Source organism: Schistocerca piceifrons, chromosome X, assembly GCF_021461385.2.
Source record: "Schistocerca piceifrons isolate TAMUIC-IGC-003096 chromosome X, iqSchPice1.1, whole genome shotgun sequence".
Lineage (NCBI taxonomy): Eukaryota > Metazoa > Arthropoda > Insecta > Orthoptera > Acrididae > Schistocerca > Schistocerca piceifrons.
Window position 1 is genome coordinate 419,964,741 of NC_060149.1, and position 1,082,786 is coordinate 421,047,526.

Consider the following 1,082,786-nt stretch of genomic DNA (forward strand, 5'->3'; position numbering starts at 1 on the left):
ATTTTGCTCCCCAAATAGCAAAACTCCTTTACTACTTTAAGTGTCTCATTTCCTAATCTAATTCCCTCAGCATCACCCGACTTAATTCGACTACATTCCATTATCCTCGTTTTGCTTTTGTTGATGTTCATCTAATATCCTCCTTTCAAGACCCTATCCATTCCCTTCAACTGCTCTTCCAAGTCCTCTGCTGTCTCTGACAGAATTACAATGTCATCGGCGAACCTCAAAGTTTTTATTTCTTCTCCATGGATTTTAATACCTACTCCGAATTTTTCTTTTGTTTCATTCACTGCTTGCTCAATATGCAGATTGAATAACATCGGGGAGAGACTACAAACCTGTCTCACTCCCTTCCCAACCACTGCTTCCCTTTCATGTCCCTCGACTCTTATAACTGCCATCTGGTTTCTGTACAAATTGTAAATAGCCTTTCGCTCCCTGTATTTTACCCTTGCCACCTTCAGAATTTGAAAGAGAGTATTCCAGTCAACATTGTCTAAAGCTTTTCTAAGTCTACAAATGCTAGAAACGTAGGTTTGCCCTTCGTTAATCTAGCTTCTAAGGTAAGTCGTAGGGTCAGTATTGCCTCACGTGTTCCAACATTTCTACGGAATCCAAACTGCTCTTCCTCGAGGTCGGCTCCTACTAGTTTTTCCGTTCGTCTGTAAAGAATTCGCGTTAGTATTTTGCAGCTGTGACTTATTAAACTCATAGTTCGGTAATTTTCACATCTGTCAACATCTGCTTTCTTTGGGATTGGAATTATTATATTCTTCTTGAAGTCTGAGGGTATTACGCCTGTTTCATACATCTTGCTCGCCAGATGGTAGAGTTTGGTAGGACTGGCTCTCCCAAGGCCGTCAGTAGTTCCAATGGAATGTTGTCTACTCCGGGGGCCTTGTTTCGACTCAGGTCTTTCAGTGCTCTGTCAAACTCTTCACGCAGTATCGTATCTCCCATTTCATCTTCATCTACATCCTCTTCCATTTCCATAATATAGTCCTCAAGTACATCACCCTTGTATAGACCCTCTATATACTCCTTCCACCTTTCTGCTTTCCCTTCTTTGCTTAGAACTGGGTTTCCATCTGAGCTCTTGATGTTCATACAAGTGGTTCTCTTATTTCCAAAGGTCTCTTTAATTTTCCTGTAGGCGGTATCTATCTTACCCCTCGTGAGATAAGACTCTACATCCTTACATTTGTCCTCTAGCCATCCCTGCTTAGCCATTTTGCACTTCCTGTCGATCTCATTTTTGAGACGTTTGTATTCGTTTTTGCCTGCTTCATTTACTGCATTTTTATATTTTCTCCTTTCATAAATTAAATTCAATATTTCTTCTGTTACCCAAGAATTTCTACTAGCGCTCTTTTTTTTACCTACTTGATTCTCTGCTGCCTTCACTACTTCATCCCTCAAAGCTACCCATTCTTCTTCTACTGTATTTCTTTCCTCCATTCCTGTCAATTGTTCCCTTATGCTCTCCCTGAAACTCTGTACAACCTCTGGTTCTTTCAGTTTATCCAGGTCCCATATCCTTAAATTCCCACCTTTTTGCAGTTTCTTCAGTTTTAATCTACAGGTCATAACCAATAGATTGTGGTCAGAGTCCACATCTGCCCCTGGAAATGTCTTACAATTTAAAACCTGGTTCCTAAATCTCTGTCTTACCATTATATAATCTATCTGATACCTTTTAGTATCTCCAGGGTTCTTCCATGTATACAACCTTCTTTCCTGATTCTTGAACCAATTGTTAGCTATGATTAAGTTGTGCTCTGTGCAAAATTCTACCAGGCGGCTTCCTCTTTCATTTCTTAGCCCCAATCCATATTCACCTACTACGTTTCCCTCTCTCCCTTTTCCTACTACCGAATTCCAGTCACCCATGACTATTAAATTTTCGTCACCCTTCACTATCTGAATAATTTCTTTTATTTCATCATACATTTCTTCAATTTCTTCGTCATCTGCAGAGCTAGTTGGCATATAAACTTGTACTACTGTAGTAGGTGTGGGCTTCGTATCTTTCTTGCGCACAATAATGCGTTCACGATGCTGTTTGTAGTAGCTTACCCGCATTCCTATTTTCCTATTCATTATTAAACCTACTCCTGCATTACCCCTATTTGATTTTGTATTTATAACCCTGTAGTCACCTGACCAGAAGTCTTATTCCTCCTGCCACCGAACTTCACTAATTCCCACTATATCTAACTTTAACCCATCCATTTCCCTTTTTAAATTTTCTAACCTACCTGCCCGATTAAGGGATCTGACATTCCACGCTCCGATCCGTAGAACGCCAGTTTTCTTTCTCCCGATAACGACATCCTCTTGAGTAGTCCCCTCCCGGAGATCCGAATGGGGGACTATTTTACCTCCGGAATATTTTACCCAAGAGGATGCCATCATCATTTAATCATACAGTAAAGCTGCATGCCCTCGGGAAAAATTACGGCCGTAGTTTCCCCGTGCTTTCAGCCGTTCGCAGTACCAGCACAGCCAGGCCGTTTTGGTTATTGTTACAAGGCCAGATCAGTCAATCATCCAGACTGTTGCCCTTGCAACTACTGAAAAGGCTGCTGCCCCTCTTCAGGAACCACACGTTTGTCTGGCCTCTCAACAGATACCCCTCCGTTGTGGTTGCACCTACGGTACGGCTATCTGTATCGCTGAGGCACGCAAGCCTCCGCACCAACGGCAAGGTCCATGGTTCATGACACGGCATATAACACAGTTAAATATCAACTGCTAAGCACAGTACAGTGGCAGTCTTGTCAAAGAATCTTATTTTCATCCATGGGGTTTCCATTAATATTTGTGAAAAATTAACTATTAATACCACATATAAAAGCTAAATTAGAAAGAAGGCTGCTGCTTTATGAATTCACAAAACTAGAAAAATAGTTCTCTTGCACTAACAAAACTCCACCAAGTAAACCTCAAAAACGAAATGCATTTTCTGTAATCTTTAAGACGTAAGTGATACACATTACAGTGAGCAACGATGTCCAAAACAGATGCACATGAAATATGTTAGGCCCAGAGGAGACAGTTATCGAAAGTATTTAAAAAGCACATGAGAGTAGACATGTCTGGACGACCGGAAGAAATTAATGCAGAGTTACGAAACAAAAGTTTCCCTGAGAGTCTTTCTGTTCTTGTGATACTAGTACACTAAATTAATAAACCATCGTTATCGACTATCCATGTACTAAGTTTACACACTCTTACTCAACTCTGTGTTCATCCAACATGAACACACAAGCATTATGGTCAAGTACAGCTCGTTGAATTAGGTTTGTTTATGAAAATTCATAAATAAACTGCAGTCTGCCTTCAGCATACCAATGAAGCGGAACCTGTCACTTCAGCTATGACAATCTAAACGATCGTGCGGTTTCGTATCACAGCAAATTTTTACTTCCAAGAATCTGAGTGAGGTGACGGATTCTAGCTGAGCTAAGTTCTGCATATCCACGTGAGAATTTAATGGATTGTAAAGTTTTAATCTTTTTTTCGAGAGAGAGTTGCGAGTTCGCACAATACTGAAATACTGTAAAAGTCCAATTGGACAGTTTTGCTGGGTCGAAAATGATACGTGTCATTCAAAAATTTTGACGTTACATCCGATATTATTTTACGTAGTTATTTGTATGCTGAAGACTATGTTTCTCGTGAAAAATGTTTGCATTCTACCTGTGGAATCCCCAAACCAAGTCTACTCATACATATTGCTTGAAAGTAGTTTATTTTAATAGGTATGTGAACGGTAGTTTTCTGAATGTCAAATCAAACGCCTTTCAGTCGTCTAATTTGAAAGCTGTTATCTTATTGGGCTACAAGTTTCGGCGATGTATCAGGCCATCTTCAGGCTTCCTGACTGACGTGTAGGAAGATTTCAATCTAGATTCCGGTCAAAATAGGGGCCAGCATTCAAAGACTGATACCTGTAGATTTCTGCTTGATACAGCGATCACTTCAAACCTCTACCGACTCATAGTGATCGCTGTATCAACCAGAAATCTATAGATGTCAGTCTTTGAATGCTGGCCATTATTTTGAACGAAACCGAGTTTGGAATCTTCGTACATGTCGGTCAGGGGGCCTGAAGATGGAATAATATATAGTCGAAACTGGTAGTCCAATAAAATAACAGCTTTGAAACTAGACGGCTGAAAGTTGTTTGATTTGATGTTCTATACTGAAAAGCCGAGTCCTGCAATAATCCCTGAAAAGATGGACATGCAGAGTAGTTTTCTGAAGTTGTTGCTGCTTCCCTTGACGCAGCAGCAGAGCAGCGCGCCATCAGTATTGCGCCCAACCATAACCCTGGAATACTCTGTGGCACCACGTCGTCTTTCCGTACCGGACCGTGTTCTGCGTACAGCATCACCGTGACCGTATCCGTGTTTCGGAGCTCTGAGGACGACGAACGTTGCCCGATTACATTCTTCATCCTTACACGGCCCTAGATTCTGACTTGGTGTAGGGATGGCAAGTGTACACACAGCATAATCGTTCGCGTTACCGGTTTGGCAGCAGCTATTTCATGTCTGAAGTGTTGATACTGGGGACTCCATTTCGACTCCATCCCCAGAGGCGCTGGAGCCATTGTTGCTTCCAGAAGTGGCAGCTCTGTATTACCCTTCACATACCCCATACCTTTCAAAATTGGCTACAAATCTCTACATCCTACAACTGCATCTACATCCACACTTCGCAAGCCAGCTAGTGGTGTGTAGCGGAAGGTACTGTGTACCACTGTCACTTTCCCTTTCCTGTTCCACACGCAAATCGTTCGTAAGAAGAATGATTGCCAGTAAGGTTCCGTGAGATATACTTACAAGCAAATGATAAATTTTTTGATTCTTCTAGTAAAATATACTCTCTAAACCTTAACAGCAGACAACACCGTGAAGCAAAAAGTTTCTCTTACTGCGTCTGCCATTGGAGTTCGTTGATCGTCTCTGTGATGCTTTCGTGTTTACTAAATGAACCTGTAACGAAACGCTGCTCTTCTTAGGACCGTCTCTATTTCCTCAGTCCTATCTGGTACGGATACCATACCGATGAGCAATATTAAAGAATGGTCGATCGAGTGTTTGTTGGTCTAAATTTCCTGAGGACTCTTTCAATGCATCTACCATCTGCCTTCCCGCAATTAATTTTGTGTGATCATTTCACCTCAAATCGCTCCGCATGCACACTACTAGATACGATATGCAAGTAACTGCTTCCAGTGCAATCGTGTAACACCTACATTAACGGGTCTTTATATTTATTCAGAGCACATCACACTTGTTTATGTTGGTCGATTGCCACTTCATGCACCATGCCTCAATCCTCTGCAGTTCTTCCTGCATTTCGCTACAATTTTCTACTGTCGCGACTTCTCTGTATACAACAGCATCATCTGCGAAAAGCCTCGTAGAACTTCCGACGTTATCTACTTGGAAATTATTGCAATTTTCAAAGGTAATGGTCCTATAAAGCTGCCCAGGCACACTTCCGAAGTTACTTTCGGTCTGGAGACTTTTCTCCATACAGAATTCTGCCTGCTAGAAACGCTTCGTTCCTATCACACAGGTGGTCATTCCTCCATCCTACTATTTTGGACACGAAGAGTAAGTAAATTTTACTAATTGCCATCCTTCATCGTGTTCTTTCATGCCAACAGTGTAAATAGGTCGGTTTGTGGCTAATACATGTATGAAGTACCTTCCGACATGACCTGCGTTTGCACTAAAGTGTTTCGTAACTTTATACTCTCTATTTAGTGCACAATCTTCTCTGCTTGTTCAGGTACTCAGTTATAAGTAATCAGGTTATAATGAAACGAATAACTGCTCAGATAACTGAAACGAATCGGTTTCTGATAGGTCACGTACTTGTGTTACAATTTTGGTCGTCAAACTGATCACCGTTGTAATCGCGTCTTTATCATGTGTAGCTTCAAGAACCGTGTATGACAAGTGGCCGTGTTGAGAATTAAGAATTCAGTAGCAGAATTTGATCCCGATTACAGAATATATTGATTAGATTGACAGCTGTAATAAATTCCAAGCTGTCTCTTTGGCATTAAATTTTAATTTCAAAAGCAGACTCAACTGGACGTTCTGATTGTTCATTCCTCGTGTGTGTGTATCCTGTCACAAGGCAGCGTGAAGTGCCTTCAAATAAGTTTCGGTGGATTTTCAATAGACTCTGAATTTCACAGCGGAACCGGTTTTCTTAGAATGACTGTCATAATCGAGGAGCTCGTTACATCGGCAAAAGGCAAAGGTTTCGAAATGACGTATAGAATGGAGCAGGTAGCAAGACACCAACAGACCACAGTACTATATCAACAGTCTGTTAAGAAACACTAACCTCGCTGGTTCCTCTTGAGTGAACCAGGCCCAGATATGAAACCCGATTCTAAGACACTTACCTGGCGATGTTGAATTCTCAACAGAGTTAATGCCACAAACAATACATAAATTTGTTCCCTAAAATCATTTTTCACCTTAAGCTGTTTGCAGCTCTCATGGAATATTTCATCGAACCCTATAGTTTTGAAACTAATAACCGTATGAAATGAATTTCCGCTGTTTCCTCATGATGTCCAAAACGAAAAGACTCACACAATCTAATTATTTCCGCATTTGGAACAGCTTCAGAAAACTACGGTTCACATACCTACTAAAATAATATACTTTCACGCAATATGTCTGGGTAGACTTGGTTTGGGGATTTCACAGGTAGAATGGAAACATTTTACGAGAACGATGGTTGTCAGCATACAAATCACTACGTCAAATAATGTCAGAAGTAACGTCAAAATTTTAGAACGATAAGTGTTATCTTTGAGACAGTAAAACTATCCAATTGGACGTTTACAAAATTTCAGTATTGTGTGAAGAAGCAGAACTCTCTCGGAAAAAGGGTTAAAACTTTACATTCCAGTAAACCCTCACGTACAAATGCAGAACTTAGCTCAGCTGAAATCCGTCACCTCAATCTGAATCCTGGAAGTAAAAATCACTGTGATACGAAAGTGCATGATCGTATAGTTGAAGTGAGTTACAGGTTTCGCTTCATTGGTGTGCTGAATGCAGACTAGTTTATTTATGAATTTTCATAAACAAACAATTCAACGAACTGTGCTTCAGCATAATGATTCTGTGTGTTCATGTCAGATGAACACAGTCGATTAAGAAGGTGAAAATGAACATGTACATAGCCTGTACTGATGGTATCAGATTAATATGGTGTACTGTCACAAGAACTGCGAAAATTTCTCAGGAAAACTTCTGTTTCATAATGCTGCACTAATTTGTTCCGGTCATCCAGATATGTCTACTCCCACATATAAAAACTGGACAAAATTATTTCAACAATATATCTCCGTGATACAACACTTGAGCATTGTATATATCTAGAAGAAAGATTTAGTCGGAAAACATAAAAATAAGTTCTGACACATCTTAATGTAGGATCTAGAGGAAAAGCAAACATACGTTTAAGACTTGGAAATTTTTGGTAAGGTATTATGGAACCAAACTGCTGTCATCGGTCCATAAGCTTACACACTCACGCCCGCGCGCGTGAGGGAGGACTCGAACCTCCGACGAGGGGAGCAGCGCAAACCGCGGCAAGGCGCCTCAGACCGTGTGGCTACCCCGCGCAGCTAAGACTTGGATATCTAAGTTTATTTGCCTTGTTGCTTTTCTATTGTGACTGCAAGTACGTTTTTAGTCTCGTGGATGTTACTTCCAGTGAATTCCTCAGGCACAGAGGATTTCGAAACAGTAACTTCTCGAAGCATATGTACTTCTGACATTTAGTTACATGTTGCATATTCACTTTTCCGCAAAGGCGTATTCTCACAGTCTGCTACCACTTCTGCACATCTGCTAATGTAACATATAACCAAATTTGTAACCGGTATTTCATTTTATTGTACCTGATTCCACAGAAGTTACGAGAAGACTATAACAAGAATTTTTATTCGGAGGAAGCACAATAAGAGACACTGACAGTGCTATATGACTTGGCTGTCGTATTTTCCAAAAATTCGTGCCCGTTACTGTAAGCCGACTGTATTGGCTGATGTGGTACACTGAGGTGGCAAGTCATAGGACAGCAATATGCACATATACAGAAGGCGGCGGTATCGTGTACACAGAGTGCAGAAGGGCAGTGCATTGGCGGAGGTGTAATGAATGAATCCCTTAGGGCAGTGCGGCGAAATGTGGCGTTAATGGGCTACGGCAGCAGCCGATCGACGCCAGCGCTCTTGCTAACAGCACGACATCGCCTACAGCGCTTCTCCTGCGTTCGTCACCGTATCGGTTGGACCGTAGACAACTGGAAAACCGTGGCCTGGTCAGAGCAATCGCGGTTTCAGTTGGTGAGAGTTCATGACAGTGTTAGTGTGGCGCAGACCCCACGAGGCTAATAACCCAAGTTGTCAACAATGCATCGTGCATACTGGTGGTGGCTCCATAATGATGTGGGCAGTGTTTATGTGGAAAGGACTGGTCCAACTGAACCGACTATTGATTGGAAATGGTGATGTTCGTCTACTTGGAGACCATTTGTACCCATTCATGGACATAAGGGACCGATGACCTCAGCAGTTTGGTGCCATAGGAGCTTACTACCTACCATGGACTTTATTTCCAAACCAATGGAATTTTTATGGATGGCAATGACAGATGGCCCGACATGAATTCAATCGAACATTTCTAGGACACAAAACCCTGCAACGGCAAGGCTTCCGCAATTATGGGCTTCTGGAAATGCAACATGGCTCAATATTTCTGCAGGGGACTCCCAGACTTCTTGGGTCCATGCCACGTCGAGTTGCTGCACTACGCCAGGCAAAAGGAAGACCAACATGATATTAGGAATCCCGTGACTTTTGTAATCTATCTGTAAGTGAATTTGATGACACCAACGTTTAGATGATACAACCAGAATAATCTGCACTATTTTTAAATTTAAGTGAAGGCCTCGGCTGATAATTACTATTTTGTTTTCGTGGATGTTGGAGCGGAGATAATTATGATTCGTGTACTTTTAAAAATTTTCTTACACATTGTTCTAACATCCCTTGCGTAAGACGGTGAAATGATGTCAATTTATTGTGTTCGACGCTGTCATCGTTTGCAGGCTTTTAACAGTATAAAATATGAGCCAAAACTTTTAACTACCTGCTTAATGGCGTGTTGGTACAACTTTCGAACGCAATTCGGAAGCGATTATGCGTGGTACTGATTCGACTACGTCTTGGTAGGTTTAGAAAGGTATTTGGCACTAGATGTCTACGCACAGGTCGTTCAACCCCTCGAACTACGGGCCGGTGGTTTGTGAGCGAAGAGCTGCCACCCGATAGCGTCCCAGAAATGTTCCAGCAGGTTCAGATCAAGCGAATATGCAGGCCAGGACATCAACTATATTTTGCTAGCATCCTCGTCAAACCACTCTAGCACTACGCTGGTCTTGTGGCACGTATAGCTGTACTGCTGGAAGATGACATTGCAGTCGGGAAAAACGGCAAGCGTGAAGGGATGCACGTTATTCACAGTAATGGTAACTTAGTCTACAGTTGTCATGGAGCCTTCGATTGCTGTCCCATAGAGTCCAAGTGGATGTTCCCCATAGCATAATACTGCTTCTGGAACGTGGTGCGTGTTTCCAGTAAGCTTTCGCCTGTATGATAACGTATCCAGGCACTACTATCGAGTTGGTAAGAGTCTGGGGAAAATTACCACCCCTCCTCCCCACGCGAGAAACAAAATGAAATTTTCTGAGCGGTAAAAACAAAAGGTATCAACTATGTTTCGGCCGCGAAACCTACCTTTTTTTTTTTTTTTTTTTTTTTTTTTTTTTTTTTGAAAAGATAATTATTTCGTAAGACTGAAATATCAATTATATAAGTTATAATTTCATTTTTATTTCAAATTCTAGCAATAACACACACACACACACACACACACACACACACACACACACACACACACACACATTGTATGACGCATCTGACATTAAAATTAAGACATCTGTGTCGCATATTTTAACCATCTCATGAAAGTGCCTTCTCCGAGCTGTAGGTAATTTCTATAGTTTACCAGAAATTCGACACACGTTTCTCTTGAGGGGACATCCAAAACTTTTCACTCTCATCATCAATGATAAAATCCGCTACAGTCGTGTTTTAAAACTGTAGTGGATTTTATCATTGATGATGGCCGGAAACTGTCATTTCTCAATTGACAACAATAAACGAACTAATTGGCAGCATAACACAACGCTAACTATGTAACTTATAATGTAGGGTCTACACAGTAATTACACTGATCCATAAATTTTCACTTTTCTGTTTTTTACATAAATGAAAGTAGCCGTGCTTTGTAGATTTGGATGAGCTGAACGCGAATATCAAGGTTAAAATTTCCTCCTAGCTCAGGGTTACAAGTAAATAAGATGTATGTTTCACAGTTATGCGACATTATAATACTACATACAAAGGCATTGGTTCCTCTGCTGAGAGTGAGTGAGAGGTGGACGCTTCCAGAACAATTTGGCAACACTGTATTACACCATGGCTCATATGCGCACCATTCAATCACGTGAGAATTGTCGAATGTAGAAACCAGATGCGATATTAACTGTAGATTGTCACGGTTTCGTGCTGCCTGAGTTCACTTGTTACTGGAACGAATGTAGTGGCGGTTGACAGTGAATGTATGTGAGGTGAAGTGTTGAAATTGAAGAACTGTGTTGCTCTGAGCGTGTATTTTCACAAAAAATGCCCCACAGCTGCATTAGCAAAGTTGATAACTTTTATCACATTTGCGCCGATATTATTTTTTGTTCAAGAAGGCGACCATTGACTAAAGCTGCGAAACAAGCATATGCCTCGTATTTCAGGTTCGAGTTGGAGAACAAGATAAATTGTGGGCTCCGTACGTGTGTTGCACCTCGTGTTCCTCTACCCTGAGTGTTTGGATGCAAATTAAAAACGTCTCCATGAAGTTTGGTGTATCTGTTGTTTGCCGTGAACCCACAAATCATGCATCAAATTGCTATTTTTGTATGGCACCTCCCTCGCGGAAAGTGGTCAATACCGAGAGGAAGAGGAATATTCGAAACTCTGACATCCTATCTGTCATTTGCCAGTTCTTATACTCCCAAACGGACCGCCATCGAGCAGTGGTAGCAATGATGCTGAACCGACACATGCAGCCAGAAAATGAAGTCATCTATTAGTGACAATGACCCCAAATTTACATCAACATTGTCATTTGGAGAACCACACAAAATTAAACATTGCGAGTTCAGTGATTTGATTAGGGGTCTATATCTTTCAAAGCTTAAAACCGAGCTCTTGGTCTCAGGACTGCGGCTGTGAAATTTCTTCGCTTACACACTATGTATGTCTATGTTTCGGAAGCTTGAGAAGAAACTTGTTATTTCAGTACTGAAGGCGACATTACATTCTGCAGTGATATTGACGGTTTGTTGGAAGACATGAACGTTAAGCAAAGTCCAGATGAGTGGAGACACTATATAGACAACTCGAAAAACACCCCTGAAGTCAACACTGTTACAGAATAGTGTTGAAAGACCATCCATCCCTCTCGCATATTCTGCCTTAGCTAAAGGAAGCTGTATGTTGAAATCCGTTGTAAACCGTATTAATTACAATAAGCATGAATGGCTGGTATTTGGAGATTTCAAAGTCGTTGCAACGCTGATTGGTTTGCAAGAGGGTTACGCTAAGTATTGCTGCTACCTGTGTGAGTGGGATACTCGTGGAAAAGAAAAATACTATCACGAATGGAATGACCTCCACGAACAGCTCTGTTACTTGGATCGAAAAATATTTCCGAAGAACCTCTAGTAAATGCAAAAAAAAAAAAATGTCATCCCACCATCGAACATTAAGTTGAGACTGAAGACAGGATTTGTGGTAAGGCTGTGCAGAGGAACGAAGCAGCATTTCAGTATTTGTGTAAGACGTTTCCATGTCTCGGCACACAGAAGATCACAAAGGGGATATTCGTAGGTCCACAGATACGCCTTCCGTTGGGGCATGCACACTTTGAGTCCACTCTGACCCCCTAATTAGCTGAATGTGTGGCAATGTTTTCTTGATGAGGCAATATTTTTCTTGGGAAACAAGAGATCCGAAAATTACGTGGACCTTGTGGACGAACTCGTGCATGTTTATAAGATCACTGATGCAACATGACACTGAAGATACACTTCCTTTACTTCCTCCCCGATGTGTTCCCAGAGAACTGTGGAGCTTTAAGTGAGGACCACAGCGAGTGGTTCCACCAGGACATTTCTCTTATGGAAGAGCGGCACGCAGGACGATGGGCTACTGTAGTACTGACTGATTCTGCAAGATGCTACAGGGAGATGTTCCAGACACCATCCACAAGAGATAGACAAAGAAATGGCGTGAATAAACTAGGTAAGTTCAATTAACACACACACACACACACACACACACACACACACACACACACACATATATATATATATAAAATTGATTGTGGAAGCATTATACGTGAAATGTATAACCCCAATTTACTTATACCCTGAGCTAGGGGAGAATTTTCATCATGGTATTTGTGTTCAGCGCATTGGAATCTATGAAGAACGTCTACTTTGGTTTCTGCAAAAAGTCTGGTGTGGACTGGTGTTATTATTATTTATTGTTATTATTATTATTAGCAGCAGTAGTCTGACAGAAAGCTTGGCAGTCTGAAATATTCCAATTTCTGCCATTACAGAAGTAGTGTGACCAGCAATCCAATGATTTGTAAAGAGTAAGTGTACTGCATACAGTTAAATATGGTTGAATTTAAAGTAGGGTGCAGTGTGTGCGCGAAGCAAGCGCCACTAGTAAAAGCAGTGGTGCAGACAAAGCATGTTTTGTAACAAGTGTGTACCCTCGATGAGGATGGTTAGCTTTCTTTTCTGATGAGGAGTTACAGGTAGCAGTTGTAATGCACAGAGAGTTGCTTTATCGTTCTATGAAAAAAGGTTTTTGGAAATGAGTAGTACAAATGATGTTAGCTCATTAGTTCGTGGTTTAATAAAGCACCTACAAATACTAAGCATAATTTCTTTCGTCATTTTAAAAATACAAGTGTTCAAAGAAGATTATTTTTTTGAGTCTAAAGTTTAGTTAGGCACTAATGTTCATGATGGTGGTGGTAGAGGAGATGAGTAGGATGGGGAGAGAGGGGGGAGGTTACTAGCTAATTTCGCATGCTGAGATAATGGTCTCGGAAAGGTTGGGAACCACTGATCTACGGTCAAATATCGATGATAGCATGGCTACTACAATCAAGACAGACATAAGAATTCATAAGAGTCGTCTGCTGTGGGGGCTAATGTTCAACAATTTGGGCTCTCTCTCAAATGGCTCTGAGTACTATGGGACTTAACATCTATGGTCATCAGTCAACTAGAACTTAGAACTACTTAAACCTAACTAACCTAAGGACAGCACACAACACCCAGCCATCACGAGGCAGAGAAAATCCCTGACCCCGCCGGGAATCGAACCCGGGAACCCGGGCGTGGGAAGCGAGAACGCTACCGCACGACCACGAGATGCGGGCCAACAATTTGGGCTGAATGGTGTTTTTCTAAACACTTGCGCCTGTGTCAGCGTTGTACCCTTTCGCCAGACGTGCCACAGATCGCTACCTACCCTTTTTACAGAGGTGGCAAACTTCTGAACTCCATGTTATACGATGAAGAGTGAACATCCAACATGTATACTAACTATAGTATCACGCGAAGAGACGTTTCCCAGATGCTCGTGCCCACACGGAGGCAGATAACAGTGTGCCCTTTGTCAAAGACTCCCAAGCCAGTGGGTTTCCCCATCTGCGTTCCGTATTTTCGGTAGAATGATTCTCCGTTCTTTTTTTTCATTCATTGAGTTTCGATTCCCTCTAGAGGACGGGGAGGGGAGGGCTGGCAGCAGCTTAGTACGCCGCTATGAAGCCTACAGGATGTTTAAAAACATAAGAAGATAATAAATAAAACAGGAGATAAAAACGGCGCCTTTTTTAAATCTGTAAAATGGCGGAAAGTTGTGGAAGTTAAAACATAAAAACAAAGGGTTGGTGATGTTAATTAAGTCACACAGAAGGTAGACAAACAAGTAAAAAACATGATGACAGTCTGGTTTCTGTTTGCAAGAGATAAAAGATCACATCTGGCGACAGTATGGTTTCTGTTCACAACAGAGGGTAGACACAAAGATGACACACCACAGCCTAAGCCAGATTGGGGGGTGGGGGGGGGGGGTGGGAGGAGGAGGATCCAAACAGATGAAGGGGAAAAAGGGGGGAAGGAGAGGGAAAAGCAAAAAGTGGGGAGGACACAAAGTGGGGGCAGGGTGGATGCAAGGTGGAGTGGGGATAGGCAGAGGGGGGAATGCAAAAGGACTTTGGGTAGAGCAGGGAGTCAAAGAGAGGGTAGGCAGGGAAAAACAGAATGGAAGGGGGGGGGGGAGAGGGTGCCTGGGAAAAGGACAGAGGCAGTGATGGGGAGGTGAGGATCATAGTTGATAGGAGGGATAAATGGAGGGAGAGAGGGCATCATCTGGGAGGGGGAGTTGACGGAAGCCACCTTGGGGAAGGAGATGGAGGGTGTAGAGGTAGAGGGTAGGTGGCACACAATGTTGAAGGTGTGGAAGTGGGTAAGTGGGTGGGGGTTGGAGAGGAGAGGAGAGGAGCAATCAGTGGCCGGGGGGGGGGGGGGGGAACAAGTCTGTGGGAGGCGTAGAGGACTCGGATATGTTCGAGGAAAAGAAGCAGATGGGGGAAAGGAATCAGGTCATAGAGGATCTGGGTGGAGGACGGGAGGCATATACGGAAGGGGAGGCGAGGTGAGGCGAGGCGGAGTGCACAGCGCAAGAGATTCTTCACTCTTTTTTTTCCCTTCTGTATTGTGATTCCAGTCCCCTGCCCCATATGGGCAGAGGAGGGATATCAGCTGCATTTTTCGCCGCTCTTCAGCCGTGTGACATGACAACTAATACAAGAATAAAATGTTACATATAAGGCGATAAAAAAGTGGGACATAAAACAGTGTAAGGGGAGATAATGGAGGTTAAAATACACTGACATGGAGACGTTCATTCTCAACTCGTATCTGTTCTGCTTATATACTTTCCTTACTGCGTCACGTGCCTGTACCGCCGCCACCCAGCGTTCAGTCATGCAGTTGGCAGTGGTCATTGGTCATAATGTGTTTGGAAATTTGGAAATTTGTGGTAAGGTCTTATGGGACCAAACTGCTGAGGTCACCGGTCACTAAGCCTACACACTACTTAATCTAACTTAAAGTAACTTACGCTATGGACAACACAAATACCCATGCCCGAGGGAGGACTCGAACCTTCGACAGAGGGAGCCGCACGGACCGTGACAAGGCGCCTGAGACCGCGCGGCTACCGCGCGCGGCCATAATGTGTTGCCCCATCAGTATTTGTAACAGTTCTATGTTTAAAAAAATCTTACATATCACAGAAGCAAACCATTAGACGCAGCAGAGTTTCTTAAGGGATGGAGAATGCTTTTGGAAGTATGGAAAGCAAAAGAAGTGGCGCATGTTTCGTAAACTGTTGAAGTAAACAGTTTCTGGTATTTGTAATCAAAGCCATTATTTTACATAGCTGTCAATTAAAGACGGATTTCATCTGGAATTAGCTTTATGTTCATATTCGCCCGAAATTTACAGATACGTCTCACAGTAGAGAAGGAAGTGTTATTGGGAGTATGGGGGAGGGGCGGGGGGAAGGAGAGGTGTTCTTCTGACGCCTGTCCATCTACATGATTACTCTGCAATTCACATTTAAGTGCTTGGCAGGGTGTTCATCGAACCACAATCATTCTTTCTCTCTACCATTCCACTCCCGAACAGCGCGCGGGAAAAGCGAACACCTAAACCTTTCTGTTCGAGCTCTGATTTCTCTTATTTTATTTTGATGATCATTCCTACCTATGTAGGTTGGGCTCAACAAAATATTTTCGCATTCGGAAGAGAAAGTTGGTGACTGAAATTTCGTAAATAGATCTCGCCGCGACGAAAAACGTCTTTGCTTTAATGACTTCCATCCCAACTCGCGTATCATATCTGCCACACTCTCTCACCTATTACGTGATAATACAAAACGAGCTGCCCTTTTTTGCACCCTTTCGATGTCCTCCGTTAATCCCACCTGGTAAGGATCCCACACCGCGCAGCGATATTCTAACAGAGGACGAACGAATGTAGTGTAAGCTGTCTCTTTAGTGGACTTGTTGCATCTTCTAAGTGTCCTGCCAATGAAACGCAACCTTTGGTTCGCCTTCCACACAATATTATCTATGTGGTCTTTCCAACTGAAGTTGTTCGTAATTTTAACACCCAGTTACTTAGTTGAATTGACAGCCTTGAGAATTGTACTATTTATCGAGTAATATAATTCCAACGGATTTCTTTTGGAACTCATGTTTTATTTCCAAGAATGAATCTGTACTATGACAGTGACTTAAGAAAAAAATGGTTCAAATGGCTCTGAGCACTATGGGACTCAACTGCTGAGGTTATTAGTCCCCTAGAACTTAGAACTAGTTAAACCTAACTAACCTAAGGACATCACAAACATCCATGCCCGAGGCAGGATTCGAACCTGCGACCGTAGCTGTCTTGCGGTTCCAGACTGCAGCGCCTTTAATCGCACGGCCACTTCGGCCGGCAGTGACTTAAGAGCTTCAGTATTATAATGTTTAATAGCGATATATCAGGTAACAAGTTTAAGATATGGATAATAATTGGCCGGCCGGAGTGGCCGTGCGGTTCTAGGCGCTACAGTCTAGAGCCGAGCGACCGCTCCGGTCGCAGGTTCGAATCCTGCCTCGGGCATGGATGTGTGTGATGTCCTTAGGTTAGTTAGGTTTAATTAGTTGTAAGTTCTAGGCGACTGATGACCTCAGAAGTTAAGTCGCATAATGCTCAGAGCCATTTTTGGATAATAATTAAGTTATAATAAGTAATTTTCAGTTTCTGAAAATATTTCTTGCATCGTCCAGTCAGATAAAACTCTTACAATAGTTAAAATAATAACTAAGATCAGCATGCTCTATGGATGATTTTCGTCAGTGCACAGGCATATTCCTATTGTCTCAGATAAAAACTCCGCATCGTTGGTGACAATATCCGCTTCTTTGACGCCGTTCAAGAACAGTGACCACCAACTTCTGCTGTTTAAACATCACTGAACAATGGTGGATAGATGATTTAGTCGAGATATAGTTCAACCAGTACACTTCAAGGTTCAAGCAGCCGTTGGCTAATAGCTAGTCAATACAATAGTCTAAAAAAGACAGTATCCGATTTTATGAATTATCTGTCGAATTACTATCGTTTGAATAATATGCGTGCCTACACAATTGTCGGAAAACCGAGTATGCCACTATCACTATCTGACAAATCTTTTACGTTCACATAGAAAATTAGCCGTCCTATTACGATTCGGTGATCACATCAGATTTTGCTTTCGTTTCTGTTACGTATTCTCCGTCGACTATCTTCAGTCTCCATTATGAGACGACAGTGTCGTACATTCTCGAAAACTTTTTACAAAGGAAGTTAGATTGAACCTCTTCACCCATTGTCATTTCTCGAATATCGGATAGAATTAACAGAACATGGAAGTATAAGTGCAATTATTGAAATAGCTTTAGGGGGAAAATGACTACTTTTTATCTCTAAAACATGTGAAAGGACCTCGTGCCATGTGCATAATGATGGTGAATTGTCTTTAAATGACGTTAAGCGTGAAAAGTACATCGTGTCGGGAAAACGTGTGACATTTACAACACGAAGTTATGCTGAACATTGTATCATCAACAGCTGAAGGTTGTAACGGAACCTATTAAAGTATGCGATACCCTCCTAATTCAACCACTTTAACTAGCAATTATAATAATAGAAAAGTAATTGTGTATGTTAGCAATGATTGCATAACATGTCTACACAAACAATCAACCCATTAAAATATAATTAATAACTGACCCACACAAAAGTTAACATCACTTGAACACTGATACAGCAGATGTCATGTAAAAACACTATATTCAACTGAAATAATTAATATGAAATACGAATAATATTGGTCAACTTACGTATTTTGGATCTCCTTAAATAAAAATTACCCAGTGAAACCTATTTATTCACTAAGACTGTTTTCACTCACTATTCACGCAAACACATCTATTTTAAACGAGAACCACTCTAAGTTTTAATAATCCACGTTATTTACTTATGTATACAACTGAAAGAAGTCAATAGATGTACCTTTGAAAAACGGACTTTTTACAACAAAGAATTGTTCTGACAAGTTGACAAATCTGTCTGTCATTTTAATGACCTGTTAAATTATGTCACTCGATGTAAATTAATAACATTTTTGCACAAATTACGATAACAGATGGATGCCTGACTTATAAACCACATCTCTTCTTAGTAGTTCTTTGACGAGGTTATAGATACAAGCAGCAAGAAGCCTCGTCAGCTCAGTCTTGATAGAACTTTTGTAAAGTGTGTATGTTATTGTCTTATGTGGAAAAACAATGCGAAAATGTTGTAAAAGAAGTGTTACTCTGTACTGTGACAACGTCTTTGGGTGGTCAGCGGACTTAAGATGGCTACTATGCCAATAAATAGGTGAAGTTCACTTATGCTGTCGTTCATTATTTATCAACAAGCACATCAACAACCCGGGACCTCATCTTTTTACTCCTTGACGAATACATATAGAGCCAACATTAACATCAAGATACAGCAGTGAACCAGCCACCAGCAGCAACTACTACAATATAATTTAATGGCGCCAACCCAATTCTCTACATCAAGTGCTAACGAGCTTCGTATATTGGTGTGATATAGTGCGAACATAGGAATATCAACGATTGGGCGACCATTATAAGGTGTAGGTCCTCACTGAAGGAAAACGAACATGGTGATAAGACGACGTCGCAGGAAGTTGGCGCTTTCACTGTTCGAATTTCACCCTTCAGTGTAGATTGCCCCACCACATATTTTGCTTACGAACTGTAATAGATAAATACAAAATTGCAGTGGCTGTGTTGTGGAGAAGTACGATGCAATGTTCCATCGGACATGCATCACAACACTGGCACTGCGATTTTGTATTTATCAGTCGATTCCGGGCCTGTGACTTACAAGAAAAATGTCTCCCCTTTGCGGAAATTACATTACTGGGATGTACGAGAACAGGCATAAAACACTGACGATGACATATGGCTGTTTGGGTCGGACCGCTCGCGTAAAGTGTGAAATCTGGGTTCGAGTCCCAGTCCGGCACAAATATCCATTGTCATTACACAGCTGGAGGTGGTTCATTTTCGCAACTGCGAGTATATTTAATGACTATTATATTTAAGGAATACGACAAGGCAGGTAGGGAAATAAATATGGGAAATAAAGACTACGATGTACTCCTAAATTGGTTGAATGTCGTTAAATTGGTGTAGGGTAACATTAAATTTAGTACAGACGAAGAGCTATTGACTATAAACCAGGGACTAAAACAAGCGTATGGTCCTTACCAATCCTTTTCGATTTCTATAATCATCATAGTTCCAGAATAATGGCATCCTAAAAATCCCAAGAAGACGGTGAATCTGGGAAGGAACAAATTTACGAATACTCTTTTATTTACAGACAGACGACCAAGTTCTCCTAGCAGACTGTGAAATCGCTTTACAAGAAAATGTGTTCAAATCGAATAACGTTCTCCAAACGTATAAAATAGTTATATCTGTAACTGAAACAAAAGTAATGGCAATGGAAGGGAAATACGAGTACCAAAAACAATGATCGTTAAAATAACATATAAATTCGTTCAATATCTCTGGACAGAAATATCAGTACACAAAACTAATTCAAATGTGGTTAGAAATATGCAGAAATACGCTATAAATGTTTGTGTAAGGAAGTATCTTGATAGATCTATAAGAAAAAGATAACACTAAGGTCACACACCGTGGTAGATAAGCCTATTATCATTTATGGTAGTGAAAGCTGGATTCTAAGAAAAGATTATCGAAGAACTGAAGCAGCTGACATGAGGTTTCTGACACCACTTCTTCGACTAACGGTAAGAGACAAGGTGCGGAGTGGAGATGTAAGACAACTAGAAGTAAAAACAATGACAGAAGACATTACACTAAAAAAATAGTATGACCACATCAGAAGGAAGCCACGTGAGCTCCTACCGTGGCAAGCATTACAGTCCAACCAAACAAAAAAAAACGGGATATAGGACGGGCAGTGAAGAGATGGACAACAATTTTGCTCCTTTGGTTTGAGAAAAAGGCCAACACCCTCTCCTCGAACTGAAGTAGTCATAGAAGAAGAAGTCATCATCGACTACGATTGCTTGGTGTGAGGACAAGACAGTGAAATTCCATACGAGAAAGCTGCAGATATAAAAAAAAAAAAACATGCGGCGTGTTAGGTAAGCCGTTCTGCTAGCTTATGCAACATTTCATGGGGTAGCTTAGGAATATCATACCAAAAGACATACAGCCGCACGTACTTTCAGCGAGAGAAGTACAATGTCCGACAATCAACTCATCTACAGACTACTGCTGATTATGGAAAAAAGAACGCATCCACTTCCTTTATCTTCTTCTGAATGGCAGATTTGTAAACCTCTGGAACGGAGAGCCAGTTTTGTGAATGCACTCCCACGAAACATCCTAACTGATAATCGGTGCTAAAGAACTATTCAGACACATTTGTGTTTTTGGTTTTAAATGCACAAATATTATTGTTAATGAAAAAGAACATGTACGCCCACATGCAGCTTTTTATACACATTCTGAAACTATAGCCTGCGCATATGTATAAGAGCACAATGCTTTATTCCCCCACATACTTCAAATTGAAATATCCTGCTCTCACGAATTTCACTTTAGCTCTACAAATACAGTATATTTATGTTAATCTAGTAACTTTCACATTGACAGTCTGAGTATTTAGTAGTTTCTATTGTAATTAAAACGTATAAGGCTAGTCCAAAGAAATTCCGTGGATGAAGCGCGGTTTGTCACGGGATGTGGTTTGCAGATAGCTATACTGGACACAGATTTCCCGTTTCGCAAGAAACATGAACCAGAAGTACACCGACTGACTCTTCGGAACGACCGTAACGAATAAAAGTCCTATGAACATTTATGTGGTTTACTTGAAAACTTATGTAAGATATGACTCGGCATAACGCCTCTGTCTGGCAGCTGGAATATCTTCACTTTAGTTATAAAATACCCTGAGTTTCAGTGCAGCTTGTGCGAAAACACTTTTTGGTTGCTCAGTTATGTTAAAGAGCGACCAGAGCACTAACAAATAGTGATTCTAGCATAAATAAATTCCTCCTGAATCTAGAGCCAAAGTAACTGAATAGGGTATGGGACTGCAACGGTGAGGTGCTTACAGAAAAGTATAGTTCTTCCGTCTCCTAAAAACAGAAAGGGTTAACGCAATTGTGACCTAATCGACAAATCATTCACGCTTTCGGAAGACGTGAGCGTGGCTCAAAAACAAAGCAATCGCTAATTACCACGTCAGATGAATCTTAGCGTATCAAGGTGGTCAGTTGTTCAAGGTAGACGACAGGTGCGAAACTTTTATCGGAACTTTCGCACTGAAGGTTATCGGTAAGACTTCAAATACGGATACCTTTAGAAATCTGACAATTGGATCGTGAATCTGCAAATGGTACACTACTTATGTAAGTCAGGCTGAACCTGCTACATGGATTCAATGCATTTTTTAAAGAAAAGTCAAGGTTTCCTGAGATCTTAGTTTCCAATTGATATTCATAAATAAGGGCTTATTGTATAACTGAGATAATGTCAAGGAATAATTGCTACAGCTCCAACTCTCTTACAGTGCTACCGTACGGATTTCGAGGTCCATGAACAAGCAGAACATAGGTTTAACAAAAAATGGCTCTAAGCACTATGGGACTTAACATCTGAGGTCATCAGTCCCCTAGACTTATAACTACTTAAACCTAACTAACGTAAAGATATCACACACATCCATGCCCGAGGCAGGATTCGAACCTGCGACCGTTGCAGCAGCGCTGTTCCAGGCTGAAGTGCATTAAACAAGCACAACGCTTCCTGGGAACGCGCCAGTGAGGTGAACTGAAGCAGTCAGTTCACTGGACAACCCAACATCAGAAGATTTCAATGCAATGGAACAAGTAACGTCGTCCTGATCAACACGTACCATGTTAGGTAAGTAGCGCTCAAGAGTCGACATGGAAAAGCAGTAGAGTGGAATAAGCTACTAAAGTACTTAACCGTAGGTCGGTCTGACTCTGTCTTTTTCCCTCAAATACGACGTGGTGCTGAAAAGTGATGCGTCCGAAATTTAAAGCTTTCTAAATAAAATAAACATTATTAACATTCTACGCATTTGTTCTTCACGTCTATATATTTGCAGCCCTCTATCACTATAGGGATCCGAATTGTTGGTCGTATCATGGCAGTGTGTAACGTAACTATGTCGCTGGGTGCTGTAATCGAGTTTCGAATTCGAAGAGTTCGTCCACAAGTGGACCACTCTCTCCTTCAGCATGATGATAAGAAACGGCTCATACACTATGTGTTCAAAATTATCCGGACACCGCCAAAAACATACGTTTTTCATGTTAGGTGAATTGTGCTGCCACCTACTGCTGCCACACTCCATATTACCTACCTCAGTAGTCATTAGATATCGTGAGAGAACAGAATGGGGCGCTTCGCAGAACTCACGGATTTCGAACGTGGTCAGGTGATTGGGGTGTCGCTTGTGTCATAAGTCTGTACGCGAGATTCCCACACTCCTAAGCGTCCCTAGGTCCACTGTTTCCGATGTGATAGTGAAGTGGAAACGTGAAGGGAAACGTGCAGCACAAAAGCGTACAGGTCAACCTCGTCTGTTGATTGACAGAGACCGCCGACAGTTGAAGAGGGTCGTAATGTTTAATAGGCAGACATCTATCCAGACCATCACACAGTTATTCCAAACCGCATCAGGATCCACTGCAAGTACTATGACAGGCGGGAGGTGAGAAAACTTGGGTATCATCGTCGAGCGGCTGCTTATAAGCCACACAAATCAAATGGCTCTGAGCACTATGGGACTTAACATCTGAGGTCATCAGTCCCCTAGAACTTAGAACTACTTAAACCTAACTAACCTAAGGACATCACACACATCCATGTCAGAGGCAGGATTCGAACCTGCGACCGTAGCAGTCTCGCGGTTCCGGACTGAAGCGCCTAGAACCGCACGGCCAACGCGGCCGGCTTAAGCCACACATCACGCCGGTAAATGCCATATGACGCCTCGCTTGGTGTAAGGAGCGTAAACATTGGAAGATTGAACAGTGGAAAAACGTTGTGTGGAGTGACAAATCACGGTACACAATATGGCGATCCGATGGCAGGGTATGGGTATGGCGAATGAGCGGTGAACATCATCTGCCAGCGTGTGTAGTGCAAACAGTAAAATTCTAAGGTGGTGGTGTTATGGTGTGGTCGTGTTTTTCATGAAGGGGGCTTGCACCTCTTGTTGTTTTGCGTGGCGCTATCACAGCACAGGCCTACATTGATGTTTTAAGCACCCTCTTTCTTCCCACTGTTGAAGAGCATATTTCTGCACTATCGAGCACCTATTCATAACGCACGGCCTGTGGCGCAGTGGTTACACGACAATAACATCCCTGTAATGGACTGGCCTGCACGCAGTCCTGACCTGAACCCTATGGAACACCCTTTGGGATGTTTTGGAGCGCCGACTTCGTGCCAGGCCTCACAGACTGACATCGATACCTCTCTTCAGTGCAGTACTCCGTGAGGAATGGGCTACCATTCCCCAAGGTTTCTTCCAGCACCTGAATGAACATATGACTGCGCGAGTGGAAGCTGCATCAAGGCTAACGGTGGGCCAACACCATATTGAATTCCAGGATTACCGATGGAGGGCGCCACGAATTTGTAGGACATTTTCAGCCAGGTGTCCGGATACTTTTGATCACATAGTGTAAATGCTGCGTCATCTGCAACAACGAGAAGCCTAGCGTTCTCTATCATCGATCATTCTCCGTACCGTCCCGAATTGGCCCGATCCGATTTTCATCTGTTCCATACCTTAAAGAACACCTTCGAGGACTTCGCGTTGTTAACGATAAAGCGGTACAAGCGGAGGTTAGGTTGTGGCGCGTTCAATAAAGTCAAACACTTTACAGCGACAGTATCAACAAACCTGTCTGTCGTCGGGGAAAAAGTGTTCGTCGCCAAAGTGACTATGTTGAGAAATAAATACTTAGACATGAAGAACAAAGTTGTAGAATTTTAATAAATGTTTAGGAATTTTCACAAAATAATTCGGAGGCATTACTTTTCAGCACGCCTTCGTAAAATGTATTTATCATGAACCATTATCGACGGATCCTCGCATTTTCTGGAAAGTGTAAGAAATGAGATTAACTGTAGTTATAAATCAGTACGGTTGAATAAAGAAAGCTCTCAAAACGAAACATTTTGTCTGATGTGTCGATTCGCTGATAGCATAAAAAAAATTCCACGCTCTGATGGTTTGAGCAAGATTTAAAATTAACATACAATATGCTTTAAAATTCCTTTTAACTGTGTAATCAGATAAACTTTTTTGTCAGATTTCCGATTAACTCACTTTCAGGAGAACGCATCAAAGACGTCGAAGGTATTCGGAGACCTGCTGCTGGTATAGGCCATACCAAAGTGCAACAGAAATGCTGGATGAAGTTAAATGTGAATCCTTGGAAAAAAGACTACGTAGTTCTCACGAAACCCTGTTCAGTAAATTTAGAGAACCTGTATTCGAAAAAGACTGTGTTACTATTTAGCTGCCGCGATCTATGTCTAGCGTAGGGATCATGAGAATAAGATAAGAAAGATTAGGGCATGTACAAAAGTGTGTTAAAGAGTAATTTACTTTCGCTCAATAATCGAATGAAACAGGACAAACAATCGATAATATTGGTACGATGTATTCTCCACCGTACACTGTACATTGATTTGCAGAGTATACAGGGTTATTGTGCTAAATGGGTTCACACTGCAGCGAACGATCCCTGAGAGGATATGGAGCAAAAGAGGTCATACGGACATTTGACTGGAAATGCTTTCCAAGGGAGATACACCCACTTGAAGGTGGTGATAAAAGATCTTCGCCAGTGACCCAGGAATCAGAACCAGGCATGTGGCACGCCAGCATGATGTAAGCAAGACCACTGAGCGAAACATTCTCTACGACTACCACTATCCGTACCGTTAGAAGGCGTGCAAGCTTTAATACAGGTTTGCTCCGCGTCGACGGTTTTATTGTCGGTTCGTTATACAAACCACCACGGTGCTGGGATTCCTGTCATCCAGACGAGGCTACCTTCACGACGGGCAGTATCACCAACCTTCACATCGCACACTTGTGGACTACGGAGAATCACCATGGTACGGTGACAGCGAATCATCAGCACCGGTACAGGTTCATTTTGTGGGCGAGGGTTTTTGGTGACCGCCTCGTAGCACTAGTCGTCCTTCCGCAACGCCTCACAGGCGAAGCATACCTGCATTTTCTATGGGTTAACCTGTCTCCCTTGCTGGAAGACGTGCATTTGGCGGTATGAAGCGCAATGTGGCTGCTACATGATGGTGTTTCAGCTCACTTCCCTCCTGAGTGTGGTGCTAAAACACAAGTTCAGACATTTGCTTGGTGTGTCATGTATTCCTTCGGTCAATGAAACCTACTCTGTCAAAGATCTCTTGTCTTCACCTTCAAGTGGGTGAACCTCCCTTGGAATGCATTTCTGGCTAAATGGCCATATGGACTTTTTTTGCTCCTTACCCTCTCAGGGATCGTTTAATGCAGCTCGTCCTCATTTAGCAAAATTATTCAGTACATGCCGATATGCATTAAGTCACAAGCCGGCATTGGTGTTCTTTTCGGATTTCTAAACACGAACATAATTACAATTCGAAAGACACTGCATGGCCGAAACAACTTTGCAACATGTGGGCCCGCAAAATTTTCGCTGGGAAACCCTTACACGTCCTCCATTCTGTTCCGATCTCTCCCCAGACGATTTCCTACTTTTGAAGCCCTGAGAAACGACATTCGTGGCCGTCGATTTGCTTCGGACGAAGAGGTAGGTGCATGACTGGTTACAATCGTGGTCCTGTAACCAACTGCAAATATTTTTCCAGGACGGCAATGACCGTGTTGCCTCTCAGTGGGATAAATGTGTAAACAGTTCTGTGGATTACTTTTGAAATAATAAAGAGTTTACTTACTTTTTTCCACCTGCCTTGTTTACATATGGTTGTCCGTTATGCTAACTGTATTTTGATCGTCACATCCTAGAGATGGGTAGCAGTTCATTAATTGTTTGCATAATACACATTCTACCAGAAAAATTCTCGCGCACTGTTTTCGAGAGAAACGATCGGTTCTGTACGTGTGCGACAACCCGTACACAGGGTGTTTAGACAAAAGGGTCACATATTCCGGAGGAAGGTAATATTTGTCAATGCTAGAAGGAAAGTTCCTATAATCATACGTCCGAAAACTAATACCTGTTGAAACATGGGCCAATCCGTCCTTTCATTCCCATCTGTCTGTTAAGTGGAAGTAGACACCATAGGCAGTGCTGCTGTATGCGCTTACTATTCATCCTTAGACGTTCTTTAGCACTCCTTCGCAGTGTATTATGCACTCTCACAGACACCTGACTCCACTGGGATGCATCACATACATTGGTCACAAGCTCCTGTAATGTCTGCACATTGTTCATTGGTTGGGCATACACTACTGCCTTTAAATGTTCTTATAGCCAGAAATGCAACGGATTTAGGCCCAGTGAACGGGAGGGTAATACTACCGAACCTCCTCGACCAGTCGATCGCCCATGAAACGTTCCGGCGAGGAATTGTCGCACGTTCCGTAGAAAATAACTATGGTGTCCCATCGTACATAAAGTCAAACTGGTTACCATGCTGTTGAGAACCCTAAAGCCAACCTCATCGTCACGACGTAATTGATATTTTCTATTAAGTTTGAGATTGGAAAGTACGGAAGTTGACGCTTCCTTTCTAAACACACAGCGAGAGAGAGAAAAGCTCCCAATTATAGTGAATAAACCAAAAAGCGCTCCCTGACACAAAAACTCTTTTAAGAAAGAGATATAGCCTTGACCTGTTTCAGGAAATAATACATTTCTTAAAAATGCTACGATGTATTAAAGTTTGTTCAGTCACAAATAGTAATCCTGATTATTAAAACTCTCTTGGTAAAAATTTATTATAAGGCAATATGTACAAGTAATTGAATAAGTGTATCTCTACTGACACAGGAGGAAATGTTTTATTAACAAGCCATCTACTTTTTACATATATGTACAGTACTTTGCACGTACGTTAAATCGTTCGCGTTACAAAAATGTATTTAAGTAGAATTCCAGCTACTTGCCCTACTCAGCGACGTGAGCAACAGGCCTTGAGTAGTGACTGTTCAGTACTATTTGGTAATCTCCACCCTAACTAGTGATGATGACGTAGCATTTGATGTGAATGTAGCCTGATCGAATGCTGGGGCTGTAAAGGTTATTCATCATCGTAATTTGATTGGTAAGGCAAGAAAAGAAAGAGATGTATATTTACTTATGATTACATCATGCGTCAGCATCCTGAACTACATTAAAAACGTTTATGCAACTCTAGTCCGCAGCTCGTGGTCGTGCGGTAGCGTTCTCGCTTCCCGCGCCCGGGTTCCCGGGTTCGATTCCCGGCGGGGTCAGGGATTTTCTCTGCCTCGTGATGACTGGGTGTTGTGTGATGTCCTTAGGTTAGTTAGGTTTAAGTAGTTCTAAGTTCTAGGGGACTGATGACCATAGATGTTAAGTCCCATAGTGCTCAGAGCCATTTGAACCATTTTTTTTGCAACTCTATTTGGTGTAAGGTCATGAGAAGTTAGAAAGGACACAAGTGTGAAAGGCAGATTGATGCTGTCTGTATGCTTATGGTCTTGTATCAGTGTGATTAATCTCAGTTTTTAGAGGGACAGTTTTATTGTTAGCGTCTCTTCTTAGTTTCTTTTTCACAAAACTCCGACATTTGTGAGTGTATTAGAAATATTACAACTACTAACAGAGATTGAATCATTTAAAGGTACATAAATTTATTTTCTAAATGCAACTGTTCTTGCACGCAGAGTAGTAGTTGCACATGCTTATCATACTAAATCAAAAGAACTTTATTTATTTTTTTTCATTACGATGTCACTCAGTTAACAGTATCTAAAACACAGACGTTTGTAAAATTGTAGCTTCACGAAAGATACATGTAGCTGAACATAACATTCTGCCACAGTTGAGATGATCAGATGATTTGATACAAAGAACTGGCATAATCTCTGGCTATGACAATTCGAGCCCACCATGGTGCAATGAGAGCTCCTAAAATTTGTGATATCGAGTGAGTTATGGCCTGGATACGTTCTTTGGGGATAGCAGATCACAAATTTGTGCACAAGTCCACGAAGCAACGGTATGGTGGTTTTGGCACATGGGTATAGTGATTTGTGATCTGTCACCTTTATGTCGGTATGGTGGTTTTGGTACATGGGTATAGTGATTTGTGACCTGTCACCTTTATTTCTTCCATCTGTCACCCTTACCAGTGATTTATGGCCCCCATTCTCCCATACCCTACCCCTTATCGTGCCCCTAATAGTTCTGTCAAAGTCAAGGTGGCTGCTTCAGTGACTTTACACTCCAAGATGACTGCCTCCATGAATTATCATGTAATTCCACCAAGCTAGCTGCTACTCTGACGTCTCAGGGGACATAGTTCAATGTAAAAATGGTGGGAAGCTAAAGGAAAATCAAAGTTTCAAACAAGATAACTTCTTTGAAACAGTTACATATTGCATGGATTATTTGTGTAAACATTAAGGAACATTCGCTGTGATAGTGTTTTATCATAAACATATTTCCACCACTAGTGACAGCAGCCAATGTGTCCACCACATCCTACGAATATGAATGCAATCTGCTGCCAGCCCTGACAATTTTCCACACTTGCTGCCAGCCCTTAACTTGTGCCCCAGATGGCTGTGGCAGCTATCTTCCCCCAGACATCTGCTAGCCCTGACCTCAAGCTCCAGATGTCAACAGAATATTAATGCAGAATCTGATCCTTCCACGCCGTCTTGTTAAAAAACCACAGCTGAGATGTTCAGATGATTTGATACAAAGAACTGGCATGATCTCTGGCTATGACAATTCGATCCCACCATGGTGCAATGAGAACTCCTAAAATTTGTGATACTGAGCGAGTTATGGCGTGGATACATTCTTTGGGGATAGCATATCACAAATTTGTGTGCAAGTCCACAAAAAAACGGTATTGTGGTTTTGGCACATGGGTATAGTGATTTGTGACCTGTCACGTTTCATCCCTTCATGTCAATTTTGATTCTAAAAGTTTATGAAAACACGCTGTCATTGTAGTTCAGTTAGTAAGGTAACTGATTCTTAAACAGAAGTTTATAAGGAAGAGAGTAGCCCCATCACTATCCACACCAAATGGCTAAGCTATAATGATTATGAATTTATTTATTTTATGTTTCCACATTCAATGTTGGAGTTCAATGGAGCTGGAGTATCCAGATTGTAATCACAGATTTGTCGCATTTTTTGCGAACACATTGTCGATTTTTACGCATTAACTCCATATTTATCACCATATTAGTTATTTAAACTGCCATGTTACATATTCAACACAGTAGTCACACTTTGGATGCTAATAACTGTAGATGAGACAAGAAATCACAAAAGCCAATGTGTTTACATTGAAATAAACATGTTAGGTGTTACGAATTCCAATGAGGTCATTCTCTCTCAGCTTTGTTTCAAACAGAAACTGAAGGATGGAGGTAAATAAAGAGGAGGAGGATATACCATTGGTTATTTCATTAATCGTTAAGAAAATACAGAGATAGATGGCACATTCAGAGTCAGAAGGGAACAACTGTATATGCTTGGAACACAACCTATATTTAAACAAGCATGCGACAGAGGCTGGGCATAGAGAATTTGAAAGAGCGTCGGGTTTAGTGAATCTAATACTCTTAAAAACTGGATACTTTGATAATTATGTAACAAAAGAGATAGAAATGTATGTTGAAATATTGTGTAACTCTAACATACATAGGAAAAACACCACTCAAAATGGGTGAAAAGAAAGCCCAAGTAGTATAAAATATAAAAATCATATTAAACCCAGATTAGCCAGTAGATGTAGCACCAGCACAGGTAGCGAACTTCAACATACAAAAATGAAACGATCTCTGCAATAAATATACTATGATGATGATCGCAATGAAATAATAGAATGGTTACAGCTGCTCACATCATCAGCAACTACTGGGAGTACAGCTAGTATGAATGAAAAATGGTTCAAATGCCTCTGAGCACTATGGGACATACCTGCTGTGGTCATCAGTCCCCTAGAACTTAGAACTCCTTAAGCCTAACCAACCTAAGGACATCACACAGATCCACGCCCGAGGCAGGATTCGAACCTGCGACCGTAGCGGTAGCGCGGCTCTAGACTGTAGCGCCTAGAACCGCTTGGCCACCCCGGACGGCGAGTACTATGAATGAAATCATATCAATCATTTCAGAGTTTCGTGAAACATGCATTGCCAGTTAATTACAGAGACAGTAGTTCAAGAACTGCACAAACTGACGTGCAAAACATTCCCATCTAGACGTGTTATAATATGATATTTGGATGATTTACAGCAGGCAGATCTGGTAGATACGAAGCAGTATTCACTCTCAAATAAAAAATTCAAATATATTTTAATGGTCACAGGTGTTACTTAGAATTCACCAGGCCCATACCTGTGAAAACAAAAATGGGGAAGGAAGTTACATATGTTTATGAACAATTGCTGCAGATAGGGAGAAATCAATCTCCTGTAAACCTTCAAACCAATCATAGTGACAAGTATAATAATACATATTTCAAGACGGTAATAAAGCTGTATGAAATATATTACTACTTAACATTCATGCACAGCAATGCATGTATCACGAAACATTTGAACAGAATGACAAAAACCCACACATGGATGCATTTTAATCTTTGCATATATGCAGATAGATGGATGTTCCTGCACAAATAATTTGGTGGTATAATAGAACTGTACATCAAATAATAAAAATGAAACCAATTGGAGTTCGTAATAATGAGCTTCTGAATATAACGTACAATCATAATAAAATAATGTCTCCACGTAAACAGAAATCTGATGTTGGCAATTTAGTACGTATTTCAAAATACAAAACCCCTTTTAGAAAATTACACATACTGAAACAATCAGCTGAGGTATTTACAGCTTCCAAATCGCAACAAACAGACCCTAGAACTTACATCTTAGAGAATGGCATAAGTAGTGAAATAGCTGGTAGGTTTTACATGAAAGCATTTCAGACCAGCTTCTAATAGAGCATGGGGAAATAAGATCTTGGTTCACGACTTGGCTTTCCTTCAGCATACTACAGCTGTGTGGATAACAGAGGTGTGGTGTATAATAAGGCACGCAAACCCAAACCCACAAACATGCATAGCATAACATGTCCAGTTGGGTGCATACTGTACATGGCAGAATTACACATTCCTTTGTATAACTATTGTGGATAAGAAATGAAGCCAAAAAAGCAGCTAGCATGTGGTGATAAGGGAATCAATCTGTTGGATATAGTTTCCAATGAACACATCATACATGCAACAAATAAAGGTTTTGCAGAACATCATGCTGGAGGTTTTAGATGATAAAGCCAAAAAATATCTGCAAGAAGGGACACTGTTATAGGGCAACTTAGTACAACATTTGCAGGTGACAAATCAGTGTGTGCCAAACTAAAGCATTTCACCATGACACCTCCAAATACAATGGATGTCGCAGTTCTGACAACCATAGCAGAGGAGTGAAAGGGTGAAATGTGGGTAAGAGGAGGCGTGTCGACCTTCCAATCACGTGAAACTTCCACAATGGCGCTGGACAGATTTATGGTGAAATTTGGTGCTAATGTGACACAATTAACCCATCTTACAGCTCGCATGAATTTCTGTGCTGTGGTTTTTTTTTCGCACATTCGACGCATTGCTGTTTGAAGTGTTGCCCAGTCTGAGGGTGACGTTGCACGAGCTATGCTTTTGCATCATTACAAAGGAAGATTGTAGGCACCTTCGAACCAAATTTCAGATTTATGCTCCACAACGGGGACATCTACAGGGGTTTGCAAGAGTGACAACTTTTTTTTGAGCAATGTATACGACACGTTCATACCTCCAACATCCAAGCGAATAGTGTGAGTACGTCAGGGTTCTTATTTCACCCCGCAAGTGACGCGCCCGTTTTCTGTTGCGATTCAATATGCACCACATGGTTGCGTGATTGAATATTTACTTGGCGTATCATCTGCATCATCACACAGGAGTTTCAAGTAATCGTCAACCTCGACAGCCATTGAGGGCGCAGCTGCACACTCTTCATCCATCTGTGGTTGGCACCTGTCAGTGTATAGTATATGTACATTTCCGACCTAAGGCAAATAAATCCCTCAGCTGCAACACATTTGCCTTATATTTTATTAGGCTGATAACCTTCTTGCTTGCAGGCTTTATGACATAAGCTTTATTGGCCTCATATCCTGACGAGTTGAATGCCTCGGTGTGACACGTTATTACTTCATGTCGATCATAGCTCTTCACCCATTAGATGACGTTGTTCTTATTCATATAAAATAACTTGGAGTCTGCAGACTGAGTTTCGATATGAGCAACATACACATCCCAACATAAACAGGTTTCACGAGCTCTGCCGAGACCTTAGCCATTTTCTTCTTCGTTGAACATTGTAACACTTTTAAAGTTTAGGTTGGTGATCAGTTGTCTTCCACCGCAGCTCCCTTTTCATAAATCAACTAAATACAAATCGCAATGGTTTATCACATTCTCCATTGTTTTCTGAAAACTTAATTGTTCATGAGTTTTTAAAAATCTTTGCCAAAATCACTCATTGTGGCAGCCCTCTTAGTGATGTAGATATCTATATATTTCTTCAACCAGCGTGACTGGTCAAATTTAATTGTGCAGGGAGCTCTAATCAGTTCCATCCCCAAACTGATGCATTGACGAAAGTTTCTACAGCGCATCATATAACTTTTTTACTCCCAGAATTTGCAAAAGTTTGGAGAAGGAACTGTTTTACGGAAGTCAGTGCTCTGGACATGCGGCAAAACGCTGTGTGGCATTACACAAACTATTAGGACATGAGAAGTCTGCATCCAAAACACATCCTACATCAGAATCCGCTGCCACATCTGAGAAATTAACTCATCTGAAGATTTCATCATAAGGCAGCCAATGAAATGCTCCAATATGCGGAGATTGTTGCATGGCATGTCTGTGTAAATTGTTTACATCCAAGTACAGGACGTAACTTGAATCGTCGGATGTTCACTCTTCACGTGTGTGTCGATGGACACACTGGCAAAATTACCCACGAATCCTATTTTAAAAATGGCAGCATGTTAACATTGGTTAATAGTATGCATGTAATGTCTGTGTGCATGTAATATCTTGCATAGCCCACCTAAATTAGGGCAGTTAAACTGCTGCCTAACACTCACCGGATGCCCACATTCCGCACTAATTATGACGTCGCCTGTAATATTACTGGAAAATGCAGATGTGTTGGGCAATGTGGTTTCTTGGCGTTTCTCCATCATATCTAGACATTTGTATGGGAACATCCCTTTCTTCGTCACGAGCTGAAACTTAGAATCACCATGATGTGCAGTTTGAGTGAGATTCATTTCCTCCTGATGCAAAGTTTCAGCAAGTTCCTGAAGTGGTGCATGAATTAGTGAGTCTAGGAAACATGGCATAACTTTCCTGGCGATTATCTTGCAAAACGACATAGGTTTATCTGCAGTCTCAGCTAGCACAATAACACGATCTCTGAACAGAGTAAAATAGGCCAAGTGCTCAGCAAGGGAATGAACATCGTAACCGCTCAAATTACGAAAGAAAACCGTTATGTGTCACGGTAGTTTGTAATTCAGGGTGCATGCATTGCATGCTGCACTGCGGAACTTGCTAATTAGATAGAAATTATCCCTATATGGAGTTTTAGCTATATTAGCTACTGTCAGCCCACAAATAAAGTTGTCACCTACATTCTTGTAGAAGCATCTATTTTCCTGAGATTTGGTTACAGGAAGGTTGCTGTGATAAATCACATCAACTTTTCTTGCAAGCTGTTCAAGCTCAGAGAGCAACCACGTTACAGGATGTTTTGACAATTCAAAATGTTCAAATGTGTGTGAATTCCTAAGGGACCAAGCTGCTGAGGTCATCGGTCCCTAGACTTACACACTACTTAAACTTAGCTAAACTAACTTATGCTAAGAACAACACCCACCCACCCATGGGCGAGGGAGGACTCGAGGGGCTGCGCAATCCGTGACATGGCGCCACAAACCGCACGGCCTTTTGACAATTTGGGGGGGGGGGGGGGGGGGGGAGCTAGGCAGGACATTTTCTTGAGCCAACAGTTGTGTTTTCATCCCACTGAAAGACTAACAACATATCTGCATGTTTCTGGCGCTGACCAGCGAAATTGAAGTTTAATTGTCCTACAACTTAATACTCACCAGGCTTACTTCAGTGACATCCTACATGGATAATTCAGTACTAGCAGAGTTATAATACCCCCGTATATCAGACATTTCGTATTGAATCATAGGCTGCGCATTTGCCTTGTAATTTCTTTCGAAAGCCAGAAGTGACTCTTTTGAGGCGTTCCGTGATATCACACCATTTTCACACCATATAAGTACAATGACTTTTTTCGACATCTCTGTGTAGTTTTGGTGGATGTGCGAGCTTGCAACAGACCTCTGCACTACACTTAGTGGCTACCATATATCATTTATGTTTTCAAGTTTCTTTTCAAAAATGGACAGGCATATATTGAGGAAAAGGATTGGACCTCACTAACCAGCCATGGAGCTACTGATGCAGGCATATGATATCTTACCACTCAAACCACCTCTAATCACCGAGTACAGTAAAGCTGTGGCGCGACGTAGGTGGGTCACGTCACTCATAAACAGCCCTTTTCAATCAATGCCAGGCATGTTCAATAGGGTTCATGGCGGGAGAACATGCTGGTCACTCTAGTCGAGCGATGTCGTTACACTAATGGAACAGGGCAAAAAACTGCTGCTAGTCAACAGATTATTATTATAACTACCAGAGGTCGATGGTCTTGGCTGGAGTAACTGTGACAGTCCTGTTGGGGTAATCATGACGTCGACGACCCCGATTGGAGTTCATGTGAGATCAATGGCCCAGCTTATGTGATCATGATGGCCTTGGAGTTGATGAAGAGCCTACTCCTGATAATTCCCAAATTTCCATTAAAAAAAAACGATATATGAGTATTGGGTAGTAGGAATCATACAGAAGCGTAAATTATTTGTGCATGAACTAGTACATAATAGGAGCCAGCAGATGGACATTTTTCAAAAGCGCTTGGAAACAAAAAACAAAGACATCAGATAAACATTGTATGTGAGAATTAATTATTATTTTAGCATGTGTATATGGACTGGTACTTACAAACACAACCAGTGTTAATTCCATTGCTCCCATCGACCTTGCCCCCGCTCCCAACCACTAGAGCCTCTATCAGCTTCATTAACAAGGCTAGGATATCATCACCTGTAAGTGGGGATGGAATTGTGCATGAATCATTGTCATCTTTAAAATGAAAAAAAAGTCATTAGATCATGCCTGTACACAACCACACGCGAACACACATAAATTGTTTTTGTTACTCACTTGAAATGTCAGCATCAAGATGAGAAAATTTGCTATCTTCATCACCCTCTCCGGAACTAGTGCCACTACATGAACGTTTCATGGTGAAAGATCAGATTAATACAGATGAGAATTTTGCTTTTGAAGTTGTTTCTTGTGTATAGTCGATGAGGGCAGAGTGGTGGGGGAGGGTGCTTCCAGCTGCCTGACATCATGTGGCTATGTGCCTACCAGAAGTTCAGTAGTCAGCTAGGGTTAGAAGTCAGGCTGGGGAGATGTGTGGGGGAGATAGTCAGTGTGAACATATTTTCAGGTGGCAGGATAATTTTTAGTACCTGACATAATTTTTGTATTAAGAAACCGATTTTACTCATCATGTCGATGAATTTGATACCCACAAGCCATACTTCACATAGAATCACGTTATTTGCTTAGTACAGAGAATAATTAGTTCATGCGTAGCTTGCATGAACTCGATACTCACAAAATGCACCTAATTTGCATGTTGATAGACACGTAGCGTTTCTGTAGCAGTGGGGTGAAGTGTTAGCGAGGCTTTCCAGCCGATCCAGGCACAACAAAAGGGAACTCAAACTAGGAAAGCCATAAACCAGTGAACTCTCACTGCAGGAGATCAATTAGGGATACAGCTAATGGACAGCACCTGACTTTTTCGTATTAGACAACTGCACAACAATGACTCACCATTGGGCGAGTCACCTGATGCAAACTTGCGCTGAAGTCGTTCTCGCTTCCCGCGCCCGGGTTCCCGGGTTCGATTCCCGGCGGGGTCAGGGATTTTCTCTGCCTCGTGATGACTGGGTGTTGTGTGATGTCCTTAGGTTAGTTAGGTTTAAGTAGTTCTAAGTTCTAGGGGACTGATGACCATAGATTTTAAGTCCCATAGTGCTCAGAGCCATTTGAACCATTTTTTGCGCTGAAGTAAACATGTTAACGCAGCAATGGATCCATTTTGGGGTGGTTCAAATGGCTCTGAGTACTATGCGACTTAACTTCTGAGGTCATCAGTCACCTAGAACTTAGAACTAATCAAACCTAACTAACCTAAGGACATCACACACATCCATGCCCGAGGCAGGATTCGAACCTGCGACTGTAAGGTTTGGGGTGGTCTCAAAGGAGAACCCAGCAATTCCATTTATGTGGAAATGTAAGAACGCAGCTTAAAAGTAAACCAAATTCACGTGACACTTAAATATGTAGGGTGCGAGACCCACATCTATTCTGCAAAAGCTTTTTAACTTAAGAAAGCATTCAGAAACGTAGTGGGAGGCTATTTTTGAGATGGAGAAAGAAATAAAAAATTGCGAGTCGCCGGTATTTTTGGTAAACATTAGAAAATCATACGACATTGCAGTGTCTGTGTTATTGTGATTACAATGCGAAGTTCCTTTGGCACTGTGGCGACCACAGCTCTTACAAAACACATCAAATGAATTCGCGATTGAGAATCAGAACTACTATCAGCTGTAGAATGGAATGACAACAATGAAAATTTGTGTTGGACGGGGACTTCGGACTGGGACTCGAACCCGGATTTCCCGCTTACCACTCGCGCTCGCCTTACAATTTAGCTATCTGTGCACGACCCCTAGCCCGGTCCAAACTTCCATATGTCATCAACCATATGTCTACGACCTGTACTCGTACATCCAGCATGTATATTCCCATATAGGTGAGATGTACTTGAAAGTCGGTTGCCAGGTATTGGCAGATAAATATGATACTGTAGTGTCTGTGTTATTCTGATTATGATGCAAAGTTCCTTTGTACATGCATATAATTTACATCTTTCCACTATTAATTTACAGTACATATTAACGACACATATTATTATCCGATCTTGAATGTTTTTCATTGGAACATTAGCATTAAAAACTCAAAAATCATGTTTTCACTAAACTGACTTTACGAACCATGTACCTTAGGTAGGACGATGGAAATGTATGAAGATGGAACTTTTTCGTTTAAATTACTTGCTAAACTGAAATATAACCTCAACCAGTCTATATAACCTCATCTATTTTCAACTATGTTCATAATGAATCATCATCCTTAGATGATATATTAAAGCATGTCAAAAACACCTGTATCTCCATTTTTTATATTATATCCATAAAACACACAAATCTGAAATACATAAATTACTTTAAGAAATACAAAATTTAAAATCACTCATGAATTAAAAATGCAGAAATTGACATATATGTATATATTGGACTACAATATATACAAATACACATGAGTGAGAAAAGTTTATGAGAAGGATATCTACATCTACATACCTATATATAGAACCACATAATATCAAACATGTATTAAAATACTGTATTGAAACATCTCTGTTTTTTTATGATACAGCATGACATAATATCTACATAGTGTTTTTTTTTCCTGATACATTTGTCTCATCTTCTATCAACGTTACAGACAGCCAACCAAGTGAAGAAGATCTTGGGATAGAAGAAGAAGATAAAGTTGCAGATGATGACAAAGGAAATGCAATACTAATTAGTGACATTGGAGAATCTACGAAGGAGATGAAAAATCGAAAGGCAATGGGAATTGATGAGATTCCTGTGGAACTGTTAAAGGCATTGGAGAAAGAAGGGAAAATGGAGTTGATTTAATTGTGTACTCAAATATACATGACAGTAAAATGGCCAAAGGACTTTACAGAAAGTATCTTAATACCTATAGAAAGGAAAAAGAACAGCAAAAAGTGTGAGGAACATAGAACAGTGAGGCTGATATCGCATGCAGCCAAAGTCTTGCTGAGGCCGCTCGACAGAAGGCTATATGGAAAGCTAAATTGCATAATAGGAGATGAACAGTTTGGTTTCAGGCGAGGAGTGGGAACCAGAGATGCCATTGGGGTACTGTGAGTGATAGGGGAGAGGTACATGGAGAAGAAAAGGAAGGTGTATGTTGTGTTCACTGACCTTGAGAAGGCTTTTGACTATGTCAGATGGGACAAACTGATGGAAATCCTAAGGAAACATGGGATTGAAGGGATAGACAGCTAACTAGAAATTTATATTTGAACCAGAGACAAGAGAAAGAGTAGGAGGTGTGATGAAATTGAACTGGGAAGAGGTGTAAGACAAGGTTGTTGTTTATCACCAACACTTTTCAATATCTATCTGGAGGAAATTATTAATGAAAGCTTTGATGGAAACAGAGGAGTTTGTATAGGAGGTGAGATAGTGGAGTGTATAAGATTTGCTGACGACATGGTTGTGATGGCAGAGTGTGCAAGAGAGATGGAACAAATGTTAGATGATCTAAACACAAAATTAGAAGAATATGGAATGAAGATTAACAATAAGAAAACGAAAGGCATCGTAATTGGAGGAAAGGGGAGAAAATGCTGTATGAAAATAGGGGAAGAGGAAATAGAGCAAGTGAATTACTTCAGTTACTTGGGAAGTGTAATAATGGATGATAAGTATTGCTCAACAGAAATTGGGAAAAGAATTTCAATGGCAAAAGAAGGATTCAAGGGGAAACAGAAATTATTATGTGGCCCACTAAACAAAGATCTGAGAAAAAGACTTGCCAAATGTTACATCTCGAGCGTTGCACTGTATGGTGCAGAGACATGGACAGTGAGGAAGAAGATGAAAGAAGATCGGAGGTACTAGAGTTGTGGATATGGAGGAGAATGGAAAAAGTGAAATGGGAAGACTGAGTAAGGAATGAAGAAGTATTAAGAAGAGCTGGCGAAGAAAGACATATGCTGAAAGTCATCACAAAAAGAAAACGGAACTGGATTGGACATTGTTTGAGGAGCGACTGTTTATTGAAGGAAGCAATATAAGGAATGTTGGAGCGAAAAAAGTGGAAGAGGAAAAAGAAGATATCAAATGCTGGACAATATCAAAGGAGACAAATATTCAGAAATGAAAATACTGGCTATGGACAGATAAAAGTGGAAGAGGCTTAACCCATGACAAGTCCTGCCGTAAGGCAGAATACGATACTACTACTATCAATATTGATGTTGCAGTCTTCTGAACTTGGTGCGTGATGCTGTGTACACAAAAGAATCAGGGAGTAAGGTCAGAGTGAGTATTACAAGAGTGTGGCATCTGAGCTCCATACACAGTCCCATGACTGTTAAATTTATTAGTAGATCAATGCCACAGAGCAGCCATGTACATTGTACATGACTCATTGATATACGGTAGTGTCAATCCATCATGTCTGCCCTCATTCCATATCAATGTTATGTATTTTTGGACTCTGCTGCACTCATTTTCCATAGGGTAAGAAGCGCTAAGGTGGGTTTGACGTCCAGCTAAGCATTTCAGTGTGGTACATTAAACATGGTTTCCTAGTAATGGTTATAAGTAAGGATGGGTTGTGGGTAGCTATGTTCGTCCTTTTTCTAGCCCATCTTCTTTGTTCCATGTCTTCTACAACATCTGTTCTGTATTTGCCGCTTCTTCCTTTCTTCTTGCTTGTATTTTTTTTTCGGGCTTGGATATGGTAATTCGGATTCCTAGGGTTTATAACTGTTGTTTCCCAGGAATTCCTGATATTAATAGTGTGGTAAGGGATGATGTGATTAGTTTTTAACACATTCCCCTTCTATGCGTCTTCTAGCAGTACTTCTGGTACGTGCTACTGACCTTAACTACCGTGGTGTTTCTGGAGATGGAAGTCTTATAATAGCACTCCCTCATTATAGATATGCCTCTCATCGTGGCGACTAATCCTCATAGTGATGTTTTTATAGCTCCAGGCTGCCTTTTCAGGCAAGAATATTGCTGACCAACTCTTCTAAATTCCATTTTTTCGCTCCAGCGTCTGCCTGTCGCCTGGTTCTAACTTTGTAGATGAACATTTCGGATAATTTGCTCTGTACTATCTTCTAGAAATTATCTGCTACGTTGACATAGGACCATTGAACTCGAACGCTTCACCCCTCACTCTGTCCACCTTTCCCCTTCGCCGTTACTCTGCCATCTCATCTGATGCAGGATATTCACATTGACCCTTTGGATCATCGTCGACTTGTAACTTGGTGTTGCGGTACTCTATATCCACTCGTGTTACAAAAATGTTTTAACCTATGATAAACTAATTCCAATTTTTTTTCGTGACTGCCCTAAAACTTTACTATGGGCCCGAAAGTTATCCCTGTATGCGACACCACAACGAAAGTTAACCTGTGGTGCTGACTATATGAAATGATTGAGAATGTACTAAAATTTACTAACAACATTTATTTTTTAAAAGAAAAAACAGACATAAATTGTAGTCACTGATTGAATACTGTAAACGACTAACGGTTGTGTCAGGAGAACAATGGAGAAGGATCCTGGGTGGCAGAAGTGAGTCGAGTACTCTGGCCCTAAAAATGTGGATAACGCAATCGGAATTGATTTGACACTGAGCAGATTTTGGTTGATAATCTATAGAAGTTTCTCAATATAGGTGCAGCTGAGAGCAAGTGGCGATTGAGATCTGTATGCTCTAACAAGGCTGGTGCAGCAGTCCATTACCCTGTTTGCTTCGTGTGGTGATGTAAATTGCAGCTGGTTAGAAGTGTGCAGCGGTGGCAACATGTGGAGGCGGCACCTTTGAATGGACCGCGGCCACGAAAGAAATGCAAAAATCTCACGGTCAAGCGATCAGGCAGATGGATCGCAATTTACTCTCTACCAGAGCCCTGAAATTACGGTAGATTTCAGTGTATGACACGCCCGTTTGTTGGTCATACCAAGGACCAATTTGGCTCACTTATACGACAGAGCACACAGGGGTACCAAATGTCGAGAATGGTAAACGAAAAACGAATAAGTGTGCCCTCGGCAAACGAGTAGTCCGAGACATTTGAAGTCACACTGTTGGTACAGTAAGAACTTCAGTCTAACTACGTGCAAGTGGAGTCAGTCTCAGGACTGCACCAACCACACATGCCAGAGCTTCGACCAGAAGATGCTTCCAGACTGAAGTCCAGAACCCGAGTGCTTTGATCCTCTCTAGATAAAAAAATTCCGTTTTCCCGCAAAGTGCATGAACGACACCACCTTCACCCTGTCTTGAGTCAATCACAGGGCTTTAGAGACGCTAAATCTCCCCTCCTACAAGACAGCACAAACTCATGTCAAACCACCGCAAGAGTTAAGAAACCTGCATCTCTGAAAAAAAAAGAAACCGCCGATTACTGGCTTTTTTAAGTTTTTGCAGAGGGAGAGGATGGTTTTCTCTAAAGTCGTGTCGCTTCCTGCGGCAACAAGCGAACGGATACAGTCTTAAAGATCTTTATCTAATTCGCCTGTGCCTTGGAGAATGTTAGTCCTAGCTATGAGGTGTAATAAAGATTCTATCTCTAAGCGTTTCTCAGGCACTGGAGTTTCTTATACAACAGAGGTGGCCAATGGAAGTGGGTCACAGGCCTATTTGCAGTATCGGCGAACACGAAAACTTGTGAATTTTTATTACGCGTGGCTCTGCACACAGTGTATGGTTTAAGATTTCACTGTGTAGACACGTCCCTTCAGTCTGTCACCCCCAGCCCAGCCTTCCACTGGCACCACGACATATAGCTTGGCATTGTTCTGCTGGAGACCTGTCTCGACTAGGGGCTGCTCTGTGTGCTCTGTACAGCTGTGGGCTGATGGGCTCGCCACCAGTTGCTTTCAACTTCCAACATGCCGTTTCTGTGAGCTAAGAACCATAAAAATACCTCATGCCTTTAGCGACCTACCAGGCTCCATCAACATCTGCTCAGTCTGTTAATTTTCTAGAGCCTCACTCAAGGTGCTTAAGGTTGTAACAAAATCTTTAATAATTTTCTGTATACGAGAAATAGGTTCTTAATCAAGTTCTATTTTACTTTACACAGATGCTATTTGTCCTTCATCTTAAGCAAGTTAAAAAAAATAATAATAAAGAAAAGAAAAAAGGTTCAAATTGCTCTAAGCACTATGGGACTTAACATCTGAGGTCATCAGTTCCCTATACTTAGAACTACTTAAACCTCATTAACCTAAGGACATCACACACATCCATGCCCAAGGCAGGATTCGAACCTGCGACCGTACCAGCAGCGAGGTTCTGGGCTGAAGCGTCTAGAACTGCTCGGTCACAGCGCCCAGCTTTAAGCAAGTTTCCTCAGCTTCTTAGGAAAATAGTCAAAGTATAGAATAATAGTGATAAACGTTGAAAATGTTAGTTATTACATGCAGTTAGTTCTTATTTCTTGGATTCCAAACCTTGTTAGCTTTTTCAAGCAGATAAAGGTAAAAATCGTATAAATACATGTTTTATTTTTTGTCGTCTTTCTTGTTTGCCCTATTTACTCTCTTTTCTGCTGTTGTCTCCAACAACATAAACCCTCGAACCGAAAATGTTCCCCTACTGATCAACTCATATATGTTCATCAAATTATCTCAACAATATACTACAAAATTATTTGAATACCTGTAATCTTACCATACCTGTAAGACATATTTCTGGTCTGATTTATCTTTGCTTTCTCATCACCTTTTCAGATGAAGAATTATGTCAGTATATAGTCCTTAATTTCCAATCGTCTTCCATTGATTCAAAGATTCCTTTTCTATTTGTGCAACTGTAATTTGGGTTATAGGTGATCTGCAAATGATAACTGTTTTGATATATAAACTGGAACATTACTAATATGCCTCGGATCATTCAACCTTTTGACATCTGACAATCTATCCCTCATGTTCTTTCAAATGGCTTACATGGTGCATCCCCTGTGACGTTCCTGTTATTTTCCTTCTATTTATGCTTGATCCCATTTCTGTTATTATCATTATTGTTTCCATAAAATCGACTGTTGTATCATTTACTGTTTCGACCTGAATTCCAACTTCCTTGATATCTTCCATTATACCGGCCTTAATTCTACCAATGACCCATTGCTAGTGTCATGGTTCCCATTTCCTGTCCTTGGCTTATCAGCGTTATTGTCTTGTTCGTTTCTTAGCTTTCGTGCATCATACTCGCTCAATATAAGGTCTAACTAAAAAAGGATTCCCTTGAAAGCCTGCACGTTATCTTCTGCTTCACCTGATAAAGACTGTTGGTCTGTTAATGGGAGTTTCATCGTACATAATTGGATAATTGGATTAGTTCTCCATAACTGTATTGGTTATCTAAGCACTGATTCTTCTTTACCATGTCCTCAAAAAATTTAACTGGACTCATTCCTTTCGAATTCTCATACAGTGTCTTCCGAAGCAATTCATATTTGATTCTACTTTTTATTTTAGGCGGCCAACATCGTGACAAAAATGACAATTTAAACTCTTCAGAGGATCAATAAGTTTGACCTATCCTTCTACATCTACATCTACATACATACTCCGCAATCCACCATACGGTGCGTGGCGTGGCTCGTACCACAACTAGCATCTTCTCTCCCTGTTCCACTCCCAAACAGAACGAGGGAAAAATGACTGCCTATATGCCTCTGTACGAGCCCTAATCTCTCTTATCTTATCTTTGTGGTCTTTCCACGAAATATAAGTTGGCGGCAGTAAAATTGTACTGCATTCAGCCTCAAATGCTGGTTCTCTACATTTTCTCAGTAGCGATTCACGAAAAGAACGCCTCCCTTCCTCTAGAGACTCACACCCGGGTTCCTGAAGCATTTCCGTAACACTCGCGTGATGATCAAACCTACCAGTAACAAATCTAGCAGCCCGCCTCTGAACTGCTTCTATGTCCTCCCTCAATCCGACCTGATAGGGATCCCAAACGCTCGAGCAGTAATCAAGAATAGGTCGTATTAGTGTCGTTTCTGCTAACGCATCATCCATGTGTGCACAAATGAAATGTAACTTGTATAATAATGGCCAATGTTCTGGTAAACCAATATCAAAGTGATTGATAAAGCTCTTTGGATGCAAGGAATTTCCAATTTCTTTGTAATGCTGAAATTTCCGTACAGTGAGGAAGTAGTCATTGTCAAATTTGATGTTGGCACCATATGATGTTTGCTCCAAACCACCCCTCATCCTTCCAATCATACCTATATCATTCACGTCTGTGCGATGTACCGCCATTGGGTATTGCACGCTTGAGCTATCCTCTACAAGCGTATTAAACCGTTATAACGGTACACACTTATTCGTCTCATGTTGACCCACACGTCCTATATTCTCTGTCATTGTTTCTGATGTCCGATATTGGCACATACTGTCCATGACAGGATCTATGTCCATTCTTGCCAGTGGCATCAGTCTCTGGTACGACCTGTACTGTTCCGTATATCAACTTCTTGTTACCTGATCTACTTGTTGCTCTCGTGGACGATGGTCAGCGTACGTTACATTTTGCACTTGATGTATGGAATGATTTTGTTGTGCTTCACGCAATTCTGTCTGTACATTGGCCATCGTCTGTCGCTGATCAATTGGTATGTTCGTTTGCAGCTTGCCAGTACCCATTGTATCCATCGGCAGAATCGCTTTTACGCTTGTTTTGTCCCTTTGCACATTTGTGCACTCAGACACGCAGCTACATTCGCGTCTCTCCACATTTTTGCGATCTTGTTGCGTCTCGTTATCCCCTGCAGATGACTTTGTTACGAGCTTCACAGTGTCTCTACTTGAATTACAATTTATTCAGACGTCGTAATCGACCCAGAAAACACGATGACGTTGTCACTTCGACCTTCTATGTTTCGCAATAATTCCGCTCTAGGTTTTTCGAATTGCTCCTTGTTCTGTGATTCAATTTTCAAAATCTGACTATCAAATCTTTTGAAAACTGTTTTCGTAACCCTTCTCCGAACTGTTGTCTCTTCAATGACCTGTTGTGCCCTACGAGTCGTTTTCGTTGCAAAAATATCTACCTGTTGCTTGACCTCTTTGACGCTCTGTTGAGTCTCGTCACGCAACTTGATCGTATCTTTTTGCACCTCGTCAGTATCTGTTCGCATTTGTCTATGACCTACCATCATTGAGAGCATCATGTCTCGTGATTCTTTCGCATCTTTCCCATTTTGATATAACTGACAATTGAGATCAGTCTGCCCTTGTTCTAAATTTCATATGCGTGTGTTCGCCTGGGCAAACCCTCTTTCAACACTTTGCATTTGACGTCCTTTTGTCAACAAACCCTCTTGCACACTTTTCATGGTTTGTACCAAATACTGTAACATTGCAAACATATTATCGGGTATGTTTCTATCTTTCCCGGTAGTCATTTGATACGATCTATCTCTCTTCTCTCTTTCCTGCACCGTCTACTTAAGTTCTTAATAAAGTGCAGGTGCACTGACATTCATTATTTTGGTCCTATCATGTGGCAATTTGTTCATTACAACGGCGCTCTGTTCGAGATACTCCAACCAGCTTCATCTGAAGTTATGTCTCTGTCACAGCCTGCCACTTCTCCGTTCTCACTATCAACCCCTTGATGTGAATGGCTTGAATTCGTCTCAGTTTCATGATGTGACATTGCAGTTACTAATTAGTGCTGTTCACGCAATTTTCCTTGCTGCAATACACGCTAGACCGCTTCTAGCTCGTCTACCACCTGTCTATGATCTGGCCTATGTCTTTCCATCATTTTCGATCTTTGTAGAGATCTCTGAGCTTCGCATAGTTTACGCGCCTCACTTCGCATTAACATACCATCATATGACTTAACACGCTTTCAAAACAACATACATAGACCTGTATGAATTCTAGAATGCAACACAAAATTTGTCCAAGTCAGATGCTGAAACGCTGTCAACGATGGTTGGAGCAGAATCCAACAGACACGAACAGCGATGTGATCATCACCTGTGCGCCAGCAAAACACAAGTAAAGGTTATTAAGTATACCAATCACTGAATTTAAAAATTTTGAATTAAAAAAAACGTTTGTTATGAAACCTAAACAAATTGAAAAGACAGTGACACATTTTTCTTTAATTTCACTTCCAGATCTACCAAAAGTTGGGGATTACACTGATTTGCTGACTTCCAATAGGATAATGCACCACCTTGTAAGTACTGAATATTCGCACTCTGTCAGTCAATTAATGATACTCTGTAACACAGAAATGTTAACAAAATTTTTCAAGTCACACTTCAACAGCGTAACACATCTGATCTACAAAACATCAACAGTATTAATTACTACTTGGCAGTCTACCTTCTAATCAGATACGCATCCTGGCAGTGTCACTTCTAACCAGAAACTGATCCTGCCAGCGTCGCCATTATCTAACGTACTCGCCCGGTTTGATATGACATGTCCTTACCACTTACCATGCACAGATAGCTATCCCAAGTATAAAGTGCCTGTAAACCCAGGCCCTGCCAGGTAAGGAGATCACAGACACACTGACATTTAGACATCAGAATAATAGTTGTTATGCATGACCTAAAGTACAGCAATGAGGAAGGGGTAACCTATACTTTAGCTCAAACAAACGAACTAATAATACCTGTGTTAAATATCTTTATTTTAACAATCACCGTACACAGTGGGTTCAGATTGCGTATTTGGCGATGAAACACTAGAAAAATCTTAGTGAACCTAACTTAAACAAGATAAACAAATGAAAATTTATTAAAACAATTCTTAGACTAGAGTAACCTTATGAGAAACTTCAAGCACAATGAACATCAAAAATCTTACCCCAAAATATTAGCCTGACAGCGTTATAAAATCGCACAATTGGTTGTACACTAACTACTCTACTGTAGCTGGAAAATATCGTCTATTTGCCGAATGCCTTCTTCGAATTTAAGCCGCAAGAACACAAACGCAATATACGGCTGATGCCTTTCTAAATCTAGCAAGCAACTCACTGCTTGCAACGGACAGGAAAATCTAGTGCTTAGACAGTGTAGTTTGCCTGCCTCTTGCAAATATCACACTAGGACAGTGAATTTTACTGTGCTGACATCAAGAGACAGTAATGCCTTTGATTTGTTTGGCCTTAGCATCCACAACAATGTACTGTCAGTCTCTACATCCGCACCAAAAGACAGTGTCACTATGTGGTTAAGGAATTTCCTGAACTATTTTCAGAAGGCATGGGACAGGCTAATAACTTCGTAGCGCATGTTACATTGAAAGACAATGCACAACCTAAGTTTTTCCGGGCCCGCCCTGTTCCAAATTCTTTGCGAGTCAAAGTAGACAGTGAATTGAAAGAATTGCAAGATAATGGTGTCATTGCTCCTATTCAAGATAGCCAATGGGCAAGTCCTTTCGTTTTACAAAACTTTGTTGCTGAAGCCTTCTGGTTGCATTCACATTTTTGTTGACTTCAAGTCTACAGTCAACCCACAGACAGCAGTTGATACTTATCTGTTACCTCGCCCTGAAGAACTCATGGTCTGGCTTTTCTAAGATCGATTTGTGGGCTGTCTACTTGAAAATTCCATTGGATGAAGAACCACAGATAGTGCTAGTTGTAAATACACACTTAGGACTGTTCAAGTATTTGCATTTGCCCTTTGGCAGTGTTTCCACACCCACTATTTTTCAGTGTTAGTTGGAACAGCTGAGTGCAAAAGTGCCGTTTTGTTCAGACTACCTTGACGATATTAATGTCTCATGTCGTACACCAGGGGAACACATTGCCAATTTGTGTACTCTTTTCTGAGTGTTGTCTCAAGGAGCACTCAGGTGTCATCTGGAAAAGTGTGACTTATTTCAAACTGAACTACAGTACTTAGGTCATGAGATAGACAGTCAGGGTGTGCACACCCTCCAAAGTCATTTGCTTCCAATCTGTGACCTGCCTGTTCTTCGCAATGTGTCTGAACTGCTGTCAGTACTAAGCAAGGTGACATACTACATTCAGTTCATAGCGAATGGCGCTCAGATCGCGGTTCCATTGCATCGCTTACGTCGCAAAAATGTAACTTTTGTGTGGACTAAAGACTGTCAAGACGCAATTCAGAAACTGAAAAATGCTTTGCTTAGCGACAGATGTTTAGTGCAATTTGATCGTGCCAGGCCGACGGAATAGACGCTCTGTTTTTGCACAGAATTGGTGCACAAGACAGGCCTATTGATTTTGCCTCAAAGTTGCTAACTCAAACTCAGTGCAATTATTCTGAAATTGAAAAATAGGCTCTTACTATTGTGTATGGTGTCACCGAATTCCATCACTATTTGTATGGTCGCAAGTTCTTTTTAGTGACAGATCACAAACCGTTGCAGTCCTTGTTTCATCCGCCAAAGCCGGTTCCTACATGCACTGCTCAAAAATTGCAATGCTGGGCTTTGTTGCTTTTGTAGTAACAGTAGGAAGGTGTGTACAGACCTACGACAAAGCATGGCAATGCTGAAGCCCTATCTCTCCTTCTGATTGGTCCAGACTCTGAATTTGATGCATCTACCACATCTTGCTGCCAAATCGATGGGCAGGACTCTGAATTGCTGGAATCTTTTCCCATGCACTACAGAAAAATCGCACTGGCCACGGAAGCAGGCCCATATCTCAAGATTTTGTTGCATTACATTCGCACATCTTGGCCTCGTTCACTGAACAGTATCCAGGCCTCAGTTGTACACCGATATTTTGCACATCAGCATAATCTTTTAGTTCAACATTGTATGATTCTAATTGAAAATAACAATAGACAATTGAATTTGCTTACTCCCAAAGTGTTGCAAAAAGATGTGTTGCGATTGCTCCACCAATATTGGGAAATTGTTCGCACTGAACAATTAGCGCGATGGCACTGTACTTGGCAGGGCATGGACACCAACAGTGAACAGATGATGTCACAGTATCGCACATGCGCGAGGAACCAATTCTCTGTTTGGCCTAAAAATCAATCGTCGTGGCAACGATGGTGCATTGAATTTGCAGGACTATTTTGGAACACTCCTTGGCTCATTGTGGTAGACTTTTTTAGCAAGTTCAAATTTGCAGTGCCTAGAACTCCACCACATCATGTAGTACCATCCAAGCATTGAAGGTTTGCCAGAAGTACCTGTGTCGGAAACGAACTACAGTTCACTTCCCTTGATTTTGAGCAGTTTTGTGAATGCAAGGGCATTCGTCTTCTAACAAGTGCTCAGTTTCACCCACAGTCCAATAGAGAAGCAGAACGCTTCGTACGCTATTTTAAGCAACAGATGGCCAAGCTTCACACCACCCACAGATGGGAACAGGCACTGCAACTCTTTCTCGCCTCCTATCGCTCCCAACCACGAGACGGACCATCACTAGCGGAACTCCTGCGTGGCTGCCGCCATCGGACGCTGCTCCACTTGCTACATCCACCACAGCGTCCAGCACCGCCAAGGGTCCACTGCATCTTACGAGTGCAGTGTGCCGCCAGCTCACGCCACAGACTCTTAACATACTCGTCAAGTACTAACGTAGCTCCAAGCATACTGAACATCAAAACTTTTGCCCCAAAATATTACCCTGACAGTGTTATAAAATCACACAGTTGGCTGTACACTGACTATTCTATAGTATCTGGACAATATCGTATATTTGCCGAATGCCTACCTCGAATTTAAGCCCCTAGAAGAGTCACACAATACGGACTGACATGGACATGAGAGAATGAGAAAAACTACGCAGATCAACTCCAATCTAAAGCAGATCTAAAGTGAACACACTTTAGTGACTCCCATACTTAGTGCCTGAGCAATGCGTCTTTACTTTGTGCAGACTTCGGCAATAAGGGTGGGCAATCTTGTTCTTTTCATGGTTTATGGGAATTGTGGTACTGGGAAAGAGGCATGATCTAGGAATGCATTGGATCTTCTATGTACTTGATTGCAGGTCCTGATGGTTTGCAGCGCCACCACCAGAATATGTCATTTGCTCCATGATTCTACTGCTTTTCTCCCCCCAGATTCACAGCCTCATGGGACGGTGCAGCCTTCACAGCCACGAATTGGTGCCACCAGGGCAGCCCAGGAACAGCAGATGGATGGGGCGCCCTCGCCCCTGCTGTCCATGCTCACCGACCCGATGGACCTGGACCTGCCATAATTGTCGCCGTCGCCGACATTGCCGCAGAACAGGCCTTCAGGTTGGGGTGTGTGCCCTGGCAGCAGTTTTCTGAAGGATGTTCCTGCTGCCTCGCAAACCAGATGGCAGATTACAGTTGGGAGTATGCCCTCCTCCACAGGCATGACCCCTGGCTCATCTCCATGTCCAGCGTCCTGCCACTCTCCCTGTTGTCGTTAACAGCCTCCCTACATGACAGCGGTGCAGCATTTCAGGGTTGCAAGAACATCGATAATAGGCGCTGCATGAAGTGCGACTATCAGGTGAGAGGCCAAAGACAGACTCGCAAGCAACGTGCTGCCAACGCCCTCTCGACCACCAGTATTTAGATCACCACCACGGACCATAGCGGCAGTCTGTCGCAGTCACCCAGTCAGTCACAGACAGTCAGCCTAGTCGCAGAGAGAGTCAGTCACAATCAGAGTCACAGTCACTATTCTAATTGGCATCTGTCAGTTCTCATCGCTGGGTACTAGAGCGTGGTGTTTATAGTGGGACTTTTACTTCACCAGCAGTGTGGCTAGCGTGGACTATTATGAAAGAAGTTGTACCACCACACATGGAAGCTTAAATATAAGTAGCTTCTTGTTCTTATGAATAAAGAACCCTGTTAATATACGTGTGCATTGTGTTATAGAAAGAGGATAGCAGCCACCAAAAACATCCTCTCCTTGCTTCCTATGGAACAATACTCTACAGTGACAACGACAACACAAAATAGTCACCATGAGCGAGTCATCTGACGCATACTTACGCTGCAGTTAACATGTTAACTCAGCAGTGGATCAATTTTGGGGTAGTCTCGAAGAAGAACACAGCACTTCCATTCCTGCAGAAATGTAAGAACGCAGATAGTACCTCATCAGCTTAAAAATTAAAAAAATTCACGTGGCACGTACATACATAGGACGTGAGGCCCACACGTTCTCTGCGAAAGCCTTTTAACTTAAGAAAGTAATCAGGAACGCAGAGGGAGGCTATTTGTGAGATGCAGAAAGAAAGACAACATTGAGGATCACCAATATTTTTGGCAAACATTTAAAAATCATGGGATACTGGCGAGGACAATGTATGGTGTTCACGTGGACAACTACTGTTTGGGCGGAGATTATTGCTAAATGAAAGAAGGTTGAATGCTCATTGAACATGGTGAAACTAGCACACCCCACTTCGTTTATAAAACTCCACTGGGCAAAGGAGCGACGAATACGACGAATGTTGCAGCAAAGCACTCACTGGCTGACGCTAGTTGTGGCAGGAGGCGAACCAACAATACGGTGGGGGAAGGCTGTAACAATATAGGCAATTACGAGTGAGTAATTAGGAGCATTCTCTTCCTAGAAGGACCATGTGCTGGACGGACCGCATCCTGCTTTGACGTGGCTCCGGAAGACATTTTGTTGTGAACACCTGTGTATGTCTACGAGGCTCTAATATCCCGTATTACCTCAGGATTGGAGATTACGAGCTACGATCTGTGCTACTTAAGTTCTGTGGAACATTTAAGGGCAACAGTGTACACATCACTCAGCCTTAGCGAGTGGACACAGCCGATTGATTTAGCCAGGAAAAGACATAGTTTTTCGCTTAGTGCAGATTACGACTGTATACCCAGTCAAAGCCAGAGTAGGACTACAGGTTCGCAAGGCGTCACGCTTCCGCCGCAGACACACGCCACAGCCGACCACGCCCGCCCTTATCGCCGCAGTCTGCACAAAGTAAAGACCGCCTTGCTCAGGCACTAAGTTTGGGAGTCGCTAAAGTGTGTTCACCTTTGATCTGCTTTAGATTGAAGTTGATCTGCATAGTTTTTCTCATTATCTCGTGTCTAGGTCAGCCCGTATTTTATAACTCTGTTAGGTTAATATTTTGGGGTTAAAGTTTTGATGTTCAGTGTGCTTGAAGTTACGTTAGTACTTGTGTTTCTCTTGAGATTACACTAGCGTAAGAACTGTTTTGGTAAATTATCATTTGTTTATCTTGCTTAAGTTAGGTTCACTGAGATTTTTCTTGTGTTTTCATCAACAAAAACACAACCTGAACCCACTGTGTTGGTGATTATTATAATAAAAATAATTAATACAGGTAGCAATTCGTTTTTTTTATCTAAAGTAGAGGTTACCCCTTCCTCATTGAGTTATTTTAGATAATGTACAACAGCTATTGTTCTGATGTCTAAACGTCACTGTGTGTGGGAACGTCTTACTCCTGGCAGGGCCTAGGTTCATAGGCACTTTAAACTTGTCAGAGCTATCCGTTCGTGGTAAGTGGTAAGGACAGCTTATAACAAACCGGACGAGTATGTTAGAGTCTGTGGCGTGAGCTGGCGGCACACTGCATTCGTAAGATGCAGTGGACATATGGACCGCGATTCCTAGTGCTGGGAAAATGTTTATAATAAAAATTCTGTTCCTTTTTCCCCTTGTGGTACAGTGCCACTGCATATAAACGCTGTGGTAATGAACGTTTATAAATGTTTAAGGAAATAGAGTATGCAATACGTAACTGTTTTAAAACAAACTATCTTAATGTTTTAAACCTGGATTTTCATTAATTTCCCGCCGGTTTTACGTCGGAATATGTCCATTGAGGTGTCGTAGTTACAGCCATATCGATGGACTTAAACGACAATCATGGAGGTAACCATCCTGGATTGTGCTGTCATTGAGACAGCCATCTTGACCTTGAGGGAACAGATAGGATCAGTGTTTGGTGGAGAGCTATGAGGAACAGTTTGCCAATCAGCCGTAGTTTGCCCATATTAAGTCTGTGGCGAGTGCAGCCATATAATCCGTTGTATCAGTCGTTCTTCTAAAGCTTTTACATTTTGTGGTACGAGTGGAATTTTTTGGGGAATGAAAAATGCCTCTATGAAAGTCGCTACAGAGTCCGTAAACAGAAGTCTTGCAAAACATAGCTCGTTCTGTTCGTCCATGAAGTCCAGAGTGTTGTAAACAAAGGCACGCAAGTTTATGCCCTCATCCTTGCTTTCCTGAAGCAAAATACGAGCTTACTCAGTATTCGAGCCAATTTGTGACTGGATTCAGGATTTTATAGCGGACAGAACTCGAGACGTGATTCTTAACGGGACGAAGTTGGCAAATGTAAGGGTATTTTGGGAGTACCCTAAGAGAGTGTTGAAGAGCCGTAACTGCTTACATTTTACATAAATTATGAACGAATACACACACGACACTGATGTAAATTATTGAGTGGATAATGTCGGAAGATCATGAGGCTGTTCGCCGACGATGCCATTGTCCTTAGAAAGGTTGCAACGCCAGAAAACAGTAGCGAAATGCGGGAGGACTTTCAGAGGATCGATGATTGTTACAGGGAGTCGTAGCTGACCTTGAACATAAATAAATGTAACGTCATGGGCGAAAATATCCATCACTGTTTGATTATGCTACTGGCGAAAAATCACTAAAAGCAGCAACAACCGCAAAATACCTAGGAGAAACAGTTCACAGTGACATAAAATGACAATACGAAACTAACTGTGGGAAAATCAGATGTCTGGCTTAGATACATTGTACGAGTGTTAACGAAATTTAATTCGTCCATGAAAGATGCTCCCAAAATTCTTGATTAATGATCATCCGTCTGAAAGTCTTTCCTGGTTAAATTAGTAGGAGAGATAGATGGAAATATTTTAGATCTTGTAGCTACAAATAAGCCGGATCTTATCGACAGTGTCGGTGCAGAAACGGGAATTAGCGGTCATGATGTCATTATAGGAACTATCGTTACGAAAATTTATAAATCAGTCAAGAAGGATAGGATAGTGTTTCTGCCAGATAGAGAAGATAAGCAGTGGTTAGCATCTCACTTAGAGCGTGAATCGAAGTCACTTAGTTCCAGTGAGACGGACGTAGAGGGATCATGGGTAAAGCTCAAGCTGACTGTAAATTGTGGTCTGGAGAGCTGTATGCCTAGTAAATGGATAAAGGATAGAAATAACCCACCATGGTTTAATAACGAAATTCGGGTGATGCTGAGGAAGCATAGGCTGTTCCATTCTCGGTTCTAAAGAGACGAATGACGACAAGCGAAGGTTAGTAGAAATTCGTGCGTCTGTGAAAAGATCTGTGCGCGAAGCATGCTACAACTACCACCGTCATACCTTAGCAAAATATCTTGAAGAGAACCCTATGGAAAATCGCTAAGCGGGTGTAAGGCTTCTATTCAGTCACTTGTTGACCAGTCTAGTGTGGCAGTTGAAGATAGCAAATTGAAAGCCGAAGTTTGAAATTTCACGTTCAAGAAATCGTTCGCTCAGGATAATCGTACAGATATATCGTCATTTGACGAACGGACAGGCTCCAGTATGGACGACATAATAATAAGCATCCCTGGCGTAGAAAAACGAATGAAAAATTTGAAAGCAGGTAAGTCACTAGGTCGGGATGGAATTCCAATTCAGTTTTACAAAGACTACTCTGCAGCATTGGCTCCTTACCTAGCTTGCATTTACCTCGACTCTTCCACCCAGCACAAAGTCCTAAGCGACAGGAAGAAAGCGCAGGTGATTCCAGTGTACAGGGGGAGGGGGGTTAAAAGAACGGACCAGCATCCCTAACTTTGCTGCAGAATCCTTGAACACATTCTCACTTCGAATGGAATAAATTTTCTTGAGACTGAGAAGCTTATGTCCACGAATCAGCATGGTTTTAGAAAGCATCTCTAGTGCGAAACTCAACCTGTCCTTTTCGCACATGGTATACTGGGAACTAAGGATGAAGGGCAACAGGCAGATTCCATATTTCTAGATTTCCAGAGAGCATTTGACACTGTGCCCCTTTGCAGGCTCTTGCCGAATGTTCGAGCATATGGAATAAGTTCACAGATATGGGAGTGGCTCTGCGATGACTGTTCATCAGAGACAAGGGCATCGTCAGGAGTGCCCCAGGGAAGTGTGATAGAGTGATAGGATTGGTGTTGTTCCCTATATGAATAAACGATTTGGCGGACAGTGCGGGCAGCAATCTGTTGTTATTTGCTGATGATGCTGTGGTGGACGGGTGAGGTGTCTACGCTGAGAGACTGTAGGAAAATACAAGATAACTTAGAAAAAATTCCCAGTTGGTGTGATGAATGGCAGCTAGCTCTAAATGTGGAAAAATGTAAGCTGATGCGGATGAGTAGGAAAAACAAACCTGTAATGTTCGGATATAGCTTTAGTAGTGTATTGCGTGGCACAGTCACGAAATACCTGGGCGTAACGTTGCGAAGCGATATGACATGGAACGGACATGTGAGGCCTGTGGTAAGGAAGGTGAATGGTCGACTTCAGTTTATTGGGAGAATTTTAGGAAAAGTGTGGTTCATTTGTAAAGGAGACCACATATAGGACGCTGGTGAGACCTGTTGTTGAATACTGTTCGAGTGTTTGGGATCCTTACCGGGTCGGATTGGAGGAGGACACAGAAGCAGTTCTGGAGGCGGGATTCCAGATTTGCTACCGGTAGGTTCGAACAACCCGTAAGTGTTACAGAGATGCTTCGAGAATTGAAATGGGAATCCCTGGAGGGAAGGCGACGTTCTTTAAGAAGAAAATTATTGAGAAAATTTGGAGAATCGGCATTTGAGTTGACTGAAGAATGATTCCACTGCCGCCAACATATATTTTGCGTAAGTACCACGAAGATAAGATACGAGAAATGTGGGCTAATACGGAGGCATATAGACAATCGCCTTTCCCTCGCTCTGTTTGCGAGTGGATGGCTCAAATGGTTCAAATGGCTCTGAGCACTATGGGACTCAACTGCTGAGGTCATTAGTCCCCTAGAACTTAGAACTAGTTAAACCTAACTAACCTAAGGACATCACACACATCCATGCCCGAGGCAGGATTCGAACCTGCGACCGTAGCGATCTTACGGTTCCAGACTGCAGCGCCTAGAACCGTACGGCCACTTCGGCCGGCAGGTGTTGTGCACCAAGGAGACTTTTTGTATTGATATTCCAAGAGTCTACATTCCAAGAAGAGTCGGTTTATACGGGGTGGTCCATTGATAGTGACCGTGCCAAATAGCTCACGAAATAAGCATCAAACGAAAAAACTACATAGAACGGAACTCGTCTAGCTTGAAGGGGGATTCCAGATGGCGCTATGGTTGGCCCGCTAGATGGCGCTGCTATAGGTCAAACTGATATCAACAGCGTTTTTTTTTTAAATAGGAACCCCCATTTTTAATACATATTCGTGTAGTACGTAAAGAAATATGAGTGTTTTAGTCGGACCACTTTTTTCGCTTTGTGATAGATGGCGCAGTAATAGTCACAAACGTACGACATCATCCAAGTGTCCTGGCCGTTCGCCGGGTAGTTACGTTATTTAAGGAAACAGGAAGTTCAAAAATGGTTCAAATGGCTCTGAGCACTATGGGACTTAACATCCGAGGTCATCAGTCCCCTAGAACTTAGAACTACGTAAACCTAACTAACATAAGGACATCACACACATCCACGCCCGAGGCAGGATTCGAACCTGCGACCGTAGCGGTCGCGCGGTTCCAGACTGAAGCGCCTAGAACCGCTCGGCCACACTAGCCGGCGAAACAGGAAGTGTTCAGCCACATGTGAAACGTCAACCACGACCTGCAACAAATGATGATGCCCAAGTAGGTGTTTTAGCTGCTGTCGCAGCTAATCCGCACATCAGTAGCAGACAAATTGCGCGAGAATCGGGAATCTCAAAAACTTCAGTGTTGAGAATGCTACATCAACATCGATTGCACCCGTACCATATTTCTATGCACCAGGAATTGCATGGCGACGACTTTGAACGTCGTGTACAGTTCTGCCACTGGACACAAGAGAAATTACGGGACGATGACAGATTTTTTGCACGCGTTCTATTTAGCGACGAAGCGTCAGTCACCAACAGCGGTAACGTAAACCGGCATAATATGCGCTATTGGGCAACGGAAAATCCACGATGGCTACGACAATTGTAACATCAACGACCTTGGCGGGTTAATGTATGGCATCATGGGAGGAAGGATAATTGGCCCCCGTTTTATCGATGGCAATCTAAATGGTGCAATGGATGATGATTTCCTACGTAATGTTCTACCGATGTTACTATAAGATGTTTCACTGCATGACAGAATGGCGATGTACTTCCAACATGATGGATGTCCGGCACATAGCTCGCGTGCGGTTGAAGCTGTACTGAATAGCATATTTCATGACAGGTGGATTGGTCGTCGAAGCAACATACCATGGCCCGCATGTTCACCGGATCTGACGTCCCCGGATTTCTTTCTGTGAGGAAAGTTGAAGGATATTTGCTATCGTGACACGCCGACATCGCCTGACAACATGCGTCAGCGCATTGTCAATGCATGTGCGAACATTACGGAAGGCGAACTACTCGCTGTTGAGAGGAATGTCGTTACACGTATTGCCAAATGCATTGAGGTTGACGGACATCATTTTGAGCATGTATTGCATTAATGTGGTATTTACAGGTAATCACGCTGTAATAGCATGCGTTCTCAGAAATGATAAGTTCACAAAGGTACATGTAGTACATTGGAAAACCGAAATAAAATGTTCAAACGTACCTACGTTCTGCATTTTAATTTAAAAAACCTACTTGTTACCAACTGTTCGTCTAAAATGGTGAGCCATATGTTTGTGACTATTACAGCGCCATCGCCGGACGCGGTGGTCTAGCGGTTCTAGGCGCGCAGTCCGGAACTGCGCGACTGCTACGGTCGCAGGTTCGAAACCTGCCTCGGGCATGGATGTGTGTGATGTCCTTAGGTTAGTTAGGTTTAAGTAGTTCTAAGTTCTAGGGGACTGATGACCACAGCTGTTGAGTCCCATAGTGCTCAGAGCCATTTGAACAGCGCCATCTATCACAAAGCGAAAGAAGTGGTCCAACTAAAACATTCATATTTCTTTACGTACTACACGAATATGTAATAAAAATGGGGGTTCCTATTTAAAAAACGCAGTTGATATACGTTTGACCTATGGCAGCGCCATCTATCGGGCCAACCATAGCGTCATCTGGTTTCCCCCTTCAAGCTAGACAAGTTTCGTTCTTTGTAGTTTTTTCGTTTGACGCTTACTTCGTGAGATATTTGGCCCTGTCACGATCAATGGACCACCCTGCATATTGCTTCTTATCACATGCCTTGTGAATTGACAGCGACAAGAAAACACAAGAAATTGTGGACGATGCTAATGTTTATCGAGAGCCGTTCTTCCCACGTACCATTTGCGAATGGAACAGATAAGTGAGCAAAGACTGTGGCACGGAAGTACCCTGCGCCAAGCGTCGTTCAGTGGCTTGCAGGATATAGATGTAGGTGCAGACTAAATATGACTTGTGGAGTTGTCTTATAAAAGTGTACTTCGGTTTCTTCTTTCAATCATCACACGGACATCGAAACGGCAGATGTGGAGGTAATCCACTGCGGACTAGATAAGCAACTACGATTGCCTTGTAGTGGAAAGGCATCAGGACCAGATGAGTTATCTGTAAGTTTCTCCAAAGATTATGCGAAAGAATTTACTCCCCTTCCAGTAGCATTTTATCGGAGATCGCAGGAGCAAGGAAGGGTACCTAACGACTGGATAAAAGCGCAGGTCATTCCCGTTTTCAAGAAGGGTTGCAGGAGGGATGCACATAATTATAGACCGATATCGTTGACGTTACACTTTTGCACTATTATAGAACGTGTTTCATGCTCAAGAAATATGACGTTTTTCGAGGACGACCATCTCCTCCATAAAAATCACCATGGATCCCGCAAACAGCACTCTTGCAAACCTCATGGAGATCAGATTGATGCTGTTCTCCTTGATTTCTGGTAGGCATTTGACACCGTCGCGCACTGCCGTTTAGTGAAACAAATACGAAAGTACCGATTATAGGACCAAATTTGTGACTGGATTCAAGACTTCCGACATCTGCACGTCGCTCTCACACTGAGGTGACAAAAGTCAATGATATGCACATGTACAGATGGGGGTACTATCGCGTAAACACTGTATGAAAGCGTAGTGCATTGGCGGAGCTTTCATTTGTACTCAGGTGATTCACTTGAAAAGGTTTACGACTTGATAATGGCCGCACTAGGGGAGTTAACAGACTTCGAACGCGGAATGGTAGGATGAACTAGGCGCATGGGACATTCCATTTCGGAAATCGTGAGAGAATTCAGTTTTCCGAAATCCACAGTGCCCAGAGTGTGCCGAGAATACCAAATTTCAGGCATTGCCTCTCACCACGGACAGCGAAGTGGCCGACGGCGTTCACTTAACGACCGAGAGCAGTGGCGTTTGCGTAGAGTTGTAAGTGCTAACACACAAGCAACACTACGTGAAATAGCAGTAGAAACCAATGTGTGACGCACGACGAACGTATCCGTTAGGACAGTGCGGCGAAATTTAGCGTAATTGGCCTATGGAAGCAGACGATCAACACGAGTACCTCTGCTAACAGCACGACGTCGTCTGCAGCGCCTCCCCTGGGCTCGTGACCATATCGGTTGGACTCTAGACGACTGAAAAATCGTGACCTGGTCAGAAGAGACCTGATTTCAGTTGATAAGAGCTGAAGGTGGGGTTCGAATGTGGCGCAGACCGCACGAAGCAATGGACCAAGTTGTGAACAAGACATTGTGCATGCCGGTGCTGGCTCCATAATGATGTGAGCTGTGTTTACATGGAACTGACTGGGTCCTTTGGTCCAACTGAACCGATAATTAACCGGATATGGTTATGTTAATCTACTTGCAGACCATCTGCAGCCATTCATCGACTTTATGTTCCTAAACGACTATGGAATATCTATGAATGACAATGCGCCATGTTACTGGGCCACAGTTGTTCGCGATTGGTTTGAAGAACATTCTAGGCGATTCGAGCGAATGATTAGGCCACTAACATAGGCCGACTTGAATCCCATAGAACATTTATGGAACATAATCGAGAGGTCAGTTCGTGCACCTAATCCTGCACCGGCAACACTTGCATAAGTATGGACGGCTGTAGAGGCAGCATGGCTCAGTATTTTTTCAGGGGGCTTCCAACGACTTGTTGAGTCCATGCCATGTCGAGTTGCACATACGAAGTACAAGAAATGCACTACTGTACAACGACACTATTGATGAAAAACTGCGTAAAATATGTAGAAGTGAACTAAAGTTGAATAACCACCTAAAACAAAAATTAGGAAAAACAGATGCCAGACAGATTCGATGGAAGAATGTGAAAGAAATGTAACTCATCCACGAAAGAAGTCGCTTACAAGGCCCTTGTTTGACTGATTACTGAGTATTGTTCACGTTCTGGGATCCTTACCAGGTAGGACTGATAGATGAGCTAGAGAAGATCCAACGAAGAGCGGCGCCTTTCGTCATTGGGTCGTTAAGTCGGCGTGAGAGCGTTACAGAAATGCTCAACAAACTCCAGTGGTAGACATTACATGAGAGGCCTTGTGCATCACGGAGAGATTTGCTGTGGGAATTTCGAGATAGCACTTTCCGGGAAGAGTCGGGCAACACATTACTTCCTCCCTCATACGGGAAACGACCATCACGAGAAAATTCGATATATTAGAGTTAATACAGAGGCTTACCGACAATAATTCTTCCCACGCGCGATTTGTGTGTGGAACAGGGAAGGCGAGATTAGCTAGTGGCGCCAGGAGTACCCCCACCCACACATCGTTAAGTGGCTTGCGGAGTATGATGTAGATCTAGACGTGTCCAAAATCCTCGAAATTTACCAGTTCTTTAATATTGCCCTCCATGCATAGACACTCAGAACCCTTGTATGGAATGGCTTTCCAAACCGTTACACATTGTGTTTTTCGGCTGTGCTGTTCACCTATGAACCGTAGGACAATTTTATACAGGACTCGCTCGAAAACACTAGAATTTCCATCTCACCTCAACAGCGACGGGTTTCACGTGTCCATTTCAGTCTGAGGCATTCGTGCTTTGTTGTTAATGGAAATTCGCCATAGATAGTGATGTTTCGTCAACTCAGATATGATCACACTAGGAATAGTATTCAACCATTGAACCAATACTATGGACGCATCTACCTAGACTACCATATTTATGCGGACAAGATGGTGATTATCTCGTGCAGTCTGAGGCAGCAGTTTTCCGGAGGATATTGTTTCTGCCACTGACATTCACTTTGGTTCTGGCACATGTTGTCAATTTCCTGTCCAGGTAACACCCAAGTATTTGGTATGGAGTGGTATAGAGAAAGTTCTTCAACACCGTTTCTTTTCACGTGATCTGGACGCATCTACCTAGACCACCATATTCATGCGGACAAGATGGTGCTTGTTGCGGAAATGAAAGGCGCGAATCTGGATTTTTATGAGGCTGTGCTTAATTTGGTTCTAGACATGGTCGCATAACCTCTCGACGCAGAATGCTTCTCATTCCTACCCACTGTAACCACACACGCATCAGTATCTTAGCAGCGTGCCCTGTACGAGCCGAAATGAAACGATATGGCAAACATTTATAGCAAGACAGAGCATTTTTCCTCCTCATTTGGCAACAGAGAACGAAATGTGATCCGCTGTCTTGTTTTAAAAGTTTTGTAGCACAGCTGTTACTCTGCTTATATTCAGGTGTCTCAAGAAGCTCAGTGCCGCAATAATTACGTAACTTTACATGACTTTCACTTAATCACTTTCTACGGCCGAACTTTCTCTAAGTAGCACATCTCAGTTTGCTGTGAGAACAGTTTACTTACTTTTTTTGACTTTCAAAGAGTCTTTTCAAATGCAAAACTGCATTTTTTAGGAATCCACAAGAAACCGTAGTTTTTCGGTAGCGAACGTGCTAATCTACCCTCTCCACGTCACTCGCCTCATAGACCAAACATCGGTAGAGTTTAACAGTTCTCTTGAAGGAATTGCAATGTGGCTAAAAGAACCTGCTCGTATAGATTGATGAGTAGCGTGCTGGCTTGAGAGGTAGAGAGTTGAGAAAGACCCGAACCACTCCTGAAGACCACGCGATTTCCAACTAATTTCCAGAAAATTTGTTATTCATTTCTTGCACAAAATCGCACCTAGAATGGCCTGGGGGACTATAGTGCTGCATCCGCTTAAGGCTTCTAACGTCTTGATTGACATTTTCAAGGTGAAGACCTAAACTGTCGATGATAAGCACTCTATAGGTGTCACCTGTTAGTGTACCCTGCGAAGTGGTGGGGATGGGTGATTTCATCTTTAAGGATACCACAACACTCATAAATGGAACGCCTCATTCGACGATGGACACCTCGTTTTTTTTTTCCAGTATTGCATACTCGACGGCTGACTACACCATAACTATGAACGTGAATTCAACAGTTTGTAAGGCCTCCGGAGTGAAATTCGCGCAAAGTTACCCTCCGATTAAAGCCATTCCCATACAGCTTCTGTGTCAGTGACAGGTGGTACCGGCGAAGCATGCTGCTGTTTCCTATTTGCCACACAGATGTAAGGCCGATATCAGTAAGTACAGCAACTTCTTATAACCTGAAGTTCGTGGTATATTGGAGATAAAATAAATACATTCATGACTTCACTCCTTCCTTGTCTTCGTTTACTACCGCCGCACCTTCTAAAACTATATGTTTCTCGAAGTAGTTGTTCAGCACGTAAGAAGGTAAAGGCTGAAGGAGCTCTTACAAGGGGAGGCCGCCAATTGTGAAATTCAGATTCGATTCATACTGCGCATAATAAAAGCTCATGGCCAGAGGTGTAATGTGGCAAAGCACCAAGATGCACCTCTCAGCCGTTGTCAAGACAATCGACAGTTAAAAGAAACCGTTGCGGTGAAATACTCTCTACGATTTATAATTTCCTACAGCGTCGTGGCGCAGCGGTAAGCGCTCGGGTTCGTAATCTGCAGGTCGCGGGATCGAATCTCGCGCCATGGAACTTTTTTTTAATATTCGTTTTTTTGTAATTCATATATATATATATATATATATATATATATATATATATATATATATATATATATATAATTCCCGGTAATCAGTTTGCAACAATCATGCATATAATAAGTTGTTGAAAGTCGTTTGTCGTGGAAAAACTGGCGACTTCGAACATGATAATGTTTTCGCAAACAAAGTTGTATTTCACAAATGTTATTACTTGTCTTCATAATGTTTACACGTGTACTTAAAGGAAGACGTAGAAACGATATTCCGAAACGAATACGTTTAGGGTAAGTCAAGCGTTCGAATTAGAACGATATATATATACCTCTGGCCATGAGCTATTATTATGCGCAGTATGAATCGAATCTGAATTTCACAATTGGCGGCCTCCCCTTGTTAGATAGGAAGTTTCTCAGAATTAGCCATGGCTGCTTCATTTGCATGATGTCGCATTCGCCGAACACCGGCATGACAACGTAGTCGTTGGATGTTTATGTCATGTTTATTCTACTTTTGTATCCGTCGCAGACCGAACCTCGTTTGTTTGTGCATTCCAACCTGCGTTGTAAACGGCAGTGTGAGGATACATTCTACAGTGTAACCGGACATGACTTCAATCAGCCTATCGAAGAAGCTTGTCGCTCCGTAGTACTAGCAAATTTACACCGTCTCTGTAGGACATTCGGAAGGGGCATTGATTTGTGCATTCAGGGAAATGGACACTCATTTGAACAGCTCATTTAAATGAAATTTACGCCACCAGGACGTCTATCTGAACATAGCCAATTATGTACAGAAAGTTGCACCCACCCCAAAACCTTGAACCTTTCTAGCTCCATAACTAAAATTGATGGAAATTTGGTTCAAACATAGTTGTACACAGCTGGTTTCAATACATCAGTTACAGGATGGATAAAAATAGTTGCAAAGACTTTTCTTACGTTTACCTAGCTAAATAAATATAGCTTTCAATTATTGCTTTGTAAGATAAAGATTAAAAAAGCGTTTCTGAAACACGCTGTATCTCCGTCGTGCGGGTACTTAACGCGTCCAAGATCGCTACATGATTACATGTTTCGTGCCCAATGCAGTAGGAACATGAAATCTGTTCGATTCTAATGGCCAACCGCAGTGGCCACGCGGTTCTAGGCGCTGCAGCCCGAAACCGCGCGACTGCTACGGTCGCAGGTTCGAATCCTGCCTCGGGCATGGATGTGTGTGATGTCCTTAGGTTAGTTAGGTTTACGTAGTTCTAAGTTTTAGGGGACTGATGACCTCAGATGTTAAGTCCCATAGTGCTCAGGGCCATTTGAACCATTTTTTTGATTCTAATGTAATAACACAGCTCCATTCAAGAAAGTTTTATCCTGTATAATCTTATTTATTAAATTCCGAATATTTCTTTCGTGACCAACGTGCGTCATAAAATCGTGGATGTGCTGTCGGACAAATGGAGGTATTTGTACTCGTGTCCTCGACCTAGTCACATCTGTGTAAATAAATTAGTTCTTTGCTGCGAAACTGAGTATCACTAACGAACAGTGTGAGGAAGCTTGGACAGGCCATGCGAAATTATCTAGAAGCAGTAAATATTTCGAGATACGGTTTTCGTTAAGTTATACCGAATAATTTTCTGACGTACACAAGTAACCTTTTAAGTTTACAGACGCCAAACTATGACACCAGATTGTCTTCCTTACTCTGTACACTCTTTCTGTGCCATTGGAAAGAATTTTCGAAGAGGACTTCAAAAGCTTAACAGGTTTGGAACAAATACTATCAAGGAAACGGCGCCACAACCAACTGACACGCCGTCAGAGAGTCTACAGGCGTTTGTCCTGCTGTACTAGATGTAAGCACATACAAAACTCGGGTACGGTTCCTGTGTTTACCTGTGCGCTTAAAGCCGGTAATGCTGTGCTCTAATGTTGTTGCAGTCAAACAATTTGCTCGTCAAGCAATTCGGTCTTTCACAGTTCATACAACAGGCTAAAAAAATTGAAAAAAAAAGAACGGTCAATTGTTTTGTGAAAGGGTCTATCTAAAACTATAGAATAATGTAGATTTGAGAAACATTTCATGCACCTTTGAATAACACTCGAGATCTCGTACAGCAAATTAGGAGCGTCACACATTTCTCTAAACTATATTATTTCTTAACTTTAGACACATCATTTCACGAAATATCTGGCTGTTCTCTCAAATTTTTTATTTTCAAGTTTTGTTCAGAAAGCACGAAATATTGATCGGTATTCTGTTATTATTAATTGTATGTAGATCGAAAGAAAGAAGATTCATTTTATTCTGTAATTTGATACTCATTTTATGTTTTTCGATATGAAAGAAACAATTTCTACACCAACGCAACTTTTTATGCGCAAAGTAACTAGGTCTTGAAGAGTGAAATTTTGGACCCTCAGTTTACATAGCTAGCAGCAGCTGTTCCAAATACTTCAATTTTCCCTCAGATCACTGATTACGTCAATTTGATATCCATTTGCCCATTTCACACACTCTGTTCGGCGATGAAAATTCGGACAAAAATCCGTTTTTTAATTTCTAGGGAGTATTGTTGTCGCTCTATTCAAACATTTGACAAAAAGTGGATACGGTTCTAGTACGGCGATTGACGCCAAAACCCTTAGCGCATCGGTTCAGTTGTGCACTGAAAGGTATCTATGTTCTCAGACATGCTTTTGCAAAGATTATAATTTTTTTACAAACTAGAACAGTGACGGATAAAATACACTAATGAAAAAGAGGAGCAGCAGATGAAGGAAATGCTGCTAACATTTCAGCAGCGATAACGCAATCCACTCGTCACTATGAAAAAAATGGTTCAAATGGCTCTAAGCACTATGGGACTTAACATCTGAGGTCACCAGTCCCCTAGACTTAGAACTACTTAAACCTAACTAACACCTAACTAACCTAAGGACATCACGCACATCCATGCCCGAGGCAGGACCGTGGCAGGCGCGCGGTTCCGTACTGAAGCGCCTAGAACCCCTCGGCCACAACGGCCGGCCGTCACTATGGGATAGATGAACGGATCATTAAAAGGAATGATCTACAAATACTACATTCCCATACATTTGATCCTTTCTACATTTCACTGCATCACCAGCTTCATGGCATTGACCTTCAATTGACTATCATTAACAATTCTCCGAATGGGGTCTGCGAAAACTACGAAGTAATGCCGCGTTTGTATGAAATATTTTGTTTACGGATGAACCGTAGTTTTCATACCATGGGCTAATCAGTCTTTGCAATATACAGCACTCGTCAGTTGAAAATGCATAAACAACGGCCGGCCGGAGTGGCAGTGCGGTTCTAGGCGCTACAGTCTGGAACCGAGCGACCGCTACGGTCGCAGGTTCGAATCCTGCCTAGGGCATGGATGTGTGTGATGTCTTTAGGTTAGTTAGGTTTAATTATTTCTGAGTTCTAGGCGACTGATGACCTCAGAAGTTAAGTCGTATAGTGCTCAGAGCCATTTGAACCATGGACAACGACCTTGGTGTGTCAACTTGTGGGGCGCGCTCTTCATCAGTAGCGTCATTGAACCGTATTTTATTGATGAGAATCTAAATAACTGTAAGTATCTAAACGTCCTAGCTGATATGGTCTCACTGGGCATGAGGTACTGCATGTTGTACCAAAATGAAGGACCCCTCGCCCATTCCTTACAAATAACTACAGACTTCGATAACAGAAAATGCGATGATCGTTGGAATGGCCTTTTGCGAAACACAAAAATGCCTGCACTCAGCTGAGCTAACACCTTTGGATTTTTGTTTGTGGAGAAAATTAAAACACGAGATCCACAGGGAAACACCGACGACTCAAAAACACGCGAAATGCCGTGTAACGAGGGTCTGTGCTGCTATAAGTTCAGATGAAATTCAACGAGCAATATTGATTGCCTGTAAATGGTTCATAGCTTTGACACTGGAGAGCCCAAGAAAATGGTATGGGCATGCATGTTCAAATACAGCGATATGTGAACAAGCAGAATACGCTGCTACGGTTGGCAACTTCTATATAAGGCAGCTAGTGTCTGGCGCAGTTGTTAGATCGGTTACTGCTGCTACAAGGGCAGGTTGTCAAGATTTAAGTGAGTTTGAACGTGGTGCTATAGTCGGCGCACGAGCGATGGGACACAGCATCTCCGAGATAGCGATTTAGTGTGACAGAAGTGCATCCCTCCGGCAAATTGCAGCAGATATCAATACTGGGCCATCACTAACAAGGGAACCTCCCCATCGTATCCCCCTCAGATTTAGTTATAAGTTGGCACAGTGGATAGGCCTTGAAAAACTAAACACAGATCAATCAAGAAAACAGGAAGAAGTTGTGTGGAACTATGAAAAAATAAGCAAAACATACAAACTGAGTAGTCCATGTGCAAGATAGCCAACATCAAGGATAATATGAGCTTAGGAGCGTCGTGGTCTCGTGGTCAGCGTGAGCAACTGGGGAATAAGAGGTCATTGGTTCAAGTCTTCCCTCGGGAGAAAAGTTTACTTTTTTTATTTTCGCAAAGTTATGATCTGTCCGTTCGTTCATTGACGTCTCTGTTCACTGTAATAAGTTTAGTGTCTGTGTTTTGCGACCGCACGGCAAAACCGTGCGATTAGTAGACGAAAGGACGTGCCTCTCCAATGGGAACTGAAAACATTTGATCGCAAGGTCATAGACCAACCGATTCCTCCACAGGAAAACACGTCTGATATATTCTATACGACACTGGTGACGGCATGTGCGTCACATGACAGGAATATGTTGTCGACCCACCTAACTTGTACACTTGGCGAATGGGTAAAAAGATTCTTCTACCTTGCCCGATTTAGGTTTTCTTGTGGATGTGGTAATCACTCCCAAAAAAGTGATGAAAATATAAGCGTTTGTCACATAAACTGGAAATAGAAAGTTAAACTTTTTACCCGACGGAAGGTTTGAATCATGGACCGCTCGTTCCGCAGCTACAAACGCTAACCACGGGACCACGGCACTCCTGAGCTTGCTCACTCCTTGTTGTTGCCTATGTTGCGCATGGACTACTCAGTTTGTATATTTTGCTTATTTTTTCATAGTTCCACACAACTTCTTCCTGTTTTCTCGATTGATCTGTGTTCAGTTTTTCAAGGCCTATCCACTGTGGCAACTTATAACTAAATCTGAGGGGGTTGCGATGGGGAGGTTCCCTTGTAAGTGTAAGCGTGCGAACCATTCAACGAAACATCAACGATATGGGCTTTCCGAGCCGAAGGCCCACTCGTGTACGCTTGAGACTGCACGACACAAAGCTTTACGCCTCGCCTGAGCCCGTCAACACCGACATTAGACTGTTGATATCTGGAAACATGTTGCCTGGTCGGACGAGTCTCGTTTCAAATTGTATCCAGCGGATGGACGTGTAAGTGTATGGAGACAACTTCGTGAGTCCATTGACCCTGCATGTCAGCAGGGGACTGTGACGCTGGAAGAGGCTCTGTAATGGTGTGGGGTGTGTGCAAAAAAAAAAAAAAAAATGGCTCTGAGCACTATGGGACTTAACTGCTGTGGTTATCAGTCCCCTAGAACTTAGAACTCTTAAACCTAACTAACCTAAGGACATCACACACATCCATGCCCGAGGCAGGATTCGAACCTGCGACCGTAGCGGTCACGCGGTTCCAGACTGTAGCGCCTAGAACCGCACGGCCACTCCGGCCGGCGGGGTGTGTGCGGTTGGAGTGACATGGGACCCCTGATACGTCTAGATACGTAAGCTTCCTGTCTGATCATCTGCATCCATTCATGTCCTTTGTGCATTCCGACGGACTCGGGCAATTCCAGCAGGACAGAGCGCCACCCCACACGTCCAGAATTGCTACAGACTGGCTCCAGGAACACTCTTCTGAGTTTAAACATGTCCGCTGGCCACCAAACTCCCTAGACATGAATATTATTCAGCATATCTGGGATGCCTTGCAACGTGTTGTTCAGAGGTGGTCTCCGCCCCCTCGTACTCTTGCGGATTTATGGACAGCCCAGCAGGATTCATGGTGGCAATTCCCTCCAGCACTACTTCAGACATTAGTCGAGTCCATGCTACGTCGTGTTGCTGCACTTCTGCGTGCTCGCAAGGGCCCTGCACGATAGTAGGCAGGTGTACCAGTTTCTTTGGCTCTTCAGTGTATAAGTGGTCAATGGGGCCATTTGGAACGCGTGACAGTCATAATAATAAACTTGCTTTTGTGTCCCTGACGGCAGGACTGTAGTTTGTGGCGTTGTTACCTTGTTATTGTTTGATCCACTTGCACACATGTTATGCCGTTGTAGTTCTCTTAAAAGGCTCTTTTCCATGTCACAGAAAAAGTTTGTATTTCCATAAAAAACACAGTCGTTCGGTTTCACAATACGGCAGTTGTGAGCGATAAACACTGTAAATTCTGGCAGAATACAACTGTGTGCTGGACCGAAATACGAAGCCTGATTGAAGGTATTAGGACATCTATTAGTGGACATTATTATGGGGTGTGTTCACCCTTCGGTTTTATGACGGCTTGACCTCTGCTGAGGACACTTTCAGTAAAGTACCTCAATATTTGTGGAGGAATGACAGCCCTGTCTTTCCTCCATCACACACTGTAATGTGGCTTACGGAGTATAAATATACATAACACCCGAAACCAGAGAATTTAGTGATGTTGGACGCGGGGTCCTTGACGGTCTGACTCATCGCAAAGGAGTTCCGTTGGGTTCAAGACGGGTCTCTCGGCAGTCCAGTCTATTTTAGGAATGTTATTGTTCACAAACTATTGCCTCACAGATGCTGCTTTACGCTGATACAAACAGTCATCGTCTCCGAAAGATCCAATACTGTACTGACTACGCAATGGTGAAAAGCGTCGCCGGCCGGGGTGGCCGAGCGCTTCTAGGCACTACAGTCTGAAACCGCACGTCCGCTACGGTCGCAGGTTCGAATCCTGCCTCCGGCATGGATGTGTGTGATGTCCTTAGGTTAGTTTGGTTTAAGTAGTTCTAAGTTCTAGGGGGCTGATGACCTCCAATGTTAAGTCCCATTGTGCTGAGAGCCATTTGAACCATTTTTGAAAAGCGTCCTTCCACGTTTACCGTTTTCTTAAGCGTAGTAAGTGGATCACACCTAACTACGAAAAGTACCCCCCTACCGTAACACCAACTACACTCTACTTCACTGCTGGCACAATGTTCTCCAGGCATTCGCGCGATTCAGCAGTCCAAATCAATCGTTTTCAGCAATACACTATCTAGCTGCGTCTCTGTTTACACCACCTCTAGCACTGACTACAGAAATATGTGGTTTATAAGGAGATGCTCGACCATAGCGCCCCATTCTTTTATCCTCGGTTTATCTGTGGTTGTTTCTTCGCCTTTTCACTTAAAAGTTATATCACCAACACTCGACTTGGGCATTCTTAGAAGGCTGAGATGTCCCTGATGTATTGGTTACGCAAGTGACATTCGGTGGCGAGTCTAGGATCGAAGTCGCCGAGCTCTCCTGAACGACCCATCGTGCTGTTGCTACTTCTTTACCGATACTCCCCGCCTCCTTAATTGTGGCGGATCTGCATTTCGTGAAATCTAGTGCTCAATTCTGTATCACATCCGCATGTCCACCATATTCTTTTGATCAGATAGTCACCTACACTGTGGCTATGGCATTTTTTCCAGTAGTGCTTGTGGCGCACGGTTAGGAGGACGACGTCTGTGAAGTCTGGAAGGCAGACGAGAGGTACTGGTGAGCGTATTACTGCGACACTGATCGTGAGTCTCGACTAAACAGCTAAATCGGCGAGACAGTTGTCTTGGAGAGCCAACGTTCCAGTTTCGAGTACCGGTCCGACAAATACTGTTAGTCCGCCAGGTAGTTACAGAACAGTGCCCACCCAGCTCCTGAGTGAATGAGACTTAAGAACGTTAAAAATTATTTGCGTATGTCGAAAAATTTGCCACTTTTCCCGCTGCAACTTATAGAAAACCACATACATTTACTAGTTCTTGATATATCTGGTTTGACCCACCTGAGCTTCTTCGCCTTGTTTTTTTTCCCACTGTGAAATAATGAGAACATTCCTGTGAATGTACGTGCGGATGTGTGCGTGCGTGCGTATGTGTGTGTTTTAGTTCCCTCCTGAGGTTATGAGGCTTTGCGAATACAATGTCGTCCCTGTCAGTTGGGATAACGTCATTGCCCCCAAGTATGGTGGGCGGCTGTACACGCCTGCTGACGGTGTATTTTGGTATTTGCGCAACGGTGGTCTCGCTGCCGTAGGCGCAGAGTTGTTTACCTAAACAAGGCGCGTACCGATGATTGGTGTGTACAGCGATGGGCCGCACGTCCGGGAAGTGGCCTTCGCGCACATGCGGGCCTAGTCTCGCCAAACGTGAACTTGCGTCACGCTCTGCCGCCTTCTGCAGTCTCACTCCTCCGAAGAGCACCGACGATATTATTGCCAGAGAGAATGCGTTTCACTCGTATCTGGTACGTATAACGAGCAGAATGAACGAAGTTGGAGAATAAGCTTCTAGAGGTGACAGTAGCAGAACTAATTGTAATGGTCCACTCCCTACTGAAGGTTCTAGTGTGCTTTTTGAGTTGATAGTACGTAACTAACAAGCGTATTGTCATTTTCAGCATCACTTTCACTCTCATAGCTGGTCATAAATACATCAAAAAGCGAACCCAACTCCAAATTGGATGCCTGTATCTGATCTTTCAATTCTTTACTTGTGTACTACAAATCTGAGATAGACCTTAACATTTTCCACAGCGAAACTGTGTCTGTATCTGGCATAAAATGCAAAGAGATTCTAGTTGTAAGTGAAGTAGAACAGCTGCAAAAAGCAATCAATTCGTTCACTGTGTGATTGCAGTGGTAACGTTACCAACGACAGTGCCATTAAAACTGAGTTACTGAACAAAATTTTCCAAAAGTTTTTCACCAAAGAAGCTGTGTTAACATTCCAGAACTCGAATAAGGAACATCAGGTAAGTAATTGGTATGTAGATGCCTTTGGCGTGGTGAAGGAACGTAAGTCACGTAATAAAGGCAAGTCTGGGCATAACTTTCAAGTGTTTAAACTTTCTCTAAAAATTGCGTAAAGCACACTTCTTGACATTTATGATCGTTGGGGTGGTGCAAATACGGGTGAGAGCTTTAAAAGATGGGAGTTCGAAGGTGCATGATGAGGAGCGAAGTGGGCGGCCATCAGCCATTGCTGACGATTTAGTACAGGAAGTCGATGAAAAAGTGAGAAAGGACAGACGCTTTACGCTTTAAATGTTATGTGATGAATTTCTTTAAGTATCAAGAAGAGTAGTTTATGAAGTTGTAACAGGACATTTAGATTATCGAAAGTTATGCTCAAGCGGCAGATTTCTGCGAGAATGGTATTCAAAGCTGGTTGCGCGGAGCGTCAAGTGCCTTAATATTGGTGAGAATTGCGTAAAAAAGTAGATTAAAGTACAGGCTGTCGTGTAAAAATGAAATTCTTAAGAAAAGTCTCCGAGTATTATTTTTATTAAAAAAAAAAACACGCCTCGTACAACAGTGAAGTAGCGGATAAGTTGGGAGCGGTCCATAATTCATCTAGGACCCCTCATAACAGAAGTTATAATACAAAAAAGAAACAAGGACGTGTTACTTCAGAACTGAGCCAGATATTTCTCTACAAACTTGGTTTTATGACTCGGCCTCAAATGGAAGAAACATAAATTCTATTTTCGGATTGATAGTTTCTCGTGACACCATAATCACCTGATTTTAATTGGTTCAAACATACATTTATGGTTATCAGCAGACGGGGGATATTACACGTTGTATTTAAATGCATAAAGCTGACCTCTAAAGAGTCATTTGTTAAAAACAAATGCAATTAAAGAAAATCCCAACAGGGAAAAGGACATGCACAGGACGAAACTGAAATAAAACTGAGATCGACTGCGTCCTGGCAAGCAATAAACAAATCTTTTTTATTTTTTATTTATTTTTTTGCAATATTCGTAACAGTTGCGATAATAGTCATCTATCTGTGGTCACTAGTTTCGGATCATCATGTCCATTTTCAAAACAAAGCACTAAACAAAAGTGTAATCGTAGAGTCCACCAATGTACATATAAGTAACAAATGTTCATATTCATCGTTAGAAACCATTGTACGAATAAAAAATGTTAGACTTCATTCGAATACATAATATGGTTTCCTTCAAATACAACGCAGCGTTCACTTCGATGGAAACCACATTATTTATTCCTATGAAGCCTAACATTTTGTATTCATGTAATGATTTTCTAACGATGAATATGAACATTTGTTACTCATATGTACATTGATGTACTGTATGATTACACTTACGTTTTAAGCTATGGTTTGAAAATAGACGTGATGACCCGAAACTACTCACCAGAAAGAGATGACTATTGTCGCAACTGTGACGGATATTAGAAAAAAATAAAAATATTTCATACTCAAGTTGCTGGTCCTGTCAGCCATTATGTTGGAACTTCATAAATAAATCTTTTCTTTCTACTGGGACCTGCAGCGTACAGTAGGGCATTGTGAACAAATCGATTTCATGCACGCACAGTTTAAAAAATAAATTAATAGAAAATTTATTTAGGGACAACGGATAACCAAAACATCAGAGATTAAAAGCACGGAAATAACAGTTCCATACACACATGGCCCAAAACAACATAAATATCTTCGAGTAAACAACTAGCTTTCAAACTTGAATTTCTACGGCTGTCAAAATAATAAAAAATCCTTCCATCTGATTGCTACAGGGGATAGGCAAAGGGACTCCGTTTCACCAATGCCAGCTTCTTTTACCATGGGGGAGACCTTCAAATTATTAATCTCAGAGGAAGAGAGAATATGAATAAATGAATCTTATCTGAACCATCTTCGATTTGAAGGTGATGTTGCCTTATGTGTCTTGGGCTCAAAAGAAATTAAGCAAAAGATGGAGGAACCGAAGAGAGCAGATGCAACAGCAGGCTCGAAGTTTAGTTACAATGATTCCTAAACAATGTACAAACAATCTGCTCCCAGGAAAATACTAAAAATTAATATCGAATTTACAGAAACAGCTGACGGATTTAGATTCTTAGGATAACCAAAACCAACAAGCGGATAGACACAAATAAACAAACGTAGAGTAAAAATGGCTTGGAGTTCTCTGGGAAACGCTATACTGTATACAGGAGTAAACTTCTGGCGTGCCTTAGCTGGAAAAGTCCATAAAAAGTGTTTACTGCCAATTCTGACTTATGGGACAGTTTAGAAATGGAGCGGTTGGCCAACGAGAAGTGGAAAGACTCATTTTGGGCCTAACAGGAAGGGACAGAAGACCGAACAAAAAGAGGTAAAACTGGAGATGAGGACGTGACAGTGTCTATAACGAAACTGAAATATGAAAGGGCTGTGCGTATAGCAAGACGAAAATGCGAGAGATGATCAAAGGAAATCCTTTGTTGGATTTATTGTGATAAGAAAAGACCTAAAGGACGACCTAATGAAAGACAGGCTGACAGCATTAATAAACAAGCAGAACACACTTTGAGGCGAAAAACTGAAGTTCACAATACGTGCAGAGCTATGGAAAAGGCATATTTTCAACGGTGGATAATAAACGGTTGCTGATGCTAATAATGATGATAATTGTTTATTAACCACTGCGTCACCTCTCTCGGTTTTTTGCTCTTTACACTTCTTCAGTATAGCCTCCCAACTTCTCAATGATACAGTTCCAACGTTTGAGAAGCTTTATTATTGTTTTTATTCTTACTGTTTTTCCATTGACGACTAGTCGTCTCTTGGCACGTAGGTTGTTTCAAATTTCTGAATACACTCAAGTCCGTAAATTAATGGACCTTGGAGAACCATGAAAGGCCATGAGGCACGGTGATAATGTGCACATTAGAAGGTGGCCTAGCAACACTGTGACACGTGGCACAGTAATACCTGTACAAGGTTACCAGAAATCTGCGCATGAGCTGTAGGGGGAATTATGCTTGGAGTGCTGGGCGTCAGTGGAGTGCAGAACGTTAATATGGGGTTTGAGGCCCTCGCAACGCAATACAGGATACGCAAAGCCCCCACCCCTCACTTGGTCTTCCACCATGGCTTGAGGTCCGCTACATTTTCATGTATCCTTCGGAAGCCACTTTACAATGCGTGTCGTATGCTACTGTCACGTCATTCCTTTCCGTTTCCAGTCGCAAATTATGTTCGGAAAATAACGACTATTAGTATCTCTCCTTACAAGTTCTAATCCCTCAAATTTTGTTGTTTTGACGAGATGTATGACTAAGGACTACGTACGCTCTCAGAATTTAACCGTGTCATTGATGTTAAACGTCTTTTTTGTAGCTTGTGCTATTGGAGTTCATTGAATCTCCGTGACGCTCCCGCTCTCACTAAACAAACACCCGTAACATAACACGCAGTTTTCCTTTGCAGTATCTCCATCTCCACTATCAATTTTATCAGCAATAGTCCCAGACTGTGGAGCAATCCTCAAGCATAGATCTAACGAGCAATTTTTAAACTCTCTCTCTTTCCATACTGAACTACTCTTTCTGAGGATTCATCCAATCAGTTTCATTCTGGGGTTGCCTCTGCTACGGATACTTTTATGTGATGGTTCCACTATGAATCGCTCCGTATCGATAGTCCTAGGTAATGAATCTGCAAAAGCGTGCTGAAAAGTTATGCCTCCGAATCTTTACGTGAAAACTATTAAAGCTTTTTAAATGAAACAATAGTTACTAACATTCTACATCCTTACTCTTCATGTTTACATATTTTCAGTCCTCGATCACTAGAGGGCTCCGAATTGTGCAGTGTAATATGGCGGTGTGTAACGTAACTATGTCGCTGCGTGAGAAACAGCGTTCTGTAATCGAGTTTCGAACTCGAAGAGTTCGTCCACACGTGGAGCACCCTCTCCTTCAGCATAACAATGCCAGACCCCACGGGAGTGCTACGACATCTGCAACTATCCGACGCCTTGGGTTCGCTGTCATCGATCATCCTCCATACAGTCCCGACTTGTCGCCATCCAATTTTCATCTGTTGACAAAACTTAAAACATTATGTAGTGACGGTATCAACAAAATGGTCTTTCGTCGGGAGAAATTGTTCGTCACCAAGGTGACTATGTTGAGAAATAAGTATATAGACATAAAGAATAAAGATGTAAAATGTTGATAACGCTTGTTTTGTTTAAAAAGGTTTAAGAGTTTCTACATCTACATCTACATCCATACTCCGCAAGCCACCTGACGGTGTGTGGTGGAGGGTACTTTGAGTACCTCTATCGATTCTCCCTTCTATTCCAGTCTCGTATTGTTCGTGGAAAGAAAGATTGTCTGTATGCCCTGTGTGGTCTCTAATCTCTCTGATTTTACCCTCATGGTCTCTTCGCGAGATATACGAATGAGGGAGCAATATATTGCTTGACTCCTCGGTGAAGGTATGTTCTCGAAACTTCAGCAAAAGCAAGTACCGAGCTACTGAGCGTCTCTCCTGCAGAGTCTTCCACTGGAGTTTATCTATCATTTCCGTAACGCTTTCGCGATTACTAAATGATCCTGTAACGAAGCGCGGTGGTCTCCGTTGGATCTTCTCTACCTCTTCTATCAACCCTATCTGGTAAGGATCCCACACTGGTGAGCAATATTCAAGCAGTGGGCGAACAAGTGTACTGTAACCTATTTCCTTTGTTTTCGGATTGCATTTCCTTAGGATTCTTCCAATGAATCTCAGTCTGGCATCTGCTTTACCGACGATCAACCTTATATGATCATTCCATTTTAAATCACTCTTAATGCCTACTCCCAGGTAATTTATGGAATTAACTGCTTCCAGTTGCTGACCTGCTATATTGTAGCTAAATGATAAAGGATCTTTCTTTCTATGTATTCGCAGCACATTACACTTGTCTACATTGAGATTCAGTTACCATTCCCTGCACCATGCGTCAATTCGTTGCAGATCCTCCTGCATTTCAGTACAATTTTCCATTGTTGCAACCTCTCTATATACCACAGCACCATCCGCAAAAAGCCTCTGTGAACTTCCAACGTTATCCACAAGGTCATTTTATGTATATTGTGAATAGCAACGGTCCTACGACACTCCCCTGCGGCACACCTGAAATCACTCTTACTTCGAAAGACTTCTCTCCACTGAGAATGACATGCTGCGTTCTGTTATCTAGGAACTCTTCAATCCAATCACACAATTGGTCTGATAGTCCATATGCTCTTACTTTGTTCGTTAGACAACTGTGGGGAACTGTATCGAACGCCTTGCGGAAGTCAAGAAACACGGCATCTACTTGGGAACCCGTGTCTATGGTCCTCTGAGTCTCGTGGACGAATAGCGCGAGCTGGGTTTCACACGATCGTATTTTTCGAAAACCATGCTGATTCCTACAGAGTAGATTTCTAGTCTCCAGAAAAGTCATTGTACTCGAACGTAATACGTGTTCCAATATTCTACAACTAATCGACGTTAGAGATATAGGTCTATAGTTCTGCACATCTGTTCGACGTCCCTTCTTGAAAACGGGGATGACCTGTGCCCTTTTCCAATCCTTTGGAACGCTACGCTCTTCTAGAGACCTACGGTACACCGCAGCAAGAAGGGGGACAAGTTCCTTCGCGAACTCTGTGTAAAATCGAACTGGTATCCCATCAGGTCCAGCGGCCTTTCCTCTTTTGAGCGATTTTAATTGTTTCTGTATCCCTCTGTCGTCTATTTCGATATCTACCATTTTCTCATATGTGCAACAATCTAGAGAAGGAACTACAGTGCAGTCTTCCTCTGTGAAACAGCTTTGGAAAAAGACATTTACTATTTTGGCCTTTAGTCTGTCGTCCTCTGTTTCACATAAAACAAATCACAGGCATTACTTTTCAGCACGCTCTCGTGTATAACTATTTTCAGTGATAGTTTGGCAGTCGTGTGATCAAACAATAACGGATCTTGTCGTCTATCTATGAGCAGTACATTACATTTGTCTATGTTGAGGCACACCTGACAGTCCCTGCACCAAGTGTCGATCCTGTGCTTGTCGCCCCGCACATGGCTACAATTTTCTAGTGCTGCAACATCTCTACACACAACGGCTTTATTGCAAGAGCAGACTCGTGGAGCTTCCTGCGTTATCCACTAGATCATTTGTAGGTACTGAGAGCGTATTTCGTAAGTACCTACAGGGTATCAGATGGCGACTGAGCGAAATTACAAAACACACAGAAAAATTACACATATAAGTGGACACACCATCTCTCCAAGTTTAGATTCGTAATACAGGCCGTGGCGTAGTTATACTGTGAGACAGGCGTGTCAGAACATGTACACAAATCATCCACACCGTATTGTCGCATCGAATTAGAACGCGGTTACAGACAAGCAATCCAATAAGCAGATTTCTAAAGCGGGCGACGTTACACCTTGCTGCAGCAGCTACTTCAATGAAACGCACACACATATCGATGTTTGTCATATCCGCACTGAGCACATTTAATGTAAATTAAAAAGTCTAAGAGATGCTCGGTCGAGTAGTTTTCGCATAATAGTCTTCCGAAACTCCAGAAGTACTTACGAGCAACCATGTACTGTGAAGAGTAACGATCCTAAAAAACACGTTTAGGGTCCCCCCGAGCTACTTGAACGAAGTGCTATTTAACGGTGCAGTTTTTCACACTACTCCATTTTCTAAAGTCAAGGAACGTTCCTGTCTTGCTCTCAGGTAACTTTTTCCTCTCACTTTGCTCACGGTTTCTTCAGCAAAACATCGATTTCTTTTACTAATCTTGTCCAACTAAGAATGCGCCCTACGTCTTATGTCGGTTAATACTTCAGACGTAATATAAAGATGAATGCAGTGCATCAGTATTAATCAAATGGAAAGTTTCGTATGACAGAGTACCGGTTTCATTGGATTTTCGATTTTAAATTATCTTATACCAGACATGAAGGGGAACGAGAGTAATCAGTGGAATTAGTACGAATTTATCACCTAACCGTTATTAAGATAAACTATAAGGCGTTCTGCATCAGCTTTGATGAAGGTAGAAAGAAGAATCCTGTTTCGTTACTTGAAATATACAAAGCAGTATTGAGGAGGGCATAGCAAACCAAAAGAAAAAAAACACCTATATAACATTGTTTTCAGCTCTAAATCTTCCTAAATATTTTACGTCGAGGCAACATCATCGCGACTGCAAAACGGGCCAAATCGTTCAGTGAATGCACGGGTGTTTAAAAGACAATACGTCCTACAGTTACGTGAATGCACCTACACATATGTAGAATAGCATTGCAGTGCATCAAACGTACTAATCTGAAGCAGATAAGAGGGCTGTTGTCAGTCGTTTGCGACAAGTATCACAGTGCGACGGTGCAATGTAAGAATTCATGTTTTGTTACAAACGGCTAAAAGGTCCTTAAGGTGTCGCTAAAGGTCTACGAGACAGAAGCTGTGACTGGCGGGAGTAACTAAGATCTTGCAAACGTTTCCGGAACAAAAGCGAAGTTTTTTCTCGTGAGATACGTGCGGCTCGACGGTCAACTAACATAACAAGTAACGATGTTGCGTGAAAATGACATGTTTTGACAAAAAAATCGATGAAAAATTGTGAAAATTTGGGGGAAAGGGGGGGGGAGGAGTCCTTGGGACAAACTGCTCTTACCGCCTTCTGTCTCAAAAACTGGATTCAAAACGACTTGGGCAGAATTTATTTTTGATACGAGGGATGGTAGTTTGCTTTAAATGTGGATAAATGTAAGGTAATGAATATTCGTTGGGAAGATATTACCGTAATATTCGAATAAAGTGTTACGTAATTATCTGCTGCTTGACTCAGCCATGTCGATTAAATATCTATGCATAAGACGTAGAATGTAACGAGCGTATAAGCTCAGTTGTTGGGATAGTCATTGGTGGACTACAGATTATTGGGAAGATCCTGAGAAGTGTAGCACACTCATAAAGCAGATTACGCACGAGTCGCTTATGGAGACTATTCTAGAGCACTTTTCCAGTGTTTGTGATACCTACGAGTTTGGGTTGAAGGAAGACACGAAGAACTTACGAGGCTTGTTGCAAAATTTGTTGCCGATCGCGTCTACGCTTGTTATAAAAAGTAAGCTCGTATGTGGTATCAACCGAAATTTATGACTAGATTAAGGATTTTTTTGCTAGGGATGAAGCAGCATGTTATCTTGGATAGAAAGTCATCAACAGATGTAGAACTAACTTCGGGTGTGCCCTAAGGAAGTGTGTTGGTTCAAAAATGGTGCAAACGGCTCTGAGCACTATGCGACTTAACTTCTGAGATCATCAGTCGCCTAGAACTTAGAACTAATTAAACCTAACTAACCTAAGGACATCACACACATCCATGCCCGAGGCAGGATTCGAACCTGCGACCGTAGCGGTCGCTCGGCTCCAGACTGTAGCGCCTAGAGCCGCACGGCCTTTCCGGCCGGCCCCTCGAATTTAGAAATTACTTTAAAAAAAGCAGTTTTAATACATCCATAACTATTAATATTCCTTATCCTCATAATCTATTCAACCAATCTCAGCCAAAGATAGAATTATCTTTATATCCATAGAAACAGTTATACGTAGGCAGTTTCGAATATCTTTGATAAGAAAGATTTATCCTTAAGTATTTAGGATCAGTCGAAGACTTCAGATTTGTGTGATTTGCCGCGTTGCCAAAAGATAGTGGATTCCTTTTAGTACTCATGAGAAGAACTTCATACACTCCTGGAAATGGAAAAAAGAACACATTGACACCGGTGTGTCAGACCCACCATACTTGCTCCGCACACTGCGAGAGGGCTGTACAAGCAATGATCACACGCACGGCACAGCGGACACACCAGGAACCGCGGTGTTGGCCGTCGAATGGCGCTAGCTGCGCAGCATTTGTGCACCGCCGCCGTCAGTGTCAGCCAGTTTGCCGTGGCATACGGAGCTCCATCGCAGTCTTTAACACTGGTAGCATGCCGCGACAGCGTGGACGTGAACCGTATGTGCAGTTGACGGACTTTGAGCGAGGGCGTGTAGTGGGCGCGCGGGAGGCCGGGTGGACGTACCGCCGAATTGCTCAACACGTGGGGCGTGAGGTCTCCACAGTACATCGATGTTGTCGCCAGTGGTCGGCGGAAGGTGCACGTGCCCGTCGACCTGGGACCGGACCGCAGCGACGCACGGATGCACGCCAAGACCGTAGGATCCTACGCAGTGCCGTAGGGGACCGCACCGCTACTTCCCAGCAAATTAGGGACACTGTTGCTCCTGGGGTATCGGCGAGGACCATTCGCAACCGTCTCCATGAAGCTGGGCTACGGTCCCGCACACCGTTAGGCCGTCTTCCGCTCACGCCCCAACATCGTGCAGCCCGCCTCCAGTGGTGTCGCGACAGGCGTGAATGGAGGGACGAATGGAGACGTGTCGTCTTCAGCGATGAGAGTCGCTTCTGCCTTGGTGCCAATGATGGTCGTATGCGTGTTTGGCGCCGTGCAGGTGAGCGCCACAATCAGGACTGCATACGACCGAGGCACACAGGGCCAACACCCGGCATCATGGTGTGGGGAGCGATCTCCTACACTGGCCGTACACCACTGGTGATCGTCGAGGGGACACTGAATAGTGCACGGTACATCCAAACCGTCATCGAACCCATCGCTCTACCATTCCTAGACCGGCAAGGGAACTTGCTGTTCCAACAGGACAATGCACGTCCGTATGTATCCCGTGCCACCCAACGTGCTCTAGAAGGTGTAAGTCAACTACCCTGGCCAGCAAGATCTCCGGATCTGTCCCCCATTGAGCATGTTTGGGACTGGATGAAGCGTCGTCTCACGCGGTCTGCACGTCCAGCACGAACGCTGGTCCAACTGAGGCGCCAGGTGGAAATGGCATGGCAAGCCGTTCCACAGGACTACATCCAGCATCTCTACGATCGTCTCCATGGGAGAATAGCAGCGTGCATTGCTGCGAAAGGTGGATATACACTGTACTAGTGCCGACATTGTGCATGCTCTGTTGCCTGTGTCTATGTGCCTGTGGTTCTGTCAGTGTGATCATGTGATGTATCTGACCCCAGGAATGTGTCAATAAAGTTTCCCCTTCCTGGGACAATGAATTCACGGTGTTCTTATTTCAATTTCCAGGAGTGTATTTCTCGTCATTTAGAGTGAACTGCCACTTTTCGCATCATACGGGTATCTTGTCTAAATCATTTTGGAATTGGTTTCGATCAGTTGATGACTTTAAGAGGCGGTATTTGACAGCATCATCTGGAAATTATCTAAGAGCACTACTCAGATTGTCCCCAAAATCATTTGTATATAAGGAGATCAAACAGTTTCCGTTCGCGGGCGTTGCTGCATTGTATATGCAACCCGGCGCGACTACGGTGTGGGTATTCGAATTCTGGAACATTTACTTCGTCTTCATTTGTGAAGGAATTTCGAAAAACCATGTTTAATAACTGTGCTTTAGTGGCACGTCACCGGTAACATTACCGTTGTTACCGTGCGGTGAAGGCATTTGTTGTGTCTTGGCCTGGAGTATTATAAATACGACCAGCATTTTTTGGATTTTCTAACAGATTTCGAGACTGAATTTCACTGTGGAAACCTGGCGTATCTCGCACTGAAGTCCGAGCCAAGTTTCGAACTTCAGTAAAACATCATCAGTCTTGGAGATTTTGTGTTCTTTTAAATTTGGTACGCTTTCTTCGTTGCTTACCCAACAGTGTTCTGATCTGTTTTGTGTACCATGGGGGAACAGTACCACCTCTTATTAATTTATTTGGCCTATATTCCTCAATGCTGACAATACTATTTCTTTTAATTTGAGCCACATCTGATTTTCGCTTGTATAAGCTGGTTGGAAGGAGTGGAGACTGTCACTCAGGAAGGCGTCAAGCGAATTTTTATCTGCTTTCTTAACTAGATAGATTTTGCGTTTACTTTTGGTGGATTTAGATGTTACGATATTCAGTCTTGCTACAACGACTTCGTTGTCACCAATCCCTGTATCCGTCATGATGCTCCTTTTGGATCAAGACTATTTGTTGATAAGAGATACAGTATGTTTTCACAACCATTTACACTTCGAATGGGCTCCTGAACAAATTGTTCAAAATAATTTTCGGAGAAAGCATTCAGTACTATTTCGGACGACGTTTTATACCTACCATCGACTTAAAACATGCATTATCGCCAACATATGGAGAGCAGATTGACGTCACCACCAACTACAGTTGTATGAGTGGGGTACCTATTTGAGATAAGACTCAAGTTTTCTTTGAACTGTTCAGCAACTGTATAATCTGTGTTGAGAGTTGGGAAAAGGAACCAGCTATTAATTTATTTCCGTTGTCAAGAGGCGACTGATGACCTCAGATGTTAAGTCCCATAGTGCTCAGAGCCATTTGAACCGTTGTCAAGAAAAACCTTTAGCCAGATTAACTCACAAGAACTTTCTAATTCAATTTCACTACAAGTTAAACTACTTCTGACAGCAATAAACCCACTACCACCAATTGTATTTAACCTATCCTTTATGAATACGATTAGGTCCTTTGTAAAAAATTTCAGCTTAAGTTATCTCATGCTTTAGCCAGCTTTCAGTAACTATAGCGACGATTTGAGCTTCAGTGCTTTCGATTAGCGCTTGGAGCTAATTTCTGTTTGGTCGTCCCCGAGAAGGATGACAAGGTATTGACAAGTTTTATAACGGAGAGAAAAATAATAAGATGCACATATATTGTTTGATAAACTTGTAACTTGAATAACAGCAAGTGTAGAGCAACATCCAATGAAAGCCCGTGAATTAGACCGATTCGAAATCAACAGTAACATCAGATGCTGAGAGAAGAAACAGACAGGGCTGAACTGGCAGACAAACTAGATTAGAGGTCAGTGCGGCGTCCTTCAAGTCGTCTCCGTGGCGACCGCGGCTGTGCTAGCTGGGGAGGTGTCTCTCGCGCCGCCCGCAGATTGGCGGTGCAGTCACGTGAGTTTCTACCAACTTCTATGTCAGGACAGACGCACTGTGGTATCGGATGTCACGATACCACACCCTTTTAGACTGACGCACTTTGTATAATTTCGCATGACACTCTAACCTAAAAAACCTCTACCTGCGTAGCCACACCCTGAGTGTAATGGCCGTTAAGTTATTAAGCAGAACCAGAAAAATCACCACCCTATAGCACAAGCCGTGGAATCTGCAGTCTACATGGTCTCAGAACCATCTAAGCCTCTGATTCACACCCTCCACTCGGCTTTGTACCAAGTGCCTTCAGTCGGTCCTGTCGAAGATGCAACAGATGATAAGTTCTGCTTTCATTTTGCAAGACTGGCCGTCTTTACTACATCAGATAATCTCCAGAAATCAGAGATAATCTCTTTTGATCCGAAGTAACACACAACATTACACCGAGGTGATGACTGGATTGGATTGTTTGGGGGAAGAGACCAAACAGCGAGGTCGTCGGTCTCATCGGATTAGGGAAGAACGGGGAAGGAATTCGGCCGTGCCCTTTCAAAGGAACCATCCCGGCATTTGCCTGGAACTATTTAGGGAAATCACGGAAAACCTAAATCACGATGGCCGGGCGCGGGATTGAACCGTCGTCCTCCCGAATGCGAGTCCAGTGTGCTAACCTGAGGTGATGAAAGGCATGGAATATATCTTAATATTGTGTCGGACCTTCTTTTGCCTCGCCCCGTGCAGCAACTCGACGTAGCATGGACTCAACAAGTCGTTGGTAGCCCCTGCCGAAATAGTGAGCCATTCTGCCTGTATAGCCGTCCATTATTGCGAAGGCCTTGTCAGTGCAGGATTTAGTACACGAACTGACCTCTCGATAATACCCCATAAATGTTCGATGTGATTCATGTCGGGTGATCTGGGCGATTCGAATAGTCCAGAATGATCTTCAAACCAATTGCAAACAGTTGAGGCCCTGTGACATGGCGCATTACCATCCGTAAAAATTCCATCGTTGACTGGGAACATGACGTCCATGAATGACTGCAAATGGTCTCCAGGTAGTCGAATATAACCATTTCCAGCCACTGATCGGTTCAGTTGGACCAGAGAACCCAGTTCATTCCATGTAAACACAGCCCACGCCGTTATGACGCCACCACCAGCTAGCACAGTGCCTTGTTGACAACTTCGGTCCCTGGATTTGTGGGGTTTGTACCACACTTGAACCCTACATTCAACTCTTACCAGCTGAAATCTGGACTCATTTGACCAGGCCACGGTTTTCCAGTAATCTAGGGTACAACCAAAATGGCCACGAGCCCAGGACAGACGTTGCAGGCGATGTAATGCTGTTAGCAACGGCACCCACGTCGATCGTCTGCTGCCATAAACGAATAAGGCCAAATTTCGCCACACTGTCGTAACTGATATGTTCGTCATACGTCGCACACTGATTTCAGCTATTATTTCACGCAGTGTTGCCTGTCTGTTAGCCGTCGGCCACTGCGATATCAATGGTGAGAGGTAATGCTTAAAATCTGACATTCTAGGCACACTCTTGACACTGCGGATCTCGTAATATTGAATTATCTAACGATTTTCGAGATGTGAAGTCCTACGTGTCGAGCTCCAACTATCATTCCGCGTTCAAAGTCTTTTAATTTCCGTCGTGCGGCCATAATCACGACGGAAACCTTTTACATGAATCACCTGAATGCAAATGACAGCTCTACCAATGTACCTCCCTTTTATATCTTGTGTTCGCGATAACACCGCCATCTGTATATGTGCATATTGCTATCTCATGACTTCTGTCACCTCAGTGTAGCACAGACGTTGGCTGCACCCTGTGTTCTTCATGGCATCCGGAAGGACCAGCTCCACACCAGGGATGACTCCCCCCAGTACGCATACAGAATACACACTGGACTCCTTCCCCTCTTTGCCGGTTCCTTTTCCCAGTCCTCTATACAGATTATACAGTTGCTGAACAGTTCATAGAAAACTTGAGTCTTATCTCAAATAAGTACCCCACTCATACAACTGTAATTGGTGGTGACCTCCTATAAAGGCGAAGTGTGTGTACACTCCATATTAGTCTCGACAAATACGTGTCCGGATACTTTTGATCAGACAATGTATCTGCCAATATCGCATTTCGGTGTGGCACACAGTTGTAATCTGACTTTGTGCTTTTTATGGAACCACAGACTGGTTTCTCTGGTACGGGGAAGAGCCTTCGAAGAGACGTCAACGGCATAACATGTGTGCGCCTTAGTCAAATAGTAACAAGGTAACGGCACCCTAAATTACTGTCCCGCCGCCAGGAGAATAGGTCCCCAACATCTACCCTAGTGTACCAAATGTGAGTAAACATGTAACTCAGGTACGATCCGTGTGTTTAGTATTGTGACTGTGATAGCCTCTCATGTGTTCCAAATGTCGCCACTTGTAGAAACTATAAAGCGTTTCTGGACAGACAGTATTGCTATATGAAGATGGTATCTGTTCTTTCGGACATGTCCGAAAGAACAGATACCATCTTCATACAGATAAGGCTTACTGGCCAATGAGCTTCTTCAGTTCGGATGCACTCACATTGCCCGAACTCTTACGGGAATTGGTAGATTGACTGCCGCGAGTAATGACTATAGTGGGCAGGGGCACTACAAAATGTAGTGTGTGGACAGTAGGCTGGAAATGTGGGTCTCACGGGGAGCGTGTCAGAGATAAGTCCCTGCAGTCGCACAATAACTGTGTCCTCGATGGCTCAGACGGACAGAGCGTCTGCCATGTAAGCAAGAAATCCCGGGTTCGAGTCCCGGTCGGGGAACACATTCTCAACCGTCGCCGTTGATATTTATCATCGCCTGTAAGCAGCTAAAGATCTGGATTTCATTGTAATTTCATAGACAGTATTACTCGTTGAATTTCATGTGGTCACAAACCTTTGTTACGCGGCATTTTATATCTTCGGGAAACGTCGGTATTATCTTTATATCTCTTGTTTTGATTTTCCCCGCAAACAAAAGCCCAGAGATGTTAAGTCAAGTGAGTGCAGGCCATTCTGTATTTCCCAAACGATCAATCCAACAGTCTCCAAATGTTCTGTGTAGTATGTCTTTCTGCAAGAAACCATCAAGTGAGACATTCGCCTACTTCCCAAAATGACTCATATTCAGAAGTCCAGGATGAAAGGTCGAACGTAGATTCGTGCCCAAAGGGAAAAATTTTATTCTCGTATTATACAGTTCAGACCTGAGACGGGATTTTCGGTGTAATTCAAAGTTGTGATGGACTGGACAGGAATGTTTACTGCCGGATAACGGCCATGTGCACGTACCATCACTGCTCGCATCTTCTTTGATGAGCGCCGCGCAATTACTTTCAATCAGCCACCGCACTTCTCTTCATCTGACATCCACAGACTTCCTTTCGTTCCTTCGTCTGGAATGTATCCCGAAAGGCACATATTTTCAGACCCACACGACGTACATAGGCATAAACAATTGATGCTTCGATCAACTACAAGGTATTTTCTGTGTATTGTATTTCTTGTTTTACGACAGCCTTTCACCCAACTTTATGAATCACACTGTTGTACATTGCAATGCCATGAGAGCGTCACGTGCAGCGCCAACTTTCTAACAATACATCTGTGTCTGTAATTTTGTCTATTTACTATTGCCAGTCTTCGTTTCCTGGTTTCCGCTAAAGTAATATACACTGAGTAATCCAGAATCGCTGTGGAGTAGTTCGTTTTACTCAATAACAGAGGTAGCTCTCCGATGGAGCTTTGCTGAAAAGATTACTTGCTACGAGTCAGTTGTGTACGTTACTGCTGCTACTGTATTGCCCTTTATGAGCGTAAGGCAATTTTATGATTCACCTTGCAAGAACCTTTTGTTGTACCAAATGCGTTGTTAGCTGTGATAGAAAATATGACGGTCATAGCACCAGGCCCAAGAATTAACAGACGGCCCTTAAAAACTTTGATGGGGAGCTGCAACTGAGCAGAACGTAGACGCATAAAATGAAACGTTCATGGGACGTCAACAGTACGGTGTCCATAGTTATTTTATTTCCATTCACCCGACATTATTCCGTATAAGGCTGAAAGTACATACCTATAACATCCACTGTGAAAACTGACGTGTACTAACGGTGCAGGAGCATAAAATACGTAATGTATGAAAGCTCGGTAGGATTATGTTCTTACGTTGCATGCTTCATTGTCCGTTGTGTCGACTCATTACTCTCTGTTAATGAACATATTGACTAACTTCCAAGAAAAACTTAAATGTTTTCATTGGAAGCGTTTTGCAAGCTTAGTGTGTAAGGACGTTTCGTCGCTACTTACCCGGTGCAAGTGTCTTATTATTAAGTAAAAATGGAAGTTACATCTTTCGCAATCAAGAAGTTTTCCTAAAACTTGTCAGTAGGAAGTGGGCTGAAAGATAATGAAGCATAGAGTAATTCCGCTTCATTCATTTAGATCGGGAGCACAAACTGTCAAAAAAATGCCGCAACATGCCGGAAACAGCAGACCAAATGAACATTGTACAACGTGTGATAAAATGTAATACAAGTAAACCATTAAACTTTCAGAGAAATGGCTGATAATATAACTCAAGATTGCGTTTCTGACCTCACTAAACAACAATTTAGGATCGTAGAATGTTGAAGCTAATACGAGGCGTGTTTTTTAAGTAAGTACCGTTTTGAAATTAAAAAAAGACGTGCTAAGATATGTCAATAATTTTATTTTTACATGAAAGCTGTGATGAGATCTTTGGTCTGATTCGTCACATGCGGACGGGTATTGTCTTGCAGCAAAACGATGCCCTTGCTCAACTTCCATGGACTGTTGCTTCGATTCTGGTGTGACGTAGGCCATCTATGTTTCATCGCCCGTAACAATTTGGCTTAAGAAATCATCATCGTCGTTGTGGTACCGCTCAAGGAAAGTCAATGCACTGTCTAAACGTTTGGTTTTGTGCACATCCGTCAACATTTTCGGTACCCAATGTGCGCACAATTTTCGGTAATTCAAGTGCTCGGTCACAATGTCATACAAAACACTACGAGAAACATTAGGAAAGTCATACCGCAAGGAGGAAATCGTAAAGCATCTGTTTTCTCTCACCTTATTGTCCACTTCCTGCACCAAACTTTCATTAACGATCGAAGGACGCCCACTCCGTTGTTCATCATGCACATTTGTGCGGCTATCTTTAAATGCTCTGACGCAATTTCTTACCATTCCATCACTCATAATGTTTTCTCCGTAAACTGAACAGATCTCACAATGAATTTCGATCGCTTTTAGGCCTTTAGTACTAAGAAATCTTATAACAGCCCGTACTTCATAGTCGGTGGGACTCACGATTATCGGAGGCATCTTAAGCACTCAGTACACAATGTAAACAAGGAAGAATGAAACTGTAATGATGCCAGTGCGTAGATTAAGGTACAGGCTTTCACGTAAAAATAAAATTAATTTCAGAACGGTACTTACTTAAAAAACACGCCTCGTATACTGCTGGCCACTAAAATTGCAAAGGTAACAGAATAGAAAATAACGAAATTTTACGTATCAAGCGTATACAGTAGAGTATGAGGAAACAAGATGTAATTTGCAGGTGATTTGGGAGGTTTATATGGTGCGAACTTTACTACACAAAGCTGTTACCTGTGGCAGCAGCTGTGGCTCTTACCCAGCTAGGCATCACGTCCAGCTAAGCAGATATGGATACGTCATTCCATGCTAAATCCAGAGATCATCTGTTACAATGACTGGCAAGTGCTGGCGTGCCAATCTTTCGGTAATCCATGACCAGTTGCTTTCAATGGGCGAGAGATCTGGAGAACGTGCTGACCAGGGCAACAGCTGAGCACCCTTGTTTCGAAGAAGACCAGGACAGCAGAGGTTCGTACGGTCTTGCGATATCTTGTGGAAAGATAATGTCACGAAAACCTTGAAGATAGTGCACAGCCGAAGGCCGTAACACGTTCGAACTGTAACGAGTGCTGTCCAGACTAACTGCTTAGGGCAAACGTCAGGTGCTGAACCAGTATGACGATGTCCGAATGTAATCCGGCAACATTTGTTCTCCTCGATGCCTCTATACACGGATATGTCCGTCATAGTGCTTGACGCAGAACTGGTACACTGAGACACTGAAACCTCATCAGTTGTTGCGGTTCTGACAGTGTGTGGTGCTTCAGACGTCGTAGCACTGTCCGCTTGGATGCTTGTCTTGTTGCAAACAAGCCCATTTCCGGATTCGAGGAATGTGATACGGCAGTACGGTTCTGCATGGCCGAGCGAACAATAAGTGTTTCCTTTCGGGCGATAGTCGCGTGGCCCTAATGAGATCCTGCATTGCGTTGAGTGAACCTATCAATTCCATATTCACGTGGCAGTCATAAGATCCCGACCAAAGCGAGCAGCAATATCACAGAATGATGAAATACAGCCTCGATTGCCCACGATTTTGCTGCTGTCGAATTTAGACACGCGCTGGTAGGCATTTCTCCTTTTTATGCGGGACATAACACGATTTTCTCACCAACAAGTAACATTCAAATGCTGCTTATAAATGAGAAACCTGCTGCGAAATCTTTCGTAATATACAGAATATAGATAGTTTACTCCTACCTATTCATAGCGGTTGCACTGAAATGCTAATCACATGCGTACCCAAGTTCGTACAGTAGTACTTTTCGTGATATTCTGAGGTTCGTTGAGTGCTGCCTTGATGGTGATGTAATTCTAACGGCCAGCAGTTTACTGATTTGGATACTTTCAGATAGCATTGGGTAACGTAAAGAAATGGGCAACTGCTTGGCAGGTGTAGCCAGGCAGACCTGTATGGTTCGCCGAGTCAGAAATGGGCGTAGGGAACCTACTTTTGTGATCAAAGTGGTGGATTTAACTCGTGTCTATTACCACAGGCTTCTCTGCCCTCCGAGTTTATAGGCAATGGCACTCAGGGTTGCGTCAAAGGACTCACGTGTGACCTCGGACCGGACGATAATCTTGACAGCTCGTGGCCGCAGACGTATATCTCGGCTTGTGGGTGAAAATAGCTTAATAAAAACGCAATGGGAGGACATTGCTGGTTTTTCCTGATCAGTTTCCAGACAAACAATCTGTATAGAATAGCACCAGACGGACATTTGAATCAGTTTCTCACACGGAGGCTATGCCCAAATTCGTATCTGAAGTGCGACGTCACAGTGAACTACGAGATAACAGGGAGCAATGGGGAGATGCTAAGGTGTCATCTGTTAATATGAAACGCATCCCTGCTTATGTGAATTCATCGCAAACGGCATAAAGCCATTCATGAGGAATGCATGATGGATACGCAAATTAGAGGAATCTGTGAGATTTTCTGGAGATGCTTTAATAGTTTGAAAATACGTTTTGTGGTTGAGATGACAGTTAATTTCGATCATAATGCCTTTATCGGGCTGTTTGGCAACCACGCTTTGATGTTTGCGGGTCATCTTAACGAATAACTCAGCTTTACCAGGTCTGCCAACAATTCTCGCAACATCGGATTAATTCTGTGATCGCTCGGAATGAGAGAGATTAAAGGGTAATTACACTTCGAGACTGGTCATCACAGTCCCCGGTTTCCATCAACTGTAAACTGTAGGATGGCTAGTAACAACGCAGCAAACGTCATGGACGGCATCCAATAAATTTGTCTGACTTATTCGAGTTGTTACAGCAAATGTTGTGATGTATAATATTTTCTATATTCAGAACGTTTTCGAATCCATGACTCACGAATTTGCAGCTAATTTCAAGCTTTGTGGACATTAAACACGCACTTAACACAAAGGTGACTAATTTATGGAGGGTAACCTTATACGGAAAAAGGACGCGATGATTGTTCCAGGGCTGTTTGCTTCCACGCGGTTTCCAACAATATGAACGGTTCGCGGGTGCTAACTACTGCAGCTACTCCGGCCATCCTGATTTAGGTTTTCCGTGACTTCCCTAAATCACTCCAGGCAAATGCCGGGATGGTTCCTCTGAAAGGGCACGGCCGACTTCCTTCCCCATCCTTCCCTAGTCCGATGAGACCGATGACCACGCTGTCTGGTCTCCTTCCCCAAAACAACCAACCAACCAACTGCAGCTACTGATGCAGCAGCTAACTGTAGATGGCGTTACATCCAGGATATGTGACACAGCAAGGGAGTCGTACAGTAGCTGTTATGGATACAAAGTAATAATTTGATTTCACTGTGTGAAGGGAATGGGAAAAGTTAACGATTATGACAAAGGATAGATTGTGGTGACTTGGCTGCTGGGAAAGAAAATCTCGGAGAGATTGCATCTTATCAAATATTCACCTGCTGCAGTCCTCATCAAGGTTCGAAAGTAGACGACTGACGTGGAGCTAAGAAGTGCACAAGCCAATGGACGTTCGTCCACCACATAAGACGTTAGACGTTCATCCATTCTGTGTTAAAGTTCCTATGCTGTTGACGCATAAAAAACTTCAAAAAAATGGTTCAAATGGCTCTGAGCACTATGCGACTTAACTTCTGAGGTCATCAGTCGCCTAGAATTTAGAACTAATTAAACCTAACTAACCTAAGGACATTACACACATCCATGCCCGAGGCAGGAGTCGAACCTGCGACTGTAGCGGTCGCCCGGTTCCAGGCTGTAGCGCCTAGAACCGCACGGCCACTAAAAAACGTCATTTGATAGTCTAACGTACACTATCAAGTCGCATTAATGTGACCATCCGTCAAAATCCTGAACAGCGATCTTTAGCAGCGTGGTTCACTGCGAGAGGTGCAGGAAGAGTATCAGTTAGGTACTGGAGGGTGGAGCCACGCCGACCCAAGTGCCGTGACCAGCTACGCTATATTTATCAGTTGATGATCCATGGCGCGTACAGTTTCAATCAGGTGAGTTTGGTGGTGAGGGGAGTAGGGTAAACTCATCCTGCTGCTCTCCGAAGCACGCACGTATACTGAGAGCTGTGTGTCTCGTTGCATTGTCCTGTTGGTAGATGCCACCGTTCTGGGAAAAATCAACTGGATGTAGGGATGGACATGCTCCCCAAGGGAGGATGCATACTGTGTTGATCCACTGCGCCTTCCAGAATGACGATATCACCCAAGGAATTCCATGATAACATTTCCCAGAACATAGTGCTCCCTCTTCCGGTCTAGACACTTCCGACGATTTTTGCAACGTGTTTGCTTTCAGACGTTACACACCGTACATACCAAAGGGTTCCTGTCTGAAGGAACATACGTGATTCATCTGAATTAGGCCCTGTCGCAAATCAGTGGGCGTCCAGTTGCGGTTGTGCTGTGCAAATTCCAGCCTTCGTTGCAGATGAAGAGCATTGGTGCATGAACCAGGCCCCATCTGCGGAGGCCCATACTTGGCAACTTTAGCTGAGCGGTCGTTGAAGAGACACGGTTGGTAGCCTCTTTGTACATCTGGGTGGTCAGTTACTCAACAGCTACACGTCTGTTCGCCCGCAACCATCCCCGCGGCCGTTGTTTACCCCTGTCATCTATGGCTCGCGGTGCACAAAAAATGTTCAAATGTGTGTGAAATCTTATGGGACTTAACTGCTAAGGTCATCAGTCCCTAAGCTTACACACTACTTAGCCTAAATTATCCTAAGGACAAACACACACACCCATGCCCGAGGGAGGACTCGAACCTCCGCCGGGACCAGCCGCACAGTCCAGGACTGCAGCGCGCGAGACCGCTCGGCTAATCCCGCTAGGCACAGTGTAGTCGTTGTCATAATAAGATAACGGAACGATTTATCTCATGTGCAAAAGCGCATGATCAGTGGCTTTTGGTACAAGAGTGGAAGTATTTTCAAAATGGCGAAGTTTGTAAACTCTTCGTGTGTCGCAGTAGCTAAAGTATATAGCGCATCGTAAAATGGCACCATAAAAAACGGGCGCCGACGGAACTGCGGTGCAACGCGAGAGCCGCGTGGGATTAGCCGAGCGGTCTGACGCACTGCAGTCATGGACTGTGCGGCTAGTCCCAGCGGAGGTTCGAGTCCTCCCTCGGGCATGGGTGTGTGTGTTTGTCCTTAGGATAATTTAGGTTAAGTAGTGTGTAAGCTTAGGGACTGATGACCTCAGCAGTTAAGTCCCATAAGATTTCACACACATTTGAACATTTTTTGACTACACTGGTTCCGCGTCTCCCCGGCACGCTTTATGCACTCTTCACTGCTAATGCTACCTCCTGCCGTCTGCGAGTGGCTATTACGCGTTGACGTCGAACATAGGCGTGGTCACATTAATGTGAATGGACCGTGCGGTTAAAATAGGATCCACTGAATCGAATGCTCAATCTCAGTTACTTTTTTAAAACGTAATTCAAGCCTACTGAAAAAGCTTGGGCGAAATAACATTGTTTTGCCTGACTCCTGCTTTGGTCCTGGTTATTCTATCACTTGATAAAATCAAAACCAAGCTTCATTCTTATTACAGATGTTGCTTAATAAATTTTTGCAAGTGGAACGGATTTCTCGTTTACAGGTTAATTCAGTCTAAATTTTGTTGAAGCAGAATAGAAAACTGTGTAGAACTGAATAAATTCAGTATAGAGCGGCAACTTACATTCGTTACTTCCGCCTATAACCTCATTTACAACTTGCCAATGATCCATCGTGCTGGGTATATCTTTTAAACCTGCTGACTCCGCGTTTTGTTTAAACAATAAATCTTTTTCAGGACGTAACAGTGAGAGATTTAACACGTACTATCTTTAGTCATTAGTGAAGACCAGTGGGCCTGTAGTTCTTTCTACTGTCTCTGTTCCCTTTCCTGTGTGTTAACATTGTTACGATGTTGTTATATATGTCTTACATTAACATTCTGTGAATAATCATACAAGTACGTTTGCATCATTTTCACTGTCGTTGTCCCTGCTTTTGTGGCTCTTGAATATCATTTTCGTCCCTGTTCAACAAATTAGCATGAATTAGCCAATGGTAGCGTTACGATGCAATGTAATACGTTTCATAGGTCTATTCTTCTAACAAATATTTATGAAACGTGGACACCAACATTTGTCCAGAATTTTTAAGCTTTCTTTGCAGCTCAATATATACAGCTTCTTGTCATATACTTGTTCTTTTGCCATACATATAGCTGAGTAAAGTTCTATAGGACTTACGTAATTGTTGGCTGGCCTGTCAGTGTACTGTGAAACGTCGCCTTAGAAAAATTGTACATGACTGTGCTTAAACTGACACACAATATTTTTTAGCGCAACGGAATCTGACTTTTAAAAATCCCTACAAAAGAATGGCCCAGACTAACATTAACCTATACCTTTCACAAATCACTTACCTCACCAAAAATCTTCGTTACTCGAACTACTGCAATACAGCGAGCGCCACTACTGCCAGCTAAATAAAAGATTCAAACTACTGAAGGCACTAAATACTGATGGGCATAGTTAGCAAATAAAAGATTTTGATAGAGAACAAACAATGTATTTACCTTAATAGTGTTCAAAAGTCATAAATATGTAGCAGTTCATGACATCCAGTCTTACAAATTTCAAAACTCCGCCATTTCTCTCCCCACATCCACCACTGCTGGCGGCTCACCCCCAACTGCGCAACGCTACACGCTGTTAACATCCAACTGCCCAACACTACAATAGCCAACAACAATACAAACCAGCGACAGACTGCACACAGCACAGCCAGTGATTTTCATACAGAGCGCTACGTGGCGTTACCAATATAAAAACCTAAACAGCCTACTTACATAGCCCCCATGCTCCCCACAAAAAATTTTACAAATTGTTTTGGGCAGTGGCCAATAATGATTTGATAAAATTTTTCATAATTACAATAACAAAGATATCAAATGCACACACTTATTGATACAATGTTGGTCAAAAGCCAAAATGTTCTTACAGTCCATAAAGACAGTCCTGATCATTCATCACAGTAAAATTGCAGTTTTTTTTCAAAGTCTGAGCAGTAAAAGAAAATGCACACGGAAGTAATGGATTTCCATGCAGTCTTGAAGAAGTAGTGTTGTTCTTCCAACAGAAAGATAATGCTGACTCTTGACATGCAGACAGGTAGTGGGCCACAACAGAGCAAACCCACAGTAGAGTCATTCGAAGTTTTGAAGAATATTGGTAAGTAGGTCATCACAGAGCAGACCCACTGTAGTCCTGGTAGATATTACGGTATTGGTGGGCCACCAGAGGTGCAGACCCACTGCAATCCTTGTAGAAATAATGCTATTGGTGAGTCATCAAAGGTGTAGACCCACTGTAGTGCTTGTAGAGATGGCTAGCAGCCATCCGTTGCGACTGTGCAGGTGCACAATCACCATCAAAGAGTCTTGTGGACAATATAGCAAGCCCATGAACCACTACTTTGTGCACGCACAAAATTTTTTTGAAATGTCCTTAGAACCAGCACTGCTGTTATCCAGTCGCTTCACATATTGGCCCTATACTATGACCAACAGAAACGTGTGCAGTGAAATGTAACTTACAAGTTACTTAATTTGATGAACTGGTGTCAATTACAATTTTATAACATAAGAATACAATAACAAAGGTACAAAATACATCATTAAAGAACATAATAGTACAGATAACATTTGTCATAATACGGGCTTTACAAAAGAATAGAAATAAACATATATATCAGTGTCACAAGAATTATGACATAAGTAAATACATAAAAATCAGAATAACTTTTGAAACATCAACTTCACACATGAGGATTAAAACAAAACAGAATAAATAATGTCTAAACATCTTCACAAAGTAAATAACATATTATCAGAAAAATTCTACAACGCAACTCTCATCAGATAAACACATAAAGATAGGAAGAACACAAATACCCAAGGGTACACAAACACATAGTGGGATAACACAAGGAAAGGACAGGGTTAGTTTTACTGCAGTATTTTGCAAGTTGCGTAACCGAATCGGTAGATGCAACTGAGTCAATTTTAGCCCACAAGGTCTCATGATTTTCATGAACAATGGTCTGCAGTTCTTTTATGGTTGCTTCGTGATTCTGTAATGCATTTTCATGCCGCGAAAAATATGTTGAAAATGCTCACAAATTTGTGTTTTTACGTCATTACAGACTTTTTGACATTTCGAGTCAATGTTATGAAACTCAGTAGTTAAATCTTCACGTGTTTGTTCAAGTGTGGTGTCTAACTTCCGAAGATTTTGTTCCATTGTGTCTAACTTTTGAAGCTTTTGCTTTGTTTGTCTCTGATTTTGTTCCATTGTGTCTAACTGTTGCTGTGTTTGTCTCTGGTGTTGTTCCATGGTGTCTATCTTTTGAAGCTTTTGTCCCATTTGTTGCATTAATTGCAATAACAATGCACTGGTGTCTGAAACATGTTCCTCAGTGCTATTCAGCAATGCATTTGAACCGGCAATATTCGCATTTTTGAAAAGCAGAAAATGTGTCTTGACTTATTTGAGAAAACGGCGAGGACGCAAAACCTGAATCTACAGTATTCGCAAGATTGAGCCCTGTCATTTCGGATTCCTGAGGCAAGCTGTTGCCAACCGATCGATCGATAATGCTTCCCTGTTCACTAATTGTTTCACTGCCTACACCATTATTTGCAGCCCGCTCCATTTCCCTATGCACAATTACCAAATTACTACTTTGAACATTAGTTAATTCATTACTCGGCGGCACTAACACACTGCTTTCGTCTTCACTGTCATTTCTCAGTTTACTTTGGAGCCTAGTATTACGTTTTTCACACGCCATTAATGTCGCAATATTTCACACGACAACACAGAAAAACACAATTTGAAGAGCAAAACAAGAAAACACATTAACATAACATTGAAAATAATATCTCGTTAATTGCAAGCGCAGCTGCGAAATACTTGGTGCAAATCTGCATGCATGCCACAACTGTTTTACTGTACAAGAATGAAAAACTACAACTACAAAGGAAATTCTATCTACAATTACACGCTAGCAATAAACAAAGGTTGCACTAGTTACACAAACTACAAGAGGAAATCAGAAGATTCCAGTGAGGTATCCTGGCAAGGTCGCCATATGAAACGTCGCCTTAGAAAAATTGTACATGACTGTGCTTAAACTGACACACAGGGCAATTCGGTAAATTTATCTGCTATTCTTCCAAACACAGTGCAATGACCATTGCTTCTTCCACAGGAGGTCTGATTTGTGGCAACCACACTAGTATATAATAGGTTTTCATAAGTTCCCGCACTTATTTCTCGATACACAACTGCAGAGTGGAAATCAATAACCGGATATGTGCAAAAATACTGCTATTTTTGTTTTGTCAAAAATATTTTTGTGAAAAAGCATTAACAATATTTTTTATTTATTGTCTACAAAAAGAGCCACATAACTATTGCAAACCTTTTCTACATTCCCTTCGTTTTCTCAATGAAAATAAATATTTTATTCTGAAAAACACGGAACGTACTACTCGTAAATGACACACAGGTATCGGCAAAAAAAGAGGCAAGTGCCAATGAGAGAAATCTCAAACATTTATCAGTTTTGTTATTAATAAACATTTTACAGATACGTTATTCCGTGTTTAAATTATGTTTAATCCTCCTTTTAATATTGTAGAGCACAAAGCAATTTTAATTGATTAACTGTTAGAAATTCTTTGGAAATTTGTAGTGAGGTCTTATGGTACCAAACTGCTGAGGTCATCGGCCCTAAGCCTACTCACTAACTAAATTACGCTATGGACAACACACACACCCATGCCCGGGGGAGGACTCGAACCTCCGATGGGGGGAGCCGCACGGACCGTGACAAGGCGCCCTAGACCACGCGGCTGTTCTAGTTCTAGTAGCTTCTTTCAAATACGGCAGTATCTGTTGCAGATCCTTCTTCTGTTCAGCTGGCAAATTGTTTTTACATTGCTGTGACGATAAAACAAAGTCCTTTATTATGTCAGTGGTAATCCCCTTCTTGAAAATCTTGTAGGTGCTCCAGTGTTCAAGTTCGTCAAACGTTGTTCTCATCTTGACGACACCAGGTGCAAATTTTGTCATTTAAATTCAACTATATTTGGAAATATTTATTTCCGTTGCGTTCATACGTATATCGGCTGCTTTTTTAAAATACAGTGATCCTCAACCTGGAGCACAGTAATCACAAATTAATTGTTAGGTACCACATTCTCCGTAAGTTTTACTGAGTCCTTAGGTACTTGACACTCCTGCATTCTTCCAGCCTCTCACTTTTTGCAATTCGGGCAAAATTTCTGTCACACGCTGCAAACAATTACAAAGTTTTGTATCACTTAGCGCGCTTTAGCCTCACCAGTGGGTCGGCACATGTCGCTCATGCTACCTTTCGGACCTTATTTGCACTACTAGAAATGATCTTAGCGCTTAGCCCATATTCCAGGTTGTCGGCAACGGCACTTAGCTTGGTTTTTCGGGACTAACTCAAAATAAAATTTTTGGCAATTAGCCCGTTATTGACTTCCATTCTACAAATGTTAATGCTCAGAGCTGAAAACAGAGGAAGATCTTCCGGAAAGCACATCACACAATTCCTCTGTTAACACAAATAACTTTCATACAAACGCCGTGCACCGGACATCCGTCACCCCCACACGCACCCTGCTGTGTACCACATCTTACACGGATCAGCCAGAACATTATTACCACCGACCTACTATCGATATAAACCCGTCCAGGTGATAACAGCGTCACCTGGCGAGGAATGACTGCTAGTCAGGCACATGCACGTTGCATGTAGTATTAGTGAGCGCGCTGTCCGTGCACAGATTGGGGAAGACGCGAGACCCATCTGAGTCTGACCCGAGGGCAGTCTGTGATGGCCAGGAGGCTCGGCACGAGCATTTCGGAAACTGCACGACTTACCTGGTGTGCGAGGAGTGCTGTGGTGTCTCCAACATGTGACGAAACCAAGGTGAAATCACGTCCAAACGTTGCAGGGTTGGGCGGCTACCCATCATTACAGATGCCAGACGTCGTAGGCTGGACAGACTGGTAAAACAGGACAGGCGGCGAACTGTGGCGGAACTAACATGAGACTTTAATGCTGGGCAGAGTACAAGTGTGTCTGAACGCACAGTGCACCGAACTTTCCTAACGATGGGCCTCCGCAGCCGACGACCCATGCATGTGCCAACACCACGACATCGGCAACTACAACTGAAATGGGCACGTGACCATCAGCATTGGACGTTGGCGCAGTGGCAGAGCATTGCATAGTATGATGAATACCGGTACCTTCTTCATCACGCTGATAGCACTGAGCAAATTCATCGTCTTCGAGCGGAACAGTTCCTTAACACCTGTTCAGATGGTTCAAATGGCTCTGAGCACTATGGGACTTAACATCTGAGGACATCAGTCCCCTAGACTTAGAACTACTTAAACCTAACTAACCCAAGGACATCACACACATCCATGCCCGAGACAGGATTCGGACCTGCGAACGTAGCAGCAGCGGGGTTCCGGACTGAAGCGCCTAGAACCGCTCGGCCTCAACGGCCGGCTTAACACCTGTACTGCGGGACAGAGACAAGCTGGCGGCGGCTCCATTATGCTCTGGGGAACACTCAAGCGGGCATCCATGGGTCCAGTGGAGCTCGTGCAAGACATCCTGACGGCAAAGGAGTATTGTTCACTGGTTGCAGACTACGTACACCCCTTCATGACGATCATGTTTCCCGACGGCAGTGGCATTTTTCAACAAGATAATGTGCCATGTAACAAGGCCAAGAGTGTGATGGAGTGGTTCTAGGAACACGGTGGCGAGTTCCAATTGATGTGCTGGTCTCCCAACTCATCAGATCTGAACCCGATCGAACACATGTGGGATGTAATGGAACGTGGCGTCTGAGCTCAGCGCCTCCCTCTCCGGAATTAACGGGAATTAGGTGACTTGTGTGTGCAAATGTGGTGCCAACTCCCTCCAGCGGCATACCAAGGGCTCATTGTGTCGATACCAAGATGCGTTGCCGCTGTCATCCGTGCCAAAGGTGGGCATACTGGCTATTAGGTAAGTTGTTCATAATATTCTGGCTGATCAGTCCATACCGTTGCTGACCAAACGAGGTGGCGCAGTGGTTAGCGCACTGGACTAGTATTCAAGATGAGTGGGTTTCAAACACCCTTGCAGCCATTCTGATATAGGTTTTCCTTGTTTTCTCAACATTACTTAAGGCGGATGACGAGATGGTTCCTTTGGATAAGAAGCGACTAATTTTCTTACTCGTCCTTGTATGATCCGAGATTGTGCTCCGTCACCAATTACTTCATTATCGACGAGACGTTAACTCCCAAACATTCTTAACTCATAGAATCATCACCCATCACACCACAACGCATTCTTCCAGTACTCTGCAGACCACTCCAAGCGCCTTCGAACTCGTGATCAGAGGCTTTCGGGCAGCAGCACAACCTTGAAAACAGAGCCTTTTCGTCTCTCGACAGATCTTTATGTAACTTCAATAGTAGTCTTCTGTGGTGGTTCGCTAGGGAACCTGACGACTAAGTCACAGAGTTAACTCAATAGTGTGGCGTTGGATAGTTAGTCTTAGTGCCTTCCACACGTGTCCAGTCATTGATAACATCACTAAAAATGAAATGGTTCAATTGGCTCTGAGCACTATAGGACTTAACTTCTGAGGTAGTCCCCTAGAACTTAGAACTACTTAAACCTAACTAACCTAAGGACATCACACACATCCATGCCCGAGGCAGGATTCGAACTTGCGACCGTAGCGGTCACACGGTTCCAGACTGTAGCGCCTAGACCGCACGGCCACTCCGGCCGGCCACTAAAAATGAACTTGAGAAGATGTAACTGCTGTGGTATCTACCAGAGAGGATGCCTGAACTTGTGGGCCGCTACAAACAAGCTCCACTTGCACGAGATGTATAATGAAAACAAAGGTAAAGTATAATGTAAACATAAATGCCGAGATAATTTACTTCTTGAGTCAATATTGAAGGAACATTGCACATTCTATTTTTACAACTGAGCTCATAACATTTCTTCTCAACGTCATCAACTCATAGAAACTGTACAAAATATTCTCAACTTGCTTCTACACGCGCATTTAATCACCGGGCCACGCGCGTTTTGAAAGAAGAGAGGAGGAAGATTAAGGTTAAACCACCTTTCGACGACGAAGTCGTTAGAGATGGAGCACAGGGTCGGACTGGGGAAGATGAGGTAGGTGTCAATTCCGCCAGACAGACGCTACACATTTCTGTGAGAGAGTGACGGCTCCATGACATCTGCCTCAGTGCGGATACACTAATATCGTCCGAACCCTTACGGGAATCAATAATTTGCTAGTATGGGGTTAATGGAATAAGGCGCTGCATTGGATATCTGGGTTGGTCAGGTACCGTGTCCGGATGGTCGAAGCAGTCGGCTTTCGGCCGTGGTCGCGTGCCGACCAGCTCTCCGTGCCGGACAGCACACCGCAGTTGTTTACTTCCGCGTCGCTGTATTTCGTGTTGTGTAGCGTCCATTACTACTGCACCTCATGGCGCACTGTTACCGCCGAGCGACACTTAAAGTAGCATTCCAAGCCGAACATAAAAACCACTCTCGTATAAAACTGAACAATTCGTTCGCGAAGAGCTACGCCTGTACCCCCAGGAAGTGATAGGTAATCACTTCTTTGTCACTGGCAGTATCGTCTATATTAAACTGACGACGGAGGAAGCACGTGCTGAGGTAGTTCGACAACACGCACACGGACTCCAGTTTAAGCATTCTGACGGGCATATTGGAGACGTAATGGTAGATCATGGTGGTTTCCGTCTTCGAACAATTAGGGTATTTGAGATCCCTTTCGAAGTGCCACAAGATGCGGTCGTCGAAGGTTTCCGACCCTACGGCGATGTTGTGGTCCACATCGCGCAAAAACGGCAGATGTTCACTACGTACGAAGTGTTGAATGGTGTCCGCCAAATCAAGATCTAACTCTCCAAACATGTACCATCATATCTGCTGATAGGTGGCGTGCAAGCCATCGTTATGTACGATGGCCAGCCGCGTACGCTTTCCGGTTGCGGACAAGAGGGCCATGTTCGTTCAGACTGTCTCCGTAGACGTTTGCTCCTGGTCCCGACCAGTGACTCAGCTCCCAAAGCGACGGTATCTTCTTTACCCAGCTACGTCACAGCCGTACGCAGTCCCGATGCGTCACTTCAGGAAGCGCCTGTTCTCCCCCGGCACTCCCCACTGGAAATGAAGGTGCTGCCGCGGCCTCACCGGCACCATCTCCTCCGACGGCTACGAGACCACCAACTCTCCAGAGCTCGATGACCAGCCCGCCCACTGCTTTTCTTCAGATGAGCGCGACCTCGGACATTGAATGTCCACATACTGACACAGAACAGCACCTCCGAAAGCAGCGGTAGCCCCGAAAACGGAAGAAGTCAAACGCCACCCGACGACACGCTTCTTCATGTGACATTACAGGCAGTGGAGCTGATACAAGACAGTGTTCTCCCTTCGAGCACCCTGACGACTGGAGTGGCCACTCCTGATGTCCCATCTGAGGAGTGATCCCACCCGACAATGATGGATGCCATGGAGGGAGATTCCCTGGATCCCACTACAGCAGCGTCACCACACCTCGTCCTCAATGAGTGCGACAGTCGCTTACCACCTGTTCCAGTCTCCTGGGCCGATGATTTCGGCGATGGAGCAGATCGAGATGGTGGCTCTCCCGTCAGGCAGTGCCCCTTGGAGGTGCGTGATCCACCTTCCACCCAGTGACTGCGGCTACAGTGACTGTGCCGGATGTTACACGTCAGCTGGACATCTCAGCCGGAACACCTATGCCAATGGTGTGAGCACGACCACAACGCTACCGCATCGTGACGATGAATCTGGCCACCACACTAACTGGCAATGTTCCGAGAGACCCTTTATGCTGCTGATGTCGACATTGCCCTCCTCCAAGAATTAATCGTAGCTGATTTCTACGCCCTCACTGACTACACGGCATACTTTTCCCATGCTCCTGACAATGGTAGTGGAGTCGCCATCCTCCTCCGTTCTGGACTCCCTGCTGAAGATGTAGTGTATCTTCCTAATGCTAGAAGTATGGCTCTCACGCTGTTCGGTGTCCGCATCCTCAATGTATATGCACGGTCCGGCTCCAGTCGACGTCGTTACCGACACACCTTCTTTCCTGACGAGGTAAAGCCGCTTTATGAGGGTCCCCTGGATGAAATGGTCCACGATGGAGATTTCAACTCGACACAAGGGCCTGATGACCAACTTCCATGTCATTCCCCGTGTGCGGCCCTCTCCATCATCCTCGACAGACTTCAGCTTGTTCATATATGGGCAAAGGTTCAAGGCATCCACGCAGGTTTCACATACTATACGGTGCATTCGTCCAGTCACCTCGACCGTATATACCTCACACGTTCCTTTGCTGCCGACACTCGACATGCCGAAGTATGGGCTCTGGCTGCCTCTGACCACAACGAATACATCTGCGATGTCGTCCTCACCCGCCAACAGGTGTGGCACAGTCGCGGCCTGTGGAAATGAAACGTTTCCCACCTGACTGTCCCTGACTGCCGACGTATCGTTGAGAATGTGTGGGCCCTCTGACGTCGATGTTGCCTCGCATACACTTCCACCTCATACTCGTGGCTATCCTGCGCGAAACCAGCTATACGCAGGGCACTGATGGGATATGACAACGAATTCAAGGCGTGGCAAGCGAGCATCATGGACTATTATTATGCGGTGCTTCGTCACTGTTCTTCGATGGCATTCTTTTCTGTCCGTCAGACGATAGTGCATCGTGCTAAAGTTCAGATCACTTCACTCATGCAACGAAGCTTGGAAGGGACCTTTGTCAGATCGTGCACCCGTGACCACATGCCTCACGAAACGTCATCGATGTACCAGCTCCTCACGGAACGCCGACGTCGTCGTCGAGCTCTCATCCAGGACCTCATCGATGCGGAAGGACGACGATACACTGCGCAACGCGCCATTGGTCACACATTCTATTCTCATTTCCGCCGGCTGCACGCTGCCGTCTCACATCCCCCGACCTTAATTGAGGAGATAGCAGCACTGACTGTCAGCACCGTGCCAGAGGATGTGGCTCAAGAACTTCAGGAGGAAGTGACCCCCAATGAAGTGCTAGATGCTATCAAGGCAGGAGCTGCCAACAAGTTCCCTGGACCTGACGGCCTCCCCCTCGAATTTTACAAGTGTTTTAGCTATCTTTTGGTACCTACTTGGTCGTCCATCTGATGTGAACTGATGTCACCCACAACGACGATTCCATCACCTCCCTTGATGGAGTCATCACCCTAGTCCCTAAGCCGCATGGGCGATAACGGATCTGTGATTACCGGCCCATCTCTCTTCTCAACAGTGACATGAAAATGTTTATCCGTTTGTTGGCCTCACGACTCAAGAAGGCTGCAAGATACGTCACCTCCCTTGATCAGACTTCGCTGGGAGATGACAACAACATCCATACGGCCCTTTGCCGTTACAGGAATATGATCGAGCACGCGCGGTCGTAACATTTACCTCGCGCATTAGCATCGCTTGACTTCAGTCAGGCATTCGACCGTGTCAACCATACCTTTCTGAAATCGGTCCTCCAACACATGGGTTTTCCGGTTCGTAGAGTAACAGTGGTAATGCGGCTCTTGAGCGGCGCGACTTCAAGAATACTCTGTAATAACCGCCTCACCGCGTCTCTAGCGATCGAGCGCTCTGTCCGACAGGGTTTCCCACTTTCCACAATACTGTATGCTTTGTCATTATAGCCACTACTGTAGGGGCTTGCCAACGCCTGATGGGCCTGACATTGCATGGGCACCGCTTCTGTTGTACAGCCTATGGTGACGATCTAGTTCTCTACCTCCGGAATGAAGACGATGTTTGGACGGCTCTGACTTGGGTGGCGACATATGGGGAGACATTGGGCAGTTCTCTTAACATTCCCAAATCAAAGGTTCTAGTCATTGGTGAGGGTCTACCTGAGAGATGTGTCGCTCCTCTAAGTGTGTCCACCAGCGTCCCCTGTTTGGGCATTGATTCTATGAATGACCTCCGTTGTTCAGCGGTAACAAACAGTACACGTCTCCTCCAAATGATCAGGGCTGGCCTTGTGGATCACCGGCTTAGATTCCTCAACATTGTACAGCGTGCGCAATACGTGAATTTTAACACGCATCATCATCCACCATGTGGCACAAGTGTTCCCAGTTCCGATTACCCTCACGCGTCGTATGTTGATGGCGATGGGATCTTTTGTCTGTACCGGGATGTTATTTAAGCTTCAACACTCCTCCCTTGTCCTCCCACGGGAGCGTGGTGGAGTGGGCTTATTCCATGTGTTAAACAGAGTTACGGCTATTTTTGTTAGCTCCCAACTGAAAGTCTGGAGTCGCTGCCCGACGAGGCTGACCGGTCTGCTTTTGCATGAATATGTGCCAGTCTCCATGTTAGCCGAAGTCATGTTATCAGACATTCCACCCCCCTTTTATCACTTTAGGCACTTCTTTCTCGAATTAAGTTACATCCTCCACACCTTACCCCTTCTAGGTATACTCCAGACAAAGACTGTACACGACACATTACAAATGTGTCGAACCCCCAACCCCATCGAACACAAGTTTCCCCAGATCACATGGCACCGTGTGTAGAAAGCGATGCATGCAGGTTATCCCGACACCAGCATCCAGTCCACCTGTTATATCACCGTCAACCAGTTTCGTTTGCACCGCATCCGCCTCGCTGACACACCACTCTGTGTTCACTGTGGCGTAGATAACACAGACTCTCATCGATTCTCGTGTGGTCCGTCGTCTGACGTCTGGAGGCTCGCGCAGCGTATCTTGGCTTTCCTTATCCGACAGACACCTGCTCAGATCACTTTTGTGACGCTTTTATTCCCGGATGTGATTCATCACCCTGCAACAAAAACTAACGCTATGAATTGGATACATGGTCATACGGTCCGCAACCTTTTTGGCCCCGACGAGAAATCAGAACTAGATTATTGGACGTACCTTAACGATCGACACTGTGCACTTGTTCGCAGCCCCAGATACAAGCAGTTCTTTTCCAATTTTCTACGGAGCGCCTTAATGACCCGCCTTTCTGCTGGAACGTCCAGGCCATGAGATGCTGATGCTTTTTTGCCGACATGATGTTCTGAACGCACTACAAACGTAATCTCCATTAAGATTTCGAGAAGACACGTTTGGATGTACCGCCAATCGGAAGGCGGTAGGGACTCCTGGAATTCTGGTACATAAACTAATTTAATAAAAAATAAAAATAAAAATAAAATAAATAAATAAAAGAAAATACAAATATACAGAAAAGTGGTTAAGGCAACTGCTCATGAGAAGCGGCAAATACGGATTCGAGTCCCTGTCCGGCACAAATTTTCAACTTTTGTTGCTGCATTTCCACAACGTCCTGTGCGGCTGGAAAGCACTAGTTTCTCACCCACCCTTTCACTTTCCCTTTTCTTCCCATCCCTCTATTTCAGCCGGCTGGAGTGGCCGAGCGGTTTTAGGCGATACAGTCTGGAGCTGCGCGACCGCTACGGTCGCAGGTTCGAATCCTGCTTCGGGCATGGATGTGTGTGATATCCTTAGGTTAGTTAGGTTTAAGTAGTTCTAAGTTCTAGGGGACTGATGACCTCAGAAGTTAAGTCCCATAGTGCTCAGAGCCATTTAAACCTCTATTTCATATACAACGTGTATTATTATTGCACCACTTCACTCGGTGCCTCGTTAACCACTACTTCCCCTCCGGTAACAATGAGCAATGGCATTGTGGGCTTTTATGACGTATCGATAAAGCGTCTCTACATTTGGAAAAATCCGTTTCACAAACTAATTGTTCTGAGTATCCCTACGGATACATATCCAAAACAATGCGAAGGAGTGGAATCCAGATGAATTCATAGATAAACTAAGACTAAATATGCTTTCGACAGTGATAAAGAAACAAATCATGTATAGACTTAAGTTCATCTGGCATTTCTCCTTGAGCTTGATGTAAGTATCGTACCTAAAGAGTTAATGCAATTATTTTCGATAACACAGCTCGTAGTCTGGCTCGCGCTGCTTTTGAAGAATACATATATTATGACAGTAACACTCATGCATTGTTCTGAAAATTCAATCACTGGCTTAGCTTTTTTATTTATGTATTCATTTACTTATTTTTGAGCCATCAGTCTGCTGGCTGGTTTGAAGCGCCCCGCTACGAATTCCGCTCGTACGTCAAATTTTTCGTCTCACAGTAACCCTTGTCAATTACGTCCTCATTTATTTATTGAATGTATTCAAATCTCTGTCTTCCTCTTCAGCTTTTACCCTCTACGGCTTCCTATAGTACCATTGAAGTTATCCCCTGATGTCGTAACAGATGTCCTATCATCCTGTCCCTTCTTCTCGTCAGTGTGTTCCATATATCCTTTCCTCGCTGATTCTACTGAGAACCTCCTCATTCCTTACCCTATCAGTTCACGTTATTTTCAACATTCTCATGTAACACCACATCTCAAACGCTTCGGTTCTCTTCTGTTTCGGTTTCGCCACAATCCATGTTTCACTACCATTCAATGCTATGCTCCAAACGCAGATTCTCAGAAATTTCTTCTCAAACTAAGGTCTACGTCTGATACTAGTAGACTTCTGTTGGCCAGAAACACCGTGTCAAAATGAACTCTTCACTTTCTTGCTTTCTCCACATGTTGATTTTAAATAATATCTCTTAATACAGATACTTCTAGAAGCGATGTCTAGGAAAAGAGAAATGAATGGATCATTCGTGGAGTTTTAAATTTTGTTCCGTATATAGCTAACCAAGCAGTCAATCAGATTCCTGGTTACCTAATACCGAATAAAACGTAATATTCCACAGATGATTAGTTTGCTTCTTTTTTTCTAGACAGTGCGTGTAGTAATATTTGTATAACGAGGTTTTAGTTAAAACCGACATGTGGGGCAAGGAGGAAAGTAAATGATTCTCTCTGACAAACTGTTTACATTCTTCAGTAGCATGTGTGACATATGAACGACGCTAGTTGCAAAATTTTCCTCCGACTGTAGCTTAGGCGCGGCAGGAGTGTGTGGGGTTCTTACCAGAAGGGAGTGACCCAAAGCATTAAGGAGGACTAAAGAGCAACTGCGTAGGCCGCGACGCTGAATGCGTGGTTGTCACACAGACGCACAATGAAAGAGGATGGAAGGCGTCGTGCTTCAAGTGAAAAACTGCTCTTAATGCTCCGACAGACCGCCTTCAGTCTAATTGTCAGAACATACCCTTACCCCTACACAAACATCGGTCACAGTAAGGAGATGTATATGCAGCCTTATTGTTTTCCCGCTCCCTCCATGAACTGATTAAAAAGCTTTCGTAATGATGTTGTAGCGTACCCTGTTTTGTAATCTCAAAATGTACGAACATATGTAGTCTTTGAAATCTTGCATACACCTTTGAACTCTTATACGGATAGGAAAGTACATGTAAAATAAGATTTATATTTAGTAGGCCATGTGAGAAAGGGAAAAGCGGCTTCTAATCGTGGGTCCAGTAGCGAGTGAAGTCCCCACGCAAGATTTTAGAACAGAACATCAGCATAAACAACGCTCAATAATGAAACAGAAATAGGGCAGAGGTACTTACTGCAAGATAGTAAGTCAGAAGTCTACACTGAAATCTTAGTCCTAGCTGCGAGACTAAGATAGTTGCAATAAATGTGTCATAGTAGTAATTAATTGTTCGACAGAAGCTGCTTGTCGCTATTATTTTATTTTACCGAACTAGTTTCGGGCGTTTCTCATCAAGATCCGTATCTGTATTACACAAAACACAAAAATTTCTTGTAATGCGTTATCTGTAATGTAATCTGACTTGCTATGCATGTAAGGTCGTCTAGCGTACGCCAATGATGTTCATTTTAACTGAACACATTGAAATAGCTCGAAAACTCCATGACGGATCAAAAACGTTATAATTCCAAGTTAGGTGCCTCGGAGGCGGACACCCAATGATACCACACTCGACCCGCTACCCCACGACGTGCGTGGGTGGCGGGGGACAACTTTGAAATCTTCAATGGAAACCCTCATTTTTTTATTGCGGGTTACGAATCTTCGGAAAAATCTACATACGTTTGGTCTGTAGCATTTCCTTCGTTTTGCCACAGATGGCGCTATAATCGGAGGAGTAAAAATGGGTACACAATTGTAATTCGCGACATGCTACACAGTGGCCCTTGAATATCCAATGGCGTGTGGGACCTCACCTCCATGCTGTGAGGGTAGGACAGACGGATACTTCATAACTTATAACTGGAAACCCCATTCGCAATGATGTATTCCCCCGACATATCGAACAGTGGACTACTCGACGCGTCACTGTGACATTGGCTCGAGACGAACGCTACTCTACTTATCCAATTCGAGTAAGTGTTCAAACGCAGGACCGCCATAGTCAATACACTTAGTGATCTGCTTTTCAAATAACAGTACACAGGACAGAAGCATGTCAGTACAGGCGTTTCTGATGCGGTCGACCATGTCTTCACGGCCTGTCGGCACTTGCTGGACACCTTATCTTTTAAGTGTCCCCACAGAAAGAAATCCGACGACCTAGCGATCCAATTACTAGGGCCACCTCTGCCGATCCACCGACCAGTGTAAACACGGTCTAATACCTCCTGTGCTTAAACTGCGTGATGCGCTGGAAAACCGACATGCTGAAACCACATACGTTTTCGAACGTCCAGCGCAACAGGCTGCGGTAGCACCGGTAGTTCCTGTTCCAAAAACGTTCGATACTTGAGTCCATTCAACGTGTCGTCGATAAAATACAGACCAGTGAGTTTGTTCCCCACGATGCCACACCATACGCTACCCGACCAAGAACGTTGATGGTTAGCTTACGGTAGCCAATGGTGATTGTCTACACTGCAGTAACGCATGTTATCCCGGTCAACACTGTCATGGTTTGTGAATGTAGACTCAATGGAAAACAGTAAAAATGGTTCAAATGGCTCTAAGCACTATGGCACTTGAAATCTGAGGTCATCAGTCCCCTAGACTTAGAACTACTTAAACCTAACTAACCTAAGGACATCACACACAGCCATGCCCGAGGCAGGATTCGAACCTGCGACCGTAGCAGCAGCGCGGTTCCAGACTGAAGCACCTAGAACCGCTCAGCCACAGCGGCCGGCGGAAAATAGTGCCTCAGCAAAGAACAGAGGGGTCGTTTGCATTTGTTGACGTGCCCATTCACAAAACACTTATCGGTTATGGAAATCGGTGTCATGAAGTTCTTGATGCAGTGACATGTGGTATGGACGATATGTATGACGATGCAGTATTGTGGCAATACTACCTACGGACAGCTGGCCGTAGTGGCCGAGCGGTTCTAGGCGCTTCAGTCTGGAACCGCGCGACCGCTACGGTCGCAGGTTCGAATCCCGCCTCGGGCATGGATGTGTGTGATGTCCTTAGGTTAGTTAGGTTTAAGTAGTTCTAATATCTATGGGACTGATTGCCTAAGATGTTAAGTCCCATAGTGCTCAGAGACATTTGAAGCTACGGACATACTAGTGCTGGCCGGAGTGGCCGTGCGGTTCTAGGCGCTATAGTCTGGAGCCGAGCGACCGCTACGGTCGCAGGTTCGAATCCTGCCTTGGGCATGGATGTGTGTGATGTCCTTAGGTTAGTTAGGTTTAATTAGTTCTAAGTTCTAGGCGACTGATGACCTCAGAAGTTAAGTCGCATAGTGCTCAGAGCCATTTGAACCATTTTTTGGACATACTAGTATCGCGGTGTAATTGCCGGGTCCTTATTCGTGGGTTGTTGTGCAGTGCTACTAATACGGCTATTTCATTAACTACTCCGGTAACACGTTTGTTTCGTTTTCTTTCGACGGCCTGTTCGCTGCCATCAGACATAAAAGCGTTCATAACCTTGTGAAAGAACGAACGAGAGCGAGCTTTCTCTGGAAAACGCTTGGCATACAAGGCAACAGCAGCCTCAACATTTCTGCTACATTCTCCGTAAATAAGGATCATTTCATTTTTTTTTTTCTGTGGCTGCGATATTCATCGTCAGCTTGCAGGTCTGTTCTCCAAATGATAGACAGATGTGCAGGCAATAAATATTGCGCAAGTAACCTAGAGTTTAGAGCGGCTACCTGTTCTAAGTCTGCACGATACGTGAGCTCCGGTCATAGCGTACTGCCTGTTATGATACGTCGTATTTCGCTACACGGCCACGGTGGTACATCAGATAGTCACCTGTTAGATATGTCGGAGCAAGACAACATTGCGAATGGGATTTCCAAGTAGAAGTTATGAAATACTGGGCTGCCCTACCCTCGCAGAATGGAGGTGGGATCCCACGTGGCATTGGATATTCAGGGGCCATTGAGTAGCATGTCGTAAATTACCGTTGTGCACCCATTTCTATTCCTCCGACTACAGCACCATCCGCGGCGAAACGAAGAAAATGCTTCAGACAAAACGTATATTGATTTTGTCGTAGAATAGTAATCTGCAATAAAAAATGGGGGTTCCCATTGAAGATTTCAAAATTGCCTTCCGTCACCCACGCACGTGATGAGGTGACGCGTCGAGTGTGTTATAGCTGGATGGCCCCATCCGAGACAAACGAATTGGAATTATAACTTTTTTTGATCCAATGTGTAGTTGTCGAGATATATCAATCTCTTCAGTTAAAACCAACACGCTGTATAATGCTACTTCTAATTCGTATTACTTCTGTTAGCAGAATGAAGAAATGTGTTGTCTTTAAGGAATAAAACTGAAATTTCCGATGAATATTTTTGTTTTCTAGAGCGGTCTGTTCATTTAAAATAATGTGAGGCATTTTCGTTATATATGTGAAAATATTTACAATTTCTACAAGCTGCAGAGCACCAAATGTACAAGACATAGTTACAGTAACACATAACTATGCTCATAGTAGTATCATCACTTTATCGGGTTAGGTCGACATAAGGCTACGTGAATTAATTCCATTTCATCGTGTAATATTCCGCATGGTTGCATTCGAAGTATTTGGACTTCAGTAACAACCCTGCATGCTAATACCAGGCATGTGGATTTTTAACATCGTGGGAATTTTAATGTGAATGTTTGCAGAGGTGGTGTCTGAACAAGCAAGTCATTATTTTACAATCTGGTGAAACGTTCTTTAAATATCAGTCATAAGTGGTCTAAGGCCTTGACCCAAGCAATGAGAAATGGAAAATCCAGTTGATGCTTCTGCTAAAACAGACTTTGGGTAGTGGTGGAAACAGCACCACTATAGTTCCTTGTGGTTCATGGATTACGAATAATTCACCAGGTATAATAGCGAGGTCCACCCTCAATGGCCGGCCGGTGTGGTCGAGCGGTCCTAGGCGCTTCAGTCCCCTAGAACTTAGAACTACTTAAACCTAACTAACCTAAGGACATCACACACATCCATGCCCGAGGCAGGATTCGAACCTGCGACAATAGCGGTCTCGCGGTTCCAAACTGAAGCGCCTAGAACCGCACGGCCATACCGGCCGACTTTATTATAGAAATTTGTTTTGAATTTGTAATATGTCTTTATGTTATAGTATACCATAACCTCTTCTCTCTGTTCCTAAATTCCTATCGTATCTTCATCAATCTTTAATTTTAAGATTTTCTTTTCTTAGTTACTTTTAAGTCTGTAAGTATTTAATGCTGCAATAATATTACTCCTTCTAAAAAATAAAATATAACAAATAAGTTACACATTCTGTACGTTTAAAATTTCGTATTGTGAAAGTACGACCTGTATTGGCAGAAAGTAAATAATAATATACTCCCTGGGTGAACTCGGCAATCTGGAAGGCACATTGGTTGAACTCAAGCACGCCCGTATCCTTGGGGACCATGCCCAAACCAACATGCAGTTTCTTTTTCCTCGGCACAACGCCATCTACCAGCTGGACAATGCAACATGTCACATAGTTCGCGATGTACGTCCGTGCTTCGAAGAGCACCAGGATGAGTTTCAGGCACTCTCATGGCCACCAAACTCACCGGATTTAAACTCAATCGAGAATCTATGGAATAACATCGATGGGGCTGTTCTCGTCTTAGATCCTCAACCGATAAACATAGAAAAGATGGCCACGGAACTGGAGTCAGTATAGCTCCAAATCCCTGTCAGTATCTTCCAGATGCTCACTGACTCTCTTCTTGCACAGCTCGCAGTGGTCTGCCCTGTAAAAGGTGGATATTTTGGTTTCTGACAGGTTGTCACAATAATGTGACTGGACAGTGTAGAATGATATTCGTGAGAAATAAATTAAAGTCAATGCAAATACTCGGTAACGAACTATCGGAGACAAAGGAACACTTACACCAAAATATTCAAAAAATATTCCTGAAAAACTTCCGAAATTATGTCATTGGAGTTCGGGTTCGTCCTGTGTAAACTGCTGGCCATTAAACTGCTACACCAGGAGAAAGTAATATCAAAATTTTACTTATTGTGCATACACCGTGTAGCGGGAAGAGTACGTGATTATATCTGGAGGTAAAGCAAGCTCGTACGGCGTGACTGGCTGGGAGGCCGTGAAGAGAGATGCCCAGTCATCTGTTTCGAAGTTCTGTCCATTGGACGCCACTTCGGCGGCTTGCGCGCTCTTAAGCTACTCCAGGAATCCTACCTAGGAAAGGAGAACTAGAGTTTAACTTAGAATCACGGGCCATGTTTCGTCCCTGGCATATATTCACATCACTGACAGGTGCAATCTAGCGAAAAAATAGACTGAAAATTTCCGCGGTCCGACTGGTATTTGATCCCAAGACGACTGGGTTTCCCGTCACACGCGTTTTCTCTAGACGACCATGCACAATACAGGGTGATTCAAAAGTAACTGTACACACTTCGTATGTATTACAATAAGAATAAAACGTCCTAAAGTTTTGTCTTAAATTGCTTCATTTCAGTGTTATGCAGCAGAGCAGGTATCACAAGTGCAACATAAAATTAATAAAATTCTTCTCAGAAAGCAACGACTTGAAGGGACCCGAAATTCTATTAACTACGTACTGTACGTTTACCTCAGGACATGTTCAAAATTATGTCCGTGTAGACGAAGACGATGACGCGCTCGACTTCTTACAGCCCTGGAAATTTGCAGGCTCTGTTCACCTCGTTCTCCACAGATGCACAGCTGTTATCCCTGCTGTAGTTGTGCTACATTCTCAGTTGCAACACCATACACGAGATCCTTGAGACGGCACCAAAGGTAGAAGTTCAGGGGCTAAAATCTGGAGATCTGGTGGGCCAAGCAACTGGTCCTGCACAAACTGTCCACTTATCGGTATAAGCAACTTTGAGATACTTATCTCCCGACTGAAGTGTCTAGGGGCACTGTCGACAAAGTATCATGAGGAGATATGTAGGCGAATAAGAGACGCCAAAAACCTGTACTGGCCCATCATGTAACGCCTGCTAGAACTGATTTTATGCATAACTCCGAAATAAAGCAGTTTCAGACAAAACTTCATTTAACATTTTAGTCTTATACTGATCCATAAATTACACCCACTACGAGTGTACAGTTAATTTTGAATCACCCTGTATTTGGATAGCACACAACAACCACTTCCGGTATCTACAGTGACTCTTACCCAGGTGGGCATTGAGTGGAACTGAGCTTGGGTGACAAATATTGGTGCGTCATTCCATGCTGCTTCAACTCTGGGCCAGAGTTCATCATTCATTGTGACTGACGAGTGGTAATGTGTCAATCCCTGGGCAGTCCGTGCGTGGAAGGTCTGAAAAACGGGATGGCCATGGCAGCAATCAAACACACACCGTATCAAGATAGGTGAGCACCTGGTCTTGTGTTATCTAGTTGAAACTTAACGTTAGAGAGACCTCAGCGACAGAGCACTATTATCAACGTAAACATGTCAGACATGTAGCGCCTGCTGTTCAAATTACCGTCTACGAGAACCAAGGTAAGCGTGTTGTGAATCCAATGGTTCCCCGCTTCATCACGCCAGGTCCTGAATCTACATGACCTTGACGAATGCGATCTGGAAATTTTCCTTTTTTTCGGTGCCTCAAAATACGTTGATCATGACGCTGTACCAAGAGTTGGCACTCATCTGAAAGAACAACGTGGTGCCAGTATGTGCCTGTTGTTGATGAGTGCACCGACATTGACGGGCCTCCCTCTGGTGCCGCGTCAAATGAAGCCGCAACAATGGTCGCCGTGCTGACAGTTCTTGGTGCGTCGTTACTGTTCACAATGTAAATGCTCACACGGGTAACGTCGGAATGTCTATGAGGGTGTTCACAGATTATGCTGCTGTATATAAGAAAGTTGCCTCCGAAAATTGTAGCGAAATGCGCCAAGACCTCCATAGGATCGACGCTTGGTGTAGGTGCCAACAGTTGATCCTCGGCGCAAACAAATGTAACGTATTGTGCTTCAATAGGCGGGAAGATCCATTACAGTTTCATTACGCGATTGGTGGTTAATCAATGGAATCTGTTACAATCTTGAAATGTTTAGTAATATGCGTCAAGAATGACTTCCATCGTAACGGCCGTATGGAGCTATTTGTAGGAAAGACAGCGTTGGAAGTATTCTAACGATATGTGATTCATCTGCGGATGTAGTAGCTTACAAAATGGGCGTCCGACCGCTTCTTGGGTATTACTCGCCAATCTGGGACCCTTATTACGTAGGATTACTTCGAGGGCGGCCTGAAAAGTAATGACTCCGATTTTTTTTTTATGTGGGAGGTCTTTCGATTTTTTACGTAATATAAACGTTATTAATATTCTGCATCTTTAGTGTTCATGTCTACATGAATCCAAGGATTTTTCGAAGCGAGATCGAAAGGCTGGTGTCGTGTAACCAACACTGGCATAGTTGTGTTATCCAGCGTCAATCGTTCTCTGTGTGGTATTGCACATTGAGCAAAGCAATCTCAAGACAATACGACGGGACATTCAGCGTTCTGAGCGACAAGAATGGGAGAAGGATAACAAAACTCCCAAGCAGAGCAATCAAGAGGTCATTCTTTTGCGCACAGGGTCATTCCATTCCCTTCCGTTATCATCCTGGCTCTGACTCTGATTCTGGGAAGCATGCTGTTCAGATTCTCATTCTGATACCGGAGATCTCTCTGACTGCGTTCTGGGGCATGCCATTGTGCTTTCTACTTGGTTTTCAGACTTTGAATCTGATTCATCCAGATGACTATTGTAATTTGGTGGTACTCTTAGTTTCCGTTCCACTTTATACGGTTTTCCTTTCAGTCCAATATTCGGCTTCTAGAACATTCGATTATGTTTCTGCTGTCTGGCGTGCACATCCATATATAACTTGAACACCACCTCTGCAGTCTAATTACTGCAGACGAAAAGCGCTGCACGAGCATCGTGAGACAGCGAACGACCTCTGCGGCAGGACAATAGAGTGGCGCTGACTGCTGAGAGGCGTTTTTATCTGGAGAGTGACTAAGGAGGAAGCAGTGAACAGAGCGTGGGTTAAGCCGCCCTGAGCTTCGCCAGTGAAGCCATGGGTACACAGAAATGCAGAGATAAAAGTCGCTGCCTATCGATCAACTGATCCGCGAGACCGTGAAGCCCACCGGCAAATCAACACGTCGCGCCAGAACCACATCAGCTATCTACGCCCATCTGTGCTGTCAATTCCGTCAAGTGGTGAGATAAAATGGTTAATCCTTCCCTACATGCTTAATTAGTGCGTCGTGTCTGTGTCGAGTCAAATCAGTCCTGAGAGATTTCTATTGACAATTTATATGCAAATGAATAAGTGTAATTATTTTTGCACCTTATCCCTGTTTCAGTTTAACAAACTTTTTTGTCTCCAATGTCAGGTCATTTAATTGCATCTTATTTGAACTGAGTACTTCATTTTTTCATCTATTTGACTCAAACGAATTGCGCAGTATTCAAATAGTTCAAATGGCTCTGAGCACTATGGGACTCAACTGCTGAGGTCATTAGTCCCCTAGAACTCAGAACTAGTTAACCTAACTAACCTAAGGACATCACAAACATCCATGCCCGAGGCAGGATTCGAACCTGCGACCGTAGCGGCCTTGCGGTTCCAGACCGCAGCGCCTATAACCGCACGGCCACTTCGGCCGGCGCGCAGTATTCACTATTCATTTTTTTACCCATTTCGTTAAACTCGGTAGGATGAAATAGTGATCACTTCTCTTTTGCTACAATTAACCCATGAAAAGAACGCTTTGAGAAATGCTGTGTGGAGTACTGATGAGGACTACGAGTTATAATCCTATCATCCAACCATTGCTTTTGTAGTTGCGATTTTGGTGTGAAGTGCTGGGCCCATGACTCACCTACAATCACAAAATGGCGCACAAAATCGGATAGATTCTTTTTAAAATGGTCCAAATATTATTGAGAAATTCGTTTCCACATTTAATTTTAGTTAAAATTCAACACATGCCACATCCGTTTTGCGTAATTCTTTCTCAAACCTAACAGTTCATGTTAAACTTGCCATATTCTTTGTTCCGATATACTTGCAGCGTTCGCGATTTCATATACTTTTTATCGTCCAGAACTATATAATGTACTCTGTCGAAGTTTTCATCTGTGACTGTACTCTGGGATATCGTTAATGTCCTCAAGACAAATACGGCCACATTTAAATTCAATCATAAAATTCTTAATTACTGAAAATGAAACATCATACTCTCCGTTAGCCTTCACTATCTTTGGGTGAAGTTCCTCTGATGATAAACAGCTCAGGATAAAGACTTACGACTGCACCATTTTATCCATTCAAACGAAACACACAGCAGATAACTACTTTGGGAAATCGTATGAACAAAACTATACACCAGATAAAGATGCCGCGAGGCCCAGGGCGCATTGTCACGGTCCGTGCGGCTGCACCCGTCGGAGGTTCGAGTCTTCCCTCGGCCATGGGTGTGTGTGTTGTCCATGTTAGATTAAGTTGGATTAAGTAGTGTGTAGGCTTAGGGACCGATGACCTCAGCAGTTTGGTCCCATAAGACCTTACCAAAAATTTCTAATTTTTTTTCTTTTTTTGCGTAATAAGTGCCGTTAAAAAATGACATCAGCGCCATCTCTGTGCCAGACAGAACTTTTCCCTTGGACCCCATATATGGGTACCTAAAACTTCAAGGTAAACACTATACACGTAATGAAAGATCCTGAATTGAATGTCTTGTGATCAGGAAGCAATGGTTTGATAATGAATAATTTACGCAATACCGCAGTACGAGATCTTATACAAGTAATGCGTGTGAGGTAATTATGTGTTTTTAAACAATTTAAGTTTCATTTCCAACAACCACCTACCGAACCGACGTTGGCGGCGCTGTTCTGACAAAATAAAAAACAGTTGTCTGTGATTTGCCAGTAGTGAAGTTTACCCTTTGTTGAAGGTTCATGACTGGGTGTCGAAGTAAGAGTGATATGCGTAACAAAAGCTTGTGGCCGTGCATGTAATGCTTGGTGCAGCGGGATGTACAAAGGAAAATTTCGCAACAGGTGTCATTCTGACTGGAAGTTAAGTTACAAGCATCTGGGTCGTTATAGCGAAGGTTAGCGGTAGAGTATTTTTTGTAAAACAGAATTTCAGATGGTGCTGGACCGTATTTCACACTATTAATAAGCACGCGTAACTAACCTGTGAAAAGCACGCTTCGAGAAGTGAAGAATACTGGCGTGCAGTGGGACCTATAACCCTACCACAAAAAACGTGCGCAAACAATACCCCAGATTTCAGGACTATCGAGAGCATTCGAACATCCTATTTTTTGAATTTTTCTTTTAGTCTGATGGTGGTTTCAACTGCTATAATAGCCAGTTATGGAGCGTATGAAATCCATATGCCACACTCGTCTCCGCTCACCACCAACGAAATGAAATGATCGTATGACATTATTGGCCGGCGACCTCGTCTGGGATTGTACTGGCTTGTGCAGACTTTTCTATTTGAGATCACTTCGGCGACTTGTGCGGCTTTGTGATGAAGATGAGATGATATAATTAGGACAACAGGAACACTCAGTCCTCTAACGAAGAAATTCTCTGAGCCGGTCAGGAATCGCCGGCCGGAGTGGCCGAGCGGTTCTAGGCGCTACAGTCTGGAACCGCGCGATCGCTACGGTCGCAGGTTCGAATCCTGCCACGGGCATGGATGTGTGTGACGTCCTTAGGTTAGTTAGGTTTAAGAAGTTCTAAGTTCTAGGGGACTGATGACTTCAGATGTTAAGTCCCATAGTGCTCAGAGCCATTTGAACCGGTCGGGAATCGAACCAGGGACACCGCGTTCTAGAGGCAATGACCCCCGTTCTAGATGCAGCGACGCTAACCACTACAGCCCGAGATGCAAACCACGATTCTCTGTCATCTTGTGGACTGAAACAGATCAAATAACAAGACTAAATTCCTTCCACTTGTTTTGACTGGTGCACGACACCTGCTGTTCATGTGATACGTGCTGCCACAGGTACTGTACACTGTAGCTGCTGTTGCGCGCTGCAGGATGTAATGTCAACAGCTCATCCAGCTTTGATATTTCTGTGTACTAACATCTGCGTCTACATTTGCATGATTACTCTGCAAATCACAGTCAAATGCCTGGTAGAAGGTTCCTAGAACCACAAGCAAGCTATTTCTCTACCGTTCCACTTTAGAACAGAGCGCGGGAAAAAATGAACACTTAAATCGATCCGTGCGAGCTCTGATTTCTTTTATTTTGTTATGATGATCATTTCTCCCTATATAGGTGGGCGATAACAAAAGATTTTCGCACTCTGAGGAGAAAGTTGGTAACGCGTATTTCATGAGAAGATCCTGCCGCAACGGAAAACGCCTTCTTTTTAATGACTGACACGCCAATTTGCATATCATATCCGTGGCACTAATTCCTACATTTCGCGATAATTCAAAACGAGCTGCCCTTCTTTGAACTTTTTTGATTTCATCCGTCAATCCTATCCGACGCGGATCCCGTACCACGCAACAGTGCTCCAGAAGAGGACGGACAAGCGTAATGTAGGCGTTTCTTTAGTAGACCTAAAGCATTTGCAACGTGTTCTGCCAATAAATCGCAGTCTTTGGTTTGCTTTTCAACATTATCGTCCCATTTTAAGTTATTCGTAATTGTAATCTCTAAGTACTAGTGAGCCGGCCCGGGTGACCGAGCTGTTCTAGGCGCTACAGTCTGGAACCGCGCGACCGCTACGGTCGCAAGTTCGAATCCCGCCTCGGGCATGGGTGTGTGTCATGTCCTTAGGTTAGTTAGGTTTAACTAGTTCTAAGTTTTAGGGGACTGATGACCTCAGCAGTTAAGTCCCATAGTGCTCAGAGCCATTTGAACCATTTTTTAAGTACTAGTAGGTGACCATCGATCTCCCTCATTATGGTGTTACGTGACGTCGTTGCTCGTTGAAAACGCAGCAAAAAATTGAAGGAAAACTGTTTCGTAGGGCATAGGGCATTTGAAAGAGAGCACCAAAATGTCATGCACCATTGTAACGCATACTTTGAGACGAGCGCTCGTCACTTTGAACTGCTGCTATGAGCTTAAGTTGTTGCTATAAGGAGTAGAGCTATAGTGTGAGAAATGAGGAGATTCTTCGTAGAATCGGCGAGAAAACGAATATTTGGGGAACACTGACTAGAACGAAGGACAGAAGGCTTGCGCCTGTATTAAGACATTAGAGAATAATTTCAGTGGTACAAGAGAGAATCTTAGTGCCAAAAACTGTAGGGAAAGACAGAGATTGAAATATATGCAACAAATAACTGAGAATGAGGATCCTGGGTTAAGTGATTTTCTGAGATGTCGAAACTGACCCAGGATATGAAACAGTGATAGGCTGCACAAAAGGAGTCAGAAGATGGTTCAAATGGCTCTGAGCACTATAGGACTTAACTTCTGAGGTCATCAGTCCCCTAGAACTTAGAACTACTTAAACCTAACTAACGTAAGGACATCACACACACCCATGCCCGAGGCAGGGTTCCAACCTGCGACCGTAGCGGTCGCGCAGTTCCAGACTGTAGCGCCTAGAACCGCTAGGCCACCCCGGCCGGAGAGTCACAAGAAGAAAGATGAGAAAAAGTGAGTAATGGAATATTAGTTATTTACTCTAACAAAAAACCAAATATTAATATCTGACCATTACTTCCTAATTTCAAAGAACTTAAGGTATAATCATACAGCTTCTATATAGTTTTGTGCCTAAACGTTTGGAACACCCTATATAGACAGACACTCCTACGGAGAGGATTCTGGTGTGACCACCTAGCAAAAGATGCGTGTAGAGGTCGATTTGAAACGTTATCATTTTCCTTGTTTGAGTCTATTTTTTTGGTGCAGGGCGCTTAGTTTCCCGATAGGCCGAATTTACAAGTATCGGTGGCGGCAGTGGTTTGCTGCACCTCACAGCGAGGACTGCGCTGCGCTCGCGTCGGGTTCCCTTTGCAACGACCTGTCGCAGCTGGCCGTTTAGCATGCTGGTGGGGCCTAGTCCCACATTCTGCCGACCTTCGTTGCCCCTGCCGCATATCGCTGTGCGCAAAGCATTACGCGCATCTGTTCTAGAGTAGTGGGGCTGGGGCAGTCGGTTTATGTGCGTACGTATGCTCTCTGTGGGGACAGTCTCACTTTCCTACTTGTCAGATGCAGCATTTAAGTAGTTATTAATTCCAATTTTGAAAATTCTGGCAATGGTCCCTTCTTTCTTCTGCTGTTCGTTCGGAAATGAATTACGGAGCGTACTGGACGTGCATGTACAAACAGCGGCCATCGGCTGTCAGTGTACCAGATATTTATTTATTTTATTTGGAATTTGACGCTCTTGAACAAACCCAAGTACCGGCGCATTAACAATTAAGACTAGGAAATTATAAAATTCAGTTAACTAAAGAAAAGGAAAAAAATCAAAGCTTAGTGAACGGGTTATCCAGCCAGTCAGTAGCTTTAGAGAAGGGTTGCACAAACCACGGCCCGCGGGCCCCATGCGTCCTTCTATCGATCTGATGGTCGCCTGACCCTCGCCGTTGGTTCTTGTAATTTTTTTCTTTTGATACTCATCTTGCATTCCTTCCCGAAAAGAAGAGAGTGGGCCCTTTTAGAACTTATTTCTTTTGAGCTCAGTCTACTGGTAATGGGGCAGGGAGATCCCAAATTCAGAATAATAACATGTCACACGAGACGTTACTTTTTTAACTTGCGACCCTTACTTAGTCACAGTGAGGGTTTTGTGGCCCGCGGTAATAGCAAGTCTGTTCACCCCTGCTTTAGACCCACGGATTCAGCGAAAGCACGTGAAGGGCATTCATGGACGATACGTGGCACTGTTTACGCTACTTCGCTGCGGTCAGGTCTTGGAAAGTCTCACCTCCGCCAGCTGTAGAGAGTACCAGATATTCGCTCTCTTTCACATCTCATTCGGTTCAGTTTATGGCGAGTGACACGAGGGACATTGAAGCCGGAAAGTTTGATATTTGGGGTGAAGATGACAATTTCGATTCCCAGGCAGTTACATGATTGAAAATGCTGGCTGACAGACTCTTGGCGGTTCTCCGGGCTGGTTGACAAGATTAGACTAGGATTATAGAACAATGCTGAGTGATACGTATGGGAAAATAATGATTCTTCTGTATTCTTTTCCATAACGGAGCCGGCCAGGGTGGTCGAACGGTTCTAGGCGCTACAGTCTGGAACCGCGCGACCGCTACGTTCGCAGGTTCGAATCCTGCCTCGGGCATGGATGCGTGTGATGTCCTTAGGTTAGTTAGGTTTAAGTAGTTCTAAGTTCTAAGGGACTGATGTCCTCAGCAGTTAAGTCCCATAGTGCTCAGAGCCATTTGAACCATTTTTCCATTACGGAGAGAGAGGGTGCTGTCTTCTTACGTGAAGCGGAGTGATGTTCTTAGCGCTGGGAGCCACTGAACAGGCGTAGGCATAAGCATATCAGATACTATGCTCATCACATATCGAAGCTGAACATCCGCTATGTAGACCTGACAATTGCTGAGCTACACAACTGAACAGTAGTCAACTAAAGAATAAACTAAAACAAGTTCTGTTGTTTTCAGAGAGTTTCTGTCGGTTTCCATAGAATTATCACTTAGCTTTCACAACAAATTGTTGCGGTTCTTCGTGTTTGCTGCTGTTTTTTTGAAGATGGTGTCGATATGTAAGTGACTTATTAAAAGCGAAGTCCAGGTAATCTGGACTGCAATTGCACTATAAGAAACTGTTTCCGAACCTGTTGACAGTAGTTTGCACCAAAAGTTCATGAAAATTTTGACGCTAGTGAAGTTCACAGACGCTGTCCGAACTGCCGCGCGATGAATATTGTTTTAGGGGCGTTGCTGAAAACTTCCTGCACTTACATTAATGCATAACTGGGATCTACGTGGTAATAATTGTCTAACAGGCTCAAAACAATCAAGTGTTTCACGAAAAATGGCTGCAGCTTCACCCAAACATACAATCAGCCCTTCTGGAGTGTCTGTCAGAGCCTCGCACACGAAACGCTTCATCTAACTCCACAAAAAGAAATCGACAGGTGTGTCTCACGAAGTCGGCTATCAAGACTTTGAAAGGTGATATGATTCGGTAACGTCCCCCATGGAAATCGTTCTGCATACAGCCGCCTTGCTGTTCGAGTGTTGCATCGTGCCTGCTCATACATGAGATGCGTAACCAGCAATCAAAAAACTGTGAACATCAGTAGAAACTTTCACGTAAACAGAACATAACATAAGCAATAAAAACATAACAAGGGCGTGGTCGTTGTTAGCAGTAATGCAAACTTGTCCTTCCTACTCGTTGCAGTAAGATGTGCGTTGCAAATCAAATTTGCTGTATACGAAACAGTAAAAAAAGCTGTAAACGCTGGCCTAAGGGAAGTCTACAGTGCATCTGTGACTGTTGTGGGATAAAAAAGTCTTTCATTTTATCTCCTCTGTTCACCCTAATATTTTTTGAACATAGTTTTTTTACACCCTGTTTTTCTGGGAAGTCTGTATTTGTCCTTTTTGAGACGCTTACAACAGTATTCAGCCAGCCGCGTGACGAAAACTCTGTTATTCATGTACAATGTGATCCTCAAATAGTGATGCCTAATGATGTCTTTGGCAGAGGATAAGGCAGGCATTGGTAAACAGCTTCGCATCGTCCTTTTAACGTTTTCGCGAAGTTAGGCGACGAACACTTCTAGATAGGTGCTGATCTGTTTCATAAGGTATACTATTGTGGTAAACGAAAATTGCACGATAGGCGATTACAATCTTACAGAGACGGTGGTCACGTTATTTATGTTTTTTTTTCCTTTTCTTGTTTTTAGGGATCAGCGCTCAATAAACAGACCGTCAGAAATGTTGTGATAGCTCAGTTGGACATAATGTGTAAACGATGTAGCTGTTGAACTACTGTGAAAACCACTCCATGAAACTCTGGACAACCCGCAAATTCCCATCCCAACCTGACCGCACACACTTAAAGCCAACCTGACTTATTATGACTTATTATTATAGACTTTGTGCTCTCGTCGTAAGAGGGTACCAGTAGTGCCTCTAAGAGTAACTGATTAGGGAAGTGAAAAATGTTCCTCTTAAGTACACCGCTATTGTCACATGCATTGCACCCCGTTGTTTACAAGACTGGTGTGGCACTTTGCGTCATGTGTCACAAAATACGATGTGATTGGAAGCAAGTTTTTGTAGTCAGTACATGATGAACTATGGCGTAACTGTATGTGGGCCCCCCTGCTGCTTGCTCCCGGCCCTTAGTATGCGTTCAGCAAGTCGTTACTAGGTGTTCCCGGTGTAGTAACAGCACAGGTGAGCTGCAGTTGACAATATCTGAAAATGATCGGGCTCAGTGATCAAATAAGTTAGGTGAACTAAATTTTGTTTCTGTTAATACTAAAGATCATTCACAAACCTTCTTTGCAATGTTTTCTTTTATTTCATGTTCTACAGTTCCAGACGACTCTTGATAAAAAGTTATGCAAATACTTGTTAAAGATTGTTAGTTTTTGCGAATTTCAGTTTATGTAGATTTACTGATCAAATGTATCAGTATTAATTTTTATTACACTTTGCCACTTTCCTCACTCTTTCAATCGGAATTGTAATACGTCTTTTCCAAACTCTTAGGTCTCACATTTTCATAATAAAAATGCACTTTTTCACGAGCTCGACTTATCCGGAGGCAAAGGAGACGATGTAAAAGACTAATTTCATATAAAGAAGGACACACAACTCTCTACACGTGCTCTGTAATGCAGCGAGGCACTATTATTTGTGACTGAAAACCGTCTTCCTAAAATTCGCTTTGCATGTAATACGAATACAAATTTTAAAAAAATTACTTGATAAGATCTTTCATAGCGATGAATATAGGACCACTCTTGTGTCCCACACATCGTTTCTGAAAAGTATAAGCCGGCCGCGGTGGTCTAGCGGTTCTAGGCGCTCAGTCCGGAACCGCGCGACTGCTACGATCGCAGGTTCGAATCCTGCCTCGGGCATGGCTGTGTGTGATGTCCTTAGGTTAGTTAGGTTTAAGTAGTTCTAAGTTCTAGGGGACTGATGACCACAGATGTTAAGTCCCATAGTGCTCAGAGCCATTTGAAAAGTAAAACCTCCGAATTCTACGTGCAAACTCTTAAAGCTTGTTAAATAAGACAAACGTTATTAACATTCTAAATCTTTATTCTGCTTGTCTACACATTTATTTCTCAACATAGTCACACTGGTGACGAACACGTTTCTCTCAATGTGACACTAGTTTGTTGATACCTTCACTGCAAAATGTTTGCCTATGTTGATGGAAGCACTACCTAACCTCTGCTTACACCGCTTCATCACTATCAAAGTGAAGTCCTCGAAGGTGTTCTTTAAGTTCTGGAAAAACTTGCAAACCGGATGGGGCCAAGTCGGAACTGTATGGAGGATGATCGATGACAGTGGACCAAATGCGTCAGATTGTTGCAGCGGTCACAACGCTCGTTGTATTTTTTTTCATGTTGAAGGAGAGGATGATCCATGTGTGGACGGACTCCTTGAATTCGAATCTCGGTTACTCACTCTGTTCCTCACGCACCGACATACCTACGTTGCACACCACCATGTTGCACGTAACAGTTCGGAGCTATCTAGCGACAGAGGGCTACAAATATGTAAACACAAAGAATAAAGATGTAAAATGTTAATAATGTTTGTATTATTTAAAAAGATTAAGAGTTTTCGCGTGAATAAATCGGAGTCATTACTTTGCAGCACATCTTTGTGTTATAATAATTACACTGAAATGCAGTCGTTTACGCCACGTGTAACAATAAATTTCTGTTGTCATACAATCCAGGTTTAGAGTTACGCGACTTTTTATTTTTGTAAAAGTAAGAGTAAAAGGGTTATTACAACACTCCAGTGTGTGGGAGAGTGAAACGTCTACACGTTGTACTATCGCCACCCGCTCATGTTTGAAACATCGATACTTCGACTCCCTAGACTGCTGTAGTGACTTATATGATCTTGTTATTAGCTTAGGAAATGGGATCATAGGTGTAAAGAAGGTAGTGCACCAAAACAAATTTGTTGTGAAGCCATTTCTAAACAAAAGTACGTTTTACTGTAATTTCTATAAATATATGCATTCTTGTCAGACATTGCGGTAGAGGCACAGTTCTTGTTAGATGAATATGTATAAATTCATGAACATAGAGAGCGTCACATCCAACTTGACCACCGCATATAACTTTTTGTCCAGAAGCAACAACAAAAATTGTATAAAGGCATTGTTGCTCAGCTTCAAAAATGGTTCAAATGGCTCTGAGCACTATGGGACGTAACATCTGAGGTCATCAGTCCCCTAGAACTTAGAACTACTTAAACCTAACTAACCTAAGGACATCACACACATCCATGCCCGAGGCAGGATTCGAACCTGCGACCGTAGCGGTCACGCGGTTCCAGACTGAAGCGCCTAGAACCGCAAGGCCACACCGGCCGGCTGCTCAGCGTCCAGGGGGACATTAACCAGCATGATTGCCTTTCTTGTAATTTTGTTCCTTATGAAGATATAAATCGCAGTACGCCTTCTTTAAAAAGGACCCTACATTTTTCGTTCAGTAATCCACCTCCTCCCGTCCAAACCTGTTCAAAAACGTATCACAGTGTATAATTCCTGTAAAGAAGACGTTATGAAAAACGAAACACAAAATTAACTAAATATCCTGTTCCAGTACACAGTACAGTTACCTACGGTAAGGTAACTCATCCACTTGCTGGAGCTGACACTAAGTATATGGAAACACAAGGAAGATGCACATCGATCATTCAGTCAACCAACTTCAGTTGAAAAACCTGTGAAGAGAAGGTAGGATTGGTACGTATGGAGAACGTAAGACAGCAGAACTATGAAACGTCCCCTTGGAAAAATTTATCAATTACTGTACTGGTTAACCCCTTACGTTATTTGATTTTCAAACAGCTGAGCAAAACTGAACGTACTCAGACATTTCTCCCTTTACTTATTCTGATCATCACTAAACGGACACACAATATTTTTAGCGCAACGCAATCTGACTTTCAATCATCCCTACAAAAGAATGGCCCTGACTAACAATAACCTATACCTTTCATGAACCACTTACTTCACAAAAATCTTCGTTAGTCGAACTACTGCAATACAACGAGCGCCAATACTTCCAGCTAAATAAAAGATTCTAACTACTGAAGGCACTAACTACTGATAGGCATAGTAAGCAAATGAAAGATTTTGATAGAGAACAAACAATGTATTTACCTTAACAATATTCAAAAGTCATCATATATATGATATACAGATCATGATATACGGAATTACAATTTTACTCTTTCTGATGGACACACGTCCAGATCGTCCGCCCTCAAAATTCTGCCATCTCTCTCCCCACATCCACCACTGCTGGCGGCTCACCTCCAACTGCGCAACGGTACACGCTGTTCACATCCAACTGCCCAACACTACAATAGCGAATATTCCAACAATGCAAACCAGCCACAGACTCCACACAGCACAGCCAGTGATTTTCATACAGAGTGCTACGTGGCGTTACCAATATAAAAACCTAAACAGCCTACTTACAACAGTAACTGCGAAAATGTTTTCCTGCTGAAGAACCACAATTTTGGGAAGAGATTGCAACAACATGCATTGAATGTTTGACTATCTGTTCTAATGGTATGCAATATTTTCTTACTAGGTATGTATTTCTTCCAGTCTTCTGTTAGTCCATCTCGTCCTTCCCCCTTTGTCCATCTCCCCCTCATCAAGCTCTACGTCCTCTCCTCCTGCCATTCTCCCTGTCCAACTGCCACTCTCACCTCTCTCCGCCCATCTGCTCCTCCCCCTCTCCCTGTCCATATCCTCCCTCTCTCTAAGTCAATCTCCTTCTCCCACCCCTCACCATCCAGCTCATCCTTTTCCCTTTCCCCGTCCCCTCTCTCTATACACCTCCCCCCCCCCCCTATCTGTGTCCATCTCATCCTCCTCACCTGCTCTCACCATCGCAAAGTAATCATCCCCACCATAATAGCAGGCAGGTGGTACTTATTCTGACAGTATTTCTTTCCAGATAGTAAGTAATATGCTTATCAAGTTCAGTTTAAATCGATCCATTGGTTTAGGAGAAGCTTTTTACCCGTGGCTTTGCCAGAGTACACATATGTCGCATATATTTCTCATATTTTCCACACAGCTCAATCTGTATGACTTCATATCTCCTGAACTATGTGTAATACAACGATATAATTTTTCAGGTACATTCAGTGGTATATGTAAATACTGTCTGTAAAGTGAATACAGTTAGTAGTGAAGAAGTAATAAATTAAAGCCTCATGCCTCATGCGACAGTTTTATTGCATGAACAGCGAAAATTTAGTAAATGATAAACATTTTTAAACATTTTTCCATTCTTTTGGGCTCTCTCACAGAGAAGAAGTTTCGTAAAGGTTTGAAAATGGAAATTTGTGGGAATGACTACGGGACCAAACTGCTGAGGTCATTGGTCTCTAGGCTTACGCAATACTTAATCTAACTTAATCTAAGTTAAACCAAGGACAACACACACACTCATACCCGAGGGAGGACTCAAACCTCCGACGGGGGAAGCCGCGCGAACCGTGACAAGACGCCCCAGACCACACGGCTACCCCGCTCGGCGTAAAGGTTTGAAATTATGTGTAAAGTTTGTTGCAAGTCACTAAGTGCTCTTGTCAAATACTGGATGAATAAGGTTTTGGAATTCGCACATCGTAAGCTATATTTCTTTTTCACCCCTACGCCCTCCCCATTGATAGGTAAGTGGTTCTTACTCCCAAAGCGATTCCTTCTAGACGTAAGTGATATGTGAACCAAGTTTGGTTGAAATCGGTACAGTGGCTTAGGAGGAGACGAGGAACATACACTGGTATCCAAAATTAAAGCAACAAACGGAAATTTTGCAAAGTTTCGTTTATTTTGCCACAAAACAGTATAAACAAGTGATAGTAAAGTAGAAACAATGTAAAGAATACAGGACGTAAACAACTGCAACATACATAACGGTACACAAAAATGATCTTCGTTTTTTTCAACAGATTTTCACACACAGTCCGACAACTGATTAACGTGCTCAGTATGCGGTGTGTTCACCTCTGACAGCAACACAGGCAACGACGGGGCATGCTGTGAATAATGTCATCAATCTCATGTGGAGGCAATAACGCCCATTCTTTTTGCAGAGCTGCTCGCAAGTCTTGAAGAGTGGTTACTGGATGCTGACGTGATGCGACTCGTCTCCCTAATGCAGCCCAGACATGTTCTACGGGACTCAAATCGGGAGATCGAGCAGGCCACGCAATGCGTAAAATATCTTTCGTTTCCAAGAAAACATAAACCACGTACATCAGTAAGCAGTCTGGGCCCACAGCACTTCACAACAGCCGCACGTGACGTCCTAGAACGATACCTGATAGCAGTTAAACCTTGCAACCCGTACAATTTCATGAAGAGGTATTCAAGTGGTCAACATAATCCCTGCCTAGACCATTAGGGATCCTACTCGGTACAGATGTCTTTCCACAATGTTTGGGTCCCGAAATCGTATTCCCTGTTTCCTCCAGATGCGAATCCGTCGCGGGACTCATATGTAAAAAGAACATTAGCTCACTGTTCGACCGTCCAGGTGGCATTTTGACGACTCCACTCTAGACGTTCCCTTCTGTGAAGACATGCCAGAGGTACACCTCCAGCAGGTCTCCGACAGTGGAGGCTATTCTGCTGAAGCCTTCTGTATACCGTTTGCCTCGATACAACACATGCATTCGTTGCTGCGAGGTCAGATCTCAGTTGCCGTGCAGTACAAAGGCGGTACCGTCGTGCACCGAAAGCCAGTCAAATAAAGGTACCCTGTTTCTGAGATCACACGTGGTCGGCCTTTCCCTGGTCTTCGGGATACAGTTTCGGTCTCTGTAAACTGTCGCCACATACGAGTAACAAGAGAACTATTCAAAGTCAGCCATCGGGCCACATCAGTTTGGGACCGTCCTGCTTCCATTTTTTCTATAGCCCTCCACCACAGAGAATCTGGTGGGTGTCTTTTCTGTGCCATACTGCACCGTCTGTGCCTGTGTACACAGCGATTGTGGATGTGGGACTATCCGGCAAACACTATCCCGTTTGATAGGTGCCCTGAAGGCATCGTAGGCGTAGTTGTCCGTTTACTGGAATGCTACGTTCCGTGCAGATCACGATCATACGGACACCTGTCGACAGTTTGATTATATCGTGAATGAGACACAGGATGGAGAAACAGAGGTTTTTGCTCTCATTTCGGACACCAGTGTACATACATGCGTGCACCTATTTTTATAATATGTAAGGATTGTAACATATGTCACACGACAGTCTTCCGCTTTATGGATTTATTTTTGAATAAATACGGATATTATCTCATAAGTCTGGAACCACAGGCGAGTAAAAATAGAATCATTAAAGATCCTACTGATCGTGACTGCTACTGCGTATGAAACATAGACATTTTATGAAACCTAGTGGCCAAATTTTTCTAGCAGACGTATGTAATCGCTTGTTCAATATGCAACAGGTTTTTCACAAACTTTGGCTTATAGATTCCCTCGCCAATAAAATTTAACGGAGTTGGGTCAAGGCTGATTTTAGAAGACTTCATTGATCGTCGTTTTCTGGAAACAGATCGTAAAGGTACGTCAGCACGTAGTGCGATGGGCAATGTGTTGGCAAAGAAGGCATCAGCAGGCTCGCAAATGCATTCACTTGCAACTTATTCAGGTAGGCATCACTTGTTACCGTCCCACACAAAAGAAATGAAAAGGATTCAATGATTTTATCTTTACGCTTCCTGCACTACTACATGATACATTTGCTCCCCTTGTCTTGATTGAGCAAGGAAACAACAGGATATACCAGGGTTAACATCCTGTAAACGACACGCTCGTTAGAGAGGGAGCACAAGCTCATGTTGGACAAGGATCGGGTGGAAAATCGACTTGTCTTCTTCAAAAGAACCAACTCGGCATTCATGTTAAGCCATTTAGTGAAGCCATTGACAAGACTTAATTTAGATGGCTGGATAGGGATTTGACCGCGTTGCTGCCACCTTAATAGTGTTTTATAGAGCTGAAATGAGATAAGCTATATAGTTGTACAAATGCTGACCGAAGCTTCATCATTATCAATACTTCATTCAACTTAATTATCCAAAATGGATAAAGAAATTCAAAATGGGACAATACCAATGAAGATTTTTTGTATCCACAAAATATTTTTTATAAATAATATAAATTAGCTTTAACGTATTTTTTCCAAAGTATTCTTTGTGCTACGTTGGTACATTATTTGAACTGGTTTTAGCTATAAATTAGAGTAATTAAACAACAGAAAAATCTGTTATCTTTAAACATACAATATAATGTTCAAATTTTTATGAGCTAAACTGTAAAATACTAAAATTAAGAGATGGAATACAATATATATTATTCTACTTGTCTTCAAAAGAGAATAGACCAAAATTGAACAAAATAATACTCTCGCCTCCATAGCATTCATATTTTAGTATCAACAGAGCCTGCGTTTTAAGTCTATTTTCTTTGCCATTTCACAAGACGATTTTCCAGTTGCCTTGTTCCACAAGATGGTAGTGATACGGACTTGAATGAAAATTCCTCAGATTCACCTTCAGTTATCAATCTGTCTCGAAAGTTGAAACTCACACGCAGCCACAGGTGCAGTAGCGGTTCATACCTGGCTCGAAGCCGCAATGACAAAAATGCATTAAGTACCTGAATGGCAGTGCCGTTGAGAGATATGTCAAATCATCGACAAACCAAGCAAACGCAGTGTATTTAGCGTTCAGGAAAAATTTGCAATCCGGCAGTAAAACGTTGGCGACGCTTTCCAAACTTGTGACCAATTTGTATGAGAAATTTGACGACCACTGCATGTTTTGGAGTGCTTTTGGTTAAATATTGGTTGACTTGCCAAAGATTGTCGTAATTTGTCCTTTTCTACGTATAGCTCAAACGGTTCGATTAAGACAGTAGAGACTTTCTAATAATATATACTAGTTCATCTGTCTCTGTTAACCTGGCCAATTAGCCTCAGTAGCGAACAGTAAACTCGACTGCAGCATCTTATGTCATCTGAATGATATTAAAATCGTTGTTTCCTGTGATGTTCTCCTAAAACTTTTGCACTGTCAAATGAAACAAACCATTTGAGAGCAATTTCATACAACGTGTTTGCTTGTCAATCCGTCGTCTTATCGTTTTGGAAGGAAACGACATCCTGCAACCGGACATCGGAGGTCTGTGGCTTCTGACAACTGACGGGTCACAATAATCGTGTACCGCTGTGCTACCCTGCGCCTCTGTCGCTACCTCCCACCAGTGCAGCCAGAGCCATCGGTCGGCCGCTTAATGTACTACTACAGGCCTAAGAGCGAGCGCCGCGCATTTGTTTGCGTTTTTTGAAGGAGTTTCGTATCATCAGCTATCGCTCTCATTTAGTTATACATTCAATTAATCTGATGATTTACTTAATCTGGTCATTTATATATTTACTTAATCAGGGAAGGTGAATGCTTAATTAGGTACTCTTGAATAAACTACACCAGTTTAAAAAGTATGCATTGTTTCTCATTTGAAATCGCGCTGGCACACACCTCAATTAGTTTTAACGCTTCAATTTCCTACAATACCCGCAGGTTAACTGTAGGGCTCGGTTCAGTTCACCCAAATCGCAGAGAACTAATATTCCTGTTAAAGAATACCGAAGCAACGGTCCAAGCTTTGGTTCTGGGTGTCACACTTTCTTGTTGTTACCCGCCCCCCTAATGTACCCATAACGTTCCGTTATCCCACTTTTAATCTGTCACAAATGCCTAACAATTTTATAAAAATAATATTAAAATACATCAAATATTTAAAATAATAGTAATAAGTTTTCACACCAGTGCTTACTTAGTACATCGCTTTAGCATAACTGGAAGTGCAATCCGGAGAAATAAAATTTGAGATGTACCGGTACCTATGACATGCAGTTTATTAAAAAATTTAACGGCAACAAACTTTCACAATTTTGACAACTCCATAAGTTATATATTCTAATACTGAGGTGTGTACCCGCGTTTCTCAGTATTTCACATGGCACTACGATTGTGAACACAGGTGTGCAGACTACAGTCCAGTCGGCAGGCACGATGAACCTTGCAAAAGGTCTGAATTTTATGAACTTCTAGTATGTTGTATGTGAGCGGTGTATAATCCAGAATCCAAATTTTCGACCTCGAGGACAGTGTGCTCACTTGGGGGAGCCGAAAATCGCGAAATTTACGTAATTATTTCAGATGTTTCTCTATAATTTTTCTGTTGCTTTCTACGATAAGAAGTACTTAGACCTTTCATGTAGAGCGTAAAAATTTCTACAACTTGCACTGATAATGCGTATTTTTAAACTAGACAATTACGAAGACGCAGAGGTCAAGGGAACGGCAAAATTCTCAAATTATCAAACAACAGCAAAAACAACAGGTTCTAACATTATAATTTTAATTGTACTTCTAATTTGAATCGAACATCTAACAGTCAACGTGCAACATCAAGAATTCCCGCTCCACATCCTCTCCTCCCGCACACATACCATCAATTGCGTGCTCAGTTCTGCTAAGGCTGTACCAAAATGGCAAAAGCCGCAGGTTTTTCATGGTAAGTGCTTCTTTCTGTCAACTCTTAACAATCCCAAGAACACCCTACCTCCCTGTCTTCAATGAGACCTTTCCTTCATTCTGTACAGATATACACTACTGGCCATTAAAATTGCTACAGCAAGAAGAAATGCAGATGATAAACGGGTATTCATTGGACAAATATATTATACTAGAACTGACATGTGATTGCATTTTCGCGCAATTTTGGTGCATAGACCCTAAGAAATCAAGTACCCAGAACAACCATCTCTGGCCGTAATAACGGCCTTGATACGCCTGGGCATGGAGTCAAACAGAGCTTGGATGGCATGTACAGGTACAGCTGCCCATGCAGCTTCAACACGATATCACAGTTCATCAAAAGTTGTGACTGGCGTATTGTGACGAGCCAGTTGCTCGGCCACCATTGACCAGACGTTTTCAATTGGTGAGAGATCTGGAGAATGTGTTGGCCAGGGCTGCAGTCGAACATTTTCTGTATCCAGAAAGGCACGTAGAGGACCTGCGACATGCGGTCGTGCATTATCCTGCTGAAATGTAGGGTTTCGCAGGGATCGAATGAAGGGTAAAGCCACGGGTCGTAACACATCTGAAACGTAACTTCCACTGTTCACAGTGCCGTCAATGCGAACAAGAGGTGACCGAGATGTGTAACCAATGGAACCTCATACCATCACGCCGGTTGATACGCCAGTATGGCGATGACGAATACACGTTTCCAATGTGCGTTCACCGCGATGTCGCCAAACAAGGATGCGGCCATCATGATGCTGTAAACAGAACCTGGATTCATCCGAAAAAATGACGTTTTGCCATTCGTGCACCCAGGTTTGTCGGTGAGTACACCATCGCAGGCGCTCCTGTCTGTGGTGCAGCGTCAAGGGTAACCGCAGCCATGGTCTCCGAGCTGATAGTCCATGCTGCTCTCATATCAGCACGTTGTAGGTGTCGCCACCGGCGCCAACCTTGTGTGAATGCTCTGAAAAGCTAATCATTTGCATATCACAGCATCTTCTTCCTGTCGGTTGAATTTCGCGTCTGTAGCACGTCATCTTCGTGGTTAGCAATATTAATGGCGTGTACCTTCAGAAGTGACTTTCTAACATTTAAATTTATATTTGATGTTCAACAAAGTTTTTTATCAGAAATGTTTTTCTTTTTATTGCCAGTCTGTATTTTACATTATTGGGTGGTTGGTTGTTTTGGGGAAGGAGACCAGACAGCGAGGTCATCGGTCTCATCGGATTAGGGAAGGATGGGGAAGGAAGTCGGCCGTGCCCTTTGAAAGGAACCATCCCGGCATTTGCCTGGAGCGATTTAGGAAAATCACGGAAAACCTAAATTAGGATGGCCGGACGCGGGATTGAACCGTCGTCCTCCCGAATGCGAGTCCAGTGTCTAACCACTGCGCCACCTCGCTCGGTGTATTTTACATTATTATCCCTGTTTCAGCCATCATATGTTATTTTGCTGCCCAAATAGAAAACTCATCGAATACGTTTAGTGTCTCATTTGCTAATCTAATTCTGTTAGCATCACCTGATTTTGCTTGTATACATTCCGTTACCATTCTTTTATTTTTTTATATTTATTTTGTTACCTCTTTTCAAGAAGCTGTCCATTCCGTTCAACTGCTCTTCCAAGCCCTTTGCCATTTCTAACACAATTACAGTGTTGTCGGCAATTTCTTCTAGGTTTCTTTTTCTTCTTCCTCACTGTAAAGACTGAATAACATCATGGATACACTAAAACATTGTCTCATTCCCTTCTCAACAATTAATTCTCTTTCATGTCCTTCGACCCTTCTAACTGCAGTCTCATTTCTATACAAGTTGTATAATAACGTTCAACTCCCTATATTTTATTCTTCCTACCTTCAGAATTTCAAGAAGTGTTTTACAGTGAACGTTCTCAAAAGCTTTTTCTGACTTTACAATAATTAGAAACGTAGGTTTGCTTTTTTTGACTTATCGTTTAAGAGAAGTTGTGGTGTTAGTACTGCCTCACCAGTTCTCACATTTTTCGGGGTAACAAACTGTTCTTCTCCAAGGTCGCCTTCTACCAGTTTTCTCATTCTTCTGTAAATAAGTCATGTCAGTGTTTTGTAATCATGACTTATGAAACTGGTAGTTCAGTAATATTCACACCCATTAGCACCTGTCTTCCCTGGAATTGGAATTATTACATTCTTCCTGAAGTCTAAGGGTATATCGCTTGTCATTTATATCTTGCACACCAGGTGAAACGGTTCTGCCATGGCTGACTCTTTCAAAAATCGTTTTAATTCTGAGGGAATGTCGTCAACTCCAGGGGCCTGATTTGAAGTTTTCAGTCTTTTAGCGCCCTCTCAAATTTTTCTCGCAACACCATGTCTTCCATTTCATCTTCATCTACTTCCACTTTCCTTTTTATAACATTCTTTAAGTTTATTTCCCTTTTGTAACCTTTCTATACAGGGTATAAGTGCAGATTTTTTTTAAAAGTGATACCTTAATACGTACACGCATCAGTTTGCCGGTTGTTTTTTCTCTGCGTCAAACAATCTTTCCGCAAACACGTCACATATTTTATCACCTGATGTTTTTTTTCACAGGGTAGTAACTGCATCAGTAAGTGGACTATGCCTGCAGTATAGATTAACCGTTTTGCATCCAAGTGCTGACATTTCAATACCTGACCAGTAGGCCAGGGGAAAATTAGCATTTTTGGCTTGATCTTATCACATGTACTTACAGGTACTAACCAACCTAAGACATACTGCTCCTAATGGCTATAATTATTAGTCTGCAAATGAAAACAATACTGATTTAATATCGTTCGGTACACTTTTCAGTCACCAATGAAAATATATGTACTTATACCACTATACCCTTGTATATTCCTGCAACGCTTCATTTTCCATTCCTCACCCAGTACCGGCTTACAGTCTGCGCTCTTGATATTCAAGCAGCTGGTTCTATTTCCTTCAAAGGCCTCTTTAATTTTCCTATAGATGGCATCTATCTTTTTTCTTGTCACACATGCTTCTACAGCGTTGCATTTGGCTTCTAAACATTCCTGCTTAGATATTTTCAACTTACTGTCAATCTCATTTTTAGAAGTCTCTATTCCCTTTCGTTCCTCCATTTATGGTTTTTTATATTTCTCTTTTTGCCAGTTAAATTCAGAATCTCCTGTGTTATACAAGAATTCCCACTTTTCTTAGACTTTTTTCTCATTTGATCCTCTGCTGCTGTCACTGTTTCATCTGTCAAAACTTCCCATTCGTCTTCTGTTGTGTTCCTTTCCTCTGTTTCAGTTATTTGTTGCCTAATACGCATTTTGTATAGAGACTCCAAAATTAGTATGGAACTAACTAGGTTTTTATTTTTTTATGCACATTACTGTATATTTGTTCACATTTACGGAGTGCTATCCGACAGATGATTTGTGAATAATATCCACGTCGGTCAGCATTTCCTAAGGAACTTCAAGTGACGCGATATGCTCCTGTAGACAGAAGAGTAGTCATCGATCAGTTTGACAGTCTTGCTGACTCTCTATGTTAAACTGTTTATGTGCACTCAGCATATTAATGGTTCTATGACGCTCACTTGAAGCACATTAAATTTATATTCTTTTTTTTCAGAATTCGCCATAATGAGTTATATTAGTAACAAAAAGAATTTGGACCAATAACATATTTGAATGATACTCTGCATAATAGTATCTTAGGTATCAATCGATAGTGTGACATTGAGTCAAAAGCTTTTCAGAGCCCAAAGGAGTTGGTACATACCTGTTTTATTGCATCAAATGACTCCAAAATATGGCGTGTTGAAACAGTGGGCTGCGTCTCAGAATCGGTACTGATTAATCATGAGACCCTTCATTTCCCTGAATATCATTGTTATCCTCTATGATCCTGCGACAAAGTATATTCGTCTGTAACTACATCTGTCCGTTATTTCATCTTTCTTATAAATGGAAGTGTTCGATGCTGTTTCCCAGTCATACGGGACCGTTCTCGATGTAGCATAAGTGAACTACCAAAGCTTAGTGACTTACATACCCCGTGAGTCAGAGCACGATATATCGAAATTCGTATTTAACTAATGTGGCTGACATTTACTAATAAATTCAAGTAACAAGAAAAGTTTAATCTCAATCGTGGATGTATGGTTAGAAGCAATATTCAATGAGAAAGGAATTAAGTCTCAATGTGTTGGACTACCATGACCAGTACAAATTTCTTATCCTGGACCAACCAAATGGAACAAACTGAATGAACTATCGTGTTATCGTCATGGTAACAAACGAGGAAGGTCGCGCAGTGGTTAGCACAGTGGAGTCGCATTCAGGAGGACGAAGGTTCAAATTCCCGTCCGTCCATCCAGATTAGATTTTCCGCATTTTTCCTAAATCGCTCCAGGCAAACTTCGGGATGGTTCCTTCGAAACGAGCGTGATCGATTTCCTTCCCCTTCGTAATCCGAGCATGTGCTCCGCCTCTAATGACGTTAAACTCTAATCTTCCTTCCCTCCTTTTACTATGATAACCTTCACGGAGCAGCGTGATGATGCTATAAGAACGCTCTCTCTGTTATGACTCTTAAGGATCTTTTCTTTCATTTATAGGAGTAACTTTGTATTCATTTATCTTTATTTATTCGTTTAACTTGAACCACTGTTGCAAACCATAATCAATACGAATGGACTAATAAACTTAACTGTACCACAGTATCAAGAATTGCAGCAGTAGAGGTAATAAAAAACAGTATCAGAATGAAGAACTAAGCACAATAGGGATACTCAGATCATGAAGAGGTTATGACAAGAGTTAGAAAGAAAGAATTAAAGAAGCTATTTGTATTTGTATTGAATTTATCCACGACTGGATTTGAAATCGTGGCTGTAGTCAACCTGAAAACTAAAATATAGACACATCCACACACATGTGTGTATCTGAATTTACATTTTAGTTTTCTGGTGTTTATGTTGTAACAAAAAGCATTGAAATTTAGTTTACCAATCACAGGGTCGTAAACATAAACTGAGCTATATTTTTCATGATTTGACACTTACGGTAAGTAACACTAGAAGGGTACTGGTAGTATTCATATCAATACCAGGGACAGAAATACACTAGAGCCAGACTAAGCTGACGACGCAATCGGAGAAAAACAGATGAATATAAAAAAGAGGAGTCACCAAAGGAGAGGCTGTAGAAGAGGACTGGAGATACAAGAGCAATGTATGAACAGAAAAAAGATGTAGGGAAAAAGAGAGATATGAAAGGGAGAGAAAGGTTGAGGTTGCAACAAGCACGCTTTAAACTAGATTCTAGACTCGTGTTTGGGAGACGGCTGTTCAAATCCCCAGCCGGCCATCCGGAACTATATTTGCCGTCATTTCTCTAAACCAGAAAATTTCCAAGGCGGCTCCTTTCTTTCCCTATCCTTCCCCTACCCGAGCCTAAGCTCCGTCTCTTCAGACCTAATCCTCTACGGGACGTTAAAACCGTTCTTCACTTTTCCTTTTTGCATTTACTATCTAGATCAGGTGGAAGACATTCTGAATTTACTGAGAGTGGAACTAAACTAATGGCAACAAGACGTGCGTTGTTCCACTGTTGGTAGGGGCCATACGTACTAGTACTAGACAAACAGGATTGAAATGATGAAAGAATGGGAGAGTATTGTAATATAAAGTATATGAGCATATTACATTGTATATGTGCATTTTAAATTGTGTTTGAAAATCAAACATACACTATCTGATCAAAAGTATCCGGGCACCCCCAAAAAACATACGTTTTCCGTATTAAGTGCATTGTGCTGCCACCTACTGCCAGGTACTCCATATCAGCGACCTCAGTAGTCATTAGACATATTGAGAGAGCAGAATGGGGAACTCACGGACTTCGAACGTGATCAGGTGATTGGGTGTCACTTGTGTCAAACGTCTGTACGCGAGATTTACACACTGCTAAACATCCCTAGGTCCACTGTTTCCGATGCGATAGTGAAGTGGAAACGTGAAGGAACAAGTACATCACAAAAGCGTACAGGTCGACCTCGTCTGTTGGCTTACAGAGACCGCCGACAGTTGAAGAGGGTCGTAATGTGTAATAAGCAGACATCTATCCAGACCATCACACAGGAATTCCAAACTGCATCAGGATCCACTGTAAGTACTATGACAGTTAGGCGGGAGGTGAGAAAATTTGGATTTCATCGTAGAGCGGCTGCTCATAAGCCACACATCACGCCGATAAATGCCAAACGACGCTTCGCTTGGTGTAAGGAGCGTAAACATTGGACGATTGAACAGTGGCAAAACGTTGGTCGAGTGACGAATCACGGTACACAATGTGGCGATCCGATGGCAGCGTGTGGGTATGGCGAATGCCCCCCCTCCCCCCCCCCCCCAAAAAAAAGAAAAAAAAGTTCAAATGTGTGTGAAATCTTATGGGACTTAACTGCTAAGGTCATCAGTCCCTAAGCTTACACACTACTTAACCTAAATTATCCTAAGGACAAACACACACACCCATGCCCGAGGGAGGACACGAACCTCCGCCGGGACCAGCCGCACAGTCCATGACTGCAGCGCCTAAGACCGCTCGGCTAATCCCGCGCGGCGGCGAATGCCCAGTGAACGTCATCTGCCATCGCGTGTAGTGCCAATAGTAAAATTTGTAAAATTTGGAGGCGGTGGTGTTGTTATGGTGTGGTCGTGTTTTTCATGGAGGGGGCTTGCACCCCTTGTTGTTTAGAGTGGCACTATCACAGCACAGGCCTACATTGATGTTTCAAGCCGGCCGATGTGGCCGTGCGGTTCTAGGCGCTTCAGTCTGGAACCGCGTGACCGTTACGGTCGCAGGTTCGAATCCTGCCTCGGGCATGGATGTGTGTGATTTCCTTAGGTTAGTTAGGTTTAGGTAGTTCTAAGTTCTAGGGGATTGATGACCACAGATGTTAAGCCCCATAGTGCTCAGAGCGACTTTTTTTTATGTTTTAAGCACCTTCTTGCTCCCCACTGTTGAAGAGCAATTCGGGGATGGCGATTGTATGTTTCAACACGATCGAGCACCTGTTCATAATGGACGGCCTGTGGCGAAGTGCCTACACGGTAATAACATCCCTGTAATGGACTGGCCTGCACAGAGTCCTGACCAGAATCCTATGGAACATCTTTGGGATGTTTTGGAACGCCGACTTCGTGCCAGGCCTCACCGACCGACATCGATACCTCTCCTCAGTGCAGCACTCCGTGAAGAATGGGCTGCCATTCCCCAAGAAACTTTCCAGCACCTGACTGAACGTATGCCTGCGACAGTGGAAGCTGTCAACAAGGCTAAGGGTGGGCCAACACCGTACTGAATTCCAGCATTACCGATGGAGGGCGCCACGAACTTTTAAGTAATTTTCAGGCAGGTGCCCGGATACGTTGGATCGCATAATGTGTATAATTCTCAGCATACCTAGGAGTATGCGTACGGAGTTTTTGAAATGGAACGATCACACAGAAGTAATCGACAGTAAGACAAATACCATCCTGCGATTCACTGGAAGGATCCTCAGGAAATGAAGTCCACCTGCAAAGAAAGCATCTTACATAAGACTTGTTCGACCAGTTCTTGAAGATTGCTCGTCAGTATGGGATCCGTACCATATAGGACTGATAGAGGAAATAGATAAGATCCAGAGAGGAGCAGCACATTTCGTTATAGGTTCATTTAGGAAGCGTTACGGAGATCCACAGCCAACTCCAGTGGCAGACGCTGGAAGATAGGCGTCCTGCATCACGTCATAATCTACTGTCGAAGTTCCGAGAGCATACATTCCTAGAAGAGTCAACCAAAATATTATCTCCTCCTACGCAAATCTCGCGGAAAGGCCACGAAGATAAAATTAGAGAGATTCGGGCGCATACGGAGGCTTGCCAGTAATCATTCTTCCTGCGAAACTTACGCGACTGGAACAAATGGTTCAAATGGATCTGAGCACTACGGGACTTAACATCTGAGGTCATCTGTCCCCTAGACTTAGAATTACTTAAACCTAACTAACCTAAGGACATCACACACATCCATGTCCGAGGTAGGATTCGAACCTGCGACCGTAGCAGCAGCGCGGTTCCGGACTGATGCACCTAGACTGGAACAGGTAAAGGGGAGTGACACTGGTAGACAAAGTATCCTCCGCCACACACCGTAAGGTGGTTTGCGGAGTATAGGTGCAGATGATGTAGAGGATATGACACATTGTTTGAAGGCATCGACGCTTATCTGCTCCTTTAGATCGTAACAGAATTGATGAAACGACCGAGCGTCATGGCTGAATGGAATGATATGCAGTTTTCACTTTTTTCATGTTGAGCTATGGCACAATGCTCTAGTGTCCGAAAGTGAAGCACACTTATGAAGAGAACATTTTCTGAGCGGGGTGCAAGAAGGATTTGAAACATCCCCTTGGAAAAATTAATGAATTACTGTGCTGATAAACCTCTTACGTTATTTGTTTTTCAAACAGCTGAGCAGAACTGAACGTACTCAGACATTTCCCTTTTTACTTATTCTGATCAACACTAAACTGACACCCAATATTTTTAGCGCAATGCAATCTGACTTTCAATAATTCCTACAAAAGAGTGGCCCTACAATAACCTATACCTTTCATGAATCACTTACTTCACAAAAATCTTCGTTACTCGAACTACTACAATACAGCGAGCGCCAATACTGCCAGCTAAATAAAAGATTCTAACTACGGAAGGCACTAACTACTGATAAGCATAGTTAGCAAATGAAAGATTTTGATAGAGAACAAACAATGTACACTCCTGGAAATGGAAAAAAGAACACATTGACACCGGTGTGTCAGACCCACCATACTTGCTCCGGACACTGCGAGAGGGCTGTACAAGCAATGATCACACGCACGGCACAGCGGACACAACTAGGAACCACGGTGTTGGCCGTCGAATGGCGCTAGCTGCGCAGCATTTGTGCACCGCCGCCGTCAGTGTCAGCCAGTTTGCCGTGGCATACGGAGCTCCATCGCAGTCTTTAACACTGGTAGCATGCCGCGACAGCGTGGACGTGAACCGTATGTGCAGTTGACGGACTTTGAGCGAGGGCGTATAGTGGGCATGCGGGAGGCCGGGTGGACGTACCGCCGAATTGCTCAACACGTGGGGCGTGAGGTCTCCACAGTACATCGATGTTGTCGCCAGTGGTCGGCGGAAGGTGCACGTGCCCGTCGACCTGGGACCGGACCGCAGCGACGCACGGATGCACGCCACGACCGTAGGTTCCTACGCAGTGCCGTAGGGGACCGCACCGCCACTTCCCAGCAAATTAGGGACTCTGTTGCTCCTGGGGTATCGGCGAGGACCATTCACAACCGTCTCCATGAAGCTGGGCTACGGTCCCGCACACCGTTAGGCCGTCTTCCGCTCACGCCCCAACATCGTGCACCCCGCCTCCAGTGGTGTCGCGACAGGCGTGAATGGAGGAACGAATGGAGACGTGTCGTCTTCAGCGATGAGAGTCGGTTCTGCTTTGGTGCCAATGATGGTCGTATGCGTGTTTTGCGCCGTGCAGGTGAGCGCCACAATCAGGACTGCATACGACCGAGGCACACAGGGCCAACACCCGGCATCATGGTGTGGGGAGCGATCTCCTACACTGGCCGTACACCACTGGTGATCGTCGAGGGGACACTGACTAGTGCACGGTACATCCAAACCGTCATCGAACCCATCGTTCTACCATTCCTAGACCGGCAAGGGAACTTGCTGTTCCAACAGGACAATGCACGTCCGCATGTATCCCGTGCCACCCAACGTGCTCTAGAAGGTGTAAGTCAACTACCCTGGCCAGCAAGATCTCCGGATCTGTCCGTCATTGAGCATGTTTGGGACTGGATGAAGCGTCGTCTCACGCGGTCTGCACGTCCAGCACGAACGCTGGTCCAACTGAGGCGCCAGGTGGAAATGGCATGGCAAGCTGTTCCACAGGACTGCATCCAGCATCTCTACGATCGTCTCCATGGGAGAATAGCAGCCTGCATTGCTGCGAAAGGTGGATATACACTGTACTAGTGCCGACATTGTGCATGCTCTGTTGCCTGTGTCTATGTGCCTGTGGTTCTGTCAGTGTGATCATGTGATGTATCTGACCCCAGGAATGTGTCAATAAAGTTTCCCCTTCCTGGGACAATGAATTCACGGTGTTCTTATTTCAATTTCCAGGAGTGTATTTACCTTAATAATGTTCAAAAGTCAACATATATATATCAGTTCATGATACCCAATATTACAAATTTACTCTTTCTGATGGACACACGTCCGCTCTCAAAATTTTGCCATCTCTCTCCCCACATCCACCACTGCTGGCGGCTCACCTCCAACTGCGCAACGCTACGCGCTGTTCACATCCAACTGCTCAACACTACAATAGCGAATATTCGAACAATGCCAACCAGCCACAGACTGCACACAGCACAGCCAGTGATTTTCATACAGAGCGCTACGTGACGTTACCAACATAAAAACCTAAACAGCCTACTTACAGATATTGCACACGGTAAGCTATTCATAAGACACTTAACAAAATAACCAGACCAAAACTTGTAATTAGAAAAGCTATTATATCGAAAAATAAGAAAACCGGAAAATCTTCTCTACAACAGACATCTAATAAGAGATATGATTACTTCCAGCTGCCACGAGTGTTCTATGACGACGTGGAGTGCTTTTTATAGCGTGCCGTAAGTGCTCCAGTGGCAGTGAGCTGCAGAGGCAGTCCATTTCACTCCAGAGAAAGAGCTGGGCGTAGGTCTGCGAGCGCACTTTTTGATGGCTGCCACGCTGCAGTAGATCTCACCGATGGAGGTAAGGATATTCTTACCTCCATGATCTCACCAATGCGTCTCAGACAGGCTGTATGATATTCAGACGCGGAGAGCATCCTGGTGGATATTTATTCCCGCGAGAAATTCAAACAAAAGTGCAGCTTGATGCGAACGAACATTACCGCTCACGAAAAGAAGTCTGTAACAGTTGCGACTCTGAAAATTTGTGTATCCGATTTCAGCAACTCATCTTATACCACTTGATGTGACCAGAGTTTCATACACATGTACGGCAGAGACATAGTGGATTTAACGCACAAATCTTCGGTAACTTGCGCCTATTTGAAGCGCAGGTTGCTTCCTATAGGCTACAGATAGGAAAATTTCGATTTGTGGCGAGATCTTGACTGTCATCATTTTATAGAGATTTCTCTTTCCGTTTTTCTCTTTATCTGTAAGGAACGATCAAAAAGCTTCCGTTTAAGGGCGTTACTGCAGCGTGATGTGCAACGTAGGGCTACTCCGATGCGAATATATATGAACCGACATCTGGGGAAGGGGTTAGTGTAGCATTCGTATCTTTCCGGAGCTTGCGGGAAATGCGGGAACGTGGGCTATGGTGACATTATTACCAAATGCGTCCACACAGGCCCAACGTGCTGTTATTATTTTCTTGGCTTCTGAGAGACAAACACCGGTAGACACCCATCGGAGAATGAAGAATGTGCATGGAGCAGCATGCCTGTCGGAAGCCACTGTGGTGGAATGGTGCTTCTAGTTCCCTGCTGATGGCGATTAGACACAACACGCCCACGTATCCCAAATGTCGTAACGCAGAAGTTACTCCAACTCAAGTTGAAGACAGTTGAGCACCGGCTCTATAGTTCCGATCATCCCCACGGTACTGTCACCCATTCGGACACTTAAAAGATGCCTTGAAAGGTCGACGATTTCTGTCGGATGTGGATGCGCAGTTGGCAGTTACTGACTTCTTCGGCCAGCAGGACACACTGTTTAACCTAACGGGTATCTTCAACCTGGTGTGTAGGTGAGTTGATTGCCTCAATGCTCACGCCGATTTTATCTGATCAGCATACCTATTCCGGGCCGTAAAGCCCTTCTATTATGCTAAACTCTGAGACACTAGTGTAGTAAAGATTCGATACAACTATTGACTCGGGTATTAAATGGCTCTGAGCGCTATGGGACTTAATATCTGTGGTCATCAGTCCCCTAGAACTTAGAACTACTTAAGCCTAACTAACCTAAGGACAGCACACACATCCATGCCCGAGGCAGGATTCGAACCTGCGGCCGTAGCGGTCACGCGGTTCCAGACTGAAGCGCCTAGAACGCACGGCCACACCGGCCGGCGACACGGGTATTATCTGTCTGCTTACGACGATATGTAAAAATTAACTCATTACTAAACGACATGTAATTCATTATCACAATTTATTTATTTACTTATCGATAGAAAGATCCTTCTTTCAGATGGTCCTGCAGAATGTGTTGTCGGTTGCGTAACATTTCTTAACAAAAAAAACTGAATGACGTTAACATCCCCGCGGAGACTCCTCGAGTTGATTCCAGGACATCAGCTCAGATTTATCTCTAATAGAAAGATCTGGAACTGAGTCCTTTTAGTCTCTTGAGGCCCAATGAGAAGCTGCTTGAGAGAAAAGGGCAGGCCATTCTCGTTATCAAGAAGAGTTGTAGACACATGCACATAATTATAGGCCTATATCGTTGACGTCAATCTGTTGGAGAATTATCTAACATGTTTTATGACTTTTAGGAGAACAAAAATCTTATCTATAAAAATCAACAGAGATTCCGCAAACAAAGATCTCGCAAAACCCAGTTCGCTCTGTTCCTCCATGAGATCCATAATGCTGTAGACAACGGCGCTCAGGCTGATGCCGCGTCCCTTGACTTCAGGAAGGCATTTGAGACCGTCCCGCACTGCTATTTAGAGAAAAAAATACGAGTCTACCGAGTATCGGACCAGATTTGTGACTGGATGCAGGACTTCCTTGCAGATAAAACTCAACAAATCGCTCTTCACGGAACAAAATCTACAGATATAAAGGTGATTTCCAGAGCTCCCTAAGGAAGTGTGGTAGAACCATTGCTGTTTTCGATGTACATAAACCATCTAGTAGAAAGCTTCTGAAGCTCTTTAAAACTGCTCGCAGATGGTTCGGTTGTCTATAAGAAAGTAGCAACGCCAGAAGACAGTACAGATTTGCAGACGGCCTGCACAGGACTGATGAATGGTGCAGGCTCTGGCAGTTGACACTGAACGTAAATAAATGTGACATTCTGTGAATACAATGGAAGAGAAATCCACTCCTGTATATCCTCCACAATTGATGACAAATTGTTGGAAATAGTAGCCGGCCGGGGTGGCCGAGCGGTTCTAGGCTCTACGGTCTGGAACCGCGTGACCGCTACGGTCGCAGGTTCGAATCCTGCCTCGAGCATGGATGTGTGTGATGTCCTTAGGTTAGTTAGGTTTAAGTAGTTCTAATTTCTAGGGGACTGATGACCTTAGAAGTTAAGTCCCATAGTGCTCAGAGCCATTTGAACCATTTTTGGAAATAGTATATACCGTAAAATACCTTGGAATACGGAGCAACCATAGACAGATTGACTATATAAAACAAAAAGCAGGAAAAGCACACGCCAGACTCTGATTCATAGGAAGAATCTTAAGGAAATATAACTCATCCACGAAAGAGGGCGCTTGTTCGACAGATTCTTGACTATTGTTCATCTATCTGGGATCCTTACCAGGTAGGACTGACAGAAGAGATAGAGAAGAACCAACGAAGAGAGACACATTTCGTCGCAGGGTCGTTTAGTTGGCGCGATAGCGTTACAGGGAAGTTCAACAAACTCCAATGGCTGACAATCCAAGAGAGGCGTTGTGCATTACGGAGACGTTTGCTACTGAAATTTCGAGAGAGTAATTTCCGGGAAGAGTCTTCCTCCCACATACATTTCGGGAAAAGACCACAATGAAAAAATTCGAGAAATTAAAACTAATACAGAGGCTTACCGACTATCATTCTTCCCATGCGCCATTCGAGAGTGGAACACGGAAGGTGACAGTCAGTTGGTGGTAGAAGAAATACTCTCCGATACACACCGTCAGGTGGCTTGCGGAGTACTGAAGCAGAAGAAGAAGTAAATGGGCAGCGAACCTGACGCACAAGCCGCCGAAGTGGCGACAAACATTGTAGAAAGGCTTGAAGCAGGCTGGTAGCCACACAGCAGGAATCAGTTGGAATTCACCTTGCGGAAGTCCGTGATACTTCGGTGTGTCGTTGCAGCCCGAAGGCAGCCGTGCAAGACTAATAACAGTTTAGGACGGAGGAAAGGGTCACTCACTCACAATGGTGCTGTTCACACTTGGCTGCATCAGGTAGGGACGACAACCCATTCCTCCTTAAGTAATCCCGCTTCCGCGACAGGTGGCATTCACCTGACGCATATGTGACAGACGTCTTTCAGTACAGTTCATAATTTTCGCGGTCCTATGTGCCCATTTTGGTAGTAACTACTGCAGCGAGAGCAGAAGTAATTAGAGTTCTTTTTAAGATTACAAGGTTGACAGGATAACCTCGGTTGTAAACAAAGCTAGGGTAGCAATGGAGCGTGATTTAGCTGTTAGAGTGTACGAACGTTAAGAACGAATTTTAAGAAACCTTTCAGCAGATAATTTGGAGTAGGAAAAAAGATAAATTAATGAAATTGTGCAACGACTTGGTAGAATGAGAAATCTTTTCGTAATCCGTAGTGTAGAGCCCTACCCTGTGGTAAGGGTAGTCAAATCAGAATTGCGCATCAATTTAACGACAGTGTTTCTGGTACATGGACCAGCCTACGTGCTTTTTCAAGTATTTCGCCGCTCCAATCCAAACAAGTTACTCACTGAACATCAATATTCACCTCAGAAACGCAATACACAAAAACCTAAAGGGGGTAATATACGGATCAGAAATTCTAAGATTAGTAGATACAAAGCGTCTACCACCAGCTTAAGTTAAAATAACGGTATGACGACAGGACTGCTGTTTGATAAAAGAAATGAAGATAATAACAATAATAAATGATCAAGAGTTGTCAAAATGAAAGTAACTTATCACTGAAGGAAATACTTAAGAATAATAGTAGGTTCTATTGAAAATGGAGAAGAAAACAGAAAATATCATGACACTGAACATTGGGCACATTCTGAAAAATTTACAGATAAAATCAGGAAGTGAAGAATTGATTTTTGTGCTCATTTTCAAAGAAGGGACCATAACAGATTCAAAATAAAATTATGTAATTATTTTACAGAATTGAGAATGGCAAACTCAGGGATCAAAGAAACCGAAAAAGGCAAGGAGAGGTTCAAAATCACTCACTTAAAGAAAAATTACGAAATTGTGCAAGTCTTCGAGAAAAGACCAAAAAGAAGACTAGCACAAGCTGGACTGTACAAAGAAGAGAACAGCACGGTGAAATAATGAAGGACGTGTGGAGGAGAGGAAAAGCAAGAAACAATTGATATTTATACTGTACGTAGCGACTGATAAAATAATATAAGAATAACAACAGTAAACAAAGATGTGCGAGAACTCGCTACGTGCAGGCTGCAAAACCACGGCTGATGGCAATATAGAGACTATAGGCTATGAATTTTAAACAGTTACACCAATTACCGGGTAAAATAAACGAGCACGTGATTTGGTATCGATATTTAACAATGAAGTTGCCTGCTGATAGTACGTGAATAATCCTGCAAGTACCAATTTATTACAATTCGATTTGTTTTCACTTTTATTTAAATGGCATAACTCATTAATCAAAGGTATTACCTGCAATGGCGTATCACATTCTTCTTACAGTTTAGCATAAAAAAATATTTACCCCTGACTAAGACTTACATCACTCGACACGTAATTTATTTTATCTTATTTAGAGAATAGAACTGAATTCCCAGCACTTGATTATAGAATAAATATAGCGCAGTGGTGTTGTGTGTATTTTTTCACATTGCATACGTCTAAGCAAATAACTATTAGGGACTACACTGAACTTCTGTAGAAATTTTAATGCATTCACCCTGTAATAAATAAATGCAAGGAAGTAACGAAGATTAGAGTATAACGTCCCGTTGACAGCGAGGTAATTAAAGGCGGAGCACTAGTTTCGATTACGGAGAGATGGAGAAGGAACTCGACCGTGCCATTTTCAAAGGAAATATCCCGATATTTCCCTGGAGCGATGTAGGGAAATAATGGAAAACCTAAATTTGGATGGCCGGATGGGCATTTGAACCGTCGTCTTCCCGAATGCGAGTCTAGTGTGCTGACCACTGCGTCACATCGGTCGGTATAAATAAATGACATCAATGTAGTATTTATCTGGTAGATGTACAGTAGAGCTTTGAGCTGTGTCCCAGTCTACAAAGGCACCACTTCTGTGAATAAGCGTTTCTATCGCAGCGACATTCCAGCGAGAACTGATTCTAATGTTGTGGTGGAAAAATTAACAGCAGAATTTCTTACAGAAAAAGGGGGGTGGGCGGAGGAACTGGTGTACATTTCCCGATCATAAACTTTGCGCATTTGTCATTGTTTGAATCCAAAACATATCCACAGATTCTTATAGAAAACGGTCACGTAACAACGTTGATAACACGTCAGTCGGATGCGTATGTTAAGCTCAGCGAGACAAATGGTTCAAATGGCTCTGAGCACTATGGGACTCAACATCTCAGGTCATAAGTCCCCTAGAACTTAGAACTACTTAAACCTAACTAACCTAAGGACACCACACACACCCATGCCCGAGGCAGGATTCGAACCTGCGACCGTAGCAGTCCCGCGGTTCCGGACTGCAGCGCCAGAACCGCTACACCACCGCGGCCGGCTCAGCGAGACAACTGGTGCTATCACGTGTAAGTGAGAGGAGTAGAGTATGTGGCATCGAGAACTGTGCGCTTTACTGGTATTCATCATACTCATATACACAAGCAGGATGAAATAAAATAGAACACTCTTAACGAAGTAAAGGTGCCAATATGAGCGACGACCCCTGTCATACGATTTTATTTACTTAGTGTGGAGTCGTTTCAACACAAGACTATGATACTAACGGATGTTCTGACGAGAACCAAATTAACTTTCTATTTAAGACATTAGCCTTATTTCCGCATGAAATCATAGACGAGATATATACTAAATGTCTGACAGAGATCAACATAGTCAGCTATGTCTCGACACAAAAAAAAATCAAATTCCAGATAAGTAAGCATTTCTAAAACTGATACCTTGAATAGCCACTGTAGTTAAAAGAGGTACACTGCTAGCAAATTCTCTAAAAGGAACACAGTACAAAATCATACCGTCCGTACAAATAGTTCCGAGAATGGTTTTATTCCTGGAATATAAGCCACGTCCACGCAATAACTACCGTGACTGCTTGAACTACTGTGAACAACAGATGTGCATTCGACCAATCAGCTGTGAGCAGGTAGTATTAAGTAATGGACGTGCTGTCTTTGTATGTCAACGTTGTTGTATCACAAGTCGTAATGGAACCACATATCTAAATCATGTGCTCAAGATATTCTCAAGAATATTTTGAAGATGAGAAATGTGTGTGTCGGTTCCCGGCCAGGTCGGAGATTTTCTCCGCTCCGGGACTTGGTGTTCTGTTGTTCTTACCTTCGTACCTTCATAACTAAAATCACCTACATAGCGTCACGTGACAAGTTTAAGGCTGTCTAATTTCGTACCAGATTGGCCCTAATGAATGCTCTGAATTCTCGAAACACACTGTCGTATCTTTCACTGTAGAGATGGCTCTATGGGCACTTCCTGGAAGCCAATTTAAACAAAAAATGATAAAAAAGAAATACGTGTGCAACGTTTGTCCCGCACATTTTCACTCCAGACCATTAACGTGTGAGTGGCTACCACGACTTGTTTGAAATTCCAAACGAGAGCAATTCTTTTCCGAAGAAGATCAGCGCTGATGACGGAATTTTGTGTTATCAATAAGAAACTGCCACAGAACGACAAAGTGTAGAAATTCACATGAGGAGGCAACACTTTGATGATATAACCGACATTCAAGTCAGTGTTACGCACGAGCTGAACAACATCCCAAAGAAGGACTTCTATTAAAGTTCACATGACCTTATGAACGTTGTGTGCATTGTAATGAGATGGCGGAGTCCATATAGAATACCTGAAACATTAAAACCACTAATTTAACTTTTCTGTATTTTTTTTATTAATCCAGTCTCGAAACTTTTGGGATTGACGGAGTGCATGTATCTGAGGATCGTACAGCAAGCGCGAAACGTTTCTAACATATTTCTTTCCAACAGCCATATATACCGCACAAATTTCTAAAAGGAACTAATTTTTTAACCTGCCTCTTTCTGAAAAATAGTCAGTCGCGGTGGCCGCGCGGTTCTAGGCGCTACAGTCCGGAACCGCGCGGCCGCTACGGTCGCAGGTTCGAATCCTGCCTCGGGCATGGATGTGTGTGATGTCCTTAGGTTAGTTAGGTTTAAGTAGGTCTAAGTTCTAGGGGACTGATGACCTCAGATGTTAAGTTCCATAGTGCTCAGAGCCATCTGAACCATTTTTTTCTGAAAAATATTTTATTGCCATATAAGATGAAGTACATTTGTTTGTGAATTGAGTAATTTATTAAATTTGTAAACTTTTCGAGGGGAGGGGGAAGAATGTAAAAACCTCCTAAAACTGCAATGAGTTAGGTACAGACCGTCAGGTGTCATCTTTCTTGCCATAGATTAACTTCATCACGTTGCAGAGTAAATAGATTTCCTAATAACGTATTTCTCAAATTCCATGATGTAATACTGCATGCATCGATGTAAAGATATGAACTACGAGTCCCTCAATTTCCACCTCTGTTCCTGAGGTTGACTGGCTGAATGGTACAGATGTTAAAAATAATTTCGTGGAGCGGCTTGGTAGTCGCCAATGCAGGAAGTCGGCCAACAGGCCTGGCGGTCTGTAAGAGGAACGTCTTACGACCACTGTGGTGGAGGTGGTGTTTCAAAGCATGTTTCTGCAGTCGGTAGTCAGTTGTTCTTACTAATTTGCGAATTTATTTTTCAAATACGAAAAACCTGCAGGAATCCGAAAGTTCGTTCCCGTTCACAGGGGTGGAACTCTGATCGAGTCATTTCCAGTGTACTAGGCGAGTGTTGCTTCATCGCAAGCGTACGCATTTTCAGCAGGCAAATGTCCCAAATTGTGTTGGGAAGCCAAGTAGCTAACTGGACTGTAGTGTTTACTGATTGAGATGGGCTTGGTTACGTTTAATTGAAGCCAATAAATTCTATTTGTATTTGTGCACACTTGAAATGTGGTGTTTTTGTATGTTTTGATCAACTGGCTTTGACTGTATTCCTGTTTTTCTATCGAGGAGATATCGGCGGGAGGTGCAAGGAGCCTGCTGCAGGCGGTGTATGAACTGTCAGCGCTGTACTCTTTCCATTCCAGTGATCAGTTCTCAGAAGCTTTCTGAAAGTAGTGGGACTTCTCCAGGGCATTTATTAGTGCTATAGGAATAGTGACAGTTTTTACCCTGTCTCGCGGGTCAAATCGAGACTGGCGGAACTTATTTAAAGTGAATTAATAGAGTAATAATGCAGAGGAGTAATCCGTGTCTGTTAATAAACGTGTCCATGTAAATCTGCCGAGCAATAACTCTCATGAGTCGCGCGCCTCACGTCGCTAGGAAAGCACATAAACACATCAAAAAATGTTTTCCATCACCCAGGTTCCCAGAACTCCTGAAGATAAACGTTGACTGTGGATATTGTATTGCAGACACAGTCCCTTTGACTGTTCAGAGATGTCACTAAACCCACCCAAAGATGTAAACAACCATGCATGAGCAGCGCCTGTTAGACGGATGGGGTCCGACAGCCGATCAGTTACAGTAATTCCACCAGGAAGGAGGTACACGGCTCGTGTTGTCCGTAGTTCAACCATGCCTAGAAGGTCAATACCGCGGTTCGATTGCGTCCGCATTGTTACTTCGTGCCAGGAAGTGCTCTAAACAAGGGAATGGTCCAGGCGTCTCTGAGTGAACCAAAGCGATATTGCTCGGACATGGAAGAGATACAGAGAGACAGGACCTGTCGATGACATGCCTCGCTCAGGCCGCCCAAGGGCTACTACTGCAGTGGATGATCGCTACCTCCGGATCATGGCTCGGAGGAACCCTGAAAGCAACGCCACCATGTTGGATAATGCTTTTCCTGCAGCCACTGGACTTCATGGTATGACTGAAACTGTGCACAATAGGCTGCATGGTGCACAACTTCACTCCTGATGTCCATGGCGAGGTCCATCTTTGCAACCACCAGACTATGCAGAGCGGTACAGATGGGCCCAACAACATGCCGAATGAACCGCTCAGGATTGGCATCACCCAAAACACATAAATACAAATCACCGTCAACATTACAGAGAAGCTACCGAAAAACAATTTCCTGGAGAAGATAAATGAATCTTCTGCCGGAGAATTACGTCGATAATGAACCCATCTCGCCCCTAACACATTCAACGGCGTTACAGGATAGCTGCATTAATACCATTAATACGATAGAATATATAGATGACATGACAATCGGCGGCTCCATCCACTACGAGGTGGCAAAGCAAGTTAAAAGACAATCACACCATTGGATAAACTTCCAAATAACATTAACGCAGAGGATAGATGAGTTGGAAGATGAGCTACATATATTGTGCACAAGAAAATGTACAAACAAAACCGACATACTTCTTCGCAATTTCTCCCAACTGAAGTACATCACACCACACATACACAGGATGAACACAAACCAGAATCATCATCACATGGAAAACCCTACAACACACGCAAATGTGAACAGTTCATCAAACCAGTCAAATTTTCCCCGGGAGGCACTCTTCACCCCGGAAAAAAGGAACAAGGAACAGACAGGCACGCAGTCCCTGAATCAAAACACATCGAAACACTCAGGCCACAGACCAATACAAAACTCAGAACTACCGGACCCAGACTTATAAAAGTAGACGAATTAGATGAGGACAAATCTGAGGGAGAGACATGTGACATTTGCAACGGTATCAACGTGCGTCTAGAAACAACCTCTACTCCAAACATAAACAAAGACAACACAACACATTCAGTCAGTCCCATACAAATCACCACCATCGCCGACACCACGCCAGCAAGCACAACCATCAGTGAAAAACGTGTGAAAGCGAAAAGCATTGAAGAAGCGTGTGACAAAACGAAAAGTAACCGTGAGACATCCCAAAAAGGTCTTAAAATGTCTCCCAATCAGTGGCCAACACCAAGCCACAATCCGTCTAGTACCACCTCAGAGACCGCAACAGAAACCAACACCAACAGCAAGCCAGATACACCTAATTATGACAATTTAGAATTTAACTTACTTTTAAATAGGCTAGAGAAAAAAGAGATACTGCAGACAGCGCAGCGGATGCTACTTAGATTGTGCCATCCAAAGGGAGATTCTCTCTGTTTTCCAGTATCTGAACAAACAGACAGAATTACCCTAAGGACAGAAAATATTCCTACATCAGCAGAGCCGCTACTCGACCTCATGCTCCAGGTCTGCCTGCGCAGGTCAGAATCATTCGACTTGGACAAAATACACTCCTGGAAATTGAAATAAGAACACCGTGAATTCATTGTCCCAGGAAGGGGAAACTTTATTGACACATTCCTGGGGTCAGATACATCACATGATCACACTGACAGAACCACAGGCACATAGACACAGGCAACAGAGCATGCACAATGTCGGCACTAGTACAGTGTATATCCACCTTTCGCAGCAATGCAGGCTGCTATTCTCCCATGGAGACGATCGTAGAGATGCTGGATGTAGTCCTGTGGAACGGCTTGCCATGCCATTTCCACCTGGCGCCTCAGTTGGACCAGCGTTCGTGCTGGACGTGCAGACCGCGTGAGACGACGCTTCATCCAGTCCCAAACATGCTCAATGGGGGACAGATCCGGAGATCTCGCTGGCCAGGGTAGTTGACTTACACCTTCTAGAGCACGTTGGGTGGCACGGGATACATGCGGACGTGCATTGTCCTGTTGGAACAGCAAGTTCCCTTGCCGGTCTAGGAATGGTAGAACGATGGGTTCGATGACGGTTTGGATGTACCGTGCACTATTCAGTGTCCCCTCGACGATCACCAGTGGTGTACGGCCAGTGTAGGAGATCGCTCCCCACACCATGATGCCGGGTGTTGGCCCTGTGTGCCTCGGTGGTATGCAGTCCTGATTGTGGCGCTCACCTGCACGGCGCCAAACACGCATACGACCATCATTGGCACCAAGGCAGAAGCGACTCTCATCGCTGAAGACGACACGTCTCCATTCGTCCCTCCATTCTCGCCTGTCGCGACACCACTGGAGGCGGGCTGCACGATGTTGGGGCGTGAGCGGAAGACGGCCTAACGGTGTGCGGGACCGTAGCCCAGCTTCATGGAGACGGTTGCGAATGGTCCTCGCCGATACCCCAGGAGCAACAGTGTCCCTAATTTGCTGGGAAGTGGCGGTGCGGTCCCCTACGGCACTGCGTAGGATCCTACGGTCTTGGCGTGCATCCGTGCGTCGCTGCGGTCCGGTCCCAGGTCGACGGGCATGTGCACCTTCCGCCGACCACTGGCGACAACATCGATGTACTGTGGAGACCTCACGCCCCACGTGTTGAGCAATTCGGCGGTACGTCCACCCGGCCTCCCGCATGCCCACTATACGCCCTCGCTCAAAGTCCGTCAACTGCACATACGGTTCACGTCCACGCTGCCGCGGCATGCTACCAGTGTTAAAGACTGCGATGGAGCTCCGTATGCCACGGCAAACTGGCTGACACTGACGGCGGCGGTGCACAAATGCTGCGCAGCTAGCGCCATTCGACGGCCAACACCGCGGTTCCTGGTGTGTCCGCTGTGCCGTGCGTGTGATCATTGCTTGTACAGCCCTCTCGCAGTGTCCGGAGCAAGTATGGTGCGTCTGACACACCGGTGTCAATGTGTTCTTTTTTCCATTTCCAGGAGTGTATATATAGATCATGTAAGAGCACACGGACGAACATATTTCGATTACTTACAGACTGGCAGTAAATGTTTTGTACACGTAAAACACCCAGAACACATAGACAAAAAATGAATATCTTACAACATAATACAAAAACAGTACGACAGTCAGCGCGGAAATCCCTAAAATAGCACAAGACTTGCAAGCAGACATCATGTGCTTACAAGAACCTTATAAAAGAAATAGGCAACTGATATGCCTACCAAAACATGCTACCACATTAACAGGCAGCAATGACTGTAAGACTGCAATAGTAATTCTAAATAGAACTTATAATTAAGGTAACACAGTTATGCAATCAACACTTGGTTACCATACAGATAACTAACGGGTACGTCACATGGGTTATTGCATCCATGTACGCCCAATACAGCCATCAAATACAGTCGTACGCAGACTACATCAGAGGCCTAGTAATGTATGCCAGAGACAAAAAATTAGTGATAAGTGCTGACATTAATTCCAGATCGATCCTCTGGAACTCAGACAGAACAGACGACAGAGGACGCATAATCACCGATCTAATACAAGAAACACAATTACATGAAATGAATACGGAAGGACCTATACCAACATATGCAGGGTTCGATGGTACGAGCAGTAATATCGACTTTACGCTAGCAAATAATGCAGCAATGGCATATGTAACAAACTGGACTGTACACGACAACATAACCAGTAGTAATCATAATGTCATAACATACACACTAACTCACACTCAGAACACAATGACTAAATCACACACCAGACACTTGTTGTTGCACAACGCAAACTGGAACAAATTAACGGAAATTATCCAACGACACGCTTTAGAAAACATCAATGGAAGAATCGATTATAGAGCACACAAGTTAACACAGGTAATACAACAAGCACAAAACACTTCAATACAGACAGCAAAGAACACAAAATGCTCACCAGTACCATGGACCAACGAACTCACGAGACTCAAACAAGATGCAAGACGCAAACGAAAATTATATCAAAGGGCGATAGCAGATAGGGACAGACGAATGAGACTTGAAGCATATAGGAATGCACAAGACTTATACAGACAGACCCTATACAACATGCGTAGACAACAATGGGAGTTATCTGTAACAACACAAACAGAGCAAAATATATGGGGGGAACCATACAAAATACTGACAGAGAAGATAAAATCCCCACTAGTTCTGGGAACGCTAAGACAGGATGACGGCACGATGACGAGGGGATGGAGGAACACAGCGGAGTTTCTGCTGTATAAGCTGCTCCCTGATGACGTTATCGATACAGACACACAATATCATGCAACACTAAGAGAAAACCTACACACACCATACAACACTGCAATTGTCACTTGTCCTTTTGTGCAAGAAGAAGTTGCGCTAGCAATCTCAGAGCTCAAAAACAAGAAAGCACATGGACTAGATGGCATCCACTCGGAAACACTGAAAAAACTAGCACCGCAGATCACCCCGTTTCTAACAACGTTACTCAACTATGCCTTACGGCTGGGCAGGGTACCCTCAGTATGGAAAACCTCCAAAGCAGTCGTTATTAAGAAATCAGCGGATAGGGATCCTTCAGATCCAAAGACTTACAGGCCAATATACCTAATAAACACCCTAGCAGAGATTCAGGAGAAGCTACTGTGTAAGCGCCTGCAAACACACAGAGCTCTCAGGGGTATGAGCCAACACCAGTTCGGCTTCAGAACTGGCAGATCTATAGATGATGCCATCAACCAGACCCTGCACATAGTTAACACCACAAAACAGGAATATGCCATGGCAATAATGATTGACATTGCCGGAGCATTTGATAATCTCTGGTGGCCCGCACTGTTTCAGAGGCGAAGACACCTGGAGGTACCGCAGTCACTGTACAAAAGTTTTCTAGACTATTGTAAAGACCGAGTAGTCGAATGGCAGATGGACAGCCGGAAAGTAATTAAAAGAATTACCGAAGGCTGTCCTCAAGTGTCGATCTGCGGCGCCAACTTCTGGGACATAACAATCGAACCCTTCCTACAACTTTTGGATGGGGATGACAGGTCGGACGGAACTGTCGCCTACGCAGATGACCTATTAGTTGTAGTCACTGCAAACAACAGAGCCCAGTTAGAAGAGAAAGCCAGTGGAATACTACAAACAATTACTCAGTGGTGTTAACAACTACAAATTCAGGATAGCCGAAAACAAAACAAAAACATACACTTTACTGAAAGGATCACTCCAAAAGAATCGTTCTGTTAAAATTGGGGACACAATCATCAAACGAGCACACGTTACGCGCTGTCTTGGGGTACACATAGACGAAAAATTGAATTTGCACGAACACATAAGGCTAACAACAGACAAAGCAGAAAAAATAGTACACAAACTGGTGATGCTAAATTCAAAACAGCACAGACTACCTCTACCACTCATACGCACATACCACTGTGCGCTCTTCGAGTCAGTACTCAGCTTCGCAGCTAGCACGTGGGCACATAGACTGAACGTGGTCACCAACGAAGTATCCGTCAGACGAGGGCAGAGAAGTGTCCTACTTAGGCTATCTGGAGCCTTCGGTACCACCTCAGCGGACGTACTGTGTGTGGTGCTCGGAATATGCCCCATAGATATCACGATCAAATACAGAGCTGCAAGGTACTGGTTAAAGGTGGGGAGACTAGATAAGGTATACACAATAACCGGTGTGCCGATAGAGACGATACGTCACCTTAAAAGTTGACGTTTGGATACATGGCAAGGTGAGTGGGAAGTAAGTGATAAGGGACGTAGACTGTACGACTTCCTCCCTGACATAAGGGAGCGGTTGAGAATGAGACATATCGATCCCAGCCGCGGTAACCGGACACGGACACGGACCTTATCCCACGCACTTAAACCGCGTGAGTCTGAGGCAGACACCTACATGCACATGCGGGGAAGAAGGTTCCCCAGAACACACTGTCTTTTTCTGCGGGCAATACGCGAACAATAGACATACACGACACTTAGACTACACAGATACAGACATAGATATATACACAGCAATAAGAGACGAACAACAATGGGCACAATTAAACGCACTTACAAACAGTATTTCAAAAACAACACACGAAGCGTACATGCGGAAACGACATTACAGACATGCCTATGTGCAGCGTAACAACAATCTCCAGAGGGTGGAGAGCGATACCCACAGTGTCAGCGAAAATGATGACAATGCGGAGGAACAGGAGGAGGAAGCTGAGATGTGACAATAAATAAGCATAAGGTGCTGGCGATCTAGCCAAGAAATCACCGAATGCTGTACATGGATAGGCACCTAAAGTAGTTAATACATAGGATTAGTAATAAATAGGATAAGCAACATTATTTCTCTACTAATAACCATTTGTGTGTGTGTGTGTGTGTGTGTGTGTGTGTGTGTGTGTGTGTGTGTGTGCGTGAGTGCATGCGTGCGTGCGAGAGAGAGAGAGAGAGAGAGAGAGAGAGAGAGAGACTGGCGGTCAACGGCTCGAAGAAACCATTCCGAGGTATTCACCGTCAGTCACATTCGGTGATGGTACTAACAAATCTCTCCTATATCCTATCTTCTTTTTATATTCTTCTTAAAAAAACAACAAAATTTTATTTATATTTCAACCTTAAATTACTGTTATTTTGAAAAGTATCATTCTTTGTAAATATTGTAAATAATACAAAAGAAAACTGTAAAAAGATGAAAAACAAAAATTGTAAGATGTACGACCTGTTTTAAACACCAGGTAACAGGTCTATAATTTGGCAATAAATAAATAAATAAATCACGTTCTTTTTACCGATGAGTGTTTCATATGCCTTCAACCAGACAATCGTCGGAGACGTGTTTGGAGGTAACCCGATCAGGCTAAACGCCTTAGACACACTGTCCAGCGAGTGCAGCGGGGTGGAGGTTCCCTGCTGTTTTGGGGTGGCATTATGTGGGGCCGACGTATGCCGCTGGTGGTCATGGAAGGCGCCGTAACGGCTGTACGATACGCGAATGCCATCCTCCAACCGATAGTGCAACCATATCGGCAGCATATTGGCGAGGCTTTCGTCTTCAAGGACGACAATTCGGGCACCCATCGTGCACATCTTGTGAATGACTTCCTTCAAGATAACAACATCGCTCGCATGTTGTCCGGACATAAACCCTATCGATCATGCCTGGGATAGATTGAAAAGGGCTGTTTAAGGACGACATGACCCACCAACCACTCTGAGCGATCTACGCCGAATCGGCATTGAGGAGTGGGCAGTCTGGACCACCAGTACCTTGATGAACTTGTGGATAGTATGCCACAACGAATACAGATATGCATCAATGCAAGAGGACGTGCTACTGGGAATTACAGGTACTGGTGTGTACAGCAATCTGGACCACTACCTCTGAAGGTCTAGCTGTATGGTGGTACAACATGCAATATGTGTTTTTCATGAGCAATAAAAAGGGCGGAAATGATGTTTATGTTGATCTCTATTCCAGTTTACTGTGCAGGTTCCGGAACTCTCGGAACCGAGGCGATGCAAAAAGTTTCTTGATGTGTGTACATGTATTCTGAACCCAGTCGCGAGTGAGACCACACCCAGCGTCTCGTACCCTCAGAGAGCGGCGAAAGAAATGTTAAAAGTTCCCTGTCATATTACTGTTATATGTGTGTTGGGAATTTGGGTTGGACGGGAAGCGTGCTATTGTAACTGAAGCAGTCAAGGCGCCGCTCGCGTAAAACGGGAAATAAGGATTCGAGTACCGGTCCGGTATAAATTTTCACTTCTCGCCACTGAATTACTTTAGTGCCCTCATGCAGCTGACGTCTATATTTCTCTTTCATCATCTCTGCCATATGTTTTCTACCTGGAGTGTTAGTCCGGTAAGTGAAGGAGTGTGTATGTGAAGTCTGGAAAGCTGAAGGGAGTTAAGGTGGACTGAAACTGTTGGGTGAGCCACAAGACTTGCCTAGATAGCTCTTTTGATAAGAGAATAGTCCGGTAAGTTATAGGACCGTGTTCGAGTTCCGATCAGGAACAGAACTATCACCTACCAGAAAGCAGGATGAATTTTATTCCTAACATTGAATCTCAGAATTGCTTCCTAATTTTTTCTATATTTTTACTTGGATTTAATGCCATTCTCTAATTCTGCGTGTGAAGATGTCAATGCCTACTATTGTTTCCACCGAGCGGGGTAGCGCAATGGTTAGCACAATGGACTCGCATTCGGGAGCACGATGGTTCAAACCCGTGTCCGGCCTTCCTTATTTAGGTTTTCCATGATTTCACTAAATCGCCTTAGGCAAATGCGGGGATGGTTCCTTCTAAAGGGCACGGCCGCTTTCCTTCTCCATCCTTCCCTAATCCGAGCTCGTGCTCCGTCTCTAATGACCTAGTTATTGACGGGACGTTAAACACTAATCTCCTCTTACTCGTACAATTGTTTTCTAGGAAGTTTCTTCCAAGGATGTCTGCACAAACTATGAACGAAAACCTTACGAACTTCTCCTCAGTCCTGGGATACTGGGCTATGATCTTCTGGCATGACTTTTCTTTTCGTACTTGAACACTACTATCTCCCAGTAGTGCTCTGACACTTTTTTCAGTTTACTTTATCAGCCTATAAGTCTTTCAGGGGATGCGCAGCACCGACGGAAAGCCTCGGTTTGTTTCCCGCTGCAAACAAAACTATTTTTAAAGCAGAATTTTACGAGCCTATCTGATATAGCAGTTCCAGATTCGTATAGTGCGAAATTCATTTTATCGACATGTATCAACAGGGACAGTAAATCTGGAAGAATAACCAGGACTCCAGCAGTGACGAAACTACCCTGGCCTGCACTGACTGGTTCAAATGGTTCAAATGGCTCTGAGCACTATGGGACTTGACATCTTAGGTCATCAGTCCCCTAGAACTTAGAACTACTTAAACCTAACTAACCTAAAGACATCACACACATCCATGCCCGAGGCAGGATTCGAACCTGCGACCGTAGCAGGCCCGCGGCTCCGGACTGCAGCGCCTAGAACCGCACGGCCACCGCGGCCTGCCACTGACTGGTGAGGCCAAGTATGCAGAGGTACAAAATCGCTGCCGTACTCATTTTTATTCTTCGTCATTTACTCTCCCTGTTGGTACATATCGATAAAATGAATATGGGACTAGAATAATTTGGGGGCGCTCTGTCAAATGGGCAAGCAAAACAGCGATTTAAAAATAATTTTGTTTGTAATGGGAAACAAACCGATACTTTCTGTTGACACTGGGCGTCACATGAGAGACATGACAAGCTGGAATTGTTTTGGCTGACTCTGGCTTTACAATGAGAAAACTAAATGGTAAATATTTGCTGAAACTCCTTAGAAATGCGCCTGACGACTATTAGGAGTAGCGGTCCAGTCATCCAGTATATGAAAATGAGGGTACATGGTGAGTTGCAACATACTTCACACGTAATTTCAAACCTTTAAAAAAACCTCAAAATGGTGAAAGGAAATAAGTTTATCGCTTACTACGTTTTCGTTGTTTATGCAGTAAAATTCCCTCTCGGAGCATAACGTTTTAATTTATTACTTCTTTACTACCAAATGTATTCACTATACATTTTGCAGACAGTAGTCCCATATAGCACTGAATGTACGAGAAAAACTACATCATTCCACAACACATAGTTCAAGAGATATGACGTCATAAACACCGAGATACGCATTATGCAAGATGATTAAATTTGTTATTCCGTTGTTACGAACTCTACTCCCGACTATTTTCGCACTCTCCATTGGACATATGCCGCTGAATGTACACACAAAAATATATCACTGTACGACACATAGTTCAGGAGCTATGGCATCAAATACTGAGATGCGTGAGACACTGGCACATCATGCTTGACATTTTAATTTATTACTTCTTAACTACTACCTCTATTCACAACGCATTTTGCAAACAGTAGATACATATACCACTGGATGTACCTGCAAAACTGTATCACTGTACAGCACATACACTACTGGCCATTAAAATTGCTACACCAAGAAGAAATGCAGATGATAAACGGGTATTCATTGGACAAATATATTATACTAGAACTGACATGTGATTACATTTTCACGCAATTTGGGTGCATAGATCCTGAGAAATCAGTACCCAGAACAACCACCTCTGGCCGTAATAACGGCCTTGATACGCCTGGGCATTGAGTCAAACAGAGCTTGGATGGCGTGTACAGGTACAGCTGCCCATGCAGCTTCAACACGATACCACAGTTCATCAAGAGTAGTGACTGGCGTATTCTGACGAGCCAGTTTCTCGGCCACCATTGACCAGACGTTTTCAATTGGTGAGAGATCTGTAGAATGTGCTGGCCAGGACAGCTGTCGAACATTTTCTGTATCCAGAAAGGCCCGTACAGGACCTGCAGCATGCGGTCGTGCATTATCCTGCTGAAATGTAGGGTTTCGCAGGGATCGAATTAAGGGTAGAGCCATGGGTCGTAACACATCTGAAATGTAACTTCCACTGTTCAATGTGCCGTCAATGCGGACAAGAGGTGACAGAGACGTGTGACCAATGGAACCCCATACCATCACGCCCGGTGATACGCCAGTATGGCGATGACGAATGCACGCTTCCAATGTGCGTTCACCGCGATGTCGCCAAACACGGATGCGACCATCATGATGCTGTAAACAGAACCTGGATTCATCCGAAATAATGACTTTTTGCCATTCGTGCACCCAGGTTTGTCGTTGAGTACACCATCGCAGGCTCTCCTGTCTGTGATGCAGCGTCAAGGGTATCCGCAGCCACGCCCTCCGAGCTCATAGTCCATGCTGCTGCAAACGTCTTCGAATTGTTCGTGCAGATGGTAGTTGTCTTACAAACGTCCCCATCTGTTGACTCAGGGATCGAGACGTGGCTGCACGATCCGTTACAGCCATGCGGATGAGATGACTGTCATCTCGACTGCTAGTGATACGGCCGTTAGGATCCAGCACGGCGTTCCGTAATACCCTCCTGAACCCACCGATTCCATATTCTGCTAACAGTCAATGGATCTCGACCAATGCGAGCAGCAATGTCGCGATACGATAAACGGCAATCGCGATAGGCTACAATCCGACCTTTATCAAAGTCGGAAACGTGATGGTACGCATATCTCCTCCTTACACGACGCATCACAACAACATTTCACCAGGCAACGCCGGTCAACTGCTGTTTGTGTATGAGAAAGCTGGCCGGTGTGGCCGTGCTGTTCTAGGCGCTACAGTCTGGAGCCGAGCGACCGCTACGGTCGCAGGTTCAAATCCTGCCTCGGGCATGGATGTGTGTGATGTCCTTAAGTTAGTTAGGTTTAGTTAGTTCTAAGTTCTAGGCGACTGATGACCTCAGAAGTTAAGTCGCATAGTGCTCAGAGCCATTTTTTTGTATGAGAAATCGGTTGGAAACTTTAATCATGTCAGCACGTTGTAGGTGTCGCCACCGGCCCCAGCATTGTGTGAACGCTCTGAAAAGCTATTTTGCATATCACAGCATCTTCTTCCCGTCGGTTAAATTTCACGTCTGTAACACGTCATCTTCGTGGTGTAGCAATTTTATGGCCAGCAGTGTAGTTCAACAGATACTACGTCATAAACATTGATTGCTTGAAAATGAAACTGCAGGGCGAAATTCGCTAGAGTGTAGGTGAAATATGTGTACAAATACGTGCGAAGTATGTTAAGCATATGTGAAATATATTTAACGTGTGGGAACACGGGCAAAGACACAGGTAAAAAGCTCATCCTACTCGTCTGGAATGATTTCAAGCAAATTTGGTTCACATATTAGTTACGATCTGGCAAGAAACAGCCTCCTATTGGAGTGAGCGTGATAACGTGGAGAGAGAAAGGGGAAGGAGGGGATGGTCAGACAGTGAGGCGGAAGGAGGAGATGGATACAGACCGGGTGGGGGGGGGGGAGGAGATGGACAGAAAGGGGAAAAGAAGGAAATGAACAGATAAAGAAAAGAGGAGAGGATGGACAGTGGGAGGGGATAGGAGGAGATGAACAGAAGAAGGAAGAAGAGGAGATGAATAGGGAGAGGGGTGACTGAGTTGACAAAGAGAGGGGGAAGGAGGATATGAACAAAGAAAATTGGGGAGGAAATGGAATTAGAAATGGGAGTCGAAGAGTAGAACGACAATGGGCGAAGGGGCAGAGGGACAGGGGGGAGCAGATGGAGAAATACAGTGGGAGGAGGAGATGGACAGAGAGAGGTGCAGGTAGAGATCGAAAGAGGGTGGGAGGGAGGGTGTAGAATGTTGACATAGGAGGGGCTGGAGGAAGTGGACAGAGAGGCGATGAGGGAGGAGTTGGACAGTGAGAGGAGGAAGGAGATAGATTAGTGGAAGACTGGAGTAAATACAAACCTGGGCAATTATGGGTACTCAGCTAGATAAAATATAAAATAAACGTCAAGACTGAGATTTAGTGATGGAGATCAATATTTTTGTTCTATAATTATTTAGCAAACGTTTATCTTTGAGATACGACGAATTTCGTCCTCTAAACAGCTATATCTGGGAACGTTGTTCATATTTCCTTTTCCAAGATTGTGCGTAACATCATTAGTTTAAGACGGATTTCATATTTACTGTTCCGCAAAATAATTCCTTTGTGTCTTCAGTTTGAGAGCACCTGGAAATAGGCAAATTTTAAAACGTTCATATTCTCAACATGATCGCGAAGGAAAAGTCCGTGACCGCAGTCCACGTGTTTCATGCAGATTGCGGCGCTAGCGATTCCGCTCTGCGCCGTAATTACTCGGCAGTAGGTGACAGAAAAATTAATCGCTGCACTCGGATTAACTTTTTTCACTCCTGTAATTGTGTAACTGATGCTAGATAAGGTCTGGCAGTCTCGCTTAGACCCACTTAGACGTACTCCATTACTATGAGGCCTGTGGCAATCTGACTCCTACTCAGAAAACTCCTTAAATCCTACCGCTGGCTTGGAAGATAAGACACGGCGTGCTGTATCCACTGAACCACCAACGAGTGTCCCACTAAACCTCATCGGCTAGGTTTCCGTAAAAATTAGTTAATATACAAAAGGGTAAAAAACTTCATATTGATTGAAACACTTTGGATTCCTCGTAACAGCTCAGCATTATTTTAACCTTGACAGGGGCTTTCTTCGCAATCGTTGCCTCCTCCTGCTTATTACTAAGATTATCTGCTTATACTGGCCTGTCGCTAGTAAGTCCCGTCCTAGTAAAATGAGCGGTAACGGTGTTACATACTTCTTCCGAACGCTTGGATCGTATTGTGAATGCGTGGTACCTACAGCCCATAACTATCAGTTACTAAAGCTCCAGAAACAACTATCGCCTGTGCTCACCAAAGGAAAACCCACAATTTTACTATGTGGAAACCTGTGTTCGCTTCCCTCTGAACCTTTTGAACCCTACCGAATCCACGAAAATATTGAACATTTAGACCTTCAACCGACCAGCGCTGCAGATACGGTTTCCACGGCTTTTGCCACCGTCATAGGCGTTCCGATTTGATCTGTCCCCTCCTCAATAATGCCAACCTGCCGTCGGCTGCTCCCTCCTCTGAGGACCACAGGTGGTATTATCGATCTTTCCAATGCACGGAAAAGTTACTGTGATGCCATGGGGAAACAGAGCTCATTTGCTTAGGATATTCAGGTAATCTGGCAATTTCTTCAGGAAATCCAGCAGATATCCTTGCCTTACTAACGGAAAAAATCTACCACACACTGAGACTGTCTTCAGTGTCATCCTTGAATTATAATTGCTCCCACAGTTTCCTTAACCGTACCCAATGTACAAACAATCCTGTTGGCAGAATATCCGCAACTGAGCATCATAGCAGAGGTTGAAAATACAGCTTGAGTTGTAAATTACTTTATTTTCACACGACCGGTTTCGGACTGTTATAAGCCATCTTCAGGTGTCGTAGCTGTGCTGTGGTCCCCGAGCGCCGCGTGTACCAGGTGCGGTGTGCTGCCTATGAGCGCAGAACAGGGAGTCCCCTTTGGCTGAAGAACAATGGACTGTGCCGCTGCCAATCCTCCCCTGCCCATATGGGGCAGGGGAATGAAATTACAATAAAGGAAAAAAAAAGCTTTCGCTCTACTGATGAAACTGTTTGTATACATATAAAGTAACCTGCAGTCGGTGGGGTTTGGCATTGCAAAGTCTTAGTAAAAGCGGTCCATGTGGAGAGGTGCACAGCACACACTCTGGTATAGATAGGCTTCGTGAACTCCAGTGAAACTTTGGCTGTCTCCACGGCGACTAGTCCTTCATTGAAGGCATTCCGAATATAGCAACAAGTCGCTATGCCTGTAAAACAAATGTGTGGGGTATTCCACTTCTACCTCCAGGACATATCCCTCACCAGCATCCTCATCCATATCTACGATTTTTACTTCAAAGTGACTATTTCCTCCTCAGGCAGCCACAGGAACCCTCCAAATGGTAGCCACTATTACATGGTGTAGCTGTATAAGTTGTTTACATCAAGGTAAAGGATGTAACTTAAATCATCAGATGACTTGTACTCTATTCATTCGTGGGTTGTTCACCTTGGGGTACCTGTGCATGCACTGACAACGTCTCCCATGAACCCCTCATTCGAAGAAGAGCAGCATCGGTCAACAGTTCGATGCTGACACGCATCTTCCTTAACAATGCGTTCCACAGAAGTCCTGATTCACCGAAATGGAAGGCAGGATCCAGATAGTACGTGCCAAGGTATACACTACGGAACTTCTTGAAGATGTCTGCGAGAAGGTGTACATCTGTGTTCATATATAATCTAGCATATTCTCCCAAATCAGGGATACCGAACTCCTGTCAAACATTCACTGTGTGCTCGTGCTTCACATCGGTTATGGCAGTATCTGTTAGTTTATTGGAGAATGCGATCATATCGGACAACATGGTTATGGATTCTCACCATCGAATCCAGGTATTCGTATGGAAAGACCCCCGTCTTCGTTACAAACTGAAATATTGCATCATTTAGATATGCGGCCTTGCCTCGGCAAGTTTCTGAACAGACGCTTGCATGAAACAGCGTGAATCCAGGAAGCGGAGCGTTATTCTTGGTGTGATGCTCTTTGAAAAAGAAAAGTACTTCTCAACGGTGCCAGGGATGACACTGATCTTATCATCATAGAACCCGAAATCACTCAAGTATCGTACGAGAAAGTGGGCATCATAGCCGCTCAATATGTGGTACAAGGCGTGGTGGGTATGTGCCGTGGCAGTTGGTACTTTATGTTGCACGGATTGTGAGCTGTGCCATGGAAATTCATTCCCACTGCTATTACCCCTGTTCTTTCTTTCTTCACACCTGGACCTTGTCAGCATTCTGTGTGCGCTACGAAGCTTCTTACTGCTGCTACTGACGACGACGATGGTGCCGCTAGTAAGCGTCCCAGATTGACCTCTGATGATCATTGTATAGGTATGTGGAAATGATTTCTGTTCATGCTGTTTTTTCTAAGTGTGCGTATTTCTTCTTTTAGCTGCAACCTGATGAATAATTTCTTCTCCTCCCTCTTCTTCTGTTGCAGATGGGAGCATACCATCAAACCTGTAGAGCGACAGCAGTCTCGAGTGTCTTGTTAAGTGGCTTGGTATTCCAGAGTATGGTGGCTGGATAAATCCCGAGTCATGTGAACTTAAGTACCCGTTTCTCTCTCTCTCTCTCTCTCTCTCTCTCCCCATGTGCGTGAATAATGCAGTTATCCAACGTGATGTCCTTTGTTTCAGTCTGTTGTAGAAGTCTTCAACAAAATAGCGGCCATGTGGATAGATTCGGTGCCACAGCCGACTCCTATAATTAAAAACTCAACAGCCGCAGTCGGCCATAGTGATTACCGACGATGACGACGATGTGCAGAAGATCCGCGTATCAGAGCCAACACTGTTCTCTACAGTGAATTCTTGGGGGATGACACCAGCCGTCAAGGAGCGATAGTAGTCCTTTCTGTTCTTCTCCTTTACAATAAAATGATGTACCATACAGAGTTGCATGCTTGCATTACTAAAGTGATGTGCTCTTGTCTTCTTGTAGGTACCCTCGATGATGATGATGATGATGATGAATTCTGGGCGAATGTTTTCATGCAACCTATGACGCCATTCTCAAGCGTTGGTTCGTGGTAGATGACATCAGTCATCGAGTAGTAAATACGTGAGTGGTTGTTCTTTCTACTCTTCTTCCTCTACAATACTAACTCCCAACACACATTCTAGGTGCACGCGATGACGTCAGCCAGGGGAAGGGGAGTGTGGATTCACAGACAAATTTGGACCAAATAATGCTTGAGATAGCGGCCAACAGGATCCTGTGGACTCATTCAGACGTGGGTAGAAACACTATAGACGCCTAGACGTATCTGTTTATTTAATTATGCAAGTTACTTAATATTGTCCTCCTTTTTCTGTGCAGGTGGTATGGAGGATATTATGGGTGGTAGTCTTGTGCCTGCAGCAGCCGATCCGACGATGGTACACCTGCAGCTGAACATGTAGCAGCAGCTCGGCCCGTCATCTGTGATGATGTACCAGCAGCCCAGTCCATTGGTCATGATTATGCAGTCCAGTCCATTACCCTGATGATGTACAAGCAGCCTGGTCGACCACTCGTGATGATGATTTACCCAGAGGCAACCATGCTGCAGCCCAGTCCATCATCATCTGTGATGATGTACACAGAACCAGAAGTGCAGGCAGCACCCTGCCCCGTCACCTGTAGTGCAGGCCAGGCCGTCGACACCACAGGCGAGTCTGGCATCATGACGGTCCATTTGCCGTGGTCTGGGCCACACTCTCCGTGGCCTGGCCCATTTCGTGGATGTCGCTACCATCAGAGATCACTGAGACACCGCGCTGGGTCTAGCAGCAGCCGCAGCCTGTGTTGCTATCGATCACCAACTAAGTCCTGTAATTGCATTGGACCACTCAGTGATTGCTGGTGCTTTCCCGCACTGATAACTAAAATGTGAGCTCCTGACTGCCTACCACTTTCCTTAATGCTTTTCAAGCAGTTGTGAAAAAGGGATTCACTGGATACATCAATGATCGAGAGAAACCCACCATCAAGTGCGAAGTAGTTCTGTACTGTGAACTACACACCTTCCGAAGGAAGACTGTGATTCTGATGTTGGCTGAGAAATGGAATGATATCGCGAGGCGGTCAATCGCAGAGTGGTTCGAAACCTTTACCAAGAGCGTCATACTGGGTCATTTCTTCCGAAATGCAGGAAGGAGAGTCCAGCAAGGCACTTGACAATATTCTCCATCTGGATATGGACTTGCCTGTCATTGATCCACTTATTGGGTGACCCAGTTTCATCCTTATTCTGGAAGGTATATTGCTAAAACATGCAAGCATTAATGACCAGAATCTTAAGGATAATTATTACTTCGCATGGGCGCTTCTGGCTAGCGATAAAAATTGCCGTTAAAATGCACATGATCCGAGAACGTATAAAACACCTGATATCTGCCGGCATTACTATTTCCATAGCATCACATTCCCTGTAAAATTTCAGGACATTCCAAAATTCGAGAGGCAGAACCACGATTTTTCATTTACATGCTTTAACACGCTGGACGTCCATAAGCCAGATGACGAAGACGACCATGGGCACTCTGTACACAAAAAATAAGTAAATCATAAATTAGATTGATCCTTCTACCTTTCAAAATTAACCAGTCAGTGCCCCAGACACGTAGACCAGTTGTTAATCTCTGAGGGTAAGCAGCAACACTTCGTGTGAATCAAAAACATGTCTCGCCTACTTTCCGCTCAAATGCCCAAATATAATGGAGCATGGAATTTTTACCTTAGATGACTGAACTCGCTTATCACGAGTGAGTATCGTGAAAGGCACCTCACTGACTACTCAAACCAGCAAGCAGTAGGTATGGGAATACCTACCCAGGATAAGGAATTCTTAAAGATTAAGAAGGCCGACCACCAGGAGGGATGCCACTTCGTCGTTTACTCTGACTTCGAGAGTCTCCTAGCCCCTGTGGTGCATTGTGAAGGTGACGCCTCTACCTCCCATTCTATCTTCACAGTATGCGGCAGTGTATCAAGCACTAGAGCGTCAATCCAGCCAGTCTACTCTGTAAGGAATTAATACTGGAACAGTTACTGAGAATCTCCAAAGAGAGCTTTGGTCAGTCTACTCACTAGTGGAGGGAACAGAAGTGACTTCCATCTGTGAACAGACCAGAACGACCGTTCATGCTGAAGTGCCCCTTTTGATAGGCGAAAGCCGCATATTGCAATCAATAGGAAACGAGAATGCTTATCGGTGCCGAGGCAGATACAGGATGACAATTATTGAACTATATGAAATAAAATCGTCATAGCTTGTGAACGGTTTGTGTTAGGACGTTGAAACTGCACGGTTAGCTGCGGGGCATGATGGGAGTTAGTATGCACATGCACACGTGCCTTGTTGTTGTCGGCCATCTGCACATGAAAATGTCATGGTACAGCGTGCCTGAGCATATAGTGCTTGTGAAGGACTATTATGCGAGCAATAACAGCCCAACTGTGGCTCACAGGAAGTTTGTGACCGAGTTCAAGCCGAATACAACCGGTCCAACTGTGCTAACAATCAAGAATTTGATACGCAAGTTTGAGAGAACGGGTAGTGTTCGTGATGACAGTGTTGGTATTGACGATCGTCCAAAAAGGATGAAAACGCCTGAAAACATCGAGAAGACACCGAAGTGCTTCAAACGAGCCCCAGGAAATCGACCAGACGAGCTGCACAACGGGTGGGAATAGACCAGGAGACACTGCGACAAATTGTTGTTGAAGACCTGCATCTCTTCCCACACAGAATTCAAACCCATCAACCATTAATCCAAGGACCATGGAACAGCGGTTGTGTTTCGCCACCACTATTGTCAACAGAACTGACGAACAGGACTTCGATGTGAATATGGTTTGGTTTAGCAACGAAGCTCACTTTCGTTTGAATTAGTTCGTCAGTAAGCAAAATTGGCGCATTTGGGGGACTGAGAATACGCATTTCGCGATCGAAATGTCTCTTCACCCTCAACCTAGTGTACCCGGCAAATATTCTCCCAATGGTTGCAGAACTTTTCCCTCAATGGTAGAATCACTATCCATCTATTCACGTGCCGTAAACTGCAGACAGCCACCAGCCACTGCTATCTGAAAAGGCCTGCCCATGAGACTGCGATATTGCCAGCTACTTGTGCAGACACACCCTGCCTCTCTGTGAGGGTTGGCCCAGGCGCGAGCTCTGGCTTTGACAGTTGGTTGGTTGAATTAAGGGAGGGGACCAAACAGCAAGATCATCGGTCACAACGGATTAGGGAAGGAAGTCGGCCGTACCCTTTCAAAGGAACCATCCTGTCATTTCCCTTAAGCGATTTCGGGAAATCGCGTAAAACCTGAATCAGGATGACCGGTGGGGGTTGAACCGTCGGCCTCCCAATTGCGAGTCCAGCGTGCTAGCCACTGCGCCCCCTCACTCTGTGGACTATGATGCGCTGCGTTCACACGTGACAAACTCACACTGATGTCAAAGTACATATGTACATTTTCCAGAAGTTGCCACTTACCATGTACAGAGAGGTTCATATGGGTCCTTAGATGCAGTCTGCTGTGGAGAGGTGGCACTTTCTGAAATGTATTCAGCAAGCTTCTACAATTTTAACTCCAGTACTCAGCGAGCCATACAGACAGCGTATAAGGAATACTTATTTGAACACTGTAAGAGGAGGTGGAGGAGCAGGATGAGAAGAAATAAAAAATAGAGTTTGTTAAAAACAGACTGTATCATTTATTATTAATCCAGCTTAAATTTATTTGTAAATTTTCTGAGGAATAAAAGTAATCGCTTATGTAATCACCATCACACATTTCCTAGAGTCTCTGACTATCTGCACAGTTATAATCTTCAAAGTTCCTTATTGATGCACTTTTGAAAATGTCACAAAGCCACAAAACTTCTTAACGATCTTTGACATAGATTAGGAGCGATTTCACCATTTCTTCATACAGCATTTCGTCTTCATCTCACCACTTTCCGTGGTAATTGTGCTTTAACCAGGCTGCAGTCCGGCGCGTCTTCGCACTCTGTACAGTTCTAAATGGTTTAGGTGAAGCGACGATTGTTGAGAATGTTATCAATACAATCTCAGTGTTTTGGAATGCAAGAACGCAACATTCTGAAACACAAACTGTCCACACTCATCGTAAAACCTTTGCATGTCTGCGAGGATGTTCACACTTGAGGTACCATTGCGGAATGTCTCTGGCATGAAGCACCACTGCCACATTTATACTAAGCCCTGCACAGTTCCTGTCAGATGTGAGTAATTAATCGTCCAACAATAACGCATCTGCCGCTGCGTTTGGAGGGAACTGTGTGATGAACCAGATTCAGTACAAATGTCTATAGCGCCTGTCTTGATATTTTCGTTTTGCTTTGAGCAACCACGACAACTGGTGCTCATTCCTTAAACTTCTGTGGGCTGAGCACACATCCAAATCCATCGCCCTCTTAGTAAGATGAGCGAAACCTTGAGTACATATTGTAGAGCTGACTGACGTCACTGTCCCAGTCAAATTGTCGATTATCTGATAGGTAATATACTGAATTTAGGAACACTTTGATATTATTTAGGTTTGCACCTGTTAAATACGCTGGAACCCTTAGTCACCTTCCCTCTCCTGTCTGTCTGCAGCCCCAGAATAATGAATAGAGGCGTTTCTAGCTGAACAGAAGTAGAGGGAAATTACCGACACGACCCCAATTTTGGGGCCAGTCGACACCTTCCTTCTTCTGCTTCTGAATCCCACCCATTTCTACAAACGGGGACATTCAGCTCAGTTTATTAATTAAAATTTAACTGAATTATATCAATTAAAATTATTAATTTTACCCGAATACGAACAATTAAAAATCTCACACACGAAAAAAATTTAAAATTTTTTTTTCATTTTTGTTATGTGTAGCCTTTTGTGCTCTTCTGAACCTAGACCGTGACTGATATTGGAAAATTATCCAGGGCCAGACTCAAGGAGTTTAGCGATTGCTATTAAAATTAGTTTGTTTCATTTCTTTTCCTTTCGTATTTCCTGACCGATTGGTGGAGATCTGGCCCGCAGCACAGCTCGTGTCTTTTCAATCAAATTCCACAAAGCTGCGTGTGGGGCAGCGAGACACGTCTGGAAATTTCGGGGAGGAATTTCCAGTAGCCGAATTTGCCATACAATTAAGGGGAACATGGAAAAGTGGGACACGAATTATACAGAATAAACAAGGGAAATCTCTAAAAGGCCTTATTCTGAACTGAGAAATGAAGCTATATATATATATATATATATATATATATATATATATATATATATATATATATATGTGTGTGTGTGTGTGTGTGTGTGTGAGAGAGAGAGAGAGAGAGAGAGAGAGAGAGAGTGCCATTAGAGATGGTGATGGGAGGCAGAGTGCGTCCGAGAACGGCGATCTTTGCTTAATCATCTGGGCTGGGCGTTGATCAGTAGTCCATGCTTCCTGGTCACACCAACACTCCAAACGCAGCCGTTTGTGTTACGGTGTTCCCTGCAGCCTACACATGTTCCCTAGTCCTGCTGCTTGCTGGTTTCCGCCAATGGTGCGGGATGACACGTAGTGAGTTCATTGTTTCTTCTCGAATTGCAAAGGCAAATTTGAAGGGGTTACATTGTGCTTGGTGGACAATATAGCTATCCGTCCTTGTGATGGTCAGACTTGGTCGCCCAGAACCTTGGTGGCGAGTATGCCAGACCTCACGTCCTCATGCAGTCCAATATCGGGCCACTGTCACATCCAAATGTCCCGCAAATATGGATATTGCACGATTCGACCAACTGTCCAAATGGAAACCAACAATGAGCCCCTTTTCAAACCCTATCAACTGCTGATAACGCTCTCTCACATGAGTATGCAGCATTTCAGTGTCCTTCACAGCACATCTGACGCTGTTCACACTCATTAATGTACTCTGGACGCTGTTCACACTCATTAATGTACTCTGGACGCCATTCTACCTTTAACAGGGAGCTGCAACTCTAATCATTTACATATCTGCCGATGGTGTGTACATATACGAAGTTACACTGACTTCCGGTCATGTCTTATGCACATTTTTCTTCTTCTTCTTCTTCTTCTTCAGGCATTCAACATTAAGAATAGAATTTGATACGGTACACTTCTCTGAGGTACTCCTATATTTATATGTTTCCTGCCCAACAATTTTTAATAAAGAATCATCAACAACTGTCATGTGAACTATCTCTATTTTCTGCACTTGTTTTCCAAGTAAGACTAGAACCACTCGTTTACTATTCTTCTTACACCTAGTGCTTCTAGCGTGATTAGTACTATTTTATAGTAAACAATCTCAAAACTCTTGGGCAAGTCTAAGTATATGCTTGTAACAGAGTCATACTTGTCAAGAGCTTCAAGTACCACTTTTGTGAATTCTCTTATAGCCGATATCGTACTTCTCCCACTTCGGAAATCAAACCGTGTTTCGGTATACAAAAAGTTTGTATTTATTCATGCAACTCATTAGTCTATCTTTCATGACTGATTCATTTATTTTTGAGGATGTAGACGTAAGTGAAACTGGCCAGTAGTTGTCACTAGTTGACAGTGGGTGGTTTAAGCACACTGGAAAAATGCTTGAGCTAAAGGACCCAGTTATTATATTTGTTAATGGTCCCTGTGTGCTGTCTATGCAAGACTTCGGAACACCGACTGGAATCTCACCTATGCCTGCTGGCTTCTTATTTTTTTAATTTCTGTATCGCCTTCCTGACCTCAGTGCTATTGTGGAAAACGACATCGTTTGTGCTTGCTGTGTAAGTGATTGTGGGTGGTACAAGTGTTTTAGAAATATTTTGTTGCGATGTCTCTACAATTTCAGAGAAACGATCATTAGCAAAGTTTTCCAATGAAACTTTCCTGGCAGATTAAAACTGTGTGCCGGATCGAGACTCGAACTCGGGACCTTTGCCTTTCGCGGGCAACTGATCTTGGAAGGTAGGAGACGAGGTACTGGCAGAAGTAAAGCTGTGAGGACGGGACGTGAGTCGTGCTTGGGTAGCTCAGTTGGTAGAGCACTAGCCCGCGAAAGGCAAAGGTCCCGAGTTCGAGTCTCGGTCCGGCACACAGATTTAATTTGCCAGGAAAGTTTCATATCAGCGCACACTCCGCTGCAGAGTAAAAATCTCATTCTGTAAAGTTTTCCAATTCCTGTGGATTTTCTATTACGCTTCTCACGTCTTTCATTTGTATGATCTTATACATCTACATGCCATTTCATGTTTTATGATATATCAAACTAATATAAATACGGGGAACTGCAACTAGTCACTTTTTAAAATACTTTTTTATTCCATAAACCGGCTTATAAACCCTTCCAGGCTAGTCTTCAGATGGTGCACAGGACTTTAAATGACTATTTCATAGTGTAATGTTCGGTGCTTGATTGCGAGAACGCTCACCATTACACTGTGAAATAACATTGTAAAGTCCTCTGCACCATCTGAAGACGAGCCTGAAAAGGTTAGAAAAGCGGTTTATAGCGTAAACAAGTATTCAAAACATGAATAATTACAGTTTTCTATCTTTATATCGAATAAAGAGTCGCGCATTCTTAAGCATCCATAATGGATAAGCTTAACCAAACTGTTTTGCTTTTATTTTCAGCATTGTGTATTAATTTTTCACTGAAACTCTTTCTTTCAGTAAGCAGTTGCCTCTTAAATATTTTTCATACCTGTGATAGTAATCCTGGAACTGTGGATTAGTGTAGTGTTCTTTAAAAAACTGAAAATGTAAGTATGTGGGAGGAATTCCTAATACCCGCAATAAACCATCTATTTCCGTTATTTACTGCTGTTGTAGTAGCTACTTTCGGAAATGACTCCTCAAAAATTAATTTAAACCATGTGCAGAATTTAGAAAACTTAAAATCTACGTTGTTTTCCATGTACACCTCACCCCAGGTGTGAGTTGTCAGTGCCCTAGAAAATCCTTTTGTGGACCTGCAATTTTGTGGGTTTTTACCAAGCCTGCCTTAGCTTTATTATCTGACAGCAATACTCGGTGACGCCAAGATCTTTCATAAATACTTTACAATTTTCCCTGATGATATCTGCAAGTACAAGAACGAGCTGAAAAGGAATGTGTCAGAAATTTTTATGCAAAAACTTCTAAAACTCTTTAAATAAAATAAATGTTATTAACATTCTACATATTTATTCTACATGTCTACATACGTATTTCGCAACATAGTCATCCTGGCGACTATCGCATGTCTCCCAACGAGAGACCAGTTGTTGATACCGTCAATAGAATATTTGACTCTGTTTACGGGCCACAAACTCGCCTCTACTTGCACCGCTTCATCACTATCAAAACAAAGTCCTCGAAGGCGTTCTTTACGTCTTGGAAGAAGGTGAAGCTCGGATGGGGCCAAATCAGGACTATATGGAGGATGATCGATGACAGTGAACCCAAGGCGAAGGATTGTGGAAGCTGTCACAGCACTCGTGTGTTGTCTGGCATTGTTATGCCGATGGAGAGGGTGGTCCATGTGTGGACGAACTCTTCGAATTCAAAACTCGATTACAGCACGCTGTGTCCCACACACCGACATAGTTACGTTCCACACTGCCATGTTACTCACTAAAATTCGGAGTCTTCTAGCGACAGAGGGTTGCAAATACGTAGAAGTGAAGAATAAATATGTAGATATTTGCTTTATTTAAAAAGAAGTAAGAGTTTTCAAATAAAAATTCGGAGGAACTATTTTTCAGGAGCCCCTCGTAGATGGTCTAAAGGCGCGTGTCCACTAGCAAGTAAACTAGCGCAAGTCGCTTGTAGAAGCTACTTCTGCAAGTTCTCTGCATATGAAAACACCCGCAGCCAGTTGGCTTCCGCAAGTTTCGTCAATTTGGAGAAGCAGCTTCCGCAAGCTAGTGTAAACGGTACTCTGTAGCTTGCTGCAATTACTTGCTGGACTTGCCAGTTGCGAGAAGTTTTTTCGGAACTTGCAGAAGTGTATACAGTACGAAATGTCAGTCTTGAAGTTCGTGTGGACGAGCGAAAAAACACAATGGCTTATTCAGCGAGTGGAGTGTTTTCCCGTGTTGTGGGACACACAACACATGGACTTTAAAAATCGGTTTAAAAAACAAGACTCATTGGAAATTATTGCGTCAGAATTCGACACTACAGAGCCATAAATACGGAAAAAAATCCACAATTTGCGCACGCAGTATAATCAAGAACTAAATAAATCGAAGAAAATAAAAAGTGGACAAAGTTCAAACGACCTATATAAAAATAAATGGGAATTCTTTGATTCCATGAAATTTATGTTTCGTTCCTACAAACCAAAAGAAACCGAAGATAATATGGTAAGTGAAAGAAATTTAATATTCTGCATGTAGTATTTATTACTTTTATTACAGATGTATTTATGTTTACACTCTCATCAAAAATCAATTGAAATTTAAAGACGTCTGTATTGCCAGGCTACTTCCCCTTCTGGTGAAACAAAGTAGTTTGTGAATTCATTTCTGACTTCCTTGGCCATCTGTGGCCAATTATGTATGTTTATTGATTCAAGCGGTATATTTATTTCTGTCCATATGTCTTTGCGCCATTCTCCTTGCGTTTGTAAATCTTGAGAATCAAACGTGCCAGGTGGGGCATAAACGGAATTTCTACTCTCTTCTGTGAGTAAACAGCTGTGAAGAGCACAAATCGCTTTGACAATTTGCCTCGATTTCTCTGGGTTTAGAAGAATTTGCGTTCGTAATACTCGAAAACGTGTGCATATAAGCCCAAAAAAGATTTCAGACACATTTCTTGCTCTAGAGAGCCGATAGTTAAACACACGATTTTGCTCTGGTTGGCCTCTAAAAGGGTAGGGCTTCATAATATAATTTTTTGAGCAAATGCATCATCAGCAACAATGACGTAAGATATCTGCACAGTTCTACCAGGCAAATTTCGCGGAACTGGTACATTCAAAGAATTAGATTCAGGACATTCTGACAGTCTACAATTATTAAAAACCCCACCATCAGATATTCTACCATTACTGCCCACATCGAAGTATATAACTCTGTAGTCAGGTCCAATCAGTGCCAATAGCACACTGCCTTATTTCTTGGGAGCCTGTATGACTACATGTTTTCCATCCATAGCGCCAATACAGTTTGGAAAATCTCATCTATTCTCAAAACCAGTAGCGATTTGTAACCATTCTTCTTCTGTTGAAGGTACCTAAAATTATAGAAAACAAAATTATATCTGAAATTTATCCCTTTGAAGATAAATATTACATTACAATGTTTATTTTAGGGATCAGAAAACGTCAGGGAAGATGATGAGTGTGAGACAGATACAGTCCAGGAAAAAGCACAGGAAAGAAGACTATTGAAAAGAAAAAAATACCGAGGAAAATTCGGACACTATTCTAAACAAGGCAATAAAAGCGATGCACAAACCTGTTGATGAACATCAGGGGTTTGGAGACTATGTGGCATCGGAATTAAGGTTATTAATACAAATGTCAAGTCGAAAATTAAGGAGGATAATACAAAAGGCAATACTGGAAGTATCTGAGGAAGATGAAGCTATAACTAATTCTTGGATGACAGGTGAAAGCAGTTTCATCTACACACCATAAGAGAAAGTAATAATTATTTCTGATACTGCCCAAGTTCATCATCCACAGGGTAACTTAAGCGAATTATTTGTGTGAGTTATGAAATATCAAAATACCAACCTTCAAATATTCTCTTTTCAAACATTCATATAGAGCCACACAGCAGTCCGTACTCGGAAAAGTTACTTCAAAGAGTGAAAAAGTGTTCGAAATGTTTTAGAAGTTTATATCAATGTCACTCTCAACACCTGTATTAATATTCGTGTCTCCACATATTATTACGTCAGTTTTGATGGCTGTGACTCTTTCTAGGACTTCAGTTAGTTTCTTGGAGAAAGAGTCCATATTACCACTAGGTGAACGGTACACGCTCATCTTAAGGGTGTCTAACTTTTTTAGTTCAACGGTTGCCAATTCAAAATGTTTATCAACACTAACTGTGATCATATCAATCTGCAAACATCCTCCAAGCTGTGGCTAAGCAGTATCTGCACACTATTCTTCCAGGGGTGCTAGTGTTGCAAGTTTCGCAGGAAAGCTTCTGTGAAGTTAGGAAGGTAGGAGATGAGGTACTGGCGGAAGTAGAGTTGAGAGAACGGGTCGTGAGTCGTGGTTGGGTAGCTCAGTCCGGTTTTAGCAGCCACCCGGAGAGGACGTGCCGTACTTCCGCCTGTGGGGCGTGTGCCCTCGTGATTGTTTGCTTGCGACTTAGCCTACACGTGAGCTTCGCACACTGAGATCATGCAAATACGAGTAACTTCAGAAAATCGACATTACGATTCAACTGTTGTCCGGAATACGCACGACCGGAAGCCTTAGCTGTGGAACGTTTCCTCCGTGAGGAGGCGAAGATTCTCAGCGACACCGTTTTCGTTAAAATGATCCATGTTGCTGCGTTAGAGCGCGTTTTAAAAGCGACCAAACAGGGACTTCGTTTCCGTCAAGCTGACGGTAATATCGCCGTGGTCAAAGTCGAACATGAGGGATTAGGCATTAGAACTATTCGCGTGTTCGAACTGCCATTACCGGTGCCTGCAGAGGACGTCGTAGCGGCTTTCCGGCAATACGGTGCTGTACGTGATCATAAGGCATAACGCTGGGCCCACTTCCGCTGATACCCTGTCCTTAGGAGTGCGTCAAATCACAATTGATCTGCGCAGCCATGTTCCGTCTTATCTAATCATCAGCGGGTGTCGGGTCGTAATCATGTCCGACCGACAGACGCGTACTTGTTCTGGGTGTGGAAAAGTGGGTCACACCAGGTCTGAATGTCTGCAGCGACGGATAACACAGCTACCGACTGGAGGAGTGGTACTTCCCATGTTGTCTACGATACTTCCGATCACATATGCGACGGCACTTCAGGCGCTGCCGGTCAGCCGGCGGCTCTCGGAATCACATAAACAGCTGAAGGACAGTGTTCCGATATGTCATGGACCGGTTGTGGACAACGTGACTGACGATGTGGCTTCAGCCTTGTCCTCAGTTCCTGTGGTTGCTCCGGCTGCGCCAGTGGCCGACGCCGATGTCGAACGTGACTCCTTGGTCGACTCTTTAGTTGTCGCTATGGCGGCCTTTCTGCCTGACCGGTGCGACTCCCTCCCGTCTTCGGACACGGAAGGACGACTGCGTAAACAACGCTCCCCTAAAAGACGCAAAAGCAGGCATCGTTCGATGTCGGAACGGGACACATCTCCCTGTCCAATTGATACACTACCTGTTGAGTAAACCAACGTTCCAATGTCTGAGGCAGTGAACAACGGTGTCGTGAGTGCGTCTGTGGAACGGCGGCCCTCAGTGGCTCTGGCAACGACGGAACGGAGTACTCCTGCTTCTGAAGTTCCTACCGAAGAAGGAACGACACCTGCCGCTCTGGAGGTGTCGGCGGGCGACGGAGTCACCGCTGGCGTGGAGCGAGGATTTTGAAGAAACAGCAGATCCCGTACAGGAGTCTTCGCCGCCGCGTCCTTACAGCAGCCACCCGTAGCCCTCCCCCCCCCCCCCCTCCACACCACCCCCACCCAACCCGGTGGCACACAGCTTCACGCATACCGTATCGTGACACTGAATGTCAATGGTGTCCATGTGTCAGTCAGTATCCATCTCCTGAAAGATATAATGTAGGCTTCCGAACTAGACATTGCACTGTTACAGGAGGTGCATTAGCAGCGCTACCGCGGATAGCAGGATACGACTTCTGTGTCTCTCGTAAGGTCGCCTTGGCTGTAGAGTGGCCTCTTGATTGAGGACATCATGTATCTCCTGTCTTATGGCGTTTACGATTCTCTCCACGATTGTCATTAATTTTTATGCACCTCCTGGTGCCAGGCATCAGCGTGAAAGTGCGCGACCTTGTGTGGAGGAGATTGCCCCACTGTTCTTATAGCGATTTCAACATCTCTTTCGAGGGGACTTTAGCTGCGTACTCAGCCGGAAAGGTCAATACCCGATTTTTATAGCGTGCCACAAGCTGAGTCTCATTGTTTGCGATCTAGCCCAGGGGATACCTAGAAGTTACGGTGCGCAGAGACCCGGGATTCGCGTTTCATACGAGCCACTCGGCAAGTCGGTTACACCGCATTTATGTCTCCCGTGGACTGTTTGATGCGGTGCTCGATGTAGAGCCCTGGCCTTTGGTGTTCTGACCACTGCACATATATCTGTACACTGCTTCTTTCCCACCAGCAGGTTTGGAGGGGTCGGCCACCATGGAAATTCACCACTCCGCATCTGGAGAACCATAATTGTTGCCAACATTATCACTGAGACGTGAACAAGGGGCGAACGGCGTCCTTGATCATAAGCGTCAGTGATTGATTGGTGGCTGGAGTGTGCTAAACCGACGCTCCGTCACATGTTCCTCATTTAGAGCAGGGCACAACCACACCACAGACTTCTACTCGTACGTCAGCGGTCTCCACGACCTTGATGGCCAGCCACCTTCCCCGGAAGTGCAAACTGAACGCACCATGGTTAAGGGGAAGCTACAAACGATTGCTCACTGGAAAATGCAATGGAGCTGTGGTGCGTCCCCGCAAACCCGATGCGGTGTGGCGGTAGAATTCATCCACACATCATATTGTGCACGAGCCAGGCACTGCAGACAAAACTGAGAAACGTGCGCAGCGGGTCACCTGCCAAGAGGACATAATCGATAGCTTTGTCGAACATTATTGTAGAGTGTACTGTGCCGATGATGGGGCCGTCCTGGACTTCGACCTGTCGCCGTGGACTTTCCATGCGCCCTCAGGGTTGAGGAGCGGATTACGTGACCTCCGAGGTAACTACCGCTATCTTCACGGGTGTCCTGTGCAAGTCGCAAGGCGTCGATGGTCTCTCAACTAAATTTTATCGTACGTTTTTTGTCTCATGTCTACACGATGGACGAAGACGTGTAATGATCTGATAACGTCTGCAGCCGCGATTCCCCAAGTTTATGTTGGGGGTATTATTGTTACCGTTCATAAATCGACACCTGAAATTAAGACGGCACAACATCACCATACCACCTCATTAAATATTGATTACAAGATTTTTGCACGGTTACTGGCGGCATGCTGCAGATCTCTCTTATCACGAGTCCTCTCCACTGACCAAACGACACCAGGTGGCACAGTTAACGTCCAGACAGCCACTACAGATTGTCGTGACGTGATTGCGCCGGCAGTGGCGTGCAGACTTCGTGCGGCGGTCGTAGCCGTAAATTTTAACAGCGTGTTTGACAGGGTGCGCCATGTGTTCCTACACTACTGGCCATTAACATTGCTACACCACGAAGATGACGTGCTACAGGCGCCAAATTTAACCGACAGGAAGAAGATGCTGTGATATGCAAATGATTAGCTTTTCAGAGCATTCACACAAGGTTGGCGCCGGTGGCGACACCTACAACGCGCTGACATGAGGAAAGTTTCCAACAGATTTCTCATACACTAACAGCAGTTGACCGGCGTTGCATGGTGATACGTTGTTATGATGCCTCGTGTAAGGAGGAGAAATGCGTACCATCACGTTTCCAACCTTCATAAAGGACGGATTGTAGCCTATCGCGATTGCGGTTTATCGTATCGCGACATTGCTGCTCGCGTTGGTCGAGATCCAATGACTGTTAGCAGAATATGGAATCGGTGGGTTCAGGAGGGTAATACGGTACGCCGTGCTGGATTTCAACGGCCTCGTATCACTAGCAGTCGAGATGACAGGCATCTTATCCGCATGGCTGTAACGGATCGTACAGCCACGTCTCGATCCCTGAGTCAACAGATGGGAACGTTTGCAAGACAACAACCATCTGCACGAACAGTTCGACGCCGTTTGCAGCAGCGTGGACTATCAGCTCGGAGACCATGGCTGCAGTTACCCTTGGCGCTGCATCACCGACAGGAACGCCTGCGATGGTGTGTACTCAACGACGAACCTGGGTGCACAAATGGCAAAACGTCATTTTTTCGGGTGAATCCAGGTTCTGTTTACAGCATCATGATGGTCGCATCCGTGTTTGGCGACATCGCGGTGAACGCACATTGGAAACGTGTATTCGTCATCGCCATACTGGCGTATCACCGGGCGTGATGGTATGGGGTTCCATTGGTTACACGTCTCTGTCACCTCTTGTTCGTATTGACGGCAATTTGAACAGTGGACGTTAAATTTCAGATGTGTTATGACCCGTGGCTCTTCCCTTCATTCGATCCCTGCGAAACCCTACATTTCAGCAGGATAATGCACGACCGCATGTTGCAGGTCCTGTACGGGCCTTTCTGGATACAGAAAATGTTCGACTGCTGCCCTGGCCAGCACATTCTCCAGATCTCTCACCAACTGAAAACATTTGGTCAATGGTGGCCGAGAAACTGGCTCGTCACAGTACTTCAGTCAGTACTCTTGATGAACTGTGGTATCTTGTTGAAGCTGCATGGGCAGTTGTACCTGTACACGCCATCCAAGCTCTGTTTGACTCAATGTGCAGGCGTATCAAGGCCGTTATTAGGGTCAGAGGTGGTTGTTCTCGGTACTGATTTCTCAGGATCTATACACCCAAATTGCGTGAAAATGTAATCACATGTCAGTTCTAGTATAATATATTTGTCCAATGAATACTCGTTTATCATCTGCATTTCTTTTTGGTGTAGCAGTTTTAATGGCAAGTAGTGTATATTCTGTCTTAGAAAGCATCGGTTTCCGTGCCCGGTTCATCAGCGTCCTTCGGCGGCTCTTCAGCGGCGTGCATTCGTTGGTCCAGTTCAATGGGCGTGTGGCGGATCCGTTACCGATCCAACGGTCGATCCACGAAGTCTGTCCCCTCTCCATGCAGCTTTATGCGGTGGCGCTGGAGCCACTCATAGGTCTGCTGACGGCCAGTTACCTGGACTCACCTTCCGCAGTTGCATCTTTCGATGTCGAACATACGCAGATGGCCTCATGGTGCTGGTTCGTTCTCGGGAGGATGTCGTATATATCCTCGACAACATGTCGGCTCTTGGGAGGGTGGCTAAGAGTGTGATGAACTTACGCAAATCCAAGGTGCTGTCTGTTGGTCGCGAGCTACCCACGGAAGATCTGGCGCCCCTGCCCTGTGTCCAACGTCTCCGCTATCTATGGATCACCTTAACGTAGTCAACGTCCCACACAGCGGCGGTCAACTTCCGTCACGTTTTGGGAATTGCCCGTACGATGATCAGTCACAACTCGCTAAGCCGCTTCGATCTCTTGCAGCGTGTTGCGTGCCTGAACGCCTGTATGGCATCCAGAACAGTTCATATTGCGCAGATTCTACCGATGCCGATTACGATAGGACATAGCATTCAAGCGACATTCGGATATTTTCTAACGGCTGGGCCCACCTTCAAAGTCCGCTGTGGCACTTGCTCCCTCCCCCCTCCCCCCTTCCCTCCCACGTGCAGGAGGGCTTGCTCTTACGAACGTACGCTATCGTGCGGCGGCACTTCATATGGCCACGATGTACAAACAATGGCGCGGTGTCGAGGCCTCCATTACGCACCATATACTTGCTGTCCTTGTGCCAGTGTCCCTCTCCCCGCCGGTCCCGGTCGGTAGCATCCTGCCCGCGTTTGCACACATCGCGCATTCGTTGCGGAACTCAGTTATACTCGCACCGATTGCCCACGAACGCGCCGGCCGAGGGCAAAGGATTTGTACGTCCGTTTCTTGCATAGTGTCGCCTCTAACGTCGTAGGACGCAAGTTCTAATTGTTGCGATGGACTGTGATTTGGCGGCACAGCTATCACAGTTTCTTTCCGACGCATATCAGGTCTATTTGGTATTTTGCGACTTGTGGGAGTATCCACCTGATCAGCGACTCCGTGGCATAGAACTGGCGGACTCTCTCCTCTGCGCCGTCTGTCGTTCTGTCGACGGTGATCAACACCGTTTCAATTGTATAGCCGTTGCGGATGTTTGGTTATTTGGGCGACAACTGGTCGCGTGTTTTCTGCGAGTGCTGCTGCATGTTATTGACCCAGAGTCCTTTCCTGCCACAAGGTCTCGGGCAGTTCTCTAACAAAAAATAAGGCCGGACTTGGCATATCCATATGGAGATGCTCATCACTCGTGCCTCGATTTTTGGCAGTACCTGCAGACTGCTCATGCGGAGGTTGCGCGCGGTCGCCGTTATCACTCCTGTTTTTGCCAATTATCTTAACAGCTTTTTTACTACGTCCCCACTAAGCTGTCACGTTCCCGGCGTGGCAGTCGCCCGCCCGATTCGAAACGAAACATGGCACCCCTACCACTTGGACTCGGTCCGCCTGTCATCCTTTATTGCGGCGTTTTCAGGGTTCTGGATTGGTAGACTAGTTTTAATTTGTTTCTCCAATGTCGGTATGTGCAAAAAAAAAACAAAAAAGAATGCGGTATGAGGGTGCAGCTCGGCAAATAGAGTGAGGGGGGACTGTGGTCAGGCCTCGGGATTCGACCCCTGCCCACCTTGTCTCCTCCAGCCTATAGCTGACTGTGACCTTAAGAAAATAAAATTAATTAATTATATAAAAAGATAGACGCTTTACTTGTTTCACAGCATTGAGAAATTGTAATTAGTGTGTCACTTTAAAAAAATGAAAAAGTTGTAGTTTCGAGTTCCTCTGGTGGAATTAATTTTTCTCTTTTATTTTCGTTATTTATGTTGCTTGCACTGAAAATTAAAGAAAAAAAAAACTCTAGCAGAAAAATGGTGGTAGAGTGGCTGCCTAGTGTGAACATCAATTCACTAAAAAAAAAAAAAAGGGAGAGAGAGAAGAGTCGGAAGTCGGTAGAGTACTTGCCCGCGAAAGGCAAAGGTCCGGAGTTGGAGTCTCGGTCCGGCACACGGTTTTAATTTGTCGGGAAGTTTCAGACATATCTAGCTGTAAAACGCGTGCCAACTCCGATATAAACAAATGATCTGCAACATTTTGAGATAGTCTTACAGTAGCAACCAGTATGATCACAGCAAGGGTCAAAAGATTATGGCCAGATACAATTAGTGTCAGTTGTTCTTACAGCGTAGATAGTAGCGCACGAGAGCGTCCAGCATTTGGCTTGGGTTCAATCCTTACTACCGTCCCACGTCTAATTTTTGTATCGCTCTCTTGTTCCGTTCAAGGACACCAGCAAACAACACGTTTGCCGATACCGTCTCTTGCGGGCCACTTGAATTTGACCGCGCAACGGCCTGATTGGCTAACTTCAGTGCTGAATAGCTCGGAAACGGCGCGACATATCGAATTTTTTTATCATCAATTACTTCTCAGCTCAAACTGCCCTGTAACACCCTTGCAAGTTTTCAGACTGTTTCTGACCACCCTGTATACACTACCTGACAAAAAAAAAAGCACTTAGGAGGGGAGAGAAAACGGTATGAGACTTCACGGGTTGAGAAGATGTATAATGTTAATGCAATGACTACAAAATCAAGTCACATTTACAAAGAAATTGGCAGTATGTGCCAACTTGATGTTGCAAACACTCTGGCCTGGATGCATCCAATGACTCGGTTGGGAAGGCTGTCATAAGGCCGCTGTATCCTCTCCTGAGGCAAGCTGGCCACAACTGTTTCTAGATACCGGTATCGGGAAGGAACAGGTGTCCGAGCTGGTCCCACACGTGTTCTGTCGGGATCTTGTTGACCACGGGAGTACAACAAAGCAGACAGTTCACAGAGACACGTGGCGTATGGGAACGAGTATGGTCCTGTTGAAAATGGCACCATGGTACTGTCGCATGGATGGTAACACATGAAGACGCAGATTGTCCGTGACTTGCCAGTGTGCCGTCTGAGTTCCTTCAAACACAACTAAATGTGAATGAAGTCATACACGATGGCTCCCCACACAGTGACGTCAGAAGTAACACTCCGTGACTCTCAAAAGCACTGGAAGAATTGGACATCTTCTGGGTAGCCATCACAATAGCCGACGTTGGTCACCCGGGGTGGCAGAGAACCGCGGCTCATCGATGAACACAATGCAACACCATTTATCAGCCGTCCATGCTTCCCAGTCACGGCACCAGTCCGGACACAGCCGTTTGTGTTGTGTTGTTAACGGTAGCCTACGTTTGGTACGGTAATTCCGTATTCCGGCTACTATTAGTCTCCGACCAATGGTGCGCGATGATGCAAAATGTTGGAGGGAGGCCATTACTTGTTCTCTACTGGCAGGCGCACGTGTGAAGGGGTTACGGTGTATTTGGTGCCCAATACAGCGATTCCTCCTTGTAATGGTCAGACACGGTAGACTGGAGCCTTGGTGACGGTTATGCCTGTTCCACGTTCCCATGCAGTACAACTTCGGGCCACTGTCACATTCGAATGCCTTACAGATCTAGGTATTGCACGTTTCGATCAGCCGGCCAAATGGAGACCCACAACCAGCCACCTTTTCAAACTCTGTCAGGTACCGATAACGCTATCTCACACGAGTACGCAGCATCTCCGTGTTCTTCACAGTGATTACTCAACACTTGTTCTTCACGTCTCTGATATGCCCTACCAAGCCTGGTACCAAAACTAAAGACGAGAAAGACTAATGCTCTGTGGTGGCCATTCTACTTGTCACAGAGAATTGCAACTCTAATCATTTGCATACCGCACGATGGTGTGTATGTGTACCAAGTTACATTACCACCCCGGCGACACTTTCTGGGTGCCTCACTTTTTCTTTCGGGAAGTATCGCATCAATATGGTGGGGTTCCGGCTCACTTTGTACTCGATATTAGGAAACACACTAGCATAAAGTTTTGGCAACAATGGATTGGTCGCGGTGGTTCTGTTCTGTGGTCGGTATGACATTCTTCTGGGGTCGTGTGAACAGCCTAGGACACGATATTTCGGTCGATACAGACATGGATCTGGCTGCTAGGATGTTCGCATATGCGTGAATTCTAGAGTAAGACAGTCGCTGTTAACTCTTCTGTGATCATGATGATCAACGTCTTGAATAACACCTGTAATGGACCAGTTCTTCCTTTGTTATATACTGTACCGTATGCTGACAGAACACACTGTGATGAAAGTGCACGTTTCGTCTGAGGATTGTCGTATTACTCAATGTTCTATGTTGCACGTTTCGTTGGCTATATATTGCATCCTATTTCACTGTTGTGAACGTATTTTCACAGAAATGAAGGCAACTGAGGAAACAAACTGAATGAATCATAATTACATTATTTATCTGCAGCTCACCATCGGAGATCACGGGTAGTTATACCACAATATTCACAAAATATCCCTGAACAACTTCTGAAAATTTGTCGATGGAGTTTAGATTCACAGCTGTCGTTTCCTTCTGCAGGATATTCTAATACTATTCTTTACCCAAATAGTTGTTCATTAGCAGTGCGTTTCTATTTGCACTGATTATGGGACAAGAGATTTCAGGAAAACTGATACAGGATTCTAGAAAATTACTACTTTGTCATTCTCTTTGTCGGTATTGTATACTTCTTGCGAAGAGTGTACTTGGAGATTGGCTTTACATATCTACACTGCAAGATGACTCATTTATACGATATTGTAGTACCTGTGTTGTTAAGGAGAAAGATACAATTTTCCTTCGTCCATTGCATCGCTCTTCTTAAGAACACAGGCACTGCAATATCGTATTTATCCGCCGATATCAGGTAACAATTATCAATAAAAATGTCCTCCCCTGTACGGAATTACATAATGTTTGTATGACTAAAGATTGTGACGCGGGAATGACGATATATGAAAGTCTGGATCTGGCTATGAGCCTTACACAGATAGCTAAAGCGTTTAAGGTGACCGTTCGCGTAAAGCGAGTCTCGATCCAGAACAAATTTTCATTACCATCATTCTCTTTTCACAGCTGGTGGTTTTTCGTATTCGCAACTGCGAATACATTTCATGACTCATTCATCTCAATATTTTTTCTTCCCTGAGATATAATTACGCATAAATTCCGTTTAGTTTTAGTAATATATGTGCACTATGACCTGCCAGGACATTTCCAATTTTTCTCATATTAAGCCCCTTAACTTGAGAAAAATGTGCACAGTCCAGTCACACTGACGTCACCACCTGTCTGAAAAACCACCTTTTGCGCCTTGGACGTGCACGAAGACAGCCACTGACGTTCTGGAACCTACCGACAGGGATGTGGATCCATACCGACTTCTGTGACGTGGACAGCTGCGCTGGATTTCTCGGTTACGGATTCAGGGCGTGGAAATCCCGATCAAGGTGGTCCCATATATTCTCGATTGGACTTTTTAATCCGTGGAATTTGGTGGCCAGGAGAGTAGTGTAAACTCATCTTGCTGCTCTTCGAACCACGTACGTACATGGCGAGCTGTGTGACACGTTGCATTGTCGTGCTGGTAGTGTGTGCCGAGGAAAAATCAAACTGTATGCAGAGGTGGACATGTTCCCCAAAGATAGATGCACAATTTTGTTGATCCATTGTGCCTTCCAGAATGACGACAAAACCTAGGGAATGCTCCCTCCTCCAGTGTGGATCATTCGGACAACTGTTGCAGCGTCGAACAAGCCAATGTGATTCATCTGAAGAGGCCACCTGTCGCCACGCAGTGGACGTCCAGTTCCGGTACTGGCGTGCAAATTCCAGCCTTCGTCGCCGATGAAAAGCAGTCAGCATCGGTGCGTGAACCAGGCGCCTACTGCGGAGGCCCACACGCAGCAACGTTCGCTGAACGGTCGTTGAGGACAACCTGTAGGTATTCCCTTGATTCATCTGGACGATCAACAGTTGAACATCTATTCTCCCGTACTCATTTTCGTAGCCGTCGTTCACCTCTTCATCTTTGGTCCGTGGTGCACGTGAGTGTCGGTTTTGATAGCGCCATTTTGCCAAATATGATATATTTTCATCACAGTAGCGTGCAAACAGTTCACAAACTTAGCCGTTTCGGAACTGCTTCCATTCCTGGACCGAAATCCAATGATCATGCCTTTCTAGACGTCAGATAAATCGCTCCGTTTCCGCATTACAGCAACGACTGCACTGTTTTCTGTGTCTCCCCGACACGCTTCATGGACCCCCCCCCCCCCCCCCCCCCGCTGTTAGTGCTGCCACCTGGCGTCATTGGATGGTTATTGCAGGCTGACATCGAACATATGCGGTAGTCATATTAACGTGAGTGGATCGTGTACGAAGATCTTACTAATGTTACCCTGCGCACAACTCCTGACTCCATATCACTATATTTACCACTAGGTGATTGAGAGTGGCTGCAGTAATGAATAAGCACATCTGTGACATAAGCGACAACTTCAGTCTGGGAAAGTAATTCTTGGCGAGGAGCGTTTTGACGCTTACCGAGCTAAATGTTTACCATACCCACAGTAGTTTTACAAAGATATGGGTAGGCCTAGAGTCATACAACCAGTTGATAAACCTTCGCATTTACAGTTTAGAGCAATTTTAGAGATCGATGGCGCAGGGAGGGGAAAAAGCAGAAGAAATGAAATAAAATTTGAGTGATTTTGATAAACTAAACAGACTTTTCAAACGTGAAGGATCATTTGTTTAACAATCGTCAGTTGAATACTTATGCACCTCTTAACCCACTTTCCGCACAGACTGAAGGAAGAATTGAAATGGTGAACGTATTTTTTTTTTTTTTTTTTTTTTTGTTTATTCCAGGCCATTTGTTGGTTTCCTCTCAAGATGAGGCTAGGCAGAAAATTTCTAATTTTCAACTACTAATATTTAACAGTCGCTATAGAACACACGAATAGCTCAAGAAATACGGAGGATGAAGACTTTTGAAATGATTCAGTTATGGTTACAACATTAAGCAATGCGAAAGCCCGTAATGACAATGCTGCTGATGGCCCTTCATGAGAAGAGAGTTCCTATTGCGAGTACTTACTTGTTGATCAGTTTCCGGCAGTACATCAGCGTTTGTTTCGCCAGCATTATTAGAACAGTGGATGACAGAAATCAATGATTTGTTGCAAGAAGACGTCGATTCCGCGCAGCCGTTCACTTCTGTGCTAAAGTCAAGACTGCTATTTACCTTCAGTTTGAGGAACATTGCAAATGTAGGAAAGGTATTAGCTACAGCAGAAAAGAGGCGGCATTGACTCAAATGCGGCAGTAATATAATAAAAACATGAACTATTTGTATAGTAAAAAAAGAACATATTTGATTCAACGAAAAAACTAAGCACGGCCACATGAAAGTTTGTTTCCCTCGTATCTGTCGAACCATTTGTTCTTTGTACTAGTGCGTCACGTAGTAGCGAAGTCGGCTAACTACTTAATGTAGCGTGGGTCTTGTAATGTTCAATATCAGCAGCAGATGGCAGGACAGGTTGCATGCTTCGCGGCGCGACGGTAGATGGCTCTGCGCGCAGCCGAGCTCTTTCAGCGCAGCCGAGCTCATTGCCCACAAATAACAGTTATTTCATCGTAAACGTGCGGTTAGGTGCAGTCAGATGGTACATCGCCAAGCGTGAGGAACGTTAATCCGACCGCGGCGCGTGATGACGGGAGCATCAGTCGAGCGACAGCAGTGACACTGCCCGGTACCTTTCTTCTGTAGTGCAAAAGACATTCAACTTGCCCGCAACAGCGCAGACGCTTTTCTTTCTCGCGCGCCGCATGGTCCAGCCACCAACAGCGGGCCAAAGTTTTGACAGTAGACGTCCGTGCGGTTAGAGCTGTGTCGCTGCAGAAGACGCGGAAGTCGAAGTAAATGGCAAGGTAACTTACTATTTTTTTCTAATTACGCTGCTGGACTTTGTTGCTTATTTTCGCGGAAAATTTTAGGCGCCTTCCAGTTAACAGGTGTTTCAATGATAGATCATATAAACTGACGTAACAGGTGTTTCCCGCTGCATCTGTTGTACCTTCGGGAATTTCTGTTCGTCGAAGTTTCGCCGTTACGCAGACTTTGCCGACTATGAACAACCTGTTGTCACCCGTCACAGTCAAATTTTTCGTTGTCTGTGAGTGCGCTCAGTTTTCACAACGAAAGGAGAATAATTTCCCTGATTGCTTGAGAAATCACTAAGACCATTTATGCAGGATTATTTGCTTGGGAGTGTGACATTCGAAGGAAATAGTTGCTATTGTCGTCCAGTGGTCGTAGGAATTGAAGTCACTGTCGGAGCGCCCGTAGTGCCAGCATGTGGCATTGTCAGTAGCTGTCAGAAACGCGCTTTCTCTTAATATTGTTTTTGATCCTATGAAGAAATTTATTGATCAGTACCGCATATTGAAGCCAGTTTGTTAGAACGCTGGAAATAAAATCGCTACGTGTGCTTTCAGCCAGCGCCAAATAACCCACTCGACTAAAAGGGCGCCACGTAGTTACCTCGTAGTGGTGCATTTTCTATTTAGAGTGTAATGTTATCGCAAAAAAATACGAAATCGATGTAGGTTCTGTGCGTTTCGTGCCGTGCCTGTTAAGAGCTCCGAAGAAAACAAAGATTGTGTTGCTGTTACAAGCGAGTGCACGCAGCAACACTGCAACTGCTTAGCTACTACGGCAACAAAGCGCTCAAGCGAATGCATAGTTGTAATTTGCAAAGACATGCACCTTTTCAAGTTTTTTTGCTATGTCGTGTGCAACGATAACGATAGGCCAGCGTGAGCACAAGGAATAATGAATGACAAACGTATGCGCGGGTTTAGTGACAGTTACAGAAAACAACAAAGAAGTAAAGTTGCAGCAAACATCACTTTATGGTTTAAGTTCGTCTTATAACGCGAACAATATGTATATCTGTGTACTGGACATACTATCAGTACTAACTTTAAAAGTCTAATTACTCATATATATTGCTAATATTACGCGGATACGTCATTTTATTGTAATTGTATACTCTGAATGAGGATTCTTCACAAATAGATATTGTTGTTTTGGGAGAAACATTCCCTACATGTGATGTGTGTACACTTCCAGCATAAATAACGAACTTTTATTGTTATCGAATTGCATTATTCATCTGTATTATAAACAATTTTTTTTTTCAAGAAAGAAAACTTAGAAAGTTTATAGACTATGACGTAATGGACTAACCTTCACACACAGGAAGCTCATTTCTGCCTTCCATTTAGGGAGCACGAACCACTTAACGCATTATTAAATAACCCACAACGAAGAAAAAACAGGACCAGTACATATTTCCACCACTTGCAGCTGGAAAGTGATGTCTTGCTTATTACTGAAGCTGTCAATTAAATGGATTGTGAACTCGAGACATTTGTTGCTTATAAAGATTTTTCTGTTTGGAATTCTGTATTTCTGGACCCAACAGAAAAATTTTTACTTATATTGGTTAAAAAGCGAACAATTCTTGTTTCTTTAGTGCGTAGCATTAGTAGTTGGGAAACCAGCATGCAATCGATAGCGCCGTAAAGTCTCACAATAATGTGCTGTTAATTAGAAAAATAAAAGCTCTAGTACATTGTAAACTCTTTGCAAAAAGTCAAAATAATGTGTCAAACATGTATTCTTTGCGTCTGTTTCCTAGTCAACCAGCTGTACATTGGAAGTCGCCTACTACTACTATTACTGAAAAAACTGTTCAAGCATCAGCATTATACCTTGATTTAGTTAATGATTTTTTTTCAAAATGTTTGCGGCACTCATTTAGGATACGTAGCGTTCTGTTTTCCGTTGAAAGTATGTAGACAAAAAATGGCGTTACCTGCAAGAAAACTGCAAGGCCTTGCTGGGTAGCCTAGAGTAACGGTGCTGCCAGCCGCAGGCCGGTCTCAGGTTTTGCAGGGCTCGGCCCTGGCATTTAAGGAAACGTCCCGCGCTCTGCTGCTCCAGGGCAACAGCCCATCACAGTTTTATTATTTATTCAACAATAACTGTTAATCATTTGTGCCCACCCTACCTCCCTCTCCTATAACATGGCTTGTCTATTTTGACTTACGTGTCCTAGTGGTTTCCGTAAAGCACTCAGGTCGAATCTAAGGAAGCTTCCTTATCTCAGTGTTACGGTCGATGATTTCTCCCACGCTGGAAAATCTATAAGTGAGCTCGTTATCGAAAGGAGAGTGGGTCATCATATCAAGGAATTTCGCAAAGGTGTGCTTCCAAAATTATTTTTGATATTGACGAGACAATGCAGTATTCTGCATCATGTCTACACCTTCTGATCTATCATATAGATGTTTACGCATATTTTCAACGTTCGAAAAGCCTTTCTCTGTCAGGCAATGTTTAACCTCCTCCTGAAATTTCACAGTAAATTTCAGGCGGTAGCTGCCAGTCCGAGAAATGGAAATGCTGCTTCTCCGAGCAACATTTAAACATCGGTGATATTCAAGAACCAGTTATAATTTTTTAAAATGACAACATTGTCACCATTTTACTCTATGCTTTTTATTATTTCGTTATCATCATTTCGAATTTTTAGCAGTTATCATGGACAACTGGGGAAGATCCCAATATATGTCACATGTCGACATGTCGGCGTAACGTTGTCGTCTAACATTACAATTCATATTTTTGACGATGACGTGTTAGGCAGACATGTCTGATATGTACTGGTACCTTTCCCAGTTGCCCATGATAATGGACCATAAGCCGAAATCACGTTCGTGCAAATAATAAAAACATACAGACTGCTGCGACAGTGTTATAGTTTAAAAACTTAATTATGTTTGGGGTCCCCAACAAAGGAAAAATTATCAGCTAGTTATAATTTCTCTTTGCTAAATGCACCGACGGTGCGATCATAACCTTCTAAATTAAAAGTATGTTGTAGTTGTAATGTCCAATTATATTTGCATGATATGGTACTGAGTATTCATGCAATCACACCGTGCAGTTCCCGTGCCGAATGATTCCATGAGATGTGGGCTTTGCAGAGGAATCACAACGGCATCCGCTTGAAATCACCTGAAACCTATATCTGTCTTTCTGAATGAATATTTGAACCACGTTCTTTCTGAATAGAAATCACCCGCTTTAACCGCTACGCTCAACAACACGATTCTCTTGTATCAATGGTACATGTTTTAGGAAAATTTCAAATTTTCAATTGAATTTGTTAAATATACATTTTAAAAATCTGAACTAAACCAAACAAAAAACAAAGCGGAAACAGGTAGAAAACTAATGGCTACCAGGGTAAAATTTGATAAGGTGGACTTTCTATCAGACACTACTGCATGGAAACTTAAAGCCTCGACAGCCCTTATCATAAAGCCTACAGCTTTGATAGATTTATTCATTCTTTACGTTACTTCAGTTTCGCTGTTGACTCTACACCCACTAGTCAGTTTGGTTCTTGTTTTCGTTTCTGGAATACCCTCATCTGTTAAAGTGTAATCTTAAGCTCAAGGGAGTGAATTCTGTCTGTGAACTGTGTAAACGGTATTCCGCGTATTTAAATACTTAAATTGTGTGCCTAGAATTGTTTTCAGTTGTTTGATGATGCACAGAAGAAAGTTATCTTCAACTGATTTTATTAGTCACTCTGTTTAAATGAAAAGAGATATTTAATGTAGATAACCATTTCTCCCCAATATCGATTGACGGCGACGATCATGGCCACCGGACGAAGTTTTCAGCAATAATATTTTGCCAACATCAGAAACGTGCTCGACTGTTTCAGGAAGCTTTTCGTAGGAATTATATGGATACAAGGAATTAATTTGAAGATTATTATACTGATAAGAACAATTATAATAATATTTTGTTAGTATTTTAATAAACAAACTTAGATTACACAATATTCCGTTTCAAATTCAATGATAAATCACACATTGTCACTAAAAGAAAAAGAGTCCCATGTTTTTGCCAAACTAAATTTGACCTGTCAGGGCCTGTTCAGTGTCCATACCTGGTGAATTTGAGCATCTACTTAAATGGAAGCGTCTCACTTCCTAGAGAACGCGACCGCCGTAATTTTGTTGAAGTACCTCTCAGACTAGTCTGCAACATAAATTTAAGCAGCTCACTTCATCTTTAGCAAGTGTCATCAGTTTTACAGCGATGAGGCTCCACTGGTGTGGAAGGTAATTGTAATTTCATGGCAACGTCAGTTTTTCAGCGATGAGGCGCTACTGTTTTGGAAGGTCTTGTAATTTCGTGGCAATGGTTTCTCCAATAGCATCAAAATTATCTCCAGCATGATGCTTTTTTCAGATGTTATCTGGCCGTTACCAGAATTTCATTTCTCTATTTAAAATTTTCTGTTACAGTTACGTATTTTATACTCATGACTATTTTCGAACGTAGCTGTTTATTTTCAGACCAGTTCTGCACTGAAGTGCTTATCGACGCAAAACCTCGCGATATACTCGGATAACATTGTTACCACAATATGTGTTGTAAGACGTGTTATATTATCAGAGTATGTCGGTGAGGTTTTGCGTCGATATGCCCTTAAGTACAGGTCTGGTTTTAAACTGAGTGGCTACGTTCGAAACTAGTCTAGAGTATAAAATACACGAACCTGTGAAAGAAATCTGAAATAAAGAATTATCAAATTTAAGTTGCTAGTCCTTTCCCAACAAAATGTTGGAACTGCGTAAAATCTCATTTGCCAGAGATGACATGCATGAATGTTTCCTTTGGATATTAGTGTCGACCTTCAGTTGTGTTAAGTCTTGTATTTCTTTTTACCTTTCGATATTATTTCCATCATTAAATTCTTTGCACATTGAAGACCAAAGACAGGACTCGCTGTCGTACATTTATATGAATGGGTCCGTGAATCCATTGGAAGTTACGACATTAAATGATTACAGATTCCTTGGCAGTAGAAAGATTTCCGGAGCTGAAGGTCGCCAGAGGCTTGGGCACACACAGCTTGTTTGAACTGCACAGCCCCGGGCTGTAGGCAGGCAGCAAAAAGCTTTCTGGTTCTGCCGTCTTCCGACGCAGAGACTTCCTTACAGACGTTGGGAAAATCAAGATTTAAACTGCTTAGTCCAAACTGTGAGCACTGTCCGTATGTGTGTGACGTCTTTTATAAGCTCAGATGATTTTTTTCTGTTGACATCGTTATACAAACTACGAAAATGCAAACAATAAAAAATGCATCTTTTCTCTCATTTTGTTCCTTAATTGTGCCTTTGCGCCTTCACGTTCAACAGATTAAAGCTCCCAACGTTGCCGTCATCGTTCGACCGCGGTGAGATCGTTAGGATAAATGTGTTTTAAAATGAAACTTGTCACACAGGTGTCTTGTGTACTGCGGTGGTCTAGCGGTTCTAGGCGCGCAGTCCGGAACCGCGCGACTGCTACGGTCGCAGGTTCGAATCCTGCCTCAGGCATGGATGTGTGTGATGTCCTTAGGATAGTTAGGTTTAAGTAGTTCTAAGTTCTAGGGGACTGATGACCACAGATGTTAAGTCCCATAGTGTTCAGAGCCCGTCTTGTGTACTGTTAACGCTTTCCGTCCCATATCTAGCCACCACAGTATCATCTGCCAGAGCTGACTTCCCGTCGCAGATTTTGTGTTCACGTTTTTGAGGCCTTAGATAACCCCTAAATAGTTTCTTAACTGTAAAGGAAATGTCACCCTGTTGGCGTTCGTCTCTTGGGAAAATCGCTTTCTTTCGATGTATTGCATGTTTTTAGGGTCTTAGATAAAACGCGAAATACTCCCAGTAGGATGAAGAAGCCTTCCTTTGCAGCAATTCTACCGTTAACGTTGGAAAATTAGGTGCGCTTTTTTTCGTAAAGTTATTTTCATGGCCTCGGAGGTGTCATGCATCGGATGCCAATAACGAAGAACTGGTCACACTGTGTATAACCTTTACCAGATTACACACGTGCAGTCCTCTCGAAGCATATTGAATCGCGACTTCCCGTAAAAGCTTAAAAAAAATGTTGCTAAGGATGTAAACCTGTAAGCATTAGTGGTTCTTTTTTTTTTACGCGATTGATGCACTTTGGCAGATTAATCTAGTATGGACCCCACTAGCCTACCCAGTGTAAATAGAAGCGTTTTATTATCGGCGTTATTTGTCGACTGCCTATAGCCTCTACGTAACGTCATATTCATGCTCTTGATTGCAGACGCCACAGGATGAAAAGATAAGAAGGTGCTTGTCTTAGATGACATAGTATATACGCTCCGAAATAACAAAATTTTTTGGTTTAACGCATGTTCTCCTGAGAGAAAACAGAGCTTTCATTACTCGTCAGTACTCTCAAATGCCGAGAGAACACCAGTATAAAAATTGGCAACAGTAATTCTTTTAATGTGCTATTGCTATTACTAAACGCAGTTGAAGTGTCTCCTGCTTAATTGAAGTGCGTATGCCGTCGTAGAAATGTTGGTCATGCTATGCTGTCTCTGTGAAACAAAACTGGCAAAACAGCTCAGCATTCACACGGGTGTGTGAAAAAGTACCTGAAATCGTCGCTTGGGATGGTCGGCACGTCGTATCCGGTCGGCTTCTAAGCGTGAATACGAACAGACGCAGAACAGCGTGGCCAGGTCACTCTGGCGAATGCCTTGCAACGCGCATAGACTATTCAGTGTTGGGATATAGCACAGAGAAGCTACGAAACCGCACACTGGTGATAATTTCTACACTATGTGATCAAAAGTATCCGGACACCTGGCCGAAAATGACAAGTTCGTGGCGCCCCCATTGTTAATGCTAGAATTTAATATAGTGTTGGCCCACCCTTAGCCTTGATCACAGCTTCCACTCTCTCAGGCATACGTTCAATAAAGTGCTGGAAGGTTTCTTGGGGAATGACAGCCCATTCTTCACGGAGTGCTGCATTGAGAAGAGAGATCGACGTCGGTCGGTGAGGCCTGGCAGGAAGTCGATGTTCCAAAACATCCCAAAGGTGTTCTATAGGATTCAGGTCAGGACTATGTGCAGTCCAGTCCATTACAAAAAATGGTTCAAATGGCTCTGAGCACTATGGGACTTAACTGCTGAGGTCATCAGTCCCCTAGAACTTAGAACTACTTAAACCTAACTAACCTAAGGACATCACACACATCCATGCCCGAGGCAGAATTCGAATCTACGACCGTAGCGGTCGCGCGGTTCCAGACTGAAGCGCCTAGAACCGCTCGGCCACACCGGCCGGCAGTCCATTACAGGGATATTATTGTCGTGTAACCACTCCGCCACGGGACGTGCATTATGAACAGGTGCTTTATAGTGCAGAAAGATGCAGTCGCCATCCCCGAATTGCTCTTAAATAGTGGGAAGCAAGAAGGTGCTCAAAACATCATTATAGGCCTGTGCTGTGATAGTGCCATGCAAAGCAACAAGGGTGCAAGCCCCCTCCATGAAAAACACGACCACACCATAACACCACCACCTTCGAATTTTACTGTTGGCACTACACACGCTGACAGATGACGTCACTCCACACAACGTTTATCCACTCCCCGTCCAATGTTCACGCTCCTTACACCAAGCGAGGCGTCGTTTGGCATTTACCGGCGTGATGTTTGGCTTATGAGCAGCCTAACTTTCATAGTACTTCCAGTGGATCCTGATGCAGTTTGGAATTCCTGTGTGATGGTCTGAATAGATGTCTACCTATTATACATTACGACCCTCTTCAACTGTCGGTGGTCTCTGTCAGTCAACAGACGAGGTCGACCTGAACGCTTTTGTTCTGCACGTGTCCCTTCACGTTTCCACTTCACTATCACTTCGGAATCAGTGGACCTAGGGATGTTTCGGGGTGTGGAAATCTCTCGTACAGACGCATGACACAAGTGACACCCAATCATCTGACCACGTTCGAAGTCTGTTAGTTTCGCGGACCGCCCCATTCTGCTCTCTCACGTTGTCTAATGACCACTGAGGTCGCTGATACGGAGTACCTGGCAGTAGGTGGCAGAACAATGCACCTAATATGAAAAACGTATTTTTTTGGGTGAGTACGGATACTTTTGGTCCCATAGTGTATGTGAGGTAAGAACTCAGGCTCTCGAAGAGGTTCAAAATGGTTCAAATGGCTCTGAGCACAATGGGACTTAACAGCTGTGGTCATCAGTCCCCTAGAACTACCTAAACCTAACTAACCTAAGGACATCACACACATCCATGCCCGAGGCAGGATTCGAACCTGCGACCGTAGCAGTCGCGCGGTTTCGGACTGCGCGCCTAGAACCGCGAGACCACCGCGGCCGGCTCTCGAAGAGGCTTATGCCCGTAACGTGAGGAGTGTTATTCCTGCAGTCTAGTGAATACAATGGCAAACCGCAGCGACATTAAATTTTGCCGTTAAAGTGAAACTGAAGCTATATTCTTGTTACAGAAAGTTATGCCACCCTTTACTTAGTCAATGTCTGCCTTGACTTTGTCAAAAGACGGGAAACATTACTGTTCCAGTGAAAGATCAGAGAGAAAGAACTCAACAAAAATGAGAGAGATGTTGTAGCGTCAGAACGATATTGACGTATCGCCGTTATTGGAAAAGTTTCCGGTCACGGACAGGCATCCAGATATCAGTTTCGCTTTCGGTAAGGTTACATTTTTTCGTAGGTTGAATTAGGATCTCATTACTTTAACGTTATAGGAGGCAGCGCACGCTGAATACGATATTACCTTAGCTACAGTTACGTCAGTACGGCACGCGCTCTAATTTATTTCGTACGTGAAATTCTTTGGTCCCTAACGCTCGACACCGAGAAGTGGAACCTTACTTTTTCGTAGTTCATCAGCTACTGTCATATGACAGGAATTTATCATTTACGAAGTAGAGGTCATCCAATAAGTTTTCTACGGACACCGGAGTGCTTTGATATGCGTATAATTGTAATAACATAACATAAGAATTCAAAGACGTTATTTATTTTACAAAATTTGCGGGAAGTCCAATATGTAATGGTAAACCAATAGTTTAGTTTCCGGTATCAAAAAAATTGCTGATGGCAGTAACGACCTTTGATTACTTTATCTTGCTCACGGAGCGTTTCGGGAAATTTACATTTTAGGTGTGCTTCTTAATTTCATTTTGACAGTTTGAATGTAGTTTTTGCTGTGTGAACAATACTGCTGCGTGCTGAAAGCTTAACTATAATTCGAAGACACAAGTATTTCTCGTTGCTGACAGTTATTGTCCAATCGATATTGGTAAAATATGCAAACAGTTTCGTTTACGGAAATCAGTGTCCTCCTGTTATGTAGAAATTTACATATGACAATCATTACTTACACTGTCCACTTACGCAAGGAACACCGGAAAAATAAGCAAACTACACCCAGCATTTGGTGATGCATATCAACAACATAGACGTTACGTTCTCATTATACGGACCATTTTTATTGAGGTGAAGGATATTACTCGTACTTGTTTATATAACAACTACATGGCTAATTTTAATTCAAGCGTAGTAATAGTGATTCAGCTCCGTGGCTGTAGATTAAATTGCTTTAAGAAATACAGGAAGCACAGGAAGCAGGTAATTCTTACATGACTAAATAAAGTCATATAAAAAGCGGCTGAATGCTGTATGTGTTAAGGTGCTGGCTGAAAATTTCATTTGTCTGATTCTGCTAAACAAAATTACTTGCACCCAAAACACTCTCAAGAATCCCGTGAAAGAATCTAAGTCCTTAGCGATTCCGCTCGAGGTTAATATATCCCTCCTGAATCTCTGTGAACAACGTGAAAATTGTAAAGTGGTGTGTATAGTTTCCTCCAATCACTAGAGACATTTCCTCGAAACATTGATCCAAAGTTCGTCCTCCAATTGTCGAACGAAGAGGTGATCGGTTAGGACACAGGACTTAAACTTGAGGGTAGCAAGACTCAAATCTCTGTCCGGCCATTCAGATGTAGTTCTTCGACGATCTTCCTATGTTGCTCAATGAGGATATCGGAATGGTTCCTTTAAAAGGACCATGTGCCCATCCATAAAACAAAAACATCCGCCATCTCCTCTTTTGGTGGTATCCGCCTCTGGAATAAAGTACCATGCACTCTGCGCGCAATTCAGTGCCATGTTGCTTTTAAGAAGAAGTTTGTCACCCTCATAATGTTTCACCAAAAATTAACGTTTATGACCAGCCCCTTTGTCAAAGATAAGTACAGATGCTCCTGTTTTTTTCCCCAGTTACACTTTATTCTCTTTCCATTTCTCACTCAGTAACGTCTTTTCCTTTTACATCCACATCTACATACTCCGCAACCCACCGTACGGTACGTGGCGGAGGGTACCCTGTGCAGCTACTAGCCCTTTCCTGTTCCACTCGCGAACAGAGCGAGGGGAAAACGGCTGTCTATATGCCTTCTTGCGAGCCCCTAATTTCTCTTATCTTCGTGGTCCTCGCGTGAAACGTACGTTGGAGGCAGTAGAATCGTTCTGCAGTCAGCTTCAAATGCCAGTTCTCTAAATTTTTTCAATAGTGTTCCTGGAAAAGAAAGTCGCGTGTTGTTCGAAACTACGGGTAACAAATGTAACAGCACGCTTCTGAACTGTTACGATATCTTCCTTTTTCCTTTTCAGATTGACACTTTCCTAAAATTCTCCCAGTGAACCGAAGTCGACCATTCGCCTTCTCTGCTACGACAGTCCTTACATACTCGTTCCATTTCATAACTAGTTGCAACGTTACGCCTAGATAGTTAATCGACCTGACTGTCTCAAGCCGCACACTTCCAATGCTGTATTCGAATATTGCGAGTTTGTTTTTCCTACTCATCTACATTAACTTAAATTTTTCTACATTTAGAGCTAGCTGCCATTCATCACATCATCTGGAAACTCATTTTATATCCTTCTACAGCCACTCAACGACGACACCCTGTAAACTACAGCATCAGCAGCAAACAATCGCAGATGGCTGCTCACAATGTCTGTTATATCATTTATGTATACAGAAAATAATAGCACTCCAATCACTTTCCCGGGGCGCTTCTGACGGTACCCTTGTCTCTGGTGAACACTCGCCGTTGAGAACAACGTACTGGGTTCTATTACTCGAGAAGTCTTCGAACCACTCCCATATATGGGAATCTATTCCGTATGCTCATACCGTCGTTAACAGCCTGCAGTGGGGCTCCGTGTCAAATGCTTTCCGGCAATCTCTGAATATGTAATCTTCATTACTTGTATCTTGTCTTGTTCCCCCTCCTCTCGCTCTTCCAGCCTTTCCCTCATGCCTTCTGCTGCTAGACAGCGCTCGTTGTTTGAATGTACTTTCCTGTAATTTCTGTTGTTGTACTTCTTATTAACGAATATAAAGTATGTTCTTTTGTGAACTACGGTGAGCTCTATATGTTGTATTCCGTATTTGATATAATTTATTACATGCTTTTCGCAATATACGCTATATTATCAAAAGTATCCGAACACCTATCAACGGACGTTAATATGAGGTGTGTCCACCCTTCACCTTTATGACGGCTTGAACTCTGATGGGGTCATTTTCAGTGACGTATCTGAATGTCGGTGTAGAAATGGCAGCACGTGTTTCAAGAGCCGAAACAGGAGAAGTTAACTACGTTGGACGTTGGACGCTGGGGTATGGAACTAAGTCGACGTTCTAATGGTTCAAATGGCTCCGAGCACTATGCGACTTAATTTCTGAGGTCATCAGTCGCCTAGAACTTAGAACGAATTAAACCTAACTAACCTAAGGACATCACTCACATCCATGCCCGAGGCAGGATTCGAACCTGCGACCGTAGCGGTCGCTCGGTTCCAGACTGTAGCGCCTAGAACCGCACGGCCACTCCGGCCGGCGACGTTCTAACTCATCTCGAGCATGTGCCGTTGGATCCATATTGGGACTCGGGGCAGGCTCAATTTCTGAAATGTTATTGTCCACAAACTATTGTCTCATAGACGTTGATTTATGATAGGGTGCATTTTCGTGCTGATACAGTCACCGTCTCCGCTCTGCTCCGTTCCTTTACTGTACGCAGTACGCATTGCTTTAAAATTTATTAAGCGCAAAAAAGGGACCTCACACTAAGCACGAAAAATATACCCTTAGCATAACACCACCTGATCCTTACGTCACTGTTGGCACAACACATGAAGACAGGTAAAGTTCTCCAGTCCCTTCGCCGAACCCAAACCCTTCCATCGGATTGCCGCAGTTCTATAACGTGATTCATCGCCCCAAATCACTCGTTTCCAGCCATCCACTGTACTGTGGCGCCGCTTTTTAGGCCACCTCAAACTTCGCTTAGGACTGACTACAAAAATGTGTGGCTTATGATGAGCTGTTCGAACTTGCACCCTATTACTTTAAACTTCCTGCGCACAATCGTTGTTCTAGATGGACTCATGGCAGCACTTTGGAAATGGCGCCTGATTTCATGCAATTTCTTCACAACCCACCTCCGTAACGCTCTACGGTCCCAGTCCGCCAATACATCAGATCTTCCACTTCATAATCATAGTACTAACAATCGACTTGCGCTGCTTTAGAAGAGTAGAAATATTCTAAATTGATCTGTTCTCGGGTGACTTCCTGTGTGTAGTCCACGTTCGAAGTCTCTCAGATCTCCTGTCCAACCCACTTCGGTGTTATTGGTTCTCTACTGGCGCGTAGTACTTCCCGCCTACTTTTATACGGTGGGTCCAACTCTCGTGACATCTAGGGGTCAGTTCTGCTTTACATAGGGGTATCTATGTAATTTTGATCAGATAGTGTATTCAGTGTAAAATATCTAAAATTCCTAGTTATATGTAAGAGTTAGTTATATGTAAGAGAGGACGTGAGGAGTTTAATATTGCCAGCTTAAAGAAACCAGTAAATAAATAATAAAAATAAAAATTACCCAGTCTTAACTTATGCTGTGCCCATTCGTGAAATCGTCGTCGACAGATTGTTGAAGTATAATTTTCCTTCTCTTACCTGGGCTTAAGTTCAGTCTGTAATGAACTCACTGTCGACGCCAAGTTCTAATTTTGCCTTCTCTGTGAGACATGTCTCACAAGCTTCTTCCCCACTTTTTTCTGGGACAGGTGCGGTATAAATTTTAGAACTAACCGGAACGCATATATGGACCGTTATAAACAAGCATAGAAGCTTGGAGCACGACACTGAAAAACGTTCATAGTAAGCTTTACGTATGAAAAGAAATCTTTTTAGTATTACGCATTTCTTTCAGTCTTTAAATATACATAAGATGTTACGGCGCTTTTGCGTTCGAGAGCCAGTGTTGTAGTGGGAATATAACAGAATTAGCATTTAACTAACGGTCTCTCGGCTTCCGTAGCGCAATCACATGCAAATATATACTCCAGTACTGTGTTGCACCATGTTCCGTCGTTTTCTTGTACACCACGGACAGAGCTTTTCCCTTATCCATACGAAAATTTGTCTTTCCACTGCGTCCATAGTCTTAAGTCTTTCATAGGAATGGGGATTCATCGCTTCACAAATGTCCCATCGTAGCAGAAAATGAATTAGTTGTTTTTTGTTTTCAAAATTCGTGTTTCCACTATCACGGAAAGCAATCTTTGTCAGCTATAGAACAGTCGTAAAAAGAATTAGGGGGAGCACTTTAAATTAAATACGTAGTTTAAATCTATTTTGCCACTCATTTCGAGAAATGTCTTGGAATCGGGAAGTAGAATAAATTTTTATTTCTAAAATAGAGGGTTTTAAATAAGCATACAATAATTTATCAAGTGATAATTTGAGTATAGTAAGCAAATATTCATCAAACGAAGTGCAGTAGCACTTGTTTCACTTCGGAACCATTTCCTTTGTTGTTCAGTACCTTAGAGAAAAACGGTCAATGGATCCCACATATGAGCGTGAATTAACAATGCAGTCTTCTTAAGAATAATGCTCTCTCAGGTTGGTTGTGGATTTGTACACAGATGCGTACGTTGGAAATGATGCGACGTAGATAACGTATCAACGGAACCTTAGTTTCTTATTATGTGTTTTTTGTTTGTTTCGACGGATTCTGGGCAGATAGCACCTCATAAAGAATTAATCGAATCTACATATGTCTATTTATTAAAGTATGCAATAAGGTGAAAACTTAAATTAAATTACATAGAGTGAGTGAAACATTCAGAACTGAACAAGAAATTAGGTGATACCAGTGAGTCAAACAAAACTTTAATCGGAATGATGAAAACAAGACAAAATATTTGCGAAGATTAGCATTACCGTCTTCTGTCTGCTGAATCGACTGCTGGTGCTAATGTGGTGTCACCGCCAGACACCACACTTGCTAGGTGGTAGCTTTAAATCGGCCGCGGTCCATTAGTACATGTCGGACCCGCGTGTCGCCACTGTCAGTGATCGCAGACCGAGCGCTACCACACGGCAGGTCTCGAGAGACTTACTAGCACTCGCCCCAGTTGTACGGACGACGTAGCTAGCGATGCACACTGACGAAGCCTGGCTCATTTGCAGAGCAGATAGTCAGAATAGCCTTCAGCTAAGTCAATGGCTACGACCTAGCAAGGCGTCATTAGTAACATTGCATGTATCTACAGAGTCTCACTTGTATCGTCAAGAGCGATGTACAACAATGATGTATTAAAGTTAAGTATTCCAGCAGCTACGTACTTTTCTTTATAGCATTCATTACGTATCCTGTTTCAGACCTATCTCTAGCCTGCGTGGGTTAACGCGTGCATATCGGCTTCCTCACTCAGGTAGTGTTCGTAGTGTTGGCTAACTGCTAACACTACAGCTAACCTATTTAGAATGAGCTTGCTCTTGTTCGACCCTAGTAGGTCTCTTGATACAGGGTAGCAGAGTAGACGCCAACGTACATTTCTCACAAGGTTCCAGAAAAGAGGCGATAGTTAGGCCTACAGTTTTCAGAAGTTCTTTACAAAAATGTATCTCTAGAAGGTCACTGAGAAGGATCATATGACCCCGAAACAGATAGCGTCATGAATTGAATGGAACAATAAAGAATACAGTGAAATCACCAGAAGCTGATCTCTTGTGTACAGCTTCCAAAATACAGAACACTGCACCTACTCATCAGCGATTCCGTCCAAATTTACAGGCAGAAATGAAAGTGACAGAAGTGGAATTTCCAGACGTCTAATCGTGCATTTTTGTGACGCAGTCGGGAGAGGCATGAGCCATTTATCTCTGCGTTATTTCTAGGAAGCGGTTGGCGCAGCGGAAAGAAAACAAACGGTAATCCGAGGGTCGTGGGGTCGAGTCCTTATGCGGAAACTTTATTTTCAATTTTTGCGGTATTTATATTAAAAGTAAATGAAATAATGCTAAATATATTGTATTTATTACTATTTTCATACATATTAGAAGGAAATGCAAAGGAACATTTGAGATTACAAATAAGTTTCCAGGAAATTTTAAGGAGTATACGAGAATTTCGTACATGAAATTATTATTTTTTATTATTTTACAATTGTTTATTTACACGTGCTGGGGTGATACTCGTCCTAAAAGCAAGCAAACCTATTGTTTCGTGCATCTGCCAGGGGCTGCCAGAAAGTCAAAACGAAACTGATGGATGTCCTGTACGCTTTAATCACAGCCCCTTCTTGGAAAGTTATTTGCAGTCCTTATGGATGCTGCTAGCACAATCCTTTCTTGCAAATTATTTTCAATCCCAGATTTTCTTTTGTCTCTCATTTTATGCCTTTTATGAAGATATAAATGAGCACAATATATTGAGCACTATTTCGGTTTATTTGCAATGCAAGTAACGTAAAATTTCAGAAGAAATAAAAAAGCTTCCCCCTAGAGACTCGATCCGACGACCTTCTAATTACTGGTCTGTGCTCTTTCCGCTGCATCAACCTCTTCCTACAAACTACGCTAACATAAAGGACTTATTTCTCGCACGACCCGCGCCAAATATGCTTTCTTCTCTATTCGCTTGGCCATCTGGTGCTCCCACTTCCGTCACCTCGTTTCAGCCCAAGCCCTGCAGCCGGCCGCGGTGGTCTAGCGGTTCTAGGCGCTCAGTCCGGAGCCGCGCGACTGCTACGGTCGCAGGTTCGAATCCTGCCTCGGGCATGGATGTGTGTGATGTCCTTAGGTTAGTTAGGTTTAATTAGTTCTAAGTTCTAGGGGACTGATGACCATAGATGTTAAGTCCCATAGTGCTCAGAGCCATTTGAACCAAGCCCTGCATATAGCGTAAATCTGGACAAAACCGGTGATGACGTGTAGACGACGGCCCCATGTAAGTAGAACAATGCTGTCGTTAAGGTAGTTGACGAATTCATGCCCTTAGCTTAATTGAAAATGAAGAGCCAATGGAAATTCATCAAAATAAATGGTAAATAAACATGACTTCGACTTGAACGCTCTACTCAAACAGTGATTTCCAGCTTGCATGAAACAGAAAGCATAAAAGCAATGTCTGCTGCTAAGTCAGTCTTATGGCAGTGAGTTTAGTTCATAAATGCTTAAACCTGACAAAACTTGAGTTTTCCAACAGGAAATGGAGTAGAGGCATGTTGGGAATAACGAACATGGACTGGAAGACGAACAAATTATCAAAAGTAGCAAATTGCTGACGATGTCATAGTGAATTCTGTGCAGCAGAAAGGGAATGGTCAGGCTATCATCTAACACAAAGTCTCGAAAAGGTCTTTATCCGCAATGTAAGGTGAGTGGTAGCTAATCAGTTCCCAGTTCATAATATTACGGATATTGAGTTCCAAATATTCACTAATCTTGATGGCTACTTCCTTGCCTAGGATTGTTCGTGTTTATTATTCTAGATCATGGAAGATATTTGAAAGCTACTGCATGACACGTGATTGCGGACTTGGGATCGAATCCGTTTGTGGGTTTGCTGGCCGATATCGAACTGCCGAACTATCCAAGCAGATTTCGCGTCCCAATACGAAGACTCTCGAACTGTCTTCTCCCTGCTACAATCCCCATATAAATACACTAATTTCCCATGCGTAAGTTACACAATACGTTGAAAATGTGCAGCATGGTGTAGCTTAGTCATGTTCGAAAGTTCATTTCTCAAAAGTACCATATTTAATGGTTAGGCGGCAGCCCCATTTTTAGTACACTACAATTCTTATTGTAAAGGTAACAGCAGTATTTTCCTTGGATTGGTATGTGTCGCTTTCTGTCTTATGAAACGACTCTGAGCCAAGAGTGTCTCGTATAAAATACTGTTAAAACTTAAGTAATATGTTAGTGCGTAGAACGGAGTCTGCTGAACGCGCTCGATATACACAGCCTTGTGTGATGGCAGTGCAATGCAAGCTAAATCCTAATTCAGACAGTTCAGAAATATAGGACGCTACCTCGCGTACACGTTGCACCTGCCAATATTAGAACGGTATTTTGTTATTTTGTTTTAATTAGCCGTAACTCGTCAGATTAAAATGCGGAAAAAAGCTACACATGCCAATTAAAGTGAGCATGTTGCTTGCAGCATAGGTTGCATATATTGAATAAATAACTCCAAAACTTTTTTAATAACACATCTCAGTGTACATGTAAACTTGTTAAAGGCTGACGACTTTTCCTTCCGTGTCACAATCTTCACCTGCAGTAGTGAGAGATTCATAATGGTCCGAATGTGTACGGGATCTCTCTTGCAATGCAACTACGCTACCATCAGTCATATGATGGTATAGCATTTTGAATGTACTAATTCAAATCTAGCTCACATTAGCTTGTTCAGTGAGCAGCCGAAATTTTTTTTAACATTCTAGCAGCAGTTCTCTAGAACTCCATTTAATTAAGAAACTTGGTGTTCTAGTGGTATGACCTGCAAATGTCATCTGAAAGTCGCCATTGTTTTCACCAAGTATCGAGCTATAAACTTTTATACTCCTATGGGCGCAGTAACTGAACTTCTGTCACTGCATTTGACTCGCTAGTGAAATGTATGGGCAAAGGTTTTTTAAATTACCGCTACCAGTCACAAATTTTGTTAACTATTGTATTACTTATTTATTTAGCAACATGTTTCGAGGTAATACCTCATCTTCAGGCTAAACGGCATTACAAAAACAATTTTACAATAAGGTCATACTGATGTCACATAGTCTTTTCATAAATGCTGTCGTTATCCTGTGAAGGAAGAGAAAACTTAGAGGCGATTTCACTTTGGTAGCTGGACTGATGTTTGCATGAAAATGTTTTGTAACAAACAGTCGCTCACTTTGTTCTTCTGGCGCGGCAGTCTCTTTGTGATGAGCTGAGATGTTTCCATTTCCGTGGCTCTCTTGGCTTTCTTGATCACAGTTCACAAATTTTCCCTAACGTAACAGTAACTTGGAAACATGATCACAAGAACAAATCTGTAGTACGGTGGACAAGATGGCGGTCGAAATACAGCTGGTTTCGATCTATGTGATGTCATATGTTTACATGTCTTCTGCACGTCTTGTTCTCGTATTACAGATGTAGGTTGACTAAATACATTACAAACTGAGCATCTGTTACAATATTATTGTACAAATCATGATATAAACTATGTATTTTACATATTTCCAAGCTATTACTGTGGCTAGAGCAAACGACTGTCATGTTATGTATCTTTTATTCTAAGAGTACTGTAGTTAAACTGGAAAAGAAATGTGAATTTTTGAAGTCAGTCATTCCGTTCAGGATCTCATTATTTCCCATGTGGCCATGACTGAATATTTCCATTTCTTCCAAGATGTACATTTTCCAGCTCTTTTTTAAATTATGTAGCACTTTGAGACCGTTGTCTATTGTAACACTGTGTCCTGTTTCATTTATATGTTTCTCTATAGCTGATTTATTCGGTATGCCAAGTCTTAAACAGTCAATGTGTTCTTTAAAGCAGGTTTTAAAATTTCTTCCCATTTGACCAATGTAATATTTGTTGCAATGACTGCATGTAATTTTATAAATTCCTGATTTGTTAAGTTTCTCTGTGGAACGTGAGATGTTACGTATCAGTTTTTTTTAAGTTGTTGGTGGCAATGGTGATCCTGATGTCCGGTTTTTAAACAGCTTGGCTATTTTGTCTGATATGGCACCCAAACATGGTAACGTTCTTTACTTGGGTTTTTGAATGTTGTGCAAGGAATTTATATCACATTGTTTGTTGGTATTTTTAGTTGTGCGTTGTGATAGTGTCTTTCATGTTGGTGATAGCCATTATTATGTGCAATTTATTTGATCGTTTTCATTTCTGTCTCATAGTCGGTAGCATTAAGTGGGAATTTCTGTGCTCTGTTTAAGAAGGATCTGAATGCAGCTTGTTAATGTGAGTTGGGATGTGTGGAAGATATATTCATAAAATGTTCAAATGTGTGTGAAATCTTATGGGCCTTAACTGCTAAGGTAATCAGTCCCTAAGCTTACACACTACTTAACTCAAATTATCCTAAGGACAAACACACACACCCATGCCAGAGGGAGGACTCGAACCTCCGCCGGGACCAGCCGCACAGGCCATGACTGCAGCGCCTGAGACCGCTCGGCTAATTTATTAATGACTGTGTCTGTGCATGGTAGTTTTCTATATACATTGATATTTAGGGTTTGGTCTGTGTTACTTAATGTCATGTGTAGAAAATTAATTTTGTTATTTTTCTCATGTTCTATGGTGAAATGTATGTGGATACAAACATCCTGACAAATTAAAACTGTGTGTCAGGTCGTGACTCAAGCATTCGCTTTCGGAATCTGATATGATCTAGAAAGGTACTGTACCTACTATTGTTCAGGAGCAGATAATCGTAGCAGACCACATTATTTACTTAACCTGATCTGATTAGAGCCATCGGATCCTCTCTTACGTCGGACCACTGTTCCACACAATAATCAAAGTTATCTAAGGAATAACAATGTTAATGTGACAATTAGTATTAAAATGATTTGAGTTTCTATAGTGACAATGCGAGTCAATAATACTGACAATGAACTAATAATTAGATTTACCGGTAAATTTTTAATTGATATTCATAAGTTTGAAACGAAATGTCGTTTTTATTTATTTATTTAGAGAAATTCTATTCCAAATATTGGTGGCGGGATAAGTGAAATTCATCGGATTCCCTACGGGAACCGCTGGCAGAGATAGTGCAGCGAATAACACACAGAATTAATATTCAGTGTGAAAGGGGAAGGGTTCATATAAGTCTATGTACTATGTTTTAGGTTTGATTTTTCAACAGTTTTAAGATCTTCAGGCACAAACCGGAGAGCTTCCCTCCACTTCTCCTCCAACTTCGCCTCTACTGTCTGCCCAGCATTAAAAGCCTGTTACGTCACTACCACTATAAAATTGTTGTGTTAATCGCAAGTTTACAGTACATTAATGTTATTAAGCCTTGTTCCGTAGAGTTGGGAAGTATCTTTCGCAGGCAGTATGGGTGCGATAAAAGGTCAGTGTGGTTGGTACGTGTGAGGAAGGGCTGCTGACTTGCGAGAGTTATATGCGAAAATTATTACTTCTTACTTAAGGACCACGTGGGGATTTTTCAACTCTGGGTACGATTTATGAAATTAGTTTGAGAGATGAGAAAATTGCACGCTTAGGATTTTACAAAGAAGGTATCTATGTATCGCTCGTCCGTTTCGCAAGTGCCACTTTCCGAGAATTATAGAATAAAGTATATCGTAGATCGGAAAAAAACCTGAGAGGTGATATTTTACCGAATTTTTTTCTAACTAATTTAGTTTCTTAATAATCGCACACAATAATTTTCTAAATTTCAGCAGATACTTGGGCGGCGCGAATCGGAAATGGTTGATAGCTTGGAGAAAGGGTGGAATGCCTCTGAGCACTATGGGACTCAACTTCTGAAGTCATTAGTCCCCTAGAACTTAGAACTAGTTACACCTAACTAACCTAAGGACATCACACACATCCATGCCCGAGGCAGGATTCGAACCTGCGACCGTAGCGGTCTCGCGGTTCCAGACTGCAGCGCCTAGAACCGCACGGCCACTTCGGCCGGCAGAAAGGCTCGACTTATCCCGAACACTGTGCCCTTTGCAGGTAAATGCTCTAAAGATGACGCCGGTATCTACCAGTTGAGGAGTTTATGGAAGCTGCCAGAGTCACAATTTGTGAAAACTTAAACCGCCGAGATAGTTCATGGATGGTGTTTGTCTGTGACACAGTGCGTAGAGCTCCGTTGTTGACAGAGAAACAGAACACAAGCAAAAGGTCCCAGATCCGTAGGTCATATTTAAGGACGTCATTTACAAGTAAAGTGCAACGAAAATTCATTACGCTGTGTAAATTCAGACGCTAGAATAGTCTGCAGACTGTGCTCCCGCAGCTAATGAACATTAATACACAATCTTGTGGTGGGAGCGGCAACTACTGGTGAGAACAGGAAGCTCTGTTCCAGGAAATATGCATGGACTGTTGCTTCACAGTGTAAAATATAAACACTGGCAAGTCGCAACCATTGACAAGCACCGAACGATACCCATAAAAGCCTGCTTCTTGTACCCTCGTCTATCTACTTGTAATAAACTAAGAGAAACAATTAAAACGCATTTGTGTCGGTTGATTCATATACTTAAAAATATCCTAGATTCAGCAGTGAATCTGGCAATAGCACTACTCAATATAATTTGTTAAATATTGAAAAATTCAAGTCATAACGAAAGTTAGAGTAATTGAGCCTTTGTTAGATTCCGTGTCAGGTCGGCAGTTAATCGATAATCAACCAGATACAGATCTGATCTTACTATGAGGGCGTGCTGAAAAGAAATGCCTCCGAATTTTTTATGTGAAAATGGTTAAGGCTTTTTTAAATAAAACAGACGTTAACATACTAAGCCCTTACTCTTCACGTTCACATATTTGCAGCCTTCTGCCGCTAGAGGGCTCCGAATCGTAGCGTATAACATGGCGGTGTGTAACGTAAATATGTCGGTGCGTGAGAAATCGTATGCGTAATAGAGATTCGAATTCGAAGAATTCGTCCACGAGAGGGGCACCCTCTCTTTTTGCATGATACTGCCAGACCACTCAAGAGTGCTGCGACATCTACAACAATCCGATGCCTCGGGTTCACTGCCGTTTATCATACCTCACACAGTTCCTACTTAGCACCCATTCGATTTTCATGTAGTTCGGAAACTTAAAGAACACCTTCGGGGACTTCACTTTCATGGTGATGAAGTCTTGCAAGCAAAGGTGAGGTTGTGCCTCTGTCGCCGGCTAGTGGCAGAATCAACAAACTGGTCTCTAGTTTGGAGAAATGAGTTCATCGCCTGGGTGAATACACAGAGAAATAAATACATAAACAGAAAAAAATACAGAAGTAGAATATTAGTAAAGTTTGCTTTATTTAAAAAGTTTGAAGAGTTTTCATATAAAAAATCGGAGGCATTAATTTTCAGCTCGCCGTCATATGGCTGTTTACTTAATTATTTATACTTTGACGCTTCGTGTGTTTGCGGGAACATGCTTCATATGGGAAACAGGAGTAGTGGATGAATGCCGATCCAGACCCACTTTTGGGTCCATCTAATTCAGTGTAGTGTCTCTGACCCTCCCCCCCCCCCCCCCCAAGGCCACCTTCCCCTCCACCTTCGCCCTTAAGCACACCCCCTCCCCCACGATTCCCCCACCCTCTACCTTCCCTCGTTCCCTCGCCATTCCCCCTCGCCTTTCTGTGTGTGCCCACATGTTTCACTTAAAGAGTCTCTGGGTGCTGTGCACCCTATTAATTATTTATATAAAATTTCTGAGAGCGCTGGAGCAGCATCCGCCCGCAAAACGTGCGGTACGAGAGGTGGCTGTCGACTGCGGCCACGCACAGGGTGAGCAGAACTGCCTGCTGGGAGCCCTGGCTGCCTGGTTTGAACAAGCTTCATCTGCCTTGGTAGTTGCAAAGTCAGTGTGGCAGATTGCTAACCGAAGGGGCCTGGGTTTGATTCCTGGCCAGCTCAGAGTTTCTCTGCTCGGGGACTGGGTGTTGTTCTTACATTCATATTGTCATAACTGACATGAAAGTCGCCTCCAACACGCTGTTGTATCGTCTTTCCACTATTGAGATAGCTACATGGACACGAACTGAAAGCCAATAAAATGATTCAAGAAAAACTTCCTGTGGGTTTAGATTTGTTCATTGCTACAACTACCACCATTCCTGCACTAGCTGGTTTGAACAAACTGCCAGCAAGATTCTACACATTCACCACCACCACCTGTAGTCGTTTACAGGTTGCAGCATATGCATCTGTAGGCATACAATATGATTCAGTTGCACTATCGACGTCGTTTTATGCAACATGCAGTGTTATATGGCTTTCAGAAACCATGTGTCATCCTAAGAAATCAGTCACATATATATTTTATCCTTGTATTTACAACTAAATGTTACGATCGCGGTCTTAGTTGAACGACATTCAACAATGAGTGAAGTGTTGGAAATACACCCTGTTGATGGCTGTGGCTCTGGAAATATAAATATCAGTATCGTTCTTATGACTTGACATACTCTTCCCTTTGCTGTCACAGTATTCCACCTCAAATCCATACCTTCCTTTGCACATGCCTGAACACACACACTTTATAAGCCTGGTGCTGAAGGCGAACTTATCACATAACCCTACTACTAAGTATAATACTTTGTCAATAACTGATCGCTGGCAATACGAAATAATACTGACTGAAAATCAATGATGGGTCAACATGTCTCATAAGTTTTTCTTGCGAGTGTTACCACCGTGTCTTAAAAAGAGAGGTTTAACCATCTTACAAACCACGAGATGCTAAAAAACCCAATCTCAACTACTGTGTGTTACTGTCACAAGCGGTCTTGGTTCTACATGTGCACACAATTACCCATGTTAAAAGCTATACTGGCTTTATAAATTCACGTATGGCGTTACCTACGCACACAAGTACCCATGTTAAAAGCTATACTGGCTTTATAACTCCACGTATGGCATTACCTACGAATCACATGGTTTTCCAGACAAATACCGAGACAGTTATCGGTGCAGTGTTATAGTATAAGACCAACACGTTGCCGACGGTGCAACCTCGTAATAAAATTACCGCATTTTGAAAGCCATTTGGCTAAGTAGTGTGATATGAAACCAGTATCTGCAATGCCCTCATGCCACTGCTGCTACATATTTCCCAGTATTTGTGACGCATTCTGTCTTGATGCCATATCATATTTCTGGCACTCTCATATCTTGAAACGAGCCACCTTTCTTGAGCCTATCTGCTACAATAAAATACCAACATGGTTTTAGGTAGCCCCTATGTATCTTGCAACTACCTCTGACTCTGCGCTAATGCCTCTACAGCTTTGCACATGGGATTGTTCCAATGTAAGTCAGAAGTCAGAGATAGCTATATCTACCACCTTTGGAAAACCGTGTAGAAACGGGCGAAGCTGAGTTACTGTGACAGAACTGTGTTTGGGCCATTCATTGGAAATGAAGCCTGCTCCTGCAACACGAGGTAGTATAAAAGACGGTACAGGAAATGGGTGGAAGGACTTGGATTTTGCTACTGCGTTGTGGTGCTTCTCCAGACTACAAGCAGGTACTACAGATCCATGTCCCTCAAGGTCCATTCACGTCTATCACCCCAACATTCTATAATCGTTATTCTGTTCCATTCACCAGAGAATAATTACGAACTACAAAAGCTTCACTGACTTCATCTGATAGAGAATTCAATAAGATTTTTACCACATCCTTCTCCTCCCATATATCAAAAGCAAATACCACATGCGTGCTGGCTTTGAGCACATGTGACAATCCTATTAAATATACAGGTATTGATCCACTGCACAGACCAGTTTAAAGTTTCATCACCTATACTGTAGGAGGATGACCGTATCCCTCAGACTATGCTGTAAGTAGAAAGAGACGCTCTCTGTGACCCTGTGTCGTTTGAAACATTTTTTTTTCTGCTGTAGAATGGTTTGTACACTGCCAAACATTTTGTTTTTCCGCCACAACTTCGAGGTTGCATTGTCCTGATGGAATTTGAACTTCTCACCAGGGAGCATGGCAGGGGGAAGGCACTTTCCCACCAAAGAAGTTAATTAATTGATCAATTTAATTAAGTGGTCAATCAAATTGATGAGGGTGAGAGGGGGTCTATTCCAATAACTCAGACCAGAAAGTGTACCTGTAGCAGCAAGGGGGGAAGGGGATGGGGGAGGGGGTAGGGGGACAATAGGTTAAGTGCCTGTCAATCAAAAGGAAATGGGGGTGACATGGAAAGCACCTAACAGAACAATAGGTTAAGTACCTGTCAATCAAAGGAGAACAATAGGTTTGCCCCTGTGTGCATACCTGTCCCTGATGTAGGCAACCCGCACTAACAAAATGAGCTCACACTGGCCTAGCCCCACTACTGATGTTATCTTGCCACTTAATTCTGAGTCTTCCTCTTCCTTGCGTTGCATCTATAGTGCTGTAGAATGCTATTTTAGGTAGTCTATTCTCCATTATTCTTGCTATATTAGATAAACTACGTGAAAACTTAAATGTGGGTTCCTGGACAGGGCTTTCAACCTGATTCCTCCCACATAAGAATCCATTGGCTTAGCCCCTTTGTAACCTCTCTCTTCTCCTCCTAACACATTTGGTGAAGCTAAGACTTGTTACATTAAAGGACCTAGACTCAAAACGTCACACATAAATTGGAAAATTTCCACCATCACTATTCCTTGAATCATCGTGCGACACAATGTTAAAGGTCTGCCTCATTGTGGTTTCCCGTGGTGAACATTAGCAGCTTACATCGCTCCCTACAAATTATGGTTCATGGGCACATGCCCCAAGGAGAATGCACCATAACTGCACTCCGCGTTTTTCAGGCAAGTGAGACGGTTGTGTCGACCTTGACAGTATACAACCATTTCCCCACAGTCAACTCGGCCTCTAGGAGTTCATTAAGAGCAACAGTATAAACCTTCCAGCACCGTGGTGTGCTTAGAAGATGGCCAAGTGAATACCTGTAATGGAATCTCGATCAGTGGCGTCGGTTTCTCTTAGACGACGAATGCAAGACGCCTGATGAACTTCGTAGAAGAGGATGGAGGCGGCCACAACCACATGCACGTCTTAGGTATGCAACTCCTTGGGTTCGGCAAGGAGCTGGGTCAGTCATGTTTAGGGCCAATACCATGTACGCATGTCGGACGCTTCTAATAGCTAACAAGGGTAATTCGAGGGCTGTGGAGCGTCAGACGTCCGCCTCCGTTGCTGAGTGGTCAGCGCAGCTGAAGACCCGGATTTGATTCCCAGTACTGCCAGGGATTTTTCCTTGGTGGCAGGACTGTAGTGGGGTGCACTCAGTTTCATGATGCCAGCTGAGAAGCTGTTTGACAGATCATGAAATCCGACAACGGCCGGGAGAGCTGTGCGCTTGATCTCACGCCCCTCCATATCGCATCCAATGGCGCCATTACAGGGGATGACACGGCGGTCGATCGTTACCGACGAGCCTGCCAGGGTTCTTGGACAGAGTTTACGTAGTATACTTTCACAGAGCATCAGACAGGATGCTCCAACGTGTTGTCCAGCCCTGCAGTCAACATTTCGGTGATACGGTGGTCACTGAAGACCAAAATGCACGAGCACGAGCATACCGCACCCAGTTCGTGAACAGCCTCCTTCATATGGCAGGAGTCAACCGAAAGAAGTGGCCTGTAGTATCTGATGACAGGAATCCGACTGTGGATGCTTGGGGTCGGTTGAAACTTGCAGTACCTACTAGTTGCGTGAAACTTCACACAGTTGATGGCTTCAGGAGAGCTACCGTCGAGGAGTAGACAGACTTCAACAGCAGCATTTGCTACAATCGTTTATTCGAATGCCAGATGGGTGCTCGGTCTCTGCCGCAAAAACATCAGTCATGAACAGTTAAGCACGAAAGAAATGAGGGCAGAGTTAATTCTATTCACGGAGTTCCGATGCCTGGAGGGCATTGGATCAGAAATAGATGTACCAATCACACGACGAATAGAGGTATACCAGATACAGACAATAGGATGGAAACGTGATAATGCAGAAAACAAAATGATAAAGTGAATGCTTTTTATTTCCACAACTCTTAGAAGTTTGTCAGTAGGATATTGCTCACTAGTGGAGTTTAACAGCTTTGGTATTCAAATTTTGTGTAGCTGTTCTAATTTATTTTATTTCATTAGTCTCATCTGGTGTCATGATGTGTATTTTCATTCATGCATCCCTACTACAGTATATCCTGTTCCTTGATAATCTATTTTACATATTCTGATCTTTGTCCGCCAGTACAGCTCTTCTCGTGTACAACTGCTTCTAGCGTAAAGTTAACAATTTCCGAATACCACAGCAATTCAAATTACAGGGCTTGATTATAGAAACAGGTGGTTAATTATTTATAAGAAAATACTCAAGACTTCTATTATGTTTATTGCTTGTTCCAATTTTTCTGCAGTATCAGTAACTTTCCACATCAAATGATAACGCTCTCTGCGACACGCTGTAACAAAAATAGAAAATTAAATGTTGAGCTCAGGTAACCGAATGAATAAAACATAGGGAATGCCATCAGTCTTACAACAGCTTAGTTTTAACACCTCAGTGTTTCTATCCTTAGGTTACTGAGACCAACCCACTGATAAAGAAGGAGAGAGTATTAAGCGGATAAAATATATTTTGTTGTTGAGGAAGTTCAAAAATTACTCCTTTTGAGTTGTATTACTATTATCATAGGTGTTCCTCTTTTGCTGAGAGTGTGGTTTTTCACATGTGACCTCTTTGTTCTGCAAAATAATCTTCCAACACTGAAGTGAACTACCTGCGCTAAAGTAAAGGGTAAAAGTTTCGTAAAAGTTGAGGAGGCTTTGTCTCTCTGACGGCAGCGCTATGGCCGTAACTTCCTGAAGCACACTTCTTGGCCGCTGAGGATCAAAGTTTTTTATGGCGGCTTACCAGTTACCGAAGAAATTCCCACTTGACGCAGGTGGCAGTTTGAAACAAACTCAACTTTCCGCAGTGTGCGTATCGACATAGCTTAGATGCTATGGAAACTAGGAACTAGTTTTTTTGTAGCCTTTCCCACGTCAAAAGCAATGTGAAGCATGAATCGAACGTAGAAATCTAATTCTAACGGATATATACTATAGTTTAGATGCTATTACGACGACAGTTTTCACAGAGAGATGGTTTATCTTGCAGTTTAACAATATTTAAAGCACTCCGAGTTAGCAGTGCTGCAAAAAAAAAAAAAAAAAAAAAAAATTAAGGAAATACAAAAGACAAGAAAGGGAAATTCAGTTAAAAAAGAGATTCACAGATTAAATAGAACATGGATGCAACAGATATAGAACTGAAATCGTAACGAGCAATAACGTCTATTGCAGTATGGGAGAACCGCAGAAATGGTATTGTTTATGAAATACAGACGTTAACAGTAATGTCTCATTATAAAAAATATGTAAAAATACAGCGTTCCTTATGCAACGCCCACTTTTCATTGGTGCTAAAATAATTTCTTAGTGAAGGAAACCAGAACACGAGCATACAGCCGCATACTGACAAACTGTGATCCTGAAGTAGTGTCAATTCGATCAGATTTCTTTGTGGGTATTTTTGTTCTTGTAGCATGCTAGGTATTAGGTTGAAAAAGTACTGACGGTAAAAGCGAGTGCTGTGGTATATCAGCAGAATGAATTTCACGGCAGCTTTATGTACGTGGTAGTTCTTTTACGGCTGAACCTTTTTGACCCTGAAAGCTAAACAGTCGAGAGGCTGCAGGGAAAGGCAGTCCGTTAACGGTGAATCTGAGTGCATACTGTAGTCTTTTTACTACTTCCGGCACCAGTCTACGGTATTGGGTACCCATTACTTGCTTGTTGCAGCCATGAAAGACACCGATAACACTGTTTGGACTTTTACGTCGCGACGTTTTCCCAGAATACACAAGAGGAAAGCTAGAGTTGAAGTTTACCGAAATGGGAGAAAATAGTATGAGCAAGTGATAAATGTGAAGGCGCTGTAGAAGAAAAGGAACGGCTTGGAGGGCATGACGATTTCCGGACAATGCGACAGGAACGCAGGAATCGTTTTCTTCGCTCGACTGCGCAATATCTCTCTTATTTGAGAAATGGAATGCCGCGGTTCTGCCGTTAGGAAAGGAATGCGCCGTGGGCCTATAGTTAAGAGATCGATGGAATTGACTCACGCTTTTACCTTCTCGAGCACAGCGAATAATAAATTAGAGGCAGTTGCGGCCACGCCTTACACCTAAAATTTCCACTTCTTATTGGTCTGGTTTACTTATGCAGCCAGTAAATTTAATGAGCGAGACGGGAAATAAGTTTTCTTGAGGAAGGGCAGCACTGTGTCGGTTCTGAAATCGTACTACTCGAGTTCACTTGAGCGCATAGTTAGCGTTTTGCCGTCGATGTTATCTGTGCTCTTAGTAGTTGGAAGAGCAGGTTTGTGCCGCTCTCCGTTTTGTGTTTATTCTTCATGCTCTTAATGGCGAACATTCCTTCAATATTGCTTCCTTATTGTTACGAGCGAAGAAGTAGTCCTTTTACCATCCGCTCCCACGGTTCTGGATGACCAGTTCTTTAGCTTCTCTCTTCTAAAGACAGTCATTTGTGAAAGTGTGAAACGTTCTGCCATCGCTTTCGTTAGGCATTCTTGACGATGTAACGCGACAACTTATGAGACAGAGGGCGACGTAGTGCTATTTTCTCTTTAAAACATTGCTGCCCTTACAGCAAACAACCAAATATAAATAGATCACTCAACAGCAGTGAGACTGTCGCTTTGTCAGTTACTTAGTAGCGAAGCTAATGGTATTTACATGTGTGAATTCGAAACAAGCGCTAATTGTGCCATAACTTCCGTAGAAAGATGTGGGAACTTTCAGAAAAAGACTAATTTATTCAACATTGTTCGCAACGCAGATAGCATTGACAATCTCCCCCGAAGGTTATGTTCATATCGTTCGTGGTAGAAGTAAACGTCGTGGATTATGAAGACAAACGCGTGAAGAAAAATGTTTGTTTTTACCGGAATTTACAGCAGAAAAGTGCTCTTGGTAGACAGTAGCACAAAAATGTCAAGTTCAATTGTGAAACTTGAGAGCCGGTAATTCAGTGGAGAGAAACTTCTGTATATCCTGCTGTGCTGGTGCTACACTTTCCTGCAACGAGATACTGCTCCGATAACATTTCTTCAGGATTCCGAAGATCTAGAAACGCCTTACGGATGCTATTGACACTAATGTAGTTGGCGAACCCCCTTTCTCCAAAACTGAGAGAGTCAACCTTCTTAAAACATGATCTTCTCCTGGAGAGAAATCTACAAAGTGTAGTAAATGTAAACTCTGTCCATAATCCCTGACGGGCCCATCGGTTCCTACCGACCGCCATGTCATCCTATACCAATGGTATGACGGGGCGTGGGGTCGCCACACCGCACTCCCCGTCTCTGCAACTTTTTAGTGACATGGAGCTGCTACGATTAGGTGAGGTAGCTTCTCAATTGGAATCACGAGGCGGAGTGCATCCCGTTCCAAAATCTCTGGCAGTACCTGGAATCGAACCCTGATTTACAGCGTGGCAGACAGGCGCGCAGACCACTCAGCTACGAAGGTGGACTTCAGTGTAGTAAACGCAGAAATCTCGACGAGAGCTGCATAGTTTATTTACAGAGTGCTTCTTGCAAATGTGGCTTTATGTATGTTGAACGATTTACGTCGCTTGGTAAGTCTGCTGCATTTCGTTTAGTACAGTGCAATATTTGTCTAAATAGGTTGTGTAACGAGCTTTCGTGCCTTGCATCTTCTGGTGAGATATTAAAAAAGGAAGCTAGTGTAAAGTTAAGGTTACTTCTATATCGTATCATCATAAGAATATATCTGGTGCCTGTTTTTTCGGACATGCCGAATAAACAGACACCACATATATATAACTAGGGCGAAACAGCTGAATGATTCCTTCAGTCTGATGCACAAACACGCTCGAACTCTTAAGGCAATCAGAGAATCGCTGCGAGTAAGTAGGATAATGGGCAGGGGAACTACCCCTGTAGTGTGTGGATAGTTCAGTCATTTGATTCGGTCAGGGGTCGTGCCCGGATGGCCGAGGCGGTCAAGGCGACAGTTGACGAGAAACGGAAAAATCCAGGTTAGTCCCGTTTCGGCACAAATTTCCAGCTGTCCCTATTGATGTATTTCAATGCGCACTATGATCATTATTTCCTTTGGATCAGACTTCATTAGACACACATTTCTAGGTCATTTGCAGAGGGATGAGAGAAGGGATTATTTTTTCTGAACAAACCATCACATTATTTGAATGAAATGATGTTCGCGAAACAAATTTCGGCCATTCCCAATTAAGTCTTCAGTGGGTTTCAAAGCCTTCCTCCTCCGATTACGATGTTGTAATAAGCGCCTACCGCTGTGATGGAAATGAAGGAATTGTTACTTGGGTGTTGATAACTCCGTGGGTACGTTCCAATCTACAGGTATTTACCCGTAAAAACACTCTCACGAGGATCCCATCAATCATAGTGTTTTATCTCCTTGTTTGACCTAGCTCGTGTAGAGGAAGGTGAAGGCCTACCACGATAAGAGCCATGCCTAGTGAAGTGCCGCTGGAGTGAAACTGATAGTCTGATTTATAATTAATTAATTAATTTTTGACAGAGCTCAAGATTTAGCAGTGTCAGATGGGACGAAGCAACGTATGAAAAGCGTCACACTTCAAGAAATGTACATGCTGCACTGTGAGAGTTTTCCACATCCACCAACTTCATCAGGGTTTCACCAGTGGGTTACCACCGTTCTCCTGCGTTTGGGTGCTATTTTGGAAACAAAGCGAAGTTAGTCAAGCAGCTGAAAAGGTAAACGAGTTACCTTTTTTACCTTAACTGAAAATGCCGTTAATGGACTACTATTTATGTTACCAGAATAATGTCGCATCGAATGTTAGCAATTGTGATCAGTAAGAGCTAATTTTCGTTCAAATGGCTCTGAGCACAATGCGACTTAACTTCTGAGGTCATCAGTCGTCTAGAACTTAGGACTAATTAAACCTAACTAACCTAAGGACATCACGTACATCCATGCCCGAGGCAGGACTCGAACCTGCGACGTAGCGGTCGCTCGGCTCCAGACTGTAGCGCCTTGAACCGCACGGCCACTCCGGCCGGCCTAATTTTCGTCTAGCTGCTGTTTAAAAATCTAGCTATGAAATTCGATATTTCAAGTGATATAACATAATGCCGGTATCACTACTAAAAAGATACATAGATTCAGAGACTAAAGCGAACCTTAGATTCTGTCGCCGGCCGGGGTGGCCGAGCGGTTCTAGGCGCTACAGTCTGGAATAGCGCGACCGCTACGGTCGCAGGTTCGAATCCTGCCTCGGGCATGGATGTGTGTGATGTCCTTAGGTTAGTTAGGTTTAAGTAGTTCTAAGTTCTAGGGGACTGATGACTTCAGAAGTTGAGTCCCATAGTGCTCAGAGCCATTTGAACCATTTTTAGATTCTGTCGGCGGTTCAATTATAGCCGCTTATTGATTCTTATAGCTTCTCATTTGGTTTCATGAGACTGAATGGGCATGAGGTTTTTCCATCTCAGAGGACGCTGAGGTTCTCGCCAGGAGTCGAAACCGGGACTTCCACAACAGAATGGGAACGGGTGATAGTGACCATGTTGCCGATCTTCAATCTTAGAGTAAAACACTCATAGTACACACCGGGTGGTTACAATTAAAGTGTGGCTACTCACATAGGTGCAGTGTGGGCTGTAATTATCGTATGGCAGCAAAACTTGGCAGATATTCTAATGCGTTAATGTGGAACGGATTTACGTTAGCAAATAATTGCTTCCAATTCTGGCCACCAGGTGCAAACCCCATCTCGTCGACGTCTCCAGTGTCGATAATGAACAAATTGTGAAAGCAGTGGCTAATAATATCAACATTATTCCTTTCACACTTGTTTGAGAATTTCTAACCGTGTCCCTTTCCTAACCTATTACATACAGGAACATTACTGCACATCTTTCCTGCATTCGGAGCGCCGGATTTGCACCTGGTGGCCAAAATTGGTACTAGCTTTTCTGGAGTAAATCGGTTCCGCTGTAGAATACCTACAAAGTTTGGGTGCTACAGGGCAGTTACTGCCCACATTAGAATCTTAGTAGCTGAACTTCAGTTATAACCTCACAGTACAAAACCCATTCACAGGAATAAAATAACGATTATATTAAGCTTCATGAGGTGATGTGTGTGTGCTTGAAATCATTACGGACGATGGTGGCGTGAGCTCCTGGTGAAGATATTTGGATGCAGCTAGGTCTGGAGAGGAGTAATATGAGAGGGTATGAGAAAGCCTTGGCAGATGGTAGAATGCGGATGATAATTTCATGTGGCTCAATGGCCGGGTGCGAGTCTTTCAACTGGCAGTCTCTTCGGTGAGTTGCGTCTCCCTAAAATCTATCGCAGTTATTCAGCCGGGTAAGGAGACCTACAGCTTAACGTGGAATCCGAACCATGTGTCGTTCGTGACGCTGAGAGGCGAAAGCTACATTAAAGTCAGGTAGGAAATTTCCGTTGTCCGAGCGGGATTCGATTCAGCGACCTCTGTTTCCAAGCACACGATTTACCGCTACAACATCGGCAGCTGATAGGATTGCAACTATCCAGCGAATGGATAGGTTACAGCCTATTTGGTGAAATGGACAATGAAGCGTAGCTTACACTAAGGTGACAAATCGTAGTATAGCGATAAGTATATATACGGATGGCGGTAGTATCGCGTACACAAGGTGCTAGAGGGCAGTCCATTGGCGGAGCTATCATTTATACTCAGGTGATTCATGTGAAAAGGTTTCCGACGTTATTATGGTCTCAAGATGGGAATTAACAGATTTTCAACACAGAGTGGCGTCCGGCCATCCTGATTTAGGTTTTCCGTGATTTCCCTAAATCACTCCAGGCAAATGCTGGGATGGTTCCTTTGAAAGAGCACGGCCGACTTCCTTCCCCTTCCTTCCATAATCCGATGAGACCGGTGACCTCGCTGTCTGGTCCCCTCCCCCTAAAAAGCAACCAACCAACCAATCAACGCAGAGTTGTAGTTGGAGCTAAACACATGTGACATTCAGTTTCGGAAATCCTTAGGGAATTCTGTATTCCGAGATCCAGTGTGTCAAGAATGTGCCGAGAGTACCAAATGTCAGGCATTACATCTCACTACGGACAACGCAGTGGCCGACGGCTCTCACTTAACGACTTAGAGCAGCGGTGTTTGTGTACACTTGTCAGTGCTAACAGACAAGCAACACTGCGTGAAATAACAGCTGAAATCTATGCGGGGCGTAAGACGAACGTATCCGTTAGGACAGTGCCGCAAAATTTGGCGTTAATAGGCTATGGCAGCGGGCGACAGATGAGTCCTTTGCCAACAGCGTGACATCTCTAGCGCCTGTCCTGGGCCCGTGACCATATCGGTTGGACCCTAGATGGCTGGAAACTTGTAGCCTGATCAGGTGAGCAGGTGAGTCCCGATTTCAGTTGGTAAGAGCTGATGGTGGGGTTACAGTGTGGCGTAATACCCACGAAGCCATGGACTCTGATTGTCAACAAGGCACTGATCAAGCCGGTGGTGGCTCCATAGTGGGTGGGCTGTATTTACATGGAATGCACTGGTTCCTCTGACTGTTCGGCTACGTAGACCATTTGCAGCCATTCATGGACGTCATGTTCCCGAACAACGATGGAATTTGTATGGATGGCAAGGGGCCACGTCACTGGACCACAGTTATACGCGATTGCTTTGAAAAACATTGTGGACAATTCGAGCGAATAATTTGGCCACCCAGGTCGCCAGACGCGAACCACATGGAACGTTTATGGAATATAATCGAGAGGTCAGTTCGTGCACAAAATCCTCCACCGGCAACCCTTTCGCAGTTATGGACGGCTGCAGAGGCAGCATGGTTCAACATTTCTGAAGGGGACTTCGAACGACTTGTTGAGTCCATGCCACGTCGAGTTGCCGCACTGCGCCGTGCAAAAGCTCTGACGCGATGTTAGGAGGTATCCCGTGACTTTTGTCACCTCAGTGTATAGTTGATACGATCAGAGACGTCTGCTGCATAGTAAGAAAGAAAACACTACTTCGATGCAGTGTTTCGAGCCATTGCTGCAGACTACAGCAAGTGCAGCGGTGAGTGCCCGCAGTGGCCAGCAGGCTGTTCGCTGGATATTGCGAGTGGAAGCTTTAGCGGCGGCCGGCCGCTGCCAGCTGTGCAGGTTAAGTGGATTGCCGGCCAACCTGGCGAAGCCCCACCACCGCTCGGCGCTCACGTGTCGCCCGCACATGCTCTGCTGCCAGGCCGCGTATAGCGTGCATGCTTCTCAAAAACGATGCGCCGTGAATCCGCAAGTAACCACACTGATGGCAATATACTTCGTTTCCATTGCTTACTTCAGAATAAATGACATTCTGCGTCAGTAAAACCGCCTTCAGTAAAATTTTGTTTCCGTTCTTCTGGTTCCCCAGTGTGATATAAGTCTTGTAATCACATAATAAATACCAAACAAAGCCACTGATTTTGCTGAATTTCTTTATTGCGATAGGCCTTTTTTGGCTCTAATTGCCATTATCAAGCTATCAGTGGAAAAATACATAGACTTTTTATTATTTACTTAAGGGTACTTACTGTTAAGGCTATATGTGTATATATGGTACTTACGTCTATAGTCCGATTAAAATTACTTGACAGTTGACACTTCAGGCGTTGTAGCTGGTTTCCTCCAGTCGGAGCACTCATCAAGCCCGAACTGTTTCCCGTTGCCAAATTGCGCTATCGTTATTGGTGTATTTGGATCCTTCGTATTTCATCACACATTGTAAACACGCACACGCACTAGCACACGCGCGCACTAGCATAATGCCTTCACCTCGATTTCTTTGCGGTCCCAAATTTTGATGTTGAGTTTATCGCTATTCTCATTTATGCGACTCCTCATTTTCGTCTTTCTGCGGTTTACTTTTAGTCCAGTGTGCTCATTAGAATGCACTTTCCATTCGACATGTCCTGTAGTGGCTCTGAGCACTATGGGACTTCGTAGCGGTCGCGCTGTTCCAGAATGAAGCGCCTAGAACGGCTCGGCCACACCGGCTGGCAGTCCATTACAGGGATGTTACTTCGGAGTGCATTGTGTCGGAGCTAGGTGAAGTCTAACGCGGGCATGTTTTTGGGCCGGCCGAAATGACCGAGCGGTTCTAGGCGCTTCAGTCTGGAACCGTGAGACCGCTCCGGTCGCAGATTCGAATCCTGCCTCTGGGATGGATGTGTGTGATGTCCTTAGGTTAGTTAGGTTTAAGTAGTTCAAAGTTCTAGGGGACTGATGACCTCAGATGTTAAGTCTCATAGTGCTCAGAGCCATTTGAATTTGAAGCGCCTAGAACCGCTCAGCCACACCGACCGGCTGTACTGTAGTTCTTTCTTACTTTCACTGAGGATAGCAATGTCATCAGCGAACCTTATCACTTCCTCAGCCTCAGATTTAATTCCATTCCTTCACCTTCCCTTTCCCTTTATTTACGTTATTGCTTCTTCGGCGTATACTGTGTGTCCCAGGAGGAATGGTTAACAGTCAGGGATATGACAGGAACGATCATTAGAAGCAAAAACAAGTCTAGTAAACATGGGCTCTAAAATACACACCTTAAGAACTATAAGTACTTCATCTTCGATACTGCGAAATAATGGGAGGAGATAGTGTGGACCAAAACAAGAAAAAGTTGTCTAGTAACCATGAACTCTGAAATGTGTACCTTAGATATGTGTTTCACAATTTTGAAGATGAAAAATTGCTCATATTTCTTAAGGTATGCATTTTGGAGCCCATGTTTACTTAAGTTTTTTTCTTTGTAGGGTTGTGCCTTTCATATCGCTAAATATTAACCATTTCTCCTGGGGGAATCCTTAAATTGAACAGTAGCGGTGAAAGATTACATCCATGTCTTACACGCTTTCTAATCGGAACACTTCATTCTTGGTTTCGCATTCTTGTTTTTCCCCTCTTCGTTCTTATACGTAATGCATATTACACCGCTTCCCTATAGCTTTCACCTTTTTCCTGGTAATTTCGAACACCCTGCAACATTTTATTTCGGCGAACGTTTTTCCTAAGCCGACAAATTTGATGAACGTGCTTCACTTTTCTTAAGACGTGCTTTCATTATGCTTCTGTAGCGCATTTACCTTTCCTAAAGCAGAATTTATCGTCGTCTAGCGGGCCCTCAATTTCAGAACGTTGAAAGTGGCTCATGTTCAAGTCTAAGAGATTGGAGAAGTAAATTCTACCTAAAATTTTGATGCATCGCTATTACGATAAATAACATAAAACACATAGGCGACGGGAAATGTTCTCGGCTTGCCGATAAAGTTGTTTATAGGTAAACAATACATTTGAAACATCTTCTCATCAATGCACTTTCTCCGACGTTTTACCACGTAGTGGATTTAATATCTGATGCGTGATTCTGCTCCCATAAACTGTTCATTAGATCGAAAAATTTATTTGAACTTCCTTAGAAGTGCGAATTTGTGGAGCAGCAAGATCTGTTGAATAAACTGGGAAAATGTTAGATTTCGTACTTACACTACAGTTTATCAACTGCCAAAAATCCATGGTGAGGAAGTGTACTGTCGGTATAAGCGTTCTTTGCAATCCAGGCATCAGCAAAGTCACCAATTTCCAACCAAAGCTTTAGTTGAGATTCTTTCCTGTTGTGACTCAGTGGACTAAGTCTTATCCAGAATAATAATAAATTGTTGCACACCGCTGGTTGTATTGAGAACGGTCCAAACGTTGCTAAGAAAGTAATTTTTGTTTGGCCAGCGCTCTTCAGAGACGGAAGTCACCTTGCACAAAGGTTGTTCAATACTTTATTCTTCAAGTATAATCTACTGCACTCTTTCTTTTTACACGTCTATGTTGACTGTTATTCCATGGTAGTTCTTCACGTTGATCTACAAAAGACTGTTACTTTGTCCGTTTCTTAACCTTTCAAGGAGTGGGCTCCTCATCAACCTTCACCACCTTAGGATGAATTTTCATTAAGGACAAAAAATTCCCAGAATAAAAAATTTATGATGGTACGGGTGTTCCAATTGTTCCTTTCGACAAAAAGCACAAATACGATTAGTTAAAGTAACAGTATAAGCAAAAATAGTTCACAATTAAGCCATACATGGTTGGCAGTGCACCATCTTGTACCTTGAAACAGGTGGAGGTCTTTTACCATGGACCGTGTTATACTTTCTTTAATGCCTTAACCATTTTTTCTGTTATGAAAATGGAAATTTGTTACAGTCCAGTAGTTTCTGTTTAAAAATGTATTTGCCTTGTAATTGGTTCTAGATAATATTGCTACTTAATTTGATTTCACTAACTGATTATTGGTACGCAGCAGAGTAATATTGTAAAAGATACACGATTAAATACAGTACTAACAAGACTGTTCCGCTTACAACGCATTTAAATTTCAGTGGACTTTTTCTTCCTCTGTACATTCCCATGTTGTACCTTGAAACATGTCTTCACACTTTGCAATCATTGGTGTTCCAGTGTAATTTTTGTAATTTCAGAAAAATACTGCAGCACATAAAAAGTTAATATTATCTTTTGAAAACAGAATTAGAAAACGTATTAAACATATATTACAAGGCTGACTAGAGGAGAATCTGGAAACTATACCAAGGTACAAAACTCTTCTCTACTCCATGTTGGTTATTGGGGATGAGCAGTCGTGAATTGGCATAACAGTGAAGCCATAATCTTTGATATGCGTGGTGAAACATAATTTTAAGTGTGAGTCAAGGACGTTTCATTGGCCCAAAACTTCAAGGAATATTACAGTTTACAAGAAAATTAGATGAACTGTAATTTCTGGTAAATACATACGAGAGCATTTCCTAATTAAAGTTACCGAAACCATATTTTTGATCAATTCAGGAGATGCTGGTATGGTGGTTAATTGTTTAACCATTCCTCCACAATTCTCGCTGCTATTTAAAACAAGGTATGTGACTGTGGGAAGTGATCTGCAGCGACAGCGCAGTTGAATATTCGGATAGTCCCTAGGAATCAAAAGATAAAGAACAAGAAAATCTTACATGTAGATGATGAAGAAGACGACGGAGCTACGTCCGATACTGAAACTATTGGTGTTCGCAAGAATGAGGATTCATGTTCAATCAGAGATGACTCAGTGATAGCACGTACGCGGGTGTGGGCACGTACGGGATGGTACGCCTACGTCACACGGGGCAAATATCATCTCCAACGTCACGCTGGAGGTTAACGTCCAGCTGTACATGATGGCACAATTTCAACATATTCCGCAGTTGACAGGCATTACATTGGGATGGTAACCATCCTGAAGAATAATATTCTATATGACTACGGCCCCTTAACGCTAAATTGCGTTTAGCTTGTGACGTTGACTTGTATTCTCGAGAGCAGGTTTTTGTCTGGCCATCGTGATTTCCATGGTTTTACCAAACCCTTTAGATGAATTTTTAATTAATTTCTTTGAAAAGAACATAACCTACTGCCTTCTCGATTCTAGTCTTTTTCGAGCTGGTGGCCCGTGTTCATAGTCTACGGTCGTTAAATAGTAGTCTCTCTTTCCGTCCCTTCCATTTTCATTTGACAAGATCGTGATCGATTCCTTTCTCTTTTTCGTTCCACGTGCTTATTCGTAATGAAATGTCCATAACAGATTAAAATGGAACCTTCCTTAAAATCTGGGCGCAAAGGAAAGTAAGTTGAGATTTAACGTCCCGTCGCCGTTGCTTAGCATGGATTACATATCCACGATCATCAGTCATAAAGCTTCATTAAAACTTCACTACGCATCACATTCTTAAGCCATACACATTCACGCTGCTTCTGTATATTTTATGATATTCTCTACCAACATTTCATTAGGTGCTCACCTCCATCTTCGCGTACCTCCCGAAATGCAACAGAGAATCTCGTTGGTGCTCCTACTATCAGTTCCTATGGAATGTCGGACCTATCTCCACTTCATTTTCGTGATTACATCACGCACTCACGTCTGCTCTTCATCCCATTGCTTTTTTCCTGTATTTCCTCGTAGTTCCAACGTCTCTCTTCTTTGCTCACTGAGATACCATCACTTTGCAAAAATTGACATATTATCCTCGGAGATGGTTCGTTATAACTTGTTGTAAAACACTTCCCCAAGGAAGTGTTATAGGCCCTCTTTTGTTCCTGATCTATATTAACGACATAGGAGATAATCAGAGTAGTCCTCTTAGATTATTTGCAGATGATGCTGTGATTTACCGTCTTGTAAAGTCATCAGATGACCAAAACGAATTGCAGAATGATTTAGATATCTGTATGGTGCGAAAAGTGGCAATTAACCCTGAATAAAGAAAAGTGTGGCTGGTCCCGGCGGAGGTTCGAGTCGTCCCTCGGGCATGGATATGTGTGTTTGTCCTTATGATAATTTAAGTAAAGTAATGTGTAAGCTTAGGGACTGATGACCGTAGCAGTTAAGTCCCAGAAGATTTTAAAAAAAGTGTGAAGTTAGTCACATGAGTACTAAAAGAAATCAGCTAAATTCCGATTACGCGATAAGTCACACAAATCTGAAGGCTGTAAATTCAACTAAGTACTTAGGGATTACAATTACAAATAACCTAAACTGGAACGATCACATAGATAATGTTGTGGGTAGAGCAAACCAAAGACTGCGATTCATTGGCAGAACACTTAGAAAGTGCAACAGATCTACTAAAGAGACTGCTTACACTACACTTGTCCGCCGTATTATGGAGTATGCTGTGTGGTATGGGATCCGCATCAAGTGGGACTGACGGATGACATCGAAAAAGTTCAAAGAGGGGCGGCTCGTTTTGAATTTGTAAATTTGTGGTAAGACCTTATGGGATCAAACTGCTTAAGTCATCGTTCCCTAAGCTTATACACTACTTAATCTAACTTAAACTAACCTACGCTATGGACAACACACACACCCATGGCCGAGGGAGGACTCGAACGTCCGAGGGGGGAGCCGCGCGGACCGTGACAAGACGCCTCAGTCCGCGCGGCTCATTTTGTATTATCACGAAATAGGGGAGATAGCGCCACAGACATGATCCGTGAATTGGAATGGCAATCATTAAAACAAGGGTGCTTTTCGTTGCGACGGGATCTTCTCATGAAATTTCAATCACCAGTTTTCTCCTCCGACTGCGAGAACATTCTGTTGGCTCCCACCTACATAGGGAGAAATGATCATCACTATAAAATAAATCAGGGCTCGCACAGAAAAATTGAAGTGCTCGTTTTTCCCGCGCGCCTTTCGAGAGTGGAACGGTAGAGAGACAGCTTGCAGGTGGTTCATTGAACCCTCTGCCAGGCACTTAATTGTAAATAGCAAAGTAATCACGTAGATGTAGATGAGAAAACACATTTTTTATTGTCCGTCTAGATTGCTTTAATTTTTCTAAATGATCGGATTCGATTAACATGAGCTATCTGTAGAGCTAATTGTATCTGTTAGAGCAGTAAATCGGCCAACTTACTAGCAGAATTTACATGCTGCGTCACAGGATAAAAATTCTTTATTCTTTTAGTTCTTTCTTTTGCTGTCCTTGCTCTACTCTTCAGTTGTACTAAACATAAAAACTCAAACTTGTTCTACTGTTTGATCGTTAATGCATGCAGTTTTTGAGTGTCGTTCCTTGATTTCCTGTTTATGTCATCGCCAACGATAACAGGAAAAAGCTGGTTCTTAAAAGGGCGTCGATGTTCCAACACTGAATCAAAGAAATTCTCAAAAACTTTTTTTGTTACATCCTTTTCATAGTGGCCTGAAGCTCGGTTGTGCTACATTTGCAGATTTTGTCATTCAGTGAAGTGCAATCAATCACTCTGTAACGGTATGATCATCAGGTTGGAATTACGTTATTTGCATTTGACCTGAATTGTGTACTGTATCTTTAAATAGTTCGCATTAATGTGCCATTGTGGGTGAAACGATAACAATGAACTGCCATCAGAACAGTGACCAGTATCTCTGTGCGGAACTACCGCTTTCTATGTCATTCGGCGGGGAAAAACATTTAATAACCAACCATAACCGGCCGAAGTGGCCGTGCGGTTCTAGGCGCTGCAGTCTGGAACCGCGAGACCGCTACGGTCGCAGGTTCGAATCCTGCCTCGGGCATGGATGTCTGTGATGTCCTTAGGTTAGTTAGGTTTAACTAGTTCTAAGTTCTAGGGGACTAATGACCTCAGAAGTTGAGTTCCATAGTGCTCAGAGCCATTTGAACCAACCAACCATAACTGAAATTGTTAAACACGGCACACTTCAAAACGCAGATGCACTGTCACCTGGTCATGACCAAAAAATACGTTAATACTGATGTGTAGTTGCGTTAATTATGTGATTTCTGAGCTCCAGTTGGTATCCAGTGCGTTCGGCCGTAGAAATATTTGTGGAGAAATGACGACAAAGTGTTTTGCATAATGATTATGTAGTACTATATAAGAAAGGTTCAGAATTGGGATTGAAATTCAGGATGAAAGGACATAAATGATAAGAATCGCAGAATGAAGTGCTGTGCTACGTGAAAATGAGGCAGAATTACAGGAGCTGCTGAATGGAAAGAATAGCCGATTAAGCACAGAATCTGGACTGAAAGTAAATTAAAGAAAGATAATATTAAAGAGCAGAAGCAATGAAATTAGCTGCAAGTTTTGCATCAAAATTTGGGACCTCGAGATACAAGATTAGAATGAATTCTGTGAGTTCTACTAATGCTTGACGAGTGAAGCAAGGGGGCTATAAGATGATCAGTATAGGCAAAGAAAGTATTCTTCGTCAAAAGAAGTCTACTAGTATGAAACACTGGCCCTAAATCGAGAATTGAATTTCAGAGAATACAGGTCTGGAGCAAAACGTTGTATGGAACTGAATCTTGGGCTGTGGGAAAACTAGAAAAAAGGGAATCGAAGCCTTTGAAATGGAAATCAACAGAAGCAAGATGAAAATTAAATGGGCTGATAAGAAATGAGGTAATCTGCAAAATCGAAGAGGGGTGTCTGACTGTTAATGTGACAAGGCCATTTGCACCGTCAGTGACGGGGGCCGGGGGCGATACTCGCAGATTCTACAGGCAACGGCTTGTCATGTCCGTCGCCCACGTCGTTGCGTATTTTCCACGTACGTAATAGGCAGCGACGTCATCTGCTGTGGCGGTTGCTGGGTGTCCCGAGGTAGCTGTACTAGACGTCGCTGAAGACAGTCAGTTCGGACATGGCCTTCCTGTCCGCAGCCAGAGCAGGTTTCCGGTTGACCATAGTATATGGCTCGACAGCCAGCTATTGTCACATAAGATGGTATGTGCTTCTGGAGTTCAATTCTTATTTGGCGCCCTCCGTTGAGTACGGGATACGTCTCGAAGCTGGTCCATTTCTCCGCAGCATGATCAAGGACTGTGCCGTAAGGGCGAAATGCTACGATAACCATGTCCGCAGGGACTTCGAACGGAAGTTGAAATACGCGTACCGTTATCACTCAGAGGCCAGCATGATCAACAGAAACCAAACCCACGTTCCCGTCGGCATGGCAAGAGCGGTGGATCGACGGATAAGTCTGTCGTACGCTGCCTCGTCTATGAGTTTTACGTATACGAAGCTGGCCATTACTGAAAGGTGAATTCCTATCAGGTCCCGGGGATCTAGTTTTACCACTTCGCGCATGAAACGTTCGGTTTCGTGTGCTTTTGGTCTTGTGTATTGTGCGTCGAACGTGAACTTGATAGTCGCCTTCCGGTAAGAAAGAGCCATCGTGATCTGTAGTTATCAATACACCGCTATACGAAGCCTCACGGATGTAAACAAAGCTCGCGCTAAACGGGGCACGGCTGGTGCGCTAGGCACGTCCGAGCCGCTACAACGCCGAAGACGGACTGATCACTGATTGTGAGCATCCAGACACAGTGGTCACTGCAGCTACACGGAGTACCCTAGCATGCCTCCCATCAGACCCAGATTCTCAACTTATGCACTACTAATGTAATGCCACTTGCCCATTATCCTCAGTACTCGCGGCATTTCACCGATTCCCTTAAGATTTGGAGCCTGGTGTGCCTCCTCACTGAAGAGATCATTGACCGTTCTCGTCTTAATGATATACAGGGTGAGTCACCTAACATTACCGCTGGATATATTTCGTAAACCACATCAAATACTGACGAATCGATTCCACAGACCGAACGTGAGGAAAGGGGCTAGTGTAATTGGTTAATACAAACCATAAAAAATGTACGGAAGTATGTTTTTTAACACAAACCTACGTTTTTTTTAAATATAACCCCGTTAGTTTTGTTAGCACATCTGAACATATAAACAAATACGTAATCGGTGCCGTTTGTTGCATTGCAAAATGTTAACTACATCCGGAGATATTGTAACCTAAAGTTGACGCTTGAGTACCACTCCTCCGCTGTTCGATCGTGTGTATCGGAGAGCACCGAATTACGTAGGGATCCAAAGGGAACGGTGATGGACCTTAGGTACAGAAGAGACTGGAACAGCACATTACGTTCACATGCTAACACTTTTTATTGGTCTTTTTCACTGACGCACATGTACATTACCATGAGGTGTGAGGTACACGTACACACGTGGTTTCCGTTTTCAATTACGGAGTGGAATGGAGTGTGTCCCGACATGTCAGGCCAATAGACGTTCAATGTGGTGGCCATCATTTGCTGCACACAATTGCAATCTCTGGCGTAATGAATGTCGTACACGCCACAGTACATCTGGTGTAATGTCGCCGCAGGCTGCCACAATACGTTGGTTGGTTGGTTTGTTTGGGGAAGGAGACCAGACAGCGAGGTCATCGGTCTCATCGGATTAGGGAAGGACGGGGAAGGACGTCGGCCGTGCCCTTTGAAAGGAACCATCCCGGCATTTGCCTGGAGCGATTTAGGGAAATCACGGAAAACCTAAATCAGGATGGCCGGACGCGGGATTGAACCGTCGTCCTCCCGAATGCGAGTCCAGTGTCTAACCACTGCGCCACCTCGCTCGGTATACAATACGTTGTTTCATATCCTCTGGGGTTGTAGGCACATCACGGTACACATTCTCCTTTAACATACCCCACAGAAAGAAGTCCAGAGGTGTAAGATCAGGAGAACGGGCTGGCCAATTTATGCGTCCTCCACGTCCTATGAAACGCCCGTCGAACATCCTGTCATGGGTCAGCCTAGTGTCAATTGCGGAATGTGCAGGTGCACCATCATGCTGATACCACATATGTCGACGCGTTTCCAGTGGGACATTTTCGAGCAACGTTGGCAGATCATTCTGTAGAAACGCGATGTATGTTGCAGCTGTTTGGGCCCTGCAATGAAGTGAGGACCAATGAGGTGGTCGCCAATGATTCCGCACCATACATTTACAGTCCACGGTCGCTGTCGCTCTACCTGTCTGAGCCAGCGAGGATTGTCCACGGACCAGTAATGCATGTTCCGTAGATACACTGCCCCGTGGTTTGTGAAACCCGCTTCATCGGTAAACAGGTAGAACTGCAACGCATTCTCTGTTAATGCCTATTGACAGAATTGCACTCGATGATTAAAGTCATCACCATGTAATTGCTGATGTAGCGACACATGAAACGGGTGAAAGCGGTGACGATGCAGTATGCGCATGACACTACTTTGACTCAGTCCACCGGCTCTCGCAATGTCCCGTGTACTCATGTGTGGGTTCATGGCAACAGCAGCTAACACACCAACTGCACCCGCTTCTCCTGTGACGGGCCTGTTACGGACCCGTTTGCGTGCTACGACCATACCTGTTGCATACAGTTGGCGGTAGATGTTTTGCAATGTGCGGCACGTTGGATGCTCTCTGTCCGGGTACCGTTCTGCATACACCCTGCAGGCTTCAGCTGCATTTCGTCGACACTCGCCATAGATGAGTATCAGCTCCGCCTTTTCAGAGTTCGAATACACCATGGTCACAGTTCCTACAACACTACACTATCACAGACGTCTGGTAACACGGTGTACTACAGTTGGTCTGCGTGCGGAGACGAATGCAGAATAACAATAGCAGCAAGCGCTACATGCGGACACTGCGACAGCTAGACCAAACCACAACAGTGCACTACAGCCACACTCGTAAACACGGTCGTTATCGTGAACATGTCCCTGCAGATCCTGCTCGCCGACCGTGGCCCGTGTTTGTTACAACACGCAACTGAACGTCGGAGGTTTCAAGCGTCAACTTTAGGTTACAATATCTCCGGATGTAATTAACATTTTACAATGCAACAAACGGCACTGATTACGTATTTGTTTATATGTTCAGATGTGCAAACAAAACTAACGTGGTTCCATTTTAAAAAAATGTAGGTTTGTGTTAAAAAACATACTTCCGTGCATTTTTGTATGGTTTGTAATAAACAGTTACACTAGCCCCTCTCCTCACGTTCGGTTTGTGGAATCGGTTCGTCAGTATTTGATGTGGTTTACGAAATATATCCAGCGGTAACGTTAGGTGACTCACCCTGTATATGTGGTGTCTGTTTTCCGAAAGAACAGTGAGAGGTAAGATATAAATAACAATAAAATGACAAATTCAGTTAAGGTGATTTCTGACATGGTTTTTAAATCTGACTAATGCGTCCTCCGCTGCCTTTTTAAGGTGTGTTTGCACCCTTGCACCATTAGTTGATTCAGCCACTTAATAGTTAAAATATGTTCGCGAATCAAAACGTCTATGTAGTAATTACTTTGTCAATCTGATGATGTGCTAAGAAGGTTAAAAGCGTTATCAATAAATATTTCAGCAGATACTGTTTTTCATTTGGATTATGGAACCACTGTTACCGCACCAAGCCAAAGCAGAATGGTAAAACTTGTAACTAGAAGAGACAAGATGAAATGGCTCTGAGCACTATGGGACTTAACGTCTGAGGTCATCAGTCCCCTAGAACTTTGAACTACTTAAACCTAACTAACCTAAGGACATCACAAACATCCATGCCCCTGGCAGGATTCGAACCTGCGACCGTAGCAGTCGCGCGGTTCCGGACTGAAACGCCTAGAACCGCTCGGCCACCGCGGCCGGCACAAGATGACAAGTCACTCATTACATCAGGGAACAACTTCCATAGTACTAAAGGAAGCCGTAGAGGGAAAAACCTGTAAGGCAAGATAGAAATTGGAATATATCCAGCAAATAATTGAACTGTCCGCCCCTGGTAACTGAGTGGTCAGCGCGACGGAATGTCATACCTAACGGTCCGGGTTCGATTCCCGGCTGTGTCGGAGATTTTTTCCGCTCAGCGACTGGGTGTTGTGTTGTACTTATCATAATCATTTCATCTCATCGACACGCAAGTGGCGTCAACTCTAAAGACTTGCACCAGTCGAACGGTCTACCCGACGGGAGGTCCTAGCCACACGGAATTTTATTGAGGATTGTTGAGCGTAACGATTATTCTGAGATGAAGGGGTTCGTATGGGACTAAAGGTCATGGCGTGCTGCAAAAACCAGTTACATGAAAAGAATGGATGTTGGAATATTAGTCGGATTAATTACGCATTTAATGGGGTTACGTTGTAGCACCTGGTAGTAAAATGCACACACCTGTAAGGTGCGGCATCAGACAGGCGATGTGTGCAGTTAACCTTCTAGGAGTGCCCAAACGATAAAATTCTGGACTATCAGTCGAGAAACCGGTATAATGCCTGAGGTTTAATCAGATTAGTATTTATCAAGCCCGTGTTCTGTTGTGAAGAGTCAGGCTATCGACGGTTTTTCGGAACTCCTACAGTGCCAATATCATGCCTCATGGAGTCACTGTTAACTATGAAAAGCTAGTTACTGCTTCGTACCACGCTAATGCGAATTAAAATATCTTGGGCAGTTGTACATTATTTGGATAAGATGCTTTGTTCACTACCATGAGCCAGTTTCAACGTAATGGTCATTTTCAATATTAGACACAACGATTGCCCATTGTCAGTCGAGACGCACGTTTACAAGCTAACATAGTTTCGGTGTATAGTTCCTTTGGCAATAGATGTAAGGACAGTTATATTATGTTCTGCATTGATTTGTATTCTGTTTAATCGATGTTGTGTTTCCAATATGCCTCCGCATTTTCTCTGTTTTTTGACTACATGTGTGTTCTGCTAACAGTTTGTTTGATCGTTGTGAGAGTATACTTTGAATTCCCGTTACAAATTAGCCAACAGTGATGAATGAAACGCCGTGAGACTCTGTGGCTCAATAATGCGCAGTGGTGTCTATGGAAAGAAGTAGTGGAACATTGAAAATGAACTTTATACCAATTTAAATAACGTGTCATACTCCCAAGGATATGTGATGGACGAACATTTTTTTTTTTCTAAAAAAATATCGTGATTTGAATTGAATGCACATAATGAAGAGTTAAAAACCGTGTTGCGTGCTATTTTTGCTTACCTGCGGACAAATGCACCTTATGTCAACCTACAGTTAGTAAATCGCAAAATCTAAGAGTCTCAAAGAGAACAAATTTGTGCCTAAAATCATGTTTGGAAAAACAGAAAGTATCACCTTCGCCATTGAATGGAGAACAAAATTTTCGCCATAAAAATATTAATGTATAGATCTGTGAGCTTTTCGTGAGATTGTAGTTGTTTCGGATGTTAGCACGGAAGTTTAACATAGGTGCATCGTTGAGCGACGAAATTAACTGTGAGGGTCAGCAGAACAACTATGCTGTACGTAGAGCAGAATAAAACGTCATGATTATTAATAGCACAAGTACTTATACTAACTAGTCTTAACGCCGAACTTTCACCTCTCTTACGTGCAGGTGTGTTAATACTGAAAATGGCAGCTTGATTTCTCTCTTGGATTAAATGCATCCCGACTGTGGTAAAATGGAAACAATTGCATATGTTGTACTGAAGGCGAGGAACATACAGATTAATTTCAGCTTTGTTAAGTGGGAAAAATGAACGTTACTTCGAGGCAACAATTACTGAGATGCACGTCACCGGGGATGCCAAATGAAGATTTGAGGAGAATTCGATGTGAACTCGTATATCGGTAATGTTTTAGCCGTGTGTAGTATAGCCTGTCATGGAGTTTTTGCTATCAGATTTATTGTATGGATATGAAATCGATAAAAATTGCGGTGTAGGTTCAAGTTGTATTATATATACTCAAAGAAAAAGCTTGGAAAGTATCAGACTACGGATCCGAAGGTTTCGGGTTCGACCTCGGTCCGTCGTAGGATTTTTATCTGTCACGTATCATTTCCTTCGCCTATGACAAGTCGGCCAGTGTGACCGAGCGGCTCTAGGCGCTTCAGTCCGGAACCGCGCAACCGCTACGGTCGTAGGTTCGAATCCTGCCTCGGGCATGGATGTGTGTGATGTCCTTAGGTTAGTTAGGTTCAAGTAGTTCTAAGTTCTAGGGGACTGATATCGGTGTGCGGACATTTGCCACGGCGGACATTTGCCACGATTTTACCTGTTCCGAAGGTTTGGGTCCCTTGTCTCCCCCTCCTCCTGCTCCTCCTCCTCCTCCTCCTCCTCCTCCTCCTCCTCACTCGCCGCCCGACCCGCAGTAAAAGTACTTACTGAGCCTTTCCGCTGCTTTTCTTAACATAGGACCAGAACCTCTATGGATTTTTCGCCACATTTCTAGAGAGAGTTTCGTTGTGGAAACTATTAAATGCATCTCGCATTGAAATCTGCAAAACTTTCGAGTCACAGTAAAACTTCGCCAATCTTCGACATTTTGCCCTCGTCTAAATTATACGTGCCTTTTTCGGCGCTCCTGCAGCAGCTTTCTGTCGTGTTTTCTGTACCGTAGGGGATCAGTTCCGTCTGATATTAATTTATTTGGTATGAATCTCTAGAGTGCTGTTGATACTATTTCTTTGAACTTAAGCCACATACGGTCTTCACTTACATAGTTTGGAAGGATTGGAGACTGTCTCTTAGAAAGGCGTCAATCGAATTTTTAGTTGCTTTTATAAATATATATATTTCGCATTTAGTTTTGGTGAATTTCTTTTTTACGGAATTGAGCCTCGCTACGGCTGTGTGTTCACTAATTCCTGTACCCGTCGTGATGCTCAGGATTATTTGTGGCTAAGAGTTCAAGTGTGTTTTCGTAACCATTTACAATTTGGATGGCCTCGTGAACTAATTGTTAATTTTAGAAAAAGTATTTAGAACAATTGTGGAAGTTGTTTTCTATCTACAGTAGGGTCTGAAAATGTATTTTGGCAACATACGGAAGGTAGATTGAAGTCACTGCCAATTATAATTGTATGAGTAGGGTACCTATTTGCGATGAGACTCGAGTTTTCTTTGAAATGTTCAGCAACTGTTTCATTTGAGACCGGGGGTCGGTAAAAGGAGCCAGTTATTTATTCCGGTTGTCGAATATAACCTCTGTCCATACTAAGTCACAGGAACTACCTGCTTCAATGTCGCTTGTGAGTTGGAACACACATTACATTATTTTTCCTTAAGTTGTGCTTCTTGTTTCTGTTGTACTGGAGATCATTACAATTACGGCTTTTCCCTCCAAAACCTAGGATGCTTTTTCTGTGACCCTGTTAATACCAGAGCTAAACAATGTAGAACAACGTAAGTTACAAGCATAGCATTCTGTATTACTTCATTTCCTTATTTCTAACATTTTAAAATTGTACGTCGACTTTAGATGACATGTCAGTCATAAATGTTCTTATCTCTGTTTATGAACGTGCTTTCAATCATGATTTGAACATTGTCCCGCTACACTTTATTAACAAATGTTTCGCCGGAAGGGATATCTGATTTTAGAGAGTAAATTAATATGGAATATGTCGTTCTTCTTTTCAAACATTCACATACCCATTTCTTCTTTCCTTATTGTCTTTTAGTCACAAATGCAGTGATCAAAAAGAAATGATTAGCGTACATTCGCATTCTCTTTACAGCATTCCTTTCTTGTTGCTCCCATGGCGATGGATTGTTTCTATCGCAATCAGTAAGCGTGAAAGGAAGTTACTGTACAGACAGAGGGATCTATATTTATATTTGGCAGAACTAATTACATACTGACATAATCGTCGGAATTGCTTTCGTTTCCTAAAAGACATAAATATTTCGATTTCGGAAAAGAAGCTCTGTATTTCGCCAAGATGTCGAAGAAGAAGGTCCCTTACGTACTGGTTGTATCGAGTAAGATGTGGAGACGGCGGTTTGAAAGCGGACAGTAGTAGTACGAGTAATGGCGTACTTTACCTGAGGGATCGCTACCTGGCGAAGGGGCAAGTGTGGCAAATGTCGGGCGTGGCAAATGTCCGGAATTCCTGATATCCTCAGATGTTAAGTCCCATAGTGCTCAGAGCCACTAAAACCCATGACAATGTTGATATGAAAAGTGCCGAGTTGCCCCTTGGATTTCCGTATAACTGGCTGGATCAGCAATTTCAGAGTTCGTAGGAAGGTGGCGGCATAGCACCTCCGACAGGACGATGCCTAGTAAAGCACTGTGGTGTACAAACCAATCTACGGCTTGATGACGTCTTTAGCTCCCCATATACACTACTGGCCATTAAAATTGCTACACCAAGAAGAAATGCAGGTGATCAACGGGTATTCATTGGACAAATATATTATACTAGAACTGACATGTGATTCCATTTTCACGCAATTTGGGTGCATAGATCCTGAGAAATCAGTACCCAGAACAACCACCTCTGGTCGTAATAACGGCCTTGATACGCCTGGGCATTGAGTCAAACAGATCTTGGATGGCGTGTACAGGTACAGTCGCGCATGCAGCTTCAACACGATACCAAAGTTCATCAAGAGTAGTGACTGGCGTATTGTGACGAGCCAGTTGCTCGGCCACCATTGACCACACGTTTTCAGTTGGTGAGATATCTCGAGAATGTGCTGGCCAGGGCAGCAGTCGAACATTTTCTGTATCCAGAAAGGCCCGTACAGGAACTGGAACATACGGTCGTGCATTATCCTGCTGAAATGTAGGGTTTCCCAGGGATCGAATGAAGGGTAGAGCCACGGGTCGTAACACATCTGAAATGTAACGTCCACTGTTCAAAGTGCCGTCAATACGAGCAAATGGTGACATAGACGTGTAACCAATGGCAACCCATACCATCACGCCGGGTGATACGCCAGTATGGCGATGACGAATACACGTTTCCAATGTGCGTTCACCGCGATGTCGCCAAACACGGATGCGACCATCATGATGCTGTAAACAGAACTTGGATTCATCCGAAAAATGACGTTTTGCCATTAGTGCACCCAGGTTCGTCGTTGAGTACACCATCGCAGGCGCTCCTGTCTGTGATGCAGCGTCAAGGATAACCGCAACCATGGTCTCCGAGCTGATAGTCCATGCTGCTGCAAACGTCGTCGAACTGTTCGTGCAGATGGTTGTTGTCTTGCAAACGTCCCCATCTGTTGACTCAGGGATCGAGACGTGGCTGCACTATCCGTTACAGCCGTGCGGATAAGATACCTGTCATCTCCACTGCTATTTAGTGAGTGATACGAGGCCGTTGGGATCCAGTACGGCGTTCCGTATTACCCTCCTGAACCCACCGATTCCATATTCTGCTAACAGTCATTGGATCTCGACCAACGCGAGCAGCAATGTCGTGATACGATAAACCGCAATCGCGATAGGCTACAATCCGACCTTTATCAAAGTCGGAAACGTGATGGTACGCATTTCTCCTCCTTACACGAGGCATCACAACAACGTTTCACTAGGCAAAGCCGGTTAACTGCTGTTTGTGTATGAGAAGTCGGTTGGAAACTTTCCTCATGTCAGCACGTTGTAGGTGTCGCCATCGGCGCCAACCTTGTGTGAAAGTTTCTGTAGCACGTCATCTTCGTGGTGTAGCAATTTTAATGGCCAGTAGTGTAATATAAAGCGCAATCATGACTTGTTTTAATCGATGTTCGACGGCTGTGGAGCCGAAAAGTGGGGAAAAGTACTTCCAGAAATTGACTGTGCACCTCGCTTCACCAACAGGCAGGATACAACGCTTCCAGCGGATCATCGTGCTAGTGGTGTTGAGAGTGCAGGCAGCACTCAGTACTGGGAATACATAATAATTTGCTTAATGCAAGCACCTCGGGGAGAAGAGGTTGGAGTGGAGAGCGGTTCCGTGCTTAGCGGAGCAAGAGAGCGTGAAGAGGAGATGGGCTAAGCGAGCAGCAGGAGGCGATGCGCTGTGCGTGTCCTTGGCCCGCTGAAGGGGTGGCCGGCGGCCGTCCGAACGTGCAGATGTGTTTACTCTGGCTGACGCGCGTGTGCCGCTGTGGCACCGGACCCTGCGTCTTCTGCCTCACAACAGCCGCTTCCAAACAGTTGATCGTGCTATATTCTGTCATGTGTAGCATTCACGGTTGCTTGCAATCTGCAAATAAAGTATAAAGAACACCATTCTGGTTAGTACCAGAAAACATCCGATTCTATAAAGAATCGAACTCGTGTGTATAAAACAGCTTCAAACGTCTGATTAATTTACAAATGAGTTAACTTGTGGACTATTTTACGTTAAGTAGGTAAGGGAGAAAAGTTTAGGAAAATAATTGAAATTACGCTTAAAGCTTCTTGGAAGCCGTTAAGTACTCTCATTTTCAGATACTGGTGTGCAGTCCGGGTATTTGTGCGCCCTTAGTTACGCTGTTGCAAGACAAACAGTTTTCAACAGTAATACTTCCGAAACTTCCTGGCAAATTAAAACTGTGTGCCGGGCCGAGACTCGAACTCAGGCCCTTGGCTTTCGCGGGCAAGTGCTCTACCAACTTTTTTTTTAAATATCATTTTGTTCGCTTTTGTTCGTTGCATCTGCTCGGGGTGGACGTCGTATGACATCCGTGTAAGTTCGTTATTAATCGGTTAACTCAGTTTTTTTTATTATTACAGAGGGCAGTTAAGCCCTCTGACCGAACACGCTGAGCTACCGTGCCGGCTAAAAGTTTAGTATCATAACCACTACACCATAGTGCTACTCGCCAACTGAGCTACCCAAGCACGACTCACGCCCCTTCCTCACTGCTTTACAAGGAGCGTTTGAAAAGTCCGTGCAAAGTGCGGGAGGTGGCACCATCGGCTCGTATCGAGGTCATGTTTGGTTAGCAGCATATTTGAAAAGAACGCACACCAAGTTTCAGCCATATTGGTATATTTCTTTGTGTTTGACATTCGTGTGAATCAAGATAGTAGAGTGATTGTAAAAAAAAAAAAAAAAAAAAAAAAAAAAAAAAAAAAAAAAAAAGGACGAAGAAGAACTTGGTGTGGTGATTAAGCATCACTTTATGAAAGGCAAAACGCCTCAGGAGACTAAAGAGAAGCTTGATGCACATTACGGTGACTCTTCATCTTCGATTAGAACACTTTATAGGTGGTTTCAAAATTTTCGGAGAGGGGCCATATGTGCACAAGTAATGCTGAGCGTTCTGGACGCACTGTGGAGATTACGACTCTATAAATCATTGATAAAATCCATGATATGGTGATGGATGACATAAGAGTTAAGGTGCGTGAGATTGCTAGTGCTGTGGGCATCTCGAATGAACGGGTACATAATATTTTGCATAAACATTTGGACATGAGAAAGCTATCCGCATGATGGGTTCCGCGATTGCTCACGCTTGACAAAAAACGGAATCGTGTGAAGTGTTGCAAGGATGGTTTGCAGCTGTTCAGGAATAATCTGCAGGACTTTAAGCGTCGTTTCGCCATTGTGGATGAAACATGGATACATTACTATACTCCTGAGACCAAACAACAGTATAAACAATGGATTACCAAGGGAGAATCTGCACAAAAAAGGCGAAGACCAGTCCTTCGGCCGGAAAGGTCATGGCGACTGTCTTTTGGGATTCGCAAGGGATAATCCCTATCGACTCTCTGGAAAAGGGTAAAACTATTACAGGTGCATATTATTCATCGTTACTGGATCGTTTGAAAACCGAGCTGCAAGAAAAACGCCGGCGATTGGACCGCAAAAAGTCCTTTCCCATCACGATAGTGCACCAGCACACACCTCAGCAGTTGTGGTCGCAAAATTAATGGAAATAGGATTCCAACTCGTTTAACATCCCCCCTATTCACCAGACTTGGCTCCCTCGGACTACTATTTGTTCCCCAATTTGAAGAAATGGCTGGCGGAACCAAGATTTTATTCAAACAAGGAGGCGATTGCAGCAACTAATAGCTATTTTACACACTTGGACAATTCCTATTATTTGGAAGTGATCAACAAAGTAGAACAGCGTTGGACGAAGTGTATAAATCTAAAAGGAGACTATGTCTAAAAATAAAAAAGGTTTACCCCAAACACGTAAGTAGTTTTTATTTTTGCACGGACTTTTCAAACGCCCCTCGTACTTCTACCAGTACCTCGTCTCCTACCTTCTAAACTTCTCATTCTGGAAACATCCCCCAGGCTGTGGCTAAGTCATGCATCCGCAATATCCTTTCTTCCAGGAGTGCTAGTTCTGCAAGGTTCGCAGGAGAGCTTCTGTAAAGTTTGGAAGGTAGGAGACGAGGTACTGGCGGAAGTAAAGCTGTCAGGACGGGGCGTGAGTCGTGCTTGGGTAGCTCAGTTGGTAGAGCACTTGCCCGCGAAAGGCAAAGGTCCCGAGTTCGAGTCTCGGTCCAGCACATAATTTTAATTTGCCAGGAAGTTTCATATCAGCGCACACTCCGTTGCAGAGTGGAAAATTCTCATTCAGTAATACTTACCTTTTTCTGTTAAAACTTTTAACATAAGTCGATATTGCAGCCCCTGTGTTGTTCTGATTACGATGCAAAGTTCCTTCGGAAATGCATGCATGTCCAAAAGAAGAGGCTCTGCGACGACTACAGCCGTTATGAAATACATTAAATGTATTTGCAATTGCGAATAATGACACCCATCAGCTGTCGAATGGAATGACGACAATGAAAATTTGTGCCGGACCGCTTATCGCGAGCGGTCGCCTTACCATTCTTGCTCGGTATTGTTTGTTGCGTTAGATTTGGGCGGACGTCACATGACATCCGTTCAAATTGAGCGTTTATTCCTTTAATCTTTTTTTTTTCTTTTTTTTTCCCAGCCCTCTGACCGAACACACTGAGCTACCGTGCCGGAATACTATTTGACTATCCGTGCACAACTCACGGCCAGACCTAAACTTTCATATGTCGTCAACCATGAGTCTACGACCTGAACTTGTACATCCATTATGTATATTCCCGTACAGGTCAGACGTTATACTTGAAAGTCGCTTGCCCGGTATCGGCTGAGAAATACGATATGCTTTAACATAATACCTCTTAATGAGTAGATTATGGCAGCATTTTAAATTTTTAAATTCAGACAGTAATTACGCAAAATATTGAACATAATTTTTTGTTGCCTCTGTTCGATAGGCAACTTGCAACTGGTACCACGTTACGGGATAGTCGCTTAGGCTGAGTTCACAGTGGCGCCGACAACGATTGTTAGACGCCATCTTCAGAGGTCGCCCGATAACATCGGCCGACAGCTTGGTCACGATGCGTCCTCTCTCTTTCGCCAGTTTTAGGCGCGGTCGAGGTGGTCAGGTTACGTTAGGTTAGAATTTATTCTACGTATGAACTAAGTTACGTTTTAACCTCCAAGAGTGGGATGGATATCATAACACCTCTATGCCTGGAAACGGAAGCTATAATGCGGCATTTGCTATTAAAATGGTACGCAGCTCGTGGTCGTGCGGTAGCGTTCTCGCTTCTCGCGCCCGGGTTCCCGGGTTCGATTTCCGGCGGGGTCAGGGATTTTCTCTGCCTCGTGATGACTGGGTGTTGTGTGATGTCCTTAGGTTAGTTAGGTTCAAGTAGTTCTAAGGTCTAGGGGACTGATGACCATAGATGTTAAGTCCCATAGTGCTCAGAGCCATTTGAACCATTTTTGCTATTAAAATGATGCCGAATGCATCTACATGAACAATATCTGTCTCGAAAAGAACATGGATACTACTGTACACTGTCTTCGGCTACTGGAATTACCAGACAAGTTTCACGAGGATATGAGATGAAGGGAGAAATGTTCTGTTACATACTCAAGATAGTTCTTGGTATCCTTGGAAAGCAAGTACAAACGCTCTGTTTTGCTGAATTTATTTGAATTTGTGCAGACATACGTCAAGTAACGTTGAGTAACTGACATTCAGCATACGTGTGGAAGATAAAGTTTAGAATAAGGTAATCTCAACACCGTAAACACTGAAAAGTGGAAACACATGCAGTACATTTGCAAACCACATCATAGAACAGAATCAGCAACCTACTGGCATCAAAACGCAGTAAGCAGCAATAACAATTTGCAGACAGCTAACGTCCACCTGCCACAATGCAAGACGATCCACTACAGTAACTTTTAAGCATAAGATACACCATTCTTCTCATTCGAACAAATTATTTTTTTGATGTTATAATTTACGCCAAAAATTTTCGATGAAGATTTTGCCCACTTGTGGATTCCAATAAACTGCGATTTCAGTCCATAAATTGCGAACTATATTCCGATTATGATCTTTTTCATCCTCAGGATACCACAGACTCCTTCTTTGAGTAAATGTACCAGTTTCTCACTGTCCATTCTTCGTTCTGTGTTGGCCACTATGACCGAAGAAAAAGAAAAACTGATATGAATTTCACAGATTGTCGTCTGAAGTCCGTACGTTCGGGCGATGACATCGGTCGTCGTCATTATGACTGCACACACAGTGGCTTGCTGATTTGAAAAGATTGACCGTCTTTGACCGATGTCGGTCATCAGCGGAATCCACCGATTTTGGTGCCACTGTGACCGCAGGCTTAGTAATATAGTTCACTATTCTCGCTCTCACGCTCTGTTTCGCAGTCAAAGATCTCGAGTTCGAGTCTCGGTCCGGCACACAGTTTTAATCTACCAGGAAGTTTCATATCAGCGCACAATTCACTGCAGAGTGGAAATCTCAATCTGGAAACATCCCCGAGGCTGTGACTAAGCCATGTCTCCGCAATATCCTTTCTTCCAGGAGTGCGAGTTCTGCAAGGTTCGCAGGAGAGCTTCTGTAAAGTTTGGAAAGAAGGAGACGAGGTACTGGCAGAAGTAAAGCTGTGAGGACGGGGCGTGTCGTGCTTGGGTAGCTGTGATGGGCCGGCCGGTGTGGCCGAGCGGTTCTAGGCGCTTCAGTCTGGAACCGCGCGACTGCTACGGTCGCAGGTTCGAATCCTGCCTCGGGCATGGATGTGTGTGATCTCCTTAGGTTAGTTACGTTCAAGTAGTTCTAAGTTCTAGGGGACTGATGACCTCAGATGTTAAGTCCCATAGTGCTCAGAGCCATTTGAACCAAGCTCAGATGGTAGAGCACTTTCCCGCTGAAAGACAAAGGTCCCGAGTTCGAGGCTCGGTCCGGCACACAGTTTTAATCTACCAGGAAGTTTCAAGATCTCTTTTAGTCCTACATGTTGTATTCGACGTCCTCACTTGCACCTAAACTCCTTCATTCGATGTTACTTTTTCTCAAAGTTTCGAAGGCTGAGCATATTAGAGAAATGAGAGCTTGATGTAGGGGTTACAGAATAAGCCAAAAATAATCATAAGAGCTTTAGTTTACTATAGTCTAAAAAACACGTGGTTAGAACAGTTTTGTAACCTTAGATACTCATTTTTTTTAAAGTAACAAGATTGCAGTGTTGTTTCCTTTAACAGCAAAACAGTTTATTGCGGGATTGTTGCCCCCTAGCTACCACAAATGTTTGTAATCGACATAGAATTTCTAATCAACTCGCAAACGACTTACTATCAACAGTCGATTGCATTCCTTAGCAAGAACTACGCGGTGTCTGGCGGAGTCACGGTGACTCATGTAAGGTTGCTCTTGGTCTTTCCGATGCATACCGCTATTATCTATAAGATTTACATACCAAGATATCTGTAGACCTTCGTACCTCAAAGCAGCTCGACATGGGTAGGCCTGCCTCTGGGTTACGGGGTCCCGGGTTCGATTCCGGCCGGGTCAGGGATTTTCTCCACCCGGGGACTGGGTCTTTGTCTTGTCCTCATAATTTAGTCATCGTTCGGGGAAGTGGAGAGACTCGACTGTGAAAAGATTGGGAATTTGTACGGGCAATGATAACCGTGCAGTTGAGTGCGTCACAAACCAAATATCACCATCGTCGTCATCGTGGGCAGAAATTACAGTCTATTAAGAGAAACTTGGGATGAACTCCGCCTATGAAGAGCTGTACATACGGTTTCAGTATCTCATCTCTCGATAAGTATTAACAGCGTTCCTCTGACCTCTAATGAAGATTTGAAGCTTCGTATGCTCATCAAAGATGGCCGCACGACTGCGATTCGTAATACACAAGTAAGGCATACATTTTCTTCACATTCTATGAACTTCTGGTAAAATTTCACGAGCGAGCGCTGATGAAAGCGAATAGTGCTGAAAATTTCGTGCTCTCAGTAGCCAAATGATGCTTTTATCGTCCACGTTTAAACTTTTAGGCGCACAGGAAGATCGATCTTGGCGTTCCCTCTTTTCAATACTAGTAATTTGTGCGTCAGCACCAAATTTCGTTCTTTACTTTTATTCTAGAGTCACAAACAACGGGGATAAACTCAACATAACGAACATTTGTCAGCCATCCACTAGATATTGTTTTACTGCCTCATTTAAGAGGTTAGAGGAAGGTGGTGACGCCCTATTTCCACTAGGAACTTTCTCAGACCTTCTTTTCGGACTTCTCTAAACTGAACTGATGATGGGACTGACTTTGTGGTTGCAACTGGTGTTAAATGGAATTTGGTGGCTCACGGACGACAAAAAGAACCAAGAGATACTACTGCGTGTCGTTGAAAGGCTTCGGAAAGTAAACAGTAAATTCACTCTTCATTGTCTAGAAGGGGCGCGACGAAGACTAAAAAGAGACAGCAGAAGTTTCTCTTGAACGAGTAGTTAGTCTTTCTCCGTACTCTGCAGCATGGAATCCAACGTCAGGAAGGAATGCATCCCATTCTCAGAAATGTTCACAGGTCGGATGTAGTCTCCTTGCAGAAGCGGACTTCCGTGAGCAGCTGCTGGGTTAGTCTCAGGAAGCAGTTACTCAGAACGGTGTCTTTGCTTTGCGTATCAAGTGTTTGAGACCACCTCTTCCTGCGGTTCTTGGGCTTCACCCAATCCCTTTGTCGCTGCACGACCTTTGTTACGGCGACGGCAGGTGGGTTGCGGGGCAGGCGGTTCAACGCCGGCTACAGCACACCGTTTAGCCAGTTCCGGGAGAAGCTGGTGATTCCTAATCTGGTACTGAATTGAGTTCCCTGTATTCTTAATCTGACCTACAGCAGTTTACTTAGAAGGGAAGGTCCGCGAACCAGTAACGTCGTGCGTGCGGTGTGTGTGTGTGTGTGTGTGTGTGTGTGTGTGTGTGTGTGTGTGTGTATTTTTCGTTTTTAAAAAATGATATATCTTTATCAGAAAATACGGATGTTACAACACTGTCTCACAATTCATGCTTGATGACAGGGTGTATTGTCAAGCTGATACAACCATCGTCTAGCTCGCAATACAGTGAAATATGTTCATTCTCTTCTGCATTCAACGTTTTCTTAAATGTAGTAAGGGGTCATACCCTAACCAGGAGAAACATTCTAACTCACCCCAAAGGTGTTTCATTGGGTTCATGTTGTGACACCGATTGTCCAGTGAAACACCTTTGGGATGAGTTAGAACGTAGAGTTCGCTCCGGATCCCAGCATCCAACATCACTACCTTCTCTGGTTTTGGCTCTTCAGAAAGAATGTGCTGTCATTCTTCCACAGACATTCAGACACCTCATTCAAAGCGTCCTCAGCAAAGTTCAAGCCGACATAAAGGAGATCAGTTGACACAGCCTATATTAATGTCCAGTTATAGGCGTCCGGATACTTTCGTTCAGATACTGTACCTCACTAGTGTATTGCACTTCATTAGAATTCCTCCACTAATTCTGACATTTGCGTGTAACTTCCCTATTGTAAGATTTATGTAGCTGCTCCACCTTAAAACTTTTTATTTCTTTTGCCTATGGTTTATCCCGTCCAGTACAGGGTCCACTTTCTTCGGGATTTGGTAATTTTTTGTTATTTAATTTTGTGGCCAGATGGCTTTCCGGACGCCACAGTCGTCTGAGTAACGTAAAGATAGGAAATCGATTTATCCGCGAATCGCGTAAACTTTATTTTAACTCAATGCCTAGTATTGTCTGAAGCGGATTGTGCGGACAGCCCCATCGCTTCCTAAACGATCGTATGAAACAGCTTATACACCACACTCAGGTTGTCAGAAGTACCAACACACGGCCATTAATTTGGCGCGCTCCTTCTATCCGAGGCTGGCTCACCTCCATATTTCCGAACCTAGCGCATTACGCTATACGAGCACGTTAGATTTTCCACCTTAAAACACTACGGAAATACACAGGGGGTCCTCTTTAACTTGACCACCTGAAATAACATTTTGTCCAAAAGCAAAATAAAAAATGCATCAAGCTAATGTTTAGTTACGAAGGGGACAAACCAGCGTCACTCTCTTCTTTGTAACTTTGTTCGTTACGTAACATGGCGTTATTAAAAAACGTAGGGCGAAATAAATATAAACGGAAAACAATGAAAACGCGCACCAGTCATTCAGCCAACCACAATAAAATAAAAGTAGTGATGGCTCTGAGCACTATGGGACTCAACTGCTGTGGTCATCAGTCCCCTAGAACTTAGAACTACTTAAACCTAACTAACCTAAGGACATCACACACATCCATGCCCGAGGCAGGATTCGAACCTGCGACCGTAGCAGTCGCACGGTTCCGGACTGCGCGCCTAGAACCGCGAGTCCACCGCAGCCGGAAAAGTAGTGATTATTCAGTTCTTAATCAAGGACTGCCTTCAGTGTACACAACATATCGTTTTAAAGTGCTGGAGTACTGTACTACCTGTACCCATATTGTAAATAAAAATATTATTGCAGTTACTGTTCTATGCTGATAGTAAGCAAATTCGCCGCAGTTGTAAAATGCTTTTACTGACCGAAGGCTTATACATTACCACGGGTAGGGGTCTTTCCCCCCTCGTCAGCTGTATTTGAAATCGAAAATAAAAAAAACTCGCAACCTACTTCTTTAAACAATTTAAAGAATTAAAAAATTCGGAAACTGAAAACTGAGACGAAATGATTAAAAAATAGCCTACCTAGCACTTGCAAGAGGTCATGTCCATGCCCGAATAACTATAGTCTCATTAAAATTATTTGACGCTTCACGTGCTGGAGGTGCCTTCCTCCAATCAGAGTGCGCAACGTCACGCCCGAACTGACACCACAAACGGTCTGCTCGGCTGTAATGCCTTGTCTGGCTTTTTTTCTTTGTTGTGTTTGCATCCCTAATCCTGGGTCAGGCCCTTTTATTTCGCATTTCATCACACACCCAAAACAACATACAAAAACGATAGTAACGAAATAACACGCAATTCGTACACACCACTAGCCAAAGACTACTGGATTCTTTTGCACAAAACGCGATTCGGCTTCACATATTCAGTAACATCACATAGTTCGGCTTACAGTAGGTAAACTTCATATGAGATGGCATGAAACCAAACTTTTTGAAGGCAGAAAATGATCGTTGCAACCGGTTCTATTCACAATTGCTTGTGACAATGTAATCTGGAGGTCTTCTGTAGCGCAGTACTCAAGCTAAGGGCTGAGATGTAAACGTTTGTGGGTTCGAATGTCGTCGGTTGACATTTTTTATTTGATGATTCTTTTTTCGTTTGGAATCTGCCTGTGTAGCCTATAACATGCAAATGAGTTCCAACCAGGACTGCTCATCGGTCTGTATCGTGTCAACTCGCGAAGCAACAGAGATTTTACAGTTCGCTTTTAGCACTGAAACTGAATTTTATCAGTCTTGTGTGTGCTCGTAAAGATTAGCTTTAATCGCCGTGAACAAAGTGATGGTCATTTTAGTTCTGCCGCAGACTAACTGCCGTTTTCTCGGATATGTTTCTCATTACTAGGTTGTGGTTAGCTTGGGATGAGAGTTCAAATTCAGGACTACAAAACGCGTCGTCTGTCATAGTTCAGTTATTGGTCGCCTAAAATCAGCATTCGACAGAGCATCTCGCTTTTCCGGTGGCCACTTCCACCGTTGCTCCGTGTTACACCTTAGCAACATTTGTGAAGCGACGCGGCGTGTGTGTCAGCTATAACCGAGTGGTAGCTGGCAGCCGATGTGGCAACACTGTAGCGCCAAGTGACAGAAGTCAACTATCAAGTAATTTTAATCGGACTATAACACTGGTCAACACTCTCATTTTCTTGCCAAGGATATTTGAGTGGCTTTAGGATGGGTTAGTGGTGCTGAGGACGAATATAGCAACCATTTATGCAGTTCGGCTCTAGTTTTTGAGATAATGCATGATTTATTCAAAAAATTAGAAAAAATTGCTAATACTGAACTCGAGCGCTACAAACTACAATGAAAAAAGAAAATAATCTTTATAAATAGCTTCTATGAAAACCTGATAGGCATTTGTCCACGTATAAAACATAATTGAAAAGTTTCTCTATAAGTATATCATTTTCCGTCCATGACGAACCGCTTCCTGCACGCTTTCCTTTTATAGGTCTCTTCAGAACAGTCACGTTGCAGATTCCAGCAATAACCTGCCATCATATGCCTGTCCCATCTTCCTTTATATCTTTCCTCTATTCCTTTCATATCTTGATGGAACTGCTCTCCTTGTTCCTCACTGAAATCACCTAGATTACGAGGAAATCGATCCAAGTGGCTGTGAAGGAAGTGCAATTTTATGCTCATGCTAGCTCCTAAGTTTTGAAAGTTAGTGAGCATGTTTTTGACCAGTTCCTCGTAATTGGGAGCTTTATAATTGCCCAAAAAACATTTTACAACAGCGACAAAACTGTTCCAGGCCGATGCTTCAGTGACAGTCATGACGCTTGTAAAATTGGTATCGTTGATGAGCCTGCGAATTTGAGGACCATCAAATATTCCTGCCTTAAGTTTTTCACTACTGAGTCCAGGGAACGTATTGCAGATGTATGTGAAGCAATTACCATTTCTGTCTAAAGCTTTGGTGAATTGCTTCATTAGTCCTAACTTAATATGTAATGGTGGAAGAACAATCTTGTCCCTACTAACCAGAGGTTCATTAATGATGTTTGCTTCACCAACAGCCATATGTTCCCTTGGAGGCCATGTTTTCTGCTTCCAATGTTCGTGCTTTGCCCTACTATCCCACATGCAGATAAAACATGGGTGCTTTGTGTATCCACTTTGTTGTCCAAGCAAGAAGTTCACCATTTTCAAATCAACACAAATCAACCACTGGTGCTGCATATACTGAATTTCCTGCAGAACCATCTTGATGTTAGCATATGCTTCACAAAGTTTTGTTGAGTGGGCAATTGGAATAGATGCGTAACGATTGCCATTGTGTAGGAGAAATCATTTTAAACTTCTAGTGGAACTGTCTATGAAGAGACGCCAGTCCTCTGGTCTACATTCCGGCAGCCCCAATTCAAGTAAAAGTCCAGGTATATTGCTGCAATACACTATAACCTCTTCTTGGTTGAAGTATGGAAGAAGGTTTTCTTCTCTCGTCCGGTAAGCTGTTATTTTAACACTTGGATGAAGACAGTTCTTTTCCTTAAGCCTGGATGCTAAGAGTTCTGATGCTTGCTTTGAAAGATTGAGTTCTCGTATCAAGTCACTGAGCTCCTTCTGGTCGAACTGCTGGGGTTGTGTCTCACGTCCTTCGTATTCCGAACCACTACTTGTACATTCCTCGCCGTGCACATCGTCATCTGATGATGTTAGCGTGGGTAATGTTGTGAAGGTTGGTACAGGAACATCGTTGCTGTGCACCACCGGTCTTTTTGCTGACTCCAAATCGGGATATTCCCACTTTCGTTTTTTGAACCTATTAAAACCTTTCACATTAACAATGCAAAAATAGCAATCATCTGTATGGTTCTTCTGCTCTCGCCATACCATAGGCACTCCGAAGTTTAAGCTTTTCCTTTTTCGTTTTGTCCACTGCCGTAAGCACTCCACACAGCATTTACAAACTTTATGGGGTGCCCACACCTTGTCTTGATCTCCAAGTTTAATTCCGAAATATGCCAGATACGCTTCCTTCACAAAAGGAGTGATATTCTTCCTGTTCTTTTGAAGAACGTATTCACCACAAATGTAGCAGAACTCATCTGGATGGTTCACGCAAAGACGGCGTGAAGAACTCATGTTTTCCTAAAACAAAATTGCACAAATACTACATATTATGCAGAACTTTCTTGTATTTGCATGTCAATCACATCCAACAAACATCATTAATTGTTTTGTGTGAAATGAATACTCACCTCTTATTTGCTACGTCTCGATGAAAAAGTTCTATCTCCTTGAAGCTGCACTGCACATGTGTGTGACTTTCGACCATCGCCATTTTTCTTGTTTACACTGAACGCTACCTATCGGCTGTTGCGGGGATTACCTCGGCCAACAAATGAATGTCGAGTACCGCCGAATTCAAATCTGCACAACCCTCAATATCTTCAACACACGCACCGCACAACAGGACTGAACACATGCTGACAGTGTGATGTTTGCATGATGTAATCCTCAACCACACAGATGCACTCCCTGAGCACAATTGTTTAATAAAGATAGTACAATATCACTAATTAAAAAACAGGTAGCAAATACATTACACCATATATGGACCCTGCAGTCGATATTATCCACATGAAACTCTCATTTCCACAAATAACCTATATCTCAAAAACCAGAGCCAATTTGGAAAAAGTACAAATATACTCGGAATGAGTATCATAACAATATCCCATTTTCGTTCAAACTTCCCTGGCAACGAAAAAAAAACTTTATTTTGTAGAGCTGTGTAATAAGCAAACATCTACAGTAAATGGACCGTCATAATACCGTCCCAAAATGTGGCTGCAAGGGATCCCAACTTTAAAGTGCGACCTGGGAAAATGCCTCTTGTCTCAAAGTTGCAACTGGGAATGCATGCAGTCTACAAAAATAATAAAGCCACCTTAGGACATCAGGTGGAAGTCACACACTGGGCCAAAATTAAAGTAAATAACTACCCTGCACTGCAAAAAGCTAATCAACTATAAACCTGACATGGCCTACCACTAGATTTGTTTACACTGAACAGTTGATATCCCACAAATAAAAACTGATGAATTACTGTTCTGCTAAATTACATTCTACATAGAACAGTACAATTTATACCTTATTTTCGTTGGTGTGTATTGTACTCACACAGATCTTCAGCTGAAGACGGTTGACAATGAGAAATTTCTATTTTCCTCGTATTTCTATTTGTTTACTATCAACTACAACAAGTGTATGAACTACATTGTCCCAGATAACTGCACTGTTTAGTACAGGTGTCATCCAATTTTGTTACATTTTTAATGACATCAGGCTTACGTGAATGGTAAACTGTGATAAGTTTTTAGTGGGTCTTGAGGAGAGGAAGTGGCTTACCAAGAAATAAAAAATATACAGGGTTCCATTTATCAAAGGCATACTGCTGTTCATATCTTCGTAACACACAAAGTTACAGGAAAAACAATCATAATATTTAAGCCTCCCTGGTAGATAAACAAAATTTACTTAATACATCTTTATTTTGCTTCTGGACTCAGATACTTTGCGGATGTAGTAGATTCCACTGAGGGATAGCAGACATTCATGTTGAGGGTCAGGTGACAGCAATTCCACCGGGCAGGGTCTCTAAATTTCGTAACATTTTCTCATGTGACCATCCTACATATAATTGCCTTTCCTGTGAACACTAAGAGACTACAAACGTTGTCTGCCAGGTCATCTGCCTGTATAACGTGACAGGAACGATCCTATCACACTTCTGTGAGTTACGCGGGCCGCTAATAACGCTTCTGGCGATATCTCTACCCTTTAATAACGACTTACGGTGCTCTGTTTGCTGCGAGGTATTTAGTCCAACTTGCGGTAATCATGTATTTTGTTTACCGTGCGCAGCTTTCTGGATATCGTGACCGAGTAGTGTAAGCAGAGTTTCACAGTGATGGGTGCTAACTGAATCAGTGTTGATTCCTACAGATAAGTTGTTTGATCTAGAAAATGGCACTCTGCAAGCGCTGTCGCCTCTTGGTCATCATTAGGATATGTACCAGGCAGTCCACAGGAATATCGAACGTCCAACGTGAGTTATCCTGAAATGCTGTATTACATCTACAGAGTTACGTGTAGGTAATTTTCGGAAAATCTATTTTGTCAGTGATTGTCCGAGCATAGACACGGTTCCAAATGTATCCACGACGAGCCGTGATGACGAAAGTGCCTTGTTTGTAGTTGGATTACTGCTGTTGTACGGGTTATAGTGGAGGGAAGGAGTGGCACGCTTAGCTCGGAGGTTACAACTGGCGGGCACAATTACAGCGCTAGCCGTCACACTCGCAGCGTCGGAGCCACAGCCGCAACTGTTGCGCACGTAATCGTAAATTACGTTCCGCGCGCTGTTTACGAGTGCCGAAGACCTTATTACCGTTTCATGTCGCGTTAATGCACGTACCAAGTGCTCTATCAGCACGTGCGACACCGCTTAGTGCTCACACTTCTGCTGCAGCCGATTTCAGTTTCCAGCTCACGACGTCCTTCAGTTACCACTGAGCTATGACTCAAATTCCGTTGCGTAAGATGGGCTCAATCTGTATACTGAGCGAACAGTAAACGAAACAAAAGAAAAATTCGGAGTAGGAATTAAAATCCACGGAGAAGAAATAAAAACTATGAGGATCGCCAAAGACATTGTAATTCTGTCAGAGACAGCACAGGACCTGGAAGAGCAGTTGAACGGAATGGACAGAATCTTGAAAGGAGGATATAAGATGAACATCAACAAAAGCAAAACGAGGATAATGGAATGTAGTCGAATTAAATCAGGTGATGCTGAGGAAATTAGATTAGGAAATGAGACGCTTAAAGTAATAGATGAATTTTGCTATTTGGGGAGCAAAATAACTAATGCTGGTCGAAGTAGAGAGGATATAAAATGTAGACTGGCGATGGCAAGGAAAGCATTTCTGAAGAAGAGAAATTTGTTAACATCGAGTATAGATTTAAATGTCAGGAAGTCGTTTCTGAAAGTATTTGTGTGGAGTGTATCCATGTATGGACGTGAAACATGGACAATAAATAGTTTGGACAAGAAGAGAATAGAAGCTTTCGAAATGTGCTGCTAGAGAAGAATGATGAAGATTAAATGGGTAGACCACATAACTAATAAGGAGGTACTGAATAGAATTGGGGAGAAAAGAAGTTTGTGGCACAACTTGACTAGAAGAAGGGATCGGTTGGTAGGACATGTTCTGAGGCATCAAGGGATCACCAGTTTAGTATTGCAGGGCAGCGTGGAGGGTAAAAATCGTAGAGGCAGACCAAGAGATGAATACATTAAGCAGATTCAGAAGGATGTAGGTTGCAGTAGGTACTGGGAGAACAACAACAAGAAGAAGAAGATGGGCTATCGCAGGGTGTTGCGACCGCATTTTATAAACGCATAATTCGTTCTTCGTTGTTGTAGTGAACTCAGAACTCTGTTTAATAATCAGGACATGCGGTTTTCTTCTACACTGGCCAGTCACATTAAGGTGAACACCTGTCAAAAACCTGAAAAACCATCTTTTGCGGCGTGGACCACTGGGGGACGTGCAGGAAGAGTCAATAGGTTCTTGAAGGTACCGACAGCGATGTGCAGCCATGGCGACTCCAGCGTTGAAGCCAACTGTACTAGGTTTCGCGGTTTAGGATCCATGTCGCGAATAGCCTGATTGTTATGGTCCCACAGATTCTAGATTTCGTTTTAATTTGAGGAATCTGTAGGCCAGGGGAGAACGGTAAACTCATCCTGGTGCACTTTGAACCACGCAGGTGCACTGAAAACTTGTGTTGATCGATTGTGCCTCCCAGGACGACGATATCACGAAGTCATTCTCCAGACCGTAGTTGTTGCAGAGTGTTTGCTTTCAGAGATTTCGCGCCGTACTTGCCAGCGGCCACCTGTCCAATGGAGCATAGAACGTTATTCATCTGAAAAGGCCACCTGTCACCACTCAGCCCAGTTGCAGTATTCTTGTGCAAATTCAGCCTTCGTCGCCGATGAACATCAGTCACCATGGGTCCATGAATCAGGCGCATGCTGAGGAAGTCCATAAGCAGCAACTTTTTCTGAACGATCGTTGAGGAGACATTGTTTGTAACCCCTGGATTGATCTACAGGGTCAGTTGCTGGACAGTTGCACGCGTATTCACCAGTATACATCTCCGCGACCGTCGTTGACACCTGTCATCTTTGTGCACCACAGTTGCTTCGGCTCCAGTTTTGCATAGCACCATTTTGTCCTGGGCAGTATATTTTAACCACGGCGGCACACGAATAGGTTACAAACTAGATCTTTTCCGAAATGCTTCCATCCTGGCAATAAAACCAATAATCATGCGCTTTTGGACGTCAGATAAATCGCGTCGTTTCCACATTACGGCAACGGTTGCAGTATTTGTGTCCGCGCTACAAGCTATATATCTCCTCCACTGCTAGTGCTGCCACCTGCCGTCTGTGAGTGGTTATTGCACTTTGATGTCGAACATAGGCGGTGGCCACTTTGTGACTGGACAATGTACCTTCCATAACACGGAGCCAAGATAGCTATTTATATGCTGAAAAGTAAGCTCACCAGAAAAAAAAAATTTGTGACCCCTTGAAACGGAACACTGGTCGCCTTGGAGCGCTGTAGATGGTGTAGAACTAGTACCAGACGCTCATGTGACCCTCTATCCTGATGTGTCATCGCAGTGAAGTTGTGTGTACATGGCAGCCCGTTGTATGGAATCGCCACAGGAGAATGGATTGACGAGCAATGGGTATTTCAAGTCGGGTTTCTTGCGAATGAGCCGGCCGGAGTGACCGTGCGGTTCTAGGCGCTACAGTTTGGAACCGCGAGACCTCTACGGTCGCAGGTTCGAATCCTGCCTCGGGCATGGATGTGTATGATGTCCTTAGGTTAGTTAGGTTTAAGTAGTTCTAAGTTCTAGGGGACTGATGACCTCAGATGTTAAGTCCATAGTGCTCAGAGCCATTTTTCTTGCGAATGGGCAATGCCCACAGCGGCACACACAGCTAAATTTCCTCAGTGGGCGAAACAAAACGGAAACGAGACCCGTAGTTGATTGGAGGTGTGTAGTGTGGTCTAACGAATCGCAATTTAGCCTCTTTACAGATGACGCAAGGTGGCGAATGCCCCTATGACGCAATGTGGCGTTTAACCGGCAGAATGTAGAAGTGGTAGTTCAGACCAGAGATGGTCTTGTGCTGTATTGGGGATGATTTTGGATTGTTTCTTGTACCATGACTTGAGCCTACTGATTCAGGATACCAAAAATAAACAGGATGTTTATTCGTGTTGTACTTTCTTCTAAATATTCATGCTGAATATGCTGTGAACAACCACGGTGTCCACATAAATTTATCTAATGGTGGGTAAGAGTCCAAAACTGCCATTTTTTTTATATTTGTGTCTAGTTTGTAGTGTGTAGTCCAACAAACCATAGAGTTGCCATGAAATATACAAAGCTTATTGTATATTAAACGTTTGAAACTTATCCAGTCAACATTGGTTTCAATGTAAATTACTGTTATACTCTAAATTTAAAAATATTTCATTACTATATCCCAAGTAGGCATATATCATTTTATATTATTAATACGAATGTGGTTATTGAAAACGTTCGAAAATAACCATCAAACTGACCGGTGGGCCAGCCTGTTAATAGCCTAGTAATGAACAAAAATTGGTCTCGTATCCCTCGTTTGGTACGTTATTGTGAGCTACAGTAATGCATTGCAGAAATCGTAAATCCATTGCGGAAAGGTGGCATTTTTCACATTCACTGTATTAATTTTGTTTTTTTACATTTAGTTTGTCTTCTAGGCCACTCTCAAGTGATCATGTTGTTCTGTACGAAAAGAATATAATATATTACCTCCAAGAATAGAATGTAGCGATGCGAACGTAAACGTATTTTAAATGCAATTTACGTTCAGTAAAAAAACTGTGCCTTACGTACTGAAATTACAGCGCCCTTAAATCTGTGTTTTCTATAAACTAATAGAAAATAGTTCATAAATATTGTCGTGTTACTTTGACAGCTAGACATTTCCAAAGGTATTATATTGATAAAGAATAAAGCTAGGCATGGAATAAATGGAACAATAATTTCAGATGCTATGACTACATTTGTGTGTGTAGATGAAGAAAGTTAAAGATAGTAAGAAAGTAGTATGTAAAATAAAAATATTGAAATATATGGTGAGGTGAGATTAAATTTATAATTTCATTTTATTGTATGGATGATCTCTGACTAGCCATTAGCAGAATCTTCCATACTGTTTTATATCTTACTGTTCTTTAATTTTCCTTAATTACAAAAAATATACAGTCACAGTATCTGAAATTATTTTTCCATTTATTCCATGCTTAGCTTTACTATTTGAGCAATGTAATATCTTTGCAAATGTCATGCTGTCAAACCAAGACAGCATTTGTGAACCAAAACGAATAGAAAATACAAATTAAAGACGCTGTCATTTCAGTATGTAACGCATAGTTTTCTGTTGCAGGTAAAAATGATTAAAATCTGTTTACACTCACATCATTACATTTCTTTTCGGGGGGGGGGGGGGGTGTTGTGTTATTCTATTCTGAACAGAACTACAAAATCACTCGAGAATACCTTAGACGGCTGAACGAATAAAATTAATAAAACTGAAGTGGAAAATGACACCTTGTTCTAATAAATTCACAGCTGTGGTACCCTCTATGTAGAAAATCTTAACTCTATGACTGGATGTCGCACTAGGTTGCACCCCCCAAAAATTTGAGAGCCATGTAATTTGAGGTCCAAACGCATTCCGACCTTGATATTTTACCACTTTTTTCTTCTCTTCCAGAGCATAGATTGTTATTTTCTCTGCATTTGGATTCACATCTACAGAATACCTTAAACATGACATAAGCTGCTACAGTTGCTCTTTCGTGTAAAACTGAATGAAATCTCAGTAGGTCTCAACGGGTCAAATGTAAACCTGTTATTGAGATTAAGATGTGCAGAAAGCGAAAGAAGCTGTTCTTGTGGGAACTGAGGATGCGTGTTGGGTAGCTATGGTGCAGCCATGTTTATTCTGTGCTAGGTGTTGGAGCTGTCCCTTTCCGTAGTTAGTTAGCGGCTGTACAAGGAATCGACTGAGAACAGATAGGGTACTCTATTTAGGCAATGTTCTGCGAAGGTTTGCATCCCCAAAGATTGAAAAAACCACACCGAAACCGCTGCCAGTTTCTTGTGAACAACCTGACAACAAAACAGTGTAGTATTTACTAAAGCCACAGTGTTTCCCCTTACATTCGACAACGATAAATCTGCGGCTGAGTAGAGCTAGTCATTTTTAGAAATACGTGAGAATTCTGAAATTGATAAGAAGTCTTCCCAGATTGCAGGAGGGGGCACACACACCTCGGTTCACCAGATAAACCATCCGAATATGATTCCATCGAAAATGTCTTGCCATTACTTGATAGAGAAATACATCCATCGTAGAGGCTGGCGACCATTCAGATTCGGCACAAGTTTTAAATATAGAAAAGTCTTGATTGCACAGTTCTTTATTAAGCGTTAGGGTTTCAAAATTTCAGCATCAGACAGAAGCTGTGGGATAAAATCTACAACGAAATTAACGATAGAAAATACATACATACTAACGCAGATATGCATATTAGTGATCTATATAAAAAAATTTCAATTTTTACAGTTAATAATTAAATTTAAATCAAAATTTAGTATAAGGATCGCAAAAGTGAACACACCAGACTGAATATAAAGTCGGTATCATCTCATATAGGCATATCTGACAGTGCCATTGTCCATTCGAAGAAAACCAGTGTCAAGCTGATTACGGCAAATAAGCTATCTGAGAAGTAAACGAAGGCCGGTAGATAGCGCGAGCATTGATCATAGAAATGAAATCAGTGCTACTTTACAAAGACACCATTCTGTGGTATGTTAATATACCAGCAGCTCTCTCATTACAATGTAATATATTAAGACACCTGTTATTTATAAAAAGAAGACTATCATTTACAATGGATATTTTTTTTATACATAACGACGAACTAGACGTCATTACATAACTTCCTAGACAACTTGACAGAGATACATTTATCCCATTTTTATAGAGAAGACTCACATGTTCACAGTAGATAAAATTTACATAGCATGAAATGTGCGTCGTAAGGTAGCATCGTGAACAATGTGACAGAAATAATCGTTAGTCAGTAATTATAACGGAAGACGTATTTGCAACGATTAACTGGTGCAGTACAACCTAAACATAAAACCGATATAAATAAAAAAATAGCATAAGTTGTAAAAGAATAAGTTTAAAACCATCACAAGTTAAATGAAGAAATAGATTTTGGGGTACTGACACCTACTAATTGTAGGGGATGGTTTTGTGCATATATGATAGTGTGCCTTTGAATACTCAATGTTCTTTCGCCAGTACTTCAGTTCAGCGACTGATTGTAGAATCACACGAAGGAATGCGCGCTAGACACCCTACAAGCAGTGTTTGCCATTTTCTACAGTTTTTGTTGCTGTTAAACATGTGTGTTGCACAGGATTTGTAAATATTTCGCGATATACAAATTTAAGTGATGTGTAATACATTATAATAGGTACTCGGAATATATTGGTTGGTTATTTACTTTCACGTTTCATTATCATTTTGCACGATAAATCGTCATGATATGGAACGAGTCATTTTACATTCATATTGGAAATTAATTTGTACATCTATTTGTACTCTAAACATCATATAATTTTTTATGTTAATTCTTCAGGTACAGACTTTTATCGAGAGCAATATTATATATATTTTTAATACTGTTTGTGTCACATGTAGATAGTTCAGCCGTACTTCGTCGGTCGTGTACCATCTTGTACCTTGAAACAGAAGTATTTTACCATGGAACATGTGATACTTGCAGATGAGCTGAATTTCCTTACTCTCTTAAAAGTTTTATGTCTTAAAAATGGAAATTTGTCTTAGTTTCCAGTAACTTCTGTTTCGAAATGTATTTAACTTGTAACTGGTTTTTTATAATGTTGCTGCTTAATTTGGTTTCACTTAGTGGTTATTGGTGTGTAGCAGAGAAATAACATACCAGATAGATAGACTATTAAATACAGTATTGACTAGATTTTCTCTGTCGCAACGCTTTTAAAATTTATGTCGAATATTTTATACCTAGGCACATAGACATGCTGTACCTCAGCCGGCCGCGGTGGTCTCGCGGTTCTAGGCGCTCAGTCCGGAACCGCGCGATTGCTACGGTCGCAGGTTCGATCCTGCCTCGGGCATGGATGTGTGTGATGTCCTTAGGTTAGTTAGGTTTAAGTAGTTCTAAGTTCTAGGGAACTGATGACCACAGATGTTAAGTCTCATAGTGCTCAGAGCAATTTGAACCAAGCCATTTGCTGTACCTTGACACATGTGTGTTTGGAAATTTTCTGGGGTAATTTTTGTGATTTCAGAAAGACTGCAGCACGTAACAAGTGAATGCCATCGTTTAAAAATGTAATATAAAAAATATTTAACTGCTATTACAGGGCTGACTAGATGCGAAAGTTTGAAAAATGTACCAAGGTACAACTATCTGTTCCATATCTGCATGGGCCCTAAAAAATTGTAAAAAACAGAAGCTTCGCCCCAGATGTCTAGTGCTTGTTTTCTGAAGCTTTCAAAACTTCTGTTCACAAATTAAAAACACACGAATGTGTATCAAACTTACCTTCAGAGTCGAGGTTACCCGTGTGTAGCAAGCGCTCACCCACTGACTATGATATTTGCTGTTAGAGTAAATTGATTTTTAATATTTAAAAGGAAAACACTTCATAATGTTTTGCAAAATTATATTTATTTGGTCACGAACCGGCTTTCGGTTTCCCAGGGTATCTTCAGGTGACAACTGAATGTTGGAAACAGACAAACATAATGTGCGACTTACACAGATGTTATTTGTACAGAAGATAAAAAAATGAAAGTGTTTCTATAGGAAAGTATTATAATAATTACATTAACTTAAAAATGGGGGTAAACATGTATCTCAAGATAAACATTGTATACCCCCTCCCCCCTTTGCTTAGTTAATGTAATTATTGTAATATTTTCCTGTGTGAACACTTTCTCATTTTTTGTATCTTATGTACAAATAATATCTGTAAATCGCCCATCATGTTTATCTATGTTTGCGATATTCATTTCTCACCTGAAGATGGCCTTAGAAACCGATAGATGGTTCGTGTCTAGATATAATTTTGAAGAACATTAGGAAGTGTTATCCTTTTTAATATAATCATATTCTGCCGAACACCGACGAAAAATTCAGTTGAATTAATTTTTTGTAACCTTAACTAATCGAAACGCAAAATCGTAGCAGATACTGTATTGGGAGGGTAAGCGAATTGCGTAGTAACTCTCAGCCAGATCTTCAGTTCAGTAAAGGCAGAAAGCATTGTAGGATTGATATGATCGAAGCTCCAGTAAGTACAGTGATAAGCGATCTGTGCCTTGACGTAATTCTCGTCGAGTATCCTTTTCCGGCAACACAAGTGTGTACTCTTAAAGCTCCTTCTAAAAAGAAGACTATGACGTCACCGCACTCAATGAAAGTCACAGAGGAGTCTTCAGAATTTTCGCCTCGTTGCTTCGACTTTTGAAGTGCCGGGCGACGCCACAGAATTTTTTGGATTCCATAGGATAAATCTGGACAGCTTGTGGAGTACAGTCCAAGTACGGGGAATAGGCAGCATGAGGGCGGACCGTCTCCACTTCATAAATTCATCATCTCACAGGCTTCTGTAAGACAATTTAATCCTGTTTCTTATCACCATGTTATTACCTCAATAACACTCACCGGTTTGTTTTGTTGTATAAATGCTGTATCTCGTCGTGGGATGCGAAATTAATGAAATTCTCGCACAGTCGAACGATCTGAACGATCCTACGATTCTGTCCTTTCAGTGTCCAGATTAAATGTAGTAACTTTGCCGTCTTGAGTTTTTGAAATCACTGGTGGATAATCAATGGGAAAAAAATTCTAGAGATGTTGTGTTGCCATAGAGTGCTATTTATAGGTGACAATCCTCTTAACCGTTCTGCACTTCATCCTTGGACAAGAGACTTCGGATTAATAATATCTTTTATTGACACCGTTGCTTTCAGAAATTATAATGTGTACCCTGAAGAGCCTTACAGCGAGCAACTGGCGCAGTGGTTGACAGGTAACATTTATTCGGGAGCGGCGTGGTTCAAATCTGCTCAGTCATCTGGATTTAGGTCTTTACTCATTCCCATAAATGGCTTACGGCGGGGACTTTGAAAAGGACAAAGCAGGTTTGTTCCCATGCCCTTGTCTAATTGTGCCAGTGCTCCGTGTCATAACAAATTCAATAACTCCAAATAACGTCAACGATGTCACAGAACGTCATCTTGACAAAAATATACTGTCAACTGATAGTCGCTCAGAATGTGTTAATGGAATTCCGCTTAACATTCATTAAGCAAAACTAGTACTTTTGCCGATGATATTAGTGTTACAACAAAACCCACAAGAGAAAAAGCAACAGAAGAAATTGTTAATGATATTTTTTCAAACCATTAAGTGGTTTCCTGAAATGGATTCTTCTTTAACTTCGAGAAATCGCACTATATGCAGTTCTGTACAACAAATCGTCATACCATCAATTGATACAGCATATGAACAAGAGTCAGTAGGCAGGATAGAATGGCCAAAATTTTTGAGTGTACGTATTAATGAAAACTTGAAATGGAAAAATCTTATTACTGAGATGCTCAAACAGTTAAGTTCAGCTCCCCTTTTCTTGTAATTGCTAGTTTTGGAAACAAACGAAATAAAGTTCCTAGCAAATTTTGCGTATTTACATACATTAAGAATGTCTTGGGGTATAATTTTCTTGGGTAATTCACCACTTAGAAAGAAATTATTTATTGCAAAAAGCGAGCAGCAAGAGTAATATGTGGTGTTCACACGCATTCATCTTATAGATACCTCTTGGTCCGCAGCTCGTGGTCGTGCGGTATCGTTCTCGCTTCCCACGCCCGGGTTCCCGGGTTCGATTCCCGGCGGAGTCTGGGATTTTCTCTGCCTTGTGATGACTGGGTGTTGTGTGCTGTCCTTAGGTTAGTTAGGTTTAAGTAGTTGTAAGTTCTAGGAGACTGATGACCATAGATGTTAAGTCCCATAGTGCTCAGAGCCATTTGAACCATTTTTGATACCTCTTAAAATAGCTATCAATTTTAACATCCTTACAAGAAGTGTATGTTTGCTAATTAAATTCGTCATAAACAATCCACAACTCTTTTACTCATTACTAAAGCTGCCACTTGATCAGAAGGGCGTTCAATATGCAGCAACAAAATTTTCGATAGTTTGCCCAATAACATAATACGTCTGACAGGCGGCAAAGCAAGTTTTAAATCTACCCTAAAATCTTTTTTTCTGGGCATCTCCTTCTATTCCATAGAAGAATTTTTATTTAAAAACTGGTAGCCTGTGACAAAACTAGTTTTAAGTGTAGTTGAATGGATAGGAGTGAAAAAAATGTTCATTGGTGTTAAAACTAATCATGTGTATATTTCCATAAAAAATAATTAGTGATCTGTAGAAAGTATAACTGATGAAGAGGCAAGTAGAAAAATTTCTTTCTTAGGTAGCTTTATGTTACGTATCCTTCTCTTTTTAACCTTTCTATGATCAGACTCATTGAAATCAAAATCAAATTCTACAAACATGTCTGTTCCTTGTTCTGGTTCTGCTTTGGAGATTACTGTCAATAAAAATCATTCCCGGAAAGAAATGCACGTCTCTTTCCGGCGAGTTAAATATGAGTACCGGACGAGAAACTGACATGGATTTATATCTTTCTCTTTCCTCAGAGGTGCTTTACTCTCTGACCAATCAGAGCGAGCTGTGTCTGCATTACCGGCAACATCCCCTATCCATTTGCGACCACAGGTGGAAGCAGCGAGGGACCTTGTTTCCGAAGATGATGTTCAAAACTTTCATGATAGTCTCTATGCGCGATTACAGGGCTGCATTGTAGCTAGGATGAAGTAGAAAAGATAATTAGTCCATAAATGTACGTTACTGTGATTATGATCTTACAGGGGTTAACTTATGTAACATGCCAGTTCCCTCAGAATTATTGAGATCATTGGACAAGCCAGCTATTCCAAAACTAATCCATCCAGTGCACAAGATACGAGACATGTGAAATACCCTCAGATTTCAGAAAGAATACGATAATTCCAGTTCTAAAAAAGGCAGGTGCTGACAGGTGTGGATAGCATCAAACCATCAGTTTAACAAGCCACTGTTGAAAAATAATGACACGAATTATGTGGTGATGACCTCAGGGAAGATCATTTTGCGTTCCTGAAAAATGTAGGAACGTGTTACGTAATACTAACCCTACGACGTACCTAGAAGATACATTGAAGAAAGGCACACCTACATTTGTAAGTTTAGAGAAAGATTTTGATAATTTGGATTGGACTACATTCTTTGAAATTTTGAATGTAGTCGTATAAAATAAATTGAGCGAAAGATTATTCATAGCTCGTACAGAAACCAAACGGAAGTTGTAGGACTCCAGGAACATTAAAGGGAAGCATTCGTTGAGAGGGGAGCGATACTGGGATGTATGCTGTTCTCGGTATTATTCAGTCTATACAGTAGGCAAGCTGTGAAGGAAACAAAGACGAAATTTGGAAACGAAACCGGTAATTCTGTCGAACACCAGAGGGCTTGGAATAACTGTTGAGCAGAATAGAAAGTGCCTTAAAGGAGGCTATAGGATAAACATTAACAAAAGATAAAGAAGTGTCATGGAAAGTAGAGAGTTAAACCAGGTGATAGTGCGGGAATTAGATAAGAAAATGACACTGAAAGTTGATCAGGAGTTTTGTAATTTGGGCAGCAAAACAAGTGATAATGGCCGAAGTAGAGAGGATATAAAGTGGAAATGACACTGACAAGTCTCTGAAAAAAAAGAAACTTGTTAACGTCGAATATAAATTTAAATGTTAGAAAAACTTTTCGTGAGGTATTTCTCTGGAATATAGCCTCATAAATCGTGGACGATAACCAGTTCGAACAAGAAAGGAATATCAACTTTTGAAATGTGGTCCTACAGAAGAACGCTGAAGGTTAGATGGGTGGATCGAGAAAATAATGAAGAGATACTGAGCAGAAATGGGAAAATTTATGGGACAACCTTACTATAAGAGTGAGTTGTTTGATAGGACACGTCCTGAGGTATGGAGAAATCATGTTTGGGAATGAAGGGAAGTGTGTGTGTGTGTGTCTGTGTCTGTCTGTCTGTGTGTCTGTGTGTGTGTGTGTGTGTGTGTGTGTGTGTGTGTGTGTGTGTGTGGGAGGGGGGGGGGGGGGTCGTAAGATGGGTAAAGGCTTGAACACAGTAAGCAGATGTAAACGGGTGTATGGTGCAATACCTACGTACACAAAAAGAGGCTTGGGCAGGGTAGACTAGCATGGAGAGCTGCATCGTACTTGGTCTTCGAAGTGAAAACAACAACGACGTCCCAAAGAATCTTCTCGTTGGAGTATTCCTTCGCGATATTCATTTTCCATCATTTTCCATTTTCAGCGAATATAATACACTAATTCCTCCGTTGTATTCTATTTCTTCATACAGCGATAGAAGGAAAACTGTCTGTAGGCCTGTGTACGAAAGTGTTCTCCCAATGGCTTGTCTTGAATATCTCACATTCGCTTATCCCTACACACATGACCTATTTCGAAACTAGGATATATTTCACTGCGTTTTTAGCAGCGTAATTATTTTTGCTATCTAACATTAACTCTGATGATACGTATTTATCCAGCGCGTATCGACTAATACATGATAAGAAAAGTAGAAATAGTATTAATTTCTTATCTTGAATTGAGTTAAAGTACCTGACTGCGGCGTTACATGTTGACTGAATTTTGGGAGGTCAAGAATTGTTTAAAAAACTAGCGGCAGCAGGAAATTGAACATCTGCCGGCTATTGGTCAAAGTTCTCGCATTCCATTTGAGTTTCGTTCTCAATGGGAAAACATAATCTCTTAATAGTAGTACCAACTGCTCTGTGAAATTTCATCGCTCAATCCGCTATCTGCGTCACGCAGGTTTATTTACCCGCGCAGAATAACGCCGTACACCCACTGCGCAAATACTCACATTGATAAGATACAGCCGCGTGCAGGTGCACGGTGCTGAATACACAAGTCTTGCGGTATTGGAATTCGATAGAATCCAATTTCGGCATGTATTGGAAATTTCAATGAAAAATATTTGCATCGTTTTCTGGAAAAACATTCATCTCCATTACAGATATAAATATAAAATGATGGAATTTGTTCGGTCATTCCAGAAGCTTCAGTTCGGAGATTTTTGTGAGAATTATGAAGCAACATTGGCTCGACACAAAACAAACAGCTTAAACAAATGTAAGCTGTAGTTTATCTGGATTAAATAACAGCAGCCAACAAAGTTCCACAGCTGGTGTCATGTCTTCTTATTCTGCAACGTTCCAGAGAGATTAATAAGAAAGCTGTGATGTGCTTCCATTGGTTAAAGGCTAGTGCAGCCCACATGTTCATCTGTGCGATACAGGTAGAAAAAACGAAACGAGAAAAATTATTGCTTTATCTGATGACGTGTGTCATTGGAGAAGGGTATAGTTTCCAATTATGCATAATGAAGGTTCAGCGAAAAGTGCTAACATAGGGAGAGCTCGCACCACATAACGCTGAAACTGAGATTAAAATAAAACAGCTTTTCTTAACAGGGAAAGCAGTTCAGAAAAAAATGTGTGGTGTGCGTACTGTAAGACCTTTGGTACACACACCATCAGATTATTTGATTTGTCGCTCTAGCAAAGTAGGCGAGTGTCAGCAATATGTCTCGTGGTCTTATCGTGGCGTGTTTATCTTCTGCCGTTAGGTCAGACGATAGAAATGCCACTTGCACGCTTAGAGTAGCAGATTGATGGTGACCAACTTTAAACAGAACTTGATTAATTTTCACACACATTTATTAAAATAATAAAAATCATAAACTTTACTTAACTTGATTCTGGGTGCTATTTACAATTGACAATCTGACGTTCCTTTGGTCTTGGTACGTTAATCTTATTCTCACATATTTCTGACACTTGACAGTGTCCATACATTTCTCTTCATGGCTGTGTACAGGAATATGATAATCTTATTAGGCGCAGACTAATGCAGACTGACTAATCTGAGGTCTGTACACTTGTTATAATACCTCGCGCTTTCAGGTATCACTGCACGAGTGTGATCCGCGAGGAGAAAAGGTTCTACGTTAGCACCAAACTCATTGGCTGCGTTACGTATTAATACGCGGATCGGCGGAAGCAGAATTTGGTCCGTCTCTAAGACAGCGCCATCTCGTAGTGTGGAGACGGACGAGCGCTGCGCCTGTGCTGTTGTGCTTAGCGGGGCGCGCTCTATTGGGAAAGTTGTGTACGCACTGACTATGCAGAACTATGTACACAACATGTGGTTTACTTGAAATCTGTCTGATCTATTACCTTAATAGCAATAAAAATAAAATACCAGGTCTCACACACACACACACACACACACACACACACACACACAGAGAGAGAGAGAGAGAGAGAGAGAGAGAGAGAGAGAGAGAGAGAGAGAGACTAACTGACTTTTTGTTCACAGTGCACAACAAATTAATTTTTGTAGAATTAAACCACTAGTCGCTTCCAGGAATTATACTGTTCCGTCACATTAATGTGACCACCTGTCAGAAGCCTGAATAACCCCCTTCTGAGGTGCATATCGCTGCGAGACGTGCAGGAAGAGAGTCGGTGAGTTTCTGGAAGGTACCAACAGGGATGTCGAACCATGACGACATTCTCGATTGGATTTAAATCCGGAGAGTTTAGTGGGCAGTGGAGAAAGAGAAACTCATCCTGGTGCTCTTCGAACCACGCACATACACTGCGAGCTGTGTGACACGTTGCATTGTCTTTCTAGTAGACACCACCGTGCCGAGGGAAAAGAAACTGAATGTGGGGGGGGGGGGGGGTAGACAAGGTCCTCAAGGAAAGGTGAATACTGGGGTTGATCCAGTGTGTCTTCCAGAATGATGGGATCGCCTAGGGAATGCTATCAAAACACTCCACAGATCATAACGCTCCCTCCAGCTCGCAGGGAGTACGCTTTCAGACATTTCACACTGTACACGCCGAAGGCCATCTGTCCAATGGACCATAAAACTTTTTTGGCCACCTGTTGCCACTCAGTGCACGTCCAGTTGCGGTACTGGCGTGCAGATTCCAGCCTTCGTCGCCAATGAACAGCAGTCTGCATGGCTGCATGAACCAGGCGCCTGCTGTGGAGGCCCATACACAGCAACGTTCGCGGAACGGTCGTTAGGAAAACAGTTGGTAGCCACTTGGTTAATCTGGGCGGCGAGTTACTCGTCTATTCGCCTGTACACATCTCTGCAGCCGTCGCTCAGCCGCGTCATCTGTGACCCGTGTTGCAACACAGTTGGCTCAGCGACGGTTTTGGACAGCGCGATTCTGCTATGCGCAGTATACCTTAACCGCGGTGCAGTTTCTCTTTCGGGAATGGTTCACCACTGGGCCCGAAGACCAGTGAAATACCCTTCGGGGCGTCAGGTAAATAGCTCAGTTTCCACCTTACGACAACGGCCCTCCACCTCTAGTGCTGCCACCTGTCAAACTGCCTGAGTGATTACTGCGTGTAGAACATACGCACTGCTCACGTGAATGTGACTGCACCGTGCAACTTCAAAATCATAAGAATTACTGATAAAACAAATAAGTGTAGTATGTGGTATGCAAATTAGGTTCAAGTAACCGTACGATGTAGTGCATTCGACTAGCATTCAGGACTAGGGTCCACGTGCTTTTAAGGCTATTTAAATTGAGGTTTTCTGTATTTTGGCAAACTCTTCCACCGCAAATGACGGGGTATATCATTTTAAAAGGACAAGGTGCATTTCCTTTTCCCCTTACCACACCCTTTGTTCAATTTGAGCTGCTTTCAGTCTCTAATGACCTCGTGCTCAACGAGACGTTAAACCTTTACCCGTTTTCCTTCCCTTTTTTTCCCTCAAAGTATACAAAGAAGAGCAGAGACAACGCTCACGGACTTGATAATTTCACGAGGGTGTATAACGTTAGTGCTGAAATAACTCACCTGGCTGACACTCCAAGAATATCACTTGGGATTTTGGTTTGAAAATTCCATGAGCTCTCAATCAGGGTAGAATTTGTGAATATTCTGTATGTCCCTGCATATCGCTCCTGTAGATACTGAGGTTGTAAAATAAGACTATTAACAGCACCCTTCGATATATAAATTTTTATTCTTGTAACGCTGTGATGGGATGAAAAAAACTTTGAAACATGCTGCAATAAAGGATACTTTGTGATAAGCTTTTTAATAGTGGTTAGCAGAGTATATATCTGAATCTATAGAGTTTCATCGTCGTTCCAAATTGATGTAGTCTTTCGGCAATCTATTTCCTGAACTAATCGACACATGTTTTCAGTAGCAAGCTTCAATTCTTTAGGGGGTTCTTAAGATTATATCCATTACATAACACAACTGCCTAAAGGTTGGGATAATACAGTGGTTAATGCTTTAAGATATGTAGATGGATGTATAATTTCTGCCATTGGTAGATGTACATTTAGTTTCAAGCTGACAGGGGTACAAGCTATTGATTTGATGATATATTTGTAATTGAGATCAATCCCTTGTATATTTGGGGGCTGTTAAGGTAACATAACAAAATATTTACGGTAAATATTAAGGTGTGTGCGTCTTTAGTTTTTAGCCAAAAGAAACCCAAAACGATGTTCTGAAATAGTGTTTCGTTTCTCCACTAGACAGTGCCACAAGTTCCACCAAAAAATTCTAACACAACTCGCGCACGTGCGCACACGCACAATGTTATACTAACAAATGCAAACCACGTGATGATGGTGGTTTAAACCTTTGAAACGCGTCGTGGGGATAGACAGTGGCTGGTAACAGTAAACATATTGTTTCATTTAGTGTCAATATCAGTCGCGGTAAAGCCTAACCTAAATTATTCGCATTTAAAGAACCTTCAGAGTTACTGGACAAGGTAAAGACTGAAGCACTCTCGAATCGATGTCACATGTTTGTGACTGGTTAAGTATAACGTTTCGCGATAGCCTATGCTGACTTCGTATGCTGGCGACGCCTGTAAGTCTCAGGTTACGTCGGCTGCGCCGCGCGGCGACGGCTGGGTGAAAGCGGCAAGCGTTATTGTTCCCCTGGCGGAAAGGCAGAGGGCGGCCGCGCCGCGTCACGCAGTATTCACATCAGCGAGAGGCGTGGCCGTCTACTCGACTCGCTAACACGCCCTGGTTCCTTTGGCGCGTGCGCTCGCTTATCTCTAATCGCACTTGTCGGGGTAACTCCGCGTTGCGAAGTGCTACAGAAAGGAGCGAAAGAGCTACAGGGAAGTTTGATACGTATTTAACCATTGCGTATCTCACGATTCAGTTTGTTTTATCTGCAGGATCGCTTAGTTCCAGCGTGTAGTCTGGCGTCATATGGTGCTCCTCTCGAAATCTTTACAAATACACCGAAAGTGAAAAAGACTAAACCAGTGTTCGCTGACTTTCGTGGTGCTATCTGGCTATACTTTAGAGATACAAATAGTTTTCTAACGAATATCAAATCACAGCCGGTCGTTATGGCCGAGCGGTTCTAGGCGCTTCAGCCCGGAACCGCGCTGCTGCTACGGTCGCAGGTTCGAATCCTGCCTCGGGCATGGATGTGTGTGATGTCGTTAGGTTAGTTAGGTATAAGTTGTTCTAAGTCTAGAGGACTGATGACCTCAAATGTTAAGTTCCATAGTGCTTAGAGCCAATATCAAATCACAGTCAGTCATGTAGCTAAACAGATAAGATGAATGAGAAAATTTCTTTTCCTGGCTATGTGAGAAGGCGTTTTCTAAGTCAAAAATCCACTTCCAATTCTACAGACTCCTTTTAAATGAACGTGCATTGTCTGATGGGTTTCTGCACAGTAGATCCCATCCTTGAAACGTGATTCTAGAAGATGTGCAGTAAGCGTATCTACAGCTACTATAATCCCTTAATTGGGTGAAATAATTTTTGTACATTCAAATGACCTTAGACATGGCAAGATTTGGAAGTCAAAGGGTGGGAAATCTGGGGAAAAAGATGTTATGTTGTAGGGAAGCAGCCTACTCACGCTGTAGTAAATTCATATCAGTCTTTCCATTGTGTGCCAGCCAGTCTGCTGTAACTAGCTCTGACGTCACAAATGTTGCGCAATACTTTAAAAATCAAGCAAATAACCTAAAACATTTCTAGCATGTCAGGAGTTATACTAAATTAATATGTGTTGAATATCAGTTCGATAACTTTAGCCATTTCCGAAATTTGGACGTTTTTCTGTAAAAATCATTGGCGCAACAGAAAAGAGCTAGAGACTTCAAAATTTATAATTAGATTCCTTTTTCATAATTATTTAATAGAACCAGTCTTCTGGATCGCACAAATTAAGATTTTAGTTGAAATTCATGATTTTCTGGTTTTTGTCTTAAAAATTAAGGCAGCAAGATAAAGTAGGCTAATAAATAAGGCTAGGATGTTTATATTTAAGTAGAATGGAGATCCGCTATAACCATAAAGATGTGAGAAGTTTCATTTGAATAACTATAAAACTATAGCGATAGCGTATCTCCAAAAGACCAGTTCAGAGCTCGTCTACTGCGTGCAGTGTAATTAAATTAATTCTCTCGCCCAAAATATTTAACTTAGCCATGTCAAACTTTTATTATGATTACTCACCTGTGTGTTGAATGCTCATTTAAATTGAGAGCTTCATCGGCCATCAGCAAAAGAAGCTATGATTTATTCGGTAACTTGAAGTGGTGGATTACTAGCCCAGCGGCTAGTCGGGAGAGGCGATTTGATCAGGCGTTCCCTTAGCCGTCCGCACCGCGGCTTTACATATAAGAACGCTGCGCGAAGAAGCAAGGCCCCAGTTCTCTCCAGACGCTGAATAGCACGTCATCTGTGTCGGGAGTCGCGTCGCGTCGGTATCATTGCTACAAACAGCCTCAGATGCCGTATAAAGTTATTCGATATACGCGTAACCATGAAATCATTTGCGAGTGAAGTGTTAATTCTGGGTTGACTTTAATTATCGATCTTCAGTTTGCGTATTGTCGTATTTTCACGTGCCGTCGCGGGACAAACATTCTACTTTTATTTAGCGTGGCGTTTGATGAAACTAATCATCAAATTATGGCGAGCATTCATTTAAATATTCAATTTCGACAATTATAGTTGCATCAGCGCATTAGACTCTGAACTGCTCTGTTAGTTAGGTTGTGTGGATTCTTTTGTTTTTCATCTGTGACTTTCAGAATATACTCTACTATTTTAGAAAATCGTTTTTGATTATAAATCCCGGACAATCTCCTAATTCCTCAGAGCTATAAGCTGTAACTATGTGTGTTCTCAGATGAAGTGGGCACTAGGAATTCTAATTACAGGCTTCACGTTTTACTAATCACTTTCTGGTTGCCAATATTGTGGTTAGAGAGCCAGTGTTGAGAACGGCGAAAGACAGCATAAATAACATTCTAAATAATAGGAACATTTTAAACTATAAATTCTATCCGCCGCCCCACAATGTCCAACAGTTATCATTTGAAACAACTCAGTTTTCCCATGACATAAGCACTTTCCTCGACAGCTACACTGTTCTGACGAAAGACGATCTTTGTTTCTATTTTGAAGTTCAGGTCTCCTCTTAATACATTTCTAACACAGCTTACCCAGAACATTACGCTATATTCGTGAATTATTATGTCACTATTTGCAAAGTAATCAGTAAGATCGATCCCTTTTACATTAAAAAAAAATTGCCATAACTTTTTCGGTACATGGAAGTGACTTCATCTTTCCGCTGCCTTCTACTGGCTACTTTGACTGTTATTTCAGTTACGGAGCTGCAGTCATGGACTGTGCGGCTGGTCCCGGCGGAGGTTCGAGTCCTCCCTCGGGCATGTGTGTGTGTGTGTGTGTGTGTGTGTGTGTGTGTGTGTGTGTGTGTGTGTGTGTCGTTCGGTTTAAGTAGTGTGTAACTCTAGGGACCGATGATCTCAGCCAGTTTGGTCCCTTAGGTATACTCACACACACACACACACACACACACACACACACACACACACACACACACACAATTATAAACGATAACAAAGCTTCTAACACGGCAATTGTTTTCTTTTATTTCTGTGTTTGCTACGTGATAACCGTCCGCGCCCTCCACCATTGCCCCTTTCCCCTCACAGAAAATATCAGCTGCACTTTCTGAACGAGGAGGGACTGTTGAGTCTCAGCATACCACTTACGTATGGGAACGCCCACTGGAAATATTCACTGACTTCTCAAACACACGCTTGTGTAAACTATTCCCGGGTAAGGTCTTAAAGTTACTTCGTTACAGACTTCCGCTACTTCAGCAGAAGCGTGGGGCTGCTGTAATATCAAATTATTAAGACATAATCTTATTCTTTCATTCTTGTATGAAAGTGGTTTACTTACCGATACACACACCTTAGGTGAGGGATATGGTTGATCGTTAATAGCCTAGGGCCGTTTTCATTCCTCATTCTTGTCAAGTTGAACCCATGGTCAATCTCCAATTACCTGAACATTGATGGAATGTTAATTCCTAACGTCGGTATGCAACCATCAGATAACGAACGATTTCAGATAATTAACTATCGTTAAAGGTGTAGCGGTGGGAAATCATAACCACACTGGTACGATCATGGCTTCGTGTAGTTATTCATTTCCAGTACAATAAAATTGCAAGCAAAATTGTTGTGATAGATCTTTCGTGAGTATAACAGAATATAGATGTCAAACAAAGGAGAAATTAAGCATGAGTCTCTCTATTACGTTAATTATATGAAATACGTAATTAACACGTGATTGTATCTAATAGTATTGAGTATAAGTATGAAAATAAATTTCGTGCGTCCTATTCTGACAATGTAATTGAAGTTGTATTAAAAGGGGCTTGCTCTGCAGGTGTAGCATTCGTTTCACTTTGTTCGCTTCCTGGAGGCGGCGTAGAGTCCCTTTTGGTGGGAGGGATGTCGCTGCTTCATAAAGTTACCGGAGTTCCAAAGAAATTTAATTACAAAGTTTTAGGGGATAGGATGATGAAAGAGGGTACGTTCAAACAGCCTGCTCTCGGGGCAGACACTAAATGTAACAAGATTTTGGTTAAGATTCCAACTGAGTAATTTTCGAAATACAACGTCATCTCTTGAAATAAGAAACAGATGGTTAGCATCCTATATAAGATCGTGGCAGTTTTTCTGGCGCAGTTCAAATCTAAAATGCGTTGTCATACTGCCGCAAGGGAGCCTATTGTGTGAAATTCCTTATGAATTCCTGGTGGAAAAACTGATGAATGCCTGGAAAAGTCTTAATACAGGTAACTGGATTGCAGTACCATACTACTTTTTTTCTGTCTCACGATCGATGTTAACAGAAAGTGGCCCTACGTTCACAGTCAAAATGTGAAGCTTTATCTCTGTTAATATGCACGTACACGGAAATGTTACAGTAAATTTTAGGGAAACATGTATGAGAATATTTCATATTTGTCGATGCCAACAACACGACGAGAACGGTAATGCAGTTATTTTATAAGAATTAACGATCTATGCTTAATAAAATAATTTGTTAAAGAAAAAATGGTTCACATAACATCCTAATGAAATTGTCAGTTTTACAGTAGCCTACTCGTGGTTGGTTGCTGTTCGTCTTCTGAACCTTTAGTATATTAACAGTTGTCGTCGTTTACATGTAATTTTCTGGACAGAACAAGAACTACGAACTGTTTTACGTTGCTGACATATTTTTGCCGTACGACAAGGCGATGGGCAATTGAAGAGACTCGTCGTACCAACAGGCGCCGATTTGCTAACAGGAGATTTCGAGCACAGATTGTCGTTTCTGTACTTTCTAGAAGCCTTAGAGAAACACAGTCTTCTTTGTGAGCTATCTGGTGCCGGAAGGTGTGATGCGTGAACACCGTACTCTGAGTTTGGTAATACACGTGTATCACATTCAGAAACCGCAGAAAACTGGAGTATCAGATTTCGCACATCTTACGGAATTAAAGCAGTTGTTTCTTGATCAAAATGCTAGTGGTACTGCATTCTAAATGCACGTATTATTCACATATGAAGCTTACTTGAGTGTTTCGGGTTATTAACAGTTGGAGAAATTCATATCTGGAACTGCAGTAACCCGTATTTTATGTGAAGTGCTTGAAATATGTTGTCTACGACCCGTACTTCTATCAAAACGAGTAAGTCAGTTTCTCCATACCACCCTGTAGCAACTGCTAGACACATTACTGCTTTTTTGCTCAGCTACGTGTGTTTCCAACAAGATTCAGTTCCAGCTCATTTTAGTGCTGTGCGTTGTCTTTCGGAAACATAAGACAAGTCTCGCAGAATCTACTGCGTGCCTAGCTTTTTGCCTGATTCAGCAACCTATGATTATTTTTAGCTTAGGGGTATGGAAAGTGTGTTGGTACACGTTACTCCAATTTCCAGTCTCTCTCTCTCTCTCTCTCTCTCTGTCTGTGTGTGTGTGTGTGTGTGTGTGTGTGTGTGTGTGTGTGTGTGTGTGTGTGTGTGCGCGCGCGCCAGATTTTGGAATTTAAACTGAAATATTGATGTCATAAACAGAAGGCTGTGGCTAAGCCATGTCTCCGCAATATTCTTTCTTTCAGGAGTGCTAGTCCTGCAAGGTTCGCAGGAGAGCTTCCGTAAAGTTTGGAAGGTAGGAGACGAGGTACTGGCGGAAGTAAAGCTGTCAGGACGGGGCGTGAGTCGTGCTTGGGTAGCTCAGTTGGTAGAGCACTTGCCCGCGAAAGGCAATGGTCCCGAGTTCGAGTCTCGGTCCGGCACACAATTTTAATCTGCCAGGAAGTTTCAGAAGATAGAAAGCTTAATTAAAAGTAATAATATAAATGCTGAGTTACATTTACCGCGGATGGTGAAATTAAGTAAATTGGGTTTCTTATGTTGATAGTCGGCATGCTCAGAATCTTTATTGGAGGGCAGGTAAGTCTGCCGACGGCGGACCATCTTTGTGCGTATAATGCAACAAAATAATTTGTATCGCACCAGAAAACATGAATCGGACTTCGTTAAAGAAATTTAGATTGCAAGGTTCTAATTTTTCTATATCGTGCAAATCTAGGCAAAAGGGCGCACGGATGACGCACAAATCTACAGATCACCAGACTGATCTCCATCTAACGTAATCAACGTTGAAACTTAACAAACCTCTACATGGCATTAGTGAAAAGTAATGGTATGATTTACGATAAATATAGACTAATCAGAATTTCTAGTTACATTTCAAGTATGCTATGAACAAATAACTATAGATGCTTACACGCTGAAAGGCAGAAGAACGCTAACAGCAGATAGAAGGCTGATCATGCCTTTCTTATTATGCAATATGAACATCGAAAGTGACAGCAAAGAAGGTTGTAGAAATATGGTAGTAGCATACACAAATTTATCTTTGCAGGGTGAAGTAGTTATTTGGAACTTCGGATTCAACCATATAGGGACTTCGTCTGTAGGTACCATCATAGCTTCTTGCTCGTCACACAGCCGGGGGACACAAAGCTGGGTAGAGAATCCGCCGTGAGCTTCACCGGCCCCATAACCTGTTCCCGTTGTACTGGTCTTTTGGCGGTGGCACATGTCCAAGTGAATCCACTTGGCGGGCAAGTTCCGTTTCCGCAGAGCTGCCAGACGTTTCGCGCCAGTTTGGGACTACGGCCCAGATCGTGAATAACTCAAGTTTCCGGGAGAGAGCAGAGCTGTTTGTGTGCTTGGAATAAATCGCACGTCTCCCCAAAACACTATGCAGTTGCGACAGTTTTTCTACGCTTCTTGAATTTGCTTCGGATTTCGGTGAAGCTTTTTAGATGACGTGATAATATTTCGGCAATTGTGACATTTATATTTGTTGTACTTCGATCACATTGCACCCTCTGTCTCGAATTAAATGGTTCTCACGCTATGGTATTTCCCTTCTTTGTTCATGAGGTAGGACTTCTTCTGTAGGAACAGCTTATTGCCGGCCGTTGTGGCCGAGCGGTTCTAGGTGCTTCGGTCCGGAACCGCACTGCTGCTACGGTCTCAGGTTCGAATCCTGCCTCTGGCATGGATGTGTGTGACGTCTTTAGGTTTAAGTAGTTCTAAGTCTAGGGGACTGATGACCTCAGATGTTAAGTCCGACAGTGCTTAGAGCCAACAGCTTGTTGATATTGTCGCGTTGGAGTGACAGCTGAGCCTTCTAAATTTCACTCACACTTCTTCCGTCCGGCCTTGGATAATCGTAAAGCAATTACTTATGGACATCCAAATTGAACAGCGTGTCAACTACGGCTCCTTCTCACTTTTGCCGCAAATAAAAATAGGTAATTTTACACTTCGCTGTAAAATTTTGCGTTCGAAGTTTGAAAGCTAGCGGTTATGAGTACATTAGGTGACATTTCATTATAAACAAGTTACCAGTCAAGTTTTTAATGATTTCTATTTGCAGTTCCAATACAGATTATCTGTTCAGTTAATTGTGTTACAAAACTACGTTTATGTATGTTAACTTATTTATCAGGTCGTTACGCGTTACTGCGACCAAATGAATATTATTATACATTGCGTGTCAGTGCTTCTGTAGGTACGTGTCTGAAACACCAGATTAACTTAAATTTTTCAAAATGTTCAAATGTGTGTGAGATCTTATGGGACTTAACTGCTAAGGTCATCAGTCCCTAAGCTTACACACTACTTAACCTAAATTGTCCTAAGGACAAACACATACACCCATGCCCGAGGGGGGACTCGAACCTCCGCCGGGACCAGCCGCTTCAATTTTTCATGGCCATAGTCTAGAAATAGTGTACATCGCAACCGCTCTGATTTCACCGTTTGTTCCGAGTTTCCGATTTTCTTCCCTTATAAAATTTTCAGAAACAAAGCAAGTTACATCCATCATTGACAAAATAAACGTAAGCCATCATTTCACTAAATTTCAGGTGCATCACTGTTCCTAGCCTTTTGAAATTTACTTTTGCGTATAGTTTTGTCCGATTATACAAGCTGCCAATTAGGAAGATCGCAAAAAAAAAAAAAATCTTCGTGTGCCGGCAGATACAACGAACAGATAATGAGCACTGAAGATGAAAACAAGTGGCTGTCATTTCTTTCTGCAACGTCGACTGTTACAGTGTACATGCTAATTAGTGAAACTTTTAATACTAATGTTTCTTTTTAGATAAGGAAAGGAATACTCCTGGACAAAATGTGAACCAACAGCGATCGATAAACTACATTCTTACAAAACATAAAATTCAACTGATACATCAACGTTGCACTCCATCGCTTAATACTTCTCGACATTGACATCCCTCCACGAATTCACAAAAGAAAGAAAAAAAAATACAATCTTTGCTTGGGTTACTGACATCGTGAAGTTTTACGATAAGTATTCTTTTAAAAAAATATTCCCTCTGTGAAATACAGTAAAGATCTCATTTTCTGTCAGCTAAGGCTGTTAGTTACCTCTACCATTGTTAATTACTACTGTATGATAAGTCAGTAATTACATTAGTTTTAACTCCGCCATAACAGCAGAATCTTCCTGGGTAGTTTCCTAAATTACTCTCACATATTAATGATAGTAATGTATAAGTTGCTAAGAAATACTGTGTTTGTTAATGCCTCCTGTTCATTGAGTGGAACCAGTGATTTTGATGATGATGATGATGATGATGATGATGATGATGATGATGATGATGATGATGGACAGTATCATGTTTATACCCCTGTCTGCGAGATGTAAAATATTGCTGTTTCCTTTCAAAATAAATGGCTAAACGTTTGTAGAAAGGAGCATGAAAATTGCAGACGAATTCACTTTGCTAGGTGCACCTCTGATGCCCATTTCACCCACGTTACTCTGCATTATGACTATTTCCCTTATTTAGCACTAATGTGGTTTTACGCCAATAGTGATGTACAACCTAAACTCCAGATACATACTGAATATTTCGCTACCGGTTATGTCTCGTGTCTGTATTACACACACACACACACACACACACACACACACACACACACACACAGCATAGGAGCACGTTGCAGAGCATGCGTTACCGTCCGTGGTGATCACACACCCCATCAATAACCATGTCCTGTCATTTGTAACGTCAAATGGACCATCATAAATCGCGGTGACTTCAGCGTAGTTACTGTCTTCGAATAAAAATGTCATTTCTGCTATTCTCATTGCGTACGTCTTCTGTATTAAACTATAGCAGTTCTTTTTATATATGGTCCAAGTTGCATAGAGATACACATCATGCGAACGTTTCTTTCGTCCCTAAGCTTTGCAAACCAGTGCGTTATACTGCTACTAGCAGTTACCACAAGCTGCAGACGTTAACATAATTTTTGCCTGTATGGCGGGCTCCAAAAACTGGAACCACTTTATTTGCCAGTCCATCAGTATTTAAAAAACAAATGTTAATGTTTGAATAATCTAATCGTAACGAGAGTCAATAGATGTACTGAAATACCGTGCCAGTCTCTCAAAATGAACACACTTCGGTGCACTGTGTAAATCACGTCATGAAGTAGATGTAATATTTTCTGCTGAATCAAATGTTAAGTACATTGCTTCGTTCTGTAGCGGAAACGCGCTGCAACCGTAGCTCACACGTGTCGAAACTCTGTACGCGGCCGTAAACTCTGACAAGTGAGGTCAGCTTACCGGTAAGTGAGCGTCCTCCGCATTAGGACTCCCTCGTGCCCACGTTTATGGCGTTGCCACGCGCACGACATGAACCGGGGAACTATAGTTACTTCCCAGCAGAGTTCGAAGTGGCACTTAGCCAAAACGCGAATATTACCTGACGACCCCCAACGTAATGGGGGTCATTTTGGTAGCACTGAAGCTACATAACCGCGTGTCAAGTGAAGTTGTAGTCTGCCAACGAGAAATAGTGTTTCCCGCAAGGTACGTTTGAGACTGTAACCTGTAAATGCTAGTGGCTAGATGGAGCAGATTATCCACCAACTAAAGAGCTTTTCTTTTAATTGATGGTGATCTGTATCTCAGTGCTCGTATAATCTATTACGCAGTCAGTTTGATTGAGACGCAGGAAATTAAACCAGAGCCAGATCTAAACCGCTAGTTTCCCCTCACCCTCCTAGGCTAATTTCTGGGGCTTCAGAAACACAGAAAAAGTAAACGTCCTTGTTCTGCCCCAGATAGGCCAATCTGGACCAACCGATCGCCATGTCATCCTCTACCAATGATGTTATTTGGCTGTGGCGTCACGCTCTCCCAGTCGTTATCTTTCTTGACCTTGGATGTAACTTCTCAACCGAGTAGCTTCTCAGCTGGCCTCAAGAGGCTGAGTGCACCCCTTAGCAGTCCTCCCACCAACAAACAAACAAACAAAAAAATCGCTAGCAATACCGGTTCCTCTGCATAGCAGCCAGACACGCTGACCACTGATCTACGGAGGTGGGCACCAGAAATATAGGATGCTACAGAAAGATTTGTTCGATTTCACAACGGTGTATCTTCTACATGAATGTAGATAGAAACTGAGGATGCATTTATACTCGAGCACTGAAACTAAGTTTACCTAATTTTTGTGGATGCAAACACACATCAGTGTCATGTGTAAGATTTTTCTTCAGCAGTTCGATGCTGAGTTAAAATGCTGGAACTCACATTACAGGGCTCTGCTGCGCACACTGATGTCTTATACAACTAGTGAGGTACTTATTAATAGTCCGTCTTCGGTAAATGACCCAGCCGACAAACATCGCAAGTTTCTTCAAATCTCAGGAGATACACTGACGCATTGTACACCAAGAAACGGGTTTTACTCTGGGAAACCTGACAAACTGTCGATAAACAAGTAAAAACAGTTTAGTTGTTAACGGTATTAAACTGCTGATTTACAGAATTAAGCTTGTAAGCTGCTGTGTACATGACTATTGCACTTATTCTGACGAGAACTAAGCGTAAACTTATTTTAAAGGAATAAAACGATCTGCGGTATGGGCAGTGTTCGATAAGAAACTGAAATTTGGTACTTGAGAATACCGTCCACAGCCCTGCGTGTAGAACATGTAGCTGCGTAATGAATCCTTAACTTGATAAAGATTTCCGATAATCATAGCCGATCCCCGGAGCATAACAGTCCCCTAGCTGCCGCTCCGCTCGGAATGGCCACACTACATTATATCCGCACATTATAGTTCATTAAACGGATGGGTTGCATGTCATGACAGTTTCCCATGTTATTGTTCCTACGTACATCTTCCCAGGGGAATATTGGGAGACAAAATCTCTCTCCCTCGATCTGCACGTCTACTCGTGCGTCAGTTACTAGTTTCATAAGGACACTACTGTAATTTTTTATGCGGCTTTTTAAAGTAATCGGATTGCAGTTATTTAATTCGAATGGATTAACTGACACGTTGTGCAGTCGCCATTTTTTAAAAACTTTATTCATCATAGTTGAAAAATGACACTCTTATTTTACAGTGTTTGAATGGGTGACTAAAACCAAACGTTGCCGTATTTCTCTTGAAGGTGATCTGTAAATAAAGGTGAAAATGTCACGAAAGTGCATGACTTGATATTTGACGATCAGTGATAACTATGGGCGTAAAACAGATGAAACCTTGGAAACACCACAAAAACGAGTGCAATACATTTTACGTGACAAATTAACTGAGAAAACTCCTGAAGATAGACGATGACTGTGGATATTGTATCACAGACACAGTCCCTTTGACTGTTCGGAGAAGTCACTAAACTCGACCAAAGATGTAAACAACCATGCATGAGCAGCTCCTACTAGTCGGAGGGGGACAGACAGCAGATCAGTTCCAGTCATTCCACCAGGAAGGAGGTACACGGCTCTTGTTGTCTGTAGTTCAACCATGCCTAGACGGTCAATACCGCGGTTCGATCGCTTCCGCATTGTTACTTTGTGTCAGGAAGGGCTCTCAACAAGGGAAGTGTCCAGGCGTCTCAGAGTGAACCAAAGAGATGTTGTTTGGACATGGAGGAGTTACAGAAAGACAGAAACTGTCGATGACATGCCTCGCTCAGGCCGCCCAAGGGCTACTACCGCAGTGGATGACCGCTACCTACAGATTATGGCTCGGAGGAACCCTGACAGCAACGCCACCATGTTGAACAATGATTTTCGTGCAGCCATAGTACGTTGTGTTACGACTCAGACTGTGTGCAATAGGCTGCATGGTGCGCAACGTCTCTCCCGACGTCCATGGCAAGGTCCACCTTTGCAACTACGACACCATACAGCGCGTACAGATGGGCCTAACAACATGGACCGCTCAGGATGGCATCACATTCTCTTTGCCGATGAGTGTCGGATATGCCTTCAACCAGACAATCGTTGGAGATGTGTTTCGACGCAAACCGGTAAGGCTGAACGCCTTAGACACTTTGCCCCGCGAGTGCAGCAGGATGGAGGGCCGGCCGCGGTGGTCTCGCGGTTCTAGGCGCGCAGTCCGGAACCGCGCGACTGCTACGGTCGCAGTTTCGAATCCTGCCTCGGGCATGGATGTGTGTGATCTCCTTAGGTTAGTTAGGTTTAAGTAGTTCTAAGCTCTAGGGGACTGATGACCACAGCTGTTAAGTCCCATAGTGCTCAGAGCCATTTGAACCAGGATGGAGGTTCGCAGCTGTTTGGGGGGCATTATGTGGAGCCGATGTACGTCGCTGGTGGTCATGCAAGGCGCGGTAACGCCTGGGCGTTACGTGAATGTCATCCTCCGACCGACAGTGGTTCAAATGGCTCCAAGCACTATGGGACTGCCACAGCGGCCGGCGACCGATAGTGCAACCATATCGGCAGCATATTGGCGAGGTATGGGTTTTCATGGACGACAATTCTCGCCCCCACCGTGCACATCTAGCGAATGACTTCTTTCAAGATAACGAAATCGCTCGATTAGTGGCCAGTATGTTATCCGGACATGAACCCTATCGAACATGTCTGGGATACATTGAGAAGGGCTGTTTATGGACGACGCGACCCACCAACTACTCTGAGGGATCTACGTCGAATCGCCGTTGAGGAGTGGGAAAATCTGGACCAACTGTGCCTTGATCAACTTGGGGATAGTATGCCACGACGAATACAGGCATACATCAATGCAAGAGGACGTGTTACTGGGTATCAGAGGTACCGGTGTGTACAGCAGTCTTGACCGCCACCTCTGAAGGTCTTGCTGTATTGTGGTACAACATGCAATGTGTGGTTTTCATTAGCAATAAAAAGGGCGGAAATGATGTTTGTTGATCTCCATGCCAATTTTCTGTACATGTTCCGGAACTCTCGCTACCGATGTGATGCGAAACTTTCTTTGATGTGTGTAATTTTCAATACTACCTTGTATTTAGAGTTGAAGCAATTTCATTGTCGTTAATAGATTCCTGAACTACTGTACTTACTTTTCCCTTCGTCACTGTTTTTACTTCCTTTTACTTCGCACTGTTTTAGAAGGGTATTTAAATTAAATAAATTTTTAAATATGGTTCTAATTTGGCATATGGACTCGGTAATATGTGTAAAGGAGGGTTTTGTTAACTTGATATTGCATTCACCTAATGTAATTGCTGTAAAACACATGAATCTGGCAGGAAGATAACTCTTTACCAACGAAAGTAGCTGCTGTTATAAGATGGCTTGCTTGGACGCAGCAAGTATATGGTTCAAAAGGCTCTGAGCACTATAGTCTCCTAGAACGTAGAACTACTTAAACCTAACTAACCTAAGGACATCACGCACATCCATGCCCGAGGCAGGATTCGAACCTGCGACCGTAGCTGTCGCGCGGTTCCAGACTGTAGCACCTAGAGCCGCTCGTCCACCCCGGCCGGCCAGCAAGTATACAGCTTCGTCATAGAGCCATGCAGGATTATGCAACAGCTATGTCAAAATGCTAACATATATTAACAACAATTCACAACACTTATTAAAAGAAGCTCTACAAATACTTTACTGTAATATGAAGATGATGTGTGGGAAGTATTGCTTGCTCTGATCCGACTTCAAATCTGGTCTAGTCCCGAATACAGTGAACGGTAACTACGATTACTTGTAGAACTTCCAGTTTAGCTCCTCTTTGCGGTGAGTTTAGACACAACCCTGATGTCTTGCGGCACCGTTGATAATATGTTAATTATAACTCAGTGGAATTGTATATCCGAGTTTAGGGGATGGATGTCCGCTTTGGGACTATATGCATGCCGTAAGGAAGAAGCATAAAACAGATCTTGCCTTGCGCTATCTCTGTTTGAGGCTAGCCTTAACTCGGCTACACCTGAGTAGTAGGCATCTCGGCGCTTCTCTATGTAAGGATGTGTTTCGTATCTTCTGGAGGACACAGAATTTGTTATCAAGGTTAGTCCGAGATAATTTGGTGTGCTATTGAGTGGAATGGTAAGGTGCAAGGTGCAGCACGTAGTGCGACCCGGAAGAATTCCCGAGGTTTAGGGATGATTTATCATAACGCAAGTACAAACGTTTACGATGATGGAAAGCCACTGCCACTCCTCGAACACGTGGGTGAACATGATCTCTGGGCCACTTGCTGTCCGTTGCCGTCCGCAGGCTATCTGCGCCCGTTAGGAGACCATCTCCGCAGTGACCGCAAGGACGGAGGTGAAAGGGCGCGTGGCGAGGCCCTCGGAGCTGCCGGAAGCGCAAGACGTGCACGTGCGGCCGCGGGCACCTGTCGCGTGCGCCGCCGTATTGATTGCGCCCGCCGCAATGCAGCACGATGCGCTGCCCTAGGCAACGTGACGCCAAAGCAAACATCACTGACTCTGTCTGGCTCATCAACTCACCCCCGGCCGACTCCAGCACCCCCCTCCCAACCCCAACCCCCACCCCTTCTCTCTCTCTCTCTCTCTCTCTCTCTCTCTCTCTCTCTCTACCAACTATGTGTGCCTGAAAGCACACTCGTGCATTTGGGAACTGTGTAATATACTTCACACCAAGGGAAAATACAAGGGTGGACAACAATAGAAAAACACCAAAAACACAACACATTACCGTACATAGTACTGTGTAGGAAAACCATTGTCGTTCAAAACTGCTTCCAGTCGTCTCGGAATGGATAAGTACAGAACATGTATGGTTCTCAAGGGAATCTTACACCATTCTTCCTGCAATGTAACAGCAAATGCCGGTAACGATAATGGAGGTGGATGGAGAGCACGCACCCTTCCCTCCAAAGCAGATTATAAAGTCTCAATAACACTGACATCTGGTGATTGCAGTGGCCAGGGCATATGCGAAAATTCATCCTCGCCCACACAAAACCAGTCCTGGACGTCGTGAGCAGTGTGAACAGGGGCGTTGTTGTCTTGGGACACAGCATCACCATTGGGGAATATAGTACCATGGAATGGACCTGATCAGCCAGAATGATCACATAATCCTCGGCATCAGGGCCACCTTGCAGAGTAATGATGGGGCCCATGGATCACCATGATGTGGCTGCCCAGATCAACGGACCTCTGCCATGTTTCACTCTTGCGACGTAAACTCTGCCAGAAGTTGGAAGCAGTGACCAAATGACATTCTTCTATTGTTCCACAGTCCATTTTTCATTGCTTCAGGGCCACATTTTCCTGTTATGGACATTTTCATTGCAGTCGGTTCTGCGTTCCACCTCTTCCACCTCACCCTGCAATTCCCCGCTTATGGAACTCCCTTCATGTTTTGGTGCTGCCGGGGTTTGCGAGTGCGATATTTAGTTAGTGACTTTCTCAGCTGTCGTTGTCTTACTTTTCGCCACAATCCTCTACAATGACCGTCCGTCACGATCACTCAACACTCTCTTTCGTCCGCGTTGTTAATTAGCGGTTGTTATTTTTCCACTTTCCCTGTATGCTTCTTGATACACCAAACACTTGGTTACGTTCTTTATGGAAGGACCCACCATACGAGCACCAACAACTTGCCCACGTTGGACTTCACCTAGTTCTGACATAATTCACTCCGAAGTAAACACGACGACTGGCACTTGCAAGGCATTGAGGATATTACACAGGCGCCGTTCGTGGTACAATACAACAGTGCAACCTGCAGCTTTGGCTATAATCTGCATTTATGTTAAAGCATATATTTTTTCCGGTACTTCCACATTTTTAACCGACACCTGTATTTTCCTTACCCTTCCTTCCAGCATTGGAGAAGGACACGGAATATACTGACTGAATTGGAAAATGTTACACCATGAAACACCAGGCCGATATTTATCAAACTTAGCGAAATACTGATCGTATAAAAAGTCAGTGTAGATGCACGAATCCAGGATAAACACTCTTGGCAATTTCCTATTAGTGGTGGTTTGCCGTAGCTTTCTTCCTACCTGTTACGAAGTGTCAAGTGTATATGTGTCGTGTGCGTGACTGATTGTGCGTGCATGTAGTTTTTAACGGAAAGGGGGGGGCGTTGAACCCGATTCTCGCACATAGCCTACTCCTGTCGCATAGCACCAAGGGGCCGCTCAGCTTAACCTCCCTAACCGACAGACGGGTTACCATTAACAGTGTGACAAGTCCTCACTGCACGAGACACCGCGGAGAGATTTGGAATTTAATCCAGCACATTGGCGCAAACACTGGTGATCGGGAAATTTACGTCCCCACCTCTCCTCCTTCGCCGACCAAATATTGGCAGTGAAGATTTTCCAGCGACAGGATTCGACTCGTCTTGCCTCAGAATAGAGCGCCACCGCAACATGGATTACTTGGTTACTGGAAAGATACCCATAGCGTTGAGTCGAAATGTAATGACCACTGCCCACAGCGAAACTGAATGCCGCCTGATGGCGTTCCGGGCACGTGACCCTCTAAAGAAAGTGTACAAGCGGACCAGAGACAAATATGGAATAATAACCACCACGGCAAAAAGAGGTCACACAAAAACACGTTCAGCTAAACGAACACCAAAATTAACACTAGAGCAGTAGGCTGCACCGGAGGTAAAATCCTACACGACTCATCATGTAGGCTTGTAGTCGAGAGAAAAGTAGATGACGGCGTTGGGAATCAATCTAGCGACAATGCGGCCCCAAACAGGGGAAATTCTTCTGGAAGTAACGTCTACTTGGGTTTTTCAAAAATAGTTTTTAGCAACAGTAGATTTCAACGGGCATATCTATACAATTTTTCGTTTGCTTCTTGTTTTTACTTCCAGTATTTAACACAGCAAATTTGTGTTTGGATAGATTAATCGCCGACTAAAACACAAGACGAACAAATACTTAGTTCTTCTACAGTTCAAATGAAATTTCGACAACGTGCTGAATAGCAATGGCTCCGAATTAAAAAAAAAAAAAACCTCTTAAAACCTTTTAAATAAACCAAACCATACATCATTAATATTCAATATCTTTATTCTATACATCTGCAGAAGAAACAGCGTGCTGTAACCGTCGGATTAGAAGAGCTCGTCTACATATGGAACACGCTCTCCATCAACATGACACTGCCAGAACATACACGCACACTACGATACCTCGAGTTCACTGTCATCCATCATCCGTACAATCCCGGCTTAGACCCATCTGATTCCCATCTGTTTCCAAACCTTAAGCAACACCTTCGAGGACTTCGCTTTGATAGTGGTGATGCGGTCCAAGCAGAGTTAAGGCTGTGGCTCCGTGAACAAAGTTAAACATTCTCCAGTGACGGTGTCAAAAACCTCGTCTCTCGTTGGGAGGGTGGCTACGTTTTGAAATAAACATGTACACATGAAGAGTAGAGACGTAGAACGTCAATAACCTTTGTTTTTCTTAAAAACTGTGCGGCTGGTCCCGGCGGAGGTTCGAGTCCTCCCTCGGGCATGGGTGTGTGTGTTTGTCCTTAGGATAATTTAGGTTAAGTAGTGTGTAACCTTAGGGACTGATGACCTTAGCAGTTAAGTCCCATAATCATTTCACACACATTTGAACATTTTTTTCTTAAAAAGCCTTAAGAGGTCACACGTAAATTCTGAGGAATTACTTTTCAGCATTCACTCGTATTTTGACCGTATATGGTTACGTTTTCCTTAAGCTGTTATTTCAGTTTCATAGCAGTGTTAACTACTTATTAGAACACACAAACGGAGGTAGAAAAATTATATTAAATTATACGGAGCAAAATAAATGTCCAAAATTTGCAGCAGCAGGTACAAGCTTTTGTAAATATGTGTACGTTTTTAAGGTTCAAATGGCTCTGAGCACTATGGGACTTAACATCTGAGGTCATCAGTCCCCTAGAACTTAGAACTACTTAAACATAACTGACCTAAGGACATCACACACATTCAGGCCCAAGGCAGGACTCGAACCTGCGACCGTAGCAGTCGCGCGGTTCCGGACTGAAGCGCCTAGAACCGCTTGGCCACGTTTTTTAAGGAATCAGCTAACTTCACATCAAAAGGAACAACAAAATCCATCTTCCTCGTGAAAGAAATAGGAAAATACGCCATCTGAGTTCATGAAATGAAATGTTGTTGATAGTGCTCCTTATTGACTTACCAACTTCGCCTCTCTATTGCATCAGCGTCTACGTAATGATCTGCGAGCTTTCTATTAGAAGCCTGTAGTTCACATGCCAATGATTTTGACAGGGAAACAATAATGAACTGACAAGGAACCCCCTTGAGTGCGAGGTTGCAAAATGCCAGTGATGATTATGGCATCGTTTACCACGCAACTGCAATATTGGCTACTAATGGCAACAGGGGGCGGGACTGAAGATGTCCAATTACGAGCACAGCGTGAGGCTACGGAGCGTAATTGAACTGCGAGTAACTCTCAACTATTTTACAGTGCTAGTCGTGATCATACAAAGTACAGCAATGGCAACGATAAACAAAGGGACATTTCATTATATCTACAACAACAGTTGACAAAGTTGACATTTCATCAGAAAGGAACCCAAGGAATTTCGCAGTAAAAGAAAGTAGTAGGTGAAATATTAGCGTTTATACAAGATGAATCAGTGAAATGTGTGGTATCGTATTCACTCGACTGTGCAGAAAATGTACGTGAGTAGTACAACGATGACGATACGTGCTTAATAAGTGATAGTGATATCGAAATATGTGTGGTGTCATGTAGTTCATCATCCTTCTCGGCCAGGGAGCCATAGATTCCGTCTTCAGAGAAACATACTAAAAGACAATCGTTGTCTCAGGAGCGGGTACTAAAAATAATTACGTACATGGTAGAACATCTGCAACATAGTAAAAAAACAGTTATGAACAGTTTTAGAAGTAGTTCGCAGCAATATGACCGTGTAGTACATAAGAAAAACTACGGATATTAAAGAGAGCACAAGGTGCACTTTTTACAAAAATTGATGTTTGCGCGTTTCAAGTATGCTCTATACAATTTACAGGATGTGTATTATAAGACCTACTACGTTACGCACATCACATTGCGCGTGACATGGATTACAGTGATTTCAAGGGAAGCAGTGGATGATTCCATAACTTTACTTGAGGATGCACAGCAAACTGCAGAATCGGACCCCAAAATTTGTAGATGAGATAAACAAACATATCCCATCGTTCAGTACAAGGAATCCGTTTCCAGCTCCGACCAATCGGAATTTGAAGAGGAAATGCATATGCAAGGAGCCATGGAAAATAGAGACACCAAGGTATCAAGATCAACGAACATCACTGTCTTAACGTATTCGTATATAATTATGCTGACTGTTAATCTGGGTGGTAAATTGGCTGGGAAGTTATTTATTGTGCTGTGAGAAGTTGGAGGTCTCTGTCCCAAAGGACTCTTCCTCGTGTGCGTGATCTTGCAAGGGCAGTAGGGGATAATTGTCACAGCAAGCAAGAGTGCGGACGGGTATATGAAAGAGTGCTAATGGTGACAATTTAAATTACTTGTGTTATATTTACATTACATTGAAATTATGTATAAATTATATCCTTGGTGCTGTTTACGAGTCAGACAAGATTTAAATAAACACATCAGCATAAAGTACTGTACGAGATACTGCTGCGTAGAAAGAACAATGAACGCGATAAAAGCGTGTGTGTTTCTGTGGAAAGTTATCTTCATTACAACAGTTTTCCTGGAAAAAGTTCCATTCTGCACGTTCTTTCATTTCACCGTAACTCACGTAGTAAAATTGTATTCTATCTGCCTGCCATTTCACAGCTATATTCGCCATTATGCGAAATAACAAAAGCTCGCAGCAGTAACCGTTCTCCGAAATACAAATGCTTTTATATAGACTGTAGTGATACTTTTGACACCATATTCACTAAAGGCACTCGACAGAACGGAAATAAACTCAGATGTAACATTCTGTAAGTGGTGTAGTGCAAAGAACGTTTGTGGAGATTACGGTTTAATGCCGGCATTTTCCAATAAAAATGCGATGATCGAGGTTGGTCCTTATTTAACATCTCAATTACTATCAAATCTACATCGCGAAGCATAATGGTATGTGGAACTGTTCCCAATGTGTATCCTCCATTGCCGTGATGTATGAGAGTAATAAGTGTGGTTATTTTAATCTATGTATAGAATATGACTTCATTTGTTGTTAAAAAGTACTTTAACTTCCTCTACCGGTAACGTTGACTGAACGTTGTCAGATGACTATCTTAGTGTTTGGTACATACGAAAATGATTTCATCGTGTTACCGAAACCGTTTTCATGTGTGCCAAACTATTATGTATGGTCATAGAACTTGCCATCTGAGGATGTTCAATAAACGTATCCGGTAGTTGAAATTATAGGATTTCTTAATAATAGGTGAGGTGGTGTTTTATATATGCCTCAGAGTATTTACAGATGAGGCAGCATAATACAGAACATCCCTAAAACTACGAATGCTTCTGTGCATGCTGCAATCTTTGTATGACTGGTGATGGAACACTAACACTATCTATTACGCAGTTCGCTGTTAATACACTCCTGGAAATGGAAAAAAGAACACATTGACACCGGTGTGTCAGACCCACCATACTTGCTCCGGACACTGCGAGAGGGCTGTACAAGCAATGATCACACGCACGGCACAGCGGACACCAGGAACCGCGGTGTTGGCCGTCGAATGGCGCTAGCTGCGCAGCATTTGTGCACCGCCGCCGTCAGTGTCAGCCAGTTTGCCGTGGCATACGGAGCTCCATCGCAGTCTTTAACACTGGTAGCATGCCGCGACAGCGTGGACGTGAACCGTATGTGCAGTTGACGGACTTTGAGCGAGGGCGTATAGTGGGCATGCGGGAGGCCGGGTGGACGTACCGCCGAATTGCTCAACACGTGGGGCGTGAGGTCTCCACAGTACATCGATGTTGTCGCCAGTGGTCGGCGGAAGGTGCACGTGCCCGTCGACCTGGGACCGGACCGCAGCGACGCACGGATGCACGCCAAGACCGTAGGATCCTACGCAGTGCCGTAGGGGACCGCACCGCCACTTCCCAGCAAATTAGGGACACTGTTGCTCCTGGGGTATCGGCGAGGACCATTCGCAACCGTCTCCATGAAGCTGGGCTACGGTCCCGCACACCGTTAGGCCGTCTTCCGCTCACGCCCCAACATCGTGCAGCCCGCCTCCAGTGGTGTCGCGACAGGCGTGAATGGAGGGACGAATGGAGACGTGTCGTCTTCAGCGATGAGAGTCGCTTCTGCCTTGGTGCCAATGATGGTCGTATGCGTGTTTGGCGCCGTGCAGGTGAGCGCCACAATTAGGACTGCATACGACCGAGGCACACAGGGCCAACACCCGGCATCATGGTGTGGGGAGCGATCTCCTACACTGGCCGTACACCACTGGTGATCATCGAGGGGACACCGAATAGTGCACAGTACATCCAAACCGTCATCGAACCCATCGTTCTACCATTCCTAGACCGGCAAGGGAACTTGCTGTTCCAACAGGACAATGCACGTCCGCATATATCCCGTGCCACCCAACGTGCTCTAGAAGGTGTAAGTCAACTACCCTGGCCAGCAAGATCTCCGGATCTGTCCCCCATTGAGCATGTTTGGGACTGGATGAAGCGTCGTCTCACGCGGTCTGCACGTCCAGCACGAACGCTGGTCCAACTGAGGCGCCAGGTGGAAATGGCATGGCAAGCCGTTCCACAGGACTACATCCAGCATCTCTACGATCGTCTCCGTGGGAGAATAGCAGCCTGCATTGCTGCGAAAGGTGGATATACACTGTACTAGTGCCGACATTGTGCATGCTCTGTTGCCTGTGTCTATGTGCCTGTGGTTCTGTCAGTGTGATCATGTGATGTATCTGACCCCAGGAATGTGTCAATAAAGTTTCCCCTTCCTGGGACAATGAATTCACGGTGTTCTTATTTCAATTTCCAGGAGTGTAGTTGGTTTGCTGCCATCATGGATTTGGAATAAAAGTAACTTTCGAAGTACTGGACACACTTTCCAGCAACCATGAAAATATGTATGAATCTCGACAACAGAACGTGCAACAGTTTAACTTGCTATTGGTTTATAATAATAAAAGTTTCATCTCTTGATAACGTTACTTCCCACAACTTCATTTTGTCAGTGACACACCCATCACGTCAATGTGTGATACCGTCAGGTCATTCCAGCTAAATGGCCTGTGTCTTCAGCTATATGGTGTTCTTACTATTCTTTGTTGACCTTTAACTTACCATTGACTGCAACCGTCCGAGATGCCGCAGTGATGAAGACATTCGATTCTCATTCGGGGAAAGCAAGTTTCATACACCCGTCCGCCCATTGTGTCTTACGTGTTCTACGTCAAGTGTTCATCTAAACCTGTTTCCTACATCCATAACAAAAAGCCACCTTACGTTGTGCAGCAGAGGGTACTTTGTATACTACTATCACTTCTTCCGCTTTCGTGTTCGTCGCAAATGGTGCGGGAAGAAGATCGTTGGTAAACCTTTGTGTGAACTCAGATCTTCCTTATTTTATCGTCATTATCTTTTCTCGAGAGGTTTATGGTAAGACCCTTTTCGGAACGTACTCTCTTGAAACCACACCTCTCTTGTACCCTCTGCTGCTGGTGTTGGATGAGGAAATTCGCGACACTTTCGCGCTTACTAAGCGAACGTGTGCCGAAACGCCGGCCGCAGTGGCCGTGCGGTTAAAGGCGCTGCAGTCTGGAACCGCGAGACCGCTACGGTCGCAGGTTCGAATCCTGCCTCGAATATGGATGTTTGTGATGTCCTTAGGTTAGTTAGGTTTAACTAATTCTAAGTTCTAGGGGACTAATGACCTCAGCAGTTGAGTCCCATAGTGCTCAGAGCCATTTGAACCATTTTTTTTTGTGCCGAAACGCGCTGCTCTTCTTTGGATCTTCTGTGTTTACTGTGTCTTACCTCTATTAATGCTATGTGGTAACGGTTCTAGGCGTCTGAGAGAAAGTAAAGTATCGGTTGGACTATAGCTTGGTAAGTTACTTCCTTCGAGGGTGTGCTACACTTTTTCAGGATTCTTCCTAGGAATCTGAATCTGGCCTCTGTCTTTTCTACTACTAGTTTTGTCTTCGTTCCACTTGAAATCGCTTCGTACACGTATTCTCTGATTTTTAATGGATGCGCTCTGCTTGCAATGACTTCAGCAATGGAGTATTAACACTGTCTAAAAAATGGTTCAAATGGCTCTGAGCACTATGGGACTTAACATTTGAGGTCATCAGTCCCGTAGAACTTAGAACTACTTAAACCTAATTAACCTAAGGACATCACACACCCCCATGCCTTAGGCAGGATTCGAACCTGCGACCGCAGCGGTCGCGCGGTTCCAGACTGATGCGCCTAGAACCGCTCAGCCACATCGGCCGGCGACCGATAGTGCAACCATATCGGCAGCATATTGGCGAGGTATGGGTTTTCATGGACGACAATTCGCGCCCCCACCGTGCACATCTAGCGAATGACTTCTTTCAAGATGACATCGCTCGATTAGTGGCCAGCATGTTATCCAGACATGAACCCTATCGAACATGTCTGGGATACATTGAGTAGGGCTGTTTATGGACGACGCGACCCACCAACTACTCTGAGGGATCTACGTCGAATCGCCGTTGAGGAGTGGGAAAATCTGGACCAACTGTGCCTTGATCAACTTGGGGATAGTATGCCACGACGAATACAGGCATACATCAATGCACGAGGACGTGTTACTGGGTATCAGAGGTACCGGTGTGTACAGCAGTCTGGACCGGCACACTATGTCTAGTGTGCCCGCTTACTTAACGTTCAATACGTTGTATTCGTTTACGTTGAGGTTTACAGCCAGTCCCTACACCAAGCCTCGATTCTCTGCACGTCTTCGTGCATTTCATTACGATTTTCAAGCGTTGCGACTCTTCTGTATGAAACATCATCATGCGCGTTGCTTCTTCAAAGTTAGATGGCCAGATGGAGAGATGATTATTTCAACAAATCTGCGGCAAATACCTTTCCCCATCTTTGTCCAGTCTTAGATTGTACATCGTGTTGAACAGTCTCAACATCGACAGGACCATCTGTTGTCACTTTCTCTCGGTACTAACAAAGCTGGAGGAATAATCTAGGTATGGGGCCAAGTGTGCGAAGTCACAAATGTGGAATCATGTAAGGAATACGTGCAAACGACCCGCAGACGTACACCGGCAAGTACACCTCCTTAATCGACAAAGCGTTACCCCAGAATGAATCCGTATATTTGATGGAGCGAAAAAAATGCAGCATTGTAAGTAACCATTGAAATATTAAATGAACGCCACACATTACACGTAGAATGAGGAAATGTTTTACAGTAATAATTTTTTGGATGTTACTTACGTTATCCGAAACTATAACAACGAGCGCATATCCAGCATAGACGAGCATAGTTGCATTTCGCGTCCTCAGCATCCAGAGGTAGCTGATTCGAATCCTGGTGATACAAGAAATTGACAGCATTATAGCTGACAATAGCGAAGAGGCATACTTATATGGTTTCTGGTCACTACACTGTCCACGAACGTTTGGAGGTAAACTGCAGCCTGTGACCTGAAGAAGGGAGCTTACAATTACTATTCATAGATTATGTCTCTGGCCGTTGAGCAGTTGTACGACCTCGCGCTACTCGCAGAAGCGAAGGAACACTAAGAGCAGTCACACGTGGAGCGTAGCACTAGACGCGTAGCCGCCTTCACAACTTCGTATCAACTACCTGTTATTTCGTGGTGGAATACTGTTTGAAGTTTAAACACCATCGTAGAGATACGTTTCCTAGCGTCAGCGTTGCACGACTGTTAAAACAGCATTACTTGTCAAAAACAAGGACGTGCTCTCTTGAAATTTTGAATCTGTAGTAAACAGGGCTCAGTTAAAACTCAGTTCCGAAGTGCTTGATAATATACAAAATATAAACTCGCGCATCTCTCTTATATTTGCATTTTCATTAAATTCTATTTTAAGGATAACGGCAAAAACTGTTAAATTGTTTTACCGTAATGAAACCAACCGTGCCACCTGTTCGATAGCGGCACGCTCGGCAGACTGGAACGGGAGATTCAATTTGCGGACTAATTTATCACGCGCTTGCAAGTGACACTGAAGCTACCAGCGTGCCAGCAACAGGCAATTTGCTGCTGCAGGAATCGCCTATCTGCCGACAGGGCTAAGCAACGGCTGTTCACGGATTTAAATTAGGCCTTACGAATTCAGTTGCATGTCACGTAGAGATACCGACACTTTTAGTATCTGTTAAACCCACGTACGTACAGCTCATAAAGAACAGTCAGTACTGTGTACCGCTACGGTCGCAGGTTCGAATCCTGCCTCGGGCATGGATGTGTGTGATGTCCTTAGGTTAGTTAGGTTTAAGTAGTTCTAAGTTCTAGGGGACTGATGACCTCCGATGTTAAGTCCCATAGTTCTCAGAGCCATTTGAACGATTTTTGAGCCCATCGGCAGAATTTAAGGCGACGCATACACTCCTCACCAGTTAATTAAAATAAGTATAACACTATAGCATCCCATTTAAAAAAAGAGTTGACCACATTTCCAACGCGCCCCCACCTAGTAACAAAAAACCAACGTCATATTATGGTCCCCGTTGTCCCATGCAACATTTGGCCCACAAAATTTTCAGCTACTATCATACTTCAGCTTTTCAAGGTTGCAATAGTTAGTGACTCACCCTGTATATCAGCACATTGAGATGGTCTCAAAAACGCGCCGTTATTGGTACGGTTTGTCGTGATACAATGACGGGAAACGTTATATTGGTGATTAAAAAAATTTCGTATTTAGTTATTTTCGTGTTTTAACTCGCGTTTCATGAAAGTCCGCCATGTTAAGGTAACGACACACTGAATATTCATCAAAAACCTGTCGTTCTTGATAAGGTTTGTTTTAATTAAATACCAATTAATAACATATCAGCAATTAAAGCCTTTGGAAGAGCGTAACATAAAGCTTTGTTCCTTTAAGAACTTGAGAGTAGCGTAGTTGGTAACACTGTATCCAGATAATTTTTTTCCACTTGTTTTCGTTAAATGGTTGTGGGACATCCTTATTAAATTGATAGAAATAATATCTGTAATACTTCATTTAAAAGGAAATAGAAATGCGCTGTCTCTCAGGAGTAAGTTTGCCCTATTTCCTGAAGTTTTATACGCTGATGTCCTTACTGACTGGACATAGAACGTGTGAGCTGTGATTTTGTGGTTAGAGATAAGGAGTTAAGAAGTCAAAGGACCCAGGTTCGTGCCCTGCCATATACTAATTCATGATTTTCCTAAATGGCTCCAGAAAAATACCAGGATGATTCCTGTGAAAGGGCACGGCTGACTTGCTTCCACATCCTTGAAACATACCGAGCTTGTTCTTCGTGCCGACGTGTCGGTAAACTCTAATCTTCCTTCCTTGGACATGGAACTTTCTTTGTTGTCTCATAAAGTGTTCATGGATAATGAAGTTTATTTATGTGTACTATACATAGACAGAACAACGTGACTAAAAGTAGACAGAGGAGGAAATGTGCGTTTTAATAGAGCTACGTAGGAATTTTTCGTTTTTCCAATTTCGTAAGCAAACTTTGTCGTTTGCGAGCCAAATAAAATCTACAACTGCCGCTGGAGACCGCTGAGAACGCAAATCGCGCTGTCTCGTCCCGTGTGTTGAGGGTGCTCTCTTTCTCTTGAAAATAAATGGTTCTGAGCACTATGGGACTTCAACATCTGAGGTCATCAGTCCCCTAGAACTTTGAACTACTTAAACCTAACTAACCTATGGACAGCACACACATCCATGCCCGAGGCAGGATTCGAACCTGCGACCGTAGCGGTCGTGCGGTTCCAGACTGTAGCGCCTAGAACCGCTCGGCCACACCGGCCGGCCTCTCTCTCTTGATCATATGTACCGTCCGCGTCCACGTCAACTTTAGCTGCATGGCCCTCTGTGAGAACGGCTTACGCGTCGGTTGGCTCGATGAGTGGACTTCTGTTCCATGCACATAGGAGCGACATATCGATTTCCTCTTACGCAAACAAAGAATATCGGGGAACGGCTGCTACCAGCATCGAATGCTTTGAGCTGCTAATGTTCATTGCCATACTCTCGACAAAAATTATGCCACACAGCTCTGACTGAACTGCACCTCTTGTAATGAAGAATAAAAAAGCACGTTTTGTTGCTTTATTACTAACCCTGCCACCACGCACATAGGGAAATAAGTAACTGAAAACTATTTTTCGTCATTATATATGGGGTCCAAAAACGCATATTTTTCCAATATCGAGGAAAGGAACTTTTCCGACTGTCGCTTATGTATCCATACGGTAAACGTTGTTCAGTGGAAGTCCCGTTGGCGCAGCGACCAAAGTCCGTGGCTCGGGAGCGGAGAACCCGTGTCAGATTCCTAAATGCATTCTGTATTATTTTCATCTGTATTTTTATCATATCTACGTTTGTAAGAATAGGATGGTTTATAAGTTAAATAGAAGAACAAGGAAAAATAACAAGGTAGACAAATTTCTCAAACTACTTGGACTAGAAAAGAATTAAAATTTTAAGTTTCGATGTATGAAAAAGAAATTTCAGAATAATATCGCTACGAAATCATCACGAGGGACTGAGTACAGGCAGCAGACCACGCGACTCTTGTTTACAGCTAGTCACGATAGAGAGCTTTATTCGGAGGTTTGAAATCTGTGATGTGCTTCTGGAAATCTAGCGAGACTTGTCCAACCACTCGGGTGTAATAATGATTCATAGCATAATTCATTATCAACTGTGAGTGCCGATTTTTCAGCCAATGTATGGATGGCATCGTTTTCCCACAGAATCTTCGGAAGAAACGATGTAGCTGCGCGAATATTGCATCATTACTTGTTTTTGTTCTGCGAGTATATTTGCTTCGAATCACCATGTGACAAGTACCGTCCATGTAATTATTCGAAGGATAGAGAGGACATACATCAGAGATAGTGAAAGAGGAATTGTAAAGCATCCAGCATTAAAATTTTAATTTCCTGCCAACCCCATACGTTTAAGACATTTATTTGCCTGCTCTGTCATTATTCCTTATTGATTTACTTACCTTATTAACCCTCCTATTCCTACCAACTTCGATACAAAACGAAATACAAACGAAAAAAACTACAGAATGTATTTCGGAATGGAGCACAGGTTCTCCTCCCCTTGATCACTACGTCAGCTGCACTTTCGCCGGACAGCGACAGTAGAAACAGTTTCTTTCCTCGACATCCAGGAAAATATGCGGTTGTAGACTACATGTACGGTGATGAAAAATGGTATATTTTCAGTTAACTCTCGACCTTATCAGTTTCAAGTGGACTGTGTGTCATGAACTTGAGGGATTTGGACTGAATTGGGAACGACCCAAATCTGTGCCAACAGAAATTTATCATGCCGTATTGTGTGCCTGGAGTATTTTGTAGCGTACTGCCTCTGTGTATTCTGTGTTCCATTTTCATCTTGTTTACTCGTTGCAGTATACCGTGGTTGAAAAACTTGTTTTATGTCGGAATCAGTCCTTTGTTAAGCATATGCAATTTCATCCCAGCCTACGACTTATAATAATGTCTACTTCGAATTGTCAAAACGAAGTGTGATCTGTAATATAACATTTCTAGTGTTGGGATGGCTACATGTGTACGTCCCGGAGGTCAATAAATACCTTAATCTTTAATTTTAGATTGTATAAAAGCGATCTGTCAAATATGAGTGGAATCGGTTGGCCGTGTCTGAGATCTTTCGCTCGTCAGTATAAAGTAATTCATTCAGGCAATGCCCGGCCGCTGATTGCATCAGCTTCTGCAACGATAGCGCGCCGCTCTTGTGGCTGTGAAAAGGCACGTCGGTGGCAGAGCCACGAAAACACACAACAGAGCGCAAGGCCACTCTGCCTGAGTCAGCGACTCGATTCGCGGAAGTTGTAACTGGCCCACAATAACACTGCCTGCCTCCCACCTGTTGTGCGCACCACCTCCACATCTTGCTATCAGTTCTCACTTGTGGCACACCGTGTCGCAATGCCGCACGGAAATTATTGGCCGGCTAAGCGAACTGTTTAACCGCTCCTACAGCGGAGCTAACTTGGCTACCGAGCCTAGGTAAATTAAGTTCCAGTTCAACGTACTGCGCGCTGTTTATCTTGCGTGGAGACAGATCGCTGGAAGTTTCTTCACTGACAGGCGTGACGAATTGCTATTAGCGTCATTTCATTTATTGACACTGACAGCAAAATGGGAAGAAAGTGACAGTGTCGTTGAAGAAGACGCCGGAACACGCTAGCAAAATCATAAATTCGGGTAAGTCTAAAGTATGAAAATACCCGGAGGAAGGAAGCGATGGCGAGTATGTACCCAAAAACACGAACAGTTGCAATCACAATAACTGTATAGATGATACGCATTGAGCTATTAGGAAGTAATCATAATAATAAATGAAAAGCACCAGTTTATTATAATGTTGTTCTACCAAGAACCGACGGAAGATTCTGTTAATATGAGGAAGTAATCACGTGAAAACTTCCAAAATATTGCTGAACAGACCTCGACTTCAAGATTAACAGATAAACTCTTACGGGAAATCGGATATAGGCAGTGTTCGGTTTTTAGAAACTATTAGATTAATTCAGATTTCAACAATAGTAGGTGCTGATCCGTCTGAATACTACACAACCACCAGTTTAATAAGCTATGGTTGCAAAATGCTGTCATAAATTATTTACAGGAGGAAGGTAAGACTGGTAGAAGCCGATCTCGGGGAAGATCAGTTCGGTCCGGAGAAATCTAGGAACACGCCACGCAATACTGACCCTACGACTTACCTTAGATGATGGTGTGAAGAAAGCCAAAACTAAGTTTATGGCATTAGTAGATTTAGAGAAAGCTTTTGCCAATGTTTCCTGGACTACACTCTTTGACATTTTGAAGATAATAGTGATAAATGCAGTGAACGGAAGTTTATTTACAACTTCAACAGGAACTAAACAATAGCTAAGAGCTGCAGAACATGAACGCGAAATAGTCCTAGAGAAGGGAGTGTGACAGGGTTGTAGCCCATTCCCGGCGTTATTCAATCTGCACATGAAACAAGCAGTAAAGGAAACCAAGGATAAATTTAGAAAAGAGATTAAACTTCTGGGAGAAGAAATAAGAAATTATCGGTATGCAGATGACACTTTAACTCTTACAAAGGCAGCAAAGAACCTGGAAGAGCAGCTGAATGGAACGCCTAGTATGTTGCAACGAGGATATAAAATGAACATTCACAAAATTATATCAAGGGTAATGAAACGTTGTCAATTTAAATTAGGCAATGCTGAGGGAATTAGATTAGGATTTGAGACGCTAATAGCAGTACTCAAGTTTCACTATTTAGGCAGTAAAATAATTGATGGCCGAAGGGGAGAGAATATAAAAAGCAGACTGGCAGTACCAAGAAAAGCGTTTCTAAAAAGAGATTTGCCAATATGTAATAAATCTCTAATGTATAAATTTAAATGTTGCGAGTCTTTCCAGAAGGTATTTGTGTGGAGTGTAATCTTGTACTGAAGTTAAAGGTCAACAGACAACACAAGCTTTTGAAATATGTTGCCGCAGTAGAATGCTGAAGATTAGATAGCTAGATACAATAACTGACGAGGAGGTACTCAATCGGATTAAAGGAAAAACATTTGTTGGCACAAATCGACTGAAAGAGAGAGGTTGATGGGACACATTCTGAGGTATCAATAAATCATCGATTTGCTAAAGGAGGGAAATGTGAGGGGATTTAAATGGATACAGGGTGTGGTAATCATGCAGAGATGAAGACTTGCACAGCGTAGACTACAGTCTTCGGAAGAACACTACGACGACAGCGACGACAAGATTAAACAAGTGATCACGTGTGCACGACAATAGTTTCGAAACGGCATCTAGCTTCTACACCCAAACGCCTAGTGATTTATTTAAGCGCAGCGTCGATTGCCCGATACTACACGCGAACAAATGCCGATTTTTAACAATGTGTGAGCAGTATTATCGATCAAAGACGCTTATAAGTATCCGTCGCTAAACGCTTTGCGCGTAATCGCGATCTGCTTCTAATAATATAAGAGCGAATTCAATCCTGTGCATAAACGCGACGTCTCTGATACTCCATCCGCGGGCTCAGATGACCTTCTAAGGAACAATTTCCAACATTACTTTCTTGTTTGAGTAAATATCTGATGGTCTACTTGGCGCGGGGTAGGATATTGCTACAAAATGTCTTAGAAGACAATAGTTACACTGGGTTCAAAAATGGTTCAAATGGCTCTGAGCACTATGGGACTTAACTTCTGAGGTCATCAGTCGCCTAGAACTTAGAACTAATTAAACCTAACTAACCTAAGGACATCACACACATCCATGCCCGAGGCAGGATTCGAACCTGCGGCCGTAGCGGTCACGCATTTCCAGACTGAAGCGCCTAGAACCGCACGGCCACACCGTCCGGTGCCGGCTCATCCATAGCAGTCTCATTACTTAAGGCTATATGAGACCCATGATAATTGGTTGTGACCTACTTCACACAGTGTTGTGGATTTCATGATAGAATACTTTCCCTTATTAGGTGGATGTAGTCAAGGGACCGAAGGCGTGATGATCAAATAGGAGAGATCAGGACTATGCTCGAGTGTCTCCCACTTGAGTTGGTTAATGTCTGCGTTATGATATTTGCGATGTGGGTACGTGCATTAGCATGATCAAGCAGCAGCATCTCCATCCGTGGTTTTTTGACAGACATGCTGCCCCATACGTATTTTTCAGTCTCCGATGCATATCTACCCGTGTCTGCCCTTCGCCAGCCAAGACAATACTAGCACGTTGCTCCAGTTTAGACTTGTTTAGTAATAACGTCGCCATAGTTCACGTTTCTGCCGGCCGGGGTGGCCGATCGGTTCTAGGCGCTACAGTCTGGAACCGCTCGACCACTACGGTCGCAGGTTCGAATCCTGCCTCGGGCATGGATGTGTGTGATGTCCTTAGGTTAGTTAGGTTTAACTAGTTCTAAGTTATAGGGGACTGATCACTCAGAAGCTAAGTCCCATAGTGCTCAGAGCCATTTAAACCGTTTGATATGGATGACGTATCGTCTATTTACAACTCCAGATGAATTTACGATTTAAGTTGCGCACTACAAGCTGTAGGAGAGCAGGCTTAGAACTTTCCCTATACTTCTTGAAGCTGCCGACATTCTAAAAGATACTAGGATCACGTTGAATGAGATACGGCATAATGATACTGTGTGTTGTAAAGACAACTACCAACCACTAACTTAAAAATGTTTTTTAACATATTAAAATTATGATAATAAATATTTAAATCTGTTTTCGGTTATTTGTACACGTGAAACTGAATTTTGATTTTATGTTGTAAATAGGTTAAATTGGCGACATCATGGAACTGGACCTTCGTTAATATAGCCTCTATGGTGCTTAGCTTTGTTCTGCGAACTGCTTTTAAACGTCACGCTACTGCTGATGTTGACGTTCCACCATACTACTTCATCTCTTACCCATGTGACGTTTTACGATTCCCGTCGTTGCCGTATAAAAGAGGATTATTGCTAATGGAACCTGTGTAATATTTATTTTTTGTTGGCAACGCAGTGAATGTAAAAGTTTTTTTTTTTAAACGTCGGGACCCAACTGAAAAGGCTTTCCACGAAATCCTTCGTGCCAGAACGGTAACGAAAGCAGCTGGCTGCAGTGGTAGGTAAGGACGGTCGTGCGCGCTTTTATCGCTCGCTCGTATGCGTTCAAAAGCGCCGGACCTGAATGCCTGTCCCGGCGGAATGGCGGACCTCTATCTTTGAAGCGTATGCTGCTCGGAATCCGAGTGAGCACTGAGAGAGAGAGAGAGAGAGAGAGAGAGAGAGAGAGAGAGAGAGAGAGAGAGACCGTAAACCGCGCAAACCACGCACATCACGAAGCTCGAGGGATTGCTAGGGATTCCAGTGGCAGGAAACACGGGTGAGCTTAAGAGCCCTTGGAACGAGGCTCCGCAAAATGCGTTGGAAAGTGAACTGGTTTATACCACCAGTCGCTATCATTCAAATTCAGTGTTAGCATAACGCTAATTAACGCGTCCCTTTATATTGAGCCTACAGCTATACCATTCGTTTTTTGTGGTAAGCTTCTATGGGACCAAACTGTTGAGGTCATCGGTCCTTAGACATACGCACTACTTAATCGAACTTAAACTAACTTACGCTAAGGAAAACACACACACATGCCCGAGGAATGACTCGAACCTCCGACGAGGGGATCATTCGTTTGTTTCCACATACCTGCATAAAGAAAACGAGAGAACTCAAGCACGTAACTGAAACCTGTAGTTTATGTTAACTCTGTCATATGCGGTCACGCGATGCTAGAGGTTAACTGGGATCATGTTTGTTAAATACAAAGAGCGTGGCTGGTAACAGTTAAACGCCAATAAATATGTAAGTCACAGTATTGTTGATATGTTTGAGTAAAATGTGGCGGGTTTCAAATTTACTTTTTTCTCTTTCAGTTGTGTATTCATACATATCATTTAAAGTACTGTTTCATACACATTATTTAAAGTACATCATTTGAAGACATAGACAGATAGGTCTGTCCTGTATGAGGAGTCTAAGTTCCTCCAGATGGGTTCTGTACCCAGTCACATTTCATTGGAGGGGATCCATATCAGTGGTGTAGTTCTAATTTACCCCTATTTTTGTGCCATGATGGTGTAACTTGTAAACTACAACTAATTACGACAGTATGGAATATACCGGGTGATCAAAAACTCAGTATAAATTTGAAAACTGAATAAATCACGGAATAATGTAGATCGAGAGGTACAAATTAACACACATGCTTGGAATGACATGGGGTCTTATTAAAACCGAAAAAAGTAAAAAATTTCAAAAAATGTCCGATACATGGCGCATCATCTGATCAGAATAGCAATAATTAGCATAACAAAGTAAGACAAAGCAAAGATGATGTTCTTTACAGGAAATGCTCAATATGTCCACCATCATTCCTCAACAATAACTGTAGTCGAGGAATAATGCTGTGAACAGCACTATAAAGCATGTTCCGAGTTATGGTGAGGCACTGGCGTCGGATGTTGTCTTTCAGCATCCTTAGAGATGTTGGTCGATCACGATACACTTGCGACTTCAGGTAACCCCAAAGCCAATAATCGCACGGACTGAGGTCTGGGGACCTGGGAGGCAAAGCATGACGAAAGTGGCGGCTGAGCACACACCGAGCGAGATGGCGCAGTGTTAGGACACTGGACTCGCATTCGGGAGGACGACGGTTCAATCTCGCGTCCGGCCATCCTGATTTAGGTTTTCCGTCGTTTCCCTAGATCACTCCAGGCAAATGCCGGGATAGTTCCTTTGAAAGGGCACGGCCGACTTCCTCCTCTTGAGCGCACGATCACCACCAAACGACGCACGCAAGAGATCTTTCACGCGTCTAGCAATACTTCTTTTTTTTTTGTTCTAACAAAACCCCACTTCATTCCAAGCATGTGTGTCAATTTTTACCCCTCTATCTACATTATTCCGTGCTTTATTAAGTTTTCAAATTTATACTGACTTTTTGATCACCCGGTATACTACGATGTACACTGATGAGACTAAACTTTATGCCCACCTGCATGATAGCTGAGTCAATGAAGAACAAAAAAGGGCCAATAGGCCAAAACACTGTGCAATCGTAAATTTCTGTATAGTGGTAGTGGGAATGTCATGCACAACATACTAAAAATTCCACCTGTGAAGTGTGGGCGTTGGGGTGGGAGGGCTGGGTTGGGGGAGGGGAAAATAGGTGTTTAATGGTCAGATAAGTTTTTCTTGAATAATTCGAAAACGGCTGCCTATGGCGAAAATGTTTGCCAGTACAAAATTAAACTACGTTCAATTTCCTTAAAAAAAGATCCTTTTCATTTGGTCTCTCTAGGACTCGTAGTTCCTGCATTGCAGAGGATCGAAAAATCGCAGGTTATTAAAAATAGTGTTTTAATCGTATAAAATTGTTTGATTTTCAATTAAGTGGATTAAGAAGAGACATTAGGCGTGTGTACCACGTCTAAGTGCAGTAGAACCGCATTAAGAATAAACTGTGTTCTGAGGTTGTAACAAGGTGGAGGAGCTGGGGGTGGAGGATAGCATCACACCGGAAGGTTGGTTGCCGGGTCGTGGTCATGCATTTCCTCCCTCCTTCGTAGATCTGCAAACTGAAGAGCGAGCAGGTGATTCTCCGCTCCATATACCGTACTACCTCACAAGCAGCAGCTGCGGATGGGTTCACAAAGTTATTCAAAAAATGGTTCAAATGGCTCTGAGCACTATGGAACTTAACTTCTGAGGTCATCAGTCCCCTAGAACTTAGAAATACTTAAACCTAACTAACCTAAGGACATCACACACATCCATGCCCGAGGCAGGATTCGAACCTACGACCGTAGCAGTCACGTGGTTCCAGACTTTAGCGCCTAGAATCGCTCGGCCACACCGACCAGCCCACAAAGTTGTATCGACCCTCCGGAACGCGCCTTATGAATCAATGGTGACGTAGTGCGTAGACATGGCAAGGGCTTGTTTACTTTCCACAAAGTGTATTAACACACATGGAATACGGATATGAGTTACTAAAAATACTAAAGCAAGAAACGCATTTGACACTCGACGTAAATCTCTGCTTAGTGTTCTACACTGGTAGAAGGGAAAATGATTTTTGCCATCACGCACGTTGGCTGTAGCGTTCTTCCAGTGAAGGCAACTTTCCCACCACGTGCGATGCTCGCTTTTCATTTTGCAGACTGACTTTACCACTCGAGCATTTCCTGTCCAGTTCTCTTATATGAGTAGACAAAATAACTTCACTGAGCTCGTGTTTATATAGTGGGGCTATTTCCATTTTATTAAATGAGTACTTATTTGCAGCTGTTAAGTCTACCGTACAATAATTTCCGACTACACTAATATTTCCCCTAATTTTCGCTCGTTGACTATAATAGCGTGATCCGTCTTAGGAATCCAATACAGCAGCGATTTTGCATGGTATGGATTCGACACGTCCTTGGTAGGTCTCCGGAGGTATGTGGCACCAGATGTCTACGTACAGATCACGCAATTCCCGCAAATTATAAGCCTTAGATTCATGGACGAGGAGATTGTGCCCAATAGATTCCAGGATATGTTCCATAGAGTTACGATGAGGTGAATTTAGTGGCTCAGACTTCAAAATGAGATCACGATCATGCTCCTGAACTACTGTATTACGATTCTGGCCTTGTGAGGTCAGCTATCCTGTTGGAAAATGCCATCACCACAGAGTAAAATGGTTCAAATGGCTCTGAGCACTATGGGACTTAACAGCTGAGGTCATCAGTCCCCTAGAACTTAGAACTACTTAAACCTAACTAACCTAAGGACATCACACACATCCATGCCCGAGGCAGAATTCGAACCTGCGACCGTATCTGTCGCGCGGTTCCGGACTCCACGCCCAGAACCGCTCGGCCACCGCGGCCGGCTCACCACCGAGTAAGACGTAAAGCATGAAGACGATTAAGGTGGTCTGTGGTAATGTTACTGTAGTGCGTAGATATCAATGTGCCTTTGATTACTACCACAGGTCCAATGGAAGTCCAAATAAAGGTACCCATAACATAATGGTGTCCTCAGGGGTATGAGTCTGTGGCGTTTTTAATGAAATACGCATAGGAAACGATTCATGGTCCTGTTATGTGAAAGGCTGTCTTAGCGAAGTCTATAAGGTTAAAACATGAAGGTGATTGTCTGCCACGTGTGAAAGGGAAATAAACCAATATGTCTTAAAATTCGTAAACCAGTATCTTCACAAACATTCAAAACCCAGGACGTGAAAATCTTATCCTAGATGCTGTTATGAGAACTGGAACCGCAAATATTACTACAAAATGAGATGAGTATTAAACATGTTTTCTGCCCATTGTAACAACATTCTTGAACTGATATTCTTCATTACTCTTTACCGATTTATTCAATAACTCATTTGCATGCCAGTTTGTTATGATGAAGAAATCCAAATATATCATCAACAATTTCATACGAAAGATTTTTTAAAAAATTGATAGTATTAGAGCATCCGTCCAAAATGTTAAAATAAAGTAAATCTGCCCAATCGCGAAAACAGCGAACAATATACGACGGGATAATATTGTCATAAACATTGTGCGTTTTAGTGAGGGATCACTGGGAGATGAGGACCTATTTCGGTAATAAGAACTAAATATCATTGTCCTGTAGCGCAGCCTTGTTTTATGTTTTGAAGTGGAGGAGTATAATCTAAAGTGCCACTTCGTGAGGGGATGGTCACTGTCAGCGAGCAGGCAATTTACTCTTCAGTATCTCACATGTGCTAGACGTTTTGGTCATGTCTTATGATTATGCAGATGCAGTAATCGCAGTTGTCGTTAAATTTTGGTTCTCCAGACTATATTTTAAATGGCCAGTCATTGCCCATTTCCTTAGTTAAAAAAAAAAGGTTCAAATGGCTCTGAGCACTATGGGACTTAACATCTGAGGTCATCCGTCCCCTAGAACTTAGAACTACTTAAACCTCACTAAACTAAAGACATCACACACATCCATGCCCGAGGCAGGATTCGAACCTGTGACCGTAGCAGCAGCGCGGTTCCGGACTGAAGCGCCTAGAACCGCTTGGCCACACCGGCCGGCTTTCCTTAGTTAAGTCACATTTCAGACGTGTTGCCTACATCTGCGACAGCGGCATTGTCAGATAAGTAATGGCACAGAGGTAGGAGCCGGTGCAGTCTGACTGCTGACAAACTGATTCTCATCCTAACAGCTCCTAACCTGGCTTCCAACCACGTATGGCCCCTCTCACATCGTGAGATACCGCGGCCAGTAAACCATGTTTACAAGGATAACATCACGTATTAAAGTTTCATAACTGTCTGATCAAGTGCCATTCCGTTCCTGATAAGCTTCAAAGCCTTAATAACGTACAACTCTTATAATTCAGATGCTGCCTGAAGTATTCTGGTCACGTACCTAAATTGCTCAGGTGAAGATCCTTTCGTACTAAGATCAGAAGCAACACTGCGCACAGATGAATTGCCGGTTAGTGTGGGCAGGTGCTCTGATGTAAAATGTATCGTGGAGGAGAGTGGACAGAGGCAGCGGGGGCTGTAGAGAGGAAGAGGGAAGAGGACTACTACTGGCGCGGACAGCACCTGCTGTCTGAGTGCAGCAGGTGATGCCAGCAGTGCGGAGCTACCCGTGCATCTGCGTCGCCCACAATCACCACTCCAAGTTCCGCTTCTAGAGGCGTGTCAAATTTATTAACTCAACGCCAGTCCTGATCGAAGCTACTACTTGTGCACTTTCGTTATTAGGAAGTTGCATAACGACGGTCTTATAGTACAGGGTGACAATTATTGAACTATATGAAAAAAACTTAAATTTGTTACAATCTACGGCGTGCATACCCTTTCAAAAATGTTCAAATGTGTGTGGAATCTTATGGGACTTAACTGCTAAGGTCATCAATCCCTAAGCTTACACACTACTTAACCTAAATTATCCTAAGGACAAACACACACACCCATGCCCGAGGGAGGACTCGAATCTCCGCCGGGACCAGCCTCACAGTCCATGACTGCAGCGCCTAAGACCGCTCGGCTAATCCCGCGCGGCTGCATACCCTTTATTCAACATTTAAAAAAAATGGTTCAAATAGTTCAAATGGCTCTAAGCACTATGGGACTTAACATCTGAGTTCATAAGACCCCCTAGACTTAGAACTACTTAAACCTAACCAACCTAAGGGCATCACACACATCCATGCCCGAGGCAGGATTCGAACCTGCGACCGTAGCAGCCGCGTGGTTCCGGACTGAAGCGCCTAGAACCGTTCGACAACCACGGCCGGCTTATTCAACATTAAATGTCGCTACGGAGATTCTAATTTAGGTTATAACATGTTCGATATGCCTGCCACGATTGGCGATGATGTGACGCAGACGAATAGCAAAATTCTGCATGACCTGCTGAAGTGTCGGAAAATCGATGCTGTCGATGACCTGAATGGCTATTTTCAGCTGAGTGGTGGTTTTGGGGTTATTGCTGTAGACCTTGTCTTTAATATAGCCTCGTTAAAAGGAGTCGCGTGTGTTCAGATCCGGAGAATATGTTGGTCAATCGAGGCCCATGTTCCCCAGAGTCAGAATGCGGTCCCCAAAGTGCTCCTCCAGGGCATCAAACACTCTCCTGCTTCGATGGGGCGAGCTCGGTCTTGCATGAACATCATCTCGTCGATATCGGGGTCATTGTGAATAATGGGAACAAAATCATCTTCCAAAATCTTCACGTACCGTTCGGTAGTCACCGTGCCATCAAGGAACATCGCACGATTATTCCGCGACTGTACATTGCACACCATGCAATCATCCGTTGAGGGTGAAGAGAGTTCTCGATTGCGAAACGCGGATTCTCAATCCCCCAAATGCGCCAAATTTGCTTACTGACGAAATGGGCTTCGTTGCTAAACCAAACCATACAGCGCATACTAATTCCCATCGTACACCGCGGCCAACTGTGCGTTTCAACGTCCTAACGCAAACTGTTAAGAAGTTATGACAATTTTATTTCATATAGTTCAATAATTGTCACCCTGTACAAGTACAGCCCGTGTCGAGCAAGTCCTCGACTTATACTCCTTATGCACGTTCACAAATAAACTTCCACATTCACAAAGCTTTCATGTTTTTTGTCTCGAACATATCGTCCTGGAATTAAATTAAAAATATACTGCATGACAAAAGTGGAGCCCCCAGAAGACGTGATCGGATGTCAACGTAACTTTGTGCATGGCGGTACCATCGACGGCTATATAAATGATTAGTCTCAATTCTCTGACAAAGGTAGAACGAGCACCAGAGTGCATTAGTATTGTTCGTTTATAGTGTTTTAAGCAGCCCTGGTATGGTATGTAAGGAGTGTGAACAGCGTCAGATATTGAGTGACCACTGTGGAGGACACAGGAATCCAGTATTTGTTTGAGACAGCGTTATCAGTACATAGCATATTTTGAAAGGGGCCTCATACTGGGTCTCCCTTTGGACGGCTGGTCGAATCGTGCAATATTCAAATTGGCGAGCATTCGGATGTGACAGTGGCCCGATTTTAGGCTGCTTGGGAACGCGTGGCCAGGAATGCTCGTCGTGAACATACCAATGACGACGGCTAACCACCGAAAGAGACGATCCCTGTATTATGCAGCAAGCACATCGTAACCTCTTCAAATTTGCGCTTGTCATCCAAGAACAAGTAATGGACGCCGCGCAACACTGTCTCCCGCACCATTTGTCGGCAGACTAACAGCAGCCAGCCTAAGGGAATTACAGTCCCAAACGTAGGCTACCATTAACACAACAACACAACGGCTGCGTTTGGAGTGATGTCGTGGCCGCGAAGCTTGAACTGTTGATGAATGGCGTCGCATCGTGTTAAACTATGAACTGCAGTTCAGCACTACCCCGAATGACAGTCGTCGGCGAGTATGATACTGATTCTGAGGGTACTCTGACAACACAACTGTAAGTCATGGACATCTAGCGTCCACCTGTGTTACCTTTCATGTGATTGTATCGTGGTGCCATTTTCCAACAGGACAATTCTTGCCCACACGTGGGAAGTGCCTCTCTGTGTCTGCGTGTTGTTGAGGTACTGCTGTGGACAACAAGATCCTCAGATCTGATCCCGGTAGAATATGCGTGGGACCGGCTCAGAAGTTAACTCCGTCGCAATGCCAGTATCTAGCATATAAAGATCCAGTTACAACAGTTCTTCTGTGTTGCCTGAGGAGAGGATAAAACGGCTTTATGGCGCACTTCCCCAACCGAATCAGAGCATGTACCCAAGGCAGGAGGGCGCAGCATTATACTGTAGGCCTAAGTGGGCTCATACTGACAAGTCAGTTGTAAATTTGACTAGATATTGTGGTCTCTGGAATAACTTCACATACTCCCTCAACCCGTGAAGTTTCATTTAATTTTCTCCTCCCTTTCTGTGTGTGTCACTTTTTTTGTCAGTTGGTGTAGTTCCTATGCCCTGGTTCTGACCAATGGTTTCAGAAAGTTTCCCTTGTAAGGAAAATTCCGGAAATGGATGTCCCTTCCCAAATATTCTCAGTTGGGACTACCTCTGTCCCAAAACCAACTTGCCCGTATTTGATAAGTCCCTAGGTAATTACTCGAACAGCCCGCTCTAACTATAGAGTGAAATATTTTATTCTGACATGTAAGATGAATACTCGCAACGGTATCACTGTTTAGACCGATCCATACAAGAAACACAGGGTTCAGTCTTCTTTTCATCGGTTTTACCGTAACTGTTCATGAGTTATGAAAAGGAAGGTCAGAGTTTAACAGCCAGTAGACAATGAGGTTGTTATGTTCAGGTGAGACTAGGGAGGAGGACTGTGATCCCGCTTAAGGAACCATCCCAGCATTCTACTTCTAATGACTGAGGGGAACTGTGAAAAACCTCAATTTTGAATGCCAGTACGGGGAATTCAATACACGCCCTCCGAATAAGCCCCAACCCAATCTCGTTCGATAATATTTGTCAATGACTTCGCGATGGTAGAAAGAGGTGTCACGAACAGTTTTGTAACAAGATCGTTCTAGAGGGCCGAAAAGGAATCAGTGCGTGGACGAAATATCCGGTGCATGGATAAGGCAAATGTGTAAGTCAATGATGTATTTTCAGAATTTGAAAAATGATTACCGATTTTGGCTACTTTTGGCTATCAACAAGTGAAGTGGCGTATTATATTCACGAAGTGATTCGTCATAAACCTTATCACAGTTCCCACAGAACATGTAAAGCGGAATCGGTAAGTACTAGAGCAGATAATACATGGCTGGCTATTAAAGTTGCAGCATCATGAAGGCGGCGTGTTAAAATCGTCAAATTGGCATGCTGAGTACTACATGTTTAGATATGCATGTTATTAGCATTTCAACGCAACCGCACAAAGTACGAATGAGGAACGCCATCTACATTCTCTAAATAAGGAAAGATTACGCCGCTGGTTTCTCATTGAGCAATCGCATTTCAGTGTTCGTTGTTTGTAAGAAGATAGTGTTATGCCTCATGTAAGAAGGAGAAACATCTACTACTACGCGTCGGAATTCGACAGCAGCAGGATCATTGCCTGTGTAGACTACTGTTTTCCGTCCCACGAGATTACCGTTCGCATTTGTAGGGATCACGCAATACGGGATCGATGGGTTCAGGAGGACCATACTCAGCGCCACGCAGGATCTCTGTGCCCCCCCCCCCCCCCCACCACTAGCACCGGTGAGGACACACGGCCGTGTGAGATCGTACAGCCGCCTCACTTTGTAAGGAAATGAGCTTGTTTGCAGCGAGACATGTATCCACACGGACAATGCAATGTCGTCTGGTACCCCACGGACGTACAGTAAGGTGTCCACTGTTGCGACTTTCCTGGGCGTGGCAACAGAATGAGGCGCTCCGGCAGCGGCGCTTCCCAGGACTACGCTGGACACAATAGAGGCACAAGATGAGTTCCAGTTCTGAGCAAAGCCTCTCGATGCGCATATCCGTATGTGGAGGCTCGGAGGAGAATGAACGATGCCAGCCTGCATTCGTCGTTGTCATACGGCCCTTGCACTTGACGTGAAGGTAAGGGGTGCCATTAGGTGCTCAACACTATTAGCTCGGGCTCACGTAATTTTTAATTTGGACAGCAGCTATACACTGAGCAACACACTTAAAGGATCACTTCTTAGGAACCCCGTAACTGTGTCCCATTGCAACGCAGAAGTTTGAAATTAGGCTTAAGATTGCCTAAATAATTCCTGTGTAGCCGTGCAAAAGCTTGGCGCCATGCGACGTCACACTTGGGGTCGGCTACGCTTCAGTCAACAAGGTGTCGAGACATCTGGAAAAAAGGCCAGAGCTCAAAAGTTTGTAAGGTGGGTTAAGGGTGTCACTTCGGCACCAAATTTCACTAAAATTCTCCCCAACGACACCGTGGACGTGCAACACGATGGGAAGGTCGTTACACCGCCTCTTACCCACATTCCACCTCTTATTTTGGAGTCCAGAACCCCGACGCCCAGCGTTAAAAATCACGCAGATTTCTTATAAGTGGCCGAGGAAAACATTTTAGATACACCGCCGGTCAGAATAGACACGAGAAGGCCTGGGGTGGCACAAAGTGCGTCAATGAAACCACTACTTCCCTTGGGGCGTTAATTTTCACACAAATCACGGTCGAAAACGACAGTCTGCTGCTCTAGCGCCTGCTTGCAGGCATGTGGAGCCCACGGGGTGTTGAGGGGGTTGCCTCCCCATAGGCGTTAGAGCATCATCGGGGTGCAACTCAGCGGAGTAGGTGTCGATGTCACTGTACAGGTGCATTTTTAAAGTGTTAAAAATGAATACGCGGCTGGATTCGGCGAGGGGAGGGGGAAGGAGTGTACTGAACTGGACTATCTTAGAGGGAGTACCCATTGCCGTTTTTACATTCATTGTCGAACCCCCACTCCCTCCACGTGATCACGCTACAGGAGGGTGCAAAACACGAGGGCTGAAAATGCACTAACACTCTTAACTGCTTTGGATCACGTTAAAACTACTTCTAATGGTTTTAAACATTCCCTAGTGGTTGCACACTGTATACCAGAGCAAAAATTGTGGTTGCTTTTGTATACCAAAGAGGTCAGGTCATGTTCAATAGGTTTGCAGCTCCACGACGTCCTTAAAGAAACGTAGAATCACCCGGTGGATGTCAACAGAGTAGAACGTTGCGAATAACGTCGTTCTGTTGCTTATCGCATTGTAATACGTCGTTTTCGACCGTGAAGCGTGCGGTAATCAACGCCCCAAGGGAACGAGTGGTTTCATAGACGCCCTTCATGTCACCTCCTAATCCCATTTCGTGTCAGTTCTGAGCGGCTGTGTGTGTGAAATATTTTCCTGGGCTACCTTTAAGAAAACTGTGCGATATTGACACTAAGCGTCGCAGTACTGACCTCCATCGCAATAGTGACAAAAGATGGGGTGAAATGTTGGTAAGGAGTGGTGTGACGACCTTTCCATCGTGTGACACGTCCACGGTGGTGTTGGGAGGAATTGTGATGAAATTTTTTGCCAAAGTGACATTACTAACTCACTTTACACGTCACACGAACTTCTGAGCTCAGCCTATTTTTTCGCCTCTGTCTACACCTTGCTGTCTGAAGCGTCACCGAGCTAGAGTGTGACGTCGCAGGGCGCCACACTTTTCCACCATTACAGAGAAAGCTTCTAGGCACATTTGATGCAGATTTCAAACTTTTGCATTGCGATCAGAGAAAATTGAGGTTTCAAAAATGTGATCTTTTAATTATGTATTTCTGTCGTGCTAGGCAGGTGGTTGTGCTCTATCTTCGAGGTCTCAGTAACGTTATCTTAAAAGATAACTCGAGATAGTATGTTATCTGTGGTGTCCTAACTCTGTTGACCTAACCAGCATATTCTCCAGATCTCTTGCCCACTGAAAACACCTACCGCGCCAGCCACTACAATTGGTGAAATCTGATGTAGAGTTAAAGCAGCGTGGAAAGGCGCACACGTACTTCATCCAAGTTCCCTTCGACTCAGTGCCCAGATGGGTTAGAGCCACTGTTTCTGCCAGAGGTGGCAGCTCTGGGAACTAAATTTCGTAGCGAGCAACCCACAAATTTAATCGTGTGTTTCTCCTCTTACGCCGGGTACGCACAATAAGTGAAATTTCGGTATTTGCTATCCTTTACTGGTGTTGCACAATTGTACAATGTTTGCCATCAAAACTGCAACAGTTGCAGAGCAACTGTTTCAGTACATGACCGAAATTGGCCGAGGTCTGTGACATGAAATTACCTCGTTACTATCTCTATTAAATAAATATTTCTCAATTTAAATTTTTTTGCTGTAATTCAGCTGCAGGCAGTATGTTAATAATTGTAAAATGTAGGTAGTTGAGAGACTTTCAGAAGAGTTACTTAGACCTCGATGAGACCCCACGCTCATATCAACTTCTTCCATAGCTCACTGAAGAGAATGTTGTTGCCGTACGACAACTATTTCAGATGGCACATATGGCGGAATCGTTAGACCTGTTTGCGCTTGAAATTTACAACATGAATTAAAAGTTAGTAAAAAAAGAAATAACTTGTGAATAACATCCCTAGACAGATAAGATAACTTACTGTACTTTATCATCTAAAGAAATGTTCAAAAAGTTTGAATGCGGTCTATGTTACGACGTTGTTAACATCGTTACAGAATAAATCTATCACTCTACAGCGGAAGCGCGATGGGTGAGCCAAGTGTGACCAATGCGAAGTCGACAGAGAACGGTAGATTGCCCGCCACATCCTACGACGTGAGGATTTACCCCACTGTCCATGTTGTGCCCGTCTGACTGTGGCCCACATCATACTGGACTGCCCTAATTTGGTCACTTTAGGGCGAAACTTTCATCCTGCTGACATGCTGCCTCTGGTACTAGCCGACGACGCCAAAGCGCCTGATCTATTTTTACGTTTCATCTTCTAAAGTTGTTCCCATTCCTCTCTGGGAGGTATGGCACACTGGTCTCGTCGGCCGCTTAAGGGATTTGAGGGGTGCCCCGTCGCCTGCTTCGTCCAAGGGGGCCCATGGCTGCCCTTGCTCGGTGGTCCGGCCTGGTTTCTGCCCTTCCCAACCTTTTAATTCTTCTTTTTCTTTTACATCTGTCGTTGGTTTACTATCTCGTCGTCCTTGTTCCCATCCCTGAGAGTTTATCAACTTCTCTGCGTTGCTAGTTTTTCTTGTGGTAATGGAGGGCGAGGAAACACTGCTGGGTTGTAGACGCTGCTCCTCCCTTTGCATAGCATGTCCCTGTGGCTTCCATCTTCTTTCTGGGAGGAGCAACTCACCCACGTTCACCCTGTTACCCCTCTCTCACTTCTACTTGCTTCTCTCTCTTGGTTTTACTGATTCTCGGTAGCATTCGGACTTCTCAGGATTTTTCTTCTGTTTCCTTCCTCTCTGAGGACTCTTCGTGGCTTACCGCATACAGGATGGAGGGACTGATGACCTCGTAGTTTGGCCCCATCAGTCCAATCCAATCTATAGCGGAATTTGTGATGCTTAGACTTTCTGACAAATTAAAACTGGATCATGTGATGGACCTGGAATCGAACCCAGAGCCTTGACTTTCGTGGTCAGTGCTTTGCGCCTGAACTATTCAGGTAGGACTCACGACCTGTCCTCACAACTTTTGTTCTGCTAGTACTTCTCTCGTGCTTCCCAAACTTCACTTGTTTAACTTGATAACCGGGCACTCCTAGATATTATTAATGAGCTAATAATACTGAAGCATTAAATGCCGTTTCTCTGCCTTCTATTTCATGAAATGTATGAGGCCTAGACTGTCCAAAAGTAAAATAATATCACTATCAGTCGGAAAAAGTCTGCACCTCGCACTGCAAAAAGTTAGACATCCACCATTACAGTCGGATAATTATTATTACGACATGGATTAGCACTAACGTCAGCTGTTTGCGACAAATGAAAATTTCTGCCTGAATGGCGCTCGAACCAGAATCCCCACTTACCGCGAGCAGTCGTCGTAACCACTTCGGCTATCATAGCACGCCACCAGCATTGACCCAGACTTCCATGTCACTGAGTCCACAACCCTTACGTTTGAACATTTTGTGATTCCCGCACAGGGAGACAGAAATACTTTGTCATTCTAGCCCATCGAGGCATAGGTGCGTCAGTGATGGTTACAGTGTCTGTGTTTGTAATATGAAGACACAGACATTGCTGAAACACAGAAATTGTAACTATCATTCACGGAAGATTTTTGTGGTAGATAGAAGGATGGTCAATAAATTAGCCATTACGAACATCTTTCGAGAAGTTTCTTCAGTCAGAACCGTTGTCGCACCTCTAGACCGGAAACGTCATAAATGTCAGAATACCCGACATTGTAGGAGAAAAGAACACTATTCTCGATGCCATAGACAGGAAAATATTAACTTCGTGTGGCAACCTCCAACGAATGGATGATACGATTTCCAAAAACAATCTACGAAAGGAAACCAGCTGAAAAAAGAAAGCGTGGAAGACCACCTAGAAGTGGATGCAAGATGTTAAACGTGCGAAGAATTCAAGGGGCCGTCAGGAAGAAGATTGAACTCCGGGAAAATTATGGAAGTTGAGAAGCGTCGTAAAATAAAAAAAAAAAGTTTTCATCTAGCAACTGTGTTAGTTAATCGCTGAATTGTATGGCTGTTACTTACGACGAGTGTTTATAGGGCACGGGTAATTCTCTTTCCAGTTCCCATGCCATCCATCCATCATGTAACGGAAGTGTCGTCCTTCTGTAGCTAAATGTTAATATTTATAATAAGAAGAATATTGGTAACAAATATATATCTTTTACTATCAGCCTCTGCACATTTTTAATTACGAGTACATAAGCGCGTATTTACTCCAGAAATTTATCTAACTGACGAAAGGTGAGCTACGTAGTTGTTTCCATTATTTAACCACAAATGTAACGTAATATCAAACTCTGCGTTACATCTTAACTGGCTTGACACAGTTTGAGTCAGCGAAGATCCTAAGAAGACCCCTGAGTGCACAAACTTGCAGTCAGAGTTTTTCGATAAATACAAACCGAAACGTTCGTTTTAATATTAAAGACCGCAAATCGTACTAAATATTTATTTCCATAGGAATACGAAACTTTTTACTACTACTAAAACATACGCTGTTAGGAACCGTGACGAAAGTAAAGTCTCATGCTACAAAATCGTATCTGCCAAGAGTAGTAACTAAAACTGCGAAGAGGCAGCACTTCTACACTACATGGGATATTACATATTCGATAACTTGATAGATCCCCCATATCATTTCTTGTCCCATCTTCAAAATTCTTGACACAACTTTTAGAATGTCAGCTTTCCCTGTTCGTTTTTTTTTATCTCCTCAATAGAAAACTTACTAGCGAAAGTGTTATGTATTACAAGTCGATATATTCAGCTTTGTTAGTTTTCACTGCACATATTCTGGGCACCGTTGAAGAAATCGTTATGATAAGAGTGGGGAAGCCCGCCACCGTGGCCGAGCGGTTGCTACGGTCGCAGGTTCGAATCCTGCCTCGGGCATGGATGTGTGTGATGTCCTTAGGTTGGCTAGGTTAAAGTAGTTCTAAGTTCCAGGGGACTGATGCCGTCGGATGTTAAGTCCCATAGCGCTCAGAGACATTTGAACCAGAGTGGGAAGTAGTTCTCGAGATAACCGTAATTGGCCGTGTGGAACGATCGTTGTATTTAGCTGTAAACTATTTCTGTTTTGACTAAAACAGACAAGTCGTTCTACCGAGCAACAAAAACTCTGCCAGCTAAACAGTTTCAAGAAGCCTATTTCATTAAAAGTAGATTATATGATGATAATCAAAAGTGAAGCTCATTAAATAGTGTGAAATTTCAAGCTCTAAGGCATTATTATGCAATGACGAGACCTAAGAGCTGTTAATTCTGCAGACGGTCACTAGGAGCGCTGGAAGTTGACACGAGTGCATCCTGTAGGATGAGGCGTCGTATTTCCACAGGTCTGAAATGAGAGGAGCCGACCGCAGACGGCAGAGCTGATTTCGCTGCCCCAACCTCGATATGTCTAGTTGCGGTCTGGACAGGAAAAAGTTGCTACGTTAACTGGGTGTCAACATGGAAAGCACGGCAGCGGCGTCCGCTACATTCAGATTATGGGGGCGTCGCGAGTGTGGCTGACGTGTGCTGCATACGTCTCACGATGTCGTATCAGAATAAAATCGGATATGTTGCTTTCCTTTGTCACCATACTGAGTGAGGAGTTACAGCTTTGTCAGTTCAGTCAAGCATTCATTAGTACACATATCACAAAGAAAAGATTTGTAAGGGTTTCCCTACAAGGCAAAATTTACCTAGAGGATTTGAGTAAAATAACATCAATAAATGTTGCCCACATAAGAGTCTATTCGATTTATGAACAAATGTGTACTAGGCCTGTTGAAGGAACACACGCAACACAGTCATCGAAAACGTTTAGTTCTGCAAATAAAGCATGAGAAATTCAGTTGCTCAGTCTTCGCTGCATATTTGTACTGTAGGCAGAGCATACTATCCATTCCAAAACGACTTTGTAGTGGCAGCCAAATTAAGCAATACTTCCTGGGGCTGTGAGCGTGTCAGTCCCTTTTGGATTAAGTAAAGAGGTTCGCAGATGGATTTCTTCGGACAAATTTCTTGTGATGAGCATTTTCCGTAGCAACTGTATATCTGTTGCAGTAGTCTTGAAAGTTCTCTGTTCTAAAAGTCACTTGTTGATGAATGATAGAGGCAGTTAAACCTCCGAACTAGAATATTTTATCGATTGAAATTTGTCTTAGAGTGTTAAATGAAGCGCTTCACCTTGTGATAGGTTGTCTAATTGCTTCTTAATCCGTTGTTGAGTGTTACGGTAACAGTACGCAGGCTTTGAATTTCAAGATTAATCTGTAAATAAGGTTATTACCAGTTGACTTTTAATTCGAGAAGTTGCTACCATCTTTCTGCTTTGACAGGCACTCGTTCGAAAATAATCCAGTAAGTAGTTACATATTAGTCATCAGTCAAGTCATATAACCTCCCGCATTATTTGAAGGTTATCCAAGTTAAGCTAATTTTACGGATGTTCGTCACGGAAGAGTTAGAATTCATTGGGCTCCCGTTAAATTTTGCACCTTGTATATACAGACTACACTTGATATACTTTGACAAACTTTGGAAACAAGTTCCTCACAACAACCAAAATCACTTAACATGTCCAGGAATCCTTAGTTTTCATTTAAAACACATTTTACGTGGAGTCACCATTTAAAATACCTGCTGATGAACTCTTACAAACTTCTATCGAATACTCCCCAGCCGATAAGAAGTATAAGGGGGTTTGTTTGACAGAGCTCTCATACGTTTTACTTGAACTGTTCGTCACAGTTACGGATGTATAGTCAGGAAAGTACCGCTTCCGTGCCCTGCAAGTTCACAAGCCCTCACTCGTTTTGATTTTGATCTGTGGGGCATCTAATGAAATTACAGTGTATGTGACAGGAATTCCAAATGGTGGGACTTTCATGAACGTGTCACGAAAATTTGAGACAGCTATTTTTGAGGTGTTTGAGAATCATTGAAAGGATGCGATAGTCAATGATCCGACGTATTCCAGCGTATACAGAGAAAGAAAGAGGCACCTTCAACATTTTCTACGACAGTCTATTCGTTGTGATGAACTCCTATCAACCAACTACTGCAAATAGGTTACTTCCCGTTACTAAAATGAAGCACTTCCTGAGATATTTTCATTCATCTTTCCCCCTTTGTTTTGATATTAGGATCCATCTCCTTAAAGTTTGTTTAAACACTTTCGCTTCACCTATATGTCGATGTGGTCCTTTGAGGATAGGTTTCTGATATGTTAGATAACATGTTGTCTTTTCATTTGATGCAATTACATTTCCATTTTACAAATCTGTAGCTTGTACGCGTGTGTAGTGAGAATGGCAGAAGAAAACTGTTGCTTAGCATTGCAGAACAGTCTGTATATTCGACGCATCTACTGACTATTTGCGCATAGGCTACCTGCAGTTCTTCCTACAATGCTGGACTGTGAAGAATTAATGCTGCGGCAGTAATGTCACTGAAACTTACTACTGCATAACAAGAGAACCACCTGAGCACAAGGAATATCCAAATTATCTATTAGTTATAGGTGGAGACTTTAATCTGGCGTCCATTCACTGGGAAAATTACACATTTATCACAGGGGGCAGCAGCAAAGCTTCATGTGAAGTTGTTCTAGGAGCGCTCTCTACGTACAACCTTGAGCAATTGGTTAGAAACCAGCTCGAGATGGGAACATATTATATACCTTGGCGGCAAACAGCCTGATCTTAATCTAGAAGAAGGTATTAGCGACCATAGTGTCGTTGTGGCTTCTGTGTCAGTAGAAGTTGGAAAAAAAAACAGCGTAGAATTTTCTTGTTTGGGAAAGCAAATAAGTGTCATTAATGAATATCATCATAGTCAGCTCCAAACATTCACCGCGGACACGAAGATATTGAGCATCTTTGGTCGGAATTTAAAGGTATTGTCCACCACGTGCTAGAGAAATATGTGCCTAGCAAAAATATAGAGGAGCGAAAGGATTCACCTTGGCTCAACAAAGATATTAGGAAGTTGCTGAGACAGCAGAGAATTTTGCACAGTCATTTTAAACATAGTCCCTGCCCCGCTGGCTAACAGAAATTATGCGAAATGAAAGCAACTGTCAAAAGGTCAATGAGATTCTTTTAACGAATTTGAAAGCAATATTTTAGCTGCAGATTCTAAAAAAAAAATTTGGTCGTACGTAAAATCTATGAATGCCACAAACAATTCAATACTTTCTCTTGCTGACAGTACGGGTAATGTAACGGATGATGGTAAACAGAAGGCCGAAATTCTAAATCTAGCTTTCAAAAGCTCGTTTACGGTAGAGGACTGCAGCACCATTCCCCCTTTCAACTATCGAACAAACGCAAGGATGGCTGACATAGTGTTTAGTACATGTGGGATTGTAAAACAGTTAAGATCCTTAGACGGCAGGAAGGCATCGGGCCCAGGCGGTATCCCCGTAATATTTTATGTTGACTATGCTACAAATATAACACCATACCTATCCATTATCTATCAGAGATCACTGGAACAAAGGAAAGTTCCACGAAACTGGAAGAAGGCCCAGGGCAAAGCAATCTACAAACAAGGTAGAAAATCGGATGCACATAATTACCGGCCAATTTCACTGACATCGATTCGTTGTTGAATCATGGAACATATTCCGTGTTCAGACATAATGACCTTTCTAGACTCTGAAAAGCTCATTTGCAGAAACCAGCACGTTTTAGGAAACGGCGGTCGTGCGAGACACAGCTGGACATCTTTGTGCATGATATACAACAGGCTCTAGATACCGGCTCCCAGGTTGATGCCATTTTCCTCGACTTTCGAAAGGCGTTTGACTCAGTTCCGTACGGTCGCATGCTCTAAAAAGAGCGTCTTACGGTCTATCCGATGACATATGCAGTTGGATAGAAAGTTTTCTAACAGGCAGAGAGCAGGATGTCGTCCTGAACGGGGAGACTTCAAAAGAAACAAGCGTAACATCAGGTGTGCCCCAGGGCAGCGTAATAGGTCCGCTGCTTTTTACGATTTACATAAACGATCTGGTTGATGGTATTGACAGCTGCATTAGAATGTTTGCCGATGATGCTTTAGTCTACAGGAAAGTAGTACCACACGAAAGTTGTAAACCAATCAGTGAGGATTTGTAGAAAATGAGTGGTGTAATGACTGGCAGTTATCTCTCAATATTAGTAAGTGTAACCTACTGCGTATAACAAAGCGAAAATCCCCATTAATGTAAGAGTACAAAATAAATGCCCAGTGTTTGGAAGCGTTAACATCCGTCAAGTATCTGGCTGTGACTATTCGAAATGATCTCAAATGGAACGATCAGATTACACAAGTAACGGGTAAGGCGAACTCTAGATTGCGGTTTATGGGTAGAATCCTGAAGCGATGTAGTCCTTCAACAAAGGAAATTACTTAAAATACGTTAGTTCGTCCAGTCTTAGAATATTGTTCGTCAGTATGGGGCCCTTGCCAGTTGGATCTGATTCAAGAGATTGAGAAGATCCAAAGAAGAGCGGCAAGATTCGTGACTGGTACATATAGCCATCTCGAGAGCGTTACAAATCTCATAGAAAGTTTGAAGTGGGACACACTTGCAGATAGACTACGCGCTACACGGAAGGAGCTGCTCACTAAATTCCAAAATCCGATCTTCGCCGAGGATGTAGAGCATATGTTATTACAATCAAATCGCGCAATGTTCGCCATTCAAAGATAAGGGAAATTAGAGCTCGTACTGAGGACGTCAGACAGTCGTTTTTCCATCGCGCGATCCGCGAGTGGAACAGGCGCGGGGGGGGGGATATGACTCTGGCGCTAGCCTGGTGACTAGCAGAGTATATATGTAGATGTAGAAGAGCAATAAAACGTTTTACTATTATTCGTATCAGTACGTTAAACAGCTGTGGCTCCCACAGTCTGGAGTTCGTTACCACGTTTACCCACAAACTCTTCTACTCATGTCGCTTGATACCACTAAGGAAGAAAAATTGAATTGTTAACGTCTTTCATTCCCTTTATTACAATAGAATGCACTACCGTCGCTTTCTATTAAAACGTTTTTTTCTCTGAGTAATGTTAATCTTCTCTAAGCTCCGCAATACTCCTCGTCGTTTCTTACAGGGAATTTTGTTGAGTTATTACTTCTTGTATCCTATTAAGTCGGTTGCTCCCAGGACACAATGCAAAATTACATCCAGATTTGATATTCGGACGAACTGAAGGACCCGAGTGCCTTAGGACACGTATGAGACAGTCTATGAAGATAAAACTAGTGCTGTTTCTCTTATTGTACGATAAAACGTCACAAACGCAGTGCCCAGATGAAGGTATGAGTCAGAGCGTCATTACCTTCATTCTAGATGCTGAGAGCAGAGGATTATTATGGGGTCTAAAAGCTATCATCTTCTATAACGCATTTTTTGCCTGTGGCATGGCTTGCTAAAGATGGGCAATCGAATATCCGTCATTTGGTAATTACTTTTATTTTCGTTCCGTGGCTCTCTGCAATTCTTGACGCCGCAAACATCGTTTCCGCAAGAAAGTTTGTGCGCCATCTGGCTATGAATCTTGGAAACTTTCTTCAATAATACTCGAGCTGGCTCCTGTAACCTGGGGCTCGGATTGGATCTCGCCTTCTCCTCTCGCAATCCAATACATTAAACTGTACGAGCAGGTCAAGTCACGACCGTCATGTAAAGTGCTCCCTTTCTCTGCGGGGATATCTAAGATCCATTTAACTGTAATTGCCGCTAAAATGAATTCAAATCATAAATATTTAATGAAGATCCAGGAGTTTTTTGTCTCTGCCTTCCTCTTTTCGGTGTTTCACGGTTTTTCTCAAATCATGCCAGTTACTTAGTTTCTCTCGCTAAATTATGATTGTTACAATTCTCTCTTCTTTGCATTGATTTGAAATGAATAGCCGACCGTGGTGGCTGAGTGGTTCTAGGCGCTTCAGTCCGGAACCGCGAGACCGCTACGGTCGCAGGTTCGAATCCTGCCTCGGGCATGGATGTGTGTGATGTCCATAGGTTAGTTAGGTTTAAGTAGTTCTAAGTTCTAGGGACTGATGACCTCAGATGTTAAGTCCCATAGTGCTCAGTCATTTGAACCATTTTGAGAATCTTTCGCTTTCGCAAAATCCAGTTGCGTAAATTGTGTCGGTATTGGAGGTAAAATGGATAAATACCCAGATGCCATTAGCGTATATATCGCCACATATTATGAAAATAAAATAAAAGAGATTAAGACATGTACCGAAGGATACAGTTAGTCAGTTCCAAGCAGTGGTTGTTTTGGTACGATGCAACGAACGTTGACTTGCAGAGTACGTGTAAATGAGGAGGTTAGAAGCGTTAAATGTAAAAATTAACCTGAAAAAAACATTTCATAAGCTCGTATACGTTGGGAATGATGTTTACTAACACATAGCATAAGTAAATACACAGTCTAAAATGTTACGTAACTTGGAGGAGAGGGAGAAAGGAAACGAAGTATTGATATTAGCTGCATCAGGACTTTCTGCGTTATCAACGGAGACGAGTGAAAATGTGTGCCGGAGCGGGATTCGAATCTGGGATCTCCTGCTTATTAGGCAGTTGCATTAACCACTTTTTTATTTTTTTTAAATTTTTGGTGCTGGACCGGGGTTCGAACCCGGATTTCCCGCTTTCCACCAGCAGTAGCCGCACTCACTTTTTTTTTTACTTTTGCCTTACGCTGGCAAGTGCTCTACCAACTTTTTTGTTTTTTCTTTTTTTTCCTCTGCCAACCTTTTTTTTATATAGATGGAAAAAGGCGTCTTTCAGTTACGACAAACAAAATTAGAATGTACATCCGTAGCAACAACAGAAAAAGAGTTCCTTCTAAACTATGAAATAGAATTTGAAACCAATAGCGTGATGATAGATAATAAAGAGAGAAAAATGTAACCAAATACCGCACGCCATTCCATGTGCATGGCCCATCTGCGTACAGATTCCATGTTCCAAATTGGTACAACATTTCGCAGCATGTGGAGCCCCATGAAGGCGGTCATCCTCTGCCCTGTACCCCCCAACTGTGAGGGGGGGTTATCGAAGACACTGCGCAAATAGTACGCAAATAGTTGTCGGTATCGGGGTGTACACTCAAGTGTGCTGTGACTGTCCTGGAGAAATTGCCAGTAATCAAGTACCATCTTCTCATCATCTCGAAAGAGGTAGTATATGGACATGCCTTTAAACCATGTGAGAGCGTGAGTCTTCGCAGGTGGGAAATAAGTATCCTCAGGACAAAGGAGGAGCCGTGGCTCAATTGTGCGAGTCGCGATACGTAGGTAGCAGGCGAGGATCTTCTGCACTAGCAGCCATACCTCTAACGCCGGTCCACATGTTAAACGGTGTTCGTCAGTATCCACGAGGTGGCAACGTGGGCAAAGGGGGGAATCCGCCATCCCAATAGCCTGCAGCCTTTGTCGTCTTACAACCTTTCCGTTCACCACCTGGTACCACGCGGCTCGTGCCCGCGTAGAGAGGAACGGCTTCTGGACCGCTCTCCACACTGCAGGCCATAGTGTTGTAGGGCTCTTCCTCTAAATCACATTGCGAGGGATGGACCTTAGCAGCAGTCTGTAAAAGTATCTCGCCTTGGGAGTGCGAGTGTTGGGAAGGTCTGGGTGCACGTAACTATACTCAAGAATAAATACCGAGAGGTGCGAGAGTGAGGGTGTAATGTGCGCAACCGTGACAGGTGGCAGAAGAGACGCCGGCAGCAATTCCTCTAACAGACGACCCGTAAGGGAAGCATCTTTGTGGGTCCACAATTTCATCATTGTGCACAAGTATAATGCCGTAGCCCTCGCTCGTACATTTATAAGTCCCAGTTCGCCATCACGCGGAGGGAGGGTGAGTGTTTCGTAGCGGACTTTGAATAGGTGTCCGGCGGTAAGGTAATATCCAAACACTGCGTGCAGTCTGTGTGCCATCGCTGTCGATATCGGTAGGACCTGGGCCATGTGGATCATCTTAGTCGTCACGTGAAGGTTGAGGTATTCCACACGCTGTAGGAGGTCCATCCGTCGAAGTAAGTTCCGGCGAACTTCTGTGCGTATTGCCTGTAGTAATCGTGCATAGTTCATGTCAGCCGTGCGGCGCACATCCTGTGTAAATGTTATGCCCAAGAACCGGATCTTGTTAACTAGTGGGAGTGGGGCTAAAGCGTCCTCCTGTAGACCTCTCCCAATGGGCATCACTGCCGACTTGGCCACATTCATGAGGTTGCCCGCTGCCAAACCATAGCGATTGATCCATTGTATCACCGAGCGTACCTCGTCACCAGATCGGACAAGTAACAGAAGGTCATCAGCATATATCCTGCAGTGAAAGGTGTGATCCCTCAATGACATGCCCGAGAGCCTTTTTTTCAACCCTCCGACAAGTGGTTCGAGTGCGATCGCGTAAAGGATCATGGAGAGTGGGCATCCTTGGCGAACTGACCGTCGGATCGGAAAGGGACCCGCAATCCGTCCATTCACCAGTACACGGGATGCAGCTCCACTGAAAAGGCGCTGAAAGATGTCAAGAAAGTCAGGCGGGAAGCCCACGCGGGCCATAACTGACAGAAGGAACTTGTGGTGAACTCTGTCGAAGGCGTGGTCGAAATCAATGAAGATCAGAGCAGCTCGAAGGTGACGGGATGTGGCGATGGCTATTAAATCCCTGCATTCGCAGGTTGCCGTTTGCATGTTGGTCACTCCGCCCTGTGTCGTTTGCTCCATGGAGAGGAGTAGGGGCAGAACCTTCTTTATGCGGCTGGCGAGTAGTCGGGCGAAGATTTTATAGTCCGCGTTGAGCAGTGTAATTGGCCTGTAGTCCTCGACCGTTCGACCTCTGGAAGGCTTGTGTATCGGTATAAGGAGACCTTCCACGAATGCAGGTGGCACGTGGGAACCGGGGGTCATCAGTTCTTGGTACATGATGATCCATCGGGGCATCATGAGATCGCGGAAAGTACGATAAAACTCAAGCGGCAGTCCGTCTGGCCCGGGAGATTTGTTGAGTGCTCCCTTGTTAAGCGCGTCCTCGATGTCGTCCCGTGTAATCGCACCTAACAGCGTCGCCGCTGCTGCATTGTCGAGGGTGTGCGACACGTGCTGCAGTGTGTCGTGCCCATCCGCTTCCTCTGTATTCACCTCGTCGTAAAACCGGCGATAGTGATCTGCAAAGGCTTCTGTAACCGCCGCCTGAGTCATTACGACCCTACCACCTGGCAATATGAGGTCCGTGATCAGCTGCTGTCGGCGTCGGCGGCTGTCGAGCACCATGTGATGCATAGACGGGTTTTCTCCTTCCGCTCGGTTTTGACGTCACGATCGCATGACGACCCCCCCCCCCCCTCCGAAAATTCTTCGTAAGCGACAATATTTTACCTTTAATTCGGCGGCTTTCCATTTGTCGGTTTGGAGATGGTGGTTAGCTGGTGAGTTCGCGGAGCATCGTGTAATAAAAGTCCAATGTGTGACGATGCCACGCTGCGATATGTTTTCCGAATTGTTAGCACACGCCGAAAAGCTGGTTTTGCACAGTCCACCCACCATGCTAGAGTCGATGGGTATCGGGGAAGACGACGTTCGCAATTCAGCAATGTGTTGGCGATAATCTGATGGCATTCCGGGGCTTGAAGATGTGCCACATTCAGCTTCCAGGGTCCTCGGCTGCGCCATATCCGCTGCTGTTGTAGAGCTAGTGTGCATATGAAAGCGCTATGATCGGAGAAGGCAAGCGGCCAACGTTCGGCGTCCAATACTCCCGGCGCTAGAGCTCGTGAGACATAAATGCGGTCTAGGCGACTAGCGGAGTGACTAGTAAGGCATGTCGGCCCGGGACGGTCACCGTGCACTGTCTCCCACGTGTCGATGAGAAGCAGATCTCGAACCAGGAGCCGAAGTTCTTGACAAGTCGAGAAGTGTGGGACTTGGTCTTTGGGGTGGAGCACACAGTTAAAATCGCCGCCGACGATACATTGCTCGAAGCGGCTGATAAAGAGGGGGGCGATATCCTCCGAGTAGAACAGCGATCGTTCGCGGCTTGGTCAGTTCCTGATGGTGCGTAAATGTTAATGATGCGCGTGCCCAGTGCTGTGATCGCCAGCCCCCCTTCCTGACGGAAGGTAAGTCACTTCTTCGATGGCAATTCCATCGCGCACTAGTATGGCCGTACCGCTGCCATTCCGGTCCTCCGGTGACACATATGTCACATAACCGTAGAAAACGGGGAGGGCCGCTATATATACTTCATGCAACAGGGCAATGTCAACATCCGAAGAACGAAGCATCTCACGCAGCAACTGGATCTTCCTGCCGTTCGTATCGTGTTGAGGTTAAGCGTGGCGATACGATAAGCTTGTTGCCGAACCGCAGTTGTTAAGTTATCCATTAAGACTGGAATTACTTATGACGCTTCTGACTGTATTGACACCTCCGCATCCCCCCAAACCTCACCTGCAGTCCTTTCTAGAGAGCCGGCGCCAATGGCGTGGGCCCTGTTGGCGTAACTTGCATGGTTCCGTCGTCGTCGTGGTCATCCGCCCATGTCGGGGAACTGAAAGCAAGATCGGCCTCCCTAGCTTCCTCAGGACACTGCATGGGTGCTTGCACTCCAGAAGGTGGTGGGCAGCATCTGTCCTGCATCTCGGCATCCGATTTTGCCACTGTAGATATGTGTGGTTTGTCCTCAGTTTCGTTCGATGGTGCCACATTGCAGCAAATGGCGGCTGCCTCTGTGGTAGCGTCGTCATTGAAGGTGGAATCGTCATCCTCTGGAGGCTGTGTCGCATCCCGTTCGGAAGTTGCTCTACGCCTCCGCTTCCGTCGCTTCGGAGAGCGTTACTTCCTGGTGTGTCCTTCTATGTCAGACGATGGCAAAGATTCACGACGTTCCAGCACAAAGGCAGCCGTAGGCACAATAAGCGAGTCTGCGGCCATGCCATCGTCATGTATGTTGTTATCCGTCGACTGGGGCGGCGGCATCGGAGTTGAATCCGTAGCTTGTGGAACGGGTGTGTCATCATCGCCATGTATTGGATCATGGAGCCGCGACCCAACAGTGGATGTCGGCTGTCGTGGTGAAGTGGTAGCTGTCGTGAGGGCTGCTGCATAAGTCACAGGAAGCAGCGTCGGCTGGGATGGCGGGTCCGCTTCAGCCGGCAGCAGTTGAGTGATTCGACGTTGCATACATTCTGATCTGAGGTGTCCCTCCTTCCCACAACCAGAGCAGGTCTTCGGTTGCCCATCGTAGATGACGATGGCACGGCACCCACCGATATTCAGATATGAAGGTACATGTCTTTTAAGTTCTATTCGGACCTGGCGGACGCCGTTCAGCACAGGATATGTTTGGAATTGCGTCCATTTTTCCGCAATATGATCATGCACCGTGCCGTAGGGGCGCAGCGCTGTCACGACGTCCTCCGCCGGTAGTTCGAAAGGAAGTTCGAAAATTCTGATCGTGCGAAGTCCCATGCCAGAATAATCGACGTGCACAGTCCCCACATTGCCATCAGCATGGCAGAAACGGAGGCCCTGTTTCGTGTCCCGAAGGATCCGTTCACATGTTGCGTCGTTGATGATCTTGACATATACGATACTACTCACAATGGACAAGTGAATGCCGAGAATGTCGGTCGCCGGGATTTTAACTTCTTCTCGTAGAAATCGTTCGACTTCGAGTGCTTTGGGCCGTGCAAATTCGTTGCGGAACGTAAATTTGAGCGTCGATTTTCTGTATTGGTGCGCCATAGTGATCTATATGCTGAGTACGGCACGCGCGAAACGGCCGAGTACTATGTAAACAACACGAGCGCTCGCTCCGCGGCAGGAACACAATTAGCGCGTCCTCACCGCAGCGCAGCCAAAGGCCAACTGCCACTACGCCACCCAGACACAATGTTTATCGAAACTGCGCGAACTTTCTCGGCCGGCTCAGATTACCATCTAGTGCCACCTATCCACAGTCTGTGTCTTCCACTCTCGCTACTTGCAGATTCCGGCAGGAGGTCGGACGTAATTTTGCATCCGCACTGAATTTGGTGCATTCTTTGCCCATCGAGGCGAATCAATTATATGAGTACACGATGTCTGTTTTTTCAGACATGTCCGAAAGTACAGACACCACGGATTCATGTGGTTTATTATTTCGTTAAGTAAACAATTTTTATTGTGTTAACTGGCCACGTACGTTTCAGGGTGGAAAGTCGATGAATTTCACTGTTATCTGATTTATCAGTTGTTCCTGGTCAGCAGTTTACTGTCGTATGAAACCATGACAGTGATGTACTAAGGCAGCATAAAACGTTTGATGGATTTTCAGGAGAGATGCAGCGCAAAAGATAATGTGTCAGCACAGATAATCCGTGAACTTTATTCTTTGCATTGGGTTTCAGGAGTGGTTCATGTAAATTAGATACACATTCGCGTCTAAAAACACACACGCGCGAATCATAGCTATGCCACTACATGTACGCAATTAAACACTGTATTAGTTACGTTACGTAAATCGTTGATGGTCCTTCGTTAAATCAGTTTGTATGTCTTGTACCGATTGCAGCGTTTCAATCGTCAGCAGATACGTTCCGGCAGCAATCCCCAGAGACTGACACACCGTCACGGGCAGACTCTCCTATACACGGTTGCAGCAGCGCAACTAACCGTTATTTCCGGGTGAGAGACTTAAGCACCACGTCTGCCTTGGCTGATGCGAGGAGAACTTTCTCTACATTAAGCGTCCTGTTGTCCAAGAGTAACATCAGGGACGATTCGAAAGTTAAAGATGCCCACCTCGTAACACGGTGTCGTACCTGGCGTCTTAAATGCGTAGGTAATAATGCTAGGGCAATTCGTTCGACCGAGCAAGTTGTGCTATATACATGTTCGCATGTAGATCACCTCTAAATCATGCTGTCGGTAAATAACATGAATAAAAAGATTTTTCCATATGAAATGCAGGTTTCGGAGAAAACTGAATCGGTCATCACAAAAGCTGGGTTGAATACTACATTTGAAGGACTTCTTTCAATAGTGGTAAAAGTCCATTTTTTTCATATTGAGATACAGAGTCATAAAATGAGCGCTGAAAAAATCTGCAGTTAAGGTACCAGAAATATTCATGCATATGGCTTCTTGCTAACGATGAACCTTTCTTTCTATTTGTTTGGGTCATTAATTTCAGAAGCATTATAGACAGAAAAGTGGAGGTAATGGACTTGTACCACTAGTGAAATAAGCCCTTCATTTATGGCTTCATACTGAACTCATTAACTACAAATGTGAAAGCCACAACACCATAAAGCATGGCCTGATTGATTTTAAATTCGGAAAGTGGGTAGAAGAGTGATAGAAGTGAGGGGCTAAGACCACGGATAGATGTCATCCACTACTCCCTTCTCCTTCCTCTCCACCTCCCCGCCCCTGCAGACATAACCTTTTTTTTTTTTTTTTTTTTTTTTTTTTAATCCTTGTCGCCTCTTAGGCTGTTTATTCGTTAGTTGAAATCAACAAGACTTAACAATCAAGCAAGGGTACAGTTTTCAATTAGTACTTTTTGAATGGTACAGCTCAAAGTGGGGCTGACACACACTCAAAAGCAACATTGTTCACAACAATATAGCGATTAGTTTTTCATTGTTTCATTTCCGAAAATGCAAAGCTGTAAAAATTGCGCTAGTGGCGTCGAATCACTGAAAACGGTAATTATCGTGAAGTATAAAAGCTGAACAATGCAGAACGATCTAAAGTATGATCACGTGAAACAAACAGTAGGTAAGGCAAATGCCAGACAGATTCGAAGAGAGAATCTTAAGGAATTTGATACATACAGAAAAGAGGTGGCTTACAAAACACTCATCGACCGATTCTTTAGTACTTTCACCAGTCTGGCACTCTAATCAGGCAGAATTAACAAAAGAAATAGAGAAGGTACAATGCAGAGCGGCGTATTTCGTCGTGGGCTGGTTTACTCGGTGCGGGAGCCTTCGGGAGATGCTCACTCGGTATAATGAGTAGCTCCATCTAGTAGCCGAAAACAAGAAGCAGGCACTCCTTTGTGCCAGGAAAATGCAGGTCATCCGAAACTGTTGGCTAACACGATCCAGTCTGAATCCTCTCACAATTTCCTTCCATAAATCTCCACCTTCTTCCCATTGTAGTGTCCTCCAATCCTTCCCCTTCTTACCCCTCTGTCTCCATCCTTCACCATCTCTCTTCTCCTTCTTCATTTTCTTTTCGACCATCACAAAACTATGTTCACATGATAATGACACCGAGGGCAAGCACTCGGACTGCCGTATCATAGCTACTCCACTGTTAGGACCAGTCACTGAAGAAACTTAATAAATGGAGCAAGTACAAATAAGCCGCGTATACGACAATGGGCGCATCAGCACATGAGTAAGAACTGCGCTGAATGAAGGTTGGAATCTGGGAAGTGGATCTGTTATACGATGACATACTGTCTCTTTACAGGGAACAGTCAAGAGTGACCGGAACGAGTAGATAGATAAGGATCGGAGCACGTAATCTGAATAGCCTATAGCTCTGAGTGATTGTCGGGTTCCCCATAGGGTCGTAACGACACCACAGCAGCGTCCAGTCTCCCGGATACACGATTTGGGTAAATCTCCTTTGGGTTGGTGAACTGCGTACCATTGACGTGTAATCCGTTCTCCAGAAACCACGAACGACTCTCACTGCAATGACACGTGAACTCTGTGGTTGCCACGCAGAGTGACAACGCAGTGTTTCAAGACAAGTCTTCGCCCAACATGTGTTAAAAGTGACAGTCAGATACGTGTCAGGCGCTACCGTCTTTCCTGCATTCTAATAGTCAGTACTGCTGAATAGAGTGCGCAAGGCATTTTGAAAGGACGACGGCTGCAGCAGCTTCGCAGTCCTGGACCCATTCTGTAATAAAAACGGCAGGAATGTTAAATAACAGCGGATGCTGAAAAGTAATGCCTCCGAATTGTTATGTGAAAAGTCTTAAAGCTTTTTAAATAACACAAACGATATCATTCTGCATCTACACTCCTCATGTCTACATATTTGTTTCTCAGCAGTCACCCTGACGACGAAAAAATTTCTCCCAACGAGAGACGAGTTTGTTCTTACCGTCACTGTAGAATGTTTGACTTCGTTGACGGAGCCACACACAACCTCGCCTCTGCTTGCACCACTTCATCACTGTCAAAGTGAAGTCCTCGGCCGGCCGGTGTGGCCGAGCGGTTCTAGGCGCTTCAGTCTGGGACCGCGCAACCACTACGGTCGCAGGTTCGAATCCTGCCTCGGGCATGGATGTGTGTGATGTCCTTAGTCAGTTAGGTTTAAGTAGTTCTATTTGAACCATCTTTTGAAGTTCTCGAAGGCGTTCTTTAAGTTTTGGAAATATATGAAAATCGGATGGTGCCAAGTCGTGACTGTTTGGAGGACTTGCGGTGACAGCGAACCCAAGGCGTCGTATCGTTGCAGATGTCGCAGTGTTCGTGTGTGGCCTTGCATTGTCATGCTGAAGGAGAGGGTGCTCCATGTATAAACGAACACTTCGAATTCGAAACTAGATTGTTGCATACTGCCTCTCACTCGTCGACATACACGGTGATCAAAACTATCCGGAAACCTGGCTGAAAATGACTTAAAAGTTCGTGGGGCCCTCCATCGGTAACACTGGAATTCAGTATGGTGTTGGCCCACCTTTAGCCTTGACGACAGCGCCCACTCTCGCAGGCATACGTTCTATAAGGTGCTGGAAGGTTTCTTGGGGAATGGCAGCCCATTCTTCACGGAGCGCTGCACTGTGGAGAGCTATCGATGTTGGTCGTTGAGGCCTGGCACGAAGTCGGCGTTCCAAAACATACCAAAGGTGTTCTATAGGATTCAGGTCAGGACTCTGCGCAGGCCAGTCCATTACAGGGATGTTATTGTCCTGTAACCACTCCGCCACAAGCTGTGCATTATGAACAGGTGCTCGATCGTGTTGGAAAAAAAGCAATTGCCATCCCCGAATTGCTCTTCAACAGTGGGAAACAAGAAGGTACTTAAAACATCAATGTAGGCCTGTGCTGTGATAGTGCCGCGCAAAACAACAAGGGGTGCAAGTCCCCTCCATGAAAAACACGACCACACCGTAATACCACCGCCTCCGAATTTTATTGTTGCACTACACACGCTGGCAAACGTCGTTCACCGGACATTCGCCATACCCACACCCTGCCATCGGATTGTCACATTGTGTACTGTGATTCGTCACTCCACACAACTCTTTTCCACTGTTCAATCGTCCATTGTTTACGCTCCTTACACCAAGCGAGGCGTCGTTTGGCATTTACCGGCGTGATGTGTGCCTTATGAGCAGCCGCTCGACCATGACTTCAAAGTTTTCTCACCTCCCGCCTTACTGTTATAGTACGTGTAGTGGATCCTGATGCAATTTGGAATTCCTGTGTGATGGTCTGGATACATGTCTGCCTATTATATATTACCATCCTCTTCAACTGTCGGCGGTCTCTGTCAGTCAATAGACGAGATCGGCTCAAATGGTTCAAACGGCTCTGAGCACTATGGGACTTAACATCTGTGGTCATCAGTCCCCTAGTACTTCGAACTACTTAATCCTAACTAACCTAAGGACATTACACACATCCATGCCCGAGGCGGGATTCGAACCTGCGACCATAGCAGCAGCGCGGTTCCGGACTGAAACGCCTAGAACCGCTCGGCCACTGCGGCCGACACGAGATCGGCCGGTACGCTGTGGTGCTTTTACGTGTCCCTTCACGTTTCCACTTCACAATCACTTCGGAAACAGTGGACCTAGGGATGTTTAGAAGTGTGGAAATCTCGCGTACAGACTTATGACACAAGTGACAGCCAATCACTTGACCATGTTCGAAGTCCGTGAGTTCCGCGGAGCGCCAAATTCTACTCCATCACGATGTCTAATAACTACTGTGGTCGCTGATATGGATTACCTGGCAGTAGGTGGCAGTACGGTGCACCTAATATGAGAAACGCATGTTTTTGGGGGTGTCCGGATACTTTTGATCACATAGTGTAGTTAAGTTACCCACCGCCATTCTGATATAGGCAGTAGTTACAGTTATATCTTTCTGCGTCAGTTCGTTGATAATTACAATCAATTTTTTTCCCGAAAACGTAGCGATTCTCGGCTAGGTTGGGACCCAATAGCTTAAAATGCTGTGAGTGAAACGAGCAGCAATCACATTAAAGTCATGAGAGTGTGATACTAACCCACCGCCATCCTCACCCCGAAACGTAGGTCGTGATGGCATTGATCCGTAGTTTAGCTGGAGACTAGGTTAGACACGTTGTAATAATTTGGTTGGAGTTGGCAAACACAATGCATGTGAACTCCGAAAAAACAGTTTTGCTAACCAATGTGTAGTGCAGCTCGAGGTCAACGTTCGTCGTTTCACTCAAATACTTGTATATCATACTTTTGAATTTGTATTTACGAAGCGTAGGAAATTACAAACGAATAACGTGACTGGCTACACCCATCCGACTCGGTAATTCGTCGTGTTTCCTTCCCATCATTCATCACGCGAAGCGTAACCAACAGCAACACGCAACAGCGGACACTGTAAGAACTCTTTCACCGGAGAGTCTCTCAGTGCAATCCGTTGTGTAGTTTCACTCTTCTAAATTTCTTTGTGTTGAAGCGCGGAAACGCCTTTTTTGTGGTTCAGTTTCTGATTGTTCTGATCCATCAGTTCGCGCAATTTTGCACTTCATTATCTCGTAATTTTTAAATAGCATAAATACGTGATAAAATAGAAAATGGCGCAAATCATTTGCCTCTAAAAACCAAAGAGAGGCTATGGAAGAACCCAAAAGGTGACAAAAAAATGCTTGTCCAAACACATTAAAATTAGGCACTGCAATACAGTAGTAAAACAGTCCTGTACGCCAGTGAAACCCTGACAGTCCACATAAAAGGTGACCTAGAAAAAGTATTAAAGGAAGAACGTAAAATCATCAGAAAAATACTAGGACCAAAGAAACCAGAAGAGAGCTATAGACTAAAATCTCGTCAAACAACTAAGAAATTGGAAAATTTTGGAAATTCGTGGTAAGGTCTATGGGACCAAACTGCTGATGTCATCGGTCCCTAGATTTACACACTAGTTAATCAGAAAGTTGACAGATGGGAAGTTGAGTCAGAGAACGAAGCTCCGAAGAAAGCAGAAACAAATTGGACAGAGGAAAGTAAGAGGGCCCAGGCAGAAAAAATGAGAGCAGTGCCGACAAAAAGGAAAAAGAATCAAGATGATTTGTGTGATCCAACAGGGTCTAATCCCACATAATAATAATAATAATAATAATAATAATAATAATAATAATAATAATAATAATAATAATAATAATAATAAATTCACCTCAACACATTCACATCTAACTAAATTGTTTAACAGTTACATTGCAGACCCATACACATTTCCTGATACACTTACACATGGAATAACTTATCTGAAACCTAAAGATCAAGCAGACACAGCAAACCCAGCTAAATATCGCCCCATAACATGCCTACCAACAATATACAAAATATTAACTTCAGTCATTACACAGAAATTAATGACACATACAACACAGAACAAAATTATAAATGAAGAACAAAAAGGCTGTTGCAAATGAGCACGAGGATGTAAAGAGCAACTGATAATAGATGCAGAGGTGACATATTAAGCTAAAACTAAACAAAGGTCGCTACACTATGCATACATTGATTACCAAAAAGCTTTTGATAGTGTACCCCACTCATGGTTACTACAGATATTGGAAATATACAAAGTAGATCCTAAATTGATACTGTTCCTAAACATAGTAATGAATAATTGGAAAACCACACTTAATATCCAAACAAATTCAAATAATATCACATCACAGCCAATACAGATTAAGCGTGGAATATACCAAGGAGACTCATTAAGTCCTTCCTGGTTCTGCCTTGCTCTGAACCCACTATCCAACATGCTAAATAGTACAAATTATGGGTACAATATTACTGGAACATACCCACACAAAATCACACATTTGCTATACATGGATGATCTAAAACCACTGGCAGCAACAAATCAACAACTCAACCAATTACTAAAGACAGCAGAAGTATTCAGCAATGATATAAATATGGCTTTTGGAACAGACAAATGTAAGGAAAATAGCATAGTCAAGGGAAAACACACTAAACAAGAAGATTACATATTGGATAACCACAGCGACTGCATAGGAGCGATGGAAAAAACAGATGCCTATAAATATCTAGGATACAGACAAAAAATGGGAATAGATAATACAAATATTAAAGAAGAACTAAAAGAAAAATATAGACAAAGACTAATAAAAACACTGAAAACAGAATTGACAGCAAGAAACAACACAAAAGCTATAAATACTTATGCTATACCAATATTGACCTACTCATTTGGAGTAGTGAAATGGAGTAACACAGGCCTAGAAGCACTCAATACACTTACACGATCACAATGCCACAAATATAGAATACATCACATACATTCAGCAACTGAAAGATTCACATTAAGCAGAAAGGAAGGAGGAAGGGGATTTATCGACATAAAAAACCTACATTATGGACAGGTAGACAATTTAAGAAAATTCTTTCTAGAACGAGCAGAAACTAGCAAAATACACAAAGCAATCACTCATATAAATACATCGGCTACACCACTGCAATTTCATAACCACTTCTACAACCCTTTAGATCACATAACATCAACGGATACGAAGAAAGTAAATTGGAAAAGGAAAACACTACATGGCAAGCACCCGTATCATCTAACACAGCCACACATCGATCAAGACGCATCCAACACATGGCTAAGAAAAGGCAATATATATACAGTGAGACGGAAGGATTCATGATTGCAATACAGGATCAAACAATAAACACCAGATATTGCAGCAAGCATATTATTAATGATCCCAATACCACAACAGATAAATGCAGACTTTGCAAACAACAAATAGAAACAGTAGATCACATCACAAGCGGATGTACAATACTAGCAAATACAGAATACCCCAGAAGACATGACAATGTAGCAAAAATAATACATCAACAGCTTCCCTTACAACATAAACTTATAAAACAACATGTTCCCACATACAAGTATGCACCACAAAATGTACTGGAGAACGATGAATACAAATTATACTGGAACAGAACCATTATAACAGATAAAACACCACCACATAACAAACCTGACATCATACTCACTAATAAAAAGAAGAATTTAACACAACTAATCGAAATATCCATACCAAATACAATAAATATACAAAAGAAAACAGGAGAAAAAATTGAAAAATACATCCAAGTGGCTGAGGAAGTAAAGGACATGTGGCATCAGGATAAAGTTGACGTTATACCAATTATACTATAAACTACAGGAGTCATACCACACAATATCCACCAGTACATCAATGCAATACAGCTACATCCAAACTTACATATACAACTACAGAAATCTGTAATTATTGACACTTGTTCAATTACCCGAAAGTTCCTAAATGCAATGTAACATATACCGTACAGTTAAAAGGAAGTCACGCTTGATCAAGGTCCGCGTCACCTTCCATTTTTAACCAGACATAACGTCTGAAACAAGAAAGACATAATAATGTTAATAATAACAACAAATAGTTTAATAAAGCTGCAGCACGTTGTCAGTACCCATGGTATTTTTGTTTAAAAATGGATTAAAATGTCTTGACCGCAGTAAAACATGTATTTGCAATGGTAACCGGTTTCGGGCGGAATGTGACCATCTTCATACAATCATATGGGAACTGAAGTGGAGCCAAGACACCTCCGTTCACCGCCGCCGCCTACCTTCATGGTACAGTAGGTCTGAAGATAACCACGTTCTGACAGAAACCTGTTAATCTACATCTACATCTATACTCCACGAGCCACCTTACGGTGTGTGGCGGAGGGTACTTATTGTACCACTATCTGATCCCCCCTTCCCTGTTCCATTCACGAATTGTGCGTGGGAAGAACGACTGCTTGTAAGTCTCCGTATTTGCTCTAATTTCTCGGATCTTTTCGTTGTGATCATTACGCGAGATATATGTGGGCGGTAGTAATATGTTGCCCATCTCTTCCCGGAATGTGCTCTCTCGTAATTTCGATAATAAACCTCTCCGTATTGCGTAACGCCTTTCTTGAAGTGTCCGCCACTGGAGCTTGTTCAGCATCTCCGTAACGCTCTCGCGCTGACTAAATGTCCCCATGACGAATCGCGCTGCTTTTCGCTGGATCATGTCTATCTCTTCTATTAATCCAACCTGGTAAGGGTCCCATACTGATGAGCAATACTCAAGAATCGGACGAACAAGCGTTTTGTAATCTACTTCTTTCGGCGATGAGTCACATTTTCTTAGAATTCTTCCTATGAATCTCAACCTGGCACCTGCTTTTCCCACTATTTGTTTTATGTGATCATTCCACTTCAGATCGCTCCGGATAGTAACTCCTAAGTATTTTACGGTCGTTACCGCTTCCAATGATTTACCACCTATGGCATAATCGTACTGGAATGGATTTCTGCCCCTATGTATGCGCATTATATTACATTTATCTACGTTTAGGGAAAGCTGCCAGCTGTCGCACCATGCATTAATCCTCTGCAGGTCCTCCTGGAGTACGTACGAGTCTTCTGATGTTGCTACTTTCTTGTAGACAACCGTGTCATCTGCAAATAGCCTCACGGAGCTACCGATGTTGTCAACTAAGTCATTTATGTATATTGTAAACAATAAAGGTCCTATCACGCTTCCCTGCGGTACTCCCGAAATTACCTCTACATCTGCAGATTTTGAACCGTTAAGAATGACATGTTGTGTTCTTTCTTCTAGGAAATCCTGAATCCAATCACAAACCTGGTCCGATATTCCGTAAGCTCGTATTTTTTTCACTAAACGTAAGTGCGGAACCGTATCAAATGCCTTCCTGAAGTCCAGGAATACGGCATCAATCTGCTCGCCAGTGTCTACGGCACTGTGAATTTCTTGGGCAAATAGGGCGAGCTGAGTTTCACATGATCTCTGTTTGCGGAATCCATGTTGGTTATGATGAAGGAGATTTGTATTATCTAAGAACGTCATAATACGAGAACACAAAACATGTTCCATTATTCTACAACAGATTGACGTAAGCGAAATAGGCCTATAATTATTCGCATCTGATTTATGACCCTTCTTGAAAATGGGAACGACCTGCGCTTTCTTCCAGTTGCTAGGTACTTTACGTTCTTCCAGCGATCTACGATAAATTGCTGATAAAAAGGGGGCAAGTTCTTTAGCATAATCACTGTAGAATCTTAAGGGTATCTCGTCTGGTCCGGATGCTTTGCCGCTACTAAGTGATAGCAGTTGTTTTTCAATTCCGATATCGTTTATTTCAATATTTTCCATTTTGGCGTCCGTGCGACGGCTGAAGTCAGGGACCGTGTTACGATTTTCCGCAGCGAAACAGTTTCGGAACACTGAATTCAGTATTTCTGCCTTTCTTCGGTCGTCCTCTGTTTCGGTGCCATCGTGGTCAACGAGTGACTGAATAGGGGATTTAGATCCGCTTACCGATTTTACATATGACCAAAACTTTTTAGGGTTCTTGTTTAGATTGTTTGCCAATGTTTTATGTTCGAATTCGTTGAATGCTTCTCTCATTGCTCTCTTTACGCTCTTTTTCGCTTCGTTCAGCTTTTCCTTATCAGCTATGATTCGACTACTCTTAAACCTATGATGAAGCTTTCTTTGTTTCCGTAGTAACTTTCGTACATGATTGTTATACCACGGTGGATCTTTCCCATCGCTTTGGACCTTAGTCGGTACGAACTTATCTAAGGCGTACTGGACGATGTTTCTGAATTTTTTCCATTTTTGTTCCACATCCTCTTCCTCAGAAATGAACGTTTGATGGTGGTCACTCAGATATTCTGCGATTTGTGCCCTATCACTCTTGTTAAGCAAATATATTTTCCTTCCTTTCTTGGCATTTCTTATTACACTTGTAGTCATTGATGCAACCACTGACTTATGATCACTGATACCCTCTTCTACATTCACGGAGTCGAAAAGTTCCGGTCTATTTGTTGCTATGAGGTCTAAAACGTTAGCTTCACGAGTTGGTTCTCTAACTATCTGCTCGAAGTAATTCTCGGACAAGGCAGTCAGGATAATGTCACAAGAGTCTCTGTCCCTGGCTCCAGTTCTGATTGTGTGACTATCCCATTCTATACCTGGTAGATTGAAGTCTCCCCCTATTACAATAGTATGATCACGAAACTTCTTCACGACGTTCTGCAGGTTCTCTCTGAGGCGCTCAACTACTACGGTTGCTGATGCAGGTGGTCTATAGAAGCATCCGACTATCATATCTGACCCACCTTTGATACTTAACTTAACCCAGATTATTTCACATTCGCATTCGCTAATAACTTCACTGGATATTATTGAATTCTTTACTGCTATAAATACTCCTCCACCATTGGCGTTTATCCTATCCTTGCGGTATATATTCCATTCTGTGTCTAGGATTTCGTTACTGTTCACTTCCGGTTTTAACCAACTTTCCGTTCCTAATACTATATGCGCACTATTTCCTTCAATAAGAGATACTAATTCAGGAACCTTGCCCTGGATACTCCTGCAGTTTACCAATATTACGTTACCTTTTCCTGTTTTTGGTCTCTGAGGACGGACGTTCTTTATCAACGATGATAATGTCCTCTCTGGTAAGCCGTCAGGTATTTTATCGTTTCGCCCAAGGGGGGGTCCCTCTAACCTAAAAAACCCCCGTGTGCACGCCACACGTACTCTGCTACCCTAGTAGCTGCTTCCGGTGTGTAGTGCACGCCTGACCTGTCTAGGGGGCCCTACAGTTCTCCACCCAATAACGGAGGTCGATGAATTTGCAACCATTATAGTCGCAGAGTCGTCTGAGCCTCTGGTTTAGACCCTCCACACGGCTCCAAACCAGAGGACCGCGATCGACTCAGGGCACTATGCTGCAGATATTAAGCTCAGCTTGCACTCCGCGTGCGATGCTGGTTGTCTTCACCAAATCAGCCAGCCGCCGGAAGGAACCAAGGATGGCCTCAGAACCCAAGCGGCAGGCGTCATTCGTTCCGACATGTGCTACTATCTGCAGCCGGTCACACCCAGTGCGTTCAATAGCTGCCGGAAGGGCCTCCTCCACATTACGGACGAGACCCCCCGGCAAGCACACCGAGTGCACACTGGCATTCTTCCCCGACCTACCCGCTATTTTCCTGAGGGGCTCCATAACCCGCCTAACGTTGGAGCTCCCTATAACTAATAGGCCCGCCCTCTGTGACTGTCGGGACCTTGCCGGAGAATCGGCCACTGGCCCAACAGGCGAGGCATCCTGTGGTGGCTCGGAAACGATGTCATCACCACTAGGAAGCACCCCGTACCTGTTGGAAAGGGGTAAGGCAGCTGCCACGCGGCCAGATCCCACCTTCGCCTTTCGGCCAGGCACGCGCGAGCCCACCACTGTCCGCCATTCACCCTGGAGTGATGGCTGACCGGTAAGATGCTCACTGCCGGAAGACGCAGCGACATCAGGGGTTCCATGTGATTCCAAGGCCACCGAAGTAGGCATAGGTCTCACCACAGTTGCCCCAACGCCACTACGAGCCGACGGCTGCGCCTCGAGCTCGATGAGCCTAACAGACAAAGCCTCCACCTGCCCCCGAAGAGTGGCCAATTCTCCTTGCGTCCGCTCACAACAACCACAGTCCCTACACATGACTATGTTTACCCTACTCTATACGGTGACAAATTCCCAAGATAATCTTCTGATGAGCTACTCTGATAATCAAGAAACGCTCACTGAAATACGAGACGCGAAAACTACGCTAGGTTTTCCCAGGAAAACTATTTAAAAGCTAAGCGTAGCAAATAAGTACAAAAACGCTTTATACAAACAGTACTCGCTGCTACTGGTGCTCTCGCTCTGGCTGTCACAAGACAACTGCTGATTCAAGTGACTAGTGGCTAACGGCCGCGAAACAAACAAAAGACGGTTTTAGGGCGCTTTTTGTTCTAAACGATCAAGAAAACACTAAGAAATCTAACACGAAAACTACGTAAAGTTTTATCAAGAACTGTTAGTTACTATGCAGAGCAGATAAACACAAATAGAATCCCTTCCTTAGTGGAAGGTCGTAAACAAAATGCAAAATAAACGCTTTATACAAACAGTACTCGCTGCTGCTGGTGCTCTCGCTCTGGCTGTCACAAGACAACTGCAATAAATGTTATATTGCGATCAATACTGTTTTTAATCAATGTTAAAGCATTTTAGCTAGACCACTGATTTTCTCCACGACATATGTTCTAAAAAATTAATGGTATTTTGTATTTGCACGGTCCGGCCTTGCACTCTCAACAGCACGTAATCTTCATTCATAATACAAAGCTAGTCATTTCAGGAGCCAGTTATCATCTAGTGTTGCTTGTGGCTTGCGACGGAGTATTTGTAAATATGGTTCTCGGGCGAGACTTCGGGTGCTGTTGCGAAAATTCAACAAAATCTCGTGTTCGCTGCACCTGAAGATGCCGGTCAGTTGCACTGACGAAATATTGTTGAATGTGCACAGCGACATCCGACGTTTCGCCCGAGAACCATATTTACAGATATCATTTTGTCAACATACAGATTTACTGCTGATCAACGGATCTGCCAGTGCTCCAGCACCAGGCTGCAGTATATTGTTTCCTCTCATCTACGTAAGCACACAGAACAACATAAACACAACTCTGTAATAAAAAAAAATTTAAAAAAAAATGGTTCAAATGGCTCTGAGCACTATGGGACTTAACATCTGAGGTCATCAGTCCCCTAGAACTTAGAACTACTTAAACCTAACTAACCTAAAGTCATCACACATATCCATGCCCGAGGCAGGATTCGAACCTGCGTCCGTAGCGGTCGCGCGGTTCCAGATTGTAGCGCCTAGAACCGCTCGGCCACCACGGCCGGCACAACTCTGTAAGCACCCAACAGTCGCTCACAGTACAAGTTGCATATTTCGCATCTATGTTGAAGGAAGAAGACTCCTGACCTCATTATCTTAGTATATCACACGAACACTCACGAAAATGAGTCACAACAATCAAGTTGGAACTAATCAGGGTGCACAAATTATTTACTGCAGACAGAACCTCGCCATTTCGGAATAACACAAAATGGCAAGAAACTAGGTTAAGTGTCTTATGCGGTATTCACTAATGTGGACTCAATTTATCTATATTATTGATAGTTTTGGGGTACCTACAGAGAATCGAATTAGTGGACGATTTTATACCCAGTATTATCTCAGTGCGCTATTCTGCGTAGCGAAGGTGGGACTCCAGTAGTATTCTCAGTCCATACCTATGGATGACATTAGGTACTTCACTATGCGCTGCGAATTTTTTGAACCTTCGTCATCTGGTTGATGATGATGATGAAAATTTCCCGGTAATAGTCTGGTCCATTCATATTCAAATATGTCTCCTCGGTGCTATTGAAAAGACGAATTACTGGTTTATGTCCGTGGAATGATAGGAACATCAAGTAAGCAAGCCTTGAATAATCGATATGGAAGTTCTCCGTGTGCATTTAATCTGATTTTTGGTGAAAATTCCGCATCCGTAGCTGATGACCAGCGTAGTTGGTTGCCCTACAGAGGATGCAGGTTCGATTTTCGATACTGGCAAGGTTTCTTCCTCGGTGTGGGGGGGGGGGGGGGGGGGAGGAGGAGAGACTAGTACGGGGTGCACTCCTCCTCGTGATGTCAACTGAAGAGTTACTTCACCGCATAGTAGTGGCCCAGGAGTGTGGTATACTCACCACATACCCCTCCATATAGAATCCGCATAATGCCGCAAGACAGAAGATGGCATGGTGGCTGTTGACATCCGGTGGACCGTTACGCCCTCCACGAGGTCTTTTTAAGGAAAAAGGACTAGCGCAGAGATTAAATGGAAATAACTTTATCAGAGACTCCATTCACAGAAGGAACATTGGAAAAAGCTAACAAATGTCGCAGCTAACCAAATTTAGGTGAACTAACTGCTTAGGATCTCCCTACTTTGCCGGCTGGTGTGGCCGAGCGGTTCTAGGCGCTTCAGTCTGGAACCGCGCGACCGCTACGTCGCAGGTTCGAATCCTGCCTCAGGCATGGATGTGTGTGATGTCCTTAGGTTAGTTAGGTTTAAGTAGTTCTAAGTTCTAGGGGACTAATGAACTCAGATGTTAAGTCCCATAGCGCTCAGAGCCATTTGAACCATTTTTGAATCTCCCTATTTTGAAGTCCACAGAACTCCAGTTTTCCAGAAAACTGACGCTCTGCTACCACTTGCATTGTACTCCCCTGCAGTCATGGTGCACCAATCGCTGGAGGGAAGAGTAAAGGCCCCAGTAAACGAGCAAACTTATTTGCCAAATTAGCTATTTGCTATCCACGGTTTTGTCAATTAAGCTCACAGACGTACCAACCAAGACGTCAAATTTAATCTCACTCTTAAAGCAGATGTCACGCTGTCAGTATTGTATTACGAAATATTTTGAATCTAGTGGGTAATGTACGAGTTGCAATGCAGGATAAAAACTTCAAATCTTCGATATCCGTTCCAGTTGCCAAATGTATCAAAACTACAGACAGTAGTCCGGCAAAAAACTGATTATTGCTTGACATACGCATACGTAAAAGGTAAGACTTCTGTCACATCACCCGTCAGTCTAAATTTACCTCAGACTCAGACAGTGTTGGAAAAAACATCAAACAAGTAGCACACTGCCAAATAATTTGACAGATACGTGAAGTTTATTTGGTAGTCTGCGGAGACCATAACCGACCAGTTACAGAGCCACGGATAGTGCTTGGCAGTGATAAAGATGAAGATAAGCAGAAAGCAGCAACGCGAGAAGCGCAGCCGAGGAGAGGAAGTCGATGACTCCTAGACGTGGGAAGGCGAGGCCCAGGATGTTGCAGGTGTCGTTTCCTGTTCCACGCGTCGGCCATTATGGTTGCGAGTACGCACGCCGCCTGCTTCTCTCCTAGGACACCGTCGCCAATACTTCTTTGCCCTTTAAAATCGCGCCAGCGTGTGGTTTCATAAATAAACAGTAGCATCAAACAGCGCTTGCAGAAACTTTTGTATGGAAGACGCCCTTCAACACTATTCGTGCAGAAGTCGTATTGGGGTCATTAAACAATGAGAAAAAATGGACACTATGTATGTTAGTTTCAACTTAAATGTGATACAAACTTTAAAGATGATTCTCACAAATTTCCACTGAGTACTCGATAACTAAACGTACAATTAACTGAAGTTAATTTCTTAGGCAGATCAGAGCTGTGTGCTGAACCTGCACTCAAACCCGGACGCCTTAACGTTTTGGCCAATACTCTTACCGACTGAGCTACATTCTTCTTTTTTAACTAAAAATTATTTAATGTGCTGAAAAACAACAAAATTCAATCTGAAAAAAAAATTATACATAGCTTAACCAGTATCATCACATTCTTTAAATTATTTAGATTAACAAGGAATTAATTAATAGTAAAAGAGAAGATAAGAGTAAATACAATTCGTATATACAACAAAACTCTTTAAAAAAACACAGCGTAATTGATTTTAACTTCTTGCTGCAGAGTTTTTCTGTACTATTCTTCTATATTTTTTAGCTGCTTTTGTAAGTAAATTAGAGAAATTAAACTGAAGAACTGCGGCAACTGCATCGAAAGATTTTTTTTTTCCTAAAACAAGTATTTCACTTGTATAACAATATAGTGAATATACAATAAGTTCGTTAATGAAGTGAACGATTTGTTCAAATTTATTGTAGATGAAAGTGATTTGTCCAGATTTTTGTTAAATTCCATACATAATAAAATTAGACACGAAATTAAAAACACATTTTCTTCGCTTTCGCTTAAAAAAGATTGGTTGGTTGGTTGGTTTGGGGAAGGAGACCAGACAGCGAGGTCGTCGGTCTCATCGGATTAGGGAAGGACGGGGAAGGAAGTCGGCCGTGCCCTTTGAAAGGAACCATCCCGGCATTTGCCTGGAGCGATTTAGGGAAATCACGCTTAAAAAAGAAACCAAGCTTACACCGAATAATATTTTGTCTCTATTGCATGCTCATAACTGATCTCCAAACATTCTCGATTTAAACTCTATTTTCTTTGTAGCTTTCCATGATTTTCCCAAATATCTTGTACCGTCAGAGGACTGTGTTTCTGGCTTGATTTCAAACGCTTCATCATCATTATTAATCTGTCTCGAGAATCAAACCCAGATAATTAGCGCTGGTCAATATATGACGCCTAGGTTTGATTTGAGGCTCCAATGTTGCAATCACTAAAAGCTGATAAATTAATATGTATCAGTACTCTTGAGTCTGGGGAGGAAAAAAGTCAGAGACCGGCAAGACAGGCAAAGATATTTGGTTTGGCGTCAGGGAAAAATGTACAATCTGGCCGCAAAACTTGGTCGACGTTTATCATGTTTCTGGCGGCTCTCGTCACGATACAAAGCGCTCTCTCTCTCTCTCTCTCTCTCTCTCTCTCTCTCTCTACCAATGCCAAATATTAATCGTTTTCTTGGGTAGATATATCACTCCACTTAAAGCCGAGGTGCTTACTTTGATTTTGGCACTACTCACGGCCCGCCCTCACAGCCTTACTTCCGCCAATGCCTCTCCTACTTCCAAACGTCAGACGTTTTCAGGACTAGCACTCCTGGAAGAAACGATGTAGCAGAGAAATGGCTAAGCCACAGCCTACGGGACTGTTTCCAGAACACTTCGCTGCAGTGTGAAAGATTCATTCTCGTAACTTTAGTTATCTTTTGTTTATCATGTATTTGTATAACACCTATGTAATTAACAGAAGTATGAAAATAATATAGAAGTAGTAAAAGTAATGCGTACCCATTAGGAAAATGTATGAGGTAACAGTTTTCATCACAGGAAGTCACAAACGGGATGAATTTGTTTTCTGATACAAGATGTTGAATCTACTACTTCGACAGAAATAGTGTGTATTAGACTGATTACTACTGATGCTTAGTTTGTCACCTTCTCTTCTTTCCAGTGGCGTGCAGGAACATCTGCCAATAGATTTTTATATAAAGAGTGTCCAGTGATATGGAATTCTTGACATGTTTTCACAAACGTATCGGAACATCGAAGCAAGGTTTTCAGTAGGTGATGGCACTTTACTGCATTGTCAGTACTGGCAAATGTATTTACCGAGGTATTAAAACGCTGCGCCTTTTTCAAAACAACTGCTCAGTGACTTAAAAACGTTCAGTACGACTAGAAAGAAGAGCACGGTCGTATCACAAACATTTATGTTCGCAGTCACGCATTCACAAAATGACCCAGTATACATGCCAAATTTCACACCGACAATTACCATTCCACAAGGAATCACTTCCTTAACACTTGTGCAGAAAAGGGTGCAGTACGCTGCTGCATCCATTTTCAGTATGCCACCACAAGAATTCAAACATCTTAGCAGTAATCCACACTCTTTCAAATCTAAATCACTCATTCTATTCTGTAGAGGAGTCCCTTGAAAAATTAAGCTGATTCTTGTTGTATTGTTGATTGCGTTTACTTAAACTTATGGCTTTACTTTTTTGGGGTTCATTAACATTTTATTTTATCTGTTAGTACTTTTATGTAGTAATTTTATGTACTGACACGTTCCGTGACCGTGGAGATTTGCTCCTCAATTTGGTACTACGGAACTAGATGTGTAAATAAATAAATAAATAAATAATGGTTATCTGCCTGTAGTTTGGCACGCTTCAGCTCACATATCGTAGTCCTACATCTTCCGGACACATCGTCATGTATGACGTCATTATACTCAGTTTTCTTACGGGCTATCAAACATCATTAAAATTACATCGTCCCATAAAAATGAAACACAGTACCTTCAATACTCAGGGAGATAATTTGCGAGCATTAATCATACAGACCAAAACTATATTTTGTGTGTCATCCCGTGTAGAAAATCTGGGTACGTTGTTAGATTAATTTCTTGATACACCCTGTGGAAGTCTGCAGTACCCTGTTACGAAAAATATTACCAGGTATTAATTTCCTGGGAGCTGGTCTGATTCTACGATTACCATTTCGTCTACTTCCACTGCCCAGAAATTGTAAACACCGGACTACGCGGTAAGGCTGTCGCAGGCGTTCGGATTCGCAATATTTAAAGTTTTCCGACGAGCTCCAGTGCAGGGTAATGATGGCATATGTGTTAGACGCTACTGTTATGACTTTCTTCTGGTAGCCTATCTCGTTATACGGAAAAAGCCCTAAGTGTTGTGATAAAGGTGCCAACGTACATAATATACTCCTGGAAATTGAAATAAGAACACCGTGAATTCATTGTCCCAGGAAGGGGAAACTTTATTGACACATTCCTGGGGTCAGATACATCACATGATCACACTGACAGAACCACAGGCACATAGACACAGGCAACAGAGCATGCACAATGTCGGCACTAGTACAGTGTATATCCACCTTTCGCAGCAATGCAGGCTGCTATTCTCCCATGGAGACGATCGTAGAGATGCTGGATGTAGTCCTGTGGAACGGCTTGCCATGCCATTTCCACCCGGCGCCTCAGTTGGATCAGCGTTCGTGCTGCACGTGCAGACCGCGTGAGACGACGCTTCATCCAGTCCCAAACATGCTCAATGGGGGACAGATCCGGAGATCTCGCTGGCCAGGGTAGTTGACTTACACCTTCTAGAGCACGTTGGGTGGCACGGGATACATGCGGACGTGCATTGTCCTGTTGGAACAGCAAGTTCCCTTGCCGGTCTAGGAATGGTAGAACGATGGGTTCGATGACGGTTTGGATGTACCGTGCACTATTCAGTGTCCACTCGACGATCACCAGTGGTGTACGGCCAGTGTAGGAGATCGCTCCCCACACCATGATGCCGGGTGTTGGCCCTGTGTGGCTCGGTCGTATGCAGTCCTGATTGTGGCGCTCACCTGCACGGCGCCAAACACGCATACGACCATCATTGGCACCAAGGCAGAAGCGACTCTCATCGCTGAAGACGACACGTCTCCATTCGTCCCTCCATTCACGCCTGTCGCGACACCACTGGAGGCGGGCTGCACGATGTTGGGGCATGAGCGGAAGACGGCCTAACGGTGTGCGGGACCGTAGCCCAGCTTCATGGAGACGGTTGCGAATGGCCCTCGCCGATACCCCAGGAGCAACAGTGTCCCTAATTTGCTGGGAAGTGGCGGTGCAGTCCCCTACGGCACTGCGTAGGATCCTACGGTCTTGGCGTGCATCCGTGCGTCGCTGCGGTCCGGTCCCAGGTCGACGGGCACGTGCACCTTCCGCCGACCACTGGCGACAACATCGATGTACTGTGGAGACCTCACGCCCCACGTGTTGAGCAATTCGGCGGTACGTCCACCCGGCCTCCCGCATGCCCACTATACGCCCTCGCTCAAAGTCCGTCAACTGCACATACGGTTCACGTCCACGCTGTCGCGGCATGCTACCAGTGTTAAAGACTGCGATCGAGCTCCGTATGCCACGGCAAACTGGCTGACACTGACGGCGGCGGTGCACAAATGCTGCGCAGCTAGCGCCATTCGACGGCCAACACCGCGGTTCCTGGTGTGTCCGCTGTGCCGTGCGTGTGATCATTGCTTGTACAGCCCTCTCGCAGTGTCCGGAGCAAGTATGGTGGGTCTGACACACCGGCGTCAATGTGTTCTTTTTTCCATTTCCAGGAGTGTAGTTGAACTTGACTCTTAACGTCGGAAATGAAATTAAATCAAATGAAATGATCGTGTGGCATTGGTGGCCGGGAGGCCCCATCCGGGGAATTCCGGTCGCCGAGTTAGTCTTATTTCAGGTGGCGCCACAATGGGCGACTTGTGCTTCGGTGACGGTGGTGATGGTGGTGGTGGTGGTGGTGGGGGAGGAAGACAATACAACACCCAGTCCACGAGCGGAGAAATCTCCAAGCCGGCCGGGAATCGAACACGGGCCCGCTGCATGGTTGGCAAACATGTTACCACTCTCCTAATCAGGCGGACTCTTAACGACGGGGGAAGCTCAGAATAGTAATAGCTACGTCAGATGAATTAGAGCTCGATGAAGTGCCCCTTCTCTAGGCAATTCTACATGCCATATACCAACCGGAAAATACCCACGGACAAGTGCCAAGGAATGTGCGAGACGGGTAGAAATGCTTCGTTGGTCTACACGTTCACTTCCATCGAATGTATCTGTGATGTGGTTAATTGGCTGCACTTCCGCTATGATCTTCCAGCAACCAGTTTTGATGCTTTTTGGATTCTTATACAAATTCAGTGGAGGGAAATTCCTCGTGAATACATTCAGGACCTCATTGACTACATATCACGATGTTTACTAACTCTGATTGCACTACATGGAGGTTTTACACGATACAGAATCCACAGTCAGAGCGTGTACAGTTTCGTAATTGTAATCGTTTGTGTATTGTCACGTATCTAGCCTCTAGAAAGAAAATCATTTTCGTCACATGTATCGTCCACGGTGTTATAATTTCGACAAACGTGCTGTACACCACCACACCTGGGTATACGATATTTGTAGATTTGCTGCCGCACGGAGAAATGTTCAGACTGGCGCTGCCTTTCGTCCTTCCGTTATTTTATGGCAAACGCAGCTGCTGTCGAACGCGCGTAAAAGACAAGAAGTTGAGCATAGCACGTTAGTCATAGCGCCGTTGGTGATAACTTGTATCTGAGGAAAACTGGAATTCTAGCTAATGATACGGTATGGAACACATGCAACATATAAGAAAAGAATTAGTGTTGTCATACGTGTCATACTTTAAATCAGAAGTGAGTAATTGCAGTCTGTCGCTCCGTAACTACCCACGCTGTCGGGCGAACGGGGCTGGCGCCGCACATCGCTCTACGAGGCAAGTTCTTGCACTGCAAGAGAGAGCAGTGGGAGGCCTCTGCTGCCGTCTTCACTACCTCCAGATATTCTATGGCCCGCAGCTGAATGACTGGGAATTATGTCGAATCACTAATACTATAGTTCAATTCTTTTATCTTGGCGGTTCGCGCATGCCCGCCCAGACGCGGGAGATTGCTGCGTTGCCAGTTGTACGCGCCAAGAGTAGCGGCGCCACAGTATAGTGTACTTCGCAAACTTACGTTCAGGGGGGAGCGCGCAGGTTATGAAGTAAAGCCACCACGGCTGCATTAACCCTTTCGCTGCTACAGAGACGTGCTCCCCACATTCCGCGATGTGCGCGATTTTGTCATCATCGCACTGCTCGCCTGTGCAGACACATGGTGTTTCGACTGCTTTGACACACTTTATCACTCGATTTCACAAAAACTATTTGGCCCAAAAATTTGATTTTTACACATCTTGACTGATACCTTCCCCCCATAAATGACTTAATTTTGTTTCGATGTTCAACACAGTTATTGTGCAGCATTAGATGTAGTAAACCATTGCACGAAATTTTGAAGAGCTTGCAGAGGTAAGAGTCCATAGAGTATACTTCCCGTATGGTCGATTTTAGTTGCCACTAGAAATTTAAAAAATTTACATTCAAACGAATAAAATTCATGAAGTAAGACACTTCGATATTGTTTTTAAAATAAAGAAAATATTAACCACCAATCAAGGTTTGAACTCAGAACCTTTCACTCAGCAGCCATGCACTTTAACCATTAGACTAACGCAGTTCGTCATTCAATATATCAGCCGGAGACTTTAAAATATCGCGCGACAGAATACCGACAAACGCTGTTGGTATGATTATGAATTACTCACGTTTCGTCGAAGTAAAATAGGAAATAAACAATTACCGTTGTTCTTTATTGCGAAAAAGCGGTTAGTGAGAATGATACAAACACCTTTTCTTGCTTTCGCCTGAATTAGGAGGCGCATTGCTTATTTGGTTTAATTAATTAATAGAATATGAAGCAATTGGTATAAAGAATGCTTTTCCAAACTTTTTATAAAAGAAAGTCTGCTATCAAGACATTGCTTTTGTTCAATTACTTTATTTATGATTGAACATTTCTAAAACTGAAGACACTCGTCCGTGCTCTGCACTGCAATCGAGCTCTGGCAACGTCGTTCTCTGTTCATTGGCTGATTGTGTTTTGTGACGTCAGATGCGCAGAACGAACCTAAAGTCGGCCGCCGTCATAAATGACGTGCACTTTAGTTCGCTAATTGTTACGGTACAGTAAAATGTTGAGGCCTAACACGAAAGACACTGTACGAAACGGGTTGCGCTTGCGGAGAAAGTTAACACCAAATATAGGCGTTCCACTCTTCAACGTAAGTGTCGGCTGTTTCTTCCTGTATACAGGGTGTTGCGAAATTCCTGTTATAAACTTCTAGAACTTGTAGAGGGGAGTGAGTACATAATATTTTGAGTGGGAACCCTAATCCGGAAACGTACCGTTTCCATTCTACGACGGTTACAGTTCAAATGTTTAACTCATCCACTTCTGCTTGAGAAATTGAAATAGGCGTCACGTAGTACAATTACTGGGTAACAATTCGAACGGAAACATAACGAAACACCTATTTATCACTTAAGTACACTTGTTTGTATTAACACTGAAACACATTACTCTAAAACAAAACAAAAAGAACCCCGCAGACTGTACATACAGAACAGTACTGATGCATTACAACAGCGGCTCGATGTGGTGACTACCAACTTTGTTACAGACATTGTACCTGCGAAGCATGTTCTGGTACACACTCACCATCCCACCTGGTGTCTCTTCAATTTCTAGTGCAGCGGCCAGAACTTGTGCCAGCAGATCTTCCTCTGTCTCTACAGGAGTCTCGTAAATTAAACTTTGCATACGACCCCACAAGTAGTAGTCCATAGAGTTAAATCCGGCGATCGCGGTGGCCAAGCCGTTGGACCACGTCAGCCTATCCCTCTTTCACCATATCGCCTGCTGAGATGTCTCCCAACCGCACGTGAAAAGCGATATGGTGCACCATCATGCTGAAACAATACTTACTGAAGGACATTCAGTGGCACAGCTTTCAAGAACGGGTCCAATACGTTTTGTAGGTGGATCAAGTGTGCAGGACCAGTTAGCTTGAGTAGAAGAAAGTATGGCCAATCACATGACTGTTCAGAATACCTGCCCGCACGTAAATACCAAATCGATGCTGAAATCCCTGAACATACGTGGCACCAGGGTTTTCGTTTACCCAGACATGACTGTTTCGCTAATTCAGAACACAGTCCCTAGTGAACTTACATTCGTCTATGAAATTAACTCTCTGTGGAAACAAGGCTGTGTCGTTGCAGCGATGCAGGAACCATGTGCAGTAGGCTATGCGTTGTAAAGAATCGGCTGGACTCACAGCGTGTACCCCTTGTAAGTGGTACGGATGCAATTGCTGCACACCCACAACGTCCCAGAGGCTACTGTGACTAACACCCATTGCAAGCGCAGTTGTTTAAGTACTCGTTGAATGGTACTCTTCAACGCGACGCACTACATTTTCTTCGAATTCGGACGTGCGGCATTACCGTAGAGCACCACATTCCTGTCTCCTCGCAGTGAGGGTGTCTGTTCCTCGGAGCCGCTGCGTAACTTCGACAAAAAGTTTGTGCGATGGCGTGCTACGATGCGGAAAACGTTCGTGATACAGCTGAGTAGCAATTCTTCCGTTACTTCGAACCTCATCATACACAAGGAGCAGTCTGTGTGTTCCGGAAACGTGTAGCGAGTCGCATTTGCTGTATCAGAGACGCACAGGCATTGAATAGGTCTCTCAGGAAGACAGACATTGACATCAGGTGGCTGCATGACATAGTACACGTTATCCTATGCACCCTACTGCATAGCAGGACAAGCAACTCTGAGAATTTTCTCTTTCCCTCAGCAAACGGTACGTTTCCGGACATGGATTCCTATTCAAAATATTACGTACTCACTACCATCTAAAAGTCATAGAGATTTGTAACGGTGATTTCCGAACACGCGATAAACATCGGTGAAAAGTCAGTTTGAGGAAATTATGGGAAGCGTGAGGTAAAGGTAAATGTAAAGACAATGTTTTCCCTGAAATGCAACTGCGACTGGACCCACTCGTATACCATAACACGCAGCGCGCTATTTTGCAAGACCGGGAGATGAACAAAATCCAGGTCGAATCCACGTGACTGGTCAACGATCGTTGGGCTGGTACACTGGCCATCCTTAATGTAGTTTTTAGGCGATTTTCACGCTCGTTTGGGAAAATACTGAGCTAGTCACTATTCTCCGTCAGAGAAGATAACATACTCGAACAGTTAAATTGCAATAATATGCAAAGTTTGCACGATTCAGACGTTCTACGCACACGACTTCGCTCTAATAGGTTAAATGACGAGTGTAACGACATTGTCACCCCCACCACAGTTATACACACATCAAAAAAAGTTTTGCATCACCCCAGTTCCCAGAACTCCTGAGGATTGAAGTTGGCTGTGGATATTGTATCACAGACACAGTTCCTTTGACTGTTCAGAGATGTCACTAAACCCGCCAAAAGATGTAAACAACCATGCATGAGCAGCGCCTATTAGAGGGGGTCCGACAGCCGATCAGTTCCAGTCATTCCACCAGGAAGGAGGTACACGGCTCGTGTTGTCTGTAGTTCAAACGTGCCTAGATGGTCAATACCGCGGTTCGATTGCGTCCGCATTGTTACTTCGTGCCAGGAAGTACAACAAGGGGACTGTCCAGGCGTCTCCGACTGAACCAAAGCGATGTTGTTCGGACATGGAGGAGATACAGAGAGACAGGAACTGTCGATGACATGCCCTGCTCAGGCCGCCCAAGGGCTACTACTGCAGTAGATGACGGCTACCTACGGATTATGGCTCTGAGGGACCCTGACAGCAAAGCCACCATGTTGAATAATGCTTTTCGTGCAGCCACAGAACTTTGTGGTATGACTCAAACTGTGCGCAATAGATTGCATGATGCGCAACTTTACTCCCGACGTCCATGGCGAGGTCCATCTTTGCAACCACGACACCATGCAGCGCGGTACAGATGGGCCCAACAACATGCCGAATGGACCGCTCAGGATTGGCATCATCTTCTGCTCACCGCACAGTAACCCTGGGTTCGGTGAGAGGTGGCGGTGGGGTGGGTAGACTGCTGTGGCCTGTTGCAGGGTTGCGAACCACCGAGGGCTACGGCGGGACGAAGCCTCTCCGTCGTTTCTAGGTCCCCGGTTTAATACATACATACATACATACATACATACATACATACTTGATAATAAATAAGTTAATTCGCCAGCAGTCCCGTGACGGTGTTTCACGCTTTCTTAATATCTGAACAGTCCCATTTACAGGAAACATCCTCATCTATTCGAAGCAGCCACAACAAACCGCACGAACGGGGCGCTAGCAGGTAACGTAATCCCATAAACCGGTTGTTAGATGTATGAATAATTAAGGTTCTGTATAGTTCATATGAACTGTCTTAATCCAGAAACGAAGTAAGTCGATTTTCATGTTCTTAAGCCTCATTAATCGCTGGCTGTAGGATTAATATCGTAATGTATGTATTTAGCCTACAGTTTTCGCGAAACAGATATCTAGTACACCTCAGCGTAATACGATCCACATAAATCTGCAATTTTTTTAAAATGTGTATGCTCATCCGCTGCAACGACGTCTGTGCTCCTTCCTCTTACGAGCGGTGCCACGAAACTCTCAGTTTATTTCAATTTAAACATGTTCCTTTTAGACCATAGTGTGAGTAGGTTAGACTACATTAAGTCACAAAGTTTCCCATAATATAGTAAATAGACTGACATCTTTTTTTCTTCATTCCGTTAGCTTCGGATAGGAAGAGAACGTTACTTAGTTTCCTTTCCTTCCCTTTTATATGCTTCTGACCCGCATTCCAAATCTGTACCAAAGTGTTTCACACTAGCTTCCAAACATTACAAACTTGTAGCAGACATAACTTGCTCAGTGAAAAATTATTTTGTCATATAACGTAAACGTAAAAAAAAAAAATCGATACCGACATCGGTATCGACCTACCGCCTTGTCGTCCTCCACCAATGGTGTCATTGCATGCGGTGTGGAGAGGCATGGGGCCAGTAACACTGCTCTCCTAGCCGTTTGTTTTCGTGACCTGGAGCCGCTACTGGTCGATCATGTAGCCCCTCAATTGGCATCACGAGGCTGAGTACACCTTGTTACAATCCTCCTCCCAAGGAAAAATTCCTGGTCGTACCGAAATCGAACCCAGGTCCTTAGCATGCCAGTCGGTTTTGCGCGGCCACTCAGCTACGGAAGCGGGCATTGCATCATTTGCAAATCGCACTCTAGCAAGAAAAGTGACACAGCTTAAAATTGTAGTACTTGGGAAAACTCTACTTAAAGGATTAATTCTATAAAACTTATAATGACGTAGTATAAGCTTCCTTTAAATTTCAAGTAAGTATTGATGACAGTAAATTCCATTACATTTTTCGTGTACGTTGGGGCGCATCACACACATTTTTCATTGATATAAAGTAAAGATGCTGTTTTTCGACTTCTCACTTTACTTGCCGGGGTGAGACGTCCTAAAACCCTAAGAATATGCGTAATGTGCAAAATTTTCCGAACCGTTTTCTGTTGAAGTTGTATGGCCTTTCTAAAAATGTCATTCAAGAAATATTTGTTAAGTGCAGATTAAGGTGCGCAGAAAACATCAAATTATTATATATGGTTCTTCAAAAAGTAAATATTAGAAATTTTGTCAATAAGTAATTTTTTTTTGCTTCCTTTCAGGTACGTAATCTGGTGACCATCGTCCACAGTGGCAATGTAGGAAGGAAAAACTGTAAGTTACCTCGATTCAAATATATGTTCACAAACACTCCCCCCCCCCAAACACACACACATACACAAAACCACCTGCGCCTCCCTCCCCCTCCGTCCTCCTCTGCCTCTCCATGAGATCTGGAAACTCGAGGACCATCACAAAGAAAACTTGTAAAATTCTTACAGAAACATGGATTACAGAGAACATTCCACAGGAATATTCACCCTTTCCACAAAAAGGGCCCCAAGGCAGACCCTAATAACTACAGATGTATCTAGTTATTATCAGTCACCTACAAAATTATCTGAAAGGAATTATACAAGAGACGAGAACTGCAAACTAATACAAAAATATGTGAATACCGAGCAGTGTTCAGAATAGAATGGTCCTGTATTGAACAGATTTGGAATCTGAGATCGCTCCTGAAGGTCAAACAAACGAGCAACGCGATAGTCAAATCCGTGGACTTTAAGAAGGCCTACGACTCCGTAGAGAGGCAGACTGTCTTTGACACACTAGAAGACTATAGAATAGACAGAAAAATTAGGACACTTATACGACGAACACTCACAGACACCACATCCAAAATAAAATGTATTTCAGAAAGCTCAGACCAAATCGAGATACATAGAGGGGTCAGAAAAGGAGATGGTATGTCACCCTTTTATTCAACTTGGTCTTGGATAATATTATCAAACAATGGGAAGAAAAAGTAAAAGGGATTCAGTTAGGAAGAACATGTGCAAATAAGACGATCATAAAACACCTGGTATTTGCAGATGCCCTGGCAATAATCAGCAACAGTATACAAGAAGCACAAAAGGCCTTGGAATACTCACATGAAATCTCTGCCACATCTGGTCCACAGGTGTCAAATGAGAAAACCCAATACATCGGAAGAAAGAACAAACACCACCAAGCCATGTACACAAAATACGGAAAGATTAAAAGAAATGAAAAATTCAAGTATCTTGGGGAATATATACAAACAGGAGGATCAAATAGGCCTCCAACATAGAAAGAACACAAACTTCAGAAAGCTTACAAACTGACTTACCACAATAAACGAAGTATTTCAAGTCAGGCCAGATTCATTCCTTACAACACAGTTGTACTACCTGAAGCAGTCTACGCATCAGAAACAACCAGTATCGGAGCATTAGGCCTCACAGAGACAGAAAAAGTACGAGATAAAATCCTCAGAAAAAATTTTGGAGCAGTACGCAGAGGTAGTATATGGATGTAGAGACCAACCAAAGAATTATAGGAGCGAACAGACTGGGTCACAGGTATTAGAGGAAAACGCTAACATTCCATGGACAAATACACAGAATGAACAACACTCGACAACAGAATTTTTGATGAATTAAACAGTTCAATAAAAAAAATTGGTTTCAAGAACTAGAAGAAGACCTAAAACAAGTAGGGATCAGTATTGAAATGATAAATGAAACAGTCTCAGTAACAAAATCATGAACATAAAATTTGAAGTAAAAAAAGGGAAGAAAACAGGCAAAATGTGGACAGAACAAAGGAAACAGGAATACAGCAAAAGAATGAAGAGGTTTTGGGAATCACGTAACACTGACCTGCAGGCAAAGTTGTGTGGTGATGATGATGATGATGATAATTCCTGTGGAGGCCCGGGAAAAGAATAGGCCTCCGGTATGTTCCGCCAGTCGTAAAAGGCGACGAAAAGAACAAACCACTAATAGGGCTAACCCCCCCCCTTTAGTGTGATTAGTTGGTTCAGGGCAGAACTAAAGAAGCCTCGGACAAGCGCCGTCATGGTCAGGGACGACGCTTGAACCCTATGCCCGCCCACAATGGTAACGACACTACTAGCCAACTGGAAAATGATTCAAATCCAAATAGAGGTGTTTTGCAGGATATGCTTCCTGCAACCACCCTAGAAGGAAAACAGACAGAGGATGAGATGGTCAGATGAAGTTAATCGACACCTCATGTTCTGTTATTACCAAGCAACAAACCTAGGAACCAACACAACTGGATACAGATCACAAGTATACACAACATTTATTACCAGATACCCAGAATTAAAAATTTTAACAGAACAACGACTAGCTGATCAGATCCGTGTAATAATAAAAAATAACAGGATACCCCAGTCAGAATTAGAAAATATCAAACAAGAAGTCCAAAAAATACTGGAACAAAATAATGTGCAATCAGAAGAAGAAGAAAATACAGTAATGGACTCAAACATCCCAGAGCAAACAATCAAAGAACAACACGCATCAATTAAACAGTCAGAGGAAAACAAAATCTTAAGACAGCCACCAGAACAAGCACAAATAGAACACGAAGTGACACACATGTTAGATATAGAAGAAAAATTTCAGCTGACATATATAGAATGCAAAGACACAAATACAGACATTAGACCATTCTTGCATAAACCCCCAAATAACCCACAAGTCGAAACAACAATAAAAAATATCAACACAATCATACACAACAAAATAAATGAAAACACAACTATGGAAGAGTTACAACTACTGGTTTATATAGGAGCACTCACTACACTAAATATACACACTAGGCAGACATCAGAACCAACCAACACACAGAAGAAACCCACAAAACCAGCATGGCAACACAGGCTACAGATCAGAATAGAAAAACTGAGAAAAGACCTCGGACAGCTAACACAATTTATAAGAAATGAAATGTCAGAAAAAAAACGAAAAAGGTTAGGTAAAATCTCACAACAAGAAGTGATAGAGCAATTAGATGAAAAGAAGCAGAAATTACAAGCATTGGCCAAACGACTTAGAAGATACAAAAAAAGTGAAAATAGAAGGAAACAAAACCAAACATTCAACACAAACCAAAAGAAATTTTACCAGACAATAGATAACACACACATTAAAATAAACAATCCACCAAACATAACAGACATGGAACACTTCTGGAGCAACATATGGTCAAACCCGGTACAACATAACAGGCATTCACGGTGGATACAAGCAGACACAGATACATACAAGATGATACCACAAATGCCTGAAGTGATAATTTTGCAACATGAAGTCACCCAAGCAATTAATTCTACACACAATTGGAAAGCCCCTGGAAAAGATAAAATAGCAATTTTCTGGCTAAAAAAATTCACCTCAACACATTCACATCTAATTAAATTATTTAACAGTTACATTGCAGACCCATACACATTCCCTGATACACTTACACATGGAATAACTTACCTGAAACCTAAAGATCAAGCAGACACAGCAAACCCAGCTAAATATCGCCCCATAACATGCCTACCAACAATATACAAAATATTAACTTCAGTCATTACACAGAAATTAATGACACATACAACACAGAACAAAATTATAAATGAAGAACAAAAAGGCTGTTGCAAAGGAGCACGAGGATGTAAAGAGCAACTGATAATAGATGCAGAGGTGACATATTAAGCTAAAACTAAACAAAGGTCGCTACACTATGCATACATTGATTACCAAAAAGCTTTTGATAGTGTACCCCACTCATGGTTACTACAGATATTGGAAATATACAAAGTAGATCCTAAATTGATACTGTTCCTAAACATAGTAATGAAAAATTGGAAAACCACACTTAATATCCAAACAAATTCAAATAATATCACATCACAGCCAATACAGATTAAGCGTGGAATATACCAAGGAGACTCATTAAGTCCTTCCTGGTTCTGCCTTGCTCTGAACCCACTATCCAACATGCTAAATAGTACAAATTATGGGTACAATATTACTGGAACATACCCACACAAAATCACACATTTGCTATACATGGATGATCTAAAACCACTGGCAGCAACAAATCAACAACTCAACCAATTACTAAAGACAGCAGAAGTATTCAGCAATGATATAAATATGGCTTTTGGAACAGACAAATGTAAGGAAAATAGCATAGTCAAGGGAAAACACACTAAACAAGAAGATCACATATTGGATAACCACAGCGACTGCATAGAAGCGATGGAAAAAACAGATGCCTATAAATATCTAGGATACAGACAAAAAATGGGAATAGATAATACAAATATTAAAGAAGAACTAAAAGAAAAATATAGACAAAGACTAACAAAAATACTGAAAACAGAATTGACAGCAAGAAACAAGACAAAAGGTATAAATACTTATGCTATACCAATATTGACCTACTCATTTGGAGTAGTGAAATGGAGTAACACAGGCCTAGAAGCACTCAATACACTTACACGATCACAATGCCACAAATATAGAATACATCACATACATTCAGCAACTGAAAGATTCACATTAAGCAGAAAGGAAGGAGGAAGGGGATTTATCGACATAAAAAACCTACATTATGGACAGGTAGACAATTTAAGAAAATTCTTTCTAGAACGAGCAGAAACTAGCAAAATACACAAAGCAATCACTCATATAAATACATCGGCTACACCACTGCAATTTCATAACCACTTCTACAACCCTTTAGATCACATAACATCAACGGATACGAAGAAAGTAAATTGGAAAAGGAAAACACTACATGGCAAGCACCCGTATCATCTAACACAGCCACACATCGATCAAGACGCATCCAACACATGGCTAAGAAAAGGCAATATATATACAGTGAGACGGAAGGATTCATGATTGCAATACAGGATCAAACAATAAACACCAGATATTGCAGCAAGCATATTATTAATGATCCCAATACCACAACAGATAAATGCAGACTTTGCAAACAACAAATAGAAACAGTAGATCACATCACAAGCGGATGTACAATACTAGCAAATACAGAATACCCCAGAAGACATGACAATGTAGCAAAAATAATACATCAACAGCTTCCCTTACAACATAAACTTATAAAACAACATGTTCCCACATACAAGTATGCACCACAAAATGTACTGGAGAACGATGAATACAAATTATACTGGAACAGAACCATTATAACAGATAAAACACCACCACATAACAAACCTGACATCATACTCACTAATAAAAAGAAGAATTTAACACAACTAATCGAAATATCCATACCAAATACAATAAATATACAAAAGAAAACAGGAGAAAAAATTGAAAAATACATCCAAGTGGCTGAGGAAGTAAAGGACATGTGGCATCAGGATAAAGTTGACGTTATACCAATTATACTATCAACTACAGGAGTCATACCACACAATATCCACCAGTACATCAATGCAATACAGCTACATCCAAACTTATATATACAACTATAGAAATCTGTAATTATTGACACTTGTTCAATTACCCGAAAGTTCCTAAATGCAATGTAACATATAACGTACAGTTAAAAGGAAGTCACGCTTGATCAAGGTCCGCGTCACCTTCCATTTTTAACCAGACATAACGTCTGAGACAAGAAAGACATAATAATGTTAATAATAATAATAAATTACATTCTGAATATAAAAGGGTGATCAAAACTATCCGTTTGAACTCCGCACAGTCCAGAATCGGTATGCCAATTAAGCAAAATCCCAAGGCTTTTTAAACGATGCGTGACAGTCGCATGGGGAAGATCAGGACTATAGGGCGGGTGCTCGAGGGTCTCCCACTGGAGATGGCTAACTTTGTCCACATCGGAGTCGTGCTACGTTGAATATACGCTACAGTAACGCTTTCGGAACACGTGAGGCAGTACTGACCCTACGACTTATCTTAGAAGCTAGGTTAAGGAAAGGCAAACCTACGTTTCTAGCATTTGTAGACTTAGAGAAAGCTTTTGACAATGTTGACTGCAATACTCTCTTTCAAATCCTGAAGGTGGCAGGGGTAAAAAACAGGGAACGAAACGCTATTTACAATTTGTGCAGAAACCAGATGGCAGTTATAAGGGTCGAGGAACATGAAAGGGAAGCAGCGGTTGGTAAGGGAGTGAGACAGGGTTGTAACCCCTCCCCAGTGTTATTCAATCTGTATATTGAGCAAGCAGTGAAGTAAACGAAAGAAAAATTCGGAGTAGGTATTAAAATCCATGGAGAAGAAATAAAAAGTTTGAGGTTCGCCGATGACATTGTAATTCTGTCAGAGACAGCAAAGGACTAGGAAGAGCAATTGAACGGAATGGATAGTGTCTTGAAAGGAGGATATAAGACGAACATCAACAAAAGCAAAACGAGGATAATGGAACGTAGTCGAACTAAATCAAGTGATGCTGAGGGAATTATATTAGGAAATGAGAAACTTAAAGTAGTAAAGGAGTTTTGCTATTTGGGGAGCAAAATAACTGATGATGGTCGAAGTAGAGAGGATATAAAATGTAGGCTGGCAATGGCAAGGAAGGCGTTTCTGAAGAAGAGAAATTTGTTAACATCGAGTATAGATTTAAGTGTTAGGGAGTCGTTTCTGAAAGTATTTGTATGGACTGTAGCCATGTATGGAAGTGAAACATGAACGATAAATAGTTTGGACAATAAGAGAATAGAAGCTTTCGAAATGTGGTGCTACAGAAGAATGCTGAAGATTAGATGGGTAGATCACATAACTAATGAGGAAGTATTGAATAGGATTGGGGAGAACAGAAGTTTGTGGCACAACTTGACTAGAAGAAAGGATCGGTTGGTAGGACATGTCCTGAGGCATCAAGGGATCACCAATTTAGTACTGGAGGGCAGCGTGGAGGGTAAAAATCGTAGAGGGAGACCAAGAGATAAATACACTAAGCAGATTCAGAAGGATGTAGGTTGCAGTAGGTACTGGGTGATGAAGAATCTTGCACAGGATAGAGTAGCATGGAGAGCTGCATCAAACCAGTCTCAGGACTGAAGACCACAACAACAACAACAACAACGCTTTCAGACGGAAACTTCTTGATCGCCCTCTTATATTTAAACTTCTTATATTCTTCGGTTGAGGAAGAGAGAAAAAAAGTGATCGTGTCTTGTGTACTTTAATTTTGTATTAAAAAAGAGCTCTTATATTACACTGCCTCTGGGTGACTGAAACATTGGAAAGGAATTGGTCTCTGACTAGTGCACTTTACTGAACAGTTCCATCGTTTGCTGGACACAAAGCCCGATTTTCATTTTGTGTTTCCATGAAGAAAGTATGCATGAGAACCCACTGGAAGAAGTCAGATAAGCACGAGAGATTGGTTCATCGAGATGGATGATACTTGTCAGAAGGAAAGTACGGCATACATGGATGCAAAATACAAACAATTATCAAGCAGCCATGTGTATTCCTAATATCTGGCTCCCCGAGCTGCATTAAATAAACCTGAAATAGATTAAGTTACTTCGAATAAGAACCGAATACGGTACAATGATGCATGGTGTATTACCATTTAGAAGAGCGTGCTTGTGACAAAAGATAACAGTTGCTTGCATTTTCGCGTTTCAAAGATGCACGTCAGAATTAAATTGTTGCTACCTGTGTGGCTACGTCTGTCATTGAATCAGCTCACTTAGTCACTACGTGCATAGGGAAGGACTTTGACCTTCTGAAGCAACGAATTTCTCGTTGAAAAGGAATTACGAAGCCATTGACAGCTTCTAATAGCTATTAATATTCTATGACAGGTACAATTTCATCTGAGGATCCAAACCATATCATTAACGTACGTCACACATGGTAGCGCCGTAACGCTGTTTTATCGGGTTTCGGTGTCAAACGGAGTCCACTGATTCATTGTGTATTCGCGACACGCAACGCTGACCACTATCTTGTACCAACTGACACCTTGGACAGACTACCACGCTAATTTTTTCAGTTACATTGTATTCTTCGTGCTTTTTTGAGACAGATTTGCTCCTACTGCACTTCCGTCGATCATTAAGCTGTTAATGGAAGGAAGTGGCGTCTTAGCGGCTTCTACAAACTTCTAGTTACGGGAAAACCGCTTGGCCAGTAGATTATTTTTTCAGTCGAATGAAACAACATAATGAAACTAGATAGTCCCTGCGGTCATGTCAGCTACGTGAATCTTTTTCACACTCTCTCCGGGTTTGTGTGCTTTCACTTAACGTCAGGCAACCGACTGACCCAAGTCTGACAGTGACGTATTTTGTACGAATACTTTCAGTCAGTCTCTGGATTTGAATCATTCCATTTAACTGTCCATCCTTTTCCTCGTCCGGGGGCGGAGGTAACTAGTTTCAGTCGAAAGAAATGATTGAGTAATTAAAAATGGTACAAATGGCTCTGAACACTATTGGACTATGCTGCGGTCATCAGTCCCGTGGAACTTAGAACAACTAAAACCTAACTAACCTAAGGACATCACACACATCCATGCCTGAGGCAGGATTCGAACCTGCGACCTCTGCGGTCGCGCGGTTCCAGACTGTAGCGCCTAGAACCTTTCGGCCACGGAACCGATACGTAAAACTACTACTGATTGAAATGATTGTTCTCAGTCGGTTGCTCATTAAGACTGGCTTCGCTCAAAAGAATAAATGAACGTCAGCAGATACGTAAAACTACAGCCGAATCTGTCGATTGTTTTCCATAAAACGACTGAATCCATTTTTTCACTCGGTTGTTCCTGTCACTACAGCCGGCAGAGGTGGCCGAGCGGTTCTAGGCGCTATAGTCTGGAACCGCGCAACCGCGCAACCGCTGCGGTCACAGGTTCGAATCCTGCCTCGGGCATGGACGTGTGCGATGTCCTTAGGTTAGTTAGGTTTAAGTAGTTCTAAGTTCTAGGGGACTGATGATCTCAGAAGTTAAGTCCCATAGTGCTCAGAGCCGTTTGAACCATTTTTTGTCACTACAAACTTCGACACTTTTATGTGGGGGAAGCTGTATTTAAGAATAAATCCTAAAAGTCCTTGCTAAAAGTGCCATTCTATGTTCACCGTTTGACGAATTTCGGCGAAGATATTTCACAGCATACAGACGAGTCCAACACAAACAACTGATAACGCTGTCCCTATTTACATACATTCGACACTAGCGGAACTTCGGTATTTGTAGATCGCTAGGAGAGATACATGTTGGGCGTTTCTGGAAGAGGCAGCAAAACAAGTGGATGAATGAAAATAACCTAATTGCGGCTAATGGAGGTATAATAGAGATGGAGAAAGCAACTAGCCAGAAGATCAGATGGATCGAGCATGTTTTTTGCTAGACTGTAAAAAATAGAAAAAGATATAAAAGGCAAACTACTGGTAAGTCGGTATGTACAGAAGCTATTGCATATGGCATTTGATTGCTCACCATGTCTTGAGATTTTATTATTCTTACATCCCGTACTGCTTGCATAACTTTTCAGTTAGGGTTTCGCCTTCGTCTGACACAGGAGTAACACAAAGCACACTTATACTAAAAATAATTTAACAGGACAGAATACATATTATCTGCATCTGTATACATAAAATAGCCATATAAACTGACACATCACAACTCTTTAAGTACTGTGCAGCTGGTATGGCAACATTGCAAGAGATTATCATGACTGACAGGGGCCTACAAGGTAGTCCTTTTCCCATTTCTACTAGATGGCGCTTTTGTCGGTGAAGCTAATGGCTGGTTCAAATGGCTCTGAGCACTATGGGACTCAACTGCTGAGGTCATTAGTCCCCTAGAACTTAGAACTAGTTAAACCTAACTAACCTAAGGACATCACAAACATCCATGCCCGAGGCAGGATTCGAACCTGCGACCGTAGCGGTCTTGCGTTTCCAGATTGCAGCGCCTTTAACCGCACGGCCACTTCGGCCGGCTCGGTGAAGCTGAGGGCAACTCTATTTACTTATTTTAATAGGAACCCTGCTTTATTTTCTGCAAGTTTGTCTTCTATGGAGAAAATTTATAATATTGTGTTTAAACATTTTTATGTTTGTTTACTAAAAACACGCGTTTAGAAGACCTGGAATAATTGTTCAAATCTGGGTTATTTCAGTCCATATTTAACTTCTATACATAGATTGATCCTTATTATTATGATTCCTGACACCACATAAATATTTCTTCGTCTATAAGCGTTAGAAAGTCATTCAGTTATATTTTATGAGATGTTGGCGTTTCTTGCTTCAATTTTTATTTTATGAAACCCCAGAGAAAAACTGGCGAGGTAAATTATTTTGCAAGACCTGTTCCATTTCAGACACTATTGCAACAGCGCTCGGCAGGCCTGAACGGTCACTCATCAAAGTGCTACCCTAGCCCGACAGTTCTTAACTTTGGTGATCTGACTAGAACCGGTGTTATCACTGCGGCAAGGCCGTAGGTCGAGAATACGCTGCCTGCAAAAAACGTGAAGCGCCTAGAAGGCGAAGAGGAAATGAAATGACACTTCACGGGTTGAGAGGGTATGTGATGTAATTTGAGTGACTACAAAATCGAGAAAGAATCGCAAAGAGCTTGGCAGCATGAAGTTGCAGACCCTCTGGCCTGGATGCATGCACAGATTCGGTTTGGAAGAGTGTTATAAAGCTGTTGTACCCTCTCCTGAAACAAGGTTGCCCTTAATTGTTGTAACTTGTTCTTTATATACTGGATAATGGCACTGTTACGAAGTTTACGTCCTGGCTGGTACCGCATATGTACTATTCGGGACAGATTTAGTGTCCTTGCTGGCCGAGGGAATATTTCAGTATCATGCAGACACATGCCGTGTGTGGACGAGCACCATCCTGTTGAAAAACGCAACACGATAATGCCGCAAGAGTGAGAACCCATGAGGACGCAGGATGCCCGTAACTTACAGTCGTACCTTCGGAGTTGCCTCAGTCACTACCATTTGTGAGCCGAAATCATACCCGATGGCCCCCAGACCATAACGCCAAGAGTAACATAGCCTTGCCTCTCCAAACCCACCATACTTGTCGACAACGGTCTTCTGGAGAAAGTGCAGAACTAAGATTCATCGTTGGACACAGTGCGACGCAATTCCTCAGCAGTGAATTCTTTCCTGCCACAGAATCATTCCAAACACAGCCGTTCGTGTTGTGGTGTAACACAGCCTACGTATGGAACGGTAATTCCCTAGTCCAGCTGATAATAGTCTACGACCAGTGACACAGAAAGTTGTAGGGAGTCCATTACTTCTTCTCGGTTGGCAGGCGCCGATGTGGAAGGCGTTACGTTGTGCTTGGTATACAGTAGGCCGATCTTCCTTTGTGGTGGTGGACCGGAACCGTGATGGCGAGTATGATTGCCCTCACAGTCCCATGCATTCCATCATCGGATCATTTTCACATTCGAATTCCTCACAAATCTGGAAATCCCACGGTTTGACCAGCCGGCCAAATGGAGACACACAATTAGACCCCTTTAAAACTACGTCAGGTGCTAATAATGCTGTCTCAAACTATTACGCGGCGTCTCCATATTCTTCACAGTGAGAACTCAAAATTTGACGCTGTTGACGCCCTTAAGTATTCTACCAGGCATAGTAACAACACTAAACGATAAACACTAATACTCTGTTGGCCGTTCTACCTGTCGTGGAGAATTACAACTGTGATCATTAAATGTCCGCCGAGAGTGTGTACACGTACAAAGTTACATTTACTTCCGACCATGTCTTCTGCGCCGGCCGGAGTGGCCGAGTGGTTCCAGGCGCTACAGTCTGGAACAGCGCGACCGCTACGGTCGCAGGTTCGAGTCCTGCCTCGGGCATGGATGTGTGTGATGTTCTTATTTTAGTTAGGTTTAAGTAGTTCTAAGTTCTAGGGGACTGATGACCTCAGAAGTTGAGTCCCATAGTGCTCAGAGCCATTTGAAACTTTTCTTTTCTTCCTGCGTGCTTCACCCATTTTGTCAGGCACTGCATGTTGTGCTGTCGCATGTTCTTATCTGTAGAGATACACAGCACCTTCCCAGGATCTTCATACCAATTTGTCATACATTCTTTCCCTAACACAAATACCACGCATTCATCCCATTTCATACCACTTTTTTGTATTACCCCTGAATATTCAACCGATGTGATGGGCTCCAGAAGTTCGGTCTTGTAATAGCATGTGATAGGGTTAACTGGGGGACGAGGCGTACTGGTTAAGAAGCCGCATTCACATTAGAGAGGAAGGCGGTCCAAATCCCCGTCAAGCCATCTAGATTTATGTTTTCCTTGGTTTCCCTAAAGCGCTTAAGGCAATTTCCGGGATGTTTGCTTTGAAAATGACACAGCCGATATCGTTCCCCTTCCTTCCGCAGTCGAAGCTCGTACTCCGTCTCTAAAGAATTCGTCGACGTTGGGACGCAAACCCTAATTTTCCTCCCTTTTTTTTTTTTTGTTATGTACATCCTCTTGCAATACTCCACGTTTGAAGACATCTATCAAATCTTAAACGAATTGGAAATAGTATTAAAGTTGTTCTTTATTTTCAGTGAACGTATTGTGTCGATGCTTCCCTGTATAAAACATCAACAGCGAAGAATCTGACAATGCTGACGACGCTATGTGATGAAACATTTATGTATACAGAAAAAAAATTAACACTGCCATTACGCATCCTTTCGGCATACTTTGTGTTACTTTCTTTTCTGTTGATCATTAGTCTTCCAGTGCAACACTCTGGGTTCCATTAGTCAAGAAATAGTTGAAGCCAATTACAAATCTATGAAGATATTCCGCAGGATCGTATCTTTGATTCCAGTAGACATTTGGAACAATTCTGAGCGTCTTATAGAAATGAAGGAAAACAAAATTAAAATATTCACCTTTGTCTTTTATTTGGAAGTTTCTGTATGTGAGTAAAGTGAATTGTTACTCACACGTAAGGTTTATCCTCAACCCTTAATAATCCTTGAGGAGAAACCCCTTTATTTTAGGAAGGCCATAATGTTAAAATATGTTCGGACAGACGTCGTGGATACGGATATTTTTCAAGTCACATTGGACTACGCACGACCCACTCGGATAGCCGAGCATGTTAAAGCGCAGCTTCCGGGATTCAGGGAGGCGAACCTGTCCCGTATTGAAACCGCCACGCGGATTAACAAAGAGGGCTGGTGAACTGTCCAACGAGGATGTGGTTTTTAGGCGGTTTCCCACATTCAGCTGCGTGAATATCGGACGGTTTCCCCACCCCCCGCCTCGCATACACGCTACGCAAACATTTAGAAACGTTAGCATATTTGACCATGAGATTTACTCTAGACGTAGACAGATGTGGTACACAATGTCTGCTTAGGGGGGAGTGGTGGCGTAAGAAAGGTCATCCGGCCACTAGCTGCCATGTACATCTATATCTACATCTAAGGGATACTCTGCAAATCACATTTCAGTGTCTGGCAGAGGGTTTATCGAACAACATTCACAATTCTGTATTATTCCAATCTCGTATTGCGCACGGAAAGAACGAACACCTATATCTTTTCGTACGAGCTCTGATTTCCCTTATTTTATCGTTACGATCGTCTCTATCTAAATGTTTTCGTATTCGGAGGAGAAAGCTGGTGATTGGAATGTCGTGAGAAGATTCCTCCGCAACGAAAAACGCCTTTGTTTTAATGATGTCCATGCCAAATGCTGTATCATTTCAGTGATACTCTCTCCCCTATTTCGCGATAATACAAAACGTGCTGCCCTTCTTTGAACTTTTTCGATGAACTATGTCAATCCTATCTGGTATGGATCCCTCTCCGCGCAGTAGTATTGTAAAAGAGGACGGACAAGCGTAGTGTAGGCGGTCTCCTTAGTAGAATTGTTACATTTTCTAAGTGACCTGCCAATAAAACGCAGTCTTTGGTTAGCCTTCTCCACAACATTTTCTATGTGTGACTTCCAGTTTAAGTTGTTCGTAATTGTAATTCCTAGGTGTTTAATCGAATTTACGACCTTTAGATTTGACTGATTTATCGTGTAACCGAAGTTTAACACATTCCTTTTAGCACTCATGTGGTTGACCTCACACTTTCCGTTATTTAGGGTCAACTACCAATTTTCGCACCATACAGGTATCTTTTCTAAATCGTTTCTCAATTTGTTTTGATCTTCTGATGACTTTTAGTCGATAAATGACAGCGTCATCGGCAAACAACCAAAGGCGACTGATCAGATTGTCTCCCAAATCGTTTATATAGATAAGCAACAGCAGAGGGCCTATAACACTACCTTGGGGAACGCTAGAAGTGACTTCTGATTTACTCGACAACTTTCCGTCAATTATTACGAACTGTGACCCCTCTGACAGGAAATCACGAACCCAGTCACATAACTGAGGCGGTATTCCATAAACACACTATTTCACTACAAGCCGCTTGTGTGGTAGTGTCAAAAGCCTTCCGGAAACCCATAAATACGGAATCAATTTGAGATCCCTGTCAGTATACTTTCTTTTTTTAGAAATAATTCATAATGTTCGAACACAATATAATTTCCAAAATCCTGCAGCATATCGACGTTAATGATATGCGCCTGTAATTTAGTGGATTACGTCTACTACCGTTGACATTGCCTAAACCCGTACAACACTGCTGACCCGGTAGAGAAACGGGAACTGGGCGAGGAAGTCGAAGAAGATTCGACTACTCACCGCACGAGAGATTATTGTTAAAAATTTGCTGTGAAGGTAGCACATTAAGTGTAAAATCTGATAGATTCCGTCAGAATCTGGTGCCTTCTTCGCTTTGAGAAGTTCCAGTTGTTTTTCGATAATGGAAGAACTAATTTAGTACAATATAGCACACTACCAAATTTAACCCAATGGCATTCGAATACCAGATCACATCTGTAGAAGCCACTAGGTAGACTCAATTTTTGACCTACTGTCAGCACATTAATTTATATCTCGTAGCTCTTCAATTAAACTAAAACCATGGATCTGTCTGATGGCCGTTTAGGTACGCGTATCGCCAATGCATAGGTTTTAAAACCCAGGAATATTTAATATATTACAATTACTGGTAACGTTAGGGTGTAATTATGAACCCTAATTGTGTATGCTCTTTCATTTTCGTTAAAAAAATAACTTATTTTCTCAGAGATTTAATCATTTTGCTGCAGCAAAATGTTTAGAACTCCGAGCAGGTAGGATTGGAAGGAAAGAGTGCTTTCTTTCTATGCAATCAAAATATTTTGATCGACTGTTCTTGAACACGTACTCTGATGAGTAATTCAATCCCGAACAGCTAACATGTTGGTTTTTGTGTGTGTGTGTGTGTGTGTGTGTGTGTGTGTGTGTGTGTGTGTGTGTGTGTGCGCGCGTGCGAGAGAGAGAGAGAGAGAGAGAGAGAGAGAGAGAGAGAGAGAGGGAGGGAATCTCCATTCCCAATCTCAGCAGTTCGGCACACATGGCCGTGATATCAGACAATTCGCATTTCGTGCGAGAGACAATCGCGTACATTATTGACAGGTAAGGAGGTGGATGTCAGTACGTTCACTCCTTTGTGTAGAAGATGCATTAGGCACTCCCACTCCATCTGCGAAGCCGTGTAGTCGTTGTAAGTTCCACAGGTCACCAAGTCAAGGGTCCGCCTAAAGTACCTCTATTAGAGAGAAATCGCCGCCGCCGGGGTTAACTGCTGTGGTCAACGTCGTGTGGGCGACTCAGTTGGCCGTCAGCTACCTGTCGTTGCAATACATGAAACAAGAATCACATTGCGGCGGATCATTTGCGAATTCGAGAAATAACAACAACAAAGGTCATTCTTTCCAGAACTATCACATTATAATAAAGTCCATAATGCACCGTCCCATGTCAATATTTCTGCTAATCGCCTATCACGAGACGTTGAATACCACGAACTTGTATCACTTTCATTGGAAGCTTAAGAAATCAGAAGGCCAAACTTCGCTTTTTATGTAATGCTAGGTGTTACAGGGAATGGGTATGCGCCAGACAACTGAAAATGGCTCTGAGCACTATGGGACTCAACATCTGAGGTCATCAGTCTCCTAGAACTTAGAACTACTTAAACCTAACTAACCTAAAGACATCATGCCCGAGGCAGGATTCGAACCTGTGACCGTAGCGGTCGCGGGGTTCCAGACTGAAGCGCCTACAACCGCTCGGCCACAGTGGCCGGCGAAGTGTCTATAGTTTGTGTCCCGTGCAATAGGAAACTGAGTAAAGAAAGACCTGTTCATATATGCCATCAGCTGGTATATAAACACAGAAATGTGCTACTAGTATCAGCCTATATGGACCATCTTTTAGCACTGGACTAAGTCATTTTGTCATCTTGCTTTCTGATGTATTAAGCAAAGTTGACTCCTACATATATCTCGCGAAGAGACCATGAGGATAAAATCAGAGATTAGAGCCCACACGGAGGCATACTGACAATCTTTCTTTCCACGAACAATACGAGACTGGAATAGAAGGGAGAACCAATAGAGGTACTCAAACTACCCTCCGCCACACACCGTCAGGTGGCTTGCGGAGTATGGATGTAGATGTAGAATACTGACGCCAATAGGGAAACATCGCTATTTATGTTGCATGTCACTAACAAGCTTTTGATAACTGGATACATCTGTACTCCCGCTGAAAATGCGGCTTGTACTCCTTTTGCAAGACTTAATCAAGGTACTCTTATTACACTTACATCCCAACTGCTAAGAAAATTTTGTGACTGCGTGGTGAAAAACATATCGCATTTCGCCTAATAAAGTTCTCTCGGTCTTCCAGCCGCGGGCAGTGGTTTAAAATCCACGAACTTTCGACCGAGTTCTCTGCTGCCATTGCCAAGTGGTGACTTTCGCGTTGTTGCCGCTGCCATCCTCAATATATTGGCGCTACCGCCTGTGACGTCCCTGGTACCCATTCCAGAGCCATATCGTATGCTTGATATCGTGCACATAGTGACCAACTTGCGGAGTAAGGAGGCCAAATGGCCAGGACGAAATGTTCTCCTGGCTGGAGAAGTGTGACTGGTGTGGTCCACGACGACAAAACGTGGAATACTCTTCTCTTCGCGGCGGCTTCGTAGGAAGGCTCGACCGCTCAATAAATTAGCCTTCTTGACGTCTTGCCGTACCATTTAGTTCGACGAAATCTATACCAAGTGACTGGCCAGAGTGATGCGCGAGACAATTGCAATATAAGGCGAATTGGGGATTCCTGTTAAGTAGCTACACATTTCTTTCACGTAATATTGCTCTTGTAGACGTTACTACTAATTTAATTCTTGTCCCTTTAACAATTCTTCCAAATACAAATATAAATTGTTACACATAAAGAATACTTTAATAGAAACGATGTCATTCGTGGGTGTCTACAGGTATGACTTCTGAAGAAGAAATTTAATAACGCGACACCTAAATGTAGATATTGTCAACAAAAAATCTAATTACAATACGAAATGCTCCACTTCGTCGAATTTCTAACACAAAACTATCAACAGCTCTAAAATTTAGAAGCGTGCGTAACATGATTGTTTCAAAAGTATTGTGGTGGACGTAACGCTACTACACAGCGTGCAGTCCTACGTTGTTTCGTTTCGTACTTGTTTTATGCAAACTTTGGACATTCTTGTTGATCATTTTAGGCGTCGGATCGAAGTGTCTTGGAAAATAGGCTCGATATTGCGTTTGGAGTCGAAGAGGTATTTCACCTAGTGATGATTTCCACGCTTTTCGTTGTCCGGCAGTTATACAATTTTTTTAACATCACCTCTGCTATACTTATTCCATAAACAACATACGTTTTTCCTCTATTGTTTTTTTGGATACTGTACATATTGACTAGAGCCATAACCGACACATAGAAAAGGTTTGGGCCGTCTTTCGTTCCCAAGAGTGTGACTCGTGATGTTTACGTTCGGTCCGCATTTGTTTACATGATTTTGATTCCTCAAAGTACAGTAACGCCAGCTTCCCCGGGCGTCTGTTGCTGCGTCACGTCTCCTTCCCACAGAGATACGTTGCATACGAATGCATGGTTTTGCAGCAATATATATGTCCATGAAACTTGAACTTGTCTATGAGCTATTGTGTTGCAGCTTTACTGTGCACGTTCAGTTACCAGTAACTCAATTATAAACGTTCTTTTTATTTAACGCATTACAGCTGTGGAGCACTACCTTAGAAAAATGTTTTAGAATATGAGTAATCACAAGACGCAATGTGGTGCTGCGAGCTATTACGATGGACTTTGTAGTTCAGCTGCTCATTAGTCTGCTAACTAGTGACACACAAGAAACGTCTCAGGATCATGTACAGGTGTGGAAGTGAACATAGCACTGAAACAGTGTAGAGACCATGAAAATGAGGGAAACTACAATTTCTCGTCATTATTAACTCGTCGGTGAAGTTAGTCAGTATGAATACAGTAATGACGACGTTGACGACGATACGTCAGGTTGGTAGGTCTGTTACTTCGTCTCTGCGTTGTTTATTTTTCGAAAATGCATGTCACAAAGCTGTATTTTAATCATTTAATGTTATTTCCGGTTTCGCTAACAAGCCGTCCCCTTTGTATGAAAGAATGAACAGTACTATTATGTCACACAAATTGAGATATGAAAACACATTTACTGGTATATAGTCATTACAATTGTCCACATCTATTAAAGCGAAAATCCACAAATACGAAGCTGAGCCACTTTCAGTAGCGACAGAGTTACTGCAGCTTTGTGTCACTCATTTTTCAGAATGTATTACTGCTGTTGATAGACGTCTGAAGAAAATGTGTGATATTATTTATTTATTGGAATCGAACAAAGAACGTTCTATGTCCATTAAACACCCCTTCATCTGTTTACATCTGTCACCATTACTTTTTATCATACACATAATTACGTCTCGCACTCGTTTGCTCATTAGTCCATTTGTATGTTTTCCAGACTCTCCTACTAATTACCATCGCTTACCTCTCCATTGCTCGCTGAGGAACGCTAAGTGTCTTAATGTTTTTGTGTGAAACTCTCACCTTCTGTTTAACAGTTACACTTTTAATGAGAAGCAAATATTCTCACCAATTTCACCTTGGAATTAACTGCCGGACGTAGCGTATTCGCGTGAGCTGCACCAACTTTAGCTTTAGTTCATTTAGAAGTGGAAGGAGAAACGAAGATTAAACCCTAAAGTCCCGTCGACAGCGAGGTCATCAGAGACCAGGTACTCGCTGGGAATGACAAAGAATAGAGCCGGTAATCGGCAGAGTCCTTCTCAAAGCAGCTATCCCGGCATTTGGCTTAAGCAATTTAGAGTAACAACGGAACTCCTAAATCTGAGTGGTCAGGAAGGGATTTGAACAGCCGTCGTATCGAACTTGTGTGTAGTGTCTGGCCAGCATGTCGCTTGCTCGGTGATTACGTTGTGTTCTTTACGATAAAATTAAATAAAAATTGTAACACCGGCTGCAATCGGACATTCAGATGAATTCAGTGGCGACAAATGAAAATTTCTGCCGGATCGGGACTCGAAATCTGATTTCCCCGCCACGCGTGGTAGCCGCGCGGTCTTGGCGTCTTGCCACGGTTCGCGCGGCTCCTCCCATCGGAGGCTCGAGTCCTCCCTCGGGCATGGGTGTGTGTGTGTGTGTGTGTGTGTGTGTGTGTGTGTGTGTGTGTGTGTGTGTGTGTGTGTGTGTGTGTTGTCCTTAGCGTAAGTTCGTTTAAGTTAGATTAAGTAGTGTGTAAGCCTAGGGACCGATGACCTCAGCAGTTTGGTCCCATAGGACCACCAGCACCACCGAATATTCCACTTCACGCGAGAGGTCGCCGTAATCGCTTCGGCTATCCGAGCACTCTTCCCCTCCAACCCAAATTCCCAACTTTTCGCATACTACTTACGTAGCGCCCCCTGTTCACCATACTCATTGCCTGCCGCATCACCCCGATTCCCCCAAGAGTTCGGGAGACTGTGCATCAGCACGGAAATGATCTTCATGGCCGTCAAGGCATGTCTGAAAGGACACCACACAAAAATAAGAAATAGTTTCTAGATGCATGCTGTTTTCTCTTCCGTTAGTTTCCACCAATTAAAATTCTTACTAATATTATTAGTAAATATGTTGCTTGTTCGATAGGGGTGGTGGTATCGGGGGGAGGGGGGAGGGGGCGTGGACTGAAACCGACGATAACACAGAAAGCAGATGGAGTACAATCTTATTTCTTTTATATATTCTATGAAATAAAATTGTAATCAAATACGTCGTTTGCTTTAAGTGATCGCTCCGTTTTCTTTTCACATAGTGTTTAGTTGACAATATCACATAAATTAAGGAGAAAAAAATGTTCAACTATACAGGATGTAACGGGTACAAGTGCAGTTATTTCTATTGCTGACTGAGGACGATGTAATGAACAGCATTACATCAACATTTACGTCATATGCAGAGTAACAATTTTAGCACCCTAATGGGTGTATATAACAATATTTGTACTTATCCCTGTTATCCTGTATGTAGTGACGCAAAATAAATTATGAAAAGTTCACTGCCAGGAAGTGGCTGATGGTTTAATGCATTACAACAGCGAGTTTGCTCTTCAGGAGATTACAGAAATGAAAATTGTTTTATAGAGTCGATAAGTGTAAACAGTTTCCGTATTCTTTAGCGATATCACCAGCAACAGCAGAGAGCTGGTGGGCAGCAGGTTCTTAAGACGGTGATTTAGGATCCAAATAGCAGCTGTCACCTTAGGAGAAAATATTGTCAGGGAAATTTTTCATTGTTAGTCTGCTACATTTGTGTACTAATGTACTGCGACACCAACGCCTATTCTTGAAATTAACACATAAGATTAAAAAACGTTCAACCATTTAAAACACACTGAAATAACCAACATATTGAGCAATTTCATTCAATAAACGCCGGAGAACATGGCTCCAATTACAACTGATAGCATTCTGCGACGATTCCTTACCTTGAAGATCCAACAGGGGTTTACATTTAGACACAAAATGAATGAAGTGGTCAAATAGGAAACGTTTGGTGCAATATCCACATCAATTCGATGACACAGAAAAATGAAAACACGCGACATCCTTCGAGAGTGAACAGGAAAATCACGGAGATCGCTGATAGCTTAAAAGACGACAGGATGTTAGGCGATGTTACACAGGTAGGTAGACCGACCGATTTTGTGGATTTACAGCCATTTTGTTCTTTCAGACTTGATTATACCATGTAGTGGCAACAATGAAAGTAAGGAAGAACGTAAGAGATTCAAGAAGACGTTGGAAGATTTCAGCAACTACCGAACGGTAATGATATCTCACATTTCTGCAATTGGTTAGCAATCGTTAATCGTCGTATATCGTCTATAGATACATTACGTTAGAGCTGCGGGATTTTGAACAAATACGACGCTTAGAACAGGCTTTCAGCGGCAATTTAGTCGCCTTCTGTGATAAACTTAGGAATGGGCTCGTTTGAACAGCAGTTAAGGTGCTGAATCCGCTTTCGGAGTGGAGTGGAATGGGTTCAATTATCGTCTGACAGTCTGTATTTAAGTTTTCCGCGATTGATTATGTAGCACTACTAAAAGTAAATGACAGTATGGTTCTTGAAACACAGCCACGGCTGTTTTCCTGCACCTTCCTATATGAAACTAAACTTGATTTCTGTCTGTAATAACCTCGTCGTCTAGTGGACGATGAACCAAAAATCCTTTTTTATGCGTAGATCCTGAGCAGCTAGTAACGTGAGCCTTCTCAGGAATGGAGGGCAGCGCAGTTCCGCTAGCCACCAAACCCAAATTTCGCCAAGACACAATGCAAATCGAATCAGAGCATCAAGGCGTCCTGCGCACGGCACAAACCGAGGATTTAATATTGGGAAATCTTGTCATAGCTAATAGTGTCCTCGTGTTCAATACTCCCGCATGATTTCCTAAGTGTGAACCGATCACCATTGGCGACGCTACGACACGAACACCAATGGCGTAACCATTCAAACATTCCCTTTCGGGAGTAGATGCGGCATTCCACATTTCAGTATGGCTGTCCGTAGAATGATGTGATGTCTGTTAATTATAACAGACTCAAGATGATACCTTGGCTAGCGAACACCACATAAGTGTCAGACTTGGCTGTTCATGCTATTTCGTACTGTCGATGTGACAGTTCTCACACATAGCTGCTTCCTGGTGCACAGTTAATTGCCTTTTGGGGAAACGTGTTCTTCAGAATTTTTGTTAAAAGTCCTGTTTCTACTTGCATCGTGATAGTTTGAAGCGGAATAGCACCAAGAACTGCCAATATTATGATAATTAGTTCCGATTTAATGTTGTTGTGGTTTGCCTATAGAAGAAGTTAATGATTGTAGATGCTTTGTTCACTGATGCGCATAAGAACGAGGTAGATTGTTGGTGCCATTTTACTACATCATTTGTTATCAATGCTTCTGTTTTTGAAACCATGTTTGGTAGAAGAGACTACACAGAGTATTACTTACTTGCAGTAGAACCTGGGATAAAATTGCCACTCGAACGAAGTTCTCACTATTCTATTCATTGTCTGTATCAAAAGCAATCAAAAGGAAAGAGAATCCAAACTTGTCACAATATAAAGTGTCTGACGACACTTTGCTCATGAAGTGACTCGAGCTGTTTAATGAACCATGTGGATCCAATGCGGGCTCTGTTATAGAAGGTCTAAGTTTGTGCATGCTTAATTATTAGGGTTCAAAGGGCAGGCGGCTTTTGACGCAGGGGAGCAAGTGGGGGCGACACGCAGCCTGCAGATGCGAAACTGGGCTGGCCTGTGGAAAAGGAGCAGCTGCAGCCTTGACCTTTGCCACAGGGCGGGCCGGCCTTGCGAACACACCGGAGCACTCACTAGCCACACCTCTTTGTTTCAGAGAACCTGGTGCTGCGCTATTTTGTTACACTTTCGTCCCATCCAGAATTAAATGGGATGACTTTTCACTTCAGATTTAGAGCCTGTTAACTGGGGCGTCGTTATGCCGAGGAAGCAAGCAAACAAAAGGTTCAATAATGGTTCAAATGGCTCTGAGCACTATGGGACTTAACATCTGAGTTCATCAGTCCCCTAGAACTGAAAACTACTTAAGCCTAAGTAACCTAAGGACATCACACACATCCATGGCCGAGGCAGGATTCGAACCTGCGACCGTAGCGCTGCCGCGGTTCCAGACTGAAGCGCCTAGAACTGCTTTTTTTTTTTTTTTTTTTTTTTTTCGATATTGTTCGTAGCGTTTGGTCTGGGCGGACGTCACAAGACATCCGTTCAAGTTCATCGTTCATTCTTTGACTCAGTTTTTTTATTACAGAGAGCATGCAGCCCTCTGACCGAACACGCTGAGCTACCGTGCCGGCATAGTGAATACGAAAAATACAAATCCCTCAGAAAGGTATTTATATGTAGCACTAAACATGGTTATACAATACCATTTGGAGACCTGAATTACGTATACACTCTGTGTAACACTGACAAGGGAACCTCCCCATCGCACCACCCTCAGATTTAGTTATACGTTGCCACAGTGGATAGGCCTTGAAAAACAACACAGATCTATCGAGAATACAGGAGGAAGTTGTGTGGAACTATGAAAAAAATAAGCAAAATATACAAGCTGAGTAGTCCATGTGCAAGATATGCAACATCAAGGAAAGTGCGAGCTCAGGAACGCAGTGGTCCCGTGGTGAGCGTGAGTAGCTGTGGAACGAGAGGTCCTGGGTTCAAGTCTTCCCTTGAGTTTAATTTTTTATTTTCAGACAATTATTATGTCACCAGTGTCGTATAGAATATATCAGACGTGTTTTCCTGTGGAGGAATCGGTTGACCTGTGACCTTGCGATCAAATGTTTTCGGTTCCCATTGGAGAGGCACGTCCTTTCGTCTACTAATTGCACCGTTTTGCAGTGCGGTCGCAAAACACAGACACTAAACTTATTACAATGAACAGAGACGTCATTGAACGAATGGACACATCATAACTTTGCGAAAATAAAGAAAATAAATTTTTCATTCGAGGGAAGATTTGAACCAAGGACCTCTCATTTCGCATCTGCTCACGCTGACCACGGGACCACGGAGCTCCTAAGCTTATGCTCTCCTTAATGTTGCCTATATCACACATGAACTACTCACTTTGTATATTTTGCTTATTTTTTTCATAGTTCCACACAACTTCTTCCTGTTTTCTCGATTGATTTGTGTTCAATTTTTCAAGGCCTATCCACTGTGTCAACTTATAACTAAGTCTGAGGGGGGTGCGATGGGGAGGTTCCCTTGTGAGAGTAGCACATTCAACTTCACCACTCCCCAAATAACTTTTTGTCCAGAAGCAAAATGAAAAACACTGTATCAGACAACTCTTGTTTAGCTACCGGGGTTGCGTTAACTAGCATGACTGCATTTCTTGTAGCTTTGTTCCATACCAAGATATGAATAGTAATAAGTCTTTTTTAAAATAGCACTCTACATTTATTATCCAGTAATCAATTTACTTTCCTCAAGACCTGTTTAAAAACGAATCACAGTGTACCACTCACGTAAACATGATGTTATTAAAAACGTAACACAGAAATGACACTCTTATACTACACCACACAGTGAAGTTACCCAAGGTAACGTAACTGGCCCACTTGCTGGAGTTGACAGAAAACAAATGGAAACATGGAAAATGCATTCGGGTCATTCAGTCAACCATTTTCAGTTGAAGGTTGTCAGTTCAATGTACACCAATGAAGAGAAGGTAGAAATGCTACTCGTCTATGGAGAAGAGTAGTCTATGGAGAAGAGTAGTCTATGGAGAAGAGTAGTCTATGGAGAAGAGTAGTCTATGGAGAAGAGTAGTCTATGGAGAAGAGTAGTCTATGGAGAAGAGTAGTCTATGGAGAAGAGTAGTCTATGGAGAAGAGTAGTCTCTTACAATACGGGTACATATACGACAGTACTGTAGTACTTTTAAACGATATGTTGTGTATAGTGAAGGCATTTACCATGATCAGTAAAGATGTTTCTACCTTCTCTTCGTTGTAGTACATTGTGCTCGCGCAAACCTTCAACTGAAGATGGTTGAGTGAATGACTAGTGTGCAGTTTCTGTATGTTTCCATTGGTTTACTGTCAACACCAGCAAGTTGGTGTGAAGTGTTGCCCCGGTTAGCTGCACTTTGTGGAGGTATAGGGGACTGACAAGAGAAGGGTGCAACGTTGAAATAAGAGATTTACTTCAAACTTCGTACACATGTAGTAGGCCATCAAAACAACAACAAAATGTTCAAATGTGTTTGAAATCTTATGGGACTTAACTGCTTAGGTCATCATTCCCCTAAGATTACACACTACTTAACCTAAATTATCCTAAGGACAAACACACACACGCATGCCCGAGGGAGGACTCGAACCTCCGCTGGGACCAGCCGCACAGTCCATGACTGCAGCGCCTAAGACCGCTCGGCTAATCCCGCGCGGCCATCAAAACAACATGATGTAGAAGTAGTAAGGTGCACTATTCTGGAAATTCCGAGAAAATCCCAAGAGAAGTTTTACGCATCTGTTACGCAACTTACGTCTGTGGTCAAGGAAACAACCATTTTTCCGGCACGGTAGCTTAGCGTGTTCGGTCAGAGGGTTAGCTGGCCCCTGCAATAAAAAAAAAAAAACGAGTGAATGGATCATCGATGAACATGAACAGGTGTCATGGGACGTCCGCCCCGAACAAATGCAACGAATAATATCGAACAAAAAAAAGAGGGGTAAGCGTACGCGCTTTGCAAGAAGGTAGTAGATGAGGCGATGGTTCGAATCCTACTAACATTTATTTTTTGATGTACGAGGGTAAGTCAGTTCTTATCAGCAAAGTAGTTATAAAATTTTGTTGTAATCAAATAGGAAACTTACAAGAACATCGTTTTTCTACATAGTCTCCTTGAGTTTCAAGGCACTTGGTCCATCGTTGTACAAGCTTCTTGATGCCCTCATAAAAGAAAGTTCTCGGTTGAGCTGCGAGCCAGGAATGCACCGCTTCTTTCACGGATTCGTCCGAGGCAAATCGACGGCCCCTTAATGCCTGTTTGAATGGACCAAACAAGTGATAGAAGGGGCAAGATCGGGACTATATGGAGGATGATCCAGTATTTCAAATTTGAGTTTCTGGAGCGTTTCAGCAGTGTGGGCAGCGGTATGCGGATGGGCATTGTCGTGCAACAACACAATACCTTCTGACAGCAATCCTCGGCGTTTGCTTCGAATTGCAGGCCTTACCCTGGCAGTAAGTCTCACTGTAACGTGCACTGTTTATTGTTGTATCCCTTTCCCCTTAATGTTCCAGTACTGGACCTTGTGCGTCCCAAAAAACCGTAAGCATCAGTTTTCCTGTGGATGGTTGGGCCTTGAACTTTTTCTTTCACGGCGAATTTGGATGTTTCCATTCCAAACTCTGCCGTTTACTTTCCGGCTCGTAATGATGTGTGTGGGTGTGAAATCTTATGTGACTTAACTGCTAAGGTCATCAGTCCCTAAGCTTACACACTACTTAACCTAAATTATCCTAAGGACAAAAACACACACACACACACACACACACACACACACACACACACACACACACACACACACACACACACACACACACCCATGCCCGAGGGAGGACTCGAACCTCCGCCGGGACCAGCCGCGCAGTCCATGACTGCAGCTCCTAAGACCGCTCGGCTAATCCCGCGCGGCTCGTTATGATGGATCCATGTTTCGTCACCAGTAATGATCCTGTCTAAGAGGTTTTCCCCTTCGTTACCATAGCGATCCAAATTTTTTTTTTTTTTAGATGTCCAAACGCGTTTGTTTATGCAACTGTGTGTTGATTTGAGACCCATATTGCACAAACTTTATGAAACCCAAGTCTGTTGTGGGTGATTTCGTAGGCAGGACCGTGACAAAGTTGCAGACGATGTGCCACTTCGTCAATAGGTAATCGCCTGTCGAAGAGAATTATTTCACGTGAACGCTCAGTGGTTTCTTCATTTGTGGCGGTAAACGGTCGTCCGGCTTCTTCATCGTGCGTAACACTTGTGCGGCCATCGGAACTTTTCAGTCCATTCGTAGACACTCCGTTGTGGAAAAACACTGTTCCCGTACTGTACCGGGATTCTTGGATGAATTTCGGCCCCTGATACGCCTTCCGACCACAAAAAACGGATCGCTGAAGGTTGCTCTTCTTTAGTGCAAATAGACAGTGGAGCAGCCATGATTAACAGCAAGGCAGCGATAACTAAACTAACCTAGCAGCTTGAAAATCGCAAAGATATAACAACAAATGAACAAAGCATGCGTCATCAACGTAACACGACAGTACTACCAAAATAAATAAAAATATAAATAATTGCGGATAATAATTGACTTACCCTCGTATACTTTCTTCATCAAGTCAAACCTCGATAGATAATGATGCGAATGGCGTTATTCAGTAACGTGGTATGTCACAATGTGCCAGACCACAAGAGTAATGAAAAATTACTCGTCGGATATGCTCTCTACATCCCACGCTCCAATATAGTATTTGTCATACAGACATGGAAAACATAAATTGAAACGACATCTTCTACATCGTATGATTTACAGGGAATGTTCAGAGCGTTTAAGGGAAAAGACACCTTGTTGACATTTTGAGAAATTTGTTTTTTTCCGATACTATAGATTAAAACTTAAGTTAGAATGGGAGCCGAAAAGTCTCCTCAAACAATTTTCGTCATAAGAAGCTCGAAAGCTAACCACTTGACCGCCATGAACTCTAACGTTCATCCCTTACTCACAGATACGTAAGCCACATAACAGACGCTTAAAACTCCTCCTGCGATTTTCTCTGAATCGCCAGAGTAGTGCACCGTACTACTTGCACATTATGCTGTTTCTATCGTATGCTAAACGTGTATAAAGTTAGAAGTAAATCTGTGATCTCAGCGTCATGACCTCCCCTTGTCAACCAGTTTTGTTACGTTTTTAATAACGTCATGTTAACGTGAATGCTACACCACGGTATGTTTTTACACTACTGGCCATTAAAATTTTACACCAACAAGAAATGCAGATGATAAACGGGTATTCATTGAACAAATACATTATACTAGAACTGATATGTCATTACATTTTCACGCAATTTGGGTGCATACATCCTGAGAAATCAGTACCCAGAACAACCACCTCTGGCCGTAATAACGGCCTTGATACGCCTGGGCATTGAGTCAGAGCTTGGATAGCGTGTACAGGTACAGCTGCCCATGCAGCTTCAACACGATACCACAGTTCATCAAGAGTAGTGACTGGCGTATTGTTACGAGACAGTTGCTCTGCCATCATTGACCAGACGTTTTCAATTGGTGAGAGATCTGTAGAATGTGCTGGCCAGGGCAGCTGTCGAACATTTCCTGTATCCAGAAAGGCCCGTACAGGACCTGCAACATGCGGTCGTGCATTATCCTGCTGAAATGTAGGATTTCGCAGGGATCGAATGAAGGGTAGAGCCACGGGTCGTAACACATCTGAAATGTAACGTCCACTGTTCAAAGTGCGGTCAATGCGAACAAGAGGTGACCGAGACGTGTAACCAATGGCACCCCATACCATCACGCCGGGTGATACGCCAGTATGTGCGATGACGAATACACGCTTCCCATGTGCGTTCACCGCGATGTCGCCAAACACGGATGCGACCATCATGATGCTGTAAACAGAACCTGGATTCATCCGAAAAATGACGTTTTGCCATTAGTGCACCCAGGTTCGTCGTTGAGTACACCATCGCAGGCGCTCCAGTCTGTGATGCAGCGTCAAGGGTAACCCCGACCATGGTCTACTAGCTGATAGTCCATGCTGCTGCAAACGTCGTCGAACTGTTCATGCAGATGGTTGTCTTGCAAACGTCCCCATCTGTTGACTCAGGGATCGAGACGTGGCTGCACGATCCGTTACAGCCATGTGGATAAGATGCCTGTCATCTCGACTGCTTAAGATATGAGGCCATTAGGATCCAATACGGCGTTCCGTATTACCCTCCTGAACCCACCGATTCCATATTCTGCTAACAGTCATTGGATCTCGACTAACGCGAGCAGCAATTTCGCGATACGATAAATCGCAATCGCGATAGTCTACAATCCGACGTTTATCAAAGTCGGAAACGTGATGGTACGCATTTCTCCTCCTTACACGAGGCATCACAACGATGTTTCACTAGGTAACGCCGGTCAACTGCTGTTTGTGTATGAGAGAAATCGGTTGGAAACTTTCCTCATGTCGCCACCGGCGCCAGCCTTGTGTGAATGCTCTGAAAAGCTAATCATTTGCATATCACAGCATATTCTTCCGGTCGGTTAAATTTCGCGGCTGTAGCACGTCATCTTCGTGGTGTAGTAATTTTAATGGCCAGTAGTGTAATAGGTATTCAGAAGAGCAAGTGGATTACCACATAAAAAAATAAAAGTAAGGCAAACCTGTATGTTAGTGACCCCTGGTAGGTAAGCAACATTTGTTTTTGATACATATTTTATGTTTCCTCCGGGTAAAAAGTTATTTTCGGTGGCCATGATAAACAAAATACATGTAAACTGACTTACTTAAAGTATTGCGACGAAGAGTAACAAATTTCTTGGTAGATATGTACACAAACTCACGCGAATGAAATATTTTTCTCATGTGTATGTAACTGATGTAAATTAGAGACGCGGTCCAAATAGAATGACCAACAACGTGTCTCCCGCTGTGATAAATCACGCATTAATAGTAGCCACTCTTCGAAACGATTTAAGAACGGAATTTTTTTACTCGATTTTCATACTGTGATCGAATGAGGCAAAACATCTTGCACATAACTTTTTAAGTCGATCCTAGTTTAGATACAAGACACTTTATCGTGGCAGACCTGTTATGGAGTTTCACATTGCAATGTATTAGGTCCTTAGACGCATGAAATTATAACAACTTAACCTTTTTAGATGGTCATTAATAAAATATAACGGTTGGTGTAACAAATTAACAGTATATTTAAATGTTTTTCCCCTGCAACTGTATACGCTCTTCTGCGGTTCATCAACACAACTGCCTTCCGCAGTTGAATCAGGCAGAACACCAGCTCATGTTCTTTACATTTCTTACGGCTTTCATCAGCGTTAAAATCCTGTCAGATATCAAATATCACTGGGAAAATTAACACGTGGTTTTGTCTCTAAACCATTTACTATTATGTCTCTGTGCTCGTAGTCAAATATTACGTCCAGCTTTGTGGCCCAAAATGGGGTGTCTAGGAAGCCTTCGTACTTCGTTCGTTAGACAATTAAATCAAACAGGTCGTATTAATGAGTTTCATTACAAAAAGTAAATGACAATACTTAACTTTGACAATTACAGATGTGCCGCAAGCAGAGGGTGACATATGAAATAATGAATCTTCTTCAGTATAAACAATTTAAAGTCTGTGCTACATAGGTAGTAAAAGAAAAATGACTAGTGTCGACGCTGCTATAGAACTCGATAATCTTGAAGCTACTATTGAACTGGGCCGTCACCAGTCGGTCGCATCGCTTATGTCCTCTCATAGTCCAGGTGGTGTTGATAGGGGCCGCTGCTGTCGCGCTGTCGTCGTGGAGGGAGGTCCGATCTTCCCACAGCCATCTCTTATCTGTCGTTCCCGACTGGCATGCCGGCTCTTAACTTTACGCCGTAACACTTGCTTCATCCTTAAAATAGTTCGTATTTGACCATAGATCAGGAAAATCAGGTACACACATTATTTCTTTACTTGCCAAAAGCATTTGAATTTGTACCAACGCTTACTAACGACAGTACGATCATGTTGTTGTTGTTGTTGTTGTTGTGGTCTTCAGTCCTGAGACTGGTTTGAGGCAGCTCTCCATGCTACTCTATCCTGTGCAAGCTTCTTCATCTCCCAGTACCTACTGCAACCTACATCCTTCCGAATCTGTTTAGTATATTCATCTCTTGGTCTCCCTCTACGATTTTTACCCTCCACGCTGCCCTCCAATACTAAATTGGTGGTCCCTTGATGCCTCAGAACATGTCCTACCAACCGATCCCTTCTTCTAGTCAAGTTGTGCCACAAACTGCTCTTCTCCCCAATCCTATTCAATACATCCTCATTAGTTACGTGATCTACCCACCTAATCTTCAGCATTCTTCTGTAGCACCACATTTCGAAAGCTTCTATTCTCTTCTTGTCCAAACTATTTATCGTCCATGTTTCACTTCCATACATGGATACACTCCACACAAATACTTTCAGAAACGACTTCCTGACATTTAAATCTATACTCGATGTTAACAAATTTCTCTTCTTCACAAACGCTTTCCTTGCCATTGCCAGTCTACATCTTATATCCTCTCTGCTTTGACCGTCATCAGTTATTTTGCTCCTGAAATAGCAAAACTCCTTTACTACTTTAAGTTTCTCATTTCCTAATCTAATTCCCTCGGCATAACCCGATTTAATTCGACTACATTCCATTACCCTCGTTTTGCTTTTGTTGATGTTCATCTTATATCCTCCTTTCAAGACACTGTCCATTCCGTTCAACTGGTCTTCCAAGTCCTTTGCTGTCTCTGACAGAATTACAATGTCATCGGCGAACCTCTAAGTTTTTATTTTTTCTCCATGGATTTTAATACCTACTCCGAATTTTTCTTTTGTTTCCTTCACTGCTTGCTCAATATACAGATTGAATAACACTGGGGAGGGCTACAACCCTGTCTCACTCCCTTCCCAACCACTGCTTCCCTGATACGATCATATGAGGTATCAAACCGAAATTTGTGACTGAATAGGGGATTGCTTGATAGACAAAACGTTGCGTATCATGTTGTGTTGAGTCATTTAAAGGTGTAAGGATAACTTAGTGTTTTCCAGGGAAGTGTATTAGGACACTTTGTGTTCATAATGACTCTGTAGACAAAATTGATGTAACCTTAGACTTTCCGTAGATAAGCAGTTACCTATAGTAAAGCCCTGTCTGGGAAAAGCTGCACAGATATTCAGTTGGATTGGTAACGAAGTTGTACAAAGATCGGCAACTTGCTGTAAATATCCAGAAACGTAAAACAGTGCGCGCCAAAAAACGCAGAAACAATGTCTGTGAGACACTATTGGAATCCGTCAACTCGTACAAATACTTGGGTGTTACTATTTTTGAGGATATGAAATGGAATTATATGGCTCAGTCTTAGGCAAAGCATGTGCCATCCTTACATTGAATGGTAGAAGACCGGAAAAATTCAATAGTCTTCTAAGAAGATTTCTTACAAAACATGTGTGCTGCCCATCTTAGAATACAATGCGGTCCAGAAACATATCTCTTCTTAGTTGAATCAAAATATTTTCTTTCTTCACTTCCTTTACTCAATGTTTTTGCTTGAATATCGTATTTTTAGAACCCCACACAAGTCACAATCATTTGTCAAATTAATTAAAATAATATTTTTATGACTAGAACTTTGTTTCCCGTACAGATATTCGTTGAATTCAACACAATGGGAAAATGTTGTTGACAAGCTTTTTAATATTTATCAAATTCTAAATAATTTTAAGAAAGACCCTGTGCCAATAATTCAGCACTATGTCCCTAGATAGCATGACAGTACTCCATTGTGCATTTTGAGCATACTAACAGTTGCTGTAGTGTGAAAAAGTATTTTTTCTTCGGCACTTGATATTTTTTGTGTTTACTGTTGTTGAACACCATCGTAACTATGGGTGAATCTGTGGATAAGGAAGCAACTAAGGCTGGAGTGTGAAAGCGGTTACACCGACAGTACGAAATAGCATGAATAGCCCTTTCTGACACTTACGTGGACTTCCCTAATCAAGATAGCTTCTTCGGTCTGTTGTTGTAAACACACACCACATCATTCTAGGGACAGCCGTTACCATACTGAAATGCGAGATGGCGGATCTACTCCCGAAAGGGAATGCTTGTTCATATCGTAGCGTTGCTTGGTTCACACTTGAAAAATCATGCGACGGACTCAACACGATGACATCCATCTTGACGACAAGATGTCCCCATATTAAACCTTAGATCTGTGCCAAGTTCAGAACGTCTTGACGCTCTGGTTAATTTTAAATATTTGAACAGGTCCCTGCAGAACGTGTAACCTAAAATTTTCGTTTCAGGTTATGGCAAGAAGGAAGTATATTTCACGGAGGAAACTAGGAATAGTGTTAGTCAAAAATACATAACATTCAACTAGAGAAATTGCAAGCAAACTGTTCATTGACCACAGAACGGTGGGAAACATTTTAAACCAGAAACAAAGAAAAATTAGTTCGCGTCAAATTTCTTTCAAAATTGAACAAGATATTTAAGAGATTATTTCGCATCAAAAAATGCTTAGTCGACTTTGGAATGAATGTCAGGAGGAATACTTCCAAGAAGAAACCTACGCTAACTAAGAAGCATGTAGCAGACAGGATTTATGTATGAAGAATGGACCGTGGAAGACTGGGACAGTGTAATTTTCTGTGATGAAAAGAAGTCTATGATAGTGATGCTAGATTCAAACTCTGGATTGAAGAAGCAGAGTAAGAGAACAATGAGTGTTGTTGAAATCAAAAAAGTTCTCTGAAAATGATATGTTGTGGAGTGCCTTTTGTTCGAAAGTGGCTGGAAGGACAAAAATACAGTCAGTGGTTCGAAGTACAGTGAAATCACTGAAAAGGAATTAATAAATACAGCTAGGGACCATTTCAGCAATGCAACCTTGGAACATTTATTTTTCAAGACGACAAAGCCACCGATCGACGGTTGCACAGCTATGACACATGGGAGAAGGTTACGTAGATGGTAAAAAAACTGAACTGGCAGGTGCCAACTACCCAGCGAATACTTACTTACAACGTTTCAAGAACCGGTATTAAGTGAGGAATCTATGAATGTAGTGTCGCTCCCGTACAAGCGGAAGAGACAAGACTGACTGCAACACGCGCAGTAGGAGTCAAGCAATCATCTTCCCGTTCTCCATACGCGAATGAAAAGGAAAGAAACAACATTATATGGTGCAATGGGAGGTAAATCTGACACGCACTTCTTAGTTCTTTGCAGAGTGTAGTTGTACATTTAGATTATCGTTCTAAGAGATTTATTTATTGCGTGTCAAACTATTGCTACTCCACCAACTAATTTTGAATAGAATCCATTGATATTTATTAAGTATTAATATAAGGTGACCGTTACGTAACATGTGACTGCTGCAAATCTCGAGCGCAGTAATCTGATCAACGTAAACAGGTGTTGTAAACTGAGTTTCTGTTTGATGATTCCTGCCCGCATCTCGTGGTCGTGCGGTAGCGTTCTCGCTTCCCACGCCCGGGTTCCCGGGTTCGATTCCCGGCGGGGTCAGGGATTTTCTCTGCCTCGTGATGGCTGGGTGTTGTGTGCCGTCCTTAGGTTAGTTAGGTTTAAGTAGTTCTAAGTTCTAGGGGACTTATGACCACAGCAGTTGAGTCCCATAGTGCTCAGAGCCATTTGAACCATTTTTTTGATGATTCCTAGCTACAATAGCCTAAGAATTATTATATGCACCTCAGTGTATTTTACATTTATATATTTTACAGGTTTGTTATTAACTCGTAAATAAAAATATATTTGAGAGTTTTTTGGCTTATTCCACATCCATGAGGATCATTTCATGTACTCTCTGTGGAAAGGACGTTTGCATCTGACGTTTTTCTGTAAAAATGTATTATCTGCTCTTGCTTCATGACGTCTTTCAAGTAGTTGAATTCTCGTAACTATTGATATGGAGAACACTGTGTCTAATCTACAGCTACGAGTTTCGGAAAGATAGTTGGGAGCAAGAAGTTTCCGTTCGAAGTACGTACAGTCCAGAATCAGTAAGCCAGTCAGACAAAATCGCTTAAATTAACTCATGAAGTTTTCCACCATATAGTAAAGTGATTACCATCTTTCGTTCTTCATTCGGTTTGCTTCGGACAAGAATACAAAATTTTCTAGTTTCCTTTCCTTTCCTTTCCTTTTCATCTCTGCCGCCCATTTTACATCTTTATCAAAGTGTTTCAATTTATCTTTGTAGGAGATGCATCTTGTTCTTTGAGAAATTATTTTATCGTGTAACGTAAAAGTAAAAACATACTCCGTCCACAATCCCTGGAGTGCCCATCGGTACCGACAGACCGCTGTGTCATCCGCCACCAATTGCGTCATTGGATGCGGTACGGAGAGGCGTGCGGTCAGCACACCGGTCCCTACATCTATATCTACATCTACACGATTACTCCGCAGTTCGCAATTAAGTGCCTGACAGAGGGTTCATCGAGCCACCTTTAAACTATTTCCCTACCGTTCCACTCTCGAAAAGCGCGCGGAAATAACGAACACACAAATCTTTCCGTGCGAGTCCTGGTTTCTCTTATTTTATTATGATGATCATTTCTTCCTGTGTAGATGAACATCAACAAAATGATTTCACACTCTGAGGCGAACAGCAAATACTCTAGAAGATAGTGGGCAAGCGTAGTGTAAGCAGCCGCTTTAGTGAACGTATTACATTTTCTAGGTGTTTTGCCAATAAATCGCAGTCATTAGTTTGCTTTCCCCACAACATTATCTGTATGATCTTTCCAGTTTAACCCATTTCTGCCTAGCGTGGCATATGTCACGCAACATTCTACCATTGTTTTCTTTTGTTGGCAACAATGCATGTATTTGAAATGGCTATTGTTGTATGTCTCTCAGTTGACGAAGCTCTGTTGTTAACATTTAATCGGGTTTTTGCCAGTTGAAAGCAGGAAGAGGACAGTGTCTGGTCGTCCATTTACTGAAGACTTTTTCAACGTAAGATTATGTTTTTGAATAAGACGTAAGTACTACTTTCTGAAGCAATATACCACACAATTTTTAAAACCTTTTCTTAATTATAATGTTAAAGGTGCTGAAATTGATATTACAGATTGGCCACAAAATGCAGTTCATGGTTTCAAATCCAGTTGTGTGTTGCACATATGTCACACTAGGTAGAACAGTAAATATAATGTTTCCTTCTTTCTAGAGGCCTATCTGTGTATGAAATCCTGGATATTCTTGAGGAGGAGGAGGAGGAGGAGGAGGAGGAGGAGGAGGAGGAGGAGGAGGAAGGTGTAAAGAATACATTTATTGAACCTTCTGAAGTTAATGTAGAGTCGGACGTAGATTTTGGTGAAGATGGGGGTGGAAAGATAAATAATCTTGGACCAAGGTAATTAAAAAAAAAGCGGGTTAGGTGATGAACCTGAGACTGGCTGCTCTCATAATGATAAATCAGGAAATGTCATTTAAGATGAAACAGAAAAGCTACAGAGCTCAAAAACTGTAATAATTGGGGAAGAGAGGATCTGCAAAGTGATAACGCCTTATTTCCTGAGAGTGATCACAGCAAATACAGAAGCTTGTCTGCAGTTCAGTGCTTTGAATTGTTTTAGAATGGTGAAATAATTAAATTTCTCAGTGCTGAATCTACAAAATACGCTTTGTTCAAGAACTTCCCAGATCTAAAAATAACACATGACGAGATTAAAAGGTTTTGTAGGAATTCTAATTCTCTCGGGCCATAATCATCTACCTAGCAGAAGATGTTACCGGAATTCGGGGTTGGACTTGAGAAGAGACACATCTGAAACAATTGAGATTTATTCGCTCATGTGATAACACACAAATACGCGATAAAATGTGGAAACTTCGTCCATTAATAGATATTTTAAGAAGTGTTTTCTCTCCATCACCTGAAAACATTCTAAGAAGATTACTCATATTGTCTCCTAAATCGTTTATGTAGATCAGGAACAACGCAGGGCCTATAGCACTCCCCTGGGGAACACCAGATCTTACTTCTGTTTTACTCGATGACTTTCCGTCAATTATTGCGAACTGCGACCTTCCTGAAGGGAAATCACAAATGCAATCACACAACTGAGACAACATTCCATAATCGCGCATTTTAATTAGAAGGCGCTTGTGAGGAACGGTTTCAAAAGCCTTCTGAAAATCAAAAAATATTGAATCAATTTGACATCTCCTGTCGATAGTACTCATTACATCGTGAGAATAAAGAGCTAGTTGTGTTTCACAAGGATATTTTCTGAATCCGTGTTGGCTATTTGTCAATAAATCGTTTCCTTCGAGGTGGTTCATAACGTTAGAACACAGTATATGTTCCAAAAACCTACTGCAAGTCGACGTTGGTGATATGGATCTGTAATTCAGCGGATTACTATTTCCTTTCTTGGGCATTGTTGTGACTTTTGCAACTTTCCAGTCTCTGGATATGGGTCTATCCACGTGCGAGCGGTTGTATATAATTGCTAAGTATGGAGCTATTGCATCAGCATACTCTCTAAGGAAACTGACGGGTATGCGATCTGGTACGGAAGCCTTGTCTTTGTTTAAAGCTGCTTCGCTAGACCAAAGATATATACATCTGAATTACTCATGTTGGCTGTTGTTCTTGATTCGAATTCTGGAATATTTACTTCGTCGTCTTGTTTGAAGGTATTTCTCCTCCGCGTTGTCAGTTTCCATAAGATAGAGTTGCTCGTACTCCGTCAAGTAGCTTCTCACTCCTCAATTGGCATCACAAGGCTGAGTACACCCCGCTAGAGTCCACCCACCAACTAAAAATCCGTGGTAGTACCGGGAATCGAACCCAGATCAACCGCGTGGCCACTCAGCTACGGAGACGGACTTTCGTGATGTGCATATGTTGAAAAACCCAAGAACATACATAATATGCAAAATTTTCCGAACTACTTATTATTGCATCTTCGTAAAGATGATGTCACTCAAGAAAAATTTGTTAAATTCAAGTCATGGTGCGCAGAAAATGTTTAATTATTATTTTCGAGTCTTCGAAAAGTAAATATGGAGAAAGTGTTTGTCAATAACTCAGTTTTTTTTCTTTATTGCAGGTATGTTATTTGACGACTGTCGTCCACAGTGGCAATACAAGAAAGAAAGAAAACCCGTAAGTAAAAGTTACCTCATGTCAAACATACGTCCAACTACACACACACACACACACACACACATATATATATATATATATATATATATATATATATATATATATATATATATATCTCATCCGCGCCTCTCTGTCTCCCTCGCTCTCCCTCCCTCCCTGTCTCTCCCTTTCCTCCCTCCCCTCTCCCATCATGGCAATCATAATCTGAAATGGATGGTATTGTGATATGACGATATAATAATTTATATTATTATTTCCATTCTTAATATAAGGACGAACATAAAGTTTGTTTGCAAACATTGTAACTTCTTTGATGATAATACTCAGTAGATGTCTGAAGATGGCCTTGCAAGCCGAAAACCGGTTAACAATAAAAGTTACATTGTAGAACAAAAGCAAACGGGTGCTTTTCATTTATTATGAAATGTCCGTTCAAAGGCCGTAAATTCCAAAATCGGTATGCCAATCAGGCAAAATCGCCGTGACCATTGAGGAAATCATCCCACCGACGCATCAGGTTGATGATAACCTTCTAGGCTTGGTTATTTGGGAGAGGGAAAAAGAACCGTTTAGTAAAACACCGTGTCCTGTTGCGTGGAGAAGCCTGCAACCGTCTGCTGCATATCTTCGTCCTACAGGAATCTTAGACCCTTCAAGGCTGCTGTTTAAGATGCAGAAGGTGTGAATCTCATGAGGAGAGATCAGGGCTATAGGGTGAGTGCTAGTGTATTTCCCACTTAAGGTGGCGTAACTTCTGCGTTACGATATGGGGACGTGCTTTAATATGAAACGGTGGTACCCCTTGTCGCGCAATTCCACAACGGTGGTTTTAAACAGACATGAGGCTCCATACACATTCTTTTGTCCTTCGCCAGCCATGAAAAGAATAACAGCACATTGATCCTGTTTGGACGCATTTCGTAAATATGCCTCCATAGTTACTGAGCGAGTTGGCGCACTGGACTCGCATTCTTGAGGACGACGATTCGTACCCACTTTCGGCCATCCTGACTTAGGTTTTCTGTGATTTCCCTAAAACGCTTCAGGCAAATTCCGGGATGGTTCCTTTGAAAGGGCACAGCCGACGTCCTTCCCCACCCTTCCGTAATCCGATTGAACCGATGGCCTCGCTGTTTGGTCCCCTCCCCAAACCAACCATCAACCAACAAACCGCCAAAGATCACGTTTCTTCATTTACCGCACGCACCTTGGAAAGACACGAATGCAACACTAATCCCTTGCCTACATATCAGTGCTTATATACCCGCATTAGATTCGTGTCATGTTGCATATATGCTGCAGCGACGCCCTCAAACGGAAACTTTTTAATCGTCCTTTACACATCAGATTTTTATCATCGTTACGAATGCATCGAATTTACCAAACTGTTTTGTCTGCGATTTGAGTATACTTCGATTTATCATTGCTTAGATCAGTGAGAGGATTATATTTGCATTATTAAGTAGTCTCTTGTATTTAACAAGTATTGCGGTCCTAACTTCCGGTAAATTAACTTGACGAGCTCATTATTCTTTTCCTTGGTGGCAGAGTTTTGGTTCCAAGTGTAATATTGAATTATTGCTCAACCTTGAGGCCTACTGGACCAAGCAATGTACAACAAGGAGCATGTTCAGAGTTTTTTTAGGTTTCCTCTGTGGCCACATTACTTCCATTCCCTCAAAATGATGTCTCTTCCGCGTGACATCACCACAGTTGTTCCGGTCTTCTTGGGTTCTCCTGCCAGCCCAACTGTCCAGACGTGTATTTTCTTCCCAAATAATTTTTTTGTCTGCTATATCCAGTTGTGTTGTTCCTGCTTCCTTCTGCTCTTCTTTCATTGCACCGATCCATATTATCACTTCATCTTTACGAACACCTTTACTACGATTTCGGTAGAATTCTACAACCCGTCTAGCTAATCCGGTTGATTCGATTCATTTAATATGCCCGCAGAATTTTAGCCTGTGGATTGTTTTCATATCCAAATAAATGTCGGTATACTTTCCAGTTTCCTTATTTGGTCTTGAACTTATATTCCTTCTCCAGCACAATGTGGAGCTAAAATTTTCTTAATTGCTTTTCGTTGTCTCTCTAAGATTTCTTTAATGTTTGTTCTGCTTAAAATGAGTTTCAGCCCCATAAAGAAACACTGGTTTTATGATTGTGTTTCTCAGTTTTCTGTATTACGAGATGGCTTTCCTTTTATACGACAGTGTGCTGAAAAGTAATGCATCAGATTTTTTTATTTTGTTCTCAATATCGGCTGAGGTATTACATGCCCCATATATTAATCTGTCGACTTTCCCTCTTCGCTGACGCAAGTTGCAACCCTCCACCGCTAGAGGGCTCCGACTTGTAGCGTGTAATCTGGCGGTGTGTAAGAGAACTACGTCTGTGAGTGAGAAACAGCTGGCTAGAATCGAGTTTCGAATTCAGTGTGTTCGTCCTCTGATTGAGCACCCATTTCCTCAGGACGGCAGTGCCAGAGCATACACGAGCGCTGCGACGTTTGCAACAACGTGACGGCTTGGGATCACTGTCATCGATCATCCTCCATACAGTCCCGTCTTGGCCCCTTCCTATTTTCGTGTTTGAAAACCTTAAACAGCACCTTCGAAGACTTCACATTGATAGTGATGAAGCTGTGCAGGTAGAAATGAGGATTTGGCTCCGTGAACGAAGTGAAACATTCTACATTGACGATTTCAACAGATTGGTCTCTCGTTGGGAGAAATGTGTTAATCTTCAGGACGACTATGTTGACATATGAATATGTATACCTGAAGAATGGAATGTAGAACGTTAATAATGTTTGTTTTATTCAAAAAGGTTGAGGAGTTTTCATGTTTAAAAAAATAATAATAATCGGAGGCGTTACTTTTCAGCATGCCCTCGTAGAGGCCCGAAAGCAGTTTCCGTTTGGTGACGACGGATTTCGTAACCCATCTTTTCCTCGCCGTTTTCCTGAGTTATTATTACACTACTGGCCATTAAAATTGCTAAACCACGAAAATGACGTGCTACAGACACAAGGCTGGCGCCACCTACAACATACTGACATGAGGAAAGTTTCCAACCGATTTCTCATACACAAACAGCAGTTGACCAGCGTTGCCTGGTGAAACGTTGTTGTGATGCCTCGTGTAAGGAGGAGAAATGCGTACCATCACGTTTTCTTTGATAAAGGTCGGATTGTAGCCTGTAGCGATTGCGGTTTATCGTAGCGACATTGCTGCTCGCGTTGGTCGAGATCCAATGACTGTTAGCAGAATATGGAATCGGTGGGTTCAGGAGGGTAATACCGAACGCCGTGCTGGATCCCAACGGACTCGTAACACTAGCAGTCGAGATGACAGGCATCTTATCCGCATGGCTGTAACGGATCGTGCAGCCACGTCTCGATCCCTGAGTCAACAGATGGGGACGTTTGCAAGGCAACAACCATCTGCACGAACAGTTCGACGACGTTTGCAGCAGCATGGACTATCAGCTCGGAGACCATGGTTGCGGTTACCCTTGACGCTGCATCAGACAGGACCGCCTGCGATGGTATACTCAACGACGAACCTGGGTGCACGAATGGCAAAACGTCATTGTTTCGGATGAATCCAGGTTCTGTTTACAGCATCACGATGGTCGCATCCGTGTTTGGCGACATCGCAGTGAACGCACATTGGAGACGTGTATTCGTCATCGCCATACTGGCGTATCACCCGGCGTGATGGTATGGGGTGCCATTGGTTACACGTCTGTCACCTCTTGTTCACATTGACGGAACTTTGAACAGTGGACGTTACATTTCAGATGTGTTACGACCCGTGGCTCTACCCTTCATTCGATCCCTGGGAAACCCTACATTTCAGCAGGATAATGCACGACCGCATGTTGCAGGTCTTGTGCGGGCCTTTCTGCATACAGAAAGTGTTCGACTGCTGCCCTGGCCAGCACAACCTCCAGATCTCTCACCAACTGAAAACCGGGGTTAGGGATTTTCTCTGCCTCGTGATGACTGGGTGTTGTGTGATGTCCTTAGGTTAGTTAGGTTTAAGTAGTTCTAAGTTCTAGGGGACTGATGACCATCGATGTTAAGTCCCATAGTGCTCAGAGCCATTTGAACTGAAAACATCTGGTCAATGGTGGCCGAGCAACTGGCTCGTCACAATACGCCAGTCACTGCTCTCGATGAACTGTGGTAGCATGTTGAAGCTGCATGGACAGCTGTACCTGTACACGCCATCCAAGGTCTGTTTGACTCAATGCACAGGCGTATAAAGGCCGTTATTACGGCCAGAGGTGGTTGTTCTGGGTACTGAATTCTCAGGATCTTTGCACCCAAATTGCTTCAAAATGTAATCACATGTCAGTTCTAGTACAATATATTTGTCCAATGAATACCCGTTTATCATCTGCATTTCTTCTTGGTGTAGCAGTTTTAAAAGCCAGTAGTCTATTATTATTTGCTACTCCGTGTGGAAAGACGAAAAATACTTTTTTATAAAAGCAAAAGTTGCAGGAAATCAGCAAGGCAAGAAAATAAGTCTCTCTCTCTCTCTCTCAATTTAATTTGTTGATGTCAGCTAGCACCTGTATACAACTGCAGTTCACAGGACAGGACATCTTATCGCCTTCTGATACAATGAGTCTATGTAATGAAGTCCTGGAGCAGCAACGTAACAGCACTTACCGGTCCCGCAGCTGGGCGGCCACAGGAAGCCACGCGCCTCCGCGCGCTCAAGCGGAAGACCGGTGCAACAAAAATCCGCCGCACCTGCCGCTCGCTGCCTCCGCGCAGATGGTGCCGCCGAGCTCTCTACACGTATACCGGGGCAAGCCAACCCAGTTTGTCCAACTTTTTTTCCAGTGGGCAGTTTCCATCCATGAAGCGCAATTCTGGATTATTTATCAGACGTAGGAATAGGTCAGTGTTGAGAGAGAGAGAGAGAGAGAGAGAGAGAGAGAGAGAGAGAGAGAGAGAGAGAGTGAGTGAGGGGGGGGAGAGAGAGAGTGAGGGGGAGAGACAGAGAGGGGGGGGGGGAGAGAGAGAACAGTGTTGAAGTGTTGATGTTCTAGAATTTTTTACTACATATCGCCCAGATGTCGTATTTCCAGAGTAGAGTTTAGGGCAACTGCATTGTCCTCATGTTTGTTTTTTTTAAGTTTTTACAATTCAGTCTCCCGACCCCCTCTCCCCCCCGCTCTCCCCCCTCCCCCGGTCACTCACATATTATTTTCATTTGCTTTGTCCTTGACTGTCAGTTCATCGTAAGTAATTGATTTTCCCAGCAATAATTCAAGAAACGATGCCCTCATCATACAGTTTTTGACACTTTGTGGTGTTCATTAGATAAAATAAAAAACATGATACAGTATGGATCCTAGTCTTACATAAAACCGTCCGCTTGAAACTCTGTAACTACGCACAGCAGGCCATGTCATCTTCACCTGTGGATACTACTTGATGCTTCTGCCAGTGTCCGGAGATAGTTGTGGGCAGCTACATCTCGGGTACCACTGTACACGCGCAGCTCACTTTTATATTTCCAAAGATTTTGTTTGGCCAGTCTCTGGCCGTTACTTCCATGCTATACTTAAAACTACTCATCTGCATTAAAAAATATCCAAAAATCTCTATCTGTTGTCATTTATTTTCAGCTCGAGAACGTGGGTGAATTTTATCTCGTGAATGGCTATATCCAGTTCTTTCACTAACTTGAGTTCTCTTCCTTTGAGTCAGTGGAATTACAAGTCAGCAGTGGCCAAGCATGTGTATCAAACGGGCCACCCCTTGAACGGTGTGTAAAGCCGTAGAGCTTAACGTTTCCCTCCCCCGCCCCCCCCCCCCCCTTTCACACCGTCCGACGGACGGATCACCATCAGCAGTCACCAGCGTCATGTACCTTCACTTCGTGGCGCATTGTAGAGGTTTGGATTTAATCCAGGGCATTAGCATAAACAATCGTGATCAGAAACTTTAAAACTTTACGCTGTCACCTCTCCTCCCCTTACCGGCCAAATACTGGCAGTGAACATTTCATCCACGACAAGGATAGGAACCGGCTTACCTCCGAGTCGAGTGCCAAGGCAAAGGACTACGTTAGCGACCATTTTATTTTATTCAAACGGAGACAGAATAATCCGTGGTCCGAGAGAGATTCGATCCCGCGCGACCTCTGGATTTGCAGGAACGCGCATTACCGCTTGTTTCGCCTTAACTACTTATTGTGTTTTAATTTTTTATTACAATCAGAACATGTTTGAAGTGTATTCCACACTTTTCACAAGGAACTACATTAAAAATTACAAAATACCACAAAAGGAAGAAAATTGTAGGACAAATAGTTACTTTTTTTACCTCCCCGCTCAAAATAATCAGGTACGCACTCCCACAAGAAATGAAAATATCTGACTTTCAACATTATATCAGAGAACAAGAACGTTCAAATCGCCAGCTCTCGCACAGAGGGGGAGTCGTCTGTCAGAATCCACAGTCCATAAGGGTCAGTTCGTATATCCAATCGAAACTAACTGTGCAGTAAAACCTTTCAGGACTGGAACACCCGAACCGTTGAGAGAATCCATTAACACTCTTTTTAAGAGATTGGCATAATGTGTTCGGCGCCATATCTTCTCATGTCGTTCGGATGATCTCGGCTACGGAGGCGGGTAGAAAGTAAGAAGTGCTCACTGAATGCAAATAATTATCACTGATAGAGTATAACAACCGCTACGTCACATCGGAAAAATGGATAATATTAAATACATTGTTTTCCTCTTTCAACAGTAACTAATAAAAAGAATGCCTTCAGTACTGCAGGAAAGATGGGCCGTAACCTTTCCGGCAGATGAAATCATTGGTATTAATACTATCTACGAGCCACACACAGAATTTTTCTCCCTGACATCATAGAGCGAGCATAATTTTGTTTCTTCTTATCTCTAAACGTAGTTCAAGTCTAATCAAACCGTCTAAGCAAAGTAGTTCGCACTGTGTAGCAAAGTCTTAAATCATCTCGCAATTCGTTTTATGTATATCAGCCTAAATGACCAGAAAATTATTTCTGAGGATAGTTCGTCATACATTGATTTATTATTTAAAAAAGCTCATAAATTTTTGTTTGATTCGGTGCGGATGTACATGTTCCAATGAATTAAATTATAAAAACAGTACTTAAAAATTCTAGACAAACTTGCTGAATATAGAGGGTACCACGTACCACAGTGGTGTACGTAAGGTCTAGCTGGACAAGTTGATAAAGGACACGGGATCCATCAAGCTGTGAAACAGCCTCAAATTATCCCACACGAGCCACATAAGCTATAGCGCATCCACGCCACGCGAAATTTTGATTAAAATCGTCCTTTAATATCAAAAACTTCTAGTTCTTGCACTTACGAAAAGTAAAATTGACATTTGTGCAACTCAAGAAATTGTGTATTTTAACATCACAAAATTAATAATTAAATCGGATTGTCGTCTACTTCCCAGAGTTAAGTTTCTATCGAACTGTAAACGTAATTAGTTTCTGTATAGTGTTTAGAAAAGTCTTTCATTACCCTGACGGGAAAATTGTAAATTAATAACGTTAAAGAAACAGCCGACTAAGCCGGAGGCGTAAGGCAGGGAGAGGATACACGCACGACGCGAATGCACTATAACTTATGTGACGTTTGCAGGCCAATTTGAGGTTGTTTTCGAGCGTGATAGACCACAAGTGTCTTACATCAAATTGTTTGTTTTCGATTTCCCCTACCCCACCATGGTAGCGAGTGGTCATAATTAAAGCTCAGCTATTCACAGAGGGCCAGTGTCGGCTGTAATTATCGTATGGCAACGAAACGTGGAAGATATTCTAATGCGTTAATGTGGAACCGGTTTACGCTGGAAAAAAGTGTTTCAATTTTGGTCTTCAGGCACAAATATAGCGCTACGAATGCAAAAAACACATACATATGTTTCCATATGTAATGGATTAGAAACGGGATGTGAAAAAGAGTAAGTTCATGGGAAAGGCATAACGTTGACGTTATTATTATCCGCCGCTTACACAGTTTGTTCCATACGTTTCTTTAAAATTCTTTATTCTTTAATCGGAATTGTTCTCACAGCGCCGGCAGCCACATCGTTTCACTTTCACGCCTGTCTGAGGGTTGTTGCATTACTCTGTGTTTTGTGTTGTACATTTGGTGATTTTATATTACAGGCTTCTTCACTGATGCGAAGCTACTCGTGTGTTCACAGAAACAATAATAACTGAGGTACCAAACGGAATAAATTATGCTTACGTCAATACTCTGTAACGAGCCACCGGAGACCGCGGATCCCTCATACCAAAACACTCAGAAAATATCCGTGAACAATCTCGGAAATTTTCTTGGTGGAGTTCGTATTCACTAAGTGCACAAAAAGAAGGAAAACAACGAAAGCACGACACATTACCATGTCTAATACGGTGTAGAGAAACAGTAGGCTTTCAGAACAGGTTCCACTTGTCTCGGAAAGGATAAATACAGGTCCTTTATGGTTTTCAAGGGAACCTCACTGCAAAATAGTGGCAAGCTCAGGTAGCAATGATGAAGGTGGGTTGCGATTATATACCCTTCTCTCCAAAAGCTCAATATGAGTTCTGGTGAGTGTGGTAGGCAGGGAGGAGTGACACTTCATCCTGGCTTGAGAGTGCTTTGTGAACAGGGAGCATAGCGTCGCCATTGGGGAAGAAACATTGTCCCATGGGATGAACCTGATCAGACAGAATGGTCACATAATCCTTGGCAGTAATGCGAACTTGCAGAGTATCCATGCGGCCCATGGAATTCCACAATATTGCTGCCAAAATCACCACCGAACCCTCCGTCGCGTTTCACTCACGGAAACTAAACTCGTGCAGAAGTTGTAAACACTGCGAAGTAAGACTCATTCGACCAAATGACTTTCTTACACTGCTCCATAGTCCAGGTTTTACGGCTTCGGCACAACGTTTTCGTGTTGCAGGTATTTGAATCACTGATCAGTGGTTTAGGAATTCCAGCATGCCCTGCAGTTCCCCTCTTATATAGCTCGCTTCGTGTTTTGCTGCTGACAGGGTTCGCGACTGCGACATTTAGTTCTGGTGTGACTTTTTCAGCTGTCGTCGTCCTATTTTTCGTCATAATGCTCTTCAATGACGGTCTGTCACGATCAATCAACACACTCTTTCCTCCTCGTTATGACCTAGCGGATGATTATTTTGTGGCGGCGTTCGTAGCGACAAGCAATTCGCTGTAGAAACGGCTTACGAAGTCACCGCCACACTTTTAATAGCGGGCCGACCGGTCCGCTGGAACAGTGAACAGAAAGAGGAAAACCCAAACACTCTGATTAAATAAAAGTCGGTACTTATCTTTATTAACGAAGATACAGCAACACAGTAGTGAACTCCGTGTCTACAGAAATCTGTCTAGTTCGAGTCGGAGCGGCTAGGTCAGCGTCGGCTGACGACAAACAACAACTCTGCTGCGATGAACACACACAACTGACTAGCAAGTACACAATTCGGTGGCGAGTATACAACTGAGCGGCGAATACAGAACTGTCCTAGCGCTCGCTGGCGCTGCTTATGCGGACGGCGTCCGGACTTTGATGCTGCCAACCTTTTGGCAGCGGGCTCTGGTGGCATTACTGGCTAGGATATAACAAATTATTTTCTGCTTTTCGTGCACGCGGTATAACCCTTCGATACGGTGCTTCTTGAAACACTTCGGCAACCTTGATTACAGAAGCAACCACTATACGAGAACCAACAATTTGTCATCTTTCGAATTCAGTTAGCTCTGACACAATGCACTCATAACAGTACGAAGCACTCTTCTGGAGCCGGCCGCGGTGGTCTAGCGGTTCTAGGCGCTCTGTCCGGAACCGCGGGACTGCTACGGTCGCAGGTTCGAATCCTGCCTCGGGCATGGATGTGTGTGATGTCCTTAGGTTAGTTAGGTTTAAGTAGTTCTAGGTTCCAAGGGACTGATGACCACAGATGTTAAGTCCCATAGTGCTCAGAGCCATTTGAACCATATGAACTCTTCTGGTGACGATTAACAGTTTCAACGTATTAAGGACATTGCACATGTGTCGTTTGTGGGCTAACACAATAGCGCAATCTGCATGCTTGGTTAGTATCCGCATTTATGTTCAAACATGCATTTCTCGCGGTTGTTTCCGTATTTTTGTCCAACCTCTCTACATGCAATAACCGAAGCCACAGCTAATCACAAGAAAATGAGCTGCAAACTTTGCACATCGATTAGAAGTGTAAGAAGAGGACTCTAGCTCAGACACACACCCACTGCGCTATTAGGACTCAACCACAGATGCAATTCTTCCAGTGCCTTTCTCTTACATCTCTAGTTCCGGTTGGGCACACAGTTTCAATATCAATGTGTACTCCACTGTAGACTGCAATCGACGGCACATTTTATATGAAAGATTTAAGAACTGGCAATAAGATGCTTCTATCCAAAGGTAGTACAACATTTAGTCAATGCTCGACAAAACAGAAAAAGAAATTCTCAGCAATGTTAGAACCGTTTCAAAATGAATGCAAAGTGATTTTGAGAGCATACTTTTTATTGTGGACGAGAAGTTGGAACACCGATTCTCACTAGGAAGCAGGGTGTGGAACCTGGTTTCTTTGCACCAAAAAAGGCGAAGTCTTTTCCATTTACTGGGTGGTCAATGGGCTCCAACCTGGGAATAATTAACTCCCTGATGGGTAATATGAATTTTTTTCTCAAAGGTAAATGCAAACAGTGTTTTATTGTAGTTTAATTACTAAACTAACTTATTTTAAGAAAAACGTCTATTGTAACTGTTTCGTTACATTCCGATATTTTCTGCATAAAAATGCAATAATTACAAAAATCTTCAAACACGAGGCATTGTCGGGGGCTCGCTGTGGTAGGAGGCACAATTTGTGAAACGAATGTATGAACCATGTTATCTGAAATTCGTGCGCAGTGAAAGACGGATAAACTTCCTGCAACTGACCATTTGGCACGGCATGTCCTGCGGCTCGATTGAATTATCGTTCCATTTATTATTCACTCATCGAACAAGGAAAGTAACGAAATGAACTTTTCAAAACAAGTATTTCTTGTTTATTTCTTTGGAGAAATGATACGTTTTACCTCGGTATGTAAGGATGTTTCTCTTCCCTTACTTTTATCCCTTCTTACGCGTTCGCTATTTTCATGAAGCAGATTTCTAGTATTTTTTCGTTTGTAGTCGGACGCCACAATTGCCATTGAACGTAATAGTGGGAAGTTGTGCGCGTCATCAGTTTGTGAACTGTGTAAAATTTGTTCTGCGTGTTTTCGTATTTTAACTGTTTATGTATCGCATTTTCGAAGACAGAGTGAGGATGAGCGCAGCACTTGTGTGAACGAACGTGGAAAATCACCTCAAAACCACATTGAGGCTAGTCGGTGTACCAAACCGTGGTCGTTGTTACTCCGCGTCGCGGATTCGTTCCTGTTCTGTCTTACATCCCTGTCTCGCGAGCTAGAGCGATCAGAGTTAAGCTATATGAGCCTGTCAACCAGGCGTGGATCCAAGGGGGCAGATTCAGAAGCTCCCAAAACGAAAGCACTGTACTAACCACCGATGTAAACAGAGTATTATGGCCATATTAAACCTTTTATTGTTATTATTATTATTGAAATTCTAGGTATCTGTGGCACGTTAACTATGGAGGTGACGGAAAGCTATACTTTGGGGGAGAGGGGGGGCGTCTTGAAGAGATAACTGCACAAGATAAGGTTGACAGCTTTTTCGGAAACTGGATCTTCCACAGCTCAAAGCTGAAGTACAGGAGATTTTGCTGTTCCTAAAAATCAACAGTGATGCACGACGAAAGCAATGAAAAAGTTATTTCAAAGATGAAACACGTCAGCGCTTAAGAGTATATGGAGAATGTGAGTTCTGGTTGAAAGTTACCCTTTCCCGAAGAGTCACAGGGCGAGAGAACATCCGTTGGGAGGGCGACTTCTTGTCAGGGTATCACTCTCAGCAGAGTTAGTCTGCTGGAGAAGCCTCATGCCTACTTTCAGCCACAATAAAAGAAAAGTAATGATGACGCAGTTAGGTCAAGGACTCCCTTTATTGTGCACAACATATCGTCCAAAAGTACTACAGTGCTGGACTACATGTACTTGTAGTGTAAAAAAAAAACATCGGTGCAATTACTGTTCATCTAACTTAATAGATGAGTAGCATTTCTATCTTCTCTTCGGTGGTGTATGTGACACAAAGACAAACCTTCAGCCGAAAATGGTTGATTAAATGACTGGTGCGCATTTTCCTTGCTGCCATTTGTTGTTAAGTTACGGTGGGTACCACCACTGTTTGCTAGTATACGAGAGCCAGCCAATTTTGTGATACATTTTTAATAACGTCATGTTCACGCTGTGATACAGTTTTGAACATGTCTTGAGCAGAGAAAGTGGATTATCGAATAAAAAATACAGGGTACTATTGAATCCTAGAGAACTAAACCATCGTAAAATTTACGTTTGCAGTGGATATCTCTTCGCGGTTCCTGTCAGTCTGGACACATCAGCAACACAGGCTCGTGAGTACCTTCATGGCAAACATTGTTGTTAGCAACGGCCGAGTTATTTGTCTGACTCCAGCGGTTTGCTGACAAAGGTGCTCTTCCCGTACATATTATGAATGCTTAGTAGTGGTGTACCTGTTTTCTAATAGTCGGCATATTTGTTTTATCGCTAGGAAATGATCTTAGTATGACATCTTAGATGAAATATCAAGCAGTCACGGTTAGAAGATCGTTACTTTATATTAAATTGGCTGTTTACAGCACTAATCTCGCCTTTTTCTACTTATTTAAGCACAATACGGATGGTGCTGAGTTAGATTTTGACACCGACATACTGGGTGATTTGCTTGAAGACGCTGATAGCAACCGACAATGGAAAATTTAGTGAAGAGGAAGATTTCCTTGAAAATAATGTTTCGTGGACAGACGCCATTGATACAGACCACAGTTTTAAAGTAGCGATTGAGGAAAACGAGGAATCGGAAGAATAATCCCTGGGTGACTGTGGAAGGCCGAGCTAGGTCTTGGTTGGATTTTGTCAACATTGCTTAAAGCAGAAGACACTCTACCTATTTTGTGTGTAAAATACTCTCGGAATTGCAATAATTTGTAACTACTGCGTAACATAAATTATGACTTCTTTCCCGATAACATTTTGAGCAGTAAAATTGTCATTATAGGGTAAGTACATTTTGTACTTATTTAATTTCTTCATTTGTGTGGCCATAGTGTCCTTAGTTGTTTTATAATTCTTGAGGGTATTTTTGGTCTGTCGTTGCAACTACAAAAATGCGAGATTATTTCACTAGACACGTTTCGCTTTATTGAGATAAAGCATCATCATTGGTCTTTAATTAAGTTATTTGCATTTTAATTTGCTTTTTAGATCAAAAACATTTCGGTAAGAATAGGTTGATTTGTACTTATTGTGATTTTTCAGCTGATTTCTCGCTTACATCGGGAAATGAGGTCTGCTAGAACATCGCTGTTTTTCTGTTTTTGACACTGATCATTTTCGTCTAATTTTTAGATGTTCTGCAGCTTTATGCATTTCTCACACTACACTTATATGCACACTTATATGCACGCTTTTATGTGGTGTTATTAGACGAAAATTATCAGTCAAAAACAGAAAAACACTCATACGCTAGCAGACCGCATTTCCCGATGTAAGCGAGAAATCAGCCGAAAAATCACAGTAAGTACAAATCAACCTATTCCTAGCGAACTGTTTTTAGATTTAAAAAGCAAATCAGAGTGTAAATAACTTAATTACAGACCATTGATGATGCTTTACATCAATAAAGCGAAACGCGTCTGCTGAAAAAATCACGCATTTTTGTATTTGCAACGACGGACCAAAAATACCCTCAAGAATGTACTTACTTAATATGTAACATACCATCGGAGATCTAATAATTGTAATTAACTAGTGTCGAACCTATAAATTATGAATCTGTGGTACAGGAACAATGTAACATTTTACTCCTTTAGTGCTCTGTGGTTAGAAAAGGCGTACTGCTGTTCATATCTAGATTAGAGCGAAGTTACGAGGAAGGCAGTTATACTGATTGCTGTACCCCTGGTAACTAAGCAACATTTGCTCGATACTACTCTGTTTTTCTTCTGGACAAAGTTATTTGGTGTGTCAAGATCAGAGACATCCTGACTAAAACATTTCAAAGTGCAAAACATTTAAAGCTGGATGCAGAAATTGTGGCTGCCACAGATCTTTCCGAAGTAACAGTCTATAAATTCGCATTTATAAATCTCCGGAAACCACAAACAAACTTAAAATGAGGTGCCTGGGCAGACCTTTGAGAATATTTATTGGAGGGCTGAAGTCATATACTTGAACAAAGGTTAGACAAAGTACCTTAACCTAAAATGACACTAGATAGTGCACTTTTCGCCCAAAAAGCTCAGTATATCACTGTCGGGCTGTGAAACTTTCCCCTTGCCTGCGTTGCTCTTTCAGTGGCGAGGCAGTGCCGCATTTGGGGTAGAGTTATCGTGGAGTGCAGCTGTATGGTTGTCAGTGTCGGCCGCTGTCCGCTGTTTCCGGGCTGTGGCCTACTTTCTGGCACCGCCGCAGCCGGGCTTACACTTCAGCCGCCAGCCGCCCGCACCAATCCCGCCAGATGGATGCTGGAAAATGTAGCACCGGCTGGAAGCCACTCGCGGCCCAACAGCGGTGCTCGAGTGAGACACCCCCTGGAGAGCAATAGCAAGCACATTTTTACGTCAGGGTATATGATGTTGCAGAGCGTAGTGGACGGGAGATAAGTTATGGTTAGAAGTCCTTACACGTTCAATAATAATGTCAAACCGTCAGTATACTGATCGTCTGAGGTGGCGTATTAATACAGTGTCAGTGCCAGAATCATTAACGAGCGCCGGCCACGGTGGTCTAGCGGTTCTAGGCGCTCAGTCCGGAACCGCGCGACTGCTACGGTCGCAGGTTCGAATCCTGCCTCGGGCATGGATGTGTGTGATGTCCTTAGGTTAGTTAGGTTTAAGTAGTTCTAAGTTCTAGGGGACTGATGACCACAGATGTTAAGTCCCATAGTGCTCAGAGCCATTTGAACCATTTATTAACGAGCAGTGTTAATGACCCAAACATATTCAGTATTGTCAATGCGTACTGAGCGTGAGAGTCTGACTAACTACGGTTTGACAATATTGGTCCTTTGCTTGTTGACAGGGCTTCGTGAACCGAACGATGTTGTTCTCTGTTTGCGTTTTTAGTTCGTCGCTGTTCCATTTACGGTCTGCAGTTAATAGTCCACTGTTCTGCTGTCTACAATGAACAAGAAAAGTATGATTGAATTTACCGAGGGGAAATATATTCCATGTAGAATCGGTCTTCAAAGGAATAGGTGGACGAAAACTAAAAAGTCGTCTTTTATAGGCCTATGCGAGAGTAGTTTTTGTGTATATTACTTTAGGATGGCCACTTGAGGATTCGCTATGGTATTGTTTTCGTCGTTAGTTTGAAAACATATTATTACCTTGTTGAGTTACACAGAAGTGTGTAAAAATGAGTTGCCTTTCGAAAAGTACGCCATATGGATGGTGTCTCAAGGGAAGTAGTGAATATGCAGGGATATGACAGGGAAGATCATTCAAAGACAAAAGCCTACTAAACATGGGCTCTAAAATGCATACCTTGAGAGCTATGAGCACTTCGTCATCTTCAATACTGTGGAACACGTCTGTTCTACTAGACAAGTACTCATAGCTCATTTCAGATCCCGTATTTACTACACTTTTTTCTTCGAATGATCATTCCTGTCGTATCCCTGAATAATGACCTTCTCTCCTGGGACACCTTGTAGATGCGGTGACTAGTGAGAGGTCTGCGAAATGTATATCAGTCTCAGGAAATTATCACAAAACTCAAGAGTTTAATTATCTGAATATACCCTTGCATTGAAAATAAGATTATTTCACAGCTTTCCATAACAGTTTTGCTAATTGTTTTTGCAGATGTAGCACTAAATTCCAAGCATTCGAATGACGCGTCTATCGCCAAAAATCTTACATAATGCGATTGCATCTTCATTAATGTATTTTGCTTCTCTATTTCATGTCACATCAACATAAACGTCTCAAGACTCATCCAAAAATAGTCTTGCGAATATTTCGGGTCCTTGGTTCTGAGTTATCGGTCATGTGACAATTCTCTCCTTTTTTGTACCATTCCTGGACCTATTTCCCCTTTTTCGATGTTTTAGTTGTTTTTAGGTATAACAAATATAAGTGCAACACATGCATTCTTTTGGGTGTCCGGCATCTTAACGTTGTAAAACCGCCTTGCCGAGTGACGATATTGCCGAGGGTGTGATAACCGTTTCAGAATAATGAAAATTTGACTAACTAGTATTGTCAATAAATATTGAAAGTGTGCAAGTCACTTTAAACGTCTTTTAGTAGTCGAAATCAATAGAGACGAAGCACTAGCAGCGTTTACATCTGTAGAAAGCAAAAACTTAAGTCAAGATGGCCTACAAATGCGCTTCCAGTGTCTTAACCTCTGCGCCATCCCACACAATCTCAGTCCTCAGAGACTGAGCTTTAGGTCACGAAAATAAGTGATGGTATAGAATGGAACGATCTAATTACGCATTGGTTCGTTGTTGCACTTTTTCCCATGTTTTTAAGCTCCTGCTTAGATTCCGGGTTCGGCACGTGTTTTTAATCTGTTGGATACTTCAGCTAAAACTTTCGGGCTGAGAGGCGGTAATCCATATACACGGTGATTTAACTGCCCATGCTGATGTTTTATGCAACCCGCAGTGCTATACCTGGCCATCAAAATCATCATATTCTCTCGCGCGCCACAAGCAAACTATTAATCCTATATGAGATATGAACAGAATCTTGTTGCAAGAAATTAATGTAGCTACATTTTGTTCTGGTATAAATTTTCACTGGAGGCCATGGTTTTCGAAATATTCAAGAAAAACTTACAAAAGTGACCCTCAAACCCACCTCCACCCTCACACTCACCCTTCACCAGCCAGAATTTCTAGTATGTTGTTCGCGACATTACCTCCTACCACTGTACACAAAATTTCTGACTACATGAAATAGTTCCGATATTTCGTCGTGGTTGGTCTCTGTTGATTGGGCTATTATGCCACCAGCGTAGTCGGCTATTTCGTAAGCATTAATGATTCAGACGTTCCCGTGAGGGTAATGGAAGAAAAATAACTCTTGTAAACGTTACGCTAAAACTAATTACGTTAACAATTCGATCCAAACTTAACCCTTACAAACACAGTAGCTTCGTAATCAGAATGCCTGACGAAAACAACGATGTAATTTTTATTTTATACTGCTACAATTCTCAAAACTGTTAGGTAAAATGTATACAAACGTCAATTTTACAATTTAAGTGCTCGACTATGCCGGTGGCGTAATGCCAGTCAATGAAGGCCAAAAAGGTCGAATGCGGGAAATAATTCGTGCAGTCGCAAATTTTTGTACAGTGGTAGCAGGGACTGCCATGAACAACATACTAGAAATTCTGACCTGTGGGGGCTTAGCGTGGGAGTGGGGTGCGTTTGAGGGTCACATTTGTACATTTTAATTCGTAAACTACGGCCTCTAGCGAAAACTTATTCCAGTTAAAAACTAAACTACATTTAATTTCGTACAAAAAGATCATGTTCAACTTCTTCCTGTTGGAATAATTACTTTGAACGTAGCGAGACAGAGAACATGAAAATCTCGTGCGTGGTTTTTGAAAGCCAGATTAAACACTGTGGGTTGCATCAGACATCAGTAGGGGCAGCTGAATACCCTATATGAAACTATTCACGGACCTGTCATCCCCATCTGTGGCAGACTTCGACAGGGAAAAATCGGCGATTGCGTCCAGAGCTTGGGCGGCCTCCGAATTTGTAGAGCTGTATAGACTGCACCACCTTTCATCGCGTGATGAATGCGTGTTTATCCTTTCAAAAAATGGCTCTGAGCACTATGGGACTTAACATCTGAGTTCATCAGTCCCCTAGAACTTAGAACTACTTAAACCTAACCAACCTAAGGACATCACACACATCCATGCCCGAGGTAGGATTCGAACCTGCGACCGTAGCAGTCGCACGGTTCCGGACTGCGCGCCTAGAACCGCTAGACCACCGTGGCCTGCGTGTTTATCCGTGCTTGTGACATACTTCTCCCTTAAAAGTAATCTATTGTGACATTCTTCGCACAAAATCGGTATTCATGTATCATTTAACTCCCTTTTCTTTTAAAATTATCATCGTTCTTACAGATTTCTGTTGCCTCGCTATATAAACTTGCATGATGATGCGTTGGCTCCGTTAAAATGCTAGTCTCTCTAAATTTTATTTCATGGTCTCCATTTAGAGAAGCATGTTTACGTTACGGCCGATTTATCAGCTTGCTGAAAGCGGCAATTCCTTTTGTGTTCGGTTAAGTGAGTGTTAATTCTCATCATGTATCCAATGCAACTTATACTTTATCACAACTACAAGGAATTTTATACACACCAGATTTCTTTAATTGATGATGTACATCTCTTGCAGTTCTCAGGCATTGTTTTATTGTACTGGTGGGTCAAGAAAGTGATTAAACCAAAAACTTCTCCGATACGATCAGTAACCGTATTAATAAAAGGCAGGTAAGTTTTCCTTGACGGTGGCCGTTGTTTCTCATTAGTATTTGAATTCTCTCTTATCGGACGCAGTGCTCGTTCCAATTTCTTATTGGAGTTAGTAGAGTTATTAAAATATTTATTTGCGGTTGGCTGTTAATAAAAATTATTGCTCCCATAAAAAGTTGGAACGAGCGCTACTTCCCAGGATTGGGAATTCCAGAACAAGTGAGGAACAACAGCCGCTAACATGGTAAATTTTTGTGCATTTTATTGACACGTTTACTGACGGTATTGGAAAAGTTTTGGCCAGACATGGAGTTCAAATGATTTTTAAACATCGGCCAATCCAGACGGCGAAAGTCGTCCTCTGGACTGACCTGACACAGTTGCAGCATTTCCGATGCTGCCGGAAACGAATTGCCACGTGATCAGTGGGATGCGCCATTTTGTTTGGTTCCTGTAGTGGCGTGCTGCGGTACTGTGGCGCGGTGATTTCACTATGCTTTTGCATGTATTTGTCTTCAATACTGCTCCAAACAAACAAAAATTATGTAACATTTTTCGCTTTGATAATTAAAACGTTTACTACACGTATTAGCATTTGTCAGCCATCCTACACTGATTGCATAGCGGCTACTTGCAAATACTTCCTCGGGTTTGTCAAGAAATAACCTGACAGAGTTTAATTGTTTGGTGTCGGATGAGCTCTTCTTCGGACGGAGAAAATGGTTCAAATGGCTCTGAGCACTATGGGACTTAACATCTAAGGACATCACGCACATCCATGCGCGAGGCAGGATTCGAATCTGCGTCCGTAGCGGTCGCGCGGTTGCAGACTGAAGCGCCTAGAACCGCTCGGCCACACCGGCCGGCTCTTCGGACGGAGAAATTACGGTAGAGTCATTGAACTTCATTACAAAAACCATTGAGGGAACGATGAGCAACATTCATTTAAACTCCCTGTTAGTGTGCGTCACCTGTATGTTACTGGTATCGAAACAATCAGGAATTGCCGTTAATAACACACACTGACTTTTGCTAAATTCCTTTGCAGCTACTACAGCTAAAAACCTTATGTCGGATCGAACTCTTGTCACGAGGTCTCTTCAAAATATCTCGTTTGCATACTAATCTGATACACATGATCTTATATTACGGCGTACACACCCGTGCAAAGTGGAAGTTTCGGTCCGAAAGGTATACAGATGTCTTAATAGATGGATAAATCGTATTGTTACACCTTGTGCTAGTCCACTACAAGCTCGACGAGCGTGTTTCAGATCTTTTTTAGACAGAGGTTTTCCGTATTGGCTCGTAACACTCATCACAATTTAGAAGGTTGGTGGCTTAAACAAATTCACAATGGATTTATTCCCCTCTTACAGGTCCGTGTGAGTCAGTGCTTGAGCTCTAATGACCTCATATTGACAGGGCGGTGTGCTACCCACCCCTCTTCCTTATGGTCATATATTTAAACATTGCACTAAAAATAAAGAAGAAACCTCTTAACAGAACCGGGAAGGGCGGTGTGAAATTCATGAGAACACCCCCATGTTAAGAGCTCCGCTTTTAAAGCAAACACTTTAGTCTCCGAAGTCTCCCAAAAAAATGCCAGAGCTCTACAGAAGGAAATTTCCTAAAGTCTGGGCTGTTGCATAGCTCTAGTGGGGTTCGGAGTTAATCTAAACGTTTTGCTACTGCAGTGAAAGGTACATAAGTTACAATAAACTTACCGCTAACTACTCCAGTCACATTTTCTTTTTAAGACCCAGCAAGTGGCGCAACTGTGTACAAAGACTACAATTCGTGTTTATTGTGCGAGGAGGGGCAATGGTTAAGACAGTGGACTCGTATCCGGAATAAATCGAACTCAAATCGCGATTTGGCAAGTCTGATTGAGAGTCTTTGCGATTTCTCTAAACTTTTTGAGGCAAATGCTGGTGTGATTACATGAACAAGCGCCAGCTGCTCTCCATCTTTCCACTGCTGAGTTAGCTCTCCTCTGATGATGTCGTCGTTGACAAAATAAAATCCTGCCATTCATGCTTTATGATAAAATGAATCGGACATTAAAAGCATATCTATAGCGCAAGCCGGTAACCCGACTCAGGGGTGGGACGTCAGATGGTGTTCTCCACCTCAGCAGTAGAAGGGGAAGGATGACGAGATCATCGCCCCAGCTCCCTTTTACCCCCGGTGGAGATCCCAGTACTCACGTGATAGCGGACTGAGGGGACTTGGTGAAGTGTGATATGCATAACAACAAATAAAGGTCTAAATTCACAGAATTCGTTTCATCGCAATTATGACTTACAGGATTTGGATTATTACAGTAGAAGGAAACCGTGTACATCCACACTTGTCTGTAGTCAAGTGAGAACCTGTAAACCATGTTTCCAGTCTCTTTCACTTCACATACATACAATTTTTAAAAACTTACTTTTAAAAGTAACCGAGGATTAATCACGAATAAAAAAAGACGTGAAGAGTGTTTTACTAGTTGCCAGTCTTTCGGTGGCATAGATGGTCAGTTTTGAGGTTTGGGTGAGGGTAAATATCTTGCTACCATTTCGTATCGAAAACAAAACATATTGTATAAAAATCATAACTGAAGACGAAAAATTAGCTCGCGACGTCTGTTACTAACAGGTAACTACTTACGCTCTTACTCAATTATCAAAGTGAAAAATTCGGGTAGACAGTATTGCTTGCATAATAAACAATCTGTCATAAAACAGCAATGATAGGTTTAGTTGTTGTTTAAGACCTACGACATCCAGAGTTACTTGAAAATAAAAATGAAACCGTTGTATATGGCTGATATCACGTAACAGAAAGACTTTATTTCATATTCTCGCTTTGGTTTACCCGCCCGAATAGCTGTTCGTGTTAGCACGCCACTTCTGGGACTCGGGCAGGGTGTGCCGGCCAGCCTTAGATGTGTTCTTTAGGTGGTTTCCCACTCCGACTCTGTGAATACCGGGCTGGTATCCACATCACGCCTCAGTTACACGACTCGTAAACATTTAGAAAACGTTCGCGTATTTGGACATGCCTACAGGCAGACAGTTCGGGTCACAAATTCTGTTCCCCCGGGGGGGGGGGGGGGGGGGGGGTTAAAGGGATGACGACAGGAAGGGTATCCGACTACCCTCTAACATTATCAACGCCAAATCCGACAGCAATCGTGCTGACCTGTGGGCTGGGGATAAAGGCAAAAATGAAGAAGAAGAAGAAGAAGAAGAAGAAGAAGGATGATGATAATGATTCTAGCTTTGGTTTCTATGTGAAGGTTTCCCATGTAATGCCATTAAGAAGATGACAGAGTATAGCATGTGATAACGTATTTGTTATACGTAAACTGACATCAAAGCACAATTATCGTCGTACCACATCAAATCAGTTAGTAATCAAAGGTGTTCGAGCTGACATGAAATCGATCAGGTATCTGACATTCGGGGCGATAGACAAAATAAGGTCTTAGACAAGGCAGAGAGCAATTATTTTCTCAGTCTTAATCTAATTAGGCCACATAATTGGTATCTAACAATGCAATTGTCGATGTGACAACAAATCCCAGCCGGCCGCGGTGGTCTAGCGGTTCTAGGCGCTCAGTCCGGAGCCGCGCGACTGCTACGGTCGCAGGTTCGAATCCTGCCTCGGGCATGGATGTGTGTGATGTCCTTAGGTTAGTTAGTTCTAAGTTCTAGGGGACTGATGACCATAGGTGTTAAGTCCCATAGTGCTCAGAGCCATTTGAACAAATCCCAGGAAAACTGTAAAAAATTAATATAGCACCAGTCCCTCAGTCGAGCGTGAAGTATTTACTCCAATAGGTCGTAACACATAAGATATACGCAAGAATGTGTTACATGGCGGGAGCGGTACACATTCCAACAAATATCTTGGGTGCTAGTATATCGTAACTGCGTATAGGCACAATATATCAATTACCCTTACTTCCTTTCCATCAGTTTAAACTTGCCCACAGCGCAGTTGCGTCATCACGCTGAAGCTAACAAAAGTTCTACTCTATTCAGTTGTACTTTCTGTTTTTTTAAATAAAGTGGAAGCAGATTCCTTATTCATCCCGTCGATTCCAGAGTATTCAACGCTACCCGGGTGAGTCATGGTATGAATTCTGTTTCTTTTACACATTCTGTCGTAAGGCCATAAATTAAAGGAAAACTGACGAATGAAGTGATAGGCCACACGCACAGCTTAAGAGTAGAGAGGTTTTATTTTCTTTTCTTTATTTCTTTTTTGGCAGGACGTGTGTTATTTGGAACAATTCTTCCACGAAAAACTGAGTGAATTTTGTATACTGTACATTTCGTTGCCGTTGATTCTGTTAGCGCCATTTTTCATTTTGGTAATTGATAGTTCGCTATTTTATTATTTCTGTGTTTATAGTCTAAAAAGTAACGAATTTTACACAACATTTCGATGACCAACTGAACCGACACCACTTGGCTGATGTTATTGGCGTCACATCTCTAGTCCTGTATGAGAGTCAGTAGAGGAGCGCTGGTAAGAATTTTTGCTGTCTCTGACATTATGCTAACAATACTTAGGTAATTCGAACGACTCCGAAACAACTTCGTGCAGAGATACGATCCTGCATAGAAGCTGAAGCATGTTACTTTGTTGCCAATATAGCACCTCGTGCAATTTCGGTAGAAAAATAAAATTTTGAAAAAAATCTACCTACCTGGGTATCTGTCGTCGTCAGCTGACAAATGATAAATTTGAAATTTTCTCATTTTCGGTTAAAGCTTTCGACTCAGTTGTTCCCGGACCACGTTTCTATATCTAGAAATACTGAACATAAATGCAGTACTCTCTTCTGAAGGACATAGCGTGTTTACCTCAGGAATGTGTGTTTCTCTTCGCCTGCACGGAAACTTTGCGGCGTGAGCTCGTTTGCAGTGTCGCTCAAGGTCAACACCACCCACAGTGCACAAGCGACCGTAATTATTTTTACATCGCACTCCTTTTTTTTTCTTTCGGTGTATCTGCTCGGTTACCGTAAGCTATTTCTAGAACATTTACGGCTCGTCAGAACGTAATTACAATGAATTTAGCAATCTAATGTAGCTACGTGTTTCGCTGTGTTACGCGGAATGAGCGAGTGAATGGCTCACTGCGGTAGTTGAACTAGAGACATGAATGTGTATTCAGTACCTTCAGAGAAGTACCTATAATAGTTGCTTAAATAAATTCACTCTTTTTCTCTCTTCTGAGGACTACTCAGATACTACAAGCCATCTTACCTCTCTACTGAATTTGTCAAAGGGATATTAAAGAAACGCGTACACGTGAGTGCCCGGTGGTCTTCTAATTGCATAGCGAGAAAGAGTTCACGGCACTAATAAAACTAATAAAATAAAGTACAGAAATATATGAAATACTTCAGTCGGGTACGAATTGCGTGCGGGTAAGAAAAAATTTGACCAACGGAACGTAATCGGCACTCAGAGCTCAGCCAACCAATCAAAACAAATCTGAATACGAACACTGTTGACTCTGTCATAGTTAGTTGCTTGGCGGAAGGAAAACTTGCGAGTAACTACTAACTTAACGTATTAGAGGATACCGATTCGGTACTTGCGTCTTGCGAAATAGTTTCTCTTTAACGACCACATACTACACTCCTGGAAATTGAAATAAGAACACCGTGAATTCATTGTCCCAGGAAGGGGAAACTTTATTGACACATTCCTGGGGTCAGATACATCACATGATCACACTGACAGAACCACAGGCACATAGACACAGGCAACAGAGCATGCACAATGTCGGCACTAGTACAGTGTATATCCACCTTTCGCAGCAATGCAGGCTGCTATTCTCCCATGGAGACGATCGTAGAGATGCTGGATGTAGTCCTGTGGAACGGCTTGCCATGCCATTTCCACCTGGCGCCTCAGATGGACCAGCGTTCGTGCTGGACGTGCAGACCGCGTGAGACGACGCTTCATCCAGTCCCAAACATGCTCAATGGGGGACAGATCCGGAGATCTTGCTGGCCAGGGTAGTTGACTTACACCTTCTAGAGCACGTTGGGTGGCACGGGATACATGCGGACGTGCATTGTCCTGTTGGAACAGCAAGTTCCCTTGCCGGTCTAGGAATGGTAGAACGATGGGTTCGATGACGGTTTGGATGTACCGTGCACTATTCAGTGTCCCCTCGACGATCACCAGTGGTGTACGGCCAGTGTAAGAGATCGCTCCCCACACCATGATGCCGGGTGTTGGCCCTGTGTGCCTCGGTCGTATGCAGTCCTGATTGTGGCGCTCACCTGCACGGCGCCAAACACGCATACGACCATCATTGGCACCAAGGCAGAAGCGACTCTCATCGCTGAAGACGACACGTCTCCATTCGTCCCTTCATTCACGCCTGTCGCGACACCACTGGAGGCGGGCTGCACGATGTTGGGGCGTGAGCGGAAGACGGCCTAACGGTGTGCGGGACCGTAGCCCAGCTTCATGGAGACGGTTGCGAATGGTCCTCGCCGATACCCCAGGAGCAAAAGTGTCCCTAATTTGCTGGGAAGTGGCGGTGCGGTCCCCTACGGCACTGCGTAGGATCCTACGGTCTTGGCGTGCATCCGTGCGTCGCTGCGGTCCGGTCCCAGGTCGACGGGCACGTGCACCTTCCGCCGACCACTGGCGACAACATCGATGTACTGTGGAGACCTCACGCACCACGTGTTGAGCAATTCGGCGGTACGTCCACCCGGCCTCCCGCATGCCCACTATACGCCCTCGCTCAAAGTCCGTCAACTGCACATACGGTTCACGTCCACGCTGTCGCGGCATGCTACCAGTGTTAAAGACTGCGATGGAGCTCCGTATGCCACGGCAAACTGGCTGACACTGACGGCGGCGGTGCACAAATGCTGCGCAGCTAGCGCCATTCGACGGCCAACACCGCGGTTCCTGGTGTGTCCGCTGTGCCGTGCGTGTGATCATTGCTTGTACAGCCCTCTCGCAGTGTCCGGAGCAAGTATGATGGGTCTGACACACCGGTGTCAATGTGTTCTTTTTTCCATTTCCAGGAGTGTATTTACAACGATCCTGTTGGTAAGGTACTGCGTGATCAGATGAAGCTTGGTACCGACTCTGATTTGTTTTTGTCAGTAAGCAAATCGTCTAGTTAGGCCAGGCCGATAAGCACAAGAGTATGCGTATATTCGACCTAGAAACTTGGCCAACAAGGAGACGAGAGGAAAAGATGTAGCATACAGTTCCTGATCACTAGACTGTGTGCCTACATCGCGCGCTAAATCCCAAATCCCTCCGCAGTGTTTCGCGAATTTGAGGCGTATGACAATGCTTCTGTTGAGATGTGAAGGTCGATGACTCCGTTAGGCGTGGTATGTGTATCGACATCGGATTCCACCTCCTCTCTCTCTTTTATTCCGTACTCATCTATAACAACATAACACTAGATAGCACATGATTTCGAGACAAAAATCCACACGACACACAAGGCAACGTACATCTGTCTCACTAGAACCTTTGCCAGGACAGCAATGGGCGATTCTGTTTTGTCCCTTAATGCCACTGAGAGTATAGCACTGACTACCTCTTTCCTAGCGATTACACCGTAGCAAGAGGACCGCTGTTTCCATTATTCGGCAAAGTTTGTATTAATCAAATGAAACTGTATGGTTCCAGAGACCTTACGCAGGTCTCAAACATCTATGATGTATGTGTGCAGACTGAGGAGGCGAATGAAAATTTGTGCTAATGACGGGAGTCGAACCAGGGCCTCCTGCTCACTAGGCAGATACGCTAACCACTATGCCACTCTGGCATGCCGCCATGCTCAATCGAAATTCCCATTCACACCTCAGCCCACTTACAAATTTTCATATGTCACTTCAGTCACATATACGTAAGTTTATTTTTTGTACCTTTGTGGCCGGATGCCCTCCTTTTCATGACAATCATCCTTTAATTTCAGGCAGGGAAGCGGTGAGCACCATCCATCTGTAAATCATGTAAACATTGCTCTTTGTCTTATAGTATTTGAACTTTTTGTTTCTTACTTTTCTGAGGTAGACACTGAAAAATAGCTCAGCACTTGCCTAAAGCCGGCCGGAGTGGCCGAGCGGTTCTAGGCGCTACAGACTGGAACCGCGCGACCGCTACGGTCGCAGGTTCGAATTCTGCCTCGGGCATGGATGTGTGTGATGTCCTTAGGTTAGTTAGGTTTAAGTAGTTTTAAGTTCTAGGGGACTGATGACCTCAGAAGTTAAGTCGAAAGTGCTCAGAGCCATTTTGAACTTGCCTAAACAGGCATGGAAAACAGCCTAAAAACCATAGTCAGGCTGGCCTATGTACCGTACAAATGATCGTTAGTCTGGCAAGCTAGCACGCTGTGCGATAAGCTTTACTAACTTGTCATAGCCCTAACTGATGATGACTAAACAAAACAGTAAATTATTATATAACAAAGGCTGTAAATCTACCGCTAAATCTGAACTAAGTGTGGTGTTTACATGCTACATAGGTATCTGCATGGTGCGACAAATAGCAGTTAACCCAAAACAATAAAAAAATGTGCGACTTACCACATCAGTACTCAGAAATTTTTGTTAGACGTTAAATTACACAAATGCAAAGGTTTAGATTCAACATGATACCTAATGATTACAATTGCGGACAACTTGAAGTCATCCCAAAGAAATGTTCTGCGGAAGTCGAACCAAAGACTGACTTTTGTCAGAACAGACACGGTGAAACAAATCTACTGAAGGGAATGCCTACACTAAGCGTGTTCGTGCTCTTATGGGATATTGCTGCGGACTGTGGGATCCTTGTCACATATGATTGAAGCAGGGCATCGGAAAAGTTCAGAGGAGGACAGCTCGTTTTACATATTGCGAAATACATGAGAGAGAGCGTGTTGGACTGCCAGTTATTGAAAAAAATGCGACATCACGAAATTTCGGTCTCCAATTTCCTCCTCTGAATGCCAAAATATTTTAGTGATCCCAGCTACGTAATGAGAACTGACAATCTTATTAAAATAGGAGAAAGCGGAGCTTACACGAAAATATTTACGTGGTCATTTTTCCCGTTTGCTGTTGGTGAGTGGAATGGTCTAGAAACAGTCTGGACGTGGCTCCATGAACACTCTGACAAACACGAGTGAATTGCAGACTAATCATGTAGACCAGATTTGTTCCTATCCTCTTAGTCTGAGAGAACTGAAACGTTGAAAATCACTGTTCTAAAACTTCCATTGGACGCCTATATGTCCCAGCAGTTATTACTATATGGAAGTGACGAATATAACATCAATATTTTCTGTTCTGCTTAGCCCGCCGCGTAGAATACGTCATATGATATTTTCTAATGAATAAAAGAAACAATACTAACTAAACTACTTTCAGCGTACCTGGAATTATTAATTTTAAAATATAGTGCCAATTATGTATTAGCGACTATTATTGAGTTCATCTGTCGTCTGGCAGGGGGCCAACGTGTCTCGTGCAAAGCAAATAGCGGTTCCTTAGCCTTCAGCCACTCTGCTGTACCGGTGACGCCGAGCTCCGGATCCATACGTCACAGCATTCCTCTGGCCCGGACAATGGACACGATTGGTTTAAAACAGTTCCGCGACAATAAGTAAGAGAGTAGTGTAGCTGTGCAGGACGGCACAGGGCACGCTGGGCTTCCGGCAGCTGCTGCGGCGGCGGCGGCGGCGGCGGCGGCGGCGGCGGCGGCGGCGGCGAAGGCCAGGCCAGCGTTGCGTAACCTGCACGTCGCCAGCGCCGTTCTCGCCGATCTGCACTCCCCGCTCCGTAGCGCCACCGGTCTCTCATCGCAGACGCCGTTCGTTTCATTACTGCACACAAGGTGGGGATTTATAACACAAGATTCATCCGGCAAACTCGTGCAAAGGCACAATTTTTAATCTAAATAAGCACCCCTTTTGGTACCAAACATACCATCGACGGCATATTAGAGTACATGAAATGAATTAGAAGTTGCGAATACGCACAACCATCAGCTGTATGATGGAATGACTACAGTGAAAATTTGGGCCAGACAGGGCTCGAACCCCGATTACCCGCTTATCGCGAGTGATTGCCTTACTATTAGACTATCCGAGAACGCTCCACAGCCAGACCCAAATATCTACATATCATCAACCATGTGTCTGGCCGTGGAGTGTGCACGAATAGTCTAATGGCAAGGCGACTGCTCGCTATAAGCTTGTAATCCGGGTTCGAGTCCCAATCCGACACAAATTTTCATTGTCGTCAGTCCATTACACAGCTAATGTGTGTCCATATTCGCAACTGCGAATACATTTCATATATGGAAAGACCACATAGGTAATACTGTGGGGAAGGCGAAACAAAGATTGCGCTTTGTTGACAGAACACTTAGAACATGCGACAAACCAACTAAAGAGACAGCCTACATTACACTTGTCCGTCCTCTACTGGAATATTGCTGCGCGTTGTGGGATTCTCACCCGGTAGGATTGGCGGAGGACATCGAAAATGTGCAAAGAAGGGCAACGCGTTTCGTGTTACCGCGCAATAGGTGTGAGAGTGTCACTGATATGATACGCGAGTTGGGGTGGCAGTCACTGAAAGAAAGGCGGTTTTCTTTGCGGCGAGATCTATTTACGAAATTTCAATCACCGTCTTTCTCTTCCGAATGCGAAAATATTTTGTTAACAACTACCTACGTAGGGAGAAATGATCATCATAATAAAATAAGAGAAATTAGAGCCCGAACGGAAAGATTTAGGTGTTCCTTTTTCCCACGCGCCATTCGAGAGTGGAATGGTGGAGAAGTAGTATGAAAATCGTTCGATGAACCCTCTGCCAGGCACTTACGTGTGAATTGCAGAGTAACGATGTAGATGTAGATGTAGTCGCAGCAGTGTCTGATCCTTCGGACATGCGAAAATCATCCATGTCTGAATGAACAATGTATCGTAATTCTGAACAACACAGCCACTGCAGTATTGTATGGGTACAAGCGTATGCAGTTTCCACGAAAACAAAAAATCTATTTTGTATCTAAAGGGACCCCTCACATGATCAACTTAACTCAAAAATCGACGCACCACGGAATTATCCGTATGTGACGGAAATTGGTAGATATGATGTACCTATACAGACAAACAAATGATTACAATTTCAGAAAAACTGGATGATTTATTCAAGGGAAAGAGCTTCACAAACTGAGCAAGTCAGTAACGCGTTGGTCCACCTGTGGCCCTTATGCGAGCAATTCTTCAGCTTGGCATTGATTAATAGAGTGGTGGATGTCCTCCTGAGGGATGTTGTGCCCAGCGGAGGTTCGAATCCACCCTCGGGCATGGATGTGTGTGTTTGTCCTTAGGATAATTTAGGTTAAGTAGTGTGTAAGCTTAGGGACTGATGACCTTAGCAGTTAAGTCCCATAAGATTTCACACACATTTTAACATTTGATGTCCAATTGGCGAGTTAGATCGTAAAAATCCCGAGCTGGTTGAAGTTCCCTCCCCATAATGCTCCAAACGTTATCAATTGGGGCGGGATCCGGCAACCTTGCTAGCCATAGTAAGGTTTGCGAAGCACTAAGACAAGCAGTAGAAACCCTTTCCGCGTGCGCGCGGGCATTATCTTGCTGAAATGTAAGCCCAAGATTGCTTGCCAAAATGGACAACAAAACAGGGCGTGGTATATTGTCGACGTACCGCTGTGCTGTAACGGTGCCGCGGATGACAACCAAAGGGTCCTGCTGCGAAAAGAAATGGTACCCCAGACCACCTCTCCTTGTTATTGGGCCGTATAGCAGGCGACAGTCAGGTTGCTATTCCACCGCTGTCTGGGGCGTCACCAGACACGTGTTCCCTGGTCACAGAAGCTCAGTTAGAAGTGATAATCATCACTGAAGACAATTCTACTCCAGTAAATGGGATTCCAGGCCGAATGTGCCAGACACCACTGCCAAAGGGCTTGTTGGTGAACAGTGGTTAACGGTAGTCAGCGTAAGGGGCGCCGTGAGTTCAGCATTATTTCTGTGAGCCTACTGTTAATGGTGCTTGTGGTCACAGCAGGACCGGCTGCACGTGGTATGGGCGATAACGATGAGTGCCTCTCCGCTCTGACAATTGCACGGTTCTCTGTTTCTGTCGTCTCCCAAGGTCGGCGGATTCCATTTTGATACTGTGTTTGACATGGTTCACCCATTCCTGCCAACATCATCGAATAGGGATACAACTCCTGTTGAAATGTCTAGCGATTCGCCTATTACTCCAACTGGTTTGTTCGAGCACAACTACACGTCCTCTCTCAAATGCTGTTATTTGTTTACAATGTTCACCCGCCTATCTACGAGGCATAGTTATTGTCCAACTGAGTACACGGAATGAAATTCGCAAAGACTTTATGCGCTGGTAAAATTTGTAAATTTGTGCCGGCCGCGCTGGCCGAGCGGTTCTAGGCACTTCAGTCCGGAACCGCGTGACTGCTACGGTCGCAGGTTCGAATCCTGCCTCGGGCATGGATGTGTGTGATGTCCTTAGGTTAGTTAGGTTTAAATTGTTCTAAGCTCTAGGCCGCTGATGACCTCAGCTGTTAAGTCCCATAGTGCGCAGAACCATTTGAACCATTTTTTGTAAATTTGTGGTAAGATCTTATGGGACTAAACTGCTTAGGTCATCGGTCCCCAAGCTTACACACTACTTAATCTAACGTAAACTAACTTACGCTATGGACAACACACACACCCATGCCCGAGGGAGGACTCGAACCTCCGACAGGGGGAGCTGCGCTGACCGTGACAAGACGCTACCCCGCGCGGCTTTTCGTAAGCATCCGGACATCAGCTGCAGGAGAGAATATCGAGTGTGCCCACCCTTCTCCTTTGATGGCTCGATCTGTGCTGGAGACACTTTCAAAAAGGCGTTTGAATGTCTGTGGAGGACTGGCAGCACATTCTTCTTCAAGAGCCGAAACCGAGAAGGTAGTGATACCGGACGTCGGAGCAAAGTCGACTTTCTAACTCATCCCAAAAATGTTCCATTCGGTTCAAGTTGGAACTCTGGCAGGCTAGTCCATTTCAGGACTGTTATCATCCACAAACCGTTATGTCACAGATGCTGCTTCATGACAGGCTATAGTCATGCTGACACAGTCAGTCATCTCAGAGCTGTGCCGCTACTGCACGCAGTACAAAATGCGGTAAAATGTGTCCATATCCTTCCTCATTTGGAGTTTTCTTAAGGGCAATAAGGGAACCAGACCCTACCCGCGAAAATCATCCACATACCGTAACACCACCTCCTTCGTTCTTCTCTGTTGGCCCTACATATTACGGCAAGTAACGTTCTCCAGACATTCGCCAAGTCCAAACCCTTCCATCGGATTGGCACAGGGTATAGCTTGATTCATCACACCTAGTAACCAGTGTCCAGTGGCGTCGCTGTTTACATCACCCGAAGCGTCACTTAGCAGTGACTTCAGAAATATGTGGCTTATGATGAGCTGCTCGTCCATTGTACCCTGTTCTTTTTAACTCCACGTGCACAATCATTGTGGTAGCTGCAAAGCTGGTAGCACTTTGGAACTCGCGAGTGGTTGCTTCCGCTGATTTCATGCGATTTTTTTACAACCTACCTCCGTAATGCTCTAAGGTTTCTGTCCGTCAGTACATGACCCCTGCCTTGTCTCGATCCAGCTGTGCTTGATCCTTCGCGTTTTCACTTCACAATGAGATCAGCAGCAGTCGACTTGCACAGCTTTAGAAGAACTGAAATGGCGGTTATCGATTCGTTACTCAGGTGACATTCAATGACCAGTTCCCCGTTCGATGTCACTGAGTTGTCCTGACCGATTTATTTTGTAATTACTGATTTTCTACTTCTAACACAATACTCCCTGCGTCCCTTTATACTGACATCCAGTGGTCAATTTCACATTACACAGGGGTGTCCGGATACATTTTATCCGATAGTGTACTTGAGGGGACATCCACAGCAGTGCATTTTTCTTCAAGGGAATAGAATGCATGTAATCCTCGAAAGCGACGGGAATGCATGTTGGTGTCGCAAGCGTTTCCGGTACTTGCAGTTATTCTAGTAGGTAAATGTCACAGGTAACACGTTGGTCACTTGTAAAAAATGGCACGAGTAGAGATTTAGTATCCTTCAGATCCGTCAAACGATGCAAGGCGTAGAGTGCCTCAACTACCCAATGAAGCGTTTAACTGGAAGTGCTGTGAGGGTGTAGTTCTGGTTGGAGGTGGTTCTGTGATATTTTTCGTACTGTGACCTGGGCCCTTTAATTCAGTTTACTGTCAATACGAACCAGAACGTGTAACACTCTCGTTGACTTGATGTTGCCCTTTTCTCGAAATCTTTATGGTGAGAGTGCTGTGGACACTCACGCCTTCCAAGATGAGAACAACTGAATACACAGGGTACCTCTACTGATCCACTAAATTGCCCGATATTAATCGCATAGAAACAGTCTGGGACTGTTTCAAACAGTAGGAGAAACGTAGCAATCAACATACGCGCAATTTGGTAGCTCTATGAGATCATTTCATCAGTGAGAATCGTCATCTTATTGTGGTACACTTGAAAAAACTTTACGTGTTTGTCGTCCCCAAATTTGGGCCTTTATCAAGACTAGAGGCAATGTTACACTGTATTAGCGTGGTGTCTCCTGGGGGTGACTAATTTTCATCCATTGTGCTTACGTATTCCGCATATAATCTTACTCGTGAATAGGCAAAACATTGTCACCCAATGCTCACTTAACAGTGAGCGAATCCACCTGGCAACAACTGGTGTTATCGAGAGAAGACACCTTTTCAAATTCAGCAGAATAAACAAACATCTCACAAAAACCCTCGAAGACATTTGTTTGGGGTATGCTGCTGTGTAGAAGTGAAACAGGGACACTCTGAAAAGCAGAAAAGCATAAAACAGCCCCCTTGGAGATTTCACATTAGAATGCTCTATTTCCTGGGTAGATAAGGTACCAAACGAAGAGGTTCTCCACACAGTGGAGGAAGAGAAGCCTTGTCTTCTGAAGGTGATACAACGCATAAGGGACACATGGGTCAGTCATCTTCTGGGACATGATAGCACCATTAAAAGTATCATTAAAGGGGCCGTAGAAGGAAAAAAATACAAGAGGCAGACAGAGACCAGAATATATCAACCAGATCGTGGAGCATATCAGCTGCATCACCTAACCCGTTCTCAAGAGGAAGTCGAAGACAGAAATGCATGGCGAACAGCTGCTAACCGGCCTGATGGTTGAACATCTAAGAAGAAGAAATAACCTCACCGGACGAAAAATCACCCCAGTGAGCACGCATAGATGAATCGCTAGGCCTTTACAAATGGCAGAGCGATCGAGCCACGCGCTCAACAGCACGCGCTCTGCCTCTACTTCAGCATAAGGCAGTAGCAATCAGTGAGGCAATTTTATTTCAAGCGGACATTGTACATAAACATGTAAGGATGTGGCAGAGTGGCAGAAAGAGGCAATGTTCTTGGACTGTAACCATAGTCATACGGTATGTGAAGTTGCGGGATTTGTTGGTGCTTCGCGGCGGGCTGTTCAATGTGTCTACAGGCAGTGGTGAAACATATGTGGCCACGATACACGACGTTATAATTCTGGGCGGGAAAAGATCCTGACTGAGAGGTACCGGAGAAGAGTTTAACGGCTTGTGAATCAAAATCGCTACCAAACCCAACAGGAATTGCTGTATGCGGTGAATGAATTTCCATCCCAACCTGTTAGCGAGAGATCATTGCGACGGTAACTGCATGTAATCAACATTTGGAGTGGGTCACCTCGCAAGAGGCCATTGTTCTCACAGGCCCATAAAGACCAAAACAGCAAATTTCATCGAATTGGAAGAATGTGACTGGTTTCTGAGCACTCCCCTACCCTATGACTTCTTATCTGGCCTGCTATATCACCTGTTTGGAACTCAATAGAAAATCTGCGGGCCATTTTGGAACAGCAGGTAAGTCGCGACATCTGCATCCTCGCAATTTGGTGGAATTGTGTGATCAGTTCCTCAGCGATTGTCTTAACCTGGATGTGTCGTACCTGCACAACCTTATAGGCTCGCTCCCGAACCGGATCCACGCTGTTATGAAGTCCAGGGGCCGAACTACACGGTATTAAATGATGCTTGTACTGACTTCTCGAGGGATGACTATTTTTTTGTCTGGTGAGCTGCCACTGCCACTATCTGGCGCTAATAAGGGGCATTTAGTGAGCTAACGCAATGCTATGGGTACTATTCTCGTAGCGCAGGCATACAGGATTCGAAACCTCAATCATGTTTAGATCGCCTATGCGTTGTCTAAAGCGTTTAAAGCAAATTCTAGAAAATGGTTCATATGGCTAACCTAAGAACATCACACACGTCCATGCTCGAGGCAGGATTCGAACCTGCGACCGTAGCAGCAGCGCGGTTCCGGACTGAAGCGCTTAGAACCGCTCGGTCACAGCGGCCGCCAAGGCAAATTATCTGATAACACTTTCCGCATGCCCCGGCAGTGACCTTCCCTTCCGTTGTCCGCTCGATATTCATTGCTTCAGTGAAATGGAAATGTCGTGTGGCTAGGGCCTCCCGTCGGGTAGACCGTTCGCCTGGTGCAGGTCTTTCGATTTGACGCCACTTCGGCGACCTGCGCGTCGATGGGGATGAAATGATGATGATTAGGACAACACAACACCCAGTCCCTGAGCGGAGAAAATTTCCGACCCAGCCGGGAATCGAACCCGGGCCCTTAGGATTGACAGTCTGTCACGCTGACCACTCAGCTACCAGGGCGGACATTGCTTCAGTGATGATCATCCTTCGTATTCTACCAAGAAAGAAAAGCTCACACGTGGCCTTTGTGCGCAGAGCTTTCACCGGTTTGTGTCTGCCTGGCGCCGGCTCCGTAGCTTCGTTGTGCCACGTCTCAGCGAGCTGCAGCTACTCGGCCTGCGCGCGCGTTTTCTATTGTCTTGTCTCCCGTGTTCTGCCTCGCTTGGAAACCAGTGCAAACGCCGCAACTGTTATCTGCCGATACTTGGAAAGCAGTTAGACCAACCACTGCGGAGCATACTGTAAAATAATTTTAAGAAAAATATCAACGACTAGCACCTGCGGATCAGTTAGCAGGACTCAGCACTGTGCGGGCCATTGCAGTGTTATAAATATGTGAGGACACATGACAATTTGTGCCAGACCACGTCTCGAATCTGGCTACCTTGCTTATTGCGAGCAGTCACCTTTACGAATAGGCTCACTATTGAAGTTATCCCCCTACTTTTCGAACAAACAATCCTAATGTTTACGATTTCAAGATAAAACGCCAAGAGAGCGGATATCGTGGACGAAACGGACGTATTGTCAACAGTGTCCCACGGAAGTGTGACAGGACTGCTCCCGTTCTCTGTGCAGGGTGGTCAGAAACAATCTGAAAAGCCTGTAATGGAGCTGCAGGGAAGGGTGAGCTAAAGAATAACTGTTAAGAAAACAAATCGATACGTTGCGTCGTTCCAGATTTAATTAGCATTTGAAGTTAGCCAATCATGTCGGTGCGCGCACAAATTCAAGCATTTTCATGCGCTAAAATGCGGCAATGCACAGACATCTATGGGCCCATGAGTTACCACTTGTTCAAGTGCTCATTACCAGTTAAAATGTCCCTTTTTCGGATTTGATAAATTTAGGCTAGGTGAGCGAAAGCTACGTCTGTTCGGTTCGAGAAAACCAAACGGAGACTCGATTGGCGTCACACTCAGACAGGCTGCTTCATTTTGCTCGCGCAACGACCTAATTGTCATACTGCAATCTTGATCAAATCGGAAAGGGTGAAAAATACCGAATTTTTTTCTTAGCAATTCATTCTCAGCACAACCCTACCGCGCAACACCCTTAGAAGCTTTTAGGCTGTTTCTGACCATTGGGTATACGTAAATGTTCACATCATTTACGTTCACGATGGGGTGAGCAATTACCTGCGGCTACTTGCTGATGACAATGTATTTCACGGGAAAGTGTCATCGTTGGGTGACTGCAGAAGGATGCTAAATGGCTTTGATAGAATTTGTATTTGAAGTGATAAATGTCAGCTTCCTCGAAATGTGGAAAAACGTAAGTGAATGCTGATGAGTAGGGAAAACAACCCCATGATGTTCGAATTTAGTATTAGTAGTGTGCAGCTTGACACAATTACGTTGATTAAATATTCAGCCGTAACGTTGCAAAGCGACATCAAATGCGATGAGCTCCAAAGACCAGCTGTAAGAAAGGCGAATCGTCGACTTCTGTCTGTCGGAAGAATTCTAGGGAACTGTAGCTCGGGGAAGAACTCTATGAAAGCGTAGCTTATCTACAAAGGAGATCGCGTGCGGGAACCCTTGTGTGACTCATTCTTGAGAACCGCTCGAGTGTTTCGGATCCACACGAGTACGGATCAAAGGAAAACTTGGTAGCAGGTCTGAAGTGTGCTGCTAGATTGTTATCGGTAGCGAGTGTTGGGAAAATTCTCCTTGGACTCCAGCGGGAATCTCCGGAGAGAAGACGTTCTTTTCGGGAAACAGTATTAAGAAAGTTTAAAGAATGGGCATTTGCGAGCAATTCTACTGCCACCAACATACATTTCGCGTAAGGTGCGCGAAGACAAGGTAAGAGGAATCAGGGGTCATGCAGAATCTTATAAAGTGTGTAAAAAATTACGTATATAAAATATTAGAATGGTTAGCGGATGTAAAAATAAATATGTTTTCATGTGACAAAAATATCACAAGTGCACCGCTTCCCCACTAGCAGTCATTCCTTGAAGCGTTCAACGCTGCACTTGCCTTAGGCCAACGTTCACATCTATTTTGACTGTTTTGTGTGCAACACAGTAAATAGGAATCTGTTTAGCAACAAAGTACATATTGCTACTAGGAAGGGTTAGTTTTGTGTGGCTGGTAATGTTCGCGACTGATTGGGTCATACCTTCTATGTTCTACTCTCAGTGAAGGACAGTACAGTACGTTTCTCCTTAAAGTGCTGCCGGAAATGTTGGAGAATGTGCACTTAACAGTCGGGTAGCGACCATGGTTCCAGCATGATGGGGTCCACCACACTTTGCCGTTGTTACCATAGACCATTTAGACAATGTTTTCTCCAGTTGTCCATTGGGAGGAGGGGGCCAGTACGGTGGCCACCAGGTTCCCCCATCCCACTCCTACTGGTTTTTTTTGGAGGGGGGGGGGGAGATGAAGCGTTTGGTGTACGACACACTGATACACCCTGATTTCCCGTTTGGCTGAAGCTGCAGCTATTATTCTTGAAACACTTGGTGGTTGTTTCGAGCGTGTTGAAAATAATTAGCAGGCAGATGCCAGTTGTGCACTAATGTGAACGTACAAAATTGTCATCAACATCTTTAAAACAATTTTCATCGCAAAGCAGTTTGAATATAATCTTTGGACATCACCTGCGTCAAAAAGTTCATGGACCTCTAGCGGGGAAACAGAGCATCTGTGACTCTTTTGCCACAGGAAAAATGTTTCTTTTTACCGCTTCCAAACTCTAAAAAATGACACGCAATGAACAGTTGTTCTTCCCTTGGTCCATTTAAGAGTGCAAGAGGAAAGGGCACGACTGGCAGTGGTACAAGGTACCCTCCGCCAGGCTACTGTGTACCGTATGGTAGCTTTCGGAGTATGTATGTAGATGTAGCACGCGCCTTACCCTGCCATAGGGATATGTATCAATTGAATTAAATCAGTGACATGAAACGAATGGAATCATTTAGGATGAAATTACTTCCACAGGTAATTCAAAAATTACAGAAATACAGGGCTATTACAAATGATTGAAGCGATTTCATAAATTCACTGTAGCTCCATTCATTGACATATGGTCACGACACACTACAGATACGTAGAAAAACTCATAAAGTTTTGTTCGGCTGAAGCCGCACTTCAGGTTTCTGCCGCCAGAGCGCTCGAGAGCGCAGTGAGACAAAATGGCGACAGGAGCCGAGAAAGCGTATGTCGTGCTTGAAATGCACTCACATCAGTCAGTCATAACAGTGCAACGACACTTCAGGACGAAGTTCAACAAAGATCCACCAACTGCTAACTCCATTCGGCGATGGTATGCGCTGTTTAAAGCTTCTGGATGCCTCTGTAAGGGGAAATCAACGGGTCGGCCTGCAGTGAGCGAAGAAACGGTTGAACGCGTGCGGGCAAGTTTCACGCGTAGCCCGCGGAAGTCGACGAATAAAGCAAGCAGGGAGCTAAATGTACCTCAGCCGACGGTTTGGAAAATCTTACGGAAATGGCTAAAGCAGAAGCCTTACCGTTTACAGTTGCTACAAGCCCTGACACCCGATGACAAAGTCAAACGCTTTGAATTTTCGGCGCGGTTCCAACAGCTCATGGAAGAGGATGCGTTCAGTGCGAAACTTGTTTTCAGTGATGATGCAACATTTTTTCTTAATGGTGAAGTGAACAGACACAATGTGCGAATCTGCGCGGTAGAGAATCCTCACGCATTCGTGCAGCAAATTCGCAATTAACCAAAAGTTAACGTGTTTTGTGCAATCTCACGGTTTAAAGTTTACGGCCCCTTTTTCTTCTGCGAAAAAAACGTTACAGGACACGTGTATCTGGACATGCTGGAAAATTGGCTCATGCCACAACTGGAGACAGACAGCGCCGACTTCATCTTTCAACAGGATGGTGCTCCACCGCACTTCCATCATGATGTTCGGCATTTCTTAAACAGGAGATTGGAAAACCGATGGATCGGTCGTGGTGGAGATCATGATCAGCAATTCATGTCATGGCCTCCACGCTCTCCCGACTTAACCCCATGCGATTTCTTTCTGTGGGGTTATGTGAAAGATTCAGTGTTTAAACCTCCTCTACCAAGAAACGTGCCAGAACTGCGCCGAGTGTGGGAGGAACTTGATTATCGGCTTGATGTCTGCCGAATCACTAAAGGGGCACGTATCGAACATTTGTGAATGCCTAAAAAAACTTTTTGAGTTGTTGTATGTGTGTGCAAAGCATTGTGAAAATATCTCAAATAATAAAGTTATTGTAGAGCTGTGAAATCGCTTCAATCATTTGTAATAACCCTGTACTTAATGCTGACTATTTCTATTCACTAATGGGTTAAGGAATCATCTTATGGGTATACTCAACTTACAGTGATAGTATTTTTACAACAAAGAAATATTATGTTATAAGTATTATATTTGGTGTTAATTGTACAATATTTTCTCGAAAACTCTTCGAAAAATGTGGTATTTTAAAAACTACGTTACAATGCGTACATGTACTCATCGGCACCCTTTGTCACTACCAATATTTTGTTTCCTCATAGTTGAAAGCGCTACATTAAAATCACTGCAACCAGAAACATCTGCAGAGACTTCAAGGCTTAACATTACTACAGGAAGAAGTCAGATACGTGGGTTCACATATGTTCAGCAACCTGCTAGAGAACATTAAATGTCATATAGATAATGTTGTGGATTTTATAACGGAGTTACTTTATACGGGGTGTTACAAAATAGTGCGGCCAAACTTTCAGGAAACATTCCTCACATACAAATAAAGAAAAGATGTTATGTGGACATGTGTCTGGAAACGCTTAATTTCCATGTTAGAGCTCATTTTAGTTTCGTCAGTATTTTCTTCCACCTACGCTCAATGGAGCAAGTTATCATTATTTCATACGGGATACTCTACCTGTGCTGCTACAACATGTGCCTTTACAAGTACGACACAACATGTGGTTCATGCACGATGGAGCTCCTGCACATTTCAGTCGAAGTGTTCGTACGCTTCTCAACAACAGATTCGGTGACCGATGGATTGGTAGAGGTGGACCAATTCTATGGCCTCCACGCTCTCCTGAGCTCAACCCTCTTGACGTTCATTTATGGGGCATTTGAAAGCTCTTGTCTACGCAACCCCGTTACCAAATGTAGAGGCTCTTCGTGTTCGTATTGTGGACGGCTGTGATACAATACGCCATTCTCCAGGGCTGCATCAGCGCATCAGGGATTCCATGCGACGGAGAGTGGATGCATGTATCCTCTTTAACGGAGGCCATTTTGAACATTTCCTGTAACAAAGTGTTTGAAGTCACGCTGGTACTTTCTGTTGCTGTGTGTTTCCATTCCATGATTAATGTGATTTCAAGGGAAGTAATAAAATGAGCTCTAACATAGAAAGTAAGCATTTCCGGACACATGTCCACATAACATATTTTCTTTCTTTGTGTGTGAGGAATGTTTCCTGAAAGTTTGGCCGTACCTTTTTGTAACACCCTGTATAATATAACTAAAATCTTCACTTTAATACAATAGTCTTTCGTAATTTTATGTCATTTTACTGCATTGCACTTACATTGAGTGTACCTATTTGACATTTCCACTTCTCAGAGGGGCTCACTATGGTATATATGGAGTATAATGTACTACAATGCATAATGAGCAGTCAAATGAAGAAAGAGACACATGAAAAAAGTAAGTAAACGGTGTATTATTTCAAAAGTAATCGCCATACCTATTAATACATTTATCCCACCGTGAGACAAGGCTTTCGATGACTTTACGAAATACGTTAGCGGTTTCCTACGAAATTATAACTACCCAAGCGTGCACCTCTTCGTCCGAAGCAAGTCTACGGCCACGAATCTCTCTTCAGAGCTCCAAAAATGTGGAAACGGCATGGGGAGACAGAGGGACTGATGGAAGATATGTTACGGTCTTCTCACCGAAACTTCTGCAGCGGGTCCGTGTGTTGCCAAGGTTGTTTCGAGTACGCTGCAAAAGTTTCTCTGGGAAGCCTTTCCACAGCCTCCGTACAGTCCTGATCTCTTCCCATGCGATTTGTGTATCCGTCCATTCATTTCGGACGAAGATATGCAAGCCTCGGTGCAATCATGGTTGCGTGGGCAACCAGAAACATTTTTCCATGAGGCATCAGCCGTTTTGTCTCACAAAAAGTGGTTCAAATGCCTCTGAGCACCATGGGACTTAACATCTGAGGTCATCCGTCCCCTAGACTTAGAACTACTTAAACTTAAATAACCTAAGGACATCACACATCAATGCTCGAGGCAGGATTCGAACCTGCGACCGTAGCGGTCGCGCGGTTCCAGACTGAAGCGCCTAGAACTGCTCGGCCACAGCAGCCGGCCCTTGTCTCAGAGTGATATAAAATATGATTAACACTTATGGCGAATACTTCTGAAATAATAAAGAAGTTTACTTACTTTTTCCCCGTCTACCTCGTCTTCATTGTGACCGTTCGTTATAATGTAAAACGCAGTGACATGAATTGTCATTAGTGGTGGTAAAGTAAGCCATAGTAATCCAATATATCCATTCTTCTGATGCTACCATTTCACAAAATACACTCCTGGAAATTGAAATAAGAACACCGTGAATTCATTGTCCCAGGAAGGGGAAACTTTATTGACACATTCCTGGGGTCAGATACATCACATGATCACACTGACAGAACCACAGGCACATAGACATAGACACAGGCAACAGAGCATGCACAATGTCGGCACTAGTACAGTGTATATCCACCTTTCGCAGCAATGCAGGCTGCTATTCTCCCATGGAGACGATCGTAGAGATGCTGGATGCAGTCCTGTGGAACAGCTTGCCATGCCATTTCCACCTGGCGCCTCAGTTGGACCAGCGTTCGTGCTGGACGTGCAGACCGCGTGAGACGACGCTTCATCCAGTCCCAAACATGCTCAGTGGGGGACAGATCCAGAGATCTTGCTGGCCAGGGTAGTTGACTTACACCTCCTAGAGCACGTTGGGTGGCACGGGATACATACGGACGTGCATTGTCCTGTTGGAACAGCAAGTTCCCTTGCCGGTCTAGGAATGGTAGAACGATGGGTTCGATGACGGTTTGGATGTACCGTGCACTATTCAGCGTCCCCTCGACGATCGCCAGTGGTGTACGGCCAGTGTAGGAGATCGCTCCCCACACCATGATGCCGGGTGTTGGCCCTGTGTGCCTCGGTCGTATGCAGTCCTGATTGTGGCGCTCACCTGCACGGCGCCAAACACGCATACGACCATCATTGGCACCAAGGCAGAAGCGACTCTCATCGCTGTAGACGACACGTCTCCATTCGTCCCTCCATTCACGCCTGTCGCGACACCACTGGAGGCGGGCTGCACGATGTTGGGGCGTGAGCGGAAGACGGCCTAACGGTGTGCGGGACCGTAGCCCAGCTTCATGGAGACGGTTGCGAATGGTCCTCGCCGATACCCCAGGAGCAACAGTGTCCCTAATTTGCTGGGAAGTGGCGGTGCGGTCCCCTACGGCACTGCGTAGGATCCTACGGTCTTGGAGTGCATCCGTGCGTCGCTGCGGTCCAGTCCCAGGTCGACGGGCACGTGCACCTTCCGCCGACCACTGGCGACAACATGGATGTACTGTGGAGACCTCACGCCCCACGTGTTGAGCAATTCGGCGGTACGTCCACCCGGCCTCCCGCATGCCCACTATACGCCCTCGCTCAAAGTCCGTCAACTGCACATACGGTTCACGTCCACGCTGTCGCGGCATGCTACCAGTGTTAAAGACTGCGATGGAGCTCCGTATGCCACGGCAAACTGGCTGACACTGACGGCGGCGGTGCACAAATGCTGCGCAGCTAGCGCCATTCGACGGCCAACACCGCGGTTCCTGGTGTGTCCGCTGTGCCGTGCGTGTGATCATTGCTTGTACAGCCCTCTCGCAGTGTCCGGACCAAGTATGGTGGGTCTGACACACCGGTGTCAATGTGTTCTTTTTTCCATTTCCAGGAGTGTAGAAGGGAAAAGGAAGTGGAATTGATTTTTGGCTTATTCTCTGTGCTCACTGGTTATGGCTACTGATTCATATAATCAGGAGTCCCACTCAAGTACAAGTTTATGTTGGTCACATTTTCATTTCACTTCGGATGAAACCTTTCTGACCAAGTATCGGTAATACAATTTCATGTAATTGTAATTCACTGATTTTGTTTCCATTGGTTCCATTCGTTTCAGGTTAGTGATTTTGTAATGTCAGAAGTGACGCATGTAGTGTTTCCATTTTGAAGCTCAAGAACTATCCAGCTACAAATAGCGCCGGCTTGGCTTAAGCAGTACTTATAACGTATTTGCATATTTTGACAATCTCCCGAAAAATTATCAGGGAAGTATTATATTCAGATGTTCTATGTTCTTTTATATTATGCTTTGACGTGTTCCACAACCACGAGAATAATTTCATTCTTGGGTCTATGGGACGAAAACTAATCTAATGTAAGCTAATCAGTACATTTCAGCCGGTATCACAGCTGGAGTGATCACCCATTCGTCTTTGCTTCGCTTCTACACCTTTCTTATCGAACCACGTGTCTGCTACACTAGAAAGCAGCATTCGTTCTCGAGATGAGGAGTGGTCATCATGTTTTGATTTATCTGTATGTGTTCAAATGTTCAAATGTGTGTGAAATGTTATGGGGCTTGACTGCTAAGGTCATCAGTCCCTAAGCTTACATACTACCTAACCTAAATTATCCTAAGGACAAATACACACACCCATGCCCGAGGGAGGACTCGAACCTTCGCCGGGACCAGCTATATCTGTATGTGAATGACGTCTTACACAGTTATACATTCTACCACGTAGTATATTGTAATAGCACGTCGTAACTGTAGTGTAGTCACTGAAACACAGACTGAAGGTAAAGAAGTTTGTTGTTTGGAAGGACGCGTTCACTATCAGTGTACTGACACCGCTTGCAAGGCCACACAGTATTTGCACTGACAGGAAAACTTCTAGAGGAAAGGCAACTGAAATTCTTTGTCGATCGCTCTGTAATATCCTAGACAGTACAGAAACGAAGTTAAATAATTTTTATCTGATGGACCTTGAACTGTCATCTGGTTGAGGCACAACTGTTTCCTCTGAACTGCAGTAGCATAATACATAGGCATATGACGTGGTGAGCAAATACGAAACTGTAAAATCAAAGGAAGTTCAATCCACGATTGGTTCTAACAGCTTTTCCTAATATTTGAAGTGACTTTCAGTACTGCCAATGTTCTTACAATAAAGCAGCACTATGGCTCGAATCCCACAGTAAATTGTAACTGAGTCTACAACTGGCTACGTAAATCTATTCAGAGGTCAGAGACAGTCAAGAGGATACCCCATCATCACTCTCAAAAGATAAGCGGGTTGGGTAGGTATATATGGAGGTGGGTAGTCCAGGTTTTAATTTCTTGTCGACGAGGCGATTATTAGAGACGGACCACAAGTTCGAACCGAAATGGGGAAACAATTGTCTTAAAAAAGGGAAACTCTAACTTTTGATAACCGTACTGGGATCTAAACATATCTCAGGTTGATCGAGGGTCTACGTTTTGATAAGTGGGAACATAAGTTCTGCTTTAACTCTGTCCACTTCTGTTCTTGTGCTCAGGGATTTTCACCTGCCTCGAGATGACTGGGTGTTTGTGTTGTCCTCACCATTTCATCATCATCCAGGAAAGTGGCGAAATTGGACTGAGCAAAGATTGGATAATTGTACGGGCGCTGATAACCACGCAGTTGAGCGCCCCACAAACCAAACATCATCATCATCATCATCTTGTGCTCAGCACTGTTTTAGCACTTTCTGACCATTCAATAAAAAAAGTCATTTAAGAAGGCAACGCTGTATTTACCTGTGAAGAAATATGTATAATATCTTAATGGAAGAGCTCATGTTATCAAATTATAAAAATGTAAGTATGTTTAATGTGTAGATACAGAGGGACAGAAGTTTGTTAGAAGAGAAATAAAATGGTAGAAAACATGTATAATTGAAATTATATTATAAAATGCCTAAAAATAAAACTGATTGCTGAAGAAGACCAGAAATTAAAAAAAAAAGTGAAGCTGTAAGAAGAAAAGTACACTCATCAGAAAAGATTACTCACCAAGTGGTCCTTAAATGACGAAAATCGATAGAAATACACGTTACATCTATAAATACTTAATACCCCGCAAGCCACCTATGATGTGTGGCGGAGTGTACTTTCAGTATCACTATATGACCCCTTCAAACCTGTTCCACTCGCGAATAGTGCGTGGGAAGAATGATTGTCAGTAAGCGTCTGTATTGGCTCTAATTTCTCGAATTTTCTCCTCGTGGTCAATACGCAAGATGTATATGGGGAGGGGGGAAGTAATATGTTACCTGACTCCTCCTGAAAAGTGCTGTCCTGAAATTTCAATAGTAAATCTCTCCGTTATGCACAACGCCTCTCTTTTAACGTCTGCCAGTGGAATTTGTTTAGCATCTCCGTAACGCTCTCTCGTCAGTTAAATGAAACGCGTCGTTCTTCGTTGGATCTTCTGTATCTCCTCTATCAGTCCTACCTGATAGGGATCCCAGACAAATGAACAACATTAAAGAATCGGACGAACAAGCGTCTTATAAGCCAATTCTTTCGTGGATGAGCTACATTTCCTTAAGATTCTTCCGATGAATCAGAGTCTGGAGTCTGCTTCTACCACTGTTTCATATGGTCATTCCACTTAAGGTCGCTCTGGATAGTTACGCCTAGATATTTTACGGCAGACGCTGTCTCCAGCTGTTTGTCATAAATAGTGTAGCTGTACAGTAGTGGATTTCTTTTCATATGTATGCGCAATATGTTACATTTACGTTCAGGGTCAACTGCCAGAGTCTGCACCTTTCATCAATTCTCTGCAAGTCATTCTGCAAATTCTTACTACCTTCAGGCAATGCTACTTTGGTAGAAATAACGGCATCATCTGCGAACAGCCTTCAAGAGCATCCAACGCTTTCTACTAAATCATTTATATATATTGTGAACAGCAACGGTCCTATCACACTTCCCTGTGGTACTCCGATTACTGCCGGCCGAAGTGGCCGTGCGGTTCTAGGCGCTGCAGTCTGGAACCGCAAGACCGCTACGGTCGCAGGTTCGAATCCTACCTCGGGCATGGATGTGTGTGATGTCTTTAGGTTAGTTAGGTTTAACTAGTTCGCAGTTCTAGGGGACTAATGACCTCAGAAGTTGAGTCCCATAGTGCTCAGAGCCATTTGAACCATTTTTGAACTCCGATTATTACCCTTACATTTGTCGATTTAGTTCCGTTAAGAGCGCCGTGTTGAGTTCTATCTGCAAGAAAGTCTTGAATCCAATCGCAGATCTGCTCCGATACTCCGTAAGCTCGTATTCTTTTCATTAAACGGCAATGAAGGACGGTGTCAAATGAATTACTGAAATCAAGGAACACGGCATCAACCTGAGCGCCGTTGTTCACTGCGCTGTGGATCTCAAGGAGGAACAGATTTCTGTTTGCGGAATCCATGTTGATTTTTATAGAGGAGATGTTCATTTTCCAAGAACGTCATAATTCTTGAACATAAAACATGTTCCACAGTTCTACAACAGATTGACGTTAAGGATACAGGGCTATAATTGTGTGGACCTGTCTTACGGCCTTTATTGAAAAAAGGAAATGACCTGCGCTTTTTTCCAGTCGTTAGGTATCTAAAAAAAATGGGTCAAATGGCATGAAGCACTATGGGACTCAGCATCTGAGGTCATCAGTCCCCTAGACTTAGAACTACTTCAACCTAACTAACCTAAGGACATCGCACACATCCATGCCCGAGGCAGGATTCGAACCTGCGACCGTAGCAGCAGCGCGGTTCTGGACTGAAGCGCCTAGAACCACTCGGCCACAGCGGCCGGCTCGTTAGGTATCTTTCGTTGCTCGAGCAATCTACGACAAATTACTGCTAGTGGAGAGGAAGTTCTATCGCATAATCTTCATAGAATCTTATAGGTATCTCGTTTGGTCCTGAAGCCTTTCCATTACTAAGCGATTGTAGCTGCTTTTCAGTTCCGCGATCGGTTATCTCAATATCTGCCACTTAGACGTTCGCAGGACGATTGAAAGGAGGGGCAGTGTTACGATCTTCCGCGCTGAAACAACTTCGGATGACCGAATTCAGTATTTCGGCCTGCTCTCTGTCATCTTCCGTTTAGGTGCAGATGTGGTCGCTGAGAGAATAAATAGATGATTTTGACCCACTTACTGATTTTACATACGACCAAAATCTCTTAGGGTTTTTACTCAGCTTGGTTGACAACGCTTACTTTCAAAATCATTGAACGCATCTCTCATTGCTCTCCTTACGCTCATTTTCGCTTCGTTCAGCTTTTGTTTGTCAACCAGGTTTTTACTTGTCTTGAATCTGAGATAAAGTGCTCTTTGTTAACATAGCGCTTTTCTAACACGGCTATTAAACCATAGTGGATCTTTCTCATCCCTTAAAACCTTTTCGCAACGTAGTTGTCTAGGAAATATTGAACGATGCCTTTGAATTTTTTCCATTTGTTCTCCACATCGTCGTCCTCATCACCGAACATTTGATGCTGACTGCTGAGATATTCTGAAATTTGTATCCTGTTACCCTTGCTGAGCAAATATATCTTCCTACCTCTTTTTAACTTTCCTTGTAGGACCCGTCGTCATAGATATTGTCACAGCCTTACGATCACTGATATCTGTAGACATTCGCGGCGTCTACTGCTGATAAAATCTTCTGGGGCATTCATCTGGGTGGCAACTTCGGAATTCCGCGACGTTTCAATAATTGTCACTCATCTTCTTCGCTAGAAGAATTTCAAAGCTGTTATGTAAATTGGTGGAGGAAGCGGAAGGGAGGGAATGGATTATTGATGCCAACTGTATAATAAACCACACATTCAAAACTTGACACATGCCACCCGGATGGGAGCCCAAGATGATTTCGACATGGATATAAACGGTTATGACAAACACTTAATCGTAAATGTTTTAAACGCAGTGGAATGTCTCCATTTTCGTGCCGGAAGACAATTCTGATTCCGAGCTAACGCACTGGCTACAGCAGATACCACTATTTCCAGTCAGGAATCAGTCCCTGCAGTTTGTCTGTATAACGTCGGAAACTCAATGACGCTGTACGCGGGTGATGCAGTTGTCTATAAGGAGGAAGAAACGTCGGAAGATAGTAGCCAATTGCAGGGACACCTGCAGAAGACTGATGGCGCAGAACATCATTACTGAATGATTACGCTATTTGAGAAATCAATGGACCCAGTAGCTACCGCAAAATAACTATAACTAAACTTCCGGAATTACCCCAAAAAAAGAGTGGAAAAAGCAGAAACCAGGCTCAGATTGATAGGAAGAACCTTAAGTTCAGATGGTTCAAATGGCCCTGAGCACAATGGGACATAACATCTGAGGTCATCAGTCCCCTAGGCTCAGAACTACTTAAACCTAACTAATCTAAGGAGATCACATACATTCATGCCCGAGGCAGGATTCGAACCTACGACCGTATCGGTCGCGCGGTTCCAGACTGAAGCGCCTAGAACCGCTCGGCCACAACGTCTAGCAGGAGGTGTTTTGTAAAACGTTTGTTCGACTAATTTTTTAGTATTGCTAAACAGTCTGGAAGCTTTACCCGGTTGGATTAACAAAAGCCACGTGGTAGTTTAGCTGGCGCGAGAGCATAACGGAGATGTTCAACAAACACCAGTGGCAGACGCTAAAAAAAAAAGGCGATGTGCATCACAGAGAGGGTTACTGTTGAAATTTCAAGAGAGTACGTTCCAGGAAGAGTGAGGCAACATATTATTTCCTCCCACACACGTCTCGAACAATGGTCACAGTGAGAAAATTCTAGAAATAAGAGCTAAACTGAAGTTTAACAATAACCATTCTTCCCATTCGTTAACGGAACAGGGAAGAGGGAACAGATAATGGCAGCAGAACTGCCCTCCGCCATACATATGCGTTCGTTCCTCAGGAATATTGCATTTCGGAGTAACGCAATTCGAGACGCTGTTGGCTGTCGGCATGTGACGGGGCAAGTGAGACTGGGCGGGTGGGACCGATGAATCAGCAGCTGTCGACAGGCACAATTGTCGTTCCACTGTCAACAGACTTCCAGGAAGAGAGTCGGCAGTCGCGATAACCCAGAAACGTCAAGACCCTAGATCAATGGAGTTCTGATGTGCTACCTCGAGGTGGCGTATTGATAAACACACTCTACTCTTATTCAAGAGGAGCATAGTTCAATTTCCCGACCATCTATCCTTATTTAGATTCATTGTGATTCCCTTAAATCACTATAGGCGAAACCCCTGGACAGGTCGTTCAAAATGTCCCCTGCCGACTGCTTGTGTCATCAGTTCCCATCTGAGTTCAGTATACAGTGCTCTCGCCGACAACACGTTTATCTGTTTCCATTCTTCCCGATGATCTGTTGACCAAAATAAGACCAATATTTTGGATATGTATCATACTCCTCCTGCTCGGAATAAAAAAGTTCTTATTCTTGCACAGAGGAATGCTGCGTGACTAAACGTTGACATTACAGAACGTACGGCTCTTTTCTGACGTAATTCCGAAAGAAATTCGGAAACTGTCCCTTTAGTCGTGAAAGATTCGGATTTGAGGGTACTTACTGATGTAATACATTATTCATTCTTGAAAACTAGCGAAACAATGAAATGCATCAAATGATGAATTAAGCATTAGAGATTCGCGAATTGGAATGAAATGCTTTTAGGCAGGGCAAGTAGAAAAAAGATAACTACACAGTTTTTATTATGAAACTATTTCTCATCCTCCATGGCCACCGTACTTTCGTTATGAGTCCCGCTCTTTTCAAGGATTTGGACGATGGTAAGTGCAGCCATTGAAAAGGAGTTTCTACAGTGGAGAAGAGCATGGAACAACTAGGAAACAGACTTGGATTTTCATTAATTGGCTTCGTAAATGACAGGACTTCGGAAACAGTGAAATTGTACGTAGGCCTCTTGGGTATGCTGAAGCTATGCGACAGTCGATGGGGCGTCAATCTGTCGTCGTCGCGGCGGCTCTTTTACGGAAACAGATCTGTAACCACACAAAAATAAAAAAAAAGATAAAAATGAAAAACGCTAAACAGCGCTACAGCTGCTGTACATGTTATATGAAACGTGTTAGCATACTGGTCTCGTTAGTTTTTTTTTACTAAGTTAATGTCTAGCTTTATACGAGGGTGCGCTGAAAAGTAAAGCCTTCGAATGTATATGTGAATACTCATAAAGCTTTTTAAATAAAACAAATATTATTAACATTCTACATCTTCAGTGTTCGTGTCCACATATTTGCAGCTCTGTTGCTAGTAGCGCGTAACTTGGCGGTGTGTAACATAACTATGGCGGTGCGTGAAAAACAGTGTGCTGTAAATCGGATTTCGAATTCGATGAGTTCGTTCACAGATGGAGCACCCTCTCCGTCAGTATGACAATGTCATATCACACATGAGTCCTTGCGATATCTGCAACAATCCGACGCGTTGGGTACACTGCCATCAATCGTCCCCCATTCAGTCCCGACGGGGCCCCATCCGATTTTCACCTGTAGCCAACGACTGAAGAACCTCTTACAGGCCTTCACATTGATAATTATGTAAGCGGTGTAAACAGATGTGAGGTTGTGGCTCGGGTAACAAAGTCAAACGTGTTAGTGACGGTATCAACAAATTGGTCTTGCATTGGGGCAATGTGTTCCTCGCCAGGTTGACTACGTTGACAAATAAACATGTAGATATGACGAATAAAGATGTAGAATATTAATAACTTTTGTTGCATTTAAAAAGCTTTGAGTTTTCCTATAAAAATTTCGGAGACATTACATTTCAGCATGCCCTCCTAAAAAACTTATATACCTGAACAATTTCTGAAGGTTTTATTGTCCTGTCACTGAATTTGAACGAAACATTGTAATTCAGTCCTCATTACCAACTCTGGGATGAGAAACATCAACGTTCTGTCGTCAATGTTCATTACGACTTACTAATAAAAGAACCGGCTTTCACTGGCTTACATTTACGACCTTGTTTTTTCCCTATCAGACCGCCTGGCGACCTGATGATACCGGAAGTCAAAACTGTGTTTAACTAGCCATAAAGAAACATCCGGAATGTACTTGCATAATACTTCACATAAATGGACACACAAGCTCCCCAACGCGAGGTATAGTGTCGCTACCTGAGTGGAATCGGTAGCACTCTATAAATTGTTACGCTGAGCTTTCTACAGTGAAAACGTCGACGCTTTCAATCACTTTCAGTTGAAGGATAGAATAAAATTGTTTTATGACACTGCTTGTGAATGGGTTAATTGATGTAAATTGAGATAAAGATGGGAATGGTTTATTATATAGCTGATCGTGTGTATATTTCATGTAGCTGACTAGCACAGCGCTGCCATCACCCGGTTTCATTCTTTTTTGAAACTATCCAGTGATGCGGCGCAGTATTTTACAAATTGGACTGAACAAGATTCAAATGTCCGTTCGTCCACGCAAATTTAGATTGAACTCTTCTGAATTAATTCGTCACATCTGATCAAAAGTATCCGGGCATTTATCAGTGGACATGAGTATGAGGTGTGTCCACTCTTCGCCTTGAACGCTGCTGGGCGAAACTTTCATTGTGGTGTCTGAATGTCTGTTCTATATTGGCAGCCCATTCTTCCTCAAGAGCCGAAACCAGAGAAGGTAGTGAGTTTGGACGCTGGGCTCGGGAGCAAAGTCGACTTTCTGACTCATCCCAAACAGCTCCACTAGGCCGAGGTCGGGACCTTGGGCCGGCGAGAATATTTCAACAATCCTATTGTCCACAAACCATTACCTCACACATTGTGATTTATGACAGGCTGTATTGTTATGTTGATGCAGCCAACTATGATCTCCGAACGATTCCTCTACTGTACGCAATACATAATGCTTCAAACTGTGTTCATATCGTTCTGTATTTAGCAATAATTTAAGCACAATGGGGGCCGGCCGGGGTGGCCGAGCGGTTCTAGGCGCTACAGTCTGGGACCGCGCGACTGCTACGGTCGCAGGTTCGAATCCTGCCTCGGGAATGGATGTGTGTGATGTCCTTAGGTTAGTTAGGTTTAAGTAGTTCTAAGTTCTAGGGGACTGATGACCTCAGATGTTAAGTCCCACAGTGCTCAGAGCCAGTTGAACCATTTTTTAGTGTCTGATGGTGCCTGCCCGTCAGTGCATGAGGTCTGACTGGTATTAGTTTAGCTGTGGTTGTTCCAGGGCGTTTCACTTTCACTTTCACAGTCACATCAGTGGACTTGGGCAGCTATAGAAGGGATGAAATGTCCCTAATGAGTGAACAGTCTCTGTTGCAATTATGTAATTGTTTTATTGATTCCCTGATGGATTTGTTACTCAGGTGATAGCCAATGATTAGTTCACGTTCGAAGTCACCGAGCTCTCCTGCCCAATCCATTCAGCTCTTCCTGTTTCTCTGCTGACAACACAATACCCTCCCCCAACCTTCTTTTATGCTGGCCGGTCCGCTTCTCGTGATATCAAGTCGTTAGTTCCTCATAACACAGGGGTGTACGGATACTTTTAATCAGTTAATGTGTATGTGCATTAAAATAGGGAATGCTTTTTACAATATTTGGCACGAAGTCGTCTAACACCACACTAAGTGCGTTTGTTTTGACGTCAGGCTACATTGCCAATAGTTAATACGTGGATGTACAGTGCGCGATCTCCCCATAAATGTTCTCTTTGTCCAGAGGCGTAGTCAGTAAAGTTCTTGCGCTCGCTGTGCCACAGAAAAAAACTGAGTATGCTCTAACAGGGCTAGATTATGGGGGTCAACAACCGTCATACACAATTCACGGAGATTGATTGGAGGTGTGTTCTAGACACAGCCACCTCACTCGTTAGCACTGCGGATATCCTTGACAGAATTGAGTTCGGGTGACCTGGGAGGCCACATAAGCTGTCCTAGGTGCATGGTGTGGTTCTCAAACAATTCTCTCACAATATGAGAGTCATTGGTTGGTGCATTGTCTTCCTGAAGGCCAAGCATCTACAGTACTGTGTCCGCCGTCAGACACGGCATGCAGCAATATGCAAAGAGGGCGCGAAACCACCAACCTATAACAAATTTTAAGAACGAAATATATATGTCAAAATAGTAAATAAAAATAAATTTTATAATGCAAAATGGTGAAAAATAAAGAAATAAGAGTAAAAATTGAAATGGGTGAACAGAACAAACAAGATGTTCTTAAGCAGCCTGCGCTCTCCCAATCAGATAATGAGAATGAAAAGATATTAAAAAATAAAAGAAAAACGCACACGGCAGAGCCAGTCAACAGCGTGGCGTCTCATAAAAAATGGTTCAAATGCCTCTGAGCACTATGGGACTTAACATCTGAGGTCATCAGTCCCCTAGAACTTAGACCTACTTAAACCTAACTAACCTAAGGACATCACACACATCCATGCCCGTGGCAGGATTCGAACCTGCGACCGTAGCAGTCGCGCGGTTCCAGACTGTAGCGCGGTTCCAGACTGTAGCGCCTAGAACCCCTCGGCCACCACGGCCGGCGGCGTCTCATAGCTATGGTTGATCGCTACAGGGGGCGCACCTTTAACAGGGTACACATTATGCCTCTGCCGTAAGTCAGACACATAGTCCAATCCATCTGTCACAGTTACGCACTGATGCTACAGAGGCCGTTGATAACAGGAAGTACATCGTGCTTCCGCCTGACGTTAGACAAATAGTTCGCAAGAGAATTTTCATCCTCCGACTGCAGATTGAAGAGGATACACAGCTTCGCTCGGCCCGCTGCAGCTGCCTTCAACTATCGTCGGACCGTTGCTGGGCATTTATCGCGTCAGCAGTTGCCACAGTCATCACACAGTGTAGCAGTGTACCTCATTAGTAGGTCTAAGACTTAGATACTGACCGAGCGAGGTGGCGCAGTGGTTAGCACACTGGACTCGAATTCGGGAGGACGACGGTTCAATCCCGTCTCCGGCCATCCTGATTTAGGTTTTCCGTGATTTCCCTAAATCGTTACAGGCAAATGCCGGGATGGTTCCTTTGAAAGGGCACGGCCGATTTCCTTCCCAATCCTTCCCTAACCAGAGCTTGCGCTCCGTCTCTAATGACCTCGTTGTCGACGGGACGTTAAACACTAACCACCACCACCACCACCACTTAGATACTGTCACTGACAGCAGTGCCAGACTGGGACTACTATTAGTCATCCATCGTTCACTGGGTTAGCTGTCGATCAGCGTTCAGAACTCCAACCACGGTGCCACGACGACTAATCAACATTGTCACACTGTGCCACATCTTAGCAGTTCGCTGTAGTCGACTGTGACCTCTGTGATGAAAAAGATGTCCACCGAAGATGACTGCGTCAACAGTACGTGAACAGGCCATCGGCTGCAGGGTGTCGAGAGATTGTGTGTCCAACGTACAGAGTACCTATGAATAAATGCGTGCGATTTGCCATCCAGCGCTTGACTGCGTGGCCTGACGACATCTCAGTCAACCGACACGTCGAAATATTCCATTCGCATTGCAACAGGAGTAATCCCCCTGACCAGCTCTGCAGTATCCCTCGTTCGACTGCTTGTACGTGCGATTTAGGAATGCAATTTAAATAAAAATCGAAATATATTTAAACATAATGCTTTGCGTTAATTGATCTTTTTTCTGGTTGTTGAGCTCTTAAAGGCGTATAGCAACCACACACGTCTCATTACTATCATTATTGTCATTATTCTTATTATATACGCGTAGGCCGCTAGAGGAACACGCGAAGCGCCTGCTTCGTGTGACATTTTCAGCCATTTTTTTTATTTATACCTACAGGTATTACGGGCTTTCGCCCGTCTTCAGTTGGCGTAATACATATTTAAATCTACTGTTAGCACATCATCAAGAACATCGATCGCAATATGGATGCTGCAGCTGCCTTCATATTCTGCTTGTTGATGCTGCTATTTTCCGCATTTAGAACTGTGGTACAAACGCCTTGTGCGCGTGCGCGATGCACAAAAACAGTGCACATCCGCCATGTCGCTGACTGACAAATTCGCTTGTATTCATTGTCGAATGGAATCAAACAGCCGCCGCTTGAGGATTTTCCTGCCATCAGTGAAACACATGTCGTTCTTGAAGATTTGCTGACAGGTATCTAGATGAAAGTAAAAGTCTTCTCATCGTACCCCAGACATGATTTATGTGTGACAAACGGAGAAGCTTGTCAAGGATCTGGGCATTTTTCAAGGCGTTTGTGGCGTGAACTGCAATGTGGAGTCTTGCGTTCTCCTGTTGGAATACGCCATACGACACCCTGACCATGAGGGATGTGACAACAGGATTTACCATTTTACCCCAGAATAAAGAGCATTCAGCCTACATTCCACAATTACCACCTGTGTCCTGTTGTCATATCCAAAAGCTTCTGGCACTATGATTCCAGTAGTTGGAGAGTAACGCATCTAGAGAATCGTTGCTTCCTGTGACTTAACACCAGTTCGTCTGCAGACATGTTAGCTTCAATAAGATCGCCACAAAAAGAAGCGAGACTCTTCACTGAAAACCACATGATGCCACTCAGTGTCCCAGTTGGCTCTCTCTACGATATGCAAGTCCGTTTTAGTGCTATAAAGTCAGTGGTAAATGGCGAATGGGAACTCAAGACATCAACCCTGCTTCCTGTAATCTGTTCCCGATGGTTTGTGATGACAATCCTATGACCTTCTCCTAGTGCAGTCCGTCTAGAAGGACAACCTCTTCTTGCTACATTGTTGTGCTGAGACCACTCCTTCTGCACTCGTTTTACTACAGCGAAATTTCTGTGTGATCTGTTGGTATGATGCGGTCGTGTCACTCATGCAAGAAATTCGACCTTTTTCGAAGTCCGAAAGATGATAAGCTGCACATGCATGCCCTGCGGGCATGCTTTGTGCAATCCCCACTTGGGAAGTTCCCTTAATGTCAGGTACACCCAATAGGCGTCAGGCACACCATTATTCATCGGCAGGATTGGCTTCTTTCTGTACTAAAAGTAAGCTCGCACGAGGGTGACATTTTAATCACCATATTCCAGAGGAATGGAAATACTGGAGAATCAGTTCGGTGGCACTCAGCCCAGCTGTTCATGCTGTAGCATTTTCCATTTCCGTCAGTGTATATTGTACTCAACGCTTTAGTAGATGTCGTTCAATAGTACTGTTTAATTAGGAAAAACCGACAAAAACTTCATGAAAATGCAGTAACCTAAAAAAAAAATTTCTGTGTTTTGTGCCACAGGATGCTCTCGTGAAACCGCTTTTCGAATATAATGTGTAGTTTCCCTCGTATGCAGGAGCCAGTGGTTGCCCAGATAGCTTGGTCAATTATGTGGCTCTATAAGGAATTCCACACTGAATTCTGACATAAAGGAAACAACGGCATTCCTTCATTCTACACTGCGCAACAGAAAAAGATTAACTTCCTCGAAACTCGGTAATTGTCTCCTATTGCCACGTCCAAATTTGAAATTTGGCTCAAAGCTGCCTACATTCTTCCTCTGCAATGCGGCAAAAAGTACAGAAAGGCCAGAGCTCGTAAGTTCATTTGAGGTATAAGATGGGTTAATAATGTCACATTGGCAAAAAAATTTTCCTATAATTCTGCCCCACTCCACCGTGGACGTGTCACACGATGGGAAGGTCGCCACACCTCTTCTTACCCACATTTCACCCCTTATTTTGATGTCTCGGCGATGGACATCAGAACCGCGACGCCCAGCGTTGAAACCACGCGGTTTTCTAACGGGTAGCCGAGGAAAACATTTCACACACACCGCCGCTCCCATCCGACACCAAAAGGCCTCAGAAGCTGGCATAAAGGGCATCAATGAAACAACCACGTTTGTTGGGGCGTTCTTTTATACACACTGCACGATCGAAAACGACAGTTCGTAGTGCGATGAGCAATAAGACGGCTTTCTTGACAACCTTCGACTCTGTTAACACCCCGACGTTTCAACCTTTCTAAATACACTGTGGGGTTGCATCCTCGCTGAACACGATCGCACCCCTTTGAAGTGCAACACTACTACAATTTTTGCTCTCGTGTACAGGTTCGAATTACTAGGGACTGTTCAAACCCATTCAGTGAAATTTGAACGTAATCTGAGGCAGCAAAGGTTGCTTGGTCTTCTAAAACCTTCCTATTTCATGCCCTCCTGTGGTGTGATCACAGGGCAGTGCGACATTGACACATTCGAGAATAAAATGGCAAAGGGTCCCCCTAAGGCTCCGCAATTTGGCAACACCCTTGGTGGCGCCTGCTCACCTCTATTGAGAAATTTTTAAAATATACCAGTACTCTGATACCCTGTCAAGTAGCCCTAGGCGCCTGCAGGCAGTCAACCACATTACATACCTCAGATTTCAGATGCCTGCCTGCAGACACCTAGGACTACCTTACAAGTACATGAAATGTATTCGCAGTTGTGAATATGGACATCCATCAGCTGTAGAACGGAATGACGACAATGAAAATTTGCTCTGTACTGGGAGTCGAATCCGAATTTCCCACTTATCGCTAGCGGTCACCTTACCATTAGCTTGCCGGCCGCGGTGTCTGAGCGGTTCTAGGCGCTTCAGTTCGGAACCGCGCTGCTGCTACGGTCGCAGGTTCGAATCCTGCGTCGGACATAGATGTGTGTGATGTCCTTAGATTAGTTAGTTTTATGTAGTTCTAAGTCTAGGGGACTGATGACCTCAGATGTTAAGTACCATAGTACCTAGAGCCATTTGAACCATTAGCTTACCTGAGCACGATTCACAGCCAGACATGTACATATATTACGTATATTCCAGTACAGGCGAGAAATTTTACTTGGAACTCGCTTGCCCGGTGTCGGTGTAAATAAGATATTGCAGTGCCTGTCTTATTGCGAATTACGATGCAATGTTCCTTTGGAGATGCATACGTGTCCAAAGAAACACTGCATCGTAATTAGGAATAACACAGGCGATGCAGTATCGTATACTTTACAAGTTGTCTGAGTACTCGTATATTTTTAAAATTTTCAATAGAAGTGGGTGTTGGTGGATCCCACTGTGGGTGTTGTCAAACTGGGGGCGTGGGGTGGCGGAAGGGGGGGGGGGAAGGGAGAGGGGGGTTTGTTAGTGGGCCTCTTTGCTGTTTTTTTTTTCACGTATGTGTCAATGTTGCTTCGGATAACGTTCAAATTTTGTCGAATCATTTTGAACTGTTCGTAGGGTTTACCCTCTGTATACCACAGCAAAAATTGCGGTCACGTTACACCACAGGGGTGCTATCACGTTCAATGCGGATACAGCCCAACAGTGCCGTTAGAGAAGGGTTGAAACATCCGGGAGTGTCAGCAGAATCAAAGATTGTGAAGAACGTCGTCCTGTTACTCGTCACACCTTGCTGTTTGAGGCATCGTGGAGGACGAGGGTGACGTAGCAGGGTGCCATGCTTTCGCACCATTACAGAGGTAGGTCGTCAGAACCGTTGAGCCAGTTTTCAAACTTCTGCATTGTAATGGGAGACAATTACGGGGTTTCTAAAAAGTGATGCTTTGTGTTAGGCAGTGTACTTTTTTGCTATTTCTGGCTCTCGTATTGTTGTTTTGTGGCTCTGAGCACTATGGGACTTAACGTCTATGGTCATCAGTCCCCTAGAACTTAGAACTACTTAAACCTAACTAACCTAAGGACGGCACACAACACCTAGTCATCACGAGGCAGAGAAAATCTCTGAACCCGCCGGGAATCGAACCCGGGAACCCGGGCGTGGGAAGCGAGAACGCTACCGCACGACCACGAGCTGCGGACTGTTGTTTTGTGATCCAAGTGTATAGTCAGATCGTTTAAATTACTATTTTAGCCCCTGAATTTCAATTATGACTATTCGAAGAGAAAGGAATGTTAGACTTTGGAACTCTCTAGACTCTCATCGTACATTGCGAGATAAGATGTTCTAGAGAGGCAGTGTATCTGGGAATGACACGCAGGAATTTCAAAGCTAGGTATAAAGAACATATAGTAAGATAGCAGCATGAAAATATCCATTCTGCCTTTTCTGAGCACCAGAGAAAATATGGAAATCAACCATCCAACATGGAATAGGCCATGAAAAATATTAGAGTGAATAATTACAAGAAAAAACTCCTGACATTGCGAAAGAACTTTCATATCCAAGGATCCCTTGCAATGAAATAGAAAGCGATTAATGACCAAATCAACATAAGCAATAACTCACTGATCACGTTAGCCACTACAAAACAAATGGACAAAGATCAACCGCCGGCCGAAGTGGCCGTGCGGTTAAAGGCGCTGCAGTCTGGAAACGCAAGACCGCTACGGTCGCAGGTTCGAATCCTGCCTCGGGCATGGATGTTTGTGATGTCCTTAGGTTACTTAGGTTTAACTAGTTCTAAGTTCTAGGGGACTAATGACCTCAGCAGTTGCGTCCCATAGTGCTCAGAGCCATTTGAACCATTTTTGAAAGATCAACCCACACATACACAACACAAACAAAAGACGAAAGAGTAAACACATCTCTAGAATGACACATGTGAACGAACAACACTGGAACACAACACCACAAGAAAATTTGACCTCTCGAAACTTGTGCTTCAAAAGTTGTTTCTAACCAGAAAAACAAGAGTATGTCATGAGAAAACGTAATATATTAACATACTTGTAACAGTACATAATTCATTATTATATATATAAAAACATGTATTACAGACCACTAAAGATGCTCCGTAAGTAAAAGAAGCAAAATGTGTATGTCAATAAACAAACTTTCATTTAGCTGTAAATACGGACCATATCTCCATGAATTCATAAGCAACTAAGGAACGACAGAAAACGAAGAGTAGTAGTTTGATTACAGGATTTGAATGACGAAAAATTGCTCTGTAATTCATCATTGTTACGTGCTGATGAATACGGTAGCGTGGACGTTTGATTGTGGTGAGGCACAATATGATCGCACATTAATACCGTATTATCTGAAATTCGGAAACCATGTTTGCTCGGTCTGAAATGAAGACTATGTAACTACATGGTCAGATGAATAGTACTGCATGTTTATTTACAACGTACACAGTCTACGTGAAAGAAAAAGAAAGAAACGCAACGGAGTACAGGGACAGGTTTGCTAAAACTCGGAGAAGCAGTAGCATTCAGTGATCGGTGAAGTTTCACAATGGAACTTTATCTGCACGTGGAAACACACTGCCGTTGTCCTAGTCAATAGAAAGAGTGCTTGCATTGCACAATAGCCCTTGTACGTTGCCTGTGCGAGATACGTTTTCATCAGTCCAAGGTCTGTTTCAGTGAATTGCCCGGAAGCCGCATTCTCTGGCTTTGGTCGATAGCGGGCGCAGTTTTCGTGGTCTTCTTCTATTAAAGCTTATTCATTCCCATATCTTTCCCTCCGCAACGCACGGCTCTTTGACTGGTTCGTTATTATCGTACAATTTAGTAACTGTCGTGGAGTGGTTTGTGACTTTGGCTTTTAAATAATGTTACCGAGGCTTACATCAAAATATTGGAACTGATATTGTAATTGCTTTTAATCTATGGACTTACATTACACCTTGCTTGCTTTTGCTTATCATAAAAGATGGTTAATTAAGACAGTGGTCTCTCTTTAAACAGGACGGTGCCTCAGATCACCATCTGGTCATCCAAATTCCCGTTTCGCACGGTCTTTCTTAACGTAAATGCTGGGATGGTTCCTATGAAAAGGACGGAACTGAATTCTTCCTTTGTCCATGCACAGTCCTCAAGCAGTTAATGCTCCATTTCCAATGGCTCCGTCTTCGACAGAACGTTAAATCCAAAGTTTCCTTCCTACCTGCTAGTTGGACTAATAGTATACGAGAGATGGACCGTATGTTTGTTGAGCTAACAAATATAATATTCGCTGTAGGTGGTTTAGCGAAAAAACAGAAAAATCTAATACAGGAAGGTCCTACAAGGATGCACTGTGGCTCACAATTCACTCAGTACCTCCTTGTACCATGTATCCATTTCCACCCAGACTGACTAATTCAATGTTTTCAGCTGTATTTTGAAGTAAATTCAGGTAGGATTATAAAAAGCTACCCTTAAGTATGCTAAAATTACTAATGTCGAGTAGTGATGTTAGTCCTCAGTTTATGGTTGTTTTACGTTCTCCTTATAGGTTTACGTTCAAAAACATATGAATCGAAGCTGAGCCGAGTTTGAAACTGAAATCAATGTGGTAATTCCAGCATTTAGCACAGATATGTAAAGCAGGTGTTAAAGCTTTTATATTTACCGCAGCTGATGAACATAAGATATTTCTCCAACGTACTTTTGCTAATATAAGGAAAAACTGAAGTAAACAATATACACTGCCTCACAAAAGAAGTGAAGCACCCAGAACGGATGGTCATATGTCAAGTCAACTTCTTAGACGTGCATACCATCGCCGGATATGGTTCAAATGGCTCTGAGCACTATGGGACTCAAATTCTGAGATCATTAGTCCCCTAGAACTTAGAACTACTTAAACCTAACTAACACACATCCATGCCCGAGGCAGGATTCGAACCTGCGACCGTAGCGGTCTCGAGGTTCCAGACTGCAGCGCCTAGAACCGGACGGCCACAACGCCGGCTCGACGGATATGCAAATTGTCTGAGTTGTAATTATCTGTGATAGATAAAACGGCCACCAGAGTGCACTAGTATTGTTAGTGTCCGGTGGTGGTACCAGGCTTGGTAGGGTATACAAGCTGCTTGAACAGCGTCACATGTTTCGAGATGACACGAGGACACTGAGATGCCGCGTATACGTTTGAGACAGCTGTACCAGCACCTGGCAGTTTGAAAGGGTGGCTCATCGTCGGTCTCCACTTTGCGGCTGATAGAATCGTGCAATATCCATATTCGTCGGGCATTTCGATGTGACCGTGGCTCGATCTTGGACTTCATGGGAACATGAGAGCTGACATACTCGTCGTCAAGATTTCGGTCGACCGTGTCAGACCAGTACAAGGGACGATCACCGTACTGTACACAAAGGACATCGCAACCACTTCTCATCGGCGCCTGCTATCCGAGAACAAGTAATGAACTCACTGCGTCATTCTGTGCCATTGGTTGGAGACTAGCAGCAGACGGACTGGGAATTACTGTCCCGTGCATAGGCTGCCGTTAACACAACACAAATTTCTGCGTTTGAATGGTGCCGTAATCGGGAAACACGGACCGCTGTTGAATGGCGTGGCACTGTGTTCAGCGATGCACCGCGATTCTGCGCGTCCCCGGACGACCATCGTCGAAGAGTATGGCAGCAGCCTGTGGAGAGGTTCAGTTGTTCCAGTGTTTTGGAGAGGCACAGCTGAGGTACTCTTGGCGTCATGGTGTGGTGAGCCATCGGATACGACTTCAGGTCACAGACGGATGTGACTAAGAAAGTTCTGACGGCACAACGGTACGAAGTGGACATCCTGCGTCCTCATGTGTTAAATTTCACGCGACTGTACCGTGATGCCATTTTTCAACAGGACAATGCTCGTCCGCACATGGTACATCACATACCGTCTGAAAATTTTTGGAAATTTGTGGTAATGTCATATGGGACCAAACTGCTGAGGTCATCGGTCCCTAGGCTTACACACTACTTAATCTAACTTATACTTACTTACGCTAAGGACTACACACACACACACACACACACACACACACACACACACGCCCGAGGGAGAACTCGAACCTCCGATGGGGGCAGCCGCGCGAACCGAGGCAAGACGCCTAGACCGCGCGAATACCCCGCGCGGCCATACCATCTGAACTTGTGATGTCATTTCGTTTCCTCCCCTCTTCCTAAATACATCTTTTTTTATCATGTAGTGTATTAATATGGATCAATGCTGCATCACGCATCCCTGCCTGCTGTTCCCGCAGTCCAATTCACGCTCCGTCCAAGCTTAGCTTATCGTAGCCAATACTAAACAACTCGCTCGCCATAATTGTTATATCTAAATCGTTTTCCATCTGTCATCCCTGAATAAGTGAACGATATTTGAGGTAAATGAAAAGAATGCTGTTTCTTCCAGTCGTGTCCATTTATGTCTGAGTTTGTGTTATTTTTTCCTTTATAGAGGGTCCTTCCCTTTCTGTCTTACCTAATTCAGATTGAGGTGTTTTGCCGGTTCTATCTGTGAGATCAAGAACAGTGTCCGATTTGTTGTCAGTAGGAGGTACGGTCAGTCTGCGAGTGACCGCCTTGAACTGGTTGTAATGACTTCTGCAGGCGGTCAGGTCGCGTACCGAACCACGGGAGCTAGCAGCTGACAACTATCCTGTCTTATACGTAGCTTGTAGTTAGAATTCCTTGCCTATTTCGAGAAATCTGGAAATTGATAAAAGTACAAATATTTATTCTTTTACTAAAATATTTTGAGGGGGAAGAGTAATGAGCATCCCCTCCCCCTCCATTGAAGTAGATCACAAGCACGTATCCAAGACTGAGAAATTCACTGAGTGATGATCTAAGTATTCGTAATTTGTTGAAAGTTAGCAATCTTTTTGAACATCACGTATACAGCCTGCAGTGTTAAAAGATAACAATTATCAATCACATTCATTTAACTTGAAATTGAGTTAATGATCAAACAAAATTGAAATATATTAATTAATATGAAAGGAGGGTTGATAACGCAAATCATACTTACCGGTTTAGTGTACCGTAATATTAAAAAAAATAGCTTTTCCTGGGTTCTTATTTGTCCTCCTGCTACAAAATGGTATCGTAATTCCTACACTGTTACGTTTGTCACTAAAACAATTTGAATGCTAGTAATACATTGCCAAAGGCATCAGACACTGCATTAGTATCTTAGGTTCTTGATACAGCTAAGGGAAATGTGGTTATCGTCTTCCTCACTGTCACATTCATATGAAGAATATGCGATCGTGCTGAGGCGTTAGAAATGTTGCTGAAATCTCTCGTGATTGAATCGCGGTCGTGCTATTGTCACTAAAAAGTTCCTGCTGTACCTGTAGTTTTGGTACAGAGGACGTGATGCGCGATTATGTACCTCTGCGGCATAGAGTATCCCTATAATTTTGTAAGACCTTCTTCTTTTGCTAGTGCCTCTGTCCCGCATCGGCGCAGGGTCTGCATCGTTATTTAACTGATTTCGCATGGTTACATTAAGTAGGCCACATGCCCTTTATGTGGCCATCCCTTTACACCCAGGGACGTGATATATGTATCTCAGCTGTATGCGTGTGGGTGTTTGGTGTTACATATGCCAAAGCGAGTTTTTTAGAATTCCATTCGCGTATTTAAGTCCCTGTAAAATCTATTTAGGATCTGCAGTGAGTGTGGACGCTACTTCATGGAGCTCGAATTTGTCCCATCTATTTTAACTTTGCCATCGTCGAATGCACTTACAGCACCGTCTTCTTGTTTCGACCCGTCTGTGTAAATTTGTCTTCAGGATGGCTATTAAAATGTCAATTAAAATTTTCTCGTACCGTGTATCTTGGGTGAATGGTAGGTGCGTTTTGCAAGAGACAAGTAAATTAAGACATATTTTTCAGGGGTGTTGTGCCTCCATGGTCCAAAACACGCCACGACAAAACAATTTTTGTACTCTCATGATCGCCTCATGATGATGTATATTCCTCCAATCTTGTCTCGGAATTTACATTTAAATAAGGATCCAGCGAAGCTATAAAGCGTACTTACCGTTTTAACGAATACCCCCGTTACAAAAACTATCAGGATTTCAGATTAGCATGTATTCCAGACATCATGAAGTATACAGTGACAATTAGAAATTAGATTAGATGTTGAATTTTTAGGTACAAACTGAATGCCGTATTGTTTGTTTCATCCCTAACGCCAAAGCTTCAGAGTTTAGCTCGCGTTCGTTCGGTGCGCATTTAATTACGAAAGAGAGAGGCGGGATTGCGTATTCCTGGTTCGTTAATATTCGGATAAATCCCGCTCCTCACAGGCTGCCAGTTATCGGATACACCAAACTAATTGAACTTTTCGCGTTTCGTTCGGTGTGTCCCTAATGAACGAAGTGATCGATTAATTATCCATTGTCAGTCAGCCTGCGAGCAGCTGACAGTACGGCGCTTCACAAAGCCCGACACAGGCCAAAAGAACGGTCATCAGTGCACTTCTAGAGTGTCTACAGCAGCATCTTTTGAGCGATGGCGCTAAAAGAAAATTGAGGCCTTCGCTTAAAATATCCAGTAAAGGGGAAGATGAGTGGAAGGCAAGGTGAGAGGAAGACAAAGCGCTTTTATTTCCAGGCAGCACAGAAACGGAATGAGAGCTCTTCGCAGCTGCATTAAACGGAACGCCTTTAGAATACTTAAATGAACTTAAGATGTTGCGTGCCTCGAATATTCACCTTCATTTTTTATTATTCCTATAGTTAATGGCAGTTGCGCCGTGTCAGTGAAAACTAGGTTTCTGCTATGATGCAAACTGAAATACTAGTAAGCAAATTACTGCCAAAAAAATGTTCAAATGTGTGTGAAATCTTATGGGACTTAACTGCTAAGGTCATCAGTCCCTAAGCCCACACACTACCTAACTTAAATTACCCTAAGGACAAACACACACACACACACACACACACACACACACACACACACACCCATGTCCGAGGGAGGACTCGAACATCCGCCGGGACCAGCCGAAATTACTGCCATATCTTTGTTAGCAGAAAACTTATTGTTAAATTGAAGTATCTATTTGTCAATGGAAATGTAACAGTACATTTTGGAACTCACGAACGTCTGGCAGATATCCTCAAATAATTTAAAGGGGGCTCTTTGGAAGAAAGAGGACGTTATTCTCGCAAAACCAAGTTAGAGGAAACTGTGTAATTCTGGGCAGACAAAAATTATTATGCTTTCTTCTTATACCTAGCAAAGGTATCGTGTGACTAAGATGTGACAGACTAGGCACGAATAGTATGAAAATAGACAGTACTTCTAACCGCACTCCGTACACGAATGGAATTTCTATAAAAAGTCAATTATATGGGTGAAGTATCCTCCGCCATACACCGTCCGCCCAATAAATTCGGAGTTTGATTTTATTCCTAGCGTATAGGCGACGTCAACGCCGTAATTACGGTGGCAGCTTTGACTATTGATGTGCGTTGTAACAGTCCTTTGTGAGGGGCCGATGTCAGGCAGCGGCCGTGATGCCGTTGTGTGTCAACATCTCTAAAGTCTCAAAATATTTTCCAGAATATTTTGAAGAAGAGAAAAGTGTGTGCAAAGTTTGTTCCGCACACCGTGACTCCCGTAGCAGAAAAAAAAGGAAGAAAAGACGCTTCGACGCCTGCCGCGACTTTATTGAAATGCAAAACGTGGGCAATGCTTTTCTGGAAAAATCATGGCGGGGTACGAACTTGGTGTTGTCTGTATAAACCTATCAATAACGACAAAGAGCAGAAATACACATGAAGGGTCAACAATTTGACGTCATAACCGACAAATAAAAGCCAATACGATATTGCAGTGCTTGTGTTATTCAGAATTACGAAGCAATGTACCTTTTATTCCGTCGTTCTTCGGAATAACACTGGCACTACAATATTATCTTTGTCCACCAACACCGAGCATGCGACTTTAAAGTAAAAAGTCTAGCCTGTACGGGAATATAAGCAATGGATGTACTAACTGTCGATATATGGAAGTTCGGCTCCGGCCGTGTGTCGTGCTCGGATAGCCTAATGGTAAGGCGACCGCTCGCGATAAGCGGCAAATCCTGATTAGAGTCTCGGTCCAGCACAAACTTTCGTTGTCATTCCATTATAGAGCTGATAGCTGCCCCTATTTGCAATTGCAAAATGTGGTACGCGAGTTGCACAACATTCCAAAGGACTTTCCTGGCTGTTGCACGTGGTTACGTTCTGTGCGTTGTACTGCCGCGCGGACTGGCCGCGGCGTTTGAGGCGCCCTGTCACGAATTGCGCGGCCCCTCCCGCCGGAGGTTCGAGTCCTCCCTCCGGCACGTGTGTGTGTGTGTGTGTCTGTGTGTGTGTGTGTGTGTGTGTGTGTGTGTGTGTTCAAAAATGGTTCAAATGGCTCTGAGCACTATGGGACTTAACTTCTGAGGTCATCAGTCCCCTAGACTTAGAACTACTTAAACTTAACTAACCTAAGGACATCACACACATCCAGACCCGAGGCAGAATTCGAACCTGCGAACGTAGCGGTCGCGCGGTTCCAGACTGTAGAGCCTAGAACCGCTCGACCACTTCGGCCGGCGTTTCACCTGTAAAGCAGGCCGCATATAGGACGCTGGTGCGACCTGTTCTTGAATGCTGCTCGAGTGTTTCGGATCCGTACCAGGTCGGATTGAAGGAATATATCAAAACAATTCAGAGGTGATCTGTTAAATCTGTTACAGGTAGGTTCGAACAACACATAGGTGCCACAGAGATGCTTCAGGAACTCAAATGGGAATCTCTAGAGGGAAGGTGACGCTCTTTTCGAGAAACACTGATGAGAAAATTTAGAGAACTGGCATTTGAAGCTGACTGCAGAACGATTCTACTGCCGCCGACATAAATTGCGCGTAAGGACCACGAAGATAAGATACTAGAAATTAGGGCTCATAGAGAGGCATATGGCCAGTCGTTTCCTCTCCCGTTCTATTTGCGATTGGAACAGGAAAGGAAATGACTAGTAGTGATACAGAGTACCCTACTCCACGCATCGTACGGTGGCTTGCGGAGTATCGATGTGGATGTACACACACAACTGTATAATGGTCAGAAACAATCTGGAAAGTGTATAAGGCCGTTGAAGGGGAGGTTGTGCTGCGAAATCATTGTTGAGGAAAAATATTCAATACATTGCACCGTTTCCGAGTTAATTAACATTGAAAATAGCCAATCAGGCCGTTGCGCGCGCAAATTCAAGCGGCCCGACCGAGACCGTGTTGTCCAACGAGTCCTTCATTCGGTTTCCTAAAACCGAATAAGAGGGATACGCAAAAGTTGGACATTGGACAGTAGTAAGGATCGAACCCGAACCAAAGGGTGAGCAGTCTCACGCGCTATCAGCTACCCTATGAGAACAACTAACACTAGCTCATCTGGCGGGCCGCTTGAATCTGCGCGAGCAACGGCTGATAGGCAACTTCAATGCTATTTATATCGGAAAGTGCATATGGTATCGAATTTTTTCTTGCCATTTATTTCTCAGCATAGTCTACGCTGAAACATCCTTACAAGTTTTTCAGACTTTTTCAGACCACCCTGTATATAGATCAATGTCAGGTTATTCATCCCTACCTGCTGTCCCGACAATCCAACCTTCGCTCCGTCCAAGCTCAACTAATCACCCCCAACGTTCAACAACTCGCCCGCCATAATTATTACCTCTGAGTCGCTTTCCATCTTACAATCATCTCTTTACCCTTGCACGCTGAACGAACAACCGAACATTGAGGCTCCATTTGGCTGCAGTACCTTTCCTGAAAACTGGCGAATAGGTGCAGAGTCTGTGCATACATTGGCCAATTCACAAGTCAAAAACACTGTCCAAATGAGGCTTAAACTATTGTCTAACCGTTGATATTTTTGCCTTATCCAAAGTACCAACGACATCCACTGCCAAATCTTCTTCAATATAATGAATATTCTATTACATTTTAGTTTCAACCTTCAAGTTTTTGAACTGTAAACGTCTGTTTTGAGATTTGTAATTCTAAATAATAAAGAATGCCGAAAAATGAAGATAACTGGTACGAATAACCATAGATGCAATGCGACACTTCAGTCCAACATGCATGTGCAATTACAGTAGACACGAGCTGTAATCAATAAACTTTTTTGACTCGGCGGTGATCACTTAAACGCGACAGCAGTACCTAATGGTATAGATACCACGCGCTGTGAAACTACGTTCTGCAAACAGTCAAAGCCATCACAGATTTCACAGAATCTGTGTTTCTGTATGAGTGGGCCTCCATGCTTTACTTCACAAATAAGGAGCTTCCTTAAAGACTTTAAAGTGAAACTTCCCGTTTTGGTAAATGGAATTGAAGGTACACAATGACAATAACTGTATTACATGCGAAGGCCTTAATCTGTAATACATTTTATCTTAGGCTGACGATATTGTTAAAACTATCGTTCTCTTACATCCCGAGAGAGAGAGAGAGAGAGAGAGAGAGAGAGAGAGAGAGAGAGAGAGAGAGAGAAGCCAAACTGTTGGTAGATTTGAGAATATATTTCAGTACTGTCAGGCTGACACAGTTACAAAAATATGTTAATATTACTATGTATCTTTGATACTGTCTAACTGTTGGTAGAAGAAATGTTTAATGCAGTTATTTCATTAAACTCGATATCCCGATATCCGTCTTTCCTTTCAGATTTTTAAGTCTCCATTTGCAACGAATCTAGTCATGGCGTCGTATGCAGTACCACTTGGATCTCTAAAAACTGGCATAGTTAGAAGCAATAGGCAATGACCAAAGTTCGAAAGCACCTTCGAAATGTTAGCTCTGCTTCTCTTACAACGTTTGCACTGCAGGAGAGAGCAGTATACTTCGCCACTTGTTCGATCATACTTTTGATAAAAAGTGTGTCCAATCCGTCAGGAAGTCCTATGCACGCATATCAAGTACTGTTTTCCTACATTACTTAGGGCTAGTTCACTTATGAGATATTTATGTCCATATACCTTGAGCTCCTAATGGCTTATTTCCATGTTTGTTGAAGTATTTTTTTTTCCTGAAGATATGACATTTCACTCTGACGAATTCTAAAATTTTATCTTTTCTCTTTGCTTAATGATACTGAACTAGTACGTTCCAAACATACTTACCTCTATCTTTTCTTTCAAAAATTCTGTTGCAGACTTGTTTCATAACATTTTATGAATTGGCGATTATTACAGTTCTGGGAATTTTAGAGAAAGAAAATAAGTGTGTGTCGATGGGTAAGCGCCAGATTACAAGTTTAAAGATCCTGTCAGTTAGGTTCTAGGAATTTTTTCTGTCAGTCACCATTTGTTTCAGCTTTGGAAATGATTTTTAACTGTGAAAAATGTCAAGATACTCTCTGTTTTGGAGTCCACGTCAAACAGTAGGTCTCCTTTTTACTGACTGGGTAAACCCATTCAAAGGTCTTTTTACTGGCTGGATAAACCTGTTCAGAGGTCGGAGGAATTAGGGGCATACAGTACTACCTCCAATACGACCATGCCTTTAAAGAAGTGTGGCGGTCAAATCAACGTTCGGGTTAATCACAGTATTACCCTTTTTTACGTATTAGATGGCTTCAAGTCCGAATGATTCGGCCAAGAATATGGAAACGTCTCCTGGTAAGTCTTCTCCTGAACTTCATATTCCCTTTCCTTCAAAATTCGTGGAGAGAAGAAAAGCGCACATACTGTTATCTCCTAGTCCCATTTTCATCCGTCTGTGTAGATTTGAGTATATCCTACCAATTTTTCTTTCAGATTTGCTTCAGGATAACATTATTCAAATTCTCTTTCTGATCCAGACCAGTCTTCATGTTTTGCTGGACTGCATCCAGGACCTAACTACTTCCAGTATGACTATATAAGAAGACATTGGTGCAATAGTCAGATATGTCGACTCTGGCCGAAAATGAGATTTTAGACCCATTGCATAGTTTGAAAATTTCTATATCGCGTGGTGGAAGAGTCAGATATGTCCATGGGGCCAACTGAGAGTAACACGGGGTGTAGGCTTGTCGACGTCAGGTGTTTGGGGGCGAGAACCAGACATGGTCAGAGCTTGCTTTGTCATTGCACGAAACTGTAGTCAGATTCTGACACGTGAAATACATCGAAGAAGTTCACAAGATTTACTTCGACTTCTTATTCCACCCAAAAATGCTATTTCGATCTAACATTAAGAGTGTACTGTTTAAAAATACAAGTTCTTTGAGTACTCTACTGCACACGAGAATGTACTTCACTGAGCCCATCATTATTACAAATTGTCTACCTCGATTTCAAGACTCACAAAGCATCACTGCATTGACTTTTTCTGAGAAAAAACTTTACAAATTGCATCGATCAGTTAAATTTGAGAACTATAAAGATGTCACGAACCTTGTCAAAACGTATTTGTCAATCTCAGACATGGGATTTTATAATAAGTTGGTCTGTGATAGCACCGTTATAGAAAGGAGAAGCACAATGAACTTATTAACCTTGCACACACGTGAATTTTAAGATGGTATCCTTCTTTTTTTAATAAAAAAAATTCTCAGACTCATCATCATAATCAGTAATTGCTAATAGCTGTTGCTTATTTAGTTCTTTATTTGTTGACGTCATATTTGAAAAACAAAGTTGCTTGGTACAAGAGGGAGACAAGTCCATTTTTTTAAAATTCATTAAATGTCGTAATAAATCTTTGTTAGGTTATATAATAAGCTATTACGGTGCTTAGGTGACCTAAATAAAGGTTGTGAAAAGAGAAGACCGTTTTATGAAGCTTTCAAATTTCTAGATGGTTTTTTCTGTGTTTTACTCGAAAGTACGTAATCGTGAGTTATTTGGTTATTGCACAAATACGTTCTATTGTTGAAATCTGGAAATCAGAGTTGTCACGATGTGCACTTTCAACATCCGTGCCGATGCGATGCGTGGGTGTGGAGTTGGCTCAGCTTTACGAGTAAAAACCTCTGAGACTGAAACGGGCTGGCGGCCGTCTATTTTGACAGGGAAAGCTATGGCGGGTGACGGCCGAGCCTTGCAGAAGCGCCTGGGGTTGCGTCACTGCGTTTCTCCGGCGCGGGCAGCGGGCAGCGGTTTTCCGGGGCGATCGACGACGTGCAAAGAGGCGGCAACAGCGCCGGCCGCGCACCGCGGGATCAGGTTTGGTAGCGGACACTGCCCGCTGCCCGACAGCCCTTTGTTAAGCCGGCCGCTGCCCGCTCCTCATAAGGACAGCCGCAGCAGCCACTTCGCAGTATCGCCCTTCTCCAACTTCGGAGAACGTGGCCACCTTTGTGGAAATCGCCTCGCGTGAAGGCAGTTGGTCGCTCACTTCTTAACTGCGGCCGACGTCTGAGCGCTTCCTCGGGTCGCGTGGGCACGTTGAGACTTCAAAATTCTCGCCTACGAGTTGGGGCGAAAGTGAGAAGAGAGTTGTCTTCTTTGTTGTTGTGGTTTTCAGTCCCGAGACTGGTTAATGCAGCTCTCCGCGCTAGTATCCTGTACAAGCCACTTCGTGTCGGCATAGTTACTGTAACCTACATACCTTTAAACCTTCTTACCGTAACCCAAGCCTAGGTCGCCTTCTACACGCTTTACGCCCCCTCCCCTGCTCCCTAGCGCCTCCCACACTTCCCCCAAAACCACACCACTTCTCCCCAATCTTCCCTCCATTAATGAACTGATCAGTCCTTGACGCCTCGGGACGTGTCCCATCAATCAATCCCTTCTTTCAGTCACCGGCCGGAGTGGCCGTGCTGTTCTAGGCGCTGTAGTCTGGAACCGAGCAACCGCTACGGTCGCAGGTTCGAGTCCTGCCTCGGACGTGGATGTGTGTGATGTCCTTAGGTTAGTTAGGTTTAATTAGTTCTAAGTTCTAGGCAACTGATGACCTCATAAGTTAAGTCGCATAGTGCTCAGAGCCATTTGAGCCTTCTTTCAGTCAAGTTGGGATACAAATTTCTTTACTCTTCAGTTCGATTTAGTACCTCAATAGATAAGTTATCTGATCTATCCATTGCATCTTGAAAATTCTTATGCGGCACCATATTTCAAAAGCTCTGTTCTTTTCTTTCCTGAACTATTTATCGGTCCCGTTTTACTCCCATATAAGGCTACAGTCCAGATAAATACCTCCAGAAAAGACTTCTTAACATTTAAATTTATATTAGAGTAGCGAGCCCGGTAATACTTCCCAATTGCAGACTACATAAAAGAATTTTATTCACGCCCTAATTTCCTTTCCTTCTCTCTTTGTCCATTTCCTCCTCCCTCCCTTTCTCCATCTCCTCCTTCCCCCCTCTCTGTATCCGTTTCCTCCCACGCCCTCTCTTTTCTGACTGTCTCCTCTTTCTCCTCTCTCTGATCTTGGGCGTTGTTTGTTGCTATGGCCAAGGAATCCTTGATCGGAAAATGAAGTCGCTTAAAACGAATTCGGAAATTGGTTGGGATCATTGGTATACGGAGTATGAGAGACCTCTCCTGCTGCTCGATCTGTGAGGACAGTAGTTCATTGACAGTATTCCGCATAGTTTTAATCTGCAAGCGGGTACGATTACAAACTTTCGGACGATTTAGGTTTCGTAGTAGTATTCTAATCATAAGCTGAAATGCCATAAATACAGCTTTTCTGTTTTCTGTGAAAACAAAACGGAACATAGTTCTTCATACAATTTTTGTTTGAATATATGTGTCTGTTTTATCAAGAAACCTGTACATTCTCGTTTGAAAAACTATTTGTCCTAAGTCCTTCTCAATATTTATTAGAGTACCATGTAAAAATTTGAAGTAAATAGATAGAGAACTTTTCAAGGTATTTTATTACAACGTTTCTCCATCGTATATTATATAGACGTTTACATACCATACACATTAAAAATATATGGTTAATGCCCACCTGAACATTTATCACAGCATCGTGTAAATATTTGAAGTAAATCAGTCAAGAACTCTTCGAGAGTTTGGTAACAACGTTAAGAGACTTACTTATATATATATTAAAAACTTACGTAGCCTATGCCCGTCCAGGCGTTTATTAGAGTATCATGTAAAAATTTAAAGTAAACCAGTCAAGAAAGTTTAGAGATTTACTTTCCTCATAAATAATAATAATAATCCAACTACAGAAGTCATACCACACAATACCCATCAGTACATCAACGCAATACAGCTACATCCAAACGTATATATACAACTACAGAAATCTGTAATTATTGACACGTGTTCAACTACCCGAAAGTTCCTAAAAGCAATGTAACATAAACCGTACAGTTAAAAGGAAGTCACGCTTGATCAAGGTCCTCGTCACTTTCCATTTTTAACCAGACATAACGTCTCAGAAAGGAAAGAGATAATAATAATCTGTGCAGAACAGATTTTTAACTTAAAATCAATAATTCTCCACAGAATGTTAACCAGTAAACCCACAATGATTTCAAAGAAACATTTGATTCTGTAGACGGAGAAACAATAGATATCATTAGAGAATTTGATGTTAAAGCAAAATTAGTAAACCTAATTCCTGAAACTCTAACAACTACGGTATCTAAAGTTAAATTTATGGAAAAAGACTCTCAGCCATTTGAAATAAGGCTGGTGTTAGACAAGGAGATGAATATCACTAGTACTAGCTAAGAAGTCACAAAATTGAATTAATAATCCCGGGAAGGAAAACAAATGGAATTAAAACAAACTACCGGCCTTCTACAGACTATTTTTCCATACGTCCAGAAATAAATAAATAAACCTTCTGGAAAAAATAGCAAATACAACTGGTTTCAAAACTTCAGCTGAAAACACAAAATTCATAACAAATAAAGTACACCAAAATTCATAGAAACGCAAATAGGTAAAATTTAGCGAGTAAGTAAATTTAAATATCTTGGAGAAACAATACGAAAGAATGGACTAGCAAAATTTGCAATAGATGTAAAAGTTAACAGAGCGGTAACAGCATGTGGTATGACATCTAATATTTACAACAAGAAAATATCTAGAAAAACAAAACTAAAACACTATGCCACATATGATCAGAACGTTTATATAGATGTGAATACCTAACGATGAACTAGAAGCTGGATGGAACACAGCAAAGTGAAAGACGAATTATTAGAAAATTAATGGGCGAGATATAAACTACAGATGGTTGGAAAATGAGAAGTAATGAGATCAACGAAAATGTAGAGAAAGTATCAGAAGTAGTGGCTAAATGAAGATGAATCTTTTTGTGTACCTCTACCGTATGAATGAAGCAAATACTCCTGTATTTCTGGAATGAGAAATTGACAACAGCCTGGATAAAGAAACAAGGAGAGAAAAAAAGAAAGAATACCAAAGAACCAGAAATGAAAGAAAGAAAACTTTTTAAGAATAAAACACGAAGTTGGAAGGTTTTCAAAGCAGAGGAAATAAGAAATTGGGTACAACATGAAGAGAAGAAAGGAAAAGAAAACACGGAGTAAATGGAGTACGGGAAAAATAGGAAACAACCACCAAGACACAAGAGGAATTGAAGTTGTTACGTGATCCTAGTTGAAAGTACGAAAATAATAATAGCAATAATAATAGCAATAATAATAATTCAACCATGGAAAAAATGAGGACCCACAGTTTTAATATGAAATCCGAACTACGAATATTTCTGGCGAATCTTCACATCACTGACAGCTGAACGCTAAATTAATAGACTGAAAAATCCGTGGTCCGACCGGGACTCGGTTCCGCTACCTTTTGGTCTGCAGACACCACGGCCGACATACTTTGTGGAGAAGCTTCGCTGCTCTCTGGGAATCGCGGCAGCAGTTTACTTCACCGTTTTTCCCGCCGATACTGGCTCCTCTGGAACTTACCAACACGCAGTTCACGTCATTTCCCCACAATGCCATACCAAACGCCAATTAAATATGGAACTGGTAACGATATATGTACTACATATTCATCATTACTTAGCGGTAACAAATTATATACAGAATCTTCCTCTTGAACCAGTCTATCTTTTAATGAGAGCCACCAAAATCCGTACATTAGTTCCTGAGATTAGCCTGAACATTCATATAGAAACAGCGGTGGGGAACTTGATAGTATGTATAGAATATTTGAAGGTCTAGGCAGCTGAGACAGCGAAGGTTTACTTCAATTGGCTCGCAAATATAGTGCAACCTGCGAAGATCCAGTAGCCTCGCTGTTCATGTTTAACGCATTTCCAATCTTTTGAGCGAAACTTTACACCGAAAACATGATGAACTGTTAAGTTATAGCAGTAAATTTTTCAAGGGCCCTCGAATATTTTTAAAAAAGAATTTTTTTCATTCAAAAAAAAATAGTTTAGACAACACACGTCCATTTGCGAAATATAATTAACTGAACACTTATTAAAAGTATCCTGAAACTTGCATGTAATAGTGGGGATGTATGTCTCATGGTACAGTCAGCAGTGTTATTACGTTGAAGAGCCAAAGAAACTGGTACTCTGCTTAATATCGTGTAGGGCCACCACGAGCGCGCAGAAGTGCCACAGTACGACGTGGCATGGACTCGACTAACGTCTGAAGTAGTGCTAGAGGGAATTGACACCACGAATCCTGCAGGTCTGTCCAAAAATACTTAAGAGTACAAGTGGGTGGAGATCTCTTCTGAAAAGGGCGTCGGAAGGCGTCCCGGATATGCTCAATAACCTTCAAGTCTGGAGAGTTTGGTAGACAGCGGAAGTGTTTATACTCAGAAGTGTGTTCCTGAAGCGACTCTGTAGCAATTCTGTGGGGTGTCGCATTGTCCTGTTTGAATTACACAAGTCCATCGGAATCCGTAATGGACATGAATGGATGCAGGTGATCAGACAGGATGCTAACGTACGTGTCACCTGTCAGAGTCGTATCTAGACGTATCAGGAGTCCCACATCACCCCAACTGCACACGCCCCACGCCGTTACAGAGCCTCCATCAGCTTGACATGCGGGGTCTATGGATGCATGAGGCTGTCTCCATACCCATTCACGTCTGTTCGCTCTATACAAAACGAGACTCGCCCGATTAGATGTTTCCAGTCATCAACAGCCCTATGTCTGTGTTGAAGGCCCAGGCTAGGCGTAAAGCTTTGCGCCGTAAAGTCATCAAGGGTACAAGGGTGCTCCTTCGTCTCAAATGGTTCAAATGGCTCTGAGCACTATGGGACTCAACATCTTAGGTCATAAGTCCCCTAGAACTTCGAACTACTTAAACCTAACTAACCTAAGGACATCACACACACCCATGCCCGAGGCAGGATTCGAACCTGCGACCGTAGCAGCCCCGCGGTTCCGGACTGCAGCGCCAGAACCGCTAGACCACCGCGGCCGGCCCTTCGTCTCCGTAAGTCCATATCGATGATGTTAAATCGAATGGTTCGCACGCTGACACTTGATAGCCCAGCACTGAAATCTGCAGCAATTTACGGAAGGGTTGCACTTCTGTCACGTTGGACGATTCTCTTCAGTCGTCGATTCCGTTCTTGCAGGATCTTTTTCCGACTGCAGCGATGCCGGAGATTTGATGTTTTACCGCATTCCTGATATTCACGGTACACTCGTGAAATGGTCGTACGGGAAAATCCCCACTTCATCGCTACCTTGGAAATGCTGTGTCCCATCGCTCGTGCACCGACTATAACACCATGTTCCAACTCACTTAAATCTTGATAACCTACCATTGTAGCAGCAGTAACCGATCTAACAACTGCGCCAGATACTTGTTGCCTTATGCAGGCGTTGTCGATCACACTGCCGTATTATGTCTGTTTACATATCTCTGTATTTGAAAACGTATGCCTATACCAGTTTCTTTGGAGCTTGAGTTTCTTTTGTATGCCAGCAACAGTACTCTGTCACAGTATTTTTTAATGAGAAATTGCTTTTTCTTTTTTTGTGTAGCGTATTGTAGCAAGTCTAGTTCGGTATGAGGTCGAGCAGATACTAGGTCTACAATAAACACACACATTATTAGCAATTTATTATAACTCGAACATGTTAACACATAACTTAGGAAATAAGTAGTGTTCGTACAGATGACAGGTAATTTATACTGTCGTTGATAATTATAACATTTAACACTTTATTAAAAAATATTAGTATCAGACCAGAGTACAATTCTTTCACTGACATAAAACTAAGAATAACTGCTCTATTGGCACACAGTCGAATCTGTACTACGATTATGCTGTCGTCGTAAGCTACAGCTACGACTACAATTACAATTGATCGCTTATTACGTAGAATGGGCTAAGAGGCATTGCGCTCAGACATAAGTTCCCTTCCGGCTGTTGCAGAGTAAGGAAACACTTGGGGGCGTGTCCACGCAGCTGTGTCCGTTTCGTTGAAGTATCTTGCAGCGCTCGTCTTTATTTGTGGTGCCGTCAAGATACAAACTTTTGCATATGTTGTTCTGCGGACGATACCACAATCTGCACCCAAGAGTGATGTTACAATTACACAATACCACGAGAAGAGAATACTTTCCGCTAGCATGAACTGGAACAAAGTCGATCTGCTCTGCAGACTTTTCTTACAACGGTATTTTTGATCAAAATCAAAACTAGTTCGTAGAATTGTTTCACAGTTTCAACAGTTAATTCAGCTTGTACGTTCTAAATTATACTGCAGTACTTATTGTAATATTATTGTTAAGAATCTGAATGTTTCCTTGCTAGTAAAATTATGGTGTGTCCATGAACGTTGTTCGTTGGAGAATACTGCAAATTAATTGTTCGTATATAATTGATGACTAACGCAATATATTAAAGTAGCTATCCACTGCTTTTCCAAATATCACAAAATCTATCTTGCGTTGTCTTGCTGGGAGAAAGAATGTGGTACGAACTGACTTAGCCGCAGATAATCGGAGATTTTTTTGTAATCAGTTACTGTGTGTAGCAACATGCACAGAGAGAAATTACGTATGAAGATTTCCTGATGGCAGATTACGTTGCTTGTAGCTATGGTTGCGTACATTTGTTAATACACTGATTTATTTCGTTGCCTGTGGTTTGTGTTCTTATTCAGCGAATAATAGCCTACACGAGAATTACTCAGTAGCTTTGAGATTGCTCTTCTAGACGGCAGCTGAGCTGTTTATCTCTCTTATGACCTCTGATGTGACAACGATGATCTCTGTTCTGAAACCCACACTGAGGCATAAAAGCAGGATTAAGAGTTATTGGGTTTAGTCACAGTAGTTTTAACACACTACTTGCCATTAAAACTGCAACATCAGGAAGGATAGCAAATAAAGAAGATTAACTTACTGTCGTACAGGGCATACGTAGTAGAAGGCGCGAGCAAAAAGTTTCCGTTTGTAGGAATACAGCCCAGAATCGGTATGCCAATAGGGCAAAATCGCCGTGAGCATTGAAGCAATCATCCCAGCGAAGCATCAGGTTGACGATGCCCGTTTGGTAAGACACCGTGTCCTGCCGCGTGAAGAAGTCTGTAACTGTCTGCTGCATATGCTCTTCCGACAGGAATCTTCGACACATCAATTGGGTGGGGTGGGGTGGGGTGGGGGGGGGGTGCTCGAGTGGCGTCTCCCACTTTCTGTTGACTTAATTTCAGCGTTACGGCACTTGCGATATAGGGACAAGCGTTATCATGAAGCAGCATCCCGAAAGGGTGTTTTTAGACAGACAAGCTGCCCTATACACACTCCTTATTCTCTGATGGATGTCTACCGGTGTTCATCCTTCGGGAGCCAAGAAAGAATAACAGCACGTTGGTCCTGTTTCGAGGCATTTAGTAATAACGTCGTCACATTTCACGTTTCCGCATTTATCGCACGCACGTCTGGAATGCTCTAATACCACATAATCCCTTGCCTACATGTTTGTGACTATACAGGTAGTATCTGTAAGAGCGTGCAAAAATATAACGGGACATAGAGGATGCTCCACCGAACAATTTGAGGGTCGGAGAAGCCAGCTTAAGGAGATAATACGAATAAAATCACATTACTGTGTACCTTATTTACATTAGTTACAGATAACTGCAAATACCATCACTGACACATTGAATGTACCATTTGTACCGTATCTTACAAAATGTGCTGAAATTAATGGCCATCAACCTTAACGCAAGAATGGCGTCGGCGAACAAGATTCTGACACGCCCTGACAAATATCCCTGGTGTGTTTCGAATCCTATCACAGGCTGTTACAATTCCGGCAACTAATTCCATCTCCGTATCCAAAAGGTACTTGGTGGTGTGACTATACTACAGCGTGAGGGTTTTCCTCATCCCACACGCAGTCCTCTTGCTGTGTGAAATACCATCACGATCATAAGAGGCCTCGTCACTAAATAGGACGATTTGGAGGAAATCTTGTCGATTAATCCATTGTTGGAGCAACCACCAACACAATGTGACCCTTGGTACAAAGTCAGTCACAAGCATTGCATAGACTCGTTGTGGGTGCTATGGGTGTAATTGTTGCTCGTGGAGTACTCGCAACACTCCAGTATGTGCAGCGCCCATTTCACGTGCAATATGACAAGTACTTGTAGTGGAGCCCGCTGCAATACGTCCCAGCACCTCCTCTTCAAAATCGGGTGTGCGAGTGATCCTCATTTTACCAGGTTCCACGTTTCTTCTTTCCAGTGAACCAGCTTCCTGCATTCTTCGATAGAAAGAACAACACTCGTTGTGACGGATGATGTGTGTTACGAAATCTTTCCCTGTACAGCCTTTCAGCAGCGAGAGCATTGCAACGTACTTTCCTATACACAAGTTGCATGTCAGTTAGTTCTGCGAAACTGAACCGGTATTGCTCCAATATATTGCACTCTACGCCTCTGAGGAGCACTGAGTAATGACTGCGTCTGCCGTTGATTCATAGCACGTTCTGTCTTCGTACAATTTAAATACAACAGAGCCATCTTATGGGCAACTAAAGTAAACAAAACCTGCATCATGACTTCCTAGTAATCAGGCTCGTCCTCCTTGTTTCCTTGCAGGAAACAAAGAATGTGCATGTAAATAAACAGCACAGCACGTGTAAATTTGTACACGTGTTAGCTGCAGATAAGCTGGAAAACAGTAATGCTAGCCGGCCGCTGTGGCCGAGCGGTTCTAGGCGCTTCAGTCTGGAACCGCGCGACCGCTGCGGTCGCAGGTTCGAATCCTGCCTCGGGCATGGACGTGTGTGATTTCCTTAGGTTAGTTATGTTTAAGTTGTTCTAAGTTCTAGGGGATTGATGACCCCAGCTGTTAAGTCCCATAGTGCTCAGAGCCATTTGAAGTTTGAACAGTAACGCTAGACACAGCGGGAGACGAGTTTACTTCCGTATCTCCTTAAGCTGACTTCTCCGACACCAGGTTCCCTGCCTCAAATTGTTCAGTGGAGCATCCTCTGTCCTGTTACATTCTTGCACGTTCTTACAAAAACGCCCTGTGTATTCGCATCGGAGTCGCGCTACATTGCATATAAGCTGCAGCTACACCCTCACACGCAAACTTTTTCATCGCCCCCTTACAGAAAGAATTCATGATTAAATTTGTGGACATTTGGAGCTACACAGAGTACGAAATTTAGTAATAGAGCTGCCACTTCTGGCACCAAAATGGATGTAATCAGACTGGGCACCGTGTTGAAGTGATTCTGGATGAGCTTATTCCATTCTGCTTCAACTCCATACCGGAGGCCATCAATCATAGTCGCTGGCGAATGGTGGCTTGCCAGGTGTAGCCGGAGGGTGAGAGATCTCGAGAACGTGTCGGCTAGAGAAAGTCGAAGACGCACTGCATCGAGGTAGTTCAGGGCACTATGGGCAACAGGCCGTCTTGCGTTATCGTGCTGAAAGATAACGTCTCGATGACCTCGAATATCGGCAACAGTTACCGGCAGAGCAAATCCGAAATGTAACGGCTGCTGCCTGAATTACCAGCTTTGCGAACTAGTAGTGATAGTCTTATGTAGTCAGTGGCACTTGATAGAAGCACGCCAAAAGCTGGGTTCGTATGACGATGACGAATACAAACTGGCAGCGTTCGTTCTCCTCGGAACCTCGACACACGGATACGTCCATCGTGATGCTGCAGGCAGAACCGGGCCTGTGTCCAGCAGGCCGCGCCATTCGACGTGACTCTCTACTGCCACGTCAGAAAAGTGGTTGCCCTGCTGGCAGTTGGAGGTGCTCCAAACGTCGCCACGCTGTCAGCATTGATACTTGCCTTTCTGTAAACAGGTCCATTTTTTGATTCACGTCTGTACTATCCTGCACAACCGTGAGAACAATATCTGTGCCCTCTCGAGCTCTTGTTGCTGGGAACCTGCATGGCGTTCAATATGTCCTTCATGAGCTCATTGAGCTCATTGATTCCATGTTCCCACGATCGTCATCTATTCCCAACCACGGCGAGCAGCAATATTGCGGAAGGGTAAACTGCAGCCTCGGTAAACAACTCTCGTGCTGATAAAAACGAGCATAGTCTCAGGACTGGTCCTCTACTGCACGCATTACACGATGCGGTAACATGTCTTCATATATGTCAAGTGCAGCAACGGGCCATAACTAACCGCAAAAAACACTCCAATACCATAACAGAACAAAACACAACACTTCCTCTGAAAATTACTGGCGACACGCAACGTTCTCCAGGCACTCGCCAAACCCAAACAATTCCATCGTATTGTCACAGGGTATAGCGTGATCTCTCTCGTTTCCTGCCGTCTACTGTCCAGCGATGTCGCTCTTTACAGTACGTCAAGCGCCGCTTAGTACTGACTACAAAAATGTGACTTTTTTTACTCCAAACGCGCAGTCACTGTGGTAGCTGGATTGCTGATAGCACTAAGGAACTCACGAATAATTCCTTCCACTGAATTTATGCGGTTTTGTACAGCCATCCTACGCAATGCCCGACGGTCCCTGTCCGTCAGTACAAGAGGTCTTCTGGTCTTGGTTTAGCTGTAGTTGTTCCTTCGAGTTTTCTTTTCACAATCACATCAGCAGTCGACATGGCCAGCTTTAGAAGGATTGAAATGTCACTGATGGATTTTTTACATCCAATTATTAATCCACGTCCGAATTCTCTGATCTATTATGACCGATCTATTCTTCCGTCATTGCTTCTGTTTACAACACAATTTTTTGGATGATTGTGACGAAGTCCTACCAATTTAGTGGCTGGACTTCCCTTGTGGACGGTCAAGGTGTAACGTTATCTTTATTGGAATCTCAATAAGGGCACTGGGTTTCGTAGCCTTTGGCCTTTACAGCATGTAGGTGAAAGTTGAGGTGGATGGATATTGTAAGACTTCAATAATCGCCCGGGGCACCCGGACACGGTGCCAACACTCAGGGGCTACTGAGCCAACGTATGCTAGGTGACGTGGTGTGACGTCGGTCGTAGGGCTCCTGTTTTGTCCATGGCCTTGCGTGTGTGTTGATGATGATTTTCTGGATAGTCGATTGGTTAAGCTCTTCATGTAGGTCACGGTTTTTCGCCCAGCTGGGCTCCACAAGAATGAGACGAAGGCATCGATTTTGTAAAGCCTGGATGGTTTTCGAATTAGAGGGGTACTTGACGTGAGTGTTCCATGAGATTAACTGGTGGTGAAGAATCAGCCTTTCTCTCAGATCTGGGCCTGGTTGGGTAAACATGACCGCTCTCCTCTTGTCTGCATTGTTAGTGGTTGTATTTTCCTTTTCTACCATTCTACATATTCTACCATCGTGAGTTGACGTAGGCGAGCGGTGACCGCATTGACCCTTCGGCTACCGATCAGCAAGGCGGTGTCGTCCGCGAATTAGGCAAGCACCACTCGAGGCAATAGCGAAATTTCATTGACATAGATGACAACGAATAGTAGAGACAACACAGAACCTTGAGGGATCCCGTCTGTGAGGAGTATCAGGCTAGAGTGCTGTCCCTCGATCTTCACTATTATATATGAAGACAGTAACTGAGAAGCTGCACGGTAATCAATTGTATCTGTTCTTTCGAGGACAGTTACTGTCTTCATATATAGTTAAATGGCTACCCGGCCATTGACCTTCGTCTGTGCTAATGCGCACAGGTTGCCCTAACTCTTACGGGAATCGTCACCTTAGTGTGTGCGAGTAATGAGTGGATGGGCAAATATCTATTACGTACATTAGGTATGTAGATGGTGGACAGTTGGGAATGTGGGTCTCACGGGAGGCGTGCAAGTCTCTGCAGTCGCGCTATTCACCTGTGTCCTCGGTGGCTCAGATGGATAGAGCGTCTGCCATGTAAGCAGGAGATCCTGAGTTCGAGTCCCGGTCGGGGCACACATTTTCAGCTGTCACCATCGAGGCATATCAAGAACACCTGTCGGCAGCTGAGGGTTTCAATTAATTATCATTCACTATTATTTGCCTATTATCCAGAAAGCTATTGATGAAGAAAAGAAAACCTGCCGCTCTAGAAGACATCACAGTACCACCGGTCTCCTTTTATACTGACGTGCCCGATTTTCACGACATCCCAGTGAACAGTTGTCAATTTCGCATTCCATGAAGGTGTCCGGATACTTTTGTTCAGACGGTACAATTTGCGTATCCAATATGCACGCCGTCTTCATGGCGCTGCTATTTTAATAGCCAGCGATGTACAATCTCACGGCATGCAATCGCTCATTTGGTCGTTTGCCCTCTAACAACCAGTTGTTCGTTACTTTCCAGTACACAGGCGTATGTGAATATCCGACTTACATCATTCCGAAATGCTAAATTTCACGTGCAACTATCTTCCAAACGGTTTTGCAGCGAAATAAATATTTGGCAAAACAGGCGAGGGAGGTCAGCAGTGCAGCAACTGCATTTCGCAAAGACATGCAGGCTGCCGCAGAGACGCCTGCTGGGAAGCAGCCCGCCTGCCCCATATCGGAGGTTACCGCATCGGCCGCTGCGAGCGCCTTGGGCTGGCAACGGAACGCTTTCCCATGTACCATCGTCGTCTCGCAGACCTGAGACCGAAGTTAATAAGGCTACGGGAGCCGACGTTCCTACCACTGTCCATTCCTCAGAAAAACTCTTATGGTTTTTCCTACTGAGTTATGCAATTATGGGCTCTCCTTGGAGCCGTGAATTGCCGTGCAGCTCAACACAAGAAATACTAAAAACTGAAACGCTTAGCAGCTTCATGTTGTTAGATCTACACGATGATCCAAAAGTTTTTGGACTATGAAATCGAAAGAGACGAATATCAGTACAATACAGTCACTTCCCTCAGTCTTCAACGTGTGTGTATTTATACGCGTTATAAGAGTTACTGAATGGCCTTACCTAACACATTTCAGTGAGCTTTTTTGTCTCACTAGCCACAGCCCATGTTTTCGGCAGTTCGTAACTGTTGCAATGTCTTTAGCGTGATTTGCAAACATTGGAAACAAGAACCAGGGCGTAATGTCTGCGACTACTCTATAAGTGAGGTGTAATAATAATAAAAATAACTGCGTGTGAATCAATGGCCGAGAGTGAGTCTTTCAATTGGACGCAACTACGGCCATTTGCGTGTCGCTAATCTACCCCACTTACCCAACCAGGGAGAGAGGACGTGCTGCTTGACGTGGAATTCGAACGACAAATCGATTCTGAATACTCATCACTTCGTTCAGAGGTGGAGGTTAGATTGAAGGAAGACTGAAAATTTCCACGGTCACACCGGGATTCTACCCCGGGACGCCTTTGCTTCAGTCAGCTTTTTTATTACAGATAGCAGCCTGCCCGCTGACCGAACACACTGAGCTACCGTGTCAGCACCGCTGTCTCACCACTACCGACTGCGAGTGATGACATAACTTTTTCATTTTGTACAAGAAAGACTTAAATGACGATTGGTTCGTAGCTGGAAAGTTACATCATCTATGCGTTGTATTACTTCCATATACTGAATTCATTTGGCCCACATCACGTTTGGTCGTATTTATTTTTTTCTCCTTACACTGAAATCTCAATTTATCACGTGCTTTAGAAGGAACGTATTCGACACGCGTTGATAGTCTTGATGTCAGTAAAGCGTAATAACCAACATTACCGTGCCATAAAGCGAAAATGCCATGATCAGTACTACGCGACAAGTTCAGATATCAATATGGCTTGCCACAGTGGCGGTAACAAAATAATTAATGCATACTGGGAGATAGTGTGAATCGTGTCTAACTCATGCAAACTTACCCCTTACTCCTATTGACGCATCGGCAAATACACAAATGGTTCAAATGGCTCTGAGCACTATGGGACTTAACTTCTGTGGTCATCAGTCCCCTAGAACTTAGAACTACTTAAACCTAACTAACCTATGGACATCACACGCATCCATGCCCGAAGCAGGATTCGAACCTGCGACCGTAGCGGTCACGCGGTTCCAGACTGAAGCGCCTTTAACCGCACGGCCACACCGGCCGGCGCAAATACACAGAAACAGAATATACCAGCATAGCGCATGGAACTCTATCGTACATGAAGTTTTCGGTATTACCTTCAGTTATGTCTGGTTAAGTTTTAAGCTGTTGGATAGAGGTGAAAAAATTGCCTGGACCTAAATCCGAGGACTGTTTTACGAGAGTACAGGCGGGGTGATGCGCAGTACTCCAGGACATCATCAATACATGTATCAAAGCATTGTAGGTAAGCATTTTCAACATTTCGTATAAAAAAGAATTTCATGTGGTATACTGAGACGTTTTGTTCCTCCGTGTGCCTCATTGTTAATGTATATAAAGAATTTTAGAAAATGAGTCCTTACGTGGAACTAAAGGAAAGCGGTCCCCATCATCATAAAACACATACCTGTGTGTGGAATGTGTTCTGAAAGTTTAGCCGGCCGGACCATTTTGACACACCAGATGCAAAATTGTATACTATTATTAGGTGTTAAGAGCCAGTGTATTAAGTTGTAGCAATGTGGTTTGCAACTTTTCGTATTACCATTGCAGCCATTATCGTCAGCATGAAATTTGTAAGTGAACACATTTTTCGAGTCTGTCAGAAAAAGCTTTCCTTTGTGCTACTTTGTCAAATAACTACATTATTTTAGAACCTTAGTTGTTATGTGATGTAAGATATTTACAGAGTACAGCAGCAAGCAGCCAAATTTTAGTTTTGGTTTATTGAACTGCAAAAGCAGCGTTATCAGTTCCTAACCCACAAATTTGGTACGTTGGGTTACCGACGAGTTAACTGTACGTGTGAAACATTTGTTTTCGTCTACTTTCTATAACGAACAACATTCACTCTGTTCCCGATGTTTTCACTTACAACTGCAGTCTCACTGTTATTTGGTTTTCCCCCGATCCCGATTTGTGACAGACTCATTCAGTTTCCTACAAAGACGTAGGACGTTCTTGATTTACACACATATATATATATATATATATATATATATATATATATATATATTTGTGTGTGTGTGTGTGTGTGTGTGTGTGTGTGTGTGTGTTTTCCTCGCTTAGGTATTTACTGCTCACTGGTACGCTTTTTGTTCGTGATCTAAACGTCCAGACATAGTATTCTTTGCTGTAAGAATCAACAGACATCAGACTTAAGACTACTGGCTTTATCCATCCGGCAAAAGATCAATATTTATTACTTCGACCATCTCTGAGAGCCCTCACACCAAATAACATACAAGTTGTCTACTGTTTCGTTGTAAACCACTCATGATACCTACCATTAATATCGAGCGTCGTGATACAGGCTCGGACTCTGGTCTCTTTATTGGCAAGAGCTGAGTTCAGCTCTGTCCTGTTACCCAGATTTAGGTTTCCCGTAGTTTCATTTACTCACCTGAAACGAATGGTCGGATATTTACTTTCTAGGCGCTCAGTCAGGAATCGCGCGACTGCTACGGTCGCAGGTTCGAATCCTGCCTCTGGCATGGATGTGTGTGATGTCCTTAGGTTAGTTAGGTTTAAGTAGTTCTAAGTTCTAGGGGACTGATGACCACAGATGTTAAGTTCCATAGTGCTCAGAGCCATTTGAACCATTTTTTGGATATTTACTTTTAAAAATTTTATTCCTATCGCGAAATTTGACTGTCTCTTCCTCCTCCTCCTTCCTAACCCAAATGAGGAGAAATATTAATTTACTTGGAACGTCTGGTCGTATCTGGTGACCAATGAGTACGACTGTTTAAGAAACACGATCAAAACATACGTTATTAGAATTGTGTATCGTACATAGAGGGCCACAAAGACTTTAAAGAATAAGCCTTTAGAGATGGGTTACATTGCATTAGTTGCTGTGTACCATTGTATGTAAGTATGAAAGCATTTGTAAAATTAAATGTTCTTGGGATATCAGTTTCACACGAACCGCTGAACAGACTCGTTTCGCATGTTTTGTGTGTTACGTAGCCTCGGATCTTACGGCTGAAGTTGAAGTTTTCCGGGCTATAACCACACTCAGCGCTTTATAGTGAGAGTCTATTACCACACTGCATATTACCTTGCAAACTCTGTCTCTTGTCGTAAAACTACTAAATCTTATTTGTAAATACTGCGTTCCACATTTTGACGGACATTAGATGACGGAATGTAAAGAGAAAGAATTGTATCAAAGTATCTATAGTTTCGCTCTGTGAAGCCATATTCTATTATGGATACCACTTATCGGTGTAGTAATGGTCCCGTAAATTTTTATCAACTGGAATACGATGGCGAAAATTCTGCCTCTTAAGCACTGAGCGACTTCCTGCCTTGGCCATTTTACGAGTAGTAATTGAAATTTACTTTACGTCCCAGCATAAAATTTCCATTGGTTTTGAGTCTCTTTCAAACATGTGCGTATTTCTCTCCCTGAAACGAATATTAACAAAAGTTTACGTTCTTCTGATAGTAAGATAGTAAAATCGGAATACCACTACCAATGATATAGAAAAAGTAAACTTCATGGCATTACTGTATTTCAACTGCAGTTTACAAATATAGCGTGACATACTCAACAACACTGATCGTAATAACAGTAGCTAATCACCTACATCGTATGCTTATTCTCTGTGATTACATAGTCGCATATTGTGTATACTAACGGTCCTTAGAGAGTGTTTTGTTACAAACGGCTGTATGTTTTATTGCTCTTTCCGTTACTATTGGTTATTTTCACCCCATGTTTTTTTTCCGGTAAAATATTACGCTAATAATGGTACCATAATTCAACTGGTAATAAAGAGTTAACGTTGTTAGGAATACGACATAAGGTATTATAGTAAAATTAAGACTGCACAAATCCCACAAACTGTGTAAATTATGAAATAATATAACGAAACAGTTTTGTTTATGGCGAATAAGAAAACTCTGTAGTAAAGTTCCTGACTGAACCCCAAAAAGCTAGCATAGCAGTTCGACATTACTGTAACTCACGTTAGCTTCTCTGCTCGTGATATTTTGTAATTATGCAATAAGTATTTGGTGCAAATATTGGTTATTTAAAAAGCATTCTTCCAATAACAATAAGATCTTACACGTTTAAATGTGATTTGGATTACAAATCGATTAAAGAATTTTCGCTAACATTTTTTTTTCGTACTTCTTATTTCTACCAGAGATGTTTCTAGCCCTGGTCAGACTGTCAATCCGACACATACGCATTCTATATCTCACTTAGATCGTCCATGAGAATTTCAAAACAGTCCTGATTTTTGGAGAGAGCAGAAACACTCTCTAAACATTAGCCTAGATAAGAACCTCCTATCACACTACGAAAAAGACAGTCAGCATGCATTGTATAATACTGTCTCAAAAAATGGAACCTTACTGTAAGAGAAAGCTCAGAAACTTCCTTGATCTGTCCAGCCCATTACAGTGCATTGTTTTGTGCTGGAACCAAATGAATTTATGAGAAAATACGAAGCGTAGGTTGCTTCCCCATATAATTACACGCAGTTGCGCAGAGCAAATAAATTTACTTTAGGGAGGGCGGCAGACTGTGCTTTTCGGAGCGTCATGTGGATTATATTGGAATTCCTATTGTACGTGTCTAGGTTCTACATCCCTTTCAGCTTCTATTGACACACAAAACAATGTGCAGATACGTAAAGCGATCGTGTGGTTTGCTTTTTAGGGTTCTCAGTGGATGGAAAAGTGCGTTTATAAAAACAATAAGCATTAAAAAGGAAATGAGGCCGTCGCTGAGCGCGCTCTTTGGCGTACAGCCACATAACCTTGTACAGAAAATAAAGAAAGACGTTTTGAAAGCATCTTAACATTTGCCTCTCATCGATAATTTCCAGGGAAATTGGCGAGGCAATAACACAACCAAATGCTTTCATATGCTTATTACTATAGTCATTTCTTTGCGCTACAAGGAGAAAATTCATTCCTGTACAAAAAAAAAGGACAATATGAAAAGAGCGCAGGTGAGCAGACTTGACTTGTTCGAAACGAAAGGTAGTTTCATAATAGATGCAAACAAAACTAAAGCGTTATGTACAAATAAAAGATGGACGTACTCAAAACGAGCTTAAAGAAGGCAGTGAAAGATGGGTTCAGTGAATTAGAAGATATTAGTTTATCTAACGAACTGACAGCAAACCCAAAGATGTTACGAAAAAGCCAATCAACAGATAAACGGGCCAAAGTCACCCATCCAGTGTGCCTCACTCAAAGCACTGGTAGCGAAGTGGACAATGACACAGAAAGATGAAATACTAAATCCTGCCTTTTCAAATTGTTACACTGAAGAAACTCGTATTTCAGTCCCTCCTTCAAACTGTCGCAGGAACACTGAAATAAAAGATATGGGGATAAGAGATAGCGGAATTGATAATTGTAATCGCTCAGTAGAGCAAAAAGCCATTGAATCCGTTAGAGTAGCTGGTCGACATTCTATGTATTATCTGAAATAAGTTGTTCCTCTTCTGGCGGTTGTTTATCGTAGGACGAGGGAGCAACTAAGCGCTCCGAGTGATTGGAGAAAGGCCATCGAACATGCACGTTACTACAGCCCTATAACGCTGCCATTTGTCTGTTCTCGAATAATGGGACACGTTTTATGTTGGCATAGTTTGACCTTTTCTGAGATCATAAAGCTCCTGTGGAATTAACATGGATTCAGCAAGTCGCGGTCGTGTGAATGTCAACTCCTATTGTTCATCTGTGAGACGCACAAGGCTGTTATAGTCCAGTAAGAGACTGTGTATCATTTAACGCTGTCGCCTTTGTCAACATTCAACGAGCTTATCGAACATGAAATTACCTTTCAGACTTGATTGAAGGTTTCCTAAATAACAAATGTCTCTATGTTGTTCTCGATGGAGAGAAATTGTCAGATGGGAAACTGTTATAGTACTATTACTGTTCACGATGTGTGTACAAGGTGTACAAGAATATCCTATTTTCAAGTGGCAACCTCAGTCTGGAGACGTATAGTTTCAGCGCTGAGGTGCTTCGAAATGTGACAACAGTAATATCAAATCAAAATATCCACGGGTATGCTGCCGGTCTATAGTGTCCAACGGGCACAATATTTCGGCGATCATACATGTCGCCATCATCAGGTGAACTGACGGACTGAGCTCCTGTGAACGTGCCGGCACGGAGATCCGTACGCTATGGCTGCTCAGAGGGAACTGGGTTCGGTCGCGGCGGCGGCCGATTTAAATACCCTCCGCCCGCGGCGCGCTCCCTCCGCCGTCCGCGCCCCGCGCCACGGTCGCGCGGTGGAACAGATTGCGACGGCGTCTGAGATGACGTCGGTGTGATGGCTCTGTCCGCCGTGGTCGTCACAACTATACGTTTGCTCGATTTACTCTTAATTAACCCGATCGCTGGTTCCCAAGCCTTGCTAAGATTATAGCCACAGTCACGGTTTATGAGGTCGTCATTGGTGCGAATTTCGATGGCGTCTCTAACAACGCTGTCCCAGTATCTCGACGTCTGTACCAGAATCCTCGTGCGGTCATACTCCATGGCATGATTTTCCGACAAACAATGTTCAGCGACCGCCGACTTGCTCGGATACATCAGTCGAGTGTGCCTCTGGTGTTCACGGCATCGATCCTCGACGGTACGCATCGTCTGACCAATATACGACTTGCCACATTGACACGGAATCTGGTACACGCCGGCCTTCCTCAAACCCAGGTCATCTTTGGCGCTCCCCACCAGTGCACGAGTTTTATTTGGAGGACAAAACACAGTTCCGACCCGGTGTTTCTTCAGAATGCGGGCGATTTTCCCCGAGAGTGCGCCTGTGTATGGAATAAATGCAGTGCCTACCTCCTCCCTCGTGACTTCATCCATCTCAACAGGTTGTGCTGCAGTGATTGGGCGAGAGCACGTTGAATCTGCCACTCTGAGTACCCATTTTTTTCCGAAATACAGTTCTCAGATGTTCCAATTCCTGGGGTAGACTCTTGGTCAAGAGAAGGGCTGACGGCACCCTAGGTCATGGGGTGTATCGGAAGACTACGCACACTGATCTGTATTTGCACGCAGACAGCTGCCACCACCCTTCACAGAGGAATGGGGTACTTAAAACTGTAGTACATAGGGCGCGCACTATCTCTGACGCAGAGTGTCTACCCCAGGAATTGGAACATCTGAGAACTGTATTTCGGAAAAAATGGGTCGCCGTTTTGAACATCTTCTGTAATGTACAACACTATTTAGTAAACAGTATACTATCTTTGCTAAACTTAAGGTGCATATCCATTGGTTATCTTCTTTGTCCCTGCCATCACAAACCTGTCCTCGCCCAAGATTACTTCCAAGAGCATAAACTACTATTCACAAGTACTTAGACACCTCTGTCACCTCCTTCATTTTGTGCGAAACATTTTGAACCACCCGTTCACAGACGCCGCAACGCCAGAAATTTCAAACAAAATGCAACAATATTTGTAGAACATAGACTTCTGACCCAAGAAATGGCTGTTGACGCTCGGTATAAAAACCTTCTTTTTGCTCTGCGTGGTCAGAGAAACGCACTGTTCTTTGACTTTATCACTGTTGATCAGTCACTGGAAACAGTGACAACGGTGAAAATTTAGAAGCATGCGCCTGGAGCGAACTATTGTGGTAGTCACAGAAAACTTGTTGTAGAGAGGGCAGGTACTGTACCATGCTGATGTTCATTGGAAGTACCCTAAGAAAGGCAATTCATTTTCGAATAAGTAACTTACAGAAAGCTCCTTCGGTTGGTTTTTCACTGCCGCTGCGCAGTCTGGGAACTCTACAGATAGGATTAATGGCAGAGATAGAGCACGTTCAAAGAAGAGCTGCGCTTCTCGTTCCGGGTTCGTTTAGACAGCGCGCGAACGTCACGGAGATGCGTATCCATGCCCAGTGTTAGACGTTCGAACAGGGGTGTAGTACACCCAGGAGAAGTATATTGTTGAAATTCTGAGAGCAAACTATTCAGCAAGAGAGAAGCAATAAATTAAATCCACCTACCGACAACTCGCGCAATTTCCATGACGGATAAATTAGGGTAGTCAGAGCTAATAGAGAAGCTTACCATTACTCGTTCATGCCACATATCGTTTGCGAATTGAACAAAAGGGGAAAAAAATGAAATAACCATATAGCATTATTGCCCGGAAGACTCTGACTGGGGTTATCCGGCCGCCCGATGCAAGTGTTTCTATTCGACACCACTTCGGCGACTTGAGTGTCGCTGATGATAACTGCTAATCTTGGAAGCAAAGTATCAACCTCTTGACATATTTTGCATATTTCCACTCGTATACAAGGATTTATATTAAAAATGAAGAAATTTCTCCAGCTGTGTTTAAGTTGTCGATTATATTTTGGCAACTAGTTTCAACGTTGTAACAGCGTTATCTTCAGGCCTATACACTTGTTGGCGTCAACTGAGTGCGGCTGATACTAGAAGTCAGTGGTAAGATACGGACGTGCTCCGTGTGGAAGGTGATTACTAACCACCTTCCACACGGAGCACGTCCGTATCTTACCACTGACTTCTAGTATCAGCCGCACCCAGTTGCCGTCAACAAGCGTATGGGCCTCAAGATAACGTTGTTACAACGTTGAAACTAGTTGCCAAAATAAAATCGACACCTTAAATACAGCTGGAGGAATTTCTTCATTTTAACATAAATTTATACCCGCTGACGTCCCACTGTCCTCCATTTCAACTATGGATGCACGAAGATTAAAGCGTATACGAGGAGCTCGGTTCTGCGTGGACGTCACATGACGTCTCACAAAGTCTTAACCATGAGAATTTTACTTTTATTTTATTTTTATTCACTTTTTAAAATAATTTTTTGGGGTAACTCATCCCTTAATGTTGATTGCACAAAAGCGAGTAATATGTGGTGTTCACCCACTGATGTAATGTAGGTTCTACTTCAAGGAGCTAGGCATTTTAAATTCTCCGTCGCAATACATATTTTCGCTAATGAAATTGGAGATAATAATCCATCACAGTTAGAGAAAAATAGTGATGTCGATACCTACAACACTAGAGGGGAAAATAACTTTTATTACCCACTGTTGAAGGTGTCAGTGGCTCAGAGAGGAGTGCAGTATACAGCAATAAAAATATTTGAGCATTTGTATACTAACATAAAATGTCTGACAGTTAGGGAAAAAAGTTTCACATTTAATTTAAAATCATGTTTTCATATATAATATCCTATAAACTGACTGACTGCACGTCATTTCGATAAAAAAAAAGTCGTGAAAATGATCAACGGAACCTGAAAATAACTAACCACCTGAAATGATTAGGACAACACAGACATGATCTGGCTGTTAATCGAACCTGGGACCCTGCGGTCCAGAGGCAGCAACGCTAACCAATTTTTTCCGTCTGTCTTCCGCCTGTCTGTCTTCCGCCTGTCTGTCTTCCGCTTCTACATTTATACTCCGCAAGCCACCCAACGGCGTGTGGTGGATGGCATTTTACGTGCCACTGTCATTACCTCCCTTTTCTGTTCCAGTCGCATATGGTTCGCGGGAAGAACGACTGTCTGAAAGCCTCCGCGCGCGCTCGAATCTCTCTAATTTTACACTCGTGATCTCCTCGGGAGGTATAAGTAGGGGGAAGCAATATATTCGATACCTCATCCAGAAACACACCCTCTCGAAACCTGGACAGCAAGCTACACGGCGATGCAGAGCACCTCTCTTGCAGAGTCTGCCACTTGAGTTTGCTAAACATCTCCGTAACGCTATTACGCTTACCAAATAACCCTGTGACGAAACGCGCCGCTCTTGTTTGGATCTTCTCTATCTCCTCCGTCAACTCGGTCTGGTACGGATCCCACACTGATGAGCAATACTCAAGTATAGGTCGAACGAGTGTTTTGTAAGCCACCTGCCTTGCTGATGGACTACGTTTTCTAAGGACTCTCCCAATGAATCTCAACATGGTACCCGCCTTACCAACAATTAATTTTATATGATAATTCCACTTCAAATCGTTCCGCACGCATACTCCCAGATATTTTACAGAAGTAACAGCTACCAGTGTTTGTTCCGCTATCATGTAGTCATAAAATAAAGGATCCTTCTTTCTATGTATCCGCAATACATTGCATTTGTCTATGTTAAGAGTCAGTTGCCACTCCCTGCACCAAGTGCCTATCCGCGTCAGATCTTCCTGCATTTCGCTACAATTTTCTAATGCTGCAACTTCTCTGTATACTACAGAATCATCCGCGAAAAGCCGCAGGAACTTCAAACATTATCTACTAGGTCATTTATTTATATTGTGAAAAGCAATGGGCCTATAACACTCCCCTGTTGCACGCCAGAGGTTACTTTAACGTCTGTAGACGTCTCTCCATTGATAACAACATGCTGTGTTCTGTTTGCTAAAAATTCTTCAATCCAGCCACACAGCTGGTCTGATATTCCGTAGGCTCTTACTTTGTTTATCAGGCGACAGTGCGGAACTGTATCGAACGCCTTCCGGAAGTCAAGGAAAATAGCATATACCTGGGAGCCTGTATCTAATATTTTTTGGGTCTCATGAACAAATAAAGCGAGTTGGGTCTCACACGATCGCTGTTTCCGGAATCCATGTTCATTCCTACAGAGTACATTCTGGGTTTCCAAAAACGACATGATACTCGAGCAAAAAAGATGTTCTAAAATTCTACAACAGATCGACGTACCTTCTTGAAGACTGGGATTACCTGTGCTCTTTTCCAATCATTTGGAACCTTTCGTTCCTCTAGAGACTTGCGGTACACGGCTGTTAGAAGGGGGGCAAGTTCTTTCGCGTACTCTGTGTAGAATCGAATTGGTATCCCGTCAGGTTCAGTGGACTTTCCTCTGTTGAGTGATTCCAGTTGCTTTTCTATTCCTTGGACACTTATTTCGATGTCACCCATTTTTTCGTTTGTGCGAGGATTTAGAGAAGGAACTGCAGTGCGGTCTTCCTCTGTGAAACAGCTTTGGAAAAAGGTGTTTCGTATTTCAGCTTTACGTGTATCATCCTCTGTTTCAATGCCATCATCATCCCGGAGCGTCTGGATATGCTGTTTCGAGCCACTTACTGATTTAACGTAAGACCAGAACTTCCTAGGATTTTTTGCCAAGCCGGTACATAGAATTTTACTTTCGAATTCACTGAACGCTTCACGCATAGCCCTCCTTACGCTAACGTTGACATCGTTTAGCTTCTGTTTGTCTGAGAGGTTTTGGCTGCGTTTAAACTTGGGGTGAAGCTCTCTCTGCTTTCGCAGTAGTTTCCTAACTTTGTTGTTGAACCACGGTCTTCTTCCGTCTTCCTCACTTAAGATACAGGGGGTGGATAAAAACATAGAAACACAGCGGTAAATTTGTGCTTATATACAAATGCTGATGCTAGCCAAGACTGTAATTTGCACTCTCGTATTTTACCACTAACGGCACCTGTGCAGTGTCCTCAGTACATTAAAAGTGTCACTCGTGGTGAGAACAGGGTTCTGTTAGTTGTGAGTGCATTGTGTCAGAGCCCACTGCATTCGAACGTGGGCAAATCGATGGTGTTCATATGGCAGGTGCTTCCGCAGCCAAGATGTCTACCGTATACAAAAAAAGAGGAAAAACATAATCCGCTAAGTCACAACGCGGACGAAGGTGTGTGTTGAGAGCTGGTAGCGGACGGTCACTGAAGAGGACTGTGACGAAGAGTAAGACGACAACAGCTGCAAAAGTCACTGCAGAGCTGATTGTCGCACTCGCGAACCCGGTCAGCACCAAAACGACGCTAAGGGAGCTCCAGAAACAGGGAATTGCAGGACGTGTCAGAATGCCCAAACTATTCATCAGTGACGCAAATGTCCGTAAAGGAAAACGTTGTGCCGAAGCCATAAAACCTGTGCTATGGGTCAATGGAAGAAAGTCATTTGGTCGAATGAATGTTGTTACACAGTGTCTACAACTTCTGAACAAGTTTACGTCTTGCGTACGCCGTCCAGTGCCTACGATACACAATGCTTGCTGCCAAGAGCGAAACATGGCGCGGGGTATGATGATAGGGCAGTGATATCGTGGTACTCCCTGGACTCCGTGGCTACTTTGCAAGGTCGTATTACTGCCGAGGATCATGTAGCCGTTTTGGCTGATCAGGTCTCTTCCGTGGTACAATGTTTTTTCCCCAGTCGTTGCGTTGCGTTCAAAGACGACATGGCAGCAATTCACGTAGCTCGCATCGTCCAGGACTAGTTCGTTGAGCACGAGGGTGAATTGTCGTAACTCCCCTAGCCACCACTGTCCCCAGATATCCATATTATTGAGCCTTGGTGGTCCACTTTGGAGAGAATGGTGCGTGATTGGCCTCCGCCGCCTTCATCGTTACCAGAACTTGTTACTACTTTACAGGAGGAATGGTATATTATTCGAGACGACTGGAAGCTGTTTTGAACACCAACGGTTTTCCTACACCGTATTAGGCATGACAATGCTTTGTGTTTTCATACTTTGTCCACCTACTGTAGTTTGTAATATACAAACGCAGCTGTAGTTTGAATATCGTGCTGCGTCAGTCTTGAACAAAGTGCCCAAGCTTTTGTTGCTCAATGGCCTCGATTCAGAGTACAGTGTTAACTATTCCGGCAACATATATCACTGAGGACCGAAACGCCGCCTAGAGACAAACCAAACTACATCCCGCGGTGTTGGAATATGCCTTTTGGTATGGTGTAACATGCACTTTAAACAAAATTGCAATCAGTGAGCTTAGGCGATATTAGCTTTCTTATGCTAATTGTGTCTTGAAATAAGCGACATTTTTACAGTTCTCCTGTAATAATAGACATCGTCTCAAATTAAAAATGTAAACTGATTACTTTTTTGTAAGGAAGACATTTTGAGACAGTCTGTTGTTTGGCAAATATTGAACCAAATGGTTCAAATGGTTCTGAGTACTATGCGACTTAACTTCTGACGTCATCAGTCGCCTACAACTTAGAACTAATTAAACCTAACTAACCTAAGGGCATCGGACGCATCCATGCCCGAGGCAGGATTCGAACCTGCGACCGTAGCGGTCGCCCGGCTCCAGACTGTAGCACCTAGAACCGCACGGCCAAAATATTGAACCAACAGTCATTAGGAGGCAACTTGATGTGAGAAAGCTTATATAGGTGTGTCGTAGACACAACCATTACACAGCATCCTTCCCATACAAGCTTTAAGTCACAGAATAACACATTACAGGACTAGATAATCCCATATCCTTAGATAGGTGACCATTTCTGATAATCCACTCAGTGACATGGAGCATGGACGACGTGGAAATTACTAAACAAACTAAGATCTGAAATTTGGGAAACCAGAACAAGTCCTAATAAATAAGACTTTCCTTCGTGGGAGGCAACAGAGATGTGGCTGAAATGATGAACTGCAACACATGCCCTCCAACAATGCGTAATTGTGGATCTAAATAGGCAACACCAGCTGGTCATTGCTTTGCTAAATAGTGATCTGATATGTTGCCGCTGCTTTCTCTATATTAATGTCAGTTTACAAATTACATTTTGCATAATTTCCACACTTTCACACGTCTTGGTTGAATACGCTTCTTACTAAGTTGTGTTACGTTGTAAGTACGTAATAATACGAAAATTGTCAGCTCTGCAACGGTAAATAAATAAGCAACCATTTAAGCCAGCTCATGAAATAGGCGAAATAAAACTCATTTATGACTGCCAGTTTTACAAACGACTGCAGTACCCATGTTCGTAGCAAATACCACGCTGTATATATTGTGGCAGTTCTACGTAATATACATTTGACTATGTCTAATTGCCAGCAAGTTAGAACCTATGAACTTTTACGTGGTTCGTTTTGAAGCAAGAAGGGTGTAAAAGACCATGAATCCACTTTCAATTCGATCTTTTCATAGCTTCAGAAAAAATCCAATTAAAAATAGCAAACCCTTGCCGAAAAAGTCTGGTCTGAGGAGGAAAAGAGGGAGAAAGAGTTTTGCCGCAAAACAGACAAATTTATAAATTTATGGACTCAGATCCTCTTTTGAATGTTAAGTGTCGTTAGAAAGTGCTGAAGTCACCCAACCACTGCTGCCTCGCGATGGTGATGGCGAAGCAGACGGTACGAATGAAAACGTTGTCTGCATCCGCTTCTCAGAGTATTTACCTCCGTCGAGAGAAAGACATCTCCGGGGCCATAAACGTCTGTAGACACAACAAAGACAACTCACTTACGTAGCTGAAGAATGCAGCGACCATAAAGTCATAACTAAGCTGACATCATTCCTAACGTTATCATAGGTGCATCCAACTTTCTGGAATGACACAGGTTAAAGGAAGAACATGAAGTTTCAGCCTAGATAATTAACCTTTAGTTTGTGATAACGATAGAAAATTGCTTTGGCTACTCACTTCACTTAGCTGTGAAATGTTTAAATGAGAATTACTTCATTTATCATGATAACATTTTAGTGTTCCCCACAAAGAGGAGAACAACTTGGATGTCCTGATCAGTTACGAGCTTAGTGTAGATGCATGGATTGAACCTCTCACCCTTCAAAAATGAACAGTTGTCCATCCTGCACTCTAGTAAATCTCTGTAGTGAGAATCATTCGAAGGTATAAACACGAACAACGAGATCGTCGAGATGTTTTCTGCTAAAAGTAAATAATTCGCAGCTGAAACATGAGGTACGTGATAGCACACCATTTGCAGGAAAGAAACCTATAGCGGAGTGATACACTGCATATAATACACACATTTAATAACCATAAAATTCAGAAAACCCGCTTTTACTTTGCACCATAAGCGCCAAATGAAAAAAAACCTGTGTTCGCTGTTCGGGTCCACGCCGTAAATTTATCGTGAAAACGTCGGGATAAAATCAAAACAGGCTTTTATATGTCCATCTTTCTGACTGATGGTCTGCGGCACTTCGGCCGTTCACTTACGTAATGAAATGAAGCACCTGCAACTGTCGTTTTGACGTCATTTTTTTAGACTGCAACCAGTTTCGATGATTCCATACACAATCTTCAGGCCTTAACTGACATTGAGGTAGTGGACTACAATCGTATACACCCATACGTGACCAATATCCATGAACTGGCTTCCGTAGAATAATGTAAAAGTGATGTTGTGTCCGTGCACCCATCAACTGGACTTTTTAGGCTTTTTGGAATCCTTCGTCACAAGCAAAACAAATTCGTCACGACAAACACGTACAAACATGATCTATCCGTTGTGGATTCAACCATTGTTTTAGAAATTACAATCTGACTATATTTTGTCACACAAGAAAGTTCGACTGACGAGTGAATAGACTTTCTAACTTTCAAAAGGCTTACCGTGTTAATGAAAAAAAGTCTATACCACAAACATCAAAGATAAACGCCTTCAGAATGTCAGAGTACTCAGAATGCACGGTGAGGTATCCAAAAAATGGTTCCACTCGGCCACTGTGACCGGCCGGTGAGGTATCCATATTTGTACAACGGCTAAACGATGATTCTCGTAACGTAGTGATAATATCCGATGAAAGAGAACTATTAGAATTGCAGCTACAACAGTGCAATAAATGTTTTTATAGCTTTTATATTTCTGCCAGAATGCTATTTATTTCTTGCAGCGAAAACAAGTTAACATGTGAATGATATTGTTGTCAATAAGGCAACAGACTCTTCGTGAATGAGAAACACGGTCACAAAACTGTGTTAAACTAAAGTCCGGAGACACGCACACAATCATCGTATAAAGCACAGCAGTAACTCAAAGTATGAAAACAGTGAGCATAACGTTAACTGTAGTACTAGTAAGCAGCCAGGTAAGCAGCCGACGTTAAGACGGGAGCGGCAACGCACTTACGCCCCAGCGCTGGTCATTAGCTCACGTAGCCCCCTTCCAGGTGCACGACGTCTGGCGGGTAGCGTCACCTGCGGGAAGTTTATCTTCATACATCCTACCGGGTTATGCATATCGTTTCTGACCCAGGGCACAACACTACCGTCCGCAGCTCGTGGTCTAGTGGACACAGTTGGCCTTTGGCTGTGCTGCGGTGAGGACGCGCTGTTTGTGTTCCTGCCGCGGAGCGAGCGCTCGTGTTGTTTACATCGTACTCGGCCGTTTCGCGCGTGCCGTACTCAGCATATAGATCACTATGGCGCACCAATACAGAAAATCGACGCTCAAATTTACGTTCCGCAACGAATTTGCACGGCCCAAAGCACTCGAAGTCGAACGATTTCTACGAGAAGAAGTTAAAATCCCGGCGACCGACATTCTCGGCATTCACTTGTCCATTGTGAGTAGTATCGTATATGTCAAGATCATCAACGACGCAACATGTGAACGGATCCTTCGGGACACGAAACAGGGCCTCCGTTTCTGCCATGCTGATGGCAATGTGGGGACTGTGCACGTTGATTATTCTGGCATGGGACTCCGCACGATCAGACTTTTCGAACTTCCTTTCGAACTACCGGCGGAGGACGTCGTGACAGCGCTGCGCCCCTACGGCACGGTGCATGATCATACTGCGGAAAATTGGACGCAATTCCAGACATATCCTGTGCTGAACGGAGTCCGCCAAGTCCGAATAGAACTTAAGACATGTACCTTCATATCTGAACATCAGTGGCTGCCGTGCCATCGTCATCTTCGATGGGCAACCGAAGACCTGCTCTGGTTGAGGGAAGGAGGGACACCTCAGATCAGAATGTATCCAACGTCGAATCACTCAACTGCTGCCGGCTGAAGCGGACCCGCCATCCCAGCCGACGCTGCTTCCTGTGACTTATGCAGCAGCCCTCACGACAGCTACCACTTCACCACGACAGCCGACATCCACTGTTGGGTCGCGGCTCCATCCTCCAATACATGGCGATGACGACACACCCGTTCCACAAGCTACGGATTCAACTCCGATGCAGTCGCCCCCGTCGACGGATAACAACATACATGACGACAGCATGGCCGTAGACTCGCTTATTGTGCCTACGGCTGCCTTTGTGCCGGAACGTCGTGAATCTTTGCCATCGTCTGACATAGAAGGACACACCAGGAAGTAACGGTCTCCGAAGCGACGGAAGGGGAGGCGTAGAGCTACTTCCGAACGGGATGCGACGCAGCCTCCAGAGGACGACAACTCCACCTTCAATGACGACGCTACCACAGAGGCAGCCGCCATTTGCTGCAGTGTGGCACCACCGAACGGAACTGAGGACAAACCACATATATCTACAGTGGCAAAATCGGATGCCGAGATGCAGGACAGATGCTGCCCACCACCTTCTAGAGTGTAAGCACCCATGCCGTGTCCTGAGGAAGCTAGGGAGGCCGATCTTGCTTTCAGTTCCCCGACGTGGGCGGATGACCACGACGACGACGGCACCATGCAAGTTACGCCAACAGGGCCCACGCCATTGGCGCCGGCTCTCTAGAAAGGACAGCAGGTGAGGTTTGGGGGGAGGCGGAGGTGTCAATACAGTCAGAAGCGTCATAGGTAATTTCAGTCTTAATGGATCACTTAGCACCTGCGGTTCGGCAACAAGCTTATCGTATCGCCACGATTAACCTCAACACGATACGAACGGCAGTGAAGATCCAGTTGCTGCGTGAGATGCTTCGTTCTTCGGATGTTGACATTGCCCTGTTGCAAGAAGTGTATATAGCGGCCCTCCCTGTTTTCTACGGTTATGTGACATATATGTCAACGGCGGACCGAATGGCAGCGGTACGGCAATACTAGTGCGCGACGGAATTGCCATCGAAGAAGTGACTTACCTTCCGTCAGGAAGGGGGCTGGCGATCACAGCACTGGGCACGCGCATCATTAACATTTACGATCCATCAGGAACTGACCAACGCCGCGAACGATCGCTGTTCTACTCCGAGGATATCGCCCCCCTCTTTATCAGTTGCTTCGATCAATATATCTTCGGCGGCGACTTCGACTGTGTGCTCCACCCCATAGACCAAGTCCCTCATTTCTCGACTTGTCAAGAACTTCGGCTGCTGGTTCGTGATATGCTTCTCACGGACACGTGGGAGACAGTGCACGGTGACCGTCCCGGGCCGACATATCTTACTAGTCACTCAGCCAGTCACCTAGACCGCATTTATGTCTCACGAGCTCTAGCGCCGGGAGTATTGGACGCCAAACGTTGGCCGCTTGCCTTCTCCGATCATAGCGCTTTCATATGCACACTCACTCTACAGCAGCAGCGGATATGGCGCAGCCGAGGACCCTGGAAGCTGAATGTGGCACATCTTCAAGCCCCGGAATGCCGTCAGATTATCGCCAACACATTGCTGAATTGCGAACGTCGTCTTCCCCGATACCCTTCGACTCTAGCATGGTGGGTGGAATGTACGAAACCAGGGTTTCGGCCTGTGCTAACACAGTTCGGAAAAGATATCGCAGCGTGGCATCGTCACACATTGGACTTTTATTACACGATGCTCCGCGAACTCACCAGCTAACCACCATCTCCAAACCGACAAATGGAAAGCCGCCGAATTAAAGGTAAAATATTGTCGCTTACGAAGAATTTTTGGAGGGGGGGTCGTCATGCGATCGTGACGTCAAAACCGAGCGGAAGGAGAAAACCCGTCTATGCATCACATGGTGCTCGACAGCCGCCGACGCCGACAGCAGCTGATCACGGACCTCATATTGCCAGGTGGTAGGGTCGTAATGACTCAGGCGGCGGTTACAGAAGCCTTTGCAGATCACTATCGCCGCTTTTACGACGAGGTGAATACAGAGGAAGCGGATGGGCACGACACGTGTCGCACACCCTCGACAATGCAGCAGCGGCGACGCTGTTAGCTGGACTTACGCGGGACGACATCGAGGACGCGCTTAACAAGGGAGCACTCAACAAATCTCCCGGGCCAGACGGACTGCCGCTCGAGTTTTATCGGACTTTCCGCGATCTCATGATGCCCCGATGGATCACCATGTACCAAGAACTGATGACCCACCCGTTCCCACGTGCCACCTGCATTCGTGGTAGGTCTCCTCATACCGATACACAAGCCTTCCAGAGGTCGGACGGTCGAGGACTACAGGCCAATTACAATGCTCAACGCGGACTATAAATCTTCGCCCGACTACTCGCCAGCCGCATAAAGAAGGTTCTGCCCCTACTCCTCTCCATGGAGCAAACGACACAGGGCGGAGTGACCAACATGCAAACGGCAACCTGCGAATGCAGGGATTTAATAGCCATCGCCACATCCTGTCACCTTCGAGCTGCTCTGATCTCCATTGATTTCGACCACGCCTTCGACAGAGTTCACCACAAGTTCCTTCTGTCCGTTATGGCCCACATGTGCTTCCCGCCTGACTTTCTTGACATCTTTCAGCGCCTTTTCCGTGGAGCTCCAGCCCGTGTACTGGTGAATCGACGGATTGTGGGTCTCTTTCCGATCCGACGGTCAGTTCGCCAAGGATGCCCACTCTCCATGATCGTTTACGCGATCGCACTCGAACCACTTGTCGGAGGGTTGAAAAAAAGGCTCTCGGGCATGTCATTGAGGGATCACACCTTTCACTGCAGGATATATGCTGATGACCTTCTGTTACTTGTCCGATCTGGTGACGAGGTACGCTCGGTGATACAATGGATCAATCGCTATGGTTTGGCAGCGGGCAACCTCATGAATGTGGCCAAGTCGGCAGCTATGCCCATTGGGAGAGGTCTACAGGAGGATGCTTTATCTCCACTCCCACTAGTCAACAAGATCCGGTTCTTTGGCATAACATTTACACAGGATGTGCGCCGCAGGGCTGCCATGAACTATGCACGATTACTACAGGCAATACGCACAGAAGTTCGCCGGAACTTACTTCGACGGATGGACCTCCTACAGCGTGTGGAATACCTAAGATGATCCACATGGCTCAGGTCCTACCGATATCGACAGTGATGGCACACAGACTGCACGCAGTGTTTGGATATTACCTTACCGCCGGACACCTATTCAAAGTCCGCTACGAAACACTCACCCTCCCTCCGCGTGATGGCGAACTGGGACTTATAAATGTACGAGCGAGGGCTACAGCATTATACTTGTGCACAATGATGAAATTGTAGACCCACAAAGATGCTTCCCTTACGGGTCGTCTGTTAGAGGAATTGCTGCCGGCGTCTCTTCTGCCACCTGTCACGGTTGCGCACATTACACCCTCACTCTCGCACCTCTCGGTATTTATTCTTGAGTATAGTTACGTGCACCCAGACCTCCCCAACACTCGCACTCCCAAGGTGAGAGACGTTTACAGGCAGCTGCTGAGGTCCATCCCTCGCAATGTGATTGAGAGGAAAAGCCCGACCACCCTATGGCCTGCAGTGTGGAGAGCGGTCGAGAAGCCGTTCCTCTCCACGCGGGCACCAGGTGGTGAACGGAAAGGTTGTAACACGAAAAAGGCTGCACGCTATTGGGATGACGTTGCCACGTTGCCACCTCGTGGATACTGACGAACACCGTTTAGCATGTGGATCGGCGTTAGAGGTATGGCTGCTATGGCTGCTAGTGCAGAAGATCCTCGCCTGCTACCTACGTATCGCGACTCGCACAATTGAGCCACGGCTCCTCCTTTGTCCAGAGGATACTTATTTCCCACCTGCGAAGACTCACGCTCTCACATGGTTTAAAGGCATGTCCATATACTACCTCTTTCGAGATAATGAGAAGATGGTACTTGATTACTGGCAATTTCTCCAGGACAGTCACAGCACACTTGAGTGTACACCCCGATACCGACAACTATTTGCGTACTGTTTGCGCAGTGTCTTCGATAACCCCCCTCACAGTTGGGGGGTACAGGGCAGAGGATGACCGCCTTCATGGGGCTCCACACGCTGCGTAATGTTGTACCAATTTGGAACATGGAATCTGTACGCAGATGGGCCACGCACATGGAATGGCGTGCGGGATTTGGTTACATTTTTCTTTCCTTATTATCTATCATCATACTATTAGTTTCGAATTCTATTTCATTGTTCAGAAGGAACTTTGTTCTGTTGTTTCTACGGATGTACATTCTACTTTTGTTTGTCGTAACTTAACGACGCATTTTTCCATATAAAAACAAAAGTTGGTAGAGGAAAAATTTACAATTTCAACAAAAAAATAAACTTCAAAAAGAAAAACAAAAGAAAAACAAAAACAACAATACAAAACAAAAAAAAAGGAAACAGTGGTCAGTGTATCTGTCTAGTAAACGGGAGGTCCAGCCCAAATTTTGAACATTCCCTATCGTAAAAAAAAAACAAAAAAAAAGTTTGGTAGAGCACTTGCCCGCGAAAGGCAAAGGTCCCGAGTTCGAGTCTCGGTCGGGCACACAGTTTTAATCTGCCAGGAAGTTTCATATCAGCGCACACTCCGCTGTAAAAAAAAAGTGGTTAGCGTTCCTGCCTCTGGAATACGGGGGTCCGGGGTTCGATTCCCGGTCGGCTCGGAGATTTTTTCCGCCCGGGGACTGGGTGTTTCGGTTGCCTTCCTGATTTCATTATCATCCTTCGGGAACAGTGGCGCGACTGAACTGCGAAAACATTGGGAATTTGTACGGGCCCTGATAATCGTGCTGTTCAGCTTCCCACAAATGAAATATCATCACACGATACCTGTAACAAAAACACTCTTCCAGAATCTAACAAAATGGAATAGTGATTAAGACACTGGGCTGTAATCCATCTACACGCTACGAACTACTGTGGGGTGTAAGGCATAGACTACTTCACGTAGTACCATGTATTAAGCTTTCTATTCGTGTTTGGATAGCGGAAAGAAAGACTTCATCATTGTCCCTGTGCGCACCGCCGTCGGTCTAATCTTGTCTTTGTGGTCTCAGTGGGAGCGGTAAGTAAGGGACTGCTCAGTATTTCTATACTTCTTTCACAATACTGGTTCTTGAAACTTCCAAGTAGGCTTTCGTGAGACACTTTCTGTCTACATGCATCTGCCAGATCAGTTTTCTCACAGCCTCCGTGGTGTTCTCCCATCGGTGGAATAAACACGTGATCATTTTTACTGCCCATATTTTATACGATCAATATTGCCGGCCGGGATGGCCGAGCGGTTCTAGGCGCTACAGTCTGGAACCGCGCGACCGCTACGGTCGCAGGTTCGAATCCTGCCTCGGGCATGGGTGTGTATGATGTCCTTAGGTTAGTTAGGTTTAAGTAGTTGTAAGTTCTAGGGGACTGATGACCTCAGAGGTTAAGTCCCATAGTACTCAGAGCCATTTGAACCATTTTTTAGTCCTATTTGGAATAGATGCTACGCACTTGAGCTGTAGTCTAGGAAGGGTCGCACGCCTGTTTTGTAAACTATGTCCTTGTGTATACTGATTGCATTTTCCCAGTATCCTACAAATGAACCAAAGTTTGCCATCTGACTTATCTGCCGCTGAGCCAATGTGATCATTCCACCTCACTCGAGGAGCAGGGTTTCAGATCTCCGCCCAGCCATCCTGATGCAGATGTCTGATTTCCGTAAACTGCAAAAGTCGTTTATCTCCACTGTCCTTGTCAGACTTAACTTGTACTCACGTCGATGAAACGTTAAAAAATCAGTAGCTCAATGTAACGAAGGACGTTGACAAGCAGCATTTATTTAGTTATTCGTGGAGGTCGGAATTTGTGTTATATTCTAAGATGTTACTTCTCCATTTTGAAACACTTCATTGGGGTGACGTGAAGGTTTCCAGCTATGTGCGAGGTACTTATTGCGGGCTAGAATGGTAGTGGGAAGGCATCTTGAAATTATAGCCCCCAAGTTCCGTCAAACGTTGGCACTAGCGTATGTTAAGTAACCATTGTTTGATTGTCTGCCTTCAGTAAACACGATATGTCTCTCGCGACCTCGAGGGCTTACTAAGTTTTTGCTAATTACTAAAGTTGGTTTATCGTGCTTCCAGGTATCTTAGGTGACTCTTTGAGTGTCTGAAAAAGAATTGGAAACATGCTTGGTGGAATGATGATGGCGATGTCTTGGAGGGATTGAAATATCTGGAACGCAAGTAAAAGTGACAAGACCAGGAAAAAGTTTTATAGAAGCAAGGACACATACATCAAAAGGTCTCAAAAAGATCAGAGCACAACAAATAAAAGATCAACTAACATCAGTTGAATCATCTTTTAAGCAGAACCCCACAAAGAACTTCTATAAAACATCATTCAAAAATAGTTTAAAGAAGTACACGCCATCGAGTTTAAAATTTATATATGCAGAAATACAGAAGACTTGTATAATAACACAGGGAACTGCTGAATACTTGTGGACTACTTCAAAGAACTACATAACTGTGATCTACCAACGAAAGAATTTCATTTTAATAACGCTATCAAAAAATACAACCTGACTGAACGCCATAAAACAATAGAGGAAATCAGGAAATCAAACAACAACTTAAAAATAACGAAGCACCAGGAGAAGACAATATAGTTGCTGAATTGCGGAAACTGTCTAGTGACAATATTATTCTGTGTCTAACAGAAATCATTTACGAAATTTAGACAACAAACAACTTACCCTCAAAATGAACATTTGCGTTAATACACCCGTTACATAAAAAAGGAAAGAAAACTGATTGTAACAGTTACAGATGGATCTGCCTCCTGCCAGTGACATATCAGATCTTGTTCATGACACTTTTAAAGAGAGCTCTAGGAATACTCGATCCACAACTAGGAGAGTATCAAGCAGGATTTAGGAAGGAAAGATCTTGTGCAGAACAAATACTAAATCTAAAGAACATAACTGAAATGGGAAAAATCATAAACTTTAAACACTTGATCACTTGTGGATATATATAAAGCATATCTATCACTTTATGGAAATGCACTCATCAGCATTTTAAAGGGATTCGGACTCGACAGTAAAACAGAAATAATTAAAGGAACTTTAAGAAACACATCAAAAGTTGAATTTATGGGGAACTGTCAAAACCCTTTGAAATAAAATCAGGAGTAACACAGGGAAATGGTTTATATTCCCTACTTTTTAACTGCAAATTAGTGAAGCTAGAGAATGGAGAAAATCCATCAATACTAAGTGTGTTCAACTGTGAAGAAACTCAAATAAGATCGCCATAGATTGTCTAGCTTTCCCAGGTGACATGGAATTACTGACTTACTAGGCTGTGCCAAAAAACGAATTACAGAACCTTAGAGACGAGCAAACAAAATAGGACTAAAAATATCATTTGAAAAACACATTCCATGGCAATTATCAATGATGTCCCTACAGATGTTAAAATTTGTAAAAACACAATATCTAAAACTACTTCGAATATCTAGGAGAATGGACAACAAGCAACACGAAAGAAAAGATAGCCACAGAAAATGGAAAGGACATTCCAAATGACAAAAAAGTAAGAGAAAGACTTAGTCCTGGATCACAAAACTAAGACAATATCAAAGAGTGGTATGGCTTGAAACACTGTATGCAGCAGAAACACTAAACCAGCAATATTTGGGGATCTTGAGAAACTGGAAAAAGTTGAAAGAATTCAAAGGAAAGTACTGGGATCTAGAAGTAATGGGCAGTTATGCTGAATACAGATTAAGATCAAACAGAGAGCTCCATTTAAAAATGTAAAAGCTAACTGAGAAATTGAGGGAAAGAAGACTACAGTTTTATGACAGCATATACCGAATGGAAACGCAGGAGTCAAACTGGACGTAGTAGATAACAAATACTTTTTAGAGAAGTGACACAGAAGGCATGATTCCGGGAAGAAAGATGTCTGCAAAAGGAAGAAAGTGGACCCAGGAAGCAAAGGAACGATACTCTCGAAGGATAAAGTAACTCTCTGCCCAATGAAAATTAAACACAAAGAAGCAAAACCAAATGGTGCAGTCACACTAATGTACTTTTTAGGCTAATTATCTCTCACAATTTTCTCTTATTTTTAAATAATTTCTTTTTGTGTAATACTTAAAAATATCCTATTTCGATCTTTATATTAAATAATTGTATCTGTCGAATTGAGCGTTGACAGTGATCAATTAAAAAAACAAAAACCTCGTGCTAATCTTCGGTGTTTTCTGTTGGTCCTCGACTACGTCGATTTATATAGCCTGAAGTCCTTCGGTTGAATTGCTGACGCGATAGTGACCCATAAAAATCCCAGCGCCAGAAAGACTACGAAAATTATGTGCCCGATGCGTCTTCTGCCAACGATCTAGCCACTACCAAATACACTACGATCTCATCCAGTCTTATCTCTAGCTTACACAGCCCCTCACGATGCTTTCTGAGACTACAGACGTGCTGTCCCCACTATCTTGGTAACAATAATAAAATTACTGTTATACGCCCATGGAAGAAAGGGAAGGAGTAGTAGCGTTTAACGTCTCGTCGACGACGATGCCAGTAGAGACGGAGCACAAGCTCGTATTGGGGAAGTATGAGGAAAGAAATCGACCTTGTCCTTTTCAAAGGAACCCTTTCAAAATTTCCCTTTGGCGATCCAGGGAAACAACGGGAAGCCTAAATCACTATGAGCACGTGTTTTAAAGCACCGTCCATTCAAATCCGATTCAAGTGTTTTACACTGGACCATTTCGCCTGGCCCTACCATTGAGACACAGAGTGACGACACACCGTATACGATAATCCTCCAAAATTTCAGTGGTCGTGATCATGGAGGAGCATGTCGTTAACCAGCGCTGTCCTCCCCGTTACTATCAGCTGTCGAACCAACGCCAACTTCCACTTAAGTCGCCTTGTCAGTAGTCATCATAAGGCTAAGCGTGTCATCCAGACCTCCCACCAACGCAAAATCGTTGAGAGTACCGGAAATCACCTCCCCCCATGAACCACGGACCTTGCCGTTGGTGGGGAGGCTTACGTGCCTCAGCGATACAGATAGCCGTACCGAAGGTGCAGCCACAACGGAGGGGTATCTGTTGAGAGGCCAGACAAACGTGTGGTTCCTGAAGAGGGGCAACAGTCTCGATGATTGACTGATCTGGCCTTGTAACACTAACCAAAACGGCCTTGCTGTGCTGGTACTGCGAACGTCTGAAAGCAAGGGGAAACTACAGCCGTAATTTTTCCCGAGGGCATGCAGCTTTATGCTGAGGGAATTAGATTAGGGAATGAGACACTTAAAGTAGTAAAGGCGTCTTGCTATTTGGGGAGCAAAATAACTGATGATGGTCGAAGTAGAGAGGATATCAAATGTAGACTGGCAATGGCAAGGAAAGCATTTCTGAAGAAGAGAAATTTGTTAACATCGAGTATAGACTTAAGTGTAAGGAAGTCGTTTCTGAAAGTATTTGTATGGAGTGTAGCTATGTATGGAAGTGAAACATGGACGATAACTAGTTTGGACAAGAAGAGAATAGAAGCTTTCGAAATGTGGTGCTATAGAAGAATGCTGAAGATAAGGTGGGTAGATCACGTAACTAATGAGGAGGTATTGAATAGGGTTGGGGGGAAGAGGAGTTAGTGGCACAACTTGACTAGAAGAAGGGATCGGTTGGTAGGACATGTTCTGAGGCATCAAGGGAGCACCAATTTAGTATTGGAGGGCAGCGTGGAGGGTAAAAATCGTAGAGGGCGACCAAGAGATGAATACACTAAGCAGATTCAGAAGGATGTAGGTTGCAGTAGGTACTGGGAGATGATGAAGCTTGCACAGGATAGAGTAGCATGGAGAGCTGCATCAAACCAGTCTCAGGACTGAAGACAACAACAACAACCGGAAATCAAACCCAAGATCTCCACGAGACAGTTTTTCAATGGTCGCTGAGACAGAGTTCCAACAAAATACCTACCACTAATTCTCTCTCTCTCTCTCTCTCTCTCTCTCTCTCTCTCTCTCTCTCTCTCTCCATCTATCTATCAGTGGTGAATGATGTTTGTTCTGTTACATTTAGAGCAATGCTGCAAATACTTTCTGGTAGCGAGATTGCAAGTAAAGCAAAACTTTGAGATTTAGTAATATGTTCATAGAATTCTGCTAAAATGTCATTATTTTTCAGGTGTGAGGATCGAGCCGAGGCCTGCGTCCCGTGGGCTGAAACTTGCTTACTTCGGAACAGTCGGTGCACTAGACACTGAACTTCCGTGGTGACCACAGCATTTGAATCCCATTCCGCTTCGGAGAAGAGCCTCTAGACGAATACTTCTTCAAGACGACAACAGTAAGTTACTGCTTAAGTTTTTATGACGAGAAATATGTAATTCCGAGGAAGGGTGGACTGCTAACACCAGACATCGCAACTGAGCCATTAAATTCAATTAGTGCCAAAAACGCTGCAGACAGAAAATGCAATGCGTAATGCACTACCGTCTACGTTCGTGCAGATGTGTGTTCTGCCGTTCATTGAACGCGGACTGCCAAAGCATTAGCTGGCAACTTAATACGCTCCACTCTAAAGCTACGTCTCATGGCGGTGATAGTTTGAAACAGGTGTACGCCTAGAATTGCACCTCTTGTAATTTTTTCCCCTTATGCTCATGATTTCTGTTCTCTAAGTTTCGTGTTTCGTGGTATTCGACATGTCATTTGAATATTTTCACTAATTTTTTGCCTTTAACATTTTATTTTAAACCAGTGGCGGGGAATGTGACTTTGACTGAGCCCAGCAGACAATTTAGACACAGCCGTTTATTTGAATTTAGGGCAAAACTGCACAGTGTCAGGTACAAATTTTGCTGAGTCATATTCCGTCTGTCGCTTCATGCATAGTCTTAGTGGCGGAAAGTGAGGGAAACTTAATTACTTCGCCCGTGCTGTATCCATCTCCACGATTTCTGCCGGGGTTGCTCAGTATAGCCGGCCGCGGTGGTCTAGCGGTTCTGGCACTGAAGTCCGGAACCGCGGGACTGCTACGGTCCCAGGTTCGAATCCTGGCTCGGGCATGGGTGTGTGTGATGTCCTTAGGTTAGTTAGGTTTAAGTAGTTCTAAGTTCTAGGGGACTTATGACCTAAGATGTTGAGTCCCATAGTGCTCAGAGCCATTTGAACCATTTGCTCAGTATAAGGTTTCCGTGGCTCTGTAGATAAACAACTAACTTGGAGATAGATCTTGACTTGTAAAACTCGGGAACCCTACGTCGAACTCACTCACCTGGCTCAGTATTGAGACGATCATGAAGCTTCAGCAATACACTTAGTTACAAGACTACCGAGCAAGGTAGCGCCCCAGTTGAGATACTGCACGTAGCTACATTCAGAAGCGTCAGGGTTCAAATTTCCGCCCGTTAATCCACATTTGGGTTTTCTGTTTTCTTAAATCGCTTATGGTTAATTTCGAGCTTTGTTCTTTCAAATAAGCCCATAGATTATTCCTCTGTTCTTTCTTATTCAGTCCCTAATGTTGTATTAATTTTCTTGCTTCAGTATTGCTCCCGTTCGCCAATACCTGAAATTACTTGTAATGTAACCTCACCACATTACGTCAAAAGTGTGTCTAAAAACTTCAAAGAATGATTTTTATAAAATATAAGTCTCGCTTAAAATTTATGTGAGCGTATTGGTTAACGCATCTCTTCGCAATGGCTATTTTTGTTTGTTTGAAGTGTCGTACCTCGAGAGACATCTTCTCGTGAAATATTCTTTGAGAAATTTCTGGAATCCATCGTTTCCTTGATTAAAGATACACTGATGAGCAAAAAGTTACGACCACAATCCCCCGCGAGGCTGAATACCGCCTGGTTTCGTTGCCGGCATGTGACACGTTAAGGAAACTACATCGAGCCTCTGTCCCAAGAGTCGTCAGGCGACTTTTCTCTGGTGCTTCGGCAGATAGTTCCAATTTCGTTTTTGCATTGTGTAGTTGGAGTCAGCACATAAAATTCCTTCTCGTCATCTTTTTCATGCGACGCCCAGTGTCAGCAGAAAGCGTCGATTTGTTTCCCATTACATAAAAAATTATTTTTAAATCGGAATTTTACTTGTCCATTCAACAGATCGTTCCCATATTAGTTTATCCCGGTATTCGTTTTATCGGTAGGTGTTAACAGGGACAGTAAAACACGAGGAATACACAGAAATCCAGGAGCGACTTAGTCGCGCTTCATGCTTGGCGGTAGCAGTAAGTGAGGGCCAGGTAGGGGTGGCTGCGACCGCAGCAGCAGCGCGGTTCCGGACTGAAGTGCCTAGAACCTCTCGGCCACAGCAGCCGGCACAAAAATTTTGGCCCTGCTACTACGGCCAACTGATATTTTGATTTTTTTACCCAGCTATTAGTAAAAAATAACACCTGCTATATCTGAGACCAGACAAATACCGGTTATTCAGAACTAAAAAACCGCTATCGGTTTCAACCGATTGCTCTTTGCGATCACCAGGCCCAGGGCGATGCTGTCGTTGCTGGAGTACCGGTTATTCTTAGTTTTGCCGCCCCCCCTTTTATAGAAATCGATAAAACAAATATCGCACTACACGAATTGGGGGATCACTGTATCGACTGGGCACGTAAAATTCCGCGCTAGAAATCATTTTGCTTGCAACTGCGAACAAGACGAGACTTTCCGTCAGTAGTGGGCGTCGCATGAAAGACTAGAGGAGCACTGTTTGTTTGGGCTGATTCCAGCTACACAATACAAACAAAACAAAAAAAATGCCTGCTGAAATATAAGAGAAAATGCGCCTGACGCCTCTTAGGAGAGAGGCCCTGTGCAGGCGGTGTAAAGACCAGCGGAGAATCCTTCTAGAGGCGATACGGGTTGCAAATGGGCAAATCTCGTGATATAAACGACTTTCACACATTGTGTCCCGGCGCCTGGGAACGAGCATCTCGGAATCGGCGAATCTGGTGGGCTGTACACGGTCTGTTGTCGTGGGCTTCTATGGAAAGTGGTTGAAGGACGGTGAACCACTAGCAGGCGACCAGGTTTTGACTGTCTACGCCTCGTCACAGTAAGTGGAGATCGGAGGCTTGTCCTATCTGTAAAGATCAGTGGAAGATCTGACGACAGAGCACAATGCTGACGTAGGCAAAAGTGTTTTGGAGCACCATTTCGTCAGTTACGATTGTAGTCGGCATGAGATCATTGATCTTGGATCGTGGGTCAATGGGAGCATGTCGCCTTGTCGGATAAATCACTAGGTCGATGGTCGTGTACGGATAGGTCGTCATCCAGGCGAACGGTTGCACTGTGCAATGGCTGGTGGGGGCAATATTATGCTAAGGGAGGGGGGGAGGGAGGGAGAGGACATTCACTTAGGTTCCCATGGAGCCTCTCATAGTAATCGAAGGCACCACGACACCTATGTAGAATATGAATATTATAGGAACCACCTGTATCCCTTCATGCTTTGTCTTCCGCGACGGCGGTACTGTCTTCTAACAGGATAACTGTCGGGTCGTAATCGTGCTGCAGTAGTTTGAAGAGCGTGATAGTTGATGTCTTAGCCACCAAATTAGTCTGCTGTAATCCGATGTAACACTTCTGGAACGCTATCGGGCTCCAGCTCCGCGTCCATAAAACAGTGAGCTGTAATATACAAGTAAGCCCGCCCGGTTAGCCGTGCTGTCTAACTCACGGTTTTCCGGATTGGGAAGGAGCGCCTGGTCCTCAGCACGAATCAGCCCGGCGGACTGGTGTCGAGGTCCAGTGAGCCGGCCAGTCTGTGGATGGTTTTGAGGCGGTTTTCCATCTGCCTCGGCGAATGTGGGCTGGTTCCTCTTATTCCGCCTCAGCTACACAATGTCGGCGATTGCTGCGGAAACAAGTTCTCCATGTACGCGTACACCACCAATTCTCTACCACGCAAACATGGGGATTACACTCGTCTGGTGTAAGACGTTCCCTTGGGGGAGGGGGGGGGGGGTCCACCGAGGGCCGAACCACACAGTAACCCTGAAAGAGTGGTTCGGTGTGGAGCGGCGGAGGGGTGAAGTGGACTGCGGTAGTCGTCGTGGGGTTGTGGACCACTGCGGCTGCGGCAGGGACGGAGCCTCTCCGTTGTTTCTACGCCCCAGTTAACTTACAATACAATAAAATATACAAGTATTGCTTTACCTGTATGTACATCTCTGGTGCCACAAATCTCCGGAAATCTACCAATGACTTTTCGCATCCACCCCACAGAGAATCGTTGCTGTATTGCGTTCCATAGATGGAGCGATATGATATTAAACAGATGGTCATATCGATTTGGCTCATCAGTATATGTATTTATCCTTAGCTGACGTCTAATTTTAGTTAACTTAGTACTGAAATCCCCTATGATTAGGAAATGTTTTATCTATTTCCAGCAGTATAGTTTCCTTTTAGCTTATACAGGAGCACATTAGGTAAGCTTAATGAGTAGTTTACATCCTACAGCATCTAGTTTTGGTGAATGAAAATATCTGAAAGCATAAGCCCTACATCTGTTGATACAGAGATTTTGCTTTGTATCATATACCTCAATTTCGACGTGGCATTATTCAAAACATGGATTTCAGAGTTAACTTCTATTAAAACTTTATCTATTTTTGATTAAAAAATGTATTCAACAAACTGTTATAGTGAGACACTGGAATGAAAGATTTAATCCGTAAGTTTTAGTGAAACAATTCACTGTCGATAAGGATGTTACATTCACACTGGTTGTACGTATCTGGTGTAATCCTGTACAGCAAGATACTCAAATATTGCTGCATATTTAGAACATAGGAGAGAGGCACTGTATAAAAGATGACGGGTACACAAAATTTTGATAGTGAAGGATTAGTTCAGTGATTGTGTTTTATAATATGTGCATAATGAAGTCGAACGTCAAATGGTATTACTGTTTCTTTGAGCTTAAGAATGAACACGGCACAGTTTCGAAAAGCATTCGCTAACGCAGAGCTTGTGGCCGTCAGTAAGCGAGCGAACTGTGCGAATCTGAATGTAAAAGCGTCGATCATTTCTGTAAAATAGTTGAGACGTTCCACGTCACAGCGAAATGTCGCCAACATGATTGAGTTTTTGGCAAGTACAAATGTTCACCAGGAAAAGAGAAGTGAGTGCGTACGCTGATAAGGCAAAACATTATGACGACTGCCCACCGCGACGTTGTATGCCGTCTGGTGACGTAGCAGGCACGTGATGTGGTAAAAAAAGTATATAAGCGGAGCAGACGCGGACGGGGGATCACCCTAGCGAAGATATGGGCTGCAAATGGGGAAATCCAAAATGGTAAGCGACTTTGACAAGGGGCAGATTATTATTACCCAGAGCCTGTGAACGAGTACCTCGAAAACGGCGAAGCTGTCGAATGCTCACGTGCTACTGTCGTGAGCATGTACGGTAAGAGGTGGGACAGTGAAATAACCACTACGCGTCAGATGCTTCGACGTCTACGACCCTCCACAGAACGTGGGGTACGGAGGATTCTCTGCTCTGTGAAATAGGACAGATGGTGATCTGTGGCATATCTGCGGAAAGAGCACAATGCTGGTGCACAAACAAGTGTTTCGGAGCACACCGTTCATCGTTCATTGTTGAACATGGAGCTCCGCAGCAGACCACCCACCCCTATTTGTTCACATGTTGACCCAACTACGTCGTCAGTTATGATTGCAGTGCGCACGGGACTATCGGGATTTGACCTTCAGTCAACGGGAACATGTCGGCTCTTCGGGTGAATCACATTTTTGCTACACTAGGTAGATGGTCGTCTCCACAAACTCCGACGTCGAGGTGAACGGCGACCCGAAACGTGCAACACGTCACTGACGCAGGCTGGTGGAAGCAGTGTAATGCTATGGGAGACATTATACTACGGTTGCATGGGGCCTGTGATAGTAATTAAACACACAATGACCACTGCGAACCAACTGCATCCCTTCATGCTTGATGTCTTCCCCGACGGCGATGTCATCTTTCAGCAGCATAATTGTCCGTGTCTCGGAGCCAGAACAGTGTTTCAGTGGTTTGAGGAGCATTATAGTAGACTCACGTTGATGTCTTGGCGACCAAATTCACCTGATATAAATTCTGTGGTTCAAATGGCTCTGAGCACTATGCGACTTAACTTCTGAGGTCATCAGTCCCCTAGAACTTAGAACTACTTAAACCTAACTAACCTAAGGACATCACACACATCCATGCCCGAGGCAGGATTCGAACCTCCGACCGTAGCAACCGCTCGGTCACGGTGGCCGGCTTCCCCACTCTTATCATAACGATTTCTTCAACGGTGTCCAGAATATGTGCAGTGAAAACTAACAAACCGTAGCGGTCGCGCGGTTCCAGACTGTAAATTCTATGAAACTCATCTAGATCGCTATCGGGCTTCATCACCCTATACGCAAATCAGCAGCCCGTTACCTACGCGAATTACATGACCTGTGCGTAGGCCTTTAATGTCGTATACTTCCACCAACATACCAACAAACTTTTGGATTACTGATTCTCTGCCTCGTGATGACTGGGTGTTGTGTGCTGTCCTTAGGTTAGTTAGGTTTTAGTAGTTCTAAGTTCTAGGGGACTGATGACCATAGATGTTAAGTCCGATAGTGCTCAGAGCCATTTGAACCATTTGATTACTGATACGTAGAATCAGTGATGTATTTGTCTCCAAAGACGGATTAACAAGCTATTAAGTAGGTGGACATAATGTTTTGGCCCATCAGTGTACATTTCAAAGTGTCTTGTAAACGAGTACTCTCTCCAGAAACGTCTTTATGAAAATAAGAAAATACTGGATTAATGTGTAATCCGTCATTTGTGTATTAATTGGAAAACTCTGTCCTGCACCTCTAAGAAACTGTGCGACAGCGCAATTCTCAGTATATTATTTCAAACATTAACGTATCGAGCAATTATAGAGGGGGAAGAAACGTTAGCGTGGGTATGATAGCAAGCGAACTCTGAGCATTTTAATGCTACAGTTTCTCTAGGTTTATTAAGGAAAGAGGAACTAACGTTTTGGGTACAATACCAAGTAGTTCCTACTCTGATTAAATAATCTTCGTTCATTCAAGAAACTCTTGGTACCTCTGACCTACGTGCAACGGTTAACGCGGACATCTGTGCTTATTGTACCTCAACCTCTTAGTTCAGGCTGGCCCGACGTGTTCGGAGATCGGCAGGAGCAACAGCAGCAGCGATTAATGGCGCTGGGAAATCCAGTTATATTGTCTGGAATGTGAATACAGCGTCTGAAGAACCACTACGACTTTTAAATTACAGCACACTGCAACCGATGTAAGCGTGGTCTCCTAATGCAGTTTCAGTTCAAAAGGGTCGCTTTAGTTGTGGTCATTTGTAGATGCACACGTCATGCTCGCGAAAGGAACGTTGCCTGCAGACTGAGTCTGTACACAAAAGTTGGCTCGCACGGTGTGCACAACACGTGAAGGTATTACGTTGTCTCGCCACTACAATGAAAAGCTAGCGAATGGAAAGGTATATGTCGGGTTGTTTAGAGTATTGCCACTCATCCTCTCCGGAGCATTTTGCGCACGCTTTTTGCTATTTCCCTACTCAGATCTCGCCCATGTCCTGCACACAGTGACTGTTCGCGTCCATGTCACGCATACACTACACGTCCCACGAACACAACCATTTTGCTTATCTTCCGACGAGAAACATTTTATTGATCTAACGGGTCTATCTCCGTATTTGTTGAAAGCGTCTCATAGGAACATCTAACCACATACTTTTCGAGAAGAAAAATAAAACTTTGCTTTACATAATGCTTTCCAAGTACTTCAAATTGACATTAGTAGCGCTATTCACAATGGAACGTTTCACATAGGAACACAGTTAAGTGTAATCCTAGACTTACCTACGTCTTTTCACTTACTTTGATCAAAGAATCATAAGTGTCCTTCGATTTTAAGACGTATTACATCTGTCTGAACTGTGATTAAAATTCGCATATTTTAGTTTAGTGTAAAACTAGTTATTCATACTAATTGATGTAACTTTATTTTAACGTGAACCTAACTTCACACACTTATAAAACTCTTGAGGTTAAAAACCAAATTACGTAGCTTTAATGAAGTGGTGATTTTGATACAGTCATGTCGCTGGTCAGGATTGATTTGGCTTTCACGTTACATTTCTTAGGCGCTAGCGTACTTCACTTGATGAAAACTGGTGAGTGTGGCTTTATGCGATACTATGTCAACTATATGAAGAACAGATACCATCTTCATATAGTTAAGGCTAACCGGCCATTGACCTTCTCCTGTGCGGATGCACACGTAATGCCCTAACTCTTACGGGATTCAGTAAGATTGTCTGCCGCGAGTAATGAGTGTAATGGGCAGGGGCACTACGAATGTAGTGTGTGGACTTTAAGTTGGATATGTGGGTCTCACGGTGAGCGTGCAAGGGATAAATCCTTGCAGTCGCACTATCCTCTGTGCCCTCGGTGGCTCAGATGGATAGAGCGTCTGCTATGTAAGCAGGATATCCCGGGTTCGAGTCCCGGTCGGGGTAAACATTTTCAACTGTCCGTGTTGATGTATATCAACGCCTGTCGACAGCGTCGTATCGTGATTTGATTATAATTTCACTATACGTTAAGCTCTATGATCGTTAGTATTTCAGAATCAGTTTAAGTAACCGGAACTTGATTTAATCCGACCTAGCAACTACTTATAGGTCTGCAACCGGAGGTAATGAAGAACATTTATTTACCCAGAAATTTTTGCAACAACCCAATTAACTAATGAAGTATATTTTTCAGTAAAGTTAGTCACACTTTGCCACATGCGCTTGCAAGATGTGGTTTCAAATGGCTCTGAGCACTATGGGACTTAACATCTATGGTCATCAGTCCCCTAGACTTCGAACTACTTAAACCTAACTAACCTAAGGACAGCACACACATCCATGCCCGAGGCAGGATTCGAACCTGCGACCGTAGCAGCCGCGTGGTTCCGGACTCAAGCACCTAGAACCGCTCGTCCACCGCGGCCGCCAAGATGTGGCTTGTTGTTATTAGAAGAGATTAAGTGAAACAGTTAAATTATTTTATAGACTACATACACTGAAGCGCCAAAGAAACTGGCATAGGCTTGCGTGTTCAAATACAAAGATATGAGCCGGCCGGTGTGGCCGAGCGGTTCTAGGAGCTTCGGTCTGGAACCGCGCGACCGCTACGGTTGCAGGTTCGAATCCTGCCTCGCGCACGGAAGTGTGTGGTGTCCTTAGGTTAGTTAGGTTTAAGTAGTTCTAAATTCTAGGGGACTGATGAGCTCAGATGTAAGTCCCATAGTGCTCAGAGCCATTTGAACCATTTGAACAAAGGTATGTAAACAGACAGAATACGGCGCTGCGGGCGGCAACGCCTATGTGAGACAAGCGTCTGTCGCGGTTGTTAGATCGGTTATTGTTGCTATAATGGCAGGTTATCAAGATTTAAGTGCGTTTGAATGTGGTGCTATATTCGTCACACGAGCGATGCGACACAGCGTCTCCCAGGTAGCGATGCAGTGGGGATTTTCCCGTACGACCATTTCACGAGTGTACCATGAATATTACGAATTCGATAAAACATCAAATCTCCGACATCACTGCGTCCGGAAAAAAGATCCTGCAAAAACGGGACCAACGACGTTGCTGCAGATTTCAATTCTGGGCCTTTAACAAGTGTCAGCATGCGAACCGTTCGATAACTGCACGACACAAAGCTTTACACCTCAGCTGAGCCTGTCAACACAGACATTAGGCTGTTGATGACTGAAAGGAGACTCGTCCGACCAGACAACATGTTTCCAAATTTTACCGAGCGGGTGGACGTGTACGGGTATGGAGACAACCTCATGAATCCATTGACCCTGCATGTCAGCTGGGGACTGTTCAAGCTGACGAAGGCTCTGTAATGGTGTGAGGCGTGTGCAGATGGTGTGATATGGGACCCCTGATATGTCTAGATACGACTCTGACATGTGACACGTGCGTAAGCATCCTGTCTGATCACCTGCGTCCATTCATGTCCATTGTGCATTCCAACGGACTAGGGCAATTCCGCAGGACAATGCGACACCCCACACCTCCAGAATGTCGAGAATGGGTGCAGAGTGGCTTCAGGAACACTCTTCTCAGTTTACACTTCCGCTGGCCACCATACTCCCCAGACATGAAATTTACTGAGCATATCTGGGATGCCTCGCAACGTGTTGTTCAGAAGAGATCTCCACATCGTCTTACTCTTAGGGATTTATGGACAGCTCTGCAGGCTTCATGGTGTCAATTCTCTCCAGCACTACTTTATACATTAGCTGAGTCCATGCACGTCGTGTTGCTGCACTTCTGCGTGCTGGCGGGCGCTCTACACGATATTACGCAGGTGTACCAGTTTGTTTGGCTCTTCAGAGTAGATCAACCAGTAAGATGAAGGGTAAAAGTAATGCTGTGTGATCCAATCCTACGAAAATTAGTCACCACGCGGGCCAGCCGCGCGGTCTAGGGTTTTGTTACGGTCCGCGCGGCTCTCCCTGTCGGAGGTTCGAGTCCTCCCTCGGGCATGGGTGTGTGTTGTTCATGGCGTAACTTAGTTTAAGTTATATTAAGTACTGTGTAAGCTTAGGGACTGATGACCTAAGCAGTTTGGTCTCATAAGGTCTTACCACAAATTAACAATTTTACATCATTAGTCAGTTGAAGTCAGGGGGGTGGTCTTACAAGGCGTTGATGTCTCTGGACATCTGAATGTGGAAGCACTGGCAGTCTTCTAACATTCAACACAATTAGGTGCACACCTGTCGCACAACTCCACCTTGAAGTCAGTATAGCGGACGTAGCTGTTACCACCTGTGGACAAGATAGCGATCTTCTCGTTCTGTGATCATCTTAAGTATGCATCAGTGTCTCGGAAGAACGCCCTGTATGAATTGAAATATTGCAGTATGGCAAATACTTTTTTTTTTTTTTTCGTTCAAACTCACTCGCGTATTAATACTACGTCCTTTGTAACGAGGAGATCTACTGATATCTGTTTTTATGTTACCTCTTCTCTCAATGCAGGGGTTGAACAAATACATGGAAACACCGCGAGAAATGCATGCTTGAACATAAATGCAGATGCTAGTCAAGCCTGCTGGCTGCAAAGGAAAAATCATCATCCGGTAAGCCACAGCGCCGACGATAGTGTGTGTTGAATGATCGTGACAGACGGTCATTGAAGAGGATTATGACGAAATATAATGGGACGACAGCTGTAACAGTCACTGCAGAATTTAACGTCGCACTCGCGAACTCTGTCAGCACCTTCTGTAAGAAGGGAATCGCAGGGCTAGCTGGAATTCCAAAACCAACCATCAGTGAGTCAAATGAAAATCATTTGGTCAGATGAGTCTTGCTTCACACTGTTTTCCAACTTTTAGCCAAGTTTCTGTCCCAAGAGTGAAACATGGCGTGGGTTCGGTGATATGGGCTGCTATATCGTGGTATTCTATAGTCCCCATGGTTACTCTGCAAGGCGAATTACTGCCAAGGATTATGAGATCATTTTGGATGATAACGTTCATCCCAGGACACAATGTTTGTTCCCAGTGGTGATGCTGCATTCCAAGACGACTGGGCCCTTGTTCATTAAGCTCAGATGTGCAGGACTGGTTTTGTGAGCACGAACATTTCCGCTGTCCGCCACAGTTACCAGATCTCATTATTATAAGCCTTTGAGGTCTACTTTGGAGAGAATAGTGTGTGATCGTTATTTACCTCCGTCATCATTACCTGAACTTGCCACTGTTTTACTGGGAGAATGGTATAAGATCTGCTTGAAAACCATACAGTACCAGTATTTATCCATTTCGAGACGAGTGGAAGCTGTTTTGAATGTCAATGGGTTTCCCGCACCGTATTAGGCAAAGTAATGTGATGTGTTTCTAGTGTTTCCATATCTTTGTCCAAACCTTATAGTTCTTTCATATCTTAGCTTGGCGTAATATTGACTTTCCACTCAAACAAGAGAGGGCCGTGCTGGACCGACGTATACAACATTCCTCTGGAATGTTAATTTTAATGCTGACACCATGTTTCCTACATCATTAGAGTTTAGTTTAATTTGGACTGCTTTATGTGGGTGTTCCACTTTTTTGAATAAGTTGCTGTTGCAACCCGAAACATTAGTACTTCTTTGTTACTGTACTTTGAGCACCCTCTCTTCCTTAACAAACGGAGGAAAATTGCGTTATTAAAATGTTCAGAGTTCCCTTGCCGCCATATCCACGCTAACGTTTCTTCGCGTTCCCCTTTCTTATTGCTCACGAGGCTGATGTTGGAAACAGCAGTTTGAGAATCACACTGTCGAGAGTTACTTAGAGATGCACGAAAGAGGTTTCCAGTTAATTAATACACAAATAAAGGATTACACATAATGCCAGTATTCTTTTATTGTTTTATTATTTACATAACGACCTTTCTAGAGGGATTTCTCGTTCACGAGACACATTAAAACTTCAAAGCTCAATCACAACATTAACTACACCCCTGCCATGAGAATTAGTACGCCTATGTCACTAAATATGCCGGAGAATCGCGTCCGAGAGGTGGCTCAATTTGGAAGAGGCACTCTGATGTTCTGGGGAATTTTTTTAAGTACACAGGATCCTTTAGCTGAAGTGACATGTACCTAGAATCAATACATCTACACTATGGTGCACTCAAAACAGGTAATTTCGTTTTCTCCGCCATTTTAACCAGGAATTCTTCAGCTCTTTCCTCCGATATGAAAGATCGAGGAGCAATCCGACTTACTGACAGCCTCACAACGTCCCCGGATATGGAACGCCGTGGAAATATCTCCGGAACTATTCGGAATAATGTGCCCGGCGTCGGAGAAGACATTTACGCAATTTGGTCCATCTGCATGATGTATTCTGATAGCAGTGGTTAAACATTGTTGTCAGCCTTGTCTACTTCATCCCACGGTCACGTGGAGCGCCTATAAAGCCCAGAAGATGTGTTAGATGCTATTTGGACAAAAGTGACAATCCTGTGTGGTCCAGCGAGTTTAATTGAATCATATTTTTTAGATGATATAATGAACAAATACATGAAACTGTATAGAATCTCAGGATTAGAGAGTAAATGGACAAGAGTAGAAATAACAAAGAAGCAGAAATGAAGTTACTGCGTGGCAGTTGGTTCGTATAAAGGAGTAGACGTTAAGGTGTCTCGGTAGGTCACGAATTTCCACCTGAAGCATCTAACAATGGTACTGATGGAAAAATTCTAATATTAGATAAACAATGCAAAAAGTGTTTATTAATTCGTTTATTTTAAATGTTACCAGTTACAACTGACAAATTTCGTTGATTGAGTAGGTAAGATATGTAGATACTGGTAAATGGTTTCCGTCTGGATAATAAGCAGGTAATACAGCAACAAGCTAATTTTTATATTTTACAGTTTGCTGTAAATTTTTGTTCTCGTAAAAAGTCTCCTAATGTTTCGAAAACAAAAGAGAGAAAATAAATGCGCCATTAATTTTATTTGGAAGCAAATAACAACTTTATCAGGTTCTACGATGTTGAGCTTTCAGTGCAGTGTACTCCTCTCCTGTGAAAGTGTAATACAGACTGTCTAGTTGATAGAATCATAATAGCACTGTAACATGCATTTCGCTCGTATGTAACAGTCTGTAACATTCGTTTTTAACCTCTTACGCAGTATATGTTACCGAAATTAGGTTGTAGTTCGCAAACATGTACTCATTCGTTTCAACTTTGGCCCGAAAAGTAATAAACATTGTGCTGAATATTAATCTTAAGAAACAGACGAAAGGAGGTGTTACTGCAAGGGTACCCAACAGTGAAATTATGATTCCCGCGCTCGCAGCCGTATTTGAATTATGTGTAAGAGAGTTGAACACATCAGTGCTGATAGAATAGCTGCCAACTAAACAAGAGCGTCAAGTTCATGATATGAAAACCACCAGACTGTCAATGGAAAATCTAGTTTTGCGCGAAAACCATCCTCTGCAGAGATAATTATTAGTCATCTCATCTAAATGGTTCAAATGGCTCTAAGCACTATGGGACTTAACATCTGAGGTCATCAGTCCCCTAGACTCAGAACTACTTAAACCTAACTAACCTAAGGATACCATACCCATCCATGCCCGAGGCAGGATTCGAACCTGCGACCGTAGCGGTCGCGCGATTCCAGACTGTAGCACCTAGAACCGCTCGGCCACCGCGGCCGGCGTGGACTAATCATTGCATATTAACAGAGTAACTAATCCGTTAGGTTCATTTCCATCCTTTTAAAGATGTCTAAGTCGACTGTTGATGTGATTGTGAAGTGGAAAGGCGAAGGGCAACCACAACTAAACAGAGATCAGGCAGACCTCATGTACGGAATGACAGGGACCGTCGAGTATTGCGGAGGAGGTTGTAAGAAACCGCATGAATCAGCGGAAGAAATTGCTGGTCAGTTTCAGAGAGCTACCAGCAACACAGCTATCACAGTGACTGTGCATAGGGGAGTTAAAAACAAGAGGTCGAGAAGCTCCACCAAGCCACATATTTCTGTAGTCAGTGCTAAGCGAGACTTGAGGTGGCGTAAAGAGCGACGGCAATGGACAGTGGATGACTGGAAACGAGTGATTGGGAGTAATGAATCTCGATATATCCTGTGGCATTCCGATGGAAGCCTTTGGGTTTGGCGAATGCCTGGAGAACGTTGCCTGCCATCGAGTGTAGCGTCAACGGTGAAATACGAAGGAGGTGGAGTTACGGTATAGGGACGTTTTTCGTGGTTGGGGTGTTGTCACCGTATTGCACCTAACATAAGTCTGAATGGAGAAAGATATGAACAGATTTTACAGCATTTTCTTCTGTGTATAGTAGAGGAACAGTTTGGAGCGGATGATTTCTTGTCTCCGCATGACAATGCACCCTGTCATAAAGCAGCCTCTGTGAGTCTATGGTCTGTAGATAATGACAGTGAACCCAGTGGAACACGTTTGGGATAAGTTAGAACGTAGACTTCACTGCAGACCCCAGCGTGCAACGTTACTACCTTCTCTGGTTTCAGCTCTGAGGAATAATGGACTGCCATTCCTCCACAGACACTCAGAGGTCCATTGAAAGTGTCCCCAGCAGAGTTCAAGCAGCCGTTAAGGCAAGGGGTGGAAATGCTTTGTATCAATGACCGCCAATAGGCGTCCAGACACTTTCATCAGATACCCTATAACGGGTTAATGAATGATCGCAAAACTGGTTCACACTTTAGGAGCAATGGTCAACAGTGGCACTTCTCAGTTTTATTCCTGACGATGAGGACAAAAGCAACAGAAAAATTGTTCCCTATGCATTGTTCAGTAGGTTACTAGGAATTTCATGACTGGCTAAAACCTCCTTCAAAACTGGGCCCCTAACCAAAAGCCTTATTTTTCGCTTCGGGAAGTATTGTTACCGACTGGACTACTAAGGCGCTAATCGAGACCCCCACCTTGACAAATTTAGTTCCTCCAGCATGTCTCAGCAACTTCCCAAACTCCACAGAGCCTTTCCTGTAAACCTGCCTGCAGTATGAATAGTAGCAAAAACGACATCGTCGAAAACAGTTTAGCCACAATCCAAGGGTTGCTTCCAGAATGTAAGTCATCCTCGAAGCTTTGAAAGAGACTTTCCAATTGTTGCGATTAGAGCACGTTTAGATCTTTATATAGCTGTTGCGAGTACAGAATTCTGGCTGCGTTTATATTTTTATTTCTGCACAGATTGTCAATGTTTTGTGGGAGACAGTTTATTCAGTTCGTCACTGATGGCGGCGTTCAGCGCTGAGCATCGTACCTCGGTGTAGTCTATTTGATGAAGGATACACTACTGTTACAGTTTACTCGCCACTCATGACAGCTCTTGTCACGCCCCGGGTCACACGCACCATCAGATTCTATCGCCAACAAAGCTGCTGTTGCACCAGAACCACTGTGTGGGTCCCGGGGCTGCAATTCTCTGCATACGATTCGATACTTTTGCGGGCTGCGAGGAATCAGATCGCTATCTGCAGGCTATTCCACAAACAGAGCACGCAGAGAAATACATCACAGTCCTACAGTGCCGTAGTAATACGTTATATCATTACGCGGGAGCTCCGCTAACGCACTGTGATGGACGTTTTAGGTTGGACTCTACGGAGAACCGCATCTACAAACAAACTCCTTGTACATCTTTAGGTTGTGTACACACAAACGAAACTAGTCATCAATTTTTTATGTTTTCCGTCGTTCATTGGTTGTTTTTATATTCTAGGAGATCTCAGCTGTCTGTGCAACTAAATGAAAGGCCATCTACAGTTAAAATTTGCAATTGTTCTTGACTAGATGAAGCCATGAAAAAGTCCGTGCGTGAAGCGGAAGTACTGTGTTACATATTTTTAGGAAAAAATGAAAACATTTCGGTAGTTCGATCGAACTTAATAGCTTATAACGCTAGAATCTGATGCCAGTCAAAAACACTCTCATTTTTAGTAGTACTCAGTTTAATATACCAGTTAACGCTTTAGGTCTGCACATAGTGATGTGCTATATTGAAAAGCAGTGCTGTAGACCAGGTACGAGTATATCAGATAGTTTCTCCAATCTTATTGCGCATGTTTCTCTCACTTTACTCACTTTCCTTTCCCATATTTTTGTTCTTTGATTAGCGTTTTCCAAGTACTTCATGCAGTCCTTTCAATTTTCGAGATTTCAACTTTCTCAACTGCTAGAGAAATTGTCTGAAAAGCTAGTTATATTTCACAGTGTACTCGCAGGGCTTGAAAAGCGAAGTGTAATACAGAAAAATGAACACGAACATTAGTGCTTAAGGTGCTGTAATATATTTCCTGTGTATCTAACTCTCCAGCCGTAGCGTGTTGCATTCCATGCACGTATTGACATAAATTGTTTATGGACAGAAAAGTACCGCCAGAAAAGGCGTGGGAGGGGCAGGCAGCAAGAGGAGTGTTGTCACAACGAGCAGCTGACGCCAGTATGCCGAGAAGCTGACCGGAATCGTTGGGCAGTTAAAGTAAGCCAGGTACAATGGCACGACCGGTGTAAGTTAATACAGTTACGTCAGCAACTGGTGAATTATAGATAACGCAAACGAGGAAGGTAATCGTTTTTATAGATTTTCCGAACTAAACTCAAATCCTCTCCGCATTCCAGGTAATGTGAGTGCAGAGGAGACAGCTGACGACCCAACAAATCAACCACGTATCACATCATAGAGGTCTATGGTTTGCAATTAAAACGACACATATCGGTGGCTAACCAATCTTTATGGCATCCCATGCAATAAAAATACCAAGTCAACGTTTCGTTACATCTACATCATTACTCTACAATTCACAATTAAATGCCTGACAGAGGGTTGATCGAACCACCTTCAAGCTATTTTTTTTTACCGTTCCACTCTGAAACAGAGCCTGGGAAAAACAAACGGTTAAATCTTTCAACGCCAGCTCTGGTTTTTCTTATTTTTGTATGACCATTTTTGCCTACGTAGGTGGGCGCCAACAAAATGTTCCACACTCTGAGGAGAAAGATGGTGATCGAAAATTCATGAGAAGGTCATCCTGCAGCGAAAAACGCTTGTTTTAATGGCTGCCATCATAATTCGTGTATTATATCCGTGGAACACTCTCCCCTGCTTCGCGATAATGCAAAATGAGCCGCCTTTCTTCGAACGTTTTCGATGTCCTCCCTTAATTCTATATGATACAGATCCCACTCCGTGCAGCAATACTCCAGAAGAGGATGGAAAAGCGTAGTCTAGGCAGTCTCTTTAGCAGACGTGCTGCATTTTCTAAGGGTTCTGCCAATAAACCGCAGTCTTCTGCTCGTCTTCACTTATTATTACTTATGCGTTTGTTCCAAATTTAGTCGTAATTGTAATTCCTAGATATTTAATTGAACTGACAGGCTTTAGAGTAGTGCGATTTATCGTGTAACCTAAATTTGACGGATTTCTTTTAGTACACACATGGACGACCTCACACTTTTCCACATTTAGAGTAAACTGCTACTTTTCGCACCGTACAGATATCGTGTCTAAGACATTTTGCAATCTCTTTTGATCTTCTGATGACTCTACTACGCGGTAAATGACAGCATCATCTGCAATAAATCTGAGAGGGCTGCTCAGATTGTCTCCTAAATCCAGTCCGGAACCGTGCGACTGCTACGGTCGCAGGGTCGAATCCTGCCTCGGGCATGGATGTGTGTGATGTCCTCAGGCTAGTTAGGTTTAAGTAGTTCTAAGTTCTAGGGGACTGATGACCACAGCAGTTGAGTCCCATAGTGCTCAGAGCCCTTTGAACCATTTTCTCCTAAATCGTTTACGTAGCTCAGAAACAGCAGAGGGGCTATAACACTCACTTAAGGAACGCCTGGTATGACTTCCATTTTACTTGGCGTTTTACTTTTAGTTGATTGAACGGATAGTGAAGGTGATTCCGTGATTATGTTACAAACTTTCAGGGACGATGGTGAAGGAACCCTGGTCCGGAAACAAGAGTCGAAATTTATAAGCGAAAATCGTTCTGATACCTCTGACAGTGGACTGCTTGTATCAGTACTGTTGTTGCTCAGATTGTAGGGTAGGCAATTTCCAGAGGTGGTGGTTTGGAACAAAACAAGAAAAATACGTCTAGTAAACATCGGCTCTAAAATTTTTACCATATGAGCTATGGACCTTTGTCAAGTAGAAGAGATGTTTTTCACTGTAGAGAAGATTAACCAGTGTTCATACCTGTTAATGTATACACTTCAGAGCCCATGTTTGATATTTCTTTCTTGTAATGGACCATGCTACCATATCTGAAAGTCACCTACCCTAAAATCTTAGCAACTACAGTACCGGTAGATATATTCCACTGTCAGAGGTAACCGAAAGATTTTAGCTAATAGCTGTCGACTCTGTCGCTTCCTGACCAGGGTCCCTGAACTCAAATGTATACATTTACTCTTCTCCATCATCCCTGAAAGTTCGTTACATCATTACAGAATCACCCTGTACAGAGTGAACAAGATGGAAATGCGTATTTTGCCTTTAACTAGTCTCAAGATATCTTGCATATTGTTGTTTACATCCCTGCAAAGCTGAAGTCCAAAATGATATATGGTAATTTCGTAAGAAAAGTAAACCTATTTTGCTATAAGAAAGAATTTCTAATACTTTACACAAGCTATGAAAGCAGAAGCAGATCTAGGATACGACAATTGATGATGATTATTCTTTCCGTTCCATCCCGATTAACAACTTGAATCTGAAATATTTTCACGAATGCTTTAAAGTTAGAAGTGTGCGACTCGCTTTTTAACGTCCTATAGCATAGAGCAAACTGGCAAACAGCAGTACCTCAGTTATGGAGCATCGCTGTAAAACAAATGTTGCTTTGAATATTTAGAAACTGAAACGATCATTACACATTCGGATGATGGTTTCAATATTTGAACACGGAATGTGTGTCAGCGTTTTTGGGGTAGCTCCACTGATCTATTCTTCTCAGCTTTATATACATATATTTTGTGTGTGTGCTTTTGTATCAGGCTTGAACTGTGCAACTTCAGATTGGTCGTTAGAAGTTTCAGTTGATTCTATTTCCTATTTCGTATTTCTTTTTTCTCTACTTCGAACAGTGTAGGAATGTGTCGTCTCATAATACCCTGAAGGTTAACATTAGACATACCTTATTCAAAGGACGCATAAAAATGTGCAAATGTTAACACAACTTCCACAGTACACGGAGATATTATTAATTAAGCAACTGTCTAATTCGACGAGCAGAGTACTGCGGTTGTATGCGTGCCTGCTGTGAACAGATCACGCAGCGTCCAGGTCTCTAGTCCTAGTTCTTCTTTTCTCTGCCTCGTAATGACTGGGTGTTGTGTGACGTCCTTAGGTTAGTTAGGTTTAAGTAGTTGTAAGTTCTAGGGGACGGATGACCATAGATGTTAAGTCGCATAGTGCTCAGAGCCATTTGAACCATTTTTTTTTTTCAAAACATTGATCATATGCCAGAGTTCTCTTAATTGTGGAGTGAGCCTCATATACTCTTAGACACATTTAAAATAGTCTAGACTGGCATCAAGAACTATAACAATTCGATGAAAATATCTATATTCAGTCAAATTATTAGCTATGGTATGAAATACACTAAGTAAAGAAAGAGGGAGGGTGGTGCACCATGAAGAAATTACCCGCATGGGACGGAAATCGTTAGATACGATGTACATGTATAGACAAACGAATGATTAAAATTTCAGAAAAAATCGATGATTTATTCAAGAGAGTGACTTGACAAACTGAGCAAGTCAATAAGGCGTTGGTCCACCTCTGGCCTTTATGCAAGCAGTTATTCGGCTTAGCGTTTAGTGACAGAGTTGTTGGATGTCCTCCTGAAGGATATCGTGTCAAAATCTGTCCAACTGGTGCGTTAGAGCCTCAAAATCTGGAGCTGGTTGGAGGGCCCTGCCCATAATGCTCCAAACGTTCTCAGTTGGAGACAGATCCGGTGACGTTACTGGCCAAGGTAGGCTTTGGGAAGCACAAGGATAAGCAGTAGAAACTCTCATCGTGTGCGAGCGTGCTTTACCTTGCTGAAATATAAGCCCATGATGGATTGCCATGAAGGGCAACAAAACGAGATGTAGAATATCGTGGACGTACCGCTGTGCTGCAACCTGCTGTGAAAAGAAATGGCACCTCAGATCATGGCTTCTGCCTGTAAGGCCGTATGGCGGGCGACAATCAGGCTGGTATCCCGCTGAAACTTCCTGGTAGATTAAAACTGTGTGCCCGACCGAGATTCGAACTCGGGACCTTTGCCTTTCGCGGGCAAGTGCTGTACCATCTGAGCTACCGAAGCACGACTCACGCCCGGTACTCACAGCTTTACTTCTGCCAGTATCTCGTCTCCTACCTTCCAAACTTTACAGAAGCTCTTCTGCGAACCTTTGGTTTGGAAGGTAGGAGACGAGATACTGGCAGAAGTAAAGCTGTAAGTACCGGGCGTGAGTCGTGCTTCGGTAGCTCAGATGGTAGAGCACTTGCCCGCGAAAGGCAAAGGTCCCGAGTTCGAGTCTCGGTCGGGCACACAGTTTTAATCTGCCAGGAAGTTTCATATCAGCGCACACTCCGCTGCAGAGTGAAAATCCCATTCTGGTATCCCACTGCTGTCCGAAACTTCTCTGGACACTTCTTCGCTGGTCATTGGGGATCATCTCGAGGCGTTACTCATCACTGAAGACAGTTCTTCTGCAACCAAAGAGATCCCAAGCCGAAATGAAAATGATTTGCATTTAATTGCAGTCGTACTAAATACGTAGGAGTAACGCTATTCTACAGTCTGCAAAGATGACACAGTGAGTTTGTCATTCAGAAATCGTAATGAATGTTGATTGTTGTGAAAAGATCGTGTTATGACTCGTGAGAGAAGGAGAAAAGTTTACCTGCACGACTCATAAGCACTAACATCGTGGTCTATAGAGACTGCCGTTTATTGTACAGCGAAGCTGTTGCAGCTCTGGACGGAATCCATCAGCTGTCATACGAATATGGAGTCGATGGGTTCAGGAAGGTCATACTCAACGCCATGCGGGATCTCAGCGTCCAAGCGCGAATACCGCACAAGAAGGAAGGAAGGTTAGGGTTTAACGTCTTGTCGACGTCGAGGACAGACATCTGGTTCGCTCAGCCGTGTAGGATTGTACACCGTCGTCACGTATCATGAGGCAGGAAATGGACTTGTTTGCAGTAAGGCAAGTATCCACCGGAACTGTGCGACGAAGTTTGTCAGCACGACAACTGCTGTTGCGACTTCCCTTGAGGCGATAGCAGAGAGAGGGGTACCGACAATGTACCAACAATGGCCAGTCACCAACACTGGACACATGAGTGGCATCACGTCGTTTTTTCAGACGAATCTCTTTTTCTCCGAACTGTGTCACCATGGAAGTATCGGTATGTGGAGTTACCGAGGAGAACGAACGTTGCCAGATTGCATCAGTCATCGTCATACGGGCCCAACGACTGGGGTGATGGTATGGAGTGCCACTGGGTACACAACAAAATGGTTCAAATGGCTCTGAGCACTATGGGACTTACCTTCTGAGGTCATCAGTCCCCTAGAACTTAGAACTACTTAAACCTAACTAACTTAAGGACATCACACACATCCATGCCCGAGGCAGGATTCGAACCTGCGACCGTAGCGGTCGCGCGGTTCCAGACTGTAGCGCCTAGAACCGTTCGGTCACTTCGGCCGGCGGGGTACACAACAGGATCACCTCTGGTTCGCATAGCCACTAATTTGAACAGCAGCCGTTACATTTCGGACGTCTTAAGTCCGATGGCTGTCCCGTATCCTCTAAGTCTCCATGACTTCATCTTTCAGCAAGTCAACGCAAGATCGCAATTTGCCCGTGCTGTCCCGACCTACCTCGATACAGGGGAGTACACAGAGTTTCGTAAAGGGACACCGGTGGCATCAGTAATAGGCTGAGGCCTGGCACACAGTACTATTTAATAACATATCGTGATAATTATCGGAAGTTTGACTACGCAACAACAGCGAGATGAAATAAGCCAAGAAGTAATGGACTCCTTCCAACATTTTGTGTCATAACGAACCACTGGTCGGAGATTAACAACAGCCAGACTAGGGAATTACCGTCACTTGCATAGGCTGCCATTATCACAACAATACAAACGGTTGTGTTTGCAGTGGTGCTATACACAGGAAGTATGAACTACTGGGAATGGCGTCGCACTATGTTCAAAGATGAATCGCGGTTCTGCACAATCCCGGGTGACAGTCGTAGTTGTGTGTGGCGGTGACACAGAAGAGAAGTCTCATTGTTTTTCTGTTTTGAAGAGTTATAGCGATATTACTCGCGGCGTCAAGGTGTGCGTAGCCATCGGGTACGACTTCAGGTCATGGGTGATAGAGAGATATGGAACAGTAAATCACAGATATGCTGCTTCCTCGTGTATTACCACTCATGCGACAGTACTGCAGTGCCATTTTTCAGCTGGCCAGTGCTCGCCCATAATAACACGTGTCTCTGTGAACTGCCTGCGTGATGAGGTACTCGCGTGACCAGGAACATCCCAGAACTGTCCCCAATAGAACATGTGTGGATCTAGCTAGGACGTTAACTCCGTACCAGAGCCCGTATCCAGTATATCAAGCACCATTTACAACAGTTTTAGGCTAGCTTCCCTCGGAGAGGATAAAACGGCTTTGACACCTTCCCAACCGAATTAGTCAATGAATCCATGCCAGAGGGGGTAAAACGTCATACTGATAAGTGGACTCATACTGCCAAGTTCTTTGTAAATTTGGCTCGATTTTGCAATCACTGAAGCAATAGGTCATACCCTCTAAACCTCTGAAATTCCATTTTGTTTCCTCTTCCCCTTCTGGTTGTTGCACTATTTTTGTCAGGCAGTGTATTTCGGCATTCATATGTTTAGCTTCTTCGGAATCTTTCTCGCACTGACTTTCGGCAAGAGTATTCACATCCAGACGCGGTTACCGCTAATCACTTCGGATGTTCTCTCTGACCAGTGTCGCTTTTAAGACATTGAGGACCTGGTACAATATTGCCCGCATCTCGTGGTCGTGCGGTAGCGTTCTCGCTTCCCACGCCCGGGTTCCCGGGTTCGATTCCCGGCGGGGTCAGGGATTTTCTCTGCCTCGTGATGGCTGGGTGTTGTGTGCTGCCCTTAGGTTAGTTAGGTTTAAGTAGTTCTAAGTTCTAGGGGACTGATGACCATAGATGTTAAGTCCCATAGTGCTCAGAGCCATTTGAACCATTTTTTTTTTCAAAACATTGATCATATGCCAGAGTTCTCTTAATTGTGGAGTGAGCCTCATATACTCTTAGACACATTTAAAATAGTCTAGACTGGCATCAAGAACTATAACAATTCGATGAAAATATCTATATTCAGTCAAGCCATTTGAACCTGGTACAATAACTGGGATGCACCTGCAGCTGGTGAGAATATGGTTCACCCACACCATTCACTTCCTCGGCTATCGAAGACCTGAGGACATGGTACAAGTAACGGGCTTGAGACATGCATCACGTTAGTCGTGATTGTTCTGAGTTTTAAAGATTGCGGCACAGTCACACTACTCCTCAAGCTCTACAGATACGTTTCATTGTTTTTCCACTTCTGCGACTAACACTTTTTACATGTATGTATGTTGTACATAAGTTTCTGTAAGTATTTTGAGAGTTAACATGTTTTCTAAAAATATTGGTTTTTACGATTTCAGTCTTACTGCATTCTGTGGTAAACATTTAAGGACAAGTGCATCACGATACATTTGCACTTAGCTGACAGGGTGCAGCTAAATAACAGTACAAGAGGCAAGTTACTCTCCTAACAAGTTATGACAGTATGTATGTGGTGGAAAGGGGCCAAAATTATAATCTGATCTCGCACAGGTTCTATTAAACTCGAACAAAAGATATTAATGTTCCACTAATATTTGTAACATAAGGGCTAGATAATTTTCATGGCAAACTGAAGAGGCTACAAAATTACAAAATCAAAAAGATGCCAAACTCTAGTAATTAAAATATTTTCACAGCTCACACCGCGAATAGCTCCGCAAACTACGCAGCCTCCAAGGCATGTGAGCAGGACGAATATGACACATCTACTTCATAGTTTGGATTGTTGTTTATGACGACTTATGGTCTTTCTTGTCGAAATGAACGTGTGATTTACCCTGAAGCGGCACACGAGAGATACCTAGTAAGCCAGAAGGGAAACAAAAGTGGTCTTCGCATACTGCAGAAGTTTCGGAATAGTGGACTCTCTCTCGCTCTCTCTCTCTCTCTCTCTCTCTCTCTCTCTCTCTCTCTCTCTCTCTCTCACACACACACACACACTCTTCTGTGTGTGTGTGTGTGTGTGTGTGTGTGTGTGTGTGTGTGTGTGTGTGTGTGTAAGGGTGGGGGGGGGGGGTTGTAGGTAGTGGGGGAGGGCTACGTCTCACGATATGGCTTCTGAGGTCGATATGGCTTCTGACGTCAATATTTGGAGGCAAGTGTGTCACTAAAGATTTGTTTTTAACACTCATGGCGAGCGCACTTGCAAAAACATTTTACAGTAGTCTGAGGAGATGGTTAGGTGTCGGAATTGTGGAACGGTCTTACTGTCTTTGATAACACGTTCCTGAGCTGCCTCTTCTCGCAACTAATGTGTTACTGTAAACAACGTAGTGAACGTGATATATTTGGGGAGGATCCGCTCATAAAAGGCACCTCTCTATACTACACTATGATTTTCCACATCTCTTAATATCTTTTCGAGAGGGAAGGAGTAGGGCTGTGTGTTCACAAGAGTTATTCCGTTGTCCTCAACAAGAACTTGTTAACTGTAAGACTGATGAAATGCTTTAGGGACGTCTGAGAACAGAATTTCGCTCTAAAGGACCAATGAAGGAAATTCTGTCGCACGTCATTGCAGACTGATCGCCAAGCTCATAGTGGACAAGAAATTGTAAGGAGACTAACCATTCAGTGCTAGCCAACCTCTGCATAGTCTCTTATTATTGAAACCGACATATGAAAAGGACAGTTCCGGATAGCTGTTCGGGGACACACTCACGGTGAAGGACTCTCCTCGACATCAGCATCAAATGCTCTAGAAAACCCGTCGAAAACATCTATCTGGATGACCATAGGATGATAGGAACACCCCCTTCTACTTGACAAGACTCGAGAAGAAATCCTTCAGAGGACTAATGGTGTAACTAGTTAAGAAAATCTACAGGCACGTTTTTACTGTAGAGCATTTGTCTTCCTACATTCGTAATTATTGACAACTGATATTAATAAATATTTCTAATCCACAGGGTCTGTGTGCTGGCATACCGGGCAACTTAAAACTCGGAACTAGTGAGAGCTACATGGAGGAAAGACAGGCAGCCGTTGACCGCGTGCGAACTCTGAAGCTGAACCGCGTGTCACATTAGTATTCCATCCGCTTCTTTTACTGGCAGCCTCCACTCAGACGCTATCTGGCTGCACGCCATTTGCGTTTAAAACTATTAAGACATTAAAAGTGAACACTCTTCCTTAGTGTAAAGAACCCTATATGGATAAACCGGCAATTGAACAATGATTTATTGATGGTACTTTACGCCATTAGTTAAATCTACTTGGCACATTATTAGCTGTAAAAATATTAAGTCAACCTCATTATTCCAGAATTCGGTAGTACGTTTTAGGATGAGCATCACCCGTTGTGATATAAAGCAACGAAGTACTACGTAATAACGATGAAATTTTGTCGGGTTATCAGCCTTGTGACAGCATCGTCTAGAAGCTAATAAATAGAGATGATTCCGTCTATGAAATGCGTTGAGAAAGCATGCATTCTCATACTTCATGCATAACCATTTAGAACCAGGAATATTCTGTTCAGAAGCGATATAAATATTTTATACACGTCAAGCTCTACAGCCCACGCGAAAGTCGAGAACTTAATTTTTGATAACGAAAAGTCGACATCGACTGCATAGGAGTTTTTTTTTCTTTTGATTTGGCAACACTTAAGTTCTTAATTTTCTTTTCAGTTCCGTCTGTTGGACGTAACTCAGAATGACCCTTCAGTTTTCTCTAACGGGATTAGGGGCGGACTTGTCATGTTTGCTACCACAGTGACCTATATTTCGATTTCTTGTTCGATTGCTCCGAAATGCAGTGCCTCACAAAAAAAGTGAAGTACCCAGTGTTCGTGTGTCACCTGTTTAAACAGTAAAACTTTCGGAACTTCTCAGGTGAATTCTCTCTAACGTGTTATACATGTTCTACATACCGCGCCATAGGTCGAGACAAGGTTTCTAGGAGACGTGAACTTCTTGTTAATGAAATTTATTGTACTTTGAACCCCTAATTTTTTTTAGAACCACGTAAATATTCTAGGTGAACGATACTTTACATCAGTCTCTATCCGTCATTTGTGACTGGTTTAGAATTATTTCAGTACCGCCACCTTTTGTCCTGAGAAGGAAAACGCCCGGAATCGCGAGAGCCAAATTTATAGAAATACTTATTCATCACTGTGTAAGTATCCCGACAATCGTGGCTGTTCTCATTGATTGTAAAATCTCCTGAGTTCTTAGCCTGCGTCATATGAGGATTTTATCTTCCATTTATCATTGTGATTTGGCGATCCTTGACTCTTACGAAAAGGGATAGCCTTGGACAGATGATTCTTTATAGACTAGGGGTTCATGCGTGATGGTTCCACTTAAGTAAATCGTTGCGTGCGTCACTTGTGCAGCTGTGTCGTATGGATAACCTTGTATATGTGTTGTAAGGGACGATTACGAAAACTGCAATACATGTAAAGTGCGAGTAGACCAAAGGGCCCACTAAACGTCCCTGTTCATAGTGAGGACTACCACCAATAAGGTCACATTCCCCCACCTCCTTAGAAACTACATAGAGTTGTGGAATTCAAATCATGGAACTTGGTCTATTGAGCAGGGCAGAGGGGTCTGTGAAAGAATACATAATAGTATATTGTGGTGTTTCAGTACAAGTGTGTAGGGCGTTTAACAACGCTATCTTTTTCTCGTGGGGGGATTAACATAACAGGTTTCTTCGGGTATGCAGAATGCTTACATTATCTGATGAAAAAGTATGTATGTGGAAATAGCTTCACGGTACAAGTTTCCAGTAATTAGCTGACATGTACAGAGTTCACATCTGAAGGCAGGTGCACGTTTAATAAAAGATTTTGATCATCGAATCTGCACCAGACCATAATTATTTACGTCAGTGCGTATACTCGCTGAAGATCTCAGTAAAGGACCATCTGCCATTAGTCAGGAATTCATTCATTATCTAATGACCAACGTCATAAGAAGGATTATTCTATTTGAACAGATGCCGAATATAACGCCTGAACATTGCTGCTAGACGCCAGGGTATGGTGTGAGTGTAGACACGACATCTGAACAGTCTGTTGCACACTGATGTGTAGCGAACATTGCCCCACGTAGCGTGTTAACCAACTTTGAACGTGGGGTTACAATTGGTACAAGACGCATTGGCCGCAGCATATGGATTACCCAAGAATACGGCTTGAAAGGTCAACATTGTCTAGGGCGTATATTCACTATAGCAGAGACACTGTTTCCACGCGAGTATGCCGCCACACACACACGAGTGTTTAACGAACGGACGTCACGTCGCCTCCGCAGAGCCATTCGGGGCGATCGGCGGTCTACTGTGACTCATACCGCCGGCAACTTGAACTGCGCCGCCAGGAACCCATTTCTAGCACGACTGTATAGAGACAAACGCGCTGCACAGGCTTCACCAGCTGAATACCAGCTCGAGTCCTTTTGCCTCCATAACTATTCGCCACTCGGTGTAACTACTAGCGTGTCTACGTAACTGGAGGTTTCCGGATAAAGAATCCAGCCTAGTACGGGACCCTATAAACTGAAATTGAAAGCGTTTTCAAGTGGATGAAACCGGATTCAAATAATTCTCAATCCAGTGTTAGGTTTTCCGTGCTTTTCTAACGCCCTGAGGGTGATTGCTGAGACCATTGCTGTGAACAGGCAACTACACTCCTGGAAATTGAAATAAGAACACCGTGAATTCATTGTCCCAGGAAGGGGAAACTTTATTGACACATTCCTGGGGTCACATACATCACATGATCACACTGACAGAACCACAGGCACATAGACACAGGCAACAGAGCATGCACAATGTCGGCACTAGTACAGTGTATATCCACCTTTCGCAGCAATGCAGGCTGCTATTCTCCCATGGAAACGATCGTAGAGATGCTGGATGTAGTCCTGTGGAACGGCTTGCCATGCCATTTCCACCTGGCGCCTCAGTTGGACCAGCGTTCGTGCTGGACGTGCAGACCGCGTGAGACGACGCTTCATCCAGTCCCAAACATGCTCAATGGGGGACAGATCCGGAGATCTTGCTGGCCAGGGTAGTTGACGTACACCTTCTAGAGCACGTTGGGTGGCACGGGATACATGCGGACGTGCATTGTCCTGTTGGAACAGCAAGTTCCCTTGCCGGTCTAGGAATGGTAGAACGATGGGTTCGATGACGGTTTGGATGTACCGTGCACTATTCAGTGTCCCCTCGACGATCACCAATGGTGTACGGCCAGTGTAGGAGATCGCTCCCCACACCATGATGCCGGGTGTTGGCCCTGTGTGCCTCGGTCGTATGCAGTCCTGATTGTGGCGCTCACCTGCACGGCGCCAAACACGCATACGACCATCATTGGCACCAAGGCAGAAGCGACTCTCATCGCTGAAGACGACACGTCTCCATTCGTCCCTCCATTCACGCCTGTCGCGACACCACTGGAGGCGGGCTGCACGATGTTGGGGCGTGAGCGGAAGACGGCCTAACGGTGTGCGGGACCGTAGCCCAGCTTCATGGAGACGGTTGCGAATGGTCCTCGCCGATACCCCAGGAGCAACAGTGTCCCTAATTTGCTGGGAAGTGGCGGTGCGGTCCCCTACGGCACTGCGTAGGATCCTACGGTCTTGGCGTGCATCCGTGCGTCGCTGCGGTCCGGTCCCAGGTCGACGGGCACGTGCACCTTCCGCCGACCACTGGCGACAACATCGATGTACTGTGGAGACCTCACGCCAAACGTGTTGAGCAATTCGGCGGTACGTCCACCCGGCCTCCCGCCTGCCCACTATACGCCCTCGCTCAAAGTCCGTCAACTGCACATACGGTTCACGTCCACGCTGTCGCGGCATGCTACCAGTGTTAAAGACTGCGATGAAGCTCCGTATGCCACGACAAACTGGCTGACACTGACGGCGGCGGTGCACAAATGCTGCGCAGCTAGCGCCATTCGACGGCCAACACCGCGGTTCCTGGTGTGTCCGCTGTGCTGTGCGTGTGATCATTGCTTGTACAGCCCTCTCGCAGTGTCTGGAGCAAGTATGGTGGGTCTGACACACCGGTGTCAATGTGTTCTTTTTTCCATTTCCAGGAGTGTATTTCGTTCCCCTCGTATAGTCACAGCCAGTGCTCAGGGCCGTACCGACGACATGGCGAGTCAGGCTCCCGCTGAGGGCGCAGGCACAGACGGGACGCAAAAAATGACCGGAAAGAACTCAGAAGAAACACGTTTTAAGATTTAACCGGCAGAGGTACCGCGTGTTTATAATTAAAAGTGGTTCAAATGGCTCTGAGCACTATGGGACTTAACATCTGAGGTCATCAGCCCCTAGAAATTAGAACTACTTGACCCTAACTAATCTAAGGACATCACACACATCCATGCCTGAGGCAGGATTCGAACCTGCGACCGTAGCGGTCGCGCGGTTCCAGACTGAAGCGCCTAGAACCGCTCGATCACACCGGCCGGCTTATAATTAAAGTGCAGTGGGCTGTAATTATCGCATGGCAGCGAAACTTGGTAGATATTCTAATACGTTAATGCGGAACCGATTTATGGTGGAAAAAATTAGTTGCAATTTTGGCCACCAGGTGAAAATGTGGCGCTGTGAATGGAAGAAAGACGTACAGAAATGCTTCCCTAAATAATGGATTAGTAATGGAACATGGGCAAAAAAGGACAAACAAATGAGAAAAGCATTATTTTAATTTTACTACGAAGCGTGTTTTTTAAGCAAGTACCGTTTTGAAATTAAAGGCGTGCTAAGATATCTTAATTTTATTTTTACATGAAATCCTGTACCTTAATCTACGCACTGACGCCATTACAGTCTGATTCTTCCTTGTTTTCGTTGTCTACTGAGTGTTTAAGATGTCTCCAATAATCGTGAGTCCCGCCGACTGTGAAGTACGGGCTGTTACAAGATTTCTTAGTGATAAACGCCTAAAAGCGATCGATATTCATCCTGAGATCTGTGCAGTTTACGGAGAAAACATTATGAGTGATGGAATGGTAAAAAAGTGGGTGAGAGCATTTAAAGATGGCCGCACAAATGTGCATGATGAGCAACATAGTGGGCGTCCTTCGGTCGTTAATGAAAGTTTGGTGCAGGAAGCGGACAATAAGGTGAGAGAAAACAGACGCTTTACGATTTCCTCCTTGCGGGATGAACTTCCTAATGTTTCTCGTAGTGTTTTTTGTGGCATTGTGACGGAGCACTTGTTTTACCGAAAATTGTGCGCACGTTGGGTACCGAAAATGTTGACGGGTATGCACAAAATCAAACGCTTAGACTGTGCACTGACTTTCCTTGAGCGGTACCACAACGACGGTGATGATTTCTTAATCCAAATTGTTACGGGCGATGAAACATGGGTGGCCTACGTCACACCAGAATCAAAGCAACAGTCCATGGAAGTTGAGCAAGGGCATCCTTTTGCTGCAAGACAATGCCCGCCCGCATATGGCGAATTAGACCAAAGATCTCATCACATCTTTTCGATGGGAAACTCGAGATCATCCTCCGTACAGCCCCGATCTTGCGCCCAGTGACTACCGTCTGTTCCTGCACTTGAAGAAACACCTGGGCGGTCAGCGTCTTCAAGACGATGACGAAGTCAAAAAAGTGGTGATGCAGTGGTTAACAAGTCAGGCGCCAGACTTCTATGAGGAGGGTATTCAAAACCTGGTACAACGTAATGAGAAGTGCGTCAATATTAACGGAAATTATGTAGAAAAGTAGATTAAGGTACAGGCTTTCATGTAAAAATAAAATTATTGAGATATCTTAGCACGTCTTTTTTAAATTTCAAAACGGTACTTACTAAAAAAAACATTCCTTTTATTAACCGCCGCTTACACAATTTCTTCAGTACTGGCAATGAAGGGGTCGACGAGATGCTGTAAAGCGCCAGATTTGCACCTGATGGCCAAAATTGGAACTTACTTTCTCCAGCGTAAATCTGTTACGGATTAACACATCTACTAAGTTTCACTGTCGTACGATAATTGCGGCTCACACTTGACCTCCGTGAGTAGCTGCACTTTAATTACACTGAGGTGACAAAAGTCATCAGATACCTCCTTAAAATACCTCGTTGGAAGTCCCTGCAGAAATATTGAGCCATGCTGCCTCTATAGCCGTCCATAATTGCAAAACCATTGCCGGTGCACGATTTTGGGAACAAACTCGCCTCTCGATTATATACCTTGAACATTCGATGGGATTCATGTTGGGCGGTCTAGGTGGCTAAATCATTCGCTCGAATTATGCAGAATGTTCTTGAAACCAGTCGCAAACAACTGTGGCCCGGTGATAGGGCACTGTGATCCATAAAACATTCCGTCGTTGTTTGGGCACATTAAGTCCATGAATGGCTGCAAATGGTCTCAAAGTAGCCGAACATAACCATTTCCAGTCAATGATAGGTTCAGTTGGATCAGAGGACGCAATCCACTCCATGTAAACACAACCTACATCGTTATGCAGCTACCACCAGCTTGGACAATGCCTTGTGACAATTTGGAATCGTGGCTTCGTGCGGTCTGCACCACTCTCGAACCCCACCATCATCTCTTACCATCTGAAATCTGGACTCATCTGACCAGGCCACGGTTATCCAATCGTCTAGAGTCTAATCTATAAGGTCACAAGCCCAGGAGAGGCGCTGCATGCGATGTCGTCCTGTTAGAAAAGACACCCGCGTCGGTCGTCTGCTCCCATAACCCATGAACTCCAGATTTCGCCACGCTGTCCTAATCGATACGTTCACCGTACATCCAGCAGTGGAGTTTTTCCTGCTACTTCTCTACTGTGTTGTAGAATCTCGAAGGTTAGACAGAAGACGTTGAAGCAAGAATGCTGTTTAACAGAAGGCTTCTGATTTTTGCTGATTTCTACCAACTGTGTACTACAGTGTAACTGTTTAAGATAGGCTGCTTCGAATAATTATATAGAATAATAAGCGGATTGGGAAACGGATCTCACATATAACGTACCATTTCACCTCACCTTAATTTCCTGTCAGGAGATCCTTAAATGAGAATTCTGTGTCTTATTTTTGAAACCGTCAGTAGCTTTTGGTGCCAAATATACCAGAATCATCGATACAGCTGAGCAAGTTAACGAAATAGTGGCCTTCAAATTCTAGCAGAAAGAGCTGTCGAAGAGCACAGCTTCTCATTAAAATATTTTGAAGTTCCTTTGACAATTCTAGTGGCTGCAATATATTGTCAACACAGTTTATCAGTTAAAGATGACAAAAAATCAGCTTAGGATGGAGTAGAGGTAAAGCAAACTGTCAGAAATTCAGCTCTCTTGTCGAAATAATACGACACGTCTGCCACGTTTCACTTCAGTGATGTGATCAATGAGTTTGCTTCGCTCAAAGCAAGCAAATGGGAAGTAAGATTATAAGGAAAACACTATTCTTCGAAAGGAATGTACTCCCAACACTTAATTATAACCCGTTTTATTTCCAATGAATGATTTATGCACAATTAATAGTTTGAGGAGAAAATAAAATTTTTTCTTTATTTTCATCAAAATAAAACCAATGTATAGTAGCTGCCATGACCAGTAACACACAAGCTTTGCTTTGCTTTCAATTTTTTTAGAAAGTTTGTATTATTTGCTACTTAGTTACTACAGTTACACATTACATTTGTTGCGTGCAGTATTTTTCATCTTATAGGTCATTTAAGTAACATTTTTCAATAACACTTCATTTGTATTACACCCATCTTCAAATTACAAACCTACAGAAAGGTAGTTGTTTCTGGGGCCGTAGGTGCAGTTTTTGCAGCCCTACTGGGGGTGACGATCACCTCGCTAAGGTTGTCTATCACCACTACATTGTTGACCGGACGTTGACCCCTAAGTTCCCTCTTTTCTTTAAAGTTGGCGTATCGTTAAGCAAAGTATCTTAAATTATGAATGGAAACAAACAACACTGGTGTAAAATTCTGCAGTATGTGTTATTTACGTCATACACCGGTTTTCGACAGTTACGCCATCGTAACATACAAAGATATGTGGTGCAGTAAAATCTTGTAGGATCAAAGATTTTAAATTCGTGCATCTACAGAGTATCTTCATTTCCAGAGATGAGAAATGTTAATGTTCGATTCAAGAATAAAACTAGAAGAATTATTTCAGTGTAAATGCGATGTAAGACTGTTTACACTGAAGTAATTCCTCTCGTTTTGCCGGCCGAAGTGGCCGTGCGGTTAAAGGCGCTGCAGTCTGGAACCGCGAGACTGCTACGGTCGCAGGTTCGAATCCTACCTCGGGCATGGACGTTTGTGATGTCCTTAGGTTAGTTAGGTTTAACTAGTTCTAAGTTCTAGGGGACTAATGACCTCAGCAGTTGAGTCCCATAGTGCTCAGAGCCATTTGAACCTGTCGTTTTCTTCCTGAATCTAACGTTTCTCATCTCTGGAAATGAAGCTACTCTGTAGATCCATTAATTAAAAACTTTCATCCTAAAAGATTTTACTGCACCACATATTTACCTTTGTACGTGATGATGTCGAAAACTGCAGAATCTTACACCAGGGTTGTGTGTGTTTTAATTCAGTATGTATAAAATATTCTACCAAGAACCGACGGAAGAGTCAATAAATGCAAAGTACCATACATTTGTTGAACAGTCACAAAAATTTATCACTCGAACAAAGGGAAACAATGAACCAAAGTATCACCAATTACATTAATTACACAGACTGATATCTGTGTTATGATTTTTCTTTTGATATTTGCAGCATGTTTGTGATATATCTGCACAGAAAATAAGCGAAATACTTCCAGAGTTTTGAAAGCTGCACATTACGCTGTTAATCCGTGTTTTCCAACTTTTCTGAGACCCCTGAGTGAATATTAAAACACTAGCGCCTAATTAACCTTTAGAATGGAAAAAAATTTCTTTGAACACAGCACTTTTATTTCTAAAGTGATAAAAAATAAATAATAAGTTTTTGTAGCTTCACGAACTAATGTGTCACTGAGACTATCAGTACCGCTTATTTCTATGTGCTCAAAAGTATACGCACACCTCCAAAAACAAACGTTTTTCATATTAGGTGCATTTTGCTGCCACCTACTGCCAGATACTCCATATCAGCGACGTCAGTACTCATTATACATGGTGAGAGAGCAGAATGGGGCGTTCGTGGAACTCAGGGAGTTCAAACGTGGTCAGGTGATTCGGTGTCACATGCGTCAGACGTCTGTACGCGAGGTTACCATGTTGCTAAACATACCTAGAGCCACTGTTTCCGATGTGATAGTGAAGTGGAAACGTGAAGGGACACGTACAGCACAGAAGCGTACAGGCGACCTCGTCTGTTGACTGACAGAGACCGTCGAGAGTTGAATAGGATCGTAATGTGTAATAGGCAGACATCTATCCAGACCATCACACAAGAATTCCAAAGTGTTGTGCAATGGGTGTGCTATATGAGGAAGATTTTCATTTTTTTCACAAGCTGTAACATCCATCAATACTGTCTCATACGTTAATCATAATGTTTGAAACCGAAAGTGTTATTACTGGTAACTTCGTTAATCGCTATTATAGTCCTACGAAATAGTGATCTTTTAAAAATAATTTAGTGTCGAGACCGAAACACAGTTAAACGCTTTTGTTTTTAATTGTCAGAAAATGTCATTTAACCTCCCTTATCCCAAGGAGTAATTACCCACCTTGTTGGGGAAAATTCTGGACCATTATTTAGACTGCACTGTACATGCAACTGCAGTCTATAAGAGAGTGTCACTCGCTTCATTCACTACAGAAATGTATAAAAAATATCTTTTGAGCTTAAAAAGAAACTCACGGTTACACTAATACCATACTTGAATACGGTGACGCCATCCTCGAAGGACTTCCGTATGAAAGCTCATGCAGGCTGGAACTGGCGATGAATGCTTATGTACGATGCATTTGTGACGTACGCTTTTTCGACCATGTCACATCAGCTTACGAGCAATTATCATGGTTACGTGGCAAAAAGCGTAGAGACCCTCATACTCTGCTCTATTATCTTCTCAGTCATTGCACTACCTCTTATTTGTCTTCAACTCTGACACTATTATCTGAAGAGCAGAAATACTCGTTCTCAACAAAGTAAAATTCTACCATGTTTTCTAAATAATTTTCTGTATCAGGAATCCGACTTTGGAACAATCGTCCTCAAAATATCTGAAATTAGATCCCTTCCAAAAGACAGCTAATGGCCCATTTCTATCACACTCCAATACTCTACACATCTTTACTCTCGTACGACCCCCCCCCCCTCCCCCCCTCTGAACTTTTCCCATATATTCTGTTCTCTCCTAACAGTCGCTGTCACTGTCGTTTGTCTTCTTCTCTTCCTTTATCCATTCTGCCAATCTAATCCATATCTTTGCAAATGCCCTTTACTGTTATTATTATTATTATTATTATTATTATTATTATTTCTTTCCTTTCTCAGACGTTATGTCTGTTAAAAATGGAAAGAGACGCGGACCTTGATCAAGCGTGACTTCCTTTTAACTGTTCGGTATATGTTATATTGCATTTAGGAACTTTCGGGTAATTGAACATGTATCAATAATTACAGATTTCTGTAGTTGTATATACAAGTTTGGATGTAGCTGTATTGCATTGATGTACTGGTGGATATTGTGTGGTATGACTCCTGTAGTTGATAGTATAATTGGTATAATGTCAACCTTATCCTGATGCAACATGTCCTTGACTTCCTCAGCCAGTTGGATGTATTTTTCAATTTTTTCTCCTGTTTTCTTTTCTATATTTGTTGTATTGGGTATGGATATTTCGATTAGTTGTGTTAATTTCTTCTTTTTATTGGTGAGTAAGATGTCAGGTTTATTATGTGGTGTTGTTTTATCTGTTATAATGGTTCTGTTCCAGTATAATTTGTATTCATCGTTCTCCAGTACATTTTGTGGTGCATACTTGTATGTGGGAACATGTTGTTTTATAAGTTTATGTTGTAAGGCAAGCTGTTGATGTATTATTTTTGCTACATTGTCATGTCTTCTGGGGTATTCTGTATTTGCTAGTATTGTACATCCGCTTGTGATGTGATCTACTGTTTCTATTCGTTGTTTGCAAAGTCTGCATTTATCTGTTGTGGTATTATTATTATAATTATTATAATTATTATTATTATTACTATTATTATTATTTCTGGGAAGATTTTGTAATTTTTTCGGCATGTGTTGCTCCTAGTCAGATGTAAGAGAGGGCCTCAAGCACCTAACCTAGTCGGGCTAAATAATCAGTAAATGAATAAATAAAGGACTTTGTTTTTGTTTTATAATTTTTGTTTGATTCTCGACAAGGCGTGTACATAATAAATTTGTGCCTAAATAAAAATAACAAATTTCTACTGAGATGTGCGAAATTGAGCTCCGCGCAGCATCTTGAACACAGAGTGTGTTAACAAGTTGCTGATGAGGAACAGTGAACTTGTCTGATAGACTGCGGAGCGGCTGCGTTTGACGGGTCGCTAATTAGCGAAGTTACCTCCAGGCCGCAGCCCACATTGCTAAGTTTCCGCTTCCACACGTTGTTAGCAAATCTGTTCTTGTCTACCCCGTTCATTAATTCCCCGGCGGAGATTACGTACTGAATGCGGCCGTTATGTCGAGTAGACAGGGAGTTAATCTCAATTAAAAGGCGTGGCTTTTTAATACACCATTGTCCGCAGCTCGTGGTCGTGCGGTAGCGTTCACGCTTCCCGCGCCCGGGTTCCCGGGCTCGATTCCCGGCAGGGTCAGGGATTTTCTCTGCCTCGTGATGACTGGGTGTTGTGTGATGTCCTTAGGTTAGTTAGGTTTAAGTAGGTCTAAGTTCTAGGGGACTGATGACCATAGATGTTAAGTCCCATTGTGCTTAGAGCCATTTTTTAATACGCGTCACACATAATGTATGGAAGGCAAGTGTGATGCATCGCTGTCGGTAAACATGGAGCGCTCGTTCGTGTTGAACAGGATGAGCAAGGGGCCTTGAGGGAGTCACCCCAAAATCACTGAATCACTCGAGGCAAATGGTGGGATGATAACTTAAGATCATGGCCAAGACTGTTATAGACGGATGGCCAGAGAGGTAATGCGCGTTAGGTGGAGTAGCCCACTGCTATTAATGACGTGTTTATACTGCATGCGCTTTTCACCAGACAGGTATTTTTTGCAAGTGGAATCACGCGCCGTGACAGACTCCATGTACATTCGTACACATATCTTACATTCTTCTTGTGTTATTCTAAAACAGTGTATAAGACGTATTGCATACACCAACGAGGAATATGTGGCTATGATTCTGGTCCTTGGTGCGTGTGATAACCGGGCTGGTGCTGCATCTAGCGAATATGCCGCTAGATATCCTAGTAGATGACATTCAGATAAAAATGTGTTCCGCCGTCTGGAGCTTCGCCTTCAGGAGACAGGTTCTTTGCTTCCACCATCGCGTGACAGAGGTCGTCCAGCTACTGAGGAAGCTATTCTGGAGGTCATACACCAAGAACCCCAGCGAAGTACACGTAGCGTAGCAAGGCAGCTGCGTGTCTCACAACCCACGGTCGTTGACGTGCTGCACGAGCATGGGATGCAGTTCTACCATTATTCTTTAACGCAACGTCTGCATGCTGCAGACTGCCGTCTGCGGATGCAATTCTGTAAATGGTTGGAGCGAGAACAGAAAGCCAACGACGACTTCATAAACACTGTAATATGGTCGGATGAAGCAGCGTTCGCTCGTGAGGGTGTCTTCAATATGAACAATGCCCACCTGATGTTTACCCAAACGTCACTACCGACCGTGAGTATCAAGTTCGCTTTGGCTTCAACATCCGGGCCAGAATACTGAGATACATGAGTTTGGGTCCCTACCAGTTGCTTGACCTGTAGACTGCACGAAGGTAGCATGCATTCCTCTCAAACTGTTTGCCTGACGCACTGGAAAATGTTCCACTTCATGTTGGGCAGAGGTTATGGTTCCAACATGGTGCTGCACATCCACACTTCGAAATTAATGTGAGACGGCATTTAGACAGAACATTTCCAGGAAAATGGCTCGTAAGGGGAGGTCCAGTTCTATGTCCTCCGCATCCCTGACCTAAATTCCCTGGATTTTTTCCTGTGGGGACACTTGAAGGACCACGTGTATTTTACTCCGCCAACACATGTGGAAGAACTGATAGTGCGTGTTTACTCTGCTCTTGTATCTTTGGATGCAGCCATGTTTCGAAGAGTCCAGAGCTGTATGATCGAGTGGGTCGCGCAATGTCTGGACATGCAGGAGGGTCGCTTTGAACATCTGCTCTGAGGACAACGTATTCTTTTGTAAACGTCATGCGGTCATTAGTATGGAAATTATTATTGTCACTTCTTGCTAATCTGTTACATGTGAGCGGACGTACTGCGTGTCGCATAAATGACTTGTAGATGTTGAGTTAATTAAGTGTGCAATCAGCTTTAGCATCTAGAAATTGATATTGTTCTTGTAATTATCCTGCCCTATGACAGGTCATTCCTTTCAGCTGTCTTGTATGACCAAGTCTTTGGTTCGCCTTTACAAAACACTGTAGTATGTAGATGTCAGACACGTGTGGCTTAAAAAACGATGTACGCTGCAGTATTACATGGCAGAATGAAATTGACAAATAAAAACATATACACCTCGACCCAGACTCGAACCCTCAACCTCATGCATGCTATAGCAAAACGCTATCCCCAGCACCAATTGCACAGCGCTACTCCTATATGCTGATTGCCAATCTTTAACGTCCATTTGCTGCCAGAAATAGGCGCGGGAAGAAATTTTGTGAGAGACATTTTTGTACTTCTAGTATGTGAGGAATCGCTCTGCGGAGTCAGAATGTGCGAATTTTTCTTCACTCTTTATGTATACAGGATGTTTCACAATTCCGGCGTCTAGGAACTGTAGATGGGAGTTAATAGAAAAAGTTTTGATACGGAACTTCAAAATGGTGTAACTCTCAAATCTCCCACGTACACGCACACGCACGAGAAAATGAGCCCTGAACTGTGCACTCTGCAGGAACCCATGGCATGGGCACGTTTCGAGTAATCATCGTCGGGTTCTGTTTTATATGCAGAAGGACGTCTTGCTCAAAGTCGAGAGTGTGGCGCGTCCTTGGAACACCACGTCAACCCTCCTAGTTGCGAACGCATCAGTTTCTCGTAGCGGTTGTTATAGTCTGACGAAAATGGTAATTGTTATAATTACCACAGGGGACGACGACGACGCCTCTTCTTAGTTTGTGAGAGTACCATGAAACGGAAGATTTGAAAGTGATCCGATCTTCAAACCTCCAAACGGTGCATTGCCGGACATCGGTTCCTTATCAAAACTTTGTCTACTTACTCCCCTCTAGAACCCATAGAAGTCCGTAATAGGTACTGTGAAACACGCCATATATAAATAAAAAATAAGAACTGTTCGGAAAGTAAGGCCTGATCGGTCGGTAGATGGAATCCACAATGAAAATCAAAAACGTTTTAGTTGCAACAGTTTGATGCACCTTCCAGCTACTTTTCTACATAGTCGCCGCTCCGACTTAGATAAGTGTCATAGCGTTGTACCCTCGTCATAAAAGGCGCCCGTCTTTTTTTCTGCCACTTCTCTCCACTGGTCTACAGCTCGTTGTCTGTGTCAAAATGTTTTCATAACCAGCGGTTCATGTGAGCAGAGATGAACATCACAGGCAGCAAAGTCCAGGCTGTAGGGTGGGTGGTCACACTTCCCATGGAAAACACTGCAGGTGCGTCCTCATTGCCCCTGCAGTGTGAGGCCGAGAATTGCCATGAAGGAAATGCGTAACAGTTAGGTGGGGGTGGCACGAAATCAGGCGAAACCTCTCAGCTGACACACTTACTTGGCGGGAGATACAATTCTGGTAGATATGTCTAAGTGCTCACTCTGCGCTCAGAACTGAAAAGAGCGACGCGTTGCGATCTAAAAGCATACTACAGACACTGCCCAACACATCTGTGCAAAGGTCCATCTGATTTTCATTGTCGTTTCCGTTTTACCACCTATCGGACCTTAGTTTCCGAATACTCCTCGTATATATTTGTGTGTGTGTTTTTGTTCGTTTGTTACAACCGTAATATTGTTAAATATTGTACATAGATCATTCAAAATACATCTTTTAGGCGTCACAGAGTCATATATCAGCATGGATCTCAATAGGACCGAAGTTACGTACCAAGAAAGCATTCAACGGGTTCGACACGTTGGCTTAGTGCGCTGCTTCAGATGTCACCAAGGTTGCATGGATAGAATAACGAAAGCAAAGATCACATTACAAAACCCTGCAGGTTTGTGATGTCACAGTAACAATGAAACCACACTCTCGGATTGCGACTACATACCAATACGGGCCAGCGAACAAGTGGGTGACCCAGTCCTACCTAGTTTCGGCAAAGGATCAATAAGCGTTCACTCCCTTTCGACCTCCGAACAAACTGTAAGCATAATAGATCCACAAAAATGGATAGGACAAATAAAAATAATCATTACCCTACTCTGAGGTGCACAAAAATCTCACATAAATTTCTCAGGTCTTCCCTGGGGTACCGAATAATTTAATTCATTCATTTCATATAACTGTGTGCATAACGCTTTCATTAATTTAGGGCAAATATTTTCAGGCGCAAAAATGAAAAACGAGCTGGTGAATGTTCCCTAGATTCGCCTTCCCCATTAAATCTGCCCAGTTAGTTCAGAGAAAACCGCTAAGTTTTCTCCAAATTGCAGAGAGAGAGGATCACTACATACTTGGCAGTCTTCAGGAAGTCTGCTGAGTTATCAGCGAAGAATTTCGGCAGGTAATAGCGTTGCACTCAGACTTAATTGTAAATACAGCCAACAAGTTGGCGTTTCCACTGTTGATGCAAGTGATACATGGACAAGAAAATAACGTCTTTCAGGGACTTTTTATTTCAGTAGAAAATATACATGCCATGAAATGAACAAAATAGCGTGGCATAAATACAGGAGTACAGAACAAGAAGCTGAAACAGGTCTTCAAAGAACACTAGCACGTAACAATCCATAGTTTTGATATAGTTTTTGCTCAGTATATTATTCCCGTAGCTATTTTCACTTCCCCGGTACACACTACTAAGGTATAAACACATGAAAGTAAGACAGTAAATTGTTAGCCCGTGACTAATTATGTACTTCCCAAATTTTGCTAACATTTTGGAAGCTAATACTTCTTCTAAACGAAGGAGCACAAAAGTAAGTCGTTACATTGGTGCTGAAGAGGAGCGAGGTCAAATACGCAGTGTGGTCAACCTTAGCTAGGTTTTCCATAGTTCTCCTGAACCACTTAAACCATATGCTGAAATGGTTTTTTCAGTAGGGTGGATATCTTACCAAGCTGATTTACTGTGTCTCTAGTAACCAAAATGTCCATGGAGCGTTATACTGTAACCTTACTTTTTGTGAATTCAGAGACGCGCTGCTAGGATCGTAACAGATAGGAATGTAAGTATAACAGAGATGCTCGGAGAACTTAAATGGGAATCTGTTAAACTAAAATCTCACGATGGGCAAATTCAAAAGACGATGTCATTTACACCAGGTTATTACTTAAAATTAGAACTTATCAGTCACGTAACATTGAAACTTAAAGTTTGCTGGATATAATGTCGTACTTTGAATTTGCTAAGGCTACCGTGCCAACCCAGAAGTAGTAAATCTGCTGGGAAAGTTAGAACCATAGAGCTTGCGAGAATAAGATAAGAGAGTTTATATCACGTACAGACGCATATTGATAGCCATGATCAAATAGTAAAAGTAAAGTCTGTGGCATCACTGTTGATACAACACGCGTTGAGAGCGGGAGGGTGATGGTCCCGCCGCCTCGGCAGCCTTTGGCCCCCGGGAGGAATCCCCGATACTTATTTAATTGCAAGCTGAGTGGACATCGAGCCGTCCTGTAGGAGAAAGGGGGGGGGGGGGTGAAGGGCTGGGGCGAGGGAAAGTCTCCACGCCTTTCCTAGATGAAAACATGCACCTCCTGGGCCAGAGTCTAGTGCTCTACCCGCTTCACCATCACGGCAACCAGTACACGAATAGAATAGAAAAAACGCTAATACTGTTGCAAAGTACCCTCCGCGATGCAGTTGCTTGCGAAGTACAGGGTGTCCACAAAGTCTCTTTACAGATGAAAAAAATTGTCACAGAGGCAAATGAAAATACTAATACGTGAAATTTATTACAAAATGAGACACACATGATGACCTCGGCTGTCAACAACGGTAGAGGATAGTTGGTTGTTTTGAGAAACTGCGCAGTAAAGTTTCAATAAACTCCAGTATTATATTTACAGTATGTGCAGCATGATATTTTTATTTGGATAAGTCATTGTTTCCAAACATACCTACAGAAAAGATATATTTTCAAAAAGGTGAATTCTATACAAAATTTTATTCTTCATTGGGAACTTAACATTGATGGTTACAAACTGAGTGCGCTTAACATGGATTAGAGCTGACTTACGACTGTTTTCTTGCTGCGTGTATTAACGAAAAGTTACTATGAAACCTCTCAAAAATACAAATTTAAAAACTCATAATTGTTTCGTTTTTGATACTAAGATTTGCATTTAAAATTTATGCCATAATAAAGCATAACAGCCCCAAAAGTTTCTCTAGGATGCAGCAAAATAAAAATAAGTTACAGAAAGCACCTTACTAAAGCATGTAAACAACGGTGAGGGATACAAATTTACAATGTTTACTCGCTTAAAGAAATATTCAAAATTTGCCTGATTAGTAACAACTTTAGAAGTGCCTTTGCGTTTAGGAACATATTCAGTCTCTCTATCTGACTGTGCTTACGATCAGTGATGTCGCTTATTTCAGTCCGATACCTGTAGAATCCCGTAGCAGGAAGTCGAGGAGAATGATTTCTGGCGAATGAGGTAGTCAAGAAACTGTGCCACACCTTACAAACCACCGGTCTGGAAATGCTTCAGTTATAAACTTAAGAATTTTCAGTCTCCAATCGACAGTTCACCACCTTGGTGGAAAATTATCATTGCTCAAAAATCGCGTTGTGGTGTCACGTATTCAGTAAAAAGATCCAGGACACATTTATATAGTTACTGATATCTCGCCGAGGAAAAACGGACCAATGGTGCTATTACGCATGATCCCTCACCAACTACTTCGCTGAAGTTCCCGAGCCACGTGGGGTTCAGTTTTCGTGAAAGACGAAAGGTCGTCTCATTCTGAAAGAAACTAGGTGAATGTTTCATCCGCAGACATTCTTTCCAGCATGTTAAGTACCAGCCCATTTCGTCTTCGTTTATCAGTTGGTTTCGGTTCCTGAATCAAATGCAACCTGTGAACATAAAATCGCTAATTTTTGTTTAGGGCTTAGTGCACTGCTGAATGTGATAACTACAATTATGTGTGGCAGCACTACGGATAGAATTTCATGCAGAACTGTTGAAGACTGGTCTTACATGATCAATGTCTTCCTTAGAAAATCTTAATCGTCCATTCCTTTTACGGCACACTGTTGCTGTCTAGCAAAATTTTTGATCCATGCACGAATTAATGGACATGACGTTTACTGAAATAAATTAGTATCTGCAGATTCAGCGAAACTTCAGAGCTGTGACACATTCAGTGCCTTCTCTTCAGGAGTAGCGATTCTGTATAACATGGTATCTGAAACAAAAAAATGTACTCTGTCCAAAACTTTTGAAAAGTATTGCGTACTTAGTACATATATGACAAATATCTCATCAATTGCATTTAAAACAAATTTTTGAAAATGTAAAGAGAGTTTATGGACTCCCTGCAATGTATGCACGTAGACAACACGTATTATATGTACTATCAACTTAAAGCCGTGCATTCAGTATACCTAGTTTTATATGCTTCATCTAGAGCTGAAAATAGATGATTCGTGTTTAATAACGAAGAGAAATAATAAAGGATAGGAATTCGTGCAAGAAATTTCGATAAATGGCACCACATTAACTGTCGAAGTGTCCAATGTGACAAGTATTCTGTCAAGGTTAAAATAATTCAGTTTCTGTTCAGTACCGACGTAGAACAATCTACTCTATACTTTCTCCGAGGTGTAATGAGAAATTTCTAATAGATCATGTAGCAATTTCATACCCTAACTACAAAGAAATTTTGAATGTCCAAGTTAGGAAAGGCGCTAATATTGATTCTGGCCATTATTTAACGCGAATAAAAGTAAAACTTCAACCTCAAAAACACTTCAAAACAAAAAATGTTATCCCAATATTTGACAGTGCTAAAATAACACCATCTCTAACAAACTTTACAAAAAACAATCCAACATATGGTAAAGCCTAAATGAAAAGTTGATCGAAAGAGCACAGAATTTAAATCTGCTTCGGAAAAAAATCACCTTTGATGGAACACGGATTGTGAAACAGCAGTTAAGGCTAGGTGTGAGGCATTCAAAAATTGGAATAGTAACAAAACTAAAAATACGTACAACAGGCTAAAAGAAACTACGAAAATGCCCAACATTTAGAAATACGAAAAAACTTCCAAAAGAACAATACAAGAAACTTTTATAAAACATTCAAAACAAAACTAACCGGTTACCACCCTCAATCTTTGCTTCAAAAATGAAAATAGCAGGTTGGATCTCAACAACTAGTAAAATTGTAAGGTACTTGCTGATCATTTTGAAAAACTATTAAACTGTCCAGAACCAGCGAACAAATTCCAGCTATTGCAAACTAATAACAACACTAGTCCTAACTCAAAAGAACGTGACGAAATCGAAATAACTAAACAATTTAAGAGACTTATGAACAATAAAGCATCCGGAGAAGACGATATAATTGCAGAACTACTAAAATCACCTGTCCCTACCGCTGTAAAAGAGATCACTCAGCTAATAGGACATATCTGATAAACTGAGAAAATACCTGGGGCCTGGAAAACTACCCTAATTCATCCATTGTATAAGAAAGGGGATAGAACCGATGTTAATAATTACCGACCCGGTCACATACAAAATTCTCTCGCAATGTTTACTTGATCGAGCCCAAGAACAGTTAGAACCTAAAATTGGTGACTTTAGACCAAACAGATCCTGGCCGGAACAAATTCTTAATTTAAAGCTAATCCTTATGCACCAAAGGATTTCTAGTAACAATATTGTATGTACATTTGTGGATTTTAAAAAGGCCTAAGACTCAGTTGATCGTGAATCCCTTTTTCCAAATTTTAAAGGAACAAGAGCTAGCTATTAAGACTCTAATACTGAATAAGGAAACGTTAACCGAAACTAGCTGTGAAGTTAAATTCATGGGAAAAATTTCTGAACTATTTGATATAAAAACTGGTGTTAGAAAGGAAGACGTACTCTCCCCATTACTGTTTAACTGTGATTTGGAAAAGCTAATTACATAATGGCGAGATCAAAAGTCGAGTCAGAATATAGTCAGTCAATCAAGTTAGGTAGAAGTAATATTAGAGTAGATTGCCTCGGCTTTGCAGATGATCTCGCAATTTAACTAGGGATATTACCACAGCTAAAAAAAAAAAAAAAAAAAAAAAAAAAATTAAACTCGTAAAGACGTTGTGGAAAAGGTAGGACTACAAACATCATTCGAATACAATGACATTGAACAAACAAGCACCAAAGTTTTTGAACACGAAATAAGGAAAAATAAGAGGCTTCTCAATTTAAATACTTGGAGATCATACAAGAAAACGGTCTGGAAAAATCTGCAAACAAAGTTGGTTGTGAAAAAACGGCACCTGCATTCAGAATAACACAAAATATTCATAATAAAAAAATCCCTTTCTAAATTCAGTAAACCTAGGCATTACAGCATTTTAATCAAACCTGAATGTCTTTATGTAGCAGAAACTTTAATTTTAAATAGAAAGAGGGATATTGAAGAAATTCGAAAGGAAAAAAGGTTATTAGGAAAATATTAGGCCCCAAAATTATTGATGGAGAAACTTACATGCTGAGAAGTAATGATGACATGAGAAAACGAAGAGATAAAGTTTATGGACACATTAAGAGATTGGCACTCACTAGGTTGACTAAACAAATAGTAGAATTCTACAGAAACAGAAGTAAGGCCAAAACTGAGTCAATTAAGTGGATCGGTGCAATTAAGGATGATCTGAAAGTACTTTTATAACGCAGGCAGACGTTAGAGATCGAAAAACATTCAGACGAAAGATATTTGGTTGTAAACTGCTCAGAGGGAAATTAGAAAACGGACTGGAACACCGTGGTCTGATGAAAGAGACATTCTGAAAGGATGAAGCAAATTTGGACACACAGGAAAGCCAACCATTAAAAGCGACATTGGTTGATTGTACTTCGCGTGGTCCTATTGGGCCCTTACGTGAATAATAATAATAATAATAATAATAATAATAATAATAATAATAATAATAAAGCACACGGCTTCGATTCGAATCTAGCTCACATCCCTTTGACTATACTAGCGTATCATTTCGGAGGAATAATTACTCTTGAAAAATACTATTTAAGATGATCTAGAAATGAAATAATTAATCTTTAGGAAAGCGTATATAATGCATTATTCAAAGTGAAACTAAAACTCAACGTTAAGGTTTAAACTACATTTTCTAACCGACATCTTTCACAGATGATACAAACAATGCTGCGCCCTACCTCGTAAGAGAGTGAGTCGATAATTAAGTCATAAAGTGGAATAAAGACATCAGAGCCTCGTGTAGTACCTTGAAATTTATTTTCCTTTCAACATAAACTTGAACATTTACTTCATCGCTGTACAGAGCGCTAAATACCTGTAGCATACAATTCTTGTGACAGCGTTAGCGTCTAACGATTGATCTCTCTGGGTGTAAGTAGTTTATTTCGTTCCTTAAATTTCTGCAACCCACAAAACCAGTGTGTGCTGGGGGTAGCTAAATACCCCTAGACGGGGAAACAATGTAATTTTAGTGGATAACCAGGGCTGCCAGGCCTTTTTTTTCGCTTTGGTGAATTCGTGTATCCAATTGAACAAAGATTTCCAAGAAGTACAGTTCTAAACACATACGGGACAAATTTCTACATCTACCCGCTGCGCACCGTCCTTCGGCTCACATAAATCGCGTTGTTCTAGTCGGGTACACGCTCATAGCACACTTCCCATTTTGTTTTCACTGCAGATTATTAATCATTGCCCATGGAACACTGTGTGCCAGCTACCTTCCACGCGACATGTGCTGCCACCGTCTAGATAAATATAGGAAAGAAATTTAAAACGATGTACCGTATTCTGACATTTGCGACTTACTTACTCACCTTCATAAATTATTCCAGTTCAAGAATCACTCTTAAGTGGCTAGGAAGTACTTGGACACCAATCACGATTCAGATTTTTCCCCAACGTAATCTCAAAGAGAGAAAAAAGAAGCCCTCTTCTTTGGAGATTGATTTTGAAGAGATGTTAAACCGTTAAACGGTTACTACAACAAGTTCCCAATTTCCTTAGCGCTCTTCAGTTGGTTTCGTTTATCGCTTTTCTTGTATTAGCCTTTCTCTGTGTAGCGTTTCTCTCGCTTGAATCTCGATTCACCGGTAAGCCAGTGTTTATAGTGAAAGGTGGCCCCGCTCCCGTATACCTAAAAAAAACCTTAGGCGCTGTCTTCCGGTTTCGCTGGAGAGTGAGGCCGAGCTAGCTCGCCATCTGAACGTAGCTGTCACGGTGCTTTGCTTTGTCCATTAAATTGCCTGCTACTGCGTTCAGCCTCGAGAACTGAAGGAAAAGTACCTAGAGGTAATCTACAAGGAGGCTTAAAGTAACTAAAGAAAAAAACGACCTGTAGTAGGCTGTAATGTAAACGTTCTTTATTTAAACTGCACGGTTATCCGATTTCGACAACTTTTTTTCAAGAATCTGTAAAACCAACGTGGAAGAGCATCTTACTGTCTGCATACAACTCCATAACAGACATTGTATTTTACAATTGCTTGAAAACCAAAAGCTGTCGAAATTAGCTAATGCACAATGTAAATAGAGATCGTTTTACATTACTGCCTACTATGGCCCATGGTTCTTTTATATAAAATATTCAGAGGTTGTGGATCCGCTCAGAAACAATTTTAAAAATGTAAGTTACACCTTATATTGGAAGGCCAAATAACTTTTGTTAAGTGCTGTACTACACTTTAAAGTGACAGAAGTCACTATTTTCCATCATAGTCACCAAATGTCCGTAAACAATGGTCGAACTGTTCTACTAATCGTTCAGTTACTTGACGATGGTAATCCGCTTCTTCCTCACTGGGCAATTCGAGAACATCTGTATGAACGTTCTCATCACTGGAAAATCTCATTCCCCCTCCCCAGACGTTCTTTTAGCTTGCCGAAAAGATGGAAATCGCCTGGTGCAAGATCTGGATTGTATGGTGACTCAGCCTCAGACATTTAAACGGCATTGCTCAAGTTGTTGGCACCGTTTCACTACGGCTGCATTAGCCCACACCAATTTCAAGGGGAATATGTGTGCAATTTAGGCGTTGGGTCCACAAGAACCACAGTCTCCCACATATTTCAACTTTGGAGCAAGTTTCCAGTTGCGAGACCATTTCACTCCATCTTTGTGATGCACCTGTTAAGCGCACCGCAGCAGAACTACACTGAAGCGCCAAAAATCTGGTATAGGCATGCGTATTCAAATACAGAGATATGTAACCGGGAAGAATAAAACGCTGCGGTCGGCAACGTCTATATAAGACAAGAAGTGCCTGGCGCAATTGTTAGACTGGTTACTACTGCTACAATGGTAGGTTATCAAGATTTAAGTGAGTCTGAAAGTGGTGCTATAGTCGGCGCACGAGCGATGGGACACAGCATTTCCGAGGTAGCGATGAAGTGGGATTTTCCCGTACTACCTATTCACGAGTGTACCGTGAATATCAGGAATACGGTACAACATCAAATCTCCGAAATCGCTGCGGCCGGAGAAACATCCTGCAAGAACAGGACTAACGACGATTGATGAGAATCGCTCAACGTGACAGAAGTGCAACCCTTCTGCAAATTGCTGCAGATTTCAATGCTGGGCGATCAACAAGTGTCAGCGTGCGAACCACTCAATGAAACATCATCGATATGGGCTTTCGGACCCGAAGGCTCACTCGTATACCCTTGATGACTGCACGACACAAAGTTTTACGCCTCGCCTCAGCCCGTAATCACCGACATTGGACTTTTGATGACTGGAAAAATGTTGCGTGATCGGACGAGTCTCGTTTCAAATTGTATCGAGCGGATGGACGAGTACGGGTATGAAGACAACCTCATTAACCTATGCAACCTGCATGTCAGCAGGGGACTGTTCAAGCTGCTGAAGGCTCTGTTGTGTTGTGGGGTGTGTGGAGTTGCAGTGATATGGGACCCCTGATACGTCTACACACGACTCTGACAGGTGACACGTACGTAAGCATCCTGTCTGATCACCTGCCTCCATTCATGTCCATTGTGCATTCCAACGGACTAGGGCAATTCCACAGGACAATGCGACACCCCATACGTCCAGAATTGCTAGAGAGTGGTTCCAGAAAAACAACATCGTTGAGCGTATCTGGGCTGCCTTGCCTCGTGGTGTTCCAGCCCCTCGAAATCTTACGGATTTATGGACAGCGCTCCAGAATTCATGTTGTTAGTTCTCTCCAGCACTGTTTCAGACATTAGTCAAGTCCATGCCAGGTTGTTTTGCGGCACTTCTGCGTGCTCGCCGGGGCCCTACACGATATTAGGCAGGTGTACCAGTTTCTTTGGCTCTTCAGTGTATATCTACAGGAAACCCTCTTTTCTGAAAAAGCACTACTCTTGTTGGGCAACGGTCTTAGCGTGAGCAACACGTGTAACTTACTTTCTGAAGGGCTGGTCCCGGCGGAGGTTAGTCCTCCCTCGGGAATGGTTGTGTGTGTTTGTCCGTAGGATAATTTAGGTTAAGTAGTGTGTAAGCTTAGGGACTGCTGACCTTCGCAGTTAAGCCCCATAAGATTTCACACACATTTGAACATCTGAAGTATCTACCTATAACTGACCAGTTAGATAACGTCGGAAACTCGGTGCAGATGTTGTTATTGTATACAGAGGAGGAGCAACTCTGAAAAAGTTGTAGCGAAATGCAAGAAAATCTGCAGAAGATTGATGCTTAGTGCAGCGACCGGCAGCTGATCCTCGGTACAAACAAATATAACGCACAGCGCATAAGTAGTCTGAAATCGCGCTATTGTATGTCTACACGATTGGCGAACAGTCGAGGAAGAAGTTGCATTCATTATATATCTGATAACGTATATATATACCGATCTAAGGTGGAACGAGTCACATAGAGCTAATCGTAGGTAACGCAGGTTCCACCCTGAGATTAATCGGAAGAATTCCCAGGAACCTGTAGTCCATCCACGAAGGAGGTAGCTTACAAAACCCTCGTTCGATCGTTACTTTGAATATTGCTGATCAGGTTGGGACCCTAACCAGATAGGATGGTAGACAAAGTAGAGAAGATCCAATGAAGTGCAGCGCGTTTCGTCGCAGGTTCATTTAAGTCGGGTTTTCCTTTGAGCAGGAATTTTGCGCCGCGGTAACAGCGTAGGCCGTTCTGCGTCGGCAGGAATGCAAAACTTGAATATGAGAGCGTGCGGTGCTGAAAAGTTATGCCTCCAAATTTATTATGTGAAAACCCTTCAGACATTTCAAATAAAACAAACTTCATTAGCATAAAAATCTTTTTTCTTCATATCTAAACATTTATTTCTGAACATATTCATCCTGGCGACGAATACATTTTTCGCAACAAGAGATGAGTTTGTTGACACCGTCACTGTAGAACGTTTGAATTCGTTATTGGAGTCACAACCTCACCTCTGCTTGCACCGCTTCATCATTATCAAAGTGAAGTTCTCGAAGGTGGTGTTTATGTTTTGGAAACAGATGAAAATCGGATGGGGCCAAGGCGGGACTGTGTGCAGGATGATCGATGACAGGGAGCACGAGGCGTGGGATTGTTGCAGACGTTGCAGCGCGCAGAGCTCGTGTGTGATTTGGCATTGTCATATTGAAGGAGAGGGGCTTCACGTGTAGGTGAACTCCTCGAATTCGTGCTCGCTGTCTCTCGTACATCGACATAGTTGCGTTACACATTGCCATGTTTCAAACTACAATGCGGAGCCCCCTAGCGGTAGAGGGTTGCAACTTAAGTCAGCGAAGCGGGAAAGTCGATCGAGTAATATGCGTGACATGTGATGCCTCAATTGATATTGAGAACAGAATGAAAAGTTGGGAGGCATTACTTTTCAGCATGCCCTCGTACGTTATCTCAGAAAATGAAACTGCAAGCACATTAACTATTCAGTCCACATATGCTGTCTGGGAAGTACATTGTGTGTAAGCAGTTCCCTTCTAGTTGTTATATATATATATATATATATATATATATATATATTTGCAAGAAGTTCAATGGAAAAAAATAAACGTGTTACAAGCCAGTAACGCACAACAAAAACCTCAGCTCAGTTTTCATAAATTCCAGTCAGCTTTACAAAGCAAATAAGTTATGGAAACTTATTCACACCACTGTCTTGTTCTGTATTATTTACTGTGTTAGTACTGCTCGTCAGTAAGGTCAGTTAGTGGAAAACAGAGTGCTTGAGCGACAATGTTACTCGTTTCAGTAAGTTCAGTAAGAGGTGTTGTAGGCGTGTCGATGGCGGACCTGAGGAATAGTGCTGACGAGCGTTACGAGGACCAATAACTTTCATAATAATTCAGTGATGAACAAGAACCGCATTGATGCTGTTGGTTTAACACTTCCATCTCTGTGACGATTCACAAAATTTCAGTCTTGGTCTGTGCAATGCGATCTGACCGAAATGTTTTCATAGTCTTAGCCATGGTTTTGAAGAACATGTTTATTCCAACGGTAGTGGCCGGCCCGGGTGGCCGAGCGGTTCTAGGCGCTACAGTCTGGAACTGCGCGACCGCTACGTTCGCATTTTCGAATCCTGCCTCGGGCATGGATGTGTGTGATGTCCTTAGGTTAGTTAGGTTTAAGTGGTTCTAAGCTCCAGGGGACTGATGACCTTAGAAGTTAAGTCCCATATTGCTCAGAGCCAAGCCATTATGGTACTGGTTTGAAGTGCTCTTTCAGAAAGTTGTAAAGTGTAATGTGTCTTCACTGTTCTCATTTAAATACTTGAGGAGGACATCACTCTTTTTTTCTCTTTTCGGGCGGAGGCCGTCTGCGTGTTGCTAAAAGAGATGGTTCTGACGTTTGCTGAGGTACGGGAAAGTGATTCACACTCAGTTCTTTCTCAACAGTTATCGTCGGCGTAGCTACAAATTCCTTTGTTGTGTTCCCGCCGTCACTCCAGGAGAATCTTCCATATTTCAAGTATGCGGTGCAACATCTGGAAGAGTGTTCCTTCCATCCTACACACATTCTAGAAATCTCAACCAGTCCCAGTAGCTAGCTTTCTTCTGTTCTGCAGCAGACCCTGTGATACATATTTCATCTTTTCTCAGTTTTCTCTAGTGATCACGGATACTCTTCTACCGTGTTTGACACTCATTCACTAGAATGCAGCGTGCAACGCATTAGACTCTTCGAGAACCATTCGGCCTGTCACGCCTCGAAGTAAAGCTTTGGCACACTACGCATTGCGCTCCGTCGGAAAACACCTTCACTTTTTTGTGAGTGTTCAGTGGACGACGCAGTACGCCGGTCATATTACGTACTACGCGGCACAAAATATCTGCTCCTGGGAAAACCCGGCTTCAGTAAGCGTGAAAGCGTCACAGAAATGCTGATCCAACTGCAGTGGTGCACGCTACAAGAGAGGCGTTCTGCATTACGGTGTGATTTATTGCATAAAATCCGAGAGCGTATCTACAGACACATTGTTTCGTCTTATGCGTATCTCGAAAAAAGATAACGACTATTAAGTTAGAGAGAGAGAGAGAGAGAGAGAGAGAGAGAGAGAGAGAGAGATTAGAGCTCACACGAAGGCCTAGCAACTATTATTTCCTTTTTCCTACGCTCCATTCGGGAGCGGAGCAGGTAAAAAAGGGGAGAAGGGGTAGGAATTGACAGTGGTATACCCTTGCCATACACCACAGGTTAGACGAAGATGTGGAAGAGATCCATGGATTCAAAACACTCGATGAATGGCCGCAAAGCACTGAGTTGATCTTAAATTAAGGCAGAGTTTGAAATATACTCACTTCACTAAATTTGTTAAATGAGAATTCATGATAAACAGTGAAGTACGAGAGATGATATAATGGAGACTTAAAGAAGAGCCCCTCTCCCCCTTCCCCCATGAACCATGGACCATGCCGCTGGTGGGGAGACTTCCGCGCCTCAGCGATACAGATAGCCGTACTGTAGGTGCAACCAGAACGGAGGGGCATCTGTTGAGAGGCTACACAACCATGTGGTTCCGGAAGAGGGGCAACAGCCTTTTCAGTAGTTGCACAGGCAACAGACTGGCTGATTGACTGATCTGCCCTTGTAACATTTACCAAAACGGTCTTGCTGTACTGGTAATGCGAACGGCTTAAAGCAAGGGAAACTACAGCCGTAATTTTTGCTGAGGGCATGCAACTTTACTGTATGGTTAAATTATGACGGCGTTCTTTTGGGTGAAATATTCCGGAGATAAAATAGTCCCCCATTCTGATCCCCAGAGGAAATGAAACTGGCTTTCTACGGATCAGAGCGTGGAATTCTTTACAGACGAATGGGAAAATTGATAGAAGCCGAACTTGGGGAAGATCAGTTTGGATTCTGTAGAAATGTTGGAACACGTGAGGCAATACTGACCCTACGACTTATCTTAGAAGATAGATTAAGGAAAAGCAAACCAACGTTTGTAGCATTTGTAGACTTAGAGAAAGCTTTTGACAATGTTGACTGGAATATTCTCTTTCAAATTCTGAAGGTAGCAGGAGTCAAATACAGGAACGAAAGGCTATTTACAATTTGTACGGAAACCAGATGGCAGTTACGAGAGTCGAGGGACATGAAAGGGAAGCAGCGGTTGGGAAGGGAGTGAGACAGGGTTGTAGCCTCTCCCCGATGTTGTTCAATCTGTATATTGAGCAAGCAGTAAAGGAAACAAAGCAAAAATTCGGAGTAGGAATTAAAATTCATGGAGAAGGAATTAAAACTTCGAGGTTTGCCAATGACATTGTAATTCTGTCAGAGTCAGCAAAGGACCTGGAAGAGCAGTTGAACGAAATGTACAGTGTCTTGAAAGGGTGATATAAGGTGAACATCAACAAAATTAAAACGAGGATAATGGAATGTAGTCGCATTAAATCTGGTGGTGCTGAGAGAATTACATTAGGAAATGACACACTTAAGGTCGTAGATCAGTTTTGCTATTTGGGGAGCAAAATAACTGATTATGGTCGAAGTAGAGAGGATATAAAATGTAGACTGGCAATGGCAAGGAAAGCGTTTCTGAAGAAGAGAAATTTGTTAACATCGAGTATAGATTAAAGTGCCAGGAAGTCTCTTTTGAAAGTGTTTGTATGGAGTGAAGCCATGTATGGAAGTGAAACATGGACGATAAATTCTTCAGACAACAAGAGAAATGAGGCTTCCGAAATTTGGTGCTACAGAAGAATGATGAAGATTAGGTGGATAGATCACGTAACTAATGAGAAGGTACTGAATGGAATTGGGGAGAAGAGGAATTTGTGGCACAACTTGACTAAAAGAAGGGATCGGTTGGTAGGACATTTTCTGAGGCATCAAGAGATCACCAATTTAGTATTGGAGGGCAGCGTTGGCGGTAAAAATCGTAGAGGGAGACCAGGAAGTGAATACAAGAAACAGATTCAGAAGGATGTCGGTTGCAGTAGGTACTTCGAGATGAAGAAGCTTGCACCGGATAGGGTAGCATGGAGAGCTGCATCAAACCAGTCTCTGGACTGAAGACCACAACAACAACACAAAGAAGAGCCGATGCTTGAGCCTCTGACGCTTAGAGACAAAGCATTTGTGTAAATATTGATTTAGAGAGTTAGACCTGAGCCTCTCTGCACGTGTGACAGGAGGAAGCGGACGGAATCCGTGAGCGGAGGCGGACAAGGCAGGGGCAGCAGGGCTGGATGAAAGCGGGCCGGTTACGTGATCACTTCCTGCTCTGGCTCTGGCGACAGCCGGTTTCTGACGCCCTTCCATTCCGACACACCGCTGATCGCTTCTCTCGTAATGTACACTTTACATAAACCTGTAAACTTGTCAGCCTTGCTTATCCCGAGTCCCGGGGAGAATCTTCTCTTCGGCCGCCCTCGGGGTACACTTTAAGACATGCCGGAACAGTATCTGTTTTCTGGTAAGTGAAACTCAAAAGTAATCCCATACTCGGCGAATGAGCGTAGAGGAGCAGACACAGAAATACTGCGTCGCCGTTCTTGGCAAGCTCCTAGTGGAGGTGGTTTGACAATACCTTCATCCCATCTGTTATGAAGTGTTAAATGTGTATCTGTTTCGTGTGGATGACTAGTTGTACGCTGTAAATTGGGGAGGGGAGGGAAGGGAAGGGAATGGGTTAAACGCGGTGCCTGCGCACAGCCTACTCCTCTAGAACAGCATCAAGGTGGTCACCGAGCTTAATGCCCCATTCGACGGACGGGTCACCATCAACAGTGTCACATGGCCTCACTTTATGGTTCACTGCGGACAGGTTGGTGATCAGACTCCTCACTTGCACGCCAAAACTGACAGTGAAAATGTTCCACCATAAGGATTCGAACCGGCATACATCTCACAGTCCACCGTCTCACACAAGCGTGAAATAGCGACCTAGGCTGTGGAGGTGGTTTCCCGATAACCCTCGCGGTATTTGCTACCGTCAAATTTTTAGAAAATGAAAATTTTTATACTCGACCCAACCGTGACAGAATGGCTCTGAGCACTATGGGACTTGACATCTGAGGTCATCAGTCCCCTAGAACTTAGAACTACTTAAACCTAACAAACCTAAGGACATCACACACATCCATGCCCGAGGCAGGATTCGAACCTGCGACCGTAGCGGTCACGTGGTTCCAGACTGTAGCGCCTAGAGCCGCTCGGCCACCCCGGCATGCCAACCGTGACAGAGTATGGTAAAGTGATGATGATAAAAATCACCCGAGTGGTGGCATAGCACTTTACGATGTGGACAGGGGAAGGAATTGGATACCGTTGCTTTTTTCTTTGCCAGCAGAAGCAGCAGTAAAGCATTTAGACCTGGTAGAGAAAATGTTGTCAGTTGAATTCTTTGAAACGTACATCAGCAATGGAGGTAGGCGCGGGGGACAAAATCGATGAAATGTAATGACATGAAATTATTTCATGAAATTTAACATGCTTAAATTATGGATGCACGATCGCAGTGATGTGTAAAATTTCTATTTATATATGAAGTCTTCACGGGTTGTCAGCCGAGTAGCGTCGTCGTCTCGTAGCAACGTTTCGATGGAATTCGTCTCCACCATCTTCAGGCGATCATTTCGCCTGAATGTTATGGAGACACATTCTATCGAAACTTTACTACGAGACGACGACACTACTCGGCTGACAACCCGTGAAGACTTCATATATAAATTCGCCGAGAAAGCCTGCACTCACATATAAAATTTTTATTGTAGTGTCAAGATCGTTTAACTCAAAAACGTAAAGGATTTCAACTGCACTTTACTGTCATATTCGGGTCCATTACACTTTTAAGACAAAAACAGGACTCACCAGAAGTAATTACCCGAATAGGACGGAAATAGGTAGATGTGATACACTTGTACAGACCAAAGAATTATTCAAATTTCAGGAATTTTGAATGATTTATTCGGCGTGGAATCATTGACTGGAGTATAATTGTCTTCAGTGATGAGTTCTGCTTCGAAATGAGCGCCGATGACCAGCCAAGATATGTTCGAAGGCGCCCCTGACAGTGGGATGCCTACCTGACTGTCGTCCGCCGTATGATCCGACCACCAGGAGTGAAGGTCTGTGGTGCCATTTCTTCTCATAGCAAACGGGGGTTTCGTTGAAATCCGCTGCATCCTTACAGCGCAGCGGTACGACGATGAGATTCCACGCCCCTTTTGTTGTTATTCGTGGTAAGCCAACATGGGCTTACATTTCAGAGAGGTAATCCCCGCCCACACACTGCGAGTGTTTCTACTTCTTATCTTCGTGGTTGCCAAACATTACTTTGGCCAGCAAGGTTGCTGGATCTCTCAAACTGAGAACGTTTGGATCATTCTGGGCAGGGCCCTACAACCATATCAGGATTCTGAAGATCTAACCCGCCAGATGGACAGAGTCTGACACTATATCCCTCAGGAGGACATCCCACAACTGTCAGTCAATACCAAGACGAATAACTGCTTGCGTGAGGGTCAGATATGGACCAACGCGTTGCTGACTTCATTTTTTGGAGCTCTTTCTCTTGAATAAATCATAAATTTTTCTGAAGTTGTGATCATTTGTTTGTATCTACTTGCACATCAAACTACCGATTTCCGCTTCATCCAGATAATTCCGTGCATCGTTCTTTTTTTGCATTAAAGTGTAATAGCAAAGAGAATTAATTTATCAGAAAAGATCAGTAGGTTAAAAATTCTACATAGAATGGAATTTACATAACATACCTTATGGTCGTAATGGTAACTTATCATAGCACTGAATCATAACTTTCTGTAATGAATGCTGTAGAAACTTAGTTTGAAATTTATTGAATATATCTGCAATTGTTGTTGCAAGCTGCGCAAACCTGCGCGCGTGGTGATACATTAATGCGCGATGTTCGTATAGCATCCATAATGCAAGATGATATTTAATGAACGGATGAGTTATTCTTTCATGAGGTGTGGCTACCATTGCATACGAATTATCATACGTACCTCAGTGTACTGAACGTCCTTGACGATCTCCTTGCTATGGATACACGGCCCAAAACCTTACGTAATCTAAACCAAATATTTCTGCGAACACCACCATCGGTATTGTTTCGCTGTTGGCAGTGATTATAATGTTTTGGCTCATAAGTGTATCTTAGAGCTGTTTAGCTGCGATACTTATTTTTTTAAGAGTAGTGTTGTACATAATGACTCACTTAAGACGAAACAACACCTTTTAGTCGGTCAACGCTCAAAATTCTGAAACAACGCTTTTGACAGGTGATAGTAACCATAGACACACGTAATTCTGTTCCACAATTAATATCCTTGACTCTTTCATCTACCGAGATGATAAAGCAAGTTTGATTTTTGAAATGGAGAGGTATACTTTTCTTAACACAATTCGAAAGCTTTCGAAAAGACGAGCACAGTAACAGTGATAGAGCGCTTGTTAACCTTGGTGTCTAAACTTCTCACGAAAGCGTCAGTAATATGTTAAAATTGAGAAGTATGGTGGCTGCAGTCCAATGTTGCGTTGTAATTACCGCTAAGTGGGGCTCTTGTGCTTACTCTGTGTCACTATACACAAGAAGATAGGCCAATACTACGAAGTTAAATCATAGTACCTGTTGGCTCCACGCGACGGATAATTTGGTAGTTCAATTTTTTGTAAAGTGGTCTTACCTAAAAGTGTTTCAGATATGTGATCGGAGTAATGTCCTGACAATTCTTACAAGTGCCTGGGCCATTGGGCACTGGCGGACCGGATAAACCCTATACCTTCGCATTGCTGTTTTTTAAATTTTTTTACAGTGAATATATACAAGTAGCATACGTAAACTCTCCTTGTTGGTGTACATGTCTGCAGGCAAACAAGGGGCTACGAATGAGGCGTCAGATGATAAAACGTCTCGCTAATTCTGTTGAGCGTACAAGTAAAATATCATAAATCTCTGAAGCCTGACGTGAGGATCCCAACTGCTTTGCCTCTAAAGTGGAAGACGTTATTCAATACTTTTTCTAAATGTTTCATCGCCATCATTTATAAGCTTTTCAAAAGTTTTGGAATTTCGTTAAGAAAAGTGTACCGTTCCATTATAAAAATTGTTTGGTTTTTGTTCTCTTGGTAAATACAGGAGTAAGGTTTATCAAGTGTGTAACAAAATTACGCACCTCTCTTCGTAATATCATTTATAGAAAGCATCGTTTCGGTGTCTTGAACAGTTCACAAAATAAAATAGTTCTTACACCTTTCGCGACTGACCCTCGGTAACTCGGATATCTATGATATAATATTAGTTGGTTCGTAGTGGATTTTACTTAATTTATGTTCTAATCAACAACTAATCATAAGAATATCATTTGATAACTGCAATTCATTTTAATATTGCTCGTCAAATTGGCTCAAATGGCTCTGAGCACTATGGGACTCAACTGCTGTGGTCATAAGTCCCCTAGAACTTAGAACTACTTAAACCTAACTAACCTAAGGACAGTACACAACACCCAGCCATCACGAGGCAGAGAAAATCCCTGACCCCGCCGGGAATCGAACCCGGGAACCCGGGCGTGGGAAGCGAGAACGCTACCGCACGACCACGAGATGCGGGCGCTCGTCAAATGTATACTCCATTAACGTACAGCTTTTTTCTCAGAAGAGCTACAGATTGCGCAGCTTTTTGAAATCGCAGTAGGTTGATTCCACTCTCTGATAACTTATTTTTGTACCATATGTAACTGTTTGGTCCAAAATGAGAGTAAAATTCGTCTTTCTCAGTAATGTTCTGCATCCGACTTCGGACTCAAATTACGATATATTGTACCATTGCTAGCTGTGGGCAAGTAAGAAACCTCGACGCAGTAAGTTCACAAATGAGTGGTGGATGTTTCCTCAGCATGCAAGGTTGAAATACAATAGACAAAGAAAAATAACATTGATATTCTGTTCGTTTGCTCGGTAAGTTCAATGGCAGTGTGCTATCTCCTTGAAGTCCGCTTGCTTTACATGCACTTATTAGTCGACAACAATATTGTTGCACCTGGCAGTGAGGGCGCTTCGGTCGGCTTATCTTGAGCTTTTATCATAATATTTCACGAGGACACGCTGGGCCACTTGATACTATTTACACAGCTGTCTGGAAATCGATCGTAATGCGAACTGCTCTCCTTAGTCACCACTGTACTTCTGTACTGTGTCGTCACTGCGTGTTCCCGATAACGCTCACGGGAGGCAAAGTGCAATAATACTGTGGCCAGGTAGTAGGCGCAGCGTGTTTTGATTTTACAGTAAGCGAGGACGTTTACAGCAATCGTAAAACTGTGCGACGTTTTGGTACGTACTTTATTGCGGCCGACACGCACCGGTTCGGCGTTCGGCGTAGCGGCGATGGTCGGTCAGTTAGTTACCTTCGTGGCGTTTACTTTTCTGAAACCGCGCCACTCGGCATTTTGCATTGTTTATCATGGATTTACTTCGTAATTTTTACAAATACACTCGGGTGCTGCCAGCAGTTGCTGTTGGAGTTGCGTTTGAGGTAAGCTTCTTTGGCCCATTTCTGTTCGTTCTCGTATGCTGTCTTTGTATCCAAACTTGCATCATTGTAGCTTCATTTGCGTAATTCATTGGGAAATATGATGCCAACAGCAATCCTTTACATGATCTGCATTTTCATTAAATTTAGAATAAAGTGAAGAATCCAGGTTCGACTCCCATTGATGTGAATGAGTTTACCTTGTTGAATTGACGGTAACGGGATGCACTCATATTGTAAGACCGATTAAATTTCGGAACAATGACAACGATGAGAGTAATGGGCCGATTGCAATCAATGCCGCCGTTGAGAGATGAAAATACGGCAGCTGTCAGGTCAGGATCGTGTCAACTTCAGGGCTTAATTGCGGTGTTAGTATTTTGGCTATTAAATAAGCGCTTCTTGGCGTTTCAGCTAGGATCGAAGCCCAGATGTGGACGCAATTTCCCTGCACGTACACCCTCGAAGGTCTTGCTTAACGTCGGCGCGGTATCTCGGCGTCACGCGGGAAAACTTCTGACGTGGCATTAGTATATCCGAAATGGTTCACATAGCTCTAAGCACTATGGGACCTAACCACTGAAGTCATCAGTCCCCTCGACTTAAAACTACTTAAACCTAACTAACCTAAGGATATCACACACATCTATGCCCGAGGCAGGATTCGAAACTGCGACCGTAGCAACAGCGAGAATATCCTCGATATATCGACAAGACCTCTAGGCGACTTAGCATGCTTAAGCGCTGTTGAACTCACTGTCTTCCATGTCGTAGTATTCGACGTATCTATAGTCACTGATCCACTCTGCACTCGAGAAAACTGCTATTGCGTGGAATTACTACGACGAGACGCAAACCCATTCACTACAACAAAAACAAGTGAATTATCGCTCGCAAATGCTGGCTCTGTCCGTTCTGGGAAGTTCTCTAACGACACACCATTTCGAGATGACAGAGGAACCGCTCCAAACCGGCTGTCTCGTGCTTCCTACGATAAAACACAACTGTAGCACAATACTAGATATTGGCGCTAGACTCCGCTCCACCCATGCAACATGTCTACACATACTGCCTGCGTAAGCGACTATGTTAAAGGAGGAAGCCCGTCATGACGATAAAACGAGACCAGCGAAAGTATACCTTTGTTACAATGACGCTCACTATTTTACATCTGACACGTCGGGAGTTCATAAAGTAAGTTATACATGTCGTACCACGTTGAGACCGTTATCCAATAAGATCATGTATTGTCAGAAGCATGTACATGTTCCGGGTGTCCTGTAGACACAATTCTGCTGCGGTAAGGATAACAGGCGCATCAGTGCGTGCAAGTGAAATGACGCGGAAACTGGAAACTTACTCCTTAGTTGAAATACGTGAGACGGTACGACTCTTACGGTAAAACATCTAAATTGCACACAGATTCACCATGAAATTCTGGCAGTATTTGGATCAAATATCATGTCGCGTCCACCTGAGAGATGGTGGCAAGAATTTGACGAAGATCGCATAGTTGTGATCATACTGACCGGCTGTTCAGTCCAGTTCCTCCACCAAGCGATTTCCATCTTATCAGCAAGGTCAAAGGACTTCTGAGCGTAAAGAGATTTTCCAACGATGAGGACGTTAACACAGCTGTTCCCGAATGGCAGCGTGACAAAGGAGCAGATTTCTATCGTCCAGAAACTGAACGATTGTTGAAACCTTCCGACCATTGTTTACAGAGAATTTGTGACTACACTGAGGAATACTGTCACGTACATCTGTGTCACTCTGGAGTGTCGTGCAGCACTCAAATGGTGCTAAGCACTATGGGACTTAGCATCTGAGGTCATCAGTCCCCTAGACTTAAACCCACTTAAACCTAACTAACCTAAGGATATCACACACATCCATGCCCGAGGCAGGATTCGAACCTGCGACCGTAGCAACAGCGCGGTCCCGGATTGAAGCGCCTGGAACCGTTCGGCCACAACGCCCGGCGTAGTGCAGCACTCAGTAGAAGTTACTTGGCCTGTCGCGATAATGTGTAACTTACTTTTTGAGTCTCCTCATGCAGTAGATTTGAAAACAAATTTAGCAACTTGCAATTTTCTTTAACGGCGTTGCAACATAATTCTCAATAAAATCACTAATATCAGGTGGATCATCAAAGCGAAATTTAGTGCTTGATATTTATCAGTCGTCAATACAGTATAAATCAACGACTTCGCTGGAAACTGAGTTAACGGCTGAGCCCTAAACGCGTGACGTCATACTCGAGCTGTAAGAACTTGTTTTCTAAATGGCGTTGATTAAAGCTACTGATATTGGACGTTGCCTTTGACCTGTGACGTATTTTTGTCACGCGACGTCATAAGTGCACAATCAGAGATAGTACAGAACTCTGAAAATATTGATTTCGTTTTATATAAGTTTTTGGAATTTAGGTTGTGGTGATCTGCGGCGTAGCCTTAGGTTAGGTTGAAATGCGACATTTTAGTTGTAACTCCGTGACGCCAAAGAACGTGATGCCCCAAAATAACTATAATTTCTGTAATATCACATTTAAGGCACACTGGATTTCACGAGTAGTTTTTCTACCATTTTGATGGCGTCATGGGTCAAAACACAGATTATATTGAGAGGTTCAATATTTCCAAGTGCACCGCACTACTACTGGTATAGCCATGGTGTCACCTATTTTGTAAACGTTTAATCTCCTATAATCCCATTGCTCTCTTTAGTAACAGTATGGATACATATGTTTCTTAGCTGTTGAAAATGGATGAGAAGACAGCTTACAAACCTTCACCAATAAGATGCTGTGTTCGCAATAAACTGCCCAGATTACAGAGTTTTAGGACGGCGCGATATTACGGACTATCAAGTTGAATGAAACAAATCCAACTCAGTTACTTAAAAAAAAAAAAAAAACACTGAAAAACTACTCTGGAGAGAAAATGGATACTTAACTCAGGTTATTAATAAACATGTATCCATATAACGAAAATAGTTCATTGTTAATAATGCCTCCTCTAGGCGAAATAGAGAAATTTTTTGGGCGAATATGGAGTCTGTACGCGAATTCCATCGACAAAACTTAGATGATTGCTCTGAGATATTTTCGAAGTACTTTGGTGTAAGGGGTACTTTGTCGTCAGTGGCTCGTTGCAGGGTAATAATGTAATTATGATTTATTCTGTTTGTTTCCCCAATTACTTTTGTTCCACGTGGATGTCGTCGCCGCAGAAACATTTCAGCATAACGTCGTTGTTTCGCTCATCCATTGTATTTAGTGAAACCACACATGAGGTCCTTATCGGCCAACTCTTCATCAGTAAACCTATCCATATTGCTGTGTATCGCTGTTAACATTCAACAAACACATCCCCAAAAACAACCTTGAGACAGAACTGAGCAGTACTGAATGTATGTTCGGTGGCGAAAAATAAAGTTTGCATAACTGTTGTCAACAGCAAGCACGGTGATTAAATGGAACAAGTTTGTTTCCACACAAAGCACATACCGTCGACATTTACACTGTTCTGCAGATGTCTTCATTGCAATATAGATACAGGCATAAATAGGGACAAGAAATCATGCGGAATGCAATTACTCTGTTGTGAGAAACCTACGACTGAGTGTCACTAGTATCAAAATACCCAGAAAACATCTCTTAACAACCTCTGAAATTTTCTAGGTTGAATTCTAGTTCACACTGTAGTACTACACGTTGCCCGAACTTCAATGAGAGATACTTCTAACAGTTTCCACAATGGAACTCTGTCACGAAATCTGGAAGAAAATACATAGTTTCTGGTCGTATGTAAAGTATACCAGGGGAAAGATGCAGTCAATACTTTAAATGCTGAAAGAAATAGTAATATTACCGACGACAGCACCACTAAAGCGCAATTAATACACACTGTTTTCCGAAACGCCTGCACCAAGAAAGATACAAGTATCTGTTCCAGAACTCTAATGAGGAGCGGCTGCCATGATGAGTAACACGGAAGTAGATATCTTCGGTGTAGCGAAGCAACTCGAATAACTTACTAAAGGCAAGGTCCTCCAGTCGGGTCCGCAGCTCGTGGTCGTGCGTTAACGTTCTAGCGTTCTCCCTTCCCACGCCCGGGTTCCCGGGTTCGATTCCCGGCGGGGTCAGGGATTTTCTCTGCCTCGTGATGACTGGGTGTTGTGTGATGTCCTTCGGTTAGTTAGGTTTAAGTAGTTAAAGTTCTAGGGGACTGATGACCATAGATGTTAAGTCCCATAGTGCTCAGAGCCAGAGCCTCCAGCCGAAATTGTATACCAGTTATGTTCCTTTCGGAGTATACTGGTGAAATATCTCAATTTCTAGCAGTCATACACAACCGCTCGTTTGACGAAAAAATCCGTGCCTAAGGACTGGAAACCTGCACGGGTCACATCATACACAAGCTAGGAAGTAGAAGTGATTCGCTGAATTATGGACCCATGTACACTACTGGCCATTAAATTTGCTACACCATGAAGAAACGTGCTACAGACGCGAAATTTAACCGACATGAGGAAGATGCTGTGATATGCAAATGATTACCTTTTCTGAGCATTCACACAAGGTTGGTGACGGTGGCGACACCTACAACGTGCTGACATGAGGAAAGTTTCCAACTGATTCCTCATACACAAACAGCAGTTGACCGGCGTTGCCTGGTGAAACGTTGGTGTGATGACTCGTGTAACGAGGAGAAATGCGTACCACCACGTTTCCGACTTTGATAAACGTCGGATTGTAGCCTATCGCGATTGCGGATTTACGTATCGTGACATTGCTGCTCGCGTTGGTCGAGATCCAATGACTGTTAGCAGAATATGGATTCGGTGGGTTCAGGAGGGTAATACGGAACGCCCTGCTGGATCCCAATGGCCTTGTATCACTAGCAGTCGAGATGACAGGCATCTTATCCGCATGGCTGTAAAGGATCGTGCAGCCACGTCTCGATCCCTGAGTCAACAGATGAGGACGTTTGCAAGACAACCACCATCTGCGCGAACAGTTCGACGACGTTTGCAGCAGCATGGAATATCAGCTCGGAGACCATGGCTGCGGTTACCCTTGACACTGCATCAGACAGGAGCGCTTGCGATGGTGTACTCAAAGACGAACCTGGGTGCACAAATGGCAAAACGTCATTTTTTTTCGGATGAATCCAGGTTCTGTTTACAGCATCATGATGGTCGCATCCGTGTTTGTCGACATCGCGGTGACGCACATTGGAAGCGTGTATTCGTCATCGTATCACCCGGAGTGATGGTATGGGGTGCCACTGGTTACACGTCTCGGTCACCTCTTGTTCGCACTGACGGCACTTTGAACAGTGAACGTTACATTTCAGATGTGTTAGGACCCGCGCCTCTACCCTTCATCCGACCCCTGTGAAAACCTACATTTCAGCAGGATAATGCACGACCGCATGTTGCAGGTCCTGTACGGGCCTTTCTGGATACAGAAAATGTTCGACTGCTGCCCTGGCCAGCACATTCTCCAGATCTCTCACAAATTCAAAACGTCTAGTCAATGGTGGCCGAGCAACTGGCTCGTCGCAATATGCCAGTTACTACTCTTGATGAACTTTGGTATCGTGTTGAAGCTGCATGGGCAGCTGTACCTGTACAAGCCATTCAAGCTCTGTTTGACTCAATGCCCGGGCGTATCAAGGCCGTTATTGCGGCCAGAGGTGGTTGTTCTGGGTACTGATTTCTCAGGATATATGCACCCAAATTGCGTGAAAGTGTAATCACATGTCACTTCTAGTATAATATATATGTCCAATGAATACCCGTTTATCATCTGCATTTCTTCTTAGTGTAGCAATTTTAATGGTCAGTAGTGTAAATGACATCGATTTGTAGCAGAGTTTTGGGACCTACACTGTGTCCCAACACCATGAAATACCTTGAAGAAAACGATCTGTCGACACACAACCAACACGGATTCAGAAAATATCGTTCTTGTGAAACACAACTAGTCTTTATTTTCACGAAATAATGATTGATATCGACAGGGGATGTCGTATTGATTCCATATTTTTAGATTTCCTGAAGGCTTTTGGTACCGTTCCTCATTTCTCCACTTCTAATCAAATTGTGTGCTTATCGAGTATCGTCGCAGCTTTCTAACTCGATTCGTGATTTCCCCTAAGAAACGCAGTAACTGACGGAAAGTCATCGAGTAAAACAGAAGTGAAACCTGGAGTTCGCCAAGGAAGTGTTGTAGACCCTCTGCGGTCACTGATCCATATAAACGATTTAGGAGATAATATGGGCAGCTCTCTTAGGTTGTTTGCAGATGTTGTTGTCGTTTATCGTCCAGTAGGAGAGTGTGTTGTACCTAGATGATAGTGTACCTAGAAATACTTGACGTTTTTTGGTCGGTACTTCAGTCTAGTGACTGATACAGAATCACATGGAGGGATGCGCACTAGAGACCGCCATAAGAAGTTGCTGCCATTTGCTACAATTTCTGTTACAATTTTTGTTTTTCTGAGACATGAGGTTATGTTTTGTGCAGCATCTATAAACATTTCGGGTTGTACACATCTAAATACTGTTCGTAAGGTAGTTGCAGTACATTGTTCATTATTCAGTTGCGTGAATCAGAAAAAGATCTTTTACCATGGAACTTGTCAGAGTTGCAAATGAGCGGAGTTTCTTTAATGTCCTAGGTTTTACCTGTCTTCACAATGCAAATCTGTGCCAGTTGGCAACAGCTTCTATTTAAGTGTATTTAACTCGTAACTGGTTTTTGATAATACTTTGCTTAATTTGATTTCACTTAGTAATTATTGGGGTGTAGTAGAGTAATAATATAACAGGAAACGATTAAAAGCAGCACCGGGAATATTTTCTTGACTGCAGCGCTTTTAAATTTCAATCGAATACTTGTTCCTTAGGTGCATGTCTATGATGTGCCGTGGAACATATTTTCCCATTTGCGAAAACTTTAATGTTCTGGAATTCATTTTTGTACTTTCTCAAATAGGCAGTAGCACTTAAAAAGTTAATGCCATCATTTAAAAATGGTATACGAAAATAAATTAAACTTCTGTTAGAGCTGGCTAGAGACGAATGTCTGAAAACGTACCAACCCTAAACTCATCAGAGCATCAATATGAATTACAAAATTAATTACAAGAGATATAAGTGGTAAGAAAAGCGCGATTAGTCGTGAGCAATAAAAATGAGGTTCTCCACATTAGTATTAGAAAAAATTCCTCTAAAATTTGGTTTCACAGCAGAACCAAACAAATTTAAAAGGTTCAAATGGCTCTAAGAACTATGGGACTTAACATCTGTGGTCATCAGTCCCCTAGAACTTAGAACTACTTAAACCTAACTAACCTAAGGACATCACACACATCCATGCCCGAGGCAGGATTCGAACCTGCGACCGTAGCGGTCACGCGGTTCCTGACTGAAGCGAATAGAACCGAACGGCCACACCGGCCGGCAAATTTAAAAGGGTTCGATGTAAAAAAATACTTCGAGATGACAATTACGAACAATTTAAATTGCAGTCATCGTATAGGAAGTGTAGTGGGGAAAGAGAAACAAAGACTGCATCTCATTGGCAGAATACTTCGAAGATGCGACATATCTACAAAGAGACTAAAAACACTAGGCTTGTCTTCCGGATTACTGCTGCGCGGTAAGGGGTCCTCGCTGTGTAAGACTGGTGGTTGATACAGAATAGTTCAAAGAGGTACATATCGTTTTGTATTAGCGCGAGGTAGGTGAGAGAACGTCACAGATGTTATAAGCAACTTGAGGTGGAAGTCATTAGAACAAAAGCGTTTTTCGTCACAGCGATATCTTTTCACAAATATCAATCACAAACTTTTTCCTCTGAATGAGAGATTACTTCGTTGGCCATCACAATCAATAGTAATCAAAGTTAGCTCGAACAGCTTCTCCCACTTTCACTTTTACCACGTGCAAGCCGGCCGCTGTGGCCGAGCGGTTCTAGGCGCTTCAGTCTGGAACCACGCGGCTGTTACGGTCGCAGGTTCGAATCCTGCCTCGGGCATGGATGTGTGTGATGTCCTTAGGTTAGTTAGGTTTACGTAGTTCTAAGTCTAGGGGACTGATGACCTCAGATGTTTAGTCCCATAGTGCTTAGAAACCATTTGAACCACGTGCTAACTGAGAATTGAATGGTCGAAATATAGCTTGACAGTGGTTCTGCGAACCCTCTACCAAGCACGTAAGAGATAATTACAGAGTAATCACGTAGATGTAGATTTATAACACGGCGCTAAATGCCAAATGAACTGCTGCGGAACCAAAGGGAACTTCACAGCAAACATAAACATAGCCAAATCCTTGCAGACAAACAAAAATTACGCGAAGAGAAATGTAGTGTGAGGAGGGCTATGCGAGAGGCGTTCAATGAATTCGAAAGTAAAGTTCTATGTACTGACTTGGCAGAAAATCTTAAGAAATTTTGGTATTATGTCAAAGCGGTAGGTGGATCAAAACAAAATGTCCAGACACTCTGTGACTAAAATGGTACTGAAACAGAGGATGACAGACTAAAGGCCGAAATACTAATGTCTCTTTCCAAAGCTGTTTCACAGAGGAAGACTGCACTGTAGTTCCTTCTCTAGATTGTTGCACATATGAGAAAATGGTAGATATCGAAATAGACGACAGATGGATACAGAAACAATTAAAATCGCTCAAGAGGAAAGGCCGCTGGACCTGATGGGATACCAGTTCGATTTTACACAGAGTACGCGAAGGAACTTGCTCCCCCCTTCTTGCAGCGGTGTGCCGTAGGTCTCTAGAAGAGCGTAGCGTTCCAAAGGATTGGAAAAGGGCACAGGTCATCCCCGTTTTCAAGAAGGGACGTCGAACAGATGTGCAGAACTATAGACCTATATCTCTAACGTCGATCAGTTGTAGAATTTTGGAACACGTATTATGTTCGAGTATAATGACTTTTCTGGAGGCTAGAAATCTACTCTGTAGGAATCAGCATGGGTTTCGAAAAAGACGCTCGTGCGAAACCCAGCTCGCGCTATTCGTCCACAAGACTCAGAGGGCCATAGGCACGGGTTCCCAGGTAGATGCCGTGTTTCTTGACTTCCGCAAGGCGTTCGATACAGTTCCCCACAGTCGTTTAATGAACAAAGTAAGAGCATGTGGACTATCAGACCAATTGTGTCATTGGATTGAAGATTTCCTAGATAACAGAACGCATCATGTCATTCTCAATGGAGAGAAGTCTTCCGAAGTAAGAGTGATTTCAGGTGTGCCGCAGGGGAGTGTCATAGGACCGTTGCTATTCACAATATACATAAAATGACCTTGTGGATGACATCGGAATTTCACTGAAGCTTTTTGCGGATGATGCTGTGATATATCGAGAGGTTGTAACAATGGAAAATTGTACTGAAATGCAGGAGGATCTGCAGCGAATTGACGCATGGTGCAGGGAATGGCAATTGAATCTCAATGTAGACAAGTGTAATGTGCTGCGAATACATAGAAAGATAGATCCCTTATCATTTAGCTACAAAATAGCAGGTCAGCAACTGGAAGCAGTTAATTCCATAAATTGTCTGGGAGTACGCATTAGGAGTGATTTAAAACGGAATGATCATATAAAGTTGATCGTCGGTAAAGCAGATGCCAGACGGATTCATTGGAAGAATCTTGAGGAAATGCAATCCGAAAACAAAGGAAGTAGGTTACAGTACGCTTGTTCGCCCACTGCTTGAATACTGCTCACCAGTGTGGGATCCGTACCAGATAGGGTTGATAGAAGAGATAGAGAAGATCCAACGGAGAGCAGCGCACTTCGTTACAGGATCATTTACTAATCGCGAAAGCGTTACGGAGATGATAGATAAACTCCAGTGGAAGACTTTGCAGGAGAGACGCTCAGTAGCTCGGTACGGGCTTTTGATAAAGTTTCGAGAACATACCTTCACCGAAGAGTCAAGCAGTATATTGCTCACTCCTACGTATATCTCGCGAAGAGACCATGTGGATAAAATCAGAGAGATTAGAGCCCACACAGAAGCATACCGACAATCCTTCTTTCCACGAACAATACGAGACTGGAATACAAGGGAGAACCGATAGAGGTACTCAAGGTACCCTCCGCCACACACCGTCAGGTGGCTTGCGGAGTATGGATGTAGATGTAGATGTAGAAAAGTGGTTGCTCACCATTTTGTTGCGTATCTTACAAGCAGTGAGGAGACAACGAGTAGTGTTACGAAGAGTGCGGCAGCCGGTGTATTTGGATAAGCTGGTGGCAGCGCCTCGTGGTCAGAGGCGGGCTTTCCCTGGCCGGAGGCGGTAGTGAGAGCGCCGCAGAACCGCGCCGTCCTTGTCCGAGGTGTCTCCTTCCCATCCGCGGCCCCGCACCCGCGTTAAACGGAGCACCGTATTCTCCCAGCGCAGGGAGCTCGGGAAGCAGCACAACGGAGTCACCCACGAAATGAAAGACAAACAATACAATATTACCCTAGCCACTCCTAGATGCAAGCAGCACGCGCGCGCGCACACACACACACACACACACACACACACACACACACACACACACACTTCATGTACATCTCTGCTTTGTACTCCGCCTTACGGTTTGTGGCGCAGGATACCTTTGGTACAATTGTTTTTCCCCCTTTCCGCAATTTCTCGGATTTCCTCGTCGCGGTCATTTTGAGATAAGTGCGTGGGAAGAAGTAATATACAGGGTGTTACAAAAAGGTACGGCCAAACTTTCAGGAAACATTCCTCATACACAAAGAAAGAAAATATGTTAGGTGGACATGTGTTCGGAAACGCATACTTCCCATGTTAGAGCGCATTTTATTACTTCTCTTCAAATCATATTGATCATGGAATGGAAACAGCAACAGAACGTACCAGCGTGACTTCAAACACTTTGTTACAGGAAATGTCCAAAATGTCCTCCGTTTGCGAGGATACATGCATCCACCCTCCGTCGCATGGAATCCCTGATGCGCTGATGCAGCCCTGGAGAATGGCGTATTGTATCACAGCTGTCCAAAATACGAGCACGAAGATTCTCTACATTTGGTACCGGGGTTGTGTAGACAAGAGCTTTCAAATGCCCCGATAAATGAAAGTCAAGATGGTTGAGGTCAGGAGAGCGTGGAGGCCATGGAATTGGTCCGCCTCTACCAATCCATCGGTCCACGGATCTGTTGTTGAGAAGCGTACGAACACTTCGACTGAAATGTGCAGGAGCTCCATCGTGCATGAACCACATGTTGTGTAGTACTTGTAAAGGCACATGTTCTAGCAGCACAGGTAGAGTGTCCCGTATGAAATCATGATAACGTGCTCCATTGAGCGTAGGTGGTCGAAACTAAAATGAGCTCCAACATGGAAATTAAGCGTTTCCGGACACATGTCCACATATCAGGTTTTCTTTATTTATGTGTGAGGAATGTTTCCTGAAAGTTTGGCCGTACCTTTTTGTAACACCCTGTATATTGCCCGACCCTACTTCGAACATACGTTCTCGAAATTAATACTGCAAGCCCCTAGTGTTGCATGATGCCTCCTCTGTAGCGTCTGCCACCGGAGCATGTTCAGCGTCTAAAAAGTAATGCTTCAGAGTTTTATATTCTCTTCTCGGCATCGGTTGAGGTATTAGGATACATGTCATGCATTTTCTCGGGCGACTTTTCCGCTTCACTAACGCAAGTTGCAACCCTCTACCGCTAGAGAACTCCGAATTGTTGTGTGTGACGTGGCGTTGTGTAACGTAACTATGTCGGTGCGTGAGAGAGCCTCAGAAAACCGAAGCACGAAATCGAAGAGTTCGTACACACATGGGACACCCTCTCCTTCAGCACCACAATGGTAGACCACACAAGAGCGCTGCGACACCTGCAACAATCCGACGCCTTGGGTTCACTGTCATCAATCGTCCTCTATATGGACCCGACGTGGCCCCATCCAATAATACTATAGATGTTTATATCAGTGGAAATAAGAACTTTCGAATTTTATTCGTATACCATGGTTCAAATCCACGTTAAACTGTAGTTCTTAAAACTGGGTGGGTAAAGCAGTTCAAACTTTAGGGTACTAAAAGGAATCCGATAAATTTTCGGTTTACGATAAATCGCACAAATCTAAGGGCTGTCAATTCGACTAAATACCTAGGAATTACAATTACGAGCAACTTAAATAGGAAAGATCACATAGATAATATTGTGGGAAAGGTGAAACAAAGACTGCACTTTGTTGGCAGAACACTTAGAAGATACGACAAACCCACTAAAGAGACAGCCTACATTACACTTGTCCGTCCTCTGCTGGAATATTGCTGCGCGGTTTGGGAGTCTTACCAGGTAGGATTGACGGAGGACATCGAAAAAGTGCAAAGAAGGGCAGCTCGTTTCGTGTTATCGCGCAATATGGGTGAGATTGTCACTGATATGATACGCAAGTTGCGGTGGTAGTCACTGAAACAAAGGCGATTTTCTTTGCGGCGAGATCTATTTACGAAATTTCAATCACCAGCTTTCTCTTCCGAGTGCGGAAATATTTTGTTGACACCCACCTACGTAGGGATAAATGATCATCATAATAAAACAAGAGAAATCAGAGCTCGAACGGAAAGAATTAGGTGTTTCTTTTTCCTACGCGCAATTCCAGAGTGGAATGGTAGAGTAGTAGTAGTAGTAGTAGTAGTAGTAGTACGAAAATGGGTAGACGAACCCTCTGCCAGACACTTAAATGTGAATTTGCAGAGTAACCATGTAGATGGAGAGAGAAGGCAAAGGGGTAACACTTGAAATACGCCATTGTGGTGTTCGAACCGACATTCCCTTTGAGGCAGCCTTATCTTTTTAGCAAGATATTCGCCTGTTCGCGTAATAGTATTTGCCAAAATTCTCGTTTAGCTTCCTTGAACCTACTGTGTAGTGTTGAGCATTTAATGACTTCATTACTGCCAGCAGCCTATGATACACGAGGCCGCTTTTGCGAGACCGCGGGAAGTACTGTCTGCTCCTCGATCAACTAGGATGTTGATGATCAACTGGAAGAGATTACAGCGCGCGCGCACGTGGGCGTGGTGCTGGCCTGCCTCGGACTGCCTGGTCTTCAGATTCGTCTGTTCATTTCATTCTTCGTAGTGTCACAGCCTGCTTATGTGAGTTCTTTTCAAACTGAAAGATCGTTTTTGCGTTTATTTGGACGAAATTCCTTCTCAGAGATAATGCACATTCGTAAAAACTGTATGAAACCGATACGGGTGAATTCTTGACATTCCTTTTTCGTAGAAGAACGCTCGCAGAGCCTTTGTGCCCATCGTTTCTGGAGTGTTTATATTTCAGTCTGACAAGGGATCATCAGACCTGTTAATCACCGATTTTGATGACTCTTGCGCATGTTGCAGAGAGACCAGTGCTGACTAGAGGCTTTTTATGCCCCCCTGCGCGTGGGATTAGCCGAGCGGTCTAAGGCGCTGCAGTCATGGACTGTGTGGCTGGTCCCGGCGGAGGTTCGAGTCCTCCCTCGGGCATGGGCGTGTGTGGTTGTCCTTAGGATAATTTAGGTTATGTAGTGTGTAAGCTTAGGGACTGATGACCTTAGCAGTTAAGTCCCATAAGATTTCACACATTTTTGCAACGGACCGTAGTTTCCGAGAAGACTGATGTTGAAGTTTTAAACGTACGTGCTGTATCCGTCATGTTTATTGTGTATCTACCGAGCGCGCGTAGAGCATGGGCTAATCTTTACGTGTGCCACGCTGTTTGTGCGGGTTCAATCCCGGTCCGTGTTTTCATTTTCATCGTACGTAGTACACTCAACTAGTATATGTGACGCTAAATTATTAAAAAATAATTTTCGCCGTAGTAATTTCATTAATAATTCAATCGATACAGCACACTTTCTTTAGATGTGTATTCCGCTTGTGGTTAGTAGTTAAAATTATAAATATTAGGACTGCCCCAAAGAGTTCGCAACGATGGGCCAAGTATTAGTAGCTGCGGAAGGATTCCATAAAGAGACGAAATTACTTAACTTTGAACTCGGTTATGTAATTAATATCGAGCAAACCGATTTCCAGTACCAATACACGAACAATGAATCCCTTGGGGAACAAGATCAGTCATTCATTCACAGCAGAGTGTAAGAGCATCAGGAAAGGTGTTCCCTTACTTTTCCTTATTTATGCAATAACCATATGGGAAATTGGTTTGATTTGTTCAAAAACGGATTGACGAGTTCATTTATAAATTAAAAAAATGTATCTGTGACCTGCATAAAATCAGGTAACTTCATGAAAGAGCTAGGATGAGAAAAATTTCTTCACGTTATTGATTCGTTGCGATGGCAGTCCAATCGGACACATCACCATAAAATCTTTGTAAATGACAGTAAAGCATCCCCCCCCCCCCCCCCACTGCACTGTACTTTGCCAAACCTGTAAATCTGTGACGTTCATTTCTACAGACACGTTAAAATTTTCGTGAAAAAATTTCAGATTGCTCCCGACTTGCTAAAGACTACTAGAGAAATCACTTCGAGAGGTGGCTTTCACAGAAATGATCAAATACACGTGGTTCGCATCTAATAAAGATGATTTTTTTTTAATTTAAGCGAACTGTGTTTTCTGGTTCCGATTCTGAAAAATGTGTGCCTGCAATGCAGTAGCTTTCTTTAATTGTGCGTGATGCTCCAAGATTTTGTTTCGGTTGCTTTTACGACAAATACGATCCAGAATTCTGTTCTAGCACAGCAACCGATGCAAGTGACAACGAGTAAGACGATTCTGTAATCTACGGAATACGTTTGTTGTAATGATTGCTTTGTTAATGAAATGACTACGGTGAATGTGACTTTTTTTCTGTCTAATTTTGTGTGGCATACATTATCTAATAATACTATATACGATGAGGAAAGAAAAACATCGGCGGGGTTGAATCTGTACCTCCTGCGTGGTAACCGTAAACCTTGGCCCCTGTGCTACACGAGCTCGGTTTGAACGCAATTAACGTGATGGATATAGCGCGTACGCATTGAACTTCGACTTCGATTTCCTTGGAAACTAGGGGCTGTCGCATGAAGCGGACAGGTGTCCCTAAAACATACCGAATACCCATCTACATAAGAGATTAACAGGTCTGATGGTCCCCTTGAAAACTATAGTATAACGATATACTGTTCCATCATCGTTTTTCACTGTTTCAAGAATTTGGGTCTAGGCATCGTTCGTAGCGATTTATTGCATGATTAAGAATTCTTGAAAGTCATCGGGATTGTCTTCACGCCCTCGTCTAAAATATTTCAGATCAAAGAGAAAAAGTAGACTGCAATTTACTGAAACTCTTACTTTTTCCTCCGTGCAATCTCGCTATTGAAGAAAAAGGATGACTTGCGCGTTACGTCCTGTCCATGACGAGGTCATTAGAATCGAGCACAAGCTCGTATTGGGATAGATAGCGAAGGAAATAGGCCGTGCCCTTCCGAAGGAACCATCAGGCATTTTCCTGGAGCTATTTAGCGAAATAACGGAAAATCTTAATCTAGTAGCCAGATGGGAATTCGAGCCGTTTGTCCCCCGAATGGGAGTCCAGTGTGCTAAGAACTGCTCGACCTCGCTCGATGTCACTGATAAGAATGGGCCGCGCGGGATAAGCCGAGCGGTCTGGGGCGCTGCAGTCATGGACTGTGCGGCTGGTCCCGGCGTCCCGGCGGAGGTTCGAGTCCTCCCTCGGGCATGGGTTTGTGTGTTTGTCCTTTGGATAATTTAGGTTAAAGTAGTGTGTAAGCTTAGGGACTGATGACCTTAGCAGTTAAGTCCCATAAGATTTCACACACATTTGAACTTTTGATAAGAATGGGATACTGGTGACGTTAATATCTACAGCTGCGTCCCTTCGTAAGGCACCGTTCTGTTAGGAAGCTAGTCAAAGTTAGTTACAAGCATTTCCTACACAGTTGCAAAGTGAATGTCATAATTAGCACCAGTGTTTTAAGCAAGTAAAAAATGAAATAAATCACTTAATTTTTCAGCATCAAACAATGAAGAGAGCCCAACATAGCGGAGGAAGTTCTTGTGTAGTAATCTTTGTGAAGTAAAATAAACGACTGCTCCACAAGAGGAGAGCAGTTTTCAACGACGACCACTATAACTGCACTATTATTTGACATTTCAGCTGGAATTACTCCCTAAGAAAATTTTCCAAAATGTTGAACATAACGCATGTTTTCAAGCAAGATGCGGCAGTGGTAGAGCGCTAGAGTGTAGCAATCTTTTGTTTCTTTCTAACTACAGTTTTTTTTTTCTAAATTCATCACAGGCGAATAAATAATATTCGTTAAAGATGTACTGGCCGAATGTTTCCCTACTACTACTACTACTACTACTACTCCTCTAGTTAATGCTCGTTTTCCACCACCGATAAAATCGTTGTCGACAGAATACTGGAGATTGTTCACAATAAAACTATTCTTTTCTTAACATTAACTAAATTTTCCGTCGGTCCTTAGCAGAACATGACAATAATATTAAAGAGGAAAACAATTTCTAATGTTCTGCAAAATTTTTCAGAACATTAGGAAGTGGTTTCCTCTTCAATATTATTCTTCTCAGTACCCTAGTACAGTTAGCACTTCTATATGAAGCTAGAATTCATTTCGCATGGTTCAGTTGCACAGAACATCGCCCTATCAAATAGCAGTGCACTTAATTGCTTAATATGGTAAACATCGACCTCTGTCAGTCAGTACAATTGTTCAAAAATGGGTCAAATGGCTCTGAGCACTATGGGACTTAACCTCTAAGGTCATCAGTCCCCTAGAACTTAGAACTACTTAAATCTAACTAACCTAAGGACATCACACACACCCATACCCGAGGCAGGATTCGAACCTGCGACCGTAGCAGCAGCGCGGCTCCGGACTGGAGCGCCTAGAACCGCACGGCCATCGCGGCCGGCTCATCAATTTTGCAAAGATGGCGTGGCGCCTTTCTTGATTTTACGCGAATATGCACTAAAAAAATTGACACTCTTGGCGACGAACTGGCTTGAACCAAGCAGTTTTTCTGAAAAGAGCAAATAAAATCGGAGCAGTATATGGAGGAATATGCAGATGGGACTAATGTTTTCAGCTTATTTACAATTGTCGATTTTCGAAATACTTGAAAGTGCTCGATCGTTTACTGCTCAGAAAACACACAAGGCAATTAGGTGCACTGTGCCATCACGACAGTACAATTTAGTAGTCAATCGTTCCTTACCGTAATTAAGTAATAAGTCGTTTATGCAGTGTCCAGTCACATTAATCTATCCACCCGTCAAAAGCCTGAATAACCACCATCTGCGGACCGCAGCGAAAAAAAAATGTTCAAATGTGTGTGAAATCTTATGGGATTTAACTTCTAAGGTCATCAGTCCCTAAGCTTACACACTACTTAACCTAAATTATTCTAAGGACAAACACACACACACACACCCATGCCCAGGGAGGTTTCGAACCTCCGCCGGGACCAACCGCACAGTCCATGTCTGCAGCGCCATATACCGCTCGGCTAATCCCACGCGTCTGGACCGCCGCGAGACGTTCAGCAAGAGTGTCAGGTTCTGGAAGATACCTACAGGAATGTTGAGCCATGCGGGTTCCAGTGTCGTGGCCAGCTGCGCTAGGTTTCTCTATTGCGGATCCATGGTGCATACAGCCCGAAAGAGGCGGTCCCACCGATCATAGGTTGAGTTTAAGTCCGGCGAGTCTGATGAGCAGGGGAGTACGGCAAACTCATCCAGGTGCTCTTCGAACCGCACACGTACATTGCCAGCTGAGAGACACGTTGCATTGTCCTGCTCGTAGACGCCATCGTGCCGAGAAAAAACAAACTGCATATAAGGGTGTCCATGGACCCCAAGGCAAATACATACTTGAGTTGATACCTTGTGCCTTCCAGAATAACGATATCGCCCAGGGAATGTACGAAAACATTCCACAGACAATAACGCCCCTCCTCCTGCCTGGACCCTTCCGACGATTGTTGCAAGGCCGTTTACGCCAAAAAGCATGAAACGTGATTCATCTGAAAAGGTAGTCTGTCACCACTCAGTGGGCGTAAACTTATGATGCTGGCGTACAAGTTGCAACAGTCGTTGCTGAAGAACAGCGGTTGGCATGGGAGCACGAACCAGGCGCCTCTTGGGGACGCCCATACACAACAACGTTCGATGAACGGTCGTTACGTGTACACTGCTGGTAGCCCCTCGGTTCATCTGGGTGGTCAGTTGCTCAACAGTTGCACGTCTCTTCGCCCATACTCATCTCCGCAAACGTTAATCTGAACATCAGATAAATCGCTCCGTTTCCGCGTTACAACAACGACTGTACCGTTTCACGGGTCCCCCCTCAACTGCTAGTGCTGTCAGCTGCCGTGTTCGAGTGGTTTTTGGACGTTGACGTCGAACATAGGTGGTGGTCAAATTAACGTGACTTGATAACGTAGCTCACATATCAACTCCTCGATGCTCATAAATCACTCGTAGAATCTTAACAACTTTAATCACTTGGAATTAAACGTTCTTTATTCTACATTTACCACTAACTTACAGTTCTTGAGTCATTCAAATCCTCAAGTTAACTGTACACGATATCCAGAAAACTTCACGCCAACCCTCATTTTCTTTGCGTCCTCTCGCTTTTCTCGAAATGTCCGTTACTGTGATATTACAGATTTTAATCTCTTTGAACATAGCATCAGTGCAGTATAAAATGTACATTTACAACACTAACTTACATATAAGTTTACGTACTTAAGGTAACATAGATAATATCAATGGAAAAAAATAAAAACTCAACAAAAGAAAATTCCGCCATAAACATTTGTAAGCGTATTACGTTTGTTGCAGCGCTCGCGGCCAGCTGGGATCTCTAGTGAGCAGCTCTACACCGGGACCTCCCGGGCTTGTGGAGCCTATTCTCTGCTCGTCTGTCGTCATCGCCTCTCAGCAGGTCAGCTGATAACTTTTTCTTACCTTGGAGTGTCCCTAACAAAGATTTTTTTGTGTAATTTCAGTTAAATTCTCTTGCCCTTCACGGACAAGGAATGATTAGCTGTTAGTGGTATGTTGTTGTTGTTATTGTTATTGTTTTCGTTATTGTTGCTGCTGCTGCTGTTATTTCTGCTCTGTATTTGCTAGGGGACGATGATGGTGGTGGTGGTGGTGGTGGTGGTGGTGGTGGTGGTAATAAATTACATGTGCTACTAAAGTGAAAACCCTCTTTGGCGAATAGTGGTTTGGGCGACGGAATTTTCAGTGTTTTTATGACAAAATGGCGAGTGAAAATTGTGTATTGTGAGGGTATTACGGGATGGGATTATGACATGAGAACTGGAAGCATGACCAGGTATACAGAAAATAAAATAAAAAGGAAGGAGTTATGTTGTGGGGAAGCGGTGGAGAATGTTGAGTTCTATCGCTAGAAGTCGGGCGTATTCGGAAATAAAACCGGTAACTTGCTGCGAAACTCCGTGGGTAGCCAAATAGTCATTTGCCAGTAATACCGTTGCAGGTTAGACAGCGGTAGTATATCCCCACGAAACACTAAGAGTGATTATTGATATGACTGTGGCGATTGCACGGAACGTCAAATTTAAGCACATCAGAGGGCCTGTCATAAAGGTTTATCGTTGGAGGACGTCGACAATTTAATTATGATGTTGGGATAAGTACTTAAATCATAGTTTTATATGCTAATTACATATAGTTATTAATTCATCAATAACACACAAACATATATTTTTAGACATTGACTGTATAACACCAACGAAAGAGCAACTCATTCAGAAAGGCAAACTTGGGTCGCCACCAGTGTATTGCTGGACAGTATTGTCTGAATCAAAGTTAAATTACTATCAAGCTAGCAGTTTAATTCAACCTTGATTTCTTCAAACACAAAAAAAGAAAAAACAAGAATGTGAACTTAGGCGCATGAGCGGTCGCCGGTTCCGTAAGTCGGTTCCTTTGACCATCCTCTCTTGCGGAGACGTGCGTCGATCAGCAGTGATGACCGCCGTGTTAACACGGTCAGGTCATCGTCCACATCTGTCATCGCCCGCTAAGATCTGCTACTTATCGCCCACGCCGCCAGGACCCAACGGTGTCGATGGGCCGAAAAGACATGCTCTGGCGTTGACGTGCTGGTCCTTTACCCCCTTAAGCCTTCCCACTGGTTATGTGTGTGTGTGGGGGGGGGGGTGGGGGGTGGGGGGTGGGGGGGGGTGGGTGTGTGTGTGTGTGTGTGTGTGTGTGGGGGGGGGGGTGTCGCCTTCTCGAGGCTGCACATAACTTAGAAATCCTAAATTAGGACCATGCCACAGATGGCCTACAGTACTTTTTAATGGATCATACAAGTATGAAGTGAGAAGCGAGTTGTCTGGCGTCCTTACGAGAAGGTAATGAAAAAGTCACTGTTCATTTATGTACCAATCGAATTTTCTAAGGTAAGTTATTATGTGAAATAAAGTCATTTAACCAATGGCAACTGTACAACAGAAAGGAAATTCTTTGTAAATAAGAATACTTAATTAACAGCAACAATAAAGCCTGAAAAGAAAAATCATAGTGATCAGCACTCAAATGGTTCAAATGGCTCTGAGCACTATGGGACTTAACATCGGAGGTCATCAGTCCCCTAGAACTTAGAACTACTTAAACCTAACTAACCTAAGGACATCACACAGGGATACGCTGTTGAAATGCTGAAAAGGCAAAACTATAAAGTAGCATACTACACCGCCTTTTTTTGATAGTGTAGGCGTCGTCCATTGTCGTCCTCTCTTGCAAATTACGCGAGCTCAGATATGTGAAGGACCGCTACGGCTTCTCCTCTAACACCCGAAATCTTCCCGTAAGTGGGTGGGCTGACACACTTTTGCAAATCTTTAACATAATGCAGCGCTTCAGCAACCGTGAATTGTTCAGACAATAAGATATTGAGCCTTCAGTTGCAAGGTAATATTTTTTTAGTTTACCTGAACAATTCACGGTTGCTGAAGCGCTGCGTTGTGTTAAAGATTTGTAAATTTGTACCTGTCGAGGCAAGTACAGCAGCTAACAGATACATGGACGTAGTGTATAAAGTACTCTCGGAATGCCGGCCGCGGTGGTCTCGCGGTTCTAGGCGCGCAGTCCGGAACCGCGTGACTGCTACGGTCGCAGGTTCGAATCCTGCCTCGGGCATGGATGTGTGTGACGTCCTTAGGTTAGTTAGGTTTAAGTAGTTCTAAGTTCTAGGGGACTGATGACCACAGCTGTTAAGTCCCATAGTGCTCAGAGCCATTTGAACTCTCGGAATCTTAGGAGTTCCCGTACCTCCTAGCGCTGCTGGTGCGGGAGTGGCCGTATCCAGCTAATGTCCTCATTAGACACTGCTTATGCAATTCTCTTTTCTATTTCTGTGGAAGTTCAATCAACTACCTTCTCTGTCTCTTTTAAACGTTGATTCGTGGCTGAGCAACGCCGCTGAAACTCGTTTGTTTCCGATTGGTTGCTCTGGAACGTATCATTGCTTTGAGTTCCTGAATCGCTTTCGCATTCTGTGTAACTCATGTTATGACTGCCACTACTGTGTCATCGTATTTCTCCATTTTCTTCGAAAATTCCTCGTGGCATTTGATAAACGCCTTTTCCCTCCCTTCCTCCTTTCTATCTCATTCTCCAACTGCATCCATGAGTGATTGAAGTGTACGCAATATGTTCTCCGAGCCTAAAATTGCACCTACCGCCAGATTGAACACCTTTGCTGACTGACGCACATGTGTTTTTACACTCGATGTGACCTGTTCACTTCATCAACCATTTCCTCCCGGCTGATGTCTACTGCGGCTAATTGCTCTGCTGCTGTACCTAATAGAGTATATTACATGGACTAGATCTCTACACCCTGAAATTGTTTACTTCCGCCTGCCTGAAGCGGAAATTTTCTCAGGAGCAGCTGTGGCAATATATCAGGATGTGGAGTGCTGTCCAGCAACAGGACGAAATGGTAGTTTCAGGAAGAGGTCGCCCAGACCACATGTAGCAGTTTAGCAACGTAAGAGGTTTTACGCCTCTCCATATTCCGAATCTTTCCGTTCTGTATTTTGTGAACAGGACGTTGAGGCCGCCCATCCAGCGGATCCCTATTGTCTTCCCGGAGCCACGGATTAGGTGGATTAGGCTGGCCAATCCGTACTCGTGTATGCTAAAAAAAATGCTCAAATGTGTGTGAATTCCTAAGGGACCAAACAGCTAAGGTCATCGGTCCCTAGACTTACACACTACCTTAAATTAACTTACACTAACTTATGCTAAGAACAACACACACACCCATGCCCGACGGAGGACTCGAACTTCCGTCGGGAGGGGCCGCGCAGTCTGTGACATGGCGCCTCATACCGCACGGCCACTACGCGCGGCCGTGTATGCTCCAGCTGGAACAGTGAACTCTATTTCTGAATCGCTTTTAGCAAACCTGCTCCGTAGGAAAAGCTGTTTTTCCTCTGCACCTGTAAGTTTCGGTGAGCCGAAAGCAACAGTGTACAGAAGGTCTTATAAGCTCAACTAATGACAGGCTTCCCCAGTATCAGAATTTAGCTGAAATAAAATGCATTGCTGCCCCTGACCACTCATGGAATTAAATGTGAATACAGTTTGATTACGGAAAGCAAATATCGTCTGACAAGAAAGAAAGAAAGTAATGGAAATACCGTGGGTCTAGGGCCCTTCCCCCCCCCCCTCCCCCCTCCCGGCGGGTAAACCGTTCACCTGGTGCAAGTCCTGAGTTGAGACCACTTCGGCGACTTGCGTCTCGATGGCGATGAAATAATGATAAGGACAACACAACACCGTGTCCCTGAGCGGGGAAAATCTCCGGGCCAGCTGGGAATCGAACCCGGGCCGTTAGGAATGACATTTCGTTGCGCTGACCACTCAGCTACCAGGGACAGAAAGAAGGTGATAAGCAATAAACATGAAAATCATTATTTAAATAGGAATAAAAATGTGAGAGGACGACCTGGCACAGCTCGAAGTGTTACACTACGCGGAAGGATGGATAACTGCCAAGACGGATTTGTTGCCTTTGGAATGGGATTTGATCAGAACTGCGTTGAGACCGGATTCTGAGGATTTAGATCGATGAGGTTATTGGAAACTTGGTTTAGTCGTGCAAGTGTCCCGAATTTGGAAACGTGAGGCTGGACGGCGGGATTTTCAGGTTAACAGAAGGTGAAGGAAGATTGGACAAGTCGTAGAAACTAGATAAATCTGATGAGTTGGTAGAAGAGAGGCCTGGGGTGGTATCAATGTGAAGTGTCAGAAACGGAGACGTTCTACAAAAATAAGGATGTGTCATACAAAAGTTTGATAGTTACACTCCTGGAAATGGAAAAAAGAACACATTAACACCGGTGTGTCAGACCCACCATACTTGCTCCGGACACTGCGAGAGGGCTGTACAAGCAATGATCACACGCACGGCACAGCGGACACACCAGGAACCGCGGTGTTGGCCGTCGAATGGCGCTAGCTGCGCAGCATTTGTGCACCGCCGCCGTCAGTGTCAGCCAGTTTGCCGTGGCATACGGAGCTCCATCGCAGTCTTTAACACTGGTAGCATGCCGCGACAGCGTGGACATGAACCGTATGTGCAGTTGACGGACTTTGAGCGAGGGCGTATGGTGGGCATGCGGGAGGCCGGGTGGACGTACCGCCGAATTGCTCAACACGTGGGGCGTGAGGTCTCCACAGTACATCGATGTTGTCGCCAGTGGTCGGCGGAAGGTGCACGTGCCCGTCGACCTGGGACCGGACCGCAGCGACGCACGGATGCACGCCAAGACCGTAGGATCCTACGCAGTGCCGTAGGGGACCGCACCGCCACTTCCCAGAAAATTAGGGACACTGTTGCTCCTGGGGTATCGGCGAGGACCATTCGCAACCGTCTCCATGAAGCTGGGCTACGGTCCCGCACACCGTTAGGCCGTCTTCCGCTCACGCCCCAACATCGTGCAGCCCGCCTCCAGTGGTGTCGCGACAGGCGTGAATGGAGGGACGAATGGAGACGTGTCGTCTTCAGCGATGAGAGTCGCTTCTGCCTTGGTGCCAGTGATGGTCGTATGCGTGTTTGGTGCCGTGCAGGTGAGCGCCACAATCAGGACTGCATACGACCGAGGCACACAGGGCCAACACCCGGCATCATGGTGTGGGGAGCGATCTCCTACACTGGCCGTACACCACTGGTGATCGTCGAGGGGACACTGAATAGTGCACGGTACATCCAAACCGTCATCGAACCCATCGTTCTACCATTCCTAGACCGGCAAGGGAACTTGCTGTTCCAACAGGACAATGCACGTCCGCATGTATCCCGTGCCACCCAACGTGCTCTAGAAGGTGTAAGTCAACTACCCTGGCCAGCAAGATCTCCGGATCTGTCCCCCATTGAGCATGTTTGGGACTGGATGAAGCGTCGTCTCACGCGGTCTGCACGTCCAGCACGAACGCTGGTCCAACTGAGGCGCCAGGTGGAAATGGCATGGCAAGCCGTTCCACAGGACTACATCCAGCATCTCTACGATCGTCTCCATGGGAGAATAGCAGCCTGCATTGCTGCGAAAGGTGGATATACACTGTACTAGTGCCGACATTGTGCATGCTCTGTTGCCTGTGTCTATGTGCCTGTGGTTCTGTCAGTGTGATCATGTGATGTATCTGACCCCAGGAATGTGTCAATAAAGTTTCCCCTTCCTGGGACAATGAATTCACGGTGTTCTTATTTCAATTTCCAGGAGTGTATAAAGGATGAGGGCAGGGGACAATTTCTGAATGTGACGGGTTAACAGTTATATTTCAGGGTTTCTGTCGGGTGGTTTGTACACTATGTGATCAAAAGTATCCGGACACCTGGCTGAAAACGACTTACAACTTAGTCGCGCTCTCCACCGGTAACACTGGCATTCAGTATCATGTTGGCCCACTCTTAGCCCTGATGACAGCTTCCACTCTCGCAGGAATACGTTCAGTCAGGTGCTGGAATGGTTTTTCGGGAATGGCAGCCCATTCTACACGGAGTGCTGCACTGAGGAGAGGTATCGATGTCGGTCGGTGAGGCCTGGCACGAAGTCTGCGTTCCAAAACGCCCCAAAGGTGTTCTATAGGATTCAGTTCAGGACTCTGTGCAGGTCAGTCCATCACAGGGATGTTGTTGTCGTGTAACCACTCCACAATAGGACGCGCACTATGAACAGGTGCTCGGTTGTGTTGAAAGATGCAGTCGCCATCTCCGAATTGCTCTTCAACTGTGGGAAGCATTAAGGTGCTTAAAACATCAATGTAGGCCTGTGCTGCGATAGTGCCACACACAACTGTGGTGTCACCGCCAGACACCACACTTGCTAGGTGGTAGCTTTAAATCGGCCGCGGTCCATTAGTACATGTCGGACCCGCGTGTCGCCACTATCAGTGATTGCAGACCGAGCGCCGCCACACGGCAGGTCTAGAGAGACTTACTAGCACTCGCCCCAGCTGTACAGCCGACGTTGTTAGCCATGGTTCACTAAGAATTACGCTCTCATTTGCCGAGACGATAGTTAGCATAGCCTTCAGCTAAGTCAATTTCTACGACCTAGCAAGGCGCCATTTATCCTTTGCTATGTATCTAATGAAGCATGTACAGTAACAAGACCAATGTTCACCAATTCTGGATTAAAGTTAAGTATTCCAGCAGCTACGTACTTTTCTTTATAGCATTCATTACGTATCCTGTTTCAGACATCACGCCAGCCTACGTGAGTTTAAGCGCGTGCCTTTCGGTTACCGTCACTGTGGACTGGCTGTCTTGTCAGTCCACAACAAAAACAACAATGGGTGCAAGCCCCCTCCTTGAAAAACACGACCACACAATAACAACACCACCACCTCCGAATTTTACTGTTGGCAATACACACGCTGGCAGACGTCGTTCGCCGGACATTCGCCACACCCACACCCTACCATCGGATTGCCACATCGTGTACCGTGATTCGTCACTCCCCACAACGTTTTTCCACTGTTCAGTCGTCTAATGTTTACACTCCTTACACCAAGCGAGGCGTCGTTTGGCTTTTATCGGCGTGATGTGTGGCCTATGAGCAGCCGCTCGACTATGAAATCAAAGTTTTCTCATCTCTCACCTAACTGTCATAGTACCTGCAGCATCCTGATGCAGTTTGGAATTCCTGTGTGATGGTCTGGATAGATGCCTGCCTATTACACATTGCGACCCTCTTCAACTGTCAGCGGTTTCTGTCAGTCAAACAGACGAGGTCGGCCTGTACGCTTTTGTGCCGTACGTGTCCCACCACATTTCCACTTCACTATCACATCGGAAACAATAGACCAAGGGATGTTTAGGAGCGTGAAAATCTCACGTACAGCGTATGACACAAGTGACAAGCCGGCCCGTGTGGCCGAGCGGTTCTAGGCTCTACAGTCTGGAACCGCGCGACCGCTACAGTCGCAGTTTCGAATCCTGCCTCGGGCATGGATGTGTGTGATGTCCTTAGGTTAGTTAGGTTTAAGTAGTTCTAAGTTCTAGGGGACTGATGATCTCAGATGTTAAGTCCCATAGTGTTAAGAGCCATTTCAACCATTCTGAACACAAGTGACACCCAATCACCTGACCACGTTCGAAGTCCCTGAGTTCCTCGAAGCGCCTCATTCTGCTCTCTCACGACGTCTAATGACTACTGAGGTCGCTGATATGGAGTACCTGGCAGTAGGTGGCAGCACAATGCACCTCTTATGAAAAACGTATGTTGTTGGGGGTGTCCGGATACTTTTGATCACAGTGTGTTTGGTGGATCCTGTTTGATAGTAAAAGTTCGGTAAGATTTATTTTAGTACACCAGTTAGTTACATGGTATGACTGTAATTAGTGAGGTAAAATTTATTTTGGTGAAAGTGGCTGGTTGCATGTCAAAAGTATTGTCTTGGGTTTGGGTGGGTCTGTGTTAAGGTCATATTATTTCCGTTGTGTGATTTCGAGAGAGGTGATTATAGGACAGTGTGTGTTGTGTAGTTGACATACTAGTGGCGACCAATAGGGAATATTGACTTAATCTTAAAGGTCGTTTAGAGGAGACAGAATGGAACCTAAAATATCTGAACAGTATCATTCTAAATGATACTGAATATGATACTTGCTGTCGATATTGATTTTGAGGGACGTTTGGAGGGGAAGGCAATAAGGTGGATACAGGTATTTGAATGTGTATTTGTCTGCATCTGGAATAGGGAACTAGAATATAACACATTTTTCGAGGTCAAGGGACACAGAACGCTGCTGTACAGTTGTAGACTTACATCGAAAAAAGTAGTGTGTATAATTGATACACTGTTAGTCTGAACAGAAGTGGGGTGGAAGGTAAACTGGTGGAGAGATAGACGACTACTGTGGTTATAACGAACCAACAACGCTGCAAGAGGATGACTCATCTTGTTAAAAAGCACGGTTCACCCGTCAAAAATAAGGAGCATTTCCAGTAGTACAAGAATATTATGTAAGATTCTTGTTTCGTCAATAGAGAAATATTATAAATTTCAGGCCACTTGAGATTTGCACAGTGATTTTGTTCTAATTCATCTAAATGGAACTTGTGTACCTTATCGCGCCTATCAGCCTTACGTACATTAGTGGGCACTTTACTTGGTCGATAGTTCGTACATCCATTTTTAGTAATTATACATGTCAAAGTATACAGCAGGTGATACTGTTATGGCGTAGCCGTTAAAGGAAAACATATCTGCTGAAAAGGTCACTGTTGTAAGAGAAGCAAATACCACACCATCGGGCATCGTTGAAGTAGATACCGGAAGATATTAAAGATGATAGTGTTCAGAAATGAGGGATTTTTATGATCATCGCTGCGTAACTTCTATTTTTTTAATTATCTCTTGCATGTTGTTTTACTTCGCTTTCCCTGTAAGTTCTGCACCATGAGCGAATAGCCATGTGACGATTAATAAATTCAAATGACTTTTCGTCACACACAATTACGAGCTACAAGGATCGGTCTGTGTTAGTTACAGATCTAAACAATTGCTTTTCTCGTAGTCTCTCATTTCACTGAAAATGGTTTTTCGACTTCAGAGAGTGTTATGAGCCATGTCATGAGCCTGAAGGCAATGGCGCTTATATGATAAGTATTCACTGAAGATGACGTAATTTCATTAACATACTTCTGAATAAAGAATAAATAAAGCACTATTTTGATTCAGCTGGACTCTACAATTTACCAACTGTTTCACAAAATAATGAGTAACAAGTCTTCGCTTTGATTATAATATAAGATTGGCGTTATTTTGACGCTAAGGATGACAAATCTGCAAGAATGTAGTCCAAAAGCGTGCAAATTTTGGCGAAGTGTCAAAATTCAAACTACTGTATGTGCGGATAGCGATAGCAATCCTTTTACTCTGCAAAAAGAACCTGCTTTGGATGAAATAATGAAACAGTGTCACTCAGCAATAGTTATTTATCAGCTTTGAGGGACAAGGAAATTACATTTGCTTTGATTTTCTTGGCGTTTCTCTTTTAGAAACTCGCACAACCTTGCAAGAGGCTGCAATATGAAAACCGCGCCCGCCGAACCTGCGGTTTGCCAAGAGCACATAAATATTCATGGGAAAATTATCTTGCGGCTTAACGCGCTCTGCTGTTAATCGTATGCAGAAGCCCCGCCGCCCATCATCGATGCACGAGCATTCGCGCTGCATCTGCTCCCGCATTGTCCATTATGAGAAGTGCGGAGAATGCGCACTTCCTGGTGCGCCGTCCAGCTGTAAACTACCTCCCGCTACGAACGTACGTGTCGCGTGACGACGGCGGGGCTGCACCAACGACGTAATCAGCTTCGCGACGTGCTTGATGGCTGAATTAGAACTGGGACTACGCAGAACGGCTATAGTCATAATGATGGAAGGGGCTGTTCAGTGGTGGAAAGGGGAGGGGAGCCACCGATACCGGTACTGGCCACAGCCAGCTCTGACGTCATCGTTGCCCACAATAGACCGGCACAGTAAAATAGCTGCACAATTCCTGCAGCTGGAAAGTAATAAAACATGAGTCTTTTTTTGGTGCAACAGCGAGACAAGGATTTCATTACCCTATGTTAATGAGTACCACCTCAGAACTAAAACGTCAATTCACATGGCAAGTCTAAAATATCTCTAGCCATATGAAGAGAGTCTGCGCATATGCAAAGTACACAAGCGGCAAGATGTAATCAATACCTTCACTGCGCTATAGCAATAGTAATGTTACTGATGGCAGTGCCACTAAAGCAGAGTTACTGAACAAGGATTTCCGAAATTCCTTTACCAGAGAAGACGACGTAAATATTTCACAATTGAAGACAGGAACAGCTGCCAACTTGAGTATACGTAGATATCCTCGGGGCAGCGAAGCAGCTTAAATAATTTAACAAAGTCAAGGCCTCCTGTCCAGACTGTACAACAGTTAGGTTTCTTTCAGAGTATGCTGATACAATAACTTCATACTCAGTAATCATATACAACCGCTCGTTACTCGAAAGACCCGTACCTAAAGATTGGAAAGTTGCCCATGTCACATCAATATTCAAGACATGAAATAGGAGTAATCCACCGAATTACAGACCCATATCACTAATGTCGATTTGCAGTAGGATTTTGGAACATAAACCGTGTTGGAACATTATTAACTACAATGAAGAAACAGATTGACAGATAGCCAACATGGGTTCAGAAAATATCTTTATTGTGAAACACAACTAGCTCTTCATTCTGGCGAAGTAATGAGTGCTACTTGTTGAAAATAATCATTTTTGCGGTAAGATGGCTGAATTTTAGGTCGTCAGGGGATGTCAAATTTATTTCATATTTTCAGATTTCCAGAAGGCTTTTGATACCGTTCGTCACAAGCGACTTCTAATAAAATGGCTTGCCTGTGCATTACCGTCTCAGTTCTGAGACTGGATTCGTGATTTCCTGCCAGAAAGGTCACAGTTCGTAATAACTGACGGAAATTCATCGAGTAAATCAGAAGTAATATCTGGCGTTCCACCAAGGAAGTGTTAAGGCACTCTGCTATTCCTAATCTATATAAATAATTTAGGGCAACCTGAACAGCCATCTTAGACTGTTTGCAGATGATGCTGCCATTTACAGTCTTGCAGAGTCATCAAAACCCATTGCAAAATGATTTAGACAAGGCACCTGTATGGTGCGAGAAATGGCAATTGACTCTAAATAACGAAACGTGTGAATTCCTCCATATGAGCACTAAAAGGAATCCGCTAAATTTCGGTTAAATGCTAAATCACACAAATTTATAGGGTGCCAATTCTACTAAATAACTATGGATAACAATTACGAATAACTTAAATTGGAAGGATCTCAAAGAAAATGTTGTGGGGAAGCCTAACCGAAGACTGAAATCAACTGCCGGAACACTTAGAAGATGCTACAGTGTTACTAAAGAGACTAGTTACACTATTCTTGTCCGCCCGCTTCTGGAGTTTTGCTGTACGGTGAGGGATCCGCTTCAGTTTGGATTGACGTAGGGCATGGAAAAAGTCCAAAGAAGGGTAGATCGTATTCTATTATCGCAAAGTGCCACGGATATGATCGCGAATTCGGGTGGCAATCATTAAAACAAAGGCGTATTTCGCTGCAGCAGGAACTACTAATGAAATTTCAATCACCAACTTTGTCCCTAGAGTGTGAAAATATTTTGCTGTCCCCACTTACATAGGGAGAAATGATCATGATAATAAAATAAGAGAAATAAGAGCTAGCACGCAAATATTGAAGTGGTCGCTTATCCCGCGCGCTCTTCCGTAGTGGGACAGTAGAGAAATAGCTCGAAGGTGGTTCGCTGAACCCTCTGCCAGGCACTTAAAGCCGAATTGTAGAATAATCATACAGATGTAGATCATGTAGCCGTAAATGTCCATGGGTCAGGGTGTAGTCCATTTGCAAGTCTCGTGTTTGAGGACGGCGTTTCACAGTTCCAGACCCTCAATCGCTGTGTAGCGTATCTTCGCAACATTTTTCCGAGCAACAGAACCCAGTGTTTTTTGTCTAGATATCAGTGTGCTATGGTCAGGCGTGCTCCAGGGCAGTGTGATAAAACCACTCTTTTTCTCTTTACATAGAGTGAACTTTCAGCGATTTTTCAAGGATACTTTCTGAGTATTTTGGTATGAAAGAGACACGGTCTCCAGATACTAGTTATAATGTACTTGTTGTTTATTCGGTTTGTTTTCGTAACCACCCTTGTTTCTGTGAAAATACCTTCTGGAATAGAAGGGAGAACCGATAGAGGTACTCAAGGTACCCACCGCCACACACCGTCAGGTCGCTTGCGGAGTATGGATGTAGATGTAGATGTAGAAGAACCCTGTCATATATAGTAGCCACGACACAGAATAATGCATCAATCCTCAGACCTGTACTGTAATGTGGTTGGCGTCGGTGCAGGAACAGCTGAGCATAGCGTCGTTATGCCGCTCTTCCCTTGCAAACGGTGAACCCATACATGAGGTACACATAGTAATAGTGTCGACATTGGCACAGTTATGCACTGTTTTTCAGTGCAATAGAGCTGCCGCTCTAAATGAGGCAAGAGCCCGAACGATATGTAATAAACTCTGTTACGAGCCGCCGGAGATCGTTGGTCCTTTGAACCAAAATACTCAGAAGGTAGCGCTGAACAGCTTCTGAAAGTCCGTCGGTGAATTTCTGATTCGCACTGTACATAAACGGCCTGACCAATAGGGTGAGCAGCAGTTTGCGACAGTTTGCTGATGCAGTAGTGTACGGGTAAGTGTCTGACTGTAGCACGATTCAAGATGTCTTGGTTAGAATTTGTAAGATACTTTCAAATAAAAACGAGATATGTGGAAAAAATTAAGTAATACGTTTATTATTTCAGAGAAAATCGGCATAACTATTAATACATTCATAACACTGTACGCTCTAAGAAAAGAAAGTTGGTGCTTCCACTGAAAAATGTTTTCGCTTGCCCAAGGAGCCGTGATCGTACCCAGGCGTGCACCTCTTCGTACTAAGCAAACCGACGGTTACGGATATCTTTGTTCAGGGCTCGAAAAAATATGGAAAACGCATAGGAAGAGATCGTTGTATGCAGGACGTGTGAAGGCTTCCCAGCGAAACTTCTGGACTGCAACGCTGCAGAAGTTCCGCATCCTCGATACAGTCCCGATCCTCCCCGTGTGGTTTCCATATTTTTGGTGCCCCGAAGAAAAACATTCGTAGCTGCCGATTTGCTACGGAAGAAATAGTGCCAGCCTGGGTACAGTCACGATTTCGTAAGCAACAGACAACATTTTTCCATGAAGCCCTTGATCTTCTTTTCTCTGAAAGAGATAAATGCCGAGCGGGATTAGCCGAGCGGTCTGAGGCTCTGCAGTCATGGACTGTGCGGACGATCCCGGCGGAGGTTCGAGTCCTCCCTCTGGCATGGGTGGGTGTGTTAGTCCATAGGATAATTTAGGTTAAGTAGTGTGTAAGCGAAGGGACTGATGACCTTAGCAGTTAAGTCCCATAAGATTTCACACACATTTGAACATTTGAAGAGATAAATGTATTAACAGTTACAGCGATTACTTTTGAAATTATGAACAGTTCAGTTAATTTTTTCCACAGATCAGTAGGGAAAACAATGCTATAATGTTCCAATCCAGCATCAGTGTTGCGCTGTTTGATACAGTCAAGCCGATTAATTATCTATGACTAACGTTGCAAAGTGACATAAAATGGAATGAACACGTAATGTCTGTTGTAGGGAAGGCGAATGGTCGACTACGGTTTACTGAAAGAAATGAAGGGGAGTGTAATTCATTCATAAAGGGGACCACGTACAGAACACTTCTACGACACATTCTTGCGTATTACTAAAAGTGTTCGTGCTCCGCAGCAGTGTAGATTAGAGGAAGACATCGAAGTGATTCAGAGACATGGTGCTAGATTTGTTCCCGGTTTGTTCGACCAATATATGAATATTTTGGAAATGCTCCGTGAACTGAAATCGGAATCCCTGGATGGAAGACGACGTTCCTTTCGCGAAACGCTATTGAGAAAGTATAGATAACCGACATCTGCGGCAGACGCCAGAACGATTGTACTGATACCATCGTACATCTTGTGTAAAGGTCACGACGACAAGTTAAGAGAAATCAGGGCTCGTACGAAAACATAAGGCAGTCGCTTTTTCCTCGGTCCATTTGCGAGTGGACAGGAAAGGGAATGACTAGCAACTGAACAAGGTACCCTCAGCCATGCGTCATATAGCCCAGTCAACGAAGACCAAAAAAGATCGAATAGCAGAAAAAATATTGTCGCAAATTTTTTACGGTGGTAAGAGGAAGTGCCATGAACAACATACAAAAATTCATGACCGGTGGAGTGTGCCGTAGCGCTGTGGGGTGTTGAAAGTTCACTGTTTTTTCTTGAATAACTCGAAAACCGCGGCTTCTACCAAAAATACTTTCCAGCACAAAATTAGTTCTTTAAGTTGCTTACAAGAAAGATCCTATTTATTTTTTCTCTGAAACTAATAGCTTCCGCGTTCCACGGGATGGAAAAATCGCAGGTTATTAAAAATAGTGTTCTAATAATATAAAATTAATGTTTCTTTTAAAATCCAGTGGGTTAAGAACAAATATAAAGTATGTATACCATATCTAGGTGTATTAGCACCGTTTTACAGGATTATGTTCTGAGGTTGTAACAACTTGGTTGCGGGGGGGGGGGGGGGGGGGGGGGAGGGGCGGACGTTTCACGGTTGACCAATGAGAGAAGGCAGGTCGCCGTATTGTGGTCATGCAGAACTATCCTTCATTTTCCATATAGTGCGTTAGCACTGCATGGAATACAGAGTTGATTCTCCTCTTCCTTTTTAATAGTTAACAGATTTCGACAGAAAAGACTGCGTATAGATAAACTGAGCATTGATCGAAGTATCAGCCATGATAAATATTTTGTTAGGTAATAGTAATATGACTTCATTGATAGTGTGGTTGACACTATGAATGAATGTCGTTGGGTAACTAGGGAGGAACAGTTCGTTAGCAAAACCGGAAAGTAACTTCAAAACTGAGCAAATCTGTCAACTTAAAATGCGTAATATGGAAATAATAGAGCTCTGTCTTATTTATAAGTATTTCTTTTCAAGTAGTACGTGGTATCTGGTCTTCTCATGTTGTAACTTCATACTAAAACGAAATATATGCAAGGAATTTTCACTCTGATATTAGAGTGTTGAAAAGTTAAGCAATGGTACATAATCTTACAGAAAGGGGATTACCATGTATCATCTCTCGAATAATGAGGCCCTTGGCGTTCATGATATTAACATTGGAAGCAGTGCGATATATGACGGAAGTTATTTTGTAAAGCAATATTTACAACTAGTACGTCTTGAAAACCTCAAGCAACACAACACGTAACGTGACAGAAGTTGGAGTACACGCATCCATATAGAGGAGTCGTTTTGTGTATCACTTTTTATTTCATTTAGTCGGAAGTGTATACAGGATGTTTCTCCTAAGAGTCATCAGGCACATATTCTCTGGCGTTTCAGCAGATATTTGCTATTTCGTTTTTGTGTTGTGTAGCTGGAGTCAGCACAAACAGTTACTGTTCATCATGCCTTTCATACGACGCCCACTTTCGACGAAAAGCGTCAGTTTATTTCCCGTTACAAACAATATGATTCTTAAAACTGAATTTTACGTGCCGATTCGACAAATCGGTCCCAGATTAGTCAGGGCCGACATTAATTTTATCGGTATGTGTTAACAGGGACAGTGAAACGCTAAGTACTCCAGCCCTCGACCGCGCTAACTGCTACTGTCAAGCATGCTGCGCTACAGAGCCGCTGTTGAAATGCTGTTTATTCTGTTCTCCTTAATACATGTCGGTAAAACTAATATCGGACTAGAGTAACTTGGGAGCGCTCTATTGTATGGGCAGATAAAATTTCGATTTAAAAGTAATTTCGTTTGCAATGATGAGCCGGCCGTTGTGACCGAGCGGTTCTAGGCGCGTCAGTCCGGAACCGCGCTGCTGCTACGGTCGCAGGTTCGAATCCTGCCTTGGGCATGGATGTGTGTGATGTCCTTAGGTTAATTAGGTTTAAGTAGTTCTAATTCTAAGGGTCTGATGACCTCAGATATTAAGTCCCATAGTGCATTGTGCATAGTGATTGGAAAAGAGCATAGGTAGTCCCAGTCTTCAAGAAGGGTCGTCGAGCAGATGCGCAAGACTATAGACCCATATCTCTGACGTCGATCTGTTGTAGAATTTTAGAACATGTTTTTTGCTCGCGTATCATGTCGTTTTTGGAAACCCAGAATTTCCTCTGTAGGAATCAACATGTATTCCGGAAACAGCGATAGTGTGAGACCCAACTCGCTTTATTTGTTCATGAGACCCAGATAATATTAGATACAGGCTCCCAGGTACATGCTATTTTCCTTGACTTCCGGAAGGCGTTCGATACAGTTCCGCACTGTCGCCTGATAAACAAAGTAAGAGCCTACGGAATATCAGACCAGCTGTGTGGCTGGATTGAAGAGTTTTTAGCAAACAGAACACAGCATGTTGTTATCAATGGAGAGACGTCTACAGACGTTAAAGTATGTAAATGACCTAGTACACAGTGTCGGAAGTTCCATGCGGCTTTTCGCGGATGATGCTGTAGTATACAGAGAAGTTGCAGCATTAGAAAATTGTAGCGAAATGCAGGAAGATCTGCAGCGGATAGGCACTTGGTGCAGGGAGTGGCAACTGACCCTTAACATAGATAAATGTTATGTATTGCGAATACATAGAAAGAAGGATCCTTTATTGTATGATTATATGATAGCGGAACAAACACTGGTAGCAGTTACTTCAGTAAAATACCTGGGAGTATGCGTGCGGAACGATTTGAAGTGGAATGATCACTTAAAATTAATTGTTGGTAGGGTGAGTACCAGGTTGAGATTCATTGGGAGAGTCCTTAGAAAATGTAGTCCATCAGCAAAGCAGGTGGCTTACAAAACACTCGTTCGACCTATACTTGAGTATTGCTCATCAGTGTGGGATCCGTACCAGACCGGGTTGACGGAGGAGATAGAGAAGATCCAAAGAAGAGCGGCGCGTTTCGTCACAGGGTTATTTGGTAAGCGTGATAGCGTTACGGAGATGTTTAGCAAACTCAAGTGGCAGACTCTGCAAGAGAGGTGCTCTGCATCGCCGTGTAGCTTGCTGTCCAGGTTTCGAGAGGGTGCGTTTCTGGATGAGGTATCGAATATATTGCTTCGCCCTACTTATACCTCCCGCGGAGATCACGAATGTAACATTAGAGAGATCCGAGCGCGCACGGAGGCTTTCCGGCAGTCGTTCTTCCCGCGAACCATACGCGACTGGAACAGGAAAGGGAGGTAATGACAGTGGCACGTAAAGTGCCCTCCGCCACACACCGTTGGGTGGCTTGCGGAGTATAAATGTAGATGTAGAGCCATTTGAACCATTTTTTTGCAATGATGAACAAACCGACGTTATCCGTAGACTCAGGGCATCGCGTGAAAGACATGACGAGCAGTAATTGTTCGGGCTGACTTCATCTACACAATGCAAAAACGAAATTACAAATATATGCCAAAACACCAGAGAAATGCGCCTGACAATTCTTAGGAGACACACCCTGCATAGACAAAGTTGTTACTCAGACATCGCCCTAGCAATAGAATGCCAACAATTAGAGAGATGGCTCTAAGTACTATGGGACTTAACATCGGGGGTCATCAGTCCCCTAGAACTTAGAACTACTTAAACCTGACTAACCTAAGGACATCACACACATCCACGCCCGAGGCAGGATTCGAACCTGCGACCGTAGCAACCGTGCGGTTCCGGACTGAAGCGCCTAGAACCGCCAACAATTACAAATTAATGTAACGTGAGACTTTGTTTCAGCCACAAGATGGTTTTCTTGTTATCATTCTTGTATTACAGTCCCGAAGCGCTTCTTACTATACTCTATACCTCTTTTCATCGGGCGACCAAACAAGGTGGCGCACTGGTTAAGGCACTTACTTGCAGTCAGATTCCAACCTGCGCATTTTGTTTTTAAGGAAGTCAGTATTGTCGCACTACGGCGTGGAGGCGATAAGCGGGTGGAAACACATCACCACTGTTACTTCATTATTAAATAATCAGTCCTGAATGATGAAGTTTAGCGGCCACTTATCGTACAATGCCCTACTACCACTACACTACTGGCCATTAAAATTGCTACACCAAGAAGAATTGCAGATGATAAACGGGTATTCATTGGACAAATATATTGTACTAGAACTGACATGTGATTACATTTTGACGCAATTTGGGTGCATAGATCCTGAGAATTCAGTACCCAGAACAACCACCTCTGCCAGTGATAACGGCCTTGATACGCCTGGGCATTGAGTCGGAGCTTGGATGGCGTGTACAGGTACAGCTGCCCATGCAGCTACAACACGATACCACAGTTCATCAAGAGTAGTGACTGGCGTATTGTGATGAGCCAGTTGCTCGGCCACCATTGACCAGACGTTTTCAATTGGTAAGATATCTGGAGAATGTGCTGGCCAGGGCAGCAGTCGAACATTTTCTGTATCCAGAAAGGCCGTACAGGACCTGCAACATGAGGTCGTGCATTATCCTGCTGAAATGTAGGATTTCGCAGGGATCGAATGAAGGATAGAGCCACGGGTCGTAACACATCTGAAATGTAACGTCCACTGTTCAAAGTGCCGTCAATACGAACAAGAGGTGACCGAGACGTGTAACCAATGGCACCCCATACCATCACGCCGGGTGATACACCAGTATGGCGATGACGAATACACGCTTGCAATGTGCGTTCACTGCGATGTCGCCAAACACGGATGCGACCATCATGATGCTGTAAACGGAACCTGGATTCATCCGAAAAAATGACGTTTTGCCATTCGTGCACCCAGGTTCGTCGTTGAGTACACCATCGCAGACGCTCCTGTCTGATGCAGCGTCAAGGGTAACCGCAGTCATAGTCTCCGAGCTGATAGTCCATGCTGCTGCAAACGTCGTCGAACTGTTCGTGCAGATGGTTGTCTTGCAAACGTCCCCATCTGTTGACTCAGGGATCGAGACGTGGCTGCACGATCCGTTACAGCAATGTGGATAAGATGCCTTTCATCTCGACTGCTAGTGATACGAGGCCGTGGGGATCTAGCACGGAGTTCCGTATTACCCTCCTGAAACCACCGATTCCATATTCTGCTAAAATTTATTGGATCTCGACTAACGCGAGCGGCAATGTCGCGATGCGATAAACCGCAATCGTGATAGGCTACAGTCCGACCTTCATCAAAGTCGCAAACGTGATGGTACGCAATCCTCCTCCTTACACGAGGCATCACAACAGCGTTTCACCAGGCAACATCGGTCAACTACTGTTTGTGTGTATTAGAAATCGGTTGGAAACTTTCCTCATGTCAGCACGTTGTAGGTGTCGCCACCGGCGCCAACGTTGTGTGAATGCTCTGAAAAGCTAATCATTTGCATATCACAGCATCTTCTTCCTGTCGGTTAAATTTCGCGGCTGTAACAGTCATCTTCGTGGTGTAGCAATTTTAATGGCCAGTAGTGTACATTAACAGTATTGTTAAGTAGTGTACATTAACAGTATTGTTAAAGTAAACTGCAGTAATCACTTAAATGGTTTTTACATACACAACAGAAAAATTTTGAAACTTTGATTACAGCACTGACTATTACTATTCTCCGTTTTAAGCCGGGAATGCAAGCATTCTGGAATATGTAAGTGGAAATGCTTTATAATAAGTAACATATTACATCAACTATTCTGGAGTTGGTCAGGAGGAGAAAAGAGTGCAAATCGACGCCGAACCCACCACTGTGAGCTAAAACGCTTCGATTAGTCGCTTGCGCCGAGTACACCACCACGACTGAGGGATACGGAAAAGAGAGAGCAGTTCTTTCATTCTCTTTCATGAATGCTTGCCTGTTCGTTAACATCAGTTTTATCACATCTGCCCCCAAACCATATCTCATATGTTAATTATCCTGGCTGCCCTACATGTTTCACTAGCAAGAAAAGATAGCATTAACACCCGGAAATGTCCAACAGTTAAGACACCACTGTTGCATGCTACCAAGAGGTCGTTAAAGTGCATGCTGCCCGCGTATGTGCATTCATTCACGTAACGGCAGTTTTTTAATGTCCTTGCGCAGGGTCGTCCGTCTGCTACACAAGAAATGTGTCACAACCATTTCCCTGTAGAAGATTTTTTCCTTCGTAATGTTATGCCGGATTCGATAATGAAATGCAAAAGAACAGCAACTCGGCGAAACGAAACTTTTGTTTATGGAAAGACGCTGTGCTCAAAGTTACATTCTCGTCTGGAAGAAATGCTAATGCATTAGTTCTACATTCGTAGCTCTTTGACGTTTTGCCCGGACGAAACACTGCAAAAGCGTTTCGACCCTTGCAGCTCTGCTAAAATTATTCTTCGTATAAAAGTCCTTAGAATTTGTTTTTTTAATTTTCCCAGTGATTTACCACATATGGATGATGCAGAAGGGTCTCTTAGCACAAGCTGTATTGTTTTTATGATCCATGTTCTTCCCACAACATGCTTCCCATAGACGTGAAATAGTGAGGCTTCATTTTTATTTAACAAATCAGGCTGTTTGTGTCTTACTTATCTAAGCATTTTTTCCACAAATTCGTAAAACTACTCAATAAGAACGCCAAAGATCAGGAAACATGTTGAAGACAGGTAATGGATTATATTTTCAATGGCGTTTGTGTAATAAAATACCACCTTAAAATTCAGTTTGTACTAAGCAACATTTGAGGGATCAGTATATCAACCTAGACAGAACGTTAATCATTTCTTCTTATCTGGAAAAGTGTCATATTTTGTGTCTAGATTTCTTTTTTCTGTATTTCGAAAAATAATGGAGAAAACTGAATATTCAAAACAATCCTCAGAACATATCAGGAAGGTATACATTTTGGTGATGTTGAATCCAACAAAAATTTTTGTTTCGAATGTAGGACTTCCTGCTAATATATGTAGACTTCTTCATTTCTGTGACTAATAAAGCAGTTAAGTATTGTGGAACCGAAGCAGTCGCACGAGTTGCGCTACATCTCCTCTAAATGCGACACTGCTGTGGCCGAGCGGTTCTAGCCGCTTCAGTCTGGAACCGCACGACCGCTACGGTCGCAGGTTCGAATCCTGCCTCGGACATGGATGTGTGTGATGTCCTTAGGTTAGTTAGGTTTAGGTAGTTCTAAGTTCTAGAGGGCTGATAACCTCAGAAGTGCCATTGTGCTCAGAGCCATTTGAACAATTTGAATGCGACACTCGGTACAATGGGGAAGGGTGGATGTAGTCGGTATGTTTGTGAAGTCTTGTTATAATGGGAAACACGACCGGCGTTACCAGAAATTTGCAGTGCGGTCATTAATACTTTTAAGTCCAAGAATGACGAACTGTACTGGAACATTTTTCGACTGAGAATAAAATACAATAGAAAAGCTCTTAAAATTTGCATCTAGTAGAAATGTTGAAAAAATTATATCTGTCGAAAACTACAGACGACTTCTGAGAACTTTACGATAAGAAAGATTTAAGAGGCTACATAAGAAAGGTTTAAGATGCTACGGCAGTAAGACATTTTTTTCCGTGGAAAGAAAACTGAACAAGCAAAAGGAAAGAAAGGTCCATTATATGCATAGTTTAATACACGAATGCTAAATTCCACTATTTTGATTTTTTATTTTATTTATTTTTTGCTTCTGAGCAGAACTCATACAGCCATCGTTATACATGTAAGTATTAACACATCATGAACATGAAATTACACTAGAATCATAAAAGAAGTAGATCTGTTCTTCCAGCAAAAAGACATATAAAAGGCGATATATTCTCAAGCCTTTGAAGCAGAGCAGTATGGTGGTACGTGTCGGCAAACAGCAACCGATGGTGACCAGGCGTTGCAGGAGGTGGCTTTTGGCATGATACTTGTTCGTGCAGCCAGAAAAGATGTGACTGACGTCCTCTTCTTTGCCACATTCGCACAATGGTGATGCTACCAGACCATTACGGTGTAGGCATTTGCAAGTGACATAACCATTCTACCGTTACCAACGTACGTTTCGCGTAAGAACCGCAAACACTACTTAAGAGAAATTAGGGTTCGTACGGAGGCATGTAGAGCGTCGAGTTTCCCTCCCTCCATTTTTGAGTGGAATAGGAAAGAAAATGGACTGCAGTGGTACATGGTACCTTCCGCTATACACCGTACGGTGGCTTACAGAGTATGTGTATAGATGCACATGCTTCCTGTAACAGCCGTGGTTGAATGTGAGGCGCCTTTTAGTGTTCGTGAGTCTTCTGGAACATCGATTTTTCTGATGACAGAAGTACCGTTTTCACTTTAATAGAATGTTTGTATTTGTGAGTCTCTAACCAATCTGTGTTCCACTTCCCTCTTACTCTTGACTAAACAGTAGGTTTGTAGCTGGTAATTCCATGTGTTCCCTCGCTCTATCGTAGAGGACATTTTTGGCTGGCTTGTCTACTTTTTCATTGTCAGGTATGCCGCAGTACGTTTTTACCAGGTACACGGTAACTTGCTGATTCCTCTTTGTGATCTGTAACATCAGATTCAGGATGTAATCTGCTGTTGGATGGCTGGGTCTTCCGCTGTGCAGACGTAGTATTAGTTTCAGTGCTAATCTGTAATCAGACAGGATAACGGACTCAAAACCCCAGTGCTTCTCGACGTCTTCAACAGCATGAGGAATAACCAAAATGTCGAGTGTCATATTCGTGAGTTCATTAGGGGGCATGAATCCACACCAGTATGACAGGTGCCTTCTCGGTAAGCACGACTAAGGTCTTCGAAGTGTCAGTGTGGATGAATCCTGCGTTTGTTACGATTGGAGAGGTACTCCATCGAAATGCAGTTAATCGAATAACCACACCCAAGGTCGAGGTCAAAAAATGGTTCAAATGGCTCTAAGCACTATGGAACTTAACTTCTGAGGTCATTAGGCCCCTAGAACTTAGAACTACTTAAACCTAGCTAACCTAAGGACGAAACTTCCTGGCAGATTAAAACTGTGTGCCCGACCGAGACTCGAACTCGGGACCTTTGCCTTTCGCGGGCAAGTGCTCTACCATCTGAGCTACCGAAGCACGACTTACGCCCGGTACTCACAGCTTTACTTCTGCCAGGTCCCGAGTTCGAGTCTCGGTCGGGCACACAGTTTTAATCTGCCAGGAAGTTTCATATCAGCGCACACTCCGCTGCAGAGTGAAAATCTCATTCTGGTAACCTAAGGACTTCACACACATCCATGTCCGAGGCAGGATTCGATCCTGCGACCGTAGCGGTCGCGCGGTTCCAGACTGTAGCGCCTAGAACCGCTCGGCCATCTCGGCCGGCTGGTCGAGGTCAAATACAACGTATGGTTCCACTACTCTGCCTTGAAGCAGCCTACCGTGCCAGAGTAATCGTTGTGCAGATGTGTAACGTTTGAGAAATGGACCTGTATCCATGTACACGGCGACAAGAGGAGGAAGACTTTTACTGAACCAGTAACTGGAAGTGTAGCACAACACCATTAAGGTCCTGGTGTCTTGTAAAATCTGGCCTTGTGAGAACTGCTACCGTTTGAGTAAAAATTTCCGTCTGGTATTTGTGACGTAGATGTAGGGAAGGGTCATTTGTTTCAGCTAAAAAGAGTGTTAGTCGGCGCAGACTGCATTGCCTCCATGGTCTCTCAAAATGTTTTGTACTGACATTTGTCTAATAATCTTAGACCTTTGACCGCACTGACCCAAAACGAAGACAAGCATAATCCGTGAATGGACGTACCAAAGTATGATACAACCTTAGCCCAATGTCTGCATCCGCTCAGCAGCTCACACTCATGAGAGCTCATCATATATTATTGGACTTTTGACAAGTTAAGATAGCTTACATCCACCGAAGTTTGTGGTGGATACGGAGTCAAAGCTATTTGACTGCCTTCTTGTCTGGTAGTTCGTACGGACCAAACTACAGCGTCTCCATGAGAGGAACCCTGTGTCTGGTGAAGAACAGAACGAAAAACTTGTTAGGTGATACACCGAAACCACTCTTCGTCATATACGTTTGTAGTCTAGACATAGTTTAATCGATGTTCTGCAGGCCGCCAGGAAGGGTGTCACTCGCTGTTTATAAAGGGGAAAAGTATTTAAACCGACAAATTCTAGAAGGTTGTAGGGGACATCAAAACAAATATTTTTCCCTAATGTCATTTTTTCCTATGAGGATTATTTACATAACATGGGGACGAATCAGACGAATGTAAGAACAGTCCTTCGAGAGCAATTGTTACGTTCATTTCACTTACAACGTGTCCACAACCTGGAACCAGTTGATTATCCACCCAGAGCACAGTTTTCACAGTGGTATCTGGAACAGTGTGAAATGCATCCTACATTTCCATCCTCTGTGTTGTTTACCGATGAAGCAACGTTCGGGCGTGATGGAGTCTTCAGCATGCACAATGCGCATGTTTGGAGTGAGGATAACCCACATGCCAGGGTTACTAACGCTCATCAAGTGCGGTTCTTCGTTAATGTGTGGGTCGTTGTTGTTGGGGACTGTTTAATTGGGCCGTATCTGCTACCTAGGCCATTAAATGGCAGGCACTATTACAATTTTCTCGCGAGAGCATTGCCAGAATTGCTGGAAGACGTCTCGCTCCCTACAAGACAACGCATGTGGTTCCAACATGACGGAGTGCCGGCACACTTCAGTCGTCGTGTGCGTCGATTCCTGGACCGACGGTTCCCAGAAACGTGGATTGGCAGAAGTGGTCCTGTACCACGGCCTGCTCGATCCCCAGATATGTCCCCTCTGGACTTTTTTGTGTGGAGAGAGATGCGCAACCTTGTTTACGCAACCCCTGTTGCATTATAAGAGGATCTGGTTGCCCGGATAATAGTAGTAGTAGTAGCAGCAGCAGCAGCAGGAACAATTCAGGATACTCTTGGGGTTTTCGCCCGTGTCAGACGGAACATGATCCGACGGTGTAACTTTTGTTTACGTGTCAATGGAAGCATTTTTGAAAATCTACAGTCATTGAAGTTGGGTTGTGTTAATGTGTTGTCTCTTGGTCATAAAAAAATGGAAAAGTGTTTGTTGGTTCAATTAATTTGCCACCAGAGAAACCTTCCTCTATCGGTTTAAATACTCCTCATAGGAAAACATGACATTAGGGAAAAATATTTGTTTTGATGTCCCGTACAAACTCCCAGAGTTTGTCGGTTTAAATACTTTTCACCCTGTATGTACATGTAGATCATCAGCTTACTGTAAAACTGTGTTATTTTGTGGCAAACTGTCGTGTAGGTTCAACGTAAATACACTCCTGGAAATTGAAATAAGAACACCGTGAATTCATTGTCCCAGGAAGGGGAAACTTTATTGACACATTCCTGGGGTCACATACATCACATGATCACACTGACAGAACCACAGGCACATAGACACAGGCAACAGAGCATGCACAATGTCGGCACTAGTACAGTGTATATCCACCTTTCGCAGCAATGCAGGCTGCTATTCTCCCATGGAGACGATCGTAGAGGTGCTGGATGTAGTCCTGTGGAACGGCTTGCCATGCCATTTCCACCTGGCGCCTCAGTTGGACCAGCGTTCGTGCTGGACATGCAGACCGCGTGAGACGACGCTTCATCCAGTCCCAAACATGCTCAATGGGGGACAGATCCGGAGATCTTGCTGGCCAGGGTAGTTGACTTACACCTTCTAGAGCACGTTGGGTGGCACGGGATACATGCGGACGTGCATTGTCCTGTTGGAACAGCAAGTTCCCTTGCCGGTCTAGGAATGGTAGAACGATGGGTTCGATGACGGTTTGGATGTACCGTGCACTATTCAGTGTCCCCTCGACGATCACCAGTGGTGTACGGCCAGTGTAGGAGATCGCTCCCCACACCATGATGCCGGGTGTTGGCCCTGTGTGCCTCGGTCGCATGCAGTCCTGATTGTGGCGCTCACCTGCACGGCGCCAAACACGCATACGACCATCATTGGCACCAAGGCAGAAGTGACTCTCATCGCTGAAGACGACACGTCTCCATTCGTCCCTCCATTCTCGCCTGTCGCGACACCACTGGAGGCGGGCTGCACGATGTTGGGGCGTGAGCGGAAGACGGCCTAACGGTGTGCGGGACCGTAGCCCAGCTTCATGGAGACGGTTGCGAATGGTCCTCGCCGATACCCCAGGAGCAACAGTGTCCCTAATTTGCTGGGAAGTGGCGGTGCAGTCCCCTACGGCACTGCGTAGGATCCTACGGTCTTGGCGTGCATCCGTGCGTCGCTGCGGTCCGGTCCCAGGTCGACGGGCACGTGCACCTTCCGCCGACCACTGGCGACAACATCGATGTACTGTGGAGACCTCACGCCCCACGTGTTGAGCAATTCGGCGGTACGTCCACCCGGCCTCCCGCATGCCCACTATACGCCCTCGCTCAAAGTCCGTCAACTGCACATACGGTTCACGTCCACGCTGTCGCGGCATGCTACCAGTGTTAAAGACGGCGATGGAGCTCCGTATGCCACGGCAAACTGGCTGACACTGACGGCAGCGGTGCACAAATGCTGCGCAGCTAGCGCCATTCGACGGCCAACACCGCGGTTCCTGGTGTGTCCGCTGTGCCGTGCGTGTGATCATTGCTTGTACAGCCCTCTCGCAGTGTCCGGAGCAAGTATGGTGGGTCTGACACACCGGTGTCAATGTGTTCTTTTTTCCATTTCCAGGAGTGTATATTGAAAGGTAGAGGATAACCTTCCGCTTCTCCTCGGCCCTACGTAGCCATTTACGCTACTTATTACCAGTGATCGATGGGTAGTAAGTGGGTAAATTTGTTCGTGAAGCTACCGGGAATATTCTACCTCCGCTTTTTGGCAGCCAGCATGGATAAGGTGACATTACCATAGCCGTTGTTTGTTAATAAAAGTAGCTATGTCATATCCGTTGCGGTTGAGACTTATCCCGGTATTGGTTACTAATTTTGTTGGTGTTTCGTTCGTGAGCCGGCCGGAGTGGCCGTGCGGCTCTAGGCGTTACAGTCTGGAACCGAGCGACCGCTACGGTCGCAGGTTCGAATCCTGCCTCGGGCATGGATGTGTGTGATGTCCTTAGGTTAGTTAGGTTTAATTAGTTCTAAGTTCTAGGCGACTGATGACCTCAGAAGTTAAGTCGCATAGTGCTCAGAGCCATTTGAACCATTTTTTTTTTTTTTTTTCGTTCGTGATATGTCATCTCCCAAAAGCAAAATTTGTTTTGGGGAAAGTATGTGGTCCTCATCCTACCACTCAAGCCTGTATTTCAAACATTCTATCCAGCTTTTTCTGTGCACAGCTCTGGAACACTATTTGCGTATACAAGGTTGCTTCATTAGGAGTTTCGCCGTGTTTTCCTATCAGCACTGTTCGTGATGTCTTCCCTTCGGGAATATCGATATTTGTTCCAAATATTATTAAAAAATACTACAAAGATGGTTCCTCTCTTTCTGCGTTAACGAGGAGAGCATGCGATAATGTACACTGCCAGTCTGTGAGGCATTACTTTTCCCAAATAAGTGTTCTGTTGAGTTCCGCAACATTAAAGCATTCGTTCAGGAAATGGTCTCCTTCCTCATGTTCCTTATCAATGTGTTGTTCAAATAATCCTGGTGCCAAACGTTTTCAGGGTGTCATCCACTAATTTTTTTCGGATGCGCAATTGTACTGTTGTTGTTCCAGTCTTTGTATACCTTAATTCGTTGCCAGATGGTTGAGCTGGTCACATCTTTATTAAGGTTGCTGCAGAAGTTTATCCAAGCATATCATGGTCCAGAAACTACAGATACATTTGCCCAGTAAGACGTTGCGGAAAGATGTTAGGAGCCACTGAGATGGCAACGAATGATTTCATTCGACACGTTGAAGTCTTCACGCTGATGTCTTCATGAAGGATTTCATATACCCAGGCGTGGTTATTAGGATAACTCGAGATTCATTCACGTGAAAAGCCAGCTTCCTCACTGAATAAGGTGCATACTAATAAATGCAGAAACACAGCACACCAGGACACTGCCCTAACGTGCGTTGACAAAAAGTTATTCTTGCCTGAAAGACCGTCTCATTTAACCCTTGCACTGTTGTAAGTTTGTAAGTGATAGAGGTAAAGAAGATTTTCATGCAGAACATTCCAGATCGTGGTGTGATTAACACCTTCCCTTCTCGCAGATCTCCTTTTACTAGTTAATGGGATTTCATACACATTACGAAGAACCAGTTAAAGCTCGGGCGTTCTTACATTCGTGATCTCCCTTCATCTACAACTCTCTTTTCATGTGAGCCTGTCTTATGCAAGCGTTTTTTGAGTCTCACTAACGTTCTTACACAAGATGCCTCCCATGGTAACGTTTAGCATAAAGGTGACGTGATGCGTCCACATTGCCATTTTCTAGGCCGCCCATGTAGTGCATATTCGTCATAGCAGACACTGGATACATCGTTGTGGTGTGCCGATATGGAAGCTACTCTGATAAAAAGCAAACGGCAATCAGACAAAACAAAACAATGCCATGGCCAACTATAAAAAAGAAAATGAGTAAAAATGCACATTTGAGGTAAATTTCACAACCAAGAGTCAATACAGGGAATTCCTTTTATATCTTCTGAAGGATTTCCAGACTCATATTCATATGAAACTTTTGCGACGTTGTGATGTAAGGAATAAAATCCCTAAAGTTTGGCACATGTTTTTATATGGGCACAGTATGTGCATAAAATTTCAAGTGAGTCCATTGCTTAACGCAGCTCATTTTTCACGTTTCACTATTAGTATATGACACCTTGTCCCGTTAACATTCACGTGATCCCGTGGCTATGCGCAGCGTCTCATTTCTTTTACGCTGGCTCCATCTAGTATACTTTGTAAATATCCATGCATGGTGAAGTCCGTATCCTGTGGTTCGATCCTGAGGGAGGTGTGGGGGGGGGGGGGCGGGGGGGAGGGGGCGAGGGGAGTGGGAATCACACTTTGTTACTGTCTCCCCCACCCTTCATCACCCCTCCTCATGTTAATATTACTTGCGATCGCCCACATTTTTAACGTAACACAGATTCGTACGGTTTTATAATAATAGCAAAAAAACATGTAAACCGTTCTAATGTGATAATATTAACAATGATAATAATAATAATAGAGTACCAAAGTTCTTAGCACATCGCTTTGGTATAACATCGAAGAAATTGCAATTTAGAGATACATAGCATCGGAAAAGCGAACTTCCGAAAATTTGAGGACAACATGTGTAATGCCATTAATTTGAGAACCTATATAGTATCAAGCTCTCAGAACTTCTACAATGTAGTAATTTACACAATATAAGATGGAAGTGTGTACTTATCATTGTCAGTATTTCAGTTAGCATTACGATAAACATAAGTCTGCAAACTACGTTTACGCGAGCTTGTAAATGAAAGGGATGCCGTTTCTTTCTGTCGCTTCCACCTGCGCTCGGGAAGTCTTTCTGTTACTTTTTTTCTGTTCACAACCAAATGGTTCAAATGGCTCTGAGCATTATGGGACTTAACATCTGAGGTCATCAATCCCCTAGACTTAGAACTACTTAAACCTAACTAACCTAAGGACATCACACACATCCATGCCCGAGGCAGGATTCGAACCTGCGACAGTAGAAGCAACACGGTTCCAGACTGAAGCGCCTAGAACTGCTCGGCCACAACGGCCGGTCTCACACAACCAACTGAACAGTATCCTGTGTTAAGGCGTAGCCTATAAATTATAGAATCCCTTGACATTTTCGAGACTCAGTTTTCATGCTACTTTATTCTGCGAAAGTGAGCCGTGAAACTGGGAAATTAATAAAAGTAAAAAAAAAAAAAAAACCGCTTCTACTGAAATGTGTTTTGTGGAGGGGATCATAGCCCGCCCATATCTCGTCTCACCTTTCGATTCGCACCTGCCATGGTCTCGCGGCGGTATGACACATACAACATCTTATCAAAAGTATTGAGCACTAGATGTCGTGGCAGGCGGACTAGAGAAGCAGTAGCAGCAGTACAGTCAGCAGAGCTCAGCGACTTCGAACGTGGACTAGTCATTGGACGTCACCTGAGTGACAAATCCACCAGGCAAGTTTCAACCCTTCTAATGCTGCCCACCTTGACTTTTGGGAGATGTGATTGTGAAGTGGAAAAGTGAAGCAACAACAGAGATAAGGCCTACCTCATGAGTTGACAGAGAGGGACCGGCGAGTATCGTGAAGGGTCGGTGTAAAAAGTAGCAGGAAAGTAGCAGAAGGAGTCACTTTCTGCAGTCCAGTCAGCATGATTATTGCGGATAGGGAGTTAAAAATAATGGGGCACATTGGTCTAGAAGTTCTTCATAAGCCATAAATTTCTGTAGTCAGTACTAAGCGATGGTTGAGGTGGTGTAAAGAGCGACGGCACTAGACAGTCCACAACTGGAAACGACTGATTTGGAGAAATGAATGACGCTATATCCCGTGGCAAACCATCGGAAAGGTTTTGGTTTTGCGAATGCGTGGAGAACTTTACCTGTCGTCTGTAGCGCCAGCAGTGAAGTACAGGGGATAGTTTTCGTGGCCAGGTTGTGGTCGACTTACTGTGTGGGGTCCTGTCGACTCGTCGCTTATAGGCTGCCTAAAGGATGCTGCTTTCTCGGATAACTGTACAACAAATCAAGAAGATCACATTAATGGTTTTTTATTACAATAAAGTAAATTGTCACTACTTAACTTTGGGTTTACAATGGTGTCGCAAGAGATGGGCGACATGCAAATAATCGAAGTCCTTCGCTAATTACAATGTCAATGCAAGTTATTCACACTCGCACGTAAGTCACTGCTACCGTTAATATCACTGTTCTTGTAGGCCTCTCTGCTGGTGTCAGTCTTGTACGGTCCGGGTCTGCTAGTGCCGGTCTACTACTGTCAGGCCGAAGCTGGCATGAGCAGCGCTTGTATTTTCTTCCTGTAGTGGCCGCTCCTGTCGCAGTGACGTCCTAGTCCCTAGTCAGCATGCTATTGGCTGACGTCGTCTCTCAGCCTTCTCTGCTCTTGCATTCTTCATCTTCGTGCCGGCGCTTTCGTTACGTCGGAACATACTGTTCTTAAGAAAATGCTAAATGCGGAAAGATACGACGACATTTTACCATAGAAGTGTACTGCGTACACTAGAGGAACAGTTCGGAAACGTGACTGTTTACGTCAGCCTGACACTTAACCCTGCCACTAAGCAGTATCTGTGAGGCAATGTTTTGTGGACAATAACATTTCTGAAATGGACTGGCCTGCCCAGAGACCCGAACAGAACCCAAAGGAAAACTTTTGGAATAAGTTAGAACGTCGACTTTGCTCCAGACCCCAGCGTCCAACATTGCCACTTTCATGTCGTCTCGTTATCTCTGTAGAGCTGTACCATGAGAAGCAAGGAGAGGATGTTGGTTGGTGGCTGGTATGCTCGTTCTATAACACAAACTGCACGCAATTAATAACTGGGTTCTTTATTCAGAAACGAAGAGCTACTTAACTTTGTTTCCATGTGCTGTGGTACAAACTCTCTTCTGTATAGTCGACGTAGTCTCGATGCTGCTGAAGTAGAAGTCCGCTGTGTTCACTCAAAGGTTGCTATGAGTTACCTCTCTCTGTGCTAGAGGCTAAGTCTGCAGCTCCGTCTCGGTGACACACTGGAACTCCACGGCGTACAGACTCTTAACTAACTGGCGTAACAGGCTCGAACTAACTGGCTAAACTTGCCCTCCAGTCCACAGCGGCGATCCTAAATACTGACGACTGAGAGGGCGTTGGCGGCGTGTTTCCAGAGAGTCTTGCCGTTGGCCTCTATCGATACTCTCGTAACCGCATGGAGTGCTGGCGCCAGTGTACTCTAGCACAGCTTCCATCTGTGGTTTCGGCTCTTGAGGAAGAACTAGATGCTGTTCCTCCAGATATTCAGACACTTCACTGAAAGTGACCACAGAAGAACTCAACCGTTATAAAATAGCAGGACGGACATACCCCATATGAATGTCAGCTAATAGGTGTCCGGAAACTTTTGATAAGGTAAGGTACATAATCACTTGACGTGTCTAGAAGCGCGAGAAGACAGCATTCTGTAAATATCCAGCTCGGGTTACCCCCACGAATGTTTTATGGTACAGGCAGATGTAACAGGCCACTGTTTGGAGTAGCAGCGGTGGGCCTGGCGATGCGTGACGTGTCCGCGTTGTCGGCGGTCCTGCTCCAGTGGCGGCGTGGGAGTAGGCCGGCTGGCAGACGCACCGGCAGCCCTGCCCGCGGCTAACGGGACGCGCGCGCCGCCGGCCTGCATGCAAACCGCAGCCGCAGCCGCAGCCGGCACATCTGCCTGCGCTCGCACTGCATCCCGTATTCAGTCCGCGCTCACGGATGCGCGCGCTTTTTCGTCTGTATTTCGACTCTGACACCCATAAAATGTCAGAACTTCTGATTCCACAGGATATGCAGTTACTTCGGCAGTTTTCGCCATTCTTTCACGAAATTAACTCCCTTACATTCAGCTTTGTTCTTTTTTCACCTTTCCTTGTCCGATACTGCAATATCCTAGAGGAGAAATCTTCGAAATATGATCATTGTGCCTACACTTCAGATCTAACATAAATAGGACATAATTAAGTTCATGTCATGGTTCGATGGCCCAGTGGCAAAGTGCCAGATTACGGATCCCAAGGTCTCTGGTTCGATTCCCGATAAGTCCTAGGATTTCTGTTTGTTAATATTTCTTTCATCTCTGGCAATGTTTCCTAATGCGAAAAAATTCAGAGTTTCATCGTGGTTCGAAGTACATATGAAGCTATAGGTTCCACGTAACTCTCTGAGTAAGTTCAAAGGCGGGAGGAAGGCAGTGGTATACGGCCACCAATAGGGCCAAGCCCAGTAAAGCACTGTAGTGTTCAAAACAACCTTCGGGTTGGTGACAGTTTCACCTTTACTCCAATAGATAATTTCTTGAGCAATTATTAGATAGAAATAGTAGTATGGAACATTTTGCAGGGAAAAATCATAAAACACATGATCTCCTCTCAATGTCCAAGATACAGCAGATTGAAACTGCGACGAACCGAAATGACACAGGTGACAGTTAATTAACTGAGAGTAGATTGCCATTTAGTTCTTAATTTTCCTTTGCAGCTTGTGTTTAATAACGCCTGTGGCAACTACAGCCGGCTAGAGTGGCGGAGCGGTTCTGGGCGCTACAGTCTGGAACCGCGCGACCGCTACGGTCGCAGGTACGAATCCTGCCTCGGGCATGTGTGTGTGTGTGTGTGATGTCCTTAGGCTAGTTAGGTTTAAGTAGTTCTAAGTTCTAAAGGACTGATGACCTCAGAAGTTAAGTCCCATAGTGCTCAGAGGCATCTGAACCATTTGGCAACTACAATGTATTTTACAGCTCGTTTAACCGAAGCTGTGCTACTAATCGAAATTATCGTTTACGTTCTTACATTTCGAGCAAGCAGTTTCTCCCTTATGCAGACTCTTCGCTTGTAAATTTTGGTTTATAAAAAACATTACAAACTACCTAACGGAGCATGACCAGCTGACTTTGGTGGTCATATAACATTGCCACGACCGATATAAGGTCCAGGACAAATTTAATCGAGGCATTTATACCGTACCATTAGCCGTAAAGACGTGCAGGGGGTTTTTCCACATTGCAAGTACATTCCTCACATATTGCTAGAGCAAAATCTTCCAAGTTCTCAATAGGTTGTCCGCTATAGAAGACACTGTGCTCCGGTAAAATCGTTATCCAAAATGACTGGATCATCGAGTTGGCTGTCAGTGATACCGCACTGCACATCAACTGAGAAACGAAGCTGAAAATTAGTTTATTGCAGTGCCAAGATTTTCATACGCTCGTGTATGGGTTGTCAACCTTTTGATTCAGTCTTGCGTGAACGTTGATTAGGCACAAAATCGCACTTATTCAGATATCATATAATAAAATCTTATCTTGCTTCTGTACTGAAATGTATTCTGACAGTTAATATTGGTCTTCTAATTGTAAGTGGCTACAGCGTACAAATATTCCTCATTATTCAAACGGCTGTTAAAAATACTATGCTTCTTGTCCTGCACTTCAGTTATTAGGCTTAATCCCGTTACGGCGCCATACTACTTCGCCTAGTGGATTATACTCACATCAAAAAAAGTTTTGCGTCACCCCAGTTCCCAGAACTCCTGAAGACAGACGTTGACTGTGGATATTGTATCACAGACACAGTCCCTTTGACTGTTCAGAGACGTCACTAAACCCGCCCAAAGATGTAAACAACCATGCCTGAGCAGCGCCTATTAGACCGAGGGGATCCGACAGCCCATCAGTTCCAGTCATTCCACCGGGAAGGAGGTACACGGCTCGTGTTGTCTGTAGTTCAACCATGCCTAGACGATCAATGCCGCGGTTCGATCGCGTCCGCATTGTTACTTTGTGCCAGGAAGGGCTCTCAACAAGGGAAGTGTCCAGGCGTCTCGGAGTGAACCAAAGCGATGTTGTTCGGACATGGAGGAGATACAGAGAGACAGGAACTGTCGATGACATGCCTCGCTCAGGCCGCCCAAGGGCTATTATTGCAGTGAATGACCGCTACCTACGGACTATGACCCGGAAGAACCCTGACAGAAACGCCACTATGTTGAATAATGATTTTCGTGCAACCACAGGACGTCGTGTTACGGCTCCAACTGTACGTAGTAGGCTGCATGATGCACAACTTCACTCCCGACGTCCATGGCGAGGTCCATCTTTACAACCACGACACATGCAGCGCGGTACAGATGGGCCCAACAACATGCCGAATGCACCGCTCGGAATTGGCATCACGTTCTCTTAACCGGTGAGTGTCGCATATGCCTTCAGCCAGACAATCGTCGGAGACGTGTTTGGAGGCAACCCGGTCAGGCTGAACGGCTTAAACTCACTGTCCAGCGAGTGCAGCAAGGTGGAGGTTCCCTGCTGTTCAGGGGTGGCATTATGTGGAGCCGACGTACGCCGCCGGTGGTCATGGAAGGCGCCGTAACGGCTGTAAGATGCGTGAATGCCATCCTCCGACCGATAGTGCAACCATATCGGCAGCATATTGGCTAGGCATTCGTCTTCATGGACGACATTTCCTACCCCCATCGTGCACATCTTGTGAATTACCTATTAGAGGTACCGGTGAGTACAGCAATCTGGACCACCACCTCTGAAGGTCTCGCTGTATAGTGGTACAACATGCAATGTCTGGTTTTCATGAGCAATAAAAAGGGCGGAAATGATGTTCATGTTGATCTCTATTCCAATTTTCTGTACAAGTTCCGGGACTCTCGGAACCGAGGCGATGCAAAACTTTCTTAGTTTGCGTATAAGGGGCTGTCAAATGAAAGCGAGGCACAAGGGAAAAAGTAAGTAAACTGTTTACTGTCTGAAAAGTAATCGCCTTAACTGTTAATACATTTATTCCTCTGTGAAAGAACGTAGTAAATGCTTCTATGGAAAAGTGTTTCCTTTCGCCTACGAAGCCATGATTGCACCCAGACTTGCATCTCTTCGTCTGAAGAAAATCTACGTCCACTAATGTCTTTCTTCAGGGCTTGAAAAAACGGAAATCGCATGGGGAGATTTTAGGAGTGCATGGAGGATATATAAGGGCTGTCCAGCGAAACTTCTGCAGAGTAGTCGAAGTGACCGTATATGGGCGCGAGAACTTCGACGAGCTGCGGATTATACTAACCACTTCTGTTTGAAATTCAGTCCATACCTCGTTCACTGTCAGAATACACTGACAGTGACTGCAGACGTCATTACTCAAGTTTCCGTCGCAGAAAAGAAGTGTATTTGTGTGTTTCTGCGGATACTGTCGGTCCGCTACCGTGTGCTTAAACTTCTTGTCGCTTTGTCACCCTTGCATATTTATATACTACCCTTATCGGCTATAATTCATCTCAAAATAGCATAATGCCAAAGGAGCTGGAAGACATTGTTTCCCCTGAACGGTAGACCGCATGCGAGGCATGGAGAACCCGCCATCGCTTTACAAGCTTTATGAGCTGTGTTCACAAATGTATATGCATAAAATGATGAAAGGTTTCATGTTCAAGTTTTTCATTCATACAGCATACTTTCTAGACGCATTAACTCTACTCCTCATACTCCCACCCCACTCACTTACAGTAAACATACATGCTAAAGACACAAACCTCGCATTTCTTACTGGAGTGTGCCCAATGGGCGCGAATGAAGAAAACGGTTAACGTGACTCTCAACCAGTAAGAATCAGCGAAACCCATTAGTGAATGAAAAACATAGTTAGGCATTGAGATCGTCTAACAATGAAGGGAATTATATTAAATCGCTCGTTCAGAAAACCCAACTTTTCATACAGTCAAAAGAATTGTTCAAATTGTTCAAATGGTTCAAATGGCTCTGTACACTATGGGACTTAACATCTGAGGTCATCAGTCCCCTCGACTTAGAACTACTTAAACCTAACTAACCTAAGAACATCCACACATCCATGCCCGAGGCAGGATTCGAACATGCGACCGTAGCAGCAGCGCGGTTCCGGACTGAAGCGCCTAGAACCGCTCGGCCACAACTGACAGCTAAAAGAATTGTCATGAAGAGCCAGAGAGATAGTCTGACAGAAGTTAAGCTTTTCATCGTTATTTGTTTCCTCCATCACACTACTTCAGGTGCTCTGCTATAAAACCGCAAACATGAAGTGCATATTTGTCGAACAAAATGTGAATGGATATAAGTATGTAAAATCTTAGTGAAAAGATTCATTTAATGACCTAAATACAAAGTACGTCGAAATAACGTTAATTGCGATTATTCATTAGGAGGACCAACAGGATGCTATTAGACGGTGTTAACTGCCGAGCCATTTACATATTTAACGGTACGAACCAGTTAATACGGATTACAAGTTGCTTTGAAAATGTTTTACAGGACCACCCTGGTGAACATTCTCGTCGGTCATGTTACTTTCCATTCGAAAGTGATTTCTGTCGCATGTTCTCTGTAATATTTATTGCATCTTTGTCGCTGATGATCAGAGATTTGGGGGTTCGAGTTCGACTGTGGATGTTAATTGCGCCTCTCGTATCGGACTGTGGTTGCCTAAAGAAGGTTTTTCAGGACGCTGATAGTTTTTCGGAAAATCAGTCGGTCTCTGCTCAAAATGTTGCACATTCTTCAAAGAAACATACACACGAAACGGGATTAATGAGGTGCTGACAAATACATGGCAGCACTTGAAAGAGACTTGAATTTGCATTAATAGTTAATTAGTCTGGGGAATAGCGAGACAGCAGAAAGATAAAGAAATAAAAGTAAAGTGTGAGGAAAGAAAGAAAAGAGAGAATGAAATGTGAAGGAAGGAAGGAAGGAAGGAAGGAGGGAAAGAAAGAAAGATTAGGATTAATCTCTCGTTGACGATGAGGTCATTAGAGACAGAGAACATCAAATCTGGATGGCAGAACGGTAATCTAAACCGCCCTTCTGTCGAACTGGAACAAGTGCTTTACCAGTAAGCTCCATCGATTGCTAAAATGAAATGTTGGCTACAAAGTTACGTTAACAATGGGGCAAAGATACTGCTTCACTGTTGGCCGCGACGAAATGAACTGGTATATACTGGGAGGGAAGCTACGGCAATGAAAACAGGAAAAACTGATTTGCCCTCTTGAATGTGGAGTGGTTTTAGGACGTATAAGTTAGCAGGTAGTTAGCTGGCATACTGCGAAATGATGTTTAACCGCCCTGCTTCCTTTTTCTTTTCACTGAATAAGACTGGGGTCATACGGATCCCAAATAATTTTCACCGGATACGTTGGCAGTATTTTAATGAACTAACATAAAAACATAAATTAAAGTTGTCCAATGTAACAGAAATAATTCTGTATTTATAAATATTACGTATAAGAAGGGAAAGGAAATTTGGACTGGTGTCATATTGACCTCAGTGGTAATCAGTGCATAACTATGAATAAATTTTAATGTGTTGTACATATAAACAAAGTATAATTAGACACAGTCGACCCAGAGAGAGGAAGTTAAACATTTTAAAAAAATAGTTTTGAAAGCAAAGGAGATAAGATTTTCCAATGCGATTATGTGATCATATTGACCACAGTGGTACTACGATGATTAATATAAAGATTTACGTTTATGCATAGGTACAGACAAGATGGTGGGCGTGTCAGATCTTGTACTGCAGTTCTAGAATGATCAAGGGTATCTGATATGACAAGAGGAATATTCGATAGACCAGTGGCTAGAGAAATGATAGTAACATAAGGGGTATGAAAATCACGTCGGTGATTTCGATGTATCCACCGAACTAAGTGTGAAGACTAATCCGATCCAAGAAGCGAAGTAGGTGATGAAATTAAAAAGCTCCTCAGAATCAATTTAGAAACTGTGTTTGTTCATTCCCTGACGAACCGCAGCTGCTAATCACACTACTTAAATCTTGTTAGTTCAACTGTTTATTATACTATGGTAACTATCGTGAAGACAGGTGTTCATTACTTTATCGTTTGCTTCCTAGCTCGCTCGTCCTCATTGTTCGTTCGAGGCGTGTAAATTGGATGGGAGCAGCTCCATACTGCGACGCCTTCGCGGGGAAGCAGTGTGAGCGTGTAAGTCGTGACTGGAGAACTGCTGGAGGCGCGCTGGGTCACTGGAGCAGCCGGCTGCTGGCGTGCGCCCGCCAGGCGCCCCGCGTCCCGCGTCCGGCTACGGGTTACAGCCGGCTTCTCAACACCGACCACACCACTAGCAAAATTTCACAAGCATTTTTTTCTCATTATAGCAGTTCATTACGTTCAAAAGAGGAGTCGCAAGTTGCAAAACGGTCAGAATTAATGTTTCTTTCCTTTAAATAATACAGCAGCCAGCCATATTTGTTTGTATTTTTATTTATACCAACAGTGTTAAAAATACTGACTGCTATTTGGATGCTGCAAATTGTTGTGTATTTACAATATACAGTATTATTTGTTAGTAAGTAAACTAGAATGTGATTGCCATCTTTAAAGCAGAATAGGCATCCGTCTAAGTAAACTGAAGCAGAATCGAAAAGACAAAATTTTCACAATGGTAAAGACATTAGAGGTCGCTTTTCAGATATAGTTATAAAATGAACTTCAGAAATATTACGTTATGGAAATAAGAAATAATGAAAATAATTTCGGGATATGAAGCAAGCTATTTGGGCGAACTATTTACACCAGTCATCGACTGACGATAATGCTTATCATTTGCTTGTGCAGATTATGCTCAGTCATGGCTCAGACCTCGGCACTGTTGCTCGTGTTAGCAGCCATCATGTCGCTCTACGGCCACAGATTTAAGGCGCCAGCCATGTGGAAAGATTCCACCGTGACCTCCCCTTTGTCACCTGAATCGATATCTTATGTTGCAGTACTGTCTCTCTGCCTAAAGGGAATTTCCTCCAAGACTCTCCATCCAGCACAGCTCTAGTAAGTTTGTATAAGTTCTGTAGTTTCTGTGCAGTTTTGCTAAGTTTTCTGTATACACTGCCGGAAAAAATGCAACACCTACTACACACAGGGACCATCCCAGGCTTCATGTGTGGCGGCCATCAGTTACAGCTTCCGGGCACATTTGGTGTTTCTGCAGAGTAAAGTAACAGTACCACGTACATCGCACAGGCTGTTATCCCCGTGATACTGGCATTTCTTCGACAGGAAGATGATGTACTTTTTCGGTAGGTTAATGCATCCTAGAATAGGCAGTTCACTAGGTCTACGTGTACCTTCTTTTTGTGAACTTGTCCTTGCGCATTTCTGTTGACGAGTGAGGTAACAAATAGTTCGTCATTGTAGAAGTATGTGACAAATTCAGTCCAAATGAAACACACGTCACAGTAAAGAATGCCCAAAGAGTCATATCAATACAAAGTAAACAGCTCAGTTGTGGCAACGCAGGTGTGGATTCTCGCGTGCAAACGATCATAAAGGTGCCGAATGGCATCCTGCGATAGAACGTCCCAAGCATTTTACGCGTTTTGTTGCAATTCGGCAATGGTTCTTACAAGCCCTGGAGAACGAGTAAGTTCCTACTTCATCATGTCCTATAGGTACTGATGTGGCGAGAGACCTGGTGATGTTGCTGGCGAGGGCAGTTGTACACCACCAAGAACACGCTGCATCGCAGCAACCGTAAGTGCACGTCCATCACTCGCATACAAACAGGACTTGCTCTTATCACTGAAGACAACAGAGCACCATTCCATTCTGCAGTCAATTCTTTCACGATACCAGAGTCTCCATGCTTGGCGGTGTCGTGGTGTCCGTGGTAGGCTAGCCAGAGGCACACGTGATCGTAGCCCTGCTGCAAGCAGACGGTTCACAATGATCCCTGATGACATATCAGGCGCAAAATGTTCCCGGATTTCGTCCATGGATGCCGATCGGTCGGCCTCCGTTTGCTCACATAATGCTTCGATCTTGACTGCATCTGTACTATTTGGACGTCCAGAACCGGGTCTATAAGTGTGGGAATGATCCACAGACCGCTGCCGAAAGCAGCGACACATCACTGTTACATTGTGCCCAACATGTGCAGCAATTCGTCGATACTTCCATCCAGTTTCCTGCAGACTATAATGCCATACCGTTCAAATAGCTGAAAGAATACGTATTCATCGGTGGAGCACGGTTGTAACCTAGAATTAATGTTGTAAACACTGTACAGCTACTGCCTGCAGATTCAAAACAGAGGGAGCACCGACAGACCTGCCGATTACCGTGACAAACGAATCACTAACACTACAACCTCTTAGTATGAACATACTCGTAACATACCCTGGTGCCGGTAACACCGTCCTTCAGGGTGTTTTTCTGGCATCTTACGTATTATGTATTAATCTATGGCAATCCTTAAGTTACTGAAGGCTGCCTAGGGAGAATATTGTGAACCTGTAATCTCTGAATACATTTATTTTATATGGATAATTCTAAGTTACGACGTTTCCTCCAATCTTCTTTAGTCTCCGTACTAATGAAGGACCCCATGCAAGACTGAACAGAGGCTGAAGAGATACCGTTACCATTATATTCAGAATCCCAATGTGCTGTTCATCTTTACTGCCTCTGCAGAAGGGGGAAAGTTGCTTTCATATTAGCCGCTTGCCGGCTGGTGTGGCCGGGCGGTTCTAGGCGCTTCAGCCTGGAACCGAGCGACCACTACCGACGCAGGTTTGAATCCTGCCTCGGCATGGATGTTTGTGATGTCCTTAGGTTGGTTAGGTTTAATTAGTTCTAAGTCTAGGGGACTGATGACCTCAGATGTTAAGTCCCATAGTGCCCAGAGCCATTTGAACCATTTTTTATTAGCCGCTTGGGGTGGGAGCACTGTTAATAGCCGGCGAGGGGGACAAGCACCAGATTTTCTCAAAATGACGGTAGAAGGCAAATCCTGACTGTCCAGTTGCTGAATGCCATTTTGATTCAATATACCTGTATCTCAATCATAGACTCTTTTTCAGCGTAACAGAAGTATCCCCAGACTACCACAGAGCCTCCTTCAGCCTGCACTTTCAATTGCGCGCTGTTGTCTGTGATGGTTCTCTGTGATTTACGACGGGGTTGACACACGGGTAGAAATTTATTTTATATGACAAGGTAACACATTTACAATACTCCGTATTCCATTGTTTGTCTCTCAATTCAGCGTAATAGCGCATCTTTGAGGGCACAGGCGTCGTTTTCGTGCACTGGTGCTCAAATTGTTCATCTGAAGAAGTTCCTTTCGAAGTGTCGAAATGGATCAGGAAAAACCAGCATTGACAACCTGCAACAGTTCTTGTGCCACAACGAAGTGATTTGTGTCCATGCACCTGGAGATGCGCAGGCAGTCCCGATCGGTCAGTATCATCTTTTGGTCGTAGATCAAATATGAATTTCTTGCAGAACTGGTCATCTGGAACTAACCTGATCCTACACTACAGTACACAGTGATACACGAGTAAAATCGAAATAGCTTTCATAAGATGACCTTCGATTCTCAAAGAAGTCAATCATGTACTTATTTCATTCCGCCCATCAGCCTTGTACACTATGTGATAATCTTCCACTATGTGATAATCTTCCACTCCTCGAGGCCAGTTGTTTCTTTTATGCTTATCTTTTTGGCTGCAGGGGTCAGTTTCGTTATTTCTATATTTTCTGTTTTTTAATAAGTATTGTAAGCGTTCCATTTCGATGCAAAGCGCCATTGTTTACTATTGATGCCTCTACGTAATTATCGAATTTATCTTTGTCTTTATTTCCGGAGGGTAAACTAACAAATGTATACCGTGGTACAGAGCTTTTTTCCAAAGTACTACACATCAATAGTGTCAGTCATTTGACACTACAAACTACTTACGTGAGATAGCGAATATTCACGTTCTGCAAACTACGTGAGATAGCGAATACTCACAATCTTTTAAAGATAGAAACGATTATGTAGGTGTTGTTAGTGCATCTGGCCTGTGTAAGGGCAATCATAAATCAAAGTTGCTTCTTACAGTACTGAAAATTCCAAATTTAGTACCCGCGCAAGTCTTGAGTTACATGTAAAAGTGAATAATCAACAACTGTAAAGGTTTCATGATGTGTTCTGTAACTTTATATTTCGTTGGTATGAGTAGTGCAGTATGTATCGTAAATTTATCAGTTATTACACAAGTTGTTGTGGAGCAACGGTAAGAAGGTGGAACAACTAATTGAAAGGCAGCTATCCGAACGCTACGAAGAAGTCCCATTTTTCAAAGCTATTTTTTCCGTCCTTCAAATTTTTTGAAAATTTTGCAACATTTAAATAAATACAGATACGACATAGAAACATAAACTGCCGTGTAAAATACAGCCATATGAGAAATTAAAGTTTAGCGAAACTATATTGTGTAGTGGTTCAAATATGAGACAATTTAATTACAGTCGCTCATATTATTTGCCGAGAGTAATTAAAACGGTTGCATGTTGTACTAGACTAGCAGATAGCTTGCGGCGTCTGCGGTCCAAATCCGAAACAATAGTCATTTACCGTGAAACACATTACTTCACCACGAACGCAGTTAATTCAACTGAAATTATTTAATTGATTTGGTTCAGTATCGAACAACAGAATTAACAAGAGTTCTTAGGTACTCCTGCCCTAACAACAAACTTTGTCATTAGTTTTATTTAAACAGTTAGCAAATAAGTTGTGTATCCCTCTAACGGTAGCAAATTAACCCAAAAACCAGCATTTCCGATTTCAGTGCATCTACATCTTAATGCCAACAGCAGTATTAGATCACGGCAACAGCTGTCCGCAAAAAGAGTTTCAAGATATTAACAAGGCCAGAACTCTGTTTACACATAATTATCGTTCTCACGTGATCATCAAATTTAGCTTAGTCAGGTCATTGGGACAAAGAATGTTAATTTTAAGAAAGTCATCGTCGTGCGTACTTAGGGTTGATAACAAACCAAGTTTCTTCTCCTTTACAGTACTTAATTTTAAATTATTTATGTTGATAAAGTTCAATCGAACGCTACTGCTTCCTGGGAAACCCAAAGGTAAGTGCAACCGCCAAATTAGAAAGAATTCGTTCTGAGGGTTCTTCAACAAGTATCGATTGAGAGGTGTGACTGTTACATTATAGTGTAAGTTAGTAATGTATGTGACTGCATACAGTGAGTATGGAGTGCAGAATCACTTTTACGTCGATAGTAAAAACTGAGAAAAGATTAACTGAAACCACGCGCTAACAAATCTTTCAAATTAGCGTCAAGGCCCCCTAGTTTAACAACCTTATCTGACGGACGGAAAATCACTATGAACTCTGATAAGACCTCATTCCATAAAAGTTGGAGATTTTATCTAGTCTGGTGGCCAGTAAACGTAAGCCATCACCACGCCTCCACTCTCCGGAAAAATACTGGCAACCCAAATTTCCTCGACAACCAGGAATCTAACAGTTCTCCCCAAGTAGAGTGGCGCTCCACAGCTTTCGTTATTGCCCTCGCCTAATGTTGCTGATGTTTATACTCACTGTGATACATTATGTATCCAGTCGTTAGTAAGTCATTACCAAATAGACTGTTCGTAAAGTAAAACACTGCACTTAGTTTTTAATGTATTTGTCACTAATAGACTATCAAAATGACAGTTGATAATGAATTTATAGTCCCGTATTGATGCAAGTATGTCATTGTATCTAATACACACTCTGACAAATAATGAAAGGATCACTTATTTGAAACGATGTCATTTTACACACTTACGAGGCAGGAGTGTGAAATTTGACTTATAGGTGCTAAACCCTTCCTCTGTAACGGTGTAAAAGCGTGGCACCTTGCGACGGCACTCCCAGGATAGGCGACACTTGCAATAGAAAGGTATCGACAAATGCGGAGAAAAGGCCAAATCTCAGAAGTTCATGTGAGGTGTAAGGTAGGTTAATGATGTTACATTTACACCAAATTTTAGCCCAGTTCTGCCCAACGCCACAGTGGATATGTCATATGATTGGAAGGTCGTCACAACCCCCTCACCCACATCTCACCCCTTCCCTTGTCGTATGTGCGACTGAGGTCAGAACAGCGATGCCCAACTGTGATATCACACGGTTTTCTTATGGGTGACCAAGGAACACATTTCAGACACACCGCGGCTTGAAATCGACACGAAAAGGGCCCAGGAGAAGGCATAGGGGCGTCAATGAAACCAAACCTTCCCCTGGGGCGTTCATTTGCACATATTTTGTGGTCAAAAACGACAATTTGTGGTGCTATATATAACAAATGGTTCAAATGGCTCTGAGCACTATGGGACTTAACATCTGAGGTCATCAGTCCCCTAGACTTAGAACTACTTAAACCTAACTAACCTAAGGACATCACTCACATCCATGACCGAGGCAGGATTCGACTTTGCGATCGTACCAGCAGTGCGGCTCCGGACTGCAGTGCCTAGAACCGCTCGGTCACATCGGCCGGCCTACAGAACGGGGGGGGGGGGGGGGGATGGGGGAGGGGGGAATGGGCGAGGAGGGCGTGGCGTTGGGCAGAATTGTCGCGAAATCTGGTGCCAATGTGACGCATTAACTCACCTTGCACCGCACGTGGCCTTTTGAGCTCTGGCCTTTTTTTCCGCATGTGTCGGCATCTTGCTTTTTGAAGCATCGCCGAGCCCGTGGGTAACGTCTCAGGGCGCTACGCTTTTGTACAGATCAGGAGGAAGGTTGTAGGCTGCTTTTAGCTAAATTTCACAAATCTGCGTCACAATAGGCGAACATAACGGCGTTCTAAAATGTGATCGTTTCATTATTTAGCGTAGTGTAGTTTCGGGCCGGCCGGTGTGGCGGAGCGGTTCTAGGCGCTACAGTCTGGAACCGCACGATCGCTACGGTCGCAGGTTCGAATCCTGCCTCGGGCATGGATGTGTGTGATGTCCTTAGGCTAGTTAGGTTTAAGTAGTTCTAAGTTCTAGGGGACTGATGACCTCAGATGTTGAGTCCCATAGTGCTCAGAGCCATTTTTTTGTAGTTTCAGCGGTATGTTTGCTATTATTGTGGCTTTTACTGGGGAAACCCCCACGAAATATATCTAGATACACAGTGAAGCTGAATTCTTTTAAAATGTTGTTACTAACTACATGCCAATATTTTTCCATAGTGTATTTCCGTGTTTGATCTTATGAATTCAAAAAATGGTTCAAATGGCTCTGAGCACTATGGGACTCAACTGCTGTGGTCATCAGTCCCCTAGAACTTAGAACTACTTAAACCTAACTAACCTAAGGACATCACACACATCCATGCCCGAGGCAGGATTCGAACCTGCGACCGTAGCGGATCTTATGAATTCCGCGGCCGTTAATGATAGTTACCGAATGAGGCTACCAGCTACAAATAAGTAATTTTAAAGTATTTGCGGCTATTTCCATCATTCACCAACCAGCATTTTTCTTCTTTATCTTCTCACATGGCGCAGTATCGTTATATGCTACATTTCCTTATACAAAATGTCTTCTGCAGCATGAGCTGTGTCAGTTTACTGCAGATTTCAACTACTTTTATACCTATAAACAGTGAATCTAGGACGGTAGTGGAATTTTTAGAGGAGCCTTCTGAGAGTATGAGATGTATTAAGTGTTTGTCTCGGCGCACTTCATGATAACTTTTAAAATTACGCCACTATGTTTGTGCTACGTAAGGCTCAGGGGAAGAGCAGGGCGCAACGCGGTACCAGCACATAACCTGCTCCTCCCAAGTAACGCCAAAGTGATTAACGGATGACAACAGTGTCACATGTCCTCTTTAATGAGATGCTCCGGAAAGGTTTGGAAGTTGAGTGATAATGAACTTTACACCACCACATCTCATCCGCTTGTTGGTCGAACACCAGCGGTGAAAATTTCTTTCACCACCAGAATCCGAATCTGCTAAGGAGTGCGATAGCGACCTCGGATACGGAGCGTGTCCATAAGGGAAGCGAGCAAAGTGGCGCAGTGGTTAGCACACTGGACTCGCATTCGGGAGGACGACGGTTCAAACCCGCATCAGGGCATCCTGATTTACGTTTTTCGTGATTTCCCTCAATCGCTTCAGCAAATGCCGGGATGGTTCCTTTGAAAGGACACGGCCGATTTCCTTCAATATCCTTCCCTAATCCGATGGGACCGATGACGTCGCTGTTTGATCCATTCTCCCAGATCAACCATCCCTAAGGGAAAATAGTACGGTAGAACTCAGATACACGGAGATTGCATTATAATACATTTAACATCTGGATAGTAATAATGTAATATTTATACAAGTCATTCGTTAAATATGAGTGTTTCCACGAAACCAATTGTTAGTTCTTATAATTTGTACGAGGCCGTGCTTAAGAGTAATGCCTCTGATTTTTTTTTTAATTCTGTTGTCAATATTGTTTGAGGTATTTATTACATATCATGTATATTACTCGGTCGAGTTGCCTTTTTCGTTGACGCATCCTGCAGTCCCCCTGCCGCTCGAGGGCTGCGAACTGTAGCATGTAATATGTCGGTGTGTAACGTAACTATGCCGGTGCGTGAGAAACAGCGTGCCACAAGGAGCACCCTCTCCCTCAGCATGACAATGCCAGACCACACACGAACGCTGCGACATTTCCAACAATTCGAAGCCCTGGGTTAACTGTCATCGATCATCCTCCATACAGTCCCGACTTAGGCTATCCGATTGCAAAGACGTCAAAGTGAGTTCACTACCATTTTCCTCAAATAACTATAGAACGTTTCTGGCCTTGTGATACGAATAGTTATCCTGATGGTAGATGCTATCGCTCTAGGGGAGGACACACAGGATGAGGAGAGGTGGTCCGCAATAATGGTCGTATAGGGGCTGCAGTCGACGGAGATGACGTCCATAAAGCAGTATATCTATAGCCGTGTAATGCTACCAATCCCTAGAAAACATTGGCTGTTACTGATATATTGTGGATTGAGAAATGAACGAAGCTTTCAGTGCAACCCGGAAAGTACTTCTGTCCACTAATGAATGTTTCAAGTTACGGCGGTAACTATAAGCCTAATGTAGGTACATATGGGAAATAAGTCGTTCTTACCTCAAACAGTGCGACAGTGTGTTCCGTGACGTCAATAAGTGAATCATTTCAGCCTGCTAAATAATTGTACACCTACAGGACGTATTTTCACTCCACAGAAGAACGTGCTCTGAGTGGAAACTTCCTCGAGATTAAAACTGTGTGCCAGGCTGGGACTTGAACCTGGGAACTATCTTTCGTGGACAACTGCTCTACCACTTTTTATTTTTTTCATTGTTTTATTTTTTTATTTTTTTTAGTGAGCTCCGAGCTATCCCGCTCTCACTGCTGTACTTCCACCAGTATTTCATCTCCTACCTGCCAAACTGCACGTAAGTTCCGCTGCATCTGCATACGTTGCGGTCCTAGCACTTTGGAAGTGTGGAAGGAAGGAGATGGGGTATTGACGGAAGTAAAGCTGGTGGTTGAGTCATGAGAGATGCTTGGATAGTTCAGTCGGTTGAGCACTTGCCCGTGGAAATCAAAAATGTGTGTGTGTGTATGTGTGTGTGTGTGTGTGTGTGTGTGTGTGTGTGTGTCTGTCAGAGAGGGGAAGAGGTGGGGCGGAGAGAGATACGTCCAGTCAACCACCTTTCGAAGTCTCATCAATAGAGCGCTCGTACTGCGAAATTCAGTGCCGTAACGATTACGTCAGCTTCCGCCATTATCGTTTATCTCTATGCACTTAGCTCCACGATGTATGAGTTCCAGCTTCGTTGCCCATCTGTTTCACAGTCTGCCGATTAAAGCGTAACGGACAGATAGCGCACACGCTTACTGCGTTATTTTCCAGTTCGAGCTGAGTAACAGGCAAGTAACTAGTAGAATCAACTTCGGACATTCATTTACAGAACAGTCCGCTTTTCATATCATTTGAACGTTAGACGATATTTCTGTGTCGTATTCCAATCAATTAAGTGAACTTAGAAACGTATTATGCAACCGACCAATGGAAATCGATATAGCAAATTCTTCTTTCGTGAATTTATAGTAACTTCTCGCCTCGAATGTCAGTGTTTCTTTAAAAATTATTTTGCAGTGATGACACACTGGCAAGCAATGCACTACGTAGCAGTGAGTAAAAAAACTGAATTGAAAACGACAGAAATATCGGGGAAGTTCTGGTTTACTCAGCTACTGCCTCGTTCTTATTTGACTCTGAGTAAATTTGCTCTCTTAACTACAGGTAGAAAGAAAAGAGAAAAGTACTTTAACAGTCGCTTCTAACACGTTTATTATTAATCTCCCACAGTCAATCACCACATTTTGTTATTATTACGAATACTTTTATCATAGTGTGATAACAGTTTTTTGTCACTGATGCACTCTCTATTACTGCCGTGTCTAACAAGTTAGGTAGGTGTCCATGACGTAATACGCATCCTCAGTTTTCCAACATAGTTCGATGTGAGTAAATGTGAACTTTGTCCTAGACGAAATGTAACCGGAAAAGAACTATATCCTTGAGAGATCCAGAGAGCAGTTTGGCCATGTACAATAAATGTTAACACTATCGTTGTCTGAACAGCCCATCAAAGTTGAAACTGTTAATTTAAGTACCCCCGTGCTACTAATACAGTTTTTCTAAACAGTTTTGTTGATTCGAATAAAAACTACAGTTCTAGTCTTCCTGGTAATCGTGTTGAATCGCTTACGGCAACTGCTGGGATGATTTCTGTGAAAAGGACACAGTTGATTTTCTTCGCTTATACAAACTTGCGCTCCGTCTCTAATGACCACGTCACCGACCGGGCATTTAGCTTTAATTTTCCTTTCCTCCTCCTCGTAAAAGCTTGATGGTCAGCGCTTCTCATTCTTCTGAATTCCTTCTGAAGTTGTAATTCTGAACCTCAAGGTGCAGTTAAGTCATAGCGTTGACGTCTTGTCGATGGGAGCGCTGTAGTAGTAGTAGTAGTAGTAGTAGTAGTTTTCTGTGGGTCATAAGCGGAATCTTTCATGTCTGGATGTAGCTGTTAGTTAGGTTGATGAATGCGTGTTTTACATATTCGTGTAACGTACTTTCTATTGATAATATCCATTTTGATCCGGTTCCAAATCTCCGTTTCACTTCCGCAGGTGAATATACGCGCCAAAGCGTCCACAAGGGCCATTGACTGCGGTGTGGTGTTGGTCCTAAGCCAATTCGATACAGTTTATCGTCAGTAGAGACGCATCCCTTAACGATGTCGTCGCATACTGAGTTCAGTCGTGAATCAAGGACGGGATTTAGCATGTTCTTTCATATAATTATTTACTTTCTTGGTGAATGTATTCTTTCTACTGAGTTTCGGGGATTACTTTTGGAGAAAACGTCAGAGTTCGCGTAGCTCTTAGAGAGTATGGCAGTCATGTAAATAACTCATTTCAAAGTATAATTTGAATACTTATTGGAGACACGCGATTGTGTGCCCTCCTCTCATTGGTAACTGGAATAAGTCATTTTAAAAGCCACTGGGTTATGACAGTTCGGCTCCTGTTCTTTTTTACCATACTTTGACTGATAGTGAAACATTGTCGATTTTTTATTCGTTAAACGCCTTGAATGCGAAGAGGTATCACATTACTGAAATGGTACTTCGTAGTTGTTGCATCACCATACATACCAGTAAACAACTCTTAACAACTCTTAACAACTTCCAGAATCTTTTCTACGATTTAATAAAGGATAGGCAAAATTTAAATTACGCTATACGTTCTGCTATAGATGTAAATATTGATAACCAAGGATTTCAGCAAGCGATGTTGAACGATCGTTTGTGCTTGCGCTTTGCGAATATGCCGTTGCTTTTGTTTTCTCGATGTTTTTTTAGCATTACGACTGTATTTACTGTAATGATCATCGATAACTGTGTTGTTGTTTAGGTGGGATAAAGCTAGTCTAGATGGATACAGTCAGCACGAGGCCCAAGTAGGATGATTTGTAATTTGAGCTCAGTGCGCCCTCCGCCACCAGCGTTAGCTTAAGCTAAAATTTTCAGCGCAAGTGTGACACACTGCACACTGTCTGATATTCGTAAGCCGTGAAACGTAGAAGGAACATACAGAATTTATTTCTCCTATTTATGCTTTAGATCCTTATGTAGGACACTTATGCCTACTCAAGGTGTCTCAGAAGAGATGGTCAATATTCAGGGATATGACAGGAAGAGCGTTTGAAGCAAAAGCGTCCAGTAAATATGGGCTTTAAAATGCATACCTTAAGAGCTATGAGCACTTGCTCATACTCACTACTGTGAAACATACGTCTTTTACTGAACAAGTGATCGTAGCCCTTAAGGTATGAATTTTTAGAGCCCATGTTTACTAGATGTTTTTGCTTCTAATCAACTTCCTGTCATATCTCTGAATATTGATATTTCTTCTTGAGACATCCTGTGTCTGCTACATACAAATACTCTGTAAAAACATTAAATCTAATGTCTAGAGTTGCTATCGCGTACTCGTGAGTTGCTATCGCGTACTCGTGAGTTGCTATCGCGTACTCGTGAGTTGCTATCGCGTACTCGTGAGTTGCTATCGCGTACTCGTGAGTTGCTATCGCGTACTCGTGAGTTGCTATCGCGTACTCGTGAGTTGCTATCGCGTACTCGTGAGTTGCTATCGCGTACTCGTGAGTTGCTTCTGGGTATACTTTGTCGATGAGATTTATCTACCACATTATCTGCATCTACATGGCTACTTCGCAAATTACACTTAAGTGCCTGGCAGAGGGTTCACAATAATTCTCTCTTATTCCTATCACGAACCGCGCGCCAAAACAAACAAAAAAAAAAAAAAACGAACACCTATTTCTTCCCGTGCGAGCTCTGATTTCCGTTATTTTATGATGATGATCGGTTCTCCCTAAGTATGTCAGTGTCAACAAAATATTTTCACATTCGGAAGAGAAAGTTGGTGATGAAGATTTCCTGACGACCTCGCGGCAACGAGAAACGCCTTAGTTTTAATGATGTCCACCCCATATGTTGTATCATGGTCGTGACACTCTCTCCCCCTATTTCTCGATAATACAAAACGAGTTGCTCTTCTTCTAAGTTTCTCGGTGCACTCCGTAAATCCTATCTGGTAAAGATCCCACACCGCGCCGCTGTACACCAAAATCGGACCGGCGAGCGTAGTGTAGGCAGTCTCTATAGCCGATCTTTTGCATCTAATAAGTGTTCTGCCAAAAAAATAGTCTTTGGCTCGCCTTCCCCACAACATCTTCTGTGTGTTCTATCCAGTTTCAGTTGTCCGTAATTGTAACTCGTAGGTGTTTAGTTGAATTTACGGCCTTTGGTTTTGATTGATTTATCGTGTAATACAGGTTTAACCAATTCCTTTTAGCACTCATGTGGATAACACCAAACTTTTCATTATTTAGAGTCAACTGCCAATTTTCGCACCATACAGGATCTTATCTAAATCGTTTTGCAACTGGTTCTGATCTTCTGATGAGATTACGGGACTGTAAACGACGGCACCATCTGCAAACAACCTAAGACGGCTGCTCACATTGCCTCCTAAATCATTTATATAAATCAGGAACAGCAGAGGACCTGTAACACTACTTTTCCACAAATTGGGCTTAACTTCCTATTTTGCAGGATTACTCTCCAAATAGTCACCTCGCGTTGTTTGATTTGTCTGTTCAGTTTCATACAATGTAGTTTCATCTGCGGCATCTTTTCTTCGTATTGTTCTTGCACGTTGGAGACTTTTCTCCAACTTAAATATTTCCTCTTCACATTGTTTTAGTACCAACCTTTTGGTTTTCGCGTGCTTTTGTTTGTGGACTTTTTTCGTTTTTATATTTTGTTGAGTGAGATAAACTTTTCAGTTTAAGGTCAATCTGTAGATAAATGTCACACTGGTTCAGAAGACCAGTCATGTGGACTGCTGTTTGGAATCGTATCGAAATCAACTCGCTTTTGGCGCCGTTGCGTTGATCCCTGCTGCAGTGTCTCGGTTTGTTGCTGTACGTTTTTCTGGAAGGTATGCTCGTGAGTCTCAGTGTTCGCTACCTCGTTTGAAGTACAGTATTTCTTTCCTCGATGTGGTTAACGGACACCTATTAGTGGACATGAATATGGGTTGCATTCATCCTTCGCCTTTATGACGGCTTTAATTCTCCTGGTGACACTTTCAGTGACGTGTCTGAATGTCTGTGGAGGAATGGCTGCCCATTCTCCTTCAAGACGCGAGAACGGATTGTGTAGTGATGTTGGACGCTGGCGGCTTCGAGCGAAATCGACGTTCTAATTCACCCCAGGGGCGTTCCATTGGTTTCAGATCCGGAAAATTGGAGATTTGTCGTAAGGTCTTATGGGACCACACTGCTGAGGTCATCGGTCCCTAAGCCTACACACTACGTAATCTAACTGAAACTAACTTACACTATGGACAACACACACACCCATGCCCGAGGGAGGACTCGAATCTCCGACGGGGGAAGCCGCATGGACCGTGAAAAGGCGCCCTAGACCGCGCGGCTACCCCGTGTGGCCTCAGATACCGACTCTGTCCAAGTCAGTCCATTTCAGGAATGTTACTGGCCACAAACCATTCCCTCACAGATGTTGCTTCATGACAGAGGGCACTGTCACGATCATACAACCAACCATCGTCTTCCAACTGTTTCTCTACCGTACATACTACAAAATGCTGTAAAATACGCTAATATCCTTCCGCATTTAGTGTTTTCTTAAGCGCAATATGGAGACCACAACCAAACCACAAAAAACACTCCCATACTGCACACCACCTCCTCTGTACTTCACTGTAGGCACGACACACAATGGCGGGTAGAGTTCTCTACGCATTCAACAAATGACAGTTCCTTCCATCGGAATATCACAGAGTACAGCGTGACTCACCACTCCAAATCATTCGTATCCAGTCATCTACTGTCTACTAGTGTTGCTGTTTATACCACCTCAAATGTCGACTACCTTGGACTGCAGAAATTTGTTCCTTATGAGGAACTGCTGGAACATTTTACCTCATCCTGGTAGCATTCTGAAACTCAAGGGTGATTCCTTCCGCTACTTTTTTAAACAACCATCTTCCGAAATGCTCGGCTGTCTGTGTCCGTGTATGAGGTCTGCCTGGTCTTGGTTTAGCTGTTGTTGTTACTTCTCAATCACATGACCAATGACCGATTTGGGCAGCTCCAGAATAGTTGGAATGTCTTTGATGATTCTATTATTCGAGTGGAACCCAATGCCTATTCAAATTCACTGAGCTCTCGTCACCGACCCATTCTGCTATTACTGCTTCTCTACTTACTCACATTCATTCACTACGGACAGGCCACATTGGGCCTGATGTCTTCTGATGTTGATTTTGGTCATGAGCTGACAATGCCATCCAGCGTGGTGTATCATCAGATTGCGCAGCACTGTTCACGCCTGCAGCAAGTCCGACCGTCACGACATCACCCAAAGATGAAACTGATTTCCCAAATGTCAGATAAGAATGTTATCAGACTCCTGTGCCTTCTCAGTGTCGTCATTAAACTGGCGGGTGGAGTAGTCTTGCAGGAGGTGTAGGGCGATGTGCATGGCAGATTCTACACTGTCCGGAGGTGCTGGATGTGGGTCAGGGCAGTGTTGCCCCCCACACGACGACAGCATATTCCAACACTGGGCGAGTGAGAATAGGTGCAGGATGACAGCACAGTGCAGAAGAAGCATTAACGCTGGGCTGAGATACAATGTTGGGAGGTGCCTCAGATGTGGGGTCAACAGGTTAAATGTTGGCCTAACTACACCCCCAGGTACTTGCCCACCATGGACCATGGAGTGGGGCCTCCCGATATGGTGACAGGTGACAAGGCGGGAGCAGAGCCAGTTGGGTGAACACCAGCACCTAGCTCTTCACGGCATTGAATTTGAAGCCCCATTTTCTCCACCAAGCACGATTGGTGGAAGGCCTGGTTCTTCTCCTTGATGGCTTTGAGGAGTTGCGGTGGCAGCTGTCACATAAAGTCTGGTGGCCACGACAGACACCTGGGAGAGGCCACATCCACCACCTGCAACGCACAATGGGTGAAGTGGCCCAATGCTGCATCAGTGCCAACAGTGTCAAGATCTGGCATATTCTTGGGTGGTAGTGCTGTGCTGCTGCCAGCAGGATTCCCAAGAAGTGGGGTGGGGGTGGGTGCTGGACAAGGAGGACCAACTGCTGGTCAGCCTGTTCAGAGGCCTGCCAGGTGACCCCATTCATGGGGAGCAGCAGAGGTATCGAGATGGCCTGGTTGCAGTGGAAGTTCGCCAATTCTGGACAGGCCAGGCAGGTGGAGGGGCCCTGCTGGACGTCGTCAGGGGCAGGGTGGGTGGTGCAGCCGGCGACTTCTTTCTCTGCATGGCGCCGGTGAAGCTCACTCCAGGCAGCACACGCCAAGAAGGTGCCCTCTTGTCCCTCTTCTTGCTGCCGGTTCGCTAGAAGGCTGGGCAGGCACATTAATTGGCAATGTGCTGTTTGCTGTAGTTGAAGCACTTTGTCACCTCGTCAGGCTTGGTCCAGTCCCTGCTGTGGGGAGGGACAGCACACTTAATGCGATGGTAGGGCATCAAAAAGTAGTGGGCCACGTGTACTTAATGCGATGGTAGAGCATCAAGCAGTAGTGGGCCACGTGAACTGTGCTCTGGCGCAAACATTACGGCAAATGACGTCTGTTGATTAGGAGTTGTTCTACTGCAATCTAGATGTGGTCCACAGACACCATCTGGAAGAGTTTTCTGTTCTCCGCGTTATGTATGAGGACACTGAGGAAAGAGTGGCATATCCCTGTGAGTGTATGGGGACTTCATGCGAGATGTGTGTACACTGAAGCCCAACTCTTAAAGTTCTTCCTTCAGATGGTATGGGAACACCTTGAAGGGAATATGTCAAAACACCGCCTTCAGATGCTTCATAGGCTCTGAAGAATATGTGTAATAAAGGAGGAGCTCCTTATTGACGAGCTTTAGCACCTTGTGGCATTCGTCAGCAGAGTACCTGGCAAGGTGGCTAGAATGCGGCGTGGTTGCCCCCTTGACCTTCAATTTAAAAGATTCAAAGTGCTTCATCCAGTTCGGGAGGATCCTTCTGTCTGTGGGGCAGCATCACAGTAGCAGACTGGGTCAGAGATATCAGTGAAGTGGTTGGTTATCTGCAGGGGTGGTGTCTAATTCAGCACCAGCAGCCCTGGCGGTAAGCTTGCGCTTGGGAACGATACAGCACAGGGCGGCCCAGACGGCTTAAGTGCCTTGGCATAGGAGGAGAGGGAGGAGGATAAGAAGAAGAAGAAGAAGAAGAAGAAGAAGAAGCGGTGGCAGACGGAGGCGAGGAGGAGGAGTCCTCTTCAGAAGCGGCATGCATTTGCGGGCGGCCTTCACAATTTGGTCTTCTGGATGCTCTCTCAGGCTGAACTCACATCAGGAACACGAGATTCGCTTCTGGTGTGTTGCTCGTGGCAGCCTGTAACAGCCTGTTCGTCCACAGCTGGCGCTGCGACAGTAGACGACGACGTAACGGGGCCGCCGGCAGTAGGTGCATGAGGAGGCTCTTGCAACGGCACGCGCGTGGCGGTAATCTCAGCCGTATCGCGGCGGCGAGGCGATGAGCAGCCTTATACAGTGCTGCCCGCCGGTCGCGCAGTCGTGGATTCGCGTCCAGATAGTTCTCCGAATCCTCCAACCACCCTCGAATGCGAGACTTCTTAAGTGGAGGGCCGGATGGAGCCGCCGGCGAAGCAAGCTCTGGCGAACGGCGATCCGCCATCCTTCACTTCATCTTCGCTCCGATCCACACTCTTCCGCATCGTAACAGTGCACTGACAGCACAGTATCCTCGCCTCCTTTTATACCGGTGAGCCGTCCTCACGTGACAGCTAACGGTCAATTGTGCATTACATAGGGGCGTCCTGGTGCTTTTGATCGGATAGCGTGCGGTGCTGTCCTGAGTGCGAAATAGGGCCTGCTCTACAACGAGCTACTTCGGCCGCTCAGTATCGTCGGTGCATGGACTAGAGTGGCTACGTTGTGGGAGCGTTTGATGCACGTTCATGTTCGAAGTCTGCTGCATTATGTACATTTTGTCGCGAACGACAAGTGGCTTTAAGATGGTTACTAGCTTTACAGTTCGCGCAATCACGTAGGCTTCCGTGGCCGGTGTCATGATGCTTAAAAATCTTGTGGTTGTTATATCGCGTCATTGTATACAGTACTTTTATTATAAACTTAAAACAACGGTTCAACCATACTACAACGGCCTTCCTCGGGGTAAGGCACAAGAGTCTCGCCCTGAGGAAGGCCGTTGTAATACGGTCGAAACGTTGTTTTAAGTTTATAATGAAAGTATTTTATACAATGGCGCGATACAACACCCATTTTAATCATCATCGCAAGAGGTATGTAACCTTATAAGACCGAGCGTGCTTGTTTACATCTACTTTAAAATTTATGACGCTGTTTTGAGTGTTGAAATGTTTGTTTCTGGCGCATTGTTAGTATACAGGGATTGGAACTTTTTAGTGGCAACTATTTTTTTTACAACTTACACAAAATAGATACATGTTTCAAACTTTTACTGTCGTCGCCAGCATTGTGTATAACCCGTTTCCAGTAATGTGGAAGTCGTAGGATACCCTTAGCAGCGCCAGTTGTGTTGATAGTTCGCGTGGAGTGGTCCATTGATCTCTGTAACAGTTCTGAAGCGAATGATATGAAGTGATTCCTTTAGGTTAAGAATCAAGTTTAGCTGAAATGGGGTTAAGTCAAGATGATTTTCGTAGTATTCGCTAGTTATTGATTTACCCTTTGTAAGTAAATCTGTAGTAAGAATCGCTTTTGCATTCCAGCCTTCTTTTGTGACAGGTTAAATTGGCTTAGCCTGTTTTTGTCACAGTTCCACCGGCCTACAAATACTGCTTATATAGCTTTTTAGCTCCTTACGTAAGTGGCTTCACCACAGTACTAAATAGGTGTACAAAACAAGTTTAATTCTTTATAAAACTGTCCAAATGTGGTTGAAAACATCGCTTCGCATTTGCTTCCGGTTACCATTCAAAAACTGCATCTGTCTTGTACAAATATTCCTGAATTTGTTTTACTTTAAAACGAACTGTACTATGTCTTTCGGTTTTCTGTGTGTCAGCTATTTCATACATGTTTAATCGTCGATGATACACTGCCCTATACAACATTTTCTTAACGTTTACGTATGTAGTCACAGTTTTGGGACATCGTTGGTGAGCGTAACCTTCCAGAGAAGTACGACTAAGGTTGAATTCATCTACGAATTTCTTAACTGCTGTAGATGAATTATCGAATGATTATCAACGTCGTCAGCAGCGGCAGTAACAATTTGATATGCACTTATCCAGGCTTCCTCCAGAAATATCCATGTATTACTAATATTCATCCAAGAGGCTTCATAACGCTCCTGCGTGTATTCTAACGCCGTTTGGTCACCTAAGCTTACATCCTCGTCTCGGTCTTCCCTATCTCCGGGGATCCAGCAAAGTACTTTCTCGGTCCCCCGATTATCTATTCGTCTACTTTTATGTTCCTACCATTTCCATTTCATTTTCATTACATTCACAATAAAGCCTTCTATTGCAATGTGATCCTTGTTTTTCCGTTCCTTCAAGCAATTGCCAACATGACTGTCCATTGTTCGCTGAGTAGCTCTCAGGTTTTTATAGTTTTCACATTAAAATCATTGCCTCGTTGTCTTATGTCAAAATTGGTAATACACAGTGACTGAAAACTTTCGTCTCAGACACATCGGTAGCTTAATTTTGAAAACCCGTAACAGAAGCAATTCCAGGTGTTTTTACTTTCCCGACTTTTTTGTTTTGCAGTCCATCCAGTCGTTGTCTTCAACCTCCCTAAATATAAAAACGGGTTATTAGTTCTATAACTTCGTTGCTAACTTTCATGAATTCTGCACTGGTGTACAAGACTTAAGGATGAAAATGAATTCGGCCAGATGTGCCGCTGCCAAGTAACATAGCTCGATGAAATTTTGACCATACATGGAAAGAACTGCTACAGTATACAAAAGATAACTGAAAGAAATACGAAACGAGACGAACAGAAAGTAGACATTTATTCAAAGTCAATAATCACACTGCACTCGCCGCTATTAACGGTGGTTCCCTGGACATTACAAAAGGAGGGACATGATTCTTACAAGGGAACCTCCCCATCGCACCCCCCTCAGATTTAGTTAAAAGTTGGCACAATGGATAGGCCCTGAAAAACTGAACACAGATCAATCGAGAAAACAGGAAGTAGTTGTGTGGAACTATGAAAAAAATAAGCAAAACATACAAACTGAGCAGTCCATGCGCAAGATATACAACATCAAGGATAGTGTTGGCTAAGGAGTGCCGTGGTCCCGTGGTTAGCGTGAACAGCTCCGGAACGAGAGGTCCTTGGTTCAAGTCTTCCGTGGAGTGAAAAGTGTAATTTTTTATCTTCATACAATTATCAAAGTTCAGGCACTCACACATAATCAACTTCGCTCTCCAAAATTCCAGGACATGTTCAGATTTGCTTGGACATATGCAGGATTTGACGGTCTACACACGGAAAAATTTGAAAACGTTAAAAAACATATGTTTTGACAGAGTGCAGGGAAAACTGTGCGACTGTGAAACTGTTGCATTCATTTGTTGCAGTTTATGTGACAAACTCTATGCTCTCATCACTTTTTTGGAAGTGATTATCACATCCACAAGCAAATCTTAATCGGGCAAGGTAGAAGAATCTTTTTACCCATTCGCCAAGTGTACAAGTTAGGTGGGTCAACAACATATTCCTGTCATGTGACGCACATGCCGTCACCAGTGTCGTATAGAATATATCAGACGTGTTTTACTGTGGAGGAATCGGTTGACCTATGACCTTGCGATCAAATGTTTTCGGTTCCCATTGGAGAGGCACGTCCTTTCGTCTACTAATCGCACGGTTTTGCGGCGCGGTCGCAAAACACATACACTAAACTTATTACAGTGAACAGAGACGTCAATGAACGAACGGACAGATCATAACTTTGCGAAAATAAAGAAAGTAAACTTTTCACTCGAGGAAAGACTTGAACGAAGGACCTCTCGTTCCGCGGCTGCCCACGCTAACCACGGGACCACGGCGCTCCTGAGCTTTACTATCCTCGATGTTGCCTATCTTGCACATGGACTACTCAGTTTGTATATTTTGATTATTTTTTTTCATAGTTCCACACAACTTCTTCCTGTTTTCTCGATTGATCTGTGTTCAGTTTTACAAGGCCTATCCACTGTGCCAACTTATAAGTAAATCTGAGGGGGGTGCGATGGGGAGGTTCCCTTGTTAATAGGGTGTGTGATCACTACGGGCAGCAGTGTATGCTCTGCAACGTGCTCGCATGCTGGCCACGAGGTTGGTAAGGTGTCCTTGTGGTAGGGAATTCTACTCCTCCACCCGTGCGGTTAACAACTGCGGTATGGTCGGTGGTGCATGTGGACGTGCTATAATACGTCTCCCCGAAGCATCCCACCCGTGCTCTATAAGTTGTAAGTCGGGGGCCAGTCCTTTCTTCGAATATCATTTCGTTCCAAGAACACCACCTGCGCTGTTAGATGCGGTCGTGCATTGTCATCCATAAAAACGAAGTCGTGGCCGAATGCACTACTGAAAAGCGGCCACAAAGCACGGAAATCTGTCGACGGCAGGGAGAGTGTTGTGCCGGCCTCATCCCCATGCCTCTTCATACCGCATCCGAATGATGCCATAACATAGATGATGACACGGCGACCGGGCAGCATCATGCGGTCCTCTGGTAATGTAAATTTGGATGCGTCGAACTGTGTCGAAGGCTGTGTCAAATCCTACGAATCTCAGGTATAGTGGTGAATCATATTCATTGCTCCGTTCTGCAATTTTTTTCATGCCTTTCAAGCATATCCACCTATAAAGCAAGCTCGATCGATTGCCTTATGAAGACTGGCGTATTAGAGGTCATTCAGTTGAATGAAGTACACAAACTATAAAAAAAGGTGTACAAACAAAAGTACTCCGCAATTCAAGTTGATATTGTGGTTCCGTTATTACACAACATTTAGGACCACAACAACAAAAAATATTCACATTTACGCCATCTCTTTACCGACCATAGAACTTATCTTCTTTCGTTCGTATTTTAATTTTATTATTATTTTACACCAGTGCTTGCTGCACTTCTGCGTCTCCACTAATGCTGCCTGTCAAGTGCTTTCCACTGCCTCGTTGTATTTATACCCCCCCACACCAGCGATTTCATTATAGACGGAACACTAATCAACTTAAAAAATGGGTAGGTGGAGTAAATAGTCATGTCATTTTTTAGGAATCATACAGGCATTCGCCAACTGTGATTTTGGAGAGCCCTGTATAAACTTACATTAGGATGATGAAGCCTGATTTGAAGTAGCCTAATTCTCATTCTAAATCCAAATCATTGTCACTGTGTCTATATACCTGATCTTTTCTCTCTGCTTGTGGCGGATACACTAAGCCCATCATTAGATGTTCCGTCTATGCCGATAACACTAAGTATATACAAGGCGTTTTAAAACTTCGATTATAAACGTATCATTCGTGTAGAGACTACAAAGGAGAGGATAATTTGAATTTGAATATGAATCTGTGAACAGAAATATGGTCTTTCCTATACTACAGAAACAATCACAAAATATTTTATTTAATTTAAAGAGTCTCTGATAATTATTACATTTTTAACGTTCTAACCAATGAAGTAACAGTGTACTGTGCTACCCACTGGAACAAGAAGTGGACGATTAGTGGATGAAGCGACACAATGTGTAACGTGATACTCAACAGCTGTATACTTTATGTACCTTACCTCTAGGCATTGTTACTATATTAGTTTTGCAACTGAAATTTAATAATTATCACTCACAGCAAATTACTCTCGCTCCTTTACCCAACAGAATACTTTGTTTTACACGTTTGCTAATTTAGCTTGGAAACGATTCTTATCTCGACATGGGTTACTATTCAAATAAACCTTCCCAGCATATTAAGTAAGTCCTATGGATTTATAAGAAGTGTTTAAAAATACTTTGTCCGCCTCCTTAGCTGAGTGGTCGGCGCATCTGCCTGCCATCCGTGAGCCCGGGTTCGATTCCCGGTCGAGTCGGAGATTCTCTCCGCACGGGGTCCTCATAAGCATTTCACCATCACCGACACGCAAGTCGCCCAATGTGGCGTCACCTGAAAAGTCTTGCCATTCAGCGGCCGATGTTCCCCAGGTGGGGACTCCCGGCCATCAATGCCATACAATCATTTCATTTCAAGAAGCCCTTTGTACAGGGTAAACCAATTCAATATTAATTCGAGCTACTGCAGAGCTTGACTTCACGATCAAGTTGACGTTAAATTCCAGTCTTCCTTAAATCTCTTCCGAAGCAGTAAACCTCAAAAATTTGTGGAACCGCGAAAGATTTTGTTATTGTATGAGCATGCAGATGACGTAAAAATACGTCCTCACCAAACGATAGCTACTCTCTTGTCGTATTAATTCCAGAGATATGATTTACTTTTTTCGTATATACCCAATCAAACTAGGCAACAGACGTCAATTTGTTAAATGAAAATGACACATTTGCACCAGGGCTGAATTTTTAATTTTATTCACCTGTAAACCACAAACGCTGTAACAGTTGATCGTGTAACTGTCATTATATATGATTTTTTGACGCCTATATTGTAACCTCAGTATGCTGACACTTAAAAGTTGTACGCATATGACGTAAACAACAAGAGGTCCAATTAAAATTACAGACTTGGTATAGAATGTCACCTTCATTAACTTATAAGTTTTGCTGGCAGTATCATCGATCTGCATGTTTTGCAAGTTCAAGCGACCCAGCTGAGCACAACAATTCCGCACGAAAAATTCAGATTTATAACTAATGCAATTTATCCGTACATATTTCTTTGAGAGGAAATGACGTTGAATTCTTCTTTCACATCGACGATGACAGCAGCTGAAATGTCTAAATATCCATATTTTAGTAATGTTGAGATCGGTATTGCTTCAAGTAAGATCGCTATGACAAGAAACTAAAAGTTATTTAGTGAGTGTTGTTTTAAAATTCATCTGGGTGAAACCAGCATAATGACATGTTAATCAGTACCAAAAATATTCCATCTTAACAACTTCAAGGTCTCACCCGGCATGCGTGCTACATTTGGGACATCCAGTTCCTTCCGATCTATAAGCAATCGCTGCAGGAAATGAGCTCTCACCCGCCGTGCCGCTATGCTCGCGGAATGAATTAGAAATGCTCATCAGCTCCGATAGTCCAGTGGCGGGCGGGTGAAATCGTAGCGCTTGCCTGCATACTGCTTTCACTAGAGGCTCCTCTGCTAAACCTGTCGCAGCTCACACTTCGAAATCTCTCGCTACTATTTCGGTGTTTAATGTTTGGAAAAATAAGTTATCGAAGATAAGTCAAAAAGGACTTAACAACTTAAGAATGATAAAGAAATTTATTGAAATAACTTGCAGAATCGGCAGCTGTGTCATTTTAGAGAAAACAACCTCAGGTTTCACGTAAAAGTGTCAAGTGTCATTTTGGTTCGATATGACTACCAAACTGTGACGCGGCAAACATTCCATCGGTAGTCAACTTTTTCCCAAACTCGTTGCAGCAAATCGGGCGTAACTTGTGCAACGTAGCGTAGATTCGATGTTTCAAGTCGACCAAATTGTTTGATAGGGGAGGAATATGGAATGCCAGTCTCGCGAAACGGACGTCGCGTTGATTTTTGTGGACGACGGGCGAAGCTCTCCCTAATCTGTTCGACATAATCATCAACACGTGGGAGACCTGGTGATACATCATGTCGCAGTGAACAACCCATTTCAACAAAGTTCTCCAGTCGAGAGTAAATTGTGTGCCTGCTTGGAGCTTCTTTGGCGTATTTGGTGCGAAATTTACGCCGAACAGTTGTAGCAGAGTCCGTTTCATTAAACCAAAACACACAGCGAACACTCTCCGCACCAGTGAAAGTGGCCACTTCAATTCTGTACTACGCTGGCCCTCCTGATGGCGGAATTGGTTACTGATGCGGTGCGTGAATCAAACTTGAGGTTGTTTGCTACAAAATGACACGTCTACCGGTTCTGTAAGTTATCTCATTAAAGTTCATTGTAAGTAAGGTTCCAGTATCACTGCTTAAAACATTTATTGCTTATTACGACAGCTGTTTCGGAAGATTTCCGTTTTCAAGTATGTCCACGTTGTCCTGACGTATATGTGATATCTGATGTTGCAATCTGGTAACTGTTCTTGTTATCTCTCGTGCGAAATTCTAAAATCTCGATTTCACGTCGATTTTGTGCTGTTTTATATCCTGTGGCGTAATATTTTGGTGTAATAAATGTGTAGTTGTGAACTGTCAAAAAAAATTAAAGGAAATATCTACAATATTATACCAAAATGTGGCGTAACATTTTGGTATAATAAATGTGTGGGTGTGAACTGTCAAAAAAATTACAGGAAATATCTACAATGTCATACCAAAATATAACGCCACACGGTATAAAACAGCACAAAATCGAAGCAATAATATTGTAGATGTTTCCTGTAGTTTCCCTTCTCTATGTTCTCCCTCAGCCTTTGAAAAAGAATACGGTCGGTTTATTTTGCCGTCCTTGTACAGTCCGAGCTTGAATCTAGTCCCTAATAACACACACGTCGAGGGGATGGTAACTCAAATCTTGCTTTCTTTTATTCGACACCACATTTTAGTGTTTTCATTGCTAAAATACCGCGGCAGTCCGGAAATATTTGGTTACTAAGTAAACGCTAATACACGAAATACCTCTTCATTGTACACACATGAAATTTACATAAGCTAAAGTTACTACTTAATTATAAATAGACCCTGTTTTAAGTGACGTTATTGTATCTCATACGATAGTCACTTCTTTGTTTCGAAGAATGAGTGATAACGGCGGGGAATCAATCAGTGCTCTACGGAGGACGTCGAAACATCTCCCATTTGAAACTTGTCCAGAATTCTCAAATCTTCGTGTCAGTATGTGGACCAGTGTAATGTAGGGAATCAACGCTGGGACTCAGTACATCTCATAATTTATTTTGAATTGCTCTGGTAGGTTTTTAACATTTTCCGGTAGGGTATTGAGTTCTATTATGTATCTCGTTCCATAAAATGAACCAGCAGGGCATTTTTTCAGCCCTTCAATACAGCGACCATGATCTTCTAAGAAGAAAATATTTCAGACGTTTCCGTGATGAACTGGCATAAGCTCACTCCACGAACTCTTGTTTCGTCTCGATGTTCAAATTTGGCACTCATGAATTGTTGGAAAATCACCTGTAACAGTGTATTTTACACCGTCTTTCGTCTGCGTACCGATGCAGGAACTTTAAAGCTGTGTTATTCCTATGCGTCTTACGGCAGTCAGTAATAAATTTGGGAACATGAAACAGATAAAACGCGCTGTAGCCCAACCTGTTAGTTAACAAGTCGTGGAAAACTTCTCATGTTGCATGAAGAAAACGGTCCCATAATTTTGTAACCGTCAGTCTACGATTTTCAATAAATATTCCATCCAGTTTTCTCACTAGTTCATAGTCTACTACCGCCAGTCGTCCTCTCCTTGGATAATCGTTCGCCTCACTTCGTCCCTCCCGAAACATCATCCCTCATAACATTCTCACTCATAACGTTTGTCTCAATAATCTTCTCAAATTTTGCAGTGAATATCGGCTTGATTTCACTTTCTTCGTACACACGAAATTAATTACTGCGCGCCCTTTGTAACCGTCAAGATTGACGGTAGTAGCAGCCGTTCCACGCTTTTTTCGCACAATTCACAACTTGAAAAGGGTATTCCCTCTCAGATTAACGAATGCGAACTGACCGAATCTACATATTGGCGTGCAATATGAAAATGAGTTACCTTCGATATTGCTCTCGTTAGAGTGCGAGGCAATCCATGACGCCTAGAGACTCAGTTAATACCGCTGTTTGATCAGACTTCGTAATCCGAAGTCATACAGGCAATGGGATCAGGTCACTTTTCAAGTGCGAATGTAAACTCGCCATGAATACTCTTTCGCAACCGTATATTTGTTATCCTCTAAAACAACTGACGATAGCTAAAGAGCTAGTTTAAGAGTAATGCGCTTGTTAAAGAAAGAAGAAAAAAATGGTTCAAATGGTTCTGAGCACTATGGGACTTAACATCTATGGTCATCAGTCCCCTAGTACTTAGAACTACTTAAACCTAACTAACCTAAGGACATCACACACATCCATGCCCGAGGCAGGATTCGAACCTGCGACCGTAGCGGTCACGCGGTTCCAGACTGAAGCGCCTAGAACGCACGGCCACACCGGCCGGCAAAAGAAAGAAGAAAGGAAGGATAGAAGGACGGATAGAAAAAAAGTTAAAAAGGAAGTATATTGTTTCACACCTCGTCGAGAACGTCATTATAGGTGAAGCATAGACTCTAGTGGACTAGAATGGGACAGGGAATTCGTTTCTGATGGAGCCATCCGGACATAAGCCTCAAATACTCTAAGCAGAGCACGAAAATTTTAACCAGCTTCGGAACATAGGCGGAAGGACATCTGAGCCCCATTCTTCTTGAGTAAGTCCTTTGTTTCCACTACTATAACAAAGCACTTGGTCTGATAAACTCCCATTACACACATAAAGGTAGCAAAGCATATGTAGAGATTATCTAAATATTTCCTTAATAATAAGAAGGAGAGCCATAACTTCCGTTAGTCGTAAGTAAATATCAAAAAAATAATTTTTTGCCCATAAAAATTGTACACGAGATGAATTTTGGACCGAATTTACTATTTTTATGAATCACACTGCCTATTACTAAGAAATGTATTCTAGTTCCATTGTGCTCAATGGTCAAAAGTGTGTGAAATCTTATGGGACTTAACTGCTAAGGTCATCAGTCCCTAAGCTTCCACACTACTTACCCTAAATTATCCTAAGACACACACACACACACACACACACACACACACACACACACACACACACACACACACACACACACATGCCCGAGGGAGGAGCCTCCGCCGGGACCAGCCGCACAGTCCATGAGTGCAGCGCCACAGATCGCTCTGCTAATCCCACGCGGCTCTAGTTCCATTATTTTACCTCAGTTTCTAGAAGTACTGCACGAGCTACGACAACTCCCGCTTAGTAAAAGAATTAAAAAATGTTACTTCAAGATTCTAACTTTAATTTTATGGAAGTACATTAATAAGCTGAAACATTGTGACCAACTGCTTAATAGGGTTGGCCCCACCTTTGGAACACATTGTAGCAGCGATTGTGTGTGGCATGGATTTGACAAGTCCTCGTTAGGTTGCAAGGCCTCGCAATTCCCGTAAATTACGGACCGGTGGTTTGTGGGCGTGGAACTGGCGTCCGATGGCATCCCAAATTTGTTCCATCTAGTTCAGATCAGGCGAATTTGCTGGCCAAGATATCAATGTGAGTTCAGTCTCAGGCTCCACAAACTACTGTAGCACGATCCTGGCCTTGTGGCAACAACAGTTATCCTGCTGCAACACGTCGTCGCCATCAGAAAAGACACCAAGCATAAAGTGATACAGGTCGTCCGCGGTAATGTTCATGTAGTCCACAATTGTCACTGTGATTTCAATTACTACCACAGCTCCCATGGAAGGCCAAGTGAAAGTCCCCCCACAGTGCAAGACTACGCCCAACGGCCTGCGTAGTGATCTGTATGTTTCGCCTGCATGGCGGGGTATTTGGGCGCGACCGTCAGCCTCGTCTAACAAAAAACGTGACACATTCGACCAGGCGACACGTTTCCACTGATACGCTGTCCCATCTCGTCGTTCCCCTGCACACTGTTATCGTAAATGACGAAGCCGTTGGGATAACGCGAGGGACGCGTAGCGGTCGTCTACTGCAGAGCCCCCATGTTCAGCAATGTGCTCCGCACGCTGTGCGCTGTAACACTTGTGCGTACGCCAGCATTGTAGTCTGTCGTCCTATCTGACACACATCGCAGCCTTCCTGCTTTACAGAGAGGACAAGCCTCCGAGTCCCACGTTCTGTGATGAGGCGTGGACTTGCAACACCTCGACACATGCCTGCTTGCGGTTTCACCGTCCTTAAATCGTGCTCCTTAGACGCTCACCACAGCAGGACGCGAGACCAGTCAACCAGCTTCGTCCTTTCCCGAGATGATCTTTCCCAGACGCTTGACCATAACAATTGACTCTCTGTCAAGGTCTCTAGTGTTGGGCGATTTCTCCATTTGCAACCCGTATCGTCGCTAGTATGAATCCCTGTTCTCCTCTGGTCCGCTTGTATACTTTCCTCACTCATCACGTGCCCGTAACGCCATCGTGCCACACGTTACTCGTGGTGGACAGTATCATAATGTCCTGGCTCATCACTGTGTGTAGGAGTGAAAGTTCAACCACCGGTACTTCCGTGGAAGGGAACATTTCCAACGAAACTGTTTTTCATCATTGCCACTTTCGTAGACGTCGATGTTGCGGAACAAAGATCCCCAAAGACGCTCAGAAATTGGTCTCAGTGGCGTGCAGTTTTCACCATAGAGTTGGTGCAGATTCTTCGAAAAAATTTAGTCGAGCAATGAAAAGTCTTACTGAATGTTTCGGTGAATTTCGAGAATACTGAGAAACTTTTCGTAGCGACATGGGCTCTGCCTTGTCGCAAAGCTCAAAACCTTCAGTTCAGGTGTCACATTTACACCCATGCTCATAAATTAAGGATAATTGCAGAATGTGGTGCCACACAACGTGGCACTACACAAAACTGGCACTAATAGCATAGGCACATAGGGAACACACACGACACAGATCTGTAAGTCCACAGTATTGGTGATAAGTTGAGAAAACCGTCCCGAAACACATGTGCTACAAAACGCCACTGTTTCCTGCGCATGTACCCCGACATCAGTACTGGATATGATCACCATGCACACGTACACAGGCCGCACAACGGGGTGGCATACTCTGGATCAGGTGGTCGCGCAGCTGCTGGTGTATAGCCTCCCATTCTTGTACCACTGTCTGTCGGAGCTCCTGAAGTGTCCTAGGGGTTTGAAGACGTGCAGCGAAACGTCGGCCGAGTGCGTCCCAGACGTGCTCGATGGGTTTTAGGTCTGGAGAAGAGGCAGGCCACTGCATTCGCCTGATACCTTCTGGTTCAAGGTACTCCTCCACGATGGCAGCTCGGTGGGGCCGTCTGTTATCATCCATCAGGAGGAAGGTGAGACCCACTGCACCCCTGAAAAGGCGGAAATACTGGTGCAAAATGACGTCCCGATACACCTGATCTGTTACAATTCCTCTGTCAAAGAAGTGCAGGGGTGTACGTGCACCAATCATAATCCCATCTCACACCATCAAACCACGACCTCCATACAGGTCCCTTTCAAGGACATTAAGTGGTTGGTATCTGGTTCCTGGTTCACGCCAGATGAAAACCCGGCGAGAATCACTGTTCAGACTATACCTGGACTCGTCCATGAACATAACCTGGGACCCCTGTTCCAATGACCATGTATTGTGTTCTCGACACCTGGCTTTACGGGCTCTCCTGTGACCAGGGATCAGTGGAATGCACCTTGCAGGTCTCCGGGCGAATAAACCATATCTATTCAGTCGTCTGTAGACTGTGTCTGTAGACTGTGTGTCTGGAGACAACTGCTCCCGTGGCTGCGGTAAGGTTCCGAAAAAAATGGTTCAAATGGCTCTGAGCACTATGGGACTCAACTGCTGAGGTCATTAGTCCCCTAGAACTTAGAACTAGTTAAACCTAACTAACCTAAGGACATCACAAACATCCATGCCCGAGGCAGGATTCGAACCTGCGACCGTAGCAGTCTTGCGGTTCCAGACTGCAGCGCTTTTAACCGCACGGCCACTTCGGCCGGCTAAGGTTCCAAGCAAAGCTACCTGCAGTACTCCGTGGCCTTCTGCGATCACTGATGGTGAGATATCAGTCGTCTTGTGGTGTTGTACACTGTGGATGTCCCGTACTGTAGCGTCTGGACACGTTTTCTGTCTGCTGGAATCGTTGCCATAGTCTTGAGATCACACTTTGTGGCACACGGAGGGCCCGTGCTACCACCTGCTATGTTTGACCAGCCTCCAGTCGCCCTAGTATTCTACCCCTGCGTATGTGACAGCTACCAGCGCCACCGTGTGACGACCGCAGGTCAGATGCATCGCATGGTCATACCCCGAGGTGCTTTAAACCCGAAAACCGCCCACCAGAGCGTTATTTCACCATGTATCAGCATTATCCTTAATTTATGAGCATGAGTGTGGATCACGTTCACTCGATTCGTGCATCGTAACTGTAACAGGATAGTAAATACTTCCACACAAACTTCTAGCTTACGTCATCGGTTGTTCACATAGTACATGGGAACAATAATGCAGGTTCTTGGTTATTTTCGGAATGGAATTGTGTATAGCCATATACGGTAGTTTGACTGTCGCTACACACCATTAGTGGTGATAGCTGGTAGTCGCCTTTTTTTGTATTTCTAGATAGTTCTCAAGCGTCATATCGCTGGATTAGGACATTTGAACCTCAGCTACATCGTTGTCATCCCTAAATTGAGTACAGCACGTGGAATAGTCTGTGACGGTTCTTTTACCTTTTTAGTTCAGAAGAGAGGAAAGGCTCCGAAGTAATAATCTGACGATTAAAAGTGATTTACTGGCATTCGCACAAGAGTGTGTCCCGTTACAGGGAGACGTATGTAGGAATACAAGGTCGTTAGGTCGTTATGTTCAAGGGCAAGCTGAGAATAGTGCGCTCTTGCTGTAGCTCGCTCGGCAACGAAACAGTGACAGCAATCTGTGAACTGCACTTCTTCACATCCATTTCACACCAGCGTTGGGAAATCGTCACAAAATTACTAGTTTTAAGGACCCTTCACCACAGTGACATGTAAATAACTATTCCATTCAAAATAATTTCGTTGTTGCTACTGTTGTGAAAAGAGTACCACGGAATTTTTAAAAACACAATTCCAAGAAAAAATAATGAATTTGTGATTTATGAAATATCGTCTTCATACTTAAAATTCAGTATAAGTATTTGCCCGTCAAATTACAGCAGAAGATTCCTCATGATTTCCAGCAAATTTTGAGATCTACAATCAATCATCAGTTTCTTTTCCGAACTGCGTAGCAGTGAAATTTGCATCTAAGGTGTATTAAATACAATTTTTGTGTACATGTGCCAGATCGTTAGTACTGATGACTGATTTATATGAGATATCTCATTATTTGTAATTAAAAATGTACTGTAGGGCAAGAAAGCTTGAAAATGCATGTAAACAACTGGAGGGATAGAAAGGCTAATCATACGGTGCGGTCGTCTTGGTCCGCGTGTCATATCTGAATTGATTATTCTGGATTAGACGTGGGACAGTCACCTTTCACAGGCGCAGGAGAATGTTGCGATAGAAGCTGTAAACGGAACCTTATGAGGTGAGAAAATGTAGTAACACTATTCGATGGTGTGTATCTTCTGAGATAGGTCTGAAAGGCATAATGAAGAAAACGCACACACTTGTGCTTCAAAGAGACAAGGGCGCAACACTCTTAATCAGCTGTGAAACATCAACATACGACGGTGATATGATGTTGAAAGTACTATATTGCAACACAAAAAAAATGCATAGCGTTTAGCATATGCAATAAAAGACTGTACCTAGTTAGATTTTCTGTACCTACTACACAGTGTGGCAATTAATCTCTATATTGCGCCTCCCCCCCCCCCCCCCCCCACAACACACACACACACACACACACACACACACACACACACACACACACACACACACACACACACACACACACGGAGAGAGAGGAGAGAGAGAGAGAGAGAGAGAGAGAGAGAGAGAGAGAGGGGGGGGGGGGGGGGGGAGAGAGAGAGAGAAACTGGGATCAAAGCACTGCTTGAGTATGACGGTAAGAAACGCAACTCTGAAATAATATATAGCAAATCGGCTGATTAAAGCTAAAGAGCCGGCCAGTGTGGCCGAGTGGTTCTAGGCGCTTCAGTCTGGAACCGGGGACCGCTACGGTCCCATGTTCGAATCCTGCCTCGGGCATGGATGTGTGTGATGTCCTTAGGTTAATTAGGTTTAAGTAGTTCTAGATTCTAGGGGACTGATGACCTCATATGTTAAGTCCCATAGTGCTCAGAGCCATTTGAACCATTTTTGAAAGCTAAAGAGACTGAAATGAACAAACAGGAAGAATGAAAATGTATGGATTACTAGAAATACCACGCGTCTCAGACCCTAAGGAGAGTGGATCACTAAACGACCATAAAACAAATCAAAAAAGTCTATTGGGCCGAACAAAATAAGTCAGATACTGGCCTTGATGATGGTGGTACATTACAATTACGTAACGGTCCAGTAAAAATTGGTTTAAAATAACCAAGTCATAGGCTTAGTAATTTCTGTCAATAGAACAATCTTTAAAACAAGCAAATATTCTGCACTTACTGTTGTTCTAGTTAAACCTCTGACGAAATTGTTGCAGTATAGGGTGGGCTGTGTTAAAACTAATGTTAATCTAATTTTATGAACAGCACGATACCCAGTGTTAGAGATAATTCATCTTTAAATATCAGTAGGTGCTCATAATTCCAAGGTTTCTACTGAACGCTGCATTGCTTTTCTACGGTTTTTTTATTGGAGGTAACATGTACCTTGTCTAACTCATCTTAACCATCTAGTCACCGGAGAAAATACAATTTAACGATGATTGTGAAAGTTTAATTTTATTGTGATCGATCTGTGGGAAAAATTAAGATTTTATGAAAATAGTACGGACATCCTTAAATACTGATTTTACTTCTACAGAATGATTTTTGTCAAACTGTAGATTCTCATTACGGTAGTTATTGAGGCACATATTGAGATAGCCGACGCAGGCTCTTTAAAACACCAAATGTCTACAAACGAAGACACTCTGGCTCAATGATGTTAAATCTGTAACTAACAACATACACAAATTTCTTTTCCAGCATAATCTTCGGTGAGTGTTAGCGTCTACTTTATTGTGATTATTATCACACGAAAACGAGATCGTGGATTTCAGCTGGCTAGCCCAGAAAATTGATTCTATTTTATTCTTCTTCGAACCTCCATGTGATGATCCTCGCATTGAGGGCAGGAGCATTAAATCCAAACAGTTGCGACAATGTAGGAGATACGCTATTGCCTAAAATATTTTCATAAACATATGTGTTCATTTTACCATCGGCGGAATGTTAACTTCTGTGCCTAAATTAAGAAACAGAACCCCAAGACTTTAATAACAAAGAACTTAAGTGTCGACATACCACAAGCAGGTAAATAAAATTCAAAGGCATTCACGAGATAATGTATCGTGATTATAGCAACTCCGCAAAAGTCGCTTCCACTGCTCCGCCGAGCAATGGCGTTGTTTGTACCACTGTAAGACGCGTCACGCATTCGTTCTTGTGAACAATGGCAGCTGGGCAGCAACAAGACCATGAGGGAAGAGACCACTCACCTCTCGATGGGCCGTTTCCTCACTGTCCTCTGTACACCAGCTGCACTGGATGTGTTCTGTAGTAGTTTTCGGGGATTTCTGCTGCATACAGCACGTCTTACAGAATGTTGATGCTCCTGTATTACGCTAGTGATTGGATTGTACGCACATACATAGATGGTGGTAGTATCGCGTACGCAGGGTGCATTTGAGAAGCCGTCATTTGTACTCAGGTGATTCATGTGAAAATGTTTCCGACGTGATTATGGCAGGACGACGGGGAGTTAAGACTTTGATCGTGGAATGGTAGTTGGAGCTAGACGTTAGGGAGATCCACAGTGCCAAAAACGTGCCGAGAATACCAAATTTCAGGCAATACGTCTCACTACAGACAACGCAATGGCCGACGGCATTTATTTAATGACCGAGAGCAGTGACCTAGCAAGGTGGCGCAGTGGTTAGACACTGGACTCGCATTCGGGAGGACGACGGTTCAATCCCGCGTCCGGACATCCTGATTTAGGTTTTCCGTGATTTCCCTAAATCGCTCGAGGCAAATGCCGGGATGGTTCCTTTCAAAGGGAACGGCCGAAGTCCTTCCCCGTCCTTCCCTAATCCGATGAGACCGATGACTTCGCTGTCTGGTCTCCTTCCCCAAAACAACCCAACCCGAGAGCAGTGGCGTTTTCGTAATGTTGTAATTACTAACAGACAAACAACACCACGTGAAATAACCACAGAAATTAATGTGGAACGTATGACGAACGTATCCGTTTGGACAGTGAGGCGAAACATGGCGTTAATAGACTTTGGCAGCAGACGACCGACGCGAGTGCCCTTGCTAACAGCACGACATCGCCTGCAGCACCTCGCCTGCGTTCGTGACCATATCGGTTGGACCCTAGACGACTGGAATACCGTGGCCTGGTTAGGTGATTTCAGAATTCAGTTAGTAAGATCTGATGGTAGCGTTCGACAAAGGCATGGACCCACGTTGACAACAAGGCACTGTGCAAGCTGGTGGTGGCTCCATAAAGGTGTATTCTGTGTTTACATGGAATGGACTCGGTTCTATGGTCGAACTGAATCGATCACTGACTGGAAATGGTTATTTGCAACTATTCATGGACTTCATTTTTATGGATGACAGTGCGCCATGTCACCGAACCGCAGTTGTTCGCAACTGGTTAGAAAAACATTCTGGACAATTCGGGCGAAGGATTTGACCACCCAGATCACCCGACATGAATTCCATCGAACATTATGGAACATAATAATAATGGCTCTGAGCACTATGGGACTTAACATCTATGGTCATCAGTCCCCTAGAACTTAGGACTACTTAAACCTAACTAACCTAAGGACAGCACACAACACCCAGCCATCACGAGGCAGAGAAAATCCCTGACCCCGCCGGGAATCGAACCCGGGAACCCGGGCGTGGGAAGCGAGAACGCTACCGCACGACCACGAGATGCGGGCTGGAACATAATCAAGAGGTCAGTTCGTCCATCAAATCCTACACCGACAACACTTTGGCATTTATAGCCGGCTCACAGAGGCGATATGGCTCAATATTTGTGCAGAGAACTTCCAACGACTTGTTGAGCCCATGCCACGTCGAGTTGCTGCACTACGCTCAGCTTAAGGTGACCTGACACGATATTAGGAGACATCCGATGATTTTTGTCACCACAGTATACGTTACGATGTCCTCATCAATCAGTAACACAGCTTGCACACAGTGTGTCCCAGGAGGAATGGTCAATAATCAGGAATATGTCAGGGACCATCATCTGAAGGACAAGAGTCTAGTAAACATGAGCTCTAAAATGCATACCGTAAGAGCCATGAGCACTTATTCATCGTTGCTGCTGAGAAACACATTACTTTTACTGAGAAAAGTGCTCATAGTTCTTGAGATATGTCTTTCAGAGCACGCGTTTACTAGGCCTTTTTGCTTCGAATGAGCGTTCTTGTTATATCCCCGAATATTGACTATTCCTCCTAAAACACTCTGTATAAAAATCCAGAAGGATATGTCGAATAAAATGAATTAATGAAACGCGTGGGGAAACGGACGCTGACCTGAGTGTTACATACTTCCCACATGGCGCTCTCTCTCTCTCTCTCTCTCTCTCTCTCTCTCTCTCTCTCTCTCATATTCTCGATACGTAATACGTGCCATGGCGTAGTTGCACTATGGAGCAGCTTGTCGGAACATGTGGACAAATCACCCACTCCCTATTGTTGTATCGAATTAGTTCGCGCCTGCAGACAGGCAATCCAGTGAATACGTTTCCAAAGCGGGCTGCTGTCGCGCCGTTCCGGGAAATTTGTGTGGGCGGTTTCAGTGAATTTCATGCGCGTACTGACGTTTGCCGCATCGCTAATAGTGCCCATGTTGAGCGCTTGTAATTTGAATTAAAAATTGGGAGAGACACACACTATCTACTGATGAGTCTGGTTTCTGTCTTGTTTTCACACAGTCGTCTTCCGAAATTCTAGAGGCACTTATTCATAGCCTTCTATATGGTGTCGATGATGCGAATAATCGATGTGACACAAAATTCAACACTGGCTGTTAAAAAACATTCCAATAGAGCCGCAGTACTCTTTTTAAATTACATTTAATTTACAATATGTCTGTCTTTTTACTAGTTGCCAAAGTATTAATGTATTGGTCGTCGCAAACATCCCGGAGCCACTGGCTGCTACAGAGCTCTTTCAAAAGTCGTCTATAATTGTAATACAACTTAGAAAATTGCTTGTCTGCAATGTGTCTTCGTAGCATTCCTATTCTAAATCATGGACGAAAACATGTGTGTAAAATCTTATGCGACTTAACTGCTAAGGTCAGAAGTCCCTAAGCTTACACACTACTTAACCTAAATTATCCTAAGGACAAACGCACACACCCATACCCGAGGGAGGGCTGGAACCTCCGCCATGACCAGCCGCACAGTACATGACTGCAGCGCCTTAGACCGAATCATGGACGCACAAGGTGGTTTGCAAAATGAGTCTTTCGACTCTGCAAAGGCGTGTTCTTGAACTACTAGTAGATTAAAACTGTGTTCAGGGCTGCAACTCGAACCCAGAACCTTGACTATTCACCTAGCCATGGTTCCGTGTTTAGAGTCTCAGCCTGGCAGACAGTTTCAAACTACCGGAATGATACAAAACAGGGTTCACAGTTCCATGTAGGTAGTTGTAATTTTCAGGTAACCCGAATATACCTCGTTAACTTTGAAAAAAAAAATATTCCAAAGCAAAAACCCAATACATACATCATTCTGTGCTGACCAATGTGCGTGTACCATAGTCCCTCAGCGGCACAACAATGTACTCATGTTCTAGACGGCTGGGTTTCAGATCGCACTCCAACAATTATTTTTGGGTTTCAGTGGCATCACTGATTCACTACAGGTAGATATCAGGGTTATTCCTTTCTCATCATTACAAAACTGAGTGCTCCATCTCCGATAACTTCAGTGTTGAGGAAAGTTCAAACTTCATAAGAAAGAGGAAAAATTCGAAGGTCTTAGTTGTTTAAAGATTTTTGACGCCTTGTTGGTGCTACACGTCAGTTGTATCACCAAGGAAATGAAAATAGACCTGTAAGTAGCCTTTGTTTTACAATCCGTGAGGAAGAGTGTGAGCTACTTTACACAACGATTTCTAACTTTTTCTCTTACCAACAACACACCTGTGGCATGTCCAAGCACTGGTACATTATACCAACCTGTTGAAAAATATACGGACTCCTGTTAATGGAGCCCACAGCTCGTGATATAGTGGCTAGCTTGCTGCCTCTGGATAATGGGGTCCCGGGTTCGATTCGCGGCCGGTTCGGTTTGTGTTGTCCTCATAGTTTCATCATGATTCGGGAAAGTAGCGAGACAGGACAGTGTAAAGATTGGGACTTTGTACGGGCGCTGATAACCACGCAGTTGAGCGTCCCACAATCATAATCAATCATCATCATCCTGTTAATGGATATTAATATGATGTGTGCCACCTTTCACCTTTATGGCAGATTGAACTCTGTTTGGGACACTTTCAGTAAAGTGTAAAAAATTCGTGGAAGAATGGTAGCCCATTCATCCCCAAAAATCGAAACCAAAGAAGGTAGTGATGATGATCGCTGGAATCTGGAGCATAGTCGACGGTATAATTCATCCCAAAGGTGTTCCATTGGGTTCAGGTTGAGACTATGGGCGGTACAGTCCATTGCACGAATATTACTGTCCACAGACCATTGCCTCACATATGCTGCTTTATAAGAGAGTGCATTTTCACGCTGACACAATCAATCGTCGCCTCTGAAGTGATTCTTTACTGTACGCAGTACACAATGCTGTAAAATATGTTCATATCATTCCACATTTAGTGCTGAAGCGCAATAAGTGGACCACACCCTCATACCATAAAACAGCCTCCCACATACTTCACTGTTGGCACTAAACATGATGGAAGATAATATTCTCCAGGAATTCGCCAAGCATAAAGCCTTCCACTGGATTGCCACAGGACATGGCGTGATTCATCACACGAAATCGCTCATTTCCAGCCATTCACTGACTTATTAGTAGCTGTTAGACAATTGTACTCCATTCTCCTAACTGGCTGAGCACAGCCATTGTGCTAGCTGTACTGCTGGTATCACTTTGGAACTCAAGTGATACCATCCACCAATTGCAGGCGATTTTTTACACCCACCCTCCCCAATGCTCGATGGTCCCTATCCGTCAGTACATGAGGTCTGCCTTGTCTTGGTTTAGCTGTGGGTGTTAATTCGCGCTTCCAATTCAGTCACATCACCAGCAGTCGACTTAGGCAGCTTTAGAAGGGTTGAAATGTCCCTGATGAATCGGTTACTCAGCTGGCATCCAATGACCAGTCCACTTTGGCAGTTGCAGAGCTCCCCTGACCTCCCCTTTCTGTGTCACTGCTACTATAGTTATATCGTAAGTCCTCGCCTCCTTTTATACTGGCTTGTCCGCCTCTCGTGACATCTAGTGATAAATTTCGCATTACATAGAGGTGTTAGAGTATTTTTGATCAGATAGTGTATAACCCACTACGACGACAGATTTAGCGAAAACCATTCACCTGATGATAGGACAATGTCGAAAAGTGTTTCAACAGGCGGAAATACACAGCTTTCGACACCTCTAATATCCTTACGTGACAGTAATTTAGTTACTACTGCTCACATTATACTGTCTGGAGCGGCAAATCACAACAGTAGTCGCTCGTAATAGCTCTGAGATGAGCCACAAACGCCCGTGGCTGAAACACTAAAGGTGAGGCATCATGTCGCTGTGGAAGCTGCCATAAACTCCGAAATCCTGTCACTGTGTTCCCGTACTCGAGAGCCGGTCGGAGTGGCCGTGCGGTTCTAGGCGCTACAGTCTGGAACCGCGAGACCGCTACGGTCGCAGGTTCGAATCCTGCCTCGGGCATGGATGTGTGTGTTGTCCTTAGGTTAGTTAGGTTTAAGTAGTTCTAAGTTCTAGGGGACTGATGACCTCAGAAGTTGAGTCCCATAGTTCTCAGAGCCATTTGAACCACTTTTTTCCCGTACTCGAGAGGCCTTTTGTCTCGCAGTTTGAGAGCTTCGGCTCACTGACAGTAGCAGGTTACTGGATGTAAAGGAGTGATAGATGCTCTAAAGTAAACCGGCAAAAGACAGTATCATCATGGGAACTGTTCAGAGACGCACTGCATTAGTGGGGAGTAGGAACTACTTTGTTGCAAATTTCAAAGTTTTAAGTGGTTTATTATTAATATGCTACAGTGCCGTAAACAAATCTGTATGTTTATATGCATTAAAGACAGTTGCCTGGAAGCGACTCCGAGAGACTAAGAAAGGAGTACAGAAGTTTGAGAGGAAGAGCCTGCGGCCGTGAAATGTAGCATTAGATGAATTTACGTCTCACTTGAGATCAAGTAAGGTAGTATGTGAAAAGTTTTAAAACTCTTAACCGTAAAGAAGAAAAGAAATCTGGTTATCTATAGACACAGTGAAAGAATGAAAACAGATAAGGTTGAAAATGAAATGATCGTATGGCATTGTTGGTCGGGATGTCCCTTGCGGGTTCGGCCGCCAAATACAAGTCTTATTTCAGTCGGCGCCACATTGGGCAATTTGCGGCCGATGATGAGGATGAAACGATGATAACACCCAGTCCACGAGTGGAGAAAAATCTTCAACCCGGCCTAGAATCGAACCCGGGACGAATGCATGGGAGGCAAGCACGTTACCACCTTTTATTATTTTTTTTTTTCCTCGTTGCGTTTGGTCTGGGCCGACTTCACAAGACATCCGTTCAAGTTGATTGTTGATTCCTTGACTCAGTTTTTTTATTACAGAGAGCACGCAGCCCTCTGACCGAACACGCTGAGATACCGTGCCTGAGCAACGAGAAAGCAAAGAAGACACGAAGTAGTTAGAAGAAAGAAGGAGCTAGAGTGAGGCATCAAGGAGAATGAGAAAGAGAAGTAAAGGCAATTTTGATACCATGCCTGTAGTGGTTACGATTCAGAAGGACGGCCAAATAAATCCACGTCCGGCCATCCAAATTTAGGTTTTCTGTGATGTCTCCAGACAGGTTAAGGTGTATGGAGGGATCGTTCCATTGAAAGGACAGGGACGGTTTCCTTCCCCGATCCCAGCTTGCGGTCCGCCTCCAACAATCATACGAGGGCGTGCTTAAAAGTAATGTGAAAACTTCTAAAGTTTTTTTTTTTAAATAAAACAAACGTTGTTAACACACTACATCTTTATTCTTCGTGTCCATATATGTATATGCAGCCCTCTGCCGCTGGAGAGCTCCGAATTGTAGCGTGTAACATGGCGGTGCGTAACGTAAATACGCTGGTATGTGAGAAAACAGCGTACTGTGATAGAGTTTCGAATTAGAAACGTTCATCGACACATGGAAGACCCTCTACTTCAATATAACAGTGCCAGACAACACATGAACGTTGCGCCATCTGCAACAATCCGACGCCTTGAGTCATCCAACATCCTCCATACAGTCCCGACGTCGCTCTTTCCAATTCTCATCTGTTTCCAAAACTTACACCTTCGAGGACTGATAGTGATTAAGCGGTGCAAGCAGAGATTAAGTTTTGACTCCGTTAACAAAGTCACGCAAATACAGCTTAGGTATCAACAAACTGGTCTCTCGGTGGGAGAGAAATGTTCGTCGCCAGGGAGACCATGGTGCTAAGTAAGTATGTAGACATGAGGAATAGAGATGTAGTACGCCAATTATTAGAAAAGCATGAAGAGTTTTCACGTTAAAAATCGGGTGGCATTACTTTCCAACACACCCTCGTCTAGTTCATGGCACGTTAAACCTCAGCCGGCCGCAGTGCCCGACCGGTTCTAGGAGCTTCAGTCCGGAGCCGCGCTGCTGCTACGGTCGCAGGGTCGAATCCTGCCTCGGGCATGGATGTGTGTTGTGTCCTTAGGTTAGTTAGGTTTAAGTAGTTCTAAGTCTAGGGGACTGATGACCTCGATGTTAAGTCCCATAGTGCTTAGAGCCATTTGAACCACTTATGTTAAACCCTAATATTTCCTCCTCCTTTCAGTGATAAAATGTTTACTGTAATTTCAGTTGCACGTCTCCGTTAATGAAATATAAAATGTACAGGGAACTGGTCTGACTGCCATACCGAGGATCTCGGTTTGACTTCTGATACAGTCATTTTTTTTCCTCGTTATAAGAGAAACTACTTGCAGGAGGAGAGTACTTTCAAAAATTTTGCAAGTTTATTTTACAGTCTTCAATAGCTGTGTGCTGGCCAAACGCCTTTCTAATAATGCTGTGTAATGTAATCTTAAGCCGAATTCCGTGGGTACGGAGGTATCGGGTTGGTTGTTTCTCAAGTACAGTCGCATTTCTTTTCTTTTTAAATGTACCGTTACCACATGGTGGTGATTCTTCGTATTGGAATTGGATCCAGAATGGTAGAAATGAGTGTATATGTGTCTGTCATTGCGTGCAAGTGGCCAACCGAACTAGCAGTTTTCGAAATATTTTCAGCTGACTGATTGGCTACGTAGAGGGAAGCCAAACACAAAAGTGTTGGCCGGGTGGACGGTCGGCATTGCGCGGTCTCGTCGTCCAGATCACGGAAGTCAGATACTCGACCCTGACCGGCGGCACTGTTTTCTCCTACCGACGTACTCTGGCAGCCGTTGACACGCTTGCCCTGGAAAACTGCAGTGTCTGCACGACTCCGAAGCTGAAGTACTCCATTGGCCTCGCTCTGCTGATCTGACCGCGATCAAATTCACTGCCCATCCTGTTTGCCACTGTCTCTCACAGGCACTGTCTCCAATGACTTCGAAGCCAAGTACAAGTTCTGACAAATTCACGTTCAAATTCCATGTCAAACTATTCAGTCTGTTGCGGCTGGTATTTCTGCTTCCTTTAATTCAGAGTTTTTCGTTTAGGCTGATCAGGGTGCCACCAGTTCCATTAGCTGTCACGAATTAAATTCGGCAAAGTGAAATTAATTAATTTGTGAGGATGAAATCGATGTAGATGCGATTACATGCGATGTAAGTGTAAACCGTTCAGACACGATGGATGTGCAGTGAATGAATCTGTAGTGATAGTTGAAAATTCTATGCATATCGGGGTCGTGACCCGAGATTACTGCTTATTGCGAGCTGTCGCATTAACTTTCACGATAAATTCTTGCTACATGTTCGATGTTCGGTTTCTTGCACTGTGACCATGGTCACACTAAGTGCATCATGTTGCCCAAAGTTAGCCAACACCACACCAAGTGCGCTCTGTGTGTCCTCAGGTTGCATATCGGTGACTTTAATAGGATGTAATTAAATTATTTTACTAATTTGGAAGATAAGTAGAGGATACTGGATGTATATCTTTTGAACATTAAACCATTTTCGGAGACGAACTGTTTACACACTGTAGAAACAAACGTGTGAACAAAATCGTTAACTGTTCAGCATCTGTTCGGTGAAAGAGCGATCATACTGTGGATATTCGAACAGCCCACGTTCACGTTTGTTGCACCATTTTGTTTGGGCTCCTATAGCGGTGTGCCGTAGTACTATGATGGGGGAATCCAGCGAAAACAGCCACCACACCTTTCGTGTATTAACATGGTGATGGTTCTTTCCACAAACAATGGATGAGTACATCGTGGTTTGAAGAACATTTAGGTGATGTGGTGCTGTCGCTCGCTCAAAGCTCCAACTTGAACTTCATCGAACATATTCTGGACGAAGTATAGCGACCTTTTCATGACATCTTTTAGTGCAAGACTTTGACTACTATTCACCATGTTACTGGAACAACGGCAACAAATCTTCCCATAAATGTAACTGGAAGCACTCTCCGAAGATTAAACATTGTATTACTATCCAAAGGAAGCCATCTTCCTATTAGACGACTGGTTTCTTTGAAACGTACTGCGGCAGTTGTCTGAGGTTTGTTGGCCACACTGTGTAGCTTCGTGTACGGTCATCATAAAAAAGGTCACAGGAAATGTTGCGGGTGAAGAGTGCACCGCTAAACTTAGCTGAGAACAAAATTAGATCGAAGAGTTCCGCTTTCTTCTTTTACAAATTTGAGTTTCTACCGCCTATGAATTATTTACTACTATACTGTACGTAACGATAGAAATATGAAAATATGTGACTGATCCTATGTGCACATTTCAATATTTCTCTAACAATTCCAAAATTGGTAGACCTTCCACTGACGATTAAGTAATGAAATAATAATGACGCTTAGGAGCTAATAACGAGCATCAAAACGGATACAGGGGTTAGTGGACATGGGGTTGTCGTAGCGAGACTGAACGTTGTAACTCACAAATCCTCCAAAAATAAACGAATAATACTGTTATTCAAAAAAGTAGATAAAAATTCACTTGACCCCTTCCTGAGAGACAATCGCCACTCTTTCCAAATTAACGATGTACCGGTAAGTGTAGACCAGATGTGGCTTGAATACAAAGAAATAGTATCGACAGCAATTGAGAGATTTACACCAAATAAATTAACAAACGACGGAACTGATCCCCCTTGGTACACAAAACGGCTCAGAACATTGTTGCACGAAAAAAAATTTAAACGAACGCAAACTCTCAGATTGACAATCTTTCACAGAACCTCGAAATTTACCGCAGACTTCAATGTCAGATACTTATAACAGTTTCCACAACGAAACTTTGTCTCGAAACCTGACAGTCAAAGAGATTCTAAACGTATGTAAAGTATGCTAGCGGCAAGACACAATCAATGGCGCCTCTGCGCGGTAGCAATGTAAATACTCTTGGTGAAAGTGCTGCTAGAGCAGAGTTACTAAATACAGCCTTCCGAAATGCCTTCACAAAAGAAGACGAAGTAAATATTCCAGAATTCGAATCAAGAACAGCTGCCAACGTAAGTAAAAAAAATGGTTCAAATGGCTCTGAGCACTATGGGACTTAACTTCAGAGGTCATTAGTCTCCCAGAACTTAGAACTACTTAAACCTAACTAACCTAAGGACATCACACACATCCATGCCCGAGGCAGGATTCGGTCGTGCGGTTCCAGACTTTAGTGCCTAGAACCCCTCTGCCACCCTGGCCGGCCAACGTAAGTAACGTAGAAGTAAATATCCTCGGAGTAGTAATGTCGTGTGACCAGGGCCTCCCGTCGGGTAGACTGTTAGCCGGGTGCAAGTCTTTCGATTTGTCGCCACTTCGGCGACTTGCGCGTCGATGGGGATGAAATGATGATGATTAGGACAACACAACACTCAGTCCCTGAGCGGAGAAAAATCTCCGACCCAGCCGGGAATCGAACCCGGGCCCTTAGTATTGACATTTTGTTGCGCTGACCACTCAGCTCCCGGGGGCGGACCTAAGTGTTGAAGCAACTTAAATCACTTAATAAAAGCAAGTCTTCTGATCAGACTGTTTACCAATTAGGGTTCTTTCAGAGTATGCTGATGCAATAGCTCCATTCTAAACAATCGTATACAACAGCTCACTCGACGAAAGATCTGTACCCAAAACTGGAAAGTTGCACAGGCCACACCAATATTCAAGAAAGGCAGTAGGAGTAATCCACTAAATTACAGTTCCATATCAGTAACGTAGATTTGTAACAGCATTTTGGAACATATGTTATGTTGGAACATAATCAATTACTTAGAATGAACGATCTATTGACACACAGTCAACACGGATTTTGAAAACATCGTTCTTGCGAAACACAACTACCTCTTTACTCACAGGACCCAGCCCTGTAGCCGAACGGTTCTAGGCGCTTCAGTCTGGAACCGCGCGACCGCTACGGTCGCAGGTTCGAATCCTGCTTCGGGCATGGATGTGTGTGATGTCCTTAGGTTAGTTAGGCTTAAGTAGTTCTATGTTGTAGGGGATTGATGACCTCCGATGTTAAGTCCCATAGTGCTCAGAGCCATTTGAACAATTTTTTACTCACAGGTGGTGTTTAGTGCTATTGACAAGGGATTTCAAATCGATTCCTTGTTTCAGGATTTCCAGAAGGCTTTTGACACTGTCCTCACAAACGGCTTGTAATCAAATTGCGTGCTTATGAAATATCGTCTAATTACGTCACTACATTCGTGATTTCCTGCGAGTGAGGTCACAGTTCGTAGTAATTGACGGGAAGTCATAGACTAAAACAGAAGTGATTTCTGGCATTGCCCAAGATAGTGTTACAGGCTCACTGCTGTTCCTTGTCTAAATAAACGATTTAGAAGACAATCTTAACAGCCGTCTTAGGTTGTTTGTCGATGATCCTGTCGTTTATCGTCTAGTAAAGTCATCAGGAGATCAAAAAAAATTGTAAAACGATTTAGATAAGATACCAATATGATGCGAAGAGTCACAGCTGACCCTAAAGAATGAAAAGTGTGAGGTCATCCACATGAGTGCTAAAAGGAATCCGTTAAACTTCGGTTACACCATAAATCGGTGAAATTGATGGCTATAAATTCAACTGAATACCTAGAAACTATAATTACGAAGAACTTAAATTGGGAAGAACACACAGAAAATGTTGCGGCGGAAGGCGAACCAAAGATTGCCTTTTATTTGCAAAAAGATGCAATAGATCTGTTAGAGAGACTTCCTGCACTAAGCCCGTCCGTCCGCTTTCGGGGTACTGCTGCGCGGTGTGGAATCCTAACCAGATAGGATTAACGGAGTACATCGAGAAAGGTCAAAGAAGGGCAGCACGTTTTGTATTAACGAGAAATAGAGGAGTGACTGTCACTGACATGACACAGGATTTGGGGTGGACATCATTAAATAAAGGCAGCTGCTCACACTTTTTCGTTGCGGCGGAATCTTCTCACGAAATTCCAATCACCAACTTTCTCCTCCGAATGCGATAATATTTTGTTGACGCCGACCTACGTAGGGTGAAAGATCGTTATATTAAAATGAGGGAAATAGAGCTCGCAAGGCGCACGGAAAGGCTCTTAAGTGTGATTGGCAGAGTATCAATGTGGATATGAATGACCCCATAACTGGGCTGGAAAATAATTAGGCTATGTAAGATTTTTTGTTTTCTAATTTGAGCTTAATGTCCTTTCCTCAGATTCCATCTGCATTCAAAATGTTTCTTTTTACATTATTCTCTCCATTCTGAATATGGTCCGGTAGGTCTCTCAGAAAATTTGTGTTCATGAATCAGAAATCAAAATTGCATTCTATCTTGAATGATTTCTTAATGGGAACCAATTTCTTGCAGGTCTTCATCAACTTCAGTTAATTAGTTACGATTTTTTGTCGATATCGCTCAGTTTAGAATTTTCTTTGTGAGCCCAATATTGTCCATTCTATGTAAGTGACAGCAAAAATGTAATCGCCGATTTCGGATGCTATCTGTTGTTTTTACTGTAAACGTGATAGGTCTCCTGTGATTTCTTTTTCATTCGAATTCCATTTTCACATTTTAGTGCTAAGAGTTTTCTGAGATTTTTCCTTTCCCTTTTTCAATGGTTTTTTTATACAAAATCTGCCACCAGTTGTCATAGTAAAAATTATAATGCTGGTGATGAGAATGACGATTTTTATTCTGTTATTCTTATCATTATGTAGTGCTAATGTACGATGCATATTGTGGCGCTGACTCACTAATTGTGTCTGGTTAGACGTACGAGAGTGCCTGAAAGCCTTAATCTTGCAACGTCAAATGCACTGACGAGCCAAAACATTATGAACAGCTGCTTGACAGCGTGTTGGTCAACATTAGGAATACATCAGCTATTCTGCCTGACATGGCCGGCCGCTGTGGTCGAGCGCTTTAGTCTGGAACCGCACGACCGCTACGGTCGCAGGTTCGAATCCTGCCTCAGGCATGGATGTGTGTGATGTCCTTAGGTTACTTAGGCTTAAAGTTCTAGGGGACTGATGACCTCAGATGTTAAGTCCCATAGTGCTCAGAGCCATTTGAACCATTTTTTGCCTGACATGGATTCGACAAGTCGTTGGTGCGTTTCCGAAAGTCCAGATGTGTACGCACATGTCATGCACTTTCTGTAAATTACAGGACGGTGGTTTTTTGATGTGGATCTGGTGCCCGATAGCGTCTCAGATGTTTTCCATTGGGTTCAGATCAGGAGAATTTGGTGGCCAAGACATAAACGTAAGTTCACTACTATGCTCCTCAAACTACTGCAGTACGATTCTGGCCTTGCGACATGGGCAGCTATCCTGCTAGAAGATGGCGTCGTCATAGGATAAGACATCAATGCATGAAGGGATACAAGTGGTCAGCAACAGTGTTCACGTAGTCCACTGTTGTCACAGTGATTTCGATTATCACCGGAGGTTCCACGGATGCACAAATAGATACCCTAAGCAGCATAATACTGTCCTCAACGGCCCGCGTCCGTGGCGCGTTGCACGTTTCGAGCAGCCGTTCCCTTGGACGACGGCGTATGCCGTTATGACCACCGGCCTGGTGTAACAAGAAATGTGATTCATCCCGGCAGGCGACATGTTTCCATGCGTCCACTGTCTTTTCTCTATTAACCCATGCCCAATGCAATAGTAATTGACGTTGCCGTTGAGTCAATATGAGAACACTTAGGAGTCGCCTACTGCGTATCTCTATTTTCAGCAATGCGCGTTAAACGTTGCCTCCAAAACACTTGTGCCTGTGACAGCGCCGTACTCTGTCGGAAGATATTCCACAGATCGCCGCCTGTTCTGCTTTACATAGCGGGCAAGCCCCCCATCTCCAACTTCTGCGATGAGGCGTCGACTTCTAACACCTTGTAGCCTACTAGTAATTTCATCTCTTTCTAAATATATGCGTACGACAGTAGCACCCCAACAGCGATCAGATTCACCATTCCCGACTTGCTCGTTCCCAGGAGCCGGGTCAAAACTACATGCATTTTGTCGAAGTCCAATTTCTTTAGTGGGTTTCCCCATTTGCAGCCCGTATCATCGCTGAAATGATTCCCCATTCGTCTCTGCTCCGCTTATATACACTACTAGCCATTAAAATTGCTACACCAAGAAGAAATGCAGATGATAAACGGGTATTCATTGGACATATATATTATACTAGAAGTGACATGTAATTACACTTTCACGCAGTTTGGGTGCATAGATCCTGAGAAATCAGTACCCAGAACAACCACCTCTGGCCGTAATAACGGCCTTGATACGCCTGGGCATTGAGTCAAACAGAGCTTGGATGGCGTGTACAGGTACAGCTGCCCATGCAGCTTCAACACGATATCACAGTTCATCAAGAGTAGTAACTGGCGTGTTGTGACGAGCCAGTTGCTCGGCCACCATTGACCAGACGTTTTCAATTGGTGCGAGATCTGGAGAATGTGCTGGCCAGGACAGCAGTCGAACATTTTCTGTATCCAGAAAGGCCGTACAGGACCTGCAACATGCGGTCGTGCATTATCCTGCTGAAATGTAGGGTTTCGCAGGGATCGAATGAAGGGTAAAGCCACGGGTCGTAACACATCTGAAATGTAACGTACACTGTTCAAAGTGCCGTCAATCCGAACAAGAGGTGACAGAGACGCGTAACCAATGGCACCTCATACCATCACGCCGGGTGATACGCCAGTATGGCGATGACGAATACACGCTTCCAATGAGAGTTCACCGCGATGTCGACAAACACGGATGCGACCATCATGATCCTGTAAACAGAATCTGGAGTAATCCGAAAAAATTACGTTTTGCCATTCGTGCACCTAGGTTCGTCGTTGAATGCACCATCGCAGGCGCTCCTGTCTGTGATGCAACGTCGAGGGTAACCGCAGCAATGGTCTCAGAGCTGATAGTCCATGCTGCTGCAAACGTCGTCGAACTGTTCGTGCATATGGTTGTTGTCTTGCAAACGTCCCCATCTGTTGACTCAGGGATCGAGACGTGGCTGCACGATCCGTGTTACCCTCCCGAACCCACCGATTCCATATTCTGCTAACAGTCATTGCATCTCGACCAACGCGAGCAGCAATGTCGCTATACGATAAACCGCAATCGCGATAGGCTACAATCCGACCTTTATCAAAGTCTGAAACGTGACGGCACTCATTTCTCCTCCTTACACGAGGCATCACAACAACGTTTCACCAGACAACGCCGGTCAACTGCTGTTTGTGTATGAGAAATCTGTTGGAAACTTTCCTCATGTCAGTACGTTGTAGGTGTCGCCACCGGCGCCAACTTTGTTTGAATGCTCTGAAAAGCTAATCATTTGTATATCACTGCATCTTCTTCCTGTCGGTTAAATTTCGCGTCTGTAGCACGTCATCTTCGAGGTGTAGCACTTTTAATGGCCAGTAGTGTACTTTCCCTACCGCATCACGTGCCCGAAACGCCACCGTGCTGCATTCAGTCTCGCAAAGGGCTGTTGACGTAACGTTTTGGCTCGTCGGTATAAATGCAAAAATAATTAAGAGAATAAATAAAGATATTGTTTGATAATGCGATGTCGTTGTTGATTGATGTTATCGTGTTGATGTTGCAGGCCATGGAGGAACGGCCGGTGGAGAGCGTGGAAGAGGCGCGGCTGGTGATCCGCGAGCTGCGCGACCGCTACCGCGCGCAGGCGCACCAGCTGCTCGCCTGGCGCCGCAGGGTCAAGCAGCAGGTAAGGCTCACGCCGCAAAATAAAACTCCCCTTCAAGCTGAAGCAGGCAGTAGCTTCGAGATGCGCAAATGGAGGCAGCTGTTGGGCCACTGTAGACTGTAGATTTCCTTGTGATCATATAACTGGCTTAAGTCATACCTTAAGCACTATTACCAATGAACATGAGGGACTGCTTTAACTGTCATGACATACAACACCGCCACAGAACCACACCATGTTTCATTTACCAATGACTTCTGTATTTATGACGCTACTGTGAATTTTTTTAAACACCACACAATTCTATGAATGCGAGAGAGCACGTCTATCATTGACACAGAAGAAATTTTAACAAAACAACGGTGCATTTTATCCAACGATAACGGTTTTTTTTTTTGTTTTTTTTTACGAAATAGCAGAGCCTGTGTTATTAAGAAGTACGGTGCAATTTGTATTTTTCCGTCAGTAGCAGGTCCTCGACACTCAATAAATATGTCTTTCATGGATGGGAATATACATAACGTACGAGAACAGGTTGTGACACAAGGACGGTGACATACGGAAGACTTTTGGGTCTGGCCGTGATTGGTGCACGGATAGCCGAAGCGGTTAAGGTGACTGCTCGCGTAAAGCGGGAAATTCGGACTGAGTCCCGTACTGCCACAAATTTTCACACTCGTCAATCTAATATATAGCCGACGGTGGTTCATATTCGCAATTGCGAATACATTTACTATTAAAATATTATTTATTCCGATTTCAATTTCGACACATGGTCGTTGTCGAGCATTATGGGATAGTGGGACCCACTCAAGAACATAAAGCTGTGAGAGGCTCGTTAACGTAGTTGCCAACAGTGGTGGTACAAACCCACCTGCTGTTCCATACACTATGTGAGCAAACATGAAAAAGCTGATATAATAACGGCTCATGGCTAATATGATGAAAACAACATCCACCATGAACACTAAAGTCAAAATGTCGTGTATATTTTGATTTTAATGTTTTTAGTGGCTGTTGTTGTACTACTATATTAGCTGTGTGCTGCTATTATTATGTCAGCTTTTCGCAATAAATAATATTTTAACAGCCTAAAGTGGAATTACTTCATTCAAAAATTTCACTGAGGCTGTCGTCTGTCCGCATCAAAATTCTGAATAACGAATATAGTGGACTGTATCAGTGACGTTAATGTAAACAATTTTAAGTCACACTATGTAATGTTTTGTTTCTTAGGATAATGGCAGGGTATGTAAATACTTGGACCAAAGAGCTGTAGCGCTAGCTCTCTCTATCTCTCTCTCTCTCTCTCTCTCTTTCTTTCTTTCTTTCGTTCTTTCCTGATACATATTGGCTCTTCGTTTTATTATTTGGGCATTTTCTGTTCCCACGTTTTCATTTCGACTGTTTATTCGTTTGTGGGAGCGAAAGTACACGTTGTGCTGTTAAATACTTTGAGGGCTTGTAGACCATTTGTCAACAGCATTTCAATTATGATGTGCTTCGCTATTCTTTCCTGTACGTAGTATGTGAAGTTGTCGACAAGCGTGCGGATTTGTGTGTGTGTGTGTGTGTGTGTGTGTGTGTGTGTGTGTGTGTGTGTGTGTGTGTGTGTGTGTGTCTGTCTGTCTGTGTGTGTGTGGGAATAGTTCTATTCCCGTGTAGCGCTAAACACTTTTCACCACCTTTTTACTTGTTTAGGTCACTTTCTTCCCTTTGTGTTTTGGAATTGAGTTTGAACTAACTTCCCGACAAACAAATTTTAAACAAAACTCCGAACTTGATGGCAGTGCAATAGTAACTCAATTTACTGGCAGTGGTACACAAAGTAGTCTCAGCCATACACAAGATATTTTCCACTTTTCCTGTTCCAGTTGCAAATGCTTCTCGGGATGAAAGATTGCTGGCAAGCTTCCATGAGAGCTAGAATCTCTTTAATTTCTACTTTAGAGCTAGAATCTCTGTAGTTTTTACCTTCATGGTCTTTTCACGAGTTATATACAGGACGAAGCAACATATTGGTTGTGTCAGGTGAAGAGAAACTGAAATAGATGTGAAATTTAACACATGTCTCTGTTGTAATCTCATAAAACTGTTGGAAATCGATTAAAAAATTTCACACACGCAAGTGTAAAAAGCAGACAGTAACTACTTAAATAAAAATGAATTTTTAATATATAACGTATTTAAATCGGACTAAGACGAATAAAGTAATTTCTTCTAGCCATATGCAGATTCACAACCCTATACAGATAGTCTTGAAAATTTGTGGCTGAATTTTTAATAGCGATGAAAATACTTGTAAGATTTAAAAGAACAAACGTGAGTCGCTGGAATACGTAATTCATGCATTAATAGTTCACCTCTGTACTGTTACGCTACTTACTAATTGATACATGAAAAGTTCACCTCCTTAATATCATCTGTTGCATCGACCCATCGTTTTCCATTTTAAATGTTACAAGTATTTTCAGAACTATCGAAGTTCACAGTCACAAATTTCAGGACCATCTCTATGGGTTTAGGAATCTGTATGAGGGAGGAGAAATTATTTTATACTTTATAGTCCTATTTAAAAACGTGGTGTATTAAAATTTTGTTTTGTGTTAAATTATCATTTACGTCTACTCTTACCTCATTTAGGTACTTTCGTGATAATCTTGAAATGGTATTATTGAAAAACAGTATGCGGGGCCAGAGAGATAAAAATTACACAATCTAGGTGATTCGTGTTGTTTCTAACAATCCAGTCTTTTATCTACATTTCTTTAGTTAGAACAAACGTTCACTGTAAGCTAAGCACGCTTAGCGTGTAATTAATTTGAATTTTCTGGTAAATTTTAATTCCAAAGGCAGAACAATACTTAAGTGTTCATTGTGCCACCTGTTCCACGCACTTTAGCTCTCCGCTTCAGAGATTCTGGCTGGCGCGCCGGCCCCGGATATAATTTGCTCGGCTGTTTAAAGACGAGTGCTACTGTGCTGGCCGGCGTTGACGCGGTTTCCCACATCCCACCAGGTGAATACTGGGCTGTTACCCAAGGTCTGCCTCAAAATGGTTCAAATGGCTCTGAACACTATGGGACTTAACATCTGAGGTCATCAGTCCCCTAGAACTTAGAACTACTTAAACCTCACTAACCTAAGGACAGCACACACGCCCATGCCCAAGGCACGATTCGAACCTGCGACCGTAGCGGTCGCGCGGTGCCAGACTGAAGCGCCTAGAACCGCTCGGTCACTCCGGCCGGCTGGATGACACAAATCCCGTAATCGTGGTTGCCTGGTGAAGAAACCAGTGACTAAACAACGCCCGATATGTAAAGTCTGTCGCTGCTGTAAGTGATAAGGCTAGTAGCAACTGTCATGAAGAATGTTTCACATCGTCGTCTCGCTTATCCTGCACTGGCGGGCCAACTGCCTTGTACTGACACGGCGGTCGCCTTCCACAGTGTTAGTCACATTTTCCTCCAAGTCTGGTGTCCAGACATATCGGGTACGTCCTTCATGATTTCCTGCTTCCTGTAACTACCCTGTCTCCGACAAACGGGGGAACACTTTTGCAGACATTAAACGCTGTGATTGTTGTCGGCGGGGCTGGGTCTCCTGATGTAACCTTGCTGCCCGTGGCCATTTACTTTTCCGTAAGTAAACACCATGTCGGCAAGCTCTCGATTCGAATACGGAACCATTGCGTACAACGCTGTATCGCATCCACTACAAGGTGAGTCAGCAAGAGAAGTGAATCGGGCACAACGTTACCAATTACTATGGCAGGAGAGGTCGCTAGGTCATGACGTATGAACACTTCCACCCTCCAGGAGGAAACCATGCATACTGTAACTGTGGCTGCATGGTACAGCGCGTATTAGACTGCAGTCTCTCTAACAAAGCGTGATTGAATAAATGGTCTCTAGCATGGAAGCCACACATCTCCAGACATACGTTGATTAGACCTTGTTTTGTCCGGTAGCCGGCCGCTGGTGGCCGAGCGGCTCTAGGCGCTTCAGTCTGGAACCGCGCGACCACTAGGGTCGCAGGTTTGATGATGTCCTTAGGTTAGTTAGGTTTGAGTAGTTCTAAGTTCTAGGGGACTGATGACCTGAGATGTTAAGTCCCATAGTGCTCAGAGCCATTTGAACCTTCCTTTTTTTTTTCGTTCGGTATCCTCTCATCGATCAATCCGTAGAGTTTATACACTATGGAAATAATCACCTTGTATATCTCGTGTGTGGACTGGTAAGGGGTTAGAAGCAGTTATCTGATAACGAGGCGAATATACACTGCCTGACAGAAAAGTGAAGCACCCAGAAGGGAAAGAGGGAACGAAATAAAACTTCACGTTTTCAGACGCCATGTGATCTTATTTCAGTGATTACAAAATAATCAAATGTACAAAAAACTTGTCAATATGAGCCCACTTACCAGTATATCTCACACCCTCTAGCATGAATGCACGCACTTTATCTGTTGGGAAAGATGTCATGAAGCCGTTGCACTTCTCCCGAGGAAAGTTGGCCCACAACTGTGGTAGCTGTTGTTTGATATGCTGGATACTGCCACTGGAATATATTTCACGTCTGATCTAGTTCCACACATTATCTGTCGGGGACATATCTGGCGCTCTTCCTGGCCACGACAGTACCTCAGCATCACGCAGGCAGTTCATAGAGCACGTGCCGTATGTGGAAAAACGACTCCTCGATGCTGTAGCATGAGAAGTAACACATGACAGCGCAGGATTTCTGTGACGTGCCGTTGAGCTGTCTGAGTTCCCTCAGTCACCACCAGCCGTGAGATGAAGTCATCCTCGACAGCTCTCCACTCCAACGCCAGGAGTAACACAGCTATGCCTCTCCAAAACATTTGAAGAGTGGGACCTCTTCGCTTCAGGTCGATGGCCATCTGGGATACTGCACGCCGCGCGGTTGGAGGGGCCATGTCACGGATTGCGCGGCCGGAGTTTAAAGTCCTCCCTCGGGCATGGGTGTGTGTTTTGTTCTTAGCATAAGTTTAAGTAGTGTGTCAGTGAAGAGACCGATGACCTCAGCAGTTTGGTCTCTTAGGAATGATTACTTGTCCCCGGACGACAGGCCCAGATGTGAAGGGGATTACGACGCGCTTGGTGCACAAGACGGTGGTCCTCCCTTATGGAGATCAGACGTGGTCGACTGCAACCTTGACGACGAGTGTGCCTGCACTCGCGTGCTCATGCGGTCCAACAAAAGGCCACTGTCACATCCGAATGCCGCTTAAATCTGGATATTTCACGAGTCGACCCCAATCGGCCAAATGGAGACTTTCCGGCTCTGTCATGTGACGATAACGCTGTCTCTAACGAGTACACGATATCTGATGCCATTCACGCCCCGTATACATCCTACCATGCCTTGTAAGAACATTGAACACGAACAACACTAATGCACTGTGGTGGCCGTTCTACCTGTCACAGAGAATTGTACCTCTAACGAGTGAAGTACCCGCCAATGTTTTGCATGTGCACGAAGTGGCATTGACATCTGACCATGTCTTGTGGGTGCTTCACTTTTATGTCGGGCAGCGTAACTTTCCAAGATTGTCTTATCACCGGTGAGGCACATTGTTTTCCTTGTCGATATTGAGCACGTCAAAATGACCCACGGCTACTACTGTATATTCGGAGCATTCACTTGCTTAGAGTGCCATTGAATGATACACTGATATGCCTCAATCTAGCGGCCGGTAGAGACACCCGATTTTTAATCTAAGACCACCGCTATATGGAACTTTTCCGTAGGCTGAAATAGAATTGAAGTAGAATAACAGCGAAAAAGTTGATACTGACTGTTGTGTAGAAAAATTTGATTTGATACCAGTATTGTCAGTGACATTCTAAAGAAGAACAAATAAAATAAAGGCGCTTTATTCATTTTGAAAAAAAAATTGTCCACTGAAAAAAGGAATCAAAATGAAAACATGAACTTTGGCAAACAAAAAGAATGCATTCATGATAAAGGAAGGAATTTCAGGGTTTAACGTCTCAGCGACGACGAGGCCATTAAAGATCGACCAAAAGTTTGGATTTGGAAAGGACGTGATTCGTGGTGGTTGTCGTAATAGTTTTATAACTCCTCATTAATGCAGGAATGACTTTTTCCATTTTCATAACAAGCTGTGTTTCGGTAGTATTTTATCATCGGTAGCAGCCGTTTTACATCCTCTGGTGTTAAAAGCCTCCTCCAGACTTTTGCACCGCGCTTTTCAGCTACGCGCTTCCGTGTTGGCCGTGCATATTTTATAATGCCATCCATCCACCCACCCATCTTCCGTTAGGTCGGCGTCTCCGTCTTCACATGTTTCTTGGAACCCAGGCAAGAACTTCAATATTTTTTCGGCCGTTTATTCGCCGTGCTGCAAGCCACGACCCCTCCATTTCAGTTTCATTAAAATCACAGTTACGTCTTTCATTATGTATTTTCGCCTGATCTATATATTTATTTTACTTCCCCCCCCCCTAATAATTACCATAATGCATCTCTCCGTAACTGTCTCAGCAGTCCACAGAGTTTTGAATTGTTATTGCGTTAAAAGTATGTATTTCATTCTGTAAGCCATTACAGGAAATACACACTGGTTGTAAACGTCCGATCTCAGACACATTTACTTGTCCTATTAAATTTCCTCTATAACTTACGAAAATAGTTTGTCAGTTTGAATCTCCTCACCTGACTTCTCTTCCTCTTCTGAGTTTGTTACTAAGTTTATTATTGTTCTGATAACGTATAATGGGAGTTGTAGGGGTGATGTATATAGAGTGATTCACCTGCCGCTACCAATGAGTTTTATGCAACCAGGGATGCCTTCAAAATCCACGCGTATGACTTTCATATTCTCGATCACTACACAGTCTGTTAGTCCTACATAAAAAATAAACAGGACTTTTTTGTGCGAAATTTAATCTAGCTGGGCTAAGTTTTCGCTGAAGGCCATAGTTTTAGATTGAGTGCGTTTTTCTTGAAGAGTTCGGAAATTACAGTCTCTAGCGAAAATGTATCCCAGTTCACAATTTAGCTAAATTAAGTTTCTTACAAAAAGTTCCTATTCATTTCTTTCTGTAGGACTAATAGTTTGGGCGTAGCAATCGAGAGGATATGAAAATCTCGCACGTGGTATTTGAAGGCCTTGCAACTTGCATAAAACCCAGCAGTAGAGGGAACTCTGTCATCCTGTATATTCGTCAGCGCACTAAGGAATGAGCATGAATTACCACTATGAGAACCAAAGATTTTGAAAAAGCCGTTCAATCCAATTCAACGAAACCTATACTTACAGCACTTTGGAAACAGATCATTGATTCAATAAAGATAATTTGAAAAGAGGAAGGAAAATTAGGGTTTACAGTTCTGTCGATGACAGTCGTTAGTCAAAACCCCAATTCTGATTGGAGCGGGGGCGAGAGAATCAGCCGTGCCCTTTGCAAGAAACCACACTGACATTTGCTTTAGTCGATTCATCGAAATCACAGAAAATCTAAATCTGGATTACCAGATATGGATTTGAACCGTCGTCTTCCCAAACACGAGCCCGGTGTCTTCAGGTAGCCTGAATCAGTGCTTGTCTCTAAAGAGCTGATAGCATAGATTTTATTGAAACTGAATTAAGAGCAGTCTCAGAATCTTCGAGTCTCAGACAGTGTTAACTCATGGTGATTGCCCTATTTTATACACTGCCTGCTTAAATAAATTAAGCACCCAGAAAACCTGGTCGGATGTCCATGACACGTACCCATCATACGTGAGTATGTAAATTATTAGAGATGCAGTTCTCTGTCGCAAGTAGAACTTCAACCTGATTACGTCAGTTTTGTTCGTGTTTAATGCTGTTATCAGACCTGGTAGGGAATATAAAGGGCGTCAACAGCGTTAGACGTTGAATGATGACTAAAAGACACGGATATGCCACATACTCGTGCGAGGCAGTGTTATCAGCATGTGGCAGCTTCAAAGAGGCCTTATTGTGTGTCTCCATTTGGCCAACTGGTCAAATCGTGCAATATTAGGCCGCGGCCCGACGTTAGACAGCATGGGAAAGTTATGTCAGAAATACTCGTCGTCACGGTTCAAAAAAGTGGTTCAAATGGCTCTGAGCACTATGGGACTCAACTGCTATGGTCATAAGTCCCCTAGAACTTAGAACTACTTAAACCTAACTAACCTAAGGACGTCACACACATCCATGCCCGAGGCAGGATTCGAACCTGCGACCGTAGCGGTCGCGCGGTTCCAGACTGTAGCGCCTAGAACTGCTTGGCCACCTCGGCCGGCAGGGAACTCTGACAACTCAACGTTACGTCACAGACATCCTGTGCTGTCGCATGTTAGTTTTAATGTGACAGCTGCCTGGCGCTATTCTTAAACAGGATAATACTCACCCACACATGGTACGTGCTCTGTGAAATGTGTTTGAGATGTCCTCGTGGCATGGAGGCTCCCTCGATCTGTTCCCAACAGGAAACACGTGGGACCAGCAAAGACGTAAAATCCGTCACAAGACATCCGTTGAAGTTGATCGTTGATTCCTTGACTCCGTTTTTTTTATTAGAGAGAGCACGCAGCCCTCTGACCGAACACGCCGAGCTACCGTGCTGGCAACCAACTGAGCTACCTGAGCACGACTCACCACCCCTCCTCACATCCGTGCTTCCGCCAGTGCTCGATTTGAGAAGATACTTGCAGAAGTAAAGCTTTGAGATGAGGTCGTGAGTCGTGCTTGTTGCCATTTCACTTACCCGCGAAAGACAAAGGTCCCATGTGCAAGACCCTCTTCGGCACTAAGTTTAAATATGTCAGGAAGTTTCAAATCAGCAGGCACTCTGCTGCAGAGTGAAAATTAATTCTGGAAATTTGCAAGGGACTTCCGTGTTGCTCTGTCTCCAAATTTAACCATTTCTGCCGAAAGACCAATTTCTCCCTACGTTTTCTCTTTCATCATACCTCAGATTTTTTCAGATACCTCCCCTGGCAATACGTCAGTAACGTCATTAACTCTGTTACTGGCTACCTGTCTGTCTCATTAGTCTTGAACTATAAAAATATTTCAATAAATCCTTGAACACTTGGAAAATTTTCTCTACGTTTTTAGCTACGTTGGCATCCGTGAAAAATAATACCTACTAAAGATAAACTTATCTTATTAAATTTTGGTTATAGCTGGTTACTATCTGTGGTGGAAATATATGAATAAGTTCGTATAGTTCAGTGTAGTGTGTCATATCACTGTTATCATTTGCTTGAAACTTTTTATCTTCTGCTTACCAGACGCTGCATTCTATTTGCAATTTCCTTTTCTATCCCTCTCTTTGTCACCACCATCGTTTGATGATTGCATACGTACCTTTTATAAATAATTACCCCCTTTCCTTCAAGTATACACAACTTCATATTCGAAGATGCTGTTTCTTCCAAGCTTTCTTTGTAACTGTTTTTACGCTATATAGGAATAATCTATGATAGCATCCCGTTCAGTTCCTGTACAAGCTAATCGGTGTGTGGTTTTGTTATTGGATATCATAATGTACACATGGCTAGGTACACGTTTCACGGTATTAATGGTAGATTGGAGCATTCTGTATAGTTTTCTTTGTATACTACTGTTTTCCTACTTTCATATAAAAAATTATTTGTTTCTAGTCAACAATAGTTGTCACCGTTACAATTTGAACCCTAACCAACCGAAACGAAAAGCATTTCGAAGTTGTTTGAGCATTGAAACTTCCTGGCAGATTAAAACTGTGTGCCGGATCGAGATTCGAACTCGGGACCTTTGCCTTTCGCGGGCAGGTGCTATACCAACTTTTTTCTCTTTTCTTTTTTCTTTCTTTTTAATCTCACTTTGTTTGTTTTTGTTCGTTGCATCTGCTCGGGGCGGACGTCGTAAGACATCCGTTTGAGTTCGTTGTTGATCGATTAACTCAGTTTTTTTATTACAGAGGGAAGCCAGCCCTCTGACCGAACACGCTGAGCTACCGTGCCGGCGGCCAACTGAGCTACCCAAGCACGACTCACGCCCAATCCTCACAGCTTTACTTATGCCAGTACCTCGTCTCCTACCTTCTAAACTTAACAGATCTCCTGCGAAGCCGGTCGGAGTGGCCGTGCGGTTCTAGGCGCTACAGTCTGGAGCCGAGCGACCGCTACGGTCGCAGGTTCGAATCCTGCCTCGGGCGTGGATGTATGTGATGTCCTTAGGTTAGTTAGGTTTAATTAGTTCTAAGTTCTAGGCGACTGATGATCTCAGAAGTTAAGTCGCATAGTGCTCAGAGCCATTTGAACCATTTTTTTTTCACCTGCGAACGCGGTGGTAGAGCACTTACCCGCGAAAGGCAAAGGTCCCGAGTTGGAGTCTCAGTCCGGCACACAGTTTTAATCTGCCAGGAAGTTTCATGTCAGCGCACACTCCGCTGCAGAGTGAAAATCTCATTCTGCATCTCTTTGAGCATTCATTGAGTTATCATATTTCGACCTTTTAGGTTTATTTTTTATTTTCGTTGTTTAAGATACGTTGGAAGCAATTATTTTATTTCCTGAGAGAGATTTTAGTGTACTCCAAAATAAAGGCTAGAACTTTGCTTTCTTGGGAGACATGCAGAGCTAATGTTAAGGTAGTTACGGTTAATTGCTATTTACCTCGGATTTCACACTCTCATACTATAGTTCAATTCTTTTATCTTGGCGGCTCGCGCATGCCCGCCCACACGCGGGAGATTGCTGCGTTGCCGGTTGCACACGACGCACGCGCCAATAGAAGCAGCGCCATAGTATAGCATGGTTCGCAAGCTTACGTTTAGGGGGGAGCGCGCAGTTCATGAAGTAAAGCCACCACGGCCGAATTAACCCTTTCGCTGCTACAAAGACGTGCACCCTGCATTCCGCGCTGTGCGAGATTTTGTCACTGCACTGCTCGCCTGTGCAGACACATCGTGTTCCGACTGCTTTAACAGTCTTATCATTCGATTCCACAAAAACTATTTGGCCTAAAAATTAGATTTCTACACATCTTCTTGACTGATACCTTCCCCCGTAAATGACTTAATTTTGTTTCGATGTTCGACGTAGTTATTATGCAGCATTAAATATAGTAAACCATTGCACGAAATTTTGAAGAGTTTGCAGACGTAAAAGTCCATAGAGTATACTTTCCGTATGGTCGATTTTAGTTGCCACAACGTTGAGAATGAAATGTGGACAAGATACCTAAATTTCATATAAAATTTACTGTATAACAATATGTCATTTAAGTACCACATAGGTGTCGTATGTAATATTGAGAAATATTCCGTCTTTCGCGACTGTAACAGAAGTTTTATTTACACTGAGCACGTTTGGATTTATTTTAAAGCACTTCAATCAGTCAAAAGGAAGTAGACAAAATACATTAAACAAAACTGTGGACTTACAAAAACATTAGGACTTGAATATACCGGCTATCAGTGAAGCGCTCTGAGCTATGTCAAATATAATTTTTGTGTATCACACACAAACATCATTTATTTGCTAAAACACTGATCAGCCAACACAAACGTTGAATATTGTGTTACCGCAGCACAAAACTACGAAAGGTGACTTGGCAAGGGAGGAGACAAAATACTGTCCACTGAAGATGCTTCAAAAGAGAGAAACGCGTCTGGTCTAAACAAGTCGCTTATTACAGTTGCGGAAGAGGAATATATTTCAATACCATTGATAAAACTGCGACTGTGAAACAAAAACAAGGAAGAGAACATAAGTACCATTGTGTATGTGCCATACCTTTCATTGATTGAAGTGCTTTAAAATAAATCCAAACGTGCTCAGTGTAAATAAAACTTTTGTTACAGTCGCGAAAGACGGAATATTTCTCCATATTACATACGACACCTATGTGGTACTTAAATGAGATATTGTTATACAGTAAATTTTATATGAAATTTAGGCATCTTGTCCACATTTCATTCTCAACATTGTAGCAACTAGAATCGACCATACGGAAAGTATACGCTATGGACTTCTACCTCTGCAAACACTTCAAAATTTCGTGCAATGGTTTACTACATTAAAATGATGCATAATAACTGCATTGAACATCGAAACAAAATTAAGTCATTTATGGGGGAAGGTATCAGTCAAGAAGACGTGTAAAAATCTAATTTTTAGGCCAAATAGTTTTTGTGAAATCGAATGATAAGTGTGTCAAAGCAGTGGGAACACCATGTGTCTGCACAGGCGAGCAGTGCAGTGATGACAAAATCGCGCACAGCGCGGAATGCGGGGAGCACGTGTCTGCAGTAGCGAAAGGGTTAATGAAGAGACAAAGCACTAGAAATTTCAAAAAATTGCATTCAAACGAATATAATTCGTGAAGTAAGGCACTTCGATATTGTTTTTAAATAATTAAAATATTAAGTTCCGCACAAGGTTTGAGCTCAGAACCTTTAACGTAGAAGCCCAACACCTTAACCGTTACGCTAACGCAGCTCGTCTGCATACAGAACGCCATCAGGTCTCTAACACGTCCCGCAAAATACTGACAAACACTGTTGGTATGACGATGAATTACTCACGCTTCGTCGACGTACAATAGGAAATAAACAATTACCGCCGTTCTTTATTGCGAAAAAGCGGTTTGTGAGATTGATACAAACACCTTTCCTTGCTATCACCTGAATTAGGAGTCTTATTACTTGTTTGGTTTAATTAATTAATAGAATATGAAGCAATTGGTATAAAGAATGCTTTTTCCAAACTTTCTATAAAAGAAAGTCTGCTATCAAGACGTTGCTTTTGTTCTATTACTTTATTTATGACTGAACGTCTCTAAAACTGAAGACACTCGTCCATGCTCTGCACTGCAGTCGAGGTCTGGCAATGTCGTTCTCTGTCCATCGGCTGACTGTTTTTTGTGACGTCAGATGCGCAGAACGAACCTAAACCCGGCCGCCAACATAAATGACGCGCACTTCAACAGTGGCAGCGTATTAAAACACTAAAATACACCGTCCAGTCACATTAACGTGACCAAGGTCGCAGTGCGGACCGGTGCTAGACGGAGGTTCTGGAAGATACCGACAGGGATGTGGAGCCATGCCGACTCGATTGCCGTGGCCAGCTGCACCAGCTTTCGTGGTTGAGGATCGATGGCGCGAACAACCCGATCGAGGCGGTCCCACAGATTCTCGATTTAGTTTAACTCCAGGGAGCTTGGTGGTCAGGGGAGTACGGTAGACTCAATCTGGTGCAGTTCGAACAACGCATGTACACTGCGAGCTGTTTGAAAAAGTTGCATTGTCCTGCTGGTAGATGCCGTCGTTTGCAGGAGCTACAAAATGCATGCAGGGGTAGACATGGTCCCCAAGGATAGATGCATACTTGCGTTGATCCATTTGGCCTTACAGACTGACGAGTTTATCCAGAGAATGCCACGAAAACATTCTTCAGATAATAACGCTCACTCCTCCGACCTGGATGTTTGCAACAGTCATCTGTATTATGGAGCATAAAACTTGATTCGACTGTAAAGGCAACCTGTCGCCACTCACTGGACGTCCAGTTGCGATACTGGCGTGTAAATTACCGAGCGAGGTGGTGCAGTGGTTAACACACTGGACTCGCATTCGGGAGGACGACGGTTCAATCCCGCGTCCGGCCATCCCGATTTAGGTTTCCCGTGATTTCCCTAAATCGCTCCAGGCAAATGCCGGGATGGTTCCTTTGAAAGGGCACGGCCGGCTTCCTTCCCCATCCTTCCCTAATCCGATGAGACCGATGACCTCGCAGTTTGGTCTCTTTCCCCAAACAACCCCGACCCCTTAACTACAAAAAGAAGACAAGACTTCGGAGTGTAAATTCCAACCTTCGTCGCCGATGAACAGCAGTTATCATGGGGGCATGAACCAGGTGCCTGCTGTGGGGGCCCATATGCAGCAACGTTCACTGATCGGTCGTTGAGGAGATTCTGTTGGTAAGCCCTTGGTTCATCTGGGCGGTCAGCTGCTCAACATTTGCACGTCTATTCACCCGTACACATCTCCGCAGCCGTCGCTTCTTTCACTCTTGTCATCTATGGCCCGTGGTGCACCAGTGTCCTCGGTGCTGGTTTTGGAAAGCGCCATTTTGTCTTGCACGATATACCGGGTGATCAAAAAGTCAGTATAAATTTGAAAACTCAATAAACCATGGAATAATGTAGATAGAGAGGTAAAAATTGACACACTAGTTTGAAATGACATGGGGTTTTTTAGAACTGAAAAAGAACAAAGTATTGCTAGACGCTTAAAAGATCTCTTGCGCGCGTCGTTTGGTGATGATCGTGTGCTCAGCCGCCACTTTCGTCATTCTTGGCCTCCAAGGTCCCCAGACCTCAGTCCGTGCGATTATTGGCTTTAGGGTTACCTGAAGTCGCAAGTGTATCGTGATCGACTGACATCTCTAGGGATGCTGGAAGACAACATCCGACGCCAATGCCTCACCATAACTCCGGACATGCTTTACACTGCTGTTCACAACATTATTCCTCGACTACAGCTATTGTTGAGGAATGATGGTGGACATATTGAGCATTTCCTGTGAAGAACATCATCTTTGCTTTGTCTTAATTTGTTATGCTAATTATTGCTATTCTGATCAGATGAAGCTCCATCTGTCGGACATTTTGTGAACTTTTGTATTTTGTTGGTTCTAATAAAACCCATGTCATTCCAAGCATGTGTGTCAATTTGTACCTCTCTATCTAAATGATTCCGTGATTTATTCAGTTTTCAAATTTATAATAACTTTTTGATCACCCGGCACTTCAAGCACTGCAACACGCGAACAGCTTACAAACTTAACCGTTTCCGAAATACTTCCGCCTTCGGTCCAGAAGCCAATGATCATGCCATTTTGGGCGTCAGATAAACCGCTCTGTTTCCGCACTACGACGACGACTGCCCTGTTTCCGACGCCTCCCCCCCTCCCCCCCGCCCCCAACACTCTTTATATACCCTCCACTGCTAGTGTTGCCACCTGCCGTTTGAGAGTGATCATTGCTCTTTTGAGGATAAGCAAGTCTGCAGACGTCTGCACATTGACTCTCTGTGAATGAGAGTACGATTTCAGTTTACAAAAACCGAATGTGAACCGTGCCGAATGACACCGGGATACAGAAGCACTCTGATTCTGTTGGTGCTCAGAAGATTTTAATTAGTGCTCTGGTGTTTTCAGGAGGAGCTGTTCGTGCGAATGGCGCGAGAACGCGCTGAGCAGCTGAAGACGCTGTCTGCGCAGCTGATACTGTTCGAGTCGCGACTCTGTCGCAAGCAGAAGGACCTGGGCAATCTCCTAGCCCAGAGGGACACCATCATCGCCAGGCAGCAACGAACCATACAGGTAAGACTGCAAACGCTGTGCTGCTCGCTGCTTATGTTCTTGTAGGCCCAGAAGTCTTCTTGTACGGTATTGAATGTAAACATGTTTATAGGGTGGTGCAAAAGGGAGAAAAGATTCATTGGAATGGGTAGTAATTGGGAATTGAGAGGCTGATGATGCGCTCCCCACCGCCAGGTGTGTGATTTTGTAGTCGTGGTGTAAAGTGAAGTGAAACATAGCTGTTTTGCCGTCGGCCATTTCTACCCAACCAACGACGCCATTTTTAATGTGCAACAGCTCTTCTGTCTCCAGTTCAGTAATGCGCACAGTGGGGCTAACGTTATTGGTTGGTATCATTTCACACAGCTAGATCAGTTATGAAGAGAAATTAATCTGGCCGCACGACCAGCGCTCTATAGCTGGCTGCAGAGTATTCTGTGCGAGTCAAGGAGCCATCTGTACATAATCTTAATTGACTGGAAACACAGCCTTGCTTAAAAGAAAATGGACGACCCTCCATAGTGTGAAGTGTCCACACTTCATTACATAATGTGGAGAGGTTCGGGAGAATCTAAAAAATGACACATAGTCTGATCAACACGCACAACCGCCTTCTCTCCCCTCACCAATCAAATGCAAGTGATTAAAATGACTTCCACCGCCACGATGTCAGCTAGCTAACTTAGTCGTTCGCGCTCGCACTAACGTAGCAACCTGGACAAAAAGAGTTTTGAGAGAGGGAGGACGGGAGGTGGGGTGGTGTTGGATAATCCAGCTTCTGTATTTAATTATAACCCAGAAAAACTCATTTAACAGCACGAACACTCATGGACATTAGTCATATCATTCTGGTTCGACGAAGTGACGAGTCACGTGCACACTGCGATAAAGAAACACGGCAGGCTGCAGCTGGTTCAAATGACTCTAAGCACTGTGGGACTTAACATCTGTGGTCATCAGTCCCCTAGAACTTAGAACTACTTAAACCTAACTGACCTAATGACATCACACACACCCATGCCCGAGGCAGGATTCGAACCTGCGACCGTAACAGCAGCGTGGTTCCGCGCTGAAGCGCCTAGAACCGCTCGGCCACAGCGGCCGCGGCTGCAGCTGAGGAAGGCAGCAAACCCCTGCCTCATCCGAGGCCTACGAGAAAAACAGACCGCGGTGCGTACGTCACGAAGGTAGGCCTGCGCTCGTCGCTCGCTCAACTCGACAAACAAACTGCGTTTCTACACCTGTTAACTCGTAACTAGATGTGTAAGTAAACCGAGAATTGCATCTTCTACTGGAATCCGCTATTATGGAATCTTGCTGTTATTAGTTGGTTGGTTGGTTGGTTTGGGGAAGGAGACCAGACAGCGAGGTCATCGGTCTCATCGGATTAGCGAAGGACGGGGAAGGAAGTCAGCCGTGCCCTTTCAAAGAAACCATCCCGGCATTTGCCTGGAGCGATTTAGGGAAATCACGGAAAACCTAAATCAGGATGGCCGGAATGCGGGATTGAACCGTCGTCCTCCCGAATGCGAGTCCAGTGTCTAACCACTGCGCCACCTCGCTCGGTTTACTGATATTAGTCCTACAATAATAGGAAGTTCATAGGCCTACCAATAATTTGTTACAGTTGTACTGGGGTATAATAAAATTAAAATCATGCCAAAATGATTATCAGTGGCATAAGGCACCACTTCTTGTATGAAATGAGGACTGTTAAGCAGAGGAGACTAAATGCTATAAACAAGCCGTTACACCATTTATATCGAGTACTGATCTTAAATTTTGTTGTAGTACTGTTAATTAGTAAGACTTCATAGCAGTAGATATCAGCAGAAGATGCAATTCTCGTTAGTACGTACACGCCCAACTACGAGTTAACAGGTTTCGAAATGCATTTTGTCTTCTGTGCTGAGCGAGAGAGGAAGTTCAGACCTACCTTCGTGACGTAGGCGCTGCGGCCTGTCTTTCTCCTGGGCCTCGTGTCTCATCGTAGTGACGTCAGGTGATTTGTGCTTCCATAGTGTACTCGCGTTACTCTCAACCCTTTTAGTCCCAGCGATAAATAAAATTAATTTTAAAATTTTTTGCAAAATTGATCTTTATCATCATAGTAAGCAACAAATACAAGAAGACATAAAGGTTTATAATTTATATAAAAAACAGCTAAACCTTAAGTACAACAGCCACGTTTCTCAACATGTCGACTTTCGACAAAATAGCGGCAAGAAGACATTGGCAAAGAGTAAACAATCAATTAAAGTTGTTGTCTCACTTTGGAACCACTAGGACATAGTTTTCAGCCACCCATCGTTTTATGAGTTGTATTTGAAAGCAATTTAGCAATGTTGCTACACACAATCCCACATTTCGAAACTTCCAGAGCTCATAAAACAAAAAATTATAGTTGTAGATAACAAGCAAAAATGGGCCTAAAATTTAAGAAATTCATCTCTCTAGTCGTTTCATTTCTAAACTACTCACAACAGCAGTAGTACAAACTCAAATTTACGTTACAATAACTTTAGATATACTTACTTTCAGGATCAGTTATGTTCTCAATATGATCACTATATTAAAAAAACACGCATGCCACAATCTCTTACAGTCGCGTAGCACTATTTCGCGCCAACTGCTGTTCTAAACGCTGTACGTGACTGCTATAATGCCCTACATTCGTAGACTTACCTCAGTGTACCAATAAACTTCCCTGTCTTGCAATAGCATCGGTAGTTTCATGCGAAAGGCCCTAACACTTTTAAAAAAACGTAACAAAATGGTGGTTTCAGGCAGGAATCACTGGTACTCGAAGGGTTAAGGCGCATTTAGAAAGATGTGAGGCGTTTGTGACAATGTATGTTTATTCATTTAATCTATGTAGATTACACCGCAGGCATTCTCACTAACGACATCTTTGTACAGGAGATTTGGAACGAGCACGATTTCTTGTCCGCCATCTTTCATGCGGTTTCTGCTTTTAACAAGCTGTAGCAGAAACCTAAACTAGGGGTATCTGTGGGGACTTAAAACAGAAATAGGTAAGTAGAAATTGAGCACTCACTACCGATGGCACGTCAAACACTAAAGGCATGTTTTTACAAAAGAATATTCAGGCTTATTCTCCAAGACTGTTTATTCTAGCTGAAATAGCTGTAAAATCTGCGTGGATGATATTAATAAAGTCCAAGAATCGCAAGAAGTACTTCTTTCCTTCATATCTCGCGTGTTCTTGCAGCTTGTGCAATAAAATCGGGCGACGATTATTAAACGAGCGTCTACACTTCGTAATGGAAAGACGTACTACCTTGCATTATTCCACCCCATCACAACCGCCGCCTCCACCTTCCATACGCCCCCACCCCCAACCTACACCCAACTCACGGTGGCAACCTCATCCGTATGACAACTTGTCACATCATGAAATCTGAGTTATTTAAGTACCTCTTACACCGCTCCGTCACAGTGAAAGCTAAACGCTCGCTGTTATTCTGCCCTTATTGCTTGAATGGTAGGAAAGAACACTGAGTATTAACCAAGTTTCTTTCATTAAAAGAGCTACACGCATATGTTCTTACGGATCATTATGACCTGACAAATATTTAAGGGGTTAACGTAAATTACTAAAAGTTATTATGATTTAAAATACGTTCTATTTGCTCATTTGCGGTTGAATTTATGCCAAGATTATATAGATTCGAAAGTATTTCCACCAACTTTTCCCACGGTACTCTTATAAGTGCTAACGTGTTGTTTGCTATATGCGCTCTTCGAGCAGAATTTTAATGGTGGCCTAACGCACGTGAGATGCACCAGAATTGTTTCTGTGGCATTACGGTAGGAAAAATGACAGACCTGTTTCTGGATTCCATAGACTCTTTGTTGTTTCACCATATTATTTATACACACAAGTACGCAATGAAAAATCAATATAGGCTTCGCTTGTGATTTGATCTATTTCTTATCATCTGCCACCATAAACCTTTTGATCGTCAATATCAGCCATTTTCACCACAATACTCTCTCAGTATTGTCGATAAGAGCTTGAGAAGAGAATTTTATATCACTTACTCCGGATATTGCATACCTTGTTCGACCAGGGATCAGTTTTATAACGTTTGCAATTCTAGTTTGTGGAAAATGTTCTAAGTTCTACAAGATATTTTTGTCTCTTGACTGAACCTTTCACGCCGGTTGCACGTTTCCACGTGAAGCATCAGTACCTGAGGTGTGTTCTGATTCAGATATAGGATGAATTCTGTCGTCATTGATTTGATTTTATTCTTTAGAAATAGTCTTCTCACTGTGAGATGCATTTACTGCGTCCAACTGCTCGTCAGAAAGCAAAATTTTCGTTATGATAACCACACAGAAGATACTAAATTAGATACATAAACTGCGTGCGCACCAAATAGATAATGAAACATTACTGGTAGCGATAATGTCTTGGTAATTTGAGCGTAAGAAACGACATGCAGTGTTCTGAAACTCCACACATTTCAATAGAGGCCTGCGTTAGTATAGAGAAACCATTATGGATGTATCACAGACACACAGAAATTAAACATTACTGCTGATATTTGTACATGCTGTGAATTTTGAAACACCTGTCTCATATAGATCGAAGGGACAGAACTGTAACAAATTAAGTTACAATGAAGGGGAGAAAACTTTTTTTTTCATCTGAGCCTCAATACACTTAGAATGTACAGAAAAACAGTAATTAAATTTCGAACGCTGGGGTTTAAATATAAAAACTTAACGGAAGATGTAGGTCCTATCTGGGTCATATTCACCCCCCGAAGATAATAGCAACGTTAACTCAGAAAATTTTTCGAGGCAGATACTGACAGGCTTCAGATAGATTATATAATGGTAAGACAGAGATTTAGGAACCAGATTTTAAATTGTAAGACATTTCCAGGAGCAGATGTGGACTCTGAACACAATCTATTGGTTCAAAATGGCTCTGAGCACTATGGGACTTACCATCTGTGGTCATCAGTCCCCTAGAACTTAGAACTACTTAAACCTAACTAACCTAAGGACATCACACACATCCATGCCCGAGGCAGGATTCGAACCTGCGACCGTAGCAGTCGCGCGGTTCCGGACTGAGCGCCTAGAACCGCTGGACCACCGCGGCCGGCCACAATCTATTGGTTGTGAACTGTAGAACAAAACTAAAGAAATTGCAAAAAGGTGGGAATTTAAGGAGATGGGACCTGGATAAACTGACAGAACCAGGGGTTGTATAGAGCTTCAGAGAGAGCATTAGGGAACGATTGACAAGAATGGGGGAAAGAAATACAGTAGAAGAAGGATGGGTAGCTTTGAGAGATGAAGTAGTGAAGGCAGCAGAGGATAAAGTAGGTAAAAAGACGAGGGCTAATAGAAGTCCTTGGGTAACAGAAGAGATACTGAATTTAATTGATGAAAGAAGAAAATACAAAAATGCAGTAAATGAAGCAGGCAAAAAGGAATACAAACGTCTCAAAAATGAGATCGACAGAAAGTGCAAAATGGCTAAGCAGGGATGGCTAGAGGACAAATGTAAGGATGTAGAGGCGTATATCATTAGGGGTAGGATAGATGCTGCCTACCGGAAAATTAAAGAGACCTCTGGAGAAAAGAGAACCACTTGCATGAATACAAAGAGCTCAGATGGAAACCCAGTTGTAAGCAAAGAAGGGAAAGCAGAAAGGTGGAAGGAGTATATAGAGGGTCTATACAAGGGAGACGTTCTTGAGGACAATATTACGGAAACGGAAGAGGATGTAGATGAAGATGAAATGGGAGATATGATACTGCGTGAAGACAGAGTACTGAAAGACCTAAGTCGAAACAAGGCCCCGGGAGTAGACAAAATTCCATTAGAAGTACTGATAGCCTTGGGAGAGCCGGCCCTGCAATAAGCTACGGCTGCAAAATACTAACACGAATTCTTTACAGACGAATGGAAAAACTGGTAGAAGCCAACCTCGGGGAAGATCAGTTTAGATAGAAATGTTGGGATACGTGAGGCAATACTGACCCTACGACTTATCTTAGAAAATAGATTAAGGAAAGGCAAACCTACGTTTCTAGCATTTGTAGACTTAGAGAAAGCTTTTGTCTGTTGACTGGAATACTCTCTTTCAAATTCTGAAGGTGGCAGGGGTAAAATACAAGGAGCGAAAGGCTATTTACAATTTGTACAGAAACCAGATGGCAGTTATAAGAGTCGAGGGGCATGAATGGAAAGCAGCGGTTGGGAAGGGAGTGAGACAGGGTTGTAGCCTGTCCCCAATGTTATTCAATCTGTATATTGAGCAAGCAGTAAAGGAAACAAAAGAAAAATTCGGAGTAGGAATTAAAGTCCATGGAGAAGAAATAAAAACTTTGAGGTTCGCCGATGACATTGTAATTCTATCAGAGACAGCAAAGGACCTGGAAGAGCAGTTAAACGGAATGGACAGTGTCTTGAAAGGAGTATATAAGATGAACTTCAACAAATGCAAAACGAGGATAATGGAATGTAGTCGAATTAAATCGAGTGATGCTGTGGGAATTAGATTAGGAAATGAGACGCTTAAAGTAGTAAATGAGTTTTGCTATTTGGGGAGAAAAATAACTGATGATGGTCGAAGTAGAGAGGAAATAAAATGTAGACTGGCAATGACAAGGAAACCGTTTCTGAAGAAGAGAAATTTGTAAACATCGAGTATAGATTTAAGTGTCAGGCAGTCTTTTCTGAAAGTATTTGTATGGAGTGTAGCCATGTATGGAAGTGAAACATGGACGATAAATGGCTTAGACAAGAAGAGAATAGAAGCTTTCGAAATGTGGTGCTACAGAAGAATGCTGAAGATTAGATGGGTAGATCACATAACTAATGAGGAGGTATTGAATAAAATTGGGGAGAACAGGAGTTAGTGGCACAACTTGACAAGAAGAAGTAATCGGTTGGTAGGGCATATTCTGAGGCATCTAGGGATTACCAATTTAGTACTGGAGGGCAGCGTGGAGGGTAAAAATCTTAGAGGGAGACCAAGAGATGAATACACTAAGCAGATTCAGAAGAATGTAGGTTGCAGTAGTTACTGGGAGATGAAGAAGCTTGCACAGGATAGAGTAGCATGAAGAGCTGCATCAAACTAGTCTCAGGACTGAAGACCACAACAACAACGTCCTAATCTCGCGAACGCCGGGAATTCATGCCGTTCATTTACGTTTAACAACTGCACAGAGTACCACACCAGAATATTAGTTGCCTTGTCGCTAAAATGGGTGTGGGTGATAAGCAACGCGGTCGGTCGATATTCTATATTAGTAACGCCTGGAAGGTGTTAACGCTTACAGTGCTGGTGGAGTACAGTAGCTATTTTTAGCACCCGCCTACGAGAAACCAGGGATGTAGAGAACCGGCGGCAAGCTTTTGCACGCGGGCGTACACACACACACACACACACACACACACACACACACACACACACACACAGTAAGGCCAGCAAGATCAGCTCAAGGTCCACCTTTCACTGCTGGCACGCGACGACCGAAGTGCAGCCAGAGGGGACGCGCCGAACTTGGTCCTGAGTCGGAGGAAGGTAGCATGCTGCACTTCCAAGAGGCATCTTGACGCGCAACCCATTGTGCTACACGCAATGCTTTTTTACGGTCGTGCAGCGTGCGGAGAGCAGTTGTCAAATAGGGACGCGTTCGAAGAGAGCGGTTTTGTCACAAGTATCAACAGCCGCTGGCATTCCGTCATTTAGGCCATGAGCGTAGGGGACAATTCGGGAAAACTGTATTGCTGTTCTTAGCAGGCTCCTAGAGCACACAGTATTGCCTTATTCCCTCCTGTTATGAACGTGTCTTCTTAGTGCGCACCACAGCTATTGCCAATGTAGTAACTGAATGCTACTATTAATTCAGCCCAGACATCCACTACAGCTGTAAAGTGTTTCCCTTCCATAGTTCACAAAGATGGCTGATTGCAAGCTTGATAATTAAACAATTGTATGATAGAGCGGTACTATAATGGAATGTGGCAACTCGATAAGAGATAAATAACATTTATTAAGCGTTGCAAATTGGTACCAAACTTTTGTACAGTTTGTTGCATGGCACTCGTCGTCGTATACCTAATAGTACACCTAATAGCGGGTGGTTATAATAGAAATACGGCTACTGACAGAGGTCCACTGAGAGCTGTAATTATCGTACGGCAGCAAAACTTAGTGGACATCCTAATGTGTTAATGAAGAACCGATTAACTGCGGAAAAAAATTTGTGCCAATTTTGGCCATCAGGTGCAAATATGGTACTGTGAATGCAAGAAAGAGACTATAGAAACGTTGCCGTATGTAATGGATTAGGAATGGGACGTGGACAGAAAAGATCAAGCATGTGAGAAAGGCATGTTGATGATTTTATTAACGGCTGCTTACACAATTTGCTCAATAAGAGCACCAGTAACGTCGACGAGATGCTGCATCCGTAAAACGACTTGATCAACTGTTGATCGCAGCAGTTCCGGTGGAATCTGTGTAACGTGTCCCTGTATATTGACCTTCAGATCAGGAAAAGACCCAACGAGTCTCTGGTAAACGCGTTCTTTTAGATATCAAATGGTTCAAATGGCTCTAAGCACTATGGAACTTAACATCGGAGGTCATCAGTCCCCTAGACATAAAACTACTTAAACCTAACTAACCTAAGGACATCACACACATCCAAGCCCGAGGCAGGATTCGAACCTGCGACCGTAGCAGCAGCGCGGTTCCGGTCTGAAGCGCCTAGAACCGCTCGGCCACAACGGCCGGCTTTTAGATAATGGCTCTGAGCACTATGGGACTCAACTGCTTTGGTCATCAGTCCCCTAGAACTTAGAACTACTTAAACCTAACTAACCTAAGGACATAACACACATCCATGCCCGAGGCAGGATTCGAACCTGCGACCGTAGCAGTCGCACGGTTCCGGACTGCGCGCCTAGAACCGCGAGACCACCGCGGCCGGCGCTTTTAGATATCCCCAGAGCCAAAACTAATATGGATTCAGATCACGTGATCTTTCAGGCCATGCATCTGAAAAACCTCTGTTTTGAAGGTTACATTAAACAGATCTTTCACTAGTCGAACAACATAAGGTGTTGCCCCGTCTTGCACGAAAACAGTGGTTCCCCCACAGCTGCGCTCTTACAAAGCAGGAATCACATATTGTGTAAGGACGTCTCGATAACGTGCAGACGTCACGGTAAGCCGCGCGATCTAGAGCGTCTTGTCACGGTTCGCGCAGCCCCCCCCCCCCCCCCCCCCCCCCCCAGCGGAGGTTCGAGTCCTCCCTCGGGCATGGGTGTGCGTGTGTTTCTCTTAGCGTAAGTTAGTTTAATTAGAGTGTAATCCTATGGACCGATGGCCTCAGCAGTTTGGTCCCATAGTCCTTACCACAAATTTCCAAATACGTCACGGTAAACCTGACAGGGCCTCTGAGTGTATTCTCTTCAAAGAAGAGCGGATAGAGAATAAAGATGTCTGTGAATCCACACCACACAGTCACGTATTGGTACAGCGAGTGCAGTGTCTCTTCGTACATAACACGCGGTTTAACACTACCCGAAATTCGGCATTTCTGTGTCTTCACTGCACCCTGCAGTGTAAAATGTGCCTCGCAGCTTTATAGAATATTGCCCGATCACGTGTTATCGACTTCGACCTGTGCCACAAACCAAAGAGCAAATTCAGAACATTGCTTTGGATCATGAGCTTTCAGTTGCTGAACAATGTGGATCTTGTACGGGTACCAGTGTAAAATAGATGGCAACACTTTCCATACTGTTGACCAAGCATCAACAATTGTCGTGCAACTGCAAAAGCATTAGCACTACCCTGGACACGTGGTGCGTGGTCAGTAACAGCAACAGCGGCCTCGTCAATAACTTCCCCCAGGATAGGTCGCCTTTCTTTTCCAGGTGCCACAACAAGCTCACTGGTGTTCTCGAATTTCAGCATTATCTTCTTTTAACCATTTTATGACATTGCACCTCTCCTCAGTCCTTCCAGTAGGCGATATTCTCTCAATGCAGCACAGTAATTGCTGCAGTTGACGTAACAGTTTCACTAGCAGTGCACGGTCTCTCTTCTAGACAGTCATATTGTCAAATGGCACCGTGTATGTCCTTCATTGTATAGCGCCAGATTTGCACCTAGTGGCCAGAATTGGAATTAACTTTTTCCAGTGTAAATCGGTTCAGGAGGAGGAGGAGATTACTGTTTAACGTCCCGTCGACAGCGAGGTCATTAGAGACGGAGCACAAGCTCGGATTAGGGAAGGATGGGGAAGGAAATCGGCCGTGCCCTTTCTAAGGAACCATCCCGGCATTTGCCTGAAGCGATTTAGGGAAATCACGGAAAACCTAAATCAGGATGGCCGGACGCGGGATTGAACCGTCGTCCTCCCGAATGTAAATCGGTTCAGCATTAACGCATTACCATCTACCAAGTTTCGTTGCCATACTATAACTATAGTCCACTCTGCATCTCTGTGAGCAGCTGTATTTTAATTATAACCAACCAGCACAATGAAATCTAAATAACTTGGCTGTCTCTCGGCAGTATAAATAATATCGCTATAACTAACTGTAATGACTGCAGACGCTCAGTTAATGGTTCTACTTCTCTGTAAATAGCAACTGTTAAGTTGGAAAGTAGTTTTCAGAATATTTTACTGTAACGCACTGTGCTAAGCTGACTGCAGGCACTGAAATAAATTAATGGCTGGGTTGTAGTTTTGTATGTGTCCACGCTGCATTGTGTTTTGTACCTGTTGGCGAAAAAAATTCCATGTCCAGCAGTACAAGGCGGAAGCAACGTAGTCCACGGTTGAAGGTGCTGTCTTTGGCAGCGGACGCATACGACGCACAAATAAGTGTGGCGCGGAAGCAGAATATAGTCCGAATTTGTGAGAGTCATCTGGTGGCTGCTGCTATGAACTTAGGTGTCTGGCGAGTGGTTATGCCTGTGTCGTTGCGGCCTCTCGCGTTATTTGTTGTATACTCTTAAGCGTGGTACACACCAACCATAAATTTATTAAAGGCGGCATTTTTCCACGTATGTGTGTTTATTTAGACTTCTTCCTTCAACTGGTTTCAGCTTTCAAACCATTTATGAGTGCTAAATCAGAACAAGGTGCCATACACATGAAAATGACAGTGTATTCGCAAGCTGTGCTTTCCTGCCTTTTGGTTTACAAACTGTACTGTTCTAGATGGTTTGATAATCGATACCAACTTGACATTTTGTCCAAGTATAGGCAGATATTCGTTGTCACTGTTGCGTCGTCTTCAGTACAGAAACTAGTGCGATACACCTGTCTACGCTAGTGTATCCTGTACAAGTCTGTTCATCTCTGCTTAACTACTACTATCTAAATCCTTTTAAAACAGCTTATTGTATTCGAGGCTTGATCTCTCTCCATTGTTTTTTACCTCTCCTCCCCACTTCCCTCCATCACCAAACTGACGGCTCCTTGATACTTCTGGAAGCGTCCTATCATGCAACCTCTTCTGACAATCAGGTTGTGCCATAATCATTTTCCCCCAATTCGATTCAGTACTCCCCCTTGGGTTGTCTCCATAGCACACTTAAAGCAAATATTCTACTACCCGTGTTGTTGCCCTTCGTGTCAAGCCGTCCTTATCTTAATTTCAGCAACGTAAGGCCAGCACGCAGACTGGGAGAGTTTCTACAGCTTGCTTTGCTTTGGGCAGCAAGGTCGCAGGATTTCTCCACAAGTGAGAATGTTTGGAGCGCCAAGGGCAGGGCCTTTCAACCATATCAGGATTCTGACGAGCTAACGCTCCAGTTGGAAAGGGTCTGACAAGATGTCCCTCAGGCCGGCCGTAGTGGCCGAGCGGTTCTAGGCGCTACAGTCTGGAACCGTGCGACCGCTACGGCCGCAGGTTCGAATCCTGCCTCGGGCATGGATGTGTCTGATGTCCTTAAGTTAGTTAGGTTTAAGTAGTTCTTAGTTCTAGGGGACTGAGGACCTCTGCAGTTGAGTCCCATAGTGCTCAGAGCCGTTTGAACCATTTTGTCCATCAGCATGACATACAATAAAACCTATCAATCAATGCCAAGACGAGTAACTGCTCGCATATGGACCAAAGGTGGACCAGCGTGTTATTGACCTGCACAATTGGTGAAGCTCTTTCGCTTGAACGAACCATCCAATTTTTCTGAACTTTTAATCATTTTTTTTTTTGTCGGTACATGTAAATCACATCTACAGACTTCCGCCTCATTCGGATAATTTCTTTTTTTTTTTTTTATTTTTTCTTAGATAGTGTTTCGAGTAGAGCGCGGTAGGTACTATCTCCACGAATCGATGCCTTGATGTCAGAGGAACCTTACTGCAGCTCGAGGTGGTCTCACAAGATATGTGTTCTTGGCAACCCTATATTCGTAGTAATCTAGAACCCAATGGTGTATTTTTATCCCTGTTGACAATTCGTGGCACCAACTGCATATTTCCGGTGACTTCTTCCTTTGTGCAGCAAATATTTTTTTGTCCAGCGATGTATATATACTGGAGGTATATTAATTGTTTTTAAATACCTAATCTGGTTATCCTGGTTTCGGTATCCAACAGTTCTCCAAATCCGGTGACTCCTTCCTTTGTGCAGCAAATATTTTTTTGTCCAGCGATGTATATATATACTGGAGGTATATTAATTGTTTTTAAATACCTAATCTGGTTATCCTGGTTTCGGTATCCAACAGTTCTCCAAATCAGGCCTAGTGATTGTTAGCGTAGCCACCTGACTCAGATCATGAACGTTTATTGCGTACACCAGCTACATATGTATCTATATACACAGTTACAAGCCACCATATAATGCATAGTGGTGGCTCCTCTGTACCACTGCTAATCATTCCATTTCCTGTTCGACTCGACAATAGAGCGAGGGAAAAACGATTGTATGTATCCATCCGTACAAACACTAATTCTGTTACCTTATCTTCGTGGTCCTTACGTGAAATGTACGTAGATTGCAGTAGAATTGTTCTGCAGTCAGCTTCAAATGCCGGTTCTCTAAATTATCTCAGCTGTGACTATCGAAAAGAACGTCGCCTTTCTTCCAGGGATTCTCATTTGAGCATCTCCGTAATACTTGCGTGTTGTTAGAAACTACTGTTAAAACATCTAGTAGCCCATCTCTGAATTGCTAGGATGTCTACCGTTAATCCGAACTAGTGCGTTTCTCAAAAGCTCTGGCAACACTCAAGAACGGATTGCACTAGTGCCCTACACACGGTCACCTTAACAGACAAATAATACTTTCCTAAAATTATCCCACTAAATAGAAGTCGATCATTCGCCTTCCCTATTACAATCCTTAAATGTTCGTTCCATTTCAAATCGCTTTGCATCTTTACGCCTAGATACTTAATCGACGTAGCTGTGTCAAGTCACCCACAAACGTGGGAACCTATTCCGTATGCTCGTACCTTCGTTAATAGTCTGCAATGGGACACCGTGCCAAATGCTTTCCGGAAATCTAGAAATATAGACTCTGACTGTTGCCCTTCATCCACAGTTCGCACTAGATCCTGCTAGAAAAAGTCAAGCTGAGATTCGCACGAACGATGCTTTCTAAATTCGCCCTGATTCGTGGACAGGAGCTTTCATGTCAGAAGGAAATTTACGTATTATATTAGATTTTCGAATATGTTCAACAATTCTGCAGCAGACCGATTTTAGGGTTATTGACCTGTAATTTTGCGGGTCCGTTCATTTTCGCTTCTTATATAAAGGAGGCAACTAATTTTTCCCCCCAGTCTCTTGGTACTTTGCGCTATGCGAGAGATTCGTGATAAATGCAAGCTACGTAAGTGGCCAATGCCATAGAGTAACGGTTTTACCGTTGGGCCTTCATGGCCTGTTCGGGCGGAGTTTACCTTTTAGTTTTTTTACAAAGGCAGCATGTCTCAGTATTTCTGCAGAGGACTTTCAACGACTTTTTGAGTCCACGCCACGTAGAATTGCTGCACTATGCCGCGCCAAAAGAGGACCGACACGATGTTAGGAAGTATCATATGATTTTTGTCATTCCAGTGTATATGGAGAACAAGAACGGTGCTATCACACTTCCGTTGGCCACTCCTGACGTCAGCTTTGTCTTTAAAGTTTAGTTATCCTGAAAAGACTTCGACAGGCAGAATGGTCCTCTGGTTAGGACACTACACTCGTATTCAGAGGGATCGGATGGTAAACCCAATCAGACTGTCCAGAGACAGGTCCCGTCGTATGTCTAGATCACTTCAGATGAATGCCAAGACAGCTCCTCCGAGGTTACAGTCCACCCCTCCTTCTCCCCCCCCCCCCCCCTCACCCACTATGTTCTTTGTAATGAACTATTGCTTTGTCTCTGATAATCTCACTGTTGACGAAACTTTTAACTCTAGCCTTCATTCCTTCTTGCTCCTATTGGACGCAATGTTTTGTAGTACCGGTACTTAAAGCTGCAATAAATAGAACAGTCTGAAAGACTGGTCAGTCAAACCAACACCACTTTGACTTGGTATCTAGAAGGCTTCGGTCTGTCCCACTTGCTGTCAAGGATTGGCCGGTTCCTTCTGCCGACCCATCGACCGCTCTCGTAAACTCCGCTGGTGTGTAGCGGGCGCAGGACGAGTCATATGACAGTCGCAATCCCTATCCTTCCAATCGGTCAGTCTGTGACCGGCGCAGTAGTAAAGGAAGAAGGAAATTGGTTCAAATGGTTCGGAGCACTATGGGACTCAACATATGAGGTCATCAGTCCCCTAGAACTTTGAACTACTTAAATCTAACTAATCTAAGGGCATCACACACATCCATGCCCGAGGCAGGATTCGAACCTGGGACCGTAGCGGTCGCGCGGTTCCAGGCTGAAGCGACTTAACCTAAATTATCTTAAGGACACACACCCATGCCCGAGGGAGGCCTCGAACCTCCGCCGGGACCAGCCGCACAGACAATGACTGCAGCGCCTGAGACCCCTCGGCTAATCCAGCGCGGCCAGGAAGAAGGAGCTTACACTAGTACAGTGTTTCTGAATTCCCTTTAAAAGTTCCAAGAGTCATGGAGGTTGCTGGGTAGAGACAGGGGTTGGGAAAAATTATGGAAACATTGCGAGGTATGCATACTTGAACGTAAATGCAGATGCTAGCCGAGCCTGCATGTTGCGCTGTGTTATTTGGCAACGAACGACACCTGTGAAATGTCCCCAATACGTTGCAAGTGTCAGTCGTGGTCAGAACAGCGTTGTGTGTACTTGCATTATGTCGGAGTTAAGTGAAATCAAACGGTGGCGAATTGTTGGTTCTCGTATGGTGGGTGCTTCCGTAACCAAAGTAGCCAAAGTGTTTGCTGTTTCAAGGGGCGCCGTATCGAAGATTTATACCGCATACAGGGAAAACGGGAAACATCGTCCGCTAAGTTACAATGCGGCAGAAAGTGTGTGTTGAGTGATCGTGACGGGCGGTCATTGAAGGGGATTATAACGAAAAATAAGATGGTATCTGCGAAAGTCACTGTAAAACTGAATGTTACGCTCACAAAACCTGTCTAGGGATCTCAACAAGCAGACAATTTCAGGGCGAGCTAGAATTCCAAAACCACGCATAAGTGATGCAAACTCCCGTAACAGGAAAACGTTGTGCAGAAGCCATAAAACCTGGACTGCGGCGCAATGGAAAGAAGTTGTTCCATTGGGTAAGACTTGCATGTTACTGTTTTCAACTTTAGGCCCAGGAGTGAAACATGGCAGGGGTTTGATGGTCCTTTGGGCAGCCATATCGTGCTGTTTCATGGTCCCCAAAGTTACTCTGCAAGGTCTCATTACTGCCAAGGATAATGTCGCCATTTTGGCTGATGAGGTCCATCCCATGGTACCATGTTCGTTCCCCAATGTTGATACTGTATTCAAAGTCGACAGGGCGCCTGTTCACACAGCTCACTTCGTCCAGGACTGGTTTTGCGTGCACGAAGATGAATTTTCGCGTCTTCTCTGGTCACCACAATCACCAGATCTCAATGTTATTCAGCCTTTGTGGTCTATTTTGGACAGAAGGTTGAGTGATCGGTATGCACCATCATCATCATCGTTAGCTGTATTTGCCACTATTTTGCAGGAGGAACGACATAATATTCTCTTAAAAAGCATATTGTACGTGTATACATCGATTTCGAGAATATGAGATGCTTTTTTGAATGCTAATGGGATTCCTTCGCCGTATTAGACATGATAATGTGTGGTATTTCCATATTTTTGTCCAACTTCTGCATACACGTGAAGTGGAACCCACGTCCAGAATCGTGGCTTTCCAGTGCTTCAAGCAGAAACATGCACAACAACGTGTTCTACTCCTCCGTGTCTTGCGCACTTTCCACGATCCTCTGTTTCTTCAGTTGGTCTATGGATCTTCTGACGCCTGTTCGAAACCTAGACTGGTAGAAATCACTCATCTGTTAGCGTAGTGACAGGGGGAAGTCTCTCTGAGAGGTATACACGATGCAGATGGCTGAGTCACACATGTTACATGGTGTTTTAGGGCGTAGAAAAACTATTTCTGGCTTTCAAACCACACGGACGTCGGGGCGGTTGGGAAACAGTGTCTCTGAACCAGACTTGAGGTTGAGCTACATCTGCTAGCCTGCGTCCCGAGGATAGTTTCAAAAAAATCTGTGATTAATCTGCATTTAGGTCAACGTCAGCCTTCGTGGTTTGAGCGAATTTGTACCAACCGGCGTAATTTCCAGCCGAGTACTAGAGATTGTTATTACTGAGCGTAAATGTTCACCCCAGTCCATCCCTATCAATTTTCGAAGCAGGTAGCTGCAGGAGAAGCTTTTAATTAGGCATTCAAAATTACGCACTAATACACTGACAGAAAAAGAATCGCAACACCAAAAAATAATAAATGTAGAGTGATGAAATTTCGGGAATACATTTAAGTGATTGACATTCCAAGATCGCAGGTTAATGTAAGCGCGAGACAGATCACTGGAAAATCATGGGAAATGCTGGTACATTAATAACCGGTGTAACCGCCAGAATGTTAAATGCAAGCACGCAAACGTGAATATATTGTGCTGCACAGGTGCCGGACGTCAGTTTGTGGGATGAAGTTTCCTGCCTGTTGCACTTGGTCAGTTAGTACACGGGCGGTTAATGCTATTTGTGGATGGCAATGGAGTTATCGGTTGTCGATGTGCCATATGTGCTCGACGGAGGCAGATCTGGCGAGCCGGCCGGTTTGGACGAGCGGTTCTAGGCGCTTCAGTCTGGAACCACTCGACCGCTCCGGTCGCAGGTTCGAATCCTGCCTCGGGCATGGATGTGTGTGATGCCCTTAGGTTAGTTAGGTTTAAGTAGTTCTAAGTTCTAGGGGACAGATGACCTCAGATGTTAAGTCCCATAGTGCTCAGAGCCATTTGAACCATTTGATTTAGATCTGGCGATCGAGCACGCTGCTAGCGCCATTCTTATAGGACTGGCGCGAGATCTGAATATACGTCGTCTTCCAGATGTACGAGGGTGAGTGAAATGAAAACCTTAAATATTTTTAAAATATTTATTGTGCATAAGTGGTACAAAGCTGTATCACTTTTCAACATAACCTCCCCCACGCTCAACGCAAGCCCTCGAGCGCTTACAAAGTGCATACATTCCTTTAGAAAAAAAATTCTTTTGGTAGTCTGCGCAACCACTCATGCACTGCGTGGCGTACCTCTTCATCAAAAATGAACTTCTTTCCTCCCATTGCGTCTTTGAGTGGTCCAAACGTACGGAAATCACTTCCGGCAAGGTCTGGTGAGTATGGTTTCCGGTTGGTGGAAGTGAACCTAGGTTTCGTCCCCAGTAACGATTCTTGCAAGAAAGCCATCACCTTCTCGTTCAAGGCGCCGAAGAAGTTCTTCACAAGCATCAACACGTCGTTCTCTCATTTCAGGAGTCAGCTGCCGTGGCACCCATCTTGCAGACACTTTATGAAACTGGAGCACATCATGCACAATGTGGTTTGCTGACCCATGAATCAAATGGTTCAAATAGCTCTGAGCACTATGGGACTTAACATCTTAGGTCATCAGTCCCCTAGAACTTAGAACAGCTTAAACCTAACTAACCTAAGGACATCACACACATCCATGTCCGAGGCAGGATTCGAACCTGCGACCTTAGCAGTCGCATGGTTCGGGACTGAAGCGCCTAGAACCGCCTGGCCACCGCGGCCGGCTGCTGATCCATGACTAATCTGTAAACATGCTGCAATGTCATTCAGTGTCAATCGGCAGTTTTCCTTCACTATGGCTTCAACTGCTGCAATGTTCTGTAGAGGCACAACTCGTTGTGCCTGACCTGGACGAGGAGTATCTTCCACTGAAGTCACACTGTTTGCGAAATTCCTACTCCATTCGTAGACTTGCTGCTGTGACAAACATGCATCACCGTACTGAACCTTCATTCGTAGCTGAATTTCAGTAGGTTTCACACCTTCACTACGCAAAAACCAAATAACAGAACACTGTTCTTCCTTGGTGCAAGTCGCAAATGGGGCGGCCATCTCTATACTGATAATGCGACGGTATGTGTCCATCTGCACTATGCTGCCACCTACAGGCCATTCTACACGCTATTTGTAGCATGCTTACCAACTTACAGGATAAGGGCGCGAAATTTCGATTTGTTATTACAAATTTAAGGTTTTCATTTGACTCACCCTCGTAGAAACGCGCCTGCCAACTTCAGTTTGCCGCACAACTCGCTCTTGGTGTTGACATTTTTTCCGTCAGTGTACTTAGGTGAGTCTAGCTACAGATACTATGCGATGATTCATTGTACTTACGAATGAAAAGCTTCTATTTTAGTCATCAATGGATTTATTTCGAAGAAGTTACACAAATACTAACAAAGAGTGCATCCAAAGAAGTTTACTGTTGTAAAGTTTTCAATCATTTGCAAGAACTAGATTATCTTTGTAAGGGCTACATTAATATACCAACTAATCCTTCTACTCCAGCAGGGCGACATATATCTGGAGACTACTGCGCAAAATACCTTTCCTTCGCGTAATTAGAAAATGTTTCACTAATTCGAACCCATTTCGTAAGACGTACACTACATTTACTGCAAATGAAAAAAAAAGTTATACAGAAAGAGCGATGGTGGGAAAGCCATCTTGTCGGAATGACCCAATTAGCGCCAGTTTCTACCATTGTGCTAAGCTTCCAAAGGAGCAATCGGCGAGTTCCGTTCCCACCCATTTGTCAGCGCACAGCTAATTAGACAACCTGAAACTCCCAGTGCAGCACCACCTTGCAGCGTAGAAAACTCTCCACTCCTCCCCCCTCCCAACCTCGCTCAATTAAAAGGAAACTACTCAAAGAGCCTAGAGTAATGGCTCGTATTTTATCTTCCACCTCACTGCGATTTATGCACACAGGCTATGGTCTTCCTTAAAGTCTGAGAAACGTTTTACCTCAAATGAGTTTGCGAGAACAACTTTTCAACGATTTTAAGGTGTTTAGAAGGTGCAGGTGGCAATGCTTTACAATTCCTTACCAGACAGGCTGCACTTTTACTGTGGTAGACTAGAAAATAATTTCTGAAAATTCGAAATCTTACGTTATTGCAGTGTTCATCCGGAATCTCAAAGATATAAGGAGCGATCGTAAAGCTTTCGTTCGAAGTCCATTCAATCCAGAATCGGTATGACAATCGGGCAAAATCGCCGTGAGAGCATTGAGGCTATCATCCCACCGACGCACGACGTTGAAGATAACCCGTCCGGTAAAACACCATGTTCTGCTCCGTGAAGAAGTCCGTAACTGCCCGCATTCTTGTTCGACGGGAATCATCGATCCTTCAAGCACTATTTTAAGGCCGGCAACGTGATGATCGCATGGGGATCAGGACTATAGCGCGAGTGCTCGAGTGTTTCCCACTTGAGTTGGCGTAACTTCAGCATTATGACATTGGCAATATGAGGAAGTCTTTTGTGTCGATCGCGACCAGCACCATTCCACAACAGTGGTTCTCGATAGACATGCTGCGCAACACGCATTCTCATTCTTTGATGAATGTCTACCGGTGTTTGTCCTTTAGCAGCCGAGAAAAGAATAACAGAACATTGGTCCTGTTCGGGTGCACTTGCTAATAACGTCGCCATAGCTCACGTTCCCGCATTTCCTGTAAACACGTCGGAAAAACACAAGTGTCACACTAATGCTTTGCCTATGTGTCGATAGTTACATTATGTGATCAAAAATATTTGGACCCCTGGCTGAAAATGACTTAAAAGTTAGTGACGCCCTCCATCGGTGATGATGGAATTGAATATGGTGTTGGCCCACTCTTAGCCTTGATGACACCTTCCACCCTCCCAGGCATACGTTCAGTCAGGTGCTGGAAGGTTTCTTGCGGAATGGCAGCCCATTCTACACGGAGTGCTGCATTGAGGAGAGGTATCGATGTCGGTCGGTGAGGCCTGGCACGAGGTCGGCGTTCCAAAACATCCCAGCTGTGTCCTATAGAATTCAGGTCAGAACTCTGTGCAGGCCAGTCCATTACATGGATGTTATTGTCGTGTAGCCACTCCGCCATGGCTCTGAGCACTATGGGACTTAACTTCTGAGGTCATCAGTCCCCTAGAACTTAGAACTACTTAAACCTAAATAACCTAGGGACATCACACACATCCATGCCCGAGGCAGGATTCGAACCTGAGACCGGAGCGGTCGCGCGGTTCCAGACTGTAGTGCCTAGAACCGCTCAGCCACTCAAGCCGGCACTCCGCCACAGGCCGTGCATTATGAATAGGTGCTCGATAGTGCAGAAAGATGCTTTTCAACAGTGGGAAGCAAGAAGGTTCTTAAAACATCAATGTAGGCCTGTGCTGTGAGAGTGCCACGCGAAACAACAAGGGGTGCAAGTCCCCCTCCATGAAAAACGCGACCACACCGTAACACCACCGCCTCAGAATTTTACTGTTGGCACTACACACGCTGGCAGATGACGTTCACCGGGCATTCGCCATACCCACACCCTGTCATTGGATCGCCACATTGTGTACCGTGATTCGTCACTCCACACAATTCTTTTCCACTGTTCGATCGTCCAATTTTTACGCTCCTTACACCAAGCGAGGCGTCGTTTGGCATTTATCGGAGTGATGTGTTGCTTATGAGCAGCTGCTCGACCATGACATCCAAGTTTTCTCACCTCTGTCCCAACCATCGTAGTACTTAGAGTGGATCCTGATGCAGTTTGGAATTCCTGAGTGATGGTATGGATAGATGTCCGCCTATTGCACATTACGACCCTCAACTGTCAGTGGTCTCTGTCAGTCAACAGACGAGGTCGGCCTGTACGCTTTTGTGCTGTACGTGTCCCTTCACGTTTCCGTTTCACTATCACATCGGAATCAGTGGACCTAGGGATGTTTAGGAGCGTGGAAATCTCGCGTACAGACGTATGACACGAGTGACACCCAGTCACCTGGCCACGTTTGAATTCCGTGAGTTCAGTGGAGCGCCCCATTCTGCTCTCGTACAATGTCTAATAAATACTGAGGTCACTGATATAGAGTACGTAGCAGTAGGTGGCAGCACAATGCACAAAATATGAAAAAACATGTTTTTAAGGGTGTCCGGATACTTTTGATCACATAGTGTATATACTCGTATCGAGGTCGCGCTAGACGTTGCATATACGCTGCAGCAATGACCTCAGACGGAAACTTCTTGACCGCCCGTTATAGAAATATTAAGTGATTGACTTAGCCCTAATGACTCGAAGAAGCGCAGCATGTGTACGACTTGTCATTTCTTTGGCTTTTCCCCTAAAATCTTGCAGAACGTGGTTCTTATGTTGGGTAGTCGTATCAACCTCACTGCAATTAAAAGGTTTAGATATCGCAGATTTGAAATGGCGGTATAGTGATGCACGCACATAATGCATTTAATAGGGCATCGTCGAGTAAGTTCCTCATACTGCATACCATTACACGAAAATTGGCACGAAAGTGCGAATTGGAGTTACTGAGCTATTACCTGTACATAATAATCTCGTGACAAGTAGAAGCCGCTCGTGACACCACGCAGCTTACCTATGGAGAATGTCCATATTCCACTGCTATGTTTTTCTGCCGTTTTTACCTTTGACACTTCTTAAAGTATTGCTTGAGCCGTCCTGTGCTCGCTGATTATTGTCGGTTTCTCATAAATTAACGATAAACTCACGAAAATTAATTCATATTCATAGTGCCCCCCAGGTGGCTCGCCACTCTTTGGCGGGTTCCTGCTTGGCTACCACGGGGCCCCAGCCTTTGCAGCATCTTTTGCCTTCCGTGCTGCATGTGTATGATCTTGCTGTTCCTTCTCCTCTCCCTTGGGGAACCTGTCTGGGGTGTTACTGGGACTGTTCTGCGTTGTCTGTCGGTGACATACGAACAGTCTCGCAACTGTTTTTCGTTCCCTTTTCCTTTCTTTGTTTCCTTTCTTTGTTTCCCTTCTCCCATCGTTCCCCGACTTCGGCGTTTGAGGTTCCTCTTTTTCTACTTCATCCCTGTGCGCTCCTCACCACAACAGGTGACTGGGTAACGTGTAACTCCCAGCCTCGGGCCGACAGGTAGGGTTCGCACGTACCCCCTGGTACGGGCCAGGCCCGAGGAGGGGTGATTGCCTGAGCTGCAACCTTCCCAAATTGCTGATTGGTCCCTCCCTCACGTGTTCAGATGGTGTGACCCGAGGTGTGAACAATCACCTAAGGCGGGAGCGCCCCCTTGTGAAGAGGGCCTCCAGTTGGAAGGAGCGCTCCATCGGAGACGCTGGCAGTCATTGGGAATTTTCTCGAGATGAGCAAATCATCTTCCCAATCAATGTCTACGAAAAGTAAACGTAATGAGGCTAACGATTCTAAGTCCCTTCCTGCTGCACCACAGTTCCTCGTGATCTCACCACGGTAAATCCGTTTATCATTCAGAAAGGTGTAGATGCAATTGCCGGTCCTTTTGAAATTCCGTTCTCGTTTACGGAATGGCACTTTACTTTTGGAGACTACTTCTGATTCTCAAGCATAACAACTGCTTGCTGCCTCGCTTCTCCATGGCTACCCTGTTTGTGTCGAGGCTCATAGAATTTTGAATTCTTCCCATGGTGTTATTTACATTAGGCTGCTCGACGGTCTAACCGAGGCCGAAATACAATCTTACCTCTCTGATCAGGGTGTCATTGCCGTCCATCGGGTGGTGAAAAAGGTAGATTCCTCCTTAGTGCCCACTATTTTTCTCACCTTTGATAGAGTAGTGCTTCCATCCAAGATCAAAGCATGCTATGAAATTATCACAGTCCGACCGTACATTCCGAACCCTATATGCTGCTACCAGTGTCATCGTTCAACCAAGGTTTCTGCCTTGTCGGACACCTTCATCTATGGAAACGGTGTGCCTCAGGGTTCAGTCCTAAGCGTCGTTCTCTTTGCTATCGCCTTTAACCCTATAATGGCATGTCTCCCGCCGGGCATCTCCGGCCCTTTTTTTTTTTTACGATTCTGCCATCTATTGCATTTCTCCACGGACCTGTCTCGCTGAGCGGCGTCTTCAGCGATGTCTTGATCGTCTTTGCTCCTGGAGCACCGACAATGGCTTTCGCTTTTCCTCTGACAAAACTGTCTGTATGAATTTCTGGCTGCGCAATTGGTTTCTCCCGCCATCTTTACATCTTGGGTCTGTTGCCCTTCCATTCATTGAAACCTCGAAATTCCTGGGGCTCATGCTCGATAGGAAACTCTCTTGGTCCTCCCATGTTTCTTACCTGGCAGCCCACTGTACGCAGTTCATCAATGTCCTACATGTCCTCAATGGTACTTCCTGAGGTGGGGATCGAACCACCCTCCTCCGTTAGTATCGGTCCCTTGTCCGTTCAAAACTAGACTATGAGTACTTCGTTTATGAGTCTGCACGTCTGTCCTTCTTATGCCGTCTCAACACTATCCATCATCGTGGCACCCGTTTGGCCCCTGGCTCCTTTTACACTAGACCTGTTGAAAGTCTGTATGCCGAAGCTGCTGAATTACCGCAGTGACTTTTTCCTCAGCAGGTATGCATGCCGTTTATCTGCGATGCGTGGCCACTCATCCTATGTATCCTTCTTCTATGATACCTTTGATCGCCAGTATGGGGCGTGTCCCTCTTCTCTGTTACGTCCTGGAGTCCTCTTTCGGCACTTGCTACGGCGGCTTAACTTAACACTACCTGCAACTTTCCCGGTGAGTGTGAACCCTTCACCACCTTGGCTTCGTGAAGCGGCCCTTGTTAACCTTGGTCTTCATTCGCTTCCTAAGGACACTATTCCAGCCTAGCTCTATCGCATGCAGTTTCATGACCTTCGCATGGAACTTCGCGATAGTACTTTTGTATACACTGATGGCTCTGACTGACCGTGCGGCCGGGTGTGTCTTCGTCATTGGCACCCGTGTCTTTCGATGCTGGCTTCCGGCACACTGCTCAGTACTTACAGCCGAGCTCTTCGCCCTGTATCAGGCCACAAAGTACATCCGGCGACACAGACTTTTCAATTGTGTCCTCTGCTCAGACTCAATCAGCGCCCTTCAAAGTGTATGTGTGCTGTACGCCACCCATCGCTTAGTGCAGCGGGTCCAGGAAAACTGTCAATTGCTCACTCTTGGTGGATCCAGTGGGATGTTTCTGTGGGTTCCTGGTCACGTCGATCTGCCAGGAAGCGAGCCTGCTGACGCTGCTGCCAAGGCTGCAGTCCTCGCACCTCAGCCCGCTTGTTCCTATATTCCCTCTGACGATCTCTCTATTCCCGTCTGTCAGGAGATGCTGTCCCTTTGGCATGGCCAGTGCTTCTCCTTTCACGGGAATAATCTCCGGCTTATTAAGCCTCTCCCAACGGCTTGGCCAACCTCCTCTCGGCCCTCTCGCCGGGAGACCATTTTAACTAGGCTGCGTATTGGGCACTGCCTTCTTAGCCATCGTCATTTGATAAGTGGCGCTACCCCATCACTTTGTACACATTGCGCCAAAGTTTTAACTGTCCGCCACCGAATGCCCATTTTTTTAATCGTTTACGTCCCCGCTTGGCTTTGCCGTCTGAGTTATCGGCCGTTTTAGCAAATTATGCGTGAGTTGTCAACCGCGTTTAACTTTTTATCCACCAAAGCAATATGGCGAAGGCCATTTAATTTTTAGTTTGGACTTCCGTTTCTGTATAGTATCATTTTAGCCCTTTCTCCAAGTGCTTGTTTTTAGCTGTCTTCTGTTATGTAAATTGGGACTGACACATAGTTGTTTTTTAACTCGTCTCTGTCTTCGTGTTCTATAGTTTTGACTTGGGCGCGTGAAACCCCAGTTGTTTTTTGCGCCCTAAAGCAGAACAAAACCAAAACCAATTAGGCATAGTGATTGTTCAAAAACTTACAAACCTGTTCCCAGAGCTGCAATTTGTAGAGAGTGCGGACTGTTTTAATGCACCAGTACTAGCGTAAGAAACAAATGTTGGTGGTAGATCCCAAGACAAAAACCAGCAGGAAATACGTAAAGTGGCCTCGAAAGCCTCAACAATATTTTGAGAGAGTGTAGTATATGAATGTTACATACCTGAAAGCAAAATAGTTGTACAAATCTCACACAAACTACACTCTCTGAAAATATTGTTGAGGCTTTCGAGGCCACTTTACGTATTTCCTGCTGGTTTTTGTCTTGGGATCTACCACCAACATTTGTTTCTTACGCTAGTACTGGTGCATTAAAACAGTCCGCACTCTCTACAAATTGCAGCTCTGGGAACAGGTTTGTAAGTTTTTGAACAATCACTCTGCCTAATTGGTTTTGGTTTTGTTCTGCTTTAGGGCGCAAAAAACAACTGAATATATATGAATGTTACATACATATACACTAATATTTTCTTTAATCACATTTTAGTAGTTCTGGACATTGGCATTGGCTAATAACAAGAGGAAAAACATCGTCAACTGATGGCATCTTTCAATCACAGTTGCAATGACAGGAGCAGCGACCGGTGAAACAGTGATGAGATTTCGCAACGATGTGCTCTGGGTACACTTGCAACTAGTCAGTATCCGTTAGATGTTTGGGCGTTCTACAGACTGACACTGAGTTGACTCGTCAGTGTCAGAAGGTAGAATGCAGGTTCGATTCACGAAGATCATAAATTTTACCTCAGGGGTGGTGGTGGTGGTGGTGGTAGTAGTAGTAGTAGTAGTAGTAGTAGTAGTAGTAGTTCTAGGAGTTGTGGCGATGCCTATTCTTAGAGTGGATTAATAAGTCTGATGCCACGTTCAGTATAGTACCAGTATTCCACATTGGCATCTTATAGATCTCTATCGGTGTAATGTGAGGTATCTGATGGCTGCCGTTGATTTCTGGTCTCCCGTCATGGAGTTCACTTCTGCTGTCATAGTTTATATGTGTGAGCTATATTGATAAATGCAACCTGACTTCATAATTCAGCATTTATTTTCCGAACAACTGGTCCAAAGCTGCAAAAGATTGTTATCCGACATGTTTATGCACTGTTACCAACATACAATTGGTTGGACTTCACTGTAGGTTTACCTAACCTACCCCAAGATTAACTCACTATGAAGTGACTCGTGGCGTTTGAATAAAATGTATTTAAAGACATCACTCTCTCCACCAGTTTAAGGGATGTGATGTCAAAAAACGTAGTCTAACAATATATGTAATAATAGAAATACGCAGCTGTTTGAAATGAAACGAAATGAAATGATCGTATGGCATTGAGAGCCAGGAGTCCCCAACTTGAGGAGTCGCCCGCTGAGTTGCAGGTCTTTTTTGTTGACGCCACATAGGGCAGCTTGCGTGTCAGTGATGATGAAATGATGATGAGGACAACACAACACCCAGTCCCCGAGCGGAGAAAAACTACGATCCGGCCAGGAATTGAACCCAGGCCTCCTGCACGGCAATCAAATACTGACCTCTCAGCTAAGGGGGCGGACTACGCAGTAATTTTATGTTTTACGTTAGAATTAACTTACAAGATTTTTTCAGTTGCATAAAAAATCTCTTTGAAAGTGTATTAATGTGCTAACAACCATACTTCACTCCACTATTATATCTTAGGACCTGGCTACCATCTTAGCAAAATAAAATTCTGTAAATAATTTTTTTATGTAATTGAAAATATTGAGAGTTTATGTATTAAGCGTCTCATCTTACAGGAGTTTTTGTATTGATCTAACACTGATCTTGGATTTTTGCGAGTCCATTTTTCTTTTCTTTGAATTTATGGAGAACTTAACATTGCAGTTTATAATTTAGTAATATTAATTCCGCTGATGGGTTTGGATTACAGCTGTGTGTGTAAAATTACGATTGTTTGGCCTCTGGCATCTGTTGAATAAATGTTACTTTTCAGTACAGTCATTCAATTGAATGTGAATATTACACATTAGGTTATGTGATACAATGCTGGGATCAGCCAGATGACTTGGTTTTCATGAAACCTGTCACGCTGCAGTAGCGGTCATTCCTCGGGGTCAGGATTTTTAGTGGACATGAGGCAGAACAGGAGAGGTGGTGACGCTGCTGGTGCAGGAGGCCAAGCTTGGGAGCTGGTGTGGATGGCTGTCATATGCCCTAAGTTCTCAGTGAAACATCGTTGTTCGGAAACATATTTGTTACCTGTGGTTTTACAGTACAGTCTGTCTTCCCTCTAAGGCGGAAGGCTTGCTGATTTGCACACTGTAGTGTGACAGACTGCGGACTTGCCTCAGCTGCGGCCCTCGTGCAGGTCAGGACCCAGCAGCGATGTCATGCGGGTAGCTAGAAAGGAGTCTGTAGGCGCGAACCTATTTTGGTTCACGGACAGCTAGAGCTCTCGAAGAGGATGTGTGCTTAAGCAGGTGCCAACACCATACCACGGTTGGTGGGTGTCGCGAAAGTGGAAGTCCAGAACATAAATCAACAACATAGCATATATCCAAGGAGGTGGTACTATGTACAAGCATGGAGGTGGCACTCACGTATCTTGCCCAATAGGTTGTAGGCAGTAGGTGGCAGTCAGTTGGTATGGCCCTTCACCGGGGGAAGGCCCAGACTCAACGTCGTCTTCAAGTTCGGTGGTGACCAAACAGCAGTGTCAGCTTGCAGCAGTGAAGGTCCACTACAGCCGGCTGGGTTTGGTCTCTGTGTAGTTGGAAACACAACAAGATTAGCCAACCAAGTTATCCTGTAACTGCAAAACTGTCATTCTGTCGGAATCAGAGGTGCAGATAAGATGACCAGACGCTGAGACTCCTGAAAAGTTTGTATTTAGGCTGGGCATAAAGTCATCGCAGCCAGTGATGCGGTCAATTGACCTCATTATCTGGAGATGTCAGCGAACTTTTCCCCACAGTGGTGCCTCATTTATTCATTTATTATCCGTTCCCCTTGCCACCGCGTTTTCCGTCAGTGCTGGGACATCGTGGAGTAGCTGAGCTCGGAGGTTACGTGTTATGGCTCTGTAATGCAAGGCCCGCAGAATCATGGATTAGATTACGTCATACTACACTGCCTGGACTAATTGATTACGGTTCGGTATGGAATTGTATTATGAGCGGCGCCCTGCCTTCTGCAATGTTGCACACTCTGTGTGCCCCAAAATATCGGATATGTGACACGGTATGAGCCGGATCTGATTTCCTGCCGTCTGCGCTAAGCAATAACTTTAATAATTTATATACACACCTCTAGGAGCTTGACCTTCTGTGCAACACTACTGTGGTCTTTGTTTACTGTATATCCTCAATTCATGGTAGCAAAAGATAAGGTTCTGATAGGAATTCAAAACACAACTGCCAAAGGACTGTATTGTATCAATGGAATCAACAAGCTTGTACTGTTGCGACAAACATGTCTGAAGAATAAAAAAAAATGGAATTTGCATGATACGCACTGAGATGACAAGTCATAGGATAGCGATATGCGCACATGCAGACAGCGGTAGTATCGGGTACATAAGGTACGAGTATAAAAGGGCAGTGCATTGGAGGAGCTATCATTTGTACTCACGTAATTGATGTGCACAGGTTCCCAACGTGATTATGGGCGCACGACGGGAATAAACAGACTCTGAACACTGAATAGTAGTTAACCTAGATGCATGGGACATTTCATATTGGAAACCGTTAGGGAATTCAATATTCCACGATCCACAGTGTAAAGAGTGTCCCGAGAATACCAAATTTCATTCAACACGTCTCATCACGGACAACGCAGTGGCCGACGGCCTTCACTTAACGACCGAGAGCAACGGCGTTTGTGTAGAGTTGTCAGTGCTAAGAGACAAGCAACACTGCTTGAAATAATCGTAGAAATCAATGTGGGACGTACGACAGACGCCGCTAGGACAATACAGTGAAATTTAGTGTTAATGGGCTATGGTAGCACAGGACCGACACGAGTGCCTTTGCTAACAGCACGACATCGCCTGCAGCGCCTCTACTGGGCTCGTGTCCAAATCAGTGGGACCCTAGACGTCTGGAAAACAGTGGCCTGGTCAAATGAGTCCCGATCTCAGTTGGTAAGAGCTGATGGTAGGGTTCGAGTGTGGCGCAGACCCCATGAAGCCATGGATCCATGTCGTCAAAAAGCCACGGTGAAACATGCTGGTGCCTCCATAATGGTGTGAACTGTGTTTACATGGAATGGAGTGGGGCCTCTGGTCCAACCGAACCGTTCATTGATTGGAAAAGATTATGTTTGGCCATTCATGGATTCCATGTTCTCAAGCAACGATGGAATTTTTATCTCTGACAATGCGCCACAATTGTTCTCGATTGGCTTGAGGAACATTCTGGACAATGAGAGCGAATGATTTTGGCATCCAGATCCCCCAACATAAATGCCATAGGACATCTATGAGACATACTGGAGAGGTTGGTTCGTGTATAAAATTCTGCACCGGCAACACTTTCTCAATTATGGACGCCTATAGAGACAGCATGGCTTAATGTTTCTGCTGGAGATTGTTAACGAATTGTTGAATCCATGCCACGTCGAGTTGCTGCACTACGCCGAGAAAAAGAAGGTACGACACGATATTAAGTATTATCGCATGATTTTTGTCACCTCTTTGTATTGTATCAATGGAATCAGCAAGACTGCACTGTTCTTACAGGTATGTCCAGGGGGAAAAAAAACAAAGTTCGCGCGATATAAAATATTTGGTTAGGGTCGAAGAGTTTTTTGTAAGGTGACTAAGGTGACATAATAGACTTTATTCGATAATCGGTTATGAAATTATATTACACAGGGCAGGTGCACCTCGCTAAGTACACCGTTGGCGCCATACATTTATCTCTTCTTTGATTTTAACATTTGCAGGCAATTTTCCTCAGTTACTGCTTCAATAACACCATATCATATAGATATGAAAAAACTTCTTTGCAGCTGAATGTTTTATTTGTGTGTGGAAAACACGTGTCGCCTATTTACACTATATATCTTCGGTGGTCTCCAATACAAACAAAATTATTTAATTATACATATTTTGTTCGAAGATCTGTAGTGATTCTTAACAGCTCATTTAAATTACCTAACTATTTACAAATATGTGGAGGCGTTTGTACACTCATATTCATTATGTCCTTTCCACGTGCTTTGTATGTACTAGACGTACATAGCAGAGGCTTCTTCCAATTTGTAGACCAGAGTTAAACATTTCACTGCAGAGAACCTGCAGGCTGAGGCTTTTAAAACTGTTTGTCGGAATATTTGGTGAAATACAAATCGGATTAAAAAAAGTGGCAATAAACGTTGTTCACCTCGAGAAGGGACATCTATTAACAAAACGCTCGACCCTCTTGCACCACCCCCGGGGGTGAGAGGGTGGGTGACTTTGAAATCTTAAATAAGAACCCCTATTTTTATTGCAGAATTGGATTCTCCGTGAAAAAATATGTAGCTTTTGTATGCGACATTTCTTTCGTTTCATGATAGATGGCGCTGTAATCGGCTGACATGGAAATGAGGTGATAATTGTTGCAAAACGGTACTATCTCAAACAAATACATATCCGATTAAGACGAAGTACTTTTTTCATATTTTGGATAATGCTATCATGTGACACCTTCCACAATCGAATGAAGCACAGACCGTGATTACACGCTCAGTCCGCAGTCAGACTGTGCATGTTACTTAAATGATTCGGACTGTACACATGTCGCCGCAATTGTTCCACGATGTTAACGACTGCAGAGAGGGTCGATATCATTGCCGCGTACTTTGAGGCTCATAGAAATGTTGACGAAGCCCGTCAAAGGTATGCTACTCTGTTCCTCGATAGGAATGTTCCATCTGCAACGATGTTTCGCAGTACTATCCACCTGTTTACTGAAACGGGAAGTGTTAAACATAGAGAAAGCGTCCGACCGCGGCCTGTGACAAACGAAAATGCCACAATGAATGTTTTAGCTACATTTGCTGCAGATCCTCACATCATTTCTTGGCAAATTGTGCGAGGTTCAGGAATTTCGCAAAGAAGTGTTCTACGTATACTGCATGCACACAAATGGCATCCATTTCATTTATCACTGCATCAAGAACTGCATTGTGACGATTTTCACAATCGTCTGAATTTGTGCAATTGGATACAGGAATAATTGGCAGTCAATGATAATTTCATTTCAGAGATAATCTTCTCCACTGAATCAAATTTTACGAATCAGGGTCAAGTGAATCGACATAGTATCCATTATTGGTCAGTGGAGAATCCCCATTGGGTAAGGCAAGTTGGACATCAACGTTTGGCGCGGTATTTTAGGTACGCAGGTAATTGGCCCATACTTCATAGAAGATAATCTGACTGGTCAAATGTACAGCGACATTGTGGGTAATGTTTTACCAACACTAATGGACGATGTTTCACTTCAAACGAGACTGGATATGTGGTTTCAACACGATGGATGCCCAACGCATTATTTACGACTTGCTCGAGAAGTTTTTAATCGAAACTATCCAGGTCGATGGATTGCACGAGGATGTCCTCAGACGTGGCCCGCACCTTCACCCGATCTGACTTCTGCCGACTTTTTCCTGAGGGGATGGCTAAAAGAGTGTTTATATGGATGTACCAACAAAACTCAGAGATATGCGGCAGCGGATTCGCAATGAATGTGCAAGCATTTGTGCAGACATACTAATACATGTCGGATTGTCGTACACGCACTGGGTTGCAATGTGCATTAGAATCAACGAACAACATTTCGAACATTTGCTGCACTGAAACAGTTGCGACAGACAAGGGGACGCAGAGTAATCAAGCAACCCGAGACAGTGGGAGGCAAGGGGACTCACCAAAATCAAGCACCCCGAAGGGAACACATCATTGCTACGTCCACGTCGTTGTCCCTGGGCAACGCTAAATGTAGTCTGAGAATGCATTGCGGGAGGGTAGACAGTGCCACATGATAGCATTTCCCCAAATATCAAATAATGTACTTTGCTTTTCGTAATCGGATGTGTATTTTTGTGAGATATTACCGCTTTGCAAACAACAGTGACCCCATATTCATGTGTACTGATTACAGCGACATCTGTCAATAAATGAAACGAAGGTTACATATTGCCGGCCGATGTGACCGAGCGGTTCTAGGCGTTTCAGTCCGGATCCGCGCTGCTGCTACGGTCGCAGGTTCGAATCCTGCCTCGGGCATGGATGTGTGTGCTGTCCTTAGGTTAGTTAGGTTTAAGTACACTACTGGGATTAAAATTGCTACACCACGAAGAGGACGTGCTACAGACACGAAATTTAACCGACAAGAAGACGATGTTGTGATATACACTCCTGGAAATGGAAAAAAGAACACATTGACACCGGTGTGTCAGACCCACCATACTTGCTCCGGACACTGCGAGAGGGCTGTACAAGCAATGATCACACGCACGGCACAGCGGACACACCAGGAACCGCGGTGTTGGCCGTCGAATGGCGCTAGCCGCGCAGCATTTGTGCACCGCCGCCGTCACTGTCAGCCAGTTTGCCGTGGCATACGGAGCTCCATCGCAGTCTTTAACACTGGTAGCATGCCGCGACAGCGTGGACGTGAACCGTATGTGCAGTTGACGGACTTTGAGCGAGGGCGTATAGTGGGCATGCGGGAGGCCGGGTGGACGTACCGCCGAATTGCTCAACACGTGGGGCGTGAGGTCTCCACAGTGCATCGATGTTGTCGCCAGTGGTCGGCGGAAGGTGCACGTGCCCGTCGACCTGGGACCGGACCGCAGCGACGCATGGATGCACGCCAGGACCGTAGGATCCTACGCAGTGCCGTAGGGGACCGCACCGCCACTTCCCAGCAAGTTAGGGACACTGTTGCTCCTGGGGTATCGGCGAGGACCATTCGCAACCGTCTCCATGAAGCTGGGCTACGGTCCCACACACCGTTAGGCCGTCTTCCGCTCACGCCCCAACATCGTGCAGCCCGCCTCCAGTGGTGTCGCGACAGGCGTGAATGGAGGGACGAATGGAGACGTGTCGTCTTCAGCGATGAGAGTCGCTTCTGCCTTGGTGCCAATGATGGTCGTATGCGTGTTTGGCGCCGTGCAGGTGAGCGCCACAATCAGGACTGCATACGACCGAGGCACACAGGGCCAACACCCGGCATCATGGTGTGGGGAGCGATCTCCTACACTGGCCGTACACCACTAGTGATCGTCGATGGGACACTGAATAGTGCACGGTACATCCAAACCGTCATCGAACCCATCGTTCTACCATTCCTAGACCGGCAAGGGATCTTGCTGTTCCAACAGGACAATGCACGTCCGCATGTATCCCGTGCCACCCAACGTGCTCTAGAAGGTGTAAGTCAACTACCCTGGCCAGCAAGATCTCCGGATCTGTCCCCCATTGAGCATGTTTGGGACTGGATGAAGCGTCGTCTCACGCGGTCTGCACGTCCAGCACGAACGCTGGTCCAACTGAGGCGCCAGGTGGAAATGGCATGGCAAACTGTTCCACAGGACTACATCCAGCATCTCTACGATCGTCTCCATGGGAGAATAGCAGCCTGCATTGCTGCGAAAGGTGGATATACACTGTACTAGTGCCGACATTGTGCATGCTCTGTTGCCTGTGTCTATGTGCCTGTGGTTCTGTCAGTGTGATCATGTGATCATGTGATGTATCTGACCCCAGGAATGTGTCAATAAAGTTTCCCCTTCCTGGGACAATGAATTCACGGTGTTCTTATTTCAATTTCCAGGAGTGTAGAAATGATTAGCTTTTCAGAGCATTCACACAAGGTTGACGCCGGTGGCGACACCAACAACGTACTGACATGGGGAAAGTTTCCAGTCGATTTCTCATACACAAACAGCAGTTGACCGGCGTTGCCTGGTGAAACGTTGTTGTGATGCCTCGTGTAAGGAGGAGAAACGCGTACCATCACGTTTCCGACTTCGATAAAGGTCGGATTGTAAACTATCGCGACTGCGGTTTATCGTACGGCGACATTGCTGCTCGCGTTGATCGAGATCCAATGACTGTTAGCAGAATATGGAATCGGTAGGTTCAGGAGGGTAATACGGAACGCCGTGCTGGATCCCAACGGCCTCGTATCACTAGCAGTCGAGATGACAGGCATCTTATCCGCATGGCTGTAACGGATCGTGCAGCCACGTCTCGATCCCTGAGTCAACAGATGGGGACGTTTGCAAGACAACAACCATATGCACGAACAGTTCGACGACGCTTGCAGCAGCATGGACTATCAGCTCGGAGACCATGGCTCCGGTTACCCTTGACGCTGCATCACAGACAGGAGTGCGTGCGATGGTCTACTCAACGACGAACCTGGGTGCACGAATGGCAAAACGTCATTTTTTCGGATGAATCCAGGTTCTGTTTACAGCACCATGATGGTCGCATCCGTGTTTGGCGACATCGAGGAGAACGCACATTGGAAGCGTGTATTCGTCATCGCCATACTGGCGTATCACCCGGCGTGATGGTATGGGGTGCCATTGGTTACACGTCTCGGTCACCTCTTGTTCGCATTGATGGCACTTTGAACAGTGGACGTTACATTTCAGATGTGTTACGACCCGTGGCCCTACCCTTAATTCGATCCCTGCGAAACCCTACATTTCAGCAGGATAATGCACGACCACATGTTGCAGGCCCTTTGCGGGCCTTTCTGGATACAGAAAATGTTCGACTGCTGTCCTGGCCAGCACATTCTACAGATCTCTCACCAACTGAAAACGTCTGGCCAATGGTGGCCGAGCAACTGGCTCGTCACAATACGCGAGTCACTACTCTTGATGAACTGTGGTATCGTGTTGAAGGTGCATGGGCAGCTGTACCTGTACACGCTATCAAAGCTCTGTCTGACTCAATGCCCAGGCTTATCAAGGCCATTATTACGGCCAGAGGTGGTTGTTCTGGGTACTGATTTCTCAGGATCTATGCACCGAAATTGCGTGAAAATGTAATCACATGTCAGTTCTAGTTTAATGTATTTGTCCGATGAATACCCGTTTACCATCTGCATTTCTTCTTGGTGTAGCAATGATCTCACATAGTGCTCGGAGCCATTTGAACTGTTTGAAAGTTACATATTTTTTCACGGAGAAACCAAGTCTGCAATAAAAAATAGGAGTTCCTGTTTAAGATTCCAAAGTCACCCCCACTCCCACCCCTGGAGGTGGTGCATAGGGCCGAGCGTTATATTAACTGATGTCCCTCTTCGAGGTGAACAACGTTTATTACCACTGTTTTTAGTCCGATGTGTATTTCGCCTCACTCTGTATATTGTAGCACACTGCACGTGTTCTTGCTCACATGCCTTAGGGCTGACTATGAGGGATCATGGCAGCTGTAGGTGGTGTGCGTAGAGTAGGGCGCTGAGGTGATGACGGAGGGAGGGTGCGTGTTGGTGCACTGTGTCTGCCAGTGTGAGTGTGTGTGTGTGTGTGTGTGTGTGTGTGTGTGTGTGTGTTTGTGTGTGTGTGGGAGAGAGAGAGAGAGAGAGAGAGAGAGAGAGAGAGAGAGTGGTGTGTTTCAATACTTCCTAATGGTAAACCGTGAATTAGTTGGAACAGTGAGATGCAAAGCGCAGTCTGGGATGTTGCAGGTGCTGCGCTCCCGACTGGCAGACGCCGGGCTGGACTGCTGCGAGTCACCCCCGCCAGGGGAGGCTTCGACGAACCTGGATTCGCTCAACGACAGTGACAGCGCCGTCATCATGGAGGAGGGCGACGGCGAGACGAGCTCCGCGCACGGCCACGGCCACGGGCCGTCTGCGCACGCGCACGGCCACGGCCACGGGCAGGTCGGCGCCGGCCACGCGTGGCACCACGGCCGCTACGCCGGCCGCAGCGGCGGCGCCGTCGCCGTCGTGCGCAGCGTCTCCGACGCCCTCGAGCAGCCCAAGTACCCGTCGCTGCGCCGCTCCAACGGCTTCCTGCGCCGCCCGGAGATCCTCGAGACTGTGAGTGCCCTCTGCGCAGTTAATAAAATAGTCTCGTCATCTATATTCCTAAGCCGATATCCCGGAACACTCTAACAGCTGCAGGTTGCCTATCTAACGGCTTCCAGAGTGAAAAAACTTTGATTTTCCATATTTCGTGAAACTGTTGACGGATTTTAAAAATTTAATGTGATGCAATAATTCAGGGTGTACCAATAAGAATCATCCGATTTGGCACGTCTCTGTTTCTCAAACTAAAAAACGTATACAACGAATTTTATTTTTTGATGAAGGGGAAACTCAAAGTTTTTTTTAGCTTTTCGTAGGTGTTCAACATGTCCCCCTCGAGATGCACGGCATATGTTAATGCGATATTCAAATTGCTCCCACACTGCAGCGAGCATGTCTTGAGCTACAGCTTCCACAGCTGCTGTTATGCGATATCTCAGGTCTTTCATTGTTGTTGGTAACGGAGGCACATAAACAGAGGCTTTGATACCCCCCCCCCCCCCCACACACACACACACACACACACACAAGAAATAATCACATTCAGTCCGGTTCGGTGACCTTGGAGGCCAGTAATGTAAGGCTGAGTCATTTGGTCCAGTGCGACCGATCCGTCGTTTAGTAATCCTTTGATTTAAAAATTCCCGCACTTCCTGACGCCAGTGTGGCGGTGCCCCATCCTGCTGGTAAACGAAGTCGTTCGAATCAGTCTCCAACTGTGGGAAAAGAAAGTTCTCAAGCATATCGAGATATGTGCTTCCTGTAACAGTGTTCTCGGCCAAGAAAAATGGACCATACACCTTTTCCCGTGAAACTGCGCAAAACACATTACATTTTGGAGAGTCCCTCTCATGTTGTACAACTTAATGTGATTGTTTCGTGCCCCATATTCTCACATTATAACGGTCCACCTTTCCATTTAAATGGAATATTGCCTCGTCACTAAATACTTAGAGTCGAAGAAAACTTTCATCCTCCACCTTACCAAGAACGAATTACAGAACCCCACACGTTGTTTGTCACCTTCACGAAGAGCTTGCAGTAGCTGAATTTTGAATGGTTTCATACGTAAACGTCAACACAACACACGCCAGACGGTCATCGGAGGCATTTTGAGCAGTCTAGCTGCACGCGAACGGATTTCTGCGGACTCCTCGTGAAACTATGGCGGATGCGTTCGACATCTGCGTCAGACACTCGGGGACGGTCCGGCGGTTTGCCTTTACAGATATAACCTGTCTCTCGGAATTGTTCATGCCATCGTCTAATGCTCTGTGCTGCAGGAAGATTCACACCATACCTAGTACGAAAGCCAGGCTGAACAGTTATTACTGTGCAAAACGTAGAACACAAAACGCTTTCTGTTGTCCCGACACCATTTTTACTAGAACTGAAGTGGGTGCACACTGCTGCTACCTAGCAGGAACCATGTAAAACTCGAAAGTTTGCTTTTTCCAAAAGTACATTGTTGAAGCTCATATCTCACATAACAAAATAGTTATGACTTTTTTAAATCGGATAATTCTTTTTGATACACCCTGTATACTCAGGAAGAAACATAATCTTATCTTACAACTTTAACGCAATACGACAAGTATTGCAATTAGAAACAGTTTGTCTAGAGGCAGCGCAACTAACGGCGTGCAAATACCAGGACTTTATTCATACAGTATTCGGGAATGAGACCACTTCACGACTTCCATCAAACGTTACACACAATTCTAAATATTTATGAAACTATTTTCGCTCACACCCCCCACATAGCCTCCAGCGCCTCTCCTGGGCTCGTGGTCATGTCGGTTGAACCCTATAAGACTGGAAAACAGTGGCCTTACCAGAGGAGTCCCGATTTCATTTGGTAAGAGCTGATGGTAGGGTTGGAGTGTGGCGCAGACCGCACGGAGCCATGGACCCAAGTTGTCAACAAGGCGTGGCATAAGCTGGTTATGGCTCCATAACATTGTGGGTTGTGTTTACTTGGAACCAACTGGGTCTTCTGACCAACTGAACCGATCATTGACCGGAAATAGATATGTTCGACTACTTGGAGACCATTTGGAGCCATTCATGTACTTCTTGTTCGGCAAACAACGATGTAATGTCACTTGACCACAATTGTTTGCAATTGGTCTGAAGAACATCCTGGACAATTCGAGCCAATGATTTGGCCACGTAGATCGCCCGACGTGAATCCCATAGAAGGCAGTGCGTGGACAAAACCTGCACCAGCAACAAATTCGCAATTATGGACGGCTATAGGGGCAGCATGGCTCAATATTTCAGCAGGGGACTTCCAGCGACATGGTGACTCCATGCCATGTCGAGCTGCTGTACTACACCAGACAAAAGGAGCTCCGTATTAGGAGGTATCCATGGCTTTTGTCACCTAAGTGTATGTAAATATCACTCGATGTACCTGCAAAATTGTATTGTTTTACGACACACAGTTCATGAGATATGATGCCATGAACATTGAGATGCGTGAAAAACTAGCTACTTTTTTATGCAGCACGACTTAGCCAGACTAGATTCATCCAGTGTCTTGCAATGAGAGCACTTAACGACCTCCAACGAACTTTACGCAACATTGTAAATATTTAACACATTGACTCATTTGTAATCAGACAGTTCAATCCTTCTTATACATGGGAGTTCGATTCTTTAAGGAATCAGGTGTTTACTGGTTTACCACCATTTGGCGACCCGCCCGGAATGCGCGCACGTTATCTCGCCGCTTCCAGGATTCAGGGAGACGCGAAGGGCCCGAATCGAACCCGCCCGGTGGATTAATGACGAGGGCGGGTGTGCCGGCCAGCCTGGATGTGGTTTGTAGGCGGTTTCCCACATACGACTAGGTTAATTCCATGCTGATACCCAAGTTCCGCCTAAGTTACGCGATTCACAAAAATTTCGAAAATTTTCTCAAACATTGACATGGGCTAACACGAGACGCAGACAGATAAGGTTTACAAATTCCTTCCCAGAAGGGGAAGGGGGGATGGAGGGGGAAGGGCCTTCGGTCACCCTCTGCCACTAACATAACCAAATCGAGAATAACTAACCAGAATGACAGGCCAGGAGAAAGATGATATATCGCTACAGGACGCGAGGTGCGTGATTACCGGGCGGTGCTCAATTCGCTGACACGTGTCGCCAGGATCAAACAAAGGACTGAATCTACGTATGTACTTACGTACGGGGGTCAGTCTAAGAGTAAAGATCGTTTTGCTATGACAAGCCACGCAATTATCTTCCCACCCCCGCCTCTGTGTCATTGACCTTCCTAATCGTTGGCGCCGCTATGAAGCGAACAGCAACAGTCAGTCACTGTTTATTTGTGCGATTTTAAAAGTGTGAAAAACTAGCGATCCAGCCAAATGTGAAGTTAGTACTTTATCACGGTTTCTGAATGCGAAAAAAGCGTGCCCTTTCGAAATTTACAGAGAGATGGCTCAAATGGCTCTGAGCACTACAGGACTTAGCATCTCAGGTCATCAGTCCCCTATAACTTAGAACTACTTAAACCTAACTAAGCTAAGGACATCACACACATCCATTCCTGAGGCAGGATTCGAACCTGCGACCGTAGCGGTCGCGCGGTTCCAGACTGTACCGCCTAGAACCGCTCGGCCACTCCGGCCGACTTTACAGAGAGATATCGGAAGTTTATGGACATGTGTCGAACGAAGCTTCAGTTCGAAAATGGTACATCAGTTTTAATGGCGCAAGAACGAATATTCATGATGAATGAAATTTCACGATCAGTTCTTTACCATATTATTAATGGTTGTTCAGGCTGTAGGCAGCTGCACAAATATTCCTCACACAGCATTCAAGAATGGTGAAGAGTCTTTGAACCAAATCTTTACTGGTGACGAAACCTGGGATTCGTATGAATGTCCATAAACAAAATGCCAGTCAAAGAACTGGCATCTTTCACTAACCGCAACAAAATAAAAAAATGCAAATTCTGAACGCTAAAAAGATTAGGCCACAGTGGTTTGGTATCGACCTGATGCCTAGAGGAGAGACTATACATGCACTGACCCACTGTCACACCATTTCCGTTTACTCTTTATTTTCTTGGAGCATATAGACAACAGAATGTTCAGCAACACTGGTACTCAAACAGAGGATGACAGACTAAAGGCCGAAATACTAAATGTCTTTCTCCAAAGCTGTTTCACAGAGGAAGACTGCACTGTAGTTCCTTCTCTAGATTGTCGTACAGATGACAAAATGGTAGATATCGAAATAGACGACAGAGGGATAGAGAAACAATTAAAATCGCTCAAAAGAGGAAAGGTCGCTGGACCTGATGGGATACCAGTTCGATTTTACACAGAGTACGCGAAGGAACTTGCCCTCCTTCTTGCAGCGGTGTGCCGTAGGTCTCTAGAAGAGCGTAGCGTTCCAAAGGATTGGAAAAGGGCACCGGTCATCCCCGTTTTTAAGAAGGGACGTCGAACAGATGTGCAGAACTATAGACCTATATCTCTAACGTCGATCAGTTGTAGAATTTTGGAACACGTATTATGTTCGAGTATAATGACTTTTCTGGAGGCTAGAAATCTACTCTGTAGGAATCAGCATGGGTTTCGAAAAAGACGCTCGTGCGAAACCCAGCTCGCGCTATTCGTCCACAAGACTCAGAGGGCCATAGGCACGGGTTCCCAGGTAGATGCCGTGTTTCTTGACTTCCGCAAGGCGTTCGATACAGTTCCCCACAGTCGTTTAATGAACAAAGTAAGAGCATGTGGACTATCAGACCAATTGTGTCATTGGATTGAAGATTTCCTAGATAACAGAACGCATCATGTCATTCTCAATGGAGAGAAGTCTTCCGAAGTAAGAGTGATTTCAGGTGTGCCGCAGGGGAGTGTCATAGGACCGTTGTTATTCACAATATACATAAATGACCTTGTGGATGACATAGGAAGTTCACTGAGGCTTTCTGCAGATGATGCTGTGGTGTATCGAGAGGTTGTAACAATGGAAAATTGTACCGAAATGCAAGAGGATCTGCAGCGAATTGACGCATGGTGCAGGGAATGGCAATTGAATCTCAATGTAGACAAGTGTAATGTGCTGCGAATACATAGAAAGATAGATCCCTTATCATTTAGCTACAAAATAGCAGGTCAGCAACTGGAAGCAGTTAATTCCATAAATTGTCTGGGAGTACGCATTAGGAGTGATTTAAAACGGAATGATCATATAAAGTTGATCGTCGGTAAAGCAGATGCCAGACGGATTCATTGGAAGAATCTTGAGGAAATGCAATCCGAAAACAAAGGAAGTAGGTTACAGTACGCTTGTTCGCCCACTGCTTGAATACTGCTCACCAGTGTGGGATCCGTACCAGATTGGGTTGATAGAGAAGATCCAACGGAGAGCAGCGCGCTTCGTTACAGAATCATTTAGTAATCGCGAAAGCGTTACGGAGATGATAGATAAACTCCAGTGGAAGACTCAGCAGGTGAGACGCTCAGTAGCTCGGTACGGGCTTTTGTTAAAGTTTCGAGAACATACCTTCACCGAAGAGTCAAGCAGTATATTGCTCCCTCCTACATATATCTCGCGAAGAGACCATGAGGATAAAATCAGAGAGATTAGAGCCCACACAGAAGCATACCGACAATCCTTCTTTCCACGAACAATACGAAACTGGAATAGAAGGGAGAACCGATAGAGGTACTCAGGGTACCCTCCGCCACACACCGTCAGGTGGCTTGCGGAGTATGGATGTAGATGTAGAACACTGTGAAACAAGAAGAGTAAAAAATAGTATACTGGTAGTGATATGTGGATGACAAAATTTCTCTAATAGATGAAACACAAAGGAGTAGAGCTACACAATAACATCAGCACAGTACACAACAAACGCACTTCACAATGGAAACTGAATAAAACAAGAAATAAAATTTCCTGGACCTCACAATAACACAACAACCAAACCGAATTTTCTCTCTACAGAAAACACACAACCACCAGCACTGTTATCCATAACACATCCAATCACCCAACAACATACAAACATACCAGTTTTAGACACATGCTCCATATGGTAAACAGAACAAGTCTCAAAACTACACATGAAAACTAAAAATAATCACATAAATTGTTATTGATAATGAACACAAAACACACCATAAGCAAGCACAGCGACAAAATAAAAGTGAAAGATAGTCAAAGTGGCCACTGACGCAGTGCACAACTAACTGAGAAAACAGAGGCGGAGGACACACACAACACAACACAACATAGCATACTACATCTGAAAAGCAAACAGTACACACTAACACAATATAGTAGTACAGAACTGGAAACATTATGAAGGGGCAAGGGATTCCAACAGCATACAGAATAAAAAACACCTAAACAAGCCTAAGAGCAGAAAATAGTACTCCAAACAAATTAAGCAATGCAGGAATATACCAACTCACGTGCAACTCCTGTCAAACTCAATATACAGGCGAAACAAGCTGTAATTTATGATTAAGTTATATAAAACTCCTGAGAGCTCCAAAGAGTGACAGTTCTCATGCCACTTCGAAGCTATCTCTATGTTGTGAAACAGGGGTAGCATACACTGTGAATTAACGTTAACAACACATTCTTCACTGCTTTAAGAAAACTTACTCACACGCATGTACACATTCGCACGCTCTACCTCCCACATTCCCCAGCGTATAATGACGTAGAACTCATCAGAATTTCCGCTGCAGTATTCAAAATTCGCGCGACACGCGATACATCACGACAAAGAAACATGGCATAATATCTGAATTGCTGTCAAAGTGAAAGTTACGCTTGTTCCGTTCTCTTAGGAGCAACGTTGATCAGATAACGCCTATAAATGACATAAAACGTTATCGTTCAAAATTGTCTCAACACAGTCGCAGACTTAATTTTCATAACACGTTTTCGAGTTCGTTATTTTATATTTGTTAATGATAGCTCCTCATGTCTCTTGCAGAAGACACGCTGTATGTCTAAAAACTACAACAAACACAGAAATATGAAGTGATTATAAAAGTAAAAAGGTACTGTAAGAATATTCGCACACGTATCTGGAAGCTAACAGTGCGACATATAAAAATGATTTTCGTTATATAATTTAACGATGTTAATTTTCACGTTTTAGAATAAAGGAACCCCCTGAAGATAGTGGCATTTTGCCGAGATTAGTTTGCATAATTAAAACAAATAGTGTTTTCATCAAGGTGGATCCACAGTCCCATAATGTTTTACCTGGACACGGACCATCAAAAGAAGAGTTCAAGTTGCGGTGAATAGTTAGGAAGTGTTATCCATTTACTAATAGGTTTCCCCTAGTATTCACTGAACAAGTGTGTAGTTTATATGAATGAGCCAATAATCCATTAAGGAATGTATGTATAGAGATGGCAGAGTTGGAATTCCGAGACACCTGCACAGAGTTCGCGAACAGCAGATCAGCCTTACCGCCCTATCTTGAGCTAAGAATATTCTTGGTGAGTGCTTAGAGTTGCCGCAAAATATAACACCATGGGGGATAATAGAGAGGAAGCAAGCAAAGTAAACTAACTTTTGTGTTTCATTGTTATAAACAGGAATCTTTCTTATATCGAAGAAAATAGCATTCAGTTTCTGTACAAGATCTTGAACTTTATATTTCAAGAAATACTTCCATCTACCCTCAGTCCTGAGAATTTAAAATGATAAGTTACACTGACTGACTGACCACCATGTGACAATAAAGTTTCGCTTTTCCAAGAGTTCGTTGTTAGTAACTTCGTACGTTGAGATACATTGCGCGTCCGTATAGCATATACACTATCTGATTACAAGTGTCGGGACATCGTATGTAATGCGGAATTGGTCAATAGATGTCACGAGAGGCGGACCCGCCAATATATAAGGAGGTGGGGAGTACTGCATTAATAATAGAGGAGCGTCCGCGGCTCGTGGTCTTGCGGTAGCGTTCTCGCTTCCCGTGCACGGGGTCTCGGGTTCGATTCCCGGCGGGATCAGGGATTTTCTCTGCCTCGAGATGACTGGCTGTTGTGTGTCTTTCATCATCATTTCATCCTCATACACTCGGAAGTCACCGTAGTGGCGTTAAAAAGCTTGTGGAGCGGCGGCTGAACCGCCCCGCGAGGGGTCTCCCGGCCACCAATGCCATACGCTCATCATCATCATTATTATTATTATTAATAGAGAAGCAGTAACTGCCGAATGGGTCGATCGGGAGATCAGTGTGCTCGGACTACTCATTGCATGTCACCTGAGTAACATATCCAGCAAGGATATTTCAACCCTTCTGCCGTTATCCAAGTTGGTGATTGTGATTCTGAAATGGAAACACCAGTCAACAACGACAGGTAAACCAAGATACGGCAAACCTCATGTACTGACAGACAGGGATCATCGAGGCAATGCGGAGTGTCATAAAAAAAAAACCACATGAAATCAGCGGAAGGAATAACTCTTGAGTTCCAAAGTTCTACCAGCGTAGGGCGTTAAAAATGTCTGGTGTGCAATCGTCGATCAGCTCCTTGTAAGCCACACATTTCTGTGGTGAGTACTAAGTGACACTTGAAACTGATGTAAAGGGAAACTCTACTAGACATTAAACGACAGGAAACTAGTGATGCGGAATGATGAATCACGCTATATCCTGTCGCAATCCGATGAAATTGTTTGCGTTTTTGCGAATGCCGGGAAAACATTACCTACTATCATGTGTTGCGCCAACAGTGAAGAACGGAGGAGGAGGAGGGAGGTGGGGTTACGGTATGAGTGTGTTCTACATGCTCAGGTTCTTGTCCCTTGTTTGTATCGGCAGGGTAGTGCAACTTCTCATAAGACAGCACCTGCGAGGAAATAGTTTGTGGACAATAACTTTCATGCAATTGCCTGGCCTACCCAGAGTCCCGAGCTGAACCAAATGGAACACCATTGGGACAAGAAAGAGCGTCGGTTTCGCTCCAGAGTATAGCGTCCAGCATCACTACATTCTCTGCTTACCGCTGTTGAGGAGAAATTGGATGACGTTCCTCCACAGAGATTGACATATCATTGAATGTGGACCTCAACCCCCCGCCCCCTCCAGGAGGGTCCAAACTTTCATAAAGGGAAGTCTGCACACACCCCATGTTACCGTCCACTACTACGTGTCTGGATACTTTTGAACATTTAATATACGAGGGTTGGAACTTAAATAGTGGCAACTATTTATTCACAATCGATACAAAAGAGGTACATGTTTGCACCTGTTACAGTCCTTCAAGGCCGGCCGCTATGGCCGAGCGGTTCTAGGCGCTTCAGTCTGGAACCGCGCTGCTGCTTCGGTCGCAGGTTTTAATCCTGCCACTGGCATGGATGTGTGTTATGTCCTTAGGTTGTGTTGTTGTGGTCTTCAGTCCTGAGACTGGTTTGATGCAGCTCTCCATGCTACTCTATCCTGTGCAAGCTTCTTCGTCTCCCAGTACCTACTGCAGCCTACATCCTTCTGAATCTGCTTAATGTATTCATCTCTTGGTCTCCCTGTGCGATTTTTACCCTCCACGCTGCTCTCCAATACTAAATTGGTGATCCCTCCATGTCTCAGGACATGTCCTACCAACCGATCCCTTCTTCTTCTCAAGTTGTGCCACTAACTCCTGTTCTCCCCAATTTTATTCAATACCTCCTCATTAGTTATGTGATCTACCCATCTAATCTTCAGCATTCTTCTGCAGCACCACATTTCGAAAGCTTCTATTCTCTTCTTGTCTAAGCTATTTATCGTCCACGTTTCACTTCCACACATGGCTACACTCCATACAAATACTTTCAGAAAAGACCGCCTGACACTTAAATCTATACTCGATGTTAACAAATTTTTCTTCTTCTGAAACGCTTTCCTTGCCATTGGCAGTCTACATTTTATATCCTCTCTGCTTTGACCGTCATCAGTTATTTTTCTCCCCAAATAGCAAAACTCCTTTACTACTTTAAGTGTCTCATTTCCTAATCTAATTCCCTCAGCATCACCCGACTTAATTCGACTACATTCCATTATCCTCGTTTTGCTTTTGTTGATCATCTTATATCCTCCTTTCAAGACACTGTCCATTCCATTCAACTGCTCTTCCAAGTCCTTTGCTGTCTCTGACAGAATTACAATGTCATCGGCGAACCTCAAAGTTTTATTTCTTCTCCATGGATTATAATACCTACTCCGAATTTTAATTCCTACTACGAATTTTTGTTTTGTTTCCTTCACTGCTTGCTCAATATAGAGATTGAATAACATCGGGGAGAGGCTACAACCCTGTCTCACTCCCTTCCCAACCACCGCTTCCCTTTGATGTCCCTCGACTTTTATAACTGCCATCTGTTTTCTGTACAAATTGTAAATAGCTTTTCGCCCCCTGTATTTTACCCCTGCCACCTTTAGAATTTGAAAGAGAGTATTCCAATCAACATAGTCAAAAGCTTTCTCTAAGTCTACAAATGCTAGAAACGTAGGTTTGCCTTTCCTTAATCTAGCTTCTAAGATAAGTCGCAGGGTCAGTATTGCCTCACGTGTTCCAACATTTCTACGGAATCCAAACTGATCTTCCCCGAGGTTGGCTTCTACTAGTTTTTCCATTCGTCTGTAAAGAATTAGTGTTAGTATTTTGCAGCTGTGCCTTATTAAACTGATAGTTCGGTAATTTTCACATCTGTCAACACCTGCTTTCTTTGGTATTGGAATTATTATATTCTTCTTGAAGTCTGAGGGTATTTCGCCTGTCTCATACATCTTGCTCACCAGATGGTAGAGTTTTGACAGGACTGGCTCTCCCAAGGCCGTCAGTAGTTCCAATGGAATGCTGTCTACTCCGGGGGCCTTGTTCCGACTCAGGTCTTTCAGTGCTCTGTCAAACTCTTCACGCAGTATCATATCTCCCATTTCATCTTCAAATACATCCTGTTCCATTTCCATAATATTGTCCTCAAGTACATCACCCTTGTATATACCCTCTATATACTCCTTCCATCTTTCTGCTTTCCCTTCTTTGCTTAGAACTGCGTTTCCATCTGAGCTCTTGATGTTCATACAAATGGTTCTCTTATCTCCAAAGGTCTCTTTAATTTTCCTGTAGGCAGTATCTATCTTACCCCTAGTGAGATAAGCCTTTACATCCTTAAATTTGTTCTCTTGCCATCCCTGCTTAGCCACTTCGCACTTCCTGTCGATCTCATTTTTGAGACGTTTGTATTCCTTTTTGCCTGCTTCGTTTACTGCATTTTTATATTTTCTCCTTTCATCAATTAAATTCAATATTTCTTCTGTTACCCAAGAATTTCTACTAGCCCTCGTCTTTTTACCTACTTGAAAAAGCTACCCATTCTTCTTCTACTGTATTTCTTTCCCCAATTCTTGTCGATTGTTCCCTTATGCTCTCCCTGAAACTCTGTACAACCTCTGGTTCTTTCAGTTTATCCAGGTCCCATCTCCTTAAATTCCCACCTTTTTGCAGTTTCTTCAGTTTTAATCTACAGGTCATAACCAATAGATTGTGGTCAGAATCAACATCTGCCCCTGGAAATGCCTGACAATTTAAAATCTGGTTCCTAAATCTCTGCCTTACCATTATATAATCTATCTGATACCTACTAGTATCTCCAGGGTTCTTCCATGTGTACAACCTTCTTTCATGATTCTTAAACCAAGTGTTAGCTATGATTAAGTTATGCTCTGCGCAAAATTCTACCAGGCGGCTTCCTCTTTCATTTCTTAGCCCCAAGCCATATTCACCTACTATGTATCCTTCTCTCCCTTTTCCTACTCTTGAATTCCAGTCACCCATGACTATTAAATTTTCGTCTCCCTTCACTACCTGAATAATTTCTTTTATCTCATCATACATTTCTTCAATTTCTTCATTATCTGCAGCTAGTTGGCATATAAACTTGTACTAGTGTGGTAGGCATGGGCTTCGTGTCTATCTTGGCCACAATAATGCGTTCACTATGCTGTTCGTAGTAGCTTACCCGCACTCCTATTTTTTTTATTCATTATTAAACCTACTCCTGAATTACCCCTATTTGATTTTGTATTTATAACCCTGTAGTCACCTGACCAGAAGTCTTATTCCTCCTGCCACCGAACTTCACTAATTCCCACTATATCTAACTTTAACCCATCCATTTCCCTTTTTAAATTTTCTAACCTACCTGCCCGATTAAGGGATCTGACATTCCACGCTCCGATCCGTAGAACGCCAGTTTTCTTTCTCCCGATAACGACATCCTCTTGAGTAGTCCCCTCCCGGAGATCCGAATGGGGGACTATTTTACCTCCGGAATATTTTACCCAAGAGGATGCCATCGTCATTTAATCATACAGTAAAGCTGCATGCCCTCGGGAAAAATTACGGCCGTAGTTTCCCCCTGCTTTCAGCCGTTCGCAGTACCAGCACAGCAAGGCCATTTGTGTTAGTGTTACAAGGCCACATCAATCAATCATCCAGACTGTTGCCCCTGCAACTACTGAAAAGGCCGCTGCCCCTCTTCTAAGCCTAGGGGACTGATGACCTCAGATATTAAGTCCCATGGTGCTTAGAGCCATTTGAACCATTTTTTGTCCTTCAAAGAAGTCACCAGTGTTGTGTAGGACCCGTTGCCAGAGATTTGGAAGGCATAGTATACCGTTAGCAGACCTGTTCTGTTGATCGTGCGAATGGAGCGGCCTACTGCCTGTCGAATCTCTGGAAAATTTCTGAAGCGAATGTCACGAAGTGGTTCCTTCAGCATCGAAATCAAATGAAAGTCATAAGGACTTATGTCCAGGGAGTATGGTGGATGTACAGTACTTCCCAGTCCCATCGACTGAACAGAGCATCCACAGCTTCCGCTGTATGCGCCCGCACATTGTCGTGCAAAATAATAAGTGGATTGCGCAGAAAGTGTCGCCGCTTCTTTCGTAAAGCTGGTCGCAGGTGATGCTCCAAAAACGAACAGTAATACTGTGCATTGACGGTCTGCCGCGGAGGAACGTAATGCGTTAGGATAATACCATCACAGTCGTATACGAGAATCACCGAAACTTTACACCGCTCCATTCGAACCACCAACAGAACAGGCTCTGCTAACGGTATACTACGCCTTCCACATCGGTGGCAACGTGTTCTACACAACGCTGGTGACTACTTTGAAGAACAAAATGGCTCTGAGCACTATGGGACTTAACTGTTGAGGTCATCAGTTCCCTAGAACTTAGAACTACTTAAACCTAACTAACCTAAGGACATCACACACATCCATGCCCGAGGCAGGATTCGAACCTGCGACCGTAGCCGTCGTGCGGTTCCAGACTGTAGCGCCTAGAACCGCTCGGCCACTCGGGCCGGCCTTTGAAGGACAGTAACAGGTGCAAACATATAACTCTTTTGTATCGGTTCTGAATAAATAGTTGCCACTATTTAAGTTCCACCCTCGTATATACATAGGCACTCAATAGTGTCTCTTACTGAGTGATTAAACATTGCTACGCAACCTACTCTAAAATACTTGACAGATTTTTAGATGCACTTTTACAATTGCAGGTATACAGCGTTGAAGAAGATGGAGAGGGAGAGCAGACGAACTCACCATCACCATCACCATCAGCATCGGCCTCGGCCTCAGTATCAGGGGCACAGGCTGCTGACAGCAGCTCCTCAGCTGACAATGCTGCGTCAGGGCCTGAAGATGCTCCAGATGAAGACGCGTGCAGCGGCAGGCTGCAAGCACTCTACGGCAGCTTCGAGCGGCTGCACGAAAGTCCTCCGACGCCGCAGTCTCCACACCACCGAGTCATGACAACTTACAATCGTGTTATGAGCAACCACAGATCAGTAACAAAGCCCAAGGATGTCAAGTACAAACGAATAAATAAAGCAAAGTCAAAATCTCTGGAGGAACTTCGCGGTCGTCTGCGAAACTGGGTTGATAAAGGCAACAAGCTGGCAGTGTCATTAGACCAATCGTATGCGTGATGGCGGGGGAAACTGTAGGTGATTATAAATTGCCTGAAGTTACAAGAAAAAAAGTCTGCAGCATGCTTCATTTGTGAATTTGGCACATTTGGAGCTGCATTATCAGTATATGCTTTAGCGAGCTGTGAGACTGCAATATGGATGATGTTGTTTCTTGAGGAATTGCTGCAATATTTTACCTACTCCTCCCTCATATAAGTGACTTTGTGAATGTTACAGTTCAAAGAACTGAAGTTCTGCAATTGTACTTTAAATGAAGTAGAGGCACGTATTTGAAAATTTGGGGTTTTCGACACTGATACAGACTGGATTCGATAACAGAATGGTGACACGTCTATGAAAATAGCTATATCAAAAATGTGCCAGCTATTTTGATGCAGTTGTCTGTTTTTCATCTGTTATTTGATTGGTGATGACACCCTTACTTGGACTATATTGCTTGCTTGTGTCTGCGTCAGTACCTCAGAAACTATTCAACCAGGTGTAATACCTCCAAAAACATTATTGGTAAGATGGATGGTTTCTGTTTCCTTTTCAGGAGGGGGAGTTGTAGGAATTAAGATGTCTGGAATTTATTGATGTTTGTGTGTATTAAATACTTACAGACTCGAGTAGATTGTACTTTTGTTAACATTTTTGTACATAATAGTTTAATTTAATGCAGGAATGTGTAAAATTCCTCCTTCCTTTATTATCATTGTTTGTAATTACTGTTGTAACCTTACACTTGGAGCTATTGTCTACCTGTTCATATCAAGGATGAATCTGAACATTTTTCCGCAGTGGTAATATCATTCTCGGAACTACTGTGTTATCTTTTTCGTGTCTACTGACTGATAATCGTGTAGGTCTTCCTTCTCCAAAAAAAAAGAATCTTTAAAATTTCGATACTAAAATAGCCAAAAAGAAATTCGTGTTTCTTGATGTAGTATTGTACCAATAATATTTCAAATCAAAGATTTATGGTTCCAGACAGTTGTCAACCAATTATGTGACTGCTGTATCAAACTATTCAAGCAATGGGTGCACTGAGAAACCTTTTGCATTAGATGTAACAGCTTACAGTTATTATCGAAAGTGATTCTTAGTCATCTACATAAATAAGATGGTGGAATCATTTTGCATTAGTCAGAACTATTATTATATAATTGTGCACCTATATATTAACTAATACTGTTAATTTGAGTGTATTGTGAGCCTATAAGTGAAGTGCATATAAATGTAGTTGATACTTCCTGCTAGTTCTGCTTTTAGACAGATATGATGCCATAGAAAAAGCAAAGGACCATATAACCAGTGATAGGATCTTTACCAGTACAGTGACACTGCAAGATAGAAGAGCACCTGTTTTGCAAAATACTGTGCTGCCATATCTCAAAGCATGAGAAGACTTGCTGTTGGTGCATATCTATAATATTATGTATGTTTCTTCGCTAAAGTGATGTAAAGCAGTTTCCATGAAGTTCTCATTTTCGTCCAGTTCAGTGTTCAGCATGAGTTCCTGATACAATGCTGCTTATAAAATAGCATAGCATACTCATGATTATAGTTAGGACTACAGTGACATTGATTTGGTCATTTTATGTGATTTTGGAGGGATCATCACTCAGCCATTACTGATATTTTTTCTACTGTGCATGTCTTCTCTCAATGATAATATTCCTTGAAATTTTCTAGACAACTAATCATATTTTGCATTTTTTATGACAAAGATGATATGTTTCACAGTTTCTGTTGCAATTCAAGTGAAACTATCATGTGCCACCTTTTATACCTGTTTTCATCTATTACTGCTCCATGTACACGATAGTATCTGGTTCAAAGAAGGGCTACACATTGCTAGTTTAAATCTACAAACTAATCGTCTGCTGAAACACTTCCTTTTATTCTAAAATAAAATGTTACTACCTGTATGTAGAGGTAATGTGATAACTAACCAAATTTCTGTGTTGTTTTTAGCATAGCAAATGCACCGTTCATGTAAGCTGTGAACGGTATTGTACTCATCAGCACCAGTATTACCATGAGCACTGCCAGATTTGTATAATCACAGATTAGCCATTCACTGAACATATTTTCTGCCTGTCACCACCTTATAAATTTTATTTGTTGCAATTAAATGCATGTTTTAATAATAAAAATTTCAGGAATTACTCATTTTGAGAATTATGTACTAATATATTTCTCAATGAACTACTTGTCTATAATATGGGCATTGAGACTTCACCAATTCTGATATTACCTATGTTCATCTCAAATAGTAACTGCTCCAAAAATTCTCACAGATTTGTCACAATGTAAACACAAGTGATACGTGCAAGTGACTACCGTAGTATGTCAGATGAATGTTGATGTGATGCCTGGTGAAGAACATTAGTTCTGCCTGAAAGGCAAAAGACAGCAATAGTCCTTAAAACTCCACAGTTTCTCTTTCAAAAAAGCTATTTACAACACTGGATACCAAACTGCTTACAATGTTGGTCACCATCCACTTCCAGCTCCCTTCCTACAATTTTCAACATTGCTTGAGACAAGTGAAACCAGTATTCCCAGGAGACAGTGTAGACTGTATGATTGCTAAATCTTTCCTCTGCATTTATAAAATGCTGTAAGCTAACAAAATTAGGTTTTTAAATTATTGTAAGTGAAACTGAACATGCACCACTCAAAAAATAAATAATTTTTCAATTTTTTTACAGATGATGACTGTCAAATACCATGCAGGCAAGGTCATCAAAATTTTTTTTAACAAAATACTTAAGGGAAGTTTGGTACAACCTCATTTTGCTATCCTTTCCATTTGTGTAAGCATCTGAACGTCTGAGAACCATTTCTACAGCAAGGAATGTTTAATTTACAATTAACAGTTTCACATTTCAGATCATTTTGAGTATGTAAAAATATAACAAAATGATATGACAATATGTTCACTGGATGTCTAAAACCATTGACTTTTACAAATATCACTAAGCAGATGCTCCTATTACATCATGACCAGCATTTAACAGCACAAAAATTTTATTTTACAACTGTAGTTCCAATGCTACTGTAAGTACAGGTGATGCTGTTCTGCCATTATGCAAATACGTTCTGAGTAAGAGATACTTATTTCTGAAATGGGTAGAATAAAACTGTACTGATTGTTCACAACAACATGTGCTTCGCATTTTTTAGCATTTACTTTTAAAATTAAGTTTCTCACTAAATACATACCAGAAATTAACATGCTGCTCTTAATATTTTCAAATATGTGCTTGAGTTTATTTGGTTTGAATACCTGTAAATAGGTTAATATCTGCTAACTTTTTTGAGAACCTCATCTCCATCATTTTTGTTATACATATGGTTGTAAAATTGAGGAACACTATTGCTGAGCTTTGAACATGAAATTTAATAAAGACAAAATTAACATTTGCAGTAAGAGATCTTTTTGGCTTGAGATGTATTATACAGAAGAACTATGAAGGTTTATGTCAGGAGGAGACACGTAGTTTGCACAGCAATTGTCAACTGAATAATAGATTTTGTTTCAGGAAAGTCATAGCACTGAATACAATTGAAAAATAAAATTTCAGTTAGTAACACTGTGCTGGAATGAAGACTGGATATCTTAATCCAGTAGATAATTTGTCCAGCTTAATGGCCTACGTATGCTGCCAAAGAACAGCTTCAACAGAAGTATTTCAAATATGTATGATGTATTATCCAGAGCCTTAATCCCCCCTTTCCCATCACCAGTATTTAACAGTATTGGCCTCATCCATTTATTTAATAAGTGTATTTAAGATTGAAATATTTTAAAATCCAATCATGTAATCATTTGTAAGTGGGTAAAGAGAAATGTGATAAAATGTGGCTGACACTTACAGCTTGCTACTTTATTAAGAGTGTCAAAGTGTGCAACTGCAGTACTTGTTATCTCCCTAGTCTCCAGAAAACAACTAATGTGGCAGATGAATTGATGCATGACATTTTAAAAAGCACATATGTTGTGCACAAAATTTACTATATCAATTTAATAATTATAAATGCATATACTAGATCAGACTGAATTAAAATGATAAATATATTTCTTTCTGAAATTATACATTATATAACCAATAAATGGTTGTTTCCTAATGTAGCTTGCCCAGAATATCAACAAAAGTAAACATTCATGAAATGTTTTAATATTTTTGAATTGATTAAGTGTACTTCCTTTGTGATTCAAATTATTTGAAATACCTTGTTTTTGTACAAAAGTTAAAAATTAATCCTTTGTTATGATTAGTTAATTTTTAAATATATCTGTTGTTGTGAAAGGCACTTGTGCCAGCTGAATGCAGCCACAGACACTTATTTTGTTTGTCACTTCTGATTACAAAACTGATATCTACAAAGCAGTTAGGTTTTAAACTCAAAGTGACAGTTGTTGTTCCTTCTGTAGCTGTAGCCAATTACTGAGAATATGGTTTACTGATTGTTAGAAAATTATTTCATTAATATATTTAAGATCAGTACCATTTGCTGTATAACTTAGTCAGTTTGAATGGGATTCACTGAAAATTCATTATAAAGAATATGTGATTGTGCAGGTTTTCTTCACTGTAATGTGTATGAGATATATAATAAAATCTCTCAAATCTCCTTAATGAATTAAAGAAATGATGTTCATTTAAGAAAGTTCTTAAATGTGAAACCCATGTGATTTGTTGTAACCATTTCACTTCTCCTAATTCACACCATACCTTGTTCCACTTTGACGCTGTTTTCATTCATATGATAGGGTTGGCTATTCCTCTCCACTGAAAAACTGTTTATAGAAGGCAAGAAGTGTTATTGCTGTTGTAGAATTATGTGTTTGAGCATCCAATCTATTAGAGTAAAATTTAAACCTGACAGGAAGAGAAGGAATTTATAGTGCCTCAAGAAGATTAGTCAGTGTAATGAAACATTTTCAGCAGTTACATGAAAGGTACTGTGCCTGGTCATCCATAGATGGACTACTTGTCAAAAAAAGTTGTACCAACAAATGGTTTGAGTAGAGAAGACTGTTGAAGTGGGAAACTGATAGTAAGTCTTATAATTGAGGTATAAAGGGAGGTAGTTGAGCAAAACAGTAAGAGATATATTGCTGTGGCAATAGTTACTTGCTCATGCTTTTGTTCTAATTCAGTATAAATCTATGTTAGTGAAGTTGTCTACTCAACTGGTTTAATTGACAATAATGAGATGAATAATTAATTCCCAAATACGCTATTTAGCATTTTCCCACTGTCTGAGAGAACCTCATCACGATAAGGTTTCAATGTGCAAAGTAACATTTATCTGCAAAAGGTATATGTTGGTATAATTTTATCACCTATTAAATTATCATTTCTAGAAATAATTGTCTGAGATTCTACCATACAGGAGGTTCAGCCCATTCTGGCATTGTTTATAGAACAAATTGATGAAATGATAAGTTACTGGACTCATGTTTGGAAAGGCAGTAGTTCAAATCCTTATCTGTCCATCCAAGTTCCCATTTTCCATCATTTCCCTAAATCATTTGATGCAAATTCAGGGGTGGTTCCTTCAAAAGGACATTGCCACATTCTTTTCCTATCCTTCTCTAACCTGATCATATACTCCATCCCTGATGACCTCATCATCGACAGTATATTAGACGTTAATCTTCCCTCTTCTTTGTATTTTTATTCTGGCTACATTGCTGAACATGATCGGAAATACAGTGACTTAATGAATTGCTACATTTTTCAGGTTTGTTTGGTTGATTTCTTGGTCATGGTGTATACCTGTTACATCTCATGTACTAGGATTGACCAAATGATTTGGAAAAAAGTACTAGCCAACACCCATTGACCCAAATCTGTCATAAGATCCCTAGACATCCCTCTCTCTCCCCATCAGCACAACATAAACATGGCTGCAGAATACCTTCACCAGTACTCAAAACAGCCTTCTCTGCACCATAATAGTAGACCTCTTATCTGTGTACTGCCTAGACTTGCTCTTGCCTGCTGAGACTATGGGAGTCATTCAGTAAGTAATGCAATGCACTTTTCCTCAGAGCAGGATGATCTTATTAAAGATTTACATACATCATATTTTTCCCAAAGTCTTTGGACATAAAACCCTATTTTTCTGTGTAAACTGTTCTAATAGCCTCAAACTACATCAATATGGGAACCTGTATGCTGTACCTGACTCATACGATTATAGTTGGTGGTGAATTTAATTTACCCTCGATATGTTGGGGAAAATACGTGCTTAATTCTGGAGGTACGCATAAAACATCATCCGAAATTGTGCTAAGCGCATTTTCTGAAAATTATTTCGAGTAGTTAGTTCATGAGCCCAGGCAAATAGTAAATGGCTGTGAAAACACACTTGACCAATTAGCAACAAATAATACTGAGTTAATAACGAGCATCAAACCGTTTGAAACTGAAGCCCCCTTCTGCAGTTTGCCAATACCTTTAACGTAAGAAACCTCCCAGTCCCCTCCTCACTGCCCCCGCTACCTGTGCTTGTGGACCCATCACCATTTAACGGAACCTGCAAACCCACCAGCCTGCTGCGCAAATCGAGGAATCTGCAGCGTACGCAGTCACAGAACCGCCTGAGCCTCTGATTCAGGCCCCCCCACTCGGCTCTGTACCAAAAGACCACAGTCGGTTTTGTCGCCAATGTTACAGATGGTAAGTGCCACCTTCATCTCGCAGGCAAGACTGACAGTCTTTACTACTTCTGCTAACACGAAACCAGGGAGAATCTCTTTGAATCCAAAGCGACATACATTGTTAGTATCGACATGAGTCAGCACCTGCTGTTGGCTGCATTCTGTGCTCTTCATGGCATCCAGAAGCATTTGTTCCACATCAGGAGCGATTCCTCCCGGTATTCACGCAGAGTGCACACTGGTCCTCCTTCGCAACTGTATCCCTGATGGGCGTTATTACATGCCTAATGTTGGATCTCCCAGCTACCATTAAGCCCACCCTCTGTGACTGCCCAGACCTCGTGGGCCGAGAGGCTTCCTCTGTGACAGGGCGAGAGACTTCATCTGGCTCAGGCATTTCATCAGTCGCAGATAGCGTCCTAAATCTGTTTGCTAGACTAATCAGAGAACGCATCCTGCTGGGCCCCCCGGAAAGTCTTTTGGTGCCAGCCACAGCTTGAAACGATCTCCTACTCGACCACAAGTGACGGGTCAGCCTCAGTGCAGGAAGTATGCAGGGCGGCCACATTAGTGGACCGATTGGGGAATTCGTGGGACGTGCTGGCTGTGCCTCAGACTGTGCTGTCTGGATCCCCATAGTGATCTCAGTTGACAATAGCCTCAAACTGAATGACTGAAGCCAACACTGTCTGGAGCGGTGAGACAAGGGTCAACGACTCAGCTAGCATCTATATTCAGCAGTGTCATTTCCTATCTATACTAAAGACGGCCGGATAAATACACAAACATGTATGAAATACTGGAGCTGTAGTCAAGAGTATTGACGAAATTTAAAATAATTCGCTTCTTAAGAGAAGCAGTGTCAACTCACAGTATTCTGATGTACTGCTGCCGTTACGAAAGCTACCACTTGCCGAGGGATCTAACTACTACACATGAAAATTAATTACGTTGAAAGCTATACGACACATTAAATTCCTGAGAAATAAACTCCATGTCGTTCTTCGAGACGTCACTTCCAACAGCGACGTAGTGCTTGCTTATACGTGGATCTTCTTTGACAACCTACAGAATGTGCTCTTTGGTCAGACATACTAGAAAATCTTGGTGTGCCCACATTCACAATTTGTGGTGCTACAGATCTTTCCTCAGCAACGTGACGACGAACAGCAGCATAGGTTGGATGACTTTGCTGTGTTTTATATGTTAACACGTTTGGATATTGTCATGCATCCTTGTGGTCATCTATAAAAAGCTATATCTACGTGTTCACGAAATGACTATTCTGTCATAGATAAATGGCATACTTATCAGGTAAGTTATTTCAGCTACATGTGTCAAAATTTCAATACAATCTAATTTCAAATACACGCAAGTATCAAATATGATCGTGCCACCATAGCAACAAACCGATATTGATCATACAACGGACACACACACACAGACTAATTGGTTTCGATGTTATTGCAGAGTTGTCTTAATAGTTAAAAAGTATTATAAAAATTTATACTTTGAATATAATGATAACATCATGTGTACCTTCTGGGACCTAATGGGAACACTGAGTCAATAACTAAAACTTCTTTTTACTATAAGAAATTTCATGCATCTCCTGTAAAATTATGTTCTCAGGGATGACGCCTCCGAACTCGCTAACACTTTCGTATTTAAAAAAAATAGAATTCTTACTCCATCGTGGGATAAATTGCTGTGGACGCCCACGAAAAAGGCATGGCGAAAGTTACATTTCTAATTTTCCATTGTAAATACAAAGTTTAATACATGATAGGATATTTCTATGCACAATTTCAGTTCACTCTCAGTGGTTAACTTTGTTATCGTTGTAAACACTGTTTCAGCAGACACACCACTCATCAGTCATCGCCACAGTTTACAGTAAGGCCTTCTGCGTTTTAATACATGCACTATCAAAATTTAGCTTCATTTTCAGAAGTGAAGGTAGTAGTATGTTTAAATGTTTTGTCCTTCCAATATCCAGATTGTGTGATTGGTCTTGTTTGCACTGCACAGGTGGTGGTGATAGTTCTTAAAACATTTCATGCAGAGGAATTCTTCTAGTTAACATTTGATAACAAGTTATTTATAAAAAAATTGGACAAAAAATGTAACACACCACAGCTTCCTTACATACACATATACCTTAGACAGTTTGGTGCTGAATGGCTAATATACAGTGACAAGCTTCAAAATTAAAATAAGGGACACAAATTAGAAACTGAAACGACTCGAAATTTTATGAGAACTTTAATACTGTATCTACATAGCATATTTGTATTAAAGTACTTGGTTTATGCTAAAAGCACATAGATCATCGTACCTTTCAATTAAAACCCGAGCTTAAACAAAATCAAAATACCTTTCATTACGAATCGAGTAAATATACTATTGTTTTATTGTTATCACATGCAAACACTGTATACCACTTTAATATAAGGAGGTCTTAAACTAGGGTAAACAATGTTTATTACTTACGTGGGTTACTGATTTCTCAGTCTCAGTACTGGGTAGGAAGTTTCGTCATGGGGAGTTTTTAAAAAATCTGTTTTATTATATTTTACAGAAGAATGTATGACATTAACCAGTCTGATATTTTCAAATAGAGTATTATAAATCGCATGTTGTACCCTGAAAATCAGTCTTTGTTATAATTATTTCCTTAACAGTTTCCACACTAACCATATTTTAATCATCAGTCCATAAAGCATTTGCCATAGAGAACACTCTTTCTGCAGTAGCATTAGTGCCAGGCAGAGCTAAGCACAAACACAGAAATGAGATGCAAAGCTTTGCAGCAGATATCTTGAAATGCAAGAAAGTTGAAAATGACAGAACGGTTTTCACCAACACACTTAGCAGTTCTTAATTTGTGTTTTTTCAAAACACACATATTTTTACATGGTTCACTACTTCAAAAAGTTCATCTTCACATAGGCTATTTCCTTCAAAATATTTTCATCAAACTCTGCTAAAGTTTTAAGACTTCAATCAATAAAAACACATTTTCATTTTGGTCTTTCTGTCAAAAGTTTTCAATATATCACATCAAGTAACGTAATCTACGCCTCGAACGGTCTAGAACCAAACTTTTAAAGGCGGCGACCTGGAACAATAGCCAATGCACAACGAAAGCGGAAGTGACAAACTGCTCTCCTTGTGAAAGTAAGCCGGCCGGTGTGGCCGTGCGGTTCTAGGCGCTTCAGTCTGGAACCGCGTGACCGCTACGGTCGCTGGTTCGAATCCTGCCTCGGGCATGGATGTGTGTGATGTCCTTAGGTTAGTTAGGTTTAAGTAGTTCTAAGTTCTAGGGGACTGATGACCTCAGATGTTAAGTCTCATAGTGCTCAGAGCCATTTGAACCATTTTGTGAAAGTGACTGCATAAAACCGACAAAAAGAATTCAAATCTCGTGGCTCGTTTAATCAAAGCGTGTATGTTCTCTGTTATATATGACAACGTTTTTCTCTATTTGGTTGCGCTACACATTACTGAAAATAAAAACGCGCTATTTGAAAATAGGCTGTTAATGAAAATGTGGACGATTTACGTCCCATACGCATTCTGTCAGACCAACAGGTCACTGGAGTTAGATAAGGGACTATCCCGCAAAACACGTGGCATCTAGTTCCCAGATTAATGGTATGCCACTTTGTTAAATTGAGTCACATACATGCATCAATTGCTATAAAAGTGCCTCGCTGAAATGTGGCACAGTCTACCAGACCAAATATAAAAATTAAACTTATCAGCCTTTAGATAAAACGTATTCATAATCCAACGCAAGACTATTGGTACTTTTCCTTTTTTTTTAATGATTTATTTTAAATTTTCAGAGATATAATTTCCATTAGTCAGGGCAAAAGTCAACTTTAATATATACTTGTTCATAGAAAAAGCGCACAAGTGCAAAAGAAAACGATTTTTATCAATTGTTGGATAAACTATTCTTTAGTTTCCAGTCTCTCCATTAGTATTTTTATCTATCGCATCCATTTTTATTCCTTTTTTCAAAACTGCTACAGTGCTTTTGCAGTAAAAATACATTTCAGGCACTCTGTTGGGGGTGTCCAGTTGCGATAATGAAGTCATGGAATGGTATTAAAAAATAACACCCCACAATCACGAAAGGCAAATTTAAGAGTCCTTCGAATTTTTTATTTTAATCACTTGTTTGAGAAAAAAAGAGCAAGAATTGTTACAAGAATAAAAGAAAATGTTTAGTGTACTTACGGGAAAGTATCTATTAAGAAGAAACTGCAATTATCATTTCACAAATGTGACACTGACTTTACTTATGGTAAAGTCAGTATCGAACAGTATTTAAAAACATCGCAATATTTCAATTCTATGTATTAGAGGAAAAACAGAGCGTTAGGCTTTGTCATCCAAGCAACATCGAGGCCATTAAGCAGAACGGATGCTCGACCTGGCGTTTGTCTGAAATTCTTTAGAGGGAAACAGTTAAACTGTAAAAACTGGTCTGAGAACTAAAAGCCACTCATAATTAAAACAAGTCTAGTGTCTAGGACAAGCATCACCATACTGGAAAAAAAACGAATAAATATAAGAAAAAGTTTTCCTAATTATTTGAGATAGTGTAAGCCCAAATAATATTTGGGCAGAGGTAGATTTCTTGATACCTCTTTCTCTAATAAAGTATTTTATCTCATGTAATATCTAACTGATTTAGATATACTCCTACAAGGACGAATATAACAGTGATGAAATCATGCCGCAAAATCCATAGGACCTTGTGGAACGCAGCGAAAAGTACTGGTAGAAGGAATGCACATTGAGATCTCGAAGTTGTAAGAAGTTCTCTTGGGCGTGATAGAGGAACTGTAACCGCTATATATATATATATATATATATATATATATATATATATATATATATATATATATATATATATATATGAATATCAAGGGCTCAGATGGAAACCCAGTTCTAAGCAAAGAAGGGAAAGCGGAAAGGTGGAAGGAGTATATAGAGATCTATACAAGGGCAATGTACTTGAGGACAATATTATGGAAGTGGAAGAGGATGTAGATGAACATGAAATGGGAGATACGATACTGCGTGATGAGTTTGACAGAGCACTGAAAGACCTGAGTCGAAACAAGGCCCCGGGAGTAGACAACATTCTATTAGAGCCAGTCCTGACAAAACTCTACCATCTGGTGAGCAAGATGTATGAGACAGGCGAAATACCCTCAGACTTCAAGAAAAATATAATAACTCCAATCCCACAGAAAGCAGGTGTTGACAGATGTGAAAATTACCTAACTATCAGTTTAATAAGTCACGGCTGCAAAATACTAACGCGAATTCTTTACAGACGAATGGAAAAACTGGTAGAAGCGGACCTCGGGGAAGATCAGTTTGGATTCCGTAGAAATGTTGGAACACGTGAGGCTATACTGACCTTACGACTTATCTTAGAAGATAGATTAAGGAAAGGCAAACCTACGTTTCTAGCATTTGTAGACTTAGAGAAAGCTTTTGACAATGTTGACTGGAATACTCTCTTTCAAATTCTGAAGGTGGCAGGGGTAAAATACAGGGAGCGAAAAGCTATTTACAATTTGTACAGAAAACAGATGGCAGTTATAAAAGTCGAGGGACATCAAAGGGAAGCGGTGGTTGGGAAGGGAGTGAGACAGGGTTGTAGCCTCTCCCCTATGTTATTCAATCTCTATATTGAGCAAGCAGTGAAGGAAACAAAAGAAAAATTCGGAGTAGGTGTTAAAATCCATGGAGAAGAAATAAAAACTTAGAGGTTCGCCGATGACATTGTAATTCTGTCAGAGACAGCAATTGGAAGAGCAGTTGAACGGAATGGACAGTGTCCTGAAAGGAGGATATAAGATGAACATCAACAAAAGCAAAACGAGGGTAATGGAATGTAGTCGAATTAAATCGGGTTATGCCGAGGGAATTAGATTAGGAAATCAGACACTTAAAGTAGTAAAGGAGTTTTGCTATTTGGGGAGCAAAATAACTGATGATGGTCGAAGTAGAGAGGATGTAAAATGTAGAGTGGCAATGGCAAGGAAAGCATTTCTGAAGAAGACAATTTTTTAACATCGAGTATAGATTTAAACGCCAGGAAGTCGTTTCTTAAAGTATTTGTATGGAGTGTAGCCATGTATGGAACTGAAACATGGACGATAAATAGTTTGGACAAGAAGAGAATAGAAGCTTTCTAAATGTGGTGCTACAGAAGAATTCTGAAGATTAGATAGGTAGATCACATAAATAATGAGGAAGTATTGAATAGTATTGCGGAGAAGAGAAGTTTGTGGTACAACTTGACCTGAAGAAGGGATCGATTGGTAGGACATGTTCTGAGGCATGGAGGGATCACCAATTTAGTTATGGAGGGCAGCGTGGAGGGTAAAAATCGTAGAGGGAGACCAAGAGATTAATAAACTGAGTAGATTCAGAAGGATGTAGGTTGCAGTAGGTTCTGGAAGATGAAGTAGCTTGCACAGGACAGAGTAGCATGGAGAGCTGCATCAAACCAGTCTCAGGACTGAAGACCACAACAACAACAACAACAACAACAACAACAACCGCTCTACATTTCAAAGGTATAATGAGATATACCTTCATGATAAACTGTATGAATGGCATAGAAAAATATTCGGTACATTAGTTGTTAAATTTGGTCTCCATATTTCAAGGAATTGCAGCGCTAATTGCTGATTGCTTGTTAAGGGTACAATGTTAAACGATAAACCAAGGCATGTTTCAAATGGGTAAGGGAAGTTAGTGTACTATGAACTGTATATTTTTCGGCAGAGAATGAAACCAAAAGGTCAAATAATTTCACGCAGTAATAAGAAGATGAGCTATAAATTAGAGAATGAAGAGAAATTAGCAGAAATGGGGGCACAACATCAAGGACTAAACTCAAGGAACATTAATGAGTAAAACTGCAGATGACGAATGTGGAGATGTTGGCACCTGGAAGGGGACGAAAAATAGCTGATAACGAAACCGCAGTTAGAAATGAAGGGCTTATTTCAATAGTGGTACAAGTCCATTTTTGTTCATTCTGCGATACAGAGTCCTAAAGTTAAATGAGCGCTGAAAAATCTGCGGTTGAGATGTGAGAAATATTCTAGTATATGGCTTCTTGCTAGAGATGAACCTTTCTTTCTGGCAAAGGAAGGCAAAGGTCCCGAGTTCGAGTCTCGGTCGGGCACACAGTTTTAATCTGCCAGGAAGATTCAGTGAGTGAGCTGTTTTTTTATGGTTGGCAACACTGGGTGGTAGAGAGTGATTTATTTTTTTGGGAGCACCCCTGACCTGAACGAACATCTCAGGAACACAGCATTATGTAAACTCACGGTAAAGTGTTCAGCTGCGTGAATGATGTCGGTAAGAAATCCCGCCAAGTGCGAGCCATGTGCTGTGATCCGCTTCCTACGCGCGGAACAAATAACACTTACCGAAATTTTTCGCAAATCAAAACGGTTTACAGTGAAGATGTTACGAACAGAACGAGTGTGTTTACATGTAAATATACAGTTCGCAATTAAGTATGTGGCAGAGCGTTCATCGAACCATCTTCAAACTATTTCTCGAAGGTTCCACTATATAACAAGTCTGATTTCTGATTTCTCATATTTTATCGTGATGATCATTTCTCGCTATGCAGGTGGGAGCCAACAGAATATTTTCGCATTCGGAGTAGAAAGTTGATGATCGAAATTTCACGAGAAGATTCTGCCACAACGAAAAACACCTTTGTGTTAATGACTGCCACCCTAATTCAAGCGTCATGTCAGTTGCCCTCTCTCCCCTATTTCACGATAATACAAAACGAGCTGGTGGTCTTATCTGAACTTTTTCGCTCTCCTCTGTCAGTCCCGTCTGATGCGTATCCCACACTGCACAGCAATACTCCAGAAGAGGGCGGCCAGGCATGGTGTACGCAGTCTCTTCAGTCGATCTATTGTATTTTCTAAGTGTTCTACCAATAAATCACAGTCTTTGATTTGCACTACCCACAGCATTATCTATATGATCGTTTCAACTGAAGTCATTTGTAATTGTAATCCCTTTTAGTACTCACGTGGATAACTTCACTCTTTATATTATTTAGAGTCAAAAAATGGCTCTGAGCACTATGGGACTTAACAGCTGTGGTTAAACCTAACTAACCTAAGGACATCACACACATCCATGCCCGAGGCAGGATTCGAACCTGCGACCGTAGCAGTCGCTCGGTTCCGGACTGCGCGCCTAGAACCGCGAGACCACCGCGGCCGGCATTTAGAGTTAATTGCCACTTTTTACGCCATACAAATACATTGTCTAAATCATTTTGCAGTTAGTTTTGATCATCTGATGACTTTACAAGACGGTAAATGACAGTATCATCTGCAAACACTCTAAGAGAGCCGCTCAGATTGTGTCCTATGTCGTTTATGTAGGTCAGGATCAGCAGAGGGCCTATAACACTTCCTTGTATTGTTCGTGTATTTAAACTGGGGACCTAGAAACGACGGTTAATCTGCCGGGCGGGTTCGTGCCGGGGACCGGCACGTCTTCTCGCACGGGAAACAGCGAGTTCGATCGCGCGGCTAGCCGGGCGAGCACTGAGACGATACTCCATATGTACTCAGTTTGATAAGAAGACGCTTGTGAGGAACGGTGTCAAAAGCCTACTGGAAATCTAAAAATACTCAATCAGTTAGACGAGTCCTGTCGATAGCACTAATTACTTCAAGAGAGTAGAGAGCTAGTTCTGTTTAAGAAGAACGATTCTTTCTGAATCTATGCTGACTATTAGCGAATAAATCGTTATCTTCGAGATAGTTCATTATTTTCGAACAAATAATATGTTCCAAAACCATACTGCAAATCGATATTAGTGATATGGGTCTGTAATTCAGGGGATTACGCCTGCTTCCTTCCTTGGGTATTGGTGTAACTTGCGCAACTTTACAGTCTTTAGTTACAGACCTTTCGATGAGTGTGTAAGTGGCGTAGGTAGTTTAATGGAGGCAGAACACATGTTCATTACGAATAGGGGAGCAGAAGACATTCCATTTTGACTAATGGTCTGGTGTAAAGAAACGAGGAAACTGTTCATGAAGACTTGCGAGGTGCCGGGGCAAGCAGTGTATTTAACACTAAATTCTTCTAGAATCTACATATGTAAATGATGCTCTAAGCCCCCCCTGTTCTAACTCCGACTTTTGCTGTTGCACATGGATTAAAAAATATACGCGAACTGACTGTAATCAACCCTGCAAGTGGAGTAGAAAAGAGTTTGGCACCTGCAATAATTTAATTTGATAAATAACTTAAATAAAGGAAGGTTTCATTAACGTAGTGAGAAATGATGGGTTGCTCTACCGATTAACAGAATGAAAGTTCTGTCCAAAATAACAATATGATTTATTAAGACTAAACACAAAATAATAAACAAAAACACATGAAACATTTATAATACATCAAATTGGCTCAAATTGGATACTCAAACAAACGCTGTGAAGGTGAAGTTGTCCCTAAACTAGATTGTGAGGTTTATGACGAAGTGGTATGTGGAGCCAATTCCTTGCCACTCAAATCTTAAGAGAGACACACAGCTAACCCAACATTAATTGCTGCTACTCAAGACAGAACAAAGTTAGAAAAATACGAAAAGGCGCGCTCTGCTGAGCTCTGATTATCACCTAGAAAAATCCCTATCTGCCGGTGCTGCGGACATACATTACCAAACTGTCTTCTTAACTGCCAGAACACGATCTGGCGTACCGGAGGCGATGGCTGGTTGCTTCGACGTCCTCGACCGAAAGGCGAGAGCCGACTACCCCTGAGCACCCGTACAGGCCGAACACAGAACATTCCCGCCCCCACGACAGTGGCCGCGGATAAACGTTCCAATCAGCAACTCGAAAACCGGCGGAAAATTCCACTCCATTGCCGGAGCACTACCATTCCACCAATGGAGATTCTTGGCGCCAATTTCAGCGCTGATTTTGCTACGTCACGGAGCTATGCCCTGAGCAACCCAATCACAGTTACTATTTTGCAGAAAGCGCGGGAATTTTCCCGCCACAACTGCCTGGGTACACAAGTCATTCCCACGCCTCGCTGGTAGCCCGCCAGAAAGTGTTTTCGCTAAGTTTCTGCGAAGTAACAGAACCTCTAGCCCAGCCGCTACTTCAGGCCCCTCCGGGCGTGTCTTTTGAGAATGTCGGCGTCTGGAAAGCATTCACTCGACTCCCTCACACTCGTCGGCTTAACCCTCTCGAGTTCCGCAGAGCCCGCCTGTCACCGGACCACCTGGGTGACGAGAGACGCTGCGTGGGAAGTCCACGGGTGAAGGAATAGCAACTTATCACCGCATGCAATTAGAGACGAAAATCGTAAGATAGAAATATGAGAGGGGGCTCATGCCACCTCTCAGACTGTCGTTTGATGGTGGATGAAATTTCTGCGATGTTTCCACAACTCTGCAGAACTCTCTTATACAAGACACCCATGGAAAAGCTGGGATACCAGAAACTGTGCCCGAGATTGGTCCCAAAACAGCTGATAGTGCAGCACAAGAAAAATCGGTTCAATGACACCTGTGAGTTTCTTGAGCGACTTGAATTGGAAGATGAGAATTTTATGAGCTCTTTTGTGACTGAAGACGAAACGTGTGCAGCAGGGGCTGGGTCGGTCGTCCGCACTATCTTTTTCACCTACCTCGATGTGTTTCTTTCCGACGTCCCTTCACTCTGTAGTAGCAGATACGTGCTAGGCACTGTAAAGCAGCGTTGATGAAACCATTACCTAATACCTACCACACACAGGCCACGTAACTCAAGTTGAAAGTCAGTTCCTGTAAGTTCATTTTTAAAATATCGGGCATTCGGAGGATGCAGCCTACTTGCAGAAAGCATTTAAAATTAGATTGACTCTGCTTTTTATTCATATGGAAACACATGAAATGGCTATCAAGTCCGTATTTAATATGGTAATTCTCTGTCATTCAAAGTTCACTGTATGTACAACATAGTTTCACTCGAAGAGCAGCCAGAATCCTTGCAAGTCTGACCCGACTAATTTTCACGTTCTGCCAGGTACCGACCCACAACTATTCGCGAGTTAAACAATCGGTCGTTTCAGTGGTCTTCTTCGAATGAGCACTCCGTCATCAGGCCACATGTGGCCAACCGGGACCACGCGACCGCCGTGTCATCCTCACAGAGGATGCGGATAGGAGGGGCGTGTGGTCAGCACACCGCTCTCCTGGTCGTTACGATGGCTTTCTGTGACCGGAGCCGCTACTATTCGGTCGAGTAGCCCCTCAATTGGCGTCACCCGAAAAATGGCAACAGCGCATGGCGGCCCGAATGGTCACCCATCCAAGTGCCGACCACGCCCGACAGCTCTTAACTTCGGTGATCTGACGGGAACTGGTGTATCCACTGCGGCAAGGCCGTTGCCTTCTTCGAAAGAAGTGCTCGCCAAAGTATTCCATACAGAGCACGAAACATGCCACGTGGAATTGTTACTACGACCAGAAATTTCACATGCTCAAACTCACAAACTATTTTATTTAGAAACATCAAACTTTCATTAAAATGGTCGTAACTCCAGTCGCTTCAGTCACGAGGTATTCGAACCGAAATTAACTCACTATTTCTTCACTTTTCAGAGTATTTTTACGGAGCTATCTAAGATGGTGTTAGCCGTAGGCCGGTTAGCAAGCGACTATCTCGAACTATTCTACTCACTGCCCGCTCCACTATATTCGCGCGAGAACAGCTTAACTCTGATTGGCTGTTGAATGTTCCTTCCAGATCATTCTCGCGGGAAAACTTTTCATATCCAATCAATAATCTGATAGTAATTAACGTCATTAAAACTTCAATTTCTAGTATATTGTTTTATCAAAATAAGCGAAGTACGAATTCTTCTCCAAATTGATAGATAAACTTATTCCGCCTCTAACTTTCATTCTGGCTGCTTTTATACAAAAGCAAGCCCACACCGCCATATGTCATCTGAATCATGGTTGCACCATAACTTTCCCACGGTCTATTTGTACAAGGTTTTATGAAAAGTGAATTATTAAGTTTTAACGTATGTCCCACATACAGTCTCTGTCATTCTCACGCACTCACACAACAAAATATAATCAAATAATAATTTTGACCGATTTTTGTATTACGTAATGCACAGTGACTAAAGTGTTAAAAAAGAAAATTCTAATTAATTAGTTTTTATGCACTGGTAACTTTGTAATGGCTTCAAATCATAATTTTCTTTGTCTCCGGCACTATAATAAACAATAATCTGAAATTTTGACAGCATCATTCCATTGATAACATAAGGCTGTGTACCAAATTTGTGTCAACAATATACTGTAATTTTTTTTAAACACACTTTTCCTAAAAAAATATAAAAATCTAGTGCACTTACTTTCTGAACATGTCTCGTACATTGAGAAGCCAAAAGAACATTACCATTGCTCATCACGAGATTGAATATGGCCTCTTGGCGTTGCATGTCCGTGGCGCGATAAGAAAAGTAAATAAGCGGAATGCAAACGAATGGGCAACTTTTATAGTGACGATACGGTCCTCAAATGGGGGAATCCATTGATATAAGGGACTTTGACTAAGGGCAGATTGTTGTAGCCTCGCGGCTGATGGCTGTCATCACGAAAGCGCCGAAACTGGTCGCCTGTTGGTATGCCACTGTCGTGATCGTCTACAGAAAGTGGCTGAAGGACGATTAAACCACGAGTAAGCGACAAGGTGCTAAACGTCAACGCCTTATCGGGAAATGTGGAGGTCGGAGATTTCACTTACGTGAAACAGGACGGGCAGAGATTTGTGGCAGATCTGACCACAGAGTAGAATACTGGTGCCTGCAGGCACCAGTATCTCGGAAAACACATTTCAGCACACATTGTTGAATATGGTGCTCTGCAGCAGACGATCGGTATATGTCTTCATGTCTCTCATGTCGACCCAACGAAGTCACGAGTTACAATGGCAGTGGATGCGGGATAATCGAGTTTGGACCGTGGATCAATGGAAACGTGTCGTCTGGTACGATGAATCACGTTTCGTGTTATAAAAGGTCGATGATCGTGTCTCGATACGCCGTCATCCAGGCAATCGGCTGCTTGAAACACTTGCACCATCCCACAGACACAGACCGGTGGGATTGGGAAGGGGGGCAGTATTACTCTAGGGGGACATTCGCTTGGGCTTCTACGGGACTTCTGGTGGTAAACGAAGGCACTATGACTGCTCTAGACTACGTGAACATTACTGCAAACCGCCTGAATCCCTTCATGCTTGATGTGTTCCCCAATGGCGATGGCATTTTCCAGCAAGATAACTGTTCATGTCAAAAGGCCAGAAACGCACAGTGATTTGATGAGCATGATTGTGAACTCACACTGATGTCTTGCCCACCAAATTAGCCTGAGTTGAACGCGACGGAACAATCTAGGACGCTATCGGGCACCAGCAACGCGCCCACAAACAACCAGCCCCTAACTTACGGGAAATATGTGACTTGTGTTTAGACATCTGGAGCCACATACCTCCGAAAACCTACCATGTCGAATGCATGGTACGCAGAACCGCTGCTGTATTGAGTTTTAAAAGTGGACCAGCATACTATTAAGAAGATGATCATAATGTTTTGGCTCATCTGTGTAACGGTCGAAGCAGGATCCCCGCGGACTTCTGGCTATAAATCTTCTATAAATGAGATATCTTGACTGACAGTTCAAACAAAAATCTGTTGCTACCGGTTGTTTATTGTAAGTAAAACCCTTGGGGTCTTAAGGATCCCTCGACAAAACGAACCCTATATCCGGTACAGGGGAATTACGGTGCCTTACAAAAAAAAAAGTGAAGCACCTGCAAAGGAACGATGAAACGAAATGGAACTTCATGGGCTGAGTTGGTATTTAACCTTATTTCAATGATTACAACATCGAGTGAAATTTGCATATAACTTGACAGTTAGAGCACACTTACTAGTAGTACAGAGCACACTGTCTCACTTGGATGCAGGTACCGATTCTGTTGGGAAGCGTGTCATAAAGTCGTTGTATCGTCTCCTGAGGCAAGCTGACCGACGACTGTTGTAACTGGTCCTTGATGCAGTGCATACTAGCATTGGGATTGAGGTGATGTCCGAGCTGGTCTCACACAAGAAGAGAAATATCTGAGGATCTTGCTGACGATTGGAGTACTTCAACATCACACATACAGTTCATAGCGACAGGTTCTATGTGTGACCGAACATTATCCTCTTGAGAAATGGCACCACGATACTGTCCCATAAGAGGACATGAGGGTGCAGGACGTACATGAGGTACTGTTTTTTCTCAGAGTTCCCTCAGTCACTACCAGCTATGACCTGAAGTCGTACCCAACGGATTCACACACTATGCCGCCAGAAATAACGCCACTGCGCCTCTCCGAAGCATTGCAAAAATGGAATCTCTCCCCAGGTCTCCATCCTAATCGGTGACAAAGGTCATACAGGATAGCGTGGAACCGAGATTGATTGTTAATCACAGTGTGAGCCATTCAGCAGCAGTTAATGCTTCCCAGTCATGGCGCCACTCCAGACTCAACCGTTTGTGTTGTGGTGTTAACGGCAGCCTATGCATGGGACGGTAATTCCTTAGACCGGTTGCTGCTAGTCCCCAACCAATGGTGCAGAATGACGCACAACGTTGCAGGGAGTCTGTCACTTGTTCTCGGCTGCCAGGCACAGATTTAAAGGGGTTACAATGGACATGGTGCACGATACAGCGATCTTCCTTGTGTTGGTCAGACTTTGTCGACTGGAACCTTGACGACGAGTATCCCTGCCCTTGTATTGTATTGTATGGTAACAGGGGGCCTAGAAACGACAGAGAGGCTCCGTCCTCGCTGCAGCCACAGTGGTCCACAACCCCACGACGACTACCGCAGTCCACTTCACCCCTCCGCCGCCCCACACCGAACCAGTCTTTCAGGGTTATTGTGCGGTTCGACCCCCGGTGGACCCCCCCCCCCCCCATCCATCCATCCAGGGAACGTCTCACACCAGACGAGTGTAATCTCTATGTTTGCGTGGTACAGTAATGGTGGTGTACGCGTATGTGGAGTGGAGAACTTGTGTGCGCAGCAATCGGCAACATAGTGTAGCTGAGGCGGAATAAGGACTACCAGCCCGCATTCTCCGAGTCAGATGGAAAACCGCCTAAAAACCATCCACAGACTGGCCGGCTCACCGTACCTCGACACAAGTCCGCCGGGCGGATTCGTGCCGGGAACCATGCGCTCCTTCCCATGCCTGCCCTTATGTTACTGTACAGTCCAACGTCGCCCTATCGTCACATCCGAATGCCCCAAAAATATGTATATTGTGGGATTCGACAAACTGGCCAAATTGAGACGCACGATGTGACCCCTTCCAGACTTCCAGGTTCTGATAACGCTCTCTTACACGAGTATGCGGCATCTCCGCGTCCGTAACAATGAACACTCGACATCCGACGCTGATCACGTCCCTTATATACACTACCACGCCTTGCGACAACACAAACACGAACAACAATATTGTTCTCTGGTGGCCGTTCTACCTGTCACAGAGAACAGCAACTCTAATGATTTACTTAACACCCGATGTTGCGTTCGTGCACGAAACTACATTGACACCCGACTATGTCTTCTGGGTGCTACACTATTTTGTCTGGTGGTGTAACTTGCTCACGTGACAGTGAACAGCCATCTTTCAGTTCTCAGTAGTACGCATTCTGACCTATCAGAGAAAGCACGGAAAGTGATCGCGGAAGATACCTTAAACTGGCTGGTGAGGCGGCTTGCTATTGAGTTCATTACATTTACTGACGATGAGAAGGAGAAAGGCATGACAGTGCTGCTGGAAAAGTGGTGGAACGTACAACCAAAATGTTTAAGTTAAATAAGTCTATGGTGCGCAAATTACTGACGGAAAGACACGATGCCGAAGGAGTGTAATTCAGTTATCTACCCTAAAGAAGAAGAAGCAAAGTGCACACAATGAATGTCCCATAGACGCTATGGATATATTCTGTGATATTATGAAGAATGCTAAGAAACAGCAACTTTGCGAAATTCCGACAGGTTTTATCGCAGAGAACCGGACTTCAAGCGTACTGCAAAAACTCTTAGAAAAATTGCTCTGGATGTGGAATTTTATTTTAATAAGTGTTAGAATAAACAAGTATGTATTAAAAAAGATGAAAGCCATTCTTTAAATGTCGCCTTCCAAGTAAGTTACTCATTTTTATGCGATTTGTGAATCTCTACATTATTACAAGGACGTCCGGCCCCGGTAGCTGAGTGGTCAGCGCGACAGAATGTCAATCCTAAGTGCCCGGGTTCGATTCCCGGCTGGGTCGCAGATTTCCTCTGCTCAGGGACTGGGTGTTGTGTTGCCCTAATAATCATCATTTCATCCCCATCGACGGACAAGTCGCCGAAGTGGCGTCAAATCGAAAGACTTGCACCCGGCGAACGGTCTACCCGACGGGAGGCCCTAGTCACACGACATTGCAAAAACATTCTGTAACAGGGCTCTCGACTGTTAAGCACACTACAGTGAAAGTGCAAGGAGTCACAGAAGAAATAGTCGATGTTCGGGGACACGACAGGAACAATAATTCGAAAAAAAAGTCAAGTAAACATAGGCTCTAGGACGCATACCTAAAGACCTATGAGCACTCCTTCCTCTTCGATATTGTGAAACAAATCTCTTCTACTGCACGTCCTTTGCTTTCCATACTGAGGGAGGAGGTAGCATGGACGAAAACAAAATAAAAAAAAATGTCTGGTACACATAGGTTCTAAAATGCATACCTTAAGAGCTATGACCAATTGTTCAGTAGAAGAGACGTGTTTCACAGTATTCTATCAGATGAGATTTGTTTCACAGTATCGAAGATGAAGATGTGCGTATAGTTCTTAAGGTATGCATTTCACAGCCCATGTTTAATAGACATTTTTGCTTCGAATGATTGTTCCTCTCATATCCCCGAATACTGACCATTCCTGCTGGGACACACTGTAAATCTGTAGTCAATGGCTGGCTGAACAACCAGGTGCCGGCGCGGCAGAGTTCAATCGAAGCGTGTCCCGTTGAATGCTAGACAAAGGTATTTTCCTTTCGGCATTTTGTTTCATGCTTTCAGCGCTCTCTGCTCTTTTTCCTTTTGTTAGTCGTACTGGATCTCCACGCTTGACGAGACTGACTTGCGAACACCTTGTGAGTACTGAGGTGAACTCACATTCCGATGACCATTCCCATGCTGTAAAATACAAGGATTGTGAAAAGGTGGTGGCAGTACTAGCACAGCTTCGCGTAAGAGTTTGTTTGCATCGCCTTCAGGGCTATAGATGTACTTCAGTAGTATTAATTTTCGTTGTTCAAAGAGAGAGAGAGAGAGAGAGACGTCTTATTCCTCGAGGAACAGTACAGGTATTTCAGTTGTCCATCTGTGAGATTAGAGTATGGCACTAGTTACATTCCCACTGTTTTAATATTGCTCCATGTATTCTAGAGTGTATGAAGTTTTCTTTTGTTCTCATTGTCATGCCTTGTGAACTTGTACACGATGTGGTCAATTATAGGACAAATGTAGTTCTGTTGTTGCCATAGCTTATTGAGTTACTTATTAATAATCAGGAATTTCGTTAAATCATTGTTTATTTATTTTCTTCCCAAGGTCTTGCACTGTTCACACGTGCTCTCATATTTCTACTTGGGACAGTATTTGATTTGGGAACGCTTTATTACGTATATTCTTCTTCCAGCGGAATTATTAGTCAAAAAGAACTGCCATCAACAGAAATAATTCTTTGCCTGCTTTTACAGCCAGTTATATTAAGTCAGTGTTCCTGACACTTCGAGACTCCGCGCTGTTCCAGGCTGTGTTCTACATTAGAGTTCCGCAACCGGTGTGCCACGGCATACTGATGTGCCGCCACAAATTGAAGGGTATGACGCGAAAATTTACATGTTATTGTAATAAATTAAGGTATTTTTCGATTTTAGACATGATGCTAAAATTTATGTTTTTAAAGAAGTTAAATGTAATTTATTTCTTTCAATTTTAAGCAAGAAAGTGCTTTTTAGACTGTAATTGTGTAATACATACTGATAACTGTCACTGTTTATTTATTCAATATTGATATTATTCTTTTTTGTCTTATGTAAATTGTATTCTCGCTTTTATTGCCGCTAGAACGATATTACTTCGTAACACCTCATCTTTTGTGTACATGCTCTTCCCCAAAATTCCGGGAATTAGCAAAAATATCCCTCTCTTCTTATTTTTATTGGATTGTTTTGATACTTTTCCAGTTTTTAGCTGCCTCTTAAAATTTATTACACTTTTCGTTCGCCGTCAGAAAACCCACATATAGTCAGATAACGACACAGTATTTCAGTTCAACATTATTGTTGTTATTCTATCCTGGACTGTCCACTGTTCGAGCATTTCAGTTCCGTTTTATCACAGCTGAGCTCCGCAGTAGGAGAATATTGTGAGTGCAACATCAGTATTTTCCGTTACAGTGTTACTAAATTTTTTTTCGATACGAATAACTTCATTGCATGGAGTGGACTGTCCTCGAGTGATGGTAGTGAAACCATTGATCCCGAAAAAAGGAAACAGAAAGCATATATTTCAAAGGCAACATAGTGATAATTATTTATCTTGCTGTTTTTTTGTGGTGACAAAGTATGCCCAATGCCCGACTGTGCTGTGTATGGTGAAACTCAGTAATGCTCCTATTGTTCCCACTGAACTGAGACGACATTTGTCAACAAAACATTCCTCTCTGGTAAGTAATGATGTGAATTATTTTCGTCGGATGCTGGAACAAAATAAAAAAAGACAGTGAAGCTTACGACTACATCGGGTGCAGCTAACGAGAAGGTAGTCGAACTTATCATAAAGACCAGTAAACCACACACAGTGTTTCTAAAGAAATATGAAAAATAGTCCCTGGTTCAGAAACTGCTACCGAAATTTCAAAGTTGCTCTCCTTGCTGACACAATCAGGTGACGAGTTAGTGACATGTGCAGTAACATCAAAGACATTTCGAAGGAGAAAATAAAGAGCTCTTGCGGGTTTTCACTTCAGATCGATGAGTCTAGTGATATCTGCGCTCACGCATAACATTTTTCGTACGTAAAGTATGTTGATGTAGATGTAATTGCAAATAATTTCCCCTTTTTTGCAAAGAACTGCCGGAACGAGCAACCAGTGAATCACGAATATTTGGACCGTAATGAATGAACGTGGGAGTTTTGCTTTAGTGTTTGTACAGACGGAGCCGCTTATGTCAAAGGCTGTGTGAAAGGATTTGTGGGTGAAGTACTCTAAGTAAATTCTAACTCACGAACCGGCCATTGTCTCACTCACCGCAGAGCCATTGTTGCTATGTGTTTGCCAGCTCCTCCGAAAATTGTGATGCACGAAGTAGTAAAAGCCGTGAATTTCATCAAAAACGCGGCCCTTAATATATGGCTTTTTAACTTTCTGTGTCAAGAAATGGGAACACAGCACACTACACTTCTGCTACATACAGAAGTACGATGGTTATCTCAAGGTAAAGTGTTAATGCGAGTGTTTCAACTTAGAGATGAGGTACTTGCATTTTTTTTTAGTGAGGGGCATGAGTGTGCGGATTTATCTGCAGATGATTAATGGGTACTTAAGTTGGCATATCTTTCCGCCATTTTCGTACACTTAAATGAACTAAACAGAAAAATGCAAAGTAAAAACGAAAATATTCTGACTGGTATGGAGAGTAGTAAAGGCTTTATTAATAAGTTAAATTTGTGGCTACAGGTACTTGAAAATGGATCGTGTGAGATGTTCTCAACTGTATGGCACATTATTGACGGTAATAAGGTGTTAATAGACTTAATTAAAGAAAATGTAGTGATTTTTCAAAAAAATATTTAGGAAAGAGTGCTGAAGAGTTTGACTCAGTTCGTCATCCGTTCATGGATTCGGAACATATTCCGAATAATTCTGATTTAGCCTTACAAGAGCAACTTGTAGATCTGAAAGCAGACAGGATGTTGAAATCAAAAGTTTTCGAAGTGATTTTGGATACATTTTGGTTTCCAATAAGCAATAAATGACAGGATATCTTCGAGATGGCATTTATGTGTTATTGCCATTTTCAACTACATATTTCTCCGAAGAGAGCTTTTTGACGTTGCGGATGAATATTATCTTGCTGAAACGTAATGGCTTTCCATGAAGGGCAGTAAATCAGGGTATAAAAAATGGTCAACGTACCGCTGTGCTGTAAGTGTGCCGCGGATGACAAACAAAGGGGTCCTGCTATGAACAGAAACGGCACCCCAGACCATCAATCATGGTTGTCGGCCCGTATGTCGGTTGGTACCGCACCGCTGTCCGGAGCGTCTCCAGCACGTCTTCGCTGATCAACGGGACTCAGTTCGAAGCGGGACTCATCAAATTCTACTTCAGTACGGGGGTAATTGTGTTGGCTGAGTAAGGATGTTTGTCACAAAAGCTTTCAAATGGTTCAAATGGCTCTGAGCACTATGGGACTTAACTACTGAGGTCATGAGTCCCCTAGAAATTAGAACTACTTAAACCTAACTAACCTAAGGACATCACACACATCCAGGATTCGAACCTGCGACCGTAGCGGTCACGCGGTTCTAAACTGACGCGCTTAGAACCGCACGGCCACACCGGCAGGCCGCAAAAGCTTTCGGATATGGAGCGGATCTCTTCTGAGACAGTTTTAATTTTTAAATCATTGTCGATTGTGGAGTTTCTGACGAACCGTGGAGCATGTAATATTATTCACAGTGTCTTATTTTGGACCACCTAAAGTTTGTTAACATGCGTAGACGCAGCATTTCCCTACATGGGTCAGGCACACAACATTACTGTTATTACTGTTTTTATTATCGACTTGTGTAGTACGAGTCTGTTTCTCCTGTTTAGAGACGACCTTCCGCTTATTAAAGGATATAAAGGCAGCTAACATCCTGCTTTATTTGATACGTCTGTCATATGACCTAGTAATATATTGTCAGGTAGAATCCGCAATCAATTATGAGTTGCGAGCTCAGGTTCTTCAAGAAGAACTAACATTTGACACTGAAAGTACGATTATTGTGCACACATGAAAGTATAGACGGAGCTGCACAGTCGAGCTTCAGTACAACAAAAGAACATTAGTATTTAATCTTCGTACATCCATAGTGGAAATGGAGGACAGTGGGACATAAGCTGGTATAAATTTATATTAAAAATGAAGAAATTCCTCCAGCTGTATTTAAGGTGTCGATTTTATTTTGGCAACTAGTTTCAACGTTGTAATAACGTCATCTTAAGGTCCATACACTTGTTGACGTCAACTGCGTGCGGCTGATACTAGAAGTCAGTGCTCCCAAGCACGTCCATACCTCACCACTGTCTTCTAGTATCAGCCGCACGCAGTTCACGTCAACAAGTGTGTGGGCCTGAAGATGACGTTGTTACAACGTTGAAACTAGCTGCCAAAATTAAATCGACACCTTAAATACAGCTGGAGGAATTTCTTCATTTTTAATGTAAATTAGCATTTAACGTCCCGTCGACATTGCGATCAATAGAGAGGGAGCATAAGCTCAGTGTGTTTTAAGAATTGAGAAAGGAGCTGCTTTATTCGGTACATCTGTTATATGACGTAGTAATTTTTTGTCAAGTAGAGGGAGCATAAGCTCAGTGTGTTTTAAGAATGGAGAAAGGAGCTGCTTTATTCGGTACATCTGTTATATGACGTAGCAATTTTTCGTCAAGTAGAATCAGGAATCAATTATCAGTCGCGAGTACAAAGTCGTCAGGAAGAACTAACACATCGCAAATAAAGTACGATTACTGCGTGCACATGAAACTATAGACAGCTGAACTGCCTGCCTCAGCAAAAGGAAGGAAGGAAGATTAGGGTTTAACGTCCCGTCGACATCGTGATCAATAGAAACGGAGCACAAGCTCAGAATTTTTCAAGGATGCAGGTTCCTTTCATAGGAACCATCACGGCATATTTCTGGAGCTATTTAGGGAAATCACGAAAAACCTGAATCTGGATGGCCGGACGCGGAGTCCAGTGTGCGCCCCAGAAAAGAGTGTATTTGTACATACATTGAATTTGCTAACAACTTAAATCTTCCATAAATAAATAAGTCCCAGAAATCGCAAGTTTTAAATGATATATCATTCCTGCAGATAGGAGTCGAACTAGTATCCTGCACATCAGAGGCCAGCGACTGTAACGGCTACACAATGGCGGTCGACGCGCTGTGCGTTACAGTGTATTTAAACCTCGTGTCGGGCAAGAACTCTAGAATAGCCCAAATTTTGGTACATTATTTGCGTTCTTTTTTAGTAATGTCACTGGACCAAACTCGAGCAATGAACGAGGACTAGTGAAATCTACATAGATAAAGGTACGTATGATGATGCGCACGACTGTAATTGTGGAGCTGAAGCTATAAGAAGGACATCGACCTCCAGCTGTGCCTTCTGTGTAGCTGTGTGTCAACTCGGTTACGTGGCACGTGGGTGGGACCAGTTCGCGGACTGCCAGTACTTTCCCATTGCACGCCGGAGAAAATTCGCCACACTAGCAGAATGAACTATTTGAGATCATGCGAAGGGCTAGCTGTTACAGCAGTTTTTCCCACAGTAAATGTGGCTACATTGTCGGCTGGTATGATGATCATTATCTTTCATTAAACTGTGTAATGTGACGTTCCCACTACTTAACTGCTTCCTCTGTGTAATCACAGCTCTTGAATTCATTGTTTCAGAAACTGTCTTTCTTCTGCCACACACACAGAATAGTGACGAAGATTAGACCTTAAAGTACCTTAAACAGCGAAGTCAGTAGAATTTGATAGATCTGACAATGATAGGTATTCCTACGTTCAATGTAAAAGATTTAGGCAAGGTGCGAAAAACTTGAACCAATATGACCTATGACCACAGTAGCATTTGATCCTCGCTCATGCCGAATACCCATATAAAACAGTCGTACAGCAGTCAAAGCAACTGCCATCCATGCAGTAAAACAAAACTGCAACTCGACTGCCTGCAACATGCCTCTGCCCTCTCTCTCTCTCCCCCCCCCCCTTCCTCCCACTCCACTCCGCCGACGCGTCTGCTGTCTGCTCCCTCAAGTTCCATGTTGTTTGTTGTGGTCTTCAGTCCTGAGACTGGTTTGATGCAGCTCTCCATGCTACTCTATCCTGTGCAAGCTTTTTCATCTCCCAGTACCTACTGCAACCTACATCCTTCTGAATCTGCTTAGTGTATTCATCTCTTGGTCTCCCTCTACGATTTTTACCCTCCACGCTGCCCTCCAATACTAAATTGGTGATCCCTTGATGCCTCAGAACATGTCCTACCAACCGATCCCTTCTTGTGGTCAAGTTGTGCCACAAACTTCTCTTCTCCCCAATCCTATTCAATACTTCCTCATTAGTTATGTGATCTACCCATCTAATCTTCAGCATTCTTCTGTAGCACCACATTTCGAAAGCTTCTATTCTCTTCTTGTCCAAACTATTTATCGTCCATGTTTCACTTCCATACATGGCTACACTCCATACGAATACTTTCAGAAATGACTTCCTGACACTTAAATCAATACTGGATGTTAACAAATTCCTCTTCTTCAGAAACGCTTTCCTTGCCATTGCCAGCCTACATTTTATATCCTCTCTACTTCGACCATCATCAGTTATTTTGCTCCCCAAATAGCAAAACTCCTTTACTACTTTAAGTGTCTCATTTCCTAATCTAATACCCTCAACATCACCCGATTTAATTCTACTACATTCCATTATCCTTGTTTTGCTTTTGTTGATGTTCATCTTATATCCTCCTTTCAAGACACTGTCCATTCCATTCAACTGCTCTTCCAAGTCCTTTGCTGTCTCTGACAGAATTACAATGTCATCGGCGAACCTCAAAGTTTTTATTTCTTCTCCATGAATTTTAATACCTACTCCGAATTTTTCTTTTGTTTCCTTTACTGCTTGCTCAATATACAGATTGAACAACATCGGGGAGAGGCTACAACCCTGTCTTACTCCCTTCCCAACCACTGCTTCCCTTTCATGTCCCTCAACTCTTATAACTGCCATCTGGTTTCTGTACAAATTGTAAATAGCCTTTCGCTCCCTGTATTTTATCCCTGCCACCTTTAGAATTTGAAAGAGAGTATTCCAGTCAACATTGTCAAAAGCTTTCTCTAAGTCTACAAATGCTAGAAACGTAGGTTTGCCTTTCCTTAATCTTTCTTCTAAGATAAGTCGTAAGGTTAGTATTGCCTCACGTGTTCCAGTGTTTCTACGGAATCCAAACTGATCTTCCCCGAGGTTGGCTTCTACTAGTTTTTCCATTCGTCTGTAAAGAATTCGTGTTAGTATTTTGCAGCTGTGACATATTAAGCTGATAGTTCGGTATTTTTCACATCTGTCAACACCTGCTTTCTTTGGGATTGGAATTATTATATTCTTCTTGAAGTCTGAGGGTATTTCGCCTGTTTCATACATCTTGCTCACCAGATGGTAGAGTTTTGTCAGGACTGGCTCTCCCACTGCCGTCAGTAGTTCCAATGGAATATTGTCTACTCCGGGGGCCTTGTTTCGACTCAGGTCTTTCAGTGCTCTGTCAAACTCTTCACGCAGTATCATATCTCCCATTTCATCTTCATCTACATCCTCTTCCATTTCCATAATATTGTCTTCAAGTACATCGCCCTTGTATAGACCCTCTATATACTCCTTCCACCTTTCTGCTTTCCCTTCTTTGCTTAGAACTGGGTTTCCATCTGAGCTCTTGATATTCATACAAGTCGTTCTCTTATCTCCAAAGGTCTCTTTAATTTTCCTGTAGGCGGTATCTATCTTACCCCTAGTGAGATAGGCCTCTACATCCTTACATTTGTCCTCTAGCCATCCCTGCTTAGCCATTTTGCACTTCCTGTCGATCTCATTTTTGAGACGTTTGTATTCCTTTTTGCCTGTTTCACTTACTGCATTTTTATATTTTCTCCTTTCATCAATTAAATTCAATATTTCTTCTGTTACCCAAGGATTTCTACTAGCCCTCGTCTTTTTACCTACTTGATCCTCTGCTGCCTTCACTACTTCATCCCTCAAAGCTACCCATTCTTCTTCTACTGTATTTATTTCCCCCATTCCTGTCAATTGCTCCCTTATGCTCTCCCTGAATCTCTGTACAACCTCTGGTTCTTTTAGTTTATCCAGGTCCCATATCCTTAAATTCCCACCTTTTTGCAGTTTCTTCAGTTTTAATCTACAGGTCATAACCAATAGATTGTGGTCAGAGTCCACATCTGCCCCTGGAAATGTCTTACAATTTAAAACCTGGTTCCTAAATCTCTGTCTTACCATTATATAATCTATCTGATACCTTTTAGTATCTCCAGGGTTCTTCCATGTATATAACCTTCTTTCATGATTCTTAAACCAAGTGTTAGTTATGATTATGTTGTGCTCTGTGCAAAATTCGACCAGGCGGCTTCCTCTTTCATTTCTGTCCCCCAATCCATATTCACCTACTATGTTTCCTTCTCTCCCTTTTCCTACACTCGAATTCCAGTCACCCATGACTATTAAATTTTCGTCTCCCTTCACAATCTGAATAATTTCTTTTATTTCATCATACATTTCTTCAATTTCTTCGTCATCTGCAGAGCTAGTTGGCATATAAACTTGTACTACTGTAGTAGGTGTGGGCTTCGTGTCTATCTTGGCCACAACAATGCGTTCACTATGCTGTTTGTAGTAGCTTACCCGCATTCCTATTTTCCTATTCATTATTAAACCTACTCCTGCATTACTCCTATTTGATTTTGTGTTTATAACCCTGTAGTCACCTGACCAGAAGTCTTGTTCCTCCTGCCACCGAACTTCACTAATTCCCACTATATCTAACTTCAACCTATCCATTTCCCTTTTTAAATTTTCTAACCTACCTGTCCGATTAAGGGATCTGACATTCCACGCTCCGATCCGTAGAACGCCAGTTTTCTTTCTCCTGATAACGACATCCTCTTGAGTAGTCCCCGCCCGGAGATTCGAATGGGGGACTATTTTACCTCCGGAATATTTTACCCAAGAGGACGCCATCATCATGTAATCATACAGTAAAGCTGCATGCCCTCGGGAAAAATTACGGCTGTAGTTTCCCCTTGCTTTCAGCCGTTCGCAGTACCAGCACAGCAAGGCCGTTTTGGTTATTGTTACAAGGCCACATCAATCAAGCATCCAGACTGTTGCCCTTGCAACTACTGAAAAGGCTGCTGCCCCTCTTCAGGAACCACACGTTTGTCTGGCCTCTCAACAGATACCCCTCCGTTGTGGTTGCACCTACGGTACGGCTATCTGTATCGCTGAGGCACGCAAGCCTCCCCACCAACGGCAAGGTCCATGGTTCATGGGGGGGGGGGGGGGGTCAAGTTCCATGTCTAGCAGAATAGCTGATATCAAATGTGGTTCACCTTACATGCTACGCAACTTAAAATTACAAACTTTAGTAATATTGAAACTTCCTGGTAGATTAAAACTGTGTACCGGACCGGGGCTCGAAACTTGAAAGTAGGCCACCGACGTCTTTTTTTTTTCTCTCCTTTTTCTTCGTCGTTTCTCTTCAGCAGCTCTGTGCGGATGTCGCATCACATCTCTCTAATTCCATTGACGAAAACTTCACTCAGCTTTTTAGGTCAGAGGTTTCCGGAGCTACCGTGGCGACACCGAGTAAACTCTCCAGGTACGAGTCATTGCCCGCCATCACAGCTTTACTTCCGCCAGTACCTCTTCTACTTGAGCAGCAGTCATGATCTTGAGGAAGGACGACACGAACAACCAGGTAGTTTATAAAATTATCCAGCAAGTCAGCAGACTACAAATTCAGTATGAAGAAGGCACATTAATCTAGTCAAAGGCCCCAACGACATCAGCAGCAACGAACAGGGCGACCAACTGGCTAAACAAGGCGGAGCTTCAGCAATGCCATGTCATCCAAACGTCCACACACAGACTTCATACAAAGACTTAAAAGGACAATGCAAGTGCGATGAGACAACGAAAGGATAAGAAGAACCAACGACAACTCATTGATATATGAAAAAAAACGGTGTTAAACGTTTTATACAACCACTGCGTGAATGAAATTGGATATCCCGAAATGATACACAGCACAGATTGTACACTAAAGCAGTGAGTGCTATGGGGCACAAAGGCCTCCACTGAATTACCACTCTTTTGAGAACAACAGACATTAGGGCGTATTAGCTCGTATTCACAGCTTTCAAGGAATTAGGAGTGTTCAGATAATAACCCAAGGCAAAAATCTAGATCCTTCGAGTATGGCAAGAGTGATCCTTATTTCTCCCTCAGAGAAGACCGGCAACATGAGACAATATGTGGGAGTGGCCACTTCAAGGGAGCAGAGCCGAAACAAAGAATCGCATTACCTGAAGGACAGATCCCCATTACCCCATACGTCAAAACACAAATCGGTAACATAAAGTGTAATGTATCTGTATAAGTGTTTTAATTGAAAATAATACTCATTTTCTTGTAACTGAGTTTAATTTAAATTTATACATAGGTAAGCGTATCACATACATGAAAATTTTATAAAAATTATACCTCTCTTGCTATAAAAGTATTTAAATGTTGTGCAAAGATAATATTTAAAACTGACGGTTGTAGCTAATATGTATCAATTATGGTTGGCTGTATGGCCATGAAACCAAAAGACAACAAATAAAAGTAAAAAATATCTCCTCTCCTACCTTCCAAACGTCACAGAAGTTCTCCTGCATACTTTGAGGAACTTGCGCTCCTGGAAGACAGGATACTGCTGTGAAAAGGATTGTTTCAAGAATGAACTGCCACTCTGCAGCTGAGTGTACGCTGATTTGAAATTTCTCGGCAAATTAAAACTTTGTGTGGGACTGGGACTCGAACCTGGGACCCTTGCCTTTTGCGGGCAAGTAATATTGTTATTTACACAAGTCAATTATTATTTTATTTTCCAGACAGCATATCAAGTGATAAAGATTTTCAAATAAATAGTTTTACTGTAAAACATTATAAGGCTAAAATCTCCTAAAAATAAATTCCACCAACTGAAAATTGCGCGCCACATTTCCGAGCAGTAGACATAAAATATCCATAAAATTGTTTCAACAGGACACATTTTGGTATCAAGATGTTCCTAATTTTAGTAACATCATTGTTACTGAAGAGCAATCTGCAGTTAATCAGTTTTCCTTCCCTGATTTGTTAGGAGAACCCTGTTTTGATTGAGGAGTAAATCTTCTGTGACCGAGAGTGCACGAGCGCGTAGTTTTGGTGTAAATTGTGCTGTAATGATAAATTAACGGATGAGTACTGAATAGAGCGTAACTTGCGAAAGACCAGGAAAGTTAAAAAGTACTTCGACGAAGATGTGTGGGTTCGTTTTGTGAGATGCTACTTCAGAAGCAGCACCAATACGGCGCAGATAATCTATTCCGTGTCTTCCACACTTTATTTACAGTGGATACCCCCACTGACTCCGTTCATTTCACTGCAGCGATTTAATTTCAATTACAGCTTTCATTCTTGCCATAATAGTACAAAAACACGCCACTCCGGATCGCTGGAATACGCTTCGGACACTTGTTACGGCATGATAAATTGAATTTTGAGGCATTTAATATGGGTGTCTCGGCAAAAACCGCACAGGTTTGAACATACCGAAAAAGGAAATGTAATTGTTTGCGGATCTCCTTCACTGTTAATTGCAAAAATGATCTCCATGAAAAAAGAGCATTATTATTTTCAAAAGTACAGAAACGATGGCTTGCGGAATATTAACACAATTATAGACCTGCATCGTTGACGCCAATCTGTTGTAGACTTATGTAACATGTATTAAGCTCAAGAATTATGACGTTTTTGGAGGACGGAAATCTCCTATCTAAAAGTCAACATGTATTCCGCAAACAGAGATTTCCTTGCAGACACATGTCAACATTTCGCTCTTAACGGAACAAAACCGACAGACGTTAAGGTAATTCCGGAGTACCCTGAGGGTATGTGATAGGACCGTTTCTGTTTACGATATATACAAATGATGTAATAGAAGGTGTCGAAAGCTCTTCAACACTGTCCGCAGATGATCCAGTTGTCTATAAGAAAGTAGCAACGCCAGAAGACAGTACTGATTTTCAGAAGGCCTGCAGATGATTGATGAATGGTGCAGGCTCTGGCAGTTGACCCTGAACGTAAATAAATGTAGCATATTGCACATACATACTAAAAGAAATTCACTACTGCACAAATACACTATTGATGACAAACTGCTGGAAACTGTATACCCGTAAAACACCTAGGAGTAATTATCTAGAGTGACCTTAAGTGGAATGACCACGTAGAAAAAGCAGATGCCAGACCAATACTCTTAGGAAGAGTCTTAAGGAAATGTAACTCATCGCGAAGGTAGTAGCTTAAAAGACGCTTGTTCGACCGATTCTTGAGTATTTTTCATCAATATGGGATCCTTATCACGTAGGACTGATAGAAAAGATAGAGAAGATCCAACGAAGAGCTACGCGTTTCATCACGGGATCGTTTGTCGGCGCGGGAGTGTTGCAGAGATGCTCAACGTGCAAGGAGTATATAGAGGGTATATACAAGGGCAATATAATTGAGGGCAATATTATGGAAATTGAAGAGGACGTAGATGAAGATGAAATGGGACATATGATACTGCGTGGAGAATTTGAGAGAGCGCTGAAAGACCGAAGTCGAAACAAGGCCCCGGGAGTAGACAGCATTCCATTAAAACTACTGATAGCCTTGGCAGAGCCAGCCATGACAAAAATCTATCATCTAGTGAGCAAGATGTATGAGACAGGTGAAATACCCTCAGACATCAAGAAGAATATAATAATTCCAATCTCAAAGAAAGCAGGTGTTGAAAGGTGTGAAAATTGATGAACTATCAGTTTAATAAATCACGGCTGCAAAATACTAACATGGATGCTTTACAGACGAATGGGAAAACTGGCAGAAGCCGACCTCGGGGATGATTAGTTTCGATTCCGTAGAAATGTTGGGACAAGCGAGGCAATACTAACACTACGACCTATCTTAGAAGATAGATTGAGGAAAGGCAAATCTACGTTTCTAGCATTTGTAGACTTAGAGAAAGCTTTTGACAATTCTGAAGATAGCAGGGGTAAAATACAGGGAGTGAAAGGCTATTTACAATTTGTACAGAAACCAGATGGCAGTTGTAAGAGTCGAGGGGCATGAAAGGGAAGTAGTAGTTGGGAAGGGAGTGAGTCAGGGTTGTAGCCTATCCCCGATGTTATTCAGTCTGTATATTGAGCAAGCAGTAAAGCAAACAAAAGCAAAATTTGGAGTAGGAATTAAAATCCATGGAGAAGAAATAAAAACTTTGAGGTTTGCCGATGACATTGTAATTCTGTCAGAGACAGCAAAGGATTTGGAAGAGCAGTGGAACGGAATGTACACTGTTTTGAAAGGAGGATCTAAGATGAACATCAACAAAAATAAAACGAGGATAATGGAATGTAGTCGAATTAAATCAGGTGAAGCTGAGGGAATTAGATTAGGGAATGAGACACTTAAAGTAGTAGATGAGTTTTGCTATTTGGAGACCAAAGTAACTGATGATGGTCAAAATAGAGAGGATATAAAATGTAGACTGACTATGGCAAGCAAAGCGTTTCTGAAGTAGAGAAATTTGTTAGCATCGAATATACAGGGTGAGTCACCTAACGTTACCGCTGGATATATTTCGTAAACCACATCAAATACTGACGAACCGATTCCACAGACCGAACGTGAGGAGAGGGGCTAGTGTAATTGTTTAATACAAACCATACAAAATGCACGGAAGTATGTTTTTTAACACATACCTACGTTTTTTTTAAATGGAACCACGTTAGTTTTGTTAGCACATCTGAACATATAAACAAATACGTAATCAGTGCCGTGTGTTACATTGTAAAATGTTAATTACATTCGGAGATATTGTAATCTAAAGTTGACGCTTGAAACCTCCGACGTTCAGTTGCGTGTTGTAACAAACACGGGCCACGGTCGGCGAGCAGCATCTGCAGGGACATGTTTACGATGACGACCGTGTTTACGAGTGTGGCTGTAGTGCACTGTTGTGGTTTGGTCTAGCTGTCGCAGTGTCCGCATGTAGCGCTTGCTGCTATTGTTATTCTGCATTCGTCTCCGCACGCAGACCAACTGTAGTACACCGTGTTACCAGACGTCTGTGATAGTGTAGTGTTGTAGGAACTGTCACCATGGTGTATTCGAACTCTGAAAAGGCGGAGCTGATACTCATCTATGGCGAGTGTCGACGAAATGCAGCTGAAGCCTGCAGGGTGTATGCAGAACGGTACCCGGACAGAGAGCATCCAACGTGCCGCACATTGCAAAACATCTACCGCCAACTGTATGCAACAGGTATGGTCGTAGCACGCAAACGTGTCCGTAACAGGCCCGTCACAGGAGAAGCGGGTGCAGTTGGTGTGTTAGCTGCTGTTGCCATGAACCCACACATGAGTACACGGGACACTGTGAGAGCCGGTGGACTGGGTCAAAGTAGTGTCATGCGCATACTGCATCGTCACCGCTTTCACCCGTTTCATGTGTCGCTACATCAGCAATTACATGGTGATGACTTTAATCATCGAGTGCAATTCTGTCAATAGGCATTAACAGAGAATGCGTTGCAGTTCTACCTGTTTACCGATGAAGCGGGTTTCACAAACCACGGGGCAGTGTATCTACGGAACATGCATTACTGGTCCGTGGACAATCCTCGCTGGCTCAGACAGGTAGAGCGACAGCGACCGTGGACTGTAAATGTATGGTGCGGAATCATTGGCGACCACCTCATTGGTCCTCACTTCATTGCAGGGCCCAAACAGCTGCAACATACATCGCGTTTCTACAGAATGATCTGCCAACGTTGCTCGAAAATGTCCCACTGGAAACGCGTCGACATATGTGGTATCAGCATGATGGTGCACCTGCACATTCCGCAATTGACACTAGGCTGACCCTTGACAGGATGTTCGACGGGCGTTTCATAGGACGTGGAGGACGCATAAATTGGCCAGCCCGTTCTCCTGATCTTACACCTCTGGACTTCTTTCTGTGGGGTATGTTAAAGGAGAATGTGTACCGTGATGTGCCTACAACCCCAGAGGATATGAAACAACGTATTGTGGCAGCCTGCGGCGACATTACACCAGATGTACTGTGGCGTGTACGACATTCATTACGCCAGAGATTGCAATTGTGTGCAGCAAATGATGGCCACCACATTGAACATCTATTGGCCTGACATGTCGGGACACACTCTATTCCACTCCGTAACTGAAAACGGAAACCACGTGTGTACGTGTACCTCACCCCTCATGATAATGTACATGTGCGTCAGTGGAAAAGACCAATAAAAAGGTGTTAGCATGTGGACGTAATGTGCTGTTCCAGTCTCTTCTGTACCTAAGGTCCATCACCGTTCCCTTTGGATCCCTACGTAATTCGGTGCTCTCCGATACACACGATCGAACAGCGGAGGAGTGGTACTCAAGCGTCGACTTTAGGTTACAATATCTCCGGATGTAGTTAACATTTTACAATGCAACAAACGGCACTGATTACGTATTTATTTATATGTTCAGATGTGCTAACAAAACTAACGGGTTTCCATTTTAAAAAACGTAGGTTTGTGTTAAGAAACATACTTCCGTGCATTTTTTTATGGTTTGTATTAACCAATTACACTAGCCCCTCTCCTCACTTTCGGTCTGTGGAATCGATTCATCAGTATTTGATGTGGTTTACGAAATATATCCAGCTGTAATGTTAGGTGACTCACCCTGTATATTAAAGTGTCAGGAAGTCTTTTCTGAAAGTATTTGTATGGAGTGTAGCCATGTATGGAAACATGGACGATAAATAGTTTAGACAAGAAGAGAATAGAAGCTTTTGAAATGTGGTGCTACAGGATACTGCTGAAGATTAAGTGGATTGATCACGTAACTAATGAGGAGGTACTGAACAGAATTGGGGAGAAGAGGAATTTGTGGCACAACTTGACTAGAAGAAGGAATCGGTTAGTAGGACACGTTCTGAAGCATCAACGAATCACCAATTTAGCAAAAAATGGTTCAAATGTCTCTGAGCACTATGGGACTTAACTACTGTGGTCATCAGTCCCCTAGAACTTAGAACTACTTAAACCTAACTAACCTAAGGACATCACACACATCCATGCCCGAGGCAGGATTCGAACCTGCGACCGTAGCAGACCAATTTAGTACTGAAAGGAAGCGTGGAGGGTAAAAATCGTACATGAAGAGCAAGAGATGAATACACTAAGCAGATTCAGAAGGACTTAGGCTGAAGTAGGTACTGGGAGATGAAGAAGCTTGCACAAGATAGGGTACCATGGAGAGTTGACGGGTGGTAGGGACAGAGCATCGAGTGACATTATACTGAGTGCAATATCCGAAAATTACCTCGAGCAATTAATCAGAGAACCGACTCGTGGAGATAACATCTTGGACCTACTGATAACAAACAGACCCGAACTTTTCGACTCTGTATGTACAGAACAGGGAATCAGTGATCATAAGGCCGTTGCAGCATCCCTGAATATGGAAGTTAATAGGAATATAAAAAAAGGGACGAAGGTTTATCTGTTTAGCAAGAGTAATAGAAGGCAGATTTCAGACTACCTAACAGATCAAAATGAAAATTTCTGTTCCGACACTGACAATGTTGAGTGTTTATGGAAAAAGTTCAAGGCAATCGTAAAATGCGTTTTAGACAGGTACGTGCCGAGTAAAACTGTGAGGGACGGGAAAAACCCACCGTGGTACAACAACAAAGTTAGGAAACTACTGCGAAAGCAAAGAGAGCTCCACTCCAAGTTTAAACGCAGCCAAAACCTCTCAGACAAACAGAAGCTAAACGATGTCAAAGTTAGCGTAAGGAGGGCTATGCGTGAAGCGTTCAGTGAATTCGAAAGTAAAATTCTATGTACCGACTTGACAGAAAATCCTAGGAAGTTCTGGTATTACGTTAAATCAGTAAGTGGCTCGAAACAGCATATCCAGACACTACGGGATGATGATGGCATTGAAACAGAGGATGACACGCGTAAAGCTGAAATGCTAAACACCTTTTTCCAAAGCTGTTTCACAGAGGAAGACCGCACTGCAGTTCCTTCTCTAAATCCTCGCACAAACGAAAAAATGGCTGACATCGAAATAAGTGTCCAAGGAATAGAAAAGCAACTCAAATCACTCAATAGAGGAAAGTCCACTGGACCTGACGGGATACCAATTCGATTCTACACAGAGTACGCGAAAGAACTTGCCCCCCTTCTAACAGCCGTGTACCGCAAGTCTCTAGAGGAACGGAGGGTTCCAAATGATTGGAAAAGAGCACAGATAGTCCCAGTCTTCAAGAAGGGTCGTCGAGCAGATGCGCAAAACTATAGACCTATATCTCTGACGTCGATTTGTTGTAGAATTTTAGAACATGTTTTTTGCTCGAGTATCATGTCGTTTTTGGAAACCCAGAATCTACTATGTATGAATCAACATGGATTCCGGAAACAGCGATCGTGTGAGACCCAACTCGCCTTATTTGTTCATGAGACCCAGAAAATATTAGATACAGGCTCCCAGGTAGATGCTATTTTTCTTGACTTCCGGAAGGCGTTCGATACAGTTCCGCACTGTCGCCTGATAAACAAAGTAAGAGCCTACGGAATATCAGACCAGCTGTGTGGCTGGATTGAAGAGTTTTTAGCAAACAGAACACAGCATGTTGTTATCAATGGAGAGACGTCTACAGACGTTAAAGTAACCTCTGGCGTGCCACAGGGAAGTGTTATGGGACCATTGCTTTTCACAATATATATAAATGACCTAGTAGATAGTGTCGGAAGTTCCATGCGGCTTTTCGCGGATGATGCTGTAGTATACAGAGAAGTTGCAGCATTAGAAAATTGTAGCGAAATGCAGGAAGATCTGCAGCGGATAGGCACTTGGTGCAGGGAGTGGCAACTGTCCCTTAACATAGACAAATGTAATGTATTGCGAATACATAGAAAGAAGGATCCTTTATTGTATGATTATATGATAGCGGAACAAACACTGGTAGCAGTTACTTCTGTAAAATATCTGGGAGTATGCGTGCGGAACGATTTGAAGTGGAATGATCATATAAAATTAATTGTTGGTAAGGCGGGTACCAGGTTGAGATTCATTGGGAGAGTGCTTAGAAAATGTAGTCCATCAACAAAGGAGGTGGCTTACAAAACACTCGTTCGACCTATACTTGAGTATTGCTCATCAGTGTGGGATCCGTACCAGATCGGTCTGACGGAGGAGATAGAGAAGATCCAAAGAAGAGCGGCGCGTTTCGTCACAGGGTCATTTGGTAACCGTGATAGCGTTACGGAGATGTTTAATAAACTCAAGTGGCAGACTCTGCAAGAGAGGCGCTCTGCATCGCGGTGTAGCTTGCTCGCCAGGTTTCGAGAGGGTGCGTTTCTGGATGAGGTATCGAATATATTGCTTCCCCCTACTTATACCTCCCGAGGAGATCACGAATGTAAAATTAGAGAGATTAGAGCACGCACGGAGGCTTTCAGACAGTCGTTCTTCCCGCGAACCATACGCGACTGGAACAGGAAAGGGAGGTAATGACAGTGGCACGTAAAGTGCCCTCCGCCACACACCGTTGGGTGGCTTGCGGAGTATAAATGTAGATGTAGATGTAGAAACCAGTCTCTGGACTGAATACCACAAGAACAACAACAATTAGTTACAGGCACAATAATCGCAGTCGTGAAATTGATATGTATAATGAAAAAAAGTTATCTTTATGTGGGTTTTGTCACTGTGCCAGCGTACAACACATTACAGTACTTTAGAAAACTACATGGTGCAAAAAGCGTTAAAGGGCGCAAAAATAGGAGGGCTCTAAAAGCGTTAACAACCTTTGCTGCTTCGGATCACGTTCACATTATGTCTAATGGTTAATAACTGTCCCTAGTCGTTTCATTCTGTATACCAGAGCAAAAATTGCAGCCGGCCGGAGTGGCCGAGCTGTTGTAGGCGCTACAGTTTGGAACCGCGCGACAGCTACGGTCGCAGGTTCGAATCCTGCCTCGGGCATGGATGTGTGTGATGTCCGTAGGTTAGTTAGGTTCAAGTAGTTCTAAGTTCTAGGGGACTGATGACCTCAGAAGTTAAGTCCCATAGTGCTCAGAGCCATTTTTGAAAAAATTGCAGTTGTGCTACACTACAAAGAGTTGCTATGACGTTCAGTGAGGTTGCAGCCCCACGATGTCCTTAGAGAAGGGATGAATCGTCGGGGTGGTGTCAGCAGTGTCAAAGATCGTCAAGAACGTTGTTGTGTTGCACATCGCACGACAAACTGTCGTTTTAGATGGCGAAATGTGTGTGAATGAACGTCCCTTCTGAGGGGCAGTGTGTCTGAAATGTTTTCCTCTGCGAACCGAAGCAAAATCCTTAAAACGACGGTGTGTCAAAAAGACAACTGCCAACCTAGGAAAATTATTTCCCTCAGGTAACTTACAGCAGCTTTGGACTTGTACATATAGATGACTAATGAAACATGTGATCACTCGTACTTACCTTCTTTGTATAGACTATGTCAAGTACCCCCGTTATACGTATTTAGTTGGGTTCCATACACCTGCGTAGTGTTAGAGGTTGAGTCGCATGAGTGTTTTATAAGCAGTCTGTTCTGTAGTGTGGCGGCATTTACCAATATCCTAGCAATGAACCTGCCACGTGCTTTACCTTAAACTGAACTCCTGTGATTATCCCAGTTCATATACCCATAAATTTTTACAATCACATATTTGCATGAGTTGACTGATTTCAATTTTACATTATTGACATTTTACTCATCTTGACATGCTTGCCATTTACTAACATGTGCTTTACCTTTAATGACCTCATCGTCGACGAGAACTTCTTCCAGCACAACTTGACACTATATTTTTCATGTATTTAGTACGTCTGACTAGCCGAACACGGAAGCCACAGAAACGGCGTCCAGTAGAAAGCCTTGCACCTGGCAATGGGCCACACGGCATCGTTTTCTGCTGCGGAGCTCGGCTGCCATCGATTCTTCTACTACCGCTCCGTTGCGTCGGTTGACAGCTTTCCTCGTCTTTGCCAGTGGATTGTGGAACTGGCATATTGAATTAATACTGCTGTGTTATTTAATTTTTGACAATGTAGGTAGCTTAATTACCTGTTTGAGTGGGGCAGCTCCTTTGTCTCTTTGACAATTGATAGTAATTGCTCATTAAAACTGTGTGCTGGACTAGGATTCGAACCCGGAACCTTTGCCTTCCGCGGGCAAATGCTCTGCCGATTGAGCTGTCCAGCCATGACTCACCACCCGGGGGTCAATCGACTATTTTCCAGTGTTGTTTGGCCGACTGAAGACGTGCTGTTTTATGTGTTGCTTTAAGCAACGGCCTCTTGCGACGTACCGAATGGTTACAGTTAAAGTGCAGCTGACCACAGAGGTCTAGTCTGGGCTGTAATTATCATAAGGCAGCGAAAGTTGGTAGATATGCTAATGCGTTAATGCGGATCTGATTTACGCAAAAAAACTTTGTTCCAATTCTGACCACCAGGCGCAAATCTCAACCTGTGAATGTAAGAAGGACGTCTATAAATATTGCCATATACAATGGATTAGAAACAGGACGTGTGCAGAAAAGGTCAAACAAGTGAAAAATGCATAATGCTGATTTTGTTATTAACCATCATGGCTTGTCAAATGGCAGCGTGGATGTCATACTGTCATACAGACAGTGCACATCGCCGGATTTGCACTTGGTGGTCAAAACTGGAACCATTTTATTTCAGCGTAAATCAGTTCCACGTTAACGTGTTAGCATATCTACAAAGTTTCACTGGCAGACGACAATCACGGTTCATACTGGACCTCCGTGAGAAGCTGCGCTTTAATTAAAACCACCCGGTACCACACTCCAGAATCCCACTGCATGCAAATCCGACAGCAAACCTCGCTCGCAAATTCATTGAGATAGGTCTGCATTAACTGACCGTAGCAATTCCTGTCGGGCTTGAAATGGATTTTCATTGACGTGGCGTGGCACTCGTCTCTACTTCCTGTCGTTTAGAATCTTTCTATGAGCATTGTTTGCACGTCGCCTTACGGGGCTGCGAGTGGTACACCATCCCCCGTGGACACGTTGGGCAGTCCGCTTTGATACAGCAACAAATCGGGCAACTTCATTCACAGTGTGGTTATGAACACTTCCGAAAGGAATACTTTATTTCTACCAGTCTGTCATGTGCCAGACTGGTAGCATCTACAGTACACCAAAGCTACTAGTGTACTCTTTTAAGGGGTGACTGTCATTTTGAAGTGAGGGCTTACTCTAACGTGGTCTACGAACCATAACATGGCGTGGCATTTTTAGACATACACATCACTATCAAAGGTAAAAGAAGTGATATGTGGAATAAAAATCCTAGGACTGACCGAGATCTGAACCCAACACTGTCACATTTGTGGTCTAAAATGTACTTCACCGCCGAGTCTTACGACAGAAACAAATCAAATGGCTCTGAGCACTATGGGACTTAACTGCTGGGGTCATCAGTCCTCTATAACTTAGAACTACTTAAACCTAACCAACCTAAGGACATCACACACATCCATACCCGAGGCAGGATTCGAACCTGCGACCGTAGCGCTCACGCGGTTCCAGACTGGAGCACCTAGAACCGCTTGGCCACACCGGCCGGGACGGTAGAAACATTCGTATATGTTGTGATCTTTCCATGTGGCTATACATTTTTAAACATGAATATTGTAATTCCTTTATGGTTCAATTGAAGATGATTGTATATTAAGGGTGGCTGCAGCAAATATGCTGTAGAGCTGTAATCCATAATGTGAATTCTAAATCATTTTATACCCTTCTGATTATTCTAACTACAAGAGATAAATACGAATCGCAGAGTAATCGATATATTATGACCTAATCCCATTACATAATGCAACCTTGTAACGGATCACAATTTTTGGGCTGTTTTGCGAGGCGTTTGTACCCGCCTGTAGTGGTTGATGTTGGGTAACGTGGGCCCTCCATGACGAACAGATATTGCCGGCCTGTGTGGCCGAGCGGTTCTAGGCGCTACAGTGTGGAACCGCGCGACCGCTACGGTCGCAGGTTCGAATCCTGCCTCGGGCATGGATGTGTGTAATGCCCTTAGGTTAGTTAGGTTTAAGTAGTTCTAAGTTCTAGGTGACTGATGACCACAGCAGTTAAGTCCCATAGTGCTCAGAGCCATTTGAACGAACATATATTGTGTCTGTAATTGACGTTTCAAGTTATGAGAACGAATGTCCGAAAAACTAAGCTACAATAAAGATAACTTTTATTGAAAATATTAAAAATAGAGCACAAAATTAAAGCACCAAACTGCCATGACAGTGAACGTTTTCACACCGTTTTTTATTTGCAATCTTAGCTTCCTGCTGATAATAAAGTGAATAGCTGTGTTATTCAGTAGACCAGAATATAGCAGGTACCGAGAAACGCTCGAACAGTTAACCAGCGGCTCACTTGATTGCTGTCAGCAGTGGAGATATTCTAAACCAGTAATTCAAATTTCACTGTCTGCGTCCTGTGGGGCCGGCCGCGGTGGCCGTGCGGTTCTAGGCGCTCCAGTCCGGAACCGTGCTGCTGCTACGGTCGCAGGTTCGAATCCTGCCTCGGGCATGGATGTGTGTGATGTCCTTATGTTAGTTAGGTTTAAGTAGTTCTAAGTTCTAGGGGACTGATGACCACAGCAGTTGAGTCCCATAGTGCTCAGAGCCATTTGAACCTCCTGTGGGCCCTGAAGGCAGAGCGGCTGCGGCCTGACTATATCTGCTGCTACTATTTCCTTACAACCTGTTTACGCCCTATCTGTCGTTGGTATACACTATAACTAATTGAAATACGAGTAGATTATAATGTCTATATTCCACAAAGCATTTCATTCCTACCTGGTTTGTATGCGCATCCTTCCGCACAGTGGGCCATCTTCACCTAGACATAATAGAAAACTGGATATAAAATAATATAAAACTGCGTTAGATTTTTGGAGTCGCTGATTACGAATACGATGTCGGAGCTACAGAATTCAAAATGGTTACCCCATTTGGCGGATCAAAAATTATAAATTATAAATATAAAACTTCATAAAATGTTTTGAGGTCTCGAATTAGAAGTCTAAACTGCGGTATTGAAATGTTTTATTCAATGTTTTACATTTTACAGTCTAAATCGTTGTCACATTCGTCGCTTGCGTCATTGTCACTATCAAAAGGGTCACTGTCGGCTTGTCAATTGGGAAATGGTTCGAAAAGCAGATCTCTTACCTCAGGTGGCATCTGTTTATCTTCTTCAGTTGTCATTTTCTGGAATACCGAAATGAGTGGATCCGAAGATGCCAGAAGACGATGAAATACTTCATGGATCGTTTTCTCAGGAAATACAGGGTTATTACAAATGATTGAAGCGATTTCACAGCTCTACAATAATTTTATTATTTGAGATATTTTCACAATGCTTTGCACCCACATACAAAAACTCAAAAAGTTTTTTTAGGCATTCACAAATGTTCGATATGTGCCCCTTTAGTGATTCGGCAGACATCAAGCCGATAATCAAGTTCCTTCCACACTCGGCGCAGCATGTCCCCATCAATGAGTTCGAAAGCATCGTTGATGCGAGCTCGCAGTTCTGGCACGTTTGTTGGTAGAGGAGGTTTAAAAACTGAATCTTTCATATAACCCCACAGAAAGAAATCGCACGGGGTTAAGTCGGGAGAGCGTGGAGGCCGTGACACGAATTACCGATCGTGATCTCCACCACAACCGATCCATCAGTTTTCCAATCTCCTGTTTAAGAAATGCTGAACATCATGATGGAAGTGCGGTGGAGCACCATCCTGTGGTACGTTTAGCTCCCTGCTTGCTTTATTCGTCGACTTCCGCGGACTACGCGTGAAACTTGCCCGCACGCGTTCAAACGTTTCTTCGCTCACTGCAGGCCGACCCGTTGATTTCCCCTTACAGAGGCATCCAGAAGCTTTAAACTGCGCATACCATCGCCGAATGGAGTTAGCAGTTGGTGGATCTTTGTTGAACTTCGTCCTGAAGTGTCGTTCCACTGTTATGACTGACTGATGTGAGTGCATTTCAAGCACGACATACGCTTTCTCGGCTCCTGTCGCCATTTTGTCTCACTGCGCTCTCGAGCGCTCTGGCGGCAGAAACCTGAAGTGCGGCTTCAGCCGAACAAAACTTTATGAGTTTTTCTACGTATCTGTAGTGTGTCGTGACCATATGTCAATGAATGGAGCTATAGTGAATTTATGAAATCGCTTCAATCATTTGTAATAGCCCTGTATTTGCGTGTAAAATCTTCTCGGTAACGCCGGATATCCTTATTCTGAGCCTTCTGAAGATCTTCAGATGACCGAACAATCGGCAGCGGAGCAGTTTCGGTTACGGCATATCCGTGAGTCGAAAACTTTGTGGACTGATTTCGGCATCGTATATTATTGCAGAATATTTTGCATTATTGCACAATAACTGTCAACTGTGTGGCACTGCCGCGCGGTACAAAAATGACCATCCACTAAAAACGCGCAAATATGTGCACGCAAATACATTTGAATTCGTTAAATACACTATCAAGGTATTTACAAAAGTGTAGCCACGTAGAGGAAAATTTGTAGCCAATGATTTCGGATAAAACCTGCAATAGTTTTGCTTTGAGTCGGTAGACGTCATTACACTGGTTAAAAATGTCATAAACGTACGTTCTGCGGCGGCACTCGTCTTATTTTATCCAGAAAACTGGGCTGAATCGCTGTCATGCTTTGAACAGGCTACACAAACAATATCTATCGCGGCACACATATTGACTTGTCACTGAAATACCACAGCAACATTGGACTAGTATGCACCCGCGCAATCTACATAAGATTTCACTGGACTAAAGTCAGGACGCGCACTCTTATCCGCGTCTACTCTGTCCAGGTTTGAAGTGAGTTGGGCCCCTTTCAGCCGCTTCGAAGGGCGCTGATGAGCTCGTTGTCGTGGAATCTGTCTCTTCCTCTGTCTGCCGGCTTCCCGTTCGCAAAGAACGGACATCGAGTTCACAGGAGCATCATTGTTGCTGGTGAGGAACGCAGTTACCTGCTGGCCCACGTCACTGTTGTTCTAGTTCCTTAGGTGGCGCGTCACGCCACACGGCTACGCTCCCACACCGGTGTCACGATCGCCGTGCTTGCGCTGTTGGCTCCCCGTCTGCCACAAATGTTGACCCTGTAAGTGGGTTGCTTAGGTTTTTATGTTGGTAACGCCATTATGAGTTTTGAACACTATTAAGGTAAATACATTGTTTGTTCTCTATTAAAATCTTTCATTTGCTAACTAAGCCTATCAGTAGTTAGTGCCTTTTATTTAGCTGGCAGTATTGGCGCTCGCTGTATTGCAGTAGTTCGAGTAACGAAGATTTTTGTGAGGTAAGTGATTCATGAAAGGTATGGGTTATTGTAAGTCAAGGCCATTCTTTTGTAGAGATTATTGAAAGTCAGATTGCGTTGCGCTAAAAATATTGTGTGTCAGTTTAGTGTTGATCAGAATAAGTAAAGAGAGAAATGTCTGAGTACGTTCAGTTCTGCTCAGCTGTTTGAAGATCAAATAATGTAAGAGGTTTATGATCACAGTAATTCATAAATTTTTCTAAGGGGACGTTTCAACCTCAGCTGTCTCCGCTGCGGTGCTCCTCGACCTTCCGTCGCACCATCCCGTGGAGCAGCGGATGGGGGTTGTCTGATAAGGCGATGTGTAACGAAGCCTTTACATCTACGTCTACATCTACGCAGACAGTCCGCAGGCCACCGTACGGTGCGTGGCGGAAGGTAGCCTACACCACTACAAGTCATTTCCTTTCCTGATCCACGCAAATAGAGCGAGAGAAAAACCGCTATCTATATGCGTCCATATGAGCCCTAATTTCTCATATCTTATCGTCGTAGTCCCTACGCGCGACTTATGTTGTCGCCAGTAGAATCGTTTGGCAGTCAGCTTCAAGTGTCGGTTCTCTAAATTTTCTCAATAGTGGTTCTCAAAAAGAACGTCGCCTTCCATCCAGGGATTCCCATTTGAGTTCCCGAAACATCTCCGTAAAACTTACCGGTTGTTCGAACCTACCGGTAACAAATCTAGCAGCCTGCCTCTGGATTGCTTCGATATCTACCTTCAATCCGACTTGATACAGATCCCAAACACTCGTGCAGTACTCAAGAATAGGTCGCACCAGCATCCTATATGCAGTCTCCTTTAGAGGAAAACCACTCTTTCCTAAAATTCTCCCAGCAAACCAAAGTCGACTAATCCGAGCTTGTGCTCTGTTTCTAATGACATCGACGTCGACGAGTCGTTAAACTCAATCTTCCTTCCTTTTTTCCTTAGGATCTTCTTCCTCTCCATATTCACAGTAGAGGGAATCCGTTGCCCGAGTCGTTCTAGATGTTTTTCGTAGCGTCCGTGATTAAATTTCAAACATGTAACAGTCCCAAAGAAGCTCTAAAACACAGATAAGTAATACAGATGATAAACCTTCCTCTTGTGTTACACCAGATTTTAGTATTTGTAGGGGTTTCAAGAATGATATTTGCTAATTTTGCTTTAACGCTAAATTCTTTTATGGTTAAAGGCTTTTATTTTATTTTATTTTTTGAAGATTTCCACTTTTGAGCTTATTGCTGTAGTGTTTCTTCACATTTCTCGATACACAATTCTTAGTCAGTCTTAAAGTTTACTCTTCCAATAATTTGCTCTTTGTGCTTGGGCCAATCACCTTTTAGTTTGGTTTCAATTTTTTCTCTATTTTTTCCTATATTTTCGTTCGTAATATTGGCTCTACTGGTGTTGTATATAGTTACTTTCTGGGTTTTATTTCTTATGTTCTATGAGATAAATCTAATTTCAACCTAAGAAAAATACTGGTTTGAATCAAATTAACGATTTCTGATCGCTTTATAATTCATAACATTACTGATATTCCTTTCGGATATGACTATGTGGCCCAGCTGAAATTCTCCTAGATCTAAATTTGGAGATATCCAAGCTTAGTTTTCTTCGTTGTTTACGAATATGTGTGGATATTTTAACCGAAACATCTTAAACATTCTGATTAGTTTACACTACTCGTGTTTGTTGATAAGTGTGATGGGCATTCTCCGACAATATTCTTAAATTTGTTTTCCTTCCATCTTGTAAACTGAAGTCGCGGAGAAGTATTTGAGCATTATTGTGAAGTATATTTGAGATTTCAGATTCTTAAAGATCCCGAAATCGATTTTCCTTTCATTACTATTACTATGCTGTAACAGTAAACCCAACAAATGAGATCACTATGAGGACACTTCCCAAGAGTCTAGGCCTGCTTGAAGTATAGGGAGACAATTCGTACAGATCCCAGTAAAGTGGCTTTTTGTAGCTTCCAGATGAATACTTTTTTAATACCAATGGTTTTCAAGCGCACACTGAGATTTTTTGGCACTGTTCCAATTTTACAGAGAACCACTGGGATCACTTTCACTGGTTTAGGCCAGAGTCGCTGTAGTTCGATTTTCAAGTCCTTGTTTCTGTTTAGTTTTCGCAGTTGTTTCTTGTCGATTCTGCAATAATGTAAGATGGCAATTCCAAATGTCCAATATCCTCCTTTTATTACAATTAATAATAATAATAATAATAATAATAATAATAATAAAGGTAATAATAATAACTTATTCTTAATTAATTTCCTGTCCTTCATATTTTCTAAGAAACATTCATGTTTAGTCTGGAGAAATGGAAGCATGGAAGTTTCACCATGCATGATATCCAAACTTAACGCGACTGTTCCCCTTATATCCGCAACAGCAGAAACCCAAACGGCATCGCTTATGACAGAAAGCTGAAAATGCAGACACAAATCAGCAACAATTTTCTTATTTACTGCCAGGGTAACAAATACGCAGCACAATACTTTACTCAATTATAAGACGAGTGAAGTATACTCTGCACTGCTTACAGATAACCATCAATGGCAGGAGTTGATTATCGTGCGATAATTTACTGTTGTCTCAGATGATGGCTCCATGTTGTTGTCTTCAGTCCGAAGACTGGTTTGATGCAGCTCTCCGTGCTACTCTATGCTGTGCAACCTTCTTCATCCCTGCATAACTACTGTAACCTAGATCTATTTCAATCTGCTTGTTGTATTTTAGCCTTGGCCTCACTCTTCAATTTTTATCCCCCCCTCCCCACGTTCCCTTTCCTTACCAAAATAACAGTTCCATGATGCTTAAGGATGTGTTCTAACCGATCCCTTCTTTTAGTCGACTTGTGAAATGCATGTCATTTTGAGCATTTATTGCATTAATGTGGTATTTACAGGTAATCACGCTGTAACAGCATGCGTTCTCAGACATAATAAGTTTACAAAGTTACATGTATCACATTGGAGCAACCGAAATAAAATGTTCAAACATACCTACGTTCTGCACTTTAATTTACCTGTTACCAACTGTTCGTCTAAAATTGTGAGCTATATGTTTGTGGCTATTACAGCGCCATCTATCACAAAACGAAGAAAATGGTCCAACTAAAACATTCATATTTATTTACGTACTACACGAATATGTAATAAAAATGGGGGTCCCTATTTTAAAAAACGCAGTTGATATCCGTTTGACCTATGGCAGCGCCATCTAGCGGGCCAAACATAGCGTCATCTGGTTTCCCCCTTCAAGCTAGACGAGTTTCGTTCTTTGCAGTTTTTTCGTTTGATGCTTATTTCGTGAGATATTTGACCAGGTCACTATCAGTGGACCACCCTGTATATACAACAAATTTATATGTCAGACCGCAAGCCCAAGAATGAACTAAATTTTTGGTAACCATCTTACCAATTTTATAAAATGCCCTGATACTTATCTACCAGAAATTTTTACATCGTTCTCCGCTAAAGAGCATGGTATTGTCAGAATAGAAGCTACAATTTACAGTTATAGAGTGGACGATGTGTTTGACCCTATGGAAGACTGTTTAAGTGTATTAAATGCCAACAAACAGTATTTACAATATGCTTCAATGCACCCTGGGTCAATCAGTTTTATGTGGTATAAATTATCAGATATCTTACGAAACAGTTGCTGTGTTGTATTTAACAGCGTTCTGCAATTTTTCGACTGGGGCAACAAGAACACACAAAAGTTGACTGGTGTACAACGTAAACTTCTGGACAACCAAGAACGAGTAAAGATTAAAACGTTTTGGGAAAGTTGCTATAAATGAGTGTTATATTAAAATTTGGAGAAACATATTTCTCTCAATCTATGACATTAGTCTCCATAACACTCAAATGTAGACATTTCCAAATTAGGATTCGTTACCAAAAACAACATTATTCACGGGTCTTAACAAAAAGAACTAACGTGTGGAAGAGAGTTAAACTTACCTGTCAAAGAAATTACTCCTTTAAATACAGTTAATGTGTTATGTACCAAGAAGGAAACTGGAAATGGAAGAGAACGGAGTCAGAAAGCTAGAACTGTAATATCTCAAAAGCAGTTGCCACAATGGAAGAATATAAACTGCTAATGGAAAAAGAGCAGTCCATTGCAGGTGCGCAAGGAAGGCCTACAAAATACTGTATATCAAACACAGCGCAAGGACAAATCTGGACACAACAGAGTACACAAGATATTTTCATTTGCTGTAAAAAAAATCGATGAAAAACGGCCGTAAGTTGGAGTTTCCTCTCCGAATAGAAATTTGGATGTGTAGAGTAACACTATGCGTACAAAGAAACAAATGCATGTTGCCTGTCACCAACGAAAAAATTCCATCTTGCATCCAAAAATAAGAGCAGTGTTTATTATTTATAAATGAGATTTCGAGTATAAAGCACACATGTAGCACTACAGTTTTAATTTACTTGTTCTATAGCAGTAAAAAATACATTTGGTTCATATATTGACAGTACTGGTCCAACTTGCAGGTTAAGTATCTCTTGTCAAGAAGCTTCAGTTGATCTTTGTGCCACACATTGCTACTAATATTAAATACAGCTGTTCCCATGCTCAAATCAGAACACTTTTTTATGCATGTCTCACACTGTAATAATAATGTGCATGCACGCAGCCGGTTGCAAGGCACTGTGAGCAGCCTGCTCGAATTGTGGTGCGGTGGCTGTTACAGATAAATAAACTAAATTGTGATATCTTATTCCATACATCGCTACGTTACAACAAAACACCTGTAACAAACTACTCTGCAGTTCACATTAACGTGCTTGACATGGGATTTGCAGATTATTTCTCAACTATTCCACTCTTGGGTAGCATATAGGAGACAATGAACAAAGCGTATATTAAACAACTAAATCTTTCTGTACCAGCTCTGATTTCTCTTATTCTATTATGATGATCATTTCTTCCTATATGCGGTAGAGTCACCAAAATGTTTGGGAATTATTTTTACTGGTTGTCACTCTATCCGCCTGTATGTGCAGATGTTATTTATACATGAACTTATTGTAAGACATAAATATGATTACAGATTTCTGATCGCCAACGAAAAATTCATTTGATCATTGTACTGAAGTAACCAATGTTATTTCCATATCGAAATAATCTGTATTATTTTGTCGAAAAACTCATCGCAGTTTTGCTAAAACCGGTATCAGTGTCATCCCTACATGATAGTGACTCTCCCATGCTAGGGTAACTTCCGACATCAACAGTTAGGTGGCATTAATTGCTTTTTAGTACAGTTGTTTTTTAGCGTTGCCTGGTGGAACCCAATGTGGTATCTCACATTCAAAAGACACCATGCCTGGTGTTTCAGTGAATATACAACAATAAATTTTCTCTCTAGGTAAAGATGCAGAAAAAAACCATGCACACACACAAAAAACACGTGCACGTTGCTTGCCATAATGCATGTGTATGATTACAGATATCTCATCAAGAATCAACATAGGTATCATTAGAGTATAAGGAACACGTTTAGGGGACTGATGAAATGGCTCTGAGCACTATGGGACTTACTTCTGAGGTCATCAGTCCCCTAGAACTTAGAACTACTTAAACCTAACTAACCTAAGGACATCACACACATCCATGCTCGAGGCAGGATTCGAACCTGCGACCGTAGCGGTCGGGCAGCTCCAGACTGTAGCGCCTAGAACCGATCGGCCACTGCAGCCGGCAGGGGACTGATGACCTCAGATGTTAAGTCCCATAGTGCTCAGAGCCATTTGAACACGTTTATATTCAGCACACTATAGGTGGGCCTCGCACAATGCTATAAGAAGTAGAATAGCTCAAGATTATTTCAGGAAGAGCCGAGTGGAGTATCGCAGAAGCCGAACAAGTCAGTAGAAAGTTTTGTCGACAGAATAAGAAAAATTAATGCACATGCATATGAGTTGATGGAGACTAATAAAGTAAAAATATTCTCCAGGTTTCTGGAGCATAGTGGATTGAATGCTTTTCTAAGTAGAGAGCTAGCTGATGTGTGGATGAAGGTATAGGCATGAAACCATGAAGGACTTTTAGCTAACCTGCCATCAGGTTAGGTACAGAGCTTGAGTAGAGAAGCGTACTAACAACACACCAGGAGCTGGGTTGCAGGAATGTAAAATGAAATGGGCGGGGCGGAATAAGTAAGTGTTAAATACGGAAGGGAACTGTAGATCCGCCGCTGGGCGTTCTCAGCAAGTTTCAGTGTTGCGAAAACGTATGCAGATGCAGAGTGTTGCATAATAGACATTAGATATGATAAAAAATACAAATATTTATTGGATTCCGGGGTGCATGTGTCAGTGGCAGGTCTGGACCTCATGGATGAAAATCTGTTGAACCCCCCATGTTATAGTTAACATGGGGTGAATATCAGTGATGTGGAGACACTAGGTTCAGCATTATCGAGTTTTCATGTTGGGGCTGAATAGCTCCAGGAGAATGTACAAGCTGTGTCCAGTGTATGGGGAGGCTGCTGCTCAATCCTAGGGTTGGATTTTCTGTTTAATCACCATGCTAAAATTGACCTTCAGTGACACGCTTTAGAACTCGTGGAAGTTTGTTCAAACTGGGGGAAACTGTCGCCAGTAATGTACTGTCGCAAGGTTCGTCTGTCATGAAGGACAAACCAATTAAACTGCAGGCAAAATTACAAAGGTTCGATTCACATTGCAAATTGAGGTGGCACCTCTGTGAATGGTAGGGTGGCTGCAAGAAACCCTGACATTTAAGAGAAAGCTATCCAGTTTTAATTGTGTCTATTACATTGTTAATTATGAAGGGTGAATGTATAAATGAACTACGAGCCTGGGTGAGGTCAGCCCGCAACTGGGCCACCGTAGTCGTGTATCGTCAATATGGGGGCATAAACAAGAAAGTCATCTGCAGGGAACGAGGCAGTGAAAGCGACCGAATAGTTCAGGCGACGGCAGCTGGGGCTGAGCTGACGCTTGTCAGGGCCCGGGAGAAGTGTACATAGTGCAGTGAGGCACTGAAGCGGTCGTTACAGTGTCCTGGTTGCCGCCCAGCCACGGGGGCGTGCCCCACCGGGCCGCAGGAGGTCACCAACCGAGATCACTTCAGATTATTTGCGTCTCCTTCACATCCACTGGGATGACTCAGCTGGTTATTTCATGATGAACCAGCCCCCAACTACCTGTGTGATTGAAGTGTGTAAACAGTGCCCCTTTAGAGAGGGTGATATTAAAGCCCTTAGTCAGTATCTACGCAAAAACGCTGGTGGTGGCATAGTGAGACAGTGGACCACGAAAAGTCTCCAGGTAAAAAAAAAAAAAATGGTTGAAATGGCTCTGAGCACTATAGGACTTAACTTCTGAAGTCATCAGTCGCCTAGAACTTAGAACTACTTAAACCTAACTAACATAAGGACATCACACACATCCACGCCCGAGGCAGGATTCGAACCTGCGACCGTAGCGATTGCGCGGTTCCAGACTGTAGCGCCTAGAACCGCTCGGCCACCCCGGCCGGCTCTCTAGGTAACAAGTTCCTTTTTCCACAAGCGATAGAGCCAGTGTAACATTTGAATTCAGAGTAGGAAGGATCCGTCTTGGGACAGTCTGTCCTTAACAAACATAAATACAAAAGGTGAGTTCATTAGATACCCATGAGTTCAGAAAACTATCATCAAAGAGTAATTGTGTAATGCCGGCCGCTGGTGGCCGAGCGTTTCTAGGCGCTACAGTCTGGAACCGCGCGACCGCTACGGTCGCAGGTTCGAATCCTGCCTCGGGCATGGATGTGTGTGTTGTCCTTAGGTTAGTTAGGTTTAAGTAGTTCTAAGTTCTAGGGGACTTATGACCTCAGCAGTTGAGTCCCGTAGTGCTCAGAGCCATTTGAACCAAGTAATTGTGTAAGATAAATCATGATTGTAAGATACAGTTTGTGGAGTGGCACAGACCACCAAGCATTGCAACTGATTTAAAATTTGTTGTAAAGTGTTATTTGTATTGAGGCGGTCCTTGAGAGAACATCGCATTTTGATTGTGTAAATACGGTTCCATTTATATTTTGTGTATGTGTTATTTTTCATTCATTGGTGTTTGTATTTGGTATTCCTTTTATGTTGCTTATGGGTGTTTCTTAGCAAGGGATTCTGGTTCCCACAAAGACAGTTGTTCTCCAAATTGGAACTCTGAAGGGGACAGTTGTAGCCCATAGACTTTTAGTGAGCATACACCGCATGTGGCAATGCCACAATGGCTGGCCTTCCCATTTCCGAACAAAAAGAGAGATGGCAAATTAAAATTAATTCTTTAACTTCAGTGACATAAAGGTGTTGCTTACTAAATTTAGAGCTGATTGGTACTAAGCACGGACCTCTCAGTTAATCAGTTAAAAAGCTGTCAAATTAATTTAATCCTTTCATGTACCGAGTTGTTATAATTAAACTGATAGTGTTGCAAGTGTTTCAGCGTGCGCTCTGTACGTAACAGGACGCTGAAGGATCATAGGTATGTTCATTAATGAGTGCACTCAAAGAGAATGTTGAAAATACTAATAGATCCACTTTCTGTCACCAGGTGGAAATATAGCGCTCTAATCAGTCATAATGTGAAATCTTTCCCCTTTTAACGTAGGTATGCTGTCTGTCACTTGGTGACACATATTAATTTCTTTTGTGGAAAGACTTGCTGCAAAGGATTACGAAAGCAGAAGTTTTCCGTACGAAACGCAATGGCTTTGCTGGTAAAGTTGTTTTATCAGTAGGTCAGCAATAGAACCGCTATCTTAAGGGAATATCGTCCAATGAAACAATTGCAAAGAGGCCCCATGTCAGTAAATTTTAAGAAACAGATGAATTAGGTGGTGCAGCAGGGAGAGGGAGGCGGCCCATTCCTATGGCAGTTGTTGATGAAGTTGCTGTAGCTATAGCCGGCCGTGCAATACAAGCCTCAAATTATGTAGCCAGTGCTCGAGCTGCGTCACGGGAATTGTCTGTCCCCCGGCCAACAGTTCAAAAGATTTTGCGAAGCATTTTACTCTGGTATCCCTGCAATATTCAGAAACTAAACCACAATATAGGCTACAACGCCCTGACTTTGTCCTTCGTTTTACGGAACGCATGGAAATGGATGACATGTGACTGGGGAATATTCCTTGGACGTACGAGGCACATTTTATACATGAAATGTATTCACAGTTGCGAATATGGACAACCATCAGCTATATAGTGGAATGACGGCAGTGACAATTTGTACCGAACAGAGACTTGAACTCCGATTTCCCATTAATCGAGAGCGGTCGCCTTACCATTAGGTTATCCCAGCACAACTCACTGCCAGACCCAAACATCCATCCGTCGTCAATTATGTGTCTACAACCTGTACTCGTACACCGATTGTATATATTCTCTTACAGGAGAGACATTTCGGAGGCACATTTTATTCTGCAAGGTGCCGTGAATGGACAGAACTATCGCCTATGGGGTTCTACTCCGCAACATGTTGTGCAGAAACATCCACTCCATTCAGATTGTGTGACTGTGTGGTGTGGTTTCACAAGCTCCTTCATTCTCGGTCCGTTTTCTTCGAGGAGATGACTTATCATTAGCCTGTTAGGTGTACAGTAACATCTGCACGTTATAAGGACCTCTTGGTACAACACAGGATTCCAGCTTTGCAAGAACGCTACAGTGTCCACGCCACTATTTTCATGCAGGATGTGGTGATGTGGCGGCACCTCATGTCGTTTGCCAGGTAATAGACTTACTTCGAGAGATCTTCGGCAACCATCGCATTATCTCCAGGCAATTTCAAGACGTGTGGCCTTCCTGATCCCCCGACCTAAATCTATATGGCTTCTGATTGCGAGGATATCTGAAAGATCGTCTCTCTCAGGGATGTATCCGGACTCTTCCTGATCTCAAGGGAAACGTACGACTACATATCGCTCGGATTGCACCAGATAGGCTGCGAACAACTATCGACCATGCCATGTTACGAGTGCAGCATGTTGCTGAGTTGGGAGACCATATTCAACACTTGTTGTAACTTGTGCCTATATGCTAATAAACGTATCAGAAGCACCGTTATCACGTGTTTGATCGTTCCTCCCGTTTTTCTGCACCCACACCACATTCTGACTGCTTACAGCGCTATATTTTCACCTGCCGGCAGGAAGGGAAACTGTGGTGTGCGTACTGTAAGATCTTCGGTACACACACCATCAGATTATTTGACTTGTCGCTCTAATGCGAGTGTCAGCAATATGTCTCGTGGTCTTATCGTGGCGTGTTCATCTTCTGCCGCTAGGTCAGACGATAGAAATGCCACTTGCACGCTTAGAGTAGCAGATTGACGGTGACCAACTTTAAACACAACTCGATTAATTTTCACACACATTTATTAAAATAATAAAAAGCGTAGAGATTACGTAACTTGATTCTGGATGCTGTTTACAATTGACAATCTGAAGTTCCTTTGGTCTTGGTACGTTAATCTTACTTTCACATATCTCTGATACTTGACAAAGTGTCTATACATTTCTCTTCATGGCTGTGTAGAGGAATATGATAATCTTATTAGGTGCAGACTGAAACTTGACTATAGACTGGTACAGACAAATGGAGACTAATGCAGACTGACTAATCGGAGGTCTGTACTCTCGTTATAATACCTCGCGCGTTCAGGTATCACTGCGCAAGTGTGATCCGCGAGGAGAAAAGGTTCTACGTTAGCATCAATCTCATTGGCTGCGTTACATATTAATACGCGGATCGGCGGAAGCAGAATTTGGTCCATCTTTATGGCAGCGCCATCTCGTAGTGCGGAGACGGACGAGCGCTGCGCCTGCGCTGTTGTGCTTAGCGGGGAGCGCTCTAGTGGGAAAGTTGTGCACGCGCTGACTGCGCGGAACTATGTACACAACAGAAACTATTTTTTTTTTCAGCGTACTCCTCGAATGCACGATTTAATGAACATACCTATGATGTTTCAGCGTCCTGCAATGTATACTTCCCACATTGCAGCATTCGGAACACCGTCAGTTTAATTATAACCACCCAGCAGCAAGAGTAATTTTTTCCAGCCAACCGATCCACCAGTGCCTTACCTGCATAGAGGACTATCAGTTGGAAGGGATACAATTATTTACCATCCTTAAATTAATTAATCTAATTAACATGCAAAATGGAGGAAATATTTAAATTCTAGAGCGGTTACATTCGAATATAAGCAACGACCACGCCGAAGTGTAGGAAGACTAATTGCTCCACGTTCAGAGAACTGTCGCCATAGCATGGCTCCGAACTTGAATTTCAAATGTCCGGGCTGCCCTGCTGTCTGGGGTCACAACAAACGTTACCTTCTCCAAGCACAGTTATATTGGCTATGGGAGCTGAAGCACATTAAGGAGTGGCGCTGCGTTTGAGAACACCATGGAGACATAACCTCCGGGCCCCCATTTGAGAGCAGTCGGTTGCAGATGGTAGACGTACCTATTCACGGACAGAGGATCGCAAAAGTTACCACCATCTTAGAATCCTTGTGCTGCTTTCTATACTCGGGAACTGCTCCGTCTGAAGACCGGCTAGTATAGCACAGCACGGTTCATGACAGGAAGCTAGCTGAAACTGCAATGGTTGCAACCTCGCAGTCACGCCAATTGTACCGTATGCGTTCGGTACCGCGACTACATAGGCAGTGATGTGATAATCATCTACGTGCCGGTCTTGCCACCGCCATCATTTCAGGAATCGTGGCTTGCAACCCTCCTTCTTCGTGGCTCACATCCTATAATCAGTCCTCTCTCTCTCTCTCTCTCTCTCTCTCTCTCTCTCTCTGGGGACTGGGCTAAATTACTGAAAGTGTACATTTGATGTATTTGTTTTGCTTAATTACCTGCCCTACAGCAAGTCGAAAGCTCGCCAAGACATTCAGAATTTTAAGTGGATTATGGATAATGTACAACAGGGATATGTCACTTTTGTGTTCTTTTTTATTTTTTGAAATATTGATATTATATTTATTTAATGTCTATCATTGACTGTAGCTTTCCCCATGTCTCCTTTTCATTAATTCTATGAGAAAACCTTGCAATAGATGATGAGTAATCCTCTCTGCCTCGTAGGGAAACAGTGTTAGGCGATAAATCATCCATTTTATTCTGTCACCGCAGATGTGGCATCAGCTAAGGTCACTAATACCACCTTTATTCTCCAGTCGCTATGACTGACCTAAGCTGGAATCTCGGACGTTTTCGAAGTTTACTTGTCGCGGCCCTCTGTTACGTGTTTCATGTTAGGTCAATGAACAGCCGCGCGGGGTAGTTGCGCGGTTTGAGGCGCTTTGCCACGGTTCGCGCGGCTCCCCCCGTCGGAGGTTCGAGTCCTCCCTCTGGCATGGGTGTGTGTGTTTGTCCTTAGCGTAAGTTAGTTTAAGTTACATTAAGTAGTGTGTTAGCCTAGGGTCCGATGACCTGTATCTAGCTAGAAACTTTAGGACAATAGATTTGAACTTTTCGTGTATGTACTATGCCAGACAGCGCTAAGAAGCTTCAGCAACTAGCAGACAAGCAGAAGTTGCTGGCGGTACAGCTAGAAGGAAAAACGATAGGTTTAGCATCTCGCCGATGTTGAGTTCATTAGAGATGCAGCACAACCCCGAATTTGAGAAGGAAATCTGTTGTGTCCTTTAAAACCAACGGTCCCGACATCCGCCTTAAGCGATTTAGGGAAATTATGGAAAATCCAAGTCTGGACAGTTGGATGGGGATATGTACTGCTGTCCTCCTGAAAACAAATCTTAATCTAAATTCTGTGACACCGACCTCTGTGGAAGAGTAAAACCTGCTACGTAAACAGTTTCTAGAGCCCCCGGTGGCAGCAACCTTGTAGCAGTTTCAGCATGTCAACGAGGACTCGCTCTGCCAGCATTTCATACCACTAAAACAAAGAAGACAGGACATCCTATAGTCGCAGATTGTCTCCATATTTGACTGCTTGGTTCCATGCATTTTTAATAATATGTGCTGTGCCAAGTTGAAAACGCACGTTTTTTTTATGAAAAGTTCTCGAGTTTCCAGCCGGGTGACAGTATTATAAAGCAGAGACGTTTCGACGAGTGACATCTTTGCCAGCGGACGATGAGTATGTCACTCGTCGAAACAGCGTGGTTTTACAATACTGTCACCAGGCTGGAAACCCGAGAACTTTCCTTCAACTGTATGTGCCGGGAAATTCTAGATTTTCACTTTTTTTAAGTGCTGCTTTTACTTATTGAAATTTGCTTCCGGAAATAAGTTACTATCCAAGGAAATGTACAAAACAATGTTTTTAAAAGTTTTCTAAATGTGTTTTGCAACCGTGTTGTAGATTTCATAATGTCGAGTACGCGCATGTTCGGGAGTTTCTGCTGTGCACTACAGCCTCTCATCCCGCAGTACAGCCAGCCGTCGTAGCTGGCCGCTGGGAGTACAGCCGGCGGCCTTAAACAACAATATTTACACTACTGGCCATTAAAATTGCTACACCAAGAAAAAATGCAGATGATAAACATGTACTCATCGGACAAATATATTATACTAGAAGTGACATGTGATTACATTTTCACGCAGTTTGGGTGCATAGATCTCGAGAAATCAGTACCCGGAACAACCACCTCTGGCCATAATAACGGCCTAGATACGCCTGGGCATTGAGTCCAACAGAGCTTGGATGGCGTACACAGGTACAGCTGCCCATGCAGCTTCAACACGATACCACAGTTCATCAAGAGTAGTGACTGGCGTATTGTGACGAGCCAGTCGCTCGGCCACCATTGACCAGATGTTTCCAACTGGTGAGAGATCTGGAGAATGTGCTGGCCAGGGCAGCAGTCGAACATTTACTGTATCCAGAAAGGTCCGTACAGGACCTACAACATACGGTCGTGCATTATCCTGCTGAAATGTAGGGTTTCGCAGGGATCGAATGAAGGGTGGAGCCACGGGTCGTAACACACCTGAAATGTAATGTCCACTGCTCAAAGTGCCGTCAATGCGAACAAGAGGTGACCGAGAAGTGTAACCAATGGCACCCCATACCATCACGCTGGGTGATACGCGAGTATGGCGATGACGAATACACGCTTCCAATGTGCGTTCACCGCGATGTCGCCAAACATAGATGCTACCACTATGATGATGTAAACAGAACCTGGATTCATCCGAAAAAATGACGTCTTGCCTTTCGTGCACCCAGGTTCGTCGTTGAGTACACCATCGCAGGCGCTCCTGTCTGTGATGCAGCGTCAACGGTAACCGCAGCCATGGTCTCCGAGCTGATAGTCCATGCTGCTGCAAACGTCGTCGAACTGTTCATGCAGATGGTCGTTGTCTTGAAAACGACCCCATCTGTTAACTCAGGGATAGAGACGTGGCTGCACCATCCGTTACAGCCATGCAGATGAGATGCCTGTCATCTCGACTGCTAGTGATACGAGGCTGTTGGGATCCAGCACGGCGTTCCGTGTTACCCTCCTGAACCCACCGATTCCATATTCTGCTAACAGTCATTGGATCTCGACCAACTCGAGCAGCAATGTCGCGATACGATAAACCGCAATCGCGGTAGGCTACAATCCGACCTTTATCAAAGTCGCAAACATGATGGTACACATTTCTCCTCCTTACACGAGGCATCACAATAACGTTTCACCAGGTAACGCCGGTCAACTGCTGTTTGTATATGAGAAATCGGTTGGAAACTTGGAAACTTTCCTCATGTCAGCACGTTGTAGGTGTCACCACCGGCGCCAACCTTGTGTGAATGCTATGAAAAGCTAATCAGTTGCATATCACAGCATCTTCTTTCTGTCGGTTAAATTTCGCGTCTGTAGCACGTCATCTTCATGGTGTAGCAATTTTGAGGGCCAGTAGTGTAAATTCTCAAAAGGAATAGTGGCGCTGTACATATTTTAAAATTAGTGGTTCCTGTCCTTTTTCACATGGTCGAGAAAGGCAGTATCGTTTCAACCGAACGAGAAGTCGATTCAAGTCGTGATGGGATAGTACTGGGTGCGCTAGTTGTCGGGAGTGAGCAATTGCGTGCGTGGAAGAGACTGCCGACAATACATGCTGCTTCGAGTATCCAGCCAAGGTAAATTTGGGAGCATCTGTTTTACTAGTTTCGTGGATAATCAGTCAGGTTTCGCCTAACAGTTTATGTAACGCAGGGAGCTTTTTGGTCGCGAGTTAGAGTTTCTCGGGCTTGCGTGATTATTTATTGGTATTGATGTATATTAAGGGGCTATAAGGAAAAGGAGTTAATGACTGGGTCTGTGAGATTTGATGGACTATAGCGGTATGATATCAGTACACTTACATGGTGTGAAGCTACAGGTTCGGGAAGCCCCATCAACGGAAATTGAGTTGCGGCTGTTTTATTGTTGTGTGGCACACTCTTAAGGGATAGAGCTGTGGCTCTTTAATAGTTGTGTACTGGTAGCTTTGGGCCTTGAGCAAAGTAATGGCCCAAGAGAGTTTTATTTAAGGTGACAGAATGTAGCATTTGGATTCGGACTATTATCTTGTTCGTAGAATAGACGATCTGCACGTGAGTTCGTGAATATCTACCCTTACACAGTGAAAGAGAGCCACGACTTTCAAAGGAGTCCTTGTAAATGGCATGTGTACTGCAAAGTTGTTACTTATGATTAACAGAGTCGAGTGAATATTTCAACTAAGGATTTTTAGAGGGGCTCGTGTTCCCAACTCCTGAAGAGGCTTTAATTTTGATCTGATTATTTAATCGTATGAACTAAAGTGATGGTGACACCTAGGTTCCGGTTTGTACTTTTTGTTCGTGATTTCTGTCCGTCAGAGGGGTTTTGTGTTTTGCTGGCGCTGGTACACTTACGACGAACTGGTTGTACTGAATTTTTGAAATAAAACAGATAGAATAAAGCCACTGTACTGAAAAGAAAATTTTGTTCCCGACTTATGATTGAAAATAAATTACCGTTCAACGACTTGTTTTGCGTAACCAGGATTAAAATTATTGAGAAATAATAACTTGCAAATGTCTTTCAAGAATCAAAGACATTCAATAAAAGCTAGGTAGTCGTAAATGCCGTAAAGCTGACGTAAAGATTTATAATATTTTACCACTATCTAATTTGAAAAAGAAAGTTTTTTTATCAATAGATATTTACTTGACAATCAAAGATTTATAGATTATATTTAATTCATTAACATTTTAAACTGATTACAGATAGAAAGGATAAACGAAATCGGATTGTTAGCTTAAAAGCAAAATAAAAGAAAGCCGATGTAGGTCGTAAATTATATCGCTGATTGGCTTGCCACTTGATCTCTAATATTGTGATAAATTAACGGAACAAAAGAGCGTAATTTTCGCTGGATGGAATTTCCATTAATTAAAGGTTTATGTAAATAATTTTTTGCTGCTACTACTGACGTCATATCGATAAGTGAAGGGCTTTATTTTTAATGTCCATTCCTACATTAATTGTGAATTGAATTAGTTTGAGTAGATTCGCTGTAATACATTGGAACAAGTTTGCGATACATAATTCGTGCAGTGCGAAAAGCGTTGAAACCATATAATTTTCTTACCACAGTGAAATAAACTCCAGTAGGCTTTAGACTTTATTGTTAAGCAGAAAATTTCGCTTGACCGAATTTACGTAAGCATACAGCTAATTGTGATTACTTTCGAGTACTACGCTGAAACGCCAAAGAAACTGATATAGGCACGCGTATTCAAATACAGAACTACGTAAAAAGCAGAATACGGAACTGGTGTCGGCAACGCCTGAATAAGAGAAGTGTCTGGCGCAGTTGTTAGAGCGGTTACTGCTACTAGAACGGCAGGTTATCAAGATTTAAGTGAGTTCTAACGTGGTGTAACAGTCGGCGCACGAGCGATGGAACACAGCATCTCCGAGGTAGCGACGATGTGGCGATTTTCCTGTACGACCATTTCACGATTGCACCGTGAATATCAGGAATCCGATAAAACATCAAATTACCGACATCACTGCTGCCGGAAAAAGGTCCTGCAAAAACCAGACCGACGACGACTGAAAAAAAATCGTTCAACATGACAAAAGTGCAACCCCTCCGCAAATTGCTGGAGATTTCGAAACATCATCGATATGCGCTTTCGGAGCCGACGGCCCACTCGCTTACCCTTGGTGTCTGCACGACACAAAGCTTTACGCCTCGCCTGGGCCTGTCAACACCAACGTGGGACTGTTGGTGACTCGAAACATGTTGTCTGGTCGGACGAGTCTCGTTTTAAATTGTGATCGAGCGGATGGACATGTACGGGTATGGAGACAACCTCATGAATCCATGAACCCTGCATGTCAGCAGCGGACTGTTCAAGCTGATGGAGGCTCTGTAATGGTTTGGGGCGTGTGCAGTTGGAGCGATATGGGACCCATGATACGTCTAGAAACGACTCTGACAGGTGACACGTACGTAAGCATCCTGTCTGATCTCCTGCATGCATCCATGTCCACCGTGCATTCCGACGGACCTGGGCAATTCCAGCAGGACAATGCGACGCGCCACACGTCCAGAATTGTTACAGAGTGGCTCCAGCAACACTCCTCTGAGTTTAAACAGAACCACTGGCCACCAAACTCCCCAGACATTAATATTATTGAGCATATTTGGGATGCCTTGAAACGTGCTGTTCAGAAGAGATCTGCACCCCCTCGTACTCTTACGGATCTATGGACACCTCTGCAGGACTGATGGTGTCAATTGCCTCCAGCACTACTTCAGACCTTAGTCGAGTCCATGCCACGACGTGTTGTGGCACTCCTACGTGCTCGCGGGAGCCCTACACGATATTAGGTAGGAGTACCCGTTTCTTTGGCTCTTCATTGTATTATCTCTTCTCTTGAAATTCATGAGTATGTAAAGGCATTCCATTAAGAACTTGGGAATCTTTGTGATAAAATAGTATCTGAGATGCGGTAAAATTAAACAATGCTTATACGTACAACACGTTTTTCGTACTGTGGAACTTACGTGCAGGTACGTGCAGCAAACAGGGACCTCTCAAACTACAGAGTAGCAATAACAGATACATCAAACGTCTACCATATGGCTACAGTCCAACTGATAGCACTTGTTTGTACAGTATTATTTAAATCAAATTATAAATCGTACTTGGTTATCAAAGCGACGTAGTGCAAATAGAACCTAGTGTCCAACTGAAACGAAAGAATCGTGCATGTTTTCTGTCCGTTCCCGAGGGGTGCAACAGTCGACAATTGAAATGCACAGGTAGCAATAACAAACGTTTGTTTATTAACTAAGAAAGAGAACTCAACACAGAGTATGGGGACAAGTGTCCACATCACTTGCTCACAAACTGAAATGCCAGTCTCTGACGACGCAGAGAAGGTGCTCACAATGACAAACTCCATGAAATCCGTAGTGGATGATGATCAGAAGAGTGCTGAGGACGATTAGCGATCGGGTCCCGCGAGGTTGTGGATGACTGAAACGCAGTTCCAGCGAAGCGTTGGACTCAGGACACAGATGTCTAGTGAGCGTTGAACGGCTGGTGCTCACGGCGAGGACAAGAGAGCTCCGTCTGATGGACAGCAAAAGCGGTCCCTTTGACCCCGCCGAATGAACCAGTTACGACATAAGTCCCAGTCAGCAGACGGATACTGGTGCGCCGTTAGGTGGGCAGGTGATTTTGTAGAAGCGAGCTGTGACTACCACTGCAGCGCTGTTTGTACGACACGCGCGCCGAATATTTGCACGGCTGGCGCCATGATGCTGTGGCGGCTGCTTGAGGCTTGGAGGAAAACAGCCTAACGAGTTGTGTTGACGTCCGCTGTTTCCAAGTGATCTCCCGGAGTAAAGTTACTACAGCTAGAGTCATAAACGATGGTGGTTGAGTTTAGGTTTGTTCTGCGCATTCTCCGACAACCAATGAGCGTTCAGTAGTGTTCCCAGTGTTATGCTGTGAATGTCGTTACTAACACGAGCATTAAACGTGGTCGAATGTAGTTATTTACTGAATTTGGATTCCATTTGTTGCGAGTTGTCACTGCTGATGGTGGTGCTAAGCGACAAATTCTGTACCAGCCAGCAAGGGACGTGATTAGCAATATACACGCTTTTTGCAAACGCAAGGCTTACCGCAAACGTTGCTTGGAACCGGCAACAATGCAATCCCCGTCCGTGTCTCGAGCTGCGCGAACCGTCGTCGTTCGTGGATCGGATTACAGCGGCAGATCTCGCGGCACTCATCTGCAAGTATGACGACCGCGTTGCAGGGGCGCAGCCCGGTGTATCCTATAGCACGTGGGCCAATGAAGTGCAATAGGACCTCTAACGTTCTCAATACGCATAAAGGATTATCAGATAGGGCTAACAGCACCAAAATATTCGCTTACAGTTTTGTTGCTCCTGGGAAAGCATCGTCATGGGACGATCGCTACGAAATACAGAAATTCTTGAACAAAATTTCCACTTAGGGTAATGACTAACAATTCTCATCAAATTTTAGTAAATATAAAATAATACCCATAATTTTAAATGAAAAAAAAACATGACGTAATGCAGGTGAGTAGGAAAAATAATCATGCAATGTTCGCATACAGTACTAGTGGTGCGCTGCTTGGCAGTCATGTTGATTAAATATCTAGATATAATGTTGCAAAGCGATATGATATGGAACTAGCACGTAAGGTCGGTGGCAGGGCAGGGAAATGTTCGATTTCGATTTATTGAAAGAATTCTACCAAAGTCTAGCTCATCTTTAGAGGGGACTGCGTATAGAACACTAGTGCGACCCATTCTTGAGTAGTGCTCGAATGTTTGTGATCTCCACCGGGACAGATTAAAGAAATCGATTCAGAGGTGTGCTTCTAGATTTGTTACCAGTAGTTTCGCTCAATACGCGAGTATTCGGAGATTCTTCGTAGAGGGTAGACGCCTTTTTTTTTTTTTTTTTTTTTTTTTTTTTTTGCGAAACTCTGTTGAGAAAATTTAGAGAACAGGCGTTAGAATCTTGCTGCAGAAGGACTCTACTGCTGTCAGCGTACATTGCGCGTGGAAGACAGAAGCTGTTGTAAGGTGCGCGATAATCAGAATGAAAACAAAGCATCTCCATCTCATACCCACTCCCGCTAATTCATCGAAACCAACCACACCATCTCTGTGGCGGACTAAACTGATTGCATCGGTGCCCTTACTTCTTAACAATAGCTGCTACCTCTCCTACCATGCCCGACTGAGTTAGGTGGCACAGTGAAACTACTCTGGACTCACATTCGGAAGGGTCGCATTTCAAATCTCCTTTCAGCTGTCCAGATTTCGGTTGTAATGCGTTCCCTATATCACTTAGGAGAAATGCTGGGATGGTTGCTTTGCCGCGGACATGGTCGATTTCTTACTCCATCCTCTCCTAGTCTGGCCATGTGTTCCATCTCTAATGACCTCGTCATGGATGTCGACAAGTTAACCCCCGATCTTCCTCCTTTCCTTCGACGTGCAGCCACTCCTCGCGTCCCCTCCGGCAGTGCACTGATCAGCTCGTCCTCCACGGGCGCCATCAATATCACCGCTTACGTCCTGGACACCAAAGCACAATATGTCATCCGTGGCCGACGAGGCTGCACCGGCAGCACAGTCCCACATAGGGGTACTTCATGTAAAACATTCGCCAAAATCAGTGTTTGGTATTTTCTGTACTGTGAGAACCTAGATAACATATTTGTAGGATAATAATGTATTTACAGACTTTATAACATGAAAGAAACCAAAATTATAGTATTTTTATTAGATTCTTTATTTATTAGATACCATATTATCTATTATACAGATGATGCCCACCAGTCTTGTTCATCTGAGCAGTTTGTTTCTATTGGGGACTCCTCTTTACCATTTTCAACTTGAGGAATCTGCCTAATCCATCCTTCGCTTGAGAGCGGTAAATGTAATGCCTATTGGCTTCTGTTTCGGGTTCTTCAGCCGACGTTCATCTAATGATTTTTCTGACGTTTTGCCAGCACGAGAGGCTGGCATTGTCAAAGCTTCACCCTCCATTACCGGTGGTGAACTGGAGCCGAGCTCGCGGCCGCAGACTGTATGTACCTGGCTCGGGTGGTGGTTTGACAGAAAAGAGGCATGATTAGTACGCTCGTAACGAGAGCAGGACGAATATGTGAGCCGCAACTCCTCAGACGAGAAATGCAACACCTGGAAACTTCTGAGGAGCAATGGATACTCCACAAATTATATTGGAAGTGTAACAGACCCAAACACTCGGCGAAGTAAGGAACCAGAAAAGGAAATGTTGGGTACGGCCTTTCTGCCATACATTCCCAGAGTGGCGGACAGAATCGGCCTATATTGCGCAAACATGGTGTAAAGACGATTTTCAAACCGACAAGGAAGATCAAAGAGTGTCTTAGATCGGCGAAGGAGAAAAGAGACCCACTTGCAATGTCGGGAATATACCATGCACATGCGGAAAAGTTTATGTCGGAATGACTGGACGATCAGTTAACATCAGGATCAAAGAGCATAAGCGACATTGCAGGTTCGGGCAGGTGGAGAAATCGGCCGTGGCAGAGCACGCACTGAATGAGACCGACCACGTAATAAAATTCGCCGACACGGAAGTTCTGGCTGTAGAAAAGCACTATCACACGCGCTTGTTCAGAGAAGCTGTAGAAATACAAAAACAGGCGAACAGTTTCAACAAGAAAGAGGAAAGCCTTAAGGTAAACGGATCCTGGCTTCCCGTACTGCAGCGAACGACCGTCGCAGGTAGCAAGAGAAGAACCGCACCGGAAATGACCGCAGAGAAGCCCTCGGACGTTGGCGCGCCAGGTACATATACACTCCTGGAAATGGAAAAAAGAACACATTGACACCGGTGTGTCAGACCCACCATACTTGCTCCGGACACTGCGAGAGGGCTGTACAAGCAATGATCACACGCACGGCACAGCGGACACACCAGGAACCGCGGTGTTGGCCGTCGAATGGCGCTAGCTGCGCAGCATTTGTGCACCGCCGCCGTCAGTGTCAGCCAGTTTGCCGTGGCATACGGAGCTCCATCGCAGTCTTTAACACTGGTAGCATGCCGCGACAGCGTGGACGTGAACCGTATGTGCAGTTGACGGACTTTGAGCGAGGGCGTATAGTGGGCATGCGGGAGGCCGGGTGGATGTACCGCCGAATTGCTCAACACGTGGGGCGTGAGGTCTCCACAGTACATCGATGTTGTCGCCAGTCGTCGGCGGAAGGTGCACGTGCCCGTCGACCTGGGACCGGACCGCAGCGACGCACGGATGCACGCCAAGACCGTAGGATCCTACGCAGTGCCGTAGGGGACCGCACCGCCACTTCCCAGCAAATTAGGGACACTGTTGCTCCTGGAGTATCGGCGAGGACCATTCGCAACCGTCTCCATGAAGCTGGGCTACGGTCCCGCACACCGTTAGGCCGTCTTCCACTCACGCCCCAACATCGTGCAGCCCGCCTACAGTGGTGTCGCGACAGGCGTGAATGGAGGGACGAATGGAGACGTGTCGTCTTCAGCGATGAGAGTCGCTTCTGCCTTGGTGCCAATGATGGTCGTATGCGTGTTTGGCGCCGTGCAGGTGAGCGCCACAATCAGGCCTGCATACGACCGAGGCACACAGGGCCAACACCCGGCATCATGGTGTGGGGAGCGATCTCCTACACTGGCCGTACACCACTGGTGATCGTCGAGGGGACACTGAATAGTGCACGGTACATCCAAACCGTCATCGAACCCATCGTTCTACCATTCCTAGACCGGCAAGGGAAATTGCTGTTCCAACAGGACAATGCAGGTCCGCATGTATCCCGTGCCACCCAACGTGCTCTAGAAGGTGTAAGTCAACTACCCTGGCCAGCAAGATCTCCGGATCTGTCCCCCATTGAGCATGTTTGGGACTGGATGAAGCGTCGTCTCACGCGGTCTGCACGTCCAGCACGAACGCTGGTCCAACTGAGGCGCCAGGTGGAAATGGCATGGCAAGCCGTTCCACAGGACTACATCCAGCATCTCTACGATCGTCTCCATGGGAGAATAGCAGCCTGCATTGCTGCGAAAGGTGGATATACACTGTACTAGTGCCGACATTGTGCATGTTCTGTTGCCTGTGTCTATGTGCCTGTGGTTCTGTCAGTGTGATCATGTGATGTATCTGACCCCAGGAATGTGTCAATAAAGTTTCCCCTTCCTGGGACAATGAATTCACGGTGTTCTTATTTCAATTTCCAGGAGTGTAGTCTGCGGCCTCGAGCTCGGCTCCAGTTCACCACCGGCAATGGAGGGTGAAGCTTTGACAATGCCAGCCACTCGTGCTGCCGAAACGTCGGAAAAATCATTAGATGAACGTCGGTCGAAGACCCGAGACAGAAGCCAATTGGCAGTTTGTCAACAAGTGGCCACGAAAGCCTTAACAATTTGGTAAGTATAATGCTCTTTTAAGAAATATTTGCTAGTTTTCTTTTGGTTCGGTCTCGTACCTCTTATTAATGCATCAGTTGTCGGTTGCAGTCTGTTTATTATATCCAGACTGCATTCTTCTCGTGAGAATTTCCCGGCAAACGTTTGTCTGTACAGACGAAAGTGCTTATTGGCTGCTTTGCTGCTGGTGACCTGCCTATAGGTAAGAGGGCGTGTTCACTGACAGTTCGACCATGCTCCGAAATCTTGTGTACAGTAGGAGACATAGGATGCCGTGGATGTAAATCAACATACAGTTTGCTGTTTCAGCAGTACAAGCAGAAAATTTGACTATGTTCGTCTTATGTCCACTGGAAATAGCTTCTAGAATAACACTGAATCAATAGATGAGTTGCAGATCTACACCTGTTATTTCTGCTGGTGTTTCAGGGTCTCCAAATAATCTTCTACGGGTATTCCCATCATTAATATTTCCTTAGCCTCGCTTGCCAACATTTACAATTAACCCCAATCGATTTCTAAACGTTTCTTATATGACTTTGTGCTTGAACAAGGTTCTTTTGAACGGATTTGCCACTTATTAATGTTTATTTTATAAGAGAAATGCAACAAAAAATTTACTTCGGGAATAGTGTATAGACTGCCCAAACTGAAAAGCTTCTGTATTTAATATCTTGGTTTTTGAAGTCTTCTGACGTAGCCTTGCAAATGGGGAATCACACTGTCGACGCTGACTCTGTTGCTGCATTGCAGAGCTTTTCATCTACCATAGCCACCAGCAATGTGTGTTTTGTAGATGAATCACCTTTTGTTCTTGCAATTTTTGTTTCTTGTACTGTTTCAATTTGCCTGTTGATATAACCAACGTCTTCATTAGTAACATCAGGTGTTTCATGAATAAAACTAAATCTTATCGGTGTGCAATATCAGGAAGATGATGGTATAGGATTTTTTCAAACAATTAGATCTTTATTCCTCCGACTAATAACTGGAGATGTACTGAAGATGACTGAAATACGTTCGCATCAGAATCATGGTTGTCTTAAATTTTTTATTTAAGCTCAATTGAACCGTCACAACCCAATTTATATATAAATTCCAATGCATTTTTGTCACCATTTGCAAGATGATTTAAAACCTCTACCAAATATAATATTAATTGCTTACATGTGTAATTAAGCAAGGTTGAATTTGAATCTCCGATTATGTGGCATTCACCTGGCGGGGTTCAGTCGCAGGGTAGCACTGCTTTTGAAGGATACTATAAAAGGGATACACCTTATCAGCTGTTAGGATTATTTCATTTTTTTTCCTTATCAGCGAGGCTTCCACAAAGATTGACAAGGCTTGGATATGTGAAAGTCGTTTTTTTTTTACTTGTAAGTCTCTACGACTCCGATCTAATACATATCTGTAAGTAGCTCCTCGTGTAGGAGATGAAGTAATATCTTTAACTACTTTGCAATCCTCAAAATTTCCAGATTCTCGGAGCTTCGTTTGACTGGCATACGTTATTTCTGTGGTTCCAAAACTATTTCTCAAAAGCAGTGACATTTACTGTATCTAAGTATTTGGTTGCACATCCTAACTACACATAACTGGTGCCTGACTAGAAATATTTAAGTAAGAATTACGTGAGAATGTAATAGAGCACAATTTAACTATGGCAAGAAGAAACACAGAAAACGGGGGTGGGAGACAATGATACCATCATCTCCTTTGCATTCGTGCCATAAAAATGTCTCAGTGAGTTTCGCATTACGATTCTACGCATGCACTATTCTGGACAGAGGTTTAACCAGTGCACGAGGTTGTGCGATAATTATTCAACATACTAACTGCATCTGCTGCTTGCAGACGGCCGAACTAGAGCACGTGGTGCATTCCGAATCAAACTGTTGTGCTGCTTTGTAGAAAGCGCACGAAAGAACAGATATTCTTGCTGAAATTATAGCTCATTACACAAGCAAACTGATAAAATAAAGCCTATTGCGGTGCCGTGGTGGACCAGAAGGGCCATTGATTACCAAACACGTGGCACAAAATCGACACACAAAGACAACAGCAACTTCCACAAAATATAAGATTAAAGATCATTGAAAATCATACTCGCCTCGACACAGCATTACACCCACGTACGGTTGAAGTGATCCTAACCAGCTTTACCAAATCAGATTTACCGTTTGAAATTCTACTTCATCGTTGTTCAAAATGAACAAAGTAGCTTCCACACTTTTAACTCAAACACCCAAAAATCGCCTATTTAAAGCAATATAATTATGGCACATTCGGAAAAATAACTCGCTTCACACGCTTCATTTAAGCTGAAGTTCTTAAGTATTTCAACAGTTAAACATAACAAAGTCCTAACTCAACCTGCTTCCTGTCACCTGAAACCCCCCTTAAGAGCTACGATCCGTACTCACCAAGCGTTCACCGAAGAGTGCCCCTTTCTTTTTCGAGATTACTGACCTCCCCGTGAAGCGGAAGCTACTAGAAGGGTAGCCCTGCGTCACCAACCTCATACACAAAAACAGCCTTCGACTAAGATGGGTAAAGCCGGCCGCGGTGGTCTAGCGGTTCTAGGCGTTCAGTCCGGAGCCACGCGACTGCTACGGTCGCAGGTTCGAATCCTGCCTCGGGCATGGATGTGTGTGATGTCCTTAGGTTAGTTAGGTTTAAGTCGTTCTAAGTTCTAGGGACTGATGGCCATAGATGTTAAGTCCCATAGTGCTCAGAGCCATTTGAACCATTTTAAGATGGGTAAAACTCTCTGTTCAGGTATTGGAAACTTAAGTTGGTTATCCTGTACTCTCCTTCGAACGAGAAGCAACGTCGTCTGCTCCCAGCAGACGATGACCAGCTCTGCGTTTCCCACAAAACAAAACCGAACCCCCGCACATTAAAACACACATCTCAGTCTTTCTGGAAAACTTCATGAATTGAGCTAAAATCAGGTAGTAAAGCGAATAAGTCGTACCGGATTCGACAAGCGTCTTATGAAACGATTTCACAGAGACGTTTCAAGACCTATTCCTGTCACAATTCTAACTTTAGAACCTAGGATAAAAACAAAGTGTTTGCAAACTTCATTTCGGAGACGAAATTTTTTGTAGCTGACAACGCATTAATGTAAAACTATCGGACAAAATCAAACAACGGTATTCGGCGACTACTTTCCCGTAGAGAAATGATTTTTCTATCACACTGTATTAACAAATACTTAGGGAAACACCCTGAGCTATAAAAACTAATGATTACTAATAAAAGTAGTAAGTAATATGAATGAAAATAATTACAAATATCGTTACATTCCCGGATCATCTGGATCCATATTGCTTTTCACCACACTTGAAGTAAAAACACACTTTGACACACACACAGACTCAGTTTGATTTCAAGCCAGGTAGACAAGCTTTTGATGCACTGCAAGAGTGACGATCTATTAGACTATCTCAGGAAGTTATGCATTCCAGAAATTATCCGCATTTGAAAAGTGGACATTTGGCAAGCTGCTGGGTCATAATACCTATGTGTGCGCCGGCGACAGACATAGCCTTACCCTCAGTCGTCTCCACCATCACCCCAGCCGCCTCCATCTTAAGGGACCTGCGTACGTTCAGTAATTATAGACAGCACTAGTTTGTGAAACCCTCCGTATATTGAAGCAGCCTTAAACAATGTAATGCATGAGGGAGCTAGATAAGATTTTGTTACTGAAGTATTATGGACCAGGTGTCATGTTCAGTTTAACATACATGTTTGTTTTCGTATTACGCGATACTATTGATCACATAAGTGTGGTAATTACATTCGGTGTTGATTATAACTAATAGAAGTATTCCGATCGTTTTTTGTCAAGTGGAATATGTAAGTGTATCATAATCCAGAAAAGGTTCGTCATCTCATCGTTTGTTTGAAACAGAGGAAGTTTTCAAAAATAAAAATAAAGTTTTATGTAACTGTTTCACACTCCAGTTTCGTATTATGTAACCTGTTAAGTATACAACGTGTAATATAACTTTTTTAAATTTTCAAAGTTTACTTAAAATATCAAAGAATAAAATTTATTACTCAGTACTTGGTTATCATTTGCTGACTATAGCTACGTAATTAGCTTCATTTTATTCAAATGAATAATATTAAAAATTGAAGTCTAAACAAAAGTATTACATAAAATTTCCATACAACCAAAAATTATTTGAATTAACATACCCTGTTTCAAAGTTTTCATTATCTTCTTTTAAATGAACATTTTATTTTGTCAGAAAACATTAGTTTAAAAACTATTGGTGTTCAGAATTTTCATATCTTAAAGAATTTTCATAATTTCAAGGTTAATTCTTTCTTAAAATCCATTATTACAGACTAATTGTCTTGATTTTTCTGTTTATGAAAGCGTACTATTTTGATAAAATTCATGTTTTGATTAAGACTTATTTCAGTTGAAAAACTATAATGTTAGAGAAAATTCTGGCACCAAACACTCAACTATAAGTAGAAGAGAAGTACACCAAAAGTTCAGTCCAGTTTAGCTTCTGTCATGATGCAAGTGCTTGTGGTCAGTCTGTCTTTTGAATGTAATACATTCTGTTTTCATTTAGACATTGCTTTGTGGAAATGAGTTTTTAAATAATGTGGAATATTATAAATAGAAATGTGGAAGAGAACAAACGCCAATGAGAAATGTGTAAAGGGATATGTCGGGCTTAAATTAAGTTTACATGCCTAGGATATCATTTCGTATAACGTGACACATGCTATCATGTCGTCCAACATGACATTTGCCATGTCGTGCAATATGACACAACGTATCATTAAAGTTTAGGACGCATGCATCCTCACACAGGGGTACTTCCTATTATAGATGCACCCCACTCTCGGATACTTCTTATTGTAGATGCATCCCACTCTCCAGAAGCACATAAATTTGTGTCTGTTTGTTCTTACAAACCTCACCATACACGCAACAGGGCGTGGATCTAAGAGCTCACTGCACTGGGGAAGTACGGTTAACTCTTAAAAAAGAGCGAGTATGTGAAGATGATTTACAATTCTCATTCTGGTTCCTAACTTTTACTCTAACATAATTTTTAAATTAGAAAGCCATAGCTTGGCAACCGATGTAAATTTTTGCTGACTCTGGCGACGAATGATCTGGTATAGGTTTTTTAATTGTCTTTCGAACTATATTGCCTATATCAAAGCAACGGACAAATTTTTCAGAAAACAACAGGACGACCAGTAATTATATGTACTTGTCTAGCTGCTTACAATATTTGAACCGATTCGCACAAGTTTGAAACATAGAAGTGGCGTGCGTAAAAAAGTTCGCAAAAAAAGCGTTTTTTCCACGTAAAATCCGAATGAACCTAGATTTTTGAATCGAGTTTTCATTTTTATGGTAAAAATTGATTTTTTACTTGTTTGCTTCGCTTTAAACCGTTTTTGCGCACTCACTTCACGTAAGGACCAATTTTATGTGGTACATTTTTGGTGTGACGTCATAAGCGAGTGACTGCGTGTGAGATCGCTCTCTAAGTTTTCATATATTTTTAGGTTTCAAATACATATTTTAACGGTTTTTGTGATAATATTTACTATATGAGTGACGTATTAGTGGTTTCTTCATTCACCTCTGCCTTTCTTGTGTTGTGACCTGATATTTGTGAGTGTTTCGTATCGAGCAACTTAACCTCTTGCCTGTGTTTACATTCCGCGCTGACCAGTTGCAGCTGTAGCGGCGCATCGAAAGCTAAGTACTAATTAATTGTTTGTGCATAGTGGTTTATTTGGGAACTGTTTTCAGCTTCGTTACTGTGTCATTAGACGTTTGATTCTCTTTCTGTATTAGTCTTTTGTTATATTCACATTTGTTGTTTATTAACACTGTTAATAATAGTCGTTACTTCCCTTGTAGAGTTAGTTTGTAATTATTGTAGTCAGGTTTTTAACATCTTCTTATTGTAGTAGCGGAACTTAGAAAAAGTAAAATTTTACCATGAGTGAGAAGTGTGGGCTTTGCCGTAGGTTCGTGAGTAGTGGATTGCGGTGTGAGACTTGTTCGAAGTATTTTCACTGGGGGGGGGGGGGGGGGGGGGGAATGCAGTGGGGAAGCCAGTGGGCATTCTGGTGAGATCCTCTCCTGGAACTGCAGGTTATGTAGCAAGAGTAAGTTGATAGAGGAGCAGGAGCGTAAGATCTGTGCCCTTCAGGTGCAGTTGAAAAACGCACAGGAGGAGCTAGATAGGATGAGGAGGGAGAAGGGGGTTGGGGAATGGGAGCTGGCCGTTGGCAAGAGATCTGCTAGGAGAAGAAGATTTTCAGATAGTTTTACTATTGGTGTTTACAATAGATATGACCAACTGTCAGAGTCTAGTGGAGAGGAATCTCTAGTAGGTGTAGATGTAGGAAGTATGCAGCAGACCTCAGTAGTTACTGTGCCTAGAACAGTTGCAAAGTCGAAGAGGAAGAAGAAGGTTCTGCTGTTAGGTAGTTCTCATGGCAGAGGTGTAGGCCAGCAGTTGCAGGATGTGCTGGGGAGTGAGTACCAGGTCACCAGCATTGTGAAGCCTAATGCAGGGTTGGCTCAGGTGACTGTTAACATAGGGGGGTTATGTAGGGATTTTACTAAAGAGCATCAGGTAGTGATTGTGGGTGGGGCTGGTAATAGTATTGGTAGGGATGGGGAGTATAACATAGATGGTGACCTGGGAAAGATAGCCACTCAGACTGGCAACACGAATGTGCATTTCGTGGAACTGTTTCAGCGTCACGATCTGCCTCATCTTAATACAGCCGTCAGGCGTAATAACATGAGACTTGGGGGTGCGCTGATGACAGAAGGCATGGGTGACATTTCAGTGGTGTCGGTGGAGTCTATCAGCAGGACGGGTTTCATTAGACATGGCCTGCACCTCAACAGGTATTGGAAGGGGATGTTGGCAAAGCTTATAGGTGGCAGCATAGGTGGGGTTGGTGGGATCACTCATGGGAAAATTCCTGCAGTAGTGGGTTCAGAGCTGCACCTTTTTTAGATTGAAGTCAGCTGATAGGTATTCCTGCTTAAGGGAAGTCTCTCTAACAAGGGAATCACTTTTGACAAAGCTTAGGTATCCGAGTACTGAGGGAATTAGTATATTTCATCAAAATATACAAGGTATTAGAGATAAAGTTAGTGAACTGCTTATAGATGTTGACTCTGAAGTTATTCGTATATCTGAACACTTCTTAAATAAGGAGATAATTCAGAGGCTTCCTTTACCAGGATACAGGTTGGCTGGCAGCTTTTCGAGGAGCTCTTTGCGGTGTGGGGGAGTAGCCATGTATGTGAAAAACGGCATCCCATTTGAGTCAATTGATGTTTCAAAGTACTGCACTGAAAAGGTGTTCGAATGTTGTGCAGGTGTGGTTAAATTTAACGGAGCTAAACTTCTAACTGTTGTTATTTATAGATCCCCAGACTCCGATTTCATAACATTTTTGTTAAAGCTAGAGGAGGTTCTTGGTTCACTTTATAGGAAATACAAAAGTTAGTTATATGTGGTGACTTCAATATTAATTGTATAAGTGATTGTGCAAGGAAGAGGATGCTGGTAGACCTCTTTAATTCATATAAGCTTATGCAAACCGTATTCTTTCCAACGAGAGTGCAAGGGAACAGTAGAACAACCATAGACAACATTTTTGTTCATTCCTCATTACTAGAAGGGCATTCTGTTAGCAAAAAGGTGAATGGCCTTTCAGATCATGATGCACAAATTTTAACTTTAAAAGATTTTTGTGCTGCAACACGTGTTAAATATAGTCATCAGCTGTTCAGGAAAGCTGATCCAGTTACTGTAGAGACCTTTGTAAACCTTATAAAGGAACAAGAGTGGCAAGATGTTTATAGCGCTGATACAGTAGACGATAAATATAATGCTTTTCTCAAGACTTTTCTCATGCTCTTTGAAAGTTGCTTTCCGTTAGAACGTTTAAAACAGGGTACTAGCACAAACAGGCAGCCTGGGTGGCTGACTAGAGGGATAAGAATATCTTGTAGAACAAAGTGGCAATTATATCAAAAAGTTAGAAACAGTCAAAATGTAAATGCAGCAGCCCATTACAAACAGTATTGTAAGGTGCTTAAAAATGTTATTAGGAAGGCAAAAAGTATGTGGTATGCAGATAGAATAGCTAAGTCTCAGGATAAAATTAAAACCATATGGTCAGTCGTAAAGGAAGTTGCTGGTCTGCAGAGACAGGTCGAGGATATAGAATCAGTGCGTAGTGGGAATGTCCGTGTTACTGATAAGTCGCATATATGTACAGTATTTAATAATCACTTTCTGAATATAGCGGGTGAACTAAATAGAAACCTAGTCCCAACGGGGATTCATATAGCGCTCTTAGAAAAAAGTGTCCCGAGACTGTTACCTGAAATGCTCCTCCATGATACTGACAAGAGGGAGATTGAGTTAATAATTAAATCACTAAAGACCAAGAACTCTCATGGATATGACGGGGTATCTAGCAGAACACTGAAGTATTGTTCTATGTATGTTAGCCCAGTTCTCAGCCATATCTGTAACTTTTCCTTTAGGAGTGGTCAGTTTCCTGACCGATTAAAGTACTCGGTAGTGAAGTCACCATATAAAAAGGGAGACATTGATAATGTTGACAATTTTAGACCTATTTCTATGCCATCGGTGTTTGCTGAAGTTATCGAGAAGGTTGTATATACAAGGTTACTGGAGCATTTAAATTCACATAATTTGCTGTCAAATGTTCAGTTTGGTTTTAGAAATGGCTTAACAACTGAAAATGCTATATTCTCTTTTCTCTGTGAGGTTTTGGACGGATTAAATAAAAGGTTGCGAACGCTAGGTGTTTTCTTTGATTTAACGAAGGCTTTTGACTGTGTTGACCACAAAATATTACTGCAGAAGTTGGACCATTATGGAGTAAGGGGAGTAGTTTACAATTGGTTCGCCTCTTACTTTAAGAACAGAAAGCAGAGGGTAATTCTCCGCAATATTGAGAGTGATAGTGATGTTCAGTCCTAATGGGGCATTGTTAAGTGGAGCGTTCCCCAAGGGTCGGTGCTGGGGCCACTGCTGTTTCTTATTTATATAAATGATATGCCTTCTAGTATTACAGGTGATTCAAAAATATTTCTGTTTGCTGATGACACCAGCTTGATAGTGAAGGATCTTGTGTGTACTATTGAAACAGTAACAAATAATGTAGTTCATGAAATAAGTTCGTGGCTTGTGGAAAATAATTTGATGCTAAATCACAGTAAGACTTAGTTTTTACAGTTTCTAACTCACAATTCAACAAGAACCGATATTTTGATCAGACAGAATAGGCATATTATAAGCGAGACGGAACAGTTCAAGTTCCTAGGCGTTCGGATAGATAGTAAGCTGTTGTGGAAAGCCCATGTCCAGGATCTTGTTCAGAAGCTAAATGCTGCTTTATTTACCATTAGAACAGTATATGAAATAAGTGACACTTCAACACGAAAAGTAGTCTACTTCGCATATTTTCATACGCTTATGTCGTATGGTATTATTGTTTGGGGTAATTCTTCTGGTTCAAACAGGGTATTTTTGGCTCAAAAACGGGCTGTTCGAGCTATATGTGGTGTAAGTTCGAGAACGTCTTGTCGACCCCTATTCAAAAATCTGGGAATTCTGACATTGCCCTCACAGTATATATTTTCTTTAATGTCGTTTGTTATTAGCAATATTAGCCTATTCCCAAGAATTAGCAGCTTTCACTCAGTTAATACTAGGCAGAAATCAAATCTGCATGTAGTATGCACTTCCTTGACTCTTGTGCAGAAAGGGGTGCAGTATTCTGCTGCATCCATTTTCAATAAGCTACCAAAAATCTTAGCAGTAGCCCAAACTCTTTTAAGTCTAAACTGAAGAGTTTCCTCATGGCTCACTCCTTCTATTCTGTCGAGGAGCTCCTGGAAGAGCTAAAAAATTAAGCAAATTCCAGTGTTACATTGTTGATTTTCTTCATTTAAACTTACGACTTGTCACCTGAATATGTTTTTTTATATTTCATTTTATCTGTTTCTAATATCGTGTTATAATTTCATGTATTGACTCGTTCCATGACCATGTAGACTTCTCCTTAATTTGGTCCCACGGAACAATACATAAATAAATGAAATAAATAAATAAATAAACATTTAGCTGGACTTTAAACTACCGCATCACAACAACGGATAACGATTATTAGATGACAGAGATTTCGTTTTGACGTTATGCTTTTATCTACCTTCCTGCAAAGTTTGACCCGATTCGGTCAACTTTAAAGTATAGAAGTGGTGAGCTTCCAAGCCCTTCTAGAGAAACGTGTTTTTTCCACGTAAAATCCAAACGAAGTAAGATTCCTTCAATCCATTAAAACCTATCTTAGACAAAGATCCGATACAACACGAGCCAAATTTGAACCATCAGCCTTGCTCCTGTCCGGAGTCAGTTAAGGCTGACTGATTTTGCAGCTAAAATCCGGAAGAGGGTTACTGCTCTTGCACGTAAAATCTGAACGGCGCACAAACGAATGGTGCCATTAGCTGAGCATTACTTTCAGCCAACTTAAAATCTTTTGAGAACGAAATTGGTCATTTCTCACAATTTTCCTGGGCGCCAGCTCCGGTTGGTCGTTCAGAGCTTGCTTAATATACTGTAAGAAATATACTACAGCAAGAAAGATTTCGAATGGCTTTACAAGTGTCCACTGGTCCGGGATAAACCAAGAGCTTTTTACCCCATGTCCCTAGTTCAAATACACTACTGACCATTAAAATTGCTACACCACGAAGATGTGCTATAGACGCGAAATTTAACCAACAGGAAGACGATACTGTGATATGCAAATGTTTAGCTTTTCAGAGCATTCACACAAGGTTGGCGCCGGTGGTGTCACCTACAACGTGCTGACAAGAGGAAAGTTTCCCACCGATTTGTCATACACAAACAGCGGTTGACCGGCGTCGCCTGGTGAAACGCTGTTGTGATGCCTCGTGTAAGGAGGAGAAATGCGTACCATCACGTTTCCGACTTTGATAAAGGTCGGATTGTAGCCCATCACGATTGCGGTTTATCGTATCGGGACATTACTGCTCGCGTTGATCGAGATCCAATGACTGTTAGCAGAATATGGAATCGGTGGGTTCAGGAGGGTAATACGGAACGCCGTGCTGGATCCCAACGGCCTCGTATCACTAGCAATCGAGACGACAGGCATGTTATCGGCATGGCTGTAACTGATCGTGCAGCCACGTCTCGATCCCTGATGACAGATGGGGACGTTTGCAAGACAACAACCATCTGCAAGAACAGTTCGACGACGTTTGCAGCAGCATGGACTATCAGCTCGGAGACCATGGCTGCGGTTACCGTTGACGCTGCATCACAGACAGGAGCGCCTGCGATGGTGTACTCGACAATGAACCTGGGTGCACGAATGGCAAAACGTCATTTTTTCGGATGAATCCAGGTTCTGTTTACAGCATCATGATTGTAGCATCCATGTTTGGCGACATCGCGGTGAATGCACATTGGAAGCGTGTATTCGTCATCGCTATACTGGCGTATCACCCGGCTTGATGGTATGGGGTGCCATTGGTTACACGTCCTGGTCTCCTCTTGTTCGCACTCACGGCGCTTTGAACAGTGGACGTCACATTTCAGATGTGTTACGACCCGTGGCTCTACCCTTCATTCGATCCCTGCGAAACCCTACATTTCAGCAGGATAATGCACGACCGCATGTTGCAGGTCTTGTACGGGCTTTTCTGCATACAGAAAATGTTCGACTGCTGCCCTGGCCAGCACATTCTCCAGATCTCTCACCAATTGAGAACGTCTGGTCAATGGTGACCGAGCAACTGCCTCGTCACTACTCTTGATGAACTATAGTATCGTGTTGAAGTTGCATGGGCAGCTGTACCTGTACACGGCATCCAAGCTCTTTTTGACTCAATGCCCAGGCGTATCAAGGCCGTTATTACGGCCCGAGGTGGTTGCTCTGGGTACTGATTTCTCAAGATCTATGCACCCAAACCGCGTGAAAACGTAATCACATGTCAGTTCTAGTATAATATATTTGTTCAATGAATACCCGTTTATCATCTGCATTTCATCTTGGTGTAGCAATTTTAATGGCCAGTAGTATATGAACCAAGCACTAAGACCCCACCCAAACAGAGATTATGCTCGCAGCCGTTCCAGACATAGACATGTTTGTTACAGCGCTTCCGCTTTGTAATTATTTTCAAAATTATCTCATTATTTTTAGCAGTAATGTGACAAGCATAATTCCATTGGCATCAGGATATTTTCTCAATTTTTTTGTGTATATACATGTTATGTACAAAGAGAGATACATTGTTTTTTCATTCTCCTAAGAAACGTGGGATTTGGCACTCAGAACGTCTGACATTTCCACTCTCCAAATGTTAGCAGTAGTGGATGATACTGGACAGCCAGGCCCTTCCCAGCGCCTCCCGCCCACCAACGGATTTTGAGCGAGCGCCACCCACTGACGGACTGGACGACTCTCGTTGGTGCCGACATATCTACTCGGCGACCAGGCATGTCACTCACTCTGCAGCGTCCGTTCGCCCGAGCGGCACCTGCAGCAGTAGAGGCAGGTGCCAACCGCTCTTCGCTGCCCTCACGACGGGCCGTCACCGGTGGTGACAGCACAGATACGCCTGCCATCACCTCCGTCTCCGTAAATAGCAGCGCCGAGTCGCACAGCAGTGGCCGAAGCTGCCAGCTAGGCTAATTCCCCAACGGCCGAACGCCCTCTAGCCGTTGCCACTGTCTCAACTTCAACAAGGATACATTCTTCTATTGGAGTTTCCCGGGTTCGATTCCCGGCGGGGTCAGGGATTTTCTCTGCCTCGTGATGGCTGGGTGTTGTGTGATGTCCTTTGGTTAGCTAGGTTTAAGTAGTTCTAAGTTCTAGGGGACTGATGACCATAGATGTTAAGTCCCATAGTGCTCAGAGCCATTTGAACCATTTTTTTTTCATATTGGTGTGAACGGACATTACAAGCCGGCACCTTCGCCTGTTTCCTTAAAGTTAACATCTACTCGAACTCTATCTGGTGCGTGACTGGACTCCGACTAGGATTCTCGTTTTAGGAGTAGTTCATATCCGCCAGCGACGAATTTGTATGCTACTCTTGGAATTGGCTTCAAATGGCTCTGAGCACTATGGGACTTAACTGCTGAGGTCATCAGTCCCCTAGAACTTAGAACTACTTAAACCTAACTAACCTAAGGACATCATACACATCCATGCCCGAGGCAGGATTCGAACCTGCGTCCGTGGCGGTCGCGCGGTTCCAGACTGTAGCGCCTAGAACCGCTCGGCCACTCTCTTGGAATTTTTAGTGGGTTATTTGTAACCTCCCGTCCCGTGTTTCATGTTAGATTCGTGACTGAATTTCGCTCGTTAATTTGTAGTCCATTTGCATTAATGAAGTCTGACGTGAAAGATAGAGAAGGTAGTCTGTTTCGAGGTGACGTTTTGGGATAACTCGGTTTACAGTCACTTCTGTTTTAATACACACATCAAAAAACATTTTGCATCACCCTGGTTCCCAGAAATCCTGAAGATAGACGTTGACTGTGGATATTGTATCATAGATACAGTCCCTTTGATTGTTCAGAGATGTCACTAAACCCGCCCAAAGTTGTAAAGAACCTTGCATGAACAGCGCCTGTTAGACGGAGGGGGTCCGACAGCCTATCAGTTCCAGTCATTCCACCAGCAAGGAGGTACACGGCTCGTGTTGTCTGCAGATCAACCAGGCCTAGACGGTCAATACCGCGATTCGATCAGGTCTGCATTGTTACTTTGTGCCAAGAAGGGCTCTCAACAAGGGAAGTATCCAGGCGTCTCGGAGTGAACCAAAGCGATGTTGTTCGGACATGTATGAGATACAGAGAGACAGGAACTGTCGACGACATGTCTCGCTAAGGCCGCCCAAGGGCTACTACTGCTGTGGGTGACCGCTACCTACGGATTATGGCTCAGAGGGATCCTGACAGCAACGCCACCATGTTGAATAATGCTTTTCGTGCAGCCACAGGACGTCGTGTTACGACTCATACTGTGCGCAACAGACTGAAGATGCGCAACTTCACCCCCGACGTCCATGGTGAGGTCCATCTTTGCAGCCACGATACGATGCAGCGCGGTACAGATGAACCCAACAACATGCCGGATGGACCGCTCAGGATTGGCATCACGTTCTCTCCACCGATGAGAGTCGCATATGCCTTCAACCAGACAATCGTCGGAGACGTGTTTGGAGGCAACCCGGTCAGGCTGAACGTCTTAGACACACTGCCCAGCGAGTGCAGCAAGATGGAGGTTCCCTGCTGTTTTGGGATGGCATTATGTGGGGCCGACGTACGCCGCTGGTGATCATGGAAGGCGCCGTAACGGCTGTACGATACGTGAATACAATCCTCCGACCGATAGTGCAACCACATCGGCAACATATTGGCGAGGCATTCGTCTTCATGGACGACAATTCGCGCCCCCATCGTGCACATCTTGTGAATGACTTCCTTCAGGATAACGACATCGCTCGACTAGCATGTTCTCCAGACATGAACCCTATCGAACATGCCTGGGAAAAATTGAAAAGGGCTGTTTATGGACGACGTGATCCACCAACCACTCTGAGGGGTCAACGCCGAATAGCAGTTGAGGAGTGGGACAATCTGGACCAACAGTGCCTTGATGAACTTGTGGGTAGTATGCCATGACGAATACAGGCATTCACCAATGCAAGAGGACATGTTACTGGGTAGTAGAGGTACCAGTGGGTCCAGCAATCTGGACCACCACCTCTGAAGGTCTCGCTGTACGCTGGTACAGCATGCAGTGTGTGGTTTTCATGAACAATAATAAAGGCGGAAATGATGTTTATGTTGATCTCTATTCTAATTTTTTTATACAGGTTCCGGAACTCTCGGAACCGTGGTGATGCAAAACCTTCTTTGATGTGTGTATTTTATATAAATTAAGTTTATTCTGTATAAATTAAATTCCGTCTAGACCTCCACAGTGAATAACCTTGAAGAAATCGGTCTATTGACACACAGTCAACACGGATTTACAAAACATCGTTCTTGTGAAACACAACTAGCTCTTTACTCACACGAGGTGTTGAGTGCTATTGACAAGGAATTTCAAACTGATTTCGTATTTCTAGATTTCCAGAAGGTTTTTGACACTGTACCACACAAGCGATATGTAGTGAAACTGCGTGCTTATAGAGTATCATCTCAGTTATGTGATTGGATTCGTGATTTTCTGGCAGGTTCTTAGGAACTCAGGGAAAGTCATCGAGTAAAACAGTAGTGATTTCTAGCGTTCCCTGTGGTAGTTTTATAGGCTTTCTGCTGTTCCTTATTCATATGAACGATTTACCAGACAATCTGGGCAGCCCTCTTTAGGCTGTTTGCAGATGATGCTGCTGTTTACGTCTAGTAAAATCATCAGAAGGTCAAAACAAATTGCAAAACGATTTAGAAAAGATATCTGAATGATGCGAAATTGGGCAATTGACCATAAATAACGTAAAGTGTGAAGTCATCCACATGAGTGCTAAAAGGAATCCGTTAAACTCCGGTTACACGATAAATCAATCAAATTTAAAGGCTGTAAATTCAACTAAATACCTAGGAATTACAATTACTAACAACTTAAATTGGAAATAACACATAGAAAACGTTGTGGGGAACGCTATTATTGGAAGGACACTTACAAAATGTAACAGATCTATTAAGGAGACTGTCTGCACTACACTTGTCCGTCCTCTTTTTAGAATACTGCTGCGCGGTGTGGGATCCTCACCAGATAGGATTGACGGAGAACATCGAGAAAGTTCAAAGCAGGGCAGCACGTTTTGTATTACAGCGAAATAGGGGAGAGAATGTCACTGAAATGATACAGGATTTGGGGTGGACATCATTAAAACAATGGTGTTTTTCGTTGCAGACACCAACTTTCTCCTCCGAATGCGAAAATATTTTGTTGACGCCGACCTACAGAGGGAGAAACGATCATCATAATAAAATGATGGAAATCAGAGATCGCACGGAAAGATATACGCATTCGTTTTTTCCGCGCGCTGTACGAGATTGGAATAATAGAGAATCATTGTGCAGGTGACTCGATGAACCCTCTTACAGGCACTCAAATGTGATTTGCAGAATATCCATGTAGATGTAGACTTACTTGTAGAATTGATTATGTTGCTTACTAGTTCCGCACTGTTCACCAGATCTTCACTTACAACATTCCCGCGAATACAGTACGTTACTATGGAGGATGGACAAAAATATGGAAACACTAAAAACACATCATGTCGTTATGGCTAATACCGCGTAGAAAAACCGTTGGCATTCAAAACAGGCCGGCCATGGAGGCCGAGCGGTTCTAGGCGCTACAGTGTGGAACCCCGCGACCGCTACGGTCGCAGATTCGAATCCTGCCTCGGGCATGGATGTGTGTGATGTCCTTAGGTCAGTTAGGTTTTAGGTAGTTCTAAGTTCTAGGGGACTAATGACCTAAGAAGTTAATTCCCATAGTGCTCAGAGCCAGAGCCATTCAAAACAGCTTCCATTAGTTTTCGAACTGAGAAGTACGGCTCCTGCTTGGTTGTCAAGGGAATCATATACCAGACTTCCTCCAAAATAGTGACAAGTTCAGGTACCGCTGATGGAGATGAACAGTGGTCACACAACATTCTCCCCAAAGGAGACCACAAAGACTCAATAATATCGAGATCTGGTGACTGTGATGGCCAGGACAGAAGTGGCAATTGATCTTCATCCTCACAAAAAAAAGTAAAAAAATTGAAAAAATAAAAGAAATCCTGGTCATGCGAGCTCTGTGAACAAGGGCCCGGTCGTCTCGGAACACAGTATCACTATTGCGGAACAAACAGTATATCAGAGGATTGACCTTGTCAGCCAAATGGTCACATAATTCTTGGCAGTAATTTGACCTTTCAGATTAACTATGGAGCCAATGGAATACCATGATATGGCTGCGTAAACCATCACCATACCCCATCGTGTTTCGCTCTTGGGATGTAAACTCGACCAGAAATTGGAAACAGTTTGCAAAAAGACTCATCCGGCCAAATGACTTCCCTCCATTGCTCCATAGTTCAGGTTTTATGGCTTTGGCACTACGTTTTCCTGTTAAGGTTCAAATGGTACAAATGGCTCTGAGCACTATGGGACTTAACTACTGTGGTCATCAGTCCCCTAGAACTTAGAACTACTTAAACCTAACTAACTTAAGGACATCACAAACACCCATGCCCGAGGTAGGATTCGAACCTGCGGCTGCAGCGGTCGCGCGGTTCCAGACTGTAGCGCCTAGAACCGCTCGGCCACGCCGGCCGGCCTCCTGTTAAGGGTATTTGCATCACTGGTGAGTGGTTTTGGAATTGCAGTTCGCCCTGCAGTTCTCCGCTTATTGAGCTACCTTCGTGTTGTTTTGGTGCTGACAGGGTTCGCTTCAGAGACCTTTGCAGCTGTCGCCCTCATATTTTTGACACAATCCTCTTCAGCGGCCGTCTGTCACGGACACTCAACACTACAATTCTAAAACTACCGAAGTCTAAAGTAGACGACCAGTTTTCCTGGTACCTATAGTCAGTTAAGGTCGTATCCACATCTCCTGTATGTTGGGTGTGTTGCTTACAAAAAAAAATGGCTCTGAGCACTATGGGACTTAACAGTGATGGTCATCAGTCCCCTAGAACTTAGAACTACTTAAACCTAACTAACCTAAGGACATCACACAACACCCAGTCATCACGAGGCGGAGAAATGTGTTGCTTACATATCGGGCTTTACCTCATAAACATCGCTTTCTTTAAGTATGCGATCAGTGTGTTACCAGATTCCCCTGAAAAAAAGAACCTTCTAGAAATTGAGTGAGGATACATAAAAGACAGGGAACATTTTTGTTCTACATATTTATTCTCCTGTCTGTTACTTACGAATTAACAGTACTTATTGCAAAACTGAAACGATCAGTGTTTAATTCAGATTTTATTAAAAAATTGTTGACTTGTAACGTGAAACAGAGGGATGTTGTGGTAAAAATACAGATTTCTAACATAGAGCTAGAAAACGCAATTTCCTCAACAACAAAATTAAATAATAAAACCGCTACACAAAAAGGTATCAAAGATTGCTTCAACACACTTCGTTGAACTTATATGAAACATGTTTATGTTATTCATAAACAACTTTCGGATATATCATTAACAACAGCAAAGTCTTGTTTTTGGTCGTTATTAAGAAGGTTCCATTGAGTACAAAATAACGACGATAATTATGTATTTTTTTATGTTTGTACATGTAGATTGTACTTGAAGTAATTGCTTTAGCTACATAAAAGCGAAGAAGTTACGCGATCAAATAATTTTTAATGCAATTTATTTTCTTTAAGGATATACAATGCGCAAAGGACTTAACACTTAATGATGTGCGGTTCTAATTATGCCCAAAACAAACAACCACACCAACAAAAAAGAGAAAGAAGTCGTCGGATCCCCTTTTCACTCTTACACAGTCATTCCCTAGCAGCTATAGCAAAACTACCGGTAACCCTACCATTTATGTAGCGTACCAAAACTACCGAACCGTAATTTTCGGAGAGCCCTACTCTACTGAATACACACTTTCGTCCACGTTGTGACTTATCGGATGATATTTTTCCGCTTTCACCGTATGCGCTATAAATCTTCTATACAGTGCCTCTTGAAACACCAAACACTTATGCCGCGCGGGATTAGCCGAGCGGTCTAAGGCGCTACAGTCATGGACTGTGTGGCTGGTCCCGGCAGAGGTTCGAGTCCTCCTTCGGGCATGGGTGTATGTGTTTGTCCTTAGGATAATTTAGGTTAAGTAGTGTGTAAGCTTAGGGACTGATGACCTTAGCAGTTAAGTCCCATAAGATTTCACACACATTTGAACATTTGAACCAAACACTTAGGTTACTTGATTACGGAAGCATTCACCATACGAGAACCAACAATTTGCCCACGTTCGACTTCACTTAGTTCCGAAATATGCACTTACAAGTACACAGAACACTGTTGTGAGTACCTCTGACATTTACAGCGTATTGAGGACATTGGGTAGGTGCCATTCGTGATAAAATATAACACCGCAATGTACAGGCGTGGCTAAATTCTGCTTTTATGTTCAAGAACGCATTTCCCTCGGTGTTTCCATATTTTTGTCCAACCCCTGTGCTGTGGTTTAACATGGCATTACTGAATGCTTACACTTTATACAAAACTGTCCTCACAGGAACTGGATCTAAAGATGATCTCCTGCACAGAACGAAACTAGTAACCGACATTGTCAACTGTAATTTCTCATAGATAAATACATTTAAATTACAAAAGTTATATAGTTTTTGTAATTCTTCTTTTGTTAAAATAAATATTCATCATAAGCTAATCGCGGGGAGTGTGTCCCGTAATTCTTTTGAATGTCAGCTAAATTTTAATCGCAATTATACATTTCTTACATAACACTGCATTACTAACGTTGGCAAATTTTACACCCCGTCAAGAAAATTTTATGACACTTACGCATTGGTAGACACTTCATGGTAGACGTCAGTTACACCGTGAAACCCATCTTACAAAGCTTCAAGAACCAGTATTAAGTGAAAAATCTAGGATCAAACTACGGTCCCCTACATACAGCTCACGTTGAGACTGCGAAGACAAGATTAGACTAATTACAGCGCTCACAGAGGCACTTACACAGTCATCCCACCCGCACTCCGTACGCGAATGTACGAGGAAGAAACCCTAATATGTTCTACAATAGGAAGAACCCTCTGCTTACACTTTGCAGCGGTTTAACGTTAGACAACTAGAACATCTCGACATGCACTGCTCAAGCGACAGACAACTTCTGCTACGCACAGGCGCTTTCTGTAGTATGGTCATGTAGCGCAGATTAGATTCTTAGTAGTTTTCAGCCTCACTGTGTAAGGGGCAGTCAGATGAGAACGAGACACATAGGAAAAGTCAGTAAGATATTTATTACTTCGAAAGTAATCACCGTAGTTGTTAATATATTTAAATCGCATGGAAATCGCCTGCGGAGAGATCGGGACTGTATAGTGGATGTGTAAGGACTTTCCAGCGAAAGTTCTGCAGCGTTGTCGAAGCAACCTGCAGACAAAATGCCCGACCACATGGCTGTTTCTAGTACGGTGCAGAAGTTTCGCGGGGAAGCCTTGACATATCCTCCATACAGTCCCTATTTCTCCCAATGCTATTTCCATATTTTTGGAGGCCTGAAGAAAGACATTCGTGGCCGATGCTTTGCTTCGAACGAAGTACCAAGAGCGAACATAAAATTACAATAGTATCCTTCTACTGAACACCAGACACATCTCCTGTTGTACCCGAAAGAAAACCTCACTTCGCTTTTACCTAAGCTCCCTCATAATACTGTAAGCATTGACAGAAGATAATCACCCAACAATTAACTGAGATAATTATAATTTTGATAGCGGTGGGACTGACTAGACGTAATGTGAAACATTAATAAGACACACCTTCCCTGAAAATTACCTAGAACAGATAACTCGGAGCCCCACTCATTATGGAAATGTGTTAGATCTAATGTAAACAATCAAACCTAACATCTTTGAGGATTTCGACATCGAATTTGGTCTCAGTGACCATGAGGCAACAACGCATACCAAAATACAAAGGGAAATTAAAACAAGTAGAAAGATTCATATGTTCAGAAAACTAGACAAAGAAGCAGTAGTGTCACATTTCAATAAGGAACTCGAGTGTTTTTTTTTAATAGAAAACCTAATATTTGATTTCAGATTTGAAAAGGGCGGCAAATTCTACTGATGAAATGATACATTATTCAATGTCACGTCAGGTTCAATGGAGGTCAAATAAGCAAATATGTATTTAGTTGTAGTAGATGGTTCAAATGGCTCTAAGCACTATGCGACTTAACATCTGAGGTCATCAGTCCCCTAGACTTAGAAACTACTTAAACCTAACTAACCTAAGGACATCACAAACATCCATGCCCGATGCAGGATTCGAACCTGCGACCGTAACAGCAGCGCGGTTCCGGACTGAAGCGCCTTGAACCGCTCGGCCACACCGGCCAGCACTTGTAGTAGAGATTAACTAGGAATAGAGGAGGGGTACAGCAAAATACACTGTTAGATACGAATGGGAAGGGGCATAAGGAGTCACTTATCTTTACCGATAACCATGATCTTAAAGGTCATGGAAGGTCATTCTAAGGTTGAGTTTTGTTTCACGGAAACCCCTATTTGTGACGTTGGATTTGGAAAGAGCCAAGAGATATTTGAACTTTAAGTTTTAATTAACGTGTTTATTGGCAAGAATAAATACATCACTACATATAAATGTTATTTTGACATTTGCAAGGCACAACTAACATAAATAAAACGTACATCATTCCTCGAGCTCCCCTTCCATTTTGTATGTCACAGTTTACTTCTCTGTATCCCTCCTCTATTCCGAGTTAATCTCTACTTGAACTAAAAATATGTTTGCTTATTTGACCTTCACTGACCGCGCCATGACCTTGAATAATGTATCATTTCACGCCTGGAATCTCCCACTCTTTTCAAACCATAAATCAAATAATAGGGACTCCATTTTTTAAAAAAATCACTTTAACTTCCAAATCACGTTCAAAATCACGTTCAAGGTCACGGCCATTAGCAATGCGTGACCCTGTTTGCCACTTAACAATTTTTATCAAAAACATTTTGCATTATGGCTCTGGAGCATCGTGCTGCACCTGCAGCAGCAATTGGAGCAGCAGTTGAGACTACAGTGACACAACTAATTTTTGCAAATCAGTTGCTTCAAGGACAGTTCTGAGCTAGACGCCCTGTAACGTGCATTCCATTGTCCCCAAACCACCGCCATTTACAACTGTAGCGATGTCAACTGAGAGTTCATTGAAGGGCAGAGTGAAGATCTATTGTGTTTTCTGACGAAAGCTGGTTCTGTCTCGGTGCCAGTGATCGGCGCGAGTTCGTTAGGAGGCCATTTGAGTGCCTGCAACCGACCTGTCTGCGTGCTAGACATACTGAACCGACATCTAGAGTTATGATCTGGGGTTCGATTTCGTATGACAGCAGGAACACTCTCGTGGTTATTCCACTCACCCTGACTGCAAAATTGTATGTCAGTTTGGGGATTTGACATGTTATGCTGCCATTCATGAACAACATTCTATGGTGTGGCTTCCAACAGAATAACGCCTGCCCTCATACCGCTGTTGTAACCCAACATGCTATACAGTATGTCGACACTCGCCTTGGCCTGCTCTATCACCAGACCTGTGTCCAATAGAGCACATATGGGGCATCATTGGACGACAACTCCAGCGTCATCCACAAACAGCATTAACTGTCCTTGTACTGACCGATCAAGGGCAACAGACGTGGAACTCCATCCCACAAACTGACATATAGCACCTGTGCAACACAATGCAGACACTTTTGCATGCTTCCATTCAACATTCTGACGGTTACACCGTTTATTAATGTTGCAGCATTTCACATTTGTAATGGCTTGTCTCGCGTTTACAGTAATCTGTGATCTTGCAGTGTTAATAACAAAGACCCAGGGCTCGACGGAATTCCCATCAGACTCTATGTCCAGTTTTCACCCGAGTTAGCCCCTCTCGAAACTACAATCCATCGCAGGTCTCTCGAACAAAAAACTGTGCCCAGTAGCTGGCAGAAAGTACAGGTGACACCTGTCTACAAGAAGGGTAGCTGAAGTGATCCACGAAACTACTGTCAAAATCCTTGCCATCCATTTATTGTAGGAACTTAGAATATATTTTTAGCTCAAACACAATAACATATCTCGAACAGAGCGTCCTCTTCCATGCCAACAAGCAAGGATTTCGAAAACATAACTCATGCGAAATCCAACTCGCACTTTTGTCATATGACATCCTAAAAGCCATAGATCAAGGCAGTTAGGTAGATCCAGTATTTCTCAATTCCCGAAAAGCATTTGATTCGGTACCATAGCTACGCTTATTATCAAAAGTACGATCGTATGGGGTATCAGGCGAAAGTTGTGACTGTATTGAGTAGCCAGCCACTGTAGCCGAGCGGTTCTGTCCGGAACCGCACTGCTGCTACGGTCGCAGGTTCGAATCCTGTCTCGGGCATGGGTGTGTGTGATGTCCTTAGGTTTGTTAGGTTTAAGTAGATCTAAGTCTATGGGACTGATGGCCTCAGATGTTAAGTCCCATAGTGCTTGGAGCTATTTGAAATTTGTATTGAGTACTTCTTGGTCGGGAGGACGCAGCACGTTATCTTGGATGCAGAGTTGTCGACAGATGTAGAATTAACTTGGGGTTTGCCCCAGAGGAGTGTGTTGGATCCCTTGGTGTTCATGTAGTATACTAATGACCTTGCGAACAATATTAATAGTAACCTCAGACTTTTCGCTGATGATACAATTATCTACAATGATGTACAGTCTGAGTGAAGCTGCAAAAATATTCAGTCAGATCTTGATAAGATTTCGAAGTGGTGCAAAGTTTGGCAACTTACTTTAAATGTTCAGAACTATGTATATGTGTACTTTACAGAACGAAAAAAAACATAGTTTCCTACGCATATAATATCGGTGAGTCACAGTCGGAATCGGTAAACTCATGCAAATACCTAGGTGTAACACTTTGTAGGAACATCAAATGGAACATTTCATAGCGTCAGTCGTGAGTAAAGCAGGTACCATACCTGGGTTTATTGGTAGAATACCAGGGAAATGCAAAAAGTCTACAAAGGAGATTTGTTACAAATAATTCACTCGTGCAACACACCCTAGAATACTGCCCAAGTATGTGGAACCCGTACCAAGTAGGTCTTGCGGGAAATGTTGAACACAAACAGGGAAGGGCAACACGAATGTTCACATGTTTGTTTGATCCGTGGGAGAGCATAACAGGAATTTTGAAAGAACTGAACCGACAGACTCTTGAAGACAGAAAGAAACTACCCCGAGAAAGTCTACTAACGAAGTTTCAAGAACCGGCTTTAAATGATGACTCTTGGAATGTTCAACATCCTTCACATCGCTCCCATAGGGATCGTGAGGACAAGATTAGATTAAATACAGCACGCACAGAGGCATTTAAACAGTCATTCTTCCCGCGATCAATGCTTGAATGGAACAGGGAGAACCCCTAATAACTGGTAGAGTGGGATGTACACTCTGCCATGCACTTCACACCGCGAAGTATAGATGTAGATTTAGACGTAGATGTAGAGGTGTACGCAGGTACAATCATGGTTCCATAACTAACTGCAAACATTTTTCCTTGAAGGCATTGACCGTCTTGTCTCACAGTGGAATAAATGCATTAACAGTAATGGCGATTACTTTTGAAATAACAAACAGTTTACTTACTCTTCTTCCATTTGTCTAGTTTTTATTTTGACTCCCTCTTACACCCGAGCTATCAGCTCGAACATAGCTGCTGTGCCGGCTTGCCCGACTATCAGTTCTTCCTCCGAACCTCGTTTTTTCCCCTAACATTGTGTCTGAGGTAAAGTCCTTTGTATTTTGGTATGTATACTGTTACACGAAGTGTAAACGTGACAAAAAGTGTTACATTTCCTGTTGTTTTGAGGTCTTCAGTTCGACGACGACTGGCCGACGACTGGTTTGATGCAGTTCTCTACGCTTCTCTATCTTGTGCAAGACTCTTCATCTTCGATAACTTCTCCATCATACATCCAGTGGAACGTGCTTACTTTATTCCTTCTACAATTTTTACCCCCTCCCCCCCCCCACCCAACTCCCCTCTGTTACCAAATTGACGATTCCTTGATACCTCTGAATGTGTATTATCAATCGATCCCTTCTTTTAGTCAAGTTGAAACGTTCCCTTGGAAAAATTATAAATAACTATGCTTATAAACATCTTTTGTTACTTGATTTTCAAACAGCTGAGCAAAACTGAACGTACTCAGACATTCACTAAAGTGACACACAATATTTTTAGCGCAACGCAGTCTAACTTTTAATAATCCCTACAAAAGAATGGCCCTGACTAACAATAACCTATACCTTCCATGAATCACTTACCTCACAAAAATCTTCGTTACTCGAACTACTGCAATACAGCGAGCGCCAATACTGACAGCTAAATAAATATAAGATTTTAGCTACTGAAGGCACTAACTACTGATAGACATACTTAGCAAATGAAAGATTTTGATAGAGAACAAACAATGTATTTACCTTAATAGTGTTCAAAAGTCATTATATATATATATATATATATATATATATATATATATATATATATATAAAATCAGTTCATGACATCCAGTCTTACAAATTTACTGTCTCTGTCCAGATCATCCGCTCTCAAAACTCCGCCATCTCACTCCCCACATCCACCACTGCTGGCGGCTCACCTCCAACTGCGCAATGCTACGCGCTGTTAACATCCAGCTACCCAACACTACAATAGCAAACAACAATGCAAACCAGCCACAGACTGCACACAGCATAGCCAGTGATTTTCATACAGAGCGCTACGTGGCGTTACCAATAAAAAAACCTAAACAGCCTACTTACAAAGTAATCCGTACATTTCTTCTTTCTTCCATTAGATTCAGTATCACCTCATTAGTTACTCTATCCACCCATCTAATCTTCAGTATTCTGCTCTCGCACCACATGTCAATGGAAACACTATCGATGACAGGGCTGCCAAAGCAGAGTTACTAAACACAGCCTTCCGAAATTCCTTCACCAAACAAATCGATGTAAAATTCCACAATTTGAATCAAGAACAGCTGCCAACGTGAGTAAGTTAGAAGTAGATATCACTTAATAAAAGCAAGTCTTCCGGTCCTGATATGATCAATGATCGGATCAACTGGACGAGAGGATCCAGACCATTCCATGAAAATATAGCCCACACCGTTATGGATCCACCACCAGCTCCGTCTGCCCCACACTCTAACCCCACCATCAGCTCTTACCAACTGGAATCGGGACTCATCTGACGAGACCACGGTTTTCCAGTCGTCTAGGAGTCAACATGACCACTAGCCCAGGAGAGACGGTGCAGGCGATGTCGTGCTATTAGCAAAGGCACTCGCGTCGGTCGTCTGCTGACATAGTCCATTAAAGCCAGTTTTTGCCGCACTGTTCTAACGGATACGTTCTTCGTACGTCCCACATTGATTTCTGCTGTTATATCACGCAGTTTTGCTTGTCTGTCAGCACTGGTAAGGCTACGCAAGCGCCGCTGCTCTCGGTCGTTAAGGGAAGGCCACCGTCCACTGCGTTGTCCGTGGTGACAGGTAATGCCTGAAATTTGGTATTCTCGGCACACTCTTGAAATTGTGGATCTCGGAATACTGAATTCCCTAACGATTTCTGAAATGGAAAGTCCCTTGCGTCTAGGTCCAACTACCGTTCAGCGTTCAAAGCCTGTTAATTCCCGTCGTGCGGCCATAATCACGTCATAAACCCTTACACGTGAATCATCTGAGTACAAATGACAGCTTCTTCAATGCACTGCCGTTTTGTAGCTTGTGTACACGATACTACCTCCATCTTTATATCTGAGTATCGCTATCGAATGACTTTTATCACCTCAGTGTAATCTATTAAGTTTAGTGCCTCATTTCCTAATCTGATTTCTTCGGCATGAATCGGTAATTTGACATTTCATAACCCATGTTTTAATTTTGTTGATGCTCATCTTATAATCTCTTCTCAAGACACTATGAACTCAACTGCTCTTTCATGTTCTTTGCCCTCTGTGATTAAACTCCAATGTCATCGGTAAATCACAAAGATTTTCAGAAAGAGATTTTCACTCTGCAGCGGAGTGTGCGCTGATATGAAACTTTCTGGCAGATTAAAACTGTGTACCGGACCGAGACTCGAACTCGGGACCTTTGCCTTTCGCGGGCAAGTTTGGAAGGTAGGAGGCGAGGTCTGGCGGAAGTAAAGATGTGAGGACGGGGCGTAAGTCGTGCTTGGGTAGCTCAGTTGGTAGAGCACTTGCCCGCGAGAGGCAAAGGTCCCGACTTCGAGTCTCGGTCCGGCACACAGTTTTAATCTGCCAGGAAGTTTCACAAAGCTTTTATTTATTCTCACTCAACTATAATTACTTTCGTAAACTTCTCCTTGGTTTCCTTTACAGCTTGTTCAATTTACAGATTGTATAACATCGGAGATAAGCTGCAACCCTGTCTCACCCCCTTCTCAACAACTGCTTCCCTTTCATGTCGCCGGCCGCTGTGGTCGAGCGGTTCTACGCCCTTCAGTCCGGAACTGCGCTGCTGCCACGGTCGCAGGTTCTAATCCTGCCTTGGGCATGGATGTGTGTAATGTCCTTAGGTTAGTTAGGTTTAAGTAGTTCTAAGTTCTAGGGGACTGATGATCTCAGCAGTTAAGTCCCATAGTGCTCAGAGCCATTTGAACCATTTGAACCTTTCATGTCCTCTGACTCTTCTGTTCAAGCTGTATATATCATTTCGTTCCCATTATTTTATCCATGCTTCCTTCAGAATTTCTAGGAGTGTATTCCAACCAACATTGTCAAAACTTTCTCTAAGTCTACAAGTGCTGTAAACGTACGTTTGCCTATCTTGAACCTATCTACTAAGAGAAGTCAAGTCATAGGGTCTGTGTTCCCATATTTCTTCGGAATACAAACTTATTTTCCTCGAGGTCGGGTTCTGTTAGTTTTTCCATTCTTCTGTAAGTCGTTTGCTGCATTATTTTACAAGTGCAACTTATTAAACTAATAGGTCGATAATATTCACACCTCTCAGCACCTGCCTTCTTTGAGATTGGAATTATTAGATTCTTCTTGAAGTCTGAAGATATTTCGCTTGTCTTGTATCGCTTACATTCCAAGTGGAAGAATCTCAGTAATCCCGAGGGAATGTCGTCTACTCCAGTGGCCTTGTTTATGTTATTCAGTGCTCTGTCAAACTCTTCTCACTGTATCGTATTTCCCATCTCATCCTCATTTACTTAATCTTCCCTTTTTATAAAATTATCTACAGTTAATTTCCCTTTGGTTAGCCCTTCTATATATTCCTTCCACCTTTCATCTTTACCTTCTTTGTTTAGTACTGGCTTGCAGTCCGAGCTCTTGATGGTAATAGAGATGCTTCTCTTTTCTCCACAGGTCTATCTATTTTTCCTGTAGGCTGTATCTATTATTTTTCTGTTCGGTGCTAATGTGTAAACTACAATAAGGTAAAGGTAGGTAGGTAGATGAAGTTCCGCTTTCTGCCTCTAGACGGGCCAATCAGACCTGAGCGACCGCTGTGTCAACCTCTGCCAATGGTGTCTTTGAATATGGTATGGTATGGAGGGGCGTGGGGTCAGTACACACCTCTCCTAGCCGTTGACAGTTTTCGTGACCTGGAGCCTCTCCTACTCGGTCAAGCAGCTCCCTAGTTGGCACAACGAGGCGAAGAGAACCCGTACCAGTTCTCCCACCGAGGGAAAAACGTGGCAGTCATCCGCGTTGACCACTCAGTTATGCAGGCGGATTGTAAACTATAATGTGTTTATAAAAACGATTACACATACAAGAAGCCGTATGCTGTGACACATATCAGGATCACAAATGACAGCAATAAAGTTAGATAAAGGTTTGACGTCAGATGGTAATGCGATGTTCAGATGACAATATGTCACAACACATTCATTACATAGTTTCCGATTATTTTCCTGCGCCACAGTGCATCATTCCTCCTGAAAGCTTCCTAATAGGAAGCGGACGTCAACTTAGTGCATTTAAAAAACGTAAGAAGGCAAAAATGCCGTCGGTTTTGTGGGTAAAAAAATATTGTTCGTACCTCGTAAGAAACCTTGTATATCTTGAGCTGTATGAACACTTGCAACGTCGGCTGCACAGTAGCTTTGGGCACGTCACGTAGACCTGTCAGCGAGTGGCTACCGAACTCTCCGATATACCACTGTTTATTCACCGTACTTGTCGCAAGAAATACTAGAGGCCCCTGGGAGTAATAGTCTCCTACCCCGACCACGAAGAAATCCTCACCCATGGTGTCTGCCATGTGTGACGTTCGCGCATCAGTGCTCCCTGCGTCCAATTTCGACGTTCCATTCTCCACTCGCGTCGTTCCGCACGATTCTGAGGGGTCGGAGGTAAACAGTGCGGGGAACTACACACATTGATGCCGGACTCGTGCTAACGCGGCAGGAAATGGTGCTAATGGAGACAAGAAAAAGCGCTGATGAACGCTCAGAGTACAGTTCTCTTTCCTCAGTCGTTTTCCATTTTATTGATCAGTTCCCCTGATGAGAGAGGGGGCTGTTAGTAATCACATTGAAGCCCTTCTATTTATATTCCTTTAAAGTTGAAGTGCTCAATAAATCTGAGTGAAACATCATCACTAGCCATTTGGTATACACTTCCGAATAAGTGTCTCCTCCAGGGCTTCTTCTTGAATTTCATTCTTCAGCTATACATATGGACATTTCTCTCGCATGTTTTCTAAAGTCATCTACCTTTATAATTAGGTCGCTCTGTCTTTCTTTTGTTATCTTCTGGAATTCAGCAACCACTCTTGTGACCGAGCGGTTCTAGGAGCTTCAGTCTGCAACCGAGCGACCGCTACGGTCGCAGGTTCGAATCCTGCCTCGGGCATGTATGTGTGTGATGTCCTTAGGTTAGTTAGGTTTAAGTAGTTCTAAGTTCTAGGGGACTGAGACCTCCGATGTTAAGTCCCATAGTGCTCAGAGCCATTTGAACCATTTTTTGGAATCCAGCAAAGTACTTCTTTGGCCCAGTTATCATGCTAAGTGACCACCTATCTCCATTTTTCATTGCAATCATCGTTATGTCTTTCACTCCAGTCTCTTCCCCGATCCATTTCATTGTTATCCAGCCATTCTTCATAATTCCGAATACGTTTGCCTCCATTGTTCACTGATAACTTCTGAATGGTTTCAGCATAACGTAAATCGATACTTCTCTACTATAAGTAAAACTGAATTCACTAAAAGGACTATGTGTTATTTTTAGTGTTTCTTTTGCTGTAGATCAAGGGTGGCCTTAAACTGCTCTAAATATGACAGCTAATAAATTGGTTCCATGACTGTTGTTAATTTGTATTATTTTCACATATATGGGCCATACGTGATTGTAGTCCTATTGTAGTTGATTTCCAATCCTAATTGCAAAATTGCTCTGTTGGATTGGTATATTCGCTTTTGAAGCTTGTCACCGCTAGCGACAAGGAGCAGAACACCATCAGCAAAACGACTGTGCTTCAGATATGTTCCAATGTCATGTATTCCTTTATCCTTTTCGCAACAACTGGAAAAGAGCAGACAAATAAGAAGAATACTTCACACCTCCAAAGCCGTTCCAAGTTACCTTAGCGGAAGTTTACAGGCAACCGAATCGTTTATAGGTCTAGAAACTTGCTCTTCATGCAGACGTTCTTGAGCATACACTATTTGGTCAAAAGTATTCGAGTGCCTATTAGTGGACTTTAATATTGGATGTGTGTTCTCCCTTCAACTTTATAATGACTTGAACTCTGCTGGGGACACATTGAGCGAGGTGTCTGAATGTCTGTGGAGGAATGGTAGCCCATTCTCCCTTAGAAGCCGAATCCAGAAAAGGTAACGATGTTGGACTCGGACGTCTGGAGCGAAGTCGATGTTATAACTCGTCCCAGATGTGTTCCACTGCATTTACCTCGGGACTCTGGGCAGGACAGTTCATTTCACAAATGTTATTGTCCACAAACCATAGCCTTACAGACGCAGCTTTATGAGGGGTACATTGTCATGCTGATACAGTCTTCGTCTCCGAACTGTTCCTCTACAATACGCAGTACATAATCCTGTAAAATTTGTTCATACTCGTATCATTCAGCATTAAGCGTTTTCTGAAGTGCAATAAGGGGAATACACCATAACCACTAAAAACAGCACCAATATTGTAACACCTCCTGTGTGCTTCACTGCTGGCACTACACACGATGGCAGGTGACGTTCTCCAGGCATCCTCCAAACCAAAACCCATCCATCGGATTGCTGCACGCTGTAGCGAGACTCATCACTCTAAATCACTCGTTGCCAGTCATCCACCGTCCAGTGGCATCGCTCTTTACACCACCTGAAGCATCGGTTAACACTTATTACAGAAATTTATGGCTTTTGAGGAGCTGCTCGACCACTGTACCTCATTCTTTTTAGCTTCCTACGCATAGCCATTTCACTAGCTGGACTCCAGGTAGCACTTTGGAACTCAAGAGTGATTCCCTCCGCTGAATTCATGCAATTTTTTACAGCCACCCTCCGTAATGCTCGACGGCCCCTGTCCGGCAGCACGCGAGGTCTGTATGGACGGGGCTTAGTCGTTATTTTTATTTCGCATTTCCATTTCACAGTCACATTGCGAGCAATCGACTTGGGCAGCTTTAGAAAGATTGAAATGCTCCTAATGGATCTGTTACTCAGGTGAAAATAAATGCGTAGTCCTCATTCGAAGCCACTGAGCTCACCTGCCCGACACATTGTGCCGTTACTGGTTCCCTACTGACATCACTCAACTCCCTACTTCCTTTTATACTGACAGTTCACCCGCTCGTGACATTTGGATTTGGTGACCATTCCCGCATTATACATAGGAGGTATCCGGATACTTTTGATAACATAGAGTATCCTGAATGAGTTCCTTGCTCTTCAAGGGTTTTCAGTATCGATTTTGTTGTAAATGAGCCACAAGCTTTCTCAGAATCCATGAACCCTAGGGAGAGCTGCAATATATACTCTTTGCTTCGTTCTGCAGTTTCATTCAAGGCTTTCAAATGGTCCACTGTGGATCCATTTCTGAAGACAGCTTGTCTTTTCGCTTGAAAAACGAATTACTGAATACGATAGCCGCCTTTTAAATTTTACAGAAAACAGTGAAATAAAATAACGAAAATATCGCCTTATCGCCTCTCAACATATTTTCTTTGAAAATTTACATGCTTCTACGTATTTTCGTAGCAATTTCGGAAAATTTTTTTTTACAGTATGATTTTGGTATCTCAAAAACATCGTTCTGGAGATATTCAAAAGCTTCTTGTAGTGATTAAAGTTACTGTTCACTACGAAGCTTCACGTGCTGTGCGGCAGCTGACATTGCGCTGACGAAGATGATGAAATGTTTTCGGTTTTTTCCTGATATCATCGAGATTTTGTGCAAACTGCTGTACACCATTCAGCATTTACTGTTCTTCTATATACAATCATTGCTAAATTAAAGTCCCCTGCCGTGTTTCTGTGTCTGTATGTGAAGGTTAATCTTATGAACTACACTAGGGATTATGACTGGGTTTTCACTAACAGATAAAATGATTCAAATGGTTCAAATGGCTTTAAGTACTATGGGACTAACATCTGAGGTCATCAGTCCCCTAGACTTAGAACTACTTAAACCTAACTAACCTAAGGACACCACACACATCCATGCCCGAGGCAGGATTCGAACCAGCGACCGCAGCAGCAGCTCCGTTCTGGACTGAAGCGCCTAGAACCGCTCGGCCACAGCGGCCGGCTAAAATGATTCACGAGGAGGTTTGCGTACGTAATTTATTATCACTACGCTGGACAAATCGCCCGACCGAAGACAGTTAGTGCTGCCTGCGCGAAGTCAGAACAGGTCGCTAGTTGATATCTAAGGTAATGATCGCGACTCGTCCAGTGTAATCAAAGTAACTAGTGATCGTTTACGTGGAGGTGTTTCACTAAAGGACCACTGTTGTTGGTTTCGGTTTATGTTGTGAAACATCCAAACAGTTGATTGCTCCTTACATTCTGCCTCATATGAATAGGCGAAGGCTGGACAAAAATATGGAAACACCGCGAGTAATCCATGTTTGAACGTAAATGAAGATGGTAGCCAAGGCAATGGCTTATTCTATTGTATATGACCACCAACGTCATCTGTACAATGTCCTCAATAAGTTGCAAGAACCAGTCGTTGTCAGAAGAGGGTTCTATATTGTTGTGGGTGCATTATGTTGGAGCTAAGTGAATTCAAGCGTCGGTAAATTGTTGGTGCTGATATGGCGGGTGCCTTCGTAACCAAGCGACCTGTAGTGTTTGGTGTTTCAAGAGGCACCGTACCCAAGATTTATATCACATAACGGTGACAGTGAAAAACCATCTTCCGCCAAGTCACAACTCGGACAAAAGTGTGTATTGAGTGACCGTGACAGACGGCCATTGAAGAGGACTGTGACGAATAATAAGAGGACAACAGCTGCAATCGTCACTGCAGGACTGAATGTCGTACTCGGGAAACCTATCGGCAATAAAACGATATGAAGGGAACTCCATAAGCTGGGAATTGAAGGGCGACCTGGAATTCCAAAATCACACTTCACAGGAAAACGTGGTGCCGAAGCCATAAAACCTGGACTACTGAGCAATGGAAGCAAGTCATTTCGTCGGATGAGTCTTTTTGTAACTGTTTCCAACTTCTGGCAGAGTTTACTTCCCAAGAGAAAAAAGTAGCGGCGGTTCAGTGATGACTTAGGCAGCCATATCGTGGTATTCCATGGGCCCCATTGTTACTCAGCAAAGGCACATTACTACCAAAGATTATCAAACCATTTTGGCTGATCATATACAGGGTGTTACAAAAAGGTACGGCCAAACTTTCAGGAAACATTCCTCACACACAAAGAAAGAAAATGATGTGTCGGCAGCTGGGCCAACACCTTGTAGTTCGAGATGGCTGAAAATGCACGCTAGACTAACGCAGACGGGCGTGAAGTACTGGAACAGGCTACGTAATTAATGCTATGAAGAAAAGTACGTAGCTGGATTAATACTTATCTTTAATCAATCATTGTGGTACATCGCTCTTGACTATACACGGGAGACTTTAATTACAATCACTGTAAGGCTAATGGCGCCTTGCTAGTTCGTAGCCATTAACTTAGCTGAAGGCTATTCTGTCTCTCGGCTAATGAGAGAGAAAGGCTTCGTACATCTAGTCGCTAGCTAGGTCGTCCGTACAACTGGAGCGAGTGCTCGTTCGTATCACGAGACCTGCCTTGTGGTGGCGCTAGGTCTGCGATCACACAGTGGCGACACGCGGGTCCGACATGTACTAAATGGACCGCGGCCGATTTAAGTTACCACCTAGCAAGTGTGGTGTCTGGCGGTGACACCACAGAAAATATGTTATGTGGACATGTGTCTGGAAACGCTTACTTTCCATGTTAGAGCTCATTTTATTACTTCTCTTCAAATCACATTAATCATGGAATGGAAACACACAGCAACAGAACGTACCAGCGTGACTTCAAACACTTTGTTACAGGAAATGTTCAAAATGACTTCCGTTAGCGAGGATACATGCATCCACCCTCCGTCGCATGAAATCCCTGATGCGCTGATGCAGCCCTGGAGAATGGCGTATTGTATCACAGCCGTCCACAATACGAGCACGAAGAGTCTCTACATTTGGTACCGGGGTTGCGTAGACAGGAGCTTTCAAATGCCCCCATAAATGAAAGTCAAGAGGGTTGAGGTCAGGAGAGCGTGGAGGCTATGGAATTGGTCCGCCTCTACCAATCCATCGGTCACCGAATCTGTTGCTGAGAAGTGTACGAACACTTCGACTGAAATGTGCAGGAGCTCCATCGTGCATGAACCCCATGTTGTGTCGTACTTGTAAAGGCACATGTTCTAGCAGCACAGGTAGAGTATCCCGTATGAAATCATGATAACGTGCTCCATTGAGCGTAGGTGGAAGAACATGGGGCCCAATCAAGACATCACCAACAATGCCTACCCAAACGTTCACAGAAAATCTGTGTTGATGGCGTGATTGCACAATTGCGTGCGGATTCTCGTCAGCCCACACATGCTGATTGTGAAAATTTACAATTTGATCACGTTGGAATGAAGCCTCATCCGTAAAGAGAACATTTGCACTGAAATGAGGATTGACACATTGTTGGATGAACCATTCGCAGAAGTGTACCCGTGGAGGCCAATCAGCTGCTGATAGTGCCTGCACACGCTGTACATGATACGGAAACAACTGGCTCTCCCGTAGCACTCTCCATACAGTGACGTGGTCAACGTTACCTTGTACAGCAGCAACTTCTCTGACGCTGACATTAGGGTTATCGTCAACTGCACGAAGAATTGCCTCGTCCATTGCAGGTGTCCTCGTCGTTCTAGGTCTTCCCCAGTCGCGAGTCATAGGCTGGAATGTTCCGTGCTCCCTAAGACGCCGATCAATTGCTTCGAACGTCTTCCTGTCGGGACACCTCCGTTCTGGAAATCTGTCTCGATACAAACGTACCGCGCCACGGCTATTGCCCCGTGCTAATCCATACATCAAATGGGCATCTGCAAACTCTGCATTTGTAAACATTGCACTGACTGCAAAACCACGTTCGTGATGAACACTAACTTGTTGATGCTACGTACTGATGTGTTTCATGCTACTAGTACTGTAGAGCAGTGAGTCGCATGTCAACACAAGCACCGAAGTCAACATTACCTTCCTTCAATTGACCCAACTGGCGGTGAATCGAGGAAGTACAGTACATACTGACGAAACTAAAATGAGCTCTAACATGGAAATTAACCGTTTCCGGACACATGTCCACATAACATATTTTCTTTATTTGTGTGTGAGGAATGTTTCCTGAAAGTTTGGCCGTACCTTTTTGTAACACCCTGTATATCCCATGGTACCAAGTTTTTTCCCCAGTGATGATACGTTCCAAGAAGAAAGGGCCCATGTTCACACAGCTCCCACCGCCCAGGACTGGTTTTGCGAGGACGAGGATGAATTGCCGCATGTCTCCTGGTCACTGCAATCACCTGATCACAGTATATTTGATCCTTTGCGGTCTACTTTGGAGAGATGGATGCGTGATCACTGTCCACGTCTATCATCATTACCTGAAGCAGCCACTGTTTTGGAGGAAGAATACTAAAAGGTTCCACTGAAAAACATACAGGATCTGTATGTATCCATTCCGAGACGACTGGAAGCTGTTTTGAATGCCAACGGTTTTCCTACAAGGTATTAGCCATGGTAATGTGTTACGTTTTTGGTGTTTCCAAATTTTAGTCCACTCGCTGTATTCAAGATGCGTTTCCTGCTTCTAACAACCCTACCACAACAAGGGTCAAAAATTAATTATGATTGTAGTGTTTCTCACGCTGCTAAATATTGCATTTTCGGGTAACAAAAAAGTTATATTATGTGGCAGGTGTTATTACAGCACAGTTAATAAAGTCATGTCATGAAATAACGGATAAACTAGGCACTCATTTTTCGTGTTTCCCAAGCTGGTCTCGTTGTGAATTCATGGCTCAATCGTCGAAAATCTAGGTGGTGATGATTCCAAGCCCGGATCAAAGAGGCCTAGGAGTTATTCTGCGATATTCAAAAGTTTTATAGATGAGTTTCACAAACCATTCTTGAAGATTAAACTTTTGCAAGTTAGGACAATGGTGATGTAAAATAGTAATCAGCACTCCGAATTTAAGTTACACTTCTTTTTTATTACTTTTGTTGCATTATAACGAAACTCACAAAACATCACTTCACAATATAAAACATACTTGAAAATATCTTCCTCACTGTTAAAGTTCACATTTCATAAACTGACCACAATTTGTGTCTTTTCAACATGACGACCAAGACTTGACTCTCTAATAACCGCTTACGCGCCCAAAAATCAGAGTTACAAGTACGACAAAGATCATAGTGACAAAAGAAAGAATACAAGAATACACATAAGAATAATATCACTGCAATATAAACATATCGATGTATCAAACTACCTCTACATTAATGAAATCAAATCTGAATGTTGTCACAGAAATGTGTTAACTATTCTATAGAAACACGGTAGAATATTGCTGGTATCGAGAGGTTGAGGTGAGGTGCCGTAATGGTTACGTAATTCATGTACCATTACATGCTGCGAAAAAGAATAGCTCTGTTTCTCCTGTACACTTTTGTTTCTGATGAAGGCAGTGCTTCAGGTATCCATGAAACCTCAAAACTTCACAGTCCAATCACATTAATGTGGCTACCACCTATGTTCAACGCCGATGGGCAATAACTGTTCACAGACGGCAGGTGGCAGCACTAGGAATAGAGAGTATATAAAGCTTGCCGCGCGGAATCGGACACAAGACCGATAACAAACCTAACTGTTGCAGGTTGCAGGGCGCTGAACGAGGACTCTGTACCAGCACCCAGCGCCAGCCGCCGAGCAGCACAAACGCACAACGTCAAGGTATCGACATGCATGATACCCACTACTAACAAGCCTGTCCTTACACAACCTATCGCAGGCAGCAAGACAACCGCTACTGCTCTTGCCGCCCGACCTAACTTTCGCAGGGTTTTTTTTCTCTTGGCTCTTGCTCTGGCACTTTTTTTCCTCTGCCCTTCAAACCGCTACCCTTCGTCAGATTTCGACCAATCTATCTCCAGATGAGCGCGTATTAATGGTTAATCCTAACCAGACGTACGCAGACATCGCAGTACCCACATCCTGCGACACCTCACTTTAGTGAATACTAACCCTTATGCAGAGATGGCAGTAGACCTTTTGTGTTGGCCATCATGCCGGTGTGGGCGTGGAGGGGCTCCACCTCTATTTAAAAAAAAAAAAAACCGGGAAACAGTGCAGTCGATGCCGTAATACGGACACCCCAGAGGACTTAGGCATTGGATTCCGGGATAAGGCTGGAAGCGTTTCCGAAACGGCTAACTTAGTAAACTGTTCGCATGCCGCCGTGGTCAAAGTACACCGTGCATGGAAAAATGGCGCTATTCAAAGTCGGTGCCGAGTCAACCGTGGTACACCACAGGTCATAGATGACTGGTGTGAACGACAGCTAGCCGGCCGAAGTGGCCGTGCGGTTAAAGGCGCTGCAGTCTGGAGCCGCAAGACCGCTACGGTCGCAGGTTCGAATCCTGCCTCGGGCATGGATGTTTGTGATGTCCGTAGGTTAGTTAGGTTTAACTAGTTCTAATTTCTAGGGGACTAATGACCTCAGCAGTTGAGTCCCATAGTGCTCAGAGCCATTTGAACCATTTTTTTGAACGACAGCTGCGGTGATGTGTACAGGCGAATAGACGTACAATTAATTGTTGAGCAGCTGACCGCCCAGATGAGCCTACGGGCTACCAACAGAGTCTCCTCAACAACGGTTCATCGAACGTTGATGCGTATGTGCTTCCGCTGAAGGTTTCTGTTTCATGCACCCATGCTGACTGCTGTTCATCGGCGACGAAAGATGGAATCTGGTCGCCAGCACCACAACTGGACGTCCACTGAGTGGCGACAGTGGCGTTTTCAGATGACAACTGGCCGTTGGCTTGTACGGCGTGGAACGTCTTAAAGCAAACATCCTACAACGATCGTCGGAAGTGTCCAGGCCGGAGGAAGGGACGTTATGGTCTGGGGAACGTTTTAATGGCGTTCTCTGGGTGATCACGTCATTCCGAAAGGCGGAATGGATCAACACAAGTATGCATCTTTCCAATTCCACCACTACACGCAGTTTGTTATCCTCAGCAAAATGGTGTCTACCAGTAGGACAATGCAACATCTCACACAGCTCGTAGTTTACGTGCATGGTTTAAAGAGAACCAGGGTGAGTTTACCGTACTCCCCTGGCCACCAAACTCTTCGGGTTTAAACACAACTGAGAATCTGTGGGACCACTTCAATTCGGCTGTTCATGTCATGGATCCACAGCCGAAAAACCGAGCGTATCTGGCCACTGCACTAGAGTCGGCATGGCTCAACATCACCATCAATATCTTCCGGATATGGTTCAAATGGCTCTGAGCACTATGGGACTCAACTTCTGAGGTCATCAGTCCCCTAGAACTTAGAACTACTTAAACCTAACTAACCTAAGGACATCACACACATCCATGCCCGAGGCAGGATTCGAACCTGCGACCGTAGCGGTCTCGCGGTTCCGGACTGTAGCGCCTAGAACCGCACGGCCACTCTGGCCGGCTATCTTCCGGAACATCACTGACTCTCTTCCTGCACTTCTCGCAGCGCTCCGCGCTATAATAGGTTGGTTATTCCGGCTTGTGACAGGTGGTCACATTGACGTGACTGGACAGTGTATTTGTGCCGATTGCACACTGTCGAATGTAAATCCCGAAAGTCGTGTGATGCGTATCCATGTCTCCCACACAACACCGTGACAGACTGCAAAAGTGTAATGAACACCGTGATTGACAACAAACGGCTAAAGTCAGGACAATGTTATCGAATAGACTTCTGTTTAGTGTTATGCGCATATCTAGAACTAGCCGATCTGAAAAGCATGAAGACGCTAATGGATCGAATAATAGTAATGGACATTGGTAGTTATGGTGCGTTCGGATTCAATTTATGGGTGGCTATTAACTGATGTGAAAGAAGACCACTGTATATTTTCTCAGCACCATTAATCTCAGCGTAGTGGCCTGCATATTCACCAGACCCGATTCTCGGTAACCACTGACCAATGATCAAATATTTTCAGTCGATGAGAGGTATGGAGACTGTGTGGCCAGGACAACAGTCGAACACGCTCTGTATCGAGGTAGGTAAGGAGAGCAGGGACAAAAAAAAATGGTTCAAATGGCTCTGAGCACTATGGGACTTAACATCTGAGGTCATCAGTCCCCTAGAACTTAGAACTACCTAAACCTAACTAACCTAAGGACATCACACACATCCATGCCCGAGGCAGGATTCGAACCTACGACCGCAGCGGTCGCGCGGTTCCAAACTGAAGCGCCTAGAACCGCTCGGCCACATCGGCCGGTCGAGCAGGGACAACAAGCGGTCTTGAGTTACCTTGTTTAAGGATAACATCACAGAGACCTTGAAGTTAGGGCACACCCACCGGCCTTAACATGTCAGAAATTTAACCCCTGCTGTCCAAATTAGTGACTATGCGAACCAGAAGTGATCGTATCTTGTACCCAATGGCACCCCAAACCACACCCCAGATGCTGGGTCAGTATGACGATGATGAATGCAATCTGGCAGTCGTTCTCCTCAGCGATATCGTACAGATATACGTTTACCGTCATGCAGTACGCAGAACCGGGACTCGTGTGAAAAGACGGCGCAGTGCCACAGTTGTTTCAAGTGTTGTCGGGCGCGCCACTCTCGGCCCGTCTCTCCCAGTCAAGGAAAGCTGCAACAATAGTTGTTGTACTTACAGGCAGTGATGATCTGCTCATTTTCACACTGTCCTTGTGGATACTTGTCTTGCTGCAAACAAGTCCATTTCCTGACTCAATGTTAGGGTAGTGATTGTACGATCCTACACGACCGAGTGATCATTGTGTCTATCCTTTCGACCACTGGTATCCCGCATGGTGTTGAGTAATGCCCACACGGAACCATGGATGCCATATTCGCATGAAAGTCGTGGGATCCCCACCAATGTGAGGGGCAATACCACCGAACGATAAACTACGGTGTCCAGAGGACAATCACAAACATTAGGTCCCCAGATACAGGCACATCGGTCTAATGGACAGCTTAAATCCAATGACATTTTGAACGCTATAAGGTATTGTAGTGCCGTGCCGGCTCGTGCATGCGAGTCCGAAGGAACATGGCATCGTTCTTCTTAACAACACAGGCACTACAATATCGTATTTATCCGCCGATACCAGGCAGCGACTTTCATACTAGGCTGCCATTTTCAATTAAAATGTCCTCCCCTGTATGGGATTTACATAATGCGTGTACGAATACAGGTTGTGACGCAGGGGAGACGACATATGGAAGACTGGGTGTGGCCGTGAGCCGTGCACGGATAGCCAACGTGGTTAAGGCGACCGCTCGCGTAAAGCGGGAAATTCAGGTTCGAGTCCCAGTCCCTTATACAGCTGATGCTGGTTCGCATTTGCAACTGACAATACATTTCATGCATTCCATAATGCCTGTAGTCGCCTGTCCGAAGGAAAATTGCATCGTTCTTCTTAACAACACAGGCACTACAGTATCGTATAATTCTGGTTTCGATTTTTCGTGGTTCCTTTAAACCACACAAAGCGAATGAAAGGATCTTTCCTTCCACAAGGCTGCGATCGATTTCTTCCTCACCTTACTGTTCGTCTTCAACTACTTCGATGTTGACATAACGTTTTAGCCAAACCATTCCTTCACTTTTAAACCAAATTCGCTTGACGGGATTTTTTTTTTTTTCATGCAGCGAGAGAATGGCCGTACACAGTGATGCCACTACAATAGTTTCACGCTAATCTCCTAAAGGCTCCTGGCGCGCAACACCAGGCGTAAGTATTGTCTTTCAGTGCACATACAGTGCGTTTGCATCGATAAGTGTCTTTTCTATTAACGGCTGCTACCTTGTTGAACACGATTTAGACAGAGGAGGAGGTAAATCGAGCGAATAAGAAGAATGTCGGAGAATCCGCGGGTGAGTTCATGCAGTCTAGCTCTTGTCTGCGTTGACATGTACGGGCAAGAGTTGTGCAACAGCCCACTGTCTCGACCCACTTGATCTACCTCCGCTGCTGGATTCAGCAACGCAGAGATTGTATGACGTCACGGAGTGACTCACTATTCACTCTCCCGCTTCGAGGAAGTTAGTCAGCCAACAGGCTACTTCATGTGTCCAAAAAACGGAACATTAGTTGTTTCCCACATTTCAGCGTAAGTAAAGATTTTAGGCTCAAGGTCTCCCAGAATGTCACCCGTCTATAGGCTGCTGTTTCTTCATTGGTAAGATATAGATGAATCATGAACCACCGGACGAGGGCAATACTCTAATGAACTAGTGTATCACTATATAAGTAGCTACCTCCAGCAGTGTTCTTCTGGACCAGCTTTTGCTGCTGTATGGTCCACTGTGCACATACGCTGGTTTTCACGCCATCTCACAAAGCGAGGTGGCGCAGTTGTAAGACACTAGACTCGCATTCACGAGGGTGGTTCAAATCCTCACCCGGTCATCCTAATTTAGGTTTCCTCTAGTTTCCTTCAAAATGACACCCAATTTCCTTCCCTATCGTTCCCAAATCCGAACACGTGTTCCGTCTCCAATGACTTCGTAGTTGGCTGGACTTCTTTCTCCCTCCTTCTAACGTCTCCCTTACACAAAAACCATACTGTTCAACTCTGTCCTCGGTACCACCTTCCGTTTTAGTTGTGGTTAGGACACAACTGCTTACCATTTGGCCCCGATTGCAGCTACTGCAAGGCATTCTGTTCTAATAGATGTACTCTACAAGTAAATTAGTCCATCTCTCTTTTTAGAAATGTTCTAATGTTTTCTGCAGAGGAATTGCATTCACAAATAACGTTCAAAACACAATATTTCAAATCTTTAGAGAGCTACCCAGTTTCGATAGTAGTAGGAAGGTGTGGTTTAAACGATTACTTACAGTAGTAAGTAGTTTTACGACGGTTCCGCGTAAAGCATTCTTCACATTTATAACAAATTCTAGTATTTGAAAGCAGTTATAGGACGGAAGTCTTATAGCATGTGTTCATTTCTGTTGCAAAACATAGCCCTCTTAGTTTGTGAATGTCAGAGTTGCTTTGTGGCAAGCTTAAAGCTTCTGTGCTCGAAAATTATAAAAGAAAAGAAGATTAAGGTTTTAACGTCTCGTCGACGTGGAGGCAGCGGCGGATACATATGGGAGGGCGCCCGGGGTGCGCCCCCACCCCGCCCCCCCTCCATGCGGGGCCGCCCGCATTGCCACCCGCGCCGCCCACGCCAGTCAGTCCGCACGCTATTCGTTCGTTTCTTTCGTCAGTCGACTCGACTGAATCGAGTAGTTGTACTTTCCAATGTAGCACACGTGTCCATGTCATCGTATTTTATACGTTACTATCTGGCACATAGACAGCTAACACATACCTACGAAAAAAGTCGCGGCCATTCTAGTGATCTCGATGCTATTCTGTCTGGCATTTGTTCGAGAAAAGTCGCAAATATTCTACTGTTTTCTTGTACAGAGAACTTTCTATACGTAGCGTTATAAATACGGGCTACTGGCCGAATAGCTAGTTTACATTCAGAAGCAGAAATGTTAAGACTGAAGAATGAATAAGTAAAAAATCTTAGTTGTAGCAAGTGCAAGTGTGAAGATTAGTCAAGAATGAGAGTGATCAGTTGACTGTGAATAATTAATAATACTAATCCATAGTAATTTCTCAATAAAAATATTGTTACGAGACTCGATTATTGACTTGATTATTTTTTATTACGGTAAAAGTAAAGGTAGCTCAAGATATCTTTAGCGCCCCAGATGTCTCTGCTTCTTCCACTAGACGTTACGCGATCCCATCTCAGACAAGCATTGAAATGCGATTTCTGAATGAGAAACCCTGTGCATAATCTTGTCCTATACAGGTTGATCGGAAACAATCTGAAAAGCTAGTAATGGTGATGCAAAGTGGGCTGTGTTGAGAAATAATTGTTAAGAAAAAATTCGATACGTTGCGCCGTTTCCGAGTTAATTAGCATTGAAGCTAGCCCATCAGGCCGTAGCACGCGGAAATTCAAGAGGCTCGCCATATACAATTAATGTCAATTGTTCTCATAGCGTAGATGATAGTGCACGAGACTGCTCAGCCATTGGCTTGAGTTCGATCCTTACTACCATCCCATTTCCGATTTTTGTAACGCTCTCTTTTTCGATTTTAAGAAAGAACACGTTCGGTGACACCGTCTCTTGCGGGCAGCTTGAATTATAGCGCGCAGCGGCCTGACAGGCTAACTTCAGTGCCAATTAACTCGGAAACGGCGCAACGTATCGAATTTTTTTCTTCACATAAATTTCTCAGCGCAACCTACCCTGCAACATCCTTGCAAGTTTTTCAGTCTTTGCCACGCGGGATTAGCCGAGCGGTCCAAGGCGTTGCAGTCATGGACTGTGCGGCTGGTCTCGGCGGAGGTTCGAGTCCTCCCTAGGGCATGGGTATGTGTGTTTGTCCTTAGGATAATTTAGGTTAAGTAGTGTGTAAGTTTAGGGACTGATGACCTTAGCAGTTATGTCCCATAAGATTTAACACACATCTGAACATTTTTTTTTTTCAGTTTATGACCATCCTGTATACAGAAAGCGGATGGCGTTACTCCCACCTACTTCGTGCGGTTGAGCTGAAATGCTCATCATTTACATAACCGAGCATGTACAACGTCTCTTGCCGATTTGACACGTATTGCATGCCTCATTCATAGCGTTGAAATTATAATGGCCAGCAGTGTAGCTGAAAATACAGGGTGTCCAATGAAGGAGTCCTTGATTTCAAAATTAAATATCTCGGGAACTAATATCGACAGACGAGTGCAACAATTGTATTTTGATTGTGAAAGCTGTATGAATTTTATACAGAAATTATACAGACGTTCCGAAATACTTCGAAGAGCTGCTATCAGATGGCGCTGTAATCGCAATAAGTAATGCCTATAAACAGTGCACCGCAGATCCGAGCGATCAGTTCCACCACTGAAATGCGAAAAGGGGGTTATTGTACCGAAGGAAGAGGTTCAAATCACGTATTCCACTGAACAACGTGTTTTTCTAGTATTATAATACCACAGTCTAGAACACAGTCCTATGGCTACAAGGCACAGTTGGCAAACGCGATTTCATGTTACAAAAGGACACGATGCAAAAACCATTCGCAAGATCTTCGCTAAATTCCAACGGACGGGCAGACTTGCTGACGATCTAGTGGGAAATGTTGGTCCCAGGCAAGCTGAAGTTACACCTGAAAATGTCGCCACGGTTTCTGGAATTATTCAGCAAAATCCAAGGAAATCCGTCCGAAGATTTGCAGCAGAGACTGGTTTGAGGCGTTAAAGCATGCAGAAGATACTGAGATAAAGCCTACACTTATTTCCATTTTAAAACTAAAGCCGGCAGGCCATAACTGTACGAGCTGCGTGACAAAGAGTTGACATTCCGGACCAGGTTCTCACAATGGTAATGAAGGATTTCATTTTGGCTGCATCTTGGTAGTAGATGAAGCGCACTTCAACCCGAATGAAGTGGTGAATAAACAAAACTAGCGATTTCGGGGTTCCGAAAATCCCCGTTTGTGTGAAGCTGAACTGCTGTATTCTCCCAAAGTTACCGTTTGCGCTGCTGTATGCAGCAGAGGTATTATTGGCTCTTTTTTCGTACGAGAAACCGTCACTACTGAACGTTAATGCAATTTTTGAACAGATTTTTGTCACACAGCTAGCGTTGGAGAATCGATCAGGCACCGAGTGGTTCATGCAAGTTGGGCCAGACCGAACAGGGGTTTCGCTTTCTTGATTAATACTTTGGGAATAGAGTCACCGCGTTGAATTATTGCAAGTTTACCGGTGCAGGGATGCATTGGCCTCCATAGTCTCCTGATCTGATTCCAATTGTGAATGCCTTTTGTGGGGAACATTGAAAGACAGTGTCTGCCGGAACCGTCACAGAACGCTGGATGAGTTTAAATTGGCGATCTGTGTGGCATCTGAATCTAGTTCCGTTGAGACCCTACAGGATGTGATGGCAAATTTCATTCGTTACGCCACCTCCGTACTTCGAGTGGTGGACCTTTCCGAAAGATTGTGACGTGACTGCAAAGGCTACTTGCAGAGGACGAGTTTAATTGTGCACGCTGATACTGTACGAGTTGCACAGCGTGCAGCGCCATCTGTTAGCAGCTTTTCGAACTGTTTCTAAACTTCTGGATAGCTTCTGTATAACATTCCTACAGTTTCACAAGGAACATAACTATTGTTGCACCCGTCTATGGATCTTAGTTTTTGAGATATTCCATTCTGAAGTCGAGGACTCCTTCCTGAATACCCTGTTCGAGGCTCCTATCGTAATTTTTTCATGCGAAACAGCTGGAAATTACGTCGCGCGTTCAGCGACTTACTACATGCACATTGACTTTCTCTCGAAAAGTGGGAATCGTTCTGTTTTACACTGTATTATCTACAAATACTAGGATCTGCTGGACATTAATTCTTTGGTAAGTTCTGAGTACTGCCTCCTAAAATACTCAAGCCAACAAACGACAAATTCGAGCTGACTTTTCGATTATTTACTTAATTCTTGATACAAAATGGACGAAATATACCGTCTCCTGACTCACTTTGAGCTCGAGAGACAAGCCACCACATCCGCGAATGATTACGCAAAGCGAGAAAAAAAATCTTTCACACTGCCGTGTACAGGTGACCAAACTGACTCTTAACGTCCCGTTGACAAGCCATTAAATTCTGGAGCAAATCGTCCACGTTATCTGCCAACATAATCACAAACTCGGATCGGAAAATTAATCATAGAACACTCCAAAATCCTTTATAATACATCAGGTACTGTGAAAAAGTATCAAAATCATTAAATGGAATGCCATTGGCCTTCTTGAATGGAAAATAATACTTCAAGATTCTCTAAGCAGGAATTCTATTGAGGTGGCGCTCCATGCAGGATAGTATCCGAAGTTCCACGACCAGTCTCTCAGCACAGCTAACACCGTTCGTTGATTCCAACACTTTCCACATCCAAGAGAAGTGGTATTCTGCGGAGATCAGAAAGTGCTTGCGCTCATACAACCTACCGTCAGCGTAGGAGTGTAAAAATTAAGCTGAAGCAAAAGACAACGAAAAAAATTTTGGTTGAACAACCATCATGTACCAACGTTTGGAGCACGACCTTCTGACGATGATGGATACCGGCTGCAATATAATTACAGAGAGAACCTAAACTCCACGCATGTCGCCGGCGTCTCTTCCGCAGAGAATGTAAGGGGATTGGATTGATTGACTGGATTCACTGGAGTGTCATGCGCTCACGTGACCTGCAGCCATTAGATGGTCCGTGGGCGTGCTTTACTATCGTTGTGAAAAATGTTGAACTCTTGGTATCTTCACTAAAAAGAACTAGATTTCTGAAGCAGCAGCCGCAATGCATAGTAAAAGCATCTCTGATCAAAATTTTTTTAATGGTCAAAGGGAGGTGGGGAAGTAGGGGAGGTAGTGGGAGGTTTTTGACTTAAGTGCCCCTTCAACAATCCAAGTCACTAACTGCCGAGGATTGCAAGACGAATGGAGAAAATAAGTACAATAAAAAAAGCGAATACAGCTGGTTTTCGTGTGGCGTTAGAGTAAAAGACGACGCCGACAAATAGAGGGAAAGAAATAACGTGGAATGAAGACTGACAGTGGATTCAACAGAATAACAGCGGGTGTTTGTTGGTCTAAGTACGTGCTTCGTAAAAATTAACTGCAATAAATGGGGAACACGTGATAAGGTCAGTCACTATGGCTTCAAGTCCTTCCAATCCAAAGAGGCCAAGTTTCATTGAACAGGACTGAACAAAGGAATTTACAGTGAGTTTGTTCAAGAAACCATCACATCTGCTGAATATCATGTTTTGCCGACGTTAATGGTAGGTGAGGCCCTCTCGGGCTACTCACTATTTTCTACGTCTTCTTGATACGCACGCCATGAAGCACCTGATTACGGCAACAGGTTATTTGGTTCAAATGGCTCCGAGCACTATGGAACTTAACTTCTGAGGCCATCAGTCCCCTAGAACTTAGAACTACTTAAACCTAACTAACCTAAGGACATCACACACATCCATTCCCAGGATTCGAACCTGCGACCGTAGCGGTCGCGCGGTTCCAGACTGTAGCGCCTAGAGCCGCTCGGCTACTCCGGCCGACTAACGGGTTATTTTATCGAAAGCTTGTACCAATAAGACACGTGGAAACAATATTACGCTCACAAGAACATCTTGAGCTACCGTATTTGCCTAAAGTAATGAACCGAACCCACAGAAAACAGAAATCAATCCAGCTCTACAAGCCTCTGAAGCTTATATCCGAGACCAATCTTTCAACCATGCTCGACAGTCCTGTGCCGTGCGTGCACCTTTCACAAGTAAAACGTGTTAGAACAGAGGTTGTCAGACCTTTTCACTTAAGAGTCAATATTGACTATGTAGAGCGACTCCTCGGGTCCTATAGGAAAGGAGGGGGAGGGGGAGGATAGTCACTGAAAGATAAATTAAATTTTCACTAAACCATGGTTGTTGATAGCTTTTTATTACACGTTTTGAATGCACATGTTATAAGGTATCACATCAAAAATTTTAAAGTGCAAAAGAAAATAATACTTCGGAACCACATGCATTCTTCTGAAGGCTTACTTAGTGCCCAATTTTCCATACTTAAGGGGGTACTATGGCCCGCGCCATCGCAGCAGGATCCAATGTCTGTTTCTCTGAATCCCGAGAATATTTCCTAGGCTTCTTCACGCCCCAGTATCTGAAAGAATAACAACCGACTGAAAAAGACTGTTTTCATTCGGGATTTTGTATTAGGAAAAAGACGGGCGCACGAAAACCCGCCCCTGAGTACTAGACTGCTCATTGGCGTGCGCCAGTTACCATATGTATTTTCGAAGCTATTGCTTGAATTAGCTTATTTGTTGTTTCTTTATTATCCATTTATTATTTGTTGCTGTATCTGCTTGTGGTGGGCAACGGGATGTGCATTCGCGAATCCATGTTACTTCCGTTTGACGTTTGTACCATAGCAGTTGATCGGTGCTAGGTGCGCACGCTCTTGAGTTGTCAGCATTGGAAGACAAACAACATAACATTCACCCTCTCACTTCTATAAAACTCGCAGTCGCCGCGCCACACATCACTCTGGCCCTGACGTAAGCGGCAAACTTTACTTAGTTCACAGCCGAACTGACCAACGCCAATTAAAATTAAGCACACCTTAAAATATTACTGTTTTTGTTTGTTGCTGAGCAAAAAACTACGCTCTTGAGGAGCTCTTAACGCTCGTTGACGCTTTTGGTTTCGGCTGTTAGTTGCTTGATGCATACTGTTATAAAATCGGCTGAGCACCGCGGGCCACACGAATACCTGATTTGGGCCGCATGCGGCCCGCGATTCGACGACCGCTGTGTTAGAGAATGTGGACAGCAGGAGCCAAAGACGTTTATAAACTGCGAGAGGTCACAACTAAAATTTAGTCAGTAGCATGTTACTGGTGTGTCATGACAATACCGATCACTGTGGCAACAACTGGAAACTTAGTATTAATCCTGAAAAATAACCAAAAAAATTGTTCACGATCAAATTAAATCCTTCCTGATGCCAACACCATTAGCAGCAACAATCAAGCTTGGCGTGTTTTGTAAAACAAAGACACTCTAAAGTTCGTATGAAAGTTAAGTTAAAAACACAAGTTATTAACGGTACAAAGGAGAGCTATATACTCGTGTACTGACTTCGTGTTGAATCAAGCAAGGAGAGTCACCTTCAATGATGCAGAGCTGAGAAAAAAAAAGAACATAATGGTAGGAATACACAGAATCACTGTATAAGAAAGAAAATTTGATAAAAAAAATTTAATCCTATAAACTATGACCATGAGCCTCCACTGATTAAATGCCGAAATAGGTATGAATATATCACCAGAGATTAATGCGTCGGTTACCAGTGGTATCTAGACTGAAATATGTCGGAATTTGATAAATCTGTAGAGTTATTGATAAGATTCTGTCAGGAAATTAGTAGTATGACATAGCGATGGGCCAACTCGGGTTTACGCCAAACCGAGTTGAAAGATTGCGTAAACCGAGTTGTGGCGAAACATTTGAGATAACATTCAACACCGTTCTCTCTTTCGCATCTGCGCAGATTACGATTCAACTCAGTTAACCAAACCGAGATTTCCAAAATATATACAGTATTGTCATTACCGTGATGGATACTACACAGGGCGCAAGTTTTGGTCTCTCGGCTGGAAATTTTGAAACTAGACTAGTGAGAAACCTGAAACCAGTTGTATAGACTTCGACGCTATCGGGCGATCGTAGGACAGCCAAATGGGTGTTCACAATTATGACTGCATACCGCACTTTAGGCCGCAATATTGGATCACTTGCTTTGAAACTTTGGAAACAGACCTGTGAAACATCCAGCATTCGCAGTATAGATTTTGATCGTGAGGTAGCCAAATGGCTGTTCATGAACATGAGTGCATACCGCACTAAAGGCAACAATTTGGGTCTGTTGTTTTAAAATCCTGAAAATAGACTTGTGAACCACCCGATACTTGGTGTATAGAGTTTAACAGCCATCGGACGATCATCAGATATCCGAATGGAGCGTCACGAGCATCGTGCTATGTATAGGCTGCAATAATTTTTTATTTCTTTTATGATGAGAGACTCGTGAAACACTCGGATTTTACTGCATCCTCGTCATGAAGATGAATGGATTACATTTTTCGGCCAGTCATTGCTTCTCACATTTATTTTCCCACTCAAAATCTCAAACTTTACATTTATGAATTACCGTGAGATGTCTGGTCTGTATTAAGCAATTCGTAAATTTCAAAGCAAAAGACCCAAAATTGCGGCCTGTAGCTGGATATAAATAAAATTTTGGTTTCTGCATTAGTTGCACATTTGCCTCTTCCATATCTGTTGATTTCCAGACTTCTATGAAAACAAACAGCAACAGATGCTTATCTTTGCGAATTTAAAATTCATTATTTATCACCAGCTTCGAGTTGTACTGGCACGTCGTATAATCACAGTTGTTGCTGTGGTCTTCAGAGACTGGCTTGATGCAGCTCTCCTTGCTACTATATCCTCCTATATCCTGTGCAAGCTTCTTCATCTCCCAGTACCTACTGCAACCCATATCTTTCTGAATCTGCTCAGTGTATTCATCTCTTGGTCTGTGCAAGCTTCTTCATCTCCCAGTACCTACCGCAACCCACATCTTTCTGAATCTGCTCAATGTATTCATCTCTTGGTCTCCCTCTACGATTTTTACCCTCCACGCTGCCCTCTAATATTAAATTGGTGATCCCTTGATGGCTCAGAACATGTCTTACCAACCAATACCTTCTTCTAGTGAAGTTGTGCCAGAAATTTCTCTTCTCCCCAATTTTGTTCAGTACCTCCTCATTGGTTATGTGATCTACCCATCTAATCTTCAGCATTCTTCTGTAGCACCACATTTCGAAAGCTTCTATTCTCTTCTTGTCTAAACTACTTATCGTCCATGTTTCACTTCCACACATGGCTACACTCCATACAAATACTTTCAGAAACGACTTCCTGACACTTAAATCTATACTCGATGTTAACAAATTTCTCTTCTTCAGAAACGCTTTCCTTGTCATTGCCAGTTTACATTTTATATCCTCCCTACTTCGACCATCATCAGTTATTTTGCTCCCCAAATAGCAAAAATCATTTACTACTTTACGTGTCTCTTTTTCTAATCTAATTCCCTCAGCATCACCCGATTTAATTCGACTACATTACATTATCATGGTCTTGCTTTTGTTGATGTTCATCTTACATCCTCCTTTCAAGACACTGTCCATTCCGTTCAACTGCTCTTCTAGGTCCTTTGCTGTCTCTGACAGAATTACAGTGTTATCGGCAAACCTCAAAGTTTTTATTTCTTCTCCGTGGATTTTAATTCCTACTACAATTTTTCTTTTGTTTCCTTTACTACTTGCTCAATACACAGATTGAATAACATCGGGGATAGGCTACAACACTGTCTCACTCCCTTCACAACAACTGCTTTCCTTTGATGCCTCCCGACTCTTATAACTGCCATCTGGTTTCTGTACAAATCGTAAATAGCCTTTCGCTCCATGTATTTGACCCCTACAACCTTCAGAATTTGAAAGAGAGTATTCCACACAACATTGTCAAAAGCTTTCATAAGTCTACAAATGCTAGAAACGTAGGTTTACCTTTCCTTAATTTGTCTTCTAAGATAAGTCGTAGGGTCAGTATTGCCTCACGTGTTCCAACATTTCTACGGAATCCAAACTGATCTTCCCCGAGGTCGGCTTCTATCAGTTTTTCCATTCGTCTGTAAAGAATTCGCGTTAGTATTTTGCAGCCGTGACTTATTAAACTGATAGTTCGGTAATTTTAACATCTATCAACACCTGCTTTCTTTGGGATTGGAATTATTATATTCTTTTTGAAGTCTGAGGGTATTTCGCCTATCTGATACATCTTGCTCACCAGATGGCAAAGTTTTGTCAGGGCTGGCTGTCCCAAGGTTATCAGTAGTTCTAATGGAATGTTGTCTACTCCCAGGGCCTTGTTTCGACTTAGGTCTTTCAGTGCTCTGTCAAACTCTTCACACAGTATAATATCACCCATTTCATCTTCATCTACGTCCTCTTCCATTTCCATAATATTGTCCTCAAGCATATTGCCCTTGTATAGACCCTCTGTACACTCCTTCCACCTTTCTGCTTCCCCTTCTTTGCTTAGAACTGGGTTTCCATCTGAGCTCTTGATACCCATACAAGTGGTTCTCTTTTCTCCAAAGGTCTCTTTAATTTTCCTGTAGGCAGTATCTGTCGTAGCCCTAGTGATATATGCCTCTACATCCTTACATTTGTCCTCTAGCCATCCCTGCTTAGCCATTTTGCACTTCCTGTCGATCTCATTTTTGAGACGTTTGTATTCCTTTTTGCCTGCTTCATTTACTGCATTTTTGTGTTTTCCCCTTTCATCAATTAAATTCAGTATTTCTTCTTTTAGCCAAGGATTTCTACTAGCCCTCGTCTTTTTATCTACTTGATGCCCTTCTGCCTTCACTATTTCATCTCTCAAAGCTAGCCATTCTTCTTCTACTGTATTTCTTTCCCCTGTTCTTGTCAATGGTTTCCTAATGCTCTCTCTGAAACTCTCTACAACCTCTGTTCTTTCAGGTTATCCAGGTCCCATCTCCTTAAATCCCCACCTTTTTGCAGTTTCTTCAGTTTTAATCTACAGTTCATAACCAATAGATTGTGGCCAGAGTCCACATCTGCCCCTGGAAATGTCTTACAATTTCAAACCTGGTTCCTGAATCTCTGTCTTACCATTATATAATCTATCTGAAACCTTCCAGTGCCTCCAGGCTTCTTCCATGTGTACAGCCTTCTTTCATGATTCTTGAACCAAGTGTTAGCTATGATTAAGGTATGCCCTGTGCAAAACTCTACCAGGCGGCTCCCTCTTTCATTCCTTATCCCCATTCCATATTCACCTACTACTTTTCCTTCTCTTCCTTTTCCTACTATCGAATTCCAGTCACCCATGACTATTAAATTTTCGTCTCCCTTCACTATCTGAATAACTTCTTTTATCTCATCATATATTTCATCAATCTCTTCGTCATCTGCAGAGCTAGTTGGCATATAAACTTGTACCACTGCTGTAGGCGTGGGCTTCGTGTCTATCTTGGCCACAATAATGCGTTCACTATGCTGTTTATAGTAGCTTACCCGTACTCCTATTTTTTATTCATTATTAAACCTATTTCTGCGTTATCCCTATTTGATTTTGTATTTATAACCCTGTATTCACCTAACTAGAAGTCTTGTTCCTCCTGCCACCGAACTTCACTAATTCCCACTATATCTAACTTTAACCTATCCATAGCCATTTTTAAATTTTCTAACCTGGCTGCCCGATTAAGGGATCTGACAGTCCACACTCCGATCCGTAGAACGCCAGTTTTCTTTCTCCTGATAACAACGTCCTACTGAGTAGTCGCCGTCCGGAGATGCGAATGGGGGACTATTTTACCTCAGGAATATTTTACCCAAGAGGACGCCATCATCATTTAACCATACAGTAAAGCTGCATGCCCTCGGGAAAAATTACGGCCGTAGTTTCCCCTTGCTTTCAGCCGTTCGCAGTACCAGCACAGCATGGCCGTTTTGGTTAGTGTTACAAGGCCAGATCAGTCAATCATCCAGACTGTTGCCCCTGCAACTACTGAAAAGGCTGCTGCCCCTTTCAGGAACCACGTTTGTCTGGCCTCTCAACGGATACCCCTCCGTCGTGGTTGCACCTACGGTGGCGGCTATCTGTATCGCTGAGGCACGCAAGCCTCCCCACCAACAGCAAGGTCCAGGGTTCATTGGGCGGAGGGGGGGGGGGGGGGGAATAATCACAGATACATGTAAAAGTAAGAGAAATGCTCATATAACTGTTTATATGAATACGGAAGTTTTTATGAGGTATGAATGGCATGAGTCTTGCTGAATTTTAATTGTAAGCAGTGTTAAGTGAAGATGTACTTTTACAGCTCCAAGCCGGTTTTAAACGCTTAAAGAAAAGCAGATGATGCTGTTTATTTTCTTAAAAATATATATTTTTAAAAATATTTATAAACTACAGACAGACAAACCAACAAATGTAATTAGAGTCGCGTACCTTGTGAACGCAACACGAGTTTGTACCAATCTATTTCGGGTTAGCTCGAAATCCCGTCAATCCGAATTAACCCGATTTAGTAACTCGAATTGACCCATCTCTAGTATGACATTTTGGCAGACTTGCTTGAAGGACATTTGGTTGACAATATTAAATACGGAAATCGTTCATTGTCGTGGAAATTGTTTTACAATGTCTTTGAAACCACTCGTATCTTGTGATATTATTCAGTGGCGTCTGAAACTGCATTTATTATGGGAACTTCCAGAAGTTCTGACAGATTTCAACAAATGAAGAAGAACCAAAGATACAACTGCAGATAATGTGTAGTATCAAGACGAGATTACACTAGAAAAGAAGTATATTCGTGTTCTATATGTTACAAGAAATTCACTTATGTAAGTTATGTATAAATTCTGGCTTGACTGGTAACTACGGGAATTCCAGAATACCACATACTTGATACGCTACGTGTATGTTGATGATAATGGACAAGAGTGTACAGAATGATTTAAAACTGGAGGAAAGCAATCTCGTAGGACTATATCAGGGTACATAAAAAAAAGAGGACATATGGCGAAATACATTCTGGGAAAGGTAGTGGAGGATTAAAAGCAAAGAAGACCTCCAGTGATTGTCTAGACAACATGGTGCTACAGCCAACCCGGAAGTATCCATGGAGTCAGTAGACACGTGACGTCATTTAACAACAACACAGCAAGTACGGATGGGACTCTATGGTTCATAACTGCTGGGGTACGTCACAAATGAGTGAACATCATAGAGATAATCCTGAGAACCGTCGCCAACGCTGACATGTATGAAGTGCTCAGCAGTCACCCGGTAAAAGCTGAGGGCAACACTGCAAATTACAAGTGCATGGAAGAAAATATGTAAATATTCTATGAAGATTAAATGAATTCTCACACGATCTATCTTACTCACCAAGCATCGTAGCTCCTGCTGAAACCAGAAGTTACCCTCAAACGACTAGAAAAAACAATTTCAGGCAAGTACGAAATTTCAAGAGAAACTGGTGTATCATTTATCTGTGGCGCTGTTCGAAATCAAGTCCAATGACGCTAACATAAATTTGTAAAACAGAAGCAGTGCATGCAACTTGATAGGCTGGATTGTATGGAGACGTCTTTCAGCTATTTACTGATTGTAGTTAATTTTCTTGGGGAGATGTTACGTGCTGACGAATGTGTTAACTGCGCTTTCGCATGGCATACAGTTCTGGATTTCGTATTCGCCACAGTAGGGCCTACATGGATTTGGAGCCCTAGTGTCCGGTTGGTTGGTATATACTACCATATTCCTAATTTGAGAAATACACGATTTGTACGTAGCAGATCTAAACAGCAGTTATGCAAAGGATATGGCAAAGGATTGCAGTTATTATTGCGAACTGGATGGGACAAAATGGTGGCAGTTGCTTTTGAAAAGTAGACCTACTTTTTTTTAGCATGTTTAACTCAAACTATGCTTATTTCTTTGGTCATTTGGTCAAACATCGCATTCAGGTAATCTGTTGAATTATTAAGACGAAAGTCTGTGTTGATAGGTTTAGCTTCTGGAATTTAATATCTGTTTATATATTTGTATGTGCATTAATTTTTTTAATTGTAGCTGGTACGAAAAAAAAAATCTCAGTGGTAATAAAACGATAACATTTCTGAGGACCCAATAAATATCTAGCCAGAAGTATGCAGATTGGAGAGACTTAGGAAATATCCTCACTATGAAACATGTAGATCAAGAACTTTGTTTTATTTATTCATTTGCTCCTCTGTGGCATGGGCGAAAGTGTGCATCTTTGCTAAATGACTTTTTGAAACCCATGTAGTACGCAACATCAGTTAAACCAATTGCATGCCTCAGTGGCGTAGTTGAAGGGGCATCAGAACTTGTTAGTAATGATTTCAGATGGGACGATGTAGTTATTAACCCTGCAGGAACAAATAACATTCGTAAGAAAAACAACCTTATTCCAGACTTAGAAAAGTGGACTGCAGGACTTGACCATACGAAAGTTTTGCTATGTACCGTTTGTTACTGTTATGACAAGCCAGAAGTTAACAAAACAGCGTACAGATATACTGAATATATAATGAACTTCTCATCTAAGTTTGCCAATATGAAAGTAATTTATGTTACTGTATTCTTGCAAAGGAATGATTAGCCTACACTAATCATGGTCTACACCTGAACAAACCAAGAAAACTCGGGCTGTGCCGGACCATTGCTTCATCAGTATCAAACCCATGGAAACAGTGCAGAGTAGTAAAAACACTTACAACCAGCTCTGCGAGAAAAGTCAGATGTTGTGCTATAGAAGCCAAGGTGTCCAGGGAACCCATGTGAATGGAAGGAGCAGATGTATAACTGTATCTCGTCCTAACACTGACAAATCTAAAGAAAATACTGTATTATCTAGATACAAGATTGATCCTTCTTCTAAATCTCATCACGAACACCTTCCCGAGATAAATCAATGCCATATGGTAAATTTCCACCCAAAGAACCTCGAGGACTGGGAAGTAATTCAGATGCAGTATCTTCAAGGAAAAAGGGTGTTCCATGATTTTGTACAAGAGAAAGAAGACTGCCAAAGACAGTGACTTTTTTATGGCCAGCACCCACATCACCTCGCCAACGACAATTAGTGAACAAACCTCCAGCTGCGACATAGATCAAAATGTGCCCAATGCAGTCTTGAGTGCAACAGGGAAAAATGGTGTGAATGGACAAACAGACGTACATAAGGACAGTGAAGGTAGCTGTAATAATCTTATTATTTTTCATCAAAATAATAGAAGTCTCAAAAGTAACTTAGATTTTTTATCTGTAAGTCTAGGGGATATGAACACTGTTAACCGTCCTCATGTTTTATGTCTTACTGAGCATCACATGACAATTGGAGTTGGTGGGCTGCAGTTTGATTGGTATGATGTAGCTACTCATTATTGCAGAACAAGTAAAGAGAAAGGTAGTGTTGTAATTTATATAGACAGTAAAATCAATTACAAACCTTTGGATTTAAGTAAGTATTGTGTAGATCAACATTTTCAAGTTGTGGGACTGAAATTACTGTAGAGGACATGTTACTTACTTTGCTTGCAATCTACAGAGCTCCTCCATCAGGGAAGTTTTGTATCTTTATGAGTAAGTTAGAATCTCTTTTGGCCAAACTGTTCTCCCAAACCAGAAATTCAATAGTTGCAGGTGACTTTAATATCAACTTCTTAATTGATAACCACCTTAGGACTGAGCTGGACCATTTAATGAATTCTTACACCTTGGTTGCTATGGTTAACTGGCCCACCAGAGTTGCACAAAATTGCAAGAGCCTTTTAGATAATATTTTCATTGACAAGAGTAGAGTCAACAGTGCTAGTGCAAGCAAAGTTATTTATGGCCTGTCCGACCATGATGGACAACTTCTTAAAGTTAATAACATTACTTTGTGCAAGAAAGTCTCCCACACCTATAGGTCCTATAGACACTGAAACTATGTCTACCTTTAATTACCATTTGGCACAGATAGATTGGGATCCAGTGTATAGTACACCAGATGTTAATGTTAAATTTAACCTTTTTTAAATGAATTTACTTCTATATTTAAAATGGCCTTAAAAAAAAGGCCAGAAAGAACAATAGAACAATGAGGCTTCTTTCAGTAAACCTTGGATTTTTGAAGGTATTAAAATTTCTTGTAGGACTAAGAGGGAGCTACATGCCTCACTAAGAGTATCAAATGATCCCCATGAAAGGCCACATTATAAACTATATTGTAAAATTTTAAAAAGGGTGATAAACAAATCCAGGAGCTTGTATATTGGGTTTGAAATTGATAAATCCAAGAACAAAATAAAAACAGTTTGGAATGTTATAAAGAGAGTATGTGGCAAGTGTAACAAGGATGTTAATACCATAGACATAAGCTGTACTGATCGGGTAATTCATAATCCTGTAACAGTATCCAACATATTCAACAATCACTTCTTAACTGCAGCAGAACATGTAGGTTGTAGGGGTTCCTTAAATGCTGCTATGTGTTTATTACAAAGTGCTAATCCCAACACATATGACCCAATTTGTATTGCCCCTGTCACTATTACTGAAGTTAAAAATGCCATCACGGCCTTAATAAGAATTCCACAGGTTTTGACAACATTACACCAAAAATTCTAAAGCATTGTAGTGACTACATGTGTCAGTTCCCGTGTCACAGTTTTAATGAGTCTATGCTGCAAGGTGCTGTCCCAGAGAGATTAAAGCTTGCCGTTGTGCAACCACTCTTCAAAAAGGGTGACTAAAACAATTTATCTAAGTACCGTCCAGTATCATTGCTAAGTAGTTTTTCGAAAGTATTGGAGAAACTAATGTGTAAAAGAATTGTAGAACATCTTAACAACCACAACATACTCATCAGAAATCAGTTTGGTTTCCAAAAAGTAGATCAACTGAGCAGGCTATTTTTTCTCTCACAAATGAAATTTTAGAGTCAATAAATAATGAAATGTCACCTATTGGAATCTTCTGTGATTTGTAAAAGGCCTTTGTCTGTGTAGACCACAACATTCTCTTACAGAAGACTAATTCTTATAGCTTGAGAGGTAGCATTGGTAGGTGGATTGAATCATATGTGCAAAACAGAAAACAGAAGGTGATAATTAATGGCACTGATGCTAGTCCTGTCTCATCTGGTTGGGGCACATTAAAATGTGGAGTGCTTCAAGAGTCCATTTTGGAACCTTTGCTTTTTCTTATCTTCAACAATGATCACCCACTTTGTACAGACACCGAGTGTAAATTTACTCTTTTTTCTGATAATACCACTGATACCACTAATGCTTGAAAGTCGAACTAACAATGATGCAGAAAATAAATATAATACAGTACTTGTTGACATCTGACACTAGTGTAAGTGTGAAGGACTAACTCTAAATATTAAAAAACTCAGTTTATACAATTTCATACATCTCAGCAAGAAAATGAAGTATGCCACTTAAACTGTGGTAAACTAAATGTAGTACACTGTGAACCATCTAAGTTCTTGGGCATTCTAATTGAGGGCTAGTTGACCTGGTCTATGCATATCCTAGACCTACATAGAAGGCTCAGTGTGGCAACTTATGCCCTATGTGTAATCACCCCCATTGGTGATGTGGACGCTTTCAAATCTGGCTACTTTGGTTATTTTCATTCTATTGGACCATATGGCATAATATTTTGGGGTAACCAGCCTTTAGCCAAAAAAATATTTACTGCACGGAAGAGAGCTGTGAGAAGCATGAGCAGTGTTCATCCAAGATATTTTGTAGAAATCTGTTCTGTAAGTTACAAATATTAACAGTCACCTCTCAATACATATTTTCTTTGATGATTTTTGTTTCTAATAACCAATCTCTTTTTAAAGCTAATATTGAATGTCATGATCATGATACTAGGTTAAAACATGATGTACATAGGGATCTGAAACATTTGAGTCTTGTGCAAAAAGGTGTTCATTATTCTGCCACAAAATTTTCAACTTTCTTCCTTCAGATATTAAAGTTCACATTAATGTCTTACCTACTTTTAAACATAAAATAAGAGAATACCTAATGGGAAATTCCTTCTACTCTCTTGATGAGTACATGCAAATAAAGCGATGTTTGTTTCTTTGTAAATTGTATTGCCATTGGTATTTATATTCTTAAAACTTTGTTTTAATGTGTGACACTATAATCGAATATATAATAAATAAGTAAATGTAGAAAACCCTAATTTTGTGGATGTAGTCACTGATGACACAAGTAATAAATAATCTTTACAGTACTTAAAACATCAGAAATTTCCTTATTCCTATATGAATACTGACCTCTAAAGTAATGAAGTGTGCATAAAAAAAAAATTTAAAAAAAACCACAGTTCTGCACAAGGAACAGTACTATTGTTCCAATGACATTTGTAAAGAGTGGGGAAACGGAGTGTGGAGGAGGGGGTGGGAGATAAAGAAGAGGGACACAGCACATAACCTAAACCAGATAAATAAATTGTTCTTAATTTATACTGCAGTCCTGTTTATAGTGTGGTATTTGTTAAGTTGCCTGATCATGTATGTAAGAGAAGTCAAGTATTCAGTGACATTTTGCCATAAGATTGCAGTATTCGTTTTAATTGTGTGGTGAACCCTATTTGTTGCCCCATTTGATGATTAGTAAAGCCATACCTGAAGTATGGCTGTGTCAATTTTTACTTTTTTTTATTTACATTTTTCATAAGTAAATCTGCGACACATCATTGTATGTAGCAGTAAGTAAGAATGTTTTTGTAATGTTAAATTCCTAAATATTAGCAGAAGCAGAGAATATGTATTGTAACTTAGCTCCAAGTGGTTCACTTAACCCCCCACATGTGGTTAACCGAACAATTGTCATTTACTGATTTACATTTAGAAACATAATTCATTTCATAGAAGTCAATGACTGCACTGCACTCTATGGAATGTAGTACATTGATATACAAAGAGCAGTTATAGTATAATCATGATGACCTACAAAAGGCTAATAAATATGTAGCTAACACTAGCTGAAATCCCTGAGATCATAATGGAAAATAGAAAAACATATGTCCATATCAAGTTGATGTTTTCTTGAGCTGGGGGTAGACTAGGTGATTTCCATTCAAACAACTCACTGGTATAAACCTCCTTTCATTTGAATAAATTTCGTTGTTTCAGTCATAATGTGTGTCTCTGGAATGACAATTGATCTCCATTGTTAAAGATGCACAAAACGTTACCAACATAATATTTGAAAGTTGTATACTCTTTCCCATAGCCCTTAACAATCACAAAATGCTCTGAAGAATGCATCATACTTTCTTGCTTTCAAGGAAGTCTGATTGCTGAAGATTAAGCATCACAGGTAGAAATTCTCCACACTCTTCAGATTCATAGAAATCTAATAGCTAACTTGTTAACTTCTTGTTCTTTTCTAGATTTTTCTTGAATTAGGTTTCTTGTTTTCCTTTTCTTTTGTTAATCCAGCTTCTTCTTTAAGGCTATTTTTGATGGGAGTAGCTCAGACTTATTGATTTAGTTTTCTTAGTTTGTTTTTCTTTTTAAAAAGATGCCTTGGGATAAAGCCACATGTCCTCTGGAGATACTGGTTTAGTTTTTCCCCCCCTCTTCACTGGCATTAACTTCCTCAATGGACTGAGGAATGTTCAGATCTGCAGTTATTATATTCTCAGAAACTAAAATGAAAGTAAGAGGCAAATCAATTCCTTGGTTCAATTCATTTGGCAAAGGTTGATCAGTCAAAGAAGCTGGCAATTAGCTTTCAGGTCCAAATTTGTTTTTACTCACTTGTTCAATACCAGATCCCCTAAAACCACAGCATATCTTTTGGTTAGTGAAGGTGAGGAATAACACTTTGCCTCCCAACCCAGAAATATCATAGACTGTGTTTGATCTCTCTATTCTTACCATAAGATCACAACATATTGTATCATAGAACATCTTTAAAGAAGCAAAAACATGTAATCAAGAGGTTATAGCATATGGTTCGTGTGAGGTGGTAGAACAAGCAAAATAGTAACACTATGTTTTGCACAGCATACTATAGCTGTGCTTGTTTTGCTATTGTGATTGTTCAGCATTATGGATTTAGTATATCGTTGTGGGCTTTTTGTGTTTGACAATGTGCTGTAGAAATAGTAAGAAAATCCAGTGTTCATCCAAATAGACTGTGGTCCCCCTCCCCCCCACTCCCCGAACCAGATGAAGCATTGGGAAGCATGTAATCTCTAAAGCACACCCTGGGAAACTCGAGGAATGGCAACCAAGCTGTTACTTAAATTACTTAAGTTACTTAATTATTCCAATCAATGTCACAATTGTTCCTGTTTCAACAGAGGTATCATGTTTAACAGCTCTGCAGCAAGTGTGAAATTAAACTTTCAGTAACTTCTGCACATTGGTCCAGATAGTTATTCATTGCAGTTTACAGTTGTATTTTTCTTTAGGGAAAACCAGATTGTCTAAGAACACTTCTATATTTGTCTCTGTGGAGCTAGTGGCCCTTGATATACTTGTATTTTCTAGTATACAGATTGAAAGTCAGTTTGTTTCATGAAAGCTCTGAGGCATTCCAGTCCTATCTGCTATCATGTGTTTATGCTTTGTCATACTAGGAGGAAAGACAAGTGGGGAGCTAACATGGAAGAGCAGAAGCAACAACAAATGCAGACAATACTCTGGACTGTAACATTGCAGTCCCTGAATGGCAAGATCATATATGATCACTATGAGTGATCATAACATGATCACACAGGAATTTAAAAAATCTACAGTGCCACAATGATGTGATAACTGTCAAGTGGGTGTCCTACTACAAAAGAGCCAACTGCGAGGTTCTGAGAAATGAAATTAGACTACAAGATTCAGTGACAGATTCCAATATTGATATTGCAGCATGGGGCTTAGAATAGGCCATACACCAAGCAGAGAATATGGCAATTCCAAAATTTGACTTAGATCTCATAAAGCTACAGTATGCAATGAAGAATTGACATCTTTTAAGTGCAGTCCAAGGATTAAAAGGAAGACTTAGCAATGAGGGAAATGGAAGGGCAAGGTGATTGTTATTTTAAGGGAAAGCCAAGAAGGGGTACAAGGATACAATTCAAAGCACACAGATAAAAAAAAGGGAAATGTTTGCCATGAAAAGCTTGGAAGAAAATCTCTGGCGATCCCCCCTCAAAATAGCAACAGGAAAAAAATCGGTTGCCACTGATAATGTCAGTGATTGAAAAAGACAGATTGTACAATGACACAAAGGTCTAAGGACTGTTGAGCATCTACTAAGTTTTCTACTATTGTTGGATGATGCTGAAAGGGACTATGAGCAACAGTGGCTAGTTACAAGGCTAATGAACAAGTTGTACAATGTGTCACCAATAGTAGTACCATTTGCACAGGAGAAAGTTTGAGATGCAGTTCAGTGTTTAAAGAGAGACAAAGCTCTTGGCCCAGATGAGATCAGTGCAGAGGTGCTGCGACAAGCAGAGTGTCAACTAGTACCAAATATGACAGCAATTTTGAACGAGTGCCTGTTGCAGGGATAAGTGTCTAACAGATGAAAGACCACGGATGCAGTAATATTGAAAAAAGAGAAGGACAAACACTCAAATTTGGCAAAATCATGCCAACCAATATGCTTTATGTGTACTCTGAGACAAGTTCAGAAAAGGCTTCTCGGCATGCAATCACTTACCCATAGAGAACTGACTGGATTGAACCATAATCAGTAGAGCTTCCACTAGGAAACATCTATTGAAGATCCAGTAAATTGGGTACTACAACTTCTGTCGAGTGTGATCTCTTTCTACATCATAGAAGTAATAGACATCTAAGGAGTTTTCAGTCATTTGTGGTGGCCCTCGATTTTTGCCAAGCTAGGGGAGTATAGAATTCTGAGATAACTTTATTTGAGTCTACTGCAAGGGGCAGTCACATGAAAACCTAACACCTGACACAGTGGGCCCACACATGTTAAGACATTTAACCCATTGGGAGACGAGACGATCAATTTCCGTTTTGTAGAATGTGGTCGGCTGCTGATAGAGCAACAGCCGTACCCACTCATACACATATGACTGCAACCGACATCCTTGCATGTCTTACTGTAATTTGTGTTCACAGCTTTGGATTTCTTTGCCAGAGGAGATGTGAGATTCATTATTGGCTTTGCCGTTTGCCCTTGGGCTCAAAATGGAGGCACCACATCAGGTCATGATGACCTTTATTGATTGCAGGGGTGCTCTGCCTGTCAAGTTCCTTGAACATAGAACCAAAATAAATGTGCAGTGCTCTGAAGACACTTTGCAGAAACTGCAATGTGCCATAAAGTCAGAACACCCAGGAATGCTATTGGACAGAATCATCCTGTTGCACGATAACATCAACCCCCATACTGCCAATAGGATGAAGGTTATGCTTCAGCGATTTGGCTGGGAAACACTGCAACACGCTTCATACAGCCTGAATTGTTCACCGTATGATTTTCACACCTTTGGTGATCTGAAGAAAGACATTCATTGATGACAGTTTTAGTCAGACTAGGAAGTACAAGAGTGGATGCAGTTGTGGATCCATCAGGGCCAACTGCATTCTGAGAAATAGGAATTGATCATCTCGTCTCCCCATGGGATAAATGTCTTAAGGCATGTAGTGCTTACTTTTGAACGGAACCATTCCATGATCCCCATGTGGCAGGTGTTTGGTTTTCATTTGACTGTTCCTTATATATTACTGCAAAAATTGGAAGGTAGGTTGAACCATCCAGGCAGTAGTATGAAGAAACAGCACAAAGGGATGGCAACAGTGATCCATCTATGGGCCTGTCTTTTGGTAGATAGTGATGCAGCCCATTCATGAACTACTGAAAGCAAGTCAAAGAGTTACTGAAGTTGTAGCATATGCAGATAACATCCTGGTTATTGTTTCAGGGGATTCCAGAACACAGATGGAAAAGAGATGTAATGAAGCTTATTCCCTGGTACAGAGATAGTGATTGCACAACAGGCTGCAAGCAGCAGTAAATAAAACATCTTACATACTTCTGAAACATAGGTTATCTAGTGCACAGAATCTCATCATCAGACTAAACAATGTGTCAGTCAAAATGCAGCAAAATACTATCAATAGGGTGCATTCATTTCTGCCACAAAAACAGCAGATTAGACTGAAGTTCATAGTTCACATGAAAGGTCTGGTGCACTTCATCTCTGGGCATGGACACTACCTCTTGAGTCTACACAGGCTTAAGTTTAAGGCAGATGACAGCTGCATGTGTGAGAATATGTTGGCTGAGTAGTGCCCTTGCACAGAATGATGCAATCCAGAGAGGCGTTCACTCACAGAAGGAACTGCAGGCATACATCACTGCAAGATGCTCAATGTGATATTCTGAAGACAATGATATGTGATGGCAGCAGGAAGTTTTAATGCTTGCCACTGCAAGAATGTGACACAGCCAGTGCAGGTAGTGAGTATGAGTATCTCACATACCAGTAAGTAGAGCTATAATACATAAAGGGAAATGTGCACTATCTGAGCCATCTCAGAAAATTACCCATGATGGTCATGGATATCTGGCAAAGGATTCTGTCCCAGAAGCCTCAGGAGATGGAGACAGTGGCCACATAGGAAGGTAGCTTGGGCAAGCTGACAATGAATAGGAGTGCTGCCAAGATAGAAGGTGTGGATGGAGATTCCTGATTCTATGCCCCAGATGCACGAATCCTCTTTTGATCAGCTCATGGTTCATTGCAACAGTACAATTCGCACTGGCTACATTAGTTAAAGATGACTGTGTGTCACCCAGTTAGTGGCAGAGGGAAAGGTGCAGTAGCATCTGTACACCTTTTTATGCCCCTCATGTGCAGGAGTCATGGTTGCATAAACATACTACAACAGTACTAGAAAATAAAGGGTAAATAATCTTTGTAATATCATGTACATATGTAACTGAGCATAGACAATTTTATTGTATGAACATAGGTTTTACTTTTATTGTATTTCTAACATAGCTATAATGGACTAAAACAGTAACATAATACCATAAGAATTGTACGTGAACTTTATTAATACATTACCATAATATAGCTGGATAGTATCCTCAATTTCTATATTGAATTTTGGAGCTGCTGCCTAGGTACTATAGCAGGTCATCTTATATATACAGGGTGAATCAGGAGGAAAGGTACATGCTTCTGATAGTATTAGTGATTCTGAACAAAAAACTTCACATGGACATATGTCCTATTGCAAATGGGTTCTGAGATAGAACTTGTTTAATATCACTTTTGTTCATTTTTCTTTAATAACTCGAAAACTACACACTCCAACAAAAACGTGTCTCAATACACAATTAAAGTAAATTAAATTTGCAACAAAAAAAGGTCCTATTTATTTTCTGTCTAGGATGAACAATTTGCACAGCGAGATCGTGAGAATATTGGGAACCTCACGCGACACATACATGCTGTAGTTTAAATACTTCTTGTACGCCAGTTTGAAGTAGATTTCCGACTTGCTAGACCACAAGCGTCCTATACCAAAATTTTCGTCTCAACTTCCTCTATACTACTGTGGTACATTGTAAACAATGACAATGAATAATACAGAAAATAAATAGAAATGTACATTAAAAGTACTCTGTCAGAAACCATTTGGAATAGAGCATATGTCCACAGCAAGTTTTTTGTTCAGAATCACTAATGCTATCACCTGTCAAAACACATACCTTTCCCCTGACTCACCCTGTATTATCACAAATTTTTAACTGATTGTACATGTGTTCTACTCAAAAGAGTGGGGATATTATCTAGATATGTCGTGTTAATGTGTTAAGTACAACTACATTTCTTATAGTATTGTTAGTGTGTTAGTATATTATAATAGTGGCGCAAAGTCTGGTGACCAGAAAACTTGCACCACCAGCTCTCCTCCACTTGTCTGAACACTGGCCCTGCACTTGGGTGCTGCCTGTAAGAATCCCAGCAATGATAATATTTTAATATCAGTATTTAGCCAACAAGCTGAAGAGAGATGGTGGTACTAGGTTCCTGGTCATCAGATTCGCTGCCAGTGTATTGGATAATGTTGCAAACCATTCTGCAGCAGCTCATGACTTAGAGGATCTATTACTATTGATTGTGATCTATCTGAGGATGTTAAGCTGAGCAGCCTTATTGGTGCTATTGAATAAAAGTAGTCTGTGTTATGGTCTGGGGTTTCACCCTCTTTGTCATCTTTGATCAACAACACAAGTTTCTGCACTCCACATGAACTAAACACAAGCACCAACAGTAAAGCAACTAAAAGTCCGCTCTCATGCTTCACAGAGGAAAGTTGACCAATGGCTACAAATAAAGAAAGCCTTGTGATTTGTGCAGATGAATTCCTATCCACGACAACATTGGCACATGACAAATTGTTTACCAATTCTCACTTTGATTCTTATTCTGCATTCTACCAAAGCTTGAAGTTTACAATAAGGCAAGGACATAGCCTCTGTAAAGCATATATTTTTTCTTTACACACAGACACACACACACACACACACACACACACACACACACACACACACACACAGAGAGAGAGAGAGAGAGAGAGAGAGAGAGAGAGAGAGAGAGAGAGATTCTCTCTCCCTTTTGCTTTGGAAAACTCACTCCCAGAAGAACCCATTGCCAGCGAGAGGACCATTCCATACTCATTTATGTCCCTTTTTCTTGGACAAGTCATTATCTCTATCTGACAACAGTGTGTTACACTTTCTGGGAGTATATTATTATCTGAAATTTACTCCCAGTTGTTTCCATTGCTTTTCTTTTTTTTTTTGGGGGGGGGGCAAGTAATACATCCCACTGCCCTTTTGATAACCCTAAATAACATTTCTATAAATCCAGCTTGTAGACTAACTCAGAGGTGAATTTAATACAATAGGGAGCAAATATTAGTCCATAAAACATTGAGATTAAAATTCAGGATGAAAGGATATCAATGACAAAATTTGTTGATGACATTGGTATCCTCAATGAGAGAGAAGAGGAATTACAGAATCTGTTAAATGGAATGAACAATCTAATGAGTACAGAATATGGATTAAGAGTAAATTGAAGAAAGACAAAAGTAATGAGAAGTAGCAGAAATGAGAAAAGTGGGAAACTTGATATCAGAATCGGGGATCATGAAGTAGATGAAGTTAAGGAATTTTGCTACCTAGGCAGCAAAATAACGCATGATGGACAGTGCAAGGAGGACATACAAAGCAGGCTAGATTTGATTTGACTGATTTTATTTTATTTCATGTTCCATAGGTCTGACTGTGTTGGGTATACAAGGATATGGAACGAGTCAGTTTTATACAAATACGATATGATAATCTTATAGCATATACAGACATTTGAGTATGTAATTATATAAAAATTTATACAGTAATTTCTTTGAGTAGCAGTACAGTAAAAGAAGATACATATTTCCTTAGAATCATTAAAGCACTACAGAAAAACATACAGAGCACAAAAGGATACAGAGCTCAAGTTTAATGATATTCTTAGTGGCATTATGTCATCTTGTATTACATAATATTAAAATCTTACAATTTATTTATTTAAAAATTCATCTAGACTGTAAAAAGCTTTCTCTAGCAGAAATACTTTTAAAGCTTTCTTAAAGCTACTCTTGTTATGAATCTCTGTCATTATTTCAGGAGGAAGAGTTTTGTTCCAGTGTAGTGGACACCCTTTAGCACCAAACTCAGATTTCTATGCTCACAGTGTATGTCATTCTTCCTCTGTGTGTTATGCTCATGGTAATTACTGTTTGGTTGAAATATCTCTATATTTTTATAGACAAAACACATGAGAGAAAAAATATATAGGCATGTAGTTGTGAATATTTTAAGTTTTCGAAAGCTATTTTTACTTGAGTCTCTTGGATGCAGTCGACATATAACTCAAAATGCTTACTTCTGAGCAATGAACACTTTCCTTGCTAATGGCTGGTTGCCCCAAAAAATAATGCTGTATTCAATGAATAAGTGAAAATAGCCATAGTATGCTACTTTTGCTGTTTTAGGTTCAACACATGCAGTATTGTATTGTATTTTATTGATCCAGGCAATCATAGTATTGTACAGTTGTACATATGGTACTGGACAGACCAAGAGAGCTTATTTACAAGTAATTTTTACAAATTGATTTTTACATTATTTTGTAACAAGGAAATTATCTATCTTAAACAAAACAGTCAATACAAATCATAGAATTGTATGGTTGTACATATGATATTGGACAGGACAATAGAACATATTTGCAAGTAATTTTTAATAAATTGATTTTACATTATTTTGTAATGAGGAAATTATCTATCTTTAACAAAAGAGTAAATACAAATGTTGTATAGTAAAATACAAACAGCCAATACAAATGTTATAGTAAAATAATCCACTATATTTCATAGACATGCACAGTATGTAATTTTCAGACCTAACTGAACATTTATTATGAAATTGTTTACAATTTTAACCGTTTTCAAAAAATGAACAGCGGCATAAAAGCATTGGTCCAAGAGATATTTTTTTAACTTTTGTGTGAAGGCTCTTGGGTTCTTTGTTGCTTTGATTTCATTTGGTGAATTATTATACATTTGTATCCGTGGCGGATGCGGGCTGGTTCCCCTTATTCCGCCTCAGCTACACTATGTCGGTGATTGCTGCACAAACAAGTTCTCCACATACGCATACACCACCATTACTCTACCACGCAAACATAGGGGTTACACTTGTCTGGTGTGAGACGTTCCCTGAGAGGTCCACCGGGGGCTGAACCACACAATAACCCTGGGATCGGTGTGGGGTGGCGGAGCGGTGAAGTGGACTGCGGTAGTCATCGTGGGGTTGAGGACCACTGTGGCTGCGGCGTGGACGGAGCCTCTCTGTCTTTTCTAGGTCCCCGGTTAACATAACATAACATAACAAGCATAATATACGTGTATGAGAGCAGATTTTGTGACTGATTTTTTGAGTATCCTTAAAATGTAACACGCAGTTGATAGCTTTTTTGAAATACAATTTGTGTGAGTCTCCCTCTTAAGATTTTCTTCAAGCCATATGCCAAGAAACTTGACAGAGTCCACACACGTAAGCTTTTCCAAATGTGGGCATTTCTTGTTTTTGGGATGAGAGTCTGAATTGATGTACATTGTTTTCTGTATATTTATAATCAGTTGGTTCTCATTGAACCATTTGCTGAGTGACGACATAAGCAGTTAAATTTTTTGGTTGTGGTCCCCTGTATCAGTACCTGTTATTAGTATACTTGTGTCATCGGCAAATAGTGTGGTACATCCTGTAGCAAGCTTTGTTCATATGTCATCATCAATGTATAGCAGAAACAGTATGGGTCTCAGGATTGAGCCTTGTGGCACACCGTATCTAATAGGCATTGTGTCAGAGGAGTAGACAGTACACTGATGGGTGGTTGTATTCTTTTTTTCAAAATTAATTTCGACTTTTTGTAATCTGTTTGACAGATAAGATTCTAACCATTTGTTTGCAGTTCCTCTGATACCTTTATTTGCTAGCATCTTAAGGAGTTTCTATGGCCAATTATATCAAAGGATTTGGATAAATCTAAAAAGATACCAGTAGAGATTTCCTTATTATCCAGTGCTTTTAAGGTTTTGTTGAGATACTCATAAATAGCTGTGGTAGTCGTCTTTTGTTTTCTAAAAGGATAAGGATAGTTTGTTAGTAAATTCTTCCAATCTGGTGTAAAATAATTTTTCAAATATTTTTGAGAATGAGCTGAGTTGTGCTATGGGCCTGTAATTGGCTACATCATTTTTAGGGCCCTTTTTGTGAAGTGGGGTAATTTTAGAAGTCTTTAGTAGGTCAGGGAACACTCCATTTGTAAAGGATGCATTTATTATGTGGGTTAGAGGTTCTACAATGGATTCTCGACATATCTTTACAGTTAAATCAGGAATGTTGTCACTGCCACTGGAATACTTATTCTTTAGTCCTTTTATAGCTGTAAGTACTTTAGTATTGGAGACTTTGTGAAGAAACACTGATGCCTGTACTGGTATAGTTTCCATTAGTGTTTGGTGTTGAGTATTTGGTCTGTGGCAGTTTTTCTTTATCAGGTTTTCTGCTATTTTGCTAAAATAGTCATTAAAACCATTTACTATTTTGTGGGGATCTGGTGTGACTTCATCATTTAGGTTTAGTTTTAATGTTTTGTTTATAACATGCTGCTTACTGCTTGTTTCATTTTTTACAACTGTCCACAAGCATTTCATTTTATTGTTAGATTCATTTATAAATTTATCATTGTATAATTTTTTTGCTTGTTGGATTTCTTTTCTGTAGATTGCAAAATAGGTCTTACAATATGACCTAAACTGATCATCGACTTCACGGTCACTGTAACCTGTGCTGATGACTTCGATTGAGAGGTGTAGTTTGCGTTTCTGAAAAGCTGATCTAGAGCTGTTTTTGAATTTTTTGTGAACCTGGTTGGTGTGTTTATAGTTGGGGATAGGTTGAATGAATTTGTAATATTCAACTATTCATCTTTGTTTTTTCCAGGTGTGAGGAAGTCAATATTAAAATCTCCACTTATTAAGAGGTTTTTGTTTAGTGAGTGAATTTTTGTGAGTAGTGCTTTGAGGGAGCGATTGAAGGTTTGGATGTTCCCATCACAGGCTCTATATACGTTCAGTATCAATAGGTTATAGTCTGTTAAGATAATTAAGGAGAATTCAAAGTCTGTTTCTATTTGCATATTATTGTACTTTGTGAGGCTTTTGTAGCTTAAATTTTTTTTGACATAGATTGCTGTACCACCTCCCTTACTTTTGTTCTGACAAGAATAACCAGCTAGAGTAAATTCGCGACGTTGCATTTTTTTAAATTTTGTCTTCTGTTAACCAGAGTTCAGTAATACAGAGAACATCTAAGTGTGACTTTGTTTTTTGGAAGAGATCTATTTCTAGTAACTTATTAAACATTGACTGCACATTATGGTGTAATATTGTAAAGGATAATAATGACTGTTTTCCAATGGAATGATTTTTGACACCACTCACTGGGTTTTCTTGTAGTTTTGGTTCATGAAGATTTTGCTCTGCATCTGTTTGCCTTTGGTTTGCAGCTAGCAGGGAGCTACTGGTGTTCTTTCCCAGAAAAAATCCTGGCTGTAGGCTGGAGGTCTGCATTTTCGTGTTGAAGATCTTGTCACAGTTTCCAGTGGTACTGATTTGGAGTGTGGCTGCACATTTTTTGCTGTTTATGCTTGGATGTCGTGGGCTGACTGATTTGTGGCACTTGACGAGATTTTTGCACAGGATGTTGGTGGTGACTTGGTGCTGACTGTGGATACCTTCTTCTTTTCTAACACTGTTTCTGATGTTTTCCTTGATGATCCTGACTGCATATTCACTTTTGTTGTTGTTACTGATGGCTCATCAGCTCCTGGTGTTGTTGTTGGTTCAGCTGCAGTATTGCTCATTCTTCTGAGATTGTCCACCAGATTAGTTTCATTGGACCACAAATATGTTTGATGTCCTGGTGTAACACGTTTTACGGCACTACTTGTTACCAGTGGACTTTTGATGGCATTCAGCAGATTAACACACAGTTTCTTTTTCCCATTTTTATGTAAGTGAAGCCCATGCCTAGTGAAGTCTTTCCATTGGAGAGTTTTAGATGGAAACATCTAAAACTCTGATGTGTTCACTGTAAGATGCCTTCTGCGTCAAGTAACTGTTCATTTCATAGATTTTGCAGTTTTCATTTGGCATGTCATATATATATATATATATCAAAGATGTAAATTTATAACTGGTTGTTGAAATTTTGTTCAATACTTTTGCACAGTTCCTACCGTGACTATCTGAAAGTAACAGTACCTGTTTTTTATTATTTGTAAGCTGACTCATGTTCGTGTTTGTTTTCAACTTACTGCAGTCATTTTTCTTAACCATTTTTAAATTACATGAGAAGTGTTCAGAAGCACTTTGTAGGTTACCTTTGTTTACTGTTTCACATTTTTCATGTTCACTCTTCTTCAATGGAGCGTCATTTCTTTTGTTAGTATAAATATTTAACACAACATCACTGTACAGATTTCGAACTTTTTCCTTATGTGGCCGGTCAGAAAGGTTTTTGATCATGCTTTCCAGTAGCAGAGCATGTTCTCTTGTGGCTTAGAGTTCTTTCTGCAGTGTTTCTAATACATTGGTTTCACAATTTTCACGATACATTCCAGTCGCAACTAGATAACCGTTGCACTTTGTTCCACAAGCACACTATATGTTTTCAAGACTTACTTTCGCAAAGCAGTTTGGATTATACCACATATGCATCACTGGGCATGTTCTAATACCGCTTTTTACTATTTTATCACACGATATGCACTTTGCAGACGCTAAATACTCATAGTTTACAGAGTGATTTATTACTACATCAACACGCTCCGCCATCTTAAACTACGGGACCACCCGTAAAGCATTTGTAGCGGAGCTAAGCCTCTTACAGAGATCTATTATATGCGAAGATCAGTTCATTTTCTTGTCAGTGAGCACTCCAAGAAATTTTGTTGTGTCCATTCTGTCTATTGGCTGATTTCCATATGTCACACTCAATTCTCTCTCTTTGTCTGTTTTTATACAGGACTGAGTAAAACTGGTCTCACTACAATTTAATGAGAGACCATTCATCTTGAACTAGTTAACCACATCTGAGAGTATGTGATTAATGGATTCCTCCAGATTACTCTCTGTTCTACTTATCATAAAAATTGTGGTACCATCAGCAAATAAAGTCAATTTACATGACAGGCTTGTACATGATGGTAGGTCATTTATAAAAATCAAGAATAATAGTGGCCCAAGAACTGAGCCCTGAGTCAAGAATTGAGCCCTGAGTTACTCCATATGCAATGGAACTCCATTCAGAATGTGCAGAAACATCACATACTCCACCTGAGCTATTCTAGACAACTTTTTGTTTTTTGTCTTGGAGATATGACTGTAGCCAATTACCTGCAACTCCACTTATTCCTACCAATTTTTCTTTTTGCAAGAGAATCTGGTGGTCAACACAGTCAAATGCTTTAGACGAATCACAGAAGACAGCAATCATCAGCATTTTCTCATTAAGTCTCTATGACTTCTTTGCAAGTGCATAGATTGTGTCTTCTGTTGAACAGTCCTTCTGAAAGCCAAATTGGCTCTTACTGAGAACTCCATTCTTCATAAGATGACCAGTAATTCTTACATGTATTAGCTTTTCTAGAATTTCAAAGAAAGCTGTCAGCAAGGAGATAGATCAATAGTTAGTTAATCCAGTTTTATCACCCATTTTGTATAGGGGCTTCACAATGGCATACTTAAGCCTACTGGGAACAACACCTTTTTGAAGGGAAACATTGAAAATATGATAGAGCATGTCTCTTATCCACACACAAGAATATTTCAATAAATTATTAGAAATATCATCAACCCCAGCAGAATTCTTACTTTTTAGAGACATGATAATTTTTTGAATTTCATCTACAGTGACAAGACAGGCGCATTTCTGGAATTGTGTTTGAATATACAGCTTGACAAAGAGTTATGGCTTCATCAACATCGGGCTTGCAACCAGTTGGCTGAGTTATTGATAAGAAGGGTTTATTAAAAATCTCAGTGGCACTTTTTTGGATTATCTACTAGGGTTCCTTCATATCTGATTTTATTTACATATTCTCTGCTTGTTATATCTCTTCCTGTTTCTTTTTTTACAATACTTCAAATTGTTTTTATTTTATTATTAGAATTATCTATTTTCTTCACATAATAAAGGGCTTTTGATTTCTGTATTAGTTTCTTTAAAATTTTACAGTATAATCTATAGTGTTCCCATTCTTCTACATCTTTAGGTAATCTTATTGCATTATACGTTTCCCTTGTGGTTTAACACGACTGTTTTATACCTTTTGTAATCAAAGGCTTACTTACAGAATTGGAAGCACTGTTTCTGACCCATTTGTTTGGAAATATTTCTTCAGAAAAAGCACAGAATTAATTTAGAAAACAGTTAAATTTAGTATCAATATTATTAAGGCTACATACCAATCGATTTGCTGCAACATATGGTTGAAAGTTTCTTTTGCTTCTTTGTTCATTACTCTTATGAACTCCCATTGAGGAAATTGTTTTTTAAACAGATTAACATCTTAAAGAGAGTGAATTTGTCCATCATGATCTGAAAGTGCATTTATAACCTGCCTGACAGTAAAATTCTGGTGTCTACTTACATCATAAAAAAATGTTATCTATCATAGTTTGGGTCTCAGATGTATTTCATCTTGGAAAGTTTATGACCTATATCAGATTATATAAGGTCATCACAATCTCAAAGTCAATTTTATTCTTCCAGTATGTGTAGAAAAGTTTTTATGTAACCTGGAGGTGCCGTGTACACAACCAGCACTATCATTGTGTAGAAATTAGTTATTATTTCAGTTTCTCATGTCTCAAGTTGTTATTCTGCACAATATTTCTTGACATATGTAGCCTTGATGCTACACTGCCCTTAACATAAATTGCTACTTCACTTTTGTCTTTACTTTTCCAACAGTAGTGTGTTACTAAACTATAACTTACTATAGATGGCAAGGCACATTTATTAGTAACATGGTGCTCAGTTAAGAATAAAATCTGAGCATTATTTATACAATCCTTTTCATTAATGTTAATAAGTAGTTGATCTGTTTTGCTTAAGAGGCCTCTTATATTTTGATGAAAGAAAGAGATGCCTTCCTCTTGCTTTTTTATTCTATTAGTGCTGTTGTTACCTGACTGAAAATCCAGTGGAATTTGCCTTGAGACTGGAGGGAGGAGACACTTGACACTGCCTACTGTTGTCCCTTCTTTTTCTTCAGGCCCACACATAAAAAATCGTTGAGATGTGAAGCACTGGAAACCAGGGAATTCCTGGCCAAGAGGAGTCTACTAGTATCGGACATATGCCTTAATTTGAGGAACAAATTTCTGAGACTGTACATTTGGAGAACAGCATTATAGGTTTGCGAAAAATGGACTTCGGAGAAACCGGAACAGGAGAGAATTCAAGCATTTGGGATATGGTGTTACAGAAGAATGTGAAAATTAGGTGACTGATATGGTTAGGAATGAGGAACTTCTCCACAGAATCTGTGAGGAAAGGAATATATGGAAAACACTGACAAGAAGAAGGGACAGGCTGACAAGACATTTGTTAAGACATCAGGGAATAACTTCCATTGTACTAGAGGATGAGAGAGACTGGAATATGTCCAGCATATAGTTGAGGACGTAGGTTGCAAGCGTTACTCTGAGATGAAAAAGTTGGCACAGGAGAGGAATTCGTTACAGTCCACATCAAACCAGTCAGGAGACCACAACATTGTCCTGAGAATTTTTCATCATCAAACTTTGCTGTTTTTCATATTAGGAAAAGCTGTGAATTTATTTTCTTGTATATGGTGTTTATGTGGATTCTCATACATTACTCCAACGAAATTAGGTATTCTTTATTCATTTAATAGCATAATTATTTATACATTCACATCATACATTTCTCAGTGTATTCTTTTAACAGTTGTGCACAGAGTTTCAGATTTACTTATAACAAGATTAGAGTCTTTTTTTAATGTTTACTTCCATTGTCCACCACAAGCCTACAACATACATCCTTTAGTGTATTAATATTTAGAACACCTGCTACAATTATATAAGGGAATTCCCTACTAGCCTTATCTAAAAGGACTTCTAACTCTTTTAGAAATCAATTTATCTGACTGTTTGGTGATCTGTAGAGCCCTTTTATCTCTCACTTTTCCCCATTATATGTTTCTGTTTGCTTTTTGATATTCCTGCACGTTGTAAACATTAATTTCATTTCCTTTTAATCCATGTTGTGACATAATAAATATATGTGGTAACTTTGCAGCTACTAGTACTTCTGTCTATTCTAATTTACTGGCTGCATAAAGTACTTTCTGCTCCCAGATCCTTGTATTAGAAATATTTGTGTTAATGTTTTGATCTTCTGTGGCACCTTTTTTTTCCTGTTGGTACAAAAAATCCTGCTCCTTGAGATGTTTTTGCGTTTCTGTTCTTTCTCCTCTCCCGTACCTTGCCTGCAGGATCTCTGCCACAGCTTCTTCTGCTTGTGATGACACTGCTTCTTCTTCTGCTGATGATGACACTGCTCCTCCTTCCTTTGCAGGGCAGAGTGGTTACCTCTTCTGTTCTTTCATCTTGTGGCTGTTTTGCATCTGTTACTGAATACAGTACTCTATCTTCTATTTCTTCCTTCATTGACAGTGGTGTAGGTCTATGTACCTGTTCTTGTGCACTGCTAATTTTTTCTAATATTCCTTTACACAGAATTTTTTTTTTTTTTACCATAGTTGTTTCTGTGGAGGCCGTGAGTTGTGAAATGTTCTCTCACTGAACTTGTTGCTTCAATAAATATAACATTAGGAAAAAAAATGGTACATGTGAACATTACAGAAGGGGAACTATTCACTGTTGAAAGGAATGTCGTTACACGTATTGCCAAATGCATTGAAGTTGACGGACATCATTTTGAGCATTTATTGCATTAATTTGGTATTTACAGGTAATCACGCTGTAACAGCATGCATTCTCAGAAATGATAAGTTCACAAAGGTACATGTACCACAATGGAACAACTGAAATAAAATGTTCAAATGTACCTACATTCTGTATTTTAATTTAAAAAACCTACCTGTTACCAACTGTTCATCTAAAATTGTGAGCCATATGTGTGACTATTACAGCGCCATCTATCACAAAGCGAAAAAAGTGGTTCAACTAAAACATTCATATTTCTTTAAATACTACACGAATATGTAATAAAAAATTGGGTATCCTATTTTAAAAAAACGCTATTGATATCCGTTTGACCTATGGCAGCACCATCCAGCAGGCCAACCATAGCGCCATCTGGTTTCCCCCTTCAAGACAGACGAGTTTCGTTCTTTGTAGTTTTTCGTTATATGTGTGTGTGTGTGTGTGTGTGTGTGTGTGTGGGCATGTGTGTGTGTGTTTGTGTGTGTGTGTGTGTGTGTGTGTGTGTGTGTGTGAGAGAGAGAGAGAGAGAGAGAGAGAGAGAGAGAGAGAGAGAGAGAGAGAGAGAGAGATATTGTCCTCTGTGTGTATTTGTACTCTAGTTCAAAATGGGTTTAATCTGGAAGCTAGCATGTTTGCTTTCTTTATATGTGTGCCTGCCAATGACTCAAAGTTTCTGCCTTTCAGAGAGTGGTCTCCTTTAATCCAAAAAGTATTTACATTTATCAGAGTTTTCCTATAAAATTGAAACCTGAATCTATTTGAACCTGCTTATTGTACTTATTAGGCCTTAGTCTCCATCTACAAATTTCAAACTCACACTTTCTTCCATTACCAAATTGACTATTCTTTGATGCCTAAGGGTGTGTCCCATCAACTGATCACTACTTTTAATCAAGCTGTGCTACTAATTTCTTTCTTCCTCACTTTGAGTTGATGCCTTTCCATTATTTGTTCAATTCATCCGTCTAATTATTGAAATTCTTCTGTAGGACCACATTTCAAAAGCTTCTGTTCTCTCTTAGACCCCACTGTTTATCATCCACAGTTCACTTCTGTACAAGGATACACTCCATTCAAATACCTTCAGAAAATACTTGCTAATGATTAAATTTATATTCAGTGCCAAAAACTTCCATTTTCCACACTTTTATTACTATTGCCAGACTGAATTATGCACCCTCTCTACTTCAGACAGCTTCAATTATTTTGCCACCCGAATAGCAAAATTCCTCTACTACTTCCAATGCCTTGTTTCCTAACCTAATTCTATATCCATTAGCTAATTTAATTTGACTACATTCCATTGCCTCATTTTATCTGTGTTGATTTTCATATTACAACCTATTTTAAGGCATTATCTATTTCGTCCCATTGACTTTTCCAGTAATTTTCTGTCTCTGTCAGAATTAAAGTGTCATCAGCAAAAGCAAAGTTTTTATTCTTCTCCTGGCACCTGAATTCCTTTTCCAAATTTTTCCTGATTTACGTTACTGCTTGCTCAGTGTACAGATTAAGTGATACCAGGGAGAGGCTACAACTGTGTCTTACTCCCTTCTTCTGCAGATGTTATTAATTCTAGGTATCATTTTGGTACCATAACTTACTGAACTGATAGTTTCGTGATATTTAAACCTGTCAGCACTGGTGTTCTTTGGATTTGTGTTGTTACATTCTTCTTGAAGTATGATGGTATTTAGCCTTTCTCATATATATTTCACACCAGGTGGCGTAGTTCTGTTGTAGCTGGTTCACCCAAAAATCTCAATAATTCTGAGGCAGTCTTTTGTAATCCAAGGACCTTGTTTTGACTTATGTCTTTCAGTGCTCTCTAAAATTATTCTCAGATTGTCTTAGCTCCCACCTCATCCTCATATACTTCCTCTTCTCTTTCTATAACAGTCTTTTAAAATTTGTTTCCCTTGCACGCAGATTGTCTACACATTCCTTCCACCTTTCGACCTTCTCTTCTTTGCTTTGATGGCATTGTAATCTGAGTTCTTGATATTCATATAGGCGCTTCTCTTCTCTCCAATGGTATCTTTAATTTCCTATCTTTAATTTCCCTTATTCATGCAGGCAGCTACAGTGTTGCATTTGCCCTCTAGCCATTCCAGCTCAGCCATTTTGAACTTTCTGCCAATCTCATTTTCTAGATCGCTGTGTTTTCTTTCATTTGCTACAATTGTTGCACTTTTATATTTTATCATTTCATGAGTTAAATTCAGTATCTCCCATGTTATTGAAGGACTTCTACCTTACATTTTTACTTATTAGAGCCTCTGCTGCCTTCACTATTTCATCTCTCCAAGCTACCGATTTGTCTTCTTTGTATGCCTTTTTTCTGTTACAGTCAATCTTTTACTTAACTTGTGTAGCAGCAAGTCTACAGGGTATTTCAATGCGAGTCCTTGAGATAGGGCAGTTCTATATCCACAACAACTTTCAACATTTTGACTAGACAGATAGAATTGAACTAACAGAATGACTAGACTCCAGGCAGCATTCTTTTGTCAACTCCATGACAGTGCTGTGAACTGAAGAGGTTGTGTCTTGGAGCCAGCTGTTGATTGGTTGTACAGTGACATGGGTTACTACTTACACTTCTATACATGGACTTACGTGGCATGGTATCAGTAGCACACAATACCACATTCGTCTTCCACAAAACTCCTTGCCACTGTTGTGCATCGGTGCTGCTGAAAACAATGGGGTGAGGTGGAGGTCTGGGGCTGAAACTGTTGAGGAGGCAGGAGCTGGAACTCCAGAACTTCAGTCAATGACAAGCTCCTGCCCACACCCCAACATTCATCTCACAAATGTCTGGAAACGTTGGTCAAAAAACTAGCTACAGGGTACGCATCCACTCCCTGGATCAGAGCATCTTTTTCTGTTGGTGGAGGCATGAGGGTCTTCAGTGGCCCACCAGAAGTTTGTAGGATAAAGAAGGCCCACTTCCCATGGCTGAGGCTGCGGGGACAGTGATGCTGCTGTGTTGATGTCCATTGGCTCCCTGTCTGGCAGCACAGGACCAAAGAGATGCAATGACTGCTGAGGCTCCAGGACCCTCCACGCCACCAAATCTGTGAATGGAGAACAAGTGGCAGGATCATGCAGTCCAGACAAACATAGCAGATTGTGATGCTGCTCCTGCAGCTGGTGGGTTACTGTACAACATAAAGGAGTGGCCCAAGGCGTTGGTGATAACACCACATTCCCAGCTCCTGTGTCTGTTGAAAACTTTGAAAAACAAAATCAAATCATGTACATTAAACTTGCACTGTAGAAGATGGGCTGACCACTGTGTAGGTTTCAGCAGCTGAAGCAGTGTCCTATATCCGTGCAAGAGCTCTGCTTGCAATTTGCCATTGTGTGGCTGGGATGGCAGGGCAAGGAGAAGAACACTAAATTTTGCTCCTACATATGGGAGGTGTGTATCGTGTTCATCTGTTGAGGAAGCATTCCAGTTCACCATTGGATTGAGGGTGGAATGAAATGGGCATCACATGCATAATGCGGAAGGCATCACAAAACTTCTGAAATTCTGCCAATGTGGACTGGGGTCCAGTGTTCAAAACCAACACTTCAAGTAAACCTTCAATGCAAAAAATTGATATCAGAGTCTTCATAGTGCTAAGTGTTGTGGTGGATTGCATGGGCACCACAAATGGAAACTTGCTAAAGGTATCTACCACAATAAGGCAATGGGAATTCCAGTAGGGACCTGTAAAGTCAAGGTGTGCTGGGATTGGGCCAACCAAAAGCTTTTTGTGGCAGAGCAGCCTGGTATTCACGAATCTTCTTTATGATATGTGGCCAACTGGTGCAGAGGTACTGCAACAGAATCTTGAGCTTGGTGTCTGCAGTCAATGCCTGAGCAGTCCATCAGTGGTCAATGGGAAATCCATCAAGTGTCTCATTGTCCTGGACATCAATAATAACAAGTGCTTCTTCTGAGGAGTCAGTGCTGACTGGTAGGTGAGAAAGAGTGTTTGCATAGGAGGGGTGCAGGGACCAGCATTGCAATTTTTGTGCCATGCATGGAGGGACAGGCCATGAAGGGGTGAACAATGAGGTGAGAGGCTTGTGGTTCGTCACCAAGTAGAATTTTCTGCCATATAAGTATTGGTGGAATTTGGTCACTCCATGTATGGCAGCAAGAGCTTCTTCCTCAATCTGGAAGTAGTTGAACTGTGCTTTGTTGAGGAGCTTGGACGCAAAAGCAATTGACCTGTTCCGTGATCCAGCTCTGTGCAAGAGAACAGTGCCAATCCTGTGAGAGGATGCATCAACAACCAGCACGATCGGGCTAGTGGGATCAAATTGCATCATGCAGTGATTGCTTAGGAAAGCATCTTTCAACTTATGAAATGTAACTTGACACTTCCTAACTCACTCTAATGTAACTTTCTTTTACCAAAGACAATGCAGAGGGGCTGCAATCTGTGCAGAATTTGGAATGAACCAAATGTAATAAGTTAGTTTACCCAACACAGCTTGGAGTTCACTGACTTTCCTAGGAGCTGGGAGGTCATGGATGGTGATTAAGTGTGACTGCAAAGGGTAGATACCCTGACTGTTAGTAATGTGTCACAAATATTCAATCTCAGTGTGCTGAGAGCACGTGAAACAATTTCCTGAGATTGAAAGTACGTTCGTAGGGAGTACTGCCCGCTACTCACACACATTTGACTACAGTCTCTGGCTGCTGGAGCCAGACTGCTAGCAGCAGGGCATTATGGGAGAGGCACCTGGATGGGGATAAGGAGGAGGCTGGGACAAGGAGGGGGAGGGATAACAGGGTATGAATGAGGGACAGTAAAGCGCTACTGGGAGCGTGCAGGGATGAGGTGGTGAGTGGGCTAGCTAGGTGCAGTCATCATGTTAGATGGAGGGTGGGGGAGAGAGAAAGGGGGTTAGCAGAAATAGAGAGAAGTAAAAGGACTGGTTACATTGGTGGAATAGAGGGCTGTGTAATGCTGGAATGGGAACAGGGAAGTGCTACATGGGCAATGATAATAACTAACAAAGGTTGAGGCCAGGAGGGTCATGGTAACATAGGATATATTGCAGGGAGAATTCCCAGCTGTGCAATTCAGAAAAGCTGGTGTTGGTGGGCAGGATCCAGATGGCACAGGCTATGAAGCAGTCATTGAAATGAAGGATGTCGTGTTGGGCAGCATGCTCAGCAACAGGGTGGTCCAGTTGCTTCTTGGGCACAGTTTGTTTGTGGCCATTAATGCGGACAGACAGCTTGTTGGTTATTATGCCCATGTACAATTCAGCACAGTGGTTACAGCTTAGCTTGTAGATCACATGACTGGTTTCACAGGTAGCCCTGCCTTTGACAGGATAGGTGATGTTTTTGACAGGACTGGAGTAGGTGATGGTAGGAGGGTGTAAGGGGCACATTTTGCATCTAGGTCTATTACAGGAATATGAGCCATGAGGCAATGGATTGGGAGCAGGAGTTGTGTAGGGTTGGATGAGTATATTGTGTAGGTTCAGTGGGCAATGGAATACCACTGCGGGAGAAGTGGTAAGGATAGCGGGTAGGACATTTCTCATTTCAGGGCACGACAAGAGGTTGTCGAAACCCTGGTAGAGAATGTAATTCAGTTACTCCAGTTCTGTGTGGTATTGAGACATGAGGGGAATGCTACTCTGTGGCTGGACAGTGGGGCTTTGGGAGGTGTTGGGTGACTGGAAAGATAAGGCATGTGAGATCTGTTTTTGTACAAGTTTGGTAGGGTAATTACAATCTGTAAAGACCTCAGTGAGCCCCTCAGTATATTTTTAGAAGGACTGCTCATCTTTACAGATGCCGTAGCAGTCAATTGTGGCAAGTAACACCAAAAAATTGTAGGGGTGGGTGAGCGGCCAAATGGCAATCATGAAAACCCAGGTGGGTGTTGATTACAAAAACTTGTTATTGCTGTTCTTCCAAGGGACGCCGCAAATCATAAAGATCAGTCTTGGAAAATAAGCAATCTGCATCAAGCTTGTCCATGAGTTCCTCAGGTTGTGGCGAGGGAAAAGAGACCATCATAGTCTCTGGATTTACCACTACCTTGAAACCTGCACATAATTGTTACTTGCCTGAAATCCTCTTCGTAGTCACCAAAGGGGATGCCAGCTGACTGGGGAAATAACGCCATTGCCCTACCAAGATAAGAGTTCCTGTGCCACTTCGTCTCTGATAGCATAAGGGAGGGGCTGTGCCCGACATAACCATGACTGTGTAGTGTCTTTTATGGTAATGTGAGCCTTGAAATTATTAGCTTAGCTTAAGCCATCTCAAAAAAGTCATTAAATCTCATGTGCTATATCAATTGTTGTTATGATTATTTGTTATACAGAACTGAATAAAAGCACTCTGTTTTCAGTCCACAGGTGGCCCCTTGGGACCATCTGACTGCCATGTCGTCCTCAGCTGAGGATGCAGATAGGAGGGGTTTGTGGTCAGCACACCGCTCTCCCAGTCGTTATGATAGTTTTCTTTGACCGGAACCGCTACTGTTCAGTCGTGTAGCTCCTCAATTGCCATCACAAGGCTGAGTGTACACCGAAAAATGGCAACTGCACATGGTGGCCCAGATGGTCACCCATCCAAGTGCCAGCCACACCCAACTGCGCTTAACTTTGGTGATCTGATGGGAACCAGTGTATCCACTGTGGTAAGGCCGTTACCACAGAACTGAATGCAGTGTGCTTTTTCAGATTCTAGGGAGAGACCATTTTCAGAGAACTACTGAACAATTCTTCAGAAAACATCATTTACTGACTCTTCTGTTGCTTTCTCTGTAATAGGATTTGTAACAACACTAGTATCATCTGCAGAAAGTGCCAATTTTGCTTGTTGAATATTAAGTTGAAGGTCATTGACATGTACAAGAAATAGGCGGGCACTAAAATTTAACCGTGTGGGATTTCCCACTTAATAAAATTTTCTACCTTTTCAACATTGCCTGAACTATTCAGCACCATCTTTTGCATTCTTTTTGTCAAGTATTATTCAAACAAGCTGTGTGAAAAGCCACCATTTCCATAAAACTTGAGTTTTCCTAAGAGAGTTCATGGTCTACACAGTTGAAGGCCTTTGTGAGATCACAAAAAATACCGACTGGCATCTATATTATCTAAGGCTTTTACTATTTGATGAATGAATCTATAAATAGCATTCTCAGTCGAGCAACCTTTCTGGAATATCGAACTATGATACACTATGGAAATTGTTTCCAATTAAGTGCATGACTGCTCTTGAGTACATTACTTTTTCAAATATTTTAGAAAAAGACATCAGTAAGGAAACTGTATGATAGTCGTTTAGATTGTCTTGTCATCTTTCTTATTAAGCAGTTTAATAAGTGCATATTTTTACCTGTATGGAAAAATTACCTGAGCTATTGATGCACTGCATATACACTATGAACATTACTTATTGAGTTGGAAAAACTTTTCAGAATTCTGTTTGAAATTCCATCAACCCCAGAAGAGATTTTGCTTCTTTAGAATTTTTATAACTTTTATGAAGAACATTGGTGCTACTTCTAGTTGCTTAAAGTTTTGTGGAATAATATTTTTAATACATTCTGTTTCTTCTTCAACTGAACCATTTAACACTATTTGTGCTGCTAAATTTAGAAAGTGATCATTGAAAGTACTTGCACCATGTGAATTATTAATCACAACATTGCCATTTAGTCAAACTGTTATGGTATCTTCTACATTGACTGGCTGTTCTGTCTTCCATTTGACAATATGCCCTATAGTTTTAATCTTATTATATGCTTTATTATTTTCTGTCATGATGTACATACTTCTTGACATTTTAATGACTTTCCTTTAAAAATTACAGTATTTTTAGCACTATGCAAGTAAAGTTGTGTCTTTACTTATTCTGACCTTTATATAGATTTCCCTCTTCCTCTTAGATGAGATTTTAACTTGCTTAGCTATCCATGCTTACTTGTTTTTTAATGGATCTTCTGAATAACATTTTAGGAAAGCTACTTTCAAATATTGACACAAATTTGCTATGGAATAACTTGAATTTCACATTAGCATCTATTTCTATATATACTTCATCCCCTACCACCTCTTTTCAATTTTCTGTTCTCATTAAGAGGCTGAATTGCTTTATATGAGCCTACCTCAGGGCTATAAGGTGCCATATTGTTTATTTCCATCTGTTTTGCATCATGATGAGATAGTCCAATAATCCACTAATAATTGGGTAAACATTAACTGTTTCAGACTGAGCACTGTCTATAAAAATGTTATCAACGTCCTACTATTTTGCTGTATATGGTGTAGAAAACTGGCAACTGAAATTAGATTGAAACACCAAAATAATGATTCTAGTTCATTTTCCCTCCCTGTATCTTTTAAGAAATCTACATTGAAAATTCCACGGACTACTAACTGTTTCTTCTTGTCTGACGGGTAGCTCAGTAGTTTGTCTAGATTTCTCATAAATAGCTGAAAGTTTCCTAGAGGGGATCTATAGACTGTTACAATTAGCAGAGAAGTATTCTGCCATAACAACTCACGAACACATGCTTCTAGTTTTTTATCAACACAAAAACTATTTGTTTCAGTTCCCTGTTAACTCTACATGAAAGTGATGCTAGTCTGTCATTACCAATATTTAACTTCTCCAGCATTGTGGGTACGTGGTGTTCAGAATTTTCAACATCTTCTAGGCATACAAGAATCTCACGTATCTTGTTTTCCAAATCCCTAATGTTCTGATGAAACAAATTAATTTTATCTTTTGATATATTTTATGATCATGTTCTGCTCTAATTTCTTTCAGTACTGTCTGTCTGTAACCTGATTCTAACCTAAAAAATGTGTCCCTTTGACTCCGGTAATCACAGAGATTTTGTCTTTATGCTTGTGGCCCCCTTAGACTTTCCGGGAAACGCTCAGCTAATCTTTTTCTTTCTCCTCCTATTCAGGTGCAGACCATGATATTGGTATCCCGATCTCCCAATTGCTGCATAAGGCATGCCACAGGCATGAGACATTGTTTCAGCTGAAAGTAATCTGGTCAGCTCTTTGTTAACATGGCTAACCACTGTGTTAACCTAGGAATGGTCATGACAATGTCTGACTTCCAAAAAACCCCACACAAGTGTGTGCTGTTGCCACTCCTAGTTCTTCGAGGTCAGCTTTAATGCTATATTCTAAGTTGCTAGTCAGGCTGTTCCTCGCTCCTCTTTCTGTAAGTACCCGATCTTTTTCCATCAAAATATCTGCACATGCCCCCTATGTTCTCTGTCACCTGTCTGAGCATAGAACTAGGTTTCACGAACTGGCCTTGTCTTGCTGTGCTGGTACTTGGTTGGTTGGTTGGTTGGTTTGTTGGGGGAAGGAGACCAGACAGCGAGGTCATCGGTCTCATCAGATTAGGGAAGGATGGGGAAGGAAGTCGGCCGTGCCCATTGAAAGGAACCATCCCGGCATTTGCCTGGAGCGATTTAGGGAAATCACGGAAAACCTAAATCAGGATGGCCGGACGCGGGATTGAACCGTCATCCTCCCGAATGCGAGTCCAGTGTCTAACCACTGCGCCACCTCGCTCGGTGTGCTGGTACTGTGAACGACTGAAAGGAAGGAGAAACTACAGCTACAATTTTTCCAGATGGTATGCAGCTTTTCTCTATGGTTAAATGATGCCATCCTCATGGATAAAATATTCTGGAGGTAAAATAGTCCCCCATTCAAACTTTTGAATACAGCTACGCAGGAAGACATTGTCACCAGGAAAAACAAAACTGGGGTACATGGGCCAAAGTGTGGAGTGTTAGATGCCTTAACTGGGTAGGGAGGTTAGAGAGTAAAAGAGGGAAATGGATAGGTTGAAGTTAGACGTAGTGGGGATTAGTGAAGTGCAGTGGCAAGAAAAACAGGAGTTCTGGCCAGGTTAGTAAAATCAAATACTGGTAATGCAGGTGTAGGCCTAATAATGAATAAGAAAATTGATTGCAGATGAGCTGCTGTGAATAGCATAATGAATGCATTATTATAGCCAAGGTAGACATGAAACCAACACCCACCATGATAGTATAAGTTTATATGCCAACTAGCTCCACACATGATGAAGAGAGTGGAAGAATATGTAATGAGATAAAAGAAATTATTTAATTAATTAACAGAGAGGAATATTTAATTGTGATGGGGGACTGGAATTCAATAGTAAGAAAATGAAGGAAAAATTATGGGAGAATATGGATTGGGGGAAAGGAATGAAAGAGGAACCCCTCTGGTCAAATTTTGCGTGGCATTGACATAGGGATGCCGGAAGGTTTCAGGCTGAGTACATAATGGTAAGACAGAGATTTTGAAACCATATTTTAAACTGTGAGGCATTTGCAGGGGTAGATTGGACTGTCACCGTAATTTATTGTTTATGAATTGCAGTTTAAAACTGAATAAACTGGAAAAAGGTAGAAAATGAAGGAGGCAGGACCTGGATAAATTGAAAGAACCAGAATTTATTGAGATTTTGAGAGAGAACAGGGGCGAGGAATACAATAGAAGATGAATGGGCAGCTTTGAGAGATGCAATAATGAAGGCAGCATTGGCTCAAATAGGCGAAAGGAAAAGGTCTACTAGAAATCTTTGGATAACACAGGAGATATTGAACCTAATTGATGAAAGGAGAAAATATAAAAATGCAGAAAATATAGTAGACAAAAGAGAATACAGACAACTAAAAGGTGAGATTGCCAGGAACTGTAAAATGGCTAAGCAGGAATTGCTAGAGGATAAATGCACAGCTGTGTATGCTTGTACGAGGGTGTGCTGAAAAGTAATGGCTCCAAATTTTTTATGTGAAAACTCTTAAAGCTTTTTAAATAAAACAAACTTTACTAACATTCTACGTCTTCATTCTTGATGTCTAGATATTTATTTCTCAACATAGTCACCCTAGTGACAAACACATTTCACCCAACAAGAGATCAGTTATTGATATCATCACTGTAGAATGTTTGAATTTGTTGACAGAGCCACAACTTCATCTCTGCTTGCACCATTTCTTCACTATCAAAGTAAAGTCCTCAAAGGTGTTCTTCAAGTTTTGGAACCAGATTAAAATTGGATGACGTCAAGTCAGGACTGTATGAAGGATGATAGATGACACTTAATCCAAGGTGTCAGATTGTTGTAGATGTCACAGTGCTTGTGTGTTGTGTGGCTTTATCATGCTGAAGGAGAAGGTGCTCCATATCTGGACCAACTCTTTGAATTCATACTTTCAGTTTTCTGGGGACCTTGCAGTACCTTTCAGAGTGTATGGTAGTGCCTCTAGGCATGAATTCTAAATGCCCCGCAGCTTGAACATCCCAGAACATTGTGAGCGTGATTTCCCTGCTGATGGTATGGTCTTACACTTGGTGATCCTTTGTGGCAGAGCTCCAGTGATGCTCTCTAGTTTCCAGCATTGTTAATGAACCCATCATCCTCATGCACAAAACACAAAAGAAATTGTTGACAAATGTTCAGTCTCCTCTGTTTCATGTCATGAGTGAGCATTCAAGGCACCCACCTGTCACACAGTTTTCTGTACCACTGTTCTCATTATATGCCACACTTACCTGAGAGCTGTGCCTTTGTTATCCGACAATTTTCTCATGTCAGTTCTGCAATCTGATTCTGATAAGTCTTGTTGGTGCTGTGTGTGCTCGTCCACTTCAAGCTCTATCACAACATTGAGGTTAGCAACACTTTTTCTTTCATTATAAGCATGAACAATCCAATGTTGCACATTACTAATGCTGATACGATCATCACCATACACAGCTTTCGTTCTTTCATGGATTTCAGATGGAGCCACATTTTCTGCTGTTAGAAAGTCGACTACAGCATGCTGTTTCTCATGCACGAAGATAGTTATGTTACACTCTGCCATGTTACACACTACAATTTGGAGCCCTTTACAGGCAGAGGGTTGCAGCTTGTGTCAGCAAAGCGGGAAAGACGACTTGAGTGATATGCATGGCATGTAATACCTCATCCGATATTGAGAACAGGGTAAAAAGTTCGGAGGCATTACTTTTCAGCACACCCTTGTATAAGGGGAAAGATATAAAATTCTTACAGGAAAATTAAAGAGGCCTTTGGAGAAAAGAGAAACAACTGTATGATTATCAAGAGCTCAGATGGCAAGCCAATAGTAAGCAAAGAAGGGAAAGCTGCAAGGTGGAACAAATATATACAGGGTCTGTACAAGGGAAAAGAACTCCAAGACAATATTATAAGAAGTATACAGGAAGTAGATGGAGCTGAGATGGGAGATATAATACTGCAAGATAAGTTTGACAGAGTACTGAAAGACTTAAGTAGATGATATTCCCTCAGATTTATTGAGATCCATGGGAGAGTTGACCATGACAAAACTATTCCACTTGATGTGCAATATATGTGGGACAGGCAAAATACCCTCAGGATTCAAGAAGATTAGAGATTAGATTATATTAGATTAATACTGGTTCCATGGATCATGAATAAGATATTTCGTAATGATGTGGAACGAGTCAAATTTTCCAATACATGACATACTTAAGTTAATTTAACAACATAATTAAGTTAATATAACAACTTTTTAATTTTTTTGTTTTTTTTAAAATTTTTTAATAATTTTTTGTTTGTTTGTTTTTTGTTTTTTTTCGTAATTTATATCTAAAAATTCCTCTATGGAGTAGAAGGAGTTGTCATTCAGAAATTCTTTTAATTTCTTCTTAAATACTTGTTGGTTATCTGTCAGACTTTTGATACTATTTGGTAAGTGACCAAAGACTTTAGTGGCAGTATAATTCACCCCTTTCTGTGCCGAAGTTAGATTTAATCTTGAATAGTGAAGATCATCCTTCCTCCTAGTACTGTAGTTATGCACACTGCTATTACTTTTGAATTGAGTTTGGTTGTTAATAACAAATTTCATAAGAGAGTATATACACTGAGAAGCTACTGTGAATATCCCTAGATCCTTAAATAAATGTCTGCAGGAATATCTTGGGTGGACTCCAGCTATTATTCTGATTACACGCTTTTGTGCAATAAATACTTTATTCCTCAGTGATGAATTACCCCAAAATATGATGCCATATGCAAGCAATGAGTGAAAATAGGTGTAGTAAGCTAATTTACTAAGATGTTTATCACCAAAATTTGCAATGACCGTTATTGCATAAGTAGCTGAACTCAAACGTTTCAGCAGATCATCAGTGTGTTTCTTCCAATTTAATCTCTCATCAGTGTACACACCTAAAAAATTTTGAATATTCTACTTTAGCTATATGCTTCTGATTAAGGTCTATGTTTATTAATGGCGTCATACCATTTACTGTACGGAACTGTATGTACTGTGTCTTATCAAAATTCAGTGAGTGTCCATTTACAAGGAACCACTTAGCAATTTTCTGAAAGACATTATTGACAATTTCATCAGTTAATTCTTGTTTGTCAGGTGTAATTACTATACTTGTATCATCAGCAAAGAGAACTAACTTTGCCTCTTCATGAATATAGAATGGCAAGTCATTAATATATATTAAGAACAACAAAGGGCCCAAGACTGACCCTTGCGGAACCCCATTCTTGATAGTTCCCCAGTTTGAGGAATGTGATGATCTTTGCATATTATGAGAACTGCTTATTTCAACTTTCTACACTCTTCCAGTTAGGTACAAATTAAATCATTTGTGCACTGTCCCACTCATGCCACAATACTTGAGCTTGTCTAGCAGAATTTCATGATTTACACAATCAAAAGCCTTTGAGAGATCACAAAAAATCCCAATGGGTGGTGTTCGGTTATTCAGATCATTCAAAATTTGATTGGTGAAAGCATATATGGGATTTTCTGTTGAAAAACCTTTCTGGAAACCAAACTGACATTTTGTTAGTACTTCATTTTTACAGATATGTGAAGCTACTCTTGAATACATTACTTTCTCAAAAATTGTGGATATAGCTGTTAGAAGGGAGATTGGACGGTAAGTGTTGACATCAGATCTATCCCCTTCTTTATGCAAAGGTATAACAATAGCATATTTCAGTCTATCAGGGAAAATGCCCTGTTCCAGAGAGCTATTACACAGGTGGCTGAGAATCTTACCTATCTGTTGAGAACAAGCTTTTAGTATTTCGCTGGAAATGCCATCAATTCCATGTGAGTTTTTGCTTTTAAGCAAATTTATTATTTTCTTAATTTCAGAGGGAGAAGTGGGTGAGATTTCAATTGTATCAGATTGCATAGGTATGGCCTCTTCCATTAACAGCCTAGCATCTTCTAATGAACACCTGGATCCTACTATATCCACAACATTTCGAAAATGATTATTAAAAATATTTTCAACTTCTGACTTTTTGTTCGTAAAGTTTTCATCCAATTTGATGGTAATATTGTCTTCCTGTGCTCTTGGTTGACCTGTTTCTCTTTTAATAATATTCCAAATTGTTTTAATTTTATTATCAGAGGTGCTGATTTCAGACATGATACACATACTTCTGGATTTTTTAATAACTTTTCTTAATATAGCACAGTAGTTTTTATAATGTTTGATAGTTTCTGGGTCACTACTCTTTCTTGCTGTCAGATACATTTCCATTTTCCAGTTACAAGATATTTTTATACCCTTAGTAAGCCGTGGTTTGTTACATGGTTTCTTACGAGTATATTTAACTATTTTCTTGGGGGAGCAGTTTTCAAATGCATTTACAAAAGTGTCATGAAATAAATTATATTTTAAATTGGCATCAGGTTCACGGTACACCTCATCCCAGTCTAACTGCTGTAGGCTTTCCCTGAAATTTGCAATTGTTAAATCGTTGACTGAATGTACTACTTTGGAAGACTGTTTAGTACTGCTGAATGGAGCTATGTCATATATTGTAACTAGCTGTGCACCATGATCAGAAAGACCATTCTCAACAGGCTGAGTATTTATCTGGTTAAACTTATCTTGGTCTATAAAGAAGTTATCTATCAGTGAGCTGCTATCCTTTACCACCCGAGTAGGAAAATCAATAACGCATGTCAAATTGAAAGAACCGAGTAATACTTCAAGGTCATTTTTCCTATTACCCTCTTTCAGAGAATCTACATTGAAGTCCCCACAAATAATAATTTGCTTCTCCCTGTCTGACAGATAGCACAACAAGGAGTCCAAATTTTTCAGAAATAGATGAAAATTTCCCAATGGGGACCTATATATAGTTACAATTATAAATGTGCCTTTATTTAATTTAAGCTCACAGGCACATGCTTCTATGTGTTTCTCCACACAAAATTTTTTTGTTTCTATACTTTTTGCACAATTATAACTTTTGACATAGATGGCAACTCCTCCTTTCTCCATATTTTCTCTAATTACATGTGCAGAGAGCTTATATCCACTTACATTTACCTTATCCGTATCACTAACAATGTGATTCTCAGACAGGCATAGTATATCTATTTCATCCTCAGCTTCTAAATCTTCTAAACAAACCAAAAGCTCATCTATTTTATTCTTTAAACTCCCAATATTTTGATGAAATATACTTACATTATTTTTAATTATACTTTTATGAGAACCTTTCCTTATTCTAACATTTGCAGTACTCACCTGTCTGAGTTTCTCATTGTGCTTAGGCCTAGTTCCTATACCAGTGGTCACATGGTGTTCAGAGAGGCAGATTATGTCAACTGGGTTGGGTGACCTTAATTCATCAGTGCAATTACCTAGGACTGAGATACAACTTATTGGAGACAAAATTTCTGGTGATTGGTGAAAATTTATAATTGACAGCTGTGATTGGTGATCCAATGTGCTAGAATTGTGCTGTTTAATTTCTTTCCTAAACTGAAGATTTGTTTCAATCCTGACCTCTCGTATAACTTGACACCTTTCTGTCTTACCTATCCTAAAAAAGGTGCTGCTCCAACACCTGTAACCACTGGTATTTTACCATTCATGGCAGTGCCTCCCCCCCTTAAATTTCCTGCTATAACCCCAGCCAGTTTACCCTTCCCTTTCCTGTTGAGATGTAGGCCGTGCCTGGTATAGTCCCACCTACTGAGAGAATCAACAGGAACCACACCAATATGAGCCCCCGCACCCGACCCAAGCAGCCGTTCCAACTCCAAATTAACTCTCCCAACAGAAGAGTTCAAATGAGGCCAGTCATGGCGTCTCAGGACAGATACAAATTCAACATTGGTGTGTCTCGATGCCAACGCAATCTTTACCAGGTCACTCTCTATACTGTACCCAGGATCTCTGTCGATACTGTTCCCTGGCCCTCCCACAATAACCAAGGTGTCTTCCCTGGTAAATCCTTTACAGAGTGAACCTAAATCCTCTGTCATCTGACCCAGACTAGCACTTGGTTTGAAAAAATGCAGTAATTCCAGTTCAAAAAGCTCAGGTGCTGACAGGTACAAACTAGCAGTTTAATAAGTCATGGTTGCAAAATACTGAGGAATTATTTACAGAAGAATGGAGGAACTAGTAGAAACTGACCATGTGGAAGATCAGGTCAGGTTCTGCAGAAATGTAGCAACATGCAAGGCAATATTGATCCTATAACTTATCTTAGAAGATAAGTTAAGGACTGACAAACCTATGTTAATGGCACTTGTAGATTTAGAGAAAGTTTTTGACAGTGTTGACTGGAAAACATTCCTTGAAATTCTGAAGATAGCGGAGATAAAGTACAATGAACAACAAGTTATTTAGTGTTTGTACAGAAACCAGACCGTAGCTATAAAAGTTGAAACAGATGAAAGGGAAACAGTAGATGAGAAGAGAGTGAGAGAGGTCTGTAGCCTATCTCTGATGTTATTCTGTCTGTGCAATAAGCAAGCAGTAAAGGAACAAAAGAAATGTTTGGAGAAGGGATTAAAGTTCAGGGAAAAGAAATAAAAACTTTGTGGTTTGCCAATGACATTATAGGTGTGCTAAGACTCAGTAAAGGACTTGGAAGACAGTTAAACAGAATGGACAGTGTTTTGAAATGTTGTTATAATATGAACATTAACAGAAGTAGAACAACGGTAATGGAATGTAGTAAAATTAAATCAGTTGATACTGGGAGTGTTGATTAGGAAGTGAGACACTAAAATTAATGGATGGGTTTTGCTATTTAGGCAGCAAAATAACTGATGAGGACTGCAGTAGAGAGGCCATAAAATGTAGATTGGCAACAGCAGGAAAAGAATTTATGCAAAAGATGAATTTGTCAACATTCATACGGACTAATTTCAACAAAACTTGGTACACATATCACTTACTGTTAGGAAAGAATTTCTGTAGATTTGAGAGTGAAAAAGAAGTGTGACATAAAACGCACAAATACCCATTATTTATTCATGTAGTATTTGAGAATGAGAGCACTTACTGAAGTGCAACAAGTGTTACACATAATTTCAAACCTTTTGAAAATGTTTTCTCACTGACAATCTCCACAAAATTATGAATGAAAAAAAGTTTGTTGTTTACTTCATTTTTGCTGTTCCTGCAGTAAAACTGCCCCGTGAGGCATGATGTTTTAATTTATTGCTACTTTAATACTAATTGTATTTATGACTCATTTTGCTGACAGCATTCACATATACTACTACATGGCTGGTCTTAGGCATGTGCACACAGTGCAACCACACAGGCCTGCTCTTCTAGCAGTACCCGCCACTGCTAGGATATGTATTTATTCCACTCTTCTATCAGTCCATCTCCTCCTCGTCCCTCTCTCCATCCACCTCCTCCTCCCCTTCTCACTGTTCATTCCCTCTTTCCTCTGTCCATCTCCTCTTCTTTGCCCCTCTCTCTGTCTATCTCCTCCCCTCCCCTCCTCTTTCTATCCAATTCTTCCTCCTCCTCCTCACTCTGTCCACCTCCTCTTCTCCCTTCTCTCTGTCCATCTTCTCCTCTGCCCACCTTCTCCTCGCACCTCTCTCTGTTCATTTCCTCCTCCCCTCTCTCCATGCCTCTCCTCCTCCCCCCTCTCCCTGCCCATTCTTCCTCCCCCTGTCTCTGCTCAACTCCTCCTCTTTCCTTTCTCTGCCCATCTCCTCCTCCCTCCTCTCTCTGTCCATCTCCTCCTCTTTCGTTACTCTGCAGCTCTATGCAAAGAATTAAAAGGTATTTTAAACCTATGATGTGAAATGTTGGTATTACAGATTAACTGAAAAAGATAAAGTAATTTTAATATGAATGTAATGTAACTGAAGTATGTACCCATTGTGACATGACTACATGTAATATAAACTTAAGTGTTAGGAAGTCTTTCCTGAAGGTATTTGTCTGGAGCATATCCTTGTGTGAAAACAAAGGAGGATATCGTATGAAAACAAAATGTGGACAATAAGCAGTTCAGACAAGAAGAGAATATGAGATGTGGTGATATAGAAGACTGTTGAAGATCACATTGGTAGATTGCACAACTAATGAGGAGGTACTGAACTGAACAATTTATGGTACAACTTGACTGTAAGAAGGGATCAGTTGAGGGAACCCATTCTGAGGCTAAAGGGATTAAGGAATTGTCAATTTGGTATTCTTGTTCTTGGGAAGTGTGGGGAAAAAGTGGATTGGGGGGGGGGGGGGGGGGGGGAATTGTAGAGGAAGACCAAGGTATGAATACAGCAAGCAGGTAAGCAGGTTCAAATGGATGTAGGTTGCAGTAGTTACTCAGAGACTGATAAGTGTTGTATGCACAGGCCATGTGTAACGCAACATGAAACATGTAATAAACATTTATTAAAATAATCCATACAGAATACTCAGCTTTGAGTGCTAAAAGGTGCATTGTACCAGAGTCCAATCCTACATAGTAACCAACCTAACACAGTTAAAGCTTCTACCTAATCTGTAGAGTTCTGTTTTGACTGCTATCTACAGCAGCTATTAAATTCAGTTTTGTATTCTGAATTTCATTAGGCACTCGGCACACACTATCTGATGGTCACTTGTAAACAGCAGCTTGCTATTATAGCAGCAGCAGCTGATCTGCTTTGATGGATGGTTACTCTACACTGCTGGGCAAACTGCAACAGGAACCGGCTGAGTGTAGCTGCATGTGTCCATATATCCATGGTGGGCAGAATATTTTTGCATCTGTGATATTGCTGGCGAAAGCAGAAAGTAGTTTCTGGTGTTAGCACCCTCTGTGCCAATTGCCATCACCATCGGTGTATGGATGTGACTCTTCAAAGGACTTTTAGCGAAAGCATAAATTAGTTTCAGTATGTAAGCACATTCTAGGTGGCGACAGCTCAGAAATGCTTGATGGTGCCCTCTCTTGCTATTGCTGTTTCCCATGTGGCTATGTACACAGTAAGAAGTTGCACAGGATAGACTAGCATGGCAAGCTGCATCAAACCTGTCTTCAGGCTGAAGACTGCAACAACAAACAAACCTAACCAAGTAAGAGTTTGACATTCCACACTTGGGTCCATAGAATTGCAGTTTTGTTTCTTCAGATAACAACATTCCCCTTGAGTAATTCCCATCCAGAAATCTGAATGGGGATATAAATGTTATACCCAAGAGGACGTCATCATTAAACCATACAGCAGAGCTGCATGTGTTTGGGAAATGTAATGGCTATAGTTTTCCCTTCTTTTCACCAAGGCCATGTTGACTGATACGAGGTCAAATTATTCAATCGTTCAGACTGTTTCCTTTTGCAACTATTGAAAAGACTGCTGACATCTTCAGGAACTATATTTGTGTGCCCTCTCAAAGAATTCCCCTCAAATGTGGTTGCACTTGTGATGTAAAATTAAAAATATGATAAAAAGAACTTATTGGATGTTTACTTTATTAATCAAAGCTTCCTCACAGTTGCTGTCAACAGCCATGCTCAAGACTGTGAGAAAAATTAGTGTTATATTAGGAATATTATCAGAGCAAGTGCAGTCATTCCATCTTGCATGAGACACTCCATCTTGAAACATAACATTGTACACCCCTGGTTTTGTGCAAAATTTAATACACTAATAATACACTCTTTTCCTGTTTCTAAAATATGATTAGACTTCATATATCCATATGCTCCTATAATTTTACTGACCTCAATCACTGCTAATGCAGTGTCCCCACACCCTCTCTCTCTCCTTCCTATGTCCTACCACTCCCTCCCAGTCCACCCACTCCTCTGCATCATCTTCATGTGCTGCACTTCACTGGCTCTGATACCCATGTATCACATGCCTATCCTGTGCACCTGCCATTGCTCCCTCCTGCATTTCTAGCCAGCATACATACTGCCTCCCTCTGAGCTGCAAGCTGCTCATCCCCAACCTCTCTTCCAGTTTCCTGCCTCCTGCCTCTTTCTCCATCTATCCACCCCATCCAACATTACTCACACCCTGCCTTAGTCATCCTGCTGAACTGCAAACCTGCCATTGTGTGTGTAGCCTACATAATACACTGAAGAGCCACAGAAACTGGTGCACTTGCGTAATATCGTGTAGGGCCCCCACGAGCATGCAGAAGTGATGCAGCACAATGTGGCATGGACTCGACTAACATTTGAAGCAGTGTTGAAGGGAATTGTCACCATGAATCCTGCAGGGTTGTCCATAAATCTAAAAGTGTATGAGGGGGTGGAGGTCTCTTCTGGGTAGCATGTTGCAAGGCATCCCAGACATGCTCAATAATGTTCATGTCTGGGAATTTGGTAGCCAGCAGAAGTGTTTAAACACAGAAATGTGTTCCTGGAGTCACTCTGTAACAATCCTGAACATGTGGGGTGTTGCATTGTCCTGCTGGAATTGCCTAAGTCCATTGGAATGCACAATGGACATGAATGGATGCAGGTGATTAGACAGGATGCTTATGTACGTGTCACCCGTCAGAGTCGTATCTAGATGTATCAGGGGTCCCATACCACTGCAACTCACTCCAATTGCACACGCCCCACACCATTACAGAGCCTCCACCAGCTTGAACAGTCCCCTGCTGACATGCAGGGTCCATGGATTCATGAGGTTGTCCCCATACCCGTACATGTCCATCTGCTCAATACAATTTGAAATGAGATGCGTCCGACCAGGCAACATGTTTCTAGTCATCAACAGTCCAATGTCAGTGTTTACGGGCCCAGGCGAGGCATAAAGCTTTGTGTTGTGCAGTCATCAAGGGTACACGAGTGCACCTTTGGCTCCAAAAGCCCATATCAATGATGTTTCGTTGAATGGTTCATATGCTGACACTTATTGATGGCCCAGCATTGAAATCTGCAGCAATTTGCAGAAAGGTTGCACTTCTGTCATGCTGAGCAATTCTCTTAAGTCGGCATTGGTCCTGTTCTTGCAGGATCTTTTTCCAACCACAACAATGTTGAAGATTTGATGTTTTACTAGATTCCTGATATTCACAGTACACTCATGAAATGGTCGTATGGGAAAATCTCCACTTCATCGCTGCCTCGGAGGTGCTGTGTTCCATCGCTCGTGTGCCAGATATAAAACCACGTTCAAACTCACCTAAATCTTGATAACCCTGACATTGTAGCAGCAGTTTCCGAGCTAACTACTGTGCCAGACACTTACTGTCCCATATGGGCATTGCCGACCACAGCGCCATATTCTGCCTATTTAAGTATCTCTGTATTTGAATATGCATGCCTTTACCAGTTTCTAAGGGGCTTCAGTGTATGTGTATGTGTGTGTGTATGTGAGTGTTAAGAAAAGTAGTGCTGTGAGTTTTCTTTACTGGATTGATGGGAGGCAACAACAGAAAAATGCAAATCAACACATCCTTAGGCTTATGTTCATGTTTAAGGTTTCTTGCCATCCTGATACCAACATATTTTTCATGCATAGAAGGGTGGTGTCTTATAAAATAACTGTCATAAATAAAAGAGTACTTTAATGTATGTTATGCGTATACATCTTGTGAAACTACATCGGTGTTCTGTCATATAACGTGTTTCATAGTTTCTTGTTACATATTCCCAGAAACAGATAGCATACAATGCTTAAACTGTAAGTTAAAATAATTGTCAAGAGTGATATAATTTTTTATACTACATTTGTAAAACCTTGACTTCGGACTATCATTTGAAAGTGCTAATAGAATCACAGTAACAACAAACAGAGTATGTTATATTTATAAATCAAAACATTAAATAAAAGTAGCTTACTATCATAATTAAATATTGCTAGTTACCACACTACAAGTAGTTAAAGATATTAAAATGAACTGTTTTGTTTATGTAGAAAATCAGTCATCATATGATTTGTTAATCTAAAGTTAGATGAAAAAAAGGGTTCAACTATGTTGAAATAATATGTGACATTTAGTACAGAGCTGCATCTCAACCTTTTGTTAATAATGTTCTTTATTCTAGGCTATGGATAAAAACGAAAAGTGGAAGAAGTATAAGCAGACTATAAGGACCTGTTGTAATCAGAGTGTGGAGTTCCATGGTCACTGTTCATAAGCTGTTGGAGAGATGACATCCAATTAGTGGGAGAAACTAAAGAAGGATGTCGACAGAGTTCAAAGGATCCAATGACCTTCGTGGTGAAAACACCATTTCAGTCACACTTTGCAACAGGTAGGTTATGTTTCCAAAATAAAACAGAAGAAAAATGGCTATCTATAATTTGAACAAAAACTGTGAAAAAAATTTGGGAGACTGAAGATATTTTCAAAATGTTTAGGTATAAGGGACTCTTGCTTTTTGAAGGCTCATTGCAGAGTAATAATGTAATTATAATTTATTCAGTTTGTTACCCCAGTGTTTCTGTGAAAATACCTTCATAACAGTGAAGAATCCTGTAATATGCAATAACAAAAATGCACAGCACACAACACAAAGTAATGCAACAATCTTCAGACAGATGCAGAAGTACTCGGGTATGGTCACCACCATCACTGCAGGAACAGCTCAGAATGGTGTCATCATGCCAGTGTTGAATTTCATTCAGTGAATTCATACATACATTATGCATACTGATTAATGTTCACCAGTGAACCTATACATACTGCGTTACATTGTTTCTTTTAATTTTTTTAATTTCCTTTAAAAAAACAGTATAGTTAAAAAAAATAAAAAAAAAACAGACAAAACTGACCACTACTGAATGAAAGCTTGAGGGCATAGATTAAAGTGGACCTTACGATTGTCAACAGTGTAGAGGGTGTGAATGTGCTCTGGTGGAGGATGGTAGGTCGGGGTGAGTCAGAAGCTGCTCACAAGTAGCAGAATCCCTTTAACGGATAAACTAGCAGCGGAGCATTGTTGTAGGCCACCAGACCCTGATATGTTCAGCATGGCACAGGTGTGGCACTACCTTGACCTGTAGGCAGTCCAGGTCAGTGGCTGAGCTGCATCAGGTCTGATGTGGGATGCTGACACAGCCCACAGAGTGAGAGACAGCTGAGACCCACCCACCGAGGTGAGTGCTGGGTGAAGGCATCCAGGGAGCAAACTGTAGAATGGCAGCTGGCTGGAAGTGACTGGTGCTGGTAAGTGCCCCAGTGGCTTGGTGGCTAGGAGAGCCTCAGTTCAGTCCTCGACCCATCAGGCAGTGACCAGGTCCCCAGCAGGTCGTTCAATCAGGATGGCAGTGGCCTCACAGTGGAGTTCGACACTATGTTAGTTGTCATGATGAATCACTGTGTTGCTGGATGACCAGCCTGGCTGGACAGACAATATTTATATGTGCCAAAGCAGGTTTGTTGCGGTATATCTACATCTAAATATATACTTCACAAGCCACTGTGTGGTTCATTGTGGTGGGTACCTTGTACTACTACTGGTAATTTCCTTTCCTGTTCCACATGCAGATGAGGAAAAAAAAATTACTGTATATATGCTTCCATATGAGCCCTAATTTTCCTTTTCTTGTCTTGACACTTTTTATGCAAAATATATGTTGGCAGCAGGAGAATCATTCTGCAGTCAGCTGCAAGTGCCAGTTCTCTAAATTTTCTCAATAGTTTTTCATGAGCAGAACATCATTTTACCTTGAGGGATTTCCATTTTAGTTCACAAAGCATTTTCTTAATACTCACATGTTTAACGAACCTACTGGTAACAAGTTGAGCAGTATGCCTCTCAATTACTTCAATGTCTTTCTTAAATCTGATCTGGTGGGGATCCCAAACAAATGAGCCATACTCAAGAATGGGTCAGACTAGTGCTCTATACGGGGCTTCCTTATTAGATGAGCTTCACTTTCCTAAAATTCTCCCGATAAATTAAAGCTGACCATTCATCTTCCACAGCACCGTCCTTACAAGCACCTTCCTTTTCATATCGCTTTTCAGTGTTGCACTCGGATATTTAATCAACAGACTGTCAAGAAACACACTGATAACACTGTTTTTGAATATTGGAGGATTGTGTTTCCTACTCATCTATATTAATTTACATATTTTTACATTTAGAACAAGCTGTCATTCATCACACCAAATAGAAATTATTGCTAAGTCATCCAGTATCATTCTATAGTCCCTCAACAATGATACTCTCCTGTATAATACAGTATCATCAGCAAATAGTTGCAGATTGCTGCTCACTCTATCAGACAGATCATTTATATATAGAGAAAACAAGCAGCCCTATCACACTCCCCTGGGCACTCCTGATGATACCCTTGTGTCTGATGAACACTTGCTGTTGAGAACAAGCTACTGAGTTCTATTACTTAAAAACTCTTTGAGCCAGATACATATCTGTGAAGCTATTCTGTATGCTCAGATGTTCGTTAAGTCTGAAATGGGGCACCATGTTTGCGGCTGCAAATGTCAAATCTGCTATGTGCCCCAGAGTCCCTAGTGAAAGTGATCAGCTGGGCGTTGACTAGCAGGTGGACAGATGCTCAGCAAATGCCGTGGTGTAATACTGTTCCAACTTATTGTTGCAAGTTAACTCTTCTCCAACTATCTGCCATCATTACCAGAGTCACATCATTAAGTGTGGTGTCACCGCCAGACACCACACTTGCTAGGTGGTAGCCTTTAAATCGGCCGCGGTCCATTAGTATACGTCGGACCTGCATGTCGCCACTGTCAGTGATAGCAGACCGAGCGCCACCACACGGCAGGTCTAGAGAGACGTACTGGCAGTCGCCCCAGTTGTACAGCCGACGTTCATAGCAAAGGTTCACTGACAACTACGCTCTCATTTGCCAAGACAATAGTTAGCATAGCCTTCAGCTACATTTGCTACGACCTAGCAAGGCGCCGTATTCAATTGATAATTAATATTATGAAGCGTGTACCGTAACGAGAGATGTTCTACAATTGTGGATTAAAGTTAAGTATTATATCAACTACGTACTTTATTTGCAATTCTCAAGATATTGTCCTGTTCCAGACCTCACGCCAGTCAGCGTGTAATTAAACGCGTGCATTTCAGCCTCCTCTAGAAACATAGTGTTGGCTCTTCTGCCAACACTACATTAAACATGACATATTCCTTTCTCTACCCACCCAACTTCCTGACTAAAATTTTCCCTAGAGAAGACCTAGCCTACCTGAACACTACCCTCAACTCAAATGTTATTGCCACTGTATAACAAATGCTAGCCATCCAGAATGGTTGAATTTCAACAGAGAAACTGTTTGGGCATATATTAACAGCACTTAATATGTGCAAACTCATTGTCTGTGGAACCTCCAAATCAGTCACACTCATGATTTTACTGGTGAGAGGCACTGTCTACTACTATCTCAAGTGTAGAGTCACACAGATCCCTCCCTTATGGAACTTCCATCTGCAGGCTTATAATAATAGTGTTGGCAGCTGTGAGGGGGAGAGCTGTTGTGACCCAAAGAATAACTGAATGTGTCCAAAATGAACTATAAAGAATTAACAAGTTCCAAATACTTTGAAGAAGGGAGAGTGTAATGACACAGGTCTAGGCAGTCGGGCAATAGGCAGCAACACCACATCATCCAGGCACTGACAGTTGGTGACACCTGTGTCGGGGCACAATGCTGTGCCAGCATATTAGATTAAATTAGTACTTGTTCCATAGATCATGAATACGACACTTCGTAATGATGTGGAATGTGTAAGGTTAATAAAAGGTGTCTATACAAGATATTACATTACACAAAATATTACATGACACTTTTTTGGGGGGAGGGGGGAGGGGAGGGGGGGGGGGGGAATTACCCAAATTGCCATTCAGAAATTCTTTTAATTTCCTTTTAAGTGCTATATGGCTATCTGTCAGACTTTTGATTCTATTACGTAAGTGACCAAAAACTTTTATGGCAGCATAAAATATCACCTTCTGAGCCAAAGTTAGATTTAACCTTGAGTAGTGAAGATCATCCTTTCTCCTAGTGTTGTAGCCATGTACACTGCTATTACTTTTGAGTTCATTCAGATTGTTAATAACAAATTTCATAAGTGAATATATATATTGTAAGGCTACAGTGAAGATCCCTAGCTCTTTAAATAAGTGTCTGCAGGATGATCTTGGATGAGCTCCAGTAATTATTCTCATTACACGCTTTTGTGCAATGAACACTCTTTTACTCAATGATGAGTTGCCCCAGAATATGATGGCATAAGAAAGCAGATAATGAAAATAGGTGTGGTAAGCTAATTTACTGAGATGTATATTGCCAAAATTTGCAATGACCTTAATAGAATAAGTAGCTGAACTCAAACGTTTCAGCAGATCTTCAGTGTGTTTTTTCCAGTTCAACCCCTCATCAATGCATACACCTAGAAATTTTGAATGTTCTACCTTAGCTACCGATTTCTGATTGAAGTCTATATTTGCTGCAACTGGTCCACTTTGTAGCATCGAGCTCTCTTGGCCATGTCATTACAGCATCAAGTACCATGAGAGAATGGAACAAGTTTGTTTTCAAACTGAGAATGGAACAAGTTTGTTTTCAAATTGAGAATGGAATAAGTTTGTTTTCAAATTAGATACATGGTGCACACCATCGATATTTGCACTGTTGTGCAGGTATTTTCAGTGCAATATAAATACAAAGAGAACTGGGGTAAGAAATGAAATTCCTTTGTATCAAGCCACTAGATACCACAGATCCCTTATACCAAAATATTTAGAAAATATTCCTGAACAGTCTCTGAAATACTTTACCATATTTACTGAAAATATCATGAACAGAGACTTTTGTGACATGGCATAATAGCAGTCACCAGTCACCATAACAGTGAGACTATACTATTAAAAAAGAAAGGAAAAAAGGTACACAACTCACTACACTTTACTCCAAAATATCACTTTAGGGCTGGTGAAGTTTTTGGGAGTATTGTCTAATCAGTAACTGAAACCAGTTGTTTGTCGACTGCATCTGATTGATGAAAACTAGGTTTGTCTGAAAAAAGTAACACATGGGTGAGAAACAGTCTGAAGATTAGTGACACAACATTTAAACACTTCATAGCCCATATGACCCCACACCTAGCCTTGATAATGGCCTCCGTTTGGTGAGGCAGAGAGTCCGCAACTTTTTTAGGTATGTCATATCCAGTTGAACACCTCATTGATGATTGATCCTGTAGAGTTCCTAAATTGCAGAGATATTGACTGTAACATTTAACTCACTGTTCCAAATAGCCCCAAATGATTCCTATGAGACTAAAATTGGTGGGTCAGTGAAAATGCAATAAGGTGCCTGAGTGTTCATCAAACCAGCAATGTATGCTGTTATCATCTTCAGAAACATAGTTTTTCTGTTATCTCCCCTGATTTGGAAATGTGGAGTTGAAAGAAGTACAGAAGATTGGGGATTAGTGTCTTGTTAATCATGAGTTCATTCAATGGGCTGGCCACTATTAGGAACATAACATGTTCTCACTCTGTGGAATAATATGGGATTATACTGAGTACAATGGTGTACAGTCCAATGACCAGAAACTACACCTTATGACTTCTCATAAACTTTCTGCACAAATATTGATGATTAAAATTCCTTTCAATACCAGGAGCTGAACTGGTAACAACATTTGTTTACAAATTTTCAAGATTGATAGTGGTGTTACAAAGGTATGATCTGTGACAATAACCTCACAGACATATGGCTGAGAGATAAGTGTGTGTGTCAGTCTCTTACACCACTTCATATCCCCACAGAAAAAGAAATCCAAACATATGGAAGTGGCCAACGCAAAAGCTCACCAATGTGAATCCAACTATTCTTATTAAAATGTGAAGAGCCATATCACATTAGTACTGTACTTTTTTGTCACCTATCTGTTAGATATGAAGGGGTTGGCGGAAGAAAGTGCTAATCCTTAATTTAATGTGAATTACTCTGATCATGCTATCTGTCATGGTTTCAACTGCACCACATGTTAGCAACACATGTTTCCATTTGAACTGCTAGCATGTGTCAGCTATATATATATGTTAGGGCAAAACCATGTTTATGTTCTTGATTTGGATGAAAACAGTGCCACACCACCGTGTCAACATCTTGCCCTGTAATCGAGTGAAGATATCAATGTTTGGTGGAGAATTTTATGATGATAACCATCCATTTTTTGATGACAGTGATGGAGATACCGATTACAAACCAGGAAATTCATTAGATATTGAAAATATCATTAAGAGTGGCTTAGCATTATGTTGCTACCAGTCAGCCTCAGGAACTTCAGATATAGCATTTGTTAAAATTTTTGGGAATTCTTTTTAATGTAATATATATCAATGAGTGCCTATGATATTGTTACAGTCACTGGTTCACTTTACCTTGTAACAATATAAAAACCTTCAATAAACTTGTTTGAAGGGTAGAATAATTTTGGCCCTAATATTAAATATTAGCATTATTTGTATCTTGTTTTATTTTTCACAAACATTGGTGAGTACTGTATTTATTTTGATGGAGGAACACAATCCAGATCCTCTGAAAGAGAAGTAGGAAGCAGGTGACAGTGTCAGTGAAAGTCAAACATAAAGTGAAAGCAGACTTTTTCAATGTTTCAGTACAAAAAATGAGGTACAGAGGCATTTCCTCCCACCTTAGTTAGAGTTGACAAGGCAGTGTGCTGGCCCACATCCTATCATAAAAAATTGCTATATACCTCCTATAAATCACTATTTTGAAAACCTTCAAGTGAATAATGAAAAAAGAACGCCGAGAATTGTTTTATTGCATGGTGTATACGACCCGGGACAGCAGGGAGATCCGGGAAAAACCCGGGAATTTTTTAGAATTGCGGAAATTTTTCGTTGTTTTAGTTTTCAGTTAAATTTTTGTAATTTTGACTGGTAAGAAACGACTCTCTAACAAAGGATGTTACTGTATCCCGCTACTGCAGAATAATACTGCAGCATTAAAACATGAACGAGAGAAAAAAACGAAAATAAAACTTAAATTGCAAAGGAAATGCGCCTTATAAAATAACACGATGCACGTACAAGCGTCTGCCAACAGCAAGATGTGTCAAAGGCTTTAGGAAGACTATGCAATGCTTCATAACATCAAAGTGCCTCCGATGAGCGTGAAGTCACAACTTTTAACATTAGATTCATTTAAGCAGTTACGAGCGGACTCTTGCAGACGCGCAGTTGAGTCGCGTATGAGTAACGCCTTCTCCCGCTTCTGGCTACAGAAAGGTGGCTGTTGGTTGTGTAAGCAGCAGTGGCAGCAACCAGCCACATGGGGTTCCAGGAAAAATTTTACTGGCGCGCCCAAGCTGCTGCCAGATTCGCGCGTGCGCAGCAGGCCCGGATCTAGTGGACGGGGGTGGCAAACCGCGATGTGTGAACCGGGCGACAATTTCGGGGGAGGTGGCAAATTCATATTCTTGAGGAAAAAACCTTCTTTTATAAAGCACCTAGCATCCCGCGCACGTCGGTCTATCGATTATTAATATGATTTTGAAACGCGCCCGTGCTTGACATTTTTGAACACATTTTAAGTTGATTTCCGAATGAATTATAAGTTGATTTTTGAATGCGTGCATAGTGTACGTGATGTCTCTGACAGGGGAATCATCGTCGCATCTAGACATGAACTTTCCTGCACACAAAGCGGGACGGGGCTACACGTGCTGAGCGGAATAAAAGCCGAACAGGTGAATGCCAACTGCTGCTTGTTTATGTGGTTGATTCGGTTTGCAAATGTTCAGCGTTGCTATAATTACTAGCGAAATCCATAGATTCAGACTACCAGAGTGGAAATAAACGACTAACTGAAATAACAGGTGAGAAAGATTATGTATTATCTTCTCGGTGTATCCAAGAAAGTGAATTCTGACAGAAAATTTTTGGCCAAATCGCTACATTAGACAGGGCCAGTTGTAGTCCCCTGGCCAACGGCCGCTTAAGTTCCATTCTGGGAGTAGCGCGGAAAACGCATTGTACGAACACGTAATAACGCCTAACCGGAGAATAATCGTTGGATAACTAAACTGGTGATTGTGGCAGGGTTAGTAAAGTTAACCGGAGTATGAGTTTTGACAGTAGTAGGAATAGTTACAGAATTAGTGATGGCAAGATTGTTTCTTAGAACGAGGAAGGAGAAGAAAAGGGGACATCACACAAATTATGGAAGAATATGACGATTCCAAATTTATACAGAAATTTCTTTCTACTACTTTTCGGTCTTGTGCATGAGAAACTGGAGCACATGAATGAAATGTGAAACTACTTCCTAACATAAAGCTTTTTGATTGTAGTAGGCCAAAAAGGTATTTCGTATTGGTACTTCGTGAATTATTTTGCCGTACTATAAAAATGATCATTATTGCCGAAACAGTGTCGCTTATTTGGTGTGTATTACAATTGCTACAATATTAGAAAGGCCTATTTTGTTTTATCCAGGACACAGTGACAAAATAGACGTAGTCAGATCGAGAAACCTCACCAGTCTTGAGTATTATTTGTGTTAAGTTTTTTCAGTATTAGACGACATTTCGATTTTTCACGTAGCATAACGTTTGACAAACTTTGATGAGGTAATAGTTTTTTCGCAGAAAGGAAAGCACGCCATGTAAAGCTGTAGCAAGATTAGAGAGAAAGAATGCTAGGAGCTAAGCATTGAAGAAATGTGTACTGTCTTGCCCGTCTCTTGTCTTTACTGGTTTTAGATATCCTATATTTAATTTTATGTCACACAGAAGAGCAAGTTATTAGCTAATAGGCTATAAAGCGCCCTGATTTTCTGAAGAGCTCTTGTTCTCCCGGTTACAAATAATCTCATCCAGTATTAATTGCGATTTTTTATTTTATTTTTTTTATTTTTAAGAGGAGCAGGATGTCAAACCGGCCGACTTTGAGCAGGAGAGGTACTACAGGACATTTTAATTTCCACTGTCCTGAAATAGTTTGATGGCATCCATTAGAAAATATAAACCTTTGAGCTACACAGAGCGAAATACAATGACGTGCGGTATAAGAATGTTGTTTGAAGAGGCGTGGCACTGCACTTCGGCACACGTAAGATCAAATAACATCTCTTACATTTCCTCTAAGGTATATAAGATATATGTTTTATGTATCAGACTCTTCAGAAAGATGTGCGCTACGCAATGAACTTATTTTTGAAAAGTCTTTTTTTTTTAATTTTTGACGTTTTGATGCGCAGAGCAGTCTGAGTTATAGTGGAGGGGGTTAGTATCCACGTGAGCCCTGTTTAATTTAGTGATTTTTCTGTTTCCTCTTCATTTATTGCTCTCACGTCAAATGAAAACAAGACAGATTTCTGTGGCTGGGAGCTATCAAGTGAATTAAAATACATTCACATCATTACAGAAGGCTAAAATGTCACTAGTTTCAGATTTTATTTTATTTCCACCTTTCTGACAGTCACGCATTAATCACCTTGCAGAACAATTAAGTTATTTTTGTCGGTTTGCTAACGAAATCTGGCTTTTATTAAGCTTTCCTGCTGAGGCAGTAAATTTATTTGAAACGAAGTGTTTAATTCAACTCCATTGGCTAGTTTCAACTGTTCGCTTCATTTCAAGTGTACGTTTTCATCTTCTAGCACGTATGGAATTATGCCGTAATAAAGAACCAAACATGAGATAATACAGTACTGGTACTCAAAGAAAATGTACGTCCCGAAAACCACACTGAAAAGCTTAATATCAGGCCGAGGCCTACGTCATTGGGAAGCTGGGCATACGAATGTGCGCTTTAAGGCGAACTATGCATTTTAGTATGGTTCCGGAAATACCGACGCTCTTGGAGTATCCTCTGATGTCTTGTTTCTTTTATGAGATAATGCAAGTAAGATCTTTTAATGTTTTACACGTACGAACATACGGGCTTACGACGTCACCGTAGCTGCGGAAGCGCGGTGACGCCTCTTATTGGGCCGGCCGGAGTGGCCGTGCGGTTCTAGGCCCTACAGTCTGGAGCCGAGCGACCGCTACGGTCTCAGGCTCGAATCCTGCCTCGGGCATGGATGTGTGTGATGTCCTTAGGTTAGTTAGGTTTAATTAGTTCTAAGTTCTAGGCGACTGATGACCTCAGAAATTAAGTCGCATAGTGCTCAGAGCCATTTGAACCTCTTATTGGGCGCTCTCTGTCAACTGCTGAAGTGAACCTATTTCTAACAGGTCGCGGGAAAATATTGCGAATTGTGGTTCGAAAAGCGTTATTTTCAAAGTAAATTTCCTTTTACGCAAGATGAACTGTGTGCGAGAATGTACGATGAATTTCTTAAATCATTGAGCATTTGCTCTAATTTCAAAATCAGCTCTTTCATGACGAGCCGTTTAGAAGAATTTCGAGCCCAGAATATCAGAGATTTATGTCGGTATTAAAAATTTTACTGGCGTATTTGTGTGATGTATCTTAAAGTGTAACATGCGCTAAACAGATCAACATTATATGTGAAAGCTTAGCTTTCCTTGTATCTTATTAATCTTAGAGACAAATATTATATGCGAAAGCTTTGGTTTTCTTGCAGCAACACTACGTGCATTAACTTAAACAATCAACTTTTCCTGTTGGTGGAATTCGAATTTATGCTTTCGTAATACGCAGCGTACATGTTGCTGCACATCGAAGATCTTTCCAAAACGTATTTTTCCCCCCTGAGTTTCGTTTTCTAAAGTGCCGAGAAATTCTACGCTGCTATATAAAACCATATCCGTTACAAAGATTGATAAGTTTTACAGATCCGACGGAAAGTATACTGTCACCTAACAGGGAAAAAGTGTATTTTCACCCGGGAGAAAATGTATTTTTAACCGGGAGATCTGGGATTCTTATTCTTTTTCCCGTGTCCGTGTATACACCCTGTATTTGTGTTGTGACTACACGTAACAGACGCTCATAGTATCTTCCTGACTGTTTCATATACAGGGTGTTACAAAAAGGTACGGCCAAACTTTCAGGAAACATTCCTCACACACAAATAAAGAAAAGATCTTATGTGGACATGTGTCCGGAATCGCTTAGTTTCCATGTTAGACCTCATTTTAGTTTCGTCAGTATGTACTGTACTTCCTCGATACACCGCCATGATTTCATACGGGATACTCTACCTGTGTTGCTAGAACATGTGCCTTTACAAGTACGACACAACATGTGGTTCATGCACGATGGAGCTCCTGCACATTTCAGTCGAAGTATTCGTATGCTTCTCAACAACAGATTCGGTGACCGATGGATTGGTAGAGGCGGACCAATTCCATGGCCTCCACGCTCTCCTGACCTCAACCCTCTTGACTTTCATTTATGGGGGCATTTGAAAGCTCTTGTCTACGCAACCCCGGTACCAAATGTAGAGACTCTTCGTGCTCGTATTGCGGACGGCTGTGATACAATACGCCATTCTCCAGGCCTGCATCAGCGCATCAGGGATTTCATGCGACGGAGGGTGGATGCATGTATCCTCGCTAACGGAGGACATTTTGAACATTTCCTGTAACAAAGTGTTTGAAGTCACGCTGGTACGTTCTGTTGCTGTGTGTTTCCATTCCATGATTAATGTGATTTGAAGAGAAGTAATAAAATGAGCTCTAACATGGAAAGTAAGCGTTTCCGGACACATGTCCACATAATATATTTTCTTTCTTTGTGTGTGAGGAATGTTTCCTGAAAGTTTGGCCGTACCTTTTTGTAACACCCTGTATATTTGATTGTAGTTTATTTATGTGAGAAGTTTTGATTCGCCAGTATTCTGTTTTACAATGCAAGAAACATGAACACACAAGTTTGAGAACACTTAGTGAAGTTATAAAACAGTTACAAAACCTGACAGTGTTACTTTCTGAATACTAAAGTAAAAGTTTTTTTCTCTCCTGTGTTTAGTGTGGTCACAAAAGCCACGGGATAGTGACATGCACGTATACAGATGTTGGTAGTGTTATATACACAGGATATAAATGGGTGGTGTATTAGCGGATGCACATGAATCACTCAGGTGATTCATGTGCAAATGTTTCCAAAGTGATTATGTCCACATGATGGGAATCAACAGACTTTGTACGCAGAGTGGTAGTTGGTTCTAGATGCATGGGGCATTCCATTTTGGAAATCATCAGGGAATTCAATATTCTGAAATCCACAGTGTCAAGGGTGCGCCAAGAATACGAAATTTCAGGCATTGCCTTTCACCACGGACAGTGGTTGACAGCCTTCGCATAATGACTGAGAGCAGTAGCGTTTGCGTAGCGTTGTCAGTGCTGACAGACAAGCAACACAGTATGAAATAACCACAGAAACCAATGTGGGACATTCAATTAACGTATCTATTAGGACAGTGTGGTGAAATTTGGCGTTAATGGGCTATGGAAAAAGGTGACTAGTGCCTTTGCTAACAGCTCAAAATTGCCTGCAGCACCTCTCCTGGTCTTGTGACGATATCAGTTGCATCCTAGACAACTCGAAAACTGTGACCTGATAAGTGAGCCCTGATTTCTGTTGGTAGCAGCTGATGGTAGGGTTTGAATGTGGCACAGGCCTCACAAAGGCATGGACTTAGGTTGTCAACAAGTCTTGTGCAAGTTGGTGATGGCTCCGTAATGGTGCCGGTCCTCTGATCCTACTGAACTGATCATTGACTGGAAATTGTTATGTTCAGCTACTTGGAGACAATTTGCAGCCATTCATGGGCTTCATGTTCCCAAACAATGATGGAATTTTTATGGATGATAATGCACTGTGTCAGAATATTCTGGACAACTCGAGTGAATTATTTGGCCATCCACATCAATCAACATAAATCCCTTCGAATAATTATGGGACACAAATAAGAGGTTAATTCATGCACAACATCGTGCACCAGCTTCATTTTGACAAATATGGATGGCTATAGAGGCAGAATGGCTCCATATTTTCGCAAGGAACTTCCAACAACTTGTTGAATCCATACACATCAAGTTACTGCACTATGCTGGGTATAAGAAGGTCTGAAATGCTATTAGTAGATATTCCATGACTTTGTCACCTCAGTGTATCTAGTATACTAGTCTCCGATGTAAGATAGTAAAGGTCACATATTTGCTCTTGAAATTTCTCCAGGTACTTTCTGGTGAAGCAGTGCTGTCCCATAATAGTAGTGACAATAATAGAAGTGCACAATTTTGTATGACATATTAACAATTTTTTCCCCCATGTGATGGGTTACATATCTAAAAAATAGTGTAACAAATCATGGAAAAAGTTATAAGTAAGTCTACTGTGATTCACAATTTACAGATTTATCCAAACATCTAACACACAATAACTCAACTTGTGAGGTATCACTTTCTTCCGCCAACCCCATCAAATTTTCCAAAAATCCTGGTAACATTTTTCATAGAAATACCAGATAATTTTCTCAAAATAAAATGTTTAAAAGGTACTGTAACTGCCTATATACATACATTAATTGCAAATGAGTTTGATGGTTTCTGGTGGTTTTGTATGTCACAAACATTAGAAAGTCAGGCGTCTGGGGGATGCTTTGAAGGTCCCATATATGGCTGTTGTTATACGGTACTGAAAAAATCCTCCTTTAAGAAAGAAGCCTTGCTAGTAAACAAAACATACATTATGAAGCCAGATATGATAAGAAGCTGAGACAGTGGCCATTGCAAGAAGTACACATACTAGGAAAAGTTGTCACCTAATAGGTTTTGATCTTTTGCAAACTTGGATAAGTGCATCTCCATCTCCCACCAGTCTTTCAACACATTATTATTCTTAGAGTATAGATTTTGTTGGTGTCATATGTCTTTCCAATGCTTGTGACAAGGCTACCTCAAAGAGAACACTGAGGTTTATGAAATCCATACTACAATGGCCTCAAATAATAATTTCATCATTGCTATCTGGTCTTTGTACAGACGTCTTGCTTCTTAGCTACTGTCTCTTACTGTACCACAAATGATCTGGTTGTCAAGATGCCTTTCAGCTGTGTTTTATACTTCAAGCTATTCTGAGGGTGAAGAATTGTCCACAAATATAATAATGGAAAGTCGTGGTAGAATGTAAATAATTTGAGAGTAAAAGTAACAGCTCATTGAATAGTAGAAGCATTCAACACCTCTGCTATTCAGCAAGTAGCTACCTTTACTCCTATATTATGTATGTCTACCCATAAAAGTTATTTAGAATAAATTCATCCTAATTACATTCTTTTGCACTAATGCTGATGATCTCCCGGGAGGAAAGATGCTTAGCTGCCAATTTCTAACAGATAGGCTTTACCCATAAGATCTGCATGCATCAGTCATTTCTATATACTTCTTAATTAATAGATTTTTTTTATCTGAAGTCATACCAAAGTAACTGTAAAAATTTTTTTCTCATTAGTAGAACTTCAAGACCCCAGCACGACCATTAATAAAGAAGACCTTGCAAAATTTTGTTTCAGTTTCAGTAATTTGTCAGCATCTTAGCATGAATAGTAGGAGAGTACACTGATTTTAGTTCTGTGACAAATATTTCTTTGTTCAGATTACTTTTCATTATTTTACAGAATAATCGTGACCACAAACTCAAGATACTATGATTCAGCAGGCTGCCAGTTGTGACCCTTGCTTATATCTATTTCTGCCATGTAGAGTCTCAAGAGCCAGGAGAAAAAAATGGTGAGTCAACTGACTTTAAATGAAAATTTAGTGTTACTATTAAAACAATAAAAAATAAAAATAGGTGTAATGGTGTCAGAGAGGAGTGGATGAGTGGTTCTCTGCTGTAGGTGGGTCGAAGTGTAGACAATAAAGGCAACCATACATTGTGAGATTTATTTATTGCTAACCACAATCAGATGTAGTACAGTGCACCAGCGTAAGTGAATGACAGAGGATGCGCATTGAACCCTGCACCCACTGGCGCCACTGTGGATGCACCACTGTAAGCCATGGCTATCAGCACATTCCAAGCAGCTGGCTGTTGCTGAGTCTATTTGGCATCACAGTCTCCCAGCTAGTGTGGCCAGAGTGAGTCAGGCTGGTGGCCAGCCTATCAGGAGAAAGCAATGATGTTGCAACCTTGAAAAAAAAAATAATAATAATGAAGGTGAATGGCGACAGTGAATTATTATTGTAATGTTTGCCTACCTATCCTTTCCATGGTAGGTTTCATAAAATGCCCCAGTCATCTTGCAGAAATGACAGGTTCTATCAACATTAGAGTTTGGTGTTTCTTTCCACTTTCCTTGTGTCACTGACTTTGTGTTGCTTACCTCCCGTCTTCTAAAATTGTCTCGTAGACCTCACCCCGACTGGCTTCTTCTACATATAAATGCAGGAGTCAATGCACAAACAACAAACTGTGCTGAATAGAAGTGGCAGTGTGGGAGAAAATCTAGTGCTGTGAAATAAAGTTACCAGAACATAAGATACCCACTTGATTTTATTTTGTTAATGTTTAGTGGTAACAAAAACCACAAGTAAGAGCCTGATTATTAAATCAAATTCCACAGAAGTTAACTATGTTCAGAGTACTGCAACAAAATGCAATCTAATGATTCACAGTATTACAAGATATTCAAAGCTATGGATGACCATTCAACAGGACTCTGTTCAACACAACAAATGATTTTTTTGGTAACACATTACACTATACCATCCAAAATGTGTGTTGCATTCATTCATACTGATATAAAACTCCTAGCGAGTTGTTATACACAAATATATTTTTCTTCTGAGGCACTGTTAATGGCGATGAATAATTATTGGCACCGTATTCCACTTGACTGAGTTGCAGCAATAGTTTGGCACATGCTGACTCAATGCACGCTTCTTATTGGCCATCATCTTCCACCGGTAACAACTAAGTTAAAATGTTCTTCTCACTTATGTCTTGCTTTAGTTAATGATTTTATGAAACTATTATTAACTTTCTATCAGTGCAACTAATGTGACTATAGGCTTTCCCGGCATAAACTATTGATGAAGGTTTATCAGGTCTCCAGCCGGGTGGTAGCATTGATATCTCGTGACGTTTCGGGAAGTGTCATACTACCCATCTTCTGGCGAAGTGTCAAGATTTGCAGAGATCAGGCTATTCATACACGCGGTCACCCCCCTCCTGCGGGCTATTTATACACGCGGTCACCCCCTTCCACTAGCCTCAGGTGGCTGCAGTGGACCAGCAGCGTGTGCACGGTGGTGGGGATGGCAGTCGCCCCCGGTGGCCGCGTTTGATTCTCGGTGTAAGCATTCTGTCTGCGTCCGCGGTGGAGGACGTTGACGGGCGCGCTCTCGACGGATTGCTGCTATCGTAGGGTTCCATGCTGCGCTGAGTTGGTATCCCTCATCTCTATTGACCAGATTGTCGTAGATCCTTATTTCTATGGATTCTTTGATAACGCTTTCCCAGAAGCCAGATGCTTAACACAGTACCTTCGTGTCTTTGAAGTTGAAGGTGTGTTCTTCATTTATGCTGTGTTCTGCTATGGCTGATTTTTCTGTGTGACCTTGTTGCACACATCTGATATGTTCTTCGCAGCGTTTACATATACAGTGCTGTGTTGGCCCAATGTATTGTTTTCCGCATTCGCATGGTATGCTGTATACTTCTGGTATGTTAAGGCTCAGCACATCTTTGGCAGAACCTAGGAGCTCCCTCATCTTCGGTGGTGGTTGGAGAAAGGTTTTGATATTGTATTTGCCCAGAAGTTGCACGATTTTGGCTGAGAGTTGACCCACGTCCGGAAGGAATGCGAGTCATTTGTCTTCTTCTTCTTCATCATCTTCTTCTGGTGTTCTCACTGCTTCCTTCTTCCTTTTAAGCACCTGTTGATCTGCTTTTCACTGTAGCCATTTTGTTGGAAGACTTCCCTCAGTTGTTGCAGCTCGGATGGTAGGCTGTCTTTGTCGCAGGGTGGTCAGTGCTGTTTGTCTTTGTACTGGATGGTGGCAGCTTGTTGCATGAAGGTATAGGTCTGTGTGTGTCTTCTTCCTATGTACTCCATGGCCTAGTGAACCATCTGCCTTCCTCTTAATTAAGATATCAAGGAAGGGGAGGCATCCATTTCCATTGTAAATTTGATGTTCGGATGGAAGCAGTTGAGGTGTTCCAGAAACTCATCTAGCGCCTGTTTGCCATGTCCCCACACGACAAAAGTGTCGTCGACATAGCGGAAGAAGTGCTTTGGTTTCCATCTGACAGTTTGAAGGGCCACCTCCTCAAAATGTTCCATATAGAGGTTTGCAACCGCAGGAGCCAATGGGGAGCCCATGGCCACACCGTCGATCTGCTCGAAGAATTCCCCGTTGCACTGAAAGTAAGTGGTTATTAGTGCGTGTTTGAAGAGGCTGACTGTTTGTGGTTCAAAGTGCTGGACTAAAAGTGCCAAGGAGTCTTGAAGGGGCACTTTCGTGAAAAGCGACGTCACGTCGAAGCTCATGAGTAGGTCCCCCTTTTGTAGTCGCATGTCCCCGAGTATTTTTATGAATTCGACTGAGTTTCTCACATGGTGGCTGCAGTGTTCCACAAGGGGTTTGAGCAGTGTTGCTAGGTATTTAGTGAGTCTGTAACTGTGAGAGTTGATGGAGTCCACAATCAGTCTCAGCAGAGGTACCCCTTCCTTATGGATCTTGGGGAGTCCATAGAGGCGTGGTATCGCTGGCACTCTGGGGTACAGCCGCTTCTTCATTGGCTCAGGTAAGTCAGATTTCTTCAGCAGAGCTATCGTCTTTCTACTCATCATCGGGGTTGGATCCTTCTTCAGCCTCTTGTAGGCCTCGTCTTGTAGCAGCAGATTTATTTTCTGGCAGTACTCAGCAGTACTTAATAGCGCTGTAGCATTCCCTTTGTCCACTGGTGGGGTTGTTATGTCAGGGTCATCTCTAAGGGACCGGAAAGCTGCTCGTTCTTCCGCAGATATGTTAATTTTAGGTAATCGAGATCTGTCGATTATTCTGCAAGTTTCTCGTCTGACTTCTTCTGCTTCCTCCTTTGGAAGCCCTCGTACTGCTTCTTCCACACTGCTGATAATATCTCGTTTTGGGATCGTTCTGGGGACTGGGGTGAAATTTAGAACTTTACTGAGGACTGCGATTGTGGCAGCGTCCAGTTCTTTTCCAGTCAAACTGACCACGGCTCTGGTGTCATTCGTCTCCTTTGTTGTTGTCTGAGTCCTGGTTAATCGGCCGACTTTGCCGAGTTGTTTAGATGTAGAGCCCTGTTTTTGTACCTCACTGTTGGAGTACATGCTGCTGTCAGCCCATTCCCACAGACAGGCTGGTAATGTCCTTGCCAGTTGTAGGTGACATGTGAAGAGGGCACACGCAGTCCTATCAAGTTCCTTCCAAGTGAAATGAATGCGCTCCCTAATTAAGGTCATGCCTGCTCGCAGGGTTCCATGCTAGGCCGAGCATCTGGCTTCTGGGAAAGCGTTATCAAAGAATCCATAGAAACAAGGATTCACTACAACCTGGTCAACAGAGATGAGGGATACCAACTCAGTTCAGCATGGAACCCTGCGATAGCGGCAATCCGTCAAGAGCATGCCCGTCAATGTCCTCTGACGCGGGCACAGGCAGAATGCTTACACCGAGAACCAAACGTGGCTGCCTGGGGAGACCACCATCCCCACCACTGCGTGCACGCCACTGGTCCACTGCAGCCACCTGAGGTCTAGTGGAGGGGGGTGACCACACATACAAATTACAAAAATGTTTGAGACCTATGGCATTGTAGACACCTTTTCACACATTTGGTACAGGAGTCACTAGTTCCATCACATTAGGATGAGCTACACAAACAACTTTATATGGGCCCTCATATATTTCATAAAATTTCTTTAGCTCATTATTAATTTTTAAATCTTTGTCCTTGCCTTGACCAACACATCATCTCCTTCCCTAAAGACTTTGGCATTCTTCCTTTACTATACCATTCCTGTCTCTTTTCTGCTTTTTCTTTTAACCTATTTAATGCTACTGTCTGATCTCAACCAATGACATTTGTGTCTGTGGTGGAATTGTAATGGTTTCTTCAAACATGTTTGATGGCCTTTCACCAAACATGACATCATGAGCTGACAGTTCAGTAGTGAAATGTGGAATTTCATTCATATTTGCTCAAAATTGTACACATATTTTTGCCAGCTTGAGTGTTTCTTAGCCCAATAGGCTCTGAATAAGCAACCTATGTCATTCATCAGTCTCTGAGCTGTATTTGAAGATATGATATTTTGCAATATACACTGCTAGGGGGAAAAAAATTAGTACACATGGAAAGACATCAGTTTCGATCTGACGATGGTATATGCCACTTGGTTGTAGTAGATGTGCCGATAATGGTTTCAACATCATCCGCCAACAGATTGTATAGTGGCGTAGCTACCAGAGCAGCATCTGTGCCTACTCTTTAATAGGGAATGCTCACAGCCAGAAGGCTAAGTGTAGTACAAATATATGGGGAAGCAAGCAACCACACCAGGGGGACATGCTTGTGCTTCCTGCAGCAACACAGTGAGTTTGAAAGGGGTCAAATGGAAGCCTTCCGAGTGGTGGAATGGTACTTTGAAAGAATTGTCACACAAGTTGGATGTGCTCCATCAGTTCTACAACAATGCTGAGATCAGTGGTCACATGAACATTCTCACACCCATAGATGAAGACCTGGATAACTACACAGCTCAGATGCCTGCCAAGATCATCATATTGTAATGGCAGTAGTGGCGGATCATACAGCTACCACAGCACAGATAAGATAGCTTGTGAACCCAGAAGTGTCAACGTGAACTGGTGAAAACAGGTTGTTAACAGTGGGACTATGGGCACACACACACACACACACACACACACACACACACCTCTAGCTCATCTTCCACTCACACCACAGCATTGATGTGCATGGCTCGACTTGTGCCATCAGAGGTTCATTTGAAAGATGGAATGGTGTGCTGTGCTGTAGAGTGATGAAAGCAGATTCTGCCTGCACACAAGTGGTGTTCATTTGTGAGCATGGCATAGACCTGGTGAGTGCTGTCATGTAGAGTGCATTCGTCCAAGCAACACTGGCCCCACCCCAGGTGTTATGGTCTGGGATGTTACAGGCTACAACACTTATTCAACCTTCATGTTTATGGAGGGAGTGCTAACCAGCAGTCGATACGTGCAGAATGTTGTTAGACCCGTTCCTTTGCCATTCTTGCAACAAGAAGGTGATGTGTTTTTCCAATAGGATAATGCTCACCCACACACTCTCCATGAAACTCAACATTCTCTGCAAGATGTGCAGCAACTTTCCTGGCCAGCACAATCTTTGAATCCCCTACCATCGAGTATGTGTGGGATATGATGGGACAAGAAGTGGCTCGTGCAACTCCTCAACCAACAACTCCTACAGAACTACCTAAACATTTTGAGCAGGTGTGGCATAATGTTTCCCAGGACAATATTCGCCATCTGTACGATCGACTAGACGCCAGAGTCAGCACCTGCATTACACCAGTGGAGGCTACACCATGTACCAATATACGTGTCTCAGCATGGGTCAATACCTGGTACCTCAGAACTGCTTGTGTTATTGATCTGTAAATGTAATCACTTTATGTGCTCTATATGTACTGTTGCAACTATAAATCTTCAGTGAATTGGAAACCTCTAAATGGGTGTATTATTTTTTTCTGTCAGTGTGTATAGGTTTTATCCATTCTTCCTTTAACATATACTGCCACACTTTTGATACAAATTAAAGCCCATTAACACTAATGATCTTTTTTGGATTGTCAACATTTTTAATGTAATCCTTTCTCAGAACACTTGCTACAGCTTTTCCTGTACTCTTTCTCAAAGGATATACACTTAGATGCAACATCAAATGCTATTAACACATAATTATATCCTCCCATAGTTATCGCAAGACATCCATACGAGTCCATGGCAACTATTTGTTATACAGAGCTTAGAATAACACTATACATAAGCGCTGTCATCTTTTGATTTGAATCTTTATTTTTTAGGCACAATTCGCATTCCTTCAATACTTTCCTCACCCTCTTTTCCATTTATTAAATATATATGTTTCCTTAAGTTTGTTTCTATAGTTTTCACCATATACAAGCTGAGTGTATTGTATAAAATTATCAGTGACGTTATATGGCAGATGTATTTTCCAGTCATTTGTTTCTGAATTGACCCTACGGAACACCACCTCATCCTTTATTATGTAATACTTGTGCAACTTATCTTCATTTCTCATTCTGCATGTAGTCTTAACCATTCATAGAATCTCATCATCTTTCTATTCTCTCCTTATATCTTTTAAAACACTTTTCAGATATCTCTCAATGAAAACATTGTTAACACCAAACCACTGTTATCGTTAAAATCAACCTTATCTACACCAATTGGTAAATGAGATAATGTGTCTGCCACAAGATTTTCCTTTCCAGGTTGGTATCTAATTTCAAAATTATACTCTTGTGCCAGTACAGCCCACCTTGTGAGTCAACCATGAGTCAACCTACATTATTGCAAAAATGACAAAGCCCTATGATATGTGTAAACTATAACCCTTCTGCCCAGAAAATAATTTCTAAATTTCTCAAACGCTCACACTATGGCTAAAGCACCTTTTTCTGTTACAGAATATTGACTTTTTCATTTATTCAGTATTCTACTTATGAAAGTAATTGCCTTTCATTCACATCCACCTGAGGTCTTTATTAATTGGAACATTTCAGCAGTAATTCCATATTCTGAACTGTCTGTAGCAATACACCTGTCTATAGAGAAATCTGGATGAACTAGCTTTAACGTTTTACACAAAGTTTCCCTTATTGTCAAAAATTCCTGTTTGAATTTCTCTGTCCAAACACAAGGGGTATTTTTTTCTAGTTAATTCCAATAATGTCTATGCATTCATAGCCTGATTATTTGCAAATTTTTGATAAACATTACATTATCTGAGGAAAGCTTTAATCTGTTTTTTATTTCTGGGTTCTGGTGCCTCCTTTATTGCCTGTATATTTTAGGATCCAACCTAATACCATCTGTTGGAATGATATGTCCCAAAAATTCAATTTCTCTCTTTCCAAATTCCAGTTTTCAATGTTAACTTTGATATCATTATCAGAAAAAGTACTCAATAGTGATCCAAAACTTTGTTATGTCCTTTCCAACTATTTTCCGTAATCAGCACATCATCCATGTAACATTTTACCTTCAATAGTAATTTCTTTCTTGTTATACCATGTAACATTCTGATGAATGTGGATACACAAATATTTAGCCCAAAGGATACCACATTAAAATGATAACACTGACCCATGTAAACAAAAGCTGTATATTTTCTACATCTGCCAGAGACTGGTCGTCAGATCAATACTAGTCATAATTTGAATATTATTAAACTTTTCAACCAGCTCTTCTAATACTTCTGGTCTATCCATTTGTGGAACAATAATTTTGTTTATTGTTCTTGCATGTAAGGTTATTCTTACATATCCATATTTCTTTAAGACCAATACTAATGGACTACAATATTGACTTTATGATCTGTCAGTAAAGTTCCAATCCAACATACATTTAATTTATTTGTCTACTGCTTCCAGTTCTGCTACAACGATAATATATCACCTCAATTTAAATGAATTATCCTTTTTTATTTTGAATCTGAAGACATAGTTTCTCCTTGGACCAAGTCTATCTGAAAATACTTTTATATGTTTCCTCAACAATCTCCTTAATGACTGTCTTTTAGTATATCCTATACTTTACACTTGCCATATTTCATCAGTAATTATATCATCAATATTTTCTCGAGATGACATTGTAGTAACACTGTTCACGTTTACGTAGCACTTCACGTAGCATAGACTGGGACTGTGTCCTAGGCATGCCCGATGTTAACTGACTGGGCACGGCCTGTGCTGCCTCAGTTGTTGTTGTTGTTGTTACGCCAGCAGAGGTCGCATCCGAATTCTCGCATGCCCTCTGGTGGACGGGACTCTACTTGTGGCAACTACAGTCTGTGACGCACCGTGACGATGTGCGCCTCCCGCGATCTTTCTGGTGGCTACTGCACTCCTCCTCCTTCGGGGGGTGAAGCCACTGTGATCCACTGTGTTGGAACGTGGAGCGTCGGGCAGGAGCGATGACCTCCACATCCATTGGAAGGCCGGAGTCCAGGGGATCTGCCAACCCTCGAGCTGGAACCTTCGAATACAGCTGGAAGTGAGCCACACGAAGAGGCCCCCGTCGTCCCACCACCGGAGTCCGGGACAGAATGGGTGACAAGCTGTCGAACTCCGGATCCTGTTCCACCTCTGGAGGGGCAAGACCCAGTGGCAGGGACAATAGGGAAGGGACGACCACAGGTGAACCAGCCTCCTGAGAAACCGGGCCTGCGAGGGGGGCCGGCTCTCGCTGGGGCATCTCGAACGATGGCGATGCCGGTGCCGGAGCTACTGGAGGCTGCCAAGGCTGAGAACCATCGCAGTGTGGCAGAGTCACAGTCGGGAGAGGCGGTAACGTCCCCTGAGAAACCAACACGGGTGCCGGCAATGGGGAAGCCGGCATCCGAGAGGTCGGAGGGTGGGTGCCCAAACGTGGACGTAGCTGATTTTGGTGACGACATACCACCCGGTCCCCCACCTGCAAGGTATAGAGCCGGCGGCCATTTCGGCGCAGGACCACTGACGGTATCCAACGTGGATTGCGACCAAACCCACGGGCCCAGACCGACATACCCAGTGGAAAGCCAGGTACGCCGTTTTGCGAAGACTGGCGAGGACCAGGCCGGAGGAGGTGCAGCAGAGTCCTAGGTTGGCGCCCATGGAGGAGCTCTGCGGGTCTGTGTTCTCCCATTGGTGTGGTCCGGTACGCCGTCAGGAAAAACGTCAATGCTTCCTCTGCAGGAAATTCGTGCACATACTTTTTCATCTGCGTCTTAAATGTGCGCACCATGCGCTCGGCTTCCCCATTCGATTGTGGATGGAAGGGAGGAGAGTAAACGTGGCGAATACCGAAGCGCCTACAAAAATCCTGGAAGGTCTGCAAAATAAACTGCGGTCCATTGTCCGAGACCAGGGTGATTGGCAGAGCTTCCACAGAAAAGATTTTTGCTAGTGCCTGGATTGCAACTTCTGAAGTGGTTGAGGAGCAGCGAACCACATATGGGAATCGGGAATAAGCATCAATGACAATGAGCCAAAAGCCATTGAGAAACGGGCCCACAAAATCGATGTGAACATGTTCCCATGCTTGGGTTGCCGGCGGCCATGAAGAGAAAGCTGCCCTGGGAGATGCCTGTTGGCTCGCACACTGAGAACAGGCGGCCACCAAGTGCTCAATTTCTCTGTCAATACCGGGCCAGTACACATGTCTACGAGCCAAGGTTTTAGTACGGGAAACACCCCAGTGCCCTGCATGTAATAACGTGAGGACCTCCCTTCGTAAACTTGCAGGAACAACCACGCGAGGAGCTGTATCATCGGTAGCCAGAAGGAGAACTCCTTCTAAGACCGAGAGGCGGTCTCGTAGAATAAAATAATTACGAGGAGGGTCCGAGGCCTGGCCTGGAGGGCGGGATGACCACCCCTGCTGAATGAGGCGAAATACTTGCCGGAGAACCGGGTCAGCTGCCGTTTCCCTGGCGACTCGAGAACTAGTGATCAGGAAGCCATCAACCGCTTGGCGGGACGCCACATCCATATGAAAACACATAATCTCCTCTCGATCGAACGTAGGATCCGGGCCCACCGGAAGACGGGAAAGAGCGTCGGCGTTGGCATGCTGTCCAGTAGGGCGAAAATGAATGTCATAATGGTACTTAGAGAGGAACAAGGCCCAGCGCTGTAGTCTATGGGCCGCCCTATCCGGAATCTGAGAGGCGGGGCCAAATAACGATATTAACGGCTTATGGTCCGTGAGTAACTGAAACTTCGTGCCATACAAGAAAGGGTGAAACTTGGTAACACCGTAGACATTGGCCAAAGCCTCTTTTTCCACCTGGGAGTAATGGGCCTGCGCGGGTCTAAGAGTTTTAGATGCAAACGCCAGTGGTTGCTCGGAACCATCTGCGTTGCGATGGGCCAGGACTGCCCCCACCCCATACTGTGAAGCATCTGTAGCCAGGACCAACAGCTTATGGGGGTCAAAAATAGCCAAACAAGATGCTGACGTGAGGAGGCCCTTCAACTAGGTGAACGCTCGCTCGCATGCAGGCGACCAATCAAAAGGAACACCCTTGCGCAGAAGGCAGTACAGGGGGCGGGCTATGGTGGAAGCCCTGGAAATGAACCGGTGGTAATATGCTATCTTGCCTAAAAAAGCTTGTAACTCTTTCAGTGAAGTGGGCCGAGGAAGGTCGATGATACCTTGGACCAAACTTCCTAGTGGCTGGATGCCGTGCCGAGAGATGGTGTAGCCCACATACTCAATGGACGGTTGGAAGAAGTTTGACTTATGCAGGTTGCAACGCAAGCCCACAGACCTGAATTTGAGAAAGAAGGTGCGAAGGTTGTGCAAGTGTTCCTTTGTGTTGCGGCCTGTGACAATTATGTCATCCACGTAATTAATACAATCTACATCTACATCTACATTTATACTCCGCAAGCCACCCAACGGTGTGTGGCGGAGGGCACTTTACGTGCCACTGTCATTACCTCCCTTTCCTGTTCCAGTCGCGTATGGTTCGCGGGAAGAACGACTGTCTGAAAGCCTCCGTGCGCGCTCTAATCTCTCTAATTTTACATTCGTGATCTCCTCGGGAGGTATAAGTAGGGGGAAGCAATATATTCGATACCTCATCCAGAAACGCACCCTCTCGAAACCTGGCGAGCAAGCTACACCGCGATGCAGAGCGCCTCTCTTGCAGAGTCTGCCACTTGAGTTTATTAAACATCTCCGTAACGCTATCACGGTTACCAAATAACCCTGTGACGAAACGCGCCGCTCTTCTTTGGATCTTCTCTATCTCCTCCGTCAGACCGATCTGGTACGGATCCCACACTGATGACCAATACTCAAGTATAGGTCGAACGAGTGTTTTGTAAGCCACCTCCTTTGTTGATGGGCTACATTTTCTAAGCACTCTCCCAATGAATCTCAACCTGGTACCCGCCTTACCAACAATTAATTTCATATGATCATTCCACCTCAAATCGCTCCGCACGCATACCCCCAGATATTTTACAGAAGTAACTGCTACCAGTGTTTGTTCCGCTATCATATAATCATACAATAAAGGATCCTTCTTTCTATATATTCGCAATACATTACATTTGTCTATGTTAAGGGTCAGCTGCCACTCCCTGCACCAAGTGCCTATCCGCTGCAGATCTTCCTGCATTTCGCTACAATTTTCTAATGCTGCAACTTCTCTGTATACTACAGCATCATCCGCGAAAAGCCGCATGGAACTTCCGACACTATCTACTAAGTCATTTATATATATTGTGAAAAGCAATGGTCCCATAACTCTCCCCTGTGGCACGCCAGAGGTTACTTTAACGTCTGTAGACGTCTCTCCATTGATAACAACATGCTGTGTTCTGTTTGCTCAGATAATGCTGGAATATCGCTGGGGCACTGGATATTCCGAAGACCAACCGCTGGTATTGGTAAAGGCCAAACGGGGTGTTGACGACCGCCAGCCGTTTGGAGTCCTCATCAAGTGGTATCTGATGATAAGCCTCCGAAAGATCGATTTTCGAAAAATATTGGCCTCCCGCCACGGCGGAGAACAATTCATCAGCACGAGGCAAAGGATAGGTGTCCACCACCAATTGGGAATTAATGGTGGCCTTGAAATCGCCACAAAGACGTAATTTTCCCGAGGGCTTCCTTACAATAACGAGGGGCGAAGCCCACTCACTAGAAGAAATGGGAAGAACGACCACTAGGGCTGTGAGCCGGTCTAGCTCTTCCTTTACCTGAGGGCGGAGAGCCAAGGGGATCTGCCTCGCGCGTAGAAAACGCGGGCGAGCCGACGCCTTCAACGTTAAGTGAGCTTCAAAATCAGAAACACGCCCCAGGCCCTCCTCAAAGATATCTGGAAAGTCTGAGATCAAAGATTCCAATGATTGATAGGGAACGTCTTCGGAGACCAACTGTATGGTGTCAGCGATAGAAAAACCAAAAGCTTGAAAGGCATCACTGACAACAATAAAAGTAATAAGCCGAGTGATTTGTAAGTCACATCGGTAGTGAATTGACCCAGTAGAGGAATGAACTGTTTACCATAACCGCGTAGACGCCGGTAAACTGGCGCTAATGGGGGCGATCCAAGGTCGGAATAAGTTTGTGCATTCAACAACGAAACTGCTGCGCCCGTATCTACTTGCAGTTGTAACTGGCGCGACCGAACCGACACCTCGATAAAGAGTTTGCGTGCCGATGCGTCGGGAGCCTGGCCCGATGAAACTTCCTGAATGTCAACGACCATGTCCTCTGTACCTGCTTCCTTCGATTCTTTTGCGGCTGAGCGGCAAACTTTAGCAATGTGACCGTTTTTATTACATTTGCGACAAACGGCCCAACGCTGGGGGCACTCTGACCGACCATGATGTATATAGCACGACGCACAGGACGGCAACAGGGGCCGGCGGCCGGAATTCTGTTTACGCGCCGTGCGGGAGCGGCCGTGACGGCCGGATTGTACCGCTCGCACGTCGTCCACCCCGGACACAGTGGACGCGCCCCCCAGGGGGTCCACAACTCTTTTTGTGGATACGTGCGTAGCGAGCACGGGACCCCGAGCTAATGTGGCCCTCCTTCCTTTCCGGGCTGCATACCTTCCTTTTCCGCATCCTTCCCTATCCCCCGTCTTCGCCCCCCCCCTCCCCTCACCTCTGGCTCTTTCCTTCCCTTTTTCCCCCCCTGGGAGTATGGTTTGTGCCTACGTCCGGAGACGGACGCTCGTAAATGTAACGCATTCTTCGCCTTCTCTGCTTGTATGTCTTCATCTTTCCTTTGTCCTTCTCTTTTCCTTACCTCTTCTCTTTACCCTTTTCTCCGCTGCGGCGTTTGAGACCTCTCTTCTTTCCTTTCCCTTTCTTTGTTTTTCCCTTTCTCTTTCTTCCTCCCTGTGCGTGTCTGAAAGCCGACCCACGCATTTTCGTGCGTAGCCGGTGACGGGGTAACGCGTAATTCCCCGTCCCGGGTAGACAGGTAGGACACGTACGTACCCCCTGGTAACGGCCAGGCCCAGGGAGGGGTGATTACCCGAGCTGATACCTTCCGAAAGTGCCGATTGGTCCCTCTGCCCGTTTGTCGGGAGGTGTGACCTGAGGTGTGAACAATCACCTAAGGTGGGAGTGCCCTCAGAGAGGGCCCCCACAGGGGAGGAGTGCGCCATCGGAGACGCCGGTAATCATGGGGGATTCTTCCGCAATGGTTTCCTCACCTTCCACTTTGTCTGCTCACAAGCGTAAGTTCACTGAGTCTCAGCCACAGACAGTTCTTCCATCATTGCCACAGTTCCTTGTTGTTTCTCGGTCTGATGAAGGTCATGACTTCTCCACGGTCAACCCTTTCATTATTCAGAAAGGTGTCTACGCAATTGCAGGTCCTGTAAAGTCTTGTTCCAGATTACGGAATGGCACCTTGTTGTTAGAAACAGTCAGTGCCCTCCAGGCACAAAAATTGCTGCATACTTCACTTCTCCACACCTTCCCTGTCCGGGTAGAACCGCACCATACTTTAAATTCCTCGCGTGGAGTCGTTTATACACGCTCCCTTGATTAATTGTCTGACGACGAAATTCAGCACTACCTGTCTGACCAGGGCGTAACGGCTGTTCATAGAGTTATGAAAAGGGTTGACACGAACATCATTCCAACCCGCACTGTCTTCTTGACATTTGACAAAGTTCAACTCCCATCCAAAATCAAAGCAGGCTATGAGATAATTTCCGTTCGCCCCTACATTCCAAACCCTACGCGTTGCTTTCGGTGTCAGCGGTTCAATCACACCAGCCAGTCCTGTTCCAATCCGGCCAAATGTGTTACGTGTGGCAAGGATGCCCATGAGGTGCTTGTCCACCTCCATCCCCTCGCTGCATCAACTGTATGGGTGACCACGCCGCTTCCTCTCGAGATTGCCCCATTTTTAAAGACGATAAGCTCATCCAGGAAATCAGAGTGAAGGAAAAGGTGTCGACCTTTGCTGCTCGAAAATTATTCGCCAGTGGACAGCCCACTGTGCCTCAGACAGGAAAATACAGCACTGTCCTTGCTTCTCCTCAGCCAACAAAGGAGGCGGCGATGCAGACTTGCGACCTCACCTTTAGTGCCACGGTTGTCAGATCGGCCAGCGCAAAGATCGCCCATTCAACCTCACCACTTTTGCCTGCCCACTCTACGGCTCACCCTTTATCGGGTTCTGCTAAATCTCGAGCCCAAAAGTCAGACACGAAGACTTCGAAAAAAGAGCATACTCGTGAAGATTTTTTACGTACCCCAACTTCACAACCATCGGTTCCTCCTTCATCTAAACATCATATTTCCAAAAAGGCTAATAAGAAACCCAGTGCATCTCCTTCTCCGCCAAGGCGTGTCTCATCTACAGCACCACCTGGCGGAAATCGCCCTCGGCCGTGTTCTGTGTCGCCGAGGCGCACTGCTGGCGACCGATCAACCGGCCGATCGCTGGTGGCAGGAGCTGCTCCTGAACGACCTATGGATCAGGATCTTCTGCCTTCGGCTGAATGCCATTCCATGCTGTCGGTCGCAAGCTCTGAGCAGTCGTTGCGTTGACGGCAACCTTGGTCACATTCCTCCATTTTCTGTTCACCCTATGTCCATTATCCACTGGAATATCCGCGGCATTCAAGCCAATCGGGATGAATTGTCGATCCTCTTACGATCCTACTCGCCGGTCATCTTCTGTCTTCAGGAAACAAAGCTGCGTCCCCATGACCGCTTTGTTCTCCCCCATTTTCAGTCCGTCCGATTTGATCTCCCCTCTGTTGAAGGCACTCCAGCCCATGGAGGACGATGATTCTTCTCCATGATACTCTTCATTATCACCCAATCCACTTAAACACTTCCTTCCAAGCTGTCGCTGTCCGTCTTTCCCTTTCTGGATATACCTTTTCTCTTTGTACTGTATACATTCCATCGTCCACACCAATGGCACGAGCTGATCTCCTTCATCTTCTTGGTCAGCTTCCACCCCCCTATTTGCTGGTTGGGGACTTCAATGCCCACCACCCGCTTTGGGGATCTCCACATCCTTGTCCACGTGGCTCACTATTGCTAGACGTCTTCCACCAAGCGGATCTAGTTTGCCTCAACACTGGGGTCCCTACATTTTTGTCTGCCTCTACGACAAATTTCTCTCATTTGAACCTTTCGGTCGGTACCGTTCCGCTAGCTCGGCGCTTCGAATGGTTCGCCCTTGATGATACACACTCGAGTGATCACTTTCCATGTGTCCTTAGACTGCAGCCTCAACTGCCCTATATGCGCCCGCGACGCTGGAAGTTTGTCCAAGCCGATTGGACACTTTTTTCGTCTCTAGCGACATTCGATGACCGTCACTTTCCTAGCGTCGACGATGAGGTCACACATATTAGCGACGTTATTCTTACAGCTGCGGAACGTTCAATACCACGCACCTCCGAATTGCCCCGGCGCCCCCCAGTTCCTTGGTGGAACGAGGCATGCCGTGACGCAATACGTGAGCGGCGACGTGCTCTTCGCGCTTTCCGCCACCATCCTACTTTGACCAACTGTATCCGCTATAAGCAGTTCCGTGCGCGATGCCGTCGCGTCTTCCGCGATAGCAAGAAAGCAAGGTGGAAATTCTTTATTAGCTCATTTAACACCTTCACTCCCTCCTCGGAAGTTTGGAGTCGGATTCGACGGTTATCAGGCGCGCCTAGTTTCTCCCCGGTCTCTGGGCTCACTGTCGCGCGTGATACATTAGTGGACCCCGTCGCAATTTCTAACTCATTGGGTCACCACTTTGCTGAGATTTCGAACTCTTCAAATTACCCGCCAGCGTTTCTCCCGAAGAAACGTGCAGCGGAAGTGCGACCTCTTGCTTTCTCCTCTCAAAATCGCGAAAGCTACAATACTGTTTTCTCCATGCGGGAACTCCAACATGCACTCTCTTCTTCTCGCTCCTCCGCCCCAGGACCGGATGGTATCCACATCCAAATGTTGCTGCATTTATCAACCCATAGTCTGCGTTACCTCCTTCGCATTTATAATCGAATTTGGACCGACAGTACTTCTCCCAGACGATGGCGGGAAGCTATCGTCGTTCCTGTTCCGAAACCTGGAAAGGACAAACATCTCCCCTCTAGCTATCGCCCCATTTCTCTCACGAGTAGTGTGTGTAAGGTTTTGGAGCGTATGGTGAATTGCCGTTTAGCTTGGTGGCTGGAGTCCCGCAGTCTTTTAACACCTGCCCAATGCGGTTTCCGAAAGCATCGTCCTGCAGTTGACCATCTTGTTTCTCTCTCCACTTATATCATGAACAATTTTCTCCGGAAACGCCAAACAGTAGCAATATTTTTTGATCTGGAGAGAGCATACGATACCTGTTGGAGGACAGGCATCCTCCGCACACTGTTCTCTTGGGGCTTTCGAGGTCGGCTGCCCCTTTTTCTTCGCGAATTTATGGCAGAGCGCGCATTTAGAGTGCGGGTGAACACTACTCTCTCCCGTACTTTCTCCCAAGAAAACGGGGTACCCCAGGACTCCGTGCTAAGTGTTGTGCTGTTTGCTATTGCCATAAATCCAATTATGGATTGTCTCCTTCCTGATGTCTCGGGCTCCCTCTTTGTGGACGATTTTGTGATCTACTACAGCTCTCAACGGACCAGCCTTCTTGAACGACGTCTTCAAGAATGTCTCGATCGCCTCTACGCTTGGAGCACCGAAACCGGCTTCCGTTTTTCTCCCAGCAAGACCGTTTGTGTTCATTTTTGGTGACGTAAGGAGTTTCTTCCACCCTCCTTACATCTAGGACGTGTCAACCTTCCGTTTTCGGGCGTCGCTAAATTCTTGGGTCTTATGTTTGACAGAAAACTTTGATGATCCTCCCACGTTTCCTATCTTTCGGCTCGCTGTCTGCGATCGCTCAACACCCTCCGTGTCCTGAATGGTACCCCCTGGGGAGCGGACCGAGTGGTCCTTCTCCGCCTCTATCGCGCCTTAGTGCGCTCGAAATTGGACTATGGAAGCATAGTTTACTCCTCTGCTCGGCCGTCTATTCTTCGTCGTCTCGACTCTATCCACCACCGTGGATTACGTTTAGTGTCTGGAGCTTTTTACACCAGCCCTGTGGAAAGCCTTTATGCTGAGACTGCTGAACCTCCGCTGTCCAATCGGCGAGCAGTCCTTCTGAGTCGTTATGCTAGCCATCTGTCTTCCATGCCTGCTAATCCAGCCCATGACATTTTTTTCGACGCCTCCTTTGATGTAGGGTATGCAGGCCGCCCCTCCTCCCTACTACCACCGGGAGTCCGCTTCCGTCAACTGCTCCATTCTCTTTCCTTCCGCTTTCCTAAAACCTTCTTGACAACTTGGGGTACAGCACCGCCTTGGCTCCGTCCCCGGATCTGCCTGCTCCGTGACCTTTGTCAATTTCCCAAGGATGGTACCCCTTCACTTGTTTATCGTCGGGCATTTGCTGCTCTATGTGCACAAATGAAGGAAGCCACATTTATTTACACTGATGGCTCGAAAACATCGTTAGGTGTAGGGAGTGCCTATATTGTTGGCGACACCCCAAAACAATTTCGGCTTCCCGACCAGTGTTCGGTTTATACTGCGGAGCTTTACGCTATTCTCCAGGCTGTCCACTACATCCGCCGCCATCAGCGGATACAGTATGTTATCTGCTCAGATTCTCTCAGCTCTCTCCTCAGTCTCCAAGCTCTTTACCCTGTGCACCCTCTGGTCCACTGGATTCAGGACTGTCTGCGCTTGCTCCACCAGGAGGGCGTCTCGGTGGCGTTCCTCTGGCTCCCGAGACACGTTGGTATCTGTGGAAATGAGGCGGCTGATATTGCGGCCAAGGCTGCAGCCTCTCTTCTTCGGCCAGCTATTCAATCGATTCTCTTCGTCGATCTACGGAGCGTTTTATGTCGTCGTGTCGTTCTTTTATGGCACGCACATTGGTCGACACTTCCCCATAATAAATTGCGGGACGTGAAAGCTCTTCCTTGTGCTTGGACCTCTTCCTCCCGAACGCGTCGTCGGGAGGAGGTAATTTTAACTAGACTCCGGATAGGGCACTGTCTTTTTAGCCATCGACATCTTTTAAGCGGCGATCCTCCCCCACTCTGTCCCCACTGCTCTCAGCTGTGGACGGTAAGACACCTTTTAATTGAGTGCCCCTATTTTACTCCGTTACGCGCCCGTCTACAGCTGTCGCCTGATATATCGTCAATTTTAGCAGATGACACGCGCTCGGCCGATCGCGTTCTCGAGTTTATTAGTGCCAGTGAAATGACGTCATCAGTCATTTGAAGCTTTTTTTTGGGGGGGACAACCAACCCCTTTCTGTTGTGGACTTTTAAGCCTTCCTTCTGCTTTTAGTTTCTCCAATTTTTTGAGTTTCGTCCCCATTGCTGCTGGTTTCCATTTTCGGTTTTTACTGTTTCCTAAGTCACTGACCGGGCGCTAATGCCCATAGCAGTTTTGCGCCCTAAAACCATAAAAAAAGAAAAAAAGAAACAGTGGACGCGGACGCGCCGCCCTGAACCGCCGCGACGTCGCACCACGCTTCCAGCTGTTGACCGGCAGCGTGAGAGACTTCATACGATTGAGCAATGGACAGGACTTCCTCAAGGGAAGGGTCTTCTAACTGCAGGGCCCGTTGCCGGACCTCCCTATCAGGGACCGAACGAACAATGACGTCGCGTACCATAACGTGGGCACACGACTCTCGCGACTGCTCCGTGACAAAATGACACTTGCGACTAAGACCGTGCAGGGTAGCGGCCCACGCCTGGTAAGACTGATGGGGCTGTTTCTTGCATTGATAGAACTCGACCCTAGCCACCACAACATACGTGCGGCGGCGATAATATGAAGACAGCAATGAACACAATGCGTCAAAAGACAAGGACGAGGGTTCCTGCAACGGCGCTAGCTGCCGCAAAACTTGATACAGCGAGGGAGATATTCAAGACAAGAAGAGAGCACGACACACCTCCGCATCGGCAACATGAAACGCCTGGAAATGCTGCCGAAGGCGATGTTCTTATGCGTCCCAATCCTCCGCCGTCTCGTCATACAAGGGAAAGGGAGGAGGGAACGTCGCTGGAGCAGACTGCGTGGAGAGCAACGCCGGAAGCACTTGTTTCATGGTGACCATGAGCTCCGTCTGCTGCTCAACCAAAAACCGCACTAAATCCTCCATGCCATGGAGAAGCTGCGAAACCGGAACAACGACGCAACACTCGAAAGAACGACCCTACTCGTCGCCAATTGTGTAGTAACACTGTTCACGTTTACGTAGCACTTCACTTAGCATAGACCGGGACTGTGTCCTAGGCATGCCCGATGTTAACTGACTGGGCACGGCCCGTGCTGCCTGAGTTGTTGTTGTTGTTACGCCGGCAGAGGTCGCGTCCGAATTCTCGCGTGCCCTCTGGTGGACGGGACTCTACTTGCGGCAAGTACAGTCTGTGACGCGCCGTGCCGATGTGCAGCTCCCGCGATCTTTCTGGTGGCTACTGCAGACATTGAGTTTAACATCAACCTACAAATTTCATGTTTACTATTCCCATCTACAGTATTTTGTAACAGCTCATTTTCACTAAACGTGGTAAGAGTCATTGCCTCCCCATCTTTGCCACCTACATCTTCCATTACTCCATTTCCAATTTCCTCTGGGTATTCATTAACTTTATCCTTTAGTACTTTACCATAATCCTCACTCTATTTATCCCTCAAGATCACACATACTTGTAATTAACAACTCATCTTCATCTCTACCTATACTTATCTTAATAACTCTTCTTGCAAAATCTACCACAGAACAAGTTTCTATTAGCCCATTCATCCGCAAAATTAATTCAATGCATAATCCAGGAATTATCATTACATTCACATTAAATCTCCTATCTTTAATCTCAGTTAGCAGCACCGCTTGATTCTTTACTAACTTTTAGCACCAATGCCTCCAATAATTCTCACCACTTGTACTGGAGATTCTGAAATATCATTTCCTATCTTTAACTTTAATTCATCCTATTGCATTTGTAAAACACTTTGAGAATGCATTACCTAAAGCATGGGGTGATAGAAAGAAAATTACAACTCCTCATTTATCACACAAACAACCCTCCCTGAATCTAGAATAGCTAATACTACTGTACCATATAATTGTTCCTTCAATGTGGGCAGCTAACTTTCACTGACTCCTTCTCCTCTTCAACTTTAAATTTTCCTTAACATCATCCCTCTCATTATATCCCAAATAATTAACAATGGCTCACCCTTGTTCAAAATCAGTTCTCAACCAGACCTCATCAGAACTCTTAATTAGTTTTCCTGCCTCAGTCTGTTCATTTCCCTCCTATCACCTGAATTTTTTAGCCCCATACTTTTGATGTCATGTCTCACCTCTCTTTGACACTGTCCATTATTACTGTGGAAACTTCCATGGCTCAATCCATCTCTATCTCTAGCAGGTAGTTCCCTATAATTTCACCTATGATTGTCTCTTTGTCTATTATTTTGATTATTATGTCTCCACTCATTACCTCTCCATCCCTCACTATGTTGAGCTTGCAGCATAGCATCAGCACTATCATTCGGAATTCCTAATAATTTTTCTTGAACATCTGCAAGTAATTTGACCAATACAATGGAAATGAAATCCCTTTCCTTCAGAGGATCATTTACATTTCTCTCCCAATAATTTTGAAAGAATTATTTATAGCTTTGACACCCACTGTCAACAAAATTTCTTCCCTTAAAAATGTCACCGGATTCGCTATTTTGCACTGTGTTTTACCAATATTGTTTAAGGAAAGCACTTACAAATTCAACACATGTTCCATAAGAAGAACCCATTTTCATTCCCCATGGCAATTCTTCGCCCTCCAACCTGCTAATTACACATACAGTTTTCTTTCTATCATTCCATGCTTTAGGTATTGCATTTGAAAATTGTTTTACAAATGCAAAAAGATGAATTATATCCCTTGTTGAAAACTGATGGAACTTGCGTACCCACAAAGAACTGTCATCAATTGCATCACAGCTTCCTATCCCAATCTGATTCCTTTACTGCAAATACCAAGCCTCTAAACATTCTCTAATGCTGTTTTCAACTCGAGCATCATATTGATTTAATTCCTACTTATTAACATCATTATTTTTAGTTACAGATTATTTGGTTTCTTTTATCATTTCTATAACTTTACCTCCTCAATTATGACACTGAAATTTGACGTTACTTATTTCATAGGTGTTGTCATTTACTTTTTTATTTATTTGCATAATTACTACATTGAAGTGTGTTATGCTGTTATGACAATAATGAGCAGTATTACCTGATTTTTTTCCTTACTTGGTCAACACTAGCTGTTAGTTCACTAATTTGATCCTTTCTGACAATTCCTCTTCTGTTTCTTGCAATGAACTGTTCAGCTGATCAATTCTGGAGATTGTTTTGATTTTCTGTGCTAAAAATTTCCTTTGTGCTTCTAATTTCAGCCTCAGACTTAGACAGTTCAACTAGAACTTCCTTATTTAATTTCTCAAACTGTTAACTTGCTCTTCAGTTTCCTTTGATAGATCCTTTCTAGTTCATCTCAACTCAGTATTAGTTTGTCTAATTTCTTTGTTGAAACTTTATTAGACTCATCAATTTTAGTAATTCTCATTGTCAATCTCATATTATTCCTATGTTTTGCTTTTGACATCTCTTTTAGTGTATACATAATATTCTGAAGACTAACTGTTCTGACATTCCAGCACTAACCTCATCATCACTGCTTGATAATTCTGTTATTTCAGCGTTACTTACACCATCATCAAGTTTTTGTTCCTCATTTACTGTAACAGTATCTTGGAAGACTAAATCATGAGATTTACTTACCAGTATGAATAAGGTCCTGGATAGTGATCTCATTGCCCATAGTAACATTAACTAATTCATTATTATTCTCTCCATTATGACCAACATTAAAATTGAGTGATTGCTTCATTATCCATGTTACAGTAGCCAAAGTCGTGTTACTCTATTACTGGCTCACAAAGTAAAACAATTTTAAATTATAAAATCCCTATGTTAACAGTTCTTAAATAAAAACCCCTTTCTCTGATAATAATGTAAGCACAACTAACATTAACAACTGCAAAGTCACGTAGTTGAGTCAGCATGAACTGAACGCCACATTCCTGGAGCGATCGCTGCCATACACCACTAACTGTTGCCACTGATGTTCTCACATACTGTCTCAGCTGCCACTCTGCATGCCATTGAAGCTGAGATGACAATGGTACCACCATCAATCTGTGTTGTCAGCGACCATCAATCTGTGTTGTCAGCGATTGGTATCATGTCTCTGTCATTGCTGTACTCCAACATGAACAAGCCATCTGATGTCCATGTCTTCTCTCTTCCACTTCCTTTTGTAGTGGCAAGTGCCCCAGCATAACAGTTCTAACATGCCATATTATTAATTCCAATTGAGTTCATCAAACAGCCTCTGAACTATTTGTCCACTTATTTGTCATCAAAAAACTAAGTTCGAAATAACTACTAATCATTACTGTTCATATAACAACTGCACAAAAAATGTTTCCTGCTACTGTTCAAAGTTTTACTAACACTAAAAATTCACTATTCTTCAAAATTTTATCATCAAAACTCACTGTACTTTTTATTCGCTGATTAAAGTTTTTCCCACTTTAAACACTGTCTAATTACTGTTTTGCAAAGTTCACAGGGTATTTTAAATTTCGCAATGTCTGCTGTTCATTAATACTTCCTACCGCTCCAATTAAGGTCAGTCCACTGATCATCTTCCCAGTTAGGAAGCCAAGTGTAATGTTTAAAAAATAGGGATGAATGGTGACAGTGTATTATTATTATTATTATTATTATTATTATTATTATGTTCATCTTCCTATCCTATACACAATGGGTTTCATAAAATTCTGTAGCCACCTTGCAGAAGTGCCAGGTTCTTCCAATACTAACAGTTTATGGGCTTTGTCTTTTCACTTTCCTAGCATCACTGACTTTGGGTTGCTTACCTCCTGCCTTCTAAAACTTTCTCTTATATCTAGTCCCAATTGTCTTCCTCCCCATATATGTCTAGGACTCGATGTGAAGAAAAAAAATTGTGGTAAACTGAAGTGATTGTATGGGAGAAGTTCTAGTGCTACAAGATAAAGTTATCAAAACGTAGCATGGCACTTGATTTTCATTCATTAACACTTAGCAGTGATCAGGAGCCACAAGTAAGAGCCTGATTACGTTCATTCATTAAATCAGATTCTGCGGAAGCTAATAACTATGTTGCACTCTACATGTGTAGGACATAAGAGATGGATAAAAAAAAAGCTACACACAGGCAGTCATAGTATAAATAAATATATGTACAGGAAAGCTTTGGTAGTATGTGAAATGTTAATAACATTTCATTCCGAAATTATTCTCATGAATGAGAGAAATGTGTAATAAAAAATAAGCATTAGAAAGGTTTAAGACAGCATGCATAAAATGCGCTCTGCTAGCTGCTCTGACAAGATGCAGCCTGCTAGTGTTATAACGGCTGCTTCCTGTTGGCAGATCCTATCTACTATCTGTGGGCTTTTCTTCTATGCATCCACATTGTTAACTGGGCATGAACATACAGTGGAAAATTTAGCCAGAACAACATAATGATCAGTGATTCCTCTTCCATCTGGGTGTGCAGGATGCTTAGCCATCTCATATGCAACTGTCATTGCCTTGTGATCACTGTCGATTGGGTCATGTCACTCACTTGTGGCAGCTATCTATGGCTGGGTATTGTCGTACAGAAGCAAGCTTAGCAGATCTGTGTACGACTCTGTACATATTTCTTACAGCCTTTTATTTAAATGTGTCTCTGGAATACCGGGAAAAAAGTTGAACAAATTAATGTGAAAAACAGTGGGAGGGGTTTGCATACTGAATTTTTTATGCCACTGTTTTTAACAAACTATATCATGACACATTAGTAATGCAGGGATATGTTTCATTGTAGCAAATTTTTAAACACTGCACTGAGTTAGTTGTCCACCCTCATTTTTATATGAGTCTTTGGAATACTATGCAAAAATATGGACAAAATAACATAGCTAGTGGTGAGTTGTGAGTGAACATACTCAGATTTTTCATTGTTTATTGATAATTATGCTAGGGGCAGCCTTATAGCAATGCCACACTAATAATGTGTGTAAAATGTAGACTTAGTACTTAATGAGAACTTATTTGTTGTCAAATAATGCACTGAGGAATCTGTTAAAAATTCAGATGCCTCACGTGTATGTATGTGTTTTGGAATACTGTAATTCTGCCAATAGGACAACACACCTGTTGTTAACACACACTGTGATGTCACATACACTAATAATATAGGGGTGACATATTTGGTATGTAGCAAGAGTTTATTTGTTTAAATATTATTTTGTGGTAGGTTAATTGTACTTACATGCATACTTACTCTTTTTATTCTGCCTGGGGGTGCTGGCTGATTCCCACTGCTGGCACTTCATGGTGATCCTCCTGGTACGGTGAACAGAATGACATGGCCCACGCATTTGCCACATTAATATGAGTGGAAGGGTAGAGAGGGAGCTGGATTTTTATTACTGTAGAGAGAAAGGGGGCAGGGAGCAAAGGGTTCTTGTGGCCACTAGGGACCTGGCTGTGTGTTCAGATTGCAGCAGCTTCTCCCCTCAACTATAAAAGATACCAGTAAATAGTAATGGAGGGATGTGATCATCCATCATTTTGTTTGCAGAAGGTACAAGCAAGAATGGATGGACTAACACTGTCCACCATTTTGCAGAATTTGAAATGCAAAACATCTAATAACTTGGAAGAAACAGTGTCATGCTTTGTAATGAATATCTTTGAGTCTTCCACCTTACTGAAAAGTTTTTCAAAATTTTTCTCCATTTTGAAAACTGTTCAATTATGTCATAAAATTATAGAAACCAAGTCACACACTTTAATGTCAAAGTATCTTACATCATTAATTACATTAATACTAACCCCCATTTTGGAGAATATGTCATTGTGTCATTAATTTACACTAATCCAGCCACACTCCATAAAACTGATGTGTCTTATCTCCTAAGTTACTTTAACATTGACAGCCATTTTGCAGAATGTACCATGATGTTATTAATTTATATAAACTAACCAACCAAACAAAACTAACTAATCGACCAACCAACCAAACCCAACCAACTGTAACTAACTATGACTATAACTCACAATAACTAAGCATAACTGCAATTAAGTGTAACCATAACTGTAAGTAACTCTAACTCCATACAAACAGGCCTCGGAATGCCCAAAAGTACTGACTGACCACTGTGTCATCCTCAGCCAATAGGTGTCACCGAATGCAGATAAGGAGAGATACTTGGTCAGCACACCATTCTTGCAGCTTTCATGACCGAGCTACTACTTGTCAATCAAGTAGCTCCTCAACTGGCCTTACAATAGCTGAGTACATCCTGCATCTCAACACTGCTCTGTAGAACTGGACAGTCACCTATCCAAGTGTTGGCCAAGCCCAACAGTGCTTAACTTCAGTGATCTTATGGGAACAAGTATTACCACTGTGGTAAGGCCATTGGCTATATGCGTACTGTAATGTCAAAGTATGTTACCCCACAAATTATAATAATATTCATTTCCAATTTAGTAGGCTAACTGATGCTGGCGCTCCTCTAACCACAGTGTACAGACAATTTTGAACATGGCCGATAATGCAGCAACCGTAGACAAAATTTATAATATTACTTGAAAATACAGCTCTTCGGTTGCACAGGTAAAAAATTTTTTACCTGTGCAACCGAAGAGCTGTATTTTCAAGTAATATTATAAAAAACAGTGTACAGACCTTGAATGGTGATACGCAACTCGAATAATAACAGATTTAGTTATTATTATTATTGTTGTCATTATTTACAACCAATACCCATACCCTGATCCAAAACAAACATGTTGTTCTCATTATGGTGAACAGACCTCGAAAAATAATGATCATGCAATTTAACTAGAGAAAAAAGGAGTGGAGAAGGGGTTTCCCTGCATTTTAATGTGTTCCTATTGGCTCAAAGAGAAAGGGAGGAGGTGGATGGTGACCTTCATTTTTCTGCCAGTTTTATGTTGCACAAGAACCCAAGATGCATGGGTGGGTATTGGATTACATCCTTACCTCAAATGTAATACACATGAGGCCCGAAATTTGCAGGTGACCATGTGACCAGTATTAGGTTACATCCTGACTTTGAATGCACAACATACAGTTGCTTCAGGTGGATGTCTATGGCAGGGGACCCTGGGGGAGGTGGGTGACTTTGAAAATAACTATCATAATTGCCTCATGTGTAACATTATACCCCAGAAGTCTTATTTTATCAATGACCTTGAGATAAGAAACTGAATACAACTGGCTTTTGAGTTGAACTACTCCCTACTGACTGCACCCTTTGCCCTTCTTTTGAAGCCTGTATTTATCTGTTTCCAGCACTACTGAGTGCAATGAATGGTCGACGCTTGTCCATGCTACTTTGTCGTCACATGGCTGTGCACTCGTGACCCTCTAGCAGCAAGTTTGGGGCTTCAGCACTCTTATGGGGACAACAATTTCTTCTGTATTCAATGTCATTACAATCTCCTCAGTGGGTTTCATTTTATAGCCTCTGGTACATTTATTTTTGAATGACCCTGACACTGATGCATTAGAAACTACTTTTGTACACTCTCAACAAGATCTGACTTCTGTGCGAATATATACACACATTGGAACACTTCACAGCTCTACATCCTAATGAGGAACAAATGAAATTTTCTTTCTTTATCCTAACAAGAAATCCACATTTCTACGTACTCTGATAGACCTGTCAGGTGTGGTGGAGGTTGGCATAAAAATGTACGGTCACCTGTGTGTTGATAAACAGCAATGTGATGACAGGGATGACATCCAGCCATTGAAAATTATAATTGCCAAATTCTGGCTGGCCAGGTGCCCACATGCTGATGCTATAAATAGGGAAACGTCAGGAAAGAGAGATTTGCTAGTAGTATTCATCTTAACTCCATAAACATCTTTATTCAACACATTTTTTTCCCTCTACCTCAATTACAATTTTTCATGTCTAAGGATGGACGTTCTTTCTTCATTCAACTGCAGGCTTATGCAATAGTGTAACTTGCATGCGAAGAACACCCACATCTATGGCACTGGGCTCTTTGTATTTTGATAACTATGGATAAAACAACCTTCAAGCAGTAATTTACACCTACAAATCATACCTGTGAGATTATTCTCTTGGTTCAGCCCTGACGTACCACTTTGATTGGTTTACTATCTTCCAAAAGCCCAGCATTAAAATTTTCCCTTCTGCCCAAAATTGTTTATGCATAAATATCATATTCTACCAGTAGGAACTTAATTTTTGGCAAAAGAATGATGGCTGCAACTAATTCTGTCATCAGCAGTCACTATGTGGTATCTTGCCCCACAAATCATTTAAGTCTACCGTTTTTGACGGATTTAATAACTTCAAGCTACCTTATACTGTACTGTAGATCTGACCCGTCAGCTTTAATGTCTTAAGTAGTTTCCAGATTGCTTAGTGGTGAGATACTGGTATTGAGATAAGGGCAACTCAGACAATGAGACAATCTGTCTAATTTCCACCTTTCCCCATAGCCCATAACGACAAATGCTAGGTTGATGTCTACAATGATGTCACAGCTGCTTCTTTTGGCCACTCGTTGCAAATGGAGGTAGCTGCTGTCTCTAATGGTGCCGTCATCGATGGTATGTCAGTGACATAGGACAGGCTATTGTCATGGCTATACCTCATTACTAATGTTATCGCAAAAGAGAGACAGTACCCACTGCTGTGAAAAGTAAATGCAGGCAATGAAATCAAGGCTATGTAGAAAACAGGGAATAAAACTGTCAGCATGAGTTCCTATAGTAATCTAATTACAGAAAAATCATATGAGGGTATTCCATGACATGAAACAAAAAATAATAGATGATAAGAATCTATAACGCATAAAATGAAAACAGTGTTGTATGGAACTCCATCAAACAGGAAAAAGACACACAAAAATATAACAACATACAGATTAGAGAGAGAAAGAGAGAGAGAGAGAGAGAGAGAGAGAGAGAGAGAGAGAGAGAGAGAGAGAGAGAGAGGTACAGCCAGGGAGACAGAGGCATGTACCTGGAGATGAAAGCAGCACTGAGTGATGATGTGCTTTAGAGCATAACTGTCATTCTTGTAATATGAACAAATTAAAAAATGCATTAAGTATTATCACTTACAATCCATACTATTCTCTTCAGAAAAGTATATTAAAGGATTGATTTCAGTGTTGGCTTGAACATTCCACATCTAAACTAGTTCCAAAATTCACATTCGACTTCCAGGCAGATACTTTGGTCAATCAGTAAGTTAGTACTCAGTAAATTGCTAATTTTATAACTCACTGCTTTTCAACTAATGCAACAAAGTTGCAACAAAACTTTTCATGAACAGAGTCACTACTTATCAATTCATGACGTAAATATTATCTTTGTTACCGCAGAATATAATGTGAAATCGGTACATCATAAACTTAAATATACGCTGCTGACCATTAAAACTGCAACACTATGAAGACCGCATGCAGCATACATAAAATATACTTTAAGTGTAGTACATTCTTGCATACGAAAATGGTTAATATTTCAGCACAACCCCACAAATTAGGTAGCAGTAATGCTGTTTACATTCCATGTAAAAGGAATTATTTCTGTCGGTTTCTCATCGAGAAATCACATTTCATTGTTGTTTGTGAAAAGATCACATTATGCATTGTTTAATATGGGGAAATGTCTACCAGCACATGTCAGAACTAGACACTGGAAGGATCATGGCCCATGGAGACTGACGTTTATAGTTCCATGATAATATTGCTTGTATTGGTCAGAATCCCATAGCTGTCATGCAAATATGATATCGATGGACTGAAGAGAACAATTTTCAATGCTTTGCAGAATCTTAGCGACCCTTTGCAACTAACACCTGAGAGGATAGATGTACTGATTGCTTGGCCGAGCATGATTTTAAAGTCATATCACATACAATGAGTCAGGAAATGGAATTGTGTGCAGCAAGACAATTATCCCAAGGAGAGTGTAAAGACATATTTAGGGCCAAGGACTGTCAGCGTGAAGACCATTGTTGTGGCTTCCCTCGACATGGCAGAGGAGAAAGGTGTGCCGACAGTGGTGTGCCCAACAACATTGGTTGCAGAAGAGGCACCATGTCATCATTTCAGATGGGTCCCAGTTCTATGTACAGAATCACAACTGTCTGACTGTGGAGCCCTCAACAAGAATGAACATTGCCAGATTAGATTTGTTGTTGTCATCATATAGGCCCAGCACCTGACATTATGGTATGGGGTCCCATGAGTACACAATGTATCTCTGTTTCGCATAGGTGGTAATATGGTTCGCAGCTGTTAAATTTCTGACATGTTAAGGATGGTGATTGTGTCCTGTCTTAGAGGTCATAAGATTCCGCCGCCCTTTCTCCCTTGTTTTACTAAACCTCCAGAAGTGTCTCTGTCAGTTACAGAGTCCATAGAATATTGTATAAGAGGTGTACAGTATGACTGGCCATACTTTTCCATTCAAGACATACAGAGATTAAGACAATCTATCCATGAATTATCTTAGTGAATCGTCATGTTGGATTTCTTAGCACCTGTTTTTCTGCAGAGCTGCCATAGTTAATGCCCCTCACAGAATTAGTATCAGCGACATTGAATTTCCTGTAAAGTGCAGTTCTGCATCCTGTAATTTATAAGTGATGAAAGTGGGAAGTTAAATTAGTTGAAATAATGTTCTTACTGCCCTTATGATGTGTTTATTTATGAAAACACCATTACCTGGCAGTAATGAAACAATCCATGATCTTAACTAAAAACTAGTTGTTTCCCGAGAGCACAGTCTTACAACAGAACTAGATCAAAAGCAATCCTATTGGCAACTTACAGCTAAAATTTCCTTTATTGATGTTGAAAACGTGTTATGGTGCCACTCCTATGTCCAGTGTTGTTGGGCACACCATTGCTGGTGGGCCTTTCTGTTGCCATGTCATGGTAAGCTACAACAATGTTTTCCATCCTGACTGATAGTCCCTGATGCTCCAGACCATGTTGCACTGCCCGAGTGGATACTTGTCTTGCTACAAACAAGCCCATTTCCCAGCTCAAGGCATGTGACGTAGCTGTATGATCTCACATGGTCGAGCTCATCATGTGTCTGTTTCCTCATGCATATACTGACAAATACGAGTAGCAATTTTGCAGAACGACAAACCACAGTCTCAACAGGCCACGATTCTGCTGCTATAGAATTCTCACATGTGCTGGTAGATTTTTCTCCTTGCACAAGGCATAACACAATCTTCTCACAAGCAACCAATGCTCAAACACAATTGACAAGGTCCTATTATGTACTGACTCGATGAGTACCCTACATTCTTTTATGAGTGTAGCGAAAAGAAAAACAGTCGTTTAACACATGATATACAGTGAAGTCTCAATTGAGCAAAGGAGCTGAATCAAAGGATTGATCTACAGTAGATCCAGAACATTTTGGGATTAGAGGCAATGACTGTACAGATGAACTGCTGAAAATGGTGCAGCATCTACTTCCCATCAACATATCCTTATCATACAGTGATTATCGTAGTAGACCCACCAATCAAGCAAAGATGGAATCGACAAAATTAGTGCACATGGTCCATGTCATCAAAGTGACATGGCAGTAGGTGATTCAGCAACAGATCCCACCACACTTGGTGGTCACAAGAAGAGAAATTAAGAGTAACAGACCCCTAGCATACCAATAAAACGAGATAATTATTGAAAGTAATTCCCTCCCTAAGCTGTGGTTCCTGCCCCATTGATGAGGACATTGTACTTATATAGGAGACTGTGATAAATACCATCATCCAAGAACAATAATTACACAGTACTTCGAGTACCTCTTAGTTCCATCAATAAGTCTGTTGCCAGATGTATTAGCCATTTCATTTGTATTTGGAGATGGGAATTTTAAAGTTTGAGGATATGACCAATGTTCCCTTATGTATGTTATATAATTGGATTTATGTAAAAAATTTCTTGGTTTTTGTTTTAATGGTGCAGTTAGAGTAGTGCATGTTTTTGACTCCTTATCTTGTTTTGAAATAAAATCAGACCAATGTCCTGCTTGTATTATCATGTGTAGTAGCTGTATGTGATGAAATGGGCTCTGTCTGAAACCAAACAAATTAAAAGAAAAACGTCATTTCTGAACTCGCTGTGAAATGTTTATTTGTTGTCATTTCCAAGCATCTGGCACTTCATGCCAGTTTGACAGTTGCTGCATGCTGCCTTCATGTTGTTGCTATTTTAATTGCCAGCAATGTACTTACTTCACAAGCCTCATCAAAATAGTTGTTCATTCAATTTTGTGACTCAGTTATTTACCAAATCACGAAGTCATGCAGATGGCATTGTTGGAATCACCAGTGCAGTGAATAGCGTAGCAGCTAACTTGCTCCGTAGTTGTGGTCTCAGTTCTGTTAACTGTATAGATTGGCTGAGGCCAGGAGTGCAGCAGGGTAAAGAGAGCATCAGCATGTGTTGCCTACATCAGGTGCAAGTGTACATTCAGGGACAAACCTATTTTCCTCTTTTGGTTGACAGGTTGTTAACCTATTGTTCTGCTAAGTGGATTATGATTGCCTGGGGGTAATCTGTCCTTCCGAGAAATCCCCTAACCTTTCCCCCCTCAACTCCTCCCTCTCCCTCACCCCTGTGGGAACTCCCCTAGCTGATACTACCAAGCTTTTGATATCAAATTAATTGACTAATTAAGTAAATCAATCTATTAATTAACCTCTCCCCCTCTGGGAACTCCCAGTCCTCCCCACCCCTCTCCCACCTGTAAATTGCTGGGAAAAAGACTCAGTTGATTGGCTGTTAGGTGGGAAGTCAATTGCTATGTATGGAATATTGTTTAAGCAGCTTCTGGTAGACGAGGCAATGTGTGGAATATTGTTTATTTAAACAGTTTATTTGATACAAGGTGGTGTATCGAATATAGTTTATTTATTTAAAGAAATTGGTGGGAAATCGGTTGCAGTGTATGGAATACTGTTTATTTAAACATTTTGAGGGTTACAAGGCAGTATGCAATATTTAATTTATTGGGTGGTTTTTTTCATCACGATTGTGTAAGGAATACCATCAACACAACTCACTGCACTTTATTACAGTGATAAAAAATCTTTTGCACTGACTGCAGGGCATTGCATGCACGTGCCCCCAACCACTTCACTGGGTCAACCACTTTGTGTATTCCTGCACGAGCAGGCTGCACTATGTCCACATGGACCCCACAACTGGCTGACCGAATGTCCCGTTAATCCATGAACAAAAGCGTCAGGTAGTGGCAACCCTTTGATATTGACGCCTGAGAAATTTCTGTTGAAACAGATGTTCTTTCTCTCTCTCAAGTGGCCACATCCTGTTGCATTCCCTTGCTTACTATTGGTGGATACAAGTATTCCAACTATCACTATCACCGCCTTTTGGTGGGATTCGATCCTGCAATCACCCGCTTTCCAAACCCTACTGGATTTTATTTTTCTTCACCTCCTGTCAGTGGATGCTGGCACAGTTAGGTCATTTGCTAGGAAGTCCATTACATTGGAGGTAGCTGAAAATTTCAAATTTCAGCTTAAACAATCTGCGGAGGGTTTGGACTGGTGTGAGTGCTTGCAGTACCACTATCAGAAACAATAAATTGACCAATCGGGTATCTGACAACGTGATTTGGTTTTTAAAGCCCTATAGAATTCCTAAAAGGGTTCCTCCACTTGGGAAGAGCTCACGCCTCCACCTCCATCCCTGCTTCCCATAGCATAATAACTGTAATCACCAAGGAATGTAATCCCCCCAGGTGGCTCGCCACTGTTTGGCATGTTCGTTCTTGGTTACTATGGGGCCCCAGCCCTTGCAGAATCTTTTCCCTTCTGTGCTGCATGTCTATCCTCTTGCTATCCTTTTTCCCCTCCCTTGGGGTACGTGTCTGGGGTGTTATTGGGAATGTTCCGCATTTCTGTCGCTGACACAAGAACAGTCTCACCACTGTTTTCCGTTCCCTTTTCCTTTCTTTGTTTCACTTCTCCTCTTGTTGTTCCGCTTCGGCGTTTGAGGTTCCTCTTTTTCTTCTTCCTCCCTGTGTGCTCCTGGAGGCTGGCCCATGCGTAACAGGTCACTGGGTAACACGTAATTCCCAGCCTTGGGTCGATAAGTAAGGTTCGCACATACCCACTGGTACAGGTCTGGCCTAGGGATGGGTGATTGCCTGAGCTGCAACCTCCCCAAATTGCCGATTGCCCCCTCAGTCAGGTGTTTGGTAGGTGTGACCAATGGTGTGAACAATCACCTAAGGTGGGTGCTCCCCCTTGTGAAGGGGGTCACCAGTTGGAAGGAGCGCGCCGTCGGAGACACTGGCAATCGTGGGGGATTTTCTCGCAATGAGCCAATCAACTTCACAATCAACGTCTACGAAACGTAAACAGAATGAAGCTAACATTTCAAAGACCCTTCCAGTTGCACCACAGTTCCTCGTGGTCTCACGTACTGAAGACAGTCAGTCCTTTGTGACGGTAAATCCGTTTATTATTCAGAAAGGTGTTGATGCAATTGCTGGTCCTGGAAATCCTGCTCTCATTTACGGAATGGCACTTTGCTTTTGGAGACTACTTCTGACTCTCAAGTACAACTACTGCTTGCCACCTCACTTCTCCATGGCTACCCTGTTCGTGTCAAGGCCCATAGAACTCTTGAATTCTTCCTGGGTGTTATTTACACTAGACTGCTCGATGGTCTGACAGAGGCCAAAATCTAATCTTACATATCTGAACAGGATGTCGTTGCCGTCCATCGGGTGATGAAAAAGGTAGATTCCTTCTCAGTGCGCACTTGCACTCTTTTTCTCACCTTTGATAGAGTGGCGCTTCCATCTGAGATCAAAGCAACCTATGAAATTATCGCAGTCCGACCATACATTCCGAAGTCAATGTGCTGCTACGAGTGTCATCGTTTCAACCACACTAAAATGTCATGTTGACACCCAGCCAAAAATATAACCTGTGGTAGGGATGCGCACAAGGGCGATTGTCTGCCTCCTCTCCCCACTGTATCAACTGCAATGGCGGCCATGCTACCTCCTGTGGGGATTGTCCCATGTATCTTGATGGACAGGCTGTCAAAGAGATCTGGGTAAAGGAAAAAGTGCCTTACCCAGTCGCTTGCAAGTTATTGGCTAGTCACAAATCCTGCATTCTCCCGTCTGGCACTTACAGTTCTGTTCTTGTTACCACTCACTCCATGAAGCACATGGCCATACAGACATGCTACCTCAAATTCAGCTCTGAGGTTGTGAAATCGCCTAGTGTCAAGGTAGCATCGCCATCTCCCCATCCAGCTGTGCAACAAGCCATCAAACTTTTGCCTCAAGGGGCGAAGCCACCAGCTACACAACTGGTAGGCAGGAAAGGACAGAAGGAGTACTCCGATGAAGACTTCCTATGTCCCTCCAGCCAAACAACACCCCAGTTTTCCTCTGCTAACTGGAAAGGCTCGAAGAAGTCCACCAAAGGCAAACGGTCTTCTCCTTCCCCAACTCAGAGATCCTCTCCGACAGTCTTGCCATGTGATACCTTAGCCCGGCCAGCCTCCGTGTCGCCGGTGCGCACCACCAACTGTTTTTCTGCATTGGACTCAACAGACTGACAGCACAAGCAAGCCTATGCTTCTGTGGACACCATGGAGCAAGATACTCCTGCTTCTGTGCCCTGTAGCAGCATCTCTTCACAGACTGTCTCTCGGCAGCCACCGAGGTGACACCCCTTCACCTCTTCCTCATCATGACCCTCCTCCAATGGAACGTTTACAGCTTTTGGTCTCACAAAGAGAATTTACGATGCTTTTAGCATCGCAGTGTCCCCTTGTACTCTGCCTTCAAGAAACAAAATTGTGTCCTCACGACCACTTTGAGCTTTCACATTTCTTCCCAGTCGTTTTGACCTTCCCTCTGAGGTCAGCATTCCATCTCATGGGGGCGTCATGCTGCTCATACGGGGTGATGCTCATAGTCAACCCATCTTCCTGACTACCCATCTTCAGGCTGTTGCAGTTCGCCTTTTCCTTCCTCACTTGACTTTTTCCCTCCGTACCATTCGTCTTTCCGTCATTTGATGTCACCAGGGCAGATTTCCTTCATCTTATTGGGCAGCTATCTCCCCCATTTCTGCTACTCGGTGACTTTAATGCGCATTATCCCCTTTGAGGTTCTCCCAGAACCTGTCAGAGAGGTGCCCTCTTGGCTGATCTTCTTAATCAACTTCTGCCTTAACACTGGAGCACCCACATTCCTTTCTGACTCCTCGCACACACATTCTCATTTGGATCTATCCTGCACTGCCCAGTTTGCCCATCGTCTTGAGTGGTCCATTCTTTCTGACACCTACTCAAGCGACTATTTCGTGTGTGCTATCCGTTTGCAGACTCCTACCACACCTGCGTGCACACCCAAATGGCAGCTTACTAAGGCTGACTGGCAACTTTACTCCTTCCTGGCAACCTTCAAAGAAAAAGATTTCCCCAGATGTGACGACCAGGTAGAATATCTCACAAACGTTATCCTTACTGCTGCAGAACGTTCCATTCCTCACACTTCCTCTTTACTGCACCGCGTCCCAGTCCCTTGGTGGACTGAGGCATGCCAAGACGCGTTTTTAACCGTCATCCTACGATGGCAAACTGCATTCATTATAAACAGATGCGTGCAAAGTGTCATCGCGTTCTTCAGGAAAGCAAAGAAGCTAGCTGGATTGCATTCACTAGTTCTTTTAAGAGTTCCACCCCTTCCTCTGTCATGTGGGACAACTTCCGACGGTTCTCCGGGACCAAGATCCACTCGCCAGTTTCCGGCCTGAAGGTAGCAGACGATGTTATGTGGACCCTATTGCTATCTCCAACACCTTGGGCCGCCATTTTGCGGACATTTCGAGCTCTTCCCACTATCACCCTGCCTTCCTCCATCGGAAACGAGCGAAGGAGGCTCGGGCGATACCCTTCTCTTCTCAGACTCTTGAGTGCTGCAGTGCCGCCTTGACTATGGGGGAGCTAGACCATGCTCTCAGTTCATCCCATTCCTCCATCCCAGAGCCAGACGCTGCACCCATTCAGATGTTGCAGCACCTCTCTCTTGCAGACTAGCACTTTCTGCTTAACATGTACAACCGCATCTGGGCAGAGTGCACATTTCCCGGATGTTGGCGTGAAGCCACTGTCATACCCATACCTAAGCCCAGTAAGGACAAAAACCTTCCTTCTAGCTACCACCTCATCTCTCTCACCAGCTGCATTTGCAAAGTGATGGAATGTAAGATTCATGCCCGGCTTGTGTGGTGGCTCGAGTCTCGCAATTTACTAACGATTACACTGTGTGGATTTCGAGCACGGCGTTCTGCAGTTGACCACCTCGTTACTTTGTCCACCCATGTCATAAAGGGTTTTCTGCGGAAATCCCAGACTGTGGCCGTGTTTTGTTATTTGGAGAATGCCTACGACACCTGCTGGAGGACTGGTATTTCCCATACTCTTTACACGTGGGGTTTCCGTGGCCACCTGCCCTGTTTCCTTCAGGAATTTTTAAAAGACCGAGTTTTCAATGTGCGTGTAGGTTCTGCCTTGTCGGACACCTTTATCCAGGAAAAAGGTGTGCTTCAGGCTTCCGTCCTGAGCGTCGTCCACTTTGCTGTCGCCATTAACCCTATAATAGCCTGTCTCCAGCCAGATGTCTCCAGCTCCCTCTTTGTTGACGATTTTGCCATCTTTTGCAGTTCTCCACGGACCTGTCTCACCGAGTGGCGTCTTCACCGATGTCTTGATCGTCTTTACTCGTGCAGCATCGACAGTGGCTTTCGTTTTTCCCCTGACAAAACAGTCTAAATGAATTTCTGACGGTGCAAATGGTTTCTCCCACCATCTTTACATATTGGGCCCGTTGCCCTTCCATTCGTTGAAACTTCGAAATTCCTCAGGCTCATGTTCGATAGGAAACGCTCTTGGTCCTCCCATGTGTTTTACCTGGCAGCTCGCTGTATGTGGTCCCTCAGTGTCCTGCGTGTCCTCAATGGTACTTCCCAGGGTGCAGATAGAACTACGCCCCTCTTATGCCGTCTCAACACTGTTCACCATTGTGGCATCCGTTTGGCCACTGGCACCTTTTGCTGTAGCCCAGTTGAGAGTCTGTATGCTGAAGCTGCTGAACTGCCACTGTCCTACCGCCGTGACTTTCTCCTCAGCGGGTATGCATGCTGTTTGTCTGCCATGCATGGCCACCCATCGTATGCTGTCTTCTTCGATCATTCCTTTGTAGGGTATGGTCCTCCTAACGTATGAATGACGATCACTGGCTACCTGCTACAGTGGCCCAATACCTGTAAACTGAATAGGATCGCCATGTAAACTTCATGTTGGCATGCATACGGTATTTGTTTTCAATATATCGGCAGACAGGGGCACGTAGAAGAAGGTGTGATGAGATTAATGACGAACACTAACTTCACTCAACGAAGGTTTATTTAGCACTTACGCACACAAGAGCGCGGAGCGAACTGCCTCCGGCCAGAACACATACCGTATATATACAGCTAGAGAACATTCCAGTACAATGATGCTTAACATTTGTGGATACTTCTAGAATGTAGTCGAACCGAATATAGAAATTAAAATGGTACAGTCCAAGTGAGTTTTGAGCTCACTACCCTCCATTCAACACTTTAGTATCATAACCACTACACCGTGTGTCAAACGAAGGTGTGTGGCCAAACCCAGAAAAGATGAGATCTATAACGGAGATGTGAGAAGCTTCCTCGAATTATGTTCTTATTACCGTCGTTTAATCAAAGACTTTTGTATCAAAGCCAGGCCACTCCAAGAGCTGTTAAAAGCTGATGCTAGATTTATCTAGGGTGGTGCTAAACAAGATTCTTTCCATGTGCTGCGAAAAGCTCTGACAACTGACCCTGTATTTGGTCTGTATGATGAGAGAGCACCTACGGAACTACACACAGATGCCAGTGGGTATGGGATTGGTGCCGTTCTGGTGCAAATTTCGGATGGAAAAGTGAAGGTTATAACCTATGCTTCTAGGACACTTACAAAAGTCGAGAGAAACGACTCAACTACAGAAAGAGAATGTCTTGCTGTGATCCGGGCCATGTGCAAATTTCGACAGTATCTCTATGGAAGGCCATTCACAGTTGTTATAGACAATCATTCACTTTGTTGCTTGACAGGTCTTAAGGATACAACAGAACGACTCACCAGGTGGGCACTACGGCTTCAAAAGTATGACATTACCATAGTGTACAAAAGTGGAAGAAAACACCAAGATGTTTACTGTCTGTCAAGAAACACTGTTCAAGACCATCAAGACTTTGATGAAGATAGTGACTGTCTCGCTGCACTCCAGGATCTCTCTCCTAAGCAGAAGAAGGACGCCAAGATATCTCAACTTATGCTTGCCTTAAATCTGTCAGAGGATGTGAAAGGACAATTTAAGGTAATTAAATGATTACTTTGCAAGAAAAACTTTGATCCGTTTGGAAAGAGGTGGCTACCAGTAATTCCTAAACACATGCGCTTAGATGTTCTACAGAAATTCCATGACACACCTGAGGCCGGACATTTAGGATTTATTAAGACATACGATAGAATCCGCACGAGACTTTTCTGGCCAGGTTTATTTAGGAGTGCCCGTCACTATGTGTCGCGCTGTAGAGAGTGCCAGAGGAGAAAGGCAGTTCCTCAGAAACCACCTGGCCGACTCATACCAGTTCTACCAGCCGAAACGCCTTTCCAGCGTGTTGGGATTAACCTCCTCGGACGATTTCCAACGTCTGCGAGTGGCAACATATGGATTGTTGTTTGCACTGATTATCTGACACGCTATGGCATTACAGAAGCCGTGAAAACAGCCGAAGCATCCGAGGTAGCCAAATTCCGTGAAAGACATTGTATTAAAACACGGTGCCCAAGGTCGTTAATTACGGATCGAGGGAAAGTTTTTCAATCGAATCTTGTGACATTCCTCATCACTTGACGACTGCCTCCATCCGCGAACAGGCTTACTGAACGCCTTAATAAACCTTGGCGGACATGCTATCAACGTTCGTCAATATTGAGCAGAGCAACTGGGATGAAGTGCGCCGGTCGGGGTGGCCGAGCGGTTCTAGGCGCTACAGTCTGCAACCGCGCGACCACTACGGTCGCAGGTTCGAATCCTGCCATCGGCATGGATGTTTGTGATGTCTTTAGGTTAGTTAGGTTTAAGTAGTTCTAAGTTCTAGGGGACTGATGACCTCAGAAGTTAAGTCTCATAGTGCTCAGAGCCATTTGAACCTTTTTTTTTTATGAAGTGCTACCTTTCGTGACGTTTGCCTGCAACACCGCCAAACAAGACACCACAGGATTTACGCCATTCTTCCTGGCGCATGGGCGTGAGGCGACTACGACGATGGACACTGTGTTTCCGTTACATCCTGATGACGTGGACGACGACTACATCAGCCAGGTGTTAACCAGAGCTGAGGAAGCTGGGCAGTTAGCTCGACTCCGCATGCTGCAGGCTCAAGACAACACTCGCCGAAGGTATGACACGAGCCACCGCCCTGTTGACTACCAGCCTGGTGACCTCGTTTTGCTCCAAAGAGACACTTTCTTGGATTAAGTTTCAGTCAGCCTTGTTGGAGACACTTAAGAACGGCCCTCAGTCTTTTTATATGTTCATCAAATGTCTCTGAGAACACTATAATGTCATCTAAATAACAAAGACATATCATCCACTTCAGGTGACGTAGAAGATTATCCATCATCCGTTCAAAAGTTGCTGGTGCATTACACAAACCGTACGGCATTACCTTAAACTCATACAGTCCCTCAGGGGTGATGAATGCAGTTTTCTCACTATCAGCCTCATCTACTTCGATTTGCCAGTATCCCGAGTAAATGTCCATGGTCGAGAAAAACTTAGCCACCTTCAGACAATCTAGTGTATCGTTAATTCGTGGAAGAGGGTAAACGTCCTTTTTAGTTACCTTTTTAAGCTTCCTGTAATCAACACAAAAGCGCCAACTGCAATCCTTCTTCCTGACAAGGACCACTGGTGATGAGCATGGGCTCTGTCCGCTCCCGGTAGCTGAGGGGTCAGCGCGACGGAATGTCAACCCTAAGGGCCCTGGTTCGATTCCCGGCTGGGTCGGAGATTTTCTCCGCTCAGGGACTGGGTGTTGTGTTGTCCTAATCATCATCAGTTCATCCTCATCGACGCGCAAGTCGCCGAAATGGCGTCAAATCAAAAGACTTGCACCCGGCAAACGGTCTACCCGATGGGAGGCCCTAGTCACACGACCAAAAAAAAAAAAGAAAAAAAAGTGTGCTCTGCGAAGGTTGAATGATTTCATTATTCATCACTTTCTCTACTTCGACGCGAATTATTCGACGTTCCGTTGCTGACACACGGTATGCTCTGTGGCTCATTGGTTGATGGTCTCCAGTGCTAATCCGGTGCTTCATCGTCGGTTTGTCTAATTTGCTCTTCACCTGTGGACTGAAGCATTCAGAGAACTCTTGAATAATGGCAAGTATCTTCTCCTGTTGTTCCTTAGTGAGATCTGGTGATAGTCGAGATAGAAGATCTTGTGTCGCAGTGGTAGTGCTAATTTCGCCCACAGACTCGGCATGGGAGGTTTCTATGACGCTCAGCTGTTCTTCAATTAACGGTTCAGCGTTTGCTACGCACATGTGTCTTGGACGGATCTACGGTTCTTGGCGACAGTTAACTGTCCACAATTCACTGAATCCGTTCTTAAACGAGACGACAGAGGCTGGGATGGCCAAGTTATTCTTCAGTGGTATGTTTCTCTTACGTTCCACTACAAGATCCATGGGTTGATGCATGGCATGACACATGACAGTTACCTTTCTAGCGCTACTGCAGGAATGATCACTTCATCCAGCGCAATAGTCTCCACACGCTCGGATGCGCATCTTCCTGTCAACAGTATCTCATCTCGTCTAGCATAATCTTCGAGCGACCACAGTCTATAATTGCCTGAGATGCTTTCAAAAAGTCCCATCCGAGAATGTCTTGACTACACTCGTGTAAGACAATGAATTCTAAGGGTTGTGTATGGCCACTTATACCCACACGAATGGTACATCTTCTTGTAGGTTCTACATTCTTCCCATTAGCCACCTTCAGCAGAGATGTTTTGCTGTCGACTAGTACGGTTTTCTGCAACTGGCGACGGTACATCCCCGAAATGACAGTCCACAAGTGATTGGGCTGGTCGACCATCCATGAGGATATCGACGTAGTTTCCTATCAGTTTTGTAGTGATCGACGGCGGAGGATTTTTCTCTTCAGCGGCCTCATCTCCATGGAAGATCGCACCCTTTAGTTTTCCAGGTTGTGGCGGCTAGGTGATCGGCTGGAGCTTCTATACGGCGATGGAAACTGTGATCGGCGTATTGGGGAGCGCCCTCTCCGGTGGCTGGCTTCAGCGATGGTGACCTACGTCGTCCTGCACCCACATCTTCTTGCTCACCGTCGTCGTCCCGGAGTTGGCGTCGGCTAAGATCGGTCTGCTGTCTTCTGGCGCGGGCGTCATCAAATATCCGCCGCCTTTCTCGACAATAGCGCACCACAGCACCACATGTCCCGGTCATCCGCAGTGGAAACATACGGGTTGGTTATCCTGGGTCCTCCAAACGTCAGTCTTCCTTGGTGCCAAACAGGTTCCTCATGCGGCAATGTGGGAACATAACTCCACCTGGGTCTCGACTTTTTCTCAGTTTTAAAGGGAAATGAAGGACGAGGGATTGGGTTCAATGTCTCTTCCACTTCCTCTCTCATGACCTCCTGAAGTGTCTCGGATTCTGCTCACCGTGCAATCCAAGTACCTTCTGATCTTCTCTAAATATCTGACGAAGAACACTTGTAAAATCAGTTGCTTCCTCCATCACAGACATCAATACGACGTTTGGAAACCGTTCAAACTACTTGCGTTTAATTCTTTTTTGATGCATTGTCTTGATATACTGGCACCATTTTATGAAGTCGTCTGCTGTCGAACCTCCTTCAAGTGTAGGGCTTGATACATGTCCTAGGCAACATTATCTTCCTCCTTCATTCTAGGATCCACTATTTTACACAGCTCCAAGACGTCTTAAATGTAGGATGCTGTAGTTTCTTCTGGACGCTGTGCCCTGCACTTTAATTTATGTCCAGCCATGTACTTCTGTCGTTGTGCGTCGCCGAAATACCTGCGCAATTCCGCCTGGGATGCTTCCCAGCTTGTGAACTTCTCCTCGTTGTTCTCATACTATTGCTTGGCAGTGCTCTCCAAGTAGAAAAGTACGTTAGCCAAACACACGGTTTCATCCCATTTATTAAATTTGGCTGTACGTACGCTCATATACCTTCAACCATTTATTTGGATCTTGGCTATCCTCATCAGAGAACCCGGAAGGAGGTCTCATGTGGTGGCACACAGTTGCTGTTATCGTAACGCCCGCTTCTTCTTCTGTCTCCGATAGAGTGCGATCTGTTGAATATGGCTCGAACTCGGGTTTCTCGCCACGTAAACGGCGGCTGTGTCGTGGCCTGATGGGAGCCACTGTGTCGTCGGTAATGGGCATTATCACAAGGTCCAATACCCAGCGTCTCCACCAGATTAATGTCACGTAGAAGAAGGTGTAAGTAGATGAATGACGAACGCTAACTTCACTCAACGAAGGTTTATTCAGCACTTGCACTTACAAGAGCGGGGAGCGAACTGCCTCCGGCCAGAACAAATACAGTATATAAACAGCTACAGAACATTCCAGTACAATGATGCTTAACATTTGTGGATACTTCTAGAATGTAGTCGAACCGAATATAGAAATTAAAATGGTACAGTCCAAGTGAGTTTTGAGCTCACTAACCCCCATTCAACACTTTAGTAACATAACCACTACAACACGGTACTATTCAGCGTCTTCTGCGACTAAATCTTATTGAAAAATGGTTCAAATGGCTCTAAGCACTATGGGACTTAACATCTGAGGTCACCAGCCCCTATCCTATCGAGTTCTCTATTTGGTGATGTTAGTGGAGTTTTTGTAGTTCGAGTTTCTCTCCGTTGGATGGTAAAAAATAACGAGGATAGAGCGAATGTTTGGTTGACAGATATGAATGCACCCTGAGGGACACAGATCTCCTTTGGGTTGCAGTACCTGTATGTAGTTTGGGAATGCACTACAATGCAGTAGCAAAATCCTCATCCTTCCTTCACTTTTCAAATGATGTGCAGTCTTCATAATGTACCCAATAAGAAACACCACTGTAACTGCTCGTATTGTCTTTTCTACTACCTCATTTTTCACGAGAGAGTTTCATTTGGCACTGGCCTTACACATTGGACAAGATTGTCGGAACTATGACGACATGTTTTCGAATACCGCCGAGAGATCTAAACACTGTGCTGTCGCATTAACTCAGCTCGCCTTGTTTCACCACAGGATGCCAGAAAGTCTTAGATACAACGCTCTCCGACTTCCACTCAGTTCCAGCTTAAACTGGAACGTTCACATGGACAAAGCTGCAGGGAATGTGAGGTACATCAGAGATTGAGGTACAGTTAAAAGAAACAAAGGGACCTTATTTTTTCACCGCTGCTACTCTTCGGATCAACCCACCATCTTTGTACATAAGGCAGGTCCTTTCTAACCTTATGGGCTGGTCGCTTAGCCAACACACAGAGCCATATGATCATGCTCTGCATGTCGTTGCTCGCGTCTCACCAACGTGGAGGTGGACCACTTTGCCCTCTTTCTGAGTATTACACTACTGGTCATTAAAACTGCTACACGAAGAAGAAATGCAGATGATAAACGGGTACTCATTGGACAAATATATTATACTAGAACTGAGACTGATTACATTTTCACGCAATTTGGGTGCATAGATCCTGAGAAATCAGTACCCAGAACAACCACCTCTGGCCGTAATAACGGCCTTGATACGCATGGCAGTTGAGTCAAACAGAGCTTGGATGGCGTGTACAGGTACAGCTGCCCATGCAGATTCAAGACGATACCACAGTTCATCAAGAGTAGTGACTGGCGTATTGTGACGAGCCAGTTGCTCGGCCACCATTGGCCAGACGTTTTCAATTGGTGAGAGATCTGGAGAATGTGCTGGCCAGGGCAGCAGTCGAACATTTTCTGTATCCAGAAAGGCCCGTACAGGACCTGCAACATGCGGTCGTGCATTATCCTGCTGAAATGTAGGGTTTCGCAGGGATCGAATGAAGGGTAGATCCACGGGTCGTAACACATCTCAAATGTATCGTCCACTGTTCAAAGTGCCGTCAATGCGAACAAGAGGTGACCGAGACGTGTAACCAATGGCACCCCATACCATCACGCCGGGTGATACGGCAGTATGGCGATGATGAATACACGCTTCCAATGTGCGTTCACCGCGATGTCGCCAAACACGGATGCGACCATCATGATGCTTGTAGGGAAGCAGCCTACTCACGCCGTAGTAAATTCACAGCAGTCTTTCCATTGTGTGCCAGCCAGTCTGCGGTAACTAGCTCTGACGTCATAAAGGTTGCGCAATACTTTAAAAATCAAGTAAATAATCTAAAATGTTTCTAGCATGTCAGGAGTAATACTAAATCAACATGTGTTGAATGTCAGTTCAATAACTTTAACCATTTTCGAAATTTGGACGTTTTTCTGTAAAAATCATTGGCGCAACAGAAAAGAGCTAGAGATTTAAAAATTTATACTTAAATTCCTTTTCAATAATAATTTAATAGAAACAGTACTTTGGATCTCACAAATTAAGATTTTAGTTGAAATTCATAATTTTCTGGTTTTTGTCTTAAAACTTGAGGAAGCAAGATAGATTAAGTAGGCTAATAAATAAGGCTAGGATGTTTAGATTTAAGTAGAATGGAGATCCGCTATAACCATAAAGATGTGATGAGTTTCATTTGAATAACTATAAAACTATAGCGATAGCGTATCTCCAAAGGACAAGTTCAGAGCTCGTCTACTCCGTGCAGTGTAATTAAATTAATTCTCTCGCCCAAAATATTTCACTTAGCCACGTCAAACTTTTATTATGATTACTTACCTGTGTGCTGAATGCACATTTAAATTGAGAGCTTCATCGGCCATCAGCAAAAGAAGCTATGATTTATTCAATAACTTAATGTGGTGCATTACTAGCCCAGCGGCTAGTCGGGAGAGCCGATTTGATCGGAGAGCCGATTTGATCAGGCGTTCCCTTAGCCGTCCGCACCGCGGCTTTATATATAAGAACGCTGCGCGAGGAAGCTAAGCCCCAGTTCTCTCCAGACGCTGAATAGCACGGCAACTGTGTCGGGAGTCGCGCCACGTCGGTATCATTGCTATAAACAGCCTCGGATGCCGTATTAAGTTACTTGGGATACGCGTAACCATGAAATCATTTTCGAGAGAAGTGTTAATTCTGGGATGACTTTAATGATATATCTTCAGTTTGCGTATGTCGTATTTTCACGTGCCGCCGCGGGACAGACATTCTACCATTATTTAGCGTGGCGTTTGATGAACATTATCATCAAATTATGGCGAGCATTCATTAAAACATTTAATTTGGACAGTTATAGTTGCATCAGCGCATTAGACTCTGAACTGCTCTGTTAGTCAGATTGTGTGGATTCTTTTTTTTTTTTTTCATCTGTGACTTTCAGAATATATCGAACGTTTTTTTTTTTCACGATCGTTTTTGATTATGAATCCCAGACAATCTCCTAATTCCTCAGAGCTATAAGCTGTAGCTATAAGTGTATTTCTCAAATGAAGTGGGCACTAGGAATTCTAATTACAGGCTCCCCTTTTTGCTAATTACTTCCTGGTTGCCAAAATTGTAGTTAGAGAGCCAGTGTTGAGAACGGCAAAACAGCAGCATAAATAATAGGAACACTTATGTTGTTGTTGTTGTGGTCTTCAGTCCTGAGACTGGTTTGATGCAGCTCTCCATGCTACTCTATCCTGTGCAAGCTTCTTCATCTCCCAGTACCTACTGCAACCTACATCCTTCTGAATCTGCTTAGTGTATTCATCTCTTGGTCTCCCCCTATGATTTTTACCCTCCACGCTGCCCTCCAATACTAAATTGGTGATCCCTTGATGCCTCAGAACATGTCCTACCAACCGATCCCTTCTTCTGGTCAAGTTGTGCCACAAACTTCTCTTCTCCCCAATCCTATTCAATACTTCCTCATTAGTTATGTGATCTACCCATCTAATCTTCAGCATTCTTCTGTAGCACCACATTTCAAAAGCTTCTATTCTCTTCTTGTCCAAACTATTTACCGTCCATGTTTTACTTCCATACATGGCTACACTCCATACAAACACTTTCAGAAATAACTTGCTGACACTTAAATCTATACTCGATGTTAACAAATTTCTCTTCTTCAGAAACCCTTTCCTTGCCATTGCCAGTCTACATTTTATATCCTCTCTACTTCGTCCATCATCATTTATTTTGCTCCCCAAATAGCAAAACTCCTTTACTACTTTAAGAGGAACACTTATATAACAATTAATTCCACCTGCCGCCCCACATATGGTTAAACGGCAGGGAATTGCATCTTTTCTCTTTTCTACATAACATTCTACGTTTAAATAACAGCATTTAAAATAATTACACCCGCCGCCGCACATATGGTTAATCGGCCGGGAAATGCATCTTTTCTACATCACAAAACATTATATAAAACAATAATTCCACCCGCCGCCCCACATATGGTGCATCGGCCGGGAAGTGTTTCTACATTCAAACGTATATAACAAAAAACAATAATTCCACCCGCCGCCCCACATGCTGTAAACAGAACCTGGATTCATCCGAAAAAATGACGTTTTGCCATTCGTGCACCCAGGTTCGTCGTTGAGTACACCATCGCAGGCACTCCTGTCTGTGATGCAGCGTCAAGGGAAACCGTAGCCATAGTGTCCGAGCTCATAGTCCATGCTCCTGCAAACGTCGTCGAACTGCTCGTGCAGATGGTTGTTGTCTTGCAAACGTCCCCATCTGTTGACTCAGGGATCGAGACGTGGCTGCACGATCCATTACAGCCACGCGGATAAGATGCCTGTCATCTCGACTGCTAGTGATACGAGGCCGTTGGGATCCAGCACGGCGTTCCGTATTACCCTCCTGAACCCGTCGATACCATATTCTGCTAAGAGTCATTGGATCTCGACCAACACGAGCAGCGTTGTGGCGATACGATAAACCACAATCGCGATAGGTTACAATCCGACCTTTATCAAAGTCGGAAACGTGATGGTACGCACTTCTCCTCCTTACACAAGGCATCACAACAACGTTTCACCAGGCAACGCCGGTCAACTGCTGTTTGTGTATGAGAAATCGGTTGGAAACTTTCCTCATGTCAGCACGTTGTAGGTGTCGCCACCGGCGCCAACCTTGTGTGAATGCTCTGAAAAGCTAATCATTTGCAATCACAGCATCTTCTTCCTGTCGGTTAAATTTCGCGTCTGTAGCACGTCATCTTCATGGTGTAGCAATTTTATTGGCCAGTAGTGTAATTTGCAGCCATACGTACTTATTGAAAATGAATGTACAAAGATGTGACAAATAAATTATAGTTATAGAGTTAAAGAATTAATTTTAAATTTGGTGTAATAATTGATAAAGTTAATTAATAATTTTGGTATTCATGTCTTAAGCATGCAAGGGTTTAGCGATAAAATTTTCGTTTCTTTTTAGTATTGCTTGCATTATACAGTTCATTTATCAGGAGTCTGGACTTTTAAGTGAAATAGATTTATGTCGTACTTGTATTATGTTGTTACTTCCACTATATCCATTGAAACTTTACCAAATTGCGGCGTTATGGGTATAAAACTTAACATTAACAGATATCATATGCAAATGGTTGTTCAGTCAGTTGTTACTACCACTGTATACAATGAAACCTTATCAATCTAGGACGTTATAGCATAAAACTTAACATTGACAGACACCATACATATGTGGTTCTTCACTTAGGAACTTAAAATCTTTCATATTCGAGTTTAAAATCTTTACGTACTACACTTGTCTGATCGTGTCCACGTCAGCAAGAGGTGGCAAAGTGATTAGTGTGCTGGGTGAGCGGCTACAGAAACCGATGTGTGTGTTGCGTGGGAAGATTCAATATGACGGGTGTTTACACTGGTTGATTATATCCCCACGTAAATTGATGGATTCACTGCTTGGTGACAGTCGCTCCAACCTCTGAACCTTCAGTAAAGCAGACGTGTGGATGCCAGGGAATGGGCTTGGTCAGTGTGGGCGTGGGTGCAGGTCTCTCTGGCCGGCGTTGACCGGGCTACTCTGCAACCAGCAGATGGCGCACGTATCACGATTGCGCGTTTGTATTATCGGCAGAATTTTTTTCACCAGATATGTGTAGTGGAATCATTGTGGTGGACTGGGGTATTTGTGCTCTCAATAATCGATGCATACAAGACCTTGGATATATTTACTGCTACAATCTATTTGTGGCGCAGATTTGATTTGTGTAATGTTTGCGTGTGATACTCAAATGTTGAAAATATGTTTTATTACGAAAAAGGATCAGCATTTGGTGGAGGTAAGTGTTTAAAGTGGTCTATTTGACTCCTGTAAATTGTTAAGCAATTAATTTTATAGGGTAGTGCAAATAGAATATTTCACTTTATTTTTTATATCGAAGCTGCCTCTTTCTCTCCAGCATAAGCCAATAGGAACTCAGTATTCTGAGGATAGATGTTTGGAGACATTGGTTCACACACACAAACAGGGAGTGGCCTCTTGAGAGACAGAGACAGACAGAAAGCGAGTCTGGAATTTTCTGATCAACAGAATGCCGCAACTTGGGGGCCGCGAGATCAAAAGAGGCCAATATCTGGTCTGTTTCCAGTGGTATATAGTAACGTGATCTGTAATTAGGAGATTGAGCAGTTTTGATATTCGCAGAAGCGCCCTGATGGTAGACACACATCTGGGAGACCCCAAACGGAGGCTACTATACAGCACCCCATTCCATTCCTCAGTGAATCCAGTTATTACGTCATAGGAAGCGGAAGTGAGGTGATCAGGCGTGAACTCTACCCAAGTGGCGGAGTCATTTTAGAAATTCTGTAGCGCTTTGAAAACCCACCTGCAACGTCAAATTCCCAGTTGATCGATGTATTGTTTCCAATAGTGGTATTGTGAGCAAACACACCAGTCCACGCCCTCTGCAGGTTCTTTAAGGACACTGCATGCAACTGAGCTGAAATTTGAAATTTTCAGCTACCTCCAGTGTAATGGACTTCCTAGCAAATGTCGTAACTGTGCCAGTATCCACCGATAAGAGGCAAAGGAAATAAAATCCAACAGGATTTGGAAACCAGGTGGTTGCAGGATCGAATCCTGCCAGATATTCCAATCCCAGTATCCACCAGTAGGAAGCGAGGAAATGCAATAGAATTAGGATGTAGCCACTTGAGAGAGAGAGAGAGAGAGAGAGAGAGAGAGAGCACGTGTTTCGACAGGAATTTCTCAGGTATCAATATCAAAGGTTTGCCACCACCTGACGCTTTTGTTCGGGGATTAGCCGGATATTCGGTCTGCCAGTCGCAGGGCTCGAGCGGGTGTAGTGCGCCCTGTGTGTGTGTGGGGGGGGGGGGGGGGGGGGGATAAGCAAAGCAGTCGACCGAGCAAAGCGGTCGGGAGTATGTACGTGCAATACCCTGCAGTAGGTGCGAAAGATTTTTAACAATGTGTGGTGAGTTATGCTGATGACATTCGTTGTGCAATCGGGATAAAAAAGCGCTCATTTTTTAAAATATCTCATACTGCTTTATCACTCTTCAAATGTTTAAGTAAACAGTATTCAATAGACTGCAGTCAATTTACTGACACATTCGTTTAATAAATAAATAAACTACGAGGGTTGCCCAGAAAGTAATGCACAGCATTTTTTCAGCAATAATTCTTTATTGAACATAATGAGAATTACACACACGAAAGAATGGTGTTTTATCTATTTCTCCTCCTAATATCCACCCTGTTCTATGGAATTCCTCCAGCATGAAACAAGGGCATGTATGCCCTGTCGGTACCAATCTTTGTGCTGGTGGTGGAGCCAGTGCTTCACTGTGTGAATGACCTCCTCATCTTCCTCAAAATGTCTTCCACGAATGTCATCCTTAAATGGCCCAAACAAGTGGAAGTCCGATGAGGGTAAGTGAGGACTGTCAGGTGTGACAGTTGTGGATGGTCTCCCCGACCGCTGAATATCGTTTAGTTCTGCCAAACCGTCTTCTGATGACCTCACCCTCTGTGCCCAGCGACTAACTGTACTTTTTTCGACAGCAGATGCTCCATAGATTTTGCACAAGCGTTTGTGAATATTCCTCACAGTTTCTTTCCCTGCAGTGAGAAATTCAATGACGGTACATTGCTTGTAACGTACATCACCTACAGACGCCATTTTGAAACTGTTCTGCAGCTATGCTATGTGTCAGACGTGATGGAAGCTTTGCACACTCACTCAGGAGACTTCAAATAATACATTCGTAACGTTTTGGGTATGTAGCATTGTTTTCGGCTGAGAAAAAAAAATGCAGTGCAGTACTTTCAGGGTAACCCTCGTATATACCAAACACTGCCTTGTAGCCCTTTAATTGATTAAATAAACTATATTCCACACACTGTCTTGTCTACCAGAAATTGCTTAAATAATATTCCGTACACTGCAATCGATTCCCCCTCAAATAGCTGATCAACTGTGTCTTTTTCCCGCCAGTTTCCTGGTGGGGGAGGAGAGGGGCAGGGCTGGAAGTTTTCCCAGAGGGGGAGGGATTAATTAATTAATCGTTCGATTTAATTAATTATTCAATTAGTTCGATATCAAAAACGTGCTTGTTCGGCAAGGGGAGTTCCCGGAGGTATGGGGGAGGAGGAGGAGGAGAAGGGGGAGGAGGGGAGATTTGGGGTGGTTTCTCGGAATGACGGATAATCCCCGGGGGGAGGGGGGGTTCATAATCATCTTAGCAGGACAACAGGTTAAAGATCTGACAGTCAAACCAGAACAACAGGTTTGCCCCTGGATGTATCCTTGCCCCTGAGGTAGGTAAGCCACACTAACAAAATGTGCTGACGCTCTCTTTACCCTACTAATAAGGAGTTCCAGGACAGGTTTTGTTGAGACCAGTTGAAACTGCTTGAAAACTAGCAATGTCTTTGATGTTAATGTCACTGAGACTGCAACCACATCCAATCATAAGATCTGATTCAGATGGCATCTTCTATAGCTTGTTCACCTTGGATAAGCTAACGCTTTGTAACATTTTCTTTATTTACTCACGTTTATTTGTCTGGTCTTCATCCCATCTTCAGCATAGGTAATCTGTCCAAACAGCTTTTTGGATACTTCGGATTCCTTCAGTTGTTAATCACTATATGTCTTTCAGTTACATGCTGGTTTAACACCTTTCATAGCTCAATTATTCTTATTTAAGTGTACCACACAACACTCATCATTCGGTTTGAGCTAACACTTTTCAGCTGTAATAGTGATTCTGTCTACTTAGTTTAATCAAAAATATTAACAGACAAAAGAACTCTGTCGTTGGGTATTTAAGAATTTACATCAGTAGCACAAAGGTACCATTTATAGCTCACGTTGCTCAGTCCTGCCTCACGCCAGGACCGACGCAAGTTACCTATGTCTGGTACTTTTATCCTACTACACTCACAATTTTAGGTCACAATTCACATGCTTTCATTTAAAAAGTGTCTGTTTTATATTAAATCACTTATACAATTAATAAAAATGAATATTTTTTTATTCTCACTTTCATTTATTATAAATTATTTTTCTCTCGCAAAATGTGAATATAAGAAAAAAGTTTAATATTTTTTTATAAAATCTGAGCGTAAGAAAATAAGTCAAATGAATTATGGTGAATGAAAAAAGTAAATAAATGAATAAGTTCATTGTCAAAAAGTCCAAAAACCTTCAGCGCCAAATGTGGGAAACCATCGGAAGGAATTTTTCAATTTCTCTATTTTTCTCGTCTTCCCCTCCTCTGGTTTTTTTTCAGCGACTTCCTAACAGCTACTCTTCTGTGTCTTTAACTGAGGATGCAGAGCTTCTTCAGCAGCAACTTGACGTCCGATGATTCCCATTGCTTGCCTGGCCAGCCCACTCCCGGTCTGGGGCATTCTGGGAGCAAATGTTTTCAATCACAGATTGTGTATATACACTCCTGGAAATTGAAATAAGAACACCGTGAATTCATTGTCCCAGGAAGGGGAAACTTTATTTACACATTCCTGGGGTCAGATACATCACATGATCACACTGACAGAAGCACAGGCACATAGACACAGGCAACAGAGCATGCACAATGTCGACACTAGTACAGTGTATATCCACCTTTCGCAGCAATGCATTCTGCTATTCTCCCATGGAAACGATCGTAGAGATGCTGGATGTAGTCCTGTGGAACAGCTTGCCATGCCATTTCCACCTGGCGCCTCAGTTGGACCAGCGTTCGTGCTGGACGTGCAGACCGCGTGAGACGACGCTTCATCCAGTCCCAAACATGCTCAATGGGGGACAGATCCGGAGATCTTGCTGGCCAGGGTAGTTGACTTACACCTTTTAGAGCACGTTGGGTGGCCCGGGATACATGCGGACGTGCATTGTCCTGTTGGAACAGCAAGTTCCCTTGCCGGTCTAGGAATGGTAGAACGATGGGTTCGATGACGGTTTGGATGTACCGTGCACTATTCAGTGTCCCCTCGACGATCACCAATGGTGTACGGCCAGTGTAGGAGATCGCTCCCCACACCATGATGCCAGGTGTTGGCCCTGTGTGCCTCGGTCGTATGCAGTCCTGACTGTGGCGCTCACCTGCACGGCGCCAAACACGCATACGACCATCATTGGCACCAAGGCAGAAGCGACTCTCATCGCTGAAGACGACACATCTCCATTCGTCCCTCCATTCACGCCTGTCGCGACACCACTGGAGGCGGGCTGCACGATGTTGGGGCGTGAGCGGAAGACGGCCTAACGGTGTGCGGGACCGTAGCCCAGCTTCATGGAGACGGTTGCGAATGGTCCTCGCCGATACCCCAGGAGCAACAGTGTCCCTAATTTGCTGGGAGGTGGCGGTGCGGTCCCCTACAGCACTGCGCAGGATCCTACGGTCTTGGCATGCATCCGTGCGTCGCTGCGGTCCGGTCCCAGGTCGACGGGCACGTGCACCTTCCGCCGACCACTGGCGACAACATCGATATACTGTGGAGACCTCACGCCCCACGTGTTGAGCAATTCGGCGGTACGTCCACCCGGCCTCCCGCATGCCCACTATACGCCCTCGCTCAAAGTCCGTCAACTGCACATACGGTTCACGTCCACGCTGTCGCGGCATGCTACCAGTGTTAAAGACTGCGATGGAGCTCCGTATGCCACGGCAAACTGGCTGACACTGACGGCGGCGGTGCACAAATGCTGCACAGCTACCGCCATTCGACGGCCAACACCGCGGTTCCTGGTGTGTCCGCTGTGCCGTGCGTGTGATCATTGCTTGTACAGCCCTCTCGCAGTGTCCGGAGCAAGTATGGTGGGTCTGACACACCGGTGTCAATGTGTTCTTTTTTCCATTTCCAGGAGTGTAGTTGTCATTTGAGTGACAAAGTACATTCTAATAATGCTATTCTCATTAGTCTATTTTGGATGTAAATAAATTTTCTTCACATTTTCGCAGTTTATTTGAAGTGATGAAATGTAAATAATTGTAATGTTCCTTTGCAACACATAGCATAAGAATTAAAAAGAAAATTACATTTTAAAATGGAAGTATATTCCCATGTAGTTTTAAAGGGCGATTGCTTTAGTGCCATCTCTGAATGAAGTTACGAAGTGCATAGTTAACAGTGCGAAAGAATGTTTATGGGAGGCAAAGCAGGTCAGTCAGTATGCTGCCTTATCTCTGATGCCAGCACTGATGGAAGCCTTGTGCTAGATCAGTAGTACTTTATCTAGAGGCCACACACTGCCGGATAAATAAAAGCTGTACACTCTGATCTGTCAGTTGCCTGAGAAGGCTTACACAGGCAAGACATATGTTGTTCTGTATGGCTGTATGGTGGAACAAGCATTGATCTCATGCAAATATTAACCGATTTTTGAGAATTCAAAATGCTGACATATTCTAATTGACGTACTGAAATTTTTCAGTTTTAATTTCCTCTGTCTTTCTTAAAATGCTTCAAGATGAAGTGCAAACATGAAGTTAAGATTTCTATAACTGTTTCTAATTTTTTATCCATTTATATAGCTAAAAATTTTCAGTACATATTCCGTGCTGTGCATAGTAAGTTAATTTTTTGTTACCATGCGTTGTTATACTATAATATAGTTTAATAGTGGTTTTCTGTGAAGTTACAACATTCTTCCTATGAACATGTTAATCATCTAGATTGGATAATTTGAAATGAAATTAAATAGGGATATGTCAGTGTCTAATTTGAGTAGTGTGACTCGTTTAAAAGCGAGAAATGCATTGCATACTTCGAGAAAATTATTTGGGGGGTTTAATATTCCACATCTCCTATGGGGAAAATTTCGTTTCTTGCATTCTTAAAGTGCATATTCTGTAGAATAACGTGGTTGAATAATGAAGAGTCAAGTAACCGATTATTTTTAAGATTCGTCAGAAATGTAACAAATACGAAATGTGGCATATCAAATTCTGCATTATAGTACTCCATGATATCTATACTGACAATTATCTTACCACTCGATCCTACCGTTTATAGTTCATAAAAAGATATCAGAACTTTTGGATTTTAAAGACTATTTTCTCGTTGTTTGAACTTGTAATGTGGTTTATATTTAACAACTGGTACACAAATTTCCATTGGTTCTGTTACAGTTTTTTTAGTCCTTAGATAGTGCATCTTTAATTTCAACTTCAGTGTCATTACAGGCAGGCTATCTAAGAATTGCATCTCCAGAACTAGAAGATCTTGTAAAAATTACTGTTAAATCCGGTTCCCACATCATTTCTTTATAATCATTAAAAAATCCATGGAGCATTGATAGTAGATAAGGTACTACATTTTTCTTACTCATTATTTTTCCTTTATTAAGAATATATCATTCTAAGCTTATGTTATCAGCAAGAGATTAAGTCTAATATAACATAGGTGTGAAGACATAAAAGGATTTTCGATTCTAGATAAAATGTTATTTTCTTTCTTTATGGTCACAAAATCAAACAGTTTTGCCACATAACTATCAACTAATTTTATATTGGATTTTCTGTCATGTATTGGATAATCTGTTTCTGATCTATCACAATTAGCTATGACAGTTCTAAAGTTCATGTGTAAGCATGTATGATTCGAATGAAGCCATCCATCACCCATATTTATTTCAATCTTTGTATCCTTGTCGGATGCATTTAAATTATATTCACTTTTCTCATTCATAGTGAATGAGTACAACTGACGACTTCTGATTTTGTTCATGATTTAGTAAGGATAAAATTTATTAGCACATTCTTAAAACAAGTGTCACACAAGCACCATTATAGTCAATCAGAATGTCATTTTCATTGGATATAGTAATTTTTAAATCGTAAATAGGATCAAATATCTACAGGATAACATGGTTCATAAATATTATTGGTCTTCCAAATTCAGCATTAGGTTTGAATGAAGCAAATATAGTATCTGTGAAAATGATCAGTATGTTTAACAAATATTCCATCAGCTAGACTCAAATTTATATTAATTAATTTGCATAGAATAATTTTAGGGACATCGTTGCCAACAGACTTTTTATTGGCTTCAGCAGTTTGTCTACTAAATCCAAGCACACTTCCAGTACTATCTTTTACGTTGTATACAATTTCACATCATTTTCAACAGTAATTCCACTAAAAATTTCATCTCCTGTAATTTGAATACTTTGATTTTTCGAATGAATAGTTTTTTCTAATTTTTTAAAACTGTACTGACCTACATGTATTTCTATCTTTTTTCCATCACAATATAGTTTATTATTTTTTGATGTAATATTTCGAATTAAAAAGTTGTATATAAAACAATAAATGTAACATTTTTATAATTTTCTCTTATTGGTACAGTTAATCTTTTTATTTCTAGCCATATGTTATCAAAATTAAGGGACATCTGTATTTCTAAATCAGTTAACTGCAGAAAATGTTAATTATTTAAACAATCTCATTGGTGAAGAAATTTTTAATGTTTATGGTTATTTTAAAAAATACACTAAAGGTACTTCAAATTATATTAATTCAGTCCGACGAATATTTATTATACCATGAATCAATTGTTCTTGTGTATAGTCATTCATAATATTAAAATAGTACAAATGACAATCCTCAAATTTCCTTTCATTCTTTGGTATAAATTTATTGTGTTAAAATTGTACTCAAGTCTCAACATTTCTTCACTGTTTGGATGCCTGTCTGCAGTTCCATATAACAGTGTTCGTTAATTTCTTCTTTGTATTCTAATGACATAATAATCGTAATAATTTTAAAAAACCAAACGTATGGCTCAATTCGTGTTATTAGTTGGTACAACAACATATGGTAGTAATACAGTAGTTATTTCATCTTTCTCATTAATTTTTTTCTCTTAAGTTTTGAATGTCTTATCTTCTTTTCTTCAGAATACACACAGTCGTTTCTTTATCAGTTTCTAAATCTTCAATTCATACCTGCTTATTTTGGTTTGTTGATTGTAGTTTATATGTGCCACATTTTCTAATTGATGGTAAAACCTCTTTAGTTGCCCAATATGTAAATTTTTCATCTGCAGGCATTTTATATCTAAATATAAGTTTGTATCGATCTGATTCTTTGATAAAAACAGAGTTTGGTTGGATATTACAAGGTGTCATTGATTGACCAACCCCTGATTCGCTATATAAAGTTGTTTTTTATCTCTATATTATCATGAATTGCATCTCCAGGTCTTTTATATTCTGAAATTCCAGATACATCTCTTCCTTGAAACCATGGATTATTTTCCTTATCAGTTGTTACAAACACTTTTTACTGTTGTAAACAAACCTGTTAAACACTTTCACACTTTCATTATAGATACTTCAACACTAGATGTACTTGTAATAGCTACAATTTATTAATTCAAAATTTTTTATGTTTTTCTTTTTTCACAAAAATTATGGGTTTTCTCATTCTTATTCCAGTGACTGTAATATTTAATTGCTGACTTTTTCATGTACAAGGAGCAGTCGAAAAGTTTCTACCCTCAGATGGTCACCATAATGTATTGCACAAACAATACCCCCTTCTTTTATGGGACCCTTTGTGGGTATGCAAGTCAAATTTCTGAACATTGAGAGAATCAAGAACTGGACTGCGATAGATAGATTATCTTCATTTGAAGGGAATGATGCCCAAGGAAATTGCGGACTACATGTGGAATACGCTTAAGGAGAGAGCTCCATCTTATGCAACAGTGAAGAACTGGGTATCGGATTTCAGACATGGAAGAATTGGTCTGAAAGATGCGCCGAGGAATGGAGGACCTATCACCTTGCCACTGATGAAACAGTGACTGCAATTCACAGTACGATTTTGCAGAATCGTTGAACAACGTAGCAGCACATTGAAATCTCATTTGTAATCTCCCATGGGTGTTCTCATGCCATTGTTATGGATATTTTGGTAATACGGAAAGTTTCATCTCGGTGGGTCCTGAAAGACGTGAATGCAGATCAGAGGAAAGAGCATGTGCAGTGCTCAAAGAAATTGTTCGTCAATTAAAGCTGATGTAGACAGCTTTATTGCAAGGCATGAGAAAATCCACAAAACGTGGGTTCACCACTTTGATCCTGAAACAAAACAAGATTCGTAACAATGGGAACATCCTTCATCCCCTACTCCAAAAAAATTCTAGGTGCTAAATCAGCTGGTAAGGTTATGATATCGGACTTCTGAGATGAAGAAGGGGAAATTTTGGTGGATTACTTGCAACAGGGCGTAACTATCAGTGCATCATACTATTGGACTCCCCTGCGCCACTTGAGAGAAGATAAAGAAAAAAAAAGGCTTGGAAATTTGCCGCACAGATTTCTTTAGCATTAGGATAATGCACCAGCGCACAAAGACCTTGCAGCAATGGAAACTGCGTGACTGCAGGTTCGAATTGCTACGTCATCCCCCATAATCTCCATATTTGGCGCCCTCAGACTTTTTCTTCTCCCAACTGTAAAAAAGACCTCAAAGGACGACGATTTTACAATGATGATGCTGTGATTGATGCTGTGAACACTTGGCTTGACCCTGAATCGAAGACCTTTTATTTGAATGGAATGCAGAAGTTATCAGAGCATGTCAGTAAATCAGTATACATGGCTATTATATTGAAAAATAAATTGGTATTATGAAATTTCTGTCATTCCTTATTTGTTAGGCTAGAAATTTTCGACCCTGTAAATTATTTTGTTACTTTTTTAAGGATTTAATGAAATTTGATTAGTTATTTCAGGCCTTCCACCTGAATGACCATGTTAGAGGTGTCCGTAAGATGCCTCATAATATTATTCTAAGTCTGTAAATAATAATTGTCATTCGGCTATAACAGCAATAGACAATGACATATAATATTAAAATACATTTAATAGTTTTAAAGAAACAACACATTTGTAGTTAACATTATAGTATTATATTACAGTTGATAAATTCTCTCATATCATAGAATGGGCGAAGTACTAGCCATTCATGAATTGATTATTTGAATAATTGTTCAGGTAATTCTTGAACATATTGAGGAAGATTATTAAATAATTTGTACCCCATGATTTCATAGCTGTTGAGTGACTTGGACAATCTGTGGTAAGGAATATAGAGGCACCTATTCCTTCTTGTATTGTGGCTATGTAAATTTTCACTGGTTTTTGTTTCTGGTAATTTCTTCTTTGTATAAATTAGATCATAGTATATGTACAAGTTTATAACAGTCATGATTTTTTTTCACAGAACAATGGTTTACAGTGTGCCTTATAAGCAGAACCAGTAATTATCCTAACTGCTTTTTTTGCAGTGTTAATATGTCATGTACATATCTAGAGTTCCCCCACAAAATAATTCCATATGTTGTTATACTTTGAAAGAATGAAAAAATAGGATGTTCTAATATATTTTTCTGGAACACAATCCATAAGTCACCTTAATAGGTAGATAACTCTGGACAACTTACCACTAATATATTGTACATGTTGACCCCAAGATAACTTATCATCTATGTATACCCCCCAAAATTTGACATAACTTGCATCATCTGACAGAAGATTTACTGCCTGGAATTCCATACAGAAAATAAAAAATAAAATTAATAATCAATATAATCTTTTTCCATTTATTTAAAATATATAGAAAACGTAAACTCAGATTTCCATGTAGAGATTTATTATACCATTAATCAGTTGTCCTTGCGTGTAATCATTAAAACATTAAAGTAACTCTGTCGACATACCACTTTTTCATTTGTTGAGATAAATTTACTGAATTAGGATTATAATTAAGTCTTAAGATTTCTTCACAATTAGGATGTCTATATTGAATTCTATACAACTACTTTTGTAAAATTCTTGTTTGTGTTCTAGTAACATAGTAATCATATTCACAGTCATCATCGAATAATTTTAAAGGAACAAAAGTTGGTCTGAAATATTCATTAACTGTTTGAGGAGCAGATTGAGCTAACAATGTACTTATTTCTTCGGTTCTTTCGTTTATTATCTTTGAAGCAATAATAATTGGTTCAAATTTATATTCATTTCTCCTCTTATTTAATGACTTCTTCATTTTTTGTATTTATTTTTTCTTGTTGTTCTATACAATAATTTTTCAATTATCTGATCTTTATAAAAATTTGTTACTTCTTTTCTAATTTTATATTCTCCATGTCTTCTGATTGTTGGTAAAATTTCTACATAAATGCAGTCTTGAAAATTTTCTGTTAATCTCAGTATTGATTTCATGGATAATGTATATAATCAAGTGTCAGTAATAGTTTCAGGATTAAACAGGAACAAATCAATTCCCTTTAAATTTTTATAATTAATATGATTTTTTCTCTAATATGATCTATAATTAACTTTCTTGTGTTTGTAAATTCTTGAAGTTTAGTAACATTTTTGCCTTGAACCATGGATTATTTTTTCATCAGTAATTGTAAACACTTGCTTATTATTATCTCTAAGCTTGGTGTTGAAAAGATCTGTAATACCTGTATTCAGCTCCTTTTAAGAGAGAAATTTTTTATTAGATTTTTTATTTTCCTAATAACTTCAATTGATTTCAACAACAATCAGTGCAGTCCTGTGTCAAATCCAAATTTTGTGGATGTTATAAAAACGAGAATTCATTTGATAATGTTACTGCACAGAAATATACAAAAGACGGATATAGAAAGATGTGTAGACAATATGTAAATGAATATTGTGTAAAAAAAATACATCAGTAAACAAATTGCTTCTGTATATGGAAAAATATTTTTTAATATTATAATGAAAATCATTTACAACGAATTCTGTATGACAAACATTCGGAAATATTGTTGTCGATGAATAACGATGAAAAGCAAGTACAAGTTAAATCTACAAAAAATGTAAAAGTTGTCAAGAAATTAAAAAATTGGGTTGCTTCTATGTTAATCAATCACATAAAGATAAACGTAGTAATAAATATAAAAAGTATAATTTAGAAGATAGGAAAATAATATCTATTAAATCTCAGGAGTCTTAAAATTGAGATTTTATTCTTTACAAACCGAACAAATTTTATTTTATATAAATAGCTGAACCAAAATGGAGCAATTCATGATTGTTCAACTTTGTGATTATTGTAAAAGAAATGATTTACATGGATATAGTAAATTAAATAAAGCTGATCTAATTAGATTTGTTAATGGACATAAGTCACAAATTTAAATCTGCAAGGATCAAGTCTTTGTAAACAATTAAAGTAAACATATAATTAAAATCATGATGATGTTTTAAAAAATAATGACGATAAGGCGTTGAAAAAATTTCCATTTTCTAACAACATAAAAAAAACTTCAACTAATGATGAAATATTATTTCCTTTTCATACTAATTTGAGCTACAAAGATAGGCAAATACAGTTAGAAATTATGTAGTTGATACTACATTTACAAACAGATTAAAACTAGAAATTTTAAAAATAAAGTTAACTCAATTGAACCTAAACATTTCTTGAGTAGTTGAACAGAAAATTATCAAAATTGTAAAACAAATTTAGGAATAAATCACTGATTGAAAATAATTTTAAGGCTTTTTTTCAGTACCAAAAGCAGACAAATAGAAATAGTATGGAATTCAGTTCCACGTACAGACCAATAGGATCACATATGACAGAGAGAGAATTAAAAATTTTAAGTTTGGCAAACCAAATATTATATCAAGATTGTGTAATTTTGAAGCATGTGGATCAGGGTGGTGATTGAATAGAGTTATTGGAATTCTGATTTAATAGATACATTCCATTGAGAATAGATACATTCCATTAGGAGGATCATCTTACGTTGAATTACTAGCTCAAATAAAAAAGTATGTATTAATGTAATGAAATGAAGATCAAAACTGTTTTCTGTTTGCTATAAAACGTGGATTATGTCCTGTAGATAAAATTAAGAAAGAGTTACAAAATACAAAAATGTTTATCTTGATCAGAAATTTAAAAGTTTTGAATTTCCTGTAGTGGTTGATAATATTCAAAAAATTGAGAGTAGAATTAATTTATCTATTAATGTTTATTCATATGATGAAAAATATCAAGTGTATTCATTATAAATTACGTAATGTAAGAGAGAGAATCATGTAAATCTCCTTTACATCAAGGATTGAACTAATTCACATTATTTTTATGTAAGAAATTTAAGTTTGTTTCGAGTCAAATCGTTAAAGACGAAGAAGAACATTTTATTTCTCAATTATGTTCACTCCTTTTCACAAGTAAAGAAATATATCGGCACACATCATGCTGTTTAGTTAACAAACTATTAAAAGTAGAAATGTCAAAGGAAGATTCACATATCCATTTAAAAATTTATCAACATAAACAAAAAGTTCCATTTGTTATTACACTGGTTATTAAATATCGACAATTGTCACTGCAATCCAGAAGATTCATATAATATGAAATATCAAAAATGTGAAACATGGATTCTGTTATAGTAATTAATATATAAGTGGCCATTATAAAGATCCTGTTGTTTATAGATGACCAAATTGTCATAAGATATTTCTTGAATATATTAAAGAAGAGGCTGAAGTAATTGGAAGAATTTATTCTGAAATTGAACAAATGAGACCATTAACTCCTGAAGAACAATCAAGATATGCAAATTAGTAGAAATGTACATTGTGTGAACGTCATTGTTCACAGAAATATAAAAAAGTACATCATCATGCTAATTAACTGGAAGATTTTAGATCCATTATATGATAATCTTAATTTACAATTGAAACATCCTAGTTTTCAACCAATTTATTTACATAATTTATCAGGATATGATTTGCCTCTGTTTGTGAAAGAAGTTAGTTATGATATAAAAGACAAAGATTTAGTACCAAATAATGAAAGCAGATATATTAGTTCAGTAAGAGTAAAAGATGTTTGGATATGAGGTTTACTGATACATTTAAATATATGAATTTATCACATGACAAACTTTCAATAAATCTGGAATAGAGTCAAATCAAAAATTTTAAAAAGTTTTTCTCAAAAGGGTTACTCAATCTATCAATCTAGTCATCGGAAAAGGAGCATATCCATATGATTACATTGATTCTAGGAAAAAAATTGTAACGAGACAGTTACCAGCAAAATAAGAACTTTATAACAAAAAGAAAGACAGTGAAATAAGTGATGAAGGTTATAAACATTCAAAAAAGTATGGAAATAATTTAATATAATAATTTTTAGTGAACATCATAATCTCTGTCTTAAAACCGATGTATTGTTCTTGGCTGATGACCTTGAAAATTTTAGAAAAATTTGTAGACCATCCCGTTATTTTAAAACATCAGGTTTAGCTTGTGAGACAGTGCTGAAAATAATTAAAAACCACTTGATTTATTACGTGATTATGATATGATTTTATTGGTTGAAAAGGAAATAAGAGGAGGAATATCACAGTGTTGTAAAAGATATGTTAAAGCGAACAATAAATATATGAAGGACTTTAATAGTAAAAAAATATCAAATTATCTAGAACATTTGGGTGTGAATAATTTTTATGGTTATGCAATGAGTCAATATTTACCATATGGTGAATTTGAATGGGGTAAACCAAATAATTTTGATCGCACATAAATAAGTGAAATATCAGATACTAGTATAATTGGAGATATTTTTTAATTAGATTTAGATTATCCAAAAGAATTACATGAGTTACCTAAAGATTTACCATTAGCTACTGAAAACAAAATTGTACCAGGAACTAAAGTAAGCAGGTTGTTGACTAATCTGAATGATGAAAATAAATATGTATGTAGTTCATTAGAGAAATCTTAAACAGCATTTACCATGAGGAGTGAAAATAACAAAAATAGTGTTTTAAAATTTCAACAATCACATTGGTTGAAAAATCATATAGATTTTAATGCAGAATTGAGAACTAAAGCTAAAAATGATTTTGAAGAGGATTTCTATAAATTGATGAATAATTCAGTGTTTGGAAAAACGACGGAGAACATAAGCAACAGAGTGGATATAAAGTTAGTGTCAGGTGGAGATAAATATGGTAAACTGATAGCTAAACAAAACTTTAAAGGAAGAACTATATTTAATGAAAATCTTGCTGCTATTCAAATGAATAAAACAGGAACTGTGTTTAAGAAACCCATCTATGTTGGTATGAGTGTACTGGATTTATCTAAAGAACTGATGTACGATTTTCACTATAGAATACTGAAACCAAAATATGGAGAAAATATTGAGTTGTGTTATGAAGATTCAGTTATGAGAGATACACCAGTAATACTGAAAAATGAAATGAGTGGTAATGTAGAGATAAAACCTATTGAACAATTGGCTATTCATTGGGAAGGAAGACGTGATGGAAAAGAAATAGCTTTTATTGACTAATACTTGATCTGGAATCATGGAGGTTGGTCAGATATAACAAGGTAATAGGACATAAAACGATACAAATAACCCAGTTGTTCATGTTTACAGCAGATCATTAACTTGTAGATAAGAATCTAAACAAACTGAAGCCTCAACATGTGAGAACAGGAGATGAACTCTACCATTCATGTTGTGTAAATGCAAGATCAAATACTGAAGAAAACTTTGCCAAAGAATTCACTTAAAGTATTTTTAACATAAAAAACGAGAATAGAAAGATTAAGAAATAATTTTATACGGCTTTTTCTTAGGACATGGAAGTTGTGGAACATATCCAAATGTGAGGGGAAAAATATTCTGGGACACTCATTAATCAACATAGATAAAAAAATTTTTTGTTAGATCTATTGAGTGGCATGTATGAATTTAATTTTAAGATTCTTGATACACTTGGATAGAGTGGTGCATATAAAATTGTTCCTGTTGGAAGTGTAAGAAGCATGCAACAGAGTATGCTAAATTTCATGACAGCAATTGGTGTAAAATTATTCCTGTAGAAATTTTAAATGCAGTTAAAGAAAAAATGCGATGGTTCTGCTCTGGCTATGATCTGTAAGTGTTACAAATGCAAGTATGAAATTATAACATTTTGCACAAAGGGAAAAATTACTTATTCACGATTGGGTCATTTATTCAAGAGATTGGGGTATGTATTTTCTATACATACCAGGTCAGAAAACCAAATACTTTTAGAGCAACAATCAGCCAGAGTGAAAAGAGTTACAAAATGAACAAAGTAAAGAAGATATATACACTTTCTCATCAAGACAATTATGTATATGATAGCGAAAGTAATGGAACATTTAACACAGATTTTCCGTTCATAGTTCACAACACAGATAGCTTCATCTACAATATAATAACTGAAGATTTTTATGAAGATATGAAATCCATTATCGATTGCTTCAATACTAACGATTATCCTGAAAATAATATTTGTGATATTCCTTCAAATAAAGAACACCGTTTTAGGAAAAATTAAAGATGAATGCAATGGATAAGTAATGGAAAATTTTGTGGTTTTACAGAAGAAATGTATGTTTATAAAGTTGGTGATAAAATAGAGAAAAAAAACTCAGTGAGTTACGAAATGTATTGTTAAAAATAGAATAAGAGTAGAAGATTATAAAGATTGTTTGTTTAACAATGCAGAACACTACAGAAAAATTTATATGTTTCAAAGTGAAAAACATGAAATCTATACTGTTGAAACAAACAAGAAAACGTTGAGTGCCCATGATGAATCTCCTGAAGGTCTTACTGAAGCCGGAAACTGCGTATTTATGTCATTAAAAAAGTTCTCAGGCTGCAGCTGTCGTTTGCTCATCATCTTCGTTTATTTCGTCTTGCGGAGATATGGTATTATGCCTAAATTTCCTGTACACCAGTTTCAACCTTTGTACTCACCCATAATATTTCTGCAATTCTGTTATCTACGAAATACACTATTTGTACTTAAGTATGTCTTATTCACGGACATCTTTCAGAGTCTTCGTAACGTTGTAGTTCTGTTATGTGGACTTCATTGTCACAATGCGATTGTTTAATATGAGAACTGATCATGACTTTGCTTGCTGTGGTCGGAGTGTTGCTGCATGAACGATTGTACTGTACATCGCTTCATCGATGATGAACTGCGATCTTTGACCTCTTTCCCATGTCGCTTACACTTCTGCAGATTTGATCGTCGTCAGTGGACTCTGCGAGTACAATTTCATCACAGTTTAGATTATAATTCACATAACGTTCCTCTAGCTCAATCTGCAAGCACGACAGTCTGTGTCTTTCACTTCTTTCTCTATGCTTGAAATTTCTTATTTCAGTTGCAAACTTGTTAACTGCTGTTGTAGGGATGCACTACTGGTACTGCATTTTTAGACATCTTATACTTGTATCCTACACAGCCTTGACGTTCTAATACACTACATCAACTCGTGTGCTATTCAACATTACCATGCATCCATCTCACCCTTTGTTGCTTTTATCAACCAATATTGTGTAAGTGAGATATTCTGATTTGAAATTTTGATTCTCTTAAATACTGGCTGGATTGGTTTGGTTGGGACTGAACATCGAGGTCATAAGGCCTCTTGGTCAAGAGGTAGTTCATCCTGAGGTAGACACGCCCACCACAAATTTGAATGGATTATGAAAGTATGTAGGGGTGGTAAAATCGAAGCATTGAAAGCAATATTAATGCCAAATCTGATAAATAATTTAAGGAAAAGTAGAAGTATGTGTGTCAGGAGGTATGTAGGTCAGAGCAGGTGGGAGGTCTCCAAGGCCCCATCTGTGGCGAGAGAAACCCCACTCTCAACCAAACCCTTACCATCCTGATTAAGGGCAAAGACAGGTGCAGAGTAAGAATGCTTTTTAGTTGGGAGATTCATAGAAAAAGTTAGAAGGCTAAACAAGTAATGGACATCAGGTGGACTGTCAGTAGCAAAAGAAGGCGAGAAAAATGATCAGGTCGATAAGTGGTAGGGGCCAGCTGAGTGTCCCTGCAACAATCGTCCCGCCCTTGATTCATTATAGTTAAAACGTTAAGAGGGGAACAGCACCCCTTATTCATCGAAGTACTGCCCCTAAAACGCAAAATAGAGTGCAGCGGAAAAAGGGGCTTATTGTATCCAAGAACAACTACAATGAAGAAAAAGAGGAATGACTGAAGAGCTGGCAAAGGAGGTAGGATCAAGGGTTCCGTAGACCCAGCTTGCAGCAGAAGATGCCGCAACGCTATCTACCCCATCCTCACCCGGAAAGTAGTTTAAAAAGTTGCATCTGAGAATAAAAACCAGTTTCATGGAGAAAAGTGTGACACAGCTCAACTGTCCATGGGTTGTTTGCCAGTATTAGAGGCAAAGTATCAGGAAGAGCACGGTTAGCATGGAGAGCCAGGAGGAGGAGCAGGAGGCATCTCCCAAGGACGTGACATACTGTGTGTAAGACTCCGCAACAACACTGGGGTGGTTCATTACATAAAATAAAACTATGGGTTAATATGGTATGACCAATGTGGATGTAGCATAGAATGGTGGATTCCTTCTGTGAGAAATGAAAGGTGGAGCATAATGCAGCTGTAGTCTCCTGGAAAGTACAGAATTTATTAGAGGGGCACTAGCCCTCCAGATGTTTTTCCATCTCTGAAAGATATTATTTGTTCCCAAGAGTAACATTGATCAAAGGCTTGGAGACTGATAATTAACTCACGATGATTGCATCGAAGTAGTCTTCCATAACCTCATCAGTGCAGTCTGACAGACAGGGGGCAAAGGTGTTGACAAAAGTACACAACTGCCTGTTGGCTCTTTGAAGAGCTCAACATGGTAAGTGATCTGTTGGGCACTGGCAAGGAAGTGACAAGATCACAGCAAAGTGGTCACTGTAACAAAGATCGTCATGCAGTTACCATTGTGGGGAACCCAAGAGAGTGGGGGGAGAGATTGCAAAGTCAATAGACAAAACAAGCGATAGGGGGCACCACAGTGGAGATGCAGATCAAGACTAAAAACAAATTGGTCGATCAGAAGACACCTACTAGATTTAATGATACTTTCCCAGATTAAGTGGTGTGCATTGAAATCCCCAAAAAGGAGAAAAAGGGGGGAGAATTATTGGATTAAGGTAGTTATCTCAACATAACCAAACGCCCTGCCTGGAGGTACATCAGTGTTTCTGATTGCGATCACTGGGTTCATTTGCAACTGCAGTGCTATTGCTTCCAGCGTAGTATGAAGGAGAATCCAACCACTGATGACACCAGCATGAACAACATAGAGGCTTCTCTAGATGCTCTTCAGGACCAATGCAGTTCTGACATAATGCACAGTAATCTTGAAGAGTTGGAGAATGGTCATCATTGAAGCGTGTTTCTTGGAGGACAATACGTACGACAGAACAAGAAGAAATTAGTAGGCCAGTGACAGTAACATCTGCTGCAGTTCCATTATGGCATCACCTCAAGGGTGTCTTTGCCAGGCGCAAAGAGACCAAGTGAGGTAACGCTGTAGGATCACTGTCACTGGTGTAGATGGAACAACATCAACAAACTTTGATTCAGGGTGTGATGGCTTGAGGAGATCTGACGCCTCTGGAGTCATTAGAGTAGCCTTCCCCTGAGATCGGTTATTTTTGTCTTTTATACCTTTTGGCAATCAGGAGTCTTATGGGGCCTTTCCACTGTGAACATAGGAGTGGAAGAAGTGGGGGTTGCTCTGAGACCCAAAGTCCATCACTCGCTCACCGGTCACTGGTGTCAGGTGCTGATCAGTGTATTTTTGAGGACAGGGTTCCAGAAAGGGAGCCCTGCCACCGGTAGGGTAGACGCTGGAGGAGGATGCTGCTTGTACAGCCATGTTCAAGGAGCAGTTTCTGAAGACAGTGGTGCAGGAACTACGAGAGAGTAGGGCTTATTGACCCCAAACTCAAGTTTATTTGTGCGACTACCAGATACTGCTGACAGCCTGTCCATAGCAGTGGCAAAGGTCGATATCATTGAGACTGAATAAAAACAATCGTATTTTTCCTAGCTTCAGAATATGAGAGGCTGTCTGTGACATCACTTCATTCATTTTACATTCGTTGATGAGGGTAGTGCACTTCAGAAATCAATTAGGGTGGTCACTCCCGCAGTGAACACAGGGAGGTAGTAACATGCAATGTCTAATTTCTTGCATTTGCAGGCCAGTCACCACAAATCGGGTCATGTGTACACCATGGAAGACATACGTCCAAAGTGCTGGAATTTAAAGCACTGCATCAGGGTGGAAAATACAGCTTCCCATGTTAGCGGTAAATAATGGTTCTGAACTTCTCTAGAAGCGAATTGCTCTCAAAAGCGAGGATGAGCGCGCCAGTGTCAACATTGCAATCAGGTATGCCTTGACATACTGGGCGTATGAATTGGATCCCTCGCCTCTCCAAATGTTTGCGTGGTTCTTCATCTATCTGTAGTTTTAGGTTCTGGCGAAAAATTAACCCATGTACCACATTGAGATTCTTATGGTATGTGATTCTAATAGATATACCACCAGATTGTTTAAAAGAAGAGACGTGCAGCTGTCGTGCACCTGACCACGCAGATGAGCCAAGGGGCTACCAACAGTGTCTGCTCAACGTTCATTCAGCGAAGATTGGTGCGTATGGGCCTCCTCAGCAGGCGCCCAGTTCGTGCACTCACACTGACTGCCATTCATCAGTGATGAGGGCTGCATGCCAATATCGTAACTTGACGTCCACTGAGTGGCATCAGGTGGCCTTTCTCAGATGAATCACATTTTATGCTGCATCGGATAGGTGGCCATTGGCATGTATAGCCTGCAACAATCATTGGTAGGGTTCCGGCCTGAGGAGGGAGCGTTATGGTCTAGGTAATGTTTTCATGGCATTCCCTGCGTGCGCTTGTCGACCTGGACGGCATAATAGATCAACACAAGTGTGCATCTATCCATGGGGACTACACTATCTGCAGTTAGTTTTTTCCTTGGCTCAATGGTATCTACCAACAGACCAATGCAACGTGTCACATAGCTTATAGTGTAGATCCATGGTTCACAGAGCACCAGGATAAGTTTGCTGTACTCCCGTGGCCACCAAACTCCCCAGATTGAAACTCAATTGAGAATCTGTGGGACCACCCGAATCTGGCTGTTTGTGCCACGGATCCTCAACCATGGTACTGGAATCGGCTTGGCTCCACATCCCTGTCGGAACCTCCCAGCACCTCACTGACACTCTTCGTACATGTCCGCACCGCAAAAGATGGCTATTCAGGCTTTTGACAAGTGATAACGGTAATGTGACTGGACCCCATAAGTTAGAATTACTTCGTAATTTGCTAAGGGAAGAGAGTTCCCCAAATACGTTTTCAACATTCTCCACAAAATATATTGATTTCATCGAGAGAAAGAACCTCAATTTGTTCGGGTCAGTCGAGAAATTAATGGGAATAACTGTTTACAAGACACTTGGTTTCGTTTTCCTCCCATGGTGTGGTCAAGGATGGAAAGTACCTTGGGTCGTAACGATCCGCACTGACCTGTCTGAAGAGACTGCTAGAGCCTCGCGGCCATCGGCTGATAACTTTGGTCTTTTGATGACGCCTAATATCCACCATGATCTCCGAACGAGTGCTCTCCCCTCAGGCACCACCCAGCCAGAGAAAAGGCCACCTGGAATGACGGCCGGTGCCCGGAGTTCCCGTTACCCCTAAAAGGACAGGCACCTCCTCCTCAGTATGCGCGCGAAGATCGCTACATACGTAACTGTGCGATCCCTGCTTTGACAAAGGCTACCACCCAACAGGTACCTGATGACTCCCCACATGTGCTGGGTATTGGGTGACCACACCTGCACGGCTCGCACATCCTGTAAAGAAATTTGAAAAGGTGGAGGTCAAGTTAACCGAAATATGTGGTATAAAATACAGGGAACCAAGTGGGAAAAGCCATAATCGACGTCGTTTGAGCAAGCTGGGTTGTCTTACAGAATAAGACTGAAAAAAGATAGTAAGGTAGGAAAATTGTGGCACAGGAAAGAAAGAAGTAATTTGAGGGCTTCGGACCCCACCTTGGCCAAGCACGAACTGACAATAGAGATGTGAGACCCCTTGGGCGAGAGCAGCTCGTGTTTAAGACATTTAACTCGTCTCCAGCAGCAGCTGAATCCAAATCTCTCTGATTGTGGTATTCTGTTGTTTTCTTAAATCAGTTCTGCCTAATGATGGGTTACTTCTAATACTGCCACGGCTAATTTCTTCATCATGCTTGTCCATATGAGCTAATATTGCGATTCTGATGACTACAGTGTGACACATTACTTTCTATCTTAGCTTCCTTTCTTACGTAGCGCTTCCAGACCAAGGAAAGTGCTGGTATTAAACTGGATATATTTCTGCCTTGTATTGAGGATATGTTGCTCAGGGCATTATTCTTAAAAGTTTTTACGTACTCAGCAAAGCAATTACAATTGTCTGTAGAATGATTCCATTTAAAAAAAGGACAACCTTAAATGGTTATTATCTTAGTTCCTATGTTCTCAAGTCTTACTGCGTTGCATTTTGCTGTTCTGTGAAAAAGTGGAAGATAAATTAAGTTGATTGATAGTATACTATTTTTGTTCTGCTTTTATCAGGTTGTATCATCTGGTCGTAAGAAATTAAAATGCTGAACAACTGAGCTAAGTATGTTGTCACATGCTCCTGTTATTACAGTTGAAACGGAGGCTATGTAGAATTGCTTATGCTCGACGAGTCAGTCGCACGAGGCTGTAATAGGTAGCTCTATTCTCTGTCACAGGACTGGGAATGTGGAAGGCGCATCTTCGTGCGCGGCAAATGCAGCAAGTTGGTATGCTAAGCCCGTAGCGGAAACTTTTCTAGAATCTCCGTAAAAGGGCACTAACGATCACAATCAAGTAATTAAACGATGTAATTGGCGTATCATGCGGCACCGGTCGTCGCCTGTGACCCGCGACCTAACTGACTTGTGCTATGTGATGTGATATGATGTCATGGTTGCGCTGCGTATTTGAAAAGGATCGTGTTTGAGGAGGGCGTTTTCGAGTACTTTGTGGTGCTCTCTGATGTTGAATGTTTTTGATTTCACATTGTTTGTGAGTGATGTTAATGAGTCGTTGGATTAGTGGAGTGCCATTTGGTAGGATTCGTACTGGAATTGTGAACTGGATGATTTACTACTGAGTTTCTTTTCACATCGGTAATTATTGGGTCCAGATCTGCTCTTAGCCTTGGGAATTATTAGTTCGGTATGATGTTCATTGTTGATTATTTCATTTTGATTCTCGTTTGTTATTAGTTATGGATACGACTACGATGTTTACCTGCAGGTCGTTGTGCACATGCCGCAGTGGGCGATGATATGGCAACAAGTTATTTGGTTTGATTACTGAATCTGTGAACTGCCACGTTGGTGGCGAAGTTTTGAAATTATTCAAAGTTGCCGTATCTCGGATCGGGACGAATATATGGGACGTGGTTGACATACCAAAATTTGTTGTTTCATTCGAAGGGGTTTCTTGGTCGAATTTAGGCTCGCCATTCGAGATATTGTGTTGTTAAGGTACTATTTTTGCTGTCATTCGTCTATTGGGTTTCGTGTTCATGAGACAGACTTATTTTGTTAGGATTCTGTTTCCTTTTCTTTTATTTCGAAAACATGAATGATGTGATTTTTTGCTAATCACGTGTTTATTTGGGTTTTATGGAGGGGATTGGTGTTTGTTGGTGGATGGGTAGTGGTGTGCCAACCTAAATTTGTGTGGCAGCTGATTTTGGTTGGCAATAGGGATGGGAAAATCCGAGCAGTTTAAACCGATTCCAGTATTTTAGTTCTAAATAACCGGTATTTTTCGGAATTTGTTTGGTCTCGGTTATAACAGGAATTTTTGTTTTTTCAGTAATAACTGAGTAAAAAACCAAAATATCAATTAGTCATTTCAGCAGTGCTAATATTTTTCGTCTTTAAATAAAAGTTTTTTATAAAAACTGGAGTAATTTTTATTTGTAAAATTTGCATTGGTTTGAAATATTCCGATACTATAGAAAATGGGAAAAGTGATCAGTGTTATTTTAATAACACTGCCGACAGAAACTGGCAACAATCATATGGCACTAGAATTGGTACACCATTGCAGAGTCAGTAATGTTCATGCTGGCGTGTCGTGGCTTAAAAGGTTCGCGTGTACATGCAGTGTGCAATGTGCAAGACTTACCCCACCTGTCCTTTATGGTAGTTTCTTGATGTCGTCGCCGGACATCCGTTGTATTGCAGAATGGCAGCAACCCTAGCCATAGTTTTACAGAATTACGTAGCAGTGAAGTACACTGCTTCATTTGCTTCGAAAGATTAAAGATTTGTCTGCCATTTCTATGAAAAAGACATTCATTCATAGAAAATAAAAATAGAAGTAGCTGATCTGCTGCCTGTGTCTCCATAAGACGCCTTTATCTGCTTGTAGCCCTTGAAAACAGCCAAATTAACACGAAAACAGAGTACTGGTGAGTTTTTGTAGTAGTTAACGACTTACCTTATTTCGAGACAAACAGCGTATGGTGGACGGACTACGTATTGTTTTACTTGCCTATTTAATTTAATATTTTGATTGTATCTATATTGAAACAGAGAGACTCGAAATTTTGAAATTGTTTAATCTTTGTTGGACTTCTGCGTTTGTTGCAGGAAATAATGTGAATTAAAAACCGAAAGTCAGCTATTTCAGAAACCGGTTATTTTGAGCAGTTTTAAAAGGCATGCTAAACTGAAGTGGAAACAAACGATATAACCGAAAACAGGCTGTTTCAGCGGTAAACACCATCCCCAATTGGTAAGTACGTTTTTGTTTTAACTGCTCGGTGTTGTATGAGAGTTTAAGTGCATAATTGTGCGTAGTTCTACATCGAACTTTATGTTAATGATTTTAATGAAATTTTGGGGTATGTTGTTAGTCGAAGGTAATAATGGTTTATAGGACTGTCGAGTAATTTGGAGTTTTTTCTGGTTTATTTGGTCAAGTTAGGTTTTCAATAATAGCTACATGGACGAGTTTTGGTTCCTTCTACGGACTTTTGTAGCTATTGGTGGTTTTCTAATATACTGGAATTCGTTTGAGCTATATAGTTAAAGTGAAACTTCCAACACTGGCTTTTGAAACGATTTGTGGATTTGTAGTATCGCAGACTTTGAATTATGTAGGTCAAGTGAGAGAGTTCACATTCTCTATTTACATTTATTGAGGTTTTGTGGATTTTCGAGGATTTTGCTTGTTGGACTTCTGCCTTGGTATGTATTTTCTATTAGGAATGTGGTATATTTTGTTTGTCCCATTAGTTTGATGTTCCTTTACTATTAAATATATTTCGTATTATTTTTGTCTTTTCAGTACATTAATGTGTGACTTCATGGTCGCTAAATTCTATAAGGATGAAATGAAATGTCCGCCATCTTGATGTCATGGGCTAGTGCTGTTAAGCAGTATCCAGTTTTTCAGTAGTTCCAAACAGTTGATCCACAATAGTTACTGAAGCTGCACGATTTCTCACAAGTGCAGTGAGTGACGTGAGGCAATTCCACATAATCTGAAGTGCAGTTCGAGCACTGCCATGATTTTTATCACGGTATGTCGGCCTAGATATGAGTTGTCTTTTAGTTAAATTCGACGTTTGTGGCCAAGTGTATCTGGTTGCCCCAGCCACAAATAAGAAACCATGAAAGTTTGAAACATTGTCTGAAGCGATGCTATCTACCCTGACGTAAGTCGTTGTACCAATATGTAAACCAAGTGTCTCAGATTACACAGGGTCGGCTCAAATTCGAGTGCTCTGATGGATCTGAAGGCACTTCTAACTGGGATAGCCGGCTGTTATCCTGCATACCAAAGATGTAACCTCCTCATATTGCGAAGATCATCCTCCGCAACTGGCAGATCTAAATCATGTATTGCTCCTCTGTTCCCACGGCATTAGCGAACGGGCCAAACTCTGTAAGGCCATAGTCGAACTAGGAAGCCCGTACCCACAGGTGTCACGAATCTTGATCAGTAGCCAAAAATGAGAGTCCCCATGGCAAGATATTTTCAAGAGACGGACGTTCCTCTCTTAATTCCAAGATGTGAAGACGCCGAGCCACAATAACCAGATTACTTGATTGACTCCACTGGTGTACACACGAGCTAATTGATGTCAGAAGATGAAACCTCCTACTTTCTTTGATAACTTGTTATTTCTGCGCTGTGTCAATCCCTAGACCAGTAAGTTATTTATTTCCAAAGATGAAACATATGAAACTAAGGGAAATACGATTTAATTCTTAACATCCTCAGCATAATAAAGGTAAAGTAAGAATAAGAAAGTTTGTTTGTAACTAAGAAAGTGATGGTTATCGAAACTCCACTTTAAGGATAACAAATGAATATGTAATTAGTGACCCTATTAAATAACAGTATGTGTCTAAATAGGTCGGTAGCCAGAGGCCAAATAAATAAAAACTCAGTAGTAGTAGTAGTAGTAGTAGTAGCAGCAGTAGTTGTAGTAGTAGTGGCAGCAGCTGTTGTAGTTTTAGTAATAGTAGTTTTACAATGTTATTGGACATGCCATGGTATTACAATTTAAGAACAACAAAAATGACATAATTCATATTACAGGGATTTAAATACTGGCGTGTATAGCCAGTCACTGATGGGAAAAGTAGTCGGCCATGACCATAAAGTAGGAACCATCCCGGTATTTGCCTGAAGTAGTTTAGGGAAACCATGCAAAACCTAAATCAGGATGCTCAGTTGAAGATTGCAGCCTCCACTGTACGGAATACAAGGCCAGTCTGTTTTAACAGTGCTACCACTTTCGTTTTATCCGTAGTGTATAATAAATTTTGCAAAATAAGTGATTTAATAATGTAAAGGCTAGTCCGGCATGGTTTATTCATTCCTCGCTCCCAGTGACTGCCCACGCTACACACACACACACACACACACACACACACACACACACACACAACGCTGTCAGCTGACGATGCCTGGTTTCCATTTTGTGTATCGCAGTTTATCCAGAAAAACCGAATCAGCATTCGTCCATAATGAGTGAGATGTTGAGCTCAGAAGAAGGATAAGGTGTTAATAAGCAACATGAGATGGTATTACGAACTCTTCAGAGTTAACACAACAGATTAAATCAGTACTAAGAAGAGTATACGGTACTGAAAACTATAATTACTATATAATGATAACAACACTAGACCAAAAATTAAACTTAGCATTGCAAGTTGAACTAAAAATCTGTTCTTTAATTACGATTGCTTGAGGTACGATTAATTTCATGGCTGTTCTGCTACTGCGTTGTGTAAAGAACCGTCCTGATAATCACCTGCTACTTTGGAGAACGACGGAAAATGACAATAATAGAACAGGAATCTTAACTTTGCTCCTGGGTGAAATTATCTCAATAACTTAGCCAGTGCGACAGCTTTCTCAGTACATACTGTATATGACCTCTTAGTTGTTATTTATGTGTGTTTTATTTGTTTTATGTTTCCTTGAAACCACGTACCACGAGAATTAATCTCTAGGGAGTAGTTACTGAAACTTAATATTCTTTACCCATTTTTCTTTTTAGACTTCTCCAGCTTGGTGTTACTTTTTACATCGCAGTACATCTCATCAACACTGCAGCGGTTCATTTCATAATAAATATTGGAGAACGAATTGAAAAATGTGGTCTGCTGAAAACTTCTGTGTTAACAATTGGCAGGGTTCTTATGTGCGGACTTAATCTGCTGAGATACGTAAATAATCGTTGGTCTTTATTATTGTATGTGTGCACGACGTTATGTATTCGGCGGTCCAGGCGAATACTAGCCTGGACGGGCTGTGCTTTTCACATACCACTGGAAACAGTGCCACAACGATTGGAGGATGCCAGGAAGTTAGCAGGTGACACAGTAGCTAAGAAATATACTCATGTCCATTATAATTATCCGGGCTGTTATGCCGTGGTCGGTTGATGAATTCTGTGTCGATTCCCAACGTTTCGTCTCCGACTGCGGGAGACATCTTCAAGGGGGTCCGTAGCTCAATGGAAGGTCCAACACACCCACCGGCTCGCTACTGACTGTCGCTAAATTCCGTGTCCGCGCGCTCCCGCGCCGCGGCGGGACGTCACGTGTTTTGAAAACGTCAGTGCAATTGGCCGCTGTCCGTCGCCGTCGATCGCCGTTGCCATCACCCAGTAGTGGACGGGTGGTACACATCTTCTTTAGCACCGGCATCCAAATACCGTTTAATTTCACGCCCTCCTCCTTTCGGTTGAAATTATTTGGGTGTTTAGCGATTTCGATTGCCTCCGTGTAGAGCCTTTCGTAATATCCGCTTGTGGCCGCTAGTACTTGCGTCTCCTCGAAACGAATATTGTGGTTCCCTGGCTGGAAAGCATGCTCCGCAACAGCTGATCGTTCCGTTTCTCCTCTTCTACAATTTCCCTTGTGCTCTTCCAAACGTTTAGAAAAAGTTCTTTTAGTGGTACCCACATAAACATCACCACAGCTGCATGGGATCCTATACACTCCAGCTTTTTCCAATGGTTTGCGAGCGTCCTTGGCAGGCTTAAGGTATTCCTGTATCTTCCTGGTGGGCTTGTAAATTACGGTAATATTCCGCTTCGTCAAGATCCTCCCTATTCTTTCCGTGACATTTTTAACAAACTGCAGGAAAACCTTAGATTTTGCAGTAGCCTGTACGTCAGTATGATTTCTGCATGACTGCCTTAACGCACGTTTTATTTCGGGGGACGAATATCCGTTCTTCATTAGTGCATTGTGGAGATGTTCCAGCTTCGATGTGGTATCGCTGTTTACCATGGTTCCACTTAATGATGTATTGGAACAGCTGGATCGAATTTTTCCTGCTGATATTTTAGAATTGTTTAAGTGTTGTTTGACGACCACATACTTCAAGTGAAATGAACAGTTTTATGAGCAAACGGATGGCGTGGCTATGGGAAGCCCCCTAAGTCCCGTAATTGCAAACTTCTTCATGGAGTAATTCGAAGAACAAGCCTTAGGTACTGCCAGCAAAAAACCAAATGTATGGTTCCGATACGTGGATGACACGTTTGTGCTGTAGAGACATGGTAGGGAGGAACTAAGCCGGTTCGACGAACATCTGAACAGTATAAACTCGAGAATTCAGTTTACAGAGGACGAGGAGGTAGACGGCAAATTACATTTCCTCGATGTGCTTGTTTTTAGAAACGAAAATGGTAGTTTGGGCCACTCAGTGTACCGCAAACCCACGCACACGGAGCGTTATTTGCACCGGGATTCGAACCACCACCCACAACAGAAGCGGGGTGTTATCAAGACGTTAGCGGACAGAGCTAGAAATATTTGTGAACCTGAGTTGCTCGACGCTGAAATGGAACATCTCCACAATGCACTAATGAAGAACGGATATTCGTCCGCCGAAATAAAACGTGCGTTGAGGCAGCCACGCAGAAATCATACTGACGTACAGGCTACTGCAAAATCTAAGGTTTTCCTGCCGTTTGTTAAAAATGTCACGGAAAGAATAGGGAGGATCTTGACGAAGCGGAATATTACCGTAATTTACAAGCCCACCAGGAAGATACAGGAATACCTTAAGCCTGCCAAGGACGCTCGCAAACCATTGGAAAAAGCTGGAGTGTATATGATCCCATGCAGCTGTGGTGATGTTTATGTGGGTACCACTAAAAGAACTTTTTCTAAACGTTTGGAAGAGCACAAGGGAAATTGTAGAAGAGGAGAAACGAAACGATCAGCTGTTGCGGAGCATGCTTTCCAGCCAGGAACCACAATATTCGTTTCGAGGAGACGCAAGTACTAGCGGCCACAAGCGGATATTACGAAAGGCTCTACACGGAGGCAATCGAAATCGCTAAACACCCAAATAATTTCAACCGAAAGGAGGAGGGCGTGAAATTAAACGGTATATGGATGCCGGTGTTAAAGAAGATGTGTACCACCCGCCCACTGCTGGGTGATGGCAACGGCGATCGACGGCGACGGACAGCGGCCAATTGCACTGACGTTTTCAAAACACGTGACGTCACGCCGCGGCGCGGGAGCGCGCGGACACGGAATTTAGCGACAGTCAGTAGCGAGCCGGTGGGTGTGTTGGACCTTCCATCGAGCTACGGACCCCCTTGAAGATGTCTCCCGCAGTCGGAGACGAAACGTTGGGAATCACCACAAAACTCATCAACCGACCACGGCATAACAGCCCGGATAATTATAATGGACATGATATTTCCGGCCGTGAAAGTCTACATTTTAGTATAAGAAATATACTACCCTGGTGCAAAATACTCTGATCCGATTATGCTAATTTTTAAGAATAATTCGGCTCAACAACGTTTATAATGTTGATCACATGAAAATCTGATCACATTGGAATCGACGCGTTTCGGAAGAACAAGTTTAATTCGTCAGACTTAAACCATTACAAAAATCAGACCATCAAGTAAAAGCACGAATCAGTTCTCAAAACAATCGTAAAATTATTCAAACTACGGTTTCTTCGCTCATATCCCTTGTCTTCTCGGGCACTATCTCCATTGTGACCATGCAGTATGTTGAACTATGCAACGTACTAGGGCAATAACTATTGTCACAGCTTCCAACAGCTGGTTTTCCTCAATCGTCCGACATACTGGAATTAAAGTCGGGTTTCCCAAGAGCAGGACTTTTGCGCCGCGCGAACGACGCAAGGCGTTTTGCGTAGCTAGGGACGCAGAACTCAAAGGGTGACAGTTAAAGAACAACACGAAAAAAATGAAAATTATTTACAAACTACGGCGTTCATACCCTTTATTCAACATGTAAACGTCACTACGGAGATTCGGAGTTGGGTTATGACATGTTCGGTATGCCTGTCATCATTGGCGATGATGTGGCGTTGACGAATAGCGCAATTCTGCATGACCCGTGGAAGTGTCGGAACATCAGTGCTATCGATGACCTCCTGAATGGCTGTTTTCAGCTCAGCAATGGTTTTGGGGTTATTGCTGTACACCTTGTGTTAATGTAGCCCCACACATGTGTTCAGATCCGGAGAATATGGCGGCCAATCGATGCCCATGCCAGTGGCCTCTGAGCACCCCAGAGGCAGATTGCGGTCCCCAAAGTACTCCTCTGGGACATCAGACACTCTCCTGCTTCGATGGGGTCGAGCTCTGTCGTGCATGAACCACATATTGTCGAAATCAGGGTCACTTTGGATAATGAGGATGAAATCATCTTCCAAAACCGTCTCGTACCGTTCTGTAGTCACCGTGCAATCGAGAAATATCGCACCGAATATTCCGTGACTGGACATTGCACACCACACAGTCACCTGTTGAGGGTGAAGAGACTTCTCGATAGCGAAATGCGGATTTTCAGTCCTCCAAATGCTCCAATTCTGCTTATTGACGAATCCATCCAAATGAAAATGGGATTCGTCGCTAAACCAAACCATACATGCGCATACTAATTCCCATCGTGCCCGACGGCGAACCGTGCAGTTTGAACAGCCTAACGCAAACTGTTCAGAAGTTATGACGATTTTATTTCATATAGTTCAATAATTGTCACCCTGTAAATACGTCGTGCATTTGTGTTTTCGCAGAAAATAAAAACGTAAGTGCATTAATTATTCAATCCACACATGCCGTCTGGGAAGAGTGTTCAAAGTGTTGTTACTTTAACCAAACTGACAATATACTGCACAGTATTGATGTAAATGTGGCATTTATATAAAAGCTAAGTATAGATATCAATTTTGTTTTTGATTCACTGCCACAGGAGAGTCGTACCGGTCATTGGCATTTGTTTATCGCATCTCTCCACCAGCAGTATTCACATTTGTGTTACAAGGATTGAGTGCTCTTCGAATAAAGTCTGTGTCGGTATTTCTACCTCAGCCTGATAAAATATAAGGGGTGATCAAAAAGTTTTCGTTCGAAGGCCATACATTCCAGAATCGGTATGTCAATAAGGCAAAACCGCCGTTGGTCTTGAGGTAATCATCCGACCGACGCACCGGGTTGAAGATACCTATTTAGTAAAACAGTGTTTCTTGCTGCGTGAAGAAGTCCGTTACTGCCCGCTGCACATCCTCGTCCGTCAGGAATTGTCGACCCTTCAAGGTCTCTTAAGTGACCAAAGGCGTTATTATCGCATGGGGAGAAATCGGGACTAAAAGGTGGGTGCTCGAGTGTGTCCCAGTTGGGTCGGTGTAACATCTGCGTTACGGCATTTGCGATATGGGATGTGTGTCATCATGAAGCAGCAGCACCCCTTGTCGCACAACAGCGGTTTTCGACAGACATGCTCCTCCATACTCATTCTCCGATGGATGTCTAACGGTGTTTGTCCTTAGGCAGCCAAGAAAAGAGTAACAGCACGTTGGTCCTGTTTGAACGCATTTGGTGATAACGTCGCCGCAGTTCATGTTTCCGCATTTACGGCACGCACGTTGGGAAGACGTGAATGCCACACTAATCTCCTGCGTGCATGTTGGTGCTTATATACCCGCATCGTAGTCGCGCTGCGTTACATGTACGCTGCAGCAACGGGAATTTTTGATCGCCCCCTTACAGATTGGGAAGGAAAAGTTATGAAGTTTTGGACTCGTTGGGGTTTTCCTAATTGTGTTGCAGCCATTGATGGTAAGCATGTGAGATTTATAGCACCAGCAAATATTAGAGGTTTGTTCGTCCACTACGAAGGACATAATCTGATTGTGCTTCTTGCTATGGTTGACGCCAATTGCCAGTTTTTGGTTTTTGACGTGGGTTCGAATGGTAGAGAAGATGGTCCTGGAATATTTGTAAAGCCGAGTACGGGACTTTTGTTATAAAATGAAACCACATTTCCTTTCCCACAACATCTCCCAGGTTCAAGCAACTTGTTACTTCATGTGATGGAGCGTTTAGGCTGAGTGAACGTGTCATGCAACCATACTATAAAAAGCAATTGTTGGAAGACGCAAGAAAACGAACATTTAATTACCATCTGAGCAAAGCGAGGAGAGATTCAGAAAACGCTCCTAGAGTACGTGCCACTTACAGGATTTTCTCTACTCCCATAAAAACAGGAACTGCGCATTTGATAACTGTTGTGTGTTGTTCTTTACACAGTATGCCAAGAGAGGAATATTTGTCTGTTAACCCAAATGGTACTGATGAGCTGCAAACCACCACGGAGTTTCCAATGGAAAACTCGAATCCTCTAGCAGATGGAGACGGTTTTGCTCCATCCCACGGATTTCAAGTGAGAAGCCGATTTACGTATTATTCTTCGCCTTCTGAAAAATGAATGAAACGTACTTCAGTTATCAACATTACTACAGTTTTGTTCTTCCCAATACATATCTATTTCTAATGTGCTTGTGTTCGTCGTTTTTAGTAATGATAGTAATAATAATGTAACAACTTACTTAGATACTGATAATAACGCCATATTTTTAATTTGATGATAATGCTGCGTTATAACGTATACTGACGGGAAAAAATCGCAACACCAAAAAATGATTAATGTAGAGTAATGAAATTTAGGAAATACATTTGTTAGGTAACATTTAAGTGATTAATATTGCACGTCAACAGGTTAGTGTAGCGCGAGATTAGCCATTGCAAATGTGAAATGCTGGTACATTAATAACCGGTGTAACCGCCAGAATGTTGAACGCAAGCATGCAAACGTGCATGCGTCGTGTTGTACAGGTGGTAGATGTCAATTTGTGGGATGGAGTTCCGTGCCCGTTGCACTTGTTAGTCAAAACAGGGACGGTAAACGCTGTTTGTGGATGACACGGTAGTTGGCGTCCGATGATGTCCCATATGTACTCGATTAGAGACAGATTTGGTAATCGAGCAGGCCGAGCCACACGTCAACACCCTGTAGAGCATGTTGGTTTACAACAGCAGTATGTGGGCGAGCGTCATCCTGTTGGCAAACACCCTCTAGAATGCTGTTCAAAAATGGTTCAAATGGGTCTGAGCATTATGGGACTTAACATCTGAGGTCATCAGTCCCCTAGAACTTAGAACTACTTAAACCTAACTAGCCTAATGACATCACACATATCCATGCTCGCGGCAGGATTCGAACCTGCGACTGTAGCAGTCGCGCGGTTCCGGACTGAAGCGCCTAGAACCCCTCGGCCACCGAGGCCGGCGGAATGCTGTTCATGAGTGGCAACGCAACAGATCAAATCACCAGACTGATGTACTAATTGGCAGCCAAGGTGTGTGGGATAACCCCGAGAGAGCTCCTGCTGTAATTCGAAAGCGCACCCCAGACCATAACGTCAAATGTAGGCCCAGTGTGTCTAGCACGCAGACAGATGGGTTGCAGGCCCTCAGACGGCCACGTCATAACAAACACAGGCAATCACTGGCACCGAGGCAGATCCAGCTTGCATTAGAAAACACAATAGACCTCCTCCCTGCTCTCCAATAAGCTCTCGCTTTACACCACTCAAGGCGCAAATAGTGTTGGCTTGGGTTCAGTGGAATTCACGCTATGGGGCATCTGGCTTGGAGCTGTCCTTGAAGTAACTGATTTGTAACATTTCGTTGTGTCACTGTGGTGCCAACTGTTGCTCAGATTACTGCAGCAGATGCAGTGTGATGCGCCAGAACTATACGCCGAACACGATGGTCTTCTTTCTCAGTAGAGCCACTTGGCCATCCGGAGCCCGGTCTGCTTGCGACCGTACATTCTCCTGACCACCGTTGCGAGCAGTCATGCGCAGTGACTACATTCCACCCAAGTATCGCAGAAGGACCAACCAGCTTCTCATAGCCCAATTACGTGACCCCATTCAAATTCAGTGGGGTGTCGATAATGGTGTCTTCGTCGCCTAAAAGGCATTCTTGACTAACATCAACTCACCACATCCAATCCCAAAGGTAACTAACGCTCACGACCGTTATGGCGTGTATTCAAAACAAACCTTATTTGCATCCTCATAGTGCTGCTCTTATGCGGTTGGCGTGAAAGTTGAAGACATCTGTCAGATGTAGAAATATGCCTATCAACTTCCATTTGTAGCACAAATACTTCTTGATGTTGCGATTTTTTTCCGTCAATATGTCAGGATAATGCTTTATTAAAATGTATAATTGAAAATATTACCAGCAGAAATGATAAATAATGCTACTAAAACAATTAATAATTAATAAACAATTGAAGGGCAAAATATGGTATTTTGTCCCAACAAAGCTTTGAAAGGAATGACTTCTTTCGCTTGTAACCTGCTCGCTCAAAATGTTCGTATTGTGCACTAAAACTTCCAGTTCTTCAAGTACATTTTTTTTTCACTTTACTTAGCGTATGTTGCACTTTAAGACCAATAGTTCTAGAAGTGGATGCCATTTTGTGCTTATGTGCATGGCGTCTTCCGGTTTTTCAAAGTTGCTTAACCTGAATGCGTCTTTATGCTGATTGTACTATGGTTGAAAAGTTTTCTCGTTCTATCCTATTTACACAGTGTCATACTCTATGACCTGTATTTGATGAAACACCTGATTTGTCGTATCTGTTAGTTTCTCTTTGCAGGTCATCTCATAGCTTGTCGTATCTGTTAGTTTGTCTTTGCAGGTCATCTCATAGCTGCATGTTAGCCGTTTTCAAGGCTACTTTAACAGCGTTATGTGGTTTGAGAATATTTGCCGTTTTTCTTAAATGCTACTTCAGTGTGTAATCGATACTATTTTGAGATTGTCTTTGAGTTTCGTAGTCGGCTTCCTTCGTTATTGCATCGACTTATCAAGTAGGATCGCTTGATAGCCGTTCGATCCAGCAAACTGCTTAATTATTTTGAACTTTTTGTGCCTGTCCTGCAACGAGACCGATGACCTCGCAGTTTGGTCTCTTCCCCCAAACAACCCAACCCCAACCCTGTCCTGCACACTCAAACGTTCGGGCCGCAAGATTTGCTGTTTCTATTTCTTAGAGTGCCCGTCGTTCTTAGGTTTTTGCGAACATGAAACGCATGTACATCACCTCGTGTTTTAACATTGAGTCACCATTGCCATAATTACTTTCCTATTCTACTGCAAATTCAATTTCTTGGCACACACTACGGCATGTTATTTACGTTTTTGTCATTCCCACTCGATAATAGGAGCGTGTCAGCCACGTTTATAATATAGGAGCTTATCCATCGTTTACTTAGCACTTTTTATAAGTTCATCGTGAAATTATTAATGAAAAAAGCTAATAACTTTCCAGAAATACCGGAGCCAATAGCCAGCCCACTTTCTTCCATATACAATTTACTCTGTCCAGTCATATTTATTTATTTATTTATTTATTTATTTACACGTCAAATTGCGTAGGACGAAATTGAGGAGCAAATCTCCAAGGTCATGGAACGTGTCAGTACATGAAATTAGAACATAAAAGTAGTAGCAGATAAAAATAAACGTTCATGAACACAAAAAAAGTCAACCCATAAGTTTGAGTAAACGCAATCAACAATATAACGTAAGAATCAGCTTAATTTTTCAAGGAACTCTTCAACAGAATAGAAGCAAGTTTTGATTTGAAAGCGCGTGGATTACTGCTAACATTTTTTAATTCTTGTGGTAGCTTATTGAAAATGGATGCAGCCGTATAATGCACATTTTTCTGCACGAGAGCGAAGGAAGTCCGATCCAAATGCAGGTTAGATTTCTGTCGGGTATTAACTGAGTGAGAGCTGCTTATTCTTAGGAATAAGCTGATATTTATACAAGAAATGACAGTAAGGAATATATATATTGAGAGGCCAGTGTCAAAATACCCGGACTAGTGAACAGGGGTCGACAAGAGGTTTTTGAACTTACACCACTTATTGCCCGAACCGCCCGTTTCAGAGCCAAAAATATCCTTTTAGAATGGGAAGAGTTACCTCAAAATATTATACCACACGACATAAGTGAATGAAATAAGCAAAGTAGACTTATTTTCATGGTGAACGATCACTTACGTCAGATACTGTTCGAATAGTAAAAATGGCAGCATTAAGCCTTTGAACAAGATCCTGAACGTGGACTTTCCACGGCAATTTACTATCTACCTGAACACCTAGAAATTTGAACTGTTCGGTTTCACTAATCATATGCCCATTCTTTGAAATTAAAACGTCGAGTTTTATTTAATTGTGTGCTACTAACTGTAAAAACTGAGTCTTATTGGGATTTAGCGTTAGTTTATTTTCTACAAGCCATGAACTTATGTAATGAACTGCACTATATGAAACCGAGCTAATGTTGGAGACAACATCCTTTACTACCAAGCTGGTGTCATCAGCAAACAGAAATATTTTAGAGTTCCCTGTAATACTAGAAGGCATATCACTTATACAGGATGATTCATGAAGATATGCATTCTCTGCCTCGTGATGACTGGGTGTTGTGTGATGCCCTTAGGTTAGTTAGGTTTAAGTAGTTCTAAGTTCTAGGGGACTGATGACCATAGATGTTAAGTCCCATAGTGCTCAGAGCCATTTTTTGAAGATATGCAAATATTATAATATGTTATTCCTCAAGTAAAACTAAAGAAAAAAAGATCATATAAACATAGGTCCGCAAATGTTTAGTTACGACTAATAAAAGATTTTGCCTGAAATTTAGCAAACTGTTCAAATGGCCCTAAGCACTATGGGACTTAACATCAGAGGTCATCAGCCCTCTAGACTTAGAACTACTTAAACCTAACTTAACCTAAGGACATCACACACATGCATGCCCGAGGCAGGATTCGAACCTGCGACCCTAGCAGCAGCGCGGTTCCGGACTGAAGCGCCTAGAACCGCTCGGTCACAGCGGCCGGCGAAATTTAGCAACTTTGCTAATATGAAGCCGTCGCAAAACTGTACGAGGTTAAAGCAAAGCACGAGTCCCATTTATTTTGTTGTTACTGATCTGGTGAATCTAATAAAACGTGTCCCAGACGTGTCCCATTTCACCAACGCCGTTACTAAACATTTAAATGAACATTTTCCCCAGAAATGGATTGGTCTTGGTGTTACACGTCTGTGGCCACCCAGGGGATAAAGTCAATACACGTGACGCATTACTTGTTCGCATTATGAATGCAATAGACGAAATTAAAAACAACCCTGTAAAACTAAAACGAGCAACAACATCTGTTCATACATGTGCAGCTAAATGCATTGAACTCGGTAGAGACGTTTTTGAACATTTATTGTGTAACTGTATGTACGCTGTACAACTTCCTTAACACTGAGCTTTGTTTTTTTGCTGTTTAGTTTCCATTTTAACATGAATTCTCGTCTGCTATGATAGTAATAAATTAATTAATTATCTGACCCATTCACACAGTTTCAGTTAACGTTATTACCATCATTTTTCCAAAATTAAATTCTGTACAACTTCTATTGAAAACTTTGTGCAATTGTCTGAAATTTAAAAAACAAATTGGGCCAAGTAGTTAATAAATTAAAAATTTTACGAAATTACTTTTCTGATTCTCTGGATGTTCTGGAAAACTATCGCAGATACACGTCTGGGACATCATTTATTAGATTCACCAGATCAATAACAACAAAATAAATGGAAATTATGCTTTACTTTAACATCATACAGATTTTCGAATGCTACATGTTAGCGTAGTTGCTAAATTTCAGGGAGAATCTTTAATTAGTTGTAACACCGTAAATAAACATTTGCGGACGTATGTTTATATGAACTTTTTTCTTTAGTTTTACTTGTAGAGTAACATATTAAAATATTTGCGTATCTTAGTGACTCACTCTGTATAAATAAGGAACAGGATGGCCCCAACACTGATCCCTGGTGGTACCCCCCTCCCCCCTAAATAAGGAACAGGATGGCCCCAACACTGATCCCTGTGGTACCCCCCCGCTCCCCCCCCCCCCCCCCCCCCCCCATTTGACAGTACCACACTCAGACCTCACATCACAGCCATTCTCAACACTGAAAATAATAACCTTTCGCTGTCTGTTCTTAAAGTAAGAGATGAACCAGTTGTGAGCTACTTCCCATATTCTGGAGCAATATTTTGTGATCAACACAATCAAATGCCTTAGTTAAATCAAAAAATGTGCCTAGCACTCGAAACCTTTTGTTTAACCCATCCAGTACCTCACAGAGAAACGAGAATATAGCATTTTCAGTTGTTAAAACTTCTAAAGCCGAACTGTACACTTGATAGCAAAGTGTGTGATATAAAATGATCAATTATCCTTACATGCACAGACTTTTCAACAACTTTAGGAAATACCGATGGCACAGAAATAGGTCTAAAATTGTCTACATCATCCCTTTCCGCCTTTTTATAAAGCAGCTTCAATACTGAGTACTTTAATCGTTGAGGAAACTGACCATTCCTAAAGGAAAAATTACAAATATGGCTAACAAGGACAGGACGCCTACTCGGCATTGCCGAATTCGTCCAGATTTATGGTACATGTAGGGCGTGGTGAGACAAGATAGTGCCCCAACTGGAAACTCCAGCTGACCAAGTGTGTAGGAAATAAAAGGAATTCTGATACGGATCTATCAGCATGTGCACATTATCAAATGTTCCTGTGAGAGTGCGTTTGGGAGGCGGTGTTTGGCTCAGCGGGCAGTCTGCCTTTGACAGGGCAACAGAGCAGACGCGTGCGTGTTCACCACGTGCGGAGCGCGAGCTCGCCTTGTTTACATTCTGACGGCCGTTGCTTAAGTGCCGGCTTACCGTATACGATCCATGGCGAACCGTTACCGTAAATCTACACTCCGATTTACTTTCTGCAACGATTATGCCCGAGCCAAAGCACTCGAGGGGGAGCGTTTTCTGCGAGAGGAAGTAAAGATCCCGGCGACCGATATTATCAGCATACATTTGTCGATCGTGAGGTCTATGTTAAAATCATTAACGACGCATGTGACCAAACAGGGGCTACGCTTCTGTCGTGCTGATGGCAATTTGGGGGCGGTAATCGTCGACCACTCAGGCTTAGGTATGCGTATGATACGCATTTTCGAACTGCCATTCGAACCTCCTGCTGAGGAAGTCGTCGCGGCACTCCGACCATACGGCACACTCCATGGCCACACTGCAGAGAATTGCACATAGGTCACCATTGATCTCCGAAGCCACGTCCCGTCCTACTTACAGATTGGTGGATGCCGTGCAATAATTATATGCGACGGCCAGCCTCGAATCTGTTCCGGGTGTGGCAAAGAAGGCCACCTTAGATCCGAATGCCTACAACGGCGTATTACGCAACTTCCAGCTGCCGAAGGACGACCCTCGTCGCAACTTACGGTGCTATCGGTGACCTACGCCGCTGCTTTAGCTTCTCCTACCGCTTTTCAACGCCGCCCGGGCGCCACCAACGACGCCACCAACGAGCCCGACCAGACACCGACGGAGAGCGTCTCAGACGGCCTGTCGCTCCGACGATACCGACTCAACCGGACGCTGTCCCTATCCTCGGCAACACGATGCAGATCGACTCGCTGGTCCCTACGGCGGCCTTCCTGCCAGAGCGACGCGACTCCTTTCCGTCGTCGGACATGGAAGGTCGCACAAGGAAACAACGTTCTCCGAAACGTCGCAAGCGAAGGCGCCGCACCGTTTCCGGCCAAGAGGAGACGTTGCAAGTCGAGGATGACGCAACCGTCGACCAGCACGACGCCCCAGAACCCGCTACTGCTGACAAAGACGTTATGAGCGCAGAGACATCCACCAGTGTGCCTGCGCCCGTCTCCCCGATGCCCCATGCGGACGCTGAACTAATTCATGGACATATCACAGGCGACACTACACCACGCACCATTACCTCATATTCTGCAGACAAAATGGACGATACACCGGGCCTGCTTCCACAGTGTGGCATGGCGAAGAGGTCGAGGAGCAGGACCCGTTACAGGACCTTGCGCCATTGGGGCCAAACCATTAATCATACTCTTCCCAGAATCCCCTGTGGGCGAGTGGGATAACGTTCCATTGCAATGCCCACGCCTTTGCGCGGATGGCGGAGTGGACCAGCCTCCAGCAGTCCGCCACCAGGCCTACCGGATACCAACCATCAACACCAACAACATCCGTTCCACGGTAAAAATCCTCCTTATACAGGAGATGTTCTGGGCTTCTGATATTGATTTCACCCTTCTGCAGGAAGTTCACTTGGCCAGTCTCCCAGATATCAAATGGCTATACCGCCCACGCCACCGCGAGCGATCCTATGGGCCGCGAAGTGGCCATCTACGTCCGCCACGGGATTTCTGTGACCGACGTCGCCTTCCTTCCATCAGCTCGGGGCATGGCATCCCTGCCATGGGGACACACATCATTAATGTCTACACTCCCTCAGGCACCGTCCGACGGCATGAAAGGGCCCAGTTTTATTCTGAGGAAATTGCCCCGTGCGTTATGATCGCTGCCTACTAGGAGGTGATTTTAACTGCGTTCTGCACCCCAAAGATCAGATTCCACACTATACTACATCCCAGGAACTACATATAGTGGTGTGGAACCTCCTGCTTCACGATACCTGGGAAGTTCAACACGGCGACCATTCTAGCCATACCTTTCTTACCGGTCATTCCGCAAACCGACTAAACAGAATATATACCTCACAAACTCTTAGATTTGCGATACGGGGCGCCGAACACTGGCCACTGGCCTTTTGCGACAATTGCACTTACATCTGTATGGTCCTTCTTCCGCCACAATCTGTTTGGCGGAGCCGTGGGCCATGGAAACTAAATACTTCTCATCTGCATGACCTGGCATGTTGCCAACAACTCACTGAGACGTGGACAGCTTGCGAACGACAGCTTCCCTGCTACCGCTCGGCATTGACATGGTGGATGCACTGCACCAAACCAGCGATCCGGAGGACACTCATGAGATACGGGAAGGACATGGCTGACTGGCATCGCAACACTGTTGACTTCTATTATGCGATTCTCCGAGATCTGGACACTCAGCCGCCAACCCAGACAACCAGTTGGAACGGCAAAGAACTAAGGCGAAGATAATTGCGCTGGTACGCCGAAAATTGCAGGGGGTGGTGACACGGAAGCGGCGCCACGATCACGCGGGTTTAGAAATTCAATCCATGCATCATACAGTGTCCGACGAACGACGGCGTCGTCAGCAGATTATGAGCACTCTGACCACGCCTCATGGCACGCAGGTGGCCAATCAGAATGACATCGTCCATGCATTCGTCGAACACTACCGTCGCACTGATAGTGAAGAAGATGCTGAAACTGCAGCAGGCGATTCCATTTTGAATTACGCCACGCGCACCCTCCCCCACACGGAGGCGGATGCTTTGACAATGGCGGTCATGCGAGACGAACTTGACAATGGAATCGACAAGGGTGCAGTCAACAGACCACCCGGCATTGACGGCTTACCGATTGAGTTTTACCGTACCTCCCAGGACCTCATGGCACCACGGTGGACGGCTATGTATCAAGAACTGATGACATCTGACCAAGCAATCCCGACCGCCTTTGCTGAGGGCATCATCATTCTGGTCCACAAACCAGCCCGTGGTTCGATGGTCATGAGTTACAGACCGTTCACCCTACTCAATGCCGATTACAAGACTTTCGCTCGCTTACTGGCAATGCGGCTCCGAACAATACTCCCACATATCCTCTCCCCACAGCAAACAACGCCTGGAGGGTAGGTTAACATACAGACTGCCACGGGGAAATGCAGCGACTTAATTGCGATGGCGGCGGCCTGCAGACTCCGTGCAGCGGTCATCGCTATAGACTTCAACAGCGCCTTCGATTAAGTGCGCCATCGTTTCCTGTTTTCAGTGGCGGCCTGACGGGCATCCCCCCTCCGTTCCTCGACATCCTCCGACGTCTTTACAACAGTGCCAGTTCATGTGTCCAGTCAGGGCCGGTACCCATCTGTAGTTCCATACGGCAAGGGTGCCCCCTCTCTACCACTACCCTTGAGCCCCTTATTGGGGGCTTGATAACCAAGCTCTCTGGCCTCACCCTACACCAACACACTTTTCGCTGTCGGGCATATGCTGATGACATCCTCCTCCTCATTCGCTTCAGCTCTGAGATTCGAGCAGTCCTCGAATTGATTACCCGTTCTGGGGCTGCCGCTGGCAGTGCCATAAATGTCGCCAAATCTTCTGCAATGCACATTGGACGAGACCTCCAGGAAGGTGAAGTGGCACCCCTGCCGCTCTTGCGGGCTCTCCGGTACCTGGGCATTACCTTTACCCCCACAGCCTCACGCACAGCAGCAACGAATTTCCGTCGCCAGTTACACGTCATCCGCAACGACGTCTGCCAGAACATCTTGCGCTGTCAGGATACACTTCAACGCACTGAGTTTCTTAATCTTTATGTGGTATCAAAATTGGTCCACATCGCGCAAGTTCTCCCTCTGGTCTGGCGTGAGGTCGGTCGCTTGACGGCACGTTCGGTGCGGGCCCGCCCGTTGCCGGCGCGCCGTAAGGCACGGAGGCTCGCACTGGGGTGTATCGCTTCCAGTCGGGTGTGCCGCGGCAGTCCTCACAGGGGAAGTGACGCGTCTCTTATAGCCTCTCCTTCCCAAGTGGCACTTTCCGCCTTCCCTTGGTGCCAGATGTTAAGCTTGGCATTCTGCGTTGCGACAAAAGGGAGAGCTGCGACCCAACCTGATGCGAAAGCAAACGGTGCGTGGCACAGGGGGAGCTGTGTCGAGGGACCGAACACCAGTCCCTTTCTGTTCGCAGGGCACAGACCAGCAAGTGCTCTGCATGCCGGCGACTTCGTTTGTCGGCGTGGGATCACGGCGCGAGTCGGCAAGGGTGCTTTCCCCGCGCCCCTGGGTAACCGGGGCGTGTTCTGCCAAACCCAGGATGTGGTGACATCGCCTGGGCTAGGTTAGATGGGCCCAGACCGCCGAACGACTGGGGGACCGACCCACCACCTGAGAAGGAGTGGGTCCTTGGCCTTCAGGTGGAAGCTCGGGCAAGTAGGTGGCAAAGGGCGAGGGGTGCATCCGCCTCCCTGGAGTGCGGGGTGCAGTTGCCGAGGAGCGTCGTGTGAAATCGTCGACGACGAGGCCATCGATGGGGACCAGTGCGCTGGCGACGGTGCGCTGAACCCGGCAGCTCTGGAGTGCCCTTGACCTAGGGGCGAGGTCGGTGGGCGAGCTGCAGAAGTCCCCCCCCCCCCCCCCATGCCAGAGGAGCCGGTCCGGGGCAAGAGACGGGCTCCCAGCCCCTTTTTTATCACTCGTTCAATATGGAGACATCAGAGACGAGTGATTCGAGTGCACTATCGCGAACTTCCTTGATGCCTGTACCTGCTCCTCAGGACGAGTCGGGACAGGCAAACGAAGAAAATGTGTTGCAAAGACACTCAAGGATCACGTTGCTTCTTGAGCAAAATATCAAAAATGGCAAAATCAGTCAGGCGGCACTGACAATAATCAAAAATGAGTTGGCGTCGTTGGCCATCGCCAACGCCAAGCTCGAGGGCCGCGTAGAGGAGTTGGAGAAGGAAAATGAAAGACTGAGAAAACAACCTGCTAAGACCTGGGCGGGAGTGGTCGCACAAGGGCCACCAAAACCACAAACAACAAGGGACACCATTGCAAAAGTTACTAAAAGAGCAGACACAACGGTCTTTCTAAGGACCTTGCCCAGTCAGGACACTAGTGTGAGGAAAATACAAGAGCTGCTCAGCACTACAATAAACCCGGTAAAAGACAAGATTAGAATTAACAAGGTTAAACCAAGTAAGAATTCAGTGATTGTAGAAGTTGCCTCCGAAGAGGGCAAAGTAAAACTATTAAACAATGCTAAATTAAACTCGGTGGTCAAATGCGAGCCACCGAGGAAAAGAAACCTGTTGGTCATCTTATATGATGTACCAAAAATCATGACAAACGAGGAAATACATATAACTATAAAGGCACAAAATTTCAAGGAAATGTCAGAAGACGAATTTAAAGAAAATTTTAAACTGAGATTTAAAACGGGGCCTCGGGACCGTGATGTGGTTCACCATGTCGCTGAGGTCTCCACTCAAATGTGGAGGAAAATAACTGCAATGGGCAAACTGTACATCGGCTTTCATGCCATAAATACACGTGATTATCTTGTGGTACCGCGTTGCCACAACTGTGGAGATCTCGACCACGTTCTGAGGCACTGTACCAGGGGGTCGGCCTGCTCAAAATGTGGTGAGGACGGACATGTACGAAAATACTGTAGGGCTGCAGCAGTCTGCATCCCTTGTAAGAGAAGTGGCAAAAAACCTTGTGGCGCCACTGGGCGAAACTGCCCCACCTACAGACTCCTGGAGCAGAGATTAATTTCGAGGATAGACTATGGCTGAACAAGCCAAAGCGAACAGGATGCCCAAAAGGAAATCCTCGAGCAAAAGGAGAAGGGATGCCATGAGGGCAAGTGCCTATAAGTTATTTTTGAGGTCGCTCACTGACGCCACAATCAATACCAATGATGCGAGTACTCAAACAGACTCTACCACAACTGACGGAGGAACTCAAACTGAGCCTCTTACAGTCAAGTCTCCCTCCTCCCAAAGCCAGGAGACAAGGCCGACTAAAGATCAACGGCAATGGCATCCTGTAACAGAGACTGTGGCAATCTCAACGAAGGAGAACAGAAATATAAACGAACCAGTTCAGGAAAACAAAATATCTAGCTCTAGTGAACTAGCCACAATAGATCCTGTCGTGAGATTGCCACCCATCGACCCAGTCAGAGTCCATCCAAACCTCGAATTTACAATGCAACTGACAAGATTAGAGCAGCCGACTACCCTGACCACTGCCTTAAGACACGTGGTACGGGTGGGACATGAATATGGTAGGAGAGTCACCTTCTCGGTAATGGAGGCCGTAGACAGAATCCAACTCAAGTCAGTAAATCTCCCCACCGACTTCGGAGCCCTGCGGGACTTACTCAAGAAAGTCTTTGAAAGACATGGCGAAAAATTCGACCTGGGCAATATCTACGAACAAGCAGTTTTGGCAAATGGACGCATCACATTTGACTGGAACAAGACTTGGCCTAACGACAGAATTCACACATATTTTCCATAAAAACTAAATGACGAAAATCACCATTGGCCAACTTAATGCCCACAACAGCAGACCTGTGATGCAGGAGCTACGTAAAGAAGTGGAGGAGAGGAGACTGGATCTGGTCTGTCTGCAAGAGCCGTACTCCCTAAATGGAAAATTAGTTTTCACAGCTGTGACCTGACAAGTTATACGCAGAGTGGAGGACCCAAGATCGGCAATAATTATAACCAACAAACTCCCAAGAGCCATAGTTGTATCACAGTTCACAACCAGCCACTGCAACGTCGTGGAGCTGCAGTCTCCATCTGGAACCATTATCTTCATCAACATGTACTTTCAGTATGGTGATGACATTGAGACACACCTGGCGCACCTTACCACAGTCATCACGGCGTTGCGGGGGCGAAAAGTAATTATAACTGCAGACATAAACGCTAAATCCCCCCTATGGTACAGCGGCACCAGGGACCCAAATGGAGAGAGGGCAGAAGAGGCCATCATGGCCTTGCAGCTGGTGGTGGCAAACAAGCCTGGCAACCCTCCGACCTACATGGCGGGAGGTGGCCAAGGCACAAACATTGATGTGACCTTGGCTACGCCTAATGCTGCGCACCTAATCCAGCAGTGGGAAGTTGTAGAGAACACCACCACTAGTGACCATAATCTCATTACTTTCAGTGTGGGAGACAAGGAGAGCCGCTGGGCCATGGGGTGGGAGGTGCAATATAATTACAAAAGAGCCGATTGGGAGAAACTTGCTAGGGAGTGCGACATTCCTGCACTGCCAGAAGGTGACAGACACCTAGACATTGACGTTGACAACAGAGCTGAGGAACTGATGACAGCAATAACTCGAGCGGTGAAGGCTGCTGTACCTACTAGGAGGAAGGCCATGGCGGCTTCTCTGTCACCATGGTCAGCTGAACTAGAGGAGATGCGCCGGACTGTTAGAAGGCTCAGGAGGCACTACCAGCGCTGTGTCGTCTGGCTAGAAAGACAATGATGGCTGCAGCTATACCGGGAAGCGAAAGATAACTTCCACAAACATTTATGTGAAGTAAGATCTAAAAGCTGGGAACACTTTGTTCTAAACCAACTTGCTCTAGACCCTTGAGGAGTTCCTTATAAGCTTGTCCGGGAAAAAATCCGCTCTCTGATGGAGCTCTCAACCGTCAGGCGTGGGGATGGGATGACAGAGTCCTGGCAGGAAACTGCTGAGGTCCTTCTCCAGTCCCTGCTGCCTGATGACACAGCGGATGGAGAGACAAACGAACAACGGCAGCTGCAAGAGAACTACAGCAGCAATGTATATGGAAACGATATGGCAGTCTACCCATTCTCTGAAGAGGAGGTAGCTGCCCATATAAAATCTCTGAAGATAGGGAAAGCTCCCGGGCCAGATGGCATTGTGGCGGAGGTGGTGCAATTTATGGCCCCCCAGATAGTCGCCCCTCTAACTCACCTATACAACGAATGTCTCAGGCAACAAAAGTTCCCTCGAATTTGGAAGAGGGCAAATGTTGTGATCATTAAGAAAGAGCTGACAAAGACCCAGCAGAAACAAAATCCTACCGACCAATCTGCTTGCTTGAGCTGCTTGGGAAGGTTCTGGAGTGACTGCTGGCTGACAGACTGGCTGCGCACCGAGTGCTGTGCGGGATGAGCGGCAGGCAGTTCGGCTTTAAGCCTGGGCGATCGGCATCTGATGCAATCGCCCTGGCGGCCGAAGTCTGTGGCTCTACCCCATACAAGTACGTTGTCGGCATCATGGTGGACCTGTGGTGGCATTCGCTCTTCTCCTGTTTACGGTAGAAGGAGTTTCCAGGGCCGCTATATGGGTGTCTGAGGAGCTATTGCGAGGATCGGGAGGTCTGGCTATCATCCCCTGGCACAAGGGTAAGAAAAACAATCACTAAGGGATGTCCCCAGGGCTCCGTACTAGGTCCCCTGTTTTGGGACATCCACATGGAACCCTTATTAGACAAATTACAGCAAAGTGACGAAGTGCTAGAGGTGATAGCCTACGCCGATGACCTCCTCCTACTGGTTGGCGGCCGAAACCGAGAAGAGATAGAGCCAAAGATAGAACGAGCAATAGAAACACTACAACTTTGGTGCCGGAACACTAAGATGGCGATCTCACCAGCTAAGTCCACATACCTCCTTCTAAAGGGACAACTAGTTCGAAACCCAACAGTCAGGATAGAGGGCTCACCAGTTCTCAGGCAACGTGAGACTCGATACCTCGGCATCATCATTGATGAAAGGTGGTCATTTGGCAGGCACATTGAAACCGTAACTCAAAGAGCTTTACAAGTACTCAACAACCTCATCTCCATTGGACACAAACGCTTCCATCTCCCACCACATCTCATCAAACTATATCACAATAGCATACTCACCTCCATAGTGGGTTACGGTTCGGGAATCTGGGCACACAGGCTCACGAGGGTGGTGCCCACCATGACAGTGAGAAGAGTGCAGAGAAACATGATTATGAGATCAGTGGGGGCATACAGGACCACACCGGGAGGAGCCCTGTTAGTCATAATGGGACTCTGCGCCTTAGATATCAAAATTCGGGAGCAGGCCGCTTGGTACTGGGCAAAAAAGGGGAAATTAGAGAAAATAGAGGAAATTCTAGGAAGCAGGATTGAAAACAAAGTTGAGATTAGGCTAAGAGGGGATCAGTTGTGGCAACATTCATGGGCAGGCGAAGAAACAGGGCGCAGAACTTTTGACTTATTACCAGATGTCAGGGAAAGAATGGGAATGTCATATTTTGAACCAACCAGGGGACAGATTCACTTTCTCACTGGACATGGACCCTATTCGACATACTTATGTCGATTCGGGAAAAAGGCGACACCCGCGTGTGACTGTGGTGTTCCGGAGGGTACTCCTGACCATGTAGTCTACGACTGCCCCCTTTTCAATGATGTGGCCTCAGTGTTACGTGACCAAGTACCTCATAATAACACGTATAGACTGCTGAGACATCAAGACACCTTTCAGACTATTAACAAACTGGCTAACGCGGTATCACAGAAAGTCTTAAGGGACTACCTGAGAGAACCAAATTAGCACCTATTAGAGACCTACTCAAATACCGATAAAGTCTAGTACTCTATTCCCAAACCGCCTGGGCACGACGGAAAGGCCGACTTCTTCAGTCTAGAATCTGCCGTGCCTCGGGATTAGGGGGAGTGGGGTGTAACTTCACCGATCCAGACAACGCACCTAATTTGACCTTAGGATAAGTTTAGTTGTAGGACATAGTTTATAGATACTATTCTTAGGAACCTGCAGCGACCAACTCCATGGCCTGCCCAGTGTCAGGGGCACGCTCATTGGGGTTAGCTCAATGAGCAAGGCCTTATAGTAGGTTTATACTTTCAGCTGACACATATGTAACGCTGCAGGCTTTAGTGACTAGTTTATAGTTAGTTAGTTAGGTTACCACTTAGTACTCAATTAACATACTAATTTGCCCATTGTAGTATCCATAGCTTGCCTACTAACCAGTTACTAAATCACACTTAGAATAGCTGCAACTTGTATAAATGTATAAGTATCTTCGGCCCACTAATCACATAAGGCAGTGGGCTAGATTGTAAAATTAATAAGCTTTTCGGAAAAAAAAGAAAAAAAAAAAGAAAAGTTCTCCCTCTGCCATCTGCAAATGGGCGCAACCTTCAGGCGGCTTTAGGCTATTACCTCATGGCTGGTTCCATGTTTATAGTCCGTTATGAGACACTTATCCTGTCCCCACGGGTTGGTGGCCTCGGCCTCGTCAATGTCCGTATGCGAGCTGCAGCCTTTTATATGAGTACCATGAGAAAACAGTGGACTGGCCGGGGCACATCTCTAACAAACAGCTTGCTTGAGGTCTTCCTGCCTGCTTCCACCCCACCACCAGTGCCTGTCGGCCATATCGTGCCTCATTTGTCTCATATTTCCACCTATTTCGTCGACTACAATTACATACATTGCAGTCTCCCAGATACCCACCCACCCAGGACTAAGGATTTTTACAGCCTGCTACTGCGCTGTGTTCCCCGGAATGTGATGGAAACCAAACATCCCTCCATCCTGTGGTCCATAGCGTGGACTACCATCCACCAGCCCTTCCTCCCTACGAACGTCCGGGCATTGTGGTATCACTTAGTCGACAGGAAATTTTCCACGAAACAGGGACTGCACATCATTGGCATGTCAGATTCCCCTTTTTGTCTCCTTTGCCAGCAAATGGACACTGATGACTACCGTCTGATGTGCGCCTCCTGGCAAGATGTATGGCGCTTCGTGCAGCAAATCATAGTCTTCTATCTCCGAGTGCCACCAGACACAATCGAACCTCGAATGTTTCTGTGCCTGGAGGACAAACATTTTCCCGCCGCCAAATGTCATGCTATTACGTGGGTCAAAGGGTGGGCGGTCGCTTATCTCTTTCATGAGGGACCCAAATCTCGCCTCGACTTCTGGACCTATTTACGAACAGCCCATGCAGCTCTCGAAAAAATGCCACGTTACCGAACGGTTTTTTTCTTCTGTTTTTTTTTTAAAAAATTCTTTATTTCCAAATACTTATTAATTATACAATTTTAACCCACTACCTTATACGATTAGTGGGCCGAAAAAGTGGTACAATAGTTACAATTGCAGCTAATCGAAGTTACATTTGAGTAACTAGTTAGTATGTAAGCTACAGGATAAGTGCAATGGGCAAATTAGTTAAGTTAGTTAATTATATATGAAAACAGGTAACCTAACTATTGACTAGTTACTAATGCCTACAGCGTTACATGTGTGTCAGCTGAAAGTATAAACCCACTTATAGAGCCTTGCTCATTGAACTAAACCCAATGAGCGTGCCCCTGACACTGGGCAGGCCAAGATGTTGATCGCTGCAGGTTCCTAGAAATAGTACCTAAAAACTAAGTCCTACAACTAAACTTATTCTAAGGTCAAATTCGGTGCGTTGTCCAGATCGGTGAAGTTGCACCCCACTCCCCCTCAAGTCCCGAAGCGCTGCGGATTCCAGACTGAGGAAGTCGGCCTTTCCGCGCCCAGGCGGTATGGGAATAGGGTACCAGGCTCTACAGGTGTTTAAGTAAATCTCTCATTCTTGCTGGTTCAAGTCTCTTAGATAATCCTTTAAGACTTTTGCGATACCACTTTAGCCAGTTTGTTAATGGTCTGAAAGGTGTTGTGTTGTCTATGTAATCTGTATGTGTCATGGTAGCGTAACATTGAAGCTACATCATTGAAAAGGGGGCACTCGTAGACGACATGGTCAGGAGTACCCTCCGGAGCACCACAGTCACACGCGGGTGTTGCCTTTTTCCCGAATCGAAATAAGTATTTTGGGTAGGGTCCATGTCCAGTGAGAAAGTGAAATAGTCTCCGGGCTGGCTCGAAATATGTCATTCCCATCCGTTCCCTAATATCTGGAAGAAAATCAAAATTCTGCGTCCCGTTTCATCAACTTCCCACGATTCTTGCCACAACTGGTTCCCCCTTAACCTAATCTCAGCCCTGTTCCCGGCCCTGCTGCCTAAAATCTGCTCTGTTTTCTCTATATTCCCCTTCTTTGCCCAATACCAAGCGGCCTGTTCCCGAATTTTGATGTCCATGGGGCAGAGCGCCATTATGACTAACAGGGCTCCTCCTGGCGTAGTCCTGTATGCCCCCACTGATCTCACTATCATATTTCTCTGGACTCTTCTCACTGTCATGGCAGGCACCACCCTCGTGAGTCTGTGTGCCCAGACTCCCGAGCCGTAACCCTCTATTGAGGTGAGTATACTATTGTGGCATAGTTTGATGAGATGTGGTGGGAGATGAAATCTTTTGTGTCCATCGGCAATGGGGTTATTGAGTACTTGAAGGGCTCTTTGAGTTACGGTATCAATGTGCCTTCCGAAGGACCACCTTTCATCAATGATGATTCCAAGGTATCGAGTCTCTCGTCGCCGGAGAACTGGTGAGCTCTCAATCCTGACTGTTGGATTACGAATTAGCTGTCCTTTCAGAAGAAGGTATGTGGACTTGCCAGGTGAGATCTTCATCTTTGTGTTTTGGCACCAAAGTTGTAGTGTTCCTATTGCACTTTCTACCTTGGGCTCTGTATCTTCCCGGCTACGGCCGCCGACCAGCAGGATGAGGTCATCTGCATAGGCTATCACCTCTAGCACTACATCACTTTGCTGTAATTTGTCTAGTAAGGGTTTCATATGGATGTCCCAGAACAGGGGACCTAGTACAGAGTCCTGAGGACATCCTTTTGTGAAAGTTTTTCTCACTCTTGTGCTAGGGGATGATAGCCAGACCTCCCGATCATCGCAATAGCTCCTCAGACACCCATGTAGCGGCCCTGGACACTCCTTCTCCCGTAAACAGGAGAAGAGCGAAGGCCACCACAGGTTGTCGAAGGCGCCTCTTATGTCTACCATGATGCCGACAACGTACTTGTACGGGGTAGAGCCACAGACCTCGGCCGCCAGGGCGATTGCATCATATGCCCATTGCCCAGGCCTAAAGCCAAACTGTCTGTTGCTCATCCCGCACAGCACTCAGTGTGTATCCAGTCTGTCAGCCAGTAGTCTTTCTAGAACCTCCCCAAGCAGATCGAGCAGGCAGATTGGTCTATAAGATTTTATTTCTGCTGGGTCTTTATCGTGTCCTTTCTTGATTGTTACTACATTTGCCCTCTTCCAAATTCGAGGGAACTTTTTCTGCCAGGAATTGCACCACCTCTGCCACAATGCTGTCCGGCCTGGGAGCTTTCCCTCTCTTCAGGGCTTTTATATGGGCAGCCACCTCCTCTTCAGAAAAGGGGTAGACTGCCGTTACATTTTCATATTCCCTGTTGTTTTCATCACGCAGCTGTCGTTGTTCAACTGTCTCTCCATCAGCAGTGTCGTCAGGCAACAGGGACTGGAGAAGGACCTCAGCAGTCTCCTGCCAAGACTCCGTCATCCCGCCCCCATACCTGACGGTCGACAGCTCTATAGGAGAGCGGATTTTCTCACGGACAAGCTTGTAGGAGACTCCCCATGGGTCTAAGGCTAGTTGATTCAGGAGAAAGTGTTCCCAGCTTTTTGATCTTACTTCACGCAGTTCTTTTTGGAAGCTGTCTTTGGCTTCCCGGTATAACTGCAACCATCTTTGTCTTTCCAACCAGACGACACTGCGCTGGTAGTGCCTCCTGAGCCTTCTGACAGACCGGCGCATCCCCTCCAGTTCGGCTGACCATGGTAACGAAGAGGCCGCCATGGCCTTCCTCCTAGTAGGTACAGCAGCTTTCACTGCTCGAGTTATTACGTTCACCAGTTCCTCGGCTCTGTTGTCCACGTCAATGTCCAGGTGTCTGTCACCTTCTGGCAGCGCAGGAATATCGCACTCCCTTGCAAGTCGTTCCCAATCGGCTCTTTTATACTTATATTGCACCTCCCACCCCATGGCCCAGCGGCTCTCCTTGTCTCCTATAGTAAAGGTGATGAGATTATGATCGCTAGTGGTGGCGTTCACTTCTACTTTCCATTGCTGAATAAGATCTGCTGCATTGGGCGTGACCAGGGCCACATCGATATTTGTTCCTTGGCCACCTCCCGCCACGTAGGTCGGAGAGTTGCCCGGCTTGTTAGCCACCACTAGTTGCAAGGCCATGATGACCTCTTCTGCCTTCTCTTCATTTGGGTCCCTGGTGCCGCTGTACCATAGGGGGGATTTAGCATTTATGTCAGCAGTTATAATCACTTTCCATCCCCGCAATGCTGTGATCACTGTGGTAAGGTGTGCCAGGTGTCTCTCAATATTGTCTCCATACTGAAAGTACATGTTAATGACGACGATTGCTCCCACTGGAGACTGCAGCTCTACAACGTTGCAGTGGCCGGTTGTGAATTGTGATAGTACTGTAGCCATTAGGAGTCTGTTGGTTATTATAATTGCCGATCTTGGGTCCTCTCCTCTGCTAAGGATTTGCCAGGTCGCAGCCGTGAAAGCTATTTTCCCAGTTTGAGAGTACAGCTCCTGCAGACAGAGCACATCTAGTCTCTTCTTCTCCACTTCCTTGCGTAGCTCCTGCATCACTAGTCTGCTGTTGTGGGTGTTGAGTTGGCCAATGGTAATTTTCATCATATAGTCATTTATGGAAAATACGTATGGATTCTGTCATTTGGCCATGTCTTGCTCCAGTCGAATGAAATGCGTCCATTTGCCAGAACTGCTTGTTCATAAATGTCATCAAGGTCGAATTTTTCCCCTCGTCTTTCAAAAACTTTCTTAAGTAAGTCCCGCAGGGCCCCAAAGTCGGTGGGGAGATTCACTGACTTGAGCTGTATCCTGTCCACAGCTTCCATTACCGAGAAGGTGACTTTCCAACCATTTTCATGTCCCACCCGGACCACGTGTCTCAAGGCAGTGGTCAGGGTAGTCAGCTGCTCTAGTCTCGCTAGTTGAATGGTAAATTCGATGTTGGGATAGACTCTGACTGGGTCAACTGGTGGCAATCTGACAACAGGATCCGATGTGGTAGGTATTTCGCTAGACCTGGTTATTATATTTTCCTGAATGGGTTTCTTCGGAGATCTGTTCTCTTCTGTGTTTGAGATTGCCACAGCCTCTGTTACAGGATGCCGTTGCCATTGATCTTTAGTCGGCCTCGTCTCCCGGCTTGGGGAGGAGGGAGTCGTAGCTGTAAGAGGGAGCTCCGTTTGAGTCCCTCTGTCCATTGTGGGAAAGTCGGTTTGAGTGCTGGTGTTGGTAGTTTCCATAGTGGCGCCCGTAAACGACCTCAAAAATAGCTTGAATGCACTTGCCCTCATGGCATCCCTCGTCCTTTTGCTCAGGGATTTTCTCTTGGGCATCCTGTTGGCCTTAGCACACTCAGCCATAATCTATCCTTGAGATTATTCTCTGTGATAGTAATCTGTAAGTGGGGTAGTTGCGTCCGGTGGCTCCGCAAGGTTTTTTGCCCCGTCTGTTACAAGGGATGCAGACTGCTGCAGCCCTGCAATCTTTCCTAACGTGACCATCTTCACCACATTTTGAGCAGGCCGACCCCCTGGTACAGTGCCTCAGAACGCGGTCGAGATCTCCACAATTGTGGCAACGTGGTACCACAAGATAATCTCTAGTATTGACCACGTGGAAGCTTTCTTTGAATTCCTCATATTTTAAATCCTCGAAATTCTGAGCCTTAATGGTATTGTATAGTTCCTCGTTAGTCATGACCATTGGCACGTCATATAAGATGACTAGAGGGTTTCTTTTTCTTGGTGGCTCACATTTGACCACCGAGTTTAGTTTGGCGTTGTTTAGCAGTTTTTCTTTGTCCTCTTCTGAGGCAACCTCAACAATTACTGAGTTTTTGCTAGGTTTTACGTTATTAATTTTGATTTTGTCTTTGACGGGATTAATGGTAGTTGTAAGCAATTCCTGTATGTTTTTAACACTGGTATCTTGGCCAGCATGGTCCTTAAAAAGACCGTTGTGTCTGACCGTTCAGTGACTCGAGCAATGGTATCTTTTGTTGTTTGCAGTTTGGGTGGCGCTTGTGCGACCAATCCCGCCCAGGTCTTGATCGGTTGCTTTCTGAGTCTCTCATTTTCCTTTTCAAGTTCTTCTACATGGCCCTCAAGCTTGGCATTGGCGATGGACTATGCCGCCAGCTCATTCTTGATTCTTGTTAAAGCCGCCTGACTTATTTTGCCATTTTTGATACTTTGCTCCAGGAGCAACGTGATTCATGTGCGTCTTTGCAGAACGTTTTCATCAGTTGCCTGTCCCAGCTCGTCCTGAGGAGCGGGTTCAGGCATCGAAGAAGCCTGCGAAGGCGCACTCGTATCACTCGTTTCTGGTGTCGCCATTTTGTACGAGTGATATAAAAAGGTGGGAGCCCGTCTGTTGCCCCGGACCGGCTCCTCTGCTCTGGCGGGGGGGCGGGGGGGGGGGGGAACTTCTGCAGCTCGCCCACTGACCTTGCCCTTAGGTCAAGGGCACTCTCGAGCTGCTGGGTTCAGCGCTCCGTTTCCAGCACACTGGTCCCCCTCGGTGACTCCGTCGTCGGCGCTTTCACGCGACGCACCCCGGCAAGTGCGCCCCGCACTCCGGAGAGGCAGATGCACCCCTCGCCCTTCGCCGCCTACTTGCCCGAGTTTCCAAGGACCCACTCCTACTCAGGTGGCGGGCCGGTCCCCCAGACGTTCGGCGGTCTGGGCCCATCTAACCTGGCCCAGGCGATGTCACCACCTCCTGGGTTTGGCAGAACACGCCCCGGTTAGCCAGGGGCGCGGCGAAGCACCCTTGCGGACTAGCGCCGCGATCCCACGCCGACAAACGAGATCGCCGGCATGCAGAGCACCTGCTGGCCAGTGCCCTGCGAACAGAAAGGGACTGGTGTTCGATCCCACGACACAGCTCCCCCTGTGCCACGCACCCTTCGCTTTCGCATCGGGTTGGGTCGCAGCTCTCCCTTTTGTCACAAGGCAGAATGCCGAGCTTAACGTCTGGCACCACGGGAAGGCGGAAAGAGCCACTTGGGAAGGAGAGGCTATAAGAGACGCGTCACTTCCCCTTGTGAGAACTGCCGCGACACGCCCGACTAGAAGCGATACGCCCCAGTGCGAGCCTCCGTGCCTTACGGCGCGCCGGCAACGGGCAGGGCCGCGCCGTCAAGCGACCGACCTCACGCCAGACTACCGAACATTATTTGCTAACTGTCTTCGAGGGGCCTTTGTTAGACCTCCACTAAGTTGGGGGGTGCCTGGCCCAGAGGGCACCTACCCCTCCTCCCCCGGCGGTGTCTGAGTTTAAGCTGCCTATGATCGATTCTACCTCTGACCTCCGAGAATGGGAGAACGCGTCGCAGATTGCGTGGATTTTATTTCTTTTCTCTTTTCCTTTTTCTTTTCTTTTTTTTTTACCCAGCATTTATATTTTTTCTCTGTCGCCCTTGTGTTCCACATAATTTCATGATAATAGTGAATATTACAAAAACAAAATTCAAATAAATTAACAACAACAACGCCTTGCACTTCTGTTGATTCCTGTGTCTCCCACTTCCCTGTGCCCCACAGGTTCGATGGTAGTGAGGGGGACACTGTGACCAGGCCTCGGATTTCGATCCCTGCCCGCTTTGCCCGCCGAGCCACCACCGGTCCACTATCCCGATTTAAAAAAAAAAAAAAAAAAGAAAAGAAAAGCAGTAAGAGATCGGATTCACATTAAAAGGTTCGCAGTTTCGACTCCGCCCGCTGGTAAATATTTTTGTGCTCCTTGGGAATGTGTACACTACTGACATTACAATTAACCGCAACATCATATTCGTTATTTTATTAATTTAAATAAGCACAAAAAGTATAGGCATAGGATGAAATGGGCGACTGCAAACATTTAAAAAGGGATTGTAGTTAACGCGTACACGAGAACGTCGTGTATGTAAACCAATGGTTCCATTCTTTTGCAACTGAGCAGTTACATGTACTGGGGTGATCTTCATCAAAGAAACAGGGGAAGCAATAATTTTGACCGCATCCTGTGCACGTTGTAAACGCCGCCTTTTTGCAGTCGCTTGGTTTTTTTAATGTCTTCATAGAAAAACAAATTTGATTGAAATTCTAAAAACAGCTTGTTTCCTCGCACAGTCCAGCAGTGAACCACGCGTAACGCAGTATGTTGCTGAATACGTGCGAGGATAGCTGGTTATGCTGGTCACATCGCAGGGTTGCACTAGTAGCGAACATTTGGGGGGAATTACTTTGATACTGCACGCTGGCAATCCGTCATCATGTTGGAACAGTTCGTCGTATATTTGCCAAGGAGCACAAAAATATTTGCAGCTGGATGGAGTCGAACCCGCTACCCTTTCAATACGAATCCGTTCTCTTACCGCTTTTTCTTCATGTTGTCAGTTGTATTTAGTCGTAGCGGACGTCACATGACATCCGTTGAAGTTCGTTGTTGATCCGTTTACCAGGTTTTTTAGTACAGAGGCTAGCTAGTCAGCTCTCTGACCGAACGCGCTGAGCTACCGTGCTGGCTAAACTGAAAGTCTGCTAGCCAGTATGCCACTAGTTGGGCTATTGACAATTGATAAGGTGCACATGGTGATAGATCCGTATCAAAATTCCTTTTATTTCCTAAACGCTTGGCCATCTGAAGTTCCCATTTGGCGCACTTTCATGTCTCACCACGCCCTATATATACCATGAATTTGGACGAATTCGGCGATGACGAGTAGGCGTGCTCTCCTTGTAAGTACAGGGCTAACATATGCTGCACAGTACTTTCATATTCTGCTAGACACTCCATCATATCCGTGAGAGTCCTTAGTCTTCAATGGTTTAATTAATGACTCAATCTCCGCCTTGTCTGTATCACAGAGGAGTATTTCAGACATCAATCTCGGTAAGGCATTTGCCAAGAGATTTATATGATTCGCTGTAGAAACTAAATTTTTATTTAATTCACCAGCAATGCTCAGAAAATGAGTGTTCAGTACTGTACATATATCTACACTCCTGGAAATGGAAAAAAGAACACATTGACACTGGTGTGTCAGACCCACCATACTTGCTCCGGACACTGCGAGAGGGCTGTACAAGCAATGATCACACGCACGGCACAGCGGACACACCAGGAACCGAGGTGTTGGCCGTCGAATGGCGCTAGCTGCGCAGCATTTGTGCACCGCCGCCGTCAGTGTCAGCCAGTTTGCCGTGGCATACGGAGCTCCATCGCAGTCTTTAACACTGGTAGCATGCCGCGACAACGTGGACGTGAACCGTATGTGCAGTTGACGGACTTTGAGCGAGGTCGTATAGTGGGCATGCGGGAGGCCGGGTGGACGTACCGCCGAATTGCTCAACACGTGGGGCGTGAGGTCTCCACAGTACATCGATGTTGTCGCCAGTGGTCGGCGGAAGGTGCACGTGCCCGTCGACCTGGGACCGGACCGCAGCGACGCACGGATGCACGCCAAGACCGTAGGATCCTACGCAGTGCCGTAGGGGACCGCACCGCCACTTCCCAGCAAATTAGGGACACTGTTGCTCCTGGGGTATCGGCGAGGACCATTCGCAACCGTCTCCATGAAGCTGGGCTACGGTCCCGCACACCGTTAGGCCGTCTTCCGCTCACGCCCCAACATCGTGCAGCCCGCCTCCAGTGGTGTCGCGACAGGCGTGAATGGAGGGACGAATGGAGACGTGTCGTCTTCAGCGATGAGAGTCGCTTCTGCCTTGGTGCCAATGATGGTCGTATGCGTGTTTGGCGCCGTGCAGGTGAGCGCCACAATCAGGACTGCATACGACCGAGGCACACAGGGCCAACATCCGGCATCATCGTGTGGGGAGCGATCTCCTACACTGGCCGTACACCACTGGTGATCGTCGAGGGGACACTGAATAGTGCACGGTACATCCAAACCGTCATCGAACCCATCGTTCTACCATTCCTAGACCGGCAAGGGAACTTGCTGCTCCAACAGGACAATGCACGTCCGCATGTATCCCGTGCCACCCAACGTGCTCTAGAAGGTGTAAGTCAACTACCCTGGCCAGTAAGATCTCCAGATCTGTCCCCCATTGAGCATGTTTGGGACTGGATGAAGCGTCGTCTAACGCGGTCTGCACGTCCAGCACGAACGCTGGCCCAACTGAGGCACCAGGTGGAAATGGCATGGCAAGCCGTTCCACAGGACTACATCCAGCATCTCTACGATCGTCTCCATGGGAGAATAGCAGCCTGCATTGCTGTGAAAGGTGGATATACACTGTACTAGTGCCGACATTGTGCATGCTCTGTTGTCTGTGTCTATGTGCCTGTGGTTCTGTCAGTGTGATCATGTGATGTATCTGACCCCAGGAATGTGTCAATAAAGTTTCCCCTTCCTGGGACAATGAATTCACAGTGTTCTTATTTCAATTTCCAGGAGTGTAATTTATCAGTAACAGAAATATTTTTGCAACGAACTGACTTCATATCGTCGACCTTGTGCTACTGACCAGACACTTCCTTCACAACTGACCATATGGTTTTAATTTTATCCTGCGAATTAGCTATTCTATTTGCGTACCACATACTCCTGGACTTCCTAATAACATTTTAAGCACCTTACAATACTGTTTGTAATGGGCTATTGTAGCTTGACTGTGACTACTAATATTTTGATATAATTCTTTGTTCTACATGATATACTTATTCTACTAGTCAGCCACCGAGGCTACCTTTTTTAGAACGTTCTAATGGAAAGAAACTCTCAAAGAGCATGAGAAATGTGTTAAGGAAAGCATTATATTTGTCATCTATGTTATCGGCACTATACACATCCTGACACTCTTGTTCCTTGAGGTGGTTTAAAAAACTCTCTATTGCCATTGGATTGACTTTCCTACATAGTTTGAGTACAAAATCCTTTTAGTGTTGAAATTTGTGCATCATGGACTGAAAGGTCATACACCCTTTTACTAACAGAATGCCCATCTAGAAACGAAGAATGAATAAAAAATTGTCTATGACTGTGCTACTGCTCCCCTGCACCCTAGTTGGAAAAACACAGTCTGCATCAGATCATATGACTTTAGGAGATCTACCAAAGTTCTTTTTCTTCCACAATTATATACAAAATTAATATTGAAGTCACCACTTATAACTAATTTCTGGTAGTTTCTATAAAGTGAATCAAGAACACACTGTAGCTTGAAAAGCCTGAATAACCATCTTTTGCAGCGCGGTCCGCTCCGAGAGTCAGTGAGGTTAAAGAAGGCATCACCAGAGATGTTGAGACATGCCGACTCCACTGCTGAGGTTTCTCAGTTGAGGATCTAAGGCGCGTACTGCTCGGTCGAGATGGCCCCACAGATTCTCGACTGGGTTTAAATCCGGGGAGACTGGTGGCCTTTCGAACCACACACGCACAGTGTGAGTTGTGTGACCCGTAGCATTGTCCCGCTGGCATATGCCATCGTGCCGAGGAAGAAGGAACTGCATGTAGGGGGTGCACATGATCCTCAACGATACATACATACTCGTGTTGATCAATTGTGCCTTCCAGAATGACGAGATCACCCAGGGAATGCCTCGAAAGCATTCCCCAGACCACAACTCTCCCTCCTTCCGCGTGGACCCTTCCGACGATTGTTGCAGAGTATTTGCTTTCAGACGTTTCGCTCCGTGCCCGTCAACAGACATCTGCCCAACAGAGTATAATACGTGATTCATCTGGAAAGGCCACCTGTCGCCACTCAGTGGACGTCCCTTTGCTGTATTGACGTGCGAATTCCAGCCTTCGTCGCCGATGAACAACAGTCAGCATGGGTGCATGAATCAGACGCCTGCTGCATATGCACATGTGCAGCAACGCTTTCTGAAAGTTCATTGAGGGGACACTGTTTTTAGCCTCTTGGTTTATCTGGGTCATCAGTTACTCAACAGCTGCACGTCTATTCGCCCGCACACATCTTCGCAAACGTCGTTCAACCCTGTAATCTATGGCCCACGGTGCACCACAGATGCCTCGGCGCCGGTTTTGGGTATCGCCATTTTGCCCTGCATGGTATACTTTAACCACAGCGACACTTGAACAGTTTACAGACTTAGCCAGTTTGGAAATGCTTCCACACTTCGCCCCAATGCCAATGATTATGCCCTTTTGGACGTCAGAGAAATCACTCACTTTCCCCATTACGCTTTGTATACCTTCCACTGCTAGTGCTGCCACCTGCCGTGTGTGAGTGGTTACTAAAGGTTGATGTCGAACATAGGCGGTGATCACGTTAATGTCGATGGACCATATATTATTGACCAAGAAATAGTTGTACTTCAGAATAAACTGTAGCAGCTTACAAGGGAACCTCCCCATCGCACCCCACTCAGATTTAGTTATAAGTTGGCACAGTGGATAGGCCTTGAAAAACTGAACACAGATCAATCGAGAAAACAGGAAGAAGTTGTGTGGAACTATGAAAAAATAAGCGAAATATACAAACTGAGTAGCCTATGCGCAAGATAGGTAACATCAAGGATACTGTTAGCTCCGGAGCGCCGTGGTCCCGTGGTTAGCGTGAGTAGCTGTGGAATGAGAGGTCTTTAGTTCAAGTCTTCCCTCGAGTGAAAAGTTTACTTTCTTTATTTTCGCAAAGTTATGATCTGTCCGTTCGTTCATTGATGTCTCTGTTCACCGTAACAAGTTTAGTGTCTGTGGTTTGCGGCCGCACCGCAAAACCGTGCGATTAGCAGACGAAAGGACGTGCCTCTCCAATGGGAACCGAAAACATTTGATCGCAAGGTCATAGGTCAACCGATTCCTCCAAAGGAAAGCACGTCTGATATATTCTATACGACACTGGTGACGGCATGTGCGTCACATGACAGGAATATGTTGTCGACCCACCTAACTTGTACACTTGGCGAATGGGTAAAAAGATTCTTCTACCTTGCCCGATTTAGGTTTTCTCGTGGATGTGATAATCACTCCCAAAAAAGTGATGAAAACATAAGAGTTCCCCACATAAACTGAAAATAAAAAATGACGCTTCTCACTCGAGGGAAGATTTGAACCAAGGACTTCTTGTTCCGCAGCTGCTCACGCTAACCACGGGACCACGGCCCGCGGGAGCTTACATTATCCTTGATGTTGCCTATCTTGCGCATGGACTACTCAGTTTGTATATTTTGCTTATTTTTTCATAGTTCCACACAACTTCTTCCTGTTTTCTCGATTGATCTGCGTTCGGTTTTTCAAGGCCTATCCACTATGCCAACTTATAACTAAATCTGAGTGGGGTGCGATCGGGAGGTTCCCTTGTTAGTAAACTCAGCAGTTTCCTGCAGTGATGGTTTTGTGCTTTAGCAAAATTGTTCGAATTACCTTATCAGCTTAGTCGACTGCTAGGTTCATGTATAGCTTCTTAATGTCAAGGGATGCCAAGCGCATGTATCTGTAATGGGGTTCTCATTTATTTCATTCATTAACGCTTTATTTATATGAACCGAATAGTTGTCAGTTAAAACGTATGAACCGGCCGCTGTGGCCGAGCGGTTCTCGGCGCGTCAATCCGGAACCGCGCTGCTGCTACGGTCGCAGGCTCGAATCCGGCCTCGGGCATGGATGTGTGTGATGTCCTTAGGTTAGTTAACTTTAAGTAGTTCTAAGTCTAGGGGACAGATGAGCTCAGATGTTAAGTCCCATAATGCTTACAAGGGAACCTCCCCATCGCACCCCCCTCAGATTTAGTTATAAGTTGGCACAGTGGATAGGCCTTAAAAAACCGAACCCAGATCAATTGAGAAAACAGGAAGAAGTTGTGTGGAACTGTGAAAAAATAAGCAAAATATACAAACTGAGTAGTCCATGGGCCACATAAGCAACATCATGGAAGAAGTATGCTTAGAAGCGCCGTGGTCCCGTGGTGCCGTGAGCAGCTGTTGAACGAGAGAACCTTGGTTCAAGCTTTCCCTCGACTGAAAATTTTACTTTCTTTATTTTTGCATAGTTATTATCTGTCCGTTCGTTCATTGACATCTCTGTTCACTGTAATAAGTTTAGTGTCTGTGTTTTGCGACCGTACTGCAAAACCGTGCGATTAGTAGACGAAAGGACGTGCCTCTCCAATGGGAACAGAAAACATTTGATCGTAAGGTCATAGGTCAACCGATTCCTCCACAGGAAAACACATCTGATATATTCTATACGACACTGGTGACGGCATGTGCGTCACATGACAGGAATATGTTGTCGACCCACCTAACTTGTACACTTGGCGAATGGGTAAAAAGATTCTTCTACCTTGCCCGATTTAGGTTTTCTTGTGGATGTGATAATCACTCCCAAAAAAGTGATAAAAACATAAGAGTTTGTCACATAAACTGAAAATAAAAAATTAAAATTTACACTTCATGGAAGATTTGAACCTAGGACCTTTCGTTCCGCAGCTGCTCACGTTACCACGACGCCCCTGCGTTACTATAGTCCTTATTGTTGTTTATCTTCCCTTGAACTACTCAGTTTGTATATTTTGCTTATTTTTTCACAGTTGTACATAACTTCTTCCTGTTTTCTCAATTGATCTGTGTTCAGTTTTTCAAGGCCTATCCACTGTGCCAACTTATAACTAAATCTGAGGGGGGTGCGATGGGGAGGTTCCCTTGTTAGAGCCATGTGAACGATTTTTAAAGCGTATGCTTTCTTCAGAAGCTAAGTATGCTGGTACTCTCATAAGCCTACATCAGGTTGTATACTGTAGTGACAGAGGGAAAAAGTACTTAAGTCATTCGTGTCGGCACTATGGTGGGTTAGACTAGATTTACTGCTCGAGGAGGTCGAGCAGATAAGACAACACACACAAAATATTAGATCATTTCTACGTATCACTCCGGTAGGGACCGCAAAGGAAAGGTTACAGTAATTACAACATGCATAGAGCCATTTAAGCAATCATTCTTACCGCACTCATTGAACAATCTGAAATACTGAAAGAAAGTGTATACATTTGTTTCTGTCGCTGAACACTACCTTATCACTTGGTACAGAACAGAATAATAATCACCTCTCAGTGCACGATTGACTGTAAACTTCCATACAGTTCTGACCTCTATTACAGCTTACACTGCTGGATCTGAAGAAGATGCTGACGTCATGTAGACTAGAGCTGAGCGCCACTGCGCTGTGACGTTGGTTCTCTTCCAGCAGCAGCTGTGTATGGAACCTGTTCAGGGCGTGTCTACGCGGACTTTTCTCATTCGTTACTACACTACCGGCCATTAAAATTGCTACACCAAGATGAAATGCAGATGATAAACGGGTATTCATTGGACAAATATATTATACTAGAACTGACATGTGATTACATTTTCACGCAATTTTGGTGCATAGATCCTGTGAAATCAGTACCCAGAACAACCACCTCTCGCCGTAATAACGGCCTTGATACGCCTGGGCATTGAGTCAAACAGAGCTTGGATGGCGTGTACAGGTACAGCTGACCATGCAGCTTCAACACGATACCACAGTTCATCAAGAGTAGTGACTAGCGTATTGTGACGAGCCAGTTGCTCGTCCACCATTGACCACACGTTTTCAGTTGGTGAGAGATCTGGAGAATGTGCTGGCCAGGGCAGCAATCGAACATTTTCTGTATCCAGAAAGGCCCGTACAGGACCCGCAACATGCGGTCGTGCATTATTCTGCTGAAATATAGGGTTTAGCAGGGATCAAATTAAGGGTAGAGCCACGGGTCGTACACATTTTAAATGTAACGTCCACTGTTCAAAGTGCCGTCAATGCGAACAAGAGGTGACCGAGACGTGTAACCAATAGCACTCCATACCATCACGCCGGGTGATACGCCAGTATGGCGATGACGAATACACACTTCCGATGTGCGTTCACCGCGATGTCGCCAAACACGGATGCGACCATCATGATGCTGTAAACAGAACCTGGATTCATCCGAAAAAATGACGTTTTGCCATTCGTGCACCCAGGTTCGTCGTTGAGTACACCATCGCAGGCGCTCCTGTCTGTGATGCAGCGTCCAGGGTAACCGCAGCCATGGTCTCCGAGCTGCTAGTCCATGCTGCTGCAAACGTCGTCGAACTGTTCGTGCAGATGGTTGTTGTCTTGCGAACGTCCCCATCTGTTGACTCAGGTATCGAGACGTGGCTGCACGATCCGTTCCAGCCGAGCGGATAAGATGCCTGTCATCTCGACTGCTAGTGATACGAGGCCGTTGGGATTCAGCACGGCGTTCCATATTACCCTCCTGAAACCACCGATTCTTTATTCTGCTAACAGTCATTGGATCTCGACCAACGCGAGCAGCATTGTCGCGATACGATAAACCGCAATCGCGAGAGGCTACAATCCGACCTTTATCAAAGTCGGAAACTTGATGGTACGTACTTCTCCTCCTTACACGAGGCATCACAACAACGTTTCACCAGGCAACGCCGGTCAACTGCTGTCGCCACCGGCGCCGACCTTGTGTGAATGCTCTGAAAAGCTAATCATTTGCATATCACAACATCTTATTCCTGTCGGTCTAATTTCGCGTCTGTAGCACGTCATCTTCGTGGTGTAGCAATTTTAATGGCCAGTAGTGTACGTCAGGTAACGACTTGCTTCCATCGTAAGGTACCAACTTTGACATGGGACCTCGTTCTTCAGACGACATCACACTGCAAACCAACTTCAGTGCATGGCAGATGGTACTTCCCTATGTACCACGAATTAAGGTTTCTCCCTGTTCCATCGCGTAAGGAGCGCGGGAAGAATGATTGCTTAAATGCCTCTTTGCACACTGTAATTCATCTTTACTATAAGTAGGAGGCTGTACTATAATCCTAGATTAATCACTTAACACTGAGACTGTAAGTGGGATTTCGTGGAATAGTTTGCGTCTATTTTCAAACATACACCAGTTCTCAGTGATGCTCTTCCATCGCTCAAAAACCCCGCATGTCCTTCTCTGTAGACATTAAATATTCCCCATTTATACTATTTGGCATGGTTCCCAAAAACCTGGGCAATATTAGTTGTCGAACAATGGCGGTGCGGCCCCACTCTTTATTGTTGCCAAATTTACTCAAGATGGTGTATCCAAGATGGCGGCCATAGATGTGGCAACATCACAGTGACATCATGGCGGGAAGTTCAAATTTTGGTGAGAAAATAGATCAGTTGGGCTACCTCCACTAACCTAAGCCCCCCTACTCTCCCCCTCCTTCCCCTTCCCCTCCCCTCCCCTCCCCGCCGCTACACCATCTGGAAATTAACAGGAAAAGGACTCAGTCTGTGCTGGGCTGCTGGATATGGTCACTGTAAGTCTTTATTTTACATACACTGTTTATTTAAGCAAGTTGAATTGACATAGACAGTAGCGCCATCCAGTGTGTTCACTATGAGGTCCGAAGTCCAACTGACCAAATCTCATTGCAGGGCCTGACAGAGATTTCAGAGCTGCTTGGCTGTCTGAATATGTAGCCCCTGCTCAAATTCTCCTCCGTGCACACGCTAATAGCTGATATGTCCACTTGGAATACCATGGCCAGCTTCCCTTGAGAGACTGCGCTCTCTAGCCTGTGCTGTATCCCAAATACCACGGCCTCGCGCCCTCGGCTGTTTTCGACCCGTCAGTATGCTACCGGACTATGTCTCCTGCACGGTGTTGTGGTTCGTTCTTCCACTGCTACCTACTTGCAATTGTTTCATTGGAAGGTTTACTGAAGCCGCTGTAAGCTATTGCATAGTCACCAAGCATTTCTACGACCATTCCTATATTTCTCACATTCCCTAAATTAGTGTGGGATTTGTGATATCTTAAGGGCATCCAGGTATTTTCAATTTTTAGCCTGTATGCTGCTGCCTCCATTTTAACCTACAGGTAATGGGAGTATGCTTAAAGTGACCTTTTTCTTTTGTCAGAGCAGGACGCTTTCAGAATTCAGGAGGAAAAACTTATTTGTAATTTATTCAACAAGGACATGAAGCAATGTGTTAATTATAACAAATTTTAATTAATCAACCTTAGATGCAGAAGCATTTGTTTTACATTTGTCGAAGGAGGAAATCAGTTTCAAAATGTCGGGTCTAGTTTTCAAGTAGGAATGAAGCTTATCACATGATTTTTTGATGTTATTTGTGGTAATCAAAATGACTTTCAAAATTGGGACAAATTTTGTTTTGTCACTTGTCCATATCTTGTTCATTAGAGAAAAAAAAACCTTTCGACGGATGCGCTACTTCCAAGCAAACATAAAACGTATTCAATAATTATACGAAATTTCGTAGAGTTCAAATTGTTACAGTTAATAAAATGTTCCGGGCTATTTTGCCGTAGTTGAATGGATTTCACCGTAAAACCCATCGTTTCGTCCCCACCTGCGGAGAACATAGTCAAGGGCGACTGTAGCTACTTTGAATGTCCGATTCGTACTCTGACTCGATACTGACCACAGCGAAATTCCGCTTACGCGCAGTGACGTGCTGAAGAAGATGTGTACTGGTCTTCTACCACGGGGTGATAGCAGTAGCGGTCGACGGCAGTCGACAACGGCCAACTGCGCTGGTGCATTCAAAACATGTGACGTCACGACACTGCGCGGAAGCGGAATTTTGCTGTAGTCAGTAACGAGTCATTCATAGTAGCTACGATCCCCCTTGAAAATGCCCCCCCCCCCCCCCCTTCGCAGATGGGGACGAAACGTTGAGTTTTAAGATGAAATACATTCGGCCACGGCATAACAGCGTGGAACGTTTTGTTAATGGTGATATTTCCCGCCGTGAAGGTTTATATTTTACAGTTCAGATTGTTGTCACGGAAATGTGTGAACAACTCCATTCAACGGTCTCCAGTAACAACATTTTTAGCATTCCAGCTTGATACTTTTTCATCTGTGACGTGGTGGGAAATAAGGGAAAACTCATCGAATACGCCCGTATCTTGGTTGCTGCTAAGAAATCCTTGTGTAATCAGCAAATCCTCATAGTCTGTTTTTCTTCCCACACAGGTACGTCTGTCAAAGTTGCCCAGTCAAACACTTCTAACTCTGTATTGAAATGACACCACTGATCCAAGTATTCGTTGTTAGTCCTACAAAATTCTGCCGCCGCAGTTTCTACACCCAGAGGAACAGCGTCAGTATCTTATAATTTTGTTATTAGATTACGGGCGGTGTGAGGAGGAAAAAGCGAACTCTCTATGCGTGCCAAGTTATCTCGAAGACATTTAATTTCCTTCGTAGATTCTACAGCAGACACTCATTGTACTTCAGTTTTTAACACCGTTTGATGTAAGTCGCTGCTTGTGCATTCAAAAAATATAACCATAATTCAGAGATAGGATTTTCGAAAAATGTTTTTAAAATATTTAGCCATTTCTCGATGCTCAGAAAATAGCCTTTTAAGAGCTCAAATATTTTTAAAATTCTTTCAAGCGCCGGCATTAGTGCGAGCCGCCTGGTTTTGCTGTAGCCCAGCAGTTTCTTATATTCTGTGTCGTTGGAGTCACAGACCTCTTTGAGAGCTTCCACTCGAAAAACGAGTAAATTTTCATAATCATAGATTCGAAGTCCATAGGGAGACGGTCTGAAGCTGTTTTGATCGCGTTGTGAACTAAATGGACTCCGCATCCAATTCCAAAGAGTTGTCTTCCGAGTGATAGGGTCCATTTTTCGTAAATATTATTACCCACTTCTCTATTCTTTCCTCCAAAATTGCAGTTAGTATTCTTTCCACAAAATGCCATAGTGTTCTTATTTAAATCACTGCACGGTAATACATCCTTCAAATAATCGACAACAATATCCGGTGTTTCACCAGGCTGCTCTCGAACTCTAATATATATATATATATATATATATATATATATATACCTTAAAAAGATGTGAAAGTGAAGATTTTATATATTCAAAACTGGGAATAATTTTACAGAGCCATGATTTGAAGCATCCGTTAATCAAGATATGACCTGGGCTTCACCACGATGTTCTTTCAATTCATTCATCACCAAAGGTGCCAGTACACTTACAACAATAGCCTGGGATTTTGTACGAGCACATCTAAATTTTTTCTCAAAACATATTTGAATTAAACATTTGAGCGAAAGCTGTGGTTTTCTTGAACCGTGTGATATGCCCATGCCGCTTCCGTTACATCCAAATCCATCGAAGTCGACAAATCAGTTCTTTTGAGAAAAGCAAGCAGTGACGAGCTGGAAGCAGCAGTATGATCGGAAAATCTGTGTTTTTCCGATTTTAAATGTTTCTCAATATCGCTGACACCACCATCACCAACATTAAAATCAGTACGACACTTTTTACAAATAACTTCTGATGCACCACTCCTTTGTTTTATAAACCGATATTTTTTGCAAAGTAATATTAAAGGTACACTAGCTTTTAAGCATTTTTCTAGTGTTACAAAGACACAAACTCGGAAACATTGAATGAGTTGTTTGATTGTGCACTTACGCTAGAACATTCCAATACAAACTAAAACTAAACAATGTTGCCGCACGTCAAGTTCGCACTCGCGCGACGTGATTGTCGGCTGAGTTGAGCGGCAGCATCTGTCTCGCTCTCGCATTGCTCTCTCTTCGTGCCGCCCGCGCTGACACCGTCATCCACGAGTTTCGAATGTAATGAGTATAGGCGGGTAGGGGGTACGCCTGGTCTGTTTGCAAAAGCGGGATATTTTGGTCTGGCTGGGGACAACGGGACAAACAGCCTGAAAGCGGGACTGTCCCGCCCAAAGCAGGACGTATGGTCAAGTTAGGTATGCTCCGTATCATACTGGACGGTCCGCGTCTTGAAGTCTAGTGGTCAATTCAGCATTACCTACCTATTCGGCGGAATATTTTTGATCAGATAGCATGTCCGACAATATCCAGCTCATCTGATGAGATGCCGGCCGGAGTGGGCGAGCGGTTCTAGGCGCTACAGTCTGGAACCGCGCCACCGCTACGGTCGCAGGTTCGAATCCTGCCTTGGGCATGGATGTGTGTGATGTCCTTAGGTTAGTTAGGTTTAAGTACTTCTAAGTTCTAGGGGACTGATGACCCCAGAAGTTAAGTCCCATAGTGCTCAGAGCCATTCGAACCATCTGATGAGATCACAGAACGAGGGATAGTATGGAAAAGACAGTGCAAAACCGGGGAGAAAGGTCTTTGTAAAGAACAAGCAAGATGAGACCATTAAAATGGTAATGAAAAACATTACAGCCGCAGACGGTCCAAATGTACAAGAGATAAAAAGGCGAATTATGTGTGAACAGCCAATAACATGTTCATTGTCGATGTGGCAATTCGTGAACACCATGAAAAACTGTTAAATAAATGGAAAAAATTTGGAAATTTGTGGTAAGGTCTTATGGGACCAAACTGCTGAGGCCATCAGTCCCTAAGCCTATACACTACTTAATCTAACTTAAACTAACTTACGATATGGACAACACACACACCCATGCCCGAGGGAGGACTCGAACTTTGGACGGAGTGAGCCGCACGGACCGTGGAAGGCGCCTGAGACCGCGCGGCGATCCCGCGTGGCGTTAAATAATGAACAAACGACTAACTTATGCTCTGTACGACGATGTTTCACTATACAGGGCGGTGATGATGTAGTAAACTGCAACTACGGACATAATTTTAAGGATTAAGACAAAGCTTCACAGAGAAATTCAGTTTAAAATTCAAAATGTTCATTGGGTCTCACGGAAAACCGAGGAAAGAGATCATTGCCACGAAGGGCGTGTAGTCAAGTTTGTCGCCGGCGATAAACCGGTATAAATGTACTGCAGTGTAATCAAGGATACAAAGATAGACCGAAGTTAACGCAACGCTCTAACGAACATGTAACCGTAATTGACTATGCATTTATTGATTAAGCTGGTACCGAGTAAACGTATACTAGAGAACAGTCGCGATATAGAGCAGTATTTCAATTAGATTTCAAGGATTATGTGCACATTATCAGGGTAATGTAGAACCACAACAAAGAACGTAAAAGTTATGCATTTTACAAGGGTTGCCCAAAAGGTAATGCACTGCTTTTTTTCCCTTCCTCCAGCGCGAAACAAGGACGTGTATGCCCTGTCCTTACCAATCTTTGTCCTGGTGGCGGAACCAGTGCTTCACTGTGTGAATCACCTCCTCATCGTTCTCAAAATGTCTTCCACGAATGGCATCCTTTAATGGCCCAAACAAGTGGAAGTCCGAGGGGGCTACGTCAGGGCTGTCAGGTGTGACAGCCGTGGATGGTCTCCCCGACCGCTGCAAATCGTGGAGTTGGCCGAACCGCCTTCTGATGATCTCAACCTACTTGCTCAGCGACTGACTGTACTTCTGTCGACAGCAGATGCTCCATAGACTTTGCACAAGCGTTTGTGTATATTCCTCAATTTCTTTCTCTGCAGTGAGAAATTCAAAAAGACAGGCGTCTATCCGTGGGGTGGGGGGTCATTTTACTAAAAGCTTTTATATTTGCACATAAGTCAATTTCCAAATTTCTCGGCTACCTTTCGGAGAATAAAGTATCATGAGAACAAAATAGTATCGAAAATGATAAGAAATTCTGGAAAATTACAAACTGTGTTTAACAGAGAATATTTTTCAGTTGCTTGTCTGGAGACCAGCCCACGTGGATGGGGCTACAGCAGATGGGGCTGACAGCAGAAAACATTTCGGATAGAACTGGGAAACCACAGAAAGTTGAGTAAAGCAAGATAGAAAGGGTAAGGCCATCTAATAAGTGAAATCCTGAGGAAATCGATTTCGAAACCAGAAAAAAATTCTGTTTAGCTGCATCACGACTTGCCTAGGAGCTATGCGTTCCACTCCAACAAATGTACTGTTAGCGGAAGCAGCGGAAGTGCATTACGATGGAAATTAATGACAGACATATTCCTCCTGAAAAGACTGTCTGCAAGTGACCTCCCACTGATGGAGAAACTCGACAGGTTTTCTGAAGAAGAAATTAATGGGCAGGAAATAAAATTGTAATTATGTATGAGCTTCGTAGCTTTAAAGGAAATTTTACTTAATGCCTAAGGAACGCCAACACATCCTGATTCCGATTACCAGTATAATTAAATAACTTCAAGAGTCGACATTTTCAACTTTTCCGCTGGCCTGTGCGACCGTAGCAGTCGCGCGGTTCCGGACTGCGCGCCTAGAACCGCTAGACCACCGCAGGCGGCCAAGTTGTTAGAGCTTATTGCTATTACAGCTCTCAAATCAGTTTCATGAAACATGTACTTCTCAAATGTTCAGACTAATACTTTTCAAATGATTGATTTCCCTGTACTGAAATTTTCTGGAAATTATGCTAGAGTGATGTGGTAAGCACTGACATAAACAATTTATTACTCTTATATTAAACCATTTTATACATTATATTATTATCATTATTAGAGTTCCAGACGTCTGTGTCACATCAAAATTAGGGGTGACGGCAGATTATATTTGGGCAGGGGGAGACATTAACAAACTGTTAAATGAACGGAAACTCAAAAAGTTTTTTCCATATATTTTCATGTTGTTGTTGTGGTCTTCAGTCGTGAGACTGGTTTGATGCAGCTCTCCATGCTACTCTATCCTGTGCAAGCTTCTTCATCTCCCAGTACCTACTGCAACCTACATCCTTCTGAATCTGCTTAGTGTATTCATCTCTTGGCCTCCCTCTACGATTTTTACCCTCCACGGTGCCTTCCAATGCTAAATTTGTGATCCCTCGATGCCTCAAAACATGTCCTACCAACCGATCCCTTCTTCTAGTCAGGTTGTGCCACAAACTTCTCTTCTCCCCAATCCTATTCAATACCTCCTCATTAGTTACGTGATCTACCCACCTTATCTTCAGCATTCTTCTGTAGCACCACATTTCGAAAGCTTCTATTCTCTTCTTGTCCAAACTAGTTATCGTCCATGTTTCACTTCCATACATGGCTACACTCCATACAAATACTTTCAGAAAAGACTGCCTGATACTCAAATCTATACTCGATGTTAACAAATTTCTCTTCTTGAGAAACGCTTTCCTTGCCATTGCCAGTCTACATTTTATATCCTCTCTACTTCGACCATCATCGGTTATTTTACTCCCTAAATAGCAAAACTCCTTTACTACTTTAAGTGTCTCATTTCCTAATCTCATTCCCTCAGCATCACCCGACTTAATTTGACTACATTCCATTATCCTCGTTTTGCTTTTGTTGGTGTTCATCTTATATCCTCCTTTGAAGACACTGTCCATTCCGTTCAACTGCTCTTCCAAGTCCTTTGCTGTCTCTGACAGAATTACAATGTCATCGGCGAACCTCAAAGTTTTTACTTCTTCTCCATGAATTTTAATACCTACTCCGAATTTTTCTTTTGTTTCCTTTACTGCTTGCTCAATATACAGATTGAATAACATCGGGGAAAGGCTACAACCCTGTCTCACTCCTTTCCCAACCACTGCTTCCCTTTCATGCCCCTCGACTCTTATAATTGCCATCTGGTTTCTGTACAAATTGTAAATAGCCTTTCGCTCCCTGTATTTTACCCCTGCCTTCTTCAGAATTTGAAAGAGAGTATTCCAGTTAACATTGTCAAAAGCTTTCTCTAAGTCTACAAATGCTAGAAACGTAGGTTTGCCTTTTCTTAATCTTTCTTCTAAGATAAGTCGTAAGGTCAGTATTGCCTCACGTGTTCCAGTGTTTCTACGGAATCCAAACTGATCTTCCCTGAGGTCGGCTTCTACTAGTTTTTCCATTCGTCTGTAAAGAATTAGTGTTAGTATTTTGCAGCTGTGGCTTATTAAACTGATAGTTCGGTAGTTTCCACATCTGTCAACACCTGCTTTCTTTGGGGTTGGAATTATTATATTCTTCTTGAAGTCTGAGGGTATTTCGCCTGTTTCATACATCGTGCTCACCAGATGGTAGAGTTTTGTCAGGACTGGCTCTCCCGAGGCCATCAGTAGTTCTAATGGATTGCGTCTACTCCCGGGGCCTTGTTTCGACTCAGGTCTTTCAGTGCTCTGTCAAACTCTTCACGCAGTATCTTATCTCCCATTTCGTCTTCATCTGCATCCTCTTCCATTTCCATAATATTGTCCTCAAGTACATCGCCCTTGTATAAACCCTCTATATACTCCTTCCACCTTTCTGCCTTCCCTTCTTTGCTTAGAACTGGGTTGCCATCTGAGCTCTTGATATTCATACAAGTGGTTCTCTTCTCTCCAAAGGTCTCTTTAATTTTCCTGTAGGCAGTATCTATCTTACCCCTAGTGAGACAAGCCTCTACATCCTTACATTTGTCCTCTAGCCATCCCTGCTTAGCCATTTTGCACTTCCTGTCGATCTCATTTTTGAGACGTTTGTATTCCTTTTTGCGTGTTTCATTTACTGCATTTTTATATTTTCTCCTTTCATCAATTAAATTCAATATTTCTTCTGTTACCCAAGGATTTCTATTAGCCCTCGTCTTTTTACCTACTTGATCGTCTGCTGCCTTCACTACTTCATCCCTCAGAGCTACCCATTCTTCTTCTACTGTATTTCTTTCCCCCCATTCCTGTCAATTGTTCCCTTATGCTCTCCCTGAATCTTTCTACAATCTCTTGTTCTTTCAGTTTATCCAGGTCCCATCTCCTTAAATTCCCACCTTTTTGCAGTTTCTTCAGTTTCAATCTGCAGTTCATAACCAATAGATTGTGGTCAGAATCCACATCTGCCCCAGGAAATGTCTTACAATTTAAAACCTGGTTCCTAAATCTCTGTCTTACCATTATATAATCTATCTGATACCTTTTAGTATCTCCAGGATTCTTCCAGGTATACAACCTTGAACCAAGTGTTAGCTATGATTAAGTTATGCTCTGTGCAAAATTCTACAAGGCGGCTTCCTCTCTCATTCCTTTCCCCCAATCCATATTCACCTACTATGTTTCCTTCTCTCCCTTTTCCTACTGACGAATTCCAGTCACCCATGACTATTAAATTTTCGTCTCCCTTCACTACCTGAATAATTTCTTTTATCTCGTCATATATTTCATCTATTTCTTCATCATCTGCAGAGCTAGTTGGCATATAAACTTGTACTACTGTAGTAGGCATGGGCTTTGTGTCTATCTTGGCTACAATAATGCGTTCACTATGCTGTTTGTAGTAGCTAACCCGCACTCCTATTTTTTTATTCATTATTAAACCTACTCCTGCATTACCCCTATTTGATTTTGTATTTATAACCCTGTAATCACCTGACCAAAAGTCTGGTTCCTCCTGCCACCTAACTTCACTAATTCCCACTATATCTAACTTTAACCTATCCATTTCCCTTTTTAAATTTTCTAACCTACCTGCCCGGTTAAGGGATCTGACATTCCACGCTCCGATCCGTAGAATGCCAGTTTTCTTTCTCCTGATAATGACGTTCTCTTGAGTAGTCCCTCCCGGAGATCCGAATGGGGGACTATTTTACCTCCGGAATATTTTACCCAAGAGGACGCCATCATCATTTAATCATACAGTAAAGCTGCATGCCCTCGGGAAAAATTACGGACGTAGTTTCCCCTTGCTTTCAGCCGTTCGCAGTACCAGCACAGCATGGCCGTTTTGGTTAGTGTTACAAGGCCAGATCAGTCAATCATCCAGACTGTTGCCCCTGCAACTACTGAAAAGGCTGCTGCCCCTCTTCAGGAACCACATGTTTGTCTGGCCTCTCAACAGATACCCCTCCGTTGTGGTTGCACCTACGGTACGGCCATCTGTATCGCTGAGGCACGCAAGCCTCCCCACCAACGGCAAGGTCCATGGTTCATGGGGGGTATATTTTCATAGGTGTTCAATATTTCCCCCTTGAGTTGCACGTCAAATGTCAATGCGGTATTCAAATTCTTCCCAGACTGCAGTGAAGCATGTCTTGAGTTACAGTTGCCACTGCTACTGTTTGCGATGTCCCAGTTCAGTCATTGTTGTTGGTAACGGAGGTACATAAACAGTCTTTTATAAACCCCTACAAGAAATAATCACATACAGTCAGGTCCGGTGACCCTGGAGGTCAGTAATGTAAGGCTGAATCATTTGGTCCAACCGACCCACTGTTCAATAATCCTTTGATTTAAAAATTCCCGCACTTCCAGATGCCAGTGTGGCAGGAACCATGTAAAACTCGAGAGTTTGCTCTTTTCAACAGTGCGTTGTTCACATACATATCTCATATAACATAATAGCTATAATTTTTTCCATCTGATGATTCTTTTTGGCCGCGCTGGATTAGCCGAGCAGTCTAGGGCGCTGTAGTCATGGACTGTGCGGCTGGTCCTGGCGGAGGTTCGAGTCCTCCTTCGGGCATGGGTGTGTGTGTTTCTCCTTAGGATAATTTAGGTTAAGTTGTGTGTAAGCTTAGGGACTGATGACCTAGGCAGTTAAGTCCCTTAAGATTTCACACACATTTGAACTTTTTTTTTTAATTCTTTTTGATACACCCCGTATACCAAAACCCCACAACCCAGTATCATACACAATCAGATTAAGCAGTAAAACACAAACATGCAGTTTTCAGATGCATACTTCACAGATTAAGCAGAATACTCAGACAGAAAAATGAACGACACACAGGAATTAAACTCACAAAAACAGACAGCCTTAGAGAATGTGTATGGTGGGAAAACTCACTCACAAAGTTTGTGAAATAGGTGATGGAAAACCACACCATTCACACATCACACACATAGGACACCAACACGCATTCAATAGACAAACAGGAATCCACGCTGCCCCCCCCCCCCCCCGGCCAAAAAAAAGAAAAATTGTTGTATTCACTTTCAATAATACAATTGCTGCTGAGTAACCAACATATAGAGGAAACAGTGACTCTAGAAAAGATACAGAATAACCTTAATACACACGATACAGCCAGGCTCGACGACCGGGTGGTAGGGGGGGGGGGGGGGGGGCAAAATCGCTAGGGCTCAAGCCTCATGGAGGGCCCAAGTGTCTCCAAGTGTCTCAAGGGTTCAGATCCCTCAGGGTACCAAGTTGGCAAATATCAGACTGCTACTGTAAAATAAATTTTGTATTATTTAATAAAAAAGAGAACTTTACCCCATACCAGCATAACCAATCCAGCTCTTTCTTTCCATTTTGGTTGTTCAGTTTTGTGAGTCATACCGACCAGTTGTATGCGGTTATATTTCGTGTTTAATCTTGAATGTAATCTTGAATGTATGTCGCGCACTAAAACCACCTTCCGACGGAGTCGTAAATGCGCTTTCTTTCAACGTCGTTGGAAATCCTACGAAAACATTTCCCCAAAAAATGTACACCGCAACAGCTGCGAAACGTCACTATAATTTGGTAAGTTTGCGAACAACATTCAAAGATAAGGCACTTCTGATTCTATCACAAGGTGACTTCACACGAAAAACGAGTATACGGAAAATATTTTGGATTCAAGGATACAAAAAAACATCATAAAATATTTCCATTTCTCTACAGTCGTCTTGGAAGAATCGTCGAAGTGAAGAACTGAAATGGCATGAAAGGGTGCATTTGCTATGCACTTGCGTGTTGTAAAGAGGTTATGTTCCTCTTTTGTTGGTGTTACGAATATCCAGCTTACATGGGTACTGTCACCTGAGTTGATGTGACATTGTTTCTTGATCAAAGAGGCTTGGGCTTCAGAGGTTCAGAAACTTGGAGATACAAATAATGTAAATTTCCTCGGCTTATTAGAACTGTTGAGTCAGTATGATCCAGCTCTTGCAAAGTACATTAGCGGGGCCAGAGACCGACAAGAAGTTGGAAAGCGTTTACAATCGCATTCGTTTACAGTCGCATTATCTGTCAAGTGATACATCATGTCACGGATGCCATCTTGGGACCGAGATAAAATGAAAAATATTATTCAGTTACTGTTGGTGCAACCCCTGATTCAAATCAAACTAAACAAACAACATTTATTCTGCGTAATATTTGCTTCAAGAAGGAAATTGATAAATATGAAATACCTATAAATAGTCTTCACGGGTTTGCCGCCGGATAGTGATCCGGCGGTAAACCCGTGAAGACTATTTACAACACATCCGCTGGGAAAGTTTGAAGAGTCACATGAAATACCTACATTGTGATAAGATAACAAGAGTCCTATAGCACATTTCGTTTCATCAGCACTTGTGAACGACTCAGTTCCTATCGGTAGATGCTGTGAACAAGATTATGGTAAAGGAAAAAGTATTAGAGGGTGTTATAAACGAGCTCAGACACTTCTTCTTCAGTGAAATCCTTTTGAAAAATTTCTTTGTCTGCTTATTATAGCATTATGTGGAGTACATGCAGCTGAGAGTTGTCATGAAGCAGATACACTACTGGCTATTAAAATTGCTACACCACGAAGATGACGTGCTACAGACGCGAAATTTAACCGACAGGAAGAAGATGCTGTGATATGCAAATGATTAGCTTTTCAGAGCATTCACACAAGGTTGGCGCTGGTGGCGACACTTCCAACGTGATGACATGAGGAAAGTTTTCAACCGATTTCTCATATACAAACAGCAGTTGACCGGCGTTGCCTGGTGAAACGTTATTGTGATGCCTCGTGTAAGGAGGAGAAATGCGTACCATCACGTTTCCAACTTTGATAAAGGTCGGATTGTAGCCTATCGCGATTGCGGTTTATCGTATCGCGACATTACTGCTCGCGTTGGTCGAGATCCAATGACTGTTAGCAGAATATGGAATCGGTGAGTTCAGGAGGGTAATACGGAACGCCGTGCTGGATCCCAACGGCCTCGTATCACTAGCAGTCGAGACGACAGGCATCTTATCTGCATGACTGTAACGGATCGTGCAGCCACGTCTCGATCCCTGAGTCAACAGATGGGGACGTTTGCCACACAAAAACCATCTGCGCGAACAGTTCGACGACGTTTGCAGCAGCATGGACTTTCAGCTCGGAGACCATGACTGCGGTTACCCTTGACGCTGCATCACAGACAGGAGCACCTGCGATGGTGTACTCAACGACGAACCTAGGTGCACGAGTGGCAAAACGTCATTTTTTCGGATGAATCCAGGTTCTGTTTACAGCATCATGATTGTCGCATCCGTGTTTGGCGACATCGCGGTGAACGCACGTTGGAAGCGTGTATTCGTCGTCGCCATACTGGCGTATCACCCGGCGTGATGGTATGGCGTTCCATTGGTGACACGTCTCGGTCACCTCTTGTTCGCATTGACGGCACTTTGAACAGTGCACGTTAAGTTTCGGATGTGTTACGACCCTTGGCTCTACCCTTCATTCGATCCCTGCGAAACCCTACACTTCAGCAGGATAATGCTCGACTGCATGTTGCAGGTCCTGTACGGGCCTTTCTGGATACAGAAAATGTTCGACTGCTGCCCTGGCCAGCACATTCTCCAGATCTCTCGCCAATTGAAAACGTCTGGTCAATGGTGACCGAGTTACTGTCTCGTGACAATACGCTAGTCACTACTCTTGATGAACTTGGTTCAAATGGCTCTGAGCACTGTGGGACTTAACTTCTAAGGTCATCAGTTCCCTAGAACTTAGAACTACTTAAACCTAACTAACCTAAGGACATCATGCACATCCATGCCCGAGGCAGCATTGGAACCTGCGACCGTTGCGGTCGCGCGGTTCCAGACTGTAGTGCCTAGAACCGCTCGGCCACCCCGGCCGGTCTTGATGAACTGTGGTATCGTGTTGAAGCTGCATGGGCAGCTGTACCTGTACACGCCATCCAAGCTTAGTTTGACTCAATGCCCAGGCGTATCAAGGCCGTTATTACGGCCAGAGGTGGTTATTCTGGGTACTGATTTCTCAGGATCTATGCACCAAAATTGCGTGAAAATGTAATCACATGTCAGTTCTAGTATAATATATTTGTCCAATGAATACCCGTTTATCATCTGCATTTCTTTTGGTGTGGCAATTTTAATTGCCAGTGGTGCACTTTTTTCGGAGTGATTGAGCTTCTTTACAACCTGTTCAGTAGAAGTCCACAATGGTGGGTAACTCTAACAGAGCACGGGAAGTTCTTTAAATTCCATGTCTGACACCCGTTGAAGTGCTAAACTCGCACTGCAATACCAATTGCAGCTCACTTGGATAAGACTGTCATTGCTACTGAAACTCTCAGTGACTAAATTTGTCAGCTGACACACTTTCTGTGAAATGGGGTGTTTTGGATTATGTGAGATCGTTTAAGTGTTTAATCATGGCATCAGTTTAGCTAAAGTTGTTGGCAGCAATTGACTACAGAAGCAAATCACTACAAGCTCGAAATACTACCTCTGATGTTGAAACAAGACACTTTGAGAACTTATTACATGCTGGCCTTAGTGAGCGAGCGGCTCTAGACGCTTCAGTCTGGAACCGCGCGACCGCTACGGTCGCAGGTTCGAATCCTGCGTCGCGCATGGATGTGTGTCATGTCCTTAGGTTATTTAGGTTTAAGTAGTTCTAAGTTCTAGGGGACTGATGACCTCAGCTGTTGAGTCCCATAGTGCTCAGAGCCATTTGAGCCAAAATATCATCATGAAAATTGGGACGCCATTCTCCCTGATCTGAAGTTGTTCCCAGTGCAATTAATATCGATCGTGAATTTCCGAAGGTGCGCACTAAGAAGAGGGAATCATTTCATGATGAAACCAAGGATGAAGTCAAAGATTTGAATTAAGAAGTTTTATTCGAGGAAGTGTACTTTTCCAACTTGAAGAACCTATATGAAACAGTGAAGGTTCTAGATGAAACACTAAGGTTTTACGGAAGTACTCAAAGCTCAGGTAGCTGAGCCATGCACGTTACTTATCAAGAAATACAATAATGATGTCACAACGGGTTTAGAAGAACAAATTAAATATTTGATGTGAATTCATACTTGTAACTTTGAATACGTTACTTTGGAACCATTGGAACTCTTGAATACGATACACGAGCTTAAAATTTTGAGCTTGTTTCCGATTGTATGTCTTGCTATGCGCGTCTCTTACTCTCTTCCAGTGACTGCAACTGAAACATAAAGGTCATTCAGCACTCTGGCTCGTGTTAAAAGTTGTCTCAGATCAACTATATATCATCATCATCTCACAGATTTGAAAACCTAGGAAACGGAATATAATTTGGCAAGGCAACTAGACTCTGATGCTGTGATCCGAACATTTCCTGAACAAAAGGCTCGAAAAGCCCTTTGACAGTGCTCTAGGCAATTAAGTTATAATACGCTACCCATTGAACAATTCATGGCGGTTTACATGCGAGTGCGCTGATATCTATTTACTGAAGTGTGTTAGCACGCCAGGGAACGAGTGGGGACAGAACACTTCATAACGCAGCATTACTAGCACCAGATATTTCGTCAATGTACATATCAGTGTAATACTTAGCCTCCTATGTTAAAGTGAAGTGAAAGAAAATTAAACCAATTTAAAAAATAAAATTAAATGGAGCTTACATACATTTTACAGTATTTCATTACTGAGTAACATCTCGTGCCGAACTTGTAAGTTTGTCAAGTGTATCAGTTTTCCCCCTTACCGTGTAGGTCATGGCTGAGCTATCATCTAGTTTCCTAGCTGTGGTGGTTTGAGCTCCTGATAACTGTCCTTCGTCACTACTTTTCAAACAAGTTTATTACTGTTCTTTCAGTCTGCTACTCTTTAAATATACTCAAAATTGCAAATATATTTATAAATATTATTTAAATTTGATACTACCACAATCTACTCTAATTCTGATTGAAAATATGTGTGGAACTCAGAAATGTGGCTTCAGAAAATGTACTGGGAATAATTACATACTGGAGATAGCAAATTTAACTCTCAATGTCTCTTCTGTAATTAGAAAGCCTGTCTTTCCCTACTTCGTAGAAAAATAATGTTACGTATTTTAATACCCGAAACCATCGAAACAAATTTCACAGAAAAAATTGTGACCAATAGTAACGACCTAACTTCAATAATTCATTTTTTCATTGATAAAAATAACATATGAAGCAAAAGCATCTAAACTCGTTAGTTATGATCACTGACTTTTTTTTTATAGAAAACGAAGCAGTTGTAGACACTGTATTGTTGTTGTTGTTTGTTGTCTTCAGTCCAGAGACTGGTTTGATGCAGCTCTCCATGCTACTCTCTCCTGTGCCAGTCTCTTCATCCCCGAATAACTACTGCAACCTACATCCTTCTGAATCTGCTTAGTGTATTCATCTCTTGGCCTCCCTCTACGATTTTTACCCTCCACGCTTTTCTCTAATACTAAATTGGTGATCTCCTGATGCCTCAGAAAGTGTCCTACCAACAGATCCCTTCTTCTAGTCAAGTTGTGCCACAAATTCCTCTTCTGCTCAATTCTGTTAAGTATCTCCTCATTAGTTACATGAGCCACTCATCTAATTTTCAGCATTCTCCTGTAGCACCACATTTCGAAAGCTTCTACTCTCTTCTTGTCTAAGCTATTTATCATCCATGTTTCACTTCCATACATGGCTACACTCCATACATATACTTTCAGGAAAGACATACTGACACTTTAATATATATTCGATGTCAACAAATTTCTCTTCTTCAGAAACGCTTTCCTTGCCATAACCAGTCTACATTTTTTATCCTCTCTACTTCGACCGTCATCAGTTATTTTGCTCCCCGAATAGCAAAACTCATCTACTACTTTAAGTGTCTCACTGTATTATTCATAAGTAATGTTTACATTCTCGTCCCCTACAACATGAGAAAATTAGGAACAGTTACTCTGGTACATCTGCGTAGAAACCTTGTGCTCTGCGTCGGAACACTTCGCACTATTTCTTCGAAGGCGTCGACTTTCAGTGCAATGACATGTCTCATTCTGCATAATTTTTTCGAGAGTGTACTTACTGGCTCTGTAGTACAGGATAACACTGCATTCAACAAAGTGGGGAAACAGCCACCTCAACCTTCATTCCGCCTTCTCAGAAAATTTTTTGTATGCAAACACATTCACGTTCTTTTAACACAGAACATTCTAAATCCTTTTATTCAGTCTCTCTTTGTGGTGAAGCCTTCAGACAACAGCATCTCCCTCGCATTACTACTGCCTGAGTCTCTCTCCGACCGTCTCATTTTTCTCCCATTGATTTACGGTACATTCCACACTCTCCTCTGCCACTCATTTTGTTTTTCTTTGCCACTGCCTATGTCTCCACCATACTTTGGCGGCACAAAAATTGGGGGGGGGGGGGAAGGGGAAACTTATTTTTTCCCCTATACCCACGGGTTTAACATTTCAGTCCAAATGCACGCTGTCCTATACCTACATGTTAAAGTTCGCCAGTCTGAGAGGCTCCAGCCCCGCTCCCCCCCCCCCCCCCCTCCCTCCTCCTCCCCCCCCCCCAATACCTATATATGGTGCCCACTTATTTGGTTTTCATTTCCGCTGTCTCCTCCCTCTTTTCCTCCCACTGCTTCTATCTATATACATCTCTCTTTCTCTTTTACTGCCACTGTCTTTCACTAATAAATAATCAATATCTCCTCTGTCTTTGGCTGCCACTGCTATTGTCTTCGTCCATCTCTCATTCTCTTTCGCTGACACTTTCTCTCTCTCGCCATCACTGTTTCCTCTTCCCCCCCCCCCCCCCCCTCGCTCACCGGCACTGTCTAATCTCTTCTAATCTCTTTCCAACCGTCACTGTTCCTCTGCTATTCTCTTTCAGGACAAAAAGAGCGGGTATGTCCGCATGCTAAAATTTCAGCGAGGAAGGCGGAATGAAGATCGTGGCAGCTGGTTTCTGTCAAGAGTGTTTTCCTTAGGAACATATTCGCCTCTTTGTGCTCCGACACGAGCGTTTTGCCACCGGTTCCCTTCTTTTCCCTGCTAGAGCAGCATATGCAGCTTATACAAGGGTGCTTCACTTCTAGAGGCTGTAGAGGGGACTTAATAGATCAAGTTTTACATAGGAACTCACGGCCAGAAACGTCATCCAATGACGCTACACAGCGTCAAAGTTATAGACGCTGGTGCCTGTAAATGTATCTATATAGAGGGTTGTTCCGTGATGAAGATGCAAACTTTCTTGGATGATGCAGGACAAATGTATCAGTCTGAAGTGAGGGTCCCTGTAACGGAAACGTACGAGTCAAAAGTTATAAACGAAAACCGTTCTGAGACCAAAATAATGAAAAAATGTCGAGTAAGCATGTGCTCTAAAATGCAGACCTGAGGAGCTATGAGCACTTGTTCATCTTCGCTACTGTGAAACACATCTCCTCTACTGAACAAGTGTTTATAGCTCTTAAGGTATGCATTTTAGAGCCCATGTTTATTAGGCATTTTTTCTGGTTTTGGTCCATACTCCTACCTCTGAAAGTTTCCTACCCTACAATCTGTTCAACAACAGTAGCGGTACGAGTATTCCACTGTCAGAGGCATCAGAACGTTTTTCGCTTATAATTTTTGACTCGTTCGTTTCCAGTACTGGGACCCATATCTCAAATTGACATTTATCCTTCTCCATCACGCTAAAAAGTTTGTAATATCATCATGGAATCACCCTGTATATAACTTTGACGTACTGTAGAGTCTTTGGATGTTGGTTCAGGACATGAGTTCTTATGTAAAACTTGATCTATTAAGTCCTCTCTACAACCCCTAGAAGTGTGTAACATGAATTGTGAAACATCCTATTTAATTCGAATTCTATAGGTCACTAAAGTTTTGACAGTTTATTTTTCTAGTTTGACACATTTATATACTTTGGTTCATAATATAAACAACAAATAAGCCCGCATAATTTAAGGTTAACACGAAATCGTTTGCTTTACATTTTTGCGTTGCTCATAGATCGCTATTCGCCGAAAACGCCCGACTTACGATTTGTATCAGAAAAGAGTAAAAATCATATTAGAAGTGTTTTACTGAATTTGTAGTCTTTCCAGTCTTACAAAATTTTTTGTAGTCATTGTAAGTTCTTTTGAATCATGTGAAGACCCTTTCTAGCCCATTTTTTGTTATTGCAGTAGCACTTTTGGCATGAAGTGCCTGCCAAACAGTGACACATGCTGACTATACACATAGTTTGGTGACTTCAGAACCCTTTCGATGGCCCTCGAACCCTTTCCTTGTGTCCTGCAACGTCAGTTAATTCACCATTTACACCTCAGACAAAATGTTACGTCCATATTTTACATCATAAGTACCACTTTCAACCTCTGTGCACTTGGTAACGGATAACAATATCGAAAAGAGTTTCGAAATTCCCCGACAAAATCATCTTAAGAACATATGGTAACATTTTCGACAATCTGTCGGGAACAGAAAGTATAGAAGTGACCATCTCCACTTTTCGTACCGAAGACTCGTGGTTTTTTGAATTTTTTCGGGAACCACCATGAAGAGATGGTGCTTTTGTAAGACTCTAAGGTCGATTCTAGACCACATCTAATGCAAACCAACCAACTGAATTGCTTAATTTGCCTAGGCTGGAGGAAATTTGTAATGTTTAAATTTTAACCCTGTATTATAGGACAGCTACAGTATGCCAGCTCTTCCGATAGGTATACAAATGGTCGGTATGCCTAGGGCTATCCAAAACAATTGATCCCTTATCTCTGTGATCAATAGAATCAGAGATATGACCTCCTGAAAAACCGCGTTTTCGTCCGCTGATGTTTGGAACAAATTGGTAACGTGCACTGTCGTGCGTTATGTTTAAATCATGTCAAACCTTCTTTAAAATAACAATGAAATGTGGTTGCTATGTTTGGAAATGAGGCTCAATCGCACATCTTTCCCCGGGCTCACCCCTGGTTCTCAGCTACTCAGCTAATGAAAGGCTCAACAAACCAAAAATTTATCGATTATTATGCAACTCTTTTGTGTCTGTTTTTGTAGTTCACACGTGCAGAAACTTTAAAACAAGATATTCTGATTCCCAAAGAGTCCTAAAAAGCAAAAGCTTATATTCCAAATATGCCGAATTATTAATGGCCCACAACCATTACCCAGCAAATAAAGATAGAGAATTCCAAGAGGTTTGTGGATTGCCCCCGAAAGATGTTGATTTATTGCACTGATATTTCGACTGATAACCAAGCCGACCACCTACAGGTGAAAAATTCAGCGGAGGAAGCCTGCCTAGTTACTAGCTGAAGTATCGAGACAGGGAAGTGAATATCTTCCTTCTGAAATCGCTAAATCTTTTGAAATACTCGTTAATACGATATCTTAAAGATACACGATACATAAATAGTGACATACTTCTACAATATTTGTGACATATGCATTCTCTAAGACTGTTTGTTTTATAGAGTTTAATTCCTGGTTGTAACTGTGTTGCTACCTGAGTGTTTGCTTTAATCTTTGAAGCATGATTTTTAAATCCACCGAGAACTTGTACCAAAAATTCAGCAAAGAAGAGAGTTCCCATGTATGTAAGGCAGTAGTGGAAGGAAACTACCTTTAAAAGAAAAAGAATCTCTATGGAAAAGCAGAATATTCAACGAATTAAACTAAATAACTATGCAGAAAGGAAGCACAGACAGGCGAAACAGAGAATAAGGGTAGAAGAAAATACACACATACACCCACCCACCCACCCACCCACACACACACACACACACACACACACACACACAGAGTTAGATAATTAGACATCTAGAGCAAGAGAGAGACATTCATACTCGTAAGTCGCTCGAAGCATAGGGTGAAACCAGTTGAACAGAGGAAGTAGCCTCATATATAGTACGAACACATACATTGTGTTTTATATAAACAGTGGTTAGTGAATTAGTGTTCAGTTGATAAATCATATGTACAATGTGTTTATGATCTTTTTTTTAATTAACTAACAAGCAAATGAAGAGGATAACATTAATAAAACTTTGAGTTCCTACGCAGAAAATAAAATTTACACAAGACATACAGTTTGTGGTTTTCGTTAGCTTCGCCCAAATTTCAGAAGAGACATGGTACAGACGTTAGCCTGCGCAGCGCAAATGAATTCCTGTAGTACCATATGTGTCGGAAAGCAGTGGGGAATCTGGGCTGTAGGACTTTTATTCGTAACAGATTTCTCACACATTAATTGACATGATTGTACTAAAACGCAGATCTAGTGACAGTAAACACTGTCGGTAAATGTAAATGCCGTGTGGTTGGGGCCTCCCGTCGGGTAGACCGACTGGTGCAAGTCTTTCGAGTTGACGCCACTTCGGCGACTTGCGCGTCAATGGGGATGAAATGATGATGATAAGGACAACACAACACCCAGTCCCTGAGCGGAGAAAATCTCCGACCCAGTCGGGAATCGAACCCGGGTCGTTAGGCATGACATTCCGCCGCGCTGACCACTCAGCTACCAGGGGAGGACGACAGTGTCGGTTAAGCAATCATTATATAATTTGAGTTTCTTTCGTTACCAAGTTTTTCACGAGAAATTGTGACTTCTCCTTGGTATGGCGGTGGTTCCAGCGCTGTCCTGCAGTCAAGATTTACAAAACATTGCCAAGATAGAGTGCACATTCTCTTCTGTCCCTTCCTCGTCAGTCCTTATGAAGTTGCAGGAAAGGGCTGTTCAGACACGCCGGGTTGTGAATTCCTGGTGCCTATTTCCACACAAAAATAAACATGGCTACAAAAACCCAATTACCACAAGAACACATGCTCCTGCTGCTGCACAGCTTCATCTCGCCTCAGAATGTGTGACATGTGCCTGGTGACAACTATGCCAGCATTAGTCAGCGGGACACACGAGCTCTGAAGACAAGCAAAACATTTATTTGGGGAATCTTACGTAAACAACAATTTGCACCTTTATCAACCACAGAAGTTGCAGTTCTTGCAGTCAGCGTACTTCCCATATCAGGTGGAGTTTGCAGATTGCTTGATACCACAGTTTTCTGCAAACACTTAGTTTCTTGAATATTTTAGTTGTTATAATCCCTACATAAACATTATGACAAATTATCCTTTCTCATAAAGATAAATAGAGCATACTATAAGCATTTGCGCTGGGAGGCATCGTCCGTGAGCTGCAATGCTCTTGTTCCATGACCATGCCAAGAAAAAATAAACATAAAACTCAAAACAGCATTTTCTACCAAGGAATAAATCTGTAAAATAAATTACCAGAAGAGATAAAAGAAATTCCAAAAATACACTTATTTAAAAAGATAGCTAAAAAGTACCTGTTATGCAATACATTTCGTACATTGAAGGATTACTTGGCTAAAACAGAGTAGGGGTTATACAAATAAATAATAATAATGATCATAAAATATCAAACATTCCACATAACACTTTCACACTATGTTTTTTTCCCTTCTTTTTTCCTTTTCTCGAAAAATTTACCCTCAAGCTATGCATTGCTCAATACACACCGCTTCCTCTTTCTGAGCTCAACATCTCACTCATTGTAAAGGGTTGCTGACTCAGTTTTTCAGGATAGCAAATGGGAAGTTGTGGTACAGAAAATGGCCCAGAGATCACCAGTGTGTATGTGTGTTTGTGTGTGTAGTGAGTGAAGTGCTGTGAATCAATGTGTTTATAGTGTGTCCAGTGAATGACAGTGAGATATGAGTGAACAGCGTAGTATTACATTATTTAATAAGTTATTTGTAAAGAAAAGTATTGTATACCAGGAGTAAATCTAATGATTGTCTCTAACTAGAAGTCTGTAAATGTAAGTGTATACGAATTAGCTTATTTTAAATTGGTCTAAATTTGTACATACTTTGGCATGTCCTATATCCTTGTAAAAATAGATCTACGGATGAATAAAGCTACTACTACTACTACTACTACTACTATGAGACGAAATAATGTGGTGCGTGGTTTCTGTGGTGACTAAGATTGTCACGCGGCAAACCAACCAGTGAAAGTACATATCCCGTTTGAAAGCGCCTCGCGTGGCGACGAGCGGTGTCACGTGATCGCACAGTAGCACACAGTGGGGCATCCACTGTGCGCACACGACCCCCAGTAGGCGACCGTGGCACGCTGTTATCGACCGCAGAGCCTGCTTTCTCGACTTTGTGCAACTGGACACGTGAAGACTCCCGTGACTGAAAGAGTTTTGGAATATAGTCTTGTGCGTCTGTAATAATACATCGCA

At 43.1% G+C, this 1,082,786-nt stretch overlaps 1 protein-coding gene, 1 non-coding gene and 2 pseudogenes across 2 annotated transcripts; 2 read left to right on the forward strand and 2 right to left on the reverse strand.

The window, feature by feature from the left end:
* The first annotated feature begins 87,785 nt into the window (after nucleotides 1-87,785).
* Nucleotides 87,786-87,859, forward strand: Trnat-ugu. The gene has a single exon. It is a non-coding gene; the product is annotated as a tRNA-Thr (tRNA).
* Nucleotides 87,860-196,085: 108,226 nt separating this feature from the next.
* LOC124721894 (homeotic protein female sterile) lies at nucleotides 196,086-760,692 on the forward strand. Its single transcript, XM_047247046.1, has 7 exons — nucleotides 196,086-196,368; nucleotides 520,404-520,565; nucleotides 600,622-600,724; nucleotides 690,176-690,298; nucleotides 705,493-705,657; nucleotides 741,785-742,141; nucleotides 755,692-760,692. The coding sequence occupies exons 4-7, from the start codon at nucleotides 690,179-690,181 to the stop codon at nucleotides 756,121-756,123; spliced, it is 1,074 nt and encodes a 357-aa protein (XP_047103002.1). The 5' UTR covers nucleotides 196,086-196,368; nucleotides 520,404-520,565; nucleotides 600,622-600,724; nucleotides 690,176-690,178; the 3' UTR covers nucleotides 756,124-760,692.
* A 13,452-nt stretch (nucleotides 760,693-774,144) lies between these two features.
* LOC124723661 lies at nucleotides 774,145-774,262 on the reverse strand (annotated as a pseudogene).
* A 138,973-nt stretch (nucleotides 774,263-913,235) lies between these two features.
* LOC124723830 lies at nucleotides 913,236-913,353 on the reverse strand (annotated as a pseudogene).
* Between the last annotated feature and the right edge of the window lie 169,433 nt (nucleotides 913,354-1,082,786).

Coding starts and splice junctions, on each gene's coding strand:
- LOC124721894 (XM_047247046.1), top strand. CDS start 690,179: ATGGAGGAACGGCCGGTGGAGAGCGTGGAAGAGGCGCGGCTGGTGATC. Junction 690,299..705,492: donor GCCGCAGGGTCAAGCAGCAG/GTAAGGCTCACG, acceptor TGGTGTTTTCAG/GAGGAGCTGTTCGTGCGAAT. Junction 742,142..755,691: donor GCCCGGAGATCCTCGAGACT/GTGAGTGCCCTC, acceptor TTACAATTGCAG/GTATACAGCGTTGAAGAAGA.